The sequence below is a fragment of the Microtus pennsylvanicus genome, chromosome 14 (genome assembly GCF_037038515.1).
Source record: "Microtus pennsylvanicus isolate mMicPen1 chromosome 14, mMicPen1.hap1, whole genome shotgun sequence".
NCBI classification, from domain to species: domain Eukaryota; kingdom Metazoa; phylum Chordata; class Mammalia; order Rodentia; family Cricetidae; genus Microtus; species Microtus pennsylvanicus.
The window spans coordinates 68,478,043-69,631,475 of NC_134592.1; the positions used below are offsets into that span (position 1 = coordinate 68,478,043).

Here is a 1,153,433-nt window from a genome sequence, read left to right on the forward strand (position 1 = left end):
AAGATCTGGAAGGACTTAGGAGTGTTAAGTAATATGCTCAAAATATATACTTAAATTTTAAAAAATGTTTTAAATAATTTATAATATACTTGATGTGGGAGGTCCTTTTGTCTATATTTTGAGTTTTTGTAAAGATCCTTTCCTAAAAGATAATTATCATGGAGCATTATCTGGGTAGGCCAGGGCCATAAGAGTACTGTAGCTCAGACTGGATAGAGAAAAGTCGTACAGCCATAAGATTTAGCTTGTCTTCTGTCACTAATTTTCTTCATAGTTCCAAAAATGTTTTAACGATAGCTCGATATAATAACCTGATAGTCCTTTAGGAACTATTTTTATGCTTTGCATATATTTCAGATACTTATATCTGGTTGTTTACCAAGTTAAATTTTCATAAGTGGTTTTGTATTCAAAAATTGGCATGGCATATTCCCCTTATCTGAAATCTTCTGACTATCAATTAATTATTTGTTGATAGATTTTTTTAAAGTTTATTTGTTTTGAAATTATAAAGTAATTAAAACTGCTACAAATGTGTAAAGATTGCTTGGCCTTAGAAAAATTTTCAAGTTTCTTCCTGGACAAATTCATAACTAGCTTGAGTTCTCTTGTTGCTTTATATAAATCAGCTATTAGATCTTCATTTCTATTACTTACTTGAAGTTTTTATTCCTCCTTGTAAACAGCTTTCATTAAACTAACTAAGACTTTGCAATAACTTTTGATCTCTGGCACCGAAAAAGCTAATGAATATTTCTTGTTTGGAGACAAAACAGAATAGCTTTTATTTATGGGGACAGAAATCTAAATCTGACAAATGATTCTGCAATGTTTTTTAAAGGTAGAAATGATTCTCTCCTTTACTTCAGGATGGGCACAACCTTGGTTTGTTTTGCTCTTTTGTCAAACATCACTATATGATGAGGTCGTACCAACCTCTTGCTGTAAGCACAACAAAGGTGTTTTAGCTTTAACAGTATAATATGCATTTAGCATATCTATTATATGCATATAATGGTGGTAAACATCTCTCAAACTCTCTGAAAATGCAAAGAACACTTCCTGAAAGGTTTGCTCCTAGCCACGCTATAAATATTGCTCTAGAAACCTGTGTGCATTCACAACGTTGGGAAGAGATAAACATTGTAATCAGTTTCATGAAGAGACATTTGTATACATCACTGCTATCAATCAAACTATTGACCAATTATGAAACTGCCTGGAGAAATTTAACATTTTCAAAGAGAAAAACTTAAAACTACCTGTTGCTTATAGAAATGTATTAGAGATCAGATCCACTTTCTAATACATTTCATAGAATTCATCTGCATTAAGTAAACATATTTGAGATTATCTAGATCATTTGTTACCATCTGAAACGTCAAGGTGACCATCATTTGTGTCCTTCTCTGTCCTCTGTCTTTCTCTTTGGCCCATTTTATTTGCAACTTCAAAAGTCTCTTACATTAGAAATATTCTAATTTCTCCTAAAGATGCAGTTTTTTTCCTAACTTTGATGTTTTATTAAAAAGCATTAGGACTGAAAATGTAATGAAGTGAGATTCATAATGCCCTGCTTTTAAAGTTACTTTGTTCACTTTGTGCATTGAATTTCAATCAAAAGTAGGTAATATTGTATTTCATACACATCTAAGTTCATGATAGTTGTCATGAAATGCAGCTCATGTTAAATTAATAGTGTATTTAGTAAGTGAAAATGGAATATCCTTTCAAGGGAGTTGATGTGAAAGAATTTTTTTAAATGTAACTTGCTCTTTGAAAGATTATTAGATACTTTAATAGGGGCTGTGAGTGATGCAGAATGAGAAACTTCTAACTAAAACGGTTCTATGTCATTCTCTGGAAAACTTTGCCCACATACCCACTGATTAGTTTAATCCTATACCTGTTTGTATTCTTTTAAACAAGGGATCTGGTTTCACCAGTTACTTCAGTGTAAGGCTGTACTTATCAAGTATTTCCTCGTTTAAAATGAAAAGATTTTGAAGAAAACAGTTTTTTTAAAATGATTTCCTCCACCAGACACCCCAGGGTTTTCCTCCATATTTAAACAAGCTTCTCATGTCTGTGAGTAATGAATGTCACTTTAGCGCAAACCATTAGTTAAGGCCTATAAAGTGACAAGCTCACCATGGAACTATTTCTTTTTTAACAAATAAAGTGTCTAAAAACTCCATGATCACTGATGTTTCGGTGATTATGCATTCTTAGCAAATCTATATGAATTCAGCTTTAAGAAAATTGTGTCCCTGAATTTAAATGTCAATGTTTAGAGAGCGACTAAACTAAATTTGTGTAGAGCAAAAAAGAGAATTTAGCTTCCTCCAAACAGATGTAAATTTGCACAGAATTGATACGTATTTTCCCTCGGTTTTTGATGGGTTATATGGTATCCCTTTATCAGTATCTTAGGAAGAAAGACAAAATAGAATATAATGAATATTCATTTGAAGAGTATGGGCATCTCAGTTACCTTTTTTTTAAAGGACTCACCATTTAGAGCACAGTTCTGTAGAAAATCCTAGAGACATGAAGACATTTCAATGTGAACTACACAGTTGTGTTGTAAGCACCTTACTGCTTCAAGTTTTTCACTTTGTTCACTAATTTTATATAATTAGATTAGCTGAATAATTCAGGTTTTATTATGTACTTATCAAAGCTCTGCTTATCATCTAATAAAAAGAATGGGACAAACAAAGTTCCTTTTACTTACAGAAGGTGTTCTAATGAATGAGAGGAATAATAAAAGGGGAGAAACGAGAGGGAGGGGGAGAAACGGGGAATCTAAGTGCAACTCAGTCATGCCTAACATAAGGAAACAAACAACATGCAGGAAATATGAATTCACATACTAGAGACATGTTTTCAAGTTCGTATGATTTTCTGGTAGATGCTAACAGAAATTTTGTCTGTAATAATAACTATGATGGAATTACTGATTGAATGTCACTATCTCAACTGCCCCTTCCAGACTCAGATCAGTCAGAAAAACTTCCATTTGTTGCCATTATGTAACTGGGTTCAGCCCTTGGGAAATCTGGAAGAAAAATCCAGAGTCTAAATAGCTATTTGACCCACAAATCTAAGCAAGTCCTGGCAGAAATCAATTTCTCTTCATTCACTTGTACATGACAACCTGTATTTTAAATGTTTTTCTTCCATTTTTTTTAACTGAATGCAGTAGCTTGAATATAATTGACTTGATAATCTCATAGGTAGTGGTACTATTAGGAGGTGTGACTTTGTTGGAGTAGGTGTGGCCTTGTTGGATAAAGTGTGTCACTGTGGAGAAAATGATGAGGTGTCATATATGCCCAAGCCACATTCAGTGCTTCTGTCCACTTCCTGTTACCTTCTGATCAATATGCAGCCAACATCATGTCTGCTTAGATGCTGTCATGCTCCTAGCTGTGACTGAACCTCTCCATTGTAAATGAGCCAGGCCAATGAAATGTTTTCCTTTATAAGAGTTGCTGTTGTCATGGTGTCTCTTCACAGCAATAGAAAACACAAGACACCTAAATTTTTTCTTTTATAAATACTTCTGTTATAAAATTGTCACTGAAATAGCATCTTCATCCTATCAGAGTGTTTGGCTCTTAATTTGTCATCCATAAAACTTCTGTAAATCTAATCTGCCTTCAAACTATTAGATTAGTTTTTTTCTATTAAGATTATTTTTCCTCAAATGGATATGTTTCCAAACTATTTTTGTTATGAAAGTCTGAAATAAATGTTATATTATATTACATATCATAAATATTATGCTATCATAAATGCATCCTATATTTTCTTGTAGAAATGCCTCCACTCAGATCTGTGAGTTCTGTTATACATCGTAAGATACAAATATGTATTGCATGAAGAAATCACAAGCTGGTTTTCCCTCTACACACAAACTGTCGTATATTTATACTTCCAAAATAATCACCATTTTCTTAAAATCCTTGTATGTGAGCACTCATCCACTGCAAAATATACTTGCTCCCTTTTTACTATTGCCAATTACTTGATGAATGCTGAGAGTCACAGCAAGGTACTACTTTCTTTACCTCGTGATCTGAGAAATCTATACAATGGACTATAGCAGATTTCTTCCTTCCTTCCTTCCTTCCTTCCTTCCTTCCTTCCTTCCTTCCTTCCCTCCTTCCCTCCTTCTTCTTTCTTTCTTCCTTCCTTCCTTCCTTCCTTCCTTTCTTTCTTTCTTTCTTTCTTTCTTTCTTTCTTTCTTTCTTTCTTTCTTTCTTTCTTTCTTTCTGTCTTTCTTTCTTTCTTTTTCTCTTATACAAAACATCCTGACAACGGTTTACCTTCCCTTCAGTTCTTCCCATCCCCCTCCCCACACACTTTCCCTTTCTCCAGATCCACTACTCTTCCATTTCCCTTCAAAAATGATAAGGCCTCCCAGGGATATCAACCAAATATGCTATAATAAGATGAAACAAAACTCGGCACAAACGCTCATATCAAGGCTGGTGAGGCAACCCACCAGCAAGTAAAAGAGTCAGAGCCACCCCACTCCCACAAGAACACCAAGCTACAAGTCTTACTGTAACTTGATATGCCTTGTTTTGTAAATATCTTTTTCTGAAAAGAAATGGCAGAGGAAGATGGTGGAGGGTGAGCAGCAGGGAGATGGAGCAGAGGGACCGAAAAGAGGTAGGGGAATCTGAGGTCAGAAAGTAAAATAAATAAATATTGAAAAGAAAAGAAAAAAGAACTCCAAGCTACACAACCATGCAGAGGACCTAGTACAGACCCATGTAGGCTTCATGATTGCCACTTTCTTTTCTGTGGGGTTTTATGTGTTCTGCTCAGTTGATTCTGTTGGCTTGTTCTCCTGGTATTCTCAATCCCTCTGGCTCCTATACTTCTTCCCCCTCTTCTTCAGGGTTCTGTGAGCTCTGCCTGATGATTGGTTGTATGTCTCTGTATCTGTTCTCAGTTCTCATCAGATGCCAGAGGAAGACTCTCTGATGACAATGGGACCAAGACCTGAGCATATTTGTTTTTCTGGATATGAGTTGCCTCATTCAGAATGACTTTTTCTAGTTCTATCTATTTGTCTGAAAATTTCATGATGTTATTTTTAACAATCAAATAATACTCCATTGTGTAAATACATCACATTTCTTTATCAGGTCATCTGTTGGGGACATTTAGGCTGTTTCCAGTTTTAGGCTATTATCAATAAATATGCAATAAATATAGTTGAATAATTGGCCATATGGTAGGATGGAACATCTTTTGGGTTTATGCCCAAGAGTTGTATAACTGGGTCTTGATTATCAATTTTCTGAAGAACTGCCATATTTATTTTCATGGTGGCTTTACAAGTTTACATTCCTACCAGCAATGTGGGAGTGTTCCTCTTGCTCCACATTCTTTCCTGCATGAGCTATCACTTGTGTTTTTGATCTTGGCCATTCTGACAGGGGTAAGATGGAATTTCAAAATAGTTTTGATTTGTAGCTCCCTGATGGTTAAAGATGCTAATGGAGCATTAGAATTAACATAGTCAAAAACAGTCGACCTCCAAAAGCAATCTAGAGATTCAACACAATGCCCATCAAAATTCTAACACAATTCTTTACAGATCTTGAAAGGAAATACTCAATTTCAATATGGAAAAAAAACCGTGAAGCTAAAACAGCCCTGAGCAATAAAATATTTTCCAGCGGCATTACCATCCCTGAGTGCAAGTTGTGTCACAGAGCAATGGTAGTAAAAACTGCATAGTATTGACACTAAAACAGACACATTGATCAATGAAATCAAATTAAAGACCCAGGCATAAATGCACACATCTATGGACACCTGATTTTTTTGATAAAGAAGTCAGAAATATACAACGAAAAAAAAAATAGAAAGCAAGCATCTTCAACAAATAGTGCTGGTCTAACTGAATGTATGCATGTAGAAGAACGCAGGAAGATCCATAATTATCACCCTGTGCAAATAAACATTTCTATATCGTGGGAGGGGAGAACATGAACTCAGGAGATAACTTTCTTAACAGAATACTGAAAGTATAGGCACTAAGATGAGAAATTCATAAACGGAACCTCAAGAAACAGAAAAGCTTTTTGTAAGGCAAAGGACACCATCAATAGGACAAAATGACATTATACTGTGAAAAAAATTTCACCAACTCCACATCCAATAAAGAGCTAATTTTCAAAATAGGTGAAAAACTCAAGAAACTAGACATCAACAAACAAATAATCCCATTAAAAATGGGGTACAGATTTAAACAGATAATTTTCACTAGAGGACTCTCAAATGACTGAGAAACAGAGCAGATTTTTTTAACAAGTAAATCTATATGTGATGAGTAAGAAAGAATGCTCAGTGCTTTGAAAACAAATGATAATAATTGAAAGATCAGCCTTAAATTATAGACCAAGGAAGGAGATTAGTTCTTTTACTTAGGTAAGGGCTGCAGAAGAAAAGGGTTATCTTTAAGGCCATGTTCCAGGTGGGCTGTGCCACACTGAGACCCGTGGAAACAAGAAAATACAGAGTTGCTGGCTTAAAAATCATTCTGAGTTTTAAGAGAGCAATAAAGGATCATTAAACAAATATAAATGGTCTTGATCTTAGATCCGCGTGATTGCACTCATAGCTTATCTAAGAAGTTAGCCCTGTGTCTAGGAAGTATTCATAGAAGTGTGTCAAGTACACTTTATTATTCAATGAAGGCAGTGTTGTCACATAACCCCAGAGTCAGCACTGCACACGTGCGTCTAGAGGAACATCCACTTCTATCACATAACCCAGAGTCAGCACTACACACCTGTGTCTACAGGAACATCCACTTCTATCACATAACCCAGAGTCAGCACTGCACACCTGTGTCTACAGGAACATCCACTTCTATCACATAACCCAGAGTCAGCACTACACACCTGTGTCTACAGGAACATCCACTTCTATCACATAACCCAGAGTCAGCACTACACACGTGCATCTACAGGAACATCCACTTCTATCACATAACCCGAGAGACAGCACTGCACACATGTCTCTACAGGAACATCCACTTCTATCACATAACCCAGAGTAGGCACTACACACCTGTGTCTACAGGAACATCGAGTGTCAACACAACCCAGAGTCAGCACTACACACCTGTGTCTACAGGAACATCGAGTGTCAACACAACCCAGAGTCAGCACTACACACCTGTGTCTACAGGAACATCGAGTGTCAACACAACCCAGAGTCAGCACTACACACCTGTGTCTATAGGAACATCCACTTCTATCACATAACCCAGAGTCAGCACTACACACCTGTGTCTACAGGAACATCCACTTCTATCACATAACCCAGAGTCAGCACTGCACACCTTTGTCTACAGGAACATCCAGTGTCAACACAACCCAGAGTCAGCACTACACACCTGTGTCTACAGGAACATCCACTTCTATCACATAACCCAGAGTCAGCACTACACACCTGTGTCTACAGGAACATCCAGTGTCAACACAACCCAGAGTCAGCACTGCACACCTGTGTCTACAGGAACATCCACTTCTATCACATAACCCAGAGTCAGCACTACACACCTGTGTCTACAGGAACATCCACTTCTATCACATAACCCAGAGTCAGCACTACACACCCGTGTCTACAGGAACATCCTCTTCTATCACATAACCCAGAGTCAGCACTACACACCTGTGTCTACAGGAACATCCACTTCTATCACATAACCCAGAGTCAGCACTACACACCTGTCTACAGGAACATCCAGTGTCAACACAACCCAGAGTCAGCACTACACACCTGTGTCTACAGGAACATCCACTTCTATCACATAACCCAGAGTCAGCACTACACACCTGTGTCTACAGGAACATCCACTTCTATCACATAACTCAGAGTCAGCACTACACACGTGCGTCTAGAGGAACATCCAGTGTCAACACAACCCAGAGTCAGCACTACACACCTGTGTCTAGAGGAACATCCACTTCTATCACATAACCCAGAGTCAGCACTGCACACCTTGTCTACAGGACCATCCACTTCTATCACATAACCCGAGAGACAGCACTGCACACCTGTGTCTACAGGAACATCCATTTCTATCACATATCCCAGAGTCAGCACTGCACACCTTGTCTACAGGAACATCCACTTCTATCACATAACCCAGAGTCAGCACTACACACCTGTGTCTACAGGAACATCCACTTCTATCACATAAACCCAGAGTCAGCACTGCACACGTGCGTCTAGAGGAACATCCAGTGTCAACACAACCCAGAGTCAGCACTACACACCTGTGTCTACAGGAACATCCACTTCTATCACATAACCCAGAGTCAGCACTGCACACCTTGTCTACAGGAACATCCACTTCTATCACACAACCCAGAGTCAGCACTACACACCTGTCTACAGGAACATCCACTTCTATCACATAACCCAGAGTCAGCACTACACACCTGTGTCTACAGGAACATCCACTTCTATCACATAACCCAGAGTCAGCACTACACACATGTGTCTACAGGAACATCCACTTCTATCACATAACCCAGAGTCAGCACTGCACACGTGCGTCTAGAGGAACATCCAGTGTCAACACAACCCAGAGTCAGCACTACACACCTGTGTCTACAGGAACATCCACTTCTATCACATAACCCGAGAGACAGCACTACACACCTGTCTACAGGAACATCCACTTCTATCACATAACCCAGAGTCAGCACTACACACCTGTCTACAGGAACATCCACTTCTATCACATAACCCAGAGTCAGCACTACACACCTGTGTCTACAGGAACATCCACTTCTATCACATAACCCGAGAGTCAGCACTGCACACCTGTGTCTACAGGAACATCCAGTGTCAACACAACCCAGAGTCAGCACTACACACATGTGTCTACAGGAACATCCAGTGTCAACCCAACCCAGAGTCAGCACTACACACCTGTGTCTACAGGAACATCCAGTGTCAACACAACCCAGAGTCAGCACTACACACCTGTGTCTACAGGAACATCCAGTGTCAACACATAACCCAGAGTCAGCACTGCACACCTGTGTCTACAGGAACATCCAGTGTCAACACAACCCAGAGTCAGCACTACACACCTGTGTCTACAGGAACATCCAGTGTCAACACATAACCCAGAGTCAGCACTGCACACCTGTGTCTATAGGAACATCCACTTCTATCACATAACCCAGAGTCAGCACTACACACCTGTATCTACAGGAACATCCACTTCTATCACATAACCCAGAGTCAGCACTACACACCTGTGTCTACAGGAACATCCAGTGTCAACACAACCCAGAGTCAGCACTACACACCTGTGTCTACAGGAACATCCAGTGTCAACACAACCCAGAGTCAGCACTACACACCTGTGTCTACAGGAACATCCAGTGTCAACACAACCCAGAGTCAGCACTACACACCTGTGTCTACAGGAACATCCAGTGTCAACACATAACCCAGAGTCAGCACTGCACACCTGTGTCTACAGGAACATCCAGTGTCAACACAACCCAGAGTCAGCACTACACACCTGTGTCTACAGGAACATCCAGTGTCAACACATAACCCAGAGTCAGCACTGCACACCTGTGTCTATAGGAACATCCACTTCTATCACATATCCCAGAGTCAGCACTGCACACCTGTATCTACAGGAACATCCACTTCTATCACATAACCCAGAGTCAGCACTACACACCTGTGTCTACAGGAACATCCAGTGTCAACACAACCCAGAGTCAGCACTACACACCTGTGTCTACAGGAACATCCAGTGTCAACACAACCCAGAGTCAGCACTACACACCTGTGTCTACAGGAACATCCACTTCTATCACATAACCCAGAGTCAGCACTACACACCTGTTTCTACAGGAACATCCAGTGTCAACACAACCCAGAGTCAGCACTACACACCTGTGTCTACAGGAACATCCAGTGTCAACACAACCCAGAGTCAGCACTACACACCTGTGTCTACAGGAACATCCACTTCTATCACATAACCCAGAGTCAGCACTACACATGTGCGTCTACAGGAACATCCACTTCTATCACATAACCCAGAGTCAGCACTGCACACGTGAGTCTACAGGAACATCCACTTCTATCACACAACCCAGAGTCAGCACTACACACCTGTGTCTACAGGAACATCCACTTCTATCACATAACCCAGAGTCAGCACTACACACCTGTGTCTACAGGAACATCCACTTCTATCACATAACCCAGAGTCAGCACTACACATGTGCGTCTACAGGAACATCCACTTCTATCACATAACCCAGAGTCAGCACTACACACCTGTGTCTACAGGAGCATCCACTTCTATCACATAACCCGAGAGACAGCACTACACACCTGTGTCTACAGGAACATCCACTTCTATCACATAACCCAGAGTCAGCACTACACACCTGTGTCTACAGGAACATCCACTTCTATCACATAACCCAGAGTCAGCACTACACACCTGTCTACAGGAACATCCACTTCTATCACATAACCCAGAGTCAGCACTACACACCTGTGTCTACAGGAACATCCACTTCTATCACATAACCCAGAGTCAGCACTACACATGTGCGTCTACAGGAACATCCACTTCTATCACATAACCCAGAGTCAGCACTACACACCTGTGTCTACAGGAACATCCACTTCTATCACATAACCCGAGAGACAGCACTACACACCTGTGTCTACAGGAACATCCACTTCTATCACATAACCCGAGAGTCAGCACTGCACACCTGTGTCTACAGGAACATCCAGTGTCAACACAACCCAGAGTCAGCACTACACACCTGTGTCTACAGGAACATCCAGTGTGAACACAACCCAGAGTCAGCACTGCACACCTGTGTCTACAGGAACATCCACTTCTATCACATAACCCAGAGTCAGCACTACACACCTGTCTACAGGAACATCCAGTGTCAACCCAACCCAGAGTCAGCACTACACACCTGTGTCTACAGGAACATCCACTTCTATCACATAACCCGAGAGTCAGCACTGCACACCTGTGTCTACAGGAACATCCAGTGTCAACACAACCCAGAGTCAGCACTACACACCTGTGTCTACAGGAACATCCAGTGTCAACACAACCCAGAGTCAGCACTGCACACCTGTGTCTACAGGAACATCCACTTCTATCACATAACCCAGAGTCAGCACTACACACCTGTCTACAGGAACATCCAGTGTCAACCCAACCCAGAGTCAGCACTACACTCCTGTGTCTATAGGAACATCCAGTGTCAACGCAACCCAGAGTCAGCACTGCACACGTGCGTCTACAGGAACATCCACTTCTATCACATAACCCGAGAGACAGCACTACACACCTGTGTCTACAGGAACATCCAGTGTCAACGCAACCCAGAGTCAGCACTGCACACGTGCGTCTACAGGAACATCCACTTCTATCACATAACCCGAGAGTCAGCACTGCACACGTGAGTCTAGAGAAATATCCACTGCACATATATGTCTACAGGAACATCCAGGAAAGCTAGTAAAAACTGACTTTATTGAGGGTTCAAATGTAGTTTTCTAAAGCATCTTTTTAGACAACAAAATGTCTAAATCTTAAAAGTGTAGGTTTTTTTTCCTTCAGAAAGTTCTATCTTTTGTCTCAGATAATGGACTATATGTATTTTATTATATTTTTAATTAGTGTACCACGATTTAGCTAACATCATTGTAACATTTTGAATCACAGAAGTGTGTTTTATTGCTCTCTTCCTCCTTCACTGTGTCTCCCACCACCATTCTTCCCCTTAGCTTCCCTTTGGCTTTGATGGTCCCACATGTTCTATTAACCCCACCCTTTCTCAAAACCACTTTCTCCCCTCTCATGGTTTCCTTTTCGAATTTTATGACCTATAACCATACTCACATCCAAATATATTCATGTACATAAACATTAAAATCTGGGATCCATTATGTGAAAAAATACATGGTATGTATTGTATCCCTTTAATAAATATTATAGCTTCCAGATATATCAATTTCTGAAGAATTCATAATTTCATTTTTATGACTGAGTAAATCCCCACTGTGAATACGCTCCACATTTTCATACCCATTCATCTCTTGATGGACACGGGGTTCCGTTTCCTGACTGTTGTGATTAGAGCAGCAATAAATATAGACATGCAAGTGTCTCTGGTCACATTGCAGTTTTAGTCTTAATTTTCTGAGAAACCTCCCTAGTAGTTCCTATAAATAATTGATAAGTAATTGGACTGGTTTATCCATACACCAGCAGTGAATGAGGGCTCTTCTTTTTCCACATCCTCCCCAGAATTTACTGCCACTTGCCTACTTGCTGACAGCCATTCTGGATGCAATCTCACAGCTTTTCTCTGGCAGCTGTGGATGTTGAACACATTCATTGTTTGTTTCTAAGGAAGCATTTGAAGCTCGTTTTTTTATTGTTTAAGAAATTCATACGTTTATATAATGCATTTTGATAAAATTCACCCACCTTTTCCTCCACCTCGATTCTTCCCCTATCTCAACCACCACATTTTTCTTTCAACCTTATGTGTGGCTCTCTTTTATAAAACCCCTGAGACATTTGGGAATGTCTGCTTCTTACACCACTAAAGTAAAGGTGACCTCACAAAGACCACATTCCCAAAGAAAACAGACTCTTCCCATACCCAACCATCAATTGTCCATGGCCCCTCTGCTGGAAATGGGAATTCCTGAGCCCCTTCCCTATGAATGATTACATTTGGATGGCTTGATTTCATGCAGGTCTTAGGCATTCAGTCCCAGCTACTGTGAGTTCATATGTACAACTGCATTGTCATCTCCAGAAAACACTGGTGATGTCTACTACCTTTGGTTCTAATAAGTTCTTTGTCCTGTCCCCTCTTCCACAATGACCCCTGAGTCTTAGGGAGAAGGGTGTGATATAAATGTCCCATCTAGAGATTGTTAGTGTTAAGTTGGGAGCAGAGACCCAGCCCCCAGGTCTGAGAGCTGTATTGGTCTGTACTCCATATCCTAGCTTGCAAGGTCCTGATCCATGCCTGGGGGGCAGGGTCAGGACCACTCCCACAGAGTATTTAAGTGAACTCCCCAAAGAGGATCACTTTGTGGTCCCTTTTCCTTTCTCCTGGTGGTTGCATTCACGGCCTCCCGGTTTCCCCTCGGGGCTATCTGAGAGCACAGGAATCCTATTAAACCTGGATATTTCTTAATTTGGCTTGTTTTGATTTGGTTTGATTGGGAATTTGCATTGGCAGAGAGCTCTCGTTAGGAAAAAAGTCCTAACAATTATATTCCACAATCTATTATTCTATGATTGATTAGTTATCGATCTCTATATTAGCTGTCATTTATGACAGAAAGGTGGCTTTGATGAAGACTGAGAAATGCACTAATATATTGGTATAAAGATAAGTCTTTAATAATACTTATGGGCTATTTAAATTTCTCCTGAGAGTTGTCTCTCAGATCACTAGCCCACTCATTCACTGTCACTTCTGCTGTTTAATTCTTGTAGTTCTTCATAGAAGATTTCAAGCTCCTGTCTGAAGGAAAGGTAGTAAGGTTTTCTACCAATCTGTAGCCTACCTGCTTGCTCCACTCAGTTTCCTTTCCTGCGAAGTAGCTTTTACACATCCCATTTATCAATTCTTGGACCCATTCATGCTCTTTTGGAGTTGTGATGAGCTATTTCTTGACAATTCCTGTATCTTGAACATCCCCCTATGTTTTCTTTTCACAATTCAGCATCCAGGGTTTTAAATTAAAATCTATAACCCATTTGGAATTTCTGTCTTGCAGGATGATAGATATGAATTCAATTCCATTCTTTTGCAGTTAGGTAGTCCGTTTTGCCAACTCTATTTGGTGACTATACAGTGTTTTGTTGCTAAACTTGTTTGTGATAACTCTGTAAACTATTAAGTGGAGATAGCTGTGTATATTTATTTCTGGGTCTTTTATTCAGGACCATTGTTGGTCATGTGTGCTTTTCGCCTGTGCATTGCTGTCATCGTCACTCTGGCTTTATGGAATAATTTGAGGTCAAGTATTATAATACACCTAGCAATGTTCATTATGCTAAACATCACTTTGACTACCTTTAGCCTTTTCTGTTACATTTTTATACTCAGTTTGTAGTGAAGTCTAATAAAGTGGTTCAAAATTGACCTTTGGATCTCCTAACATCTGAGAGTAAGAACAAAGTCTGAAAAAGCGACTCATATACAAGTGTGGGATACTTCTTCAGGAGAAGGATGCTCTCCGTGGATAATTGCAAGAAGCTCAGAGAATTAATCCAAAAAAAGTAGAAAGAGGCCATAATCATAGAACTGACACACACTTAACCAAATTTCAGTATTTCTGTAAGGTAGAGATTAGTATTTGTCTCTTGTCTATTTGAAGTAATGTGCTTATTAAATTCCATAGTCCTCATCTTGCAATTGTATGTTAAATTTGTGAGCATCAGATAATTTTTCTTTTAGTTTATATTTCTTTATATGCAGTGAAGTCAAAATACCCACTCACCTAGGCCTGACTTAAATGATGAAATGGTGGACTGTGAGCCAAAAGGAGTAATGGAATTAAAATCATGAAGAGTAGTGAGCATGCCTTTCAGAAATGAGCTTGGAAGACTGATCAGTGGTTAGAAACACTTGCATCTCTCGCAAAGCACCAGGATTCACTTCTTAGAACGCACATGGTGACTCCTAAACACTTGTAACTACAGTTCCATGAGATCCAATGGCTTTCTGTTCTTGGAGTGAACCAGGCACATGCATGGTGTTAGTATAAACCCTAACCCTAATATGCAGGGTAAGCACTCATACACAAAAATAAATGTAATATTCTATTTTTAAAATTTAATGTTTTTCAATTCCTCATTCTAGAATTTCTCAATCTTGAAACATTTCTTCCTGGAACTCAGATACCATGGTTTGAAAAACCCAAGCCGCATGTATGTATTGCTGTTCCAATTGATTCTCTCAGTAAACATCTCACCATTAACTAAAATCAAATTTCAGCATATGAAAAGGCCATCTTAGTATTTCAAGTATAATAGAGTGTGCTCTTGATGTGACCAAAGTCAACTTCATAGCAAGCAAGTTAGCCTGGTCAACTCCATGACTAGTGAGAAATAGTCCTTGTAAGCCATTAAATATTGAAATGATTAATTATGCAAGAATGAAAGCTGAAATAGGAGTTGTCTTAGTTAGGATTTCTATTGCTAGTATAAAAATACCATGACCAAAAGCAATTTGGGAGGAAAAGTTTTATTCGGCTTATACATCCATATCATGGTCCCTCATTGGAGGAAGTCAGGACAGGAACTGAAGCAGGGCAGGAACCTGAAGGCAGGAGCTGAAGCAGAGCAATATAGGAGAGCTGCTTAGTGGCTTGTTCATCATGGCTTGCTCAACCTGCTTTCTTATAGAACCCAGAACTCCCACAATCCTTCCACAATAGACTTAACCCTCCCCCATGGATCACTAATTGAGAAAATGCCTTACAGCTGCATCTCATGGATTCCTTTCTCTCTGATGACTAACTTGTGTCATGTTGACACACAAAACCAACCAGTGCTGTCATAATTTGTAAGTCAATGGAAGAGAGAAAAGTCATGGATCTGAGTGCAAATGAAATATCATCTAATAATATAAAATTAAGTGTGGCCTTAACAAAATATAGATTCCCAAACTGATAAACAATGGAAGATCATGAGTAGAGGAAGAGTCAATAGGAATAGGTTAACTTGAGAAGCCAAGAAAGTTAGAATGGTGTCAAGGATTTCTCTCTCTCTCTCTCTCTCTCTCTCTCTCTCTCTCTCTCTCTCTCTCTCTTTCTCTCTCTCTCTCTCCTTTCTGTGTCAGTGTATGTGTGTGTGTTAGTATGTGAGAGAGACAGAGAGATAGAGAGACAGAGATGGAAAACATACATGAGAGAGACGAAGAAGTGATAAAAAGTTTAAATTACCTTTAAATGATGGTGAGAAATAAAGAACTGTAAAAGTCAGCACAAGAGAAAAGTGTGTGTAATATTTTACTCTCTCCAGAAAGGATCCTAAAACCACATAACATCCATTTGGCCACTAATTTATGTCCATTGTTGAAACACACAGTAACCTCAACAGAACATTTGCTATAAAACTGACTTCTTAATAACTTAGCTGCATCACGGGGCTGAAGGAAATCATTTACTGATGTAGCAAAGTGGGATTGTTAAGATGCATGGGCTAAATCTACAAAACAAATGTAATCATTAGATTTTATACATCAAAAAGCACATTTCTTAACTTCTATGCAGTTTCTTCATCTTCTGATAAGCATTAAATTGGCTTTTTTTTTGGTAGATCCTCTTTCATTTAATGTAGTATTTCATTGATGTGGAAGAGTATAGAAAATGTTCACTTGACAAGTTCCCAAGAACTATGTATAATTATGGGTAGAATTCAATAACACCGTACTCAAATATATGTCTTTTCAACACTGAGTTCATCCCTGTGCAGAAGGTCCCCTTGTGAATAGAATGTGATATACTCTAATTCTGTTTCTGAATCAGTTTCCGTATTCACATGAGATCAAAGTACAGTAAAGGAACACGGCACCAGTGAGAAAGCATGGTTTCTAGACTAGGGAATAGGGACAAATGTTAGGTCATCAGAGTCAGGAGAATCTCCTTTGGACATTTTGTAGCTGATTTAGGAATCCATCCTTATCCAGTTACCCTAGTGCTCTCTCAGAGACCACGAGGAAAATGCTGAAGATATGTTAAATAAAGGATAATGTCGCATTAAGGGCCAGGAAATCCCTAGAGAAATCCAACTCGCTCATTCCTGGAAATACCTTGCAATTGAGACGATCAGGATGATTGCACTTATGTGAGTAGATCAGAGAGCAAACACCTTTTCTCTGCTATGGTTTGGCAGGTAAGTGTGTAAGGCTTGGTCGTCAGTGCATAGTGCTTGTGGAAGGGAGCAGAGCCTTTCAGAGATGAGTCCCTGGAAAAGAAGTGAGATTGCTGAGGGAGCTGTTTTAAAATGGGGATATTTAAACTACCACTTCTTCATCCTGCTCTCTTGGCTTTTCATCTACCATGAGGTGAAGAATTCATTTCTGCCATGTGCTCTCTCTACATGGTATTGAGGAACCACAGGCCCAAACAACAGAAGAGAACAACTGTGGGCTCAAACTTCTGAAACCATGAGCCCAAATAAGAAACTGGATCCTAACACATGTGTTTTTAGGTAGTAAAGGAAAGCTAACGAACATAGCCCTGTTTTGAATGCCTAGTTTCCACGTAGTTAGAATTTGTCATTGAGGTAATTTTCTCACATATTTGACTTAGTTGTTAGAAAATAAGTGTGTTTGGCATTAACTTTTTTGTACATTATCAAATAATATGCTGAGGCACTTGGCAAAAAAATGACTCCATATTTCTATGTGAGCCTGGGATCTCAATGTTAGGTCAAAGTATTAAGCGGAAACAAATTAACAATAGTGACTAAAAGCATGTCTAGCTGCATTAATCCTATTAAATGCCAGGAACAGATAACACTGTTTTTGTTTCTGTTTTTACATTTCATACTCCTCTGTTAATTCTCTCAGGCATCAAAAAGTAAGAGAGAATTGCAGAAGTTCAGTAATTTCAAATGGCCCAGTGGAAAACCCTACTTCAAAACCCATGAAAGAAACCAAGACATTCTTCTAGGAATTTTGTCTAGTAGGAGACTACCAGGTTTGAAAAATGGCCAAATTAGTGATGAGAAAAAATAATAAATCTTCCTGACAGCATCTTCCACTTTCCAGTCTCTCATTTAAAGGAAGGCCTGTCTAAGGTCTTGGGTTATGACAAATGCAGGTTGCAGTATGAGGATGCAGACTTAGGAATGGAATCCCTGTGAAGTAGGGCTTGGCTGATCTTGGAAACTCATGATCAAATACCATGATCTAATAGCATGACTAAGTGTGCTTTCTTGTGAGTGTGGGGCTCCTGAGGACAGCAGAATGGAGGGGGGCTATTACTTCTAGTCTCTCATTTCCAGGTCCTGTTTTAAAGACCTGACTGAATCAAGTCATCCAACAAATGGCTTAAAACAAAGCAAATGATTATGAATTTTAACTGCAGGTAGCAAATACCTTTACTTCTACCGTATAATCTAATCACTCAGGAGACATCTGTTGCATTTACAGCCCAAAGACTTCACAGCTTTTGGGAACTCAGTCCATGGGGAAACTTTCAAGGAAGGAATATCTATTGAAGAACCCAAAGGAGGCCAAAACATAATCAAGGAACTTAGGCTCAACCACAGCCAGAGTCCAAAGAGGAAAACATACAATCCATGTGTGTGCTCTTCAAGTTGCTCCATGAAGACAAATAAGTTCATTTCAGAATGACAAAATAAATCCCAATTATGTTCTTTTACTTACTGATAAATGTTCGGAGCAGTGAGACCCCAGATCCTTAATTTCTTGTAATCCCCTGATCTGAGTGCCTACAGCTGCTCCGAGTACTAGACCTTCAGGGGTTCCTGATGGCAGGAGAGTGGTTTCTGGTGGGTTTGCCTGGGGCGTGCCTATCTCTATATAATCTGCCCCTGAACACAATAAAGGGGGCATTCTTGGGGAATTCAAGCATGACCCGTGTCGCTGTCTCTCTCTGTGTGTGTATCTGTGTATTTTAACTCCCAGCCCCCTTGCCCGAAGCTCACGAACTGGGTGCCAGCGCACAGAGCGCAGACACAGGGGCACGACACGCAGCAGATGAACCTCTAAACCAAAGCTAAAATGGACATGGAAGGAAACAACAATTTTTTTCTGATCATTATTTACAGTCTGAATAATCCTTTTAAATAATCTATTTATAAATATTAAACATAAAAATAGCAAATAAGATGTAAGGTGGAGACTGAGCAGGGGGTAAAATATTATTTAGTCATAACTAACTTTCCTAATTATGAAATAGAAATAGCATAGCCAGGGGTCTCTTGCTTCCTTTGTTGCATTAAATTTTTCACCGTACACTTTGGAATGAAAGCAGAGTTCCATCTCTGCATTCACAATGATGGGTTTAGCCTATTGATTTAAAAGTATTTTGCTTCTCTTTCAGCAGGAAGTATGAGATCATTGCTGAAGCTCAAGTTCATGTATCTTGACAGAGCATCCTCTCCTCACCAGGTACGCAGTGCATGCTGTAAGTTTAAATTATTTATATTTCAGAGGAAAGAGAGAGCTGGGTGATTTACAGTCTTGTGGTAAAATCTCGCTCTGCCAAAAGCTGCCAGAAGACAACTGGACAAGGGTGGATCTTTTCTAACGGAGGGTCCTGGTGGAGTCTTCAAAATAACCATGCAAAGCAGAAGTTTCTTTGGGAGAATTAGAACAACAGACCCAGGTTTCAAATCTCTATGGGCATGTATGTACATCAGGCAACAAGGAAACATTTTAAACTGAGGCGTGTTTTTATTCCAAAGGGCTGTGGGAGGCACACGCTTAGTCTGAGCCTGTGGACCACCCTGTTAGCCGTAGATTGTACAAATAGACCAGTGGTAAAGGTCAGTCAGATGTCCAATGTGACTTAGAATGCCATACTCGGGAAGGCAGACCACTTCGATTCATATCTCCATGTGGAGATCCATAATGTCCCAATTCTTAATTATCTAGTCTTTTGTTCATTAAAAAAAGAATGGCCAATAAAATGTCAGCCAAGCAACACACTGTTCATTCCTTTCAGGTTTGTCTTAAACCTATTGCACTAGGGCTACAGCTGAATCAATTTTTCATGAATATCTACCCTGGTAGATTGCACCTCAAGCCAGTTCAGCTCCCCGGAGAATTTTAAAAAGAGATTTATCAACTAACAAGTAACACCTCGGGAGAAAGAAGCAGCGTTTTTAATTGCGTCGTGTGCTTGGTAATTGCAGGCAGGCACCTTCTTGAGGCGCTCACTGCCAGGAAGAGTGCTACTCCACTTGGCCCTGCCTAATTAATCCTGTGATACAAACCTTCTGGCTTCAATTTTCACATTTCTGTCTCTTTTTAGAGGTGATAATAAAACTAAAATTTATGTTGGTTACTGTATGGGTATAACTGTGCCAGCGGAACACAAATAAAACCATATGGGCTAAGGAGCCCCGGCCCGCGCATGACTGCCTTCCCAGTGGCGGGAGGCACCGGGGCAAGTTTTGTGCTAACAAGGAAAGGTAAGGAAACTCAGGGGCAGGGAGGAAGAGCAGCTCACCCCTTCTTGTGAGTTTGCTCTATTAAGATGACTCACAGAAACATATGCTTTTTCCCATTGACAGAAAAAAAAATACTCTCTAAATAGATGTGTACACTCTGAAAGCACCGGGGCTCAGTGGCTACGGATCACTAAACTGGGCTAGAGCTTTTAATGAGAGACAAATTCGGCAGCCTAGCCTTTAAAGAAGCTGTCAGAGTGGCACATGTGGGGTCTATTATCTTAATAGCTTACATATTAAGCTTTGGATAACGTATCTGTTAAGACATCGTCTAGGACACCAGCAGTGACCCTCCTGGAGCTGTGACCTAAATGGAACCCACGGGTGTCATAGGCTGACTCTGTTGTCGGCACAGTTCAGCATGATTTTCTTTGGATGGTGGACTTTGATTTGTGTCATGACATTAGCACTATATGACTCATAAAATGATACATAGAAGGAGTGAGAATAAAGGAGGTCTATGAGTAAAGTATACTTTGTCCGGTGCAAACTCTGTGCAGAAAACCTATAGATCAGTCCTGGTGATAGGATAGGATCTTAGTATCATTCAAAACAAAACATGAAACAAGCATACTATCTAACGTAAGATTGAGAATAGCATTGTCTCTGCATAATATTTGCTTTTCCAACTGCCAACTGCATGAGCCTAGTAATTTAAAGAGTAAAGCACTGAAACCTGTCCCACGCTACACTTCCACAGCTCACACTGTCAGAAAAGAGGATCTCCCAGTATGGCATGCCGACTTCAGACTTCCACAGGCTGGATCATTTCTCCCTTCAGTTTAACTTTCTTTTAACCTGTGTTTGTTTTTTAGTTTCTACTATTTCCGATGAAATTTTTAAAAAATATGGGAGCCATCTGGTGGTCAACAGTTATATCTGTTTCTTAGAAATAAAGAGTTTATTAAATTGCTATTCTAGTTAATGTGATTAGTTCTTTTAGAAGAATTTTAACAATGATACTAAACCTCGGCCCCGAAGGTTTACTGAGGCAGATCTGACCCTGAGTGTTAAAGTGACCTTGAAGCGACCTTGTAAATGCTTTGTGTTCACCTTGCCTGCTACTCTGCACAAATATCAAGTGGCTTCCTTTTTGCAGATTTCATCTGTGTTCCAGGATGTACTTTGAATCACATAGGAAGTTGAGAAAATACAAGTATGGTCTCACTTGCTTTGTAACATGTCACTTTGGTTCTTTTCAAATAAAGCAAGTGATTATTATAGGATATTCTTGAAGTGGGGAACTGTTGGGAACCAAGTTCAAGGTTTTATAAATGCTGAGATAACGAGGGGAGTTGGGAATGGAAAGAATAAAATGAAAACTCCATAAATGTCAAAATTCTGCCCAGTGGTGTATTAAAACAGGGCTGCCACCAATGCATAGTTCCTACAGAGCCCCAGTAAGAGCTCCCCTTTTTAAACTACTCTGGAAAGTGTGTGTGTGTGTGTGTGTGTGTGTATGTGTGTACAACATAACTCTGGATGTGTCGTGGATATATCACTCCATGGCCATCCTAAGCTGCTCTCCACCCGAAGGTTACGGGTATTTATAGTGACAGCGTCATAGCGTTTTTGTTATCCACTTGGTTTATTGTCCTTACTGCTAGTCAACATGCATTGAACCTTTTACAGGCAGCTGTTCTTTCAGCACTTTTAGAAATGTCCTCGGTGAGTCCAGGTAACGTCCAAGGTACTATCATTTCCCCCATTTAACTAGTCAGGCATACGAGTCAGGGAGAAATCATGAAATGTCAGTAAGCATGAGCGACCTTGACCTAACCTCAGTTCCGACTCCATTTCTGTGCTTTTTATCTGTCATTTAAAAGTCAAATGACAGATGGCCGAATCACTTGCAGCTTTCCCTTGCATCTAGCAAGGTAACTACAGCATCAATCAGTTTTGAATTAGCAGGTAACTTGCCAGCCTCACGAAGCCCACATCTGCTGCTCTTCTATCTCATGACATGGACATGAGTTTAGGGAGATACATCAAATTTCTGGAGGATTGTCACCTGTGCTTTTGTGTTCAGCCTGCCATTCTTTCTCTCTTCTAGAAAGAATGTTCTCTTGCATCCACACTCTGCTTTTCGTAACTTCAAATATTTTAGGTGACAAGGGGCTACAGACATCCCAGTACTCTAGGTATTAGTTATGTGATCCATGCATGGCTAAAGTGTCAGATAGAGAGAACAAGAGCAATGCCCAAGCCAGGGCAAGCTGAAGCCTGCTCTGGGATTTATCTTGAGTTGGAGAAGAAGGTTGATGGCGGCTCTTTGCTGTCAGTTTCCAATCAGTGTTAGACACACAATGCCATGTGTGCCCTAAAGATGCAAGAGAACAAAAAAGAGCAAAACAAGCACCCAGGGAGCCTGTTATGAAAATGAGGATGCATGTTCAGTTGGCCCAGTCATCCCTCTAAGCTCCAAGCAGCAGATGCCTTGAGAACTTCTGTCAGGGTCCGAGCAACTGTGGATTCCTTCCCATAAACTCGTTGATGTCATTTGGTGGGTGTAGTTAATGCTGTTGTTTTATATTAAGTTAGTTTGACTTAAACTTTTATTTTTTTTTACCCCAAGAAGCCACTATTCTATTATACAATTAAAAAATATTTGATCTCTACCTGGCAGAAAACAAGGACAAACATAGTTGGCCAATACTGTTGTGAGGGTGTGTTTTAAATGTAAACACTTTCCCAAGGAAAAGAGCCAATATGCCTGCGTATGGCAGAGAAGTGTGACACAAAGCACCAGACTGGTTTTGGCAAACACAAGGATGAGCCAACTTGAAAAAGCTCACAGCTTTAATCCCGTTGCTTTGCACTTTTGTTTCAATATCACCCTTTCATGTGTAAAACTGGACTTATCTGGATATTTAAAGAATACCAACACCAAGAACACTTATGTACACCTTCCTGATTGTGATATGACCAATTCAGGCCCCAAACAATGCCTTTTGTAACTCTTTAATTTCTAGAGAGACAGAAAAGTGGTAGAAGCCTCACAAGGAACACTGTACATTTGGATGAAACCAGAGCAAATTTAGTATGGTGAGTAGACAGACACGATGCATTAAGCCCTTCAACACACGTTTTCGAGTTAGATAACTAGAGTCTGGTTCCCTGCATTGCCGTGTGTAGAATGTATAAGTTGGTTAATTGCTCGAATTGTTCATTTCATTTAAAACAGACAAGAGAGTACAGAAGTCTTGTTTGAGATTGGTGATATGATCTATGAAAAGAACCTGAAGAGATGCTCAATAAATGGTAAATATTGCTGTAGCTATTGTTATCATTAAAACTAGTACTGTTTCTTCTATATAAATTTTGTTGACTGAAACAATAAAATAAAACAAAGCAGAGAAAGCATATTTGACTGTCTACTTACCAGTTTTGCTTTCAAAGTGAAAACTCCTGTTTTTTTTTAATTTTTTCCTTTTATTGAAAATGGATTCTTCTAGCCTGGCGGTGGTGGCGCACGCCTTTAATCCCAGCACTTGGGAGGCAGAGGCAGGCAGATCTCTGTGAATTCGAGACCAGCATAGTCTACAAGAGCTAGTACCAGGACAGGCTTCAAAACCACAGAGAAACCCTGTCTCGAAAAATCAAAAAAAAAAAAAGAAAAGAAAAGAAAATGAATTCTTCTCTCACATTCTCACATGTATATTCTGATTAAAGTTACTTCTCTATTCCTTCCAGTCCCTCCCCTTCAAATCCACTCCCTTTCTTCTCTCATTAGAAAAGAACGGGCTTTTAAGAGATAATATTAAAATATAACAAAACAAAATATAATGAGATTAAAAAAGAACTATCATATTGAAGTTGGACAGGACAAATCAACAGAGGGGAAAGGGTCAAAGAGAAGGCACAAGAATTAGAAAGTCACTCACTCACATTTTTAGGAACTGCATAAAAACACTAATCATAATATGTGTGTAGGGGATCTGGGGAAGACCCCTGCAGGGCCTGTGGATGCCGTGTGACTCTCTCTGAGTTCATATGAACTTTACCAATGTTTACTTAGAGGGCTTGCTTCCTTGAGTCCATCATCCCTTCTAGTTCTTATATTCTCTCTGCCTCCTCTTCCTCGGGTGCCCTAAGCTGTGGGTGGAGGGTATGATGGAGACATCCCATTTGGGGCTGAGTTCTGCCTCCTCTTCCTTGGGTGCCCTAAGCTGTGGGTGGAGGGGTATGATGGAGACATCCCATTTGGGGCTGAGTTTTCCAAGGACTCTCACTCTCCACATCATGTCTGTCTCTGGACTTCTGCATTTGTTCCCATCTGCTACATGAGAAAGCTTTTCTGATGGTGGCTGAGCAAGGAGGGCGCTGATCTATGAGCATAGCTTTAGGAGTCATTTTATCACTATGTTTCTTTGATCTTTTTCTTTTTTTGAGACCAGTATTATTTGGTTATACTCCAGGTCCCTGGGCTCTTTCGTTCTGGTTCCTGGTCACCCAGCAGTGTCAGGCATGGGTTCCAAGTCATGGAGTGGGTCTTAAGTGAAATCAGTTATTGTTTGGTTAGTCCCACAAGCTTACAACTTTTCTCCCTTCCCTTTCCCCACTTCAAACCCTACCATACATCCCTCACTGTTCTCCTCCAACTTCATGTCCTCTTTTTTCATCGATTGTTATCACATACATACATGTATTTGTATATGTTTTTAACATACATGCAAAAATTAAAAGTTAGGATCCCATAGGAGAAAGAACATGCCATTTTTGTTTTTCTGAGACTGAGCAACCTACTTCATATAATATGTTTCAGCTACATCCACTTTCCTGTATATTTATAATTGTAATCTCTCTTAATAGCTACATAATACTCCATTGTGTATATATCTATATTTTCAGTACACACTGTAAGACACCTAGGCTGGTTTTATTCTCTTGCTGTTGGGAACAATGCAGCAGTGAACACGGATGTGTGAGTATCTCTGTGGAAGAATACAGCATCATTTCCGTATATACACAGAAGCAGTAGAATGGGGTCATATGGTAGGTGTATTTTTAAAATTTTGAGGAAACTCCCTAACCATGTCTAGAGTAGTTACAGGACCGTTCCACTATCTTCTGGTGGGTTTTCCTCATTTTATAGTGTTGCCAAAATTTCTTGTCATTTGTTCTTTTTATCATAGCCATTCTGACTGGAGTATATTGAAATTTCAAAGTTTTTGTAATTTACAATTCCTTAATGGCTAAGAGATTTTTTTTAAAAAAAATTGTTGGCCTTATATCAGCTCCTGTGTTCTCCTTATCTAACACTCGATACAATCTGGGAGGAAATAAAAGGAAAGAATGTAAGAATACAGCCCAGAATCTTCAGATTTTTAAAATAAGTTTCATTGGTAGAAAAAGTATTACTTAAAAAAATATATATTCTCGGAGTTTCTTCTGCAAAATTTTTTCTGGAAGGCCTCACTGTGGGGAAAAGGAGTGGATCTGTCTGTAAAAAAGAACTCGTATCTGTGGTCACCAGAATGAAATTCTCGGGTCATTGTCCGTGCTCCTTTTTCCCACAGGAGACTTTAGTGCATTTTGGCATTAAGGTACGTGTATGTGCCAACACAAAGGAGCTGGCAGCTGGCTTTTATCCAGACGGAAGATGAACAGTTTAAGATTCGTGCCATTTCCTGGTCCATCACAGCACTTTCTCCAGCCTTGAGTCCCCCATTTAGTCTCATCAAGTGTAGTTGTAGAACCTTCTATGGATGGGAGTACCAATATAGCTATTATAATACCCATATTCTTCATACACAAACAATAGAGAAAAAACTTTTGATACAGGTTCTTTTCTGATTTCTGAAATTCCAAACTGGCCACATATTGCTATCTAGTATATCTCAGCTGTGAGCCCAAGAATGAACTCTGTCTCACTCCCCATAATAAGGATTAAATGTGACAAGAAAGCAAGCCCACTCGGGGCTGTGACTGGGACACAGTGGCCCCTCACTAAAAGTTTACTTGTAAGAGGACACAATGACTTGATTGTATTTAAGAGTGCTCATTTTAAAAGCCAGGAACTGGAGAAATGATTCTGTGGTTAAAAACACTTTCTGCTTTTGCAGAGGACCTAGTTTCAGTTCCCAGTGCCCACACGGTAACCCCCATTCCATGGTATCCACTGCCCTCTCTGGCCTCCTTAGGAACCAAATGTGCCACACATAAATACATGCAGAAAACGCTCATACATCTAAATCTTAAAAAAAATAAAATAATTTTGTGTGGTAACTTGCAAAAGAAGTTCTTAACTTGCTTTATTTAAATCAGTGCCACCTACTCCAAGTTTATTGTCTATTTTGGGGGGTAGGTTTTTTTCCTCCCTGCAATTGGGGATTGGTGTTCCATAATAGAGTCATTGTAGATCTGAGTGGGAAACTGACGCTATCCAAAGCTATTTTTGCCTGGAGCAGGTTGAGGAACAGATGCATCATCAGACACAGAATAGCAGTTGACTGATGCCCTTCATTAAACCTCCATCCTTCCCAGCAAACGCAGAAGAAACCAGAGTTATGAACAGCTGAACCCTGTCCAAACTTCAGTTGTCTTTTTAAATTTCGGGTTAGAATGCATAATGCATTAAGGCTATACAACCTTTATTGTGTTCACTTTAGAATGTAGATTAAGTAGATTGCTACATTAAGGTAATGTATTAAATTACCTAGGGCAAAGTAATACAATGATTAACTGACTATAAACGTTGGTTTATGGTCAGTTTATAAAGTATCACAATGATTAACATTATGCATTTTCATAACAGTAGAAAATTGCAGGATGAAATATCTGTGGATTGACTCAGTGCCATTAGGAATAATAAAACAGAGATATAACTCAGTCTCAAGTTACATCTTGAGAGTAAACTTTGTTTTAAATCTCTTCTCTAAGTGATTGGAAAATTCATTAATTTAAAATGTCCAAGGCTTGCCAAATACAAGAGTGAAAGTCTTCATACAAACAGATTACTCAAAAGCTGGTTTAACATTTTTCAAATGTTTCCCTCTAATTGGGGAGGCATTGCTTTTATTTATTATTCTCTCTCATTGATAACAACGGTATATATTCGTGTTTGGATTGTAGACACTGAGACTTTCCACTATAATATCTGTCTTCTCTTGAGAATGCTCAGAAGTCTTTACTAAAACCAAACTTTTGTTATAGAGAGATTAGAAAATTACTCTGAAATTTCAAAAATTAGCACACAAAATTGCAATCGTTTATGTTTTTATGCAATTATATCTCAACTATGAGAAATCACTACATAGGGTTTCATGTCTTCTCTTGTTCAAGTTTAGAACACAGTAACTTGTTTTTGTTATATTTTTCACAAAGATGGATGAAGATAGGTTCTATGTCCAAGTTAATGAAGACCTGGAGAAAAGGAAAGGAATATATTCAAATTGATGGATTTTATTGCTGATCTATGTTTAGTTAATTCTCTTATTTTTATTTATGTTTATATATCCATTTACCAGTCTATTGGAAAACCCATTCATTGATTTCTATTATCTAAAATATGAAGAGCTAATATTAAGGGAATAGTTCAATTGGTATTCTTTTTATGCTCTATTTCTCAGAATGTAGAACGTAGGTGTAAACTGAGTCTACTATACTACTAAACACAGCTTCAATCTATAACTTTCTACAAAATATTATTTATAAGAAATTCATTGTTTCCTGCTGCTTGAAATACACCTGTTTTGAACCTAAGAGGGTTGCATGACAAGTAAAATGGTTTGTCAAAGATATAAAACCATTTTATAGCCAAAGAAAAATTAATCTTATTCCCCAATAATAGTAAATATGTAGAAAACTTTTGTCTTAAAATAAAAGCTTCTGTACCTCTGTAACAGTAATTAAACTCAAGTTGATGAATCAACTTTGTAACTGTATTCATACTTAAAATTTATAAGGATTAGTTAATGTTGTTGTCAGCATATAAATTGATTTCTACAGTGCACCTCTCTAAACGTGTGATGCGTGACTTCTGTTCACTGCAGTGATGTAGGCACAGCGGTCAGAACCGCCCTACACACACTATCAAATAGCATGTGGCTCTGTTCTTTGTCCCTGTTTTATTTGTTCTGGTAACATTTATGGAAACATAATTTTATGACTTTTCACTCTGAAAATGAAATCATGACATTACCAAGAAATGAAATCACACTAACAAAGTAAGTCAGAAAGACAAATCCTAAGTTTTCTCTTATGAAGAAAGACAGATTTTCAGGAGCTTTTTGCTTGCAAGCGTGTGTGTGTGTTGCTCACACGTTGTATGAAGCTGGAGATGAGTGAGTAGGAGGGGATGATGGGAATCATGGGATGTAAAAGCAAAAGTGGAGCTGCTGTACTGATGACAGGACGGGGAAGTCAGGGGGACGCTCGAGCAAAGTAGAATGTCAGGTGTGTATTACATGGAGATGCCATAATGAAACCCATCATTTCTTATGTTAACTTTAAAGAAATAAATTAGTCATTCTCTGGCAGAATTTTGAAAAACGCTACTCCTCATCCCAGGTTACTTGAGAAGTACACCCATGGAGAATGCTGGTCTCTTTCCCCTAGATACATATTCCCGCTTTTAAAACAAAGGATGATTTTTAAGTTGATAAATAGTTTGCAGTCCCCCACTGTGCCAGTTTTTCAAGGTGCTGCATTCCATGTGCTTCTGTACGCTCCGGACAGATGTTTGCTTTTTTCCTCCTTCCTTCCTTCCTTCCTTCCTTCCTTCCTTCCTTCCTTCCTTCCTTCCTTCCTTCCTTCCTTCCTCCCTCCCTCCCTCCCTCCCTCCCTCCCTCCCTCCTTCCTTCCTCCCTCCCTCCCCCTCCCTTCATTTTCCTTTTTTTTCCTCTTTCTTTCCTTCCTTCCTTCCTTCCTTCCTTCCTTCCTTCCTTCCTCCCTCCCTCCCTCCCTCCCCCTCCCTTCATTTTCCTTTTTTTTCCCTTTCCTTTATTAATTCTCTCTCTCTCTCTCTCTCTCTCTCTCTCTCTCTCTCTCTCTATCTCTCTCTCTCTCGCTCTCTCTCTCTCTCGCTCTCTCTCGCTCTCGCTCTGTGTGTGTGTGTGTGTTTGTGGGGGGGGCTAATATACTAGTATATGGGCAGAGGATGGGTGTTTGCTCTATGTGTATATGCCTGGGTCTCTCACCAAACCTAGGCAAACAGCCATCACGCTTCAGTCATTCTCCTATCTCGTTCTCCAGCCCTAGCATTAATCTTACAGGCAAGGGCAGCCATGCCCAGATTTGTGTGGGTGCTGTGGATCTGAAATCAGTTCTCATGTCTGCACAGTCGCGACTCCTAGCCACTGGGCTGTCTTCCTATCCCTATGCACTTCTTTAATAAAGCACATGATAACAACTGGATTTACTAGCAGCACTAACAAAATTCTTTTTTGAATTTATGCCTTTCAGTAATTTCTCATTTAACCTTTATAATTAAACTGATTATGTATAGAACAAACACTGGAAGGCCAGCAATAAGGGTAGGGCAAAGGCGATTGCTACCAAGCCCAATAACCTGAGGGACACAGTCACATATCAACCATTGAGGAGGGGAATGTGACTTACTTCCCCAAACTTAGGAGTTTGAATAATAACTCCCCCGCTGGCCTCACTGTTTGGGAAATTATAGAACATTTAGAGAGTCAGGTGTAGCATAGGGAGGTAGATGTTGGATAACAAGCTTTCTGACTCTGGTTGTTGGACTCACCCTCTGTTTCCTGATCTCCTGAGATGTGAGAATCCATGCCCCAAACTCTCAGTGCCTGGATGATACCATCCTCTGTCATGTGTTTTCTGCTATGATGGCCTGAATAACCTGAGCAAAATAAAGCTGTCTCCCCTTAGGTGGCTTCTTGCTGGGTATTTGGTCACTGTGGTAAGAAAGATAACTAATACATATGGGTTATGGGAAAACAGGGATATGAACCATTCTGACTGTGAGTCTGGTGACTTGGCAACCTCACTTTTGTATAGAGCTAATTAAAGCTCACTTAAACAATTTTCCCAGCAAGAAAATGTGTAGTATTTCTCCTAAGTATAGTGCCATACTATACATGAGACAGAAATAGCTTAGCCAAGCTGACTTTCTTTCCGGTGGGACATTAATATTGATCCTTGTACCAGACATGCCAACTCTGTCACACTTGTACTAGGGAAAAACAACCTTAACGAGTGTGCTTTCTTGTGACAAGGGTATCACTGATAAAAGAGAATCACATTATGGTCTTATCATTTAGCCAGTGGTCAAGAAGTCCATATTGCATCCAGATCTATCTCCCTGTCGCTGGTGTGTACTATTGAACACACATGGGCTCAGGGATTAGATTCTGATTAAGTTATAGCCTGAGGATTTAGCATAAGAATAGAGTCCTTCCCTCCCATAAACAGAACTTAGAAAATAAAAGTAAGTCAATAGTCTTCAATTATTTGCTACTTTACATGAAAAAAAAAAATGTCTGACAGTCCACTGTGATGCTTTGAACAGGAATCACCTCCTCCTCACTGACACATCTATTCGAATACTTCATCCCCAGTTGCTCGAACTATTAGAGCAGTATTAAGAGGTGTGACTTTATTAGTGGAGATGTGTCACTGGGGGTGGGCTCTGAGGTTTCAAAAGTTCACACCATTCCCAGTAAGCTCTCTCTGCCTCTTGTTTGTGTATTGAGTTGAAGTCTCTCAGCTTCTTGTCCAGCGCTATGCCTGCCGGTCTGCTGAAATACTCTTTGCCATGATGGTTATGAACTTTAAACCCTCTGAAACTGTGAAGCCTCAATAAACTCTTTTGTATAAGCTGCCTCTCTGTAGTGGTTTTAATGAGAAATGTCTACCATAGGCTCCCGTATTTGAACTATTGGTTCCTGTTTGATGATGCTGTTGGGGAGGTTGAGGAAGTTGTAGAAGGTGGAAGCTTATTGGGGCAAGCACTTCATGGCAGTAGGTTGTGAGAGTTTACAGGCTTACCCGCATTCCAGTTAATTCTCTCTGATTTGATTTGCAGGTGAAAACGTGATCTATTATCTTAGTGCCAGGGCTGGCTGCTGCTCTGCCTCCCCTGCCATCATGGACTCTCCCTCTGGAACTATAACCCACGAAAATCTTTCCTTCTTAAGTTGCTTTTTGCCATGGTATTTTACTATAGCAGCAGAAAAGTAACTGATCTACATTGTCAAAGGCTTGCTTATTTTACTAGGCTATTTCTTTTCCCTTTTTGTATGCCTATGCCTCCAAAAGATACCAATATTTTATCTGATGGTATAGAAACAGATCACCAGAAATTTAATCCATCTTATATTGTGAGAAGGCTGATTAGCTGTTGGAAATGTAGATATGGTCTTCCAAATAATATTCATATGAAACCAGTTTTTATTGTTGTTTTGATCACAGGGGTAGAAGTGATAAAGGAAGATATTTTATCCACTATCTAAGCTGAGAGTAGAAACATGTATTAAGCAATCCTATCAGCCTCAGAACAGAATGTTTAGTCTCTAATAACACCTTGTACACACACCTGAAATAGCAGAAAATGGACATCTTCAGCCTAGCATAAATATATTTCTATTTTCAATTTTTAAGTGCAATTACTACTTACTACTATATGAAGGGACATTTCACAGAAATTAATGATCGACTAGAGGTAATGACTCTTCCCCTCATTTTACGCCATCAGCTCCTCTCTAAAATGAAACCTAAGCAATTTATCATGATAGAACTGATGGGATATAGATACTTTGAAAAGGAACTACCTCGTTTGATGCCAATAAACTCTTGGAGCTAGAGAAGCACAATCCTCTTTGGCAGGAATGTGTTGATTGACTTTGCCTCCAAATCAGAGGAGAAACATAATAGGCTGATGATAAAACAAAAAAACAGATAAAAAAAATACTTGTTCTGTAAATTTAAAAGGCCACAGTTCTATGTGACTGGGGCCAGGAGGTTGTTCTTTAAGCGTGGAATAGGAATATAGAAATTCTTTCACCTAGTTGGTCAACATTGTTGGAAGCAAATGAAACAGCAGGCCTGTGTCTCTGTGCTGGTAAGCAACTCTGACTAAAACACTGTCTTTAAGGGGATTTTAGTCCACAAAGAGAGCTACATAGATGACAAATTTTAAGTGAAATTCAAAACTCTACTGATTCTGCCCCAGTCCTTGGTGTAGGCATAGAGGTGATGAGAAGTAATAAGGACGTGGGCTAATATGTGAGTCTCTCAGATGGAAGCGATAAAATGTGCTATTGCCTGTGTGTGATTAAAGTCATATTAGCACATTGAAAGCATGGCAAGCTGTCCAGCTGCCCTGATACTTTAGGACTTGCATGTTGAGATCCGAGCCTAGAGTTGTAAGGAGAAAAGAGTACAAACGTCCCAGCAACAGCCGGAAAGGTTCCTGCTTATGCAGAGAAATGGAATAATTTGAAGTTTGGTTGTGGGACTGACCTGATCGGATTTTTGAAGAAGGACTTAAATAAATCAGCCTCTTATGGAACACGAGTTCTGTGCCTTAGAGAAAGGATGGTGGTGACCAGGAAGGCAGGAAGACTGATAGCAAACAACTAAGAAAGCGGATGTGAATCTGGGAGAAGATGCCATTCCTAGTAGACGGGAAGGGGCACAACACAGATTAGTGAGGGAAAGACATTCACAATCTTGGCTGTAAAGTGTAGGGTGGGGCACCTAACTCAAGTATTCTCTTAATTTCAGAGAGCTAGGCTTCCTCTGGGGAAATTAATTTGGGACAGAAATAAAGTTGTTTTATCACTGAAGCAGTCCGTGTGGTAGAGTTAGAAGAGAAGTCAGGAAGCAGACAAGCTGGAGACACAGCTAAGCATCATGGGAAACACAAAGAAATGTACACAGCGGTGAGTCCAAGGCAGGAAGACATCAAATCGAATGAATTCTAAGTGGAATTTGGTAACTTTTATTCTTGACATCCACCCTTCCTATGGAGATGCCACGCTAACTTTGGTTTGGGTAAACTCTTCATTTCACCTCCATTTGTATAGTTTAGACTTTACCCTCAGGTTCTAGAAGTCAAGTGTATGAAGAAGTCAAAACAAGTCAGCCATTCTTTTCCTGTGATGATTGGCTCAGTAGCAGACGAAGATGGCATCAGTCATTGCCCACAGAATTCAACGGTGGAGTTCTGAGTTAATAAAAATGAATCTTTAGGGCTTAGTGTCTGCAAGAAACAACACAGAGATTTTCTCTATATAGGCTGAACAAGTAGCCCACATTTGACCCTGTGATTGTGCTGATAGCCCCTGTACCTTAGCCAGAGGTAGTTACAACCCAAAAACATGTATTTCTCCCCAACTTCCTACCATGGTCACTATTTCAAATCATTGCATATCTTCTAGCTTTTCTACTCTCAACTCTGTGTTGGAAATTGTTGCCAGGATGCCTTGCTATTTTACATACTTTCTTTAAACTATACAATAGAAACATAAACTCCCAGGAGAATTAAGTCTCAGAAAAATTGCAACAAATAACATAAAAATTAATTCCAATCTCATTACTCAATTATAGCAACTGGGAAAAATCCAATAAAAAATAGTATTTTAATTGCATGTAACTAAATTAAAGAAGCAGTATTCTGCCAAATACATAAACAGACCATAAGGATATGTGCTAAGATGTCAGTTTAGGCTGCTTTGAATGGCAAAAATTTTCTTCTTCTCGCTTGCAAGTGCGCTGTTTCTGTATATCACGCTAACATGAATGAATTTCAACAATTCTTTTTTCTTTTCTGTATAAAATGATTCACATATTATTCTCAGAGATTAGAGAGTTCCATAAATGATAGTGTTAGCATTAATAATTCTTATTTTCTTTTTAAAAGTTATTGATACAAGTCTGAGGTCATATATTTCTCAGGAAAATAGTGCTGTTGTAAAAATTAAAATACATTATGTTCAATATACAAAAGATGAATTTTACACTTTTCACAGGTAGGTAGGTAGGATTTGGAAATTTAGCAACAGTGGCTTTCAAAAATGTTTTAAATTAGGAATTTGCTGAAGTCTTAAGAAATAATTTACATAATTAATTGCCCAGGTGATCTTGATAAATTGTACCAGCGGGGCCATTAAGGCATCACCACCTAGTGTGGACAGAGAAGCTTTGAGCCTATTTAGAAGGAGTTCTTTCCTAGTCTCGAAATCAGAAAAAAATTACTTTTTTGAAGAACATAACACGACCTCTCTCTATTCTAGCAGGCAATAAAAGATGGTTTTTATTTTTCAATTACATTCTGTAAACACAAAAAATAAGACTAAATCTCAGAGAAAAAGCACACAAAGGTGGCACCCAGGCTTCCCTTCTGCCTGAGCAGCTGATCTGCTGAAGCTAAAGCAGTGACTTCTTAATTTACATGGAATTCCCCAGGTCCTTGTTTGGAACTTAATGCTAAAATTATTCTCTCTCTCTCTCTCTCTCTCTCTCTCTCTCTCTCTCCCTCTCTCTCTTTCCCTCTCTCATTTCTAGAGAGAGCATTCAAATGCCTTTCCTTCTGAGACTTCATCAATATGTAAGATTAGCATGTGCTACCTCTGAAAGTCCAAGTCAAAGTGAGATTTAAGATGACTTCCAGATATTTAAATTATTTAAATTCTTCAAAACAAATTAATAGCTTTAGCAGAAATCCTAATTTTAAATTTCTCATTTCAGGAGTTCTTTAACATCCATGGCCAAGGCTGATCTTCAAATCATGCTCCATAGAAACTTAATTTTAACTTTCTAGAGGCCTAGATTATTTACAGTATAGAACAAGGATTAATTTTATTTATGGCTCTAAAATTTCCTGCATAATCCAAGACGTTGTGAAAGAATGTTAGACCTACTGTGTAGGTTTTGTATCGGACGCCTCTGGCACGAAGCGTTCCACTGCTTCCATTTGGGTCTACTCTAGTCCCTGCCCACAACCTGGGGAAGAACTTAACACCCAGTGTCTCAGCTGTTCTCTTCTTTATTCATATTTGAATGAGGTACTTGATTGGTCAAGGCACAAAAACTTATTTTGATTTTTGTGTGACTAACAACTGTTAATTAATAGGCAGCATGATTTGTGAATGTTAAGACCCCCCTGGTGGAGAGCTGTCAATACCTCTTAGACTGAGGATTAGCTGGCATGCAAGGTCTGCCTGCTGTGATTTACAAAAGACTGACAGAAGAGTCGGGAGGGGCTCTAGGAACACGGCTGGGATGGCTTATTTTCTGCACTTCTATCTCCTTACACTTTTCTGCCTGCTTTTGGTCACATTCCTCTACTTTTATCAGTTATCCAAAGCGTCCCTCTGGAGTTTGACTCAGTGTGCAGCTCTCAGTGCTTGCCGAATGCTCTACACTCTTCTATCAGAGGAACACGTCCTTTCTTCAGTCAGGGTCTGTTGTACCTAGACTGCAAAGTCGCTTCACTTACACAGTTGTTACGATAAAGCAGACAGAGCTGCAGGCTGGACCTCACTCTAGGAAACGGTGTAAGAAAGGTGGGCCTGCAAAGATCTACTGAACCTTCCATGTTGCAAATGTTTACATTCTATATAACAAAACTTACACAGGTTGTTTAGGAAACATGCATCCTCCATTAATAGTGAAAGATTTCGACACTGTCCCTCATATTCAAATATATGGGAGTTGTAGGAGGAGGCTGCTTGTTCGTCCTAGCTGCCCAGAACCAAAATAACCACATAGAAACTATATTATTTAAATTACTTCGTGGCCCATTAGCTCTAGCTTCTTATTGGCTAACCCTTACATCTTAATTTAACCCATCTCCATTAATCTGTACATCATCATGAGGTTGTGGCCTACCAGCAAAGTTTCAGCACATCTGTCTCCTGTGGTTCCATGGCTTCTTGGCTTCTCCTTGACTCCGCCCTTCTTCCTCCCAGAATTCGGTTTAGTTTTCCAAACCTACCTAAGTTCTGCCCTGGTATAGGTCCAAAGCAGTTTCTTTATTCATTAATGGTAATCAAAGCACACAGAGGGGACTCCCACATCAGAGAGTTGTAATAGGAACCTAATTTTCAATATATTCAATATGATTTTAAAGCATAACTGTGAGGCAAAGTATGCTACAAGGTATCTACCCTATAAAATTATCCCAAATTCATTACCTTTCATGAAATGGAAGAAAGGAGTATAATAATTGAGTATAAGAATTAAGAAAAGGAAAACTTTATAGGCTTTTTATCTTTCAAATGTGCTCTAAAATGTCTATATTCTTTTACACTAACTTCAGGAATTTTTTCAACAATATGCTCCAAGGTCCTGTTCTAGGGCTCTGGGTGATTGGCGCTAAGTTTAGATCCTGCAGTGGTACCCCGTAGTTGTGTGCAGCTGATGCTGCCCTCTGGCTGCCAGTGGGAACAGAATCCTCCCGGGAACAAATCTATGACTCTTCACCAAGACACACCTACCCACTAGGGACTGAATCTTTGTAGGTATTCTCTGAAAGCCCCACATGCTGGATCATAAAGCCCTTGGTCTCTTCATGCTCTCAGTAGTAGAATACTTCCGAAGGGCCTCACCTCACTTCTGTCTGTCTCAAGCATCTGTCCTTCTGGGGAAAGAGGAGTTTTAAAAGAATCACATCCCATAAGAATAAAAATAAACAAACTTCATGGAAAATCACAATGAGACAAATTCTTTCCCCAGCTTCTCTGGCTTTCACATGCCTTTGCATAATGAAAGGGCTAATATAGCATAACAAATCCTAAACTGTTTTCACAAGGAGTGGGAAAAAGATGTGTAAAAGTATGCTCTGCCTTGCTTCCTTCTGTTCACAATGTATCTAAATAAAACAAATGGTGTTCTTGCTCTTTCTGTCTGTTTCCCAATCTGTTTGGATGGTAGCCACCACTCCAGAGCCAATGATAATATCTGACACTTCCTGACATCATGAAAGCCGCCATCTGTCCGTCACCGGAGCCCTGTACTTTGTAAAGACTACTTGGCTTAGTCCTTAATGAAGCTTCAAGTTGAATGCACAGATTGGCTTAGGAGGAATACGGTGAATAATTGACACAAGGAATCTGTATAAAATCACGTTTTCATTAGATCCCATCTGAAAAGAGAAAATGAAATATTAAGGCCCCTTCCCAGGCAGCAAAGACTTGGTTTAGTTTCAATTGTGTTTCATTTCCAAGTTGCCTGTGAAGTTTAGGCAGTGTAAAACGTGACGAATAAACCTGAGCTAAAACCTAAGCTTAGAATTCAATATTTTCAGTCTCGTAAAATTAAACAGTTAGACACGACTTCACCGTGTGTATATCTGAGTTATGGAAAAAGAAGAAAATCCATCCACTATTTTCTCAAGGCTTGAGAAAATCACGCCATTTAAGACTGAATCAACTTCTTTAACACCTGAGCGATTATCCAGCAGACAAAAGGAGGCTCTGTATGTCTTCACTTGTAAATGTCAGAGGGGAACACAAACACACCAGTGCTGGCAGCCTCAGGTCGCCTTTTGTTCCTGTGAATCCAGTGTAGCTCTGGATGTTCAGGAAGACAATTAGTTACCAGGGAGAGCCAGGAAGATAATTCTTCTCAGCGCTGCTGAGCTCTTTCGAAAAGTAATTTTCTGGGAAAAAGAGAGAATAATGAGCTCCATGTATGAATTTTATTACTACACGTTGTTGTTGAGTTTGTAAATGGTGGTTTCATACTAATGCCACTTTTTAAAAATCTAGTATTATACTCTGATTTCTTTACCCATCTCATGAATCTAAGTTTTATGAAGTCCTGTAATTTCTTGTACTCCAAAAGTAGAGTATATGCGTGGATGTATATAAAATTATATACATAATGTATTTACTCATGTGTAAATGGAACAGAAAGAGAAGAGGGGAGGCAGAAAAGGATACTGATACAAAGATTAAATATATGTGTGTATTTGTATATGTATTTTACATATATGCATACATGTGTGTGTAAACTTAAGGAATTCAAAGTTTGAACCATAAATAAAGAAAAGCTAACTATGGAGTTATCTATGAGTCCTTTCAAGAGTTGGAATTTAATTTCTCAAATGTGCTAGTGAAATAAATTTATTAAGTGTAGATTCTATATCATGTTCCATTTGTTACTACATTTTTTCTTGTCAATAGAAGAATATTTTTATTTATTTTCTTTTTTCATATTTTTCCTAAACAAATTTATTTTTCATTTCACATACCAATCCCAGTTCCTCCTCCCTCCCCTTCTTCCCCCCATGACTTCCTCCCTTCTCACCCCCCATCTACTCCTCAGAGGACCTGAGGCCTTCCTATTCTGCATGTTCTACACGTTGCTGATTTAATACTCCCAAAAGAAAATTGAAGCTCAAAAAGGGCAGCTCACTTGCCCAAGATTCCACTCTAACACTGCCTAGATTCTTGATTCGAATCTAAAAAGCTTGGTTCAATGCCAGCATCCTTCCCCCACCACTATGCAGGACCTTTTGATTAGACTGCAGATTGCACTATATATTTTTTTTATTGTAGGATTACTAAATACAGAGCAACAGGAAAGTGGGTAGATGAAATCTTGATATCAGAATATATTCATCAAAGAGAATGACAGCTTTCAAAAGCCCCTACACAGAAACCTGAAGACTGATGGTGAACAGATGCTGTGTTCTCGAAAAGCAAGTGGCGCTCAAGCACACTGCCAGCGTTAATAGGAAGGGCTGTCCTGTGCTTGTGCTCCACATCGGATATACAGAGCAAGTCCTGAGTGGCTGCTGCTTGCTTTCCCCGCTCTATCAACAGGTTTTCAGATGGAAAATGAAGAACAAATCACCCACCTGAACTAACAGGGAGGGGGGCAGAGGGATTCTTTGGAGCAGGTAGGTTGTCATGACACTGGGCATTTACTGTTCTCTGAGCACCATGGTACTTAAAACCAACAAACACTCGGGGGACCTTTACTCAGCTTGTGATCAAGGCCCTTCGTAGCCTGTCATGAAAATAACTGCAATTATTTTCTAAGCTAACTCAGCACTGAGCCTTCTGCTACCTGATGACCTCCTTGCCTATTCTAAAACAGAAAGAAAAAAACCCAACAACTATAGGGTGGAGAGTGTGCAGCCTTGTGTGCTGAGGCACGGGCAGAAGGAGCAGTTGGTTCTCTTGCTGTATGTGTCCTGAATATTGCAGCACTCTCCAGTTGTTTAGTTTTATCCTTTGGTTTAGTAGCATTTCATTGTGTCTCATGTATAAATACAAACCCAATTATCCCATGCTGTACGACAATGCAGGCTCATGTTTCTCAACTTGGAGATAAGGCATTGTAGTTTTTCCAAACAGAAACAATACATGAAGTAAGAATGAATGTAGATGATCTAAATAAAACATTGTTCAAACTGGCTCTGTGAATTTGGAAAGAATTCTTTGTGTGTTGAAACCTCTAAATTTATATTGTACTGCTGGGGAAGAGTCAAGTATAAATAAATAGTGTTCAGAATGCCAGTCTCTGCTGCTGGTCCATCTGAAAGATATAGACAACTGATTCTTAATCTTTAAGACACTATGGGAAGCAGATTTTTATAATGATACATAAATGTGACTTTAAAAGAAGCAAAATAACAATTAAATTATATTTTGTGTTTTTAAATGAAGGGACTAAAAGAGAAGGGGAGGGGACAAAGAGAGAAAATAGAATGAGTGGGAAAGGGAAGGGATAGGGACCCAGCAGAGAAGAAAGGAAAAGAGAGGGGAGAAATGGTGAGGGGAGGAAAACACAGAGGAGGGCAGGGCAGAGATGGGGCAAAGGAGGAGAGAAGAGAGAATGAAATAGTGGCAGAGAAAATAGAAGATGTAAGAGGAGGTAAAAGCAGAGGTATTCAAAGGTATGAGCCTGCAAGGAGCACTTTCCACATTGTGACTTCATCTTAAAGGTTATACTGGAATTACGGAAAGAAGAATGCTTTGTATAAACCTTTCAATTCAAAGTATACTTTGTCTCTATCCTTTATCTCTGATCTCACTGCTCCTTTCTCCATAGATTAAGATTTCTTATAAAATATAGCCTAAAAATTGTCTTCAAATAAATATGCTATGTACATAGATCATTGAGTATTTATTATAAGGAATGTTTTAAGAGATTCACACTTAATGCATTTGTGACCTCCATTGCACTCATTTTTAAAATGTTGCAAAGTTTTCTGTAGTTATAAACTGAAAATAATAGCTTTCTTGTCTTCAATTTCTTCACATTTACATATTCATATGTGGCATCCTATACGCGTTGTAACAGTGTTGAATCTTCAGATATAGACTTTGTGGTCCTGTTGATGAAATGGCATGAAAATAGACACTGAAGTGTGGGTGTCAATATTTGCTTTTAGAGCATCTTTAGCTGTATCAATAAGCTCAAAGATAAAAATGAAAACGTTGGATTCCCACAGGGACACACAGGAGGAAGTCTTGCACCTAATGTTTTTACCTAGAGGAAGCAACTGTGAAAAACATCTGTCATCAGACTCATTTCTTTTCTAATACGTTTTTATTGAGTAGGCAGGCAATTGGAACAGCACCTTCAGGATAAGGGTATGCCAGGGAGAGGAAGCAAGGAAGGAGGGTATTCATTATTTATAGCATGCAGCACAAACAGCCCCAAAGATATTTGGAGAAATATCTAGAGTATAGGGAGTTGTGTTGTGGGCTGTATATTTCTCATTAGTTATGCAAATTTACTAAGGCAATTTAAATAAAAAAAAGCATGCATTTTAAGTAAGCAAGTTTGTAACTCATGGAATTTTGAGCTACTTTAGTACAGGGCATTTAAGGCTTCAAAACTTCTTAATTCCACAGAATAGAAATATTTCTAGATCATGGAACATTACAAAGCTTTTCTATACATTCAAAGTGTCATGGCCTTCAAAGAACACAGTCAAAATTATGCAAAAGGCAAAAAACATAAAAACAAAATCACAAAGCAGGATATTTAGATCATTACAACCGAAATAGTGAACATTTGACGTTTATACAAAGATAATCACTGAAATGTTGGGTTTTCCATTTTCCTGTGACAAAACACTGTGACCAAGGTGAATTATAGAAGAAAGAGCTTACAGGGCTTATAGTTTAGAGGATGAGTCAGTGACTGTCATGGTGGGGAGCGTGACAGTAGGCAGGTAAACGGAGAATGCTCATTTGTTTCCCAGCTGCCCAGACCTGAGGAATCACACAGAAACTATATTAATTACAATACTGCTTGGCCAATAGCTTAGGCATATTCCAAGCTAGTGCTTACATCTTAAATGATTCCATTTCTATTAATCTGTGTATTGCCATGAGGTTGTAGCCTGCTGGTAAGGTTCTGGTGTCTGTCTTCTGCAGCAGCTATATGTCGTTTCTTTTGCTCTACCTTCTCTCTATCTATCTATCTATCTATCTATCTATCTATCTATCTATCTATCTCTATCTCTATCTCTCTCTTCTGATTTCCCTCCTGGCTTTACTATGCTAAGCCATTGGCCAGAAAACCTTTACACCTCTGTTCAGTAACCAATGGAGGCAACACATATACAGGAGGAAATACCACATCAGACAGGAAGGTATGGTACTGTATCAGTAGCTGAGAGCTTATATCTGATTCTCAAGCACAGAGCAGATAAACAAATAAGTGGGAATGGTATGGCCTTTAGAAATCTTTTAACTTATGCTGAGTTATACATCTTCTCCAACAACACCACACCCCCTAACCCTTACCAAACAGTTCCACCCATTATATACCATGTTTTTAAGTCTATGACCCTATGGGAGTCATTCTCATTCAAACCATAACAGTGAAAAATGCACACACACATATAAACATATATACACACATACATGTTATACACTTGACTTTATAAAAGAGCATACATTAAAGAGAATCTAAAAATGAAAGAAAATAAACTGAGATTAATGATGATTATTTATGCTTTAAACATTGATAAAAAATTGTCTTATTTTTACTAGGTATCAAAGTATTTCTTATTCCTGAAAACAATTAAACATATATGAAATTTTTAATATATATATATATATATATATATATATATATATATATAAAATCTTTGTGATAAAAGATATATTTACTGGCCTTGAACTTCCAGAGAGAGCTAGTTCCAGGACAGGAACCAAAAGCTACAGAGAATCTCTGTCTCGAAAAATAAAAAAAAAAGATATATTTACTGTCTCATTTTAAAATGTAGCATTCATCATCTCTTATATAGACTAAGGTTTAGTTGTGTCAAACTGGCCTCAACTACTGTCTTTGTCCTCCAAATTTTACTCAGAAATAAGCCTTTATTTGTAAAGACATTTTCTTGCCTTCTCTCAGTTTTCTGGAAGCCTGACTCTACTTTCTGTTGAAGTAAGGATGCCATACAAACTCATTCCTGTTTTATTCTTCATTATTACTCAAAATATAAATGTGATTTAAGAACTCCATTTTTTCTTATTCTTTTTTTCTCACTTGAGAGATTGATCAATGTAATAGTTAGTCTCAGTTGTCAACTCAGTGGTTAGAATCATCATGGAAACACACCCTTAGGCCTGCTTGGGAGACTACATTAAGTAAAATCAGAAGGCCCATTTTGACTGTAGAAGGCACTGTTTCATGGGCAAGCATTCCAGAATGAATAAAAAGAAAAAAATGGAGCTTGAAAGACTATCCAGCCTCCTGTTCCTGCAGCTAAGTGTTCTTCATCATGATGCAATTATCCCATTGAAGTGTGAATAAAAGTAATCAAACTTCCCTTAAATTATGCTATGGCTTAAAAGATTTAACACTGACCCTGACAATCTAAATTTGATTCCTTAGACTTCCCTACATGGTGGGAGGAGAAAACTGATACTTGTATGTTGTCTTCTGACTTCTGCTCCAACATACAAATAAATAATTAAAATATACACTTCTTTAAATTTATTTTTCTCTTTTTTTGATGATAACAGTGAGAGAAATAACTAACAGAATACTGAGAAGTGGGAACATTGTTCATGATAAGTCTGACTATGAAGTTCTTAGAACATTGGAATTGGTTTGTAGGAGAAATAGAAGAGTTTTGGAGCTTTGTTCTAGAAAGGCCTTCGAATACTTTTAAAAAAACTTAATGAGAAAATCTGAAGGGAGTTTAGAAAACCAGAAGGCTCAGAAAATCACAGATGCTTGAAATTTAGCTCAGAAATTCCAGAGAAGAAATAGGACTCTATAAAATTTGATAAGCGACCATTACAGCTACATTTTAGAAAAAAAAATCAAGCTTCATTCTGCACATGTCCTGAGAACTTGTATAAAGCCTAACTAAAATGAAATGAGGTAATTTCTTTGAAAGAGAATATCTCAAGACAACGTAGCATTCAGACTGTGATATGGATGCTAGGTACCTTAAACTGTCTGTAACTCTAGCTACAGGGCATCTGACCATCTTTTCTGAAACTCCAGGACCCCTGCACACATATAGAAGACACATGCATACACACATATAAAAATAAAAGAAATGTTTTATATTTTTAAATTTTGAGATGATAATTTAATTAAATTCCTCCCTTGCCTTTTCTCTCTCTAAACCCTCCAGTATACCCTTCTCCACTCTCCTCCAAATCCATGACTCTTTTTATACTATTTGTTCTTATATGCATCTGTGTGTGCATGTTCCTAAATATAATCTATTCAGTGCATGTTACCTGCATGTATGCTTTATTTGGGACTAGATAACTAATTGGTGTGTTCTTCCCTGGAGAAAATCACCTCTCCCATTTCCAGCTTTCCTTGGTTGTCTATAGTTTTCTGTTTGTGTATGGTTAAGGCCTCATAAGCTTTTCTTCATCCAGTTTGACATGTTCATTGGAGTAATCTTTGTTCAGCTCATATTTGGGTGGTCATGTTGGTGTGACTTTATGAGTGTAGCCTCTGATATTACTAGAAGAAACAAACCTACAGCAAATCATTGATCAGAGCTCTCATATTCTTTTGGCTTCTTCTTCTGTAATGTTCCTTGAGCCTTAGGTTTGGAGTGTTTTGTAAATATATCCAATGTGCCTGGGATCTGTAGGCGGAAACTGCGCATTTGTTTCCTGGCCGCCCAGGCCCAAATAATCACACAGAAACTATACTAATTATAATACTCTTTGACCAATAGCTTAGGAATATTCCTAGTTAGTGTTTACATATTAAATCAATCCATTTCTTTTCTGTTATATTTTACCACAAGACTCATGATTTGTTGTTCCATGGCATTTCCCTCCTTCAGCAGGTACATGGCATCCCCTTGACTCTGCCTACTCTCTCTCTATATCTCTGTTTACATTTCCCACCTGGCTTTATTCTGCTCTGCAATAGGCCAAAATGGATTCTTTATTAACCAACGGTAAGAAAGAATTTTCACAGAATACAGAGGGGAATCCCACATCAGGACTCCACAACTCTATTTATTTGATTGGTTATAGTTTTCTGTAATCATCACAATCTGTTGCAAAGAGAAATATCCATAGTGAGGAGTGAAGATGATGTTCATCTGTGGGTATAACAACAGATATTTATAGATTATTATGGATAATACTGGTTTAGTAGATTTAGTAGTTGTAGGTTCTCTTCCAGTAACCTTGACTTCACTAACACTGAGCAGTTATCTATGTTTTCAGTTCCAGGTATGGTCTTCCTCTTCTTGAGGAAATTAGAGAGATGTTGGTTATTACCGAGGTATGCTTTACTGCACCCTTGGTGTTATCATGACATGCCAGTCATCGACATGCTCAATAAGTATGGTAGATGAGTAGGACCATTAACTGCTTTTCTCCTTTGGAAACTTGCCTTGCAACTCCTAGTACCATAAAAACTCTCTTCAATTTTTTTAAAAATCAAATCTCTTTCCTCAAGACTCAGGGCACAGGAAACTATAGAAGAGGAAGAGGAATGAGTATAAGAACCAGAGGAGATGGAGGACACCAAGATATAAAGATCTTCTAAACATAACACAACAGATAAAAACACAACATACTAATTCAGAGACTGTGGTAGCATGCACAAAGCCTGCATGGGTCTGCACCAGATGGGGTACTAGAGCAGAGAGGATAAGTGGACTCACACCCCCATCTCTAACCCAGAAGCTGGTGCCAACTGACAACACCTTCAAATGAAAAAATTAGTTTTCTCCAAGGTAGTCGCACTGGGAAAGCAAACCATACTTAAGGTGGGTCCGGCAATAGATGCCAACACAAAACAAGCTCAAAGACAGTTTTGGATGTCCTTTGTCTCATAGAGCTGGGCCAGAGTATTTCAGTGTATTTTTTTGTTTAACCTTATAAGTCCTTTGTATGTACATTATGCAATTTGTGTTTTTCTGGGATTTCAGGTGTCTCTGTGTGTTTCTTGTGTTTTTTTCTTTGCTTCTTTCTCTTGTTTTTTTTCTTTAAAATTGCTTGCTTTTGTTTTGGTTTGGTTTTTATCTATTCCAACTTGTTTGCTCTTTTTTTGTTTTTTTATTTGCTTATTTTAAAATTTATTTTATTTTTTATTGTCCCTTAGATAGTTTTTGTTTTCTAATGAGAAAAAAAAAAGTATGGATTTCAAGGAAGGGGAAGTGAGGAAAAACTGGAGGAGATGGGAGAAGGGAAACTGTCACAGGATTATATGGTATGACAGAAATCTATTATCAATAAAAGTAAAACAAAATTTTCAGGCAAGGAGTGTGCAATTCATAAAACATTTGTAATTTCTACAGAGAAATATCACTGACTTTATTACATTAAGACAACATGATGGCAAAACACCACTGATTCAAAGGATCCAACTTGTGAATATACAATTTCAATTTCAAATATTAGAGATAGAGTCCATGGGATACCTGCAAAAGAAAACCTACAGAATACAGCCAGCCCCCCAAAAGAGGCAATGTATGTTCCAGGCCTCGGGAAGGACATGACTGCTCAAGGCCTTTAAGCTCAAAAGATTCTACTACAAACTCCAAAGAGAAGATATGCAGCTGCGCAGGCCTCATTTGTACTGTTGGGTTTCAGTGTTGCTTTGGCCCAATGTTTCCTTGCTGTACCTGATCCCTGCCTTTTGGAGTGACCGTGTTTCTTCTGTGTCATTCCATATCAGAATTATGTAAATTGATTTATATTCGATAGGCTCACAGTTAAGGGATTGCCTGCATCTAGGAGGAGATTTACACTTTGGACTTTTACACAGTATGAGAACTGAGAAGAACTTGGAGACTTTTAGAGATGGACTAAATGAATCTCGCATTCTGAGGTGAAAATGGAGGTTTATGTTACAGCATTGGAACGGTATGGTTTTAAAAAGATGTGTCAAAATCGTTGGGTACTAAGTTGACAAAGGTGGAACTGTGATGGTTAATCTCAGCTGTCAACTTGATAGTGTATATAATCACTATTGAAACAAATCTTTGGGCATATATCTGAGGAATCTTCTAAATAAGGTTATTAAGGTTGGGAGACCCCTCTGAACTGTGAGTAGCTCCATTGTATTTCTGAGGTCCTGGACTGAATGACAATGAGGAAGAAGCCTGAGCAAACACTGGCATCCATCTTCCTTGGCTTCTTGACTGTGAATGCAGTGTGACCAGCTGCCTCATGTCCCTATCTTCTTGACTTTGTTGTCCAAAACAACTATGCCCAGGAACTGTAAGTCACAATGCACCAATCGTTCCTTGAGCTGCTTCTGTTGTGGACTGTCAGAACAAAATGTAAAGAAACCAATTCTAAGTTAATATGATGTTGACCCCCAGGTATTTTTTTCTTAAGGCAATTTTTTACATTAAAAATGACACAGATATTGTTGGGTGTTCAGAGTATATGGACAATCAAAATACTACATAAACGATCTACAGAACATAAATAACCGAGTTTCTCTGCACATTTTTCTAGTCATGATTTGTGCTTTCTTTATATGATCTGGATATAGTATAAGTCATAATTATATTTGCTTTTTATGTATTTATTTGACTCCCTAAATCTATCCAAAGAATACTATTAAATTAGTCCCTTGATAGTTTAACCTACGTCTGTTGTAATTAATAATTTTCTCCTTTAATGAATTTGATCATGAATTGATAATGAATATGTATCAATGATTAAAACAAAAAAATCATTATACAGCATTGATTCAATAGTCATTCGTGTGTTATTTTCACTATTTTTCCTGTTGGCACATGTATTTTCATTTCTCTAATCACAACCAACTGTTTTTTCAAACTCCATCCATATATGTCTTATTTGCTCTATAGATTCATTTGTTCATATAAAGATATTCATTTAGTAGCTATGGAGTTAATTCCTCAATGTTTAAGAACTTCATTTTTTATAACAAAATCGACTGCAAAATGCATACTCTGTAGATTAATAGGAAAAACTACACCTTTAATTTTTAATTAAAATCTCTATATAAAGCCTTAGTGTTAGAGCAAAAGAAAAAAAATAACTGATCTGGAGAAGCGATCTTTGGCCTGTTTGAAGACCTAGCATCACAAGTAGAAGGCCTTTCACCTGCTTAGAGACTGCCCCACAGAGGCAAGCCCACAATAACCCAAGCTGAAGAGGCAGGCAGAAAGATTAGTCACTAGTAAGATACTGTATTTTTCTGACCTCCATGCCAGTTTGAGTGTCAAGGCTTTTCCTGCTCTCTTCCGTTCTTCTCCTCTGAGTAGCTCCTGCAGTCTGCAGCTCACATGCCCCAGGGGTTTTGTTCAAACTCTAATAAAAGTGCCCTTGAGCTTTTGTTTGCATCCATTACTAAATTCTTTTACTAATGAGACTAACGACCTCAAGAGAGGACCTCGATTTTCACTATATTATTTCTGACTTTCTTAGCAAACAACAGCTTCTTCCACCGTTGATTTAATGTTCTTTACAAGTGTCAGAACTAATTACATTAGTTGAAAAGTTCCAAACATATTAAGATTGCAGTTCATTCCCTAATATGAAAAGAGATAGAAACTAAAGGAGCATAGTAATTCCTTTGCCCTTCAATTCTAAACTTACAGTATCTGATCCCTTTTGTAGATGTTGGGGATTAAGGAGGGGACTACAGCTGAAGTACTTCTCCAGCTCCCAAGGGCAACAATTCTCTTAATTGACCTCAGAGCTTTTTACCAATGATCTTCTAAAAATAACCAAATATCTTTTCATAGGACTATGTTAAGAATCCCTTGGTATTTTAATGCAAATAATTTGATAATCTTTCAAGATTACAAAATAAGCCTATTACTTGATGTAATTATGATAATTATTTTACAGGACATGATAGATTAATTATAAAACATTATTAGACTTTGTACCTTACACTTTATTTCTGTAAGTGAGCACTGTTAAACCACTAACTAGACTACTCCAAGGATTTAAAAATATATACCAGTTTATTGGGAAATAAATTGCTGGGCTGTCTCACAGGAGTGAGCAGCATCTTGGTGAGAAACCAAATAAGCAGGGTGGGCATTTCTGAGCTGAGTCGGGCAGTTCTAGATGCACTTTGCCCTTGTCAGCTGACAGTTAAGGGAGGAAAAGGGACATAGTGGCTTTGTGGACAATCCTGCAACAGAAGCTTTCTCAGGAAAGCTTTCGGTTGCTTATCTAATAATGATCCCTCCTGCGCTGGGAATGGACCATCACGTTGGGATGTTATCACCAGCACTGGCAAATACTAAAAATTTCTAAGGAGTTTGAAACAGGAACAAGGGTAATAAGTAAAACTTGATAATTTAATAAAAATGCGATTAAAGATCAAACATGCAAGCTATATATGTAAATGTGCATATATAATTCTCAATACATGTATTGCAACACATGTTTGTTTATGTTTTTATACAAAATTATTATCACTAATGATATTTAGATTGTAGTGCTATGATCAAACTGCTTTGTCTTACAAAATACATATTAAAACCATAAACTTGGACGGTGTTCCATATTTGATGGGGTCAAATTCGGTACCAAACAATCAGGAAAATTTCTCTGAAATCTACCTCTCCCAGTTATTTTCTTCTTTCTAATGCTGTTTGCTTTTACAAATCAAAACAAGTGTAATATGGGCATCTGAATGCAGAATTCTCATTTGCCAGAAACTACATTGACAAAAACAAAACACCAGGAAACACGAGATGGAAGAGAGCTACCACCCAGAGTCCTGTAGCTAAGCAACAGGCTGTTTTCTCTTCAGTAACCAAATTATCCCACCATCCCCCAGGAGCTCCTGAACCCTGCAGGGTTCCCTATTGTTTGACTTTAACTTAAGCCACTCTATGCCTTTCACCTCAGACCACCAGCACTGGCAAGTCACATTTATACAACCAATAGGCTTTCGGTTTTCGGTCCTATCCTGAAACATTTGGCATACCTGATTGTAATATAAGTTATACATAGTACATGTTTGTATGTATCTAATTACGCATCTATGAAATGGGCACACTGTTGAAATTACCTTGTGTCCACTCTAAGTCCCAGTGGATGATTTTCACACACAACAGTCCCCAAGTTTAAGCATAAGAGAGTGTAGTTTGTTATAATTCACATGTTAATGCTAGTGTCTTATCATGAACATTAGGGAGCTTATGATCTAGTAGAAAGTGTGCGAAGTTAAATGCATTTTTTTTTCAATCTGGAAACTACCTTCCGAAACATAGACGTATGCCACATACTAAGGACTTCTGGAACTTGGCAAACCACCACGCTGTTTTTCTTCTTTTAGGAACAATGCCATCTTAACAGATGGGTGTTAGTGTAGGCATGCCAGGGAATCAAAATGAACACCACATTCCACTACAAGGGGGCAGAATCACATCCAGAAATGTCCGTCTGTGCCACCAAGCAAAGGAATATTCCACTCCAGTCCACCTCAGGCACAGTCCTGTTAAACCATAGTTTATAGCCACAAAACAAGGCTTTTGCTTCTTCATCTGTGTTTTGGTAATCATTTCCACTGCACCAGGAAAGGGAGGATGAGAGCCCTTGCAATTAGTCTTTAAGAAGCAAAAATACACTTATGGCCCATTTTTTTTTTACCTAAATAGAAAATCATTTTATGGATGGATATGTGGCTCAATTGGTACCATTTTTGCCTCCTTCTCATGATGCCCAGAATTTGTTCCTAAGCATGGCATAAAACCCTGCATGGTGCCACTTGGGAGAAGGAGACATGAGGATGAGACATTTAAGGTCATCCCAGGCCAGCCTCAGATAGATGAGACCCTGTCTCTAAAGAAACAAATAAACAAAACATTTTATGAAAGCCAGTGGGTGATTTCTTTGAAATAGAATGTTGGAGGTTCTTTCTGATGTAAGAATGATTTTGAAGTATTTTCCTCTCCTCTTCAAGCACTGTTTTAAGTTGGAGACAGTTTGACCAGGCCTGCTATAGTAAAAGACTTACTGAAGACTGTGTCTGGACTGGCTGCGTGTAACCATCATCAGTGCAGAGATGATGCACAACTTTGGTTGTAAAGGAACTCTGTGATGATGATCCTGATGATGGCTTTGAGTGGACTGGAAGAGAAGCGTTGAAATAAAGTGACTTTGGGCCTATGTGTCCTGAGCCTTCCTTGAGCAAATGATGGCTTCACGCCTGCTGAGGGCATCTTGCATTGACGTGTTGGGTAGTTAATATGTGGTGGGTGTCAGTACTGTTGAAACTAACTGGTTCTGGAGCCAAGAGAAGCTGGGGCATCGATGCCAACTACAGCACCGATTAGTTCTACCCGTCCTGAAAACAATCTTATCTTACAGCTCGCATGGCTGATAAGTGTGCCTGTTTCCTAATTGGATAAGCCCCTCTCCTGTCTCTGATTTACATTTCAGTGAGTGTGAAGAATTTTCATTAAATTATTTTAAAATGCCCCCCACTAGTTACAGCTCCTAATAACTGTTGAAGCAGGTATATGCTGTCATTTTAAACATCTATTTTGAAATACTCGCTTAATTCTAAAGTTGTAGAATGACATCAGGAAGCATCCTAATTTTATATGTCGTCAAAAGTCACCCGGCTTTAAACGAGACTTCCATTCATGTTTGTTTTGTCTAGGTGTGTAGGTTTCTTACTGCTCATGGAAAATGAATGTATCTTTTCATGACTGTAACCACCAAATATGGACAAAATAGAATTGTAAGGTTGCAGAAACAATGTAGTAATCTCTTGAAATAGTCATACTTAACTATGGTTCTGTCGTAAAAATACATTTATCTTTTCAAGGGAAAAAATAGAGCATTAGATAGAGGGGGGCCTCTACTTTATAACCTAAAAATAAGTGAATAGATGCTGGCAATATTCCATAAATTAATACTTTTTCAATTAACCTTCTTTGCAATTCAGAGGCCTCAAACACTGAAAGGTGTCATGTTAAGGAACATGAACTGTATAAGAAGAGAATTGCATTTTTAACATACATTACCCAACAAAAGTTCCTCCCCAAAGTGACTGTAAAATCACCTGATGATTAGCAGCTGTATAAACAGACACGAGTTCTTCATCATTCTCAGGATCTATTACTCTTTGGGGTAAGCTACCAGGGGGTGGGGCGAGGTGCAGCTGTCACATGCACAAAGTCTGTTCCTATTGGCTCAAAGAATCTTCTAAACGTTCCTTGCATTCATTTGCTCTTCTTGTTTGCGAATGTGCCAAGTTGACTAGCCTTTCTATTAAAATAGAGACTACCTTAGCCAAACAAGAATTGGACCAATTCACAGCTTTGTCTGCAAACATGAGGAGGAAAACTACACTAATGGAAGCAGCGTGATCCTTCATTACGGACCCCTCTAGGTCTTGAAAACCATCCAAAGAGCTATCTCATCAAACGTTGAAAATCTTCCAAGGATCCCTGCACATATACACCCTTTATAAGTGGAGAATTCAGATCAAAGACTCTCTTTATTAAATGTGGATAGGGTCTTCTGGAATGATTTCCATCTCCTGAGTTTTGTCCAAGGTCTATCTACATCATTTTAAAAGATCCAACATACTTTTCCATTTTTAAAGGATGTAATACCTTCAAGGAAAAAATAATCCATGACACTGCTCTCCAAGGACCAATAATGCTTATCATTTGTTTTGTGGAACTTGTCTAGTGACTTGTGCTCTTGTTTCAAATCTGTATCCGCCTTTGGCCCTTAGTGATGGGGAGGTTTTGTGCTGTGTCAAGAATCTCCTCATGCTCATATATATGCATGTCCCAGTGTGACCCTCGGGACCTAAACACCTCCAACTGGAAACCTTCAATCAATAAAAACAAAGAGACATAGTAATTATCATACATATATATGAGTTTTTATTTAACATTGATTTATTTTTATTTAATTTTTTGTTTGTCTTTTGGTTTGTTTGTTTGTTTTCAAGACAGGTAGCTTTGGAGCATGTCTTGGAACTCTGTCTGCCTCTGCCTCTGCCTCCTGAGTGCTGGGAGGCAGTGGGTGGCGGTGTGCGCCACCACAGTTTTGCTATTTTTAATTTCTTAAGTGCTGTTTGTGGTAGTGGTGACTGAGCCTACTGAGTTTGATCCTCAGCCCTGTTTTCTTTAATACTGTTGGAGATGAGGTCTCAGAAAGTTGTACAGGCTGCTCGTACACTCTTCTACAGCACAGGCAAGCTGTGCATTTGTGATCCATCTGAAAAAGTTTCCAGAGTAGTTAGAACTTCAGGTTTGTGCCACTAGGCCCTGCTTGAATTAGCACCTCTGTTTCAAATGCTCTCATGAATTCTTGAGTCAATTCTATGTGTCAAGGGACACATACTTATCCACATACAACACAGCATTATAGGCTACTGTTCATTGTGGAGCACATTTCAAATGAATTTCACAATTCTGAATAAAAATAATCATTCAATGAAAAATGGAATGTCAAAAGAAAAGTATCAAGTTATGCGAGGAGGCTGGAGGATGACCTTGAGATAAGGAGCTACAGGTGTTCCCGCCAGGACACAAAAGCCAAGCCCTAGATGAGCCACAGATGGGAGAGAGTAGCTTGTGTGAAGAAGAGAGGAGACTCATCTGTGATAACTCCAAACCCATCCAGAGCGCAAAGTGTGCCCATGGCGTCCACAGCTTTTACTTTGGGTAGCACGTCACTTTTTGGGGTCTCAAACCAAAGCATTACTTTGAGTTTGCACAGGTTGCATATTTTATCCCCTGTGTTTCTATGTACTTGTGCCCAGAAAGGCAGATGTTGAGGCTGGCTTTTCGGAGCGACTAGCTGAAGGCAGCTGAAATCAGTCGTTTCTGCATTTGTAAGATCGACGTATTTACGACTGACAAGAAGAACAGAGGAAATCCAACCGCTCATACAAGGGGATACCTTCCCAAATGATGAGATTATTCTGCTGCTGTTGTTGATTAAATACATTTTCATTAACATCTGGGGAGCTGTGTTCAAATATCTTGCTTCAATACGATTAATTTACATGCCAATTGGATAAGCTCAGCCATTGGCAGGCTCAGCCATTGGAAAATACTTGGAGGATTTTCCAGGGTAAAGCTATAAAAATTCTGAAAACTGTGAGAAGGGCTCCTGGACACTGCGGTCAGCAGGAGTTTGTCATGTGTAAGGGAAAGGCCGCAGGAGGGGACTCCCACATCAGCCATGAGAGCTGAGGACACGAGTTCGAAACCCATCCTTTGAAGCAGCTGAGCGCTGGCACATGCCTGCAGTCCTCACACTGAAGGGCTGTGAGGTCCAGGTTTAGTGGAGAAGAGCATGTGACATGGGCTTGTGGCCTCCAGATGCATGCACATACGTATCCACAAACACCTGTACACACGTGCACAAAACTGTGACCAGAAGAAAACGTCCTGAAGTTCAGTGTCCCAATATATGATATGCGTGCCTTAATTATGATATTTTATATGATTTGAATTATACTTTAACTATGTACTATTATATAAGTCTTTATTCCTACTAATGTAGTACATAAATATTTTGAATTTTGCCTATATTTTAAAAATACATCTTAGTGGTTGTGCAATATTCTATTGAGTGAATATAATATTGAAAATTTAATGTTATTTTTTCCATATTTTAAAATATTTAACTGATTTCTAATTAATCTCTTTTATAAATAACACAAGTTGTCAGTATTGATTTTTTTCTTGCTACTTAAAAAATAAATTTCTTGTGTGGAAATAATTTTATATTTATAGAAAACCAGCAACCGTGGTACCAAAAGCTCCCACAGCCACGTCAACTTCAATTATTCAGCATGATATTATAAGACACTTGCATGACTCAGGTGTCAAAATTAAGATATCAAAACTGGAATATTGCTATTAACTAAATTCAGAGAATTAGAATATTGCAAATTATCCCTTGGATATTTAAAAAGCCATAAACCATCGTATGATACTGCTTGTGAAGTGAACAGAAATGACCCTGCAAGTTTTTTGAATAAATAAAATCTTAAAGATGTGGAAAAGAAAAATAATGGGGGAAAGGTGCCTCATCAAAAAAAAATGAGTCAGCAGAATTTGTGGAGTTGTCTCTGAAGTTCTAACAGACGTTACTAACGACAGAGGAGATGTGGACTAACTACATGCTGGGTACCCCTGCCTCATTCACTCATTAAAGTAGCTACCTCAGTATCCCCAATTACCAAAAGTCACCAATACAACCCTCTAATTCAAAAGGAAATATTCTCCATGAAGGGCCTTCAGGAATGTATTTGAGAGAAAAGTAATAGTCATTAATGTCGCTGAACGCCTGCTTTGTCCCAAACCCACTTCCACTGACCTCACAATTATCATTCACCACATCCTTCTGGCGCCTTTACAGAGCAGCTTCTGTGTTTATAGTCAACTGCAATTAAGGAGACTGAGTCATACAGAATTGTGCAATGTTTCCAAGGTTATTGAAAAAATGAGAGAAGTCAGTTATCAAATTCACACTACCTGACTATACGGCCTCAGCCTATGACTGCTCTGTGCCTACTGTAGAGCACCAATGGACAGAAGGGGTGCTACTGGGTGGAAGCCATCGGACGAAGGGCCATTAATTTAAGAAATGTATAACGTTGTATGTAATTAATAACAAAGTAAGAATTTTTCTCAAGTAAAATAGATCACTGGTAGTATGCTTTGAAGTCTAGATACTAAAGGTTATGTTTGAGAAACAAGAGTGTACCTCTTTATAACTAACAGTAGATATTTTATTATATATTATATATCATGTATATGCAATAACATTACATTGGAAAAGTACAGTGCTTTACTATTATATAGTCTTGGGTTTAAAACAGCATGTCTGCCCCTTTTCTTACTGCATAACCATTTATTAGCAACACAAGGGTACCAGCACACTGTCTCTCATCAACATTCAGGACAAACAGAGTTTGGAAGGTCAGCCCGGAAACCCCCTTCTCAGAGCAATGGCTGGTTAGCTGTACACTGAAGTGAAGCACCAGACTTTGCTATCAAGTTCCCTGATCTCCTGTTTCCTTCTTAGCTTGAATTTTGATTTTTCTCTTCCCACTTACCAGCTTTGAGCCCAACATTTCTGTGTCATTATGCTAATATCCAATTATTTTCAAGGCCGTTCACTGGTTTTCTACTATGTGTAGCTAATATTTAAGAGTAGGCTGGGTTTTGACCCCCTCTACTGCTATAATTTGACCACATTTCCACTATCTCATCGCTATAATGTTCAGAGAAGCAGAGTGCATGGCTGAGCTCCACAGGCATCATCGCCATCCATGCAGCTCACGCTTACTGAGAAGATCATCAGTGCAGCACAAACACTAATATCACTTCACAGCCTTTGCTGGAAACTGCGATTTTTAGCCCTTCCTGTAGATTGGGCCATAAACTCAGCACTGAGGTGGAGAAAATAGCCAAAGATGACACATTCATGATAGTGCCAGGATTCATCACAGATATTTAGTTGAACATACTATTATCATTCTGCTCGATGTATAATAGAAAACATTATGTAACATATTGATCATTGACTTAATTTATAAAATTACGAAATGCAAAGAGGAAGTATAGACATTTGGTGAGCTAGTGAAAAAAGTCCAAGCATTCAAAAAGGGAATAGAATGTTGAAATTATTTTGATTTACAAACAATGTATGCTTTCAATCGCCCAGCTGTTTGTCTGTCTGATCTAGCATCCCTGTTCAGCAGCTATTGCAGTCTCTACTGTGAAAGGTGTTACCCAAAGGCTTGAATGAGTTTACCATGCTCTCTGTGTTTACTTAAGAATGATAAAAATTTTATTCCATAATTACAATCTCTACTATGTTAATAATTCACCTTTATAGGGTCAAATTTATTGCCTGAGTACTTGCGAAGACAGTCGGAAAAATATATTGCACATAAGTTAATGTGTCTTCCTGCGTGCTTATGACTTCAGAAGCAGCAGAGGCTACGTGATGATGGGAAATACACCTGCCATTTATTGGCAGTTGATTCGATTCACGGAACTGTAATGTGGGTGACTATGTGTTGATATATTTTGGGTTTAAAATAAAATACAAGCTATTAACTATTTATTACAGGGTTAAACAAATGAACGAATATACTTCACTGTGCTTTCTTCTGTTGGAGTCGATGAAACAATTATCAAATAAGAACCAAAACCGATCATTTCTTCCAATATTTATAGTGAGGTAATAAAGAGTCACTATCACTGAGACAAGGTGTATTCTTACATCAAGTATTGGATTGGCTACATAATTACTAACCTGAAATTTCTGAATAAATCAGATAAATAAAGCAGGAGTTTGCTCTTAGTATTTTGGGTTGTTTTCTCTATAACTTCCCTAATAAAATCTAGGCATAAACACATAGGCAACTGTGGAAGATTTAACATAAAAGGGTAGCTAACAAAGTTGGACTAAAGAGAACACAGTACTTAGGTTGACACTTTTCCCATGTCTCTGAGGAATTTCCACAATATAGACCCTTTAAAATAAAAGTTTTAGAATGATCTTGGTGTAGACAATGGTTAAATAATTTTTTCAAGTCAGATAATGCCTGGCTTTGGTGAATCATAGTTGAAACAAAGTGAAATGTTTTTAAACTTTAGATTTTTTTTGGCTTTTATTATTAAGCCAGGGGACAAGTGTAAGGATTAAGTGAAACCCTAGTCAATTGCTATTTTCTACAATTGTGGAAATGTGTATATTCAAGAAGTTTCCGGATGTTCCATAAAGGACCTGAGATGTGGTAACTGGGATGGCTTAAAGCCCTCTCTGCCCCCGCCCCCTTGGCTCCCATTCCCATTGCTTTCCACAATGACTGTGACAGGAGACTAAACAGTAAGTGTTTAATAAAACCATCCTTGTCATCCCTCTGTATTCACTATCCACAGCCTGGTGTGCTTTCTTTCGTCAGTCTCCTGGCCCTGTGCACAACACTCCTCTGTCTCCATTTCCAGGACATTAGCACAACTGCCCAGTTACCGTGGATGAAATGACCTTCTTTCTCATGGTGCCTTCAATTCGGGCAGGTTTGCTGAGTCCACAAAAGTTGTGCGACATTGACACCTCCCCATTTGTTCTCTTCTGTGTAGCCAGATGTCTTACTTGACATTACCAGTAGACAGATTAACTGCAAACAAGAATTGAACTCTAGAACCGATGGCTGAGGGAGCAGGAGGGGACAGTCAACAAGCAAGGCTGACAACTGGGGAATGGATGCCAACCTGCGAAGAGATGGGCCATTTATGAGTTACTGGACCACAACTTGGTAATCCATTTATGAAAACAAGCCTTTGCAAGCGCTTCCTGTTCGGCTTCAGATTTCATTTCTTAAAGCAGAAATTCTCAGAAACGACCTTGACGAAGAAGAGGCTATTTGCAGAATCTGTTTACTTAAGAAAAGTTAAATGGTGCATGGAACATCTCTGTTACCCAGCGTACGACAGTGACTGCCTTTAGCTTTTTAAATTGCATTTGCTATTTGCTTTTTTCTGTCAAGTGACCTACGCTTATTTATGTTGGGAGGCATCAGATAGTGCCTGTTGGTTTTCAACTAATGCTGTGATACAAAGACAGTGTTTAAAGGAAAAAAAATAACTCTGTTTGCTAAATCTGACAGCGAGAGTTGGTTTTCAGTGTCCAGCATGGTAAATGTTTACAGAGAACACGGTGCTGAGCTGCAATGTCTAGATTTTTCTATGACTTGCCTTCCTCTTTCCCTCACATCTCATGGAAAAAATATAAGATTTTGATTCAGCTAGCTCAGGTACAAATCCGAGCTCTATTATTTCATAATTGTGTTATCTTTGGCAAATTAGGTAGCCTCTCTCTACCTCGGATTCGCCTACGAGATGGAAATGGTGATTACAGTAAATTCCTGATAGAACCCGTAGAGAATGAAATGAAACCACCCATGTAAAGCTCCTTAAGCAATAGTTAGGATGCCGTAGGACTTCATAGATGCTATTTGTACCCCCGGTAGCAGTGCTTCTCAAACTGTCTCTCCCCGCCATGGTGGCTTCCCAGGCTTGTGAAAGGTTTGAGAAAGGAGACTCTTACTAAACCATAGTCTATGCCAACACTTGTGTTTGGAGTGTTGCCTCAACCCAAAGTTAAGCTCTGGTCTGCGTCTGCTGTGGCTGCATGAATGCAGCCCAGATACACATGCTACAGGTATGGGCACCAGAGTGGCGTTATTAAAAGGTCTGGAATTTTTGCAGAGTAGGATTTTCTTTGAGGGCTTTAGTTCCTTGAAGCTAGACCTTCAAAGCGGGTTGGGAAGGTCACTTTCCTTCTCTTCCTTTATTTGCCCTTTTTCTAGTTTATGAAGCAATAACTTTGCCCAATCAAGTACTCCACTCTGACATGCCAGAGGGTCCAAGGAGAAGCTCTCCAGACCCTTTTTTCTTTGTAAGTTAACTAACCCTGCTGTCCTGTTACCACAACAATACTGAGTAGCGTAATATCTTAAAGTTGTAACAGAGGGTCAGGAGCGAAATACGTGAAACAGAGATCACGTTGTCCCAGTATGGAAAACAAACTGACAAATGTCCATATATGAGGATCCAGCAATTGTCAAAGGATTTTTAATATTTAAATAATTGTTAGTAATTAATAAAATAAATGGGGAGACCAATGGTACGTGTGAGGGATGAATGCTATTCAAGGGCATCTTTGGGTGGCACGAAAATCAATTTGTATCAAATTGCTTTCAAACTTTCTTAGAGCAGAGACCTGAGTTTTCTCCAGTACATACTTCACACAATAGTCAATTCTAACCCCAAATATGTCTGAAGTCTCACTTTTCAAAAATCGTGGTGTATTACAGATGATAGGAAGTATGCTTATAGCTTCTTAAACATTATTAGCTTCATTAGAATATCAGTATAAAGTATCCATATGTTAATCAATATATTTATGTTAATTGCTAATTTTCACGTCTCGCAACAAAGGTGCAAATTGTGGCATCATATGACCTTCCAGGCACACATGATGCCTGCAATGCTTTTTTTTTCTTACTAAGTTGTGCAACTGCTAAAATTAATTGCACCCCAGGGCTATTACAGTATGCATGAATTGTCAGCCAAATGAATGACAATTTTGAAAGAGAATGAAAGAATAGGGATTTAGATATGTTCTCAGTGAATGCTGCTAGCTACTTGAAGCTGACATGATACCCAATTACAAAATCACTAATTAAAGCCATCAAACAAACCCATGCATTTGTGCCAAACACTGGATCTTCAAGTTCAGTTTCTGAAATGTCCGGTAGTCAAAATAAGAAAATCCTTTCTCAATAGTTTCTCTAAACATTTTAGTGTAAAAGTCACCATTTTCCACACCACACAATAAGCTGATTTTACTGTGCTCAATACCAATATGTAACAAAGTAGCAAGAATGTGACTACTTCTCTTGTCTCAGAACTCCAAGAGAGCTAAAAAATAAAACATGCTTGCTTATTAAAGACTAGTGCCATAAAAGGGAAATCTCAAAAGTTGGAATTTATGGGAAATTTAATAATGTGTTACGACAAAACACCTCACATACAAAACTTTGCTAGGAAGAAATCAAGCTAATAAAAATAAAACGTGTGTGCCTACCATATTCAGAATTAAAGTGGCCATGGTCTTCAAGTTCCTCATGTGCAGAACAGAACCTGCTTTCATCATATGATATCCAATGACTACATTTAAATAATATCCAAAATTTAAAGTGTGTGTGCATATCACAGCCAGATGTAACCACACACACAAGTAACAGTCAGAAACTATGCTGTTGGGGACCACAGATGTTTGCCTTGTTCTCTGCATACACAACTCTGCTTTCCACCTTAGCACCAAGTTTACTACCAGAAAACATCCATACTGCTGCAGACTAGACTGACTGCTCAGCTAACTCACAGAATAATATGACATAACCAGTGTCTCTTACAAGCCACTGGCTCAGGATAGGAAACAAGAAGGAACTGATCTATTCATTAATCCACGAGGCACATGAAGCTGATGTTGTCACTTTGGCTGTCTAACCTGACTAGTAACACACCTGTAGCAAGAAAGAGCTATAAGACCATGAATAAGAAGCTCATGCTAGGGAACAGGAGACAGATTCTACAGGGGAGCTAGTGCAAGGTGCTTCACTGATTTCAAAGCGCTTTGTAGATACCTTGGTTTTTAGTGCAGGTTTCAAAGGTTGTCTGGCAAGATCAGCACTCTACCTTGACTGTACTGAACCACACTTGTTCAGAATAAATACTGGTGAGGAGTTTTCATGTTAGAAACAAGATGAATATCAGTTTTAAATGAGTGAAGATTTGGAGATTTGAAGATTCAACTGTGATAAGAATTAGATTTACTGTAATACCAAAAGAGGTGACGCAGTTTTTCCAAGTTCATGTTGCTGTGACAAAATAATAATTCATCATCCCTTCTCTCATACCTGATGGTACCTAGATGTGGGACGTTTTTCTGTCTATGTGTTGTTTTTATTGCTGGGTGCCCCCTTCCCCCAACAGTACCTATGGCACCTGAGACTTTTAATCTAAAGGATGAAATAGACTCTAGAATCCCACAGAGCTAGCACTCGGAAGGCCAGCATCTGTAATTTTGTTTTTATACAATAAACAGATACTAAATAAGAGTCTCTATCTGCTTTGTTTCTTCCCTATTGTGATAGAGTTCCAGGATAAAGGCAATTTATGGAAGAAAGGGTTTATTTGGGGCTTACGGTTTCAGAGGGTTAGCGTCGATGTGGAGGAACAGACTACGCAAGTGGTGGACAGCTGGAGCAGCAGCTAGGAGCTCACACTTCACACAGTAACAGAAGAGAGGGGGTGCAGCCCTATGGCAGAGACCTTTCAAATCTCCCCCTTCCCCTGCAGTGTTATACCTTTTCAAAAAAGTCACACTTTATAATCTTTCCCAAATGGCCACCAACTTGGACCAAGAATTCAAATGCCCAAGACTCATGAGGGACTCTTTTTCAAACTACTGTAGGTCCTGCACAGGCAGGTCCCATTCTGGCGTGCTTCACTGAGGAGCTTCAGGACTCCTGATGTTATGGATAACAAGACCCCATAGCCTTGACGTAAAGCTCCAAGTTTTAATGCCCCTGAGTATTTGTGAAAATCTACTCCCTAAAATTCTGAAACTATTTGAGGAAAAAGTACTGAATCACTTCAAGATCCAGGCATAGGTAAATACTTCCTGAATGAGATTTTGGACACTCAGGAAATATTGCCAGTAATTGATAAATAGAATTTCATTAGTGAAAAAGCTTCTGCTCAGCAAAGAACACAATGAAGTAAAGATACATTCTGAAGAATGGAAGAAAATCTTTGCTAGTTATACAGCAGATGAATGGTTAATATGAAGAACTTACAGAGCTGGGGAGAAGGCTTGGTCAGTAAAGGGCTTCCCTTCCAAACATGAGGGCCTGAGTTCAGTCTCCGATAACTACATAAGAAACAAAATGTGTTGATGCAGACTTCTAATTCTGGAACTGGGTGAATGGAAACAGGCAGAACCCTGAGGTCTACTGGATAGCCAAACACAAATTCCGCAGAACACTTTCTTTATTTTTTATTTTTTTTATTTTGTTGAGATAGGGTTTCTCTGAGGTTTTGGACCCTGTCCTAGAACTAGCTCTTGTAGACCAGGCTGGCCTTAAAGTCACAGAGTTCCCCTGTCTCTGCCTCAAAAGTGCTGGGATTAAAGGCGTGTGCCACCACCCACCTCCCAGCCCCAAAAATACTTTTTAATAAAGGATTATTTGCATTTTAATTGCATTCATGTGTGTCTACCTGTATATGGATCTGTACATATGAGTGCAGCTGTTCACTGAGTCCACAAGAGAGTATTGACCCTCATAGTGCTGGGGTTATATCCTGTGTTGTTCTGGGAACTAAACTCAGGCTCACTGCAAAAGCAGTACTCAGAATTTTTTTTCAGATGTGGATCCTACTCTATAAGATATGCAAATGTATATAGATTTAAATGTGGGTAACACGTGAATAAAACTAGGTGATGAAGAAGCAGGATTGGTGACCCAAAGGACACATGGACACTGAAATGGAAAAGGCAGTGGATGCGGTAGCTACAAGCAGGATTCAGGAAATGAAAGGGCAAGAAAATCTAACACAACACACCTTCAAAACTGGCATAAGGATATCATCTACTACCTTGTATGCTAATTTTCGAGATTAATTATTGAAATATTAAAGTTATATAATTTGCAACAGAATGTATACTTCCAGAGATAACTGTAGTAATTAAATTAAGTCTGTCTCACAAAAATAATACCAAATATAGAATGTGTACACATGCCATGGAAGTAGAAGTAAAACTTCCTAGGGAAACACAGACAACTCAGGGAAGGGTGGAAAGACATGGGAGCAATATGCCCAATGTAAATTCCTATTTATATGAAGATGTTATTCTGTACCAAGCCCAGAAAACATGAAAACAGAATGAAACAATACAACATCTTATTCCTCTCCCCCATATCACACTTCTTTAAAAAGAGATCAGTCCTCTATTTCTGATTTTCCATATCCATGGCTTTTAATACCATTTGCTTTTGTCTAATTGAATAGAAAGAACAGGAACTTCAGCCCCATTTCCAAGCTATCCTTGTATCAGATTGCCCACACACTGAAGCACAATGTAAGTATTGTAAAGGAGCCCTGTTAGTTTTATGGACCAAGGACAAGTGGATAATACTGGCTTCCAAGGTCAGGACAAACGAGTGCACTGTGTTTTCCCCATCTCCCACTCTGACACAAACACTGAACTTTCACACTGAGCACATTCAGGGACATAACAAAAGTGTATGGTACTAAAAACGAGGATTAAAATCCCTTTTTCTTAGATAAGGAAGTATCTCCTGCTGAACTCTACACTCAATGACCAATACCTCTCTCCAATAATCATTTAGGAAAGTCTATTGTTCATTGTGGAAAACCTAAGCATTATTCATATAAACACATATTCAAGAAAAGATACAATATAAACAAAATGGACATAGAGATAAATAAAATATTTCCTTAAAATCTATCTTCTTTCTGTACCATACGAGATGGCTCCTGAAATGAGACAGAAATTTTAAATTTTTCTTTTAACAACATGCTTGGATTTAGAGAAGGATAGCCATTGTCCAACTCCAAAGCAAGCTCTTATTTTTTTTATTTTAAATCTTTTTTTTTATTGAGAAAATGAGAAAAAAAAACAAGTTTCCACCTCCTCCCAGCCTCCCATTTCCCTCCCCCTCCTCCCACCCTTCTCCCCCTCCTCCCACTCCTTTCCCCCTCCCTCTCCAGTCCAAAGAGCTGTCAGGGTTCCCTGCCCTGTGGTAAGTCCTAGGTCCTCCCCCCTCCGTCCATATCTAGGAAGGTGAACATCCAAACTGGGTAGGCTCCCACAAAGCCAGCACATTACGTAGGATCAAAACCCCATGCCATTGTCCTTGGCGTCTCATCAGCTCTCATTGTTTGCCATGTTCACAGAGTCCAGTTTTTTTTTAATTTATTTATTTATTAAAGATTTCTGTCTCTTCCCCGCCACCGCCTCCCATTTCCCTCCCCCTCCCCCAATTAAGTCTCCCCCCAGCCCGAAAAGCAATCAGGGTTCCCTGACCTGTGGGAAGTCCAAGGAACCCCCACCTCCATCCAGGTCTAGTAAGTTGAGCATCCAACCTGCGTAGGCTCCCACAAAGCCAGTGCGTGCAGTAGGATCAGAAACCCATTGCCATTGTTCTTGAGTTTTCAGTAGTCCTCATTGTCTGCTATGTTCAGAGAGTCCGGTTTTATCCCAGGCTTTTCCAGACCCAGGCCAGCTGGCCTTGGTGAGTTCCCAATAGAACATCCCCATTGTTTCAGTGTGTGGGTGCACCCCTCGCGGTCCTGAGTTCCATGCTCGTGCTCTCTCTCCTTCTGCTCCTGATTTGGACCTTGAGATTTCAGTCCTGTGCTCCAATTTGGGTCTCTGTCTCTGTCTCCTTTCATCGCTTGCTGAAGGTTAATATTCAGGAGGATGCCTATATGTTTTTCTTTGGGTTCTCCTTATTTAGCTTCTCTAGGATCACTAATTATAAGCTCAATGTCCTTGGTTTATGGCTAGAAACCAAATATGAGTGAGTACATCCCATGTTTCTCTTTTTGGGTCTGGCTTACCTCACTCAGGATAGTGTTTTCTATTTCCATCCATTTGTATGCAAAATTCATGAAGTCCTTGTTTTTTATTGCTGAGAAGTACTCTAATATGTATAAATTCCATACTTTCTTCATCCATTCTTCCATTGAAGGGCATCTAGGTTGTTTCCAGGTTCTGGCTATCACAAACAATGCTGCTATGAACATTGTAGAGCATATACTTTTGTTGTATGATAGGGCATCTCTTGGGTATATTCCCAAGAGTGGTATTGCTGGGTCCAAGGGTAAGTTGATCCCGAATTTCCTGAGAAACCGCCATACTGCCTTCCAAAGTGGTTGCACAAGTTTGCATTCCCACCAGCAATGGATGAGTGTACCCCTTTCTCCACAACCTCTCCAACAACGGCTATCATTGGTATTTTTGATTTTAGCCATTATGAAAAAGCATGGGATAAAACTGGACTCTGTGAGACTGAGAAGCTTCTGTAAAGCAAAGGACACTGTCACTAAGACACAAAGGCAACCCACCAACTGGGAGAAGATCTTCACCAACCCCGCAACTCACAGAGTCCAGTTTTATCCCATGCTTTTTCAGTCACAGTCCAGCTGGCCTTGGTGAGCTCCCAATACATCAGCTCCGCTGTCTCAGTGGGTGGGTGCACCTCTCGTGGTCCCGACTTCTTTGCTCATCTTCTCCCTCCTTCCGCTCCTCATTGGGACCTTGGGAGCTCAGTCCAGTGCTCCAGTGTGGGTCTCTGTCTCTATCTTCATCCATCACCAGATGAAGGTTCTTCTTACTTAGCTTCTTTAGGATCACCAATTGTAGGCTCCGTGTCCCTTATTTATGGCTAGAAACCAATTATGAGTGAGTACATCCCATTTTCATCTTTTTGGGTCTGGGTTACCTCACTCAGGATAGTGTTTTCTATTTCCATCCATTTGCATGCAAAATTCGATAAGTCATTGTTTTTTACCGCAGCATAGTACTCTAATGTGTAGATATTCCACACTTTCTTCATCCATTCTTCCATTGAAGGGCATCTAGGTTGTTTCCAGGTTCTGGCTATTACAAATAATACTGCTATGAACATAGTTGAACAAATGCTCTTGTCATATGATAGGGCATCTCTTGGGTATATTCCCAGGAGTGGTATTGCTGGGTCCAGGGGTAGGTTGATCCCAAATTTCCTGAGAAACCGAAACACTGATTTCCAAAGTGGTTGCACAAGATTGCATTCCCACCAGCAATGGATGAGGGTACCCCGTCCTCCAAAGCCTCTCCAGCAAAGGCTATCATTGGAGTTTTTTATTTTAGCCATTCTGACAGGTGTAAGATGATATCTCAAAGTTGTTTTGATTTGCATTTCCCTGATCGCTAAGGAGGTTGAGCATGACCTTAAGTGTCTTTTGGCCATTTGAACTTCCTCTGCTGAGAATTCTCTGTTCAGATCAGTGCCCCATTTTTTAATTGGGTTAATTAGCATTTTAAAGTCTAGTTTCCTGAGTTCTCTATATATTTTGGAGATCAGACCTTTGTCTGTTGTGGGGTTGGTGAAGATCTTCTCCCAGTCAGTAGGTTGCCTTTTTGTCTTGGTGACAGTGTCCTTTGCTTTACAGAAGCTTCTCAGTTTTAGTAGGTCCCATTTATTCAATGTTGCCCTTAATGTCTGAGCTGTTGGGGTTACAAAGCTCTTATTTTTAAGGAGAGATGAATACATGTTCAAATAATCAAATTTTACCATGCAGATAATACAGCATCATAAGGCAGATTTCTCTTTGCTTGTTGATTTTTTCTGGATACCTATCTTTTTATCTTTAGGCAGAAACTAGCAGAGACTGATTGTGTCATTTCTAGAAGAGACATTATTCCTAGGAATTCCTTGTCTACAGTCTCTTTTTAGATTTCCTATTATTCCACAATTAAAACATTTGGCATTTTGGTATCTCCTCATACCATTGGAAATCGCTTTTCCTACCCAAGCTTCGGTACTATAGTCAAATGTTTCAACTTTAATTGTACACATCTATGGTGCTGATCTAACCTTTAAAGGTCCAAGGATCTTCTTACATTCTAAGCTGCACACATTTCCATGAGCACATGTGAATGCACATACATGAATGAATGCACACATGACATAGTCTTACATTTTAGTTCTTTGTATGAAGCTCTGTCTTATACACTTTGAGTCATCTTTCCTGACCTATAATCACCACAACTGAATTTAGGTGAAAATTGTTTGGGAAAAATAAAAAAAAATAAATTGTTGACTTAAAATTATGAAGTAAAGGGTTTTTGTTTTTATCCTAGAAGTTTGTGAAGTAAAAAAGTCTCCATAACTATCCATTTTGTCTCAGTTTCTAGTTCCTCTTTGATTTTGGTAATTTGTGTTTGGTGGACTTGTTTTAAATGTGGGATATATTAGAATAGATGCTGTAGTTGATGCTCTTCAAGTGTAGATGCCCAGAAGTGAGACATGTCATTTCTTCTCCAGTCTAACTGGATAAAAATGGCTGAAAGTTATAATGGAAAATCTTAGGATTCAAACACTCTCCTAAGGCCTTTACGTGGACATTCCTCTTTTGAGCATCAAATCATCTCATGTGTACACTTCTGTACTCTTTTCTAATTACGGCAGAGATAAGGAATGTGAAAAAAACCTGCCTGATGGCAAGCAGTGTTAAAGACAATTTCAAAATTCACACATCTGATTTGAGGATTGTGTTCTTGATTTTATCAGTAAATGTATTTGTTTGAAAGATGGCTCAGTATATATTTTTTATTAATAATGATGATTTACCAGGCAATACAAATTAGAATTTCACTTCAATTCAACTTCATAGCCATTCCAATGAACTGGATAGTCTCACTGATCAAGTCCCTCAGACTAGGTTAGAGAAAAAGCATACTTATGAGGATTGCTGTCTGTTGAGGAGGTGAGCCTATAGGGAGGAAAAAGCTGGTTGTAGTGCAGTCAAATCAAGGCCTCAGTTATTCCCCAGCAACTACGGGGCTAGATGGCCCTGCAGAATTTCACAAATTGGAAGTGACAGATATTTAAGAAGTTTGAAGGGCAGGTACCTAGTTCCATTCAGAATGTCAAATGTGCCTGGAGAAAAGGAATAACTTACCTATTAGGGAAAAATAAACTTTCACATTAGTTATAGTGATTCTGTTTATAGTGAAAAAATAACTGTAATACATAGACATCCAAACCTGACAGAGCACTGTGATTGCTCTTGGAGGATAACCATTATTCTCCAGAACCTGACTATTTCTGTAGCTACCACATACTTAAGTCATCAAATATAGAGAAATCAAAAAATCAAGCTGGCACTTGTCTGAAAATCTTAACCATTCTGGCTACCTTCCATACTGCTGGATGATACTATGTATGCTGGCAGAAGAGAGAACTAACCAGTAATCTACCCGATCTATAAACCTTGTGAATTCTGACCTGGTAAAGGATGCTCACTGGTTCAACAGTGCCAAGAACACAATGAGAGTAACCAACTTCTTTCCAATTGGATTAAAGTCCCACCTCACAAGATGAGACCCATACCTGATACCATTATCAGGCTGAGAACCCATGGCTAGACAGACCATTAAGTCCTAGCCGGAAACTTACTACTATTATTCTGCGAAGACACATAGCATGAAACTGTTAATGACTTATTGTCAAGGCATTGCTCAACCCTCATCAGAAAAGCTTCTTTTTACAATAGATATTGATTAACATAGAAATCCACAACTGGCTATATTTTATAGAAAACAATAGACAGTCAAATATTCAGTCATAAATGGAACACATATAAAACACTCTTCCTGCCAAGGCTTAGAAAGTATTACAGAAGAAAATGTGGAAAGATTGTAAGAGCCAGAGGTGGTAGATGACTACAAGAAAACAGTGTGTTCTAGACAAGGAGTGTTACACTGGGTATGACTTGGGCATACATAAGACTGCAAAGTACAACCTCACAGTGATATACTTCCTCCAACAAGGCCATACTATTTCATACCTACTCCCACAAAATCACACCTCCTAAAGTGCCACTTTCTAGGAGCTTATGGTGGCTACTTACATTCAAACTACCACAATGAACATTTCTCATAAGAATTGAGGGTGCTCCCAAATACCACCTAACAAAAAACCCAACACCAGACATGAGAAACCTTCTTTTGGGTTGCTGGCTGGGTCCATCGAAGAAACTCCCAAAATACACAGCTCTCTTTACTGCCCTTAGTTACCATCCAGAGTTGGGAGCTAAGTCCCTATTGCTGAAAGCTACTTTGCATTTCAGAAACGAGGCCCAGAGACCCTGGAGATGGAATGGACTTGAATGCCCCCCTCCCTAAGGACCAGAAGGCACCATGCAAGCTTCCAAAGAAGGAAGGGAACCAACATTCCTACCCAGTTGTGATATCTATGAATGACATCAGCGACTAGCATGGCATGATGACCATACAGTAATGGCATGTATACCTTGGTAGTAACCAACAGCTCTCTAATTGGACATAAGACTCATGGAACAAGAGGGAAACCATGTCTGGTACTGCAAACCTAGCTAACTACTCAGTGTCAGCAAAGTTATGGTCATAGGAGAAGAATCTACAACCACTAATTTCCTAAACCAGTGTAATGCCTGCAGTCTATAATCGGTTGTACTGATTATACCCACGGAGGAGTGTCATCTTCACTCCCTCATCAAGGAAACTTCTCTTTGCAACATATGGATCATTACAGAAAACCATAACCAATCAAAACGCACAGCTATGGCTCCCTACCCTAATGGATGCATCTACAAAATACACTTGAGGATCAGGGAGAATTGAGGGAGAAGGGATGGAATATTGTAAGAGTCAGAGCTCTGGTCAGGACTTTGCTGTGAGATTGTGTATCCTAGTAACACCAGACGCTGTATATATAAAGTCTCTCCAGCATGACCTGCCACAACTTAAGCTGAACAAGGGGGACACCAAGAAACATGTCAACCTGGGTAAGGAGGAGTGCACAGGCCTCTGCTCTACACAAAGAACTATAGGCGACTAAGTAAAGCTGTTGAATTATCACAGGTCGAGAATTACCAGGCTAGCGACAAGATAGACTGATAATATTTTTCTTTATTTTAAGAGGAAAACTCACTAAACAGGAACCAGGAATGAGAAGTCCAACCTCAGCTGTGTAGCGTGGGAATCACAGAGAGAAAGCAAACTTTGGGCTGCCCAGCGTTTTTCTCCAGGTACCCAAAAGGTAACTCCCCTAACTTGGTCCCACCTCTTAAACTTCATTGGCTGACAGAGATTCCCCATCATAAAGCTGGAAGCAGAGAGGTGGCCCTTCTCAAGGAAGAACACACCAATTGGTTATCCAGTGCTAAACGGTCACCCTGAGAACATATATGCAAATAATATTATATGGACTTAAAAAGGTTATATTTGAATATATCTACATATTCGTAAAGCTGTACAGTAACCGTTAGTAAAAAAGAAAAAAAAGAGGCCATGAATTTAAAGGAGAGTGGAGAAAGTTATATGGGAGGAAAGATAGGGAGAAGTATAATTATAATCTCACAAATTAAAAATGTACAGATCTCTCAAAGAATGAATAAAAATTTAACTGCAACATACATTCTCTTTTAGAGATACAAGGCATTAAAGTGTTTAAAAATTACATGCAAAATTGTGAAAGCTTAGCAATACAATTGAGACATATTTATATTATAACAACAGAACTCCCGTTCCAGCAATATCTAAGTTTCTGCTAAATTAGGTTTGCTCAACTGTAACTCACATATGTGTAATTAACTCTGCTCAGAGAGGGTAAGAGAATAGAACTCTGTGCGCAAACATATTTGTGAAAATTGATATGCTGATATAGTTTTATGTACTTACTCTAGCTCAAATAATTGAATGGTTAATTTAAAAATCATGAATAACTATCTTAAAATATTCTACTTTATCTGGCTGATTTAACAGCAATTGAATGAACTGTTAACATTTTTTCTTCTAAATTACAAAACTTGTCTGATAGTGCTTTTGAAAGGCTTTAATTTTAAATGTATTGAAAAGTGAATCTTTTTTTTTCTGTGGTGTAGGAAGGTATTTCTGTCTATATTTTGCTTTTATTGGTTAATGAATAAAGCTGTTTCGGCCAGTGGTTTAGCAGAATATAGCCAGACCAGGAGAGATAGATAAAGAGAGAGTAGGCTGAGTCAGGGAGAAGCCATGTAGCTGCCTGCAGGAGACAGAGGCACTGGAACCTTGCCAATAAGCCACAGCCATATGGCGATACACAGATAAACAGAAATGGATTACTTTAAGATATAAGAGTTAGCCAGAAATACGCTTAAGCTATTGGCCAAACAGTATTGCAATTAATACAAATTTCTGTGTAATTATTTTGAGTGTGAGTGGCTTCCACCAATAATTTCATATTTAACAAATATGAGCTAAAGAAGACAATCTGGAAATGTGTAAATCCAACAGGATGGGAAACCGGTTCAAAAGAAGAGCTAGAAGCAGTGTGAGGACAGATGGGGCTGGAGAACATTGGATGGAGGGGGCTTTAACATTTAGCAGAAACAGTGACACCACCAGGTCACTAGAAGCCACAGACATCAACACAGATCCTGGCTATGGCAGGGCCATGGACCCAGACATGCCCTCCACTGCAGTGTGGGTACAGACAATACCATGACCTCAGTTGACAGTTCTTACCATGCAAACCAGCCTGGTCCCAGCAGTAGCAAAGCTCTCAGACACCAGCATGGTCACAGGTTGCAGTCCAGCCCTTGGGCATCTGTGTGGCCCCTGACACATGACCAGGGACATCAAGCTAGACCCTGGCAACTGCAGGACCGTGAACCTGGGCAGACATGGTCGCAGCAGTATTCTGGGCCAAATTGTCACCATGGTCGCAGGTGGGCTTGCAGACCTCTCAGAGTGGCCTGGTCCCTGTGGCAGTGCAGTCCTCAGAAGGCAACGTGGCCCCAGGAGGCAGCCAAGACCTTTGTTCCCTGCATGGGTTCCAGAGGAGACAGGAGCCACAAACATCAACACAGGCTCCCTCAGCTGCTCCAGGGTCAAGCCCTTGCTTTTATAGCCCAGGCCCAGAAATCTCCCTGGACTCGGGTGGCCAACATCAGCCCAGTTCCTCACCACCCTCACTTCTCCAGATCCTCCTCTCTTCCCAGGCCACAAACCATTTTGCTTCCTGGTCTTTTCTACTTTCCCACCCCGTATGCTCTCAACACAAGGGTTCCCGACAGAAGAGCACCAGGGCTGGTGATTGGGTCACAGGTGGTGCTTGGTTAAGTACATACAGAATGGTGTGGAGCTGTTGCCTTGCCTCTCTTTCATGACAGGGGTCTACAGGCCTCGGGCAGCTCTTGGTAAGATAGTTCCTGATCACCTGGTACCAGAGATGGGCGTGCTCATAGTTGATTGTGATTCCCCCTCCTCCCTCAGGACCGCGCGCAAAAGGTCTTGGGGAGCTTCATCTGTGTCCTCTACCAGTTCAGACACTAAATTACAATATCACCAATCACAATAAATGAGGACTTAAATTTATCCAAAGGCAAAAACCATAAAATTAAGTGAAATGTAGAACTCCTGTGTTATACCATTTGTAAGTAAAACAAAATATCAAGTAGAAAACAAAGGGATGAGCAAATCACAGAATCACAAAATGGAGTGCAACAAGTAATTGGAGAGAAAGCTTTAGCATTGTTTAGAAGACCAATAAGACTAAAGGCAATTAAAAAGGACCATGAGATCAGAGGCTTGCTGGACACTTACTACAAACTGATTAAAATTTTGAGTACAAAAGTAATTAAATACCGGCAATTCCAGAGCTGCTACCCTATAATTACTAAAATTCTCTACAAACTAAATAAAATGCATTAATACATTATAACTCTAGAAAAGCAAACATTATCAATATTCATAGCTATTTTAACAATACTAAAAATAGAAAAATTGTTTGAAGTCAATAAACCTCTTAGATAGGCAAAACACTTGCTAAATTTCACTAACCATTTTCTGAAAATATTCTAACAAAAGCAATTTTGATACATGAAAATGCTTATTATATATATTAAACTATGAAATGATAAATATGGTCTAAAGAAGATCATAAATAAAATTAAAATATTGATCCAACTAGCATTTATTATGTTTTCATAATTAGCATGGAAACCATGGGTTTCTTTATGGTATTTTCGTGCTTATTTTGTTTTTTCTGATTCTTCTCCCCTACTGCCCTCTCCTATTCCTCTGCCATGTAGTTCCCTTCCTCTATAGCATTTTCCCCCTGCCCTATCTGTAAGACCTCTTTTTCCTCTCATGGTCCCTTTGACATCTGATGACTTATCAGTAAACAGTGACTGCACTTTCGTTTCCCAGCCACCTAGACCCAAATAGTCACTCAGAAACTTTATTAATTACAACACTGTTTGGTTCATGGCTCAGGTTGTAGTCTATCTGTGTGACATTTAGTCTTTCAGCGGCTACATGGCATCTTCTCCATCACACCTACTCTATCTGTATCTATATCTATCTATCTATCTATCTATCTATCTATCTATCTATCTATCTATCTATATCTCTGTTCAGATTTATAACCTAGTTTTATTTTGCTAGGCTGTTGGCTGAAATAACTTTATTCATCAACCAATAAAAGCAACACACATATAGACATCACACATCACTTATCTCCACATGGCACACAGACATAAGCACGCATATAGAAACTAAAATCTAGGATTTGAATATGAACGAAGTTAAGATTCTGAATGATGAAAGGACAGTCTGGGTTACCTCCCTTAATATGATTTCTAGATCCATCTATTCTGTAAATTTCATAATTTTACTTTTCTTTATAGTTAAACAAAATTTAACTTTTGGCATGTACCAAGTTTATATTTTCTGTTCATATTTTGATTAGCATTTAGGTTGGTTACAACTTGCTTTTAATGGAATATAGGGAAAATATAAGTTAAGAAAGGGTAGAAATAAATAAAATTGAGAATAATCAAATTTTTACTTTATAATTTTATCATTGGTTTTGCAAAAGTAAATGCAGAAGAATCACTTGAAAAAAATTAAATTTAATAACAGAGTTAACAATGTAGATGAATTATTTGCTAGCTTCTCACTATAAATCCGTTAAAGCAGTGGTTCTCAACATGGGAGTAGAAACCCCATTTGGGGTTAAATGACCCTTTCACAGGGGTCATCTACTACCATTGGAAACATTAATATTTACACTATGATACCCAACAGTAGCAAAATAGTAATTATAGGGTAGCAATGAAATACTTGTATGGCTGCAGGTCAGCAGCACATGAGGAACTGTATGAAAGGGGCACACCATTAGAACTGTATGAAAGGGTCACACCATTAGAGAGGTGGAGAACCACTGCACTGGGCAGTAAAAGTAGCTGATATGAAGGAAGTCCACAAAGATGATTGTCAGCTGACAGCTAGCAGACCAGACCGTTCATCTACAAAGCCAAGGTGAGGGTTGAATGCAAAAAACAAACAAATAAACAAAAAACCATGCAATCATTTCTATAAACTCTTAGAAGATCTTGTAAGGACAAAGTCAAGAGAGGGACACTTACAAATTTAAAGAGTCTGGTTTGAATAAGATTGTCCTGTGTAGAGTGAGATATTAATTGAAATCTAACAAAGTTTTTGTAGCTACTGGGTAGGGTTGATCGACACAAAAGATGACTGTTTAGAGCTGAGTCTTTTAAAGACCAAGTAAAAGTAAACAATTTTTTCAGAGAAAACTGTCTGTCCTAATGAAGCTGGGTTGAGCATAATTTATTTGCATGAATGAAATTCCTGGAAATTTCTCAAACAATACAATTATTTTTAATGTCATTATCTTGATCAAAAATTTCCTGGAATAACAATTTTTGTTAATTAACATTGTGAAATAGTAAAATTGCCTTGACGTACAGTGACGTTTCTAACTTTATCAGTTGTGATTGCTAATGGTTTGGCATCTCAAAATTATAAAATCTACAAGACTAAATGTTAAAAATAAATTCGTGTACATTTTTAACATTTGATGCAAAAATGGTTCTAGAACCTGAGAGTAAAAAAAAATGTTTTCTTATTGTTTTTTGGTTTTGCATAATGTCAGTCAAATCCTTAGATAATTCTGCAGAAGAAGGAATGTTAAAGCCTGATTTTACATTTGTTTTAGTCAAGTATGTTTAAAAATTATATTTAAATGTTTCATAAAAGGTAGACAATTCATTGTTTAGTGTATCAAAGATTATTATAAATCTTTTTTCAAAGCTATATTTAAAACTCAAAAATAAAGTGCTAGGGGTTGGGCTTGTAGCATAGTGATGGAGTGTTTGTATAAGATGCATGAGGCCTGAGGTTCAATCCCCTCTTTCTCCACTGCCCAAAAAAATGAGCTAATCTGGTAGACAAATGAGAATTGTTAAAAACAGAACTTTAGTTTGTTAAGTAATTTTTGCATAGAAAGTATCCCATAACAAACCATAAAGATTGCTTCCTCAAAATATATACTAACAAATCCTACATAAAATAAAACTGTAACTTTTTTTAAAAGTTATTTTAAAAAGGAAAAGAGTTGAACAAATCCATTAAAGTTAGCTTTAGGTGAGGCTTAGCAGGGATGCCTAAGCCCAAAAGACATAGAAAGCACATACTGGACTACTTTAAAAACTTGTTTGCAAAAAGTTATAATTATAATTTAACATTTAGCATATGCATATATCAGGGAAATTTATTAACATTTCATAAGATGAATACAAGATCAACCACCCAACACAAAGTCTAAGAGAATTAGGAAAAATTTCACAATGCAGAAATGGTGGAGACCAAGAGTGTCTTGAGGCAGTTAGTGTCCAAGAAAGTTCAGGGGCATGTCTGTGTACAGCCATAAATTTGCATAGACAAAAAAAACACACTTTTAGAAGTCTGTTGTCTTTCTAATGAGAGACAGAAAGAAAATGAAGGGTAGACAGTAGGTGCAATATGGAGAGAAACGAACATGGTGGGAATGATCTAATGGGAGCTCACCAAGGCCAGCTGGACTGGGACTGAATAAGCATGTGATCAAACTGGACTTTCTGAATGTGGCTGACAATGAGGGCTGACTGAGAAGCCAAGGACAATGGCACTGGGTTTTGATCCTACTGCATGTACTGGCTTTCTGGTAGCCTAGTCTGTTTGGATGCTCACCTTCCTAGACCTGGATGGAGGGGGAAGGGCCTTGGATTTCCCACAGGGCAGGGAACCCTGACTGCTCTTAGGACTGGAGAGCGAGGGAGAGGGGGATGGGAGAGGGGGATGGGAGAGGGGGAGGGAAATGGGAGGAGGGGAGGCGGTGGAATTTTTTAATAAAAAAAAGAATAGAGGGAGGGGAAACTGCAATCAGAATGTATTATATGAGGAAAGAACAAAAAATAAAAATGAAGTGGTGTATCATATTAGTGTTGCATTTTGTATCCTAAAGTCTGAAATTCAAATGTTCTAAATTATAAGTAGTTAAGGAGGCACAAAAGCAAGCTTTTTATCCATACTTCTGGACGCCCAAAAACTGATGATATTGATTCAGTTGTAACAACAACAAAAAAAAAGTCATGAGAAAAAGCTGAAGAATGAGAAACTGTTGGGAAAAAGAAATGGTTTATTAAGATACCTTTTGAAAAAATGTTTCTTATATTTTTATATTTCTAGGAGTGTTTTAGAGAAAAAATAGCTATCAGTGATATTCTGGGGTCGTGGTGACTTGGAAAATTACAATCAGAGTATATGAACATGCATGTTACAGTTCTGATTGTCCTTCCAGATGTATTCATGGATTTGAGAACAGATGTTTCCTTTTTGTTTTTTCCTTTTAATCTTTCACAACAGTTTATACAACTTGACAATCCTATTTCATTTTCTATAATGTTCTACTTGAAATGGTAACCATCTTTGTATTTTATGACAATAAAATATTACTAACCAAGATGATGCCAAAAACAAAGAAGAAAGCTCCTGTCCCTCCCAAAGCCAAAGTGAAGGTTTTCAAACCAAGAAGGCCTTGAAAAAAGGGACCACAGACAAAGACAGAAGATCTGCATGTCACCTACCTTCCAGTGGCCCAAGACCCCAGAGCTTCAGAGGTAACCGAAATACTCTCAAAAGACAGGAGGAACAAGTCTGACCACTATGTCATGTTCAAATTCTCCAAGACCACTGTGGCAGCCATGAAGACAGAACATAACACACACATGTTCCTTTGTGGATATCAAGGTCAACAAGGATCAGATCAAACAGGCTGTAAAGACACTCTATGGCACTGATATGGCCAAAGTCAACACCCTCTTATGGCCTAATGTAGAGAAGAAGCCGCATGCTTGTCTGGCTTCTGTATCTGATGCTCTGGGTAATGACAACAAAATTGGGATCATCTAAATCGAGTCCCTCTGTGGATTATTTGTTTAACTATTGAAAGATGTATTTCATTTGTTTAACTATGTAAACATGTGCTGTATTTTGCCTGTCTGAGGACCTGATTATTCTAATAAAAAGATGACCAGCCAATAGCAAGGCAGGAAGTGTAGATGAACCTTCTGGGCAGGGAGAGTCATAGGAGGAAAGGAAGAAAGAAAGGGGAATGGTATGTATATACCAAGGACCAGTCAGACAGGCACAGAGGAAGGGGAAAAGTAGGACATACAAAATGACAAAAGGTAAAAAGCCCTAAGGCAAAACAGAAATAAATAGGAACAGTTTAAATGAAGTTAAAATAGCAAGTTGAACAAGTCTAAACTAAGGTTAGGCATTCATGATCAATAAGTCTCCATATCTTTATTTGGGAACTGGCTGATGTCCCAAAGAAAAAAAAATGCAACTATCGATAGTGTCCAAAATGGAGCTTTAATTTCTACATAGGGCCTGAGAAAGCTGAGAAACAAAAAAACAAAAACAGCATAAAAAAAGAATGAAAAAGAAACAAAGAAAGGAAGGAAGAAAAAGATGCAGCTTCTTTAAGAGGCACTGCTGTGCAGCAGGGCACTTGAGCAGCCAGCACACTAAGTAGAAAGAGCAAGTAAAGTAAAAACAACTGCCATAGTGCGGGCACCAATTTCCTAGAGCTGGGCAGCTAAATGCAGTTCTCAGCCAAACTGTAAGGCTTAAATTTCTGTTCCCGCACATACGAGAAGGGGCAAAGCCAACTTCTGGAGCCACACAACAGAGGCTAGGTGTAGCTTACCAATTTAATGTTTGGCTCATGTGGTCAGAGAATGCTACAGGTGCACAGTAAAACAAGTCCAGACCAAAAACGTCTTTAAACAGTTTACAGTGTCAATAGGTGTTTAATAAAGAAAAGAAAATGGGAATAAACTGTCAAAGGAAAAAAGAAATAGCTTAAAAATATTTCAGTAAAGTCTTTAAAGAAAAAGTAAAAATATTTTAAGAAAGCCACTTAAAGATGGGAAATACACAGGGAATCTGGATAATGCTTTGTTGACTCTGAATTTTTTGAATGACAGCCGCTGAGGGGCATGGGGTGCAAAAGGAAATGCTGAGTTGAATCGGCCTAGATACCTTAGGGATGTCTTAACTTTGAAACAGAATTCAGAAAATGTATTAAGTTGGAGGAAAGGTTATGCTTTTGTGTCCACAGGAGAATGAAAAGCTGTGGATTCCTTCTAAATTAATGGAGAACAGATTTCATTAGGGGACACACCCTGGAAATTTTGCTATAGATGTAAAGAAATAAACTTAAAAACACTACAAGACAGGTGATGGATATGCTGATCACGTGACATGGGAACAGCTCTGAGACGTGATGAGACACGATAAATCTTGTTGGTTACGCAATCCTCATGAATTATAATTAAATGTCATTCCTTCATATGACATGGATAGATGTTTGGTTATATAGTCCAAACATATCTATAAAGTTGATACATATCTTTTATTTGCTCAAGCATAAAAGAAAAAATCATCTTTGGCTGGCTTGTGTACAATGGATTTGAAAATGAGGTAGTTATAACTATAGTTTTTCTTGTTACCAAATTCAGAAAAGAAAATTGCATAAGAAATGCAAAGTTTGTAAGGTTAAGAAATGTAAGAGCTTAAATTGTTCATATAAGATGATGTTTTAAGGTCTAAAAAGATAATTTTGAATTAGGAAAACAAGTTAAGAAATTAAGTACACATTTACTAAAGAAAATTAAGTACACATCTTTGGACTCACCAAGATAGGACAGATAAAGGAGTATTTTCTCTGAATTTACCAAATGCAAATGGACTAGATATTGTAAATTTAATTCTTACTCGATAATTAATTGTTCTTATTATATATAGTCTTGCTATGCTAAAGCTTAAACCTCTTTTTATTTAGATAAAAAGGCAGAAACGCTGCAGGATATTTAACTATGCAGAATACATGTTAATATGTATTACACTCATTTAACTATGTAAATAAATGCTCCATTTAACTTTCAGGATATTTGTTTAACTATGTAAAGATGTGTTGCTGTTTTACCTTGCCTTACTGATGTATAGTTGGAAATTCTTGGCCACGAGAGCAAGTAGGAGTAGGAATTTAGGCTCAGAAAAAAGGAAAAGGCGATGACAGGGAGATGCCAGGGGCCAGCCAGCCAGATATCGAGAAAGCAACAAAGTATACAGATTGCAAGAAAGGTAAAAAACCCTTAAACCTCGAGGTAAAATGTAGATGAATAGAAATTGGTTATATTAAGTTATAAGAGCTAGTAGGACAAGCCTAACCTAAGGTTATGGACTCATAATTAATAAGTCTTCCTGTCTTTATTTGGGAGCTGGTTGACTGCCCAGAGAAATGCCAGCTAGAGAGTCCAGCTGGTTAATTCTAAATATACACTTTTTTCATCATTAAAAAAAAAATCCTTTGGGGATATAAAACTGGATATTCAGAATTATAAGAAAAGTAATATATTTTGTTTGAGAAAATTTTGCTTTGAATATTTAAAAGGATAAAAAGAAAGTCAATTATAAAATAAATACTTCTAAAACAATGTTAAGCTAGAACTAATTCTGCTGTTTGTTTGAAAGAGCATTTCCTTTTCCCATCATTTATTTATATATATTTTTTATTTTTATCTTTTTGGTTTTTCGAGACAGGGCTTCTCTGTGGACCAGGCTGGTACTTATATTTTTTTTAATTTAGTTATGTTTGAGCCATTTTTAGAGTTAGAGTTTGAATCATTTTCATGAGTGTGTCTTGAAGCTTTCAGATTTAGAGGTTAGCAAATTGGGGATGTTATATTTGATCATTTAGAAAAATAAAATCCAAACAGTTTTATAATAAACTTTCTTTTTATTCTTTTTCATATATTTCACATCCTGCATCTCGATCACATTCATCACCCCATCCCTTTATATCTTCTCTTTACCCCTGCAACTTCCCCCTCAATGTAAAATAAAATAGAATTTAAGATTAAAAAAAGAAGAAAAATCTCATTGTGGAAGCTGTAGTGTAACATGGTAAGTCACACAATATACCCTTTAGTCCCTATATCTACACTTTCAATTGTTTCTTGCAAAGAGTCATTGGTCTGACTTGAGGCCTCTGGTTTCTGCTGTGTTATTGATACTGGGTCACTACTGGGACTCCTCTTGGATAGCTTGTTGTTGACCTGTGTGGTGGAGATCCTGCAGCTTTGGTTCTTCAGGACTGGTCCCTTCATGTGCTCCACAGTTCACAGTTGAGGTGGATGTTGGGGTGGACCAAATCACAACCCTATTTCTGGATCTGGGTAGTTGCAGGATTGGCCAGCCCACCAGCACTTCCTGGGCTTCACCACCAGAGTAAGCTGTCCTGAATTTCCCTGGCTAGTTTACCCCTTGCAGTGATGAACAAGAGGTGGAATTGGTTCTTCTGCTTTCATGTCCTCAGGGTGGGCTCTTCCACACATACACCACCAGGACCAGCTCTACTGTGTTACCTAGGCGATGTCCAGGGTCCACTCACTTGAGTACTGCAGCTGGTGAGTGGCAAGAACAGCTCTCCCACTCTTATGACCCCAGGGCCAACTCTTCCACTCACCACAAGTGACAAGGTTAGGGGAGGAAGGACGTTTCTTCCTTTCCCATGTCACCATGATGATGAGAAGGACCAGATCTCCCATGCTCACATTCTAAATGTCAATTAACCTACAAACCCTCACAACAGGGTCAGGTCTACTGTGCTGCTCAGGAGAAGTGCAGGACCCACTTTCCTGAGTGCTGCAGCTGGTAAGGAAGAGGGTCAGCTCCCTTGTCTTCAGCAGGCAGCAGGGATGGGGGTGGGGTATCTTTCCCTCAGCCTCACCACCGCATGGCAGATGAGGGGATATGGCCAGTATCTATTCTCATGCCCTCGGGGCAAGCTCACCTATTTCTCCTCACTCCATGAAAAGGGTCAGCTCTATAGTGCTGCCCTGGTGGGGTGTAGGACCCTCTCTCATGAGTGCTTCAACCCATTAGGACCAGCTCTCCCTAGTGTTAACAAGTAAGGGGCAGGATCAGCTCTGTACACCTATCCTCTAGGCCTTCAGTGGTATCAGGAGTCACGAACATCATTACAAACTGCAGCAGGCTTATGAACCCAGACATGGGCCTTGGCAGCAGCCCAGGCCAAGACATCACCAAGGCCTTGATTGCCATCCATATCAACCAGCTCCCCACAGCCTTCACCTCTTCAGATATAAGATATACCTCTGTCACAGGACATGAACCATCCTCTCTCTCTCTCTCTCTCTCTCTCTCTCTCTCTCTCTCTCTCTCTTCCCCTCTTTTTCTCTCTCCCGTTCCACACCATACATTCACTCACCATAATAATGCCCATGTATTCAGTACCACAATTCACTGGGCAGGCAGGGTTTCTCCTTCGATCCCAGGGATACACTCTGTCATGATACTTGGCAGGACTGTGCTTTCTCCTCTGAGCCCACGGCAGGCCAAGATAAAAAAAAAACAAAAAACAAAACTGTATAACATATATTTACACAACAAACTAAATCTAGATATAAAAGTAATGGGAATACAATTTTACTACAAAGTGAGGAGAAAATTCACATTGGATTATGAAACATAGGTAAGGAAGGTTCTTAGGTTTATGGGATTCTTGATAAGGAGAAACTTTTACACATTTACCAAAAGACGATGTCGTTATAAACTGGTTTTCCTACTGCAGAAAGATGTAGTCAGGAAGCTGGTGTTGAATGGGCTTCAGAGCTAGAGATGTGAAACCAGTGGTTGTGTGCTGGGTGTGATTTCCAGAGCACATAAGCAGGATGTGGCGGTACAAACGTGAAGTCCCTACACCTGGAAACTAATGAGCGAATCAAATGTTCAAAGTTATCTTCAGAACTAGGAGTTCAAGGCCTGACTGGGATACTGACAATCCTGTCTTAAAGAAGAATTAAAGTCAAGTTTTCTCTTTTGCCATAGTAAAATTTCTCTTTCCTCATTGTCTTTTTCATGAAAAATCACAACAGAAATAGTCTGAGTCGTTTTTAGTTATAAATGTTATTACTAAGCATTTATTATATTTTCTTCCTCAAACTGGGGTTTGTGTTATTGGTTATTATTCATGTTGTATGATACAAAGGTCCTTAACAGTCATCCACCATTAACTGAAAAAAACTTTGAACATTTTGATTCACTTCATAGCTACTTTATTACATTTTAGCCACTATTTTTTAAAAAGTGATTGTCTCAAACTAGAAGCATCACTACACAGGGGTTATGTTCAAAAAACATAATAAATATAACTACTTTCAATAACTATTCTGCTTGTAATCTCTTTTTAATTACGTATAATTAAATTTTATAAAAGTAGTTCCACAGGATTCTGGGAAGGTGAAAATTTATCGGTCCTAGTCACCATTTAATAATTAGAACCTGAGAATACATAAGACCTTTTTCTCTGGAATTAAGTCGCAGCTCTGTCTCTGCAAGCTAATTGATCGCAACGTGAGGAGGGCAGAGGTAAGAACCAATTACCACACAGTGGTAGCCCCAAGTTAAGGATAATAGCAATTAGAAGCCTCTGAAACAGGTTCATTTAGGATTGTTTTTCTTCTACTTTCAAAGAATATGAACTCTTCCTCCGCAAACTACACACACTTTGCCTCTAGAAGAAACAAAAGTGGGGTCAGGCATAGGTTGAGCTGTACACACATGTTTAAGAACCTAAACCTGACTTTTCTGGTCCTCTGGAAATGTTAATTCTGTCCCCACAGAATAATAAAGTTTATATTTCTCATATAAATTTTACAAATATTTTCTAATATAAATTTTTCTGACTCTATGCCAGATTGTGTGACCCCCTGATAAGTCTATTAACTGAAGCCTAATAACTCACTCTCTGGAGCAAAAGTGTTAAAAAAAAAAAAAGAAGTGTCATAGTTCTGTTGCTAAGAAGAGACACCATGTCCTTGTCAAGTCATAGAGAAAACGTTTAGTTGGGGCTGCTTTACAGTTCAGAGGTTTCGTCCATTATCTTCATGGTAGGAAGCATGGTGGAACACAGGCCGACGTGGTGCAGGAGCCGGAGTTGAGAGTTCTCCACCTGGATGGGCAGGCTGCAGGAAGAGCGCCTGACACTGAGTCCGGGTTAACTTTTTGAAATCTCAAAGCCTGTTGACTGAGGTTTCTGTCCTATCTGGTCCTGCAGTTGTTCAGTCCCAAAGAAATGCACAGAGGTCTACATTAATTAAAAACTGAGTGGCTTCTCCATCTTCTTATTAACTCTCATATCATATATTAGCCCATAATACCTGTCTGTGTTAGCCATGTGGCTTGGTACCCTTTTCAGTGAGACAGTCACATCTTTCTTCCTCTGTCACGACTGCAGACTGAATCTTTCCTCTTCCCAAAATTCTCGTTGCCCACCTTTACTTCCTGCCTGATTGCCTGCCTATACTTCCTGCTTGTCTACTGGACAATCAAGGTTTTATTAAAAATAATACAAGTGACAGGATAAAAGACCATTGTCCCACAGCAAAAGCCCAATCACTTCCTGTAACATTTACTCCAACAAGGCCCTACCTCCTGATAAACTTTCTATGAGCCTATGGGTCCCTTTTAAGTGCAAATCACCATGAGACTTAAGGAGGGAAGTGAATCTTGGTGGCAAAGGTACTCCCAGCCACTACAAAGAGAAAATCTACAACAGTTCTCTGCAGTTGTAGGTAGGGCTTTGGAAACAGTTCCTACTGGGATGAATTTGTTTGCATTCACACAGAGGAACTCTAGCTTTTTCACCTCCTTACATACAGAAACACATAGAAAATGAAAGATGATTATAGTTGAGAAATATTATTCAAGTAAAAAGATGATTATTTTTTCTATAAAAACTGAACTTCAAATCTTAAAAATAGAGAGTAATTTTAGATCACAGTTATTTACTATTTTATGAAGACGTAAGAGAAATTATGGTTAAAAGTAGTTTATATTTATTAGCTTTTAATTTGAAAGAAAAAAATTAATACAATTCAATATTAAATAAGTCTATCTTTGGTGATGTGTCCTAACTCCATTTACAGTGTATAAAATGTGTATAAATATATTTATATATATGTATAAATAAATTTCCAGACTTTTTATGCAAGAGAAAACTTCTGATCACTTACTACCAAACATAGACATTATTCAACAGCGTAACCCAACTGTACTGCAGCAAGTCCCTAGGTGAAAGAAGAATGGGAGGCCTGAGCCCTGACTAATCAGCCACGATGCTGTGTATTGCTTAGTCAGCAATACACTAGAGTATGTAGAGAACTGTTCACATCAACACTAAAATATAATAAAGAAATTTTGAAAACATACATGGAAACTTAAAATCTTAAAGTATGTGTGGGTGTGCCGCGAGGTCACAAACCACCCTGTTTGACGAGCCTGGCTAATTGATTACTCTCTTGGGTCTAAATCTTTGCATGCACCTTTGATTTTTATGTACATTTTGGAGTCCCTGACTTCCATGATTGTCAAATAAACCAAATCATGGATGGAATCAGAAAGCAAAATCTCAATGCCTTCTCCTTGATCGGATCTGAATCTGCCTGACAGGCCTCCCCACTGAAAGTGTGGATCTAGAATGTTTGAAAACCATAGCTGAGACCAGAAACCTGATTTTATGTTAATGTTACAAAAAAGTTCTTGGTTCAAAAACCCACGTAGATTTTAACATAACAGCTGCACAGAGAAACGTTGAAGGCCTTCAATTCTGAAGTCCCACAGAAGGAAGGCTCACCTACTAAAAAAGGGGGGGGGGAGGAGAAAGCACTCAAATGATTAAGAATCACATAAAATTGCTACATGAATTTTGAACACTAAAAATACCCTCAGCATAGGTAAATGGTGTTAACAGGCTCCACAGTGAAGGCTGGTTTCTAAAATAAACTCTGAGCTGTTTATAGCAACAAAGAGGAGTACTTCAGGAAGATGATTACCCTTGGATCAAAGCTCCATTTAGGCTTCCACAAGCAGAACAGTTCTCATTATCAGAAAGGACTTTTAATGGGTTGTGCCTGCGTCCGTTTTTATTCTAGTTGCAATTAGGTAGCGCAGAAACTTGCAGACTGGCTGTGACCTGTACTACTAAAACAGGAAAAGATGAGACTGTCATTTGATTTAGTTTAATTTTTGTCGTTTTTTTTTGGGGGGGGGAGGGGGCTTTTTTTTTCTTTTATTTAGGAGCAGTGCTTTCCTAACTCTTGCCAAGCTCCCTAATCTGACACCATCCTGTCTGTACCTCCCAGTGACCCCAACATTCCAAGCCCTGCCTCATATTACATCTTCATACTCAATAAAAACCCAGGAAAGTATTTCTGATGGCCTTGCCTATCTAGGTCCAAACCCAGGGAAGTATTTCTGATGGCCTTGCCTATTTGGGTCCAACCCAGAGTTTGTTTGCCTCATAGCAAACTCCTGCAATTGGGAAACTCACCATGGCCCAGTGCCCTGTAAAACAGGACTCAGCTGGAGCACTTCAAGTGGGACTTTGACGGCATCCGCGCTAGCCCCACACTGGCAGAAGTGACTGAAGGAAGCTTAGCTTTCCCCTCCACAACCTGGCTCGAGCAGTGAGGGAACAGCACTGCAGTGTATGGAGTCAACCAGAGCAGCTCTCTGTCTCCTTTATTGATATTGGTTCCACGTTTCTAAGATGATTTTAGCAATGTTGCCGGTTCCAAATCTATGACAGTTCTCCAAAGCACCTGGTATACATGAGAACAGAGTGTCAAACTCAATGAACACTTTTAAATAATTTCTCAGTGTCCTAATTTTTGACCCTGTGAAGCAACTCAATCTTTTCAGAAGTCATTAGAACAATATGGACCTTGAGAGGGAGCAGGAGGAATCACGGGCCTGCCAGCTGCCGCTAAGGTCTGGCAGCTGAAGGACATTCATAAGCCCAGCTGGGGTCATTCAGTGCCACCCCTAAGTTGACGTGGGAGGCCTACTTGCCACCCAGAGCAATGGTGACATACGGGCTTATGCTACTTCTGAAGACCACATCTGGATCTGTGGCCTTACGGCAGTCGGAGTCTATGATGTTTATGGCCCAGGATGTCACCAAGGGACACAGGGATGCACAGGTTCTGAGCCACCACCTGTGGCCATGCTGGGAACTGAGAAATGTGCAGTGACTGGGGTCATGATGATCTGGGTGACCCGCACTGAGACCAGTGACTGGAGTGTGCCCTGGACCCATGCTACTGCCAGAACCACGACTGGATCCCTGGTTCTACCACCACCTACCCGGCTCTGTGGTGATGTCCATGATTGTGTTGTCCCCAAAGGCCACAAGAACCCCCAACCTCTGGGCCATCTCCCATGAGCATGCTGGAGTCTGAGGGACATGTTATTGCTGGGACCATGCCAACCTCAGTAGCCTGCATTTGCACCTGTGACCATGGTATCGTCCTGCCTGAACTGCTGCTGAAGGTCATGTCTGGGACCATGGCCCATGACCCCACCATAGTCAGGGTCTGCATCGATGTTCGAGGCTCTGGCTACTACCAAACGCAATGTAGATACCTAAGTCTGGACCCTGGCGTTGGAAAACTGGCCTATCCTCCTCATAGGAGAGCTGGCTCTGCTTTAGGAAAAGCTGGCTCCACCCCTTACCTGAGAGGATTGGTCCCAGCAGGCCCGAGTTACCAACTCGGCTGCCACCCAGGCACACATCCAGGCATACCCCAACATCTACCCGATCTATGACTTGTTGGAGTATTTGAAGGGACTGCTCCTTTAGAATCATAGCTGCATGTTCTCCATGACAACAGACAACAGGATATCAGAGGAGAATGTCGGTGGGCGTTCAGTTTTGATGGTGTACCAAAGCCAGAGACCCTGAACCTGACCAACTACTCACTGTGCAAGTAATGCTGCCTGGACAAAAGGGTCTACCGCACAATGTACAGCAGCTCCCAGTGCCTCCGAGATGAATGAAGAGATGATGGAGAGGCGGGAAAGATGGAGGAGTGAAGAGGCTTTCCTTTTTAAAAAATTACTCTTTATTTTTTATCTATTCGTAAGTTTTCATTTGTAGGGGGCACTGCAAGAATGAGCGACAGACTCTGAGAGACTGGGAGATGAGCAGGATTGGGAAACTTGTGAAATTCTCAAATAATCAATTTAAAAAGGAAGAAAGGGTTTCAAGTTGGGATGTATTGTTTGAGAGAAGAATCTATTCTCTGTTTCAGATTTGAAAAGATGATTTCTAGTGACCATCCCTTCCTCATTCCAAATCTTAGGGAAAGACACCCGGTTCCTTGTCATTAACAATGCTCTCCCAGGGTTGCTCCGTGGTGTAATGAATTGCACATCGGACTTCTAGACACTGAAGAATGATGTCATCTGTTGAGGTATTGTAACATTATTATTTTTTTTTTTTGGTTTTTCGAGACAGGGTTTCTCTGTGGCTTTGGAGCCTGTCCTGGAACTAACTCTGTAGACCAGGCTGGTCTCGAACTCACAGAGATCCGCCTGCCTCTGCCTCCCGAGTGCTGGGATTAAAGGCGTGCGCCACCATCGCCCGGCTGTAACATTATTTTTTAAATCTAATTGAGGGAAAATACTGTAATACTTGTTGCTAAGATGTTCTATTTTGAATGAATATTGGATGTTATCAAATAATTTCTTCAGCATCAATTGATAAGATCTTATATTTGTTTCTTCTAGGTAATGTGTTGAAAAAAGTAAGAAGAAACCAACTGAAGATGTTGAAAAGCAAGGCAATTGAAGCTTACATATGGGAGATGCCTACGCTACTGAAGAACTGGGAAATGGAATTTCATGTCTTTAGAAGTTTTCAGTGGTGGCTTATTTCAAGGTAATTTTGGTAACCTTACTAATTGAATCATCATTTTCTACCTAAGCTAGCTTTGGTTGATGCCTGCTATTTGTCTAATTGTAAAAGCTCACCATTTTTCTGATAACTTATGGGGTTACTACAGTAATTAATACTGAATTACAGGTATGGCCTACAGAATTGAACTGCACTTCACTAAAACCCAAGTTGACTGATTTAGCAATAATAATAATAATAATTAATAATTTATTTACAAGGAAATATTGGTTGTTATAGATTGCTTTATTGAAATAAATATTCTTAATATACACAAAGTTTAAAATGTTACTTGGATGTAATAAATGGTATAAGTCATAAAGTTATTAAATTTTAAAATAGAGGAAAATATAAAAAGTTATTACTATTGGTACTGTACTACAAATGGATTAATATAAAATGGAGTTAATAATGCCAATCTCCTTTTATTTTTTACCAGCTAGTGAACTGAAGTGCTCAGATTTAATGAACTTTAATTCAGGACTGAATGTATTTGGAATCAAGATGACGTTACAAACAAATATAAATAATCTCTGTGAAAAAGAAAAGTAGTTTTATGCATGATAGACACAGGTCCTGGGAACTGTATTATGCACTGTATCTTTCAACTAATAGGTATGTTATAGAAAACAATTTGCTTTTCATTTGAACAAATTTCATCAGGGTCCTATAGAGTCGAAAGACTTCTGAGTGTAGTTAAATATTTGGCTTGGGGGTTTAAAGTCGTGCGATAAAGGAGTCCTCCTTTTTGTGAGCAAAGGTGGGCAAAGGCTGTGAATCACTATCAGCAGTTGGCACCCAGGCTCTAGTTGGCTTCTGCTCATCCAATTTGCTGCATCTACCTGCTATCAGCTCCAATCTGCAGTGTTGCCAGCTGCTCTCCCGTACTGCAGTAGCCTCATGCCATGCAGCTATTACATACAATTACACGACCATTTCCAACCACTTACATCCGACATCAGTTCAGAGCAACAGAGGCATCTGCTCAGATGCACCCCATTTTGTGCACGTAGTCAGGTAAAAAAAACATGATTTAAAGGTTTCATGTAAAATTTTTGGTGATTGTAAGATCCTGCTGAAGATTAGAATGGTCTCCCTCCTCTCTCTCTCTCCTCTCTCTCTCTCTCTCTCTCTCTCTCTCTCTCTCTCTCTCTCTCTCTCTCTCTCTCTCTGTGTGTGTGTGTGTGTGTGTGTGAATATGGATTCTATTGAAATCCAGGGGAGATGTTGTTTTCTCTGACTCTGTTATTCATGGTTACCAGGTCTGGAAACAGATGGCACACCACCTGACTCAGAAGGGTCTAATGTAAGATTCATTGTACTTCACAGGAAATCAAGGATTAAGCAATAATACAGAAGGTGACACACCACCTCAGCAACCAGTCACACAGTATGATACAGTCAAGTGGCAAAGGGGGACGAGAGAAGAGAAAAAGACAAAGAGAAAATGAAGTCACCCCGCTTCAGCTCTTGACAGAGAGTAAAACACAGTCACCCTCCACCACAAACTTTTGCTTGCAGCCGTAATAGCTTGCTTTCCAAAGGACTTCCATTATGTGATTGTTGTTAACGTTAAAAGATTGCTCTGAGAGGCTGGAGAGATCGGTCAGCAGCTAAGAGCACTCACTGCTCTGCCAGAGGCCGAGGATCCCATTCTTAGTACTTCTCCGGAATCTCAGGTCCAAGGACTCTCCCATCCTCTTTCTGCTCTCTTGCAGGCACTGGGGACATACATGGTGTGCAGATACACACGCAGCCAAAACATTCATACACATTAAATAAAGTGGCATTTTTAAAAAGACTGTTCTGCAATAATTTAAAAAGTGTCTTAATTAAACACTGATTCCTTCAATAAACAAAGAAATGAATGGAAACAACACTTCAAAGTGAAACCTAAAATGGCCAATGAATATATGAAAAGTTTCCAACATCCTTAGTCAACTGAAAACTGCAACTCTTTGAACAGAGCATGGCAGATTGTGCCTGCAAAACCATCACTTGGAGGCTGAGGCAAGATAGTTATCAGATGCTTGAGGCCAACCTGAAAAGCATACCCAGTTTAAGGCCAGGCTCGACTATGGAGTCAGACCCTGTTTAAAAATAACAACAGCAAAAATCCTGCGTCTTGAGATTCTACCTCACTCCAATCAGAATGTCTATCATTAAAGAAAATAATCAAGTTTGGGCTGGTTTTAACGATCTGTAATCATGACTGCTCAGACAGACAGGGGCAGCAGGACTAGACAGAAAATTTAAGGCCCGCTGAGACCACGTAGTAAGAAATTGTAATTCAGTGGGTGGTACATCTCTCTTAAAAAGCGCAACATTCTTGTCTTCCTAAACTCTAGAAAGGTAGAAAAACAACAAATTCTAGTAAAGATTCAGTAGTACAAAAGAATCCTTAAGGCCAAATTTATGAAATCCCACCCCTAACTGAAAAACTATTGGCAATTGACTTCTGGGGGAAAAGATCCAGTTTTCTTTCGATGTGGCTCTTAAAGGCTATCCTTTATCCTGTGAATGACCCCATGACACATGAACATAGGGACAGCCTTGGGAGGACCCAGGGACTCCACAAAAAATACATGAAGATGGGAGGAGAAAGTGTTGGGCTTACAGAAAGAATTGAAGGAAAGGGAGTGGGAGGAATATTTAATAAAAAAATATTTATCTATGGAATTCTTAAAAATAAGTTTTTAAAAGAAGTCTAACACTGTTGGTAACAAGATAGGTTAGTCCAGCCATTCTGTACAAAATGCCTGAGGTGTTCTCTAAATAAATAAATGGATAGATAGGTAGATAGATGATAGATAGATACATAGATAGATAGATACTTACATACATACATGCATACATACATACATACAAGAACAAAAATTTAAGTAACTACCATATGACCCAGAAGCATCATTTCTGGATCCATATATAAAGACATCACTGTCAACACAAAGCGGAGCTGCCTGCAAACCCACATTTATCACAGCAGTCGTTTCAATAACAAAGTTAAAGAATCAACCTAATTAGCCACTAGTGGATGAGAGAATAGAGAAAAGCCAGCATACATATGCAGTAAATATTTCTCAGCCATGGATATAAATGAAATGATGCAATTTTCAGGAAGGAGAATGGAGCTAGGACTCATCACATTAAGTGAGATAGATCAGACTCTGTGTCCTAGATTGCTTTCTGCTGGCGTGATTAAACACTGACCTAAACCACTTTGGAGATGAAAGGGTTTCTTTGCCTTAGGTTTCCACATCACAGTCCATCACTGGAGGAATTCAGGGCTTGGAAGCAGTAACTGAATCAGAAACCATGAAGGAGCATTGTTTACTGTCATGCTCTCTACAACTTGTTCAGTTTGCTTCCTTAGGGAACCCAGGACGACCCACACAGGACCAGTGCCATTAACAGTAGACTAGGCTAGGCCTTCCAGTATCAATCACCAATCAAGGAAATGCCCCACAGTTTTGCCTACAGGCAGACAGATGGGGAGAGTTCCTCAATCAAGGTGTCAGTGTTACAGGTAATTCTAGTTTGTGTCAAGTTAATAAACTAACCAGCACACTCAGAAGGGAAGCATCATGTGTTTTCTCTCATATATGGAGTTTGGAAGAGAAAAAATGGTGGGGGTTCAAGTTCAGAGCCTGAATGTGATCAAAGTACATTCTATGCTTGTGTGCAAAAATCACAATGAAACTCATTACCTTACACTTATGCTTTAAAAATAAAAAAACTGTATGATAGCCAGGCAGTGGTGGTGCACGCCTTTAATAGCAGCACTCGGGAAGTAAAGGCAGGTGGATCTCTGTGAGTTTGAGACCAGCTTTGTCTAGAAGAGCTAGTTTCACGACAGGCTCAAAAGCTACAGAGAAACCTTGTCCCAATAAAATAAATGAAAGGAAGGAAGGAAGGAAGGAAGGAAGGAAGGAAGGAAGGAAGGAAAAAAAAGAAAAAAATCTGTATGCTAATAAAAAATTAAAATCACCTTCGAGGTGTAATAATAGAGAAAGTGAGCATGGAACTTTAACAGAATTATAACTATAGAAAAGGGACCCACGAGGCTCAGAAGATGGCTCAGTGCTCAGAGTACTCATTGCTCATCCAGAGGACCCAAGTTTAGTTCCCAGCACCCACGTGGGGCACATTCAACTGTGTGTAACTCTAGCTCCTGAAGAGCCAGCAGCCTCTTTTCTCCTCCACAGGTCCCCCCCCCCATCTCTCTCTCACACACATATATGTATACAAATAAAAGTCTAAATTCTTAAAATAAACAGAAAAGGGACATAGGATAACAGGACATAACTTGGTATGGAAATGTGATGTTCAGATATGTGCAAAACCCCCCTTCTACCTAACCTAGAACCTTGGACAAAATTCTTCCCCAGCTTGCTTTCATTCAATTATAAAAGCTTTCATCTAATATGCTCATTAATTAATTTGTACATAATTGGCAGCTGTAGCCACCTTTACACTACATTGTCAGAGAAGTAATTATAACAGAGACCACGTGGCCACCGGCTGACTGTTAAAAGAAAGCTTCCTTGACTCTGGGCTGGATCATGTCTTCCTCCAGTGACCTCTCCATGAAGATAAACTTCTCACTGATCTGAGACATGAGTGAGAACACCTAAGAAGACATGTGTTAAGAAAACAGTCCCATGGACATGAATGCCTGTCACCTGGAGGCAATTTGTCTAGGGTTTCCTACTCTTCCCTGCCCACCATCATGATGAATGAGAAGCAGTATCAGTAGTCTGATGTCAGCTTCTGACTTCCCTGTGAAAGGAACCCACACCGATAAAGGATATGGCATCTATATGCTAATTTGGAGCCTCTCCACTCTCATGGTGCTAAAGCTTGCTGAATCATTTGTTCCTGTCAGGTTGTCACAATAGAAGGAAGTTTCAGGCCCCAGACAAAGACCACATGAGGATGTATTTCTAACCTTGTTATCTCTGTAACTGGTTGTAATCCAGACTCACCCCCAGAGACAGAGTGGCATTAAAGTGCAGTCAAGACATTTACAAATAAATTACTGCCTGCAAAAATCATAATAAGTGAAACAGCATTTCATCCGCAAAGAGCACACTTGAAAATCCGTTATCAAAGTCAATTCGCTATTTCCACCCTACATTAGCCTAATATGATGCGCACGAGGCACAGCCGGTGGTGTTCCAGCAGACTCTCCAAAAAAAATAAGCTTTAAGGATTTCAGAGTCTCTGGGAAACTGCATTACTGGTCAAGATAATGGCATCTCTGCAACAAATGAAAAATAGCAGCCGAAATGCACAAGGACATGAGACTGGGCACGAGCAATCTGGGCGCGACACAATCCACCATCTGCCACTTCGGGCACCTTGTGCACCAGGTCAGTCAGCATCAGCTAGAGGGGTGGCATGGGAGAGGCTGATGTCTTTTCTGACTTCCCTCTCCAATACTTCAGAGATAAGAAAGCATCTCCTGCTGGGGTAAAAGGTAGTCTTCCCTCCAACCGAAAAGTCACTTTCCTCTCAAAAAAGCCATGCTACTAGACTAGACAGGTGACTACTAGGAAGCTTTGCGTAGGGCTTAATTCCACAGAAAACCTCCACACAAAAGGACCCAGTGAAAGGAAGAGTACTAAATGGTTGATCTGCAGCACATCCTTTTCCCTTTGGCCGTTCAGGATTCAATCACATTTCAGAGTTAGATTGTGACAGCTCATTTAAAAAAAAAAATAGCTGGCCTCCTCATTCTCCCTTAGCAGGTCCAATACAAATTGAGGTGACTTGACTATAGAACTTCCGTAGAATTAGTGCCATTAGTCGGATTTTCTTAGCACTGAGTATCACTCTGTTGGGGACAATAACCCTAACGATACATTCCATGACCTGAATGCGTGCACACGTGCATACACACACACACACACACACACACACACAAAATGTGTCAACTATTTCATAATAAAATAGAGAAGGGGAAATTCTCTTTAAATCTGTTGATTGTCACTGTTAGCCTTTCATCCTAACTGAAATAGCAAGAAAAAAATCTTCAACGTGTTTTACTCATTACTATCCTTGCAAAGTAAACATGGCATCTAATAAAAACTTTCACTTTTATTCTTAGAATAATCCTAACTTTGAAATATTATAGATAGGTTTCCCAAAACTTAAGACCCTCAAAGATACAGTATACTGAGTAAGTTGAACATAAAATACATTAAATGTCAAACTTTTCATCAATGTTGTCTTCTGTAATAAGAAAATATGTTGCTGAAACTCTCAGTCTAGTTAAACATTAATGGTAAGAGCTAATGCTTGTTTCTATACATTTTTGTGGCTGTTCAATGACACATTATATTTGCATTAAAATGTGAGGGTCTGGGAAGGCCATTATAAATTGATTTCCAAAGCCGAGGAGCGCACTCTTTAAATTATATCTAGTTGTCAGATTTTAATTTTAATTTCCCAAGTTTCAAAGACAGTTACAATTGGCATCTTTCATAGAATTTTATACCAACATTGTCTATGTGCTTGTATATGTCAACCTACTATATATGCTATATAGGAGAACAAATTATATTATATTTAAAATAAGTACTTTAGAGAAAAAAATCTCTACTATAGTACATGTGGGATAAACAAATGTGGGCCACACCAAATTGACATTAACTTGAGTAAGTCATCCCAATATTATGTTGGTATGTTTTCAGTGCCTCAATCAACAAAATAAAGTGGAGTAATCCATTTAATCAAATATTTGCCCAACACATTCTCTCCCCTGAAGGGAATACAGAAGTGTTTGCACTGAAAAGCATCTAGAAGAAAGTGACACTGGAGGGAGACTTAAGAATTAGCTAAGTCAAGGGTGACTGAGAAATGACTTTCCTCAGCAATAGGGGGAAAGACACAAAGCAGGAGAACTAAGCAGTCTTACTGTGTGACAGAAGTTGGCTTGTCATGGCTGGGGTGTAAAGGTGCAGCTGAGAGGAGCAAGTATCAAGCATGAGGGATTTTGCTCCCAATTATAAACCTTGGGGTTTCCTCCCTACTTATAAGAAGGCACTTGAAGAATTTAAACAGAAATCTGTGTGATTAAATTGCTGTTTTTAAGGATCATTCCTAGAAGATGAGTAGAGTTGTGTTTGATAGGTGCAAGATTGGGGAAAGGCGACCAATTGCCGAGTGCAAAAAAGAAAAAAAAGGCAAATCAGAGACCATGAGAAAAACTAAGATGATGTCCACAGGAATAGGTTAGAAAGGATGGTTGATAGCTAGAATTTATGATTAGTGATAAAGCGAGCATTTTGATGAGCAAAAGATTGATATATTTATCATCAACATCTAAGAATCCTTGTTGTGGTTCCTTCAACTGGGATGGAAAACATGAGATGTGAGGAAGGATTTGTTACAGGAAGTTTTAAGATTCAGCATACCAAGTGTAAGCTTCCTATGTAACAGAACTTTAGTGGTGAGCAAGACTGCAGGGTGTCAGTGATTGGGAAAGATTCAGTCTACATGTTTAATTGATGTAACTGTGTCGTTAGATGAGATGCTCCAATAATCATGAAAGACCGAAGAAGATGGAAAAGGAGAAAAGGTAGGGGCATTCTGACAGATGGGGGACTAAGTGAGAAATGAACTCAAATCCAGGCGGATAGGAGAGAAGGCTCTACCCTGCAAATACAGCAGGGAGGACCAAACACTAAAGACCTGGAAAGTACCTGACCATTGGGAACATTAGATATAACATCATGTTGTCGTTCACAAGAGAACAAACATGAAGCTAATATATAATATTAGTAAGGATCAAAATAATTAGGTATATCATCAAGATTAAGAAAAACACATTCTGTAAGCTTGCATCAGATACTCACTACTCTTTTGTATTTGTCTGTATGATTAATATGCATTAAATTATCAGAGAGGTGATTTTTAAAAGACAAAGAAATATCATCATTAAAAGATAAACGTCAGGGTGTCATCAGCTAAGAACACCAGCCAATGAGGCAGATGATTCCAAAGGCTGGCAGAGTTTGGGGGAAAATTCAGTTCCCAGCACCCACCTGTGACTTATAATGAACTTAACTGCCATTCCAGAGGATGCAATGTCCTTCTTTTAGCCTCTGTGACTCCTGGTGCACATAATCCCAAGCAGACTCACACACACACACATAAATAAAAAATAAAAATAAAGACAAATAACTACTTCTTAGAAAGAGTTCCTAAGATGAGTAACAGACAGAAACATGAGCCATAGGAGCTGAGGGGTAGAGAGTGGGCCATGTCCGCGTTATTATTATTATTATTATTATTATTATTATTATTATTATTACCCGCTGGTCCATGAAACATCGTTGCAAAAGATCAAGTTGTGCCGTCCTTAAGGAGGAGGTGCCTGGTTGTCCTGTAACAGAAGTATAGTACATTGCCTGTTTGAGGGGCATGGGACAATATCAGGCCACAAACTTTCTGAGCAAACGTGTCCTCTAAAAGGTGGTCATAGGTAATAATTCCTATATGTTTCCTCATTTATATATTCTGTTGATGAGTAAAAATAAAACCAAGGTAGTTTAAAGCCCGATCTGCAGGCAAAAGCTACTTTCCTAGAGAAGAGACTGTTTTACAAAGACACTGAAGAAGGAAGTTCAAATGATTCAAACTCCAATCTCAACTTTTCAGTGAGATGCTTCCTTTCCCCTCACTTTGACCAGAATATATTACTGCTGCAAAGCAATTTACACGTTGCAGCTTTAAAGAGAGCAGAAAGGACTAGACATGCCAGAAGGCACTTGGGCAATTGTCACAGGCAGATTGTTCACTCAACCAGGAGGTTTATTATTATTTTCATAGCATTCTGAAAAGATCAAGGGAAAGTGCTAACAGGCTTTGTTACATCTTTAAGATGGAGTTTAAAGAATTATAAAGCAACAGCATCAAACTGTTTGACATGTTACATGAGAGGACTGTCCACATAACTCTAAGCGGGGAATGCACTTCATTGAAAACAACAATTACAAGATGATTTTCTTTATTTTTTTCTCATAATTCCCTCCCCTGAAACTCTGTGAGTCATTGCTCAACTGTAATAAATTAATCTGTCTTGGCACCAGATGTCAGATCCCTTTCTACATTTCAGATTCCCTTGACAAAGAAGAGTGTAAGTTCATTGTTGAAAACAAAGGTTCAAAACTCACTCGTGATGGAAGCCAGTGAAGAAGGCGTTTTTTTCTGTGATTATACAATGGAAACAAATCAAGTTCACATGATGTTTCTTATTACAAAATAAAATTACCCAAGCTGGGAAACTTAGAAGCAATAGTTTCAGTTCTCTGAGAGTGTCATAACAAAGTACCAGAAGCTGTCATATTCTTAACTGAACCCAAAATGTATGGACTCATGATACTGGAAGATTGAAGGCCAAAGACAAAAATTATGTCTGAGCTGCTTCCTGCTGAGGGTTGTAAGGAAGAACACAGTCAAGTCTCCACTACCTGTTTGGGACTTGTGCCAATATTTGGCATTTCTTGGCTTGGGAACACACTACCCAGTTCTGCTTTCATAGTCACACAATGTTCTTACTCTGTACCTCTCTCTACTTCCTCCTTTTTAAGGACACACTCACATTGCATCACCAGCTTGTCCTCCCGAAGGTTGAGCGTACTTCAGTTCATCTGCCAGTACGTTTCTAAGCAGAACCCCTTTCTGTAGTCCCAAGGGTTAGCAATTCAACCTATGAACTTTGGGAAATGAGAAGACGCCGTGGAACTACGGCAACACCTCGGATTCTCCATCCTTCCACTCGCATTCTCTCAAAGCTCAGTTTCATCACCCTTCAGATTTGTCTTGTATTAAGCCCCGTCCAGTCAGGATCCTTGAAACCATCCTTGCAGCATTTCATATCATCATCACTGAACAACAATTTCTTAGGACCACACCATGGCCATGATTGCTTTCTGTGTATACCCATTCCTATTTTAAAATTTTATTTAAGAATGTTTTTCATGCAATATATTTTAATCCCATTCTCTTTTTTCTTTTTGTTGTATTTTTATTATTAAAAACAATTTTTAAACATGACAATCTTTTGATCATATTCTCCTAGGTTCTCTTCTCCATACCTACCCAACTTTAAGTCCTTTCTCACAAAATTCCAATATGACAACAAAACCTCCAAAAATGAAGAAAATAAAATAGAACAACACCGTTCCCCTCCCCAGAAATATCTATCACCAAACTGCAACCAAATAAAAGCTCACATATACCTACCCCACTCCAGGGGAAGCATTGTATTAAGAAGTAGTCCCCTGGTGTGGTTGATAGACCAAGTCTCACTCCATTAGAGAAATCTATATTTTGATCACGTGCTTTCTCCTCTCCCAACTCTCCCCACATCCTCTCCACAACCCTAACCACCCAACTTCATGTTCTTTTCTTTTTCTCTCAAAAACCCAAAAACAAAACAAAAATTTTTCAAAACAGAAAATTCAAACAAAGGCAATAATACAAAATACCATAAAACAAAATGAAAAACATACACACACACACACAAACAACAAAAACAAAAACATGGAGTCTAATTTTTGTTTGCCAACCATTCCTGGGCATGAGGAACCCCCTGGTGTATGGTTGGTTGACCTAGTGACATGCCCTTTCCTAACAGGTTTCAGTTGCAGATATCATCCAGTTAGAGATGGGGCTCTGTGTGCACTTCCCCTTCTCAGTTCAGGGATTCTGTCTGGTTTTAACTTATATAGGTCTTGCGTGTACTCTCATGGTCTCCATGAGTTAATAAGTTAAAACTCCTTACTGATTAATAACAAACATTTACTCTCTATCAGATTGCTTAGATTTAAATTTACTTTCTGCTCAGTTCATACTCCTCTCTACTGACGGACTTCTCTCATGTTTAGCAGACTCAACAGTGTCAATGCCTTGCCATGATTGATGAGATGAAACCCAAAGCTTGTACACAACCTTGCCTCAGTTTACCTCTTTGTCTCACTTCTTAGATTTCTTCCTCTACCTATTAAAAAGGAGTGATTGTAGGTCCTTGAAACTTCATGCTGTACCGTTTGGTGCTTTTGTGAGCTGTTTATCTAGATTATGTTTCTCATGCTATGATGTCCTGGACAGCCCTCCGGGTGAAGCTTACTCTAGTCTCACCACTGTATATTTTATGTCAACATACGCCAGAACATTTTGAACGCTAATTGCTTACTTTGACCGTTCACTGTTGGTCATCTCTGAACTCTCTGTACTCTGTACGTGGCATTTCCTTCTCATCTTTACTGTCCACACACAATGCAGGCCAAGGACAGGCCCCAAACAAACATTTGCTTAATAAACAAATGTATGGAAAAAAGTTACATGATCCAGTATTTACTAAAAAAGAAAGTTTGTCTAGGATATATTTGTAGAAAACATGCTTTAAAGTGGTTTCGGTGCATGCTCAAAATCTGCAGTCCACATTTCCCATTTGTCAATCACGGGCTAAGTGTCAGCGTTCTCCACATCGAGTACAAGAACACCACAAAGACAGAAAACACTCAAGAACATTTCTAGAGATGCCCTTGTCCCTAATACTTGTAAATGTTTCCTGAGGTGGAGGGAGGAAGGGAGGAAGATACTCTTGCGTAGAGTCCAGCAATAGCTAAGAAAGGCCAGAGTTCTCAGGAATCAAGTGACAGCTGTATGGTAATATTCCTGTGTCTTGATTCTCTCACTGAGAGCAACTTAATGACTTTTGGCTCCAGACAAAAATCAAACAAAATGTACACAATATTTTAATGCAAATATACATTTCTATTTATAGCTCTCTCTTTCTCTCAAAATTTTTATATTGACGTCAGTAATGATAAGGATTCCAAACCAAATATCAATTATAATGACATAGATCGTGGCTGTTGCTGACTCTGATCAATGTCTAGTACCTTAACCACTTGGCAAAGGCACACTTTTGGCTCTTTCTGCAAAAGTGAGTACTGCAGTAGTATTTCCCAATGGGTCCCAAAGCTGACAGCCACAAAATGGAACCCTGCTGATATGTGTTGAATTACTTTCATCAAAATTAAAACAATAGGGACCCTCTTTCTTTAGAAGGAGAAGGTTAAGACTCCCTGTGTGTGTCTGTCCGTATGTGGACATAGTTAATGCCTGAAGATCAGATCACTCAGTGCTAATCCTAAATAGTACATGCTGTTTTGAACTGAACATTGCTTTTGTAAATTGTCAGTCAAATATTGTCCAATTTATATCCATAATTGATCATTTGTTAAAGGCAGGAAGCACGGGGAGCCTGATGTAAAAATGCAATAAGGAAACGAGAAGCATAATGATGTAATTCTGCAAATTTTGTTCAATTTTCCCTTCATCAAATCAAAATTCTTGTATATATTTAGTATTCCAAAAGTTAATTTGAAAAACATAAACCAATCTATGATTATTAAATATGGCTTTGAATTGGGGGGTTGGGGAATTATCTTGTGTATGATATGCTACTTGCAGATTTTTCAACAACGAGCTAAAATCACATTTATCTATAGTAAGAAACAAAATAAAAATATTCTTATTGTGTTAAAGTACACAGCAAGAATTCTTCATACCCAATATTAGTATTAGTATCGTTTTCTCAAGCCATAGCATACATTTTAAAACATGTTTTAGTTGATTTTTTTTTCTTGGCAGCTTTCATAGCTTGAAGGCAAGAACAAATCTTCAGGGATATGGCTTCTGCCACACCATTAAATTTTATGTTCAAGAACAAGGTATATTCATTAAAATAAAATTTAAACTAAAAACTATTATCTATTGTCAAAATAGATAGTACAAATTTATGTTTTACATACCTCATTTCTGTCCTATACACTTTAGTATCTTACGTTAAAGAAATTTATTTATCCAAGCATGTATGTATATGTATGTGTATCCATACCTACTTTTCAAAATGGTTGACCTCTTTGGGCATCCCTGACACTTGAAGCTGCATTTGATGACAAGAAATGGCCAATTGAAACTCAAGATTGCCTCCATATATGTACATATTTTTAGGAAGCTTCTACTGTATTAGGTTTCCATACTACCCCTCAAGTGGCACTTAATTTTACCTGTCTTTCTTCATAGTTCCTTCCTTACCTTCCTTTTCCTTCCACCTCCCCACTTGATATCCCCTTTCACGTTTCACACAATCCAACCACTCATTACTATCTATTCTACTTCCTTTTCCTAGAACCATCTATCTGCTTACCCCCTAGTTTCTTACTCTATACCTAACCTCTTGCTCTATTGATTGTAACTTGATTATCATTGACTTAACGGCTATCAAACACATAAGAGTAAATACATGTACCATATTTGTCTTTTTGGGTCCAGTTTACCTCAGTCAGGATGATTTTTTTTTGGTTCCATTAATATACCTGAAAATTTTTTATTTCATTTTTTAAAGTCTAAATAATATTCCATGTTTAAATGGACCATGTTTTCTTTATGCATTCTTCTACTGAGGGACATCTAGGTTGTTTCCAACTTCTGGCTATTATGAATAGAACATCAGTGAACATGGTTGAGCAAGAGTCTCTGTGGTAGAATGAGGTGTCCTTTGGGTATATACCCAAGAGTAGTATAGTTGTATCTTGGATTCCATTGATTCCAATCTTCCTAAAGCACTGTACAAAGCTGCATTCCCACCAAGGATGAATGAATGATTTCATATTCCATATATTCATCAACATAATCTACCATTTGTTTTTTTGGGGGGAGATGTGGCCTTTTTGTTTTGTGTAGGTTTTGTTTGTTTGTTCTGCATGGGTTTTTGTTTGCTTTGTTTTGTTCGGTCTTAGCCATTCCGACAAGTTAAAGATGGAATCTCAAAGTAGTATTGATTTCCCTGATGACTAACAATGTTGACATTTCTCAATTATTTGAGTTTTCTCTTTCAAATGTTCTGTGTTTAGATGTGTACCCCATTTTAACTGGGTTACTTATTTTCTTGGTGTCTCGTTTCGTGAGGTTTTGTTTCTGTTGTCATTTGTTGCTTTTGTTTTACATATTTTTGATATCAGCCTTCTATCAGACATGTAGTTGATGAAAGTCTTTTCACATTCTGTAGGCAACCACTTTACCCATCAACTACATGTCTGACTTGATTAACACCATTTGTTGAAGATATTATCTTTTTCTCAGTGTGTATTTTTTATAAAAAAAATCAGGTGTCCATAGGTAAGTGGATTTATGTCACCATCTTCTATTGGATTTCAAGCATTAACAATTTTGTTCCAATACCATGCTTTTTTATTTTATTACTGTAGCTCTGAAGCATCATTTGAGGTCAGAGATGGTGATAGTTCTAGCAGTTCCTTTATGGTTCAGGATTGTTTTAGCTCTTCTTGATTTTTTATAGTTCCATATGAAGCTAATAATTGTCCTTTCCAGATCTGTGAAAAATTATATTGGAATTTGATGGAAGTTGCATTGAAATTGTAGATTGCTTTTGGTAGGTTGGCCATCTTTACTATATTAATCTTACTGATCCATGAACATGGGGAAGACTTCCATCTTCTGATATCTACTTCAATTTCTTTTTTAAATCTCTTAAAGTTTTTATTATACAATTTTTCCACTGTATAATATAGGAATACAATTGCAAGATATTTGTATTATTTGTAAAACTATTGTGAAAGCTTTTGTTTCCCTATTTCTTTCTGTGTTTGTCATTTGTATATAGGAGGGCTACTGTCTTTTGTGAGTTAAATTTGTATCCAGATACTTTATTGAAACTGTTTATCAGCTCTTATGCTTCCCAGTGGAATTTTAGGATCACTGAAATATACTATTATATCATCTGCAAGAGATGATACTGTGACTTATTGCTTTCCATTTTATATCCCTTTAATTTTTCTCAATTGTCTTATTGCTCTAGATAACACTACAAGTACTATATTGAATAGGTACTGAGAGAATGGACAACCTTCTCTTATTCCTGCTTTTAGTGGCAATTTTTTGAGCTTTAATTTAAAGTGGTAAGATAGGATGAATGGTGTTATTTCCATTTTCTTGCATCTGTGAAATCTTTCTTTGTGTTCAAGGATGGTGTTAGTTTCAGAGAAAGTTCCATGATGTGCTGAGGAGAATATATATTCTTTCATGTTTGGGTGCAATGTTCCTGTTAAGTTCATTTGGGTTATAATATCAGTTAGCTCCAGCAATCCTCTGTCTAGTTTTTGTCTGGATGATTAGTTTATTGATGAAAGTGGGATACTGTGTGTGAGGGTCAACATGTAATTTAAGCTATAGCAGTATTTATCTTACAACCTTCAGTATTCTTGTGTTTGGTGCATTGATGTTTAGAATCGCAGGATCCACAGAAAAATGACTGCTGAACTTGCCTAAAGAAGGTGAGACAGTCCTTAGGATTCCTGCTTCATGAAAAAACTGCCAGGCATTTTGTAGGGCACAGAAAAATGCTTCTGATGAACTTTGCCATTACAAGGCAAAACAGATCTTAAAATTTTCTGCTTCATGAAAATGTATTCCAGATATTAAGGGCCTGTAGGCTGAAGATGGATGCCCCAACAGTATAGAAGAAATTTGGGTGACTGTCCAGGCAGCGAGATGTCTCTGTCAATTCTAGAGTTTTGGAAGGTGCTTACAATGCACTTCTTGTTTACTTAGGTAATAAATACTTCGCAGTCTTTGATGGAATTGAAGAATAGATAGTTATAGTTTTCCTTAGTTATGATAAAAGACAAAGTATATATAAATATTGTAACTTTTGCTCTAAACCTGTTTTGTTAAATATAATTTTACTATGTTAAAGTTAAAACCTTTTTATTTAGAAAGAAAGGGTGAGATGATATGGGATTCTCCTCTGTATGTTATGAATATATTTTATTAAATATATTTGGTTATTAAAGAAACTGTTTAAGCCAGTGGCTTAGTAGAGTAAAGTCAGGTGGGATTTCTTTTTTTTTTCAGATGGGATTTCTGAACAGACATATAAAGAGAAAGTAGGAGGGGTCAGAGTCATCATGTAGCTGCTGAAGGAGAAAGATGCCAAAATGCCAGAACCTTACCTTACTGGTGGGCCACAACCTCATGGTGATACACAGATTAATAGAAATGGGTTAATTTAAGATTTAAAAGTTAGTTAATAAGAAGACTGAGGTAATAGGCCAAGTAGTATTGTAATTAACATAGTTTTTGTGTTATTATTCAAGTCTGGGCATCCGGGAAACAAACAAGCTGTCTCCGCCTACACTTTTGATTTGCTAGTCTGGCATTATTTATTTCTTGTGGTTTCTTGAGCATGGTTAACTGATTTTAGTGGAATTTTCTCTAGCACTTTCAGTAGGAATGGATGTGTGGATATTGCTTAAATTAAATTTTATTGTGGAGTATCTTACTTTCTCCATCTATGGTGATTGCAAGTTTTGCTGGGCATAGTGGTCTTCGTTGGCTTCTGTGGTCTAGTAGATCATAGCTGGTGTAGATGTTGGGGTGGGGCTATTCCACCACACATTTCTTTACCATACTGCTGCCCAACCATGCAGAGCCACAAGACACCAAGCAGGCCTGTGACTTCTCAGCCACCGTGAGCAATCTCCTCTGTCTATGTGCAAATCCACCCATCACTTGTTCGTCAATGGCACCAAATGGTCCCCTGTCTTCTTCTTGCCTGCCAGGGCCCCTTGTAGCTCTTAATATTCTTTCTTTGACTTTCATTTCTGGTTCAGTCTGTTGAATATTCTGTATGCTTCTTGTTCCTTGATGGGCATCTCCTTCTTGAGGAAGATTTCCCTTCTTGAGGGAAATTTCCCTTGTATAATTTTGCTGAAAATATTTTCTGTGACTTTGACCTGAGGTCTTTTTTTCTCTGTGCCTATTTTCTCAGACTTGCTCTTTTCACGGTGCCCCCAATTTTCTAGGTATTTTGTGCTAGTATCTCTTTAGATTTAACATTCTCTTGAACCAAAGTATTCCTTTCTTCTATCTATTTTATTCTATTGATGAGTCTTGCCTCTGAAGTTCTTATTTGAGTTCCTAAACTTTTCATTTCCATATTTCTCTCACTTTTTTTTTTGATTGATTGTACTTGCAGGTTTTGAACTCTTTTATTCATACCCTCCCACTGTCTGTGTTTTCATAAATTTCTTTAAGGGATTTATTCACTTTTTGCTTTAAAGAATACAATCATACTCATAAAAGCTATCTTAAAATTCAATCATGTTACAACTCTCAAGGCTTACTATGTTGGAGTTGCTAGAATCTAGCAGGCATATGTTATCCTAGCTGTTATTGGTTGTGTTTTTATGCTAGCATCTAGGCATCTGGATTTGGCGTGGTTGTAATTCTAGGTGCTGAGAGCCAGTCTTGTTTTTGTATGTTGTTGTTGTTGGTATTGTTTCCTTTTGTTGTTGCATTGTCCTTTTTTAGGTGTCTATTTTGTTTTTTGTCTTCTATTGTTCTCTCTGGTTCTTAGAAGAGTGTAGTGAGTGAGTGTGTATTGGCTTGTAAGAAATTCCTCTGGGATCCTGTTAGGCATGACCACTGTAGGATGTAGGTAAATTTTGTTTCTAGGTTTTGGTGACTGACACTTAGGAATCAGGATACACTGGGAGTGGGGTAGAGAGTTTCCAGAAGAGGGAGGAAAGTAGGGTGTTCCACCAGGATCCGCTTAGTCCCCTGGGAATGGACACAGAGAGTGAGGGGAAGCCACAGAAGATAGTCTGCTACAGAGCTGGAGGTGAAACTGAGGCATTGAATATGCAGGAGAAGAGGGAGAGTGGAGACCTGAAACTTGCCTGCCTGCATTGTTTCTCTGGAGGACTGGCTAGAGGATTCCTGGGGAATGTCTGCTGGAGTTGGGGCATGCAGGTGTGTTAATGTGCTTAGTGGGAGAAAGGAAGCTTAGAGGATGACCTGCTGTAGATGGCAGCAGGGAGAGGGGGAGTCCACACCAGGTGGTCTGCTGCAGAGCTTGTGGTGGGGCTGGGGAACTGGATTTGGGGGAGGGGAATGGAGAAGAAAAGAGAGGAGAGGAAAAGAGGGGAGAGGAGGGAAGGCAGGGGAGCAGAGGGTAAAGGAGGAAAGAAGAGAGAATAGAGATGAAGATCTGCAGTTTGTCATCTGATTCCCTGGCCTGGTGAGTTCCCTGGGTATGACTCCTAGAGTGGGGGGCGGGAATAGAGAGATGAGTGGGGTGGAAGGCAGATTGGGGGGGGACATCTGTCTGATCCTCTGGAGATGGATCCTGGGAGGGAGGTGAGGCTGAAGCATATAGTTTGCTATAGAGCTGGAGGTGAAATTGGGGGTTTGGATTTGGAGAAGAGGGAGAGGTGAAGATCTATAGTTAGTCTACCTGCTTCCCTAACCAGAGGGCCCTGAAGATTGCCAGGGGCAAGATATTCTTGATTCAGATGTTTACATGTGATACATAAAAGTAAGAGCAAAATTCTAACAACTATGTTCATTACATTAAGAATAGCAATCACCTTCGCTACGTAAATAGCAGTCTATATTTCCTTGACAAAGTCTCTAGCTTCTACCCCATGCTTCTCTGAAAAGAATGTCATGAGATGGAAAGTTCTTCTACCTTAGAATCACAGGGAAAGTTATAGCTCTGAGAACTGCCACTCTTGTTAGAACTCAGTGGAGACTTCCTGTGCACCCCAGAGAAAGATAAAAAAAGCAGCTATGTATCTGTCGTGTTGTCCTGGAAGCTGAGATGTTAACCTGAGTTTAAGATAGCAGCTGTCTGAATCTGGTAATTGTTACATCCACTTAACACGTTACCTATTTTAGCATGTGATAATGCAAGCACTTGTGTGTGATTTTGCTAGAATGACCTTCTGTACATAGTGTGTCCAGACTTCCTGTTGGATTTCACTGTTGAAACTGAAACGTATGAAAGTCACAGCATCATGTGGTACATGAGCATTCTTACCACACCACACCAGTTTTACCAAGGAAGCATTCCATCAATGGTCATGTGATTCCAAAACATTTAAATAAGGTAAAAATTACTATACACTTCATCTTCTGAATAACTCCTAAAACTTCCAAGTCCTACAATCAGAAATATGTATAAGACATCTCTTCTGGATTTGGAGAGACTGTTCAGCTGTTTGGACCCTTTGCTGTTCTTCCAAGGGCATGGGTTCAGTTCTCAGCACCCACATCATGACACAGAACTTTCTGTAATTCTAGTTCCAGAGGAACCACTGCACTCTTCTGACCATGCAAGCTCTTCATAAATGTGCTGTAGAAGTCTGTACATGCAGGCAAGACAGTCATAAACATAAACTTAAAATGGTAAATCTTTAAAAACTTCTTGACTGATGCACACCTTTTATTGTACTTATTATACTCTTCATGTTATATTGTGATATTTCTGCTTGATTAAATATTGAGTATTCAAAAAAAAGACAAAAAAATGAGACACAATGGATTAGTCAAATGCTGCAATACAGGCAGTGCTAGACAGAAAGGTATCTGGTTTACTGTCATCCTGGAGATGCTAGGGATCTATGAGAGAATACTATTGTTATTATTGGCTCTACAAATGTGGCTAGCCATGGGAACAGTCGTTAGCTTCCAGTAACAATGGGACAGAGAAGAGCCTTGGTTGTAAAGGTGAGGCTCAGGTGAATAACTGAGACACGAGAGCAGATATGCCCTTTAAAACCAGACTTTAGTTGGTAGGTGTCCTTGATCCAGAAGAGTTGGTACCAATGGTGAAGTCCCAGGAGCTGGTGCAGGTGTTGGTGTTGTCTGAAGGGACCTTTGTAAGTTGGCCTTGGCCCTGATAGCAGGAGTGACCTGTAAAATATGCTTAAAATGGGTGTGGTTAAAATATGCTCTGGAGACTGTTAGTTTTTACCAGACCAAACTTCTTGATAAAGCTGCAGAACTTTTTTGGGGAACCTGCATGTATCTATAAGACAACTGGAACATGAACATTTTAGAAGACAATTAAAAGGAATTGAGAACTCTGAAATTTTAAAGATACACCTGAAACCTTTTGGTCCTGGACTATGAAGCCTATTAAAGAGGCACACCTGTCTGTATTTTAGCAAGAAATTTAACAAATAAGATAATGAGCTACCAGTACCTTGAGTCATCAAATGCAGTTAGACAGATCTGGGAGGGATAAATGAGCAGAAATGAGACAGCTTTTTAGCTATGCAGGCAATCCCAAGTCTTTCCTAGTCCTTGGAAAACATTAGCCTTAGAATCAGTGCTTGCCTTTAACTGCTGAGTATAAGAGGCCCAAAGATTTTCCTTTTGGGTGAAGATTTAGTCTATCTGTCTTGGCAGGATGAGAAGATCCATACCTGGTTGTAGCATCTAGTAAGCTGATGAGGTGGAAGACCACTTTCTTTTGTGTGGGTGGATTTGCCATACCCAAAGACAAGGATGGAGGTGGAAGGTCTTTTGTAACCATGTATCTTCTTGGAGGAGCTATAGGATACTGCAGGAACTGGCATGTCTCTGTATTAGAAGCTCTTTTGTTAAATGCCATACTCTCAGATCTGTAAAGGCACTTGAGAATTGGATATCATTACCTATTAGTTATATTTAAATTAGACATATAAGTTAAATTTAGACATGTACTTTACTCAATTAGTTGCTTACCAATGTTGGACCCTAGAGTCCAATCACCAAGGAGGAGGAGTCACCCCCAGAAACTGTCTCTCACCACCGCAGCTCATACAAAAGCATGAGGATTTTATTAATTCTGTCAAGACAAGGTCTTCCAGCATTAAGAAAGCTAGAAAGACCCCCAATGGCTGGTACAGGCTATTTTTAAAGGGAAAAACCACAGAAGGAAGGGGTGCCTGGGGGTTGTTCTTTAACTATTATGATTGGTTTATTCAAAAGGACTATTACCAATAATTGGCTAGAGAGTGGTTGCCAGATCAGATGAGATAAGGGATAACATCTGAGGGTCATTTTGCTCCTTTCCCAGGGCCTAACTCAACACCTAAGGGTTATCTTGTCCCTATTCAATAACTGCGTTCTATCTGGAGAACATTCCCAACATTTCAGTACGTGTGTGGGCAATTGTTAGGTCCTTGGTTCCCGGGGTGAGGGGGAGGAGGGTAAGGGGAGAGCATTACTGCTGAGACTGAGAGGACTCAGAATTGTCAGAAATGGCTTCAGAATTGTCTTAAAGTTTTACACCAATGCTAGTAAATGTAGGAAGACTAAAAGGAATATTTAATAAGTCAAAGAATACTAGCACACGTGGGTACTCTTACCCAAGATGGTGGCAAGCTCATATAAAACTTTTTTAGGAGCCTGTGATAGCTGACCAACTTAAAAATCCTGATATAGGCAAGCAGGAGAAGCCAGGGAAGCACAGAGTTGGTCCCATTAAGAACCAGATTAGCAGATGCTGCAAGAGGTAACAGAAACAAAGAAGGACACCTATAGAGTTCTAGAGGGAAAGGACTTGAAGGAAACAGATCTGGATCCACTGGAGAGAGCAAACAGAGAGAGACAAACAGCTAGAGAAGTGGGAAGGGGAGTGGGGAATGGGTGTGGGAGCATCACATGCAGAAACCATGGGCTTTGGGAGCCTTGTTTGTTTTTACATTAGATGTTAGCCCCAATTAAAAAGGATTTTTGTAAAAGGCACCCCAATGGCTTTTGGGGATCAGGCTTTAAATCACAAAAGTCTATTTTAGAAGTCTATTCCAAATCTTTGGACTCATGCTTGTCACAGTGCATCTACCATGACAAGACTCTTGGTCATGAGAAATGGGTGGCAGATGTCTCTCTCCACTCAATCCCACCTCAGTGAGAACGGGCGCCTGGCACAGACCATGACTCCCACAGGACAGCCCCCGAATTGACAAATATATATGTAATATAATGGGCTCTGGACCCTGCAGGCGTGCACTTCATAAGGAGAACTCACCTAGACAAAGCCAATCTTAGTCTGAGAGCACACATGAGAAGGGCATTTCCAACATGTGGCCCTGGGCCAGTGGGATAAACGCCCCTCTCTCCCCAGTGGGACCTCCAAATGTTAAGTATTTTTCCTTAAGCGACAAACCTTTCTACTGATGCAATAATTCCAATCAGACCAAATCAGACCGAATTAAAAGATGCCCAGGATTCATGGTTGCCTGCACTTCTGGGGAGCTCCCTGGAAAACACGGAGAGGGGAAAAGGGAAAAGGGGAGACCATAAGAAACCAGGAGAACAAGTGATCACTCTTTTGGGGCAGTTTAAATAGCCCGTGGGAGTGGTCTTGACCCTTCCTGGGGATGGGTAACCATTTGGCAGGCTTTCTCAGAGGTGGAGTTTGAACTGAAGCAACTCACAGGGGAGGGAGCTTGGAATGGAGTTTTCCACCCAACATTCTAAAAATGGATTCCAGGGGGCTGGGGTGAAGCCCCCAACTAAATATTTCAGACTCTTTGTATAAAGGGGTGCCAGGGAGCTAAGGTGATGCTTTCGACCAAACAGAAATGCTAGTCAATTCAAACCATGTCACCTCAAAATAGGAACAGGGGTTTTCCTCAGAGAAAATCTAGGAAACAGATCAAAATAAAACTGCTTTTATTGCATTCTGCCCCTAGGTTTCTAGGATTCATTCGTACTAAAATATGAGATTAAACCAAACTTTCTAAAAATAAACATTCAAACCTGCCTGAAATTACATAATGCAACAAACCCCTACACAACCCCAAAACGTATCAATTCATTTCATCAGGAGACAACTCAGAATTCTCTTATTATATCCTGAAGCATTGTAAACAAGCCATAAACGTGGTTAAATTTCCTTGAAGTCACTGAATGTACTGGGATGGAAGGGGACCATAACACCCAACTGGAGAAAGTGACAAACAGGAGCAAAAAGTATAAATCTGGCTTAGTATACATAAATTACTCAAACAAAACCCTATAAACCAGTAATTTTAAAAACAACAGAAACCTCTCACTATTGTGAGAACTGAAAAGTCCAAGATCAAGGCGCCAACAGGTGAACCTTTTAGTTTGTATTCTACAGTAAAAGAACAATAATAATAAGATATAAATAAATGAAATTACCACTGGAAAGCTTCATCATCTCAGCCCTCTATCATGATTAGAATTCAGCATTTGAGTCCAGGGTGACCTGGACAGTCAGGTCAGGACAGACTTCAAAGCATACTCTATATATACCCATGGGCCACAGAGAACAATAACTCCCTGCATTAAAAATGAGTCAGTTGCTCTATGTTCTTCAGTAAATATGTCTCTCAATTTCTGTTTATTAACTAAGTATTAGTGGAGGAGGGTAATATTTCTTTCCTGAGGCATAAAGTGCTCCAAGAGCCCATAGCAGCCATATTTCCTAACTCAAAGATGAACTGGGCAGTTCAACCAGCAGCACAAACATTGCATATTTAATATGGAATCTCTGAACTGTATACTCTTTTCTGGCCACTACTTGGTATTGTCAGCTGATTGCTTCCATAAATGTAGCCACTACCATTCTGTATTTATGGCTGTCCTGTCTAGCTCTTCCAGACATTGTTACTGGTCAAACATTCCCCTCAGCATATTTTTAAGACTACTTGCCTCACTAATCTGTTAAAAATTGTTATCTCAAAAGAAACAAAACACGAAATTTGAATTGGTAGCTTTTTGGCTACAAGAAGCTTCTAGAAGAGTGTCTATTGAAAATAGCAGTGAGAGAAAAGGATTAGAAACACCCACAAGTGAGAATTCATCAAGAGACAGACTGGTTCCAACAACAAGGACTGGAAAAGGAGTAAAAATATACTGTGCAAAGTCCAATCTTTATGAGGATAATTTTTGTTATTTAAAAGCCAGCTACATTTGTGAAATGGATAGCTTGTAGTTTTAAGCCTGGCTGTTTCTTTCTGCGGCTTTTATTTTGCTTCTTTGCATCAGTTTATGTTCTGATCTTGGGAACTTTTAGAACTCAAGACATATAAGTACACTGTGTGAAGCGTTCGAGTTGTCCATACAGAAAACTGCTATCACTGAGAGAGCAGGCTGGGAGCACGGGGAACTGAGAGCAGGACCAGACACGCTGGCCAGAGAGCACGGTTCACAAGCATCGTGGGCAATCCATAGCTACGGAAAAGCTGCTGCTGCATGTTTCCCAACAGCAGGATGTTATGTACAAAATGTTTTCATGTAAAGCTATTTATCCCATACTGGCTTTTTCTGTACTAGTCAGTGAAACATCCGCTGTCTGTTCCCATCTTCAGCTTCTATCCCACCCTAGTTGTTCTGGCTTCCACTAAAATTCCCTATTTACAGGATCATAGAGAGCTGTTTCAAACAGAAAGCCAGCATTCAGGTACCAAGAAGCATATGGGTGCCACATCGCTTTCCTTCAACAGAAAAACTGCAAACCAAGGCTTCCCTTTGCAAGTTGGCAGCACATCTCCTGCCCTGCCTCCCTGGGCAGATTTCCTGTGTACCATCAGCTGCTTTTTTTTCCAGTACACATGAAGACTCGAGTGAAGTTCTCCCTGCTAATCTGATGTCTCTGTGCCAGACTGACCCTCTGACCTGAGTTCAGAGGTCTATCTCATCCAGGCCAGTTTTAGATCCTTTCTTTGTTGTTCCCTGGGTTCTATGCGTGTGCATCATTCTTTTGAGCACAGTGTCAGAGGAGCGGCTGATTGCTGTTACCCACCAATGAATTTCACAACTCTTCATGCAGAGGCTTGCTGTCTTTTCTCGTGACGTTCCCCATAATGAGAATGATATCGTCCAAAGAATCACAAAGAAGATAGGAATTAATAGTTTTCGCTCAAGGTGAGATCAAAGTCATTGTATGGTAGAAAATCTGCCTGCTTACAAAAGAGTAAGTCCGTGTACGGTTTTCAAGCAGTCTGCGGTGCAAATAATTGGTATAGTGAGGTTGTTTACATTGTTTGGAGTGTATTCTGTTGTATTATGAGAAGTGAGGCTTAAGGGGTATACTCTAATATCTATTTCGGGCATGTATGTAAGACAAGATCAAAGTCCCATTTAGCAGACTCCAAACTCGCTATACAAAGACTCACTCTAAGTAAGAGTATATGAGGTCCTCATAAGACTTGCATTCCTTTAACCTTTATAGTTTTGTATGAACTTACCATCTAAGCCACAGTGCATGTTTCTAAGTCACTGCAGTAGCTCTTGTTCCCTGAAAGACTTTCTGGGATTAGGAACGTCATTGGCTGAAGGATTTTGTAGTCTCCATCTTTAGTAATAAGCTGTTTCAAGACTGAAGAAATTAATAACACCTGAATTCAGAGTACTTGGCAAGTGCCTTCACAGCGCTGTCTAAAATAGTACTTTTAATATTCAAATCTTCTCAACAAGTTTACAAGCTTGAAATTCCCCTGCTTGAGGAAATACCTTGAGTGATGATGACATGAAATTCCACACCAATAAAAGATAGCTGTGGCCTGTGGAAGATCAAGTCATACCCATGTTATGGACACTCACAGATGTGTGTCTGCACTGGCACTTAAACATCTTACAAGATTGCTTTCCATGCACAGAGAAAATGGGAGGGAATTGTAAGCATCTTAGTCACACGATCCCCCATAAACTCCTACTCCAGCTGAAGAGTAAGCAACCATCTCTAACTATAAATTGAGCTTAGCCTACAGATTTGTTCCTTTAGAGACCTGTCTAGAAAGGTTTTGCTTTCTCTAGCCAGAAGCCACAGCACTATGTCTTCAATAAGTCCTAGTACACAAATTACCCATAAACAGTCTTTAAAGACACCAGAAACGCACAACAACGGTGCCGCCAAGAGTTGCCTGCTGCCTCTCTTGCTACACTTCCATGACTAGCTATCTACCTATTGCACAGTCTTTGGCAAATTAAAACAATGTACAGGGTGATATTTTCTTTGCAGAATGGGGATTTTCCAAATGAGCCTTGTCAAATCTTGTCAAAGATTTGTTTCTCACGTTCATTCCTCTTACCCTTTCTCTACCGATGGGATCAATCAAGACTGGGAGGATGATGGCTTTGGCCACACCCAGGCAGTTACTCTACACCCTCGTCGGTGAAGCTTGATGCAGGTTATTTGTAGATACTCTAGTCACATTATTGCTTTAGTGCAGCCATTCCAATAGCTGGCTGCTTTCTCTCCCAGAGGGAAACCTTCATTCCAAGAGACAAGGATTCCTAGCCATTACCTCCTAGGTACTAACTACAATTTTCACTGTGTGTCTCAAAGACAAGATTTTAAAATATTGCTACATGATCAAAACAAGGTATTAAATTGATATTGGATTCTTGCTCTTTTACATATTTTCCTACAGAGAGAACCTGCTCTTGTAAGATTGTGTTTTCTCTTTTGATGGAGTATGATAACACATTTTTAAAGCATAGAATTTCCATACATCATGCTCTGCCTGACAATCCCGACATTGAAACAACTGCTGCTGGGTGCACACCACGCAGGAAAGTGACAGGCCATACCTCACCTGACGTGCTAAGTAAAGGAGCATGATAAATTGCAAAATACCATACACTTTTACGAAATACCTAGTCATATAAAGGGTTTCAGGCCAAAGGGATTTGATTATGATCTCTTCAGGACCTTGTCTGGTCCAGGATTTTATACCCAGTGCATGGAATCCATGTGAGACTGGGTAAAAACGTTTGGGGGAAAAATTAATTACATAAAAGTTTGAAAGAATCTGACACTAAATGTATTTTTGGCCAATTTGTTTAGAATGAGGAAGATTTAATTTTTAAAAAATAATGTTCTTGCAGAGGACATAGAAACCAACAAAATAACGAATTAAAAACTGTTTTCCCCTCAGCGAAAATATGGTAACGAATGACTACTGAATGACAAGTACTACTTTTCAAATCTCACAAATATAAACGCTGGTTTTCAGTTATTTTTCTGAAAATAAATCACAGAATTTTTAATGTAAATTGTTAGAAAGCATCGTGGATTTTTTTATACAGTCATAAGAAATAAAGAAGTACTTGGGGTGCAAATAATATTTCTAAAAATAAATATCCTTCTGATGTATTTACCTAGTACACAGTGCACTTTATGGATTTCAAGTGTACTCTAAATGTTTAGAGAAATTTAAAACCGATCGTCGTTTTTAGTTACTCCTTAGAAGAGTGGAGTACACATACCACACAAACCAACATGTTTACAATGAATGATGGCTCTCTCCTGGATTTGTGAAAGTCATGGGGACAATTCTTAGACTATTCTCGCTTCAGGACAAATGTGAGAGGCCAACACCAGTGCCACCTGTAACGTTCCTTGGCCTAAGCAATTTAAAATGCAACTTTCTTTCATTTATAATTCCAGTTCGAATCAAAGCATCAACTACCTCAAGCATCAGTGCTCTTCAATATCTAATTTCACAGTTTTCTTAACACGTATCTCGTGTTATTTATTATAGTCAGAGGCATCCCAACACCTTGTCTGTCCCTGCTACCTTTTAAATGGTTTATCTGGCAAACCATCAATCACAAATCATGAAACATCTTTTAGCTTAAGTAAGATCAGCTAAGAACGTAAACAAGGCTTGTGTGTCCTAATTGGAAACACTGCTCACATCAATAAGTGATAAATGGTCGTCCTATGATGGAATATTTATCCCCTAGATGCATCTGTAATGGAAAGTATGGACAAGCTTAAAATCACTAATCATTCGCTAACTTTGGGTCATAAAGATGTTGATAAAAATACAACCCAAATATTTTGTTTTCAAAGTAATTCTATTTGAGTTTTAGAAATTTTTTTGGTATTACCAAGAGAGTGTATGTGTGTATTTTACTTATGACATTTACTGATAAACCAGAGATCATGAACAGCTTAAAAACAACAAAAATAAAAAAATTTTGAAAACATTTTCATAAAAATGTTTCTGTATATTTTTAAAACCTTGTTTAGATTCAATAATTTCTTATTTGATATTTGTATTGATCAAATAAAATTTACTAAAGGTTTTCTCCTTAAGAGTTTTTTGCTAATGCATACACAATATTGTGTCTTCTGAAGAATATCGTAAACACTAAAATAGATGTGTTCCAAGATAGGAAAAGATGGCTTCCTTCATAACCTTTAACTCAGATAGCATGGGCGTGCTCACTTGCTCCATGGAGTCAATCATGCCAGTCAATCACGCTATCCAGGTGATGCTCGTTCACTTTACAGGTAATTTATCGCAGCAGCGGCACTGTCTCAGGGACGGTTCACACAAATAATTTCACTTAGGCAAACACTATTTTCCAGTAATGACAGAACAAAATAAACTTACGGAACATTTATGAACAGTGACATCACACTCTCAGTACACATTTGCCAACCTGTCTCTATTGTTTGCAAAGGAATTAACTGTGGTAAGAAAATCATTAGAGCCATCTGCTTTGATGGTGAGAAAGTGCATCCATGATCATTTTATTATAGGAGCAAAGATGAGAGAACTATTTTAGAATGCTTTGAACATCATTTGCCCCAAATTTGACATTGAGGCTTATAAAAAAAATAACAATATTGTCTGTTCTTGCTGAGGCTTCTTCCGAATGAATTTACTCATGTTGCTCAAGTAAGGACACTGAGTGTTGACTTTCCCTTTATTAAAAATGTTTGTTATGAACACCTAAATGTCTAATGAATTTTCACCCATTAAATAATAAGTGAGGAAGGGATTTTAAAGTTGTTCATCAAAATAGCTTCCTTGAAAGAGTAAATAAATCCACCATCTACCTTTGCGATTTCTTTTAGTTTTCTTTCTTGCTCGAACAATTTAGATTTGTCATTTTCAAAACTATGACTCTTCACATCAAAGAAAATATCTGTCTTGACTTTGTCATGAATACTTTATTCAGAGGCATCCCTGTCATATAATTGTGCCTGGTGGATTACATGTTAAAAGAAGGCAAAAATGCAGGTGCACAAAAACATGTATGCTCATAAGAGGAGCCCATTACTCTGTAGGTGTTTCTCATGGATGCACACGATTGGAAAACAAGAAAGAGGGGAGGAAAGAGCAGGTAAAGAAGAAAAGCAAATAAAGTTCATTGACAACTAGGGTCTTAAATGCTATGTGACTTCATAATATCGAGCATAAGCTTTGCCTTTGTCAGGGTGGTCGCACACATGGCAACAGCATCTTACATGAAGAAAGATATTTGGGGCTCACTCTTTCAGAGAAGTTCAGTGCAACATGGCTGGAACACCGTGGAGAAAGCTCCCTTCATAGCCACAGGCACGTGAGATGGATGCTACTTGTATCATGTTAGACCAGGAAACAGAGGACATAACTTGAAACTTTAAAGCCTCACCTTTGGGAACTACTTCTGCCAACTAGGTCCTGTCTACAACAGGTTCTAAAGTGTCACGCTCAGCTACCACACACAAATAGAGCCACTTCCTGATAACCATACATCCAAACAATAGCATTACAATGTATACATGCTTTACCATAAATCTCTCTATTCCTCTGTCCCTTGGAACAGCAATGTAGGAAGGGCCTCTACAAAGCAGAACCTGTTCCCACACAGGTGGATTTAAATTCAGTAGATGTTCTATAACTAAATATATAATGAAAAAACAGAAAGAGGGCTGAATAGGTAGACAAAAAGACACACAAACTGTATCCTTTGAAGGCTCAACTAAAGAAAATAAGGTGAATCCGCCAAAAAAGAACATTTATCTCAAATTTAGAAATCCCTTTTTCTTGCCCGTGTTTTCAGTTCAGAATGAAGAAAGAATGCAGTTGTATCCAAATGTCTGCATCCAAAATTTTAATCTGTGGGGTGATAAATGAATCTTCTACTACGTCTTTATTATAACTCCATGCAAATTTGTTCTGAACAGTAGGATACAAAATATGTGGACAGGTCAGTTTTATAAGAGTTTCACACAATTCTCAATAAGAATGATAAAATAAAAGTTATATTTACTTAAAATGATGAGCATGTACCCTCAAATCTTGTGTCTATGTATGCAAAGTGAATTCACAAAGTGGTGAGTTTTGCTCATTACTGAGAAAAACAGCTTTACAAACTGTTTAAACAAAATGGTTAACAAAATGGTTAAAGTCAGCAAAGTTCAAAGGTGGCCCCAGACTAGCAATAACTGGCCTCCTGCTCCGAGTCTTTTTATGAAATAATCTTAGAAATAACATAAAGAATTGAGCAATTTAGGGACACTCTCACTGAAACCAGGCCTTAAATTTCACACTAAAACATAGACTCCATCTTTACTCAATGAATGGGAAACACATTGTGCCTTTTTAAAGATAGAATCTGTTACAATGAAATACTCGTAATGTCTAAAGGGTGGGTAGACGCTAAGTACAGGCCTAGAGTTTGCACAGTATATATTCTTGGGTTGCTCACTCATCAACTTATGCTCCCACTTAATATTTTGATTGGAATAAAATTGTCAAAACAATAACAGGACAATCGCTTTTAGAGGATAGAAATAGGTAATTTTATTTGTTAAATAAAACCATTGACCTTTAAAAAAGGAATTAGTTTAATATGTTATGTGAGGCCTAACATTTTGGGATGCTTTAGATTAAAATTCACTAGTGCACCATGACTTTTAATGGTTTTTCTCTTGTCGATGCAACAAAAACATATTAGTAGCTTTCTTTAAAACGAGAGGTTCACTTCCTCCATGGCCACAAAATTTTGTCTACAACCCAGGCTTGAAATGCCGTAGTTTCTGTGTGTCAACCATAAGTAGTAAAGTCAATGATTCCTTAAGCATGCGACTAGTTCTTCTTGCACTGAAGCAGCCACATTAATACCTTTCATTGGAACTACTCTTCCATCTAGATGTTTAGCAGCTGTTCATTATGAACAGTTCCCATTACTTAACACAAACTAAGTAAAGAAAAATTAGGCCAATAATTTTATGATTCCCTCTCTTGTGGATGAAGGCCAACACTTTTTAAGGGACGTGGTGACTGCTAGAACATTTGGTACTGTCGCCTTCTATGAAAACACAAGGCTATCATCCAGCCTTGAGCTGTGCACAGTGAATGCAAATATCAGCTCTGAGAGAGAGAACTGAGAGAGAGAACAGATAACCCCTAGTCCTGTTATTCAAGGATCTGTGATGTAACAACACACACTCCCTTTACCAAGGACCACCACCACCTCTCTATGGACTTCATGGACAATGATTTTAAATAGTACCATGCTTGGGGAGCTCATGCTCCCAACTTTGCACCACACCTTCCTACCCAATCAAGGACATTATTCAACCCTAGGAAATAAATATTAACTGTAATTATTATTACAAATAATGAAACTTCAGTGACTGCTAGATGTTGGAGTTGAATCATAGAGAGTACTTGCCAGTATATGTGAGGATCTACTTTTAATCACTGGTAGTGGCAAAAATAAAAGTAACATAAGAAGCAAACAAGTAAACTATAGTAAAGTTATTGGGCTATTTAATCCATGTTTGCTTAATTCTGTATTGAAAATCTTAAATTTCTTAAATGACTTTGATAATGCCCATAAACTGTTCTCTCTAGCCTGTCTACCATCTCTGACCTCACTCTAGTCCCTAGAAGTCACACGCCAGGAGACCAATAGTAAGCTGCAATTAGTCTTGACATGTATGAACATATAAAGTTCCATATTCCACATGTACTTGGCCTATGCATGGTCTTAGTGATTTCTCCATCCCTTTTGTGAACCGGATCCTGGAGGCCTCCATGTTTTGTGTGTGTGTCAGAACATTCCACTCTTCTCAATAGCTATTGAACTGCTCTTTCTTTTTCTTGGGTAGGCAAACATCTCTAACTTCATGCTGGAATGGGTGAAATAACATTGTTTTTCAGCTTTCAAATATCTTCAAAAATAATATAGGTTTCATTTAGGAAGACAAAGAAATAGGATGCATAGCCTTAGCATCTCCATTAGAAAAAGGAGTCTTTCTGAAGAAATTGTGAACAACTTTCCTGCCAAGGACTAGAAATTTCTTATCTTTAGTGACTAGAGGTCTGACAAGATGGCTCAGCAGGCGAAGGTGATGCCTCTAAAGCCTAAGCTCTCACATTGAACCCTGGAACCTGAAGAAGGAGAGCCCCAAACCCATAAGTTGTCCTCTGAACTCAACTTGCCATGCCGTGTGAAGTCCTGTATGTGTATATATATATATATATATATATATATATATATATATATACACACATACATACACACACACACACTAACACCACCAGCAACAGCAGCAGCAGCAGATTATAAATAATGACATGGAGACTTCTTATTAATTATGAAAGCTTAGCCTTTAGCTCAAGCTTATTTTTAAATAGCTCTTATAATTAATTAACCAATATTTTCAATCTACTTTCTGCCAAGTGGCATTTGACCTTTCCTCAGTAAGGCACATCCAACTTGCTCCGAATCTGATGGCAAAATCCACATTTCTAGATTCCTCCTCCCAGTTTCTTTCTCTGCCTGGAAGTCTTGCCTATTTTCGCCTGTCTCACGACTGGCCATTCAGCTTTTTAATAAGCCGATCAGAAGGTACCTTAAAGCATAGGCACGTTGTCATACTATACAAAAGGATTATCCCACAACATACCCAAAGTCTGATAAGTTTTAAAAATAAATTTAACGGCCGGGCGGTGGTGGCGCACACCTTTAATCCCAGCACTCGGGAGGCAGAGGCAGGCGGATCTCTGTGAGTTTGAGACCAGCCTGGTCTACAAGAGCTAGTTCCAGGACAGGCTCCAAAACCACAGAGAAACCTTGTCTCAAAAAAACCAAAATAAATAAATAAATAAATAAATAAATAAATTTAATGATAATCTGATGAAATTAATATTTAATCAAAAGATTTAAAGCAACAAACATTAAATATAACTACCAAATTCAAATGAAGCATCCAACTTACCAGGAAAGGGGTGGGGAGGGGAAGGGAGGCCTTAACAAAGGGGTGTCACCAATGTGGAGATGGCAGCCATCCTGGGACTGGTGGGAGGGATCACATCAGAAATGCAGTTGCTTTGTTTGCGTTGCACAATAGCTTGTGGGATATTTTTTCCAATGAGATTTTATTTTGGTCCCAAGTTTTTATATAAGAAATGTCACGAATGCACAATGTGGAAAACGCTCTTTTGAGAAATAATTGAGAGGAAAAAAAGCAGAGGTATCTAATCGATAGCAACTGTAAAAGCCTTTCTGAAGTCAATTGTTTTAAGCAAAGGCTTAAAAATTATTTTAAGCACCAAAACATTGATCTGAAGTAATGGAGGAAATTGTGTTACCATTGATAGAATTCACGTGGTGCCATCCCAAAATGTGGCACAGTGGCATTTGATGAAACAGCTGACGCTACTAGATAGTAGTGAATACTGCGACCTTCACTGACAGCATGCGGTGGACCTCACTGAAGAGATTTTTCTTTTAGATCCAAAAAGTCACAGAGTTCGAAGAAGACTTCAAGCAGATCTATCCACACACTCCTCCCCCTGTATAAGCAGTCAGTTTCCCTTCTTTTCAGTCATTTACCTACAGGAACTCCACTGTTTATCGCCCCTAAGCATAAGACCATGCAGAATTAATGCTGAGAGTCCTAGCACCATGCTATGACAAGAGCATCATTTGATTCCTTGAGTAGCAGGCCAACATAAATAACACCAAGAGATTCTGCTTATAAAAAGGCATGAAACAAAACAGGATTCCTTGTTTCTTTTGTTCTACATTTGCAAAGGTTCTCAGATTATGTAAAAAATTACATGGAGAAAATCTGTTTGTCTTTCTTAATGTCTTTTTTAAGAAGATGTCTCAACTGTGAACCTAAGTGTGAAACACACTTCCTAATTATGACATGCACTATGATTTTAAGGAAGCCAATTACATTCAAGCTGCTACCATCAGTAACTAGTTGCAATTATCATGAAGGTGACATTGGCTTTTAAGGCAGTTACAAGTTAGCTTTATCTACACTTAAAATATTTGACAAATGATAACTTCAGGAAATTGGGCATATTTGGGATGTTATTATTCAAAGATGTGTACTGAACCAGTTTACAATCAAGTTTTTAGAGGCCATTCATATAGAAAAAAAACTTTTCAAGACTACCATATATAATTTAGACCAGGCGTGCCTCAATCCAGCCCAGTCAGCATTCATAGCCTCTATCTTTGTAAGCAGGTCTCCTGACTGGAAATCTCTCTCACTTCCTCTCGTCAGCTGAGTGAGTCACCCAACCCTCATTGAAAACATCTGTGGACCTCCCCAACTCCACAGTTGTTTTCCCTACTTCTTTCCTCTGATAGAAGCTCTGACTGCAGTTTATAATGACTATCTCATTGTATTCTAACTGGCCATGAATTTGGTATTGTTTGATATAAAATTTTGAAGACAACACACACACATACAAGAAAGAAACCCTGTATCATTATCTATCTTGTGACTAACAGGAAGCCGGCAGATAAGTACTCTTTCTTACATCTAACAAAAATAGACCAATTTCTTTTCCTTGTGGATAGTGCAGGAAAAACAAAATCTGTATTCATCTATATATAAAAATGTGCTATGCTTGTAGGTATCAAATACAAATCCCTTCTTCCCGAGTTACTTATTAAACAAGAATCTGAATCCACAATAGCATGGCCCTGGAGGTGACAACCATAGATGCACTTCCTCCTAGCTGGATGTTTGACAGAAATATTGAAAATCTTAAGGCAGAGGAGACCACATGGTGTAAGAGAAAGACTGCTGGAAAACCACACCTGGTGTATTGGCTCTTCCTCACACACATACATTCCCATTCTCCTGATACTTCATGTGCAAATTAAATTTATGTTTAATTAATAACTTGATTTTAGCTTTTGTGCTTGGTAACAGAAACGCTGTAGACACGATATCTACCAGTCACTATTTCCTCCTTCTTGGTAGACAGCACTGCTGAGAAGCCCCTCCTCTAATATCCGGCTTCTGCTTTTTTTCTTTTTCTTTTTTCAATTTTATTTCACAGAAGGAGCTCCTCTTATTTCTATGATTCCCTTTCAACACCTGGGATGCAGTGCTGGCTGCCTAGGCATTTTTCCTTGAGTTTTATTGAAATGGTTGATACCATTTTCCTCCAAATGTAGCTATTTTCATTGTGTTCTGCCGTATTCCTGACAGCCTGCTCTCTCTCCATCCACAGCACATGCGCCCTTGCACCCCGCCAGGCTGTGATCACCAGCCAATTTTCAGCTGCCAGCCTGTAGCTTTTATTTTATTCTGAGAAGTTATAAAAATACCAATTGTGCATCACTTTCTAATTCACGAAATGGTTTTAGTCTTTTGTTTTCTAATTCACTTCTTTTCTCTTTTATAGGCCTGCCAAAGCTGTGGCCTCTGCTGCCTTTGCATGTTTAATCAGAGTAACCAATGCGGAGAAGTTTTACAAGAAATTCAATCTGATCTGTTTTGAAACATTTATTTATTCCATATGGCACTTAAAGCAACTGGATTATTTTTGGTCGTGATGCCGCAGAAACTAGATTCAAACTTTTTTTTTTGGGGGGGGAGGAGTATACACAAAGCGGAAGCCCAAGAGTGGTTTCGTAGCAAAGAGCTTCTGTGAGACAGGAATGAACAGAAAGTTAAAGAGAACTGGAAAAATTGCAAGAAAAATTTGCTGAATTTAGTCACTAACACACAGCTCCGTTTGGAGGATAAATTAGATTTTGTGTGGCAGTGGCCCTGGGTTTTTATTTTGTGTTTGTATCATGTATGAACCATGAGGTGGGACCCTGGGACTAGCGAATGATAGTGTACACTCCATATTAGCGGCAAGGAAGGAGGCAGAAGGGCAGAGTGGCCTAGTCCAGCCTGCACTTCGCACAGATCCAACCAATGCCTGGATATTAATGATTGTTTAAGAGATAAGCACATGATTTAATGTTGTCCAGTCTATAAAGTGTGGCATTTTTCTTCTATAATTGCTTAAATACAGAAACTTAAATATTGCAAACCCAGTAGCTAGATATGGGCATTTTCCTATAACAAAACAAATGAACTAACAGTCACAGGGGAAAAATGGTCACTAGAGATACACAAAAGCTGGAGCCTGGTCCTCAAACATCGCCTGCAGTCCGCTAACTTACGTATGAACGGAGCATCTGATAATTTATTTATGAATGGAGTAATTAAAGCAACGTGAAAAATAATTTTCAGTGGGGTTTTTTTATTGGTTCGTTGCTGACATTTTTAAAAACAGGGGAAAATGTGACATATAATCAGAGATGCAGAAAAAAATAAATATAAAATTCTGTGAACATTCTCCCACTAGAGCCAGTAGGCTACTGTGGCTATGAACTATTACATTCTGCTCAGCCCTTACCCGTGGTTCCTAGAATAAGCCTGGGGGAAAGACCACCCTTGGAATATGTGTCACAGAACTGCTGGTAACAGACATTTTCAGCAGTGAGGAGCAGTTTCCAGGCTCTCTGGGTTCCAGGCGTGAGTCATGCTTCCTGTTAAGCCCACAGACAGCCTCTGTTTGACGCTTCTATTCAGTAACAGAATGGGGGCAGAATGGGTCTGTGTCAGTGAGCTGGAAGCAGTCAGCCTTCATGAGAAATGCAAATAGGTTTCATTTACAGGGATATGGGCTGGTGGCTTGACTCAAACACTTCATGCTCTTAGGAAGAAGGAAGCTAAACCACAGGCTTAATCCTTCACTAAATCTTGAGGTATTCTGTACCACAAATTAGAAAATTGAAACCAAAACGTGTTCTCTCCTTCCAAAACCGAGGAGCTCAGCTCTTACTTCAGAGGCTGGCAAGCCCATCACTCTGCATCATTTCACTTGGTTCCTACCCGCTGTTTTACTTTAATCATCTGTCCCAAGCCTGGTTGGGGCACAACCACCAACCCATGAGTGCCAGCTATAGGAACAGAGACTAGGTAGCAACAGAGCTTAAAGAGACAGTAAGGAGTTTCCAGTGACATGAAGGATCAGTGCTTCATGTCTGCAAGTTGTATTCCTGCAACTATTCCTTGCTGAGCAACTGCCAACTGGGAAACAAAATGTATCTGTATTAAACATATACAGATTTTTCCTCTGGTAATTATTTCCTATATAATACAGTATAAAATCTGCTTCCATAACACTTTTGTTGTGTTAATTTTTCTAAGTAACCTAGAGGTAACTTGAAGTAAGTAGTGGTAACATGTAGGTTGTGTGCAATTTTATGTCAGTGTATAAACAAGAGTCTTGAGCATGGGTGGGTTTGGTCATCCATTGGGGTCACAGAATCAATCCCTCCTAGATAGAGACTGAAAATTGAATTGCTGAATGTTCCATGTAACTACAGGTTATCTTTTTATTGTTTGGAAACAGCTATTAATCTGTAGACTTCAGATTAATCTTCAGTGTTGTAAGAATCACTAATTATAAAGTTAAACACAGTTGTTCCCTAAAGGTGGGACAAAAGTAGAAGAAAGGGCCCATCAATGCCATTTCATACACAAGGTTCTCTGCAGTTAGAGATGTTAGCAATGGTACACGGACTTCAGATAGCAAGAGAAGGGACGGAGTTCAGCTGTCTAGCACTTGCTCTGTGTGATTCTCAGTCTCAAAAACCACCTAAGTACCACTGAAAAGCACAGCAGAAATGAAAACAGGGAAGGTAGGGGTGCTTTAAACTTACATGACATGAGCATTTTATCTTGTTGTATACCTATTATCAAAGCAAAATGGTTTAAGGAAACAGCAACCACTTTCAACTTTTCTTCATATGAGGAAAGGAGCCCATAGAACAGAATTTGTATATGGTTAATAAATAAGTGACTTGGAAATTAAGAGGTAGAGAAGAATTCAATTAATTATGAGAATCTATAAGCTAAGAGTGACCTCACCAAATCTGACTTATTTAATCCTCACAGTAAAGATAATAAAATTCTTAATGACAGAATGGAGTCATGAAATGTGTCCTTCTGTTTCTATGGTTTTCAAATGAATATTTAAATCAGGGAGTATTCATACTTTCAGTAATTTGGTCAATAAACAGCAAGTGCTAATGCCTTCCTGAAATATATGGGCATTTTTCTTGGGCTACAAAAAGAATAAAATAAAGTAGCTTACTTTCTTGTTCCTGAGGCCTTTCTGCTAGCAGAAGAAACACACAATGCTGGGTGGCTCTCTGCAGTAGTTGTATACAATCTTGTAGGCAGATCCTAATAATATTAAGATGCAAAATATTACAAGAAATAACTGAGGTTTGTAGATCAGAGTCTTTTATTAGCAGATGGTGATATCCAAATATCCAAAATATTCACCGAAAGAAAAAGATATCCAATCAGATTTCATGATATGTCTTCTGGATTATATCTATTTAAATAAACAAAATGAAATGAAAAAGACTTACCTGAGAACGATAAACTAGGTACTAGAAACATGGTTTGTTTAGTGAGTGGGCTTAAAGCACCCATTGCAGTGTAGGTAAAGGAATGGTGAGATGAACCAGCAGGTAGAGATGCCGGCAGCCAAGCCTAACTACATAAGTTCAGTCCCCAAAATAGACATGGGGGAAGCTAACTTCTGCAGCAACCAGGTTATCCTTTGATCTCTTCTCTCTCTCTCTCTCTCTCTCTCTCTCTCTCTCTCTCTCTCTCTCTCTCTCCCTCCCTCCCTCCCTCCCTCCCTCCCTCCCTCTCATGCATGTGCATACATACACAAGAAATAAAAGCACATTTTTAAAATTAAAGTACCAGTTAAGGAAAATAAAGTTTCATCCTTAGGCCAACAGAGAACAAAAGAATGGCACAGAAAAAGTATTGTATGAAATGAATGAAAGGGGAAAAGTACTTGAGGCAGGAAAATGAACTGAAAATAAGACCATTGTATTCCTTAAGGTGCATGGTGGCCTGGTGTTTAATTGTAATGATGCCAAGAAAAGCAATGGAAACGGACTCTTAGACCATATCATGAACCGACAGAATTCAAAATATCCTTTATCTGCTTTTAGAAGGCTGAATTATGGAAGGCTGCCTGGTGCTTCTTGTACCCACCTCAGTGAACTCATATTTAAGTCTCCTTAACTTGATCTTGGCTGTAGGCATTTAGTCCAAGCACCTGGGAGGGAAAGGCAGATGGATCTCTGTGAGTTTGAGGCCAGTCTTGTCTACAAAGCAAGTTCCAGGACAGCTAGGGCTACACAGAGATACCTTGCCTCAAAAATAAAACACACACACATACACACACATACACAAAAAAGCTTGACCTTAGCTTCATTTTCTGACAAGACCTTCTTTAAACATAAGATAGGAAAGGAATCAGCCATCAGCATCTCTTCCTTTTCACTGCCCCTCCCCCCATCCTATCTGGATAACACTGAGAGACTTTTCCACTGGCGTTTTTCTCACTTGCTTGTTCACTTGTTGTCACTACATTGCTTTAATGTAATAAGAAACAATAACAAAATCTACTCAGCTAAGAGATATTTACATGCCCAATGTAGTATGGTTTTCTATAGGCACAGTGCTGCATTATACCCATGTATGCATTTGTGTGTGTTGGCAGGGGTGGGTGTGTTTGCATGCATATATTATTGGCTAGGTCCTATATATGAGACAATATAGTGGGTTTTTTTTGTTCTGAAATTGTGTGGCTTCACTTAATGCTATACATTCCTAATTCCAATCATTTCCTTGCAAAGTTTGTGACTAGCTATTTCTTTAGAGTGAACAGTAATTCTATATATATGTATATGTGTGTGTGTGTGTGTGTGTGTGTGTGTGTGTGTGTAAAACATTATTCACTCATAAGATGATGGACAACAAAGCTGATTCTATGATTCTAGTTATTCGTTACAATAAACAAAGTGGCAGCAAACATTTGGTTGCAAATATTTCTTTGGTAGGATATAGAATTATACAGTATAAGCCCAGGAGTGAAATAGCTAGGCCATATCATGGCTCTAATTTTTTAATATTTTTGGGAAATCTCCACACTGATTTCTACAATCACCATATTAATTTGCACACCCACCAACAGTAAATAAAGGCTCCTTTCTCTCCACATCCTCTAACCTTTGATGTCAGATTTGTTGATGGAAGCTCTTCAGACTATACAGTAAAAGAAGCAACCAGTGATGCAAGCGGATGCCCCACAGAAAATCTTAAGTGTACCATCTACACTTAAGGGAAGGGGTTAATAATCCAAAATTTACAAAGAATTTCAGAAATTAAATGCCAAAAAGAGAGACCTGTTATTCAGTGAATGGGCAAATGAAGTGCATAGAAAGCTTTCCAAAAGAGAAACATGAATGGGTAATTAATATTTTAAACTATGCCACTGGGGAAATGTAAATTATACTTACTATGAGGTACCACTTCAGCTCAGTCAGGAAGGCTGTCTCCTCGTTTGCTAGGCTGCTTTGCTCCTCTGTGAATGGAGCAGGAGTTTTCTCGTCCTCTGTAGTCCCATTGGCCACTTTTACTGAAGCCCGGGATGCTTCCGGTGTCCTAGCCACTAAGTTTAGTGTGTGGCTTCATGACCCCGATGATCTGTTAGTTAGGTGCTAGAGATTTTAGTAGGAATCTTGCTCTGGGGACTGATACTCTTCAGGCTGGTTCATAGGGCTGCAGATATTGTAAGGAAGAACAGTGGAAAGGGTGTTGCTGAAGCAAGGGACAGAATTCTCAGTCCTGGGTCAAAAATGGGTGGCAAAGCTTCATAGGGAAGTCACTCTTTGTATTTTCTTTCTTTAAGCATAATTTCTTTATTGAATCTTTGGGAATTTCACAACATGTACCCCAATTCTGCTCACCTTTGATTCCCTCCATGTCCTCCTCTTCTCCCTACAGCGCTCCCCCATGAAAATTTAAAAAAAAATTATCAAACAAAAACAAAGCAAGCAAGCAAACAAACACAACGAGAAAAGAAACAAACAAAAGCAAAACAACAAGAAGCTGTTAGCTCCCACATCTTTCCCGCCTCTCCACGTGTCCTGGTGGCGCTGGGAGCCGCTGGGTGTCGCACACTGTACTCTTTTGTCTCTTTGAGTCACTAGTCTGCTTCAAGGCCTCTCATTTTTGGCACACTATCATCACTGATTCCTCACCAAAGTCCTCTCCCAGTATGTCACAGACACCAGAGTTATGGAGATCCTGATGTTCTCATTGCTCCAGCAGATCTGAAGTGATATTTCATTTGTATGTTAATACATAAAGCTTGCCTGAAGTTCAGCGACTAAAATGGCCACACTGTCAGCCTCACAGACCAGGCAGTAGTAATGCAACACCTTTAATTCCAGTAGCCATGCCAGGTGGCCAAAGAAACCAGTGGTAGTGGTGCATGCCTTTTATCCCAGCACTAGAGAGGAATATGAGAGGAGACAGCTCTTACACACAGTCCCCTGAGATTCCTGGAGGCAGGATCACTATTTCAGACTGAGGTAGAGGAAAGACTTAGTGAATGGCTGTTTTGCTTTCCTGACCTTCAAGTTATACCCCAATTCCTGCCTCTGGTTTTTTATTCACCTTGTTACATTTATTAAAATACAAATATGCTGGGCGGTGGTGGCGCACGCCTTTAATCCCAGCACTTGGGAGGCAGAGGCAGGCAGATCTCTGTGAGTTCGAGACCAGCCTGGTCTACAAGAGCTAGTTCCAGGACAGGCTCCAAAACCACAGAGAAACCCTGTCTCGAAAAACCAAAAAATAAATAAATAAATAAATAAATAAATAAATAAATAAATAAAATACAAATATCACTACACAGGTTCTAGATGGGGTAGATGCAAGAGAGGGTCAACCCCAGGCCAGACGGTGTTCCTGTGTGGCAGCTGAACGGTCACTCTAGGCCACTAGGGCTGCCCACCTCAGGCAAGAAGTAAATCTAGTCCCCGAGGCCCTTGCTATCAGGATCAGCTCTCTCCCAGCCATGTTGAGGGGTGCGGCCATCTGTCCGGCGTGCAGTGGGTAGAGGAGGCAGTTCTCCCATGAAGAGGGTCAGGGCCAGTTCTCTTGCTGCAGCATCCAGTGATAAATTGGGCTAGATATCCCTGGCCAGTGAAGAGCAAGGCTGGCTTAGCATGCTTGGAAATCATGCCTGATTCCCAGGGCCCCATAAAGCAACTCAGACTACAGACATCTACACAGACTTCAACTGCAGCAGGACCACAGAACTAGTCATTGCTCTCAGCAGCCATTTGGGACCAGATGACATCCTGGCTCTGGGTGCAAGCAGAGGCCACTCACGTGAGGCTGGCTCTGGTGTTGGCATACCTACTAGACACCAAGACCACAGGTTGCACCCTGACAGCAGTCTTTTGTGTAACCTTTGATGAAACACAGACACGGGCTGCAGTAGAACCATGGACCCAGACACGGTCCTCGGCTGCATCTGGGTCTGGATGTCACCATTGTCCCAGGCGACAGTACAGGTCACTCAAATTGACTCAGGTGGCTGACCTCCGCATGGGCATCCACATGGCCCTCAGTGGCAACATGGCCACAGAAGGCAAAGTGATTCTTAAAGCCTGTCTTAAAAGGAGAGTAAAATTAGTCAGAAAGGCAAGATTGGAGGACAAGGAATCCAAGTAGATGCAAAGGTGAAGAGAAGGGAGAAACTGCAGCTCTAAATGCTGGCCATTCATTCTCTCATCTGGAACTTCACACACCTCACGTACCCTTTTTTAATTACCATATGTAGACCGACCCTCCTCACATCAAATAAAACAACAAAAGCAAGTCTTTGAGTATATGGCATGTCTAAGACTCTTTGAAAGCACTCCCATTGAAGAATGTGCCTGGTCCTATATTGGAAGCACCTGGAAGCTAGTAATAATTGGCTTAAGTGGCTGAAGAACAAGCGACCATGATGCCTCATTCCCATATTGGCAGAAGAGAGACTTCAATTTAGGTAAATAATGATTTTAGGTTTTCTCAAGAGAAAGTAGTTTTTGCTATTTTACATCTAGTAATTTATAGGCGATGGCCCTGAACTATTGCTTGGGCTTCATTTTCAATCTTTTATAAGTCACTTTCTGCAGTGGCACACATGGCTATCATTTTAACTTCAGATTTTCTATCTCACAGGGGTAGATGTGATGGTGTTTACTTGTAATCCCACTGTCTCAGAAGGAGATACAGGAGAACAAGAGATCAAGGCCAGTCTCGGCTCCATAGTGACTTCAAGACTAGCCTGGGATAAATGACACAATGTGTCCAAAAGACATCCAATTCTTATTTTGTTTCATTTGGGTTTTTAGTTACCTGTGAAGGCCTCATACCAGGTCACTAGCACCAAATCCCCAAATATTAGGCTTGTTATAATGAGTTCTCTATACTTACCTTTCTTTGTGCTATATCTCTTTTTACTTATACACTTCTCACTAAAATTGGATGTTATCAGGTATATGATTTAATAACTGTAGGGTTTTCGAATCATTGTGTGGTGACTGATGTTTCTGTCTTGCCCAGTCTTGCAGCCTTTTAGTCCCAAAGAAAAACACAGAGGTCTACATTAATCATAAACTGGTTGGTCTATTAGCTTAGGCTTCTTATTAACTATTACATCCTGCATTAACCCATAATTTTTGTCTATGTCAGCCACATGGTTTGGTACCTTTTATGAGCAAGGCATTCTTATCTTGCTTCCTCTATGTCTGGATACAACTGCACACTGACTCTTTCCTCTTCCCAGAATTCTCCTGTATACTTCTTGCCTGGTCACCCTGCCTATACTTTCTGCCTGGTCACCCTGCCTATACTTCCTGCCTGGCTACTGGCCAATCAGCATTTTATTAAATTATATTAAAACAATACAATTGACAAATCTTTAAAGGGTATAAGATCATTGCCCCACAACAACTGTGTCTCAGTCAGAGTCTCACTGTATTACCCAGTCTGGCTTTGAGTGACCTGACCGAAGCCATCCCTTTACCTCAGTCTCTAGAATAACTGGAACAGCAATTAGCCAACACCATGTTTGGCAAGAAAATTGCTTAGTGTCCCTTGACCCTCCTGGTTTATTTATATTCCATTCTAGACTCCTTATTCAATGAATATTACTTCGTTTTTGTTGTAACTTATCTATTGATAAAGCCAGGATTAGCTTCCCGAGGATACCATCATAAAATACCACAAGCTAGGTAGTTTCAAACAACAGAAATATTTTGTCTTCATGATTTTCGGGACCATGCCAGGGAGCTTCTGCAGCCTGTTGTAGCATCATTCTTTGCCCCTTTCTATCTTCTGGATTGTTTGCTAGCAATTTTGATATTGTAGTTGCTCAGCTGGTAATCCTAAAAACAGGATTTCTTCCCTTCTTTTTGAAGGGAATCTCCCTGAGAATTTCTGTCTTTAATATAAAACTTTAAGGACAGCTGAATTAGGAGCACACCCTACTCTTATAAGGCTATAGGTGAATTAATCACATCTGCATCAACCTTCTTTTATTTTATTTTTTGAGATTGTATTATATTGATGTTCTTTTGTATTTTTAATTTTTAAAAATTTTTATTACTTTATAAATAATATCAATCAAAGTTTCCACTTCCTCCCCTCCTCCCACTTCCCTCCTGCTCCCACACACACCCTCCTCCTATCCCCACTCTAGTCCTAAGAGAAGGTAAGGTACCCTGCCCTGTGGGAAGTCCAAGGCCCTCCCCCCATTCAGGTATGCATTCAAATAGAATAGGATCCCAAAAAGCCAGTACATGCAGTAGAGACAAATCCCAGGGCCATTATCATTAGCTTCTCAGTCTGCCCCAATTGCCAGCCACATTCTGAACTAGCCTTGTCCAGTAGTCAACTCTCTTTTTAAATGTAATAAGTCACATTAAAATTGTCTTTTGTATGTTGAGCACAGCCAACCCACAATAATTACGCATGCTCAGAAATAATAAAAGGTGATTTCAAGCTCATGGACCTGTGGACTGAAAGGTCGAGGCCTTGGTACATTAGGAACTAAGACCTTGGCACTTTAATTCCTTGTCTATTAATCATGGATAAGAATGGTGAGCAGTAATGGTGAGTTGCTAATAATTATTGAAAGTCATATAAAATAATAGACCAAAATGAATAGATTGAAATGATTGCTTAGTAACTGGCATAGAGCAAATGCGCAGTAAATGTCCCCAATCACTCCTAAGCATAGAAACTACGTCTAAATGTGAACTGTGTTCCCTCTTTTAAATACTATCAAAGTTAACAATCTATGGGGAGAGAGTCATTATGACTCATGCCTAAGCACTGCCGAGGCTATGGCAGGGGAATTACCACAGTTAAAGGCCTGTCTGTCCAACATGGTGAAAAAGCTGAAAAACACTAAATAACTCACAAAACTGGGAGAGAGAGAGAGAGAGAGAGAGAGAGAGAGAGAGAGAGAGAGAGAGAGAGGCCATGGCAAGAAGTTTCCTGCTTTGGTCTAAATTTCGTCCTTTGTTAGAATGCAGAACTTCCTGGCAATGTCTGAAAAAAAGAATCCTGAAGACTCCAAGAACGAAGACTTAAGAAGCCTCTGGAGTGGAAAGGCACCCAAACTCCTAAATGAAGAGATTACTGTCAGCAGCCAACCTTGACCCCCCAGCACATGTTGTACTCAGCTGACAAATGTACTTTTACATCAGCTGACTGCAGCCCCAGCAGAATTGTTTCTGAGTTTAGCAGAGGCAGAGATTTCTCGACAGAAACCAAAGAGCAGGACCATTGAAAACAAAGCAGGGCTACTGGTCCACACGCACATTAAACGGTGACCCTGGTCTTTCTATTCTAAGTGGTAGGAGTCATCTGTAAGGCTTTCTTCTCTGAAGACCACTGTCAGGCCAGTCACAGAAGTATCTAGTGAAGCATGAATGCAGTTGGGAGACACGGTAGCAGTCTCTGAGAGGCAGAGATGCAGAAACATCACAGCAGAATGGGTTGTTAAACGTGAGAGCTGTAGCGCTTGCTTGCAGTGCTTGAAGGAAAATTAATATTACCTTATTTTGTATGTAAAGATGGCTTCAGGATGAATTAAAGGTGGCACATATCAAGCACAGGACCACAGAGAGAGCAAGGAAAAAAGCTAATTGGAGTAATCTGATTTGAAGAGATGAGAATTTTCTAGAGCTTATGTTAGAAAGCTTCTAGAGCAGAGGCCAAAGATCTTTTTCTGTAAAAGGCCAAATAGTAAATATTTCCAGCTTGGGGGCCATATGGTCTCTGTCAAAATAACTTAACTTTGTCATTGTGGTGCAAAAACAGTCGAAGACATCTGTATACAAATGGGCATGGCTGTGTTCCAGCGAAGGCTTATTTCTAAAAACGGAAAGGAGCCAGATTGGGCCAGTAGGCCACAGTGTACTGAACCCTTGCCTCCTTTTGCTGCTATGGCAAACGATTTGTTCGGCCTTATAAAAACAAACAGCACTTAAGCCCGTGTCACCTCTTCCTGGTCCACGGCTGCAAAGCTTTCCACAGAACTGAATGTCAGCCATCCGGGATGACTCGCCTTGCTAAGTGAGGTCAGTCCCTTGGGTCGCAAAGCCAGAAGCAGAGCCTGGGTGTGAATTTTCCACAGCAGATACATGATTTTGTGTCTTGTTGGCACACCTGTTTGTGTCCAACCTGCTGCTTGCTGCATCTGCCTACTGCTCTTTCTCTTCTAACCCGCCTTCCCCCACCCATGTTCTTGTTAGCTACTTTCTGTTTTCCTGAAATGTCATTTGATTTTGCAACTCCCCACCCCACCTCCACACACACACACACACTTAGATCTGTGGCTTCTGTTCCTCTTCCTTCATGGAGCTGTGATTACAACACATCCATTCAAACTTGCTACATCTCTAACTGTGGCCCCTATACAGATTCCATGAGCACCATACTTGGCTAGAACAGCATTGGGTAGGCAGAATCTTTAGGGTTTGATTTTACTCAAAAGGCTGAATTTGTTGAAATAGTATAAAGCACCAGGAAATGGGGGAGACATCAAACATTCTAAAGTGAAAGTAGATTTACCACATCTCCTGAAGACAGTTTAGCTGAGCTGGAAGGAAAGGATCTACCAATATATCACCACTTTCTTTCACTAAAAATGCTGAACTCCTGAAGCCTGGGATGACCCGAGTTGTCACACAGTTCTTAACTAATCTGAAATCCTAACGTGTTGATTCTCTATGTTCAGTTTGCTTCTTTTGGTCTTTCTACCTGAACATGTGAAAAGCCAAAGAGAAGAGTCTAGCACGCTTCCCCTCCTTTTCAGCTTCTGACACCCTTACTCCTGATACCAAATCTTCAGGCCAAAGAACCAGAGTAGGTTTCCTTCCTACATCTCTTTCACAGACATAAGGTTCAGGGTTGTTAACTTCTAAGAAAGTTGAGCTTTGTAATTTCTTCAAGGCAACCATCTGCTCTTTCTTCTGCTACCTTCCACCCACAAAACTGTCTCCTCACCACCTGCACCTTTCTTTGGTCGCTCTTCTTCCCATGGGTTGAGATTCACTCAGGTCAAGCACCTGAAACACCAATGTGACACTTCCAGGAAAAACATAAAGCAGGGAAGGGTTGCTTGCTGCTTCCTTCTGTGGTCCAGGCCCATGTATTAATTCAGTAGACCTGCTACAGCGAAGGACCATGAGGTGAGCAGCTAAAAGAGCAGAAAGTTATTGCCTCACAGTGCTGGGGGCTACAAGTTGGGATCAAGTTTTGTAAATTTTCTGAAGTCATTTTGAAATGGTTATTCCCTTTTGAGAGCTGTGGGGGGAAATCCATCCAGTCCTCTCTTCCAACTCTTGGGATTTTGCTGCTGACATGCCTGTGGCTTCAATCACTCAGTCTTTATGGCATCCTTTCTCTGTATGTGCATCCAGATTTTCCTTTCCATAATGAGTCAAGTCTTTTAGATTAGAACCCACTTTATGAACCGCATCTTGCCTTGACTGTGTGTGCAGAGCCCCTATTTCCTGGTAAGATCACATTCCAGAGTTTGGGGGTGTCTGAATTCAATATGCAAATTCGAAGGGAGCCATTTTTTGTTGTTTTTTATTTATTTATTTATTTTAATATTGATTTATTTGTTTATTTAAAAGTGTGTTATGTATGTTTGTGTGTAGGAATATATATGCTTGTACTATAGTACATGTGTGGAGGTCGGAGACAACTTATAGGATTCAGTTTTCTTCTTCTACAGTGTGGGTCCTGGGAATTGAACTCACATCAGACTTTGGAGCAGTTGCCTTGACTCACTCAGCCATCTTGCCACTCCTATTAGTATTTACTCATAATTAAATTATTAATAATGAATCATTTACCTAAGCTATCAAAATGCTAAATGCAATGCCCATAATTAATCATGATGAAAACCTTTACATTTCTAAGCTTGATGCAAAAGCAGTATTAGCCAAGAAACACTTCACAACCTCCGAGAGAGAGACAGCTTTCTGTGCTGTGCACCCCTGGTGGCAATTCCCTCTCCATAATTATTGCAAATTTATTGAACTCAATGGTCTGTGTTTTTCTCCATTACTTCTTTACCCAGAAGTCTATCACACTGCCTGATATGCGGTAGACATTGGAAAATGTTTACTGAATCAAAGAAGAAGTCTTCTACACACTAGAAATAGTGGGAAATCTAATGTAGTTGTACTCCCATAGGGACCTCAATATTTCTAGCAAGTATTTGTTTTAATCTTAAGAAAAGCCGCTCTGCCAACAAAAGAACTCCAATCAAACCAGATTAGACTGAATTAAAACGCCCATGTTTAATAAATGCGGCACTCTCGGGTGAACTGAGACAGCATGGCAGGGAGAGGAGTCTACACAAACCGGAAACCAGGTGTACTTTTTTCTGGCATGAGCCTAAATACCCCGTGGGAGTGGTCCTGACCCTCCCCCGGGAGGGGTCTGTGCTTGGCAGGCTGGGAGTTGAAGTCCAAGCATTTGCCAGGCTGGGAATTGCAGTCCAAGCACTTGGCAGGTTGGGAATTGGAGTCCAACTCAATATTACATTTCAGACTCTTTGGATACAGGGGTGTTAGAGGGCTGGGGTTTCACTTTGACCAAACAGCAAGTACTCACATCACAATGCTTGGAAATCTTGTGATATCATGGATAAGGAGACAGATGAGTGACCACTGATTCAGTCACTTATGGGTGGAACATGACATTACCTTGCTTTTACAAATTTTCATAAATTTCTTTAGATGATCTCAAAAAAAATTATCTTGAAGGATTGGACTGGAAGTTTCTTAAGCTCACATCTTCAACCTTGCTAGCATTGTGATAGTGTTATTTACGACAGACACAAAGCCACTTCTCGTAGTCACAAGCTTGCCCAGGACTTGCAGGAAGTGTTTCGGGATTTTGGCATAATGGTAAGACTGAGGAAAGTCTCCACACACAGTGAAAAAGGCTCTGAGCCAGATCCAAGAAGATAAAATACAACAAGCGACGGCTCCTGTCAGATGAAGGCAGCAGGGTCGATACTGGTCAATGAGAACAGACAACCATGCCACAGCGGACTGCAGACCCTGCCTCTGCCTTTTAGACTCGCCACACCACTAACCAGAAACGCCACTTTCAGAAATCAGGGACAAAACCAGCATCATTTTCATCTCTCACTCTCCGGATCTGGGACCTTTACTTTGTCCTCGTTTTGTATGCCAGGAAAATTTGTCACCAAGTGACTAAAAGAACATTAAATGGCAAAACTCTGGCCATAGGACTTTGCTGTCTTTGTGACAATTTAACAAAATGTCTCATTTTGGGCTCAGAGCTAAAACAATGCTTCAGCAGCCCACCTGAGACTCCCAAGCAGGCTGTTTATCAACAGGAGTTAAAGTCCCCTTCTGAGCAGCTGCTGTGGAGGTGTCTTCTCTCAGCAGAGAGGCACCTTTTCCGTGGTTCTACATTGATCAGTAACTTCTAGTTAACGGATGTATCTTGCTTCTGGGGCCTTGAGACCTGACAGCCCGTAGAAAGACTATTAAAATCACTTTGCTAACAAAGAAAAATCAATGGTTCTCCACAAGGAGGTGCCCTCCAGTACAATCAATATACAATAGGCTAATGCTGGGCTGGAAAGACTGTGGACAGATGTAAGCTTTTGATGAGATTAAAGGTATGGAAAAAAGGGAGATGTTTTTTGTCTTGCTGACGAAATAAGAGAAATAAAGATGTAGTTTGTTGTAAGTTGTATCTGCTTTTCCTTCAGTAGACCTTAGTTATTAAAAGCACCATTTTTTCATTTGAGTATAATATTTTGAAAAGTATCATTTATCTTGTTTTCGGTTTATAGACTATGTTAGAGAGTTAGAGTTGTTCTACAAGGCATGCTCGTACAAGTAGTTCCAGATTCAAACTGGAGGGACAGATAGGATTGGGAACCCCATCAGTTCTATTGTTAAGAGCTATGGAGGAAAAGTATGTGCTATATGTAATTTTTCCCCCACTAACTGTGAGACATATATGAATTAAGATGTCAGGCAGGTCTTGGCGCTTTTTTGTGTATTTTTGTACCAACAAATCAATAATGAACTGTCATTTTTAGGTGCAGGATTCAAGAGGAGAAAAATGACATTCCCATGGCTTTTATAGCAGCTATGTATTTTCATAAAGCCTTGCTTGCATGCCAACATTTTTTGAAGCAGGCATGAAACTTGAAATAAACCTCAGTTCCAGCTGTTCAGACCGGAGCAGAGCCCACTCTTGGTAACAAAGAACTTTATGCTGAGAACATGAAGTACATTTTTGCTCAAAGAAATATTGCAGCTGAATAGAGCACACACAAGCAGGGAACAATCATCAGTAACTTACATACCTAGCTAGAATGGGTATGTATGAACTGAACTGACACTCAGCGTTAAAATGCTAAATGCTCTTGATTTCATAAGACCAGCAACATAATTCAGGACTGGTGTGTAAAATTTTGCACAATGGTAGATAAAACAAAAGTGTGGATATTTTACAATTTACACAGTATTTGAAAACACACATTATTTAGGAGGTAATTTTTGTTCGTTGCAGATCATCTCATAGGAATTATTGTTTATGGCTTCTGGTCTCTTGAGTTTGAACTTCACTAGTTCACTCAAGTGTTGACCTTGAAAAGACAGTCTTGGTTATAAGTAAGCCAAATCAATTGCTGGATATAAAGCAATGTGATTCTTAGTTCATGTGCCCCAAATAAAAGCCTGCACACTGGTTAGGCAGTTTTGGGCATTAAAGGCAAAATCTGAAGCTAGCAGAGTGGTATGGAGTAAAAATCCTAAAGAGATCTCTAAGGATGTTTATTCTCTCTGTGGCTCTTGTACGATCCCCATGCTTTTCTTGGAGGAACACAGGCATTGCTCTACTGCTGATCTGCATTGCCAGAGCCTCTCTCCATTCCATGTCAGAATCCCTTGAAGATCACATGCTTTCTGTGTAAGTACTCCATGGGTCTCTTTAGACAGATATAGTTCACGAGAGGGAGAAGCGATAACAGGAGATTCTTGGATGAGCAACAGTTATGGGAGGAGTATGCAAATTATGTGGATACAGATAGTGCAAAATAATGAAATTATCAAAGAACTCTAGTGTTTTATGTTTGATATGTAGTTTTGAGGTTGATACCTTGTCTGAAATATGGTGAAATTTGTAATTTATATTTGACATTTATCAATTACAGGGTATCACAATCTCTAGGATAAATGCTAATATGTCAAGAAATTCTGCAAAGTAAAAATAATAAGAGAAAGTGTAGCAAGTTAATGACTAATTACAACTTAGTAATTACAGGCAAACAAAATAAAACTTAAAAGAATAAAAAGGTACCCAACATAGAGTAAGAAACATACACGAGATTGAAAACTGCGATTGAAGTCCGAAGGACACACGTGGTAGGAGGAGAGACCGGACTCTGAACTGCGATTGAAGTCCGAAGGACACACGTGGTAGGAGGAGAGACCGGACTCTGATATCTACACATGTCCTGTGGCACAGGTGTGTACATGTGAGCACACGCCCAAGGAGGGAGGAAGGGAGAGGAGAGAGAGACTCAACAATTTAATATCTATATTTAAATTTCATATGGATTTTTAAAAATAAGTTCTGCTTAGTTTTGTGTATTTTTATCTTATTATCTTCTTTGCAGGCAAGCTGTCTTGTTTTGAGATCTGAATGTCTGGAGCCTCCTATTTCTAACTTCACACTGTTCTAGCTTTGTGATCCCAAAGACAAGCAGTAGGCACTCAGTAGGAATTCCTCAAAGGTTTGTTAGGTCTTCTGATCAACTGCTTTTATTTGATGCAATCCTCTTAATTAAAAACCGAAGAGATGAAAATGGATCAATTTAATGCTGTAGTAAGTCTATTAAAATCACGTGGAACCAGAAGTGTTTGCCAAGGAAAGAGGCTTTGTAAACTCTAAAGTTACATTTCCTAGTGCTGTGACCCCCAAAGTCAGTTTTTGATGCTGTGTGAAAGAACAATTGTTGTGATTTGTTGGGGAAACAAGGGTCTTTGCACCCACCGCTCCCACTCACGAGGGAAACCAGAAACATTAAACACTCAGAGCAGATATTAATGTTTTTTTAAATATTTATTTATTTATTATGTATACAATATTCTGTCTGTGTATATGCCTGCAGGCCAGAAGAGGGCACCAGACCTCATTACAAATGGTTGTGAGCCACCATGTGGTTGCTGGGAATTGAACTCAGGACCTTTGGAAGAGCAGGCAATGCTCTTAACCTCTGAGCCATCTCTCCAGCCCCTCAGAGCAGATATAATACCTAAATTCCACCCAGAAATCTGGGAGTGGATGCTGTTAATGACCTGGTGACCTTTTTCCTCAGCTCCCAGTTAGTAGAATCCACTCTCAGGGGAGATGTCACGTGTGCTTTATGGCTTGTTGATCTCTATACTAGATTCTGGGTCTTGGCTATCAGATCTTCCTGTATGGTCACATGTAATTTGATCTCTATACTAGGTTCTGGGTCTTGGCTATCAGATCTTCCTGTATGGTCACATGTAATTAGATCTCTATGCTAGGTTCTGGGTCTTGGCTATCAGATCTTCCTGTATGGTCACATGTAATTTGATCTCTATGCTAGGTTCTGGGTCTTGGCTATCAGATCTTCCTGTATGGTCCCATGTAATTTGATCTCTATGCTAGGTTCTGGGTCTTGGCTATCAGATCTTCCTGTATGGTCACATGTAATTTGATCTCTATGCTAGGTTCTGGGTCTTGGCTATCAGATCTTCCTGTATGGTCCCATGTAATTTGATCTCTATGCTAGGTTCTGGGTCTTGGCTATCAGATCTTCCTGTATGGTCCCATGTAATTTGATCTCTATGCTAGGTTCTGGGTCTTGGCTATCAGATCTTCCTGTATGGTCACATGTAATTTGATCTCTATGCTAGATTCTGGGTCTTGGCTATCAGATCTTCCTGTATGGTCACATGTAATTTGATCTCTATGCTAGATTCTGGGTCTTGGCTATCAGATCTTCCTGTATGGTCACATGTAATTTGCAGTGGAACTTCTGTGTAGTCACTCCCTTTCTTTGTGTTGTAAAACTGGTACTAGAATGATTGTTGACTGATATTTTTTCAAATTCAATTGTGTTTAGATATGCTAGAAATAAATCACCCAGCATCAGACACTCTAGAAATTTCATCTGGTTTGAATAAGTCAAATTGAACTGATGAAGTTTGCATTATCACCCCTCGGCGGTTTGTTTCCCTGTCTGCTGTGATATCTGCAGGGGCCCTCGGTGACTGATCCATTTGTGTGAAACATTCAACCTTGAATCATGTTAACACATACAATTTGTGTGTGTGTGTGTGTGTGTGCGCGCGCGCACGGGTGCACACATGTGCATATGGGTTTGTGTTGTTCATGTTTTCAAAACTGAAAATAAAATTCTCAAATTTTATAAAAATTATAAGGATGGTACCCCAATTCACTAGCACTTAACACTTTTCTGTACTTTCTAAACAATTGTGTGCATGCATTTACAAGAATCTCAAAGTAAGAATATTGCTAAAATAATTGTCTTTAACTGGAATTAGTATTATTTCTTAACTATGGCTATTTTATAAATAGTTAGAGTATAATTTTATAATTGAGTGGGTTTTTTAATTTTTTTGTGTTCTTTTTACAATTTCAGTTCTCAGTATAAAGAATAGAATGCCAAATAACACGAAGGTGCGTTTTTAAATTGCCATCACTCTTACCAGCCTCTCTGACCTTTACCTCCTACGTCATAGAATTCTGCTTTACATCTTCCCGCTCCTGTATCAGGTGGAAGTCTGCTGGATGCCGGTCTTTATTTTTCCCATATATTATCAGTTGAAATATTATCAGTATATGAGTACATATACTCTTAATTCTCAATATTTAGGTCTTTTCTTAATTTTTGCTTTGAAAAAATATTTAATTAGCATGCAAAATAATGGCTTTAACTATGACAGCACACAGGCTTATCCTATCCTGTTCTTACTTTCACACCCAACTATTCCTGTGTTCTCCATCCTCACTCTCTCCTGATGGTCCCCTTCTTCCCCCAAATTGTCTCTTTTCTCCTTTTATGTCAGATATTATTGTTTAATTTCAAGATTCCACATGAGAAAGAAAATGTATTTGTCCTTCTTAATCACGTTTAACTTATTTAATAAGATACATATCTATTCACTCGTGTGGATTGAAACATAATTGTCTTCTGATTATGTCATTCTTTTTCTACTATCTGAAACATTTTTGTAAAGTATCTTCTCTTTAGTTAGTCACAAAGGAAAAACAGAGTATGAGTAAACCACCAGCTACACAGAAGAAAAAGAAAGTATCAGCCCAGCCCAGCTATTGTCAGCTTCCAATAACTCTCCTGTAAGGGATGATGAAGCATGGTTAATGAAAGCTTAGGGTCAGAAATTAGAGTTCAATCTGAAGATCCAAAAAGCAAAATATCCAGCCACTGACTCTTACCCCAACCTCAGTCTTAAATGGCAATTCTGCCTCCTGGAATCTCAGAAGGAGACTGAATCTGAGAGCTGTCTCCCTCCCATTTTATATTCCTCTCTAGGGCTGGGATTAAAGGCGTACAACACTCAGATTAAAGGTGTGTGTTACTATAACCTGGTCTATAAGGCTGACTAGTGGGATGTTGTACTTTCAGTTCTTCAGGCAGTCTTTATTCATTAAATTTCATTTGAAATGCCATGGTCGGATGAGACCGAAAGAGCTCCTCCTCCATGTATATACATATGTATGTATATATATATATACATATATATATATATATATATGTATATATATATATATGGCTACACCATTGTAAACACCTCCTCTCGGTATAAACAATTACCCCTAGGTCTGCATGTACTTTTGGATTCCATGGTTCTGTGGACATGGGATGTTACTCATTCTAAAAAAATAAAATTTTTTTTTTCCTTGAGAAGTAAAAAAAAAAAAGGCAATATTCTGCGGCCTTCACTAATGTTCCTCATAAGTTCAGAACATATTTATATCTCTCTGTAGCTGGAAATAAATCAATTGCTCTCATATTCAATAAGACTCCCTGAACTTCCCCCTTACCTTAACTGAAAAGATTTCATCGATTTGTTTTTGCATGGTTACCTTTTATACAAGGATATAGCTTTGTTGTGTCCTCTAAAATGGCCTTGACAGGACTTTCTGATAGTTGATTAAACTCCAATGAACGTTAAAATAAGGGCACAGCGGTCCATCCTGTGACCCAGTACTTCCACTTCAAACACAAACACAGAACTGCGTAGATAAATCATGTGACTTATGATAGTACAAAACGTACCTAAAAATAAAAGCAAAACCAAGAGCAACAGAAAGTCCAACATTGGAAAACTGGTATAATAAATTACAGAATAAGTATCAAATTTAATATTGCATAACGTGAAAAAACTATACTTATACAAGAGTCCTCATAAGCCAGCGCATCATCCAGAGAGTTTGTTCCAGAGAGCAGGCAGGAAAAGCTGAGCCTCCTGGGATTTCTTCCTCAAAAGAAAATTAATTCAATAGTGAGAGAAGTTTCTGATGGAAACCATCAAGTATTGTGGGATATTTATACACTTTGTGAAGAACTGTTGCTGTGATTGGTGTAACTCAAAAGCTAAACAGCCAATAAATAGGCAGGAAGTATAGGTGAGATTTCTGGGCAAAGAGAGAAAGAATTTGGAAGGAGGAATCCAGGCATGTGATTTTGCCAACAGACTCGGAGCAAGTTGGATAAGTCATACTAAGAAAGGGTAATTTAGCCACATACATTGGTTAATTAAGTTATAAAAGCAAGATGGGAAAGAGCCTAAACTAAAGTCAAGCTTTCATAATTAATAATAATTCCTCCAAAGCTACAGAAAAATACAAAGAAGAAAGAAAAGAAAATAGTAAGTCTTCCTGTCATTATTTGCAGGTTGGTGGTCTGAAGTTCAACAGCAACAACAACAACAACAACAACAACAAAACTTTCTACAACAAATTGCATGAGTTCCAGAATACTATTTGTTCCCTGTCTTTTAGAATCAGCCCATCATCAGGTCTTATGTATCAATAACCTTTAATAATATCATATGCTTTTTAAAAGTTTTTTCCATGCTATCAATAAATCTCATGTTTGCCTCAGCTGTTTCCTCTGCTTGTTGCTCCGAGGAGTCAATTACAGTCTTTACCAAGCTGTGTAGAAGTCTAGTAGACTCTTTCAGCAGTGTGTGAAGGCAATTTCCTTTTATCTAGTCCTTCACTGTTGGTCAGCTGTCTTGCATATGTTTGCTATCCATTCCAAGGGACAGAATTGAAATAAAGTCCACGATTCTTTGCTTGAGTTTCCTTGTGCATAAGCCAAGCTTGAATATACCTTATGGTGCACAAACCAAAAATTGTTGAGTTCTTTGGGATCAGGAAACAGTCCGAAAAGACCCAAAATAGATCAAGGAAAGCAAACCGGATCTGAAAAGTCAAGACAACACAATCCAAGATGGTTATGGAAGGACCTTTATGGCTTCCTTCCTTAGCCTCAGAGAGAGAAGGCAGTAACAGGCAGGTCAATGCCTGTCCTTTGCTGAGCTCAGGAAAGTCTTGCTAAAGACCACCCAGCCTGTGCATACTGCTCCTCTACACAGAGAAATGTGAAATTTCACTCCTCCATTATCCTGGTTTGTGTTCATCAGATCAGTGTTTTGATGCTTATACAATAATTATTTCATACTTTATTAACATATATGCTCTAGATTAACAAATTCAGTTAGTAGCAGGATGTTAATCCTAAATATAGATAAAATGAATGGATATGCAGCTGGAGGGTGAGTTCTGGCCACTTTTCAGTGTTGTGTGATGTGCTAACATCTGATACTGAAGATGCTTCATTTTGTTTGTATCATTTAATACCGAGAACTTGTGCTGACCAGTGACAAACGGAGCCTTCCATGGTCCTCTCTGTCTTAGCTCTGGTGATCATTCTACCCCTGCTCTTCAGTTGTGTTTTCTGGCGCCAGTTCATGTCCCCCAATCTTCGTTCAAGTCCTAAAGGAAAAACTTTCCTGAAGTTGACCTTTTAAGGAATTTTGCACAATTAAATCATTTCTTTAGTAAGGAGATTTCTACAGATATATTCAAAAAGTTAAACAATATGTTCTAACTGTCCATTGGTGGGTATCATAAAGACTTACTAGGAAATTAATTTTCTATTGTCCACCTTCCCATATCTTACTTATAGGGCCCGTAGAACTTTGTAGAAACAAACACCCTGGGCATCTGTAGTATTTTCTCATCTAGCAGGTCAGTTTTGACAGTCACTCTTTACTCGCATCCCACCTTTCAAGTTCCAAACACCACTGTGAATTGAAGTAGGTTCGCTGTGTACTGGTCCTTGCTTGTCTACTTTAATGACTCCAAATGCCTGTCTCCAAAGGCTACATGAAGACTTTCTTAAAGATGGGGAGCAAGAGACAAGGAGCCTGGGTTTCACCATATGCTTATTCTTCAAAGCTGCCTTTGAGGGTGGAGTCTCATCTACACAGGCAAGGAAATTCAGAAAGCAGTTTAGGCTGGGTCTTTACAATTCAAGGTCACAGGAATTGCTAGCCTGGCATATCAAAGTCCTGCTTTAGGGAGGAGTGATTGTAAGAGAGTCCCAGCTGTTCAATTGGTCCATTCCTTTCTCCAGATGATACATTCCCAGGGCTTTCTGCAATAAGGCTTTGAACCATAAGTTAAAAGGCAGAGAGCAGGGGGAGTGCGAGGCTACCCAGTGGCCTACCCTATAGTCAACACCTATTGCTGAATTCTATATATACCCAGTGGCCTACCCTATAGTCAACACCTATTGCTGAATTCTATATATACCCAGTGGTCTACCCTACAGTCAACACCTACTGCTGAATTCTATATATACCCAGTGGCCTACCCTACAGTCAACACCTATTGCTGAATTCTATATAGTTTGATATTCTTCTCTGTGGGAGTAGAGCTGCCTTTTCATCTTACAAATTTCATTCACGATGGTATTTATAACTCATATTACAGACTCCCATGACTCTGAATAAAATTAAAATCAGTAGTCCATCTGGCCAATGCTACTACTTATTGAAACCAGAGGCTTTCCTGACCCGCTCTTCAATGATACCTCTATTATGCAAACTTTTGCTGTATGCTTTAAAATGTATCACCTGTACATTTCTCCTTTCAAAACTATATCTATGTTCACCAGTTTAGCCTGAGTAAGCTCAGTCACCTTCTATTTATTTATTTATTTATTTAAGATTTCTGTCTCTTCCCCACCACCGCCTCCCATTTCCCCCCCTCCCCCAATCAAGTCCCCCTCTCTCATCAGCCCAAAGAGCAATCAGGGTTCCCTGCCCTGTGGGAAGTCCAAGGACCATCCACCTCCATCCAAGTCTAGTAAGGTGAGCATCCAAAAACTCCCACAAAGCCAGTACGTGCAGTAGGATCCAAAGAAAAACATATAGGCATCCTCCTGAATATTAACCTTCATCAGGCAAGGAAAGGAGACAGAGACAGAGACTCACATTGCAGCACCGGACAGAAATCTCACGGTCCAAATCAGGAGCAGAAGGAGAGAGGGCACGAGCAAGGAACTCAGTCACCTTCTTAAATCCTAGAATGCATTTAAAAAACCCTGTTTTTATTTTCTCACACTCCATGATTTTAATTATTTTCTCTCTCTCTCTACACTCTCCTCTCCCTCCCCCCCCTTTCTCTCTCGGCAAAGAAGTCTGTTTTGTAACTCAGTGACCAGCTTGCAGTCTTCTCTCCCCAGTAACTGCCACTGTAATGCTAGACAGTCAGATTTCTACCTTTCATTTATCATAAGTAATTAATAGTCATTTCATTTACATAATGATATGGGTAAGATGCATCTCCTTATGTTGTATAATCTCTAAGAGCAGGAAACTCCACTTTATCCATTCTGTATTTTTGAGCTTTTAGTACAGCATATGGCACAGATATGAAAATGCATAAATGCTTGTTTAAAAATGATTGATGCTCTGTTCTGGAATCTTCATTTCAGAGAACACCTGGCTGGAGAATGAGTTTCCAAATCATGGAGAAGGACGGTGAAGGGTCAGTCAGCACTGAGTTTCCCAGAGTTCATCCTGAGGCAAATATGCATGCTCTGCTAATGCTGAATTGCCCTGTTCAACTATTAGCCAAGTCCTATCTTGAAGAATTTTCTTATCCCAGGAGAACTCCAGGATATAGGCCTGCAAAAGAGAGCAGGCCAATCAAAACCAGAGATCCCGATTTCTTGCCACAATCTGGCACAGAATGAAATCTGAATAAATATTTGTCAGTGTAATTATATTTCCTATAGGAATATAATTGACAGTCCCTGATATATGGCAAACAGCTAGAGAGAAAAATAACAAAGACAGGTGGATTCTATCCAAACCATATTACATTTTCTCAAAGTTACAGAATTGCTACCAAATAATCCATGTTTTTTAAAGTATCTGTTTTACCAAAGAAGGACAACAATGTGCCTTTCTCCTGTGAGTCAGTTAAATGAGAAAATGAATTTTTTAAGTACCAAGGTGTTTTAATTTTTGTTGTCCTCTATAAAATCTATTACTGGGTAATATTAGTTTTCATTTTCCTTTGCAAAATAAGCAATTATTCATTGTTTTTCATAAACTGAAAAAAAACTGAAGTTCAGAGGAACATTGGGGATTCAAGTTCATTTACAAACTGGAAGGTAGTAGCAGACTCCAATGTGGATCTGCTGAGTTCAAGTCTGGCTTGGAATCATTATTCTGTAATGAACAATGAGGACAGGCATCAAATGATGTCAAGTCTTAGAGAGAGGGAGAAGTAGCAATATAATTCTAGAACATGTGCTGGCCAAGATGCACTGTGGGAATATCTTGCCGTGTAGAGATGCAATCTTGCTACTTTGAGAAGACAGGGCTGTAAGAGACAAAACTGACCAATAGTGGTGATTCAATAATTATGTTCAACCTTCAAAAATCAAAGAACTATCTCTGGTAGGGTTCAATATTCATTCGCATGCACAGTTCCATATTTATTAAATAGCTATTCATAACTGAGTTTCTATATAAAGTAATAGTCTCTATATAGTATATGTAATATATCCCAGCCTACCCAAGGTTTTACAGGTAATTCATTTTAGAATTTGATGTGGGATTCCCCTCTGTATGCTGTGAATAAGTTTTATTACCATTGATTAATGAATAAAGCTGTTTGGGACAATGATTTAGCAGAGTAAAGCCAGGTGGGAAATCAACAGTGTTATAGAGAGAGAGTAGATGGAGTCAGAGAGACGCCATGTCTAAAAGAGAAAGAAGCCAGAATGCTGGAACCTTGCCAGTAAGCCACAGTCTTGCAATATACAGATTAATAGAAATTAATAGAAATAGGTTAATTTAAGATGTAAAAGTTAATCAGTAATGTACCTAAGCTATTGGTCAAGCAGTGTTGTAATTGATATGTTTTTTTGTGTTATTCGGGTCTGAGTGGCTGGGAAACAAACCAACAGTCTCTTCCTACAGAATAGCACCCAAACTATTGGGGCTAACATTCATGACTGGCCACCCACTTCAGGTCAGTGTCCTTGTACAGCCACTCACGGTAAGGAGAAAAGTAGCTGAGAGCACACTAGCAGCTCAGCACTCTCTGTCTAGGAAACTGGCTTGATGGGGTCTGCTAGGCATGCACAGGCAAGAGAACATGGCAGATTCCTACTGCCATACACAGAGATATTTCCAGGCCACTCAGTGTGCTACATAGCAGATTTAGCTTTTATTCATATAAAAGGGATTTATGTGCTGCATGCTCCTTCCCAGAGTGTGGTGAGTGTAGCTCCTACCTGACGGTCCCAGAACTGGCAGTAAATGTACCTCTGCCATATTGAAAATCTAAGAGAAATGGTTTTAATGTATATAGAATTCCCTGTGCATTTAAGAGGATATATGTGAGCAAGATAAAATATTTTACTTCATGATTATAGTTGTTGTAATGTATTATAAATGTGACCAAAATAAAATTATCAAAGAAAAATGTCTATTCTGTGACTGCAGACAGAAAATCTAAGGTATTTGAAAAAGTCTCGAAATATGAGCAGAAATTCAAAATCCATGTAGAAGAATGAATAACATGAACAAAAACATGGATACAATAATGGTGATGGTGTATGTGAAAAAGCCAAAGCTTGTTCTTCTCTACAACTGATGAGAGAAAAGAAGTGTGTCTGTGTGTGTGTGTGTGTGTGTATGAGTGTTTGGGTGTGTGTGTGTGCCATAAGTATATTGTGCAAGTAAGAAAACAAGCTCTAGTAATCAGGTTTGACTTTCCACAATCTGACCTCTGTCTTCCAATAATCTGCCCTCTCATCTATGAAGTCTGTGGTAATATGAGAGTCATATTCCTGCACTGCATTCCAATAGTGATTATAAAATTCAGAAATGTGTATTCTAGAATAAAATTCCTGAATATTTCTAATGATAGTTATAGGCATTGGTTGTTAAATTGTGGGGTGGTGCTGGTTTTGAGAAGAGACTGACGTTGTGGTGGCATGATTTGGGGAGCTTGTCCTGACTCTGCATGCCTCCAGCTTTTTGTTCTTGTTGGAGGTGGGGACTGAGTTGCAAGGATTAAGAATGCTTTCCAGATTTTAGTAATTCTGGGATTTCTTCCTTTTTCTCTATTTCCCTTACCTGTCAGTCTCCATTATCCTCCTGAAACTGTCTTTCAAATTTAAACATCCATGAGGACTAAGCCAGAAAGCAGTACTTCCCCGTGGCCTCTGCATCAGTTTGTGCCAGTAGGTTCTTGCATTGCTTGAGTTTCTGTAGAACTTTTTTTTAAAAGATATTTTTTTTTATGTATACAACATTCTGCCTCTATGTATGCCTGCACGCCAGAAGAGGGCTCCAGATCTCATTACAGATGATTGTGAGCCACCATGTGGTTGTTGGGAATTGAGCTCAGGACCTCTGGAAGAGCTCTTAACCACTGAGCCATCTCTCCAGCCCCAGAACTTTTTTTTTGATAATGAACCAAGACGCTGAAGTGTAGACGAAATAAACCTCTTCCTCTGCATGCTACTTTTGCTTGTGGTGTTCCCTCATGGCAATAGAAACCCTAACTAAGGCAGACTATCAAGTTTTCTTTTCCACACCATAACCACCTGTTCTGACATGAGAGTACATTATCAGAAAAGTAAAATTAAGTCTGAAATTCACCCATGATGAACACGTAGAAACACAAGAAAATAAACTTAAGATTTGAAAACACTATTGCACAATTGGTATACTTTGAATGATACCTTTATCATTCTCTTGTGGCATTGAAAACTTGAAAATCCATACATCAAGGAAATGTGGCAGGGAACTGGAGCATGAAAGCCTTAGCCTTGTTCTCAATCGTGATGATATATAAGTTTTCGGTAGAGCATGACTATAGGCACACTGACAAGTATGTGCATGCTTATGGACTTGTGGGTATGTATGCATTCAGGACTTGGCTGCCAACAGTTATTGAGAGATACGGAGAAGAGTACTGTTGGTATCTAGTAGCCAAGGTCTACAGATGGGATGCTTCTTCCAATGGGCTCTGTGTATGAGAAACCATAAATCCAAGAATGAGCTACTGGTAAGGAGACACTAGCTTGCAGAATTCAGTGAAAAAGTGAATTCAACCTTTAAGTTCATAGTGAATTTATAAAGAACATATACTGGAATTTAAATTTTTTATTCAAATATATTATACAAACTATTTGTGAGGAATTTTCTCATATTCTTGACAAAGTTTTGCTCAGAAATCCATTACGTTGTGAATTCTGTTGCACAGTCTCGAGCTATTTCCTCTGATTGATTCAGATATACAGTGCTCTCCACTGTTACTAATTAGTAACTCCGTTGTTACTAATGTAAGAATAAGTGTATTCATTTACAGTGTGCCTGCTTTTCTTATAGAAAACACTGAATTTCTTTTGCCACCTACCCCAATAGATACATCTATAGGATGACTTTTTGCCCTTTGTCTCATTATTGTGTGTGTGTCTTTCCGTCTTTCATCTTACACTGGTCCTGCCACTTCATAACTGTTCTTGTGTAAACTCTGAGTTCCCTCTGTACTTACTTGTTATTCCAAAAAGAAATGTTTCTAGACAGCATGCATCCTCTCCTCTAAAAATAATTTTAGTAATATATTCAGAAGCTGACGAATCATCTTGAACCTCCTCTCATATATCAAACATCACGTTGCATCTCTTGGGTGATACCTGGTGCCATAAACTCAGAAGTAAATTCCTGCTTCCTGTCACCTCCTTGCATCGCAGGAGTGAATGCTCCACATTTCTCTCTTCCCTAGTTATTCCCAGGCTTTGCATTTACTGCATGCATTTCTCACTCTCGCCAGGGCACTGCTGTGATGTTGCTCCCTTGTTGCTTTTAGCAGTATCTAATTTTGAATTAGCTGTAAATTTCATTGGAATACTTCTACTCTCTCCTATTTAATTACCTCTTATATTTAACTTGCACCTACCTTACACGAAGTACTCACATGCTGCAGTGAAATCAAGAATGCTGACCAAACCTAACCACTGCAGATTCATGAGATCAAAACAGGTTGGATTGTCTTTTCTGTGGACCTTTCTATAATGCCAGGTCAACTGAGTGACTTAAAGAAGTAGCTTCTTCTGAGACACAGAAAGTTGAAATAAATGAATCCATAACAGACTTTCAGAGCCTGCAGAAACTAAAATGATCCAGTGATAAGTTACTGGATTTAAAAGCAGCAAAAATAGTGGAGGCCAATGCTATTCTTTTGATACATCAGGATTGATTGTATATATTGTCTGAAGTCATGGGGAGCATTCTTAGTCTTTTCTTTCACTTCTTTTTATCAAGCCCCCCAAAAACTGTGTGAATGTTAATGTGCACTGAATAAATCCTATGATCACGATAACACACTGTAGCACCTTGTAATGATCCATTCCCAAGCTGCCATATCAACGGTCCATTATTGCTGTTTTTTTAAACAATCTTTTATTTCATATCCATTCCTTAAATGGGTGTCAATAATCCTGATTATTTGAATGCATTTCAGAGTTCATGAAAGACTGTATCTAATGTATTTCTGAACTTTAAATGTATTACGTCTCCCACATTGCATTCGTCTACTAATCTTATAATTCAATGAAAAAAAAGGAATTAGATTTGTTTGGCATGATTTGTTCTGTGTAAACCCACGCAGCTCATTGTTCAGTGGTGCTTAAGTGATAAAGAATGTTCAAATCAAATCTATTCAGCTATATTCTTATTTGAATTCAGGAAACTAATTATTTTATTCATGTTTTTTGGGTACCTTCTGGATCCTAAAACCTAAAGAACAATATCCTTTTTCAATATTGTTTTTCCCATTATTTCTTCTTAATTATTTGTTTTGTTCTTATGTAATTCCATTGTCCATTTTTTTGCTACCTTTTCTTATTAGGCTTTTATTCAAAGTATTAACTTTTTCATTCTAATTTCCTTTAACAAAGTTTTAGAAAAAAATGATTTTTGAAAAGATAAAAAGAGCATGAACATGAATCTGATGTCCAGCATCTCCTTGGGAATACAGGGAATGCCTGTGGCGTACTATACAACTTTCCCTACGCTCACCATAATAGAAAGTACCATGATTTAAGCCTTAGTCATACATAGGGATTTCTTCACTTTCCCTTTATGTTCAGCCTATCCTGGTTAAAAGTAAATAAGCTATGCTTTATTCACACTTGTAGGGGAACTATCCTTTCTTGGATGTGGATGGAACAGGAAGGTGTTGCATAGTAGTAGGGGGAGTATAAGGGAGAGGGACTGGTAAGAGAGGATGGCTAATAAATAATAAATAAATAAACATATGATATATAGATGATAGATAGGTAGATAGATAGATAGATAGATTGATAGATAGGTAGGTAGGTAGATAGATAATAAATAAGCAAGCATACAAACTAGAGCCCTGATTGCAGTACCTCAGAAGGTAACTCTATTTAGAGACAGGGTCTTTACAAGCGGAGCTAAAATTAGGTCATGGGAGTGGACACGAATTTCCATATAAGTAGTGTCTTTCCAGCATGGAGAATTTAGGCAAAGATAGAAAGACACAGAAGAAAGACCATGCTAAGACCTGCAGGGAGCCAATGGCCTCCACAGATAAAGGCCCTGGAAAGATACAGTGCTCAGTAGACACCAATCCTGCCAACTCCTTGATTTGGGACACCTGCTCTCGAGACCTGTGATCCCATGCACTTCTACCGGGTAAGCCACCATTCTTGCCTCAGCACTGAAAAACTAGTAGAGCGCCTAACTGTACGTACGTAGTTTTGCTCTTGACTTTATTCCCTTCACTCTAGACTCTTACATTGAGATGAATGACTCTGGTTCTCGCTAAGCACAGCTTTTACAAATACGAGCCTCAGTAGCCAGCTTTCAGATCTCATAGGAGTCAAAACTCTTAAAGATGATGGGAAGACATAAGGAATATTCTATATTGTCCAGTTTTCCTGTCCTCAAGATAGACTGAAAGATTATGTTCAGGGACTTAAGAAAGAAACATCATTCTACATGTAGTTCTTAAAATGTCAGTTACCTTGGAGAAATTCTTTTTTTTTTTAATTGAGAAAAGGAGAAAAAAAAAAACAAGTTTCCACCTCCTCCCAGCCTCCCATTTCCCTCCCCCTCCTCCCATCCTTCTCCCCTTCCTCCCACCCTTCTCCCCCTCCCCCCACTCCTTTCCCCCTCCCTCTCCAGTCCAAAGAGCAGTCAGGGTTCCCTGCCCTGTGGTAAGTCCTAGGTCCTCCCCCCTCCATCCATATCTAGGAAGGTGAACATCCAAACTGGCTAGGCTCCCACAAAACCAGCACATTACGTAGGATCAAAACCCCGTGCCATTGTCCTTGGCGTCTTTGGAAATCAGTGTTTCGGTTTCTCAGGAAATTCGGGCTCAACCTACCCCTGGACCCAGCAATACCACTCCTGGGAATATACCCAAGAGATGCCCTATCATATGACAAGAGCATTTGTTCAACTATGTTCATAGCAGTATTATTTGTAATAGCCAGAACCTGGAAACAACCTAGATGCCCTTCAGTGGAAGAATGGATGAAGAAAGTGTGGAATATCTATACATTAGAGTACTATGCTACGGTAAAAAATCTTGGAGAAATTCTTAAGCATGGGGCTAAAGCTTGCTGGTACTTGCTGGCAAAGAGTATTTGCACAAATTAAGAAAAAGCTCTGGCGTTCTCTTTCTAGGCTCCAAATCTTGATCTAAGTCATACAAGAACACAAAGATAGTTGATAATCATTGACTTCAGCACTAGGAACAAAAGTAGACTTAGTATTTCTGGAAGTCAGGGTTTTGTTTGTTTGTTTGTTTTGTTTTGTTTTGCTAACCCCTTACAATTTCTGAAAGCTGTGTCCCCTATTTGCTGTTGTTCTAATCAGGTCCTTATTTTTCTAACTAAAATCGCCCTTATAGCTGAGTGGTAGTAGTTCATGCCTTTAATCCCAGCACTGGGAAAGCAGAGACAGGTGAATCCTGTGAATTCAAGGCCGTTCTGGGCTACAGAGCGAGTTTCAGAACAATTCGAGCTGTTATACAGAGAAACTCTGTCTCAAAAAACAAAACAAACAAACAAAAAACTTCCCTTGTTTTCATGGAGACATATCCAGAGTCCATAAGCCTTAACTTGTATTCAGTTTATTACATTCAGTTTAACACGTAATAAAATTTTCTTCTTCTTTCTTTTTCTCCTTCTTCCTCTTCTTCTTTACCATATTCAGCAGTGTGACTTCACTGGCTCCTGCCTTGTCTCCCTCCTTTATCAGCTGCACAACACTCAGAATTTCAATGGTATCAATGGAGATTTAGTTTAGATACCTAAGTCAGCTTGTACCTATTGGTCCTCCTTGGTGACAAAAGCCACAGGTTCTCCAAGGCTGGGTTGTTATCCAGATACTCCAGGATGGCCTGGCACATCATAGTAGTCTCAACTTTCAGCATTGTAGTTTTTCAAATGTTGAGTGATCTTAATGAAGTAGTTGGACTTCCAGGTTGCTGTGTCTTCCTTGGGCTTAATGGCAGTACAACATGGATTGTCATACAAAGTTTAAAGATCATGGCACTCTAATGAGGATGCCTGGCAAGAACTGATAAATGTTCTTCAACAAGCAATTAGGATAAAGGCAACCCAGAAGTCAATGAGTAAGCAGCCTGGTCTCAAAATGCTAGTGTCTCTAATTTCTACATTTTGTTATTTCTTGACTAGTAGCATAATATCTAGGAATGTAAGAATGTTAAATCCATGATAATTATTATGAGTTACCATATATAGAAAGGGGAAAATAGATTAAGTTCATCAGATTTTTTAAAATTCATTTTTCAGTACTGGAGCACTAGTATAAAATATTATTCCTCAGAGCAACGTCAAGCAGACCATTCTAGATAGGTTTTTTGACTCAGGCTACATTGAGAGTAAAACTGAGCCCTATTAATGTTACACAGGGGCAGTAAGAGTAAGAAGAGATGGCATCAGGCAGAAGGACAGTATCCCACACAGGGAGCGAACACAGGCAGATGCCAACTTGAGTTTCTTGCTATCAGTCAGATTAGTGGGCAAAGAGATAAAGGGCTGAATCAACCACTGTTGAGGGATCTTGTGACTCATCTCTATGGCCTTTGTGGGCGTCAGTGATAGGCTCAGAGTAGATGGCCAGTTGCTAGGTGATATACCAAAAATAGCTGCTCCACCTACAAAAGCGAGCCTTTGGCTTGGCTGTGTCCACATCAGTTGGTTCCTGTTGCTTAGCGCTATCACACAAAATAACACAACAACGCTCTCAATGAGCAGTGAGGAATCCCAGTATGTGCCTATGCTCAGAGAGGACATGTGGCAAATGTCTTCCAGAAGTTAATGAGTAAGACTGCACTGCTTTGGTTCCCAAATCTTCAGATCAGGCACAGTATGTACCATGTGCTTTTATAGTTAGTGAGTAACTCACTGCTTTATGTCATAGCAATGGAAATTATTAAACTTTCAAATTAATTTGAATAAAGTCATCCTTGTGCTTCTATTACTAGATGCCATAAAACTACTTTTGTATAAAGCACCAAACACAGTCATCACTAAAAGATGCATTCCAATTTACAGTCATCTGTTATAGACCTATATTGTTTAGTTTGAGTGCAAAAATAGCTTTCTATAAATCTATCTTACACAGAAGGCACTTAATTTGAGCAAAATATGCAAGCAAATGATTTTATGCCAGTATTCAATGCTAATTTCTAGAAGATTTATATGTCAAGAAATGGAGGGTTGAATGTATGGATTTCCCAATACAGAAAAAGCTGAAACAAATAATCTAGAATCCATCCTAGTATGAGTGAAGTCTTTCTGTGCATGATCAAATTGGGTCTAAAGTAATGAGTTATTAGTTTTGTATTTCTCACTGTTTGGGTTGTAAAAATAATGCCTCAGGAGTTCTTCATAATCATGAATTCTTGTGAAAGTGAGCACACAGGAAATCCAGGAAGGACATCTCTCTAGCATTCACTTTCCATGGTTCTCCTAATAGTGAACTTCAGAGGTAAGCATGAAAATTAATTTTAATGGCAATAGTTAGGTCACTTGTACCGTTTACGACTTTAGGTGCAAGTGAAGATATGCAAAAGACCCACCATTGGACCATATGCAGAAAATGAAACACTTTGGAGCGCTCATCTCTGGATGGGAATCTTTTTCACATGCACAAGATTGGAGAAGCTTAAGACAGACCAAATTTGAGCTGAAGAGGGGGAAGTGAACACACAGTCCCACCTCTGCCAAGAAGGTGTTTGTAATTGACGGCAGCTGGAAGAGGGAACGCTAGTTCTCTTCGGTGGAGTCTCACTGAGCAGGTCAGCCACACTTCGAGGCATGCACAAACGGCCCACACAGGAGTAAACGGCACAAATTAGACTCCATGTGTTTTTAGTGACTCTTTTGCTGGTTTTGTTTTTAAAAGAGAAAGAATATGAGTTGAGTGGAGAGAATCTGGGGCTGTTTGGACGGCAGGGAAGAATATGAATAAAGTATATTGTATGAAATTCTCAAAGACTAAATAAACACAGAAAAAAGATTTTAAAAGATATTTAAAGAGAAGGGAAACAGGGTATAGGAATTTTGTATTTTTATATTTTGCCTTTTAACTAATGAACAAAAAATCTGCATTATTTCATTCTTAAATCAGTTTATCTTCTTCTATAGTTCTATAATATCACAGATTAAGAAAGAGTTAAAGAAGACAATTTGAAAGTTGGGATAAGAAAACATTCATTGTTCTTTATATTAAAAAGCTTCAGATTAATTACATGCTAGCACAAATATGGCATGTTTTGGAATAGTTTCTTTTTAAATATGTTATCTAAATAACCAGTATCTTAGAGAGTTTTATCACACTCTAAAGTTTATTAATAAAAAAAATCTTTCAATTCAAACTAAAGAAAGATAAAAGCAAAGGGTCACTTTATTGTTTGATGTGGGTTTTCAAACTATAAATTACATTTCCTTTTGGGGGGGTGCATCCCTTCCATGGCAGATGAGTGGAGGACCTAGTACAACTAGCAGGGTCAGGTCTAAATCCTGGAGCTGGAACTGAGGTCATCTGGCTTGGCAGCAGGTGCCTTTCCCTCTAGGCCATCACACTAACCCTGGTGTGGATGGCTTGAAGCCTCTGTTAGCATGTATCTAAAAGGCTGAATTGTTTAAAAACACTAAATTAGCTGACAACTTCAGTATACTTTGCTTTCCCTGACACAATTAAAGGACTATTCGGACATTTTTATTTTCTTAATAATGATATCAAACTATCATATAAAATTTAAGTCAATCTATTAGCAAATGAACCATGTTTATATATTTCAGACCCTAATACACAACTAAATATCAACTGGAGTATTTTAAATATTAATATTTTGTCTAAGAAAAATAAAAACATTTTGAAATCAAGTGGTTGCACACCCCTCTGAATATTGTTATTGACACTGGATGCTAAAGATCCTAGCCAGCAAGCGGATTTTTTTCTTTTGTTTTCCTTTTCATGTGAGGGCAGGGTTTCAAGACAGGGTTTCTCTGTAGCTTTGGAGCCTGTCCTGTAATTCACTCTGTAGACCAGACTGGTCTCACACTCACAGGAATCCTCCTGCCTCTGCCTCCCAAATGCTGGGATTAAAGGTGTGTGCTGCCATCAGTGCCTGGTCAGCAGGCAGATTTAAACTTGAATGCGTTTCAACATTTTTTCCCAAAGTATGGAAAACTTTGCTTAAAATTAAGTTTTAAAACTATTTTTAAGAACAAAGGAAATATTTCTGTTCAATTACAAATAGAATAACCATGTTGTAGAGGCGGTCAGCTTGATTCCTGAACAAAAGACGGCATTTTGCAGACTGAAAAGTCCTGTTACACACGTTATCTTTCCTTGAATCCACCATTTTTCTAACTTTCTATGAGGTGATTTTTCTAGTTATTTGGAATATTTACTTGTATATGATGCTGTTGTTACCCCTTAGCAAAAGTAAGCCTTAACAACTGAGTCGTGCTTACGTAACACTTTCTGTTTGGTTCAGTTCTGCTCTTAAATCGCTCTTGTTTCTTCTAAATCACGTGACTCATCCTGCTGTGCCTCAAAAGTTTTCTGAAGACTTTTTTTTTCCCTCTTAGACTAACAGTGCGGTGTATACAGCTTACTGAGGAGTGCAGTGTGTGCACTTGCTGTGTATACAGCTTACTGAGGAGTGCAGTGTGTGCACTTGTCGTGTATACAGCTTACTGAGGAGTGCAGTGTGTGTGTGCACTTGTCGTGTATACAGCTTACTGAGGAGTGCAGTGTGTGTGTGTGCACTTGCTGTGTATACAGCTTACTGAGGAGTGCAGTGTGTGTGTGCACTTGCTGTGTATACAGCTTACTGTGGAGTGCAGTGTGTGTGTGTGCACTTGCTGTGTATACAGCTTACTGAGGAGTGCAGTGTGTGTGTGCACTTGCTGTGTATACAGCTTACTGTGGAGTGCAGTGTGTGTGTGCACTTGCCGTGTATACAGCTTACTGTGGAGTGCAGTGTGTGTGTGCACTTGCCGTGTATACAGCTTACTGTGGAGTGCAGTGTGTGTGTGCACTTGCCGTGTGTACAGCTTACTGAGGAGTGCAGTGTGTGTGTGCACTTGCCGTGTGTACAGCTTACTGAGGAGTGCAGTGTGTGCACTTGCTGTGTATACAGCTTACTGAGGAGTGCAGTGTGTGCACTTGCCGTGTATACAGCTTACTGTGGATTGCAGTGTGTGTGTGCACTTGCCGTGTATACAGCTTACTGAGGAGTGCAGTGTGTGCACTTGCCGTGTGTACAGCTTACTGTGGAGTGCAGTGTGTGCACTTGCTGTGTATACAGCTTACTGAGGAGTGCAGTGTGTGTGTGCCCTTGCCGTGTATACAGCTTACTGAGGAGTGCAGTGTGTGCACTTGCCGTGTATACAGCTTACTGTGGATTGCAGTGTGTGTGTGCACTTGCTGTGTATACAGCTTACTGTGGATTGCAGTGTGTGTGTGCCCTTGCCGTGTATACAGCTTACTGAGGAGTGCAGTGTGTGCACTTGCCGTGTATACAGCTTACTGTGGATTGCAGTGTGTGTGTGCACTTGCCGTGTGTAGAGCTTACTGAGGAGTGCAGTGTGTGCACTTGCCGTGTATACAGCTTACTGTGGATTGCAGTGTGTGTGTGCACTTGCCGTGTATACAGCTTACTGAGGAGTGCAGTGTGTGTGTGCACTTGCCGTGTGTAGAGCTTACTGAGGAGTGCAGTGTGTGTGTGCACTTGCCGTGTATACAGCTTACTGAGGAGTGCAGTGTGTGCACTTGCCGTGTATACAGCTTACTGAGGAGTGCAGTGTGTGCACTTGCTGTGTATACAGCTTACTGAGGAGTGCAGTGTGTGCACTTGCTGTGTATACAGCTTACTGAAGAGTGCAGTGTGTGTGTGTGCACTTGCCGTGTATACAGCTTACTGTGGAGTGCAGTGTGTGTGTGCACTTGCCGTGTATACAGCTTACTGTGGAGTGCAGTGTGTGTGTGCACTTGCCGTGTATACAGCTTACTGTGGAGTGCAGTGTGTGTGTGCACTTGCCGTGTGTACAGCTTACTGAGGAGTGCAGTGTGTGTGTGCACTTGCCGTGTGTACAGCTTACTGAGGAGTGCAGTGTGTGCACTTGCTGTGTATACAGCTTACTGAAGAGTGCAGTGTGTGTGTGCACTTGCCGTGTGTACAGCTTACTGAGGAGTGCAGTGTGTGCACTTGCTGTGTATACAGCTTACTGTGGATTGCAGTGTGTGTGTGCACTTGCCGTGTGTACAGCTTACTGAGGAGTGCAGTGTGTGCACTTGATGTGTATACAGCTTACTGTGGATTGCAGTGTGTGTGTGCCCTTGCCGTGTATACAGCTTACTGAGGAGTGCAGTGTGTGCACTTGCCGTGTATACAGCTTACTGTGGATTGCAGTGTGTGTGTGCACTTGCCGTGTGTAGAGCTTACTGAGGAGTGCAGTGTGTGCACTTGCCGTGTATACAGCTTACTGTGGATTGCAGTGTGTGTGTGCACTTGCCGTGTATACAGCTTACTGAGGAGTGCAGTGTGTGTGTGCACTTGCCGTGTGTAGAGCTTACTGAGGAGTGCAGTGTGTGTGTGCACTTGCCGTGTATACAGCTTACTGAGGAGTGCAGTGTGTGCACTTGCTGTGTATACAGCTTACTGAGGAGTGCAGTGTGTGCACTTGCTGTGTATACAGCTTACTGAAGAGTGCAGTGTGTGTGTGTGCACTTGCTCTGTATAAGGCTTACTGAGGAATGCAGTGTGCATGTGCTTCCTTGGTTAAGGTTAGTCTGGAATCTGCAAAAGAAAAAAATCGAAGGATACTTCAATAATTTTCATTTGTCTTTGCTGTTGTCTTGAATGATGTTTGATTCACTTTTTAGCTTTCCTACAAGGATTGTTCAAAAGGTAAGACTCAGCAAGCAATCAACTCTTTCAGCCAAACATAATTATAATAGTTCATGTCAAGAGAAGTTAAAATGAGAATATAGTTAAGTCCAAGCTATGAATCTGCTTGTGCTATCCTGACATCTCAGCACAGCCATGTTTCCTTAGCTCATTAGACAAACCTAGTCATGACAGAGGCAGTGTAGGCAAGTTTCATATCCTTGTGAGTCCCCAAAGTTCTGGTTTTTATTCCCTCAATACATTTATTAGAATTTAGTCATATGTAACTGAAGAAGTTGGAACACAGTTGAAAAGTGCACTAAGTGTCATGTACCTAAGTGGAAAGTGCACTAAGTGTCATGTACCTAGTGGAAAGTGCACTAAGTGTCATGTACCTAGTGGAAAGTGCACTAAGTGTCATGTACCTAGTGGAAAGTGCACTAAGTGTCATGGTACCTAGTGGAAAGTGCACTAAGTGTCATGTACCTAGTGGAAAGTGCACTAAGTGTCATGGTACCTAGTGGAAAGTGCACTAAGTGTCATGGTACCCAAGTGGAAAGTGCACTAAGTGTCATGTACCTAAGTGGAAAGTGCACTAAGTGTCATGGTACCTAGTGGAAAGTGTGCTAAGTGTCATGGTACCTAGTGGAAAGTGCACTAAGTGTCATGGTACCTAGTGGAAAGTGCACTAAGTGTCATGGTACCCAAGTGGAAAGTGCACTAAGTGTCATGGTACCTAGTGGAAAGTGCACTAAGTGTCATGGTACCCAAGTGGAAAGTGCACTAAGTGTCATGGTACCTAGTGGAAAGTGTACTAAGTGTCATGGTACCTAGTGGAAAGTGCACTAAGTGTCATGGTACCCAAGTGGAAAGTGCACTAAGTGTCATGGTACCTAGTGGAAAGTGCACTAAGTGTCATGGTACCTAGTGGAAAGTGCACTAAGTGTCATGTACCTAGTGGAAAGTGCACTAAGTGTCATGGTACCTAGTGGAAAGTGCACTAAGTGTCATGGTACCTAGTGGAAAGTGCACTAAGTGTCATGGTGCCTAGTGGAAAGTGCACTAAGTGTCATGTTACCCAAGTGGAAAGTGCACTAAGTGTCATGTACCTAGTGGAAAGTGCACTAAGTGTCATGTACCTAGTGGAAAGTGCACTAAGTGTCATGGTACCTAGTGGAAAGTGCACTAAGTGTCATGGTACCTAGTGGAAACTGTACTAAGTGTCATGGTACCTAGTGGAAAGTGCACTAAGTGTCATGGTACCTAGTGGAAAGTGCACTAAGTGTCATGGTACCTAAGTGGAAAGTGCACTAAGTGTCATGGTACCTAGTGGAAAGTGCACTAAGTGTCATGTACCTAGTGGAAAGTGCACTAAGTGTCATGGTACCTAAGTGGAAAGTGCACTAAGTGTCATGGTACCTAGTGGAAAGTGCACTAAGTGTCATGGTACCTAGTGGAAAGTGCACTAAGTGTCATGTACCTAGTGGAAAGTGCACTAAGTGTCATGGTACCTAGTGGAAAGTGCACTAAGTGTCATGGTACCCAAGTGGAAAGTGCACTAAGTGTCATGGTACCTAAGTGGAAAGTGCACTAAGTGTCATGGTACCTAGTGGAAAGTGCACTAAGTGTCATGGTACCTAGTGGAAAGTGTACTAAGTGTCATGGTACCTAGTGGAAAGTGCACTAAGTGTCATGGTACCCAAGTGGAAAGTGCACTAAGTGTCATGGTACCCAAGTGGAAAGTGCACTAAGTGTCATGGTACCTAGTGGAAAGTGCACTAAGTGTCATGGTACCTAGTGGAAAGTGTACTAAGTGTCATGGTACCTAGTGGAAAGTGCACTAAGTGTCATGGTACCTAGTGGAAAGTGCACTAAGTGTCATGGTACCTAGTGGAAAGTGCACTAAGTGTCATGGTACCTAGTGGAAAGTGCATTAAGTGTCATGGTACCTAGTGGAAAGTGCACTAAGTGTCATGGTACCTAGTGGAAAGTGTGCTAAGTGTCATGTACCTAGTGGAAAGTGCACTAAGTGTCATGTACCTAGTGGAAAGTGCACTAAGTGTCATGGTACCTAGTGGAAAGTGCACTAAGTGTCATGGTGCCTAGTGGAAAGTGCACTAAGTGTCATGGTACCTAGTGGAAAGTGCACTAAGTGTCATGGTACCTAGTGGAAAGTGCACTAACTGTCATGGTACCTAAGTGGAAAGTGCACTAAGTGTCATGGTACCTAGTGGAAAGTGCACTAAGTGTCATGTACCTAGTGGAAAGTGTGCTAAGTGTCATGGTACCTAGTGGAAAGTGCACTAAGTGTCATGGTACCCAAGTGGAAAGTGCACTAAGTGTCATGGTACCTAGTGGAAAGTGCACTAAGTGTCATGGTACCTAGTGGAAAGTGCACTAAGTGTCATGGTACCTAAGTGGAAAGTGCACTAAGTGTCATGGTACCTAGTGGAAAGTGCACTAAGTGTCATGGTACCTAAGTGGAAAGTGCACTAAGTGTCATGGTACCTAGTGGAAAGTGCACTAAGTGTCATGGTACCTAGTGGAAAGTGCACTAAGTGTCATGGTACCCAAGTGGAAAGTGCACTAAGTGTCATGGTACCTAGTGGAAAGTGCACTAAGTGTCATGTACCTAGTGGAAAGTGCACTAAGTGTCATGGTACCCAAGTGGAAAGTGCACTAAGTGTCATGGTACCCAAGTGGAAAGTGCACTAAGTGTCATGGTACCTAGTGGAAAGTGCACTAAGTGTCATGGTACCTAGTGGAAAGTGCACTAAGTGTCATGGTACCTAGTGGAAAGTGCACTAAGTGTCATGGTACCTAGTGGAAAGTGCACTAAGTGTCATGTACCTAGTGGAAAGTGTGCTAAGTGTCATGGTACCTAGTGGAAAGTGCACTAAGTGTCATGGTACCCAAGTGGAAAGTGCACTAAGTGTCATGGTACCTAGTGGAAAGTGCACTAAGTGTCATGGTACCTAGTGGAAAGTGCACTAAGTGTCATGGTACCTAAGTGGAAAGTGCACTAAGTGTCATGGTACCTAGTGGAAAGTGCACTAAGTGTCATGGTACCTAAGTGGAAAGTGCACTAAGTGTCATGGTACCTAGTGGAAAGTGCACTAAGTGTCATGGTACCTAGTGGAAAGTGCACTAAGTGTCATGGTACCCAAGTGGAAAGTGCACTAAGTGTCATGGTACCTAGTGGAAAGTGCACTAAGTGTCATGTACCTAGTGGAAAGTGCACTAAGTGTCATGGTACCCAAGTGGAAAGTGCACTAAGTGTCATGGTACCCAAGTGGAAAGTGCACTAAGTGTCATGGTACCTAGTGGAAAGTGCACTAAGTGTCATGGTACCCAAGTGGAAAGTGCACTAAGTGTCATGGTACCTAGTGGAAAGTGCACTAAGTGTCATGGTACCTAGTGGAAAGTGCACTAAGTGTCATGGTACCCAAGTGGAAAGTGCACTAAGTGTCATGGTACCTAGTGGAAAGTGCACTAAGTGTCATGGTACCTAGTGGAAAGTGCACTAAGTGTCATGGTACCTAGTGGAAAGTGCACTAAGTGTCATGTACCTAGTGGAAAGTGCACTAAGTGTCATGGTACCTAGTGGAAAGTGCACTAAGTGTCATGGTACCTAGTGGAAAGTGCACTAAGTGTCATGGTACCTAGTGGAAAGTGCACTAAGTGTCATGGTACCCAAGTGGAAAGTGCACTAAGTGTCATGTACCTAGTGGAAAGTGCACTAAGTGTCATGTACCTAGTGGAAAGTGCACTAAGTGTCATGGTACCCAAGTGGAAAGTGCACTAAGTGTCATGGTACCTAGTGGAAAGTGCACTAAGTGTCATGGTACCCAAGTGGAAAGTGCACTAAGTGTCATGGTACCTAGTGGAAAGTGCACTAAGTGTCATGGTACCTAGTGGAAAGTGCACTAAGTGTCATGGTACCCAAGTGGAAAGTGCACTAAGTGTCATGGTACCTAGTGGAAAGTGTACTAAGTGTCATGGTACCTAGTGGAACGTGCACTAAGTGTCATGGTACCTAGTGGAAAGTGCACTAAGTGTCATGGTACCTAGTGGAAAGTGCATTAAGTGTCATGGTACCTAGTGGAAAGTGCACTAAGTGTCATGTACCTAGTGGAAAGTGCACTAAGTGTCATGGTACCTAGTGGAAAGTGCACTAAGTGTCATGGTACCTAGTGGAAAGTGCACTAAGTGTCATGGTACCTAAGTGGAAAGTGCACTAAGTGTCATGGTACCTAGTGGAAAGTGCACTAAGTGTCATGTACCTAGTGGAAAGTGCACTAAGTGTCATGGTACCTAGTGGAAAGTGCACTAAGTGTCATGGTACCTAGTGGAAAGTGCACTAAGTGTCATGGTACCTAGTGGAAAGTGCACTAAGTGTCATGGTACCTAGTGGAAAGTGCACTAAGTGTCATGTACCTAGTGGAAAGTGCACTAAGTGTCATGGTACCTAGTGGAAAGTGCACTAAGTGTCATGGTACCTAGTGGAAAGTGCACTTAGTGTCATGGTACCTAAGTGGACAGTGCACTAAGTGTCATGGTACCTAGTGGAAAGTGCACTAAGTGTCATGTACCTAGTGGAAAGTGCACTAAGTGTCATGTACCTAGTGGAAAGTGCACTAAGTGTCATGGTACCTAGTGGAAAGTGCACTAAGTGTCATGTACCTAGTGGAAAGTGCACTAAGTGTCATGGTACCTAGTGGAAAGTGCACTAAGTGTCATGTACCTAGTGGAAAGTGCACTAAGTGTCATGTACCTAGTGGAAAGTGCACTAAGTGTCATGTACCTAGTGGAAAGTGCACTAAGTGTCATGTACCTAGTGGAAAGTGCACTAAGTGTCATGTACCTAGTGGAAAGTGCACTAAGTGTCATGGTACCTAGTGGAAAGTGCACTAAGTGTCATGTACCTAGTGGAAAGTGCACTAAGTGTCATGTACCTAGTGGAAAGTGTGCTAAGTGTCATGGTACCTAAGTGGAAAGTGCACTAAGTGTCATGGTACCTAGTGGAAAGTGCACTAAGTGTCATGGCACCTAAGTGGAAAGTGCACTAAGTGTCACGGTACCTAGTGGAAAGTGCACTAAGTGTCATGGTACCTAGTGGAAAGTGCACTAAGTGTCATGGTACCTAGTGGAAAGTGCACTAAGTGTCATGGTACCTAGTGGAAAGTGCACTAAGTGTCATGGTACCCAAGTGGAAAGTGCACTAAGTGTCATGTTACCCAAGTGGAAAGTGCACTAAGTGTCACGGTACCTAGTGGAAAGTGCACTAAGTGTCATGTACCTAGTGGAAAGTGCACTAAGTGTCATGGTACCTAAGTGGAAAGTGCACTAAGTGTCATGGTACCTAGTGGAAAGTGCACTAAGTGTCATGGTACCTAGTGGAAAGTGCACTAAGTGTCATGTACCTAGTGGAAAGTGCACTAAGTGTCATGGTACCTAGTGGAAAGTGCACTAAGTGTCATGGTACCCAAGTGGAAAGTGCACTAAGTGTCATGGTACCTAAGTGGAAAGTGCACTAAGTGTCATGGTACCTAGTGGAAAGTGCACTAAGTGTCATGGTACCTAGTGGAAAGTGTACTAAGTGTCATGGTACCTAGTGGAAAGTGCACTAAGTGTCATGGTACCCAAGTGGAAAGTGCACTAAGTGTCATGGTACCCAAGTGGAAAGTGCACTAAGTGTCATGGTACCTAGTGGAAAGTGCACTAAGTGTCATGGTACCTAGTGGAAAGTGTACTAAGTGTCATGGTACCTAGTGGAAAGTGCACTAAGTGTCATGGTACCTAGTGGAAAGTGCACTAAGTGTCATGGTACCTAGTGGAAAGTGCACTAAGTGTCATGGTACCTAGTGGAAAGTGCATTAAGTGTCATGGTACCTAGTGGAAAGTGCACTAAGTGTCATGGTACCTAGTGGAAAGTGTGCTAAGTGTCATGTACCTAGTGGAAAGTGCACTAAGTGTCATGTACCTAGTGGAAAGTGCACTAAGTGTCATGGTACCTAGTGGAAAGTGCACTAAGTGTCATGGTGCCTAGTGGAAAGTGCACTAAGTGTCATGGTACCTAGTGGAAAGTGCACTAAGTGTCATGGTACCTAGTGGAAAGTGCACTAACTGTCATGGTACCTAAGTGGAAAGTGCACTAAGTGTCATGGTACCTAGTGGAAAGTGCACTAAGTGTCATGTACCTAGTGGAAAGTGTGCTAAGTGTCATGGTACCTAGTGGAAAGTGCACTAAGTGTCATGGTACCCAAGTGGAAAGTGCACTAAGTGTCATGGTACCTAGTGGAAAGTGCACTAAGTGTCATGGTACCTAGTGGAAAGTGCACTAAGTGTCATGGTACCTAAGTGGAAAGTGCACTAAGTGTCATGGTACCTAGTGGAAAGTGCACTAAGTGTCATGGTACCTAAGTGGAAAGTGCACTAAGTGTCATGGTACCTAGTGGAAAGTGCACTAAGTGTCATGGTACCTAGTGGAAAGTGCACTAAGTGTCATGGTACCCAAGTGGAAAGTGCACTAAGTGTCATGGTACCTAGTGGAAAGTGCACTAAGTGTCATGTACCTAGTGGAAAGTGCACTAAGTGTCATGGTACCCAAGTGGAAAGTGCACTAAGTGTCATGGTACCCAAGTGGAAAGTGCACTAAGTGTCATGGTACCTAGTGGAAAGTGCACTAAGTGTCATGGTACCTAGTGGAAAGTGCACTAAGTGTCATGGTACCTAGTGGAAAGTGCACTAAGTGTCATGGTACCTAGTGGAAAGTGCACTAAGTGTCATGTACCTAGTGGAAAGTGTGCTAAGTGTCATGGTACCTAGTGGAAAGTGCACTAAGTGTCATGGTACCCAAGTGGAAAGTGCACTAAGTGTCATGGTACCTAGTGGAAAGTGCACTAAGTGTCATGGTACCTAGTGGAAAGTGCACTAAGTGTCATGGTACCTAAGTGGAAAGTGCACTAAGTGTCATGGTACCTAGTGGAAAGTGCACTAAGTGTCATGGTACCTAAGTGGAAAGTGCACTAAGTGTCATGGTACCTAGTGGAAAGTGCACTAAGTGTCATGGTACCTAGTGGAAAGTGCACTAAGTGTCATGGTACCCAAGTGGAAAGTGCACTAAGTGTCATGGTACCTAGTGGAAAGTGCACTAAGTGTCATGTACCTAGTGGAAAGTGCACTAAGTGTCATGGTACCCAAGTGGAAAGTGCACTAAGTGTCATGGTACCCAAGTGGAAAGTGCACTAAGTGTCATGGTACCTAGTGGAAAGTGCACTAAGTGTCATGGTACCCAAGTGGAAAGTGCACTAAGTGTCATGGTACCTAGTGGAAAGTGCACTAAGTGTCATGGTACCTAGTGGAAAGTGCACTAAGTGTCATGGTACCCAAGTGGAAAGTGCACTAAGTGTCATGGTACCTAGTGGAAAGTGCACTAAGTGTCATGGTACCTAGTGGAAAGTGCACTAAGTGTCATGGTACCTAGTGGAAAGTGCACTAAGTGTCATGTACCTAGTGGAAAGTGCACTAAGTGTCATGGTACCTAGTGGAAAGTGCACTAAGTGTCATGGTACCTAGTGGAAAGTGCACTAAGTGTCATGGTACCTAGTGGAAAGTGCACTAAGTGTCATGGTACCCAAGTGGAAAGTGCACTAAGTGTCATGTACCTAGTGGAAAGTGCACTAAGTGTCATGTACCTAGTGGAAAGTGCACTAAGTGTCATGGTACCCAAGTGGAAAGTGCACTAAGTGTCATGGTACCTAGTGGAAAGTGCACTAAGTGTCATGGTACCCAAGTGGAAAGTGCACTAAGTGTCATGGTACCTAGTGGAAAGTGCACTAAGTGTCATGGTACCTAGTGGAAAGTGCACTAAGTGTCATGGTACCCAAGTGGAAAGTGCACTAAGTGTCATGGTACCTAGTGGAAAGTGTACTAAGTGTCATGGTACCTAGTGGAACGTGCACTAAGTGTCATGGTACCTAGTGGAAAGTGCACTAAGTGTCATGGTACCTAGTGGAAAGTGCATTAAGTGTCATGGTACCTAGTGGAAAGTGCACTAAGTGTCATGTACCTAGTGGAAAGTGCACTAAGTGTCATGGTACCTAGTGGAAAGTGCACTAAGTGTCATGGTACCTAGTGGAAAGTGCACTAAGTGTCATGGTACCTAAGTGGAAAGTGCACTAAGTGTCATGGTACCTAGTGGAAAGTGCACTAAGTGTCATGTACCTAGTGGAAAGTGCACTAAGTGTCATGGTACCTAGTGGAAAGTGCACTAAGTGTCATGGTACCTAGTGGAAAGTGCACTAAGTGTCATGGTACCTAGTGGAAAGTGCACTAAGTGTCATGGTACCTAGTGGAAAGTGCACTAAGTGTCATGTACCTAGTGGAAAGTGCACTAAGTGTCATGGTACCTAGTGGAAAGTGCACTAAGTGTCATGGTACCTAGTGGAAAGTGCACTTAGTGTCATGGTACCTAAGTGGACAGTGCACTAAGTGTCATGGTACCTAGTGGAAAGTGCACTAAGTGTCATGTACCTAGTGGAAAGTGCACTAAGTGTCATGTACCTAGTGGAAAGTGCACTAAGTGTCATGGTACCTAGTGGAAAGTGCACTAAGTGTCATGTACCTAGTGGAAAGTGCACTAAGTGTCATGGTACCTAGTGGAAAGTGCACTAAGTGTCATGTACCTAGTGGAAAGTGCACTAAGTGTCATGTACCTAGTGGAAAGTGCACTAAGTGTCATGTACCTAGTGGAAAGTGCACTAAGTGTCATGTACCTAGTGGAAAGTGCACTAAGTGTCATGTACCTAGTGGAAAGTGCACTAAGTGTCATGGTACCTAGTGGAAAGTGCACTAAGTGTCATGTACCTAGTGGAAAGTGCACTAAGTGTCATGTACCTAGTGGAAAGTGTGCTAAGTGTCATGGTACCTAAGTGGAAAGTGCACTAAGTGTCATGGTACCTAGTGGAAAGTGCACTAAGTGTCATGGCACCTAAGTGGAAAGTGCACTAAGTGTCACGGTACCTAGTGGAAAGTGCACTAAGTGTCATGGTACCTAGTGGAAAGTGCACTAAGTGTCATGGTACCTAGTGGAAAGTGCACTAAGTGTCATGGTACCTAGTGGAAAGTGCACTAAGTGTCATGGTACCCAAGTGGAAAGTGCACTAAGTGTCATGTTACCCAAGTGGAAAGTGCACTAAGTGTCACGGTACCTAGTGGAAAGTGCACTAAGTGTCATGGTACCTAGTGGAAAGTGCACTAAGTGTCATGGTACCTAGTGGAAAGTGCACTAAGTGTCATGGTACCTAGTGGAAAGTGCACTAAGTGTCATGGTACCCAAGTGGAAAGTGCACTAAGTGTCATGTACCTAGTGGAAAGTGTGCTAAGTGTCATGTACCTAGTGGAAAGTGCACTAAGTGTCATGGTACCCAAGTGGAAAGTGCACTAAGTGTCATGGTACCTAAGTGGAAAGTGCACTAAGTGTCATGTACCTAGTGGAAAGTGCACTAAGTGTCATGTACCTAGTGGAAAGTGCACTAAGTGTCATGGTACCTAGTGGAAAGTGCACTAAGTGTCATGTACCTAGTGGAAAGTGCACTAAGTGTCATGTACCTAGTGGAAAGTGCACTAAGTGTCATGGTACCTAGTGGAAAGTGCACTAAGTGTCATGTACCTAGTGGAAAGTGCACTAAGTGTCATGTACCTAGTGGAAAGTGCACTAAGTGTCATGGTACCTAGTGGAAAGTGCACTAAGTGTCATGTACCTAGTGGAAAGTGCACTAACTGTCATGGTACCTAGTGGAAAGTGTACTAAGTGTCATGGTACCCAAGTCCTTCGGAAACTGAAAGGGAGGAGAGATGGCACCAGCAAAGAAATACTACAGTTCAATCACAAATGATTCAAGCTGTAGCTCGTTAAGAGGCAGTCAACCACCGACCATAGGATGTGGGTGTGCCAGCATTCCAAGTGACCAACAACAATCCAATATTTTCAATTTCTGGGCTTTTATTTTAGACTTAAATCTTGAGCATACTTAATTTGTTATCACCACATGAATTTCATAATGATTTCCCAAACTGTAATTATAAGCTTAATACAACCAAGCAAATTAAAAAAAAAAATCTCCCCCATAGAAACATACCTTTTGAATGGAGCTAAGTAAGAATATTGGTGTTTATAAGCAAAAAGAAACCTACCTTATATATGGATTCTTAAACCACAACTATTATATATACATTTTTATTGAACATTCCAAAACCGTTAATATTTCCATAAAGGCACCCGCTAGTCTAACCACAGTTTCCTCTTAAACTATACTTTTCCATAAAATGCCTTTTTTATAAATAAAGTGTCTAAGTAAGTCTTACTTTTAAAAAAAAAAATCAAGCCCTAAAACTACTAGTTGAGTTCTCTCTAAGTTTGGTCAGCTTTCCAAAGAACCCAGGACGCAGTAAACACCTCTCCATCTTCCTAGGTCAGCACTTGCCCAAATCTTTAAAATTAAACGTGACAGAAATGCTTTTATGAAACCTGACTCCTACATAATTCTTGTTGCAATTGTTTAACATACATATCAGCTGTCGTTAAGTTGATTCCTCCACTTATTCTGCCTATTTTTAATGTTTTTTTTTCCCATACCAAACTTCCTGGAAAAGAGCCTATTTGTTACTGATCTTAAAAAATTTTAGGGACTCAAATAGTTTTTTTCATGTTTTATGATTATATAATCTGGAAAGGGCTGCATGATAAAAACATGATTCATTTTAGAACACTCTAATGTGGTCCAAATTCGTGACATTAGGCAGGAAAATGCCCCTCATTGTCACATAAAGAGAAGTAGACTCAGTTTTTAGAAGTTCTGTTCCTTCAGTTAACAGAGACATATTGTTTATCGCGTTTATTGAACTAGCAGTTGTCATTTGCAGATGTGAAAATCAAAAGGAATCAACTCATTAGAGATACTAAATTTTTTTTTTCAAAACCTAATATGGCACGAGCACCAGATTTAACTGTGCTCCTGCCGTTATTATCACAGCTTAGTTATCTTTTCTGTCATAGTGTGCTTAACTAGGACACGCAGGATCTTGAAGTCATACCAAGGCTTGATGTGCAACCCAGACGATTTGCTAGAACAGGTGAATTTTGATACAGAGATTTTTTTCAAAAGTATTTATGCAAAATAAGGGGTGATAATCTGAAAGGTAAATGATGATATTCTTTAGAATACACTCATTTTAGCAACCTCAATAAATAAATCAAGTGGGGTTTTGCTCTCTGGGGTCTTTGTGTGGGAAACTCAGTAAAGTTGAACAGTCTTTCCCAGGATCGCATCATAATCCTAGGAACCTAGGAACTGATAATCTGTCAACAGAAACGTGGCACAGGATTGAGGGGACTGAGAGGGCAAGACCAACCTGGCTTTTCTAGGTAAACCCTACATAGAATCACAAGGTCCCTTAGAAGAAGTCCGGCTAAGTGACAATGGAGAGGAAGGGATGTGTTTCAGGAGAGAAAATTGAAATATAACTAGCAGTCAGGAAATACTGACAGCCCAGACTGGAAAACAAAAAACAAACAAACAAATAAAAAAGCAAAAACAAAAAAACAATGCCCCTCCTAATGTCTTGGCTTTAGCCCTTTAAGGCTGACTTTGAAATTTTTACCTCCAGAACTGCAGGAAGATAAATTTCTGTTGGTACTAAAGTCTAAGTAATTTGTTATAACATCTACAGGAAGCAAGGCTTCTGTGATTTGAGGAAATACACACCCAGGTTTGCAAAATTTCATTTTGAAGCACCCCCGAATAAAATCCACTGAAGGTGATATTCTGTGTTTTAAGAAATTATGCAATCTTGAATGAGAGACCTCAATCACTAGTGAATATATCTTTTCATTTCTTTTACTAAGTTGAAGGGAAACTTCACTTTACTAATTGTTATGTTTGGTAGCCAATGCTTTTGAAATACAAAATGCAAGAATCTTGCAGAAATCAGCTACTAGGTTTATTATCTACCTGAAAGGAAAAAGAGGCAGAAAACAAAAGACTACAAAAAATAAAATTATACAAAAACTTTCATTTTGCTTAAATTTACGAAGCTATATTTTAAATGCTTCCAAATTAAGAAAAGACTTAATGTTTGTTGATGACTTATTTAGTTAATTAAGTCACTACCTATGACAACACAACATTAAGTTGTCCTTAGATATGAAAATACCTTTATTCTTGTGATCCCTTGAAACAGCTCAGGGTCCAGTTCATCTTCTCTGACTGATTAGAACAAGAATATTAAAAAGGCAAAAAGAAAAGAACAATGGAAAAACAAGACTCCTCAATATGATTTACATTTAAATATGCATTTAGAATTTCCTTCTATTTTACCATGTAGCCCAATCACAAACCTCAGCTGTCTGTCCAGTGACTACTTCACTGGTCATTTAGAAAGTCGGTCTCTGTTCTAAGTGTTGGAATGGCTACACGATCATGGTGGTGTCCTAAGTCTTAAGGTGTACTTATCGCCCTGTGAAGGACCACGTAGTACACATGCAGCACAGTCAATGAAATCATGTATACACATACATAGATATCAGAACGTTTCTGGAGGATGTGGATAGTACTGGGTTGGCTGTGTGCAGAGTGAAGTAACTGTCGGTTTAAAGAAAGAACTGTGGCCTGTGGGGCATGGGAGAATGGGTACCGAGGGCTCATCTTCACAAGGTCTTTCTTGTGCTCAGAAATGCTTTCCTAGGCTTATTTAGGCTCTGTGTTTAAGGGTTTTCTAAAAAATAATTATTTTCCTATATATTCTTCACAGAGTTATTCTCCAGAATAGTCAGAGATTGAACACAATTCATTTCCTTTGCTTGGATCTTGAAAGCAGCTACTCAGGGTTAATAAGACACTACTTCCTTATGGTTTTCAGAGTGAATGAACAACACGGCACACCTTCGATGCTATTGTTTTTCAATGTAAAACCAAACAAAATGACAACAAAGGCAACAACTCCGAAACTTTAGATCTTTGAATCTTCTTTCATACAGTCTGATCACATTTACAGGCATGTCCAGGAGACCATGGACTGCATCAGCTGTCACACAGCAACTTCCCGTATTCTTTAACCGTTCATGAACAGCGCTCCAAATCGCCAAAAGTTACACAAGTTCCCAGTTTCCCTTAGCAAGCTGAAGCTCACTCTTCATTTGTCAATGTGCATAAAAGCTGCTTATAGCAAGGCATGGTGTAAGCTATTTCTTAAGCAATAAATGGTTTGAGTCATCTATTTTGTCCTGAAATGCTATCTGTAGTTAACTGCATTGCTTATAAATGGTCATAGTAAATTCAGCATGAAAGAGAATATTACAGAAAAGACAGCAGCAGAAGCATTAGCATTATCTAATATTTATATATGTTATCAACAGAACACAGCCGTGAAACATTTAAATGCATATCAATGGGTACCATGTCTAAAAATTACTATAGTACCTATTTAGTGTAGTGGATATTTTTCTTAAAGAGTGCTTGCTGTAACTAGAACAGCGTAATATGTGATTTAGTACAGTTAATTCTTATTGATTAAATAATGTATTTATGTACTGAAGATAGTGAAAGGAGACAGGTATTTTTTTTCTCTTTTTGCTTCATTGTGATCCCAGATTTAACACTTAAATGAAGATTCCAAAGGATCATGACATGTCATTATTTAACTGAAATGGGCATTGACATATTTAAAAGACAGTATTCGTACTGAAACAGCAAGATGGCACCGGATACATGTAATGCTACTGGCCTATGACTCAATTGGAGCCAGAGTCCAAAATTGTGCCACTCATTTACAGTAACGGTGATTACTCAAATTCAGAAAGAATTGCCCAAATATATGCTTACCCTTCACAAGTCATGTGTAAAGCAAAATGGAACAGAAAGAACAGCAAATGTAATTGCTAAATACTTTGCTTTTTTTACAAGAGCTGCAAAACAGTCATTTCTAACATTAAACTGCCATTTACAGTAGATTTTTTTGTACACCTGCAAAGACTTCAGTAATGATGGGGAAATGCCCAAGGCAAATGGTCTCCAAGTAGATATTTACATATATGAAATCAAATGTACCGTAGATACCGAGAAAATTATCTTATGTTATTATGAATTCGAACAAACATGATATAGCTTCATCATACAGAAAACCCGTAGGACCCCATCCCAAGCCTAAGTAAAAAGGAATCCCCAGTTCCCTCTGCCCATTCGCCCACCATCTTCCTCTAACAAAGAATGAATGTCTAAATTATTCCCACCCACCCTCAAATAAAGTGCGCAGTCCATGGCAGACCATAGAATAATGCAACAGGAAAAGCCCCTTTTTGTATTATTATTTTAAAAATAAAATACAAACAACAAAAATAAAACAAAGATTGAAGAGAATTCGGTGATTCTCTCAATCTTGAAAAACAAAACAGGCGAAGCGCGGGGTGCCCTGCTTGACTGTCTCTCCTTTCAGTACACGTAGCCTTCGTTGTAGGGGTGGGGGTTGCAGCAGCCCCCTTCTGGCATGTAGGCCATGCTTTCGTCAAAGTGAGACAGAGGCACCGTGTCCTCCTCGTTGATGTGACGTTCCATGTCCGTCTTCAGCAGTGGGCGCTGGTTATCCGGAAAGGCCATGGAGAAAAGGGCTTCCGGGTCACACACAAATTTGTAGACATATCTCTCTCCAGCCACCTGAGAATAGCGTGGAAAAGCCCAGCGTCACCGTCCCCACGTGGGCAGGGGAGAGAGAAACAAACACAGATTAAGACAACAGCAGGGATGGAGGGCAAAGGAGAACATTTGACTAAATAACAGATTACATTTTCATGGGGAAACGTTTTAACTTTGTGAAGTAAGCCGTGGTTCAATCAAGGGAATCACGAAATGTTGACCTAGAGTAATAATTAATCTATTCCACAAATAGCTAGGAAACTCAGCAGTTTGCTTTTTACTTTTTAAAATAATGGGGTACTTATGCTGCCATTTGGGGAAGAAAACCAATGTGATGCAGGCAATTCACATTGAAGGGTTTGTCTTAAAGGTAACATCTTTGCTTTTAAAAATGTCTTTAAGGTTTATCTTCCCCTATTATATTTCTACAACTTGCAAGTTTTAAAAAGGAAAATGTGCTTTATTCCTAATAAGATGAAACTAGTGATCACTAATTCCCAAGATGCACTGCTTCTTTCTCCTCCATCTTTCCCCTGGCACCGTGCAGTCTCATCTGAAAAAACCCCAAAGATACATAGCCTTATTTAAATGAAGAATGGAGCAAGAGGACATTATCCTGAGCACATCACTTTTTAAAATGAAGGCAAGATACATTAGATGAAGCTTAAGGATGTGTGTAAAGTGTCAAATTGAAGTAAGAGGCGTAAAAAAAAAGTGAAAGGAGTCTAAAATACACACTGGGAAGGGAGGAAATGAGAAAAGGAAATGTGACAACTGCCTGAAATAAAGGAGGCATAGCATAATTTGTAGAGAAAGACATGCCCCAAACTTAAGTTTTGAAGAGTAATGCTTCTGTAGAAAATGATAAACAATTGAAGGAGACAGATAGATGTACCTGCCACTAATACACAATGCTGAGGAACTCAAGACCCAGATGCGATGGGGAACAAAGGCAGTTCCCTGTGCTAACTTTGGTGTGTGTGTGTTTGTGTGTGTAGTTCACAATTTCAGAAAGCTGAAAAGTATTGACTGTCTTATGTTTCTATGTCCAAAGATCTTGCTAGTTGATTTGTGACATGGGGAAACAGTGTGCTCACAGTTTATAAATTCTCTGTTCATGTTTGGGAGAGGGGGAATGACTGCCAAGGAGCTCTGCTGCTCTAGACTCACAGAGTTAGAATATCTGCTGCCCTGAATTTAAGTAAAAGGATCCACATCAGTGTCCAAATAATCTGGCTATGCAGAGGTTTGAAAGAGCTAACACTAAGCAGTGTTTATGAATCTGGACATGTTTCTTAAACTGCCCTTCAGTTCCTTGTCTTGTGAAACGGAGACAGGAAGGGCTCCCTGGAAAGCCAGCTGTGGCACATGGAGGGAAGTCTCTAGCCCAGCGCAAAGCAGAAGGGGGGCATGGAGCTTAATGCTCTTCCTTTAGTCCTCACTACAAATTAAAAAGACAAACAGGCAAACTAACGAAATGACTGCAAACTGAAAAGCAGGCAGCACCAAACAAACGCTGAGCGATGATACAGCTTAGCTTTGCTTCCTTTCCTCTTTATTTGTCAAAGTATTTTCAGGAAATGAAAGTAAAATAAATGCTTTATTCTGCATGCCTCTGAGTGTTTTATAGCCCACTGTGTTTAGTTTGGGGCTGCAGAAAAAGAATTGTTTGCCTTGGGTACTGGACCTGTCATTTTGCCCGATGTGTTGAGGTTGTCTTTACTGGGAAGCAGTGTAATAAATGAGAAGCATTTCATCATGTGGAATTTAAATGCACAAGATGCCATCGAAATTATAAAATCTCCTAGGGACTTCTGCCTCTGTTTCCTTCTAGTTTTCTCTGAATAAACATTTTTAGTGCTACTACTGTATTTATTGCACTGTTAGATATTGCTGAGTTTAAAATAGGAGCTGACACACAGACAAAGTAAATGATGCCTTCCTTTGTTAGGGATACAATTACAGGGTGAGAAATCCTGCATATTAGGTAAAATCTAAATGTAACAGTGAGATGGAAAAGCACAGGGATTCTGTGAAGGGATGTATCAGAAGGAAATGGGGAGGTGGGTGTGTTGTCAAAGCCTAGAAACATATTTAAATTACACTTCCATTTTTAAAATTTTAAGAAAGCTCAGCAAGTAAGGCACTTGCCTCCAAGTCTGACAACTTGAGTTCCATCCCTGGGTCCCACAGAGGGGCAAGCCAGGCCTGAGGACTGCTAGCTGTCATCTGACTTGCACACATATACTGATGGTACACACACAAAAGCACACAGGAAACATAGTAATTTTTCAAAATTTGAAGGAGAGGGAATGGGGGCATATTTGACCCAAACAAAGCATCTCTGTATACAATTATTAAATAAAATAAATAAAATCGCAAACGTAAATGGTAAAGCAAAGAGAAGCAAATATATCATGGAGAATATAAACATTACTACATTAGTAAATATTTTTATAAGTATTGCTAATTTTTTAACTAGATGTGAAGATATTTTATCTACAAAGTACAAGAATCTTTCTAATACAGCTTATTTCTATTTCATGATTACTGAAATTAATTACAGTTAAAATGTTTTACTTGTATTAATGTTTTCAGTTATTTGTATTTTATTCTCCAGACTTCTAGCTTAATTGTGCTTTACATACATCACAAAGGCTTAATTAAAATTTTAAGCCAGTGAATAAATATCGTCATACAAACTTGGAATTCCCCATTATGTGTTTGTGTGTAATAAGGAGGGGAGTCACAGAGTTCTTCTGAATAAACTATGCTACAGTGTACTTAACCATGAGAAGTGGCTCTTGGAACAGCGGGGAAATGACTGTACATGTTTGAATGTTAGTACTTGCTAACATAAGGGACCCTGGTTTGTTGCTGCGTATATGCAGAGTACAATCTCCACATGCTGGTGTGGTACACAACCTGCCTTTCATGTGCCAAACAGTGGCAACCAAAGAGTCTGTTCTGTGGAGCATTCACACCCACCTGCAAGGCCTAGAGAAGCCATAAAGCACCAACGGCTGGAGGAAATAATAACAAATATTCAAATGTTTTATCTTTATATATTCATTTATTCATGGCCTCCTTTATGTTATATATTAAGAACATTTTATCTTTATCCATGTTTTTGTCTTTTACACCAAACAACTTTTAAATATTAAAAGAAGCTCATTTGAATTAAAATATATTGAACTTTGTTCTACTAACCAAATGAGATGAAACATTTATTACAAGTAAGTGGTTTGGGATATTAAACTGTCAAGTGATGAAATCAGGCAAGATATGGAGCAAGAAAAAAAAGTGTTTTGCTTCTTTTTCTAATAAGAACAAGAGATGTTTTAAGAATCAGAACGAAAAGAAAAAAGAAAAGAAAGAGCCAAGCATTTAAAGAATGTGTGGCTGTAGGCACAGTGAAATTACAACTTCTAGAGACATGGAGATGTACTATTGATACTGAAATAACTTTTTATTACCACGTGTGATAAAGTGGAATCTTCAGAAAGCCTGCCCCTTGATAGATACTACTATACATTTATCTGCAGTGTCCATGACTTTTCAGACAGACCTGTGATGCTCCAAGCAGGAGTCAAGCATCTACGGGTGGAAGATTGGCTGGAGCAAGACAGCGCTACTGTGATTGTAAGGACTGACTTAGAGACCCGTCGGGGGCACATCTCAGTGAGTTTGAACGTAATGTCATCTCACCTTCTGCATGATTCCCTTCTCATAGTAATAGCGGAGAGAACGGCTAAGTTTGTCATAGTTCATAGCTGGCCTGTTCTTCTGAATGCCCCAACGCCGGGCCACCTGCCATCAAAACAGGATCACATTGTTAGTGTTCAGCCTTCATCAGTCGCATTGTTCAGGGTTAGTGGCACGTGTGCACGTGCACACACACACACACACACACACACACACAAACACATTTATCAGTGTATGACATTTCAACCCACAAAACCATGTCCAAATCCAAGGCATAAGTTAAATAGCCTCCTCCATGATCTGAGTTTCCTGGGTCCTGCTTTAAACCAGGCATGCGGTCCTTTTTCCTAAATGTCACAATAGAATTCTTTGACGCCATTGTTTTGAGGAGAAGTTAAATGGAAATAAGGGAATATGTTTACATCAGGAAAGAACAGGCTGCAATTGACCAAAACAAGGCATATTTTCCCTTCTGCAATACACTATCAGTATTTTCCTTCCTGAACTTTCAGACAAAAATTCCAATTAAGAACTGCTTAATAATTCCTTTGTAAAGGTGTTTTATTACATTTGTGACAAGAAGAAGAAGAAGAAGAAGAAGAAGAAGAAGAAGAAGAAGAAGAAGAAGAAGAAGAAGAAGAAGAAGAGAAGGAGGAGGAGGAGGAGGAGGAGGAGGAGGAGGAGGAGGAGGAAGAGGAGGAGGAAGAGGAAGAAGGAAAGCCCCTGCTCAGATTGTGCAGAAGAAAGAACAGCTTGGTAGTGTGGCTGCCGAGGAAACAGTATGCCGATTGTTAAACTAAACTACAAATAATTGTTATTGCGGAAAGTGGCCTCTGAAGACAACTAGAGCTAATTCCAAACTGGAAAATTAAACTCATTTAGGAAACATTAATTGGAAGCTAAAAATAATGTGGAAATGGAAAAAAACACCATATATGCAAGTCTCTCTTTCTTTCTTTCTTTCTTTCTTTCTTTCTTTCTTTCTTTCTTTCTTTCTTTCTTTCTTTCGCAGAATGCCCAGTGTTTAGTAAAGATCTTGGACGTGTTTAATGTGTTGCCGTGGTGGACCACTGGGTCTGGCCAAGGCCGAGCTCTCAGCACAGCTTTGGAAACACTTCTTCCCAGTGGTGGTACCACTCCACCTCCGTGTCACATTGGACTGATAGAGGCATACACAGAGAGAAGTCTGCATCTTTGACTGCAGTAGAAGTCATGAACTCATTAATCCACACTCTTTTGTAGGCTGAGTGAAAGAAACCATGCACAGCCTAAGCAAGCTTAGGAGAGCATTCTCTAACAGACCGTGATCCATTGTTTCCATGAAATTACAAGTTGTTGTGTCCCATACAATAAAAAATATCCTCAAAGCCACCTCTCTGCTCCTCTTCTCTTCATTAGCCACAACCTTTCTGTTGTCCCCTTGCCCCTTTAAAACCAATGATCCTTACTATTCTTTCTATCACTAATTTGTCTTCTTGGAATGAACATAAAATGGTCTTTAATCATATCAGTTGGTATACTATTTTGTGAGTAAAGTTGGGGTGATATTTTTTATGATCTAACAAATAAAGCTTTCTTGAAGACCAGAGTGCAAAAGTAGCCATAGTAGTCAGTCATACAGGTCAGGCAGTGGTGGCACACACCTTTAACCTCATACTAGTTAGCCATAGAGGCCAGGCGGTAGTGGTGCACGCCTTTAATATAACAGCTGACAGAGGACTGATCTGCAAAATATACAAAGAACTCAAGAAACTAGACATCAAAAGAAGAAATCATCTAATAAAAATGGGGTACAGACCTAAAATGAGAACTCTTAACAGATGAATCTCAAATGGACAAAAGACACTTAAACCATCAGGGAAATACAAATCAAAACAACTCTAAGATGCCATCTCATACCTGTCAAAACGGCCAAGATCAAAAACACTGATGACAATTTATGCTGGAGAGGATGTGGAGTAAGCAGGACACTCCCCCGTTGCTAGTGGGAGTGCAAACTTTTACGGCCCCTTTGGAAATCAGTACAGCAATTTCTTAGAAAATTAGAAATCAGTCTACCTCAAGACCTGGCTATACCACTTTTACCCAAAGGATGTTCAATCACACCACAAGGACATTTGCTCAACCATGTTCATAGCAGCATTATTCATAATAGCCAGAACCTGGAAACAACCTAGATGCCCCTCACTTGAAGAATGGATTTAAAAAAATGTGGTACATTTACACAATAGAGTACTACACAGCTAAAAAAAATAAAGACATCTTAAAATTTGAAGGCAAATGAATGGATGTATATATAAAAATTGAGTGAGGTAACCTAAACCCAGAAAAACTAATATGATATGTATTTACTCATAAGTGACTTTTAGACATAAAGTAGCCTACAGTCCACAACCCCAGCAAACCTAGACAACAAAGAAGGCCTTAAGAGAGAAATACATGGAACCACCTAGAAAGGAGAAAAAGACAAGATCTCCTGAGTATAACGGGAGTGTGGGGAATGGGGAGGGGGGGAATGAAGGTGAAAGGCAGTGGCGAAAATATATAGCTCAGTTAAGTACAGTAAAGCATTAAAAAATACCAGCACTAGAGAGGAGTATAAGGCAGGATGAGACAGAAACTCACTCTCTTTTCAGTCTGAAGATTTTGTAGAGGTAAGAGCTCCCTAGTGGATCCTTTGCTTCTGGGATCTTCAGGCAAACTTCATTTGTTAGATCATAACCTCATAAAGTGGCATGATAGAGCAGGAACAGACTGTCCATTCAACTAGCAGCCATGGGGGCAGATACGTCTTAATTTTCCACCAACTTGGCAGTAAATATTCTAAGTAATAGTGAATAGAGTGGGGAAAGGTGGCAATAAGAAGTAAATACAAGCCAGGCATGGGAAGAAATGCCGGTAATTCTAGCACCTGGGATTTGAGTATGAGACGAGGGTGATGGCAGGAGAATCCAGAGTTCCAGCTCACTCCCGGCTATGAAACCCTGAAATGTCAAAGAGAATGGAGAGGAGGGGAAAGCAAAGAAGGGAGGGAGGGAGGGAGGGAGGGAGAGAGGGAGGGAGGGAGGGAGGGAGGGAGGGAGGGAGGGAGGGAGAGTCTTGGTTTTGTTTTTAAAATAAAATCTTTCAAACCTGTAATAGTGGCTGTCAGTGGCTCAATAGAGATGCAACTACACAGCATGTCAATCTCGGGGAATGCGAAAAGTGTTGCTAAGCAACAATGCCTGAAAACATTCATTTACAAATGAGTCTTTTCTAGAGTCTTCCCAGAGTTCACTTCAAAATTAAAATGCAACAAACTTTATGGCAGCATAGTCATCTCTGAGAGAGCCATGTGATAGTTGCAAATCATGTCATAGGGCGTTGTAAGAGCTTACAACCTATAGTGCCGATTAATTCTCAGCACTATGGATTAGTAGTCTAGGATTTAAAAGGTATGCCTTTAAACTTATTCTGGTCATAACCAGTATAAAGTTAAGGGGGAAAATACCAACAATATATCTATACATTTTAGACAAAAGACAGAAAGCATAAATAACTTTCGGGCCACCCGAAAACTGGGAAAGTCAACTTGATCCCCATAAGCACTGATGTTATACACGGCAGCACTCAAAGCCAAGGCATGATTGTCAATATAAAGTCTCAAAGATTAGGCCAAGACTTCCAATAACTTTCTCAGGAAGTTCTTTGAAATGAGCGCTTGCCCTGTTAGGAAGGAGCAGAAGGAGTGTAGCAACATGGCATTCACCCTTCCTGTTAAGTACACTAAGTGAGTCAATGTAGTTGTTTATGCATAACTTCATCCCTTTTATGATATTAGTAAATGTATCTTTGGTGCTGGGTGTTATAACTCAAGGCCCTGTGTGGGCCAGGCAAGCGCTGTATCAGTAACCTAAATCATCCAGCCCACCAACTTTGCAAGGTAATGCTTGGATATGGGACAGTAAAGCTAGAATCAGGATCTGCCTCTCCAACTTCTTGGTATTCAAATAGCTTGAGCATCATCAAGTTGTTGGCATAGAATCTTGTAGGTGTCTTGCTATATTAAAGAATGTTTCTGGGAATAATTCCCTATAATAACTGATAAATTTGGAAATAACAAGCCATTATCTCAGATACCTGAGTTCTGTTTGCTAACGTTATCCAAGCACATTGAGCACATAAGCAGGCTAGAATTAGATGTTCATTCACTATCATTTTCTACTAAGAGATGAAACATGAGAGAATAAAACTTGTGAGCAGCATAACATGGTGGCTTCCAAGACATCATTCACTGACTGCGGGGTCAACACAGAAAGATTTGTATGTAGCGGAGTTTTAGAGAGAGACTGTGAGCCACACAGAGAAGGAAACAATTCACAGACCCTTTCCAAAAGAGAAATCGGAGAGGACAGCACAGTCATTGTCTGGTGGATATGACTGTAAGTGTGAGCTAGGTAACAATCAGAAATAGGACATAAAATTTTTAAAAATTTTAAATTTCTTCTCTCTTTTTTTTTTGGTATGTGTGTATGTGTGTGTGGTTGATGATAGTGTCTTCCTTAATTACTTTCTTGACCTCACCTTTTGAGACAGGGCCTCCCACCAAATCTGGAATATGCCAATTCAGCTAGACTAGCTAACAAGTGTGTCCCTAGGATCTTGCCGTGATTACCTTCAGAGCACTGGGTTTAAAGGTATATGCTGCCACACCTGGCTGTTAGCATGGCTGCTGAGAACAGAAATCAAACCTTCACGCTTGTGCATAAGCGTATTATCTACTGAGCTGTCCTCTGAGGCTGAACAAAAGCTTCGGAGACATGTAGTACCTATTACACAATTCCCACTGAGCTTGTTACCATTTGGAAAGAGTCAACTGGCTGCGTTACTGGGTCCTGCTTTTGACTTCCTGCACCTGTGACAGCAAAGTCGTTGAAACATCAGCTGTATGAAACACGTGATTGCATATCTCCCGTGCATTTAATTAATCACGAAAACTCAGGATGCTGGCACTAAGTGGCCAGCCAGTCAGATCTTCCATTCTTTTATTCAGATTCAAACGTCAAATGTCTAAATGCCACTGATTGCTGTATGAGAAACTTAATCACTTGTACAATGTGGGCTCTTCGGAGTGGCTCAAATGTTCCTGACATCATTTAGTAATGTGTCCTGTCTTAACAAATATGACAAAAGAAAAATGTTCTGTTTCTGCTCGGTTTATTTTAATCACAGGTGGAGGGAAATGGCTGTTTAACTGACATAAATCCCTGTTGAACTTCCCCAGTCCAACTCTTGCTTTGATTATTAAAACCTTCCATGAGGGAGAGCACACATTCCTGTCATGGTAAAGCGCTCTGAGATTATCCTGTTAGGCATCTTTAGTCTTTGTGGCCTGCACCATATTTTGGTGGTTCTTCACTTATATTATTTAAGTACATCAACAGAAAGCCAAAGTTTCTTTAGAGCCAAATGGAGCTTTAAATACACTACAGATTTAAACAACCAAACGTTTAGCAATGGTATTTCCCACTTCTGAGTCCTCTGTGTGTGTTTGGTGTGAAGCCAGGACTCTAGTGCAAAAGCAGCCCTCTGAACAGATGTAAACTGTTGCAAACTGGGAGAGACTACTGCATTCCATGGCTTAACACCGTGAAGCAAATCCGTACTTTCACGTTGTTTTGACCTACTTTCAAATTTAGGATATGTCTATACAGTTTTAAAACTTTTTATATACCTTTCTAGCATATTAACCAAGTCCACTTATAGGAAATTTTGGCTTCCTATTGGAAATCTACTCGACTAACCTCTTCAGGCTCAATCAACTTGAATTCCATGCCTCGTCCAGTCCAGGCAATGAAATGAGAATTTGAAGGATCGTCCAGAAGAGCTACCAAAAACTGCCAAAGCTGAAGGGACCCTCGTCTCTGATACGTGGGTCCTTCCCGGTACATTCCTGGCTCTTGTTTAATGTCCCCTAAATTTAAAAAAATAAGCTATTATCAGCAATATTGTTCTATTTGCATACAATTTACACCAAATCAACCATGAAAACACTCAAACACAGTTACCGTATGGGTTTTGTAACAGTGCCATTAAATACAGATTTAAAATAATCAAATGTTTAAACGGAAACCATCAATCTGCAGACTGTCTAACAGTATGGATTCTCATTAATATAAATGTACACCAGTAAGGAGTAAATGCATAAACATCACTTGTTTATAAAAACCTCATACGATTATCTATCTTTCATTCACATCTTTACAACCATCGTACCTAATCACACTCCTTTGTGTTGTGACTCCAAAGATGTAACCAGCTTTAAGCTCCTGGCGTTTTACTTGTATAAATTAATTTCTACAAAGTGTAATTTGTAAATACCTTACTGACCCATACACGACAGACTACTGAAAAACTCAGAGCACATATTTCGAGGTAAATTTAGTCATGTCATGAAGTCTAAGTGACCTGAACTTTCTATGAATTGGGGAACTCACAGCGAGTTAGAGGAGTCGACAGCTCTGCCATTCCAGCTAATGTGCCTGCTTCTGGAAGCCACTGCTTTTTACTGGGCAACAAAGGAAACAACATTCTTGATGGATACAGCTACCTGCATTTTGTTAATTTAATTTAGTTTCTTGGTCTTTTGTTGTGTTTTGCAAGACAAGAGTTTTTCTATGTACCAGTGGATCTCCTGGAACTCACTCTGTAGACCAGGCTGGCCTGGAACTAAAACATCGATCTGCTTCTGCTGTCTGAGTGCTGGGATTAAAGGTAGTCTCCACTGCCCAGCTTGTTGGTTTTATTTATTTTTTTTTGTAAGAGAATTGTAAGAGCCAGAGAGGTCTCACAGAGCACCAAAAGAACACAGTCCACAGAATCAAGCAAGCAGAGCTCATAGGGGCTCCCAGAGCCTGAGCAATGATAGGTCTACACGGGTTATCTGCAGAAATGCTGTAATAAGTTGAGCTTTGGGGTTTTTATTGGACAGTAGGAGTAGGGGGTCTCTGCCTCTTTTACTTGCTCCTGGGACCCCTTTCCTCCTACTGGGTTGCCTCCATCCTTGATATGAGGGATTTTGCTTAGTTTTATTGCATCTTGTTATGTCATGGTTGGTTGGGAATAATAAAAGAGGTCTGCTCTTTTCTGAAGGGAAGGGAAATGGAGGGGCAGTGGAACTGGGTGGGGAGGACTGGGAGGAGTAGAGAAAGAGATGGCAGTCAGGATGTATTTGTGAGAGAAGAATTAATAATATCAAAATATCATGTATACCAGAACATTTTGTGAAATAAACATTTTAAGAAAATAAAAAGTGAGCTCTCTTTCCCTGGTATGGAAAAGTATAAAACAATCTCATGAGCAAAAGAGTTAACAGTGCTTTTCTTATACAACTTGGCTTTTCAAAGCAAAGAACCAAACCAGGATACTTAGTGTTGTGACTAATAATCCTTCCCTTCTGGCTCCAGCCACACGTCTCAGAACTACATGAGCTGGCGTGATTCACACTGCCTGTCTAATGCCTGCAGATGGATCAGGTATCTTCTTTGTTGAAGAAACAATACAGTTAAATGGCTGTATTCACACTAAGTGTGAACTGCATAATGAACTAAATCACAAGCTCTCTAGAGATTTCCGGCAGAAAGTAAGCAGAACTACACCTCATCACATGACCAGAAAAAACAAACAAAAAAATCATACTCAAACAACAACACAAACACACACAGCTATCCAGTTCAACAGCCACTAAAGAATCATAATATTCTTTTTTTTTTAACCTGGAACATTTATCTTTATTTCAAAGTCAGTTTTATTTATCTCAGATTTTTCCTTGTAATATTACCATTTTTCTTTTTGTGGAGACAAGTGTGCAGCCATACAGACAGTGAAACCTTGTGAAATGAAGCTTCTTTGGTGTTGCCGTCTACAAATGTGACTTATTCAATTAGCTACATGCAAAAAAAAAAAGTAAAAGAAAAAAAAGAAAATCCTCTCTGATGTAATTTTGTTCTCTAATACTTAGAAAGACAAAAGCTAGCTTTAAATATATATGTATAATGAAATTACAGTATTTAAAGTCAAAGAAATCAAACCAGGACAGCGAGTTCCCTAAGGACCAACATCTTATTTTTACCATAGTTTTAAGATAATTTCCCTTCTTATATACCCTTACTAATTTTGAGATTATTTAAAACGTGAAGCTCGCAATAAATGAAAAGAACAAAGAAAGTACATTCCCAAAAGCAAATTTTAAGCCCCAGGTCAACAGAAAAAGCCAAATTTAAGGATTATAATGGCGTGCTCATAGGGGTAGTTAAGACAGCTCGCAGTTCTGAAATAGAGGTATAACTCTCCACTACAGAAGAAAGCCGAAGCAGTGCATCCCTTTGGGGTTTCAGTTCCATGACCTTTAGTAATTTAGCCATCTTAAGAGAGGCCGAGGAAATAGATCTTCCTAAAACTCCCCATGCTTTCCAAAAACTACAAGAACAGCAAGAAGCTTGGCAGTTAAGCCCTCAAGTAACTAATTAGAATAGACTGAGCAGCAATCTGAGCATACACTTCGCTGTTTAAATAATGACAATTAAAAACTCTGAGCGCACCCAGGTCATTACAGCCGAGATCCCCAAAGTTTTTGCAATCAGCTAATCAGAGGGCCCCTGCTCATTTCCTGTTTGACAATCAAAGCAGGAAATATGGAGACCACTCCGAAGAACCAGTAAATGAATTAACCGTTCACTTTTCCTCCCAGCTTCCTTGTAAATGTCAGTTTTTGCCACGCGCATGTCAAGAACAGAAGATTCTATCTGGTTTGACGCTCTCTTCTAATATCTGGGACCCTTTCATTGTACTAGCGAGAGATATTTAAAAGGTAATGCTTCCCTAACTTCCTTTTAAGCAATTACGACATAATGCTACATTAGCAATGGACATCTTCCTTGGTGGGAGTGTGGGGGGCAAGCAATCAGTAAACTCAATGGGCAGTTATGTTGTTCTTGTGCTCCGTAATGCATCTTTTCATGAACAATAAAAAGAAAGGAGGCTGCATTAGTCATCAGTGCATCCCTAGCAGCATGCTTTCTCTTCTGCTTTGTTAATTACAGGATCGGCTTTCAGTAAATCTCAAATAACAAGCTGCATGTGCTCAGCAGGGCAATGGAAAGATGCCTCGCTCTGCACGACGTGGAGTAACAATGACGTTCTTCTGTCCCATCTCCAGAAAAGGAATTTTATGGAACGGAAGAGAAGAGAGAAACAGAGGGAGGGGAAGCAAAGGAACACCCAGTAACCTCACTGGTCCATAGAGGGTGATAGAAGATGTGCACAGACACCTGCAAGTGTAAATGTTAACTGCTTTCAGCAAAGGAAAATGCAATCCGCACTCATAAAAATCAATAATGAACCGGAGAGACACCCACCATCGAACTTCTCTGGGACAACACACGTGTCATCGTAGAACTGCCTGGGGCCCTTTTCAAACATGCAGCCTGTGGGGGGAGAGCAGGACATGGTTATTAAGGATAGAGTATGAAATCAAGCTCCCAAGTGCTTTAATCGCTGACAGAATGAGATTCTTTGAAAACGACTCTGTACTTTTCCAGCTATTCTATATTGTCACCTTTAATTATAAGAAGAAATTTCATGCAATTTAAACATAGTTTTATTTCTAAAATACAATGTTCTGTATGGTAGGTTTATAATATTAATAACACTAGCAATAGTAATTATATGTTTTGCTCTCAAGTATTAAAGATTTTACTGTCTTCTGTTGTCATTTAAACATCTATTAATATCATTCACATAAAGCCAAGTTAGTCCTAACTGAAAAGGTTGTAGCTAAGTGAATTTTACAGAACAAACATGTTGTTTAAGCCATAGTTCAGTGGAGATAATATCCAGATAAAATCATTTCTTGTCTAGTACATTGTAGATGTCAAAATCTATTAGAGCAGGAGAGTTCCACTGTGGCTACCTGAAATAATAATTCCTCTACACTGCTCATTCTGAATCCATTCTGAATAACTACTTTTCCGAAAGGTACAAAATCGAGGACATTGAAAGGCAAAGTCCCACCATGTTTTGCTATAAAACCGTGATTTAAGTTTCTGAGGTCGTAGACAGATATTCTCCATGATATGTGTCGGTAGAGTGAAGTTTGGTGCAAAATCTGCGCAATCACTAAGGAGCAATTTCTAGTTAAAGAGTGCCAGATGCTGGGAGAAAAGAATACAACTGTTTGTATGGACAAGACTCATGCTAACAACCAAGTACAAGCCACCACGATGTCAGAGACTAGCCTTTCATTTTGAAAGGCTAGAGCGTGTTTGTGTTTGTGTTTATTCGCCTTGCTAGGGACTGAACCCAAGGCCTTGGATATACTGGCCAAGCACTCTGCCACTCATCATCCCCTGCCCCCAAAGGGTAATTTTTAAACTAATGTTTTAGAAACATAATGCGTTTTCTCAAAGCACACAATGACTAAGTCGATCCGAATTTGGAATGTGTGGCTATTTTTAATGTTATTTATTAGGAACTTTTAAAAATGGAGAACTTAACTTCTGTTCTGCTTGGGTGAGCCAGGAAGCCTTCTTGCCTCATGTAGATGGAATGGCAGCTAGGCACTTCTGAAAGAAGAAGCAAAACTTGTCAGAGAGAGGCAGGTTAGAGGGCAGGACCGGTGTGGGTAGAGAGAAATGAACAGGGTCACCAAGAGCCCACTTGAGCGAGCCTGTCAGCATACAGTGGGCCTTGCCAGCAAGCCTCCAGAAACGAAAGCTCCATGAATAGCAGGGAAGGCTGGCGCTCTTCAGTCAGAGGTGAACACAGTTTTATCGACTCAGCTTTGCTGCAGCTCAGCAGTAGGACACTGATGCCATACCCATGTCCAAGGGTGGCTGGAATTAATTGATATACCCCACACTGTTCGGTCTATGTGCACTGCGAAACTCAAAGGCTTAGTTACAGATGACTTCACCACTACTGAACAGGAATTACTAAGAAAAGATAGAAAAATTAAATCTCATGAACTATCTTGAGCCTTTTAGGGATTTTAGCTGTTTTTCTCAGGTAACAGTATATCTGGTTTTTCATTTTTATTAAGAATTTATAGATTATGTTTAAAGCTAATGAAGAAGCAATGCGCAATAAAGAGTTTTACAATGCCCGTGCTAAGAAAAAACCCCACCTACAGGGCCAAGGGGTCTGGAAGAAAAACCAACATGGCTAACCATGAAGGCTGCTTCACAGTGCTAACTCAGAACTGAACATGTTGGATGATTTTGATACGGAGAAGAAAATAAACATGGCTCAGGAGACATATCTAAATTCAAAACCTAATTACTATGTAAACTACTTAGCTTTGGACAAACCTTTCTTTGCCTGCATAAAGTGTTGAGAGATGATCCCCAACACCTATTACAGTTCACCAGTTCCCCGTGCTGGGTAAGATTCACTCAGAATTCAGAGACCGATGCATGGTAGCCCTTCAAATTAAGTACCTTCCTGTATTTTTGGAGTCCCTTCTGAACCCTACCTATTAGCTATTTAATACTTTATTTTTATTTATTTTTCTTAAAACTACTTCCTAAAAACACAAGTTTCAGATCTCCCAAACAAAGTACTACCCTTGAATGCATAAACACTTGCTTAAGACAATTAGATCCTATGTACATTTTACTAGTTTTTTTCTTAAAGCACATAAAAAAAAGAAAACTAAATTTGTGCCACAAATGCGATACTTAATAAAAAAAAACTTCCTTTCCACTGCTAGTAATTCAAATATACCACCCTTAACAAATGAATCTCAAAGTCCAGTCTCTTCAGATCTATCCATCTAGATACTTGTGGTAACAACAGATAAACCATACCCTATATCTGGCCTGTTTTTTTCCTGGATGTAAAAGTTTTCATTTTGAAGTCAATACTTTTTGTGTGTTTTTTTCTTTGTTTGGTCTGATGACAAGCGATATTTTTTTTGGGCCTAATGATTAATGTCAACAAAGTGAGCAATTTTTAAAATAAAAATATTTTAACCCGTATGGTTCTAATCTAAAGCACTTAAACAGTAAGCCATAATTCTAACAACACACGCCCAATATTCAAGAGGCTTGAGGAAGAAAGATTGAAGATTTGAAATCATTCAGAGTTCCACAGAGGCGGTCTCTCAAAAACAAAAACAACAAAAACACAAAGCCAAAAATGTAAGATGCTGGGAATGTAGTTCAGTAGTACAACCTGGCCGTAGGCAAAATTTCCACCATTAGAAAAATAAAATTTAGCACTTATCTGAGAAAAAAGTACATAAGAAGGCATATAGTCTTTGTGCTGAAGACAGTGGAAAATTTACAATTACACATTTTTCTATAACATGATTTGCACAATTTATTAGATAGTGCATAATTCTGAGTCTATGAAGGTAGAGCGATTCTTTCCTGACAGAATTGATAATAGGCCAAATAGTCACCAATCACTTTATTCCAACCTTAAACAAATGACAAAGCCTAAAATTAATTTTTAATGTTGTTCTGATTTATTGCGAGGCAGAAGGTCCCTCAAAACAGGTGGGCCTGGAAGGGACAGTGTTAATGACTGTAGTCAGTGTAACAGCTGCTCGGAGGCAAGCATTTTGCTGTACCCATGTTGACACCATGCCACAAAAATACTCTTACTGACTGCGGCACACCTGGAGTACGGCTGTAAGAACAGCTGGCGGGCTCGGAGGCTGCTGGAGGAGAAGGCAGAGGGCGACGGTTATTACATATAAGTGTGACTAAATGCTCTTCCCATCCCAGGGTGGGAGAAGAAGAAACACAAGTATTTCTGAGGAACTCAGTATACGAGACTGAAGGACACTTAGAGAAAGTGTTCTGATGTGGTGTAAAATTAGTGTAGCCCTGGAAATCTAGACACAGTCAGAGACCTTTGTGCACAATTTGTCTAATTCTGCATCGAGAAATACAGCTGATGTCTTTATTGCTGTTCTTATACTGTACTGTTCTTTGAAAATTCTAGGTCTCTCTAAATAATTAAAACAGATTGTTCTGAAGTTTATTAAAATATCAGTGGCACATAATAAGACTCAGGCCAGAATTTTCATTACAGTTTTCAACAGACCAACATGTGATTTACATTCTTAGGAAGACAATGGGTAACAATTGATGGAGAGAATTGTGCTTTTCCAATTCCTGCCATTTATTACATGAGAGTAAATCAAATTAGCAACTAGTTTTTAAAAGCAAGGCCTTGGCTATCATTTTAAAATCCAGTCTGCCCTTAAAATAGATGTCATTTATAAAGTAGAGAGAAAACAGAAAAAAATTAAATAAAAGAAAGGGGTAGGAGCTTTATTCACATAGAATAACTAAAGTCATGTTATTCTAAAGTGATATCAGTTAATTTATGACTATCAGAGTGGGTCAGACTCTAATCAAATTGTAGAAACATTTCCAAAGTGATTATTCAATCAAACGACTAACATGGTTAATTAGGGGCCGTAAACATTGCTCTGAAGTTCATCAAAGTAATGACTTGCCCAGAAAAATTACCGCTAATTAAATTGCCTGCTGCTTTCATTTCTACCTTATCTAATAATAAAAAAAAGTCCAACTGGTGAGATCTGGCATTCCATTTGAACTTTTGCTAAATGTCCAGCAAAGACCCAAGCTGGGCTTCACCCAAGCGGTGACTTCAAAGGCCAGTGTCTGGTGACAGACAGTGGAGGTGTCACTGGGAAGATTTCCCTTTCCTGTGGAAGGAAGGACAATGCAATAGCGACAGACAGCCCACTGCAGCTTGGCCATCGCAAACGTGCATGACGGTGGACAGACGTCTTCTAGATACACTATCCTATCTGGCATCCTCAGGCTATGATTTTAGGATGACCAGCACAGTACAGTGATGGCTGACAGCTACTTTGTCACCTACCAGGCACAAATTCAAGTCTAAGGTCTTCTGTTTCACGGGAGTATAGCTTCCGGCAGGTTAGTTAACGGCTCTATCCTCAACCCTCTCCTCTCATAAAACGGGAGTGCTATTGATACTTTTAAAGCTGTAGCCAAGAGGCACATATGGAATAAGTTGTATGTATTATTTCCACTAACATATTCAGACAGAAGGAATTTAGGACCTCTTTCAATAATTTACTTGTATATATTTATTTTGTGTTCTTAAATTCCATGAACTTGTTGATTTGTTGCTTACTGTTGCAGTTATTCTGGAGTAGACTGTGTAAATCTATCTCTTAATCAATGATACCTAAAAATATATTGATTGACCAGTCATGAATTTGATTAAGCCAGAATTTCCCCCAGATATTCTGAATACTTGAGGACCCATCTTTGAACCTCATATTTTTGCCATATTAGCCCTTGTTGTTTGTTCTGAAATCACACTGGCTTAAGAAGTTTAAAAGTCAGTCTATAAATTGGATTATGTAAATTGAATTTAGGACAAAGGGTTTTTTATTGATGTAGAAACTTGTGGATCAAAGCGTTCTAAAACTCGATATTAGTGCTGACCAAATCAACGCAGAGAAATCACAGCGCCTGTAATTTGTTACAGATGAGCTCTTGTGGTGATGAAAGCTGATCTAATATGCTGGAAAAATTCAAAGCAGTGAAGTGTGCTGGCCTCTCCGGGCTTCCATGCATGGAGGTGGAATCAAGAACAAAGCAGTCTCCAACCTGCCCGCTTGGGCTCAGCTTCATGGAGGGTCACTACTGAAGGAATCAGATTTCGGTGTGATTCAGAAAGTATCACTTCATATCAAGATACATGTGCAAGAAACTTTTTAAAAAAGTGCTTTATCCCTCTTTGCCTTACTATGCAATACTGTGCTGGAAAATACAATGATGACGTGGGAAGGTTTTCCAAAAGTTTTAGCACAGAATGCAGCTTTGAATTTGCACATCTAATATGCCAGGCACTTCTTTGATTTGCATATTTGCTGCTCAGTTGTACAAAATGAAAATTCCCCTTTAGGGTATCATTTGTGTAAGCTTCCAAAAGCCATGCCTGACCCAGAGAGGAAAGATTAGTCATGATTGGTTAGGTGGGTTTTAGTGGTTGTTGAAACTAGTTTGTTACCAAGTAATGTGTAAACCCGGGATTATCTCATATAACAAACCTAACAAGGAGGTTGAAAAAGAAGTCTCTCCTTCATTTGATGCTCCTAGCTGGATTTCTGCAGTAATAATCAATGTATAACTTAATTCAGCTTTCAAATGTCTTAAGGTAAATGAGAAATCCCAGGAAAGTAGATGTAGCTCAAGACGGTGCCTTTGCTTACATTTGAATTAAAATGCAGAAGTTGACTGGCTGTACACGTTGACTTCCTGTAGGAGCAATGGGACTAAGTAAAATCCACAGGGAGCTACTCGTTCATTCATTCATTCACTCTTAAGATAGGGTTCGTTGTGTCTTTTTGACTGACTGTACCCACTACTGGGACCACGAGCATGAACCACCATGCTAGCTAAGCTCTCTTCAGTATATTTGGATGATGGAAGAAAGTTTAAAATGCTAAATATACAGAGTCAAAATAATGGATTCTGTTAAACATGCATCTGAAAGTAGCATGTACTTTGTAAGGGGTGTGTGTGCGTGTGCTCCCGTGCGTGCACGCACACACATGCATAATGCAAACCTGGAAGATTTAACCACTTTTTGTTAGTACTACTATTTAACAAATTTCTGAAAATCTATGTATTAAATCCTGGTGTAGCTGGGGATATACACAGCGGTAGAGTGCTTGCTTAGAAATGCAGGAAGTAGTTGGTTCAAGACCAAGCACCAAAAGTAAGTAAGTAAGTAAATAAATAAATCCTGGCATGAGCTCTTTTAACAAGCAATGACACCAACTTTAGAAAAAAAAAGAAAAATATTAGAACATTGTTGTTTTCAATCCCTTCAGCTCCTCGAGTCCTGGCTTCACTAGGTTAGACTTGTTTGCTTCCTCTCACTCCTAATCTCACACGTTATGAAATCCCAAAGGGGTGTCTAGGGCATAAATGACACAGCGTGGTGAAGATAGGAATAAATGCTAACACAGAAGCACCCACGCTACCCTCTAACTCTGCTTTTACATTTGACGCATGAGTGCACTCGGTTCTAGTTAATCAGGAAAACTACATTTTATAGTTTCCTAAAAGACACAAGTCATGGAAAAGATGTTTTTGTACCCATAATGTACTCCATATTGGAGAAATCTGCAAGTTATTAAGTCGAAAATAAGTTCCATCAGTTGTATGTTAGACTCTCATGAGAAAGAGGACAAACAAAGAGTTAAAACAGAGAAGTTCTATGAACCGCTGGTTCTCAGCCACATAAATCTGTGTGGAAGGGCTGAAGGGATGTCATGGTGGGTGGTTAGGAGCACCTTTTCTTCTTTTGGAAAACCTAGGTTGCATTCCCAGTATGCACATGGAGGCTCACAACCACCCATAATTCTAATTTTAGGGGACCCAGGTTCCTCTTCTGATCTCGCTGGGCACCAGGCAACACACGTGATATACAAACATACACAAAAACAAAACATCCACGCACATATTATAAAATAAGTGATGGATTTGGAGATGACTTAAGTTTTGAGAAGGGAGTGATGAGTTTAGTATTGCTTCATCCATACTTGGGATATTTCTCAGCAAATGAAAGGAAATAGAGCAAATCTACACTACAGTGAACCAGGAAAGAAAGAGGGAAGTCATGCAGTTAAGTGAATTCAGTATTTCTGAGACATAACAGCAGCATAGTGACAAACAATAGCATATAATTTTCCCTCTGAAACCAAAAATCTTACTCATAAGCTTCTGAGATACATTGTGGACAGTATCACCCACAAAACATGAGCAGGCCTAAACAGTATATGGACATTCTGAACTCAGGATACCATACGTTTCACAAGCTGGTGATTTTGATTAAACTAGAATAAAAAATAAAGTCAAAGAGCCGAAGGTACAGGCATTATCGTGACCTGGGATATCTATTAGAAATCACCATGCCCTGGCAGTTGAGACAGAGCTCAAAGTAAATGTGAGAACCAATGCCATTAGCTGACCCCATGGTTCACAGCAGCACTTTGCGTTGGAGGATTTAGAGCTGGGTACCCAGTCCATCCTAATGTGTTTCCTGTTGGAATCTGTGATTTGAAAGAAAAGTATACTTGGTTTCATCTTTCCTGTGATTCTTACCTTATTCGGCTGTAATATAATATGCATATAACTTGTTCTGCTTGCCTCCAACAAAAATGAAACTAGTAATCAAGTCTAGCATGAACTGGGTCAGACATAGCATACTAGATTTGCATATGTTGACTTTAGTAGAATATTTCAGATACGTCGTCTTATCCTCTAACCTAAATATGAGTTTGACACCTTGTTAAAGGGCTCATAATCTTTGAAGGAATCTGCAGAGATCGTGATAAAGTCATGCCAATGAATGGCCAGCATCATTGTCGGGCCCTGCATATGTGTCAGTCGCTGTGCCGGGCACTTCCGAGCCTTAACCATACTTTATCTTTACAAAAGCACTACCCCCCCCCCCCCGTAAATAAGTAAATGGAGAGCCAAAGGAAATCACAAAGTTTGCTCCATCTGATACAAATATCAGGCCCAGGAGTTAGTATTTTTTGAATGTCAGAGAAGCTAGGTGGTTTTATTGTTTAATGTTGGGCATAAATAAAGAGCAGATTATGTAGATAAAGCAATAAATTAATCAAGGTTCACACACAAAGAGGAGTCAGAGTTCAAAACTCAGAGTTAAAGAGGTCTGTGAAATAATCACAGCCATAGGACTGCTGACTTTTCAGTCTCTGGTTGCTCTGTGGTTATTTTTCTATGTTTTGAAATACCTGTCCATATACAATGTCACGGGCACTATTAAAATCAATTAAATAGAGATATTCACACACATAGTGAAAATGGTAAGCATCTGATTAACCCAACACAAATTGTTTGACAAATATTTCAAGTTATTTGCATCTTACCTAGAAGAAATATTTATGAAACCCATTCCTCCTCTTGCCTAGCTCTTACCTCTTGCCATCCATACTGGCATTTGAATATGAAACTCCTTGAGTACCAAAATATTTTATAAGAATATTTAAAATCCAAAAATATTCACTCCAATAAGCATGCACATGCATGCACTCGTGCACACACAGAGATAGATAGATAATAGATAGATAGTTAGATAAAAGATAGATAGATAGATGATAGATAGTTAGATGATAGATAGATAGATAGATAGATGATAGATAGATAGATAGATAGATAGATAGATAGATAGATAGATAGAGATAGATAGAAAGATAGATAGATGATAGATAGATAAATAGATGATAGATGATAGATAGATAGATAGATAGATAGATAGATAGATAGATAGATAGATAGATGATAGATAGATAGATAGATGATAGAGTTTTGAAAAGAAGGTGATCCTTTCTTTGCCTCTTTTGTTCATCTTTGCTAGCACAGAGAGACAAGGTCAGCGGTCTTTAAAGTGTTTCACTTAATTTCAAATCTCAGCTCCACTTAAAAGAACAGTTACACGCTCATTTCACCCACTTGGGGTAAGCAACTCAAAGCCTGTGTCCTGGCTGCTTTGTTCGAAAAGAAACCATAAATTACACACTATGAAAGTGTACTCCACCCCCTTTTCCAAGCCAGTTCAACTAACAAGCACATTATCCCTTCCCTTCCCCCTTTCCTGCCTGTAAAATCCAACTTAGACAAACACAGTCGGGCTGAGATGACATATTTGAATGGAATTCAGACCCACCAGTTCCTGTTTATGTTTCTGATTTGAGAATGTTGTCTTCTCGTTCACCATACATTAGGGACTCTGGAAGGCCATAAGCAGTGTCAGGTTACACACAGGCAGGACCAATGAGCATTAATCATTACTTCCAGTCAACTGGCAAAAGCAGCAGCTGATGGAACACTAGACCCTCCAGCTCTGTATAAATGACATTCCAGAGAGCCAGGCTGTGTGTGTGTCTCTGTGTGTGTGCATGTGTGTGTGTTTCCTTTCAGTCTCCATTTTATGAATGAAACTCCAGGCTCTATGGAGTCCATTCATGGAATAGAAATGCTTACAAGGCTAGGCCCCTAGGGATCAATCAGTCATGGGCAAAACTGATATGATTGGTTTAAGACAGCCTTCAGCCTTCCATTACTGACTTAAAATGCAGTCCCTGTCCATTTGACCTGTGTTAATGCATAAAGAGTAAATCCAGACTGTAGTCTCAATTCTCAAATCAAATCACTCGCCAAGGCCACTTACAGTAACTGTAGATTTAGAGTATACTGAAGCATTTCTTAGAAAAACTGATAGCATAAAGCCATATCCTGGCTTGGTAGAATTGCTATTTTAACCAGAAACCCACATAAGGAAGGTAGACAATTAAAAGCAGTCAAATTGTGAGGCTGACCCATGAAGACAATTATAATAATGAGATCAATTAGATAAATACCACTCTCAGTTTTCACAGTTGAAGTACCTAAAACATCATCCTGCTTGTCCACAAATCCCTGGTTGAGTGAGAGAAAATTGTCTTTGGGATGCTAGAGAAACAGATAGGAGGTTACCATCTCCCACAGAATCAATAGCTCATTCTTTAAAATTCCCAAGTGATTCTCAACCTGCATTTCTTCAAGCAACAGTGTTAAAAGTTAAAAAAGAGGGAAAAACAAGCCACAGCCTTATATGAAAGAAAATGTGGCCTTAAGTAAGAATATTTCATATGGAACAGGGCCAGAGCTCAGCCTGTGGGAGTGTTACATCTCAGGTACAAAAAGCCAGAGTTCATGGAACCATAATCGTAGTTGTAACAGAAATTACCAAAAATGGCAATGTTCAAAATTATCTAATCTAAGCAATTACAGGCGATGAACTGGAAAGAGCCAGTGCTAACCCAAATAGTGTTACATGGGTTTTATGTGCAATCTGTAACTTGGGCTTTGCCTATTGAGGGAAGAAAGCATATCTATCTTCTGGTGACTTGAGGCCAAATGGGAACATAGCTACAATCAACAGGCCCCGAGTTCACACCTGGGCAGTTAGCTGGGGAAGCATGGCATGCCCAGGGAGGGCAGAGGAGAAAGTCAGAAGCAGTAAAGTTCAGTATGTTTTAAATCTGTTTCCACTGTGGCATTGTGGCAGTTCAGCATTTAAATAAGAACCTCCAGCATCAGCAAATCAATGCTAGGAAACATTACAGCCTTATCTTGTATGCTCCAAATTTAAATAATTGAAGAATCACATGGGAAGAGGAGTGGTAACCCACCATATAAGGCACCACTATAAATATAAATATAAGGCAGATAAATATACGCCTTTTTATGTGGTGTTTGTTTAAAAGACAGGATCTCACTATGTATCCTTCGTTGGCCTGAGGTTTCCTTTATAGACCAAGCTGACCTCAAACACATGAGGTTGTGCTTGTCTTTGCCTCCAGAGTGCTGGAATTAGAAGCAAGTGCCACCAGTGCCAACATCATCTCATATTTTTAAGAATTTAATGTGCTACATAACCTCTATGACTTAATACATTTGAAACCCAACTTGAACAGCCCATGGAATATAGCCTAGCAGCAATTTGAGGATAGATATTAAAATATTTCTTTGTTGATTGGTGATTTAGATTCTGTTCTGGTACTGAAATGCAGATAGCCTCCTACTTAACTTTAACTTTGTGATAGCACAAGAGCAGTATGCATTTAGTAGGAGCTGTAATTCAAAATTTGAAGTCTGGTCATTTCCATGGTTGGGCAGTGGTAGTTTGCTGCAGTTCCTTCTCAGTCACATGACCACAAAGATAGACAAACTATAAGGCTATACTAGTCTTAAGTTACACTGCTATGGAAGTTAAACATATTAAACATATTTTATGTATATTTTTCTAAATGCACTAAGAAGTATAATTTCATCATCCATGAAGGATGCTTCACAGTTTTTTTTTTGAAGAGTTCAACAGGTCTAGATATCGCGGCTTTTCCTATTTTAGGTGTTCCATTCTACCGACAGGAGGTGAACTGAAATAATGAGTGGACGAGCAGAGAAGGTGTACGTTAGGAAGGATGCGGTGGCTCTCACAGCTGCCTTAGGGATTTCAAGCAGAAAAATGTATCCCACCTCTTTGTCCACTTCACTGTCTAAATAGAGCCTAGTTCTGATTACATTTTTAAGATAAGTAAAAACAGAAAAATGGTTTTATCAGTATGAAATCACTGAATTGATGATGGTATAAAAATATTTACCAAATAGAAATTACACATCTCTTGCATTTTGAGAATAATGAAGGCCGAGATTTTATGACGTCTTAGAATATTCCAAAAGATGCCAAAAACCTTTGCTTGCAATGTCCTGTGTTTTACCTGACTCTACTAGACTTTCAATAACTTTTTTTTTATCATTGAATTTGTTGTATTTCCTGGACAATATTTTTTTCTTCCCGAAAACACCCAATCGTTGAGAATTCATGAAATGGTATCTTTGAAGCTAACTTTGCTAGGATATATGTCTCCTGCTGTAAGCAAATACTAAGTTGTTTTGTAAAGATGGTTGGAGTATGCATCTTCCCTATGGACTCCAGAACTGAAGACTTGGTCGCCCACTGTTAGTGCTGTTCAGGAGATGGTGGAAATTAGGAGTTGGAGGAAATCAGTCCACAGAGGAAACTTCAAAGGTCCTATTTGGTCTCCTTCCCTGTCCCTATCTTTGGTTGTATAGGTCAGCAGAGTTAGGACGCAATTTCACTTCCATACATTTAGATCAGTGGTTCTCAACCTGTGGGTCTTGACCCCTTAGGGAGTTGAACAACCTAAGACCATCAGGAAACACAGATGTCTACATTACAATTCAGAACAGTAAAAAGAAAACTGTTATGTTTTGGACTAGCAAGGAAAAATAATTTTATGCTTGGGGGGGCACCACACCATGAAGAACTGTATTAAAGGTCATAGCATCAGGAAGGTCGAGGACCACTGATCTAGGTGTTTAGGATGATGGTCCACCAACACAGAAAAACACAGAACAGTACTTATAATATTGGAATATTCCACTAGACACACTTCTGAAACTGAAGAGGACTCAGAACTCTTATTAAAGTATTGACCAAGGCCCACAGGAATAGCAGACATATCCATCACCTCTGACAGTAGAAACTTAAAACATACTTTAGTTTTAACATATTTAACATGAGGTAAATATTTTAGAAGTATTTATTTTCCCATTTCTCTGCCTACATATCATATTTTTTTTAACCAGCTAATAACAGAAAATCTAAGTCTTTATGTTTTTCTAAGGTGATAAAAGATATCCGTGTGGAAAAATGAGAGAGGTTGTGTAGGTGAAAAATAGATGGACTGAAGAATAATTTGCAATGAAGACTAAAAAGAGGGATGTGCAATTCCACTAAGAGCTTCCTTGCATCTGTTTTAGGTGCTGCAGTACCTCACAAGCTTCCGCAAGTAAAGTGAACATAGCTGACCGGAAGTTACGAGTCTTCTGCTCTGCTTTAAGGGTATGCATCGCACATCAGGATATTCAAATAAAAGTGTGAAGTCTGATAAGAGAACCCATCTCATACAATGGACTTGTAGCTAGTGGGCTATGGATTTGCTTCTCTTCCTTCTAATTATTATTGAGCTTTTGCCAGAAGAGCTTTATCAAGAACCACCTCCTTGATAAACTCAGTTATTTTTCTTCAAGGTTTGTTTGTATTTCACGTGTAGGAGAATTTGCCTCCATGTTTGTACATTCACCACATGTGCACCTGGTAACAACAGAGCTCATCAGCCAACCTTAGGGCCCCTAGAACTGGAGCTACTGACAATTGTGAACTGCCACATAGGTGCTGGGAATCAAATTCAGGTTCGCTGCAAGAGCACTCTCAACAGCTGAGCTCTCTCTCCAGCCATTGAGAAACTCAGTTCGTAAAAATGTTTGAGGAGCTAGACAAGGTGTTGTGTGCCTTTAATCCCAGCAATTTGAACAGAAATATCTGTAAATTCACTGACTGCTAGGTCCACATAGTGAACTCCAAGCAAGATAGAGCTACACCATGAGGGCCTGTCTCAAAAGGAAACAGGAAGTTTGAAAGAAATTTCCTAGAAATGAAAAGGAACGAAAAGAATACAACCTAATCTTTTACAGGGATTGAGGCCTGACAATTCATTCCCTCAAAGCAGTGAGCACCTAAAATTGGAGTAAAATTTGACCACGGGCCCATGTGAGCTACACTCTTCACTAAATTAGGGAAGCTCATAGCCAAAAGCTGAAAGCAGCTGATGCTATTCGAGCCCATGGATCTCATAGAGAGCCTTCAGCTGTACAGATTCTTAATCCACAAGGAGGAAAATTATAATAGTACATGCAAAAATCTGTGGCACACTCCCCTTTATTCTGAACAAATACAATGAAAGACATGGGTTGAGCAATAAGCTAAGAACTACAAATAAAACTCTTAGATATGCTCTGGTTTAGGATGGAACCAATGCTTCTGCAGAGGTTATATACATAAGTGGATGTATATCTGTATACATCTGCTGTATATCTAGGGATGGTGGTCATGCACCAAGAGTAACAAGTACAGAGGCTGAGCAGGAGAGAGTCTGAAAACCCCAAGGTTTACTTTGTCAACACAGTGAGAAGCAGGCCAACTGAAGTTACATAGGAAGACCATCACAAAAATATAAATAAATGGTGAATAATAAAGTGCCTGTACCACTGGAATTCGGAGGTGACATGGGGAGTTAAAACCTGGGCAAAGAAGCTCATACAAGTGGGACGCTGCCTAAAGTAATTGCTTTACATGCTGCAGACGAGGCACTCCACATGTCCTAGCTGTGTGTGCTCACTTGGCCAATGAGTGCAGCACACACACTGAATTTTAGAAGGCAACTGACTAATAAACAAAAATCGGTGTGGTGCTCTACACAGCACTAACTGGCTCGTGGACAGAAACAAACCATCAGAGTCGACATTGTGTTAGCTTCCGAACACAGTACCATGGTGTAACTGCCTAAAAAACTGGCTCCTTGAATAGCTAATTCTTTTTTCTTCTCTGTCTTCTGATCCAAGACATTCCCCCCTCTCATCCCTTGAATAAAGATTTCTCCTCTAATAACATAATATTTTGAATTTTTATCTTAAATATTCGGCAGTTGAAATTGCATTCCTGTAATTATAATTATAACTAATAGACCTTCCATTTCCCATGTCATAATTAATGTCAGGTTTTATTAGAGCACAATCATGCTGTCTTTTCTCTTTGAAGACATCTTTTATTGTCACAACATTTATAGTACATTGAATTAACCAATAAAGTACCCTAGAATCCCTCTGAAGGGTAACTTTCTATCACAAATTCTAGTTTACTTGCTGAGAAAACCTCACTGCTTGTGTTGCTTGAAAATCACTTGTGATGTGTTTCCTGATGTGCTACTGGTTCAAACCCAACAGGAAAAAGAGAGAGTGGTGATTCAATGATAAATACATTAGAGTTCCTAAAGGGTTGTTTAATGTGCTCTTGGGAAAGATGAATGAGCTAATGACAACAAACAGAATATCCAGAGATCACCCCTGTTGGTTGCAACATACGACATACACAACGGATCAACTTCATACCAGCAAAATGTACTTTGATACCAGCAGATTAGTGATTTTTTTCTAAATCATATCCCAAAGTGCTTTCTTTTAAATTACACTCAACAGTCCAACCTTTATTGTGAAACTATTCAAATGAAGCTGAACCTTACAGGCAAAACTGAAATTAGAATTAAGAAATGTTGTACAACTGTGTCGATTTAAAATGTAACGGGGTAGCATGAAATTAATGGCTTCTCAGAAGTTAAGTAGCACTTTATAAGTCAACTGCAAGATACAAGGCACACCTAGGAGAGGCACCCACAGTTATGGCATGGAGCTGGAACTTACATGGAACTAATAAGGGGCAAACATTGTGCTTGTGAGGCACACACAATGGCCAACTAACATCCACACTGTATTTGACCCACAGGTACTGCTGTTATCTCTTACAGACCCACCCATTAATGTTTTGCTTCATTAGAATCATTAAATCTCTTCCTGCTTAGTCACATGGTATAAATGATCAATTCCACCCTATACATGCATGTGTTTTCAATATAAACATCAGGAGACACATGTGGAACAAATCACAGAAGGTTTGATGATTCTCATTTTGGCCACTCTAGATTTAAAAACACATAGTAAAAACACAAAATTTTCAACATATTGCACAAGTCCCATTGATTGGCTATTTGAGCTAATTCATATAATTTCCATCTGTACTTTTCTAAAATTCAGTGATGAATTCAACTGTACTGTAGCAAATGAAATACAGTTAGAGATAAGCCTAATAGCAGTTAAGAGAATTTGATATTCACGGACAGAAAATGTTTCCTACCTGCAGTAAAGTCCATTGGCTTGCAAAGTATTTAATTATGGAGATCCAATAGCAGATGTGAAACATCTCTAAACTCAAATCACTAGGAAGAATTTCAAGTTCCCAAGACGCCCACCCTCACTCAACAGGCAATTTTTCTAAATTGTAAACCATACAAAATAGATATCTATTATTTTCTCTTCTTTGAAAACATATCTGGAAAACAATCCAAAATTCCAGATCAAATTTAGCTATCAATAAAGCCTCTTAGTTCTGAAATAGAATGGAGCCAATGTTTCTACCAAGACTATCCCACCTACCTTCTTACTGTCCCTCAACCTAATGTTTCCCCAGACCTAGAAGGATTGACATACAGACTTAAGGAACCTTCTGATCCTGTGCCCTCTTAACCAGCTAACCCTGGGAGATCCTCTGAACCTAGATGGAGTCCCAAACAGATGCTCTGCCCTCAAGAAACCAAGCCTGGGATGAATCTACTCAAGACCTAGGAGGGTCAGTTGGACAGGTAACTCAGTGTTATTGGGAAATTACTGTGTTTTCAGGATGCTGAGGCATGCTTTAGAGTGGCCAGTGCCCTCAGCCATTTATCTTCCTGTCCTTTGAGGATGAGGCAGAACCTCTAAGTCACAGGGCTGTCTTGTGTTACACTCTGAGGGACATTCACATTTATTCAACTTAAAACCTGAAGGCAGTTTTCTGTTCCCCTGAGCAGAACTGAGCAGTTATTAGCAGGGGTGCAATAGTTCTTTCATAAAGGATGTCCATACACTTGCATCCAGGTGGAAGGAAATTGCAGCGTACTTAAGTATCTCCACATCTAACAGCTACAATAATGTTAGTAATAAAAATTTACAGGTGTGTGGTGTTCTTATAAAAATTACCCTTTACTTCACATGTTATTTCAAAATACCTAGAAATATAAAAAGCTTATGTCCTGATTTCAGAGATGGATAGCAGGAAAAACTCAATAGAGAAAAGTTTAAGTAACTGTTTGAGTTTAAAAATTAAATGTTGGTCAAATTAGGGAGTAACATTTAACTTCAGGATGACCACTTTCCTCTGAAACATGATATGTAGAATTTTCTAGCTCTCTAAGACAAAGCTAAACCCCATGAAAAAAGCTTAAATCTGCTCTTCTTAAATGTTCCCTTTCTAGGTAAGAATTCTTACTTTAGGGCCACTGGAGTATTGACGCCAACATTTTTTTTAAGTTACCTAATATAAATGCCTAGCATAAAAGACTATTACTTTGTAAGCATTGTTTCTAAATAATGCTAACATAGAAAAGAAAAACACAGGAACAAGAAGGAAATTATAATTTGCTACTCTAGGTTGAGTATGTGGCATTTTATACATTGCACTCTCTTTGAACTGGTTTCATTTTCAGACATGATTTTGTCACATGACTAAGTCATTTGATAACCATATGGGATAAAAATCAGAAAGATGCCACTTACAAATCAATGGTCAGAAGCCACCCAGTCTGACGACACTAATCAAATCAACAAGGGAGGAGAGAAGATGGTTTACATATAGTTCCATCCGAGGATAGGCCTACCTGAATCATATGCAAAATCTCTGGGTTCCTGTTTGATCATCAAAGGAGGGGGGAAGCTTTGGCTGGCTGCACCTCCAACCATGGTGTTGTGTTCATAGACTGGGTCGTGGTATTCCTGCTTAAAGCCTTGTGGTGGGAAGGGGATGTTTGGCTCAGACATCTGGCGTTGGTACATAGGACGCCCTTCCCTTGGCAATGTCGGCAGAGGAGGAAAAGAATTACAGGGTTCAGAAAGCTGGCGACGAAACCTGGAGAAGAGAGGAGTGTTTCAGATGAGATGGTAACACAGAACTGCTTTAAAGGGTGGATATGGTGCATAACTGCAGGAGTTTAATACCAACCGGCCCAATGTGCACAGATCTAAGGAACCTGAGAATTCTCCTTCTAGAACTGTAGTGCTATGGCTTTTAAATCACATGATGACGTGTGCTCCCCTTTTAATCCATCCATTGCAAACACTTCAACAGATGATACAATTAAAGGTGTACTGCCAGTAGCTGTAGAACAATAAACTGTTTTGAATAAATATGGGCCCTAACAGCTAAAATGACCAATTTTAAGCTAATTGGATCATTTACATAACTTCTGGAAGAAAAGGTTCTCAAATACTTACATACAAGAAAAAGCAGGAACAACAGGATCTGATCTCAAATGGCATTCTTTCTCTTTAGAGTCTGTCACCAAACTAATCAGCAGCCAGACAAAAACCCATTTACTGGCTTTCCTTCCACAGCCATCAGTAATACAGGAAGCATGAGAAGACTGAATCTTCTCAAAATCAGCATGCCCTTAAATTACTCAGCAGTTAAATTAACAATATGTTCTTGTAGCAAATTTTGGCATTCTGGGGTTTATGTTTCTTTTTCTAAAGACTACCTCTGTCCTGTCAAACAGCACCACAGGACACACACCTGCTTTCACGAGCTCCAAACTATTGAGTTGATCAAACACTAAGCCTATGTACACAGTCGGCCGCCGAAGATGATGATACTAATAATATAAAGAGGATGCGCTGGTCTGGGGTCAGCCAGGCAGGCTGGGAGAGTGCCAGGATGCTCGAGGGTCTAGGCACAGGTGAGGTCCATGCTCCTTCATTCTTGGTAACGATTGGCTAATCACATAATTGTGTATCTCATCTGTAATTTCATTGACACACCACAAAGATGTGAACTAATTAAAGATTTACAAGTGCTCTAAAAATGCTTGAGTGCTTAAAAAATAACCTATAAAACATATCCATAAGCAAATATTAGCCTATTAACCCCCCCACACTAAAACATTCCTGAACCTTTAATTTTGAAAGTTAGCATTTAATTTCAGCAATGTTAAATGAAAATAAGGTAAAAGCCAAGGCATGGCAAAGCGATTGCTTTAGCATTTCGAAGCATACTCCATGCCAGGGCTTAACTCTAGGTATACCAGTCTCTTCCATGGAAAGCATGGAAATTCCACTTACACCTGCACAAAATAAACTTAGAAACTCGGATATTGTGAAACAGCTAGGCTGGCTGGCGCTGCATTCATTTCCCTTCTCTTGCTTATTTCATTAGCCAAAAAAAGAAACAGAAATTATCATTAAGAACTGTCAAGGAGTGAATCAGAAAATTGTAACTTGAAGATAAAATAAGAAGCTGGCTCACTTGTGAAGCCTTAAAAGGAAGCTAATAATGCCTGCGCTGAAAGCTTTGTAAGGAAGCAAGTCATTTGCTCTTACGAGTCAACCTGATTTGTACTTCTTCTTGCTGGAGGCCACTTAGGTGGCAGTGACAAGCTGCCCAGCAAAATGCACAGTCTTGGCGTCATTCTGGTTAGCCACTGACCAATGGGAAAGAAATGGACAAAAGAGTTTGGTGGCCGAGGACAGTGTGTTAATGCACCAGTGGGTAAAAAGAATCCAGGTAGGCATTTGGGGCACCGCTGAGGAAAACAGGCAGGTCTCTTGCACAGTGGGTTAAAGACAAGGTGCCAAAGGGCTGGCCTGAGGTGTGCAGGGAGGCCTAGGGAAGGAAGTGGAGCGCAGGCCAGCTGGCCACAAACCGTTCCCAGAGTGAGGTGGGGTGCCGAGGCTGGGGGTGGCTATCTAGGGGAGGGATATGTTCCCACAGCAAATTTGCCATTTATAACCAAGGGACTGCCATTTGTTGGCCAGAGCCCTCTAAGAAATCCTCATCAGAAACATAAGGTTTCAGAGATTTTCCTGGGACTGGCCAGCTGGTGCGATCCTCAAAACTCAGTCGGGGGGCAGTGGGAAAAGACCCCGAGCTTCCCTCCTGTAGTTCCGGGCCGGCTGTTCTCAGTCTCAAGTACTTGACTTCAAGTTGAGATACCAAAATGGATTTGGCTAAAGCATCTCCAGTTAGGTCATCTAAAAACAAGCACACCACTTACTCAGCAGTCACTGTGCCTTACAAAGAGCCAGCCTGCGCCTGCGCGGAAGGCACAGGGCATAACCCATAATCCAGTGCTCATTTGAATTGCGGGTTGGGGACGGGAGAGGGGGGTACATGTGTGACAAATTAGGGAAAGGCTGCAGAAGTGAAGGAAAGCAACCTTGACAGTGTTTTATCTCCCCTGCTTTTTCTTTCTGGTCCTGCGCAATGTGCTTCTGTTTAATGGCCCACCCTGCAATAGGCATTGTTTCCGTAGGTATTTTCAAAACTGTTTACACAGAAGCAGGCAACATTCTACTCTAAAGAAGCCTCATGTCTATGGGGGTGAGAAGGGAAAGACAATAGGTGGCATTCAGTAGCTAAAGCATGGCAGAACTGGGTGATGGGAACAAAGGTAGAAGATGACTCAGTTCCCTGGGAACACTAGGATTTCATCCTATTCCTTTAAAGCAAGGGAGGGACTGGATTTGCGGCTGTGACGTAACGCGCGTCTTTAGGTATCCAGATTTGCCTGTGGCACACCTGCTTCCTCTGCTATCCAGGCGTCCTTTCGACCAGCTATTTTCACAGTGATGTTTCTCCACCAGCTATGGTTATAGCTCGTGTATAATGCTTGGCATTTCGGGGAGTCTGATTGTTTATGTAATCCTATATTAAGAATTTAGTTGTACAACTTTTCAATTAAAAGGCAGATTGAAAACAGAAAGGCAATAGAAACTGTGCTCTCTGAGTCCCCTAATGATTTCCTCCTTCTGCTTGTGGTCTTGGACAAACGCAGGCTACACACGCCGCAGAACCGAGTGTGATGTGCATCTCAGTTCAGACTCAGGGTTCTCGTGGAGATAGTCACACACGGCCACATTTTGTCATCAGCTCAGGGCACACTTCAGATAAAGTCTTTTTCTCCCGTGGAGACTATTGTTAAAGATTTTCCAGGACAACACTTGTTATGGGGATGGGGGGAAGAGGGAGGAATAGGAACTTAGCTGGGTAGGGGGATCCTGTGTTCTAAATCACTTATTAAGACAGTAGTTCCCCCAGTATTGTACTGATACATGGATTTCATCTCTACCGGTCAGTGATTTTCTACCACAGCCCTCTCACTTGTGCCACATGCATGTTCTTCCCGTGCTCATTTCTAAGTGAGAATCATTTGACTGCTGTTGTAGCTGTTGAAGCACATGTCATGAGTGTGCTGATATGGGTCATTGGAAAGGAAAGCAAAGAGATTAATCAAATAAGTTATACTCCGTAAGACTATGCAGAACCAAATAAATAATTCAGTGTAAGATAATGAATCTAATTTCATAAGTCACCTACTAAAATGAGCCTGCTAACTGTGGGGAGCAAGTGCACGTGCGTGCTCACCTGCTAACTGTGGGGAGCAACACGCGTGTGCTCAGGGAGAAGCATGGCTGCACGTGAAGATGAAGTGAAGCGATTTAAGAAGTGAAGGAAAAATGTTCAAATGTCAGTCTACAGGTTGATTTTCCATTTTAGCAGCCCCTTTAAATGTTTATAAAAAGAAATGCTTGCAAATGATCCCCATGAATTATTTTTAGACAGACAGAACAAGCCTTACTGGAACTATTCTGTAGAGATGTGCAAAAGTAATAGGCTTGTCTAAAAACACTGTAGATCTTCAGAGCACCTAAGGGGGATGTCCTCCACGAAAGCCTTAACTGAAAGAGGTTTGTTTGGGTTAGTTTTGTCTGAAATGACATCTTCAGCTTACCTGTGGTCCATGGGGTAGGTGCTGTCTGGTATGGACTGAGAAGGAGGGAGGTGAGCTGGGAAGGCCCGGTCAGGTTTCGGAGTATGAGCTGTATTTGGAGATGCATGATGTAGTGGAGACACTGGAGTACTGGATGGTGTCGGGGGGTTGGAGGGCCTCATTCCCACGTGTGGCTTCTGATCATAGGCACTACCCAGAGAACAAGAGAAAGTACGGGTTGCTTTGGAAAACGTATCTTAGCCATAAGTGATAAGGGAGCAAAAACCTTTGGATTTTGTTTTTTAATTCTATAACTTATAAACTTCAAAGTCCCTATGCCATTAAACAGAAATTAGAATATGAAATCATAGATGACATGAACATTTGTAACATAAATTTCGTACACAGACAACTTAGTTAAGGAAGACCCTATGACGGAGAGACATCACCACCTCCATCTATTCTCACCAGACAGCTTTCAGTAAGCTGGGCAGATCCTTCCTACATAACTAAGACTTCATCATGACTTTCAGTAAGCTGGGCAGATCTTTCCTACATAACTAAGACCTCATCATGACTTTCAGTAAGCTGGGCAGATCCTTCCTACATAACTAAGACTTCATCATGACTTTCAGTAAGCTGGGCAGATCTTTCCTACATAACTAAGACCTCATCATGACTTTCAGTAAGCTGGGCAGATCCTTCCTACATAACTAAGCACCTCATCATGGCTCTCCCTCTATACTATTTTTGAAAATAAGTCCTAATATTAGTTTAATAAGAGAGACCATATTGGATTTGCTTTTATTTGTGGTAGAATTTTCAGGCAATGCTATTGCCTTTGTAGATGCTTTATATTAAATAAATGATGTTTGGCTTTGAATTCCTCACTTGGGGTAATAAAGATTAATGGGGAAAATTAAAATGTCTTGGATATATTTAAAGTTTCTTTAATTATGAGTGCAAAATAAAATTATTAAGAATAAAATCCTATTATCTTAGACTAACTTCCACTCTCAATTACAAAAGAAAAAAGTAAGCTGTTTGTTTTATATTATGAACTTAAATTGCTTCCCAATGTGTGGCTTTCTGGAATATGACTGAACTACTGTTTCCAATCTAGACAATATCTTACTGAAATCAGATTTTACTTTCTGAACGACAACAAAAACATATTTCCATGCAAAGTGTCTAGATTTACTCTTCAAATATAAAAACTGATGTGAGCTGAGTAAGGCAGTGTGTGCCTTTAACCACAGCAGAGGCAGGCAGTCTGCTGTGAGCCGACCAGATCTATAGACTGTGGTGCACAACCCAGACAATGCTACCCCATGAGATCCCATCTCATATACACCTCTTCCCCCATCTCTCTCTCTCTCTCTCTCTCTCTCTCTCTCTCTCTCTCTCACACACACACACACACACACACACACATATCACACTGATATCAGTGGTATCAGTGATAGACATTTTGAAAGGAATACTTCTAGTCACATTAATGTATAATAACTTCCAGTTTCTCTATTAGTACAATAGAATCATATCCAAGTTCAAATACTCTTTTCAGAAGGGCAGGGGCATGTGCTATGTACATCTAGATCGGCTTTAAAGCAATCTGTACTCATATAAAGAACACTGGGAATGGAAATTGTGGAGGAGAAAAGAGAGGAACTGGGAGGAAATAGGGAAATAGAGGTAACTGAATATATTATACACATGCATGAAATTCCTATGTGTTGAGTTCTACAAGTGTTTTTATTGATATTTCTGAACAAAAACATATTCTTTCTTAAAGTGGTTTGGTCAAGTCTTTCCCATAAAAAAAGAAACAAATGACTACTTAACCTAAGATATTGCTTTCATTTCCTGTAAGGTGTTTTATTAAATCTTATCATTTAGACAAAGATGGAAGTACTAGAATGTTTTGTATACACCACATATGCTGAGAGAGATGTTTGTTTCCAGAAAACTTCTCCAAATTGTTGCCTCATTCCTCAACTGTTAATTTGTGGGTCAGAGACACACTGCATCAAACAGTGTTTTTATGATCACTGTAATAATCAGGGCTGACTTGCAAAGAGAATCCTATATCTAACTTGTTCAGATTGTATCTTGACATTGAAATCATCCAATGTCAAGATAACTGTGATGGGAATACATGCCTTAAGAAGAAAATACAAACAACACAACCAAATTGTCAAACATGTATTAGTGTCTTATATGAACTCATCACGCGGTCTTAGCTCACTTTTACAATAGGTCTGCTTTATAAAACTTTGTAGTTCAACTGAGCTGCCCCCTCGTTTCAGGCTCCCATGAGTTTCTTAGGAAGTAAGACATAAAACAATAAATTTCAAGAAGAAACAGGAACAAAGGACTCTAACATTGTCAGTTGCCACGAGATGGTACAATTTAATTTTCTTGAGTCTTAGACCCCACAGATGCGAAAGAGGGTGCGTGGTGGACATATTTGCAGCCACACAGGATTCCTCAGGATCCCAGGGCACTATGAGCTTGAGCTGACACACCTGATAAAGGAGTGCACATATTTGGAATCGTTTTTCAAATATTCTCACACCACCTCCCTTTAAGAACTAAGTTTCTACTGTAATCAAGAGGAATAGTCAATAGCCAGAGCCAACTTTTTAGAATGCAATTAGAGGCCAAGATGAAGAGTAAGAGCGTGCAATTCACTGCAAAGAGTTTTTAATGAACATATGTGTTATCAAATTTTCTAGCAAATGAACAATGTACTTAGAATGCACCACCCTTTAGTATCATTTCAAGAACAACTGGCTTTTTAATAGATAATTGCCTTGGTTAGGCATTATGAAATTCTAGTTTTATTGCAATTGTCCATGAATGTATCTTATAGATCATCAGTAAGGCCTATCAGATAACTAATGTACTGCTTTTGCTTGCCAAATGTTGTAGTTTTTTCTGATAAACTCTTTACCTAAAGTAGATAATGCATTCATTCTGATGGGAACCTTCGAAAGCTGCTTGTGCCAAATAAGACCCTCTTTTCAAACCCAAGACGCATCAATACAGTAGGAAAACAACTGATGATTGAGATGAGAATTATTACTTTTAAATGATGCTAAAGTGTGCGATGGCATGGCAAATGGGCCTTCAGAGTTCTGCTGCATACATTACCTAATTAGCTTATTATATCATAAAGATGTAACCCATAAAGCTGACTGGAGATTGTTGGATCGTTTCGTACTTTCTGTTCTGCACGGCATATCGCTGCTCTCCCTGAGAGCAGCACTGCTTACCTGATGCTGTACAGGCACTTTTCTCCATAGCTGAATTTAAAAGGTTGCTCTTGACTGCAGGCAGACCCGAGTTCTGAACAGGGGCTGTGGGGTTCTTTCTTGATTTTCAGTGGTAGTCCATGAAAAGCCACTAAAAACAGAACAAAAGTACCCGTCAAGATTCAATTCCATTAGGAACTAAGTCTACTAGTCTCTTTTACTTCTCTTATTTAAAGTATCATTAACATTTCATAGTAACTTATGCTTGCAAGAATAGTAGAATTTGATAATCCATGAGGCAGAAAGGATTCTGGGAGTTTTCTTGGCTCTGCCACCTCCTTTTCTACTTGTAGTGTGTAACAAAATGTATGCCTGTAATTTTTCTCTGCTTAAAGTAAATCAAATCAGTAGTAATTCACTTTGCTGATATTAACAATTCTACAAGCTCGCTTTTCAGAAAGGAAGCTTTGAAAACATGTCATAAAGATTTTGAATGACTACACAGGGGCGGGGAGGACTGGAACTCTTATTCAAGGCTGGAGCACAGCTTTGGGCATTGTTCAGTACCAATGCTTCAGTGTCAAGGATGTTATGGCACGTGACAAAGAAAATCCATGTGTAAGTCCAAAGGAAAGCCATAATACTGCAGAGAAGATGAAAACCAACCTATTTAATATTGGTGGTTATTTTTAAAACAGAAACGAAAGTACTTGCTTATCTATTTACCAAAACTATGAAGATTAAAATACAATGCATGGAAATTCTTTATCGCATGAAATTCTCAATAAAAGTTACTCTCCATCAAATGATGCTCTCCTTTTTTATATAATTTACTTTGTAGCTATGTTTAAGGAAGGTTGCAGTTCATGTGCATTCATTTGTGCTTAATTTAATATAGATTATGTCATAAAATACACAGCATAAGAAATCTATGCCGGGCGGTGGTGGCACACGCCTTTAATCCCAACACCCGGGAGGCAGAGGCAGGTGGATCTCTGGGAGTTTGAGGCCAGCCTGATCTACAAGAGCTAGTTCTAGGACCGGCACCAAAACTACAGAGAAAGCCTGTCTCGAAAAACCAAAAAAAAAAAAAAATTAAATTAAAAAAATTTAAAAAAAGAAATCTATATACATATATTCACATAAGTGTGTTTATTTTATGACTATAAAACCAACTAATAAATTTCACTGTACTTTCCAAAATTTGATGAGCACTCAAGGGTTCACTATATAATTATTTCACTATTAAATGTCCGCAATAAAAAATCTGATACCTGGGGAAAAATACCACAAAAGCACTCACATGTTCATCCAGTATACATGAGTGATATACGTGTGTTCGTCATTTCACTAAGTCATAGAATAACAAATATGTATGTTGCAACATATTTATTTGAACCCTGGCAAAACTTTTTAATTATTTACTAGTTCTTTGAATACAGATAGAAAATGTAGGCACTCAATTTCTAACACTGTGAATTAAAACTTAGGTTTTACATATTCTTAAATCAATTTGCCCTCAGAGAAGTAACGTTAAGATCTGTGAACTCAGATTTAATCTCCATGAAAAAAAATGTGAAGACCTAAGATATTATATTTCTACATTTTTCATACAAAACATATAAAAATAGTAATCAGCTTACAAAATACACTTAACCCAAAATAAAAAATTAACACATTAAGTTTTACTAAAATTAAAACGGTCTCTTTAAAGGCAACATTAGAAGAACAAAGGACAAGCCATGAGCTCCATGATGCTCACACCAGAAAGATCTGACAAATAATGCTCATTTTACACGAAAGGAATTGTTGCTTAGCAATACAAATCTCTAACTGGAATGGACAAAAGACTTGGACAAGTGGTTCACACACACACACACACAAATGGAGTAGTAACAAACAAGTGAAAATGTAATCAAATATTTCTCAAGCAGGAAATTGCTAATAAAACCACAATTATCACCAGATACTCATTAGAAAAACTAAACTATGAAAGTTGACAATACTGATTTTTAAATAAAGAAAATAATGGGAACTCCCATTCATGCTGCTAAGGAGATGGGTTGGTATAATCATCTAAGAAAAGGGTGTGACTACCTGCTAAGGTTCAACATGAATATACCTTATGATCTGGTAATTACACTAATATATATTCTCATATGTGTGTATATGCATATAGGAAAAAGGAATGCACGTGTTCCCCAAAATATGTATGTAGGACTGTTTGTGGGAATTTTATTCATGAAAAGAAAACTAAAAAATGCTTTAAATATTCACTGGTGGAGGTAAGTCAGTAACCAATGGCATCTGCAGGGAAATAACATTCTGAAATAGCAGGGAACCAAGTACCTTTCGTCAGGTCCACAAACACAGATGCTCTCACAGCTATGGAGTTAAGCCCTGTAATTTCCAAAACAAAGCTAACTGAGAGGGGAAAGGTTTGCTTTCGTGTTTAGTGTGTGGTTTTGTTCAGAGGCTCAGCTAAATTACGTCTCTAAGGTGATCTGTAACTCCATGGCTAGCATCTTCACTCAAAGGGGAGAAGTGGACGAGACATATAGGTTTGGGAGAACAACACGTGTAGGCAGAGATCAAGTTGAGGATTTTGCAAACCAAGAAATGTCAAAGACTGGCAAGAAAGTGACATAGATTAGGGGAAGAACTGTGGTGTGGATCCTTTCCCTTATTTCTCAAAACCCTTTCTACACATCTCTCTGCCTCTGTAGCCTCTGAAAATCAAGAGAAGTCACACCTGCCTTTAAGTCACACAAAACATGGCTTTTTGTTTTTACAGTCCAACCAAATTACTGCCCCATTCCCAGTCATTTTTGTAAGCAAGCTGGCTCTGTAATGATTTTATGTTACAAAAATTTCTAGGGTATTATCATCACTGGACAAACGCTGACTCCAAAGTGAGCCTTGGCAACACCAGAGTACCCTGCCTTCAAATAGATCCAGCACTTGAGAAATGCGCTGTAGGTCAGCTCTAGCAGTGGCGGGCTTCGATTCCAACTCTCTTTAAGGCTTCATTTTATGCGTGTGGAGCTGTTAGTCATTACAGACCAGGAATTGATTTTGTCTTTACTAGTCATATGCCAAATGACTAATCGGAGAGATCTAAGGTACCCAAGAATTTTTGTTTGTTTGGTTACGCTTGTTTTGGTTTTTTGTTTGTTTGTTCTGTTTTTTTTTTTTTTTGTCCTTTTAATTTTTGCCAGTGAGGAATAAAACTTAAATCCAAACTGAAGCCTTCAATTTTCTGCGCAGGAACGTGGGGTTTCTCTTAAGTTCTTCACTTTAGCTTGCCTGCCTGCCTACTGGGGATCCCACCTATGACTTCATATACACGATTTTTAAAATTTATCTGAGAGATGCAGAGACTCCCAGTAAAGAAGGCTGAGCTAGAGGCTGGCTAGGAATATTTCATCACAGGACTCGAGGCTTCGTGTCTGCTAATAGGAGGTTTTTCCAGATCATTGGCACCAGCGCAAGAGAAAGCAGCACATTCATTTCGTGCAATTTGCTGTACCTTCCCACACGGAGTCGGTGCATGTAAAAGGCTGTTAAGTACTAAATTATTCCTTATCAAATCACCATCATCTGGAGTCATGATCAACACTAATTAAATTACTTTCACTGAACTCGGCTCCAGCCTGCTGCTAAGACTGCTTCCATTCCGCTTGCAGTGCGGTCCTCCCTGGGTCTGGAACACAGAGCTGCAGGCATCGGCATTGTTTGTAGTTTAATTAAAGTGAATCTTTCCTTTTTCAAGTGAATTAAATCAAGCGAGTTAGCCTCTTCATTTCATTGACAAAGAAATGATGTTTCAAAATGATACTTTATTTCCTGACTTCATAGAGGTCCAGTCATTGATCTAGGTCTGAAATTCACAGCTCACCTCTGCTGTTCTCAAACACGGTTCCCAAGAAACCCTGCAGCTCTAGCAATCAGTTCTTCTAGGGAGAGGCAATCTGAACACTCAAGAGATGAGCCTTGCATTCTCTGCTTTGATGGAAGTTTGACCTTTGAAACCACATCTTAAGTCTGACTAATGATGGCTGAGTTTATCTGATGGCTCAATTTAAGAGTTCCAAAATATCGGAACTTAAAAATACACACTTCCAAAATAAATTTAACTACTTCTTAATCTGACAGTTTACCAGGGATTGTGGTATTCATTAGCAAGTGACTGGTAATTTAGTAACTGTTTTCATTTTAGAAGTGTGAACTGTGAAACATGGCTTACTTCCTTTTATTTTCTACCTACATCCTAGAAAGGCAAACAATTCGATCACAACACTAAAGAAGTAGCAAGAGTGGGAATACCACTCTAAAAATGTATCTTCGAGTGTGCAAAAACACAATATAAAATGACATGGTGGTAGAGAGAGTGGATTAAATTATCTCAGGAGAGTACTTTCCTAATCATGACAATACGACATCCTCGTAACCTTCCGCTGAGAACAGACTGTATGTGGTATAGTTATTGGCTAAATGCTCATCCACAAATAGACGGAGTTAATGTGGACGGCTCACTTTAGAATCCTGATGGGAAGCAGCATCCACGTTTGAAAATAACTCAAATGTATGTAGTATTTTATGCTCTTCAAAGAACCACTACAACAGATTCTATTAGGGCCATTCTGGTTTGGTAGATTTGGTTGCTGCTGTGGTTTTAAGGTTGGGAGTGCTCAGATGGTGAAGGCCTAGTGCCCAGTTTGGGGCATTATGGTAAAGGGAGGGGGCCTTTAGGTGGTGAGGCATGGTAGAAGGGTTGCTAGAGCGGGACTTCGAGGCACTGGTGCTTCTTATTCCAAGATGTAAGAAGTCTCTGTGACATGATGCATTGTGCACCGCAAATAAGAGAAGCATAGCCAGCTGCCTAAAGTCTCTCAAGCCATTAGCCAAAATAAATCTTTCTACTTTTTAAGTTGATTTTATTGGGTATTTAGTCACAGAAATGGAAAGCTAACATTGTCGTAAAGAAGCTAAGCAAGCCGTCTCGGTAAAGATCTAAGACTCCACGGCAGCAGGTTAAGACTTAGAGCCTTGTGCTGGAGTGATGACTCAGTGATGAAGAGAACCTGTTAGTCTTAGGGGACCTGGATTCGATTCCCACCGTCTACAGGGTCTTTCATGACCATTTGCAGTGGACCACACGTCCTCTTCTGACCTTCCCAGGCACCAAGCATCTGTGTTCACAGACATAAAGGAAGCACAATATTCACACAAAAAGCACAATGAATAAATCTAATTTAAAAATTTAGCTATTATTATATGCCTGTAATCCCAGCACTGGGAAGTAGATGTGAAAGATCATATATTTAAGGTCCTCAAGGCCAGCCTGGGCTGCAAAAAAACCCTGATAATGATAATGAAAAATGATAACGAATAAACAATTGTTTTAAAGAACCATGGGATTTGGGTTGCAATAAAATTCAAATTTGTTTATACTTTCACTTACAATGTTTCTTGTTCACACATACACTATAACATTATATAAAATCACATCAGGTATTCCCGAAACTTTTATTTCTTCAGTAATTACTGCATCTACCAGGCCACAGATGCTACAGTCAGTGCCGAGAACTAGAAAGCAATATTGAGCTACGGGGTGCAGGTGCTGAGCGAGATGACTTCATAGCATCAAGCGCATATATGGGTCCAACCAGAGTCTTATTTAGATTTCTAAAATACATTTACTCTAGTAAAGATCTTAGCCTGTTCTCTATGCCTTACGCTTGATTAATTCACATGTGTGTGATACACACAGCTGTACGCATGACCTTACTAACATATTTCTGGCACTTATATCGAAATGCAAAAAGTTCTCAGAGCATTTGTGTTTCTTTTGGGCATTCTGCCTTCTTTCTATTTGTTCCTGAGACCGAAGACATTGAGAACTTCACACTGCTCACCTCGTACTGGAGCAAAGGTGGTACTCTCCTACAAGGAAAGCTTGCCCTACCCTGGGACAACCAAAACATCCCAAGCGACAGACAAGTCTCCTTCTAGACATGGATACAAAATGTAAGTAAGCAGTACTTGGCTTGACTGAGACCTTTCCCTTTTTTTTTTTACTCGTTAATTATTATAAGAATAAAACAGAATAGTAATTTCTATGAATACAAAGCATTTGCCCTAGGAGAAGAAACCTTTATTTTTGGTTCTTCTGAAAGGGCAAGCAGGTCTTTGAAACAAATCTACAATTTTCAAGAGCTTTAAGCCAAGACTGCAGACTTCCCATGAGTATCCTTACATTGGTACTGAGATTTCTGGCCTACTACGAAAATAAAACCCAAACCAAAACAAGATGTTTAGGATAATAATCTACTATATGGTTCTTGAGTTCTTAAATGAGAGGCTGTAGCCACCTGTTTTTATAAATGTGGGGATTTGTTTGTTTGCTTAATTGGTTGGTTTGTTTTTGTTTTATTTATTTATTGCTTTTGTTGTTGTTCTTGGTTTTGGTTTGTTTTTTTAAGCCTGGGTTTTTCTGTGTAACAGCCCTAGATGTCCTGGAAAACTGTGTAGACCAAGCTGGCCTCGAATTCATAGAGATCCACCTGCATTTTTAGCAGAACTCTTTCCCATCCCATTCCTTGGTGGACAGTCTGGGGCTAGTTTGAGCCATGGTGGCTAACTTGAGTAGTCCTGACGAGAGGGCCTCCAATGTCTAAACATTTACCATCTGACTCTTTCCAGAGAACAGCTTGCTGACCCTCATCTCAGATCATAATCTATAGTGATAAGAGAGAAAGCAAACACAAGAGAAGCTGGCAGAATGACGTGCGCTCATGTCCACTGTTAACCCAGTCAACAAAGGCCACCATCATCCGTTAACACTTTGTGTGGCCTCACGTAATCTGTTCACGGTGCTATACAAACAAGCTGGTGAAAAATGGCACAAAATTGAGACTCAGAAGCTGCAAATTTATAAGGCATGAGGAATTTCAAAGCACTTACTCGGACCAGGGGGGACATATAAGATGAAGAATTTTCTACACCTTTCTAGAAAATATAACCAAAAAAGTCAAAATAAAATCAAATCATGTTGTGAACATCAAAGTGCTTTATGGGGGAAAAAATGCTTGGCTGTAGAAGTGGTTTGGAGAAGGGAAAACCTCTGTAAAAGGTGAAAAAAATAAATGGTATACATAAATTAGATTATTTAAGACCACACCATGAAAAATGCATGCAGCCTTTTATTCAAATCTATGTAGTTAAGAGTACACTCAGTAGATGAAGCACTCACTTTCAATTGGTATCGCTTCAAGTTCAGGTGATAAATCGATGGCAACGGCCTCAATTAGTGCTCCGTTAAATTTCAGAAGCAAAGGGGAAGGCTTGTGTACAAGTAAGGACAATAAGCAAGGCAGCAAGGCTCAGAGCGTCCTCAAGCTCCATCTGTGACTCTCCAAAGATTCCTTCTCAGTACATTTACTTCAAGCTCTCCCCACCCTCCCGGCACACACACACACACACATACATACACTGACAGCCATTACTAAAGAGCCCAATCTCAGCTATCAGCAGAGTGCCTTTATGGGGCCATTAAGCCATTTCTCTTGTTTACAGTGCCTGAAGAAAGATGTGAATTATGTCTGTGACAAAGCAAGTGATAACATTTCTAAACTGCTATCAAAATGCAAACTGAAACACATCGAAGGGCAGGAACCCTGATTTGAGTTTTCATGATTTTCCATTGTTTGCAGCATCTGGACTTATATTCCCCTATAATATCTCTGAGGCAGAAATTCAGAGCCTCGCACGGCAACATGATATCCATTTCTTTCTTCAATAGGATTCTTTAAGACATGCTAAGAAAGATGCCACAGAAATGTGAAGGGGATGTTGCTGGATGCTGCAGAGAAATTCGCTGTGTAGAGGCCCCCTTGATGTTTCACGACTTAAAAGACTTTTGAGTCATCATGAAAAACAACCATTGTTTTCTGGACCTCAAAATTTTTTGATTCAAGATGTTGTTACATATAGTCAAAGTTTTGAGACTGAGCTAGTGTTGGTTTAATCTTCAGAATACTCTGAATACAGGAATACTAAGAGAAAGCAGGGCACCTTGGGGACACCCGACACCTGCTATCCCCAGGGAACTTTAGTGGAATCATGCATTTCCTAAGAGAGGAACCTAAGCCCCCAAAGTCTCCTGGCAGTAACAGTGAGTGTCCTCTCTCGTGCATGGATTTCAGAATAATTCTGTCAGAGGCACACTTCAACAAAGGGGAGATCACACGTGAGAAAGTACTGGAGGTGACAGTGACCCTGGAACTCACATCCACATCTAGCCTCACTTGTCCACAGACTTGGCACCTGAAGGCAAAGCTGAACTAGAAACCCCGAATCCTTCCAGTCTGCAGAATGGACCTCTTGGAGCTGTCACTTTGGGTACATTACAAAGCACCACTATAACGTCATAACGCAATACAGGGGACATGCGTTTTGGGTTTAGGGTGTCAACCCTCTCCTCAGAAGGCAGTGGGGGTCAAAATGACTTCTTTCACTTGACTTTTCCCACCAGCTCTGACGATATTGATCAGAGGTTGCCAGCATTTCATTGGCTTCAACTACATTTGCTTACTTGTGATAATTTTCACGTATCAGATTCAAATTAACTTTATGCTTTAAAGATTCAGACTTGAGAATTCTCAAGAAAGGAATGAAAGCAACAAAGCAATGCCACTAGATGTGGTCAACATTCCATCATGAAATACAGGTCAGTGGTTGACTGAGCCATGTTCGGCTGGCCCCTCCCACCAAGACCTGGGTTTTCATACTTGACATATTCTCTTCTGCCTCCATCCTAATCTCTAGCAAAATCTGCATTGATGTCACTTTAGCGCTTATCTGCTAGGCATGTGAGTGCCTTGTCCCTTATATAACATAGTCATCATGTCGCCACTTGTAGGCATGAGTGTACATGCCCACTATCTATCTATCTATCTATCTATCTATCTATCTATCTATCTATCTATCTATCTATCTATCTATCTATCTATCTATCATCTATCTATCTATCATCTATCTATCATCTATCTATCTATCTATCTATCTATCTATCTATCATCTATCTATCATCTATCTATCTATCTATCTATCTATCTATCTATCATCTATCTATCTATCTATCTACCTATCTATTCTATTATCCACTCATCTATATCTATCTATATTTCTACCTGTCTTATTCACACACACACACACACACACATCACAATCAACTCTAATCATAAATGCTATATTGATGGCTTACATCTGTAAGGCCGATCTCAGGCAACAATGACAAGATGCAGAGTTACCACTGAATAGACATAAGAGAAGAAAGGCAAAGATCTGATATAAGACTTTGGGGCACATGTTTCTGGGCCCATATTATGAAAATAGGCATTGAACTCCACTCCAGGCATTTTGGCACTGTGGAAATCATAGTAACTCACATTGGCAATGGCCCTTAATGATTATGAAAAAGTAAAATCAGGTATAAATGGTATAAATACCGTATTAAAGCAAGGAGGGCACATAATGCACATTAAAAAGCTGTGCAGGCAATGTGGTTGACATTTTAAGGTACTCACTGCTTTAAAAGGTGTTTTAAACCTCTTTTAAATTCAATTACATGGACCACCTACTTCCTAGTTGAGATGGGAAAGGACAATATTAGTATATTAATAAAACAAAAAGAAATACCAAAACCAGAAAGTTATTAACCTAATTTTAAAAGCATCATCAATTGAAAATTGATGCACAATGTGTGGATTCACTTCTCGAAGCTAAAGTCCAGGTCTCATATAATGGCTGTTCAGCTTAGAAGTACTAAATGCTCCTCACCTTCCCGGGCTAATCGTCAATAAGAGCATGCTGGGAGGAATGGGTTCTTCTTTCTGGAAAAGGGCAGGAACGGGGAAACGAAGCTCTAATGGAGGAATGATCCAAATTGAATCCCTTTTGCGTCTTGCCTTGGCTTCGAGACAGATCTTCCTACCCCTCCTGGTCCAGTAGATGAAAAGCAGCACGACACTTTTTTTTGGAAACAAATTCTGTGCCGTGAGCCCAAACATACAGCACTTCACATCCAACTGGCAAGAACAAAACAGAGCAAGCTGCAGCTATTTGAGAAACAGAGCTAATCAATCGAAATGAAGTTCCCAAATGAGAAAATCCATCCAAATTCATATCTCTCTAGAGCTGTCCTATTTAATGAAGTCCTAACCCTAACCTTTCTGAGCCCAGAACCCACTTTCCCAATGAATCTGTCCCACTGTGCACTGATACGGGTACTCTTTAAGACCTGGAAAATCCCCAAAAGAAAGATGACTTCTCTCCACCCTCATCTGTGTCAAATGATGGGTACCAGGTATAGGAAATGACTAGGAAGAAAGTTATCACTCTTAGCAGGGCATAGCCAGGCAGACTCTGATACTTCTTGGTGTCTCTTAATCCCACGTAAAGAATCTCTGAGGAATGTTGTGGAGCACAGGGGCCTGTGTATCCAGGCATGAGGAGCAGTCTTCTCTGGCCATTATCTAAGCATGAAGACCACTTCCTTGCACTGAATGAAGCCAGCACTCCAACCTCCTCTAGCATCCAGTACAAATCATAGGGTGCTGCCCTCAGAAGGTGATGAGGACAGATCTCTAACAAATAGCTTAAGAAAAGTGTGGTAAATTTGTCCTTCTAAATACACTGCTGAAAAAGAACAAAGGAAGGAAGGAGGGAGGAAGGCAGAGAAGAAGGGGGGAAGGAAAGGAGAGATAAAAGAAAGCAGATCATAAACAAAGAAAACCCCAAATACAAATGATATCAAAACTGTGTCACTTAAGAGTGACAAGATACAACTGTGACCTTCAATTTTCCTTTTTAATTAGCTCATGAGCACGGAAAATCAAACCCAAAGTTTCACGGTAATTACTTTAACTATCGGCCACAGTAATATGCAAAACAAAATTAAGACAATATTACATTGCTTCAGAAGCCTGCCAAATACTAACATGCCTGTCCCTGTGGAATAAATACCAAACAACAGTCATTGTGGCTTGTGAGTTTAGCTCACATAAAAACAAGAACTCAGGCTGAGCAAGACGATCCACTTCTTAAAGGCACTTCCCACCAAGCCTGAGGATCTGAGTTCAAGCCTCAAGTCTCACAAAGAGCAGAGCACATCCATGTATGCAGTGGCATGGGTACACTCACACACACACACACACACACACACACACACACACACACACACACACTCACACACACACACAAATAAATAAGTGTAAAAAATGTTTAACAGGCACTCAATTTTTTTATGAAGGAAAACAAACTAGTTTTCAATTTTAAGTTCAATAATAAGTAGTGAAACAAATATGTTTGACAGAATTCACTAAGTTAAGTTTTCAGAAGTAGAGCAATATGATTGTAATTTTAGAAATCATCTCACATATATTAGCACGACTTGGACCAGGCCTCAAATACACACAGGGGAAAGAGACAGGGTATATGGCCCAGAGAGGCGGAGGCGACGAGGGGGAAAACTGGACTAGAGTGCTGACATTTCACTTTATAATATATAGCATACCCAAGTCTAACAAGACTTTATCATTCTGCTACTTTAGATGATGATTTTTGCACTGACTATTTTTTTATGTACCTCCTCAAAATGATCTTTCGGTTACTTGGTAACTCATTACTACTTGCATAATTCCACTTCCTTGTAAGTTACTGAATCCTTGTGTTTGATTAATAATTTCACATACTTTTCATCTGTTTGGGGGAAAAATAAAGCCTGCAATTTTCATAGTCTTAAACTGACCATTTTAGCACCAAAATAATACATAGCGTAAGTACGGAGCAGGTCCCCCTAGGGCAGCGGCACACCTGCCGCATCTCTGCGCGACCCTACAAAGGGCATGATTGACATCAATTCAAACATTATTAGCCACTTGGCACCGTGTTCAAAAAGACCCCGACAGTAGACAATCAAAGCTGGAAACGTGTTCTCAATACCAGAGCTAGGAAAGTTTGCCCGGAAAAAAGAAAGCCAGCTGGCTAGAGCTAAAAAAAAAAAAAAAAGTACCTTTCAGTAAATACCAATAAAACTTTACAGGCTGCCAAAATAACAAAGATACGGTGATCACAAAGGAAACCCGGCGATTTCCCTGACGAGAAACACCTTCTTCAGAAATGGCCTGTCACCTGGCCATATTACAGCTGTTTAATGGCAACTCGGGTGAATACTCAGACTGCATTTCACTTAACATAACGTCTGGACAATTTGTATCCTAAAATAAATTTGAGAAGGTCCTTCAGAATGCCCCGTAATGGGACGGATGAGATGGCTCAGCTGGTAAAGGCTTCTTGCACCAGAGCTGATGATCTCGGTGTTGTAGGGGACTGGGGAGTGAAAAGAGAAGACTGACTTCTGACCTCCACACACGTGCCATGGCATACACATGCGCACAGATTAAATAACAGGAACAATAAGAGTGAATAAAATACAATGCTTCATAATGTTTAAGGCGCTGCTACCTGAGTGTGTTAGAGAACTGCTTTTATGGGAAGTAGTTAGCACCTTGAAAATCTTCATGCACTTTATCAGACTGAGAACTGCCCAGCAGGGCTACAGAGGGGGCTTAGCATTTCCACACACTGGCTGCCCTAGAAGACCTGGGTTTGGATCCCAGCAGCCAGAGAGTGCTCACAACTTCCTGTAACATCGATTCCATGGGTTCTGATGCCCCTCTTCTGGTCCCTACAGACGCCCAAGTATGCAAGTGGAACACAGACATCCATGTACAGAAAACATCCACACATAAAATAAAATAAAAAATAAATCTTTAAAAAAAACGAACACTCATAGAAGAGAGCAGGAAGTATGCTTGAACTCATTGACACAGGAGACCATGTCCTAAATATAATCCCAGTAGCCCAGACACTGAAAGAAACAATTAATAAATGGGACCTCCTAAAACTGAAAAGCTTCTGTAAAGCAAAGGACACAGTCTACAAGACAAAACGACAGCCTACAGAATGGAAAAAGATCTTCACTAACCCCACATCAGACAGAGGTCTGATCTCCAAAATATACAAAGAACTCAAGAAATTCGTCATCAAAAGAACAAATAATTTAATAAAATAAATGGAGTACAGACCTAAACAGATAACTCTCAACAGAGGAATCTAAAATGGCTGAAAGACACTTATGGAAATGCTCAACATGCTTAGTCATCAGAGAAATGCAAATCAAAACAACTCTGAGATTCCATCTTACACCTGTAAGAATGGGCAAGATCAAAAACACTGATGACAACTTATGCTGGAGAGTTTGTGGGGTAAAGGGAACACTTCTGCATTGCTGGTGGGAGTGCAAGCTGGTACAGCCTCTTTGGATGTCAGTGAGGAAATTTCTCAGAAAATTAGGAAACGGCCTTCCTAAAGACCCAGCAATACCACTTTGGGGTATATACCCAAAGGATGTTCAATCATCCACAAAGGCATGTGCTCAACTATGTTCATAGTAACATTGTTTGTCATAGCCAGAACCTGGAAACAATCTAATTGCCCCTCATCAGAAGGATGGATAAGGAAAATGTGATACATTTACACAATGGAGTACTACACAGCAAAAAAAAAAAAAAATAATAATAATAATGCCATCTTGAATTTTGCAGGCAAATGGATGGAGCTAGAAAATATCATTTTGAGTGAGGTAACCCAGACCCAGAAAGACAATTATCACATGTACTCACTCATTGCTGTTTTTTAAACATAAAGCAAAGAAAACCAACCCACAAATCACAATTCCAGAGAACCTAGACAACAATGAGGACCCTAAGAGAGACAGACATAGATCTAATCTACATGGGAAATAGAAAAGACAAGATCTTCTGAGTAAATTGGGAGCAAGGGGACTTTGGGAGAGGGTTGAAGGAGAGGGGAGAGGCAGGGAGGGGAGCAGAGAAAAATGCAGAGATCAATAAAAATCAACTAAAAAAATCCTGGGCAGGTGGCATGCGCTGTTATAATCTTTTTGCCTCATACCCCCACCCCTCATCCACACCCCCACACCCTTCATCACCACCCCTACCAAAGCTGAAACAGCAGGGCTGAGTATCTGAGGCCAGCACAGCTAAATATCAAGTGTGTGTCTTAAACACACAACTATAGAGTAGTTTCACAAAAACTTGAGAAATAAGAGACAGGTAAAAAAAAATAGAAGGGTTGGAAGGGCAACATTCTTTGTAGTACTTTTTATTAACAAATGGTAATAAAACATATTCACAGCAAACAGGGGAATCCCACATCATCTCCCCTTTTCTGTATAAATAAAAGGGATGGTTTTAGCTTTAACATAGTAAAATTACATATAACTAAACAGGTATCAAGCAAGATTTACAATTAAAATATTTTTATTATTGATTTTATTGAGCTCTACATTTTTCTCTGCTCCCCTCCTTTCCTCTCCCCTCCTCTTCAACCCTCCCCCATGGTACCCACACTCCTGATTTACCCAGGGGATCTTGTCTTTTTCTACTTTCCATATAGATTAGATCCATGTAAGGACTCTTAGGGTCCTCATTGTTGTCTGATTGTGATTTGTAGGCTTGTTTTCTTTGCTTTATGTTTAAAAACCACGTATGAGTGAGTACATATGATAATCCACAGACTTGCTAACACATGATTCTTGACAAAAAAGCAAAAAATATATAAAATAGAAAAAAGAAAGCATATTTAACAAATGGTGCTGGCATAACTGAATATCAACACGTAGAAGAATGAAAATAGATCCGTATCTATTACCATGCACAAAACTCAAGTCTGAACGGATCAAAGACCTCAAGATGGAGGCAGCCACATTGCCCATTTTGTCATTTTTAATCATATACAATATCATCTACTGTACAAGAGTGACACCAAAATACTAAGTTTAAGTCTCTGCTGACAAGTCCAGCCTATGCAAATGAAGCAGGAAGCAAACAAGCCAAACACAATGATAAAGAAAATCAAATGAGAAAGACTTAGATCTGCTTAGCTATAACCCGGAAATCAGCAGTAGGCAGACACTGTGGTAAGACGCTTACATAAGAATTTGACTTTGCAAGCATTGTAAGAACAAACTGCAAACATGCAGCTCACATTTCCATAGCTAAAGGACACATTAGGCTCCAAGAAAACTGATACTTAAATAGATAATTTCAGAACTCTCTTATATTTTTGTAAGCAGCTTTTGCAACTGCTTTGACATATACTCTATCATCTACCTATCTATCTATCTATCTATCTATCTATCTATCTATCTATCTATCTATCATCTCTCATTTTAAAGTTGAGAGTTACAATCATAAATGAGCCAGGTCACATTACAGGGGAGATTTAAGAGGGAACTCTCATTCACCTTCACAATCTTGAGAATGAACAGTTACTGAGAAGCCCTCTAGACACAGATATTTAGCTTACTAAATCAGATTTCATTACCTTACAGCAATCAATAACAAGGCATTATACAAAATTATAATTATATTTGACTGAGATGATATAATAGTTGGAACAGCTGGAATTTATAATCAATAGTTATCCAAATGCTCATAATTGCCAATGCTTATGACATATGAGATATTCTCAATTCATGCTCTGCTCATATACTAAGAGAGTCTTCTACAAAATATATAGAAAATCACTTTTAGAATTTTATTATTTTTTACTGATACAGATTCTCAGTGGCCAGATCAAAGGATCCCTGCCTCTTCTCTTCTGCTCCAAAACCTTCCTGCCACAATGCCCACAAATCTCCTAAGGCTTCAGTACGGGACAACACCACAGTGTAAGATCCAGCAGGAATGGAGCCAGATCCGAGAGGAACAGAGGCATCTCACCTGCCACTCATTTAACTCCACAGAAAAAGTGTCATGGCAACACTCCAGTGGAGATTTTTTACTTTGACTTGCTAACTACAAAGCAGAATAAATTAAATTACAGCATATGACACAAACGGCAGAGCATAAAGCACAGTAATATAACCATGGTGTCCAGGAACGGTCGAAAATGGAAAATCATAGCACAGAATGATATTTAAATATTACCAATATTTTTCCTTTGATCTTGACTGGCACATTTTGTTGTAACATGAAAACACACACAGTAGTAATCCTTCTACAGAGCAAGATTTTCTGTTATTCAGTGTACACAGGGGCACTAACCGGAAAGTAACTTCTATATTTGGTGTTATTGCTTTACAAAATGTTCACTCAAATAAATATTAGTTACCAATAGCTACTAAATTTTTAAATGCAAAGATGTGTTTGTTATTTGATAAGGTCTAAGTGACATATCTAAGCAATAAAGTATTTTAATGTCTAGCTGCTTTCTTTAAAACTGTCGAAATTTTATTTATTGCTATGTTGACCTACTTAAACTTCAATTTGTCCTTTTGGGACTCTTCTATACTAGATGAGACAGAATAATGATGAAAGCAGGTCATGACTCCAGGCATATCGCTTTCCTATAATTTAGTGACCAAAGAGTGACAGTGACCATTAGCCTTCTTGTTTACACAATATAGGAGGTTGCGATAGAATGGATTTCCCCCCACATTTCCCTTTCAGTTTCCCCCCAGAATCATAATCTCATACTTTGGCGAATCCTTTGCTGTCTCCAGATATAAGGGGCCATGAGGTGCATTAAATGCTGGAAGCAGGTGACAGATCCAGCAACTTATACTAGCACTTTAAGGTGTGTGTGTGTGTGTGTGTGTGCTATAGCCCTTGTTGTGATTGATAGTTCCAAGAAACTCAAAAAATATGAAGATGAAAGCATACTGCTCTGCTTCCAAGTGTGCTAAAAAGGATGGACTGATAAGCTTGGAAAAAGCACAGGGATACCAACTGCAAAATGATCACAGGATCGCAAACATAATAGGCTGTTTTGCATTCTCCTCCTGGCCCCTTCGAGGTAAACAGAGCTTTGTAAATTGAGGGTGTGCAGATGACGGGCCTGGTTCTCCTCTTCCCCCACTACACATCAGACTCCAAAAAAATTATAAAATTATCAAAGTATATTCATTATTTAGTATGTATTGTTCTAAGTATACTAAGTATAGTTAATTGAGACGAGTGTGCAGATATGCTAAAATATACACTTGAAACAAACTCTTTGGTTTTTATCTTTCCTCTTTCTCTTTCTCAATGCAGTGTTAGCTAACTTCACCCTGAGAAATTTCCACGTTCACTTGTTCACCAGATAAATCCTAAGTGCGTCTGATGTACTTTCACTAGTCCACAGAATTTTACTAGTTCCCACCTACGAACCTTACACGTGGGAAATGGGAAAGCCCCATTGTATAATGTCCATCTCTGGATTCGAACACTGGGCCTAGTCTCTCTGAAATACAACAAATGCACTTGCCTATCAGCAGCATTAACACCTGGGCTTCATCCACCCCAAAGACCTACACTTCATTAACAAAATGAGTAGCAAACACAAATATTTGGGAAATTCTCTGCAGAGAGATGTCTGCCACTATTTTTAGCTACTTTGGTCTACGTTTGTCCCTATTACCTGACCAAACTGTTTACTTAAAAAAAACTTCAGTTTTGGCACAGCTCCACCTGATGGGCACTGGTTACAAGGAATTCTTGAGGAAACTATCTGTAGTTGGTCATAGTGTGCCCACACTTAACTTCTCTGGAACATAATTTTATCCCTTGAAAGAACATAAAATACAAAAGGACATGGTAGTTTCTACTAAATTAGGTTGTCGTGAAAAATCAGATGTCTTAGGACATAGTGTGCTTAGAAGAAGTTTCAGCACTCTGTGAGCCCTAGGCAAGAACTGTTAGGGTCCAACAAAGCACAGGCATAATGTTGAGAAATCTCTAGGTTCATGTCATCTTTATTTGTCTATAAGCCTGGTTTGTGGTTGAAGGGCATGTTTCAATTTCTTCATGCAGCTTGTTTTCAATTCCTCCAAATTATACTGACAAGGAGAAACAAAAATCAAGCAAGTAGAGAATTTAGGGTGTATGCCAGCAATCTGTCTGGGTTTCATTGTGAATATCATAGAGATTGTGTTAATAATAAATGCTCTGGACAAACTTCTCCTCATTCTATCTTTACTCTCCTCACCTTTTGGAAGATGCAGAAGTGGAAGGAATGGAGCAGTTAGTGACTTGCCTGGATTATAGTTAACAGAAGGGAGACTGACATGATGGCTTAGCTTGCTCTCATGTCTGAAAAACTTGAGTTCAATCTCTATAATCAGCATAGTAGAGACAAAAACTGATGCCCTCTGAACTCCATTTGTGGGTCACGGCACACCCACACATGTACACGTACACACAGACAAAACTAAAAGAAAGAAGGAGAGGGGAAATTGAGCCTGACGTGTAGGACTTGCCAGCTCTCTGAACTTATCGTACATTACTGTTATTAAAATATTTTGAGCATTCCTCCCTTCTTTCTCTAAGCTTCTCAGAATTCTTTCTGAAGGCAAGAATCAGGTTTTTTTTTTACATAAAAACTAGTTCTCATATAAAAGAATAGCCATTATCTTGACATTCTAATCATACAAGTAAACCTTCTTAAATACAATACTTAAAACTAGCTTTAAAATGGTGAGCACTTAAGGAAACAAAATGATTGTTGTTGGTGGTATTCATTTGGCAACCGTGAATATAGTAAACACAACACTTAGAACACTGTGCTCAGAAAACACTGCTGCACAAACCAGAGAACAAGCAAGGTTTGCCATAAATTTGGAATGTACTTGATAGACCTGTAGTGTTTGTTCCCCTTCACGGGGAGTGGGACTGATCGATCTCTAATGAGAACTGCAACAACCTAGGAATACATGCTTCTTACATGTGTATCAGGAATGACATCACAAAACCTTGTCTTTGCTTGCTACATGAATCAGACACAGTCACCTCACATTTTTTTCAACTGTACTATTGGCGTTGTTTTCTAATTTTTCATTCCTATTCACTTATCTTATAAACTTCTCTGGGTAACTGATATTGTCAAATTTGCACAGAGCTGCTGAGTTTTTCCAGACTGGGTGTTAAAATCTTGACAAAATACAGCTCCTTCACACATTATATTCAACCAACTCCCCTCAACATTTATTTAGAAAACTGGAAAAAAGTGGCAAGTCCAGATGTAAGCTGCACTGCCAGATATGCAGGGTGTGTGCATGTTTTACTGCCAGGTGTGCAGGGTGTGTGCATGTTTTACTGCCAGGTGTGCAGGGTGTGTGCATGCAGTAGTGCCAGGTGTGCAGGGTGTCTGCATGATGTACTGCCAGGTGTGCAGGGTGTCTGCATGATGTACTGCCAGGTGTGCAGGGTGTGTGCATGATGTACTGCCAGGTGTGCAGGGTGTCTGCATGATGTACTGCCAGGTGAGCAGGGTGTGTGCATGCAGTATTGACAGGTGTGCAGGGTGTGTGCATGATGTACTGCTAAGTGTGCAGGGTGTGTGCATGATGTACTGCCAGGTGTGCAGGGTGTCTGCATGATGTACTGCCAGGTGTGCAGGGTGTGTGCATGATGTACTGCCAGGTGTGCAGGGTGTCTGCATGATGTACTGCCAGGTGTGCAGGGTGTCTGCATGATGTACTGCCAGGTGTGCAGGGTGTGTGCATGCAGTACTGCCAGGTGTGCAGGGTGTGTGCATGATGTACTGCTAAGTGTGCAGGGTGTGTGCATGATGTACTGCCAGGTGTGCAGGGTGTCTGCATGATGTACTGCCAGGTGTGCAGGGTATCTGCATGATGTACTGCCAGGTGTGCAGGGTGTGTGCATGCAGTAGTGCCAGGTGTGCAGGGTGTCTGCATGATGTACTGCCAGGTGTGCAGGGTGTCTGCATGATGTACTGCCAGGTGTGCAGGGTGTGTGCATGATGTACTGCCAGGTGTGCAGGGTGTCTGCATGATGTACTGCCAGGTGAGCAGGGTGTGTGCATGCAGTATTGACAGGTGTGCAGGGTGTCTGCATGATGTACTGCTAAGTGTGCAGGGTGTGTACATGATGTACTGCCAGGTGTGCAGGGTGTCTGCATGATGTACTGCCAGGTGTGCAGGGTATCTGCATGATGTACTGCCAGGTGTGCAGGGTATCTGCATGATGTACTGCCAGGTGTGCAGGGTGTGTGCATGATGTACTGCCAGGTGTGCAGGGTGTGTGCATGATGTACTGCCAGGTGTGCAGGGTGTCTGCATGATGTACTGCCAGGTGTGCAGGGTGTCTGCATGATGTACTGCCAGGTGTGCAGGGTATCTGCATGATGTACTGCCAGGTGTGCAGGGTGTCTGCATGATGTACTGCCAGGTGTGCAGGGTGTGTGCATGATGTACTGCCAGGTGTGCAGGGTGTGTGCATGATGTACTGCCAGGTGTGCAGGGTGTCTGCATGATGTACTGCCAGGTGTGCAGGGTGTCTGCATGATGTACTGCCAGGTGTGCAGGGTGTCTGCATGATGTACTGCCAGGTGTGCAGGGTGTGTGCATGATGTACTGCCAGGTGTGCAGGGTGTGTGCATGATGTACTGCCAGGTGTGCAGGGTGTGTGCATGATGTACTGCCAGGTGTGCAGGGTGTGTGCATGATGTACTGCCAGGTGTGCAGGGTGCCTGCATGATGTACTGCCAGGTGTGCAGGGTGTGTGCATGATGTACTGCCAGGTGTGCAGGGTGTGTGCATGATGTACTGCCAGGTGTGCAGGGTTTGTGCATGCAGTACTGCCAGGTGTGCAGGATGTGTGCATGCAGTACTGCCAGGTGTGCAGGGTGTGTGCATGATGTACTGCCAGGTGTGCAGGGTGTGTGCATGATGTACTGCCAGGTATGCAGGGTGTGTGCATGCAGTACTGCCAGGTGTGCAGGGTGTGTGCATGATGTACTGCCAGGTGTGCAGGGTGTGTGCATGATGTACTGCCAGGTGTGCAGGGTGTGTGCATGATGTACTGCCAGGTATGCAGGGTGTGTGCATGCAGTACTGCCAGGTGTGCAGGGTGTGTGCATGATGTACTGCCAGGTGTGCAGGGTGTGTGCATGATGTACTGCCAGGTGTGCAGGGTGTGTGCATGCAGTACTGCCAGGTGTGCAGGGTGTGTGCATGTTTTACTGCCAGGTGTGCAGGGTGTGTGCATGTTTTACTGCCAGGTGTGCAGGGTGTCTGCATGCTGTACTGCCAGGTGTGCAGGGTGTGTGCATGATGTACTGCTAAGTGTGCAGGGTGTCTGCATGCAGTACTGCCAGGTGTGCAGGGTGTCTGCATGATGTACTGCCAGGTGTGCAGGGTGTGTGCATGCAGTACTGCCAGGTGTGCAGGGTTTGTGCATGCAGTACTGCCAGGTGTGCAGGGTGTGTGCATGCAGTACTGCCAGGTGTGCAGGGTGTGTGCATGCAGTACTGCCAGGTGTACAGGGTGTCTGCATGCAGTACTGCCAGGTGTGCAGGGTGTCTGCATGTTGTACAGCCAGGTGTGCAGGGTGTCTGCATGAAGTACTGCCAGGTATGCAGGGTGTCTGCATGTTGTACAGCCAGGTGTGCAGGGTGTGTGCATGCAGTACTGCCAGGTGTGCAGGGTGTGTGCATGCAGTACTGCCAGGTGTACAGGGTGTCTGCATGCAGTACTGCCAGGTGTGCATGGTGTGTGCATGCAGTACTGCCAGGTGTGCAGGGTGTGTGCATGCAGTACTGCCAGGTGTGCAGGGTGTCTGCGTGTTGTACTCCCAGCTTTATTGTTGCCTTCTAAGCTGGTAGCTGTTTCAAGATCTTCCTTCGAAGCTAAATAGTCCTCGAATGCTAGCCTTCCATTCAGTGGGCAGGAAACCTAGCATCTACTCCTAAAAATGTTCAGCACAGTGATGTCAACTAACTGTTAGAATGTCAGTCTAAGTTGCTTTTCTGTGATTGGCATTCCTTGCTAAGACAGTTAAGAACCCTCACTGACAATTTTGTCAAACTCCTAAAGTCCTGTTGGAGCACAGTGCCTCTTTTGCAGCTTAATAGAAAGTTATCTATTTTACATGGGTGATCTTTGGCCACCCACAGTGTCAACAGCCAATTGCTTTTAAGAGGATTTCCTGGAGCCTGCATGTAAAGTGGAGTACTGACCCCAATGGATTAGAACCAATAGCAAAGGTCCTGTGGGTATTTTATTATTAAGTAAAGATAATCATAGAATTAACACCCTTCTGATGTAGTTCTCATCCTAATTATTACTATTTAACTGGTAATTTTTTTCTTCAGGCTGAGTGAATACTATAATTATTATGCATTGCATTGTAAAGGTTACATCTTAATTGAAAAATCACACTTTTTTTCCCTCAATGAATATATCAACTTCAAAATCAACAAAACACTGAAGATGTAGGCAATTTTACTAGAATCACAAATTAGCATATTCTTGATCAACCAAGGTTCATAACCTGATGCATAAAATGCTAGCAGAGCCTATAACTGTGTCTCTATTACAAGAATTGGAACAGTCTAGCTGAACTTTCTATTCATGCAGTCCAATGATCTGCATGTCAACAGGCTTGAAACAATATTTCTGAGTTTCCTCTCAGGGTCCTTGCGACTGTCCCCTGAGCTCTTTGGTGTGATCAACTGAAAGGGTCCCTGTTCTGGCCTCCATTTTACAGTATGTGTGTGTGTGACCCAAAGGTTAGGAGTTGTCCATGCAAGTGCCAAGCACGTGGCCAAGCAAACAAACAAATTATATGACACAAAGTGGTAAGTGGATCACAATGAACACGTCATAACACGAATAATAAGATTGAGATAGTTGTTGCCCATGCAACAGCACAGAAACACACAGATACATTCTCATGTTATACCTGGGCCACCCACCATATGGTAGTATCTAGTCCTTTGTACACATGGGATAATTAAGACACCATGATCTTAAGCTGCTTGTACCAGGTCACATATCTAGTCAAATGATGTGAGAGTGTCATATATCAATCTGTTGATTTCATTGGTTAAGCAATAAAGAAACTGCTTGGCCCTCATAGGTTAAAACATAGGTGGGTGGAGAACAGAAGGCTGAGAGAAAGAAGCTGAGTCAGGCAGTCGCCATGATTCTCCCACTCCAGGCAGATGCAGGTTAAGATCATTCCTGGTAAGCCAGCTCATGGGCTACACAGATTATAAGAAATGGGCTAGTCCAGTTGAGAGAGTTAGCCGAGAAAAGGCCAGATATAATGGGCCAAGCGGTGTTTAAAAGAATACAGTTTCTGTGTAATTATTTCAGGGCATAAGCTAAAGCTAGCCATGTGGGCGGCCGGGTGCCGGGGACGCAGCCCCGCCGCTCTTATTACTACAGTCAAACACAGAGATTTGAACTTAGATGTGCAGGTACAGGACACTGAATTCGGATCCTTTGGTGAAAACCATGATGATTATAATACATAGCTCCAGTAACTGCAGCATCGTCACTACATGTAGCAGAAAGGGGGTTTTTTAAAGTAATATAAGATAAAATATAACAAATGAGGCATCAATTAATTTCAGCAGATATTAGCAAACGTTTTGCTGTCATTATACATTCCCAAAGATAAACAATGCCCAAAATAAAATGTTAAAATTTCCTTTGGGAGCATCATTATTTTGTTAAGCAAACGTTCAGAATTCCTGACTCTGAAGTCATGTATACACAGGACTTAACCACATTTCTCCAAGTCAAAGCACAAGGACTGACATTTCCATAGGTTAATAAGGAACTCAGGATGCTGCCCACTCCACGCTTGCTTTCTGTCTATGCACTGTTTTGTCCATTCAGGATAAATTAGATGAATCCTATAAATAAGAAAATGCATATTTTGTTTTTCATTTCCTTACTGCATTTTATGAGCATGTAAATGTATACATGCATACATGCATGTGCCAAAAATACTTACATAGAACCCACTCCCTTAAACAGTAACAGCTCAGTGAATGCCAGTCTAGCAATTTGCTGCAAAGAACAGAACAAAAAATGCTACAAGGTGCGTCTTGATGATGTCATACACATAGCCATGAAAATCTGAGAGCCACTGAACTTGTGTGAGTCTTGAAAGGTATGCCTACCTACCAAGGTAATGCTGCTAAAAAAATTAGGTGTGGAATGGGAAAATGGCCCATGAACACTAAGATGTCAAGGAGCTGCCAAAGATCAGTGTTAATTACTAGTATAGTATTTAGTTCCTAGCACCTAGCTCAACTCCTGGCACCGTGAAGGGGCTTTGGCTTAAGTTATTTCTCTTTACATAAAAGGACAGTACAGATGGAATTAAAAGGATAAACTGAATATGGTCAAAGCAAAGATGATAAATTTTGTTAAAATCCACATTCGCTTAACGATCTAATTCTCATGAGCAAAAGCATATCTTCAAGTTTTGTGATGGCTGTAGGCTTAGAAGATATTACAATACTACATTTAAATACAAACAATATTGTTATGTTCCTGTATGTATGTGAAGGTTTTGCCTCTTCCTCTCCCTCTCTCTCTCCTTCCCCCTTCCTCCGCCTCATTTTCCTCCTCATCTTGCTCTGCAAACACACACACACACATACACACACACACACAATTATACATTCAAAGAGTTGGTGATGATTAATATGTAACAAAATATTAAGAGATATGAGTATAATTTATGTAGCATGCAAGTAGAGGCATTTATATACAGGTTTGTATATGTTATATACATGCATAAATTCAGCCCAACTTCTACGCATAAATACTGGGATAGTCCTATATGTCCCACAAAAATTCTCTCTTAACCTTCTGAAATTGCCATTTAAAAGCCCAGGGCCTAAATTTGCACTTTGATCAATGGATACCTTAGTCACAGAATGGCATGACTGAAGCTTATTGATTAACTGATAACCTTCTAATGCACCATCCTTTAATCTGCAATACAACAGTGAGTGAAAGCAGAGCTTTCAGAAAGGAAAACACTGATTATCCTGAAAGAAAGCGCTGCAAGAGACATCTGAGGCTGTCAGAAACATCCAGAACAACAGAGCCACATCCTCTAGTTCCTTGGCTTTCTGCGCAGGCCTGGGACAACTGCTTCACCTGACGGTCTGGCCCCATGCCAACGAATAGAAAGTAGTCAAATGAAATCAACATCGAGAGGCTGCTGTGTCCATGAAGACAGAGGAAACAACCTCTACCAGCAATAAAAGTTCACGTCATAGCAGGACCACTGTTTGAAAGGAACAGCCAAACCTGTTCCGAGTTGACTTCAGTGCTCCTCATACATCTTCTAGGAAGGGGTCATTGTATGGGAGCCCTACGGTCTTGATAGTGTTTGACAGAACTTTTGCTAGCAAGTCTACAGCTAGAGGAAATTCTCAAAACAGCTTCTTAAGCTTCAACTCTAAACGTCAGTGTCAAAAAGTTCAGTGCAAAAAGTGGAGAAAAGGGGATGCATGCTTCTAATCCAAGTTTATCTACAGCTTTATAGATCCTTGATGGCAGCTAATGTAAACCATCTAAATAACAGTAAAATGAGAATTACATATATGTATGTATGGTATATATATTATATGTATAATACATATAGATATAGAATTGAAGTAGATGAAAAAGTTGAGCATAGCATAAACTGCATGATTCATCTTTTCATCTATTCTGTTTTTGTGCTCATAAGGCAGAAGGATATAAAAATAAATTTTAAACAAGGAAATGTACACTATTATATTCTAATATTACAAACAGACAATTTTGATTTAAAGAAGTTTCACAAGTTTTTTTTTATTTTGGATTATAGTTTGTTTTTTATTTTCTATTTTCCTGGCACACAATCTTCTTGTAAAAGCAGGGAGAGCCCAAGACCTCGTTTGGACTTCAGTATTTCAACTCTAACTTTAAAATGTGGGTGTCATTCACTTGCAGTATCATTTCAAACCAAAGCTCTGGGCTCCGGTGAAAATGGATTGGCTGCATGCTAGGAACTCATGACTGCTACAGTACTCCCAGCAGGCTTGCTGGTCCCTCTCCCTGTCTTCTCTCTCCCTCAGTTTCTGTTTTGGAGTCTTGCTTGTTTGCTTCTGATTCAGGGTCTTGCCAAAACATAAAACCCAGAGTAGTCTTGAACTTGTGGTCCTCCTGCCTCAGCTTCCACAGTAGTTGGGATCACAACCCTGTGCCCTCTAGCATTCTGCTTAATGCCTCTGCTGCTGTGGCCGATACGTCCATGGCCCACACAGGTCTCCCGAGCTCCAGAAACAAATACCTCTGCATTAGGAGCAGACAAATGCACAGGGCCTTCATAAACATCCTTCTCATTTAAATAAACAAGAAAACAAATCTTCAATACAGTGAAAGCTAAGCACACCTCCCCTGATGATAGTTGGAGCTTGCAAACACCAAGCTTGCTATCTTGTTTGCGCAATTAAACCAAATGAGTTTCCCAGTGAATATTTCAGAGCCTATCACTTGCTAGAAGATTTCTTTTGCTTTACCTAAGTCTCTTTTAATTCTTTGGACCTTAATGAGAAAAATTTTCATAAGTATCAGTGCCCTATATGAACAATCTTTATTAATCATAAATGTCTTGTTGTGTGTGTTTTGCCAGAACTCAAATATATATGTATCTTACTCTACCACTGATCAATTTTCATAGCCTTTCTTTTGTTTTATTTTGTTTTTTTCTCAAGGTAGAAATAGTTTTGATGTTTGTAGGTGGTCTAAGGACCAAGAAGGAAGATTACCTCAAACTAAGCAACTGGGAGCCAAGAGCCAAACTGCATGACGTCATGCATCCCATGCTTTACTCCTTTGGTTATATTATGCTCTCTGGATTTCTCTTTCAATAAAACAAGAACAATGCCAAATAGTTTCTCAGTATTGTACTAGATAGAGATCACTGGGAAACGTATTTTGAAATAGAAGTATAAATTAATGCTTATCAGAAGGCTCTAATCTGATAACTAGGTCTAGTTCCAATGCTGCATGCTTACAGTTTCCATAATTCCTCAAAGGAAAGTGAAACAGCGAAACAAAGCACATGTTTACATTAGCTTTCTGACAAAGCCACCTATGCGTGAAGGTTTAAAAAAATAATTCTAACTACCCAAGACGTTAGTCATTCAATCAGTCGATACCCAGTGAAGACCTACTGCGTGTGATTCAGACAAAGATGAATGGGACATGACCCATTGAAAGCCAATGGAAAGAGGCATAGAATCAGGGAGTAGATGAAGCCACACCAACACACAGGAGCTACTAAGTCTAAGACATTAATGAATAAGTGCTATCTGAAGTGGATCAAAAGGAACAATTATGGTCTCAAAGCACAGAGAGGAGAATTCTGTACATGGCAATAATTAACATTTAAACAGAGAGCTGGTGTGTAGCTCGGGGATAAAACATTTGCCAAGCATACAGCAAGCACAAGGTCTCAGTCTGATGTCCATCACTGAAGAACAAAACTACCCCAAAACAAAAAGCCATAAACAGTAAACTACAGCATATAATCTTTACTATATTAAAGTCAGGATAATGACTGGTGTGAGACAAAGAGAGATAGGATTACAAACACTGAGCTGTTGCCTGGGAGACCCAGGGAGTACACCCATGTGCAAGGTTTACCTTGTGGAAATAAATGTAAAATTAAAGGGACAAGACTTAGCCACTTTTTTCTGCATATAGTAATAGAACCAAATTGAAATATATAATAATGATTGTGCATAGATAGACAGTTTACCTCACAGGACTTAAAACAAACGGGACTGGGTCTGATCCACATTTGTCTACAAGGTGAAGCAAGACTGGACGTGCTGTAATTGCTGAGATCTTTTGTCTGGTTGCTTACCACATACCAGGCACAGAATAGGGCTTCCAATCATGTTTGCCGCACAACTAAGTTTGCAGTCTTATAAACTGATTGTACTTCTGTATTTGACTGTACAGGTATATACTCAATACAAGGAACGGTAACGTTAACAGGGTGGTGAGGCCTGGGCTCACGGGTTCTTGTTGCATGTTCCAAAGCATTCCCAATTCTCTCAAGAAGACTAAACTGACATATATATCCAGTTTGTCTTTAATCCCAGAACTAGCATTTGGGAGATGAACGTGACAAGACCATCCTCAGTTTTAAGGTCATCCTCAGCTACATATCAAATTCAAAGTCAGACCGGTTACACGGCATTCTAACAAGAAATTTGAGAATTGTTTCATTATTAAAATGTATTATTCCTATTTTAAAGTCACAGGACGACAGACTATGAATACAGACTGCACTTGTAAGAACATAATTATCTCAATATTGCTAAGAAAAATATAGGCATAGATTCTGGTTTGAAGTTCAAAGGTGACTGCTAGCGTGCACAAGATGCCAAGCTCAAACTTCAGTAAGATAACAATGTCAAATATAAATATATAGATATAATGTTTATAAAATAATATTTATAAAAATATAAATATTTATACAGGATCCAAAATCATTTGTGCCACAATTGAAGAGTATAACTGTAGGCAACTGTGAAATACATATTGTTTAAATGGCCTGACATGCCGTCTATAGCATAAAGGGGTTTTTGTTAAACTAGTTTTTAAATGATATTTGAGCGAGGCATGGTGGCATTAATCCCCTTATCCCATCCTTTATTAATGCCTCTAATGCTAGCTCTTAGGAAGCAGAGGCAGGTGAATCTATGTGTGTTCCAGACCAGCCTGATCTACACAGTGAGTTCTGTGACAACCAGGACTACAGAGGGATATTTGATATCAATAGAATAAAACAGTATTTAAAAGCTTGTACACAAAAACATTTCACCTGAGCATTTATTTCTGTTAAAAATTTCACCAGACAAATGGGAGTTTTTCTTTAGTCATTTACAATATTTTATGAATAATTATATCGATAATTAATAGTATCCCCTGCTATTGCCAAATGCAAATCATACTTGCGGGAGTAAAGCTTGTTATATTTTAAAAGCAACAATATTAAACTAACATTCTAACTTCATGAGACACAGCACAAAGTCTCAGTTTAAAAAAAAACTCAACAACAGACAAAAGCAAGTAATGAGCTATGGGTCTAATGGAAGCAAGGGCAAGAAATGCAGACATAAAACTCCTTAAGAAACAGCACATGCACAAAACTGCAAAAATGTGTCCTTGATATCTGATTTCATGATTATGTATGTTTACAAATCCTAATGAATGTCATATCCTGGACCAAGCAGTGAATAGGACTGCAAAGGATACTGTGTGTACACGACGAAACTCTGGGACAAGGACTACGGTCATTTTCCACCCTCTCCCTCCACCCAGATTATTTTATCCATAATAAGTCCAGTCACTGCCTAACAACCTGACTATTTAATACTGAGTGGACTTCAACCAAAGAGGTCAACAGATCACTCATCTTAAAGTAATTTGTTACAATTATAGGCAGGAAGCATGGAAAGCACTTGTTACCACACTTCTTTTGAACATGTTTTAGAAGTAAGTTTCCAGGGCTGCTGCTGCATCGGGGCAAGCTGAAGGTGCAGGGCATTGGGAAAGACAAAGCTAACCACTTGGGCTGAAATAAGCACTTTCAGCCTTTATCTATATTGGTATAACAAACCTTAGGGCTGTTAGGCTGATAGTCTTGCTTTGATTTTTGGTTTTTCCCTTGGGATTATGTCTAACTTACCTACCTTAGTAAGAAGATACTGACAAAAAAATAAAATGTTTTTGCTAAAGTACAGAGAATGCATTAAAACCAAGACTACAGAAATTTTCTAGTTATGACTATATAGCCCTTTGTAGTAATTTCTTTTTCTATAGTAATCGCATATCTATTTTTTCCCTAAAGTCTACCTTTAAATTCCAGCATATATTTCCCCACATTTAGGTGTTAGCCTTTCTCTTGTTCTTTAGCATGGAGAAACTGACAAGAACAAAATGTGACCTGTGACTAAGCCAGCTCTTTCCCATCCCATAGTTAAGCCAAGTTTGAGTGACATACCCAAGGTAGGTAGCTGACTTTTATTTCTTCTCTTGGACTAGTGAATTTCGATATCACTTAAAACAAAAATGCTAGCAAGGCAGAGTTAGTGTTGGATTTTTCCCCATCTAAGTACTAGGCCCAGCCTAGCTCAGCTTCTGAGAGTGGAGGAGATAAGGCGCCAGCATCACAATGCTGTGTCTGGAGATCTGTCACTGGGTTTCTACCTTGATTAGAAAATACAGTTCTTGTGAAACCAGCAAGGACCAAACGAAGATCTCTGCTTTCTTCCACATGTGCCAGGTGGGCTGTCTGTAGAGTCAGACACAGGACACACCTACACAGACAGCCAACAGAACTTTTAATGGATAAGAATCCTGGCTAGAAAAGCTCGCATTTGGGTAGAGACAGCCTTGCTCCTCTCTAAGTAAGAGAGAGCGTTCGTTCACTGTTGAACTACTCATGGTTCTATACTGGAGTCAGCAATAACTCTCAACACTCAAAGCAAAAGTAGAAAATAGGCTTTGGGGTTGGAAAGTAAATATTAACTGTATCATAGATTTCAAGAGAGAAACATGTTTGGCAGGAGGATCTCTGTGAGTTCAAGGCCAGCCTAGTTCAGAGAAACTGTCTTGAAAAGCTGATATGGGATGTCCTTCTGTATATGTGTTACTTTTCTTGGTTAATGAATAAAGCTGCTTGGGCCTATAACAGGGCAGAATAGAGAGGTAGGTGGAAAAGCTAAGCTGAATGCTGGGATAAAAAAAGGCGGGGTCAGGGAGATGCAATGTGGCTGATGAAGGAGATAGAAGCCAGAACTTTACCTGGTAAAGCACAGCCTTGTAGCAATACACAGAATAATAGAAGTGGGTTAATTCAAGATCTAAGAGCTAGTTAGAAATATGCTAGAGTCATTGGTCAAGCAGTGTTGCAATTAATACAGTTTCTGTGTGATTATTTTAAGTATTATTATGTAGTCTCTGACTACAAAAAAAAACAAAATAGAAAACATTTTAAAGAGACTTCATTTTGTAATTCCCTAGTGTGCTTAAATAATAAAAGGATGCTACGTTTAGATAATATTGTTAGAAACTGGCCCTGTTGTTGGATAATGTGTAGATACACACACAATCTGGAATCAGGTACCATCAGCTCTGCAGAGACCACTGCTGCTGTCTCTACTCTGAGTAAGCAAATGGCAGGGTAGGTAAAATGTCTAACCTTACACTCCATGCTAGGCCTACATGGGAATCACTTAACAACCCTTAGAGATTCTGAGTCCAGGATCTATGATTTTCTAGCTCTTACAAGATAAAATAATTAAAATTTAGCCAAAACACCTCTTTGTCTCTATCTTAACAGGCGAGAGATGAAATCTAGAATTGGCCATGGTAGTTACTGTCTCTAATCCTAGCAGCTGGAAGGTAGAGGCAGAGGTTTATGATTTAAGGTCTTCTTTGACTACATAGCAAGTTTAAGTCCAACACAGGCTACACAAGATCCTGTCTCAAACTCTTAAAAAATTGAAAAAAGAAGGGAAAGAGAACGGAGCTAGCTGACCCTCCTCTCTAGTCCTTGATGGGCTCAGAACAGATCAGCAGTTCCCTGCTCCTTCCATCCTACCTTCTCTACCATAGCAAACTATGCCATCTCAAAACTATAAACCATCATAAAACACCCTCCATCAAAACAGAAATGTATAAAATGGAGTTGGGAGCTGAACCAATGGCTAGAAAGTTAAAAAGCACTACCTGGTTTTCCAAAGGACCCAGGTTGAATTCCCAACACCCACATGGCTCCTCACAACCATCTGTAACTCCAATCCCAGGGGATCCAATGCCCTCTTTAACCACAACAGGCACTGCACACGCACATGGATGCACAGAAAGACATTCAGGTAAAACACTAGACATGTAAAATTTTAAAAAGAAAACAAGAACTATGATCAAATGTGGTTAAATGGAGAAGGTAATATCTGCTTATAATCAGAAACGTGAGACAGCTAGAAAGGAGAAAAATGCATGTTTATATCTAGAAAGGACAGTGAAATCAAAAACTGTAGGGACACAGAATGGTTTTATGTATGCCCAACACTGCATATATATTGCCTATTTCCTTAGTAAAACATTTGAATTGTGAAAAAGGAAAAAAGAAGCAACGACAATAACCAATGAACAGCAACAAACCATAGATAAAGAGGAGGCAGACTTCTCCAGAAAACTGGGATTCAGACCTCAGACATGGAGTCTCATGTGAAGAAAGACAAGACTATGAAAATGAGTCTTACTAGGGCAATATGCTTAATGTTGCCTCAAAAATTTTAGAAAAGCAGAGATGGTGAGATCTCATTGAGTTCACAACCATGCTGGTCTTCACAGAAATTTCTAGTTCAGGCAGAGCCTCACAATGAGATGCTGTCCCTCTACAATAACATTTAGAGAAAGGAATGGGGTAGAGAAAAAGGAAGGAGGTGGGGTTAGAAAGAAAGGAGAAGAAACACTAACAGCACACTAACAACCTCAGTAACAAACTCATGGTCTACAATGGTAGCCATGGAACTGCTCTGGGAATGCCCCTCTCTCTGGCCAAGCCAGAGAGAGGGGGAGAGAGAGAGAGAGAGAGAGAGAGAGAGAGAGAGAGAGAGAGAGAGAGAAGACCACAAAGTCCTCTTGGCCAATCAAACCCCCAGATTTAGTCTAGGGAGAAGGTGTTAGGACTAACACTGAGAACCAAGCTTTCAACAAGGTCTCACACTGTACTAAAAAAGAAACAGGTGCTGGAAGATGTAGATTACTAGAAAGGTGAAAAGTTAAGAAAAAAGTTAATACAAACCACAAGTGGAGTTTTCCAAAATAACTTAGTTAGTGAAAGCCTGCATAGAACCATTACAAAATAGATCTACAGGGCATACAACACAGCTCTGTGAAAAAGTGTGTGCTCAGCTTATGTAAGGCACTGGCTACTCCCCAGTATCTGCCCTTCAAAAAAAAAAAAAAGACTGGACAAGAATCGCATTTCTTACAGGAAGTTTTAAGTGTAGCTCCTCTACTGCCCCAAAATTCGACATAGGTGTTGTTCCTAATTAAAATAACAAAACAAAACAAAAAACTTGAGAGAATTTCATTCTGGCTTTTATTTCCTTAAAGGTATCACCATGTAGTAACTGCGTTTAGAAGACCGATTCCCTATACACTGGCTTGTCTTGACTAATAATAGATGCCCTGCTAGTACTGTATTATGCATGTCAGATAGAGTGAAGTGTTTGAAAATAATCAGTTTAGAAAACACGTGAGGATATTCCTCCAAGGCCATCATTCTAAATGCTTTGCATTCTGCTGTCCCTTTGAGAGAAAGACAGGTTAGAGCTCCAAGGTGTGCCCTGCTGGGAATGCTGCAGAACTCCTGAGAACATCCTGAACTTGGAAGTGCCCATGAACATTGACCATCCTGCGGATTCCTACAGAGAAAGACCAAAGTGACTAAAGTAGCCTAAGGAAACAAATTAGTTATGAAGATAATGTATAGCTGTAGGATGCACAAAATTTAGGATGGATTTTCAGACTATTGTGATACAACTGCATTTAAAATGTTAATTGATAAATGATTGATAACATTTTTAACATACTTATAAAAAATTCAGTTCATTTACCATCCTTTATGAACTTCAGAAAAACTCATCTATGTAGTTTTACTCTTTGGAACTCCTGGAAATCACTCTGTAGACCATGCTAGCCTTGAACTCACAGAGATCCTCCTGCTTCTGTTTACTGAGTGCTGGGATTAAAGTTGTGTGCCACCACCTTTTACCTTTGTGCCCAGCTTACCTTTTCAAATGATATTCTCTCTCTCTCTCTCTCTCTCTCTCTCTCTCTCTCTCTCTCTCTCTCTCTCTCTCTGTGTGTGTGGTGTGTGTGTGTGTGTGTGTGCCCACGCACACTCATGCATACATATGGAGGTCCTTTCAGAAGTCAGTTCTCTCCTTCCACTGTGTGTCCTGAGAATAGAACTCAGGGCATTAGACCAGGCAGCAAGTGTCTTCGTACACTGAGACATCTTGCTAACCATACATTCCCATGTTAAAATGACCTTTGAAGTCCCTTTTCTAAAGAGATACTCTATTAGTTCCTCACTAAAGTTACAATATATCATAAAGTGATTAAGTGTTTCCACAACATGTCTAAGTTATGAAAATGTATAGGCACAAAACAAACAATGTCTACAAACGATTTTGTTTTCTTGGAATGAATGAATTAAAAGTCATTTGCCATTATTTGTTTTATTTTGTCTATCCTTGCTTTAAAAAATAGACATTCTCAAAACTTAGCCAGCAATAGTATAACATTGCATTCCAGATTTTTAATTCAAATAGTTTTTCAATAAAAATAAGAAATGTTAGCTGGGCAGTGGTGGCACATGCCTCTAATCCCAGAATTGGGGAAGCAGAGTCAGACAGATTTCTATGAGTTTGAGGCCAGTCTGGTCTACAATGTGAGTTCCAGGACAGCTAGGGCTGATACACAGAGAAACCTTGTTTCATCGAAAAACCAATAAAGAAAAGAAAAGAAAGAAAGAGAAAAAGAAATGTTAAGAAACTATTTTAGAAATTCCCAGCTGTTGTAGTTTTATATCTGTTTAGTTTTAAAATGTCTTTAAGTACGGCAGAGATCCATAGGTTCTCTGAGTATAGCTAAAGTGTTGAAGGAAGCTTTGCTGTTAACTTCACTAATCTTACTTTACCAGAGGACTGTAGCAATAAAGACATACGGAAATGTCTTGTTTTGTGGCAGTCTGTAAGGAAATACAATTACCTATGCTCATCTTGGAGAAATGTAGAAATGATTGGCCGCATTTGGGGTGAACAGTTTCTTCTTTCCCTAACAGTAAAATCCTTCTGTCCCACTAAGCGTCCCCAGACAGAAAGCCCTTCAGAAACCACACTGCCTCTCCAGTCTAGTTTCAGAGAACTACTTCATGAAAAAAGCCTTCCTTCCTTCACTCCCAGCCCAAACACTCTACTACTTTCTTCCAATCATTCTTTTATTCTCTCCTTAGTACCATGATGTAGGAGTCCCCTCTTTTGTGTGAATACCACTGGTTTATAAAGGAACTGTCTTGGGCCTTCACAGGGAATAGAGGAAAGGGGGAAACTAAACTGAATGCTGGGAGAAAGAAGGAGGAGTTAGAGAGAAGCCATGTAGCCCCTGTTGGAGATCTTTACCGGGTAAGCCATAGCCACTTGACGATACACAGATTGATAGAGATGGGTTAGCTTAGGAAATGAGTTACCCAGAAATACACTCAAGCTATTAGCCAAATAGTATTGCAAATAATATGGTTTCTGTGTGATTATTTCAAGCCTGAGCAGTGGGGAAACAAACAAGCGACCTCCTTACAACAGTACCAAGTGAATTTAGCTGGGTAGCATCAGCTGAATAGTTTGGCAAGGCAGTTAAAATTTGAAATAGGCTTTGCCTTAAATGAGTTTTATGAGACCATTTTAGAATTATGCTTACCCGTTGCTTATGCTTCTTTTATAAAGAAAGATGTTTCACTTATAAGTCTCAAGGTATCATTACCTTGTCAATACTCGGTGGTGAAAATGACATTGCGATGATTAGGATAACTGTCTTACTTCCAGTACATCTGTAACAGGCCAGTAGTGTTGAATATGACCCTCACTCTTCAGAAATTCACAGTCTCTGGGCCAGGTATGAGGATTCACCCCTTTCCTGCCAGCACAAGGAAGGCAAAGAAGATAGATGCACACTCTCTGAGTCTGAAAATAGTCTGTTCTACATACTAAGTTTCCAACCGTCACAGAATGACTAGTGAGACAATGTCTCCAAAAAAAAAAAAAAGAAAAGAAAAGAAAAGAAAAGAAAAGAAAAGAAAAGAAAGAAAGAAAGAAAGAAAATCTATAATTCTCTAATACAATAGATACTAGAAACACAGTGCTGTAGGGTAAACTCTGTAAGATGGGGCAGCAAGAAAAAGCCAAGAAAGAAAAGCAAGATGTAGTCTGAAACGAGTGTGGAATAAGACTGCCAAAAGGTCACAGTAAAATCTTTTAAAGCAATATGAGGCATAAAAAGTGTGTCATGCTTGAAGAATTGAAAAGTGAAAAAGACTAAGGTATAGAAAGAGCTGGAAGGGACGGAGTACCAGAGGCACAAGAGTCAAACAGTTGAGTTGAAGAGAAGGCCAAGGCCTGGGTTACAGAACAATTTTCTGCAGAGCTCAAACCTAAGGACTTTGTCCAGCAAGAGGAGCAAGGAAAAATTAACAAGGCCAGAAAACTGTGTGGATGCAAAGGGCAGACTTGAAGGAGAAAGGATCGCAGGCAAGAAAACCAACCTCAAAACCTAGTCCCGACCTCTTTGGCATCAGCCTAAGGAGGCAGGGACAGAGGGAACAGGGATGGAACAGGTCAGAAATTTGAGATGCTTCTGAGAGGCAGAATGAACAACTCAGTAAGTGCAGGGTTTTGCAAAGAGCTAAAGGGACAGTGTAAATCAAGGATTTCCAGCTGGGTCAGCAAGGTCTTCATTCAGGACAACAGAACCTAAGAGACAGAATTTGCTTCAACCAGGCACATTGGTGCATGCCTATAATCCCAGCATTTGGGAGTGGAGGAAAAACGAGAAATTTGAGATCATTTGTGATCATCCATGATAGTGAGTTTGAGGCCTGCTTGGAAATTTATAAGACCCACCACAAAAATATAAAGAAAAAGGGAACAACTGTTGATCTGGAAAAACACTGATCTTTCTGATGTGAATTCTCGATAGAGTTTCAGGCTGAAAATCTAAACGCTTTTACTCCACCACACAGTGGAGGCTGCAGGGAGATTCTAGAGGGATCCTCCAGACGATCCTTGTGGGATGGGGACGTTAGGCAAGAAGATGGAGGAGACAGCAGAGAAGAGACCAACGATAGAAATAATGGCATGGTGGGTGTGGTTGCTCAGAGCCCTGCTGGTCAGAAAATAACCATCACTCACGTGAGCCTCCAATGATAGAAATCAAATTTAACTGAAAGCAAAACTTCATTTCTGTGGTCCCGCTAACCACATATCATCAGCTTAATAGATGAACAGTGGATGGAGTCAGAAGGGGAATCAGAGTGGGGGAAACAGAGAAGTGGGGTCACACTGCTGTGACTCAGAGTTTGGGGGGTGAAACCCTGGAGCAGAAAAGTTGATAAAGATAGCGAATAAGAAGAGAAGTGAAAATCCCCATGGAGTGTTGTTTGCTACCCTGACAGCTGGAGCAATAGTACCTAGTACTGGAGCTCTCGCCAACTTAGTCGAATGTGAAGTGACTCAACAAGGCTTCATTCATTCTCTAAGAGGACAGGATGAGCTTGCAGTGCAAAAGAAAAGTACCTTCATAGGAAAGGAAAGAGTGGATGTGACTGTTCCCTTCCCATGCTTTGATCAGTAAGAGTGGGCCTTGCATAGCTCTGGCCCTGAGTCACTGTCCTTCTGAGAGTTCTGAAGGTCTCTAGTTGAAATCTCAGGACTAAATTTCAGAGATACATGGAATACTTGTATCCGCATACCAAACAGCACATCACGCTCACTTCTTTGATCAAAATTAAGGAGACCGAACAATGTTTGCAGGGCTGGGGAGACAGAGGCTGTTGCTTTGTGAGTATAGGGTTTCAGGCCTAATTGAAAACTCTGAATGCCTTGATGATGGTCTGGCAATCAGAACGTATTTAATGCCATTGAAAACTATATGTAAGATAATTTAAAATGAAAGAATTTGTTTTAGGTGCGTTTTACTCCAAGGCTTTTAAACATCAAGCTATAATTTGTCATCTGGTGGATGAAACTTGGCTGAGTCATTTCACATCCGAAGACACTGGTGCAAATTCTGCCAGCCTTCAGGGCCGAACCCCCATCGGGAGGGCACATTTTTACACCTTTTCTTCTTTTGACCTCTTAGGTGGCTTTTGATTCTTGAGGAAGTTCTAGCTACTCTCTACGTCTGGGAAGTTTAGGATAACAGACACTGGAAGCAGACACCTGCAGCAAACAGGTGTGTGGGAGACCAAGGTCGAGAGCATGCGTTTCACGAGGTGTATGCTGGTAAGAAGCTCTTGTCCCTGTCCATGTCCACTCGTCTGATACGATCAACAGTCTGGATGCACAAAACAGGTTAGTGCTTCAAACAGCACTTAGAGGAAAGAGAAAGCACCACACAGGTTTCAGACTGCAGAGCCGCTTTCACTTTCTACAAATGTAGTTGACTGTGGCCTGCCACAGGCCGGGTATTCAAAGGAAAGTTCAAAAAAGAATTAACTTATACAGCCTTAAAGATAGAGTTTTGTTAATATCGTTCTAGCTTATTATTACCACCGTTGATTTCTTGCTGTGACTAATATATAAACTAAGCTTTCTTGTGTATGTATACATATATGTATAATGAGAAAATAGCCTCTAGAAGACAAGATCCAAGGCTCTTCCTGGAGACATGAATCCACCAGCTAGACTGAAGCATGTCCCTGGTGGATGAGGAGTAACTATGCTTCTTCTTCGGATTTACTTCACAGGTCAGTAGCTTCGGTTAACGCTAGAATTGCAGAGTATAAATATCAGCAGTAAACCCTGGGGCAAGAATGTTTGTGCAGGCAAAATGCTCACTCTGCAATTAGGGGAGGGCAAGCATCCATGAATCACTCTTCCTGCGTTTTGAAGGGCCCTGGAGCAAGGCTCCGGGGTAGGAACACAAAAGCAAAGCGATGCTGCAAGAAGCCAGTGGCTACTTCCATTGGTGCTACTGTAACCTGGAAGCTGAAAACGTCGGGCTAAGAATTAAATCAAAGCAGGATAACGTGTACGAAGATAGAGTAATACAGTTAACCAACGCATGTCCGAGCCAAGATCTTTTTACAACTTTTGGGATAACTAATTTCACGTGGGTTTTCACTCTGCCTCCCGTCAGCCTCCAGACATTTCCTTGTGAAGGCTTTGGCAAAACTGAAGTAAACACTTGCACATTCGCACAACACACCCTGTTTCCTCTCCAAGGAAATGTACTGAGTATGGAGAACGGGGCCAGCATTTCAACACTTCAGCTTTCCTCGCCCATCCCTGGAAGCTTTGTCCAGCTCGTGCACAGATTCTGCTGATGTCATGACCTGACAAATAAAAACACCTCACAACTAGAAGCCAAATACAGCACTGGCATAATGCGAAGACAGGCTCTAGAAGTTGAAACCAACTAAGGAGAATGAATGAAAGAGACAGGACAGACATAGGGAAACGTGAGAGATGGGACAAGCTGTACTCACCACTTTCAGCCTGATAGTCTGGCACGGACTGCTCGTCATTGTCAGGTACCTGAGCTGAAGAAGAAAAGAGAAAGATTTTGAAAATTAAGAGAGGAACAGCCAAGGCATAAGGAATGTCAAGTCGGACGTGACAAGCAAGGCCTATTTTGAGGGAGCTCAGTCCTGTGATTATTTGCCAATAATCTCCTGTAAAACAGTCTTGACAGCCTAGGAAAGGAAACGAAGAAGTCCATTGATGGAGCTGGAAAACATGGGTGTGGCAGAAATAGCGCAGTAGCAGGTGGGGTCCCTCTGAATTTCACCTGCCAGATGGAGATGGCGAATAAAAGGTACAGGGTTCCTACATCCTGCAAGGATGCATCTTGCAGAAGTTGCCCATTCACCCACTGCCGGTGCTTAAGACCTCACGGTGAACTACAAGGATTTTTTTTTAAGCGATGTGTAACTATCACACAAATCCCCTACATTTTTTTGAAATGACTTCTTCGGGTAAATGCTGTCTCCTGCAAACAGGACTGCCATAATTGAAAACATTTGTCCTAAGTTTATTCAAAGCAAGCCATCAAGCTTTAAAAATGAAAGAAACATCATTGACTTGCGCTACGTGCAACAAAGCAATCTATCTTAACAATAATTGTATTCATAATAAAAATGAACAATAAAGCAAATGTCATCTTCTCATGCAAAATATTTTCCTGGCCATGCTAGTCAGCACTGAGGAAAGAGTTTCACCATTTGTCAGACCCTAGGGTGGACTGACTTCCCGCTTTGTTAAAGGAGAAGGACTAACTGGGAGGCTGTAAAGCATTTGGCTCCAGTTGAAGCCAAGTCCATCCTTTCACCTTGAAATGTTTATTACCTTTGATGTGGACATCGAAATAACCCTACTCAGTCTCGCTGGATATTACTCAGTTTTCAAACGCAAACAGATATGCATACCTTTTGTGTAAACAAATGACGCAAAACAGAAATCAGGCTACTTGTAACTTGGTGAGCATATAATAAACTGTCGTCATCCTTATTAACTTTCATTGTGATCTCATTAGCAAGAATTATCTTACTAATATTGTATAATACTGTAAAATTTTATCCGATCAAGTCTCATTAAAGCAGATGTCAATCAGATTTCTTTTGAATGAACTTATTCTGTGTGGGGAATGTTAATTGAAATAATCAGCCTGAGCCAGGCGTGTAATTCCTGGATTTGGAAGGCTGGGCTAGCATGAGGCACACAGGGAGCTCCAGGCTAGTTGAGGCTGCAAGCTGGGACTCTGTCTCAAAAATCAAATATCAACGACAACAACGCCAACAATAACAATCACTCTCCATTGAAATGGTTCATACTGATGAGTGAATTAAGAAAAAAATCCATACCAAAAAAAAAAGGAAGAATTTCATGATCTAATTCCATGTAAAAACTGAAGACAGCCTCAGTGGGCTTTTCTTTTCTGTGTTCATCTTTTCAAATGGAAACATTTTCATGAGTAAAGCATACGTTACCTTAGTCAAGAATATAACTATCCCAGGACAGTCTTGACTGGGATTAAAATGTATATATCACAGAGTTGTTCTATAATGATTTTCCCTCATCCCAATACTTTATGGAGGACAGACCATTCCCTACCGCCAAAGAGACGAGATTAACCAGCAGTAATTCCAAGTCATAACTGGTACTAACTTGATCAGCTTGTACGAGGAGCAAGTCTGTTTTCTTATTCCACCAGTGTTTGATGCTGCGCTTAACAATTTTCAAGGCCGACAAATTTCACCTCACAAACTCATAACTTGCCACCTATAGGTAAATTATTTAATTTCCTTAAATGTCACCCACCGCCCCCTCCATTGAAACTTAATGAAATAATAAGGGAATTCTTAAAACCAGTAAATCAAGTAGTCTAAACACAATCCCAGATAGTTGGATATGTTCTCCTTTACAACTGTCTATCACCCGCTTCTTAAAAGTCACACACAAATGCACTTAGGAGCATTATTGTGGCCAGCTTAGTGTTTTTATAGTTTTACATCTAACATACATGACCGGACAAGATGGGTGGTGGGGTGCACACCTTTGGTTCCAGCACTTGGGAGGCAGAGGCAGGCAGATCTCTGTGAATTTGAGATCAGCCTCGTCTACAGAGTGAGTTCCAAGACAGCCAGAGCTGCACAGAAAAACCCTGTCTGAAAAAAAAAAAAAAGACTGGAGGCGGGAAAAATGAGGATGAGTTTGCATTCTCTTAGCTTTTGACAACGTATTTTTGCTATTGACAACATAGTTTTTGATTTTCTGCTCAGACTGATGAATCACATGTACTTTATAACGTGTTTTTACATCTAAAATAATTAAAAATCTGGTAATACATATTTAATGTAACAAATAAATAATTAAATCCTGGACTTAAAAACCACATCCATATTTTACTTTTCCCTCTAAACAGATACAGGCCAGGTGTGGCCTTTACTCCTAGCACCTGAGAGACAAGGCAGGTTGATTTCTGAGCTTTAGGGCATGTTGGTCTACAGAATGAGTTCCAGGACATCCTGGGCTACACAGCGTAACCAAAACCAAAAAAGCTAAACAGATAAAAAAATTGAGATATAAAATATGCTATTAAAAAGGCTGCACTTGGGACTGGAGAGATGGCTCAGTGGTTAAGACCACTTTCTGCTCTTTCAAAGGATCCAGGTTCAATCCCCAGCACATAGCACCCAAAATAGTGGCTCAAACTCTCTGCAGTTGCAGTTCCGTGGGAACTAGGTGCACACATGGCGCACAGACATACTTGCAGTCAAAGTATTCATACCCATGAAATAATCTTTCATTCAAAGTCAACCTTCATTCCAGTGTTGTGACACAAAGGAGACAAATAAAATAAAATATCATTTGCAATAATCCAATGAAGATGTAACGCTTGTTTATAGGAATGGCTGAAAACAGGTAGTGAGTTATTTGCCACTTAATATGCTTGCATGGATATGCTCAACCAGACATTTTCCTTAGTTTCATAAGACCTGCAGCTTCATAGAACACATGATACAAGGAACAGAGTCCAAGGCCCCGCTGGGAGTGTGGCATGTACTGGGTGTTGGCCTGTGTGTGGAGCTGGGGCCGAAGAATCTAGAAGGTAGACCTCACAAGTACAGAGAAAATAGCTCCAAACTAACAATTTGTAAAAAGAGTATGGATGAAGGATGCTATTTCTGTTCTAACTCCTTAACATACTGAATAAGTACTTCACACTTATGCTTGAACATATTACAGAATTTTAACAAAAAACATATGACTCACATTTTCGCAGAAGCTAATCTTAAGAAGCTGAATAGGCTGAACGAGGCAGCACGCTATTTAAATAGACAAAGGCTTAAGCCTACCCCTAACTTCAAGTTGGAGTAAAAGGAAAGCATTTAACCAAAAACACAACTTGGATTTGGGAAAGAAACTACGACACAGTCTCATCACACTTGTATCATGCGTTTTCTTCCTTAATTCACAAAAATTCTATGAAGGAGCAGACTACAGCTGCCGGAAACATTGTTGCAAGCCGTACCAATCCTCCCCCAAATTTGAAAATTAACAATATAAGTCAACCTAATTTTTTAAATGTTTTTTATTACATTACTGTCTACTCTAAAATATGCTTGAAGTGATCATCTTTGGGGAATAAAACTGTGTCTCTACACAATGTAATGAAAGAGGAAGGAGAAAAGGAATGGAGAAGGAGAGAAAATATATACCAAAGACCAGGAAAAGGCTGGCATGAACACTGAGTGTGTAGATTTGACTGGCAATAGCAGAATCAGTTCATTGCACATTAATAGACCAGTTGCAACTGAATCTCTGAATCTTTGCTTTAAAGGGCTAGCAGCCACTCTCTCTGCTTCTGGCTTTATCTAGTGTCCCATCCAAGGCTGCTTTAATACTCTTCCCTGCTAGGACATAGCAGCACTGTAGGAAAGAAATTCATAAAAGTATTCATCGCAACCAAAATGTCACAGAATCAATGCCCATTTTTAAACTTTAGTATCGGTTCCTAAACATCAGTGCCTTAGGGAAGGGTAGTTTTAAATACAGCTTGCTTTGGCTTTATGCTGGTTTCCAGGTTTTAAATAAAACAATATTCATTACTTAAGAAGTGATGGACATTTAAAATATTTTTCAAATTTAGCTGCAGGCAAGAAAAAATCCCTCTTATTCTTACAAACAGCTGTCTGATGAGTTTTTTTTTAAGCAAAGGGGGGCGGAGGGAGTGGGAAAATTACAAATGAAACAAATGTCAAGTATTAAAGGGGTTAATATTTAATTAAAACCAGTTCTATCCACTGTAACAATGACCTGGAGCCAAACAAGGCGGAAGATGTATGACTCACTCTTTCTACCCGTGAATGAGACAGCTGATCTCCTCAGCATTTCCTCAAGACAAGCAGGCAGAACTGGATTTCTGCCTCCATTCACAAAAACACAGTCCAGCACGAGCCATGTGGCCCAACCGCAATCTCTTGGTGTCACACCCTTCCAGAGAACTAAAGCAAGTAAGCCGAACTTGCAGGGTAAACACGCCACTTTTATTGCTCTGTCTCAAACAGACCCATTAAGAAACCCATGAGAATAAATGACATATAGAGAGAGGAGGTGGGAGCGGGAGAAGGAGAAAGCAAAGCAAGATGTACAAACGCATATTTAATCTGTCGTATTTTACAGAGAACCTTGGCCCAAAACCACGGATATACGGAATTTAGGAAAGAAAGTGGAAAATAAGGAAAGGTGACGAAAGAAGGAAGAAAGAAAAGGGAGGAGAGGAGAAGAGGGGAGGGATGGGGAGAAGGAAGGGCCACAAAATGGGGTAGCATCTACCTAAAGTGACAAAGCACTGGCTGAGCTTGTGAGAATCCCTAAGTTTGATTCCCAGCAGCAAAATAATACTAGTAATAAAATAAACAGATGGCCTTTTTCGCTTGTCTATCACTCAAGTTTTGAGTTATAAAAAATAATGTAACATATTATTGCTGAGGTTTGTAGCACAGGGATCATTCTTTACCTGAAGAAATCTAAATTTTATTTCAAGTAAAACAGGAAAATCAACATTTTCACTGTGGTACTCCTTCTAATCCTAAAATGAGACTTCAGTCCATGGAACAAAATAACCATGAGCTCACTAAGCCGAGTTTTGTACCGCATCCGGTTTTAACATTAAAATGATTGCAAAGTAAAAGCATTAATTAGTGTAGAAATATAAACATATTTAAGTAGAAAGGGGAGGAGACTTCCCTAGACAGAAGGCCTTTAATGCTGGACACACTCTTTGTGTATGCAGGAAAAGCAGAAAACAGGAAGGTCTCAAGTCAGCTTCGGTTTCTAACTAAACTGACCTGCAGTGACTTGAAAGCATAAAAGGGAAGCCCAGAGCCAGGCAGCAGCCGTCTGCAGCCAGATTTTTCTCCCTCTGCTTCGAGAGAGGCCTGGCTCTATCATTATTCTTATTATTTTTAATTACAAAGTTGTGCACAAATCAAAGACATAAAGTTGTACTGCAACATGCAAGAGATTACGCATTCTCTGTAACTCGACTGCAAAAGTTCAGCAACATTTTACTTGTCGGCAGGCTGAGAAAACTACTCTCTGCTCCACCACACCCAATTTTTCTATTTAAACATAATGTCTCTTCTTTTGTAAGTAGATCACAGCTAAGTCACACTTACATTTAAAAGTAAGATACATGTGCTCTACCTGCTACCTTTACTCCAAAAGAGGGCCCTTTCACATCTTACAGAGCTGTCTGATACAACAAAAATGGGATGGTAGCAGCCACTACTCCAGTACACCACACACACACACACACACACACACACACACACACACACACACACACACACGAATCATCTCCCATCTAATTCTAAGGACCTCTCTGGACTTTCTTAAATGCTGAACTATCAGACCCTATTTTATATAACCATATAAAGCACTGCAGTTATAAAAAGTGCACCAAATAAGAAAAAGAAGTCTGAGCACAACCAGTGCCAACACATATTCTATTTTCTTTTTAAAGTAGAGAGCTTGTGCAATCACAATGAGTGCCCCAAGAGCACTGTGGACGGCGGAGGTCACTGTGGAGAACAACAGCAGCTCATATTCCCACTCAGTATCATCAAAACATAATTTGAACATGAATTTTGTACCGGAAGCAAACTGAGAAAAAAGTAGTAACGTCTCTATTCCTAGGCCAACATGGCCATTATTTGTCAATTTTATAAAGGCAAAAGGCAGTCCCCTTGTTGGTAAGATAATAATAATGAAGTTTGGTGTAGAACATTGTTCTTGGTGATAAACCTCTAAGGTGTAGCTGTGGCTGCATCCTGAAATTTGACTTCACTGTTACAGAAAACCTTTTTACCCTGGTGGTGGCCAATCCACCGTTGGTGACTTTCTCCTCAAGCTCATCACAGAGAGCCTCAAGACACCCAGACCACAACAACATAGGACAAAAGTAGTCATGTTTCACACGAGATGTATAGTGAAATAAATTCTTGTCCTATAAGCTGTACTAGTAGGTAAATGTTGATAGAGCACTTTTAGAAAAATGCAATGCTTTCTTGACTTCATTTCTTGCCCTTTTCTATTTCTGTCCCCCAAAATAAGAAGTTTAGAACAGCACTTACTATGTATAGCTTTCGAAACAAGTTAAGAACAAAAAGTTGCTACAATGCTGATAGGAGTGACATTTGAACAAGTTATTTCAAGGGATCAAATAATTCCAGTTGCCTGTCAGTAGCAATATAATTCAAAGGACTGAGGATCAATAAATTGTCCACAGTGACGTTCAGTCTAAAATTGCTATGGTAACATTTAAAATAAACATAGACTCTTCCTTTCACCTGGTACTGTAGTCACTGAAAACATTAGCTTTAAACTTTTCTTCGGAATGGGATGATTTTACATTGTGGCATGTTTGTTATAAGCTTTTAAATTGCAGCATTAGTGCTTGGAAAGTGCTTCTAATGTGAAGTTGCATTCAACAGACATGTTTTACATCTCTGTATGTGGATGAGGCTGCAGGGAGGCGTGCAATCATACGTGCTCAGAGGGGACTTTAGCAGACTGAATACAGGAACTCTATGATTTCCCTCCAAGAGTTCTGCCTTATCTAACTCAACTGCCTTTTGCAGATCAAGCCTATTTTATAATCCACAATAATTTACTCATGACTAATCAACATGCTGTTCTTGATGTAATTTAAAAAATTTTTATAGGAAAATATTTAAAATTCCAAGAGGCATCATTTCTATTTAGGGATTTTGAGGATTTTCTTTTTTCAAATGTGACTATCATGTGACACTTTGTAGCAAACTTGACTCTCAGGTCTGAAAAATTTTTAGAGACCTGTTATACTTCCTAGAGGGACTCTAGCTCACAGGAGAAACTTGATAAATTGTCAATGATCTCTTTTTAAAAGATCACACTGCCTTAAAATCCTATAGTCATTTTCTTGACTATGGAGCACTAAGAAAAAGGATAAATTCATAGCTTGCCAGTTTAGCAATCCATTCATTTCTGCTTATCTATTATAACAGAAATGAACAAAACTAGCAACACATTAAGTAGTCTAGTTCTGAGACTCTCTTATTGTTCAAGTCATAAGATAAGTCAAATTAAAATATATAAGCACAGTACTTATATTTAATTGCTAAGGATGAAAATTAAATGTGTAGTCTATTACCATAAAAAACTGCCTTACTATTAGATTTTTTAAATTACCTTAATAAATATTGCTTACTGCATAACTGGATAAATTAATGTAACTACTTTGGAAAAGTTTATATTATTCTAAAGTGCAATATGTAAATAGTAACACACCTGGATATTCAATAGAGATCTCCAGCCTAATTTCTGAATTTACTAAGCTCATGAATTCTTTTCTAAGTAAAAGCCGGTGTTCCTCCAAATACATTAGCCCTTATCTAGGTTTACGTTATGTAAAGATGAATCTCAGGGCTAATTTACAGGTAGTGAAGAGCTAAGAATATTTCATACTGTTGTAGAAGGCAAACTCGGATAAATTATTCAACTCTCTTATCTGAGGAATAAGACACAAATAAAACAAGGAAAAAATAAGAAGTGAGAGAAAGAAAAATGTACTGAAGATGATAAAAGTCTGCCCCAGATCCACATTTTAAAATTCTAGAAACAGCTGCTATGCACATTCAAAATCTGCCAGCCAGTGCACTGACTTGGATTCAGTTTTCAAATCTAAACATCGCAAGAACCAATAAACCCTCCGCAACAATTAAGGTAAGTATGGTAACTTATTTTGGATAAATGAATAAACTATTAAATAAACAAAAATCCACATAACCTTCAACTTGGCAAAACCGACAGATAAAAGTTAATGCAAGAGCCTCTGCAATTTTTCATGAAAAGGCTATTTGAATATATGATTTATGTTGCAATAATAAGTAATCTATTGCAGTAAGTTTCATTTAGCGATGAGAAAAGAAATGACCTTACATTTTTTAAAAAAACAAAACTTTCACTAATACTTACCATTCATTAACATATAAATGCATCCACCCTTTCAAAGGATAATTAAGAGCTATTTAACTTAAATGATTTTGAATCATTTAAGATTGTAAAAGCCTTTTGAAGAACTAGAGTTATCAGCAAGACTAAGAAACCTGTTTACATGCTAACAACAACTTGATCAAGTGCACAGAAGACCATAGCTAAAACTAGCTCATCTGTCTACCACAGTGCTGCTACAGCAGCCCTGGGTTCCACTTGGAGACCCTCCCTTCACTTTTAACCAGAATCAAATTCCCCTCAGAAAGCATATGCACATATATATATATATATATATATATATATATATATATATATACATAAATATATATTATATAATATACCAAATATTTAACAAAACATACTAAATATTTAAATATTGGAAATTTCTCATGTCACACAAACACACACACACACACACCACAATTGTAAAATAACATCTCACAAATATTGCAATTCCAAGAGAAAAAACTGAAATTGTAAATATTAACAAAAAAAAACCTTCCACCTTAAGCATATCTGAACATATGTCAAGCTTTACCGAAGCTACATCTTATTGTTTCTATAAACAAAGTTGCACAAAATAAAGGATATAATAGGTTGTAGCATAAAGTTTTTTAAGAAATCCAAAATGCCATTACATGTCTCCACATTAAATTCTAATAAAAGTGATAAGATGTCAAAAGTCAAACTTTAACAACCATTACATGCATCATAACACACAAAACAATTTTAAAATCTTCACTCCCACTAAAAGATTTACTTTAAATCCCCCAGATTTCCTAGCTGTGAGATACACACCTAATGTTCTGTGTTGTGAGCAAGGAGGAAAGAAGACCCCTGCACTTAAATCTTGAAGCATCCCGTACTGATGAGCCCAGAGAAACTAATTTCTGCCATCAGAAAGTCCCCCACCAGAACACCAAATAATCAGATGCGCTGCTCAAAAGGAAACAGCAAGCCAGCCGGTTCTGGCTCGAGGTCTCCCGAGGTACAATAATATAAACCTGATCAATTGCAATTAAAATCCGAACAGAGACTTAGAACCTGAAGTCTTGGTGCATTAGCTCTTGCCAAAAGCAGATGTGATTGTGAGCTGGAAGCAATTTCTCCTGGTAATTTGTGATGACACTGGGTAGTGCAGCCCCAGAGTCCCCAAAGACAAGCTCATCAGAGGCTCTAATGTATGCATGACACATGAGGTGGCTCTTTTAGAGCTCAATTAATTGGGTTGAACATTAAGACAGCAAGTTCAGGACTCCCTCCACCCCCTTCTAGAGTTGCTTTTCCCCTTCAAAGCCATTTTTTTTTCTTTTTGCCTTACCTTCAGCAAGCCATGTTTCTTGTAACTGACTCAGATCTTGAAAGAGTTCTGAAAAGCAAGTCAAAGACACAAACATCAGACTCAACCGTCTGCGGTCTTCATTAACTGAAAATGTTTGTCATGATGCTGGCATTCAGCTTGATTGTAACTTAGAGAGCATCAAGTAAATACAGTATGCGCCTCCGAAGTAGCTGAATAATCCTGCTTACTTATGACATCAGTTAGATGACACTTTATGAGATTTCTTTAGACAAATAAGTGTCAGCTATCTTCCTTTTCTGTTTTAGCATATAATTCAGAGGTAAGCTCATAGAGAATGGAAAACATGCCTGCATTGAAATTCACCGTGGTGCTGAACTAAAGATCAATCATACAGAAACCTTTTTTCAGTACACTTAACTCCTGCTAAAATAGGACCAGGGCAAAGAACAGAAAGACAAAACATTTACATCTTCTAAGTTTAGACACAAAATACCAACAGAACTCGAGTTAACTTCCAAGTTGTAATTTCCAGTCAAATACCTCAACACTAACAGGGGTGACTTCACAATCAGGCATTTAAAGAAAAACTTCTACGTTAGCACACTTATAAAAGTCAAAGACAGATAGTACCCTGGTTATGGTTTATTAGCAATTTCAAACTGTATTCTGGCATGGGGTGTGGGGAAAAGAATGAAAATGTGATGAAGCTGTAGAATTCTGTACATTTAATTGAAATTCAAACTGAACTTTGGTAACTGAGCCTAAGTTTCTTCAGTCCATTATGAATGCCCAGCAGGTTGAAATAATTGCTAATTTATTGACTTTTTACCAACAGTTTATAGAAAAATCTGCAGCCTCATTTACCAAATAATATATAACTACTCATTAAGCCTGAAGTTTGATCTCGTGAACACTTCAAGGCCTATTAACAAGATGTTATGACTTCACAATACAGTCATCAAACTCACTCATAAAATTTCAACAGTAGTATATGGCTTCATTTATGTTGTTTAGCTTGTAATAAAGTTGAAAGAAAAACGTAAGCAGTGTGAATAACTACTGGCTTTGTTCAAGGGTGTTAGATAGTTTTAAATTGTTAGCTCGGGGTAGGGAATTTGTTACATGCCATATGGACAAGAATAAACATGAAATAGTGTTTAAAAGAAGAAGGTCACTGTTAGGTGTTAATTTACTTCTTTCATTAGTAAGTGACAAGACCGTAAAATAGTCTCTAAGGCAAACTCTGTTGGAATGGGTGCATGTAAAGTCCATGTTAAGTTCAGGAGTCCCAATGTTTGTTATTTTTTAGATGAGCTTGAGATGGACCCCTTCTTTGGAGGTCAGAGGGTGTCAGGAAGAGGGGTTCAGCTCAGAGTCAAACCTCACCTTCTGAATCATGAGCCAGATCTCTGTTAATGACTTTTCTTTTCCTGACATTTGTTGGTTTCTCGTTACAATTTCTCCCACGCTGACTCTACAAAAGGGAAAGATAAAATCCTTTAAAAGAACGGAAACCTCAGATGTCACACATAAAAAAAAAACCATGCATACATAACAAAAGCCTACTGGATCCTCTCTGAGTTGGAAAAAAAAATAAAAGTTCACAGGAGAACTCCAATATGTATTGTCTGACTTTGACAGCGAAAGCTCACGCTGAGAGTTCAACAGCAAGGGAGACTGGCTTCCCAGATCCTTCCACTCCTGTTTATTCAGAGCCCACGTAATCTCAGCAGCGAAACATTAAGCTAAAACACTTATTTTTTTTTTACTTAATCAACTAGATTAAAACACTGATTCCACTCTATCTCAGACAACACCCCCACCCGCAGTAAGAGAAGCCAAAGGAGTGGAAAACTGGAAAAAGCGAGAAAATGAAGGAGGAAAACCAGCACCACCCCCCGCCCCCCAGACACCCCATGTAAATGAAAAGTGTCAGCGTTTGTCTCAACTTCGTTCTTTTCAGTGTGGCAGACAAACCCAGCCACAAACTTTGAGGGCAGCTGCAGTTGCCCTCCGTCTCCTGTTCCACTCATGGTGGACACTTCAACCAGAAGGGGTCTTAAAACAAAACTATGCCTTCTCCAAATCACTCAGAGGTAAGCTCATTTCGTAGATGGGTCTTCGAGAAGCAGAGTCGCCCTACAGTGGCAACAAAGCAGAAAAAGTGTCTCCAGTCCCAACCCCCTGCCCCCTCCCTCTGCATCTCTCGCTCTCCCCACCCCCGTCAGAGCCAACTTTATAAACAGCAACTTTCGAACTGATCACTCACGTTGGTGACCACGTAAGGCACTTGCTGGTCATAAAATCCATCCATTCTGCTGCTCTTCGCAAATATTAGCTCAGTGGTTTATATTTTGAGCATTTAGCTGGAGATTTCCTCGGGGTCTGGACTTCTATCAACCTAGAGGGGAACAAGATGGCTTTTAGGCTTAAAAAAAAATCATGAATGAAGCTCTTGCATTTGCATAGCTAATTACCCTCGACAGTCCCATTCACAAAAAATAACCCTCCCCTACGCCGCCTTCTTCACCTGGATCCAAGAGAGCTAAGAGAGTTCACAATTTACATATTTTCGGTCATATAAAAAATCCTAACAAGAGACAGTGTATTTATTACACTCTGGACGTTCCCCGTTCGCTCAGTGTACCAGGCAGCTCTGATTCGCAAACGTGTGCAAAACTAGCAATGGCGATCAACGAGACTTGCTTTTCACCTAACGGGACTAAAGAGAAGGAGACACCTCTTTCATAAGGATAGTTTTTGCAACCCACAACCATGCAATTATCTGGAGAGACATAAAAAGTTGTTGGAAAGACCCACCTGAAGGCCACGCTAGGCGAACGGCTGCAAAAAATTCCCTCCAGATTTAATAAAAACATTAATTATTGCCCAGCACTTCCCCTTGGAAGCCGAAAGCGCCTCTGACAGAGCTCAATTCGGTGGTTTTTCCTCTACTTCTCCTCCAGGGGCCTCCAATCCAAACTGATGGATCGCTGCCTCCCATTGGCTCCACGTCTCTTTCACAAGATCCGATTTCGGGCTGTCAATCAGGCGGCTTTCGGCCCCTTCTCTTGGGTCTCTTGCGCCCCTCTTGCCTACACGACTGCTCTACGGGGAGGCTCAGAGTCCGCACCCAGGAAAGGCACCCAGGAAAGCTTCCTAACTCACTGTTTTGGTCAAGACCCGAGGGATACTGAAACCTAGAGCACCGAGTCTACCAGTTGTCATTCCTAGCGTGTTTGATCCATTATTAGGCAGATGTCCTTAAAGCCCGGTTGTGAGGTTCAGGTACAGAGCTACAAAGCGGACGTCCCTAGTCCTTCTTTACGTCTGACCCCGAGCCCACCGCGCGCTCCAGGCTCACTCCCCACCAGCTTTTGGCCCAAGCAATTTTCTCATTTTTTCGACACTAACCAACACTATAGGGCTTATTGGACCTTTAAAAAATTACATCCTCCACTCAAACGATCTCCTTTTGTCCGTGGGATTTAAAAATACTGTTAGGAAAGCAAATGGGAGAAGCTGCTTCTTAGGAGAGCTGGGACCGGGAGGGAGGACCCGAAACGAGTACGGAGCAGAGAAGGCGAGGAAAAGTATAAAAATCAGATTCACCCCTAGCGAGTGCTGAAGGAACAGAAACCCCCTGCGGGCCACAGAGGGGTGGGGGAGGACTGGGTGGTTCAGATGTCCCCCCTCCCCATACACACACGCACACACCCGCCGTTTCCGGAGCTTTTGTTATGTATACAGAAAGGCGGAGAGTGTCACTTACTGTACTTGAGGATTTCACTTCCTCCACCGAGGAGGGGTGGGAAGAGCGGGGAAAGCTCGGGTTACAAGGACGATGATGGGACCTTTGGCAGCGAGGTCGTCACCGAAGCTGCCTGCCCACGGGGCTTGGTTCAGACTTCCCTTTCGTGGCCGCTATCCTACCCGGGATGGGAGGCTGGGAGGAGGGGACCAGGAGCTTCAGGGTATGAAAGTCAGTTGAGATGGACTAGGGCTAGTGACTGAAGGACTTTTCCAGCAGCTGCTTCTCAGGCGGTGCTCATTTCTATTTGAAAGTTTCTTCCTTAAATGGTGGAGACATTAACATGGGAGCAGCGTGCGCGCCTGGCCTTCCAGACCCGCCGAGGAAGAGAAAGGTCTATGACAAAAACACTTTGCGTTTCACCCCGAGGGAAGTGTGGTCTTGGAGGGCACACACAATGCTTGCCCCGAGACTTGTCAGAGCACCGCGCGCGTCCCCCTTCGCGCAGAGAACTGCAAGAGAGCCTGGGCGAGGGCTGCGTTCGCGGCGCCGCAAAACTGGAGTCGGGGAGCTCTGCAGTGCTTTGTGAGGGTGCAACCAGGACAGGGGACAATAGCGCGGGTGCCCAGGCGACCTGCAAACCCCGGGACAAGACAGCAACAGTTTCCAAAGCCCTTCTTAGAGGCCAGAACCGGACAGGTATCCAGGGCAACCGGGAGAGGGCGGAGCTTCTCCAAAGGCCCCGCGAGCCTATCCCTGCAGCCAATGAAGAACCGTAGATTTCCAGTCCATTGTTGTTTATTGCTGACCCCGCAGCGCTCCGCCAGCGGATTGGCTGTTTATGAGCAGGGGGCGTTGCCCGTGTCTTCCCCTCCTGAACCACCTTTCAGCTCCATTCACAAAATCCCAACCTCTCTGGGTCACGTGGTTGGGGGCGTGGAGAGAGAAGGAAAAAAAAAAGACACAACAAAGACCCAAGTTCCTAAAACCACTAAAGTTTATATTCGTCGCTACCTCCCCAATGCACCCTAGAAAGCAGATGAGGGAAAGTACCTTTTATCTGAGCAGGGGTAGAGAGTGAGGAACGAAGTCCTGGTTAAAGGAACGCTCACAGAGGATAATTCCAGGGTGCCCTGCCTCGGAGAAAATCCTGCCAAAGAACAGAGACATGAGAGAGGGGAGAGAGCTTAGAAAGGACTAGAAACTCTTGCTTGCTCTTCTGCAAGAAGCTGTTTAAAAGTGCCAGCCGTCTCTATAGAAAGGAGAAAGTTCTCTTCTGAAGCTCTCTTGTTATCTCAGTGTCGTTTTCTCTCCAGGTTCTTTCAGTGCAAGTTTTCACTGGCTGACCATTTTGGTTTCAGCTTCCAAAGTCCATCAGCCCTCCGCCCCCTTCTTCTCTGATGGTCATCATGATGCTGGGCTCCGCATTTCCGCTTTCCAGCCCTGAGTCTCACAGTAGTTGAAACTGGTTTTCTTCTCTGACTAAACAACCATTCTCTCTACAGCTCTTCTAAGCAGCCTAAACTGCTGAACCAAGTGTACTTTTGGTGAGCAGACAGCTATCTGAACCAGAATACCTTCTCTTCGGCTTTCTCTTTCTCTGGCTTCTTAGTCAATGAGACATTTTCTCTCTTGATTGTTCTGCTCCTAGTTATTCATGAAATACTAGCATCTAGCCTGGAACCTATCTCTGGTCTACCCTTGTCACTGAGAAAAAGAACAATAGATCTCATAGCAGAAGGTAACAAAAGGGCTGAGAATTTAATTTTCAGTAGTGTTACGGAGATGGAAAGTGGCTTCAGACGCAGCTGTACACATAGGAAGAGCGCTTTGGAGTCGCACAAGTTCCCGCCACTTTTGGAGACTGTCTTTTTAAATCAGCTTAGTGCATTTCAGGCCTTCGTGAATGGAAAATTTCATTTTGGCACGATTTCAAACACAGAGTGGCAGTGAAGAGGCCAAGAGGCTTTGACATTTATTTACTTGTATTTTGAAATCCCAATTGGGTTTTGAAATAAGAGCTCTTGAAGGAACATAGACCCTCCCCACCCCTGCTTTTTTTTCTGAAAGTTTTTTTTTAACTTGCATATAAAGCTATTTAAAGCTTTATAGTTCCTTTGCTATTTTGTTAGTGAAACAATATACATTAGTGGCTTTCCTGCAGTTGACTTTATGACATTGAAAATGCATGTTAAGTAATTTAATTTCTAAAAGTTGCCCAGAAAAATACAAACTAGTGTGTTCCCACTTTTTAAGAATGGTTAATACAGCAGGCAGGGTGCCCATGCCTGTACTCCCGGCACTCGGGAGGTAGAAACAAGAGAATTACTGCAGGTTTGAAGCTACTCTTGTCTATGAAGCAAGTTCCAGTTAAGGATACAGAAAGACACATATCTCTACTCTGGAAAAAAAAAACAGTAAGGAAATTAAATTATTAGCACAATTAAAATTAAAAAATATTCTTAAAAATTGTATGATTAAGTAAACTAACATTTTTTTTTTGTTTTACTAAAATACTATATAAGGGAACTGATGATGAACTAATCCCCCCCCTTCCATAGGACTATATCAAATAATCATGATAAGATGTACTATTATCCAGGATTATGAGCAATGCAAAAATAACTCAAGGGGAAATTTGGTGTCTCACCTGCATGCTGAAAGATAGCTGATAACCTCATGCAGATGTCCTCGACAAGGGAACCAGGACGTTGAGATGATGGATAAGATTATCAAAGAAAAGACAGAGTAGGCGACATTCTCATCCCTACAAGTGGCACTGCCACTACCATCTAGAGGAAGTCTGTTCACCATGAAGTCGAAAAGTGGCTCCTAATGCCCAGAAATGTGGATGGCAGACTGAAGTAATTCACAGACACTGAAGTTTGGAAGTTGAATACCTGTGTTCAAGGTCAGTGAGTTCAAGGAAGAGGGTGGGGTATGGTATTATCTCCTGGTCCATGACTGGCTACCTGGAAATTTCCTCCTAAACTCAAAGTAAGAGCCAATAATCCTGACTTGAAAAATCCCACAAAAGCCACAAAAGTATTTATTAGAAGAAAAACTCTAGATTCAATCCATTCCCACCAATAAAGCAACAGGGTTAACGAATTACACTGCTTCAGAATTCAATTGCGATTACGTACCTCTTTTCTTTTCTTTTCTTTTCTTTTTTCTAACTAGGTGATTTTCCTGATTCGCAAATGAAATCACATAAGAAATACCCCAAGAATTCAAGTTCCTAGATGTGTTTGGTCTTGGGCACTGTGGGCTGGAGCTAAGCTGCAGGGACCTGAACTCAGGGCAAAAGCTCAGTTCAAGGAAATTATCTCAGGCTAGCCCCTAGGCTGGAGAGTTTAGGGGAGAGGGTAGGGTATAACAGCCACTCAGTAACAGTTAGGGACTAAGGGATGCTAGAAGAACCTGGAGGCCAGGTTTCTTTGATATGTTAACTAGGCACCTTAGCCTTTTGTCCCAGGTTTGTAAGTTAACAGGTGAGAATTCCTAACTCTGTTGTATTGCAAAGGAAAATTGTGGAATAGTCCTTTACACTGTAGGAATGGTTTAAGAAAGAAACTGACTGGCCAATAGTTAGACAGAATAAGGTTGGGCAGGAGAGTCAAACTGAGAATACTGGGTAGAAGGGTGGAGTCTCACGAGGATCAAGCAGACACAGAAGAAACAAGAGGAACATGCCATACTGAGAAGAGGGACCAAGCTCTTGGTAAAACATAGATAAGAAATATGGGCCAATTTAACATTTAAACTACCTAGCAACAAGCCTGAGCTTTTGCCCGAGCATTTATAATTAATATTGAGTCTCGCTGTCAGTTAATTGGAAGTGACCTGTGGGACAAAATCTTCCACCTACAGAAAATAACTTGTTTGAGGGCAGAAACTACCAACAGGCAGTGATATTTAAGGGAGCTAACATTAGAAGGGACGTGGGCTCTCAGTTTTGCCCTTCTGCACTTTTGTAATTTCTGTTTGTCTGGTTTCCTTTGCCTCTCACACCTTCATAGTGACTTTGAAATGTTGCTGTAGAATAATTTTCTTGTACATTGAAAAGATTTATCACTCGAATTATTTTAATAAAACACTGATTGGCCAGTAGCCAGGTAGGAAGGGAAGAGTTAGGAGTCACCAATTAGACACAGAGGGAGCAGGAGATGAATGTGCCATGCTGATAAAGGTACCATCATGTGGCAGAGCACAAATAGAAATATGGGTTAATTTAGGTGTAAGAGTTAGCTGGTAATAAGGCTGAGCTATAGGCTGAGAATTTTCAAATATTATTAAGCCTCCGATTCAATTACATGGGAAGTGGCTGCCAGGCATTTGAGACAAGGTGGTAGGGACAGGAAATGTTTTATTACAATGTGCCACCCATGATTTTAGCGGTGTGTGTGTGCATGTCTATGTTTTCAAGTATCTTTGTGACTTACTTCTGAAAGAAGTAGCAAAGAAAACAAACTAGGGAACACAATTTATGGTACCACATATTGTATTTTTTGTTTCTTTTAAAAGAAGACAGTGTGAGTAAAGGCAGATGTTTCTGTGTACGGAACACATTTTCTGAAACATATTTTTCTAGATCTTGTTCTGAACACCATGAGAGCATTGGAGAGATCTGCACTCTCTTCTCTGAGCTCTGTGTTCTGTGTTAATGTTTGTCACAGTCTATTCACTGATAAACTCCTCAGAACTCAAGCATTTACCTGGATTGTCCTATTGTGAGTAAAAGCTCAAGAATCAGATATTGACGTAAAAACCTGATAGGTCAAGAAAGCAGGGGAGGAGTGACTAGCTGAGCCTCTCCCATAAAGTAGAACATCTTTTGACTAAAATTTTGAAGTCAAGGTATTTCTAAATATATAGGTTGGTTGACTCTAGCAGTTTTCATAATCCAGTGTCTCTGCAGACAAAAAATTCAAACAAAACACAATAACATGCAGAATCAAGATTCTCTGTGTATTTCCCATCTTTATATGGCTTGCTGTGGGACAATGATCTATACCCTGTCATTTATATTTTAAATAAACACTGATTGGCCAGTATCCAGACAGGAAGTATAGGTGGGACAACCATGCAGGAAGTAGAGGCTGGGCAATGAGAACAGGAGAATTCTGGAAAGAGGAAAGTTTTTTCCAGTTGTGACCCAGCCTCAGAGGATTTGACTTCCTAATCAAAAAAGGTACCAAGCCACATGGCTAATGCAGACAAGAATTATGGGCTAATACAAGTTATAAGAATTAGTTAATAAGAAGCCTGAGGTAGTGGGCCAATCAGTTTATAACGAATGTAGACCTCTGTGTGATATCTTTGGGACTGAATGGCTGTAGGACCTGGTGGGACAGAAAACCTCAGTCAACAATGGCTTTTTTATTTTATATTACTTTATTCACTTTTTAAGGACTTGATTATTTTAAAACTTTTTTTAATCGAAGACTGTATATACTTTTCCTCTGCTCTCTCCCAAGCCTATGTATATGTTTAAACACACACACTGTACCCATTTAGAGGTCTTTCCTGTCTAAATCTGTCTTTATTGAATATCTGTATTGTTTTTTGAATGCACAAGAGAAATCTTAAACTTCTATGTCATTCTTCCTGAAAATGACCTTAGCTTGAGTTAAGTTGAAAAAACAAAAACCAAAAAAACAAGGGACACACAGTCCAAACCTTGTGTGGGTGATGGTGTTTTGAAAGCACACAAGACAAGAAAGTATAAAATCCAGAACTGTCCATTAAAGAACTAAGAGGGGCCAAATATCTGCACAGAAAATTGCCTAAGATAAAAGTTTGTTCTTGCAGGCATGAATTCCAGACCTGTCGGACTACATAGACAGATAACAGTGTCAAGAAAAACAATGATGTCGTTGATTTTCACAGTAGATTTCAAATGGTCCCAACATGAAGGGATGTATACATGCATGTGTGTATTACAGCTATATGTATTAATGGCTGTGTAGTTTGATGTAACAATCATTTCACAGTGTACATACGTATCAAAACTGTTAATTTCATCTGATTTAGCAGACCTGTAATCCTGGCTACTTGGGAACTGAGGGAGGAAGATCACAATTTCAAGGCTACTCTTGGCAATCCAGTAAAACTGATTCAAATATAAGAAGTTGAGCCAGACATGGTGCTGTATTGTTGTGTGAAGTTTTACACCTTCAGCTGTTGAGGGGCACCACCCAGCTCCCAAATAACTCTCACATAGAGAAGGCTTGTTCTTAGTTAGGAATGCCTAGCCTTAGCTTGGCTTGTTTCTTGCCAGCTTTTCTTTTTTTTTTTCTTTTTTTTATTAAAAATTTCTGCCTCCCTTTTCCCTCCCCTCTCCCCCTCCCCACCCCCACTCACCTCCCTCTCCCCCTCCATCTCCAGTCCGAAGAACAGTCAGGGTTCCCTGCCCTGTGGGAAGTCTAAGGTCCTCCCCCATCCATCCAGGTCTAGGAAGGTGAGCATCCAAACAGGCTAGGCTCCCAGCTATTCTTAAAGTATCCTGACTACCTTTTGCCTCCAGGCTTTTATCGTTTTCTTCTGTGTACCTTATTGATAAATAAAGGAACTGCTTTGGGCCTATAGCAGAGCTATAGGGAAACAGAGCTAGGTGGAGAAAACTAAACGGAATTCTGGGAGAAAGGAGGTAGAGTCAGAGAGAAGCCATGTAGCTTCTGCCAGAGACAAACACTGGGTACTTTACCGGGTAAACCACAGCAACATGGTCATACACAGATTAATGGAGATGGGTTAAATTAAGATATGAGAGTTAGCCAATAAGAAGCTAGAGCTAATGGGCCAAGCAGTGATTTAAATTATATAGTTTCTGTGTGATTATTTTGGTGCTAAGCAGCCAGGAACCAACAAACAGCCTCCTTACTACACCTTATTTCTTTCTTAGTCCTTGGCTGGCTGAGTGGCTGGCCTCTAGTGTCCTCCTCTCCTTGTTCCCTCTCTCCTCCTCTCCCTCTTTCAGATTTCTTCTATGTATAGCCTTTGCCTGCCAGCCCTGCCTATCTTTCTCCTGCCTTGCTGTTGACTATTCAGCTCTTTATTAGAGCCATCAGGTGTTTTAGATAGGCAAAGAATCACAGCTCCACAGAACTGAACAAATGAAGCATGAACAAAAATTATACACTTTAATATTCCCCAATAGTGTACACCTTTAATCTTAGCACTTGTGAGGCAGAGGCAGGTGGATCTCTGAGTTCAAAGTCACTGTGATCTACAAAGTTAGTTACAGAACAATCAGGGCTACACAGACAAACCTTGTCTCAAATGATGATGATGATAAATGAATAAAATGTTTAAAATAAGAAAGTAGAAGGGAGAGGAGGAAGAGGAGAAGGAAGAGGTGAGGAATATGCCTCAATGGGAGACACTTGGCTAATGTGTATTAAGTCCCAAGTTTCAACCATAATATTGAAAGCAAAATTCATGAATGCATCTTTTGCATTCTCCAATCTCACTTCAACAAAGGTGGAAAATAAAATCTTGCTCTAATAATTATAAATGATGATTTAGAATTGATATAGAGCTTAATTTATTTCTCAAAATGTGCAGGTTTATCTCCTTTTCTTTTTTTGGCACAGAAACATTCATTCTCTGGTTTTTCTAGACATGTGATATGATATGTGTAACAACAGGTGTCTGGAGTTGATGATTCATAACCTCAGCTGCACTAGGACCTCTTTTGATTTCCTATGTATTAAATAAAAGGCTTGGGATAGATGTTCTTGAACCCCCATTAAAGTAGTTCCTTGATTTTTTATTTAATCTTTGCAGCACTTGGGGGTACATTTTTTGAATTTTAATTTATTTTTTTAAATAAAACAAACTATCTTTTTTCATTTTACATACCAACCCCAGTTCCCACTGCCTTCCCTCCTTCCATTCCCTCTACCCCCTTACCCCCATCTATTCCTCAGAGAGGGTAAGGCACATTGCTTTGGGGAAGGTCCAAGGACCTCCTTACTATATCTAGGCTGAGCAAGGTATCCATCCAAAGAGAATGTATCCCAAAGAGCCAGTACAAGCAGTAGAGATAAATCCTGGTGCCACTGCCCCACAGTCTGCCCCAGCCATACAACTGTCACCCACATTCAGAGGATCAGCAATAGAGGAGAGAGAAGCCTGAACTGGCCTTGTCCTATAGTCAGATTGATGAATATCTTAAATGTCACAATAAAACCTTCATCTGCAGGCAGAGTCTTGCAGCAGAGCACTAACTGGACTGAGCTTCCGAAGTCCAGTTGAAGAGTGGGAGGAGTGAGATTATGAGCAAAGAGGTCAAGACCATGATCAGGACACCCACTGAAACAGTTTACCTGTGCTAATGGGAGTTCACCAACTACAGTCAGACAGGGAAAGAACCAGCATAGGATCAAATCAGTTCCAAGATTTTTATATTCCTTATAAATGGCTTTGCTGAGCATGCCAGTATGGAGAAAATGAAACACACACACACACACACACACACACACACACCACACACACACACACACACACACACACACCACACCACACACACGCACGCACGCACGCACACACACACACACACACACACACACACACACACACACACACACATCACCTCCACCAGAGTAATGGAAAGATAGCATTCACAAATCATTACCAGAAAGGAAGTTTAGCTCCAGTGCAGGTCAGATTACTTTCTCCAAGAATCAGCTTGCAAATTTGCAAATTGCACCTAAAGATTATTTTCCAAAATTTATGTAAGGATGAAATAAACCAATAAACTGAATTGCCTAGCAGAAGAGGAGTTTCACATAAATTGCCATTCATGTACATTTAGAAAGTTTTCTAACAGTCAATGGTGATGTCTCCTCTTGGCAAGTCTTCCTTGGGATCGACCCATACAATCTTATGGAGGTTTACAGCCCTATCCTAAACACAAGAAGCAGCCTGCCTTCCTGTCACTCTGAAAACAAATCTCTGGCCCTCATTCATTCAGGGGCCAATTCTTGATCGCTAACAGAGACGAAAGATTGTCTACTGTTCAGAGTCCTCTCCGTCTCTCTGGCGGCTAGCTGACTTGGTGCCTGTCACAATACATCAATTATCTTGCAGTTAAGATCTCCTTCCTAAGTTCAAAAGTCTGACACAACAGAAGGCTTGGCTGCAAGAAAGTACAACAAAATAGTGGTCCAAACCGAAGGAGTTTCTAAAAGGGGGCAAAGAGTGGCCTTGTGTCCATCATTTTCTTAAATCCTAGAAAGTCTCCCCTGAATAAGGGTCACCAGTGATATTTAAGTCAGCGCCTTGATATTTGAAGAACAATGTGTCTTTGAACTTTGTAATAGTGATTTTACTTCTTTGTGATCTTCCCGAATTCCCTTTTATATTTAAAATGTTCCTTTTGTCCCGAGTTTCTTCTCAAGTTTAAAAATAGCCGTTTGACTACAGGCATTTCATGTGAGCACATCAAAGGATGCCGCAAATCTTCCTTGTATCTATGTGACACACTCTAAATAAAGCTCAGGGTTTTGTTCTTGGTTCACTTTTAGATCGCAGACTGCCTTGTAGGCAGGGTGTCAAATAATATCAGTGCTCCTTGGTTTATCATATGCATCTGGGAGCGACACAGTCTACTTAGAAAAATGCTGTTTATGAATGAAGCCTTATCTTCCTGAGGGCAGATTTACATGTGATACTTCCAGCACCATTTGGGATCATAAAGGAAAGCTGTATTATCAGAATGGTCTTCCAGAAGGAATCCCATTGTTTCAGGAATTTACATTCCAAGTTATAACATGGATATTATGCTTTGAGCTTGCACACATTGTCAGCCACTCCTAGTGACATCTTACCTCTATCTCCCTCTCCCTTTCCCCTCCCCTCCTTTTCTCTTCCTCCCACTCCTTCTCCTCCCTCCCCCTGCCTGTTTTTTCCACCCTCTTTTTTTATTGATTTTATTTTTATAAAAAAATTTTATGGTGTAGCCCAAGCTAACACTGAGTTACCTATGTAGTAGAGGTTAGTCCTGAACTCCTGATCCTCCTACTTCCACCTCCTGAGCACTGAGATTATAGCCATATACCACCATAGCCTGTATGGTTCTTAAAAATAACTTGTGTTATTAATTGAAATGTAGGAAAAGGTCATGGGATTTATTAAACAGCTATAAATGGTTCTTTCCTAATGCAACGTGGGATATTCATTATATGAATCAATCTTACAAAAGGAAGATGCATCATTCATACACCCAGTTTGATATCACCATCATCAATGGCATAATTACTTTTATCTTTTAGCAGACGGGTTCATACTCAGCAATATCTTGCCCATTTTATGTAAGCTTTCTGTTCCTGATCACTGGTTGAAACTACTCTAAATTATTGATTTTCAAATTATCTGCACTGAAAAGGCAAATGTTAATTATCTACTCTTGGGTCAGGTTAGGGTGAAGTTTAGAAACTCAGATAAGTCTACACTCATTATTACCACATTACTTTGACTAAAGAATCCTGAAGCACCCTCTCTGACATACATTATTATAGCATATGCCACCAGACAGGACCCTAAAATAAGAAGAGAGACATAAACTAGAAAAACGCCTTTCAGGGGAGCTTCCAGAATATCTGTCCTGTTTCCCTGTTAAAGAAAAGACAATGGACTTAAAAGATGATAGGCTCGCTTGTGTTAAGGCTCCATGTCACTTACCAATCCACAAATTGTTTATTTCTAAGGTGTAATTTCATGAGTTATAAAGATCACCAGAGAACCTCTCCAGCAATGAGTCTTTTGTGTCCTCATTGGAAAGTGACCAGTCTGCTGTCAGTGGCCCCCTTATTTGTTCATTTTATTTCCCTACTCCTCAAAGTTGCCTATAGGATTCAACTCACCGATATCCTTTTCCACTTAGAAGACTTAGATGTTACTGGGTTTGTGAATAGTAAATAAAAAGCTAATTAAATCATTCATATCTACATTGGAGAAGTTTTGTCCATAAACATTTGTGCCAGTTTGAAACAAAATCCCCCCACAGGGAGTGGCGCTATTAGGAGGTGTGGCTTTGTTGGAGTAGGTATAGCCTTGCTGAAATAAGTGTGTCACTGTGGGGTGGGCTTTGAGGTCTCCTATGCTCAAGCTACTCCTAGTGGTACAGTTTACTTCCTGTTGCCTTTGAGTCAAGATGTAGAAATCTCAGCTCCTTCTCCAGAACCGTTTCTGCCTGCATGCCATCAGGTTCTACCATGATGATGATGGACTGAACCGCTAAACCTGTAAGGAAGCCCAACTAAAAGTTTTTCTTAAAAAGAGTTAGCATGGTCATGGTGTCTCTTCACTATAATATAAACTCGAATTAAGGCAACCCTCCTAACACAGACATTCTGTCACACGTTAATCTATGTAGGTCACTAGAGACCTTAGCATGTTCAAGGCAAGGTAAATAAAATCTGTTTCTCTTTTCTTCAAACCCTGTTTCTCCTAAACTGAATTAAATCGTTATTCTTTTGGGTTGTCATCATCTGGGGCTAGGAACTTGTCCAGTCAGCTCACTCATGGTAATTGACAAGTCTCAATTTCTTATTGACTGTTTGGTCACATAATTTCAGCTTTTTTTTTGCTTGTTTGCAACTTGATATGCTGATTTTCTGAACACATTTAAGAGGACACAGTACCCTTTCATTAGAGAGGAAAAGAAGAGGCTTTACTCTAGCACAGATTCAAGGCCAAGGTAACCACAGACAAAGCACACTTGGGTGTACACTGTGCAAAAATCTCAGCTTTTTGAATGTGGGTTTCTTTGTAAGGCTGCTTCTCCCTTGGCCCTCTGTGTGAGTCCAAAGAGAAAGCTCAGAATGGAGTCTTTTAAACCTTACCTGAGAAGTGACTCATTGTCACTTCCTTCGTATGCTTTTTTGTATATACCAACCTACTTGATTACGACAAAGGGCGAAGGAGGCTGTAACTGCTAGTGATCATTATACAAGTGTTAGTGTTATGGAAAGCCCATTGTCTTAGGGTTTCTACTGTTGTGAAGAGACACTATGACCATGGCAACTCTTTTTTTTCTTTTTAATCTAAAATAAAATTCTACTCTATGTGTTTTTCTCATCATGTGCCTTGATTCCCTTCATTCCTTACTCCTTCACATCTATCTTCCACCCCTGAGCCCTCCCCCCAAATAAAACAAAATTCAAGAGGAAAAAAAATGAAGGAAACAATGAGATGGGGGAAGGAATTAAAAATATCTCTGTGGAATCTGCAGTGACACACAACAAGCCACACTATATACTCCATGATCCACACTTCTCTACTTGCAAGGGTTCATTGCAAAGAGTCATTGGTCTGGTTTGAGATCCCTTCTCTCCACTACACATTCAATGCTGGGCCCCCACTAGGACTCTTCTTGGACATCCTGCTGGTGCCCTGTGTTATGGAGGTTCTATAGCTTTGAGTCCGCAGATAACTATGGCAACTCTTATAAAGGAAAACATTTAACTGAAGTGGCAACTTGGAGTTTCAGAGGTTTAGCCCATTATCATCATGACAGGGAGCATGGTGGCGTATAAGCAGACATGGTACTGGTTACATCTTGATCAGAAGGCCAATAGGAAGTTAATTGTGACACTAGGTGAAGCTTAATCAAGAGACCTCTAAGTCCGCCCCCACAGTGACACACATCCTGCAACAAGACCACACCTCCCAATACTGCCACTCCCTATGCGTTTATGGGGGCCAATTACATTCAAACCACCATACTCAATAAGGCTAAGCTATTACTTCTGGTCAAAAGCCTATACTCTATCCAGGGTCCAGGAATGAGTTTGCCTATTCTGTTAAGAGTTAATACTATTGGGCAGGCCAGTCACCTGGCAAAAGGACTGCTCCCCAGGAAAGCTGTTTCATCTTAAGACATGGAAAAAGATGGAAGAAATACTTACCCCTATAATGAGTTTATATACTTCTTAACAGAATCTCTGCTGTCCTCATGAGGTTCTGGTCTGTCTGCCTCCAGATTGGTGGCATTTTTCCCCTTTCTTCTGTCTTGTTCTTTTGGTTGTTGGTCAACACACAAGTCTACTTTCTTTAGTCCTGTGGACTCTTCTCTAAAGCTCTCTTCCCCATGGTTTGGCTGCATGTCCACCATGTAGTTGCTTCTAAATCGCATTGTTTTCTCTCTTTCTCCTCTCTATCTCCCTCCTTCAGGCAGCTGTTAAGGTTTATATCCTGGCTGGCCTAGGATTTTTCTCTCAAACACTAATAAATTGTCCTGGAACTCTCTTTTGAATCATCATGACTAAGAACCCTTAGAGGTGTCTCTGATTATCTCAGTAATACAAACTGATAAAAGAATCATTTTTGTCTTGTTTTGTTTATAATATGTGAAATCAACACATTCTATATTGAAGAAATTTTTCCCTCCTTAGGTTCACATGCTGTTCACAAAGAAACACAACCACAACACTATTAAGATTTTGGGTTTATTTATTTTCAGTGATGAAGGTGTTTTTAATTTTCTCAGAAACTAGGTAATTCTGAAGCTTGAACGACTATTGAGTAAATTATAAAGAAAATAGACAAAAAAATGCAAGATAGTAATTTAGTTGGCCTGCGTACTGTGTGCTGAATGGCTACACATAGGGAGTTTGAGCTCTTACGACTTAAATTAACCCATAGTTTTATCTACCTCTGTCATGTGGCAGGACCTTCTTTCAGCATGGCATGTGCCACTGTAATCTATGGGCAAAGCTGTTTAAGTACATCATAATTCTCTTCTATCCTCCCACATTATTTTTTGTTTTGTTTTGTTTTTTCAAGACAGAGTTTCACCGTAGCTTTGGAGCCTGTCCTGGAACCAGCTCTTGTAGACCAGGCTGACCTCAAACTCACAGAGATCCGCCTGCCTCTGCATCCCGAGTGCTGGGATTAAAGGAGTGCACCACCATTGGCCGACTCCCTCCCACATTTTTAATAACCAACTATTTTCTTGGTTATTTCAGGTTCTTGGTTATTTTAGGTATGTTTCTTGGAAGAAGCTGATCAGCTGGACCAGCAGCAACAACAAGCCCCAGGGTCAGCAAGAGAGCAATCTGTGGAGACACCACTGTTAGCCGTGGGCCTCCGCATGGATGTGTACACATGTGCAATGTCCACCTCCACACACACGTGCAGGAGCTTACACATGTAACACACAATAATAAAAAAACAATCCGGGTATTGGCCAACATCCATCTCCTTTCTAAGACTAGACCAAAACTCAAGAGTTTCATAGCGTAACTTGAGCTCCCTCAAAATTCAGATTTACTTATTGCTTTTTTGAGACAGCACCCCACACTGTGTAGCATCGGCCGATCATTAACTCTAGACAGTCCTCTTGCTTTAGCTCCTCAAAGGTTTGGGATTAGGTTTGCGAGGAATGATACCTGGATTTTTTTTATTAATGCTGTTGTTTTATTAAATTGTCTTTTCTGTTTCAGAAAATATGCTGAGAGGGGAGGCAGTTTTCTCAGAGTCCTAGCACACACTAGTAATATTATTTGTGGTTCACTGTGTGATTTAAGCTTTATTAATGTTTGTTTTACAAATGTGGATGTCCTTACGTTTGGGGCATAGATTTTTCATAATTGACAAGTCATCTTGGTGATTTTTTCCTTTGATAAATATGAAATGTCTTTTCCAGTATCTTGATTAATTTTGGTTGGAAGTCTATTTCATTAGCTATTAGAACAACTACAACACCTTGCTTCTTTGGTCCATTTTCTTGGAAAATATTTTTCTAACCCTTTATTCTAAAGTAGTATTATTTTTGATATTGATATTGAGGTGTTTCTTGGATGCAGCAGAAGGATTCTGTTTGTGTATTTTTTTTGAATTGAGACCATTTACATTGAAGATATCAATGACCAATCATTGTCAATTCCTATTATTTTCTTGTTGGTGGTGGTAGTGTGTGTGTATGTGTGTTTCCCTTCTTTTGATTTTGCTGGTGTCAGATTATTTGCTGTATTTTCATGGATTTAATTAGCATCCTTGGGATGGAGTTTTCATTTTTGTGCCTTCTATAGGGCTGGGTTTGCTGATAGATATTGTTTAAATTTGTTTTTGACATAGTGTTGTAGGATATTGCTTTAAGATGTGTTACTTTCATTTATTTGTTAAATGAGGCATTTTTATGTTGCATTTGTTTAACTGTGTGAAACTGTGTTACTTTACATGCCTAACACACCCGGTTGATCTAATAAAGAACTGATTGGCCAATAGCTATGCAAGAGAGAGGATAGGTGGAGCTGGCACCCAGAGAGAGCCATATTTTCACAAAATTATTGAATGCTGGTATTCTATATAATTGATATAATTTTAACATAGAGATAATCTTAAATGGGTAAAACATGCTTCAATATATTCATTCAGACCTGCCATATGATATTTTATTTAAGGTGGAATTTAAGGAATTTGTCATCTTTGTTACCATATACCAGAGTCAGTTAACCAAGGCAAGTACATTAAACATGTAAGCAATGTTTTCATTATTATCATCACTGGTGATTAGATATATACATTCTTCTGTTTAGTGCACATAGAAAATAATGCTGAGACACACTATTTTTTTTTAACATCAGTTTGACTCAATAGACTACTGTAGGAATGAAAGTTTTAGATTTTTCTAACACTAGTGCAGCTTTGAGAAATAAGGAATAACCTGGATAAGCAGGAATATAGACAGCTTTTTAAGAATACAGTTAGGACAGTATTATTTTTTATTTCATAGTATGTCAGTAGAAGACATCTATGTGACTGATTTTGTTCATTTTCCTACAGGTTACATGTAAGCTAATATGGTGTGTGTGTGTCTTTAGAAAAAGTTGAGATATGTTTATTTTATATATCAAATATAATTGTCTCAAGCATGATGAGGTTACAGCAGTCCCTGTGTCATATTGATCACTGTCCTCAGGTCATTTGTCTTTGCCATGCTTCCATGTATCTGGCCGTGTGACTTAGGATTTCATTCTGAAAGCAAAATTGATGGATTTGGTCAAATTATCTCTGTAAACTTGTAAAACATAGACAAGAATGGCAACATGAGTTCAATCTATTTTTTGTTTACTTGTTTATTTCAGTATCACATCAACCAATACAAATCAGGTCATAGGTCATTGCTATCTGGTTAGTTTGGTCCCCAGATCAGGATCAAATACATAAATTAGTTTTCACTTGGTGTGGCCTATAATGCCAGTACTGAAGAGACTGAGGCAGGAGGATCTCAATTAAAGGACTGTCTAGGCTACAAATGCAGATCACCTAAAAAATATGGGAGCTGGAGATAGTCTTAAATTTCTTTCTGTTGAAATCATGTCCACTAAGATCAGCCTCAAATGTCCCCTCCTCTCAAGGTGCTTCCTGATGTGCACATCTGGAGATGATAATCCTGATGTGCACATCTGGAGATGATAATCTTAAAGCGCTTTGTCCGCCAAGCTCTCATAACTCTCATGTGCTTCTTGGTTGAGCATTTGTTGCCTGCAGGAAGAACATGGAAGTGGGGACAAATCTACTTATTTAAAGAGGAAGGGAAGATTTTCTATTTTGGTGGGATATTCTGCATCAGAGACTGTTTTTATTTTTATTTTTTAAATTCAGGAATGGCTGCTGCAAGATTCTGAAGAGTTCCTAAGGATTATTTTGGGGAGGATCCACTGCTCATGTGCAGAGTAAGGAAGGAATTAGGAGCTTGGACGATGAAGACACTTTTGCCAGGCCGCAGCTATGAGGAAGAAGCTTCCTAATGCTGTGAGATTATAAGACAGTATTTTAAAGGTGAAATGAGGGTGTGCAATTGAGCTATGGAATTTTAATGTGCATAAGAATCACCTGGGGTTCTTACAAAAGCTACAGATGTCCAGGATTCAACCTTAGAGAATTTAAAGTAATGACTGTTGAAAAATACCCAGTAAGCTATAGTTCAATAAGTTTCTTGTGTGATAAGAAAGTTGGTGGTCTATGGATCAGACTTTGGCCCTGGCTGGGGATCATAGCAGCAACCTTAAAGGGAAATGCTGGCTGCCCACTTCCCATTTGTCTGGTGCTGGTTAAGCACACATTCATTATCTCCTTCATACAGTACCTTCAGTTTTAGTTATTGATACTATTTTCCAGTTTAGTGAAAGCCTAAGGTGGGGAGATAAAGCAATCCCAGTGTCCGTGAAGGGCACAATCAGAGAAGAAACAAAGACGATCTGACTTCAGAATTCACACTGGAGAAATCCGTGATATTAAAATCTGTAGCTTTTGTCTTTCCTCTTGTCTTCCTCTTTTCAAAAGTTTCAACTGATTGGGCCCAGTGCCACATTTAACAAGATTGCCTGATTAAATTTACTCCAGTAAAAAATTTCATTCCTAAGTAGAGAAAGACCAGCTGGAACATAATCAGCCATCATAGTGGGATGCCCTAGATATGAAGATGCCCATCCTACCAAGAATAATACATATGCACATAGCAGTAATTCCAAAATAAATATAGAAAACTTCCACAGCATGTGTTATTATAACCATTTAAGCAAAAACATAAGAACTTTAAAGTGGGACATTATCATTGCCTTGAACACTTTTTTTTTCACTCTGTCTCAAAATTGACATCTCAAAATAAATCCATGATCATGAAGCCTAAGTACTAATTGTCTAAAGGAATGGTCTGTAATAAAACATAATTACAGTCAGATTTAACTTTATTTTTTCCAACTACTTCTTGGCCAAAATAGCTATATTGTTTTAGATGGACAAGACACCTCCATTTCCTATAACATTGGAAGCAGAGATAACTTATGCTCCTTGATAAAAAGGAAAGATATAAAAGAAGCTTTGGGTTATATTCAAAGTCCAGTGAACCTACTATAAATGCTAACTCTGTCCATATGAAGAACCAGGTTTAAAGAGGTAATAATGAGGCTAGAGAAGACTTAGTCACAAGAGTGCTTCCCTAGTCTACACCATAACAGCCAAATGTGTTAGCTATGACACAAAAAGTCACCAAATGAAGACAGAAGGTCATTCAAGGTCATTCTTGGCCATACCAAGTTGGAGGAAAGTTTGAGCTATCAGTCTTGGAGCAGGGGAGATATTGTTGAATATTTTTCCCCATAAAACTTCAGAAAAAATGAAAAGTTTTCATGTGTTGAATTTGGAGTTGATATCTACCTTATGGTTTCTTTTTCCTTTCAAATGTAGTAACTATCCTTTGTGATTAGGTTTGTTCTTAAAGATGAGGGCTGAAGAAAACATGGTGGCAGTATGTTTTCCCTGGTTAAAGGGGTAACACATTTCTTCTGCTAGAGAAGTACAATGTCAGTATTAGATAAAGTTACCTTTAATTTCAGACTAAGTAATAACTACCAGCTTGTCAAGTTATTTTTCTCTAGATCATTGGAGACGGCTTTTGTTTGAACTTGACTCAGAATCACCTATGTTCCTAAACAATATGTGGGCATCATGACCACTGATTTGTTTTTCTTTTCCATTTGTATCAGCTTGCTGTGAGCCCTTTTGCACCTTTAAGGGGCTTATTAACCCCAAATTAGAGGGGAAAAAGAGCCTATGTAGTGCTGTTAACACTGTTATTGTAAAGCAAGTAGAGGTATAAGCTTAGACTGATGCAAAGTTCTCTTCTCACCAACCTCAGAAGGCTTTCACACTAAACTTCTAACTCCTTGGCTTCCAACAAAAGACTATCAAGCCTGGCCATTCAGATTTGACCTCTGGAACCCAATGAGAAAAACTGAATGCTGTGGCAAACCTCTATCTTGGCGGTCCTATAGTGAAATGGGAGGCAGAGATGGGAGAATCCTCAGAAAGCTGGCAGACCTGTAGCCTTGAAAAAACAGCACGGCAGAGACGGGAACAATTCTGCGTTAGTACTCAGGAAGGAAAGAACTAACTCTCCCAATTTCCCATTGTCCTCTGGTTCCATACTCGTGCTATAGTACGTGTGTACCTTCACACACACACACACACACACACACACACACACACACACACACACAGAGAGAGAGAGGGGGGGGGGCGAGGTGAGGAGAGGCTACAAACCTCCAAAGCCTGCTCTGTGCTGGGTGATGTACTTTCTCCAATGAAGTTCAATCACCTAAAGATTCCAGAATTTGCATGACTAATGTACAACCAAGTATTAAGTATGTGAGCCTGTGGAGAATATTTTATAGAATCAAGGTTCTAGTCTCAAAGAAGCTTTCTCAATTTACACCTTAGGATAAGCTGGTTTCCTCCCTAATTTTCCCCAGACTGTTGTGTGCTGCTCCAGTAATGCATTTAGCAAATCATACAGCAGCTGGAATTATAGTTTTAGGTACATAGTTTCCAGAAATTGGGAACTCTGAAGACACATGCTCTAATATTCTGTCCCTAGCATGGCACCTCCAGACAAAGGATGCCAGTAAGTTTTGTTGTTGCTGTGTTGCTCCTTCCCACTTGTCACTGATAAGGTGTTTACGTCTATTGCAGGTCCCCACCTGATAAACCAGTATAATTCTATTGACAAATGCTGATTACACGCTCATTTCTGCAGGACCAACTGTGTTCTCCTATTCCTAATATTCAGTTCTGAAAATATAAACCAAAAAGGATTGTAACTGTTTGATCTTGAGCAATTTGCTTTTATGCTTGCTGTATTTGTACTTTGCTTCAATGCTAAGTTGACTGTTCCCGTGCATAAAATGTATAGGAGATGAAAGGAATGTGGGCATTGTACAAATCAGGCAAGTTGTTCTGAACATTTGCAAATCACCTACTTAACACGAGTGAACCTCCACCTACTAAGAGTAAACACTTGTGGTGTCACAAAGTATTTTAAACTTCTGTTGGCAAAGATAGTTCCTATTTATTTAGGCACAAGATACAAATTGAAGTCCCACTAGTAATTCTCTGGTTTTAGTTAAGATCCAACTAGTTAATATTTCTTGGTGTTCAGTGGATATCCTAAATAAGTCAAAGAAACAGTGAACTGGCACATAAAATAGGCACGTTTTCATGTGTTGTCTGAGTCTGGAGAAGTGAGAGCCATTTCCAACTGTCCACTTGGTCATCTAGTTCTTAGACATTCATTCAGTCTGCATAAATGTGACCTTTTAAACTTAAAGACCTATATTGATGAGTATATCTGTATCCAGAATTCCCACCAAATTTATCCATGTTTACGTAATGCTAACTACTTGGACACTGGATTAAACTCGTATAGTCTTTGGAGCCATACCAAGCCTATTGAATCCCTTTTAGGACTTGTGAATTATCAATTTTCAGTGTGGACCAGCTTTCCAGAATCGTTTATCTTCCCTGCCCCCTCCACTAGATCTCTATAGCTATAGGAGAGAAAAACAAACAAACAAACAAACAAAAAACAAAACTACAAAATCAAAAGCACTAAGCCATGCCACAGAATTAAAGATTATGGAAAATGAAAAATGGCATCCTTTGCACAAACTGAATAATGAAGAATGACACCATTTGTTAAACAACTATCAAATAAAATATGTTTCATGAATAGATTTTAAAATAAAGAGATGGTAGAGGGAGAAAGGCAAGGGGGGAGGGAGAAAGACAGGGAGAGAGGACAGGGGCTTAAGAACAAAGAGTTTTATTCCTTTTCTATCAGGCTGTGTTCCTGCTTGAATTGTTTCTCATTCCACACTGTGAGTAGAATTCAAAAAATCTGTTCTTTTAGCCTAAAAATTAATTATGACAGACTAGTTTCTTCCTTGAAATTTGTGTGTGTGTGTGTGTTATTTTTTCTTGAAATGACTTCTTCCTTCCAACTTTTGCTTCATTTTCTTACAACTATTTATATTCTTTAAATGAATTATCAGCATGTAAACCTCCTGTTTTTCTTTATTATTATTATTTTTTCATTTATTTTATATATCAACCATTTCCCCTCCCTCCTCTCTCCCCATTCCATCCGCCCACAACCCATCTACACACTCATCCAATCCTAATCCATCAGAAAGGGCAGGCCTCCCAAAGGAGTCAATAAAGCATGTCATATTAAGTTGAGACAGGACCATGTTCTTCCCCCTCCATCAAAGGCTGGGTGAGGCATCCCTGCATGAGGAATAGGTTCCAAAAAGCCAGCTCATGCACCAGGGACAGGTCCTGATCCCACTGTTAGGAGTCCCACAAACAGACCAAGCAATACAACTGTCACCCACATGCGGAGGGTCTAGATCAATTCCATGTAGGCTCCCTAGTTGTAGGTCCAGAGTCTGTGAGCTCCCACTAGCTCAGGTCAGCTGTCTTTGTGGATTTCCCTGTCATGATCTTGACCCCGCTGGCTCGTATAAGTTTTCCTCGTATAAGTTTCTCTCTTCAACTGTACTCCTTATTTTTACCAGTTTAAAAAAATCCTTTTTCATGTATTCCTTAGGCTAATACTTCCCCCCTATTTCTTCTTTACAGTAGAACTCTATTGGATATTTGTCAACACCGACTTAAGTGTTTTTCCATCTATCCATTGTTCCTTTAATTCCATTGATGCTCCACCTGGTGCATCCTATTGCCACAAACAAGTTCCATGTTGATGAAGCAAATGTTGCATTTTCTTGCCTACTTCCATTTAATCTATTAGCAGCCCTGGACTGAGCACATACATGGTTACGTCTTTCTCTTGATTTATAGGGCATGTACTTTGCTTATCTTCTTAGTTATTTATAGCTATTGTTTCTCAGTGTCCATGTTAAGGATATCTCTGAACTCCAGTCTTTAGGGTGCCTCCTGGGCTGATGCTTGTATTCTTCTATTGCTGTGTTGCTCTCAATGGTCTGATGCTAGTTTTTCTTCTATTGATGTGTTCCTCTCAATGGTCTCACAGACTCAGCTCAAGACTTTAAACGCTTCCTATATTCTGAATATTTCTAAAGTCATATTTACAGCTTGGAGCTCTGCCCTGAGCATTTGACTCATACATGAGCTAATCACTTGGAACTTCACAAGGATATCTTACATAGATATTAAATGGAACAGCCTTCACACCAAGCTACTCCACATCTTTCACCTTTAACCTTGTTCTGGCAAAGCTTTCACTGACTCTGAGACTGAAGTTTCTTTGAATATTTTGAAAACACTTTTGAGTTCTTCCTTCTTTCACTTGCTTTACTGTATTATATTATCAACATCTCTTGGCTCTTTCTCCAAGTGTATTAGATTCCGATCATTTCTCATTTTCACAGCATCTGCTTTAGTACAGCCCTGAATCATCTATCACCTGAACTAGGGCAATGGCTTCTTAATGTTTCTTAATACATTTGCCTTTGTGCTCCTGAAAGTGTGCCCACCGGTTTGACAGTACGAGAGCAGCAGCAATCTCCTTTTCCCTGCTGTTTTGATGCAGGTTCTGTGAAGTTCAGGTTTAGTCTGAACTCATGATCCTCTTATGTCAGTGTTGAGTGCGGACTTTGCAGGTGTGTATACCCTGCCTCAAGATCATTTCAAAATGCTCTTCCATTTCCCACATCATCCAATGGTTTTTCCTTTCATTCAGACAGATGAATGAAACCCACCACAGTGCAATGCAAAATCCAAAGGACTGTATGCTGTCACACATGGAAACACATATATTCACATGTTCTATAATAATTTGCCCTATAACCTGAAGATTTCAGACAAGAAACATTGGGCCAGGATCTGGATGCATACTAACTAGTTCCTCTGGCTTAGGGTTTTGTACAAGGTATCAACTGGGGTTGTCTGATAAAAGGATCCAGTTGTACAAGGCTCTTTTTGATACTTCTAATGTGGTTTGTAGGAGTCTCCAGTTGCCTGTTGGTCACTGAATGGGGGACTCAGTTCTTTTCATGGGAATCTCTGTAGGTCAGCTCACATTGTGGCAGCTGACTTCACTCAGAAAGTGTGGGCAAATGGTCAGAGAAGGTGATAAACGTGAGCCAGCCATTTTTACAAAGGAATCTGAGGAGTGACCTTTTCTCAGAGCATTTCCCTGGGTCCAGCCCGTCAGCACCACTCAAGAGAGGCACTAAAATGTTAAGGTCAGGAGGCAGGCAACATCATGAGCCACAAGAAAAGCTACTTACCATAAAATCCCCCCCCCTTTCCCATTACATATCTGACTTTATTTCCTCTCATCACCTTCTACTTGGTCTCTGGGCTTCCATTTCGCCAGCTTCTTTGATTTTCCATATGTGAGTCATACCCTTCCATGACACTAGGGCTAAACAGGTGAAGTAGCTTTTGATTTTTGAAAAGTTACACTCAAGTCCTGAGAAGGTATCTGAAGTCACTGGGATGGAAGTGACCTCATGGGAATGTCACAGTGGTCTATTGTCTTGAGGTCAGTAATGTGTTTAAAGCTGTTGCTGAGGGAATGGACTTCAAGGCATTACTTCGAGTTTTCACCATTGTGCACAAAGGAAAAGACTTCTGAGTTAGAAGGACCTGGCTTGCGGGTGCTTCGGTCTAGTCATAACTGTATTAACGGGTGGCGAGTTATCTCAATTGTCTCCAGACTTGTTCATTGCTTAACTTAAAACGTCATGGTGGCCACAGTGCTAGACTGATCAAAGAAGAAATACCAAATAGACATTAAAGTACAAACTCAGAAAGAATTTATATGTATAGCTGCACATTTTTAAAAGACGAAAATATAAGAACTGCAAAAGTTACCTAGATTGAGTTTCACAGGAATTTGTAGCAAGGACCACACCCCTTATAAATTTGCCTTACAAATGGCTGTAGTGTGGCAATGCAGGAGTGTGATCCCTGTGTCTGGGATGAGACCAGGGAGTCCAAGGCCTTGTACTGTGAATCTGAAGCTAGTTTGGGGAACATGCGGCAATGTCTTAGGAGACAAAGTAAACAAAGACACAAACACACACACACACACTTTACGAACAATGCTCGAAGCTTAATTTAAACGGCACAGGTAAAATACACCATTACTAAGGAAGAAAAGACAAAGATATGCCTTTGAGTTGTCACATTAAAACAATAGTCTGTTTTGATGGAATGTCAACAGAAGCTGAGGTCAAAGGAGAAAAGTGTTGTCAGGAGTCTCTTTTGATAAGGTATTTGTTCTCCCTGCTCTCTCATTAGCAAGCCCCTTTTAAAGGTTGCTTGTGTTAGCGTACACTTCTTCAGACAAAGATCAGGCTTTATGGGTTCCAGTGAACTTCATAGATGCTTCATAAATATGAAATAATCAATTTCAACTCAGCAAACAATGACAGGATCTTCAACCAAAGCCCTACACTTTCCCAATCATTACATTATATACAGATAAATGCATTTAAAAAAATTGATTTAGTAGTATGTTTATTTAAAGTACTTTTTAAAATTAATTTACAATCTCTTACAAACATGCATAGCTCATATTATAGATAATCACATTTTTCTGATGAAATATCAACATAATTTTGAGTACTTTAATTAACAGCATAAATATCAAATGTTAAGGATGAATATTTAAAAAAGAAGTAATTTTATCCCATTTTAAAAGGTCCAGACCTTTAAAAAAATTCACATTAAAAATGTTACTGTAAGTTGGATTATTAAGGCAAACATTCTCAATTCCTATGCATTACAAAACAGCAAGGATTTTAATATATTAATAGATGGGGGTCATGGTTTTATTTAATATATCTAATGCTTGCTAATCACATTGTAAGTTCTTTTTACTCAACAGTATTTACCTGACATTTAAAAATTAAATGGAAAGAAATGCATTTAAACCTATACTATACATTTGAAATTGATAGTTTATATTTGGTATAAAAGGGATAAAATTTATAGTCCTGGCTGACAATTTTATGTAACAAGACATGAGAATGTAAAATTCCATTCAAATTCCTTTCTTATCACTATTCATGAAAACAGCATTTCTCAGCTGGGAAAGCTAACAGTGATATTACATGGTGACATTATTTCAGAAGAGTTGTCTACGATGCAGAATATCTAATTTTTTCACACATGAGTAAGGACTATGTAGAATTTAGCATTTAATTTGCATTTTCTGTGCAGAATTCTAAAGGGCAGGGTTAAGTATTTTTTTGAATTATTGTAATAACCTAAAATTAATTTTGAAGCAAGAATTTAGTATTTATGCATCTTTTTTTGGTCCAAATCATTCCAAATAGCTTTGCCAAAAGAATAGTATATCTTGATACACTAAAGACACAAACACTGTTATTGCTGCTTTAGAGAAAAGGAAACTAGAGCATGGAATTGCATAAATGATTTTCCTAAGGCAATCCAAATAAAGAATAGGCACCTAACACATCTACAGTTTCAGGATTCCTCAGTTTAATGGCTGATGCTTTTCTGTTAAATATTAAAATAAGCAGAACACTGGATCACTTCGCACAGGAGAGGAGACACTGTTACCTGCTGTCTGTAACCTTACAGGATCATAGACAGTGCAATCCGGTGCAGTTTAACACACTGCCTCAGCGGAGAAGAAAACTGAAATCCAAGGGATCCAGGATTTGCCCAAGGCTTTGGTGTTTGTAAACAATACATACTGGAAACAAACCCAGGTGTCTGTCTGTTTTATGTTTTTTTTTTTAATATACTGCTATGTCTTCTGAGGTGATGGTAAAGAAATTATATCAAACTCCCACTCCCAGATCCATTGTTCCTTTATGTAGTTAAACAATGAAAGATGGGGTTTGTTACAAGAGAATCTGGGTTTAATGTGCTTCAAATATAGTGCATCCTAGACACTCTCATTCACCTTTATACTTAAATAACATCATTAAAAATATTTCTTAGCTCAGGATACTAGAATTTTCAACTCATTTATCCTTACCTTTGATTACTTACTTTATTTGATTTATTTCTCATTTAATAACAACATTACTTGTCTATTCCTGAAGTGTAACCATAAACAGGACCAACAAGCTGACTAGTCCTACCAAATCATAAGCATGCAAGTTGATAGAGCTGAGGAAGGGTAGAAGTTGGAGAAAAAGTGATTGCAAGAAGTTCAGAAAGGCAGGGAGAAAGTGAATGGGAAATTCACCACTATGCAGTTGGTACCTTACAAGTCAATAAGTAGTAGAAAGTTGATTTCTGTATGCAGAAGCATGAATTGTTTTTAGAATTTATCATTTGATAATCTCATACATGTATATAATATATTCTGGTCACAGTCATTTCTCTACTCTCTCTGACCGTCTTCTCTCCCACCAAAGTCACCATCCTTAGGGATTCTCAGTGTAGGTTGTGGTCAGCTGAGCCACTCTGCTAAACAACTGCTGTCACATAATCATTCTGGAACTGGATGCCTCCTCTCGTTCAGAGACTAGTGCTGAGTGACAGTTGAGTTATAGTCACCATGGTAAGGTTAGTTTCAGTTTCTTATGTATCAAGAGAGTGACAATGTCATTACAAGCTCATGTTTAAAACGCTAAGAAAAGTCATCTCTGATATGTCCCCTGGTCAAAACAAGCCACAAGACCAACCCATATTCAAAACTGTTGTACATGGCTGAACTATATCCCCTTATTCCTGGAACACGATATAAATACACGTAAACAAAGAATGAGAGAATGTGACTATTATTGTACAGTCTATTGTATTGCTACCCTCAAACTATGTCATATGAAGAACATTTGATTTAAAAAAAAAGGCTTGATTAATCTGTAAACAACAGCAAAGGAGCTATGGTAGACACTTTCTTTGACAGTGTGGAGTGACATTTTATTTTCTATTCCTCCAAGCCAAATGAAATATGAAAGAGACTTCAGAGTTAAATTATACCCAACATAAAGAGGAAGTCTTTAAAATAATGGTGAGATTCGCAGTCCTGGGAGGCATTAGGTATGTGTTGGAGCACATTTCCTGTGGGTATGTTGAAAGGCTGTAAGCATGGAAGGAGTTTAGCATGGTTGTATTATCTCTTCCAGTCCTGAATCTCCATGTATCTACATAATTCTTAGAGAGTGTAAGTCAGGGGCCAGGATCCAGTATCATGTTTGGGGTGGGCCTGGGAATGAATGACAACCTCAACTACCAGCTTACCATGACAACAGAGTAAAAGACAGGGAGATCAGAACCTTAAAGAGATTTGAGACCCTGGAAAAGAAATAAGAAACAGAGTCTAGCAGAGGAATGGAAAGAAAGCCAGAGTCACTGATTTTGCATGGGCCACCTCAGCACTTAGCTATGCATGGAAAATGTGATTCTTCATTTAGAATACCCGTCTTACCCCATTCCTCTCTGACTTGTAAATCTTTTTCACCTGGAATTCCTATTTGTGAAGTTATTACTTGGTCAGAGTTATGGGGGCTCAAAGGCCCCCTCCCATCTGAGTTTCTCATCTATAATAGCATCCAAACTAGTATATCTTTCCTGAGAGGATAAATTACTGCAGCTGTGGGTTTAAAATCTACAGTTACTTCCACCCTCCTGCATTTTTAACTGAGTGTATATTCAGGCACTTCAGAGAGAAATATGACAAAGCAAGCAGGAGAACGCTGCATTACCTAATCCAACTCTACATTAGTGGCAGGATGAAGGCGAAAATCCAGGCCCAATAACCAAGGTAGACAGTTCTCAGGGGACTCTTTGGACTCCTCCCTCTCTATTTAGCTTTTACCTGGGTCTAACTTCAGTCTGATAACAAAGAGACACCTACATTTCTACAAATGTTTCCCTGTTTGCAGAAAAACAATAACTTTGTATGATAAATTTAGTATACAGTGTACAAGGAGAATAAATATCAAACTGGCAATTAAAGATGAAGTTGGTCGTTTTTTGGTTTTTTGTTTTTTTCTGAGACAGGGTTTGTCTTTGTAGCAGTCCTGGTTATCCTGGAACTCTCTTTGTAGACCAGGATGACCTCAAACTCACAGAGATCCACCTACTTCTATCTACCTCCTAAATGCTGAAATTAAAGGCATGTCCCACAAGATGTGCCTTTACAGCTTAACTTTTAGAAAGAAATTTTCAAATGGAGTCCAACAGACTGCAGGCTCAACTCAAAACAGATAAATTCAGTACAAACAGGAGAACTTAGGATTAAATAGGTCCCTAGTAGAATTTCTTCTATAATAAAGTGTAGAATATAGATAGATAGATAGATAGATAGATAGATAGATAGATAGATAGATAGATAGATAGATAGATAGATATAGATATGGCTTGAATTGAGAAGTTGGACTGAAGAGGAAACTATTGTTGGTCCTTGACAAGATGGTTTGGCTGATTCTCCTGTATTCCTCAGACATCACTAAGCCATGAAGCAGCGATGTCCATGGACGGTGTTGACATTTTTCTACATGGAGGTTCTTTGAGTTTCATAGTTGGCACTATTTTCTTGGGGCACTTTAGTTAATAGAGATGTCTAGTCTCCTATACCCCTAGTAGTATTTCTCCATTCCATCTAGCTTTCTAAGGAATTCACAGTCTTATTTCCAAGTTACTTGTGAATTTTATGATGACAACATTCGGATAGAAATAAGATTGTTTTCCTTTCCCATGTCTTAGGAGGATTTGGAAAGTCACAACAAATCTTTTATGATTGATACTCATATTTTACTCTTCTTTGTTTGTTTTTTGAGACAGAGTTTTTCTGTGTAACAGATCTAGCTGTCCTGGAACTAGCTCTTGTAGAGCAGACTGGCCTTGAACTCAGAGACCCACCTGCCTCTGTTTCCAGAGTGTTGGGATTAAAAGCATGTGTGATCACTTCCCAGCTTCATTTTCCCTTTTAACTTTGCTCAACCTTGGTCTTTATCCTTAGTTACCAACAGTCAGGATCTCCTGAATCTTATTCGTACCCATAAAACTGAATACAATATTGAATCTTAATCACCTTTAACTCTCTAGGAGTGGGATTTTACTGCTTGTTTTCTGTATTCCTTGCTTCCTCAACCCCTTTGTCATTGAGGACTGAATCTAGGGCTCATATGGAAGCCTGTTCTTAACTCTGAGCTGTATGTACCTCCAACCAGGCAAATGCTTTCCCATTGAGGTGCACTCCTTTTTAAATCTTTTAAACATACATATTAGTGAGCATAATCTCCGTGTTGTCTCATGGGTTTTAAACATACATCCTTCTGTCTAACTGTGATGCTTGGCCCTTTGCACAGTCTCTCTCCATTCTGCCCCACTTCTATGTTTGTTTCTGGTTAGCTACTGTATCCTTTGCTGCAGAGTTTAACTTCTGTAAGTTCTGCAGGTAAATGAAACCATGTGGTATTTAAATATTTTTTTATTGATTTTTATTGAGCTCTGCATTTTTCTCCTCCCTGCCTCTCCCCTCCCCCAAGGTCCACATGCTTCCAATTTACTCAGGAGATCTTGTCTTTTTCTACTTTCTACTTCCCATGTAGATTATTCTATGTAAGTCTCTCTTAGTGTCCTCATTGTTGTCTAAATTCTCTGGGATTGTGGTTTGTTGGCTGGTTTTTCTATGTATTAAAGTTTTAAGCCTGGTTGGTTTCACTTTGCTGTGTGTCCTCTAGGTTCATACATTCTATAGGAAAGGCAACATTTCCTTCTTTCGTAAGAAGGAATGGCATCCCACTACAGGTCCATAACACATTTTCTTCTTTCATCCGCTGTGGTCGTGTAGGTTTATTTTGTATTTTATCTAATGTTAATAGTAATGAAATGAACATCAGGATGTTGGTGTCTTTTAAACGACAGACTTTACTTCTTTGGGCCACCTACCCCATTGTGGGATTTCCAGGACATACGCAGCTGTATTTTTTTTCTAAAGCACCCTTATACTGTTTCATGTTCTAATCAATGATGTACAAAGGTTGCCTTTTGCCACAGGTTCACCAACATTTATCACCCTTTGATCCTAGCTATTTAGACACCTGTGGGGCACCTACGAGGCAATAGCCTATTGTAGTTTTGGTTTGCATCTCCCTGATGACTACTGATGTTGAATGTTTTTCAGATACCTGCCACACATTTGCGTGTCTCCATCATACATATTTTTAAGGTCATTGCCCTATTTTTATTTGGGTTATTTATTTGTTTATTATTTTGCTATTGAGTTGCTTGAGGTCTCTGTGTATTTAGGGGTAATAACAGTTTATCAGTTGTATGAGTAAATTGTCCCCCAAAATATTTTACTAAACAGTGTCATTCACTTTTACTTTATAAATTCCATTGGTCTGTTTTGTTCTTAAGGCAACCACAATAAAAGTGTGACTGTTAAAAATATATTGGAGTACAGTTAAAAGGAAATAAAGTCAACCATTAGGTTCACTCAGAAGTTAAAGAATGTCACTTGTTAAAAAAGTCCGCTCACATGTGTTATACTATAGCTATTTATTTAGTGGACATAACAGTAGGTTGAAAACCAGGTTGCCATGTTGCTATGTGTTTATGATACTAATCATTTTTATCTATGAAAAGAAAGATTGTGGGGATTAAGTAAACCATTCAGAGGAGCTCAGGGATAAAATGAATTTGAAAAGTTCATAGTCTAGTTTTCCCTTAAAGGTTTTACCAGATGATTGCAATGTTATGAGCTCCCCCAGGGCAACAATGAAGTTATTGTCACTTTTCATCCTTAAAAATTGTAGTAAATGATCAATGCCCATGCATCTGATGGATGTAAAGTGACCCTCGGGGGAAAGGAAATGCAATTACAGTCCAAAACACAATAGAAATGGGACTAGTAAAGCTGTGATTGTAAAGGTGAATGGCAGACCCCGCGCAGGAATTGGTACACAGAAGCATCCTAACTCCGGAAGCAGAGGTCGCAGCAGCACTGGGCTAGGATGCAGGCACATGGGAAGACTGGCTGAGTGCTAGGCTCTGCTATCCAAACAGCTGTCCTTCTTCCTCAGTCTTGGTGCCAGCTTGGCGCTCTCCCCAATTCTTTGAAACTATGAAGATTCTACAAGAATCTGAGGAATATTTTTCTTTTATGGCTTTGAATCTTTAAATCATATTTGGTTGATACTTGACATACTTGTTGACAGCCCAAATGGACTTTTTAATAACGTAGCTTAGATAAATCTTTCTCATGCTGTAGGGGAGCCAAAAATGTTTTTATGGCTAACTCGAGCTTAATACTCAGCCAGAGTTTTTCTTTTCTTTTTTCATGCAACCGCTTAATTTTTAATATGGATTGGTTCTTTTTGGTAATTAAAAACAAACATTTTTGTAAAACTGCCAACATATTAATCAAAATAATGTAGGGTTTCTTACATCAGGCATTTAAATATATTTTAAACCTACTGGGATGAAGTAATAAATAAAATTAAAACAGATTGAAATAGATTCTTTCGTTGCTTGTGTTCTGTGTAAAGCAAAAGTCATGTATAAAGTTCAACAGGGGCCATATTAATTTCAATAGATTCCAAATTTTATTAGGGGAATGCATGTAAGAATGTTTATATCACCATAATAACATACTTCACCAGGAAATAAAAAACTGTGTGTTCCCTTGGTTTTATATGAGTATGTGTGAAGATTTTGTCCCTAGCCAGTCATGTTCAAGGATGAACTAAATTCCCTGCTATTTTCATTGGTGTTCATCATCTGTTCTTAAATCAAAATTTGGCTAAATATTTTTTTTTGTCAATCATTGCTAGTAAGTCTCTAGATTAGTCAGGCAATAAATAAATAATCAGGAAAAATTTATGTATTTGTTTATTTATATGTTGATCTATCTACCTACCTACCTGTCTGCTGTCTATCTATATCTATCTATCTATCTATCTATCTATCTATCTATCTATCTATCTATCTATCTATCTATCTATCATCTATCATCTATCTATCTTATTTATCTATCTATCATCTATCTATCTTATCTATCTATCTATCATCTATCTATCTATCATCTATCTATCTATCTATCATCTATCTATCTTATCTATCTACCTATCATCTATCTATCATCTATCTATCTATCTATCTATCTATCTATCTATCTATCTATCTATCTATCTATCTATCATGTATTTCTGCACCAAAGACAACAACTCCAGTATATTCTCAGGCACCAGGTTTTATAACATATTCATCCCAAGGGTCCTGAAGTGGTCCTCACTGCCTTCTGTCTTTCTGTTTCAGGACCTGCACATGGATTTCCCTCACTTCTATTGTTCTTATTCTAATATATTTCTGGATTTCTTTTGTTAGAGACTTTATCAAGTTTTGTAATGGAGATCAAGTACAAGTTTTGTTTTGTTTTTTTACCTTGTCTTGTAAGAAAAGTCAGCATATTCATAGTCATAACATTAAATGCCATGTGTTTCATTATTTTACAAATATCTTATTTAATTGTCCACCTTTACTTGGAGACTATATAAAATATATTAATTTACATATCTTTGCAAAAGAAAACATTTTAAAATTATTTCTATTGAGTTATATATTTTTCTCCACTCTACTCCCTTCTTCTTCTCTCTGCTTCTACCCTCTTCTATGGTCCTTATGTTCACAATTTACTCAGAAGATTTTGTCTTTTTCTACTTCCCATGTGGATTAGCCCCATTTATGTCTCTCTTAGGGTCCTCTTTGCAGTCTATGTTCTCTGGGATATTGAATTGTAGGCTGTATATTTGCTTTATGTCTAAAAGACACTTATGAATAAATACATATGATATTTGTCTTTCTGGATCTGTGTTACCTCACTCAATATGATGTTTTCTAGATCTATCCATTTGCCTGCAAATTTCAAGATGTCATTATTTTTTTCCGTTGTGTAAACATATTACATTTTCCTTATCCATTCTTTGCTCGAGGGGCATTTAGGTTATTTCTAGTTCCTGGCTATGAAAAATAATGCTGCTATGAACATAGTTGAGCACATATCCTTGTGGTATGATTGAGCATCTGTAGGTGAAGGCTGCCCATTCATTTCCCAGCCTCCCAGACATACCCAAAATCATTACATAGAAACTATATTATTTAAAACACTGCTTGGCCAATAGCTTAAGTGTATTGCTAGTTAGCTCTGATATCTCAAATTAACCCATCTCTATTAATCTGTGCATCACCACGTAGCCTACAGGCAGGGATCCATCTGGTGTCTGTCTCCTGCTATGGTTACATGGTGTCTTACTGTCTTACTGATTCTGCCTTCTTTCCTCCTCTGTCTGCTTGGAATTCCCACCTTGTTCTATTCTGCTAAGTGACTAGTGAGTCAAAACAACTTTATTCATTAACCAATAAAAACAACACATACACAGAAGGAGTAGTGGTATTGCTGGGTCTTGAGCTATGTTGTTTCCTAATTTTCTGAGGGATTGCCATACTGGTATCTAAAGTGGCTGTACCAGTTTGCACTCCCACCAGCAACGGAAGAGTGTTTCCTTTACCACACATCCTCTCCAGCATAAATTGTCACCAGTGCTTTTGTATTTGGCCATTCTTACAGGTGTAAGATGGAATCTCAGAGTTGTTTTGATTTGCATTTCTCTGATGGCTAATGATTTTGAGCATTCCTTAAGCGTCTTTCAGTCATCAATAGAATAAATAACCCAACAACAACAACAAAAAATGGCATACAGACCTAAACAGAGAACTTTCTACAGAGGAATCTAATTTACATTTTGGAACGGGGCCTTGTATGGATCCCTGACTGGCCTGGATCTTGGTGTGCAGACCAGGCTGGCCTCGAATAGATGTTCTATCATGATGGCACGCCTGGCAGTTCCTTTGATTTTCTCAGAATGGTAGAGTATTAACATATTAAATAATTAGCTGCATTCTGACTGCATCACTTCAGCTTTTTTTCCAGAAGGATAAGATGAAACCTAAAGATTCTTAATTCTGAACTTCACTTCACCTCAAAAATAAAGCTAGTTCAGTGATAGTAAATGATCATCGTCAGTAAAACAATGAGCCTCGGTGAACTTAGTCTGACTAACTGAATTCTAAAGAACATTCCCTCTGCTCAAAGAAAGTACCACATCATTAATTGTTAGAGACCTAATATATTCAAAACCTGATAGTTTGGCATGAACTGCCTAGAAGTTTGAAATAGCATGCAAGTGTATGTGGGGTTGAAAGCTGAACTGCCCTATAGATCTGTCTGCTTCCTCCCGATCGTCACATTTTCCAAGTATTTTTACAGCGATGCAAAGGTAAAGATCATCATACTCTCATTTTCTTTATGTTGATGGAGCCACTGAAAGCTCCAAACCACCACAAAGTCAGGAAATGCAAAGTGTGGTCACTTTCCACAACCTATTATGAAACAAAATTGCTTAATATTCTTGCGCTATATTATTGATCTGAGCATACATCATCACCAGCAAGCAAGAGAGTGTGTGTCTCTTCTGCCTTTGTGTGCTGTAAAGAGTCAGCCAGCTGCAGCCACCTGCATATTTTTCTGGTATCCCCAAAACATTGGTATAAATGTGCTGCAAACAGTAATCTGCGTCTTCCTATATTTCATAGTCTATCTGTATTTCAGACGAGATACTAAAAGTACTTTATAAAAAGGTAATGATATTTCTGTATTTAGGAAGTATAAATATATTTCTATAAAGAAATAATTCAATTGAAATATGCTGTACTAAAATTTTGTCTCTGAGGGTATGAGTCAGTTTCATAAATGCCTCTGACCTGAATTAATTTTAATTTTTACTAACTAAAAGGTAATTTAAGTGCTATGTTTTTCTGATTCATGCAATTCTCTTGTGAAAATGGGTAGACTAAGATGGACTTTGTTGTAAAATAATTTTCCTATATAATATGAAGCAAATATATTCTTTCAGCTTATATTTTGGTACTTTCTTTGGAAAAAGAAAGTTTCATCAATTTCCCCTTACAATGATCTATATCTGTAAAAATGAACTGAGACCATTAAAGAAATTTGTAAGCATCAACAGCTTATGCAAGTTCATCAAAGTCTATGATTCAAAATATGACAGTACTTATATTTGATCTTTGTTTCTGTACCACTACCAATCTCTCCATCTCTCTCTGTCTCTTTCTCTCTTTCATGTGTGTGTACATGTGTGTTTGTGTGTGTGAAAGAGGGATAGAGAAAGAAAGCAAGAGAGAGAAAGATGAAAGATAGAGAGAGAAAGTGATTGAGTTTAAGTAGGGTTGTTTTCCCAAGAGTGTGGGTTGAAAATTATCTCCTGGAGCAAGGGAAATTTACCAGTAGCTACTGGACTGAAGGAAATGATCACCATCCCCCAGCAACCTTCAACTTCTAATCACAAGTCCCTCTCCCACATCCATTATGAACTGTAGACTTGTACAGATCTTGTATGGGTAAAAAGAGGTACTGTGAGTTATAAGTACAAAAGCCATGTCTTGTCTAGCAGATTTATTTACCAACACACATTCATATCTTTTTGAAATGACATTCTTTCTGTCCCATTTCCTGTGAAGTAACACTTTTTAAAATCTGTCTATCTATTTATTTATCTATCTATCGTCTATCTATAACATCTGCTTATATCTTTCTGTCATTTCATCTATCACTTATCTGTCTATCTATATCAACCATCCATTGGGTCTCTATGTGCACTTACATGTACATGTGTAGGTAAATTCCTTGGCACAAGTGTGGAGGTCAGAAGACACACTGTAGAACTTGGTTCTGTTCTTCTATTGTGTGAATCATACCAAGTGGCATCTCAATGGCCTCATTACCAACCACAAAGTGCTCACATTTTTTCTAGGATGAAAAAATTACCCTCCATCCAAATCTATCTCTATTTATAATGTTGTTGCTGATCCTATTTAATTTGAAAATAGGTGCAGTTGTTATCTTGGACAAATTTTCTAAGTTTCAAAAATGTTTTGCTTTCAGTTTTATTTTTGTGTTTGAGACAGGATTTCTCTGTTCAGCTCTGGTTGTTCTGGAACATGCTCTGTAGACAAGGCTGACCTCAAATTCAGAGATCCACCTACTTGTCTCTGCCTTCCCAGTGACAGAATAAAAAGCTTGGGCCTCCATGTCTAGATACATATTAATTTTTCTATGTGAAGTTGCAGGCAGTGCTTGGATTCATCTTACAAGATCCTTGTGATGATTTTATAATCTGGTTTGTTTGACTGAGCACCAGCCACAAAGATGATGACGATTGTCAGGCAAGTGTTTGATGGCTTTTCCTGCCATGGAGACCTGATCTTGGTCCCTTCAGGGTTCGTATGTGGAGCTGTTTATTCTCAGTAATCCCCAATATAGCTATACTTGGAGGTAGGACATTTGAAGTAACAGAATGTGGCCATAAAATAATGCAGTGTGCCTGATGTCTTGGAAAAGATTCAGATTCCTTGAAAGTGAGTTACAGACCTTTGTGAGCCGCTGTGCAGGTACTGGGAATTGTATCTTGGTCCTCTGCAAGAGCAGCCAGTGCCCTTAGCCTCTGAGGCACCTATATATAGCTCCAGTTCATCTTCTACTTTTATTAGACCTTATCCTATGTTTTATTAAAAGTTTGATATTCAGTCCATCTTATTATTGGGAGGTGGGTGGTTGAAACTTCAAAAGGAGGATCTTTTGGAACCTTCTGGATTCTAGGAGCACACATTGAGGAGGGAACTGGGGTCCTAGTCCAAACTCTCCCTCTTCTATACTTCATGACCTTGGCACGGATGGCTTTTATGTTTGAAAAACATATAAAAAACATATTATCCCTGTCATAAATATTTGGGATAAATAAGCTTATAAGCAAGAAGGGTTTATTCTGGATGATGATTTCAAAAGTTTGTTGCCAGGATCATCCAGCTCCCCAGTTTCTGGAGCCAGGCTGTGTAAACATAGTAGAGGAATAGGCTCACATCGTGAATGTCAGGGACTAAAAGAAATGAACAAACCTGGCCCCAATGTCTTCTTCAAGGACACACTTTAATAACAGAACCCCTCTTAAAGGGTTCACTATCTCCCCTTATTGCTACAGGCTGGCAACCAAGTGGTAATGTGTGAAACTGGTAGACATTTTCTGATCTGAACTCTGGACACTTTGCTTTGCCACACACTTCAGCCTTGAGTGCTGCCTCACACGTACCCCAGAATAATGGGGACAATCAACCATGGGATTTAAACTGTATACAGTAGGCAAATGCACCATAACTCATGAAAAATTGTTTTCTTGAGTGTTTAACACACACAAGTATGCACCTGTGAAAAAGCCAGTAAATCAAGCTTAGCAATGTCTAAGAGTGCTGGACACACTCTCGTTAAACCAAGCATCCTCAGCAAAGGCATACGTTCCTGACCTCAATTTCTGTTTTAGCTTCTTTCATGTAGCTCAGTAGAAACCATCATGGTACCTCTTCATGGAGGCGCACTCCTATCTCCAGGCCTTTTGACGCTGTTGCTGTAGCCTTCACACCCTCCACAGGCAGAATTGAAGGCCCCTCTTTAAAAGTCACTATATATGCACTACTTTTTCAGAGGCGTGCTGTCCTAATTGGCTTGCCAATGCAGTAATAAAGCAGTGTCCAAACCCAACAAGACAAAGAAAGGCTGTATTTCATGTCATGATTCCCAGGTCATAATCCCTGACTGAGTGAGTCAGGGTAGGAAATTAAGGCAGGCACTCGGAAGTAGAATCTGAAGCTGACTGCATAGGAATGCCTCCTGTTGGCTTGTTGTGAATGACTCATTCCCCTTGCTTAGCTTAGCTTGCTTTACAATATGACCCAGGACAACCTGCCCAGGGCTGGTACTGCCCAAAGAGGGCTGGGGCCTCCAACGTAATCATTAATCAAGAAAATTCCTGACAGTCTTTTCACAAGTCCAATCCGACAGGCAATTATTCAGTTGAGGTCTCCTCTACTAAGGTGACTCAAATTGGTATCAAATTGGTGAAAACTGACAAGCACAAGTCCATCTTGGTAGAACCTCACTTCCCCTTTAATTCCTCATCCTTTTTACTGGTGTTAATTTTCATGGCACAAATCAACATCCAATATTATGCATTCGTTGTCTATTTGTAATCTGTTTTTGTGCTTGAGTGAAGCTACTTAGAGAAGAATGAGAGAATTCTACAATCTCTGCTTTAAGAAAACTCTCATAATGCACGTGCTAACGTTGCTGCTAAATAAATGAGTCAATCATTTTAAGTTTGTAAATGACAGACATCATTTCATATTACATTTTATACTACTAATTATCTATCATATTGGCTCACTGTTGTTGCGTAACAGTTTCCTCTGTGATAAAAACCCTCCATCTTCTGACAAAACTTAGACCAATATTGTAAAAGGGAGGTGAAAGAACAGGATATTTCAAGACAAAATATTTACAGGAAGATGAAACAACTGGATGCAAAAAGGAGGTAAAACATTCCATATTTTAGGGAAGCTCATTGAGACAGGAAGTGAACAAAATGGCCTCAGGAAGTCCCTGAAACTGAGATTCATTAGGAGCCTCCCTCTTCTATACACAACAGAGAGTGCTGAAAGGCACTCTCAGACAAGGCAAAGAAGACTCAGGGACAAGCAGAGCTGCAAAGACTCTCTGACAAGACAAGTTGCAAAGTGGCCTCTCAAACACATGGATTTGCTTAGATGACACTCTGAAAAAAGCAGCTGGAAAGAAGCAGAGGCCAGCTGAACTGCCCAGAAGAAACAGAGACCAACTGAGTTTCCTACAAGAGGCTCAGATCAACCAATCACTGGGAAAAGATACCTGTTAATCCACTGAGCTTCCTTTAGGTTGTGCAGTGTGCTCCAGGGTTCCAGCTTTCCTGCACTGTCACACATAGTAGGGTGGGCTTTGGTGATGCAAATATCTAATGTTCATTTCTGCTCCTGTAAGTTATCCCTCATACATATTCCTATAAGTAACCCCAATAATACTTATAGCTTCACTATTTGGACTTTGGTGATGCCCATAGTTTTGTATGACATTGATTCCCTGTCTAGTAATGAGTAGACATTTGCTCATGTCTTCCTGGTAACAGCGTCACACAACAAATATCAGACATTATCTGTTGAACTGGCATTCATATGATGGCTTTTATCATGAGTAAGTGGTAGAAACAGCAAATAGGTCCTGTCTGACTATGTGAAGTGACAGGCTGCCTTTAAAATATTCATTCTGAATTTAGTGTTTTATTTTTCTGCTTTTTTTCTTTTTCCTGGTATGGTTTTACTATGTAGCTATGACTATCCTGGAACTCACACTGTAGACCAGACTGACCTGCCTCTCTTTTCTGAGTGTTGGGATTAAAATATTGCACCACCACTGCCCAGCTTGTTTTTCTGCTCTTAAATGTTTTCATCTCGTTCCTCTCTTTTATTCTGGGTTTTCAATTTTCAACATTCTAGAATTTACTTGTGTGGCATAATCAAAGAATGGGCATGTTCAGGTCTGTTCTAGACCAAAGTCTTGTACCTTGAACACCTCTAAACACTGAAAGATGTTAAAAGTGCTGCAAGTCATTTAAAAAGGATCATAGCACACAAGTTACGTAGAACGAAAATAAGATTACAACCTTGTGGACCATTACGACGTTTTATAATGAACAAATGGAAATCACAATAAACTAGTTTTTTGAAATACCAAATAGATGATAAATACCAATATCTTGCCAGAAAAGAAAAATGTACAATTTTATTAAAACGTTTATGCTTGGGAAATATTTTAGAAAACATTTTGTATAAATGACTGAGCACAAGTGTCCCTCAGCTGAATCTCAGAAAATCGGATTGAGGTTTAACTGCATAATAATTGTAATTCAGTTATAAATGACTTAAACGCTTAGCATTTCAGCTTTCTTATTACTGTCTTCAAAGTAGTTCATCAAGAAAAACGAAGTAGAGAGCCTTGTTCATCATGTCTACAAGCAAGGTCTCATGTATGCTTGCACGGCAGGTTTCAGCCCTGTTTATAAAACGAAAATCCTATGGCACAGTCTGACCAGGGAAGTTGTTGGACTTCCTGCAGTGAAAAGTTGTCTACATTGAGTTGTGTCAGCTTGGGCACAGTAGGAAAGTCACGCTGGGATTACTTTATTTAACCTGTGTCTGGTCATGCCATGGTGGAGGAATGAGCTTGCTTTTCATTTTTAATTCCTTTTTAATTTTCTAAGCTACTAATATTTGGAGATTATTTCCTTTGAATAAAGTATATTACTAGCTAAAGAAATGAAGAAAGAGAAGGAAGAAACCAACGTAGCAATCACTATAAAAGAAATCCAAATAAGCAAGCAAACAAACAAACAAACAAAAAACAAAGCTAAGTAAACATGAGATTGATGCTTCAGATTGCCTCTTTATCTTTAGTGGGGTCCAGTGGCCCCCAAATGTCCATCTACTGACAGCTTGATTGCCATACAGTGATATGCTGGGGGAAGTTGGGGTCCTTGTGAGGAAAGGCTAGTGGAAAGAAGACAGACTGTTGGGCATGTGATTAAAGGGGATATTGGGGCCTTGCCCTCCTATCTTTGTTCATTTACAGCTACTGTGAGGTTAAGGGAATCTTGCCAGGACATATTATGTCACCAACAGATGACCAACTAGCTGTAGACTGTACCTTCCAAATGGTGAGCCAAGATTCTTCTTTGTTTGTCCCAAACGGTTGTAGAATGACGGAAAAATAACTAATAAAAGATACGGTAAAGAAAGCATTTGTTGTTAAATACGAAATTCTATATTAGAATGTTAATATCTGTGGTATATCAAACCCAGGGTCCATAATCAATTTCTAGGAATTTGTGAAATTCAACAGAGAAAGTTAAAGCTTTATCCTCATTAGCTTCCAATATAAAGCTAGTCTTTCTTCCAAATACAAATGTGGCTCGCAACGTAAAAGGACTAACTGTAATTTATCAGAAGAACTGCAAAGTCATGCTTCTTAGTGGAGTCACAACTGATTGTGGACGGTCCATGCTGGTGGTTTCAAAGAATGGCAGATGTTGATATTCAATGAGTTAATGGAGCTTGCAATGGAAAATGTCATCAGCATCCACATTTCTTTATAATTAGTTTCCTTTATAAACACATGTATCTTGTTTTGGGCATTTCAAAATATTTTTCTGAAATTTTATTCTGTAATAGGGTAAGTATTCCAAAAGGTCCATTGCATAAAAATCACTTAAGAATCTGACAGTTTTGGGTTTTGATAGATGTCACTTTGTTTTGCTAAGATTTATTTTTTTAAAGGCAATTTAAAGGACAAGACAAAATTAGTTTTGGAGGCAGTTTCTTGAATACCCTAAAACTAACATTGCACCCAGTTTGCAATGCTTAAGTTAATGTCTACTTTGACAGGACCCAGATTCTTGGGGGTATAGGCCTTTAGGCATTCCTGCATTAAGTGTGTCTGTGGGGGAGTGCCTTGATCAGTTTGATTGATGTGGGAAACCCCATCTTAACCTTGGACGGGACATTTTGAATGCTGACACTGGAACAAAAAGGAGAGTGGAGTTGAGCACAAATATCGATTGTTTAAAAACAATTTATTAGTGTGAGTGTGCTTGTGTGTGCCGTGGTACACATGCAGACCTTAAAGAACTTCGGAGTCATTTTTTTCCTTGTTCCTTTATGTGGCTTCCAGGACTGGAATTTCTTGTTTACTTAGGTAATATTATATCTTTCTGGAGTCTTTGATGCAGTTGAAGAATAGATAGTTAAATTGTTTTCCTTTGTTATGATAAAGATAAAATAGATGTAAATATTGTAATTTTTACTTGGTAATTTTGTTATATGTAATTTTGCTATGTTAAAGTTAAAGCCTTCCTTTTTTGTTTAAACAGAAAAAGGGGAAATGATGGAGGAAGGTCGTTGGTTAATTAAATAAAGAAACTGCTTGCCCTGATAGGTTAGAACGTAGGTGGGTGGAGTAAACAGAACAGAATGCTGGGAGGAAGAGGAAGTGAGCTCAGTGATGCCATGCTCCCCTCTCCCGGGCAGACATGATAGCTCTGCTCTCTGAAGCAGATGCATGAAGCTCAGACCCAGGATGGACATAGGCTAGAATCTTTCCCAGTAAGACTGATGCTACACATATTATTAGAGATGGGTTGATTGGGATATGAGAATTAGCCTGTAAGGGCTAGAGTCAATGGGCCAAGCAGTGTTTAAAAGAATACAGTATCCATGTAATTATTTCGAGGCATAAGCTAGCCGGCGGCCGGGGTGCTGGGGACGCAGCCCGGCTGCTCATATTACTACAGGAATTCACATGAAAGGCTCTACAGCAAACGTTTTCCCAATGAGCCTTGCTGCACTCCGGAATTCTGCTCCTTGACCAGAGATGGAATGTGACCAGCTCTCTCAGACTCCCTCCCCTATGATTTCCCTGCCACGATGAACGGGAACCAGAAACTGAGCCAGACAAATCCAGCAAGCTGCTTTTGAAATAGTGTTTATCACAGCAGCAGAGAAAGACATTTAAACAGAGATCAACTGAAAAAAAAATAGATTGAAAGCAATACAAATTAAATTATAAGGTAAAGCAACTCTCTCCCTCTCAGGTGTAGCAGCCCAGTCCTGAATGCTGTTCCCCTGGCAGGAAAAAGGGATTGGACCTGGTGCTATTCACCTCTAATCTTGGGACTCTGGAGGCTGCGGGTGAAAATTCTGAGTTCAAGGTCAACCTGAGCCAGGTAGGGACAGACTGTCTGTCTCAGAAACTGAAGACAAGAAAGGAGAACCATGTCCTGCAGTTCTGGATGTGGGCCTGGGGAGGACAGACAGTGAGACTTTACGTCGCCTTTGAAGTTAGTTACATGTGCAGCGGTTTCCCAGGGCAAGATTAGAGCCCTTGTCCAATTTTAACCTCAGTACTTCATGACACCTTTGCTAAGAAATGTCCTAGATAACTTTGCTTCTGTGATTCTTTTTAGAAATCTTAAGAAAAATGGTGAAGTTTGCACTGGATTTGAGGCCCTTGGATATCCTACCTGTATTGATTATTTCTGTGTTTCAGGATACTGTCTTTACGTTTAGAAAAAAAAGTAACTGGAAAAAAATTCACATTCTTTCTTAACTCCTGGGGAATTATTGAGGCACTGTTTCTTTCTTCAAGCTTTTGATTTTGTATAAATTTTTATCCTTATGTTTTAGTGGCGAGTCCCTGAAATCAAACCCAGGACATCACACACAGCTTCAAGTTCCTTGGTGTTCTGAGCCATCTCACTGGGCAAAGCTATAATTTTGGGTGCAAGGACAGTCTTTTTTTAACTATTGTATTTTAAAATGCTTTATAGGGACTATGAAATTAACACATGATGGGTATGAAAATCAAAGAGAAACATAGGAAAACAAAAATAAGACCACCACTACTAACCACAGCTCAAGAAATCATCAACCTAAATTTTACAATAATCTAGAAGTAGTCTGACTTCAAGTGCCTTCTGTAGTTGCGTTCCTGGGAAGTCATTTGTATGTAGGTTAAGTGTGGGGCATGATGTGACCCAGGCTCTTCAGGTTTTTTTTTTTCTTGTGTTTATCTTTCCTCAACTTACAGCCTAGGCAAAGGCATGAGGAGAAGAGAAGGAATTGAGGAGGAGATATTTAAAAAGGTGCCCTTTAATCTTGCCTGAAAAATTTATGGTACAGTAGATGCCACTTCTCTCTAACCACAATCTATTTACTAAAATAGGTATTATCATGCCCTTCGATTTCCCCATGGGGATTTCTCTTAAAGGTGCATTTTAAATAAACTAAAAATAAAGAGGCTTTCAAAAATAGAGCAAATATATTTAGAAGGTATAAAGCTACATATATTAAATGACCTTCCAGTTTATATATATTCTTTCATTTTGATGAAATGAAAGCATAAGAAACACAGCTGGCAATAAAATCAGAGTTCATCAAAGTTAACAATGGCCCATATAGAGGCATGGAGAAAAGGTCCGATGCTCGTAGCTAGTACTCAATAGAAGATGTGGCTGTATGTGGTGCTGAGAATCAAACCTAGGACCTAGTAGTCATAGGCAAACACTCTACCACTCAGTGAAAGCCTAGCCCTGAAAAACACGGTTCTCAAGATTCCACAGTTTAATATCTCAAAACTTAGAGGCTTTTTTTTTTGTTTTTGTGAAGAATGTCTTGAGCCTGGGTCTTTGAAATAGCACCAATTGGCCTTTAACTCACTGTGTAAGATGAACTCAGGTGAGATTCTTAATTCTCATGTCTTCATTTCTGAGTTCTGGAATAACAGGCATATACTGCCATACCCAGCTACATTAAAAAATGTACTTTTAATATTAACTGCTGCATAGACACATAGAGCTTGTATATACAGGAGCTATTTATTGTATAATGTTTGCTGTATGAGCGCATTGTGCAATGCTTAAATCAGATTAAAGATATTGATCACCTTAAAGAGTTTTTCATTTCTTTATGTCAAAAATCTTAGGAATTTTTTCTTTTGGGTTCTTTTGTTTTGTTTTGTTTTAATGTGTGTGGGTGTTTTGTCTGCATAGGTACCTGTAGATGGAGAATGCATATTTGCTTCCCAACTGCTCAGTCCCAAATAATCACACAAATACTATATTAATAACAACATTCTTTGGTCAATAACTTAGGCATATTTTAGCTAACTCTTACATCATAAATTAACCCATTTCTATTAATCTGTGTATCATCACAAGGCTGTAGCCCACTGGTAAGGTTTTGGCTGGTGTCTGGCATGTGTCTACTTTGGAAGCTACATAATATCTCCTTGACTCCACCTACTATCTTTGTACATCTCTTCTAGCCTGGCTATATTCTGCTGTGCTATAGGTCAAAGAAGCTTCTTTATTAACTAATGGTAATGAAACATATTTATGGCATACAAAGAGTACCCCATGTCATCTCCCCCTTTTTGTCTAAATAAAAAGGAAGGTTTTAACTTTAACATAGTAAAATTACATTTAACGAAACAGGTATCAAGCAAGAATTATAGTTACAATATTTATATCTACTTTTTCTTTTATCATAACTAAGGAAAATTATAACTATCTATTCTTCAACTCCATTAAAGCCCCTGGAAGGATGTGATATTACCTAAGTTTAAAGAAAGTGCATTGTAAGCATCTTCCCAAACTTTAGAATTGACAGAGACAACTTGATGCCTGGACAGTCATCCAAAGTTATTCTGTAACATTGGGACATCCATCTTCAGGCCCATAGTATCCGGTAGACTTTTCCATAAAGCAGGGAATTTGAAAGACTGTTCAGCCTCTATTGGCAGTTCGTTAGTTTTTTTTATTCTATGTCCTGCAGAATGTCTGGCAGACTCTTTCATGAAGCAGGAAATCTGACAGATGGTCTCACCTTTTCTAGGCAATTTCAGCATTCATTTTTCTATGGGTCCTGCTTGTCCAGTTTATATAGCATACTTTGCTCACCACCACAACTCTGGGAAGCAGCTGGCCCATGCTGCTATGGAGTAACTTGTAGGCCCCATTCAAGTGCTTGGCCTTCCGAAAGATCCAGAGCTGTTTGTGCAACTAGCAGCCTTCTTAAAGTTTTGTTGCTACTACTGAGGCAGGAAGCCTTCTCTTAAAGAACCATGTCATTGTTTCTTTTAGTAAACAAAGCAAATCTTAAAAAAAAAATAGTACCTGCACACTACTTTCATGGATGATGGTAAAGGAGGCCAAAAGAGGAAGTCAGACATCCTGGGACTGGAGTTGCAGATGGTTGTGAGCTGCAGATGGTTGTGAGCTGCCTGTGGACACTGGGAAACTTTTGAAGTGTTTGCTTGACTTTTCTAGGTTTACAAGCAACAGTGTGAAAGCAGTAAACCAGCAAAATGAAGTAAACACCAGTTTTCTAGACAAACAGTGCGCAGAGGGTTCAAATCTTCTTCCATATTTTAAATCAGAGTGCTTTCTGTCTCATCTGGTGAAGTGAGGCATTGAACCTGTCCCTTAACTACATAATTAACTTTTTATTCTCTTCTGGGTGTAAAATGTAAATTCTACCTCAGATAAGGCAGATACTACTGTTTCTTTTCCTTCAGTTTCTAAGGATTTATTTTATTTTGAATTATGTTTCTCTCTTTCTCCCTCCCTCAGTGTGTGTGTGTGTGTGTGTGTGCTGTCGAGTTCAAAAGTTGGTGTCAGATCCACTGGAGGTAGACTTACAGGTGGTTGTCAATCATCATCAGATTTAGGTGCCTGGAAATGATCTTGGGTTCCTTGGAAGACCAGCAAGTGTTCCTAAGCACTGCAAAGCCTCTAAAAACCTCCCTTCTCTACTTAAGATTTATTAATTTTTAGTTTACGTGCAGCATAAGTTTCTGCATGTATGTATATCCACCACTTTGACACTCAGGACATTGCTTAAAATGTGGCATGGCTAAAACAATCATCTGATATGTCAGGTCACAAATATAAACATGAGACACATAATCTGTGTAGTGAGAGTCAGTTTCTCATGAAAAGGAAACTCAGCTGTTAGGAAGCAATTATGAGTACATAAGTAGGAAAATAAGAAATTTGAGATTTATACCATTGTAACTCCAAGTTAGTGCAGGGGTCTTCATCAGTCAGAGATGTAGGCTGTATGAATACAAGACATCAACTTAACTTAGCAAATCTGGTGGGTCTTGTGTTTTATGCCACTCAGTCTGTGCCATCTGCCTTTTATGGATTATTATCTCTATGTCTCACACTTGAATCCACCCTCTAGGGTTTGCTCTGCACTCTTGCTTCTGCCTTGCATGAACTCTGAGCTTCAGTTCCTGCCACTCTCTGCTTTTGTTTCCTTACATGGAAATGATATGAGATAGCATCTTCTTTAGTGAACATTTTCACAGCTGAGCTGATTGGCTAGTCTAAGACTTGGCTGTCTTCAGACATACGCCCATCACACCATCTGTGACAATGACAGTAGTGTCTCATGCATTACATAATGGTTCCTATGGACTGGACTACAATTTAGTAGTCCATCAGCAGGACATGACTAATTAGAGTCGTGGGCAAATTATGGCATCAAAATTGCTATATTGAGTAGAGCACAATGATATGAGAAATATCACAATTATCATATTGCACAGTAAGGTGACCACTCATTTTCTACACATTGATTGAGCAATGTCACAGAAAAGAACACACAAACAAGCTATTTTCTGGCAGTAAACTTGAAAGAGAATATTTAAAAAAGAAACTCTCATAGCAGAATAAATGTCATATGCACAATTAAAATTAGATGCCAGGTGCTGTTTTTGGTTGGGAAAGACAGTCACTCTTAGATGGGGATTACTGAGGCAAACATGAAAGAATAATATTAGTAAGTGAATATTTGGGGCACACAATACAGGTTACTTCAGTAATTGTAAGAACTTGCAAAAACGTGATATCTGGTTACAGGATACTGGCTGTTGTGCAGAGGGTATTTATTTCTTGGAACACAGTCCAAGAATGGAGTTTCGTGAGGATTCTCAGTGCTTGTGAGAAAATTCCAAGAAAACAAGAACCAGGGTCTTGAGACCTCAGTTTCTTTAAAACACAGAACTGTCTTGCAATGTGTTTCCATGCTCCTCCCAGGTATATGGGGAGGAGTGAGTTTACCTCAGCTGTTGTTATTCATGGGCCTCTATGGAAAACAGGCTTTTGCCACGTGTAGCTTGTCCTTGTGGCTGAACACTTTACTCCTGTGATTCTTCTTAACCTTCAGAGTAGAAATTGCCTGGTGCTCTGAATAAAGTCGACAATTGCAGGAGATTTAGTTTGCCTCATTTTTAGACCTTGCTTTCCTGGATTCCTGGCACCAACTACAGTAGAAAACATTTCCAGAGAGCTAAGCTTCTACAGTGACAGCCATGGAGTTTAACCTAGGTGGGGTGGTGATTGACTGCTCAGAAAATTCTTAAAAGGAGAAACCATATGACCTAATTTACATGAAAAAGGATTTATGCTAAGCATGGTGGTTCACATCTTTAATCTCAGGTTAAAGAAGCAGGCAGTTATCTGTTGTTTCCAAGTTCGAGACCAGTGTGGTCTATCTACATAATGAATTCCAGGACAGCCAGGGCCACAGAGAATGATCCTGTTTTAGAAACAAACAAAACAAAACAGAAAAAGTTCTTTACAATTGTCTTTAGTTACATGTATGGGGCTGTGTCTTCATGCAAGTATATGCATGTGAATTTAGGTGCTCATGATAAATTGGTGGTGTGCGGTGGAGCTGGAGGGATGATATCTGAGGTTGACCTCTGGCCTCCACACACATGCAGGCATGTAAGTCATATACATATGTACACTCATGAGCACACGTGTAAGAGACATTGATATTAAAATTAGCTTTGAGCAGCCAGATATGCAACAATATTAATTAGCAAGTAGAACACACCAGTATGTAAGAACCTTACTGCCATGCTCCCTTCCATGATAATACACTAAATTTTTGAAACTGGAATTTCTGCCAGCTCCAATTGAATCGTTTCTTTCAAAAGAGTTGCCATGGCCATGGTGTCTCTTCAGAGCAATAGAGCACTGAGACACAGAGGAGAGAGCAAAGGGGTAGATAGATCATTAAGGTTGGAGATAGAAATTCCTAGAGCCATTAGTGGTCAGATAAAAAAAAAAAAAGTATCAGAATGAGGCAGGGTGGTTCTCCATAGAGAGCAATGAGAAATAAGAGAGTCCTGGAGATTCAAACCAAGGGAGTGAGCGACTGATGGAAAGAGGGTGGTGAGTGAGGTAGGAATAGGAAGGGAGCAGAGGAGAATATTCGAGAAGAGTGCCTGCCAGGCAGAAGAGTTCTGTGACTCTAAGTAGATGCCAAGGAAAGAAAGTGTTTCTAAAAGGAGGACGGCACAGAGGATGAGGTAGTATGTTAAGGAAAATCAGTTGAGGAAAAGTTATTTGGAAATGTGAGTAAATTTTAGAATAGAAAGAAACAACCATCAAGCTACTTAATGGGGAATAATTACAACATCGTTTTGCACATGGAACAGAAGTGCTAACGCATATTGGGGTTGTTTTATGTGGACTAGTTTGAAAAGATAGTAAGATAAGCATTGAAAAGGCCCAAAATGTTCAACTTGGAGGTGTCTTCAAGGCTAATCAAAGATGTTCATGGTCTTTTTTTTTCTTTGTTCAGCAACTAATGAGAGTCTCCAGACTTTAGAGACGAGACGTTTCTGAATTCATAGAAATTTAAGATGAATCGACAGTATAAAACTAAAAGAAGAAAGTATAAAGTTGAGGCAAACAAAATATATTTTGATAAAAGACATTTAGCAGGTTAGGCTTGGCTGATTTATTAAATGTTAATACAAAATACATAATTTCTATCAATTTTGGGTTGAACTGGTTAAAAGCAGATAAAATTATTGATCAAAAGGGGAAGTCAAACGGGGAAGATGATTTTGTCTGTTCTGTTGAGGAGGCATTTTAAATTAAATATATAATTTTTGTTAGTTGCTTAAGCATTTCATTTACCTATACAATGTATTTTGCTCACCCTTTCTACTGACTCCTTCCAGATCTGCTTTCCTTGACCCAATCCCTTTACTTCCCTACCGACCCAGAGTCTAATTTGTGCTGGCTATGTCGTCATGGGTGTGGGGCCATTTAATGAAGCATTATCTGCCCATATCTTTAAGCTGACAATCCTTCTTTGGAAACCATCAACTGTCAATGACTCCTTAGGTAGAGATCCAGGCTTGTCAGCTCCTCCTGTCGGATGTACTTTGTAAAAGCAGAATAAATCACTCAATGGAAGAGTTTAAAGTTATTTAATAAAAATATTATTTGTAAATAAATTCCTCTATAATTATTGTTGTTACTATTATTATTAATACTATTATTACTAAAATTATCAGTAGTGTCTTGTTTCATCAGAGATTCATCTATTTCTTTTTAACTTTTGCATAATATTAAGGCTAAATCCAGTCATTCTCTGTTTACTCTCTAAGCATTTTAGTAGATGTCTTCAAACAAGAGGTTTAAAACACCACAGCCATAATGACATACATACTAAAATTAATATTCCTGTAACATTATTGAATGTTGCTTAGAGTTTCTGCCTCACGTATGTCCTAATATTTTTGTATGCTTGTAGGAATTAATGTTTAAATTACACAGCCAATTCCTTTTTTTAAAGCTTGTGATATGGTGTAGCGCACATAGAAAGAGACATAGGATATATGGAAGACATGAGGCACAATTATGAAGAAATACTGGCACCCATAAACACAGCTCCAGAGCTGAAACTGATCGGTGCTGGCAATTCACCTTCTTTGATTTTGTTGTTGTTATTTGGTTCTTTTGTTTAGTGTTTCTCTCTCTCTCTCTCTCTCTCTCTCTCTCTCTCTCTCTCTCTCTCTCTCTCTTTTTTTGCTTGAGAGAAGATTTTTCTAAATTTTTTTGTTTACTCTTTGACAATTTTTGTGCATGCTTATAATGTATTTTGATCATTTTCCTCCCTCCTTCTCAGCCTCCCTCACTATTTCATCCTGTTGAACCCTGATTCCTTTTGACAAACCTCCCAAATATTTTCATTTGTTTTTGCTTTGTGCCCCACTGAGTGTAGTTCTGGTTGCTTGTGCATGTATGAGTGAGAATATTTACAGGAATATGGGCAACTATCCACTGGCTACACCTCTGAAGAAAATGCCTCATAGGAAAGGGTCATTGTAAACAGCATCTCAATAGTTTTCAGGAACTGACTTTGTAACTTGATAATCATGAACTTGAATCCATCTTCCTGCCCTGATATCTTGAATATATGGATTTGCGTCTGAGTTGCCATGCCCTGGAGGTCTATCTTCTTGCTGCCCCTGTCCAATTCGTGTGGTTTTTCTGTGAAAAGCTAACACCACACTGGCTTTGTACTTATTATTCTCTTGCTTTCTTTTCTTATTTTTTAAATACAGTTTTACCACATATGCATGTGTCCTTAAACAATATGTTGTTTACTTTTGCTTGTTTTGAAGCTTTAGAAAAATAACACATAATGTGTTCTGCTTCCTTTTCCCTCAACATAATGCATCTAAAGTTCATCCATATTGTTGGTGTGGCTGCAGTAAGCTCTTTTTTACTGCTATATAATCTTTCCCAGAATGCTTTCATTGTTTGCCAGTTTTACTCATGGGTAGCAGGTTCTAATGGACAATTCTTAAGAATAATGGATTTCCTGTAACGTAGTATGAAAGTTCAGACGGTTGGAGCCTAGGAATGGACTTGCTTCAATATTTGCCAACTTTAGCTTTTCATAATGATGTCAAAATGCTTTAAAAAGCAATTACATCAATTAATGTTGCCACTGAGAGTTTATTAGAATCTTCAGAGGTCAGTGTATTTTTGCCAGAGTAACTTTTCTCATATCCTGTCCATTTTATTGGTAAGATAGTATGACTAGTAAAAAGTGTGTTTCTAATGTGCTTTCCCCCCTTGAGAACTAGTGAGATTTAACATTGTAACACACAAACATTTAACATTAAACCTTTCGTATACTATGAAATTTTGAGAACAGTTAGGGGTACAGAGTGAGATTCTATCTCAGAAAACCAACAAATGAAGGATAGATAGATGATAGACATAGATTATAGATACAAGATAGATAAATGATTGCTATTTGATAAATAATAGATAATAGCCACCATGTGGCTCCTACTATCCTTGAATCCATAATATTCCTGATTACTCTCCAGAGTGCTGATATTACATATATCATGTAGGTTTTCTCATGCTGGTGATGCTGGTTTTGTTTTTTTGAAATAGTCCTGGCTGTCACCATCTGAAACTTGGAACTCACTGTGTAGAACTGTGTAGATCAGGTTGGCTTAGAACTCACAGAGATCCACCTGTCTCGATTTTCTTAGTTCCAGAATTAAAACTGGAAACTACCATGCCCACCTTTCAAGATTTTTGGCTGATATGATGAATATTTCTATCACCTCACTCTCTTTTTTTGGAGACTGCACCAGATATGCCATCTACTTATTAGTTGCATAGTACTCACCCTTCCTATCAGACTGGCTCTATTAGTGACAGGTGATGGTTAATGAAACACTTACTTTACATAAAAATAATCCCAAAGTGAATGAATAGCGATGTAAAGGAGGTACCAGAAGCTAAATAAGGAATAAGTATCTATATGCGTGTAGCCGTATATCCATATATATCTCTCTGTGTGTATACACACACACACACACACACACGGGAAAGAAGAGGCAGGGAGATTGAAGTACTAGCAGGAGTTTCAGGTACCTACTTGGGACATATCTGCCATGAATGATGGGAACAACCATGTAGCACCAATTGAGGCAGGTCTTAGACCACCCACCAGTGTCTTTATGTAGACTGCCGTAGAGGCTATGACTACAAACAAGCAGAAGGCTGACACAGTTTGGGGGAGGAACTGAAGTCTACACCTTCAGTGGATAAGATCAGTGGAAAAAATGATTCCTGTTAGAGGGAGTTTGAGCAACAGGTAATCTAGCATAATGAGTTCATGAAATAATCTAGAATATAGCCATTCTATATCTTCAGTCACAGCAGAGTGTTACAAATATCCATTCTATATCCTCGGTAACAGCAGATTGTTACATAGTCTGCATCCAGTGCATATCTGATGAGACAAGAAGCAGAACACAGTGAGGAAATATTTCTTCCCCTAAATTGCTTTAATCTATGCATTAAACAATTAACAGCATCTCATTAACTAGACCTTGTATAAATCTATGCTTGATCATCTTAATTGGTTATTATCCTATTAATTCTTCTGTGTATTGGCTTTTTCCTTTCCAAGTTTCCCTTCATTAGAGAAAGACAATAAAATAAACAAAATATGGTCATTAGCATATCAATCTAATCATTATTGAAAAAAGTGAGCTTTTTTTCTTAACTACCTTAAAAAAAGACTTGGTAGGGATTTGGCTGTGTTTACTCACACAACTTTTAACCATCATACATGGTTGTTCAATGGGCAACACACTCTGTAGAAGCCTGACTTATGTACTTCTCAAAGGAGCTCTGGAAGCAGGTATCACCTTAGAGCAGTTAACTACACATGCAAAACACCTCACATCCCTGCAATAACATCACACGAAATAAACACTGTGGTGTGCATTTCTCAAGTCAGTAAAAGCGTCCATTCATCACATTCCAATCACATGGACTGAAGGCAGTGCCCACTGCATTCTAGACAGGAGAGCCTAACATTTCCACTTCACTCCAGTTACATCATGTTCTGTTGGTTATGGGATGGAATTGGGCCTCCATCTGTTGTAATCAAAGGAGTGAGGCCTAATATAATTGCTGTTTTCCCCAAGAATCTCTATAGAGAAACCAGATTTTGTTCTAAATGCCAAGTACAATCTCTACTGGTACTGGCAGTCTGGGACACTGTGTTGAGTCAAATGATTATATGGAGGGGGGAAAAGTTCAGTCATGTAGAATAGAGCTTCAAGCTCTGGTGAAATCTACATTTAGAGCCAGGTATTATTTGTTGTTAAATGTTGCAGGAGGCCACTTGTACTTTCTACTGGGCACAGTAAACCTGTGGAGCTCCCTCTTCATGTTTATAGCTACACCTTTATCACCATTTAGTAATTCTTCCTATTACAATTTTCTTGTTCAGATCACTGTAGTTTCTTTCTCCTTTTGTTTTGGTTCAGTTGGATATATTCTGTTTATGAGTGAGATTTCTTCCACATTAGTTTGGATAAACATCTTGCCCGTGGTCATAAGAGCTAGCTGCACACAAGTAGGGTGCATCCCAAGACTTTCTTCATTTGAGATTCTGGTGTTTCGGAGCTTATCGTTCCCCTCAGAACTTCGTGAAACTAATGTAAAGATCTACAACTGCCTGCATTTGCCAATATGCAGGACACTTAGATCAGTTTGGATGAGCACAAGGTTTGACATATTTGTCAATAATCCCAGGAATAATTTTGCATAGTATAACGTTTAGCAGCCACAGGAGAAGGGCAAACCAAGATAATTAAGGTTAAGGGTATGTGGAACAACTGACTCAGAGAAACTTAATGTGTCGCTATTTCTATTTTAGCTTTGCTCATGAATCAATGAGCTCTGGCAAAGGTATGTAAAGGAATGTATTTTAAAATAAGATTTGGCTGTTTGGCTTGAGGAATTTTTAGCCTTGCTGGTTAACCTGTCCATCTGGAAAACTTGCTATTTTTCTTGTGTACAGCATAAAATCTGGGAATGTCATTCAATTTCTTAGGAAAAAATGTCACAAAATAGTATTCGTGTTTATTCAGTTACTGATTCTGTTAAAAAGAATGTCCAACAAATTCTGCAGAGTCACTCATGGAAATTAGACTATTTTAGTATCAAAAAGTATAAAACATGGGAAGTATGCATGGAAGTGTTATACCCCTTTTCTATTACCTCTATAAACGTACCCAGTCACTAAGCACAACAATGGCATGTTCAAAATACACTGCACCATTTACTTTTTGGTACATACAGACCAAATTTTCTTTTTTTAAAAAAGGACATAATGGACCACATCAGGGAAAATTTAATACAATAAAATTTTAAATTATGCAGATTGTGTTAACAATAAAGAATTAAACGCAGTCTGACAATAAATAATTATGTTGCAATACTAGAGAGCCAAGCACAATAATTTTCTGTAGCTGACTCTTTACAGATAAGCGTCTTGCAGAAAATAGAGATGAAGAGGAGCTAGGCTTAGAAGAGCTGATTAAATAGCATAGAAAGGAATCAATATAGTATTTACAGGGATCAGAAAATTAGTAGCTAAATATTAACCTCCTCAAGAAAATGTGGCTAGCTCATGCCACGTTAGAGAAGGACTTTGAATGGAGATAGACATACAAAATTACAGATTAGTAATTTTCTCCTTTTATACTTAAAAATTTCAAGATCAGAAGATCAGATTGTGAATAAATAATCAAATATGAGTAAATCTTTTAAAATGACTGAAATGTAGTCTTGAAAAAGCATTCAAGCAAAGTCTGTGCTGGCATTATGTGGAGGTGAGAAGAGTAACGGCCTGAGTAATTTTGGTCGGGAGAAGTGGGGAACCAATTTGGGTGACCACAGAAATGCTTTCTCCTGAATTAAGTCAATAGTTTTCAACTGTGTTCTTTATATGGCTTAATGATTTTCTAAATCTATGCTAATTCTAACAAAATGCTCTTAAAGCAGTATATTTTGAACATTTACTTTATTTTCAACACATTATTTATAAGTACCGTGATACAATTAAAGTACAAGCTACAGGAGTTTAAAATCCCAACAGTTCATCCAAAGTGAAATACAAAGAAAGTGTGAATATTCCTCATAGATTTTTGGTGGAAAATGGAGGTTAAGAAAAGATGCCAGGAGAAAATTCTAACATCTAACATAGGGCCTACATAAAGAAACTTCTGGGAACAGCACAAGAATGCATACATCAAAGTGACGTCTTGGTTAGTAATGTAGCAGGTGGCAGGCTGCTTACTAGCATACAGGAAGTCCTGGCTTTAATCTCCTACAAGAAATAAAACCAGGCATAGTGCTGCATGTTTGTAATCCCAGTCCTCAGTGATTGGAAGCTGGAGGATCAGGAGTTCAATGTCATCCTCACCTACACAGAGAATGTGACGGCTATCCTTTGCTGTACAGGACCCTGTTTTAAGTAATAAGAACAAAATGAAGACCCACTAACATTATTATGCCTTGCATTTATTAATAATAAAGTTCCTCTGTATATTTCTATAACCAGTAGATAGTGTTGCACAAAGAATTCAGTTATTCCTTAGGAAAATTGGGCCGAAATTTGAAACATAATAAATGAATTCAAATGTTATCTACTCCCACTTTTGTTCTAAATCTCAGGAAGCCATGTCTCCCTAGCATAGCACACAGCATGGACTGAAGATACACTTCCATTGTGCTCCACGTCTCATTGCCAGCAGTGACTTGGATGATTCTCTTAGCTTGCTGCCCCTCAGTTACCGTTTATAAAAGGAAGAAGCGATGTTTATCTCATAGGATTATGTGAGGATCAAATCAGCATGTAGGAAGTGCTTGACTCATCATCCTAACTGGAATTAGACTGGAATTTTGTCTATTCAGTAAACTTTCAAGAAGAGTCGTTTAGGTATGGTGGGCATCATTGACTATCATAAGTATTATTGTAATTTTTTGGGTTACTCATACCTACCAGATTAAGTTATATTTTAACCTTTTATGTAATTATATTAAATGCTCAAAACTTATGACTGCTCTCTGATGATTAGGCCTTCAGAAATAGTTGGATCTGGATTCTCTCAGTCTTCATACTTATTTGAGCCCCTTCACTGTTTATACCAGTGTTTATCCCATGGGTTTCTCCTGAGAGACTCATCTTTGCTGCACCTGTTTCTCTATCCACCTGGCTCAGGAAAACTTTTAAATTTTCCAGTATTTTAGAGACAGTTCTAAAAAGTTCTTCAAGAACGTTTGCACTCAAAAAATAACTTTTTGATTCTTTAATCAGAAATATTGATTTCCATTCCTAATTAGGCATATCAATCAGTAGATATTGTTCTTGTTGTTGACTTCACATGGAAGAGGGAGGTGACATAAACAAAGCACAATTAGTCTGCCTGGACGGGGCTTCCCTAAGCTTTCAAATGACCAGCTCGATCTCATCATTCATATCTCAGTTCTGGTGTTGCCTTCTGTAGATGCTGCTTTGACCAGTCCATTTAAAAGCAGTACGTACCCTGTTACATTGCACATCAACTATTTTTCATAACATGTACTTTTATTTGAGAGTATCTTTTCCATGGCTAAGTTTATTTATAAAGATGCCTGCATCACTTTTCCCCTTTCCCAGCCTCTATGACATTGGCAAAACGCTTACCTGGCAGTGATATTTTCTCATTTCCAATACGAGCCTGAAGGGCTCCAACACATCAGAGTAATTGTTGTGCTCTTGATACAGTAAGTACTTTAGGAAAGCCTTCTCTTCTGAGGGCCATTGGACTATATGACTTTTGGATTCTGAAACTAAATCTGTTTGTCAAGAAGGAAATAAAAGTTTGAAGGGAATGGAATTAGCACAAAAGAACCAGAGAGAGAACTTGGGGGAAACATCTAAAAAATATAATGAGAGAATTTTATAACTTGCTAAATTATTTTGATATCAGATAGAGATGAGAGACTTGAGTCAGTGACCTGGAGACTAATCAGGGAAGTTTGTCTCCTTTGAACAACAAAAAGGAAGGAAGACACCTGGGGAAATGAACAGAATGTCAGAGATACATATGTGTGAAGAAGAATATGATATTCACGTTGATGAAATCCCAGAGCAGGAGAAATACAATAAGACTGAATGAGTTCTCAAAGAAATAATGAATGGAAATTTTCCAATCAGGGGAAGAGACCCAAACTCTCAGATCAAAGAACTGAAGTGAACCCCAACAAGCGTAAAATGGAAGCAGTACATACAAAGACAACCATAATTAATCTTTAACAGCCAGAGGGAGATGAACTTATTTCAAGGACTTTCTTTCCACCTTTTACCATGAAGGTCAGAGTTAGTCGTGCAGTATATGTCAAGTGGGGAAAAAAAAAGTTGTCAATGGTGAATTGCATATTCAGAAAAATTAACCTTCAGAATTAAAGGGAAGAACACATCCTCAGAAAAAAGAAAACCTAAGACATTGTGGTATTGATATTCATTCAAACAGAAAAGCAGTGATTTAAAATTAAATCTTGGGGTGTTAGGGTTGAACAAAGAACAAGAGACAAAATGAGAAAAAGAGTACATGGGTCAGGCTGCCCTTTCATCATGAATGCTTATGTCTGTGCTTGCTGACTGAAACAAAGTTAAGTCATCTGTTTGAGCCAATCACTGCTGCTGTAACAAAAACAGTCTACGTCTGGACATTTATAAAAATTTACTTCTCGGGTTCTGGAGGCTGGAAATATCTATAGTAAAGTTCTGTAGAACTGTCATCTGTTAAGAGCTTGCTCTCTGCTCCCAAGAGAGACTTTGCAGCAACATAGATGCTTTATCCCCTAATAGTGCAAGCCACAAGTGATCTCCCTTTCACAAGTCTGGTGAGGGTGCTACCACATTGGGCAATGATCTTACCGCATTGATTTCAATATATGAGTTAGGGAAAACATGTTAATACCAGAGAACTAGTGTAACTACATAAGACTGATATAAACACACACACTCACACACACACAGACAGACACACACACACTCACACACGCACACATACAGATACACACACAGATACACACACACACAGATACACACACACAGATACACACACACAGACACACACACACAGACACACACACAGACACACACACAGATACACACACAGAGACACACACAGAGACACACGCACACACACAGACACACACACAGATACACACACAGATACACACACAGATACACACACAGACACACACACAGACACACACAGATACACACACAGATATACACACACAGAGACACACGCACACACACACAGACACACACACAGACACACACACAGACATACACACAGACACACACACAGACACACACACACACAGATACACACACAGACACACACACAGACACACACAGAGATACACACACAGATACACACACAGACACAGACACACACAGACACACACAGATACACACACAGATACACATACACACGCACGCACATACAGACACACGCACAAACACACGCACGCACACACAGACACATGCACACACAGACACACGCACACACACACACACATTTACATGTGTAGATATGCATATATCAGCAGCCTCCAAAGGACATTTGGAAACAAGTGGTTGTGTTAATGAATAAAAATCTTTCCTTTTTATGACCACAGTAACACTTCCTCAGGAGTTTCTTACTACTATGACTAAATGAGCATTGTTTTGAAACAATTGCTTAAGAATGCCTTATAATTGGCGTAAATCACAGAGCAGTTATAGAAGCAAGAGTGGAAACTTGGTGTGACAATCAGCTATTCTATATCCAGTTCATAGTAAAATATTTGATAAACTTTGGTCTGTTTTCCTTACACCGATAGAACTAGAGACCAATAACCATATTTGAATCGGTACCGTCTCTTAGACTTTTCATTTATTTTAGAAAAGGAGCTAAATAGAGCATAAAGGGACCCTATGTGGGTGTATATCTCTTTGAAAATCTCTATGGGAATTCTGAGAGAAAAATCAAAGACTTCGTGGTGCACAGCAAGGCAAGCTTAGGCCAATGTCTGAGGTGATGAAATTTAAGAAACGGATTTTCTGGTTGATTCTCAAAGTGGTGGTGACTTTGGTCTGTAACATGAATGAACATAACAGAATTCAAATCATTCAATGATGTGTCAAATGACAGTATACAGTAGCGGCTTCCCCCAAAGCCCAAACTGTTCATAAAAATGACCTGGTATGCCAAACAAAAAGACAGAGTATGCATCTAAGTCTTGCCAAAAGCCTTTTACCTTTGCTGAGGGAAGTAGAAAAAAAATAAAAGTCTTAAATGGCTCTTGACAAAACTTAATACATATTTTTGGTTTAAATTCCAATGCTTACCAGCTGTAGCTAGGGCCACTAATGCTGTCAGTTTTCTTGGATAAAGTATATAGAATCAGTTTGATCCTCCAACTGAATTTCATCAGAACAAAGTACTAACTTGTATCCATAGCTGAAGATACAGAGACATCACTCTCAACAAAGATTTTATATTTCTCATTACACTAAATAGAAGTGGGCTAATAGAAATTGAATGAATGAGAAATGACAACAGCTGTTTTAAAAGATGCAAGTCACTTGGGACTGTAAATCTGCATTCTAAACTTATGTTTTATGAGAAACACTCAAGGACTGACAAGTAGTTTCCATTAGACACATTGTTATGGGTTTGTGCTGAAATTGGGTAACAGGAGAAATGTTGTGAGTCAGGGACAGACACACACACATCTGTCTACATATACACATATATGTATGTATATATATGCACACACATAAATATATATTTACACACACACACACACACACACACACACACACATATATATATATATATATATATATATATATATATATATATATATGTATACACACACACACACATATATTCTATGTAATCATTTTCTTTTCAATGCTGGACTCAATGGTCCCTAGACTATAGATACTTTTCTGAAGGTTGATGAGGCAAACATAAACAAACAAACAAACAAACAAACAATGTTTATTAATAACCTGAACTTAACTGAAAGAATTCTGAAGAGTTCAGTAAAGTGGATGAATCCTCCAGGTCTCCATAAGTCGGATCTGACAACAGCAAATATTTTGTTGCCTAGTTGATATGATCCCATTTCTGTATCCTCAGAGAAATTTGATGTCATTGGGACTGGAGTAAAGTAGAGAATCTCTAGCCTCTGTCATCTCAGTGAGAAAATTTTGTATTAATAAAAGATGGGAGGAAGGTGAGATAGTTATTGAGACTGTACAGTGAGTTAAGAGTGTTATGAAAGGAAAAAATGCTAATATACTTTCTCCCTAATGACGGTTTGTGGCAAGAACATAGAGTTCTTTTAGCGTTGCTTCCGATGCTCTAGGGGTGAGGCAGTGTGCTAAGAACTCATGCTCTTCTGAAGAACTAAAATCATGGTAGCAGCAGTCATCACAATACACAGGCATTCGTGAATGTTAATAAATAACCATGCCCCCAGTAGTTGCAGTAAGAAGAGGTATGATGACCACTGAATCAAACAACATTTATATGACTATGTTTTTAGGTTCCTTCTTACCAGTGTGAATCTGTTAAGAAAGACTCATGGAGAGTAGAAGCTTAGAGGAAATGTTTACTGAAGTTCAGGGAGCACAGATGCACAGGATTCTGAATGATAATTTTGTGACTATTATAACTAAACAAATGGTTAAACAAATAAGTGCTACTATAGTAGAAGAATACATGCTGATTGTCCCATTTGTCATTGTAAATGGAGATTGCTCATTCATTTCCTGGCTGCCCAGACCCCAAAAAAAAAAACACACACACAGAAACTGTATTAATTACAACACTGTTCAGCCAATGACTCAGGCATATTTCCAGCTAGCTCTTACATCTTGAATTAACCCATTTCTATTAATCGTGTATTGCCACGAGGATGTAGCTTATGGGAAAGGTTCTGAGGTGTAGGTGGTTCTTCTCTCTATGTGTTATTTTGATTGGTTAATGAATAAAGGAACTGCTTTGGGCCTATAGCAGAGCAATAGGGAAACAGAGCTAGGCAGAGAAAACTAAATGGAATGCTGGGAAGAAGAGGGTATAATCAGGGAGATGCCATAGATTCGTAGCCAGAGGTAGACGTGCTGAAACTTTGCTGGTAAGAAACCACCTCATGGTGGTATACAGATTAATAGAAATGGGTTAAATTAAGATTTAAGAGTTATCCAATAAAAAGCTAGAGCTAATGAACCAAACAGTGATTTAATTAATACAGTTACTGTGTGGGTATTTAGGGGCTAAGCTAGCCAGGCAACCGGAATGAACAAGCAGCTCCTTCTCTTGCAACAGTTCTGGGTCCTTCTCCTTTGGCAGCTACAAGACATCTTATTGATTCCACCTACTCTCTATATCTCTTCCAACCTGGCTATATTCTGCCCTGCCATAGGCCAAATCAGCTTTATTCACTAGCTTTATTCATAAGAGAAACACATATACAAAAGGACATTCTACAACATCTTCTCTTTTCTGTCTAAATAAAAAGGAAGGTTTTAACTTTAACATAGAAAAATTACATATAACAAAACAGGTATCAAGGAAGAATTACACCTACAATATTTAATCTATTTATAAAAGTTTTACATCTAATTTATTTTTTATCATAACTAAGGAAAAAACTATAACTCTATCTGTCTTTAACTCTTCAAAGACCCCATAAAGGTACAATATTACCTAAATAAATAGGAAGTGCAGTGTAAGCAACTAACAAAGTTCTAGAATTGACAGAGCCATCTTGCTGCCTGTACAGTCACTCAATGTTCTTCTGTAATGTTGGGGCATCCATCTTCAGCCTACAGACCCATAGTATCCAACAAACTTTTCCATGAATCAGGAAATTTGAAAGACTCTTTTGACTATTGACAGTTTGTTAGTCACTTTCTTCTTCATCCTATAGAATGTCTGGCAGACTCTTTCATGATGTAGGAATCCTAAAGGACTGTTTTAGCTGCAGGCTGTTGTAAAAAGGTCATTAGTTTGTTTCTTGGCCACTCGGCAACTCAGACCAGAAATAATCACATCAAAACTATATTATTTAAAACACTGCTTGGCCCATTAACTCTAGCTTCTTTTTAGCTAACACTTGTATCTTAATTTAATCAATTTCTAGTAATCTGTGTATTGCCATATGGCTGTGGTTTGGCAGATAAAGTTCTGGTGTCTGTCTCTGGTAGGGTTACATGCTTCTCCTCACTCTTCCCTTCTTTCTCCCAGCATTCAGTTTATTTTTCCCCGTCTACCTAAGTTCTGCCATATCAATAGGCCAAGGCAGTTTCTCAGCACATCTGTCTCACTGCTTGGCCGATTAACTCTAGCTTCTTTTTGGCTAGCATTTATATCTTAATTTAACCCATTTCTAGTAATCTGTGTATCACCATGTTGCTGTGGCTTACTGGGTAAAGTTCCCAGCATCTGTCTCTAGTAGGGCTACATGGTTTCTCTCCAACTCTGCCTCCTTTCTCTCAGCATTCAGTTTAGTTTTCCCCACCTAGCTCCATTCTACCATATCAGGCCAAGCCAGTGTTTTAAATAATATAGTTTCTGTGTGATTATTTAGAGTCTGAGCTGATGGGCATCCAGGAAAAAACACTAATGGCCTTTTTACAACAAATTGGTACCCGCATGGCCAACTAAAATCCACTTAGCTTCCAGGTGGTTGGGAAAGTAGCTAGTGGCCTCCTCACAATAGTAGGCAAGTTCAGCAGTCATTTCTGTGGGTGCTACATGTTCAGTTCATGCAACATACCAACAAGCAGTCAAGGCAAGAACAGTTTTTACCCAAATGGTTAGAAAACTCCATAAGGAGCCTTTCCAGTGCCTATCATCCTCTTGAAGTAGTTGGTGCTGCCAAGAACAGGCACTGTTGAGAAAAGTCTAAGTTCTTAGAACCTTTTAATACTAAATTTCATAGGTCTTTGAAGTGATGAAGATTATCTATCTAACTGAAATACTTTGCTGTATAACTAGAAAACCTAACTAATATGACTAGAAGTTTGGCTATTATAAATGACTATTAATCGGTATTTCTTAATTACATATTACATTTTTGAAAGACCTGGACAAACACAATGCTTTAAACAAGAGCAGGAAAACATATACACAGTGTAGCAAATTGACCTTAAGTTTGTATCAATAGACCAATGTCCATACCAGTGTCATCATCTCTATATATCATATCCCCCTTTAGATGAAATCAAACATTTATAAGGAACCATTTTGGGAATTTGGGCATTGTTTTCTCCAAACTGTTTCATGCTTGTTTGCTGTATGAAGTATTTTTAGGATTCATGAAGACCTTTCTAGGGGTCCCACAGGTTATCACCTTCCATGAAAATAAAAGCAGAACCTCTTTTCCAAAGTAACATACACTTAGACTCAAATTTTGAAGTCAAAATACCTTTAAAATATATGTGTTGGTTTAGTTTAACAGTACCCAGAATCAAAAGTCTCTCTGCAGTCAAAAAAATTCTAAGAAAGCACAATAATATGCACAATCCAGATTCTCTGTGTATACTCCAACTTTCATTGGCTTATTTTTTAATCTATTACTTTTTAATATTTACTTTATTATCTCTACTCCTTTAATCTATGACTGTCTTTACTCTCTCCTCTCTCTCCAAGTCCTTGTAAATTTATCTAACACTGTGATCCATTAAGAGGTCTTCTTTTTCAGTCTGACTCTGTCTTTATTGAGTATCTGTAATCCTTTCCTGACCAGAAGTGCTTCTTAAAATGCTAAGCAGCATGGATAGGACTAATATGGCTTTGCTATTGCCTCTGCCGCATCCAATATGGTGGAGGTATGTTTATTGCCTGTTGACTGAGGTTTCTGTCCTGCCCAGCAGAGCAGCCTGAGCTCTTTGCCACTGAGGGATCATCTCTCTAGCCCTATCAGAATGTTCTTTGAGTGATGACTATTCAGGAGCCATTTGTTGTCTCATTTTCCACAGGGATTTCTGCTTGGGAATTCCAGTCTTCCTTTTAAATACAGTGAGTGATGATGAGTTTGCTTAACAGACTTATGGAATATGGGTGAAAGGTTTATTACTTTTTTTACACTCAATGATTAAAAGATCTATATGACATTTACAAAAATCTGAGATTTCTTTCCACTCATACTATATTTATGACTTCAAAGGTGAAATAATAATAGAATATTATGCTGTCACTTAAGGAGTCCTCTGTTCGTCAGTCTTTATGCTGTTAAGTCCCAAAGAAATCACAGAGAGGGCTACATTAGTCATAAACTGATTGGCCCAGTAGCTCAGGCTTCTTATCAATTAATTCTTATAACTTATATCACACCACTTACACACGTATATGCACACAAAAGAATGATAATGATTTGAGCTAGTTTAGTGTATATGTAGTTATTCAGATAGTTTTAAAGACTATGGAGTCATAATAATATGAAGCCTTTTCTTTCTATCATGAAGCACCTGAGGCAGGCTAGTTATGAAGTAAAGGAAATTATTGAGCTTAGAGTTTTGGAATTTCAAGGTTAATATTAGTAATACTCCTGTCTATTATTGTGTTCCGTAGTGGCAAGAGTGTATAGAAGAACAGATGACTCCTCTTTGAATCAGGAAGAAAGAAGAAAGATGCGCAAGGGCTTCCCCTTAGTGCACACCTCTTTAAGGTTCTTTCTCCTTGAAAAGGTATAATGATCTCTAATGATTATTTCCTCAGAGAACATGTTTACCTACAGTGATCAGTTATAGGGCAGGGATAATTTTCTACAGTGGTCAGCCAATCTGCTCTTTAAAACCTATATGCTATTTAAAAGGCTGTAAATCTTTTAAATGATATAATTTAAATGATACAACAAATGATTTCTTCTTTTGGACTGTTTGCCTGCTTGTATATTTTAGATAGTCCTTCACTTGTTCCAAGTTTTAAAAAATCATAAAATAAGGCAACATGTTAGCAAAGTTCTTATGAGATAGCTGTGAATTCACCTCTGCGGCATATACATACTCATGATAGCACTGAGCTTTCAAAAAAATTTCTTTTAAATTGAAATAGAATTATATCATTCCTTCTTTCCCTTTTCTCCCTCCAGTCCTTCCCTGTTATCCTTTCACCAATAGCTCCTGAAAGGACTCTAGCCAGCTCCAACATGTTAAACATGGCTCTGGCTGGCCTTGTCCTTCCCCCATTCCCTCTACTGTGTTTTACCATTAGATTACAGTCACCAAGGTCTGTTTTCTTATTTGGTCACTTCCTCCTCCTGGGGCTGAATACTGAAGCCCAGCTATCAAAGTATTGAAGTCCAGCAATCAAAAGCCTCCTTTTGGCTCACCTAATTAACACACTTAATTAAAATTAAACACCTCATCCTAGCCCAGGGTTTCCCTTTTTATCTTATAGACCACTATTTGCCTATGGGCCATGTCTTTCCCTTTTCTATCCAGAGGTAGTTCTTTGCCCCCATCCCGTCTCCCTTGTTCCCTTCCCTTTCTCCCTCATCTTCTTTCTCATACTTTGCCTCTTATTCACTGCCCTCTGTCTCTCTGGAGTAAATAAATCTCCTTTGTGCTGAGAACTTGGTCTTTGGGTGGCCTGAGCAGATATTTGACCTTAAACCTCCCATACCTGTCAAATCTGTCAGTTATTTTCTTTGATTGCTTTACTTTATTGATCAATTTATTACTGTTATAATAATAAATAATTTATATAAATATTTGAGACATGTTTTCACTGTGTGGCCCTGATGGTCTATGACTCTCTTTGTAGATTAGCTTGGAATTGAACTCACCGAGAAAAGCATGGCTCTGCCTCCCTAGTGCTGGCATAAAAAGCACGTATCACTAGGCCTGGCACAGCACTGAGGTTTAATTAATTTTTTTAGTTGTGAAACATTTACTCAAATCAAGTCATTAAAAAAACTTAATGTGAAAAGGAGATAGGAGTCAAACTTCTCCGATAAGGACCCTGTCTCACAGGAACCCAATTTACTCAGTTATTTATGGTCTCCATACTCTTGTTTCAATAAAATCTGTGTCTAAAAAGGCTTTCAAATTGCTAGAAATTCATTTAGCGCAATTAAAAACAAAACAAAACTGTGGAATCAACAATTTCCAATTTTATTTACTGACCCAAATTTCTAAGTAGAAAACTTGGTTTACATTTATTTAAACAATCTCCCTAAAAGCCTAGTCAACACTCTAGAGAATTTCTAATTAATCACTTAAAGGAATTAAATAAAAGGTCTTCTGTGTGTTGTCCTGGCAAATCTTAAGGGTAAAGTGACATAAAAATAAAGCAACCGAGGGTAGGGAGGTGACTTATTTGGCAAAATGCTTGTCATGCAATCAAGAGGGCCTGAGTTTGGTCCCAGCACCCTCCTCACTCCTCCCCTCCCCTTCAACCCTCTCCCATGGTCCCCATGCTCCCATGCTCAGGAGAGCTTGTCTTTTACTTTTTATTACTTCCCATTTATATTAGATCCATGGTACATCTTTCTTAGGGTCCTCATTTTTGTCTAGGTTCTCTGGGATTGTGATCTGTAGGCTGGTTTTCTTTGCTTTATGTTTAAAAACCACTTATGAGTGAGTGCATATATGATAGTTGTCTTTCTGGGTCTGGGTTACCTCACTCAATCCAGATTTCTTGGTAAAGCAGGGAACTTTTTCCAGGAACCTGCAGGTATCTGTAAGACAACTGGAACAGACTTACATCTTGGTGTCATAGAGTAAAGCTATCGCTTTAGGTTTAAAGGCATGGACATTTTAGAAGACAATTAAAGGGAATTGGAATCTCTGGATCTTTGAAGACACATCTGAAACCTGTTAATCCTAGACTATGAAGCCTGTGAAAGAGATACACCTGTGTGTATTTTTAGCAGAAAACAAATGAAAAGAGTAATGACCTACCACTACCTTAAGTCATCAAATGCCATTAGACGAATCTAAGAGTGATAAATGAGCAGAAATGAGATAATTCTTTTAGCTACACAGGCAATCCGAAGTTTCACCATACTAGTCTTTGGCGAACACCAGTCTTAGAAACAGCAGCCTTTAGCTGCTGAGTCCAGGAGCCCCAAACATTTTCCCTTGAAGGAGGGTTTAGTCTACCTGCTTTGGCAAGATGAGAGGATTCATCCTCCATGTATAGTGTCTAGGAAACTGGTGAGGTAGAAGGCAGCTTTTTGCTGTGTGAGTGGCTTTGCCATACCCAAAGGCAAGCCTCCAGGTGGAAGGTCTTATGTATCTTCTTGGAGGAGCTAGAGGTTGCTGTGGGAGCTGGCATGTCTGGGTCATAAGAAGCTCTTTTGTTAAATGCCATACTCTTAGTTCTACAAAGGCACTTGAGAACAGGTACCTTTACTTGCCAGGTGTATCCAAATTGACATGTAAGTTAAATTTAGACATATAGTTTACCCAATCAGTTACAGCTTACCAAAGCAAGTAAATGTAAGAAGGTTAGAAGGAGTATTTTAGTAAGTCAAAGAATTTTGGAGGTGGAATGTCTCTTTGGTAGGTCCAGCACACCTGGGTACTCTTACCAAAGATGGCACTGAAGTCAAAATGGCAGATATCCTCGAGTTTATATTTTTCCAGAGTTGTTGTAACCCAGAGTTATAAGTTTTAAAGATTTTAAAACAAGCATGCACACATACACACACACACACACACACAGAGACATAAGACAACCATACTGTGGTCACATTATTTACACATATAAATTAACAGACAGACAAACAAAACTTTTTGGGGAGAGAACCTGTAAAAACTGACCAACTTAAAATCCTGGTTTAGGTGGCAGAAGCCAGGGAAGCACACAGGTGATTCCATTAAGGACCAGGTCAGCAGATGCTATAAGGAAGAACAGAAACATAAGGATGGAACACCTATGCAGTTTTATAGTGGGAGGACTGGGGGGAAACAGACCCATTGTAGAGAGAATCCCAGTGTGACCATATTAATGCCAGGAATGCAGACAAACAATAAATAGCTAGATAAAGGGAGAGGGGGTTGGAAAGGGGGAACGGGAGTACAGCATCCAGAAACCATGGACATATGGGTGGTTTGTTTGTTTTATGTCATCAAAAATTTTTTGGCGTTAAGGGATGTAAGGTGTCAGATAGCCCCCGTTCAAAAGGATTTTTGTAAAAAGCAGTCCAAGGGCATTTTGGGATCTGACTTTGAATTGTAGGTGCCCATCTTGCAAGTCTATGCTGACACTCGAAACTCAAAGCCTAACTCAACACATCCGCTGTGATAGACTCTTGAGTCAAAAAACAGAGGGGTGTGGGAAATTCCTTGGAAGGACGCCTCCTACCTAAGTAACCTCACAGGAGCAGGGCAGATCCTTTCTCTCCCATATCCTGGAGCAAGGCAGGTCCTTGTCTAGTGAGGTCAGGTTGGCACCTGGCATAGCCTGTGACTTCAACAGAGTGCCCTACAAACTTATGAGACTCTGAACCTTAAGGCAATAGCTTGGAACAGGGAACTTACCCAGAAGAAGCCTATCTTAAGCTGGCAAAGAGCAGGTGAGGGTAAGAAAGGTGTTTTCCCAACATGCAGCCCTGGACCAGGGGGAAAAACAGCCCCCTCGGGGAGACCTCCAGATGAAAAGTTTTTGTGGCCCAACAAACCTCTCTGCTGATGCAATATTCTGCATCAGACCAAATCAAACTGAATTAGTAAAAGTCCGGGTTCAATGGATGCCAGCACTCCCAGGTGGCCTTCCAGGCCCTCAGAGAGGAGGTGGGGGAGGAAGACCAGGAAAACCACTGAGAGGGGAAAGAAAGACCGGGAAGTCCACTTGTTCATTCTCTGGGGGTGGGGTTTAAATAGCCTGTGGGAGTGGTCTTGAGCCTCTCTGAGAAGGGGCCACCTTTTGGCAGGCTTTCTTGGGGATGGTCTGGTCTGAGGCAACTCCCAGAGGAAGGGGCTTGGGATGGATCTTTCCACCCAAACATTCCCGACTTTCTGGATATATGGATGCCAGGGCCTGGGGTGGAGCCTTAACCCAAACAATATGCTATCCAACAAACAAACAAACAAAATCTCAACATCCAGAAAGATAAGAGAACTGCCTCAATGAAAGAGGATGTGGATATGCCTTGGGGAACTCGGCTGACAGTGTTTGGACGCCATTTTCACTTCTGTTTCCTTAGGCCCAGCTGGTACCGTTTCTCAACATACCTAGTAGAAAGGCAAGAGCAAAGATGCTCACAAGTTAGCTGACTCCCAGTGATGAAATGATGAACATGTGACTGCTAATTGCAATATTTTATTTCCAGATGTTTAAATAACTGAGAGCTCTCAGACAGCATGGAAAATGGTCAGAAACAAAGCAAACATCAAAAAAGAGCCTATTTTGGAGTTTGAAAAATAGGAAGTTATCATAAATGAGAGGCTATTAAAAAAATTGTAGTGATGGGAACACGTGGTAGATGCACTAAGAAACGAAACCTCCAGTTCAGCTTTATCTGCGAAAGTGCAGCTCACTATATTGTGAAGCTAGGGTAATAACATATATACTAACCCTCTGTTACTACTGTGAAATTTAAGAAGTCAAAGACAGAACTTTAATTTAGTGATTTCTTAAATAAGTACAATAGTTTTCTGATAAAGGCACATAGTTCTTTGTTAATATTCTTCTATAGTTCCTTATTTTTTCAAAGAACATTCCAACCATGCAGAATATTGCCGTATCCTTTCAAAATAATACATTTTTAGTCTTTGAAAATTTTATACATTTATATATGTTTTGATAATATCCAACCATCACTACCTCCCTTCAAATTCTCTTAGTACTTCCCACACAGCAGTGGCATGATGGTTACGAGGGAGACCAAGTGCCTTGAAACTGGCTGTATGGCCATACACTTCCCTCCTACTCTCCTTCAAATCCATGCTCTCTTTCTAAAACATCTATGTATATACTTATATTTTTTTAAATACAGTGTGTTGAGTCATTTTAATGTTACTTGTATATGTGTTTTAAAGGCTGACCATTTGGTACTGGACAGCCAAATGATATACTATTCTCTGGGGACGACCATCTTTCCTTCTTCCTTCCAGCTTTACTCAGTTACCCATAACTGTGTGGGGTTGAAGTCTTGTGAGCTTTTTGCCACCAACTCTGGCCATGTTCATTGGAGTCAACCTTGCTCAGCTCACATTTGGGTGGTCATGTTGGTGAGACTTTATGGATGTAGCTTCTGATATTACTAGAAGACACGATCTCACAGTAAATTTCCCAGTCCTCTGGCTCTTACAATCTTTCTCTCCCCTCTTCTGTAATGGTGTCCCTGAGCTTTAGGTGTGGATTTTCCGAGTGTTAGTTGTAGGAGGGTCCTGAAAAATCTATCCACTGGGACTGGGCTCCAGACTCCGGAATTTTGACTGGCTTTTACTTCCTGTAGTGGTCTCTGTCTATTAATATTCTTTGATGATGTGTGAAAACTGCACTTATGTCTGAAGACTTGAAGACCCACCTAACATTGTCTCCACACTCACACAACTTTGGTTCCTCATTAAAAAAATGTATCAAGCCATTTTGTTGTTACTTTTATCTTCAAAGGCAGTGATTCTCAAACTTTCTAATGTTAGGACCCTTTAATATAGTTCCTCATGTTGTAGTGACCCCCAACTGTACACTTATTTTCATTGCTTCTTTTCATTTTCATTTGCTACTGTTATGAATCATAATCTAAATATTTTTTGGGGATACAGGTTTGCCAAAGGTGAGACCTATCTGTTCTAAGGATTAGACACATAGTTTTTGAGAACACCCTTAAAAATTATATTTGTCTATGGGTGTTGTATCTGCAAGTGTATCTGTCTAATCCATGCATGTCTGGTACCTTCAGTAAGCAGCGGCCAGAAGAGGGCACCAGATCCCGTGAAACTGGTGTTCCGAACAGTTAGTGAGATGTCATGTAGGAGCTTGGAATTAAACCCAGGTCCTTTTCAAGAGCATCAAGTCCTCTACTTCACCGTCTCCCCAGTCCCTAAATATGCCTTTTGTGCTCTGACACAATGGAAACCCACATTTCAGAGAATGACCTCACTAGTTTGGTCTACATTACACACCCTAAGTCCATTTAAAAAGAATTATCAAGTACATACATGCCAATCACAGCACACTTCAATGCATTAAATAATTTTAAAAAAACCTTGTTTTCCTCTTATTTCAAACAGCAAGATAAATGTCTAATAAAATCTTGGACCATATAAAATCAATTATTTTTCTCAATCAAATTTTTCATAGGAAATATTTCTGTTTCAAATAGCTATCATTTTTTTCCATGTAACTAAAATTGTTATATTCTGTCTTTGGTATTTTTTGATATTGCCAAGAAGCTTTTGCATTCTTTTGTGAGACACAAAGGAGAGAGTAAACTGAAAATGTAAAATGTTACCTATTATTATATTATGTATATTTGTAAGTGCATTCCTGACTGCATATAGAATGGTAGAATGAAATACAGACTATAAGTTATAAGAACTAGCTTTTAATCTATGACTAACTCATATGATCTTAGTTCTTAGAAACGTTGAGTTCTTATAAACTAAATAGATTTTGTCAGTTGTAAAACTATACTATTTTATATGATGACATGCATACACACCCAAGTTAATAAATTACCCAAATTAAAAATATAAGCAGAATTATTGATTAGATTGTATTAGCAGAGAATGGGAAGCTAGCCTATTGAAAAGAGATATTTCTAGTACAAAGAGATTGTTGCCAAGAGGAGAAGTAGAATCATGAAGGTCATCATGTACCTGGCCAATTGTATAAGCAACTGAGGAGCAGACTTCTGACCTAGCCACAAAAATGTGTTTGGAGACAGGATCAAAGACCCAGTGATAGAAGGAGAAATGGCAAAGAGTGAACTTCAGGAGGACATCACAGAAATGAGCTTTCTCCTCTGGGAATGAGCTTTCTGAAATTTTGAGGACCATAAAAATGCTTTAAATACATCACTGAAGGGCTTCTTCAGAGGGGACTCAAATCTACAGTTTAAAGTTTGCTAGTTGAAAGTGGGAGGAAAAAAAAGGTTTTGTTATGTAACTGACTGTGTTGGCTTGGGAGACCTTTGTGGCTATGGAAATGTTCAGCCTATAGAACCACATGGCATGGCAATTCCAGGAGGATAAGATCTGCATTCTAACTGACAGAACAGCGGTGAACCCAATAAGACATGCTCTTGACAATGTAGATCAACACATCGGTTTGCATGGGTTCTGTAGTGCAGAGGCCTGTCTTATGTAGCAGTCTCTAATTACACTATCTAAGAGTGTGAGCGTCACACAATACAAAGCTAGAGGTGATCATTGGGCTTCTGGGGAAGGGATCACTCAGCAGGCTCATGCTATGCTCCATTTGTGGTCTCCTCTAACATTAGTTGAGCTCTGCACAACTGTGTTTCTCTGTGAGAAAAGCGCTGTACAGAAATCTAGGTGGTCACCGTGGAGATCCCTTCAAACTATTAGTGGTCCTACCTAGAAACTCGTATCCTCCATAAATAAAGTATGGGTTGTGACATTATATGTGAACTTGGAAATTTGCCGTTGTCAAGCCCAACATAAGCTGTAGTGGAAACAAGAAAATGTGATTTGTGAAGCTGATTCAGCAAATGTTCTAAATAGCCCCGAATTTGCTCTTATTGTGAGAGATAAAACTTCAGTAAAATCTGAAAAGGCAATTAAGTTGTAAATGTGAAGTGTAATGTTAGAAGGAAACATGCTTGCAAGAGATTTATTTTAATAGCTGAGTAAATAAACTGTGGGCCCATATTATCTAGAAATGCAGAAATTCTGAAGGTATCATTTGACATTTTCATTTCTGGTCCTTTGCCTTTGAAGGAATTAATTCAGGGTTCTTGAATTTTGGGATGTATCAAAAATCCTTCTGCCAGAATTTGAAAAGTGAGCTTTATTTCACTTCTAGCCACCAGGATGAATGTAGGATGTGGTAAGGCTAAATCATCTTGCTACCTATTGGATGAGGGATTTGAGGGCAGCCTATTTGCTCTTCCCTCAGTTAAGACCCTGTCTCTTTTTACTTAGAGGTTAGTAGTGAGTTGAAAAGCATTCTTTTAAAGGTGCCCTGTGTTCTCTTCTATTCTGACACTCATCTGTGCTCTCCAGATTAGAACTACCCTCTCTAACACTGCCTCTCTCCTTGCTGGCAGTGCTGTGAATCGGGAGAGGTTTTATGCTGTGAGAAGGTAAGGACTTGAGGTCCCTCACTTCTGCAAACTGATTGGCTTCTCTTCCCTCTTTCACACGCCTTCAGATTGAGTGGGATGCATCTGCCAACTCAAACTTGAAGAAACTGGATTTGTACATTAGCCCCAAAATGCAGCAAAAGCTAGAAGCTATTGTGACTGCCTATGGTTCCATTTATCCTTTAGATAAGTGCTCATTGATGGGATTCTGCCATCTCAATGCATTTTGGTATTCAAATATTTCTCTAGCTGCCTTCTCCATTCTTATATCTTGGGAATAATATTTCTGTCATTTCCTTTTATCTGTCAAGACAAGTGAAATGGGAAAGACAGGTTAGGCAGTGTAAGTCTCTTATGCTGCAGGGAACCGAGAATGAGCTGAGACTCTAGATCCACTGCTGGCCTGGAAAGCTCAGGATCCGGCCTCTGCTTTCTGAGCGTTGTCCACATAAAATCTGACAGTTGACAAAGTAAAGCTCCATCATCAATCTGCTTTGAGAGGGCATTTTTTTTCATGCCTGTTGATACTAAAAGTGTATTTATTCTGAAACAGGCTGTATCTTTCAATGAGGCTTCTAGAACGTTCTTATGGCTGAGTCCTTATGAATCTCTTCTGACCCAGTGAGCAGGCATGATTGCCAGCACCCCCACTCCAACTCCTAGCCACTTACATATTTTCTATTGTTCATTACTTTTCAATGTAATTTATTATTTTACATGTTTGAAAATATCATAGAGATGCCCTTGAGAAAAGACTGTTTTTATACATAAACCTGGGTATCACGTCTTACATAGAAGGCATTTAAAACTGCGACTTAATGCGTGCACGAGTCCCACACTCCACATTTTAGTTGTCTCTGGAAGATTTTGTTTTTTGTCAGATCTGTAACAGATGATGGTTGAGTTTTGTCCAACAAATTAATCACCAAATTTTAAGAGCAATTGAATTTGCCTTTTTAAAAACTGGAGAAAAATTATTCTAGCTAGCATTTATAATTTTTATAAATTTTAATATTTAGATAGATATTTAATATTTAGATAGAGGATATTAACGGCAGACTCCATGTTCTTTACATACACCATTGATTTTAGTCCATAACCTACCATATGTGAAAAATGCTATTTTAATGCCTATTTATGTATAGATGAATGAAGACATAAAACATCTAAGTAATTTCTTCAGTCAGGCATAGGTCGAGTTACAATTAAAGTACATACCATGTTTTTTTGTTGTTCATGTTATTAACCTTGACTTCATGCTTCTTTCTTACCATATGGTTGATTAAGATTTAGTGTGACGTATTTTTCATAAAACTGGGTTGAATGCATGGCACTTAATTTATCAGTGCTCAGAGATGAGGTCTTGGTGAATGAGTGTGTCCTATGACCTCTCAGTCTACTTATGAGTTCACAACTTGGAAGATGGCAGAAACACTGTGAAATAGGCTCTAGTTTGATGAGATAGGTATTGGGGTGGAGCTTTCCCTGAAAACTGTGGTTTGTACCCAGCTGCCACCTTTTCCTTCCTTCCTTTTTTCTTTCCTTCCTTCCTTCTTTTCTTTCTTTATTCCTTCCTTCCCTCCTCCATCCATATATCCATTCACCTATCTATCTATCTATCTATCTATCTATCTATCTATCTATCTATCTATCTATCTATTTCTGCCTGTTTATCTATTATTCCTGTCTCCTTGGAAATGAATGTCCTTTTCTGCCATATGTTCTTGCCACTATGATGTTTTGTTTTACCATGGTATCCCCAAAATTAGTCTTGTATTGTAGAAGTTTCCACTGTCCAGCTCCCGGACGCCTGGCTAGCTTATACCCTGAAATAACAACACACAAATTGTATTCATTTAAACACTGCCTGGCCCATTAGTTCTCGTCTCTTATTGGCTAACTCTCACATCTTGATTCAACCCATTTCTAATAATCTCTATGCCACCACAAGCTTGTGGCTTACCAGGAAAAATTCAGCATGTCTGACTTGGCAGCTTCATGGTGAGCAGCTCTCTGTCTTCCTCCTTTCTCCCAGCATTCTGTTATTTCTATTCCACCTATCTAAGGTGCTGCCCTATCAAAAGGCCAAGGCAGTTTTCTCTATTCAACCAATGAAAGCAACACATAGAAAGAAGACCCTCCTACACCAGCCCTGCCATGAATTGAAACCCTTAAAATCATGAGATAAAATAAACATTTCCTTCTTTCAAGCTATTTGCTTCAAGTTATTTTGTTATAGTGATGAAAAGCTGAATAACAGGGATATTACCAGTTTAGAGGAAGGAGATTTTATTGACTTTTAACTAATGCACATGTTTAGAAGAATCCAGAGTTCACAACTCTGACAGGAGGCCCCTAAATGGATTTCTTTCAGTGCTTATTCATTATAAAACTTGAGGGCAAATACAAGAACCTGAGACAATTACTATGGCTGCTATGTACCTGCCATATTGCATTCTGGCTCCAAAAGGACTGAGCAAAATTCTGGCCCCACCTATTCTCCCAAGAACCACACTTTCTCTCCTTTAGGGTTTGCCAAGGACTTGCTTATTCCTTCTTTCCAGCTTAACGTGAGTTTCACCTCTCAGACCAAATGTCCTTTTCAAATGAATAACTGACCACAACATAAACAGATTCCTGTAACAGCCCCCTGCCCCATCAGGGGTCATGCCCACTGCCAGAACCCCAGGCCACAACTTGGCTGAGGTCTTCAAGTCCACCAGAGCCATTCACACCACCAAAATCACTGCTCTGGCAGAGGATTCCCACTGCTGGACCAGAGACTATGTATCAGCAGTCAGAACTCTAGACTCTAACCAGGACTGAAACTCACTTCTTGTCCAGAGGCCACCCTCACTATCAGAAGTCCAGCCTACAACTCAAGTAGAGACCCTCTATTCAGCCACAGATCACACGAGCCAGAAGAAACAGAGTGCAAGGAACAAAACACTCATCCAACAAATATAAACTCAGAAACTTGTACCTAGACATGTAATCACCTCAAATCCAGCTGCCTAAACATCAGTGTAAGAACTCAACCTAGAACAGCAAAGGCCGTTCATTACCAGAACTCACCCTATACAGAAAGTCCTGGATATACCAACATAGCTGAACAACAAGAAAAATCTCCTTAAAACTGACTTTATGGTGACAGTAGAGGATATTAAAGAGAAAATGAATAAATCCCTTAAAGAAATCGGAGAAAACACAAACAAAAATAAATCCCTTAAAGGAAGCCAAGAAGAAACAAACAGATGAAGAAAACAAATACATTCAAGACTTGAAAATGGAAATAGAAGCAACAAAGAGTTACAAACTGAAGGAATTCTGAAAATGGAAAAATCTAGGGAAGGAAATAGGAACTACAGATGCAAGCATAACCAACAGAATACAAGAGCTGTAAAAGGAAATCGCAGGCATTGAAAATGTAACAGAAGAAACAGATTCATCTGTCAAAGTAAATGTTGAATGTAAAAATTTTCTGACATTGAGCATCCAGGAAATCTGGAATATTATGAAAAGACCAAACCTAAGAATAATAGGAATAAAGGAAATACAAGAATCCCAGCTCAAAGACCCAGAAAATATTTTCAACAAAACACAGAAGAAAAATTTTCTAACCCAAGAAAGGATATTCCTGTAAAGGTACTAGAAGCTTGCAGAACACCAAATATATTGGACCAGAAAAACGTCCCCTCAACACATAATATTCAAAATATTTAACATATAGAACAAAGAAAAAATATTTAAAAAGGCAGCAAGAGAAAATAGCCAAGTAACAAATAAAAACAGACCTATTAGAATTATACCTAGCTTCTCAATGGAGACTCTAAGAGCCAGAAGACCTCAGAAGATGTCTTACAGACTCTCATAGGACACAGATGGCAGCCCAGACCGTGATATGCAGCAAAACTTTCCATCACCATTGCTGGAGAAAAAAACAATATTTCATGATAAAGTCAAATAAAACAATAGCTATCCACAAATCCAGCCCTAGAGAAAGGTGCTAGAAGGAAAACACCAACCCAAGGCCTTAACTACCCATGGAAACATAGAAAGTAAATAATTTTATACCAGCAAAACAAAAAGAAAGAACACACACACACACACACCCCACACCTACCACCACCAAAAACCAATAGGTAAAAATCTTTGCTCATTGATATGTCTCAATATCAATGAACTTAATTCACCAATAAAAGACATAGATCAACAGATATGAAAACAGGATAGTTCTTTCTTTTGTGTACAAGAAACACACCTCAACATCAAAGATATTCTCCAAGCACATGGACCTGTGAAACAAGTTGGTATCTAGTATCTAACAAAATAGATACTAGATCAAAACAAAAAAGAAAGAGAAGGACACATGCTACTCATCAAAGGAAAAATCTACCAAGATGATCTTTTAATTCTTGACATCTCTACTCCAAATGCAAGAACACACAATTTTGTAAAGGTAACACTACTAAACTTAAATCACACCACGAACCTCACGTATCGTTAGTGGGACATTTCATACTACACTCTCACCAAACAGACATACCATCCTGACAAAAACCAAAAGTGCTGGAGCTAAAGGAGGTTATAAATGAAATGGATCTAAAAGATATCTACAAATCATTTCACCCAAACACAAAAGAATATTTCTTCTTCTTGGCACCTCTCAGAACATTTTCAAAAAATGATCACAAACTCACTCACACAGAAAGTCTCAACAAATAAAGGAAAATAATAAAATCTGCAACCTATCAGACCACCACAGATTAAAACTGGATTTCAATCACAGAAACAACAGAAAACATACAAACTCATGGAAACAGAACAGTTCTCTACTGAATGACTACAGGTTCAAGTCAGAAATAAAGAAAGAAATTAAATACTTCCTAGAAGTCAGTTAATGGATGCACAGCATATCCAAACACACTGGGACACAATGAAAGTGGTGCGAAGAGGAAAGTTTATAGCACTAAGTGCCTACATAAAAAACTAATTGCCTATGTAAAGAAGTCGGAGAGATATTATACTGGCAATTTGACAGCACACCCAAAAGCTCTAGAGCAAAAAGAAGCATCTATACCCAAAAGGAGTAGACTGTAGGAAATAATCAAACAGAGGACTGAAATCAATAAAACTGGGAGAAAGAGAACAGTACACACAATCAATGAAAGAAAGAGTTGGTTTTTTGAGAAAATTAACAAAGCCTTGTTCAGACTAACTAAAAGCTGAGAGAGAATATCCATGTTAACAAAATTGGAAATGAAGAGGGAAGCAACAATAGACACGGAGGAAATCCAAAAACTCAGAAGGCCATACTTTATAATTCTGTACAACATCAATTTGGAAAATCTAATAGAAGTGCACTAATTTCTTGATAGGTACCAAAGTTAAATCAAGATCATAAAGACAATTTAAATAGACTTATGACAATAAGGAAATAGAAGCAGTCATTAACAGTCTCTCAACCAAAAAAGTACAGAGCCAGACTGTTTTCATGCAGAATTCTACCAGACTTTCAAAGAAGAGTGAATGCCAATATTCTTCAATCTATTCCACCAGGTAGAAACGGAAGGGATACTGTTAAATTCATTTTATGAGACTACAGCTACCATCATATGCAAACAACACAAAGATTCAAGAAAGAGAATGACAGATCAATTTTCCTCATAAACATTGATGTGAAAATATTCAATAAAATACACATCATCATACTTGGATTTCATCTTAGAGATGCAGGGATAGTTCAGCATATGATAATCAGTCAATGTAATTTACCATATAAACAAAATTTAAAAAAAACCCACATAAGCCTCTCCTTAGATACTGATAAAGCCTTTTACAAAATCTAACACCCTTTCATGAGAAATGTCTTGGAGAAATTAGGGATATAAAGGACATTAATAAACATAGTAAAGGCTATTTATGACAAGTTTATATCCAACATCAAATTAAATGGAGAGAAACTGAAAACAATTCTACTAAAATCAAGAATAGGACAAGGCTGCTCACACTCACCTTAAATTCAATATAGTATTTGGAGCTCTAGAAGGAATTACACAATAACTGAAGGGCATGCAAACTGGGAAGGAAAGAGTCCAAGCATTGCTATTCACAGATTATATGATAGCATATGTAAACAATCCCAAAAACTCTAGCTGAGAATTCCCACAGCTTTAGCAAAGTGGCTAGATTTACAACAACAACAAAATCAGTAGCCTTTTAATATATACACGACGAATGGGTTGAGAAAGAAATCAGACATAAAAACAACACCCTTAACAGTAGCCACAAATAATATAAAATATCTTAGAGGTAACTCTAACTAAACAAGTGAAGACCAGTAGAAACTTCAATTCTTTGAAGAAAGAAATTGAAGAAGATATCAGAAGACAGAAAGAAGTCCCATACTCATGAATCAGTAGAATCAACATAGTAAAAATGACTGTCCTACCAGATTAAATTAATCCCCATCAAGATTCTAGCATTATTCCAACAAACCATGAAAGGACAATACTCATCTTCGTATAAAACAACAAACACCCAGGATAGCTAAAACATTCCTGTACAATATAAAACCTCTGGAGGTTTTACCATCTTTGATTTCAAACTGCACTATAGGGTGATAGTAATAAAAAAAATGCACAGGATTGTCATAAAAACAGACAGGTTGATCAATGGAATTGAATTAAAGACACTACCATGAATCCACACATCTATGGCACTCAGTTTTTGAAATAGAAGCCAGAAATTACAACAGAAAAAAAGAAAGCATCTTTAACAAATGATGCTGGTCTATCTGGATATCAGCATGTAGAAAAATGCCAGTAGATCCATAGTTATCACCATGTGCAAAACGTAAGACCAAGTGGATCAAGTACCTCAACCTAAAACCAGATAAATGGTTGCGGGGTGGGGCATGCCTTTAGTTTCAGCACTGGGGAGGCAGCAGCAGGCTGTTCGGGGCCATCTTGGTCTGCAAAGTGAGTTCTGGTACAGTCAGAGCTACACAGAAAAACATTATTTGCTGGTTTTGTCTTCCGAAACAATAGTCACTTGTACATTTTGTATACATAAGTTGAATTTTACATTAGAGAATTTAAATTTATATTATCAATCCAGAGAGCTATGTATTAAGTTTTGTTTTTCTTTTTATCGATACGGTACTTCATATAGAAAATGTGCTGCACAAAGATATTTGTGATGGATTTTTACACTTTACAAATTGCTGTGCACTATGGGAGAGTATTTAGAATATTCTCAAGTCTGAACTGGCTCCTGCAGTGACGATGGCACCCGCAGTGAGACCGGCTCATTCATTATTCAACAACTACACTAGATGGAACACCTAACGATCATGCTATTTCAGCGACTGCATCGCAAATCAACAAGAGTTTTCTTAAGAGAGAGTGAGTATATTGAGAAATTAAAATAAACATCAACACAATAGAACCATTTTGTGTTCTAGAAAAACCTGAAGTTAGTGTCATTCTAGAAAACTCTGGTTAGCAATGTGTCCCCATACTGTACAAATGAGGTGGCTTTTAAAAGTCTTTGTCATTTTTCCACTAAAATCTTTCCAGCCTATCGACTTTTCTTTCTTCTCATCTCCTGAGACATAAAATACAAGTCACTGAGGGTTTTTTCTCATAGGATCCTCATAGTTTCCTTTTAATATTTTAATTAATCAATATTAAATTATTACTTTAAAATTTTACTTGCTTTCATTTTCTGAGATTATACTATAATTACATAATGGATTTTTTGAAATGTTTCTTAATTTTCTCACTTTTAAGGTTCATTTTTTATTGTTTGATTTAAAAATCAATTAAGAATAATATATTTGACAATAGAACCCTTGTATATGATGCACTGTGATTACATCCAGAACTTCATCTAAGCTCCCCTTACTCTGGCTGACCCACTTCTTCTTCCCAAGTAGCCTCCTCCTACCTTCCTTGCCTCTCTTTTCCTTTTTTTTTTTTTTTTTAGATATCATGAAGGCAGTTCCAAAATCTCCCGGAGCACAACTGGTGTCAAAATTGTGTAGTAGACAAAGATGACCTTGAACTGCTGATTGTCTTGGAATCTGGATGAGTAGTGTAGGATTCCTCATCTGGCACAATCCTTCAACTTCTTCCCACCCTGTAAATGGTGTGGTCTCCAATCTATACCCCAGAAAGTTCTCTGGAATTGTTTTCAGCTGCAGACGTTTGACTCAACATATCCATTCAAATCTCTGATTCTTTCCCTTCTCAAATGTAATGCTTTAAAATTGAGGCCATACTGTCTTTGACCCCATTTGACTGATTTCTTTGTTTTATGATGGCATCAATACCATTATTTGCTTGAATCAGAAACTTGTTGCTTATAATAAATCAATCGTAAATAACTATTTTATCTCAAATATTTTTACATTTGTACCACCTCACTTACCTCCTATATGTTCCTCCTTTATGTTAAGAGCACATTCTTTCAGCTAAGTAGTTCAGCAAACCACCATCAAGCAGCCCCATGGGCTTAGGTGCCTTCAGTGAGAAGAGCAATAGTCTTGGGAGTGTTATTTTGAGTTATTCTATATCAGTTCACATATATCTTTTAAAAAGCTCTAGTGTCCACTCTTTCTATATTTCCCAATTATTCATGTTCTTCTTTGTTTTGAGTTCTTTCATCTTAAATGAGGAAAGCTTGGATTTGCCATTTCATATTTTTAAAGTCTCAAGATAATTTTCATGTGCAAATAATTTTCATGTTATACTTAAGATACACAGAATACTAAAATTACTTTGTATACCTAATAGTCATTTTCTTTATTATTCAGAAGATTATATTGAATTATTATAAATAGAAAAGCAACATAATTTTCACTCAGCTTTGTTACTATGAGGATCTTTTAGGTCTTGAAACTAAGAACACAGAGGAAGAACTGGGTCTTAAATCACAGCTTAGTCATATCCTTGTTTAAGCCAGGGACTACCTCTTCTTCTTTATGTTAAGAAAATTGTGTCTCTTCAAGACTCATTTATAATCTACTACTCTCCAGTACCATGATAGAAACCTGGCTTCATGGATGCCCTGCTTCCCTTGTCACTCAGGCTGGAATAACATAGTGGCTAAGTCTGTTGTTACTCAGGAAATGACTCCAATCTCTTCTGAAACTGCCTTGGTAGCATGGACGATGTCATCAGCTGTATCCTAGCTTTATTCCTATTCAAGCTGAAGAGCTGCCGGACCTTTCTGCAAAGTTCCTTAAAAAATGTGTCTGTCTGTCTGTCTTAGTTAGGGTTTCTGTAGCTGTGATAAAACAGTGACCAAAGGTGACTTGGGGAGGGAAGGCTTCATTGTGCTTACATTTCCACATCACAGAGCAACAAAGGAAGTCAGGGCAAGAACTCAAGGCAGGAAACTGAAGGAAGGAACTGAAGCAGAAGCCACCGAGGAGTGCTGCTTACTGGCTTGCTCTTTATTGGTTGTTCAGTCTGCTTTCTTTTATACCTGGAATCATCTACCCCAGAAGGTAGTACCACCCACAATAGGTTGGGCACTTCTATAATAATCACTATTTATTAAAATTCACTATAGACTTTTCTATAAGTTATTCTTATGGAACATCTTAAATGAGAATCCTTCCCAAATGATTGTAGTTTGTGTCAAGTTGACATAAAACTAATCAACACTGTAATCAATCACCTACCTATCATTGGTCTAATGATCATCTATATATATTCTACATATTAGCTATCTACTTTTATCTTCTACCTATTTGCCCATCTATCACCTATATATTTTCTAATAGATTAATCTATATTTCTTTTTATTAGCCATTTTTTCTGGCTACATCTATATGTCTACTACCTCCCTATTGTCAATCAATCTGTCATTTTCTGTCTTTTTTCTGTCTGTCTGTCTATCTATCATCTATCTATCTATCTATCTATCATCTATCTATCATCCATTTGAAATCTAAATGATTATTTGATATCTTAGAGGGAGATCTTTCTGGTTCTCTGAAGAAAAATATAATGTAACAACAAACTTACCAAGAAATAGTGCTAAAAATAAGGAAAACCTGTTAGAATAAAAACTACCCTTTATCATTTCAGTCTCTGGATATATATGAAATAAAAACATCCAAAAAATCTATATAATGATCACAAACTTTCAAAACTCCTGCCCTATTTGTTACTTAATTTGTTGTTGCTCCTGAGGACTGTTCAGAGTAGCTCATTTCTGCAATGTTGCAGAATGGAACTAACTCTTGTATGTTTGTGTTTCTCTCTGCTCAGGATACTCTCAGAACTGAAATCACCCTCCTTTATAGTGTCGACTTTTCAACATCCTCCAGTCTCTCACCCTTGGCGAGCTGAAGGTCCTCTCCCTGTGCCTGTCTACTTCTTCACTTTGAGTATTTTCTTTGCTTCCTTCCTATGTGCTTCTCTAAAAAAATGAGAGGAATAGGATGGTCTGACCTGCCTTTTAGATGAAAGAGAGAAGCTTTCAGCTTGACTTTGACCCTGTGCCTTCTTTGATACTTCTTGAATTGCAATATCAAACAGCACCTCCATTCTCCAGTCCTCCTGAAATGGCACGGAATTTTCCAGTTAACTCTTTCCAGTTCCGTTCTCCATGGGCTGACTGAATCTAGCATGTGCTTCTACTTAGCCTCACAATCAAAATGTATTAATTTAAACATATGTTCATATTTTTTCATAGCTGGGTCTGCTCTATCTTTAAAAATAAATAATAGCAGGAATCAGTGTGTTGTTAGAGCAAATGTTCACTCTTACTAGTCTGATATGTCCTTATATCATATTAGATTTTTCAAGGCAATTATATTTTTCTTCAAGAGTTTTAGAGAGATCATCTCTAGCTTCTATGCCTATTTTTAAATCTAAAACTTTTTTTCTGTGTGTTCAAATTATCAATTAATTCAGTTATTCTTTCTCCTATGAAATGCCTCACTACTAAACCTTTTTTTCTGGAAAGTTTATAGTTAAACTTAAGGACAAAGAGTTATTCATGATTGGTTCTTGTCCTATGATCAACCAAGTGAAGTCCTTCCTTCATCCCTCTCTCCCTCCCTTCCTTCCTTTCTTCTTTCCTACCCTCCTTTCTTTGAGACAGTATTTTGTGATGTAGCTAAGGTTAGACTCAAATTCTGTATTCAGTCAAGGATGACCTTGAACTTTGTATGCTCCAGCTTTCACCTTTTCAGTGCTAGGATTACAAGCAAATATTACCATGCCCTCTTGATTAGTTTATCATTCACAAATACATAAATTAACCCTCTCATTATTTCCCAATGCTTTGCAAATCTCTTGATAAACTTGGGAATAAATTATTAGCTAATATCTTCATTTATTAAGTCATGAAACAATTTTATGACTGATATTAAAATATTCATTTCTAAGATAAAAAAGAAAAGTCAGGGTTATAATCAAGAGAGTCTGATTCGTTTGCAAATTGTATAAAATATACACCAATAATTATATTACCTTTTAGCCATTGAGTTTAAAACTACTATTCATAAAAAGTTCCCTAATAAGTTAGAATGTCTATTTAACAACTAACCCATGGGAAGTGACTCAGCTCTCTGGATGAACACTGAACACTAACATACTTGGATGGTCCTTTTCTGTTCTTTTTTCCCTTGACTGTTTTTGAAGTTTCTGACACTTAGTGTCAGTGAAAAGTCTCCTGATACCAAGTTTTGATCACTCTATACCATGATCCAGTTGGGAACTCCAGCATAAATCTGCCTTCAGAATGGCAAGGACATTTACATATTTGGAAATTTACTTTAGCTTTGGTTAAACAATAAAACCAACGAACTAGCTTGTAGTTTAAGAACAGAAGTAGCATGTATCCTAGCTCCAGCATTCCTGAGCATATACCTAAAGGACTCCACAGCCTACTTCAGAGACACTTGCACAAACTTGTCCGCTGCCGTCATAGTCAAAGAAGAAGGAGCCAGAACCAGTCTGAATCTCCGTCAACAGATGAATTATAATGGAAATGTGGCTCGTGTACATAATGGATACCACTCAAAACTAATAAAAAATGAAGCTATGAACATTTCAGAAAAAGGGATAGATATGGACAGTGTAAAACTAACTGAGGTGCTAGAAAGAAAAGAGCAGAAGTCTCCTTCAGGGGTTTTAGCTCTAATGCATGAGCGCAAACGTGGATAAGATCTGAAATGGTAGAAAGGACACTGAGAGTCAAACTCTGTGACACAGGAAGCATGAAAGCAGAAGGACGACGGAGGGAAGAAACTGCGGTGCGGAGCAACTATAGGGAGATGGGAAAGAAGAATCGACCAAACCACACTTCATTAGAAAGTGCCAACGTGATAGCTAATACTTTGCACGACAACTAAAGTTATTTAATAAGTAAAACAAAAGGAAGTAAAACAGAAAAATTAAGTTCTAGAAATTAATTTTGAAATACACTAATCATGCAATGCTATTTATAAGAGGCAGCTGATATATACTTTTTAGTAAGCAACTGTATATATATTTTAATATGCTATGAGACATTAAAGTAGTATCTTTCATTTGCTTTTTCTGCTTTTAGTAAAGAAATGACTTAATTCTAGCTTCTGCCTGCTAGGTCCACTCATCCTTGTGTCCCTGAGAAGTTGTTGAATGACGTCATCTCTCAGCACAGACTATACACCCTTCGGTTGTGGAGTAATTCAAAAAGTTAGCCGTACTAAAAATGGCTTCGGTTTTTATTGTGTAACAGATGCCACCGCCTGTATTGACAGCAGAGCCACATCTCAGTGCTACAGATAGAAAATGAGAGGATTGGAGCCTGTGATGCTAAAGTGCTGAGATCACCATCATTTATTATTAATGAAAATAAATAAGAAATAAAAGAAAAAAATAACTTTTGTTCCTGCAGAAGTGCATGCAAGGTCTGCAGTGTGCATTGCCCGGTCACCAGTTTTACTCTTTCCCACATCACACCCCAAACATGTGCTGTGTGGCTGAAAATCCTCTCTCTACGACCTTGCCATTTTGAGTTTTTATAAATCCCCTTACCCCAGCATCTGTCTCACCGTCACAAGACACTGAAGCTCCTTTCACCTTGTGTTTACATCACAAAGCTCAAGAGAGCTATTGACTTTGGTGGTTTGTTTAAAAATACCTAGAAAAAAAATATGAGCACACCCGTCATAAGAAAAGATAGAGGGAGCTATGAATTTTGTTAGGTGACCTCTTATGAAACGTTCAGGCTGTCTCTGTCACTCTCTCAGAGAACTGAGGTTATCAATGGCGCAAATATCATGAGACAGTCCAAGGTAGACTTTCCCCACCACCCAGCTCCTGAGTTTGTGATCCATGGAAAGTGTGAGGTATAAAATGGAAAGTGCTCTGGAAAAAGTCACGTTTTGTAGTAATAAATATATCGAATAATAATACTTAGTTAAAATGTAAAAAAATTTTAATTTTCTACCCCACTGTCTTGGAATTAAAAAGAGGGGGAAATATTTATTCTTTTATATTTCCTTTACTGCCAACTTGCTTCTTTTACTTTTTCTCTGAGAACATAATGAAAAAAATGAAAAATTGGAACCAAGGGGTTGGCTCAGCCAGGAAAATTGCTCACTACCCAGGCTTGGCACCCTGTGTTCAATCCATGTCACCCAACTAAAGGTGGACAGAACTGACTTCACACAGTTGTCCTCTGACCTCCACATGTCCATTGAGATGCACACTTTACACATGCACACAGCATGTGCACACATACAGAAACCATTTTATATTCAGAAATAAAAATATGTCCAATCAAAGCAAATATTAACATGTTGACACTATATATGGCATTAGAAGGATCGAGAGTCTCAAGCAGGTTTTATTCTGTGATTGAACCTTTGGCAGATGAAAGATAGAATCCTATAGGTTCAAAATAACCAGGACTGAGTTAAGGTTTTAAAAATATTTTTCCAACCTTATGTAATGTTCTACTTTTCATTATATTATCCATGTTAATGCTTATCACTCTTCATTGGAGGACTTATTTTGGTTAAAAATTAACAGAAAAGCAAGTATATATTGAATGATAAAGTTCTTGGGAATGGATAGGGGTAGAAATAAATAGAAATACTCTGCCCTTTACTTGGGATTTGAGAATACAATATATTTATCACTCATATTGTTTTGTATATTCATTTATTTATTGTGGGATTCACATTTGTGTTCTACAACAAAACACAAATGCTTATTTAATATTTAATTAGCGTTACAATTTTCCTTTTCTTTGCTTTCACATGATGAGTGCAAATTTGTTCTTTTTAAATCTAACTCAATAAAATATAAGATAAACCAAAAACTATCACATTGAAGCTTCATAGGACAAACTAAAAGAAAGAACAGGGCCTATGAGAAGGCATAAGAATTAGAGACCTACTTGTTCACACACTCAGGAATCCCATAAAAAATGCTAAACTAAAAATCCTAATATATTCTCAGAGGACTTGGGTGCAAACGTGTGCAGGCTCTGTGCTTGGTGCTTTCTGCTTCAGTCTCTGTGAATTGATGTGAGATTTGCTCCTGCTAATTTAAAGGGTCTTGTTCTCCTGGTGACCCCCATCCCCGCTGGCTCTTGCATTCTTTCCACCTCTTCTTTCACAGAGTTAGTTCACTGAGCTCTGAGTGGAGGGATTTAATGAAGACACCCCATTTAGAGCTGAGTGTTCCAAGACTCTCACTGTCTGCATGCCTGACTGTGGGTCTATTTGTTCCCATCAGCTGTGGGAGGAAGCTTTAGATTTATGTTTTCAATGAGGCAAAGGAAGCAGTTTTCAAATATTACATTGAAGGAGAGGAATCTGAAAGTTGTTGTGTGAGAAATAATTTGATTATTTGTCTTTTGGTAAAGTTAGAGCTTTATAATTTTGTAGCCAGGAATTTAGGATTTATCTGACATTATGCTCTTAGTCTCTATGCGGGATGGATAGTCACAGTTCACAAAGGTGGGGCAGTGGGTGTGGCTAACAGCAAAGGGCTTCCAGACTAGTGAAGAGTTCTTTCAATTTTTCCAATTTGCTGTTTTGAGTATATAATTATCATCTTGTCAAGTTTACTTTGGTACCAAAGGCACGATTACATTTCCCAAATCCTAAATCATTGTTTCGCTATCCACATGGCTGGGCTGCTAGAAGTCAGGGTTGAAAAGCATGCGCTGCTCTTCAGAGGACCCATTGCTTAGCTTTCATTGTACACGTTGCACAGTTCCAGGCTGTCTCTAACTCCAACTCGAGGGGATCCAACAGACTCTTCTGCACTCTTGGGGTACCGCAATTCATATGGGCACCACATGCACATGCAAGCAATTAAAAATAAAAAGTAGAATATGAAGGTGTACAAGTAAAGAGAGAGTACAAAAGCTTGGAGCTGGTCCAACTCTGAGCCTTCCCTTTTATCTCCTATATCACCAGTGCACAGCTCTAGGGAAGAGAGTTCAAACCACTGTGCTTTGGCTCAACAAGTCCCTACTGATGAATATGTTGCTTCTCTTTCTCATTTACTATTTTGAAGGTGTTTGTGTGTGTACATATTCATGTGTGTAGGCGTACTTTCATGTGGAATGCATGCGTGAAGAGATTAGTGTTGTTACTGGATACCTTCTACAATTCTTCCTTAACCTTTTTTTTCCAGATTTATTTAGTCTATGTTCATGAGTGTTTAGCTGTACATATGTCTGTTCACTACATGGAAGTCTGGCATCTGCAGAAATTGGAAGAGAGCTTCAGATCCTCAGGAACTAGAGTTAGAGACGATTGTTAACCAACATGTGGATGCTGAGAACTGTATCTTTCATAAGAATAGCAAGTGCTCAACCCTGAACCATCTCTTCAGCTCCACCACCTTCAGACAACCTTTTGAGACAAGTCTCATTCTGAACTTGCATCTCACTGATCATCTAGACGGATGGTCCATCAAGTTCCACAGATTCCCATTTCTGTTTTCCATCACTAGGATTATAGATGTATGGTGCTACCTCTGGCTCTTTATGTGGTTGTTGGATATTTAAGTTCAGGTCTTCATTTCTGTGCAGCAACTATTTTAACTACAGAGACATCATTTGATCAACTTCTTAGATTGCTGTCACATACCTGGATATCTGTTGCTGGTTCTTGGCAAGAAGTCACATTTTCTTACCAAATTCCTTGTCCATAAAGGTTCTTGAAAGCTCTTAGGCAGTAACAGCTGGCTTTCCCACAGTAGTGCTCCGGAGCGAAAAGTACAAGTCTCAATATCTTTTATGTCCCAACAGTAGACATTGTGTGTATCATTTCCATAACATTTTCAGATTATGCAAGTAGTGGGAAAATACAACACAAGGGCATGGATGCAAGAGAAAAAGACCTTCAAAAGCCCTTGTGAAGATGGATTAGATAAAAAAACCAATCATCAAATTCTAGCTTTGGGCATATTAACTTTGAAAGAGTATCCCCGAATGCTAATGCCTACCTAAATGGTCTTTCAACTGCTATAAAAATAGTGATATACCTCAGTTATTTGTGTTCTAAGATAGGTTTCTAATCCCCGATTTAGTGTTTGAATTCAAAGTACAGCTCAGTAGTTAATTCTTCAGGAACATTGGTAAGATCCATCAGCTACATGCAAAGATGGAATCTCTCACCTCACAGAATAAACGCCCCTTACTGGCACTCTCTGAGAAGTAATGGTTGTATAATCCTCATTAATTTAACATTAAATATCCAGCAAACATTACCTCATTATATAGGCCCTATTGTTACAGCACTATCAGTTCAATTGCCTTCTAATCAATGTAAGTGCAGTTTTGAGCGGAAATAGTGGTAAAGGCTGAGCAATCTGTAGATTTACAATGTGATATTTAGAGGTTACAAATAAACCGGAGGCAGCCGAATTCACTCTGAGAAACTTGTAACTTTTAATGAGTTAACATTGTTTTATTAATAAGTAACAAAACAGTTACAGCATTCATAAAACAATTAGATGAACTGTAAAATGCAGTTATCATAATTTCAGGCAGCATGGGGTTTAAAATCATCTAGTACAAATTTTAAACCAACAGCCTCCCATTCCAGACAGCCAATACTGGCACATGTAGACAAACAGCCAGTCAGTGATGAACAACAAACTCAATATTTTAGATTTCTCGGCCACAAGGCCTTCTACAGTGGTATATAATTGACTTAGTAGTACCAAATCAGTCACTTTATAGATAAATTAATAAATTGTGTAGACCTCAGTACAACTTTACTTGTGAAAACAGACAGTGAGCTGGATTTGATCCACAGGCCACAGTTTGTCAACCTTTGTTATAAAATGTGGGTTATTGCCAGCATCCAAACCTAGTGTATGAACAGAATACAACTTGAGCTTGGCCACTACTGATCCATGTTGTGTAAGCTAACACGTTCTTGATGATACAATCATGTTATGTCCTGTGGGTTCAAGCTCAGTTGGTGTTTACACTATCAGGTTTACTTTACACATCTGAGTACATCTGAGTCCAGTTCAGACTTGGCTCTGAGGCCTTTCTCTGGTGATTCTTAATACCGCTAAAATTTCTCAAGGGTCGATTGAGCAGTCTTTATTGAAGTAACACTTCTGCTGCGTTCCCTTAACACTGACATTCTATGACTTAATAGGTTTTTGTTGATTTTAATTTTGCAACTGTTTGTGTTCTCTACCTTTTTTGGTATTCTTTTTAGCATGAGGATGTAGCTAAGTAGTGATATTTTTTCCTATCATGTCTGAGGCTCTGGGTTTGATTCCCAATGTGGCAAAACAGAACAGGTATAGATAAAAGAGTAGACAAAACATCTTGAAAATGAAAGTCATTATTTTGTGTATTCGTACTGTTGAGGGTAGAAAGGTCCTTGTGCCAACAGATCACTACAGAAATCAGGAATATCAAATGCTGTTGGGGAAGCTCAGCCAATCACATCTTGCTTGGGTGTGGCGATCTGGTCCCCAGGGAAGAAAACCTGGAGATGCAGGTGTGCTCGCTCTCTGCCTGCGCATGGTGTTCCCCTGACCGGTTTGGACATTGGAACTTTTACTCTGGTTGTGTGAGTTTCCCCATTGTCAATTATTAAATTATATCTGTTGTTTTGAGCTGGTCTGGTTATTTTTAGCGTACTGGTTAAATACGCCTTCAAAATGCACAAGAGCCTCTTTCCAATGGAGGTGAAAAAATACCTTTCTTCCCACTCAGATAGCTGCGAGATTTTGTTAATGAAATGGTGACTATCGTGTTATCTGTGGAGGCAGACCTCACTCTAATTCCCCAGAATGATTACCCCAGATTCTCCCCTCCCTAGACCCATCCTATCCTGAGGTAATATGTCACTTGTACTTTATGGCCTGCTGACCTCTATTTTATCTCAGTCAAACACCACATTGGATTCCAGGTGTTTAGCTATAGAAACCACTTTCATAGTCCCATGTACTTTGTAAAAGAATTTCTCTATGTCACACCTTAAGTTTTATTGTGCACCTGAAACGGAATGATTGTTGCCTGGAAACCTGGATCAGAATGCAAGTTTCTTTGAAATCTGTTCCCAAATTATACTGTCTCTTAAATATACTGACAGTGAACCACCTGGCATTAGACTCCCCAAAGTCCGATCCAGGTTGCTGAAGTCAATTGGAACCGAGTTTCTGTTCTCACCCCGTCATAGGTCACTGCCTGTGTTGACACCTGCAGGGGTTCTCTCCATGTAACTCAGCATTGAGGACATAGAGCAACATAGATATAAGTGCGTAAAAACAGTTTTGATTGTTGCTAAATTAAACCAAGAAAAGGTTCTTATCTTCGTATCTTTTCATTTCTAATTTCTTTATTTTTCTTCAGGCCCCTAGTTTCTTCAAACAAAATTCTTGAAAGCATAGGAAATGTCCATATAAATTCCAATTTCTTGTCATGAAATATGTATATTTCATCTCTGTGTTTGTGTCTGTTTTGTATTTGTGCAATAAATGTGTATGTGTGCATTTGTGCTTGAAAGTATGCATGTGTGTTTGCATGAATATTTTTAAGACCAGAGATCTACATCACATTTCTTCCTTCACTATTTTATTCCTTATTTGTTGAGACAGGGTCTCTCTCTGAACATGAAACTCACCAATTCACTAACGGCTAGAGAGCTCCAGAGACCCTCCTCTTTCTTTCTCCGCAGCTCTGTAATCACTAGTATGTGCCACCATCCCTAGCCTTTAAAGTTGGTGCTAGGGACTTAATGCTTGCATGGCATACACTTTACCAACCAAGTCATCTCCCCAGACCATAACTCTTTAGAAATATTCTAGAATATTTATAGAAACTCAACAAATGTTTGTTAAATGGATTGGAATATAAGGCTTGCACTTAGTTTTCCTAGGAAATCACAAAGGCAGAGCACAGGGAGTGGGACTAACAAATACATTCTCATTATGTCCAATACACTTGGCCTTTTGAATAGCCTTCATTAGTGGTTCATTTCCCAGCTTCTCCACTTTATATAAGTGGTTTCAGTGCTATCGGAAATCACAAGCCATTCTTTCCTCCAGAGTTATTCTTCTTCTCAAAGATCCCAAGTTTCCAAATTAAAGTTAATGATTCCTATAATCTATCTACAACCACTGCTGTTTTTCTTAAATCAAGTAATATCTTTGGTTTCTCTGAAATGTAAATATTTAGACCAGATGATATGTACACTTCATTTTATTTAGTACTTAATCTTAAGAGTAGCAAGAAACAAGTAAACAAAAAGACAAACCCAAATGGGCTCATGTATTACTCTCACCATTACTGTAGACATCAGAGATGAGAACCCACTGGGTTATTCCTGGAAATGTGGATATGAAGTACCTTAGAAGAAGGTAAGAGAGAATTTTCTCCATTGGCTCCAGTCCCATAATATGCAATGATTACCTTCAAACATGATATCTACTTCATGCTTTGATGGTTGTACATTTATCAGGATGGTTGATGCTATTCTCATATAGACCCAAGAAATTGCAGTAGAATAGAAGAAAGCAAGAAACACTAGCCAGAAGTGAAGTTAATCCTAATATCTGTGCATGTAAGATAAACCGTGCTCAGTATTTAGAGTACCAAGGCTGTCCCAACACCAGAGAAACAAGATAGAGTAGAGGGTTGAAATAAATGGAAACACTAGAATATGTGCCATGTAATAATGGCAGCATCTCATCGAATTGTGTTCTGTAAATTCTCCTGCATGCCTGCATTTAACTGTATGTGCATGTACATACATGATTCCATGTAGTCAAGGAGGTTCAAAGGTCCTCAGTACCACACTGTCCTTTTCTGGCAGATACTGTTTGCACTTTGACATTCCCATCTGTAGCTCAGACTCTTCTTACTTTCTCGTTGATAATCTTGTACTACGCTGTCTCTAATAAGCAGAAACATATAAAGAAGATTCTCAGTTCTCTAATATCTTTCTTCTAACATTTATTAGTCAGTAATTGTAGTCTAACTATTTTTGAATAACATACAAATAGCTTTTGATTAGAGTATCATTTTCCCAGAAAAGCTGGAAAAAGTCTATCCATCTATTGGACTTCTCTCACAGTAAATAGCAATGGTTACATCTCGGAATAGACGTTTTATAAGTCCAAACAAATAGAATGTGAACAATGAACTGAATTAGGAAAGAATTAAACCCTAAGGGTTTAAATATTCAATTCCAAAATTGGTCCAATATTATGAATTTGCTTGATGCCTAAGGTCAAACAAACCAAGTTACATTTGGAGGCCGACTCATTATGTGTATCATTTTTATTTATTTAATTTTTTTTGAAAATTTTGATTATTAAAAGACTCTGATTTTCTTCTTCATAAAAGGCATTTTGGCTTACTGTTTGGATATTTTCTGGTGCTAAAACGTTGGAATCTGAGAAAAAACCCTGGGTTGAATCTTTCACCTTGCAGGGCATTTGTGTTGAAAGAGTACATTAGGGCATATAAATTGACAGCTTTAGATAAATTATTCAAACCTTCTTTATATTTTGGTTGATACAGAGCAAGACCTTTTCCTGCAAGGTATTCGTCATGGCTTCCTTTAGAAAGCACAGCAGAGGTAGTGAAATATGAAGCATAGATGGAAGCTTTAACTTCTGGCCTAACATCTTTATTATTATCAGGCAATATCTGTCAGATGATATTTAGAAGGATTGTAACTTGGAAAATATTATTCTTATTAAGTGAAACTAAGCATATACTTTCAAAGATAACCTATTCTTGGTGGAAAACATTGGTTTTCCTTTGAAACTCATATGTTAGTGGTTCATTTTAAGTAGTAGTATAAGCCCTGGAAGTCACGATTACCTGTACTCATTATTCTCCCTTCGATTTGGGCAGGAAGGTGCCCTCCATCAGTCAACTCCCTTGTTACTGAGATGGCCCTAGTGTCTAACTGTGGTAAGACTGTTCTCACTCTGGATTTGGGAAGGAAGGTGCCCTCTGTCAGTCAACTCCCTTGTTACTGAGATGGCCCTAGTGTCTAACTGTGGTAAGATTGTTCTCACTCTGGATTTGGGCAGGAAGGTGCCCTCCGTCAGTCAACTCCCTTGTTACTGAGATGCCCTAGTGTCTAACTGTGGTAAGACTGTTCTCACTCTGGATTTGGGCAGGAAGGTGCCCTCCGTCAGTCAACTCCCTTGTTACTGAGATGCCCCTAGTGTCTAACTGTGGTAAGACTGTTCTCACTCTGGATTTGGGCAGGAAGGTGCCCTCCGTCAGTCAACTCCCTTGTTACTGAGATGCCCCTAGTGTCTAACTGTGGTAAGACTGTTCTCACTCTGGATTTGGGCAGGAAGGTGCCCTCCGTCAGTCAACTCCCTTGTTACTGAGATGCCCTAGTGTCTAACTGTGGTAAGACTGTTCTCACTCTGGATTTGGGCAGGAAGGTGCCCTCCGTCAGTCAACTCCCTTGTTACTGAGATGCCCCTAGTGTCTAACTGTGGTAAGACTGTTCTCACTCTGGATTTGGGCAGGGAGGTGCCCTCCGTCAGTCAACTCCCTTGTTACTGAGATGCCCCTAGTGTCTAACTGTGGTAAGACTGTTCTCACTCTGGATTTCCATTATGTTTACGACTTGAATGCCAATGAAGGGGGGCAGCCGTTTCTTTGACAAGCACATTCTTATTCTTTATAAAAAGATTCTCCCAATTTCTGAGACTTTCAGACATGAATAGTGAAATATGATCCTATCTACCTCTCATTTACCCCACCCCAGCCTCCATGTACAAGAAACCCCCCAAACAGGCACTTTGTCAGCTTCATGTATTTTTGTTGTGGTTGTTTTCTCCTTGTTTTGTTTTCTTTTATTTTGATAGTGCCCGGAACTCAGTTAATAGTGCCCATATGTGTATGTGTAATGGATCGTCTACTGGAGCATGGGAAACTTACTAGTGGCCACATTCTAACCTTTCCCAGTAATTATCCATCCCCAACAGCTCCTCTGTAAGGGGTGGGTGCTGGACATGATCTACTTCATCTATGTAAGGACTTTGGCAGGAGTTGATCTTGCACGCTGTATATGAGTTCATGAGTCCTATGTTGTAAAACAACATTTGACAATCCTCCTATCCATCTTTCCTCTCCTATATCCATTCTGCCTCTTTGTTGGTGGCATTCCACTGTGTTTACTGCTAAAAGATGCTTCTCTGAACAAAGTTGAGAACAGTCAAGTCTATAGTTACAAGCATATTTATAGTAGTTAGAAGGTAATTTGACAACATGGTCACTTAGCAAAATAGCAGGTTCTACCCTGGGGCCTATGACCTCCCCAGACATTTTTTTTTTTTGACCATGATTACTGTATCAGCCAAAAAATTCCCTCCTGTGTAGCAGGGAACAAATCTAACCAGAAAGCAGGAAGTAGTTAATTAACCAATAAAATTGTGCAATTATTGTACCAATTTGCATGTCTTGCCTGGCAGTTCAATATTACAGCTTACAAGAGGTAGTACTGGGTAATACCATTGATATCTTTTCTCCCCCAGCAGCCTGCACAGCACTTCTGAGCATTAGTAAAACTAGCTTCCAGGGGGGAAGTTTTCTTGTCAGTTTGAGATTGATTTTTCTATATCCTGTGGCCAAAGTATGCAGTATCTTCAGCAATAAGGTCTTACCATATAGCTATGGTGGGTAATTGGGGCAAGGGTGCATTGTTTTTGAGGCCTCTGAAAGATTCCTAACCAAAAACTTGTGTAGTGACATATCCCCTGTCTTCTACTGTGATTTCCATGTAACAACCCAGATCTTCAGGTATTGACCTTGTCTGAATATACAGGGCAGTTCTGGTGAAACTCATTTTATTTATTTATTTATTTAAGTTGTGTATTGAAATGGGCTCAGCAGAAGGTTTCCTTAAATACTGAATTTTGCTTAATTCACCGGTTCCCCATCCCTCCCCCTTTCTATTTCCACACCCCAGTTCCCACTGAAGATTTTAGCCTTCAATATTTCCCATCTCCTTTCATTTTACATGTGTTCTATCATTCAAGTTACTTTTGAAAAGTTAGTTTTGAGATGGTAAATGTCTCTGAGGATTCTCATAACTTTTCCTTTGGGTTAGCCTTCCCCTTTACATCCTGTTTTTTTCCAGAGTCCCACTCTGAACCCTGTTGAAACATTTCTGCCCCCATACTCCATATTACTACTTTAACTTGCCTAGAACCTGTTATCCCCACTTTCTTAAACATGCTATCCCACAAGCCCTTTCTAGTTCCCTGGTTTCTACCTGAGTCTTCAGGACATAAAGTAAAAGATTTAAAGCCTGACTCTACACATAAGAGAGAGGCTACAGCTTGTATCTTTTTGGGTGTGAGTTTTCTCACTCCGTGTACTATCTTACAGTTTCATCCATCTACCTACAAATTTAATGATTTCATTTGACGTTAATGCTAAGCAACATTCTATCGTGATTGTACACCACATTTTCCTTATCCAGTTGTCTATTGATGGATATCTAGGGTGATTCCATTTCCTATCTTTTGTGAACATACGAAAAGTGGAATTATTGTGGGCACTATTCAGAGACAGCTTTGCATGCTCAGTTTGGAGCTGGTATGTGATTAAGTGACCTCACCAGGTAAAAAAGCCAGAGGAAATTTTGATAAAAATTCTCTTTGCTGGGAAAAATAACCATTTAGATATGAGGATATCTTAGATATTTTGATAGGTGGATATACAGAAAGAAAGGGAGATATTTTAAGGTGTTATCATTTAGGCAAAAACAAGAATTCCAAATGTCCAGTATTTGTGGCTTTCTAGTGTCATAAGTTTGCGAGAAAAGGGTACAGTAGTGATTGGTACAAATGACCCCAGAACTTGGTTTTGTCTCTCTTTCATCTTACTGAAATAGGTTGGACTTTGTAAGAGCCAGAAGGTTCTTTTGATTTTTAACCTTAAATTTCAGTTGAAACCAAGCCAAACAGTCTATCTTATCTTTTTCCTTCTTTTCATCTTAGAGCAGAAAATAGACTAATCTACTTTATTGTTGAGGACACTTGAGAAATTTCACCCATATAAAGAAACAGAGTCCATCTCTTTTAACAAACTGTGTTGTTTCTGAGTCTCCAAAACCCACCTAAACCTATGAACCTTTACAAGGGCAGAAAAAAAGTCTTCATTTGTCCCAGCATGTTTGTTGGGGGAGGTCGCTTGTTCATTCCTGGTTGCCCAGACCCGAAATAACAACACAGAAACTGTATTAATTAAATTACTGTTTGGCCTATTAGCTCTAATTTCTTATTGACTAGCTCTTACGTTCTAAAGTAACCCATCTACGTTAATCTGTATATTGCCACATGGCTGTGGCTTACCAGCAAGATTCTGTCATGTCTGTCTCTGGTGGTGGCTACATGGCTTCTTCTGACTCTGCTTACTCTCTCCTCCTCTATCTGCTTGGATCTCCCACCTTGTCCTATTCTGCTAACCCATTGATTAAAACAGCTTTATTCATTAACCAATAAAAGCAGAACATAGGCAGAAGGACACCCACACATTCTCCATGTGGGAGGAAGGATAGGAAGGGAAACCATGGGATCGTCTTAAATCCATAATCACTGTTTAACTTTGTCTCTACCAAGCACTGTTCTAAATTCTTTGTATATAGTATTTTATTCCTTGTAGTCTAAGAAGCACTACACCTTCATTTTGTAGATATTAGTTTGAAGTACTAAGGCTCAGTCACCTAATGTCACATAGCTGGAAAGCGAGTAAACCAGGGTTGTAAAGGGTCATTTGTGATGGGATCAGAAGGGTCTGCTCTCCATCCATATGTTTCTGTCATGCATAGTAACGTCCTCTATTTCATAGGAATAAGGATAACTAGAAACTCTGATCCACTGAAGATAAGCCTTTAAATATATTTATGCCTTTTTTATTTCTATGACTTTATTTCTCCCTATTTTATGATTTTTTTTTCAAGATTTTCAACTAGGGAAATTCAGAGGTTTCCTGGGAGAGGAATCTGAGTGATGTGTGTCTGCTGAGGTGATTTATAAACAGTTGGCTTCTGTTTAAAGTCTGTGTCAAAACCTCCATGTGTGCTTGCAGAATTCTGCATTGCTGATTAGTTATCATAGCTATTCATGCCCTGTGTCACTAAGAGTGATTGTCCTATGGGATTGCCTTAGTTTGGAAACAACTTTGAAGGGAAGTGATATCTTTACCAACTTTGTTTTTACATTTTGCTTGGCTGATGAACTTGCTGTTTCAAATATTCTCTAAGGACAGTGGAAATTAATAGTAATGAGCTCATTTGGAAAGGAACGGCTCGTGGTCCTGTTGGCTCCGTTCTCGCTGCTGCTGCTCACTTTATTTTAGGGAAGTTTGCTGAGGCAAGATGCTGAGTGCAGCAAGGTGCTTTTCACTAAAATAAACTATTGAATGTTGCTAAGACTCTGGGACAAAAAGTAAGAACAACAATTGCCTATAAAGTATGGAATTTTTACTTCCTGGTGAAGAACAGTAGGTGTAGGTGGCTTCTAAGTGATAAACATGTGCGTTTCTAACTTCATTTGTACACCTGCCAAGTCCCCCAGCAGCTGGATTCATTACAGACATCTGAGCATTAATAGAATGAGTCCAAAAATGTCCTCAACAACATGCATCCTACTAAACTTTGAAAGGTTTTTATATAACCAGTTGGGAAGTGCTTAACAGTATGCATAGTAAATTTAGGGCATTTTTAGAAAGTAAAGTTTGTGGAGATTTTTCTTTCTTTTGTTTTCTATAAACTTTGGGTTTCAGAGGGTAGCCGTTAAATGGTAACAGGGTTTTGCTTGTTTCTTTGGTTTGGTTGGTTTTTTGTTGTTGTTTGCTTCTTTTTAGCAAATGAAGGATCCATTACTCATAGAGATGTTGACAAATAAAATTCCCTTGACCTAAAAGTTGTATAAAGCTGACCATATCATGCAACATGTTCACATTTTCAGCATAGGTTTGAGAGGCTAATTCTCTATTATCTTGTTGAGAAGTGTGGGGAAGGAAGGTAAGAGGAGATAGGTCCTCCACATATGATGAAGACTCCCTTAGGTGACAATCCTCCTCTGAAGTCTGCTTTGCTCAGGCATCTGCTTATCTGCTGTAAAGTATTAGGCTGATAGACCCTGGAAGCAGCTGTCCTCACTGCACTCTTGAACTTGTTGCTTTGGTAACTTTCTTCACCTCACTGAGTTTATACTTTGAAAAATAGAGACATGGATACAGAATAGCATCAGTTGCAGATAGTTATTCTAATTGCTATATATGGCAAAACGTGTAATTATCATATGTGTTAAGTGTTTAGTATATTAACCAAAACATGTTGCTTAAAGAATACAGCTATCGGTTTTTATTAAGACTGAAGAAAATTATCATGAATTGATTTTAAACATATGGAAACAAAGGATTGATTGTCCATGTTAGGAAAGACTTCAGAAAGCATCTGGGAGTTCATCTTGTATCCCCAAAGCTGGCTGTAACAGGGACTTGAGAGGTTCCTAGGTCATGGTGTATAGTCATGTAAAGCAGAACACAGACTGGAGAAAGGTGGCCATGAAACCAAGCAAAAGATTTCTCAAAATCTCAGAACGATGTCTAACCACTCCTGGTTCAAACTTCTAGGGGAGAAAATCATTCTAAGGCCACCAGTTTTTGTCCAGTGCGTGGTAGAGTGTTTGCATCTGGCATGTGGTCGAAAGGAAAACAGTGCCAAAGCACCTGAAGTCATGCCCAAGACGATTCTGAACACAGCAAGCCTCCAAGAGCACCTCAGCTTTCAGTGCCCAGTAGAATGGGAACGGTGTTTAGAAATTGATTCTCAGGTGTTTTAGTCAGTCGAGCTCTTCAAAGGGATAGAACCAAAGAACCAATAAGATCTATATACAGCTGTCAGGGGGAATTATTTTCAGCTGATTTACATGATTAAAGGCTAGATAATCCTGCAATGGCTGCTGGAAGATTAGGGAGCTGGGGAGACTTGTAGCTGTTCAGCCTAGAGTCGGAATTCTCAGAGTGAGAGACTAAAGATGCTGCGGAGGTTGAGGGTCGAGAAGCACCTAGAGAGTTCCCGATGAACAAGTCTACACTGAAATGCTTAAGAATCTGGAATTTTAAATCATGAATGACAGTAGCGGGGTAAGGGGGGGAGCCCTTTAAAAACTAGAGCAGGCGCCAGACACGTGGCTTCCTTCTCTGCTCCGTGATCCCTCTGGTTCCTGCAGATGCTGGATAATTCCATCCGCATTCCGAGTAGATCTTTCCCATTCTGTTTTGTTGCTTTAACGTACATGCCAAACATCTCTGGCAAAACCTCCGTAGAGACCCAGAAGTATCTTTACCAGTTTTCTGTACATCTTTTACTACGGTAAGGAGAACAACTGAATTCTAACCATTATGTGCAACTGCAATGATGTTTTCCTACCAAGAAGTTTATATATATATATATATATATATATATATATATATATATATATATATATATATATATATATACATTTCAAGACAAGGTTTCTCCGTAGCTTTTTGGTTCCTGTCCTGGAACTATCTCTTCTAGACCAGGCTGGCCTCGAACTCACAGAGATCTGCCTGCCTCTGCCTCCCGAGTGCTGGGATTAAAGGCGTGCGCCACCACCGCCTGGCGAGAAGTTTCTTAAACACTTAAAAAAAATCAAGTTCCCTCACCATTTGGATTTTGCAACTTCCTGTTGGAGCGGAAAATTGACTGACTTAAAAAGCTAGCACAGTGGAAGTTGAATTCAGCATATTTCACACTGATAAAGAGTTTAACAAATTATGTGTGTATTCACAAGTTTATAATATTTATTTGTCTGTGCATGTGGACATGCGTGCTATAGTATAAACGTTGTGGTCTTAGGCCAATTTGGAGTCAGTTCTGTGCTTCCCTTATGTAGAGCTCAGGGATCGAACTCATGCCATGAGGCTTGGCAGCAAGCCTTTTTACCTGATGAACCATCTCGCCAACCCATTCTTTAACACTTTAACTGATAGTACGATCATATAGGGGCATGTCATGTTTTTTAATGCATGTATACACTGTAGAACTCTCAAATTAGGGTAACATCATATATTTTAAGATGACACATCTCTATGGTGACATCTTCCTGGTAAGATTCTCCTTCTCTGATCATGAAATGCTGTATCATCACTTTCATTCATTGTGCTATGAAACAGAACACCAGGGATTTTTGTGTTTTGCCTATGACTTAGTATCTGTTAAACATTTTTGTATCCTTCCTTACTGCTATTCTTTCCAGAGTCTAAAGACAACTGTTCCTCTCTTAGCTTGAATAAAGTCAGTGTTTATTTTTTTTTTACCATTGGTTGAGATGACATAGTATGGTACCTGCCTTCAATGTCTGGCTTGTTTCACTTCCCAAAATGGCTTCCAGTTTCTTGTAATGGAATTTTAGTCATCAGTCTATGACCAAGTGTTCAGTCTTAGAAAATATCAAGTCTTAATAGCTATGTTATAAGATTATTAGGAAAGTCAGAATGGAGATATCCATGCCAACATTTGGTTTACTGCAACAGGAATACTATGTTAATCTCCTTTCCTTCACTAGTTACAGAGGTACTAGTTAATTGAGTGAGCTGTGTTCCCTAACAAGTTTATGAAAAAAGAACTTCATGTAAACTAGAAACCAGTTCAACCAGAAGCTATTAGAAAAAGAACACGAGTCAGTAAGACTTTCTCATTAGTAGGAGTAATTAAAAACCTGTTTGCTGAACTCTTCCTATGTGTTAGGTAAATCCTTTTTGTACAGTATTAGCAATAAAAACCATGTTTTAAATGAGGAAACAAATGTAGAAATACTTAGTCATGGTCTCTTTTTTGGGGGGGAGGTTGTACTAAATATTCTTTCATTACAGAATGGAGATGAAGAAAAGCAGACACAGCTGATGAACAGGTGGGTAGGCAAGTTTCAGTCCATTTTCTCTAACTGACAGTTTCCCAACCTCACCTAAGCCACAAGAGAAACCGAAGAATCACTCATATTTTGGCTTCAAGTAAGTACTTAAAACAACTGCATTACCGACAAGAAGCCGTTCTTTTTTATGTTCATAGTGACACCTTAATAATGATATCCCACACTGACTTGCACTATGTGTTTTTCAGAGCCATGGAAAGTCCTAAATCAATCAGAAGAAGCTGAAGGGAGATCTTCCCACCAGAACCCTGGAGTATTAACCCCAAATCTACTGCAATCTAACTTTGTAACTCTGGCAAAATAAAAAAGATTTGAAATAATCTTTCTGAATCAATTATGGAGATCAGAATAGGGATTGAACATTTCTTTAGGTCCATCCTCATTCTAAACTGTGTTCAGACTGCAAAAATTAAAGTAAGATACATTTGTAGATGCTTCTCTCTATGAGGGCACAATCACGATAAAATAAAAAAAGAATGCCCCTCCCCCCTAAGATGGGTTGCATCATCTTCTCAGCCTTCTAACATACTTAGGATACTATTTTAAGAACTATACAATTAAATTGACATTTTTTTCTTTGAATGGCAGCAGGCTGGTTATATCAATGTTAACTCAAATTACATACAGATTTTAATTCTTTTTACCATTTAGATGCTGTTGTTGAATTTTAGATATCAATAAAATCCTTTCTAAATAAACCCATACTGATTGCCTTTGGATCTTGATTTGCAATGGCCATGCTAAATGTAGATTTTCCTGTGATAATTACATGTAAAATCATGTGGGCTTTAGTAATAACACATGTGAAAATTGTTCTATAATCAATTTACATTTCATATTTAGTTTACTTTTCTAATCTTTTTCAGAATCCATGAGGCTGGCCCTCTATGAGGGCTCTCATTTATAAGAAAAGGTCAAGTGGAGTGGTTTCAGGTTTTGGTTATATGAAGAAAACATTAGCAAAAGAAATAAACGTGATTTGATTATTTCTAGCGCTTAGAAGCATAGTTCACTTTGAACTCTAAATTATTTATGACACAGGAGACACTTAGTAAATAACAGGAAAAGCAGACTGTGGTATTTGCTAACTTTAACACTTGGGCTACCAAAACCTGGGTTTGATGACAATTTATTTATCTTGAATTAATTCCTAAAGAATAGTTATAATTCTAGTTATAAAAATAGGTTAAAACAATAGCAAATGATCAATATAACATTTGCAGGAAAATAAAAGTAGTCATTCAGGATTGGTGTTCAAGCTGTTTAAAATTGGCAAGAATGCAAAATATGAATGAGATAAATTGGCAGTCTTATTTCCGTGTTACCCAATGATGACAGCTACCTATGAAATACAAGATTTCATCCCCAGGACAATAAATTAATTCACAGAGGAAGGTTGAAAAACTAGGTGTGTATACAAACGCATATCTGTCAGTAAAATGAATGCAAGGACATTTTAATATATTCAAGAAAGCTACCAATTTGAAAAAAGTTAACCTAAAGCAAAGACCTCCCTGGGCAAACCACTTTGAGGAAGTTATTATGTATTTCCAAGCTTATTGAAGTTTACGAAAACGAACTCTTGTTTTCTGTTTCATTTAATGCATCTAACGTTATTTTGTGGTGTGCCATAGTTATCCCGCGCTTCTGAGAGTTGCCTGATTCTACTTGGAGTTTTCATTTAAGACAGCATGGGTTTGAATGCCAGGTCCTTGGATGGCCTTATTCATGGAAGAAAGTTCTCACAGATGATGCTCCCTTTCATCAAACTCATTAGTAAAACTCCTCACAGGTATGGCTTCTTATAATATCTGGTTTGTAGAACAGATTGACCTTTTAATAAGGTATAAGTCAAAATGTCTTCCCCAGGAACTCCTTTTATTGTTTCACTGCATAGACTGTTCAAAAGTTCAGTATTCATTGCATAAACTTAAATTCTTTCAAATTCATGCTTTCTGTGGCACACTGTCTGTAAACATAAACGCTAGATCATTCACTTCAGTTTCTGGGTAGGGCTGTCCAAATACAATCATAACTGTGAGCATAGAACAGCTTTTACTTCTTTCTTTCCTCGTCACTCACTTATTCTTTCCTTTCTTACCTTTCATTTTATCAGGATTTTGGAACTAAGCCTATTTTATTGCTAGTACAATGAACATTCTGTTACCTTAAGTAATTCTTAAAGAAAGCATGTGTGATGATAACTCATATATCTATATCTATATATATCTATCTATCTATCTATATATATATATATATAGTGGTTATAAATATTCTCAGTTATCATGGGTAAGATATTCACTTTTTTCATCCCAGAAACAGTAAAATCTTTTAAAGGAGAAACATTCACCACATTTGTATAAATCCAAATCAGTAGTATGCATTGGCAAGGAGATTGTGAGGAAGAACATTATGAGAGAAGATATAATTTGCAGACTTTGTAATTTTGATGCAGACCACACCTGGATACATATTTTGGTAATCCTGGTGTTGAATGGGTACTAGAATAGGCAGAATGTCTTTATTTATTTGTGGTACCTATAAAAAATATAGGTAAGTACGGGAATGAGTATAGAATGCAAAGGAGAGGAGATGGAGGTGGTGGAAAATCTATTGAGAGATTTGATGACATCTTTCAATTAATACTAGAAATTATATTTCCTGGAGCTTTTGCTCTTCTGTACTAGTCTCAGGAAATAAGGAGAAGACAGTGGAAATACTTATAAGGGATCCCAACACCTTGAAAGATGAAAGCTAATGAGAGGAGAGTAGAATAGAATATCCTCAATGAGGTCTACAATCCGGAAAAGATCCCTAAAATAAAATAATTTGAAGAAAAAAAAAGTTTAGATTCTCCACTTGTGACCCTGGTCTAATGAGTAATGCAAGATAGCAGAAATATTAGATATGAGCGTGCATTTTACCCAAAGGAAACTCAGGGGTAAACCATGCTTCGTGTCATATTTTGGGGAATAAGGGGCAAGCATTATCAGGGAGAAGAACCCCATAAATTCATAGGGAGTGGCCATATAAGGAGATGTGGCTTTGTTGGAGTGAATTTGGCTTTGTTGGAGGAAGTGTGTCATTTTGGGGGCAGGTTTTGATGTTTCCTTTGCTTAAGATGCTACCCAGTGTTTGAGTCCACATCCTGTTGCCTTTCACGTAGATGTAGCTAGCACCATGTCTACCTGCATGCTGCCATGCACCCTGCCATGATGATAATGGACTGAACCTCTGAACTGTGAGTTGCCACCTCAATTAAATGTTTTCCCTATATAAGAGCTGCCATGGCCATGGTGTCTCTTCACAGCAATAGAAACCCTAAGACAGAAGTTGGTACCAGGACTGGGGTATTGTGATGGGCCTGACCATGTTTTGTTTGGAGGAATTTGGACTTTGGTACTTTAGGTTAGGAAAGCTGTGGGATGCTTTAAGCACTGTTTAATGGGCCATACTAGTGGGAGCTGATGAAAGACTATGAAAATGAGGTATTTATATACAACAAGTCATTACGGAGCTCTAAAGAAAAGGAAAATAATGAAATGTATAGGTAAGTGGATGGAATTGGAAAAAAGTTATACTGAACGATGCAACCCAGCTGAAGAAAGACAAATGCTCCAAGCTATCTACGTGGATACCTATGGAAGCCAGGCATCTAGAAAGGGTTGGGCAGACTAGGAAATTCTATAAATGATAAAGTAGCAGTAGGATATGGATCATCTGCAAATACAGAAGGGTTGTATTGGAGGTGGAAAAGTATACACAGGTGTAGAGGTGGGAGATGGAGGGGATGCACGGTAACAGAGGAGAGTTAACCAGAATGAATGCTGTCTGTGGAAATTTACTACTTTGTAGGCCAAATAACAATGCAAATTATAGGCTGGAGAGATGGCACAGTGCTTAAGAACTTTTATTGCTCTTGAAGACAGCCAAATGTTGGGTTTCCATAACCCAGTCGAGTGGCCCATAGCCACCTGTAATCCTAGCTTTAAGAAAGTCCAATGTCTCTAGCCTCTGTAGGCACCAAAGACATTGAAAATGAAACAGTCTTTTGCCATTCCTTCTGATTGCTTTACCAGAACTAGTTTGTAGGTAAAGTTACGACAAACTTTTATTACAGAACTTAGAGAGAAATTGAGATGGAATTGGACTGGAAGCTTGTTTTCAGGTGACTGCCTTTCACAGTACTGAAAAGACCTTTTATAGACTTTTGGGAATCAGGAGGGTAATCTGCTTTCTGATTGGATTCGAGACTCATTCCGCAGAAGCAGATTTATGCCTGGTACTATAAACCTAGTTCAAAACCATGACTGAAGAGGTCTTAGGCCGTAGGTTAAACTAGGCCATAGTTTGAAGCTGAGTATTGTGATTTCACTAAATTGGCATGGCATCAAGCTGCCTTCTAAAATACTTAGGTTTATACCCATAGACAAATGCTACTCTCAGCCTGCATCGAAGAAGCTTCTCTTTGCAATGAATGGTGGTGAATATAGAAGATTATGGCGGGTGCAGGTGCTGAGAACACAAGATTCTTAATGTTCTGCTCCAAATAGAACATTAAGAGGGTGAACCACACCCTCTAAAGTTCCAGAGACATTGTGGAAGGAAAGGTAGAAAGAATGTCAGATATAGAGAAACAACTGTAAAATGTCTGAAGGACATCACAGCTATTGCATCCATGATCATAAAGGTCCTGTGACTGTCTGTTCTGGGCCTATACAAGATTAAGCCTGGCAACAGCTCATCATGAGTTGGAGAGAAACTCAATGGGCCCCATCTTCCCCTGCAGAACTTTTGGCTTCTGAGGGATTCTAGGGAGAAGAAGTTGGTCACATAAACAGCACTGGTTAAACTCGGAGGATGGGGTCCGAAAGCAAGACAAAGAAAACTGTGAATACAATGTGGGAAAGTACTTTTTAAGGAGGATGGAGGGCTGGTGGGAATGTAAGGAAGATAAGAGAGTCTGGTCAGTAAGAGAGACAGTAATCGCAATCTATTACACATATGCACAAAACTTTTAAAGAACAAATCTAGTAAAAATACAAAGACACGGCTGAAGATGTGGCTCAGTGGGTATAGACACTCACCTCACAGCCTGACAACCTGAGTTCTAATCTTGAAACCTTCATGGAGGACAGAGAAAACTTGCTTCTCCAAGTAGTTCTCTGACTTGCACATCCCCACATTAATTAAGATTTTTCTAAACATAGCCAACAAAACAAGACAAGAAAAAAAAAGTCTATAGGAGATTAAGGATGAGGGAGTCACTTGGTATTCTTGCTGCTAGTTTTCAAATGCTTGCTCTGTGCTGACAGGTGGTTTAAACCCATGGCTAAATTATGGATATGTCTCAAATCCAGTAAAAGATTTTAAACCAGTTAAGGATTTTTTTCATGAATTTACAAATATTGATGACTGGAAATATGAGTGCAAAGAGGAGTCAAATTATTTGTAAATAGAAGGTTTCTCAGTGAAACCTTAAATTGTATATTTACTAGACCCCAAAACATGCTTACCACAGAGCTACTCCTGAGAATTCAGGGGCATGAACAAAACTGGGAGCTAGCTTTGCTGGTGTGAGCTTTAAAACAAAGATCTAGAGGAGCACGATGAAGCATTTTCAATGTCATTAAAGATTTTTATCATTACCATGCATTTCAGTGACTTGCAATTAATATAGATGATATACAACTGTGCTCCTTCGAGTTGTTAACTAAATGGACCAATTTGTGTGTGGGATATTTACGGGAATAAATGTTAGAAAAATTCATGTTTTTTCTCTAAAGATGTCTCCAGTGATCGAACATATACTTTGAGACTAAGAAAAAAACCTATGACATAACAACCTCAAAAGAGACACCAGATATTTATAACTACATATGTTAAGGTAATCTAAAGTAGTACAAGCCAAAGCCAACTAACTCTTCACAGATGTGCCAGAGGAGATCACAGCATGGACTGACTAGAGAGCGCAGAAAGAGTTACAACATGTATAAATATTTTGAAAATATTATTTAGCCCATCTGTAGCTCTTATATATGGCTAAGTACACAGAACTCGTTTTATTCATTATTTCTACATAAATTTCATTATAAGTCACAGTGTGTTTAGTGGCTAGATGTATGGCGAAGCAAGTTTTGGATGTTCTGGCAACTTTTTCATGGAATAATTAGATACTGAAGGAATTAATTTTCTAACATTGCGAGGACAGAAGAGAATAAAGAGAATATGCGGGCAGTGATCTGGGAATTCCTTGGAGACCTTTGAGTTGCCCTGGAAGAACCTTCTAGGCCATTATCCAAATACAATATCTTTTTGGTATCATGATAAAAGCTAAATATGTCTGCATTCCTCTAATTAACTCAGAGCTCTGCTGTTGATAAAAACGTAATCATGTGTATTTTCAATATTCTTGCTCTTTCTCTCTCAAAATAGCTTATTGTAATACAAAGGAATATAGGTACATGGTCACACACACACACACACACACACAAATGTCTCATGTTTCTCTGAACTCAAAATAATTTGCTTTGTTCAGCACAGAAGCCTTTTCCCAATTGAATTCAGTAATTCAATCAGTGAGGAGCTGGAAGCATCCTACAGCATTTTTTGTTGTTGGAAGCATTTTCCATCTCACTGTTTTCTCTGCTTGCCTGTTCCCAAAGCTGTTTTTAAAATAACCACTCTGAGGCTTAATATTAATTAGATACTCTTTGTCCTATTAACTCAGGCTTCTTATTAACTACCTCTTACATTTTAAGTTAACACATTTCTCTTACTTTGTATTTTACTATGAGGCTTGTGGTTTGTTACCTCACATCTTGATTCTTGAGTGGCTGCATAGCATCTGCCTGACTCTGCCTTCTCTCTCCCAGCATTCACTTTAGTCGTCTCACCTAGTTTTATTCTACGCTGTCATAGGCCAACACAGGACCCATTCTTTTCCCTAAATATTTACAACTGCTAGAAGAGCTAACTATTTTAACGACTACCTTACATGATTAAATTCTGCAAAATAAGTATGGTTTATTTCTAAGGAAAATGGTGGTTCTGTGGAGACATTTGAGACAACTTCAAGAAAAGGTAAATCTGCAAAGGACATTTTTGAAGACCTAGAATTTTACAAAAAGAAATAAATATAATTAAGAAGATTCAGAGAAAGGATATGAGCACAAGGGACAAAAATTAAGAAATCAAGTCTCATATGCTCCGTTACCTAGGAGAGCCCAAGATGTTAGAGGTGCCCAAGTCCTGGGGTACCTGCCTAGAAGAGCTGGTAGAGAAGGAGTGGAATCTGTCCAAAAGAAATAAGCAGACAAAAAAAGATAAATAGAGCTGGAGACCTGAGTGTTTGGGCATCAGGCATAGAGATGCACAGGTTGGAGTTTGCTCAACTGCCTTTTGGTCTTGTTTTGGTCCAGTACTTCCTTACTATGCTCCCTTCCATGAATTTTGGAACAGAAATATATATATATATATATATATATATATATATATATATATATACTGTGCCCTTATATGTTGGAAGTATGTGATCTGCTTTTTTATTTTGAGCTTGACAGGTGATTACAGTTAAGAGGTTGTATGAATCTCAGAAGATAATTTGTACTTTGGACTTTGACACATTGCTGAGACTGTGATAGGCTAGGGGACTTTTGAATTTTCTCTAAATAAATTTTATGTTAAGATATTGTTAAAAGCTTTTGGGGGACAAGGAGTGCAATGTGGATGTTTAAATATAATTTCCCGTCACAATCTCACAGAGAGTGTTACTATTAGGAAGTACGAATTGTTGAAGTGGGTATGGCCTTGTTGGAGAAAGTGTGTCAGTGTGGGGTGGTCTTTGGGGTTTCCTATGCTCAGGATATCACTGTTTCACTTAACTTCTGGTTGCCTTCAAGATGTAACACTCTCAGCTCCAGCACCATGTCTGCCTTCATGCATGCTTGCTCCCCATCATGATGGTAAAGAACTGAACCTCTGAAACTGTAAGCAAACCACTTCAATCAAATGTTTACTTTATAAGAGTTGCTGTGGTCATGATGTCTCCTAGAGCATTAGAAACCGTCAGTAAGATACCACATAATTGGATCCCTAGGTACAAAGGTCTTGCTTCCAACTAAGGCAGGGCTGCTGATCCAGGGCCTCTAATGGAAAGCAAATGAGAATGTTCTCATGATCTTTCAAATGAAGGGAGTGTCTGGTGCAGAATGAATGATACACAAGTGAATGGTTAACACTTTTATTTCAAAAACCAAGATTTGTACATAACACTTTCTGAGAAAATAATTAAGATACTTTAATTAAACAAACCCTATGTTTTAGACACTATAAGAATATATAGAAAGGTTCATATGAGAATTTACTCAAATTTTCAAACACAATGCAACTCAATTGGCTGGTTTAAGGGTGTGATTTCTGTCTTTCACAGAATGAAGACTTTTCTGAGATTTATTTATTCATTTTTATTAAATTCCACAGCGTTGATATACTTTACAAGGGCTTTATCTTTTAATGTAGAATATAGGTTATGCATTGATTAATTCTTCAAGGGTTAATTGTGCCATAAACAGTGTACTTTTCTTTTTAGAACCAACAGAAATCAAATAACACTAGCAGAGAAAGGAAAGGAACCACCAAAAAGTCCTGTGTTGTTTGAGTAGCATAGACAGTCTCAGACTCAATCAGATTCTGCCCTGAAAACTGTACTTGCCCCCAGTCCCTGAAAGCAGACAGTTGAACAAACTGGGGTGTGCATGTGTGAATCCTTAGAGCTCACTATTTTACACGATTGCCTTCAGGAGAGTGTCTTAGGCTGAATAGCTAACCAATTATATTAGAATGAACACCTTTGCATACCCATTAAAGGACAAAGATTTTCCCTCTATTACAAAAACCTGATTATCACTTTTCACATCAATTACATATGATACACACATGGTAGGAAGTGAGAAAACACACATGCGACCTTTGAAATTCTGGTTCCATATAGGAAGCACCTTCCTGTTTCCTGAAAGAGTGCATCTCTAGGTTAACGCTAGGGTCTGTCTTCTTTCAGTAACAACTTGGTATATGGCAGTGTTTAGCAGGGTATGAAGCTCCATTCGTGAGGTCCTCTGTCCCTTGTAAGTTGGTGCAGTATTCGTTTGCACACCACCCCACTTAAACCTCATCACTACTGTGCCTACTACAGTTAAAGAGGTTGACTCAACACCTCCAACCCACACGCGCCTGCAAGAAAAGTTTCCATTTTGTAAAGCTAACACTCATTATTCATTATTTTAATATGCCATAGAACTTTCCATTTAGAATTTTCCCTAAAATATATATTCTTCTCATGAAGCTGTCATAAAAAAAGAAGAGAATATCTTCTCTTATTTCAAAATCATCAAAGTAGATTTTAAAAAACTACTTTCCAAATCCCAGGAGAAGTGTACTCAAAGGGCAAGCACATCATTTATCTAAAAAAAAAATAAATGAGTTTAGAAAAGTCAAATTTGATTCATTTCTGAAGATTGATCAGTGTTACCCATGAATCCAATGCTGCACTGAAAAGTAGTGCCTGTTAGCACAGGCTGTTGCCAACACAGCTAGGCTGAAGCGTGGCAGAGCCCACTCTTTCAGATCCTAACACCCTACAGGCTGGTTCTTATAATTCTCTACAGTCGTTTCCCAGTGCAAAGATGCTGCAAATTGTTGAGAAGCTGCTGCTGCCCGAGTGCCCTTCTGAACATAAAGTATTCTGTGGATTTAGAATAAAATTTTGGCACAAGGTCTGCTTGCCCATTTATAGAAAAACTCAACAATCTGTGTAAAAGTGTTTGTTCCCTGTAATCATAGACGCACAGCAGCATGGGTAAGCTATGTGGCATTAGGGCAGCAATGCGTTTGTGGTTGTTTTGAGCATTCTTTTGGTCTAGATTACTGTTCTGCTGAATAACTATTTTATTATTACTATGCCAGGACAACTGATTGCGGTACTGAATTTGTAATTTTAATCATCATTTTCCTGGGAAAGCTAAATTATGTCTGCATTCTATTCAAAAGCTTTTATTTTTAAAGCAATTAAAGTTATTGTTGATTGGTATTTAGCATCCAATGTTCCTGGAATACTAAAGGAATACACTTTATACATAATCTTCCATTACAGAACATTGCTTGAGAGCAGCTATTTGATACAAGAGCATTCACTTGAGTTTTCAAACCAAAGAACTAAAATTACAGCAATTTCACTTGAAATCAATAAATCCATGCACAGGGTTATGTTCAACAGAATCACTAACTGTTATTTGTTATTCAAAGATGAATGAATCAATAGAAAAATAGAACTGATAAATCATTAGCACTTTAACGCAGAGCAGAGAGGAAAGCTGATAAATCATGCATTTCAAGCACACGTTTTCCTGATGGTGTGTTTGAAAACATAAACGTGCAGTGATGAGATACAGGTCAGTGTGACTGAACTACACTGAGGCTGTCAAAAGTATTCCCTTTCATAGGAGAGCCTCAAATAAACACTATGGGAAGTAATTGTTCCACAATTTCTTTAAACAACCAGGGACCCAAACCATGCCATGAACACCTTAAAGAGTGATCTAGGCCATTATTTCCAACATTTGAAATGTCATAGATATGCGATTTGAGTGACCCAGTAGTAAGAGGCTAATTGCATGCATGATTTGCTTCCATGAGCTCAACATCATTGCAGGTAGCAATTTACCCAAGAAGGGAGCTGATGCAGTCATTTACCTTCTTGAAGTACACTTAGCAGACCCATTAAAAATTAGAGTTGTATTTGGCAGGGGGACCAAATAGCCATGAAATTGGCTATTGAGCTTTGTTCGTGTTGTATAATTTACTGTTTTTGAATGGTGAATATTTTAAATACAACAAGTGGGTAACTCACTCTTTTCCAACATTTTGCTTTTCACAAACTCAGAAGAACTACTATTTCTGATTCTTTGGTGGGAAACAGGTTCATTAGGCACATAGTTTAAAACATCTATTTGTCTACTTAGTGTGATTATACATCTGTGTCTAGATTCTCATGCAGAAATGACTAAGGCTTTTTATATTATCACAGTTACTGCCTGTAATGTATTTTCACTCATTTTATTGGAATTAAAAACAAAGCTAAACAAAAAAAACCCATTCTCTATTTTTTAGTTCATGAAAAATCTTATGCCTGATATTTTAATGTCCATTCAGAAGAGTAAAGATGTTGAAGATACAGCATGGTATCATAGCAACTACTTAATAAAATCTCTGATTTAAGCTTCTCCTTGAGTCACAGGTCTAATACCATGGATACACTCACTAATTATAGCAGGGCAAGGGATGGCAGTTTTGCACGTTGGATCATTGCAGCCTACGTATTAGTGCTTGCCAACGACAGCAATTACATAAAGAATTTTTATTTTCCATCATATTTCTTTAATCTCTCACAGGTTTTCCCTCACAGTTTGTAAATGGGACGGGGCTGAGATGTGAGTGGGAGACAGAAAAACCTATGGGAATGCATGCAACTAAAGTATGCAGTCTCACATAATATTCACTCCCACTTTTTCATGCAAAGATGCCTATAAAAACAGAGACAATAAGTTTTCTAATAGCCAAATTTTACATCAACTCAACAGAAACTGTTAATTCCATGGTCAGAGCAGAAGACTTGAAATGACTCAAAGTGTTTCATGGCCTGTACTATTTAAATTTCTCTTGATAGAGGGTTACTCCTTGCTTCGGTTTCTTCTCCTTTTGATGAGTGAGCAGAACAACCCAGTTTTGGGGGGAGGGCCCATCAGCATTGGGGCTTGGTTCTTGTGTGTAATTCTTATCTAGGAAAGAGGAAGACAGAGGAAGAGTGTTATGAGGATAAAATGCCAAGTTCTGGGGAACTCTGCAGCTATACTTCATGAGTAACAAAAATAACACAAGGTTAAAACTCCATTTCAGAGTTTCAAGATTTCAAAGATATTTTAAGGAGGGCTAGGATATACATCTCAGTAATACCCAAACGCTAACCCAAAGGAAAAATTAGCTGAAGTCACGATTTCAATATGGTCTTTCGTCTAACCTCACGCGTCCTTCAGTCTCCCAGAGCTTTTGCTTCAGACTGCATGATTACCCAGTGTCATTTCTTCAACATCAGTCATGTATTATTGAAACAGGAAAAGATACGCCATTACTGCATCAAGAGTCCTGACCATGGCCCAGCAATAGGAGCTGCTTAACATTAGGCAAGCCTTATTTATCTTTTTAATCAGATTGTTTCTCTCTTTCAACACGAGCTGCAAGGCTTCATTTCCAAACAATCATTAGAAATGAAAGTCAAAAGTTAACATGCATGAAAGGTCAGAAATGATCTTTCTAATTTGTTAATTAATTGGTAATACAATAGAATCAGACGCCGAGAAGCCACAGACACTCAGAGGCACTGTTCTAAAGCGACTCATGTTGATTTCTGTGATATGAAACTACGAATCACCTTAAATGAGACAACCTTAAAGTAGATTATGTCTGCAATTTTCTCTAATTCAACTCTAAATTAGAGAAGACATTTTATGAATATATGCTATGCTCAAAGCTAATTGAAAGCAATTATCAAAGTGGCATTTTGTCTGTGACTTTAAGATACATTGTAAGATAATAAATGATTCTCATTATGTAATAAAAAGGTCACATCTTGCCTTTGGGCTACTGATGCTACGAGTTTTTCAAAAGCAATCTGAGACATTTTCTTTAGCGAACTGCGACTAATACAAGAGCCATCACTTATTAAATATCAGTTGTCACCTGCGCAGCATCCGCACCAGAGATGAGTATTCCTTTCAAAAAGAAACAGCACCTCATTAAAAAACTGAAAAAATATATCTCCGAAAGTGCATACCTGACATTTTCAGGTTAAAATAAATCTCCTTAACTTGTCATTCACTAATAGCAGTGAAGCAAAGAAAATAGATGTTTGTCATGGGAATCACATCATTAAATCAGCATTAGGACTTTTGGGAAATGAAAATTCACATTCTAGAAAGATACTTAAAAAACTGAATGAACAAAAAACTTTAAACATGTTGGAGGCAGACTTTGCTAGAAAAATACAACTATTTTAATTATCATATTTGTAAAGGCCAATAGACTAAGCAAGGCCAAAACTCTCTGGATACTGAGTCTATCTTATTTTTGTTGTTTGTTATGAGGTAAAAAATTGCTTGCTATCAGCTCACATGTCAATATTCCCACTACAAATGTAGATTACAAATGATCTCTACCAAACTTTCCCTATTTGAGGTTTCTCCCACACTGAATCATTTTTTAATTTGTTCTCTTTAGTCATGTATGTATGTATGTATGTATGTATGTATGTATGTATGTATCTATCTATCTATCTATCTATCTATCTATCTATCTATCTATCTATCTATCTATCTATCTATCTGCCAATCATTCTATCTACCTATTTTACATCCCAACCACCATTGCCCTTCCCCACTTTTCTCCCTGCTCCCATAACTCCCCTCTGTTCGCACCCACCAATCCATTCCTCCTCCATTTCTGTTTACGATAGGGAGGTCTCCCATGAATATCAACATGGCATACATGACAATACATGATAATACATAGTAATACATGACAATACACAACATATCAAATTGCAGTATGACTGAGTACCTCCTCATGTATTAAGGCTGAGCGAGGTGACCCAGGATGAAGACTAGGGTCCCAAAAGCCTGTAAAAGAGTGGAACACATTCTCTATTCCCACTGTTAGGAGTCCCCCAAGAGGACTAAGTGACACAATTATCACATATATGCAGAGGGCCACAGTTAGTTCCCTCGTTATCAGTTCATTCTCTGGGATCCCCTATGATCGCAGGTTAGTTGATTCTGTGAGATTTCTTGTGGTGCCCTTGCTCCCTCTGGCTCCTACAACCCTTTCTCTCCTCTTCTGCAGGATTCTCCAGTCTCCACCTACTTTGGCTGCGGGTCTGCACCTGTTTCAATCAGTTACTGGATTAAGCCTTTCTGAAGACAGTTGGTCTAGGCACAAATCTATGCATATAGCACAATATTAATAGGCATCATTACATTGACTTTTTCCCCCTCTAGTCCTGATTGCTTTTATCCTAGGTCTCTGGATCATCCAGACTATGGGACCTGTGCGCTAGGCAGTGTCACGGGTGGCACTGGGTTTTAGTCTGAACAGGCCAATGGTAAGTCACTCCTTCAATCTCTAGGCCACCCTTACCCCAGCACATCCCATAAGCAGGACAGACTATAGGTCGAACGTTCCGTGGCAGGGTTGGTTTCTCTCTCCCTCCACTTGAAGTCTTTCCTGGTCACAGGAGATGGTAAGTTCAGGCTATAGCTATGACCATCCCTGTCGATTTCTGGAAGATTCCCTTGCTAGCCAGGTTTTTACTGACTCTGAGATGCCCTCCCCCTTCCATTAGGTCTTCTCAGTACTCTTCGTCCTAGTCTGCTCCTCCCAACCTCATCGCATGTTCCCATACCTGCCTGAACTCAGTTCACTCAAAAAATCTCTTATATTTCCCTTTCCAAGGGAGATCCCCATGTCCTTTTTGAGGCTTTCATGTTACCTAGCCTGAGAGGCTGAGGCAGAAGGAATATGGCTACATTCAGTCTCAAATAGACAGCAAAAGCCAAACCAAACTAAAGCAACCAATCAACGCACTGACCAACAAACAAAAAGAAAAGCCATTTCCACTGATTTGAGTATGATGGTGGTGGTAGAATATGCCTGTAATTCCAGCCCTCAGGAGGCTGAGACAGGGAGACAGTCTCACACATCAAAAAGAAATAGAAAATTCCGTTTAGAAACATGGAGGTAGGAGGAGACCGAGTGGGAGAGGGAGAGGGAAAGAGTTCAAATGCAGTTACTCTCTAACTGGGAACAACATCCCTACTGAATACCACTTGCTAGAAAATGAAAGCCACAGTATCAGAAATGGGTTATTTCTTTTTATTATTGGCCAGGGTTCCCAGACAACCCCACCCCCTGCAAATATTATAAGACATTGCCATTCTTTTGGGCTACCTTCCAGAACTTGATAAGTCCTCACATAAATGAGTCATAAATTAAGAATAGCAGCACATACGTACATAGTTTCTACATGGCGACTAAAATTTTTATTGCACATTAGCAAAAAATGCATAAAGATGTACTGAGATTTATTGTGGCAGGGGTTCTGTGTAGTGCTTTGCATGATGCTGTTGAATGCTGCTTCGTTCGTTCAACTCTTTGAGTTGACTTCAGTTTAAAGTCATTCATATACAAATAAGCAATGTTATAGAAAAGTAGAGAATTGAAGAATTATTTCATAAAGGTGACAGAAAAAGGAGTTTATATGTTCCCGTGTTCAGAGCAGAAGGTGAACGAGGTCTCTTCACCTTAGGCATTGGTGCTTTCTTGAAAAATTTACTGATACCTAAGTACAATAATAGAGAACAGACAGGACAGTTCTTTTTAAAATTTATTTCTAAATATCATTTGGCTCAGGTCTTTGTTAAGTATTTACCTGGTTTCCTGTCACCCAGCATCAAATATTTCCACCTACCATTATTATGAAAGGTAGAATTTACCTTGTTTTTGTAGTCTGAACACAGGCTACTCAGCATGCTTTACTTTGAGTTATATCTGTTTATCTAAATTCTTTTTTAAACTGTTTTTATTGAGCTACGTGCTTCTCTCCACTCTCCTCTCTTCCTCCTCCTCCCCTTCTACTCTCTTTCATGATCCATACCCTCCTCGATTCACTCAGGAGATCTTGTCTTTTTCTACTTCCTATTTAAATCCACATATGTCTCTTTTATCTATTTATCTAAGTTCTTAAGGCATTCTGATAAGACTGGAAGAGAGACAGGCTTTATTTCTTAGAGGAACTCTCCGATTTCTAGAGGTTCAATCTGGAATATCTCAAAAGGCATTAAATGTTTTCTCAGTAACATGTGGTGGTGTTGGGATGCAGTGGAATTTTTGAAGGTGGGGTCTTGTAGGAGGAAGCTAGGTCACTGAGGGTGTGTTGTTGATCTGATATTGAAGCATAGGATCCTTTCTCTCTTTTTTGTTTAAGGCCTGCTTTCCCCTCCTGGTGTTAGCTCCATTGTGTTCTGTACTATCACAGACTCAACAATTGGACGATGGACTATAGCTTCTGAAGCTGTAAACCTTTTCTCTATATATTTTATTTCTCTTGGGTATTTTATCAAACTGAAAGAAAGCTGGTTAGCATATCCACTTTGAGAAGACTAATTCTTTCTGTGATTTTTACTATTTCCTTTATCTGATTTTGTTCCCGTCCTTCCTAAGATGGATGTATCAACATTCTTATGTTAAAGGCCAAATAAAACTTGGTTTTTGTAATCTGAATAATACATTTATTTCTAAGTTCAAGGGCATAATTTGAGGACTGATCCTTCCTGATTTCCCCTTACTATTTATCCCCTCTTTCCCTTTCTACCAGCTACATTCCTGGAAAGCTCCTCCTTTCCGACGACAATTGCAAACGTGAGACAGTGGAGTGTTGCATGTGTGTTGTGCATTGGGCTGCAGAGATGCTGTCAGGAAACAATTTGTCATGGTGGAAGCTGCATTTCATTCTCATCAACATAGTTAAGGATTGGGTAGCAGACTCGAGGCAGGGCAATCAGAAGGCCAGGCAAGATAGTGATCCATTCAAGAAGTAAACTAGACTTTAGTTATGGGAGTACCAAACTGAACTGGGCAGGGCAGAGTCAACAGAAGAGGAGGAGGCATAGCCTATGCGATATGGTGATTTGGTTGTGCTGGTCTTTGGAAAAGGAGAATGCTTTTAAGTCTTCTTTGCCTCTAACCTCGAATGTGTGACATTATAGAAAGAGAGGTACTTTGTGGCATCTGTGACAGCTGGGAAGTTAGTGATGTCAGTGTTGAGTATGACACTCTGAAGGAGAGGTTCAACGTCTTTGGATTTGTGGGTATGGAGTTCAGAAGGAATATGCAAATTTAATGTGCCCATAATAATGTGAGAATAGATTCCTGACTACGTAGCAAGTGTGAAATGTATATATATGATTTTTTTAACAGGTTAGTATTGGCATTCAGATTGAAGCAAGAGAATGCCATCCTGTGACAGACTTAACTACAATACACAAGAGAAGGAGGAGTAAACACTAAAAGGAAGTGTGATCCTATTCTAATCTGCCTTCAGTGTGAGCTAGTCCTTATTTTTACATAGTATGTAACTTCCAAAGCACATGTGCTTGAAGGGCTTGCATGCTGAAATTCCTTACAATGGTCTGGGTATAATGTATGTAAGCTAGTAAATGTTTAACCTAATTTGAAATATTTAAATTCTGCTTGAGAGCTGTATGTTGCAGGATGTTTAAGCAGATGTCCACACAATCGTGAGGATGGCAAATGCCCATGCTTCTGTGAAGGGCTACATGGTGCTTTTGGCTTTGTGAGCTCTGTGGTCTTCATCTGCTCCACTCAATGTTGCTGCTGTAGCTCGGCGTAGTTTTTGGACTATGTGAAAATCAATGAGTGTGACTGCTCCAATAAAAATTTATTTATGGAAACTAAAATTTAAATTTCATAAAATTTTCACATTATGAAACATTACTCTGTTTTATTTTTTCCCTTACCATTTAAAGATGTGAGAACCATTCTTATAGGCAGCTATATTAAACATAGGCATAATTTAGTGACCTTTGATGCACTTAAGTTCTATATTGAAAAAAAAAAACAATGCTGAACTATGAGTTACAAAGTGAAACCTTTTTAAATTTAAAAATATGTTATTTAAAATGATCAATAGTTGTGTGATGAAAATAACTTTTAGTGGTTTATCTTTGCTGTACTAAGTGCCACCATTCAGAATTTCTTTAGTGAAAAATTTTCAATTGAAACATATGCTAGCAGTCCTCAGGTTTGATAATATACACATTGATTATGTTTGGTTTCATTGAATAATGTTTTTAATTGATGCTCATGGCTCTATACTAGGTTAAGCTTAATAACACCGTGGTTCTTAAGATTTAGCTCAGCAGACAGCAGCTTCCTTTATAAATATTCTCGCCAAGTCTAGCCAAAAGTTTCTTTCCTTGCTTCATCTCTTTAGGAATTTATTATCACTGAGTTTATTCCTCTGCCTTAGAAATGAATGGAGTGTCCAAAGCAAAGGAAATAACATAAAATATCTGTCGGGAGAGCTTAATTTCTCAATTATCTGACACAGTAAAAGTTACCTAGTTTGATTTTGGAATAAGATTGTATCCTTCCAACAATGGAAACTCTTCTAAATTCAAGCATGCAAAAAAGCCACATGACAGTGGTGGGGAACGTGACTATAAAATGTTTAGGTCCATAGATGCCAAAAGAGAGAAGATAGACAGACAGACAGACAGACAGAAAGATTGAGGGAGGGATGGCAGGAGAGACAAAGCAATGAAACAACTTTCTAAAATATCTTCCCAGCTTCCTCATGCTTTTATTTTCTGGAATGATGATAATTTCCAAATTTAATGTTCTCTTTAATAGCATCATATTCAAAGAAGTCAGTGCAAAAATTCAAAACAAAATTTCTCAAAAATGAAGTTGCGGGTCTTCCTTTCTAATGTAATTCACAGGAATTTTAAAATATATATGAAAAAAGAAACATTTTTTTTCTGATGACAATGAGCTGAAGGATAGTTACATACCTCATACCTGGATTTGAAATCTCTTTTATGATATGAATTTGTTCATCATTCAAAAATATTTTATACCTTTAATTGGTTTCCAGGAAGGTCAAAGATATTTTTAAAGCATTTTTATTATTCCAGTGCCACTAGTGAGAATTATATTGATGTTTATTCCAGGAATTGTCAAATCCATATTCTTATGAGGAAACACTACTAACAACAGGATAGAAAAAAATATCACAGAAAACTTCCCTCTCCTAACTGTAATAAAAATACATTCACAATTCATTTCTCATGAATATACTTCATCGCAAATTTCCTGTATGGTCCTTATCATCTAGTAAAGCCAAAGAAAAGCAAGCACACAAACAAACAACATGGACTCCAAGACATAAAGTAAAGTCTGAGCTTGCCATGGTCACTGGATCCAACCAGTTTTTGAATTCTGGTCAACGGAAGCTCGAATATAACCAGCAAGTATCATATGATGCTATTGATGTTGTCTATGTGACAACTAATAGTAGCTATTATTTTCAGCAGCAATTTCTTAATACTTTTAATGTAATCATTTGTTTTCCAGTGAAAAACACATTCTGACAACCTTTCAAGGATAAAAATGTCCAAATTCCTTAGTTGTCACTGAGACACTGCATAGTATGGTTACCTGCTTTCATTCTGGTGTCTGGGGGTACCCCTACCACGTACTAGTTCACCTTATGTAAAAGGAATATGAGAAAAATACAACTGTGGGGAACTGGCTAATTATTAAAAGCATTTTTTTTTGACCCAACAGTTTTCAGTTCCTAAATTCAGTCATGCCCTAGCCCATGATGGCAATGATCAGAAAATCTCAGCCTTTAATGTTAAGGCTCTTCGAGTTAATACAATTTTGACATCCCATCTGTTACAGAACGTCAGTTGAATGATGTCATGATAGTTGACCTTATCAGCAATGTGTCTGGTGCGTTGATGAGTGAACACACTCTAGTTAGCCCAGATTGAAGGGGCAGAGAAAGGGCAAAGACTGGTCCTTGGAGACAAGAGTGGTGGGAGAGAGAGAGAGAGAGAGAGAGAGAGAGAGAGAGAGAGAGAGAGAGAGAGAGAGAGAGAACAAAGAAAGAAAAAGTAATGAAAAAAGGAAGAAGGAAAGAAAGGAGAGAGAAGAAAAAAAGAATGATAAAAGGAAGAAAGAAGGAAAGAAAGAAAGAAAGAAAGAAAGAAAGAAAGAAAGAAAGAAAGAAAGAAAGAAAGAAAGAAAGAAAGAAAGAAAAAAGAAAGAGAAAGAGAAAATCATAGTAGGTGGGCAAGACCCACCTTTTAAAAGGGAACGCAGGGAATGTGCACAGGATAAACCCTTAGTGGCTGCGGCTGGGAGGGATCCTGTCAGGACCCTAAGGGCTGCCCAGTGCAGATGCCTGAGTACTAACTGTCTCAATACAGTTTCTTACCTCTTTATAAAAAGCTTACAGTGTATTTGCTTAATTACTAATGTTAATGCATAAAGTCAAAGCAAATGGAGCAACAATGAAACCGGCCCAGGCCAGGCTCAGGTGTAGTGATCCACCCGAAGATGATCTTTAATTTCTGAAAGAACTCAATCCTGCCTTAGTCTAAGGATGCATATCAGCGAGGCTATGCTTCTAATCTGACCCAGTCGAGAAGATGCTAGAATTTGGTCTGCGTGCATATTTTGGTGCTTCATTCCTCTCTCCCTTCTCTGTGCACTGTCTGCTGTGTCCTGAACTCTGTTAGCGGCACGCAGGTCTCTCTCCGTTATCAGTTGTGGTCTTGCGTAGCCACACGGTAAGCGCATAAGGTACTGCACAGCGGCACGCTTCTCATTATGTATCATGTTTTTACATTCTATGTCCAGTTGGTTTGGTGATTTTTATTGAAAAGCTCCAATATGTGAGCTTATTATTTTTATCAAAATAAAATTAATTTTCAAAATTGAAACCAACAATGCTTTCAAAATCAGGAATAAAAGACCATTTTAGTTTTATTCACAACATTTAAACTGAACGTTTTAAGGTGAAGAACTATAGACAGGTAAGTCTAATTATAAGCATAGCATTTGGGATAAATGTAATAGGCCAATAAAAATTCTTTAAAATATTTTGCTCGAACTGCAATCAAATTTAATGAGTTTGGCATTAATTAAGCTCTAATAACGTACTTCAATATCTTTCCTAAGTAGTGTGATCCATTTCCCCTTCATTCAGTTCGAATTGTGCATACTGTGGTGTCATCGTCATCTTAAAGCATACTGAGAAAATGACAGAGTTGCAAAATTAAAATCAATGATAAATGATATTTTTCATGTTTTATACTAATAGGTATTACTGGGCTTTTAAATTAATAGAGCTGTCAGGCCATGAACCAAAATGGAAATTAAATATTCCAGAAACACCTAAAGATGACACCGTGGAATATTTTAAATCTTAATTAGGAGGTGCAATTGTTTTGTCCCCTGTAACTGCAGCAAATTAATTGGAAATTAGTCACAAGCAATGTTTTTTTCCCTTTAACAACCTGAGATGAAGAGACTGGAACTTTCTGCCTTGCCGTTCTTGTTTGAGGGCCAGAATGCACACAGGCAGTAAATTGTACTGTCAATTACAGAAAACAACAACTGTCGTGAAATTAGGAAAAATTAGGTACAGGTAAACAGAACTAATTAATGCACAGGTAAAAGGGAAGACATAAAATAATGCCTAGCTAAACACTAACTTGTCAGTCTTTGGGAAAAAAAAAGTAAAGTTTAGAAATGTAAATTTATGCAAAATATTTACCAATTAAGACTTAGGTACAGGATGCATGCACTGTGTTTTATCTAACCACGTTTGTGGCATTATTTCTGTTTTCATCTTAGACTATGTCGTGACCCCACAGAAGCAGCACCTCGCTTGTTGAAGAATATTTCATGTTAATTTTATATTCCTACAAATAGGAAGACTGATGCTCATTAAATAACAAAATTTCCTTCAGTAGGGAATTATTACTTTTCCATATTTAAATATTAAGTCCAATGTCATTTCTTTTGTGTCTTTGCTGTTTATTATTTATTTATTTAATTAATTTATTCCTTGACAGCTTCATAAATGTGCATAATGATTATTTACCCCATCGTCCTGTCTCATGCTCCCTCCTTCTGCTACTTTCTTTCTTCTATTTTCTTGTCTTGTGTGTGCATGTGTGTTTGTGTGTCCTATCGAGTTCAATTAGGATTATTTAATACCATGGGTAGGAAGGTCCTTTACTGGGCCATATGCAATGTCCCATGTATCAGTGGTTACACCATTGTGACATCTCTTCCTCCTGCCGCTATTGACTGTCGGTAGTCAGGGAAATGTATGTAGACCCAGTCCAAATTCTAGGCACATCAAAAAATTCACTATTTGCATTTATCTACTTATAATTTGTGGATTACTCATTTTCATATACATTTGCTCCTTGCTGCATCCCTTCCACACCCTTCTAAAGGAAGCCATTAGAACAGCACAAGACTTTCTAATGCTAGTATCTGTCAACTCAGGGAATGAGTGTTAAGTTACAGTAGCTATGTAACTTTCAATGAGAAAATAATATTCATATCAGACTCCCCGAACACTAGTTACTAGAAAGATCAACCTGGTGCTTCAAACATTATTTAATAATATCTAAATTTAATCAATTTAGTGTAAGGACCTGAAGTTAGGAAAGTTTACTGATAATTTTCATAACATTAATCTATTTGAAATAAATTCTGATCTAATTTTCTTTTCAGATGATTATTAAACATATTCTATATTATGGTGATATGCTGTCATTTTTATGTGAGTTCATCTGCATATTCTAGTGGGAAACAATAAAAGTCACTGTCTCTCCTCCTGTAAAACGCTGGCAAAATCCTAAACCTATGTCAGACTTTTTCCCATCATAAGTCATATGGGTTTATCTCTTAATTCCAGTCCCTCAAAGATTATGGCGAAGCTACTCTAACTATAAAACAGGAAGAAGTCAGGCAAGATGGCACACACCTCTAAGTCCAGCACTCAGATAGCAGATCTCAGTGAGCTCAAGGCCAGTCTAGTTCTACATCGTTCCAGAATATTCAAAGCTGTATAGAGAGATTCTGTCTCAAAAAAACAGGAAAAAAAAGCACAAACAAAATCGAAGAAATCAAAAAACAAACAGCAAAGGAACAACTTCTACTCTCCACCTCCAAAATAACTAACAACAACAACAAAAAAAAAACCCACAAACAAAAACCTCAGGAAGAAATTTCAACTGCATTAAATACTAAACTTATACCATAAAAAATTGTTGTTTCTTTCTTTTGTTACTAAATACAACCAGTAATAATCTCAGCAATCTATTATTATTCTGTTGTGATTTATAGTAGTTGATATCATCAGTAAGACAGTCTTCGTAAGAAGCATAAGTAGTTCTGGAAACTCTGCTCTGGTCTGTCTGCCCTTGTTTTTCCTCCACTGGGATGGAGAGAGGTACTTAACTTCCTAAGTAGTTTCTCCCTCCCTCCTGACAGAAATTCCATAAAACATTGCTTTCAAGGAGTGAAAAATATTTTTAACTTCTGACTGCATGCAATTTCTGCTAAAGTGCAAGAAAAGTTGACTATTTCAGTTGCAGATGCCAGCTTGCTCAAAATAACATTTAAAATCGTAAAACCTAGAAAGATTTTTAAATAAAAACTGATGAAAGGAAGTTGCTAGCGAAACGGTTGTGAGTCCGTCCAACAGGGTGGCAAGGTTTTAGAATTTCTAATTTCTCCTTAGTCCTTAGGCTTGGGGGTCGGCGACTTAAATAGTAAATATAAGGAAACCCAAATGCTGTGTGTGTGTGTGTGTGTGTGTGTGTGTGTGTGTTTTAAAGGACAAATCTAGCTATGTTTTTATTGCTCAGATTGTCCCATTCTCTCCTAAATCTTCCCAGGCTATTGTTATTTTGACTGAAGTAGCTAGTTGTTGAAAACTGTTCCATGTTGAAGTTCATTTTAAAAAATGTTTGTTGCTTCTTAAAAAACCCCAAAGAGTTCAAAATGGGGCTCAGTTGGTAAAATGATTGTTTAGGATGCACGAAGCCTTGGGTTTGATGTTCCACACTGCATAAATCTGAGCTCAGTAGCACACTCCTGGACCCCAGCTGTTGACTGGTAGTGAAGAAGAAATGTAAATGCAAGGTCAGTCTTAGCTACACAGGCAGTTGAATTCAAGCCTGGTTAGGATTACATAACACTTTGGCTATGTAAAAGAAAGAAACCAAAAGCAATGTAAGTACATAAAACAGGTACTTATGTTTTCTAATATAATATATGAAATGCCTATTTACATGATATTCCCAAATAAAGAGCAATTTTATGCCTTCCAGCTCTGCACGGGCCTTTAAGAAGGCGATTAAGCCGGGCGGTGGTGGCGCATGCCTTTAATCCCAGCACTTGGGAGGCAGAGGCAGTCGGATCTCTGTGAGTTCGAGACCAGCCTGGTCTACAGAGCTAGTTCCAGGACAGGTTCCAAAGCCACAGTGAAACCCTGTCTCGAGAAACCAAAAAAAAAAAAAAGAAGGCGATTAAAACATAAAGCCAGCCACACCAAACCTCATAGAAGAGAAAATGGAAAGTGGAAAGTACACTTGAATGCATTGGCACAGGAGACCACTTCCTAAATATAACACCAGTAGCACAGACACTGAGAGAAACAATTAATAAATGGGACCTTCTGAAACTGAAAAGCTTCTGTAAAGCAAAGGACATGGTCAACAAGACAAAATGACAGCCTACAGAATGGGAAAAGATCTCCACTAACCCCACATCTCCAAAATATACAAACAACAACACCTTCTTAAACTGGCATCCTGAGTATCAGCTCCCTGGGCAGGGCGAAGAGTGTGTGGCAAAGCATCTTCCTGGACCAACTGGCTATTGTACAGCCACAGTTATTTCTTTCTCAGCCGTATTCAGAAAACTTCCAGAGCCTGCTGTTTCCTTCTCTGAACCCTCTATCCTTTGGCAAACAAGCGTAAGGAGCAGATGACAGGAGTAGCACTAGAAAACGAGTTGGGGAGAGTCTTAGAACTCTGCCTCATGACCTAGGGTTGCACTTAGCCTGAACACCACAGTCTAAACTCCCCTTCTTGTATCCTACAGTCATGGACATGCTTCCACATACCAAAGAATCTTCAAAGAAAAATCCTCTGCACTTACACAAATCATTACCGATACACAGAAATCCCTGAACTATTAATATTATCTTTATAGCTAAGTGAGGGAGCTTAAACTGTTAATGTCAATCATTTTCACTCAAACAAGGTAGGCACTGTCTTAAATTGCCTAAATACAGGGTTAAGGTATGGCAAAAAAAAAAAATGAATGAAAATTTCCAAAGTGGCTAAGATTTTTTAGCAGTCAAGTTTTAGGGCATTTATAAGACTTGTTTAGTAGTTTTGAAAGAGATATGGAAGTGGAAAATATATTGTGAAATTTCCAAGTCAGCAGATGGGCACTTGTGAAGGATAATATGCTGGCTTGATGCAGGAAATTCAAGCAGATCTCAAAACAGCCAAGGCAATCAAACCTGATGCAGAGGGGCAGGGTCCCTCTTTAAAAACTGAGTCAGAGGCACTGCACTGTCCCTGAAAGTACTACAGACCCTGGGCAAACAGCTTGCAGCTACTATCAGAGAGGCTGAAAAGCCAGCCGGGCCAATTAGGGGAGAATTCAGATCATGAAGTGGACCAAAGGAAACAAAAGGTTTGGGAATACCATCCCATCTTTCTTGCACTTCCTGGCTTGTGCTTAAAGACACCTATTTTATTTATGGAAGAAGTGAATACTAGTTCTCATACAAAGGCCAAAGAGAAATTGTACTTTTCTTATTCAAGGAGTAGGAAATACAGACCCTTCACATTAAGAGTAGTGAAGTGACTGCTGCTTCCCCCACACTCTGATGCCCTCCACCTTGACCCCTTCTCAATTTCATGACTGAGACAGATGCCTAAAACTCAGAAGAGGAGAAGCCTCCTTTGATAGTGAAATTTGGCCTGAGAAGGACAAAGAAGAGCCTGTCGGCCTCTATCCTCCAACTCTTCAGCCTGAGCTCCATTTTAAGTGTTCATTTTTCCTTTTGGCCTGTTCATTTTCTAAAGAGAGAGAGAAAAACTGTGGAGTTGGATGGATAGATGGGTGGGAAGGTAGGGAGGATTTGAGAGGAGATGATCTTGATGAGAATATACTATACTATATATATTATATATACTGTAATATGCTATATATTATATATGTATGTAATATACTATGAATCTCTATATAGATAGATATATCCTTACAGTATATATAACTACAAGATTGATCCATAAAACTAAAACCTTAGGTTTGTAGGTAGAAAAGCAAATCAAGAACTATAAAAGTCAAGTGTGGCAGAAATCAAGAAGGGGAGGATTCAAGGAAACTAGTCAATGAATATATGTGGATTACTCGCTTGACAATATTCCCACCAGAATCAAAGACTAACAAATCTCCAGTCCCAGGCATGGGAAGTCCAAAATCCAACAGGTCCAGTGGCCCCACGCAGAGAGAGCAGCACACCTGGGTCTCCCAGTATTTCTACTTGGGCCCCAGGTAGCCACACCCTAATTAGATGTGATTGGTTGATAGTTTCTCCATCAGCTATCTCATTGGACTTAGTGTCCACTCAACAGAATGGGAATAGCATGTGCTCCTGAAAACCTAGCCAGTTACAGGTGGATAGTGAGATCATTGATATCAGAGGAGAATCTACTACTGCTATGTTCCCAGTTGCTTTCTAAATAATTGTCATCATACCTACACAGAAATGCAGCTTTCACTCTCATCCTAGAAACCTCCCTTGGCAGTAGACAGAGCCCATTACAGACAACCAGTACAGAAATGAGCTGATTGTGGGGGGCTTAAGACCAATGGGTACATCTAAAATTCAATTCCTACATCCAAGGCTCAGGAAACGTTAGAAGAGGAGACACTAAGATTATAAGACCAAGAGGACTGATAAGTTTGCAGTGAGATTGCATCTCCTAGAAATGATAGGGAAGTCATACTCATAAAGTCTCACAAACATGGCTTAAACAAGACCTGTACAATGACACCATCAAGAGACATGCCAACATAGAAGGGAGGCATTTAACAGTGCCCTGCCCTACACAAAGAACTACAGACTACTAATGACTGCTAATAGAAGAATAATTAGTGTTTCCCAGGGATGAACAACTCGTTTACTTATTCAAAATCCCATAGTCTAAACTGAAATAATAACACACAAATAATACTGAATGGGCTCAGCAGATTATATATATATTTAGCAATAATAGTCAAAAAAGAGCATAAATCTGAGAAGGAGTAAGAGAGCATGGGAAGTGATGGAGGGAGAAAAGAGAAGGAGAGATATACTTATATTTTAATAATTTTATTTTAAATTTGTGAGATTCTCCTGTGTTAACCCTTGAGGTGAATCAGCAGGGAATGACTTTCAAGGACACAGTGATGCTTGACAACAGAACGAGGGAAGGAAAGCACTGGGTTTCCAGACAGCATTACAGGACTTTCACATAGAAGATGAAATCAGAACAGTATTGTCAAGACTGAAAGCTGAACTCATGTGGGAAACAGAAAAGACAGACTCACACTTGGACCTTTTCAGTTCCCTGTGACAATGAGAACAATGACAACAAACCAATATTCTCCATAGAAATTGAACAAAAATCGTATTAAAAAACAAAACAAATCATAACCCATACCATGATGTTTCAGGTCCTCAGAATATATCACAATATGTCTGAGTACATAAATAATCAGAATAACCTCAAAAAAGCCTACAGGGAAAAGACAGTCAGTGATTCAAACTCTGAGATGATATAAATATCAATTTTCTTAAACAAAGATTTAGCAGTTATTATACCTATGTTCTAAGAAGTAGTCGACAAATTCATGAAATAATATTAAGATAGCCATCAATTGAGACTGTTTTTTGTTTTTGTTGTTTTGAAGTCATTTCTCATATAACCACAGTTGGCTTGGAAACTTCTTTATTGTCAAGGATGATCTTGAATTCCTAATCTTCTTGCCTCTAACCCCCAAAATGTCGAGATTATGGGTGTGTGACTCTTCATCTGAAATTTTATGACTTAGAAATACTGTGATCAAAACAAGACATCAATTGGAAGGGTTGAAGAATAGAATAGAACGATATCATTCAGTTAGAGTAATGTCAGGAAAAAGGGAAAAATGAATAGACTAGGAACCATGAAATAATATTCTTACATATATACCATTAATGTTATGGAAGACAAAGCCTGGTGAAAAATCAAGAATTGAAGAAAAAAAACCCAATATATAACAAAATGTATAACATAAATGAGCATTGCATGACATAATGTATATCGTCATGTATGACATAAATTTACAGATTCTCAAAACGAGTGAAACTGAAACAGGGTATGGTCAGAGAACTCTATAATCAGATACCTCAACATCAAACTTCTGAGAGCCAGATAAAGAAGGAAAATCTGAAAGTTGTCCCCCAGTCACCATGAAGTTAACACCCTAGACTATGAAAAAGGAATCGCAAAATGCTTGAAGTAAGGTCAATGGTGCTGACACACGTGCACAGCTAAGACATTCCTGTAGAGTGGGAGTCTTTGGAGACCTCATCAGAGAAGCTGGGGAATAAAAAGAATCAAGCAAGTATTTCAGACAAATGAGAGGTAAAACAGATTTCTGAGAACATTGTCTTTAAGCTTGGCACAAAAAGGCCTTTTGTTTGCGTATGCATTCTATTGTATTAGTATTTAAATCCCCTTGTAATCCAGGAAACTTTTTAGAAAACCTATAAAATATATTAGGATTAAGGTTATTATCCTAGTTGGACATGGTGGCATATGCCTTTAATTTTAGCACTTGGGAGGCAAACACAAGTAGATCTCTGTAAGCTCAAGGCCAGCCTCGTCTTCATCTCACATTCCAAGTCATCCAGGACTATCCAGTGATATTCTTTCTCAAAATAAAGCACATATTCTAATACGATCAAATAATTCAAGCCAGGTGTGGTGGCACATCCTTTTAATCCCTGCCTTCAGGAGGCAGAGACAGGAAGATCTCTGGGAGTTCAAGGCCAGGATGGTTCACACAGTGAGTTCCTGGACAACCAGGGATATGTAGAAAGACCCTGTCTCAAAATAGAATCAATATAATAATAATAATAGAATAATATATTTATTTATAAATAATATCAATATGTATATTATAGTGATCTTAAATTAAACCACAGTCAATAAGTTGTGTTGGTATTGTGCTTGACAAGACAATGGGGCTCCACTTTCAGTCTGTGGTGAGCAACCTTTTGTTTTAGCAAAAGCCTTCAGTGTTTGGGGATTTCCATTGGACTACGCTGGCTAGCAACTCAATGAATGTGACCTACTCCCACCATTGGAAGACTCACCTGGCTACAAGAGATGACTAGTTGGGAAGCCATATGCCTTATTACTAGGAGTTCTCATTAGGATCACCTCCTTAGTTTCTCTTATATATGAGACTCAGAAAAGAAGTTCACTAAAGAATTGTAAAATCAGGAGCAGAAAGAGAGAGAGCACGAGCATGGAACTCAGGACCGCGAGGGGTGCACCCACACATTGAGACAATGGGGATGTTCTATTGGGAACTCACCACGGCCAGCTGGCCTGGGTCTGGAAAAGCCTGGGATAAAACCGGACTCGCTGAACATAGCGGACAATGAGGACTACTGAGAACTCAAGAACAATGGCAATGGGTTTCTGATCCTACTGCACGCACTGGCTTTGTGGGAGCCTAGGCAGTTTGGATGCTCAACTTACTAGACCTGGATGGAGGTGGGGGTTCCTTGGACTTCCCACAGGACAGGGAACCCTGATTGCTTTTCGGGCTGGGGGGGAGACTTAATTGGGGGAGGGGGAGGGAAATGGGAGGCGGTGGCGGGGAAGAGACAGAAATCTTTAATAAATAAATAAATTTAAAAAAAAAAGAATTGTAAAATGTATAAAGGTGAGAGATTTCAAGAGATAATAATGCAAATTATGATAGAATATAAATTAGGTATAAGATTTTGGACTCACTAAAATAGGATAGACAATTAAATATTTTCCCTGAATTTGTCAAATGCAAATGAACTAGATATTATTGATGTACTTATTGCCTATATATTGTATATAGTTATTGTAGTTATTGCATATTGTTTTCCATTTTTAGTTATAGCCTTCGTTTTTATTTTAGAGAAAAAGGGAAATATAGTAATATTTTATTTGCATTTTAATAAATAAAGTTTCTATTGCACTAGGTTTCCACACCATGGCCCAAGTGCCCCCACCAATGCCGCAGTCTTTCTCATGCTCTTCCTCCACTCCATCTATCCCCACCTGTTATCTCCCCACTCCCATTCCCATCAGCACCCAGTCCATATGTAAAATCTATTCTATTTCTTTCTCCTGGGGAGATAGCTGCATTCTCCTTAGACCTCTTCTCTTTACCTAACATCTCTGAGTTTATGGATTGTAGCTGGGCTATCATTTATTAAGTGGTTAATATTCACTTGAAAGTGAATAATTACCGTATTTGTTTCTCTGGGTCTGGGATACCTCACTCAGGATGATATTTCTTTCTAGTTCCATCCATTTACCTGCACATTTCATCATGTCATTCTTTTAAGAGCTGAGTAATTATCCGTGGTGTTCTTTATTCATTCTGTTAAGTTATTTGTAGTTTCTGGCTATTATGAATAGTCACAATGGGTATGTTGCACAAGTGTCCTTATGATAGGATGGAGTGTCCTTTTAGTATATCTCCAAGAGTGGAATAGATGGATCTTGAGATAGATTGATTCCCAACTTTCTGAGGAATCACCATATTGTTTTCACAATTGACTACATAAGCTTCCACTCTCCAGCAGTGCAGGAGTGCCCCCTTCCTCCACATGTTAGCCAGCATGAGTTGTCACTTATGGTACTGATCTTAACCATTCGACAGGTGTAAGATGGACTCTCAAAGCAGTTTCCCTGAGAACACAATTCAGTATCCGTGTCATCCTGTTGAAGTTTCCTACTGGAGCTGAGATAAGATCATGAGAGGCATTGGAGCATCAAAGCAGCACAGTGCGGTGTGACTCGGGGCAGCAGTGGGACGGACGGCTGTGATTGTGCCAAGGTAAATAGCTCGATGCATCCAGTAATGATAAAAATACTATTTGACAAAAGATGGCACTCTGTTACAGATGGCAGATTAGTCAATTACTGTGAATTCATGAGGCAGTACAGTCAACAGCCTGTTTCTCTCTTTTATCACCTGGACTTGGGTGAGGTACTTGATTTCTCAGGCTTCAGGCTTTCCTATTTTAATTTGTCATATGGAATTATGATAACTTTATTGATTTAATGGCTTTTTAAAGATTAAATAAATAGTGAATGTGAATACATTGAACATAAACTTTTAATGAATATTAATAAGTATTTGCTTAATAAATGTTAGGTATAATTATCATGATTCCCTCTGAATATCTCATGGTATTTCAAATGTTTAGAAAAGTCTATTTGCCTTGAAATTGCTGTATGTAGGAAATTCAAATGTATAAAACTTTCTATTTTGGATGCTAAAGGTCTGAGAAAAATTGGATTTACCAAGTGATGAGAGAGTAAACAACTTAAAATCCTAAGGAGCAGCATAGAAGGGCTAGATAGAACATATGCATATAATTGCTGCTATGAAGTCAGCTGGATGTCAGCTACCACTTCGAAAAACCTCCTTATTTTTACTGTGGTCATTTTTACCACTTAGTTATGATCCGTTTTGGCTTTAGCAATAAGGAGGAAAGCTTCAAGAATTCTTTTTTTCTTAATCATTGAGCTCATGGTAGAATTCCATGGGTATCATTCTTTGAGAAGGTGTCACAGGTAATGACTAATACACAAATACTGGCTATCAAGATTTCAAGTCATTTTCAGAGTACAGGATGTGTCCAATAAATATAAAACTAATAACACAGATGTAGCCAGAGAAATTTAGTTACACCAAAACAGGAAACAGAAGGATTTAATCTTTGGAGACTGGAAAAGTATTCCTTCCACGATACATTAAAGCTCTTTGCTTTGAGAATATAATGAATAAAGATAACTCAAAATAACTTTTACATGTATTTCGATATGAAAAATATGTGAATGAATTGCTAGCCAAACTACATTATGTTCAGTGAGAGAAGATTTTAGGAGAAAGCATGTTTTAAAATGCTATAATACCCCAAGAAGTATTTAAGAAATTTATAAATTCAAAGTGTACTTGGTATTGGCAAGCAAAATATGAAAGAGAAACAGTTCTGTATTCTGAGAACTCAGTGAAGATCAAACTGATGGTCTTTGACTTCTGGGAACTTATACCTAAAAGGAAGGGAAATGGTTGTACTTTCAGTGTGAACTGGTTGGTGCTATCACAAGCAGCGGACACAGGAGTGACGTGGAGGTTAGTGGGGTGGAAGACAGGACAGAAATGGCAATGCCTACAGGAGGCTCTCTGGAGGAGAAGCAGCAAGAAGCATCCCAAAAAGTTAGCTGCGCCCCTCAGCAGTTAAGGAAGAAGATTTTCCAAACTCTTAGGAAGTAATGGATTATTCAAAGGAAGACGTAGAAGAAGAAACTGTTTAAACAGCAAACTTGACCTGTGTTCACACAGAAAAGATTCTAAGCAGAGAGTATTATGGTGGAATTAGAGTTCACAGTGACGATGCTAAATGGAACTGGCAAGGTAAATGAAAAGAGAACAACACTGGAGATGGGAACATGTTTAGTCTTTTCTCCAGAAGCCAGAAATGCAATGGGGCAAGTCTAGGACAGTGGCGGTAGTGTCGGAGGAAAAGGAAAGGACTGCAGAAATGAATAATGAAATTAAGTGGTAGTATTTATTAGTTTGTGGGTGGGAAATGTGGTCTAGGATGACTCAGATTTCCAGCTCTGGAAACACTTGGGGAGGAATGGTCAAAATAATATGGAGAAGAACTAGAATCCTTGTACTTGTAAGGGAAGTCATGCAGGAAAGCTTAAGGTGATTCAAGTTTTGTAGTCACTTCTTTTTGTGTGGTTTATCGAGAGGGTTTCTCTGTGTATCACTTCTTGACAAAACTCCATCAGTAGTCTACAAACTGCAAAAGTGGGGATTGCTGGGTGCACAAATATGAAGTGAAGTCTGATGTGGTCTGTGCCCTACCCTATTCTATTGTTCTAAATGCCTGTAGTGGCATTTCATTTGCATTTTAATAAATAAAGCTGGCCTGAAAATCAGAAAAGTAAAGCAACTACACTGGCCAGCCTTACAGACCAGGCAGCAATGACATATACCTTTAATCCCTTAACCACAATGACACACACCTTTAATCCCAGTAGTCATGCTAGCTTTCCATGGAAACCAGGCTGTAGTGGTGCACATTCCCTTAATCCCAGAAATTCAGAGGATTATAAAATGCGAGAGACAGCTCTCATTCTCAGTCTCATTCTGAGATTCCTGGGGACAGAATTGCCATTTTCGGTCTGAGGTAGAGGTAAGAGGCAGTGGCTGGCTGCTTTGCTTTTCTGACCTTCACAATGAACTCTGATTTCTGTTTCTGGGTTTTTATTAATCATGTTTCACCTCCCTCCACGTTTCAGGCAGCCCTTCGCATCACATGAAAGCATGCTAACAAGGTCAATCTGTGCTGTGTGCTCAGGAGGAATAAGTTAGAAAATCAAATGAGGTTCTAGAGTTCAGCTTACAGATGGCTCTTCCAAACCATCCATGTCAATGTGTCTTCTAGAATCCATAGTCTTCCAGTTTAAATAAGCTTATTAAAATCATGAAGAAAGTGTTCTTAGGCTAAAATCCACTCTTTAGCAATGCTGCGAGTACTGATATACTGTGATAACAGGACTATTTAACAATTATCTGCTGATTGTCTTTAGTGGGAGGGTATAATAAGTCATGAAAGGAATTGTAAAGTGTGATATAAAGCCTTTTCAGCTTTTGCTTTTCTTGATATTTGTGACAAGATTTGGTGAAATTTATAAATAAACATGACTTTGACTTTTTTCTTGACATTCTGATAAATGATACAATCCATTTTAATGTTTTTAACTTCAGTGATGTTAAGATTTACAATATTAAGCAACCACCATCCATCTCAAGAAACTATATTATCTTGATTTTTAAAATAGCATTAATTGATTTAAGAATCAAGACATATGCATTTCTTGCCCTTCTCCACCATCTATTCAGTTCGAAAGAAAGCAGACCTTCTGGTTTCCTCTAAAATTATAACTGGAGAAACTCTTTCATAAATCGAATATCAGCTTATGGATATTTAAATTTAGCAAAGAATTTTAACATTCTACAAATTCTTATGCTCTGTAAGAAAAACATTGTGCTATTTTATTGAAGGAAAAAACCCCTCTCTCTAGTTAAACTATACCACTGCTAAGAATATTAAATATTCTCTTTAGTTAAATTTAAAGTTCAAAGTCCCATGTGGTTCTAGGAAAAGTAGAATATTCCAGAATTTAAATTAATAATAATAAGCCTTAGTTTTGTATAGCTCTTGGCTCACTAAGGTTATAATATATATTTTAAATGAGTAAGTATATTTTCAGGAAAATATATCTAAATTTAAATTACATAAAATTATTAATTTAGTAATTCTAGATTATAATAATTAAAAGGTAATGTGAGTATCCTGCTACTAATTGAAAAATAAAATCTCTAAAATCAGTGTCAAAGGGCTTATGTTGAATCACTTCAACCTATCTAAAATTTCAATTAAAAATCCATAGATATAGTCCTTCAGAAGTGGAAAACAGCAGCTAGTGATTTGCTCAAAGCCTTGCCCCAGGACTTTGCCACGTTGGGATGACAGTGGGATTAGTGAGGAAGAATGCAGGCCCCAGATCCTGTTGCATGGACTTTAGGTACTACTCTACTATGTATTAGCTGTGTAGAATATGACAAAACTTTAGCTTCCCCTTCTTCAGTGTGTTGATTCCATACAATGGAGCTAAATGCAACACATGTGTGTGAATTGCATGTGTCCATACAGAGCAAGTAGTTTGATATATGTACATGTGAGTGTCTTAGCAAGTAGAAAGTATTAGCACTGCCATTGTTGCTTCTTTACTCAAGACCCTGCAGCATCTGCAGGAATGCAGAGCCCTCCCAAGGAAGGTCTTGGGTTCCACTCTTTTTGTTTTATTTTTCTTATTCTCTTGTGAACTTGGCTGAACAACATTGGTCGTATATTAAAGACTACTACTAGTATTTTCATGATCCTTGCTGTCCTACATCTTAAATATGATCACCACCATGACTAAAAGTTTACCATAATTCATACTAAACCATCACAATCACTATTACTTTTTTTCTGGCGTTATGAGAATCAGCACATCCATAATATCATCACCATTATCATTTCTATTTCTGCTACCACCAGCATTGGAAACATCACTGCCATCTGTAACGGCGCAATGACTGCCACCATCAGTGTACTGTCTAGTTTATGCCAACTTGACACAAGCTAGTCAGCAGAGAGGATTGAAGCCTCAACTGGAAAAATGTCCCCACAATGTAAGACTGTGGGTGCTTTCTTAATTAGTGCTTGATGGTAGAGGGCCCAGTCAATTGGGAGCTGGTGGCCCTAGGTTTGTAAGACAGTAGCTTTGGGAAACCATGCGGAGGAACCAGTAAGCAACACCCTTCACGGCTTCTGCATCAGCTCCTGTCTCTGGGGGAGAAAGAGTTCTTGCCACGTTTGATTTTCTTCAATGGGCTATGATTCAGGATATGTAAGCCAAATAAAGCCTTTCCTTCCAAGCTGCTTTTGGTCATGCTTCGTCACAGCAATAGTAACCCTAACCAAGGCAACCCTAACTCTAACAACGGCAATACTTAACATCTGTGAAAGTATAAATGTTAATATGACAGTCCCATTCAGAGAGTCTAAAGAACACCAGAGAAAGCAGAAACACATGAAATCTAGTAAGTGAAAGAAAAAAAATGAAAGAATATTTGTAGTTTACAACAAGAGAGCAGAAAACAACTGAACAAAAGCTATCCACCCCTCTGCATCAGGAGGATGAAAGGAACTGGCATATCTATAGGTGGACATGTAAAAGGAGATTCCTGCCGCTCACCCTATACAGAAATCAATTCTAAATGAACCAGAGAAGCTATTGGAAGACCTGAAACTCTGAAAATGACAGAAGAGAAGGCAGGGCAAACACTTTGATATGTTGGTGTAAGGAAAAGCCTGTGTGTAGGACAGAAAGTAATTATTCGGGAAATAATGTCAACAATCAGCAAATGGGAATTCATGAATTTTAAAAGCTCCTGAAAATCAAGAGAATTAGCTAAAGAAATAAAGAGACAGCCTACAAAATGTGAGAAAATTTTTGTTAGCTATATAACTTACAAGTACCATCTAGAATACACAAAGAATTAAAAATAGTAAACACCAACAAATTAAACATGTTAATAAGATGAGAAGACTTCTTAAAAGATGAAATATTGAGAGGTAATAAACTTTAAAATGTGTCTAACCACTGTCCATCAAGTAAATGTAAATCAAAAAAAATCAAGATTTTGTTTCATCTCCACCAGAATAGCAATTATCAAGGAAAAAAAAGATTTTTTTTACCTTATTACTAAGAAAGTAGTCAACTTTAGTAACTATAAAAAAGTTCCAGATACAACAAAGATTCAACTTAACACTTCATATGTTATAATTTTCTTATTAGGTGCTTGGAAATTAAACAAAAGAATTAAGAGAAAAATTCTAAGTATTTTTCTCTTTGTCCCAGAGTTTATGGTAAGTCTTTGATCAACATATATTCAAAAGCTAGGTCATGGACAAGAGTGGACAGTGTCTCAGCCTGAATGCAATAGCTTCTCTACATAAACAAGAGGAAGAAAAGGATGCACCACATAGAGAAGACAGGACAAAAGATGAGATTTTGCAGCACCTTAGCCATAGAAATGCATGAACTATGGAAGGCAAGGGTAATACTGGTAATGATCCCCGATCACTTAGTACTCACTGTGCACGGGGTCTGCATCCATGGCTCCCCATCAATCTGCATTGGCAGTGACTTGCTCGTCCTGGAAAAAAAATATTTCACTGTAACTATAATGCAAACATATTTAATGTAGGGAATTATTTGTAAAGCACAAGACAATAAGTCCAAAGAAGACAAATGCTGACCTCTTCTGAAAGGGGGTTTCATTAACTATTAATGCATTAACTATTAATGAACACATTGAAAGGTTCTTTGGTCACAGTAATGTTAAAAGCTTCCTGGTAAATGTGGTGACATAAAGAATAATTCTGAAGGCCAGAAGAAGATACCAGGGTTTGTGTTCAAAGACACTATCTGAATTCCTAAGACCAAACTGACTCCTTGCTGGCAAACGTTGTTTCCACCACCACAACCACACACGTATGCAAACCTTAACAAAAACAAGTGGGGTGTCAAAGACTTGCTCGAACCAACACATTCATAAAACAGTATCTCTTGTGTCTGCACTACAGTATGTGGTTTTACTTTGGGGTCAAAATACATCTTATGCCTTTTTACAAGTGAAGGAAGGTGAAAAATTCAAACTTTGGAAACTTTACCACATACCGATTTATAATTTAGATTTACAAAGTCACTGCTTCTCATTACTGCATGAGGAAATGTAACTTAATAGTAAGTACATCAGTTGTTTTTTTCCTTACGATAATTTGTTCAACAAATACATTGGTGCTTTGAGGGCTTGAGTGTGATTGAACAGAGAGATATATTAAAATTGCAGATTGGTTGGTGCTTCTACATGATTTGAATTTGTAATATCTCCCATGGACCTATATGTTAAAGATTAGGATCCTAGCTGGTACCCCAACTTTGGAAACTTTGGAATCTAGAAATATCAATAGGTGGGCCCCTGTTGGATTAAGTTGATCCCTAGAAATAGGTTCTTGATGGGGGCTGGAGATATGGCTCAGAGGTTAAGAGCATTGCCTGAGTTCAATTCCCAGCAACCACATGGTGGCTCACAACCATCTGTAATGAGATCTGGTACCCTCTTCTGGCCTGAAGACATACAGACAGAATATTGTATACACAATAAATAAATAAATAAACAAATAAATAAATAAATAAATAAATATAAAAAAAAGAAATAGGTTCTTGAGACTATGTTGTCCCTAGCCTTTGTCTTCTCTCTGTTTTCTGGCTGCCAAGTTGCAGCCACCTGCTCTGCCACACTTTTGCCACATGCTGGGCTGACACTTATCAACTCTGCAAAATAAGCCCTCTCTCCTTTAAGTTATTTTCCCCTCATTTTTTTGGTAACCATTGTAGAAATGTAACCAAAACACCAAGGTCATAAATAAGAGATTAGACTCTGTAGAACATGAAAAGAGGTAGCTACTAAAGCTATAAAATCTGTTCCTTTCCTTCATTTTTGAATATGTAAGCTTCAATCACTGATTAGTTGAAACAAAAATAAGACAAGTATCATTATCAGAAATCTTGGATCCTTTCAGTTAATTTGGGATTATGTCATGTCAACGCACACTGTCAGTTACAGTCAGAGATCTACCTGATAAGCACAGAGGAACACTGAGCCAGCCGCCGGCCAGCACTTTTCAGCCCGGTGTATATTTGGCCCATTTCCATTGCGCCTTCCAAGCCAACAACCTCTAGCAGCTGGTCACTCAGATCTGAAAGAAAATAGATCCCTGGTCAGTCACAGTGAACATGCATGCCTGCAGTAATGCCACTGTATCTTATGGAAGTCACAAAAGCCAGTCCACAAAGTGTCTGTGTCGAAAATCAAAAGTAATGAAAAAAAATTCACTATTTCTGTAAGTCTTAGTTTAACTAATCCTTGAAGCTCTATGGAAAACTCTTCGCTCTCAGCTTACTCTAAAGCAAGTGGGAAGAACAAATTCAGAGCCAAATAATACCAAAAAAATAAAAGAAAAAAAAACCTACCAGTAGTTTTTAACATCAACAAACTTAATGTTATTCCACATGTATACATGGAAGAGCTATACAGCCCACATCAGACACTTGGCAGCAAATACACATTTCATCACTATAAATAAAGCACACAGATCTACTGTCAGACGTGATTTTGTTAAATTACTCAAACAAGAAGCCCTGGAGATCATGGAGTCGAAGCTGTTTATTTCATAGGTTACCAAGAATGAGTCTTATTTCATCAAGTGGTTTGAACACAGAGTAACTGTGTAGAAGTTCAAGAAATGATAGAAATTTCTGGAAACATTTTCCTTACATTAAGGAATACTTACTCTACCAAAATGACATTTAGGAGTAGATGAGATAATCAGCACTTTGCAAACATCATCTTATTATTATTAACAGAAAACCCGGAAAGGGGCTGGTACCACCTGTTAAGTATTTACTAAGCACATGTCACAGGATGAACCTCACTAGTTCACATCCCAAGCCAACTCAAAGAAGTTGAAAGTTAGGGATCACTTTTTAAATTTCTACATACCAAGGACATGATAAAGCTCAGTCTACTCACTTTGAAGCACAAACCACATAACACTGATTATATGCAAAGTAGATACTTCAAAACTAGAGACATTTCTTGCATAATGTGTACTTTGTAAGCTGCCAGCACTTTTCACTGGCTATCACTTGTGCAGAAAGCAGGGGGTACCGTCCCAGCAGCTGACTCTCAGGGGAACCTACCCCCACACGTTGACAGTGGATTTGCTCATTTATAGGACACGGATGCTGAGGTCTTAATAGGAGGCAGGAAGCATGGTGACCACACATGCCCTTTTCTTTTGTGGTGCTCTTTGTTATGTCTTTTGTTTTCTGGAGACGGGTCGCAATGTGTAACTATGGCTGGCTTTAAACTTGGTATCAGACCAGGCTGACCTGGAACATAGAGATCCACCTGCCTCTGATGGACTTAATGGCACACACTACCCAGCTTAGTGTGGTATTCTTGCAATGTTTTTGCTGTATTTTTGAGTGTAGATAAATTTAATGCTGTTTTAGTGACAAAAAATGTCTGGAGTGGGTAGCGCTCAGAGGGAAGCCACAGCAATTACAGCAGATCAACACGTGGTCCTTCTGCACCATCAATGTTGAACTTCGGGATAAGCAAATGTGTTTGTGTGGGCTCCATGTTGGACAGGAAGCTTTCACTAATTACTTGGGAATGTGTGATAGCTCAGAGTTCAGAGATGTTAATGATCCGTGTTCAATAGATACAACTGTCGTGAAGAGCTCTTTGAAACTCCCAAAAGTTCATTAGGATCAGGATCATTAATAAATGTAACATAAGCTCTTCAAACAGAATGTAAGGCCAAAACAATGTGTTAAATTGACTGATAAAAGAATATTATTCGAATTGTTTTTGCACTGTAGTCATAACAGGATGTGGTCCCAAATAGAAACAACCATTGAGCCATAAACCAGTGCTACCGAGCTATGGCTGGGACTTGAAGCTCCAGAGAAGCCATCTTGCTGCTTTCACCCTATTTAGACTTGTTTCTCAGAAGCTTATTCTCTGTTTTTAGCTTAAATTTCTGTTGCCAAGAACAGATGGACAAGGAATAGAAACATATTCTTTCAGCTGTAGCCGGCACTCAAATGTGCTTGGCTCTCTAGTCTGGGTGCTAATGTTCACATTTCTTAGGTATATGTCAACCAGAAAGTGGTACCGTGGCAGATGCTGAAGGCCCAGCTACGTGCAAGGTAATAGTCATAATGTACACCCCAGTGATTGAGCACGTATTTGGGGTTGTGGTTTTCTACTGCTCAGTTCCTAAATAGGTGAGATTTTACGTGAATTTTTTCCCCTAATGATCTGAGGCTGGGAACTATTCTCCAAGTGAAACCATTTCTCACAACAGAGTTGATCTGTGAGCCCTAACTTTTCTAGGAATCACGGGGATTTGTCTACACCCACACCATATTGCTACTGTCTACCACCCTCCTGATGATTTTTATCTTCAATTTGTCTTCTTCTCCATGAAAAAAAAAACCCTGCAACTCAATTCTACTGTTAATAATCGGTAAAGAAGATAACACCTCACGAATCCAGAAGACTTAGACTTTTGGACTTTCCTGCCCTTGCATGAAAGGAATTCTCTAGAAATGGCATAATATTGAAGAATATGAGCAAGGGTAAATAAATACCATATTCCTTTTAATTAGGTGTTAGGAGGAAAGCAAAGGAAAAGCTAAAACCCAAACAACCCTACAGTAGAATGTGCAAACAGGCTCCCACAAGATGTTGGTCTTTTGATGCGGTGTCCACATGTCTGTCTGCAATTCCTGAGAGCAGGATCCCAACTGACTTTGGATATATAACTTCAATCTATGTATTGATGAATTTCTTTCTGTCTGTACCTTTAAAAACATTCAAGACTTCTTCATTTCATACCCAGTCAAATGTTAAGTGCAGCCATCTCCACAGAGCATGGACTGACAGCATTCTCTTAATAAATTAGTGTGATCCCTGGGAGTTGATTGGATATTTAGAAGAGTTGTAGCAAACTGTAGCTCATGGCCCCAAATCCCCTGCATTGTCTGTTTTTCCAAGAGATAGGAATTAAGACTGACTTTTATAAATTGAACAAGTAGGATAAATGTAGCCAAAATAATATACAGTGACATGAGAACCATGTGATATTTCCAATTTTATTAATAATAAGATTGTTTTCATTCTTCAGTTCTATGACTAGCAGGCTCCAATGACAGTGTAGATCCTGTGTCGGGGAACCATGAGGATCCCAAAAGTCTAAAATGTTTTTTGTGCAAGCCTTTATAAAAAATGATTGTCCATTTCTATTTAAGAGAAACATTAGCTCTCTCAAATCACAGAGATTTTTACTTTAGTTTCCTGTTAAAGACAGAAATGACACCGTGGTAGCCTGGAAGTCAGTATCTGGACGCACACATCAGTGCCCATATACATGTGGTTCTCAGCTGTTTCAAACCACGGTGTCTCACTGCACTCACGTGCAATGAAGCTTTCCATGATCCATTTTTTGAATATAGACAGCTCATAAAACAGCAATGCTTCCAATCTACATCAGAAGAATCAGGATAGCCTAACATTCTCCTTTGGGCTCACTCATTAAATTCTTGTTCACTTTCTTGAGTGTGAAAGATAGAATTGGGCTCACAAAAAAGGATGACACATTTGTGGTCAGACCTACAGATCTAGGTGAGGCACTTCTTCCCAAAGTCACCTGTTGAGCATCCGTAATCCCCATGGCTGGAGACACGTCTCAGAGAGAAGAGGCGCTTGCCAAGCCTGGCGAGGCCTAATGACCTGAGTTGGAAACCCTGAATCCATTTGGTGCGGGGAAGGACAGACTAACGCAGAGTGACCTCTGACCTCCACATATGAGCTGTGACAAGTATGTACACACATGCTGAAAAGACAAAGGAAACAATCCTGCCATAGGGTGTGAAACAATGAAAACTAAGAGACAGAAATTGGGGTACAACCGGAAGGTCAAAGAAATACAGCAGCCTGCCACAGGCTCTTACTTCTCCTCATTCCAAAAATTGGAATTCTGCCTCCATGAATCTCAGAATGAGACTGAGACAAAGAGCTGTCTCCTCCCATTTTACAATCCTCTTTAGTTCTGGGATTAAGGGTGTGCACCACTACCACCTGATTTCTATGGCGAGCTAGTGTGTGTCATTATTGTCTGATCTGTAAGGTTGGATATTGTGGCTGCTTTACTTTTCTGATCCTCAGGCAAGCTTTATTTATTAAAATACAAATAAGTTGCCACTACAAAGGGTGTGTGTTCCCCTCCTGAGGAAGATCGTACTCTTCTTTATCTTGAACATGGATAATACTTATGAAACAGGAAAGAGCAGGTGACTCAACATTAGCCTTGGAAGAGTCAGCACATTCCAGGAGAATAGTGACGTGTGTGTGTGTGTGTGTGTGTGTGTGTGTGTGTGTGTGCTCGTGCATGCTACAATAGACAGACCCCAGGTCCTCCCATGGTACAGGCAGTGCTCTGTGTCTGGCCACAGTCCCAGTCCCGCCTTTGACTTTTCAAAGTTTCTCCTGAATGTTGTTAATGCTGCATTGTTTTATTATACAAGAAGCCAAGGGTATGAAGGAAAATCTGAATGTCAGAGGCACAGCTAGATCAGTGAGCACAGGAGCAGTGGAGCTAATAAGTGGGTAATATTTATTCATCGTCTCTTCATCTTGACAGCCAGGCCCTGATAATATGTCTCATTATATAATTGTTTCAGACGGCCATATGTGAGAGAACAGAAGAAGATGCGCTGCAAACACAGGCTGAGTGTGGGTTGTAGCATTTCATAGAAGAATGTGTCCTGAAGGAAGAGGAGGGAGATGTGGAACAGAGTAGGAAAATCTGTGTGGATGGCACCCAGCAACATGCTGTCCTACTGTGGGAGATGTGGATGAAGGTCCAGTTTATCACAACAGTGACTTTCCGATTACATCGCACTTATCAAGTCCACTTTTGGCCTTTGACGGTCAATGGGGCTCTGTATTCTGCACACAGGTAGGTTATATGCTTTCCAGTAATGTTCACTTTATCTAGCAACAGTTTGAAACATGCCTGAGGATCCAGAGTAATATATTTTTTTTTCTGTATTTATGTTCCTCCTGGAGATTAAACTGATGCTCGATTGTCTTAGTGCCTGCTTGGCCAAGCATACATTCTAAATGAGCTGCAACCCAAATTCCCCGAGCAAACTTTTACAAGTCTAGTGTGAGGGAAACGCATCCACGAATGAGAACAATTCAAAGATTTGCTGTCAGCGGCTGCATCCACTGCACGCTGGTTTTCAGTTTACCCGTAGTGGTCCTTTGTCCTGCTGCTGCTGCTGACAGGATGAAGCAGAAGAAGGAGGCTGATGCTGGGCTGACTTTAGTGAAAATTTCTTATCACACCGTCTGTATTGCACCATTTATAACTACAGTGGCAGGTGTTCAAGACCATACTGTGTGGCTGTGTAGCACCAACAATTGACAGAGGGAAAGGAAGAGTTGATATATATATACATATATAAACATATACATATAAGTATACATACACACATATACATGCATACACACATTTATACACGCAAATATAAGCTACATATATATATAATGTGCTTGCTAGGAACAAATTCTCTACTAAGGGTTCTTCAGGCATTCTCTTAGGTAAAACTTGCAACACTCAAAACAAAAACAAAAAGCAAGCAAACAAACAAATGTAACACTCCCAGCATCCTTTGAGGTTAATACTATTCTCCTCATTTGGCTGATAGGAAACAGAACATGTGTGTAAGCCTTCACATATGATGGAAAACTGTGTGTTTTCAATGAGGTCTGCTTGGCCCCTACTTCTTGTTGTTGCAGGTACATAGCAACAATAACTGAGGGAAAAAAAGAAATGAAAGCTGCAAAATCCTGCATCTTCATGTCATTTATTAATGATACTAATTATTTTAGATATCATTACTACAATAAAACACAGAAAATTTGTACTAATGAAGTGTGCCAAGTCATGTGTGCTCTGAAAAAATCTCTGTGCCAAAAATAAGAAATTCCAAAAAAACTTTTGAGCTAATTTCTATCCAAAAATGATTTTTAAAAGAAATTAAGAGACAGAAAAATTTGGTAAGTTTTATAAATTCTAAAAAGTGTGTGAAGGATTAATACACATACACACACAGGTATCACATGCCTTTAAAAATGACTTAAATAATACATCTGATTGTCTCATTTAAAGACATGTTTTTTTTTTTTTTAAAAAATAACAACTGGCCAGAGCTGACTATTACTTAATGGGTTTTCATTTTAAAATTCTGAACCTTCCTAAAAAGAAAAAGTTGTATTGTCAACAACTTCCCCATTATGACCAGGGCAGTTCAGAGACTATAAATTTCTTGATTATAGCTCACTTGAAACGTAATCTTCATCACAGGACACTCAACCCAAGAAATCATTCTACTGACAAGGCCCACAGAGAACTAGTTTAAAGATTCCCCACAGCCATCCTCGGCTTCAGCTTGCAGAGTGTAGATCAGGAAACCCAGGCGCAGCGTGTATGTTAGAGAGAGTAGTGAACGGAATACCACCGCTTCTGGGTCCTGGAGTCAGCTTGCTCTCTCTGAGCTCTGTAGAGGAGCTGAAGGCTCTCACTTGTTTTCTGAGTGAATGAGCCATTAGCGTGGGAATGTTTCCACAGTGCATTGCCTCCTCTGCCCTCCTCTATAAACTAAGCTACTTCAAGTGTCTCCTCATATTAGTGCCATCGCTGAACAAAGCAAGGGCTCATGAATGAAGGCAGATGTCAGCAAATTCTGAACAGCTTTTGGAGGGGCATCTGCACCCTAACACTGTGGCCCGTGAAGGAGCAGAGTCAGCAGAGATATCCTGAATCCTTACTCCCCCCCCCCAAAAAAAAAACAAAAGACAAAAAACAAAAACCAACCAACCAACCAAACAAACAAAGCAAAATAACAACAAAAAACATTTAAAATCTCAACCTAATGTGGACACAGCCAGTGGCCCTTTCTTTGTAGCTATCTGGGTTTTCTAATTCTCTCTAGAAGAACGATAGACATCTGTTATTTTCTTAAAATGCAGAGCATAGAGAGATGCTTCTGCTGTTCCTTAATTCCAACATCAAAGAATTATGGGGAAAAGAAAGCAACAACCAAAATCTTAAAACCGTAGTACTCTTAAACTCGTAAACCCATGATGAGAATTCAAATAAAGACAAAATATAATGATGAAAACCAGTGATTTATGTTGAGTGTTTCCCTGTATATCAGAGCTGTTTTGGTATTCAATCTATCCTGCTTACATATAAATACTGCACATTCTATCTAGAGATTGAGAGACTTGATTATAGCTTGGGTTGTTGTACATAAAAGCATTGCTGGTCAGAAGTAAATCTCACTCTCCTGGCTGTTTGTCTTCACAGAAAAGGCTACAGGGCCAAGCAGAATTAAGTATCAATAATTCTTATTTGGAACCTTTAAGTGCCAAAATCGTGGAGAATTATAACCTGAAGTCTGGTATCTTGCAGGAGATTCCTTGAAAGTCTGCTGATTTTGAGGCTTTGTGCACTAAGAACATAATTGCTCCTATTTGAAACTGTGTGTGTGTGTGTGTGTGTGTGTGTGTGTGTGTGTGTGTGTGTGTGTGTGTGGTGTACACACGCACATTAGTTTTGCTTTACTGAGAGACTGTGAATCTCTCCTCATGAACCCTGATGAGAACTGCTACCTGTTTTTTCAAACACAGACTCCCCTCCCTAGCTGCATCACCTTGCTATACAAAGATGAACAGTTCTTGACTCATCCTTGCCTCTAGGAAAACAAATATTCCAGTCTGGGAAGACTCCGCTGAGTTTGTCTTATTTGTTTGAAAGCTTATAACAGATTGGTGACAGATGGGCTGTCCTGTCTAATGTGCCTCCTATGAACAAGTCAGGATAGCCTGGTGGACACCTGGCTTCTATTTTGTAGCTCGCTTGCCCTCCTATTCCCAGTGCTGGAAGGTAATTTTATTTCATGACCTTGTGTCTACAGAAAAAGAATTGTACTATTGTCCAGGATTACTAAATTCAATTAATGTTGACACAAGTAGTTTTATTTGAATGGGATTTTAAATTAATTCCATTTGTAAATACTTAAAAGAAATACAATATCCTTTGTCATGTCAATTATAGCGTTAGATAAATCCATTCCACACAAACATCACTTTGAAGAGGGCACGAGCCCCCTAGCACTGCAGAGATTCTCAGTAGCCACTATCTCATGGTTTTTATTACTTGTGGGCTGCAAGTTTCCAAAGAGCACGCATTTCCAAAAAGTTCTGCCCTGACACAAATGCTGGGTTTAGAAAAGTTCAGCATCTGCTGACCAATAGTAACGTTAACGTCAGAGTGAGCCCCTGAGAAGTGTCTCTGTTCCCCTCCCCCTACTGGTGAACATTTCCCTCTCCCACCCTCTGGAAGTGTCTCCCCCCCACCCCACCCCCGGCAACGCTCGTGATGGTAAGAGAGGGTCAAAGGCCAACTTTCAGATTCTTAACACTATGAAACAGAGGATTTTCTATTCCCTTATAAGGCGCTGTTTTGGGGGAATGAGGAAGCCAAACCTTTTCGGATTAGACCCATGCATTTCACTTTTCTTCTGCCTACTCGTAGAAGACATGCAACTTTAAAAAAAAAATCAAAACACCATTGCATTGATAACCCTGGTCCAAAGAAAAATGATTCTTTTTAGCTGTATTCTTCTAGAAGTGATTTGTTTAAAAGGCCTTCCCTGTATTGGTCTTGTAGCCCTTCATACAACAGGACAAAAGCAACTCTATGAAAGAAGACGAAACTTGGACAAACCGTTAGAAGGGGAAAAAAAGCAAAGTTCCTCTCTGTTTTTATCAAATTTGATTGCTGCAGCTGTTCCCAGCTTCTGTATTTTAAAAATAGCCTTATTCAGTGCCTTGTTGGCTAAAGGCCAGAGTGCCATTAGAACATGCTGTACGGAAAACCTCTATTCAGTTAGAGATACAGAAATATATTTAAGATCAGTGGGGGTCATCTGCACCAAACACTTGTAAAGGAAAATAGAATTTTAATGTGTTTGCACTGATCGCCACTTTTACTCGCTAGTTTGAAGCCCCTGTAAAAGCTTCTCTATTATTCTTTTATTTTTCTCTCTCAGGTAAAACTACAGAATAAGTATTGACTTTATTGGAAAAAATATTATTAGAATGGTCTGTTTCTCAGATAGCGATTGTAGAGCTGAATGCACATTTCAAAGAGAACCTATTAACAGCTTTGTTTGACACTTACAGGCACCCGTCCAACAAGGTGGGAACTACTAAGCAGGTGTTTAAGTGGGTCACTACATCTCCCTCCTGAGGTCACTGAATCTAGCATAGAGGTAGTCTGTCCCCAAACCCAAATGAGTCTTTCGGAATTATGATAAATTCAATAACATTAGGCTCAAAATGTGTGGATATCGGGTGAAAAGAATGAATTACCTAGTGGCATTTCAGAGTTCACCTTTGCACCCGTTCGGTCTTTCCCTTTTCCTCAACAAAGAGCTGAAGCCAGTGTTTGCGACTAAACAGATTTACAGAGCAGTGCTAATTTGTGTTCCCAGCAAAAGGAATTTGTTCTGCATGGAAGCTATATATATATATATATATATATATATATATATATATATATATATAGTTTTTTTTCTTTTGAATTCAGAGAAACGAGGTCATGAGGAAGAATTAGAAAGCTGAAATTGGCCTAGGTATGAACAGAAGCTTTCATTAGGAAACTGCACACCTTGTGCCAAAGTGTGAAAAATCTGAGAACTGACATTGCTTGAAAGCTAATGTCTTAACTTTCATAGAGACTGATAGAGGTCTCTTGAGGTAAAGACTTCAGACTTTATGACCCATCGTGGTAGCAATAAGCAGAGTGTATCTATTTATTGTAGTCCCATGACCTCAAAGTCCCACGAGAAAGGAGAGGTTCAAAGACACATTCTCATATACGTAATAAGATGTGGTATTTTGAAGATAGAACATTATTATTAACAAACTCAATTTGTTTTTTTTTTTATTTTAAGTAGAATCGCACATTTTCCCTCCCTTTAAGGCCTCCAACCGCTTCCATGTATGCCCCTGCTTCAGTTCAAATTAGCAGTCTCGCTTTCCTTCATGATTACTAATATGTACGAGTAAGAGTATGAGTACATGCCAAGTTTGTTCAGTAAGTATGTTCTGGGATGAACACTTGGTATTAGAAAACCAAGGGGTGTTTTTTCCCCTGGTGAGCACAATCTCCCCCTTTCTTAGCAGTCACTCTTGTCTGTAGTTCTTCTATGAGACAACCATGAGATTCCTCCATCCATATTGACATGTCAACAAGTGTTAGCATCATTTGGGTCTTGTTTAGACAACCCTATTATTGAAAATTCATGGATATGGCTTCTTTGTCCTTTATAGGAGATGCAAATATCATAAAAGACTTCCTGTTTCTCTGAATGTTAGAATCTTTGTGCTCTTTCTTCCAAGATGACTCCTGACTCTTAGGTGCAGTGATATTTTGCTTTAGCAAATAAAGCTAGCCTGAAGAGCAGAGTGCAGAGTTAAATCAGCAGTTAGTCATAGATGCCAGGGAATGGTGGCACACACCTTTAATCCCAGGACTGCGGATACAGAGGCTGCGGATCTGTTAGTTCAAGGTCACCCTTGGCTACCTGAAATTGAAACCTAAAAGAGAAACAGAAGCTCACACCAAGGTGATCTGAGCACTTGGGATCACACGCCTTTAACCCCAGCACTAGGGAGGTGGAGACAAGAGTGCTGTGGCTGGGAAGAGAGAGGAATATAAGGCCGGAGGAGACAGGAGCTCGTTACAGTCAGAGGATGCAGTCTGAGGCAGCAGTCTGAGGAGAGGATTGCCCTTTGTTCTGAGGATTCAGTAGAGGTAAAAGGTCTCTCTAGTGGCCTCCTGCACTTCTTCGCTGATTTCTCAGCTCCACCCCCTAATATGTGACTCTGTTTCTTTAGTTATTAAGTGCAATTAGAATTCGTGCAATACCTGGGTGTGGGGGTGGTGTTACGTATGTAACAGTTGGATCTGGACCTTATGGCAGCAATTATTCTTTGCCTGTTGACCAGCCATGCTTTCTATAATGGTCTCTGTCTTCTGCACAGAGAAACTTCTTGTTCAGGAGAGAGAGCTACATTCTCTGTGAGTTTGGAGTGCAATTGGGAATTGTACTGGTTTAGAAAATTTGCAGTAGTGGGTTTCCCTTTATAATCCATGTCTTCTCGAACCTCCTTAGCTGGCGAAGTTTTTAGCACTAAACAGCATTCCCACTTTGTTGAATGATCATAAAGTCCGATTAGCAGCTGTGAGTTGCTGCCAGGATGCAAAGGCCACCGTTGCAGCTTTAGGTCTATTTTATCATGCTGGTCATTGCTGTCATTCCTAGGCATCCCTGCTGCACGTTGACTTGGTGCCTTGCTATATTGCATAGCATCTTCTGCTGCAGTAAAAACTAATCCTAAGGGAGGAGGTTTTTGGGTCAGATACAACTCAATTCTCTGAGGATTGTGTCAGGAGTGTTTGGTATCTTTAACAAATAGGGATCCATTTTTTGCTTCTGGGAGTCAACCAAGGGCATTTCTTTTGGAGCCTCTATTACTAACAAGGTTTTCTGACACAGCATCAACTGGCTTAGTACTTGGTATGTAGACCTAATTAGCCCTTCTTCCTTAGCTTCCTGAATTCTGGTACTACTGGCATGTACTACCATGCTCAACTTGAATTTTTTAAAATAGGCATAACCCTATCAGACTTTTACCCAAATGCAAACAGAGCTTAAATGCTTCTCTTATCGAGGATGAATGGCTACCAGCTTGGTATTGAAATAAGGAAGATGTAAAATATTTCAGGATGTGAAAAGGCATGAGAGACATGAAGTGTGCCACACCCTGACGGTTTGGTTCCTAGAGAGGGATAGCTCAAACGTTGAGGGTCACAGGCAGTTGCATTGAAATGATTCTCTCATTTAACATTTGGTGCAGTTGTACTGAACACCAGATTCAAGTGGAAGGTACTAAACTCAGACATGTCTTAGAAGTTCTGATTTCAAGTCCAAACTTCTGCTTCAGCTACAAAGGTAATCTCAGGCAAATCATTTAATATTTCTGGATAAGCTACAAGATCTCTAAAAGAGGAGCGATGCATGCTTTACCTTGTGATTAACTCTCTTGTTTCAATAAAACCCACAGCAATTTCCTTGCTTATTCTCTTTCTTCATCCACCAGACTAAATATACTTTATGCCTAAGTGATGCAATTATGAATTCTGTGACTGCTCCACTTCTGATGGATCAACATTTCCTTGAGAGTGGCTTGGAAACTATTGGAGGTAAACTAATTAAGCGTGTGTGGCTCATGTGGAAGACACGCGACTGCAGATAGCTAAGGGGTGGTGGGACGCAGAACTGGGAGAAGGAAAGAGCAACAAGAAATGTATGAGCTGGAAAACTTCCTTGGGGTAGATCAATGTGAAATGCAATTCGGCTGGGTGCCTCTTGAGAAAACCAGAGCATGGGCATTCCTACCACGAAGTCAAATAACGGATAGATTAAGTAGGCCAACTCACTGCAGGCGGCAAGGGACAGCATTGGGTTGACTGTGAACTTGGACCAGAAATGAGACTCAGTCTGGTGTTATTGCTACAAAGAATGGGGACAGAGAGATGGCACTCTAGATACGTTCTAGGTATAAAGTAGAATTTAAAAGGCAATTGGACTTTACTACAAAGGAGAACAAAGCTCCTTAAAGCAGTGTGGGTCATGCCCCAGGGCAATAAAACTCTGTGTTGGGCGATTAGATGAATACCAAGATTTCACTATACTATTGCTTTATGATTTCTTCAATAAAAGTGGTAGTATTGACAAAATCTACAATTTCTTTGCTCTTTGGATATCAGAATTACACAAAAAGACATTTGTTATTTGCTATAAGCTTATTAGAGTCACAGGCATCACAGAAACCTGTATCAACACACACACACACACACACACACAAAATAAAGAAGCATATTAAAATTACACATGTCAGCTAAGCGGGGGTAGGTGTGCAGTAGAGAACAAGAAATAAAAGGAGCCTATTCTATGAGAGCTGAGAAGCAGAGGCTCACAACCTATGGTGGGCTCGGATCTGTCAATAAACTTCTGCACGGTGGGAGTCCAGGCTGCCTGTTTGTCAGAAAACTCATTCTGGTTACAAGCGGGGTGAAGTACCTTTGCTTAGCCATTCTCAAACCTAGTCCTAGAGGTTTCACTCAGAGAGCCAATGCATTCACTTTGTGGCCTTCTAAATGATTATATTTAACTTGAAAAAGAGTCTAATTTGTTTAATAAGTCCAGCTGGATTTGTGTCACGACTGAATGACACCAAGTGACAGGTCCTTGGTAGACTTTAGTGGAGCTCTTTTCCATCATCGGAACGTTTCATTGTTCTGCGTTCTAGTAAGAGCAGAAATCTTGACATCCAACCATCTATAGTCTTCACCTTATTTCTCATATTCCTTTCTGCAAATTCTAAGGCCTTGCCTGTAATGCAATCTCAAATTTCCTCAAGAAGCTTGATGCCACTTTCTGAAGTATAGGAAGTTTCAGCTCCTCCCCTATTTAGATGCTGACAGTCCTCTGGGCTTTTGTTGATTACCTATGTTCATCCCCGTGTCAAAACTCCCCTAAAGGCTCTAAAGCCTCAGCCTTTTTCATTTCCTTGCCTATTAACCTATAATGTGAAGCAGTAATCAGAGAAATAAAGATCTGTGGTATGGGTATTTTGTTCAGGACCTGGGCTAAATCTTCTTTCTCAGTAGTTAATTTCACCACCTAGGAGAACATGCCTTTGGCCTTGTTGTTGGGAATGGTACTCACAAATACTTTAGCCTGATCCTCACTGTCCCTCCACACTCCCCATGAACAGAATTTCCAGTTTTTTATACAAATGATAGTGTCCACTTTTCTCCATTGTCTCTTCTTCATGGGGAATTGGGCAAGAGTTTTAAATTTCCTGGGTTATTTCAAGTTTATTTTGCTATATTACTCATATTGTTTCATAATTGTGCATAAAATTCCTTTTTCGGTTTTTCTAATTACTTCATCCAACAGAATTACATTGCACACCAGTAGACACACATACAGTATACCAAAATGTGGATGTGCGTGACCAGGGCAGCAATACTGAGCAGTGTCATGGAGAATGGAGGCTGCTTAACTCTACAAACAGGAGGTTCTTGGAGAACAGTGCTGTGAGAGGTGATGCATGCTGTGAATATGTTTCATTGCCATTGGTTAATAAAGAAGCTGCTTTTGGCCAATGGCTTAATACAGAAAAGATAGGCTGAAAGAGATCTATCGAGAGAGTCAGAGAAAAGCCATGTAGCCTCCACCAGGACAGACTTGCCAGAACCATGCCCACAAGTCACAGCCACGTGATTATACACAAATTAATAGAAATGAGCTAATTTAAGATGTAAGAGCTAGTCAATGAGAAGCTAGAGCTAATAGGCCAAAAGTGATTTAATTAATACAGTTTTTTATGTGGTTATTTCATGTCTGAGCAACTGGGAATGAATGTAAAGATAGGAATAGTATTGGAAAGTCCAGAATTGGAGTCAGCCATAAAAGACAATATGTTTGGTACCTAGAGCTTGGAAATGTTTGCATATTTTATGTGGGTGCACTTATGTATTGTCTTTCTATTTCTCCCCACTAAACACCTCCTCCATGTACCCCTCTACCTTGCTCTAGTTTGATCTCTTTCAAACATCTTCTCCAGTACGGTTAATACCTGAACTATCCTGCCAGTCCATGGATTGAATTTTTGAAAGACTATTTAGGGAGTTGAAGATGACAATATCTTCTTGGGGTGACTGTCTAAAACCAGCATCAGAACACCAGCAGTGTCTGGTGAGGGTCTGTTGTTTATCTGTTCACCCCCTCAAAGTAGAATTGGGAAGGGAGCACTCTACTGCCTTTTAAATAAGGACACTAATCTTAGTGATGACAACATTAGGACCTAATCACCTCCCAAAGCCTCACCTTTCAATACCATTCCCTCTGTGGTTAAGATAACAACATAGGAATTGGAGAACTGGGGGAGGCATAGACATGCAATCCACTGCAACTGGGTTCTCAGCAAGAAGCAGAATGATCATTTAGAGAAGCCCTTACGTAAACCTCATGAAAGATGACCAGGAATCAATCAATGTTGCATCTCCGTATTAAAATAAAGATTGTCTCAGGGACACAACTAACTAAACTGGCAGGAAGGTAGGGATTTTGAAAGAGAGATTAGGATGCCCAGGTTCAGTTCCAGTGCTTAACAGTTCCGGGAAAAGTTAAGAGAAAAGTGCGTTGGGGTAGAAGATGAGGTAAATATATTTTCGGTTGTACTGACAATTGGGTGGCTGTGGTAAGCATTCATATACAGCACTCTACAGAGAAGACTGCTCAGAGAGTGAAGATCTCTACATGTGAACATTATTTTCAAATTAAGTTAAAATCTTTCTGGGTGAGAATGATACATTGTGTTTCTTGGTTTGTGTTTAGATTCTCAAATGTACTATCTGGCGCAGGAGCCATCAATAAACCTTTGCAGAATTAAAGATATGTGTACTCTCCTTGATAGTCATCTGTACTACCACTAAAAGAAAGATTCACCTTCAGATTTAGTTCCCAATGAATACCACCAGGGAAGTGATGGCTCAGGACCTTAAAGAAAACTTCTTGAAGTGACAGATACAAAACTGTGACCAGAAGATTGGATTAAAGGTAATCATCAATATGTTTGAGTATTTTTTTTTTAATTTTAGGTGTCGCTTTTGTTTTCTTCTTGTTGCTGTTGGTTTTGGTAATTTTCTATTTGTTGACATGGTCTTCTGTAGTCTAGACTGACCTCAAACTTGCTAAGTACCAGAGGTTAGGTGAATTCCAGATCCTTCTACCTCCGAAATGCACAAATTGTAGATATGAGACTACCACACTGAGCCAATTGTTTATATGTTTTCTTAGATTTATCCAGCTCTGTCCAATTTCTTACATTTAATATGAGCATACAATGTTTATATCTTATGTGTAAGCTATTGCTATTTGTAAATGTTCTTACCTGTAACGAGGAACATTCCTCACTGATCCAGGTCCACATAAGGATTAAAATCAGAGAAGGTAGATTCTTTTTGACAGCTCAATGTCTAGGCCCATGAACTAGAAGGAGTAGCTCAAGGTTACAGACAGATGGAGTCTTTGACTGACAACATTAATAATATCTTTCCCAGCACTTTTAGACACTAAGAATACTATCTGGTCCCCACACTTGCAGTTTTCCTGGCCTTACTAACATTTATCAATCCTTATCATGACTCAAGAATACTGATATCTTCTTTACTTTTACTGACCACTTTAAAAATTGAAGTCAGTTCGCTACATTTGACTTTGAATAGCGTAAATACGTTAGGATTAGCTCTGAAGCAATAAAGTGTTAAATAACAGTCTTCTAAATGATTATGAGTTTTAAAATACTTAAAAGATCTGCCTAAACTTTATAACATTTTAAGGCTAAAAGTTCTTTCTTTGGAAGGAGAAAGAGGTACCTGTTTGTCAATATAAGACGCTAATCACACCATCACATTACTGGATGCTGGCCATGTGTTGTGAATTTTGACTTCTATCAAATGATGAATTCTTTTCCAGATAAGTCACCAGCAAAAGGCACTTACTTATTACACATGTTTTTCAGCATATGTTGCAAGTTTATTTTAATGCTGAAGAGGCACATTATGATCAAAGCAGAATTCTGCCCAATTTAAACTGTTCCAAGCTATTTTCATACATTCACTCATGTAATACTGTAAGATTTACATTAAAATGAACGCTTGTCTACAATTAAGCGATTCAGTCAACATTTAAAAAAAGGTGCAAATGTGTGCAACGTAAAAAAAAAAGTCGACAGATGTGCGAATCATCTTTGCTTGAGGGCCAGTGCCAAAAAGATACAGACACACACACACACACTGATAATAATTGGATTAACCAACAATAAATAATAAACTATAAAATCAATGCTAAATGTAGAGATGAATATATAAATGTCACATATATGATATATGTGTGCTTGTGTTTGTGTTTCTCCATATTATGATATTTCTCTATTGCAATCATAAATAAATTTCAAGGTAGTATGAGAAGCCATAGGCATGAAAAACATTTAGAGATTCCATATGTGTAATCAGAGTATTTACCATAAAACCTTTAAAATAAGAATTATCAAGGATGTAGTAACAGAAAGATGAGTTTCAGGTTATCCAAGTCAATAAGCCTGCACATGTGGGCATCTGATTGTTGTGCATGACCCTAAGAGTTCTTATTCTTATCTAAGTGGAGCTCTTCAAACATCATATAATGAATACTATATGATTTCCTGCAAGGGTATCCTGGAAACAGCAGAAGTCTGTGAGACGTGTGAAATTAGTTCAGATGGGATCATTAAAATTTTTGAAGGCATATTTTGGTTACTGTTGGAAACATGTCTAGTCCTCCTCTGCTTCAGTGGGTGTTGTTGTGAGGAGGAAGGCCACTTGTTCCTTTGCCATCCTCACAGACTTTCAAAATAATCACACAGAAACTATATTATTTAAATTACTGCTTGGCCCATTAGCTCTAGATTTGTATTGGCTAGCTCTTACATATTAATTTAACCCATTTTCATTATTTTGTATTTTACCACAAGGCTCATAGCCTACCAGCAAGGTTTCAGTATGTGTCTCTGGTGGGGCTACTTGGCTTTTCTCTGACTCTGCCCTTCTTTCTCCAGAATTCAGTTTAGTTTTCCCTGCCTAGCTAAGTTCTGCCCAGCTATAGGTCCAAAGCAGTTCTTTATTAATCAATGGTATTCACAGCATACAGAGGGGAATCCCATATCAGGGTGTGGGGCCAAGACTCTGATATTGATTGGTGGTCTGTAACATTTAGTCCTCCTGGAGCTTCTCATCAGGGACCATTAGTACGGGGTGGGTGCTTACGTGTTGACCCGATCCTGTTCTCCCCAATCAGCTACAAGACACTTTGGTCCTTGTCCTACTAAATTCCCAGTGTCTTCTAATCGAAAACATAGATGCCCAGAGATGGTCTTGACTGACAGGCAGAATGTGATTGGAGGATATAAAAGGACAATATAGTAATGAAACTTTCACATGGAAACATATGTACAAGGGGCTCTTCATATACGCATCCATGTTCAGCTTGATGAGAATAAAGACTGGTGTAAGCAAAGATGAATATTTTATCCAAGTTTCATGTTTGAAGTAGGATATGGGAAGGGTTTATGGATATTCATGTTCCACTTTGAGCACCGCTGCCCTTGACAAGAAGTCATGGCTTGCCAGATAATCTCACCAGCTCCCTGTTTTTATATTTCCTCCTTCCTTTTCTTATGGCTTGAGGTTTCTCTATGTCGGTGTACACATATGCTATCTTCATATGTCTATTGAAGACAAGAGTTCAAAATAAAACTAGTTATATTAATCTTAGAGGATTTGAAGAAGCCAGCTGTTATTGGTCCCCTCTCTTTTTTCTGCTTTCTCTTTTCACATTTAGAGCACAGGAATCACCAGATTCTTTCTAAAGCTAGTTGGATTTGCACCTGGCTGCAAACACTGCTCCAGTTTATTGCCCCAGGTCTCCAGGGTTTGTTATACGAACAAAGGGAAACTCATGACCTCTTGGTATTCTTCTTTCTTCATCTTTCCCTTTGCTCTTTCATACTTTCTTTATGTTCTTCTCTTCATCCTTCTCTGTGTCTGAAGTACTTGGCTTTTAGGAGCCTGTCTATTTTATGAAATGATTCACCCAATTTCTGGAGGGATATAGGTCTAGTGATAGACAATGCATGCCTCAAACAATTACATGCTTCTCAGGAAATAAGCTGCATATAAACTGAGGACATAGGGTCAACCTGAAAAACTATCACTACTGTTATATCTATATACATGCTTTAAAAATTACCACTCATCAAATTTTAAAATGAATCTCTTGGCTAAACATTTATTTGCTTCTACTGAATAATGGAAGATGGTCCCATCTCTCCACAAACCAAAATTAAGTATCACTGAAATTCCTTTTCATAGACATCTGATAAAGTTAGGCATTTGGAAAGATACAGACACTGTGTGCAACAGTAGAAACAAGATCAAAACATTTTGGTGTTCTTTCCCCCTTCAGTAGGACAGCAACTGCATGAAGCTATTCTCTGGAGTAATGATCTTGTCTGTTTCCGAAGGCTTTTGATCCTGCATTCGGGAGGTCATAGTCAGCCTTCAGCTGCACTGTGCTCCACTCCTATTAATTTAAAATGGGGGTGTCAGAGGTCCACATAACAAAACCTGTCCTTTGTCAGGTAAACTCTCCCAGTTTCTCATTTGATGAAATGAGAGTTTATCTTTAGAAAATAAACCATTTATATATTCTATTTCTTTGATTCTGACAAATAAAGAAAAACCCAAGAGAAGATAATAAAATATTTTTCCTTAAAGAAGGTTCACTTTAATCCCACATTTTAGTAACATTGCTTTGAAAAGGTGGTGAATATTGTTATTTTTGTCATTATCTTCATTTTTTGTGAAGCAACCTAACATATTAAAAAGCTTTTCAACTCACTGCTGTCTCTTTTTTTTTTATATTGAAGATTCAATGAGGACACTGAGAGAAATGTAGCTGAAGACGCAGGTGCCCTAATAAATGGGTGGCCTTTGGATTACTGTATTTATGTGAGCTATGGCAAAACCGAGCAGAAACCTAAACGTTACACATGCAAAGTGGTACAACAAGAACATCTGTGTTGAGGGGACTGAACTGGCATGGCTAACACCTCCAGTGCCAGGTGCAAAGGAAATTTCAATACAGCTTGAGTAATCTTGACTGCTAGCATCTGCCGGCGTCAGATTATCGCCTGTGTTCGCAGTCCACCAGTATCCGTGCGGGTATTTATGGGATACATCTGGTGGTGATGTGGCCAAACAAGAAGGGCCGATGCCTTGGTTTCATTTCAGGGGGCAAATGCCTGACTCTTTAATTCAACACAAAGGCAAGTAGGGATTCTTTTCAGGCCCACAAGCAGGCAGCCAGCTCTGCAAGGCTGCTGAGCACGTAGCACTCAGCATGAGGACTGCTTTGTTTTGGTTGGTTCCCTTACATCACCACGTGTGCAATCTGGAGACATTTGTCCCTTCAGTTTAAATGTCTGTTTCTAGATATGATTGCCAGGAAAAGAAAAGGGTTTCTGTGTGTTGCCAGAGCTGTAACAGAGCTTCAATGTGACTTGGCTCAAAGTTTCAACATATATCTATTTTTCAGTATGAGTACGTGTGGAAGGCAAAGCAATGGCAAGGATCTTCCTCCCGTTAGTCCCCACCACATGAACCACACATGTCCAATCACTTTGACCATGTGAAGATTACACCCCACATCTCAAGTCATCACATCTCCCCATCCCTAAGAGATGAGCAGCCCACCGATGGCGAGGAAGAGAGCTCATAAGGCAGCCACTGTTTCAGCCCTTTACTCCATGGGTGAGACCTAGTGAGCCCCTTTGCTTCCCGTCCACGGACTCTGCTTTTACATTACGAAGCACTCCCCTTGCTTCCTGCTCTGCAGACCGTCGGCCTCTGATCTTTCCCTCAGACCCCTGTCATGGGAAGCAGTCACTCAGGCTTTTCCCCTAGGAAGAGCCTCTTGGGTCGGTGTATCCTTGCAACTGCCCTCTCGGTGTTACTCACAATCAAACATCTTTACGAATCTCATGGCTATGCTCTCCTTCCTTCTCAAACAACTCAAATCTGGCTTCGTGCTTCCACTCATAAAACTCGCTCTTGTTAAGTTTGTAAGTCGTGCTCCTTCAGGTTGCTAAACTCCAGTGTCTCCACCATTTCATCGGAGATGTCTGCAGTGCTTCCAAATCCCTTCACTTCTCCTGCGCTCCTCTACTCCTTGCCATTCCTTTCCATGTATTCTCTATCCTTCCTCCTAAACACTGATAATTTCTTTTTAGATTCTTCAGCTTTCTTTTCTTTCCCTAATTAAGGAACAGCAGAATTGTGAGGCTTTTGTTCCGAGTCCCCTTTTTACTATACTCTATATTTGGAGAGTCTTATTCACAACTATGGCTCCCTTAACAAACTGTGCCTTTAAATTCTAGCCATGCTAGAAATCCCACAAGAACTTTAAGGACGTAAATAGGCAAGGACAGAACGCATATTATAAAATCAAGCAAAATAGTGAATGTAAGAAAAGGAACCATCACACCTTCATATAAAGACCTATCAATCATGCTTCATAAACTGTCTCTTCCCTTATTCCATAAAGGTTCCCCAAGCGCTTTGCGGGTATACTGTCACTCCACAGAAAAGTAAAAATGCTTCTCTCAAGGCAGTTGTTTCTCTACTCTTCAGGCACTTTTTTTTTCTTTTTGCCCATTTAGGTATAGGTGACGACAACTTTATTCCTGTGACCCCAATATGTTGCTAATTCCTTTGCAATGCATGCCATTGTAAACACACCTTCCAAAGTCACCCTGATCACTTAATCTCTGTACCACTATAGCCCTCACTGATAAGCAAAGGTTAGTTTGCATTTGGATTTAAAGTAAACTAAGCTTTACTTTGTATGATGGATTCATATAAACAGAGACACATTTTCCAGTGTTTGTGTTAATGGGATTATAGTCTTGAGAGAGCTCAGATAATGTGCACGTTAAGAACAAAGAATGAAAAGCTGTCGTATTAATGTGTTCAAAAACAGAGAAGAGGGAAGGAAAAGTGCTGCCCTGTCTGGAGGAAATGCAGAAGAGACTGGAAATCTTTCACAAGCAGAGAAGTTTGAACCCATCCTAACTTAACCATGGCATTTGAAATTATATTTTCTATGTCATCGCTTAAATTTATAAATCTTGATCCAGATCAATGTGTCTCAACACTGAAATCACCTCACAAACCCATTCAATAGTTAAATAAAAATATCAGTCTGATGAAGAAAAAAAGTGAAAACCACAATGATATTTGCTCAGCCTTGTAGGTGAGTGTGTTGGTGGTCTGAGACATCTGCCAACAAAAGCTCTTTTTGTGCTCAGAGTTGACTAAAGGCCAAATGCTAATGGAAACGAAGGCCTGATCTGTTTTGGAAGTGGCTCTTGCCCATGATGAATAAGAGATGGCTTAGAGGAAGATAAAGAGAGACTGATCATAATTATGTCCATTTATGGACTTTATAAGCTAAAATAATACATAATATCCTTTGAGAAAAATGCTGAACTACTATTTTTGTAACAGAGATTTTAAGCATAGCTTTATTAAGATATGATTCATGTAATATAAAATTGACCACTTAAATTGCATTAATTTTTGCAAAACTTGGAAGATATGTGCAGCCATCATCACAGTAGAGATCAAGTTATTTTCATAATCCCAGAAAGAAGCTTACATCCTCTAGGCTTTCTTATTCTATGTTTGCTTTTTCTCTGATAGATTGTGAGTTCCTCTATCTACTGGGAAACTAATGATGAACTCTATAAATCTTGCCATCCCAAATAGTTTTCACAAAAGCAAGCTTAATGTGGCCTTTTATAATTTTTCTATTTTATACTATGTTTCTTAAATTATTCCAAGTTATAGCGCGGCATCAGGACTTTGCTCCCTTCTAGACCACTCATGGATGATTCCACTGTGTTAATATAACTTATTTCTCTTATACTTTCATCCACTGTTTCACTCTTTGAGGGTGAGGGGAGAGGGTTCTACTGTGTAGAACTCTTGATCTTCCCAGTTAAAATCCCAAATTGCCTGGCATCATGGGTCTGCCAATGACTTCCATTTTAATTTCTTTAGCCATTTGCTATTGTTACAGTTTGAATCTTAAGTGCCCCAAATGTATATGTGTTGAAAAGTTGACCTCTTGTCACAATGGTGTTCAAAAAAGTAAGAGACTGAAAAAGAACCCATTCTCTCCTGCTTAGTTCATTGATTTGTTTTATTTGTTCATGTTTTAAGCATGTGTAGTGTATGTGTAAGCAACCATGCAACACAGCATGTGTGTGGATGTCAACTTGCAGGATTCAGTCTGTCCTTCTACCTGGGCTCCAGCAGCCAGTGAATGAAACTCAGGCCACCGGAGCTTGGTAACAGGTGCCTTTACTTGTCCAGCCCTTATCATTGCAACTCAGATGGAACCTAATGAAGGAGATTGTAATATTGGTGGATTCATCCAATGATTGATTTGTAGAGTTTCAGAGGGGCTTGTTAAGAAAGGTCAGTCATGTCTTCCTGCTTCCTGGTTACAATTAAGTGAGCATTTCTTCATAATTTCTTTGACTTTAATGATTTTTGTTATATTTTGTTAAGCACCCCTAAAAGTGGCTCTAAGGCTTCTAGTTCATGCCAAATAAATTTCACTCTTCCATAGCTCCATTCTCCTACCACATTTCTGTATTTTCATTCTTCTAATTACTATATACATAAATGTTGCAAATGCACATTACAATTATTAAATTTGTAATTATTATCTTTTCTTGAAACTGAAAGAAGAAAAGGGAGTGCATGTTCATGCTTTCGCTGATTAATTTGTTTACAGTGATTAGATCTTTTCATTGGTTATTGTACATTGCATTACAAGTTGGCATCAATTCCCCAGCCAATACTGTTTTGATTGCTCCCAATTCCATAGTGCTATTATTGCCAAATGCATTACATTTCTGCATCACGGGTCTAATCATGCATTTTGTAATATAATGTGATCATTTCTCCACTAAGTTTTTGATTTAAGAGTAAAAAGAAGAAACTTGAACTTGAATTACATTTTATTATTACATAATGATCTCTATTACTGCTTTTTATTGTGAACCAAAGATACATTATGGACTAACTTGATTTCAGTAAGAATATTTTTAAAGTATTTTCTGTAAAAAAGAAAAAGAAGGATTTTTTGTGAGCATTTGCTTTTGTAACATGTTTTCTTAATTTATACTTATTTGAGAATATAATTATGCTCTATTCATTTATGAAAGAATATCCTGTTCAGTGTACAATTACTTGTTAAAGTTTTCATGTATTGAGGCCTGTCATCCTCGTACTGCTGGCCTTTATTGTTTCTGATGGAAAATCATTTGTTAATATTATTGGAATTAACTTGTAAATCCAAAATTATGTCCAACTTGTGGACATGCAACTGTTTCCCCCAGTAGTGTGTTTGTATGCATGTATATATGTATGTGTGTGTGTGTGTGTGTGTGTGTGAGAGAGAGAGAGAGAGAGAGAGAGAGAGAGAGAGAGAGAGAGAGAGAGAGAGAGAGTTACGTGATTCCATTGCATGGTTCTTGTCTTGAAATTGGAATATTAAAATGTATATGGACAGTAGTTTGTTGTTGTTTCTTTTTCTTCTTTTTTTAATATCTTGCTGCTTTCAAGATTTCTTCTCTCCTTTGAGTTGTCAATATTTTTAGTGTAGTGTCTGTGCCAGATTGTCTTTGTGCTCATTGTCCTTGCAATCTGCTCAGTTTGCTGCGTGTGTAGCCTAGCGGTTGTCGATAACGTTGGGTTTTCGTCCTAATTTTCTTCACTATGTTCTGTAGCTTTGTCTTCTCTTTCCCTTCTGATATGTCATTGTGCATATACTTGCTTATTCTATGGTGTCCCTTGCTTCTCTGACTTAAAATTTCACTTTTTTTCCTCTTTATTAGTTGGATTCCACAATCCATTTTACCAATAATAGTGTTTTCCTCCTCCAATTCAATCCTACTCAAGCATAAGCTAGTTCCTCTTAGAGAATTTCTCTTTATAGAACTAGATTTCCTTATTATCCCAATGCTGCTGATCTGATATGCTATTGTGCCCCTGACTTCTTTCATTAGATTGGATATAATCTTGATGGCTGTTTTGCAGACTTTTTCTTTTGCTTGCAATGCTAGGCAGCTTCTCTTCTCTATTTCCCATCTACACCCTGTTCTGTGAATGAATTAGATTTCCCTTCATCCTTTCAGAACTCAAACGTTTTTGTTGAATACTTGATACTGCAGACAATAAATCATAGCTATTTTGAATACTTGCTCTGCCCAATATTGCAGTTTTCTTCTCTGTTTAGTGGCTAACTGGATTATTGATGAAATATATTCCTTCCCACAGTAACCCTCACTTTTGCCCTTGCTGAAGCCTCTAGCATTGATCCCCAGGGAATGCACCCTTGGAAATGTGCCTAGTCAGGCCTACGGCAACGATAGTGGTATTTGCAGGACTCACCCTCACTACCTCGTTTTCTGGCCATCACATCTCACTACTTGCTAGCCTGTCATGCTCTTGTTGCATTTTTTAGGACATAAATTGCTTGGCGGGCAGATTTATTATGACAGTACCACTTGAAGAGACAGCTCCTGAAGTCAGTGTTTGACATATGCTCAGTGTCCAGAATGGTACTTCTCAGCTCTCTATCCTCTGTTCCCGTCAAGAAAGCCTGTAGTTTGGCTTGTATCCCAGTGAATCTACTGACATCCTTCTCATTTCGTTTCTCCTTAGGTTTGAACTCTGCTACAAATACAATTAACTATGTGGAAAGATGTATGAAGCTGTCTGTTGCTCAGCACCATTTATCCTATTTATCCTACCGCCAAAATATATAACAACAGCAATGGAGCTGGGTTGGGGACAGTAGCAGCCTTCTCTCTGAATAACACCCCAAACCTTAGGTGCAGGATGGTTTGTGAGTGGAGGGACCCAGTAGCTTTCACAGACATTCTTGAGCAAACATTTATCGTCACATAATTTATATGTGCCATCAAAAACACTCTGTGGAGATTTTGGTACATATAATTTAAATACATATTTTAACATTCTGACTATGTGTCTATGTTTTTAACATTCCATCTATACATTCTATTTTACATCTTAACAAATCATGACAAAAGCTGAATCTTTTCCTTCTTCCATTGGGGAATAGAGTGCAAGATTCAAATGATCTTGCTAAATATATATCCAGGAAATACCTGTCCTTTTGTATAGCTTGGAGGCAGTCAAGAAAATGGTATCCAGCTATCACTGTATATAGAAATTTAAAAGAGACCAACCAATAGAATATTGTCAATTATTATTTTTGATTAGCTTAACAAATAGCATGGACAATCATGTGGTGTATTAGGAAGAACATGATAATACTTAGAAATGGAAGCAATAAGAGCAATTTGTTGTATTAATGTTTTAATTTTTACTTTCTCTACAACATACAAAATCTTTTATTCTCTAAATATGATAAACCATGTTTATGAGTATAAATTATGCTATTTTGTTACCAATACAAAGTTTGTTTCTTACTCAAGTGTTCAGATTTTAACCTTATAATTAGTTCTCTCTTAAACCAGTCAGCAAACATGAGTCTCTTCTACAGTTGACCGAATTTTTCTTTCTCCCTTTCCATGAGTTGCTACTTGATCTGTTTAAGTTTGCAATGTCTGTAGGTTGGATGATTACTTGGCCATGGTTACCTAAGAACTGAAAAAAAAAATTCAACCACATCATAAACAACCTTTCAGAATCCCAAAATGAGAGTATGATAGAAATGAAGTAAGTAAAAATAAATCCACAGACTCAGACAGGAGCATGTCGGAAATTCTTACAAATGGTTGGGTTTCAGGGGGAAAATGATATTATAAATATGTAATCTTTAGTTACTCAGCCCTCCCCCCACACCCTGATTCTTAGATTTAAAGCCAGATTCCTTCATTATTTCTGACCTGATATGAAACACCATCTGGCATGTTCATGTTAAGAGGATTATATGTAAGAAAAATAGATATTTTTGCTCCTTCTAACTCTAAGACTTTTTAAAGGCGTGCACATTATTTAGGTTTGAAATATGAAAAAACAAACTGATAAAGAAAAAATGGGTTTGATATCTATTTTTTTAAAGTAAAACAATTATACACAGCTTTGATAATTAACTATTTTTATTGGTGTTTTTAAACATTTTTATTTTGTGGGTTTGTGAATATTTCTTTAAAGAAAGATTACAAATTCAGATTGTTATAGAGAGAATATTCATTAGTTTTTATAATTTTGATACATACATATATGAAACTAAATCTTACAGCTCACGATGTCTATATTATCTAAGTTTTTAAGATAACTATGAAATATTTCATCAATTTCCAGTTCCATTTTACTTATAATACATGGATTGAACCAATCATACAAAAACTGTGATATTAGAATAAATTTTTGTTATTGTTGAAGATCAGAATTTCTAACTCTTCATTTACATAAAATCATAAACTTTCAAATCTATTTTCTGAAGCTATTAGCTCAGATTAAGAAAGGAATTTTGTAGCCAGGTGCTCATGCTGTTAAGCCTAGCACTGGGGAGGTAGAAACTGACAGATCTCTATGGGTTCCAGGCCGGCTCAGGCTATATAGTAGGATCCAGTCCAGCTAGAATTGTGCAGTGAGACTCTATTTTGAGAACAAACAGACTCCATCATGAGAACAATGAAAGAGAAAAATAAACAGAAAAGTTTTTTTTAAAAAAAAATAAGAAAGGTGACCTCCAGAAATGCCATAAAAGGCACTGGATATGTGCTATTTGCTGAGAAGTTCTGGGGTTACACTACACATTTCGTGACCATATACCCTATAGTCAATTACACCCTGCATCCTACACAATGCTTTCTTCATATTCCTAATGAGCTCTTGTCTAGAAATGTTCATGTCACAAGGCCTGAAAGACACACACCGCTCCCTCTGCCACCTGAAGACAGACCTCTGGACTCAGAACTAAACTCACATGGGCAACAATTCTCTTTGCCTAACTTCTTTTAGAAAACATCCATAGTGGTTAAATGTTTACATTCTAAACTATCAAGATTATACAGATATCTATGAGCAAAAGCTAAACTGTGACAAAACCACCCCGTGCAAAAGGAAAAAGTAACAGTAAACCAGTAACCAAAGGACTGAAGAGCAGACTCAGTGTTCAAGAGACCATACTGTTCTTGTAGAGGACTGAGCTCAATCTCTAGTACCTGCCTACAAATGCCAATAACTCCAGCTCCAGGGGACTCCATGTTCTGTGCCCTTCAGACACCTTGCATATGTAACCCATAGAGATGTAACCAGAAAAGATTTACCAGGATTGGTTGAATAACTAGAAATGAGTCAACTAAATTTTTGTTTCAAAAGTACAGTAACTGTGCTTTGTTTGGTTTGAACTTGGTTAAATTACACATGAGAAAAGAAGGACGAGGCAGCCAGAGGATATGGAAACCTCATTGATTGGTCCAATTTTTTTCATTGTCCTATAGAAAAAAGAATAATTATACTGAAAGCATGGATACAAGCTGTGTAACTGTTGTAGCTTTGTCACAAACCATATGGTAATGTCTGTGTCATTAAGGCAAAAATCAGGAAGAAATATATAAAAGGGCACTTGAAATGTTAACATTTTATCTGCCTTCTTTGATCTCTGGAAAACAAAATCAAACATCTAGCAAATACCATGGGAGTTATTAAACAAAATCCCCAGTGTCAAGTATGAGTTACCTCCTCTAACTTGCTGGTCAGGTGGACCCAGAGCATCCAAAGACAGTAAAGGCTCTTGCATTTCTCTTTATCATCCACTAGAACTAGAAAAGACGTCCTCAACATTTCAATTGGAAGATACACAGAGACCTAGCAGTAAGTGAGACCAAGGCTTCCTCCCTGCACCATGTAGGCTGCTGGAGAAGAGAAAGTGCCCATGTTCTTACCCAGCTGTAACTCTATAGAATACAAAACCAACCTGCAGACAAGATGTCCTCAATTGTGCAATATTTCATGTGCAATCTTTCATGTAAGTTCAAGTAAAAAAAAATCCCCTGAGTTGGAAAGTAATGAACTGTAGGTAGGAACCTATTAATCTTTAGATAATTTGACATAGTGTCAAATTACCTTATAATCTTTTATGCTTATATCTACAAATAAATGCCACTTTCAGCCTTAACCAGAGAACCCTCTGTTTGTAGTAAAATGTGAGTAATGGCGACACTCATGTTTGTCCAAGCTGCCAGAAGATGGAAGAAAAGCCTAGGAAAGCCATCTTCTTGGCATGACACAACCGCTTTAATCATGAACCTAACGCAACTGTATCCATCTAAACCTAGACAATATACTAATGGGAATGTCAACAGCCTATGGGAAAGATTTAAGTTTCTTTCCCCCATATTGCACCAACCCCTGACTACTGGCTACCGATAGCTTCTGGGAAATGGAAATCATTGCCACTAGCTGTGTAACCACTGGTAAGGCCACCAGGCCCCAGCTCAGACATGAAAACCTACAGTAATGAGCACACTGTTCTTGGTTAAGTCCATTGGGTCTCAAGGTAAAAATAGATGAATATGGAAAACAGCCCAGTGGTGAGGAGAGGGAACTAATAGGGGTGATAGTGAAACAAGGGAGGGGGCATGTGAGTAATAAGAATTCAATGTATACATGTATGAAAATAGCAAAGAAGAAGTTTAATAAATCAGATTTTCTGGATGATTATGTACGCTTCTGGAAAATATGAGACTAAACAGTCAGAAAGATTTTTTTCTGTTATTAAGTTGACAAGAATGTTTTCCCTTGACATAGTGTGTATTATTCATAGTTCCCCTTGAACCAGCTAATATATATAGTGATTTAACACACTTTGTCTATGGGCTTAGAATCTTAGTACCATAAGGAATTTCTGGCTGTTGAGCTGAGGCATATTACATCAATTAATGTCCTTGGCCCACCCTCTCCATTGACAAAAGAACTCTTTGTAGGTTATTTTTATTTTTACAACTGATGTCTGTTAGGCTTTTAGGCCACAGGATAGAAACAGCCGCAATCTGTGTTATTGTTTCTTTACTTTGAAGGCAACAAGGCCCCGAAGGACAAAGACTAAGCTGTTGCTGCACCCTGCAACACATTCTAAATCAACACGGAAAATAGAACTCTTGCAAATCTAATGGTGTGCCCTTTTAAAGTAGCCTATTCCCCAGGGATTCATCTCTTTGCTATATTCACTCAATGACTCTAGTTTTAAAAGACATCCCATTTCATGTGTGCAAGCTGTGTGTTTGCATGTGCACATCCACAAAGGAACTCATAGGATCCAGCTCTGTTCTGGAGAGGACATGACAGTACCACTCATAGAGAAGTCTTCATTCTTATAAAATATTACTTTGTTCTATTTCTTTAGTTCATTAAAGATAGCTAACTGCAAACTACCTAGCATATCATTTTCTCTTTTATTATGGGTAGTGGCATTTTATTTGTATTTTAATAAATAAATCTTGCCTGAAGATCAGAGAGTAAAACAGCTGCACTGATAAGCCTTACAGAAACAGGCAGTGGTGACACACACCTTTAATCCCAATAGTCACACCAGTTTGATATAGAAACGAGGTGGTAGTGGTGTATATCTTTAATCCCAGTACTGGAGTAAAACACAAGACGGGAGGAGACAACTCTCAGACACAATCTCATTCTGAGTTTCCTGGAAGCAGGATCGCCATTTTGGACTGAGGTAGAAGTAAGAGTCGGTGGCTTGCTGTTTTCCTTTCTGACCTCAAGTTGGACCCCAATTTCTGTGCTTTTATTAATCATGTTGCACTCAAAGCTGAAGTATCTCGAGGACACAGGGCAACAACAGGATGTACAAGAAAAGTCCCAGTAAAAGCCCAGAAATAATGCAGTAGAAGTCAAGGCCTCGGACTAGACCAATGACTCATTGCAAAGAACACTTCAAGATTTATGAACGAATGGGCACTCTGTGAATCACTGAGTCACACTATAACTTCCACAATGAGACTTTTTTCTTTTAAATTATATTATATTTGGGGTTTTTGCAAGGTTAAAGAGCAGATAAGAAGGGATAGAGAGATGAATGGGATCTAGATGCGTGAAGTGAAACCCACAAAGAATCAATAACATGTCAAAACTATTTTACTATAAAGAATTGACATATCACAGTGAATTTGATCATACACATATCATTAAGAACTAGTACACATGCTCAAATAACACACAGGCTTATAAACACAAGTGTATGCCCATAATGATGTGATTATATGCGGGATAATAGGAATCCAGAAGAAAACTGAACTAGTAACTCAAAATTAGGCAACTCATTCCTAGTACTGGGGTTTTATTTGGTAGCATAGTATCTCGAGGTGGGGTATTGTTTTCCACATCATATAGTCACTTCATTTAAACTCTTTTTATATGTATATAAATTTTAGGCATCTTTTAAAGGCTTTCTACACAGCCTTTAAAAAAGGCTTTCAGGGTTTGCTGCCTTTGCCCATGGTCCCATTTCATCTCTGTCTTTTTTCCACTCACTCCAATTAACACACCTGTACTAATTTCTTATTTATGTCTTCATAACACCTAAAAACTATCTTTAGTTTAGTTGGAGTCTTTTGTTTTGTCATAAGTCTGAGCTTATGCTATTAGGGCAAAGTGAATATTTAACTCAAGTGCCTCAACACAAAGATAAATAGAATTTGTGTGCAATACTCTGACATACTCTCAAGATGTTTTGCCTTCATTCTCTCCAAAATTGGGTCTAAAACTCATTCCACATAATTTCTCTTACCATAAAATGTGACTTCAAACAAATGGGTAAGTGCAGTTTTGTCCCAAACCCTACTGTCAATAACTATATGGCTTACTTGCTTTGCACAATTCTTGAGGGAAAATTATTACCCTGGGAAAAAGGAAGTCTTGTATGAAAAAATGATATATATCTTCAAAGATTTGTTGATAGTGAAATGCCATCAACTGAGGTGAGATTAGGTAAAATCTGTAAAGTCAGAATCCTTATTAAATTAACAAAAAGTAAAAATTAATGACTTCAAGGTAAGATAAGCAACGGCTGCTGTGGGACACTGCTCTTGTACAATGTAAAGATTTATCACTCTCATTGGTTTAATAAAACACTGATTGGTCAGTAGCCAGGCGGAAAGTATAGGCAGGGGGACCAGACTAGGAGAATTCTGGGAAGAGGAAAGTCAGAGAGATGCAGTCACCAGTTAGATGAAGAGGAAACAAAATGAGAATGCCTCACTGATAAAAGGTAACAAACTACATTGCTAAAAAAGATGAGAATTATAGGTTAATTTAAGTTGTAAGAGTTACCTAATAATGAACCTGAACTAATAGGTCAAACAGTTTCTAATTAATATAAGCCTCTGTGTGGTTTCTTTGGGACTGAACAGCTTCAAGAATGGGCAGGACAGAAGTCTCCGTCTACAAATGGCTACAGGTTCCAGAGCAAAACTGCCAGTAGCAAAGAGATACTATAATACAAGCAATGTCACCATGTCCTCTTGTAGCTTGCAGTTCCAAAAGCACTGAACATTTTAGCTTCAACTTCAGACTCATGTTGCGACACTGGACAGTCACCCTCATGAGTTTAGTTCTTCTCACTTTGATGTCTACTCTTATTTCAGTTGCCATCAAAAACCAATCATCTTCTGGTCAGACGGCCAGTCCGCCTCTGTCTGGAAAGCCCATTCTGCACACTGCTTCCTCTTTAAAATAGCTTAGGGAAGTGTTGTTACCCTCTTCTGCCAGGTGAGTGCTCCTAACATATAAGTCTATCACTAACGCTTTCACAGCAGTTAAGTAATTGCTCTTATATGAACCTTGAAAACCATGCTGCAGCCTGTAGGAGCCCAAAGTTTAGGGTTAAGTATATAGTGCTCATTGCTGGCTAACAGACTAGACTTACTAAGGTTGGAGTACAGCACACTTTTTAATAACTCTAGAAAAGTTCTGCATGTACTGGCAACATTCCCTGAAGAAAAAACCCTCAATGAAAATAGCCTATTAGCATTCTGAATAAATAAATCTATCAAGAAAACATGTGAGGTCTTCTGGAAGAGGGCAAACAAGGAGCTGAAAAATTAAGCAAGGCTTGTGATGTACTGTGGCTCACTTATTTTGTATTAAGTGTATGCTAGCAAGTACTTGTATTATTGCACATTTATAAGCAATTCACAAATATATGCACGTGGGCACACAGTTTCTTATTGAGAAGGAACATCTTATACCATCTACAAAAATAGTTAAAGATAATTAGTGTGTTGGATTTTCTAATAATCCTTAAAAGATGATCAGCTTTTCTTGTTTCAAAAAAGAGGAAACAGCCGGGCGGTGGTGGCGCACGTCTTTAATCCCAGCACTCGGGAGGCAGAGGCAGGCGGATCTCTGTGAGTTCGAGACCAGCCTGGTCTACAAGAGCTAGTTCCAGGACAGGCTCCAAAACCACAGAGAAACCCTGTCTTGAAAAACAAAAACAAAAAAAAGAGGAAACAAAGTCTTGTTGATACACAATTTTGACACATCTAAGTGAAGAAGCACATTGAATTTGAAGTGTATCTATAACACAGTTTAAACACACCAATGTTACCAAGATTCTTTATTGTGTTCAACAATGTATAATCCCCATGCTATGAAACCTGGTATGATTTACTGAGTTTTTCTATTAGTTTGAGAATGCTTAAAAATATGTTTATGCTGCTGAAGTCTTCCTGGGAGACACATCCTGTAGACAGGTCCCCAGAGTTTTATGTTGGTCATTCTAGTTTGGTTAATTCACCTTCTTCCTATTTTCCTGTCTTCCTGCATCTTTTGTCATGTCTCCTTATATGTTTAAGGAAAGTAATCAAAGATCTAAGAGGGAAAGAAGAAGAAGAAAGCTTAAAACAATACAAGCTGGATGGAGTAAGGCACTTGACATATCTAGAGTCCTAGAGTCAGGCCTTGTCAGGGGCCTCCATCTACTGGTCCACTGTCTTCTAAGCTCTTCAATACTTGTAGGTACCAAGCGATTCTGAGGTGAAAAACGTCTCAAAATTCCTTACTATCAATATTGGGAAAAATACAAGAGATACAGAATAAAATTTTAATCCCTTAAGGAGTGTATATCCCCACTACTACCTGAATTTCAAGGATTACCATAACTACATGTTTGTTCTAGACTCTGGAGGCAAGCGCAAGAGAATCATTAGAGTAGAAAAATGCTTGTGTGATTCCATCTTTTCTGCCCAGATGGAACAGACACCAAAATTGGACAAACCAGTTTTTTAATTGGTAGACACAGAACGAAGGTTTTGAAGTGTGTATATTTAGTATACAAACACCAAGAGTGTGTTAGTTAGGAAATTTATGATTAAATGTAAGTTGTCTGATTATTCAATTAGTTTAGTTTTTTATCAATCCCCGAACAACAAAGAGGTACTTGCACAATTGAAATATGTTCAGTAAATTGGCATCTGTCATAGTAAAGGGAGTGCCTGCTCTAATGACCAATTTACAGCCCCTCCCCACTAGCACGAGCTCTTTTAAAGCCCTAACATGGCAGTTTCCAAAGATCTAATGATTATAAGATCTAAACCACAGCCAGATGAGCAGGAAGTATCTGTTGGCCCTTTTAAAATGACATTTTGTTTTTGTGACACAAAGACAATTCAAGCTTATTTCCATGCTTGTTATTTTGCCTTAATGGGCACAGAAGAGTCATTGCTTGAGGTGTTTTGACGAGAGCTGGAGGGCAGGGAACACATGAAGAGTCCTCAAGATAATGCAAGCTTATGTGTAAATACAAGATTGCCCGAAGCTACATGTAGGCAAAGAAAGAAGAGTAGGGACACAGAAAGGAAGGGGTGGGGGACTGAGTTTTCAGACAATTCTGTTCTCTTGGCTGTTGAGCCTGTGACCAATGAGAATGACTGAAGAAGTACTCAGTGACAAACCTTTAAAAGTACATTTTCTTCACAGTGCTTTATACATGAGCCAAGGGAGGATGCTTATGTTGGATGTTTTATGAGGTAGATTTTGTGCCATTGCCCTTTGTTCTTGTCCTTAGATTGAGTTTCAGAATTTTGTTTTTTGATTTTACAGAGAGTCTGAGGTTAGATTGGAGAGGAGAGAAAAATAGTCCCTATCAGGAGGTCCGCAATATATAGTAATAAGACTTCTGTCACAGGGAGGAGCAGTGATGAGGTCATATAAGTGAACTAGAGCAGGGATACATGTGTGCATATTGAAGTAGGTATTATAGGCATTTCTATAAATTGTCTATGGTCTCTCCTCTGTATACACACTAAGAGAATTAGTATAAGCTGTGTTTGCAGATGGAACAGGGGTCCTCCAAGACTAAAATTATTTACATACTTAAGAAATGCCAACTTGTCCTTTTGGAGGGGGAATGCAGGGTGAGTACTGTACCTCACCCAACAGAGAGGGAAAGCAAGCTGGAAATAAGGCTTCTCTGGCCACCCTGCCTCCCAGGTACACATATTGTAGAAGCCTGGCAAAGGCAACTGGAACTATGAATTAAGGTGATAAGCATACCTTTCAAGTCCCCCCAGAGGACCCCAAAGGCCTAGACTGTATTGTTTTCCTTATGGTGCTCTTTGGCAGGCCAGCAGCAGCATCTGCAAGCTACATCCTTGGCCTTTGTGCTTTCCTTTTGTTTCTCTTTCAGGTGAAAAAAAACCCTGAGTGGAGAAAAAGTCAGGTCCCTAACATGTTTTCCCAAATAGTAATGAGAAAAGAGTCTTCCATCCTTCTGCACAAACACAGCTACATACACAGATTATTAGCGTTCCTCCTTCGCTGGAGGGCTGGTGGGGAGGGGGTAAGGCAACCATGGTAGATTTCTAAGGAAAAGAGGTTTTATATACTTTCCCCCAAAAGTGATATTAAGAGTTTGAAAAGGCATAAGAATATTAACTATTCGTAAACCCTAGAGTCAATCTCTGCCATGAAATATTGTCTTCTTCCGAAATCCATATGCTTGAAAACATGAGGCACCCAATGCACGGTAAACAGGCCCCTGATCTCTTGATTTTACACAAGAAACTGAGACTTAATGCAAGTGTTTCTCCAAGGGTTTACTTTTCCACATGCCGAATCAATTACTAAGGATGAGGATAATATTTGTGGACAATAATTTAATAAAGCTGTTATATTTGAACATGTAGTTTTAAAGATCTGAATATAAATCATCATAATAAAATACTCAGAGTATTCTCATTGTATTTTGCCTTCTCATCTGGGTTGTACTCCAGCTCCTTCCACAGACAGCTGCGTTATGTTGACATTTTCTGTAGGAAGAGTAGAATCTCCAGGGACTTCTCAAAGGTGACTGAGGGGGAGGGATAGAGTCCCCATCTTGTATACTTTCAGTATTCACTTTAAAGCAATGTACTCCTTTTCTGTTTCTGCCCCAACATTTCATAATTATATCATTTTGCAAGAATTGTGTAATTTACATAACCACCTAAATTGTCATAATTGCTAGAAAGTGCTGAAAAAGCATACGGTAGGCATTTCAGATTCGTTTCTGCTCTCTGTTTTAAACTAATTTGAAATGCCTTTTGCATAAAAATTCTTTTGGTCAACAAAAAAGTAACTTGGGTTTGATTTTTCTGGAACCCCATTTTCTTTTCCGCAGGCTGACTATTCCTCTTCTGGGAATCCTTTCCATTTTCCATCTCCCTGAGTACCTGGGGACATGGTCTCCACAGTAAACAAGCCCCCCGATCTTTTGATTTTACACAAGAAACTGAGAATGTTATGTTACCTCACTCATCTGAATTCCATAGATCATCTCCCAGAGAAAGCCTAAAAGTTCCAAAAACAAAACAAAACAACAGACTCCTGTGCCTGATTCTATCCTGCCACCATGTTATTCACTATATTTAACACGAGGAAAAGAAAAAATCCAAGAATGAATGGTCTCTCAACAGTTTTCTCAGCATGCCATTTCCATCATAATTATCTTAACCATCTGTTTTGCTTGGAACAAGCGAAAGAATTTGATATTAAGAAACTAAACTGTCATTCCATACAACAGAGTAGGACTTTGTTAATAGGACCTCATTTCAGGGTATAAAACTGGATATCAATAGTATCAAATTTCGTCCATAATGCAAAATGCCAATATTTGATCACTATTGCTCTGGGATTGAGCAGCTCATATAATTTCATAATAAAATTTAGTAAGTATAGATTAGCACAGTATATGGTGTATGGCATTTGCTGAAACTGCAAGCAGGAAACACACAATGTAAAATCCCACCAAACAGGTAAGGGTTCTTGAAAATAGAGACAAATTTTTTTTCCATCTAAACCTGCTTTAACTTCGCTAAAAAGTGAATCTATATTTGCATATTTAAAAGGCTGTGTATTAATGTTTAGCTTCCTGAAGATAATTTGGCTGTTATGTGAGGCTATAAAAATTGTGGCAATATAAGAGACATGCATAAATAGTAATCTACACTTCTGGAGAGTTTTCGTACCTCCTACATGTGTAAATTTATATGGACAGACTGCACACACACACACGCAGACACACACATGCATGCACATAAAACACATATATTCATACACGTACAAGCCCTAACATATACATAGACACACACAAACACCCCATACATCCACATTCACACATGTACACACACACATGCATGCCTACATACACCCAAACTTATATACAAATTCCAGGTTATGTTACTAGAAATTGAAGTTTCAAAAGCAATAAAAATATTAGTTGTCACTAAACTTATGTAATGTTTTGTCAGATACTATTGAACAATACTCATTTTAATCATAATTTTAAAAATGATATGTCTGTCAGTCAATTAGCCTTTTTAAATTATAGGTCTTGTTTAATATTAAAAACCACTAATTAAATAATGTAAAAATTGTGATCTAGCCAAGCACCAACCCAGAGAGTCATCAACAGGAGAGGCAGCTTCTGCTTCTGAAACTGGCAGCAAAATCAGCCCAAATTTCATAGGAAAATGAAAATAAAGGTCAATTACAAAACGGAAAAATCCTAGTAAATTTATCTTTTCTGAAACTGGGGAACAGCAGCAAAGTTAGGAGAACTGTGACCCTTTGTGTTAACATTATGCAGAACTTAGAGTTTGTCCCAGTGGCATTCAGGGAAAATGAAAAGAAAGGAAACAGAATTCTGTTTCATGGCTTTGTTTCCAAGAGAACCAAGTTTTCATACACCTGATGATATAACCTAGTACTGTAATATTAGTCAAGGGATTGGATATGATAGGATATCCTTATATGAAAGAAACAGAATAATAACTCAGCTATTTTCTAAGACTCAAGGAAATTACCTGTTTGCCAGCTATGAATTACATAACAGGAAAGAATAATTAATTATGAATTTATCTTTTCTTACACAGTCATAAAAGCATAAAAGCTAATGATATCACATGCAGGTCAGTTCAATTCTGATTGCAGTAATACTGGCAATTAATTGAATCACAAAACTCAACTACAAAAGGATCAAAGAATCTCAACATAAGGCCAGGTACACTAAATCTGGTAGAAGAGAAAGTGGGGAAAAGCCTTGAACTCATTGGCGCAGGAAGATTTTCTGAAAGGAACACCAGTAACACAGGCACTAAGATCTATAATTAATTAATGGAATCTCATGAAATTGAAGCTTCTAAATGGCAAAGGACACTATTATTTTAAGAATGTGCCAGGTTACAGAATAGAAAAAGATTTTTATCAACTAAACATCTGAAAGAGGGCTAATTTTTAAAATATACAATGAACTAAAAAAACAAACTAGACTTCAAAATCCAAATAGCTCAACTAAAAATGGGGTACAGATCTAAACATAGAATTTTCAAAATAGCAATTACAAAATGGCAAAGGGGTATTTGAAGAAGTTTTCAACATCCATAGTCATGGGGAAAATGCAAATCCAAGCTACTCTGAGATTTCATATTACATCAGTCAGAATGGTCAAAATCAATAAAGCAAATGGCAGCTAACTTGGTGAGGATGTGGAGGAGGAGAATTATTCATTCATCCACTGCTGGTGGAAATGCAAACCTGTCCAGCCACTCTCGAAACCAGTGTGCTGAGTCCTCAGGAAGATGGAAATATATCTACTTTAAGATCCAGTTGCTCCACCCTTGGTGATAAACTCAAAGAAGACTTCATCCTACAACAGAGATGCCCAACCATCTTAATTCCTGCTCTATTCATAATAGTCAGAAATTGGAAACAACCTGGGTGGATGTCCCCCAACAGATGAATATATAAAGAAAATGTGGTGCATTTACACAAGCAGAATATTACTCAATCACTAAAATATGAAATAATGACAGTCTTAGTATAAGGAAAGATGCTTATTCCTATCGCAACTTGATATGCTGTGTTTTGTTGATGACTATTGCAGGCCTACCCTTTTCTCAACAGAAATGGAGGAGGAACAGATTAGGGGTAGCGGAAGGCAGGTGGAATGTAGCACAATTAATGAAAACCAAGAGAAAAATACGGGGGTTCAACCTGAAGTTCAGGAAAGAAAACAGCCAAACACTGGCTCTTACCTCTACCTCAGTCTAAAATGGCAATCCTGCCACCAGGAATCCTCAGAATGAGGCTGAGTCTGAGAGTTGTCTCCTTCCACTTTATAGACTTACATTCCTCTCTAGGGCTGGGATTAAAGGCATGTACCTACTGACCAGTTTCTAAAGCAACTAGTGTGGCTACTGGGATTAAAGTTGTGCGTCACCACTGCCTTGTTTATAAGGCTAACCAGAGGGGCTGTTTTATTCTCTGGTCTTCAGGCAAGCTTTATTTATTAAAATACAAATAAAATATCACTATAGTTGAGAGAGGGAATGGGGAGAGAGGGGGAACTGTGGTCAGAATGTGAAAAAAATAGTAAATTCAATAAAAATAAAATAAATAAATGGTTAGCTTAAAATGTTATCAAAATGAAATAGCTAAAATTTTAGGAAATGGATGAAGGTATACAAAAATCATCATGTGTGAGGTAACACATGCTGATGTATTCAATTATATTTGTGTGGTGACTGTCTTTGATAAGCAAGCATCAATCCACATATGCACAGTAGTTAAGTATAGAGTACGAAACTAGGGAGAAAGAATAGATCTCCTTAAGAAGAGAAAATAGATTGGACAATTATGGATGGATGAGGTAAAGGGATTGCCTACCTAGACTGTTTACCTTATGGCTAAACAGTTCGTGACTCTAGAAGGTACTCTAGATACTGCGAAAGGAAAAGATAAACACTCCAGTTAAAACCCTTCAATCTACCATGGATACATGACTGTAAGATGTGCTAGTACAAAACTGGTACAAAACGTGCAGGATTTGATTTTTAAGGCCGACTTCAAGAAATGGAACCCATACCTATTGCACTAAGAACCTGAGACTAGCTAGGCTAGGGAACGAAGAGAAACCAAAAACCAGTGGTCTGCTAAATGAATGAACTATTAAAAGGGCTCATTTTATTATACTCATAGATCATCTCTGTGTTCAGTCATCATCTGAGAAGCTTCCTCCTGCAATAGATGGAAACAAAAACATAGAAGCACAACCAGTCAGTGTATAGTGAATCAGAGACCTTGGAATACTCAGCCCTAAATAGCACGTATCCTTCAAGTCTTTTCTCTGAAGGCTCTGGAAACTATGCAGAAAAAAAGAAAGAATTTAAGAGCCAGAGGGAGTGGTTCTGGGGATACAAACCACGCTCAAGGTCAGGGCCCATGTCCAGCTGTAGTTGGCCAACATTAAATAAACTCAATGGCATCTTTGGAGGTTCTTTGTCTCACAATATTTTGTCAGGGCATTTTTAAACTTTATGAGTCCTTTGAGTATGTGTTATGGCTTCTAGTTTGGTTTTTATGGTATTCTTGTGTATGTAAATGTATGTGTCTGAATTCATATGCTCAAATGTTTCTTGTGGGTTTTTGTTGTTGTTTTTGATATTTTTTTCTGTTTTTTTTGTTTTGTTTTGTTTTCTTTTCTTTTTTTGAGACAGGGTTTCTCTGTAGCTTTGGAGCCTGTAATGGAACTCGCTCTGTAGACCAGGTGGCCTCAAAGTCACAGCGATCAGCATATCTTGGCCTCCTGAGTACTTCTGTTGGTTTGTTTTATCCTGTTACAATTTATTTGTTTTTGTTTTATCTTACTTTATTTGTTATTATTATTTAGATGCCATTTTTAAGAAGAAAAAGAAAGAATGTGGATTTGGGTGGGAGAAGGGAGGAAAAATCTCAGAGCAGTTTGGGAAGGGAAAAACACACACATATACATAAACACACATATATAAATATACACACATATGTATACACACATATATATGTATTTATATACATATATATACATATAAATGTGACAATAAGCAGTTAAATCTTTAAGGACGCAGAGAGTTAATTATTAGGGTTTTTTTAAATCATGATCACTTTTCATTTATTTACTTCTTTAAACCATATTTTAACTGCTTTTTTTTAATTTCTTGGGAGGTGGTGGAAAACAAATAAATCGGTGAGGTTTACTAACCTGAGTATTAAATTTGTACTATAAGGTTTTAAATATTATTTATGGTTAATCTTGCTCTCTCTTTTAAAGATTCATCTGTTTCTCTTTAATATATATCCAATTAGTCAACATCTTGTCTATCAATAGCCATATGAGAAATACCTTTCAAAGGTTTAATATTTCATAAATTTCTTTTCATTAGCTATAAAGGATGAGTTAAAACTTTTATTCTTCTTGTGGTATTCAGGCATCTCAGAACTTAGTTTGAAGTTTAACTATAACAAGTTTCCTAGGATTTCCTTTTCTTGATACAAAGGAAACCAGCTATCATTACAAAAAGTACTATTTTCAAATTAGTGCAGAGTTACAGGTTTTGTGTACTGTGTGCAGAAAGTAGGACCAGCAACGTTTAACTACAAAGGGGATCTTTCAGTAGTGTTCCCAATGGTGGGCATCTAGACTGTGGATCTCCTGAATATTTCTCCCAGGGCAGGGCTGGCAAGTTAGTATATATTCTTGGCATCCTTGTTGCTGATCTAAAAGTCCAAGTGAGCTACAAACTTTAATATCCCTACAGAGCTTCATGCTGGAAGAGACAAGTTTTCTACATAGTTTAATAGTTGAGATGCTAGAAAGAAGGGTATTAGATTCCACCAGGTAAATCTCCCAGATTGGTACAGTGGTACTGAAAGTCATTTTATTAACTTCACAGTGATACAACCCTGCATCTTTATTCTGTTATGGCAGAACTCCAATGAAATTTCTCTTGTCTAATGTGGGATTACCCACTGTATGTTACAAGTATATTTTATTTCCATTGGTTAATAAAGAAGCTGCTTTGGCCTATATCAGGGCAGAATATAGTCAGGTTGAAAGAGATATATATAGAGAGTAGGCTGAGTCAGAAATATGCCATGTAGCTGCCAAAGAAAAAAAAAGGCTGCTGCTGGAAGCTTACTGGTAGGCCACAGCCTAATGGCAATACACAAATGGGTTAATTTAAGATTTAAGAATTAATAAGAAGCCTGAGCTAATAGGCCAAACATAGTTTTTGTGTGAGTTTTAAAATATTTTTTTATTGATTTTATTGATCTATATATGTGTGTTTATTCAGACTGGGCAGGTGGGAAACAAATGAGTACTTTCCACCTACAAAATAACACCCATATATTTAGGGCTAACCTGCATAGTCAGTCACACACTTAAGTCCAGGTACTTATATACCAACTCAGGCTTAGGAGGAAAGTAGCTGAGAGCATGCATGCCTACTGTTTAGCAACCCAACCTGGGCAAGAAGCTGGATCAAGTCTTCTAGATGTGCACAGACAGGAAAGCATGGTAGATTCCTGCTATCACATATAGAGACACACAGCACACTGTATTGAAGATTTAGCTTGGACTCACAGAGAAAGGGTTTATGTGTTGCATGGTGCTTCCCAGAGTTGAGGTGGTGAGCACAGCGCCCATCCAGTAGTCCCAGAACTAGTGGTAGACATACCTCTGCCAAATTGAAAGGTCAAGAGAGGTGGAGCCAGCATCCATGGCTGCTGCAACCATACTGCTTACCATTTTAAAATGTTCCTTGTCAGAAAAGGATTTCAGATACACAATAAGACAGATTCAGACATAAAAGACCTCTAAATGAGACATAGTGTGTTTAAAAATGTTTGAAAGAGGAAAAAAGTATAGACAGTTATAAAAAGGAGTAAAGCCTTTAAAAGACAGTAAAAGTAATGTAAAAGAGTACAGACAGTCATAGATTAAAGGAACAAAGAAGAAATGAGCCACATAAAGATGGAAATACACAGAGAGTCTAGATTATGGATATTATAGTGTTTTCTTTGAAGTTTTTGACTGTAAATGAACTAAGCACAGAGAGACATTTGTTTATGAGGACTGCTAAGTTAACCCAACATAAAGGTATCTTGACTTCAAAATTTGGATCTAAGGATTTGTTGCTTTGGAAAAGAAGTTCTGCTTTTGTTTTCACAGAAGATGAGAAGCTGTGAATCTTTTCCAGGCTAATTTAGTTTGATGGAACAAAACCCCTGAAACTTCTTCATGAACCCTAAAAATACTTCACCCAAAAAAGCAGGAAGCAGATTGAAGAAAACTATGCCCAAATTTTCAAAATGATTGTTTATAAATGTTTGTTTTTATTTAAAAGGGGTTGAGTACAAATTGTTAATGGTCAAAATTTATATATATATATATATATATTTAAATGAGAGACATTTTAGAGATGAATAGTTTTCTTTGGTATAAATCTTGGTCTATTGATATAGATTTAAGGATATTTTGTTACACTGTATGTGCATTTCTGTTCTTGTTTAAGGTATTGTGTTTGTGCATCTCATTTAAAACTGTAAAGTACAAATTATCAGATAGTCATCTGTTTTAACCAAATTTTTTGTTAGTAAAATTTTCTAGATATATAGAGGTATATTTCAGTTAGATAGATAATCTTCAGCACTCCAAAAGCCCACAGAATATGGCATTGAAAAGGTTTTAAGAATTTAAACTTTTCTCAACAGAGACGCATGTCTGCTTCTGGCAGCACCAATTCTTTGGTGAGGTTGATGGGCATTGAAGAAACTTGTTATGGAATTTGTCTTCAATATGACAAGACTATCCATTTTGGCAAGAAACTACTCTTGCATGGATGCTTGATGATATGCTGTATGAACTGGAGATACAGGACACACATAAAAATGGCTGTTACACTTGCCAAAAGAAGAAGAGATGGTCTTCATGGTTCCTGCTTCCTGAAAGAGTCTGCCAGACATTCTTCAGGATACAAAAGAAAGTGACTAACAAACTGCCAATATATGCAAAACAACCTTACAATTTTCCTGCTTCATAGAAAATTTTGCCAGACACTATGGGCCTGTAGGCTGAAGGTGAATGGTCCAATGTTATAGAAGAACTTTGGGTGACTGTCCATTCAATAAAATGTTTCTGTAAATTCTAAAGTTTTGGAAGTTGTTTACAATGAACTTCCTGTTTACTTAGGTAATATTATACCCTTCTGGTGCCTTTAAAGAGTTGAATACAGATAGTTATAGTTTTTATTAGTTATGGTATAAGATAAATTAGACATATAATATCAGACTTCAAAAGATAGGATAAATGACAGAGTATTTTTTTTACTTTGTCAGATGTAAATGGACTAAATATTATAAATATACTTCTTGCTTGATAACTGTTTTGTTTAAGTAATTTTACTATGCTAAAGTTTTAACCTTCTTTGTTATATTATCTTAGTTTGTGAAATAGCCAGTGTAGCTAAAATATAAAACAATTATATATTTATTTATTATTAGGGACAAACTCACAAAACAGGAACAATAAGTCCAAGCTAAGCTTTGCTGCAAGGGAACCACACAGAAAGAGTGTGCCTGGGCTGTGCAGCGTTTTTTTCTGGGTCCCAGAAAGCCACACCCTAACTTGGTCCCACCTCTTAAAGATAATTTGTTGACAAAGATTCCCCATCACTTTTTTTTAACTTAAGCATAAAAGGGGAGATGCTGTGGGAGTTCCTTCTGTATGCTGTGAGTATGTTTTATTAACATTGGTTAATAAAGAAGCTACTTCAACGTATAGCAGGGCAGAATATAGCCAGGGTGGAAGAGAAGCAGAGAGAGAGCAGGCAGAGTTGGAGATATGCCATGTAACTGCCGAAGCAGAATAACATTGTGGCTAGAACCTAATTAGTAGGCCACAGCCTTGTAGTGGTACACAGATGAATAGAAATGGGTTAATTTAAGATATAAGAGTTAGTTAGTAAGAAGCCTGAGCTAATAGGCCAAATAGTGTTATACTTAATACATTTTCTGTGTGATTATTTGAGCTGGGTGGCAGGGAAATAAAGAGTAGTCTTTACTACTCTTGTCTTTACTCAATCACTTTTGTCTTTCTGATTTTGATTTAAAGACTTTTCAATTATGTTATATTTACATATTTTACTGTATAATTTGAAAATGTAATGAAATGAAATACTGTGCATTCATATGGGGTTAAGTTTAACAGCTCTTAAACTATTATGCTAGCCAAGGGACTAGTACTCATGAACAAGAATCCATGTGAAATGTGCAGAGTAGGCAATCAGCAGTCTCTACTGTGAAGATGCCTGTTAATCTCAAAAAGTAAATATTGATTGAATGAATTCATCTCATCACACATGAAACTCTTAGAAAACATCACAGCAGGAGCTGAGATACTATATATTAGTCTTATTGCACTTGGTCATTGTATTTTATACTTATTGAAATATCTAAGTAATACACTCTGAAAATTAGCATGTTTGGCCTTAATTTTAGGCTTAAACTTTGCATTAAATAAGGTATTAATTATTGTGCCTTTATTCGTCAAGAGACTATTGAAGGCCTAAAGTACAGTCCTTATGGCCAAGAAAGACATTGCTTTGCAAATAACTAAACATCTTAGAAGGGGTAGAGATGAACACCTAGTACTTAACTCTAGCTGCTTTTGCTGTGTGCTTCCTCTCATTCTGTTCACATCGGTGCTTTGCTTGCATCTGTTTATATCCTTGTCTATTATTCATCTACAGGATAACTGCTCAGCAGCCGTTCCTTCCTTTCATATCTTTTCAGCATCTTTCCTTCCCATGGGTTGTTTTGACAATAAAACTAGGAGAGGGGTACAGAGCTTTTAAAAACAGTGCAGTCAGAACATCATGGTTTTGCATTTCTAGGAACATTATTGCTTGTTTCAAAAGGTTTTAAAATCCTAGCATGCATTCAGGAAACTTTGAAGCTTATAGGTGTGATGAATTTGAAACTCTGAGTGGAATCTATGCAGTGTTTTCTGGAACGGCTCACGACCGTTCAGTCTTTATGTGGTAAATTACCATGTGCAATTTTCTGTTTGCTGCAGATTTTAATACCAGAATTTCAAGCGATGCAGTCATGGTGATGCCTCACCTTTATAAAACACTTCACAATTTTATCATGCTTGCTCATTCATTATATCCTCTCATCTCTCAGAGTAGATAATTAGAGTTTTCATTTTACATTTTAACAAAAAAGAGAAAGTAAATTGAATGACTTGCTAGGTCAAAAGGTCAATGAATCTCTGAGCCTACAGCTGTATTTACTTGATAGGTTCCTAGCCTTGTGTGTGTCAGGAGAAACCTCACCAAATGAAGTTGTGCTAGGCTTTCTGCAGGTCAAAGAACTAAGATATATTTTGGGGAAATTAGATCTCTTGGGCATAACTTGGCATGTGGTTCTATGTCAGCTTTGCCTCCCAAACCCAATAAAGCAATGTTGATATTTAAACTTCAGTGTTCTAGCCAAAAAAACCTTTTCTTCTATATCAGGAGGCTTCTGCTTCTATGACGCCCTCTGTATAGACCAGGTAGTCATTATCTATGTGGTTCCTCAAGAATCTTTGTAGTTTAGTTTTCGCAAGCCAATTAAGGTAATGTAAAGGTAACTCAAAGCATCAAAACCAAGACATGTGTATACTTTCTTGTATTCAAATTGGTTTTTCTGGATTTTTTTTGTAAAACTTCATATATCTAAAGTAATTGTTGTTGTCATTTTTCAGATAGTTGTTAACTTTCCAGCAAGCCTCTTAACTATGAAAAACATGAAGAATCCACACAGAAGTAACTGTATTCTCCTTTCTTTAATTCCAGTGTCAGTTAATATAAAATGCAAAATACATCACATTATAATAAATAAATTAGAATAACAAAAATGACACAAAGGTCATAATTCACTAGTTTAGTCTTTGTTAAGTTTACATTGTTGAAAATATCATAAATAGACAGAGAATTCTAGATGACTGATGCTAAAATGTTTTACTGTTTTTGGAATAACTAAAAGATTTCAAATATCAAAAAAAAAAAAGATTTCAAATATCACTAATTCTTTTATTAAATGGAAAGCAAACCATTTGAGGTAGGATACGTTTTTGAAAACAATACTGAGTCAAAAAAATGGCAATGGTACTATTCTTGACGCTCACTAATTATTATGGGTTTGAAAATCAGTTGTCAAAGAGATTGATTATCCCGTTGTGTGATCTTGGTACTTTTCCTCCTGTTGGGTTGCCATGTTACAGTTCAATATGAGAAATTTTGCTTCATTTTATTATATTTTTTATGTTTGATTATTATTTCTTGAAAGTCTGTTCTTTTATAATGCAAGGCAGAAAGTGGACCGAGAGGAGAGGAGAGGAGAGGAGAGGAGAGGAGAGGAGAGGAGAGGAGAGGAGAGGAGAGGAGAGGAGAGGGGGAGAAACTGGAAAGAATGGAGAGAGGGGGAACTATTATAATTAGGTTATATTGTAAGGGAAACGAATCTATTCTTAGTAAAAGTGATCCGAATTCAAGGAAAAGTTTGTAAAGATATGCATCTTACCATGGTACCATTTACAGTCTCTTCTTATAGGCATCTCAACTCTTTCTGTAGGTACATGTTCATTCTATATTTTCCCTTTCCAATTACATACAAACAAAGATAGTTGCTCTCTAACCAGAAATCATGTTTACCAAATACCTTTCATTAATGCTCTTTGGGCTGACGAGGGAGGGGGACTTGATCGGGGGGGAGGGGGAGGGAAATGGGAGGCGGTGCCTGGGGGGAAGCAGAAATCTTTAATAAATAAATAAAAAGAAAAAATATGCTTCTCACAGTTTCCTCTCGCAGTTTCTAATCTACCAAACAAAACAACAACAACAATAACAATAACAAAAAAAACCAAAAAACAATTTTCTAAGTTAACTATTCAGTATCTGATTTGACAGAAGTAGTTAAGAAATTTTAATATTAAACAATAGCACAATCATGGTGTGAGTGTGTATGCATGTGTGCTCATATGTGGGTAGGCACAAGAAAGTGTGTGTGCATGGTCTGGAGCCCAGAGGACAAGACAGATGTCATTCCTCAGGTGACATCTACCTTTAATTCTGAGACAAATTCTCTCACAGTTGGACGAGGCTGGATGACCAAGGAGCCCAAAGAACTGCCTGTCTTTGTTCTACCAGTGCTAGTAGTAGATGTAATCCGTTAGATTTGTTTCCGTTGGGAGATATTACTGTAACTATGTGAACGTTTGTTACATTAGTGTCCACTGCCTTTGTTAACTAGGTGAAGAAAGTTGTGTTGCATTTGCCTTAATTGAATAAAATTAACCTGGCCTTGGAGAGGCGGAGTCATCAACAGTTGACAGGAAGTAGCAGAGTGGAGCCTAGCATGTTTTGTTTTCTTTTCTTTTCTTTCCTTTTCTTTTTTTCTTAAGCTGTGCTCCCTGGATGCCAGCAAAGAGAGAAAGTTAGCCAGTTGTTATGCTAACTCTGAGCTCTCAGGATTTCACCCTAGCCTTCCAATCTCTAGTTTTGTTAAAATAATAGGGATTTAGTTAGAACTATCTTTAGCAGCAGCAAGAGAGCCATTGTTTGGGGAGCAGATTCCGGAACAGGCTCCGACCTTAGAGGCTTGTTAGCCGTTCAAAGTGTAGCCACCTTCAGGGAGGTAAAGCAGCACTTGTGTGTTAGTTTCTATCTCAGATTCCAGCTGATTTCTTTCCAAATCCACAAAGGCCTTGAAAGTTATCTTTGCAATCACTCCGTTATCATCTCATGACGAACAATTCTCCAGCTCTGTACTCCAGCTTCCTTATTGGAGTTGTGGCTGTCATCACTAGGGTGTGTGATGGATGACTCCTAAGGTTGCTCTTTCCACTTTCTCCATATGGCAAACTTTATTACCCACCGTTTCCTCCCCAACCTCTGCTATTTACATTTATTGTTTGCCAATAGCAGTTGAGAGAGGAGAGAGAAAACCTGGCTACATGAGGCTTCTTTCATGACATCTAACTATTTAATGTGCTTATTCACTACCTTAATAAGACAAGATACATTAAAGGTTAGGCAGAATAATGCTTGCATAGTCAGTCTTAGGGGTCTTTGATGGTGTTTTTATGTGCCTCTTCATGAATCTGCAGAGGTTGAAAACTAACCAGATCAAGAACCTTATAGAGAGGGACTCTCTACCTGTTGAAATAGCTGTGGTCATAGACATATTCCAACTCTCCATGTAGTTCTGTGGTCTTGTCTGACTCTCACTTAAAGATGTCCTCTCGTGCTTAGAAAGTTAAGTGTTATCAAGGAATATTCCGGAAATCACTTAGACTGTCTTCTTGCCTAGACTTAGCCTTTCTGAACATTAATTAATATATGGACCTTTCCTCTAGCCTCTTTCTCAGAGCATTCAGAAAAGTCTGGGTTCACTATGCACATTGTTATAAATGATACTATGAATTTGCATATGATATATTGTATTATATTTCTACAAAAAGCCACCATCAGTACAGTTTTTATTTAGTATATCAAACATGATTTCCCCTACCTCAAATTTAAAAATTTGCATATGTGTGTGTGTGTGTGTATGTACCTATACCACTGTGTGCAGTATCCTCAGAAGCTAGAAGAGGGTGCTGGGTTGTATCAAGCTGAAATTAAAGACATTGTAAGTCACAAAATTTGAATGCTGGGCACCAACCTCAGCTTCCCTGCCAGTACTCCTAACTGCTGAGCCAGCTCTCCAACCCTCACGAAAAGACAATTACCTTCGATTTCCCCTTATGTTTAGCCACAATTCTATGACCGTTATTAAAATTCTGAGCTACTTGGAACATGTTTAGCAGGATTCATATAGATTCATAAACTTAATATGCAAATATGTCCCTAAATTCTAATCATAGAGCTTTGTATGAAAAGGACACTTGAATACCATTGCATTACACTCATGTGTGCCACAGAAGTGTCAACATACAAGTTGACTTTAAAGTAGCCTGTGAGAATAGGAAATATCACAAGTCGGAAAGCCATTCTTTATTTAATTGAATTAAAAAAAGTTCTTCTTGTTTTAACAAAGGGAGTTTGCCATGAAGACAGGAAAATAATGAAAACAACAAGTAAAATATATTTGTCTGGACTCACAGGAGTATATGAATATACTGGGAACACATCCAAATCGCAAGAGGAAGGAGAATGGTGGAGATAAAACATGTAATGTGCAAGGAAAGATCCTGAGAAATACCAGCAGTCCTACAAATAAACTAAAATGTTACCAGATAATGCTTAATAAAAGAAAACACATTGCAGTGAATTATTTTTAGGGGTGACAGATATGAGATGACCTGCAGTAATTTATATACATCATCACATTATCATAAGGAAGCCCATATGGAGCAAATGAGCATCATTTGGTTCCTATTTGCTAGATAGATGATATCTGATGCGTGAAGAACCTTCACAGGTATTCATCCGGTTACCACAGTTCCTGCCCTGCCTTCACCTGCCAATTCTCATCTACAACAGCCAGTTTCTGGTGGTTACCAGTCTTTATTTCCTCCAATGGAGGGTGGTCTCTGAGTTACTGGAGCAGAGTGTATGCTGGATGGATTAATTACGTAGAAAGAAAGGCCTATCAGCAAGAAAGCAGGATGGCATCTGTCCTTACATTGTCCTGAAGGTAGCCTCAAGAGCTGTAAGGTGACAGGCAATTCTCCCGACTCCTAAGATTAGTGTATGTCATTCACAGGAAGGTCACACATCTTAACTACTTTCTGTGCTTGAGAATCAGATCACTGTCTGGGAAGGAGCAGAGAGCTGGGAAACCTGCTTCTCTTACAAAACTAGGTCAGATTTCCTCCAGCACGGCTGCCCAGGCCTTTCAAAGTGGTCTCTCACATTGTGGCAATACTTTGAGCAAATCCTCATGGTTGTTCATAAATTATATTGCAATCCGAAAGGAGAAAAAGTTATTCTATCCCACTTTTGACTGCAGCTTTTCATAAGGTAAGTCATAAAATTTAATTGGTGACCCCAGAGCAGGGTCATAGTTCTTAAATTCAACTGTATCCTTCCTAACCTCCAAGTCAATAATAATAACTGAAGATGATGTTCAATAGAGGCGTCAGCAACAGTTAATATATATGAGCCACAGCCAAGTATATGAAAACTTTATTATTATTATTTTTTAAGGAAGTGCATAAAGTCTTCTAAGTCTCCTTGAAATACTGCAAATGTCTGGGATTTGGACTATGAAAATGGTCAGCATATGCACAACTGTTATAGGTGACAGATTGAAGACTACAGAAGGAGAGGATATGATAGAGAGGATAATCTTTTAGGAAGTGGATCTAGAAATTAAATGTAAATAGGTAAAACAATCTATAGGCAATTTCAGCTAGAATGACTTCAGTTGACTTACCTTTCTTCAGAGTTGAGAGGTAAGGGAAAAAAAAACCAAAGAGATTTTTTAAGTGAAAATTTGCTTATTGCCATAAGTTTTTATAAATGCTGCCAGAATTGTGCCCAGTGCCTGTTAAAGTAGCAGAAATAGAGCTGACGCTAATGTATTATTTCCCCATGACTCCCAGCCCAACTCTGAAGCTGGTTGATTTAGTGAGTGAAACAGAAGGCAGGGGAGTCAAAGAAGCTGAGCATGGGACAGAAATGTTGGTGAGGGTCAGATATTCAGAGATATTTTAGAATGCCTAGAGCTGGAGAGACAGCACAGGACTTGCTTTTATACTTCACTTAGATTTTATATTTTTAAGATTCTCATACAAGTACTGTATTTATATCATTTCCATTCCTTCTTCCCCTGCAAATTGCCTTTTGCCCCTCTACTTCCTCTCAACTTCATAACATCTTCTTCTTTAATTATTATTAGAAACATACTACACACACACACACACACACACACACACACACATCTCTTCTGAGTCCATTTAGCTTTGTTCCTATGTATTCAGGCTTAGGTCTGACCATAGGGTTGAATAAGCTATTAGGAGTAGTTTTCCTGGAGAAAACTAATTTTCCTCTTTCAACAGCCACAGATTGCCTGGAGATCTTCACTTACAAATGAGGTCTTGTAAAGGCCCCCAATCCACATGGGCATGTCAACTGGTGTCATCATGATGCCAGCCTTATTTAAGCAGCCGTATTTTTGAAATTTCATGGGTACAACTTCCTCACAATCTTGACAAAACACTATATCACAGCAAGCACTGTGATTTCCTGGCTCTTACAATTATTGTCTTCTATTTTATGATTTCCTCTGAGCCTTAGTTGTAGGGGCTGTGTTGTAGATGTATCATCTGAGGTTGGACATCTGTTGGTCACACATTTTTTGCATTATGACCAGTTGTGTATCTTTATAATAGTCCTATCTGCTCCAATAAGAAACTTCTTGATGATGGGTGAGAGCTACACTTACCTATGCGTATAAGAGTAACTATTTAGAGTACAGTTGGGAATAATACTACTTAGTGACGTGACAATAGCAGTTTCTCCCCTAGGGTCTGTGGCCTATCCAGTCATAGTAAGTTGGATAGGTTTATGAGATCAGGCATAAATACCCTCTTACTGAATCGGTGTTAGGTCCAACTAGAAAACTATTGTTTATCACCCAGCTAAAAGTACCTCACTATGACAGTGACCTTATCTCGTTGGGCTACTCATTGTTCTTTGTAGGTTTTATCCTGACGATGACTATTGTTTGGTTGGTTTTTCAACCTGTGAATGACCCTTTAATGGTGGTCAACAAAGGCCATTAGAAAACACAGATACTTACATTACAGTTCACAACAGTAGCAAAATTATAATTATAAAGTAGCAATAAAAATAATTTGATGGTTGGCGGTCACTACAACATGAGGAGCTGTATCAAAGGGGATCAGCATTAGGAAGGTTGAGAACAGTTGCTGTAAAACAAATATGTTCAAGAACATCTTTTGAATCATTGGCAAATATTTTCCAAACATTTCATTCAGAAACGAAATATTTTCACTCGACTTATTATCTTATAAATGAAAAAAGTTCTCTTCTTAATGTTATTGTCATTCTCCCAGTAAGTCAGAGATCTTGATTCTTGCCTCTACACTGAATAAATTCAGGAGATGTCAAATCTTAACTAAAATGATTATCAGCCCAATGGGGCGGCACACCCCTAGAATTCCAGCTCCTGATGTAGGATGTGGCACACTTCATGTCAGCATGGATGACATAGCAAAACTCTTTAAAACAGAAGGAAACAGAACAAAGAGGATGGAATACAAGCTGATTTTCTACAACTAATATTGCAATTTGAAAACTAAAAAAGAGTCATAACAACTATTTTCTTGAGGCATCTTCGCTTATTGATGAAACCTTGTAAAATGAATGGAATGTTAGCATGGTCGTTGAAGGTAGTGAAATTGAGTTTGTGACTACTGTTGCCATCAAAAACTTTCCCATTATTATTGGTACTTATGGTTAGGTTAGGTATGTTCTGGAGGAAGGACATACACATAACTGGAGGTGGATGTTAAGAGTTCATAGACTCATTCTGCTTCCATTTCCCTTTCTCTGATTCATGCTTGCGCCTGAGGGTGTGAACTACTGGCTTTCTGCTCCCATCTCAACGCCTGCTTGCTCCCATGCCTCCTCTGTCATGATGGACTCATATCCCTCTGTATCAGTAAGCCTGAACAAACTCTCTCTTCTCTAAGTTGTCCTTGCCATGCTATTTTATCACAGTATCAGAAAAAGAGCAAATATGGAAACATAGGAAGCATGCTTATCTACAATATACACTGTTGGGAAAAGGACTCAGAACAGGATGGCAGCGGCAGGCTGTCTATAAATTCACTTTCTCAATGAAAAGTGAATTGAAAGACACTTTTTGCTTGTTTGTTTGGTTGGTTGGTTTTTTTGAGAAAGGGTTTTGGAGCTTTGGAGCCTGTCCTGGAACTTGCTCTTGTGCGCCAGGCTGGCCTTGAACTCACAGAGATCTGCCTGCCTCTACCTCCTGATTGCTGGGATTAAAGGCATGCGCCTCCACTGCCCCGCTGGAAAGATGCTTTTGAGAGGACATCTTAAACTTGTCTTCTGTAATACATGAACTTCCATCAGCCTAAGGATCGGTACGTAATTCTGTCTGAATAGGTTTTATACATCAGTATAATATATAAAACAATATTCCAATATAAAGGCCAGTATCTATTAGGTGATGATTAGTTGCAAGATGTTGCTTTAAGTGCTTCTTGTATAATCTTGACAATAACCGTATGCTATGTATTTTAAAGTAAATGCCTTTGATGGTGAAGGGTACTAAGGTACTGGAAGGTCACATTGTTAGTAAGCGGAGTCCAAGCAAGATGACATTAATGTATATAAATGAGCCACCTTTTCAATCATTGAGGCAATCCCTAGGACTATGTTGAAAATGACTAAGTCTAAATTCTGGGTTTGAGAATGTTGTATAACTCACCATTCTTCTCTCATGTAATAAGTTCCAAAAAAGACATTCAATAAAATTGGAAATTATTTTTTTCTTTCTTTTCCAGCTGAAGAATCCAAGATAACTTAGGAGATGTGGTTCAGAAATTAATCCTTTACACTGTTCCCCACCCCATCCTTATTGAGGTACACCGAAATAATAAAAACTGTATGTACTTAGGTTACATTGCATGGCATTTTAATGTGAATCTGTATATCTATTTGTATACGTCTTTACTTTACAAGATGGTTTCACAATCAAGTTAATTAACATGTGTTTTCTCATAGTATCATTGATATGGGATGTCCTTCTGTCTATGTGTTGCTTTTATTGGTTAATGAATGAAGAATCTGCCTTGGCCTCTTGATAGGGCAGAACTTATGTAGGTGGGGAAAACTGGACTGAATGCTGAGAAAAGGAAGGCAGAGAGAGAAAGAGAGAGATGCCATGGATCCTTCGCAGGAAATAGATGTTCTAAAACTTTGCTGGTAGGCCATGACCTTCTGGTGATATACAGATTAATAGAAATAGGTTAAATTAATGTAAGAGGGCCAAGCAGTGATTTAGTTAATACATTTTCTGTGAGATTATTTCTGGGCTGGGCAGCCGGGAACCAACAAGTGGCCCTTCGCCAACATATCATCTTTCATGGGATGAATGTAAGCACAAAATTTTCTCTAGAAAGTTTCAAATTTATGAGACTATCATTAATTATATTTATGTAAATTGTTATTTATTCTGTAATGTTTGTGGCCCACAATGATTTTCTCTCTCATTCCAAACTGGAATGACTGTACTGTTGGATTAACATTCTGCCCTTCCTCAAACCCCTAGCAACTGGCTTGAACCTTTCTCATTTCTGATTTTAGATATTAGGACATGCTGAATGCCACAAACAATCAAGATCCAGCTTCATTTTTCTTTCTATGCTCAGCTTATTCACACATGGCACAATTTTCTTTCTTTTGCTTTTCATTTCCCTTTTTAAAAAATAATTTCTTTGTTTACTTGTTAAGTTTTGGGGGCTATTCTGAATAGCAACCTCTTCTTTGGGTCAAATTTAACTGTATTCTTGGTTTTTTAGTGCTTTTCTATGTATTCTCGTATGGTGTCTTTTATTAGCTGTTAGCATACTTAGAAGCTATAAATAGCTCTTCTTAGCATTTCTTATATGGCAGACTTTGTGGCAGTAAGTTCCCTCGGCTCTCATTTGAGGGAAGGCTTTATCATTCCTTCTTTCTTTTGAATGTTGACATTGCTGGTTGCTATATTTTGACGGGAAGATCTTCCTTTCATGACTTGTAATGTCTTAGTTGTTTCTCTTTCAGACCAAAAAGCTTCCATTGAGAAATCTATGAAGAGTTTTTGGGGGATTTTCTAGCCTGGAATAATTTATTTCTCTGTTGTTGCTTTCAAAGATTTTTTTGTCCTTGACGTTTGTGATGTGATTTTGGTATCTCAAAACAAGGTTTTTCCACATAGCTCTGGCTTTCCTAAAACTCACTCTGTAGATCAGGCTGGCTTTGAAATAACAGAGAGCCTCCTGCCTCTGCCTCCCTGAATTCTGGAATTAAAGGCAGGTTCTACTACTGTCCAGCCAGTGGAGTTTTTTTTATGGTGTAACTTATTTGTGAATCTTTAGTCTTCATGGATTCCATTTGCAAAGTTTTCTGCCATTGAGATAAATAATTCACATGTCCTTTCCTGCTGTATTTCTTTATTAAGAAATGTGTGTTTGTTTTGCGTGTTACGTCCCTATAAGCCTTTACAAGATCTTCATATTGTTTTATTATTTTTTTTCTCACACAGATAATGGTTCTTTGAAGTCGCTGAATATTCTCTTCTGGTTGATCAATTGTTCTTTTGAATTCTTGCTTACTGAGCTTCTTTAAGAATTGAGGACTGGGGAGATGATTCAGCAATTAAGAACACTGGCTGCTATTCTAAAGGACCTATACTTGATTCTCAGCATTTACATAGCCTTTCACAACCATAAGTAACTCCAGTTCTGGGAGATCAGTCACCCTCTTCTGGCTTCTTGGGTAATGATATATAGACATACAAGCAGGCAAACATCCCCATATGAAAAACAAAACAAATTAATTAAAAAGATGAATACTGTTCAAGGTCAGATTAGTTTATAGTGTGGGTTCCAGGACAGCAAAGGCTATACAAAGAAACTCTGTCTCAAAAAAAGAAAGAAAGAAAGAAAGAAAGAAAGAAAGAAAGAAAGAAAGAAAGAAAGACAAACAGTAACAACAACAAGAAGAACGAGTATTTGAACTTTTTCAGGCAGTTTATCCTTCTTGGTTTCCCTAGTATTATTTACCTGCCTTTGATGTTACTATGACTGTGTCTTCAAAAAGGATATGCTGTGATGCTTGAAGTCTTGCTTTGATGTCCTGTATTTAAAGATGCCATTTCTCATCTTCTTTACAGACTATTTACAAGAAAAATTTTCCTCACACTAACACAGTCAAGAGATTTCAAGTAAACCAACTTGTCAGCAAATTTGGTGCCAAGTAGGCACTCAATAGAATTACCTGCTGCCCAAGGTCAGTGAGTGGGCAGCCTAGGACCTGATCCTTAATTATTTACCAGATAGTTGTGTAGACAAAAGCAAGCTTGGCAATACTGATGTTAGCAGGCATCCTTGAATCTGGGTCTGTGGGACCTCCTAACAGTGGGGAAGGTGATGATTTGGGTCTATAAAAACTATCTTGGAATGAAGATGTGTGTGAGCTAGCCTGGGGCCACATTTTACTGGATTAAGTCTGTTTCTAGGGTCCATGGGAAGTTGTGTACTTCTTTAGGTAGAGGGATGGCACCTCATGATACGCTGGATGAACTCTAAGAAAGGTTTAGTGGGTAATAAGAAATAGGCTTCCTGTGCTCTTCAATGAATTATTTTTTTTTGTCTGTATTCCTGCTAGTTATTTTAAACTGTCATCTGGATTGCTGTACTCCTGAGAAGAAAGTAGATTTATGAGCAGATGATTGTTGGAACTGATATTTCTATGAAAAACTGAATGATAAAGCTTCCTATTGTGCAATGGTGCTGAGCTCACTGAAGAAGTCTCTTAATTTTTGTGTCTTCATCTTCACTTGTCTGCCTCAACATTATTGCTGGATTGTCCAACATTTTCCTGAGACACCTAGTGAATAACCTTAATAAATTATTATTAACTCCCCCCAAACCTTCCATTTCTCATATTTTATTCTTATTGGTCTGTCTGAAATCTCCCTTGCACCCAGCTGAATTATTTTGGGGCAGTGTTATAATAATGAAAACTTTAAATACCTCAGTTAATATGTGTTCTACTTGGATATTGAAAGGACTTCCTTATTACTTGTTATCCTTTTGAAGTATGTATCTACTTTCTGTGTGTTATTTAACTATAATATTTATGACTCAGCTTTTAAAATATCTTTTGTCTTCCTTCCTCTCATTTTCAAATTGCCCAAGGAAAAAGAGGCACTTGGATCTATTAGATTCCTTCTGAAATGGAGCACTTTGATTGGGTATTATGCTTTTATTAGATATATCTTTGGCCAATAGTCTTTTAGATATATTGTATAAAAATGTAAACTGTTGATTTAAACACCAGTGATAGTCACAATCAGTTATGAACAGATGAATAGGATCTCATTAAGACAAATGGTAGCTATGTTCAAAAACAAAGAATGGTTGTCCAGTTAGTGAAGGCTATGAGCAGGAAGCTTTTGAGCTATTTTTCTGTTGTAATCGTTAAACAATTTGCTAACATTTTTACTTAGAATAAATACTATGAGGACTTCATTTATATAAACTTATGAGGATAAATACACAGGAAAATATAGATCCAACTGTGTTCTATATATTAAAACTAGCTGTCTAGAGAACACAATTTATCTGAGGTTATGGAACTGATAAGAGGAAGAATCTAGACTGCAGTTTAAGATATGACGCTGTGCCCTGTAAGTGGAGACTCCTTGTTCCCAGCTGCCCAGACCCAAACAATCACACAGAAACTATATTAATTACAACACTGCATGACCAATAGCTCAGACATATTTAAGCTAATTCACATCTTAAATTAACCCATTTCAATTATTTTGTATTTTACCAAGAGGCTCATGGTTTGTTACCTCTTGCTTCCTGGGCAGCTACATGGCATCTGCCTCCTTTAGCAGCTGCATGGTATCTCTTAGACTTTGCCTATTCTCTCTATATATCTTCTAGCCTGGCTATATTCTGTCCTGCCGTAGGCCAAAGTAGCTTTATTCATTAACCAATAAAAGCAACACATGGACAGAAGGACATCCCACATCAATATCCCAAAAGTGATTTCAGATTATTCTAAGGAGGATCCCTCTGCTTTCAATACAGCCTTGCAGGAGGTAGGTGGCTATTTGCCGAGGATGTAGAAATATGCGAGCAGCTGGTGAATTACTGGACACAGAACACTATTGCATTGATCTTAAAATTATAGGACAGAGTGGGCATCAGCCACGGTGAGAAGAGTGCTACCGAAAAGCACCAGAGGAAGGAGCAGCAGTGAAGGGAGCACAGATCATAGCAAAACAAAAGGATATGCATGTATTAAAATGTCATTGGGGAACTTGTTATTCAAGTGTTTAAAGTTGTAAATAAAAGAAGGGCCAGGAACTGTGGATTCAGATTTGAATTTCAATTTCAATACAAGAATATACTACTTAGATTACTCAGGAACAGAATGAACCTCAGTTTACTCATAATTGGTTTTATAATCACACTTCATTAATTTTTAAGTTGTCATAGCACTATACAAGAAAGTTCTGCTCCATGTCTGAGCAACATAAAAGTATTTTATAGATGTTAATTATTATTGTGAGCTTTTCTAAATATTTTAAAAGTCTCTTAAGACCTACAGTTGTCTTTGTGCTTGGTTTTCCTACTCTGCCTCCAAAGCAATCACTACAATATGGAGTCTGATTTATTCCCAAAGCAAGAAAAATAAAAACAAAAGCTGACTGAGATGTTATTGCCTTTTATGACTCATACTCTTTTGACCAATATCTCAAAGTAATTTTATTGTGGATATTTATAAACAACATTGATTTCCCTAGAATGAACAATGCCATGTAATCTCACCAGGTTTTAACATTTAGACTTGTTAGGCGATTCAACACACGATGACGGAAATCCTATATTTGGTTCATTAAAGTACCATTAAAAACATACCAGTTTTCATGTAAATAATGAGTTATGGAAAGAAAGAAGGTTATGACGGGAAAGACAGACATGAAGGATAACTTGAGAGGTGGAGGCAAATCTAATTAATTTTGCTTTCTTTATCATTGCCTGGCCTGCAATTATTTGTAAGTAACAGCCTTCAAAAGACAGATACAACTTGCAAACAAAAATTAAAGCGTTCCCATTTTAAGACTTGGCAAAACTAAAATAATTTAATTAGAAGCATCTTAATGATTAAAACATTTTAATATTAATCACCCTCCTATTGCTACTACACATAATGCAATCAGCAAAGTCAATACAGTATACTCTTATGGTGATAAAGACCATGACACTGAATTCAATTAACAATATTTCACTCCACTCAAAGCAGCTCCCTGGCCTCTAATTAAGTGAGAAGCAGGATAAAAGGACAAAGATTTCTTGAGAACTTTTCAGAAAACTGTAAAATAGGAGAGATATGTAAAGATTATTTGATAATGCTTACTCTGGAGCAAACACGAGAATCAGTCAACAGAACAGTAATGTCACTGCCAAGACATCCGCACCCCAGAGCGCTACTGAGGGTGCCCGCTCCAGGCTTCTTCTCATTGACTCAGATGTCCTACTGCCTATAACAACTGCTTTCTCTGCTTCAGTTCTATTTTCTTGACTTTTCTGAAGTTTAGACAACTCTGTAGCTTTATTTCCGTTTGATAATATTTTTATAGCTTTCCCCATTCTTTATTATTTCATAAATTTTGGCAGAGGTTTTATCCATTTTGTTTCCTTAAATGATTTTTCCCCACATTTATTTATCTAGGGAGGAGGTCCACACAGGCCTAGGTATACACACAGAGGGGTCAGAGAATGCTTATTGCATCAGATTCTCTTCTTCCATGAGGGTTCTTGAATCGAACTCAGGTTGTGAGTTTGGCAGCAACTGTTTTGCCCACTAAGCCATTTGTTGGCCCTCCTTTTTATTTTTGATTTAATGGCATTTTACTCTTTTTCTCATTTTGTGTATACTTTGTCAATTTTCTGACTTCCTAAGCTGACCTCTGAGCTCATCAAGTTCTGTCTGTCTTCTTTTGGGGACTCCCAGTTTTGACTACTCATTTTTCTATGTCTTAATTTCCTATTGCTTTTGTCTTTCTTCCGTTAAAAGACTTTGGCTACATTTTAAAATAATTTTCAGTGTTTCTTCTTTCTTAATATTTATGTCTCTTCCCTCTAAATACTATTTGATATGTTTCCTCTATAAAACGTGTGATATTTAATTCTAGTATCACCTTCTGTTTTTGATGTTTTAAAATTTCTAAAGCATATCAATACTTTAAGAGTCATGGAACTTAAAGAAAATAAGTGGAAGAATGAAATCACCTGCAGTTTTCTTCGATGAGCTGCCTGTTTTGTTGAGAGTGAATGAGAGCCAGAGAGGATGCTGGGAGACAAGTCTATATTAGTGTTTAGTGAAAGGAGATCATGGCTTTATTAGATGGCACACTAAAGACTAAAAACAAATACATTTAAAACAAGCATTGTGGGCAAAGCCTCATGATTAAAAATTAAGAAAATCATGAGGAAATACCAATCATGGCATGTGATTATGTAGCTTTGTGTTGTCTTTTCTGGATGTACCTGTTGGAATTAAATAATAAGAAGTACTCAAATAAACCTGAAATTTCAATTATCTAGACTCTCAACCTCACTTGTTATTTCTACCTTCAACTAAATGCACATAAAATATTTTTATTAGCTTGACATTATGAAACCTAATATTCTGAACATTACCTAGACAAATAATAATTTAGCAAAGAACAAACTGTGCAGGATCAAATTTGCGTTTGAGTTTCCACACAAATATATCCTAGATAGCAGACTTTGTGTTGTAATTCTGTGGAACATACAAGGATAACCTTTCTTCTTTATTGGCAAGTGTCTCCATGGGATGGCTGAACAATGGCAAAGAGCAGACAATAACACACCATCTAGTAATAGCATTTCCTTTGTAAAAGGTGTAGTGTAAGTACTATTTGACACCCACTGTTTCAGAATTCAGAAATATTTATAATATTTTTATCTAGAATTTTTATAAACAACCAGTATAGGAAGACTTCCAGTGTTAAATGTGTGTGGGGAGATCATTCTCGGCAAAGAAATTTTGATAAATGCTATTGGTCATTCTTGTTAAGACATTATGGAATTTTAGAGTAACCATTAGTAGTTAGTCTGGATTGTGTTTAATTTAAGATTTGTTGATGGAGGAGTTCCTAAAAGCAACTTTCAAAGATGACCAACAATATTTAATGATGACTGAAATTAGGGGCAAATGTAAAAGGGCTCTCTGCCACTGCTCCTGGAGTTCTTCTGCATAATTCAACAACATTTAATCAGCTCAAATGTGCCTGAATGGAAGAGAACAAAAATTGCTCGAGGGTGAAAGGGATGGGAGGGGGCAGCCCTAGAGATGGCAACTGCAGCTGTGGTTCTCCAATAGCAACAAGTGTTATGGAAATACACGTAGGCACAATCAGGTCTATGTACGACAGGAACTCAGTCTTTGGCACTAAAAGGAATAGACTTTTCACAGCTGATTTGATTTTCCCATGTTGTAAAATGGACTGGCGAGCACATAAAGGAATTTTAAAAAGGAACCCATAGCCCTAAGGTAAGTGTGCTCTTTCTAGTACAACCACCTGCCCTCCCCGCACCCCACAGAAAGCCACCAGCAGACGAGCATGCCTAGAAAACCAACAGCTTTTACATTATTATTGGGAGATGGTTATTTTAAGCCAAGAAAGTTTTGATTCTTAAACTTGGATTTAAATTGTGCTCTAATTTGTAATATAGATTTGGATTCGTTTCCTTGGGTAAAACTCACTCAAGAGTCTCACAGCAGCTATTTTATAACCTATATATTTTAAAACTCTGTCTGACTCCCTGCTTCACAGGGCTTAAAGAACTACAAACCTCTGAGCATCCCTCTTCCCTCCCGGAATAAGTACCGTTGTAAAGTAGCATGGCTCAGTCCTACCTAGTGAGGTTTTTCATAAAGGCAGACATTAAATATCCAACAGGATAAAGTGAAATTTTGTGTAGTAATCATTGACATTACAAGACATAGTTTCATATATTTATCAAGGATTGTTTCTGTATTGCAGTGTTGGTGCTATAACAAGATGTTTATTTCAATTAATTTCTATGCATTATTCAAAATATTGTCAATTTCTTATCCATCAGAGTCCAAGTAGTTAAAATATCCATTGTCTCTGTCCATGCCTATCTTTACAGTGCATGTGCAATCTCCAGCACACAGCTACGTGCTTCATTTTTCTAGTAAGCAATAAGAATTTCTTCTCCTTTCATTGAAAAATCAAAATTATAGATATGCTTTATTATTTACTTTCCATCTTCCTTTTGTATCTGATCCAATATTAAATGGTATTTTTTTAATTTTGCAAATATTTTTTACATTTAAAATCAGCACATTTCAAATTATTGAGCATTTTTATCACGTAAGTTTTCAATTACACATGTCCTCCTTTGAAACATTATTTCACATTAAAGACATATAAACACACACACACACATCCATATACACACACACACCCTTGAATTTGCTTAGGATAGAAATCTATCAAAATAAATAATTCATGTTGAGATGGACTGAAATCTAGTCTTTAGAAGGTGCCAACAGATGGTTTACATTTATAGAATGCACACTTGCTGACTTCCAAACAGAAATTAAAATTCATAAAGTATATCATTAGGACTCCTCATAAGTAGCATTATGTTTATGATATGAATTTGGATTTTCCCAGGTGAACAGTTTTCATCATAATTTTACTGAGAAAAAAAGTCAAACAAATTGCTTTCCAGTTACTATTTTGTTTGCAAGTTTAAAATTAAACCTTGCTGGTGATCATCCAGCCAGCCAGGAAGCTCAGCTGATGAGGCTGTTGTCACCGTGTTCATCTCTGTTCAGAACTGGTGCATTTCCCCTCATTCAAATAACAGCCATCATTACAACTCATACAACGTGGAGTGTCTCCAACCTTCATTGCCTACTAAGTCAGTTAGGTTAGGAACTTTCTGCCGATATAATTAAGAGTCAGCCTTCAGCTTATGAAAGGTCAGGCAGCAAGGCATTTTTAGTTAATTTTAGTAACTCTGGCTTAAATGTGGCCACTTAATACCAAGAAATTATAGTAACATTTCACTTCTAGTGAACCTTGCTGCTAACCTAAATGTTAACATTTACCTTGGGCAAGGCTGTGATTAGAACTGGCTCTGAGTCCCCAGAGTGATGATTTCTTGCTCATTAACGTTTCGTCTACATGATCCAAAGTAAAGTAGAATATTGTCAATTATACCCTTAATGAAATAAAAAAAAAAGGCATGGAAATCGTTAGAAATAAAATAAAATAGACCTGGGGCTTTTGTATACCAATTGTGTTCAAAGGTTTGCTCGATTAGATTAATGAAATAAATGGAACAACCTCTTCAGAATGGCAGCATTTACTTGTGTCAAATAAAAGAAAAGTAAATGAGTTGGACACTTGTGAATGCTCTTACCCATGTTTTCATTGCTTTAAACTATTCAGTACTTTCAGGGTTTTTTTTTTCCATTATATTGGGTTATCCAATGCTAAAGTCATTTCAAAGAATATTAAAATGAAATCATTCTTTGAATTAAAATGTCAAAATATAAATGTTTAAGCATTGTAGAAAGAAAACAACCCAGCTGTTCCAGATTGACTTTTTGCTTTTCAGTCATTAATAAAAAAATATATTAACAGTCTTTTCCTATTTTCATGTAGGAACATCGAACTGCACACCTGGTAATATTGCTGTCTTATGATAAAGGCTAAGGAGTAGAAGATTTGAACATTCAAGAAAACAAATAAGCAAGCAAGCAAACAAACAAACAAAAAAACCCTGAGAGTTGAGTTGATACTTTTGTTTTTTCACTTCATATCCTCCATGTGGTGGGTATTGTATCTAAACTCATTGAATACACAATCAATTGAATATGTGCTATATACTTGCAAAATTCAGGACCAAGCAACACACACTGTTAGCTTTTAAATAGATATAAACTATAAACAAAAGTGTATGCTGTGCAAATACAGCTTATGGTGCTTTTAAGCTTGAGCTCCAACATGCATTATCCTTGCTGGTCTGATTTCAAAACTTCATCAGATGTTCTTTCTTGAAAAGCAATCACCATTAAATGGCACTGAGAATACAAAGCAGAAATGAAGTGCCTATATAAAGCTCCACAATTAATAACTTTTAAAAGCTCTGAGAACAGGATTGTGTATACTGAACATTATTTTTGCTGTCTGGATGGCCAGGAACTGGACTGGGTAGCCCAGAGACCTTGGATTGGTGCCTTGCCCAGTCGTCATCAAGGGCTCCCTCCAGTACCACATGGGATTAGGTGCAGAGATCCACAGCCAGATATTATTCCTAGAGTCTAAATTACAGGCCTTCAGGGGATTAAAGACTGGGTGTCAGAGAGGTGAGGATACCAGGAGAACATGGTCCATTAAATCCTCTAAGCAGGGATCGTGTGGGTTCACAGAGACTGAAACTCAATCACGGAGTCTGCATAGGACTGCACTAGGTCCTCTGTATACATGCTGTGAACGTTTAGCTTGGGATGTTTGTGGGAATCTTAATAGCCAGAGAGAATATATCTCTGACTCCTTGGCCTGATCTTGGGACTCTTTCTCCTACTAGGTAGCCTTGGCCAACCTCTATTTGAGGGATTTTTGCCTTGTCTTATTGTATCACGTTTTGTTGGGTTTGGTTGTTGTCTCTTGGAGGCCTGCTTCCTTCTGAAGGGAGATGGAACAGGAGTGAATCTGGGACCAAAGGAGAGAAGGGGAGGGGTAGGAATGGAGGGACAGGAAACTGTGGTCAGGATGTAATGTGTGAGAGAAGAATCTATTTTTTTTAAAATAATGCTTTTGTTTCCTCTAGAAACTTTGAATAGATCCTGGGTTGTGTGGAGAAACAGCAACATGGAAAAGGCTTAAGTCCTAAAGGAACTAGTGGCCCTGTGATGATGATGGTGACGATGGTGTTGACGATGATGATGATAACAATAGCAATAAGTAACTCAAGGCATAGTATTTGGCTCATCTATGTTACAGTTATCTAATGCAAAGAGGCTGCCTGTGAGAAGGAGAGTAGATTTCACCAGACATGGAACCTGCTAGAAATGTGATTTTAGGGTTTCTAGTCATCAGTTGGGAGAAAGAAATCTCTGTTCATAAGTCACTCACTTGGTGATAATCTGCTACCACAGGTTGGGTGGACTTAGGCTGGTTGAACCCATCTCTAGTCCCCATTCAAAATAAAAGGCTTGAAAGACTTCTGAGTCCTGTACATTCCACGGCACCAGTACAAAGAGATGGATAGAAACACCTTCATAGGGAGTGTATGGGGGACGTCCTATTCAGAATTATGGGCAAACCATCTTTTGGGGGCACACTTCCTGGGGAAATAGCAACTAGATAGAGAAGAGTTATGGCCCAGGAGGCCAAGGAAGTTGGAGAATATTTTTCTTCAAACATGCTTGATTTTCTTTTCTAAATAACAGAGGTGGCCAAGACCCTAAGACTCCCTTCATACGTCAAGACCATATCTTGCATAGAACCTGAGGAGGGGTTGGTACATATGGCTAAGGACTCGAAACGTTTCTTATATTAGAAAGTTTCTTTTTAATATTTCGAACACTGGGTATTCTGTAAAGAAATTCATTAACTATCAGAATAAAATAGCTTGAAATAGGACTGTACTTAGCACTTGGAAACTAAATACACTAGACTAATTTTTGATAAGAGACATTAAATGATTTTTATGTAACTGATCTAACTGTATGTCTGAAACCATTCAAGAGGAGGCAGCATTTTTAAATTTTATCATTAGCTTCCATAATTCATCACTTTTCACAGTTTTTAATCTAGACTAAGATTTTTAAAACATCCTAGCTATATTCTTCTTCAAATAGTTTGGTGGATACAAGATGTTGTGATAACAAATTTTCACCTACTGCCTGCTTATTTATTTAAACTCTTCTACTGTATATACTTCAGTTAAAAGCTCATTTTCAGCCTCTTGTCACAGATTGTTTTCTCTTTTGACTCCAGATATGAAAGAAGCATGGTTTGGTTTTTCTCAAAAGCAGAAGTTTTGGAGACCCCAAGGACTTTACAGAGAGGAAGAATGAGTCCCCAAGGACTTTACAGAGAGACAGAGGATGGATGCTGGTGGAAGGTATCCAACTGGCAACCTATGTTTTGTGCTTTGTGGTATGACTATGTGTCCTATAGCCTGCTATAGCAAGGGACCATGGAAAGATCAGTTCTTGGGATAAATTCATTTACCCATTTTTTTAAACAATAGTAAAACCACATACTCTCAGGCTGGCCTTAATGTCGATACAGAATTGATAAGTAGAGGAAAAGAAGTATTTGCTTCTTGGGACCTAGTAACCGGTGATGGCACATTTTGAGATGCTTCTGTTATTTGTTCTTTAAAGCAGGAAACCTAAAGGCTATCAGTAAGTGGTGGTTCCAGCTGAGGACAGCACCTGGATACAGGCACAATTCTTTGAGTGAACAGAGATCACCAGCAAACAAGGGCCAAATCATAAAGAAGGCTCTGGATTTGTGTTTGTTGATGTATGATTTACACAAGTGAGAAGCATCCCAATTTTCCTTTGGAGAGATCTTATGGGGGCAGGAATTCAAAGAATTTCAGCGTCACAGTGTGGTGGCTGCTCTGTGAGCCACCTCACCTTGGACCTTGCAGCTCATGAACACACCCACATGACTGCAGCCCAAGTAAGATTTGTTTGGAGTAGAAAGCTGTCGGATTGTACGGTACTGAGTTTGTACATTTAATCACGAGAAGAAGGTTGCTATTATTGATTTAAACCACACACGATATTTTGCTGTTGGTGTTGTTTGTCCACACAGGGTGTTTCTGTGTACCCCTGACTGACCTGGAATTTTCACTGTACACCATGTTGGCTTTGAACTCAGAGATCCGCATGCTTCTGCATTCTAAGTGAGTTGACTACACACCTTAATCATGAAGAACAAAATTGAAAACTTAAACAGAAATAGGGTTTCCCTCTAAGATAACTTAAAATTATTCATGATGCTTAGCCATCTCTGCAGTTTGTTCTGATGAACCCGAGTGGGATATAGAAGAAGCCTGAGGATACTGTTAGTGCCTGATACAAGTGTGTATCTTTCTGTTTAGGTTTTCATCTTTTACAAGAGTGTATATAACGGGCTAACCCTACAGTCTAAATTTACAGTTTCCAAGCAGACATCAGCTAAACACAGCCCTGAAACTTTCACGAACACTACACATTGTATCACTTTTTAAAATTTCATTTGGTAACACCACAGGCAGGCTTGTGGTTATTATTTTTTGGTTCTATCATAAATACCTTTGGCTTCAGGGCATTTTTCTATGTCTGAAGTGTTCTCTCTTTATTTTCTTTTAAAATATTTATTTTCATTATTTCTACTTATTTGCCTTTATGTGGATACGTACACCCAAGTACAGTTCTTATAGATGCCGGAGGTTTCTGATCCCACTGGGGCTGAAGGTATAGTGAATTGTGAGCACTTGGACATGAGTGCTAGGAACTGAATTTGGGTTCTAGAAGAGCAGTGGACTCCTTGAGCAGCTTAGCCATCTCTGCAGTTTGTTATATTTGCTTTTAGAATGTCTGCCCTAGTCCTGGGCCATATGTTACTTTGTCTTAAGCCCATCCCCTCCTTTGCTGTCCTGTCTGTGCTTAAAGAGCACAGAACGTGTTGTGCGCCTGCTCTGATGTACAGAAGTCACTCTCACGCTTGCTTTGTGCTGTCTGTCTCCATTCTTCTTTTAGCCAAACTAACGCCCACATGTCCTTCCGGGGAATCTTTTGGAAAATCCCTCCCTACTGCTACACCATGGCTCATCTATATATACGACACTATCCAGTCTTGCCCTAATAATTGTGCTTTCCAAACTGGGATATGGCCTGCTGTTTGTGTCTGTCTCTCCACTCAGCCTCTGCGTTACTCAAGGCAAGAACGACACCTCCTTATCTCTACTCCTGGCTCAGGAAAAATATTGTGCACGCAGTAGACTCATTACAATATGAGTATAATTATAAAAATAAAAGGTCCAATTAATTATGTCAAATTTCTATATACCTTTTCTTAACTACCATATTTATTCTGGCACCGTGGGGACATAAACTCTCTCACAAACTGGGGTGCTGTTGCCAGTTTTGGTTTGTGGCTTGCTTCTTACATGAGACACGCAGTGAGAACAATAGTAAACAAGGCAGTTGGGGTAGTGAGAATAGTTTCTTTTTTTCTACTCCAGACATAGGAAAATGTCTTGCGTGTATGTTAGTGCTATGTAAAAAAGTAGCTTTCCCCCAAAGAGTAATCTATTCTCCGTCCATTCGATTATTATCTTTACAAGGCAAGTAGCTATAAGTGTATGTGGAAGCTATCAGTCTCTTAAAGGTGGCTTTATAAATCTGTTTTTTGTCTGTATGCCTTTAAATTATACCTAAATAACACAGTTATATTTTTGACTGATTGATTCTAAGAATTTTGCTATTACAGCCAAACATGACATTTTGTATTATGCACGTTTTTAGCATTTTTAAAGAATGAAATGCTTTTCTATTTCTTGAAATGATTTTCACTTTGATTTTCAGCCAAATATCTCAAAAATCCATAGCTCCTAGAACTCACAGCAAATCAGTGAGACCAAATACACGTGGCTGGCTGCTCTGCTGTATGGTTTAAAGAAAGCTAATATATTGATTAATTTTTAGACGAACATCCATAAACTGCTGTGTCTGGAAAAAATGTATGCAGCTCTGAGGACTAGAAATGATGTCACTTTGTTGCAGCAGGAAAAGATTTCTGTGGGTCTGGACTTTGAGTATTGCTATTGAGATTCTGAATACCAGTGTGCTAAGCCAGACAGCACTATTTACCCAACAAGTCTGAAAAAAAGGGGGACAATATTCAGGCCAATCCAGTTCATATGCTTATGTGCTTTTACTGCTTAATTTGAAGTATGGTTGTTATTTAATACACTACAGAATGTACATTGGTTAACTAAGTGGATAATACTGCTCACTTTAACCCAGTTTTATACCTTAAAATGCTCTTTCTCTAGTTGATGTCAAGACTGAATCAAGGATTTTGAGAGTGCTAGACAGGCTCTGTATCCCTGTGCTACATCCGAGCTGTCCTGTGCTCTTCAATCCATTGCCAAGACTAAGGAAGAGAATTTAGAATGAAAGGGGTGTGACCAGCTTTAGTATGAGTAGAGGTTTTCCTTTTGACCTCCTTACCATACAAGATGGACAAGCCAGTTTGTATTTGTGAATATTTGCAACACGAGAGACTTTGCTGTGGAAGTAGATGCCACTGAGGTCTTCTATGGTGCTCTAGAGTAAGGTTATCATAAATTAGTTGATGCTTTTCTTAACACATTTTAGAAGGTCTCATGGCTACTTCAACCAACAATAATAAAACAGCAATGACAACATCAAAAGGAAAAACCCAAACCACAAACTCCAAGTAGAATAAAATAGAGGAGAATTGTGCCAATCCTTGGATCAGACAGCAGAAGTCGTCTAAAGCAGTTTCTGTACACATTTTAAAGCAACTCCTAGCAAGTGCACAGAATTGCCAAGAGGCAGTTTCATTGGTTTGTTTGGTGTTGACTTGGAGGAGGCAGTGTGAGTGGTGGGCATTTCACTGCTGTGAGCCACAGGCACAGTATGGTTTTGAAGCTATATTTTTCAGGGGTGTTCTCTGAGTTCACCATTTCTCTCACTCCCCTTCTGGGTCTCACAGCAAATCAAATAGATGGTTCCAGGATACAACCTTATATTCTGACAGAGTTGGGGCATCCTGGGTCAAGGTGATTGCTGGATGGTAAAAAAAAAACATTCAAGGCTGCAAGCACACTACGATGAGCTAAATCCACAGATCCAGAAACACGATAATTCTGCACAACCTATTTATCCCCATTATTATATTTGTTAGGGAAATGGTGCTTTCTCTCTTGAAAACATTACAATGTTATCTCAGTTCAAAATAAATATTAAAATCAAGTGCATATGGGCAGTTTTATGACTTTTTAAGTAGGTGACTATTTGATTATTTCACTAAAATCTTGTAGCACAACAATAAGATGGAAAACCAATAAGACGGCCGGAGAGCAACATGCAAGATACTGACCTTTCTAAATCAAGTATCATTGATTTCTCTGCCTGTCACTTAATGTAGCTTAAGATTTATATTTTGCTGCTGTAAGGAACGATATTCTTGAAGTTATTTAACAGTAGAAATATTTCATTATCAATGTATGGTTGCGTGGTTGTGGCATGATAATGTCAAAATTTATTGGGCTCTAACCTTAATATACCCTCAGAGGTCATGGATGCTTCTCAAGATAGTCACCCCATTATTATTTCTGTAGCTTTCAGGCTGGAACTCAGAGCGTTGTACATTCTAGGCAAGTTGTGTAGCACTGACCAACACATCTGCCTTGCTCTCCACTTTCCCTGGACAATGTTATATTCTCTCTTCGTCACTGGTAACGAGCTCCTCATATTCGTTGTCTCTTTGTCTGCCCAGCTGGCACAGACGACTGCGGTTCCTGATGTGCCTCTCTATGCTCCAACCTTCAGTGTCAAAGCCACTTAACAGAACGTAATCAGTGTCTAGGCTTTTAGCCAGAGAGCTGTGCAAAGCCTGAAATCCCATGGGTTCCTAGCAAGTGCTGTAGCACCTTAATTTTTTGAGACGGGCTTTTGTGTGTATCCCTGGCTGTCTGGGAGCTCTCTGTGAAGATCTGGCTGCCCTCAGACTCACAGAGATCTGCCTGCCTCTGTCTCCTAAATTCTGCAGTTAAAGGTGTGGTGGCAAGTGCGTTCCTTTCAGAAGGAATTGTGGGTAATGTAGCCTTTGACTGTGTCATCCCAGTTTAAACACACTTTTATTCCCATCTCTTATGTCCATTTTTACATGACCTCAAGACACTATTGGTAGATATGTTTTTTCATTGCCTGGTGAGACATTCATCTGGTCATTTACTTATTAGACATATACTGGGAACTTGCTGCCTGTGAAGACCTGACCTGGAATTTGGGGAATTCCCAGTGATACTTTAGAAGGCCTTGTGCCTTCAAAACTTTTAGTGAGCAATGCTTCATATAAGCAAATACATAAATGTGATATAAAAATTAACTTTTCTGAATATAGAACACTTAAACACATGCTTATTTATAGTTCAGGGTAGATGAAAGTAAAGTGAAGATAATGACATCTTACCTACCTTATAGTATTGGAATAATATTCATAATGTAGTAAGGAATATGAGAATTTTGAAGTTTTAAAGGGGCAAACTTATCAGTACATGTTTTGAGAACAGAGCTCTACAGGAATACTGCCTTTTATATATAAAGAAGAACTTAGAAATTGATAACACAGCAACATGTTTAGTGAGTTGAATTATTTAGAACATTTCACAAAGGCATCTTATTTGAAAAAGAAAAGGTTGTGGTAAAATGAAAATTTACTTTCCCTTAAACATTGTAGCAAAATTTGAACTTCTATTTCAGCACAAATGACAAGAAGCAGGAGAAGCAGTGTTGCAAGCTTTGGATGATTTCCTACAGGCCTCCTACCTCTCAAGGTCTTTGTCTCCCTTCGAACTTTAGATAATTGCGGCAGCAGATCCGAAAGACTGGTGTAGCTCTAGGGCTTTTCTGTTGTGTTTTGTCCGATCGGTCTAGCGCTTACCTGTCATTACAGAGGCTGCGGTGGACGCACACATTTTAGCATCAAACCACAGTTTAATAACAGGGCACGGAGGCCGCAGAGCCTCCTGACTCTGTTCCATTACTAATTTATCAGGGGCTAAAAGCAACCAAACTGAGGATCCTGGGCAGACAATGGGACCTTTGAGGGGCAAAGCAAAAGGCATCTAAAAGGAAAGCATTTCCATTCTAAAATAGCGGCACGCACAAGGCCTGAGTGCTCGGAGAGAAAGAAAGCCCAACAGGAAAGGTATTCTTGGCTTAAACACACCAAGTACAAAGGCTTTTAGTGGGGACCCAAAGAAACAGAAAACAGTTCCCTATAAATTGGGTTCACTGTTGTTCCTGTCTGTGTCCATGTCCCTGAGTTTGTGTGTGTGTGTGTGTGTGTGTGTGTGTGTGTGTGTGTGTGTGTGTGTCTGTGTATTTATTATTGTTCAGGGGGTAAGGGTAAAGGCAAAGACAACTTCTCAACGTCGACACTTTTCTGGTGGCAATGTACTTTTTATATCTGCTAACAGGGATAAAGAAAGCAGTGAAGATATTGCTATGTTCTTTCCCATTTTGGTTCTAGAAAGAGCACATACTAATATAAAAACCCTTCATTCGTGTGCTGATAAGTGGAATGCTTTTGTCTTCTACTTCTTGGATGTGCTGGTAGGCATGCAGTAATGTTTGTGTATATCCATGACTTAGTCTGATTAAAAAGAAAAAAATGAGATTAAAAAATAATTTTTCTAATTGTTTTCTGCCCACTGTCTCTGATGAATACTATGGTGTGGAAGTGCACTGACTATTTGGAGAACAAAATTAATTCACAGCCTGTGGATTTAAAGCATTATAAATATAGACGCGAAACAACCTTTTACTACAATACTCAGGTGGACAGAATGACTGTTCTTAGAGTCTTAGGACTAAAGGTTTTTGTAGAATTTCTACACGGATGCTAGATACCATGTAGATCTATGTAACATTATCAGTTGAAAGAAACTGATGAAAAACACATTACAGACCTGCACAGACGATCACAACATCTAAAAAGAATTCATTATTTGTGTTCAGAGAAACCACACCTTATGATCATTTGTCTGCCGATCTTCTGCCTTGGACAGAGTTCTGTACAGGGTCACTGGAAGCTTGCATTGTGCAGTCCTGATCTTCATCTGGTGCCTCTGAGCATTTCCTAACTACGGCCACTGTTCTCTAAGTCAGAAGTCACCCACAAAGGGTTCATTTGTGTTCCCATGCAACAAAGTAAACCTTACAGGAAGCAAGAATGGTTTAAATGTTGCTGGTTTTTAACTATTGAACAGCTTTAGCAACTTCCTCCTATGTTCACAGTGGCCACAGTCACAATGTCTACCACCACGGAGCCAAACCTGTTCCTGCCTTTTTAAACCTTTACGTAGAAACAGAGCCTCTGCTGAGTTTCCCAGGGTGACCTTGAACTCTGCAGTACTTTAGGCAAGTGTTCTCCTACTGCCTCAGAATCACAAATAGCTGGAATCATAGCTCTGCACTAGTGGCCGGGCTAACTCAGCATCTTGAAACAAAAATAAAAAACTTCAATTAAAAATCTTTTCTGAATACTCACAGTTTTTTATAGAGAAAGAGGTTATACAACTTATCAGTTTCAGAACTCAAAATCAAAGCCTGGTTTTGGAGAGTACATTAAATCCTAGAGCAATTTTGAATAATAATCATAGTGTCTGATGTACCCGAGTGAGAAAATGAGGAGAATAGCTCAGCATGCACCCCACTCGTTGTCCTGGCTTCATCAGCAGTCTGGGAGTGCTAACAGGACACGGGATATATTCAGCCATCTCATATCAGGGCTAACAATACAAAGAGGATATGATATATATGCAGCTGTAACTTATGGACTCAGTTCATCGCTCTAGGGTTAGCTTGTATTGACCATGCTTTAGAGACAACAGGTGGTAGTGCTAGTTTTAAGAATGTTTTGGGATATTTCTGAGTCTTCAAGTAATAATATTCCAAACATGGGTGTGATTGAAGGGATCACTACGTTATGTCTTGTTATGCTCAAACCTTCCTTTTCAAAGGGATCTTCTAAAAGGGTACAAATACCTACTATATGGCTATTAGTAATATATATATTACTAATATATATACACCTAAATATGTAACTAACTAAATTTTAGTTCATATATTTCATATTAGTTCCTAAGATGAGATGGAATATATGTGTGTCATTGAAAAAAGTCCCATTTGAGTATTATCTGTCAATCTATCTATCACCTATCTGTCTGTCTATCTATCTATCTATCTATCTATCTATCTATCTATCTATCTATCTATCTATTTTCTATATACATACATTTTTCTCTATATATGTTTATAGACAGACAGACAGACAGACAGACAAATAATCTATAGGACAATATCCCTCAGTAATCCTTTAAGACTTAACTCAGGAATTACTTCTTAGAGGGTTTTTAATTTTTCTTGTTTTGAGAAAGCTTGTTTTAGATCTGTGCAATGATGTCCCTTTCTGATAAGCATGGTGGACTTGGGCCAACATGAGAGCACCATGGTTGCCTGGCTTTTGTGTGACTGTTCCACAGTTTATAATAGAAGGTGTTTGCTCATGTGGCCGTTGACTACTGGGAAATCACTCCTCAGAAGGAAGGATGTGTCAACCTTATGGCTTTCAGCATCACTTCCAGGAGGATGCCAGAAGATGAGACCAAGGGATAACCTCTGTGTTTGTTGATAGACTCCAAGGATCTTGCTTTGCTTCTGAACAACAAATGATTCACTTAATAGAACTAGCCACAATATTCCTAACAAAATGCAGACTCACCCCACCCATTATTTCCTCTTGGTAACAGTCAATGATTCATTGTTATCACAGATTCACAGTTATTTATCCAGCATGAAAAGACTCTTATGCACTGACTCCACCCTAGTTAGTTGTCCTCCTGAAATCTTTGTACATGTCTGCTTTCCTTGGTGACTTCAAGTTTTCCATTTCTTGCTCTCTATTGGTTTTTCTTCTGTGTGTGTCTCAATTGAGACAGCTGTAATAAAATACCTGGGTGACTGAAACAGCTATGTGCCTTTCCCAGACTAGAAATCTGGGAGGTTCAAGATCAAGGTGAAAGTAGATTCCATCTCTGTGGAGAACCTCTTCCTGGTTTGTAGCTGTTGTCTTCCTGTAGGTTCTTCACCTGGTGTCACAGAACAAGGTTTGGGTTTTTTTAGTTACACCCAAATGCCCAAACCCAGTCATTCACCAGGGCTCTAATGTCAAGATTTTACTCAGGTGTATTTAAGAAACACAAACTTTATTCCATCATCATTCATGTGTATAACTTTGTTATAAACGCCGTTTTTTTTAGTTTGAAGTGGCCTTGCTCATGTGTATACATTAAGTGATTAAATATCACCATCTCTGAAGTGTCCCCCTGTCACTTTTGAGCAGAGATAAGTAATACTTCATTGGTAGCCATTGCTTTGAACATATATAACTTTTAAGATTACTGGCGTGAGATGTCAGCTTTGCTTTATTTTATTATTTTAATGACACGAAAATTTAAACTTTTCTGATTTTATGCAGGTGCCAAATCTCATCTCTCTCCATAGCTGCGGCAGTCGCCATAGTACCGGCAGGGGATAGCCACCAAGGGAAAATCCTCTGTAGTGAGACATTTAACATTTTTTAGAGGAGCATTTTTATTTCAGCAAATGAAACACACAGTCCTTGCTCCTAATTTGACACGAATCTATCTCTTTGGTAAAACCAGGCTTACACTTAAGTCTTTTCAGTTTCCCCTCTAATTGCTTTTCATCTGAGCAGAGTAGAGCAGCGTTTAGCAGGCCCTTAATTGCAGCATGTGTGGAGTGAGTCAAACGCTGTCCATGTGGGGAACTTTTAATAGCTCCGATTCACAAAGGTCTCCGGCTGCTAGAAAGGCCTTGCTTCCTCTCCCTGTGGCAGATGACAAGAAGTGCTGAAACAAATCATGTATTTTTTACAAAACCAAGCAGAAATTCCTAGTCGCCTTTATTTAAGGACTGTACCTTGCCAGTGATTCCTGCCAGTAAGAAAAGTCAAGACGTTATGAAACATCTCAATATCAACTTAGAAGTGCCGGAGTATCTGGATAAATGCAGGCAAACTTTACAACAACGCTCTTGGTGAATGACACAGTAAGCTGCCTTTCAGTTGGGTCTTTTTACCCTAGGTTGGTGGTTAATCCTTAATTCAGAAAAAAAGCCAAAGAAATTAAATTTGAGAAGAAATAAATTTTGTTGTTCTCTTAGATCCTAACCTCATGAACTCTAGTGATATGCTTGGTATATCACAGATTTTTTTTTTAATTTCTAAAACTTACATGACATGAAATTGATATTACCGTGACATAAATAGTTGAAGTTTAGATATCTTAACTAGTTTGGATGTGGTAAGAACTTCAGAAGTCGATCCATTACCCCATGCAATACAATCTTCATTCCTTATAATAAAGGGAAGTAAACATATTCATCTTCCTCACAGAGCTTCAGAATGACATAGTTCCAGGCTGGGGATATAGTTCACTATGAAATTTTTGACTACCCTGCACAAGGTCCTGGACCTTTCCTCAGTTAAAGAAAAATAAAAGTAAATTATACAAATAATTTTCTCTTATATCCATTTTATTGTTCATTGTAAAAGTATTTAATAAAATACATGTCTTATTACTATATGATAGGAAATTATGAAGTTAATATTCTTATGCTTTAAGATATATTTTTATGTATATATGGTATGAAAGATTATTCAGAATATATTTTGTTATACATGTACACAAAAATATTAGAAAGATAACGCCTATATTGTAATATTCTGAATAATTTTTAGTATTCTTTGGTGCTTATGAGCATTCTAAAAATGACTAATTGACATTTATGATTTGGATTCTTTTCTGTTACTTTTAAAATAAAATTAATTATGATTGGCTATAATCACCTGGTTTTTAGTATCCTTCCAAATGAAACTCTGTACTGTACTGCACAGTGAGACCAGCCGATTTCCTTTCCCTCAACCTTCCCTGTCTCTTGGTACTACCACTGTATTTTGAATTTCTATGAGTTCAACATGAATTTGAAATTCTCAGATGATCAGTGATAGCCAGTGTTTTCTTATGAGTCCATCATCACTTGTGTCCTTCCTCTTGGGAAATGTGAACAGATACTAACAGTCACTGCCAAGAGTCCAAAGGCATTGTTTTTTCAGAAGAAGCAATAGCCGTTTTCAAGTCCCTATGAAAATACAAGGCCCCAAGCATCGCAAAGAATATTGAAAGCTGGAGGTACAATAGTGTCTGACATTAAAGTGTGGTGGAGTGCGGGCATCAGAGAACGGAATGGGAATAAAATTTGATACTTTAGCCAATGGAGTGCGGGACACAAGGGCTGGAGACAATCAGGTTGATTGATTCTCAGCTAATATGTCTACCTCCCCCCCCTCAGAGGAAAGCAGAGTTCTTCAAAGACCACAAAGGGAAAGTGAATGCAGAGGAAGGAGAATGAAGTTTGTTCCTTGTCTCACACTATGGGCAGACATTAAAGGAATTTAAATATAAATCCCCTTAAACTCTAAAACTACTGCAATGTGACATAGGAACCACAGTCCAGGGCTTCTGCTGCAGTGAGGCTTTAGATCTGACCCTCAAACTCCAGAAAGACCAGAAAATTGCAAGTGGGCTTGCATTGAGTATCAAAGCTGGTACTTAGGCAAGAGTAAAATCAACAGAGTGAGGGGATGGGCTGCAATGGGAAACAGCATTTGCCAAGTCTAAAGGTTAGTAGTCAGAGATAGGTTGCTCAGACAGCTTGCTGCTACACAAAACAGATGATCGATTAAATGGATAAAAGTTCATATTTATTGATCTTTATTTTTAAAACAATGAATAGGTCTGAGTGGGATGGCACATACCTTTAATCCCAGGGGAAGACAGATATCTGTGAGTTCAAGGCCAGCCTGGTCTACATAGAAAGCTATAAGCTATCCAAGGTTACAAATGAGATCTTTTCCAAAAACAAGCCAACTAACCAACCAACCAACCAAACAAACAAACAAACAAAAACGTGCATTTTTGATGTGGAATTTTCTTCTGTATGCTGTGACCACCATTAATAAATAAAGGAACTAACTGCTTTGGGCCTATAGCAGAGCTATAGGGGAACAGAGCTAAGCAGGGAAAAGTAAGCTGAATTTTAGAAGAAAGGAGGCGGAGTCAGAGAGAAGCCATGGAGCCTCTGCTGGAGACAGACATGCTGACAATTTGCTGGTAGGCCACGACCTCATGGTGATGCACAGATTAATGGAGATAGGTTAAATTAATATGTAGGAGCTAGCTAATGAGAAGTTGGAGCTAACGGGCCATCCAGTGATTTAATAATATAGTTTCTGTGTGATTATTTCAGGGCTGAGCAGCTGAGAACCAACAAGCAGCTTCATAACAACACATTTTTTCATTCCTAAATATTATTAAGTATACTTTCTTACTGTATATTCTTAGAAATCTTAGCAATGAAGACTTTTTATATTGAATGCAGATAGCTTAATTTTACTGAGGTCCTCTAGATGTTTCTTATTGATTTGATGTGTGTATACTCTTTCAGCATGGAGCTTCTAAATTATACAGCTGTTGCCTGAACGCTGCCAAGTTGAACAGGGCAAGAAATCTACTGGCTTGTTGGGAGTTGGCTCACTGACTGACGGACTGCATCACAATTACTCTCCAGCAGGGCGTTTTCAGATTGTTACTGGGGTAAAGCATTTGGAAGAATATAGCAAGGGTTTCATAGAGAAGAGGCCCTTTCTCCTGGATAGTGAACCTGCCCGCCCCATTCATCTTTTCCAAGGCATATTGAGTATAGCAGAGTAAAGACAAAGAGCCAAATTTAAATGCATAGATGTTTCCTGGAGCCAGGGAAATGCTAGTCTGAGAACCAAGGCTCATGGATCATTTCATGGATGAAACATTTATTTCACTGATGTTTATGCCAAACTGCACCTGGTAATTCATATTGTGTATTAATCACACAGAGATATGGATGAGAAGCCCAACATTAATTTCTCTATACTTTAAAACAATTATGATGCATATTTTAGTATTATATCTATATGTAGAGTTATTATATACATTATTAAAATGAGAAAATATATTTATTAGTTAAATCTTCACTTAATGTATTTGAAAAGTTTTAAGCAGTGTTTTAATAGTTTTCTTGCAATAAATTTGAATGCTGAAATGCCCAATATCTTTTGTACATTTTAAATATTTTTAAAGGTACCTCTCTCTAGAAGGAACCTTTTGCTTTTGCTATATTACCTTAGACTATTACCTATTACATAGGCATCAATGGATGCATTATGAGTTTATGTTATTTTCTAATTCCCCTTAGAAAATGACAGCAGTTAGAAGCTGGAAAGTTTTTTGGCCACTGACCCAAAAAGTTTCAATATCTGAAATCATTATTTATACTCAGTACCAGGATTCTCTATCACCACCGATGAAGCCTTTTCAGAAATCTTTTAGATTGCACACAGCACCTGGGAACTATCCTGGCACAGGGCTATGTGGTCTCACTTCCCATCCCTGAGTGCTGTGAGCGTCATTCTTTGGAATTTCTGGATTCTTATAACTAGGGAAACTTGCGAGATTGCGTGGCTTCATTTGTCAGCATGGTAGCAACCTCGGTATTTTGGCATGTCGACTTTGAATAGTAACAGAATACTGAGAAGGTGTTACTTGGGTTCCAAAGCCTTGCCCCGAAGAATATGAGAGAAAGCAAAATTTGCAATTCAATTGCTCTGTATTTTATGCCAACTATTCTATTTTAAAAGTGAGGAGGGACTTGGAATAGGAATTGGGTAAATGTTCACATGATAGAAAAGTTTGCCTACTTATTTACAACTGACCTTATTTGTACTCATTGCCCTAAATTCTCATTTTGTATTTCCTGAGCTCTGTTCTAAAACACAAAACTTTAATTTTTTCCCCAGATCTTTCTGTATAAAACTTTTGTAAATTCACTGAACATTTAATGTCTGGATAAATTCTGAGATTCCAGACTGTTTCAATAACTGTGGTTATAAATACATAAGCATATTATAACTTAACATATTTTGGTTATTTTTAGAAATATAAACTATGTGCCAAAAACCTTAGACAATTTTAGAAGAGCAATTCGATGGACAGGATGGCACTAATGGCACCATTTTTTTCCACCTGCAACCAACACACTGGCCACTTCCATTACTTTTCCTATTGGTCACACTTTCCTAAGTAAAGTGATATATACACATATGGACTTCTGAAAAACATGTTTATTTTTGGTATGTGTTGGGGTGGAAGGAAAATAGAACCATATAATCTGGACCAACTCTTTCAGCATTCAGATTCCGTGACTATGCTTTCCAATAGAAAAATAGGTTCATTAATTCTTAGTAAGGTAGCATGGAATATTAAGCTTCACAGATTCAAAAACTCAAATATGGTTTTAAAAATGTTGAATTTGAAGAATATAAGAGATGCCAAAATGCCATCAGTTTCTTTCATATTAGTCTTTGTATTTTAGAGACTTTTGTTTTCCATGCTTCAAGATTTCCCTCTTTTGAGGGCAGGAGGAAATTTCATAGGGCTTAATGTCACTATTTTGCAAGTGCAAAATGTTTAGTAGGACTTTGCAGGAATGTCTGAGTTGTAGATGCTGGGGTGATCGTGGTTGGCATTTGGTGGCCAAGCAATACAGTCTTGTTGGTTTAGTAAGTATCTATATTTCCTGCTGCTATCTTTCACCTACTGTCCCTGCACATCTAAGAGGACAGATAGTGAAATCAAGTCATTCTCAGCACAAGGTAGTATGTGTGCCTCACATGATATTGGCTCTTCGCCAGGGATATGGCAACTCCGAGCCTTTGATCAGTGCATCCTTACACCTTAGAAGAATTATGGGGCTGAAATAGAGAAAGGTGATCCTGGCCTCAAATAGGAGCATTAAAAATATGTCATCCATTACTCTGTGATATGCCTGGATACAATTTTTAATTCCTAGAAGGACAATCTGACTTTATGTAGGGCACGGTGAAGAACATCTGAAAGACTGGAATTCGAAACATGATTTTATCCCTGCATTGGACTCATTTCCTCATCAATCCTTTTGGAATTACCTAGAGCATGTAACGGGCAATCCCAGCATAGCCACATCTGCTTCCCTCTAGGCAGGTGCCTGAAAACCTTCATACTTTCTACGCTATCAAGATTAGCAACAGGAGTGATGGCAAACACCAAAGCCAGGAAGCATGTAAGAAATTGCTCATGGAAAAATTACCTCAAATTTTGAGCATGAGCACATTACTCAGCTCTTTGACAATTTCTGAGGTCCATTCCTAAGACTTATATTTCTTGGCTCTTATATCTTTCGTTTGCTACGGCCTAGAAGGTGAGGATCAGAACATGCTTATTCATTTCACATTTTACGTGTGTGTGTGTGTGTGTGTGTGTGTGTGTGTACAATAATGAGAGCAGGTATATGTGGAGGCCAAAAGAGGAAATCAGATACCCCAAAACTTGAGTGCTTGAAACCAAACTCTAGTCTTCTGGAAGAGAAAAAGGCATTTTTTTTTAACTACTAAGCTATCTCTGTAGCTCCTACAATGTTTATGTTAAAATCATTTCTAGTGCTTGAGGTATATTTCATACATTCAATTTAAATTCTTAAGTTGAAGAGAAATCATTCAGGTATTGAATACCAGGATGTATTTCCAAGAGTTAGTTCTATTTGACAATTGCTGCCTTTCATTTTTAAAATTACCTATCATCTACTGATGGAGGAAGGTCACTGGTTAATTAAATAAAGAAACTGCTTGCCCTGATAGGCTAGAACATAGGTGGGTGGAATAAACAGAACAGAATGCTGGGGGGAAGAGGAAGTGAGCTCAGAGACGCCATGCTCCCCTCTCCGGGGCAAACGCGATAGCTCTGCTCTCTGAGGCAGACACATGAAGCTCAGACCCAGGATGGATGTAGGCTAGAATCTTTCCTGGTAAGACTGATGCTCACAGATTATTAGAGATGGGTTGATCGGGATATGAGAATTAGCCTCTAAGGGCTAGAGCTAATGGGCCAAGCAGTGTTTAAAAGAATACAGTTTCCATGTAATTATTTCGGGGCATAAGCTAGCCATGTGGGCAGCCGGGTACCTGGGACGCAGCCCCGCTGCTCCTATTACAACAATCTATCATCTTCCTTCTTTCCTTTTTTTCTTTCTTTCTTCCTCTCTCTCTCTGTCTTTCTTTGTTTATGTCTAGAATCTTTCTTCTCCCTCTGTCCTTCCTCCCTCCCCCTTCTTTCTTCTCTTTCTCTCTTTCTTTCGTACTTTCTTTCTTTCTCTCTTTAGTATGTGTGTATGTGTGTGTGTGTATGCCCTGTATACCCATATACATATATGCATGTGAGCCCAGGCATGTGTGTCACAGAACATATGTGGAGGTCAGAGACAACTCTTGGGAGCCAGTTCTCTCCTGTCCATGGACTCTGGGGATCACACTCGGGCCTCCGCATAGGCACCTCTCCTTACTGCTGAGTCATTCATTAGCTCTGCTATCATTTTATAGAGTTAGAGATTCCTTGCACTCTCAATGATGACCTATTATTTTCTTCTTGGCAACTCTTTGTCCCTGATTTTCCTTTTTTATCCTTTTAACCATTAACCTTGCTCATGGCCCCTTCCCCACTTCCTTTGCTTTAGCACTGGGTCCTTGTAGAGTAGCCAAAGTCAGTCTTTGGTTGTTAGTCAGACTCCATGGGCAATTCCCTCAATGTTGTCACTGTTTTCATGAAAGCAACCAAATGTATAGCCAATAGACCAGCTGGAAACCTCCCCGGAGATAGACACATCCAAACAGGCGGATCCTCGACATGTTGTTGTGGGTCAGTGTGGTTCTGCTACCAGAAAGAACAGCCTACACCCATATGCACTGTTGCTCCTGTATGGACGGCTTGCAGGAGCATCCGCACGGCCTGGGTCTCAGCCAAAACTCAGCCCTCCTCACATACAGTGAGGCGGAGACATGATGCGACAGCGATTTGGAACACTGTGTGTGACATGCTGTTTCTTGGCATACTTCTTCAGAAAGGAAGAACAGGCTCTGCTAGGCTCCCTAAGATGATTGTTTAGTACAGAATCAGTCATTCAAAATGACGAGAGATTCAAAAACAATTGGTAGCTTTACTGTTAAACTTTGTATTGGAGACTTTCTGAAAAATTATTTTGGAAGCTTGTAACAGAGACTCATGTTTGGGGGACAAAACCCCCAATTTTTAAATATTCTTTTCAGGATGTGTATAAGTTGATTTTACCAATAGTATGAATACATTTCTCCTTGTGTTTAAGTAGAGAGGTATGTGAGGAAACCCTATTAAGGTGCTTCATAAAGACAGAAATACATGTGGATGTATTTTACAAACTGATTTTGAATAAGAAAAATATGCTGCATGAGTACACAGTTACATTTCAGTCTATACTGCTAAGACACAATTTCTTAATAACCTCTACACATTCTACTTTGAAGATGGCTAATAGGGGCTAAAAATTCAGGCACACTCAGGAAATGTCTTTTCTGAAAGGATAGCACCATTAAGAAGTTACTACATTACTTTCAGCTTAAAAACTTTTTTATTTCCTTATCAATGTAGTATAAAAATAAAGGGAAAATGTATAAGGAAAAGCTATCTCAGTATTCAAACAAAAGTATTTCTGTACAAATAATAAGTTTGAAAAGAATTGTCTTTAGTCTCCCCAGAAAAATCCCTTCATAATACAGGTGAGATTTGACAAGTTTGGTATCATTTCTAAGGAGAGAGAAAACACTTTTTTCTTTTAGACTTATAACATGAGAATGTTAAACCAGAAGAGAAAATTGTGGATTCATTCTAATGTTTGTGTCAAATCAAATGTTTTGACTCATTTTGGAATGTCCACACCACTGCTTTAGATTTGGGGCATCATGGACAACTTGACACCACCAATTCTAGCTTTCAGAGGTGACTTCTCATCCCTGGGATGAGGTGATAAACAATAAAGGGTGATGTAGGAAGTCCTTATGTATATGTGTTGCTTTCATCGATGGATGAATAAGGCTGTTTTGGTCAATGGCTTAGCAAAATGAAGTCAGGCAAAACATCCAAACAGAGATAGAGAGTAGGAGGAGTCGAAGAGATGCCATGTAATTGCCGAAAAAAAGGTGCCAGAACCTTGCCAATAAGTCACAGACTCATGGGAATATGTAGATTAGTAAAAATGAATTAATTTAATAGTTAGAGTTAGCCAATAAGAAGCCTAAGACATTGGCCAGACAACTGTAACTGATAACAAGCCTCAGAGCGGTTATTTCCTAAATGGTTGTGGGAACTAGTGAGCAGTACCCAGTGGGTGGAGGAAAAACCAGTTCAGGCGGACCAGCTGGACAAACATACTTCTAGTCACAAAAGGGACTGTGTGAGGGTCGAGGACTGACTCAAGGCAGTGATACAGGCTCTGGTCTAAGCTGTGTGTCTCCTTCCTCCCAAAGTCCACATTTTCATCCTATTCATTTCTATAAGTGGAAAATGTGGGGGGCTTTCACTGCAGGGGGGACAAGGGCAACTCAGAAGAAAAGGGAGGGGGGATGAATAAGTCACAACTAATTTTACTTAGATTGAAAAACTTAGTTGTTTTGAAACAACAAAATTTGTTTAAAAAAGTCTTAAGGAAACATTACATTTACCTGTAGTTACATATAATGCATATATGTATGTATATATTCTTAAGTGAATTTATGTCACTTTAGCTGACAGTATTCCTGCAAGAGCCATATACCATAATCTAATGAACACCTGAGCATCAATCATGAGAGACCTCATCCAGTTGTTGATCAGAAGAGTCCCCAGAACTACTAATTCAATACAGGTTATTGCCCTTGGTCCCTTTCCAGACATTAAAGTTAAGTCCCTATTGCTGGTACACTATGTTCTTCAGACACAGAGCTAGATCTGACATGAAAATATCCTTCCAGAGGATTAGCTTTCCTAGCACTGGAAGACACTAGAAAAGCTGCCAAGGGAAGAAAGCAACCAAAGAGTCCTACCTGGCTATGACACATGTGAACCACAAGAATGAGCAGCACAGCAAGATACCTCTAAGTGAGCAATAATAGCACTCACAGAAAAGCAAAGCTGGTAAAAATGCAAAGATCAAGTAACCATGGAGTGCTCAGCCCCAACCACATACACCTACAACAAAAATGCTCCTCCATTGCTCAGGGAATATCACAGAAGATGGCACTGGAAGATGGGAAGAACCAGAGGAATAGGATGTCTGCTGTGAGGCTGTTTCCTAGAAGGGACAAGGAAGCTGCATGCATGGTTTCTTAACAATACTGCTACCTAAACAAGACCCAAACAATGGCAAAAAATAGACATACTGATTTTGAAGAAGAAACCCTCAGGCAGGCCTTTTTCCCTAGATAAAGGACTAGTTGTACCTAAAGGCTGTTGAGAGAGGGAGAATTAGTTTTCCCCAGGGTTAAGGCCCTTAATTGGTTGTCCAATATCAAGTGCTCAGTTCTTGTCCATGCCTGCAATACTAAATAGAATCAGCAGTATACATATGTGTGTGTATCTCGGTGTGTGTCTATGTGTATGTATGTACACAGCAGAAATAATCAAAGAAAAAGAGGCCATGGATTTGAAAAGTCAGGGTGGTGGGATGGGAGGAGTTTGAAGGAGTGAACATGGGATAAAATGGAGAGATGGAATAGAGGAAATTAAATGATTATATTTTAATAAAATTTTAAAAATTTAAGAAAAGAAAGAAATCTAGAAAATAGAAGGTTAGGAAGGAAATCTTATATCCTCTGTAACATTCAATTCCAAAGACTGACTGAAATGAATTTTTTTTTCATTTTCTCTAATTTTTAACATCAAGAATAAGGATTTTTTGTGAGGCTTTCCTTTGACTGGAGAACTCAGAGAGATGAAGGCTGGATCAGCTGTGTAAGGCTGGGTCATCCTCTCACACAAAGAATGTCAGTGCCTTCCTGGAATTCTAGCACACTCTATGTCCAACAAAGCACTGTAAGCACTCTGCATACTTCCTTCCACAAGACCCAGGCTGTTAGGGCACCCACTCCCTGGGTCACGTGTGCTTGTTGTGTCAACATGGAGGAGACACTTGGAGAACCTGATTGGTTTTGAAACTTCTGCATGAAGGGGATAACTGACACTTTTGTGGCTGTCAACATGTGCTGGGGACAAGGAAACTCCTGCTCCTATCAGGAGAAATCTTGTGGACAATAGAACAGCTGAGGCCAGGTACAGCAGAAAGATTATATTCCAGGGATAAGAAGAGGAAACCTCAAATCTGCAGACCCAAGGTGGGAATGCTGGTTTAGTGGTACTCAGATAATCATGATTCACAGTTAAGCAAAGTGACTGCAAATTACAGATCCAGGAAGCCAATTTGGAAGAAGCTGATGGTAAGACCAAAGTATTGTGCTGTCTAAAAGTAGCCAAAGGTTGCCCACTGTAAGCAGTAAAAGATGAACCAAAAAGTCCTCTCACGTATAAATATAAGGTTTTAAAACTTTTCTCTCCTCTCACTTTAGTAATAATTCCATAAATGCCTCATATAGCCATTAGACTGTGCTTCTTGTATTAAGATTGGCTCTAAAATACCTTCTTAGTGTTTGGCTCTTCTTTAGGCAAACTCAGAATGGTTTTGCTTCAGGAATCTTGCATCTGGGGTCAGGTGAGTCTAAAATTTGTTGGATCCCCACAACTTGATCTGTAACAGAAGCTTGAGGCTCTTTGTTTCAGAAATTTTATTTATTTTAAGGGAAAATTTTCAAGGCAATCATCTTGAAGAGATTCTGATGAAAGTCTCAGTTTTAAGATCTTACTGGCTGAAAAAAATTACAAGTTTCCTCTAGCAAATCTTAGGAATACATCCAGGTGAATTATTCCAGGTCAGCAGAAAATTGCGCCATTACTAGTGAAAACCACATACCCTAGAAGTACACAATAAAGGTCTTGTTCCCTAAACATTTTGCTTTCCTAAGCACATTGTCATTTTAGACAACAAAGCAGACACCCGTGTGGAGAAGCAGGCTCTAATCTCAGGAATTTCAGATAGGGTAACTCCCGCCTGAACATTGTTTGCATCTACTTCATACCTCCTTTTCAATTTCCTACAAAAGAGGCACAATCTCGGAAGGACAAATGCTCACTTGTAAATCATGACCATTATTTATCTCCACTACGGAAAGCCGTGGGAACTACGGCAGTTTGTTTGTTTTATCTGTGATGTGTCATATTGGTCTAATATTTTGAAGTTTAAAAAATAATTGTGCACACCTTTTGGGAAGGTTTTAATTATAATGTCTGCACCCAAAGACCTGGTTGTTGAGAAGTTCTGTCATTCGCTGCTCTTTCACTTCTAGTGGGTATGAAATGATTCATTTATGTTGTCCCTCTCCCTCCTACAGGGTCTTCCCTGGGAAAATGGCGCTGCAATGTCAGCATTGCCCCTGAATGCCAGTGTGGTGAGGCTGCCTTCCTCCTGCTGCTCTGTGCGCTCCTTCCGTGAGAGCTGCCACAGCGACCCTCCCCTTCTGCGTCAGCTGGACAGTGTCTATCATATTCATATCTCAGATTGACTGCAGTTCAAACCTGGTTATTTGTTTCTTTATCAATTCTCACAAGAATGAAAAGAATATTTTAGTACTGTTTCAGAGCTCACAAATAGGAAAATAAATTTTAGACCAATCTATACCATTCCCTAGTTGGAAATCTCAATCCTTAAGCTAGCAGGTGAGGCTATGTTTTTTTAAGTGGCTCATTCTAATTCAGATCCCGGGGAGGTCTTACTTATGAATGAATTCTATCGCTATACCAAGAGAACTATTTAACCTATCTGTTCTTAGAAAATGCTTCTGAGTACCTGCTGTCTGATTTCAAGCCATAAAATGAGAAATTACTGTTTTGAAACCAGATTTATTAAAACTGCTGATTCTGACAATGACTATTGCTTTACTAAAGAACAAATACAACAGGAGAAAGAAACACAGCTTTTGTATACTGCTGATGTCAAGTTAGGCCATCTGCACATGATGAAAAAAGCTGTGCAAAAGGAGCCCCCAAACAGTCTTTTGAATGTACAACTCAGAGACTGAGGAAACCAAAATGAATGTATTCAACCCATTTTTAGGAGCAGAGAGAGAAGATGGGGGAAAGGAAAAACACCAATAGATATGTCCTTAAATATTCATTTTAAAAATTATTTTGGTGTTCTCAGTGATGTTGTTGTTTTTTGTATATGAATATAATCAATTTAACTCATGTATTATTCTTTTTGTAAACATTTTGGGTTATTTATGGAAATCATAACTTGGTATCAGTTTTCCATGCCATTCTTAGGTCAGCTGACTTTGTGTGCACATTTGTGCATGGCATGCAGGCACTTTCGTGTATGTGCACTCTCTATTGTGTATATGGTATATATATTTGTTCATGTGGGTATGTGCATATATGTGGTGTATATGTGTGGGTGCACAAGTGAGGTGATAGTGTAAGAAGTGGTCTTAACAGTTAAAATAAGCTCATCACCTTTATCTTTTGAGACAGGGTTTCTCACTAAACCCAAAGGACATCAATTCAGTTAGTCTGGTTGTCAATGAGCTTCAAGGGTCCACCTTTGTCTCCACCTTTGACTCTCAGGGCCAGGGTTAGAGGCAGTTGCTACTGTGTCCTCCTTTTTTATGTTGGTTGTGGAGATGGATCTGAGCTCAAGTTTCCACACTTGCACAAGTGGCATTTACAGAATGAGCCACGACTACAGTCCCCAGCATTGGCTCTTTACAGGGTGGGAAACAACACCATAAATCTACAGCTCACTTATTCTTTAAATGTTTTCATTGGTAGTTTTGCTCTTAACAACCGTAATATATATATATATATATATATATATATATATATATATATATATTCATTTGAAAAACTCTCTCTTCATGTTTTTCTAGGTGATATTCCTCCAGGCATGTCTATAATCTATCCCCAGGCCCTCAATTGATGGATTTTTAGTTGGTAAAATTCCCTAGTTTAGAATCGTGCAGTGATATCCTATATCACTTTAAATAAACTTCCAAGTACTTGAAGTATTCTTGTACAAATTTAAAAACAATTTTTTTCTGATTTTGCACACCCTGACTTTTCTGTCTTCTCCTTTTGTCATATCCTGTTCTCAAAACCAATTATATAATTTAACAACTTAAAAACACATTAAAAAATCTCTAAATTTAAGAGTTGAAAAATATAAAGCAAGCCTTGTTAAATCAAACTCAAAGTGTTACCAGGCAGCATTTTCCAGCTAGAGACTTGTTTTCTCACCATTATTGTACCTGTAAGGTTTATTGGGTTGATTTATATCCATTAACTATCTTCCCCCCCTCCATTAACTATCTTAAAGTTTAAATGTTATTCATGCTTTCTGACACACATCTCAATTTTTAATTCCCATTACCTCTTACTTGAATACCTTTATATTTCTTTCTCTAACACTAATTCTTCTAATTCTGCTTCAAATCTATCACAACATATAGAGAGATAGCAGGATATTTGAAATGTTGGAGGAAAATAAATAACCGAAAAAGGAAAAATCATTTTATAAAAGTTTTATGTTGATTTTAAATGCATAATTTTCTTGGGAAATGTGAATGGGAAATAGCTATGTCAAAAGACGTATAAAATCCATCAAATTGTAATTCTATACCTGAAACCATTGCAGCAACATGTCACAAAGTTCTAAAACAGCATCTAATAAGCTTTCAGAACTTGTTTTTTGGATGAGCCAATAGATGAATTATGAAACACATTAAAGAGGTCTTATGGGCTATAATCAGATCTGTTGTAGCAGAGAGAGCTACATGAACTTAATATCAGGCGGCTTCATTTAAATAAAAAAATTGTGATATGTGGTAAATGAAAACCCTGTTCTTCATTTCAGATGTTTTAATCTCCCCACCATAACTTGGGCGACCAACAATATTTTGGTGACGAAAAATAGTGTCTCGTGGTTTGACCTGCCGGGGAAGTGTAAAGGGAGACAAAACACGAGGACAAATATTCATTGTTACCGAGAGACATCTAGGGAACCACAGTCAATCATGTGTACCGCTTATGTCAATTATTAGCAAAAACAAGAAACAAACAAAAATCCCTACAACAATCCTAAATGTAAAAGAGACTAACATATTTGAAAATGCACAGGTGGCTCAAATACAGAGCACAGGGCGGCATTTTTTTCCTTCAGTGATATTCGCAGCCCCCATGATAAACTTTCTACAAGGTTAACTCAATAAAGTTTGACTTATTTCAGAAGTGATCATCATTTTGAATGTGAGTATACAGCTGCAACTTGTTCTTTATTCCTTCTGTTTCATTTATTTGTTCTTACTTCTCTGTCCCCACTTTTCTCACATCCTAAAACACATTATCTGTGGCTTGATACATACTATTAAAATCTTCCAGTTTAACCCATATCCCTCTTCTGGAAGATCCTTTATTTTTAGTAGAAAGAACCACATACGTATTTAAAGTACCTATCTGTCCTATAAGTTTGAGTAAATTAACAGATAAACTCTTATTCATTTTTGTTGCCTGTCAGTCTTTTTTTTTTCTTAAATCATTAACAATGAGCTTTAAAGTACAACATTCCAACTGGAGGAAAGACTGGATCCAATGGGTCACTCGGCATAGAAATTTATTACACAATTGGTATATCAGTCAAATATGACATTTGTTTTGACCCAAATGGATTTTCTTGGGAAAATTCATTCCTGGCATGCAGATATGGTATCCTACACCATTAGGCCTCACTATTTCACAGGGTACACATACCTTCCAACATATTTGTGTATGTTTAACATACTTTTAATAGCCAAAGTTTTAAATATAAAAGATTGCACTTTTCCTTTCTTACCAAAATATTTCAGGGCTAAAGTCTTAGAATAAATATTAAAACTGAATGTTAAATAGCAGCTGAGAAGAAAATTTTAATTTGGCCATAGTATTTAGGAACAACAGCACAGGAACACTTTATCCTAGATCTTATTGTTTTTCACAATCTGTCTTTGCCTCCCCTTTCGCATCTGCCACATTCCAAATATCTTACTGATTATCAAGTCTTCAGATACCTACCTAAAAGAGAAAAACAAACCACTTATACAAACACTGTTCTTAGAGAAACAGCATCATCTATGGCATCCATAAGAGTAAAATTCATTATATTTTAAATCATATTTTCAGATTTTATTGCCTCAATCAGCTCTCAAAAACATTAGTCATAAAGCCTTTGGCCAATTAGACGACTTTATTTATTGTAATACAGGCAAGAAATTTGGCCTGATCTTGACAATAAGAATAACAGTCCTCTTGCATGATTCTCATACTTACTATAATACACATTCATAGACACACACAAGTGCCCGTGTGTATAAGTACGTGGGTAGCATATGTGTGCGTGTGCACGCACACACACACACACACACACACACACACACACACACACACACACAGACACAGATGCACTGTCTTAAATCTTTCAGAGTATAAATTGAAATGAACATTTATTTGGTTTACCCTCTGGCTAAAGATAGAGATCTGGGAAAACTGGCTCCTTTTGCACTATGAATTTTATTCATTCCAGGAGGGTGCTCACAGTAAAGTCTACAATACTTTTGTCAGACTCATAGAATTAAGATTCTAAGTTCCATCAGAGAGGAGCTTCAGAAAGTGTCTCCAGTCTTGGATGAGAGGCAAACAGCAATGCTTTAGCAGTGAGAGCACGGAAGACTCACACTCTCACATTAACTGCAGCCACACCCACATTTCCTCCACCTCTGTAATGAAAAAGAACAATGCAAGCGGAACACAGTGACAGGAACAGACTTAACACGTGTGATTCAAAGTAATAAAACTGAAAAAGGAACAGAAACTAAATGATTTCATTAGTATTTACCTATATATGCTAAGTACTAAGGCTTGCAGTGGCGATCAAAAAAATACCTATAATCACGCTCTAGATAATGGCTCTTCCATGAATGGAAAGAAGTTTGAAATACATCACCACCATTTTCCTATTTTGTGCTGATGAATGCATATGTGGTCAGTTTGTGATAAATCACAAGTGAATACTATTTGTTCAACTTTGTGTACATACGTGCTTTGTTTATGCTTTGAATATTAAGGTATATGTTGTGTGTTCCCATTAAATATCTTAAAGTTTCTGACATATGCTTCATGGTGTTCATTTGGAAAAAGGCTACTTTCCCTCTTGCTTACTTTGTTCTAGATGTATGAACTTGTTTGCTCGTCTTTAAAAAAAGAAAAAAAAAACTATTGTCAATGTCAGAATCTAAGCAGCTGATGTTCTTTTTGACCTAGTCATCCATTTCTAATGGTTTGTTGTATCCCCATCTTCTACCTTGATGTAAGAACACCTTTCCCAGAGATGAATTCCTTGACTAGCTATCACTGTTTGTTAAAAAACTTTATATAATAAAACACTATGTATTTAATGTATCTTTTATCTTGTGTAAGATCTATGAGGCAAATACTCCTTTGCCCTTAAATCTCTGGATTGCTCATCATCAAAAAGAAACATCTGTTAACAAAAATTATTTTGAGGTGGGACATTTTGTAATTATTAAAGATTATTCTACTATCCTACAGTGGTACAGCTTACTTAAGATCCCATTATAAAATTTGATTGTAGTAATAGGGAGTGGCAGGGCTGAGTCCCCAACACCCCAGCTGCCTGCACGGCTAGCTTTACCCGAAATAATTACACGGACACTGTCACTGTATTCTTTTAAACACTGCTTGACCCATTTCTATCTAGCCTCTTCTAGGCTAACTCTCGCACCTGGACTAGCCCATTTCTTATCATCTGTATAGCACCGGTCTTACCAGGAAGATTCTAGCCTAAGTCCATCCTGGGTTGGAGCTTCATCGCGTGCCCAGGAGCTGGGAGCATGGCGTCTCTCTCTGAGGCGTCTGCTCCCGAGAGCAGAGCTGTGGAGTCTGAGCTCACTTCCTCTTCCTCCCAGCATTCTGTTCTGTTTACTCCACCTACCTATGTCCTAACAAATAAAATGGGCCAAGGCAGTTCCTTTATTAGCCAATGACCTTCCTCCATCATTTGGTTATCACAGCAATGCTGCTGGGAATAAGAATATTGACGTAGACCAAACCTCTAGCACTATCTTAGAAAATGTTTACATGTGTTCAGTGCCAATTTTGAAAGTGATAGTTTACTTCCTGTCACAATCTAAATGAAGAGTTTCTTTTAGAGATATTATGAAATTAAAAATGTTTAGATGGTGATTGAATATAAAATGTCCTTCCAAAGGTCATGTGTTGAATAGTTTACCCAACTCCCAGCTGGTGGTATTGCTTTACGGCTGTGTAAACTTAAGAAGTGGGCCTACACGAAACAAGTAAGGTACTGGAGGCAGTTTTTAAGGTACATCAACCCTGGCCATTCCCTGTGCTACTTTTTTTGCTTAGTCTTTATCCATGCAGTGAACAGAAGAAACCAGGTTCAAGCAGTCATAGAAACCTTCTTTAAAGAAGTCAAAATTAATCTTTTCTCCTTTAAAGAAACATTTATTTTTATTTTATGTTTGTGCTTGTTTGCCTGCATGAATGTATATACACTGTGTGTGTATATGTGTGCGTGTGTGGTATGTGTGTGTGAGGAGTGAATGTGTGTATGTGTGTGTGGTTTGTGTGATGTATGTATGTGTGTGTGTGTGTGTGTGTGGTGTGGTGTTGGAAAAGCCAGGAGACAGCATCAGTTCTCCTGACACTGAGGTTAGAACTTATGTGAATCACCACGTGAAGTCTGGGAGCAGAACCCATGTCCCATGTCTAAACACTGAGCCACCCTCCAGCCCCTCTTTCCTCCATTAAGAAGCTTTATCAAATCTTTCACCGAGAGTTGCAAATCAGTAATACAGAAATTTAGCTCTGTAAGAGCAATTTTTAAATTTACTTTTATTTAAGAAATTATGTATTCTCTTTGTTGAACTTTGTGTTTTGGCTAAATTTAATTTTATATACTTCTTGGGAAACTGTATTTACTTTACTATAAAGATAAATGGTTGGTCTTTAACTTGATACACTTTGATTTTATGAATTAGTAATATTTTTTCACACAGCTCATAGTTACGCTTCATGAAATAATAAAAACTTCACACTATATATATTTGAATATTTGATTATTTTCCAAAGTCACCTTTACTGTTAGATGCTTGTTTCTTTGCTCAGATCAGTCTTTTGCAACACATTTTGCTCAAGTTCAAATACATCTAATATGTCAAGGGGCCTGGCTATAACCTTTCAAGCGTCAGTGTCGGCAAGCTGGAGCAAGGTAAGTTTCCAAAGTACTACACCATTTCGCCTGCCACACTGGCTTTGGATACGTGGCTGTTATTTTTGTGAAGGGCATGGTTAGGTGAGACCGAATGTCTTCACAGAGGTATTGATCCAGGCTGGCTGCAGGGCTTTCATGTACACTGCTTCCAGAAGTTTCTTTTGCTATCATGCAAACAAAGTTTGAAAAGTTTCAGTATTGGAAGGGAGAATAATGATATATGTACACATGATTTAGTATTTTAATAAGATTCTGAACTAGATATTGTACTTGTTTTTTACTTTTGTCTTGTCTGCTATTGAACTTAGCTTTTTTAACAGAATAAACACAACAAACAACCCTTAAATATATAAAATATATAATATAATATGCATATATTATTTATACTATATATAGAAAATCTTGCAGTTCTTCACACTATGATAAATTTTGTGCATATATTTCTAGTTAGAATTGTTACTTTTCAGTTAAATTATCTTTGCACGTATATTTTATTTTATTTTATTGAGCTATACCTGGCTTGCTGGTGTGCCACATTTGACATCCTTCTATCCAGTTTATGTGAGACAGCTTATCTTTATATTGAAGTGTTTTATAGATTTTTTTATTGCACTGTTAAGAGTACTTTGATTTCTGCAATATTCCAAGATTTTCTTGTCATAATACATAACATTCTATAGTCCCACTTAGTGCTCAGCCTTAGACGGTTCACTTACATCTAGTTTTCTGCCTCAGAAAGTCAGGTAATGAGATGAGCTTCAGAAAAAGAAATTGCTGGTTTAGTTTCTCACATTGCAGCCCAAACAGATTGTTTTTGCTGCAATTGCTGGCCAGAGCTCAGTTCACACAAATTCCCCCTGCTAGGCAAGTATTGCCAATTTAGTGTCCAGTACTGAGCTTTTGGCTCATAAATATCATTTGACTTTTTGATTTTTAAGCTGAAAAATAAAATGTTTCTTGCAAAATACTGTGAATTTTAATGAAAATTCTGTGGAAATTTTCAAGTGATAAAGTAAAAAAATTATTGAATTGCTCAGTAGGTCCATTTTCAACTTAATGAAAGCTATGAAAAGATGTTCATTATTAACAGAAACTATTTCAGCAACAGTACAGAGTGATTCCAGTAAAGGCAAATCCCAGCACTGGAGTTTAGTTTACATGAATTATCTATATTCTAGGATTTTTTCACTGAATCAAAATGCCTACACATTGTATAAAATACTGTTTGTGCTTATCACCTCATTATTTGATGTAATGAAACTGTGCTAATCTCTGGAAACTGTGTCTGAGGTGGACATGAAGGAAATCATGATAGTTATGATTAACCTGAGCTAAAGCCAAAGAAAGCACCCTTCTTTATGAATATGAATGTTCAGAGTTACTATTCAATGATGATCTTCAAAGATTTCTAAACAAGTCAAAAGTAACGATGATCTACTGGCCTGCTGGCTTGTTACCCACTGGATGACGTTATTACTACTAACCTCAAGGACTACATCCTCTTCTTATCAGAGGTTCCACTTGTTTGACTGGAATTTCAAGTTTCCATTTGCAACATCTTCATGGTGGTGTTTGTCGTGGTCCCTTAATTTCCCTCATAAGATAGATGGTAGAGAGCAGAAGGCTTCACCATAATGCCTTATCTTTCTCAGTTTTGTTGGGCAGAACACATGACATCCAGGACTCTACACATCCCAGATAAATGCTCCCCCACTTAACTTCAGCTGTTTGCCTGAGTCTTAACAAAAAGTTCATTGGCCTGCTAGAGATTATTTTTCCAGAGTCTTTTATTTAATTATTTCCTGAATATTAATGTTCATTTAGGTAGGATAAGCAGATGGTAAAACCAGGCTAATATTTAAGGAAAATAAAAAGAGAGACTGAAACCTAGATTAATTCTTAAGCTAACTATGGGATTTATTCACGTAATGTGCCTGAAATATTCAAGTTAAATACTTCCCCCTCTCCTTCTTAGAGATAATATTATCTATCATCAGGCCAACTAGATGAGTAATTAAACCTTTTATTAGTGTGTGTGTGTCTTGTGTGTGTGCGTGTGTGTGTGCATGTGTGTGTGTGCATGTGTGTGTGCGTGTGTGTGTGCATGTGTGTGTGTGTGTGCATGTGTGTGTGTGTGTGTAGGTACATATGCCATGATGCATGTATAGAAGTCAGAGAAGAATTTTGGGTAGTTAATTCTCTCCCTTCACCTTTATGTGAATTCTAGGAGTCAAACTTAGGAATCTCTACTCATAGAGCCATCCCTCTGCCCCCCCAAAAAGAATTTTAAGGTTTATCCTAAAGAAGCTAAATAACTTAAGTAACTATTCATTTGGAATTATTTGGTTTTATCACAGTGCTGTCTAATAAGTACATAAACACACACACACAAATACATACAGGCACACACAGTAAACAAGCAAACAAATAAAAATCAACAATTTAAACAAGAAAAAAATATTTTACCTTTGACTAACAGTTCTGTTAATTAATTTTATAAGAATTTAGCTAAAATTTGAGAGCTGTTATTTGCTGACCAATATTAACTATAATTAATAGAATATAAGGCACCCTTTGGTTATCATATGCTCAAATTTGGGGGGCTTTTTCAAGTCATAGGAGCTTTCTCAGGAGAGTAGGCAGCAAAACTGGCAGAGAAATGAAAAAGACAAAACAATGCTTAAGTAGATTCCCTCTGTCTTTTAACTTTGCATCAGAACCAAAGTGGGCTGGGCATATCTGCCCCTCCATTCCATTCTAAAAATCATTTTTTTTAATTTTTTGAGATTATAATATAATTACACTGTTTTATCCTTCACCTTTTTTCCTCCAAACCTTTCCATGCAGTCCTTCTGCCTCTCTGAGAAGTCCATGACTTATTTTTTTTTTACTAATTGTTGTTGTATACATATATGTTTCTCATTGCTTCTCAATGTTTAATAGGAAACCAAATCAACCTAAATGTTCTTCCACTGATAAATGGATAGTGAAGATGTGGAGCATACTCACTATATAATACAATTCAGTTGCAAATATGATAACCAAAGGGTACAGGGAACTGATTGGGGAAATGGGGGAAAAGGAGGGGATCTGACTTGGTAGGGGAGAGAGTTAAATACAAAAGAAGAAGGAGGGGTAAAATTACAGTAAGGAAGTCAGAAAATGTCATACAGAATCATACTATTAGCTGTCTACCTAAAAATACCTTGTATTGCTTATAAGTCTGTATATATATATATATATAAATGTATGTATATATATTGAAAGCTTAAATGAAAAATTCTCATCTGAGCTGACAATGCTTCTTCTAATAGCCAAATTCCCACCAGACCTGAGATAGTGATCTTTTGAGTTGTTGATTATGAAAGTTCAAAGACTCCCAAACCATTATAGATTATTGCTATTGTCTTTGTTTGCCCCCAAGTAGTAGACGATAAATCCTTACTAAATTGAAGAAACCATGCACTTAAGACACAGGGCCCAGAGACTCCTGAGCTGGAACTGAATTGAATACCTCATCCCTGGAACCAGCTTGCATGGTACCTTAAGGCACCATGCAAGTTCCCAAAGGAGGGAAACAATGAACAATCATACCCTGATGTGGGAGTGTCATATATCAATCTGTTGATTTCACTGGCTAAGCAATAAAGAAACTGCTAGGCCCATTGGATAGGCCCACCCTTAGGTGGGTGGAGTAAACAGAACAGAACGCTGGGAGGAAGAGGAAGTGAGGTCAGACTCGACAGCTCTCCTCACTGGAGCAGACACTTCAGAGAGAAGCCATGCTACCTGCTCCAGGGAAGACGCACGCTATGAAGCTCTGACCCAGGATGGACTTAGGCTAGAATCTTCCCAGTAAGACCGGTGCTATACAGATGATAAGAAATGGGCTAGTCCAGGTGGGAGAGTTAGCCTAGAAGATGCTAGGTAGAAATGAGCCAAAGCAGTGTTTAAAAGAATACAGTGACAGTCTCCGTGTAATTATTTCGGGTAAAGCTAGCCGGGCAGGTAGCTGGGGTTTTAGGGACGAAGCCCCGCTGCTTCCATATTACTACAATACCCACGTATGATCATCATAAATCGAACAACCAACCTGACATGATAACCCAGCAGCGGTGTGTATACTTTTGCATTAACCATCAGTTCTGTAGACCTTCTCAACAAGAAAGAAATCATGCCTGATACTATAACCTAACCAACTAACCAGAGACAGTGATGTCATGGATCTTGGAGATAACCTCCAACCACCACTTTACTAATAACAGCATTATCGCTAGCTGCATTCTGAGTGTCATTATACTCACTGTTTAAATGCAGTTCTCACTCCTCGTCAAGGATAATTGTCTTGGCAATGGACAAAGGCCATTATAGAGAGCAGCAACCAATCAAATGCAGAGTTGTGGAGCTCAGTCTCAATGGGTACATCTACAATAAAACTCCTCCAACTAAGGCTTAAGGAGTGTTATAGAGGACAGGGTGAAAAGATTGTTAGAGCCAGACCATGAGGGAATTTGCTATGAGATTGTATCTTCCAGAAATATAGGAATCTTCGTTCACAGGGTCTCTACAGCATGACTGCCTAAACAAGAACCGAACAAGCATTAGACATGCTACAATACACGAGGGAAAGAGTGCTAGGCTTCAACCCTACTCAAACAAATGTGGGAAATTAAGGGATGTTGGGAGAGGGAGAAATATTCCTCTGCAGGTTAAAGTGCACTAAAGGTAATCCAATACCAAAGGATCATCAGTGGAAACAAACATAGAAGTAAAATAATGCAGACTGATGAAGTTGTAATTAGGAATATCTGTTGTTCTTAAGAACCAGCATGCTTTATGGAGAACCATATAAACACTGACTAAAGCTGTGTTTTCAACCCTATGTAGCTATGCACCCAAATAAGCTTACATAGTTTTAGCTACTTCAACTGTGAAATGTTTGTGTCAATGAAATAAGCCCAAGTGTATCTCTAGGATATATCTGAGTTTCCCTCAGCCTCCCAGTCCCCAGTCCTCAACCATCACCCCACAAACTTACTAGGCTGTTACTGTGTTTGCAGCTAAATCTGTGAACACAATTGCAGCAAAGCAAGCTGTTCCCTATCCTCAAAGGGTTACAGGTAATTGAGAAAGTCATAAGAAAAATCAATATTGCCCAGCTACGGTCTCTTGATTTCATACTGTGCTCTCTTTGCAAATATGCCTCGTTGTCTTGCATTTGTTTGCAATATTCTAACCATCCACCTTCTTTGACTAACCAGTTCATTGTCATTCTGCAGGTCTCTTTGTAATTCATACTTAACTCATTTAGTATTTTCAACAAGATTTGACTGTACCTCATTTGTCTTTATTTATCATTAGAACTTCTCAACATATGTTACCTAAATACATTATTCCAATTACTGGTTTAACTTTCTTTCTTTTCCCTTTTTTCCTTAAATTTACTTCATTTCTTGACATCCACTATTACATTATTAATAGAAAATAGATTAAATAATTAAAGGATATGATTAACTTTGTATTTGGAGGGTATTTGAATCAAGGCACTTACAACTGTTGTCACGATCTCAAACTGTATTTCCTACTCATCTGTAAGAGGAAAAGACTTTTAATAGTATAGAAAATGCTCATAGGCATTTAATATTTTCATACTTCAATTAATTAAAGTCTTTCCCAGAAAACGATGTGGTATTATAAGCTTTCATCTCAGACATTTAATTCAAGTTTTAACATATTTCTAATGTATGACTGGGCATATTAATTGGGTAGAGTCAAATAATAGTAAAGGTTAAAGACTAGAAGATGTTCTCAGTGAAAGATGAGCCTCTGGCTGCTGTGCATGCATATGGGAAGGACAAGCTGGAGCTCCCTTAAGATTAGAGAAATGTGCATAGATGTACACAAACAAAATACATATCTTAATCAAGTATAGTAGTAAACAGCAACCCATAAGTGCTGTAATTAGAAAAGAAAATTTAATATTGGTAGTTAACTTGCAATAATGGCCGATTTGAAGCAAGTGATTCGGTTCAGTTTTCCATTGCCAACTGTGTCCACTATGCTTTGTGCTAAGCAAGGTATTGTTCCATTAACTCAATTTAATTTTTTTCTTTTAAGATTATGTCTACTGAAAATTTTATAAAAACTCTGTTTCCTGCCATTTAAAGATTGATTCAGCATAATATATAGATGTTTCTATTACCTCATTTCATGAGTAATAATGACCTTATATTAATTTTTATATCAAAGTTATTGCTTTTCATTTTAAATTTAGTTACATGTGTTTATTAAAATTAAGATAATATTAATACCCTATGTGGCTTCATACTAAACTTCATTCATGTACTTGTACATCAGGCACATTCTCAGGTGTTACTGAAATTTTTTAATATTTCAGCTCCATTTTTCATTCTTTAGTGCCATGGATTGATATCACAATCTTAAGCAGGCTAAGCAAGGCCTCAAACCCCTGAGTGTATTTACAGGTCATGGATGGCCAGGATTTTCATTTTGTTTTGGTTTTGCAGGGCTGAACACAGAAACTCATGTATGCCAGGTAAGTTGCCATACACTAAATTATGTCCCTAGATCCTCTACTCGTGGCTGGTTTTCATGAATTATGCAATTTGAAGGTTATATACATATATATGTATACACACATGTGCATACGCATCACTCTCACCCATTTCCCTAGTAATCTCTTCTCCATCTTTGAATTCTTTTCCAGGTTCATAACTTTTGTCAATCTATATTCATAACTATACCATGATTAGTTGGGCTGTGGTGGCACATGACATTAATCCCTGCACTCAAGAGACAGAGGAAGGCTGATCTCTGTGAGTTCAAGACCAGCTTGTTCTACAAAGTGAGTTCCAGCACAACCAGGGCTACCCAGAGAAATCTGTTTAGAAATAAACAAAACAAACAGCAACAACCCCCCAAACAAACAACCCCCGCAACTATAAACTATACTCTGATTAATTTAGCAGTATTAATCAATGAAAATAAATATATTATTTGCTTACATGCAATGAAAATATTTGTTTACAAATTATATTCTGTATTTAGTAGATTTCTTTTATAATAATCACTAAATGATTTAAATATACTTCATAGAGGATATTTCTAAGATTGTGGCATTGCTTAATAGTAAAAAAATTACACTAAATCTTTGTTTCTGAATACATCTTTTTAATATTATTTGTGGTGAATTAGAAAATATATAATGCACTTCAGGTATATACTTATCAACAGCACTTGCTCAAAGAAGAACATTTGTGACTTGGTAGTAATGTCTGCTGAACCAACTATTGGTTCTCATGGATTATCTTTTATTTTTTTCTGAACTTCAATGGACTATTGAGAGTGAAACCATGGTTATTTTGAAGACTGGTTTTATGAACATGTACATACACACACAATAGTATTGGTTCAAAATCAGCATAGTGCCGAGGTAGCTAAGATGGCAGATTGCTCGCCTAGCATTCAAGAAACTTTGGATTGCGTAACCCAGATACACAAATCCAGGTGTGAACGTGTACACCTCCAATCCCAGTAATCAGGATGAAGGCAAAGCCTCAGAAGTTTAAGGCCCTCATCATCTGTATGGTGAGTCTGAGGTCAACCTGGGTTAGGTGATATCCTATCTTAGAAAGCAAAATAAAATAAAGATGATGAATTTCAAAAGGTTTATATTTAACAATGAGAGATATCAAAACCACTATTTTATACTATCTAATGAAGTGTATGGATATTTAAAATCTTACAGAAAGCCGATAGTTTTCCAAATGATTAATTCTCAGTGTTTTTTAGAATCATATGGAGTTTAGAAACCCATTAAAAGTTCAGTGTACAACTGCAGATTTAATTCAACTGTAAACAAAATTATAGAGGTTTCACATTCCACATTTCAAATAACATTTAAGAGCCTATTTCTTGTTCAATTTTCACATAGAACTAAAAATATATCAAAAAATATTTGAGAGAACTGTTAGCACAAACCCTTTTCTAACTGCATACCTTTGCAAGGCTTGCTTGTCTTCATGCACTAAAGGTACAAAAGGTTGACAGAGAAGCAGAGAGGAGAAGCAGAAATAATATCACGCAGTAGAGGGATTTATAAAAAGTCAATTTAGTACTGTTCAAATCACTAGTTTTTTTTATAATATTTAAAAGTAGATGTTAGATTATAGTAGACTTATCACTACCTTTAAATTTTATTTAAACTGTTTTCTCAGCTTTAATTTTAAGAATTGTATATCACAGCAGACATGGGTTATATAAGCAACAGTTTTTAAGAGGCCTGCAATATTATTTAAGGTTATAAATAGGTTCAGAGACAAAAAAATAATTTGAGAATAACATCATTTGTGCTAAGTGAGAAGAAAAACAATACATTGTATTGAGACTTTAGTAATGATTTTCAAGAATATAGTCAGAGCAACTCTTATGAACGTTTGCCCTTATCTCATTGTCTAGTGGTCTGCTGTACACCAGGACATAGTCTCCAAAGTCAAAAGCAACACAAACACCTCTGGGTGCATTTCCTAGCACGGAGAAAGAACTGCCATGCTGATCTCTTTCTAGATTTTATAAGTAGCCTATTCCTTTATTGTAATAGCTGGTCTGCACCCTTGATCTGGAAATGGAAAGAATGAAGCTTTGTAGTGGATATAAACGTGACAGGAATCTTCAGTAGTTCAGACAAAGATGCATGTAGTCTAGAAGTGTAAGTCAGAGCACTAGGTACCTGAGTGTTTGGCAAACATGTTGTGTGTTCTTTAATAAAAAGCCTCAATAAAGGCATCGTGATTTAGCCCTGAGAATTTTTGACCAAAGCTACAACTATGACAGAAGAAAATTTTAAGTCAACTGGAAAGTAACATTGAGCATGTTCTTAGGAACTTGTAAAGATAAACTACTAGACTATGTCTTCCATGGGATACAATCATCATGTGACTATACGTACCATGTGATACAATCATCATGTGAGTATATAAGCCCCATACAATCTAGTTTTTGTTAGAGCTACTTTATATATCTTCTTTGTATTCTTATAATGCAACAACAGGGGAGAATCTTTACAGAGAAAATTGTTTCACTCAGGAGTTCGGAAGCTTCAAGGACATAGTATGTTAACCAGGTTAGCTACAATGAAAGACATCATGGTGGACAGGGCTACAAAGGTAGGGGCATCTATGGGAAGAGACAGGAAGACAGCGGCCTACTCAGCCAGGCTTTGGCTTTTATGGCAACCCACTGTCGCACAAATTCATGGTTCTTGAAAGATGTACCTTAATTTCTTATAAGGTCAGTGCCCACTCAGACCAAAGGACACTGTGCTCTACTACCTGAAGGCCCCAGCACCTCTACACCATCAAACACGTACTCAATGGCCCAGAAATGTTCGTTCTTCAGTGTGTACATGAGACTGCTCACAGCAGTAAACAGTAGGTCTGCACTAACAAACTGAATAGACATTAAACTACCAAGGGAATGACTTGACTTAAGCGCTCACTGACATTTCTAGTCTTAATGTAATTATTTTGTCCTGTAAATTTTTCCTATTAAAGATATACGGCATATGGCAAAATTATATTTCACAAAACACATCTACTAACCTTAAAGCTAAAACAAATTTAACATAAATAAAATGCAATCAATTTGTTCAATTCAAAAGCCGAGTATCGTTTCATTTAAAGTTTTGTCCATCCCACACAGTTCCTAATGAAGACAGAAAACATCCGTTAATCAAGAAAATAATTAAGTTGAGAAAAAAGTGTTAATAAAAGCATATTCTGTTTATTTGTTGTCGTTTATGGGAAAAGCTGTATGAATATGTTTTACATGGGCACGTGTGAGGGGATAAAGAGAGATTTGGATAAATAGAAATTCATAGGTAAGGCAATAGGAACAGGAGTCTGAACAGGGAAACCACTCTGGAAAGGTTTGCTTGACTCTGAAGAACAGTGTTATTCAGGGCTACGCTTGAAAAACCAACCAACAGACCAATGGCATTGAAGTTGACTGGAGCTCATTATCAAGTGTCCAAATAATAGTAGCACTGATGATACTTTATTTTGAGAACCTAGCAATAAATATTATAAACCTGTGAGAGCTTTGCATTCTTAATTTAAAAGAAACGACATGTCCGTCGCCAACATTAAGAGCAACAGATGCAAGACCAATACAAAGTATACTGAAGTTGTTAAACCACACCCAGTTACCCAGAGATTTGCTTGTGACTCTGGACCTGGGCCAAGTGGTTACCAAAGCAGGTGCTCTAGATGTGAAGCAAAAGGCCCACTCCTGTGTTTTCCTCTGAGTGCGGCTAAGCTAAAGTGCAGTGAATTTTGTGGACAGTTACTGCCACATCTATTGGCTCACAGTTGGCAGCAGCTTGAAAAGAGTTTCGCAGCATAGCTAAGGCCCATTGCGTGTGCCCTTTCTTCTCCTACATTGTATTCTCAGGGCAGCAGGCAGCGCCTCACAATGACAGCCTTCATTCTCCATAAAACCTAGTTCTGAGAAGGCTAGAAAACAGGCCTGGGCCTTACAAGTGATGCAGTGTACTTCCGGGAGGGGCTTTTAAAACTCAAGCACAGCAGATACAAATTGGACCGGTTGCTAAGTGGTGGTCATGGTGACCTGCTTGTGTGGGTGTCGGGGAATCAGTCTTGTGTCTACCACAGTTTTAAGAAAATTAGAGATGGCATATCGAAGGGAATAAAGACAGGAAACATGTGCCAAGTTTTTTTTTTTTTAAATCTGAGGGGAAAGCAATAAATAAGTAGACAAGACACCAAGAACTATCCTGGGAAAAGTAATACTACAGTATTCTTAATACTTCCAATGAGTGAACTGCACTGTAGCTGATATTTATCGGGACAACAGATCCCTTATTTTGAAGAGATGGTTAAAACTACAAATTTATCCAACAAAAGTAGATCAGAAATTGTTCTAATTCCATTGTTTTTTTTTTTTTTTTTTGAATTTTCGAGACAGGGTTTCTCTGTAGCTTTTGGTTCCTGTCCTGGAACTAGCTCTTGTAGACCAGGCTGGTCTCTGCCTCCTGAGTGCATGCGCCACCACCGCCTGGCTTTAATTCCATTATTTTTAATTTTTTTGTTTTGTTTTACACTTACTGGTTTATTGGGGAAGGTGTGCCTGCCATTCCTGTGAAGGTCAGAGGACAACATGTGACAGTCAGTTCTCTTTTCTCCTATGTGAATTCTGGAGATTGGACTCAAGTCATTGGACTTGGCAGCAAGTGTGTTATGTTGATACACCTTGTCAGGGCAGAATCCCATTCATAATTATATCACATGTAAGGATGTTAAGATTTTAAGATATCACTATGTTAATTACAGTATACATTCTCAAAAAGGGGAAAACTTCCTGTGAATTGAAATAGGAACACTATTTTCATCTTCCTGGGACTCAGGATTAATTCTTGGAAGGACTGTTGTTGGTTCTATAGCTGAGGAGAGACCTGAGCGTCTGCCTCCTGTTTTACATATGTGAGAAGAATATTGGAAGTGCTTCCAAATATTCTAGAGCAAAAGTCTTTTAGATATTTTAAATTATTGAACAAGAGTAAGAACGCTTTACATTTTCATAGTAAGTTATTCTTTTAAAGTTATGAAACAAACTTGGTGAAGCTAATTATTCTGAGGCCACAGAGCTCTATTTAATCAAATAATTTTCAATCAAACCCTTATAATCTAGCGATCTAAAAGTTAGTGCTTGTATGAAAGATATTCAATATTTAAAGACCCATTTTAAAAATGCTGATATCAGGGTTTGTTGACTTGAAAATGGCAGGATGAAGCCAGTCTGGGTATGGTGAATCCTGTGTGAAATAACCTAATTGATTGGATATGAATTTACTATTTTCTTATTTCTAAGTATGATAATAACTTTTTATCTTATACATCCTGGGAAATTCTAAAATTGAAACCTAAATGAATGAAAATCAATGACCCTACATATTCAGAAGATGCTGTTTTCCAATTGGTCCCTTTAGCTATTTCAAGTCAATCAAGGGAATAGACTGCTCAGGTGGCATGGTTGGCATCTCCCTGGGGTTTTCTTTCCAAAGGAAGAACAATGGTAATGCCTGAAGAATCCATTGTTCCCAAAGGAAGAGATGCAGTCAGATAAGAAGATAAAGCAATATAAACAAACAAATAAATAAAAATATAAGTAAATAAATATATATTTACTTCTTTTACCCATTTTTGTCTTTCCTTTAATAGTTTGTATCTGAGAGAACACTGTTTTTTCCTCTCTCACTCAACTTTTAAGATGAAATCAAAACTTATACCATGCTTCTGCTTGCCTCTCCCCACTTCTACCACATCATGCTGTTAAAACCAATGCCTTGAACTATGATTAAGGCCTTGGATAATTATTTATCAAGTGATATATGCTTCATTTCAAGCACACACACACAGAGACATACACACACACACACAGCCCAAAATCAGCAACACATTTGTAAGGATTTTATCTGAGCATTATTAGTAATTAGTCTTATGCATACAACTCTACACTTCAGGGTATTTTATGTGAATTTTATTTTAGTTTAATATGTCCTTTAGCTCTAAAATGATTTCATTTCATTTTTGTTTGTTTCCAATGTTTTGGATCATAGAGTGATTTCTAGATTTGCAAAGGAAATTAAATTTCAGTATCTATCATAAACAGCGTATTCATTTACTTCCTTGAGATTGAAAACACCTGTTATAGTTGCTTGTTGATTGCTGACTTTTACATGAACATTTGGATGAGGAGTAATGTTTACAAAGATAACATATAGAAAATACTCAGAAACAAAACAGCAGAAATCAAAATCTGCAGAACTAAAATGAAAATCCAAAACATAGTATTTAATAATATTGATGCATATTGGGTTAAAGCCTTCATTAATAATAATAAAAAAGACAGAAAATACTTTCTTAAGAATGTTAAAAGAATGTAGGATGACAGAAATGGCTGACTCTGAAATCCAGCTTCCGGTTCACAGTCCCATTGTTAACATGTCATCAGAGCAGAGCTCAAGTGGAAAAAAAATGCAGCTGCTTCTCATAAATAAATTACTGTTGAAATTTGAAAACATCACTGCTTTTGGGGGTGGGCGGGGCTGAGAGCTGCTAAAGATTATCTTTCTCATGGCTAGAAATGCTAAAATAAATGCACTGACTCTGTTTCTCACTGTGCTCGTGATACTCAGGAGATTTTCTGCTGCTTGGTATTGGGGATCTAGATAGAATGGTGCAAAGAGAAACACACCTGTAGTTACCTATTATCACCAAGTACAGGAAGTTTGGAAAACACTGACAGGGGTTCAGAGGCCCCATTTACTAAAATCCTGAATAAAACCACTATTTGAAACTCATAACTGCCTTCTTTGCTACCTTAACTTTGGGTCAGATTCGTGTGAGACTTTGCACAGTCAAGTGACTCACTTACAGAGTAGGTGACCAAGAGTAAATAATAACATAAGGTTGATGAGTCTTTACCTAACCTCTCTCCTTAACCCTACACTCCCCCTTCAAGACTAAAGACACCGTGAATAGCTTCAATATTTTCAGTTCTATGAACAACAAGCCATGTAGGTAGTCCATGTTGTGATTGGCCTCCACTATGAGTAATCAACTCAAGAAAAAACCAGGCTGTCCCTGTTAGCTTAATGCAAGCCAGATTGCTTGCTTGTTAAGTGAGTTCCTGGAGAAACGAGGCACTTGCTGGTTCAGATAGGAATTCTGAAGTAATGACTAGCCAGACCCAAGCTGCTTTCCTTTACAGACCTCTCAACTCTTCTACTTTCCTCCCTTATCCTGGAGCCCTGTTAAGTTTTTCAGAGGACAGAATTTTCAGTATTTTGGCGAGAAGACATACCCTTGTCACTCAGTGTGGTGTACTGAATAGTAAATTCTTGTCTGGTTCATCCTCATGAACCAGATTGGATTCTTTGTGAGCGATGTGGCAAAGCCTGGTGGGCTGAGGCTGCCAGAGTCAGGGTTGTCGTTTAGAATTCCAGAAGCAAACTGAAAGTGCCCCTGGTTAGCATTTTGTTTATTATTGATTCCTTACAAGGATATTAGAGTCTGTACTTTTGAATCTGACCACAGCTAACTCACTTTTTAACATCAATGTTTTCTGATATGAAACAATGCCTCTTGGAACTCTTTTTCCCTGGTGGTATATTATGTTCATGAGTTTTTAAAATATGAAAGACCTCTAAACACAATTCTGTAATATTGTTTTTCAGTAAATCTAAAACTGAAGTTGATGGGTACTACATGAGTTTTCTTACTAATATTCTGACAAGAAACTCTGAAGGCATGAATGCTACAGATTTAGTGAGAGGTGTGTTTCATGTAGATTTTTTTAAAAAGAAACATTAGTGCAGGAAAAAAATTGGGATTCTAAAAATTTGATGAGAAGTACCATGAGTTTAAATCATTCTGCAAAGGAAGATTCTTGTGACTTTATTTTTAAATCTTTTTTAAAAAATGTGGTTACCATTGTGTTCATTCACAAAAATGTATTTTACAAATAACAGTGAACTCTTTCATTAAATCGGAACCAGATTACTACTTTCAGTATTAATGGTTAGCTTTGACATATTTAAAAAGGGTAGAAAATACTTAATAGACCTGTCTCCAATTCTGAAATGAACAACTCTTCGGGGAAATGGAATTGTTCAAAGACACATTTTCTCTCTGCCAATCTGTGAAATATAATATAATTATTCTCATTTAATGAATCTCTCAATGAGGAGCAATTCTTCAGCACTTGAGCAGGTGAAATATAAGGATAATGGGAATGGCTTTGTAAATACGAGGATGAAATGAGATTGTTATTTTGTGCCTTGTTATGGGATAATTAGAGTAACAGTGTGGAATTCAGCAGGCATTTATTTCAACTTTCTCAAAAAAGCTCCCTAGGGCTCATTTAAATTAGCCATGTTTATCCATGGAGAATTTTAGCCTTATTTCAGATGTCTGCTACTCTATAACATTCGAGCCCCAATGCTTAGCTTAATCTGATTAATTGCAGATAATGTACAGCCATCAAAAAGACCTTGTCTGAAACATACGTTTAAAAAGAACGCTTGGTTTTATAAATTCATAGCTGACTAAACAGAGAACAATGAAACTGTTTCTGTTATTCGGTGTAGAGGGACTGGGAGCTACGTGGGTCTCTATCAGTTTCCACAAAAATGGAATGGGTTGGATACTGTCCAAGAAGCCACCATTCATATGCTTATTAGGTCTTTAGAATAAAAGACTATATTCATGGAAACCAAATTCATGGCCATGGAATTTTAGTGGCAAGTTTCTTTGGTTAACCCAAATTTGTTATTTAAAGATAAGTAGATGGTAGGATTCAGTTTGTTCAAGAAACAGGTTTCTTTGTTCTCTGTTAGACACGCCAGCATTTATTAGAGTTATATAAGAGTATGCAAGGAGAACCAAGGGCTAGACTGTGTCCATTTAATCACACCAAAGCAGCTATCATAAAGAAATCTATAAATGAAGTAAGCATAAAAGGTCAATATCCCTCCAGTGTTGAAATCTTCAAGGGACATGTTCTTCCACAAGGCAGTACAGTTGATGTTTACATCTGAATTGGTTTACAGATTTTCCTAGTCAGTATTCTATCTATTTCTATCCATCCTGATAGAAAAGAGAGTGGGCTCCTTAAAAGCAGTGAGGGGTTCAGAGTCACAACCCCATTTCCCTCAATGGAGTGATCCCATGTCTCTTGGATAGTTTTCCCATGTTCACAATATTTAAAAATCCTTTCTAATTTGTTGTTATCTCTCACTCCCACAACCCCTGTAGGAAAAGTCATTATACGTAATTTGAGGGACATTTATCACCACAGCTGCAAAGTATCTATCACTCTGAAAAGACAAGATTGCTTCAGCACTTTCTATTGAGGAAGCCTGAATGGGGGCTTCACACTTGGGATGTGAAACTTCACCAGATTCCTCTGTTCATGCACATGCTACAATGCACCCCCTACACGTTATTAGTTACTACATACATTCTTCACAGCGTTTTCACTTGAAATTTTGTTTATTTTTTTAATTTCAATCACTGAAAAACTGAAATCTAGTTGTAGTGACACATGCTCTTAACCTAGATAAAACCTTGACATTACCTTTTGTAGACTCAGGATTGGACACATGTCACGGGGATAAAGAAAATGGTAATTTTATTATGAATATCATACATCATCAACCGCAAATATGACATGTTGAATTGTTTATACTTTCCATCTTTCTCTGAAGGCACAATTCAATTCAGTGAGCAGGAATGCAGAAGGGATCAAGACACGATTCACCACTTTGCAACCAAAGTGTTTAGTCTCCAGAGACAGGGAAGATATTCATCATGAGCCTTAATTAATCTCTTTCCATCATCGCATGATACCATTATATTGATTGCTAAGACAAGGACTTGTTTTTCAAAATTAAACTGCTACCAAATATTTATTTTTCTGCAGCTTTCCTAGACTTGTTTTTTCTACTATGGCTGGGTTTCATCTGGGATTGAATATGTACTAAAAAAATATATACTACGAGGATGGTATCCGGGATAGCTTTTCTCAGTAAAATGACCCTTGAGTTGATTTTCAGAACCCATATATGTGTGTTTGTATTTATACACACATACATGTATACATATATATGTGTATACATATGTGTATGAAACCAGATGTGCTGTTGCCCAATTCAAATCCTAGTGTCTTGAAGACAAATATGAGAGAAACCCATGGACTTGGTAGCCAACCAATCTAGCCTACATAGTAAATTCCATGCAGTGGAAGACATTATTTCAAAAGGGTGTAGGTGTTTCTGAGAATAGCAATCTGTTCAGTCCTCTACGTTCATATGCATACTTGTGTACATACAACATGCATATGTACATGCATACATGCACATACATGCATCATAAAATTATATCAAAGTGTTATCACTTTAAGATGCCCCAGTATATATTATGTAATCTTAAATTTCAATTCTGGTACTTAGGTAGCTTTATTAAGTATGTATAATTATTTCATTTCCCAATGCTGTTATATTTCGAAGGAGGTAGTTTAAAAACATACAAGTGAGAACTCATTTTGAGACATCTCTTTTAAAGGTTACTAAACAGCAAATGTTTGGATCTATCTGTTTTCAGCCAGCCAATGAAATTTTCATGATATTGTTATATGCATCTTTGTGTGTGTGTGTGTGTGTGAAATGATACCTTTCAAATGCCATGATCTTTTTTCAACAATTTTAACATCTAGGTATAATTGTATAGCATGAAATCCTTTCTTGTTTCTAAATTTAATTGACTTAATCACTGAATTTAAATGTTTGGAAGTTGTTCTGCTTGCCTGGGTTTGAATGCCAAATACAGCATCACAGATCTAAGATGAACATTGCTTTTATATTTAGGCATGGCAACACTGCCTTCTAAATTACCCTAAATAACCTGCAGAAATGTTTCGAGAATGGGTAATAATGGTTGACAAATGTCCTCAGCAGTGACTTCCTGCTATGTATGATTTGTGCATGGCAGAGACAGTTAGAGTCTTCCTACTTCATTCCTCTCTTTGCAGTTCTCTGTTTAGCGCAATGTACAGTATATATACATTAGAATCATCTGTCAGAGCACATATCCTCACCTAGAAGATGAAGACAGAATTATCATCTGCAGAAGCCAACGTTTCACAGGCATTTTCCAATGTATTCTCTTTGATACACGTATTGCACACTTTCCCTCTTTCTCTTCCTAATTTCTGCAATTTATAATAAAACTGACAATAAAGCCATATGATATAAAACTAAGAATCTGTGGATTAAAGTCAGGTTGTCAGGCTTGGAAACAAGCGCCTTTACCCACAGAGCCAGTATGAGTGTGTGTGTGTAAGAGTGTGCCACACCAACTCTAGTGTCATCTTTGTGACATGACATACGTCATTATGCCAGACAGGAGCTATGTGTCCTATGGGACTAGGCTTCCTGGAGGTCAATGGCAGATGGCCTGGTATTAGCCACTGCTGAGGCATAGACGGGTTTCTCGATTAGCTGGTTACGCGGTATATGGGCTTTGCACAATCTCTTTTAATAATGATATTCTATATATCTACAAGACAAGGATTATCTCTTCAAGAACAGCTCTGAGATAGGAAAGCACAGTATAGAAATGTATAAGACTATAGCAGAACCCTTGTTATACATAGGGTGTATGATGAGCAAAAGAATAGATGGGTTAATGTTGATGGGCAAAAACTGTTATATTATACTTTGAACTTTATGGATAGGCTTGCTAGATCCCACCCCCCATGGTGTCTGCTGCATAAGAAGGTACAAAAAAGTATATTTCAGCAGGTGCAGAGAACTGATTAGGCATATTTGGTCACTAGATGAGATAAAGAAAGAGTTAGGAAGAGGAAGGGCCATGATAGTGATAATGATACAGAAACTTTCTATTCATAAGATGAAATCACTTTCTGAGGTTTATGTTCTGAAGGACAAGGGTTCCTCATCTAAGGATGTTTCATGTCTAACACCTGTCCCTGATAATATGCTTTTCTTAAATATCGCTAATGTGACTAAAAGAAGCTTTCATACTATGCCAAACAATGATACATGACTTTCTGATTTGTTCTTTGTTTGAATACTATATAATGAAAACGTGAATTCAGTAAAACTGCAGCAGATTACAACCACTCTCTTGTGTGTTGTGTCTGTCTGTCATTCGCCGAACTTGTGCCTTCCTGAGTTCCAAGACCCTGCTTCTCCCATGGTCTGAGTGGCTCCCCTGAGCCAGTCCGTGGCAAGAGTGTGTGTGTAAGAGTGTTTGCTTGTGTAGGAGTGTGTGTGTCTGTGTATGTGTGAGTGTGTGTGTCTGTATGTGTGTGTATGACTCTCCTTTTGTGTGAGAGTATGTGTGTGTGTGTGAGTGTGTGTATGTGTGAGTGTGTGTGTCTGTATGTGTGTGAGTGTGTGTGTCTGTATGTGTGAGTGTTTGTGTGTGTATGTGTGTGTATGACTGTCCTTTTGTGTGAGAGTATGTGTGTGTGTGAGTGTGTGTATGTGTGACTGTGTGTGTCTGTATGTGTGTGTGAGTGTGTGTGTCTGTATGTGTGAGTGTTTGTGTCTGTATGTGTGTGTATGACTGTTCTTTTGTGTGAGAGTATGTGTGTGTGTGAGTGTGTGTATGTGTGACTGTGTGTGTCTGTATGTGTGTGTGAGTGTGTGTGTCTGTATGTGTGAGTGTTTGTGTCTGTATGTGTGTGTATGACTGTCCTTTTGTGTGAGAGTATGTGTGTGTGAGTGTGTCTGTGTGTATGACTGTATGAGAGTATGTGTGTGAGTGAGTGTGTGTGTGTGTGTATGTGTGAGTGTGTGTCTGTATGTGTGAGTGTTTGTGTCTGTATGTGTGTGTATGCCTGTCCTTTTGTGTGAGAGTATGTGTGTGTGAGTGTGTCTGTGTGTATGACTGTGTCTGTGTGTCTATATGTCTGTGTTTGTCTGTGACTCCGAGTTTTAACTATTGGAAGAGTAGCAAAACAATTCATTTTTTATCAGTGACTACCAAGGCAGAGTTGGGAAATTTGGACCAAATAAAAGAATTAGCTTTAGTAAATGTGAATGAAAGCATTAGAAAAAAGTGGATTCTATTATATGTTAACTGGTTTTAAGATAAACTTTCCTATGATAAGTACCTGTCTAGAAATACCCATATTTTCTAGAGTAGACAGTCACCTAGTTAGCGAAGATTCAACCAAGAAGGCTCCGTGTTCCTCACATCCAGCTCTAAGTTTGAATGTGATAACTTCTGCTCAGTAGTTTTCAGATGTTTTGATGGCAGTGAACAACTTTCAAATGAATCAATATTAAAAAGTTGAACATGAGAAAGTCATAACATGTATAAATACAAGAAGTTCAGATTTTAGAGCTTCAAGTTTCACATTGCTAGGAATTCCAAGGTGGTCAGTTTCTAACAATGTGACCCTTTTTTTTTTTTGATGAACTGTGGGAATATCATAGCTTTTCCCCCCATTTTGATATTGGAGGAGAGCTGCTTATTAGTGTTTGGCCACTTAGCCCTGAAATAACCACACAGATACTGTATTAATTAAATCACTGCTTGGCCCATTAGCTCCAGCTTCTAATTGGCTAACTCTTACATATTAATTTAACCCATCTCCATTAATCTGTGCATCACCACGAGGTCGTGGTCTACAAGCAAAGTGTCAGCACGTCTGTCTCCAGAGGCAGCTCCATGGCTTCTCTCTGACTCTGGCCTTCTTCCTCCTAGCAACCAGTTTAGCTTTCCCTGCCTACCTAAGTTCTGCCCTGCTATAGGTCCAAAGCAGTTTCTTTGTTTATTAAAGGTAATAACAGCACACAGAGGGCAATCCCACATCACTTTTAATATTTTATTTTGTTGTTATGATATTGAGACTGTTCTGATGCATAGATATGTAATGAATGAACAAAAAGTTTCTGTGTTGATCCTCAGTCATCTGTAATTACCATTGCCTTCCTGGTAACGTCATGCCTAACTCTGTCCATCCAAATAAATATGATAGAACTAAAATAACTCAGTTCCTTGTGAGGTCTCTCACACTTTGGTTCCAAATGATTTTCAAGAATGCCTTTTGATATATTTTCAGCTATATATTGTCTGAATATCATTGCAGGTATATAGGAGACTGTTTGCCATCACCTACTCCTTCTCACGTTCTGGTCAAAGACAGCCATAAAACAAGATTGTTTTTCAACTCCGTCCATGGAGAAGTATGGAATACAATTTGCTGCCGGGTTCAGACTTTCACTCCTAGTTCAGTTTGCTCAGTTTTGTTTCATTGTGCTCTAAATTAACATTTTCAGTTTTATGCCTGGCTCCTTACAAGAAGTTTAATCATGAACCTGTTTAAATCAAATCCACCCTGATGGTCACATATTTGGTATATGAATGAGAATAAGCTTATTATTTGTTGGAAATCGTTAAATAACACAATTTCTTTACCAGCCCAAGGGCTATTACCAACCAATATTCTCTTTCCTTTAAATACTGGTGTTGTCTGTTGTTGCTTCCTCTGGTAGCTTTGCATCATTTGGATCTTGTGACAAACATAAGTTTCGGAATGTGTGGTCTTGTGATTGCAGGTGGTCCCTATGCACGCACTATGGTGATAGTGTGTACAGATATTTACATTTTCTCCAATAAATATTCAGAGACATATAATTTTTAAATGATCGCTGCAGAATAGATTCTTTAACATTTTGTCATTTATGTTGTGCATATGTAAATTAGTGTGCGGGAGGTCTCGTGTTTCTCTCTGTGAATGTAACTCTCTGTGACGTCTACCTACTTATCTATGCTCATGGAGAAGGCAAGAAATGAAAGAAAGAATAGGAAGGCCATGCAAAGTATCTGTCCATTCATAATTGGAGAATAGTTAACATGGGAAACAATTTTGAATAGAAATAATGTACTTTATTTCTATTAAAGTTTGCTTTTTATTTGTTCCAAAATACTGCAATGGTATTGAAATAAGTCTTTAAGAACTGCTGAAGAATCACAGCTATAACTCAGTAAAACGCAGGATGAAAAATAATGCTTTAGCTGAAGGCCTTTATGTCTTTTAAAATGCAAATACCTCTCTCTTTGTCTGCAATCAGTCATTTATACATTAATGTGAGTGAATTTATTAGACATCTCTCTCAGGTTAATTTAGAAGAGGGGATGGTGCAGATGAACTCAGCAGCTGCACAGACATGGGAAGATTAAGTATTAAAGGCAGGAGCACGGACGATAGCGTGGCCTGGTTTATAGTTTCGCTTCCAGGCAATGCCGTCCGTGTTTAACACGCTCATTTGTATTTATAAACACACATAAAGAAAATGTCTGCTTAATGAGGGGAATGTGAGTGCGTGTTTCAGAATTGTATCCAAATAGTTCACTGTGTCTCGATGGAATGATAATATAATTAAGCAAATTACTTATAATTTTGTTCAACTCTGAATTAAGTCAGCAGTAGAATTCCCAACCAAAACACTGACAGAAAATATTTTGATCTTATGAGTGCTCTCAAAGATTGCAAGCCAGGGAACTGCCTGGAGTTTCCCATCATGGGCAGTCGGGAAGAGGAACTCAGGGTTCATGCACCAAACCCAGGCTTGTGCTTTGGTTTTATGATAGTTCTTTAAATATGTTTTAAACACATGCAAGCTTTTTCTCAACTCTTTTTATCAAGAAGTAATTTCTTTATATTATATGAACGTACTGATATACTCCTTCATGCCTCCTGGCATTCAAAACTCTTTCTAAAGTTAAGAAAAACAAGTATCACTTCCAAAAGCCACAGGAGAAATCCGGCTGATGCTTCTCGTCAGTTTGCACAGAGCGGAACCTGTACGAAGCGTTCGAGCACTTTATAATGAACTGTTTCCCAGCTGAAAATGTCACAGCCATCAGTTTTCCACCGCTTCACTTAGGTATTTTATACGTATGGAAATGGTTGATCTGGGTTCAAAATGTCACCACAGCTATTCGAAATACAACGCGGACTTCTATCCGTAAGTCACTGTATCTCTCAAACCTCACTTCGGAAGCTTATTTTTGCAGTAAATTGTGACCAACACCGAGAACCACAGCTGGCCAAGGAAGAGAGAAAAAGTGATTGCAGAGCCCTAGACCCTGAATGGCAACAACTATCTCACACTCTCTTCTTTCTTTGTCTCCGAGTTCATTGCAGGTGACGGGACAGAAGGCACTGGAGCCAAAGTCGGTGGATGACTATAAAGAAACAATGTTTTTCAAACAGAAATGAATTCACAGCGACTGTGACAGTGAAAAAGGCCTGACCGAGCTGAAGCCAGATAAATTACCTCCACGTGTTCCCACACACTCCTTTCTCCTTGTGTTTGGGAACCTGGCTATGACCGTTCCACAGTGGGAAGGGAGAAACAGGAATAAGAGAATCTTCCCTTCGCAACAGGTCTGTGAGAATAGTTGTGTCTGGTTTCTGGCGGCTTTATTACAAGCACACAATCTTAAAAGCTTCTGGTGGGCAGTTCTGAGGCCAAGCAAGCAATATGTGTCTAAGAGTTCTATGAAGAGGGAGAGGAGGTTGCCTTTCCACCTATCTGCCTAAGGGAGAGCACAGTTAGGAGCCCCAGAACTCTCAGAGCTCAGGAGTGAATGGAGTCAGCCGAGCCCTGAAATCAGCCTGGGTTTCAGGAACAGAGAGGTGGGAAGAGCACACTATGTACTGGACTATAATAACAGACTAATCAAGAAGCCTGAAAAGTCCCCACATGTATAAAATATATATGCATAGCAAACGTATTTCTAACTTAAAAAACAATGAGTACATTGTACTCTATGATAAAATGCAATTTAGATAATTAAAGGAATTTTTTTAGCTTGATCTTACTGAAGTCCTCAGATAATTGAATAATTAGAACTTTCACCATCAATCTTAAAAGCCTACTCATATTTGGATTGGTATTTGGTATAGATGCAATATTCATGCCAACATTTATACAAAATAATATTTGTACATATTTCCTACTCATTCATGGAGAAAAAAATGCAGATTTTTTTATTTATTTATTCTCCAAAATTCCATTTTATGTCATCTGTTATGGTTGTACTGAATTCTTATTATAGAATGCTTTAATTGGTTTGCTGTTCAAACTTCCTGTCACCAGCAGGTTATGTATGGTTTATCTTGTGGGAGAGCTTGAAACTCTTTCCCTCAATCTCTGCCATTTTGTGATACTGTTTTCTCTAGCAGAAGTCGTTGCCCAAACCTTAAACTTGAGCCAGGTATAGAAGGAAATACCAAATCTACCAACCATTTCATATATTACTGATCTTCTTTTGAGGCTTTAATGCTACAACCTCCTCATCGTGTGCTTTCACAATACTGAGACAGTAGAATTTATATTTATTATTAATTATTTATTTGATAGAGTCTGACTCTATAGAACCCATTATTCAGTCAATGGTGGGTTCAAATTCATGGTACTCCTCCTTCCTTAGCTACCCAGAGTTGTAGAATTTGGGGAGTTGGAGAGTACTCATGCATGTAGTAACTAATGTTCTTTATGCTTAGTGCTGTTAATAATATTAGGCATGTTTTTGAAGTTAAAATATTATAGGCTCTTCTACATGAACTATGATTATTAGCTCCATTTTTGTGTCTTTGATTATAGCATTTATCAAGAACAGTTGCCATGTCACAAAGTAAATTATATTATAATGGAGTTGAAATGTATATTCCTATAGCCATGGATCCTGTCTTGGTACTCCTTTCTCCCTGTTTCTTGGGTGTTTTAATGGTTGATGTAAACTTTCTCAAAAACAGCAGCAGCAGGTAAAAATACATTGTGTGATAGCAAAGCCTTTTCATATATATGTTACTTGGAATGGCAACTTAATGCAAGATGATTTCAGTATTATATCTTGACTGAAGAGACAAGAGCAAACAAAGTCTTTGACAAAACAGCTGGGTCCTTGGTACAGCCACTTAACCATTGACAAGAACACACCAATTCCAGAAGAGCTCAGTGTAAGGTATTTTCTATTTTACTTTTACATTTTCTTTTCTGTGGAAAAAAACATCTCTCACCAAAGAAAGACGAGGAAAGAAGTAAAACATAAATAATACTTATGATTTTTAGATCCATGGTAATTTAATCCTATATCTGTAGGCTTTTGTTTAAGGTAGCCTTTAGAGGAAGAGTAATAAGCAGCTTAGCATACAATCTTAGGGAAGCTTACCTTGACTTGCAAACTTCAGCTCTTTGGCATCTGTAAGTGTGGGTCTTTTGTCAGAGCCTTTTTTCTCGATCCGTCGATGGCTTCTCTTTTTTTTAGATTCTCCCCAAAGATTAGACCCTCCATGCATGCTTGGTATATTCAAGATTGCAATTCCTTCCAGAGAGATGTTTATTAAATCTATCTGTACTCCATCACACTGGGGAAAGAGAAAGAGAGAATTTGTTTTGGATTGCTTATTTACTTCCTTGTCTTTTAATAAAGCTATTTAAATTCAAGTCAATACAGAGAAGAAAAATGCAGGAACATTAACTTGTTACCATTCATAATTATTAAAAATGGACAAACCTCATCAGCTTTACAGCAAACCTTTGGCAGAGAAACATCCTCATGTTTCTTTAACTCCAATATGCAAATTGTGAGCCAAAGAGGTCAAGTTTAGAAATGGGGACATTTTTGTGATCATTGCCTCTTTTGAATAATAGATTTGAATTTGAACTCCTGATCTTCATGCCTCTACACTTGGCTTGGTTTAGTTTGTTTTTTTTCCTTTTTCTTCTTCCTTTTCTTCTTCCTCTTCTTCTTCTTCTTCTTCTTCTTCTTCTTCTTCTTCTTCTTCTTCTTCTTCTTCTTCTTCTTCTTCTTCTTCTTCTTCTTCTTCTTCTTCTAACAGTGAAATGGCTTGATAGACATTTATGAAGGAAAAACAAAGTCAGTAGAAAAAAGGATCACAGAGAGCCCTGTTGCATTGGAGAAAGAGATGAGCTCAGGTTCTAAGCTCATCCAAAGTGAAGACAGGCTCAGCTGCCCAGAAAAATGTGGAAGATGGGAAAATTTAAGTGAGGGAGATGGCAGGCAAAGCTCTTTCTCAAGCCAACTAAGGAAACATGACAGATTTTTATTTTATTTTTTGCCTTGTAATAAGTAACCACATTACATATAAAAAGTAACTGTGGACACCAACTGTAATTTGGGTAGCCAAAGTGGTGAGGTTTTAGAATTTTTAAACTTAATTGTTGATAGATATATGTGGACGATCGTGAGGTTAGTCTGTTGCCTGAACATATGTATTACTCGTGTGAGAGCGGGTGTCCATGGGGCCCAGCCCGTGTGCCAGAGGTCCAGGTGCTCTGTCCTGAGTAACATGGGCACTGGAAATCTAACTCCGGATCTCTGGAAAAGCAGTAAGTGTTTTAACCACTGAACTATGTTTCCAACAACCTCTTCTGCAGTGTTTAAGGAACAACTTGCTTACATTTTTTTTGCTTTAGATTTTCCAAAATGATAAACATAAAAATCTCAAAAATTATTCCTCCATTTTCTATTATAAGTCTGTAAGGGAAGAGATAACATTTGAAATTTTTTCAAAGTACCCTCTTAGGAATAAGCATTTCACATCTCTAACAATATCTCATCAAAGGGTTACTACAGTCACCTACTATAATTAAGTCGTCAGTAACTTAAACACCAACTTTAATTCTCATGGAAATCACGATGCCACAGAAGCCACAACAAAACAAACCGAATCCTGTCTCTTCCCCACATTTGCCTCATCTTTCTGAAGGCAGGTCTGTATCATGTTCACCAAAGTAACAAAGCAATGAGATAAAGTGTTTCACCTTGAGCCCACTCTGGTGTGGAAGAAACAATTCTGGAAAAAGAGCTAAATTCACATTCAGTTTGTTTCACTGAAGAGGACCCTGCTCTGAATGACATGATTCACTTTTTCCAGAAACAAGGTCCTTTCCTTCCTTTTTATGTATTAAATTAAGATCATTTATTTCTTTTTACTAAAGAATTCTGCTCCTGTGTATACTCGCTCACCGCTATATATTCTAGATAAACAGATATTAATTTCATAATTAAAAGTAATCTTGTGTAAATACCCTGCAGGCCTCAATGAATCAAACACATACTGTGTGTCAGGCCTCCCACTGTCTTCAAGTGGAACGCACTGGCTGGATAATTAGATAGTACATATTTTTTAACCTTATTTGCATGCATATTATATCTTTTGCACACTGACAAGCAGCAGTAACAACAAAAGTCAGATTACCACAGGGAATTCCCACAAAGAAGTCTTCATTCCTTATAATTTGCAGCCTAAATTAAAATAATTTGATCTTTGACAAGGATGAAATGTCAAGCAGAAGGGGGTCCTCTACAAGCCACGGCCTGTGGCTTCTGAAAACTGCCTAATTTATGTCAGTCACTTCTTAATACATATTTAAGTATTACACGAAAAAGATGATAAATATGCAATCTGACACCTTTGGTATTTCCCTGCTGTTAATTTATAAAGGTCTGGCTTCCCCCAAACTGACTAAAATCATTTAAATAACAGAAGAATTGTGAAATAAGCTGGAGCCGGGGCCTGGCTTCCATTTCCACTCGATATTGAACTCAGCAGGTAGTACACTAAGACAATTATGTGACTAGGCCTTAGGACCCTGCTGTGACAAGTTACATTCAGAATTAGTGAAGGAAGATTCCTTTGTTCATCTGCAGGAAAGGGGAGCGTGTGCTGCAAGGTCTTTCTTCTGCCTAATTGAACTCGTGGAGTTAGGTGAGACAATGGAGACACAACAGCATGGCCTACCATGCGCGTTCCCCCCCTTCACAGTCAACACCATGTGTGGCTTGAAGGAGATGCGTTGGTCATTCTCTGACAGGAGGGGAAAGGACACTAGCAACCTGCAACTGTCAAGGAGTCCTGGTGAGCACAGTTGTTCCTCCAAGTGCAGGATGCTGTGTTTAAATAAATTGGTGTCTATGAGTGGCTTAGTTTCTCTAGTTCTCCATCCCAGGCCACCTTTCTCTGTTTGCTTTGACATCATGTTATTTGTCTGGAAAGCTCTTGCATTTGTTAATTACTGAATTATTTTTGAAAAATCTCAGTATTGGGGGATGAAACCAAATTCTTGACCTTAACATTTACTATCTTCCTAGTCTCACTAACACCTAAAAAAAAGACTGAATGTCCTAAGGGCTGGGCATTCTCATTCTCTCCTTGACTTCGGTACATGGAGAAAAAGAGCAAACCTATGTGCCTGCTGGTTCTAATCTCAGGCACCGACTGAGGTTTTGGAACCACATTTATCCTTCCTCCAAAACACAGCAATGCAAACTTGGCGTTTGACATTTTTCTTGACAATTTTGCAAGTTGTCATTTTATTTATATTATTGCCTTGTGTAATAAAGTTAGAAGATGATTGAGATTTTTTAAATTGAGACTACCAATTTTTAAATCAGTATCTCACCCTCTACATTTACATGAATATAGCACTGATTTGTTTCCATATATTTAATTATTCTGGCAATAATGTATTTTTCTTCTAAGTTGTTTAAATATTTAGGTATGCAATGAAGATTTTATAGTAAATCTTTGATTCATACTATGTATAAAGACTGAACCAGATGATGCAGGTGCCTTGTTGGTACCAGACATGAGGTAAACTTTAATAATCCATGTATTTTAGAGTTATTATGAAGCACTTTCCCAGCCTATTCATTCTGTCCCAAACATTTACTCCGTTCAGAAGGAGCTCCCTGCAGGAAGAGCGCAGTGGTGGAAACATTCACACAGCAAATGACTTGTTTCTGAAGGAGCAGCCAGTAGAACATATAACCATGGCTTGAGGTTCTGTTGTTAGTACTATGGTTTATTCCTCATTAGACATTTTTCAAACCATAGTTGGTGCGATTTTAGGCCACATAGGAAGCAATAGCAAGCAGAATCAAATTTCCGAACTGCTGATTTCTTATATTTAATTATGAAGTAACCTTGAGGGTAGAAAGTCATATTCTGCTAATATGATAGACTGGATTCATTAAAATGTGAGCAGAAAGGCACGCTTGGCATGGATAGTCACACACACACACACGAACACACACACACACACAAACACACACAAACACATACGCACACATGGTATACGATGGTATAATGTAGAGAACACACAGTACTGACTCCAATTTACAAATGCTATAGTAGTCGTTCTTTGAATAAGCCAGAAATTCACAACCAGAAGCCAGATGAGGAAAACATGGAGAAGCAGGATGCAAAGCTAAGTAAATTAGTTCTGGTTCAGATTTCTTGAGTATGCTGAACAGTCACTGTCCTGATAAAATGTCATCATGAAAGAATAACACTAATTTTAGCTGTATTTAGGACTTTAAAAATCAATGTTTTTTACAATTATTGTCATTTACATTCTCATTGCTATTTAATATAACCTTTTAGAAAATTTTGTGATTTGTGACAACACACAGAATATTGCCCTATGGATTGAAAACTTTCAGTCTGTGCTCAGTGAGAGGCACCAAGCAGCAGAGACTCAGGAAGGCTTGGGCCTCCAGTTACACTACAGAACGTCTTAGTCTGGTCTCTGCAACAGATTTCCTTTGAGCACAGATTTCTTTTTGAGAGCAAAACTGTTTAGCATCTACAATATAAAGTAGTTTTATGCATTGTTGAGTTTGAAATTAAAGTGATAGTTAATTTAAAAATAAATTTATGTGTAGATAAGTGAAGACGACGTATCTAATGATTCGTTAGGGGATGAAAAGATGATGGCTCAGAGGGCAAAGTGCTTGCTTCATGAGCATGAGTCTGGAGTTTCTGTTCCCTGCATGCATGGGATAAACTGCATGCACCGTGTGTACTTTTATTCCAGGACTGTGGAGGCAAAGAAAGGCAGAGTTCTAAAACTTGCTGGGCCGCAAGTGGGACTCTTTCTCAATAAAATAAGATAGACTCCTTCTCAATAAAATATGATGGACTCTCTATCTACCTCTGATTTTTGTACACATATACATGAATATGTATACATCCATAGCATACATACAAGACAGTAAAGCACAAAGTAATCTTAACACATAAAACTATATATACTATTACACTACATATGATTAAATATAGCATGCATTATTAACAACATATTATATATTAGAAATACTACTGATTACATACATATAATACACACAGATACATATATAAATATACACAAAAGCACACAACATATAGGACAGATCTTAATTCTTACCTTCTGTGATTGTTATGATTTCATACAATTGTGAAGTTTTTCTTTTCCTTAACTATTTAGTCTACTTCTAATATTTACTCTCATTTTCTAATCATGATAAGAAATAAACACAAAAATATTATATTGAGAATATCAGTAATTAGTATTGTCACCAACAGTAAATTACAAAATTGGGCTTTTGTAGAACCTAGCCAGGACATTATGAAATACAGAATTTACCTAAGAGTCTAAAACATAGTATCTATCACTCATAAAGTAGAACCAATAGCAATTAGTACAGAAAAGACAGTCATGACAGCTTTAGTGCCAGCTCTTGGAAGGAAGAGGCAGGCTGAGCTCTGGGTTTTCAGACAGCCTGAACTACGAAGCTAGTTTCAGGACAACCAGAGTCACACAGAGAGACCCTGTCTTGACAAACCAAAAAATAAAAATAAAAAAACAGGAATAAAAAGTTAAGTGCAGGTATGAGTTGCGTCTTAGACAATTTCTCTTTGGTTCACAATTATTACTTGCAAATGTACCACTTATAACATTGGTAACAGGAGATAATTTGTATATTTGTTTTAAAAATTAAAAGTGGTAAAGCCAATAATTTTGTATTTTTATCAGAAAATTATTAAGGATTTTTGCCACAATTCTGTCTCTTTGTTTTGTCCTCACTATTCATACAAAATAAAACTTTTCTTTAATTTTTAAGAATCTCTCATTAGATCATTTCAGTTTAGAGTATGTCTTAACATATTTGAATGCTGCAATATCTAGATATTTTTGGTAGACTTATTTGTTTCGGGTCTTTCTAACATATTTTTTCTTATCTTTGCTCTCTTTCTTGGGGCTTTCATATCCTTTATCTGTAATGGGGAATAGCAACCTTGAGAACTGAAAAACCTAGCTAATGATTGAAATGGAATGGGAAAGGATATATTTTAACATTTGTCTGTGAAACTAAGGAGACTATTAGTGCACTGAATCTTAAAGTTATGAAATAATCATTTCTGAAAATGTAAGTGGGCTTTTCTTTTGCAATTTTTTCATTTTCTTCAACTATATTTTTATTCTTGCATCATTTTCTTCTTGCTATGCACAGTAAATTCTGATTTCCAAAGTTCCATTATAGATCTCTTTTTATATGATATGATACATAATAAATGTATCAGACAGTGATACCTTCCTTATGAATAACAAATGTCATATTTTAGAATCTTGAGTAAATCTATATGTATTGCTAAAAGTGTATTTCTTAATACGAGTCATACCACAACACCAAAAAAGCAAACACAAGACAGTTTTTACTGTTACAAAAAGTGAATACATTTTTTTCTTACTTCTATTTCTACAGATTCATGTAGCTTCTTGCAGGTGGCTGAGAAGGTTTCAGATGTGCCAAACTCAAAATACCAAAATTTGTTCTTCATTCTGCAAAAGGAAAGAAGCAGCTTAGAATCATCATATTCGAAGGGATTGGTAAGTTAATCTAACACTACCTTGCCTTACATCTTTGTTAGTGTTTCTAGTGCTGTAACAGAGCACCTGCACTATAAACGTGTAAAGAAGAAAGGGTTTATTTTGCATACACTTCCCCATCACACTTCATTACTGAAGGAAGTCAGGACAGGAACTCAATGTGGGAGGCAGGAACTGAAGTAGAAGCTGACTTACTGGCTTGCTCTCTCTGTCTTGGTCAGCCTGCTTTCTTTTTCCCCCAGGATCACTTTCCGGGGGTGGGGGTGACACCATGTACAGTGGTCTGGGCCCTCCCACATTAACCACAGTTTAAGGAAATTTGCTACAGACTTGCTTATAGGCGTGTCTTATGGAGATTCTCAATTGAGAGCTCATCTTCTCAGATAACTCTAGCTTGTCTCAAATTGACATAAAACTAAACAACATTTGGATCTTATAGAAAAGAGGCAACACTTGAGGACATGTGATACCAAAAACACAATGGATGATCACATAATTTCAAAGTTTGTTTGTTAGTGACAAATTGCCATTTTTCCTATGTTGATCCTCCTAATCCAAGATTGCCTAACAGCTTCTGTAGGGATTGCAGGGATGTGCTGATTTTACAGAGCCATGTATAGTCTTGACTTTTGCATGTGTTAGTTGATTGGACTTTTAAAAGTGGATTTAATACTTATAATATTTGTGTCTTAAGCTACTTGACATTGAACTATCAACTCTCTAACCACAAGGAGAAAAAAATAGCAATGCTCTGAAATTTTTATGGCAGAAAAGAGATTAATATGAACTAAGTTGAACATTTATATAGGTAGCTATGTGTTCTTTACAAATGGAAACAATACAAAGCATAATAAGGAAAACCTACTCACTAACATAAAGCTAAAATTTATAAGAAGAATTATTGTTTTAACAGATAATGTATTTTCTCATATAAGCAGTAGTTGGAAATCATGATACAGTTTGAAAGCACTAAGCAAGAAAGATAATTTCCAGAAGCTAAAAGAAAGATATTAAAAACTCTGTGTCAATTCTTAAAGTAATATTATATTTTCTCTTTTTGTCATTCAATGGTTATATATTTGACTCTTTGTACCAGGTAACTAAATTTATGATCACTTACTGTAACATTACAGAGTTTCACTAGATTTTTATATTACCTAAAATACATTAAAATTCTTTCTTATGAATGAATTCAATTTTTAATTATTTATATTTCTGATATGGAATATGTCTTTAATGAGAAGAAAATATAGATAAAATGATGCTTATATTTTCACATATCAAAGCAATGTTGAAATTTTGATATAGTATGTTAATATATTTATACATGAATTTCTCCTGTTTTTCTTATGAATATTGATGTGCTTTTTATTAGATTGCAAAGCACTTTGACAAGACAATATTCTGCAAACGTGTCACCAATTTATTGAATAGCCCTTGCTTTGAAATGTAGCAGGTAAGATAATGTTGAGCTTACTATTATGGTCTATTAAAATAACATTTCCCACACAAAGTTACAGAATATTAAAATAATTTTACATTGTCTAGACACACTCAGAAATATTTTGGCTCACATAGGTTTTATTTGCCTACCAAATTTATATAAGCTTACTTGTACCAACCACATGCAAGCCAGTAAGCGGAAGAACAAAGTTGTAGTCATATTTCGTAGGATCTTGATACTGTAAACTCTTCCTTTTCCCTAGAGAACATTTTTATAATTTATGGACTGGTATCACATATGTGAAAAAATGTAAAGAAGAATGAGTAGTCTATTGAAACCTGCAGATTTGTGTCTATGTTCCAGTTCACGGTAACCCTGGCTGAAGTTATGTAAATTTTGAAGTATTTCCCTGTTGACTCATTTTGATAATATTACCATCTGATTTATGATGAAAAGAAATATTGGTTTATATAAGATGCCCTGAAGACAACCCTTTAAGAACATAATATTTGTGCTAATTCCTTGATAATTTTACACATTCATTGGATGTATTTTGATCACGAGTTCTGTGTCATATTTTGGAATTAGTTTTCTAGAATTGGCAGGGATAACTTATTTGTGGCAGCTCTTTTCCTCAATGTTTCAAGGCCTCAGTCAATAGTTTGTTTATTCACTAACAAGTATTCCATAGGACCATTCACCTCCACATGCTACTGGGTTAGGTTTTAACTAAGCAAGTGCAATTGTCCATGTTATATTATGTTCAAACTATGAAGAATGTTGCAAAAGTACAGGTGGGCATATAAAATAATATCTATAATGTTAGCTAATGAAATATAAGTATTGTGTGAGAGTTCTTAAGTGACTCAACTAATTTTGCTTCAATGAATCCAAAAGGTTTGAAAAGAGGTAGCATATGGATAATTCATAGAAAACACTGGAAACAAAGAGTTGGGTTCTGGCTTTCTGTGGCAGTTCAGTAGGTCATAGAAACATGCTGAAGTTGGACTAACAGTTGGGTGGGGCCTATTTCAATACATATATGTCGGAGTTAAAGGTTATAGTCGACACACAGCTGAGAGACGTTTATGATCAGTGCAGTGACATGGGCAGCTTCCAGGCAGGTTAGTCTAGAAATGAAGCCATGGCTGGAAGATTTATTTGTACTGCTGAAAGTAACACGGCTGAACAGTGCCAACGAAGGCCTAAGCCCAGTGTCCAGGGGAAGGGAAGAGAGACACAATTCAAGAGACAGAAAGGAAAGGGCTCCACAGCAACTGATATTTTATTGTAGAAACTTGGGTTAGCTCTGAGTGGGTATGTTTGAGCATGAAAAGTCCACGGCTCAAACTTTGCAGGTTTTATGATCTTAATATTATATGGCAGCTTGAAAGTTAAATAAACATACGAGGATTAGGGCTGCACGCAATTGACAATTCTCTTTCGTTTCCGTTCTGCCTATCAAGTTCACCGTACTTTCACGTAACTATTGTTCCAAGGCACAAACAACCCTCACTTAGTTTCACAAAAGCTTCATAAGAAACAGAAATCCTGGGAATTTACATTCAGTCTCTATTCTCCGTATTAGTTAGCATTACTGCTCATGTGCAAAAGCTACTTTAAATTCCCCATTATTACAACCACTTTATGTTTCACTTCGATAAATATATGGGGGCAATAAAGAACACACAGAATCAGAGCCACATGACAAATTAAAGGCTGTTAAATTTTATTTTTTAAACCAAACTGGTGCTCAGGTTGTAGAAATGCAAAAAAGAAACATTTAGGCATGTTTTTATGGCTCACAATAGAAAATGATTCAAATAATTCAGACTCAGATTGGTGAGAGAAATCACATCACTTTGGACTTGAGAATATGGGAACTGGACTTCAGTCATTGTGAAATGGTCACATAGAATCAAATTTATTGTACTTTCAGACAGGGTTTATAACACTAAGAAAGATGAAATATGTCCTACCATATCCACACACAAAAGTTAGGAATGTAATTATAATCTTAATTAATGTCTGAAGTCTTCTTTCCTATGAATTTAACTGTAAATCTGCAATTAATATTTAAACTGCTTGGTTACCAGATGTTCAGGTAAAAACAAACAAACTCCCATTTACCAGGCATTTTCTCACTAGGAGTGATTTTATCTTTTACATATTGTCAGAGAAATTTGGAATATGCAATATTTTGTTGAAACAAATTTGTCTTTGTCATTATGAAATTTAGTTAATATTTAACTCCACAAGCTTTCAACTTTCAACTAGGTAATTTAACATCTAGCAATATATTTTCTTTGGAATTTTCCTAGGTTTCATCTTTTTTACTTCCTTCCTTCCTTTCTTTCTTCTATCCTCCTCTTTCCCTCCCTCTTCCTTCCTTCCTTCCTTCCTTCCTTCCTTCCTTCCTTCCTTCCTTCCTTTCTTCTTTTTTTTTCAGTTGCTAAGTAACATAAATGCTCCAAACACACAAAACCAAATAAAATATGTAGTACCAGAGCAATTCTGCAGAAAAAGTACAGAAGTGCCTAACCATGTGTGGAAACTGTTTCTAACCAGGCTGTATAGTAAAGGTGGGAGGTACAAGCATTTTGTTTATCTTATGCAGAAATATGACTCATAAATATACAGAAAGCTTAGTTCGGTGAGATTATCCTTAAAGGTCATGTTTGGATCTTACAGGTAAATTTGTTATGTGTTCAATGGGAATACAGAATGTACAAGAATATCGTTTACAATATAAGAATCCAAAAGTCTTCCCGGAGGCACTTGTACATTTTGAAAGGCTGTTAAAATTATTCACCTGATGAAAACTGAAATCCTTCTTGATTTTTGATGTTAAAAGTACACAGAAACATAATGTCCTTCATAACTTAGTTTTCACGGAATGAAGTCAAAGGTGTCCCGAAAGTTCATATCATTCTTATCAATTTGTCACCCTTTCTTCCTCTCCCTGAAGTCTTCCAGCAATCATTTTAAATGCAGAAGAGACATTCACATGAAGGACAAGGGTCTTAACAGTCAAAAACCTTCTTAGTATCCTAAGTTCTTGTCTTCTAAAGCCACCCCACATTCTGCAAAACCTGGACTTGGCTGACAATGCTGGTGAAGAAACAGAGCATTCGACTGACCTACAGTAACATGGTAAAAGCTTAAAGTTGTGGGGAAATCAGGGAATCAAGTCGCTTTTATTTGCTCTAGCTGCCAGGAAACATAACACTAAACATCAGCTACAGAATTACTCATATATTCCCAAGCAAAGCAAGCAATTACTTAAAAAAAAATATACCATGAATCAGATGGAAGCACCCATTAGAGCCTCCTTTAACTAGTGAATGGAGTGTTTAAAAGGGCCATTTGGAGAGGCGAGTGCAAGCCAGAGCACCAGTTGTATGTCTGCAGGGCTCTAGATCTCGTTAGTGCAGTAACCCTAGATTGTGCCAATAAAGAGAGACACAAGAATTTGTGCTGGTTTGAACACCAGTGGCCCATATAGGTTCATATATTTGAATACTTGATCCCTAGTTGATAGGAGTGTTTAGAAGGATTAGAAGGTATGGCCTTTGCCATTGGGGACAGTCTGTGAGACTTCTAAAGCCCACACCATTCCCAGTTACCTCTTTTAGTCTTGTAACTGTATCTCAAGATGTAAGTCCTTACTACGCCATTACCATGTCTGTCTGCTGCCATGCTTTTTGACATAAAAGGTCACTGTGTATACCACAATGAACTTTTCTTAAGTTTCCTTGGTCATGGTGCTTTGTTACAACAATTAAAAATTAATTAAGGCATTATTTTATGCTTTTTTTACTTCTGAAAAATATTTTATTCAACATTCACACATACATATATGTTTTGATCAAATCTACACCAAATTGACCCCTTTAATTCCTTTTTTTAACTCCTCTACCACTTTCCTCTCCCAAATCCTGATGTGGGATTCCCCTCTGTATGCTGTGAATATTTTTTATTACCATTAACCAATAATAAAGAAGTTGCTTTGGCCAGTGGCTTAGCAGAGTAAAGACAGGTGGGAAACCTGAACAGAGATATATAGATAAAGTAGCAAAGTCAAGGAGATGCCATGTAGCTACCAAGGGAGAAAGATGCCACTGGAACCTTACCAGTAGGCCACAGCCTTGGCGTGATAAACATATTAATAAAAATGGGTTAATTTAAGATATAAGGCTTAGTTAATAAGAAGCCTGAGCTAATAGGCCAAATACTATTGTAATTAATTTGGTTTCTGTGTTATTATTTGGGTCGGGTGCCTGAGAAATGAATGCACAGCCTCTGTCTACAAAATACTTCTTCCCTCCATCCCCCAAACAAGTCCATTTAGTTCTACCCCTTTGGGCATGGATATAGGACTATCAAATGGAGCATGGGTTTGCTCACTTTTTGAAGTCTCCTGGGAAATCCAGTGTTGCAAATAGGACTTCAGTAAAACACAGATATGTGTTAATAACTAAACCCTGACTCAATCGAATGAAATAGACCTTTGTTCTTTTTTAACTGGTTAAATGAATTTACCAATAAATAATTTTTAAAATGTCATTATTTTTATGAAAATAAGAATGAAATGGCACTTTTACTCCAAAATGTAAAAATTATAGTGTTAATACTTAAGTATATGATGGTGATATATCACTGAAATTGCTACCCATATGTACATAGCAGTGGTACAGGTGACGTGTCCTCTATTATTCTAAATTGTGAAAAAAACTCTCTTTTATTTAAATTCTCAGATTTAATTTTTTTTGCTTACAGCAATTTATGTCCCTTTCAATGAGAGAATAATATTGGTAGTAGTCCTTAGGAAGAAACACTGTTAGGACCACAGCTGGGACATTTTATAGTCACACTAAAGAAAGCAAACAAGTCTCGTGTTTTCAGACAACAGGTAGAAATATGGATTTAAGAAACTATTTATAAAAATGCTTCCATGTCATTCATAAGATGTGCTTGTTAAGTCCCAGGGAGACAATGAAACAAGCTATAGAAACTTCAGGCAGATTCATATAGTACTCCATCTTGCTTATAAAAAAGATAGATGTTATAAAAATGTAATTTTCAACTTGAATTACTCTTACAAGACTCAACACACTTTCTCATGTGAATGTATGAAAAATATGCCTCAAAAATAAGGGATTTTAGCGTTTTAGGAATTCTCTCTAAAAATGATGGTAATGTAAGAGTGTATGTATAAAATTTTCTGCTTACATTGCTAAAACGTTAATGCTCCTCTATGTACTCTTTTTGTTAGCTTTTTGTCACATATTAGTTCTAATTAAAACCATTCAAAGCAGTGACGTTTCAAAATCACCAGGGAGGTGCATCACACAGGCAATGCTGAAAATACTACATAACGTGTTTAATCCATGACCATACATGTCTAGAACATTTACATTAAATCAATAATTTCCCATCATTAGCATAAATTTCTGAAACTAGTTAGGAAGAGTAAACATAATTTGATGATAGGGACAGTTGTCTTTCTGTCTGAGCACAGCACCATCTCACAGAACCCAGTGAGGTGTAGAATAGACTCTCAACATGTCATGGAAAATACCAATCTTACTTCAGAAATTCCATAGTTCTCTTTTCCCTTCTGAAAATATTTCTCCTCGAATACAATAGCAAGTGTAGCACCACCTGGAAACGTTTCCTGAGCTGTAAAGAACATAGGAGACACAGGTCTCTCCTGGATGACACTTGGGCATCACTTATTTCCTTAGGTGATTTTCTTTTTGTCTCCTAAAACAAAAATGTGAATTTGACATTGGTCTAGAGTGGTTGGTGGAACCTGTGGACCTCTAGAAAAGTCTTTCTCCCTGGTAAAACTGGCACACACATGAAGGTTCTGCCTCTTCCTTCATGTTCTAGTGAGTCTTCAGAGGAGGATGTAATTTTAAGGAGACAGAACGGCTCCTATCTTATCCCTACAAGGAGGAAAGCCAGGAAAATTCCGATATATTGACCTAGGACTCCTGATTTATTTAATCAGCCATCATGAAGGCATGTTTCTGGATTTCTATGTTTGGGAGCTATAGAAAGAGGCCATTTATTTTTCTCTGGATTCTTTCTTTTATCAAAAGATCACTTGCATATAGTGTACCATAGTTTGAGAGGTAATACATATATGTATGTGTGTTGCTGTCATTGAGACTTTTGCAAAACCCAAAGTGAATTGGTAATACTGGCATATGACGCCATTTTTCTAACTGTGAAATTCAGCAGGGACTGAAAGAACAGAGCTAAAGTGAAGGACTTGTGCTCACCACATTTTACTGCAATTTTCTCCTGAGTGGATATGCAATGAGCACTGAATCTACTTGCCTCACCTCGCTTTCTATATTCTCAAATTGCTTTAGCATTAATTCCACATGTGAACATTTGAAATACTCTTGGAACCCTGCCATAAAACACCCATTTTCGATGTATCCCCAATTTGCCTCTGGTGTTTTTATTGTAGCCAGTGAGCCCATTGTAGACTAGTAAGCATTAGTAAGACTAACTACTATAATAGTGTAGTAAGGGATAACCTCTATTGTACCTGCTTACACCCCTTCTATCAATATAGAAAGAGAATGACCTTGTATTATTTGCACTAATGAACTATTATGAGAAATCTGAACTTTTCATAGAGACATTTAAGTTATCTGTTATAAATCAAAATAGTAACTTATACAGTCCAGGTAAAATTGATAAGGAAATGCAATTAAAACATAATTGTATATTTTATGTATGTGAGTGCTTGGTCTTGAAGCACACCAGAAGAGGACATCAGATCTCATTAGAGACAGCTGTAAGCCACACCATGTGGTTACGAGTAATTGAACTTAGGACCTCTGGAAGAAGAGCCAGTGCTCCCAACCTCTCTAGCCATCTCCCCAGCCCCTAGTTATCTTGGGCATTTCTAGGTCAGACAAAAACCTGGCACAAGCGAATCTCCCAGAATCTTCAAGAACGAGCCCAGATAAGACTCCTAACAATACTAAATACATAGCCTGAACTGGACATCTCCTGTGACCAGGCAAACTTTATGTGGAGGGAGTAAGAAACTGACCCAGATACACAACCTCTGACCTACTCTGTTCTGACTATGGGAAGTGCTGGGGTAAGAACGGCATAGAGATTGAGGGAGTTGCCAGCCAACGACTAGTCTAGCCTAAAAGCCATGCCAGGAAAGGAAGCTCCACTGCCTGGTGCACTAGGACACACAGGTTGGATGATCCAGAGACCTAGGACAGAACCAAACAGGACTGGAGGGGGAAAAGAGTGTAATGATTGCTAATGGTAGTCTGTTATCCTCACAGATGATGTCTCGCGTAATCGTCATCCAAGAGGCTTTACCCAACCACTGATGGAAACAGAGGCAGCTCCACAGCCAAACATTAGGTGGAGCTCAGTGAATCCTCTTGGGGGTTAGATTGTAGCCCAGAGGGGTCAAGGACACCACAAGAAAATCACAGAATCAACTAACCTGGGCTCATAGGTATTCTGAAAGACTCAACTGACAACCAGGGAGCCTGCATGGGAGACTGACCAAGGTCCTTTACATACATAGGACAGTTGGAGATTGGCCTTCTTGTGGGACTCCTCACAGTGGCAATAAGGACTAGTTCCAACTATTTTACTGCCTTTCCAGACCCTGTTTCTCATACTGGGTCATGTTGCCCTATACATGGGGAGGTGCTTCATCATACTGCAACTTGATATGCCATGTTCTCTGGACACTCATTGGAAACCTGCTGTTTCATAAACAGAATCAGAGGAGGAGTGGATTAGAGGGGTGAGAACGGAGGGGCATAGGGTTTGACTAGGAGGAGAGGAGGTAAGGAAAACTGAGGCTCTGCTGTAAAATAAATTACTTAATTCAAAATATAAAATTATTTGTGTCACTTAAATAGGAAACATGGATAGATTATTGAAAGGATCATATTAGTCCTAAATGGAAAATATCTATCATAAAATTTTTCTTTAACATATTTAAAACCAAAGGAGAGGGTATTATGAATGCAACAATTAGCATGTCTGGTTTTAATCTGACATCAAGAGGCATGAGTGTGCTTATGTTTTGAGGAGACAAGAATTCACTTATTTGATATTTGGACTTCCTACTGCAAATGTGAAGACATTAAAATCGCATTTGTATATATAGTAGAATAGGTCTTTATTTGAAATAGCACACACATGAAGAAAGAGGTGTAATATGATTAATAAAAACTCAGAGAACATAACCAGTTTGTATTAATTGTGCTCCAAAGGCATCTTAACTTACTTTTAGTGAATTGTGATGAATGCTAGTGAGAAGCTATGAATTTGGACACGATAAAAGGAAAGACTTCCCTGTGGACCAAGCCTGAATAGTCTTTCCGAAGGTTCTGTGTAACAGACTTCCTACGCTCCTCCTATCTCTTTGCTCTGATTTTGTAGTCACCAAGCAATATGAATGTTAGTTTGGCTTCTCATGGATTTTGAAGGTAGTAGCTTGAATTTTGGAATTGTGCATTTGGGTTATTAACATCTCCTCTCTATTTTAAGTGCTATATAAGCTTCAGTCAGTAAAACTGAGAAAATGAGTGACAGGGACTCTGATCACTTTTAGGCTCCAGGACTCAATTGCTTATATGTATTTAATAAGATGCGGATACAGGATCGCATCAGTGAGACATGGTCTCAGCAGAACCTCCAGGGAGCCCAACAGCCGTCTTCGGCAGCAGGCCATAGATGGATGATTGTGATGGAAAATGCTGAGCTAGAGAAGGAAATCACAGCTTGCTTCACCCTCTGTTTTCTGTTATTCAACAATTCACTGTCAATCACTATGTATAAAAGATGTTCAGTTTTATAAAAATACAGTTCAACAGATATTTACTGGGCACTACTAAGTTTCAGAGAAATGAGTTAAGTGTATATATTTCAATTATCCAATAAGATTTCCTACCTCAGTCATAAACAACTTCATTACTAGAATTCAAATTGATGTGAGACTGTGTTTGCAACAAGTATTTGAAGATGCTCACTATTAGTAAACAAAATAACTTTGCTTAATAGCAAATGCTTAGCCTGTTCAAATTTGAAGTTCACTTAAAACAAGTGGCCTGAGTAATGACAACACAGCAAATAAACATGACAAATAAAGGTGCATATATGTATTTATATACACACAGTACATACAGGAATACATTCACATACATGCAACTATATGCATTTATATGCAAAGATACATGCACACATCCATTCATGGATGCATACATACATACACACAAACACACTTGCTTTCACCACTGGGAAACCAATATATTTCTATTACTCTGAATTATTTCAATTCTATAATCCATGCCATTAGAATCTATTTTACTACATTTTGTTATATTTTCATGTCTCTTCTAACCAAATTTTAGATGTTAGATTTCATAAAAGAAAGTCAGGCAACAAAATCACACCTCCCTGCCCCCTTCATGCGCTATTTCCCTTCCCTGTATTCTGTGAGGACTGCTGCAGTTTCACAACTTAAAAAAACACATCTAATAAAACTCGCTTCTATTCTCTAACAATTAGTGAAGTGTTTCACCTTTTCTTTTACACATTGGCAGTCTTTTTCAGGCTCCCTGGCAAGAAGCACAGTTCTGCATTTTGAAAATGCTGTGATTTTAAAAATTTTTCTGACACTAGAACTAAAAAAGAGGACGATTCTCCTACGGTGCCACGAAGAGTGGTTATATAAACATTAATTATCTCACAACGTGATAAGGTATAGGGATCATATCACTTGAGTTATACTGAAAATATTGATATTTTAAATCAAATTGAAGAATTAAGCAACCCAACATATGAATCAGTGCAGCCATTATGGCTTAGATTACATTTTTGTCACTGATTTAGATCGTAAGGGACCCAGATAACTCCCTGAATATCATGTTCTGTTTCTGTTTCCATCATGAAGCTATAATTTATAAGAAGTATTCAGGCTTCCTTGTACATAAACTAATTGACAGATGTCTTCATTCTCATTTTGGGATTAATCATGTGTCAACCACACATTCAAACATACGTGACATGATTCGAAGACAGACATGAAGGGAACCTTGTTTTTCTTGTTTCAAGTTTTCTCTTGTTTCATTTAAAAAACATTCCTAGCCATTTTCGTCTGCTTAAAATTCTGCCCATAAGCAAATAGCAAATGGGAGTCAATTCTGGTGGAAGTTTAGTTAAAGAAAAAGCTGTTTTCGTTATGCATGTCAGCAAATCACAAAACTCTAATTTCTTTTCCTATGTTAAAACACAACAGCATGTTGCATGACTTCCCGTAAGTAAAACGTCATCTGTTTTTCTATAGGGTCAGAATGAGTTGGGAACCTTGGGTATAAAGACGTCCTGAGACCTTACCTAGATGCAGATTTGAAGTCATCACAATCGGAAATTTATTATCTATTTATTTATATTTATCCCTTTTGACTAATGACTCATCTAAAGATTCTTCCTGTCAGGGCATGGTGTGTAGGGATATACTGGTATTTTGAGCCCATCAGTAAGAAAATAAAATTCCAGAGGCTTTTTTGGCATGAACCATGTTTAAGAGTTACATAATAAAACATTCATAATATTCTCATTTATAGAATATTTTAATGTCTAAAATTCTTGCTGAAATCCCTATAGAAATGCCCAGGGCTATACATGTGAGCAGGGTCTTTTTGCTACATAGCCATTTCATTATGAGTTTATTTCTAGACACTTGAAGCACATGACAATGAAGGCAATATCCTTAGGAAAATGAAAGAGAATACCAAGTAAAGAAAAATTAGTCGGTGTTCATTCATCTGTTCATTCAGCGAGTTTTGGATAATCTCTCTTTCTGATCCAGGCCTGGTATAGTGCTGAAAATTTGTGAATGATCAAAATAAATAATTTTTCCATCATATTGCTTTTAACTGATATTCATTTAAACACAATGATAGATCACATATTAACACTCAGAATGAATGAACTATTCCTCTTGCTTATTGCAGGTTGAATATGCAATAGACTACCCTCCCAAAGTTCATGAAACATGACAGGCAATTCAACCAACTCCCAGAATGCTTATTATAATAAGTGCCAATCATATTTGCAATTATTTCATTGTTACTGAATATACAAGAAGAATATTTCAAGAACTCAGATTGGTCCTTGATTGGATGCTTGGCTCTGTGCTGTGGGACGGTCCTACTTCTCCTTTCCAGAGGCAAAAGTCTCTCTATCCCCTGGAATCCAGTATAGTCTCATGGTTTAATTTCATCAAGTATATGATGCAGAAATGATGTCCCAGGGGCTCCAGATCATAGAATTGCTAATGTCAGGTTCTCCCTCTTGGAACATTGTAGACACTTACATGATGAAAACTCACAAAAGAAACTAGTTTGGTGATGAATCCCAGACTCCTGCCTTCAGTTCATCTCCCAGTTCATACTCAGCTAACCACAGACACGTGTACCAATTTATTCCTGCTTTGAGCAACTGTTTGGCGTGGGTGGTGTGGCGTGTAATTATAGATAAAAGACATGAAAATGTGTTGTATGGCAGATACTGTGTGGATAGCCTATATTAATATCAACATGACTTCCGTAAGTTCAACCTATAAAGTCACTACCCTAGAGTTTAGACATTGCAAAATTACTATGGCACTATGTAAATGCAGAAGAAATTAGCAGAGATCATGAAGAAGTTATATTTCCTGGGAAGGAAATGCATTCCTTTCACAGATGACTGTAAGTACTAAGGCCCTGTGGCAGAAAGGAGCAGATTTCTAAAGCCAGCTCGGCAAAAGCGCGTGCGCTTGGAATAGAGTGTTAGTGCAATGGGAGATAAGGACAAGCTGACAGGCCAGGGACAGACATGAGATTGGTATCACAGCTTCTTGTGGAGGAAAGGCTTCATAGCAGTGCTTATGTGAAAAACACAGCAGTTTTGCTTCTTTGTAAATGTCATTTACCTTCTAAAGGCAAATTTGGCTTTTGCTTTGTGTTGTTGCTGCATACATTTTCTGCAAAGTGGTGGCAAATTTTCCCCTAAAAGCCAGCAGGGACAGTGCTGCTCAACGTCATCATTAGGTGTTTGCAGAGAAAAGCGCAGGTAAGACTAAGTCACCTAAACCAACCAGAGGATGAACACGAGTTAGAGAGCTGAGCTCTGGGTACAGCTGTCTCTCAATGGAGCAATTAGACCTTCACACTAACTATGGTAGGTAGCCAAAAAGAGTACTGGATTCATGCAGAGAACAAGAGACTATGGTCAGGATAGTTGCTGTTCTATGTGTCATCATCTCTACCAACTCGACATAGAAGAAAATTCATAGGTTTATGAAATGTCTCAGATTCTATCATTGTTCTACAGAAAAAAAGAGTGGCTAGTGGAGTCTGTCTCTGAATATTTCTAGTGGTAAAAGAGTCTTGCTTCTGTCTAAGATCTAAGAATCTGGGCAAAGCAATTAGCAATCCTATTTATCTCCCTTTGTTTAATAGGCTCAAAATAAAATAAATGACCTCTAGTCTTTTCAACTGACCGAAAAAAGGATTCATTTGGAGGGGAGGTTGTTATTTTAAGTAATAAGCTCTTCAAACAGGCAAGTGCATAAGAACTAAAGACAGAAAGAAGAAAAATTCTGAATTCTTTTTGTTACATTCAATTGTCACAATAGAGTAATTTTCTCTCATCCTCCATAAATCTATCATTTTGCTAATACTTATGTAAAATCATTTTCATTGTAGCACATAATATATATTAATAAGCTACTAGACTTTCCCTAATATTCTACTTTCCTTTCCACTTTAGATTTAACAATCATATAATAATCACTGTTCGGCTTGGGAATGAATCACACGTAATCGTGAGGAAGTAGCTGCGAGTGAGATGCCGCCCATGAGGGATTTAATCATAGGAAATGGCTGACTTTTTACTTCCAACAACCATCTGCACTCCTGGTAAATCAGGTGCTAATGAAGGCCAGACCCATACTGCACAGGAGCATAAATCATAGGAACCAAAAGTCATGGAGCAACAGACCTCAGAAAAACAGAATTTTCTAAGGGAATGCACCAGGATTATCATATAGAAGGTCACCATCTGTAAGTGTGTCACATAAATGAATAAATTTGGTAGTTATAATGGCACATTATGACAGTGGCTGTAAACATCAAATCTTTACATTACTTTGAAGCTCTTCACTTTTAAATATTATGATCATTTATGGTTTCACGTCAACTTTTAGACAGGCAACATCTTGAGGGTAAGGACTCTTCAAGTCAGTATATTTTTATCTCTTCCACAGTGCACTACATTTAATTCACTCATTATTTGCAGCATAGTGAGGAGAATAAAAAATATCTTATTAGTGAAGCCTACTCTCGAGCTGGGAAGAACTGCAGAATTCATCTTTCTCCTTCAGAAGCTAAGGAAAAGCAGCATCTAGCTTGGGAAGAATAGGCACCAGACAGGGAATTTGATTCAAGGACTGTCTCCTGAGACTCAATCAATAGGATGTAACTTTTCAGAGGCTTGTCCCTTTGTCATCAAAACCCTTAGCTGTATGCATTTCTCAGCATAGTTGGGATGATATGCACAGTAGGCATTAGAATAGAAGTAGGCGGAAGTCCTGAGGCCACAAACATGCAATGGTAAGTCAAACCGCATGTCTCCAAAGCAAGCTTGACAATATATCTAGCAATTTCTAAATTCTAGTGCAAAAAAAAACCTATATTTGTTATTATTTGTGTGTTGTAAGGAGGAGTGTGCTGCATCCTGCTGCCCAGCTAGGTTAACCCCTGAAATAACCACATAGAAATTGTATTAATTAAATCACTGCCTGGCCCATTATTTCTAGCCTCTTATTGGCTAACTCACATACTAGTTTAACCCATCTCCATTAATGTGTATCACCACTTGACTGTGGCTTACAGGCATGAGTCTAACCACCATCCATTTTGGGCAGGAGAACCATGCTGTCTGACTGACTCTGTTCTTCTTCCCAGCATTCTGTTCTGTCTTCCCTGCCTACCTGAGATCTTCCCTATCAACTAGGCCAAGGCAGTTTCTTTAAAAATCAATGAAAGCAACACAAATATAGAAGGGCCTCCTATACCATTTGTGGTTGCATTGTTAGTTGTTTTCAAATAACACAGAAGTAAGAACCAAAAATCATAAGCAAAACAGTGCCTGTGGTCTCTTTCAGAAGAACACCTAAACCAGAGTTGAGTCCACAATGCCTGGCCTAGCTTTCCTTAGCCTGATTTTCTCCACTGATTTTCATGTATACAGAAATCCCAGAAAAAAAAAAAAAACATTAAGCATTTTCTCTCACATTTATAAGAATACGCTATAAGGAAATGTAGTTTCTGAGGTTGATTAGTCTATAAACATTTTTAAAAATTCCACAAGGTGAGTGCTTAGGGTAGTGCCTGTCCTTGAGTCATGGATACACAGTGAATTTGGTAAGAGGTGCTGTTCTTTCTTCCTGATGTCAACAAGTGAAGTACAAGTACCAGTTACATTTTAGTCCCTGGAGTCTGAGAGGCCTGACTTCTATTCTGTAACTAGGACTCTGTGAATTCAGGTCAGTGTTCTAATGTTCTGGTGTATTGGGACTATGGGAACAAGGCAGAGTTTGACAGTGCTTTTATGTAGCATGCATTTAGGTTACAGATTTTATTTTTCATTCAGATGTATCCATTATCCAGTTAGGTGTGGTTACAGAGGATTGCAATCCCATTATTAGGTATGATGAAGGCTACATAGCAAGACTGGGTCTTTAAAACTACTAAATATGCTTTTCTTGTGTGCACACTTGGAATTCCAGCACTTGGGAGATGGAGAGAAGGGAGTAGAAATTCAAGTTCCTATAGAGGTACATAGAAGATACATGAGGCCACTATAGCAACAAAACAAAACAAAGCAAATAAGCTAAAAACCAAACCAAACAAACAAATAAACAAAACTGGGGAGGGAACGCTATCTCAAAACAATTACTTGATTCCAGGGTTTATCATGTTAGGATGACAAACACAATTTTCAATCTGTACACAATTATATATGTGTATCATCCATGTTACAACAAAGGCTGGAAGACAGATGTTAGTATGTAACATGTCCATGTGGCACTGTATGCAGACTGTATGCCAAGAATGGTCCTCAGTCCTTAAAGGAAGTTTGTTAACTTGTGACGAGTGAGTTTTCACTGTATGCAGCTTCTGAGTCCATCTCTTCTTCAGGCAAATATTTCTCTTCTCCAAATACTGGCATTTGTTCTTTAGAGTTTGAATTCATTGAAATGATCTTTTGTATATGTGTTTTACAACATGCTATTTTCAAAATTACTGCTTTTCTTCTCCTTCACTTATTCAAATGCATGACAAAGAATTGACAAGTCTTTATTTCATAATTTAAACTACTTTCCTTGAAGACAAGTCCATTCTTCTCTCATTTCAGTAGACAACAGCACTTGAGAGGTATTTTATGGTACCTGATATTGGTATGTGATTGAACATTTTTATAAAAGAAATGATTATAAGTTGAATTCTAGTAAAAATTAACAGTCTTGATGTTTTCTTCAGAGATTTTTTCTGTGAAGGAATAAGCTTTCATTTGCATAACGTATTGTGTTAAAGACTGTAGAAAATTCCTTGAAGACCAACTGTGAAGGAAGTTGCAATTTGTCAGATAGCTTTAAATACAAGCATATCGTAACTTATGGCAACATGTAGCAGATGAGACAGAAAATCTGCCAAAGGCTGCCACAGCGAGACTCAGTATCACTGGGCCGTGGTTTTGCTTGTCTGGTGATATTTTTGCTTTAATGGTAGTCATACATAATGCGACTAACTATGAATAATGGTGACTTCTCAGAGGAATTAATAGCTTCTAAATGTAAATTAGATTCATATTTATTAATCTACTATACTTACCATATTTGTTTTAGGGTGCATGTACTTTCTTAGAAAGCATAAATACTATAAATGGATGTATTTTTTTCCAAAATATTTCCATCTAGAAGCATGTATACAACAAAGCCCATTTAATATGTCCAATTAATCCATTTTTGTTCATATCCTTTTTTATTTTTTCTTTCTTTCTTCCCTCCTTCCTTTCTTCCTTTTTTTTTTTATTTTAACCAATGCCAGTATTATTCCATCAGTGTAATTTGGAAAATCTTCCTTCTCAGTGGGATTTTATTTCTTGGTTCTTTTCTGACAGGGACAGACCTTCAGCTCACTCCTATTACACAAGATAATATCAACTATGATGTGCTCATATCTAAATGGGAATACTTAACTTTTAAAGTGAGGTCCTTCAGAAGTGTTTTTCTCCTTTTTATTGAGTAGCAAAGTTAAGGTTAGTGGCTGTACTGTTTACTTGAACCCTTATTCAACATCATACAAAAAGATGACCAACTCCCCTGAAGAGCATGATGAAGGATAGTGGTCCTGGGAAGGTCTGACTGGCCTTCCAAGGTGATTTATTGCATTAGAATAAAACTTCTTGTGTTAAAAGGAGCTTTAGACCATCTTTCCAAAGACAGATTTACAGAAGAATCTAGTTTGTTTCTTTAAATCAGTTAAGCAAACTATAGAATTAAATAAAAATGAATTAAAATTTCAATCATAAGTAAATACATTTTGAAATTTATTTTACAATGTATTTAGTAGGGCTACTTCTTCTCCCCAAATCAGGTTTCAGTTTAAAAACTAAAGTGACATTTTTTTTTAAATTTCCTCCTATGGAGGCTTCCTCACTCTTTTGGTAGTGGGAGAAGTAAGTTCGTTGACAGGATGAGAAGAGAGGCAATAGTGCCTGTCGTTGCCTGCCCAGTGTTTCCTTTGGCCTTCACCATTTTATTATTTATACCCTCTTATTAATCATCTCAGAGGATTTATAGCATAATGTGAGTGGTCAGGTCATCAGTATAGGGAGAATAGTGTGAGCCATCAGGTCATCTGTATAGGCAGCATAGAGTGAGCGGTCAGGTCACCTGTATAGGTGGCCTTGACTTACATGATGGTGGAAGGCTGTTGTGTTTGTTTTTTGTTTTTTAATATTTCCCTTTTGGTTTTTGCTTTCCTGTTTCAGAAATTTTGCCTAAACTACAGTCTACTTTTTACCTTAATAGGGGAGATCTCAACTATATTTCCCTAATGTGGTCAAGTGGAGTGTCACTGAACCGGGTTTATTTTGATATTTTCTACTTTTTTGGGAAATCTTAATCTGAAACCTTTTTTGCCCACTCCATTGACCTTTCAGAAGGACCAGAGACTATCATCAATTAGTGTATAGCCCCACCCCTTTCTTGCATGATTCATCCTGTTAAACCCAGAACCACAACCTCTCAGTCTAAAGTGCTCTACTAGCAATAGCATCTCATTCTTGACTGTGCTCAGGTATGCCTCATATATAACGACATACAAGTTAATGAGCACATGGTGACAATTCCAGGCAAACACTTTAGAAGTTTTCCATTAACTTATACTTAGGAAAGGTTAGTAAGAAATTATTCTATTGGAAAAGTTGGAGTTGATGCACTTCTTCTCACTGAGATTAATTAAAAAAAAACTTTCAGTTTCTAAGGAATGATGGAAGGTACTCTTTTGTAGCGCTGGAACAGTAACCTACTTGGTCAGTTATTTAATTGGTTTTATATTAACACTTGCCTTTGAACTTCACTTCATCTGAAACTACCATTAAAATATTATATATCAAATAAAAATTAACTCTTGTCATCTCCACGTGTCCTTCAAGCCCCCACTTTCTTCCACCCCAACATCCTGATTAAAATCCTTTGGTGACCTATTGTGAATTGGGGATACAATCTAATTGAACCTGCAAATCCTCCACGATCTAGATCCTGCCTCTTTTAACAGTTTTGTGGTAATAAAAGCAGGTCACACAGATCTTCCTTCATTTGTCTTCCATAAATTAATTTTCTTCAATAAATATCCACACGATAAAGACCAATATTTCTTTATAATTCTTTATAATGAAGGTCACTGGGTGGTTTGACAGCATGCTTGTATTTTTCGCTGAGATGCGAGTGGTAAGCCCACTTTGTTATCACAATCAATTATCTCAAAATGGCCAATGAAGAAGAGGTATATTGCCCATTTATCATGTCTTTTTCCTTCTTTCTAGAAGTTTCTCTTTCCCTTTCTTTTCTTAGAATCTCCCAAGCCATCCTTAGCCCTAGGACACTTCTAGAATGAAAGCGGTTCTTGTAACAGGACACCTTTAATATTATCTTTTCATGAATCATCAATTGTTCTCAATATTCCTTCTCCTTCCTCCCCAACATAGAAGATACTGTTTGAGTCTTGAGTCCATGCTACTTGTCACATACCAGGTCAGAACACAGAAAGGAGGTCTTTGATAACATAGATGAAGCCTCAGGAAAAGTCAAGACTCTAAGCTGTGTATCACAGGCAGGTAAGATCGATCTAGACTTGAGTGAAGTAAAAAGTGTATGTATTGAATGTGTTCCATGTGACTAACAGGAACAATGCATTCAATCTGTGAAAAAGAAATACCCACTAGGCCTATCTTTACACTTGCAAAGGACAAAGCTGTGACAGCACTTGAGCCTTGCAAGTTGACATTCAAGTTCTTATTTTTTAAATTATTTTATTATTTAAAAAAAAATACCAATCCAAATTCCCACTCCCTCTCCACCTCCCACTCCCTTATCACACCCTCTCATCCCTCTCCCTCCCATCCTAAGAGAGGACAAGGCACCCTACCCTGTGGCAAGTCCAAGGCCCTCCCTACTACATCTAGGTTGAGCAAGGAATACATCCAAAGAAAATAGGACCCCAAGAAGCCAATACATGCAGTAGAGACAAATGCCAGTGCCACTGTCAGTGCCCCCTCTGAATGGGATCAAACTCGTCCCTCTGAATGACAGTTGGGACATCCAGGTTCTTACGTCCTTGGTGGACTTTGCTTGAGAAAATCAGAAAGGGAAAGGAAGGCCCTGAAGCTGAATGCAGACAGACATCCTACTTGACATTGTGGTGGGGGCTGCCTACCCAGGGTGAGTCTGAAAGGGAGAACCGTCTAGAGCAGCGCAGCTAAAGTCAGAAGAGCCTAGAAAACTGCCCGATGCGCTGGCATCACCTGCTGAGACAATCAATCCCCAGCTCTGCATTTCTCCACATGCTCTTTAGATTGCCCAAGTAACTTAAATCTAGTGTACTATCTTAGATACATTGTCCATCCTTCTTTGCTCAAAAGCAATGAAAACGTACACATTTTCATCATCAAATATAATCTTATATCAGATAAAAAATTTTTCCCAGACTCTTCCCCAAAATTAACAGTTACTAAATGTAATTTTTCATTTTAAATTAAACCATAGGAATAATTTTCTTTTCTCCCTAAACCCATTAAAAGTCCAATGCTTTATAGCAGAGATGACACTGAATGATTTGCAGATTAATGAGAGCATAACGGAGCTTTAAATTTCAGAGACTAGAACTGAAGCAGATGCCTATGAATGCGGGCCCTCCCACCCCGGCTCTTCCTTCCACATGGCTTTCTTTAGTACTACACCCAGGTTTAGTCACTGTATGAGTTCTGTGGAGTAAATGATTCGGGTTTACTGTAGGTTGACTGGAGCATCTCAACGTTTCTGCTGGTGCACATTAGTGAGCACAAATATTTGTCTGTTAGTTTAGCTTGAGTTTTTAAAGATGGGATCTCACTCTGTAGCCCTCACTGTCCTGGAATTCATTTTGTAGACCAGGCTGGCCTTGAACTCACAGCAATCTTCCTTCCTCGGCCTCCCGAGTGATGGAATTAAAGCTGTGTGCCTCAAGGCTGGCAGGAGAGAAAGCACTCAAATAAAATCTTAATTCTAAGAGTCAGATAGGAGATTCCTATAAATGATCAAATTTGGAATTAGATTTTGTATTTTTCCTTATTTTATTTTATTCATTTATTTTATTTTTATTTGTATAAGTTACTAGATCCCGAATTAAGGAGAAAGTTTTACTAGAGACCGAAGGGCAAGACCATTTAGTAAACTTGGCAATTTCAGTTTCTGAGACATTTAAGTACAATAGCGTGGGCATTTCATAGACTCAAGCACCATGATGTTACAGTGCAGAGATTACAGGATCAAGGCTCTGGATTCTAAAAACCCCTGACTTTGAGGTCATTTTGTGCCATGTTATTTTGAGTTTTTGTTTCAAGGAATTTCATCTTTTGGCCCACTGTGTGGAAATGTTTCCTGATAAGGCTGTTTCAAAGCAAAAGGAACAAGAATAGGGTCTTGCAGTCAGGCAGCCAAATGTACCTTTTATAAATCTAGCTCAAAACTTGTAGAGAACTCTAACAATGGTCTCATTAACGTAGCAATCACTCAATGTCATAGCTATTATAATGTACTAAGCTGTTAAAAGAGGAAGAAAAAGGAAAATTGTTTTAATCCCATGATTTAATTTAAAATGAAAATGAAAAATTACATTACAGGTAGTCTTGCTAAAACTCCTTTGATCTGCTTTATGGTTTAAAGTATAGACTTTCTTTCTTTTGAGGTCATGCCTTTGTCTTTGTTTTAAAACTACCCAGTGCCTATTCTTATCTTTGTAGGACATGTTCCAATGTGTTTGACATAAATGAAAAGAATGAAAGTATACTGATAACTTAGTAACAACTGAGGCCTCAAATGAGGGCTATTGAAACAGTAAATGTCAAAACAATAGCCATAGGCAGAGTCCCACTTTTCTGGGGAACAACGGGATGCCTCCTTTGTCCCTGTGCCTGGCCTTACCCCGGCAGTATCACTCTGAGATCACCTGGGAGTCTTACAAAGTCACTTTCATGGTGTCTGTAGGGAATCTTTCCCAGGCCTGTCTTGAGACTGTCTCTTGAAGGATTGTTGTAGACAATGCAATTCTGTTCTTTCCTTCTTGATGTAATGCTTTTTTGATAATATGTGAGATCTCTCTCTCCAACCCCCCAGATTTTAGAATGTGAATTGTTTAGATTTCTGAAGCTAGTAGGACTCCATAACTTCGTGATTCTTAGTTCCTGTATCAGAAACTCTTAATATTATTTGACTGTGTAGTCAATACAGCCCAGACTGTTTGAGTCTGTGACCATTCAGATAACTGGCTTCTAGGAAGGCTGACCACAACAGCAGCTAAGGGAGTTTGATCTAGGCTTCAAGGTTATTTCTCTATCCTGCGAATTTTGAAGCAGAAATAATAAGAACATTGATTTAGAGGTCCAGTTATTTCCAGAAGAAGAGAAATGACAGTCCAATCCATTTGACCAAATAAAAGGAGTAAAACAACACAAAACAGAACAAAAACAAACAAACAAACAAACAGTGAGATTAGTTTCTTGCTTTGAATATTCATTTCTTAGTTTGGCAAGTATATCATGATTCCACAAGATAATAACTTTAGGAAGACATGGATAAAACACACACAGGAATTCTCTGTGCCATCTTGGTAAACTTTTTTGGAATCTAAAATCATTTCAAAGTAAAAATTGTCTGTAAAATTTATTTAATGGTGGAGGTACCGATGTCTCAAGTGATTTGTCAGTTAAATTCTGGACAATGAGACAGTCACATTTTTATAGGACTAGAAATTTTCTAAGGCCATATCTGAACTGCATGATGATTTTCATTAGAGAAAAATATCAGATGTCTAAGCAATGCACATTTCTGAATGAACCACCCAGGTTTTATTGGGAGAGGTGTATAATATTACATATATTGAAAATGTAAAAGTCAGGGGTTATACAAAAGAGGTAATGTAGATAAACAACTCTTTTTTTCAGGCCTCCTTTTACTTAATTATTATGAGAATACAACAAAGATGCAAAAAATCTATGTTTTTGATTTTGTCAATTATAAATATTTATATTTTTAAAATAAAGTGCAGTAGATATTACCAAAATGGATCTAGAAAAATAGGAGAAAATTTTGACTAAAAATAAAGTAGATTGAAATGAGATTGTGAGAAATGTCAAGGTAATGGAAGGAATTAATTTGTTTCCAGTTTTTATCAACGACCTTCCCAAGAGTACTGGAGACAGCTATGCTGTATACACATTTTTAAGACTTTCCCCGTAACATTAGAATTCTTCATTTTCCAAATTTGTTATTTGCATATCAAATTCATATTTCTGGCTTCATTTTCTTGTCTCATTATGTTGAATTTAGCGGGTGTTTGTTTTGACACCCTCTTTAACTAAGAGCCTCTATTTCTTTTCATCGTCTGTAAGCCCTTAACCATGCACGAAATCATTTTTGTTGAACCAACTTCCAGTTCACGCACCACTGCTACTAGAAATTCTGCAATGAAACCCATCATTGGGTGATTCAAAGACCTTGTGGAAGGTTCCCCAGCCAGCCGCTTTCACTTTCTTGCCTGTTCTTGAGAAATTTGGCAATTCAGAGAATAGAAAAGAGGGTAGGGGAATATTTTAATTATTGTCACATAATAATTCATAATTTCAGCAGGCATTAAATGATTGCTTTTAATAGAATAACTCTTCTAAATTGATAGTGAAGCTCTGGGAGGCATTTGCTCCAGTAACTGTGAAACCCATCCAAAGTGCTGCTGGAAGTTGAAGACTTGAAAGCTCTGGGCATGTGCGGTCGTATCCTCAAAAGCTGCCTGGCAATTTACTCTTGATACACTTTAGCTATCTTTAATGGTTGAAGAGTTACCACTGCCCATCCATAAGACTTTTGAACAGGTTTCAATGTATAAAACCCCTTATGCCAAGATTGATAGCGGTTTGTTTTAAGTCAGAATTAATTGAAGAAAAATGCACAAATTATTTAAAATGTCTATGAAGAAATGTAGACAAAAAGTCAAGCACCCAGGGTCTTTTATAAGTAAAATGACATTGTTTTCAACTATGTTAGAAATACGAGGATGCCACACAATACCGAAAACCCCACTGGATTTTTATGTAAGCGATGTGTGAAGTTGCTTCTCCTTTTTTCACATGCCTTTGCTTACTCTACCAGGAGTGGGGCTTGTGTTTTAATAAATCACTGATCTGTGTAGTCTCCTGGTTAGGGATTAAAGTGTAGGTATCGCTGCTACCTTAAAACATTGTATAATTACTACAAAAGAGTAGTTCAAGCCAGACCTGCTGTTTGTAATCCCAGATACCTGGGAGGCTTTGGTAGGAGGGTCTCATGTTCAAGTTCAGTGTGGAGCTACCAAGGGGGTTAAGACAGCCCTGGTAACTTAGTAAAATCCTGTCTGTAAACAGAAAGTTAAAAGAAGGCTGTGTTTATTTGTTGCTGTAGTAGAACACAAGGGAATCTCTAGGTTCAACTCAATGTACTGAAAAAATAAAATCAAGAAAAGAAAACAAAATAAAGGAAAAAGTTAAAAGGGTTAGCTGCTGCTTCTACCATATGTTGACTTAATATAATTTTTTGAGCACAGAAATTGGGCAGAAAGTACTGCACTACCGTGCTGTCTCTATTCCTCCATTTTTAAGAACTTGCCGTTTTCTTCTTCCTCAGACCTTTCTGATTATATTGTGCTGGATTGATCAGCAAAATGCAGTCTCTGAACATGTAAGTCTGCGACACAGACAAAGGGACCTTGAAGCTATAATTAGGGTTAAGGACTTCAAAAGAGAAGCCTTTCGAGTGCAGGTGTTTGAATCATAGAACTTCAAGGATGGGCACTAAGGAGGTGTCAAGACTGTAATCAGGGAACCCCACAACTTTCTTGTTCCTGCCATGCAGAGGCTGAAACACAGCACGGACCAGCGATTACAAGAAAAAGATGGTGACAGCATGGCAGTGGCGACCTGGGTCCTACAACCCAAAGGATCATGCCCCTGCCTACAACCCAAAGGATCATGCCTCTGTAGCCCCTGCACGAACATGAAATATACTCTTCTCAGAAACTCCTGAGAAGACCAGCAGTGGGGAAACCTAGGTCACAAAGGTCAGGCGAGTCTACCAAGACAATCAACTTAGAAAAACTGAGCTAGTACACACGGATTTTATGGAGATTCAACTGTCTGAGCTGGTAATACTCTGTCCTAGCAGTTGTTACCACAGTTTTCACTAAATAATGAAAACAAGGTAATAAATTTAGTATGCATATATACAGCAACACACACTAAACTCACTGAAGGGTTCATCTTTTCCTTTAGGTTTTTTAAGATCATTTTTTATTTGGTTTTTATTACATATTTATGCAATCTACGGAGAAAGGTGTTCAATGTGACTAATTTATGTGTCTTAAGTAATGAAAATTAAAAGCCGTATACCATTAGGGTCTTGATTTTCTACCTCTGCAGAGGATTGTGTTCTATTTTAGTTACTGGCTCTCATCTAAGGCAGAGGTCCCCTTGTGATTTCATCTTTTCTGAAGACTTCACTCAGTGTTCTCTCGTAACCCTCAAACTGTCCTCATTCCTAGAATAAAGTTTTTATTAGCCTCAAAGTCCTGTGCTTCCCAACCCCTAGGAGCATAATGATGCTTTGGGCCACATTTCTGGATTTTTCTAGCGTTCAAAGTATAATAGCACTCAAATACAGCAACCCAGAATGCTGGTTCTTTATTCTTCAAACTTTCTGTAATCATGTGCTCTTTTTAATTTTTTCAGAATTCCCTTTTCTGAGTCATAATGTATGCATTTCCTTTGGATTCAAGATAGTTTCCGTCCCTTTCTGCTTTGTGGATACCAAACAATCAGTTTTGGGAATCCAAACCAAGTTCATCCCACATCTCTCCACTGTTAGTCTAGTAGAGCTTGCCAGAATGCTTCTGGGAAGGAGGGCGAGAACTGCATACGCAGGGACCAGAAAGGGTGCAGTCCCTGACGTCCTTGTCTGTAATTATCCTGTGCACTGATACATAGAGGGTAGCATTTTTCTTTCAAATGATTTATTGACAAGGCTTAGATGATGCAGAGAAGAAGACATCTTTCATTTATGCAAATATACTATGTTTCTTTTTGCATTTCTTAGCTATTTACTACAGTTTGGATCTGGAATAATCCTGAAAGCTTCTGGATTGGTGATTTGTCTCCAGTTTACATACACTGGGGCATGCTGGAAGCTGTAGGAGATAAATACAGTGGGTAGTCTTTAGACTATTGTGGAAGGCCGGCAAGGTCTCGAATGGGTCCAAGGGATCCGAAGCAACCTTCAGCTCGTGTCTTGAGTGAACAGATTTTTGTCTGTCATGCTCTCTTCAGAAATGCTACTCAGAAGTCCATTAAAAAGGTCTGTCTGATAATGGGGCAGAACCTGGGGCCAAAACCAGCTCTTTGTTTTGATCAGTTCATTATTTCAGGTATTTGCTAAAATGTCAGATTTCTGAACAGCACTTCATTCCCAGTGATCCTATTAAAATTTGTGTGTGCACACATGTGCACACTCATGCCTTGTGTACTGCACATGTGCGTACATACATCGAAAGGGCTAACCTGTAGTTTGTCTCATAGATGGAAGAGCCTGCTTATTCCCTCAGGGACAGTTTTAATTGTTCTATTATTAGGCTTGACTAGTCAGGAATTCTTACCACTTTATTATGGACAATATAGCAACTTTGGGAAATTAAGCATTTAGTGACCCAACTTGATGCCTTTTAGAAGAGAAACATTCATGACATGAAGGACCATAAAACTTATGAAATTTCATAAGTTCAGCTTTCCCTTGTACTTACAAATTCAGAGAAAAAATAACAGAAGGTATCCATCCAAGGGTTCAAACAAAGACTTGCCTGATATGACATTTCTGAGCCTTGACTTAGGTGGTAGTTCCCCACTTAGTTTTCTCCAAGAAATTGAAATTAGAATACAATCGTGGCACCAGTGTCCCAGCAAGTGAAGAGCTGAACATTGCCATCACTAGTTCTGGCTGCCAGGTCATTTGTCAGCAGGGCAATGAGAGCTTTCTTTCTCTGTTGTGTAGCACACTGCAGAGAGAATCCTGCCCTGATTGTGGTTCAACAGGCATTTAATATAATTTTAATAATAATAATAATATAACTTTAATAATCATTGTTCCTGTATATGCCTCCCCATTTCACGCTTGAGAAAGATTATTTGAGATCATAGTGTTGGGGAATATTATTGTCAGGTGTGTTACTTTTGTTTATGCTATATTTATTAAACTCTGTGAAGCTGTGTTACTGTGCTTGTCTAAAACACCTGATGGGCCCAATGAAGAGATGAACGGCCAATAGCGAGGAAGGAAAGAGAAATAGTGGAACAGCAGGCAGAGAGAATATGTGGAGAAATCAGGGCAGAAAGGGAGATGTGGGAATGAGAAAGGAAGGTGGAGGACTTCAGGGGCCAGCCACCCTGCTACACAGCCAGGCATGTAGTAAGAAGGAAAGAAAATGTATAGAGGAATAGAGAAAGATACAAACCCTGAGGTCAAAGATAAATGGGATAGTTTAAATTAAGAAAAGCTGGCAAGAAACAGGCCAAGCTAAAGCTGGGCCTTCAAAACTAAGAATAAGTTTCCATGTGTGATTTATATGGGAGCAGGGTGGCGGCTCCCCCAAAATAGCCAAAAGAGTAAGAGCCAAGGGTAAAACAACCAACAACATCACAGAGTCCGTGAATATCATTCTTACTTCTTTTCTGAGGAAATCATTGCCTTGGCTCTCTGAGGTACCAGTACCAGCAGTCACACCTAAGGAAGACGAGCTTTCACCTGATCATCCATCAAGGGGAGGCTAGGATCAGTTTCCAGTGTAGGAGTAATTTGGTTATGATCTCATTTAGCCACAGAAAAAATATATTTCTAAGCCATATTACATAAACAGATTAGAGTTTTCAGTTAGGACAAAAAATAGAATATGTGCTATATGATGTTTCTCGGTGTCATCATGCGAGATGTTCATCTGATCTTCCATTTTGACATCTGAAATGGCATTTCAACCGTATTTTAATAAATAAAGACTTCCTGAAGATCTGAGAGTGAAACAGTCCCACTGGTCAGCCTTACAGACCTAATTATGGTAACATACACCTTTAATTCCTGTAGCTGTATTGACACCCACCTCTAATCTCAATAGCCATGCAAGTTGTCACAGAAACTGGGTGGTGCATGCCTTTAATCCGAGCCCTAGAGAGGAATATAGAATGGGGAAAGACAGCTCTCAGATGCATCTCCTTCTGAGGTAAGAGCCAGTAACTGACTGCTTCGCTTTTTGGATCTTCAGGGTGAACCCCAGTTCTGACCCTGAGCTTTGATTAATTATGCTTCAAACATTCTTATATTAGGGCACCAATCCAGGTGAAGGAATGTCTGCGAGGCAAAAAATGGAAGCTCCTTTCTCATCAGTGGGTTCCTCTGTGTGCCCCACAACACCTTTTCTCCTCAGCCATAACTTAGCCCCGTGGATATGTGAGGTTGCGGAAGAGGCTAGGACATGCATTCATCCCACGGCACTAAAACCAGGGTTCAAACTGTAAATAAAAATGAAAGAATGGTATTGTGTCATTTGGCATAACCTGTTGATGGCCAGATAAAACTTCGCTTTTGTATTGATGCTTTCGGAAAGCATGCCATTTGTTTATGAGAGCATGCACAGAAAGAGCAATGAGTATAAACTGTATTTCACGACACGGGCAGGAACAGGGATGTGTTCTCAAAACATCTGGCATTTTTATTAGGGAGAAAATTCAAAATACCGCTAATGGTACTGAATCTCATTATCGTCATTCAAATAGAAGAAAACAGTAAATTCTACTGAAATAAAAACTAAGGTCTGAAAGAAACAAGAGAGCCGAGCTTGTGAAAGTACTGAGCTCACTGTGAATTTCTAAAGCGAGAGGTATGGCACTTAGTGGAACTCATTTGAACATATGAACTTTCCTCTATTTCCGAGCTAAGGTTCCACATGGCACGAGGGGGATTTTCTCCGGGCTGCTGCAGGCCTGGAAGCCTGTGGTGCGGCAATGCCGCATGTCTAATCATTGTCTTAAGCTCGCATCGCAAACCCAGCTCGGTTCCTCAGTGACAGCTGTTGTTTGCTTTACGGGTACATTTCACTTTCAGATATGACTTTTTAAAGAATTTCTTCAAATTTCATACTTTTTCTTAGCAAGTATCTCTATTTAAATTCCCAAGATAAGAAGAAAATGATTTGTCTCACACCTCCTCCACATGCAGGGAGAATCTAGGCTGCTTGTGGCCTTTGGCCCTAACGTATGATGCCTGCATCCAGTCTAATTCCTTCTAATTAAATAAATGCTCTCATTTATGCACCGGGGCCTCTGGTGAAAAGGTAGTTCCGGTCACAGGACTCAAGTCACAAGCACAGATTTTAGTGAAAAGAGTGAGTGAGTGAGGAAAGAATGAAATCACAGCCGGCAGGTCTCTGGTTTACAGGGACCCTGCAGAAGTGTCTGCGGAAGCTTAGACATTTTCCAGCACAGATGTGTGCACTGCAACCTCATGAGAACTAGCATTTGGAGGGGGACAAGGACAAAGGAAACTGAGAAAATGAAAAAAAAAAAACAGATTATAAACATCAACATCCATTATTTGATCTATTTAATAGAAACCTTCTGCTTTATGATTGATTTATGCTTTCTATTTTAATACTAGTCAATTGGTATAAAAAATAGGAAGAAAACAGGACATACCATGAAACCAAAATATATGGGCTTAGGGAAAGCAGTCTTGGGGCTAAATTTGCAAATTATTGACCATCGATCTTGATATAAATTGACATGTTATGTTTCCATCCTCTCAACTCTCCTAGCAAGAAAGTCCTTTGCTTTTATTCCTGTTTTAGAGATTCACATTGCCAGCTGAAGTAAGTTGCAAAATTCTCCCAGTGAGGAAGTGCCATTACCAAGATATGGTGGCAGACTCTCCTTTGCGGATTAGGCAAATGTGCCTGTATAATGTTGAGCTAGAGCGTGAGCCTGCAAGCAGATGTGCTCTTCTTCAGTTTCACTGTGCAGCTCAGGCTGGTTTTCCCTGAATGTTGGGACGACAGGAACATCTCAAAATTATCCCATCACGTTTGTTTTGTTTTTAAGACTAAGTAAATATACACAAATACCCAACAGAAGAAAAACAAAAGGAATAATATTAAGAAGGCAACTGTTTTTCTAGGTTGAAGGGATTTATGGGTATGTTTTCAGGGGGTAAAATTTGAAGTATTATTGAAGTAGTCTATCAATATGCAACTATAAGCCTCTTTTCTATCCAAGAATAATCCTTTTGACATAAAGATGACTTAATATCTTCAAAATTCTATGAATAAATAAACTGATGAATGCTGAGGCTCTGAATTGGCTTTTATTAATAATAATGGTTTATAATTATTTTGGTATGATGGGTAAAAAGACGATTCCCCAAGTAACACCATTTAAAAAAAGAAGAAAAAAAAAAACCAAAGACGATAGACAAAACAGTGAAAACATTAAAGCACAAAGAAGAAACCAGTAACTTGCTGAACTCGCTTCTGCCCTTGCCTGCCAACATGGAACCAGGGCTTTTATACAGAATAGCTAGAGCCCTTCTTTACCCCTTTGTTAACTCATCCTGAGCATGAAGGCAAGCACTCCCGGAAAGATCACATGAAACACCCCTTGCCCTTTCCTCGCGGCCTCCTCACACCTTGCAGCTTGAAGAGTACATCACAAGTCACTTTTATCATCATTATTGAAGGATATCTTTCAGTCCTAGCGCCATTTTAAGCGTTGATGTGTTTGTAAACGTCAGACAAGCACACAGCATTTTGGATGAGTTTGTAAAAGTCAGACTCTCCCCCAGGGCACTTTGGATGAGCCCTCTTTTGTGTGTCTGCTTCATGCCTTTGTTGGAGTTACACATTTTCTGTGTGTAGGATTGAAGAATCATGGAAAATTGCCACTTGTGTGATAAATTACTGTTTTCACCCATCAAACATCGAAAATGCTCGCTACGAGGCTCACACACCATTATGCTGTCCCATCTAGGACCTGCTGAAAGTCAGCAGGGTGCATCTGGCTGAAATTCAGTCAGGCGATTAAATTTATTCAAGCCTGGTGAACTTGAGAGCTTTCGAAAGAAGAGTAGTTGAAGCCACGAGATTATAGTCCTGACAGGTCTCTGGAAAGGTGGGTGACACCTGACGTCTCTCAGCGAAGCCTGGTACCTGTTCGCATTGATCTGCAACAAAGTCCCCCCTCAGTATGTCCACTTAACATTTCCTCTCAGGGAACCTGTGCCGTTGGAGATATTTACGACTTGCTTTCAGCTTAAAAATAAATCACCTCTAATTCCTCTAAGCGAAATCAATCACAAAACCTGTAAAAAATGGACTGGTTGTTTGGTCGATTCTGGCAGAAAAGTAAACAGCACTTCAGCTTTTCCCCGCCATTAAGGCCTAAATGGCCCAGAAAGTAAATCAATATTTCTAGTCAGCCTTCTGGCTATTGTTTAGCCAGTAGATATGGATTTGCTGTGGTTTACTGCACTCCCTTGGGACTAACCTATAATCCTCCGAGAGAAATAATAAGTTCGTTATCTAGTTCGGCTCTCTGTTGTCCATTTAAATGGACCACATCCATCAGCGGTCCCCGTTAAAGTTAAAAACACGAGGGCACCCTCTGAACCCACTTTACGCTGAATCACTTTCATCAAGAGGAGACAAATTAGAGCTCAGAGTTCTGCTGGTTGGCAAACAACATAAGACCCCCACATGGGGGAGGCCAAAAATTTGGAAACAGGGTTGCCAATTCAAGACAAGATGTGCCACTAGAACCCTGCTGGATAGCCTGGGCTACACGCACTAGGCTTCAGACCCTTTAGGACTTGGCTTCTTCCATCTTAAGTACATTTTAATACTCACACGACTCAGAATGTCTGTAGTGACTTAATATCTCCCTTTCTGATAGCACTAAACCAAAATGCTGCCTTCACTCCTCAGGAGCACATGAAAGGTCGGTCAGGGCTTAAATCACTTAATTGCGATAATTTTTAATAAATGTTGCTGAGACAATTTGAAACTGTTCAGGGGCAAGTGATTATTTAAAGGAACTGATTTCATTTGCTAGCTCAGTGTGTCGGGCTGTACTCGCCTACCGGTGCCATTTGTGTTTCTTGGTTTATTAGGAGATTATGATAAAGTTGGAAAAATTCATTTAAAATATTCTATATAGATAATCTCCACGAAAATTTTCCTGATCACAGCCATGATCATTGGAAAAGTTTAAATGTATGTATTTGCAAAGCCTGAGTTTCGTCATCAAAACAACCCCTATCAGAAGAAAAAAGGAGGCCACATTGCATATTGAGGGTTGCTGGGGAACATCATTATATCTTGGTCAACATTTCAGTTAGAATCTCTTTGGGGTGTGTTTAATTAAAATTATTGTAATAGCACAGCTAAAGGTAATTAGAATTATTGTAAATAAGACACTCATCTAGTACTTTAGAACTAGAACATGTGTGCAAAGGTACTCATTTAGGCAGGACGGCTTTCCTGATGGTTCGAGCAGTGACTTTTGTTATGACACAATATTTGCCAGTTCTGTTTTTAACTAATAGGATTTATTATAACTTTTTTTTTACTCTTCATTATATAGAATGCTTGTTTTATAGAAAACATTAAATTATGTGGCCATCTGCTATAAAGAAAAATGCATTAAAATCAATATGAAGCTTGACCTGTTTATTATTTCTACTAACCAGTTAGAGTTCTTTGGTGATTTAAAAATAGATCTGTAAAGAGATAATTCACTTTTGAGAGTTTAATCTACAACTAACTTTGTATGGAAATATGATTTCTCTGTTTTGTTTTCCACTGTATTTTGAAGAATCCTGTGGTGAGATGATACCTATGTTAGATATGGTCCCTTGAGGATGGTCAAGCCTTCTGGTGTACATCACCTTTGTGTCTGTGACTACCAGAGGACATAGCATCTAGAAGGTAGAAAGGAAGTCAGAAATAGCTCCTTAGATATGACTATTAATACTTGAAAGTAGTATTCTTTCCTTTACTATTTAGCATACTGAATATATATCTCATAATAACATGGGTGTTAGGTCCTAATTCTGAATTTTGGTTAAAAAAATATTGAGAGACTCTACTGATTATGTGATATGAGTTAGACAAAAGAATGGAATTTATTTGCAAAACTTAGTTGATGTTCTTATCCTGTTTTTCTTAAATATTGCTATTAAAGTTCAAAATATTAATCTTATATCTGAAAATAAGTTGACAAATTATTCAAATTTTTACATAAAACTGTTGACTTTAGGTAAATTTATAAAATCAATGTGTTTCTTGAAACAATATAATCCATATATCCTGCTGGTACTTGACTATTTTGTTAGTCAAGAAATATCCAACCCCTACTAACTTTAGACATTTAAATGCATATTAATTTTATCAATTTTTATTTCTGCATATTTTTCTAATATTTAAAAAAAACACTAATTCATAGCAAGGAACACTGTCAATAGTTATGACCTTACCAAACCAAAATGCCTTAAGGATTTAAGGCTACAGATTTTCCTAAGAATATTCCCCATTCAGTAAGGACACAGATACAAACAAATAACAAGAGTCTAGGCATCTGGATATTTGCTTGCTCTACTATGATAAAGATTACAACCAAAAGAAACTTGGGTAGAAAAGGGTTCACCTCATTATACAGTTTACAGTCCATCAGGAAGAGAAGTCAAGGTAGCCTCAAGGCAGGGATTTGGAGGCAAAAACTGAAGCAGGGGATGTGGACACTGCCCATGGCATGCTAAATTGCCTTTTTAAATAACATTCCAGACAACCTGCCTAGAGATAGCACCACTCACAGTGATCTGGGCCCTCCCATATCAATCATTAGTCAAGAAAATGCCCCCACAGATTTGCTTACAGGTCAATCTGATGGAGACATTTCCTCAACTGAAGTCCTCCTTTTTCAGAAGATCCTGGCTTGTATCAAGCTGACTAATCAGCATTGTCTATTCTCTATCAAATTAGTATCATGATGTGATCACCTTTATAATGAATGTATTTGTGACATATCCCATGACCTCATAATTATCAACAAATGGTACATGCATTTTTGGTTTACATATTTCAAAACATGATTGTTAAAAATGAATAAATTAGTAAATCAGTAAACCAGCATATATGCTTATAAATTTAATCTTCTGCTTGGTTTCTGCAGTAAAGTCTTGAGATCATTTAGCAGCAGGATATCCAAATCTCACGGGAACACCCATAGGCATTAAATTTTACAAAATTTCTACATATGATGCAAAAATTAATTTCTTACTTGCAGTATAGTAATCTATAAAATATCATCAATTTTGTAAGATGGCTTCCAATGCATCCTATTTTTTTCTTTTTGGCTTTGAAAAAATTCATGCTAATACACATTCCAGGAAGACACACTACTCTCAGGGATCACAGATGGTTACCTTGGAAACAGCCAACCCATGTCTTTGGGCATTATCTTCCATTCCTACTTCCCACTATTAGTATTCGATTAGTCTTGCTAATGGAACTGGTGAGGGTAATACTTTCATAGATATGATGATTTCTTAGTCTCTATACCAGGACAAGAGACTCCACGTCCACTTAGATAATAACTAAGGGAACCCTCAGTCCTGAGGTGTGTGGCAGGATGCTTACTTCCGTTTCCCTGGAACCTTTGGTCAGAACATCATGAACTTGAAGACACAGGCTAGACCCAGATGAACTATAGACTCAGCCATCTAGTAAATTAAAAGCAAGGTATGCACTTGTATGTTTTGTTCATTTTTTATTATCTTAAATAGTTAAAGAAATGCTTTTTAAAATTTTATTCATGCAAGTATCTAAAAATCAGTGATTGCAGAGAAGATCAATTGGGTCATTTAGATCCTTCACGAAGTCCCAGTTTTCTCATTCAGTATATTAACTTGGGCCTGTCCAAATTGAAGTGGCTGAAGAGATGGGTTTCTACAACTTAACATGGAAGATATTTCTAAATCAAATTCATCTACGGCAAAGCATCATTAAAGAATTTGCCATTAGTGTTATACGAAATTGTTCTCTGCTTAATTGCATCTCATTTGTCCTTCGTTCCCCTTGGCTACCCAATGCAAACTCTTGCTTGACTAGATTTATTTTAGTTCAGATCATCCACATATATTATTAATGAAAGTTATATCATTAATGAGTACTATTTATTATATATCATTGTTTAAATATTTGTATTCGTTGGCACAGCAGCTAGAAAAAATTCCTGTAATAAAAATAAGCTTATTTCATAGGGCTTTTATTGCATTCAAATAAAGACCCAGTAGGTTTTACAAACATCTTTTTAGATAAATCATTCAGTGTTTTAAACCATGTAATCCGACATAAATTGATATTATATATTAACTTTCTTCCTGCTATCAATTTTCCCATCAATACTCATATATTTTTATTTTCTAAAAACCTCAGTCACATTAAGCCTATCTTTTTCTGCAGTAAAGAATGTCTCCCATACCCTCATTGATTCTGTTTAAGTCAAGAAGTTCTGAAGATGCTGGGTTCAGCAGCACGGTTCTCTTCCTGCCCAGTTGATGGATATTCTTTAAGATAACCATGAATCCAAAAATGAGCTGATTAAAGAAGTATTAAGAAAATCTATACAGATGACTAAGTCAATCCATCAGTGTTTTTCTTCAGTAGGATCAACTTTTTCTCGGGTAGAGAAGACCACTGCCAGGAGATAGCAATGAACTCTGACCTCCGAGAGTGCTGCAACAGGAACTAACAGCAAGGAAACATTTTCTATTAGAGCAAATAGACTCCTAATCAACATATTATCGATCCTTCATTTTTGTCAAGGTCACTTTGTACTTTAAAAAATGATCTTACACCAAGCCTTTAATAGGAAAAGTGGACTAATTTGATTTAAAGAGTAAATGCTATTAATTATGAACGACAGTCAATAAAATGCTTGTTCTTCTAAACATAAAGGCAAATCTAGCAGGGCCTTGATTTATGGTTATGAATAAATTGATGAAATATGTTTACTCCTATCACTTATTTCCTTTCTACTTTCTGCTGCTATACTTGCCTGTGTATTAAAAAATCTTTGGCATAATGTCTGCAATTGAAAGATAACTTTGGTTGAAAATATTTTCTCCTAATTTTATTACTATGTTTTTATGTTCAATAGATAATGTTTTATATATTATTATGAGATTATTTCTAAGAAAATTATGGGTAAAGATGTGAGTAAAAATCTACCATAGTTCATTCCAAGCTGATTCTCAATTGTGCCATATAGAGATGAGATATAAACTAAAATTATAATGTTATTAAATTCAGGAAGCAAAATATTCCAGAAAGTAACTTTGTCCAAATATGTACCTTAAAAAATACTTAATTGTATAGATACCAAGCATGTAATATTTTAGATTCCAGACTATTTTATCTATTAACATTGTCATTATTCTCCGTTGAAGTTTGTCCATTAGTTTATCTTTAATAAATTAAGAAATAAATTATTTAAGAAGAATAAACTCAGTAAATTTAAAATAAATTAAATTCTTGTCTCTACATGTTACCTGTATGATTACTGATCTCTCAAAGGAAAAGAAAAGTATTTTTTCACCTAAAAATGGTTCAACATGAACAATGTATGCTACTCTATAGCTCACTGCAATAAGGAAAATGCATTGGTTATAAAATATGCATTGGAAGAAGTGCCTTCAATATAACTTTTCCCATTGTGAGCCATCAATGTGCAGACTAAAGTTTGCTCCCTTGGACTGTAATTATGTGACTATGTCACTGGAGGATGGCAGACCAGGTCAACCTCACACGTCTGTTAGGATTTCATTTCTTCCTTTATGAAAGAAATTTATTGGTTAGGAAACAATATATTTTAAATATACTTCCTAAATGTGAATAATGCAAATGAACCAAGTTTAGTCTGTCTGCAAATTCTACCAGAGATATAGTATTTAAAAAAAAATTGAGGGTTTATGAGCTACGCAACCAGCACGGAGATTTGATCTGGGCACCAGGAGATCCATCTCTGGGGTGAGTGAGTTTCTGACCCGCAGCAGCAGCCCGGGACAAGGAACTACTTCCTGCAGGGCCTATACTCCTGCATACTGCCTCTCTCTTCCTATCTCACCCAGCTTGCATCCAGAACCCTCCCCACTTCTGCCTCCCTACTGTCTTTGGGCGCATAACATCACCCAGCTCAGCCTGTCTGGGCGCTGGGATCGAATCCTGAGGGCAGCCGGGCGGGCAGGAATTCCTTTGTTTCAACAGCCTGCCTGCAGCAAGCAAGGTAGGCGCTTTGTTTATGAGCTACCCAACCAGCACGGAGATCTGATCTTGGCACCAGGAGAACCATCTCTGGGCGTGCATCCAGAACCCTCCCCACTTCTGCATCCCTGCCATCTTTGGACACATAAAAGTACCCAGCTCAGCCTCTCTGGGCACTGGGATCAAATCCGAAGGGCAGCTGGGCGGGCAGGAATTCCTTTGTTTCAATAGCCTGCCTGTAGCAAGCAAGGTAGGAGCTTTGTTTATGAGCTACCCAACCAGTACAGAGATCTGATCCTGGCACTAGGAGAGCCATCACTGGGGCACCTAAAGAGCCATCATGGGAGAGTGCCATCACTGGGAAGGTACATCAATGGGCAAGGAGACCTGATCCTGTAAAAGAAGATCCTTAGGGGAGCATTCGGAGGAAGAGATGGGCAGGCGCCAATGCAAGAATTCACCCAACAATATGAAAAACAACATGAAACCACCAGAACCCAGTGACCTCACAACAGGAGGACATGAACACCTTAATCAAGAATCACATAACTTAATTAAGGGAGCCATCTTAGGGTTGGCAAGAGACTTGAACCTAGAGGGGCTCCCAGGTGCCCAGGGCAATGTCCCCAGTTAGCTCCTTGGGCAGCTGAGGATAGGGAACCTGAAATGACCCTATCCTATAGCCATACTGACGAATATCTTGCATATCACCATAGAACCTTCATCTGGCGATGGATGGAGATAGAGACAGAGACCCACACTGGAGCATTGGACTGAGCTCCCAAGGTCCCAATGAAGAGCAGAAGGAGGGAGAACATGAGCAAGGAAGTCAGGACCACGAGGGGTGCACCCACCCACTGAGACAGTGGAGCTGATCTATTGGAAGCTCACCAAGGCCAGCTGGACTGTGACTGAAAAAGCATGGGATAAAACCGGACTCTTTGAACATGGAGGACAATGAGGGCTGATGAGAAGCCAAAGACAATGGCACTGGGTTTTGATCCTACTTCATGTTCTAGCTTTGTGGGAGCCTAGCCAGTTTGGATGCTCACCTTCCTAGACATGGACGGAGGGGGGAGGACCTTGGACTTTCCACAGGGCAGGGAACCCTGACTGCTCTTTGGACTGGAGAGGGAGGGGGAGAGGAGTGGAGGGAAGGGGAGAGGGGTGGGAGGAGGGAGAGGGAAATGGGAGGCTGGGAGGAGGCGGGAATTTCTTTTTTTTCTTTCAATAAAAAAAATTGAGAAGACTATTTTTATTGAAAAAGACAATTAGTAAAACTAAAATGTCTTATAGGAAACAAAGAGCAGCAAGATGTATTTTGCAGTTGATTATCAAAACCTCACATGAAACAAATACATTAGAGCATTTAATTACCAAAACAATATATTTATTAGAAATATATTCTGGATCACCATCAAGAACACTCACTAGTTTTTGATTTATAGGCATTTTTTTGCCAGCTTTGTATTTTGGGATTTATTGCAAAGATAATTTTCATGTTCATCCAAAGAAGGAAGAACCATAGCTCCATGGACAAAAAGACAGCCATATCTGAGGCTGCATCCGATACAAAAAGCACAGTATTCAACAACAGTGAGTGTATGTGCAAGCAGGAAGTGTTGAGTCCCTAGAACATACATACTTGTCCCTCCTCCTGGCTTGGAAGGAGGCATTCTCAGGAGCTTGCTACCCATGCTCAATGGGATTAGTTGGAGAATGACAGAGGAGGACACTTCCTATTCTCTGGCCTCTGAAAATACCTGCACAGTTGTGCTCCCATATACACAAATAATCACATTTACAGAAAACATGTCCCAGGCTCTGTGCTTAAAGGACTTCCGGACATTCTTCTTATTAGGTAAATATCCTGCTCCCATCTAAACCCACTTTCTCTCATAGCTAAGCCTGTTCTGTCATACAACATCCTCTGAGTTATAGAACAATGGAACTCTATAGAATAGAGCCATGTGAATGTACACATACAGGGCTTCCACAGAGTAAAGTTATCCCTAATGTGTTTATCCCATTCTCCTCATTTTCCCGGTAAAAGAGAGTTTTAGACAATAAGCTAGGGTTGAGAATATGCTTGATAATTCATTTGCATAATTGTTATAAAATCTACTACACAAAAATAATAAAGAGATAAATTATTCTCGACAAGAGGGACTGGGGAGATTGCTTGGTTAGGAGCATATTATTCTTGCAGAAGACCTGACTTTGGTTGTTGCCCATAAGTCAAGTGATTCAAAATCCCTGTAACTCCAGCTGCAGAGAATCTGATATCAGGGAATAACCTCTGACACCTTCAACATATGTAATGTATGAACATACTCACAATTTAAATTAATGCAAATAAATCTTTAAAAAATATTCTGACAGCGTGAATGTGTGCCCTGCGCATGAATGCTTGTGTGTGCGTGTGTGTTGTGTGTGTGTTACAGAAGACAGAGAAAGACAGAGACAGAGGCAGAGAAAGGGATGGATGGGAGGAGGAGGAGAAAAAAAGAGGGAGCTAGACAACAGAAAGTTTGGGCATGAATTCATAGATCACGTGGTTCTATGAATTTAGGAATTTTTACAAATTTTCATAAATAGACAAATACATTTTAAGTTTTCTTAGTAAGAGAAGATTTGATGATAAGCTACACTTGTCTATACAAATAATTAAAATTCCAGATGAGAGCTTTATTGATATAGAAATGGGCTTAGTCTAAAACCCATATGTACACTGGTCGCCAGTATGGTTGGTCTGCTTCTAACACGCAGTGCATTGTAGGGTTGCTGGAAACACTATTTCACATTTGGAACTCTACCCATTTCCATTTTCCAGTCTCTCAGTTCTCTTGTCATTCCGCCTTTTGCTGTCTTGGCATCCAGAACTGTCAATGGGTAGCAGAGTTTTGCAGAAACCTGTTGGGACCCCAGTGCAGCTCTATTCCTTTTCTGCTCTGTCTCTTCCTCATTCCTATTCTTCAGCATTATAGAATCACCACCTCACTAACTTGGTTCTCCATGGGACTCACCTATGCTGTGTGTTCTCTATTTTCCTTAGTCATCCTTTCTTTCCCTTTGGTTTGATCATGGCTTGCCGCATGGTGATTTCGATTTCCTGTGCCTTGTTCCTGTCAACGGATTCTAGCATCTAGTGTACGTGTGCTTGCTTATAACAGATTTAACCTCGGAATCTTCTACCTCTGGTGGAGTAATTAATGGCTCCTGAGTGCTCATCAATTCAGCTTTGTTGTCATAGACTTGGAAGCCTTCTTTCATGCTTGTTTTCTTTCAAGATGAATGCAGCTGGTTTTAAATGGCCAAGTTTACTGCCGCCTCTGAAAAGTTAGCCTCAGAATCAACACTGGAACTACTTCAAAGGACGCCTTCTGCGTTGCAGAAAATGTGACATAGGCAGCATAAATGCTCACCTACTGCAGTTACCCAAATGTCTACTTTGATCTCATCGTCCTGAATGGTTTTGATCAATGGTAATGGCCATTAAAAAGATTATAGATGGGAATAGTGAAGAAACACCACATCATGTAGCATCCATTTTGAGATTCGTGTCAAAATACATTTAAACGTACATAAACAATCTCTAAATTTTCTGTAGCAGAGGCTGTAAATATGTCCTTGTAATAAAAAAGAAAATTATGAATATGGACATCTTATAATACACACTGGTATGAGGTGTATGTGGTATCAAAGGCATCATCCTCTTAAGAGCCTGAGTAACTGATGAAAACTTTAAGCACAAATGTATACTATGATTTTGACAAATTCACACTACAATTTTGAAAATCAACAATGAGGAAAAGCTACTAAATCCTACTTTCACAAAATGGAATCCAGGCTGGCACATGCCTAGGTAAATGCGTAAGTTGTTTTTATTATCATTTTGCTTTTCTCAAATGAGCAAGTCCTCTACAGAAGCAAAATTCATAGTGAGCGTTATAGTCTGATGATCACTGTGATGAGAGTGTACTCTGATGACATCTAGAAGCACAGCGTGGGGATGGAATTAGAGAGAATTGTGGCTAGCTTGCTATTCAGGGACATCTATGGAGAAACATGGAGTTCAAGATGCTACATGCCCTTTTGTTGAATAAAGAATCATACAACTGAGGGAGACATAACCGTGGACCATTATTTTAAAAGTCATTAAGTTTCCCAAGTTGGTCAAGTCCATGGAGGCTAGCTCAATGTAAGAAAGATGGGCAGGCTTCTGGAGTGCAAACTTGTTATTTTGACATAAGTCCAGGCCCCCAAATGCAGCCAAGCTACGTGGCTCACATTTTTCTTCGGTGCACTGAAGGGAAAGGGATGGGGAAGTTAGACAGTCATACGAAAGGTAAACACGCCCAGGAGTTTTTTTTTTTTTTTTAGCAACTTATACATTACAAAATATGAGCTAATGCTTTAGCTCCCCCATCTCAGCTGCTCTTTGGCAAAATCCTAATATCATCACCCCTACCTATAACAGCAGTTGTCTCAGTATTTGAGCTTTTGTTTATGGATCTACATTGTGTATGAAAAATAATTTACCATTTGTAAGTTTTCAGTAATCTCAAGCTCAATATTAATATGGTAAAAATCTAAAATTAATTAAGAACATTTAATTAACTTTATATTAATTTAAGGAAAATAACGTTGAGACTTAAGATTACTCAAAGGATCTTCAGTTCTGCAGAAGTGGTGTCTAAACTCAATCACTTAACTTTTAAATTACTTTCTTAACTACATCTTAAAGTTTGAGAAAAGAGAGAATTGACTATCAAAAACAATGACTATCTGATAGATTTACTTCCATGAAAAATGAATTTTGGAGTTGGCTGATGATTAAAGAAAACATAGAGCTGATATTGCTGAGATTGAGACGGAGCATGGGACATCATCCAAATTTTGTTTCTAGATTGGCAAGGAAAATCTACTTCAACAGGGTGTTCTTTGAAAAAGTCATTTCTCTTGAAGTTCTCAAAAATAGAATGGACACAGAAGATTCTTAAGCTTTGGATCTAATAAAAAGGAAAGACTTTTAAAAAATAATCTTCATAGCCTGCCAGATACTTCTGTTTTGAACAGAAAAGTTCATGAGGAATTATATTAATGATATTTGTAGATTATTATGAAAACCACCATGAAATTTGGCAAGAAAAATGTAATTTATTTTTAAAGAAAGTTCTATCGGTGAATTATCAAGCTATCACAAAAAAATGCCTTTGCACACTGAAGTGTGTAAGGACACTTTGGGGAATTGCATTTTAACATTGCACATCAGACTCTTCATTAAACAGCCTGTGAGGTGGAAACACCCTCTCTGGGCTCCTGTGGAGCTGACTCTGCCGTCGTCCTGCAGTAAACAGAATAACGCATGGGCTCTGTGCAAGGTTTAACAATTTTGACTTGTAGAGAAGTTAACTGGTGACTCCTTAGAGAAATCACCCAAGAAATCCAAGCTGAGTATTCCAGGGCTCTGCTGCTGCTTCTGCCCTCGCCAAGTACAAGCATATACTCTGCCATTTGGACAGACACCAGTGCCTGTATGGAAAGCACCATATTCTCCAGAGATCTGGCAAGGAACCACCTTCATCCTGCCAGTGTAGAAATAGCATTAGAGCAAGACTAATTGCTGGAAAGCCTGTTCAGAAAGATTTGTCATTCAGGATGGTAAAAATAATCCCACTTTTCAGAGTACATTCAAACTTTTTTTTTTTATTTCTAGTATTTAATAGAGATCAAAACATTTCCCTTTCCACAAGTGAATGCGTTTTATATAGTGGAGTTATTTCCTTTGATTTGAGTTCAAGCAGAGAAGTTGAAGCAAAAAAGAATTTTGTCTAGACATACCATGTTTGTTCCTTTTGTAAGAAGTAATTTATTAAGTCTGAAATGTGTCTGAAGGAAGAATTTGTATGCTCTAGAAACATCTCATTGAGAAGTGGAAATGCTAAGAGAGACCAAAGTATTGCTTGTACAGGAATAGACAGTAGCATCTTAGAAAGTTAGAATGAGCTACAGAGATATACAGTGTGCAGAGCTTTTCTAGGAATCTATGTCCCAACCTGTCCCTGATTGCCTCCCAATTCACCAGAGATGTGATCTTTTATTTTGGAAAGTGACCACAAATATGCTCACTTACAGAGCTGCAGCGGCAGGAACTTCTTAGGACATTCGCGGTTTGATTTCGGCAACAATAGCATCTCTAATGAAGTGCTTTGTCTCTAATGATTTTAACTTGGGGTTCAAATCTCCCCAGGAATTACAGTTATCACCCAAAATGTCTTTCACAGTGCAATTCTAAAAAGCCATAGTATTATCTAAACAATGTCCAGGCTAAGCCAATTCTTCGCTTTAATTTCATACTAACGAGAATGTCACCATTGGATCTCCAGGGCTGAGTATCTTATGAACCTGAACTTATCTGTGATTCGTAACTCTAGAGAGCCAACATCACCACAGCGAACTGAAAAAGAAACCTGTTATGAGGTTAAGCCATGTGCACTGCTTGGCATTCATTCGGTTCACTGTAGCTGAAAAAATAACTGTGAGGCTCCATATCCCATTAACACTGTGTTAATTATTGTCATTGTCCCATCAGCGGCTTGTTTACAACAGCTCTGGCTGACAGGGATGGTGGGATGTTCTGTCAAGGCCATCACCTGATGAGATTTTTATTGGCAAAAGATATTTCTTTCCTTTACTCATCTATCTTGGGGGAGTCAGTGCTTCATTAACTCATGCCTAATCATGTGTGCAATAGGCTAGTTTTTTGAGTCTTTCAAATAGTTGACACCACTGTCCTCTTTTGTATTATAGTTAACTAATTTGCTCTCGAAAAAGTCCCATGTGCTTTTGTTTCCTTATGTATGATTCTATGCTTAAAAATATTTTCCTATAGGGGCATAGATTCTGTTAAGAAGAAGTAACACAATGCATACATGCACATACACCGCTACACACACACACACACACACACACACACACACACTTACTTTTCAACTAGTAAGAATCACTGTCCTTACTGACTGAGGTTAATATGGGAGGAATAATTTTAAATCTCCCTCGATGAGAAGGTACCACTGATAATTTGGAAAGAACTGATAATCACCCAATCTGGATTTTGCAAAAAATTTACATCCCTTTAGCTTCTTATGTAATAGTCAATGTCTACTGTTGCAAATAAAAATCAGTGCTATTCTTGTGATTAAAATGTTTACCATTGTTATTTCTCTAAAAGGAAACATTTCAAGATAAATTAAAACTACTAGTTCAAAATCATCTAATAACTCTAATTTAATGAAAAAATGTATGCCCCCTCATAATATTAATACCTAATTCCATGACCATACTATCTCATTAAGTTTGTTTTTGAAGATTGTACTTACTTTTAATTAATTGTCTATGGCATTACATATAGGCTACAGGACACGATTTAGGAATTAGTCATTACTTCATTGTTAGCTCAGTGGTAAATGTTCTGATTGTGTCCCTTCGGAATTACATTTTTGCTAATTCAGTTTCCTCATTAACATAATTGTAGTAAAAATTCTGTAAAATATTCATCAAAATGTGAGAGATCTTATCCACAGCTCTAGACCTTGGCCCTAAACAGTCACAATAAGTATGGATGGTTTATTATATGTATCAGTTAATAAAAGTAAGAGGTCTTGGTTTTTGTTCAAACACCAGACTACACCTTGTGTGAAGACAGTGTTTTATATACTTGATTAATCCTTAATTAGAAAGATTATGAATAAAGATAATAGTCCATATAAACAGTAGACCTCCACATATCAATGGATTGTGTATAGACTCTCAGGTCAATAGCAAAATCTGTCTATAATTAAGTTCTATACAAAATGGCATTGCATCTGCATATGCCCATTCACCCAATACTATATGGCCAATCACCTATGTACTTTAAACAATCTCTGTATCAATAATAGTGCATAACATAGTGGAAATACAGTAATGCTATATCATAAATAAAACTTTAAAAAGCTAGTACATATTTACCACAGCTGCATGTGTGAATGTTATGTGTGCACGTGCATATGTATGGGTAGGCGTCCATGAATGCCCTTTGCTCTCTTAGGTATGGTCTCTCACTGGGCTGGAGCTCTCCAAATAATCGTTGTGAGTGGCCAGGGAGCCCCAAGCATCTAGCCATCTCTGCCTTTCCAGCACTGACATTACATGCACATGTCTCCACATCTGACTTTCTAAAATGTAGGTTTGAGGATGGAAATCAGGCTCTGATGACAGCCTGGTAAGAACTTCACCGATGTGGGCATCTCCCGAAACCTCTGGCACATGTATTTTCTAAGGAGTTTTGGATTCCAGTCTACTAGATGTGAAGCCTGCGGATGAGGATGATTCCATGTGCATCCCCGATTTTGCTTTTCTGGAGACCTTGACTAATGCAGGTAGTGTTTTTTTCAAAGTAATTATATACCCTGATATACTTCTCTTAACAATTGAATTCAGATCTCCTTCTTTGCTAACAAGAGGCCTGGCAGAAGGAACATCTTCTCCCTCCTTGGGTCAGAATGATTTTCTGCTCCCAGAGAGCAATGCAGTTTTGCTGGCAGATCCTATCTCCTCCTTCTTCCAGTCCGGTGCAAGCAGGAGAGTAATTAATCCTCGTGCTTACTTGAGTTTGGTTTGGCACAGCATGCTTTCCCTAGCAAACCATAATTGATTCTGAATAATTGATCAGTGACGGACATTCAATTTTCTTTATCTTCTCTTCCTCTCATTCTCCTGTGATATATATTTTCTTTGGGGAACCATTTTCCACTTTCAAAACAGCCCCAAATGCAAGGCCTTTTAGTGATCAAATCAATTTATGCTGCTTTCTGCCAATCTGGATCAAGTCCCCGTGACTCCTCTTGGAGAACTCTTAGAGAACCGTAATTAGTGTCCCACCGTATCCATTAGTTTTCAGAAAGGAAGCAAACTTCTCAAGTAAAGACATCGGAAACGATTTCCATGTTGCTCTTGTGCTTTATCTTCCCACTACACTAGTATACTTTCCCCATTGATAAGGGCTCTTCCTGAAACCAGGGACCTTTCTGAACTGTGGAATCAAGCTGAGGCTCCTCAGGAATCATTCCCTGGGATTGAATCTAAGCTGTGCTAGCTCACTTAGAAGTTAGTGCTGTACTTCCCTTTTATATAAAGGCAAGATTACATTATGCCAGTGTCCCACCAACTACACTTTCAGTCCATTAGACAACAGATTAAACCTCCAACCAAAATACAACTGAAAGTTTTTTTGAAAAAAAAAAGTAGTTTAGGAATTCAATGAAATTCACAGCGAAAGCAGCATGCTTAGTGGGACATGCAAAACTGGCCACTTATTAAGGAGGCTGAACAGCTATTCCCCTCATACAATCACAGACGACTGAAGAGTCTCGGAGCAGAGTAGGTTAAGAACTGATAGTAAACATTGTGAGATCCATCCCACAAATATCTCAGCTAGCTCAGTTGAAACTGTTTCTTTTGGAAGAAGTGCCGGTCTTTCTCCTCCGACATGAAACAGGAAATTACTTCTCTGTATCAAGTGCCCGAGGATTTTACACACACCTTCTACCCGCTGAGGGGAACCAAATGATTAAAGCGCAAATCTACAAGTGGACTTCTTGTTGTCTGTTCTACCAACAGAAAAAATAGCGTTCAAATACTCACCCTACAGGGTCTTCAAAAGCACCTTTTAATTTTGCATTTAATTTCATGCAGGTGCGTGAAATTAACTCTTGTTAAGGACTTGACTGTGTACTGGAGGTGAGCCTGTGGCCTTCAAAGGAAACCTAACTGCAGCCCTATAACCCACTGACCAGTGGATCTGGACCCTCATACAATACTTTAGCACAGCTGGCTCAATTTTTCTCTTCCTGAGACCCCCACAATATCACAGCTGCTTTTTTCTGCTCTAATCTTATCGTTCAGTGCCTTTATCATTTTTATTTGACAGAATCATTCCTTCCTGCACATCTGACTTTCCACTGGCTGGTCCTTCTCTGCCTCTGCCATTCATTCTCCCTTCTCTGGTGGCCAACTGACACTGTAGACACCCAAGCTTCACTCTCCAGTCTTGCCTGGAATCATCTCACATCTCTCCTAGACCAGGGAGCCACAAGAACCTGTCTCTCCCCAGTTAATATCTAAAGTTTTAAATGTGAGCAAGTGAAAAGATTTGGACCTCACATATACTAGTTAAAATCCAGTTCTTGATTTCAAATCCACTTCACCTCAGGCTTCTGAAACTAGTAATCTTAATCATTATTGCACCATCTGGATAACAAAGACAATACATATACAAACAAATGGGGAAAGTTTTCACTATGTGACCTTATCAATATCAGTAGGAATCACAAAATGTGACTTTAAAAAATGCATTTCTACAATTTATTGATTTGTTTTGCTATTATGACTTCTGAGATAATTTACCTTATACAAGCCAGTCCATCTTTATAAAGTTACTCTTTCATAGCTTAAGTTTGGATTATCCTAGTTATGACATCAGCTTATAAGAATAATTACATAAAGTTGTTTTCTAAAGGTTGTCTCCAGAATGCCTTCATTTATTCTTTCACCCACAAGGGAAATATGCATCAGAAGTTTCAAATGTCTCTTTCCAGGTGCTGAGGATAACAGCAGTAATCAAGAAGGTAAGGTGCCAGTCAGTGGGGAGCTACAATCAAGTTGGAGAAACATCTGTACAACACAACAGTCAGGAACCTTTGATTGGGGTTTCATATATGGGAGAGTGCACAAATGAGGGACAATTTTGTAGGAGATGATGACTGGGAAAAGACACGAAAGAGAAGGAGCCCCTCCCGTAAAAAGACAAGGAAAGACCATTGTAATTCAGAAGCACCTAGTAAGACAAAGGAATTAAGACATTATTGTCATTCAGGAATAGACAGGACTCCAAATGTAAAGCAAAGGATAACCAGGCCACAAACCACAATCACAGAGAAGCTAGGTAAAAAGGAGGACCAGGTTCTGGCTATGACAAACAATGCTGCTACGAACATAGTTGCGCACATTTCTTTGTGGTACTATTGAGCATCCTTTGGGAATAAACCCAAAAGTGGTATTGCTAGATCTTGAGGAAGGTTGTTTTCTAATTTTCTGAGAAATTGCCATACTGATATCCAACAACAATGAGGCCCCTAGCAAAGACATACATGGATCTAATCTACATGGGAAGTAGAAAAACGCAAGAATTCCTGAGTAAATTGGAAGCATGGGGATCATGGGAGAGAGCTGAAAAAGAGGGGAGGAAGGGAGGAGAGCAGAGAACAATGAATACCTCAATAAAATCAATAAAAAAGGAGGACTATAAGAGGAATACATGGAGGGCCACAGGAAGGGAAAATAGTTAAGATCTCCTGGGTAAACTGGGGGATGGGAGCCTAAGGGATTGAGATGGCTAAATTGGAAGGGAGATGGAGAGGGAGGAAGTCATTATGAGGTTAAGGAGAAACCTGGTGCTAGGGAAATTTCCAGGAATTTACAAGAAAGATCCCAGCTAAGACGCTAAGACTCCTAGCAGTTTGTGGAGAGGGTGCCTGAACTGGTCTTTTCCTGTAATCAGATTGATGACTATCCTAACTGATATCATAGAAACTACATCCAGTAACTGGTGGAAGCAGATACAGTGATCCACAGCCAAGTAGTGGTCAGAACTCCTGGAGTTCAGTTCTTTATTAATTAACCAATGAAAGCAACCGATAGACAGATGACCCCCCTCCATCATAGGGTTTTGAGTGAATGAAAGGTATTTGAATAATTCTCATATTGAGATGAGAAGAAATATCCTTGAAGGATATTTCCAAATTCATTGAAAAATTACTAAACACAACCTATTTTATAATCACAGTTTTCTAATTCAGTGTTTTCTTAATATTTAAAATTTAAGGGTTAAAATTTATTATTTTTTGATATTCAATAATTCTTGAATATAAAACATTAAGAGTAAGAAAAATAAAGTTAAAAAGAAAATCACTATCATTGATTGTCAAAGCTTCTTAGCTATAAATACTTGTCTCTGATTTTTTCCACCAATTTTTTAAACTTTTCTTTTCATCCTTATTGTTTACATATATACAATCTTTGTATACTTTTCCTTCAGAATAGTTAACATATTTTAAAATTTATTATAAGACTGTATATTTTTATAAAGTCTAGTTCTATATAACTTTCTATTCATTTTGTTCCAAATTCCTTTCATGTGTACATTCATTCTATTTCCAAACCTTTAGCTATTCTTATCTCTAGGACATTTTTATGCAGTAAGGAACATCTAAAATAGATTTCATTTACATTCACTTATATAACCAACTATGTTTATATTTGCAAGCACATTTCTTCAAGAATTAGTTAACATTTATCCATCATTAAAATGCTTTCAGAAGTTAAGTCTCAAATGGTAAAAATTGTGATTGAGTGAGCATGGTACATAAAAGGGTTAAGTGATTATAATACTAAAAGTATACCCATAAGTGTTAACCAATGAAACAATGCGAACAAGACAAGAACAGATTCTAGAATAATAAATATTTATAACAAAACAGGCACCTGCTATATGTCCTAAGAAGAAAAGGTCTTATTAATTAAATTAAGGAAATTATACCAGTAAAATTTGCAAAACCGAAGGCTAAAGAACTGAAAAAAATAAAAATAAATCAAGTTTTACTTTTGCTCAACTATACAGAAATTTACTAAAATAAATATATGTTCAAATTATAAACTCATTTATTGTAATTGTGATGTTCATAGAGAGTCATAAACTATTGCAAAATCATCACAGAACACTTGAGAACACCAATTATGCTTAAGGACTAATATTTTATAAGTCCTTTTGTGATCAGAGAATGAGGTTCAAATTGTTAATCCATCGCTTGCTTTGTTATCATAATCTTAGAACCTTGGATTATGAATCTTCATCTTTCTCTACATAGGAAATCAGAAAAGCCACCTCCCTAGACTCCTGCAGAACAAACACAATAGTCCATTCTTACCTCAGCATGACTTCTGTCCCACAATCCCTGCTCTGTAGGTGAGATATGCTTAGTGTGTCATCTTTCTCCTTACTCATCTCTCTCTTCTTCTTGGAATTGTTATGATATCAATAATGATTTTAGTGTATGAAATTGTTAACCAAATATTAACTCTAAAAGTTAAATAAGAGGGTACAACTCAAGCAATGACAGAATAGGTGGCAATGATGTACAAACATGAATGAAATCATTTAGTGAAAATGCTCAGCAAGTACTGATATTCCAAGTCAATTTGGTCATATAAAAATGTGTGTTTTATTGACACAATTTTGTTTACATGTATATGTGGAAGGACCAGGTATAAAGGTAGGCATTTACGGATCTAGGTCATGCCTGAGAATATGCCTGATAGTGTATGCACTCATATGTGATAGCATACACATACATATAACATACACATGGAGAACACATACATGCATGCAACACACGGGGGTGGAGAGAGCAGAAATCTATAAGCGTTGAAAAATTCAAATATGCTTCATAAATTCCCACTACAATGCTGTTGTATTAACATTTGTCAGTATGGACATAGAAACAGACTTGGTATGTAGCTAGCGATGTACAGAAAAAGAGACAATGGTAGAATAATCTCAACATTTGACTTCAAACTGTAAACAGAAAAAATCTACAATAGGAAAATGTGATTGAAAAGCAGATGATTAGGAACTTTCTCTGAAAAGGAAGTCACATCAGGCTTTTCTGCTAAAGATAAAGACAGACCAAACTCAGAAAGAAGGCACATGTAAGATAAATAAGAGATTGCTTTTACTGGAAATTCGATGAACATATAAGGAACAGGAATTTGATTTCAGAAGTTAAAGCCTAACTCTATATTAATCTAATTCAATGTTTTAAAGATCCCGGTATTTATTTTAACCACAGTCAGTCTATTTTCAGCTTATCAGACTTCCTCTAGATTTATAGGTTTATGGTTTCTCTGGGTTCATTCAGTGGAGAAGAAGTTGCTTGCCCACCGAAACGTGATGTTAGGGGCCTGTTGTTGAAGACAGCATACACGTTTGTTGTGTGATATAGAGAAATCAAGCTGGACATGGGCTAGAGTCTCATCCTTGAGAGATAGTTCTCAACGTTGCAAAAGGCATTGTGCCGTAGGTGGGGAGAACAGTTATGTGCAGCCTCATCCAGCAAAGGACCTTCCATTCTACACTATTAGCCTTCCAGGAAAGGTCTGCCCACTCATGCAACGGGGGCATCACTGTTATGGGAGTCACCACTGATAGGAAGGGATTCATTATCGGTAGTGTATTGAAATCTGGTCAAAAGCACATGTATAGGAGGAAACTTACTGTTGTTATTTAAATGAAATTATTGTCAAAAGTCTTTCTAAATATGTTTATATTCAAAGAGAAGATACCCTCAGCATTGATCAGAAAAATTTTTATACTGAGTGGTACTTAATTAAGAAACTTGTGGCTCCCTAAGGTGCTGGGAATAAAGGACAGTTCAGTGCTAAATTCTACAGGGGAACCTAAATTAAGCCCTCTAAAGTTTGGGAACATTGTGGGAAATAATGAGGCAAGATTATTAAGAAACAGATGGTGGTGAGGGAAGCTATAGAACACTATCTTACAGATCAGGCACGACCACTTCAATCCTGAACTCAAAACATCTGTGGTTGCCTGTGCTGGGCCTGAATAGAAGAAGGCATGCAAACTTTTCCTTGCCATCTTTGATGGGGAGGGACTCTTTGGAGAACTAGGGACTGTGGATGCGTATTGTGGGAGAAGTCACCAGCTTTGTGGTCTAGTGGGTGAAGCTATGTCCATGCTCACAAGGCTGAGTAAACCCGATGATCTCTAAAGAAAATAAAAAATTAATCAGATGGGAAATAGGAAGAAACTTGCGTGGAGATGGGGGTACAGAAGGAATACAGAGGGATAAGAGGGCTTGGGAGGGTGTGAACAGAGTGCATTCTATACAGGGCTGAAATTGTCAAAAATAATAGCTAAACTCTAAAGAGAAAAAGCAAGTGATTTCCAATAAGATATATGAAGGTATATTGGTTACATAACAACAAAAGAAGAAGTGAATTAGAGTAAAATAAGCATCCTTTCTCCATGCCTAGAGCTCAGATCATAAGTACTCACTAGGAATGACGAGACAGGCAGAGACAGGTGAGTATGAGAGCTGAAGTCAGTAGGGGAGGTTTAACAAAGGTTATCAGGTTGGCTTTAAGGTGATGTAAAAATTTATTTGAACAATGAAAATATTCCACCCTGAGATGAAAACAGCCCCATGGAATTGAGGACATCATTTAAATATTATATGGTACCCAAACTGTCCCAGAGATGGTGTAATATGGTGGCTTTAAAAAGAGCCCTCTGAGCAGTCACAGGGTTTGGTATTATCTCTGCCAGTAATAAAGTGGAGTGCTGTTTAATTCACTTGTATTTTAGTCTTGTACAGTGTGTATTTAAAGAACTTCCTTGTCTTATATGTAAGGCTCTTACAACATGAAAATTCTGTATTTTTCCAAAGGAAGATGAAAGATATCAAGAAGGGAAAAGATATGTATTGATTTCACCTTCAGTGTCTGTTTAACACGGTGCTATCAGGACGTTTTATTGCAGGTTTCTGTAAATGGGATAAAAGTGCCACACATGGCTTGACTGACTACTAAGTGGATTGGCAGGGGTGTGAAATGACATTCTACAGCCATGGGGATGTGCGAAGGCCACTTAACATTTCTGACAAGCTGAATCAGCTGACATTACCTTCTGTGCAACTTCTCTATTAAAACCTTATCTCATGCAGCCATAATTTCAAACAGCTGTATAAAATTTAAACATTTTGATGAAACTGAATAATGATTTTGAGACTTTTTGGTGTCATCTATGCTTAAAGAAAAAAATTAAGTGTCAATAAAGAATAATAGATCTAGAAGTCAAATGCATAATTGTAAAATCAAATAGGCTAAAATGCACGTAATTAGGAATATACAAAGTGATTATATATAAAGATACTTCTGATTTCTTTAAATAAAACTATTTCTGGTATATATTGAAATTATCTTGGTCTTATACATCAGAGCAATGATTAACCTTGATTTAAATGACATACATGTATTTTTAATTATGCTTTGCTTTGATTGTGTTTCATCTAAGTGATTAAAAGCCTATGATGCTGCTTCTCAGACATGTTTTGTAGTATGGAGATAAGCTCTGACTTTGAGAAGGTAAGAGAGATTACTGCCCCTCCACTTTGCAAAGTATAAAAAGAGTGTAAAATAGATGCCTCTGGAAGTTCTTCGTGTTTCAGATCCTGGCCACAAGCTTACCCTCGGTTTGAAAACCCTCCTCCATTAAGTTTATTTGCACAAGTAGTCATTCAAGGAGTATCTGGTGATCTTGTCCATTATGTAGAGAGCTATAGAAAAAAAGCTCTGATAACATCACACCTTAGACACTTAGACTAAGCCATTTTTCTCTTAGTTCATATCTTTTCATACTGTTAGAGACTTACAGATAATATAAGAAAATGCTTATGTGCATAACGTGTGAGGAAAGCCTCTGATAACTGATGACACTCTCCTGTGTGCCTGGCAGAGATGAGACCAAACCCTTGTGTCTGACAGCTCAGCATGAGCTTTGGTTCTGCTTTAGCATGCACGCCAAGGGCAACTTTTCAACATCTCCTTTGTATGGCGGCCCAATGAAACACTTTCAGATCCAGTGATTTCAATGGGTAAGACCGCCCCCTCATCAGATGTCACTTTTCTCCCTGACATAGGTGCCCTGATGCTTCCGAGTTCTAGCAGCTCTGTGTTTGTTGCTGATCTATGGATAAATGTATCCAATGGAAAGAAATAATACAAAAAAGTCTATTACAATGCTCTTTTCTAGACTGTCATCTTGTGACCTTGAGGAAGATGCTTCATTTTCCTCTTTCCCTATGTTGTGACCATAACTATTTGTAAACTTTATTTCCCTTGAATGTGTTAGGGATCACCATTTAAATATATTACAGTTGCAACTAATTCCACAGTTTTACATATTTTTAAGGTTGCTTTGAGATGCTATACACATATACCACAGAAGAATAGGAAATAAACTGTAAAAAATTAAATAAGAATTTTTAACGTTCACATAATAAAGTTAAAAACAAAATAAAACACAAGATACAGCTTTCTTCCCATACTGACAGAAGCTATGAATGTTTTGATTGGCAAGAGCTGCTAGAGTTCTGAGGAATCATCTGATTCAGAATATAGTACTGTACCGATATCCCAAATAATTTTATTTTTAATCTCTGCTGTGAAAATTATTCTGGAACATTAGCAGAAAACATCAGTAAATACCATTTAAAAGGATTATAGGTATTTTATACAATTTAAAGAATCTTCCAAACACTAATTTCCATTTCTCTTTTGCTCGAATGTTTGCACCATAGTAAGAATATTGGGATTATCATAACTTGTTTCTGCTGATATCTTATTTTTAAATTTCTGTACAGCATACTTATTTTGGTATTAATTCTAGTGGATAATTAAAAGTGCACCACAGGGAAAATTTTTACTTGGAACTTTGGATGTAGACTCTTGTCTGAATGGCTGTTCTATGTGGGTTCCACATTAGCATTGAAACCCCATTAAAATTATTCAAGATTGAGGAGCTTCAATTAGGCATGCTCAATAGGAGAGAATTTATGCCTGGTATGATAAACCTAGCCTACAGCTGGTGAGGTCATGGAACCTAGAGAACTGACTTCTGTATCCTTCCTCAACCAGTATATAGTTTCTAATTGTACTCTAAATATTTAGTTTTTGCAGCTCTCACCTCGTACAGATGATGCTTCGTTTTACAGTACTTAAGACTATCAAAAACACACATACAACTGATCAAAGCAGAGATTAACAAATCGTGGGTACACATCCTCAATGGTACATTTATAATTCAACTCCTACACCTCCTGCTCAGAAGAGAGGAACAGAAAGATTATAGGAATCAGACTGGGACATTTGCTTTGAGATAATGTCTTCTATGTATGACGCATGAACCATACTAGTGAAATCTGAATAGCTTGTTCACCTAAACAAGATCTGCATAAACAACATCAGCTGTCAAGACAGCAATAATGGGGGATATCTCACAAGCCCCCACATAAACAGCTGTACCAATTAGAAGTTTCTGAGAAAGGAAAAATATTGTCTTCCAGTGCATGAAACCCTGATAAGTTACCTAATACCAAGTGGTCAGCCCTAAACACATAAACACATGAGCAACACACAATGGACTCGTGGGACTCACATATATGCATATGTACATATGAATAGATATTTAAAGAGATCCTGAATTTGACAAGAAGTGGTTGCAAAGGCAGAGGAAGAATTGAGAGTTGGAGCAGAGGAGAGTGGAGGATAGAAATGGTGTAAATACAGCACACATGTATGAAATTCTCAAAAAATATTTAACACAAAAAACAAAATGTATCAGAATGAAAGTCAAGGTCTCCAGCAGAGATTAATGCAATTGTAAGAAGAAAAAAAAAACAGAAAACAGTTTTTTTTAGAATGCAGACATCCAATATCTCAGCTAGATCTACATGATGCTCACTAAAAAGCTATAAATTATGTGACAAGAAAGAGATATAAATATCAAACAAAGCCTTTACCTCATTTTGTAAGTATGACATCTGTGTTCCTCATTGTGTTCCATTAAGTTCTGAAGAGAAACGTATTTGCTCATATGTGAAAGAACAAAGTGGCCATCTTGTTTGTGATTGGGGTTGGGATTGGGCTCTGACTTCTTCAGTAATATCAGTGAGTTTTGAGTTTTATTTGTCAGGTATATCTGTCTTTAAAGACATCAAACTTGAAACATCAAGGCCAAATATCAATCTCATCCTTTATTTTAGTATTTAGGAAAAAAATCTAACTAAAATGCAGCTCTACACATGGAAAACTAGTATTTTAAAGGGCTATATTTTAATAAAATAAATGAAAATACAGGACTTTATAAGATTGCATTGGGAAAATATGCTGAGGTATTGATTAGATATGAATTTAGATGGCAGTATAATCATCATGGCAATACTAAATGTATGTTCTAATCTTACAGCTTTTCTTAGTCCTCCATCCTTTAGTGATAATCCACAGAAGGAATTTTCAATTTGTTTCCATTTATCTGTCAACAACACTTCCAGAAAATCCCTACAGAGAAAAGTTGGCTCGTAGCCCCTGCTCACTGGTATGTTAAGAAGCATCTTGACTTTGTGCCACTCTCAACAAAGTATCTCTCGGGGCTATTTTGTTTTGGTTCTGTACTAAGAAATGTTTATTTGAAGGAGAAAGGGACCCTATCTCTCCTTCATCTCCTACTGGCCTCAGGATATTAAGCCAGAAGCTTTGGTTCTTCTGGAAAGTATGGCAGACATGGGCTGCTACTCAGCTTCACTGATCTTAAACCTGAAATCAACACTGAGTTGCTGATTCACTTAATTGAAACATTAAGCATAAATATTCTCTGACTGATGAGAAATTAAAAAAATCAGGATCTTACTTCACAAATTTGTTCATTTTGGTATTTAAAGTGATTGCAGAATTCACTCATGAAGCGGTTGCATTGTATCTTAAAACGTTCCTGCTGCTCTGAAGAACAGAGGATTGGTGTTTTCAACAGTCACACCACATACTCACCCTTTACCAGCTGTTTCACTACAAACAAAACAACTTTCAACATTTATAATCAGTAAAGAGTGAGAATCATAAAGACACCACAACTCACAATTTTGCTGAGAATTAAACTCATTTAGAGAACACATAGTAACCAATGTGACATTATAGTAATATATTTGCTTATTCTAGTTAATTTCATGCTAGGATAAGGCAGATAACATTTGCTCTAAAATAAGTCAATATCTTTGGTCACTTCTAGAGTTTCTCTTTTCAGAAGAAGGTAATGTGTTGTCTTACAGCCTTAATCAATGGAAAACTTCCACTCAATCCCAAAATACAATTTCTACAACATTTTAAAGGGTGGAGTTCTTCAAAGTTCTCAACAAGAAACAGGAGGATAATGGAGAGCAGGGTTTAGTACTGACACTGAGCAGGCATTCAGAGTACTGTTGGAATTAGCTAAAGAAAATACACCTCTGGGAGAAACCCTAACTGCTGTTACTATTTTCAAACAAACATGAGACTCAGAAGGACCTATTTAAGTGCTGATATTAAATGTCTCATCATCTTTCCATTCCGAACCCTTCTTTTAGGAGTTTATAACTAGGTCATAAAAATTTACTTCAGGCAGTCCTTACCATCCAGAAAAGCTATAACAGCCCCCCAGGAAAACAATAAGCATATTTATAGAAACTTTATATAAAATATTGATGTATCATGTTCACCTATTTTTAAGAGTGCACTTGAGATGACTAATCTCCTTTGTCAATTTGCTGAATCATATTACCTTTCTCAGTTCCATTAACCTAAAAGGAAAATAACAACTAAATCCAATACATTTCAATTGTTTCTAAATATGATTCATCTAGTTTCAACAAATATCACTGTACTTTGAGTTGCTTGTTCGTCTCTCAAATGTTACAGGGGCTCCTGTTCCTGCCAACAAGAATGAAAGTATATATGTTCTTTTGAAGTTGATTTTTGTATCTTTATTATTGGGAATGTCTATAACAAAAATAATCGAGTACAATCAAAGACCCTCTTATCAAATCAAAGAGTAGACTGCGTAAGGAATATGCGTATTGTGTCTGATGACTTCTTTATTACCAAGAAGGTTAGAATTCTATGGTCACTTAATACAGACCATCCAACTTACCCCAGTTAACCATACACAGCATCAAAGGAACGTAAAGTAATCCCAACATTACTAACCTCAAATATTAAGGTACTCACTAGAAAATAAAAATTTTTTGTTTTGTTTTCTTTACTTTTATCATGAGACAGATCTTTCTATGTAACCCAGACTGGCCATAAATTCCTAATTTTTCTGTGTCACCCAAAACTTAAGTCTGTTGTATTTTACTTGATACCAAGGTCTGAGGATTCCATTTCTTTCACGGGTTAACTATGTTTTGTTTTAGCTTTTGCCTTGGACCTTCCACAAAGCCAAGTGCCTTACCCTTTTTATAGGATTAGAGGGGGGGAGGGATGGAAGGGTATGTGGAGGGAATGGGAAGAGGGAAGAGAGTGGGAATTTGGATTGGTATTTTTTTAATTCTAATAAAAAGCTCTCTTTATTAAGACATTTTCATACTTAGTCTTGTGATTGTCACAGATGAGCCTGAATCACTAAATTGATTTTCACTCTTAAAAACACAGCAGGTAAACAAGTTCATCAAAGTTAATAGTAATGATGGCAATCCAAGTAAGTACACGGGTAAAGAACGTGAACATTCGTTTAAGTGTTCCCTGCCTCTTCCGAGTGGCCCTACTTGCTTACATATGTCCTCGCAGTACATTCCCAGGAAGAGCCCGTGAGGTTTATCATATCCCAATGGGTAGCGCTAATCCAGAAAGAAAAGCCTGCTACAGTACTCCACAGCTAACTATTGGTAGTACTGGATCCTAATTGTTCTCCGATGATGATGACTGTATCTCATAAACAAGCTCTAAATATCTCTCTACTTTAGAGAAAACCATCGTGATTGGATAAGTTAAATTTTCTAACAGGAACAGAACACAGGGTTGAAGCTTTAGATGGAGACCTGTACAATTGCCATGCTGCTGGAGAGTGGAAAGAATAAGCAAATATACCTGTTATGTGTATTATGCACTTTTAAATTCAGAATGTATTTTGATATACTAGAAGTGTGTTCTGAAATTTGCTACACACCTTAATTGGGTGACATAAGATGAAATATTTCGACCTATCTTTTTAAAATAACTCTCAAAAAAGAATAATGGTATTTATCTTTTGAAATCCTCAATAGAATATTAATTACATAAAAACTAATAAAGTCATCTGACATTTAAGAAGTTTTAAGTAGTCTCTTAAACAGTGGAAGATACCTCTAGTCTTTAAAAAACAGGTTTTCAAATATCATCTGGCCTGTAATTAGTATTAAAACAGCCAGTGAATCTAGTTATCATAGATTTTTTTTATTTAACTGCATAATTACTGCTTACCAGTACATAAAATTGGTTTTGATGTCTTTTAAAAGGCTTGGCAATGATTCTACCACCCTGAACTCATGAAACTGTGATTCCATATAAAGTTACATAAAAATTTGAAACAGGAGCATTTCTACATGAAAAAAAAATTAACTGAAATCATTGACATTTAACACAATGATGATTACATTAAAACTATTGACTCACAGTTAACATTTAGAATGAAGCTAACCTTTCAATTTGGTGTGTGGCAATATATTGAAACCGAAACTCCCAAGCACCGTTCCATCAATCTTCCTTCCCCATGCTCTGTTCCTTCAATAAACTACCTCTCTTGTTGCCCAGATCAAAATCTTCAGCATTTTATTATTTAAATCGCTCTTACATCCCACATAAAATCAATCATCGAATCCCATCAATATTAATTTCAAAATGTGTCCAGAATTCAGTCATCTTTCTTCATTCTTTCCACCATCTGTTTGTTGCAGCCAGGATCATTCCTTGCCTAGATGTGGGCAACTGACTCCTAACTGGTACCACTTCTTCCTTGTTATGCTCATTCACTGAAGCACTGATGCAGTCCCCTGCACGTTCTGCCTGATCCTACCACTTCATGGTATCTTTACCACCTCTCCTGGAGCCATGGGTGACCAGGACTTCTGCTTCTAACACTCTCGTTCTGCATGCCCCATTTTTCTTTCAGTCATTACATTCCTGAGCCTGTTTTAGTTTTTGTGACTAGTTATAGCTCAGAGTGGCCTTAAACTTACCTTCTTCCTGCTTTCGACTCAAAGTGCAAGGCCTTTCAGTTATATACTAACATAGCCAATACCATATTTAGGACTGCTTCTGCTTTGGATACATAGATCAAGCCCTGAGACTTCATGCTTATTCTATTTCCCATCCAAAATATAGTTGTTCCAACATTCTGTCAATCATATCTTTTCATTTTCAATGCATTCACATATCATATGACAAAACATCTCTCACATATCATATGACAAAACAAGAAAAACGAGCTATCCATGCCATTTTCTGAACCCTTTGTTAAACTGATAATATATCATTCTGGTAAATGCATTGCCTTTAATATTTTGCTATCTTCAAAGAAATACTTTTGAAATATGTTTTACTAATTTCTAAATTCTTACTAGATTTTCAGATATTTCAGCTCTTGATTTTTTTTAGTAAATATCTCTTCACAGTTTGAATAGGAACTCTGTGACTGAAGGGTTTGAGGCAATGACTAGGAACACAGAGCAAAGAAGGGAAAAGTAGTCACTGCTTGCTCAAGTCTTCTGATTCTTCCTAAGCAAGAGCTGATGGTCCTGTACTATAGAAACAGCTGTCATTCCCTGCATGGTTTAGTAATTTGGTTTTACTCGGTCATCAAGTCATAATAAACCAATAATTATTTCTTACCTAATAAATACCTATGAATAAATTATACATAGGATAACATTACCTAGAAATACACTAGGCCAGAAGTTACTTCAGTTAAACCCGATATTTATACACTTTCCAATGGTTTTTCTATATTTTATTTGCTAACACTTACACCTTTTCATGATGCTAAACCTCCATTTGTTCGTTATCAAAGCTTGTTCTCTGAATTAAAATCTCTCTCAAACAATAGGTAGAACATATCTTAAATATATTACAATTATAATATAAAGCATATTCATTTAGATGTTTTGCAGTGTACTTTATACCAAAGTCATGATAACTAAAACCTCATATTTACTGTGTACATAGTTAGAGAAAGGTAAAGATGTGTTTAAATATAGATTTGTTGTATAAAGACAACATCTTGTACAGATTTAAAGCAGTTAATAACTTACAGCTGAAAAGTGCCACAGATATACTTGAATCAAAAATAATCCTGACACAAAGAATTTTACAACAAACACAAGTGATTATCAAACTACACTGGTCTATCCATACCCAACACATAAATATATAAACTAGAAGCCATAATGGAAATCAATATTTAACAGAAAGTCGTTGTTTCTGTTTCTTGAGAGTGTCTCTGTGTAGCTCTGGCTGTTCTGGAACTCACTTTATAGACAAGGCTGGCCTCAAACTCACAGAGATCTTTGCCTGCCGAGTGCTGGGATTAAAGGCGAACACCACTAGCCAGCTGAGGTGAATATTGATTACAAAAGCAACATAGCATTTTAGGTGAGTAAGTACTGTGGTGTGCTTCAGCATTTACACAAGAGCAGGAGAGAGAAGAGATATCACCTGGTGACATCTGCAGTAAGTCACTGATACTATCATGTAATTGGACATGAATTAATGATGATGAGTAGAAGTTTTGGTGATTAATCAGAGCAATCCTATATCAGCAAACAAAAATGAGCACTTTTAATTACTGAAGCAAGTATTAGTAATAATGTTTTACCCTACTCTCAGAAAAGCCATCTCAAAACAATAGCAAAATATTTCACCCAAATTTGGAGAGATATTTGAGAAGAAAAGCCACAGGAAGTTAGATTACTGCAATTAAACTGTTTTCTATCTTTGAAACAGGGTGGTGGTGGCATGCACATTTAATCCCAGCACTTGGAAGGCAGAGGCAGGCTGATCTCTGTGAGTGCCATGTCAACCTGGTTTACAGAGCTAGTTCTAGGACAACTATTACACAGAGAAACACTGCCTCAGAAAAAAACTAACAAAATTCTCCAAAAGCACACACACAAAACTGTTATTTATCCTCAAACTCCTGTTTCTTGTTTATTTTAAACATAGATGTAAATCACTATTGTGATTATAACTAAAAAGAAATCACATTAGTAGAAAACTGGATATTTGCTTCTTAGAGCAACTTATCATCATTTAGATTGATGAAAATACTGGTATGACAGAGAGAAGCCACTTTTGTCAATTATGTGCAATGCAAGATTATAGCAAGTGAAACTATAAAGTACACCAAATGCTTTAAAGCCATGGAATCTTTATTTGAGATGCAAAGATTCAAAACAAGCTTTCTCTCTCATTATAAATATATTAATTGAATATCAATGAATATTTATATTAATATATACTAATTAAATACTAAATCTTAATCTGCTAATTCATCATTTTTAGAATTTTCTTCAGGCACTAATGCAGCTGTAGTCCCCAAATAAGTTGGGTTTTAGTACTATTTAAATGTTTCGGAAACCAGTGTTTCCAATAATAAACCAATGTTACTTCCAATAATAAACCAGTGTTATTAAAAACCATTTATGACTTTAAAATCCAAAATTTCAAATTTTCTTGACTAATGATCTATATTCTACACCAAATCACTAACATCTTGATTTAGCAAATATTGGCTAAATTGTATCCCAATTTAAGATGCCTTTAAAATTTCATGTTAGATGTATATAGTATAAAAATATTTTTCAACTGAATGCTGTTAATATTTATCTGTTCATGAAATTCTATTGAGGCATTAAAATTTAATCTAAACAAATACTTCCTCATGAGTGTGTGTGCGTGTGTGTGTGTGTGCGCGTGTGTGTGTGTGTGTGCGCGTGTGTGTTGTGCACATCCAGGGTGAGCCAGAGAGTTTTCTTCTGAAGTGATACCCTTGTAGATGGTTGCCTGGCTTACTCATCCTCATCTCCCCATTAATGTAATTTCCCCATCTGGCTGTGTTCCTGAGTCTCTGGCCATTACACAACTTGGGTGTTCTTTTGGTACATGTCCCACAACTAAAATCATTATTGTTTCCCAGATTTCTTCATGAGTGCCTGAGCGACGTAGTCAAATTCCTGTTCATCTCTTATGGAATTCACAGCCCCCCATACCATTAACAAGACCCTGAAACATTATGCACTCTGCACTATACTATCTCCTGCTTTTCGCCATTCTTTGATTTTCACTTTTTTTTTTCCAGACAGGGTTTTTCTGTAGCTTTGGAGCCTGTCCTGGAACTAGCTCTTGTAGACCAGGCTGGTCTTGAACTCAGAGATGCACCTGCCTCTGCCTCCCAACTGCTGGGCTTAAAGGCGTGCGCCACCAATGCCCAGGTATACCTCACATTTTTTTTAATGTCAAGTTTGATGTCACTTTACACGTAATACTCTATCTTACAATATTTGTTTAAAATATAGCAAATTTCTATATTGGTAAGAGAAAAGCTGATGAGTATTAGTAACTTATTAAGTCAAGAAAATACTATATGTAGACAAAAAGAGAATGTTGCAAATGTTTAGAACCTCAACTGTAAACAGAGACTGCTCGTCATTTTCTGGCCTCCCAGACCAGAATAATCACTCAAAAACTTAAATATTAATTACAACACTGTTTAGTCAATGGCTTAGGTGTAATTCTAGATAGCTCTTACATCTTTAATTAATCCATTATTATGTTTATTCCTTTAATCTATGACTGTCTGTACTCTTTTATATTACATTTATTGTCTATGTAAAGACTTTGTTATAGTTTTCTATAACTACCTATATCTATTTTCTTTTTTTCATAAGCCTACATACATTTTTAAACACACTTTGACCCGTTCAGAGGTTTATTTCCATTTCAATCTGTCTTTATTTCATAACCCCTTTTTGACCACCGCTGTAAGCTGTTATAAAAGCAGTTATTTTGGATGTTGGTCCACTCTGCTCAGCTTTCCAATGTGGCAGAGGTCGTTTATGGCCAGCTCTGAGAGCCATGGTTACCATGCCAGCTCTTGGAAGCAGTTGGCCCTTGCTGCCACCAAGTAACTTGCAGCCTGCTGCCCACAGACCCCATTCAAGCAGGACCTCCTGAAAGATCCAGAGCCATTTGTGCCACCAGCATGAACCAGGAAGCTGACTCTTAAAGGATGTGTTCTTCTGCTTGCCACCAGCAAACCAAGCCTTTCTGAAAAAATGAGGCTACCAAGAAGCTACAGTTAACTCCCATTTTTTGTGGGTCTAGAAGCCCTTTGGTTTTGTTTTGGTTTTGTTTTTAAGTTTTCTTAGGTTTTATGAGGATGTATGTTGCCCAAACGTTGGGTGCTGTTAAGTAGACAGAGACTGTACTTTGTTTCCCAGTTACCCAGACCTGAAAAATATCACACAGAAACTATATTAATTACAACACTGTTTGGCCTATTAGCTCAGGCTTTTAATAACTAAATCTTACATGTTAAATTAACCCATTTCTATTAATCTATATATCACCACGAGGCTGTGGCCTACATCTTTCTCTTTTGGCAGCTACATCACATCTCTTTGACTCTGCCTAGTCTCCCTATCTCTGCTCAGATTTCTTGCATTGCTATATTCTGACCTGCCAGAACAGCTTATTTATTAAAGAATGGTAATAAAACATATTCACACCATACAGAGGGGAATCCCACATCACCTAATCTTCTTTGCCTTAAATCTTTGGGACTATTTGTTGAAAGGAAGAAACAATTTGGTAGCTCTTATCTTAATAGACTTTATAATTCATGTCTCATACGATTAAGCAGTCCCTTTCACCGAAATAATTTACTTGGCACCTTAGTGGTCATTTCTTTTTTACATAAAGGAGCTATTTGTTTTATTTTATGTACATGACTGATTTATATAATGTGCATGTCTTTGTACCATGTGCATGTTGTGCCTGTGGCGGCCAGAAGGGGTGCCACGTCTTCCTGAATGTACTTATCACTGGAGGTTATGTAGTCACTGTGGGTGCTAACAACCAAACCCACATCCTATACAAGAGCACAGTGCTTAATTCATATCTGTAATTAATATTGCTTAATTTTTTAACTTTGTAGAGAATTAAATTAATTCTAACTACATTGAAATTGTTTTTGACTGTAAAATCTTTGGTAATTAATGGTTTCAAAAGAGATTTCTCCTTTCAAATCAGAGACTTCTCCCTTTTTTGTTCTGATTATTCTGCTGTCTTACAGTTCACATAGGAAGATTCTCTTGTGACTAAAGATTGATCCCCTGCCTAGGGACATAGCTTGTTTACTACAGCATTTACTTTGGAAGCATAAGGACCCTAGTGAGACCAGCAGCACTCGTGTAAAAATGCCACATCTATCCTGACAACACTCACATTTAATTCCAGTACTGGGAGGGTGGGTCCCAGCAGGTACCTGGGGACCACATGCTAGTCAGGTTAGACAACTGGGAGAGTTCCAGGTAAGTGGAGGACCTTCCCACAAAATATGGTAAACAGAGTCTTAGAAAAAAACATCTGAGCTTTTATGGTGTTCATGAGTATGACCCCACACTACATACACATAGATCCCCCCACCACACACAAACACACATACTACATACACATACCACAAACACACACACACTACATACACACATACTACACACATGCATCACATACTACATACATACATACTACATCACAATACACACACCACATACTACATACACACAAACCACACACTACATATACATATAGCATACACACATCCCACCCACACCACACACTACCTACACAAACTGTATACACACATACCACATACACGCACAGCACAACCCATACCACATACTATATTGACATCACACACACACACACACACACACACACCACAATTCCAGTTTGCAAAACAGTCAATGAATATGAATCATGACATTTTCCAAGAACCCTGTGTTCCAGCACAACTCATTCTTGTCCAAAAAAGGAAAAGGGCTCTAAATGCAATTCATGTGTAAATCAGATGCAAACATGTTTCCGTATGACACCAGTTGCACAGCTGATTAACATGTGATACTTACACATGCGTTTGCTCATTCATGCTGCACTTGCGCAGCCCCCACTTTCCAGCTCCCCTCTTGGTTTGCTACCTCTCATTTGCTAACTTTTGACTTCCCAGCTTAGTCTGTGGACCTGCTCCCCAACATCCCCTTTCCACCTTTGCAGTGACTTTCCACCCCCTCTCATCGTGCAACTTCTTTTAAAGTGGAAGAGTAGAAACTGGCTTCTAAGAATCAACCCATTAACCACTACCTAAAACTGAGGACATTTGGGTGTGGTTTCCACCTTTCTCCTAAGTTATCACTTCCTATATTTCTCTATTCTCTTCCTAAACTTTTCTAAAGCTGTGAATTCCTCTCTGTTCTTCCTTCTTCCTGTACTTCAAGTGAACTTGGGAGTCCTACTGTTACCACAAGTGGCACACCAGAGTTGTATCATCTGGGAAGACGAAGGGAATATGAGAGCCAAGAGGACATTTCTAGGGAAGTAAATCTCAGGTAGCAATGGAAGGCAGCACACAGGGGAAGGGTGTGGATTATCACATTCTTTGGGCGTGGTTAAGAGTCTACCTTTGCAGGATAAAATATTCAGTCTTCCAGATGCCAAAAAGTGACATGGCAAGCTCTGAACAGGAGATCCACCTTACAGACGGGCACGGCTTCAGTCAGCAGCTCACACCCACTGTCTGGTTACAAGACACACTATTTTTCTACTTCTTTTCTTTGTTTCAATAGTTATTAACAAGAATCAGTCACATTTTAGTACAGATCACATGTTGACTGACATGTTTGTTTATTGAAACTTCATTGAATATCAGCTCTTTTCTGTGGTCTTATCTTCATAAAGTCTCTATCTGCAAAATCCTCATAGAATCCTCTGTTCCCAACCATTCAACCAAGAGTTCCCCAGAAAATTCTTAGACTTACACAAATCTGGGTTTAGAACCAAGCATTTTAACTTGCTAGCTATGCGATTCTTTAGCCTTTCAAGCATACATATATTTAATGAGTTAATATGTATATGTATATATATATATGTATATATATATATATATATGAAAATGCTTAAATGAAAGCAGCTGTACTGTGCCTTCTGAGAATGCTATCTTTAGAGTTATACAACATAATTCTCTGAAAACTCACAGGCAAGATTACATAAGATATTTAAGGCTATTAATTACAGACTAAATCCTTAGTAAACATTTATTCCTGCTAAATGCTAAAGAATATGAGGAAAATACATCATTAAGTAAATAATAAGTATTAAAATTTAAATAAGTATTTAAAAATCCTGTTAGCCAATTATATATGTCATCTCAGAATCAATCTTCAGTTTATTTTATTGTTAAGTTATATGAACACAGAGTTTCATACTGTTGAGTTATCTTTATTTTGACTTCTAAATGTTAAGTCTATTTCAAGAGGAAAATCCACCATTTCCTCAAATATGTCTTTGTCTAAATATTATATCATAAAGAGGTAATACTAAAATTACGTTATCCTATGTAGTAAAGGCTTTGTAGATATGATAAGATTGTTGAATGAGAGACAGAATAGTCTAGATTTTTTTTTAGACCCACATGAATTCTGAGAGGTGGGAAAGAGAAGAAAATTAGAAAGAAAGAAGGCTACTAAAGTAGCAAGAGTTTTGTTGTGTGATGACCTTTGTTTCAAAGATGAAGGAAAGGAACCGCATTAGAAGAACATCACCATGGGTTTTTCCAAGACGGCGAGATTGATCCACAATAGACATGCTTCCCACCCAAGACTGGTGGCCTCAGCTTAGTCTTTGTTAGTAAACTATGGCACGCTCATAACACTAACAATAATGATGATGATAACAAAGATGGAATGAGCTCCCCATGAGCCTCTAGAAAAGATGACAGCAAGAAAAAGCATCTAGATTTTAGTCTACTGAGACCATATGCAATCCCTTATGTGCAGTGTAATACAGCTAACAAACACATGCATTGATGGAAGACAGCAGCTTCAAGTAATTTCTTAAAGCATCAAAAAACAACAAAAGAACAGAACAACAACAAAGCACAGAGCTTTCCTTACTGAGGAAAGGCTCCCAACAAGAAGGCGTGTCCTTAGCTTTCGATGCAATAGTTACAGCAGCATCTCAGCCATAGAAGAAAAACCACATACTGAAAACCAGTGAGCAATGAAATATGTTTCCTAGACACTAATGTTATAAGGAGGAAGATCTCTCGCCATTGTCTATTCGACGACTTGTGTAGTCTGTTATTCTCTTCTTTTCCCTTTAAAATTCTAGTTTACAGAAAAACTATCTTATTTCCAAGTTATAAATCCTCATGTGGAAAAAGAGAAAAAAAATTGTCTTTTTTTCTTGTTACTGCACACCTTTTTTTATTGTTCCAGACTAATCAAGCTCCCGACTCTGACCTTAACTCTCCTTTCAGTTTCATTGTAAATTAATTTTTTCTTCATATTTCTGTATTTTTCCTAAAATTAAGGATTTTTTATCACTGCCATTTTATAACTATCATTTGTTTATTTGTATAAACAAAGAATAATTGTATGAAGATTAAAATGTTTTGATATTAAAATAAATCCTTCATTTTTGACATATGACAAAGTTTGGGATAAAGATGAAGTAGAGATGTAAACAAATGGAATATATTTAGTCCATTTAGTTCTCCATTTATTTCAGGATCACTGTCTACTGGTCAGTGCCATCTGAAGTTCAGATATATATATATATATATCCCCTAAGGCATATAGAGACTAACCTAATCTCCATAATTTCTTAAAGGCACTGTGTAGACCCTTACGATCACTACAAAGCTTAAATTCAGCAACTCACTCCCATTTTGTTCAATTTGTGATACTAAGAAATTAATTAATTCTCAGTTATAAAATCAAGGCAAACAAACTGTCTTAACCAGCACTTAAAGCCTGGTGATGTGGTTATACTAAAGGAACATGAGGAACTCTATTAAGAAAAAAAAAGATAAATGTCATTTAATGTTTTTATTAAAAGAATAAAGGATATAACAAGGTTCTAAGAAAACTTCTAACATATTCAATGTCATATCATTTTCAGTGGGTATTTTGTTCTTGTCTCTCATAAAATACTTTGCTTCCTCATATTACAAACTTCAAGAAAAAAAAGTTGACTTCATAACTTTGACTTTGTTTGAAAGTGTCTAAATATCTCTCCTGTGTCTTGCCTGAATAGGTATTTTGAGTTGTTGTTCATAAAAGCTGTTTCTGATATCCCAATGATTATTTATTATGCTTCAAATTTTGGTGTGAACTAAATAACCTCTTTCTCTCAATTGCATGGTTCAAGTGTTTTTCTAATAGATTATGATTTACAATAATATCTGTGCTGGTTAGCACTGTCTGTCTGGTTGACACAACTTGGAATTATGGGCAAAGAGTTTTAATGAGAAATTATGAAGCTCAGCTTGGTTTGTGGGTGTGTTAAAAGCGATTGTCTTTTTTGTTAATTGATATAAGACTCCCGTCATTTCATGCACTGGTCCCTGGACTGAAGAAGAGTAGAGAGAGTTGGCCGAAAAAGAAAGAGTTAGTAGAAAAAGCAAGCAAAGATCACACACTGGTTCTCTCCTTGCTCATGACTGTGAACACAATACTTTAAGTTCCTGCCTTGACTACCGCACAAGGACGTAGTCTGGAATTATAAACCAAACAATCTCTTTGCTGCTCTCTGTTGCTTTTCATCAGCTACAGAAATGAAGCTAGGACAGCATAAAAGGAAAGTTCAGCAGAAAGTATTTCTTCTGGAACAAAATGCTCCAAACGGTATTCAATGTCTATTTTTTAAACCACTCCTTGTATTGGCATATTTACTAAGAAAGTGCACAACTCAATTATGCAAAGAAGTTCCAGAGTGTACATTTCCATATAATTATCAATAATGTCTTGCATTCATTCAGTGAGGGCCAATCTCATGCCATATTTCACCACAGCAGAAAACAAATTAAAATAATTTGTAGAATTTTACTTAAAATTTAATTACTGGTGTAAAATTATTATTCCTGGTGTCAAGGAGATTGATTACTCTGTTGTCCAGGCTGGTGTCACACCTGTGGTTGTGTTTCCGTGCTCAGTCTCCTAGGTGCTAAGATGAGACGTGAGCCCCCACACCTGATTTTCCTACTACTTTGGCTTTCTATCTTGTTTTAAATCTAAATGTGTTATTTAGGCTATTAAACGCTACTGAATTCTACTTTCTTGTTCATTTAACTCTCAGTGATTTCCTACTGATTCATGAACAAGATGCCTAGGTATTTCTAACCACAGAATTCATTAAAGCTGGCCCAGATGTATCTCCGATTATACGAGGCTGACCTTTGTTTTAATTAGCAGAGTTGCAGTGTTTTAGGAGTAAAAGCCCTGGAACTTCACAGAGCAAGTATCACCTTCACAAACATTTTAATGAAACAGGGTGAAACTATGAAGCTTGGGTGAGCTGTTAAAAGCTGCCCCAGTACTAACTTGATTTTATAGTATTCACTAATTAACTCAATTAATTTCCCCTTTTAAGTGAAATTACCTGAATTGACATTTGCGCTTTTCTTTCTTGAGGGGGGGGGGGGGCTTCTTTTTGCTTATTTGTGTGTTTTAGCAAGAAAAAAGTGCAAACTCAGCAAACCATACATTTTATTTTTTTTTTTATACACAAAACTTATTTCTGGAAACCAAGACTTAATGATTTATGAAGATGCACTTCATGTTTAAATATATGGAGGAACTCGAAAGTAGTAAGAGAAATGTAAGTTCAGAAAATAACCATAATAATTAAAAATTAACTGCACCTACTGCTCAGTACCTGGTTCCAAAAGATTAACATTTCAACATTTTCTGCATTACATAAAGGATAATTAAAGTAAAATTACTTTGATTGTTTAAAATATAACATGATTTGTAATTAAAAATTTTTACTTTTATACTGAATTTCCTAAACGCTTTGTCTATTTGTCTCTGGGTTATAATAGCACAACTTCAAAGTGGTGTATTGCTGACTTCATTGAGAATGTGTGCTTTTAAAGTATGATGAACATATATTTTAAGTATCTTATTAGGGATTGTACACTTACTCCATATGATTACATGGTCCAGCTTTATTTAAGGAGTTATTATTTTATTAATTAGTTAATTCATTCCTTCATTCATTTTGACTTTTTGAGACAGAATTTCTCTGTATAGCTTGGAGCCAGTCCTGAAACTCACTCTGTAGACCAGGCTGGCCTCAAACTCACAAAGATCTGCCTATCTCTGCCTCCCAAATGTTGGGATTTTAGGTGTTCACCATCACCACCTGGCGGAATTGTTATTTTAATTGCATAACGCCTAAAGATAATTATGTTTTAGAAGGGAATCTGTCCAGACATAATTTCCTCACTTTTAGTCTTTACTGATTTAAATTTTTTGTCAATGATTTATTATGAGATTTGAAAACTGAATTCTTTATTTACTCTACAACCCCCAAATTTGCCCACAAGGTTTGATTTAAGCCCTTCATGGAAGATGACTCTAAATTCTACATCATGGAGATTTCCAGTTTACGTTTAAATACTTTGTTGCTTTTTAAGTAACTGAAAAATCAAAAACAATTACTACTTTCCCCCTAAGCCTAAGAATGACCAAACTACAAAATCAGTCATTGGATCTTTCTTTACTTGTGTTTTGCCAAGTGTCCCAAACCATTAGTCTATTACAACACCTGAACAAATAAGTCTTTTTACTTAATTGAATTTTGGGGAATTTTAAACACTCTCCATCCCGATCTACCTACACAAAGTAAAAACTCAGGAGGCCTGGGACGAATTGATTTGAATTTGAAAGATGACACAGAGGCCTACATCAATTGTAAACTCGTTGGCCTATTAGCCCGGGCTTCTTATTAACTAACACTTACACACTTACATCTTATTTAACCCATATTTTTTGTCTGTGCTAGCCATATGGCTTGGTACCTTTTATCAGTGAGGCATTCTCGTCTTGCTTCCTCTGTGTCTGGGTGATGACTGCAGACTCAACCTTTCTTTTTCCCAGAATTCTCCTGTTCTGGTTGCCCCACCTACACTTCCTGGCTGGTTACTGACCAATCAGCATTTTATTAAACCAATACAAGTGGCAAATCTTTTCAAGGTTAAAAGACCACTGTCCCATAGTACACTAGGACCGGGGTTTTCTGTCTCATCAGTTTTTAGGCTGCCACTGATTTTCTGTGCACTTGTTAAGAGCTGCATTAGCAGGCCAAAAGAGATAAAAGCAAGCTGGATTTTTAAACCATTCTTCAAAGCCTGTGACATTTGGAGAAAAACTGTAGAGAAGGCCCAGAAACACTTGGTTATTTTTTGTACTCCTGTTATAAAAAGGAAAAATAATGAAGTTAAGCACAGATCCTCTCTTGCTAAAGGGATATTATTAAGCCCAACTTCAAATAGGTGCTTGTTGAGAACAATTTGCTGCCCTAATCCTCAGTACTGTTAATACAAAACTTTCAATATAAAGAAAAGAAAAGCACTGTGAATCTTCCTTGCTGGAGGACAGAGTTTGGAGTGTGGGTGAGATTTCAAGGAACCACAGTTATGAGTGGGTGTGAATTATTGATGACAGCATAGTTAGAACATTATCGTATCTCAAATAAGAATGCCATAAAGTAAGTCATCCTCAGAGTACTCTCAGGGAATGCTGGTGGCAAGAATAGGTTTTGATCAGGCACAATTATCTTAAAAAAAAAAACAAATACTTAAGTATCACCTAAGCCTATATGTTTTGAAAGGTTAACATGTGCAAGTTCTAAAATCCAAGTTTTAAAATCCAAGTAACAGAAAAAAATGTAGGGAGCTAGGCAGCCTCCTAGTGTAAGTTTCTGATTTGTTGTTGTTTACATTTCAAGTTCTCTATGAAAATTGTGTAATGACAGAGAAGATATAATTTTTTTGAAGTTTGTTTTTTCAGCCCTTTTCAAGGCAAGAATGCGTGCGTTTCACAGAGAGTCACATAGAAGAGGTACCTATGAACATGTCTTTAAGTGGGTATGAGGAAGAATATCAAGGAGGAGGGACTTTTGTGGAAGAGCTGCCTTTGATTCCCAAGGGATGCTCTCCTAACTGCTTCTCCCCTTTACATTTTCTCTGCACTGCCTTCTCTTCTGATAAAAGAGATGTATTCTCCATGTGAATTTCAGTTAAAATAATAGAAATCCTACTTCCATTTTTGATTATCTATTACAGGAACATGTCAATATAATGGCAGTAAAATATTTTTATTATTATTGACATAAAATATTATAAAATGCTCTAGATATTTCATGCAGTGATGAACGTATAAAAAAGACCAGGTCAGACACAATAATCAAAGTGAAGTTTCTTCCTTTCTCCTCTATTATGTCTATGGACTTATGCTTTCTCCATGTTTGTGCAGATCTCTGATGTATACGAAAGTGTTGGCTAATTTTAAGACTTGAGGAAGATTAACATTTTTATGAAGTCTGTTTTGTTTTGTGGTTGTTACATTTGGGTTTATGAAATAAATGTATCGTGGATGACAGATGTGTCTCAAACCTTTTTTTTTAACTAATGAAAGATGCTCTTACTAAATTTGCTACCACAACCCATTTTACAGCTTTACTGTAGATGACAGAGTACGGTGACTACAATTCATGTTGAAATATAAATCAAGCCGCAGGCTTGGACAGTCTTGGGTAAATTGTTTACTGTGAGAATTCTACAAATATAAAAACTATAAGATCTTATTGCTGAAAATAGCATCCACTTGAATTATAAAACCAGATGGAATCAAGCCAGTACAGACCTAAAGGTTTCATTCATACTGGCTAGCTTTGACCTCACTAGAAAGTACTATGTTAGCTATCAGAATGTAAAATTATCTGTGCTACCTGTCTGTGAATCGTGTAAATTACAATAATGGCTGCTCCGGCAAAACGTGCCCACTGATGTGGTAGTGGCATACTTATCATGGGAGTTAACTATTATTTTTTGAGTGAGTTTAAGTGTGACTCCAGAAGATAAAACATATCCCAGCACCATTGTTAGGCCAAGAACACGTGTCTAGACAAGATATAGTCTCTAAAAAGAATCTAACTTCTGCTAAATGGATTTAAATATGGCCAAATTACTGATTGTTACAGCTATAGATAGAAGAATGTCTAAACCATTATCTGAAAAATGCAATAGTGGTGAATAACACAGAGAACCAATACCCTTCAAAGGGTGGCTGATTTTAACTGTCACTCCCAGTATGCCCTCCCTAGTCCATCTTCCCCCACCACCTCATCCTCCCATTGCATCCCTGCCTATGTATTCTCTCTCTCTCTCTCTCTCTCTCTCTCTCTCTCTCTCTCTCTCTCTCTCTCTCTCTCTCACACACACACACACACACACACACACACACACACACACACTCACACATTGTCCACTCATAACTTTTTGTATATCTACCCATCTTCACTAGTCCCTGACTCTATACCTAACTTCCATAGTTTTATGATTGTAGCTTGCTTATATTTTATCTAACAGCTAATATCCACATATAAGTAAATACATACCATATTTGTCTTTTTGAGTCTGAGATAATTCATTCAGGATGCTTTTTTCTAGTTCCATCTATTTACCTGTGAATTTCACGATTTCACTTTTTAAAAACAGCACAGTAATATTCTACTATATAAAAGTATCACATTTTCCTTGTTCATTAATATGCTAATGGATACCCAATTTTTTTCCCAGTTTCTGACTATTATGAATAGAGTAGCAATGAACATTGTTAAGCAAGTATCTCTGTAGCAGAATGAAGCATCCTTTGGATATTGTCCAAAAGTGGTACAACTATTATGTAAATCAGTGTGACAGTATCTCAGGAAAATGGGAATCAGTCTACATCAAGATCCAGAAGGAACTACTCAAGCTGCCAAGGGAGTAGTGCAGTAGATGTTTCTATCCAGCAACAATACCTAACACCACAGCAATGACCCCATTGGAAAATATCCTAAAAAGTGCGATGGTAATACTTACATACTTGTCATAACAAACACCTTTCTAATTGGATGTAGGACCCACTCAGTCTTAGGGAATCCTTGAAATAATACAAACCTAGCTTACTACCTGTAGTTGGTGATTCCAGGTAAATATAGCTCTTACCCTTCATCAGAGAAGTTGCAACAGATGGTGACTATTATCTAGACAGACCTACAATTGGTCACAAGGTAGTGAACAAGGGATTTTGTGCAACCAATACCAATTGAAATATCTGAAATGCAGCTACACCTAATGCTCAGGGGAAATTGTGGTGACAGGGCAGAAAGACAGTAAGAGTTGGAGACCCAGGGCAAGTACTGATAGATAGTGTCACAGAAGAGAAAGTGGAACTATGAAATCTCAACATGGTTTATTGACCAAGACAAGGCATAATGAGAATATTGGTTTACATGCCAAGTGAACTAGGCAAATCCCATTATCTCTTACATCTAGATAAATGACTATATAGTTAAATGTCTTATGAGAAGGAGAGAGAGAGAGAATACCAATTTTCTCTGGGAACAGGCTACCTGATGTGGAAGTCCCCTCTGTGTGTTGCTTGTATTTGTTAATAAATAAAGAAACTGCCTTGGCCTGATAGGGCAAAACTTAGGTATGTGGAGAAGACAGAACTGAATTCTGGGAAGAAGAAAGCAGAGTGGGAGAGAAGCCATGAATCCACCGCCAGAGTCAGACATGCTGAATTTTTCCCGGTAGGCCACTGCCACGTGGAGATTAGATTAATAGAAATGGGTTAAATCAAGATGTAAGAGTTAGTCAATCAGAGGCTAGAGCAAATGGACCAAGCAGTGTTTTAAGTAATACAATTTCTATATGGTTATTTCAGGGCTAAGCTAGCCAGAAGATCGGGACAAACAAGCAGCCTCTCCCTATTACAGCTACCACCAGTTCCAAGAGATCAGCCCTGGGCAAATTAAATGGACTTAGTAGAATATATATATTCTATGTGTGTGTGTGTGTGTGTGTGTGTGTGTGTGTGTGTGTGTGTGTGTGTGTGTACTTGTGGAAACAGTAGAAATAATTGAAGAAGAGATCATGCATTTGAGATGGGAGAAGCTAGGAGATGATTTTGTAGTGGGAAGAGGGGTGGTATTATAGATGTCATGCTGATAAAGAAAGTTGTTAAAAGTAAAATCATAAAGACAAATAAACAGATGACAAAAAGAGCCCCAAAGAAAAAAAATAAATCAAACAAAAAGATTATTACTATGATCGAGTAGATTTCATTCTAGGAATGCATGATGGTTCAATGAAACAAAAATCACTAAGCAAGACACAACATGTCAATTGAATGAAGGATTAATACCATCTTAGCACTGAAACAGACTCAGAAAAGTCATTCAATAGGATCCAACATTCCCTCATCATAACAACTCTGGAGAAACTAGATAGGGAAAGAACATACCTCAAAATAATAAAAACCTATCATAAAAACCCAACAACAAAGATCATGGTGCACAGGAGATGTACAAAAGGTTTTCTCTAAAAGAAATGGACAAGGGCACCTGCATCTCAATTTTTATTCTTCACCACGCTGGGTATCTTTGACAGCCCAGTCACTAGAGATAAGTGATAAAGGACATCTCAATTGAAATGCAAGAAGTCAAATTGTCCCTGTTTACAGGTAAAGCAATGGAATCCACCATAAAATAATACTATGTCTTATAAATTAGTTCATCAAAATTGCAAAATGCATTAATTACAGAAAAACAGAACAGCAAATGCCTAAATCACTGAAGCGTTTCCAGGCACAGGGGATGGCAGAGAGAATGATACTGTCTTAATTCAAGATATGCCTCAAAGATGTCATAATCAAAACAATATGGAAAGTATAGATATTCTAGAATCAGTCCATGCCTCTACAGCTGACAATTTTTTCAGCAAAGATGTATTCAAAGTATATTCACAGAAAAGGTGGGGTTTTTGAATATACTGTGCTGGAAAAACTGGATATAAATATACACATGAATGAAAATATTTTTCTGGATGATCTCCTATCATCCAGAAAAATAAAACTGATGGAATTAAAGACATAAAATAAAACATCATGCTATGAAGATAGGTAAAGGAAAGAGAGAAGAGATACAGTGAATATGTCCCCAGAAGCACATCACAGGAAAGCAGACATGTCCTACCAGATGATCTAGTTATTGGGTAAGTATGCAAATGTGGAGAAACCAGCTTTGCAAAGCCACATCTGTATGCCCATGTTCATCGCAGAGCTATCAAAAGTGCCAAGACACGGGAACGATGGAAGTCTCCATCAGTGATTAATGAGAAAAACATGTGGAACATACATGCTACGAGATATTAATCTGCCATAAAGAATCCAACATTGTCAGGTGTGACAGTGTAAGGCTGTGCTCAGCCCAATTATGTTAAGTGGATTAAGCCACTTCCAGAAGGACAGATACCAGTGTTCTCAATGGTGTATGAAATCTAAAAGCAGTGTTCTGCTGAGATTCGAGAGCGGAATAGTGGACAGCAGAGGCTGCAGAGGGAGGGAAGGAAAAGGACAGGGGTCAGCCAGCAGGTGCTATATCAGCCAGGGAACAGCAAGAAGTTCTGATTTGCTACTGTGAGGCAAGGTGATTAGGATGTCAAATGTGTTCCACATATGTCAGGCAACTAGAAGAAATAAATTTGAATGTCTTTACCACAAAGAAATGAATATTTGAGGAGATAGTTATACTTAACCTGATTGAAACAGTACACAATGACACATGCATGAAAAATATCATATGGAACTCTCTAAATATGTATAAATGATTTTTATGTTTTATGTATCAGTAAAAAATAAATTTAGATAAAATATGCAACATGACTACTAAGTAAAAATTGTTATTTCTCAAAAAAGGAATACCCATCAAAACATAGGAGATTTTAGAATTTCATAATCATTTTGTGAGTGCTAGATCATATTTGTTTGTTAATTAATTAGAAATTTGTACTAATCACAGGGTATCACACATTGGGGAGTACCTTACTCCTGGGTGAACATTAACCATTTTGGTTTAATTTGATATTTTTTTTTAATTTTCGAGGATGTTAAAGGCATATATTGCATACAATGGAAATATGATCATATATGCCTTTAAAATTCCCTCATATTATCCCAAATATGCTCCCTCCCAAATGTTTCTATTTTGAGACTAGATATTGCTAACTTTACTTAGACTGGCCTCCAAATTTTTCCTCTCACCTCCATTACCTGAGTAGCTAGGATCACAGATGTGTATCACCCCTGCAAAATCTATTGCATGTAAGCAGAAACACTTCAAACAGATTGAGTAATGTTTTTCCTAATTTGTAAATAATTTATTTCAATGGGGGGGTGAGTATAATCAAATATGATGTTGAAAAATGGGGAACGTGGTTTTCTATATTCTTCATTTACATGGTGTTGACTCTGTTTATGTCCCGCAGTGTCTTACTTATCCCTTACAGACAGAACCGTGGCTTTGTGAATTGTCTGTGAGTATCTGAAATATAAATTCCAGGTTATTTTGAAGTTGTGCCTGTTTATATCATTCGCCCACTCAAGACATCACACATTCTTCCACCACCCCCTACACTTGGAACAGACACCCAATTAATACATGCCAGGCAGGCCACCTTGCTCTTCTCCTTCAAAAACTCCCAAAAAAACCCATCTGCTCTGGGAGGCTTTCCAGCTACAATAACCACCTACTCCTTTCCACTGCCTATAATATCTGCATCATTTTCTGAGCACTGCCTACAGAGTTCACCATCACAAAATCCATAAGATATTTTCTAAATACCATATAGTGGTATTTATCCTCCCAGAATAATAGCACATTCCTGCAAGCTTTCTTCCCATGACAGAATAGGAAATAAGAGCCTCTAAATACCAAGAGACTAAACATTGACTTGGAACAAGATTTTCTCCAAACCAGTAGGTATTCTGATTAGTGTTTTGTGTCAAATTCGAATGGATTTTTGTTTTTTGCTGAGACCATCTAATTGGATTTTGTGAACATACTGTCTTGTATAATGTAAACAATGAAATGCATTGTTTTATAATGAACCTATTTTAAACTTCAAATTATATTGCAAGTAACTTGCTAGGAAACAATGGTTAATTTTGATTTCATGATATTTTTGATAAATTATTCTATGGAAGAATGCAGTAAATTACAAGTTATTTTATCATGAAAAAAAGAAATGCAATGATGGAAAACTGATTTTTTTCAGATTATAAAGTTATGTATAATTATTCTGGATAACAGACCATCTTGAAACTCTGGGAATCGCCTCCATGTCAACAACATGCTTGTCTTCACTAAGGCTTCTACTATCCAGAGGCTAAATCATCTGTTTTGATTCATGTAAATGTCATGGACTTTTATTTTATATTTTCACTATAGAAGTTGAAGACCATGAGGCAGATACAAGAGACTGAGGGATGGAGAATCTGTATACTGACTCTACACACTAAGGAGACACTGTGGAAGACATCGCCCAGGTAAGTGAAGGCCTAAATCACAAACAATCCCACACCAGTATGGAATTATGACCAATAGAGAAGCTATTTATTTAAAGGGGAAAAACTTACAAATCACAGTCCCAGACAACATCCCTCTGCTCAATCAGGAAAAGAGCCTAGTGGCCAGAAGAGGAGCCGGAAGCCAGAATGAGAGCAGAGGGAAGTGGCCACTTTTTTAAAGGGAGAGAGACCACGCCTTAGTGGGCTGGTATCTCCGCAGCTATTGACTGAAGGAGTGGAAGGAGCTCCCGCAAAAGGTAAGGAAGGCAAAGATCCATGTAGGCATAATAGGGGGCAGGATGCAACCAAAATCAATATATATATATACTAAGAGTTTAGTAGCAGACATTGGTTTTCTCATTCATCAAGTCAAAATGGAAAAGAAAAATATGGAGTAAAAAGAGGCTTTGAAAGAGTCCTGGGAAGTCATGGAAGAAGCCTTGTCCCTGGAAGATAATGCTACTTTAATAACTTTGTTAATTACGCAAGAGAAGTAAGACAGCAATGTCTCAAACTGGTTCGCTGTCCAGTGGATCCAAGGAAGGCAATAGCCCAATGGCAAACACTTTAGCCTTCCCACAATGAGCACTTAAGAGTGCTGAGAGTCACATAGGACAAGTAAATGGTGATATTGTGGGTTTTCTCTAATCAGTACTGCTTCTTTGAAAGACCCCATTGTACCCATGTGAGGAGGAAATGTATGTCCTTTTCCCCTGAGGATCACCGAGAAAAGGAGGGCAACAGGGGCAAAGCTGGTGAAGAGAGGAAGACACCTGGAGAAACTGGGTAGCTGCTGGTTACTTCATTAGTGGGACTGGAGACTCAAGGTGAAAAGTAAGTTGGAGAAGTTAAAGAAATCCAGTTCTTTACATAAACATATGAGTGCTATATATCTAAATGTTTGTATCAACATATTTATTTCAAAATATATGTAATTAACTTGACAATTATTAGCATTAGCTCTATTTCAAAAACATGTAGATCATAAAATCACCATAACATTTAGCTATATTATCATTTAATGACTATGGACTGCTACTACCCACAATACACAGCTGACAATGGGGATACAAGTTTGGAGGCCACAGCATTCTTACTGTGCCTTTAAAAGCCGAACCTAAGAATCAATGCCAAGAATCATCCTGATCTGAAACTTTCGAGATCATTTCTCTTCACCCTCTTTAAAATAAGTCATTCAACAAATTTGCTTTGAATTTTATTTGGAAAGGTACACCTGTTTTTGACTGTTTAGAAAATATTAATTATCACCATCAATATGCTTGCAATATTTCCTGCCAAATAGAAAAGAGCAGGCATGGCATGCATCTCTGGGCATAAACATTTCAAGATCACGTGACATATTTTACATCGATGAAAATCCAAAACGGTAAATCCGTTTGCATATACTGTTTCTTTGTTTACTCAACAATGCTAAAGGTCAACAGCCTTCTTAGAAGGTAAAAACAACGAGGCAATTACCTTCTCTGTTAACAATGTTCTCATATGAATTCCAAACCATTCAAAATCATCTTCAACATGCTATCTATTTTGAAATTAAGAAGCCGTCTATGAGGCTAGGATTTGAGTTTCGCCTGGTTTGGGAAGGAATGACCCTTCCTTTCATCGCTCAGGCACAGAAGTCACACACACACACACACACACACACACAGTGAGCAGGGTTTGATGTCTATCGTTTGCCAATCACTTATACGGGAGGCCTATCTTGATAAGGACATTTCTTCCCTGACATTTGTGGATAAAATTCTCTGAGAGGAATTTGATGTAGAACTCTGTAAACACAAATGACAAATTGAGACGTAATGCCTTCATAACACATAGGCAAGGGCCTGATTAGTATGGAAAAGTGAAAAAGCTGGCATAACACAACTGCCTGTGAGGAGAACAATACTGTGGCTCACACACTGGGGGGACTCTGACATCCTAGGTACCTTTCTCAGCTTCTGACCCATTTACTCCCTTATACTCTGCAGCAGCCATTCTCAACCCACGAGTCGCAACCCCTTAGGGTTGTCCAGTGACCCTTTACAGGGGTCACCTAAGATCATTGGAAAACACAGGTGTTTATATTACGATTCATAATGGTAGTGAAATTACACTTATAAAGTAGCAACGAAAATAATTTCATGGTTGTGAGGTCACCTCAGAAGGAGGAACTGAATTAAAGGGTTGGAGCATTAGAAAGGTTAAAAGCCATTGTTCTGTAGGTAAAGACCTATTCCTATGACAGTTTCCAAGTAGAATGCATGAGGGCCACCCTGCCGCGCAAAGGTGCCTGAAGGGATACTTTGACTTGAAGGAGGCAGAGTGTGCACTGTCTCTGATGGACATTAACTTCTCTGTTGTGATCCATGTTTTCTTTCCTAACTCACGAACAAGCAGTGTTGAGGTGTATTAGGGACTCTGGTTTGTGTTTGTATGCAGCCTGTGTGGAATGGAACCAGAACATGTTGTATTTGATGAAGCCCCTCCTGTGACTGCTGGGAGTTCCCACATGCTGCAGAGTGCGATTTACCTTGCATTACTCATAGGCTGTCTCCCTTCCCCATGGCGACTGGACGGATAACACATCATAGAACCTGCAGTTCCCTTTCCCCTCCTCAGTCTTTGAGTACTTTCTCGCACAGTAGAGAATCCCATCTGTTAAGAGGGTGACACACATTCTCTGATAAAAATATATTTTCAGCCTTGTGGGTCATATGGTCTCTGTCATAACTCAGCTTTGTATGGCCATATGACGAAGAAACCAGTAACCTTGGCTACGTGCCAAGAAAACTTTATGTAACCAAAACAGAGGCATGGAACTAGCATGTGGAGCTTCCTTTATGGACTCCCAACCTGTTTGTGCAATGCACGGGGTTATTATTTTGTTCTGCCTTTTAGGAGGGAATGTAATTATTTGAAAATTAATTCCACACTTAGAAATGCCAGTTAATCACATGACATCCCTTGTGTCTCCAAAAGTGGTGTTTTTATCTTCACTGTGACTTTGGTTGACCAATCACCTTAAGTCAATTCTTAAGGATCCTGTATTTCACTAAACAATTGTGTTTAATCTTCACAATAGCCTATGAGTTGTCTTTACACAGCTAGGGCTACACAGAGAAATCCTGTCTCAAAACAAACAAACAACAAACAGAAACAGCTTTCCACTGTGCAAAGGATATGACCTTCTCAATGAAAAAATATACTACTTTTTCCTTGCCAGTGCCATGCTTTTTGTATTAGATAACTACAGACATAGTGTTGCATAGAAATATCATGGGGGATTACTACCAGAGGTATGTAAAACCTTAATTTTTAAAGTTTTCAGAGACTTCTAACACCATTTTCATGCTCTTAAATCGAGTCAGTCTTTCAGACATCGCTTACTGTGCTCTAGAGCAGTGCCTTCCTGAGGCTGCGACCCTCTAATGCTGTTCCACATGTTGTGCAGTCCAGCAACCATAAAGTTATTTTCTTGCTACTTCCTAACTTTTTTTTGGGGGGGGGGATTTTTGAGACAGGGTTTCTCAGTAGCTTTTGGTTCCTGTCCTGGAACTAGCTCTTGTAGACCAGGCTGGCCTCGAACTCACAGAGATCCGCCTGCCTCTGCCTCCTGAGTGCTGGGATTAAAGGCGTGCACCACCAACGCCCGGCACTACTTCCTAACTTTAATTTTGCTACTGTTATGGGTTATGATGCAAATGTCTGATATAGGACCCCATGGGGTCAGGACCCACAAGTTGAGAAACGAGGTTTTAATGGTCCTGAGCTTTTTCTTTACAATGTCAGTATCTCTCACTCACTGGAGTCAGCTGACAGACTTTTCCTTGTCTGTTCTATTTTTGAGACAAGGTTTCATGTAATCCAGTCTTGCCTGGAATTCCCTATACAAATTTGAGCGGCCTTGAATTCCTTACTTTCCCGTCTCTGAGTCCTAGGATTAAGGGTTTGAAACATCACAGCAGATGGTGGTTAACATATCAAATTCTGATGGAAATTAAAAGGAAGGGTACTAGCTTTATCACATATAATATTCAATGTAACTTAATCACAGAGGGGACTAAGAATTGCTATTTCATTGTTCTAGGTAGCAAGTGTGGGCTCCTAAATCGCAAATAATTTACCCAAATGTTCACAGCTGGGAAGAAGCAGAATCAGATGCTCAAAGAAACAGATTAAAAGCTTGTGGTTTTTATATGACATTATGAAGTGTTACGAGGTCAAGTTATCCATGAAACCAAATATTGCGTTCACAGTTCCAAACCATCAATATTGTGTCGATTAGAATTCCGTGCATTTCTTAGTGAGCATCAGGGCAGCTTGGCCGCACAAACTGAACAGGGAAGTTAAAACCCTCAGCAATCCTTCAGTGAGAGCGGCCTCGCTGTCTACGTGCCACATCGCTCAGAAGACTCTGAATGAAATGTAAATGCGTTTCCCTGGTATGGAATCATGAACATTTGTCAAAATTGTTTTCTACAAAACTCCCCAGCTTTTCACAGCTGTATAAATGCTTCTGCAAAGAAATGAGCACAGCGTGAATAAAAACAGATGTGGCATTTTGTGTATTATCAACAAAATCTCTTCTGTTTTCATCTTGCCAGCGTCTTACCATAACTTCATTTAAGTCATAATTCTGCACATAAGAATGTGGGGAAAGTACCTAGCATTGGAATGCCCACAAGGGTGTTCCGTGGAGTGTTGTGGTGGCTCCTATTTCTCCGGAGATCACCTTCGCACAGGAACTAATTTTCTATGTTTGCTAACTCAAACCCAGCCTTTCAGGCTGTGCACTCAAAGTCACACCAAACATTCTGCACCCTATTAAATGTAATTGAGTCAGAACACTTAAAGGTACCCGAAATGAATGTGCACTGAACAGTCTCCATTTGGGTGCAGGAAATCGATTTAGGGAATTTTTTAATACCCCGTGAATTTTAAGAAGAGGAAATTACCTTTGGTTATTTAAAGAGAGAAGATTGGGCTGAGGCCTTAAGTCACTACGAGCTCATCGAGCCCAGGCTGGTTTAAAAGGTCTGCCTCTGGGAAGCCACGAGTGGTTTTTCTTTGCAAACTATGTTTTCATAGTTCATATTAAAATACCACACACTGAGTATTCTAGTGAAACTCCATATGGTTGCTCGTCTTGAAAAGTGAACTGTTGCTTCCTTTGTTTCTCCGTTAGCCTTCCAAAGAGAGGCGAGTCAGTCGCAGATTCACTTGGTCTAAAGGCTCCAATCACTTGAAGAGTTCACAGAGAAATATATTTTGCAGCTTTTAATTGTTTCAAATGTCTATGAGGGTGGAATATATTTTAACAGGTTTCTCCGTAAGTGACATGATTATTTTATTCCAATCTGAAAACCCAATTATCACCTTGTTTCAGGAGACAAGGAACAGCCTTAGAAGCAACTAATATATCTTATCAGTGGGACAGTTTGTCACTTCTGAAATAATAGTCATCTTTGCAAAAAAAATTGTTATAAGCTCTATTGGATGAAGAAGAGAAATGGACCCCCTCCCACTCACATTGTTACATATTGCAATTGACTTCCCACAGGTTTTTAAACTGTTTAATACAAGTTTGCTGGTTTGGATCATATATGTAAAAGTGAGAGCATTGACAATATAGATGGTAAAACAGATGTGCTCCCCATCAGTCTTAAAAGTAAGCAGTTTTCATATACCGTATAGACACCTTGCTTCCTATGTGTGTCTGCACACAAGTAAGCAGTTTTCATATACCATATAGACACCTCGCTTCCTATGTGTGTCTGCACACAAGTAAGCAGTTTTCATATACCATATAGACACCTCGCTTCCTATGTGTGTCTGCACACAAGTAAGCAGTTTTCATATACCATATAGACACCTCGCTTCCTATGTGTGTCTGCACACAAGTAAGCAGTTTTCATATACCGTATAGACACCTCACTTCATACGTGTGTCTGCACACAAGTGAGAATCCTGCTGCCTGCCATAGGAAGGGGAGATCAGCGCACACTGCCAAACAGGAGGAAAACGAGCCACGTTGTCTAGAACTTGGTATTTTAGTTACCTCAGATTGATAGCAGCCAATGGCTTCTGTTTTTTAGTAGCTTGCTTGTGTGTTAATGTTTTTGCCATACAAGAACGACTGCAATAACAAACATATCTAAAATACACAAAATTTCAGTAAAAGCATGTTTAAACAAAAGAAAGCATTGCTTATAGGGTTGGAATCTGTAAACTATTATTTTTCAAGATCTTTACATATTTCTAAAATAAGATTTATGCTGGATGTTTACAAACAAAGTTAGCTGTGTAGTGTGTCACAGGAATGCCATGATATATTTACTTTCTCCATGTATTTACTTATAAAAAAGAAGGAACATTTTTAAATAAAACCCTCCATTACCTCTAGAAAATAATCTCAGACATTTTGGCTTCTTAGTAATGTATCAACCCTGTGACTTTTAGTTTGACTGCAGCAAAGGCCCTTCCACAAAGGGTTACGGCTGGGTTTGTTCATCCAGGGTGATCAAAGCTTTTTAATTAGTCAGTGGGATGAGGCGCACTGATGTCCTTTGACCTCCTGCAGCTCACTGCTGAGGCTTCGGCCCTTTATACAGACTCCCGAGCTCACTGGCTGCCATTCAAACACAACTCAGATTACACTTCGTTAGAAGTGATGCATGCTTCCACATGAGAAGGACTACTGATGTAAATAACCTAAATCCTGGCAACGCAGCAATCAAACAATGACTTTGGCACTGAACATATTCAGCAAGGACTCATCCAACCTTCTCTAGAAGGCCAAGCTGTGCAAGGCTGAGTGCGCTCGCGCCCTCTGCTGGCTGAATTCTATAACTTCTTTCTATGATTTCAATATATTCAAAAATCTTAGATTTAGAAAAACTGAATTCTTTCCTTCCTTCCTTCCTTCCTTCCTTCCTTCCTTCCTTCCTTCCTTCCTTCCTTCCTCCCTCCCTCCCTCCCTCCCTCCCTCCCTCCCTCCCTCCCTTCCTTCCTTCCTTCCTTACTCCTGTCCTTCCTCCCGTGTTTCCTTTCTTTTTCCTTTCTTCCTCCCTTCCTCCATCCTTCCCTCTCTCTCTCCCTCCCTCCCTCCTTTCCCTCCTCTCTTCTTTTCTTCCTTCTTTCCTAATTTCCTCCCTCTCCCTCTTTCACATATTGGGAAACTTACTAATAATATATATTTTATATCAAACTCGAACATTTATGCACAAATACACCTTGGAGACCACAATAAAATTATACTCCTACATTACTTATATTAAAATAACAGAAAAATGATAAATTTGTATTCTTTATTAATAAGAAATTCTGCTAAATACATTATAACAAATTATTCAAATACATTGGTTTTGATATATTAAAAATGAACAATCACAACATATGCTTAATTTTCCTGAAAATATATATAATATAACTTGGCAACCATTTTAAATTAGTATCTCAAATGCAATACATTTATTGCATTTCAAATAACCAAGTTCAGTTAAGTAAGCTGGGCCAAGCTACTTGAAGTCATTCCAAGTTTGCAAATAATGGAACCAAAGTGATTCCTTTATGGCAGCAGCGGATCGGCTCCAGCAGGCAGGTCACCTAATGGCTGTTCAATAAGCTCTGGGGTCCACGGCATTGGCCTGGATGGTGCTCCCCTATCTCATAGTCAACAGACATGCACTGTGACTCCTCATCATCCTCTTCACCCCAAGTGCAACCTTTCCTCTGTTTTGACCTGTCGGCTGGCACTGCTTTCATCCGCCCTGCATGTCCACGCTTCCCTGTCCATTCCCCTGCCTTTCTAATCCGTGCTCTCAGCAGTTGCTAAGCAAGGCAACAATCAGCACTTTTTTCTTCCACAGATGTATTTCCTTATCCTTACTGTATAAAATCTGCTGTTTCCTATGACTCCATGAACAAAGGCATATCTATCTCTCTGTCTATCTATCTATCTATCTATCTATCTATCTATCTATCATCTATCTATCTATCTATCTATCTATCTATCTATCTACACACACACACACACACACACACACACACACACACACAGTCAGTTTAGGCTTGAATTCTTGTGTAGCTGAGTATGAGCTTGATCTATGACCCTCCTGCTTTCAACTCCACACATCTGTACTATCACACTTAGTTTTATTTGGTGGATAAAGATCACACTCATGGCTCTATACCTGCTAACCAGAGTCTCTACCAAATGAGCAACACCCTGAGCCGTCATCTGTGATATACCCAAGGCAAAAATAAATATTTTCTGTTTTCTTTAGGCCTTTTGCAACTGCAGGATAGACGGACCCACTGGGCTTCCGGCACCTGGGCATGAGTGGCCAGCAGTCAGTTTCAGAGCAGGGGCTGCTGCCCTATGCCTATCTGAGTTTCTACTTCTTACAGTCCATCATGACAGCAAGGGTGGCCCTGGAGACTAACTCAAGTTCTCAAGTGACACCCACAGAAGGAGGAAGAGAAAGGCTGCGTGAGTTTGAGTGTACTGAGAATAAAACGGATGAGCTAGGTGGCAGAAGTTTTAGTTTGAAGCAAGTAAGGTCATAAACAGTGATTGCTAAAACATATTGGCCGTTTCATATTTGGTAATCACTACTTAAACATTTTTTACCGAAGGGCAGAGTTCGAAGGCAGCTCTGAGAATCTGAAAAATGACACGGCAAATTGAAGCTTTATAGTTATTGCTTTCTTAATCTTTCCAGACACTTGGCCCACTAAGAAGATGTCTTCTTTACATTTTCAGATTAATTGACCTCAGTCCAGAGAGCTATCAGGGTTGCCTGGGTTAGATCCTCTACTTAATGTACATGTTGTTCATGTAAAATCTAAAGAAGAAAATGCAGCCTGAAAATGCTCTACATGTGAGTACTTTATTTTCAAAGAACAATTTCAGTGAGGGAATAGCCCTTTTTTTAAGAGAAAAACAGCCATTCAAAGTTAGTATTTGTTAGAATTATTTCTGTGCAAAGAGAAAGAGATGCTGAAGAAGCCCACATAAGCACATTTTCTCCATCAGAAAGGTATTAGTAATTAGTGCTTAGGTACAGCCAGAAGCAGCCAAGAGCACCTAATTAGTTCCAGTTAACTATGGCAGGGGATTACTTTCTAGGTAAGATTACCTTATAATGAGGTGATTAACCTCTTTGGAAGTAGTTCAAGATAGACTTATTTTATATTTAATATACCCTGAAAAGAAACATTACAGGAGGGGTCTTCACATTGTTCCCTGGGATAATTTCTATGAAGTATCGATTGGTCTTATTCCTGAAAAGTTACAAGATACTTTCATTATATTACTGAATATATCACGAATCCCCATGCCTCTAGGCACGAGAAATTAGGTGCACTTCATGTTGAATCAACTTACTGAGATAACACCAAGATTATATACTTTAAGAAAATAAAAAAAAATGAACAATAATCTATTAAATTATAAGTGCTGGCTCTAGATTACCTGTGAACAAGAGAAGAAAACAATATTGCTATCGACATTAATCACAGAAGTATGCTCATTTCCCAGAGCCAGTTGTTCCTTGTGTATTAATTTAGAGAATCTCTTGCATGCCAAGAACACCATTTGATCTTGTTAGAACTCAGCTGATGCTAACCAACAGGGTAGGTCAGAACACAAGGACAGAGTTCTGTGACTTAAGTACAAGAAATACTTGATAAATTAGGGTAAGGGTCATGACCAAAAAAAGGGGGAGTGATTTTTAACTGCTGCTTAAGTTAGTTTTAGCTTTTAATTTACTACAGAATAATTTATATTTAAGAATGAAAATTACATTTATAGCATATGATTTTATATATATTTTACACATGTTTGCTGTCAGACTGTTAGGAACAATTTGTGTTTACTTTGTGTTTTCATTTTATAAATATTTTTCAAAAATTTCATCTTAAGTATAGAAGCTATACTACCAAGTAGATTTGTTTTTCAAAAACTACTTTTAGTAGTTAAGCACATTCCTTATAAGGAAATACTTAGATAATTTTTGTGGATTTTAGAAGGAGGTCTTTGAATTAGCTATTTCTGTTTTTTAAACTGGTATCCATGTTTAATTTTCTTAGGAAGTGTAAACATAAAATATTTGAATATATCACATGGAAATCATGTAAGATCAAACATAAACCCTAAGAACTGTACACGAAAATCAAGGAAAAATATTTAAAATATTTGTATAGAAACCATACAAATAAATTCTAAGTATCTTGTAAACAGAAACCAGAAATATTTTTTTTTACCTCAGTTGGAGGATGTATAAGTATATACAACCCTCACTTTAATATATATTCCTTAGTTCTCTCTGGGCACATAAACTTGGGCATTCACAACCTAGTTTTCTTCTGTACAGTGTCAATGTAGGGTCACCTATGGTTAATTTCTTTCTGGGAATCTCTGACAAATTTCTCTCCATAACCTTAAGTTCAGATTCCCATTTACGTGGGGATTCTCCAGACTCACCATCTAGTTGGATGACAACCAGTCGCAGCATATCATCTAAATCCAGAACATTCAGTCATCTTTCTTGGTGTACTTCGGTGACAAGAAGAAAGGAGTGAATGGGGAAAAGGAGAGTATTTCCGGCAAGAAACAAAGAAGGATGAAAAACTGCTAAATTTCATCCTTATTCATCCCTGAGAGCTCATAGACTCTATCAAAGCAGCTACCTCTCAAACAAGTCTTTCAACACCTAGAAGGTGAAGATTGAATTTAGGTAATGAATTCAGCAAATAATAATGAGGGCTGCAGAAGTAGAACCCACTGACCTTTGCATGCAGAGCTCTGCTCATTGATCCACTCATATTTTTATTTGTTCAATTCAAACACTATATCTATATTTTTAATACACAAATGAAAACCTATGAAAAGAATGGCATGGTTTATAAGCTATCCTAATACTATTATATTAGAAGTAGAATAAGCATGATAATTATTGCAAAAGTATAATGATATGAAAGTAGAATTTCTTAGGAAATATATGCATGGAAAATACACATCCATGTAGCATGATATGCCCATATCACTGTGTAAATTAATCATGTATATATCTACTAAGGTATTCATCGCAAACAAGATATGATACATGTAGAAAAACTGATTTAATAATAATGTTTTTTTCAGAGACATGTTCAATGAATTTTGTATGGAGGATAAAATTAAGCACTCATGCCAAATAAGGTGGAAAATGAGTATGTATATTTTTAAAGAACATAAATGGGTTCCAGTAGGCAGAAAATGTAGACACAAAATACTTTACAAAACACATAAGAAATAGATTCCTTTTTATTCTACTTATTTTATTTTGAATGCAGTGCACATATAGCAATGCAAAACTCAATTCTAAATATATAAATATAGAACGATGATATTAATGAAAAACTTGAATTTTTTTGTGCTTCAAAATTTAATTAATTCAAGTCAGCAAACAACTTCTCAATGGTGCTTTATAGAATAGAATTGCTTGGTTGTGCTCCATCATATTGACATGACTAAAATGTTTTTCTAGTGTGATGGATGAAATGTTAATGCTAGCTGTGTACATACTAGGCAAGCACACTGTAACTCCAGGTCACTCACCAACTCACTGAAGCTTTTCTTTACTTTCAACTTCATACTTCATCAGAAAGTTTCAATTAGATTTATTTTTCTGTTTAGATAAGTAATAACACATTCAAGGCTTTGAACTGGGTCCTCTAAACATGTTCCCTCTGCATGATTTAGTCCTCTTGTGGGACTTCTGCTTGAGGGATCTGGGGCTGTCTCAGACTCTGTTGCCTGCTCTTGGGACCCTTTCCTCCCTACTGCCTTTCCCAGCCTTAATAGCAGAGGCGGTGCCTAGTCTTGCTGTAGCTTGATATGCTATGGCTGCCTGATATACAGGACTGAACTTTTCTGAAGGGAATGGAGAGAGAGTAAATGAGGGGGATTAGAGGGAGGGACTGAAGGGAGAGGAGGGAGGGGAAAGTGTGATGGGGATGGGAAAATGTATTGATTAATTAGTGAAAAATAAATAATAATCATCTATTTTATTATTTTTTCTTTCTACTTTTACTATTACAGCAAAGAAGAAAGTTTAAGAACGGATATATTTTTGCTTCTCTTTATCTTGTACATTATAATTTCCAATATTTAATGGAATATAGAATATACAGAATAATGTCCATTCTCAGTTAAGACTGGATAAACATTATCCACACAGTTCAAAGAATGCATGGCTGTTGGCATTTTAAAAATCAATAAGTATGATTTATGAGCTATTTATTTTGACTAATAAAATACTGTATCAATAATATATATTTTCAGACAGACAATATTTTTTTAGAGATGAATTTGGCTGACTTTAAGAAATAAATGAATACCGCATGCTATTCAATTTACAAAATAAAAATATATGCATACATAGATGTATATGTATGACATATAGGGGATGATACTTTGCACATGGATATAGTACCAAGTAAACCTTAGTCTGTGGGTGATAATTACACATGGCTAGCCAACTAATTGGAAAATAAAAAGGTCAAACTAATTTATAAATGTGTAGTAGCTCCTTCCCTTGATGCTGTGACATAATTCCTGGCAAGAGCAAATTAAGGGAGAAAGAGTTTCTTTAGTTTACACTACAAGGGAATCCAGTCCTTCAAGGCAGGCTGGCCTATCAGCAAGAAGGCAATACAGCTGGTCATACTGAGTCAGGGAGCAGAAAGTACTGGGGGCTCTCGCTCAGCCATCTTCCTCTGTTTTCTACAATCTGACAGCTTCACCTGTGGAATCAAGCTACCTAAGCTTAGTCTTCCCACTTCACTTAACTAATGTAGAAATCCTTCACAGATATTCCCAGAGATTTGTCTCCAAGTTGCTTGTAGTTCTCATCAAATTGATAGTCAATATCATAGCCGGTGATAATTCTGCCGAGCATTGTTCAACTTCCATGAGTTTTTGGGCTTTCTGCAATTAGTGTTTTTTATGTGATCTGATAAGATACAGGAGGTAATTCCATGTTTTTTTGTATCTTTTGAGGTTACTTTGTTTCTGAGTATGTGGTCCATTTTAGAGAAGGTTCCATGAGGTGTTGAGAAGAAGTTATCTATTTTTGTGTTTGGGTGGAATATTCTATAGATGTCTGTTAAACCCATTGAATTATAACATCTCTTAGTTCTTTTATTTTTCTGTTAAGTTCTTGTCTGGCAGAAGCCAGGAAACAAGTAAGACCCTGAGAGAGACATACATGGATCCCCTGGGAAGGGGAAATAGACAAGGTATCCCGAGTAAAGTGTGAGTATAAGGGGGAAGGGTGGAGAGTAGAAGAGGAGAAGTGCAGGGGGTAGGAGAATGTGAGGTATTAGGAAGCTCAAGTTGGGGGAAGGACAGAGAGGGAGAGCAAGGAAAAAGATACCTTGATAGAGGCACCCATTTGGGGGTTAGGGCAAAACCTGGCACTAGGAAAATTCTCAGGAATCCACAAGGATGACCCAAGGTAAGAACCTAAGTAATGGTGGAAGGAGGTGCCTTAACTGCCCTTCCCTCGTATGCAGATTGATGACTACCTTAATTGTCATCGTAGAACCTTCATCCAGTAAATGTTGGAAGCAGGTGCAGAGATTCGCAGTGAAGCACTAGGCTGAGCACATGGAGTCCAGTCACAGAGAGGAAAGAGTGACCGTAGGAGCAAAGGGGTCAAGACCAGGATGGAGAAAACCCACAGAAACAGCTGAGCTGAGCTAGTGGAAGTTCACTGACTTTGGACTGACAATTGGGGATCCTGCATAGGATGGCTCTAGGCCTTCTGAATTTGGATGGCAGTTATGTGTCTTGGGCAGTGACCATGGAACCAGTATTCATTCCTCGTGCATGAACTGGCTTTTTGGAGCTCATTCCCTATGGAGGAATACATTGCTCAGTCTAGAAACAGGGAGAAGGACCTTGGTCCTGCCTCAGTGATTTAACAGACTTTGTTGACTCCCCAAGGGAGCCTTTACCCTCTGTGAGAAATAAATGGGTGGTGGGGTGGGAGGAAGGTGGGGGAGCTGGAGGAGGGAGAGAGAACTGGGATTGGTATGTAAAATTAAGAAAGATTTAAATAAATGAATAAGTAAATAAACAGAATATCCTCTATGCCTGCCCCCCCCCCAAATTCCTGCTTGTCTCTGATTGGCAGGAGTCAGGCCTTCACGGTTACCTTTCCTTCATCATGTTTGCCTTCTCCAGTCTCCCTCTTAAGTTATTTCTATTCACAGCATTTTAGGGCTTCTTTAGCCTGCCTGCAGCTGCAAAATCTCTGCTTTCCTCCCTCAAACCAGTTCCAAAATCTTAAAAACAATATGATCAGGCTCATTTCAGCAACAGTTTCATTCCCATTATCCCTTTTTCATAGTATTTACATTCTCCATTAATGCAACAGAATACCTGTTAAGAAACAATTGTAAGACAGAGGAAGGACTGATTTTGATTCACAGCTCACAGGAACGTGGTCCTTTAATACGCAGGAAGATGGGGCAAGAAGGGGAGGCAGCTGGTCACACGGAGTCTACACTGAGAGGCAGAGAGAGATGAAAGCTGGTGTAGACCAGCTTTCTCCCTTGTAGTAATCTGGGAGCCCACCCCTTGGAATGCTGCCACTTACACTTATGTATGAATCCTGTACCTTCATTAACCTCATCTAGAAAATCTTTTGCAGATATGCTCACAGATTTGTCCTTAAAGTGACTCTAGTTCCTGTCAAGTGACGAAAACTATGTCTCATCAATTAAATCAGAGACCAAATACTTATAATGTTCAGTGTGTATCTAAAACTATTATATTCAGTTATCTTAGTGTTTCCTGGCTGATCTGTTTAGTTCATGCCAAGAAAGAGGTTTTAGTTACAGTGCATTAAGAAGGTGAATTAATTCCATCAACTCAAGTGAATGAAAACACCTGAAATATAACCAAAACCTTTGGCAAAGATGATTTCACCCAACTTGTAATTTCTTTCAATATTCAGTCATCTTTGCTCCTAGCATTTAAATTTTTTTTAAAAAAATTAGGGCTGCACAATTATCGGATATTTAGAAACACACATTAGAGTGGCTAGTGAACAATTATTAATGTTCTTTCCTTTAAAACAAGAACTTAAAGTACTCTAAATATAACCAGAAGAGGTGAACTATCTGTGAAATCACAACAGCTTGAAAATGATTGTAGACACTCACAGACAAGTTATATTTATATTTCAAATACCAATATTATGTAACATATGGTTTTAAATTGTATTAACATGTGTACTTCAAACACTATTTTTCCTTGAGTCTAAATCTGAGAAGTCTTTATATACTTTCGGTTTTATTTTAAAGTTTCAGCAGACAGAGAGTGTGTTACATTTTAACTGTTAACTTAGATCTTTCCAGGAACTTGGAAAGAATAAGATATGAGCCTTGCAAAGAGTGCTTTTTAAGCATCAGAAAATCATTATCTTTCCAAATTCTTTCCATTCCTACTGTAAGAAGCATAGGGAGCAGGAATATATATATATATATATATATGCAATTAATTTCCTTAAGTTAATTTTAGAAATCTAGTGATCTAATATATATATATATATATATCTATATATCTATATATATATATATAAAATTTCAAAGTGTTCATGCTGGAGCATGGCATTAGTTGCAGGGGAATCCTTGTGATGTGAGCTCTGACCAGAGACACTGTCACTAGCATCATTTCTAAGAACTCATTTGCAAGTTTTTGAAAATACGTTAGTAACTATGACTGAGCTTGCCGCAGTGTTGAAATCCATGTCTGCCCTGGCAGATCCAATTGTTTTATGTATAATTTGCTTCCTCACAGAAACTTCTCAGAAGACATTCATATTTTGAATTTTTGTAGTAGAACTTAGAGAATCGCCTAAATGCTTTAAGTGAAAGCCACCTCCAGAATTATAGGCAGGAATGCACATACTTGACCTGAAGCTAGAGAGATGGCTTCTGTCTTAAAGCATTTATCAATTATATGTTCCGATCTATACATTTAGGACTCGCCAACATTTTTCAAAATTTTGATATTTGGATTGAAGAAATCTAATGAAACTGAAATAAATAGACAAATAAAAATTTTGAAACTACAGAAACAAAACAGTCTTCTTAAGAGTAGATATATGTGGTAGAAAATGAATATTTAAAAAAGAAAAAGCTAGCAATGAAAATTCCAACGCTCATGTTTCGCTCCTCTGTCTGTGACAGGAGCTCCTGCCCCTTATCCTCAAAGCACTGTGGAGTTCTCTAAAAACAGTATCGTCCGTGAATCCCTTAGAGGCAAGACCACATTTAGTCACTACTTTGAGCAGCACACAAGTAGCAAATCTGCACCTTCTGGTTTCCACTTACAGGCCATCGTTTAAGATAAATGATTAGTGTTCATAGACTGGAGAGGTATCTGAGGCAGTAAATGCTTTCTCTGGTTGTTGGTTCAGACTCTGTGAGTTCCTATTTTTCTTTTATATCTGTTTATTTGTTTTGGCTTGTTCGCTAGTCTTTATTGTGCTGGCTTTGTAAATATACCTCTAGAGTATAGTTAGAGACCAGGCATCACTGTGCCTTCAACATTGCTGTTCCTTCCCAGGACTGTTTTGGCAGGTTGAGATCTTTGATGCTGCAATATGAATTTTAGGATTGCTTCTCCTGATTCAGTAGAAACAGTCTCTCTTGATGGAGACTGCATTTAATTTGTAGGTAATGTTAGGTAATATAGATACTTTTAAAATATCGATTTTTTTTCCAATCAATGAATGTCGGAGGTCTTTTCACCATCTAGTGTTTTCTCGTTTTCTCTCTCTAGTGCTTAGAAGACATTCACATCATCAGTTAGAGCTTTCCTAGGGATTTATTTATTTATTTTGAAACCACTATAAGTGTTAATTTCCTCTCAGATTTCCTTTTGCCAAGCTTATTTTTGTTTCTACCAGCCTTTACTTGTAGCTAATAAGGGATGGTCATTCAAAGGGTAGGTTTTTATATTGATGTTTTTATTTATCCTGCTGCTTTATTAAATCTAAGTTTTCAGATGGAGTCATTTAGATCTTTTAAGTAAAAGGTACTTTTAAAACTTACATTCAAATTTTGAAAGTTTAGAGGAAATGAATAAATTCCCAGAAACATATGACTTCCCAAAATTAAATCAAAGAGATACAAATACTTGAAGAGATCCATAATAAGCAATGAGATTGAGGCAGTAATATAATCATCTCAGAAAGAACCCCCCGAGGCCACATGGATGTATCGCATAATTCCTCTAAAACACCAAGAAGTGCTTATACCAATACTCCTCAAACTGCTTCTCCAAACGAGGAAGAAACACTACTGAACTTGTTTACAAAGCTAGTACTTCCTTAGCACACAACCAGATAAGCATACCACAACAAAAGAAGACAATAGACAATCTTACAGCTTTCTGACCCAAGAGAGAAGAAACAACTGTTATATGCTCAAAAATTTATTATTTGTAATCTAAGAAACAACTCAAGGCACCAGAGGTATTAAAAACATCTGTTTTACAAAAATACTTAAAGAAATTTACTAAAAATTAGGATCTGACAAATCATGAGACCTTTTTATTAAAATGATTCAGTAAATTGTACCCTCAAGTCTATAGTTAAGACTTAACTTTTGAAATATATTTTTATAGCATTTATTTTTATAAATTTGTTTTCACATAAGAAAATTATGTCAAGTACTAGTGTATGGTGAAATTAGCATTTATATACGTATTGACTAAATTACATGTAGTATTCATGGCTAAGGATCCACTTAGCCAATATAGAGAACAGAGTCCTTGGCTTTTAATACCAATAGAGAAATTCATATAATGTCCATACAGATATAAAGATTATGGTTCTCTTGCTATATGAAATACCAGGTAACAATGAGGATAATAAGAACAGAAGGCAATTTAATACTTTTCCCCATTTTTCTAGTGTAGAGGCCATATTTCCCCCGAAGAATCAAAGCTAGGGAGGCCAAGTTTTTCCTGTTTCTCCGATTAAGGACAAAGGTCGCTGTCTACATTTCTGCTCTTGAGGTTGTTAGAAAGGTGATTTTTACCGGCATTTACTTGAAGCAAATATGGGATGGTGGTTCAAAGGGTAGCAACCTGAGACACCAGCATATATAAGATCACTCAAAGTTATCAAATTATCAAACCAGAACTGTGTTTTCCCATGGGATGGAGAATGAGCAGCTCCACTTACTGAGCCATGCAAAGGCTTGTAGTATGTGTGATTTTCACTTTCGACATACTTTAAATATTTACTTTAAAGCACATGAAATTGAAATAGACATGATACCCACTGCATTCTGCACTATAGCACTATGAAAAACAAAAAAGAAAAATACATTCAACTTTACTTCTATCTAAATGTGAACACCTAAACGGAACTTTATCCAACCCTTTCATGGAAAGGGTATACACCACATAGTGATCTTCTTTAACGACATAATTACCAACAGCAATCAAAATTAAAAATCCATCAGTTGTTGCCTTACCGACTGTTGAATTTCTCTGGGTGTTTTTCTCGCATGATATGGAATCTGTGTGCAATGGAAGCGTCCTAAAAGAAAAAATGGGGGAGGGATAGTTGTGATTTTATTATCTTGTAGAAATATAAAGTAATAAACAAGACTTTTTCATCAATTCTGTTTTTACAATGCTATTTACAAGAAGATATTCTGAAATTAATGAAATATGTACTACCCGTGTGAAGTCCAAGAAAGAATGATTATAAAAACATGTCAAAGCTAGACATTTCTTATAATTATATAAAAATTAATTTCTATTGAATTTGTATATCTTTTAATTCCTGGGTTTGGCTCCATGCTTAAATTCTGCTTAAAATCATACATTTTGTTATAAGGTCAGAGAGCAGTTGAAAGTATTTCTAAGCAAGAGTAAAAGAGACGACTTAAGTGGGAAAGTGATCCAGCAGAGAAGTTCCTGATCCTTGGAGGTCAACTGTGGGTAAGAAGACAGTGAGAGGCTGGGAACCCAATAAAGCAATGGAACCTTTGGTTTCTGAGTTTGCTCAGCATGCCCCAGATGTCTGATTGATAACTGGTCATAACACACATAGCCTTCTGACCCATCTCCTGTAATAGAGAAAGCCAGCAAAGAGAAGGGCACAAAGAAATCTTGACAATTCTAACTCATTTCTCAGATGCTAAATACAACAGTTCTGAGCCCTAATGGGTACCACTTTCTTTTTGGTAATCCAGCCATCTCTCTAAGACAAGAGTTACACTGGATGTGTGAGATTGGCGGAGCGTTGTAACCCAAGTTTTGGAGTATAGACCATTTAGACCAGTATTAAAAACAGTCCTATTATTCCAAGTAAGGAGATACTTTCCCATTCTCCAGCAACACATAATTAATCACTCAAATGAGAAACTAATATATTTACCAATCTTTTTAATAGAAAAGAACTTTTGTGATTCAATTCTAAGTTTGCTTCAGAATGAAGACAAAAGAGAAAGAAAACTAACACAAAAGAAATAAAGAAGTTGTATATTTGAGGGAATCTTGAAAACACTAATCAAGGATTAAAAGTCTAATGAATGAAATGAAAAGGCGAATGTGTTTGCTCATGCATAACAAAGCACAAGGCCCAACAAGAGGGTCCAAGGGCTGCAGATGGCTGAAAGGCTCTCTCTGCAAGACAGAGCAAGCTGCAGCTATTTAGATACATCTTACAACTTAGCAATTGTCAAATAACTGAATTTATTTTACAAGAAAAAGGGTATAAAATTGTAGATAGATGAGTATTAAAAGAACATTTACAATAAAAATTACTGAGAACACTTTTTATTGATTGATTTTCTAACACATTATTTTAAAACAAAAATAAAACATGGACAACATAGTGGACATTTTAAAGGTAAAGTTTGCATATTTTGTAGCAATTTTATAAATACTAATATGTCTTAGTAACATTTTAGGTTACATATCTATCTTATGGTGTTACAAAGTTATAGGGAAAATTAAACTTGAGTTTCTGTGATACATATGCTCTTTGATCAGTAATTGTTTTTAAAGAGCGTTTGTTTTAAGTTTATTCCTACTTGAATGTAAAATGACCTTGAAGAACCAACTAACTGCAAAAATCCAACAAATAATTACACAAAAGCAAAAGCATAGAAATCAAGGACTAAGAGAGTGAATGGTTGACACTTCTGGCCCATTGGGAGAACATCGTTGAATTCGTTTTTATTTGAATTATTTGTTTTTTTTTCCTGTTGCAAATCATGTAGAGTGATTTTCTGTAAAGTAAGTACTTTTGCAATAAAAATCTCAAGAAGCCACTTAAGCTTGATAGAGAAATAGAAATAAGAGGAGAAGGAAATAAAAACAAATATTTAAATAGACAGGAATATAATTGAATAAACTCCTAATGTAGAAGATTCTCATGCCAACGAGCCAAAGATAAACTTAGTATTATCTCCATCTCCAAGATACTCAGGCAATTGACCACTTAGTAAAAGGAGAGGGGAAGAAAAATAAGTAGGGAACACTGCAGGCTTTCTCCCTTTGAATGGATTCCACCACAAAGAGAGCTGGCCTTGTGCAGGGCAAGGCTGGGGCTGGACAAGGGTAGCAGGTGTTCATTTGGATGAGAATTCAGCCCAAATTTGCTAGAGACTCTGAACCTCTGGCACTGCCCCAAGGTGCCTGAAGGAATACTGCCAGCTGCCGCCAACTTGCTCAGCAGCCATTATTTTAGAGATACGTATGACTCTCTAATGAGAAATAAAGTAAGGAAATGCAAACATGGCATTTTAATTTTACCCATTCTGCCCCCATGTTGAGGGAACAACTCAAATCAGCTTCACTTCACCTTCTGAGTTCAGACAACTGAATTCAGAGCGAGTTTGGAGTTCCAGGCCATTGTGTCTTTCAACAAATTGGTTTTGTATCCAGAGCCACAGCTTTCTTATACTTAGAGGAAATACATCCACTCTGTAGTGCTGGAGATGAAGTGCAGTGATTCCACAGAGCAAATTATATTTAGTCAGGATGCTCCTGTGATTCATGAACATGCTAGAACATTGTTGACAGGAAATTTGATGCTAAACCATGCTTATTATATTGCATAATTTTTAAGTATACATTTTCTGGCTTTTAAGTTGATTTCATTATTTCCTTAACTTATAAAGTTTTATTTTAACTTAATTTTATTTTAAGCTAAATTTAAGAAGTAAAAAGTAAATATATCAAGTCCATTAAAGCAAAATAAATTTACTGTTCAGTTTTATTTAAGCAGTAGCTTCAGTGTACTTTTTGAATGGATGTAGTTATCCATGTATAAGTACATATTAAATAAAAGAATTTTTGTATATGAATGCATATTCAGTTTCTAACCATGTCTATTTTAGTTATTCTTTCCTTAATGTTTTTCTACAATGTTATTTCTATTTCTATATTGTTACAATCAAATTACCCTAACTGAGAGACAATTTTGTATAGTATGATGACAAACTGCTATTAGCATTTCATTATTTTTAGTTTTGCGATTTTCCACAATTTAGAGCATTTCACTGAAGTTTGTTATGGTCATGTGATTTTTCTGTGACCATGCTATAGAACAGAGTGACACTTATATGTGAAATAAGAATTATATATAACTTGGTGGGAATGCAAACTTGCATAGCTACTTTGATGTGTATGTTAGTTTATGAGAAATTATGAAACAATCTACCAGATTTGTGTTTCAATGTTTAAAGTGAAATGGTTCAATTAAGATTAAATATATTTACATATATTAATTTATTTTCATGTGTGTATGTTTTCATAGTACAGGAAAACTCAGTTGGTTCTTTCCTTCTACCAGTAGGGTCCAGAGCTTGAATTCTGATCATAAGGCTTGGTAGCAAGTACATTTGTCTGACAATCCATGTAATTAGCCTTTTTTATTTGATTTATGAACTCTGTATCGTAAGTCATCAAACAGAACAGCTACAACAGAACCTTGAGTATACATGTCTATATATAGATAATAGGCAGTCATGTTCTGTCTACCTGTAAGGCATACTTCCTGAAAGATCCAAGCTTTATTATAGGAATACTGTTCAAACAGGATTATATTCTTTATATTTAAGATAATTTTATTTATAGCTTGATTGATTTGAATAAGAGATCTCAAAATGACAGCTCATCGCATGTTTACTTAGCTTTCATTTCATTTGGATAGCCATCTGCCCGACGCGTAACAAATAAATCCTGAGGGGCTTTGTAAATGCTAATGGGTGTCCAAGTACTTTTTTTTTCATTCACCACCACCACAACCTTGCTTACAAGTAGATATAATTTCCGGGAAAAATACTAAATAATCTGAAAACGTGATGATAAAAACATTGCTTAGAACTTCAAGCTTTGTGGGGAAGGGTGTGTGCTAGGAAATATCAGTATTAGTGACAAACTATTGTCGGCAATGACACTTATTGCTACAATGCCTACAGTTCTGTGGAAGGATAGAAAGGGCCAGTCAGTCATCTCCAATTCCCCTCTACTGCATTTGTTCAACTAACTCTGCCCTTTCTCTGTGTTCTGTAAATATACCTCCATTTTCAGACTGACTTTCTGGAGTAACACACAATATGAGACAAAACTGTAGTTCCTGATGGTCTATGAAGAGAGAGGAGGGGGAGAGAAGAATATCACCTATCCAGATCACACCTTGTAGAGACATACCGAAGAGAATAAAATAAATACCAAGATGGCTGCCTAATGGAAGAGAAACCAGATAGTTCAAAATTAAAGCCTAGAGAGACTAAAGAATGGACAGGAGAAGAAAGGTCCACATAACAGCAATATCAAAAAAAAATATGAATAAAAATTAAGCATTCTGCTGGAGCCCATCTATCAAATTCAAATATTGTCCAAAATAGCCTTCAAATTTCGTTTCTGTAGAAGCTGCTCACTTGTTTCATTTGTTTATCCGTTTTGTAGTTTTAAATATTTAAAACAGTTGTTCTGTGAAACCTGTTACACATGCGTTTATTTTTCCTGACAAAATGTACCAGGAGAAGAAACATATAAAATAGTGTAGACTTGAGCACTAGGGTAACAGCTCAAGGTGGGAAGTGCTGGCCATGTAAGTGTGATGAACAGAGCTCAATTTGGATGATTTGGCTTCATACCAGGAAGAACAAGTTGACCAGCTAGACTAGCTGAAAGGGAGAATTCTGGGTTCAAATTAATCATTTTTCCTTAATATATCTATCTATCTATCTATCTATCTATCTATCTATCTATCTATCTACCTACCTATCTATTCACCCATCCTTCCTTTCTTCCATCCATCTAGCTATTCATAATCAAATAAAAAAAACCCTCAGAACATAAGCCATCTGTACGGACATGTGTTTTCATACAATTATGATCACACATACAACACATTCAATGCTCACATACGCATATGTAAATACAGGCATGATTTGGTTTTATCTTGGAGTTGATTGTCTACTCTTCTCTTGGCAGATATTTGGTTATTCTTGACAGTCCATGAGATAAAATATTTTCAAAGACTCTCTAAGCATGATGACTTTCCCAGGTCTGACTTGAATTTTGAATCTTCATTGACTAAGAATATTTCATACACGGCTAACAGGAAGAAATTTCATGCCTCTACCATATCCAAAAGCCCATGGCTGAGGTGGTGATAGGGAATCTTTTAGGTTATAATTTAGATGATAGTTACCTTGCCAAATTGCTTTCTAAATGTCTATGTTTATACCCATAGACTTATCCTGGTCATGACACATAAATAAACTCTACAGTAATTAATCCATGCCACAAAATGTTATGCACAAAGTTTGGTATGGAAGAATTCTTCACCAGCCTGTCGCTCTTCTATTCTTCAAATATACTTCTAGAAGCCGAGTCACATATAAACATGTTTAGATTGTGTTTGCTTACTTTTATTTTATAATATCTTATTTCTGATTGCTGAATATCTAAGGGATTTAATATTAAAGTACTCCTACTAGTAACCCCAAAATAAGAATCAATGTTCAACACAAAAAGTTGGAATAGTTGTCAACATGTGAAAATTATTTTGATCATCTATATTCAATAGTAGTACATATAAAAAAAGTTTTAGGAGCACAATCCCATAGTCAAACTTGAATGAAATTGGAAATATAATTTTAGTTTTGCACATTGTAACATGTTGTGTTAACCATAGTCAAATTTGAGAAAATTAGAATCATCTTTGTGTATTTATGCAATCATGATCATTTTTAACAAATACACTTGGAATGCTTATTTTATGCAGACTTTGAGGGGCATATTTAGCAACTCTGAACGCAAGTTTTATATTAGATTTTGCAAAGTAGTTCTAGGATTGAATTCCAAATATGTATAAAATTTTATTTGTTTAAATAAATTATGAATTGTAAATGGACTTTCAGGCTCTATATTTCCATTTGAAGACAAAAGGAAAAGATAGTAATCCAAACTTGATACATCAATACATGCTAAAAATACAAAGTCTTCTACAATTATGATGTCTTCCATCATGGAAAGTTCATACAAAAGAAAGCTGTAACCCAGAGGAACTAGACTGAATTTTCACCTTAGACCCATTCCATCATCTAATATCATATGTGTAAATCTGTGTATAGCTAAAAAGTTACTTTAGAACAAAAGTCTCAGTTTAATTGTTTAAACTTCTCTGAAGGTTTAAATGTATTAAATTACTTTAGATAAATTTATAAGGAAATACTCCTCCTTGTTGGACTGGTACACAAATAAAATATGGTGGCCTTTAAAATTTGCCTTTAAGATATATTTTCCATTATATTAATTTATCATCTATTCATTTATTATTTTATAAATGAATCAGACATCTGATGTTTTACTCAAGGCATATGAACAACGTGAAACAATCTCCGTTTAATTTTTGAAATGTAGTCTATTGTCTGACATTTGATGATTGAATTGAAGCTCACACTGCCCCAGAGATAAAAAATAAATCCATTTTTACACATATAACAATGCAAACATAAACTAAGCATTCATATTTTATGTTTGTCAAATTACTAATGGAGTCCCTTAGAAAGGCAACTGGCTTCACAAACAAGTATTAAGGGGTGTGTTGGATTGAAATGTTTTGCAAGACAAAACACCATTCATTTTCTACCAAATATGCAAAGCAAAGAGAAAGATGAGAGCTCCTTTGACGTTTGCAGATTTTCAGAACAGCACATTTGTAAAGCACTACCTTGCTTCCATGAGACTTAGTTAAACCAGTTTTTACCAGTAAACTATCTGCTGTTCTTTTCATCTAATATTGGAAAAGGGAAATCATCAAGAAGCAACATTTAAGATCACTAGCATCTGCAAGCATAATGGGTGTGTGATTCATGATGTTATATTTAACATTAGTTACACTTGATCAGTAATACTCCTCCAAACTTCTGGCAAAAGCAGAACTAATGATGAGTATTTTAAATTAAACTGATTGACATTGTTGACATCATCACAATCAAATTATCGGTTCTTTATATCCTAAAAGAAAACTTCAACAATTATATCCTTGTGTGTTTCACGCTGACTCCTAAGGTCTCAAAGGAGCGTTCACTAATCATTGGCACCATGGAATTCAGAGACAAATCCTTCCTGAGACACACAATGGGGGCACTTTAATAAATGAACACATAAGAATCTATAATACCATTACACAAAGAGAACCACAATAATGGTCAACACATGGCTTTTTAAAATGCATTATTTGTCACTAAGTAGAATGCCATTATAACAAGAAACCTTTTGTGCTTTAAAAGGGTATGTTTCTCAGTAAAATATTTATGCTTCTAGAAATTACCAGACTGTATAGCTCACTGACAACAATTTCACTTTTATTACATATAAATTGTAAATTATTTCTCCTGAATTATTAATGCAGTGGAAAAGAGACTTGTTCAGGCTATCGTCTTCTCAAAGGGCTGCAAATAGATGAAACAGGACCAAGATGACAATCTCAGCATTTAAAATACACACATGATAATTCAAACAAATGTTATGACATTTAGGATAATGAACCCCTTCATTTATCCTACTATCTGGTATGAGTTTTATTTCACATATAAGGAGTCAGAACAGATGTCCAAAATTTATAATGCCAAAAGAAAGTTAGGACATATCTTCATTAGTACCCTCTGAGCAGCCTGCAGTGTCTCTTTAAAACAGCTACTAAAGACCTTCAAAACAGAGAGAGAGAAAACAGTCTCCAGACAAGAACAGTGAAGCTCAGAGAAAATGCTTCGAACCATGTGAACCACACAACAGTGACATACCTAATCTGCAATCAGAAAATGAATCACTACAAATTTGTTACTAAAGACCCCTCCTCCAGGGGGAAAACAGTTTGGCAGTCATTAAAGAGAAAAACTGAGGTTAAAAATTATTGGAGACTTTTTGGAGTGAATTAATTCTAATCAATATGTTTATTGACTACACAGTGAACTAATGACTTCCTTAAATAACGTGGGTACCCATTATTGCTGACACTCAAATTAATATTTAACCTAACGACACGTATGCTTTTTAAAATTTTCCTGAAGTAGCAGTTTCTTGTCTTTACTTTAGAAGCAGAGCCTGTGTTTTATCAAACATGTAAATGCTGTTTCTTTCCCTATTTACAATGTAAATTGTAAAAGCAATGTCCATATGGTCAAATGTTTAATAACTGCTTGGAGCAGTTTGTGTATAGATTTATGAACAAAGATCAATCTAGTAGCATATAAAACAAGGGAAGATATGGATGGGTACAAAGGGCCTTCTATTTCCATACCAAAATGTTTTTCTGGTTTCTTTCACACAGAATATTAAGTAATATATAATATATATGCCCATATTATATTATGATGTGGGAGTGTCATATATCAATCTGTTGATTTCATTGGTTAAGCAATAAAGAAACTGCTAGGCCCATTTGATAGGCCCACCCTTAGGTGGGCGGAGTAAACAGAACGGAAGGCTGGGAGAAAGAAGCTGAGTCAGAGAGTCGCCATGATTCTCCCACTCCAGAGAGACGCAGGTTAAGATCATTCCTGGTAAGCCAGCTGGTGGGCTACAGCAGATTATTAGAAATGGGCTAGTCCAGGTGCGAGAGCTAGCCTAGAAGAGGCTAGACAGAAATGGACCACACAGTGTTTAAAAGAATACAGTTTCCGTGTAATTATTTCGAGTAAAGCTAGCCGTGGGCGCAGCCAGGTGCCGGGGACACAACCCGCCGCTCCTAAACACTACAGAGTGGCACCCTACGTGCTAATGAACTCCACATAAAACCTGAGAGGGCTTAAAAAGGAGAGAGAGAGAGAGAGAGAGAGAGAGAGAGAGAGAGAGAATTTAAGACAGCTTTTTGCAGTTTGTGGGTTGCGTGCCGCAAAGAAATTGTCCTGACTCAGCAGCAGGAAAAAACTGGCTGTTTTAAAATGCCGGCTTTCTGGGCTGTGCCGCCATTGCGATCTCTGTCTGGCTTCTGCGGCAGACAGAGCTTTTGAATGGAGCATTTGGAATAATGTGCTATGGCTTGGTTGATGGCAATGTGGACTGCTGTGTGCCCGGAACTGTGTGTGGCTCAGGAACACCAAATGGCTCTGAGGCAGGAGCTGCTCGGCTCCTACATGATGAACTGTGCTGGTCTCAGGCAGGAACTACAGTAATTACTGTGATAACAGTTAAAGTTTAGACTGGGCTGGACACAGGCGGTACCGTATTACCTGTACATGGTGCAACTTAAGTTTTTAAAAACTGCTTAACATTTTAAGAAATGCTCCTGGATAGTAAAAATATTACAGATTCACAATAAAACAGATTCAGACATAACAGACCTCAATGAGTCACACTGTTGGATGAATGTACGTAGGCTTGAGAGAGAGAAGGAAAAGAATATAGAGAATAAAATTAATGGTTTAAAAAAAAGGTAAAGTCTTTAAAGAGACAGAGTACAGATAGTTAAGAGATTAAAAGAAATAAAGAAAAATAAGCCATGTAAAAATGGAAAATTCACAGAAAGTCTGGATTATGTACATTGTGTTTTCTTTAAAATTTTTGACTGTGAAGGAGCTAAGTACAGAGAGACATTTCATTACATGGGCTGCCAAGCTAAACCAGAATGGATATAAGGGTATTATGATTTCAAAATTTGGGTCTAAGGATATGATGCTTTGGAAAGGGTCTTCTTTTGTTTTCACAGAGGACCAGACCCTGTGGATTTCTTCTATTCCAATTTCGTGTGATAGACCACGCCCTCCTGAAAGGTTGCTGTAACACCCTCAAAAAATTACTTCGCTCAACTGCCAACTGAGATGACCCTGGCACACAGGTTATACCATGAAAGACTAAATTAACGGCGCCCCCATTCAGCAGGAAGCAGTTTGGAGAGAAAAAACTGCGTCCATGTTCCCAAAATATTGCTTATAAATGTTCTTTTACATTTAAAGGGGGAAATGATATAGGTATGAATAATTTGCATTGGTATGGATTTTAAGGTCAATTTTGCTATATGTTTATGTATTTCTGCTCTCGATTAAGGTATTGTGATTGTGTAGTTTACTTAAAAATGTACTGTATAATTAAGAAATATAGGTTGTTAATGGATAATCATCGATAATAGTAAAGCTTGTAGTCATGTTAGTTAGATTTTCTAGCTATATAGAGATATAATTCAGATAGGCATTCTTCATATCTCTCAAAGGCTGCAGAATATGACATTTAATGTTTTAATAACTTAGCACTTTTCATGACAATGAGGCACTCTGCTCCTGGCGGCACTGATCTACTTCGAGAGGAAGATGGGCATTGAAGAGGATCCTTACGGAGTTTGATAGCCATTTGGGCAAGAAACTGCTCTTGCATGGACTGATGCATAAACTGGACACAAAGAACCTGCAGAAAGAGGACTGCTGAACTTGCCTAAAGGTGAGATGGTCTTTCGGGGTCCCTGACTCATGAAAGAGTCTGCGAGACATTCTGCAGGATAGAGCAGAAAGTGACTGAACTGTCTTTGGAATTTCCTGCTTCATGGAAATGTCTGCTGGATACCATGGGCCTGAAGGCCGAAGATGGATGCCCCAACGGTACAGAGAAAGTTTGGGTGACTGTCCAGGGAGCGAGATGTCTCTGTCATTTCTAGAGTTTGGATTTCTTGTTTGCTTAGGTAATATTATATCCTTCTGGAGTCTTTGATGGAGTTGAAGAATGGATAGGTAGTTATAGTTTTCCATTGTTATGATAAAAGATAAAATAGATATAAATATTGTAACTGTAATTCTTGTTTGATAACTGTTTTGTTATATGTAATCTTACTATGTTAAAGTTAAAGCCTTCCTTTTTTTGTTTAAACAGAAAAAGGGGAAGTGATGTGGGAGTGTCATATATCAATCTGTTGATTTCATTGGTTAAGCAATAAAGAAACTGCTAGGCCCATTTGATAGGCCCACCCTTAGGTGGGTGGAGTAAACAGAACGGAAGGCTGGGAGAAAGAAGCTGAGTCAGAGAGTCGCCATGATTCTCCCACTCCAGAGAGACGCAGGTTAAGATCATTCCTGGTAAGCCAGCTGGTGGGCTACAGCAGATTATTAGAAATGGGCTAGTCCAGGTGCGAGAGCTAGCCTAGAAGAGGCTAGATAGAAATGGGCCAAGCGGTGTTTAAAAGAATACAGTTTCCATGTAATTATTTCGAGTAAAGCTAGCCGTGGGCGCAGCCAGGTGCCGGGGACGCAGCCCGCCGCTCCTAAACACTACAATATTATATATAATTTATATAGCAGTTTCTATAAAGGCACATTTATTATATATGGTTATTTTTATCAAACTTACTTTGAGGTTGTTTCTGAAAGAAGGTTTAATAAGCACCTGCTATGTCACACATCAAATTAGATTCTTAGATGATAAAATTAATTCTAATCTATGTCTGTACATAGGAAAGTTACACTTATAAAGATCTCATCTCTTTAATAACTTAGCTTTCATAAAACTTAATGGGAAGAATGAGAGATTCTTCCAGAGCATGAATATTACCCTGAAATTCTTTTCTTTAACATTAATAGTGAAAATTGAAGAAAAGAGTAGAGTTCCTTCAAACATTCATAATAATTTGATGACTAGTGCATTGTTTTGGCTATTTTTCAGGCCCATATGCAGAGAATGAAGAGTCAACACATTAGTAGGAATACATTTCTAAACATATGTGAGGAAGCTCCCAGATAAATTTCAGAAGGCACATGGTAAGAAAGTGAAGACCCTCTGTTTCATTACTAGCCTTATACTAAGATTGTTGGACTTTGTAGATAATGCTACATGAGATTCCAAAACTCCATTTTCCCTTTCACCAGAGAGACACTTTTTTTTTTTAAATTTATTTATTTATTAAAGATTTCTGTCTCTTCCCCGCCACCGCCTCCCATTTCCCTCCCCCTCCCCCAATTAAGTCTCCCCCCCAGCCCAAAAAGCAATCAGGGTTCCCTGTCCTGTGGGAAGTCCAAGGAACCCCCACCTCCATCCAGGTCTAGTAAGTTGAGCATCCAAACTGCCTAGGCTCCCACAAAGCCAGTACGTGCAGAATGATCAAAAACCCATTGCCATTGTTCTTGAGTTCTCAGTAGTCCTCATTGTCCGCTATGTTCAGAGAGTCCGGTTTTATCCCAGGCTTTTCCAGACCCAGGCCAGCTGGCCTTGGTGAGTTCCCAATAGAACATCCCCATTGTCTCAATGTGTGGGTGCACCCCTCGCGGTCCTGAGTTCCATGCTCGTGCTCTCTCTCTTTCTGCTCCTGATTTGGACCTTGAGATTTCAGTCCTGTGCTCCAATTTAGGTCTCTGTCTCTGTCTCCTTTCATCGCTTGCTGAAGGTTAATATTCAGGAGGATGCCTATATGTTTTTCTTTGGGTTCTCCTTATTTAGCTTCTCTAGGATCACTAATTATAAGCTCAATGTCCTTGGTTTATGGCTAGAAACCAAATATGAGTGAGTACATCCCATGTTCCTCTTTTTGGGTCTGGCTTACCTCACTCAGGATAGTGTTTTCTATTTCCATCCATTTGTATGCAAAATTCATGAAGTCCTTGTTTTTTATTGCTGAGTAGTACTCTAATATGTATAAATTCCATACTTTCTTCATCCATTCTTCCATTGAAGGGCATCTAGGTTGTTTCCAGGTTCTGGCTATCACAAACAATGCTGCTATGAACATTGTAGAGCATATACTTTTGTTGTATGATAAGGCCTCTCTTGGGTATATTCCCAAGAGTGGTATTGCTGGGTCCAGGGGTAAGTTGATACCGAATTTCCTGAGAAACCGCCATACTGCCTTCCAAAGTGGTTGCACAAGTTTGCATTCCCACCAGCAATGGATGAGTGTACCCCTTTCTCCACAACCTTTACTATACTCCTGAGTTCTTCAAATAGTCGTTGATAGAGTGGATCAGTATAGTGCTCGGTACAGAGCAGCCAGGCAACAGAAACCATCAGAGGACCCACTGTGTGACAGAGAGTACAACCTGGTGGCAGATTCTAGACAGGAAGTAGAGCTTTCCCATGTCACCCTGAAGAGTAATCACTCACCAACTTCCTGAAGAATGTTATTACTATTCATTTATTGACAAGACTGAGCCCATCAATGTTGGGTAAATCGTGCAATAGTGCAAAATCAGTTGGTAGTCTGAACAGTTCTATTGCCCCCTTCTACTCTTGATGGATGACATTATTTGCATAATACTATTGGGATGCTAAAAAATTGACTTCATTTATGGACTGTCATTCTTAGAAAGATCATTTGGTACTCTAATACTATCAAAATCTAAACAGAACCTGGGATGGCTTATCCGGTAAAGGTGCTGGCTAAAGTACCACAACCTGAGTTCAATCCCTGAGACACACATAGTAGAAATGGAAAAGAGATCCGTACATTGTTATCCTCTGTTTTACATATGTGTGTCATGGAATGCACACCCTCCCAATAAAAATATACAGAAATAAACACATAAATATAAAATGCTGTTAAGCATAATGTATGTTGTACATTCATCTCAATGAATATTAACATATATTTAAGAAGCCTATAACTATTTAGATGTTTTGGATCATTTTTCTCATTAGGGTCTTCTAATTTAAAAATATGTGATAAATACATACCCTTTTCCTAGCTTTGAATAGAATATTAATTTCACCTTAATTTTAGACAAGTACCTTTTATTGCAAATAAATATTGTTTTGAATAAGCAAGTTTATCTTCTTACACATTTCCCTTAATAACATTGATTAACGATGCTGACATTGCTGAAATGTGTTTAAATCTCATTAGCGTATATTCATAAATGCAAGTGCCCCATTTCTTAAATTGCTCTTTTAAGGGTACATGAGTACAGCCAACTTAATTAACATATAGGGTTATATAATTATACCAATACAAATTTTTTTACAATGGGATAAATAACAAACCATGGAATTTGAAAAACTTGAAAAGTAATTAGACATTCAAATTTATAGACTGAAAAATGAAGTAACTTTCCCAGAATTCCAGTGGAACCAAGAGCAGAATGGAAGCCTTCTTACTTAAGGTTAAGGCATCTTTTTACATACGACGATAACTTTTTATTGAGGCCCATTGCAAGCAATTTTCAGGAATTGTCAGTTTAATGGGTATTTTCCAAAAATGTATACCATTCTATCAACTACATGTTAGAGCTTTTTATACACGAATAAACTTTGTGCCAGGAAATAAAAGAAAGCCAATCTAATCTGGAACTGTATGAAACAATATTAATTCTTATAGACAAAATTTACTTATAATTTATATTGTGGTACAGTTTCTCAACTCACTTTAAGGGTTCTTTGGTCCATATGTACTGAAAAGCTTGTAATTGGTGGGGAAAACCGAAATGGGTCCCAGGGAGATGAACATGGAAAAATATATCTTCAGCACACAGTAAGCAGTAAAGAAAACCATGGCTTTGGAAAGCAAATGCTAGAAGCTGTTCAAATCCTGTCCCAGGGTAGTAGGACAAAGGCCAGAATGATTTTTATTTTCTGTATGCTAAAAAACGTAAGAGATGTCACGTTAACTAAGATCTAAGGCTCATGACAATGAAAGGAAGACGTTTCTTCTTCCATAGGTTACCTCCGGAGGCCTGAAAATTAAATGTATTTTGTCAAAATTGTGTTACTCAAACATTCTGCCGACCTGGGAGGATTTCTCACAATCCAAAATATCCCTTCTCTTTGTCCTTATCTCAAATAGTTCATACCTTAAAATCGTGAGAGTACACCTTTATTTGCTATAAATTAACACAGGCTTTTTGTTTTGTTTTGTTTTATTGTGTGTGTGTGTGTGTGTTTCGAGACATGGTTATTTTGAAATTTGTTTATATATTATCATTTAACTGCATTTACCTAGTTTATAAGCTCTTTGAAACGTTATTGTTTTAATTAAAAATTGAAAGTTTTTCATATTATATTTATTAAAATTCCAACTAAATTTTATATTCATATCATCAGTACTTAAAATTGCTCATTTTCTTATTACTCATTTATTTATTCATTAGACAATTGCTATATGTTTAGCATTAGACTTTTTTAAGATTAAAAAGATACACAGGTGAGTATGTTGGTGTATATGCCACACATGTGCCCATGGTAGCCAGAGATAGAACCAGATTCTCTGGACCTACAATACGCAGACTTTTGTGAGCTACCTGATGTTAGTGCTATTACTCAAACCAGAGTGTTCTGTAAGAGAAGTAAGAGCTCAGAACATATGGACATTTCTCCAGGCTCTGGTGAAGAGATTTTAAGCATAAAATTTCTTCTTTTTCTTTTTTCTTTTTATTTCTTCTCTCTCTCTTTTTGTTATTGTCTTCCCTCAAGTAGAATAACTGCACATACAAGTTATATTTCAAGTAACATTTTCATATATTTTGAAAAGTTTCGTCTTTTAAATTATTGTACCACCATTAAGATATCAACATTTTAAAATAGTACACAAGATTTAAAGACAAGCTATCTAATGGGAATGTTCATGGTGCCTCACATCAAATGGTGATATGATCATGACACCTCATATCTAATAGAAGTGTGATCATGGAGCCCCATATGTAATGGAAGTGTGATCATGGAACCTCATATAGATTGGAAGTGTGATCATGGAGCCTCATATCTAATGGAAGTGTGACATAGAAATGCACTCACTCAGTGATTGGAGAGAATCAAAATGTCTCTTGGGTTTTAAAGTAGAACTTAGAGAAATATTATTGAGCCAGTGTTTCATCATCTAGTGGATCAAATTATATTCCTTTCCCAGTTCTTCCCTAGCAAGGACTCCTTAAGATAAAATCAAAGTTCAGAAGGAACTACATAGTGCATCCCAATTACATAGGAACTAGGAGGGGCAGAAAGGGAAGAGGCTATAAACATAAAATATTTTGTAAAGGGCTCAAATTTAGTCAAGGACTGTCTAAAACACACAGTGGTGTCTGGATGAGGAACTTGTGTCCTTATGCATACTAGGAAAACTCTGTCCCGACAGGGCTGGCTCTCTCACCATTAGTGAACCAATTTTGCTTTTCTTTATCTGTTTTTTAAGAATGGTCAGGGAAATTTCCCATAGGAGCCTCACAGGCACCACGAATAGAGGAACTTTTATTGGGAAGAGATAAATGGTATAGCTATTGTCTAATGACATTATTCATAGTTTTACACATAGGAAGCATGCACACTTTCAAATCTCTTCCAACTTGACTGAATAGTGTAGAGATAAAATAAAATGAAGACAGGTTGTGCAAACCACAGCCCATTACAGGAAGATACCAGGGAGGGAACTCGTTAAGGAAATTAATGTTTTTTTTCTATTTGTTTTGCTTTCTACCAATGACGTAGTGACTCACTTAGTAGAACCAGAAGTTTAAAGAATGGTTTCTAGAAAAACACACTGGATTGCTAAATCAACAACTACGACAAAACCATCTGTCAATATTTGTCATTCTGGCTAATGATTAGCCAACTTGACTGAATAAAGAATTTCCTAGAATGATAATGAGGTGCACATCTGGGTGGGATCATAAGAGCATTTCTGGAGAACGTCAAGTTCTGTAAAGAACACCCATCCCATAGACTTGGGGCCCAGACGTAAGAAAATAGCTAGTATCTTCTCTGTTGCTTCATGGTTGGCCACTTCGTGACTAGCTTTATCTACCTCACTTTAGGACTCTAATTCATGGGACAATGGGAACATTAACCAATCTCTCTAAAACGATGCAACAAAGTAAAATATTCCTGCTTACATTGTTTCTGTCAATATTCTGGGTACAATCAACATATGCTAATATAGATAGATATTAGAATGGCTGCAAACCAGAAATCATGTGTCCCCACAATTGAAATGGAAATATTTCTTTCTAGTATGCTACTATGCTAGTTCATTGTGGGTGTGTATTTGGGATATAGATAATTCATCATCTTAATAATTTGGTCTTTATTTCTGGTTGATTCATACAGAGCTGTACTTAAATTGGTACACGCAGGAGTCCTACTCATACTTAGATGTGATTTATGTAATAGGATTCCAGCCTCAGAGAAAAGTGCTATCTTAAGATGGAACTGGAGTGGTCACATATTTTGCATATATGATGGCAATAAATTTTGTGGGCAAGAATGTGGCTGCTGTATACTGTTTGAGTAGTATCTGCTACTCATTCTTTCCGTACATAATCATACTGTCACACTTCACTGAAACAGAGTTTATTTTTCCCTTAAGTCTGGGCTACACTAAAATAATTTAGCAAAGACACTTTCTAGGCCTTTAAGCTTTTAACTGAAGTTTCACTTTAGATTTCCCATAACCTTCTGAGTTATACTTTTGTGACAGAGACAAAGAGGGAGGGAGAGAGAGAGAGAGAGAGAGAGAGAGAGATTGAGAGAGAGAGAGAGAGAGAGAGAGAGAGAGAGAGAGAGAGAGAGAGAGAGAGAGAGAGAGCGCCACATACTTGTGAAATTAGCACAGACATCCAGACATGCTGGTGAAGAAACTATTTTGACTATTTTGAGAATAAATTCTCTAAACTGCAACAACCAGGAATAATGTTCATGATTTAAACAAAACAAAACCACACAAAACATCAAATTGAGCTTTTTCAAAGTTCTTACGATCTAAAATTGTGAATAAAATAGAGTGGCCCTTTTATTCCATTGCCTTTGATGTTGTATACCACATGACAGTTGATATAATTAAACAAAAGAAACTCAGCTGTATTGCCACTTTAGTATTCATTTGTAATTTTGAAATACTATTGAAATTGTATTTTTTGTAGTAAAAGGCTGCGTATGGATAATGAAACTTTGAATATAGTTTACAAAAGTATAACAAATTGTAATTTTGACTAGGTTGATAATTCGCTATGACGGTGAATTTTTATAATTCCAGCTATAATTTCAAATAACTGCAAATCCCTCTTACTGCTTATTTTATTTATTCAAAGTTCAACATAATCCCTCCCTTTCTAGAAAACACACAAAGGTCACAGCCAGGACTTCTCCATCACCTGGGCATCTCCTCCCCCCTCCACTTGTGCTTGCCCCAGTCTTCCCCTATGACTGTGAATTACAACCTTAGCTCATCGTTACCACCACTTGATGACTTAGGTGGTCTTGACATATAGTGACACTTAAATAGTAATCGACATTTTGATTCATTTGCACTTATCTCAAAGTATTAATCCTTTCCTTAAACTGGAAATTGAATTCTTGAAGCAAAAAAGAAAAGATTAAGATACATGGTATCCTTCTTACAAAAGTGGTTTGAAAAGGGTAGTGTGACTAACGTTAGCTCCTAAACGTATTTGGATCCACTGTGATGAATGGGACTTAGATTCTGCTTCCACCTGCCTCTAGGTTCCCATTGTTTCTAATGAAGGCAAGGTAGCTCTCCACACTAGAAAGCACTGCTGTAGAGAACTGGAGTGAGGTTCAAGATTATTGTCATGTAGACTCAGATGCAAGATAGTAGAGAGCTAAGCCCTGTTAGGAAATGATTGCAGAAGTCCAAAGCAGTGGGAGCAGAGGCCTAATGTAGGTGGTGAGTGGCATTGGAAGTGCGGAGCAGGAGACAGATGTGAGCTGAACTAGCTATTAAGAAGTTCCCCAAACTGCTTTCTATTAAAGTTCCCTTAGAAAACGAAAATGCACTGTTGTAAGCACTAAAACAAACACAACCAAAAAGAGGTTTTCTTAACTGGGAAATTATGATGTGCAGTTATGTTTGGTATCTAAATGCAAATTTTGCATGCAGGCTGCATTTATGGAAGAACCGAAAACAACCACAATATACTATATCATAACAAAAGCAAAACAAACTAGCTGCACTTGGCATAGTAATGATAAACCCTTTAAATTAAATCTTTATGCAGATTCTATTTTATGCTCCAAACTTTTCATGGAGCCTGTGTAATTCTGATGTGTAAACTAACAAATAGATATGCTCTGCGCATGGAGTAGTTGGTTTGGATACCAGCTGGCTTGGCTGCACGCCTTTCTAATGGTAATGAAGTCACACAGCTGCTAGGACAATCAGCTGGGGTTCATATTATCACTAGCTAAATGGGTATCCATTGACTGGCTTCTTATCTGGACTCATTAAAGTTCAGTATTGAAGAATGAAATGTGGCTCAAGGTTTACAGCAAAGATATATCTACAATTGAACTTGTTAGTTTCCCTCTATAGTTTTTCTTTGTGATTCCAAGAATATCATTCATCTCCCTGGGCTATGTGATTGCTAATGCATTGGAAAGTTTAAGCACTTCTTTGCATAGAGTTTTTAAGATGAATAAGTGTTCTGAAGTATCTAAAAAATTTTAATGTATGAAATAAAAATGATTAAAAATGGAGTTGATGCCTCAGCCAAGAAAGGCACTTGCCACCAAACCTGACAACTCAAGTTAGATGCTGAGAGGCATATAGTGGAATGAGAGAGCTGACTCCTGCTTTTCCTTTGAGCACTATACTTGTACTGTGACCTGTATATAACCCCTCCCCAACACAAAACATAGGTAAATGAATGAGAAATTATATTAAATTATCCAAAACTTAGTTTAAGATAATTAAAACAATACACTTTCCATGGAAACTTTATCATCTTGAAACTGCTTTTATTTTCAAGATGCATAGAAAGTTTTGTGGGTGGTTCCTGAAATTTGACTGTTTCTCTAGTTGTTAACCAATGGTTAAATACGAAAATGATTTCTGCCAGGTAACTGTGTTGTGATGTGTCATGGTGATGGGTCAATGATTGAATACTAAAATGATTTCCCCCAGGTAACTGTGTTGTGATGTGTCATGATGATGGGTCAATGATTGAATACTAAAATGATTTCTCCCAGGTAACTGTGTTGTGGTGTGTCGTGATGCAGCTGGTGTTGTTCATCATATGCTAAAGTATTATAAATCCACAAAGTGATAAGAATAAGGATTCGGGTCTTGTTAGGACAGAAGTTGACAATGTCTACATGCTATGACACAGCTCTTGAAGCCAGTTGTAAATCCCATGTCATACTCAAAGGCACAGCACTTGGATACAAGGTTCTTTCTTTGGCTGTCTAATCCTTTTGATCTGTAATTTTAAATTTTGCTTTAGTTTTCTTTCAAGATCACCTGACTTCGTTTTTCCAACCTATCTAACAAACAATCTTGGAAATATCTGAGAATGTTCAATCTACACATCTTTTGCTTCTAAATATCAATTAAAAACATGTATGCTAAATATATAAAAACACACACATATATATTTAGCATACATGTTTTTAATATATATATATATATATATATATATATATATATATATATGTTTTAAATTATGCTCAATGCCCTTTTAACTCATCTCCAGACAGTAAACACAATTCAAGAGACTTCAAGAAGAATGGAAGTAGATATTGCACAGGTGGAGCAAAAGTCAACAGATATACAAATATATATAGTGGGTTTGTATCTTTCCCACCTGATGTAAATGTTGTCTTTGCATAATGTTACACATGGTTACTGCCCAGATCTGCTTCCTGCTGTTTCTAAAGAGAAGACTACTCTTCCAATGACAGTAGTGTGCTTTTAAATGCCATTATTTTCAGGATGTCCAGGCCTTTATGCAGGTCTTCCTAATCTTTTAAAGTGACCTTTCTAACTTCTATGGCAAAATTAATTTCTAATATGTGTAATGTCTGATTCACATTATGGTCCATAAAAATACAGCACAGCATGACTGACCATCTTTCCTCGGAAGTCAGAATATTCTGGCAGAATTCTTTGATTGAGGAATAAAATTCCAGAACTTTTATAAACCAATGGAATTCAACTCACTGATGTCATAGAAGTTACTGTTTCACTTGTGAAAGCCTAGCCAAGACTTGCTTATCGTATGAGACAGAAATTGGAGGGAAGCAAACTAGACTACTCTTGTATTTGAAAGCCATTTTGTAATTGTCATTCTCAAGCTTTTATTTGGAATAACAGACCATGTAGCTTCAAAACATTTATGTGAAATGGTAAATTAGATGCAAATAAACATTTCCTGGATTTTCATAGAGCTACAGAGAAAGTCGAAAGACCTCACTATTTCTGTGGACTCAGGCAGGCCTTAACCTCTTTAGATCTGGTGAGTAAAATTGGAATTTCACTCCTAAATATTCTTTCATTCATTAACAAAATGTGTCATGGATTCTTGGAGGCAATAGGGAATGTAGAATTGGAGAGAAATACTGTTCTAGGGTGCTCATACCTGAGATTTTTTTTTGAATCACTGTTACTTCCAAATTCTAGAACTATGTGAACAGTGAAAAAAAAAACTTCTTTATATTTTTACTACATTTAAAGAAGAATGTTTGCCATGACTATCTGCTCTGGTGAAAGTCATTAACATTGGCCTCCCATACTCTATGCATTCTCCAGGAGATGACCACTGCCTAGTGATGGTCAGCAGTTCACAAGAGGAAAGTGCCATTTCTGGTCTGGAGTGATTACATATTGCAAGTTCATTCTTTGCCATCTTCCCCATTCCATCTGTAGGTTGGATGATGCCAAACTGATAAAATGTCAGAAACATTCTTCTAGAACCTGGTTTGTGGGTGACTGAAAGGAATGTCCTGAGCAGGGGAATTAATATGGCTCCATTGCCTGAATCAAGTGAGATCTAGAGGTCAGTTTATTACTGCTGCAAAACATTGCCTAGTGTGTTTAATCTAAACAACTCTATACTATTAAACTCTTCACTCACTGACTGGAACTGTAATATGTCTTTCTATTATTTTCCTAAGGATTTATATTAGTTTATTTTATGTTTGTGGACCTGAGTATAAATATAAGTAATATATGCACTACATGTGTGCACGTGTCTTGGGAGAAGAGAGGATATATAAGATCTCCTGAAACTGGAGTCACAGGCTGTTGTGAGCCACCATGGATGCTGGGCAACAAATCTGTCCCTTTGCAAGAGCAGCCAGTGTTCTTACTCACGAAGCCTTCTCTCCAGCCCTTATCCTTCCTTTTGAGATGGGTATTACATGTGCTACCTTGGTGTCAATTTTGCTATGCAGCCAAAACCCAGCCTTAAGATCTTGATTCTCCTGTCCTTATCTCCAAGTACTGAGCTTATAGGTGTGTGTCACTATGTTTTTATTCCACCTATATAATTTTTACTTTGATACCTAGGACCTCATTAACTGGCCCTCAAGACTTCAGAATAGTATCCAGGATGTAATAGTTTCCTAGAGCATATTTTTAATTTAAATGAAGTATATTCTCTGAGAATAGTCAGTGATGATTCTGAAATAGTGAATGTGCTACCTAAAAATCTCAATGGTCTCTCGCTGTCCAAGATAATTATGGAGAATTCACACACACACACACACACACACACACACACACACACACACATACACACACACACGTATATTTAATATGTTAATCCATAAAAGTGTTAGAAGATATTTTTATTTTGTATCTTACATAGATTGTTTTTTTACATCGCCATTTGGGCATTTCTGTGATTTCCATAACTACCCTGCCTCTTCAGGTAAACATGCAAGGCCATATGCTGAACCAGTGTGGTACTTCCTATAGCAGAGTTTCTTCTTTAGAATGCTTAATCTTATACATTCTATGAACCACCCATAGAAATTCCACTATGTTGGCACAAGTCTGACCAACTCACAAGGAGGCACAAAGCCAAGCACACAGATGGCACAGGGGGAAAGTGCCAAAAAAACATGAGAATCAACTGTGGGTATTGATGGCATGATTCCCAGACATGGAAGTCCAAACACTTGTCCACCCTAAGCTTATAGCACATACTTACAGATAGGCAGATTTGCCAACAGGAATCTACCACTGTTAGGTTAATTTTTAAAAATATTTTTAAAGCCACCGTTGGCTCCTGAAGACAGCTAACAAGCAGGGAGTGATTCTGCGAAGGTGGCTGTTCGAGATTTTTCAGTTTACCCAGGTGATCCCTCAAATGACAACTTAGGAACATATTAAAAATATTATAGTTACTTAGAACGTGAATAACAGGAAAACAAATGCGTTGTGAGTGCTTAGCAAGCAGCAGGATTGGGACAATGTCAGTAAAGTAAGTTCCAAAACCAAATGTCAAGAGCAGAGTGAAGTTCCACTGTGGATAGCAAATGCTCATCCTGGACCCTGCCTGCCCTTGAAAAAGAACCTTTTAGTTTTTGTGAGTGACTGTGGGCTTTACTTCCACTCCTGGGCCTACGAATACACTGGACTGTTTCAGGTCATTGGCAGGTCCGGACCCTGCTGTTTTAGTAATTTGCCTGAAACGTCTTAACTTCTTGCCACCTAGGCTACTGTATCTCATTAAAGTTCCTCTTTTAAGAAAACTGTATTTACATAGGGGAAATCAGGCTTGATTATTTAGACAGGATGGAGTGAAATCTTTACGAGAAGAGCACCTTTGACTCCCTGTGGAAGAATCCTAGGAACACTTCAGGTAGCGCTCTTCCAGGGATAAGGATAAATGAGCTTTAGGTACAGTACCCATCAGGAGAGGCACTTCACCTACAGTATCCCTGAGAGTGGATGATGGAGACATCCTACAGGCAAAGTTGCCAACACGTTAAGGATTAAACTGGGACTCAGAGAACCTATTGGGCACAGAGGGAGTGAGCTATTTATTTTAATCTGGTCTTTTTAGCTCCATGTGCACAGTGTTTTACAATCTTCCTGTCATGTCAGGATACAGAATCAGAATTATTTGTTTACGTTAAGATGCAAGCAAGGATAACTCATTCACTTTCCCAGGGAGGTCTATGTGACATTAGTCATATGAGCACAGGGCTTTTGTTTAACATGGGGAAAATACTGTATCCTTTTCAAGTGGTGAAGTCCTGCCACATTCCGTAACAGCTGGCAGACACAGACATTTCAGTCTCTTCAATCCGTGGACAGCATGCTGTCATTTATTCCTTGATTCCTGGTCAGTCTGTGTCAGTCACACTTTCCTTGGTTAGCAAGGGCAGAGTTTAGGCTTCAAAGGGTCAGGTTGGAAACAGGAAACAGGATCCCAGAAACTGATGCCCGAGAGTTCCACCCTCTCCTTGCTCTATTGATCAGATGAAATCATTGGGCCCATTTCGACTCTTGAGAAAGCTGGTCTCAAGAGGTCTAGCCAATGACTTCTCAGAAAATATTTATTTTTTATTTTTTGTCATTTAATGTGCTGCAAAGAAGTAGCCTTCCTCTTGAAGGGTAACTTATGGCCTCAGTTTATTTTAAACAGTTGAAAAAAGTCTTCCTGGTATCTGTCTCTCCTCTGTGTGTGTCTTCAAGCAACTCCATGGGTAGCTCAGGTGTTATCAAGTACCCTCTAACCATATTCAAAGGAGCTAGTATAATACTATGCAGTTTTACTAACTGAATCTTGAAAATTGCTAAATACTTTATATTTTATCATTTTCCCTTCTCAATATAAGTTGCTCTTTTAATTCATTGTATTGTAGGGCTCAGTTATGATGTAGCTAACAATTACTAAGATTTTTGAAACATAATGTCTTATAATATCTACTCTATAGCCAAAGTTTATGCACCGAAACCTAGAAAAGCTTATTTAGACTAAACAAAGGAGTTTCTAGCATTACTTACTTAATGGCATTTTATGTTTTTGTGCTCTCCCTCATTCATGTAGCCGTTGGATCCCTCACTACGTAATTGGTAAAAATTTACTACACATTAGGAACTTAGGCGAAACAAAGAAGGTATGGCATGTATCCAAAAGAGAAGTTCTCTGTGGTACAAGATTCAGAACTGAACAGATTACATAACCTCAGCAATGAACACATGGAAGGAGATGGAGTTTTCATTTGAGGTAGAAAATGACATCCATTATACCAGTGCTATTAATAACAGCCTCTTAATATTTAATAGAACAGAGTGATTAAGACAGAATCCATACTTTATTATTCTATCTTCTACATGTATTAAATATGTTTGACCACATTTGGCGGTATTATGCATAATTAAGAATAAAACTAAAAAGTTTTTTTAATCCATATTGGACATGCAGTTATTTATGTCCATGCGGAACAACCATATTTAACTAACATATTTAAGTAACAGTTAAATGTGTCTTTATTATGGGTAATTTTTTATGTGCTTCTCATTTGCTTCCCTAGTAAAATGAGTTACTTGGTGAGCGTTACGAGAGAAAGGCTTTTGAGAGTATACTCACTGAACTTTATAGAGTTAAATGCTTTAATTCCAGGAGCAATAAGGACTCAAATAACTATGAGCTTCTTATTTTCATATTATAGTAACAAAACAATTTTTAAAATTAAAATTATTTTCAATATGCTTATTGATATATAGGCACTACACTCAAAGGGTAATATTTTTTTATAAGAAAACTGAAAAATTTGCTATTTGAAATACAAATTACTAGATCACTCTCATATTTATGGATATCTAATAGAACTTCCTCCCTGCTTACACTGTAGGACATAATGTTTAGCTTAGTAAAAAAAAAGGATAAAGTTAGATGAAAAGAAATGCATAAACAACTGAATAATAATATTCAGTTTACTTTTTTGATTCTGATACTTACTAACTCCTAGTATGGCTTTCTTTTTAGTTTGTGCCAAGAATTTGTTGGTACGGCTTTTCTTCTATGGGCATTTCTAGGTACTTAAAAACCACCAAAGTAACCCAATTCTCTTTTAAATCAGTACTAATTAAAACCTTAAACATCCATGGAAAAATCAACATTAGATATCTAGAAAATATCAATAACGGTTGTACTGACTAACTTGAGAAGTGGCTACATTGCTTTTAGGTCAGTTCAGGGTCAGTTCTCTGACACCTGCATCTTCAGGCCCGCACTACCATGCTGTGCAGGTGAGGTGCAGGGGCTACTTTCCCACGTGCTGCAGCTGGTGAGGGGCAGGAGCAGCTGCTACTCTTATGATCTTAGGGCCAACTCTCCCACCTGTCACAGGTGGCGATGGACAAGGGAAGGAGGGCACAGTTCCCTCACCCATGCCACCACGTAACGTACAAGAGGGTTGTGACCCTCTATCCCATTTTCCCACCATCAGATCCAGCTCGCTCATGCCCTTATGAGCACGGTCGACTCTCTTGTGCTGCCCAGGTGAGGTGTAGGACCCTGTCTCCTGAGTGCTTCAGGCAGTGAGGGGCAGGACCAGATCTCCCTAGTATTGCAGTCAGGGAGGGGCAGGACAAACTCTGTGTAGCCCTTTCCTCTAGGCCTTCAGCAGTATCAGAAGCCACAGATGAGACTGCAACTACATCAGAACCATGAACCCAGACACGTGTCGCAGCAGCTGCTCAGGCCCAGGCAGCACCACGGCCCTGGGTAGCAATCAGCCACCCATCTCAGCCCACTCCTCATCTCTTTTCGTCTTTGGTTTTTTCAGATATGATTCTGTCTACCGGACGTGAACCATTCTGTCTCTCTCTTTGCCGTACCACACCACACATTTGCTCACTGCAATAGTGCCCATCCGCTCAGCACAGCCTCGGGCAAATCACACTGCGCCTGTATGTGTTTCTCTTTGTCCTACTCAGTCCATCGTGAAACTGGGCACCACCATGCTTCCTCATCATAAAGATATCATGATAGCGCCCAACTGCCTCTTGCCATCGGGTGGGCTCCTGGTTGGTGTGAAGTGGCATTTGGTTGAGTCCTACCTGTCCCAGCCATGTGGAATGGGATGGAGCTGTTGCTGGAGTCCTCTAGCCTCAGGTGACTCTCTTAACTGTTACTCACTAGAAGCACTCAGCATTACCAACTATGTCTTTTAGGGAATGTGACAGTATCCCTAACTACTACATATATCATCTAGAAATGGATTATATGTACAATTCTTATTTACAGATTCAAACATGACCTTCCTTATTATGAGTTGTTAACCTAATTATACTAAGAAGTCAGCCCTGAAAACATATATATTAGAAGCACTGTATGGACTCAATGACTTATATTTATAATTGTATATGTATATAAAATACATATATGCATATGAGGCCTTAAATTTTAAGGAGAGCCAGGAGTGATCTATGGATATGTTTGGAGGAAGGAAAAGGAAGGGGAAAAGTTTAATTAAATTATAATCTCAAGAACAAGAGCAGAAAAAGAAGTCCTAAGCAACTTTGTTTCTGGAAGGAAAGTGTGTTCACCACTATACCACACCACAGCTAGAGGGAAAATGTCTCTGCAATTAGACTAACATTTGCATTCCATAATCATAAAGAGAGTGATTAACCTATGAAATCATCTTCATCAACAATAAATGTATTTTTTTAACCTTATGCAGTATGGTGCAGAGCAGCAAAATGAATGTTCAGTTAACGGTAACAGAGCCTAATAAGAAAGATATTAGTGATATATGATTAAAAAGTGGGGCGGGCTGTTGGAGAAAGGAGGAAGAGAGGTAGAATAATAACCTCAAGAGAGGCAGGATTAGTAACCTCAAACCCTTCTCTCAGAGCTGGACCATTCTTTCAACTCTAAGCATTGCCTAAAAAATCTCTAAAATTTAGAGGGTTAAAAAAGTTAACAAACATCTGTATCAATTTTTAAAAGATTCAACTCTTGGACCTCAAGACAAACAATCACCCCATACAACTGTAAACATAGCATAATATATATTATTGTTTAATTATTTTGGATCGGTCAGCTGTAGGGGAATTCTTCCAAGTCTCTGATGAAATTGGTTATAGCAGGTTTTGTGATTATTTGCCAGGAAAATAATCAAGTCAGTGATGACTGTTGTCGAGGTCCTATGGTGCAGAGCCAAGTTGTTGCTTTTAGATGGATTGTGTTGCTGGTGTTGGCGACAGGCAGACCAAACTCATTTTCCCTGCTATTCGGGATATATAAAAAAGAGAATCAAACAATCTAAATGGTCTAATAATTAAAATTTATTTAACTGTATTTATCTACTAAAAGTTGCAGCAACTAATTAAGTAAATGATTTAGATATGTTATCCAGCAATCTTCATACCAGGAAGAGGGAAACTTAATACGTTTCAAACATCCTGTATTAAAGTGACCGAACAATATTGCTACATTCCATCCGACAAATCCTTCAATTGTCACTACATTACTGAAAAAATATCCGTCATCATTTTCTGAAATCTTCTAGGAACTATGCATGAATAACAGAATTTTTCAGAACTGTGCAATGATCTCTTGCTAGGAATTCCTGGTGTGGAAGAGGGAGGCTACATTTATGAGGGAAAACACTGTTTCAGAACCCGAGTGTACTAGTTTACTTTCGGCTGCTATGATTAAACACCACCTGAAACCAAGTAGGGAGGCTTATGCTTTCTCAACATAGTTCATCACAGAGGGAATTTGGGGAGAAACTCAAGGCAGAAATCTTTAGGCAAGAACCGGAGCAGACAATGGAGGAGCTCTGCTTACTGGATTGCTTCCAGGCATGTTTGCCAGCTATATCATACAATCTGTAAGCACCTACCAGGGTCTGCCTCCATCAACAGAAAAACAAAACGCCCTACAGACTCGCCCACAGGTCACTCTGATGAGGTGTAATTCCTCAGCTGAGGTTTTCTCTTCCCAGTTGTCTCAGTTTGTGTCAAATTGATAAAACAAACAAAAGAATAAAGAAAACTAATCAACATAAGTGAATGAAATAATCTATTACTCCCAAAGTCTATTAATGAAATTCTCAGCATAAGAAGCAGAAAACTAACCTACAAGAAATACACAATAAAAACAATTAAGGGCTAGAAGGAGACACAAAGATTGTGAAGAGAAACTGTCTGTTTCAAAGAACTGCTGAGAATACATAGTTCTCCAGGGGTGTCCAGTGCTGTGCCCCAGTTCTGTCCCACCAGTAGGATACACAAGTTAACACTGCAATTGTGAAATTACACATTGTGTGTGTATGATTTTTATTTAAAATACATATTAATTCTATATGTTAAAACTTTATAAATCTCTTTTGGTTTCAGGAAATTGGGAAGTTTAGGTAAAAAAAAGGAGAGACTTGTGTGCCTATAAGAATCAATAAATTTTGTGACTGTCACATGTAGCTTGTGTTAAGATCTCCCAGAGAGCTAGTTAAAATGTACCATCTGCCCTAGTGCCCAGATGTCCTCATAGGTTGGAGTAGGTGTGATATTCTCTATGTCTAGCAAATTCCCATGGATGGACCACTGCTTAAAATGCACCAACCACATGCTGGGGTTTCCTTTTGATGAAATCGAACATCAATTTTCTTAAGGTCATTTTGTCATTTAAGTCAGATTTGGCCACTGACTTTATACAGTCCTGAGATTATAAGCATAAACCATTACATGGAGATTTCTATTGTAATTCTAAGGTACATTAATAGTAACTAATATTATTTATTATTATTATTCATCATTTGATAAGCATATACATTTCAGAAATGCCTACTATAGTAAAATATCATTTCACATTATTTTTGCACTTCAGATTTGATTGTTTTGTCATTGCTATATTAATAGATATAGATATATATCTATGTTATAGATATTATAGCTATACTAATAGAGAGTTAAATTGTTTATAAGTACTGGGGAAACAGCTCAGCACCCATTTCACAATCTCACAACTATGTGAAATTCCAGCTCAGGCAATTTGACACTATTGGCCTTCACAGGCACCAACCATAATGCATGTGCAAACACACATACTTAAACATACACATATATACATAATTGAAAATAATAATAATAAATCTTTATAAACAATAATTATTTCTACAAGTTAGAAAATCTATATATTAGTATATATAGAAATTTTAAAAATTTATTCTGGATTATATTTTTATTTCTCATTTGGAGTATTTTAAAGAAGAGTTTTAATTTTATTAGTGTAGCGGCGTAAATGAATGCAGACAGATTGAAAAAAATATATACAGCTTTAATGTGGAAATAGACTTACAGTACCATGGTTCCTGCGGAGAACAGGAAGAAGAAGGGGCAGTTGGTCTCATGCCCGACAGATTTATAGGTAAACATTAGCCCTAGGCGGACACGCCCCCAATGGGCTGGGCTTAACCCTACATATTAGACTATGATATATCATTTTTAAATACAAGGGTCTTACTTTTACTATTGTGTCTAAGTTGTTTTTTTAAATTAAAAAGTACAATATTTTTCACGTTTTTTTTAGAAATATTTTAGGTTCAGTAACTATATTTATGAATTTTGGTAAGTAATTTCCTTTTTAATATTTTTAATCTGTCTAGCTAGAATTTCATCTGTAATCTTCACCTAATTCAAAAATAAATTTTCAGTTATTCATTTTCTTAATTGACTAAACATGACCTATAGCAGGGAGCCTTGCCTTTATATACCTCATAGCCAGACCACAGCATAGCTGTTCGTAGAGAAAGCTCAGAATCTCTGAGTGATAATTTTATTAAAATTATAATGAAAATAAAAGTCACATATAAACATTAATATTTGCACTATGATCCATTGTGGTATAACTAATATTAATAAATATCTAATGGTGTATAGTTCAACATATGCACTCAATAAGCAATGGAAGCATACATATATTGAGCTGGTTCTGAACATATTTATGATACTGATATACAGCCAATTTTGCTAATAAGCCACTTCTGAATGCATTTATATCAAGTATTATTTGTTGCAGTCAAATGACCTTGAGTGTTGAACTTGGATACATGGCTGTTTGGATCCCGGCTGCACTACATACTAGCTACATGATACACTGCTGTTTAGCAACTTTTTAAATACTCATCTTGTTAATTAGCTATTAAATCTCTTCTACATTGTATTCACCTGTAAATTGTCCTCTGTATGAGTCCTAGGTCTGTAGGGATAGATATAGATATATTAAATAAGCTGGGACTTTTGTATTCCCTCATACTGACATATCAGATAGTATTTGTGTTGTCTGAGAGTGAGTCTCTGGTCTCCCGAATGGATAGCCCTGCTGTCTAGGCCCTAGCTATTGGCAGTACATCCCAAGCCCCGCTCCCTCCTGCTGAATTCCCAGGGACCTGCCAGAAATCTCTCCATATCCCCCAGTCATTAGCCCCTGCATCAGCAACCACTGGAGCCATAACCTTGCCTGCACCTGGAGGAGCAACCACCTGAGTCACAGGCCCCAACAGTACCAACAGGAGGAAGAGGGACCCCCTGAAGCTCAGGACTCACCTGCACCAATTGTAGGAAGAGATGGGTAGATGACAGCGTAATAATGCACTCAACAACGTAAAGAGCAACACAGCACCACCAGAGGCTGGTGGTTTCACAACAGCAAGACGTGAACACCCCAACACAGATAAAGCAGAAGAAAATGACCTCAAAAATAACTTTATGAAGATGATTAAGACTCTTAAAGAGAAAATGAAATTCCTTAAAGAAATGGAGGAAACCACAAACAAACAATTGGAAGAAATCAATTCATTAAAGACAAGAAAAAGCAATTCAGGCAGCTGAAGGAAATGAGGAAAGACTTGAAAACTGAAACAGAGGCAATAGAGAAAACACAGACAGGGAATTCTGGGAATGAAATATGTGAGTAATGCACAGGAACTACAGATGCAAGCAGGACCAACAATACAAGAGATGGAAGAGAGAATCTCAGGCATTGAAGACACAGTAGAGCAAATAGATTCATTGGTCAAAGAAGATGTTAAATCCAAAAAATTCTGAACAAAAATTATCCAAGAAGTCTGTAACACCATGAAAATATCAAACCACAAAATAAAAGGAGTAGAAGGAGAAGTCTCTCAGCTAAAAGGCACAGAAAATACATTCATGAAAACCATAAAAAAAAACCTTTCCCAACCTAAAAAATGACATACCTATGAAAGTACAAGAAGCTTGCAGAACAACAACAACAAAAAAATAGATTGGACCAAAAAAAAAGTCCACTCACCACATAACAATGAAAACATTAAACATATAGATTGAAGGAAAAATATTTAGAGCTGCAAAGGAAAAATGCCAAGTAACATATAAAGGCAAATATCTCAGAATTACACTTCTCAATGGAACCTCTAAGTCAGAAGGTCCTAGACAGGTGTTCTATGGACTCTAAGATACTAGAGATGCCAGCCCAGGCCACTATACCTAGCAATATTTTCAATCATCAAAGATAGGCAAAAGAAGATATTAAACACACACACACACACACACACACACACACACACCAGATTTAAATACTTCTTGTCCACAAATCTAGTTCTACAGAAAGTACTAGATGGAAAAGTAACTCAAGAAATTTAGCTATACCCACAAAAACATATGCAATAGATAATCCCACACCAGCAAATCTTGGAGAAGGAAAACACACCCCCAGTACTGCCAACAACAACAAAACCAAAAATAACACAAACTAACAATCACTAGCCATTAATATCTCTTAGTATCAATGGTCTCAATTCACCTATAAAAAGACACAGGCTAACAAAATGGATATGAACACAGAATCCATCCTTCTGCTGCATACAAGAAACACACCTCAACTTCAATTACAGCCATTACCTCAGAGTAAAGGGTCAGGGACCTATGAAACAAGCTAGTGCACCTGTCCTAATATCTAACAAAATAGACTTCAAACTAAAATGAATCAAAAGAGATGAAGAAGGACGTTTTATATTCATCACAGGAAAAATTCATCAAGATGAAGTCTCAATTCTGAACATCCATGCCCCGAATACAAGGTCACCAACATTTTTTTAAAAAAAAATTACTAAAGCTTAAATCACAATCAAAGCACACCCACTAATAGTTGGAGACTTTAACACCCCATTCTCAAAACTAGGCAGGATTTCCAGACAGAAAATTAGCAGAGAAATGAGGACCTAACAGATGTCAGGACACAAATGGACTTAACAGACATCTATAGAGCATTCCATCCAAACACAAAAGAATATACCTTCCTCTCTGCACCTCATGGAACCTTCTCTAAAACTGACCACATACTCAGTAGCAAAACAATCCTCAACAGATACAAAAAGACTTCAAACCCCCTGTATCATATTGGATCACCATGACTTAAAGTTAGAATTCAACAGTAACACTAATTGTAGAACACAATGGCACAGGAGACCACTTCCTAAATATGACACCAGTAGCACAGACACTGAGAGAAATAATTAATAAATTTGACTTCTTGAAACTGAGAAACTTCTGTAAGGCAAAAGACAGGTCAGCAAGACAAAATGGCAGCCTACAGAATGGGAAAAGACCTTCACCAACCCCATATCATACAGAAGAATGATCTCCAAAATATACAAAGAACTTAAGAAACTAAACATTAAATATGAAATAATACAATTAAAATGGGGTATGGATCTAAACAGAGAATATTCAACAGAGAAATCTCAAATGGCCAAAAGACACATCCTTAGTCATCAGGTAAGTACAAATCAAATCAAATCTGAGATAACATCATACACCTGTCAGAATGGCTAAAATTAAAAATACTGTCAACAGCTTATGCTGTAGAGGATGTTCATTAAGGGGAACACTCCTCCAAGCTGGTGGGAGTACAAACTTTTACAGCCTCTTTGGAAATCAGCATGGCGATTTCTTAGAAAACTGGTACTCAATCTACCTCAAGATGCAGCAATACCCAAAGGCATATACCCAAAGGATGCATACTCATAACCTAAGGACATGTTCTCAACTATGTCTATAGTAGCATTATTCGTAATAGCCAGAGCCTGGAAACATCCTAGGTGCTCTTCTACTGAAGAATGTATAAAGAAAATATGGTACATTTACATAAAGGAGGACTACTCAGCGATAAAATACAATGACATCTTGAAATTTGCAGGCAAATTGATGAGAATAAAAAAAAATCCTGAGTGAGGTAACCCAGACACAGAAAAACAAACATAATGTGTACTCACTCATAAGTGGATATTAGAGATAAAGAAAGGGACAGCCAGCCTACAGTTCATAACCCAAGAATAACTAGGTAGCAAAGAGGACCCTAAGAGAGACATACATGGATTCCCCTGGGAAGGGGAAATAGACAAGATCTCCTTAGTAAACTGGGAATGTGAGGGTGTAGAGAGAAGGGTTGAAGTGGAAGGGGAAATGAAAATGAAAGTGGGGAGGACAGCATAAGGCAACAGGATGTTTGAGTTAGGGGAAGGACACAGAGGGAGAGCAAAAAAAGATATCTTATAGAGGGAGCCATTGTGGTGTTAGTGAAAAACCTGGCAGTGGGGAAGTTCCCACGAATACACAAAATGACCTCAGGTAAGACTCTAAGCAATACTAGTGAGGGTACCTGACTGTCCATCCCGTGTAATAAGACTGATGACTACCCTAACTGTCATCATTGAACTTTCATATAAGTGATGGCAGCAGATGCAGAGATCCACAGCTAACCACTAGGCTGAGCTCCTGAAATCCAAAGAGAGGGAGGAGGTACAATATGAGCAAAGGGGTCAAGATCATGGTGGGGGAAAACAGAAACAGCAGATCCAAGCTGGTGGGAGCTCACTGACTCCAGATTGACAGCTGGGGGACCTGTGTAGGCCCTTTGAATGTGGGTGACAGTTTTGCGGCAGTCTGTGGGCCATGGGTAGTGGGACCTGGATGTATCCCTAATGCATGAACCAGCTTTTTGGAACCCATTCATTGTGGAGGGATACTGTGCTCAGTCCAGATATGAGTATGAGGGAGAGCTTGGTCTTTCCTCAGTGCGATGTGACAGACTATTGACTCCACATGGGAGCCCTCACCCTCTCTGAGAAATGGATGCATAGTGGGGTGTGAGGAAAGTGGGGGAGCAGGAGGAGAGAGGGAGGGGGAACTGTGATTGGTTGTAAAATGAAAAAGATTGTTTCAAAACAAGAAAAAAAATCAAAGCTGAGAAATAGACTGTATTAAATATTTGTATCATATAGCTATCTTGCTACATTAAAATATAGATGTGAATCATATTCTCGAGTGTGTTAGAAAGTGCATTTTTTAACATTAAATTTGAAAACAAAATCCTTACTGCTCTGGCCAGACAGTATCCATGTTGAATTGACTTCAGTGTCTCCTGCCTCTGGGTTCAGATAAACATTCCTAGTGCTGCTACAGAAGGTCTGAGTAGTTAAGGTGACTGTTCCCTGGTGAGAAGCATGCCCTGCCTCATCCTGTTTCTTGTCTGTCTGTCCAACCCCTCCATGTTCCTGGAGAAACAGTCTGTACATTATACACTGCTTCAAAAGAGATAGTTCCAGTTTAAATATGTTATTTACTTACAAAATTGAGAGATAGCTTTACAGGGAGATAGCCTGACAGGGATGTCTATTAACATTATTGGGTATAATGAAAACTAATATTTTCATAATAAACAGGATGACTTTAGTGATAAGAAAGATATATTTGATAAATATATGTTGAATGACAACATTTTTTGAGATTGGGAAATGTGCTGAGCACAGAGAATTAGCCTTCCTCAGAGTTGATTGCCCTAAATAGTTAGCCAATCCCAAGTAGTCATCCTGGGAAACACACGGACGTGTGACACTAAAGGAACTCAGGAGGTTACATTCAGGAATGTGTGTGTGTACGTGCATATATGCGGTATATGTATATATGTGTAACATCAACAATTAATGAATATGAGGCCATGAATTTGAAATGTAGTCAGAAATGCTATGAGAGGAATTGGAGAGAGAATGAGGGAGAATGATGTAATTATAGCATAATTAAAATTAAAATGTGTTACACAAGAAAAACCAGAGTGAGAGGGAAAACTGCCCAGATGTTGAAAGTTACCGGTTACAAGAAGACAGATGCCAAATGCTACCGCTGCTCTTCTTTTTAATATAGTTGAGTGATTCCAGAATTTTTTTAAAACTATTAAATTTTTAGAATCATGACTATATTTACCTCTTTGCTTTCATGGCCTTGTGGATGCAGACAGCACAATCAATGCTAACACACACAAGTCACTTTTTCTTCATTTATCCATCTGCTGCCTTGAACCTCCAGTCATTCCACTTAAAGCTTTGTCTTCATCTGTTTCTTTTAGGGAAGCTGAAGAGTGCTTGTGTGCCTTCGGTCCCGGTGAGTAAGAAGACTGTGTGCTTCAGCCTGACTTTTGCCGCCGAGTCGCGGCTGCTCTGGAAATTATACTCTTGCAGCATTTGCACCCTGCCTGGTGAACAGTGTTATCAAGTTGTCTTCATTAAACGGCAGAAAAAAAAATCATTCTGCTCAATAAGGGATACTCTTCTGTTAGTCTAATAATCGGGTGCATGTCCTTGGCAGGTCACTTACGTGACTGGGTCTAATGACCTTTAAATTAGACACATAATGCTATTGATAGTAGGCAAGATGTGATGGCCCAATTACCACACAACGGATACAAATTTTGAAAAAGTCAGTACAAAAAGTGAAATCATTTCATTTGTTCAGTAGAAAAAATATACTTTAATTTTTAGATTGATCACACTACCTTAAAATATCATCTATAACAAATTAATGTGCAGATGTTATCAAGTTGAGTTCATAAAATTAAATTGTGCAGAAATGGTATTTGAAAAGTATAATGAATATAGAAAGGAAAAATTCTAGAATTTTAAAAAATTAAGAAAAATAATGTAATGACTTTTTACACATGCTAAAAGTAAGTTGCTACTTCCCTAAAGTCATGAAGACAAAATTTTACTTTATATTTTTTTTTGCATACTAAAATTAGAGTTTTAACTGAATGCTTGTCTTCTCTTGGATGGGAGATTTTGAACTTGACTTAAAATGCATTCTTTATAAAGCCATGTAATCAACTAGACATTACCAAGTACTATATATTTTTACTCTTTCAGAGTGGGGCTTTTAAATGTCAGCACTATTGACCTTCAGAGCTGGCCAGTTTTTGATTTGAAGGGTTGTACAACATGGCACTGTATTATATTATCACTTATCATCATCCCTGGTCACTCTATATACACATTTGCCATCTCCAATACCACAACAACCAAAATTACTGTTGCATATCAGCAGGTGTCTTTGAAGGCAAAACCCCCTCTATCATGAACAGAAGCTTTAATATGATGAAACGTACTTAGAATCTGATTCCAACTGTTTTGCAAAGGACTGCAATTACATAATGAGTCCAGAAAAAAATAAGTGAATAAATAAATATTTTTTCTTTCAAAGCAACTTTCAAAATGGTGTATCAAATTATAATCTGACTGTGAAGTTTAGAGAAGTCCAAATTTTTTATCTGGCCTTCTTCTCTGGTATGCTTGTATTATAGGTGTGTATCTACTGAAAATATTTCATAAATTAAATAAATAAAATAATTTTAAGCATCGCTTGTTGAATGTGAAAATCCCTGTGAGAGTTAAGTGAACCACTGTTTTAAAAGGCAAATTCCCAACACAGTCTAAAACTGTTAACATGCAGAGCACTCATGTCAGCAGATTTACTCTTCATCAAATGCAGTTCATCTTAGAGAAAATATTAATTCAATTCTTCAAAGAGAGCAACTAAAATTGAATACGTAAATACTTCAGTACGCTTTTATATGAATAAATACACTTCTCTTGGGGGCTTTATTATCTCTGTCTTCTTTCCTTCTTTTCCTTCCCTTCCCCTTCCTTCCTTCCTTCCTTCCTTCCTTCCTTCCTTCCTTCCTTCCTTCCTTCCTTCCTTCCGGCTTCTTTCTTTTGTTGTTTTTTTTCTTCACTTTTTCGTTCCCTTCTCTTTCTTTCTTCTATTGTATAATTCTTTTTGCACAATAATAATTTCACATTTTGCAATTTCAATAGCTAACAGAATTTATACGGTTTACTTATGAATCCTGCAAATATGAATATTTTCAATCGTTAATTTAGCTTAATGAACATTATCTCATTCTAAAGATTCTTCAGCAACTTTAGTTAAAGCGTGTCTAACACTCAGCTTAGTATTGATCTCAGGTAGCTTGATTTCCTCTGTAGAACCATGGCTATACCTTGCCTGACATTAATAGTATTATGTCTGTAGCTTAAATGTCATTAGAACAGATTACTTAGCTGACCCTTGAAAGACATGCACTCAGTCATAAGTGGAAAAGGAGAAGATTGTTTAACCAGCATGGCATCCTTAGCATCTTCTACTTCAATCAGAATTGAACTGCATTCGCAGTAAACCTTAAGAAGTATTTGAGATAGATCAAGGGACTGGAGGGACAGACAGATCTCCTTAGGAAAGGGAAATAGAATAGATAAGGATGGGTGGGGGGGGGGTGAGAGTGATCAGGAGGATCAAGGGGGATTGAAGAGAGACCTAGTGGAGAGAATATGGAGAGGAACAGCTAACATTAAAAGATATTTGAGGGGTAATATAGCAGAAACTTTTAAAAATGCATACAAATGTGAAAGCAATCTAAAAGAAACTACCAAGTAATGGGGGAATCAAAGCCCCAGTTAGACATCTCTTGCCCCCAAATGAAGCTTCCAGTGCTTGTACTTGGTTACATTTAGTTGAATTGTTGGCCAAAGGGGTCCAATGCAATCCCCCAAACCAATCAGGCTAGTGCTAAGACAATAGGTTGCTCTCCACAAACTAAAGGCAAGTCCCCATTACTGAAGATAATGACTATGCAACTCACTTATCATGAAGAAGTCAATTTGGTGCCAACAGAGAGCTTTAACCCCTATTATCTCTTTTCTGCGGTACAGGAAGGTACTCAGCATACCATCGAACTAGACAATAAAGACCAACGCTGGCACAAAACTTAATCTATTGTGCTGTCCTACCTGAAAGCTAAGCTAGTGCAATCGTAGCAAAAGGCTTGGGGAAGGCCCAACCAATATCTGGTTCAATTAGAGGCCCATTGTACAATACGAAACCCATATCTGAAACTGCTTGGGTGACCAAGATCAAGACTAAATAGCCCAGGGACCTAGGATAAAACCAAATACTACTATTTTAAAAATGGCAATAAAGTGAATCATATTGATATTCTGCAATACTCATAATTCAGTCCTTTACTAAGCAATAGTCATCATCAGAGGCACTTCCTCTTGCAACAGATGAGAACAAAGGCAGAGAACCACAGACTTTATGCAAAGAGTGAGAGACTTGGAACAGGCAGCTCTAAATATGATGTCGCCATCAAATACCTCTCCTCAGTGCTCAGGGAAACCTAAGGAAGAAGAGACAGAGAATGCTCTTTGTTGTGAGAATTCATTCAGCCAATAGCTTCTTCATAGAGACTAGATACTCATAGCTACTTTCTTCTCATAAATAGCTAATATGTTTTATTATAAGACAGACTACTCAGGATAGAACAGTTATTGAAACAACCTCTGTTAAGTGCTAATTACCTTAGCCTTTAGATTTAGCATATGTTTCTTGCTTGATGTTGTTCATGTTAGCTGGAATTCTATTTTTGTGTATGTTTTTGCATTTTCTTTTTCCTGGACAATAATTGATAATTTTTCTTATTGCATATAGTTAAGTTTTAGGTTTAGAACCCCCTTATTTAGACAAAAGTAGGAGGTATTGTGAAAATTCATTCAGTCAATAGCCTTTCGAATACCAGCCCATTAGGGCACTGTCTGAGGTACTATAAGCACAGAGAGAAGGCATGCTTGGTCCTTTTCCCTTTTTGCTTGGTTTGTTGGTCAGAGGTCCTTTCACAGCTCCCAGTGCCACAGAGCAGAGGAGCACAGAGGCTCGCTTATGTGACTGTTCCCCTATAAACATGAGTTAGGGGTCTCATGCGACTCCTTTAATTACGCCACTGTCCTTTGAGTTTATATTATGGCTTTAAGTTTAGTGTTTTTAAGGGATTTTAGAGTATGCTAACTTGTCCGTCTATATTTACATTGTTTCTTGTGACATTTCTTGGGTCCTTCCTTCCTTCCTTCCTTCCTTCCTTCCTTCCTTCTTTCCTTTTCTCTCTCTCTTTCTTTCTGTTTTGTCCTGGCATTATTTGCTTGTTTTTATTTTATAGTAGTATTTTATTTTATTTTTATCACTTAGAAGCCTGTTAGTCTTTTAATTAGAGGAAAAAGGAGTGGATGCAGATAAGAGGGGATCTGGAGAGGAAGTGGGAAGAGTGGAGGGAGGGAAACCATGATCAGAATATATTATGCAGTAGGAAAAAAAGCTATTTTCAATAAAAATAAAAAGAAATAGAACTGAGTTTCACATTATTAATGTGCTATGAAAATTATTATATATAATATAAGATATATATGCATATAAATCAACACATGGAAATTATTCTGGTGATGTCTTTAACGTCAAGGTTTTGTTGAACAATCAAATGATTTGAAGAACTGTTCTAGGAGTTGCCTTAACTGTATTGGCAGGATTTTTATAATCTTTTTTTTAAATCTACCACATCTGAAATAATAAAATAGAAGACACTTGGAAAGTATTAAGACATAACATTAATGAAATAAAACAGGGTGTTATACGAAGTACGGTGGATTGCCATGAGTTCTTAGCGTGGAACTGTTATTTAGAAGTAAATAGAAAGATACAATAGTGACTTAAGAGGTCATAGGTGCCTACTGCTTTCCTTTATGTTTGCACTCATATTTGGATATGTGCTCCTAGTACGGTGTCTATCTTCTGATGTGTAAATAGGGAATATGGGTGGAGGTCCGATCGTTACTTGTCTAGACTTAAATAAAGGACCCTTTCCATATATACTAGAATTAATGTATGTATTACTATTTGTAATCTACTGTTATTTACTAAAACATAATTTAAACTACATGTACCTCATTATCCTAGAGTGATCTGAAATATAACGGTTTATTAAATGGTTCTGATTAAAGTATGAGTGAATAAAATATTTAAGAGCTATCTGATTTTGTGGTCATTCACTTTTAATTTAGGAGGGACTACAGAAAGGGTAATGAACAAAAATAAGATAATTAAATGAATAATCAAATAGGTGGTGAATTAGAAACTTTGTAAATATTGCTGGATAATAAGATTACCAAAATTTCAACTCAATTAGTTCCAAGAAATCTTCTATATACTTGTTCACATACAAATCATTGTTGAAGCGTCAAGAAAGGGCCTGTTTTAGTTTGCTTAAAATGCTGTGATTTTTGTTTGAGCTTAAGGTATTATTTTTTGCTGACAGAAATAATCTCACTTCTTCAATGAAATATGACTGCAATAAAAAGAAGCATACTTATAATAAAACATTATACAGTTAATGAATAATGTAGTTTGATAGGAGGACACAATATGTAATTTATTTCATAGAGGCAAACTTATTTAACCCCCAGAGTGGGAAACTATCAAATCTCACCATTCTACATCTCAAAAAAATAGTTTTATAATATTTTGCTGAGGTGCCAGGTGTTAGAACAGAAATATTCTTGTTATATAGAAATGAAATAAAAAAATAGTGTGTGAACTTTTTACTACTTAATATTAAGGAATCTATTAGTATCTTTGTATAGAGTTTTAAAAACATTAGTGAAATAGACTTAATGAAAAGAACAGATTTATATATTTCAAAAATATTTTAACAGCTGGTGTAATGGCCTTGTTATCTTTTGGCTTGGTTTGTGAATCTGCCTGCCCCAAGTTTTACAATCCAGGCACCACACCCTTCTCTGAGCAGACTTCTCCATTGCACTGAAAATTGCTGCACCTCTCCAGAACTTCCTACTCTCTCAGACAGGTTTTACTGCATCGAATCCAGACATCAACTTACGAGGCCTGAGTCACAAATTCCTAAACACAGAGGATGAAATCACTAACCGTGCCTTCCATACGGCGGTGTGAATGTACGGAAATAATTGCTGTGTAATTACGTGGTAATTAGTGACCATTTAAGTACACGTAAGAGCAGGGTGAGTACTATGTAATCAAAGACTAATTATCTGATTACTTCTGTCTTTTAAACTGCAGGCTTACAAGATATAAAATTGTAAGTAACATGGTGATTAGTCACTGAACTCCATGGTAACTTGAAATAACCTGTAGAAAATGTATTTGTATTGTAATCCTCCTGACTAATGATGGCAGACTAGACATGATACTCATTTTAAGACATAATCCCAGGAAATTTTATCTCTATATTATGCTAATAAAGCACACGTCCTTAACTAATGACATTCATGTGATCTAACAAATAAAGCTTGTTTGAAGATCAGAGTGCGGAGCTAGTCACTAGATAGCCATAGAGGTCAGGCATTGGTGGCAAGCATCTTTAATCCTATAACTCAGAAGGCAGAAGCAGATGATCTCTATGAGTTCAAGGCCACCCTGTGCTACCAGAGTCAGGTGGTGATGGATCACACCTTTAATCCCAGTATTTGGGAGTCACACACATTTAATTCCAGCACTAGGGAGGTGGAAATGGGTGATGCTGGGTTATGGCCTTTGACGGAAAGGGATATGACAGGGAGGAGAGAGGAAAGAATGTATGGCAGGAGAAGAGAGGAGATCAAGGTTTCGGTCTGAGGCCTTGTAGAGACAGGATACCCCATTCAGTCTGAGGATTCATGGACACAGGATCTTGCTCCCTTCGGTCTGAGAGTTTGGTAAGTGTAAAAAGTCTCTATAGTGGCTTACTCTTTACTTCTCTGATCTTTCAACATTTACCATAATATCTGACCCCATGTTTTTATTATTAAGACTGATTAGAAGCAACACTACAGAATTATGATATGTATCTTATAAGAAAATTAATAGATATTTGAAATATGGTTGGCTATAGCTTATATGTAAAATATAGAGGTTCCTTGTTGATCACATTGTAGACTGATTTCATGTACAAGATGAACCCACCAGAAGAGTATCATGAGTAGGGAGGTGCATAGGGTCTGATTCCTTGCTGAGAAGCTATTGAAAGTTGATGGCCTCTGAAGGATAAGAGTGAATTTTCCTCAAGTCTGTAGTCCTGAATGGCTACTCATCTCCACCATGTGTTCCACACCCATATTCCTAAGACACACCATCAAGTGGACTCTGAAGTCTTTAAAACTAGAGAGAGAGACAGACAGACATATTGAGACAGGGTGACAGAGACAGACAGACATATTGAGACATGGTGACAGAGACAGGGGCAGATTTAAAAAAGAGCTTGAAATTAGAAAGAAAAGATGGTAGAGAAGGCATTTGAGGGGGGAAAATGGGGTGGATTTAATCAAAATACATTATACGAATGTCCAAAATTCTCACAGAAGGCAAAAAGACATTTCAATGTAACATTATTCCTTTTAACAATATTCCTTCGCATATTATTTTAGAAAGGACAGCTTAAACAGCTAGGGCAGTGATAGAAAAGGAGTTTGAACACTTGATGTCATGGTGAAACCTAAATTCATAATACAGTTTATCTTAGGTATAATGGCTGACAACTCTAACCAGCACAAGGACCTTTGAAAGCTTAGAGAAGAAGCTTGCAGGTTTGAGTCTAGCCTAAACTCTATAGCAAGATGCTGAAAATACAGAATAAAAAGAGCGTATCTTAATTTCATTAGTAATTCCATAATATTCAAGTTGGTGTCATATTCAGGATGTTCATCAAAAATATTGTTTAACTATCGACTTTAACTATATCAACTATAGAAACTACAAAAGAAACAGAGATTTAGCAGTGGCACATTTGAGCAACAAAAGGAGGGAAATTTACGCTGTTTATATATGTTTTTTCTAAGACACAATATTAAGCACTGTGTGTGTACTTGTGATTTAAGTTAACAATTATAAAACTCTAATTAAATACCTTTCTTAAAGAAAGGTGACCTGAAAAATTTGTAAATCAAGCCCTGAAATAAGGATCATGTTTTCCATCATGAAGAGATTATAATATGTATTATGATATGTAAAATATATATGCAAAATTGCAGTCATTACAAACTACATATAAAAACTTCCAGTGTTCTCCTCTAAACTCGGAGGGCACCTAACTCACATGTACACATATGTACCCCTTTCCACACAAATATACATAATTTTAAATACAAATAAACTAAAAATATCATTATCGGTGTGTCACACAATTTAACTAAATGAAGTAAGGAAATAATATTTCTACGAAAAGAGCATATCTTCCTCAAGTTTGGACTTTGAAAAATATTTTAGGTATGGCATTAAAAATACTAACATTTGAAAATTTTTAATTCATTACAATTGAAACTATTTTACATCAAAAGATACTATTAAGCAATAAAAACAAATACATTTTCAAATTAAACATCTGAAAGTTTTTGTATCGAAAATATATAGTTAATGTTGATATCCATTTGATATGTTTGACAAACAGACCAGAGACATTTTATTTTATAAATATAAATAATATATTATTAATTCATATTTTAGATAGATTTTTAAAGTGAGATATCAACAGTTTATAGCCATGTCCACAGATGATCAATACAATAATATTATGAGATGTGAGATAATAGTACCTCACAAACAGTGCCTGTGATTACAGTGACTGCAAAGAAGATAGCCTATAAGAGCTGGACACTATGTGGAGAAACCTGAATGTTTATTCATCACTGATAAAAATTTAAAGATTGCAAATATTATTTGCATTTGCTTTGGTTTCTTGAGATGTTTAACAAATATTTGCTATGTAACACAGAAAATCTATTCCTAGGACTCCATTCAAAAAAGGAGTTATACATATAAAAAACATGCATATAAAAGTATGCTGTTTATAATTCTTCAATCTGAAAGTAATCTAATAGACATCAGTTAAAAGGATAATGGTGGCATGAAACTCCTAGACATAACCAACCAATATCTGCTTTGACTTAAGGACCACACTGCAAGGCATAACTCACACTCAGCAGAGCTTGGGTGACCATGATCTGCAATCAGACAGCCCAGGGACCTAGTGTAAAACCACATACTACTTGTCTTAAAAAAATATTAAAAGTACATCGATAAATTGACTCCTAAAGACATTCTGCTATATTCATATATCAGCTCCTTCCTCAGCCACCATCAGAGAAGCATCCTCCTTAATAGATGGAGACAAATACAGAGGCCTACAGCTAGATATTATGCAAAGAGTGTTAGATCTTGGAACAACATTCAGTCCTAAATGTGATGCCTCCATCAAATCTCTCCCCTCAGGGCTCAGAGAGCCTGTCGGAAGAGGAAGCAGAAACAGTGTGGAGCCAGAGGAGCTGGAGAAAACCAAGAAAGCAAGGCCTTCTGAATCTACACGACTAAACGTATGTGAAAACTGAAGCAGCATGCTTGGGGCGTCAATGGGTTATACCAGGTCTTTTACATATGTATTATGGCCTACAGTTTTGTGTGTTTCTATGGGCATTCAGAGAATGGGGACTAGTGGGTCTCTCATTCTTGTTTCTTCTCCTGAGTTCTTTTCCTCCTGTTTCTTTGCCTTGTCCAACTCCAGACAGATTGCTTTTGTTTTACCCTATATTTCATTTTGTTAATATTTTCTTAATATCTAATAAAGTCTGTTCTTTTCTTGTAAGAGACAGAACAGGAGTGGTTGCAGATGGGAGGGGAGGTGTGAAGGAGCTGAGAGGAGTAGAGGGGTGTGAAATTGTAATTACAATATATCATGTGAGATAAAATTTATTTTCAATATAATGAATATATACATGTAAATATACATATACTATAGTTTATGTATTGACATGGAAGAATATGGTCCAACAATAAAAAGCTATGCTTCATGAGGAAGAGATGACTAGAAGATTAAGGCACTTGCTTCCAAGCCTGACAGCTTGAGTCCATTCTCTGGGACTCACATCGTGGAAGGGGTAACCAACTCCTGCAAACTGTCTTCTGTCTTCCCCTGGTGCTCACAAATATATAAATTCTATCACAAACACAAAGTAAAATGAAATCTTTATACCACTTTGAAAATGATAGTCTCTAATGTGTAGAGACATAAATACATCAGTGGTAGAGAATAAAGATTTTAATCCATACTAAAGGAAAAATGAAGACTACAAAACTATTGACTTACTAACTTATAAAGGGTAAATTTTAGACTTTATAAATTACACCTCAGTTATTTTAAAAGCTCCAAGGCTTAAAAATAATACCGAAAAAGCACTTAGTAAAAATAAATAAAACAGAAAGTGAAGGATAAAGAAACAGAATATCAGACCATTGGACAAAATTGTGTAAAGAAAACATATGTGTGGACTGATTTGAGTGAACAATGACCACTAAGATCTGTCACAATGTAAATTGCTCACCTACTACAATCCTACAGTGCTTGAAATAATAGCTAAAGCATTAATATGGGGATGGGATAAGCATATGAATAAGAATACGTTGAAGGGGTCCTCTTTGCAAAGGATCTTATTCTGTATATAAAAGATCCCAAAGACTACACCATAAAACTCCTAGGACTGAAACACCTTCAGCACAGTGACAGGTTACAAAATTAACATACCCAAATCAGTAGTCTTTCTATCAAACCAAGGATAAACTTGGTAGAGAGAAATTAGGAAAATAATTTTGTCCACATCATTATTCATACAAGATAAAAATATCTTGGAATGAACATAACAAAGGAAGTGAAAGACATCTACAATGAAATTTCAATACACTGATGAAAGAAATTGCGAAACACGTCTTTCACCATCCATCAACCATCTATCTGCCATCTGTGGACTACATGTCATCTATCTATCAACTACCCATCTTTCATCTAACATCTATCTATTTCTATCAATCATCTTTCTATATCACCTATCTGCTAATCATCTATTTATCTAACATCTGTATGTCATCTATCTTTCATATATCTATCTCACATCTTTCTATCAATCTATTCATCATACAGCACATGAAAAAGTAAAACACACCTTCAGACAACAGGAAAATCCATATAAATACCATGCAAACAGACACACACACACACACGAATACCTAAATGATGAAGGTACAAGTTAATAGGTTGTGAATAAAATGAAAACCATCACACATTTGTGATAGGAATATCAAATGGAAGAGCCACATAAGCTTTTTCAGTCAGTTTTTAAATTTGACATATATTTACCCATAAGTACTTCTCCAATACATCCACACTAGAGTAAATGTACAATTATGTAAAATTTACCTGTGAGTGCATTAATCTCATTTGGTAAAAACTGGAAACGTTTCCATGTGGGTTAACTAATGTAAGGATTAACAATTCTGTATGCTTGCATATACAACAAAAATTGCTCAGCAATAAATAACAATTACTGATGCATTCTTTAGAACTTCAATAAAAACAGTTTTACATTATATGGTTCTTTAATTTGAAATTCTGAAAGATAATGTGGAGAGAGGTGAGATAGGCATTTCCCTGGCATACAAAGTTGGAGAAGGATCTGCTTCCAAATAAGGAGAGAGAGAAGAATGGAAATAATCCTAGAATTCAAGGGAGAAGCAACAGCAACCTTAGAGAGGCTGTCTTTCTTATTTAAAGAATGAAGGGCGATAACGGGAGGGAGGGAGGGAGAGAGGGAGAGAGAGAGAGAGAGAGAGAGAGAGAGAGAGAGAGAGAGAGAGAGAGAGAGATTTGTGATACAAATGATGATCCATTAAATATTTTCTTTTACAAGGGAAAAAGAGACTTAATGATTTTGGTCATCTGCCTTCACATCTCAGAGAAATATGAAATGATTAATTTTGTTCTCCATCAGTGAGTACAAAGAGAGAATTTTCATAGAAACACTACCTAGGGGAGATAGAAGTAAGGGACATTTTTTAGCAAACAGCATACCTACACAAAATATTTCATCTTGTGGCAGAACAATGTGAGACAGCTCTAGCCAATTATTGAGACAAGCCAAGTGTGTTCCCATAGTCTACACCAGCAAAGGAAGCCTCCTATACATGATCTACTTCTTGGTCAGAACTGAAGCCAAGCTAAGTGGTCAGATTGTTCCTAACAAAGACAGTAGGTGAAGAGTGAGACAGTCAGTTCTTCAACAGTACAAATACCGTCACTAGGAATATAAAAGGAAAAAGGAGCAACCAATGGACACTTACAGGGTGCATAACTGACTCTAAGGGAAAGGATTTCAACAGGTTGCCAGACAATTAATTAAATTTGATTCTCACAAATAAACTCAGTGATCTACAGCAAGACAGAGATAGACAACTGAACAACTGAATACTCTAAGATGAGAAGCTGACCATAAAACAAAAATCGTTAAGGAAATCCTCCAGCTGAAGAGGGCAGTGCCTGATGTGAAAAACACAACAGAATACTCTATCCAGAGGAATAATTATGGAGCTGGAAAACTGGGCGTTTTCAAGCAACCACCTAGAAAAGGCAAAATAATATAAATAAATGCATTGAACAAATATGAAATACTACTTTGTAAAACTATGTGTGTTTATTATCGGAGTTTATGAAAAGCAAGCTGTAAGAAAGAGGTAGATATCTAATTTAAAAGAAATAATGACACAGAAGTTACTAAAGCTGGAAAGGGAGGTAGATATCCAGATCTGAGAAACCTTCCCAAACTGAAAAATGTTAAGTATAGAGTCATCCTTCACAACACATTATAAACTAGTTTTGAAAAGTCAGCACAAGAGAAATTTGAAGAAAATATGTTATCACCAAGAAGGCAATATCTACAACTATCTAAAGACTGAGCAGCACAAAGCCTGTGGCTAGGAAACAGTTGAGTAGTAGGTTAAAACACCTAAAACAAACCAACCTGTCAACCAAAGACACCACACCTGTGCATTTATTCTTCAGTAATGAAAGGTGTTCTCAGAATAACAAAAATGGGGGAAAAGGTTGCTAGTAGATATATCCTACAGGATGGGCTATAAAATTTGTTATAGTTGAAAGGAATATATAGCCGTCAGTAGCCAGAAAGCATATTTCACCCACAATATAAATATATAAATATATGTAGAATAATGTAATATTGAAATGCATAGAAATATTTTTTAATTTAAATATAAAAGTTCAAAGGTAAACAGTGATAATAATTATAACTACAAAACTTTGAAAGTTGCACAAACTAAGAATAAGCAAATTTTGATCATAACTTAAAATGCACTTTTGTGTAGTAGGGAGTAAAATTAAAATGTTGCCATATGAAATGAAAAAAACCTCATCACCTGCCCCACAAAAACATAACAGAGTCAACATTGTCTCAAAACGTAAAATAAAACTTACTCTGATAAACAAAGATAAAGGGAAAAGAATATAAACAGTAGAGAATGAAACCCATCAAAGAGAAAAAGAGAGACAACACAGGAATAAAGTTCTATGAAGCAGACAAAAATTAATAAAGTGCCTAAAAATCAATGAATTAAAATCTTCAACCAAAGACAGAAGTGTAGTAATAAGGGTGGCGGGGCTGCGTCCCCAGCACCCCAGCTGCCTGGCTAGTTTATGCCCGAAATAACAACACACAAACTGTATTCATTTAATCACTGCTTGACCCATTTCTATCTAGCCTCTTCTAGGCTAATTCTCACATATTAATTTAGCCCATTTCTAATCATCTGTGTAGCGCCCCTAGGTGCGCTTACAGGGAAGATTCTAGCCTATGTCCATCCTGGGTCAGAGCTTCATCGCGTGCGTCTGCCTGGAGCTGGGAGCATGGTGTCTCTCTGAGGCGTCAGCTCCCTAGAGGAGAGCTGTGGAGTTTGAGCTCACTTCCTCTTCCTCCCAGTGTTCTGTTCTGTTTACTCCTCCCACCTATCTTCTAACCAATGAGGGCCAAGCAGTTTCTTTTTATTTAACCAATGACCTTCCTCCATCACAGAAGAGAAAGAAGGCAGGCTCCAGTGTCCCAAAAGATGTTCTACAAGAGACTCATTTTACATTTGGGGATATGCGTGGGATTACAGGGAATGAGAGGAAATAAAAGACATTTACAAAGAGCAGGGATGCTCAGTGCTACCACTTTCATTCCTCAAACAAGGGGAAGTCTCAGCCAAGGCGTTTAACAAAGACTGAAAACAATGAGGAAGAGGAAAAGGAAGGGAAGTTGTACCTATGAAATTCAGTAAATACACAGTATAGATAAGTGTCTTAGTTTGTGTCCATGTGGTGATAAACAGGGACTGAAACAACCTTGGAGGAGGGAAGATTTATTGGTCTTACAGGTTTCAGCCCATCATTGAGAGAAGTCAAGTTCGTCACTCAGTGACGTCCTGTACACGGGAACTGAAGGAAGACCATGGGGAACACTGCCTACTCACTCTCAGTCAGCTGATTCCTCAAACCCAGAGTAGCACTACCACCATTGGCCAACAGTGTATTGAATCACATCTGTCGTCAGTCAAGGCAATGTCCTACCGACATGCCTATATGATAGAAGCAATTTCTCAATTGAAGTTCCTTCTTCTCAAATGTGTTTGGCTAACATGATAGTCAACATGAAAATAAATGTTTTTATAAACCAACAATGACATATTAAAAAATAAAACTAAGTAATTAGTTTCATTTCCAACAGCACCAAAAAAAAAAATTACATGGAAAATTTTATCCGAAGACTTTTTCTAAAATTCTAAAAAAGGTATGATAAAAAATTTAAAATAAAACAAACAAATAGATAATCTCTTATGATCATTGGTTAAAACACTTAAGGACATTAAAATGTTCAGAGCACTCAAACAAAATTTGCATATTCAGTGACATTTTTATTATAATCTCAAACGTGTTTTTATAGAAAGAGAAATAAACAATTCTAAAATACATATGGAATCACAAAAAATACATAAATTAGCAGAACAACTTTGAACAAAGCTGAGACTTCACACTTCCTACAGCAATGAAGATAGCACAACAAGGCAGGTACAGAGACCAATGGAACAGAATGGGAAGCCCAGAAATTAATCTGCACATATGTAGCCAACAGAACTTTAAAAGGAGTGCCAAGTCTATACCCTAGAAAAGGAAACTGTGTTCAAACGGTTTTAGGAAGACTGGTTATCTGAATCCAAAGAATAAAATTAGAAAATTATCTTATATCACAAAAGATTATTTCAAAATAGATTCAAAAGAAGCATAAGAAACTAAATATTTCAGAAGAAAAACAAAAACCTTCTTGCTCTTGAACTACTTTCTTGAACGCTGCACCAAATGGGCAGACAACAAAAACAAATAAAGATGTGGAATCACGTTCTAGTAAAATGTATCTCACTAGCATGAAACAATCAACAAAACAATGTCCTCAGTTTTTATAAATCATAGATTTAATAACTGGTTAATTTCCACACTCTATAGGAAATCACCACAACTATAAGACAGAAATAAAAATAGTTAAAAAATATGAATCTCCAGTAGACATTTAATCACAGAAAAGATGAGTAACATATTGAGCACTGTGTAACATCACCTAGACACAATGAATTAGCATTTTAAAGCTATGAGGATTGCTACCATGGGAAAAAAATGAGATTGGGTGATTTAGAAAACAAAACAACAACAACAAAAACCACTTTCTTTTTGTGTGCTGTTAGTGGGAATGTAACACGGTAGATCTACTATGAAAAATACCATAGAAGTTTCATACAAATAATCAAAATGGCATGATATGACTTAACAGTCCCACTTCTGTTTACAAATCTCCAAAAAACAGAACCCAGAATCTCACAAAGGTGTCTTATTCACAGAAGCCAAGAGACAGAAACAAAATGCAACAAATATCCATTGATGTATGAATGGATAATAAAAATAAGATATTTTGGCATATTGGAATATTATTTGTCCTCAGAAAAGAAGAAAATCCTACATTTTACACAGTATTTTGATACTGTGGGGGTGACCTAGCTATATGCCAAATGAAATAAACTAGTCAGTGCTGCTGTAGTACCGTGTGATTTCTCTTGTGGAAGCTGTGGGAGCTGGAGTGGGGAAGAGAATGATATGGGGATCATCAATGGTTATGAAGACACTAAGTTCCAGAAATCTGCTATATAAAGTGATTTCTAGAGGTTTGATTTGAGAAGTTCAGTACACTAAAAATTTAATATGGTAACTCTTCCATTATGTACTCTTATTGCAACACAAAACTAAATCCAGAACTAAGGAAATGAGTATATTTTTAAAAGCCTGCAATATATCTGTTACATGTAATGACAATATCAAGAGTATATATACAAATCCATGCTCACACAGTTATAGGGAGTCAACATCACATAGTCTCATTTTATAACCAATTATACCTCAATAAAAGCAGGAGGGAGGGAGTCAAACTCGACACTGCAGTATTTTCTTTGAACTATGGCATTAAATAGGATGTAGGAGGTATATATAGTTATTAATTAATAATGCTTAACAAATAAGGCAAAAACATAACAACCTCATGGGAATTTAAATACACACTAACTGTAGTGTGTGTGAATTATGTTTCCAAAGCCTGTTTTGAAGGATAATGCTGAGGCAGAAACTTGAGCAGGTTACTTATCACCTTTGTCTGCCAGGCTTTGAAAACTATCTCATTTGTGATGGCAAAACTCGTATAATAAATGGTCTTCTCGACAGCAGCAGTAATTCAGTACCACAAAGCTTTGCTGAAGATGCTGCCCAACCCCTCCCCCAGTGCACTAAAAAGCTTTGTACTCAGTGCACGTCCTTCGTTCACCTCCACGCTTTGATTTGCTACAACACTTCTTCTAGGTAGAATGTGCACACCACAACCACACGGTGACTCACAAGCCATGACTGGGCTTTAGGGGTATCTACTTCAGAGTATAATACTCTTTACATCTGCATTAATGATCACTGTATTACACTATTTTAATTATCAATAGAACTTGTAAAATTTGTTTTGACCAATTGCCTATAGTACAAATGTTAAAAATCACATGAAGGGCACTGAATATGCCTCTCTCTTCCATGACCCATTTGTGGGTTTCACTGAAGTGAAATACATTCAGAAGGTCCCTACATTTGGTTTTTCAAGGTATCCTCAATTGATTTTGTGACATAGTCAATAGTAACACTTCAGTGAATTTTTCCCATACATCAATATTTTTGTTTCATTATTAGATAGAGTGTTAGCTGTTAACCTTGCCATTGTAGCTAAAATGCTCCCAGCCAACATGCATAGACTTGCTATGAAAATGAAATTTTAATGATAACTTAGAAGGGCTGGACTCTTCCTTGCCTTTGGCAAAAGCCATAGTAATTTGTTTTGCAAGCATCGTATGACAATTGTCCTGAAATAACTCGATTGGCTTAGAAGAGAAGCGACTGTGCTTTGTCAAAAAATTAAGCAAAAGTTCATGACCCAAATTAGCTGAGATCTCTAACCTAAAAGGCTCTAGGGGAAGTTACGAAAGTCGTCAATTCAATAAAATTTCATTTCAGAAGATTTCTGTCTTCATAATTCCCAGTGTATGCGCCTGTCTGTTCTGCCTGTGCAGTCTCATCACAGCTGACAGTTAGCCGATACAATGATGTACAGATTTACCGTTCACAGTTTTGTAGTGTAGTTTGCTTCACGCACTGCTTCGGTTACTAATTGATGGGTGGTTTTCTCTTATTTTTCTACTCTGATGACTTATTTCCAGCTTCTAATTCATTTTTAATTGATGTGTATCAAGCCAAACAATAGTAACAATGCTAAACACAAAATCTTAGTCAAAGAAAAACATAGCCTGCCATCCTGAATAGTGTTGTCATCCAGCCCTGGTAAAAACTTCCAATGCAGGGCTTAGTACAATAAGACTCTCTCTGTGAAAGTGGTAACAAATTTGAAAAAAAAAAGGGGGGGTGGTACACCTGACTAACTGACCTAACTGTGATTTCATATAAATCCACAGATCAGCTCATAGACAGACATTCTAAATATAGCAAAGTTTCACAAGCTGTCCAGGGCTTTCTCCTCGAGAAATGCTACAATGAGAGTTTAGGTCTGAGGCCCCATGTTTGCTGGCATTTTGACACCTTTGGTCTGTGTAGGGACTCTTTCTAGTACTTTGCTGGGGCTCCTATTACTCTTCCTCAGCCCTCTCATGACCATCTCTCCTGAAAGACCCTCTGTAAGTCTGAACTGCCAACAGCTACCCCCTTATTTTTCTGATTTAACAACTGCACTCACTTAGAGAACTCTGAAGATATTCTGTATAGATTTTCCAGTTGCTCCCTTTGCCAATTTACCTGGCTACCTGAATCCATTTAGCTGACCTTCTCTGTAAAGGTAAATAAATCTACCATTCAGATTTGGAAGTCATGATTTTGCCTGCTAGGGGTAGGAGCTCATAACCCAAGTTCTCTATTGGGAAGCACTGTGATGCATGCATCTTCCTGGGATGTCAATTGTCATCTTGGGTACCAATTGGCTAATTGGCTCTAGTGAATTTGGGGGAATTCCATCTGTTGACACAAAAGAACGTGCCCTATTTTTATAATCACGTATTCCCACAATACTTTAAAAACCTCTGAAGGCATCTCAGCCCATTTTCTGTGAGGCTTGCTGTTGTGAGACAATGCTCTTGTACACTGCAAATATTTACCACTCGTATTAATTTAATAAAATGCTCATTTACCAGTAGCCAGGCAGGAAGTATAGGTGCTGCTCATTTAAGGCTCATAAAGGCTTCCTGACTCAGCATTAGTGGTATAAATCTTGCAGCTCTTTCAAGAGGCTCTGCCACCAAACACTTAAATGGTGTTAATGATCAGCCAGCAATAGGCTTCTTAGTGGTGGCATGATCTTGAAACTCCACAGAGTTGTGGCAATAAACATTGCCAGTACATCTACCATGAAGCTAGTCTCTCCAAAAGCTAAGCATGGGGTGGAGCTGACCAACAAAGCCGAAGCTTTAATCCTAGTCATACCGCTCAGCAGATTAAAGACTCTCGTGTTTAGAAAGAGATAGAGACAAACAGTAAAGACAGATTCAGACAAAAATCTCTCCAAATTATTTACAGTATGTTTAAAAATATATGTAGGCTTTGGAAAGAAAAGAAAAATGATAGAGAAAGTCCTTATAAAAAAGAAATAGAGTAGTTGGGTATGGTGGCACATACCTTTAATCCAGAACTTGGGAGGTAGAGGCAGGCAGATCTCTGTGAGTTTGAGGCCAGCTTGGTCTACAGAGTGAGTTCCAGGACAGCCAAAGTTACACAGAAAAACACTGTATCAAAAAAAAAAAAAGCAATACGAAACAAAAATTAAAAGTAAAAATAAGAGAAATAGAGTTTTAAAAAGCCACATAAAGATGGAAAATACACAGTCTGGATACTGTATGCTACTGTGTTGTCTTTGAATTGTTTGACTTCTGGAGAAGGAGCAACAGCTGCTAAAAGACATTTGATTATAAACATTTGGAGAGGAATGAGGGAAGAGCAAGTCAACAGTGTACAACCTAAACCAGAACAAGAAGCACAAAGCTGTGGGTCAACCAAGGACTGAAATTAGCACTCAGACCTGTGACCCCTTGTGCTCCTGCTCACCTCCTACATCTACTTTTCATTGACAGATTACATTGTGGGACAGTAGCAGGCTGTCCCCATCTTTAACTATTTGTGTTTGTCTCTCTTTTCTTCTTTCTCCTTCTTTCCTGCCTCCCTCTCTCTTTCCACATAGCCCTCCCTCTTACTGTTACATCATCCAAAGCCCAGAAACTTACCTGGTTTGTGATATCTGGGTTCATTTCTTTCCTTCCTCTTTTTAGTTTACCATTAAGCAAAGTTTCCACATTTTCTCTCAGTCTTTCCCTTTGCAGCAGATATTCCCATTCATCTGTACACCCGAGTCCTTCCCATGTAGCACCTTGATCACCAACACTGTTCTTTCTTTTTCCTTTGCATGCAAGCTAATGTATTAATGTAGACAATATTGAGTGGTTCCTTTACTCACTACAACTTCGATATTTCAACTTACCCTAGTCAGGATGGCTAAGGTTACAAAGCAAAAGATAATGAATTAGTGAGGATATGTGGAAGAGAGAGTATTCTGGCACTGCTGGTAGGACTGTAGATTGGTACAGCCACCATAGAAATCAGTATGATATTTATGAAAAATAAGTAATACATCTATCATATGAACTGACTCATGCATACCACTGAAGGTTCCATTTGCACTACAGAGACCCATGTTCATTTACAATCACAGAGGCTCTACTCATGGTCACCAGTAAGTGGAAGTGACCTATATGTCAATCTATTGACAAAAAAACAATGAATAAGTAGGAATGTAATGGTAATCAATTTTATTTAACTGTAAGAAGAGAAACTTGCAGTTTAATGTAGGAACTGGGGAGTGTTATACTATATACTGTATTCAGATCCAGAAAAATAAAAATCACAACATTGTGTGTTGATTGAAGCATTGAATCTTGAGATTTACATTAATTTGGATTATGTATAGAATCCAGGATACTGGAAAGCCCATTGATGGGGGAGGGGGAAGAAAACTAATAACACAGAAGGAGCAATATAAAACAAAAGTATGTATAGGATGGGAAAGTTGCTTGTTAACAAAAGCTCAGTGTAGACTGATTGCTATACATCTAGTTTTGACTCAACACTTATTACACTATCCTTCAAATCCTCAAAGATTGCTCACACAAAAATAAGCCAGTTGAGACTAATTTAATCATAGGATATGAGTATTTAATTTATGAATTTTTCATTTCTGTCTTTACAAGGAAAGATGTACACTTACTTCTGCATTTCAGATAAAAACAGTAAATGAAACAAAATGAAAATGTATGACAATTATATTCTGATAATATGGCTAAAGTATTAAGACGAATTGTTAATCATTACTTAGCCAATTATAACTTTCATATGGAGAAACTAATAACGTAGGTATATAATTAATAACATTACACTTGGGCTAATACCGTGTGAGTTAATTATAGACGATACAGCTGATTTAGTCTCGTTTACCTAAGGAGCTGTTCTGACCCTGCTTCGGATTAATCACATCTTCGGGAGAACACTCTCATTTATCACTGTCTGTTGCAGCATTACAGCTCTTAGCAGGAGGACAGGGACATGTCGAATGTTAAAAGATCCTTACTTGTGAAACACTTCGCAAGTTTGGTCATTAAAAGCATATGACAGCTAGAACCAGGCAGGATTAAATTAGCTATGGAGCATTAGGAAAGCTCATTTCTCAGAAATCAAATGATGGTATGAAAATAAAAGACTCTGATGTAATCATTCAAGTCACTTTGAAGTTGTTACTAGATTTTATAGCATTTTAAGGGAAGATTACACGCTCTGAAATAAATATAAGTGAATGTACAGAAAATTATGAATTTCTGAACATATGTTAATCCCTCTGTGACATTAGAAATATTAAAAGGGTTAGCATACTTTACTGCATTCATATAAAAGTTTATTGTGTATATATTTATAAGAATAGTTTTGTTTTAACTATGTTGAGAAATTTGAACTGTATTATTTCATCTTACAGTGATAGTGCAATTAAACACCAGCATAAGGAAGAAACAAGGAAGCTGGTAGCTTTAAATACAGTAGAATGGTCGTTTAACACCAATTTGATAAACGCTCTATGCTGACATGCTTGCAAAGATTATATATATATTTGATTTCTTTTTATATACTGGGAATTAATCCCAGAGTCTTAGGCTTCCAGTATAAGCTTCCTTGCTATGAGTTATATCCAAAGTTCATAAGACTAGGCACTCCTGAATAACCTAAATTCCTTGAATCTCAGGTTTAAACATAAGAGATAATCTATTTCTTGTCTCCCCATAAAGAAAAGGTATTTCTACAGACACCAACAGCCAATCAAATTGTTAAGTTGTGGATCCCAGTCCCAATAGATACATCCAAAAAATAGTTCACACTTAAGACTCAGGGAACATTGCAGGAGAGGAGCAAAGGGACTGGAAAGAACCAGAAGATTAGGGCTAGAGAGATGGCTCAGTGGTTAAGAGCGCTGTCTGCTTTCCTTAAAGGTCCTGAGTTCAATTCCCAGCAACCACATTATGGCTTACAACCATCTGCAATGAGATCTGGTGCTCCCTTCTGGCCTGTAGGCATGCATGCAGGTAGAATACTAGAAACACAATAAATAAATCTGAGAGAGAGAGAGAGAGAGAGAGAGAGAGAGAGCGAGAGAGAGACCCTCTCTCAAAAATAAACAGAGAACTAGAAGATCCAGGTGTTGCCTGTATCTCCTACTATACCAGAAAAAGTACCCATAAAATCTAACATGTTTACCCACATGTAAGCTGAACAAGGAACATGTCAAAGTGTGTGTGTTTGGGTTGGAGGCATTGACAAAAGCCCAGTCCACAAAGTCTTCAACCCTCTGTAGAAAACAACAGTCGCCGGGCATTGGTGGCGCACGCCTTTAATCCCAGCACTCGGGAGGCAGAGGCAGGCGGATCTCTGTGTGTTCGAGACCAGCCTGGTCTACAGAGCTAGTTCCAGGACAGGCTCCAAAACCACAGAGAAACCCTGTCTCGAAAAACTAAAAACTAAAAAAAAAAAAAAAAAGAAAAGAAAAGAAAACAACAGTCATCAGAAGAAAATAACTGTTGAGTAGGGGAGGGGATCATCCTTGGGGAAGAGGATGTAAACTGCTTGTCAATGCCAACTGCTTAGACTTGAAAACATGCCTACAAGTAACATTATAAGAACTAAATAGACTATATTTACACACACACACATATACATATGTATATGGATGTTTCATAAGACAAAGTCCTATTAAAATCTCCCAACAAAACCAGGGAGTTAAATCATTTCATATTATTATAGATTGTTTTAAATTTTCATATAATTACTGACTTTTATTTACATTTTTTTTTAATCTTCTCTCATCCTGACCTGAGTTTTCCCTCCCTCGCCTCCTGCCAGTCTCTGCTGGATACCTCCTATGTCCTCCAGATTCATCCTCCTGAGCCTTTCCCACGATTATCTGGGAATAAAACATTTTCCCTCTGGACTTGGTTAAGTGGTGAATGCTTTCTCCTGTTACTCACATAAATTTCAGGACCTAAATATAAACAGTTAGCCAGATGAACCTAATCTCTTGTACCATAAACCGAGGTTAGAGGTTTGTACATAGTAGTTGTTTAGGGAGTCGGGAGTGCCCTCAGTCTGCATTATCAGCTAGACCTGGCAAGAGAAGCTGGCATGGCAGTTCTGGGTTGCTTTTTTGTCTAAAAGACTTTGTTTCAACAACGCAAACACCTGCTATTCTATTCTTGAGCATCACCTGTGAAAGCTTAACTTACGATCTGTTCACAAGTTAATTGTACTTAATTGCTTTGTCTGCTAGCTAGTGATGGAAAGCCAGCTTCTAAGTTTCTCACCATTTGTAGAACAAAGACTTAACTGTAAAGGCATATTTTATACACCAGAGTCACTCAGTATAGAAAGAAGTCATCCTTCTATCGATTCACAGGAGCAGTGCCCAATAAATGAGGAACATGCTACCAACAATTGTGGGAAGAATCCCATGCCCATTTTAGGCGGCGGGTTGGTAGCACACCAGAGACATACAGACAGAAGCAGTCGTTATTCATAGGCAATGATTTCATAAGCCTTGTTTATGAGTTAATCCTTCATCGGATAAGTATTAACTGGTGAGTTAACCTCATGAATATAAGCTGTCATCTAGTGTGTGTTCTTGCAGATGCCAACAATTTGCCTTCATATTTCATAATGTCAATGATTTTTAACAGTTTAGTAATCCTTCAAAGCATAAAATGTACAATATTTTCCTTATCCATTCTTCAGTAGGAGGACATCTAAGTTGCTTCCAGTTTCCCGCCATTATGAATAAAACATCTATGAATGTAGTTGAGAAAATGTCCTTGTGATAGGCTGGATCCATTAGGTATATGCCCAGAAGTCGTATAGCTGGATCTTGAGGTAGATTAATTTCCAATTTTTTTAAATTACTTAAATCCAAAGAATATTATTTATTATTTATACAATATTCTTTCTGTGTGTATGCTTGCAGGCCAGAAGAGGGCACCAGACCTCATTACAGATGGTTGTGAGCCACCATGTGGTTGCTGGGAATTGAACTCAGGACCTTTGGAAGAGCAGGCAATGCTCTTAACCACTGAGCCATCTCTCCATCCCCCAATTTTTGGTGAAACCACCATATTGATTCCCAAAGGTGACTGTACAAGTTTTCGCTCCCAACAGCAGTAGAGAAGTGTTTTCCTTGCTCCTCATCCTTACATGCATAAGCTGTCATTTGTGTTTTCCATTTTAACCATTCTGAGAGGTTTAAGATTAAATCTCAAAATTGTTTTAATTTGCATCCTTTCGCTGACTAAGAATGTTGAACATTTCTTTAGGGGATTCTAGGCAATTTGAAATTCCTTTGTTGAGAATTCTCTGTTTAGGTCAGCACCCCACTTTTAATTGGATTATTTGCCTTGTTGATGTCTAGTTTGTTGAATTCTTTTTGTATTTTGGATATTAAGTCTCTTTCAGATATGGAGTTGGTGAAGATATTTCCCCATTCATTAGACTGCCTTTTTGTCTTATTGACAGTGTCCTTTGCCTTACAGAAGCTTTAAAATTTCATGAGGTCCCATTTATTTGTTGTTGATCTAAAAGCCTGCATTATTGGTGCTCTGTTCAGAAAATTCTTTCCAGTGCCAATGAATTCAAGACTAATTCCCACTTTCTCTTTAGTCAGGTTCAGTGTATCTGGTTCTATGTTGAGGTCTTTGATCCACTTGGATTTGAGTTTTGTGCAGAGTGATAGTTATGGGTCTATTTGCATTCTTCTACACGCAGACATCCAGAAAGACCAGCACCATTTGATAAATATGTTTGCATTTTTCCACTTTATTTTTCTGGATTCTTTATAAAAACTAACTATCCATGCAGCATGAGTGGATTTACATTTTAGCCTTGGATTTTATTCCATTGTTCAGTGTGTCTGTTTTTATGCCAATATCATGTTTTTTTAAAAAATAACTACAGCTCTACAGCACAGCTTGAAATCAGGGATGATGATACCTCCAGTAGATCTGTATTGCATAGAATTGTTTTAGGTATCCTGGATTTTTTTTTTTTTTGGTTTGTTTTTCCATGTTATGGTAGGTATTGTTCTTTCAAGGTCGACAAAAAAAATTGTGCTGGGATTTTGATGGGGATTGCATTGAATATGCATATTGGTTTTGGTAGGAGGGTAATTTTTTACTATGTTAATCCTACTGATCCATGAATATGGGGGATTCTTTCCAATTTAGATATCTTCTTCGATATCCAAAGTTTTTAAACACAGAAGTCTTTCACCTTTTATTAGACTTACCCCCAATATATTTTATATTATTTATGGCTATTGTGAAGGGTGTTATTTTCGTAATTTCTTTCTCAGCTCATTTGTCAAGTGTTTATAAGAGGGCAACTGAGTTTTTTGAGTTAATTTTGTATACAGCCATTTCACAGAAAGTGTTTATCAGCTGTTGGAGTTCCCTGGTAAAAAAAATTTTGGGTCACTTATGTATACTATCTTATCATCTGAGAATAGTGATATATTGACTTCCTCCTTTCCAATTTGTATCCCCTTGATCTACTTTTGTTGGCTTATTGCTGTAGCCATAATTTACAGTACTATATTGAATAGATAGGAAGAGAGTTAACAACCTTTTTTCATTCCTGATTTTAGTGGGATTCCTTTGTTTCTCCCCATTTAATTTGATTTTGTCTATTGGCTTGCTATATGTTGCCTGTATTATGCTTAAGTATGTCTCCTGTACCTATGATCTCTCCAAAACCTTTATCATGAAGGGGTGTTGGATTTTGCCATAGGTTTTTTTCAGTATCTAATGAGATGATCATGTGTGTTTCTTTTTTCTTTCAGTTTGTTTGTATGGTGGATTACAGTGAGAGATTTTCATATGTGGAACCATGCTTGCATCTCTAGGATGAAGCATACTTGATAATGATAGTCTTTTTGAGGTGTTCTTGATTTCAGTTTGTATTTTCTTGAATAGTTTTGCATCCATATTCTAAAGCTAAATTAGTCTATAATTCTCTTTCTTTCTTGAATCTTTGTGTTGTTTGGGTATCAGGGTCACTGTGGCCTCATAAAATGAATTTGGCAATGTTCTTTCTGTTTCAACTTATTAAAATAATTTTAGGAGTATTGGCAGTAGTTCTTTTTTGAAAGTCTGGTAGAAATCTTTATTCAAATCTTCTAATCCTGTTTTTCTTTTGTTGTTGTTTGGGGGGGGGACTTTTAATGACTATTTCTATTTCCTTAGGGGTTATAGATTGGCTTAAATTGTTTGCCTGATCTTAATTTAACTTAGGTAAATGGCATTGAGAAAATTGTCCATTTAATTTAGATTTTCTGATTTTGTTGAGTTAAAGCATGTCCTAATTATTCTTTGGGTTTTCTTGATTTTCTGCTGCAGTTTTCTTTTCTTTTTTGTTTCTGATTTTGTTGATTTGGATATTCTCTCTCAGAGTTTTAGTTAGCTGGGATAAGGGTGTTTCTATCTTGTTGATTTTCTCAAAGAACCAACTCTCTGTTCTTTGATTCTTTTCTTTCTTTCTTTCTTTCTTTCTTTCTTTCTTTCTTTCTTTCTTTCTTTCTTTTTTCCTTCTTCCTTTCTATTTTATTGGTTTCAGTCCCAAGTTTGATAATTTCTTGCAATCTACTCTTGGATGTGCTTGCTTCTTTCAGTTCTAGAGCTTACAGGTGTACTGTTATGTTACAGTCTCTACATTTTCTTAATGAAGTCATTTAGTGCTATGAACTCTCCTCTTTGAACAACTTCCATTGTGTCTCATAAATGCAGGTGTGTTGTGCATTCATTTTTATTCAATCTGTGAAGTCTTTAGTTTCTTTCATTTTTTTTAGCCCCAACCCAGTATTTGTTCAGTGGAAACTTGTTCAGCTTCCATTAGTTTGAAGTCATCCCACACACTATAGTGGGAGACTTCACTCTCCCACACCCACCACTGGAGAATTCATACAGAAAAAAATCAGAGAAATATAGGAACATTATGAATCAAAATGACCTAGCAGATATCTACAGAACATTTTACCCAAACACAAAATGATATACCTTTTTCTAAGCACCTCACGGAATATTCCCAGAATTGACCACAAACTTGATCACAAAGCAAGTCCCAACAGACATAGGAAAACTAAATAGTCCCACATATTCTATCATATCAACAAAGATTAAATCTGGATATCAACATCAACAGAAGGCCTACATTTCTTATGATAAATAAAATGGGACTTAGAAAACTATTTTTGTAACAAATATTTTAGAGATTTTCTTAACATTAAATTCATTAGCTTTTCAGTTTCTTAACTACAATGTCTAAATTTATTATGTTGTATATGAAATATTAATTAGAGGTTGGCAAGATAACTCATTAGGTAAAGACACTTGCCTCCAATCCTGATGGCCTGAAATAGGTCTTGGACCTACACGGTAGGAGGAGAGGAGTGCCAATGCTAAGTGTTGTCCTCTGACCTTCACCCATGTGAACATATGTAAACATAAACACAAAATAATTTAATGTGTTCATTTTTAAGTTATCATGAGTAGCAAATGGTTATCAAATTAACAGATATAATTAAAATCTATACTGATGGAATTTGATCAAAAAATTAATTTACAAGATAGTAGCAGTTTAAGAATTACTTGTGTGCTGATTTGTTCTTCAGTCTTGGCAATCAAACTCAGGAACTTGCACACACTAGGCAAGTGCACACATTATGGTAAATACTTCTCCATGGAGTTATTATCCATTCACAATAAGGACATTTGTAAGATGAGCAGACAAACTATTGGACTAAAAGGTGATCATGTTCAGATGACAATTTTATTGGCCTTCAGTCCAAAGCAAATACTTTGCCTTCGAAGTGAGTCAGTGACCACTTCTAAACTACAGAAAGATATTTCTCGTACATTATCAGGAATACTACGTACTATGAGAAGGAGCTGAAAGCTGACGATACCTCATCAGTACGAGTTCCACTATCTTGGAATTTATGTCAGTGAAAATTATGTAGTCATATTTTTTCCTATGTTGGCAGAATAAGGGGCTCTTACTGACTAAGGCAAAAGGACATTAAATCATAGCTATGAAAATATCTATTTGATAGGACATTCGGGTAGTAATCTACGTGGTGCAGTAAAAGCCCACTTGTCTTTGTCAGATTTTTCCTAGTTTAGGAGAATACTCCCAGAGTGACTTCAGGAAGACTGATGTGGATAAAGGTTTCCTTTTCATGCCCCCACCACCGCATCTTTTACTATGTAAGATACAAATTCATTCTGAAGTTTTTCTACAAAACAGAAGTACCATTGCAGAAGTCAGGTTCCTTACTGACTTGCCTCTCCCTGTCTACTAGCTGACTTCTATTTTGAAGAGATTCTGAAGTACTACTTCCTGGTATGATTAACAGCAGTTACAAAATAAATATTAGGGCAGGGATAATAGAATTGGTCTAGTATAGTCTTCATGGGCATTGTCTTGAAGTTGTGTATCAATTATGTTAGCAAGACAAAATAATTTATATTTATGGTAGCTATAATTTTTAATGTATCCATGTACTTTCCTTGACTTGGCCTCAGAGAGCTAGGGGATATGAGATAATTTACAGTTCTCATTTAAACACACATACACACATGCATGCACTCACATATCACATATGTTTAATTTACATTCACACATATGTGCACACACACACACATATATTCAATTGCAAAGACAATCACCACTACATTTAGTAAGAAATAGACTTTGTAGTGGTATTTCATTTATATTTAATAAATAAAGCTTGCCTGAAGATCAGAAACATATAACAGCCACATTGGCCAGCCTTACAGAGCAGGCAGCAATAACACACACCTTTAATCCCAGTAGTCACACTAGCTTACCATAGAAAAGAGGTAGTTCAGTTTTGCTGAAAATTTTCACTATTTTACAATTTAATAAAATTAAAACGTGAAGCCATATTAAAATTACTAATATAATATCTGTCTAAATGAGACAAAATTTATGGTCAACCAATCAAGTTGAATGATAATGCCAGTGTTCTAAAAATTATTTAAAATCCCAATTCAATAATCTAATTACAGGAAGACATAGTTGATAACAATTTACCTAAAAGATGATATATTTATTTTTAGAAAGCTAAATGTGCTTCATAGCTTAGCATTAAATAAATAGTAAGATAAATACATTAACAGTTTATAGTGAAGTGGGTGATTTAATGTATGTTGTTGGAGTAAAAAAGTGCTAAAGTAGAGAATAAAGATAATACGAGAAGTGACTTCAAATTACTTCTTGATGAAGCAGCTCCCATTAAATTGGTATCAACCATTGTATACCACAGAAAGTGTGAAAACTATTTTCATTGTTGTGTAGCTTGGAAAATTGAATTCTTTTGCACAGGGAGCTCCCATGGAACATGAATTTTAAAGTTCCCACATAGGCTTCTTGTCCTTTTGAATTTGATCTTTCAGCTCAAAGCCACAAGGCTGAGAACATGACTTGACAGAACAGACAAGGTTTGGTTATGGCTGGAGGAGCCACAACTGTCAACAGAATCAGAATGTAGGAATCTAACATTAATGACTCATCAGTTTTGACTATTTTAGGGTACCTCACATGTAATCCCGGAAGAGAAATAGGTGAGGAGAGATGAACCTTAAGAAACAAATGACAAAAAGAAAACAACAATTGAAGAATCTGCTATTATTGACTGAAGACAGCATAACATAGGCGAACTCCCTGTGTTGCAATGCATTGGTAATGATATAAGAAACGAAAAGCAAACTTCCATTGAGCAGGAGAATAACAGCCTGATGACATGTGAACCTGTCTTATTTTCTATCAGAGCAGCCAAGCAATCTTCGAATTGAACTCAAAATGCACTGGTTTATTGTATCGCCTACTGGAAACCTACAATGAGACCCAATGAGAGGGGCTGGGTTGCTCAAACACCTTGGAGCACTGTTTCCTCTCTTCTTTCCAGTATTTAAAGTCACTAGCAACGTATAACTGCTCATATACCTGAACAAATAAACAGCAATGTTGTATCCATGAATGAAAGAACTGGTCCAGCAGTGAAAATTAACTCTAAGCAACTAAGACAGCATCGTATCTCATGTTAACAGCAGGCAAGGACGCAGATAAGGTTAAAAGTTAGTATTGCATTGAGAATTAAGTATTGTGGTGTTTGCTTGTGTGCTTTAAAGTATATTCGATTAATAGCGTGACAGTAAGAAAGTCATCTATGGTCTCACCACAGTTCTAAATCACATTAACTGTAAGAAATAAATGTTAATTTATCTCTATATTTCCATGTGCTGGGTGATATCTTTGTTAACATCTTATTACATTTTAGGGCTTTTAAAGCATGATATTAGAGATACAGCTTTATAAAGCCTTAGAAATTTGATTGCCACTGTTCTCATTGCTCCCATTTTAGTAGTAGCTTTAGGCACACTTCAATCATTTAATCCTTATTATGACCTTCAAGTAGTTTCTATGATGGCCTCTTCTGTTTGCTTTGGCAGGAGTAGGAGTTTTTACTCATGGACAAGTTGCTTTTCTCATTTAAAGAGAAATAAATGCGATATAGTGATATGGCTTTTGGAATTAGAAACATTTCATTTCCTCTCAATGATGTCCAATAAAATTTGCACCCTCAGTTTTTGTTATTTTTCTCTTGTGGTTTAGATTTTGACAAATGAGAATATAATGGCTTACAAAATATTCATGCTTTTAATATTTAATATATACCATCAAATTATTTTCCAACCTTTTTAAATTTATAGGCTTATCACACAATATAAAGCTGCCCACTTTTAGCTGGTCAGTGGTGGCATAAGCCTTTAATCTGAGCACTCCAGAGGCAGAAATAGGCTCTGTGAGTTTGATGCCAGCGTGATCTACAAGAGCTAGTTCCAGGATAGGCTCCAAAGCTACAGAGAAACCCTGTCTCAAAAAACCAAAAGAAGAAGAAGGAGGAGGAAGAGGAGGAGGAGGAGGAGGAGGAGGAGGAGGAGGAGGAGGAGGAGGAGGAGGAGGAGGAGGAAGAGGAAGAGGAAGAAGAAGAAGAAGAAGAAGAAGAAGAAGAAGAAGAAGAAGAAGAAGAAGAAGAAGAAGAAGAAGAAGAAGAAGAAGAAGGAGGAAAAAAAAGAAAAAGGTGCCCATTTTCAATCTTTAATCTCAGAAATAGTATATGGTAACCTTTGTAATTTTCACAATATGGTAATGCATTGCATAACACTACATTTCGTTGTTCATGAAAACTCTTTTCCTCTGTTCTTTTTGACTATTTTCCATTTTTTGTTTTTTCCTATATTTCCATTAGATCAATAGCTCTCAACCTCCTTACGCTGTGACTCTTTAATACACTTCCTCATGTTGTGGTGATCCTGAACCAAAAACTTATTTTTGCTCCTACTTCATAACAATAATTTTGATACTATGGATAATAATATAAATATCTGATATGCAAGATACCTGATATACGATAAATGTTAAAGGACTGTTGGACTTTCGAAGGGGCTGAGAACCATTGCATTAGGTCCTTTATCTAGTTATCACTTTGCTTTTATATTTTGTGTCAGCCTTGCAACATGAACAGAACTTACTGTCACGCAAATCACTGCCCTGAGTACTGGGATTTCACGTACATGTCATGAAATCTGCTATTAGATTCTCATATTGGGGGGTGCATCTTAAAAAGATTTATTTACTTTATTTTATGAGTATGTATATTTTAACTGCATGTATGTATTGCACCATGTACGTGCATGGAGATCTGAGGAGGGTGACAAATACCTGGACCTGGAGTTAGAGACGGTTGTGAGTCACAGTACAGGAGCTGGGAGTGGAAACCCAACCCAGTCCTCTGCAAGAGCAAAATGTGCCCTTAACCAAAGAGCCATCTCTCCAGGACCTCTCATGTTTTGATTATAAAATGCTGTAAACTTAGTTTATTAATCTTATGTTTATTAATATCTAGAAGTATTTTTGTGGCATTTACTTATAAGTGGTACTAACATGCGCCTTCAAATGAGAAAAATTATGAAAAATGTAAAATATTTCCCCTTTAAACGTTGAGATTTTCTCCTTCCTGAGGCAATTTTTTCCTACATAAATAACACCTATATCCATGATGCATATCAGACATGACCAGGAAGATGAATTATAATTTTTTCTTCAAATGAATAAGTAGCACTACCCCATCAGTTATTGCTTCCTTCAATCTTATCCAGGGATCTGGAAATTCAGCATATGCTAAACAGCATATTGTCTATGCATTTCTTGGTCCCCTGTTTAGTTTCACTTTCTACTCAGTTCTATTTATTTTTATCATAGTATATTAGCTATAGTTTCTTAGCAATATTTAGCATATGGCAAGAACATTGACCATTGTAGGTACATTATTACAGAAAAGTACAATGGCATTCATCCAATTACAAACTACAGTTTATTAATAGGACCACTAATCCCATTACAATTCTCAGCAGCAATTATCAAAATGTGTAAATTAATTTTGCTGCAACACTGAATTTTGTGTAATATTAAATCTTTCCATAAAATGACATTAAGGCCTTATTTTATAACTTTACACTGTTTTCCTCATCCATGCACACTATCTTTTTATTTATTTATTATATATAATACATGATTAATATATGGTTATTACTTCTAAATAAAAGTTTCTATTCAGGAGTTTAACTTACTTTAGTTTCTGGACTTATTTTTAGTTAATATACTTTTGCTGTAACTGTACGTAACCTTAAAATAACAACAAACATTTTATATATAGATGCATATACAGTATTTAAATTTCTTGAGACTAAATTAATTTGCTTCTAACAGTGGACTCAAAATGATAGAAGAATCATTTTCTTCTTTTTTATTTTAGTTGTAACAGTGCTACAATCCCTAAATGAAGATAATAGTAACAATGGAATTTTTTAGTGATAAGAGCTACCAGCACTTGCTTCTCTTTAAAGAACTGTGATGGTTCTGGTTCATCTCGGCAATGAAAAAAAACATCAGTCATGCTGTGTTCTCTGTTGCTTTTCCTCTGCAGGGCTGGGGACTCGATCCCAGGGCCTAGGAATACTAGCTCTGTTGATTTATTTATTTGTAACTTTGCCATTTGCATCTATAGGCAAATATTCTTTAAGGGTAGCTATATTTAGGATGATGAGTTTTGCTAGCTTTGGAATATAAACCAGCAACTCTTCCTAACTATAACTCTTAAATATCTTAAAATTTTGAGGATTATTTTAAAAAAAGATTCATTCATTTATTTTGTGTACAGTGTTCTGCCTGCATGTATAGCTGCAGGCCAGAAGAGGGCACCAGATCACATTATGGATGGTTGTGAGCCACAATGTGGTTGCTGGAAATTGAACTCAAGACCTCTAAAAGAGCAAATAATCTTAACCCCTTAGCTGTCTCTCCAGCCAGATTTATACTCAAAGGAAAAGTAAGTTTAATTGTTCCCAGCTTTAGAGCATGTTGAACTTTCCCCAGCTCTAGTAGACACACACACATGCACAGAGTTATCTTCAGCTATATATGGAGATTAATGGTTCTTAAAAACTTGATAACAGACAAGCAGACATAGAATCCACCAGAATCGCCGGGCGATGGTGGCGCACACCTTTAATCCCAGCACTCGGGAGGCAGAGGCAGGCAGATCTCTGTGAGTTTGAGACCAGCCTGGTCTACAGAGCTAGTTCCAGGACAGGCTCCAAAGCCACAGCGAAACCCTGTCTCAAAAAAAAAAAAAATAACCAGAATCGTCTTAGACATGAGAAATGGTGCAGTCATCTCAGATCCACTGAGAGACAAACATTGAGTGCTGAAATTTGCTATGCAGCTGCATCTGAACAAATCCTGTTGATTCTGCCTTTAACTTGAGGATGGGCACAGGAACACTCCCTCCCTTCCCAGCAAATATCAGCTCTTTACATGGTCATGGAAAATGTTCCATTTCTCAGACTGACTTGAAAACACAGCTGACACATTTAAAATCACTTAAATGTCTACAATAGCATATTTCTCCTCCCTCTCTCTCCTCCTCTCCCCACGTCTATCTCTCTCTCTCCTAAAAACAGTCTTAGCCAGTAGTTCACATATTTCATTAATCATGTGAAGAAGGACCCTAAGTTTTGTGTGTCATTTTAATTTCATTGTTAACTGTGCTCGAACTTTCTTGCCTCTTTGCAACTCTTTTTAAATAAATAAATATATATTTTTTCTTTACACACATATGTACAAACACAATGCACAATAACTAAGTCTCAGGGAGCATTTCCAAAGAGGTCAGAAAGATTGTAATTCCTAATCAGTTATCCAAAACCAAGAGCCTAAAAAGCATATACAAACAAGCAACATTAAATGGACCAAGCAATGCTTATGTGTGGTAGGATGTTCTTCTGTATATGTGCTGTTTTGGCTGCTTAATGAGTAAAACTGTTTTGACCAATGGTTTAGCAGAGTAAATCCAGTAAGGAAATCTGAACAGAGATATAGAGAGAGAGATTAGGCAGGGTCAAGAAAACACAAGAAGTGAGATTCCAGCAGCAGCCTAAAGAAAAAGACCCAGAACAGAGTCAAGGCTACGACTATGTAGTGATACACAGCTCAATAGAAATGGGTTAGTTTATAAGAGAAAGCTGGCCAGTAATTGCCTGAGTCATTGAACAAACAATTATATTTAATATACTAGCCTCTGAGTAGTTATTTTTTAAGCAGCTGCAGGTGAACAAGAGAAAATGGTCCAGGGGGACCCAGAAGAATGCAAAAGAGATTCTTGATACACATATGTGTGGATTATACATACATACATATGCATATATGTGTATATAACATTATATATATAATATAATACATGCACATGCATGCACACAAATATATATATATATATAATTATCCATAAGAACCTTTAGCTATTTAATTATTGAATTCATTTACACATATAATTAATAAATATGCACAACATCTATGAATAATATGTTTATACTTCTCTGTAAAATTTCTGTAATTTGGGTAAATATTATAATAACTATGCTATCAATTGTCATCTATTCCATGCTATCATTTTATCTAAGAATTAATACCAAGTTTTTTTATTTTCTTTTTAGTAATTTTTAGAAAATTTTATTATTTTTTTGGATTTTGATTGTTTTTTTTAATTGAAAGAAAAAAAAGAAGAAATTCCTGCCTCCTCCCAGCCTCCCATTTCCCTCCCCCTCCCCCCACTCCTCCCTCCCTCCCTCTCCAGTCTGAAGAGCAGTCAGGGTTCCCTGCCCTGTGAAAAGTCCTGCTAATTAACCCAATTAAAAAATGGGGCACTGAGGTGAACAGAGAATTCTCAACAGAAGAAGTTCAAATGGCCAAAAGATACTTAAGATCATGCTCTACCTCCTTAGCAATCAGGGAAATGCAAATCAAAACAACTTTGAGATATCATCTTACACCTGTCAGAATGGCTAGAATCAAAAACACCAATGATAGCCTTTGCTGGTGAGCTTGTGGAGGAAGGGGTACCCTCATCCATTGCTAGTGGGAATGCAAACTTGTGCAACCACTTTGGAAATCAGTGTGACAGTTTCTCAGGAAATTCGGGATCAACCTACCCCTGGACCCAGCAATACCACTCTTGGGAATATGCCCAAGAGATACCCTATCATATGATAGAAAATGAAATTTTAAAGTACATAAGAATATTATCTTTAGTTTTACTATGTTTATTTCCAGTTGCCTTCTTAATTTCATTTTAATTTCCAAGAATTATCTAAAAATGTGTTGTAAAATTTTCAAATGTTAGATGTGTTGGCCACTGTAAATCACCTTTTATGTACTTTTTTTTTATTGAGAAAAGGAAAAAAAAACAAGTTTCCGCCTCCTCCCAGCCTCCCATTTCCCTCCCCCTCCTCCCACTCTTCTCCCCCTCCTCCCACCCTTCTCCCCCTCCTCCCACCCTTCTCCTCCTCCTCCCACTCCTCTCCCCCTCCCTCTCCAGTCCAAAGAGCAGTCAGGGTTCCCTGCCCTGTGGTAAGTCCTAGGTCCTCCCCCCTCCATCCATATCTAGGAAGGTGAACATCCAGACTGGCCAGGCTCCCACAAAGGCAGCACATTAAGTAGGATCAAAACCCCGTGCCATTGTCCTTGGCTTCTCATCAGCCCTCATTGTTCACCTTTTATGTATTTTTGAGTTGGGTGAATTATTGCAGATAATTTTATTTTAAGATTTCTACTTTTTTATGCAATTGATGTTCTTTATGGCCAACTGTGACTAATTTTTAATAAATCTTTCACAGATACTCCCCAAACAAATGAACTAAAACCAAAAACAACAGTTATTTGCCCGAAGAATGTAAATTTCTCAATAGTTTTTTAAAAGGTTTTCAAATTGTAAGGAAAATCATAGACTTTATTCAGATGGTGGCTAAGTGTGACCAGAGAGTCAGAAAACACAAGTCCCAGTTCAGTTTGTTTCCCTCTATAAGATCCACAGACATTTTCAGCTTTTGAATGCATAGATATGCTGCAGGTCAGGCCTTAATCCTTAGGATATTCATGTGTACTGAGTCCATGTGGGAACAATTACTTCAATAAGTGCATCTGCTAAACTAACACAATACCAAAACCCAGTACATGGGTGTGCTAGGCTTCAGCATCTGTTGGATTCAGGGATACCAACGTGACAGAAACTATTTAGAGAACTCTGGTATAGTGTTTGAGTCTAATGGACCTTAATTTTGAAGTGAACATCTTTAATTTCTTTTTCTTTTCTTTATCTCTTATTTCTACTGCCTAATGTCATGAAATATTATTTTAATATGTGTTACATTTGTTAACACTGTGGAGTATTTGCTTAATGATGCAAAGATGCTCTGCATTCTTTCATGTGTCATTTCTGTAACTCTGTGAAGCAGTGCTATTTTGCCTGCCTAAAAGATCTAATTGGTTGAATAAACAGCTTTCACCTTGTCTTATTGTATCTTGTTTTGTCTTGTCTGGTTCCACTTTCTTGGTGACCTATTCTTTTCTGAAGAGGAAACTGACTCAGCAATTAAGAGCACTGGATGCTCTTCTAGAGGACACGCATTCATTTCACATCACCTCATGGTTGCTCTATCTGTAACTCCAGTTCATCCCAAGGTTCCATACCCTCTTCTGGCTCCATGTGACCAGGTACATATATGGTACATAGATATACATGCAGCCAGAAAAATCTAGCACATAGGTAAGTAAATTCTGAAAGAAGAGGAAAAAGGTATTTCCTAAAAAAAAAAATGCTAACATAATTTTTTTATGATCAGTAAATTTTCATAGATTAAGGAATTTCATTGAGTATTAAAGACAGGTATAAAAAGTAGGGTTTGTTGGGCAATCTTACCACGCCAATGGAGAAGTAGTTGTTGATGATGCTGTAAGGCACAGGGTCTCCTTTCTCATCCTTGTCATTGGGTATGACTTCAAACTTCCACCTGTCCAGCATTATTTCTGTGCTGATCTCAATGTCCTTTAGGATTTTCATCAGATTCTCACCTTCATAGCCTAATAAAAAGTGTTACAATGAGATAAAACCTAAACCATCTGAAGGGAGTTACACATGTACGGTTAATTATCATTGCTTAATTATATAAATTATTCTGAAGTCAAATAATGCATTTTACTGCTAATTTTAGTGTACATTAAGAATTGAACTTAGAGCCGGGCGGTGGTGGCGCACGCCTTTAATCCCAGCACTTGGGAGGCAGGGGCAGGCGGATCTCTGTGAGTTCGAGGCCAGCCTGGTCTACAAGAGCTAGTTCCAGGACAGGCTCCAAAACCACAGAGAAACCCTGTCTCGAAAAACCAAAAAAAAAAAAAAAAAAGAATTGAACTTAGTCTGATAATTACACCAACATTTCATGATTAGTTTTGGCTTCCAACAAATATTCGTTTCTTGTAATATAAATTCTCAGTTTACCCAAATGCTGAACAATGTTTCTACCACACATCCGTCACACTTGTGTACCAATGCATTAAAATGTAATCCATTTTCAATTCTATATTCTATAAGCATACTTTACATATAATACCAACTTCCACCTTACCGATGAAATTGTGGACCTAGTTGCAACATCAGATTTTCCATCTGTCTCTTATCTTCACCTTTCCTTCTAGTGGCAAAGAAAATAAGCTGCACATTCGGGCATACTTCAATCTATTTCATAATTTGTCTACTCGTAGTGCTCCTATGCTTTCTAGATGAGAACACTTATTTTGGCAGCCACCTCCCAACATAAGGCATTACTTGGACATCTTGTCTAAACTTTAACCCATGTTCAAAACTGCCCTTCTCTTAGAATAAGTACACTGCAATAAATGTTTATCTTTAATACTGAAGGCCTCCCTTGCCAAATTGCCAAGTCCATGCTTTAATGGACGAGCTATAGATAGTTAATATAGATACCCTGTGTTGATTCAATATTATAGTCTTTTCAATGTACCTATAAGTGCACAGTATGCAGTGAGGACTGAGGAGTACATGGGGGAGATTAGTGTACATGTTTCTTAACCTCACAGTGCTTGACCAATGTGCTCAGTGTTACACATCTGATGAGAAACAGTTCTGCTTGCACATGCTGTAAATAAATAAATTTGTTTTTTTTCCTTTGTAAATAAATCCTAACCAATAGTTGGTTCCATTTCCCTGGTGATGCTGCTTAGGAATGTTTTTGCCATGATTCTCCTAGAAGCCTTTCCAGTTTTCTGGCAAGCACAGTAACTTTAAGGCTGAAATTGTACATCTAGATACTCTGCTGGTATAGGGGACATCGATAAACACTGTGGCCCCAACTCTCCAAATCTAATAATCACCACCTAAGCAATAAGAACCATGGCAATCCCACCAGGCTTCCTTTAGCCATTGCAATAAGAAACTATGCTTCCTTCTTCACAGTTTAGCACCTTGTGAAATGTGACAGCCTTAGGAGGGCCTTGTAGACCATCTGGCTAATGGTAGTCTTCATAATTCACTCTTCCATAGCTCTGAGCTTTGCTGAATCTATATCATTTTTCACAGATTTATAGCTGATGTTACTTAACAAAGATTTACTCTCTAAAAGGATAAGAATCACTTATTTATTTCCCCTCTCCTGAGCCAGAACACAGTAAGTACTTTGAGAATTCATCTTTAATCTGATCTTTGACACACAATGTAACCCTCATTTCATGCACCAAGAGTATTTATGTAGTTTTGTATGAATCTAACCTGTGTGAATATGGAATTCTTTATTCAATTTGAGATTTAATTCACTTGATAATGTGAAAACAAGAAAATAATGTACTAAATTTTCAAAGCCCAAACATTTGAAAAGATCAAATACGTATACCAAAAGACCACAATAAGACACACTCATAGTTCCCTCTCTCCAATCAATACACATATCTGAAAATCAGTGGACATGAGCATCTTGTAATGATTATGTCTTTATCTTATAGCGCCATGGTCATTAACTGAATACTAATATCATTTTACTATAACACCCTTTTGAAGATTCCAAATACAATATATGCTATGTATTTTACTTAGCTTCCAATTCTGTGTATGCAACAAATACAAAGTTGAATGTGTATATATGGAACAAAAGTTCTCAACTTTGTTGTAAATCACAGTTGCTTAGGTAATTTTTTTTCTTTCTTTTTCAAATGACGGATGTCTGCTAGAGTCCCAGCCCAAGAGATTTTTATTCCGCACATTGAGGGTAGGGTCAACCACCTATTTTTAACAAGCTCCCATGGGTTTCTTTCTTTGGAGACTCTTTCAAACTTCTCATAGTATGTTTAGATTAAAAAAATATTTAGAAAATATTTAGAATTTTCCCACATTTCTTACAGAAGCCAACTGGAAATGCAAAATCTAGGAAAGTGAAAACAGCTACAGATGCATACATCACCACCAGAATACAAAAGATGGAAGAGAGAATCTCAGGTGTTGAAGACATGATAGAAGAAATGGCCAAATAAAATGCTAAATCTAAAATAGTCCTGACACAAAATATCCAGAAAATCTGGGACACTATGAAAGAACAAACCTAACAAGGATAGGAATAGAAGGAGAAAAATCACAGCATAAGCTCAGACAACAACTTCCTGATCAGTACCTGATAGCACAGGTACTAAGAGCAATAATCAATAAATGTGACCTCATGAAACTGAAAAGCTTTTCTAACCCACACCTGAAACTATGTGGTGAGCCACGAACCAGAAGCTGCACAGCCAAGACCCAGGGTAGAACCAAGTAAAAATGGAAGAAAAGTCAATGACACGATCTCTAATGATACTGTGCTATACTCATAGATCAACTGTCATCAGAAAGACTTTGTCCAGCAACTGTCCAGAGAGACCAACATCCAAATACTAGGTGAAGTCTCAGAGAAGCTGTAGAAGATGGAGAGGAAGGATCCTAGGAACCAGAGGGGTAGAGGACACCATAAGAACATGCCCTACAGAATCAACCAAGGAAGGCCCATTGAGACTCAATGAGACCGAAGAGGCATCACAGACCCTGTATTGGCCTGCCTGAGCTAGGTCCTCTGCATAGACATTATGGTTGACTATTTTGGTGTTCTTGTGTGACCCCAAAGAGTGGGTGTGGGAGGTATCACTGATGCTTTTACCTTCGCTTGTTCATCTTTTCCTCCTACTGGGTTGCCTTGTCCACTAACAATATCAAGGCTTCTGCCTAGCCTTATTGTAATTTGTTATGCCATATTTGGTTCATATACCTGGCAGGCCTACCCTGCTTTTTTTTTTCTAAGAAAATGTAAGAAGGAGTGGATCTAAGGGAGAGGGCAGGAAGGAGAAGACTGGGAGTAGTGGAAATTTGGAAAACTTCGGTCTGAATTTAACAGATGTGAAGAATAAAAATAAATAAAATATTTGTAATTTAATTATTTCTTATTTTGTACATTCAGGGATTAACTAGTAATCTATAGATGATTATAATGTCTCATCAAAGTATTTCTGACTCATTGCTGAAATGTTGCCTCCATTTGCACTTTGCTTGATTCTCTATCCCACTGTCAGTTCCATACTTAAAAAAGGGCTCCTTACTACTTTTCATTCCTTGAACACTAAATTTTGTCCCCTCTGCTTATGAAGTCCACACCCAGTTTTATGAGATGTTGTCACTATGATTCCATTAGTTTCCTCTCTGATCGAGAGGGTTTTTCTTTATTGGAATCATTTCACTTGTTTTAGAAAGTCTTAAGTGTAACACATGATTTTATATGAGTAGAATTTCTATGATTTTTCCTTCCTCTTGTCAAGTATAGAACCCAAGGGTTACCACAATGTAAGTCTAAAATAACAGGGCTTAGGGTATTCATTTCTGAGAAAGGAGTTGTTTTATCATATTGGTAATAAAGTCAGTCTAGAAATTGATCTCTTTGTGCGTTGTCCACTCACACTCCTTGATCATCCTTCACATTAGGATGTAAGAACTTCTACCTAGTTTCTGCACTAGAAGATAATAATAGCGAATTAAAAGTCTGAATATTGATTTAGAGTTTGTTTCTTGTATCTTATTTTCTAAGCAAGAAAAACCCAAGTCAGAGATGCTGAAGAACTTGTCCTTTGAAGACCAAATCTGTAATTTATATTTAATTAGAGCCATCACCCAATCTAAACTCTCCAGCTCATTTTGTCCTTCCAAACTCTTTATTATTGTTTAAAATGCTTTAGGAAGCAAAGACACCTCATTTATTGACTACAATCACATGGTCACCATTATGCAGTAAAGGCAGTCTCCTACTTTCAGATGAGTTATTTTCCAGCTGTCTTACCTCCACCCCAGCGGAGGCATCTTGCTAGGTCATTGCCAGTCCCAAGAGGCAGAATAGCAACTGGAGGGTGCTTGACTACATTGGCTTTTTCTGTGGAATAGGACAAGGAGAAAAACAATTTTAAATCAAATTGAACAACAGTAATTAGGAAACGAACTTACATTGAATAAATAATTTGACAAAGCACTTGCAAATAGAAACAGGTTAATTTTTACAAATACAATTACAACTGACAATGTCTATGTAGTTGTGTGGTAACCGGATATGTATGTATGTGTGTGTGTATATATATATAATTTATAAAGTAACAGAGATTCTTCATAGACCTCATAGGAGGAAAACTGTTTAAATATCCTGACTTAACTCAAAATTGTGTGTGTGTGTGTGTGTACATGAAACAGGTACATGAAGCTTAGGAACACATGTCACCATGGGATCTATACTGCTTGGAACCTATAAATTTCCTGCACCATCAACTCTAGTGACACTCTATTTTAATTGAGAATAGTAATTCTGTTTTGTTTTTGTTTTTTCGAGACAGGGTTTCTCTGTGTTTTTTTTTTTTTTTTTGAGCCTGTCCTGGAACTAGCTCTGTAGACCAGGCTGGCCTCGAACTCACAGAGATCCGCCTGCCTCTGCCTCCCGAGTGCTGGGATTAAAGGCGTGTGCCACCACCGCCTGGATGAGAATAGTAAATTCTAAAAAAAATAAATTATTTTGAGTAATGTTGATCAATTGTTTCTATCCATAGTATTTCAATATTTCAAAGCAAATGAATAGAGCATTACTGCTGGATGACCTGAGAACCTCAGGCTTGTTCGCTTAAAGTTTATTTAGATTTAACTTTACATTTAATAGTATTTTAGGTTCCAAGCAGTTTAGATCTGTCACCAAAATTCCACGTGCTTTTATTTGAACCATGACAAATATATTTGCCTCTCAAGAATTTTTATTTTCTTTCCCTTTCCCTCCTAAGTTCATGAAGTCAGTGTGTGGGTATGTATATGGATCAATTGGCGAGATGACTTGCAGATAAAACACAGTGCAATACCACTGAATTTGGGGTATACAATGAGCCAAAACTCCCAGTGTTTTCATTTTTAAAACCCTTACTAGTGTATAACCACTTATACCTTTGCTGAATAATTTTTATAATTATCAAATTCTAGCTTTTACATAGGAATCATTTACAAATACTTTCTGTCTTTCATTAGAATTCCAATACCAGAATTTTTACTGTGCATTTTCAAGCAACATTAGTAGATTAAATTGCTAGATTTGTAAGGAAAGTGTTGATGATGACATGTTCTTTCTTGGATTATCTGCACACAGGCAGCTGGGGGATAGGAGGGATTCCTCCAGGCTGAGACTAGTGACTGGCACTCCCACCAGGACGCTTTCAGTTTGAGATGTTTTTCAGTGATTAACAAGACAGAATGTTCTGATTTTCACTTCTTTAAAAGAAAAAAAAAATGTGTATTTGTAGAGAACAAACTTTCTTTGAATTAATATTGATTTGGAAATGACCTGTAGATAATAAAAAATACTGAACTCAGAGACTAAAAGAATTTAAAGAAAATATTTGCTTGAAATGTATCAACTTTAGAATATCAACACATTATATATTTCAAACTATGAATGTGTTCCAAAAAGGGACACATCTGAAAAGAAAACTGAAAGAATTTTCAGAATTCATTCATCATGATGCTTGATACTTGATAGAAAGATAGACTAAGAGGTGACAGAAGACGAACAGAAGGTAAGGTTACTAGTCTCACCCAAGCGCATTAAACATAGGACTTCATTACCTATGCAATCCAAAATCCAGCCCACTGTCCCGTCTCCACCGCACGCTAACACTCTGAAGTCAGGGACATCCCGGAAAAAGTGCAACCTGAAAAATAAGTATTTTATGGCATATTATTTACATTTCAATACTTCCTTATGTATTTTTAATATTCTCGGCTTTTTTCAAATAACTTACATTTTTAACTTACAAAAAAATGTAAATATTGCTATCTCACATATCTATCGAATATCATTTTGTGAATACATATTCCAGATCTTGTCTTTAAAATTTGTTTAAATTTATTTATTCAAGGTTCTATAGGAAATGTAATTTATTTATAAAAACCCGAATTAAAAAAATATGATACTAAATTATAACATTCATAAGGACATCCTCGCAGATGTAATCGAAACACACATAATCCAGAATAGTATATGCAATACAATATCTTTCATAAGTTTTGTCAATCAGCCATTGTCTTTTGAAAATTTATTTAGTTATGATTACCGTGTCAGTCACTCTAACATGTTCCCACTTTTCTTTCTCAATTACTGGGAGACATTGGTCAGCCTGCAGTTAAATGTTAGCTTTCAGAATTTCCTTAGCACTTGCAGTCTGCCAATAGAGGAGCCAAACTTGATTCACCTTGTCTCTGACCTGGTCAACAGATTTACTACCCAGGGGTGATCAAGCTTAATTGCTGGGTCAGCTGTGCTAAATACCCGCGGCTCCTGTTCGCACTACATGCGGTGCAGTCATTACCACACCTGCGGGGAGGACAGTCAGAAGGCAGGCAATGTATCCCACCTTAAAATCCTCCTTGCTATTTTCCAGCAAATGAAACGTGGAAGCAGAGGAGAAGCTGGTGCACCCTCTTTCCCGTTGCCCTATGTATCAGCGTTGAGTACAATTGGTACGGAATCACCCACGTCATTTTTCTCTACGTTGGGTATTCATATACAAACAGCCATCTATAAAGCTTCATTATGCATCCTATATATTTTATTCGCTTTAATATTTTATGTATGAGAAAATGAGAGAGAGACTGAGGAAGAAAGGGAGGAGGGGTGAAGGAGAAGTGGGGGCGTTGCTACTTGTGTGAATGGCGGAGAATGCTAAAATAGGTTGGAACCCAGTTAGACACAGTGTGGAAAGGGTGATGTGGATGATGGGAACCAAAGTCTGGTCCCTCGTAGAGCAGCAGGTACTCTTAAATTACTTCATCGACTTCTCTTCATCCACTGAGCCATCACTACCCATATTAAACATCCATGAGACTGTACTATATACACACGTAAGAAAAATTTCTTAGCTTAAAACATTACAGAGAGATCTGTCTGTATTTCTACCACCTGCAGATTTATAGGATTCTTCGTGGATTTTGTTATTTATGAATATCCTTTATAGATTCAGTATGAAATCGTGCATTACACTGGTTGTCACAGGAACAAATGGATTCCAGCATTAAATAATTTGCTTTTCTGACCTTTAAACTGTGTATGGCATTTCATTATTACAGGCTGGAGAAGTGACTCAGTGAGAAAATTACTTCCTTGGAATGTGTGAGGTGCTGAGCTCAGTCTTCAGTAACATAAATTTTCAGAGCCGGGCTTGTTCACTATTATAAAAATTACTATTCTAGTTACCATTTGAGTCGCATATGTATGAAAATTTGCATGTGTATGAAGGCTGTTTTAGAGTACAATGTTCTGCTACATTTGCTTTATTGCTCTTAATGACTCCCAGAGTGGAGAGTGTCCAATTCCTTGAAACCCTTGAATAGTACAAACATTTGAATATTGCAACATGGCTCTCGAGAGTTTAAACACCGGTTTGATTTTGTGTGTAATGTAATGTCTCTTTAGCACAGTTGAGCATTCCCATAGGTATCTTGGTAACGTGTGGCCTTTCCCATGAACAGTACTATCCAAACCTTGAGAATTACTTCAACTGAGTGTTAATGTTATTTAACAAACATTTCCATATTATGAGTGATAATTGACACTTAAATGAAATTCATTTGAAGATATTTTCAAAGCTATAGAAACATTATATGAGAAAATACATACAATTTAACTGAGCCCACCATCTGGTAATAAAATCCATAGATATTTAACACGGATGTATCTTTCGGTTCTTTGGATATTATATTGTGTATATTTTCCCTCTCTTGAATATGTGGCAAATATTTTCCTCCACTCCTTCTCCACTTGTGATACCTGCACTGTGCACAATGTGGTGAGTACCTATGTGCCAATCTCCCCTTTACAGAACATCCTTGACAACCCTTGTGTTCTTCTGTTTCTTCCCATGTAATGTTCTTCCTCTCTCACACAGGTGAATCTGAGCATGTACGCTTTATTCACCACTCTGCAATTCCCCCTGGCACTGGTACTAACTTTTCATCAATGATGTTTCCCTAAACCTTTCTATGCATAACTGTTTCTTTGCTATTTCCATTGATATGTAAAATTCCAATTATGGGAATATGCCTTTCAAATTCATTTCAGAGACACTTGGCTGGTAGATCTATGCAGTTATAAAGATTTTTTTTGTATTTGCTTCCTACTATTATAAGCAGTGTTTGCTTGGAGAGTATTATAATTGAGACACTCCAATACAATGCAATTGACTCATTCTGAAAGACAGCAAACAAGTGTTCAAACAAATGTAGTCCACTTAGTTCATCCTCTCCAATATTTTGGTTCTTTTCAATCTTTATAAAGAAAATTTTTGATTAATTTCTATTCATTTGATTCTTGTTAAAATTTCTTAATTTGTCTTCATTTTAATCATTTAGTTTGTATTTTGCAGAAATAATTTAAGAATTGAACATTCTTTTTACTCCAATATCCACTGATATGGATTTAAATGAAAATGAGTTCAACTACAATGTATTCAAATTTATAAATCTCTTGGTGAATAACTAAGACTTGTGTAAATGAAGATCTTCTATTTGCAATAAAAAGAATTCACATATAGTTTCTCTTTCACTTTATCTGCTGCCTACCTTTGCTTTAGTCTAGCAAAATTTTCAATTTATTTTTATTCATTTCTACATTTATTAAATAACTGAGTAACCACTCAGACAAAGGGAATTTTAACAGGATTTGAAAGCATGAGAACCATGCATTCTCTTCTGCCCTTACTTGGATTTGTCCATCTTTGCATCAGCACAGTTCTCTCTCAATCACTTTTACTTTCTAGGATGTGTATAAGCCAAAGGACGTAAAGAATTTTCCCTTGAATTCTTTGCTTTGAATATATGTTTTTAAAGTAAACTTTAAAAATAATAAGAAATAAACCTAAATCAATATTAAAGATATAAAACTAATCAATTATAAGTATGATAAAATCCCTCATATTTGAATATAAGATATTGGATATGCTAATTTGTTAGTATTATTCAATAAAATATATATTTTTAATATAATATTAAATATATTTTATATCTGTTCAGATATTTTATTTACATTTTGAGAATATTTAAAATTATTTTTACTGATACTAATGTTACTTCTTCCTGGGAAACAATTTTCCCATTATATATTGTTTATAAAAAGTCATATTACTATTTTTGTCTATATTTTATGTACATTTTGTGCATATAGTTGTGCTACATAGTAATTAAAATAGCATTATTGGTTTCACTTTTATAATAGGTCCACTTCTCTGTTTCATTTTCCTTGCTAGAATTCTAATATTAGCCAAATATGAGTACTTATACAGACTAATCTTATTTTGTTCTTTGTCTTAAATAGAACAAGTCTAGTATATATCCATTCAAATGATATTTGTTACACAAAATTCCTTTCTCTATTTCTTTTCTGATCAGCACAGTACAGGAGGTCAATAAAATGAGTGTCTACTTCTGCAATGGTATTTTTACTATGAATAAGGTACTCTTTGGAGACGCTGATATGATTTCTTTAGTTTAAATTATTAGTATGAAAATGTTCATATATGCCTGCTTTATGAAAACATTCTTGCAATCCTTCCCTTCATCCTACTGGTAACTGAGTACTTATAAGTTTATAGAAAATAAGATTTGGTTTGCTAAGTAACATAACAGCACTCAGGGTCATAATGTGCCTTATTTTTCTTCTCCTTTCAATTAAAAAAAATTGCCATATTTATGTTGCTAAATAAAATAGAAGTCTTAGAATACACTATGATTTCCAACACTTTTGAAAAATGTATATTATTTTGTAAGTTTCTTAAGTCTGGTGACATTTGGATAAAAGCAATTTCTGGTGATTCCTTTTAAATAGAAGGTTCTAAATAATGCATAAATTCCCTTAATAATTATTGAAGCATTATTAAATATAAGGAATATTATTGAAAATGTTTACTTGTAATTCTTCCTAACTTAGGTTTTTCTGGTTACAATTCTGTGGCAGATTATGGTCCCCCTCTATATATCTGAACACATTGGCACTGGAAGCTAAGGAAGCTTTCTTTTGTTTCTATTAATCACATGTATTTTTTTTAAATTTCATTTTACATTCTAAACACAATCCTCCACACCCTTTCCCCCGCATCAGCTCCTCCCAAAAGGTGAGTAGTCATCAACGTCTGGCACATTAAGTTGGGGCAGGTACAAGCCTCTCCCCCTGGATCAAGGATAAGAATGACATCCCACCATCCAATAAGCTAGCTCACATACAAGTGATAGATCCTGGTCCTGCTGGCAGGGGCCTCTCACATAGTCCAAGCTTCACCACTGCCTCCCACATATGGAGGGCCTAGTTCGGTCCCATGGAGACTCCACAGATGTCAGTTTAGAGTTCATGACTTTTCATGAGCTTGGTTCAATTGTCTCTGTAGATTTTTCCATCATGATATTGACCTGCCTTGCTCATATATCCCATCCTCCAACTCTTTCGATTGGATTCCCAAACTCGACCTGATGCTTGGATGTGGTTCTCTGCATCTGTTTCCATCGGTTACTGGATGAATGCTCTATGATGGTAGCGGCATATGCGGGCACCCTCTCCACTATTGCTAGGAGTCTTAGCTGGGGCCATCCTCGCAGATTCCTGGGAATTTCCCTAGTACCAGGCTTCTCCCTAACCCCAGAGTGACTCTCACAATGAAGATCTCACTTTCTTTGCTCTCCCCTCCATTCCTTTTACCCCCCTTGAGCTTTCAAAGCATGCCAGCAGGAGTGGTCGTCACATGACAGACTAAATTGATGCCTGCCCATGGGAATTCACCACTGTCCTTCTGTTCCAGGGTGCTGCTTCATCTGTAATTCAGGCGTGTTCTTTTTTAAAATTCTTATCATTGGCTCTTTAGCAGTGTCTACCCCGAACATCAATTCCAAGCAACTTTCAGGTTGGCTTAGCTTACATAAATGGGTTACTGAATGGACTGAAAATTTGACCTTTTAACTCAATTTCCTAATCCACTCAATCCATGTGCTTTTCCATAGGAACAGGAGACTAGGAAAATCCTGTAGTCATTCTTAGTGTCAAATTCCTGCTGCTTCCCATTAAAATAGAATTGTCATCTCCTGCTCTCCTGTGCTTTTTACATATAAGCAAATAATTTAAAAGATCATACATTATACTATCAATAGGCATTCTCTTTCTCTCCCTCCTCTCTCTCTCTCTCTCTCTCTCTCTCTCTCTCTCTCTCTCTCTCTCTCTCTCTCTCTGAGTGTGAGTGTGTGTGTGTGTGTGTTTCTCCCTCTCTTTCTCTCTGTATTTTTAGGCCAAGAATACTTCTGTATTTCTCCAACTTTTTGCCTATGATGTTGAAGCAAAGAATAAATCCACAAAGACAATTTTCTAGAACTCAAAGTTCAGGCTCAATTTGGGCAGAATAGTTCTGCCTACAGTTGAAAACAGGAACCAGTGGACATTAGGAAACTATGCCCATAGCAATTATACTAGAAGGTGCAGCCATGGCATTGCATCAATTCAATAAATTTATCAAGAGCCAAAATTCAAAGTCTCACAATACTTCTTCTAACCCAGGACAACAGTCAAGAATGCCCGCTTCCTGTTTTTCTTTCCAGGAATTAATGGATGAGGGAATGAGAAGATTTTAGAAGGATGCCTCTGTGGAAAGTTTAGTAGTGTATGCTACACTTTCCATCTATCAGTTGAAATTATTTTATCTAGAAGATCAATGGGTATAATTACTTTAGAAGGAAATTATCTTGGCCTGTACAGGTTATTTAGTGCATATTTTAAAGTTAAACTTCAAATAGATTATGAATATTAATTATTATTGAATTTCCAATGTAGTCCACAGCATTACTGGTTTCCCTGGAGACTTTATCTACAATTGTTAGATTTGAAAGCAATCTTATGCTAATAATTGAGCTCAGTAGCTCCACTGTAAATGTTCAACAGGCACCCTTGAGCAAGTTGTATAGTTCCAGTTATTCAACAGGAATACATTCTAGACTTCTGCTGTACAACAATCTTCCTATAGTTAACAGCATGACAATGTACATTTAAAACACAGTTGGGAAGACAAATCTTGTAAGTATTCTGGACTCAAGAATAAAGCGTTGGTGAGATGGTCACACTTTCTCTAATAAGCTCACATTCCTTTTAATTTTGAGACGGAATTGATGCAGTATTTTAAAAACACACATGAGAAATGTTTTAATAAAGAAAAATGTTTCCAGTCCATACACTATAATTTTAGAAGTGTGTGATAATGAGATTTATTAAGAAAATTCATGTATTCATTTTGATTCTATGGTGAAAATTTATTAATCAGAGAACATAGAGATTGGTGTGTGCACCATATGTTCATGAACCATACTGAAAATACAGAACAAACAAGCGTATGCTATTAGGCAGTGTATGTATTAGAGATTATTTATACTAAGAGGGATGTAAATATTTTGACAGCACTAATACTTATTTTATTACCTATGTTTGTGTTCCTTGCAGTGAATAACTATGAGACTAAAGCTCACAAATGGCATTATCATGTCATCAGCTGTCATTTTTCCTCTTTCTCTTCATCACAAAGAGTAACTTCAGGAGAATGTCTCAAAAGTTATCACTTCTGACTCTAGAATTTCACATCATAAACAGCGTGCTCCTGTCTTATTATTATGCTCAATTCATTTTCACAGTTGCATGTATTCATCTTCATATTTTTTTTCAAAATCACAATATTGTATGACTTCATAGCTGCCTTGTAATTCAGGGAGGATTCCCAGTTTGTGATTATTCTTGTGTTGCCACTGTATTGATAGTGCACAACAATTGATTTTTTAGATAAGATCTCGCTCTAGCTTAGACTGGACTTAAACTCACTATGTAGCCTAGGATAAACGTGCATTTGTGATGAGGTTCCTGCTTAAGCCTGAAGTACTCTAAGCACAGACATCAGATGACATACTAAATTAAAATGTCAGTTCTCCATAGCCTTCCCCTTGTTTTCTTACATCAAAGTGATGTCTACAAACAACATACACTCACTGATAATGTTACTGAAACTTCAGTGTCCTTTCAAAATGGGAGTAAGAAGCATTTAAGTCTCCTAGGGTTTCATTCTACAACTTGCGCAACATAGTGCTGTTACAGAAGAAGGAATTTTCACTTAGCTATTTCCATTTAGAACTTGTAAAGAGCAGCTTCAAATACAGGACTTGGAAGCCTCTGAAAACCTCCCCAGTAGGTCCAGCTAAGAAGAAAGTTCATCATAAGAATGCTTTCTTATCAAAATATCCTCACTTTAATTTGATAATTTGGTTGCTAGAAAATATAAACATTTTCAACAAACTTGGGGGTCCACTCCATCAGGACAAAGAGGACAACTGCACATAATAATTTGAGCTCATTTTATGATCTTAGAATACAATTAATGCCATTACCAAAATTAAAAAAAAAATCATTGCAAAGATAGTTTAGTAAAACATAAAGAAATGAAACATTAAGTTTATTATCCCTTGACATCTTGGAAAACTGCTTATGAAAATGTGAGTTTTAGGTGTGGAAGGAAAGAGACAGAGAGCAGAATAAAAGACAAAGTGAGAAACCACATGGGAGTGTTAATTCCTGAAAACCATTGATGCTATCTCATCATATATTGTCTTCACAGTATTATAAAAGGTACAAGAAATTAGTAGCCAATAAATAATACATTATCTAAAAGTGTCTTCTGGACAAGTGGGCATAAGTTTTAGAAAATGTTATTAAAGAGGTACAAAATTTCCTTCAAGTCATTTTCAATGATTCACAAAAAGTAATGTTTAGTTAAAACATTTTATCCTATATAAAACTATTTATAAGATCACTAAGATAATAAAGTACCTTCAGAAACAACTTTTGTTAACATAAAATTTTATACTAGCTGGGAAATATTCACATGTGTGTTCCTCTGTGTATGCGTGTACTTTTGGCATAGTTATTTGTTGTGTGTGTACAGGTGTAGAAGTTTACATGTGCAATGGAGGCCAGACACTAGTTTTCCATCGCTCTGCAATGTATGTCCTCTTAAAAAACTCTTACTATTATTTTACATATATCACTGCTTGGTTTTTATGTTTGTATGCACACCACATGCATGCCTAGTGCCCTTGAAGGACAGAAATAGAGTTACAGACATTTGTGCATACTCATGGGATTGGTGGGAATAAACCTTTGCTTTCTAAAAGGGCACTCAGTACTTAATATTTAAGCCTTCACTCCAGGCTCATAGACTTTCTTTATTTCTTTTTTTTTAAATTTATTTATTTATTAAAGATTTCTGCCTCCTCCCCGCCACCGCCTCCCATTTCCCACCTCCTCCCCCTATCAAGTCCCCCTCCCTTGTCAGCCCAAAGAGCAATCAGGGTTCCCTGCCCTGTGGAAAGTCCAAGGACCACCCACCTCCATCCAGGTCTAGTAAGGTGAGCATCCAAACTGCCTATGCTCCCACAAAGCCAGTACGTGCAGTAGGATCAAAAACCCATTGCCGCTGGGCGGTGGTGGTGCAAGCCTTTAATCCCAGCACTCGGGAGGCAGAGGCAGGTGGATCTCTGTGAGTTTGAGGCCAGCCTGGTCTACAAGAGCTAGTTCCAGGACAGGAACCAAAAGCTACAGAGAAACCCTGTCTCGAAAAAAAAAAAAAAACCATTGCCATTGTTCTTGAGTTCTCAGTAGTCCTCATTGTCTGCTATGTTCAGCGAGTCCGGTTTTATCCCATGTTTTTTCAGACCCGGGACAGCTGGCCTTGGTGAGTTCCCGATAGAGAACCCAAAGAAAAACATTTAGGCACCCTCCTGAATATTAACCTTCATCAGGCGATGAAAGGAGACAGAGACAGAGACCCACATTGGAGCACCGGACTGAAATCTCAAGGTCCAAATCAGGAGCAGATGGAGAGAGAGCACGAGCAAGGAACTCAGGACCGTGAAGGGTGCACCCACACACTTAGACTTTATTTCTTGATATAGTCTCTCATCCTTAAAACTGTAATTTAATGATTGACTAGACTTGGTGCTCAGTGAGCTCCGGGTATCCACTATCTTCCTTCGCTGACCCCGGTTTTCTAGGAAAGGGAACCTGAACTCAGGCTCCATTGGTTGTGCCACAAGCCCTGTACCTACTGAGCCGTCTCCCCAGCCTAGAAATAGTTATTTTAAAGATAACTTAAATAATTATAAATATACATATATATTAAGGACAAAGTAATTGATTTAAATAAAAAATCTAGATCATTTTTGCTTTGGACTATGCTCCATTAAGATTTGTGATGAGTTAGGACTTAATTTGTGTTTGTTTTGTTTTCTGCAAATAAAACACAGAGATTGAGAGCAAAAGAATTTAGACAAGAGAAGGGTACATATTTCATGACCCAAAGAGAAAGACCTCTGTGATACTCTAATCATATATGTGTATATGAAAGGGTGGATACACGTTTTACTCTCCCTTTCTGAATGTTCTTCTTGGGTAGAAGTCCAGCCTGCTCTATTCAGCTGACTGGAACACTCACATCCATTCTTGTTTATAGAAAGAGGAACCCTACCTAAGTTTTAGGAGTCAAGATTCTGACTATATAGCACGGATTGACATGGTATTGATGTTACAGGACAGACTAGTGTCAACCCAAAATCTTCTCAGGGCTTCCAAACTCTGGGGTCACGGGTTTGTGCCACAACATCTGATCTCCATGTTTAGAATAACAAGAGAAGGTTGGATCATTACACCAAAATTGATTACAAATTCTCTTCTGACTCCAATTCCTATTCCCTTGCTCTGGTATTTTTTTCCTTTCTTTTTCTTTTTGCAATTGAAGCTGTGACCTCTCAGTCTCATGTTCCTTAGCTCCCTACAGGACAATAATAGTCTCTTCCCCGAAAATCAGTCTTAAATGACTTTCCTGGCTTTGCCTTGGATCACGGTATTTTATCATACGAACAGGAAAGCAACTAATGCAGTTCTATTTTTATGTGTTCCTGTGGCATGTGTGTGTATGTATGTACACATGCATGTAAATGATATCAATGTTTAATTATTTACTCATGTGAATATGCATGCTATAATATTTTATTCATTGTTAGATCTTTGAAGCCTGGATAAATCCTGATTCATAAACAATTATGTATACTATTATAAATGCTATTTCAATGGTTTAACTGTCTAAACAATAAAAGTTCAGAATTTCTGACATCTCTGTGGTCCTAATTCATTTAGTGAATAACATAGTGTCTGAAGACTATGAGACCTCAGGTAACAGAACTCATGTGTGAGGAAATCAAGTTGGTGACTTTCATGACATTAGTCTATTTTGTGTTTCTTTACTTGTATTAATCTATAGATCTTTACGTTGCCTTTTAAGATTGAAAATGAAATGTAGCCTCTCCAGTGCCCAGGACAATACCAGAAATACACCACTGCATTTTATTTTGGAAGAGCTTCATCCCCACCTGCATCATGTATTATTGTCACTCCCATGAAGGAGTGTGGGGAATATTTCAGATTTGCATCAGGGAATAGCAGGCTTTCACATTTTTGGACAGTTGTAGCAGAGTTTCGTTGAATTTTGTTAAACACTTGTTAGTTTTGCAAGGCATTTTGTGAGGTGATAGCACTCTCTAGCATAATGCTGTAGCGAGAGACATATGTAAGAGGTCATGAGCTCTGACTGAACAGAGATGATTAAAATAAAAATATGATAGAAAGTTTGTTATATAAAATGGTATTTTAAATTAAGAAAATAACTAAATATGTGGAATCTGTTACATAAATTCCAAGTTGTTAAGAGGATGTTTCTTTTAAGATTTCACTAACAGAAACATGTCTGATAGTTGATAATGTGAACCTAGAGATTGCCTGTTAAGTTATATTTAAAAAATAGTATTTGTCTTATATTTAGACTTAGCATATAAAACAAAAAAACTAAAAAGTATATTTCTCAAAAAATAAACCATATACCAATTTATGAGCAAAGTGAAAAAGAATTTCCCTATTTAAGAATATTATATTTTATGTTGAAGTCTTTGATCCATTTGGATTTGACTTTTGTGAGTTGTGATAGAATGGATCTATTTTCATGCTTCTACATGTTGAGGATATCAAGTTATGCTAGAACCATTTATTAAATGTGCTTTCTTTAATGAACCTCATAGAAGAGAAAGTGGGAAGTACACTTGAACGCATTGACACAGAAGACTACTTTCTAAATATAACTCCTATAGTACAGACACTGAGATAAACAATTAATAAATGGAACCGCCTGAAACTGAAAACCTTCTGTAAAACAAGGACATGTTCAACAAAACAAAATGGTAGCCTACAAAATGGGAAAAGATCTTCATCAACTGCACATCAGACAGAGGGCTGATCTCCAAAATATACAAAGACCTTAAGAGATTGGTCATCGAAAGAACATAATCCAATAAAAAATGGAGTTAGACCTAAACAGAGAACTCTCAACAGAGGAATCTAAAGCGGCTGAAAGATAATTAAGGAGATGCTCAACATACTTAGTCATCAGAGAAATGCAAATCATAACAAATCTGAGGTTCTATCTTACACCTATAAAAATGGCCAAGATCAAAAACCCTGATGAAAACTTATGCTGGAGAGGTTGTGGTGTAAAAGGAACACTCCTGCATTGCTCATGGGGGTGCAAGCTGGTACAGCCCCTTTGGATATCAGTATGGCAATTTCTCAGAAAATTAGGGAACAACCTTCCTCAAGACCTAGTAATACTTTTGGGTATATATCCAAAGGATATTCAATATTACCATAAGGACGTGTGCTTAACTATGTTCATAATAGCATTGTTTGTCATAACTAGAACCTGGAAACAACCTAAATGCCCCTCAACTGAAGACTGGATAAGGAACATGTGGTGCATTTACACAATGGAGTACTACACAACAGAAAAATAGATGACATCTTGAAATTTGGAGGCAGATGAATGGAGCTAGAAAACATCATATTGGGTGAGGTAACACAGACCAAGAAAGACAAACAACATATCGACTCACTCATAGACATAAAGCAAAGAAAACCACCCTACAAATAACAATCCCAGAGAACCTAGACAACAATGAGAACCCTAAAAGAGACATACATGGATCTAATCTACATGGGAAGTAGAAAAAGACAAAATCTCCTGAGTAAATTGAGAGTATTAGGACCATGGGAGAGGGTTGAAGGGGAGGGGAAAGGAAAGGAGGGGAGCAGAGAAAAATGTATAGTTCAATAAAATCAATAAAAAAGTAAAAAAAAAATGAATATTATATTTCACTTCAATTCCTTAGATATATTTTAAATTAAATTTTAATGGTGATCTGTGAATAAAGTGTTTGTGTTTTTTATAGTTTATAGTCAAAAGACAAAATTCTATCTACTTTGTAGGTACACAGAAAACTTGAGGTAGGTTTGATGTAAGGAAAAGTAGCAAGTAGAGAATATATAAGAGGAGTCATGGATGTTTATTTTGATAGTGGATGCAGATAGAAAACTAACTGCATTCTATGAAGACCTGAGAGTAACATTCTTCACATAACTTTTTTTTACCAACATATTTCTTATTAATCTTCTATTCAACTCATTATATTCATTATAAGGAAGGAGTCCACTTGTATAAAACATTCAAACTTCAGATGCCTCAAAAATAATAGAACCAAAGCAAAAGCCCTTGGAAGGAGATGCTGCACACACACACCTATACATACATGCATGTACACATGTGCGCGCGCGCGCACACACACACACACACACACACACACACACACACATGCAAACCTATTGAAGCACTGAGGAAAAAATAGACCAGAAAAGTGATACCATTCAAATTCAGAAATTACAAAGGATATTAGATTACCTGAGAGATTCTGTGGATTAGAACACTTCCAAGTAATGTGCACAAAGAGGAAACCTGCAGAGGGACTGACCTATAAACAAGGAGATCACAGCTAGAACAAAGGTGGGAAGAGACACTAGCCATAGGGCGGAAAGAAAAAGAGAGCGGGAGAAAACAGCCACACAGAGCTTGCCCTGGCACCTGGCAGAGGACAGCTTCATGCTGAAGTGCAGGCCTATATCTGAGACACAGTGCGGGATGGTTATCATTGGCCTAGCACACAGAACGTCCTCATGAAATGGGGCTAATGAACAGCTTCTCGAGAATCTATTTGGTTTCAATCTAGGAAGCATTTGCATGGTGCCTGCCTCATCCATTTTCTAAGGAACCTCCTTGAAAGAATAAAAGAATTTTGAAAAAATGGTTAAATATAAAATTAAAAGTGTATAAAAGCACGGGGAACTGATAGTGCAATGAGAGCTGATGAAAACACATAACTCACAGTTATGACTCTGTCATCATGAACCAGCATATGCATACCAAATACACTATTAAAGTTTAGCAAAATATAAGTAAAATGGAAGAATACTTTAACGATCCGGTCTTACATGTAAGAGTAACCTATAAATATAATATATTGAGAATTCATCTAGTATAGAATTAGATACTAAACAATCAATGTGTACATGGGCAAAAGAGAAAAAAAACTATAAACTGAAATCACAAAGAACAAATTTGAATAATTCTTAATTAGTACATTAATATTTATGAAACTATATATTTAAATACACATTAAGATGATAAAAGGAAATTGAGAAAAGGAAAGAATCCATGTTCTAGGTGAGAAACAAAACAATGTTAGTGTACGTGAGGAAAGGGTCCATGCTTGAAGTATCTCTACTTTGGTCCTTACTTGACTTCAGCAGCTCATAAGACTGCTAAGAGTTTCATACATTTTCCAAACAAACGTGAACTGCACAGTGTGTGTAAGAGACCAGTCATTTGATCAAAGGCTGAGCCATAAGGTATTTTCTTTTGTCCTTGCGTCTTTGACAGAAAGATACAAGATCAACACGGTCTGCTGACTTGTGGTAATATGGCCGTCGACTGAAGTAATAAAAGATCATCACTTTGTAACAGTTGAAAATAACTAGTACATTATTTAGAAGGTGACAGTAGGTCTGTCGTACGGTGACATCCAGAGAACAAAGTGTTTGCTAACTCCGTGCCTCCCCACACCACCTGGGAAGCTTTGAAGGTATTCAAGTGACAGCTCACAATACTTAGATGTTGGTAAGATGGCTTCAGTGCCATCACCCTTTTGTTTGTTTGGGGTATGGTGACTTTGTGACAGGGTCTTGCTAGGCAGCCCTCACTAGCCTGGAACTCACTATATACACCAGATTGGCTCCAAACTTGCAGCAATCCCCCTGCCTCTGTCTCTTCAGCATTGACTGCAAACTTGTTGATATCGACCCATGAGCAGGAAAGTGTTTCCCGTTCTCTTAGTCTCCAGCACAAGCAAGTTTAGGAGTTTTGGAATATCAGCAGCTGAAAAGGACAAGCCACTTTGCGTTATAATGATGTGTTCTGAACTGGACGCTGAAACCACCACCTTGACGTTGTCAGGCTGTTTGTAGGGAGCACTTAACTTAGGCACAGACTTAGATCTGGCACTGGCTGCTGTCACTAGTACATATTTGCCTAGGTTATGTGGTTTGCTGCTCTACAGCAGGGATGGAAAACACCTCATGGATGTCCTCAAGGTATCAGATCACATATGCTGAGGAGAGTATGAGCAAAGAGAAACCATCATTCAGTGCTCGTAGGATAGCAAAATAGTACTGCCCTTATGGATACTAGTTTGGGATTCCATATATATAAAATTACACCATGGTTCAGTATTCCGCTCCTGAACTCCATATCCTCCCACAGGAAAACTTGAACACCATTGTTTATTGCTGCTTTATTCACAATAGACAGGAAATAACAATATAATATTATTTGGTTGTAAAGAAATAAATAAAAATGAAATTTCCAGGAAAATAGATATCCCTGGAAAGTACAATACTGTATAAGGTCACTTGCTTACTATTAGGTAACAAGCAAGCATCTAAACAAAGAGAGAAACAAACAAAATCTCATAGCCCAAAGTGTGTGTGTGTGAGAGAGAGAGAGAAAGAGAGAGAGAGAGAAAGAGAGAGAGAGACAGAGAGAGAGAGAGAGAGAGAGAGAGAGAGAGAGAGAGAGAGAGAGACTAAAGAGGATGACAGACACAATATAGATAAAGGGACACATAAGTGATAAAATGTGGTGGATAAGTGGATCAATGCTCTGTGTTCTGAAGTAGCACAAAGATTTTTTTGCGTTTTAAATGAAATAAAAGCACAGTATATGTTCTTTCCTTGACAGAGTGATTGTGAAATGGGCTTCTTTGAATTTTACTCACCACTAATGCAATGAACAAGAACTCATATATTTGTTGCATTGACCAATTTGAAAAAAAGAAATTTATTATTATCTTATTTTTTGAATAAATCACCTTCCCTTTCCTTTACACCCTCAATATCATCCCCAAAATTTTCTATAATGTAAAAATTTTCTCTTTTATTTTCTGCTTAAAATTACAATACATTGTTCTATTATAGTTTTACAAAATATCTTTTTGATATGCTATAGAAATTTCATTTTCTTAAAATAAGATATCACTTACATAAATTTATATTTGGAAGTGTGCTTACATTTTTCTGCTTGCATCTGTCTAAAATGAGACTCAGTGGGAAGGAAGGTAAAGGAACTGCCCTCACAGAGTTTCCAGAGAACACTTACAGCGTGTGTGATTGTGCTTGTCAATGTTCCAGGCATGTAATCCCTTTGACTACCAACATTTCTCTTTCCCTGTCTTTGAAGAAACAATTCACTTCGACAGCTAATAGAACTGAAGCCAATATTCCCCACTGCATACTAGACCAGACTATAGCAAGATAAATGTGCATGTGTCGCTAGGACGTTTGCTTTTGGTTTTTTCAGAGAGCAACAAAACCAATCAGAGGCAGCTGCTCTGAGCAGTGGTCTGCAGGGCAATTGTTACTTTTATGATTTTGATTTCTTACACTGTCCTGTCTCCTATCTGTTCTCAAACTCCGCATTCTCCCTTTTTCCCCAATTCAGTAAACAACTTCACAATTTTTCCATGGTTTCCTATAACAAGGAGGATGTGTACCTGTTGCTAACAAGTCAGGCACAGGAAAGAGAAAACTATATAGATGATCAGACATGCACAGTGAAATGATTATAATGTATTTCACCTATCAAATTACAGAAAAGTAAGAACTGCAGAAGATCATTATATTAAAATGTATTGAGAGAAACACATTGTATTCTTTTATTGGAAATATATATTGATTCAAACTTCTTAAGTAAATTTTTGAGGAAATAACATTAAGACTGACAACATTATCAATCAAGACATTTTACCTGTTGTGACTTATTCTATAAAATTATTTCAACACACTTTCAAAAATAAACTTAAGTTCATAGAAATATTCTTGTAATGTGGATTTGGTAATGTTTGGTAATTTAAATTTAAGACAGTCTAATTGATCATCAATAATAAAATTGCTAATAATCTTATGGATTGTTATTCATCGCTTATAAAAACTGAATACAAATATCTACACAAATGAAAAATTGCCCTCCTATTTTCTTTCAAGGGAGAATATGAGAATTACAATTTATATAGCAAACAAAGTTTATATTCAAACTTACATAAGCATGTTTACGTAATATAAATATGTTGATGTTCGAACATCACAGGGATATATATATATGTTACCAATGGGTATCTACAATAGATTGGTCAGGAAGATAAACTATGGAGGAGTTGAAGCAGAAGGGACGTAACTTTTTTCCTAAGTGGTATAGTTTGTAGCAAGGGTGTAAGGAATGGAGGATATCAGGATACATAAAATGTAAAGAGAGAAACAAGCATGTAATACTTCAAATAGTGGAAGAGAATTAAAATGACAAAACTTTACAAAAATCATGATTATTATAGTGATCCATACAAAACAAGCATATTATTGCTAGCTCTCAATTATATTGCCACCCAGAATGCTGCAGATGAGTGTTATTTACTAAAGCTATGCTACACAGTGATGTGTCTGGAAGCATTAGCACACTTAATGTCACAGCTCTCCTAGGAAGTCAGTATCATTCGTCTCTATGTAGGTGAGACAGTGAAGGCACACAGAGGCTAGGCTGTCCAGGATCCAGCTAGGTTGACTGAATCAACATTTCAAAGGGTTTTCCTCAACCAGTCAGAATATGCTACTTCTGTGAAGTACAGAGAATATTTGAGAGCAAAGAAAAGTATGATCTCATGAGTGCTTATGAGTCAGCCTCCTGACTTGTCCTGGCCTTGATGCTGATTGTCAAGACTTGCTGCCTGTGACCAGTTGTGAACCTGTCTAGCTGGCAGGGTATATTTCTCGACAAGCCTGCCACCGATGGCAAATAGGCTCCATTGGACACTACTCCATGTTTGGAAACCTGTCCTGGATAGCAAGCAATAAGGGGTATAAGAAAATGATTGTTACAATTGTGGAGAGTATGATAATCGTGTTTTATTAACACTAGTTTACACATACTATTATGGTACAAATTTTATTCAATTTTTAAAAGAACAAACCATTTTGGTACCTAATTTATAACTCTTGGGAAACAGCCTACAGGACTTATTTTAAACTCTACTCATGTATGTTTGCTTTTGTTTTTTACAGGCAACACAAAAGCTTATTCAGCTCCTCTGTGCTTTGTGTGGGTCTTATGTTTACTGCCATACTGATAGAGAGAAAGGAGGTCACTGCGAGAGGATGACGTTAATAACTTAATGAGGCCAAAGTAATGATAATTTAGTTCAGTCTATATTTATTTCATCAAAAGTACATGTTTCACGTTGAAAATATAATTTTATTCCGCTATGCCTTACCTAGTAATAAGAAACTATATTATAAGAGAGTGGTATTCATTAGATGCTTCAGATAATAAACGAGAAAATTATATTATGACTTCTAGTCTTTGTTAATTAGTTTCTTGTTTCAGTCTGCAACAAATCTATTCTTAATACTAAACCAGTAAAAGACAGCAGCTCCTCGAACAAGATTCAGCAGCAGCTTTAAATCTTGCCCTGTGTGTGTATGTGTGTGTTTATGTGTGTCTGTGTGTGAGTGCGTGATGAGCATGTGTCTGTGTGTGTGTGATATTATTAGTACTGCTTATACTAGAAAAGATCCAAATCTGAAGTGTGTTGCTAGCTATTTTGAAGAGCATCGTGTGTTTTTGCTCTTTTGCTGTAGGTACCATCATTTTTTTTTTCACATGCTGAACGCTCTGCAGAAGTTAAATGACCTTTCTGGACACATCACACAGGCTATTTCATTAGTAGCTCTGAAGTGAGTCGATGACAATGAGGTTACCCTCATGCTCACTTACCCTGGCATTGGTCCATTTCCAGAAAGGCTGTAAACCTGGCGAGGGTTTAGTAGATACTGGAATTTTCTGTAAATGCTGTAAATGTGAAAACATGGAGGCGGGGAATTTAGTAAAGACCAATCGTGATTTTTCAGAAACATTACAGACCTAGTGCCAAACGTGTACAGGTTAGTATTTAATGGTATTTGATAAATCAGACCTACAGCACTCAAAGAACTAGCGGATCTCAAAAGAAAGGAAACAGACATGAAGGGAATACAGCTTGAAGTCAGAAATGATGGTCACACTGCTATCATGCAGCAACTGCTAACCCCCCATTACTTCATTAATTAACACTAAAAATGGAGGCACACAGGCCAGTTCCATAATTAACATTTGAGCTCATTCCCATGCAGTGAGAAAGGAGGGAGGAAATCTTGTTCAAATGAACAGCAAACTAACTAACTAAGGTAAATGGACTAAGGCAAAACATTATTGTCTCTAACTAAGGCGAAACTTGTTGCTAACTAAGGCAAATCATTGTTGCTATCTAAGGTGAAACATTGTTGCTAATGAAGATGAAACATTGTTGCTAGCTAAGACGAAACATTGTTGCTAACTAAGGTGAAACATTATTGCACTCAACTTTTTATTTTTAACTTTGGGTCGGAGAATGTTCTTGAAAAAAAAAAAAACTTCAAAACCAAAAAAAGAAAAAGAAAAAAAAATTTCAGTATAAAACTTTTAATTATATTCTCTTGATAGATGGCTATGTGGAATATAAACTTCTCTCCACAGATCTCAATACTGGACCTAAGTAATAAAGATTAAAAAACTATCCCATATGCAAGGTAGGGTTACACACTTTATAATATACATTCCTGGAAGGAAATAACATAGTCCAGTTGTTATATGTGAACATTTCAACTTATAAATCTGCCAAATTATTCTAACACGTTAATTTTAAAGACTTTACTTTCTGAAAGAAACTAATATTTTACCCCATCTTTAAATCTACAAAAAAGGAAAAGAAAAAGAAAAAAACCTTTTTACCTTAATTTATTATGTAATGTAGTGACTTGAGTCATTCTCTGTTAGTTCCCTTTCCTGCTCTGTGACCAGAAAGGTTAGACCAGTCCTTTGCCTTTAAGAGAGAGGGGTCTCTCAGCTCGGGATGTTTGTTCCCACTAGTACCTAGTCAGTCACCTGGTACTCTTCAGACCCCTTCCTTCTGAGCCAACAGCCCATCTCCTAACTTTCCCCTTAACTATATCCGTGTTGAGATGCTCCTGGTCGGCACCATGCCCTTTCACGAATCTGCTTTCTCCTTTACTCATCTGGTGAACATCTATTTATGTAACACCCAACACAGGAGTACTTATTCTGAGATTTCTCAGTTTTCATGGATATTTCCTCCTCTGAACTTCCATGGCAACATATTTAAACCTTTCTGTGTTAACACTCTTCATGTGGTTTTGCAAAATGTGTGTTGACATGTCCCCCATCACAAACCTTCTGACTTTTACCCTGGCGGTAAAGGTGCTAGTGGGGTTTGGATGTGACCAGCAGGAGCCGTCTGAATAAGCTATAAGTGAAAATTTTCACACCTGTTGGCTATTAAAGGAAATTTTGTGTGGATATATAATTCTGTGACATGTTGCAACTTATCCAACCTATCAAAGTAAAAAACTACAAAAATTTAAAAAAAGGAGACATCTCTATGGAGTCCTAGTCTGGAAGTTACCTCTCACAGGAAAATTGTTCACATTCTGAATAGGTATCTTTTAAAACATCTTTTCACATTATTTGTCAAATCTTTTATTCTTTTGAGAATTACACACATGTGTGAAATGTGTAAAATGAAACATGACCGTCCAGATCCTGTTTCCATTCACTGGTTTCATTAATGAGGCCAGTGTAGCTTCCAGTGTTCCTAAGTATACTCATGTGTCTTTGTCATTTAAATGTTGAACTTGACCATTAACCATGAATGTAATTGGCCCTGAGAGCTCCTTTGGAATTTCTAACAGAGGGCTTAGCTACTGCCATGCTCTCGAGTGAACACTGTTTCTGCTCCCACAGGCAAAGTCTTCCTCTTTAGTTTGAGCACAATCTCAGAAGGCATGAGGTCAGTGGCAAGGAAAAAGAGGGCTTCTCTTAACCAGCTACATCTGCTGACTTCACCCTTGGGATCAATAAGGACATCCTCATCCATGCATCCACCTCCTCTTCAGGTGCTCTTATTGTTCTGTAAGATCGCCCATACTTCATTTGGTAATCCCCATCTGTGCATTGCTATGGAGTCATCCACTGGATCGTGTGCAACAAGTCAGGTAGCACAGCCTCAAGATAATGATGCCCAACCGCCAACTGCTATCACCTGAAATTAGCTACTCAGTTAGATAGTTCTCATGAGTCCCTCCACCATCTATACTGGAATTGAAGCCAGCTGATGTTGTTAGGTCTTCTACAGATAAAACAGCTAGCGTTTTCTATGATAATGATTTTCTTATTACTAATTTGAATGTTCTGAATTTTCCCTCTTCAATGCTTGCTTTGTATAGATTTCCAGCACTACATTCAATAGTGATGAAATTGGCATGGTTGTCTTATTTTACAACTCAAAATGGATGCTTTCAGTTTTTCTACATTTCTTATGATACTGTTATTGAGGTTTTCATGAATGACATTGTACTATGCACATTTCTTCTATATCAAATTTCTTCAACATTTTTTCATCAAGCATGCTGAATCTTGTTGGGGAATAATCTTTTTGTACACTGTGAAGATGTGTCTTTGCCAAGGCACCTTCTGATTAGTTTAATAAAGAGCTGCATGGCCATTTGCTAGGCAGGAGGTATTGGTGGGACTTACAAGTACAGAGACTTCTGGTCAGAAGAGAGACAGCAAAGTCAGCTAAATATGAAATTATTTGGAAACACAGAATGGAATAGAGGTAATAGCCACATATATTAAAAAATATGGGTTAATAAGTTAAAAGACTTAGGAACAAGCCTAAGCTATAGGCCAAGTTTTTGTAATTAAGAAGTCTCCATGCCATTATTTATGACCTAGAAGCACAAAGAAAAACCTAACTACAAAAAATCTCTGCACTTACTGACAAGATAAAAGTGGATAAAAACATCTCTGCAACAAAGGAACATAATCCATTGGATGGGAGAAAGAACTTACAAAATATGCAACTTATAAGGAGCTGACAGCATTCATGACAATATAAAAATCTGAAAAATTCTAATTAAAATCAGAAATATAGCTAAATATATATTCTCAAAAGAAGACTTATGAATGGCCAGTATGATGTATAAAGAAATACAACAAAGCTCATCACTGCAACACACTTTTAGGGAAAAGCAAGTGAAAACTACAGTGAGCGATCACCAGACTCAGTAAGAATGGCTATTATTTCAACTGGCCATAGAATGATGTGGATGTGGATAAAAAGCATCTTTTATCTGTAGGCCTCAGTGATATATTTCTTATTGAAAAGAGTAGTGGCATATTCAAAATCTTAAAGATGGAAGTACTGTTTGATCCACTAATGGATATGTATCAAAAGAATTAAAATAATGTTGTAAAGGAAGCACCTGCACCCCATGCCCACTGCATTATAGCTTACAACAGCCAAGGCCAGGAACAGCCAACATGTCCACCATCGTAGGAGCAGACACACGTGGTACAGACTGAACTGTGAACGAGCAACATGAAAGCCTGTAATTTCTGTCACCACATGTATATACATAGATGTTAGTTAAGTGCAATGAATTGTGCAAAAATAGATACGTGCAGCATGAACACACTTGTAGGATAGAAACACAGTGATCTCGAGGTGAGAGTTGATTGTAAATTATCAAAGGTGGTAATGATCACAGAAAGGGGGCAGTTGTGGAAAGGTCGGTAAATGCGCACTGGGGTTAGTTTCACAGGAGCAAAACGTTTTGACGCGCTAGTGCCCAGTTAAACAACAAGAGATAATGGACAACTTCATTATGCTAGAAAAAAGATTTTTCAGTTTGATAAATATTTGAGGAGATATGTTTAGCCTGATTATAATAAACAATGTATTAAAAATACCACAAGAAAGCCTATTAACATTTACCATTTCCATCCTTTTATTATTTCTGAAATAAATTGAATTACAAAGGTGTGTGTAATAAATTAAGCTTTTCAGAAATGTACTTTCACAATATTACTTAATTTCTACTTTCATGAGTGAGGCAACTGATCTCTCTAATGAAATTTGTGGAGCTTTAAAGTTTTGAGTTATTATTACAGTACATATTTGTCATAGTAAAACATAACTATATGCTATGAAAAGTAAAAGTTAATATTTCATTCAGTGAAAAGACAGCGTCATTTAATCAAAACAACTCAAAAGTTAAAGGACATCAGAAAAAGTAATTTTCAAAATTCTACTTTAGGGATGGAAAATTTTCTAATTTGTTGTAAACAACAATGGACTCTAATGTACAGTCACAATGTTTGCTTTGACCTGTGTTCATATATGAGATTAAAAATGACATACCAGCAATGTTAAGGTGGGGGTACATGATTGTATTACTCCTGTCTATACTTGAATAAACTCTTCAGTGGTTTCCTTTTCATATTTTTGTTGCATATTATGAGTTAATTATTAATTCATCACAAGAGTAAAATTTAGTAATTTTGGCTTGAATAAATACTAAGATGCCTGACACTGTAGCCTGTTTTTTCCATATTAGATATACTGTTCTTACCTACAAACACAGAATTATGAACTCTAAAATGTAGGCTGAAAATCACCATAATATATTTGCCTAAAAATTACACATGAATTCTCTTTCTTGATATTGACTGTGATTTGCTTAGGGTCTACCTGTTAACCAGTTGGAAAAGCAACTTCCTTTTAACATTGTGAATCTTTGTCATATACCAAGCCCTTTGCTAAGAGGCAAGATCATAGGTGTGGTAGACAAAATGAAGATATGTGATATTTGGTAGCTAAAATGCTTACAAAAGCCCATTACATGAAAATTTCAAATATAAAAGACAAACTGATTGATATCAGTTTGTAACATATAGGTGTTACCTTGACTCATAAGAGTTATTATCCGTTGAGAAGCAGTGTTGTTTCCATCATAAAAGTAGTTCGTCTTTTCACTTTTATAAAATAGAAAAACAGACTTGACTTTTAAAACATACCGTTCTCCTTGTTTCCCACCACTTTTGGGGTTGACGAAAACTAGAAGTGGATGCGTGCCAGGAACAGGAGTGATCTAGAAGGAAATACGGAGAAATGATTAGGATGCTGCACAGGGGAGGATGGCTGTCGTCTCTTATCATGGGTAAAAGGCTCACAAAGGAACATTCCTTTAAAGAAAGAACAAGAGGCAAGAGAAGAAAACCAAAAGCTGCAGTTTGTGAAACATTCTGTAAACTCTCAACAATCAGTCACTGTAAGAGAAACAAGAATCCGGTTACATACATAATGGCTTCTTTACGAAGAGTTTCCCTAACTTAAAGCTGGTGTTCCACATGGAATCTGTCTCTTTGTGGGCCTCCCTCACGCCTAGTGTTCCCGCCCACCCCACACCATCTTACCTCGGTACTTTTTTTCTCGTTTTGAAAACAGAGTCCCTGTGGACCATGCCTATTTGCTAAGCAGGGGTCCACTAACTGTTGCTCCCCCTTATAAACGGCGTGGGCAGCGATCTCTGACTCTTCTGCAGTGGATCAAGAAGGGAAAGCGCTTCCTGCTGGAATTTTAATCTAACAGGAAGTACACATTAACAACACAAGCACATGGACAAATCTGGACTCTGTAGAGAGGTGGCCAGGAACTCAAACAATACTGGCGCTGTGTTGGTACCTTGATAACATGGGACCATTGTTTTAGGTAGAGTGGCAAAGAAATCTTGTGTCTGATTTCACTGTTGATAGGTAGACACCAATAAAAGTATACTGGGTAGAAACACTGTTATTCAAAGAATATTGATATCATGCTTAAATAGAGCTTAGAATAAAAATTAAGACTATTTTAGCAAAAGATTATGAAACCAATAGGATATGTTAAATATTAAGAAAGGAAGTAGATTAGGTTATTCTTGAAGTAGTGTTTTTTCTCCCCTAGAGATGATTCTTAAATATTTAATGTTACAATTGAAAGCAATCATTTCATTACATCATGCCCTTTCTTGCTGTCTGTTTTAATGGTGCCAGTTTAAATATTCCTTCCTCCAATTCTTCAGTTAAATGGCGTCTTCCTAGTGAGTTTGGGCAAAAAGAAATGTTAAAAGCTTCACATTGGGTAACTGTGGAAAATGAATCAGCTAGTCTTAACTTTTCTACTCTGAAACAACTAATTCTGAAGTCAGCCTTTGCATCTGCCTGTGTTTTACTTTCCCTAACAGAGAGCATGAAGATGCTTCTGTCCCATTTAACCTCTAACCGGTTCATCAAGGACAGGAGAGCTGTAGGGTCTGTAGTTACTTCCTGTTCCTCCCTGCAACAAGTGTGCTCAGTTAATGTGAATGAAGTGGCCACTATCATGAAGCCTGGGACCTGATGGTATGAAATAACTGTCAGTTTTACCCATCAAAAACTACAATGTAGAAACATCAAAGAAAAAACCCTCCCTTTGAAGACTTGCATTCCTTTATGTTCCTTCATATCACAAGACTGGAACACTTAAAATTATCTTATGCAAAAAAGGAATAATAATATATGTACAATTTATTTTATTTCTAAGTTTCTTTTGAACTAATATTCATTACTTTTAGACATAAGCATTCCAAAATAAGATTGCATATGTGTGTATGTGTGCATGTATGTATGCATGTGTGTGTATGTAGACATATGAGCATATTTATATGAAGGTATGTTTATGTGTTAAATGTCTTCTTCAAACACTTCTTTACCTTATTGTTTGAGACTAAGTCCCTAAGAGCCTGTAGTTCATTGACTGTTAAGGTCTGGAATCTTCCTGTCTCTGTCCGCACATTATTCATAATACAAAGGTACAGTGCTGTTCTCAGATGTTCTAGATGGATACCAGGGTACTGAACTCAAGCCCTCATTCTTGTGTTGCAGCTGCTTTCTACACGGAGGCATCTCTATGCTCATAAATGAGAATTTTGAGCAAAGTAATAAAAATTCAAATATTTATGATAATGATTTTTTTTCTCCAAATTACATGGTTATTATTATATCAGATTATATTTAAAATTCACTGGTGTTAATAATTCTTTTGAAATATTTTGAAATGCATTTCTGAGATACTGAAAAATTTTACAAGCATAATTATAAATTATAGGCAAGATTGTTAAAAATTTGGTTCCAATTTTTTATACAATTATGATCTAAGAAATACATCATAGAAGAGATTATAAAATACATGGTGTTCTGTAAAATAACACAAAATTATATGTGTGTGTGTGTGTGTGTGTGTGTGTGTGTTAGGTGGATGAACCAGTAAAATGACTTAGAGAAATATAAGAAAACTTGAAGAATTTAGAATGACAATGTTTCACATTCAAGAAAGTAAAATGGCCAAGATGCAAATACAGAAGTAGTAAGTTTGGTTGTACCATTTCTCCCTACACCACTGTGCTGGTGTGCCCTCAGTTACTGTGGGTCTCTGCTCGTTTGATATAGGCTAAAGAACCCAGTATTTCCTGTCCCCTCACTGCTGACAGTGGAGAAACAGTGGCTGTGAGGCTCAGGTGTTAAGGGAACATAGAATGTTTGCCAGACCAGAAAAGCTATTCCAGGCAAATCTGGCATATTTTTCTAGGCTCAGGGAGAAAGCTTTAAAATTGTGTTAACCTTTGCTTCTATAAAAAGAAGGCCTCTCTGCTTGAGTAAAAGTGGGTGCTAAGTAGACAGAAGTCTTAGTTTTGAGAGCCAAAGACCTGCAGGGCTGTCGAGTCTTTGTCAGGTTTGACAAGTTAAAATATTTTTTGCTCTGAGAAAAGGAATGGTAAGAATAGAGTTGAATGATCTTCCCTATCTTATTTTCATCTTAGTGGCTTCTGGTGCTTTCGGAACACGACTGTATTCATATACATACGTGTACAAATATAGATGAGTGTTTAAGATACTGAGCTTCCAATGTCTTGTCAGGTAAGAGAATAAATACCAAGTAGAGAAGCATGCTAATGTCTCCTCTGGTGAAGTGTGCTGGCAGCTGCTATGACTGCATCCCCCTGTCCCCAATTCTCCCAGCACACAGAGAGTACATGTGAGAAGACAGTGAGCTGCTTGCTGCCTCCAAACTCAAAGAAGAGACCTCATAATCAACAAGGTTGCCTGTGCCATGCTCTTGGATGCCTCAAACCTCAAGCTGTGGGAGAAAAAAGTCTCAAGTATAAGCCATAGCTGTCTGCTGCATTGTGTCATTGCACACCCAGGGTTCAAATACAGAATGGGTGGAGCATGTGTTCTCTAAGGGAAGAAGAGGACCGACCTTCTCTTTCCTATCCAGCATGGGACATGGAAATTGAGAAGACCTAATGGTGACTTTGAAGATGCCACACACTCGGCACTACTCCTGAAAAAAACATGGAGCTGTTCCTATACCCTACCCCTGCACTTCACTTACGTGGGACAAAAACAGGGACAGTGATCTTGTCTATGCCACTGCCTTGTTTTTCGTTTTTTTTTTTAACTTTCTTATGTGCTGCATAATCTAAGTGAAAGACAAGACCCATGGGGGCTCAGCACAAGATATATATGGAATTGGGCACAATGAGACACTTCATTTTTTTATCAAATGTAATAATACACCTGCTCTCTAAGTAAAAGAAATTAAAAACTTGATAGCAAAACTCTGGAAGAATCTCTATTTTTTTCTTCTACTGTGCCCCTGTCAGTCAACATTATGGGCATACTCGTTTTCATTTCCCTGCATCATAGCTTAGGTTGTTGGAGATAAAAGAAGACATGAAAGTATCATTAGATGCGATTTCACCTATTTCATTAATTCAAATTCTGCATCCTGATTTCCAGACATCTGTCCAGTGGAATTATGTTTCTTTAATCACAGAACTCAGTCTAAAGCAACTGATTTCTACTGTAACGTACAGCATATGTACTGATTCTACAACTTGACTGACACATATGAATAAAGGTCATTTAAATTGTACCTAAACTTTATACGTACTTTTTAATACCTAAAACAATTTCATATTCACAAAACGTTTCTAGGACTATAAAAAGAGCTTTTACAGCAAACCACCTAAAAGTACACTGACAAAATTGTGCTTTGTTATTCCACATCAGCATCGCCTACTCAGAAGAAAAATTCTCTTGCAATGATTCAATCTCATAATCAAACTCAGAAGTTAATGTACTTCTGGCTTAGCATGTAAGATTTCCTAATGTCTTTCCTCTCTTCTTTGATCCATCTTCTCCCTTCCTTAGCGTGTTTCTTTACTCTGACAAAAGATCTGGTCTCAGAATCACTATTCAGCAGAGGATGAGTGAACGTCTTCTCCTCCTCTATCAGGTTCTGAATACTGGCATTGAGATGCATTACCACCACTACCATTTTGTGAAGTGCTGGGTATCCAAGTACTGAACACCGGCTCAACACTCTGTCAACTGAATCTCATCATTGACCCTTGAGTAGTTTCTTTGGCATGAAGGATATCGTTAGGAGAGTTTGTAAAATAAAAAGGATCTAAGGACTACAAAACAGGTGTGTATCAATTCTTGTATTTAATTTATCCTTTAGCAACGGACTTTTTGGAGGTTATAATATAATTGCATCATTTCACCCATCCGTTTCCTCACTTTGAATTCTCTCATATATCCTTCCTTCTCCCTTTCCAATTCATGGTCTCTGTTTTATTAACTGTTATTATAAGCATTACTATATATGAACATGCATACATATCCTAAATACAACCTGCTCAGTCTGTTCGGTGTTACTTGTATGTTTATTTTCAGGTCTCATCATTTTGTATCAGATAGCCAATCAGTGTGGTCTTCCCTAGGGAAGACTATTTCTCCCACTGTCAGCATTCCTTACTTCCCCAAAGATTTTGTGTAGGGTTGAGGCCCCTGGGCCTTCTGTTATTAATTTTCAAATGCCTATTGTTATTGTCCCTGTTCAGCTCATGCTGCCAGCTATCAGGTTAGTGGCAAGCTATAGGTGTACCTACCGTCATTAGGAGACAACACAATCTTTTTTTTTTTTTATTAAAGATTTCTGCCTCCTCCCCGCCACCGCCTCCCATTTCCCTCCCCCTCCCCAGATTAACTCCCCCTCCCTCGTCAGCCCGAAGAGCAATCAGGGTTCTCTGACCTGTGGGAAATCCAAGGACCACCCACCTCCATCCAGGTCTAGTAAGGTGAGCATCCAAACTGCTTAGGCTCCCACAAAGCCAGTACGTGCAGTAGGATCAGAAACCCAGTGCCATTGTTCTTGAGTTCTCAGTAGTCCTCATTGTCCGCTATATTCAGCGAGTCCGGTTTTATCCCATGCTTTTTCAGACCCATGCCAGCTGGTCTTGGTGAGTTCCCAATAGAACATTCCCATTGTCTCAGTGTGTGGGTGCACCCCTCGCGGTCCTGAGTTCCTTGCTTGTGCTCTCTTTCCTGCTTCTGATTTGGACCTTGAGATTTCAGTCCGGTGCTCCAATGTGGGTCTCTGTCTCTGTCTCCATTCATCTAGGTTAATATTCAAGAGGATGTCTATATGTTTTTCTTTGGGTTCACCTTCTTATTTAGCTTCTCTAGGATCAAGAATTATAGGCTCAATGTCCTTTATTTATGGCTAGAAACCAAATATGAGTGAGTACATCCCATGTTCCTCTTTTTGGGTCTGGCTTACCTCACTCAGGATAGTGTTTTCTATTTCAGTCCATTTGCATGCAAAATTCAAGAAGTCCTTGTTTTTTACTGCTGAGTAATACTCTAATATGTATATATTCCATACTTTCTTCATCCATTCTTCCATTGAAGGGCATCTAGGTTGTTTCCAGGTTCTGGCTATCACAAACACAGTCTTAAAACTACTGAATTTTTTTTGTTTCTAACCTTTTCCTACCCTTTCTTCAGCAATTTTCCCTGGAGTTAAACTGGTTGCAGGTCCAGTTCAGCACCTCCCTACAGAGGTCCCTGGCTTCAGTGATCTCATTTTATTTGATCTTCCTGAGTACCGTCAGACATGTATTACTTCAAAGTCCATACTCATTCTTTCCCCCAACTTGTCTATTTCCTTGTTGGTCTATTTATTTGGTTTATATTCTTTGGCATCAGGAATTTCTCATCAACCACAATCAGCCAAGGTCTTCAACATCTCAGCGGATGTCAACTCTTCCATTTTAGTCACTGCCAATTCCATATAAACTATCCCTTTAGTCCTCATTTTACCAGTTTGATTCTGTTCTCAAATCATTCTCTACCTACAAAGCTCAGCGGTGAGCCTTGAATCCTGCAGCGTTTCATTGCTCCTGGATTGGCATTGGCGGGCCAATTCTCTAATAAACTAATCTTAACAGGAGTGAGCCTTTTAAAATAAACTGTCAAGTCACACCATTTATGCTCACATCCAAAGGCAACGTGCTCATGAAAGCTTTACAGGACTTAGAACACCTAGTGCCTGTTACTTCTTTGAAGTACCATCTACAACATTCTCTGTTGACTCTCTCTAGCCTTCAGGTTGTCATTGTTTTAAAGCTTAGTGGATATATTCTTTACAGTGCCTAGAAATGTCCATTTCCCATAGATCCAAATGGCTAATGATCCTGCCAATTTGAATTAGTTCTCCATATATTACCTTCTGGCTCTCTTCTTTAACTATATACGACTCCAATTTTTTTTTTTTTTTTTTGGTTTTTCGAGACAGGGTTTCTCTGTGGTTTTGGAGCCTGTACTGGAACTAGCTCTGTAGACCAGGCTGGTCTCGAACTCACAGAGATCCGTCTGCCTCTGCCTTCCAAGTGCTGGGATTAAAGGCGTGTGCCACCACTGCCCGGCTCGACTCCAAATTTTTTATCTGATATTGTCTTACTTAGCTCTGTCTTCTGTATTATTTATAATATAACATATGTATGGAGAGATTAACTCAGTTAAAAAGTTACAGTTTTTTTTTTCAAGATACGATGCCTCTGCATAGTCCTGGCTGTCCTGGAATTCACTGTAGAAGAGGCTAGCCTTGAACTCAGAGAGCCCCCTGCCTCTGCCTCCTGATGCTGTGATTAAAGGCATATGCCACTGTCTCCCTGAAATCTGATGAAAAGTTATAGTTCTTAAAACTATAGAAGAATAACCTTGTACATAAACAGGGAATTAGAATGACTATAAAGAACCAGTAACAGGCAGTGAGATTAGGGCATACAACCTGATCAAAGACATGAACTGTCTTGTATACATGCTAAGTAGTGTCATAGTACACGTGTTCATGTTTAGTTTATTTGTGTTACGAAGCATAAAGTTAGAAAGTTAACAGGGTAAATGAATTGTGTGGAAGAACACACCAGTTGGAATGTAGATATTAAGTATTATGGTCTCTTTGTCACAGAATTGAAATCTTAAGAGCTGGATTCTTTCATTCTACAGTCATGCTTTTATTCAGAAATATACATAATATTTAGGATCAAGATAAATACCTCATAATAAAGTTTAACGAATTGTTGTTTGTCCTTATTTGTTCACACATTGGATTATCCTCGTTATTATTAAAGTTCTTGCGTGTTAAAACTGACATTTCCATTCCATTTGATACTGTGTTTGAAGAGTCAACCTATGGTGTGGCAATGACAAAGACAGAGTGCCAAGCCACTGCTCTCTGAAGTCCCCTAGGACTTGGGTTAATTAATGAGACTCATCCTAGGGTTATGCATGATCTATTACTTCCTCTAATTAGAAATAATAATCCTGATCATTATACTGGTTAGCTGAAAAGGAGGAAGATGAATGTGCCTAACTATGATTAATCTTCTTTACGCAGTGTAGATCTCCCCTGTCAATGAGTTACCTGCAAACTGGGCTGCAACTCAATGCTTTTCCATGGCATAGGCTTTTTAAAGCTGGCAGAAAATTAATTTTCTGCTATATATTTTTACCTTATCTCAAAAACAATAATTATATTGTTTCAAAAATGATAAGTCACCACAATATACTTTCTGTTTTTCATAAAATAATTAAGGTTTTCTTCCATTTTTCCATTCTTTTTAAAACCATGTGAGTTCCCACATCCAAGAAGAACTCAATTATATACAGGATAATACATGAATTTAAACTAAAATATTTTTGAAACATGCAGTTTTATTTATTTGCAACTGTTTTGTCTAAATTCATGTCTGCATTTTCCAAGTTACAACTTGGACTGATAATTTCACATGTCATCCTTGTTATGAAGAGTTATTATTACCTTAGAACCAAGTATAAAAATGTTGATCATCTGTGTTTTAATATGATTATCCCTGTTCATAGGAGGCCGAAAGTTAAATACTTCAGCTTTGTCTCAAATAAATATTAAAATATAGCTTACATTATATAAATAATGTATAATACATTAATTATACTTAAAATATTTAATATAACACATAAACATTAAAATATAGTATATCACTGCATCATATAAACCCATGAGAATGTTCAAATTTGACTATTTAATCAGAGAACACAGACATTATCGTTCTAGTGAAGAAGTTACTTTTGTCAGACTTAAGACAAAATAAAAATGCATGAAAGAGCATAGTGCTCAGACGTTCACCACTTACTTATAGGAGTAGAACACACAGAATCTGAGCAAAGCATTCCTCAGTTAGACCTGGCCCTACCACTGACTAATGGCCGGGACTTGGGAAGTTTTCCGATTCAGAGCATGAAAACAACAGTTTCTAAAATGGCAACAAGTAGTATGATGGCCCCATGTTCATGTTAATTGAGAGAATTAGGAAATAGATTTAAACTATGCAAGTATATGTAAAATAGTGCCCTAGTTCTTGTGTTCTCTTAAATATTAGCAAATGATCCATGCTTGTTTTTCATGAGGGGAAATATGTACATAAGCATGCATTAAATACACTTCAATTTGCAAACTGAGATTTTTCAGACAGAAACCCAGAATTATTAAAAATTTAAACTAATCAGTCTATAATTTTTATATTAGATTTAAGTTTTATTTGTGCTTGGCAAAAACCTATGGGATCACACAGTAAAATTTTGTTATCAAAATTGTGGACAGATTTCAAATTTGAAATGAGTCACATGAGATATTATTAAACACATGGCTATGATTTCCAAAAATGACTCTCAGACATAGTCTTTCATGATTGAATATTATATACATGAATATAATAACTTTTGTTTAAAATTTCCTTTTACTTTTACATTTACATTTAATTACTCAGGAAAGTTCCTATTTGTAATATATCTTATTAGATTGCAAGAATTAACTCATTGTCAATAGGTAAGCAATGATTAAGTGCCATGAACTTTTCGATATTCTAATTCAAGGAATTATTAGACAGATTATGCTTACTCTTAACTGTGCTACTTAAGAGATATGAAGTATGTGATACTTAGTATCACAGATAAATTAGCAATTATATAAGATACTATCATTAACTAAATCTGATTAAAATTCATATGTATTAGAATCACAAGTGCTGTATGCAAATGTATGCCACGGTCATCCATGAGGTCAGCAGTTGCTAACAAGCCTGAAATTTCCAGTACATTAAGAAAAGAAGAAAATATAATTCAGAGAAGCACATAGGTGAAAAAATGAAATAATTTCACAGTTACAAACATTAAAATGTTGGTGGAAAGAATGAGTTTTTTATGTCTAAGGACATAGCTATAATTTATAAATTTGTAAAATATGTCAACAACTTCTCTTTGTCTAAACTAGAAACATGTATGATCTTTGAGTTTAATTTAAGATGTAGAAATATGGATATATGCACTTAATACCCTCATTTTTATTATTTTATTTAAAAGAAAAAATTTCACACAGAATGTATATCTTCTTTCCTAAAGGCATAACTTCACAATCAACTCTTCAAAATCAGACCCATACAACATATGTGTATGTGTGTATACATATGCATGTGTGTGTGTGATGTGTGTGTGATTATAACCGGATAGAGACATACAATATGTGTAAATAACACATGTACAAACTAAATTTATATATTAGTTCTAACTTTCAGATTCACAGATTTCTTGCCAATTTTATTTTAAGTGGAGATAGCATTATAAATGATTAATCTATCCAGAATGTCATTCTGTCAATCAAGAACAAGAATGACATTTTGTTAAATTAGTAGTGAGCTTTCTAAAGAAGTCTACTGAGATAATATACATGATGAAAGAATGTGTTGATAACTGAACATATGCCCTTCTCAGAATATGAAAGTAACAAATATGACTGTTACCGTGATTTGGCCTTTGGAAACCCTTACCTGCAAACCTTGTCCATCCATAGTAACAGAGTTAGCTCTTTGCATTTTGTTCTTGTCTGTCACTTTGTTTGGCTGCTGAGAGCTGCCCTTTTCCTTTTTAGCTGTTGACTGCCTTTCCTGATAAAAAGAAAAAAATATAAAACATATTTGATAAATTATATTAAAAATTAAAAAGCAGAAATGGTTTGATAAAGGGGGTCTTTTAAAAGACTATGATTATAAACTTGAGCCCAAATAACTAACCTGGAATGTGTTGTGAAAAGTACAAAAACTTTTTCTTTCTACCAAATCAATATATTCCATAGCAATATGATCAAAATATTATGTCATCATTAAAGAAACATGGGGAAGAAATTAAAATTGTAATGATGCAGAGGTACCCAGTATCAGAAGTATATGAGAACTATTATATGTGAGAATTTATTACTTTCATTAGCAGTAGAATAGATTAAAATTTAAAGATTTTTATAAGTATTAAAATAGTACTTATAGATACATTGAAAATTATTTCTAAATTAATGATGGATTTTGAAGCTACTATGTACATTAAAGATTGTACGTATTGGGAAATTAAGTTTCTGTTCCTTCTACTTCTTTGTTACCATAACAAATTCAAAGGACAAGTACACACACATATAGTGTGTGTGAATGTGTATACAGAGTAGGAATTGCTTGTTTCTTTCCTCTGATCTCTCTTTTTATTCTTTTAAAACCAATCAGTAATTTTCCCCCACTCAGCTTTTATTCAGATCATCAATAAACTTCTCATTGATACATTGAATGACATTCTCCTCTATGTAAACACAGTGGTGACAGAATGAATGTCTTCCGACTTCTTGAGCTCATGCCCCACTCTGTTTGAGGACACCGATCGTCCTATCTCTCAAGACTTCACTATGTGTTGTCCCAGTCTCATTTGCTTATTCGTTATCCTCCTTGAGATCTCTAATAAGTCCCTTCCTTGCCCTAGTCATCTTGACAGCATATACTTGTTTTCAAAGTAACTTCATTCCATCCCAAGCCTTTCAACATCACTTTTATGGAGATGTCTAAAAGCACAACTTCAAACCATGTGTCATCCCAAATATTAGCTCTTATACTCAAATGTCCTTTTAGTATCTCTCTCTGTGTATCTAAAACACTTAGCATTCCTTGAGCAACTACACACTACCCATCAAGGACTTAAACAAGTAAAATATTATCAATATCATTTTTTCTCCTACTTTTTTTGTAATTATCTCCTAGTGGATCAACATCCTTTTATCCTTGACTTCCCATAGTCAAGACTCTACAGTCTGACACACGCTTTTCTGCTCTGTGCAGTGGCACTGGCATCCTTATTGTTCCTGGTTAACAGTAACCACACTTCTAATTCATGACTTCTGCAACTGATTTTCACTCTGTGGAAAAAAATGACTTTGAATAGCCTCGGCATATGGTCTTAGACCTGATAGTAAAGAGGCTTCCCTATTCCTTTAAGCTTTGTTTCAATACTAATTTTATAGTTGTCAAGTTTTAATCAAAGTCCCATATAGAAGAGAACATTTTCTTACTGATAAACACAGACTTTAATCACTCCCTGATAATAACCAAGATAAACAGATAAAGAACTGAGTAAGAAATAAGATTTAAACACTAAAGTTTCTAAAGTTTATTAACCAGTGCATTTAGAATTCTTGGGCAATATCTAGTTTCAATAAGTAACAATCTGCTAACTGATAAGTAATGTCTGGCCATGGGCACTTTACTAGTTGACTGCCCATGTACCTTCTATTACTTTCCCATGTATATGTCATATTAGCTCTAGATACTTACTAATGTGGGATTTCACTTTTGTAATTTGGAAAGACATTCTTACGTAGCTTTAAATACAATGATCTTTTTATCTTTGTAGTAAATAAAGGATACATATTTGTCCTTGTATACATATATATTAGAATATATTTGTTACATATTTTGCATTAAAATACTAATCAATATAGTTAACTGACGTTGCAAATTGACTGAGTGTATTTCTGGTACAACTAAAAGTGGATGGGGTATTATGATTCCTCTCATTCAAATTCTTTTGCTGCCTTTTCATGTAATGGAAATGCTGTTTTTTTATAAGCATAACTTCTGTGAAAGTTACAGTAATTCTGATTACTTTTGTAAATTTCTTTCCAAAGCTTAAATGTTACAGATTTACCCACAGGTAGTTCTCAACAATTCAATGTGAACGAAGACTCCATTATGGGGTAAGATGAGAAATTGGGAAGCGTGGGTAGAATTACTCCTCTGCTGCTTAGACATCACATCATCCTGAGCTTCTATACAGAACCAGGATGGTGTCACGCAGAGTTGTCTAGATTTACTAGAAAAAAAGTCTGGGCTGGGCAGTGGTGGCGCACGCCTTTAATCCCAGCACTTGGGAGGCAGAGACAGGTGGATCTCTGTGAGTTCGAGACCAGCCTGGTCTACAGAGCTAGTTCCAGGACAGGCTCCAAAGCCACAGATAAACCCTGTCTCGAAAAACCAAAAAAAAAAAAAAAAAGTCTGTAAATTCTTGAGCACGGTACTTCCTTAGAGTATGTGCCCTAACAACTCAAAGTAAAAATAAATTAAAATGGTGTGCTTCCCCTTCAGGAGCACGCTGGTATTGCTATTGTTAAGTCCAAATGGTTTAAAGACCTTAATATAAATCTGACTATGCTAAATCTGATAGAAGAGAAAGTGGGAAGTAGCCTTCAATGCATGGGCACAGGAGACCACTTTCTAAATATAACCCCAGTAGCACAGGCACTGAGAGTAACAACAAATAATTGGGACCTCCTGAAACTGAAAAGCTTCTGTAAAGCAAAGGACACGGTCAACAAGACAAAACGGCAGCCTACTGAATGGGAAAAGATCTTCACCAACCCCATATCAGACAAAGACTGGGTTTGACTTTTAAGCTGCAATTTCATTTTTTTTCAGCTTTTTGAGCTGTAAACCATAAATTAAGACAAATATCCTTCTGTCAGATAAATTCTCCTAGATAATAAAATGTGGTAAAAATTACTGCTTTAGTCAATAGAAATTATTCAAACATTGAAAAGAAGTACTCTAAAAGTCCACAAAAGAATATAGAACATTTAAGCACAACGTGGAAAATAAAGTTATTGATATTTGAGCATTTTCAAATATCAACTACCTGTGTTTGCTATGCAGACATTTGAAACACAAAATTCAATGTTTGTGTTTCTCAGACTCCAGTCACAGAACAAATCTTTGCATGGGAATGTATTGTATTCGAATTCCCGGAGAATAATCATCATAATAAGCAGAGCAGAAAATCCAGGCAACACTCACAGAAAACAAAATGATGGAATAAATGAAATAAAAAGACCTCGCTTTAAATATATGCTCTACAAACATGCCTCTTCTGTCCCATGCTGATTCTAAGAGGCGAAGTGTTTGTACCTGGGTGAAAACTGCTGCCTCTAAAGAGATGTTCATGACAATAACCAAGCCCGCCGCTATCGATTGCTCCACAGCTATGAGCAATGAGGGATGATTACCTCCAGCGGGAGTCTCTCCTTTCTGTGCAATCTCAGCATGAAAGACAGGCAACCGCACTTCACTTGGCTTCATACAAAGCCACAAAGAGGAGCTGTCTGCAGTTAGCAGCAGCCATGACTTGGGTCTCAGACCTTGCCACAATGCAAGTGGTTTGCATGGGGTTACCGCCCCTTCCCGAGACTGCAGCAAGGCTACAAAAAGTCACCCAGAAAAGCAATGGTCTTAACCCATCTTTGCATATGCGCGTTTACCGTATTTAAGGACTCCTCTCCATACATCAGGGCTCACAAATTTAACAGCTTGGAGACACTAATCAGTTCCAAAAAAACACCACAGCTGTGCCCGGCTTTGTGAGAAACCTATTCTACAGATTAACTATTTTACTGGCCAGGATTACCCCCAAAGAAACCAAAGCCTTGAAATCTATCAGGAATCCTGGGAAGTTACAGCAAAATTTAGTTGATTACTGCAAGTCTTAATTAAAATATGAGATTGGGATTTTCCAATTACATGTATGTATGGAAGTGGGGGTGTTCCAATTCTGTGTTTGTATGAGATTGGGATTTTCCAATTACATGTATGTGTGGAAGTGGGGGTGTTCCAATTATGTGTATGTATGAGAGTGCAATGTTGCAATTAAATGTATGCATGGAAGTGCGGGTGTTCCAGTTATGTGTAGACACAACTCTATTATGGGAATTCAAAATAAAAATAAAGAAATTATCCTACAGATGCCTTGAATTTTTACAATATTTGAAAATAACAGAATGACACATGAAAAGACTGTGAGATATTCAAGAAATGCCATGTGTCAGTGATTTCAAGACTGTTTCAAAGGAAAGTCCTGGGTCCTTTGTAAAAGGTGTAACCACGTATTTATAGTTTAAAAGTTAAATGATTGCCGGGTGGCGGTGGCACATGCCTATAATCCCAGCACTCAGGAGGCAAAGGCAGGTGGAACTCTGTGAGTTCAAGGTCAGGCTGGTCTAAAAAGTGAGTTCCAGGACAGTCAGTGCTACACAGAGAAACTCTGTATCAAAAAACAACGACAAAATGTTATTTGTACATTTCTTTGTGTTCTTTTAATATTTTAAATGCGTCGTCAGTTAACCTGTTAGAAGTCTTTCACAGAATAGAACACAAGGACGCAATGGAGTGAGCATGTATGTGCATTTGTGCATTCCCCCATGCAAACATCATACCTGGGTTGAAGGATATTTTAGAACAAAATGGATGAAAATAAAATATATTTGGGGGGTTAGTGAAAAATTAAAATTTGCAAAGAACATTGTATCTTACACTGAAAATAAAAGATACTTTAAAAATAGTTTAATAAACACAATACATAATATTCTGTTTCCTAAAACTGAAATAGCATGTCGGAATAACAGGTATGTTGATTTTAGTTTTTCCAATCAATCGTCCTGAATTATAACTTGTGGCAAATATGGGTGGGTACATTTTAAATAAACAAAACCATATGATAAAGACTTTGATTTGTTGTCACTTGCTAGACCTACAGCAAGGCAGGGATAAAGGCTACATACTATTCTAATGAAGTTGTGTGCAAAGCCATATGATGCATAAAACTTCCTTAGACATTGTTTTGAAGAGATGACTGCTTCTAAGGGAGCAAAGAATTCTCAGCACATCATTGTCAAATGCTATGTGATGATGTTCTCAAAGAGTTGAAGTAATTTGTACTTTTAGCCATGTCCTTCCATTGATATTGAGGATTTCACATGTGAATACAAAGCACAGTGGTCATATTCTTTGCAAAGTAACTTTTAAGTTTTCGCTAAATGTATTATGACATATAATTTTTGATATTCCTAATTTTTGTCACAAATAGAAATTTAAAAGTATTTAAGACTATCCCATAATTGAAAGTACAAAGAATTTTACTTCCAATATTGAAATGTTGACAAATACAGAATTAACATTATTGCATTAATTTTAAAGTGCTAACATCATGTAATATTTGGAATCAGTGATAATATCCCTTACATCCATGTAAGATGATCATGACTTTTAGTTGTAACAGTTGTAAAAATTCCTTACATACCTCAGGAACAGAAGCTCCTGCAGTGGGCATAGTCTGCTGAAAAAGAGAAGTTTATATAAAAGCCGAAAAACCAAAACTGAAAATAAAGCACCTATGATATCACCACACACCATATATCTGAGAATAGAACAGAGCACCTATATTATTACCACACACCATATATCTGGGAATAGAACACCTATGATGTCACCACACACCGTATATCTGAGAATAGAACAGAGCACCTATATTATTACCACACACCATATATCTGGGAATAGAACACCTATGATGTCACCACACACAATATATCTGGGAATAGAACACCTATGATGTCACCACACACCGTATATCTGGGAATAGAACACCTATGATGTCACCATATATCTGGGAATAGAACACCTATATTATCACCACACACAATATATCTGTGGGCTCCATGAACTGGAACTACAGTCTCTTCATGGATTTTTTTTTGTTTGTTTTCCTAGATTAAATAAATGGACATCTTTTTGTCAGGCAAGGAATACTCAAAGCAAAATATGTTAGATGTGAAGTGACTTACCCAAAGATGACTTTATTTATTCAGACTACACTGGTGAACATTCCTGCCAACTATACACACTTTCACTGCCTTTGTGCATGTACATGTACTTTTGCAGTGATATTTTATTAATATCAATTTATTATTACCTTAATCATTAAATTTATTAAAACAGATTTTTTCATATAATATATTCTTATTACAGTTTCTGCTCCTGTACTTTTCTCAGTGTCTCCCCACATCCCCTTCCATCCACATCCCACTCCTTTCTATCTCTTATTAGGAAACAAGCAGGTATCTTAAGGAATAATAATAAAACTAAAAACAAAACAAAATCAAATACATCAGAAGAGGACAAAGCAATTAAACAGAAGGAAAAGAGGTCAAGAAAAGGAATAAAACAGATTTAGACACAAGTGACACACTCATATGCACACTCAGGGATCCCATAAAAACACAAAATCAGAAGCCAGAATATATACAAAGGCCCTGTGGTGTGAAAAAAATTTATATATATTTAAAATTAGAATGCTCTGATATAACATTATGAGACAAAGAATCTCTAAAGATGGCTTTATCTCTAAAAGAACTCATTCTCAGCTGGCATTGACCTTCACATAGCAATCCCCGTAACTTTATATCTTTCTCCACATCAATACCAACAATACATTTTCCAGCATTGATCTCATCTCTTCCAACAGATAATGGTATTTGCTCCTTGCCACAATATGAAAACATTGCTATTAGTAAATTAACAGTAAGTTATTACTATTAGTTAATCTATACAGTTTATGTGTAATTAAATAAATACCACTATTTTATTTGAAAGTTGCTTAAAAAGATTAGGCTAAATGCAAAAATGTTAATGTTTCTAATAGTATATCTTCTATAATCTTCTACTGCCCTGACTTGCTGAGTCACTTGAGAAACGTATTCTCATGTCTATGCTCTGCACCACAGTAGAAATAAAGAGTAGTCTGATGCAGCTGCAAATGTGTCTAGGAGAACTCTAGAAGAAATTAAGGTCTCCTGGACTACAACTCTATTTAGAAGACGCTTCTATAGCATGAATGGCACACATTTTTGCCACCGATTTCTCATCAAAAAGTCACTAAGTTGTATAAAAGAACCTGGTCAAATATCTCATCGACAGGAAAAATGTGCAGAAGTACTTTGTATTATTTTAAACATCTATTGACAAGACACTTGGAGGAGTTTTCACTGACAGTTTCTTGATTTTAATAATCATCCCAACTTCTGATCTACTCAATGTGTGGAACAGATAGGCCGATGAGTGACGGGCAAAATGTGCTCGTTCCTACCCAATCCGGTTCAAAGCTGTGTGTCAGCCACATTTCCCGTCTGGCTCCTACTGATCTTTCTACAGTTTTATGCTGTGGCCCAGGGAACTGTGAGGCTTTTGAGCAACCAAAGGGAGACCTTTCTCGAGGACCCTGGCCACAGAGAATCTCTAGAGGTTTCTAAGTTAGAAAAGCATGGTGTCTTTTATCGTATATGAGGAAGGAATTTGTCAGAAAGCTAAACAAGATGATTGTGGTTCTATACGTTGCTCGGGATTACAGCCAAATACAATGCAAGGGTCTAAAATGAAACATCTAATGGCTAAGTAAACAAATAAAAGCAATTAAACATTAGTTTCAGATACTCACATGCATTTAAATATGAATAGGAGGACAGTGATAATATGGAATTGCTGATAATTATCTTTTGTGTAAGAATAGTAATTTCATTATGAAGAAAATTTGCTTATTAATAGAAGATACTGAAATATTTAGGGATTTTGTATTACAATGGATGTGATTTACTTTAAAACTGCAAATTAATAAAAAATAGATTATGTATATATGTATGGATAGTTTATCTTAGGTATTCAGTATTGTTATTTACACATGTAAGTGCATTGCATTCATATTAGATCAATTCATATGAATCAATAAAGCCCTACATATGAAGAAATATGTAACAAAATAATAGCAATGGTTGAGCTAAGTTATACCTTTGCTAGGCTTCAATGTAGTGTGTTTGGTAAGTATTGTGTGGTTGGGAGAAAATGAGGTATGTGTTACATTTCTTTTATAAAATTTAAAAATATGTTTGATTTTTTCTTCAGTGATATGAAAATTAAAATGTGTACAATATTCTGCTCAAAACAATGAAGCTTCTAGGTTTAGAAAAAGGAATGGCTGTATACAAAGGGAAAAGAAATATTGAGCTTTGTTTTCATGGTGACTTAAAGTTCTGAACCCCAAATGGGGAAATACAGGTAAGTGCTGGAAAAGAAATGCGGAGAGAGTTGGTGGTGGAGAGAGACAAATGAACTAGTTACCATGAACATTTGGATGAGGCAGAGCCTACACAGGCACTTCCCCCATTGTGCTGATATCTTGCAAATACTGAGAATTAAGAAACACAACAGTGTAGGTAACCTCACAGGGGTCTGCATACAAGAACCTACAGGTACCACAAGAAAGCACAGATGTGAGAGAAAAATCCAAGATCGAAAGTAAAACACAAAAGCTATATATTACGTCTGTAAAAAAATAATAGTTAAGGCATAAAAGCAAGCAAACCAATTATTGTAGAAGGGACTCAAACCTTTCTGTCACTTTGCTACCACTTGCCTAGATTTACTATTTTATGGATATCAATATGGGGGCTTTCTCTTCCTTAGATCTGCAGGGCTGTTAGCCCGTCACTGCCATGGACTCAGCATAGCATATGTGTAAGCTGGGCAGCGAGATGTGGAGGTGGAGACACCGAGGAAGCTGTTGAACCTCTCTGAGCTGGGATAGCGTAACTAAGGATGAGGAGCAGACAAAACTGAGGCCTACCTCAGGTCAGATGACATCAGTACCTAGACAGGAAGCCACCAGCCCTGAGGGCTTTGCCAGGTGGTACTCTGCCTCCTGAGAGACATTTGTTGAAGAATGAAAAAGATGAAAATTTCCTGTCTGTGAGCATCCTTCCAACCAGAATGAATAGGTATAGGGATGGCTATTAAATTATCATGTCACTAGCCACCTCTTCTTGAACTACATTAAGGTCTCAGGCAGAAAAAAAAAATCAGTTGCTACTTCTCAAAACACAAATTCAGATATCACATTACTGCTTTTCCCCTCTTCTGTACATACTTTTAAATATTGAAGATGAAAAGAATAAATGTTTTAGTTTTGAAAATTATCTAGAGTATATAATTCTCAGTGTAATATATTTTTAATTAGAATTAATACAGGAACTGTATATTTTTATTTAATCAATGAGAGATGTGACTACAGAGGAATGTGATTGATTTTATTTAATCAGTATCTTTTTAATATTAAATAGAATACACAGAACAGATAATTAGTTTAAAAGATGCATTTGCCTTCAGGGCACTTATTAAGTTCAATTTAATATTGAAGAAATTTTAAAATCCTATTATTCTTAAGTACGTATTAGGATATTTCTTGCCTTTGTATTTTCTAATATGTAATCATTTTAAATTGACAATTTAATCCAAATTGTCACAGGACAAAGAGAAATCTTTAGTGGAGATTATTGGAGGTTTTAGTTAATATTATAGGGACACAGTACTCACATTTAAAGAGTCATCATTTATTTCAAGACTAAAGTAAAATTATCAAAATTAGGCCTACACTTATGTATGAAAATTCATAATTTTAGGAAGGTGCTTTTACATTTGAGATCTCATTTACCTCTCTTATTGAACCAAGCTAACCTATTTTCAGATTATGAGCAACAGTTTAAAATAAAATTAAATGATTAACATCCAAAATTAAGAGTTAGAAACTCATTTTGCCAGCCAATGCTATCAGTATTCAAATAACAGAAAAATAATTTTACGACACTGGAGCTTAAGATATAGCCCAGTCGTCATGAAGTTGCCTAGCACACTATAGTCCAGGTTTGGTTCTCAGTACAGTACACATGCATGCATGTGAATACATGCACACACACTCTTGGGCACGAATGTACAAACATGCACATGCAAGCACACACACATGGACTCCCAGATGCATGCACACAATACACACACGCATGCACACAAATGTGCACATGCACTCATGTGTGTGCACACACATGCACACCCACATACACAAAGAGATGAGAAAAGCAACAGAGACAAACACACATACACATAAACACACATATACACACAGAGAGAGACAGAGAAAGACACATACACATAAATATGTAAATAAGTGTCTACTTTCTGCATGACCAAAAATAAAATATCTTTAAATGTTAATGAAAAATTCAAAATATGAAGTAAAACCAAATAAAGCACTGTTAAAGGTCAATTCAGATGAATTCAACACACTTTTTTCTGCAGTGGTATTCTGAAAGTATACACACACACACACACACACACACAAAGCTATTTTAAACTGGGTGCTTTCTCTTATACGCAAGCATATATCTCCAACATTAAAAATGAGTGGTAAGAGTATTTTTAATAAAAGGAAAAATAAAAATATAAAAGAAAAGGAAAATGAGTATAAAGAAAAAATATTGCTCCTAAAGGGGCACATAGTCTTAGCCAAAGGGGTCAAGTTACGTTGTACTCAACATTTAGAATGAAACATAATGAGGCATAGCTAGGCTATAATAAACAAATACATTTTAGTTTTTCATGAACTTTCTTTTCTTATTCCAGTTTCATAATTTAAGCTTTATAATTTTGTGGGCTCTTCATATGTAGACTCAGACACACAGCCATAACACTATTTTTTAAAAGGTTGTTCTGTTGCTACTAGTGCCTTTAGGAACGTCCAGGTCAATATACCAGCGGAGCCCAAAAAACAATAAATTATTTTTTATTCTCTATAAATACTGTTACAGCCAATTAAAATGTAAGTATGAAACAAAGCCTTTAGAATTCATAAATAGTAGAGGCATTTTTCCCTTCTGTTTAAAGTAGATTTTTTTTCAAGCCCTATATCCTGATTATGGATTCCCCTCCTTCTGCTCCTCTCAGTATTTCCCCAGCTCCCCTCCCATCCATACCTGCATCCCTTCTTTCTCTCTCTTGTTTGAAGACAAACAGGCAACTAAAGAACAATAAAACAAATAAAACAAAAGCAAATGAGAATGGGACAAAAGAAAAAAGCAAAAGGAAAGAGCCAATGAGAAAGCACAAGGAAGGCATCCAGACGCAGAACCACTCACGTCTGCACACACACAAATCTGATAAACACACGTGAGTTGGAAAACAATATATATTCACAACGATTGTAAGGTGAAAATAAAAAATCCCTGGCCAAGCATTATAAGACAAAAGAAATTCCAAAAAAAATGCCAATGAGCTTGTTGCTTGTTGGCATCGGCTGCTGGGCATGGGCTTGTATAACCCATGCAATGCCACTGGCAAACACGACAGAGCCACTGGCAAAGAGAGAGTCTCTTGCACAATCACTCTCTACCAAAGTTGATTTCATAAGCTTGTATTAACAGAAATTTAATGACAACATTATTTTACTTGTGCTGGGGACATCAGTTGGAGGAAAACCTTGTCCTGCAAATGTATGGATCTAAACTCCATCCCTAGAATCCACGTAAAATAGCCGGAATGGTAGCATATGATTTTAATGTCAGCCCCAGTATGGTAGAGACAGGAAAACGCCGAGGCTTAACTGACCAAGCGGCCTAGCATACTTGGCAATCTCTAGGCAAGTAAACACTTTGCCTAAAAAAATGTTTCTCCCTAAAAGCAAGACACAAGTAACATTATATGAACTGAGCCGATGGTATTTAGGAACGTATCTTCATACACATGTTCATGTATGCAGACACTAACAGACAGAGTGTGTATTGAAGGAGAATGTCAGGAGTGCTTAAGAGGGTTTGAAGGGAGGACAAGCAAAGGAGTAATGATAAATTACAAACTCATTCTTTTAAAAGTGAAAAATTATTTCTACATATTTTACTCTTAATTGAGTTTCATTATATTTTGATCTCAGTGGCTTTCATTGTTCTATGCTCTCACCATGTATCTTGAAATATTCTAATAAAATTTTAATTTAAAAAGACTCCCAAAAACACATTTGAACCAACACACACTACATGCACACACACAGAGAGATGGCTTTGACAGTGATTACTATTTCTTCTATTAATAAGTATATAAGAGCAGCACATTTATGTTTGATGTAAATATATATATATATATATATATATATATATATATATATATATATATATATAAACTAAGTCTACTGGAAGAGAAAGAATGAATAACTCAAAGCAAGAAGAAAGAGAAGGGAATCCACCTTCCAAAAGCTAACATAGCAGATTAATACCTATACATATGTTACCCATAATATACCTATACATATGTTACCCATAATATAGCTATAATGTTGTCTGTTATGTCTGCTGTTCCTCTTCAAAAATCATGGCTAGTTCTAAAATTCTCTCCCTGTATATTCAGTTTAATACTGCTCCCCAGGGTCAGTACAGATAATGAAAGAATATTGATAATAATATTTACAGTCAGGGCTTAGTTTTCCTTTTCATCATCCGCGGAAAACCTTGGAGGCAGAGCATATGATAGAATTCGTTCTGATCTTTTGTCCATCTGAACACCCACTGATCTCATGCCAGAACATTTTCTAACCAGGTTAAAGTCTAGCTCTGCATTCACTTTAGGTACAATTGAATTGAGTCAAAAATTTACACTGACTGCCAGTCAACCTTATCATGAACTTTCATTATGTGCTTGTAATTAATTGGGCCCAGCGAACAATATCAGTACTGAGTTATAGCCTCTTTTCCCCTGACCATATAATTAGAATATAATTACCCACAGGATATCAGGATGATGCGGAACCTTTCCTCTAAATGCACCCTCATTAGGAAATAAGTCTCAATGTACATTTATTCAATCAGTGTGAATTAATTAAAATGTTACTGAAATAAAAGAGGGTAGCAATAAAGAGTGGCTGGCATCTATTAAGAGACTACCACTTGAGATCTGCATGCACAGTTTATGTTCAAAGCCATTTAGTATGAGGAGGAACTTTGGCATGTAGTCTGAGCTACAAGCACCGAACAATGAAATCTGACTAAAGAAATGCATGCGTATCTTTGTGTTTGAAAAGCATTTATAGACAGTGCCTAAAATATTTTTAAAGTTTGGGTAAGTTGCTAATTACACCATTGTCTCCTGAAGATTCCATCAAGGTGTTGGCATGAACCTGAATATATATGGTACACAAAATCACTTTAATTTTAAAGCATCTAGGAAACTAGTTTTTATCCCTTATACCCATTTACAAATATGGATATTCAAATGAATATTTGGACTTGTAAGTCTTATGATATAATAATTGAAAATTACCAGACTTAGAAAAGTACAAACTATTTTTGTCTTTTAATAAAGTACTCCAAACCACTTAACCTAGCTTAAGCTATTTCAATACCATATTTTCTTTAAGCTGAACATATGTATCCACCTAAGAATATACTCCTTTTTAAACGATGCATATTATATCATACCACACATTCAGATTATATAAAACATGGTAAAAATAGTAAATGCATAAGGAAACTGAGGGACATGTGATGCTTCCCACAAAAAAAGTGTGAATTCCTAAGAAAATAATCTACCTACAACCTATTTGTTCATATTTCACTAATAGATGGATTGCGGTCCATTTCGATAAAATTGTGGAAAATAAATAAATGATCCTTATATACAAGGACATATATTGGAACATTTCAAAGATCTATATTATACATATTCAAATTAATATATTCATTTTCAAGCTTTTATATCTTAAAAATTGTACTTAGAAATAGATTTTGTAAAACTTAGTTTTGTTATTAGAATTTGACCTTCATTCTTAAAAAATAGACATACACTGCCTTTGAGTGGAAATTTTTTAACACTAGGATAAAATACTATTTTCCATATTCTTTGTAGGAGTAAACTCTAATCAGTTTGTAAATACTTTATTTTTCAAGATATCAAGATATTCTATAACATTGTATGTGTGCATTTGTGTGTATGTGTATGAATATGTTAGCGATCCATTCTTTGCATATATTCTAGCATATGCTACACCCAAACATTAGATACATCGTGTTGGAAAATAAACAGTGAAATGGGTGATGGAACAACTCCATAAACAAGCAGGTAGAGGCATGTTCTAGCTTTAACATGAAAGTTGTTTTTAGTATTTCAATAATATAATGTGCATACAACCATATTTTTTCATAGCATGTTTGGAGAAGAAAAATTATAATGAAAGGAATATGGTGAATGATCTAGATGGAGCATGGAATAAGAGTCTTCCTAAAATGTCATACTCCACAGGAGAGTTAGAAAGGATCTCTAGTAAAGCCCCCTGGTAGCCCAATGCAGATCTGTGTCTTCCTCCAGGAAACACCTACACCTAGTATGGAAGCCACTGAGAGCTCCCAGCCCTATTTTCTGGAGAATCAGCCTTTGTTTTGGGAACAGATTCTTCCCGAAATGCCTCTGGTTTCAGTGATCACTTCCGTGATGTATTAAAATAGTCAGAATGGGCTGACCCTGAACTTCAGGCAGTTGAGAGTAAATCAGTGATGTTACTTTTTATCCCAAATTCCCTAGTGGAGTTTTAGGAAGGCTAATTTTCCCTCAGAGCACATTCCAGATAACTTTAGGCTATGTGTCTACTCCTCTGCTCTTTCCAATTTTTTTTCTTTCCCTCTGAAGGGATTTCCATTTCTCCACATTCACATACAGCCAGATCCCTGTTTCAAGTTAAAGTCCTGTGCCACCTTACCTCCACAATTCAAATTGATTTAATAAGAATCACAAGAATTTTCAAAGTAAGTAGGAAGAATAATGTGGACTGAGAAGGAAGAAAGCCAAACATTTGAGGTTCTATACATCTGAGAATGCTTCAAGCAGATTACTGTGCAAACACAAGAGACTCCTCTGCACACAAGACACGACAGCTGTTCTTCCAGGGTAGACTCTCAAGCACACAATGGACCTGATAAGAAAATTGAATGACTAATGGTTTTGGTTTATTTCTCTTTCAAATTACAGTGTAAATAAAAGAAAAAATGTGATAGGTGTAAAAATATCAGAAAAAAACAGTCATAGAAAGAGGGAAGGCAGAGAATGCTAGAATGAGAAAAGGGAGACTCATGGTCATGGTAAATTCCAGGAGTACAGAGGAAGCAATAATCAGAGGAAATAATTTGAAAACCACTTGTGGATGGTACACAATAAACATACCATAGACAATCAGAGAATGTGTGCGTGCAGCCTTCCTTCAGGGTTTGTGTAACTCAGGGAAATGAAGCTAGAGTTGCCATAACTCTTGAGAGGGTTTCTTGGGGTTTCTCTTAGCAGGGCAACCACCATGGCAAAAAGAGGCTAGGGGAGGACAAGGGTCACTTTATTTTACAGCTCTCCTGACACTTTCCATCTCTGAAGGAAGCCAGAACAAGAACTACAAGCCTAAACTTGGGTCGTGGACTGAAACTGAGACCACAGAAGAGCTCTGCATGCTGCCTTGCTCATCATGGCTTGCTAATCCTGCTTTCTTACACAACTAAGGACCACCTCTGTGGGCTGGGCCCTCACATATCAATCCCTAATTAAGAAAATATTCCACAGGCTTTCCCACAGGCCATACTGATAGGGAGATCGCATTTGAGGCTGCATCTTCCCAAATAAACCTAGCTAGCTCTTGTCAACTGGAAACACCAAGCTAAAGAAACAAACTAACACCAACTAAACAGGAAAAAGATGAGGAAGAAAGGGGAGACCTTCAAATAACCGGTTTTATCATCTAGATTTGACCTCAAGAAGGGGGCCTAAAGGACCCAACAGAATTACCGTACTTCCTGGGTAAACAGCAACACAGTATGATCTAGACAACAAAACCAGGAGTGAGCTAGAGATCCCTGGACTATATGAAAAAGGTGTATGCAACAACTTTCATATACATGTCTTTGGTTTCAAGCAAAAAAAATGAAACTGAACAGCTGACACTGGATATGAACATGGAAGAAGGCATGAACATGGACATGGTTCGTGTATGATCTCCCCTATTTCAGTAAGAAACATTAAATCTACAGATTATGTTTGCTAGGTGGAATCTGTCAGGACTTTCAGACAGTCTTGTTTGGGCTCCATTCAACATCTTAAACATAGGAGATGAGAGTAACACAAAGTACTAACGTTAATGTTATTAGGTCTAGATGTCAGTCCTGCCCACCACAATCATCCAAGGAGACAAGCAGAGACATAATGCAGTTCACTTATCTGGACACTGTCACCTCATAGTTTGTGGCAAGTTTCCCTTGCCAGTGTTTTACTAGGGCAGCCAGTTTGATACGTATCTAACGACAATGGGCAATTCTACCAATTGTATGAGTTTTATATAGTCTACCATAGTAAGTTTTTACCCTGATTTGAAAATTTTAATATTTCCCATTTAAAACAATTTTCTTTTATAAGTTGTTCAACATTTTTAACATTTTCTTTTTAGGAAAAAGAGGCTTTAATGGTGGGCTCATCAGGAAACTAAATATTTAATTTATGTGGACTATTTGAGGTAACACATGACATGGAATTTAATTTTCTTTCCAATCTTCCATATTTTATTTAAAAAAGTAATCTCAACATGGCTGATGTTCTAGCAAATGTAACATGAGGTTTTATCTGATATTTCATTATTGTGCATGATACTATGTGTCTTGATACTTTCTACCAGTTCTTAATATATAGTGCCATGTCCACATTATTTCATCAGGATACCTTTAACAAGACAGAAATATTGCTAAGGCTCTTAGAACAGGTCTTCCTCTTTGTTCTTTTAAATCTTATGTGCTTGAGTACATTTTCCTTTCCAGGCAAATTTGGAATAACTTCTTGAAGAAAAAAAGAATTGCATAGGAATTGTCCAAAGGAGATCAGCCAAATTGAAGACACAGATTCTTTTTGCTCACTTAGAATTTTTTTCTCAGTATACTTAAAATCAAGAAAGTCCTTTAGTTTTATTTCTTATTTTTAAGAATAGCATGTTGCCTTCCCCTTGATAATATCCTCCTCGCATCCAGGGCACTCTCTCAGTACCCCTATGCACTGGGGGAGGAATCCAGGGCACTCTCTCAGTACCCCTATGCACTGGGAGAGGAATCCAGGGCACTGTCTTAGTACTCCTATGCATTGGAGGAGAATCAGTTGCCCTCCATTTGAATCTACATTACTCTGATACTGGTGAACTCTGGCTAATTGTTTCTCTCCTCTATTACCTCTTTATCCTTCAACCTTCTACTCATATGTTTTGAGTAGAAGTCTGCAGTAATGTCCTTTGCCAATAAAAATAACAATTACTATTTTCTTCATTTTAAACAGTGACTTTTCAGGCACACGATCTATGGAAACTCTATGGGATAGGCCCCTTCCTTGTTCTGTAGTTGCAGAATTATTACTACTTTGGCAAAACTAAAATGAACTTTAGTCATTAACCACACAAACACACATATATGTGTGTATATATGTATTTATACACACATATATACATGTCTATATATTAGCTATTGTTATAAAATGCAGAGAAAAATTGCAGGAATAAGACTTTTACATTGCACTGTCTGTTGAGATATTAATGAGTTGCAAGGTAATGGCTAACACTGCCATATACTGAGCTCATGATTGCATGAAAATAGTCCTCTATAGTATTTCTCTAGATGAACACTATCAAGTGTGGATCTTTCTTTTCTTCTTAAAGCTACTAAAATCAGAGACTAGGAAAATTCAAACTGCCACTGTCAAATTTTTAACATTTTCCAACACAAATTCCTTGTTCTCTTAATTTTGGTATGAGTTCACTGACGTTTTGGCTGCACACTGCATTTTTCTGTGACCTCCCTTAAACATCGTTGGCACTTACTTGTAGGATATCCTCAGTCATCATCAGTACGCAATCCCGCATCCGTCCTTGCTTTTAAATCACAAACGTACATGAGTGTTTTGTTTCGTTTTAATGTACTTTAAGTGTTCCATCTTGTTATGGTTGTAAATCCCTTTGATATGTTTATGTATGGGTACAGATTTTTGATTTCCATTAGATTTTATCTTCATCAAACTTCCAAATCATATTTTCCTGGCACTGAGCTTTGGCATTCCTACGGATTGCGATAAACTTTCCATGGCACAGTTTGTTTTCTTCAAAAGAGTTATAACTTGCTCTATTCATAACTATGTTTTAAGTCGAAACAATCACAGAAACTTACAGAAATATTGACATAGTCCTATTAAAAATAAACACAGAAATATAACTATGATTTTAGGTAGAAACAAACATAACTCAACATACATAATGACCCTTTTCTTAAGCAATGGCATTGTGTATGTGATGTGTGTTGTGTGTGTGGTGTACGTGTGTGTGTGTGTGTGTTATCTCACATCAGCATAAAGATGGTTTCCTTAGAATATAGCAGTGTTAACCTAACCAGAACAATGTAACGACTTATGCTTTATCTCACAGCTTAGATGATGTAGGGTTCACATAATGACACTGTGTTGCTCCCTTTTCTATGATACAGGCTTTAGTGTTGTATTTGAGGAATATGCCAAGCTGGAAACAAATGTAGGTGTAATTTATATATGCCTTAATCTTCCAGTGCTTTCAACTGCCTACTGGGATTGGAATGCTCCAATTTAATGCTACCCATCCTAAAAATTAAATAAATATAAAGCAACATTCCCTATGAATAATACCATGAACCTAAATCTTTTAGCGTTTCAAAATATAGAAAAAAATGAGATTCCTTTTGCCTATCATTACCATGATGACAATTATGAATTGACCTATAATGAATATTAATTAAATGAATATTAAGTAATGACACTGATGAAACATTTATTGAGAACTGACAATGTACTTTATCCCCATTCTTTTGACAAAAGAAAAGATGAAGAAGAAAACTGTATGGGTACAAATCGTAGGTTGGTTGTGCCAAATATTTTGAGACACGTGAGTTCAGTAGCTGTTGCTGAAGGTGAAAGGGGTAAATGGAAAAGAAGAATGAAACAACCAAATCGGTATAAACCTAAAATGTGATCCTCAGAGCAGCGAGCTCCAGCCTCATTCAGGGGCTCACACCTCCCCGCCACAGGCTGTATCTATGGAAGCTCACGAACTCGCAGAGGGAGGAAAGTTCCAGACAGTTCACAAGTCTCAGAACTGTGGGGGATTCGGATGCATACCTCCTATCATTGGCTGATGCTCAGCATTGGGCTTGTCGTTATTAATTCTCACTTGCGTGAGGTAAGTGATAGGTAGACGCAAAAGGATCCCATAATAGCTGAGCTGTGAAGAAGACTCGCAGATCATATTCATTCCCTAACAGACCTTCTGACATTCTGGGGAGGAGTGACTTAGTTTAACACATGCTCCAGGGAAGGCGTCACATACCCTCTGCTATTTAAGATGTAATCACCATATTTACAATGTATAATTTAGAATTCTTAAAATTGTGGGAGAGTAAGAGCGATCGGAAGAGAAGTTAATACGGCATATGGTTCTCTGAGGGTGTTATACGTAGGACTACGTAGAGAGCTGCTGCAGAAACACCATAATTGGCCACATTACAGACTTAACAGTGGAGAGGAAAGAGAGGTAGAATCGAGACCATTTGACTCAAAGCTGAAGAATATTCATAGATCCAAATTTCCAAAATAATTTTGTTTCCCTTTCTGTGATCTAAGAAGTTTTGCTATTTATCTGATTGGCATTAGGATAAACTCCATTACCAAAACTTAATAAGATACTAAGACATGAGAAATTATCCCAGAAAGAGTGCCTTAATTGCCCAAAAGGAGACAAAAGTACTTAATGTAGCAATTCTTTGGTAATTTCTTCTTGTTGATAGATGCTGCTTCGATTACACCTCCCAGTGAAATGTCAAAGTTTAAATGGAGATGAAATAATCATTTGACGATAACTTAGAATTTAAGATTCATTATTTCTGTCAATACAAGGTGTCTATTGTTACCAATGTGTTTGTAGTACAGGAGAACGAAATCTCTGTCAATTACATCCGTTCATAGCACAAAACAGGATGGGGCACTGAAACTTTGTACTGAGGGTTAGAGGTCAGAAGAGTGTGTTCTTCCTGAGGAAGTCCCACTAAAGGGTCACTTTCATGAAAATAAGGAATAAGTGCCACAAACAGTGCGCACTTCAGATGCGCTCAATTAGAGAAATTATATAGTCATTTCTCATAATTCACAAGGCACGAAAATATATTTAATTATATTGACTTAAATATTAAGGTAGCATGCTAATTGAAACTTACAGAAACATAAGGAAACGATCTAAGTACCAAAGAAGTTATTTTTTATATGCTTCTTTCAGTTTACTGATTTAAAGACCTAAAATTTATGTCTTTTTAAAGTTGAATGAATATTTGTTATTTTACAATAAAAGTTTTAAACTTAGTTTTAAAATTCTAGTGCAATCCTTATAGTAACAGATGATATAAATGACTCATTTTCTAATGGTTGGTATATTTTAAATCAGTTTTCATGAACTATCGCATATTTTTTTTTCAAGAGAGGTTGGGAGAAATGTTGTTAACTAATCTGATCTAATGAAGTAGTGAGTGTCAGGCTCAGGTGGGGAGCACTCATCGTGTGGGGTCCAGAGTGGAAGGTCCACTCACGCTTCCCCCTGCAGTGGAGGAGCAATCACACGCTTAGAAGAAAGGTAAGCTTTTAACTTGTTGTACATTGCAGGCGCGTGTGTGTTATAATTCTATGATTTGTATCATGTGTTTTCCTGATGAGTGATAAGAGAATACCTTCTTACAAATATTTATAAATAACCCATATACATATTTATTTCAAGTGATTGTTTAAGTCTTAGTCTTTCAAATCTCTTCTTTTGCAAAAATATCACCGGGTGACCTGTTATCTATTAACTCATTGCATCTCCTTCTTCCGCTGCCTTGCTTGTAACACTCCTGAAAAAAGGTTCTCCACTTTCTCTGCCATGACATGTTCTACAGTTCCAGCAGTGAAGACTCTTGACTCCCAACTAACAATATTCTTCCTGTACTAAATGGAAACACTCCTGAAAAATGGTTCTCCATGTTCTTGGCCATGACTAGTTTTACAGTTCCAGTAGAGATGACTCTTGACTTCCAACTAACAATATTTTTCCAGCGCTAACATGGAAGCCAACAGAATCTTACATATGATAGGATACTGTCCAGTCACCAGAACAGCTGCAGTGGAAAACACTGACAGGTTCAATTGGGGTAAGAATGTGGGATGACATTTCTGAAGAAAAATACTAATGCTAAATAGCAGCTCTATCATAGTGCAACTCTTGCATTTATAGGTGCATGTCAAAAAGAAATGAAAATAAAACCAAAACAGGCATATTCAATGTCATGAGATGAGCAATGGTGGTGTATACCTCTCAGTACACTGGACATTATTGAATGTGCCCTTTAAGAGGGCAAATGTGATGGCCTGCGCAGCATACTTCAATAAAGCTGTTTTCAACAAAATAGCTAAGGAATAATAGTATAGAACTAGTATCTTAATTTCTCCTTTTATGTTTTGTATGGTTTGATAAAGATGACGTGAATGGTTATTTTGTAATAACTAATCAAAACCTCTCGTCATCATGGTAAATACTATCTCCAAAACCAATTAATAGAGGTTACAAGGGATGAAACTTCAACTAAATAATTCAACAGTAACAAAAACACCTAGTTCATTTTCATTTTATGTGAGGGCTACTGCTTTTCTTTAAATAAACATTAAACCTATGTATAACAGTGTAGATTCTTTCCTGGAACAGTCATGCGGATCCTAAGTTAGAAAAATTTCAGTGACCACTAGTTTGAACAGTTTAACAAATATTCTAAGCAGAACATTATTTTGTTTAATACATGGACCTTTAAAACGTTAATGGGCGTAATATTTAATGTATTTACTCCATTATACAAAAATGACCTTTAATTCTAGCTTAGCAAGGTAGGAGGAATCTAAGGTGAAGTAATTTCACCTGATTTATTATCATATACAAGACTGCAGAAGCTTGAGAGAACATGTACTTTGAGAATTACATGTAGTTCAATTATCCCTGATTTCCAATGTCTAACATGGGTTAAAAGAGACTGGGTGGGTTGATGCAGGTAAGAACTTTGTTGACCATAGAAGAGACCTTGGAATTCAAATAAAGTTCAATTATTTTATGCATGAAAGAAATATTTCATACTTGTATTTTATAATGTAGACACAGAAAGCCCCTTAGAGATATAGGAAAAAGAATGAGCTCTGTAAGTATGTCACTAGGATAGACAATCCCAGGGGAAAAATTGTCAGAGATGCATGGGATATGAAGAAACAAGATTATGAAGGTTACAATAGCAGACTCAGTGATTAACTTGCAATTTATAGTGAGGAATCCAAGATAAGACTTAGATTGGGAACTTGTGAATGTTGCCCCATAGAGGATCCAGTGGCAGAGATAAAACAAACAGGGGCCTGAACTGGGATCTGGTGGAAGAAAGAGAAACTGATTCCACGCAGTGATAATACTTGAGTTTTGCTCCTATACCATCCTTATATCTCCATCATTTCTCTATTTACTTGTGTATAAACTTAGAACAATTAGTAATTTTACATTATGGGCTCACTGTGAGTTTCAAATAAGTTTGTACTTCTCATTACTAATAACTGTACTCTTTAATAATCTCTATTTCTCTCTCCTTCATCATTGTTTCTTCATACCGTTAAGCCTGTTCTAAGATTATCCAGTCCATGACTGCCTCCAATTACCCTTCTCTCATTTCTCTCCTTAACCAAGCTTATTGTTTCTGTATAATTGCTGCTGTGCAGGCATTTCTAGCTCCTTGATTCCCTCTGTTCACCTCATATGGAATAATGTGGCAGTATCATTTATGCTGAACCATGACTATTCTGCTCTTGGAATTGAAATGGACCTAGAAAATAATATGATGGAAGGCTTGTCTAGAGAATCACGTTCACTCTAGGTTCCTAACCGTGTTCTAAGTGATGTTAATAGAGAGGTTGCCTCTCACTCCTTGGTAGTTACACTGTGTGTGTTTGATCCCTTTAATTTTCATCTTACTGGGTGACTTCACAATTAATTTCTAGTCAATCTTCAGACTTCTTATTGGTCTTACTCCATCCCCATTTACAAGCAAGGATCTAGCTATCTGTCTCCAAATATGTAAATTCTGTATCTTTGTCCCATCACAGCAGACAGATTTTTACTGAAAATTATAAATTATATCACTCTTTATCTAGGAAAAAGTCTTCTGAAGAATTCTCATGTGATTCAGATTAAAATGTAACTAACATAATATTCTAACTATCATGCACAGTATAAAATGTCATTCACTTGTACTATTATTTCTCTACACACTCTGGTCCAGTTATTAATATCATTCATTGTCCTTCTGATATGTCCAGCATCTCCTACCTTAAAGATTATATCCTTACTAGACTTTTATTAAGCTCTCTCCCCAGTAAGCCATGTGGTGTCTTATTCATATCCCTTTTTCAGTTCACTCCTTCTTGTATATAGATTTAGAAATTATTCTCTGTGATTTTATTTTATTCTTTGCATTAAAAATACCATATGCATTTTATTGGGTATATAAGATATTCAAAATAACATTTCAATATTACTCAATAAAATATATTGGAGAATATTATGTTGTAATGAGGTTTTTGACTAACCCCATAAGTCCAGACCAGATACAAAAATTGGAGTTATTCATGGTAAATTCCTATGAACAAAGCAAAACCTCAAGGAAGTAAATAGATTCCAAAAGACTCCTTTCTCTAAAAAATAAAAATAGTCTGCCTCTGTCAATACAAAGGGAAATGTTCCTCTATTTTGATGCTTATTTTAAAATATGAAGTGGCTAATATTTTTTTTCTTCTATCATTGTGTTACTTGTTCTTACAAGAAATACTACTGTGTACTTCAGTTAGGACCTTCATTCTACTGGACTGGAAGGAAAAGTCATGATTTATGAATCACAAGTAAAGGCAAATAATGACTTTGCTGTGTTTTTATTCTTGGATTACATCAACACTCGTGACAATCAACCTATCCTTCTAGGCTTTGTGGTAAAAACACTTGAAATCTAGTCTGTTTGCAATTTTTCAGTGTCCTGGACAGCGTTATTATTTATAGCTATCTTGCTTCAAATTATGCTTCTAAACCGACAACTACTGTGCCATTGGAATTTCTCCTGTTTTGGACAACAGCCCTTTTCCTAGTCAGGGCAATTATTAGTATGAGGGAACCATGACCAATAACATGGATGGAAGAAAAGTATTTATTTGATTTCTACTCACGTATCATAATGCATCATTAAGTGAAGTCAAGAAAGGAACTTAAACAGGGCCAAAACTTGAAGGCAGGACTGATGTAGAGGCCATGGAAGGTTGGTGTTTACTGGGTTGTTCCACATAGCTTGCCCAGCCTGCTTTCCTATACGTCCAGGATCACCAGCCAATGGGTAGTTCCACCCACAATGGCCTGGGCCCTCCCACATCAATCACTAATTAAGAAAGGGCCCTATGGGCCTGCCCACAGCTTTATCCTATAGAGAAGTATTTCTAATTGGGGCTCTTTCTTCTCCAGTGACTCTAGCTTCGGTCAAGTTGACATATAACTAGCCAGCACAACCTTGTTCTTCTTCCTCCAGCTGTTAGTAACCACCACTCTGCTCCCATGTGCTTTAGTACAACTGGGGTCCAAATTAACTATGTATTTGTGCTACACTTCACCATGATTTCCTCCAACTGATATATGAAGGCAATGGTGTGGTTTTCTTCTTTACTATCTGGTTCTACCTAAAATATTCTTTGGAACTCGAGAGATGCTTGCTGAATAAATTAATACTTTTAACACAGCATCTGTCATAGTATGTGAATTCAGTAAACAGGCACTTGTGCTACGACATGAGATAATAATAATATACTAGATGTGTTGGTGTGAATACAGGATGGAACTTCCAGGTTATGGTCTACACAGAAATATAATCATCCAGAGATGTAGGATCTCATTAGGAAGAATAATAAACGTGTAAAACATTGAAACAAGAAGCCAAACACAAACCAATATTAGGCAACGTGACATCACAATCCCTGGAAAAATGATAAAGGAAGAGTTTCAAGAAAAATCAAAGACAGGATGAGGCATAGTAAAAGTCACTTAAAGGTAGATAAAAGCTTTCCACTGAGAGGAACATGTTTCAGAATAGACCGTAGTGTAATGATTCAACGACAAATGTTGAGATACAAATCATGATAAGCACCTTAAAATATCTGATGATAAAAAATAACTTTTCAGGATCAAAAGTATCCAAATAAAGCAACGAAAATCTTTTACTAGATTATTAGAAGGCAGAAATACCCATATCCATGTAACACATGTTTCTAAACCGTCAGTTTCCCAAAGAAAGGAGTGATGGAAAAATAAGACTGAGCCTCATGATTGACATTCTGTGACCCAGACTGGCCAAAACAGCCCTTGTTGAGCTGGGTATCCCACCCAAATTATGATGACAGGAAAACAAATCAGGCTTTCTGTGGGAATTAAAACCTGATGTCAAAGATGAATTTAAGTCAGGATAATTACAATATTTTTAAAGAAAGAAAAATATTGTATAAATTCTACAATCTCCCTATAAGATAAAGATAACAGTAAATTAACTCAAAATCTAAAGTATTTATGAATCAATATTTATAAATAACTGCATTTGTTACATATGTTCAACAAATATATTGAGAGAAGAAACTGAAATTAGTTAATACTGTCTTCTGCAATATGAGGATATTTTCTTTTCTTTTAGTAATTTGACAAAGAGTTCCTAATGATTTTGTAAGTAAAGGTATTTAAAACACCATCAGTATTTTGCAGATAATAACAAAATGAATCATAAGTGGGTGAGAATTGAGTAATTTGATTAATTTCTCAGTTGACCTTTACAAAAGCATTTGTCTAATATTTCTTAGTTGTTGTATTTTTGTTATATAAAACCAAAGTTCCAGCCATTTAGTTACTGTGTTTTTTTGAAAATGAGCTGTGTGTTATGTAAAGTAGTTTGTTTTCTGAAATGGCTTTCCATTTAGAAAAAATTTTGGATTCTGAAAATTGTGAATGTTGTCTTTGAATGTCTGTTTTTATCCTTATTAAGAATCTTCTCAGAATTCCCTTCATTTTTCATTTCTATATTTACTTAATTAGGTTATTAATCAGCAGGTAGTATAATTTATTCTTAATATTAAAAAACAGTGAGAAAGGGTAACGTATTTCAAGTTCTGTGTCATCACCTCAGGCAGCCTCTGACCTAAAGGAGAAACTTCCACAGTGGAGACAAAGAATGTGCACTCCTTGCAAAAATGCCCACAAGAATAACTTCATTATTCTGGGAAGCCAGGTCTATAAAATATGTAAAATGTAGAAGCGTTCTGCCCATATACTGTCTGGTATGTCCAGCATGACCAAGAGACAACCATCACGTCAGCTGCAGTTTGAGCATGCTTGACCCCACCGTGTTTGTACACCAAGAGAAAGCCATGAGCAAAGGCTTCTGCTCAGGAGGGATAATGTGGGTAAGACTGACAGGTTTGCCTTAACTAATGAAAAACATCATTTCCAGAAATACTTATTGCTATCGTGAATATAGATATATTCACAATATCCACAAGTGACATGCAAACAATAAGAACAAACTCACCAATACCACCGGACAGATTGTGGTGGGTGGTAAAATATGGTCCTTCAAAGGTCCACAGTCACATTCAGGCTTCAGATGAGAAGCACATTTATTGTGCAGCTAGGAAAGGAGAAAGGGATAATATCAAGAGCGAATTGTAACTTAGATACAATAATACATTAAAAGTGTATTGCAAGATTGTACAAACAAGGAGGCTCGAAAATTTACTGCAAAATTTATACCTAACGATCTTGCTTTCTTTGACAAACACAAATTACTGACTGTTCCAGTGTTCCCCTGCTTATCTTTCAGCATAATCTTGAAACCACTGTGCACTGTGGATGCATTTTTTTTTCTTTTTGACCCTCCTGCTTTCTCAAAGTCATTCCAAAGTGCACAGCTCAGTATGGGGCATAATTGATCCCATCATTAGTTTTAACTTTGTAATTCAATATGTAAATGTAACCTGAGATTCATCTCAGTAGGAGCAGGATATAAATAAAAGAAGATGATTATGATTATAAAAGTGTGTCTTTATATTGTATCTACCAGAACGACATTCAGTTAGCATGTAATCATATAATGTGATATTTATTTTACAATATGTATGAACCTTCACTGGATATTTTTATCAACTCTGATCACAGTTTAATTTCAAGTTTTTTATGTAACATAATGAATTAAGTAGTGACGTTTTTAAATCAACATGATGGTTTGATCAGTCAAAGATTTGATAAAAAATAATTCTTGTTCAAAAATATTTAGAATTTTCTTTCTTTACCATTTTATATAAATTTAGTATAAGATATTCATACTTCAAGAAAATTATATATTTTTAATAGTACCACAGCGATTTTTTAGTTTGGCGACTCTTTTCAGAAGGCCACTTCTTTTACCCTGAGTTGTATTAACTTTTCCCATAAGCAGTTAATCAGCCTCTGAGTATAGGCTCATTGTTGGTCCACTGTTGGTACTGGATGCTACATTGGAGGGGGATTCCTTCTGTTCTGTGTTCTAAAACAGAGTTCAAGTGGTTGTACTGTGATTAGTGCCCATTAGGTTGTATTATAGGAAATAAAATATCTTTACACATCCATCTGCATTCAGCATCTCTTTCTCACAGTAGCACATGAATGGCTCTATAGAAAGGTGGGGCAAGCATCTTCTTAGGCACTGCTGACCTTTGCCAAGAGATAAGAGGCACTAAAAACAAAGAAGCAACTGAATCCCTGTGTTCAGTAAACCTATACTCCGTTTGGGCAATAAAAACGCAGCTTCCTTAAATTAATTCTAAAATATATTGGTAGTTTATTGGAAATTATTCTCATAAAATACATAAGGTCCTGGATATTTGGATGCACTGGTAACTGGCTTTCATGTGGGAGGTGAATGGGATCTGCTCTGAATAATGTATAAAAGTCAAAATCTTAACTCCTGATACCAGTGAATGTGAAACTATTTTGCATATAGAGTTTATGTTAATATATACTAGGTAAGACATGCTCAGGCTGGATTTGTCTGGGCCAGATTCATTGATAGGAGGCCTTCTAGGGAGAAGGACTCTGGACCAGGAGATACCAGCATGGTGGGAAGCCTACATGTGAGAAGCCAGGCTGTCTTTAGGAAGCTACACCACAGACTTCCAGAAAGTGTTAGAAACTAGGACACAACAAAAGAATCTTCCCCAAATCCTGCCATGGGCTTATGGCCTTGCTGACATTGTTACATCAGAATTATTGTCTATCGGGTGATAAGAAAAGAGATGTTCGTTGTCTTAAACCACCTAGCTTATGGTGTTTTATTATAGGAGCTCTATATGGAAATACAGACGCTATGAAAATCCCAAGGCAGATCCTATGTCTTAAGGCTCCTCTGGATCCTTAGATGAAAATTTTACTCTCTGATAATGTGGAAAAAAACCTTAAAATTGAGGGTCAAAGGCTCAGAAAATTCTGATAAGGCAATCCTCCTGTGTGCATGATGAGACTGCATTGGAGTCTTCCTCTTTGTGATATTCTAAAATGACACATATTCACGCAGAAAAGGAGCACCACTCACAGGCATCATTTGAGTCTCAACTCCCTTGCCCTTGAATCTTATGTGTTTCCAATACCAAATGTAAATCAAATAATTAGTGCTCAGATTTTATATTAAGGCTTAAATGGAAAAAAAACACCTAAGAACTTAGAAATAATCAATAGATAAGCAGTCAAGGACGAGCAAGGGAACAGCTGCCAATAGCTCCCTTGGGATACTGCCCTTATGGACCTAACTAACCCTCTATGGTATTTTCAAGTTTAACTGCTACAATGTCCTAGTGTTCTGATTTTTTTTCTGGGCAACTTGGAGCAGTTTTAAAGCATCATCACGTGGCAGAGTCCATAACTCAATAAGTATCTTACCTGTCAGTAATGTAGAAATGTGTACTAACAGGAACTTTTCTTAAGAAAGAATTCTGTGTTAGCTAACAATGTACTGGAATACCTTATGTTTTAAAGAAAACTATAAACAGACATCTTGAAAATATATTCTAATGGATGTTCATTGCATGATATTGTTTATAGAGGGAAAGGTCAAAGCTGTGGGCAACATATAAAAGCACTGATTATTTTTACGAGCTGAGAGTCAAATTGTGTAGTAGATGGCACTGATGCAGCCCCTTGCCCAGAAATGAACCTGACGACAAAACAGGAACTAGGAAAGCAAACCAAGAAAGAGCTGCAAACCAAGGTTAGCAAATAAAAAAAAAAAATGTGCTATGTTTCTTGTAAAGCTAAAATTCTCTAAACAAAAAGAGCCTTCTAAAAATATGGGTATCAACAAAATATAGTAGAATTCAATCAAAATTTTCTATAGGTTACTGATAACACTGTATTTTCTGAGCAAGAGTGTGTATGTCTTTTCAGAAAAAACACAAAGGGAAGGTTGTTACTATCTATCACCAACAAAAACAAGTTTCTGGCATTGGTGCTGTTTCTTAAACACAGTGTTGACAATTCATATATTAGGAGACATCTCTAAATTCATAGGTGGATAGTTTGAGACAGACCCTTAGAGAACTAATTTCAACTAGATGGAGTGGGAAAAGATTAGCAACCCTACAATAAAACAGAAGAAAGCTGAATAGCAAATGTTCATCTTGTCTTGACATATGATGTCATCTGTCACGTTATGAATCAGAAAAGTTTTTTAATATTACATATCCCTCATTCTGGAAGTCCTTAACCTCCAGAGTATAAGAAACAGATCCCTTTAATTGAAAATTACCTGTGTTGTAGCATTGTGTGATAGTGATACAATCAGATTAGAACTTGCTGCCATGCTATTTCATGGGTCAGAATTTACGAAAGAGACCCAGTGTCAGCAAGATGCCAAGGATTGTTGACTGTCTTCAAGGACACGGGACAAAAGACAGCAAGAGCAGAGACCCTCAGGTCTTCCATGAGGTTATGAATGAACCAGAGCACAGACGCATTATGCCCTTTGAGGGACATTTCTAAAGAGAATAGTTCCCACCTTAAAAATGCTTTCAAATATGTGGTCTCCAACTATCTTTGTCTATTTTTTAAAGATGAGACAAAAAAATAAAGTTTGTATTTTTAAATGTGCTTAGAAACTCTCTTACAGGATAAGAGATACAGGCTTACATCTAGGAAAGTCATATAATGTGAACCAGCTTTTCTTGGACTTGAGTTAAACACTTGGAAATAATTTCAGAATCTGACAGCTCACAGTAGCACCTAATTTAGAGCCAGCTCTATGTTTATTAGAAAAATCTGTCTCAAGTTGGGATAAAAAGGAGTTTGAGTGTGTGTGTGTGGTGTGTGTATGTGGTGTGGTGTGTGTGTGTGTGGTGTGTGTGTGTATGTGGTGTGGTGTGTGTGTGTGTGGTGTGTGTGTGTATGTGGTGTGTTTGTGTGTGTGTGTGTGTGTGTGCAGTGTGTGTGTATGTGGTGTGGTGTGTGTGTGTGTGTGGTGTGTGTGTGTATGTGGTGTGTTTGTGTGTGTGTGGTGTGTGTGTGTATGTGGTGTGTTTGTGTGTGTGTGTGTGTGCAGTGTGTGTGGTGTGTGTGTGGTGTGTGTGTGTATGTGGTGTGTGTGTGTGTGGTGTGTGTGTGTATGTGGTGTGGTGTGTGTGTGTGTGGTGTGTGTGTGGTGTGTGTGTGTGTGTGGTGTGTGTATGTGGTGTGGTGTGTGTGTGTGTGGTGTGTGTGTGTGTGTGGTGTGTGTGTGTGTATGTGGTGTGTTTGTGTGTGTGGTGTGTGTGTGTGTGTGTGTGGTGTGTGTATGTGGTGTGGTGTGTGTGTGTGTGTGTGTGTGTGGTGTGTGTGTGTGGTGTGTGTGTGTGGTGTGTTTGTGTGTGTGTGTGGTGTGTGTGTGTGTGGTGTGTGTGTGTGTGGTGTGTGTGTGTATGTGGTGTGTTTGTGTGTGTTTTGGAGGGAAGTTGAGCTATGAGAGAAGTGGCGGGCAAGAATTCTACCACTGAACCACCAATGCAACCACGAGAGAAGTGGATAGTGGATAAAGGGAAAAAAGGAAGGAAAAATATCTATTAGAATCTAGAGATTCAGAAAAGAAGGAAGTTAGTCCTTATGAACAAAAGCTCAGTGGCCTAACTTGAGGAACTTTATTGATTAGTCAACACTTCCCCATAACATCAATATTTTACAAATTTGAGGTACTTCTGAATGATAGCATTTGCTAAAGAAAAAAATCTTCCTATGCTTTGGAAAACTTACAAATCAAGGGCTCAGTCTTCTCATTATATTGCTAGTCATTTGAATTTATAAAATAGGAATTTTCTTATTAATCTCAAGTAATTGTATCAACTTCCCATCTTAGTGATTCCCGCCTGACAAGGCATCGTTGTGCTCAACCAAGAACAGTTCAGCAAGCAGAGTAAACACCATATCAGGAACGTTTTCAGCAGATGTGACAGGCTTGGAAATGGGCTCTGAACAGTGTCAGGACATAAACAAAGATACAGAGGTGCGTATTTTCCTGGTTCAAAGGCCTGAAGCTGAAAGCACAGAAAATACTTGCTCATGAGGGAGATATAGATTTTTACTGTTTTTTCCTAGGCCTTTACTGATTTTCCTTGCTAAGCAAGGAGCTGTAGAAGACATAAAACTCCATTCTTTGAACTTGGATGTACATCTACAAGATGGTAGGCTGCAACACAGTGTCAAATGCAGTGAGGTTTCACTGACTGAGAAATGCAAATGTGAACCTTGGCCATTGATCTTTCAAACTTTACTAAACTATCAGATACAACTTCAGAATTGCAAAATATTTTGAAACAAAATTCCAAGAGGAAGTGCATTTGAAACTCAGTTTCTAACACTAAGAAGACCAGCGTATTAGGAGTTCTGGTGAATCTGAGCAATTCCTCAAAACTCTACCCTCTATCAAGGACCTCCAATGATTAGAGAACAATGTGGGCCATCAACCTGTAGCACGGGAGGCAAATACAAGCTCAGCAATGTGGGCCTGAAGAAATAAAATGACAAAAGAATTGTCCAGGTTTTCATTTATAAATAAATTTTAAAAATGTGAAGAAGAAAATATTATCATCAAAGAAAATATCAAGTGAAATACAGAACTAAAGTTGGTTCCTAGTAGGCATTTAAGATAGTGCAGTCCAAGGAATGAGAAGCATGAAATAAGAGGTGGAATTAACCACGGCCTTCCCAGGGGTTTCTCAGCAGAAACCCAGCTCTAATTGGGGAGTCGGTAGGGCAGGAGAGTGAAAGAACGCGTGCTTCAAACTTAAGTCTGAGCTTTGTGGGACTCAAAGTCAAAATGAAGTAAGTGGCGGGGAGGCTGCATGTATTATCATGGAATTATTATACATTGCTGAAGAGGGCGTAGTATAGCAAACTAGTAGTTTCAAAAGATTTTTCTGGTGGTGGTACAGAAGCCTACATCAGAGAAGTACCTTCTGTCAGGGAAATGAGCCAAGAGATTCTTACTCTGATCTAGTTGGGATGTGCTGAGAGCTTGCGCTAAGGTTGGGAATGTGAAGTCAAAAATCTCAGATCTGGGAGAGATATTTTAAGGAAGAAATGTGAGGGCTTAGCAGCAGGCTCTATGAAGAAGATAATGTGAAAGACAAGGAAAAACTGGCTTTTAGCTACCACAGTGAGGAGATGCCCATGCTGGGATCAGCAGCCCAAGTGGCCGGGTAAAAGTTGAGTGTTGCTCTTGAGAATGCAGGTCTATGACCTTGGCATGAAAAATAGTGAAGCTTGAAATTTTCATAAAGTATCTCAAGGAAAGCTATGAAAAATACTAAATATATATTTTGTCAGCTAACTACAGGATAAATTAATTAATTAAAGTTTTCTTACTGTTGTTGAAAATTAAATTTCTGAAATTTCTCAGAGACATTGGCAAATGAGTGGAGACTCATTACATTTGAAATGTAAGTGAACCTGTTTTCCTCACTATTCTCTCTCTCTCTCTCTCTCTCTCTCTCTCTCTCTCTCTCTCTCTCTCTCTGTGTGTGTGTGTGTGTGTGGTGTGTGTGTGTGTGTGTCTGTGTGTGTGTGTATTTAAGAATACAGTTTAACATGAAGGTTTGGGAAGAACCTTATAGCTCTACCAAAAAAAAAAAAAACAAACAAAAACCTGCGTAAATATCTCAGTGGCCTCTGCTGTTTATTCTGTTAAAGAAAGATTGTTAAGAATGAAAAGCCCAATATGCTATTCTGTGGAAAGCAAACAAGAACAACAAAACACCCCTCGAGGCTAAGAAACATTCAAAAAAAAGAGAAAAGATTGTTTAGACTACATTTTAGAAATTAAACAGATAGTGGGATCATCTGATAACTGTTTTTATTCCAAAGATTTTTAAAGCTCTTGGACAGTAAACTTGATAGAGTCTAGAACTCCTCACAAAAGACCTTAATTTTTACTATATCAAAACCTTCTGGGGCCCAATTCACAATGTACCTACAGGAAATCAATGTGCTTGGGAGAATGGCTGGATTTCCAAGAAGCAACGAATGCCCAAATAGAAATGAACCCCTTCACTTTTCACTTATGGCTTCTGATTGCTTTCTTGGGGACTTCTAGAACTCTGTGGGACCATATGTGAAAACCATATAAACATGCCAATGTTGGAGCAGTGAGACCCCAGATCCTGAATTTCTTGTAATCCCCTGATCTGAGTGCCCACAGCTGCTCTGAGCACGAGACCTTCAGGAGTTCCTGATGGCAGGTGAGTGGTTTCTGGTGGGTTTGGCTGGGGCGTGGCTATCTCTATATAATCTGCCCCTGAACACATTAAAGGGGCATTCTTGGGGAATTCAAGGATGACCCGTGTCGCTGTCTGTCTGTGTGTGTCTGTGTATTTTAACCTCCAGCTCCCTGGCCCGAAGCTCACGAACTGGATAATAGCCCACAGAGCCCAGACACCGGGGCGCGGGGCGCAGCAATTGGAGGTCTCCACCGAGATATTGGCATGCCAACTCTAAGATCAGTCCTACAGTCTTGGCTTCTTTGGGAACAAATCTAACCCTCGGGCAGATGATATAAGAAGCCCTAAGATTTCAGCTGATTTAGTCTAACCCTGAAGCCTTCCAGGGCAGTGATGTCATGCATTACTCACTGTGATCTGACACCAAACACAGTGCAGCCCCGTCAGGCCTTGGTAACATTTAACTGTTTTGTGGCACTTATCACACTTGGTTGGACAGTTGCCTTCAACCCAATAATGGTGCATGACCTAGAACAGAAGAAGAATACGTTGGTAAGAGGAGGTACCCGTGGTGACATATCTAGAAAGCCCGTGTTGCCAGACTTACATCTGTGTTCTTCTTGGACTTCACATAGGTCTTGATGCAGGAGGGAGGGGCTCTGGCCACACAGCGCTCATGGACTGTGTACTTGCAGACTGAAAGGAAACAGGTACTCAGTGTCAGAGCTGACCCTGGTCCTGATTGCAGTTTTATGAGGGAGAATGACATTAACAGAACCTCATTTCACATCCACAGCTCCCTAATCAATCCAATCAGCCACAGCAAGGAAAAAAGTCCAAGTCGGCTGTTTTTATCATGGAATACAAAAAGGCCAATTAGTACAGGAAATAGTATGCATATGAGAGACCGAGGCTCCTCCATCATGGCATAGCAGGAAATGCTTAATTAAATCAGTCCTCGCTCAAATCCTTCACAATAATTCCCAGATGACAAAAATATTAAAGACAAATTGATGGCTGCCAAATGGCTTGGTGTCATTCGCTAGAAGGAAGAGTCTATATTTCACAAAGTATAGGCAGCTGGCAAGCATGGCCCCCAATGCCTGTGCGTTTAGACTGCTGTGTACATTGACTTATCTCTGTGGGAAAGGACAGAGTTTTCTATTTCTAGAAAGTAGACCTCATCATCCATTCCAGGCACTCAGGGAAGTTCATTTTTCATTTTCATCATGCTATTGTTTCTCATAAACAAATAACTTCATGAGGCAATCTATGGTGCTAGGAAACAAAACTTGGTATTTATATGTAAACACATATACAGGCACAAATACCAGTAAATTATATATGTGTATGTGTGTGGATAGATAGATGATAGATAGATAGATAGATAGATAGATAGATAGATAGATAGATGATTTTTTTAAGGTGAAGGCTGACTCCCAAACTAATGGCCCAGAGTTTATCAATATGTAGAAATTTATAAAACTATACAGGTGATCACTTTAACAATCTCCTTCTTGGATTATGAATGAAATGCTTATAATGCTCATAGCATTTTATAATAGTAATGCTCTAAAACATCCTGTCTGTGATGTTTGTGCAAGAACTTGGAGGAACACATACTGTCCTTTTCTATTATACCATACCCCGTCTTTGAAAGTTATCTTGTTTAAAGCAATCAAATCTGTCCTAAAATGTTTACCCCCTTAAAAAGTTATAGAAGTTCTAAAGCAGGGGTTTTGATGCTTTTTTGTTTTGTTTTTGTTTTCGAACACGCAGAAAGTTCTAGCATATCTGAATCTTCCACAGTGGCCAACAGAAATGTTCCTTGTATGTGATATTTGGCAGTGTGTTATGCAAATGTAAAAAAATCTTAGTGATTTAAAAATTATATACATGAAGTGTAGGTTTTTTTAATGTCAAATAATGCACCTGTAGAAATAAAATTCTGAAGCACAATACAACACAGAAAAGAATGTGGCTGAACTGTTGGATCAATGGAGAACTTCATTCCTACCTCAGAGAATATCAACTTTATTTTCAGGTAACAATGCAATAAATTAAATGGATAATAGACAATTGTATTAATTAACTACCACTGATAACACATCCACCCTCTTAGCAAATCTCTAACTGGTCGTGTGGATTTATTAGAATAAAATTAATCTTGTCAGACAAGGGAGCTGAAATTAAAACAGAAATGACTTGTGATGCCTTCTATTTCTATAGCTATGCAAAGCAGATGAAGACTTTTCTTTATGTAAACACAATGTGTCACGGAGTTGGGGAAATGGTTCAGCAGGTGCAGGACTTGACAAAAAAAGACTAGAGTGCAGACCCTAAGAATTCACTTTTAAAAAGACTGTTTGTCTCTCACAGATGGTGGGGACAGTCTCCCAGGAGCAGAATGGTTAGCTGGACTAGCTAGATGTGGGTCACTAGGAGAATCTGAGTCAGGATGTAAGGTTCAAGAAACCGCAGAAGTCAGCCGTGGACTTCCACATGAACACATGCTCACATGTGGGAAAACACACACACACACACACACACACACACACAGAGAGAGAGAGAGAGAGAGAGAGAGAGAGAGAGAGAGAGGGAGAGAGAGAGAGAGAGAGAGAGAGAGTAAAACATGAAAGACTTGAAGCTGCATTTTTTTGATAACTTGAATGAACAAAATCCATTTCTATTCATTTGATCTAAGTCTTTTGTTTTAAGACCCGAATGAATCTTCTCACCCTTAAAGCTAATTAAAAGTAAAGTGGTTAGCGTATGGGGTGAATATAAAATATAATATAAATATGATGTAAGTAAGAGAAACCAGTGAAAGATGTCTAAATATTTCAAGGAGAGACAAGACTGAACTACAATAGAAAGAAATGTCTGAGAACTTGGAAAGTTGGAAATTATCATTAATTCCTTCTGAAAGGATTGAGGGACTACAGGGAAATACACATTATAAGCACCACGGCTCGGCTCGGGGTTATGTCACACAAACAGGGCGCTTGCATGCGCTCAGTTTTCCCTCAACAAGGTGATGACGTCAGGGAGAGGCCGAGTACTCACAGGAGCAGCAGAGGCCCTGCTTCCCCACGCCGATCAGCATGTTCAGGCAGAGATTGCAGTAGGCAGGCTTGTTAAAGTGTTTGAGACGCCATACATGCTGTCCGTCATCCTTCACATTCTGCACAGGGCGGGAGAGAAACAGATTCCACTTAATGAAATAAACAGTAGAATCTGCAAGTGCCAATAAAGCTCAGACTGGACCGAAGCGTCTGAAGACAATCTGTTCCCTCATCTCTACTCCCTACTTTACAAGATCGCCACTGAGACACTGGAAAAACACGTGTGCTCCAGTCCGGCGAGACACCACCAACGGCTCTGAGATGGTGTAACAACCCAGGACATCTTGTCTCCTGTCAACAGCGTAACAGCACCGCCGCCACCACAAGGACCTTCCAAACAGAGCTCTCCCTGAACACAGGGCGTGCCTGCTTCGCCTTTGGGTAACTCATAGTTAGCACGCAATTCCACAAACAAACGAATAAAGAGAAAGGTCTAGTGCAAGCCCGGAAAGTGGAAACATGTAGAAATAATTAGTTCACCGTTTTGTTGGGAAAAACAGAATTCAGAATTAAATCAGGTTTTGTAACGAATGAAAAACGAGGTGCAAAATGTAATGTTTACAAATCAGACATGGCGATTCTAGGGCCTCACCGGCTCATCTCTAAGGTAATCTTAAAGAATATATTCTGCATTCCCTAAAGTAAACTTTTATAATATATTCTGCATTAAATACTAATGTTGATGCATAATTATATAACCATTTTTTTACCTGTCTTGCAAAACAGTGATTTATTTTTCTCCATAATGAAAGATGGTACAAGTATAAATATTATTATCACTTTTATAACAATTGTGGTAGTTATGTGTCACAATAAACCCCAAGTTTACATTAATTCACAATTTTAGTAAAGAAAAGTGCTATATTGTTTTACTATGCTAAGTATATAACATTTTAATAACTAATGACATTTATCACATCCATATTGGTCAAGATTAAAATAACACAGATCTACAGGATGCTACTCCATATTTAAGTCCCTACAAAAGCTACAAAAATATTACATGAAACTATCATGTTGCCATCATTTATTACCATCATTTTGTATGTTATTACATACCCTTCCTATCTCTTCTCCAATTTGTGTGAAACTGAATTTTGAAATTACTGATAGATATTCTATCAACAGTGACATAATTCATAATTTCTCAAGTTGTCAAGAATACATACTTCTTACACTGAGTCCCCAACTAATATCTAAGTATATAATAATATACTGTATTGGGAATCTATAAAGACATAACACAAGCATTTTTATTAATAATAAAATATTAATAGTAATGTTTCTAACTACTCTCTCTTACCACAGTGGGAGAAAGGACACTGATTTATAATATCCATAAATCCATAGTAACTAATTCTCACATTAGAATGAGAAATGTCAAATTTGCATCACAAGTTGAAGCATTAATGAAAATTCTTCCTGGTAGGTACTTGTCGATGGGCCCCTTGAATATTTTCAACTTTTGAAGGCAGAAGCACTGCCTTGGTTTTGTCCCAAAACATTTCAAACACAAGTGACTATCCAATACCTTGCACATAGAGAAGCAGCTCTCTCCAGAGGTGAGAACAGGCTCTGTCCTTGCTAATGAAGACAGGCTGAACAGACTTCTGTCCTACATAGAGACTTGGTTTCCCAATCCAAGGAACCAGTCTCTGAGTTGAGTACAGCAATTAGTCAGCTCACATTCCTTAATCTCCTTACAGGAAGGGAGAAAGGCAAGCCAACTGAGCTGCAAAATGCCTATTCCTTGGTTTGCTCAGGGTATGGCTCAAGGCATCTCATGTTCTCTGGTACTTGGGAACTATAGAGAGTTGATCCATTACCTTCACAACCAGGTTAATACCAGACCTTTTCCAATTTCTCATCAATATTCAAATTTGTCTTTTGGATAAGGGACTGGGAAGCTCTCAACGAAAGCAGTTCTGAGAGGATGTAGATGATTATCATTGATACCACATCCGGAGAAAAAATTTTAAATATTTTTTTACATAACTTAAAAAATAAGCTTTGTAGTTATTTCTGAGTCCAGGACTGGTTTTGATATGTCGTCATAATTTTAATAGCTCTAAAATCTAAATGGGATAATAAATGTTTATCTTTGCTATATATTATGATCTGTATTTTTATTTCTTTCACATTAAAGGAATTAGACATCTTGATCTAAAAGTATTGCTATGAGACTGTTGATTTTTGATAATCTTTGAAAGTAGCGGCACATTGCTTTAAGACATTTTCAAGTAAAAGGAGAGAGGAAACATTCTAATTTTCATATGTTTTGCTGTTTTTGTCCTCCCTGTCATTTCATTTTAAGCGACTGGCCATTCCATGTGAATAAGCCTCATCCTGTTGAAGAGCACATATGGACGAAGTTAGCTGGCATTTTCCTTATCAAAAAATAAACAAGTCTGAACGTGGGTGTTCTGTCAATCAGAACACTTAGCCATGTACAGGCTGCAAGTGGTGCACAAATCTATTACCCGGGCACAAAATGAATTACCAAAAAATAAAATTAAATAGCTTTATAACTCTTAGCCTGGTGCACTGCCCCAATATGCCAGAGATGAAATATGTATGTGGCTTCTTTCAGAGAAGAAATTGGAACCAAGAGCCAACTCTTTGTCATAGTGCAAATTGCACCCAAGCTCTCTGGATTTTCGTGTCTTGTCTTGTCTTATTTAGATTGTAAACTTGATAGTTGAGAGAGAATCCATCTCATCATATCAGAAGAATGTATTCCTATTAATGCTTTTATAGCAAATAAATATTTATTATCAAGAAAGGAATGACATTTTTTTTTAAAGAATGAGCAGAGAATCTGAAACGCCTGAATTCTGGCCCATGATGAAAATGTGAAGATACTGTCTCACTTTCCTTACTACTTCCCTGTCTGATAAAATGAGGGCACCCACTTTCCCTTCTCAGGCCATAGTGTGAGGTTTCATTATACAACACCTGTGAAGTTAATTTAGCTCCTTGAAGACTGGTGTTATATAAACAGCAAATATTATTGCCATCAGAGGGCTGAATTGTGTAACATCCAAATGCTTCAGCCTAAATAATTGAAAAGGCTCTTCCTAGGTCCACTGTACTTTATTTCATAAAATATTGCTTTTTTTCTCCCTCTTCCCTATACTAGACACAGGACTGTTCCACGCCTATGGCAAGGATGACTGTTCAGCGATCCCTGGAGAAGTCCACCAAAGGAAGGGCTCTCAGATGTTCCTCATCCTTCAGTTCTCTAAAGTTCAGACAGACATGGGAAAAATAAAAATGGAATGCCCTTTGGTTCTGCTGTTATTTGCCTGTTTGTTCTTGAAAATTTTAGTGGTTTTTTTTTTTCTCAGCTTTTCTCAGGACATAGACACTGTTCAAATGAATTAGGGCCACTCTAAATGCTAATAATTTTCCAAAGACTCTAAAGAGATATTTTTCAGACAGCCCAGGCCAAATCCCCCCGATCGTACATCTCACCAAGTTCCCTGAATACATAGAAGAGCGCATGCTGCAAGTTACTTCCGTTGTTAGATAGAGATCATTACAGAGTTTTGTATATTTTGTTCACTATCTATAAGTTATATCACTATAATAAAAGCTGTTCTCTTTGACAAAAAGTTGGACTTCACTTAAGTCTGGGTGAAAAGAACTCAGGAAGATATATTAACATATGGGTAGAGTCAGATTTGGTTGCTAGTTTTTAGACTGTGCTTCCTGTAGTCAGAACAGGGCCCATTCATCCAGAGGACTCCAATCAAAGTCTGTGCCATATCATACTGTGTAATAATATAATAGTTTTCTTTAATAACCTGTCATGGAATCCTGGATCTTGTCAGGTTTTGCAACTCCTTAACATTTGATCCATGTATAGAGAATGGAAAAACATTCCTAACAAAATTAAAAATTTTAATTAAAATGTGAATATCAGGTTTTTTCCAAATATGATTTAGTTTAATCAAAGCACATCCCTGTCTGTCACTCATTGATCTCAGCAGGGAAGAAATCACTTCTTTGCTATTCATTCAAGCAAAAGTATGAAGAAAATTGTGGCCTTAAATATTCTTAATCTAATCCATAGTATATATTACATATAAAGAGTAAACACCGTGTTTCTTTGAAGCCATGTAGTGAGATGAAACATTCCCTTCAAATGCAACTCAGGTTAAACGTGGCCACATCTTATATAATCAGAAAGTTGAGGCTTTTCCATCTAGGTCTATTTTGCTAAATGGTCGTGTAGGGAGATTGCCTTCTAAATATCTTTGTGCATATCTGTCCAGCAAGATTGCTTGAAACCGCTGTCAGAGACACTGCGAAGTAGGCAGCAGCCGATGCAGAGACTAATAATCAGTCAGTGTTCAGAATAAGTAACTAATGTGCTCCGGCCCAGATGAGACATCTTTATCCCTGCCATGCCAAGGCTCATGGAGCGTCAGTGAGAAAGAGGAAATGGAAACAGTGTAGGAGCTGGTGGATGAGGCTGGGGATGCTGTCTTCTGGACATGACATGCACAATGCACTTAGAAACTCACTGCACATGTAGCTTTCTGCCCGAGATCCAAATTAGTCAAATCAACCAAAACCGGGCATGGAGGACGGAGGCTCATGGTCTCATCCTTAGCTGGAATGAATGCTCTTGGCAGCTGAGACCTGCTAAGGCAGAGCTTCTCAACTTTCCTAATGCTGTGACCCTTTAATAAAGTCCCTCATGCTGTGGTGACATCCAGCCATAAAATTATTTTTACTACTTCTTCATTACTGTAATTTTGCTACTGATATGAGTCATAATGCAATTATCTGTGTCATCCGATGGTCTTGGATGACAAAGAGGTCATAATCCACAGGTTGAGAACCACTGCACTAAGGAGAGAGAATCATTTTTCTGGACTGTGACCGCTGGCTTGTTACCCTTGCTCCAGTGAGTGACCCTATACCCTTGTATATGTGGGTTGCTCTAAATGGAAACATAGGTGAAAATTGGGGGTGGCAGAGGGAAAGGGACATGATCACCTTTTGTTGCATATAGGTATGAAATTCTTAAAGAATAAATTTAAAATAAAATACATTTGTTCTGTTTTTATTTTTTGTTTGTTGTTTTTTTTTTGTTTATGGGGGGGAGCCCCTCACCTTATAGCCCTGCCTGACCTGGAACTCTCTATGTAAAGCAAGCTGGCCTCAAACTCACTGAAGGTCTCACTCTGCCTTCTGAGTGTTGGGGTTAAAGGCCTGCCACCATGTCTGGCTAAAACAAAATAATTTCTTTTTTTCTTTTTTTGGTTTTTCAAAACAGGGTTTCTCTGTGGCTTTGGTGTCTGTCCTGGAACTAGCTCTTGTAGACCAGGCTAGCCTTGAACTCCCAGAGATCCGCCCGCCTCTGCCTCCCGAGTGCTGGGATTAAAGGCGTGTGCCACCACCACCTGGCTTAACAAAATAATTGCTTAAGAGGAGTTAAAATTTCTTATTTCAAGCAAACAACTGTTTAGATATAGGTCATCCTATTGCATGACAAGATAATGAAAACTCTTCATGATTAAAAGGTATATGCTATTATAATGTTAAGACTATAGATTTTAGATTGAAGCATTATTATCTCTTGCATCTGAAGGACTGAATGCTTAGCTTTTGCAGTGTCAGCAAAGAGCAGACTGTTAGGACTGCTTCTCTTCATATTTCTAGAGAGGTTAACTGCCTGTCACAAACTCGGATGTCAGTCGATGAAAACCAGGTTGACTAGCACTCTGACGGTAGCTCTGCTCCTGTTCTGGTCTTCCTGGTACTTGCGGCATCTCGCTGTAGCTATCCCGTTGTTGCAGTGTTCATACACTTACGCACCTGTCTCTACTTCTCAAGACTAATTGAAAGTTAATTGACGTTCTTCTTGTTTGTAAGATGTAAAATCAGAGAGACGGGCCTACTGATGCACACCTGTAATACCATAGCACTCAAGGGCCTGAGCGAAGACTATCTTCTTAGGTTTGAGGAAGGCCTCAACTGCAGAGTGAGACCTTACAAGTAAAAACAAAAAAAAAAGTCAACAAACAGAACAGTGGCAAAACAGATCATAATCTGACAAACCTCGGCACTGGTTAAATCTGCCTAGCCATTTGCTTTTAGAAATAAAGTTTTATTAAACCACAGCTTTGGCCAATCATTTATACGAGAATCGTGATTGCTTTTCATCTTATCACGTCATGGAGGGGAGTTTAGATAAAGGTCTGTGGCCCTGGTATCTGAACGGTGCAATGTCCTTTAGAGTCAGTTTCTAGTCTCTAAGGACACAGTAACTACTAACGGAGAGTGGCGTACGTAATGAGTAGACCTTTGTTTTCTAAATTTGAGGTTAAAAAAAAAGTGGTGATGAAACTTATTCTTAACTATTTCAGGCAAGTCCTGTATACCAATGGCTTGGGATGACATGACTTCCAGGGTTTTTTTTTTTTGTTTGTTTGTTTGTTTGTTTGTTTTGTTTTGATTTGATTTGTTTTAAAGCTTAGTTATATAAAATTTAAGCAAAAGTGATACCCCAGAAAACAAAAACAAAACAAAAAAAACTCTAACCGTTATCCAATGGTGTGAATCGTGAAGAAGGAGGGCACACCTCCCAGGCATAAATACCTCGTGGTGATTGAACTCACAAAGCTCTGACTTTCCCCTCCCATGTGGGAGACTGCAATACTTTGTCCTTCTCTGGTTAGTTTGTTTTGAACTCTGTGAGGTTTGTGGAAACTCTTGGACAGGAAAAGAAACGGCAGCCACTTTGTAGTCATTTAGGGAACATAAGGTCCCGGGGAAGCAGAGCAGAGGCTCTGGCGAATGGGGAAGCCCCTGGACGGAAGAGAAACACCGAAGTACGATGACATCGAGGAGGGCTGTGCTTTCTTTATAACCGTGCCCTCCCAGGACGCCGCTCTCGCCAGGGCAGTTTGGCTATCATGCTGAAGTCGCTTTCAAATACACTATGACATTCAGCACGCGGTCAGTTTGCATCTACTCCCTAAGGCCATCGCTGACAATATGCACGGATGTATAGGACAATTTAACAAAGCAGACTTTACACGAATGGCCAGTTTCAAGTTGAAGCACCCAGATTCCCAATTTAAAAGCCAAAAACCAGGGGGTGGGGGTGTGCGATGTGGAGGGGACATACATTGTCATGAATCGAGTCCTCTGTGAGTGATAACGTTGTAACTAACTACCTACCCACAACAAGGCAGTAAGTTTCAGTCCCTAAAAGCAATGGCTCGTTCTCATCACTCAGCTGTCTGCTGGTTTTGCTGAGGAGTGGTCTCTCAGTAGTATATACTGTTTATGGTGATTACGTTTTACAGGGGTTATTATTTTATTAAAGTCGATTTTAAATTGTTGCATTATTTATTTATAAAAATCTAAAAGAAGTAAAATTCCTCGTTTAGAATGGTTCTTCACAGTAAAAATATATTCAATTCTACATTTAAAAAAAATCTCCTTTCGTATTAAGCGATGTTACTCTGCCACCTAGTGGTTATAATTGGGAACACAGTCTCGACGACTTCAAAAACCACTCCCAAATAGGTTTCTCCTTTTAAATTCTAAACAATCCTTTTGCACTCAAAACATTAAGCACTAATTTTTAAAATGAAGTTATAGCATAAGCTACTAATAAATAACTGATGTGATATTAGAATCAGAAGATTGCCACTCAGCTACTGTCACACGAAAATGAGTTATCCCGTTGCTTTAAAACAACACTCTAACTTTTTATAGATCTATAGTTAAATAATGCTACTTTTTATAATTTTACAAAGTATTTATATAAGATAACATTTAAAATTTACTAAACAATTACTTCCAAATAAAATCACCCTGTCACTCTTTTTTTTGTTTGTTTGTTTGTTTCTTTCCTCTTTCCATGCTAGCAAATCCCTTGCTTTTGTCCAACTTTTTTTCTGTGGAGCACAAGACGGAACTCGAGGCCTAAGGTGGGCGAGGCAGGTGCTGTCCCACTGTTGAGACGGCACCAGAGTCAGACACCACACATCCCTCACACAACGCTGACACACCCTACACCTCCCTTCCTTCCTCCTGTATGATCACTTCCACTTATAATACCCAAATTTTGGCTTTGAAATGGTGAGGTCCATTCTGAAAAAGAGGCATTTTTGGAAGGTCCTAACCTGAAAGACATGACAGCTGCACTTTACTGCAGAAAACCTTAAAACTTTGCCATTTTATTGTTTTCCTTGTTAACTTGTTATTTTTTCCTCATATGCTTATTCAATGAATGGCAAGTTACAACTAAAAGTCTGAGATTATGCAGAGCACAAAGAGTTCAAAAACCACGTCTACATCAATTTTCAAGGTGAACGAATGTGCTAATTCCTTGCGTGGGTTTTTCTGTTTTTTTTTAATCTTTCTGTTATTTTTATCCTTATTCACGATGTGGTAGACTAGGTCCAGACAATGGTTTTATCAATGAGGTAACACTTAAGCCCTCAAAATGAGCAAATATATAAAAATAAAATTGTAAACAATACCATCTACTTTTAATAAACTATGCTAATGATCATCCCCACATATATTTCAGCTTCTCTGTGACCATGTCTGAACTCATGGATCTTCTGAAGAACAAGATGAGAGAGACAGCAAAAGAATTGTGGTATCAAAATGGAAATTAGACCAATTCTAATATGCTAAAGACCACTTATGTCTTCCTACATCTGCAGATATTCCTAAAATCTAATCCCATTTATATTTCCTACACACATATGCACAACATTTTCCATGGATTTGTGCTGCACAAAATCATATGGTGGAATTATTAGAAGTTGAGAAACTCACTACACACTGAGTTGTAGAAAACAAGCCAGCTGACTGATGATCAAATGTTGCCAAAGCGCCCCTCAGCACCTATCGCACACCCTCCTCAGTGAAAAGGCTTACATTTTCCAAGCCCAGCAGGACGAGAAGAGGGATAGTGGTCATTCCTCCTTGAATCCACTCCTCTAGAGACACGGTACCATCGTGGTCATAGTCAATTTCTTCCATCATTTCATGGAGGATCTGGAAAAGGGAGATGGGAAAATATTCAAAGAACTGATTTTTTTAAATCCTTTTACTTCAACAGACAATTGCCTCCAATTGGTTCTATCATTTTGTGACTGGAAACTAGTGAGAGCAGAGAAAATATGTCTGTAAATAAGTCGGTTAATCCTGTTATTGGGAAGAGAGTTGACTTTCTATGATCTCTAGAACCAGACTTTCCTTGATGAGAGTGTTTAGGAACAGTGTTCAGCTTTTAAACTTTTTTTTCAAAGGAACAGCAGCACAGTGAAAATTAAAAGGTACTTTTAATTTAAGGATGAAAGTAGTCTCTGATTACTTCCTTGAGATCACTTTTTAAGTTCATATATATGCCAGAAAGTGTCTGGACAAATTAACATCATGGCAAAGAGCTCGAATAATTCTTTGCTAAGTAGTAATGGGTGAGGGAATTAAGTTGTTCTTAATTGCCTATAACAATTTAACAAGCTCAAACTTAACGACTTGATCATATTTGATGGGAGTTCTTTGAAGACACCTTGTAAGTAATGTCCCACAGCGTGTGACTGGGATACAGTTGCCTCTTTATAGTGTGGTGATAATGTGGATACTTATTTCAAAGGTATTTCAGAAATGCAGAGATATAATGAGATGGTGTGTTATACGTTAAAGAGCCTTGGTGTACACAGGAAGTTTGATGTGGTGTTTGAGTGATTATTAATATAGATTATATACAAGTTCCAATTATGCTATCCTTGGTTGCTGTGAAGGTTTTCCCACGTCAGCCAATAGGCTTCCAACCTAAGAAAATTAGAAAGGTAAATGTGGTAAAAATGTGAAGGAATAAGGAATATATGGCCTGTATATGATATGGGCATTTTAATCAGTTTGGAGAAATACATCCAAGCATCTTGAGAAGAAAGATGTAAAAGGATGCTAAAATGTGATCGTTGTTTGGAAGTCCAAGGAGTACGTCCCTAGCATTCTGCTTGGTTGCTTGGTGTCTTCTGCAGATTGTTTTTCATCTTTCAGCACAAGGATGAACACAAGGATGGAGAAGAAGACTTTGGGGAGCAGGGAACACCCCCATCATTACTTCATATCTCCAAAATAAAAGGCAAAAGATTTAGAACTGGATAAAATGGTATAAGATCTGGTTAAAACATTGTGCTTCATGGAGGTACGTCAAGGGCTGAGTAGAGAGGACCTAGTACGAGAACCAAGCTTGTGATAGCATACACCTGTGAGGGCAGCACTCAGGGGCTGCGGGCAGGAAGACGGAGTTTGAGGCAACACTGGAGTAAATTGGGAGATCCTGTGCTGTGGTCTGCAGGATTACGCAGTGAGATTTCAGTTGACAAATCAGGTCAGTTCACCAGAACAACTGGATTCTGATGGAGGTGGGCCCAGACACAAGATGCTGGGGCTACCGCCTTTTAAAAAGCAGCTGTTCTTGCCGCAAAATTCTTGTGAAGCCATTGCACTCGCCTTGTCTAAGTGGGAATCGTCCCAAAAGACTCAGCAGTGCATTAAACTATTGGGCACCATTTTTCCCATGTGCACTCAATGTTTCCATGTATAGTGGGCAACTTCTCCCCACACGGTGGAACCCAGGTGGGAAAGTCACACAGTCAAAAACCTTTGTTCCCACAGTCAAATCTCTGCTCCACTCCCTGAGATAAACTTAGAAGTCAGCTCGCTGCAATTGGCAGGACATTTGGCCACGAGAGGACTCTTCCAAATAGATCACATTTGGGATCTTCCAAGATAGAGATATGGTACTTCGAGGATTGTTGATTCATAGTCCTTCCTGATGAGGCTACTGGGTGGCCCAAATTCCCTCGCAGCGGGTTTGGGAAAGTGCGACCTCAGTTAACCCCCGCTCTGACTCTTCTATTATCACTGTATGCCTACACTCACCGTGACTTATTCATACAGTATTCCAGTCTATTTCTTAACTCTGAGACATAACAGGAAGAAACCATTGATCATTTAGCCAGCACCGGAGAAGGTAATCCTTTTCACATGGGCTGCTTTGGAACAAATACCGCCATTTGACACCGTCAACCTGAAATCATCAGGCCGTGGATATTGTACTGTGTGAACATAAGTTCCCCTTGTTCTAACCGCTTAGGGTAATGGATGTAATTCGTCGATCTGAGAGTTCCCTTTAGCTTGCTTTCTTGGCAAAAAGGTTAACGTGGACCAGGTTAGCGAGCCTTCTTCCCCAGTTTATGCCAGTCTCCGTGGTTATCCTGATGTGATCCCAGGCGCCACAGCTCTGGCGGCGGGTCCCTGTCTTGGTCTACATTTATCAATCGTAAAGCTCTCGTCTAATTTATCACACTTAGGAAATAGTATACGAATTCCCCTCCTCTTCCCTTAGAATTTAAAGCTCCCTAAATCAACTTTCTGCCTCTTAGTGTTGCCTAGTAGTTTTGAAAGCCACGCCTCCATAAAGCGGGAAAGAAAACCGACAGACAGCGGCGCTTTGTGCAGCTCTTATCTTTTTATGACCCTGAGAAATTCAAGCCTTGTGACCTTACTATTACCAGAAAATTGTTGATTGTGTGTGTATATAAACTGGAAACTTTGCAGAACGGCAGAACAATAAAGGAACTGAATCAGAGAAGCATGGAATGAGAGATTCCTTCGCCCTCAGACTTCCCGAGCCTTTAGCTGGTTTCCTCTCTGAACCCTGGGAGGAGATTGGGGCTGACCCCCGAAAAGCTCTACTTAATCCTGTCAAAGCAAGAACAAGGAAAGACAAAGCATGGTGAGAGCTGTCTCACAAACCCTGGGCCTGCTTTGTTTGTTCCTTGTTGTTGCTGTTTCTTCTTTTTTCCTTTTTCTTTTTGACTTTGTAATGCAGAGTCTCTCTAATTAGCTCAAGTTGGCCAAATGAGTCACCTTCTTCAGCACCAGAGTGATGGGACTGAAACGATGAACCACTGTACTCAGCCTCATACTTTAATAAGGTATGCTTAGTAAACCCAGTGTTAGGACCTGGATTCACTTAACGAAGTTTCTTTCCAAGGACAAGATGGTCTTCCTACGGTTTCTACCAACCTCCTGTTCACTTTTCTCTGTTTCTGCAGAAATACAAAGAGTCAAAGGAAAAGAGCTGCTGTTGAAGATGTAGGCAAGATAAGGTGGTGAGCTCTGACAGCAAACACCTGGTCAAAGTAAGGTTGTTTCCTTCACTCTCCACTATGGGAGCTGTCCCTGTGAGAGCCCAGCATATCAGGATTACAGAGCATAAATGTTGCTGAAGTTTTATTTCCAGTCTCTAGTTATATCAGTCATAGGCAACTGTTCAGCCACCAGCTGTTTTGTTGCCTCCTTTGAAATACTCATATCTCAACCAGGTGGCGGTGGTGATGCACACCTTTAATCCCAGCAATGGGGAGGCAGAGGCAGGCAGATCTCTGTGAGTTCAAGGCCAAACTGTCTATAAGAGCTAGTTATAGGACCGCTAGGGCTACAAAAAGAAACCCTATCTCAAAAGCAAAACAACAACAACAACAAAAACCAACAACAACAACAAAACACCTACATCTCACTTTGGTGCAGAATAGGCACCAAAACCTGTGTTTTTTTGGAGGTTGGTATGAGAGGAAATAGACACACACACACACACACACACACACACACTTGCTTCCATGAGAATAAGCACACTTCACTGATAGATGAACATTTGTCATGGACAGAAAGTTAAGCAGGTAGGAAAAGGCTAGTTTAGGTTTTTTTTTTTTCTGATCAAATGGAACAACAGAACTTCTAATGAACCCTGTGATTCCAGTGGAGTATCAAGATAAATTCTTCAATAAATTAAATGCACAGTTTACCAATTTCTTGAATTCCATAGACAAACTCAATTGAGAGCGACTGTGTGACTTGCTATGAACACAGCAGGCAAATTCCCACCACTAACCAAATGACACTGAAATACAGTTGAATGAAAACAGGAGGAGTCTCAATCGTGGTAAGAATGGTTCCCTGTTTCGCACAGGGGTCTGCCCCGCCTTTGGTTGAGCAGGACGGGAAGGCAGTGCGAGCTTTGGCCTCAGTCTTATCTTTATCGTGGCAGTAGCTGTATCAGTGTGAGTGCTGATCAACATATGAGCCTCTCTGATTCATATGCTGTGCAGGTCTTAAATAAAACTGAATCTTTTTCTTCATGGACACTTCATAAACTTACAGGACTGCAACAATAAAATAGACAACTGTCTCCCATCTATTTCCCTGCTCAAAATATATGCCCAAAGTTAAATGGCCTAAAGGAAAATTTCAATACCTTTTATGATGCTGTGGTTTTGTATAAATCGATACCTAATAAGGCATCTTTAGGTTTTTAGAAACATTTTTTAACATGATTTCTTCAGACAAGTTGGTAGAAACTTCCTGACTGTGTTGTTAAGTTGTTGTAGATTTTGAGGAAGCAATTAGAACACATGTGGGTCTCTGTTTGCCCACCTAAGGAATAACTAAAACGGTGCGTCCAATAGTTAGAGGCACTAAATACCATGTGCACAGGAGCAGCACAGTGCAGCTGGGATATAAACACATCGGCCTCTTGTGTAGCACAGACCTTGGCATTGCCCATCAGCAGCATCCACTAAGCCCATGTATGTAACCTCACTATTCCAAATATAATAACTGTGAGGAGGAAAGCCAAGGTCGCTGCCTGCAACTTCAGAATATCACGTGCAACCGATCATTCCATTCAGAATCAGCTCAGCTTCGGGTTAGACATAATAATTGAGTCACAAAAGTTTAAAAACAAATGTTATTACTATATTCAGACCCCAGAAACACTGAAAAGGAAAGAGACCATGCCCACATTAGTCAACACTTCTGTCACCCGTGTGCCTACCGGGTTAAGCTCAGTGACATCCCATTCCAGGTACTCCGCCACGTGCATCATCTGGCTGATGATGTTTTCCAGTTCCTAGGTGCGAGAGGGAATGGGGGAGACAGAGAGAAAGGAACTGGTTAGTCCTGGATGTAGAACATTTTTGTTCAGTCAGTACCAAAGTTGAAATGGTTAAATGGCCAATATTTCAAAAATCATATACAAATACATACAAGCTATTTAGGTATCTTTTAACAACATAGAAAAGAGTAGCTAAGTCTAAATTATATTAATTATTATAGATTTTTATAACTTGTGTACAGAAAACAGGAACCTAAAAATCCATCCTCGGTGGTTGAAGCCTTCACCAGGAGAGGGCGCTACAATACCAAGCAGGGCTTTTATCTAGCCAAGCTTTCCTGAAAGTTGGAACATGTGTGTTTTCTCAGGGTGTTTAAAGACACCGCAAGTCCTGAGGGCTGGAAGGTGGGCAGACAACTGTGGGGTTTCTTTTTATTTTCGTGCACTGAAAGCATATATGGACTGTGCTGACAACTTCTCAGGATACTTCTTCAGGATACGTGGTGTTTTGAGGTCAAGGTTTGGGGGTTAAGCATATGCAGAGTTTATTTGCTGAGATCAAACTATAGTTTCAGTCTGTCTTCTTCTCAGCTCTCTGAAGAACCGCTAGTGAATACAGTGGATACAGATGACTTGGCTAAACGAATTTGAATTATTATTTTTTTTTAATTTATTTATTTATTAAAGATTTCTGTCTCTTCCCCGCCACCGCCTCCCATTTCCCTCCCCCTCCTCCAATTAAGTCCCCCCCCAGCCCGAAAAGCAATCAGAGTTCCCTGTCCTGTGGGAAGTCCAAGGAACCCCCACCTCCATCCAGGTCTAGTAAGTTGAGCATCCAAACTGCCTAGGCTCCCACAAAGCCAGTGCGTGCAGTAGGATCAGAAACCCATTGCCATTGTTCTTGAGTTCTCAGTAGTCCTCATTGTCCGCTATGTTCAGAGAGTCCGGTTTTATCCCAGGCTTTTCCAGACCCAGGCCAGCTGGCCTTGGTGAGTTCCCAATAGAACATCCCCATTGTCTCAATGTGTGAGTGCACCCCTCGCGGTCCTGAGTTCCTTGCTTATGCTCTCTCTCCTTCTGCTCCTGATTTGGACCTTGAGATTTCAGTCCTGTGCTCCAATTTGGGTCTCTGTCTCTGTCTCCTTTCATCGCTTGCTGAAGGTTAATATTCAGGAGGATGCCAATGTTTTTCTTTGGGTTCTCCTTATTTAGCTTCTCTAGGATCACTAATTATAAGCTCAATGTCATTGGTTTATGGCTAGAAACCAAATATGAGTGAGTACATCCCATGTTCCTCTTTTTGGGTTTTTGGCTAAACGAATTTGAATTATTTTTAAGTGTCTATGCCTAAAGCTTGGTTTTCCCAGCTATCTCCAGATGACTACATATTTTGTAAGATAACTGTTGGTTTATAATACAGAAATTATATTACATAGAAAGTGATATTTGTTTCTATTTGAAATATAAAATTTTATAAAGATGAAACTTGAAACTATAGAAAGTCAAAGATTTTTTCTGCCGAAATCCCATCACATTTGGTCACAGTTCATGAGATAAAGACAGTGATTATGGGAAGAGGAGGTTATCTCATGGGGACTGAAGAGACGCCCTGAGACATGAGTGAGAGCCACACTACTCCCAGAGAAAATACAACTAACAAACATGTCATATGAGAAGTGTTGTCACAGAAAATACAATATAAGTAAATTGATATAGAGATTGATAACATCCAACGCCTGCTAACAATTTAGTGGGAATTACTAATTTCTCACCCATTGCACCTTTGTTCAATGCTGTGGATGAGTTAAAGCTTCCGGATCAATGAACAAAACCTGTGGTTCATACACCAGAATATTGGCATGTAAGTTACAGAAATCATTTGTTCTCTCTTAGTCTCTTAACAAGGGAAATGGACACCCTCCCCTAACCACAGTCATGATCCTACAATGGTCTCTAAGGATAACATGTGCTATCATAGGAAATACGTTCATCACGTCACCAGAGTGTTGAAAATAATCAGTAAACATTAATAACATGTAAGACATGGTCAGCATTCAATTCAACTATGCTCTTGCTTCTCTTTTTCTAAAAGGTGAGCTGTTATATCTTTAATATATCAATGTAAAATTATAGAAAGAAAATTTAAACAGTTATTAAAGGAAAGAGTATACGGAGTAAAAAAATCAATCCTGGGGATTATAGCTTGACCTTTAATTTACACAAAAAAGAAAATAAAAATTAAGAACTAATCTTGAACAAATACATTGATTCTCAAGGCAGTGTTTCATATCGGGCATCTAGTTAGAATTATTTGCGGCAATCGCTACATATGTTCCCTTAAAATGGCCAAAATCCAGGGGAAAAAAGCACTTGACTGAATTTTTGAATCTGCTGCCAACCCGTGGCTAAAAGCCTAGTTAAGACATATCATTTCAATTTAATTAAAAAGAAACATTGCCTAAAACAAATCTGCATTAGATGTATTAGAATATAATTTGCATCATTGCAGACATGAATGATACAATAAATATTTTAAAACATCTACAAGAAATCTAAATGCCTTTCTGTGAAGTGGCACCAGAAGAGATGAGCAAGCTCATTCTGTGTGTTAGTTTTTCTGTGTGTAGATTAATACACAGAAGAACAGGGGAAGTCTGGGCTTTAAACCTGAGATGTCCCTGAATCGCAGCATCAACTCATGATGGAGCTCCTTCCCTCTGGAGAAACAAGGATGCAACTGTTCTACTTAGTGCTATAGAAAGACAAATCTAACATCATTAATGTCCTTGTGAAAGTCTATGTGGCAAGGTGGCTCAGCAGGTTGAGGCTTCTGTCTCCCAGACTGACCACCTGCACTGGTGGAAGAAAGAGCTAAAGCCTGCAAGCGGTCCTTTGAACTTTACACTCTCACAGTAGCATCATAAACATACACACAGGTAAGCTCAATAAACACTTAGGTCTATCTGAGCCACAGCAAGTTCTGTCAGCTGCACAGAAAAGCCTTTGATAACCCATGCCATCAGCGTATGTGCATGCCTCTCGCAAAGTCAGAGCAGAATGTGTTATTCCGTGCTTCCCGGGGTTCAGGCTTCAGTACCACCACAAGGACAGAGTCCGATGAACCCACACACATGGAAACGCCTAACCCGACTCCAGCATTAATTCTTTTATTACTGCTTGCAGTTTTCCCGGGCATACAAACTATATTATCAGCAAATGTAGAACAGAATTGAATGCAATGTGCAGTACCGATGCGCACGCTGGGTGTCTGGTTTCTACTTCTCTGAGCACTGCCACTGATTTCCACATAGTATAAATGAATAAACATTTCATTACACTTATCAGGTAATCATTCATACAGACTCTTTCCCTTTCATTACTTTGTCTGGCTTAAGATGAAACCTTCACACAGAATTAGATGAGGCCTTGTTGAAAGAGATTTCTCACATCAAGCTATAAGCTAGCGCCACTGCATTTGAGTAAGATTACTTTAAGAAAAGTTATAAATAAGTTTCACAATTTCTTTAGATTTTATATGCTTACTCAATACTTGTTTTCCTTGGAGGTGAATCTTACAGATGGTTTTTCTCCTTTTCTAGGTCACAGTTTCAGCTCTGGCCTGTTTTGTTAATAAGGCTGGAATTCTCCTTGTTTACTGAGCTCAATGCAAAACTAACGTCACATGTTTTCAAAGCCATTGAATGGAATGCCCACAATCCTGTCTGCTCAGGTGACAAAATCACCGTGTGAGCAGTCCTATGGTGTGTGCCTTCTCTGGTGAAAGCTATGAATTTTTACTTTTTGCTTCTTTCAAAACAAAACAAAAAGCCATTTGGCAATTTTCAGAGAAGTTTGAAAAAAACTTACCGAGCTGTCCAGGAAGCCATTTCCATCTGTGTCATAAAGACGAAACATGACTAGAATAAAAACATGAAGGAAAAAGAAAGATTAGCGACGAGGAAGGTCATGTTGGGTTAAGGTACATTTCTTAAAACTAAGTTTCTGTTTAACACAAATCCTTCAATTTCCCTGCTCAAAGCCTTTATTTTTGAGATTTTTGTCTGTTTGATTTTGCTAAACCAAAAATGAATTAATTGGTAAATTAAAATACTGGATCTCAGATATTAAGCTTACAAAATTTTGTTCATATCTGGAGAAAATTAAATAGTGAATAAATATATTATTTGTTGAAGTTTGAGTTTGAGCCTTAGTTGTGAATTCAGACATGAAAGAGAATTTGAAATATTCAGCATCTGGTTACTGAATGGCAGTGTTGAGGAGGAAAAACAACTAATTTAGAATTGATTTAGAATTTCATAAATCAGTTAAATTTAGAATCCATGGAACAATTTCCTTATGCCTGACATTTGAATTGGCTGTCATTGGGCTCATATTTGCTGGGACTCATGGGTGCATTCCAGAAGCTAGAGTCCACTGTGTGAATCCAAGCCACAATTATGATTTACCACAAAGCATGTGAAAAAGGAAACAGAAGTTTATAATAAGAGATTCTTTCTGGTGGGGGATCTCTGCTCCTAAACACACAGCATTAGCATGACCATTTTGGTATCTTGGGTTGGATATACAGGCAGACTTCACTGGTACCTCATTTTTAAACTAATCAAGTACAGATATTCAGAACACAGACTCTCCTGGTGAGCTATGGAAAGCAGAACTGGAGTCTAAGGCCTGAGGTCTCCCTTGTATAATGCACAGACTCCAAGGAGGCCAAGGAAGAGGATGCAGGTGTCATCTTGAGGTAAACACACGGGGGAAGGACACAGCTGTGAAAACAGAGGAGTGGAAGTGAGGATTTATGTTGAGGTTCACAATTTCCTGAAGGATCTGATATCTGAGTTCTGCATGTTTACAGCGACATTGGTAGCTCGGAGAGTGTGTATCACTGTAATTATTCTTGATGTTATTGGTTATAGAATTCCGCCCAGACATAATGCACAGAAGATGCAGAATTATTCTATACCTCACTCTTATGTTTTCAAATGTCATTAACTTATAAATCTGTATTCTTTTAAAATAGGAAAACAAGATTTAAAGTATAAAGCTGGAAGAAATGTGTATGTACTGAATTGAGGTTGGCTAAATTTTAAATTATTTAACCGTGTTAAATATTGATCTACCTCAAATATCCAACAACTGCGAATAAAATAGTAAACCTTAAAGGAAAAAAGGCTTTCAACAATATAGACACATTAAGATTTCCTATATAGTAGAAAATACTAAAAATATTTTCATATGTGAAAAGAAGTCACAGACTACCTGGAGAAGAGTCACACACATAGCTGAGGCAAGCTAAGTCTAGCTCTACTTCAGCAGTAGAGCTTAAAATGTCTGTAAAACCAACTCAAATGGTTCAAACTTGTTGCTGTTTTCTGACCAGTGGCAGGTGAGCCAAAGAGACCCAATTAAAAAAAAATTCACTCTAGGAATAAGATTAGGAAAACTCTTCCTCAGTGCACGTAGAATATGTATGAAATTATGAAAAATCAGAAAAACAAGAGAAAATGTCTCCCAAAATACATCCCAGATGTGGAATGAATAAAAAAAGGAAAGGTGAAAAAGGAACTAAATTCAATCAAGAATTGAAAATTTTGCCTTCAAAGTACAACATTCAAATAATGGCTGTGGAGAATGTGCAGGCATCATTCAGGAAGGGGAGGGGTTGTCAATGAAAAGGTAAGAAGATCAAAAATGTCCAACAAACTTTATCATTGAGAATTCAAAAAGTGATGTGACAGGGAGCGAGAAAATTCATCAACTAAGGATGATGCAGACATTAGCTCCACGGAAAGCAGAAGTTATTCAGCCTATGAAGTTTTTGAAGACTTTCCCTTTCAAAATCATCTTTTTAAATAATAATGGTGAAATAACTCTTGAACCTTAAATATTAGTAATACTCTTGTTTGTTAGTATTTTAAAGTGGAGATAGAGCAGTATAAATTTACAGATGTTTCCGTGCCAGAATAAAACAAGCCCAACATTCAGATTATTCTGTCAACTTGATATAGTTCAGGGGTGGGGGCTTGCTACGAATCTTTGAGCTAACTTAGCCCACTTTTTTCTATTTTTGCTACCATGTCATTTTACTTTACGTAGCAACAGTTATGTGCCCACACTTGAATTTAGATAAAAGGTCAGAGCGGAGTCACGTTATGTAAGAAGAGAAAATTTCTATTTTTCTAAAACTTTTCCAATTCCAAAAATTTTAAAAATGTCTGTCTTTGCTTTGTGTTGAATGTCTTACAACACAAACTATGCTTTTGTACCTTCCATGATATGCTACTGATATGAAAATATAATGCTCAATTTCTTAGACAGAAAGTATACATTTTAATTTGGAATTTCTTCATTATACAATTTTCAGTTACCCACTTTCCAATACCCAGTATTAAACTCTTAAGGCAGAAGTTAAAAAAAATGACTGCCTAGAAAAATTTTAAATCCAATATAATGGGAAAATATTCTCTCCATATTTCCTGTAATAAAACAACAGAAGTGTAATTAATGGCTTTTCCAAATAAAAATGGATCTTACAATGACTAAAACGTCATGAGACTTCCTCGACTCTGAAGACTGGCAGCTGTAGTCACTTTTTTTTTGTAGGATGTGGAAAGATTTGACCAAATGGTGGCCATCAGGACCTTTTAGTAATCCATTCCAGAACTTTTCAGGTTACTATTACACACAGAGGCGGCATGGCAATTCTTAATGACAGCCATCCATTCCCTCAGTGCTTTCCTGTTGATTCATCTTGTATTCACTTGTCACTGACACAAGGCATAAGAACCAGCAGAATTTGCTCTATTAGGAGACACCAGGAGGATTTATAATGTGAAAGGGGCCTCAAGAGGCAGAGGGCTGAGTCAGAAACACTGCGACAGAGGACAGTGAATGCGCAAAGCGCCATGTGTGTCCTTAATGGATCAGCTGACCCATATGGTCAACAAAATGATGCCAGCCACCAGGAGAGCAAACAGGGATTAGCTTGCAACCCTGACATACACATTGTGCAGCACACACTCCCAGTGAGTAGTCAGACAAACAGACACATGAGGACAGGGGTAAGGAAAGGCAGGTGAAGAAGTGGTTTATATTTCAGCATTTGCACTGGCTTCTTTTTAATGGGGTAGTCTTTATGCTAACTCTTGCACATATGCCTGGCCCAAAAGACTGACAGGGAGGACAAGGTGAGAAGCAGTAAAGAGAATTCACTTTGGTAAAAGACACATTCCTTTCATGAATTCTGGGAAAAAAAATGTAGTTGCTCTATCCAAAGCAAAAGGAAAAAAGTTGTAAATATCAAGGTCAAGGAAACAATCCTGCAGGGAAATTGGTGGTGCTGAGGTGCAACTGTGGAGGAGAAATCACATCATCTTTTCCTCTTCTAAGTGGGCATCCTGGGCCAAGAGCAGCAGTGTCTCATGCTTGTTCCTTCTAATCACCTATTTGTCAGATCTTAAATCCTGGAGTACACAGTGAACTGTGTCTACAGGGCCTGCAAATGATTCTTTTGGGTAATTGTGTGGGAACATCTGACCTAAACCCAGATGTCTACATCCCATTTCAGTGAGCTACCTCAAAGGAAGATGCAGATTCAGTTCTGTCTCTCACGAGTAAGTATTTTTGTTTTTTCATCACATCCACTTCTGGCCCTTCTTACCTCCCTTTTCTACTTTTCAGTTCTGGCTCATGCTATGTTTAATGCACATCACTCTTTAGGATTAACTGTGTAGTGCATGAGACACTATGATGTAAATCTTATTGTAAATAATTCTAGGAACCAAAACGGTAGGAGAATATTAGGAATTTGTAAAAGGGCAAACGAGGACAGGTTAAAATGCATAAGTTGCTAAGGAACTGGATGGCGGGTGGATTCGATTCACTGATGTGGGAAAATATCAGTCATTTAAAAGGAAAAAGGAAAAGCACAAAATTCCTGACTATGTTGATATATATTCACAGTGATTGCCCCAACGTCAGGAGGTCAGAAAACAAGAGTGTTCTTTGATTAGTCTGATAGAAACTGCAACACCACCAGGGCACAGGGGTTAGTTTGCAGCTAAGTCTGAATGCTTAATTAGAAAATGAGGACAATGATGCTGAGGCAGGTGTGGTCTCAAAAAAAGAGCTAGAAAACTCAAGGAAGAGGAGTGAACCACAGATCAATTTTATTGGATTCATCAGATTTTCAGAATGTGCGAAAGTTCTGCCTCTCATTGTGAGCAAAGGAATATGGCGTTAAGAACTGAACCAAGAAGTATGATTTTTATGGATCCAAAAGAAAAGCAATGTTCTTCTAGTTGGCTTACAGATAATACAAGGGCAGTGCCAGTCCTTTATGGGAGAGATGGATGGTGCCTTCATTAATTTTCAGATCTGGAAAAAAATATTTTTCTTCATCGCCATCTCAAACATGGCAATGCAAACACCTGAGCAAACTTTCCTGTTGGCTGTGACTTCAATAGACATGCACTGTTTACTTTGGAATGAAAGAGATTTCTACATGTTCTTAGGAATACAAAATAAATCTTGAAATGCAAGTATTCAATGTTTATGAATAATAAATACACATTTAAAGAATACTATTCACATGGTTTATTCATATCCTAAGCTGGTGTGACTCCTAAGTAAGCATAATAAATGATTTACTTGTGAGAAATATCAAAAAGTTACCTTTAAATTTAACTAAACCGCTTTGTAACTATAATCTTAATACATTGCAGTATTTTAAAATTATTAAGAAATACTGGTTTGGTTTTGCTATCTTCACTATCATTTCTGTAGTAAAATTTTAATGATCTCTAATATAATCCAGCTAACCTGAGTGTAGAACAACTTCTCTAGTTGTAATGAGCTTCGGAGAGAGATCAGGTTTGTTTGTTAGGAGTCAGTGTTTGAAGAGTACGAACTTTCATTGCACTGTGTACATTTCGCCACCAGAGGGAGCTCAGTCACTGCCGTTTATTAAAGAGTGTTCACTGGGTGCTTAGAAAGGAAGTTCCTACTTCTCATATTGTGAAAGAAATGAATATACTATTTAATTATTTATAGTGTATAAAACCAAGTACTATATATGAGGCGTTTGAGGAACTGTTCTCTGCCAAAGAGAGCGTTAATCCGATGTCAAAGGGAGGGGGGGTTGCCATGGAGAAGAGTATAAGGCATGAGTGTGTCTTTGAGCGTGTGTGTGTGTGTGTGTGTGTGTGTGTTTGACTGTCTGTGTGTGTGCAGGCCCATGCACGTGCACCCTTACACGCATGTGCAGTAGAGAGGTGGGGAAGTCCTCCTCAGATAACAGGAATGTGGCATTTGCTAGAACATTTGAACAGTTCAAAGTTTCCAGATGCTTCTTGCTAATTCAAAAGAGCCCAGTAGAAAACACTTAGGAGCCGTATAATAGACAGGTTTACAAAGTCAATAGAAACAAATGGAATTATCAAACAAATAAATTATCAGAAATAGAATATCACATCATAGTAACCACACTTGAACATTTCTTAACAAAATGTAATGTTTCAGAATTTCAGTTAAGATGCATTTTCAGTTAAATTTAATAGTAACTTTTTGATTGTATGGCTGTAAGAAAAATGATTTCTTTTCATTGCTGATCTCACTTAGGTGAAAAAACAATTTAGGCAGTTATAATTACATCAACACACGGTCCCTCAATAAACACAATTACCCAACATACACTCAAGCTTATCTTCCGGACGACCTCTTTCAAGGAGAGACAGATAGCAGACAATGTCCTTGAGGTGGATGACGTCGGGGGAGCACGTGTTCGCTGGGGAAGAGCGCGGAGGGGTGATGGCACCCTTATTCATTCTCAGACCTGAAAAATATATTTATATTCATATATTTAAAATCTTCACTGTACTCTAAATTATGAAATATCTAAAGGAAATAACACTAGATATCATGAAGATTCATATATGTATATATTACTTAAATACAAAATAATCAAATGTACTCAAACACCAATATATTATCATTCCATGTGTGCTGTTAACAGAGCAAACAAGACAGAGTCTACGACTGTAGGATGACAACATTAGCATTTGTCAACTTAGCAGTAGGAAGTCAACTTAGCATTTCTCAGGGAATGTGAGAAGATGCCAAGAGTTACCATATAAGGAAACTATTTCCTGTCTTCCTGTCTCTGTCAGACAGGACAAATAAAATTTACTTGAAAGATACCAAGAATTGTCCTTTCTTAAGATACTAAAAAAAGACTGTGAGTCATGTCATGATTTATATACTGAGAGTAAGCAATCTTTCACAAAATACATATTTATGCAAGGATATGCCAGCACCATAGGTAAGACATCCATCTGACATCACATTATCCGTGAGTATGAATAAGTATAGTATAAAGAAGAATCAGGACCACCATGATGGGCATTTTGAGGAAAGGCTGTGCATGTAACTGTAGTTTGATTCCAATATAGCCTTCATTTGATGCATATAGTTCATGAAGAGACGAGTAAATTGTAAGTCAGCTGGATCTAAACACTGGGACTCTCTTTTAAAAAATCTTCATGAGGAGTGGGGGGAAGGGGAGAGGGGTGGGAGGAGGGGGAGAAGAGTGGGAGGAGGGGGAGAAGAGTGGGAGGAGGGGGAGGGAAAGGGGAGGCTGGGAGGAGGTGGAAATTTGTTTTTTTTTCTTTATTCTTCTTTTATCAATAAAAAAATGTTAAAAAAATATTTCAGCTACATTTCATTGATTTAGTGTGTGTGCGTGCACATTTGTATGTGTGTACACACATGTACATGTCATGACACACTTGCAAAGATCACAGAACCACTTTTAGGTATTGCTTTCCTCTTTCCATGCAGGTTCCAAAGCTGAACTCAGATCATAAAGCTCAACAGCAGGTACTTTTAGGTACTGAGCCACCATGCCAGTGGCCACTGTTAACCTGGTAGAATGTCCTGTTCTAAGACAACGGTGGAGAAATTAAATATGCGTTGACAATTCTGATAACAATGCAAGAGGAGCTGCTTCACAGAGAAGCTTCATCTCACAAAGCAGCCTTGGAAACCACATAAGGAGCTCACGAAAAGCCCTGAAGTTAATCTCAATTATAACCAAGGTGTATATCGCTAAGAAGTTTTTGACCAGGGTGTCTCATGGATTCTGAATCTGTCATCAATTGTGAGAAAGGATATTTTGAAGTAAGTGTAGTTTGTGTTCCTTGGCACATATCTTTCTGACGAAACTGTTTGCAACTTTGACTCTTTCTGTACTTCTTATATCATCTGGGTGTCTCAATGTTCTCAGATATCAAATGCAATGCTGTACGAAAGAGTCTACAGGTCTAGCATTACTGATAAGGTCCCTCATAATAAATCTCATGTAGAGTGTTTCTACTATCAGGCAGGAATCACTAATAGCGGCTTTCACACATCATCTCGCTTAACTCTCAAGTTAACCTTGTGAGGTCGGCTGTATTACCCTCATTTGACAGAGGAGAAACAGGCTTCTGCATATGGCTGCCCTAGAGATGCACCGCCAGCCATACCCATCCAACTTCCTCATTCAACCCGGCCAACCTATGCAGTAATTTCCTTTAAGGACACTAATGGAAATAAGGGAAAGAATTTACACCTTAACATAGACACAAACAAGCAGCACAATTTGTGGCTGTCATGATAAAGTAGGTATTTTCTGTGATAACTTATCATGATTATTACTTCTCAACTCATCCTTAAAATGTCATCAGAGATCCTCCTGACTGGATAGCCTGCACACGTCCAGATCACAGCCCCATCTGTGGGACACTCTTCATCTCCTCTCTGTTCTCACTCACTATGATATGGCTCTTCATTATCTGCCAACACTATTCTTGTTCAAGGTTGTCAGAGAGTTACACATTTTAATTAATTTTTCTTCATAATACAAAGATCACTTCATGTCCAGTACGAACTGATATTCCTTTTTACTTGAAAGGAAGCAGAATATCAAAGGTAATATTGAGCTTTAAAAGGACTTCACCATTCCCCAATAATTACAACTGGTCAAGTAAAGTTCATCCGGCTGCAGGAATCGGGGGCTTCTGACTTATGGCAGAGACACTGTGGTGCTGGCCCTTGAAGACTCACAGAACATAGCAATGAATTATGGTGATAAACTACGGCATGACTCATCCAGCTGGGGAGTTAACTCTCCTCCCAAATGCTCAGCCAGGGTCCTGATGATGTAATCACCTCCATTTATCTTAACTCTTTAACACAAATTTTTCAAATAGAACAAGGGAGAAGGAAAGAAACATTGTCTCATTTATGTGGAAGGAAGATTAGCTGTATAGTTTTGAAGGTTAAGTCCAACTAGTCGACTACTTGCTTTCATAATACTGGATTCAAGGAAAAATTGGAGATGGTAAGGGCCACATAATTTTCTTTTTGTCTGCCCAGGGTACAGTACATATTGTGAGGAAGTCTCTATACATAAACATTTCATTTCACATCACTTTTTGATAAATATCAGCTTTATTATAAACATAAATTTAATTTCCCATGCAATCTTCTTATTTAAAATATGCAGTTCAAAGGTGTTAGCCTGTTCACAGAATTGGGCAACAATTTTGATCATCTTCATTAGATTTTTATTGTTGTATCAAATACCTGCATTCACCGGCCGCTACCTTGTCTCCATCTACACAGCGCCAGGCAAGCACTTACCCACTTTCTGTGTCTGCAGATTGTTAGCATCACTTTTTGAAGAAAAATATAATTATCTTGTTGGTTTGATGATAAGTAAATATTTCTCTCTTTGTGTTGATAACATTCTGTACATAAAACCTCATTGTGCATTTGATTCTCATTATTATATTTTAAATATTTTAGGGTGTAAAAATATGGGCACATATGCAATCTGTACATTGAAAAACTAAGAAACGTTTCCAAAAGACGAATTATAACAAATATGGTTGGTAAAATATGTATTTTGTAATGATGCATAAGGTTTATCCGAGAAAGAAATCTTTCTCAGATAAAATAAAAAACCTTTTTCAGATAAAGACATTTTTCACAATAATTTTGACAAAAAAGGATAGTAGAAATTATTTATGTTTTAAATGTATATTTGTGAAGACTTTTTTAAAATGGAAAACATAAAAAAAGTCTCAGATCTCACCCTGTATACCCTCCTTACTATGCGTAAATACTCACTATTAACATTGCCTTTCAGTCATTATACCCAAACACTATACTGACTAGTCTTATATAAATTGGATACAAAAACTAGAATTATTAAGAAAAATTCAATTAAAAAAATGCCTCCATAACATCTAGCTGTAAGTCGTTTTCTTAACTAGTGATCTGTGGGGGAGGGGCTGGTCCCTGGCCTGCTGCTCCTGGGTTCTATAAGAAAGCAGGCTGAGCAAGCCACATGGAGCAAACCAGTAAGCAGCCCCCCTCAATGGCCTTTGTATCAGCTCCTGCCTCCAGGGTCCTGCCCTGTTTAAGTTCCTGCCTGGGGTTCCTTCAGTGATAGACAGTGATATGGAAGTTAAGCGAAATAAACCCTTTTCTTCCCAGCTTACCTTTTGGCCATGATATTTCATCAAAGCAATAGAAACACTGGCTAACACAGTGAACAGGCATTCTATTACCCAGACCAATTATGGAATCTGCAGAGTTTCAACTGAGAACTGAAATGGCGGTAGATTAAGGCATAGCCATTGTGCTGAAGTTAAAATAACATTTCTAAGTCTCAACAAATATGTTTGCATTTAAATATTTTAGAGCATAATAACTGGCTATCATTTAGCAGGAATTTATGATAGCCTTTTCAAACAAGCTTCTTTCATGTAATAGCATGTAGTTTAATTTCCTCTGTGTCTTTTTATGAGTTAATTATTTCCTTTTGCACTGAGTAACATTCCATTGCCTAGATAATAACTTTATTTATCTATCTCAGAATTGAATAAACTTATACATATCTGAAGGTTAGCACTATACTCATTTTTATAATATTTCTCTCAGTACTAAAGCTGTAGTGGCTGCAATAGAGATCACAGTAAAACTGAGGATCTGAGAGTCATTTTCAGTAACAGAGGGGTTAAAAATGTTTGTGAGAATGGTGTAATGTCTGTATTTCAGAAATTTTCTGATAATGGAAGTGAAATCAGAAGTTGGTTATTGCAGTGGCTCATCGAGTACCTGACACTTTGAGGAAGTAAAGGTGACAGGAGAGAGCTACCCAAACACCTTAGGAGGGCTTCCACCTATCCAAAGACAAAGATAACTATTAATAAATAACATGGATCAGATTGCAATGAAGGTTTTCACAAAATTAATTTCTTTATATCACAAAATGCCACACAGATTACTAGGCATTTGTTGAGAAAGTGTATCCAGGCCATGTAAATTTATATTAAAAAACATTGTTACTGCACACGATACTTAACATCTTTATGCAAAGAAAATTGGATGCTTTATTTTTTATATGTACCATACTTGAGTGCAGTACATTGGTGATCATACCTTTATTCCTTTTTTGATTTCTATTTTATTGAGGAGTTCTTATTTTTCAGTTCACACACAGAATATCTTATTTCTGCTGACGTTTTAAGAAAGTAAGTGGAGTCCCGTGTGGGTGATTGTAGTCATTATAGAAACTTTCTGTTCAGAAGTAACCTGAGGTTTTCCAAATTCAACTATATTCTGTATGGATAGCAGATTGTTTTAAAGTAGCTTCTTAGAAATAGAAAAAGATTTATGTTTTCAATTTCAGAGTCAATGATACACAACCCTTGCACTTCTATATTGTGTCCATTGTTCCTTGTTCCTCAGGAAAAAAAAAAACTATCAAATGTGTTTCAGTAAAAATGGATAGAAGCAGTCATAGGAGGGACAGGGGACACTCAATACTTCAGTGAGGAGCCATGCTTTGAAAAAGAACTTGGATTGATTTATTATTGCTGCATGGGATTTGAGCAGCACACCTTTTTTGAAGGAGAGCTACAGAGGATATGAAATTATCCCAAGTGAGGTACAGTCTGACTAATGCTCATTTGTCTGTATTTTGAAGCCTAATTTGATTGTTGTTCCTATTAATCTTTGCATTCCTATTTTGTACTAATGTATGATGTTTGGGGAAATAGGATCTTTGAGATCAGAATTCTTTATAAAACCATTTTAAGTCACTAGAAACATTCCCTATTTCCCATGTTTAATGCAGGTAAATACATTTGTAGACTACAGATAAAATGTATTTTGTTTCCTTGGAACCCAAGGACAGTGTTTCCAGGGTGAATTTTACTTGCAGATCAAAATAGAAACTGTCTCCTCTAAAAATGCTCATTCTAGAAGGTCATACAGTTCTATGAAGAGTTACAAAGAAGGGCAAGCATGGAGAGCTTTCTCGAGCTGTTATAAATGGGGTGATACTCTAATAGATAAAGATGCATGCTGCAAGAAGGCAATGAAGACAAGAATGCCTGTTTCACATATTGTGGAGCCTTATCCCATGGAGGCTTGATTTTGGAAAGCTGGCACCACACGTGATTCTTCTTGAAGAGATTAGTTCCGCCTTTTGTGTGGAAGCAGCACAAGCTGTCGAGGTGCAAGGCAATCGGCAGATGGCCTTGACTCGTGGTATGTGGATGGCTCTACCACCTATGTGTTTTTTAACTTTGTATTTCAGAGTGCAGGGATTACACTCCATTACTGCTTGTCTCTACACTACTTTCTTCCCCTCGTTGCCCCACAGTGCAGTCCATGGTGCAGTGGCCAGCAGTCCAGACTGCCGACTCTCCTGAGGACTCTGAGAGCCTTTAGGGATGTGAAAAGTTTGAATGATTTTCATAGTGACACTAAGTGTTTTTCTCGTTCTCACTTTCTCGGAATTGCATGCTGAAATATGTAAGAGACCACATGATACAGCACACACATAAAACAGATGTAGATGTGAGTATCTAGCTGCAAACAGGAAGTCATACACAAGAGTTTCAACAGGGGAAAAGATATTATACTTCAAAAATCACTTTGGTTTTGCTTTTAAGGATAACAATTATTTTTAAATTGAGTTATTTTGTTATCATGTGATTTGGCCCATTTTTTTTAACGTCTAGAATGCCTCATCTTTAATGAAACAAATATTAAGGCATATCACTCAAATAAGTTTGTTTCCTGAATTAGAATATTTCTAAGATCTTTTACAACTGCATTGCAACATGCAAACTGGACATCCTTTATGTCTAAAGGGGCGCACTATCAGAGATGAGCCTGTGGAAGCAAAGACAAGGTTAGCTTCTTGCTGCAATAATCGCCTTCGCATTGCATTGCACTCCAGAATAGAGGGTTTGGGTTCGCAGAGGTGTTCCATCTCCAACTTGAGGTACTACTAACTGAGACATGGTGAGCCTCTGGCTAGATTACCAGTAAAGTACAGCTGTCCTTGTACACACTCAGAAGGATTTTGAGATTCAAGTCTGCTAATATTCCCACTGAACTTCTGATCTCAGGAAGCTGCCAAGGAAGGTGTCCTATGCAGAGGATCCTGGACTAAATCACCCAAACAAATCAAAAAAGTTCTAAACTCACAGATCTGAATCTAAATAAATGTCACAGTTGATTTTACATATTATATATTTCTTATGAATAGGTTCCTTTTTCATTATATTTTTTCAACATATAGTTATTTATAGCTGTCTGGTAATCAATTTTCCCCAAACTTGTTGAAAATGCCTCTTAGTACCATTACAGAAACATAGACTTCCACTTGAAATGGTAAGTCATAATGATCCTATTTTCTGTATTGTTTATTATACTAGAGCTATTTTAAAAGTCAATGTCAAGTATGAATTCTACTGCAGATACACAGATAATCTTCAGTGTAAGATTCTTTTTTTTTTTTGATGGTGTGATACTCATGTCTCTTTCACAAGACCTGCTCTATGTTCAGGTCTAAGAAAACATACTTACCCCCTGAAAGGAGGGCGGGCTTGCTCTTGACGTTTGGGCTGGAATGGGGGAATTTGTTGCTGAATGACATGAAAAGATGTGCTGTGAAATCGTCAGGGAGTTCTGCTTCCAGGAAGGTTTTCATGAACAGCTTGAAGCCTTCAAAATCTATGGTCTGAAAAACAAGTTTAAATCTGTGATGTCAGACCCAGTGAGATAGCAAGACCATGTTCAAGTCATGAGCAACAGAAATGACCTGAGGTGTTTACTATCTAAGTATTGTTATCCGAGTCTTGGTGGTTCTACGCTATCATTGGCAGCGGCAGGAATGTGTCTCCCCTTTGATATTGTAGAGCAAAGATAACATGATTTCTATTTAGATGTTTCTATCTTCACGGCCGCCTTGTGACATCAAATTTTACCCTTTGAAGTTTTCTTTCCCCCACATCCACTGGGTCTGTTATTTCCAAACTCACAGATTTTTCCTGAGTAGCTCAAATATTTAGTGTGAACAAGTTAATACGGAGTCACATTTTTATATAGCAAACACACAGGATGATGCAACTATTCCCTTTTCTTAATGATAACGGTGATTATTTAAAAGTGATCAGCAAGCATTTCAAATCAAAACCAACATCAATTGACTAACCAGTCCATAACTTTACAAACAAACCTCTAATGGAGCATATTGTAAGGTCTTTCACCCTTCTCGAATCCATATTCATTGGAAAGCAGTCATTTCAGAGCAAGAGCCCCAAGTCTACTCGAAAAGCTACTGAAGGAAGCTAGTCTCTCACTTCAAGCTTCATATGGACTACACAGAGGTCCCTAGTGAAAATGCCTTCCCGCAGCAAAGGACAACAGGTAAAATGGATGCTGCAGAGTAGCTGAGACAACTGTGGGCCCTCGGGACAAAAGCAGCAGCAGGGGAAAATCAGCCTCCCAGAGCCACAGTGGGACCTCCCCTCACCAAGGTGAGTTAGGACACTGAGATGAAACTAAAAGCCAGAAAACCTGGTGGTTGATTGTTCTTCATTTCTCTAAACTATTTCTTTTTAAATGGAAAACTTCCCATCTTGTTTTTCTGGTAATATCTTGAGAAAAGTGAGAGAGAATTCATACCTCCTATTTTGTCATTTATTATGAGCATAGTGATGTCATGTTATTATTTTTGGTAAACTTCAAATAAACTGTTACCTTTTAAAGACATCACCAAAAACATAAAACTTTCAAGTATGGACAATGACTCGAATAAGTTATGTGTGTGTGTGTGCAGATATTATTTGTATTTTTTATTGAATGTAATCTCAAGTAATTAAAATCATCTTTTACCTTTGTTATTAGTAATTTCTTCATAAAATTATGTATGATATCAATACCTCACAGTTATTGTCTGAAGAAAACCTTAGATATATTCATTGTAATGTAGAGCTCAATAAAGTCAATAAAATGAAAAAAACACATATAATAAAAAACACATATATTAAAAATAACATTTTAAAATGAAGTTTTAAAAAATAAATTAAAATAAAAAATCATAAAAACCGTAAATAAAAGGTAGTTATATCTTGGAAATACATGGGTTATTTTGCATATTAATTTGTCTATTTGTTGGCTCAAAAATTATAAAATTCACTGCCTCCTCCTAAATCAAAACTTTGCTTTTTTATTTGGTTCTGTAATCAGACAATACTTTCAAATTACTGAGTTGAGAGAGTAAAATTTCTCAAAATATCTCACTTCTTTAATTTAAATTTTATTTAATTTAATTAACTTTTTCATATATTTTATATACTGACCACTGTTTCCCCTCCCTTCCTCCTTCCCTCCCCCTGAGTCCCATCTATCCCTCTCCCCTCTGTCTCCATACAGGTAGGGGCAGGTGGCCCATGAGCTTGAACAGAGCAGGGCACATCAAGTTGAGGTAGAACCAAGCTCCTTGCCATGGAGAGAGGTTAGGTGAGGTCATCCAGCAAGGGGAACAGGTTCCCAAAAAACAGCAAGGTGTCAGAGAAAGGTCCCGATCTCAATGCTAGGAGCCTCATCAACATATCTCACGTTTTAAAAGAAGACCATTGCAGACTGAAGAATGGAGAGTTCTGTTCTTCAGTGAATTCTTGGAGGTGATGGCATAAGATCTACAGCTGAAGAGTTTATGGAGGAGGCGAAGGTATATCCTGTCACCCTCACGGTCCACTGTTTCCTGTCACCCTCACTGTCCACTGTTTCCTGTCACCCTCACGGTCCACTGTTTCCTGTCACCCTCACGGTCCACTGTTTCCTGTCACCCTCACGGTCCACTGTTTCCTGTCACCCTCACTGTCCACTGTTTCCTGTCACCCTCACGGTCCACTGTTTCCTGTCACCCTCACGGTCCACTGTTTCCTGTCACCCTCACAGTACTATTTCCTGTCACCCTCACGGTCCACTGTTTCCTGTCACCCTCACGGTCCACTGTTTCCCGTCACCCTCACGGTCCACTGTTTCCTGTCACCCTCACTGTCCACTGTTTCCTGTCACCCTCACGGTCCACTGTTTCCTGTCACCCTCACGGTCCACTGTTTCCTGTCACACTCACAGTCCACTGTTTCCCGTCACCCTCACGGTCCACTGTTTCCTGTCACCCTCACTGTCCACTGTTTCCTGTCACCCTCACGGTCCACTGTTTCCCGTCACCCTCACGGTCCACTGTTTCCTGTCACCCTCACTGTCCACTGTTTCCTGTCACCCTCACTGTCCACTGTTTCCTGTCACCCTCACTGTCCACTGTTTCCTGTCACCCTCACGGTCCACTGTTTCCTGTCACCCTCACGGTCCACTGTTTCCTGTCACCCTCACGGTCCACTGTTTCCTGTCACCCTCACGGTCCACTGTTTCCTGTCACCCTCACTGTCCACTGTTTCCTGTCACCCTCACGGTCCACTGTTTCCCGTCACCCTCACGGTCCACTGTTTCCTGTCACCCTCACGGTCCACTGTTTCCTGTCACCCTCACAGCATACTTGGGGGCAAATCTTTCTACTGAACTACTGATGTTATATATGGCACAATGTTGTGAAACCCAAACGATTTTATAGACAAAAATTATCTGATTCAATGTTACCAATTCCCAGTCATGAAGAAAATATTTTTCCATTATTTTCTAAGTTACCTATAACATTTTTTACAAAATAATTTCAAATATCTTCTAAAATCATGCTTATATCATAAGATTTTAATGATGTGTATGAGATACTTAATTTACATAATTTTTGCAACATCTAATAGTGGGGAAATTTCTAATTTATATGTGAGTTCTACTAGTGTCATTAGTTTTGGTAAATTCAAACTTTTAAAAAGTATCAGTACATTTATAATGTACATCAACGTACATTAATGGAAACATGAATTGAACAAATAGACGGGACTTGAATATTTAATGTTGACTATTCTAACACACATGAGGCTTAATTTTTAAAATTATTTTTAACATTTTTATTTTATGAAGCAGTCATGGACTAATTAGAGCAATCACAGAAAATCTCTAAAGAACACAGACTTCTCGGATGCTGCTGCCAAGTTGGTATGAATTCAAAACACACTTACCCATTTTGTTCATTATTATATTTGGCCAGTGGATTCTTTGCTCACAAAGTCCCCATAACATTACGGGCTTAAGGGACTGCTAATTATATAAAACAGAAATATGTTATGTACATGACATGTCTTTTATATTGATGGAATCCTCACAAAATAAAGAGGTAAGTGCTAACTTTGCTAAAAGACAAACAAGCTTCTTAAAGTGCATGAAATTGCTTGCTATCAATGCTTCTAGTTAGCACCATGAACCTAAAAGTTTTACTGACTTCAATGAGAAGAATAAACTTTCATGAACTTATTTTCAGTGTTTGCACATCCTGCAAGATGCTTGGCAATCTTTTATATTTATTTATTATTTATTCATTAATTATTATCATCATTTTTCTTTACAAAGTGTTGCAGGTATCCAAGGCTATCCTGAAACTTACTATGTAGTTGAAACCCCTGAACTCCTGATCTTCCCATTTCCACCTCCCTAATGCTAGGATTACTAATCTCTTTTATCTGCTTTGCAACCGATATTTATGATAAAAACCAATAGGTACATGTAAATAAGCCTGATGTTTCATAAGTAAGAGATATAAATGAAAAAGTATAAAAATAACAGTGAATGAGTGTTCAATTGCAGACTTTGAAGATGCCTGTGACTGTTTTGTTTTGTGTGCCCTACTGTGTTGGAGTGTGGACATGTCATCCACTCTTAACTCTCTGGACTGTTTCAGCACGGCTGCATTGCCATCACACACAGGGTCGGTAACTGGTGTCTGCTCTTCCACACAAGAGAGTTGGGCATGCTACCTTTAAAAATATATTTACAAGTGAAAACTTTACCTCAATCATTGAAAAAATACTATTTATACTTTTCTATAACTATTAAACTTACCTAAAAATTTCTTTTAAAAAGTTTATATAATACAGTCCTTCCCACCAAAATACTTTGATGAACTTTCTGCTAGTGTCTTCAGTGGTTTTCTAAAAGTGATATTCCTAGTGATGGTAACATAAAATTAAAAATCAGACAAAATTCCAAAATAATCAGTGTTTCAAGGCAGCATTAAAAAATATATTTTGAAAATGAGCCAATAGGTCATTTAAATATTCCTAAGGCATTATTTACCCTAACAGGGCTTTTAACTCCTGCCTACTGAGTGTCATTAAAGGAATGCCAGGTGAAACGTTAGCTTTTAGACGATTTAAAATCTACACATGAACTTGGCTCTTACTATTAGTGTAAGAAAAGTTACAAAGTCATTCCAAATCCATTCAAGCTTGCTTTTAGATCCCATTGTTGAGAAAGTAACTAGCACAATTAATACGATTTTGTTTTCTAAATTACACATATTCATCTACAGCTTATTTCTCTTGTTTCGATAGCATTTATGAGAATTTTTATAGCTACTAAACTTGCCACATCTTGATACATGGGCATAGCAGATGGTCCATTCTCAAATTTTCAATGCTTCCAGAGGTCATACGATAATGAATCTTAGTAAATGCAGAACCTTGATTCTGAGAGTAAAAATTAGAAATCTCCAAGAAGTTGTTCATATCAATTTAATTACATTGAGATATAGTCAGTCTCATAAGTGCTTATATAAATACCATCTCAAGACTCTGCGTCAGAATTCTTTCTTTTACTAGATAAATTCTTCTAGTATCTGGCACTCAAACCTGAGCCCATGTATCAAGATGAAATTCAAATATTCCAAGGATAAATCAACCATATTAAGTGAAGCAGACAGAGTGTCACAGACAGTGCATTATCCAGTCTGCTGCTGTGTATTCAAAGCTCCAACCTGGCTTCAGAGCAACTGTGTTGATGCTGGTAAGGAAAAGGAGCAGAAGTGTGGAGTCAAAGTCCACGTGTGTTCCTGGCATCCAGACTGACCTGGCTCCTGGCAGGTGTGGGTGATGGAGCAATTGCAAGGGATCGATACTGCTGTCTCAGTACTGCATGAGGGAATGTCCTGGCTGAGAAGCACGTAGCATGTCTTCTGGTTCTATTAGCATGCAGAAATAGACAGGCTGCATGTCAGAAAGAACGATAATATTATATTTTGTTTAAATTGATTGTAAAGGAATAAATCTTTGAGAAATTTAAGAGTGCCGTGTTGGTTGGGTTTAAAGAAGTTAGACATTCTCGCATACAGCTTCGGTGTGTGACTGAGGAGTCCTGAGTAAATGATGCTCTTCCCAAAGTCTTTCTACTAAGTCGGGAATACTTAGAGTGCTCAAAGAAGTACAGGGATTCTACTCTTCACTGCATGACTAACAGAGCTTTGTTTTCAGAATTGAATTCACTGCCACAAAATTGAAGCAATGGATTGCTTATCTTTCTTCCAGGAAGGAAATATCAGTAACCGTTTAACTCTGTTTCCTCCACAAAGTTAGCACAGAATTGTAGACAAAATGAAACATAATATAAAATATAATCCTTACCATTATATTTAGATTCAGTTTTCAAATTATACACTGTAAACTAATAAACTAACTCAATTTTAAATAAATTAACTTACCTGAAGCTGATATGTTTGGTTATACAGTATTAGAAAATTAAACCCCAGAGTCTCTAAAACCATGATCCACACTTTGAACACGTTTTCCTCCTGCCAAAGTATCAGATCCCTACTAGAGATATTAATTGGGAAAGTTTCTATTTTTCAGTTATAACTTTATGTATTGTAGATGGTCCAGTATACTCTGAGGGCCTAATTAGTATAGAGGTATAGATTAGTGGCATGGGCAAGGAATTCATAGTTCAAATAAGAAGACAGATTTCAATAGAAAAGAAAATGTCTTACTTGGTTAAGAATATCTTGTTTCTGTGCATGCAGGGAAAGAAAGAATACATGAGTTAATGTAAGAGAATTTTTATCCATTATCTCATTTTGCTGATATTTTCTCTAAAAGTTAAAGATTATGTATTGATTTTAAAATGGTCCCTGTGTAAATGAGTCTCAAAGGGTTGTTGCGAGACAATAACATCAACATAACACTGGGTAAGTGTCAGGAAAACAAATCATGAGCCCAACCCCAGAAACACTCAAGGAACATCTAGAACAAAGAGGAGGCAGGCAACAATCCATGCTTTAAGTAGGCCTCTCTAAGTTTGAACTAACAAAAAACTGAGCTAGGCCAGTCTTTATGTGTGGCCATAGTTCCTATTGAAGTAAATCAAATACAATGAATAAAACAAATTATAATTAAAACCTTCCAGAGAGGGTGATAAAGATATGTATATAAAAATATATTAGAGTTTATTTATTCCTCTCTTACAATGTTTCTTTTCATTAGTGAAACATATAAACTTATATTCCATGCCTTAAAAGACTGAAATATTTTGTAATCAAATTTGACAGCTAAGAAAAACCAAACAAAAAAATCAAACATGCAAAAACAAGCTGAATTTTCTCATATACCAACGTTCACTATTTTCATGAGAAGCATCATCATTGCACCTTGCTTCACATAAATTTATTTTAAAACATTACTTTTATTAATTTAAGAACATCAAGACTTTTAAGATTTTAATTTTTAGGCAATATTTAAAACTTTTATTTAGATTTTCCTTACATAATTTTTATAGAAATGATTATCAAATTATTTTAAATATAAAAATTAATTGTAATTGATCAGTCCATATCTTTTGTCTAGCATTTATTCACTATTAAAATAATTCTAAATAGATTACATTTTTTGATAAGGTTTCCAATATAAACTTTTATATTAAAAATTCTAGCTAACTATAACAAAAATGAATTTTAATAATTTCATTTACAGAAGTAAGTGAAGCTCAAGGGCTTTTTGCTTTGCCTTCAATCTAAAAATATATTTCATGGGAGTATTGAAAATTATACTTATTTTAAAACAAGGGATCTATTATCTGTTCGAACACTAGGCTTTGTTAAACACCTTCCTATTTTTCTTATACAAATTAACACTTATAAATAGTTAATCATGCTAGATAACTTTGAAGCTATTTGACCAGCCAAGACAGAGTAATAACTTCCACATGATTAGAGACTAGGAATTGTTTATAGTGTTGGTTTAATATTTAATAAAACAGATGAAAGCTCTAGGAAAAAATCTTGAGTGGTTTCCTTGTCAAAGACAGGTATTACTAATTATTTTCTAGTGGCTTTCATAAAACACAGAACTCCTCTTAAAGTGTGATATTAGCTTTAATTTTTTCCCCTTAAAGGGAAGTTCTTATTAATATTTATTTAGAGAGTAGCTTTATTCTTCTTACTCTTAATTTAGAGTTGTTAGTGGGTCATAATGAAAACTACTTTTCTGTTTTTCAACTATTATGATTTTAATGCATTAAAAAATTGCATATTTACAGAGGAGTAGCACATTATTGAAAAGTCTGATATTATTTGTATTTAGTAACACATCCGGTAATTACTCCTCTAAATCCTTTGGTGACCTTTAATCATCCTGAAATACATAATAGTCACAAAGAGAGCTTTGGAGAACTTTATACAAGAAATCCCTAAGAGTAAAGGACTAAAGTGCAAATAATATCACTATATACAAGTTCTAAGCCAATTGATGACCAGGTACTATGTTCAGAGAGGATAAATATTTCAAGTATATATACAAAAATGTGTATTTTCAGGGATCCCTGGATCAATGACTATTAATGACATTTATAGTTTGACAGCAATTCAGTCTTCTTTCCTTCCCCTTATCTATTTTCTTGGACTTTGAGATTTTCTCTTTTATATATCCATCCATAAATTTTATCTTGTTTACTCTGCAACATTAAAAAATATATATGTCAGGGAAACACAGCCACACCTGTGTTTTTTCTTAGCACAGAATAGACGAAATGGCATCGAAACCATTGACAGTTTCCATCGTTAGAAATTACATTTTTTAAGAGAAGAAAGTAAGCCTGGGTTACATTTAAAATATATAATTAAGTGTCATAATTTCAAGAAAATAAGAAAACATGAAGTGAAGGTATATGTGGTAATGCATGCATGCATTCTTTCCATGTGGATAACGGGGCAAGAGTTTGAAAGTTTGAGAACATGAGCTACATGGTGAGGTACAGATGGGAATATAAAACCTTGTGAAAATTCTGAGGTTGTAATTCAGACATTGGACTACATATTCCACAGAAGAAAGATCTTGCAAGATAAGTAGGAATTATGTTCTTGTATATATGCAAAACCAAAAAGTAATGTTTCAGTATGCAAACAAATCTATGTTGATGACATAGTTCGACTTTTTTTTTTTTTTTTTTTTTTTAGGGTCTAGGGGAAACTTTATTTCACTCTGAGGTATCTGACAAAGTTGGGAAATTGAATGAAAAGAGTTTGGGAGATTAAGCAACATGAACACATACAGGTATTTTGTATTTGGCCCAGTGAAAAATCATCTGTCTTCCCGCAGAGATGGCTACATAATCGTCTCTGTTCTGATTGATGTGCTCATTTCCAGGGGTATTGTAGTTATGAAATGGGTTTGTTTTATAATACTAGGTCCAATTTCATATTAGATTCCAAACTTAACATTATTTATTTATGTGTTTGTTTATTTGTTTATGTATTTATTCCATTAAAACATTTATACTTCCTCCCATACCCTTCCATTTCCCCCACACCTTCTTCTCCCTCCCTCTCCCTCCTTAATAGTAGGTAGGGAACCCTGCAGTATGGGAAGTCCAAGTCCCTCCCCCTTACATCCAGGCCTAAGAAGCTTTGCATCCAAATAGACTAGGATCACAAAAAGCCACTACATACAGTAGAAACAATGGCTTCTCAGTCAGCCCCAATTGTTAGCCACATTTAGTGAGTCTGGTTTTATTGCATACTCTTTCAGTCCTGGTCCAGCTGGATTTGGTGAGCTCCCATGAGATCAGGCACACTGTCTCAGTGGGTGGACCAACCCCTCTCAGTCCAGACTTCGGGGCTCATCTTCTCCCTCCTCCTGCCCTTCAACTGGACCTTAGGAGCTCAGTCCTTGCTCTGATGAGGGTCTCTGTCTCTATCTCCATCTGTGGCCGGACAAAGATTCTATGGTGATATTCGAGATAATCATCAGTGTGATAGTGGGGCAAGGACAGTTCAGACACCCTCTGCTCTGCTGATAAAACTGGACTCTCTGAACATGGCGAACAATGAGGGCTGATGAGACGCCAAAGACAATGGCACGTGGTTTTGATCCTACGCAATCTGCTGGCTTGGTGGGAGCCTAGCCAGTCTGGATGTTCACCTTCCTAGATATGGACAGAGGGGGGAGGACCTAGGACTTACCACAGGACAGGGAACCCTGACTGCTCTTTGGACTGGAGAGGGAGGGGGAGAGGAGTGGGGGGAAGGGGAGAGGGGTGGGAGGAGGGGGAGAAGAGTGGGAGGAAGGGGAGGGAAATGGGAGGCTGGGAGGAGGTGGAAATTTGTTTTTTTCTTTCTTTATTGTCTTTTTATCGATAAAAAAAAAAAAGAAGGTAAACCCAAAGAAAAGCATGTAGAGATTCTCCTGGAAATTGGAAGCAAATAAGATTGCCTGGCAAAAGTTGGAAGCATGGGGGTGAGGGTAGGAGTAGGTTTGGAGGAAGGGGAGAGGGGGAGAGGGAAGGGAGAAAGGAAAGACGAGAGAGCTTGGGGGAGTGGAAGGGTGGAGATGGAGGAAGGGCAGATATAGGAGTAGGTAAGAAGATATCTACATTAAGGGAGCCATTTTAGGGTTGACAAGAGACTTGGCTCTTAAGGGGATCCCAGGCTTCTACGGGAATGTCCCGAGATAGTTCGACATTTTTTTGCAATTGTTTTTTTTTCAAAGATCTGTTTGTTTTATTCTCCTATACTCAAATCTCAGTTGGTGAGACAACAAATGATCTAAGAGTAATTCTGATCAGACCTTCAAAATACAACATTTCAGCTGATATAATTGGAGAATTACTTAACATATAATTTGGAGAAAAACTCTATAAAACATGGCATTTAAAATGAATTGATGGATCAGGAAAATTCTCATAAACAAAAAATATAGAGGATAAAGGGGAATTTGAATTGTCCTTTGGATGGCTCCATAAGACATCAGGGTCGCTTCCACCTCCTGAGTGTTCTTTTAGGATCATTTCCTGTAAGGGATTGCTCCCTGCCCCTTAAATGTCTGTCTTGGATTAAAAGCTTCAGGTCATAGGAAGAGACACAAGAGTATCTTTCTTTCTTCTATATTCCTGTTTTCTAAATTCTAGAAAAAGCCTCAATATATTTAATGATATGCATTTTTTGAAGTACACACACTAAAAGTATTTTCATCAATAAATGTATAAAAATATACTATATTTAATGGACTTCCAGAATACCAATTTATTATGGACTTTATTGTTTGGAATGTGCTAAATGGTTATGGTATGTGAGATATATACATGTAAGTGTATATATGTATATTTATAAATACATATACAGAAGCATATGTATGTGTGCATTTATAAAAACACACATATACATATTTGTCTAGAATTTTCCATGAAGAAAATTCACCCAGCAAGCACACCAATTAAACTGATAAAGAAAAAAAGAAGTTTTACCCCTTCAGGATTATACTTGGCAAGCACGCCATTACCATGGAATTCTTCAAGCACATCCTTTAATTTCTTTGTAGAATCTACAATGACAAGAAGAAAAAAAAAAGAAGGGAAGAAAACAAAACAACATTTACATAAGTCAAATGTGGTTTTTGTAGTTCACTTCAGAAATAAAGATATAGGTTATAAATAATCATCAATGGAAACTCAGTTAAAATCAACACATGAAATGTCTTTTGATTGGATGGGGAAGCTGAGGAAGTAACTCGGGTCCCTGCACAAACTAGACAAGCATTCTATCATGGTAATACATCCCCAGTGTCAAAGTCCATTCAGGCACCAAAGATAATGGAAGATGTCATGAAAGGAACAAAAATAATATTTTCTTTGGTTGAGTATATTCTTCAAGATTCAGTTCAACATCTCTCTATTATATATGAGTAAGTAGCAGATAAGTGAAGAGATTTTTGTTTCCTTGCTATATTTTGATCATGTGCTATCTTATTAAATATAATAAACCTACAAACTGTAGCCTACAGCTCTCATATCACTGCTGTGGATTATGTCATCTTTCAACCACTGTAAAAAAAAACCATTCTATGCCCATATGACATTTTGATCAGCAAATATTCATTTGATTTTTTTCTGGGATTGAATTAATCTAAATAATGCTGTTTTGAACACTCAAATGAATCAGGTTTTGTGTGACCAAAACTAACAATCCACTGGAGCCTTTCACAATGAGAAATGATAAATAACCCTGTATTAAATACTTTCAGACGCTGATAAATAATGTTATTAAATTTTCTCCCATACAACCCTCTCATAAATTATGATTTCTGATCAGGCCATTAGAAATTTATTATTCACTTAAGTTGGAGAAGCATAACAGAAGAAAAAGAAAAACTTCATAAATGTTCCATGTCATTTATAAAATAGAGAGAGAAAAAAATATGAATTTGGAATGTGGGAAATAGAATTTTCAGGTTTTTTTTTGTTATGGAAGAGAACATGAGTAATTGTTTTCTAGCATTTTAGTATAACCCTCCTCATTCTTTCCTGAGACTTGGTGATCATGAACTGCTAACAATTAGATAAGATATATTTTTACTTAAAAATACAAAACCTTCAATAAATCTTTGACACATCCTGTTAGGGGCCATGAGGTGCTCTGCGTACGTTTGGTTTCTCCTGAAATGTGTGGCTTCCTTCCTTTATGCTGTAACTGATGTGGGTTTGTGTGCTGGGGACAGAAGTCAGAGTGTGCGGTGCAGCCCTTTTGCAGTTTCTCCGCTTTCCCTCACAATCTGCAGCCAGCACAACCTCTCAGGCCACAACACTCCCACCAGCATGAGCAGGAACTTTGACATCTTTGATTCCTCTTTCTCCTCTCCAGCCCAATTAACCTGCTTTCTCTCCCTGTGGATTTGCCTGTTCTGAGCATGTTTGGGGGGAGGGGAATAACATCTCATCATACACTGCTTCTCCGTCTGGTTTCAATCCACTATCTTAGTGTCTTCAAGTTCTGTCCATGCGCAGCACATTGCTTTCTTCACCTGGCTGCTACTCCACTGCACATTGACTTTTTAAATCAGCAAGTGCACATATTTCACTTGTTAATCATTTGTACTAATGTGAAAAATGCTGCAACACAAAACATGTTAGCTTTAGAGAAACCATGTTTCAATTCCCTTTGGTAAAAGAAGACTTGCTCAGTCAGTCTGACAATTTGAGAAACGGACTTGAAGATTTTCACAATAGCAGTACCATTGTATAGTCTCACAGCAATAAGTAAAGGGTGTAATCGCCAAACATCTATTTAGATTCAACACTTCTTATTTTCAAATTTCACTTTTCTAATCGTTTGTGGTTGGGCAGTATTTTCTTCTGTATCTTTTTAGTCATTTGCAAATGAACAAATGATGTGCATATTTTCCTGTGCACATGTGTGTGTTTGCATCTGTGGGACTGTTTGTGTGTAGAGAGATGCAAAAATGGCCAGGTACACATGTCATTCCTCAGGAGTCATCCACCTTGTTGTTGGCTTGAAGCTTGCCAAATTGGTTAGGCTGTCTGCATTCCCCAGCGATGATTCTGTCTTTGCTTTCCCAGTATAATTGAACTTGCCTTTGGACTGCTAGCTCACAAATAATGGCACAGAGACTTATTATTAATCACGGAAGCTCAGCCTTAGGCTTGTCCCCCTAGCTCTTATAACTTAAATTAACCCATATTTGTATTAATCTACATTCTACCATATGGCTTTTACCGCTCTCCCCTTCTGTGTATCCTACCCATTCTGTGTCTCAGTGGCATCTTGCATGCCTCTGCTCATCTTGTACTTTCTCTCTCTCTGCCTGGAAGTCCTGCCTATAGTTACTATTTAGTTACTGGCCTTTCAACTCTTTATTAAAACACTCATTATATCTTTACATAATCTACAAATATCCCACAACACCCCTGATATTATAATCCCCCCAATGCCCACTAATGGACCTTTTCTTGTTTACTTAATTTTAATACTAAGGCTCAGAACTGAGCAAAGATTCTCATATTTGCAAGTACTTTAACAGCTGAGCAACCTTGTGAGTCTTTGATCATTTACATATTTATGATAGAAATATCTATTTAAGTCTTTTGACCCTTATAACTGGGTTGCTTGAATATTTGCTGTTAAAGTCCTCTGGGGATTTTTTTGTTGTTGTTGGAATACACAAGACTATACAGTGAATGTACAGATGACAGACCAATGGGCAGATCCACGGGTACACATCCATATGGAGTAATCTATTTTGCAGAACTGCAGGAAAACTTGCCTTTTGGAAAAGTCACTGTCATATCTGTAAAATCTTTGTGAAGCCATGATTCTTCCCTTCGAAAAGGGATTCATTCCCAAAAAACCTCAACAGTGGAACTTCTACACAAGCCATGGTGTGACCTTGCTCCATTCCTCCATACCATGAGGCCTTAGATAGATAACATTCATTCCTTGTTCTAACAGTCAAATTTACATAGAGTCAGTCCCACAAAATTATCCCCTAATAGATCACATAGAAATTTCTACAGAAGACAGGCACTGAGCAGGAAAGTAGCGTGCCCTACCTTTGCTAACGAACAAATCTGGGCGTCCCCAAAGCTGGTCATCACAAAAGTGATTAAACGAGGAGAGTGGGTGAATCTAGGATTCAGGGCATTTAGTAACTTTATCTAATGGTTTAGAATGTCAGGTACTTCACCTTGAATACTGGCTCTTTCCTGGGTTAGGTTATCTGTTCCAGGGTACTGCTTTGTCAGGTTCTACCTGACCTTTTTCGTGTGATTTTGATATGCATATTATCATTGTCCTTGCCTGTGGAATTTTCCAACTGTATCTGTGAAAACTAGAAACCTTGTGGAAATCAGCACTTACTCCTCTTCCTCTTCTTCTTCTACTCTGCGCCCATCTATCTTGACTTTTTCCCCTTGCATAAAAAATAAAGAACATGCAGAGGTAATGTATTTGAGTTAAATTTTTACCCTCAAATCCTTGCCTGGAATAGACATCCAATTTTGAGCCCTGAGGGGATACTTAGGCTGGTACTCAAGACCCCAGATAGTGTCTATTTGCTTGAAGTCTGTACATCTACCTGAGTTTTTCTTTTGGTAAATATCTTACTAGCATTCTCTGTCTGTGATCATATTTGATTTGCTGTCATCTCAGACACTGATATACAAATTGTTAGGAAAGAAATATGAATTTACCTTATATGCACAATTTTCAATTTTATTATATACTTAAAGTTATGAAATTAAATAAACAGAAAGATTTAGCTGAGAGTAAGGAGTCATAAGACTGGTGTGGGTCTTGCCTGCGAGTTTAACTTTCAGTACCTATCAATACCATTAACTACAAGCAAAGCTAGAATTACTTTCTATGAACTCGGTCTTAACTTTGCAGAAATGACGTTGATTGCTTCAACATGTATCTTGTCAGAAACATATGCTAGTACAGAGATTAGATTATATATTTTTACAAACCTTATTCCAAATTCATCCTTTGCAATGATAAGGAGCTACAATCAGTGGTGGAGAAATCTTTTTAATTCTTGCTCATAAAGACAGATGCAGAACAGGCTGTGCCGTCAGCGAGACACGTACCTGTATTGAAGCTCTCATTCTGGAATATCGTTCTTTGTGAGATTGCATGTTTTTTGATCATCGATTAAGTAACACATTCAACAATAATTCATAAATGTTGTTCAAATGACATGTGTCAGATTTTAATAACTTGACATTCTGTTTACATTATGTCATTCCTAATAGAAAGGAAGTGCGATACATTAAAAGCTGAACTATTACTGCATGCTATTTTGTTTCTTCAAAATAGGCACAGTAAGATATTAGCTCTGGGCAATTAAGAAAGCAATTCATATTAGGAAAACTTGCTTCCTAATACACCCCTACCTTTGCTAATTTTCAAACTCTAGTATAAATGTTTTGGCAGGAAGATCACCTGTGACCTTAGCTTGACCTTACAATCTAGTTTGGAACTTAAACTTTATTTTTTTTTTCTTGTTCTTAGACTCAGTTTTTCCAAGATTAAAACTGCACTTGTCCACAGAGTCTTCTACACATTGAAACTTAACATGAGATAGAACAAATCCTCCAAACCTTGAAAACTTTCACCAACACCATTTAGTTAACTATCTAGATACATGCTTGTGTTCTCTGTACAGGCTGTACAGTGTGGGCTGTTGTGTATTATAAAATAATCACACTGTGGTTGTTATTTAATTGAGCTATTTCTGAATGTCTTTCTATGAGATCTCATGAGGAACGCTCCTTTCTTTTTGTTAACGCCAACTCTAGCTTTTGTTGTATATAACAACAGCAACAAAGACACAAAACATTGGGTCAACAGAGACAGAAATTTCTTCCTCATAATGCTAAATTAGGGAAGATGTTATTTTTGTTATTGTTTTGTTTTTTGTTTGTTTGCTATTTTAGCTTACAAGTTCTTTGCAAATACATATATGTGTATCATCATATATATATATCATCATATATATATGTATATAATGATATATTATGATTTTTTTATTTTCAGGTTTGTGTTTTTGTAAGAACCATTACTTCCCTGAGTCTATAAAATGAGTTTCTTGTGCTTTATTTCTTGGCTGTTTTCTTTTGTTTGTTCTGTTAGGTCCCAATTTGTCTGTTTTTGTTTTATCTTATTTTGTTTTAGTGTTCCTTAGATGCCTGTTTGTTTTCTAAGGAGAGACAGAAAGGCTATGTATCTGTATGGTCGGAGAGGTAGGGGGGAAATGGGAGCAGTTGGGGGAGGATAAGCTGGAATCAGAATACATTGTGTGAAAAAAAATATTTTCTTTTACTAAATAGAAATAAAATGACATCTTTCCACACCCCACTCCTCAACCCCACCCCCATCATCTTTGGAGCTATTTTTTTTATCAGAAAGAATTTGTGTTGCTGCTAAATGAAAGAATACAGTTGACTATATAGTTCAATAAGTCTAGAAAACTTAACAGTAAACAACTGATCAAGTTATAGTTTCCCACATAAATAATAATTGATGTAGTTTTTCATCATGAGACATTGGAAGAACATTCCCCCCGTCTTTTTGCCTTATTTCACTTTTTTTGTATTTTTCTTTTTGTATTTTCTTTCTCCCATTTTATTAACCATTTCTTTTCTCATATGATATAATCAGAATAAGTTTCCCCTCCTCTAACGATTCCTGTTCCCTTCTATCTCCTTTCCAATGTAGACATATTCCTTTTCTGTCTCTCATTAGAAAAGGACCAGCTTCTAACAGATAACAACAAAACATAAAATAAAATATGGTAAGATAAAACAAAACTCATCATATTGAAGTTGGACAAGACAACCCAAGAGAAAAATAAAAGAGCTGCAAGAGAATTCACAAGAGTCAGAGACCCATGCATTTACACTCAGGAATCCCATACAAGTGCTAACTGGGAGCTCTCATAGATATGCAGATGACCTGGTACAGATGCTTATAGCCTTGCTGCTACTGCTACATTCCCTATGAGTTCAAATGAGCTTTGCTCAGTTGTTTTAGGGGAGCTTTATTCTCCTGATGTCCCACATTCCCTCCATCTCCCCCACTCTTTCTGCCTTCTCTTCCATGGGTTCCCTGAGCCCTGCAGGGAGAGATTTGATGGAGACATCTCATTTAGAGCTCTGTATCCCAAGATCTCTCTTTTTGTATGTCTGACTGTGCATCTCTCTATTTATTTCCCTCTGCTGCTATAGGAAGCCTCTCTGGTGATGGCTAAATAATAAGGTGCTGCAGATTAACACAGGAAACTGTTTTCTTGTTACTTTCCTTTTATACATGAGTATTATTAATTTTTACTCTAGGTCTCTGAGCTATTTAGACTCATAAAGTAGTGTCACATATGGCGAAATGTTCCTTAAGTCAAATCAGATCGATATTGGGAGGTTACTCCCAGGGTTAACTCATTACAACTTCCTACCATTGTCCTAGCAAATTTCTAGGTCTTCAATTTGATTCCATTGATCAACATGTATGTTTTTTTGCCAATATCATGTTGTTTTTCTTAACTGTAGCTTTCTAGTACAATTAAAGTCAGTAATGGTGAGACCACCAGCTGTTATTTTATCGTTCAGGATTTATTTAGCTATCCTTTTTTTTTCTTATTTCTCTGTGTGTGTGTTTCTATTTGAAGCTGAACACTGTGCTTTTAACGTATGTGAAGTAGGGGGATTTTGATGGAGATTGCTGTAAATTGCTTATTGTAGGGTTCTTTTTTACTAAAAAGTAACTTTTCAATGAGAAAAAACTAAAATATGTGTGTTATGTGTGTTATGTGTATGTATAATCAATATTTGTATTCATGTACATTTGTGGGGAGAGTCACAAGCATGTGTGTGTATATCTGTGTGCTTGCATATTTGTGAAGACTTGAAGTTGAGATCGTCTCCTTTTACATTGCTTTCCTCCTTATATATTGAGTAAGAGTCTCTCACTTATTTCCAGTGTTCACCAATTTGGCTAGTCTAGTTGGCCACTTTGTCCTCTGGCCTCTCCTTCTTCTCTGGAATATAAGAGGATTGCCACACCCATCTGGACGTTTCTTGTGTGTGTGTGTGTGTCCACGCATGTGTCAAGAGAAGTGGTTTTATCTGTTAGATAGAAGACACAGCTGTCATAAAAAGAGGATGGTATATTCAACTATTAATAATAAGTCTACATAACATTTTAAATGCATTTGTAGTTTTTATGAATAACGTATAATTAACAGACTACATTGGTAGCCTAGACTTTTTTTATCAACGGATACCATGCTATGGTTCCCATATTTACTAAGGTTCTGGGTACTGATAAACAAAGGAAAAATTATTACTTTGTCTTTATGCTTAGGCTAAGAGTAGTATCTGGTGCAGAACAATAAACATGCTCCTTATTATCATCTTTGCTGTCAATCTTGCAATGACCTCTGCAATTTAGTTCTTTCATAAGCAGAATTACAGATTATCACCAAGGTTTCTTCAGTATTATTTTACTTTTCATCTAGTTGCCTTAGCTTCTTTTCTGAACAAGAAAAAGAATGTAATATAAACTGTTCTAAAATAATATTTAACATACCAATTTAAAGTCTTTTGTTGTTGCAAATTCACTTCTGTGGGCAACAGAATTAAGTGCAGTCATTACATGTGTTAAATCAAAACATTTAGTGAAATAGAATTATGAGTTACTGTTTTGAATCCCTACATTATTAAAAAATAAGCCCACACTGGTTCAGAGGATGACAGTTTTGTTTTTTTTTTAAGTTTTTATGTGGGCTGCAAAACGTTTAGTGAGACATCAGACATTCCGGCAAGAGTGTTGCATACTCCAGTCACGCTGCTAATAACATCCTGTTTTAGAACAATGCAAAATGCTCAAGTTTGAAGTTAGTTTCTAAACACAATTTTCAGCTTTCTGTACATGTAGAAAGATACACAATCTTTGGTAGAAACCAAAGTCTATTGATTCTGAAAAAAAACAACAACAACATAATTTGTGGTCAGAAAAATGGTTCAGTGAAAAGAGTATATGGTATGCACAGAGAAGAACCTGAGTTCAAATCCTCAGTACCCACATCAAATTTTTAGTGTGGCTGAACATACTGAAGTGTGTGTGTGTGTGTGTGTGTGTGTGTGTGTGTGTGTGTGTGTGTGTGTTTCTCTACATTTATATCATGGTACGTGTATGGTCTGAAGACACCTTGTGGGGTCAGTTGTCTCTTTCTAAAATGTGAGACCCAGGAACTAGGCTTAGGGTTTCTGTCTTGGCGCAAGGGTGTTAATTTCTGAGACATGCTCCTGGATCCACACACATATTTTTAAAGAACTTAAAATTTCAAAATACTGACCCAAATACTGACTCTGTGAAATATACACAATATTCCTAAATTGTCATATGTTATTTGAGTTCCCTGAAAAGATGACTGGAATTGAGCTGCGTTTTCTCCCTTTTCAAACCCTAAAATGTTTGTTTCAATGAGTACTCCCAGGCACGCTGCTGTCTTGAGAAACGATGCTCCCCTTAATCCTGTGCAATAGAAGAGAAAACAGCAAATAACCCAAGAATAGGACATTGTGTTCTTGAGAAGTTCAACAGAAGTTACTACTATTTATTCCATGACATGAAAATGCCCACGATAGGGAAAGAGAAGCAGGAAATCAGTCATGGCAAGCTCGGCCACGGGGACTCAGTTGTCAATCTACTTAACCACTATTGGCATTCATTTTTTAATTCTTTTTTCTATATACTTAATAAATTATTCAACCAAACCAAAAGGACGGCTGTGAGAGATAGCTCTCAGAATCATGCATGGCATGCCGAATGAAAGGCAAGAAGATTAGTCATCGAAATCTCCTGACTTACTATACCTTATCATCATAACTCAGGGAGATGTAAAGGATTTAGGGTAAAAAGGGCTATAAAGTATTGCATATTTTAAATTATGTTTTTAATTTATATGTGTCTAAATGTAATTATATATAATATTTATATATTTGTATTATATATTAACGAGACTTATTCTTTGTCTTGTTCTTTGGATGACCAAGAGAATTGTTGTCTCACAAACTTCTTGCCCTGTCCTGTCCTGTCCTGCCCTCTGTCTCACTGTTGGGGACGTTAGCAGGGGCAGCATCTTGCATCTGCAATGTTCAGAGATCATACTGAAATAAGAATTTACAGATGCTCTAAATAGTTCCTCCCTGGTGTTTTCTTGCCTACTTTTGGTTTCTCTCAATGCTTACTGCTTTATTTAAAGGGAAATTTTTGTTGAAGAACTTGAAAATTCTAATCTGTTTACTGTGTAAGCCGATCAAAGATAAAGGTAAAAATTCAGTTCTAAAAGGAACTTGACGTTTTGTTATGTCAAGTTCTCCAGTGGTGGAGTTGGAATCTCCTTGGGCTGCCAATCATCTCCCAAATAAAGACATGGAAGCATATTATTAACTATGAAGATAATTTGGCTTCAGCTTGTCCAAGAGTTATCCTTTAACTTAACTTAATCTGCTTCCATTTATCTACATTTTGCCTCAGGCCTTGTTACCTTTCTTTCATTCTACATGTCCTACTTTTCTGCTTCCTCCATATGTGTTTGGCTCGTCTTTGGCATCTCTCTGGCATCTTTCTTTCTTTCTTTCTTTCTTTCTTTCTTTCTTTCTTTCTTTCTTTCTTTCTTCTATCCAAGCCTAAATTTCTCCTCCTATTTACTCTCCCTGCCCCCGAAGTCTTATTTATACCTCCTCCCTTGCTATTAGGCATTTAACTTTTTCTTAGACCAATTAGATACCTCAGGCAGGCAAGGTAAAGCAACATAGTTAAACAAATGTATAAATATCTTTGCAAAGTTAAACAAATGTTCCACAACACAATGGTATCAGAATTTCTGCTTTCCTCAGGATTAATATTTTTATTTCAGAAATAGATTAAGAATGATATTCCATATGTTAAAAAGTGATCGGCTTTGGTATAGCTGACTTAAAGGTTAAGTTGTTTACATTATGCTTTGAATTCTACTATATCATGACACTCAATCCTGGTATTGTACAAAATTCAACAAGTAAGTTGACTGGAGGTGTACATTATACATATGCAGCTTTCCTTAGCTCCTCCAAGTGTCCTGTGAGCATATCCTTAGAAGAGACACCTACACTGGTGGTTTCACAAAATGCGATCTGTTCGAGTCTATCCTAATGCTGGGCTGTTCTTTATAGCAACTAAAACTAAACTTTTTCAAAATATGTTATCAGAAAAAAAGCACCAATTAAGTTGTTTGTACCTGCATTTGTGGTTCTTGATGATGTGTCTCAACTGTTTCCCATATGTTCATCTACAAGGACCAACAATGCCCCACTTCTCAAAAAGAAAAAAAAACTTTTAAATACTTAAAAAGAAGAAGAATGAAGAAGAAGGGGAGGGGGAAGAGAAGGGGGACCAAAGAGGAGGAGTGAGAAAGGGGAAGAAAGAGGGGGAGAACTAAACATGATTAATCTTTCAGAGAGCTGGAGCTCAGAGATGTGGAATCAAAGCTTCAGTGGGACTGATTGATGCTGAGGCTGGTAAAGCACCCTTCCTCCTCCTTCCACACCTACAGGTGTCTGCCAGAGTTCTGACTGGATCCATCACCCCATTTCTGTCTGTTTAAACATTGTTTAGATGGCTTTCTTTCTTTCCAAATTGTAGAATATTGACTGTTCGATTCAGTACTACCCTATCCCAAACACAAGATAAACTACTCTTGAGATGCCTTACAATGACTTTGCAATGCTCCTACTCTCCACAGCCCAACAAGTAAAAATGATATTAGTTTATAGAGCATACGACTTGAAGGTCTCTTTGTCAAATGACTATTATGTCGGCAGATACTGGTTTTAGGTTAAAAATCTTGATTAAATGGTATGTATGTTCAACTAAAACCTATAAATGCATTTATCTGACAATCAAAAGATAAATTATATTTTTATGAGGGTTAGATTTTTAGTGTTATTTTAAGTCCTTTGAAAGACCTTTTAAGCACATGTAAACACACAAACAAATAAAACATCCATCCCTGAAAAAAAGAACAATTATTACTAAAGGTCAACAGAAAAGGCATATAAAAACCTTTAAACTGTGAATCATTTGCAAGAGAGATGAGAAAATAAAGCCCTTGGTAGCAGGACTTTAGACTGTGCTGTGGTTTTATGTCTCTTCTGACTAAAGGGGATTTCCCCAGAAGACACTAACTCCCGACAAAATTCATTGTTTGATATACCACCACCATTTGACAGGATAAGTATCTGGTTGTAGTCCAGGAAAATCTTGGCTTCAGAATCAATACGGGAGCAAACCCATTATATCATACCTCACAATAAACACCCAGCCAAAGCTCATGTAAGAAACTTCCTTTCCACACTTACCACAATTCCAGTTGAAGAAAAAAGTGTAGGAGGAGGCCGCTAGTCAGTTCCCGCCAGCTTATCCCGGAAATAATCACACAGTAACTATATTATATAAAACACTGATTGGCCCATTAGCTCTAGCTTCTTATTGGCTAATCCTTACATATTAATTTAACCCATTTCTATCAATCTGTGTATAGCCATGTGGCTGTGGCTTACCAGGTAAAGCTCCAGTGTCCTTCTCTGACAGCTACATGGCTTCTCTCTGACTTTGTCCTTCTTTTGCCTAGCATTCAGTCCAGTCCCCCCACTAGCTCTGCTCCATCCCACCCTGCACTGCTATAGGCTCAAAGCAGTTTTTTTATTCATTAATGGTAATCACAGAGGGAAATCCCACATGAAAAAAGCTATTGAAACATTGCTCTTTTTTGTGTCTTCAGAGAATCTGAATGTATTCCAGAGAAATTTAGGATTTCTGATTACGAGATGATGGACGAGTGATCTTCATGTCTTTCAATGCCATGGGCACTACCCTGGGAAATATTGCCCACCTGATGATGTGCTACAAATGTGAATGACTTTGCCCTAAGAGAGGATTAAAAACATAACCCTGTAGCAGAAAGGTCATGTTTGATTAAGCCATATCAAGGGTCAGGTCCTTTTAGGTGTTACTAACGACAAGGTTTTGATGAGCAGAGGTACACTGTGGTGATATTTTGCTTGTGCTCTAACAAATAAAGCTTGTCTGAAGAACAGAGTATGGAGTTAGTCATGAGCTAACCACAAAGGTCAAGCTGTGGTGGCACACAGCTTTAATCCCAGCTCCTGGGAGGAGGAAAATTACATAGTTCTCTGTCGTTAAGCAGGACAAATATTTACTTTCAATGTCTGCCTTCACCAACTCTTTTCCCATCTCTCTTCATCTTCAACCTTCTGGTTGTCCCTATGAATCTTCATCTAGAATGTCTTCAAAATCTTTATAAGAACAAACCTGGCATTTTATGTAACTGTCTGTTGTCTTTATGTTTAAGAGTACTTGTTGTGCTATTTAGTCTTCATTTCTGTTTATAAATAAGACATAATTTACACTAAATACAGAACGGAATCACTGTGTACTTCATACCCATGCAATAATAGGCACACAAAGTGCTAAATCATTAGACAGCTAAAGATTAGGTAATTGGTACCTTAGTGCTCTCTGTATGCAGAAGCTTTTGGTAAATTTCATACATTTAAGTATTCATTATTGGTTGGACATTTTGGCTTGAGTGTTTTCTTAAGTGAAGAATAGATATTCCTCCACTAGAAACAATAGTGAAAGAATTCTTCCAAATCAATATTCAACATATTTTCAATAATGTGCTTGATCTTGATAATAATAAATACACCCTTTACTATTGATAAGTCAAAATCAAAATTCTACAGTTAATAAAAGTAATTGAAAGATAAACAAGCAAGCAAGTGATTCATTGTTTAAAAAAAGGAAAGAACAACCATAGAATTCATTCAAGCAGATTAGATATTGAACAACTGTAGTTACAGGTGTTGACTCTTCTAAAGAATAAAACATATCCTTGACATTGGATGCCCTTCTGTATGAGTTGCTTTTATTCGTTGATGAATAAAGCTGTTTTGAATAATAGCTTAGCAAAGAAAAATCAGGCAGGAAATCTGAACAGAAACACAGGAAAGAGTAGGCAGAGTCAGCGAGATGCGACTTAGCTGCTAAAGAAGACAAATGCCAAAATGCCAGATCCTTACCAGTAAGCCACAGCCTCGTGCCAATACATAGATTAATAGAAATGGGTTAATTTAAAATGTAAGAGCTAGCCAAGAATATGCCTGAGTCATTGACCAAGCTCTGTTGTAATTAATATAGTTTCTGTGTGATTATTTGTGTCTGAGTGGCTGGAAAATGAACGATCAGGTTCTGCTTACATATCCTCACTGTTTTTTGAGAGAAGTGGTCAATAATGAGGACAAGAGAGAATCAAGCTATGTCCACTTAGAAAAAGCTCTTCAAAAAAGCATAGGGGGATCTTCACACTGAACAAAACATGAGATCACCAGAACAATAAGTAGCCAATAAAAATAGGCCCAGTAGCCTACATGCACATGACAAAGGTGTGTTAGTATTAGACAGTTAAATTTGCATGAACTCACATTTGTCAGTATTTGCATAACCTTATTGCAATGAAAAAAATTTCCCTAAGCAATCAAACTGGGTCACTAAAGAGTGCAGCTTCTGAAAACAGGTTTCAGTGGCCAGGTTTCTGACAATTAATTGCCTGATTATATCTTTCAAATAATTGGAGTTATTTGACTTTATTTACAGGAGTGAGAGATAAATAAAAGCCAGTTGAGGTCTGAATGATTTCACGGGTAGATATATATGCTCCCTGCAGAAATCTTCTGAATTCTGTCTATAGACTGGAAGGAGACTGAGAAAAACTAGGAAAGGAGTTCTACAAAGTTGAAGATTTTGTGGAGGAAAAGCTCTTTAAATTTAAAGATGAAATCTTAGGAAATCAAACTCCAGGGTTTATTGAAATAGATATCCATATTATCATGTGAATTTTGATAGTATCATTATCAATGGTTAAATGTTGTTTCTTCAGGTACCCTTGTCATAAGTTCATTGGCCAGCATACTCATTTTTAAGGATCCAGAGTACTACAAAAATTTTATTAACATTGAAATTGTAAGAAAGTATGTGAGAGTCTGTGCGTGTCTGGGTGTCTGCCTGCATGTCTTGGAACACATTTCTTTTTATTATTACTATAAACTCCTCAAAATAGTACAGATCAGACCAAAAGGTTGACAGATTTTTCAGCCTTGCTAGCTTGATGTTCAACAAGTTTGAACTGGTTTATTTTTTCATAACAGAATGCAATAAGGAAGCATTATCCGTTGTCAGTAACATCATCAGTAATATCATATCAGTCGGTACCCATTGTCTGAAAATAACTTATAGATGAATATATCTGTTTCCATCAATATTCAAATGTTCAAATAAAACACCAGGTTAATTCAATTTTACGTCCCTGGGAATTAACTACATGGACCTAAATATTACTAAGAAATGCTGTTTTGGCTTCATAGCATAATGAACATTAAGAATCATGCCCTTACAGACAGGACTGAGGAAGATACATGCCTGATGTAGGATGTCTTTCTGTATATATGTTGTTTTTATTGTTTGCTGAATAAAACTGTTTGGATCAATGGCCTAGAATAGTAAAGTCAGTTGGGAAATACAAACAGAGATATATAGAGGAAGAAAAGGCAGCATCAGAGAGATATCACGAAGCTGCCAAAGGTGAAGGATGCCAGCACCTTGCTAGTACACCACAGCCTAGTGGAAATACATAGATTAAATGAAATGGGTTAATTTAAGATGTGAGAACTAGCTAGAAATACACCTTAGTCGTTGGCCAAATAATGCTATAGTTAACATAGTTTCTGTGTGATTAGTTAATTAGTTAGTGATAGTTAATATAGTTTCTGTGTGATTAGTTAATTAGTTAGTGATAGTTAATATAGTTTCTGTGTGATTATTCAGGTCTGGGCAGCTGGGAAACAAATGAGCAGTCTTAGTTTACACATGACTGTGGAAGACAAGTACACAGAGAAAGAGGAAGGTTCAGAATCAGGAGATCATGGTACCATGCAAATACAGTCCTGGGTCCTTACAAAGGCGGAAGTTTTGACTGTATTTTTTCTAAATGAAATCAACAACTTAATTGAGAGAGCTCATGTACCTCTCAACATAATTATATACTATAATTAAAGAAACAGAATTAGTGAGAAAGGTGGGAGATGAAATAATATAACTATTTTAATTCTAAAATGCTAAGTCAATAGAACAATAAAAATTATTTCCTTATTTTTCCACACTATCAACATATAAAAATAAAGGCAATCTGTCAGTTAGAAAACTAAATAGCCTAGGAGTCAAGGCTCATTTCATAGGCATGTATAACGTAAAATAAGAATTGATGATTTTTCTACTACCAATTTGGCTGAATTTCTTGGCAAATGGAACCACTCTTCCAGTTCCTAATTGTTTTCCACAAAGTAAAAAGAAAAAGTTAATTATGTTCTCATGCAAAGTTATTAATAAGAAAATGTTCAGCAAACAAAGAAGTAGTTGGCTTCATATTTCTTGCTTTTCACCAATAGTGGCAATTAACTTTTAATTTTTACCCTTAGACAGAATATTTTGGAAAGTATATGTAGTTATTCATTCATTGTAATTTTAAGTAAAATGTTAATAGCTTAGTAGAAGGAGGGAAATCCCTGTGTTTATTCTGATGCCGATTCCTTAAATGAACAGAAATGAAATGTTGGAAGGCTTGCCATCTTTCTTTGGAAGACGCAGCAACTCTCTTTTGGTATTATTCCATTTTCAGTTATGAATGTAATCAAAGGTACTCAAAACCCCATAGTTAAACTATCCATTTCTGTTCTTGTAAGACATTATTGATTCCCTGATATAAAAGTTGAGAAATGTGCTTCAAACATACACAAGGATATTCATAATTTACTGCCTATATGATATAAATGACTGACAGTTTATAACTGTTTCATTAAAAACTTATCTTGGTCTGTCAGCTCCAGACTATCTATTGTGTGTGGCATATTGATCTAAAAAATAGATTAATGCTCATTTCTTAATGTCACTTTCTTTCTAGGGGTGGGGATGGGGGCATTGCTCTTTGTTTGTTTGTTTGTTTCTGAAGGAAAGACCAGGAAGGGTGTGAAATGATAAAAAGTGAAAAAAGGTGCTCTCTTCCACCTCTGAGCTAGAAAACATCAATAGTGCCTTTAGCCATCTTTCTCTTCCCTTTCTTTCTGTTTTGTCACATGAAAAAATGTGTGCTACTTAGACCATTGTGGAAGCAAATATAAAGATAGGAAGTGTCCTAGTATATCAGCATGGGACTTTTCTAGCCCTGCTTATCTTCCAACTAAATATCCACTGATGTGGGATTCCACTCTGTATGCGGTGAATACCATTAGTTAATAAATTAACTGTGTTGGCCTGTTGATAGGGTAGAGCAGGGCTAGGCAGGGAAAACTTAACCGAATGCTGGGAGAAAAGAGGCAGGAGTCAGAGAGATGTCATGTAACACCATGAAAGACAGAACTTTACCCAGTAAGCCACAGACTCCTGGTGATAAACAGATTAATGGACATGGGTTAATTTAAGATATGAGTTAGCCAGAAATATGCTTAAGCTACTGACCAAAAAAACAATATTGCAGATAATATGATTTCTGTGTGATTATTTCAGGGCTGAGCAGCCAGAAACAAACAATTGGCCTCTTAAAACTATCCACCCTGGATCCTCACTAGGTACAGTCCAATGTTTGCAAATTCTGTAAGCTTCCCTCTTAGAAAACACTGACTATGGAAAAGGAAAGAGACACACCATCACACTACCCACCAACCATTCTGATGCCACTACCACATTGTTCTTCTCCTGCCAATTGAGATGCTGTTTATAGCCATTGCTTGCTAGGACCATCATTTCCTAAGCAAGCTTATTTTTATTGGTTTTATTTCCTTTTCTTTGTTGTCCAATTATATGTATTTTTCAATTACAATAGAAATTACCCAGAGACTCACTTTTAATCAGGAAGTAGGAATGGGTACATAGTTGTTCAAATATACTATTCCTCTTGAAAAAAAACCACACTGTATCATATAAACCATTCTTATATGTGACATTGTGGTGCTGTATTTAGTTCTACATACCATATACCAAAATTCTATATTCATCTATGCAAATCTTATAGTACTCTGAACAATTAAGTGTTTTTCTTGTTTATTTCTTTGTAGTATTTGTTGTTGTTTTGTTTTGCTTTTTTTTTAACTTGGTATTTGAATGATAAACATAATCAATGGAATCAGGAAATACTATCCCTTCCTTTAATTGTCCATTCATTCATTGTTCCAGAGTTTGTTCATCTTTAATCCTTAATCTTTAGCAAATACTTTGCCTCGTAAAGGACTTTAAAAGATTATGTAGTTATCTGGGTCATTAAATGAGTGAGTTGAATAAATAATACTAAGATGACACTATTACTAGATATTAAAATGCTGGTCCCATATTGGAGAAAAACAATCATTTGTCAGCTAACTATTGCGACAATTTCTGGATATCGTTCCTAGCCACTGAGTAGATTTGTTGATTCAAAAAAATTGTTTTCAATTCCTTTTTTTTCCTCTGAGCATAAGGAAAAAATAAGTTCAACACAAGCATATTTGCTCTTTAATCAAAATGTAAGGTGAACAAATAAGTGGAAAAGCAAATAAATGCTAATCCAGGAAGTAATTAATGTTAGAAAACAGAGCTGATAAGGCAGAGAGTGTGACAGAGGATGAATTAATCAGGCAAACAAGGAATATTCATTCAGAGCAGTGAACATTTTGGAGAGGGGGAGAAGTTCAAAAGGGAAGTCACAAACAAGCTGACAAATTTGATTCCATTTGTTGGAAAGGCCCAATGTCTCACTGAGCAAGTGGCTCTGATTGGATCATCAATGTCTCACATTTTATTTTTTCCTCATTAAGTTTTTGTGTTGTTCATCTTTTTTTAATGGTCATATAGGTATTAAATCTTTCCTAAGCATTTTTTTCCTTCTAAAAGCTATTTGAAGAGTCAGATTACATGTGTTCTTTCTCTCTTCCTTGGAAGTATTTGCAAAAAGTAGACAATAGTAAACAGCCCTTGAGAAATGAAGAGAACAGCAATTATACTCTAAGCAACTCAAGAGAATTTTAGAAAAATTCTAATATCTGTACTGATTTGTTACTCTACACAAGGAAAATAACCACAGAATTTATATATAAATATATATGCATATATAAAAACATCATATATATGTATATGATAAGTGTGTGCGATCTGTATTCCAGAATTGCTGATCACAAAATAACTGAAGGAATTATGAGAGTTTGGAAACAATTATATTGATGGGAACATGTTAATTGACTTTTTTCAATATGACTTATCTTTACACCTAACTTCTTTTTAATAGATCCTGGTTCTCTGTCTCTGTCTCTCTCTCTTTCTGTGTGTGTGTGTGTGTGTGTGTCTCGGCTTATAATTAGGAAATTGATGGTTGGATTCATTATGCATATTAATATCAAAATAAAAAATTCTGCTTATTTGAAAACTTCAGAATTGCTATTAAAATTTTCAAATACAAACATCACTGCTTTCATTTTATTATTACTTATTTTTTATTATTTTTTTTATAAATTTATTTATTTATTAAAGATTTCTGTCTCTTCCCCGCCACCGCCTCCCATTTCCCTCCCCCTCCCCCAATTAAGTCCCCCCCAGCCCGAAAAGCAATCAGGGTTCCCTGTCCTGTGGGAGGTCCAAGGAACCCCCACCTCCATCCAGGTCTAGTAAGTTGAGCATCCAAACTGCCTAGGCTCCCACAAAGCCAGTGCATGCAGTAAGATCAGAAACCCATTGCCATTGTTCTTGAGTTCTCATTAGTCCTCATTGTCCGTTATGTTCAGAGAGTCCGGTTTTATCCCAGGCTTTTCCAGACCCAGGCCAGCTGGCCTTGGTGAGTTCCCAATAGAAAATCCCCATTGTCTCAGTGTGTGGGTGCACCCCTTGCGGTCCTGAGTTCCTTGCTCATGCTCTCTCTCCTTCTGCTCCTGATTTGGACCTTGAGATTTCAGTCCGGTGCTCCAATGTGGGTCTCTGTCTCTGTCTCCTTTCATCACCTGCTGAAGGTTAATATTCAGGAGGATGCCTATATGTTTTTCTATTATTACTTATTTTAAGTAACTTTAAAAAAAAACAGCTTACATTTTACAAAGAAAGGGGGGAAGTTAAATAACAAGAAGGTAATGTAGCATTTTATTTTCCAACAAACAAACTGAGGTCATCACAGATTCAATGACTTAATCATGTCTTCCAACTAGGGAATGTAAAAGATGTCTCTCTTCAGTACTGTTTATTTTTAATAAAATATATTTCATATGCGTAAAGAACTAAATTTATCATAATGACAAGTAAATGCACTTATGCTTCCATTCATTTTATTCATGAACACCACTAAAATCTGCTAGGTTTTATGATGGGTCATTTTTAAGTGTCATGTGAACACGATCAAGAATAACTAGGATAGAATCATCTCTACCAAAAACGATGTGGACTATGTTGGGCTGTGGGGATTCCTGTGAGGGTACCAGGGATGATGTGGGCTGTGTTGGGCAGTGGGGATGCCTCTGAGGGTACCAGGAACTCTATAGACAGTGCTGGCCTATGAGGGTATCAGGAACTGAATGGACTATGCTGGGCTGTGGGAATGCCTATGACGGTACCAGGAACTTTATAGGCAGTGCTAGGCTGTGGAGATCCCTGTAGGGTACCAGGAATTGTATGGACTGTGCTGGGCTGTGGAGATGCCTGTGAGGAATTTCCTTATTTGAAGTGGGAAGACCCACTGGGAATCTTACCGTCTTTGGACCCTGGACTGAATAGAGAAGAAAGACCCTGGCAAGTACGCACATTCTCTCTCTTTTTCTTGTAATTGCCAATGGGATGTGTCCAGCTGTGTCAAGTTCCTTCCACGTTGACTTCCCCACCCTGATGGATGCCCCACACCTGTGAGCGCCAACAAACCTTGTCTTTGCTGAGCTGCTTGAGAGTATTTAGTCACAGCAGTAAGGAAAGAATCTAGGACATAAATTAGTATGGAGAGGTGGTTGACTGAGGAATTAAACCAGTCCCTGGAGCTTTGGGTGTGATGCACCTGACCATGTGACCTTTGTCAGAAGCTCTTTACTGGAGATGGGAATTTATGCTCACCTCCAGTCCTTCCCACTTCGTTTCGGAATTGTTTCAGTCTTGAACATGCACAGGTCTTGTGGATGTTGTCACAACTACTCTGAAATTGTCTTTTGCTGCTGTTTTTCTACATTTTCCTTGTGGTTTTTTTTTGTTTGTTTGTTTGTTTTGTGGACATACCAAGTTTTATAATCTTCTCCACTGTACTTTCATTTAAATTAATAGATAGTATATGTATTTTTATTTCTGCTTTAAGGGACACTTTTATTATTTTTAATTATATTTTTAGTTGTCTTTGGAATATAAACTGGAGAGCACTGTAGGGCCCATGGGTCTGCCCCTGTTTGTTCCTGTGCTCTCTCTGCCCCGCCTGGTGATTAGCTATAGGGCATTGTTGACTCCAACTTGGGCATGGTAATTCTCCACTTGCCTGGGGGGTATTCCTTTGTGCCACAGCTAAGTATTTAAGGTTTTCCCTAAATTTGAATGAAGGGCATTCATTTGTCTGATCTCCTTTCGAATGACCTAGGTCTTGTATGTTCTTTCAATCTCCAGGCCCTTGCCTGGCTCACGTAAGGTACAGCGGTGCACGAACTGTACCAAGAGAGTAACGCAGGTGTTACACAGCATTTATTATATATTCCTTTTATCGTTATCCTGGCTACAGTGTCGAATCATTAAAAAATAGGTAAACCAACGATCCTTGAAGAGCTTCTCTGCCATGTTTTGTGCCCCTTGCTTCACTCTATATTTTCCTGGTGAGCATCTCTATTATAATGTTTAACAGAATATGCTATGGACACCTGTGCTGTTTCTATTTTTGGAAGAAAATTCTTGCATTAATTTGTCACTGAAAATGGTATTTCTTTTGTTCTTATTCTAAGTACTTTTAGAAATAAAATATATTTTCTTAGTTTCCTCTTTTACAAAGAACTTTGAATCTTGAATACATACTTCTTTCCTTTAAACATGAATATCAGTATAAAATTGAAATCACATGAAAACAATAACATGAATATTATCCTATTTAAATTCGGTGCTCTTTCTGCAATCTTTATTTCTTATTTGAAAGTTTTGTACAACGTATTTTGATTCCATTCACTCTCCTCCCACAACTTCTCTTAGATTCACCTCCCTTTCCCACCCAGCTGACTTTGTGTCTGCTCTTTTGTTTGTTTCTCTTGTTTAGTTCAAGTCCAATCTGTGTTTCCCATGTCCCCTGGGATGTGTGGCCTTCCATCATGGCATGCTCAACACACCAGAAACACATCCTTAAAGAACAGTATCTCTCCTTCTCGCAGGAGCAATCAACTGTCTGAAGCTTCTCAGCTAAGGGTTGGACTGCACGCGCACATCTGGCTAAGGGTTGGACTGCACGTGCACATCTGGCTAAGGGTTGGACTGCACGCGCACATCTGGCTAAGGGTTGGACTGCACGCGCACATCTGGCTAAGGGATAGACTGCACGCGCACATCTGGCTAAGGGTTGGACTGCACGTGCACATCTGGCTAAGGTTGGACTGCACGTGCACATCTGGCTAAGGGTTGGACTGCACATGCACATCCGGCTAAGGTTGGACTGCACGTGCACATCTGGCTAAGGGTTGGACTGCACGCGCATATCTGGCTAAGGTTGGACTGCACGTGCACATCTGGCTAAGGGTTGGACTGCACGCGCATATCTGGCTAAGGTTGGACTGCACGCGCACATCTGGCTAAGGGTTGGACTGCACGCACATATCTGGCTAAGGTTGGACTGCACGTGCACATCTGGCTAAGGGTTGGACTGCACGTGCACATCTGGCTAAGGGTTGGACTGCACGCGCATATCTGGCTAAGGTTGGACTGCACGTGCACATCTGGCTAAGGGTTGGACTGCACGTGCACATCTGGCTAAGGGTTGGACTGCACGTGCACATCTGGCTAAGGTTGGACTGCACGTGCACATCTGGCTAAGGGTTGGACTGCACGTGCACATCTGGCTAAGGTTGGACTGCACGTGCACATCTGGCTAAGGTTGGACTGCACGCGCACATCTGGCTAAGGGTTGGACTGCATGCACACCTGCGCTCCTCATGCTGTGCTTTCACCTGACTTGAGCTTGCACAGTCTTCTCTGCACCAACTGCCACAACCACTGTGAGTTCTTCATATGACCAACTTCCCTGCTTCTTTTCTCTTTTGCACAGAAAAATCAATCTTAGAAAGTGCATTAAAATTAATAAAAATTTTAAAATGGTGTTGCAATCCTGAATTATATGTGTTCAGATTATGATACTTACATTTGTTACGTATTATTATCCATTTATTTATCCATTTCAACTCGTATTTATTCTTTTCTCATCTCCTCTCACTCTCCCCTGTATGGTTATGTCCTAACTTATCCTTGTGTCACGCTATATAAGAATACATATTATTAAATTTGAAGTCTAATTTAAGTTAAATCTGAATAAAAAACAGATTTTAAATTTGTATCATGTTTCTCTTTCTCATAAATTATAGAGCACTTTTCCATAGGATACTTTTTAATGAGCATAGGAAATTATTGATACTTTATATTTTTATTTTATTATATTTTTATATATTATGGTCCACTTTGTGGATGGAAGTTTCTGTACTACCTGGTTCAAACCACAGTCATTTAGTCCCAAATAAGCACACAGAGGCTTAATTATAAACTGGCCTCTTAGTTCAGGTTTACTACTAACTAGCTACTATAACTTAAATTAATACATAATTCTTATTTATATTTACCCACATGACTTGGTATGTTTTTTTTCCCCCAGCTTCAAACCCTGCAAACAATGACTGGTCTAGCAAAACATTCTTATCTGAGAAGATATTGATTAACTGATAGTTTCTAAGAGAGGGGGAGATAGTTTCTAAGAGAGGGGGAGTCAGCTTTCTTTAAGCATGTGCCCCCTGGTTGGTAGACTACATTCCATTGGAATTCTACACACTCAAGAGTTTATATAACACTAATTGAATTTGATGAATATAAAATAATAAGAAGAAGTTAGGCCAGGGGCAAAAGGGAGAGTAGGTTGGTTATAAGTTAAGTCAGGGTGTGAACATTTGATGTGGGATTCCCTCTGTATGCCACGGATATCATTGGTTAATAAAGGCACTGCTTTGTGTCTATAGCAGGGCTATAGGGGAACAGAGCTAGGCAGGGAAAACTAAACAGAATGCTAGAAGAAAGGAGGTAGAGTGAAGGAGAAGCCATGTAGCCTGCCAGAGATGGATGCTGGAACTTTAGCCTGTAAGCCACAGCTATGTGTTAATATACAGATTAATAGAAATGGGTTAAATTAATATTTAAGAGTTATCCAATAAGAAGCTAGAGCTAATGGGCCAAGCAGTGATTTAATTAATACAGTTTTTGTGTGATTATTTTGGAGCTAAGCAGCCAGGAACCAACAAGCAGCCTCCTTACTACAAATTGCCATACCAATGTGGTAAACTAAATCCATGTAAAACCTGAGAAAGCTTTAAAAGGAATCCTACACACACACACACACACACACACACACACACACACACACACACAACAGTTAAGCATGGTTTGGTAGCAGCATTTACTTGGGTGCGCTCTGTTTGCTAAAAGCAAGCAGAGGCATGGCTCCATTAAGAGAGGTTTTACTGACTCAAAATTATCAGAAAAAAGTCACACTGTTTTGAAATGACGATTTTCTGGGCTATGCTGCCAGTGCAACCTCTGGGTCTTTCAGGAGACTGAGCATTTGAATGGGGGTTGTGAACAATGTGCCATGGCTTCCTTGTTGGCAACATGGACCACATGGACCCGCTATGTGCCTAGAGATGACACATTGTGCATGGCTCTTGGAGGCAGCCAGAAGCTCCACCATGCTGGACTGGGTGGGGGATGACAAACAGCTCCTTACTACAAAATTTAGTAGACTGCTTTGTACAAAGCAGTCAAGAAGTATTTACTTTTAATGAGCAGACAATGCCATGTTTCTAGCAAAGATAGCTTTCATTCTTTTGTCTAAGAAATTACAATCTTCTGCTAGGGGACTTTGCTCTAGCCATCCCAACTGTCACCTAAGTGCCTGGGATTGAATCCTGGATTCCACAATCTCAAGTCTTCTTCTAGAGAGTTCAAGAACCAGCTTTTCTAGTAAGAAAAGCCCAGTACTTTGGAGGCCTAGCAAGGGAATTTGATGGACTTAAATTAGGACATTTTAAATATCATTTGTTCTGGTCTCTTTTGTATCCTGTCCAGAAATTATAATGCTAATAACTCTTGCTTGATTCTTATCACTCACATCTCCATCCAAATACCAGTCAAGAATTTGTTTTCTGTGACATAGCAGGCTGTTATGTAAATAGAACTAGCAATCCCCTTTTTTATATCTTCTATAGATCCTATGAAGTAGCGTACTACCACCAGATCTGACACCACCACCAAGCAGGAAGAAGCCAGATTCCCTAAATGCCAGTTAGTGCTACATCTTCCAAGAGGAGAATGTTGGAAAAAGGGCCACAGAAGCTCCAACAGAAAATACGGAAGTAGTAGCTGCAGGAATGTCCTTGATTCTATTTTGGTTGTAGGCTAGAAACATCAAGAGTATTTGAGACTTTAATCCATGGTCTGGATTCTAGTCAGAATGAGGATATTACAATATCATTAAAAAGAATTTTTTTTAATTCCATGAGTGAGAAAAAATTTCAGAGAAACTTGGCAAAATTAAATTCAAAGAATATCAATGTTATTGAGGAGTCAGGACACAATAATTTTGTCCCTTAATACATGGGTATGAGAGATAGAGCAATATGCAAAAGTAGACATCTCAGAGATGATTATGCCATGATGGTTCTAAGAAGTGGACTGACATTATTATCACAGGAAATCCTGTGTTCTCATGTCAATAGGTTTCCAAGAAAAGGATATTTTGGGGACTTTCCATTTTGCATATGCTGTTGCCCTTCAGGGATGCCCTATGGGAAAGATGTAGCAGAAGCCCCTGCAGGTGTTCATTCAAAGAGCAGCTTCTACTTCCATGCAGACTCATACTTTCCTTGGTATTTGGCACACAGCTGTTGACCATGTACATTCAGTTATCTATTCTTCACTCATAAAATAACCAGAAGCAGGCTATTTCAGCTCACAAGACCAGAAACTCACATCTTTTCTCAGGAGGACTGTGATTCCTTGGCCCTGTGTTTTACCTTTCTTTGCAGGGATCTTTGTTGCTGCCTTCTTGATACTGTATCACACTCCTCATTGATCATGCTCTGCTAAGTGGACCTAGGGAGTAAGGAATCTCACATGCTCTACAGGTATTGGTACTCATGTGCCTGTTGTGGGTATAAAGTAAACCAAACTATATTTTGGGGGCCTTGAATCTCAGTGTAACTCATAGGGCTTCAAGTATGTCAAGAGGTTCTTTTGAAGATGCATGGTAAGTTATGTATTTCTATGGCTAAAGATTGGCTTTGCTGGATCATCGTGAATTTGAAGGAAATAATATTAGAAAATCGATGGCAAATAGATTTGAGAATTCTGTATGTGCACAAACCCTTGAGTATGCAAACACAAGAGGAGCAAACAAAGTCATGCAGTCATCTCTGTCCCGTGTGAAAAACAATCAAAGAGTCATAGCGCAGAAGAACTCATGATTATGTGAATAGGATGGCATCAAGTCAGTCTTTTCTCTGGTGGCCCATGTTGTCCCTCAAAGGCCAATGAGTAAAGCAGCCATCGTAATAAGGCTGACATGTTGAATGGTTTAGCAGCGTGGGCTTCTATGGCAGTGAGACAACTGAGTGTAAAGTCTGCTAACAAGAGTCCAAAGCTCAATCCCCAGTAGACCCTTGAGATGATGTGACAGATATCTGATGACTGTTTGATTACTAGTATAATGTTTTAATTTTCAAAGGATCAATGTTGTTCTTTTTACTAGAATAGACATTTTGCTGATTATGAACTTGTCTTCATTGCTCATATGCCATCCAATGTTGTAGGTACATCATTTTGGTACTTCTTTTATTCTGTGTGGATATATTTACCATAGCATGGGGCTTCTGCCTTTGAGTTTACTTCATAGATCTCATCTGTCTGAGTCCCTTCCAGTTTCAGTTGGTATACAGGATATGAAGTTTCACTATCTCTATTCTTTTGTACACAAAGCAGTCTTACAAAATTGAATATATTCTTACAAAAGAATATATCGTTGCATGTATAGTGTATCTCAACAGTTACAAATCTGTAGAGATGGCTACTACCTTTTATAGAAAAAACATTTTCTTCAATTCTTACAATACCTAATTTATCAACATTAACAAATGCTGTTCAATGTATGTGGACTTAAAACTCCAGCTTCATAAGAATTCGAAGAAAATACTCCTTGAGCTTCCTTTCAGCTAAATATCTTTCCTAATCAGTAAATCTTCCTTCCAAAGGAATCTAAGCAAATGTTCATGGAATTTGAATCTGCAGTTTATTTATATCCTTCCTCTAAAGCATGTTAGAGTTATAAATACGTTTTAAAAGACACCATTCTACCAACTCAAATCACTCCAACTTAAACTAGTTCTGAATCTAAAAAGTTTTAGAGAAATGATTTTGTCACTACTTTTAAATAAGATTATTATTTTATAATATATTTTAACCCTCATAGTCTACTTCAAAAATAGTAGAAACAAGTTCTTAAAAACAAATCTATATTCAAACTGATGCAATATTTTTTGATTATCTCAGTATTAGTTTTCATGGGAGCTTCAATGTCCTTTTTGTGAAGTCTCCATTTTAATTTGAAGTTTTCATTAAGTGGTAGCTGTACTCCATAGAGCTGAAAAGGTCAGAAAGATAAAAAACTTTCTCAAACAATCGTTATTTGTAGAATTCTAAATAATATTACTAGCATTATGCTGTACAACCAATTATTATGATTCAAACCTATACTGAGGATGCTGATATAATCTTAGCCTAGAGTATATATGTATATTAAAAGTTAACTCAGATATAACAATTGGACTTCAGAGATAGCTCAGTGGTCAAAAGCAATGATTGCTCTTCCAAAAGACACGGGTTCCATTTCTAGCACCCACATGGCAGTTCAAAATTGTCTGAAACTCCAGTTCCAAGGGATCCAACACCTTTATATAGACCTACGTGCAGACAAAACACTAACTAATGCATATAAAATTAAAAGAAATAAAAATTATTTTAAAATCTGTTAAAAGGCATAGCAATTTTTCTATTAGTTCACTAAAAATGATATAAATACTTTAACTCCAAGTAAAGGAAATAGGAGGTGTAAGTAGGTACTGCAAAGTTTGCCTCCACTCTTTAAAACATCTCAATATTGTTGGTACCACTTTAGTTTAGAACACAGGAACATATATAAGACAAATATGGATACATGCTCTTCACACATTGTAGCATTTCTGCAGACATATGTCTCTGTATTTTTCCACAATACATAGCTATCTGTTTGGTACTCTTAAGTTGCCCTCCCATTTCAGATAACTCATCTATATGCTTAAGGATCCCTCCTCCCTCTTTCCACTTATTCTCAGACCATGTTGTTTCAGAGGTCTCCCTACTTCACAATCCCAGGAATGAGCATATAGTGCAAGCTCAAGCAGGCACCGCCAAGAGAGTCATTGCAGAAATGTGCATGTGTGCTGATAGCTCTGAGAGCATCATTATTCCTAGGGATCTCAAGAAACAAAACGGTAGTACTTACTGCTCCCGGCCAGTGGTTGCAAACTTTAGAATCCCCTACCACTGCTGTAGACACTCTGCTAATAAAACTAAAGAAAATGAAAGCCATGGAGAGAGAATAAGAGCTGAGAAAGACAAATTCTTAAGTACATAAAGCTATGCCTGTGGCTTGTACAGCTATAAAACTTTTTAACTGAGATAATAATTTCTCTCTTTGCTTCTCCTACCGTAGAAACAAATTATGGTTGGGTTGCTAACTGTAGGGATTTTTTTTATTTATTTCACAGACTATATTTTGTAACTAACTATTCTCTTCTCTGTGGAACTATTATATACAATATAATATATGTTATCAAAGAACAAACCATGGTTTGTTAGCTGTTTTATTGTCAGTCCTTATTATAATGTGAAGTCATTCAACTAAAAAATAAAAAAGGAAAGACCAAATAAGCACTAATTTTCGAAGACACATATAATTGTAACCATTACCAATTAAAAATACCAAATAGTTTAATCTATAATTCTGAGTTACCTATTGATGTGCCATTTCCCTCTGTATTCTGTGATAACCGTCAATGAATAAAGAACTGCTTTGAGCCTATAGTAGAGCAGGGTGGGGCGGAGCAGAGCTGGGTGGGGAGGACTGGACTAAATGCAGAGAGAAAGAAGGGCAAAGTAAGAGAGAAGTCATGTACCACCAGAGATGGACGCCAGAACTTTACCTGGTAAGCCACAGCCATGTGGCCATACACAGATTAATAGGAATGGGTTAAATTAATATGCCAATAAGAAGCTAGAGCTAATGGGCCAAGCAGTGTTTTATATAATATAGTTTCTATGTGATTATTTTGGGGCTAAGCGGCCGGGAACTAACTAGCAGCCTCTTTATACAACCTATCTCCTATTTTATCACATGGAAAATCATCCTGATGAGCTGAGCTATTTTACTTCAAAACTAGCTATCAACTCTGCTGAGCGCATCATCAACTCACACCGACAATGACATGAATTCGGTAGAAAATGGTGGCATTGGAACAGGAGCTCCGAGCGTGTCTCACAGCCTTACTCCTCTCTGTCATAAAAGTGTTGCTTTTATGAAAACACCAGTTACAGGATACAAGATTGTAGCACACTTTTGCATGTCCTTGCTTTAGGACTTTAGCTCTGCAGATTTCCAACTGGAGGCATCTAGGACTGATATATTTTCTCCTTTGCACTGTATCTGCTGCATAATCAAATCAGAGGTAAGCAGACACAAGTCCTTCAGTTGCTCTTTAGATCATTAAGACTCCACCTGGTTCTTCTCCTTAAATTTGCCTAAGTCCTGGAGCCTGGAAGGAGCTTGTGCATGCTACAAACACAAAGGACTTGTTCTAATTAGAAATGTTCCTGCAAACAGAAACACAATCCTGGAAGTCTAAATGTTTTTCTCTGTCCTGTTTTCAGTCTGTTAAAATGCCTGCAAATATGTTACTTTAGGATGAAATAGATCAGAGTATTACATTTTGTATTGATAGAGCATGCAGTTTTCCTCTCCGCTAGCACATAATTGCCTCACGGATGTATTGGAAATTGTTCTGACTCTCATGTCCTTGTTCTGACTGCTTGTTCCTCTCATTTTTGAAGTCAATTTTCTGATTCACTTTTTTTTCCTAATGAAGCATTTTGCACATAGAAATGTTAGTGCACTGAATTCCCAAAGTTAAAAACAAAAGGAAGTTCAAGAACATCCCAAAGCTCTAACTTCCATGGCCACAAATGAATGATGCTACTTGCATTTTTGTTCTGTTGGAATTTATCCTGTCAAATTTCCCAGACTCCAAACTTGCAGCTCTGTTCACTCTATTCATTCTTCTCTCAGATCCCACATATGAGCTATTTTTCGTATTAAAAACTCATTGTAATTGAATATCTTTTCAACAACTGAAATGCCACGTGTGGTTGTTATGTTAAAGCAGCTTGGGGAGACTGTACATTAGCATTAGCAAGCCGGTTTCTCCCCTTCACCTCTAGCCTTGTTTATCCCCAACACACAGCTAGTACAGCATTGTGATCTCTTCCCTTTAGTAAATACAGCTTTGGAGGACTCGTGGTCCAAAGGAAAGAGGAAAGAAAACATAATGAAGTACTGAATTTGGTCCCAAAATAGCATGTCACAGCCCATGAAATGCCGAGAACAAGTACGCAGAGCCACACAGACGGCTTCCTTGCCTTTCAACGCCCTATTTAATGTTCAGAGACTTGTGAAAGTGTGACTATTCCAAGGACTTTCACTGTTTGCCTTTCTAACAGTGTCCTCTCCTGAATATTTCCATTAGAAATCTAAAGGGAAAGGAAGAAATGGATAAGGAGTTTGAAATAATGTATTTATGTTTTGCTCCATTTGTAACAAATAATGGACTCTCGAGCTTATTATAGCTATCAGGCAAAGTCCCCCGGCTTTCTGCAGCCAAAGCTGTTCTTAGGAATGCCAAGCTCCCCCAAGAATAAATAATGGTATAGAAGAGAGGCAGGAAGACTGACTCCAATTAAAACTTGCTGCGGAGGCCTGCAGGGCCCAGGATGAGACACATGGCCCAGCAGAGGAGTCCGCAGCTCCTTCCCCCTGATGGCGCATTCTCTCTTGTCTTGCTCATCTAAGCCTCTTCATCCTGGGTTATCTGTCTATTCTAAATGGTGGATGGGTAAATCACAGTGAGGTGTTGGTGATTCACAGCGTGATCAAACCTGTTTACTTTCTCATAGCTTCATCTGTCACCTGCTTTCATGGCTTCAGACTTTCTTGCTTCATTTCCCTTGTGTTCATGTTTTCTTTGATAGACTTTTACGGTGATGTAAACAGGCCACACTATTACACTGTTACGCAGTGAAATACTAATTGCCACACAGTGATATACTCATTGCCTTGCCTGGGGACTTTGTAGGCTTAAGAACTAAAAACTGCTCATTTTTTATGCTACGTGTTTACTTTTGAAGAATACTTTTGAAAATATCTATCATGTCAATACATTTCAAATAATTATATAGAACATTTTATCAATCTTTTATTTTAGTTATTGTTTCTAATCTTTTTCGTTATGAACTTCCCTCAAGTTTGTATTTTGGTTTTAGGTCTTAATTGTTGGATGATTAATGTAGGCATTGTGAATGTCTTTCCTGTGCTTTCTTAGATGTACTATCCAAGACTGTGAGAGGCTGGGGTAGGGATGACTGAGTTGCCCAACTAAATTCATCAAGAGAAGAGAGAATGTCATCTTTTAAGGAGCTTCAGGAGAAAATATCTTTTTTCCTAATAAAGCCATGAGAAAAATGGTGTTTTTCAACTTCTGGGCATTGGCTGCAAATGCTACAGCTACATAACTCGCAGCGTGAGGTCAAAGCAGCACCAAAAATAACCACATAGAGATTGAAAAAAGAGAAACCTAATAATATTAGGCTATTTTTATCATCCCAGAAGCCAACACCACTTCCTTCTTCTGTCAAATTAAGATTTTTTTTTAAAAAGTAGAAGCACAGATATCACAGCTGGTCTGAAAGAAGACCACTTTTCTTTTCTTTTCTTTTAACCGTGTTTTTCTCATGTTAGCCATGTTGCTGCTCAGGGGCTATGGAAGCTGTTGTGATATTGTTTCAGTCTCCAGTTTTTTTAAGCTCACAGCCACTCATCTCAGTAACAGCTGCATGAGAACATGAGGAGGGTGTACACAGAGAGTCAGGGTCCGCGTCTGCCTGTCTGTTGATGGCACACCACCTCACTATTTTCTTCTTGCTTAGGAAAATAGAAATATCAGTACTCTTCTTCAAACTTGATGTACAGTTTGAATAGGACAATAGGAAGGAAGAACTCAGCATATTTTACACATTGGTACATATAGTTTAATATGGTCAGATAGCAGCTACATTCTCTGTGATTACTTTGGTCTTAGAAACAAAGTAGAGAGCCTAAAGTAGCCGACAACCAATTGGCAGTGTTACTTAGAAATAAGACTTTGATTTTGTGTTCTGCACCAACTACAGGGCATCTGAAGACGTTAAACCCAAGTTGTTACTACTGCTTCTGTGTCTTTCAGGGTAAATTTCACTGCTTGGCCCTTTTCAAAACCCTAGTAAAATTTAGGCTCTTTTGTGGGTGTTGAGAATTAATCAAAGGCTGACTTCACTAAGTCTTCCTAGAACTTTACTTCTGATATCATTTATTTTCTACTACACCACCCAAGTACATATATATATATATATATATATATATATATATATATATATATATATATATATCACACCTCAATTACACAGACACATACCATACACATCCCAAACATGTAGACACATACTATATACATCATTCACACAAAAACATATCATACACATCCCCAACCACATAGAAATATATCATACACACTCCCAAATACAGAGACACATAGCATATATACCCAACCACAGAGACACATATCATACCCACCCTGACCACATAGGCAGATATTGTATACACCCCTGATTACAGAGACACACATCATATATACCCAACTACAGAGACACATATCATAAATACACAACCATACAGATACATATCATATACACACCCACACACAGACACATATCATATACACCCCAAACCACACAGACACATCATAAATCATATATACCATACATCTCATGCACACACATGCATCATATTCCTGCACTGTGCACCAGACACATCACATACAAATCAAATGCTGTATATGCTTACACCTACATACCCACATACATAGACCATATATATCACAACACATGTACACATGTACCATGCAAAAATACGTATAAATTCCCAGAAACATAGCACACATCACAAACAGATGCACACAGCCATCACACAAGCACACACACTATATGCACACATGCATTCACACCACATGTGCATGACTAAATATCTCTGGAGTATTTTAAGATTTTTGTCTTCCTCAGAACACATCTCAGAGTTTTTCAGTGTTATAATTTTGCTTTTTCTATTATAAGATATACCTGACTATATCAAAAATAAAATATGGTTTACAAAAATCCCAGGGTCAAAGTTTGGTTTGATTATCAGATAAAAGAATTAAATCTAGTCAGACATTAGAAAATTTAAAGAATCAAATAAAAATCAAGATAAACGTAAACATACATAAGATATGAATTAATGAACATAAGATATGAACTAATGAACACAATATATGAACTATAACAAAACAGTTCAGAAAAGATAACAAAGGTAACTTTACAGTGAGTAAATTTGAATTTCAATTTGGATGATTTTTTCATTTTCTTGAGTTTTTTTACATACATACTTCAGTAAAAACATTTATTTTTGGATGTTGAGTCACAGGTGTTTTAATTAACATTTTTTTCTTCCTGGGAAATGGACATTTTCAACTAAAATAAGCACAAATGACACAATACTTATATTATCATATCAGAACTAATTGAATCTCTAGTATATACTTCCTAATTTCCACCCAGGATCTTGATAATGATATAATACACAGAGAATTCTATTTTAATCCATTCCTACTAAAATATAATGACACAAATGCACAGGAACGTGCAAAAACATACAAATTATGGGATGGCATGGAAGCAAGAATCAGTTCCAGGAACAATAAAAGCAAAGAAGAGACCAGAAGCAACCTCCCATACCTGCCAAGCTTAATGCTGAGTTCTTGACTATGTACTAATAGATCTAAATGCAACTCTGCCACCAACTGGGAAAAACTCCAGATTTTCCCTTGGGTGTAGAAATCGTGACTTCTGCCAGGAAACTGTGATAATACCAATGTTCCAGAAGGTTAGAACATGAATTCTTAAGATCCTTAAGCCTCTATACACGCTCCCAAGGGGAGCACTTAACAGCTAAGCATATTTGTTTCAAAAATATCAAGGGAAATTGGGCCATTGTATAATCCTCCTACAAGCAACTATTGAAAGCAGCTTAAAGGTATTTTTCCAAAATAGAAGTAAAATGGAGACATCAGGGGAGGTCTAATTTCCATCCATTATTAAATCAATCACTTAGCCCTATGTCCCATAATGCTTTCGGTTCTAGAACTTCAAACCAGCAAGTGTTGGTGGATACCAAATGCATCTATAATAGGGAACTGTATGTAGCCTGGCTGAGTGACTCTGGGTTCCCCGGTAGCAATGACCTAAAACTCACTACAAACCTGCATGTCGGTAGCCTTTTCCCTGCTGCCTCCTGATGTACTGCCCCAGGCCACAAAGCCTTCTGGGGAGCACTCTAAATAGAAGACACAAATAAAGGACTTGTGAAAATAGCTATCACACAAAGGAAACAGAAACAGGAACATTGGGAGTGTAGGCAACAAAGAAGAATAAAGAAGTAAATCACTTCTTGGGGATTATTGGGACCTTCGGTAACATTTTTTTCCCTTGCCACAGAGAAGCACATGTGGTGTGGGAGGTCCTTCTGTTTATATGTTGTTTTTATTGGTTAATGAATAAAGAACTGGTTTGGCTTATAGCATGAGAGAAGGAAAACAGAGTTAGGGAGGAACACCATGGAGCTGCCAGAGATAGACGTGCTGAAATTTTGTTGGTAGAGCATGACCTTGTGGTGATACACAGATTAATAAAAATGGGTTAAATTAATATGTAAGAGTTAGCTAGTAAGAATATAGAACCAATGGGCCAAGCCGTGATTTAAATAATACAGTTTCTGTGTGATTATTTCAAGGCTAAACCTAGCCCAGTGGCTGCGACAAACAAGCTCGTCTTCTGCCTAAAGACATAATGGCCTGACCAATGACATGCTCACTGCTGTTGAAACATACTGTGGTCTGACTGTGTCATGCAATGGACCATGTGTGGACAGTTAATCCTAAAGTGAGGTTTTAAGAGCATGGCATTTTAAGCTGTCTGGTGTTTAGATATAGAGTCTCTGTGAGTGGTTAGGAATACAAAATGTAATCCAGGTTAGGAATTAGGAATGAAAACCAGTAGCTCTAGAAGAAAGGAAGAGGAGGCTGCAGATAGGTCACGGGGAGAGGACCTGCTTAGCATTCATAATATACAGAATTTGATTCTCAACACCACAAAAATGAAACAAGCAAACAAAAGAGCTAGGCTATTGAAGCCTACTAGGAATGCCGCCACTGGGAAGACAGACACAGGAGTGTTGCTGCAAGATGTAAAGTCAGCCAAGTCTAATACAATAAATTTCAGCACATTGGAATCTAACCAGAGAGATCCTGCCTCAAAATGTATAAATAATACATAATGCAGTAACAAACAAACAAAGAGGAGAGGGAAAAGTGCATAATCTACCCTGTTCTGTTCTCAGCAATGTCTTCCAAAACCTCCAAGTCTATGCCAGCAAGGAGGGCACACACTGCAAAGCAGCACTGGGAATCTAGAGCTGAGAAACAAATTCACATGCCACCCTGTGCTACTGCACAATTAGGTAGAGAAACAGACTAAAGTCTGTGGTTAGATTGCTAGATGTTCAAAATCTCTATAGTAGGAATGGTCAGATGTGAAAAACCAGCACAAAAGAAGGAATAAAAGAGGGGGGGGAGGGCAGGATGGAGAGAGGAGGAGGGAAGAAGAGGGGGAGGAGAAATGATGACTAGAAAGGATAGCATTATGTAGAAATGTGGTGGCTTGATGGCAGACATCTGATTGCTACAGAAACACTTCATGTTCTAAAACCTTAAAGTGAAAATGACATGATAAATATTGAGTTTGCACTTCAGAAATTGAGCTTGTCTAATGGAGGCTGTTCACATTCACCTTTGTGCTACCCTTCCTACAGCTCCCTTTTACCTGCTTTCTCTGGACCAAGGGCTCACTGTCTCTCCATATTCTATTTCTTGTTCTCCAAATCCTCTGTCCATCTGATACACCTCTGAGTAGTCCTGGGCATAAACGGAAGCCTAACACCCTGTCTTCACATCGTATGTGTTTTACTTAGCAGAACATTTGTTTTCTAGACCAAGAACTATATTGAATGGTAATATTAATTGCTGCTTCTCTTTTCTTGTGATTGTACTTTTATTTTACAAGTCAAGGAACCAAGACATAAAGATAAAGAAACAGACGTAAACTGTAGCTTGTTGAGTTTATATTTAAAACCAGTTAGTTTAATTATAAGGCCTTAACCTTTACATTGCACATAATTAAAAGTTAGATATTTACATATGGATATATATGACATAAACATACTAATCAAATTAAGTCATAAGACTAAAGGAAATCTAAAGTGAATATTGTAATAAAAAAGCAACATATTAAGAACAGATTGGAATTAGAACAGTTTTACATATCCAAAGCATTCCTTAATATAATAATCATTAATTATTTTAAATGTATTAATACACATTATTACAAAATCGAATATATTAACTAATAATTGTAATAATTAATGATTCCTTAATATAACTCTCTGATTTCTTTTCATAAATCTTTCTAAACAAGAACCCCAAACATGGAAAGTGCATACATGTGTGGACAGGGAGTAAAGGAATGCTTTGAATATGCAAATATATACATACATTTCAATAGGGGGTCTCGGTTACAGAGAGTTAACTCATCATGGCGATGAGTGTGGCAGGCAGGCAGACCTGGCACTTCAGCAGTGTCTTTTGTCCCACATCGTAACTATAAGAACTCAGTAGAGAGAGATATAACTGGAATCACACAGGCTTTCGAAAATCCAAAGCCTGCTTTCAGAGACACACCTCTAACAAGGCCACACGTCCCAATCCTTCCTAAACATTCCTGCCAACTAGGGGACCAAGCACTCCAATATGTGTGCCTATGGGGGGCATTTTCATTCAAACCGCTATGATAGGAACACAATTGCTTTTCTTCTCTTTCAATATAATTCTTGATTACAACTCATGAATATTCAATATTTATAATACTCAATGACTAAATTATCTAATGGATTTCTACAGCTGCAGCATAAAACTGGTCAGTTTTTAATAAAAAGTACATTCTGCCAACAACAACAACGAAAAACCTCCTACACAAGATTTTACTTCATGATTCTTAAGACACCTACTTTTTAAAAAGATTTGTTTTATTTTTAAGTGTGTGTGGTTTTGTGTGGATATATTAATGTGTGTGCAAGTGCACCTAGAGCCCAGAGGAGCTGGAACTGCCTGGAGCTAGAGGTACAGGCAGCTGTGAGCTGTTTGACGTGAGTGGCTAAGAACTGAACTGCGATCCTCTAGAAGAATAGCAAGGGCTTTCTTGCCTCCTGAGTCTGCTTTCCTGCCCCTTAAATATGCACATTTTAATTTTAATCTTAAGAATAAATAATCTTTTATTATTGAGCATTAGCTTACATGCAGCAGGATGGTTTTCACTGTCTTGCAAACATTTTGCATCACAGAATAGTTCAGTATAGAGTTTATGGTACAGCTTGTCAAACGAGATACTAGTGAGACCTTCTCACTGGTAGTTTGCAGAGCCTGATTTAGATTTAGATGAAACAATTCTGTTCTCAACTTCTACACACAATCAGGATGCTTACCACAAAGGTTTCTAATTATCCTACTCCTTTACTTACTTAAGTTCATTGACTCTTCTCAATCATTTCCAATTGGAGGGCGAGAACTTCACGAAAGCAGTAAGAACTCTGAACAAACGTGTGGGTTATGGTATAGGTGGCAGAAACATGCCCATTGTGCATGTACTATTTATGAAATGCTACACAGAACAGTGGCTCTTCCTGCTATAAATCTTCTGTTCAACTTAAGGCAAGGTGCTCTAACCCAAAACATCTTAGAGCTAAAACTGAGGAAATGCACAATGGCCAAGTCAAGCTAGACCTGGAAAACTGTTGTGTCTAGATTTTGACTCCAAATGCTGCTTATGAGTTTAGATAAGCTTTGAAGAGTCAGTTCTGGTGACTAGAGTAAGGATGAACCGGAAGTCCTCTTAGTTGATGTGTTTTACTGGACTCCAGGAAGAGCATCTCTTCTGTAATCACCTCAGCACTAAAATGCTTGCGCATATTCACTTCCAAGTCATTGCCAGTAATACTCCCTGACTAGAGAGTGAAAACAGAAAGTCAGAAAGTTTAATCAGTATCAGAGCCCCTTCCAGCTCTAATGTGCCCCTTGCTACTTAAAAAGGCAAAAGCTATTTTTCATATTTACCTTAAGTGTGATCCATATTCACTAGGCATTTGCTTATTAGATGCTGTACTATTTAAATTTACATAGTTTTTATTTGTTGAGTCACTCAGTACATTTTCTTATCTTGATTCTCTGATGGTCCCTTCTCAACAGAGTTCTGTCACACAAGAAAGACTAAGCTATTGCTTAGAAGTCATTAATCAACGAAGGAAAAAAATTCAGCGAACAATGCCTACCTTTGCTAGTTGTTATTTTAATTGTATTAGTTAATGAAAAATATGTCAGCTATGTAGATGCTGTATTTTTAAGATGACTATAGGTTTTTTGAAAGAATTCACTAACTTCAAATAAAGAAACAATAAAGATTAATGCCTACATACTAACCCCATTAGCTGTTGAAGGAAATGAAGAGGGTACATGATAGAAGTGCAAGTGGGCAAGAGAGGCTAACATTTTGAAAGATGGAAAGAAGCTGCCTGAGTAAAAATTCAGAAAAAAATACATAGCTAGAATAGTGAGGGACAAGACTGTGTAACTGAATCAGGCACACCAAAGAGAATGTGGTGAGCTTGTATGAAAGACAGGACGAGGATTCCTAGAGCTTCACAACGATTTGCATGGTAGCCCTTCCTTTGCATACCATGTGAGTTCAACGTATGTGTCGGAGAATGACATAGTAAGATTGAAGTCTTTCAGCGTTTTCCTAGAGTCTTAAAGACAAGTATCTTGGCAGCACAGAGATGTAGAGGAGATGGGGGACCAGCAAGAAAGAGGATGTTGCTATTACTCAAAGTGGGATGGTGGTAAGTGAGTTTTCAGTAAAAGATACATAAATTAAAAAAAAACTTAGAAGTTGTTTTGATACTTAAATGATTGTCATTTTTGAGGAATAACATTTCCTTCTGATATATGGTAAGATAACATTGTAAGTGTATAATGAGTCTTTGTCCTGCCAGCCAGCTCCCAAGTAACAAGACAAAGACTTATATTATAAATTATGAAAGTCTGCCCGTTGGCTTAGACTTGTCTCCCTAGCTCTTATAACTTAAATTAATTCATTTATATGAATCCATGTTCTGCCATTATGGTGTTACTGCTCTCTCACCTTGCATCTCCTGTTACTCTCAGTCTCCTTGAGTCTCTACCTTTCTTCTTCCCACAGCCCTCTCTGTCCCTGGAAGTCCTGCCTAGTTATTTGTCATTCAGCTCTTTATTCAACAAGTCAGAGTGACACGATTTCATACAGTGTACACATATCCCACAACATAAGGGAGAAAAAGAATGACTTGATCTCATTGTATAATAGGATGTTGTTTTACTACTCAACTACTCTTTAATAAACAGTGCAAAACATATTTTGCAGAATATGTTTGTATCATCTTAACAAAGAAAAAAGGCCCTTTGTGAGAGCAAATATCTTTCTACATTTCCATATGTATATGTAGATAAGACCTATGTGTGCATGTGTGTGTGTGTGTACTGCCAGAAGACAAAATCGAAGACCATGCTCAAATTTATAAGAATAATCCACAATGCATTTGCTAACATTTTGAAGATATTTCTTTACAATTTATGGAACAAAAGTAGTATAAGTTCAAAATATGATGCTGACAGGGAACTTAGTTATATTTTAAATGTTACTTTATATTCATGATGCAGAAATGGAATAAAAAATCCAATTTTGAGAAGTTAAATATGAAAATCCAATCAGCCATCAAGTTGAGGGTGTCAACTAGACAGCCGCACATTTAGAGCAGAGATTGAGAGAAGATTGACTTAGAAAAGTAAATTTGGGAGACACTGTCACATATGTGCTATTTAAAATCTTAGAACAGATGATCACACAGGAAATGAATGTGGAGATTTATAAGGGATTATAATCTAGAAAGGAGCCATGGGTTTGTACAGAGAATTTGAGGTAGAAGTTGGAGAAACTACTCTAGAAAAAGAGAAGAAAATTCAAAACATGGGCCTAGAAGCCAAAGGGAGACACTTTCAAGTAAGGAAGAAGTATTGTGATTCAAGTCAAATAGAAGCATTCATGTAAAATCTCTCAAGAACCTTGACTATAAGATTATAGACGTGATGGCTGTAGATATTGTTAACTGCAGAAGCAGGTCAGATAGATGGAATAGCCCACATGACTAGTCTTCTTTTGATTGACCAGTTTTCAAGTTGATATCACTGATAGAAAGATGAGAACAGAACTAAGGAGACAGGGACTAGAGAACGGATAAGATCCTCCAGACCAATGAACGAGGAATTCAGAAAGCCTATGGAGCCACAAACCTAGGCTAACAAAATATCAGTGCATGGCAATGACTCTGGCAATCAGTCTAGCAAGCACAAAAGCACAAATGAATCACCTGCTTTTTAACAATGAAGACCTACTTCTAGAAACAATTTTCATTCATAGTCATAAATCATAAATGTCTTCAGATAACATATTTTCTACCCAATATGTTAACTATCATTGGTTATGAAATTTATTTCAACTAAATTCACTGAAAATTCAAACCAACTGATAAGCTCTTATTGAATATGTTTTAAATATAAGAATAAATTTATGTCATATTGTCTTCATGACACAATTATAAGGTCCAATATATCTTCACATTAAGGCAAATTAAGTAAAAGAACAGTTTAAAATCAGTAATTAAGAAAACAGAGAAATTTCAGTAGAAATAAAATTAAATTAGTCAGAAGACAGAATGACTAAATTAATGAATGGCTATTGAAATACACAGATAAGGGAGAACATATAATTTTAATCAATTCTCTTAATTCATATTAATAATCTACCCAATTATTATTTTTTATTACCAAAGTCACCAGATTAAAAACTTATCTCTAAAAAAATAATGAAAAATTATCCCTAAGGCATTCTAAATATAAGCTATTTTCACATCATTAGAAATCAGCCTTTGGAGAATAGAAACATAGTTACTATAGCATCTCATTAAATAAATAATTACAATCCATGGTATCTATCTTCACCATTACAAAGGGAAAGTGAACTTTAGATTTCAATATCCTTGACCAACTTTTATTACAATAAAAATCACTTTTTTAAAAGTGAATTAAATAAAACAACTCAAAAGGTAGTGAGACTATGGGTACCAAAATTGTCTCATGGTTCACATCTAAAAATAACTTATGGTATGATGGCCTTTTCAGAAATAAGCTTAACAATGGTGTTATTATAAACTTTATTTTTCATTTAATTAAGCACAATTGTATGAGCTAGCCTGGAAACATACCACATATAGCAAATTCAGTGAGAAGCCATATATCCAAAATACATTTTTGCAGCATAATTGAACTGTAGTGTATAGTTCCCAATATTATGGAAGATCGTCATAGTCTAGAGGTATATAATATTACTGTCCACAAAGTAATAAAAATTAAATAAATGTCATTTTAAAACAAAATATTAGTTTTGAGGGAAAGCATTTTGATTTCATAGGCATATAATGCTCCTTTGGGAAACATGCTTTGACAGACGTGGCTAGAAGTAAAAGCCCATGACTTAACCAGAGGATGTGGAGATCAGAGAGAAAACTCCACCTGCATTTTCCCATATGCAAAGACAACATGGTTAAAGTCTAGGGAGCAGACATAAGAAGCCAATGGGGCCCTCTTAAAGATTACTCAAATATTGTATTAAAAATACTGGCTTCTTGGTCTATACTTCTCAGGAGGGCTCTGGACCTGAGTTGAAAAAAAAAAAAGGGACAGAACTCACCAGAGAATGAAGGTCATGTTTACCCTTTCGTTTCCAGGTCTGAGGAGGAAGTCAGAGCCTACTGAGAGTGCTCACAGCGGGGCAGAGGTTGTGGTGAGGAACAATAAAATTGACACAGGAAAGAAATAGTCTTGTGTGAGTCAGTTCTTCAATAACTGAGGTATCTTCTCATAAACCAAACTATCTCTATTTGTCTCAGTGACAACATTGTCTGTGCTGTTTGGGACCCAAGCAAACTAAACTCAGTGATCTTCCCATAAAAACATTCTCTACTTATAATCATCAAAGTTTTATGGTTTTTTGTTTTGTTTTTCTTCATATGTCAAGGAAGTTTATCTTAGTTGCTGTTCTGCTGATTGGAATAAAATATCATAACCCCTAAAAAGTGAAATTTTAACTTAAGGAAGAAATGGCTTAGTTTGGCTTAGAGTTCAAGGGTAGAATTCATCAAGGAAGGAATGATGTGATGTAAGGAGATTGTAGGTAGCTTGTCGCTCCGCATCCCCAATGAAGGGTCATGACAAATTTGGCAGGAGGAAGAGGTCTCTGAACATTGCACAACCACCAATTCAAAAAATTAAACATGCAATGAGATCAGGGAGTTTCTGGCAATCTCGTTTCTGAATACACAGTATGCACATTTATACTGTGTGTGCTATCGTATCTAGCAATGCCAAGGAATGTTGTCTAAAGTATGTTGGTTCTTATACTCAGCTCTTCCTTGTCTCTTCTTCTGGTTCTGATCACTGTGACCCAGCCTTGGCTTCAGCCCCAACTTGTGTTTCAGGAAGCCTTTCCCTCGTCACAAACATAACAGCTGGGGCTGGTTCCTGGCAGCTTCACTTTGACTGAGCTCTTTCAGCTTTTTGAGTACAACCCAGAAGGATTCCTGCACAATACTTTCTTGTACTATATCATTATTCCACCTTCCCAAACATCAATCAAATGGTCTTTCATGTTTGCTCGTGAACTCAGTCATGAGTATACAAGTTTAAAGTAGAGTGCCTGCAGAGAAGACAGAAGTGGGGCTTTCAGCTCAAACAACTGGAAGGTGCCATACCTCAGGTTTTTAGGGAATATCAGAGCTATACTAACTCATTCACCACAATGGTTGACAGCAGCTAATGTGCTCCAGAACAATTAGAGACCAGGAAGAGCCAAGACCAGAAGAAGAGACTAGGAAGAGCTGAGTATAAAAACTGCAGATCCTAGCCACTGAGAAGTTCAACTGAGGCTCTCTGAGTTAAGATCTGAGACCTGGTACCTGAACCTACCAGAGCCTACCTGCATCTGCATGCATGATCACTAACATTTAAAGCACTGAACACTAAGGTTTATAAATTTGAAGACTTCTATGTTTGGAAGTAAGAGTCCTCAGTGCCCAGAGCCATAGTCTACTCTTGAAAACACAGAGAAATAAACCTTCAACTTGGCACCAGTAATGCTCCAGTTAGATTTACATGTATATTTCTATAGCTTAAGTCCCACACTCTGTGGAACAAAAGGCCAATGAGCTTGAAGCACAGCTCATAAGTCCTGTCACTACTCATGATTTCCAGCCAAGCTAAAGAATGTTCTACACTTTGTGCCAAATTCATGCATACCTCTGGAAGTTTCAGAAAGCTTTTATACCAATGAAAAGAGATAGCTCACAGGATGTTATAAGCTAGCTAGTACCTGACCATCACGGAGTGTTTACTCCAAGGAAGTTTCACATCTATAGCCAAATTCTCTTGTCCATCTGCCCTGTTTCTTGCCATCTACATAGCTGGCTGGTAATACTCAACAGTGGATACCTAGCTATCTTCTGTATCCAGTTTCTGCTGCTACCAGGAGGCAAGCATATGACCCAAGACTGATAGAGGGAAACTGAGAAGAAATTAGAAGCAAGAGCTAAAAATGGCTTCTTGTTCTTAAAAATATATATATATATATATATATATATATATATATATATATATATATTCCAAAATAAATGTTTATATATGATCAATAAAAGATAGGCACTCAAATGTGAAAAAAAGAGCTTTGTAAGACAAACACCAACAAAATGAGAATCTAGCAATAAACTTCTAAAAGTCAGAAAGAAGCAGTATTATGTGCATTTATCAGGATGATCTTTTAACAAAATGCTCTGTATGAAAATTTGGGTAAGGGAACCTTCTACAAATATTGTATATTTATTATGCAATATATTTAAAAAATTGAGGTCTCTATAAAGGATGCCTGTGAAGGAACTAATTTAAGCAAGGCATCCATTGAGTCTCTCTGTGCACACTGATAAGTGGTATATACTTTATGATATTTTATCAGGTGTTGAAATCTCAGTATATTTATTAGACTTTAAGAAAGTTCTAGGAAAGAACAATTTTAATAAGCTGATGTGGGATTTCCCTCTGTATGCTGTGATTACCGTTAATGAATAAAGAAACTGCATTGGACCTATAGTAGGGCAGAACTTAGGTAGGTGGAGAAAACTAAATTAAATGCTGGGAGGAAGAAGGGTGGAGTCAGAGAGAAGCCATGGATCTGCCACCTGAGACATAGGCTGGGAACTTTAGCTGGTAAACCATAGCCATGTGGTGATATACAGAATAATAGAGATGGGTTAGTTTAGAATATGAGTATAACCAGAAACACTCATAAGCTATTGGTCAAATAGCATTGCAAATAATATGGTTTTCTGAGTGGTTGTTTTGTGACTGGGCAGCTGAGATGAACAAGCAATGCTTCCCTCAACAATAAGCCATACTTACACATTAGAACTATAGATCCTGGAACACAGATGAGATGCAGGGAGAGATGTTTCCTGTGGTCTGTGCTAAAAAACTAAAAAGCAAATATTCAAAATGTGAGAAAATACTTGAATAAGTTCCCGACCACTCTAGAAAGAGAATATAAGGCATAAAAGATCTTGTCACATGTGAAAGACGAAGAAAGGAAATTAGAGAGAAAGACACAGTAAAATATAAATTAATAATAGTGGGTTAAATTAAGATGTAAGAATTAGCCAATAAGAAGCTAGAGCTAATGGACCAAGCAGTGATTTAATTAATACATTTTCTGTGTTCATTTGGGAGTCTGGGCAGCTGGCACAAAAACAAGTGGATTCCTTACAACTATCATCTATTACTTATCATACTCCATTTCTGTGACTTTGATTAAATCCAAACAAAAATTCTAAAGGAATTCTGAGTCTACAAGAAACTAAGAAAATAACATTAATTCAAGAGGGAAGAATAATGTGTCAATAGAGGAGGTATGTTTGATTTAAAGCTGAGATTAGAGTGGGTATAACAGACAGTTGAAATGTGATCTAGCATTTATAGGAGTGGTATCACAGTCAAGTTCATTGGATTTCCATCAAAAAGATAACTTCCACCACAAGGAACATCTGAGTGAGAGTGAGGATCAAAAAGTGAGCAAATTATATACTTTCCTAGACACCCACAAGATTCCAGAGCCTTGGACTTTGCCAAGTTGCTGATCATAGTGTCCTTTGGAGATCTTGGCAGACTTTGAGTCACTTAGTAGTGACTAGGCTAATAAATAAAAACAGATTCTGGGTGAAGGTCTGGGGGTGAAGAATATTCATCCTATCTCTGGACATTATACACATTTCCTCACAATGAATGTGAATATATCTCTAGATTTCATGGGAAAAATGTTTTTTTTTTGACCTAAGAATATGAACCGAGGAACCCTGAAGTGGTTAAAAGAATAATGAGGTGACCAAAGACTTGTTGCTTAAAGAATGCTAACTTAAAACCAGACTAATATTTGCTAGCTGGTCTCTGTTCTAGAATGTTTCAGATACTGTGTCAGTTTGAAAGCAAATGGCCCTCCAAGACTCATATGATTGAATATTTGGTCCCCAGTTGGTGGATCTGTTTGGGAAGGATTAGGAGATGTGTCCTTATTGGAGGAGGCATGCCACTGGAGATGGATTTTCAGGTTTTAAAAGGGTTATTCCATTTCAAGGTTGTTTTCTCTGCCTCAGGACTATAGACTGAGATGCGAGATCTCAGCTGTTCCTGCCACCATGCATTTGCTTCACTGTCATGGGCTCTAATCCTCTCAAACCAAATGCCTACTTAAATGCTTTCTTTTATGAGTTGCCTTGGTGAAGACATTTTAAACAGCAATAGAAAGTAGCTAATACTAATACTGGCCATTATTCTCACCCTACCTTATGAAAGAGATGGATAACAACTTACCATATTTTTGTGTCAAGTTGTATGATTACAGTAACATCAGAAGTTGTCATAGTAGTATTTAAATGTCTCAGACAATAAACTCTGGTGAACACCAAAAACACACAAAAAATTGAGACTTTTTTTTTAATTCTCCAAGCACTTGAAAGAATAGAGGGAAAAGAAACAAGATAGAAAAAAAGAACTTTCATTTGATTTGAATATTAAAATCAGGGACAGTGGAGTAATATGTAATTAGTATCATCTCGAGTAGAATTATATCAGTGGTCATTTCATGAATTTGCTTTTCCATGCTGAGTGCTTTCAGAGATCTCTTAAGTGACTATTCTTACATAGTAGTTTCTGTACACTTGAACATGCTGCTAGAAAAAATAACATACAAAATTAGCATAGCACTCAGCATGGTGATTATGCTGGACCTTAGGGGAAGAACAAGTGCTAAAAGGTACACTCACAAGCTTTGACAAATGGCAGAGGTTATCACTTTTGAGAAGTGTGTCTTAGTGTTCCTATTGTTGGGATAATAACCGTGACGAACTTGGGGAGAAGATTATTTTAGTTTGCAGTCCCACATCACAGTCCATTACTGAAGGAAATCAGGAAGAACTTGAGAGAGGAATCTGGAAGCAGAAATTCGAGCAAAGACCATGGAAGAATGCTGTATACTGCTTTGATATGGATTGCTCAGCCTGCTTTCCTATGTATCTCAGGACTATGAACATAGGCGTAACTCCCCCTTTCGCTTGCTGTAGGATGGACCCATCCACGTTAGTGAGTATTCAAGAAAATGCTCCATAGATTTGCCCACAGGCAAACTTGGTGGGGGTATTTTCTCAATTGATATTCCGTCTTCCAAGATGATACTACAGATGCAAACCATTACAAAACTAGTACTCGCAGCGCAATAAGGAGAAATATAGGATATTGTAGAATACTTAACTATGAAAAGATGTGTTACTTGTGTTTATGCTGTGGAATATTACTTTAACTCTGTAAAGATGTGGCATACTTGTTTATTCTATATTTGTTTCACAATGTAAGGATGTGTGTTTCATTATGTCAAAAGGTGTTGCATTTGTTCCACCTGACCTGCCGAGTGCATCTGATGAGTCTAATAAAGAACTGAATGGCCAATAGCTAGTCAGGAGATTGACAAATGGACTGTCAGGCAGAGAGAATAAATGGGAGACATCTCGGCTCGAAAGAAGAAGAGGAATGAGAGGAATGAGACACCTGGGGCTAGAAGCCAGGCAGCCAGCCAGAAGCAGTGAGCGTGAAAGTAAGATGAACAGAAAGCAGAAAAGTACAAAGCCCCTGGTCAGGAGGTAGATAAAGAGAAACAGGTTAACTTAAGTTAGAAGAGCTAGCCAGAAAACTACCTAAGCTGGGTTGAGCATCCAAAATTAATGAGAAGTCTTCACGCCATGACTAGGGAAGTAGGTGGCAGCCCCAAAAGAGAAAGCCTGGAACAGTGAAGTACTCATGCACAGAGGCAGTGGTGATGCTGCTTCAGAAATGCTCCCCAGAGATGCTGAGAGAAGTGTCCACTCTCTTTAAGTTCCAGGAAGAGAAGACACTGGAGATCATTTGACTCCTAGAAAAACAAAGTTACTAGAAATAACTAGATAGTTTCTAGCCCAAGAAGCCCCAAGTTATCTAATGCTTTCTGTTTTATCTTTATTAAGATTTACATCTGTGAAGAAGAACAGTGAAGGGCGATTGAAAAGGTAATGTCCTTTTCCATGACTTCTGATGGAGATGCGAGAACACTTGTGTGCAGACGTGCTCTCTCTCTCTCTCTCTCTCTCTCTCTCTCTCTCTCTCTCTCTCTCTCTCTCTCTCTCCTCTCTCTCTCTCCCTCTCTCTCTCCTCTCTCTCTCCCTCCCCCTCCCTCCCCCTTCTCTCTCTCCCTCCCCCTCCCTCCCTCCCTTTCTCCCTCCCCCCTCTCTCTCTCTCTCTCTCCAAAATTAGAGAATTTGATCTTGGTAAATCATATCCCATCAATGATTAGAATGAGTTCTGTGTTAAAAACCGTGAGTTATAACTAAGGCAGAAATGTGAAGTCAATTTCTAAAGACTGACTTTCAAGAGGACTAATTTTCTTAAATACAATAACTAAATTATAATAGCCATAAAAACTATAACCCATAGACACTTAACTGATGTTTGTCAACATCTGAATGACTCTCTTCTCTGGCAAAGCAGGGATACTACCCTGAATAGCTTCTGGAAGCCATTTGCCCTCCTGCAGCAGCAGTAGCTCCAAGAGAACCACTGCCAAAGGCCCCATAGCATCCACTCTGGAAGAAATGGCAGCAGTGTTCTAAAGCTTATTCTATTGCAAGACTTCCAAAGCCTTTGGAAAAGGGGAGGACATGGCTAGATGGGGGCTACTTGTTGCCTTTTCCCACGGCCTTCTGTGCTTGATAATAAAAGATTTAAAAATAAGGTAATGTAACTGACATTTGAAAGAAAATACTCGTATGTATGTTTGTGTGTATGTGTATGTGTGTGTGTGTGTGTGTGTGTATGTGTGTGTGTGTGTGTGTGCGTAAATGAGAGAAAGAGGAGAGGTGCAGAAGAGAGTTAAGAAAGAGGAGATCTTTTCTTTAAATAAAACAGATTTAAGCTCATTTTTCATGAGTCTGATCTAAAAATACTCAACAATTTCATTGTGCTCATGTTCCTGGAATGAATATAGAAAGTGGGTGAGCTTCCTACATTGAAAGTGGAAGTCAAAAATGTGATGCACCAAGATCCATACTGCAGGGTTGGGGAGGGGAAGCAACAGATCAGAAACAAACAAACAATGCTTCACTCTGAAAGGCAGCCGGAATGGAAAATATGCATGTTTGTCATCCCTGGACACCATGGTGTTAATGGCTGCTATTAGCTTCTGTGTATTGAAAGACATCCCTGGTTTTTTTTCATGTTCTGTAGATTTTGTAAGCAGAGATACCAGCCATCTGCCTGGATTCCTGTTTATCATTTCAATGATCTTTTATATCGTATATTTTATAATTATCTTGAGGGGAGATTATGTATTTTATTGTCCATTGCAAATGATGCAAAGTTCCTTAACTCAGAGCTGTCTTCTCACAACTTAATTCTCTGCCTGTGAAAATGTGACCTGCCCTTTCTCATGTTGTCCTATGCGTTTGGGGTAAACAGCCTGTACACACATGAGGTGCATCAGCTCCCTCTGACATGACTAATGGAGTGCCCCGTCTCTGACCCATGAGTGCTGTGTCTCCTCGTACCCATGAGTCTTCAGGATGCTAACTTATTACATCATCAGCAGGGAAAACTTTCAGATCTTCAAACTTGGCAGTATTTATCCATATAAAATCTGGTTTGCAGAATGAGAAATGGGGTCTTCAGACATTTGGGGAAGGTTATAAAGCAGCTGTGGGATTAGAAGATAAAGTGTCTAAAAGAGGTAAATGAGACCGTCTTTGAGCTAAGGCCATATCTCATGAAGTCTCAACGAAGGAAACGACATTATTCAGCAAATAATAAAAATAGAAATATGTACTTGGGGGAAGCAGAGATATTGAACTCCAGGGAACGTAAAGTTGAACCAAACTCAGAACGTTCTATACTAACGACAGAAGTGGTAATTAACTCACTGTGGTAGCTTGCTGTTTACAGGGCAATTTCATACTCAGTATTTTGTTCGTGTCTTATGAAACTCCTTTGAGATAGGCTTCTTTATTTCCTTAATTACACAGCAGAGGAGATTAAAGTTTAAGAAGGTTATATCACTTGCCAAAACCTAAAACTACTGGTTGGAAAACAAACAGTGCAGATAGGTCCAAGGAAATTAAATGAACTCCAAAATGAAAGCAGTTTTTGCCAATAGGTTTACAGTATTTTGCCACAAACTATCCCCTTCATTTTAAGAATCATCCAGTTCAGTCCTGCGCCTCTGTAACCCTTATTTCTCTTAGAAGAGGAAGATTAAAATTCTCCCATGTGCCCTCTGCTTTAGTTATGGACGCCTATTTTTAATTTCATTCTGCAAAGGGGCTCATATGCAGTCTCCCCACTCCTTCTTTCCACTCATTTCACTGCACCTACTACAGCAAAATAATTAAATAAGATCCTCCACTCTCCTCAAATCCCCAATGTTTTAAAATCTGGGCACATCGTGGTAATCCTTAGACCTTATCATTTGTCTTTTTATTTTTGTTTGCTTTTGTGTATTTGGGACAGAGACATAATGCATCGCTCTGACCAGCCTAGATTTCATCTGGAGACCAAGATGGCCTTATTCCTGTGGTGAGCCTTCTGTCTCAGTCTTTCGAGTGTCTCAATTACGGGTGTGTACAGGCACATTCAAATAGACCCAGCCTGTGGAATACTTTTGTCTTTTGATTGTAGAATAACGGTCCACCCACCCATTTCCACCTTTATTTCCAGTTATTCATGGGGATCTCCTAAAACTAGTGCTGGCTAGTTTCATTTCAACTCACCATAAGCTAAAGTCATCTGACAGGAAGAAATCTCAATTAAGAAAATGCCTCCATAAGATAGAGTTGTAGGCAAGTCTGTAGGGCATTTTCTTAATTAGGAAGTAATTGGGTAGGGTCCAGCCCATTGTGGGCAATACCATCCCTGGGCTGGGAGTCTTGGGTTCTATAAGAAAACAGGCTGAGCATGTAATAAAGAACACGTCCTTAAACAACACCCTTCTATGGCCTCTGCATCAACTCCTTCTTCCATTTGAATTCTTGTTCTGATTTCCTTTGGTAAGGAACAGTGATATGGTAGTATAAGCCACACAAACTCATTTGCTCCCCAAGTTGCTTTGGTCATGGTGTTTCGTCAGGGCTATAGAAACTCTCACGAAGACACCCACCCTCTAGTTCTTTCACACACAGTGTTCCCTGCTGTTTCTGCCCCTTCCTTCTCTTCTTCCCAGTGGGCTTCGCTAGGCCATATCATATATGCTCTTGACTTGATAACCACTTACTATAGCACGACACACCACTCTATGTCCTTGAATTTGAATTATTTCTTGAGTTTCAAATCTTTATGCCAAAGTATTTAATTTATACATCAGAATGAAACCCTATAGAATCCTATAGCTAAATTGTTCGCGATCAAAATACTCTATTTTCTCTCCAAATTTGTCATTTCTTGTACTCCATTTCAGTGTTAGATGAATCACATTAACTTAGGTATTCAAATCCAAATTCCTCCTCTCTCTTCATCTCAAATTTAATTGGAGAGTACGTTTGCTCATTTTCCTTCAGAAGCTCTCCTTTCTGTTTCAATGTCTTAACCTTCACATAACTCTGTATTTCTAATGGTCGCTCTTTCTTCAAGTACATTGTAAATATATATATTTACAATGTACTTGTATATATATATATATATTCAGTATAAAATGCAATATTATTTCACCATCCCCCAAATTAGTATTCTTAGGGTCTTTCAGTGATAATATATGTCCTTTAACGAAAAGTACTCATGAGTCACATTTGTGATTATTGCTGAATTCCTCACATCTACGCTACGCTCGGGACTTAACCACACAGCTGTGCACATAGAAGTGTGCTAGACAATGATAGCATACACACCCACTAGGACTTCAGGTTCATCCCCGATGAACAACTCTTTTTCATCCTTATTTATCTGTTCTGAAAACTGTATGGACTTCGTTTCTGTAACCTCTTTGCATTATTGCCAATTAAAATTAAAATCCAGTTGCCTTTTACCTTCTACCCATATGAAACTGAGTAAAAATCTGAATCTTTAATATATAGCATTCAAATGATTGATTTATAATGTACTATAACATTTGTTACTCTGCATAGTCTGCAGGCTTTTAAAATAAAAGTATTATAGTATTCAGTATATTACCAGATACAAAAACAAGGTCTAAGAAGAAAATACACCACATTCATGGTGCTTGCAATAATCAAAGAAGGAAGAAAATTAAGTTCCTCTACTTGTGTTTGATTTCTTTCTTGTTTTACTGCCTGAGATAATGAATAAGGTAGAGACCAAAGCAATGTCGAGTGAATATAACAATGTTTAAAATACAACAGTGTTGAGGATGAAGCATATCATTAAGATTCATAAGCCCATGGCTTTAGACAACAGTAGGTTATCTAAAGGAGTCTCAGAGAGGGTCCAGCACTGATGCTGTACCAGAAGCCAGAGGCCTTGCCCTTGACCAATAGTATAATAATGAACATTTACAAGTAAAGTCGAACGAACAAAAAGATCTACTGTGAGGCACATCACGGCTTCCAGTGCCTCTAAGACAAATGAAGAGGGGCTTGGCGAGGCAGGAAAGATGGAGGAGCAATGTAGTCTTCTTGTTTGTTTGGTTTGTGTGACAGTTTGAATGAAACTGGCCCCCATAAGCTCATAGGGAATGTCACTATTAGGACATGTGGCTTTGTGGGTGTAGGTGTGGCCTTGCTGGAGGAAGTGTGTCCCTGTGGGGTAGGCTTGCAGTTTCCTATGCTTAGGATATTGTCCAGTGTCGCAGATTATTTCCTGCAGGACTTTCAGACTGTAGCCACCGCCGTGTCTGACTACATGTTGCCATGCTCCTGTCGTGATAATGAACTGATCCACTGAATGTGAGTGAGTCTCCCCAGTTTTCCTTTATAAAGAGTTGCTGTGGTCATGGTGTCACTTCACAGCAATAGAAACCCTAACTAAGTCAGGTTGTTTTGTTTTTAATTAATGTCTCTACGGTTTTTGTTTTGGGGGGACATTACTAGGGTGAGGGGCTGATACTGAGGGACTGAGAAATAAGTGGAATTGAGATGCATTATGTAAAATTCCCAAAGTATCAATACAAAAATATGTTGAAAGGAGAAAAAAAAAAGATACGCAAGCCTTAAGAATATTTTTGTTTAAATTGGTTGCAATATTATAAGTAACAGAATGAGTATTACTTCAAGAATGGAGATTATTACTTTGTTTTTTCTCTTTTATTTTCTATTTATTGATTTTGTTATGCTATACTTTTTCTCTGCTCTCCTCCCTTCCTCTCCCTTCCCCTTCAACCCTCTCCCATGGTCGCCATGCTCCCATTTACTCAGAAAATCTTGTCTTTTTCTACTTCCCATGTTGATTAAATCCATGTATGTTATTGTTGTCTAGGTTCTCTGGGACTCTGAATCACAGGCTGGTTTTCTTTGCTTAATATCTAAGAGCCACTTATAAGTTAATACATATGATATTTGTCTTTCTGGGTCTGGGTTATCTTACTCAATATGATGTTTTCTGCCTGAAAATTACAAGATGTCATTATTTTTTCTGCTGTGTAGTACTTCATTCTGTAAATGAACCACATTTTTTTATGAATGGTTGAAAAGGAAATTTGAAGCAATTGACTTATGTAACTCTCTAAGCTAAATAATAAGCTATTTTTACCCTCTTGATTCAGGTCTACAATAAGCAGTAAGTTGTATTTTACTCCTCTGGTACTAGTCATAGCAATGAATTTTACCACGTAAGTTTGTACACGGGGAACAGTGTCTTCTTCCTCAGGCTGGAAGTGCAATGGAGTTGTCTGAGTAACTTGGGCCACAGACACTTAAGTCTGCCAGTGAGACACAGTCTTAGAGATAGCAACCAATTCCTAAACTTTTTACTATTTCTTCTTCCAATTTCAATGATAGCAGCTTCATCACACAGTTGAATACAAAATTGAACCAAATTTATGTTAGGTCAGATTTTTAAAAATGTAATAGGATATATTTTATGTAGTTATCTAACATCAAAACTAAAAAGTCTGTAACAGAATTAGAACTAGGAAAACAGTTTATGCTATATTTTCTTTTGTACCTCATGTCTATTTCCTGTATTCAATATAAACAAACATATTTGTTACTAAAAGTATAAAATTTAACAATAAAGTTTCATAGCTTCTATTTTGTTTATTGATTCTAACTGTATAAAAGTTCATGAACTGTATAGACCTTTAGTCTGGTTAATTTTATTGTGTGGTATTTTTATTTATTTTCAATGCTTTATATAATAAAGTTATCAGAAATAATTTTTTTAAATTATTAATGTAATGGGAAGAGGGAACAAAAGCACTGTCTTGTCAACATACTGAAATAATATGAGCATTTTAATTAAAACAGATAGTGACTCATTTTTACTAATATTCCAGAGAAGTCATACATCAATATTAGTCTGTTGGAACACAAATTGAAATGAATTGATTTGTGACAGCCTAAAAATGTTAAATAAATTAATGCTAAAAATTCATCAGAATTACATGTCTATTGGTCCTAAAATAATAAGAAAATACATTATCACTTTCTTTTACTACTGCAAGATTTAAGCATAGAAGAATAAAGGTAGCAAATACACAAAAGACAAGCAGACAAGCAAGCAGGAAATAGAGTCTGAAGCGTTTATCAAACAGAGCCAGAGATGAGACAAAAGGCATTACGCTGCCAACATACATTCCAGAAATACAGTCTGGGTCAGGGCCAGGAGCTGGCAAGTCCATCGATGTGAATCAGAAGAAATAAGGTCAGAAATGAAAGATGCATCTAAACTAGGTGCTCAAATGCAAATTTCAGGCCAATAGTGAGAGTGAAGTCGAAACCCTGTAGGTAACCCAACACAGTGTGTTCAGAAGGTTCAAGTCATCTGAAATTAGATGACCTCAGTCACCATGTCCACGATGCCAGTCAAAATAAGGACATCGACTGAGAAGCACCTGGCATATTTCCTCACACTGGAGCCCCAGAATCTGCATGGTCCTAGGAAAGCAAAGCACACACCATGGCACTAGGACTCCAATCCAGCTTTATCTGACACCAAATTATGTGTTCTCAGACAGTATGCTGGCTGGCACTGTGCCGTTTATCCTTTCGACTTGCATAAAGAGAGTAATTACCAGTGAGTGCCTTGTCCTCTCAAAATAGAGCTGATCCAACACTGGGCACAAGACAGAAGGAAAAGCAAATCTCAGCATGGTAAATTAGAAAGAGGACTAGCAGGTGATCTAATCTGTTTAGCAATGAAATAAAAACATACACAGCAGAGAAACACGCATGCTCATGCACACGCGTACAGGCACACACACACATACACACTAGGGCATGAGTGTGTACATACACATACACGGTCAGGCTTCTTCCCTTTGTTCCTTATCTCATCTTGTATGAACAAAAAGGCACAATTAGGTTTCCCGTTAGAGGAGGGGTTTCTGAAGGAGAAGAATACATCACTTAAAATGAGAAAAGATGTCTTAAGTAGAGTGTGCCTCATGGTTTTCTTCTTGTTGATTTCCTTTCCTGTCATATTTTGGTGTACCCTCTATCCCCCTTCCCCTCATCTTCCCTCTCCCTCTATTCTTGCCTTACATCTCCTTTCTTCTCCATTATCTTTTCTTTGTGTGTGCCTTGGGGGACTGAACCAAGGGCCTCCAACATGCTAATGAGCATCGTATCACCCTAGCCCTCCGTGTGAATCATCAAGGAATAGTAAGGGATACTTGGTGACGACCAGGAATGAGTGTGAGGGAAGTATTGAACTCTACATCTTCATTAGACAGAGAAACACCGACATTCACAAATGACCGTCCCAGGGTCCTGGTATGGGAAACCCTGTGCATGTTGGTAAAAGAAGGATTCATTTTAAATTGTTCTCATCTCCCACCCTCTTGCTTGTCTCTTAACCATTCTCTAGTTCTTTCTGCAGAATTGAAGCCCTCCCTTTGGTTTCCATGAACTAGGCTTAAGAAGACCATTTTTATGTTCCCATGGGGGAAGACACTTTTGGCCCCTCTTCTACTTCCCCCTTGACCTACACGTATCTCACCATGTCAAGACCTTTTATTAAAAACAAAAACAAAACAAACAAACAAAACAAAAATCCTTTTATTTAAGAAAAAAGACTTTCCTGGTTCCACCTTAATCCCAATCAGCCTGAAGCGATGGAAGAAATGCGGTCCCAGGTCCCAGGGAAATGGAGTGAACAGGTTGTTGTGAGAAATGGATAGAGCAATTGGGAGCTAGTATTTTTTCCCCTAATCTTGCAAAACTAGACTTTCCCCAAGATATTATCAATGGTTCTCTACGACGGTTCATGTTCATGAAATAAGGAGTGAGTTGCTGAAGAGTAACATGTTTACCTGAGAAGAAAACACACATCCTGGCTTCAGGAAGTGAAGACCTGGGCCATCTTTCAGGAAGAGAAGATGATGCTCAGTGGAGGAATACCTCACCCACCCTAGCGAGCACCTGTCACACCAACTCCCTGTGTCCTGTAAAACCACTCAAATCTCTTGAGCCATTCAGAATGGAGATTTGGGAAGAGAAGATCTCTCTCATTTTCCTTGCGACTGGCCTTGCATAAGGCTGTTTCCTCACAAGTGACAAACACGAACCTCAGATTCTGGTAACATTGGAGCCAGGCCTCTGTTGAGTGGCTGCACCCCCCTCCCCCACTGTCCTGCATGTAAAATAAAAAGAGGGAAAAAGGTGTAGATGATAACGGCCAGTAATGTATTTTAGATTGGTCTATATTTTTACAATTTTATTTATAAGACATATAGACAAGATACTACTGTTTTAATCCTGTCATTTACCATCCTGACGATCCAAACCAGCTGCTTTGCTGGAAAGATTTATTCCTCAGGGAAGATAATTTACTTTCCATTCGTGATTATTATAGCTTTAATTAGATAATACTTATAACAAGTTTTCAGTAGGGCAGTAAATATCAATTATTTATGATGATCAATGCTTTCTTTATTAAGCTTCACAATAAAAATATTCTGAGTTTAAAGACTATGTTTTTTAATTGAAAAATGATGAAAACCTTATACTTTATGTTACATTCTGTGATGATTAATTTTGTTAACTTGATTATGTTGAAAGTCATGTAGACTTGGATTCAGGATAGAACAAAGGAGGGAAATGAGAGTGCTTGCTCTCTCTTGGCAGTCACTTGGGCTGATCTATCTGTATATCTATCAATCTGTCTGTATATCTGTCCATCTATCTATTATCTATCTATCTATCTATCTATCTATCTATCTATCTATCTATCTATCATCTATCTATCTATCCATCTATCTATCGATTATCTATCATCTATCTGTCTATCTGTTATCTATCTATCTATCATCTATCTATCTATTTATTTATCTATCTATCTATCTAACTATCTATCTATCTTTTATCTCTCATACAAACACACACATATGTTTCTTCTATCAATCTTCTATTGTCTATCTATATCTTTCTCCTTCTCTCATTCTCCCACCACCTTCCTGGCTGTCATGGTGTTACTATAAAATTGAACCAAAATAAACATTGTATTCATGTTTAAATATCTGTGAAAGCAACAAATGTCTTGCACCATTACCAAGGTTCTACCTTTAGACAGTAGACAAGCACCTGCAGGGTGGATTCTTATTTTAGTAGACCCTCAAACTGTCCTTTCATTTGCTATCAGCTAAAACTTTATGGTGCAAGTTGACTAGACCCAGAAGCATTCCTGTCCATCACTTGAATCTGCATGGCCTTAAACTGAGCATGCTCAGGAAGGATCAGCCTGTACATTTAAGTTCTTTGAATAAAACCCCCATGTTCCGTTTGTTTGAGGAAGGCATTGCATAGGAAATGGCTCACATATTCTTGGCTACGTTGGGTAATGAATCTTTCCCACTATTTTATATCTTGACTATGTTTATTTTGCCTTTGTAGGTTCACTAATATAGGAAAGAATTGCATTCAATTGCAATAGTCCTAAGAAGATGGAGTTAATGCTATCAACTATTAGTTTAGGGGCAGGGTATATACTTTAGCTAATAGAGTGCTTTCTTCCCATACAGAAATTTTTGGATTCCATTTTGAAATGGTCGTAGTAACACAGCTTTGTAATCCCAGCATTCAGGAGATAGGGGACAGAGGATCAGAAGTTCAGTTTTATTCTTGGCTATATCTGGAATCTGTGGGCAGCCTGGGATACATGAGACCTTTTCTCAAAAACAAAATGTAAAGGTTTGCTTGTAAAGCTCAAGGTTTTTCCCACAGAATCAATATGAATGCCTCTCACCATTGGAATAAATTATATCCTGAATCTGAATATTAGGCATCTCAGTCTTCAACTCACCATAATTTTGCATGGGTCTGCATTGTCAGCTACTATAAACAGTATGAAATTTATGAATGTTTGGAAATGTTCTTCCCATAAGACAGTACCTATTAAAAATAGATCACATACAGTAGAACACACTTGCAAACAAAACAAACAAAAGCCTAATTCAAAAGGACGACTTGAAGATACTGAACCATTTGAAAACATCATGTCTCACGTACTCAGAAAATGTTCCCACTTGTGACAAAATGTGGAGTCTCTTAACCCTTGCTGTGCCCTGGAACCACAGCAGGCAGCACATACCAAGCAATAATGAGAGCAGCTCAATCCTCTACCCAGCAGGAGAGAGAGCGGTCTGTCTTGTAACAACAGTTCCAAAGGCTTTATATAAAGCGTGGAGACAGAAATTAGACTACCCTCCCACATCTCAATGAAAATGCTTCCCATGGAGTGACTCAGCCTGCAAACCTAAACAGGAGCCTTGTCACAGCATGCTACAGGCAGCCACAGCAGGATCGACATTACCTGCCATCAGCATGTGTGGGGACGGCATAGAAGGAAGGCAGCCAATCGCACTGGAAGCATCTACCTTGTGAAGGGGCTCTAGACTCATAGCAGCAAAAGAGGACACTGACTCTTCATGCTCCCAAATGTGGTGTTTTTCTACTTGATTACCAGCATTAAATTCAAAGGGCCACGACCGCATATTTACTCTATGTTAATATAGAAACTGTAAACAGTATCAGCAGTTAACAATTTACTAGGCATTTTGCTTACTTCTCTAATATAGCATATCCAATTTGATATTTGCGATTATGAATAATTCTCTTATTTTCACCATTTTATTGTTAATAGGTACAACGTTAGTATACAGAGATGTCAGGAAAGTTATCCAATATCAGGCACAGGATTAGGATTTCAACACACACATTCGTGTGTACTGGCTGTCTTCCAAGGAATGCTACCCCAGTTTCTCCCTATCCATCCTTTGTTCATTTTGAAAACAGCCAAGAGGTTTATAGAACCATCATAGTTATAGGCTCTATTGTAGCAATGTGCAGAGATTCCCCAATCAAGTAAGAAATGAGATGATCTTTACAATATTCTTTGGGTTTAATTTTGATTTGGTTTTATTATGGGAACGATTTCGGGGAATCATTCAGTCTTCTCAAGTATCCTATAGCTTATACTTTACTCCCTCAAAGCACACAGAATACGTATTTAACATTTAACATGCATAGTCTTAGCGTGTTATGAATCTAACTATGATCAACAACTTATGTAAAAATAATGCATTTTAAACAACAATATGCTGTTGAAAGATTAAGAAAATTAACTAGCAAGAAAGTTAGGACAATATGCTACTTCTCTGATAGACTGTGGAGGAGTGTTCATTCCTAACATTAAATTGAAGACTCTGATCTCTAAATGGCTAATAAGATGATAGTGTGTACTGAATCAGAGAGAAGGGTATGGCATGTAATCGTCACATGATGGGCATGCTTGTAGTCACTGTAAACCGTGACAATTTATTATGCAAGAATGCTTTCTAATCTTGATACACATTGCTTCTTAATTACCTGAGAAACTTCTGAAAGAATAAATACCATTTCTCTTGTTATCTTGATGATCTGAGAAAGAACAGTCAATTTGATGATCATACACTCTCAGCTAGTTTTTTGCAGATTTTACAATTAACCATCAATTTGTCATCTCATAAAATTCTTATACATAAACTTTTACTGTGCATACATAATGAAGCATCTTAAACTACCTTACTGTGCTTGAGCTATTTTGGTCTATAATTTGAGGAAGAACTAATTAAGCATATTAGTTTAAATTCTTCATGTCTTCTCTTTAAAGCTTACTGTTGAGATTAGGTACTACTGTGGAATATAATGCTGTTTTAGGATGTCCCTCCCTATGTTGTGAATATGCTTTATTACCATTGGTTAATAAAGAAGCTTCTTTGGTCTATGGCAGGGAAGAATATAGGGAGGTGGGAAATCCAAGCAGTGACGGGGAGAAAGAATGTGGAGTCAGAGAGACACCAGCCACCGCCAAAGGAGTAAGATACCAACCAGAGCATTACCAGTAAAACATGGAGCACTTGGAGATCATAGATTAATAGAAATCGGTTAATTTATATGTAGTGCTAGCTACCCAGTAAGAAGCCGGAGCCATCGACTAGTTTGTAATTAATATTAAGCCTCAGAATGGTTATTTGGGAATTAGCAGACAGGAGAGAAAGCTTCAGTTACACAATGTATCCAAGATCTCTTCTCTGAATCATTTGGATATGTTCACATGAAAAGAAAGAGAGAAAAACAATACCAAAATACTAAAATAACTCTTTCCTTTTGGATCTTTCCTGTTATTTCTTTTACTAGTAGTGTTTCCCAGGCTCAGTTTTGTGTCTGATGTCCCAGTTTCTTTCAAAGTTGATACATGATTTAATTTATATCTTAGTTTTTTTAAATTTTCATGTTTTTAAAAGGCAGTTTTAAGTTGACCTACTTGTGAATATAAAAGATATGCCTGCATCTGTCCACAAGACATCAGGAGGTATGATCTGTTCTTGTAATGATTCAAACCTTGTTAACACAAATGTCAAATTAGATCATCTTCAAAATGAATACTTACACTCAGCATATTTCTGAAGCTGGGAAAATTCCGAGGGACTGAGATGGGCCCATTTTTCCTGGTTTGTCATGATGTAGGAGAAGAACACCTCACACACCAGAGGAAGGATTCCTTATCCAGGTGTTGGGCAGAGCTCTGTGCTTCAAAGAGTCTACACGGTGTGTTTCATGATGAAATAGTTCAGGCTTTCAGAACATCCAATCCGCCCACGTGAAACTCCAGGGGGTGTTTGTAGTTTTAATACTGTCTTATAATACTGTAAAAAGAAAAACACAAAAGTAAAAAGGTTAGCAATATTGAACAAAGGAAATGATAGCGAGAAAATTGTCTGTACTAACTAATACATTGTTTTATTTTATTTTGCATATGTTCAGTCTTGCCTCTTTGTTCTTTAATGGTATTCCATGTTCTTTCTCTAATAACAAATCACACAAATAAATGAAACTAAGAGTACAAAATGTGAAGAACATTTTGCTTAATCAAAGTATGCTGACAAAAGTAGATTTGTGTCCGATTTTATAAACTCCACATTCCAAGGATAGGCAAGAACACCATTTTTTTATGATTTGAACTCATCATTTTTAAAATATCAAAGTAGTATAAAACCCCAAATCCAGACCCAACTTATTAAAGGAATTGGATTTCATATACAATTTGTTAATGTACTAGATTTCTAGTTGTGTTCTTGAATGATACTTAGCACTAAAACACACACACATATATCATTATTCAAGTCAATTAGGGGTCTTATATAATTGCTATATTACAATTAAATTTTAGAAAACTTTTAGTCTTATAATCTTTAAAATTTTCAATAACTGTGCCAAATCAAAGTAATACCAAATGTGTGAAAGACTTCCTTAATGAGAGTAGATGACTCCACTGTGAATCACGTTTTAAAATAAATCCCCAAGTTGTCAGAGGCTTAGATTCACTGGCAAATTCATAAAGACAAAAAGTGAACTCCATCTGGCTTCAGTGTTTTATCAGAGACTGTGATCAATGGCTCAGAACTCAACCAGGCTAGCATTGGAAGTTTCATAAAAACGGAAGCTTGGGAAGAATGACTTTGTCTCTAAAATTTGCATATTGAAAGATTTATGAAAACAGGAACAACCTGTTAAAGCCACAATACCTCCAACATGACTGTGAAGAAAACAAAGAAACCTAAAGCAAACAAAGAGTCAATGTTCAATTTTTGGTATCTTTATTTTGAAAAACAGTAGCTTGTTCATTGGAGAGAAAAACAGAGTGATTCGGATGTGTTAACCAACGGCCAAGGTATTTGAAATCCGTCAGGACACATGCAATGGATACACCTTGTCTCCATCTGTTTCCATTTGCTGGTTTCATCATCCACACTGATTTCACTCTGACTCTTTGCTGCTCTCCAGCTCCAAGAATTTGGGTGATGTGGTGCACTCTGTCCTCCTCACCCAGAGGAGACAGATGATTCAGTCCTATTTGCCTCGTCACATGCTCTTCCCAGGGTTTTAAATGTTGGGTGCAGTGGGTGAAGGACAGGATAAAAATGGCTATAACCAAATCATTACTGAAGTAGTTGGACCCATGTTCCTATCAAAGCCTGATTCACCAGCTTTCTTGTCTCTTCCACATGCTAGTGATGTCCCTTCATTAAAGAATTAAATATACTAAGACTATCACACATATGTACAATTAATATGCATTAATGCTTTTTTTTTTAAAAAAAAACACAGATAAAATGAGCAAACAAGTTTCTGATCTCTGAAATATCTAAATCTCTTGTGATGATGGTAGTTCATTAATTGATTCTAAAAAGGTTTGTTGAATCTCTGTTACCCAACATGGTAGTCAATGGAGACACAGCCAAGAGTCAAACATGAAGAAGATGGGAATAATGCTGACACTGAAATTAATTCAGCTTTCAAGGAGACTGCACAAGTCACATAGTGTGTGGCACAGCATGCAGTCTTCCCATTTCAGGCCTCTGAGACAGGCTTTGATAGTGCCTCTGACTTTCGTCAAGTGAGACTGTTGGCAGAGAATGATTGGCATCACAGGACTGAAACACCATCTCCACCTGTAGCCCCTCCACTCTCTGTCTTCCTGAACATCCTTAGTAACAGAACTCCACAGAAGGTGTATGCATTGAAATGACTGTTACCAGATATCTGGAATTAAGGATCGGAATGAAATTTAAGAAGATTTAATTGAGGCATGCAGGAATGTTCAGTTGGACTGAAATGTGTGGAAGTGTCCTGTCGAGCCTTTCTATCTGCTCTTCCTGTCAGGTGACATGTTTGGTGTATGCTGGAGAGTTTCTTGTTCTATGGAGGCAAATGTTTAGAGTGGAAGCTGTGTGCTCAATAAATTAATCTGGGATATAAAAATAGCAAACAGCAGAACAAAATCTAACCATTGTTCTATGAATAATGTTTTATTAGAACAGAGACATGTTCAATAGAGAAACTAGCAAGAGGCCAATTTTTTTAATTTGAAGAATTATAATGTTTATTATACAAAATATTGCAACAAACAATTAAGGACTAAACCAGAATCCCTGAAAACACCGCTAACCTTATATTAAAAAAAAAAAAAAGAAAAGAAAAGAAGCCGGGCAGTGGTGGTGCACGCCTTTAAACCCAGGACTCAGGAGGTAGAGACAGGCAGATCTCTGTGAGTCTTAGGCCAGCCTGGTCTACAAGAGCTAGTTCCAGCACAGGTTCTAAAGCTACAAAGAAATCCTGTCTCAAAAAGCACACACACACACACACACACACACACACACACACACACCTATCATTATCTTCATACAATTCACTGTGAAATTGCTTCTAATTAGATCTTTAGATTTTCTCCTTTTCTACCACAATTTCCAAATTCCCTGTTGTTCTAATAACTTATAAGGCCCAATACAATTCATGCTGACCTCTATTCTGTTATAAGAAGCCAAATATTAAATAATGTAAGTTCAATATTTGGTGGCAAAACAGTTATTCAAACAAATACTGTGTCTATGTGCAATTTCAGACTGAATGACTAGCATGGCCATGCTGAGCAGATACTGCAAACATCTCAGCTTCCGGCTTTGTGAAGCTTTAGTTTCATAGTTTTAATTACTGGGGTGCAGGCTAAAAAATGATGTTCGTTTAAAACTTGTAACTAGGTGAGCTAACACATCAGGCCTATGAAAAGATAAGTGTAGCCTGTATAATATTAAATCCAGAGCCACAGCTACGCTTCATACCGCAGAAGGTGTTGAAAATAACACAGCACTTTCTCACAGTCCCTGCCTCTTCACAAACGGTTAGAGAGAACGTGACGATATTCAATTGGGAATCCCCATGGTGTGTTAGCAGATTTCTGTTCCCCTGCAGAAGGCTTTCTTTAGGCGCACGAAATGAGTGCCAGGAGGGAACCACTGTGCTGGCTTTTGGAAAGCAGTCTAATTCTGGCTTTCTCATCTCGTCAACAGATGTGCCACTTTGCTTAGTTAGTGGCAGGAAATAATTACATTGGAAGCACTGAAGAAAGCTATTTGGCCCATTGTACCTAGGCTGAACAACATTCTCTCCATATTCAGGGAAGGACTCAATGTCCTCCTGAGGAAAAAAAATATCTAGTAATATCTGGAAAAGAGGACCTGCATTTTGGTCAGCCAATTCTATGAACGTCACATGTCATGACTCTAATCACTGAATAAGAATGGGTGAATCTTAAGACTCCCTGGGGAATTTAGGAAGAACATGTCCATACAAATTTAAAGGGTTTTGAGGAAAAAAGATATTGCCAGGATATCAAGAACCATAAACTCCTTAATTGAAGGGAAATGAAAGGAAAACAATAGAAACAAGTAAAGATGGAAGAATAGAAGATTATTCTAGGAGGACAGATGAAAACAGAGTCAAGTCACGTAGAATATCAATGCTATAATTTATAAGTTTCTATTCATTTGGCTCTGAGAAGTATAAATTTGAAACCTGATAGCAGGTAGGCACTATGCTAAACACTGAGCAGGCCACAATATGCTGATTATCTATGACACTTGAACTCTGAGATTTCTGTAGGTGAATGACCTAAATTGAGTAAACCCACCGACTTAATAAATACTTAGAAACTACAAAACTACATTTTTAAAAAGCAGGCAATAATATTCTATATGGGAACAAAAAACATGGTTTGATTTATTTTGGAAAATGCATAAAGCAAAAAAGAAGGATTATTTAAACTAAATTATAAAGGTTAACAATTCTTCACAAAACCTATCACATGCTAGAGTCAGTGGAGATGAAGATGCTTCAATAGAGTAGATGCTTCCTTAAGATAGGGTTGGAGGGCATTTTCTTAATTAGTCATTAATGTAGGAAGGCCCAGTTCACTGTGAATGGTGTCATCCCTTTGCTGATGGTCCTGGATTCTAAAGGAAAACAGGCAGAACAAGCCACGAGGAGCGAGCCAGTAAGCAGCACCCCTCCCCATGGTCTCTGCATCAGCTCCTGCCTCAAGACTGCTGCCCTGACTTCCTTCAATAGTGAACAGCGATGTGGAAATGTAAAAATAACCCTCCAAGTTGCTTTTGGTCATGGTGTTTTATCGCAGCAATTATAACCCTATTTTCAGAAATTTTAAGGTATTTCTAAAGAAGTGATAATATTAGACTCTGGTGACCAAAAACTACCAGACCATAGGAGTTCAATTTGAATAACAGTAAATGCTTGATATTGAAGATATCATTAAAGATTTATGATGTGCTATAAGTAAGTTATCTAACTATCTGAGTGAGATGTATGTGGAGGACCAAAAATGTGAGCCTATTCCACCTTATCTGAAGGTCAAAGAGTTTGCGGTTGCTCAAAGTTGTTGACAATGACTTTAGCTACACATTCTGACCTAGAATGTGGTTACTTGATGCTTCGGATATTTAGATGGCCCATAAATGCATATCCTCTCTACCCTAATCAAAGGTCAGAGAATTCAAGCATACTTCTGCTACTTCTTTTGAATTAGGGTGTTTGACCTAAGGAGTGGCTGCCTTCAGGATGATTGGTCTAGAGTGGGCTCACTGCCTAAACAACAAAATGCTTTTCCCAAGAGTTATGTCTCAAGCTTGATGTCTCTAAGTATTGAAGTTGCACTTGTCCTTTGTATCATGTTAAAGCATTCAGTCCTTTGCCTTGCCCCCCATTTGTATTAGACTATAAAAGTGTATGGAAAAATAAGCACAGGCAAACTCATAACTCAGGATGGAGGAGACTGAGTGACCCCCATTACAATCCTGTGTCTCTGTAATTCATTCTTATCTTTGATCTTATTATCTGACATTTCTAATCCTCATGCTCCTACCCTGGAACCTATAAACCTGCCAGGCAAGAAGCCTGGTAGTATTCAAGGTGGGTTTCAACAGATTAACACACACACAAAACACACCTTTCACCATGAAGATCCATGACATCTTCACAACAAAAAGACCCATGACATTCACATCATGAATCTCTGTTTTTTAAAAATTTAGCTTTTTTGTCCCATGTGTGTGTGTGCACATGAATTTATACACATGTGTGGCATGGCATATGTGCAGAAGTCAGAAGGCAATCGATAGTAATCAGATCTATCCCTCTACCACATGTGTTTCAGAAATGAAACTAAAGTTAGCAGACTTGGTGACCAGTGTCTTTACCCTCTGAGCTATCTCAGAAACCCTAGAGGGGACTTCATACCCTATGGAATTGTAAGAAAAATGAATTTCTGTTAATTTTAAATGACTCATCTTTAGAGACCCTATTATAGCTCTCTACAATGGTGGTAAGAGCAATCACTTTGAGAAAGAATGTATGACCCTTGCAATAATCTAGCCTTGCTGGAAGCAGAGTGATGAATGCTGGACTTCAACTTGCTGTGTTAGCAGTCTCCTTCATCCCATCACACAGATCAAATCTAACCATAATTCAGGGGGCAAAGACCAAGCTTTGGTTTAGTCTTAACATAGAACAAGCTCTTGTAGCACAGAGCAAAATGAAAAAGGAAAGCAGGGTTAATAAAGTTGCAAATAAGAAATATTCAACTCCCCTTATGCAAGAGTTTAATATCAAATAGATGGATCTGGATAAATTTGTTAAGAATGAGTTACCACAGGTATAAAGACAGTGGTTAAAAAGGCCTCCCACAACACAGCCTGCCTCGCACCTAACCAACAACTAAGACCTCCAACAACACAGCCCGCCACACTTCTAACCAACAACTAAGGCCTCCCACAACACAGCCCGCCACACTTCTAACCAACTGCTAGAAGAGTATGGTATCAAAAAGGAGAAACCAAAAAGGAAGAAAGCACCTTTCAAAGATAGGGCAGAAGTCACTTTTTCCCAAAGTTGCTGCTCATTTAAATAAAATGCTGTTTGAAGAGTCCAGTTGACCTCAGCAATAGTATTTTGTTTGACACTAGGCAAGTCAGACAGCAAAAGTTTGCATTAATGGAACTGAGTTTAATCTGAAGACTGCAAATGTCAACAACCCTTACTTAAGAGAAAAATCCAAGACCAGGAGAATTCAATTTCACCTAAGACTTCAATTCACTTATTCATTAATTTAATTACTTTGATAGAAATTATCAAAAAAATTTTAAATTATTTTAAGTTTATTAATTACCATACTTGAATTTTAGGAGAGAGCTGAATTCACTAGTTTGTCAAAGTCACTAAGAAACAAGAGGATTCGTTTTAGAAAGCAATTCAGCCTTGAAAATATTCCTAAGGATGGGTACGGCCTCATTCTACAGATTTTGTTTTTAGGAAATAAAAATTTCTCGGTGATTATTCCTGTATTCTCAGCAATGTGTCCCAGTAATCAGCAGAGTATTGAGTTATAAAGTTATAAGGGGGGAGGAAATAACAGGAAAATATGAAAATAAATACACAAAAAGATGAGGAAGTAGTATCAATGAAGTAATTTAGTAAAGATGCTTGGCAAAGCTAAAATCCAATTGCCTATAATGATTGATTCATTTCAAACTGTAACAGTCATACAATTTTTAAATGATAAATTTCCACCCCAAAATTTGTACCTGACAAATAATCACACTCTTCCCATTTTTAATCAGATTGACCTACACTGCCATTCAGATCTGAACCGTGGTCTCCTCATGCCTAAAGTGAATCACTTAGCCTACGTTAGCCTCAGGAAAGGAGGGGGACAGACTCCCATCTCGCAGAGGTGTTAGCTCTTAATAGTGTTATACATGTCCAATATGACAAATAGGTTCTCAATCAAGGCAATTATTTTATTGCTTTTATATATGTCAGGTACAGGATGTAGCATTGAATTTAGACATATTTACAGGATGTATCCTGGGGGTAAAAGACTGAAAATCTGCAAACCTTTTATAAGATTATGTGGGTGGCTTAATAAAAGATCCATAATTGAGTTATTCTGGGAGTCTGCTGGCAGAAAAAAAAAAGTCTAAAAGAAAAACAACAAGGGAAATCTGCAGATATGCTGAAGGAAAACATAAAAGTTGCGTTGTATACAGTTTTGAAGTCAGAGTTTTGAATTTGGATGGTTATTGTGTTTTCTGTTTAAAATTTCTCTTTAAATGAACCTTAAATTTTCATGCATATCACTTTCAACTTGAGGCACACATTTTAGAATAGATATGGACAGTCTGGGCAAACATGAGGAATCCGTATAATTGTAGACTATTTTTCAACACGAAATCCTAAGTGTAAAGTGGTCTGCCAGACTCTACGTTCCCGGAACTAAAATAGGCCCCTACAACAGCAGACCCTGCTGAAGGGAAGTTTCTCCATGAGTCCCAGACTAGGAACAGAAAGCTGAGGATCTGTTGCCAAAGTGGGAATGTGGATCCCAGGAAGACGCTCCTCGTGTTCCGACAGCTTATTTCACAGACAAACTGGCATATGCATATTTTCTGGCTGGGATTTCATTTTTTTTAGCAGAATTATAATACTGCTAAAAGAAAGACAGGATTTAAGAACATTTTCCTTCCGAGGTACAGTCAGACTATAAACACATCCAGCTTTTATTAGCTTCTGTTTTCTCATTTCTTTTAAAGTATAGAAACACTGGCAAACTTATGGACCCAAGGAAGTGACCATGAGCAGAATGGGCACAATATTATGCTTTATGTCAGTGGTCTTCTGGATTCCAGTTATACCTGTTCAAAGGATGGAGACACTGACTCTGTGCATCCCCAACCTCCAGAGCAGCCAGGAGAGAAGTGATGGAAATGACTTGCTTTCTAATATGCAAATGTCCAAGCTCAGTCTTCCTGTCTTGGTCCCTTACTTTTAGGAGCTAGCCAGCCAACACTAAGAAAGCTCACACCAGCTCTCTGAAGAGACTACTTGGAGCTGAGGATGGAGACTCAAACATGAAATAGAATGTACACATTTAACATGTCTTTTTTCCCCCAGGTTTTTACTTCACAGTTGTGGATCCCTATAAAGACAGGAGAAAGAGAACAGAAAACAGGAATTTGGCATAACACAGTTTAGGGAAAAAAAAAACAACCAAAGTTCTAAACCTAGAAATACAAGTCTATTTCACTGCCTCTTTTAGAAAATAAAACTTTACAAATATAAATACAAGCTTAGCTATAGAAAAGGGAACCGAAAGGAAGAAAGGACAGCTCTTCCTGTCACCCTCAGGTCAGAGACACTGCAGTTCAATGGCTTCTCCTTCTGACAACAGAAGCAGGCATTTCTTAGGACATAGTCACTCAAAGTCAGTGGCTTTATCAAAGCAATATTCTATGATCAGCTAATGAAAGCAGAAACACTGAAAAGAAGTCTCCAAGTATTAATCCCATTCCCGTTTCCAGAAGAATTTAGAATGCAATACCTATCCAATTCAGATTTTATGCTGAATGTACGTACATGCACTTTTATTTTATACAAATTTGGTTATACATCTTAAGTTCTATTAATTAATAAAGAATAAATTAAGTACCAAGCATTTTCTGGAAATTGATGACTACTGGCAATGAGATAATATCTTTCAAATCTTTAATTCCTTGAAAAATAACATACTCTAAGGTTTTGTTTTTGTTTTGTTGTTTTTTTTTTGTTTTTGTTTTTGTTTTTTTTTTTTTTTTTTGAGACAGGGTTTTTCTGTAGCTTTGGAGCCAGTCCTGAACTTGCTCTTGTAGACCAGGCTGGCCCTGAACTCAAAGAGCTCCACCTGCCTCTGCCTCCCAAGTTCTGGGACTATCAGTGTGCACCACCACCACCGGGCTCATACTCTACGGTTGTTACTCGACATATAGACTCACTGCCTGAGGAGAGAGAGCACTGAAGAAACTGGGGCTATGTGACGCATGTTCAGAGATGAAAGCAACATTGATAGTAAATCCACAGTCTAAAAATAGAGGTGCAGTCAATACAGCATAAACACATGGGTGAGAGGAATACAGCTTTTATGAATTTGGACTAGACATAGCCTTATTTTTCCTAAGATGTCACTGAATTGAATATGCCACACACATCCTGCTACACACACACACACACACACACACACACACACACACACACAGCTGTGCAACACAAGCAATGCTGCTTTCTCCAGAGCTACAAGCAGTGAATACAAATCTTTCCTTCCACTGCTCGTTTAAACACCAGGTTTTCCATAACCCAACAATGATACACTGATGTTTCAGCCATCAACTGATACCATTTTTTTTTTTTTTTTAGAAACTAGCTTCAGAATCTTTTGGATTGTAGTCATCGCTGTTCAAAAAATTTTTAAATGATAGCTGAGATAAAATTAGCATTATATTATAAATTCTATTTAAAAAAGTCTCTGCTCCTTTGCCATGGCATTTCACCACATCCTTAGCACATTTCTTGGCAGCTTTAGTAATAGCTCTCTTTACTCCATTGTCCACACTGTAACACTGTATTCCAGTTACCTTTTGAACTCTGTGTGTGTGTGTGCGTGTGTGCGTGTGTGTGTGTGCGTGTGTGTGTGTGTGCAGGTGTGTGTGTGTGTGTGTGTGCGTGTGCAGGTGTGTGTGTGTGTGTGTGCGTGTGTGTGTGTGTGCAGGTGTGTGTGTGTGTGTGTGTGCGTGTGCAGGTGTGTGTGTGTGTGTGCAGGTGTGTGTGTGTGTATGTGTGTGTGCAGGTGTGTATGTGTGTGTGTGCAGGTGTGTGTGTGCAGGTGTGTATGTGTGTGCGTGTGTGTGTGTGTGCGTGCGTGTGTGTGTGTGCAGGTGTGTATGTGTGTGTGTATGTGTGTGCGTGTGTGTGTGTGCGTGCGTGTGTGCGTGTGTGTGTGTGTATGTGTGTGTGCGTGCGTGTGTGTGTGTGTGTGCAGGTGTGTATGTGTGTGTGCGTGCGTGTGTGCGTGTGTGTGTGTGTGTATGTGTGTGTGCGTGCGTGTGTGTGTGTGTGTGTGTGCAGGTGTGTATGTGTGTGTGTTACAGCACTGGTATGGACATCAGAGAACAGTTTGTGGGAGTCATTTCTATTCTCACTATGTAGGTCACGACCCAAACTCAGGTAGGACATCAGAAATGACATCTTTCCAACTGTACCATTCCATTGGCCCTGAGATACTTCTACCAGTAAATCAGTATGTGTGATTCCTGTATCTAACTTTCTCTACTGGTTCTTGATTACCAATAGAATAGCATCGAATTTGCAGTTATTAGGGTAAGCGTAGGATATTTTAGTAAGGTAACTCTGGAGCTAAATTTGACCTGATACTATTCCTTTACTGTGTAATGCTTTTGCATCTGATTCTCAGCTTTGGTGGACGGGCCATAAAGAGTAAGGCTCTCAACATGGCTGTGGTGGTGCCAGGTTTACCTTTAATTTTAACCCCAGCACTCAGGAGGCAAAGGCAAGCAGATTTCTGAGTTGGAGGGTAGACTGGACTACAGAGCTAGTTTCAGGACAGCCAAAGCTACGCAAAGAAACCCTGTATTAATACTCTACTGTGCAAAAGAAGAAAGAAGAGTGAGTATCTAATGCCTAAGTGTCTACCAGCAGCCCCATGTCCATTAGAAGAGATGGGTAAGGTAAGTACCAGATCAATAGGCTGTAAGAAACTCCATGATACTAATGGGATCAAAGGCAATGCCCTGATAAGGCCTGACTGAAAAATACTCATAGGTTCTTCTGGCTCCTGCTTAGGATGCTTTGAACATTGACAATAAAACTGGAATGCAAACTGAGTCTAATTCTTCACCTTAAAAAAGAATAAGTGGCTGATAATTTTCCTCGCGTCAAAATATTTTGACATCCAGGGAAGCTCCTTAAGTCAGATGATAAACAATACAAAATAGCTTCAGAAGTCCTTGAAGCTGACTTAGATTCGCTATGCTCCTCCCTCCCAGGGTAAGCAATACAGACTTTCAGGCAAGCCAGGCTGCAAGGAAGACACAGAGACAGGACCCAGTTTCTGGAAGAAGCAGAATCAGTTGATCTTCCTAGGAGAGATTTAGAACAACAGGGTCTTGAAAAGGACTCTCTTGGACCTGCTGACTGTCTGCAGGCTCTGCAGCAGGTTTCAGGGTCCCACACCTGCCAGGATGGGCTCTGGTGGTGCAGCTGTCTTTGAGACATTTCTGCTCCTGTAACCCTCACACATATTCCTGTAAAGAACACCCCAAAGAAACTTACTAGTTCTCCTGCTTGGGCTTCAGTAGTAACCATGCTTTTGCCTGTTGAGGGCTGTCTGCCTGCAGTGAGTAGACGTACATAATTTGTCACCCCAGGAAAAGACTAGTAACGCAGCGAACAGAAGCAAACGGTGCTTTCAGTACCAATGCACTCATTCTTAAGCTCCAGGAAGGAGTTGGTCTGAAGAGGGTAAAGACCTAACCGGTTAACAGAATTGGTCAGCTACATGTTAATGACCTATAGAAAGATTTTTTAAAAATTATCCATTCTTACAGGTAAGATAGACTTAAAAGAATCAAACCGTGAATTGGGATATGGGAAAGATGAGTTTTAATGCATTGAGGAGAGCCTGAAGGATGCCCAGGAAGAAAAGAGGACTGGCAAGCTGAGTCATATCACACAGGTTCGCACACGACTTTCTTTCTTTCTAATAACACGAAAGTCGTTTTCTCCTCGCAACAAGAACTCAAGGTGTTAGATGTGGCCACTCTTTCATCAGCCAGGTCTATCTAAGGAACACTGGTGAGCGGCTGCTGGTTGACAATCACCTTACCTCACCTGCTGATGTCCAAAATATTCCAATACTTAGATATCCAGGAAGGGCCTTAGCCACGCTGTATGATTTACTTCCAGCAAATTTATAATTTTTTTAGTGTGGTATAGGAGAGGAAAAAATGTAGGCTGTTTACACTAAGGTGCGTAGTCTTTATGTTAAAACATTGGTATAAAATATGTACATATATTATATAGTGTTTACTAGAAAGGGAAAAGGAACTAAAAATACTATTATAAGTCTCTCTTTCCATAACCAACAGACACAGCCTACCCAATACAAATGACCATACCTACACGCAGAGGTGAACACACACACGTGTGTAAAATCAGTCAGCAGTTGCTTCGGCAGTGAGTCTTCCAGCCGTAAGTGACCAAGCTCTCTATGTCTCAGATGCTGCTTTACAATAATATTCTGAATCTATTTCCAGGAAGCAGTCATTCTTCCAAACTTACCTTTCTACTCTCAGTTTAGATCCTAAATATTAGCATCTTATGTGAACATGATAGGACTTGGTTGTAACTTGCTTTTTGCTCATGAGGAGAGATGCACAGGTACCTTTACGATGCTGTCCTGAGGGATAAGGGATACATAATTTATACCTAGTTTCCATGGAGGGAGCTATGCCAACTGAAACATGGTGACAGTGCCAATTATCCTCTTGCACATTACAAATGGCAACAAAATGATTGACAGCTCCCTAACTCTGTGACCACATTACCTACCACACTGAATCAGATACAAATCAGACTTAATAAGGTAGAGAATGTTCTGATAGCATTTTAATCCTTCTGTAAGAGATTTTAGAAACATTTTATTTGTGTTTGTGTCTATGAGCAAGAATAAGTATATACAGTACAGCACATTCATGGGCAGGACAGGAGTTGATGTTGCCTGTCTTTCTCAATCACCTTTTACCTTGCTTTTCAGAGAGAATCTCACTGAACCTGGGTCTTACTGGTTTCTAGTCTGGCTATTCAGTCAGCTCCAGAAATCCATTTGACTGATGGTCTTCTTAATATCGGGTTGCAGGAATGCAACTCCTTTCTTTGCCTTTTACATGGCGTGGGAGATCAAAAGTCGTGTACTCATTCTTTTGCTGAATACATTACCAACTGAGTCATATCTCCAGTCCAGGATCTAATTTTAACTTATGGTCCATTCCTTACAAGTCCCTTGAGGCTTTTATCTAAGAGTTGAAAAACTCGAGATTAAAATTTAGAAGCTGTCTGAATGGAACAGAAAACACAGAAATGCTAAATTGTCTTTTGAAATACAATTTTCATTGAAATAAAAAACTAAAAGTATACAGTTATAATTGATCTTTTTCTATGAGGTAAGCATATGTTTTTTGACATTCACAAATATATGCAATTTTAAATTCCAGACATTAACATTAGTGTTTATTACTTATGTATGTCCTCACCCTTTAATTGCTATGTGTACATATAATATGAATACAGTATGTAACTTTCATCTATTTTAAAACCTCATAATTTATATCACACTGCCATACTTTCCAACCACTTCTATTGTGTCTTCAGTTTCTTATATTGATCCATATCTGTATCAGTGACTCATTTGGGGCTCAGAGATTGTCACTATTATAAAATAAAAGTTCTCATTGTACAGATATACTCAGTCTACTCTAATCCTTTCTTTCTGGAAATTTAAGTTTTATCTCTAAATTGTAATTATTAAAAATCAACAATGTGAGCTAGGGATGCAGCTCAATCAGTAGGATGCTTGTCTAGTGTGAGTGAAGACCTGGGTTTATTTTCCAGGAGGTTGCATACACACAGTCCTAGCAGGCAGAGGTGAAAGCAAGAGGACCAGAAGTTTAAGGTCTCAGCGACACACTAAATCTGGTCTAGCCTGGCTGCATGAAAACCTGTGATGGAACATGGACAAAAGAATGAGGCATGGTGAACAGCAAGTTGAGGAACTGTGAGAGAGGCTCCATAAAAAAAGGCACAGCCTTTCACCTCTGGGGCATTTTCTTCCCTGGTTGTTTTTGGCTGTGATTTTTTTACCTCCTGCAACAAATAACTGCATTCAATTTACAAAGCATGTTTATTCTTGTTAATGTCAGAACAGAGCCATAGAACTGAGCTTCATGGAAGGATACGTGGTGTGCTGTCCTCAGTGCACCCTGAACCTGGATACGACTTTCTGTCCTGATTTTAAGCTTTCTAAGATAAAATCTATAGTACATGCCAGGCAATTGTGTTTAAATTGGTCTGCCTTGAGAAAGTTCTGGGAAAGGGCTATTCTGTTAATATTTAAAATGTGCTTACTGGTGCCTACTTGCATAATTTTCTGATCATGTTTTTGTAACCATGTTTTCCTGCACTCAAACAACCTTCCTTGGATCTTTGCTTTCTTTGTTTCATCCATGCATAAAGGGTCACTGAAACTGAAGTAAACTGCTCTACAGCAGTAGACTGTAGTCTGCCCCATTCTTTCAGGTTTTCAGATCCCAGGTCGAGCAGGTAAGATCTGCATACGTTGAGGGAAAGTTGACAAATGGCCCTCAAATCAAGGGTCTGAATGAAAAACTATGAAAGGACATGAGGACTCCTGCAGAAAGAGGTAAATTGGGGTTAATATGGGGCTAGACCTGGAAACCAGCACCATAATACTGAGTTGATACATCATTTCCTTAAAAAGAGTGGTGTTGCAATGTCTAAAGTCCAGTTACAAGAATGGTGGGATTTAATAACAAAACATAATTCATGGTAGAGAAGGGCACTCTAGATCCCAGAGTATGGGATCAAATTAAAGAAAGTACACTAAAAGCTCAAAGACAAGGAGAAAGTATTCCAGTGCAGTTTTGGGTGACTTGACCATTGGTCCATATTCTAATACAAACAATAAATGGGGATGAGTCAAAAGATACAGAAAAGACAATGACAGATGCTTTACATGAGTTTGAACTAGATAATGAGACACAAGAGAAAAATCTAACAAACTAGGAGGCGGGTTTTCCCAGTGCGAGTTCAGAAGGGATCTAGCGGAGCAAAATCAAGAAGTACAGATGTGTGAGAACAAGCACCTCTGGCCATATGCTTCCATTTCTCCCTTGTCAGAGAATACATGAATTTTTCCCAAACAAAAGATCCTAGTCAGAGTAAAGTATGGTCAAACGATAGGTTTAACTCCTTTAATCAGCTTGTATGACAAAGACACTGAGATGTTTTTGAGACAGGTCTCAGAAGGTACACACAGGACTATGACACTCTGTGTAGCCAATAACCTTGAACTCCTGATCCCTCTGTGGTCAGCTCTAGAGTGCTGGGATGAAAGGTGTCTACCTCCATACAAGGTTGATGAAGTGCTGGGAACCAATCCACAGCTGTGTGCATACTAGGCAACTTCCCTATCAAATGAGCTTCATCCTTGATCTCAGATAATGAGATTTCGTGTGTAATGAAGTTTTCTCTGCTGTTTGTTTTATTTCATCCAAACAGATTATCTTGAAGAGTTCCTTCTCACAAGGTGAGTCTTTTATTTTTTTATTGATTTTTATTGAGCTCTATGTTTTTCTCTGCTCTCCTCCCTGTCTCTCCCCTCCCCTTAAATGCTCTCCCAAGGTCCCCATGCTCCCAATTTACTCAGGAGATCTTGTCTTTTTCTATTTCCCATATAGATTAGATCTATATATGTCTCTCTTAGGTGAGTCTTTTAAACAGAGGTCAGAAACCAAATCAGCAATCTGCTTCCCTCCCTCCCTCTTTACCTCTCTCCCTCCCTTCCTTCTTTCTCTCCCCACCTTCTCTGTTCTACTTCTTCTGAAATCAAAAGAGTATACATTCTACCAGTCCACCTAATGGGACTTAATATGGAAATTTCACCAGTCGTACAGCCCTATGATATTTCCATGTTGTGAGATCCTCAGAAGAGAACAGAGCAAGCCATGGCCTGATTCCTGGTTATATGATGGAGGAAGGTCATTGGTTAAAAAAATAAAGAAACTGCTTGGCTGGCCCTCATAGGTTAAAACATAAGTGGGAGGAGTAAACAGAACAGAATGCTGGGAGGAAGAGGAAGTGAGCTAAGACTCGACAGCTCTGCTCTTTGGAGCAGAGAGACGCCATGCCCCACTCCCTGGCAGACACACGCAATGAAGCTCTGACCCAGGATGGACGTAGGCTAGAATCTTCTCGGTAAGACCAGTGCTCACAGATTATTAGAGATGGGTTGATCGGGGTATCAGAATTAGCCAGTAAGGGCTAGAGCTAAAGGGCTAAGCAGTGTTTAAAAGAATACAGTGTCCGTGTAATTATTTCGGGGCATAAGCTTAAGCTAGCCATGTGGGCAGCCGGGTGCTGGGGACGCAGCCCCACCACTCCTACTACTACAGTTATACTAATGGCGAGAAGCGCTATTGGACATTGAGAACCCAGTAGTAATTTACAAGGAGTTCACAAAACTGTCACAGTGGCTATCACAGTGGTTGTCACACATCACCTTAGTTTTATTTCCTATTTAGATATTTCAGCCTCTGGGACACTGAGAACCTCTGAACGAATTCTCCAGATATTCAGATATCCTGCCCACGTAATCCTGAACCTGTGCCTGATTTTCACATTTCCATGAAGATGCCATCATTCCCCAGAATCAGCAGAGGATTAGTTCTACAATTCCCTGTGGCTACTACACTTACTGATACCCAAGATCTTTAAATAAAACCGTATAGTATTTGTATGTGTTCTATACAAATTATCATGAGCAATTACTTCACCTCTAGACTGATAACCTTTAAATGTAATACAAACAATCATATTGTAGTTCTTAAGGAGTAACAACAAAATCTACACAATCGGTATCTGCACAATTTCCTTTTTTGAAAGGTTATGGCTTGGAGCTGATTTGACTCACAGATGAGGAATATGCAAATCTGGAAAGTCAGAGGTAATTCCTTCTGACCCCTTCTTCTGTCACACAGAAATCTTCATTTAATCATTTTACTGTAAACATTTTCAGGAGTAAAATGAGTAACTTTAAGGCAGCCTGTGCTACACAGTGAGACATAGTCTCAAGAATTGAGGGGGAAATGGAAAGAAAGAAAGATGAAGGAATGGCGAGTGGAAGGGCGTGAAGGAGAGAGCCATTGCCTCTGTAAGAATAATAGTAAAGAAAAGGGGGCTATTATTTTGACAGAGAGTGAGGTACAGGGTACATGGGAAAGCTAGATGAAGGAAAGGGAAGAGGGATGTCACATAATTATACTTCATTTTAAAATAGATTGACAAAAGTAAAAGAAAAAAGAATGCCTGGCTAGAAAATGTGTTCAATATGAATTGACTGCTTAACTCTGTAGGTAACTGTTTGACATTTTACAACTAGCATTTTTAGGATACCAGTCCTTAGTTATAATTGAGGCTCCTGCCACTGTCATATAACAATATTTCCCTCGTAATGCAAACAAATCATCAGGACTCTGGAGAAAAAATTGGTATGTAAAAATAAAACTGATTTCCAATAATCAATCCTGCTTTACAGATGTTGAAGGGCAGCAGATGAAGGTGTTGAGGCGAAGAGAAAGAATGAACAAAAGCAGTTCGAAACACAGGAAGAGTAATCTAAGCAACATAGGGAGAAAATAAAGAAAGGGAGCCATGAGACAATATATAAAAAGTAGCACTCATAAACAGAATAGAAACATTCCCTGGAGCGCTCTTGTAGTGACAAGTAGCTACTTCTGTCAGAAGCTCTGGGGGCAAACAAGATAATTAACAGTGGTCCCAGATTGCGATGATCTCAGCGCCTCCTCAAAGGCAGATTTAACCTCATTCATCTTTCCAGAAGGCAGTTGATGAATAAATACAGCACTTCAGAAGCTTAGTGCTGAGGTGTGATTCTGACTGCGGAGATTAGGAAAAGCTATGAAAGGGAACTCAATAAGAGTTTGACCTTGAACTACTTGTTCACCAGGAGGTGAAATGTATGAAGTCATTCCAGGCAACAGTAACTAGGAACTGATCCCGGTGGAATGTCCGTGCTGTTGGTAGATGTCAGGAGCAGGAAACCCAAGTCTGGGAAAAGAGATTATTGATCCTGGAGAAGGGTAGTGGGGTGTATGGAAGAAGGTGAAGAGAAAAGGGATGCAAAATGAAGGGTTAGTGCTCCCCATTAGTATCAGCAACCTTTCTTCATCGTGTGCGAAAGCGGTCCCAGGATCTCACCATTATTCCATCGCACATTAGTTTACTCCGTAGAAGCAGACTGTATAGCTCACGAGAAAGAAGAAAGGTCTTGACCTCTTAGATTTCACCCAGGGAGCTGGAGTACAGGGAACTTAGTGTTAGCAGCGATAAGGGGTCTGAACACCAACGAAGATGAGGGATAAGGACAGAAAAAAAAAGCAGCAGTATAAACTAAGGAGCCGAGAATGAAAGACGCTGAGAAGTAGTGCTTTTCTCTGATCTTCAGTACTGATAGTAAAATGTATAATTTCCTTTTATCATTTTTTTTTTGAACCAGGCTGTGGAAGAAGAACAGTATATTCTCTTAAGGCAGCGTGTCCTTCAAGACTTCAATTACAGACTTTCCGTGCTGCAATAAACGTGCTCCTGTTTTTCCCCCACCTCCTTTCCGAAACCGGAGAAGGCAGGCATCTCACGACAGCCGTGTCAAAGCCAAGGATCTCTTGGCTATTGGGCCACGTAAAGTACACACATTGGGCACCTGATGTGTTAGACACAGCACCAGCCAAAATTGTTCCTCATGCTTTGAAGCACAAATTTAGGCATGTGATCAAAAGCATTCCAAAGTACCAATCTGATGCAACTTAGTTATTTTTCATTGCCACCAATGAAAAGAAAATGAGAAAGTGTTTTGTTGAGTAATGAATTAACGGAAGTGAAATTCCGTATTTCGGTACTTAAGTGATATGTTTTAGCAACAATATGTCCCATATCCTCTTGCTAAGTATACATTTTACTGCAAAGATCAACTTTAGTTATATTTGAAATATATCTCTACTTTCATTTTATAATTTCTGCTACCTCAAAGCATATGGTCTTACAAACATCTTCAGTTTCAGATCTATAAAGGAGCATTATTTTTCCAAGACAGAGTTTCTCTGTAGCTTTGGAGCCTGTCCTGAAACTAGCTCTTCTAGACCAGGCTAACCTTGAACTCACAGAGATCCACCTGCCTCTGCCTCCTGAGTGCTGGGATTAAAGGTGTGCACCACCACCTCCTGGCTAAAATGAGCAATCTTTATAAGATATAAATTTCATTCTTTACAATTCCTGATCTATTTTTACTGTAAAGACTTCTTAAAATAAATTTGAACTCAAATAAAAGTCATTTAATTGATATGCCTCTTATTACCAATTCATTTTTATGTGTACATAATGCCAGTGTGTCATTTTGTGAATTTTACTTTTTAAAAACGTATTTGGCACAAGAAATCATTATAAAATGTTAATTTATGTATTTTTCCCACAAACTGTTTAATTCTCTTTTTGTAACAATACAAAATAGGATAACAAAATTTTGAAAATGTGTGTCAGAGACAGAATATTAAGTAGAGGAAAATTAAATGGATGCTTTTACCCTTGTTTATGAGTTTTTCAGCCCTGTGCTATTTTGAAAGAATTACGTAATCTGATCTCACTTGGATCTTTTCTTTAGGACACTGTCCCTAATTTACAGTGGGAGGAGGAGATTTGAAGAACTTCATGCACACGACATTGTGCGGGTAAGGGTGAACACTGTGAGGATTCCAGCGAATGGTCACCAGTCATTCAAGGTGCACAACGTGGTGCTTCAGTTGAAACAATGACTACATCTCTGCCTTCCACCTATGATTTATTAGTCAGGGCCACTGACTTAAGCTGGAAGTCACCATTTCAGCTACGGTGAATGGATAGAAAACAGGAAGCTCCTGTTGCCATCCCCCAGTGTTCGGAGATATAGGAGCAGAATGACAAGCTGACCTCTTTGCACAAATACTGGAAATTTGAACTTTGTTCCTCTGGTGGTGTGGCAAGCCCTTATCCCCACCGAACCATCTCTTTTCCCCTCTGAACTAACAATTGTTAAGTGCAGCCTGTACCTTAGGTATACGTCTATGTAGTGGCAATAACAACTTTCTGTATATAATAGTGATTCAATTTTAAAAGTTAAGGATATTGAAAAGGAAACAATAAATATGTTCAATCTAATATCTTCACACTGAACATTTAATACTCTATGCTCAATCAATTGTACCTACAGCATTCTGATAGAAATTTTTTATATAGATTAAATGTTTAATGTTTATATTAAAATGCTAGATTTTGACTTTAATAAAGTAAAGAAAAGAAAAGAAGTGAAAACGAAGATAAAGACGACCTTATCATGTCACTGTGTGAGTCATTTCGTTTTATCGCCTTCTATAAGTGAGGCAGTTTTACCTCAATTCAACTTGTTTGAATATTTAGATTCCATTTCAATTACTTTTTCTTACAGAACAAAGTATATTCTACATATTACAAAACATTTAATTGACTTTTAAGTTGACTTTTTCTGTAATTTCTCTTGAATTCATTGTACATGGTATTATAAAAATATTTTTTAATTTAGCAGTTAATATAAAAACATAGATTCAGTTACTTGTAGGAACAAGTTAAATGTTCAATATTTTATTTATTTAATTTTTTCATTATACATATCAACCACAGTTCTCTCTCCCTTCCCTCCTCTGCCCCCTCCCTCACTTTCCCTACACCCAACCCTCCAATCACTCCTCAGAAAAGGTAAGGATTCCCCTGGGGAATCAAGTCTGGCATATAAACTTAAGGCAAGACCAAGGTCCTCCCTTCTGTATCAAGGCTTAGCAAGGTATAGAATGGGCTCCAAAATGTCAGTTTATGCACTAGAAATAAATCCTGGTTCCATTGCCAATGTTCCCACAAACTACCCAAGCCACAGAACTATCACCCATATTCAGATTGTGTCAACCACGTTAGGTCCTTATCTGTAAGTCCAGACCCAGAAAGACAAGCATGGTATGTCCTTATTCATAAATAGATATTAGATGTAAAGCAAAGGCTATCCAAGCTACAATCTACAACCACTGAGAACTAGGTAATGAGGAAGACACTAAGAGAGACATGGATGGATGCCCCTGGGAAGGGGAAATAGATGAGATCTTCTGAGTAAATTGGGAGTCTGGGGGAGAGGGGAAGGGAAGGGCTGAGGAGATGAGGGAACAGAATGGTTGAACTCTGGGAGAGACAGAGAAGGAGAAAAAGGAAAGAGATGTCTTGATAGAGGGAGTCATTATGAGGCTAGGGAGAAACCAGGTACTTGGGAAATTCCCAGGAATCCACAAAAGTGAGCCCAGTTAAGACTCAAGCAGTAGTGAAGGGGGTGCCTGAACTGGCCTTCTCTTGCAATCAGATTGATGACTACCTTAATTGTCATCATAGAACCTTTACTGGACTAAACTCCCGGTGTCTTTTTGCCGAGGGAGGAGGGATTATATGAGCAAGTGCATTTAAAGTCATGATGGGGAATCCCACATAAACAGCTGATGTGAGCTACTGGGAGCTGAAATTTTCAAGATTTGTAACAATTTTAAATGTATTTTTTAATGGTCTAGAATGCCAAATGGTTGTACATTACATCTTTAAATTTCCAGAACTGTAAAATAGGGTGTGTGCTAAAAGTCTGTAATGTGTGTGTATGTGTGTGTGCACATGTGTGTTTATATGCATGTATGAGTATGTTGTGTGTATTGTGGTGTGTGTGTGGTGTGTGTGTGGTGTGTGAGTGTGGTGTGTGCATGTGTGTGTGTGTGTGTTTGTGATTTGTATCTTCAAACCACAGCCTATCTTTCCCCTTCGATTTTATATTTTCTAATTTTCTAAATATAGTGTTTCATATTAAGTAGTCATCATTTGCCTTGTAGTGTCAATATTACATTTTACAAATATTTCATCATTGACAATTGAAAAGATTCTGGTCAGATTTTTGATTTTGGTAAGATATAAAACAATAAAATTTATATTGAAGTTATTTAAAATATAGAAAACTTAATTTTTTCTTTAATTTAAATGCATAACTGTTGTATAAGGAAAAAAAAAGATTACCACAAGCTCAAATGAAAGGAAATATACAGCATTTTTATTGGATAAATAAAAATAGAATATTATAATATGAATTTAAATGTAGTTGTATTTTTGTGAATGAGCAACTAATTATATATATACATATTTGTTACACGTTGGAATTTTGATTTCTGAATACAATATAGGGAGTTTCCGTTATAGCAAATAAATGTAAGCACTTTAGTGTCAACTTACTGTTGTGGTGATAGTATGTTTTAGTTGGAAGTTGCCAAGTTTAAGAAAGTCTAAAAAGGGCCGGGCGATGGTGGCGCACGCCTTTAATCCCAGCACTCGGGAGGCAGAGGCAGGTGGATCTCTGTGAGTTCGAGGCCAGCCTGGTCTACAAGAGCTAGTTCCAGGACAGGAACCAAAAAAAGCTACGGAGAAACCCTGTCTCGAAAAATCAAAAAAAAAAGAAAGAAAGAAAGTCTAAAAAGGAAATGGGAGGACAGTGACTGAAAAATCAAAATTATTTAAGGCTTTTTCAAGCAATTTAGTTTGCTTCCAGAGTTAGTGCAGACCATTTAAATTCAACCCAGTGTTTTATATAGATGCATTACTGTAAGAACTTTCACTGATCATTAAATCAAGCTAGAAAGAGAGTCTATCTGTCACACATACACGTTCACAGAGGAGCACACTCATCCCAGCAGTATTGTTCCAGGGAGGTGAGAAACTAGAACTGTGCCGTCCCTCAGTAGTAAGCATTGAATTGGAGTCTACAATAGATAAGCCTATCATCTGCCCATATTCTAGTGCAACACAGCAAAATAACACTGGTTGAGGTTCAGAAATTGGAATATTTGGGATGTGGTATATGCACACATATTTAAAATGCAGAGAGATGAACCCAAATTGAATTATGAGTTATTTCCAGATGTTAAGAAATGACCATCTGACAGATACTTCAGAGAAAATAGTCATTTGATTGGAATGCTATAGAAGCATTAGAAATTAACCAACTATCGAAATGCTATGCAATAAAGACAAAAGAGTGTTTACCAGCTGGAGACATTAGGGGAAAGTTCATCATTGAGAGCAGATGCTACTAACAATGATAAGGTGATGATGATGAAAAATGAAGTCACAATCTAAGCTGATGTCTTATATTTCTTAGGTGAAACCGAACTATTTAATAAAATACCATAAAATTGCATTATTTTATTTATAACACAGAAAACCTGCTACTGGCAGTTGGAAGGGCAGGACAAGGATGTTAGCAAGTACATTTTGCATGGGCTGTAATTAGAATTATTGCAAGAAAAGACAGTTTTTCAAAGGCCACATCAGTAAAGAGGAGGAAATGGCAGTTTTGGAATTATTCCAGAGTTAAAACTAGAAAGACCTGATGACCTACCGGCTAACTAAATGGAGAATGAACATGGCTTCTCTAAATGTCAATTCTGTTAATGGGATTCTAGAAAAAATAGATTTGCGTTCAGGTTAAGGATGAGTAAATTTAATGGAAAATAGGTTACATTAGTGATATCTGGGTATTCAGTCCATATTTATCCATCCTCAAATTTCATCTTTTCCAAGCACTTTTTCTTAGCTTCTCTGTCAAATGGATATAGCAAACTATGTTGGGAACATCTAATATGGCAGAACTCTCCCCACATAGCCCACATTGTTTGGGCTTACATATTTTTTTTTCTTAAGGGAAGGATTTGTTTTGGCTCACAGCTTAAGAAAATATAGTTTACGATGGCAGGGGTGGAAGGGCAGAATTCTTGGGCAGAACTGCAGCTGGAAATCTCTACATCAACAGAGATCAGGAAGCAGAGAGCAAGAAATGTTTGTGCTCCGCTGAATTTCCTTTTTCTCTTTCATTTGATCTGGACCCCATCTCTGCACATTTAGGATTAGTCTTCCACTTTCAGCCAGTTCTACCAATTTCAGTCCTTTCTACAAATGCATTCAGCTGCACCCAGGGAAGTGTCTCACGGATGCCATAGGCATTATTAAGTAGTCAACAGGGCAATTAAAACTAAGAATCAGAAGTCCACAAATTGCCAATGTACAAACACATAACTGTAATCCATAATTAACCCCAGTACTGGTTCCTATAAACTGATGGCATTTTTATAATACAAAATAAAAATCCATTCAATCGGATTTGAAAATGTTCCCACTCTTAACAATACCAATACTGTCCGAATTCCCCAGGTTTCTTCTGAAACTTAAGACTTTCTCTTAGGTGTGAGAAAATATAAAGTCAAAATACAAGTTTCATGCTTCCAATACACAATGGCAGAAAGAAGTTTTCTATTCTAAAATGAAGGAATGAGAAATAGCAGGGAAAAACAGAACAAAATAAGACTGAATCTCAGGACAGAAAATAGCAAACCCAGAAGCTCTATGTCCATCAGTTGTAACTTTTGATAAAATTACTTGGGTTCCAACAGGCTCCTCATCTCTCTGGCTCTGAAGCCTGTGGCACATGTGAGCACCCTTTTAGATTAGCTTCACTCAGTCAGTACCTGTGGCTGTCCTTGAAAAGCAACCTACATTTCTACCATTACTGATGTCCCAGGGCTCCACAATTAACCTTTATGGCTTTATACCAACCTCCAGAAGCAACAGAAAGAAAATCTCAACAGGCTTGTCTCTGTTTCTTTTCCTGTGGCTGCAATGAAATACACTGGCAAAAGCAATTTAAGGAGGAAAGAGTTTATTTTGGCTCACAGAGTGAGGTTCTGTTCCATCATGTTGAGAAAGTCTTGGTATCAAGAGCTGGGGGCAGTCAGGATGTGGTCATGTGGTCATGGATCATATACTCAGGGAGCTGGGTATGATGAACACTGGAGCTTAGCTCACTTTCTCCTTTGAAGTCAGTCCAGTATTTCATCATATGAGACAATGCTGCACACACTTGATGTGAATCTTCCTGCTTACTTAGCTTAATTAGAATAACCCCCACAGACACATCCACAAAATTATCTCCTAGATTATTCGAAATCCTGATAATTTGATAACATTAATATCCACATGCCAGCATATTGCTTTTTGCCTTCGTGACTTTAGGAAACCTGATATTATTTGCACTTGTTAGATTTTGTCATACTGACACAAATGACACACATCTAGATCATATCGGGAAAGAGCAAATCTTAATAGGAGAATTGCTTCCATCTGATTGTCACGTGGGCATGTCAATGTGGGCATATTTTTTTTTTGGTTAATGATTGATTATGGGGAGTCCAGCTGACTGTGGGCAGGAACATTCCTGGACAGGTAGTTCTGGATGACAAAAGAAAGAAAAGTGAGCAATTAGGCCCCATAAATTAGTATTCTGAAACAATTAAATAATGCCATTATATTATAACGTCACCAAAGGATCAATGCATAGATTAGGTAAACATACTTAGAATCTAAGAATATTCCAAATTCCATTACTTGGCAGCCAAGTTTTTAATACATGATGCTTTGGGGTACAGTTTAGAAACCACTCATGGATCTACAAAGATACACCACCACCATTCAATTTCAAATGCATTTAGTTGATCTACAAAAGTTTCCTCAAAGACCCGTCTCTTCAAAACATTGTTCAAAAGCTCAAGTCCACTGTCTTCCCCTAGACTCCATGGGCATTTTTTTCAGAAGGAATCCTCTAAAAATGAGAAAACAAATTCTATGCTTCTAACAACAACAAAAAGATACATGGTGAATATTCCTACCCTATCAGATAGAAATCACAGAAGAACAAATGTTAAATCTTGCTACTTCATTCTGGATATCTATAAAAGACAGTGACCATATGTAAATTCTACATGTCTTGAAGCCTCATGCCTATGGCCTTGCTAGCAATAGTACACACAGTTCCTTTATTTGCTGTATCTACTCATAACCCACAGATTTCCTTGTGTGGAATTCTTAGTATTTTTCATGCTCTGTTTATTTTTTACTTCATCCTCATAGTTTCACAAACTATCCACTAGAGGAATTTGTTCCTAGCATGGCAGATTGAGGAGGAAACACGCCCATACAATCTCAGGTGTTTGAATGCTTGGTCCATAGGAAGAGGCACTATTAGGAGGTGTGGCCTTGTTGGAAGAAATGTGTCACTGTGGGAGCAGGCTTTGAGGTTTCTTTCTGGTGCTTGCAGATCAAGATATAGAACTCAGCTCCTTCTCCAGCACCATGTCTGTCCTGCTATGGTAATAATGGATTAAACCTCTGAAACTGTAAGCCAGCTCCAATGAAATGTTTTCCTTTATTGTCATGGTCATGATGTCTGTGCACAGTAACAAAACCCCAAGACACCATGTGTATATCCCCTGACCTTCCTCAGAATCTCAGTGGCTTTGTAGCCCCTGCCTTTTTGCATACTTGCAAAATCAGAAAGATGTAAATGCATTTGAAGTCTTTTGGCAACAGAAGTAGCAGAGTCACCTTAAACACCAATTGCTATGGCTTCTGAGTACCTTGACAGAAAATCATCATGAAATGAGTCCTGGGGAGGAAGGATAATGGAATCATAAGGCAGCATGTACCCATTCTTTCATACAAAATTGCACTTTCATAGATGTGTTGGAGTGGGGTAGGAGTATCTAACAACCGCTCAGAAAGCCTCAAGGCATCTTTCTAGCACTCCATTCTTAAGTATTTGGGTTTTTTTTTTTTAATGCTGTTTACAACGACAGCCTCTTAGTCCAAACTTTCAATGAGCCCCTATTCTAGCCAAACTCCATATTGTCAATTATTTTCTTCCTTCTTTTCCTCCTATTTCCTATACTAAACCTGGATAAAAGCAATCAACAGCACCTATGTCACAGCTTGAATGTTAGCCTGCCTCAAATCTCTTTTTTGCCAGATTAATGTGTTTCCTTTGATGTTGACCTCCAAAGAAGCCTCAGGGTTTGTATAAAATATGGATGCATTTTTAGCAAATATATTGCATATGTGTTCTATAATCCAATTCCCAATAAAACATTTATTGCTATGTAAAACCTCACAAGCACAGACATCTTTGCTATTGTTGGTGTGGTCAGAACTCCCCCCGGAATCAGCCATTCACCTTTGCTTGGTGTCTTTCATTGACTCTTTAGTCTTCAACTCTATGCTTTTCTGAGTCTTTCCCACAAATAGGTTCCAAGGTCCTCCCAACCATATCATCAGGTGGTCACAGCGATAACACAGCTTACTGTCAGCATGTTTTTTTCTATTAGCTAGTCACAATTGCCATAATAAACACTCAAGAGAAACAATGTTTATTAGAAGTTTTTCTATTATTTTGTTAATTATTTTAATCATAAATGTCTGAAACATTCTATTTTTTGTTGCTTAATCTGCATTTATCCTGTCTCAGCTCTCAAAGCAGCTGGTAATTTAAATTTTTATTTTCATTTAAATTGTGGACATTTTAAAATATCTTTTGATACTTATTTGGATAATGTGATATCTAATCAGTCCTATTTTCAAATTATTTTTTCCAATAATCTTTTAGTTATTGAGGTTTAGTTTGCTACCCTTAATTCCATGGATGCCTGACAGCAAGTATTGTATGATTTTCTATTGTGGAATATTATTTAATTTAATTATTATTTAATTGGCAAAGATGTGTTTCATTGGTTTATGCTGTAGAATATTACTTTAGCTGTGTAAAGGTGTGTTATATTTGTTTATGTTGCATTTGTTTAATGATGTAAATATGTATGTTTAATTATGTAAAATTATGCTGCATTTGTTTCACCTTGACTGCTTAAGGCACCTGATTGGTCTAATAAAAAGCAGAATGGTCAATAGGTAGGCAGAGAAAGGATAGGCAGAGACAATAAGTAGAGGAAATCTAGGCTCGAGAGACAGGAGAAAAGAGAAGAAAATAGGATGAGGGAGAAAGAGGAAGATATGCCCAGGGCTAAAAACCAGGCAGCTGTCATCCACTCAGACACAGGAGGACGCAGGAAAGAAAGACATAAAGGGTAAAAGTTCTATAATGAGAAACAGGTTAAATTAAATGAGCCTAGGCGAGACCAAGCATTTATAACTACTATTAAGTTTCTGTGTCGTGATTTGGGCAGTGGTTGGCTACCAAAAGAGAAAAGCCTGGTGCAATTTTTATTTACTAAAATTTGTGTAAGTTTGTTTTCTGAGTCATAGTAAGATTGACACTTTTGAGAGCTCCATGTCACCTTCACAAGATGTGTTTTTGCTGCTATTGGGTAAAGTAGCTACTGACTGCACAGTTGATTAGGTTGTTGTTGAGTTCAGCTGTATCCATTCTGGTTCTCTGCATGATAGATCTTTCCATTTCTGACAGAGAGTATCTCTAATAATAGAGTTATTGATTTTTCTTTACAATCTTACTAGTTGTGTCTCATGACACTTGTTGCTACATTGCTAGGTATATACTATATGGAATTCTTATTGGGAGTTAACCCTTGAATTAGGAAGGTTTTTATGTGTGATAGCTTTTTATGTTTTTGATAACTTGTTTTATATGCCATAATTTTTCTTGTCTTGATGTCTCCTCTTTCCAAACTACACATAGATTTTCCTATGGTATTTTTATTGCTGTTAGTATGGTGGGTTTTTCTATACATTTTTCTTTACTTTTCCTATTCTTTATACTTAAAGTGGGTTTTAATAAACAATGCAAAATTGGCCTCAAGACTCTGACAACTATGATACCTGCTGAGTTTTCAATGTTACATATTTTCCAAATATGTTCAAGCTGATTATTGACATAATAGAATTAATGTCACTGTTTTCCGTTTTCCATTTGCTGCTGTTGTTCTTTGTACCAGTTGTACTTTTCAAATATCTACTGCCCTTTGTAGTCCAAACTGACAGCTTTTAATTCTGCATACCAATGATACTTCTTAAACTTTTCCTCATTGAATCATTAGGACCTTGCATTTGCAGTTACAATTGGTCCACGTCAATATGATAATTCACAAGCAATAGTAACTTATGAAAAAATATTCTTAACTTCCTCTGCCCTTTTGGTACACTACTTCAGTAGTGCATTGTATTTTTATATACTTTCATTATTGTTGTTATTCATTTTACTTATAAATAAGCAGATGTGTTTATGCAAATGTGATGAAATTAATCGGTCCACATAATTAAGTTCACTATTGCTAATATTTTGAGCATGCTATCTTTCAAGTCAATGAAAAAACAAGTTTTTCTTTTAGCTTCACCTCTGCTCTCTCTGACATTCTTCTTCGACATTATTTGACTTTTTCTGTCCTAAGACCTTCTATACCAAGTCTTGGAGTACATGTCTATCAATAACAAATTCAACTAACTTTTTAGTTTGTGTGTTTGTTTGAGAAAGTATTAATTTCCTTTTAATTTTTTCCCACCTTCATTTTTGAAGAACAGGTTCCAAGGCATAAATATTCTAGATTGCTTGTTTGGTTTCCAGAAATACTTTAAATATGTAATTCTACTCATGTGACATGGTATATAAAATGGAGTTGGATAGAGAAGAATGTTCCTCAAGGGGTAAGATAGGCTTTTACCCCTTTTTCTTCCCTTAGTAACCTTTCTTTTCTTCTTTCTTTCCTTCCTTTTTTCTTTCCTTCCTTTCTTCCTTCTTTCCTTCCTTCCTTCCTTCCTTTCATCCATTCTTCCTTTGTTTCTTTCTTAGCTCTGAATTATCAGGTAATCAAAGAAGCATTTCTTTGACTTTCTCTGAGACTTGATCTTCATGAAATATTCTTTTGTAAACTGAATCATTCTGTAGAGACACAGAATTTGCAAAGGAAAAAGTGGCAACAGATTTCTTGTTAGATTTGAATGTTGTACTTCTTATTTTGAATTATTTGCAAAGGAAATTCAATCTTTTAGTGATATGAAATATTTTCTTATGACTTGTCAATTTACGATAAGATAAAGTATACAATAAAATGAGGTTTGGAAATAGTTCCAATTATGTTTCCGGTGAGAAAGCAAGTGGTGATTTGCAAGGGTGAAAACTGTTATTTGAATTCCTTTGTCTCTTTAATCCTGCAGAGCACATCCACTAAGCATCATTTCAAAACTTCTATAGAAAACATGATAATTAAGGGTGTAAATGATGACACCATCAGTTTGTTCCTTCTACTACATCCATATAATAGTCTTAGGAGTCTGTTTTTGCCTGCATTAAGAATGGAGATTGACACATGATCAAAACAAATGAATTACCAAAAAAAGAAACACTACAAAAAAAAAGGATATCAAATGATTTTTTCTTTGCCATACACACATCATTGAGTTCTGTCACATACGAATTCGAAGAATTTCAGTTATTATTCGGTACAAAAATTTTTCCTGCTCAATGAGTTTTCTCTTATCAAGAGCTCTTACCAAAAGACAATGTTTTTATGACCATAATTTCCATTTAAAGTATAAAGGTGTTCCCACTGAAGACACTGGATTGAAGTATAGAGTGTTCTTGAATGACTTAACAGCACTGCCACAATCTGTAACTGCATATAGTGATATTTCCTGGAAGCCATCTGTACTGCTCCAAACTAAACCCATGTGAGATACTCGGAATAAACAGAGCGTATGAGCTTCTCTCCCGGAGACAGGTTCAAACAAGAACGGCTTTGTATCCATACAGCTCCCACTGTTTTGAAGACTGCACAGCAATGATATCCCCAAGCAAGCGGCCCTTTCATGGAGTAGTCGATTTGGGAGTGGAAGGCTTTGCCAGCAGCTGGCTGTGCCTCACAATGAGCTTGAGCCACTGGAGACCTCTTTGAAGTTCCTCTAGCTGGTCCAGAAACTCTGCTTTTTAGCAGATCTTCTGTATGTTCCTAGGTGTTTACACTGAGGTTTGACATTAACTGAAAGAAATCCTGCCATTGTTTTCTCAAATATTTACTTATTCAGTATCCCTCCATTTCGACCATTCTTGTATCCTTGTATTTACAGTAGTTTACATTTTTTTCTAATTTCTCTTAGAATCTGAAGACAATTTCATCTTTTTTTTTCAGTCTGTCCTCTGGGTTTTCACTTTTTAAATTTTCTATTTATAGATAACTTTGAGAGATTATTTTTTATTCATTTCTAAATGGTTTTCTAATAGCATCATCACAGGTGTATTTAAGTCTGTTACAGTGTTCTTATTGCTAGTATTTTGGTTGTTGTTTTGGTTCTTTCTTAAATTGCCCTATCTGCTTTTAACTCTTTTATTTGCTACAGCCCATAGCACATTAATCATATCCTTTAAATTTGTCTGAAGACTCCAACATTCTATGATTCAAACATATCTGTTTCTGACACCAATCCTGTCTCTTAAAAATGTGTTATTTTTTTATGACCAACCAAACATCTGTTGGATTACACAAATAAAGAATATGTGGCTAGGTTTACACACTGTTATGTTAATTCCTGAAATCTTCCCATCCATCTTGCCTAGAACTTAATTCTTTTACATTACTTGTTTGTGTGTCTTTTGATATTCCTTGTAGTTTTTTTGACACCTGGACATGATGCATGGAAAGGAAGGGACTACTATAAATGGATCTTTATTAATATGATACTTGTAGACCTGGGCCTCACTAGGGAAATGTTAGTTAAACAATTGCTTTAGGAAGGACTTAATGCCTCTACCCGCTATGTAGCCCCAGAGGCTCACAATAAGGACATTCACAAGTGGGTACTGGCCATAAGAGATCTTGACCACAGTCAAGGTCCCATTACTGCTCTCACCACTTCCCTGATGTCCTCACTGTGGACAGGCAGTGCATCAATGACACACTCAAGGGCCACCAAGTAGATAGATCTTGTTGGTAATGCAGCAAGCCAGGCCATCTGCAGTGTGATTGCCCCTGGGCAAAACTTAGAACCCGATGCCCCAGATGCAATAGGAGATTTTCTTGGACAAAGGATTGCAGATCACAACCTGTTGAAGCATCAGCGCCTTCAAACTCCAGGCATAGTGCTTCTCAGCCCCACCAGTAAGAGCAGGCCTTGGTAATTAAAAACTTTATTGGACACTGCCCATTTTTCCATGTTTCCCAATGCTGACTGTCTATCTTGATAGACAAGCTATTAGAGGCTTGGGGGACACAGGTGTGAACATCACCATATTAACAGAAATGGAGGTTCTCCACTTCCTGCATTGGAAATTTAGACCTGGCCCTCCCATCAGTGAAGTAGGAGGGCAACAAGATTCAAAATGTACTACCTGTCCAGTCCCTTGGGAAGACCTTGATGGCAACAAGGGAGGCATTCACTCTATTGTTCTTTGATGACTTTCAGGTCTATGAAAAGTCGAGTTTTGAAAATTGTGATCCTATGCATGAGTTACACTCGCACTGTCTCTCAGAAACCCACCACGATTGGACTCCTAGCCCCAGAAAATTGATATGACTACTGAATGAAGACATCTAGGTGGAACTGTGACCTATAATTGAAGCCAAGCTGTCAATCCTAAAGACCAACTACAAGTAAACATAATACCTCCATATTTGTTATTTCCAAGAGGTCAGGATGCTACCGCCTCCTGCAGGATCTTTGTGCAGTTAATGATCAAATGGAAAAAATGGGCTCCATACAACCAGGGCTTCCCCACCCTAGAGCTGTTCTTCCATCTTATTATATTTTAGTTTTAGATATTAAGCATTGGCTTTTTTTCTCATATTCCTTTGGCACCACGGAATCAAGACTGCTTTACCTTTACAGTATGGGAACCTAATATAAATAACAGCCAAGAGATGTCAATGGGCTATATTCCCCCAGGGTAATAGAACTGTAAGAACAGCCTCACGATCTTCCAGTTATGTTGCTCAGGCCTTGGTAAATATTCCCAAGAATGTTCTCTTAATCCATTGGGTGATGATCTTTTTAAGGCACATCTAGATGCAGTCTATCTGCAGAGGACTGCCCGAAAAAAAGGTGTTATAAGGTCTTGTATTATTATATTTGATGGTGGCACCAGATAAAGTTCAAATGGTAGCTTCCTTTGCCTTTTTGGTCTTTTCCATTGCTAAGCAGGTTCTCCCCCTTTCCTTTAAATTGGAAATGAAGGAATGGTACTCATTCTCAGAATCACAACAATTATGTGGCATGATTAATTGGCTTAATCTCTTTATGTTTCTTCCTCATCAAGAGACAAGATATTGTTGGAGGACCCTACCTGACCGTCCATCAAGATCGGGCTCATTCACGAGGCTTGAGATCTACTACAAAAAGTTGTGGCCATTCTAGACACCTCTAGCCTACAATGCCATTATCCTCAGAAGCTCTTACTGGCAATGATCCTCTGGACACTCAAGGGTTTGGGGGAACATTATGGTAATCAGGACGCCAATTGTGAATATATCTATCATATTCTTATCTGTGCAAAATTGCCTTTAAGTTTGAGCAATCCTTCCAACTTGACCTTAAGGTATGAATTCTAGCATTAAGAACATATGGACAAGAGCCAGATAGGCTTGTCTTCCCCTGTTTGTTAAAGAATACCTGGTCCCTCTGAGTAGATTCTATTTAGATCCAGGAAATGGTTATAGGATTCACAGGAACTATTGACAATCATTTGCCAAAAACCAAGATCTTAGCAGAGCTCCCTACACTTCCAATAGATACAGCTCTATTCAGACCCCTTCTCCACTCCCCTCTGTCATGCCACCCTGGCCTTTTCAGATTAAAATAGATACGTGTTCCTCCTTTCTTTATGTTCTTGCCCTTTCTGGGAAGAAAGCCATCAATGCTATCAAGATCCTTAAGTTGGCCATGGTAGTTGTGGGAATACCTTGGGCACTTAAGACTGACAATGGCCCTGCCTATGCCTCTCAATTATTCAATGACTTTCTGGGGTCCTGAGAGATTTCCAATACCCCTGTCATTACGTACAATATACAGAGACAAACCATTATGGAGAAGACAAATGGGGCTTTTAACAAACTTTTGAGCAGGACTATCACACCAGAGGCTAGGAGAGAGCATCATCTGGCCTTAACATGTAGGGATAAGCCCAGCCCATTAGGGGGCGTGTTAGCCTCGGGCTAATATTTACATGTAAATCTGGCAAGCGAGAGCCCTGCCGCTCTTTTTTGTTTGTATTTCCTGCTCATTGCTGGATCGCTGGTGTTGTAAGATATCCCTTCATTAAAATTTGCTGTTTCATATTAAGCTAGCCTGGTTAATATGCCGCCTACATTTACTGAGGTCCTTTTTCATAAGAGCTTTCTCAGTTTTGACAAGGGACCTAGCCTGGCCTATAAGCACTGGTCATCTCTGTGAAGGAACACATCTCTGTCCTGGTAAGATGATGAGATAATACCTCCCTCTAATGGCAGCTGCCAGTCCCAAAGCTAACCTATGGGTCACGATATGCTTGTGTTTTCCCTCAGACTGCCATGATGCTAATATGGGTCCTGGTAAGAGATGTATACCTGACCATTGATCAGGCTACTTCCACCAAAGAGGTAAAGACGGAGTATGAATAATGTATATCTTCCACTTTCTTGTTCTTATTGCCCCCCAAACAGACGTACTTTTAGAGGAAGAAATTGGCATTTATGACAACATCTAAGATGAAGAATGTTAGTTTAACATGTCGAGAGTTGATTAAATATATTAGGGACCATGGTCAACTAAGTTTCTATATTATTCATTATAGTTAACAAACAATTTGTTTTGTTTTTTTTTTCAATTAGATCATATGAAGACAGAGGCTATGGCCTTAGACTCAATTTTTTGAAAAAGTTTGGCATAATATAAAGGTTATTTCTCCCTGAATGCTTGCATATGCCTTAATTGGTGGAATGTTATTATTAATATTCTCTTTACATGTCTCCTGCAGCATATTCAACAGCAGTGGGCAGTACCTAGGATGGCTTCAGGTGTTAATGACTCCTAGGCATCCTTCTCACAGTCCTCCATAGGAGGTTATGCATGCCTGTTTATCTGTAGTTCCAAAGGCTACTGCCTAGTGCCCCCACCCTAGCAGCTCTCCAGGAATGAATGCCCTTTGAGGGCTAGTAGTCAATGATGGGTGAAAGTTTGTCAGCAGACCAATCTAAGACAGGCACAATACAGTTGCTGAGCCCTCCTGAGTTGGGGTCAACAAAGTCTAAGCAAAGATCTCTGGCTCCCACTGAGCGCCCATGTAATAAATAAAAAAGGGTGGCTAGTAGGAAGATAAGGCCTACAAGTCTGAGAGATGAGCCAACCTGTAGTCTGCCTGAGGGCTTAATAGCAGGCACTGTCAGAGGTCCTGATTGTGCTAAGCCAAGGAGGGGTTAGAATGCAATATTAATGGATCAAAATGCAGCATGGGGGCTGGGAGGTGGGTATGTAATATTCTCCCCATTGATGAATAAATGAGTCTGTTGTTTACCTATACCTGACTCCCAGAGTCTATGCCATTGACACCGCTCTTTCCCACCCCCTCCCCAATGGAATCATTAGGACCCAGAAACAGGTAGTGAGGTGTGTGAAGGGAAGAAATTGCTCTACATCCATGCTGTGAGACAATGGTCTGTACCCTGTCACTTGTATTTTAATAAAATGCTGACTAACTCACTACCAGTCAGAAAACACCCACTATCCAGTCAGGAAGTATAGATAGGGTGACCAAAAGTAGAAGCAGGGTGATGAGAACAGGGGAATTCTGGGAAAAGGAAAGAATCCATCTGTAGCTGTCACCCCGAAACAGAGGAAACAAGATGAGAATGTTTTGCTGATGAAGGTACCAAGCCATATATTAGTGGCTAGCATAGGCAAGAATAATGAGCTAATTTAAGATGTAAGATTTAATAAATAAGAAGCCTGAGCTTTATTATATTAAATATAATATTTATTATTATTAGCCAACCAGCTTATAATTAATGTACACCTTGTGTATTTCTTTGGGACTGAACGGCTGTGGGCCTGGGCGGGACAGAAATCTCTGTCAACACATCCATGGCTAGGTTTCCTGATAAGCCTCTGGCATATAGAAAACTTTCATGTTTACAGATAGCAGTTAGGCTTTGACAGAGTCAGGAACGGCTTAACTATCCTACAGAAACTAGCTCATAGAAAAGTAGAATGTAATTAATGTCAGGTACTTGAAGTGAGCTCATCCAGGTTTGGAATACTGATGGTTCCTAAGTTTTCAATTATATTTCAGTTTATTTTGTTCTTCTTTGAAAAAGCACATACACTAAATGTCTGTTATTACACACTGGCAAAAGAGAATTGGCACCAAGCAACTTTGTTCTGGAAAGTCAATGAAGAGTTCGCAGTGAATTTCACACTGCCCCTCGGTGATGACCTTCAAATACAATTGGAAAACACTATGAAGAATTCGGCACTAAACATCTAGACCCAAAGTTTGATCACTTTCAAGAACAGTTTTTTCTTTTCTCTTTCATTTACTTTTAAAAGTGTGTTTCCTATCTGGAGACTGCCAAAAAGACTGTAATCATTATCAAATATATTTCAGCTTACTAAGACATCCCAGCTTCTCACTAGTTTAAATCTTCAGAAGACTATCCTTAAATAAGATCATTTCTAATCGTTTGTTAGTACTAAGAATATTTTTGGATGACAAAGATAAAGTACATTATGTACTAGTAATAAAATTTTTAGCTACACCAGTCAGGTTTCTAAACCATGGGATATCGAAGTGATTTTAATGATCATGGTTAGCATATATGAATGGTAAAATAATGCATAGCATGTGTCTGAGGAAGTTCAGTAGAGTTGTTCCTAGGAGACATGCTTCAATATTCAAAGTTTGTCATTTTCGTGGGAAGGTGATGGAGAAGCTGCAGCACCATGAGCAGAGTTCTGCTGAGCATCCAGCAGAGTAAGCACGGCCCTCCCAGAAAGCAATTATCAGGCTTAAAATATTACACAACACTGCACTAGCGCTTTTTAGCTATGAAAATGATTAAGCTTGTTGGATTGTGCTGGTGATTTTATTCCAAGGTCATCTATTTCTCTGAAAGAAGTGGTCCAGGTCTTAAGCACACTCAAATGCATTTTTTTTTCTCTTTTTTTTTTCTCTTTTTTTTTTTATTGATAAAAGAATAAAGGAAAAAAAAAAACAAATTTCCACCTCCTCCCAGCCTCCCCTTTCCCTCCCCCTCCTCCCACTCTTCTCCCCCTCCTCCCACCCCTCTCCCCTTCTCCCCACTCCTCTCCCCCTCCCTCTCCAGTCCAAAGAGCAGTCAGGGTTCCCTGCCCTGTGGTAAGTCCTAGGTCCTCCCCCCTCCGTCCATATCTAGGAAGGTGAACATCCAAACTGGCTACTGGAGCACTGGACTGAGCTCCCAAGGTCCCAATGAGGAGCAGAAGGAGGGAGAACATGAGCAAAGAAGTCGGGACCGCGAGGGGTGCACCCACCCACTGAGACAGTGGAGCTGATCTACTGGGAGCTCACCAAGGCCAGCTGGACTATTACCAAAAAAAGCATGGGATAAGACTGAACTGTCTGATCATGACGAACAATGAGGGCTGATGAGACGCCAAGGACAATGGCACGCAGTTTTGATCAAATGCATTTTTTAAGAATTGTTTCAAACAACATCAGTTTTCTAATGAAAAATATTACCTATTTAATGATTCATGTGCCTTAAGACCTTATATTCAACATCATATAAAATATTTTTGTCTAATACGTGTTTATATGTGTTATATATTTTATTTATTTCTTTAAATGAAAATACTTCTTAAAGTTTTCTGAAAGTAGGACATTATTTTTTTAAATCGTTTACTAAATATTGATGAATGTAATAAGAAACTCTAAATACATATAAATTATCAAACCATAAATTAAATAACCTACATACGGATCCCTTATGAATTATATTTTCTCTTCTGCTTTTAATACAATATAGAACTAACTCAGGCTGTTTACTCCTTTGAGAATCATCTTTATAAATAATACTGAAAGGGCACAGGAAATATAACTTCTTAGAATAAATAAAGGAGCAATCTGGGATGAAGTACAGCTCACTTGTATTACACTCCTGACTTTAACCCACAAGAAAAAAATGAAACAAAAAAATAAGAATAGATCCTTTAATGGTTGTTTAATTATAAATTAAATATGTGACAAAACAATAAAATTACAAGTTCAGCCATAGATTACACATTGGATGTTCTAGTCTTCTTCAAATGTTACCCACAGAACTTGCTACTAAGTTCAAATTCTGTACATGATGCGGTTACAGAACAATGAGGTCTAGAGTCAGAGGGCCTGGATCAGTATATACTTAGCTTCTAACATCTCTCCACATACCTGATCCTACTTCCTCTATCTCTGAGCTACCTAAGAGACTCCTGGAGGAATGGCACACTGGTGTATGACATTATGAAATCCTTTATGGACACATACAGAAGCAACATCGGTGGTACATACTTTCTACCAACCTTTTGCTCAACTTGAGCATGTCACATTAGGCTCACTTCACAGACCTATCTGAATTAGCTCTGGCTCTATGTTCTTCCCAGTCCTTTCTCCTCCTTCTTGCTAATTCTCACCATCATCTTACTTTTCATGAGCAAATTTCCCTCCTTCAGTTTCTCCAATTATGCATTCATTCTTTCTGGAGATTGAAGACAAGGTAAATTTCTCTTATAACTATAGTGCAAGGAGAATAGGACCCTCAGTCACAGGTTTCGAAAACTAGCATAGCCCCTTTCGTGTATTTAATGCCTGAGACATGTTACTAAATTCTTTGTTCCCTGCTTCCTTGCATGGATGCAAATTTCAAATTCCTCAGGGACGACGATGACATAAAACAGTTCCCCAATGGCATTTGGGAGAAGAAACCCTCATGCTTGTTTGTGTTGGAGATAAAGATAGAACATCTTTATCAAACTGTACGGATAGCCCTTCTGGATATTATAATCTAAATGTTGCCAAAATTCTTACAAATAGATGTGAAGAATTATACCCCACCACGACAGAGTCTAAAATAACCAAGTCTGCAAGGATGAGCCGAGTGCCAAAGAGAATATTACCTGCAAAGAAAAAGCCAAAAAACAAACAAACAAACAAACAAAAAGAAAACAAAATGTATTTATCATCACAATGAATGGAGAAAAATCTAAACAACAGATACAGTACATAGAAAATAAAACTTAAAACAGCATTGTTTTATACAGCACTTGGGAGATTTTGAGATCCTGTGTTCCATAAAATAAATCATTAAATTTTAAATATTTTTGTTTATGGCTTTGATTGGTTAGATTTAATTGTTGGTTGATTGATTGACTGAGACCAAGTTTCTCTATAAATTTCAGACTGACCAGGAAGTTAAATTATTTCTGCCTTAGTCTCTTCAAGTGCAAGGATTACTTATACATGCCAACATACCCAGATATTTCTTTTTAATTTTAAATTTTGAATGTTTTCTTTTCTATTATAATTCATTTGCTAGAATTTTACAATTAAGTGTCCATCCTTTTGTATAGGAGATATCATTTTTGAGGAAAATATTGAAGCTTTTATGACGTATCACAGCATTATTAGTGTTTGTATTTAAATATATTAACTCATAACATGCTTTCAGTTATGGGCTATTTATACATTGTGTGGAGATATATTTGCTGTGAAGGTGAACAGCCAATAACTGGGAAAGAGGTATAGATGGGACTTCTAGAATTGAGAGAAAGTAGGAGTAGAGAACCAAGGTGCAGGGGAGACACCAATGAGACGTGGAGGGAGTCAGACCTACAGAATGAAAGAAAAGTGAAAGCCACATGGTAAAAAAATATATTAATATAAATAGGTTAATTTAAATTATAAGAATTTCTTAGGAACAAACCTAAGCTATAGGCCAAATTTTCATCATTAATAATAAGTCTCTGTTTTTAGGAAACTGTTAAAAGTCTCATTATAAGTCAGTTATAAGGCTAATTATTTGGGATCTGGTTGGTGGGACCGAGAATGACTTTTAGAGTTTTCCTTCTAAAAACAAAGAATCATTTCTTGGTAGGACTATTGGTTGTTTCCCTGCTTTAGAAGCTTGCATAATACCTTCTAGTACTTGGAAAGCTAGTCCTCAGTGGGGAGCATCTCAGGTCAGAGCTAGCTCAGGGTTCTCTGCGCTGTGTTTGAAATGTGTAGTCTCCTTAGCTTTAGGGACTTATCTTCCACCTCTTTCAGAGAACCAAGGGCAATAGGAATAGCTTGCAATGTTTGGAATCTCCTTTGTCTATTTCTCTGTTCCAAAACTAACTTATCCTTTCAAGTAATTATATACTGTATGTGTGTGTGTATATATATAGTGTGTGTGTTTATGCTATATTGCTTTATATATATAGTGTGTGTGTGCATTAGGACATATATAGATAGAACTAATCAGTAATAAGGGAGATATTAATCACTAATATCCAACCATCTAGTATATCTAGTATATGATTCAGAAGATATTATCTGTTCATAATTCTTGACTTTAAGATTTCTCCTATAGGAAATTTTCTTCTTTTATTATCTTAAATATGGAAACTTAACTGCCATGTAGCATTTCCTTAGGATTTATTACCCTTTTCCTTGAGTTGTCATTCACATCAATGAATTCTGCTCTCACCAAGGTGAAAAACCCTCCATACATTGCTGGATGCTATTGTCTCACTGCCTGTGCAAGTGTGCATTCCAGTTGACAGACTTTATCTATCCAGCTAGTAGACGCTCCACATGAGGTGTCCTCTCCGGTCTCCTCCTCTGCTCATTCTATCTCGTTGCTTTCTGAAATTTGCATTGCCATGCACTTGAACAATACTTACCAACAGCCAAGTAAATTAAAATGAATAAAAATGGGACTTAATAAATCAATGCTTCACAAAGTAATTTCGAGTTTTGCTCAAGATAACCACCCAATCACCAACAAAAATATATTTTCTTGTTTCTCTAATAATTGTAAGCCTGGTAAATACTAGCAAATCTGATCTTGTTCTAATAAAATTTCTTTTGTTTTAAGCTTACAAAATAATTGTCTATATTTATGGGGTAGAATTTCATGTGTCAAATGGTTCAATGGGGAAAATGCCTCACTTCATGTGCCTACCACATTCTCTGGGATGAGAATATTTGAAATGCACCCTTTAAGAAATGTTGTAGTATTCAACACATTGCTGTTCATTGTCGTCCCTCCACTGTGCAATGGAGCAGCCGAAACTGCTTCCCAGTTGCCAAAGGCTCAAACTGGAGAGCCACAAAAGGGAAGTAGAGAAGCCAGCCTTAGGAACCAAGATCACAGGCTAAGTTCATTACAGATTTGTGACTTCTCATTACTTTTTGAGACATGCTAACATGCCTAGGTTTTTTTTTTTAATTTTTTTTATTGATAAAAGGAGAATAAAGAAAAGAAAAAAAAACAAATTTCCACCTCCTCCCAGCCTCCCATTTCCCTCCCCCTCCTCCCACTCTTCTTCCCCTCTTCCCACCCCTCTCCCCTTCCCCCCACTCCTCTCCCCCTCCCTTTCCAGTCCAAAGAGCTGTCAGGGTTCCCTGCCCTGTGGTAAGTCCTAGGTCCTCCCCCCTCCATCCATATCTAGGAAGGTGAACATCCAAACTGGCTAGGCTCCCACCAAGCCAGCACATTGCGTAGGATCAAATTGCCATTGTTTTTGTTATACCACTGCCACCTAGAATGTAGATCAACTGTGAAATATTACTATTATTTCTCATGAATGTTTTCAATGTTGGAAAACACTTTAGAAACATATACATCACTCATGCATCAGATTCTTATCAGGCATTTAATGAGGTCCACACTGCTAATATCTTATGAAAATATTACCATAATCCTTACACTACTTGGCATATATGGGTAGATGTAAACCTAGATTTTATGACACTTATTATCGAAATGAAATTTCATATTCATTCAATTATTTTTTGTACATTTAACCTTTGGAAGTTTCAATTGTGATGCATGAGGATTAATTTTCTTTTTATAAAAAAAAAGAGATATTATGGAGACAGGAGTGAGACTCTCAAGAATCTGAGCCTCACTAAGCTCTTTGCAAAGCAAAGGGCAGAGTGATGGGTAAGTAGATACAAAATCAAACCTTTGTAATTCATTAACTCATTTCTAGATTTTATATATCCCATAATTGGCCATGAGTCCAATCACACTGATTTCTGCATAAGTATACCATGTTATAAAATGCTACTTTGAAACTGAAAAGTCATGTGATATAGAGTAAAAATAACCAACAAATATTGTACTGGATGCCAATAGCATCTATCTGCCTGCCCACGCTCACAATCATGGTTATAAATGACTGCAGTATTTTGCTATTGAGCCCAGAAGCAGCTCCAGAATCCCTCCCACACAGCTCTTCAGGTAAACACTAACAGATGATTGATGTCAATATAAGTGATGAAACCTACTGATCAATACTTAGTTTGCAGAATGTAACCGCCAGCAGTGTTCAGCCACAAGATATTGTGCTCTTGATAAGTCAGTGCAACTCCTGACTTAGCAGTGGAGCTACATAAATGTTGGCTGAGTGAATAGTACAATCTGTGAGTGGAAATATGCACAGCACAGATGCATTGCAGTTGCACAGCAAGAGTTGCACATCACAGATGCATTACAGTTGCACAGCAGAGTTGCACATCACAGATGCATTACAGTTGCACAGCACAGTTACATTACAATTACACAGCAGATTTGAACAGCACAATTGCATTACTATTACAACTTCTGGAAAAAATCAAGTTGCCACAAAAATTCTGAAATTGCAACTTCCTAATCTCCTGGATGTTAGATAGCTTTAGGATTGTGTCCTTTGAGGTTCTCTTTTCTAAGATGCTATTCTGGTCTTGCTCATGGCTCTCTGGAAAGGATGCCTGATTTCTCAAATATTTACATTTTTGTGAAACAAATATCTACCTGAAAAGCTTGCCCTACTTAAGAATGTGAGCCATCATGAAACAGGTAATAATTTTACATTTTATTTCATAGTTATTAGCAAGAACATTAGTATTTATTGGCTAGTTTACTGACATAATAATGTATTAATTCCAATGTAGAAGTTATAACTAATCAAATGGCTTAATCATGTCCAAAAAAAAAAGAATAAAAGAAATGAGAACTGAATGACAAGAAAAACATTTTAGCTAAGAATCAGGCTCTTCCAAAGTGGTCAGTAACTATGAAGAATTTATATTTCTCTGTGGGGGAGGTGGAGGGGTGCAGTGTGTATTTTTGTGAATATGCTTGGAATGCAGGGGAGATATGCTGAGGTGTTCTTGGGGAGTTATGTGTGTGGTATGAGGTATGTGTGGTGTGTGTGTGTGTGTGTGTGTGTATTCATGGCAGGATGCATGTGGTTTTCAGTGGCAACTTTCTAGAGATGTTTCTTTCCTTCTACCAGTTCCAGGCATGGAACTAGGTTGTCAGGCTTGCAGGACCCTCTGAGCTATCCCATTGGTCCTTGTTTGGTAAGGACTCTGGTACATGAAGGATTATGGTCAGCATCCCTTTCCTTTATTGCAGTAGCTGTTCATTCAAACACTCTCTCAATGAGCCCAAGGGTACTTGTTCAACAGGTGCAAGGAAAATAGAAATATTTCAAATTGGATCTTTTTTTTTCCCATTTGGTTTTTGAAACAGGGTTTCAGTGTGTAGCTTTGAAGGCTGTCTGGAACTTACCTTAGAGATCAAGCTGTCCTCTAACTCACAGAGGTCTGTCTGCCTCTGCCTCCTGAGTGCTGGGACTGAAGGTTTGTGCCACCACCACCCAGTCACATTAATTCTTAATCTAGAAAATAGCCTATTTAGTAGCACCATATAATTCCCTAATTATTGTTTCATAATTGAAGTATTGCCTAGCTTATTGACATCAGTAAGTATTAATTCTAATGCAGAAGTTATAACTATGCAAATCGCTGAAACATGTCCAAAAAAGAATAAAAGAAATGAGAACCGAATGTTAAGAAAAACATTTTAGCTAATAAGCAGGCTCTTCCAAAGTGGCCGGTAACTATGAAGGACTTATATTTCTGTTTGTCTGTGTGTGGGGGACTACATTTTGTATTTTTGTGTGTATGCTGGGAATGTAGGGGAGACATGGTTTCATTCCCTATTTGTCAATCTCAATGAAAATGAACAAGGCAGGAAAACAGAAAGAATAATAAATTGGAATGTCAGCCAGTTATACAGCATATAATAGAAAGTCAAACAACTTAAAAAATATTTTTAATGGTATACCTATTTTTGATGGGGAGGGATTCCTTTTTTAGGTTATTTGGGGGGGGTGGTAGGTACTAGAGTTTGAATCTAGGATACACATGCTAGGCAAGCACAATTCCACTAGTGTGTTGTATCCAAATCTCCTTTTAAAAAGAAAATATCTTAAAATTTTTTATATAATGTCTTATGTAGGCTTGCTTTAGGCTTATGGCCTCAGTCACCCAAGTAGCTAGGATGACAGACCTGTGCGTTAAGTCTGGTGTACAAGCAGGATTTTGATACTTAAAGGTTTACATGGAAGGAAAAAATATAAAAATAACCAACCTAATATAAATTATCTTTAAATTTTTCTTAATATATAACTATATTTACCTAATATACATATTGTCACATAAAATATTTTGTTATGAATTATATGCCTGTACAACAATTTACAGTTAACTTTCAATTCCAATATTTCTAGCCAGGTTCCATTACCTTCCAACATATAGATACACTATTAAAATATCTGTAAATTGAGTGACAACTATTTAAATATTCTTAATTTATTTTAAAGAAATAATATGTATAATTCAGTAATTGTTTGTTTATATACTATTATGAACAACTTTTAATAGATAATTTCACAGTTTATTCTAAATATGAAATAATAATTTTATCTATCAAGAATAAGGCATTAGGTAGATAATTGAATTGGTAAATTACTTGCTAAGGATCTGACTTCAATGTCTATCACCCACAAAAAAATAATTGGCATGATAGTTCACACATGTAGTCTTAGAGCTGGGAAAGCAAAGACAGATGATCCCTTCATATGTCAGCTAAGCAGTCAGTCAAACCACGGAGCACAAGGTTTAGGGAGACATTCTCTTGCAAACTTTAACATGAGGTCTGAGGAAATGGGTCAATCAAAGAGTGCCTGCTGTGTAAGCATGAAGGCCCACCCGCGTTTGCATCACCAGCTCCCTGGTGGAAACCTAGTGTGCATGTCCGCTGCATCTCAGACTCTTTGGTTGCCTCAGACTTCTCTTTACTCAGGATTTACTAGGCCACAATTGACCTCACTTATTCAAGTAGACTTACATTTACCATAATAAAAGTCTCTGGAGAAAAGCTAGTTAATAATTTAGCAAGTGAGACAGTAAAGAGTCCATATTTTGATTTAAGATCATTAAGATAAATAATAATAAATAAGTACCAGTGCGGAGGCTCAGTGGTAAAAATGCTTAAAACCAAGTCTGACAAGTCAGTTCAATCCCCAGATCTTACATCATGAGAAAACCCGGACCTCCTGAAGTGATGCAGCTATTCTCTGAATTCCACGCACATGCAGAGGTACGCACACATGCACACACACACACACACAAACCAGAAACTAAGTAAATAATATAGTAACATGCATTTTCATTCTTATAGAGTAGAATAATCACAGGTGAATAAACCATCAGTAAAGCATGAGAATATCAATTTTTCTGTGTACAAAACCTCACAATGGGATTATATTAATAAAGTATATTGTTTTATACTGTGCTGTAAGTTATAATATAAGTGGGTTTCTATATAAAACACGCAGACAATGGAATAGCTAATAGGCTGCCTATACACAGAGAAAATGATGAAAGTAGAGAAATATTGCTACAAAACTTGAATTCATCTGAAATATTTCTTTTTTTAATTCAGTAGCTACTCCCAAAGTAACAAGTGTAGCAGAATTTATTGTACCTTGTGCTTCAAGGCAGTGCTCTCTAGCCCCCCACATAGATTTATTATTAGATGCTTTGCGAAGCCTTGGATGACACAATCCCTTGCATGTACATTTTAAAGTTGTTTTTCCAAAGGAGCTGGAAAAAAATAGCTTTGCAATATTTTACCTTACACAATTCCTTTTTCTCTTTCCCAATTTTTAAGGGAAGGAAGAGGATAATAATCCCAATGATTAGATTTTTTTTTTTTGCATAAGCCTGCAGAATCTTTAGAGAGTATGGGGCTTTTCTTCTCTTAGAAAGCCATAATGAAGCCTGGTGCTAGAGGTGCACACCCTTAATCACCATACTGAGGAGGCAGACATAGGTGGATCCCTGGGTTTCAGGAGAGCCATGGTTACACAGGAAAACCCTGTCTTGGAAAACAAACAAACTAAAATGAAAACACACACAAAAGAGAGAAAGGATGAAAGAAAAAGAAAATGATAGTCATTTCCTTAGGCTGAACTGTGACATGGGATAAGATTAAAATGAATTTGCTAAAAGACAGATATTACGTATTTAGTATAAGATATCACAAACAAACAAACAAACGAAAAACCAAGTAGACTGCCTGCAGACACTCTACTTTCTCTGTGTTCCCCTAAGCCCCATCCCCTCAGCCTCCTCCTTAGTGCTGTCTCAGAACACCTGCTGCAGCCTCCCTTCCCCTCTGCCTACAACTCCTTTGGCTCACAGAGACTGTCCTCTCCTAACCTCCCTGTTCCCACTGGTCCCTGCAACGCAGCCACAAACATCAGCAGTCTTTCCTTTTGAACACAACAGCCTTCATGTTCTCTTAAAATCCACAGAAGAAGCAGAAATCAAGGGAAAAATGCATGCAACAAAGATGAACCCAGATATTAACACCTAAACCTACAACCATCCCAAACCCAGATGCCTAGTCACAAGCATAAGAACACAATCAATAACAGTCAGGGCAATACAATGTATCTTCACTAGAGCTCAGCCATCCTACCGCAGTAGGCCCTGAATATTCCAACGAAGCTGAACCACGAGAAAAAGACTTTAAAAGCAACTGTATGTAGATGATAGAGGTCCTTAAAGAGGAAATGAATAAATACCTTAAAGAAATCAAGGAAAACTGTGCAGTGGGGGTGCACACCTTTATTCCCAGCACTGAAGAGGCAGAGACAGGTGCATCTCAGAGAGTTCAAGGCCAGCCTTGTCTACAAAGCAAGTTCCAGGACAAGCTCCAAAGCAACAGAAAAATCCTGTCTCAAAAAAAAAAAAAAAACAACAGAGAGAGAGAAAGAGAGAGAGAGAGACAGAGAGAGAGAGAGAGAGAGAGAGAGAGACAGAGAGAGAGAGAGAGAGAGAGAGAGAAATCAAGGAAACACAAACAATTGGAAGTAATGAATAAATTCATTTTTTTAAAAAGCCAAGCAAAAACAAAGACTTGAGTTGAATGAAATGCTCCAAGACCAGAAACAGAAACATAAAAAAAAAAAACCTCAGAGTGAGGAAATTCTGGAGATGAAAAATTTATGAGTTCAAACAGGAACTACAGAAGCAAACTTGGACGACATAACACAAAGATGGAAGAGGTAATCTCAGGCATTGAATATATGAGAGAAGAAATAGATGCTTCAGACAAAGAAAATGTTAAATCTAACAAGTTCCTGACACAAATCATCCAGGAAAGTTGGACACTATGAAAGGACAAAAGCTAAGAATAAAAGTAATAGAAGAAGGAGAAGAATCCCCACTCAAATGCCCTGAAAACATTTGCAACAAAATTATAGAAGAAAACTTTCCTAACCTAAGGTAGGACATTCCCATAAAGGTACAAGAAACTTACAGAACCCCAAAAAGATTGGATGCAAAAAAAAAGCCCCCTACCACATAGTAATCGAAACACTAAACATACAGAACCATGAAAGAACTTTAAAAGCTGGAAAGGGGAAAAGACTAAGAGAACATAGAAAGGCAGACTTGTAAGAATTACACCTCACCTCAGTGGATCCTTGAAAAGCCAGAAGAGCCTGAAAAGATGTACTAAGCCACAGATTACAACCGGAATCTGTTCAGGAGAAAACTTTCAGTCACCGTAGATGTGAAAGAATCAGATATTTCATGATGAAGTAAAATTTAACAATATCCACAATCGAGCTTTAGAGAAATTGTTAGGAGAAAAATTCCAACTTAAGGTTAACTATGACCATGAATACATGGGAAATAAGTAATACCAAACCAGCAAAACAAAGGGAAGGAAAAGACCATTAATACCACCACCACCACCACCATTAGTACCACAACTAACAACAGCAACAAAATAACAGGAATCAGCTAGCATTGTTTACTGAGATCTCTCAGTATCAATGTTCTCAACTCCCCAATGAAAAAACACAGACTGAAAGAATGGTTGAACAAACAGGATACATCCTTCCATGGAACACATGTCACCATCCAGGATAGATGTTACCTGATGGTAAAGGGTTAGAAAAAAGATATATCAAGCAATTGGACCTATGAGACAAGATGAGTGTAGCCATTTTAATATCCAAGAAAACAGACTTCAAATGCAAACTAGTCAAAATGCACAGGGAAGGACATTACATGTTCATCAAGGTAAAAAAAAAAGTTCACCAATGTAAAATTTCAAACCTTAACATCTATGTCCTAAACTCATGGCACCTAATTTTGTAAAAGAAACATTATTACAGCTTAAATCACATTTTGGCCTCCCCACCCAATAGTGGGAGGCCTCAGTTGATGGGAGAATTAGCACTGAGCTGCACCTGGTCCGGCTGCAGACTTCTAGCACCTAGCCTTCCATACACCTCTTGTTGAGCAGTTACCTTGGGTTTCTCTTGTTGCCCTTTATGTGAATCTTGCCTGAGAGATTAGTAAAGGTATAAAACCTATGCAAAGCATGGTTGGTAAAAATCCTGCACACTGTGATATTTCTTAAATGAGAATTTGCATTTGGATTTGTCCCTTTGAAAGTTTCCTGGGGAGGTTTGGGGGATGCGAAATCAACTTGCTAGGGGTACAAATTGGAAAATAACAAAGAAGCCAGGGGCTAACAGATAGCATCTCAGTGCTGGGTCTTTGTCCCCAAAAGGCTGAGTCCCCCGGCAGCCAGGAAAGGCTAGTTTATTGTTAAGGTGCCTCTGTGTCTTTCCACAGACCAGAGTGAAACCACACCCATTTCACAATATACAGTCCCCTACTTTCTCCCATGAACAGTCAGACAAAACTAAACCAAGCAATAATGAAGCTAACCGACATTATAAAGAAAACAGACCTAACAGATAATTACAGAACATTTCACCCAAACAAAACAAAAGTATCTTCTTTTCAGCACCTAGAACTTGCTCCAAAACTGACCACATATGAAGGCGTAAGTCACAAACAATGCCACACCAATGTGGGATTATGATTAATAGGGTGATATTTATTTAAGGGGGAAAAACTTACAGATCACTGTCCCAGGCAACAGCCCTCTACGCGACCAGGAGTCTAGATGCCGGCGGAGCAGGAAGTGAAGAGAGAGAGGAGAGGGAAGTGGCCGCTTTTTTAAAGGGAGAGAGACCACGCCCCAAGGGGCTGGTATCTCAGCAGTGATAGGCTGGAGGAGTGGGAGGACCTCCCGCAACACCTCCCCCTTCTGTTTAAATAAGAGAGTTCTAAACCTACTATGAAATTATATACAATAAGTATAAATATCCTATTCTAACTAGCTTAGGTCTTGTATAATAAATAACTTGGCCAAGTCATGAGAGAAAGTAACTATATTTATATAGTCTTCAACCCCATCAAAGATCTGAGAAGGGAAATAATGTTACCTGGGTAATTAGGAAGTTCAGTAAAACAACTTCCAAAACATGCAACAAATCACAGAGACAACTAGCTACCTAGGCAATCACCCAAAGTCACATTAGCAGCGTTGAAGCAACCAACTTTGGCTAAGGCCTAACATAACTGACACACCATTTTCAAAGGCAAGCAACTTTCAAAACTATCTTACCCTGTCTTGGCAGGATAAGACAGCCCTGTTTTATCCATTGATGCATGCTCTGTATCTTTGTCAGTGGTTGAGGTATGGGCATTTCTTTGCCCCAAGGCCAGTTCTGCCAAAAAGAAAGGCTCCAGGTGGAGTGTCTTTGGTGCTCAACATTCTCTCGGGAATAGAGTGGTGTTGCCAGGAGCAATTGTGTCTCACTACCACAAAACTCTGAGTTAGATTAAAGGCCATTTTCTACAGCTCTTTGAAGAAGTTGAAGATTATCTATCTATACTGAGTATAATCTCTATATATCTAAAGAACCTGATTAGTCTAATTATAAATGACAAACTTAGATGACTATTAGTCTATATAATTCTCAATATCTATCTAACTTAAAGACTAAGACAATAAACGACTGTGAAACAAATGAGGACAATGACCTCCAAATATAAACAATGTACAAATATACATTGCAGTAGGTAAATATATATCAATACACAAACATTATATAAGTATCTTAATCAGAGGTAGAAATGTACACTGCGATATGGTAAATATATACAATATATATATATCAATACAATATATGTCAATACATAAAAAATGTTTTAAACAGAGGTAGAAACATGAATGCATACAATAGTCAATACAATTTAACTTTGTATCAATATACAAGAATCTATACCAATATATTTGTCTAACAACAGTAACTCACAATTACAAATCTATTATCCCATCATCCCTCTTTTTTTTTTTTTTCAAAATGATCCCTGAGCTTATAAAATTCCTCCCCCAACCCTCAATCGTATACTAATTATAATCAACCCCTAAATGATGTCCCTAAACCCAAGGGCAAACTTTACTGGGAGAGGGGACGTCGTCCTCTAAAATTACTTCCAGCTGTCATGGGGGCGACGTTCTTTCTGGGGGATCCTGTGAAAGTAAAATGATGGTTAAATTTCAAGATCAATGTCTTTTAAAATTTTAGAGGACGACGTGTATTTTGTGCAGGTCTGGCCAAAATGTTGTATAAGATGTGCACCATTTCAGCTAACCAAGTTGGAACTGTCTTGTGCAGCTGGTACCCAAAGCAGGTCTTGTTGTAGCGCTATCAGTATCATGACGTCATATCAACCAGGTGGAGTTGTTATGGGGCCCCATCTTCTTCCTGGAAACTTCAAATGTCACTTCAGGAAAAACTCATTGTTCATTATGAAAAACTTAAGCATTAATCATATAGACATATATATATATATATATTCAATGAAAGACATGATAGATATATTCAATGAAAAGTATGATAGATATGAAGAAAAGCAAAGATGTTTTCTAAACTCATATTTCTTTCTGTCCCATATCATGGCTCTTGACATGAGACAGAAACTCCAGAAACTCTGGGTTTTTCTCTTACTAACAGGCTTGGAATTGGAGAAGGACTGAGCCAGAGTCCAACTTCAAAACCAGCTTTATAAATTTAGAAATATGGTTTAATATTACTTACACAACCCTTTCAGTTTTCTTGATATTTCCTATTGGGCAGGTATTTTTCCATCTGTCAGTATCCAAATATCCAGGGTCCCTTGAATTTTTCAAAGATGAGTGTTTTCCTGTGGAGATAAGAACAGAACCCTGCCCCCATTCTATATGTTTTTCTTACCATCTGTATGAATATCATCATTGTAGATAAGTTGTCATTTCTCCTTTCCAAGAGGTTTCTCCTCTTCAAATCGAAACTTTATTAATTTTGATGGTATCCACAATTTTTCTTCTCCTGTGGAAACAAGAGCAAAACCCCTTCCCCAACGTAGCACATCTCCTGGCTTCCACTGAGAGGTCAGCACATCTTTGAAATAAATTGGTTGATTTAGTTCAGCAGACTTTTCCATTATCCAATGTCTTTCTGCTGCTGTCGTTCCTTTCTCATTAGCGTTGAGAAAATTCAAGGTTAATAAAGCATTATGTAATCTATTTCTGGGGGTATTTTCAGTCCCTTTCTGTTTGTTCAGCATATCCTTTATAGTACGATTTGATCTTTCTATAACTGCCTGACCTGTAGGATTGTTTGGTATACCTGTAATGTGTTTTATATTATAATAATCAAAAAAGCATTTCATTTTCTTAGATACATATGCTGGACCATTATCTGTCTTTATTTGTGCAGGTATACCCATGATGGCCATAACTTCCAATAAATGTGTGATTACTGAATCAGCCTTTTCTGAGCTCAGGGCAGTAGCCCATTGAAAACCTGAATACGTGTCTATGGTGTGGTGTACATATTTTAATTTACCAAATTCCATAAAGTGGAACACATCCATCTGCCAGATTTCATTTCTCTTAGTGCCCTTTGGGTTACTCCCTGCAGGCAACGGTGTTTGATTATAGAAAGAACAAGTAGGACATCTCTTTATAATGTCCTTAGCTTGTTGCCAAGTAATGGAAAATTCTTTCTTTAGGCCTTTACTATTGACATGATGCTTCTTATGAAATTCTGAGGCCTGCAACACACTTCCAATCAATAATTGATCAATCTCAGCATTGCCTTGGGCTAGAGGACCAGGCAGACCTGTATGGGACCGGATGTGTGTTATGTACATCGGACAAAGCCTGTTCCTGATTATGTCTTGTACCTGGATAAACAATGAAGTCAACTCTGTGTCATCTGGTATAAATTCAGCTGTCTCAATATGCAAGATAACTCTTTCTGCATATTGTGAATCTGTAACTATATTAAGAGGTTCTTTAAAATCCCTTAGCACCATAAGGATGGCATATAATTCTGCCTTCTGGACAGAATTATAAGGGCTTTGTTCCACCTTACTCAATTCATCTGACTTCCGGCCGCCAAGCCGAACTCGCGGCTGCGAGCCGGGAGAGGTTCTAAAACCAAACGTTGGGTGCCAAATTGAAGGCGTAAGTCACAAACAATGCCACACCAATGTGGGATTATGATTAATAGGGTGATATTTATTTAAGGGGGAAAAACTTACAGATCACTGTCCCAGGCAACAGCCCTCTACGCGACCAGGAGTCTAGATGCCGGCGGAGCAGGAAGTGAAGAGAGAGAGGAGAGGGAAGTGGCCGCTTTTTTAAAGGGAGAGAGACCACGCCCCAAGGGGCTGGTATCTCAGCAGTGATAGGCTGGAGGAGTGGGAGGACCTCCCGCAACACACATACATAGATACTAAGCAAATTTCAACAGACGCAAGAAAACTGATATATCTCTGTGCATCATGTAAGTTCACCACAGATTAAAGACGGATATCAACAACAGAAAGTTTACAAACTCATGGAAATTGAACAACTCTCTCCTAAATAACAAATGGGTTAAGGAAGAAATGAAAGACTTTCTAGAATTCAATGAGAGTGAAAACAAAGCATACCCACATTTAAGGGACACAATGAAAGTGATGCTAAAAGGAAACTACATAGCACTAAGTGATTCCATTAAAAAAATGGAGACATCTCACACCACCTACTTTACAGCACAGCTGAAATCTCTAGAACAAAAAGAAGTAAACAAGAGGTACATTCTCCAAGAGAGGTAGATTACAGGAAATAATCAAACCGACGGCCTAGATCAAACCATATTGGAAAATCTAAAGGAAACGGATAATTACCTCTACAGTTACCACTTATGAAAATTAAATCAATTTAAACAGTTTAAATAAACATATAACCCCTAGTGAAATGGAAAAAGCACTAGAGTCTACCAAGCAAAGAGAGCCCAGGGCTAGATAGTATTTGAACAGAATTATACCAGACTTTCAAAGAAGAATTACAATCACTTCTACTCCAATTATTTCACAAAATAGAAACACAAGGAACATTTCACCAGGGAACTCCAACAGCTGTTAAAAACTTTCAGTGTAGTAGTGGGATCCAAGTTTAACTCAAAAACCTAGTAGCTCTCCTAAATTTAAATGACAAATGGACTGAGAAAGAAATTAGTGAAAAAACATTTCTCACAATAGCCTCAAATGATATAAAATATCTTGGAAGAAGTCTAATCATGTACATGAAAGACTTGTATGACATAAACTTCAAGTATTTGAAGAAAGAAATTGAAGAAGATACCAGAAGATGGATATAGATCATAGATCAGTAGAAATAACATAATAAGAATGACCATCATAACAAAAGAAACTTACAGATTCAGTAAAATCCCCATGAAAATCCCGACACAACTTTTTATAGACCTTGAAAGGATAAATCTCAACTTCATATGGAGGAAAAAAACCTAGAATAGCTAAAAGCAATTCTGAACAATAAGAGTGAGAGGTGTCACCTACAACCCCTAATTTCAAATAGTACTACAGAGTTATAGCAATGAAAAAAAAAAACATGGTACTGGCATAAACACAAACAAGCCGATCAATGAAATCAAACTGAAAACCAGGCATAATAAACACATATGGATACCAGATTTTTCACAAAGGTACCAAAATTGTGCAATGGAAAAAAAGCACCCTTAACTGGTACTGGTTAAAGTGGATGTCTATGCATAGAAGACTGCATCCATATTTATCAACCTGAACAAGACTCAAGGAAAAGTAGCTCAAAGACCTCAACATAAAGGCATATACACTAAATCTGATAGGTGAAAAAGTGGGGATTAGTCTTGAATGCATTGGCACAGGAGACAACTTCCTGTACAGAACTCAGATATCATAGACTCTGAGAACAGCAATTTATAAATGGGGCCTCATGAAATTGTAAGACTTTTGGAAGGCAAAGGAAACTGACAATCAGACAAAATGTCATCCTACAGATTGATTTTTATCAACTTTAGATCCAACAAAAGACTAATATCCAAAACATATTTTTTAAAAAATCTCAAGAAACTAGGCATCAACAAACCAAATAATCTAATTAAAAATGGTTACAGATGTCAACAGAGGATTAGCAACAGAGGAATCTCGAATGACTGAGAAACACTTAAAGAAATGCTCATCATTCTTATCAAGGAAATGCAAATCAAAATGACTTTGAGATTCCATGCTACCTAAACATTTGTCGTTACAGTTAAGATCAATAAGACAAGTGAAAGCTCATTCTGGGAGGATGTGGTACAGGGGAACACTCCTCCACTGTTGGTGGGAAGGCAAGCGTGGACAGCCACTATGGAAATCAATACAGAGGTTCTTCAGAAAGATGGGAAGTGATCTTACTAAGGGCCCAGTTATACCACTCTTGTGCATATAACAAATTATGCTCCATCCTACTATAAGGACACTTGCTCAATCATGTTCATTGTAGTTTTATTCATAGTAGCCAGAAACTGGAAACAACCTAGATGTTCCTCAACAGAAGAATGGATAAACAAAATATGGTACATTTACACAATAGAGTATTACTCAGTGTTGAAAAAATGATATCATATAATTTGTTGGCAAATAGATAGAACCAGAGAAATTTCCAGAGAAAATCATCATGAATAAAATAACCCAGACCCAGAGAGACAAATTTCATATGTATTCACTTATATGTGGGTATGAGCCATTAAGTATATTATAAACAGGCTACAATCCATTGACCCTCAGGTTAGGTAAAGAGATGGGGTCCTTGAGGATGCATGGATCTCCCTGTAAGAGGGAGATAGAATAGAATGTATGGGTAGACTGAGATCAGGTGTGAACAGGAGTGGATAGGATTGGGTTAAGGGGGAGATGGGAAAATAAAAAAAATAAAATAAAAAATATATTGTAACAATGACTTGATTGACATCATATTAAGGGGTGCAAATATGAAAAATTAAATTACCTCTACAAACTTCATGTACAGTAAACTTGAACACTATTTGTCATAGATATGTTATGTGCAGTGAGAATCAGTAAAGATGTGAAGAAAGACCACTCAAGACCCTTGACTATTTTTCAACACAGCACAAAACCTCAAAAAGTTTTATTTACTAAGTGGAAAGTGAGCAGATAAATGGGCACTGCCTCCCTTGTTTGCTAACCCAAGCATAAACAGATCATCTGGTAACTGCCTGAGTAGAGCCTTCTACAGCATCCTTCTAGATGGTCAAACACTATATCCTGTTTTCAAAAGAGAAGGATTGCTTTTTATGTCTGATCAGAGATTAAAATCTAGAATTTTTGATAGAAATCATCATGACTTTCTCAGCTCATAGGTGTCCACATACTACCTATATGAATCATATTAATCTGCCATGATTGGTCAAATAAAAATTATACTGTCAAATAGCATTTAATATAACTTATATATTCAAATTTATTCACTTATTTATTAGTTGATTAAAGTAAATAACATGAAATAATTAAAACCACCATCATCCCAGTTGGTTAACAGTTGAAAACAAACATCTTTTGAAATCATATGAATTCATTTTTTTCCTGCACGCCAAGTATGTTCAATTCACATGAGTCCTTTGAAGAGGTCAGGTAAGGGTAAATAAGAACTTTTTCCTGCTAATATACCAGAAGCATCTGTTGAGTAAATAATAAATGTTATATAACTACTTTGGCCTTAGTTTGGCTCAGGCAAGTGAAACTTGAATTCAATCAACTCTCTTTAACTGTTTACCTTCCCAGGTCTCAGAACTCAATGCTTCCTGCCTAGCTGCACCTACTTAGTGTTAGTTTGATATTTCACGCAGAATGCTTCCAGTTCAAATAAACAGAATTTCCTTGCCTTCCCATTTTTTTTTCATTTTTCTAAATGATATTAAGGCCATATCATTCACCTTATTGTCTTTAAATGACATGACTTTCTAGTTGTCTCCTCAAACAGTACACAAAGTTTTGCACGATTGTTAGTCCACTGAGCCTATTGGATATGCAGTAGAAATATTTGTAAATTTTCAAGGAAAATAAATCACAATTTATAAACCTAAATATATTTTATTCTTTTAATTTTTGTTTAATTATTTTACATGCTGATTGCAGGTTTCCCTCTATCCTCTCCTCCCATTCCTTTCCCAACCTCCCCACTGCCCTCCCTGAATCCACTCTTCTTCAGGTTCTGTTAAGAAAGAGGAGCAGGCTTCCAATGGGTACCAACATATGGTGGCGTCTTAAGTTTTGAAAAGACTAAGCACATCCCCTTGCAGTAAGGCTGAACAAGAGAATCCATGATGAGGTAGGATCCCAAGAACCAACCAAAGCATTAGGGACAGCCTCTGTTCCCATTGTTAGGAATCACACAAGTAGATGAAACTATACAACTGTCACATATATGTAGAGGTTCTAGGTCAGTCCCATGAAGGCTCCATGCTTGCTAGTTTAGATTCTCTGCGTTCCTATGAGCTAGGTTAGTTGTTTTTATAGGTTTTCTTGTGGTGTCCTGGACCTCTCTGGCTCCTACAGTCTTTCCTCCCCTGTCTTTAGCAGGGTTCCCCAAGCTTGACCTACTATTTGGCTGTGGAGCTGCATGTTTCCATCAGTGACTTGATAAGTCTTTCTGATGGCAATTGGGGTAGTCATCAATATGATCACAGGAGATGTCCAGTTCAGTCTCTAACTTTATTCAGAATTACATTTTCATGCACTGTGTTCCATTTAACCATACAATAGTCATTAAATTTCATGTTTAGGAAAGAACTCATCAGTGTTGGCAATTTCTCTTTTCTATTTTATGTGCAAAGAACTGTGCTTAGGACTACAAAAATACTTACAAATAAACTTTTTGGTTTTAGGCTAATATACTCACATATAAAGAATCAACGAGACCACAGTTAATTTTAAAGTTCTTGGCTAGCTAAAACTGCTAAGGAAGTTTCAGAACTGTGTGTCATGTTCCAAGGAGGCTTATGTGATAGCCAGCTATAATTTGGAATTTGAACAATTCTACTGTCTTATTTTAAGTGCAATTTCCTTTTCCAATGCTCTGGGCAGTCACACTAACTTCACACTGCCATTGCTGCTGTGGATGGCTTGTCTGATTTGCATGGTAGTAGTTTATAATGTATATGTAAGCTTTGTTTTGACAAGTTCCCAGAGAACCAAGCTCGTAGCAGATGCTTAACACATATGTTTATTCGCCGGGCTCGCTGTACAATTTAAAGCTTTCCTAGGAAATGATTAAATGATACTCCATAGTGCAGAGTTCTCCTGACAACATTCTCTTGAGGCTTTTGGAAATATTGCTTGTAGGATTAAATCATCCTTGGGAAAAATTAAATCAAACTCCTAGCTTTTAGGGGCTAATTTCCATTTTGTATATTTTCCATCATAATATTTTTATGTGAGTCTCTGTTCAAAACAGAATTTGTATTTGTAACAAAATTTGTAGAGAATGGCAATAGATTTTCATCCTAACTAACTTGAAACTTGTGATTACCCCAAAACAGGAAGGGAAATAATAAATTGTTGATAAAATAGCAATGGGTATACACAAATAAAGACAGTCAAAAATCTATGTAAATCTGAAATTTGCAAGAAAAAAAGCCATGCTAATAACAACTCAAACTGCCCCAAATTTCCATTTCTACCTTTTGTCTTTATTGCCTTTTTTCATAAATGGGATAGAGAGTAAAATCATTTACTTTTTATTAATCTCACTTGTAAAGGCTCTGATGTCCACCCCTTAGCCCTCAAAGCCTTCCAGTCACCAACCTCTGTATTGTGCTGAAGTATTCTTAGGTTGCTAGAACATCTTTAAGCACTAGTCCTTCTTGGGGCATAAAATGTTCTATTAGCAGATATTTATGATTTTCATGGTGTGATCTATTAATATATTTTATAAACTACATTTGATTCCCTGTTATTGAACCAATGAGTCTCTCACATGGGCTAGTAAAGGGATGCCAGTTAAAAGAGCCCACACAATTCTATAACCTGGCAAAACCAAATTGATTCTAGTTTAAATGCTGTAAATCATTATAGCTTTGTGCTTTAAAGTCCAATCAGTTATTTGATGATAATAAATTAAAATCCAGTGGCCTCACATTACCAGACAGAAAAAAAAATCCATGCACATTCTGGATATACTGTTTCAACAAAAGAGTAGTGCATATGAAATGATAGCCCACCACTGTGAGTGATGGTATTTTTCGTTTTTCCTAAAGAATTGCAAATAAAAATGTTCTGTGTTAATATTTTTTTTCAAAATATCCATCAGCTAAAATGTAGAGTCTCTTCTCTATTTGGCTGGCATGTCTATGTTGTTTGACAAAGCTTATCTATTGAAATAACATAACATGAAATGTATTCTGCATCCGGAAATGGATATAGTAAAGTAGGTATTGCATGGTAGAGCTAGATGTCTCCTTGTTTACATCACTTCATATGAGATATTGTCCCCAAACTTGAAGCATTTACTTTTTTCTTTCAAGCGCTTTAAATATTTTATGTCTTAGCATGTCAGAATCTCGTAAATTAGTATGTCTTATGTAAATATTTGTATATTTGATATGCTTTAGTCATACTGGCACTTTTTTCAATATCTGGAATAAGTAATATATAAAACTTAAACATTCGTCCAATGATGTCATGTATGTATGTCAAAAAACTGGGCAACTACTATTTTATGAAATAAAATGTCTATATTAATGGTGCCTATAGTTGGAAAGAAATTCAAGTATAATATCCAATTTTTCTCAACAGTAAATTAATTCTACTGAAATACTCACACTGTATAAAATATTTATATGATGAGTTGAAATCCTTACAGATGAAATAACTCACAAGGCACTCAAAATAATAATGCAAGCTGGCTGTACATCTGATCCTTGCTTTCTCTTACAAAAGGATTCAATTTTTCTGCAATTTCATTTGATAAATAATTATCTACTTCATCGTGTAAATAATTCAGATTCTTTGGTCACTGATATGGCTGATGGTTAAAGTCACTTGCCACAAATACTGATGACTTGAGCTTGGTCTCTAGGACATAAGTGGTGGAAGGAGAGAGTCAGCTCTTGCAAGTTGTCCTCTGACCTCCCTATATGTGCCGTGGGAGTTGTGTGCCAACACATGGGTACACACACACACACACACTTATAAGAGTAAAACATTTCTAAAGAAAATGCCAAGAGCCTTCATATTACTTGATAATTCCCAGTTGTGTAAGTCACCAGTCTTGTTTGTTTCTGTTTCAATATTTATGTTTCTATGAATCCTCTTGAGATTTCGTCTTGCGAAAGAAATTTCCAGAAAGAGCTGCATCTTATAGTGAGCCTTATACATGGCTGGTTACCTGATTGTTGACATCGAGCTTCAATCTTTGGTGCTCAGATCAGGCCGTCACTTCAATTTTCTTATAACTCTTAAGACTTGCTTTGTGTCCTAATATGTGGCTGATTTTGGAGAAAGTTCCATGAGCTGCTGAGAAGAAAAGCTATTTTTAGCAATTGTTTACAATGTTCTATAGATGTCCATAAGGTTGGTTTGATTGATGTCATTTTTTAACTCAAGTATTTCTCTGCTTACTTTTGTCTGGATAATCTTTCTATTAGCAACACTGTATTGAAGTCTCACACTATTTCTGTGTGAGGGTTAATATGTCATTTTAGCTTAATAGTGTTTCTTTTATGAACTTCAGCACACTTGAAATTGGTGGGTGAACAGAATTATAACATTCTCTTGATTGATTTTTCCTTTAATGGGTATGAGGTATCTTTCCCTCTCTCTTCAGATTCATCTTTGTTTGAAGTCTTTTTTTTCTCAGAGATTAAAATAGCTATCCCTGCTTGCTTGATCTCATTTTTTTTTGTAATACCCCTTTCTATCCTTCACCCTAATGCAATATCTGTCCTTGATTGTGGGGTATGTATTTTGGGTGCAGCAGAAAGATGGATCCTGATTTCTAATTTAATCTGTTAGCCTGTATCTTTTGTGTGTGTGTGAATTGGTTGACCAAAGCAAAATGGACTCCATAGTTTTGTGGGGTTTTTTGTGGGGGCTTTTAATTCTGATATGTTTTTAATCTTAGAGATCTTTTTGTTTATTTGTTTCTATTTTGATTTCCATTGTGTGTATGTGTGTGTGTGTGTGTGTGTGTGTGTGTTTAAGAGAGGGAGAAAGAAAGCAAAGACAGAGTTGGATAGGTATGGATGTAACAGGTTTTGATGAAGGCGGAGATATAATCAAAATATATTTTATGAAAGAAAATTTAAATCAAAAAATAAGCATAAGAATAATTTCAACTATTCAATGAAAAACCTGTCAAAATAAAGTTCTTGCAGTTTCTAGAGAGTAGACAGGCAGCTCAGTGTACAAACAAGAAAATCATCGACATTTATTAGAGTTTGAAAACAGGCAGTGGATCTCTGGGTGTGACTTCCGTCTAGTACTGGCTGCTGAACAGCAGATACTGCCCGGAGATGTTCCCATATTCTAGGGATATGGATCCTGACCCACTTCTAAATTACTATTGATCTGTTGTGCCAAATTCTGATGGAGTAGTGGGTTAACTGGTAGAAAAGTGAACATGAAAAAGATATCAATCATTTTCTGAGAGAATTGTAAATGATTTATTTCTAAAAGAAAATCAAATAACTCCTGGGTTATGTGTATAGTGCGTGTGTGTGTGTGTTCTACATTGTTCAAAGTTCAGAATCCACTCCCTTGTGTTACATTCACCACTCCTATGTCTTGTGGCCAATTTGACTCTGTTTCCTCATGCTTAAACTCACACTTTCTAATTTCATGTTAATCTTTGCTGACTGATTGATACCTTATTTTATTAAATGAGTAGGGGAGGGGAAAAAAGAACCCAATTTCCCAGCGAACTGAATTTATCTTATATATTTGAAATGCAGGTTTTCTTTTGTATTTAGATTTAGGGCTGGGGACATATGGGGTGGGCACACGGCTGCCACAGGGCCCATGTCCAGGTCAGAAGACAGTTTGCAAGCTTCGTCCCCGCTCTTTCACCATATGGGGAATGGCGTCAACCTCGGATCAAGCAGCTTTCTGACTCCTTCACCAGATGCTCTTTGAAATCTACTTAACTGGGCGTGTCCCGAGCAAGAGATTTTGATGATCTCAAGTTGTGTGACTTCTTAGAGAGAGAAGTATAGTTGAATAAATAGAATGTGGATATCATTCTCAGTCTTGAGAGATGGAGAAAGAGTGAGGATGAATGACTGATGAGGCTCTGAAAAGATTCATATTCTCTACAGACTCATATTCTCTAAAGATTTATATTCTACGGAAGGACTAAATCTTCCTCTCAAAATAGCAGTTATAAGAGGATGTTGGTAGAGCAGGCTTGGATAAAAGGGAATATTTCTATTTTAAATTCCTTTTTTTATATTGCACATAAAATATGGACCCTATGTATCTGATCTGGTTGAATGATAATGGCTGAAGTTTTTTATTTCTCAAATGTATTTAGTTTTTATGTCGGCGGGGGTTGTGGAGAAGCAGGATGTGCATGCCTCAGTCCTCATGGAAGAGGTCACAGGACATCTTACAGGAAGCAGTTCTCTCCTTGTAATGCCTGTGTTCAGGGGCTTACTCAGGTCAGCAGCTTTGGTGGCAAGCCCCTGCTGAGGTATCTTACCAGCCCTGACAATTTATGAAGAGTGGAAGATAGCCAGGAATGTAGCTCAGTGGTGTACCCCTCACCTGATAGGCCTAAAGCCTGGGGTTTGATGCCCAGCACCTCAGCACATGAAAATTAAATGTCTTATTAGGAGCATAAAAACAGGTTTTCTTGGGGGAAGATATTGTTAGAGTGGAATGTTTCAATTGTAATCCCAATTTAAGATGCTTTATAAGAAACATATTTCTCATTCCCACTTTCTGACTCTGCCCAACCTCTTTTGCACTCGGTACCTGGCTTAAGAGAAAAGATTGCTTATCTGTTCTACAGACCAGTAATGCTACGACAGATCCTATCATTGCCTTCTGTGGACAGCACATCAGATTCTTACGTCCCATTAAGACCCGCAGAATTGTCCACCTTTTCTGATAACCACACTAGCAAAGCAAGAAGCAAAGCTTGTGCTTGGATGGCCATGGACTTCAGTGTGCTCTTTATCCCCAGGGAGTCAATAAGCCATGAATAAACAGAAAGCCATGTCATGCTGACCTCCCTTACCGTAGAACTTCTCACTCGGCTTCTTAAAAGATCTGTGCTTAGGCTGCCCTGCTTCCTGGACGGAGATAAATAGGTTCTGTGACAGCCTGACTTTTTCTGAGGCAGCACTCAATTCATCACCCTGCTCCTGAAGCACATTCTCCAAGTCCGGACAATAACATCCCGAAACTTTCAGAGGGGAAAAATAAACCCTCATCTCAGGATCTGTAAATTATCGAGAATAGCCATGAATAAAGTGAGGATGAATCCTGATTCATGCTTTCAGAACAACCTTGGGAAAAAAGGCAGTTCATGCCCTTAAGGCCATTGCTCAGGAGAACTCAGACTAGAGGAAATTAGGCAGAAAACAGAAAAGATATTAAATATTCCTCTTTGTGCCATTTTAAAGAATTCAATTATTGAATATCTCTGCACAGAACAGTATGAAGCCGGTAGTTCACCACCTGTCCTAAAACGCTTTCTTGTAATTATGGAAAATTGAGAGAAAAAAACACAAGGACTTGGAACAGAAAATCAGTGACATTTGAGAGAAAAGGACTTAGTTAGAAAACCCTTAGGAGTTCCAGGGAGCCCAGTACAAAAAACTTCAGCCCTCTTCAGTGTGGAAGAATCCTAACCTGAAAGGACCTGTCACTAAGAAAGATGTAGTTCAGGTCACTTGATATCCCTTGACCAAAGTAGAATCCAAACCCATCTGTGTGGGAAGGGAAAGAGTAGCTGCAGGTGTGGGAAGGAGCACTCAGCTGTCAGGCAATCACCATTCTCAACCATGAATAACTGCTACTACATAGAGCATCTCTTCTACTCAGGGAACTCCGGGACCAGTGAGCACTGCAGGCACACTAACGTTTATTATGGAACTGATAAACCATATGCCAACAGGCATCAAACTACAACAGCAGCATCTAGATTTGGGGGTGGAAAACGTTAACAAAAAATCTTTTCTGAAGGAGAGAGAGAGAGAGAGAGAGAGAGAGAGAGAGAGAGAGAGAGAGAGAGAGAGAGAGAGAGAGAGAAGAGCTATTCCTGGAAACAGAAAAGAATTTAGATGGAAGAGGCTGTGTTGTGAGGAAAGTCGTCCAAAAATGGAACTGCTCCTCAGCAGTAGAATACAAAGAGAAGGAAAGTAAAGAGGCAGAACTATCAGGTATACTCAGTATATAGTCAAGTAGACTCGTGTGCGCGGATGGGGAAGAGTGGGAGACAGAACTATCCGGTGTGCTCAGCAGGTAGTCAAGTAAACCCGTGTGCGTGGTTGGGGAATAGTGGGAGGCTACCAGAACAGTACCAGAAAACACACCCACTCACACCAGCGTCATTCCAGGTAGCACTTGGAAACAGGTCTATGAGTTTAGGCTTAAAAATGCCACAGTAAATGCATCGCTCTACCTAATATCACATGAAAATGAGAACATGCTCATTGAACAAGTCTACCTAAGTCATACAATCAGCAAGCACTGATGCTAGGATTTTCTTTTTGCGGGGAGGGGAGGTGGGGGGGCACTGTGCGATGCATTTACTGTGGCATTTTTAAGCCTAAACTCATAGACCTGCTTCCAAGTGCCACCTGGAATGACGCTGGTGTGACAAGGTGAATGGAAACCCACAGGGAAAGGATGTCTTAATTTGTCCAAATGTCAGGCCAAAGTGACGATGCAGTTTGTTTAGTGGGAAGAGAAAAAATAGAATCTCCTATTGGAAAGATGAAGTAAGAATAGAAAAAGAAGGATCAGGCAAAGAAGGGTTTGCAAATGTGGCTGCTAGAAATGAAGAGTGTAGAACTTAAGAGCACACTTGAGGAAAATTAGTGTCTAAAATTGTCCATGACTGGATCAAAGTGAAAAGAAAAAGGCCAGAGAAGAGAAAGGAAAAATCAAGTGACAGAATGTGAGTCAGGCACTCTGGAGACTGGGAGCATGCAGGAAGAGCAGGCGTTCCTAGGTGAGTGGTACCCTCATACTGGGAAAAGAAATTGGAGGGACCTAATCATCTTAGTTCTGAGTCAATGCTTAGCAGCAGGACCAGTCTAGAAGAAACTAAGAAGTCTCTCGGAGATATTTAAATTAAATCCATTAGCTTCATAAAAATTAGAACAAACAATGAAGCTGAAAAGATTGCTCAGTGGCTAAGAAATGCACAGAAAGAATGAGGATCTGAGTTCAAATCCCCAGCACTCCTTGGATACCTCTAAATCAAACACTGGGACAAGGGACCAAGGGATTGAAGACAAGCACATCACAAGTGAGGTTCCAGATTTAGTGAGGGACGCTGTCATACAGGAATAAGGTGGAAAGGAGTAGAGGTGAAGTCTTCTGGCCTCTGCAGTGCACTTGAGCACGTGCCCAGGCATGCTCATGCACATGCACACACATATACACACGTACATGCACACACATATACACACGTACATGCACACACATATACACACGTACATGCACACACATATACACACGTACATGCACACACATATACACACGTACATGCACACACATATACACACGTACATGCACACACATATACACACGTGCATGCACACACATATACACACGTACATGCACACACATATACACACGTACATGCACACACATATACACACGTACATGCACACACATATACACACATACATGCACACACACATATACACACGTACATGCACACACATATACACACGTACATGCACACACATATACACACGTACATGCACACACATATACACACGTGCATGCACATACATATACACACGTACATGCACACACATATACACACGTACATGCACACACATATACACACGTACATGCACACACATATACACACGTACATGCACACACATATACACACGTACATGCACACACATATACACACGTACATGCACACATATACACACACGTACATGCACACACATATACACACGTACAGGCACACACATATACACACGTACATGCACACACATATACACACGTACATGCACACACATATACACACGTACATGCACACACGCACACGCTCACTGTTGTAAGCCCTGTCAAACTGCACTTCATAAACTTCACTACTTTGTATCTTTCTGTTTCCCAGATTTTCCTGAAATCCAGACAGAAGTAATCACTCCCCTTAAACACAGAGATGGCTCACTGTCTCCAGCTCCCATATGGCTGACCTAGAGGTCCCTCTGCTCACAGAGGCCGGTGTCATTTCAAGTCTGCATGACCTGGCCACATCAGAAAGACTCCTTATTCCTCAATCATACATGATGCTCTAAGGTCAAAGGCAATGTAGCTTTGCATACCTGACACCCACCACCCACCTACTCTTATGACGGCAACTGTCTGCTCCAGCCAGTATGGGCTCCCCTCAGCTCTCAAATTTGCCTTGCACTGACCTCCTTTTACACTTCTCTATTCATTTTTCCCTAGCTATCACATGTCGGCATATCCTCAGAGCTGACTTTATGATTACTTCCTAGGCTTTAAACTCTCTGGACCAGATCAAGTAGTAGCGATAGGGGGACATTTCCAGCATGCTTTCTATGTTACTTATCTGGTTATCCAATTTGTGTTTTCTCCACTTGAGTCCTAATCATCGAGAATCAATGTTTCTGTCAACTGGTTATTTCACTACGGCACTGAAACAGTCCTTGGGGGTCAGTAAAGACTAGCTTTTTGCCTACGCCATGGCCGACCCACAGCCATTTGTTTGTCTTCTAAGCAGCAAACTACAAATTCTCCTAGTTTTCCTTTTTGAACATGACTTGGCATCAATGGTGGTGGATCCTCGTGCTGTTTCTTCCTTTCTTCCTTTTCACCTTCCTTTCACATCTCCTCCTCTCTTCTATTGTGAAAAGATCTTGCAGATGGCTCAATAAGTAAGAGCAGTTGCAACAAAAGTCTGCAATATGTGTTTGATCCTTTGAGCCAATGTAAAAAGCTGACATATTGGTGCATGTGTGTAGTTTCAGTTCTTCTATGGCAAGACAGGAGCTGGGCTAGGAAATTGCCCAGAAGTCCATGGCCCAGCACGTAACATCAAGTCGGAATCAATAGAAAGATCCAAGCATCATAGAGTTTGAACCATGTCTCATAGCCATTTTCTGGCCTCTAACACATATCATGCCTGTGCACACTGACACACACCATAGATACATCATAAACACACATATAATTAACTAATTTAGGGATGGCTTATAGTGGCCTCGGAACTGAACTCCTCTATTTCTGCCCTGTTCCTGTGTGATTGCTCCAGCTCCCAGGCCTACATGCAATTCTATTTTTGACAAATCCCCTTATTTAGCGTTATACCCTACTGCTTATTCAGTGCCACCACTTAAAATCTCAGAGGCATTTCCAATGTAAGTCGTTTGTAGACTAGCTCGAAAAAGTTCAGAAGAAAGCGTATTTAAAATAACACTCACCCTCATTCATGTTTTCTTCTTTACTTTTTTCTTTATCTTATCAAGTCTACATTGCAGAGCCACGTAACTGAAGGTGTATATAAAATCTTATAACATTCTTAATGTTTAATTTCTATCTCTTCCAAGAAAACCAAAATTTGTAAGAATACTATTTCAGTAGTATTTCTGTTGCTTAGAACAAACACTGCCAGGGAGAGCATCTTCCGAATGCTTTTATGAGACCTAGTGAGTTGGCACAGTGGGTAAAGACTCTTGCCTCTCCAACCTGCTGACTGCGTTTAATCCCTCTAATAAAGATGAAAGGAGCGAGCAAACTGGACAAGTTCTTCTCTGGCCTGAACAACACATCTGGCAAGAATATCCACACTTATACTCATGCATGTACTTGTTTAAAAAATCACTGTTAAATTAGTTTATAGATAATTAATGTTCGTCATACTCACTAAACTGAAACTTTAGTCTGACAAGTTGTTTATGTGTTTATTTATCATTTTTTCACAGCTTCAAGATTTTTTTATTAAATACTTTGGACTGCTTTACTAAAACAATATCAGCAACATAATATATAAAAAGCTTACCGAGAACAAAGAAGTTTAAAATGGCAAAAAGAAGTAAGTTACCCAAAAACAGTGAGTTAGAAGAATTGATAATATGTAAGCATGTTTGATAATTAAGTAATTACGAATGTATTTAGAGCCAAAATAACATAAATGCAGTAGATTATATTTAATGGAAGAGTGAGTAGGAGACACAAATAGACATCCCAAAGTCATCATGAGACAGCTAATGCAATTACTAAGGTGTTTGTTCTCTTACTTGTATAAACTACTGCTGGAATCTCCTATATCATCCATTAAGTCCCCTCCTCTTTTTTAGTGTCTTAAATCTGAGGGGATCCATTTCCAGTCCTGTGTGACTAAGGAGCCTTGCCTGTGAAATATGCAAGGGCAGAGCATTGTTTATAATCCATTACATTTTGTTCAGCAGCTACAGTCAAACTATAAAATCAGTCTTTCTGATGAGTTAGTTCAAGGAAAATAAGAAATGAAAAAAAAAATCACTGATAGACCTAATAGGACTTGAAGGTGGAATGAAGATAAAAACCCGATGAATCTAAAGAGAATGCGCGTTGATTCTTCAAGTTGTGCTGCTTCGTCCTCGTTCCCCTGAAAACTGAAGGCAGAACATTTGAAGCTAAGCTTCAAAGTTGTCTGCATGTAGCCAGTGGAGTGGATCCTCTTACTTAACCACGGAATTTAGAAAAACAACTGTACGAGGGCCAGTTCGCAGGCATGTTTCCTGTCATGATGATCTGGGAAAGATTAGCAAGATTAGATTGCTTGTGCCTCAGTGGGCACAGCTGTAGCAGAGAGGAAGACCAGATAACTAGGGCCAGGGACTGCTCATAGCCCCTGGCTCACCGGTCTCACAACGAATCTGCCATCTGGTCCAGAAAATGCATTCTTAATATTGACTCTCTAAACCAGTCAGAACTGAAAGCTGATTTGGGTTTTAGCACTAACAAGAATGAGGTCCATGACTCAGCTGGTTTAGCAGTTCGTCTAATTTACTAGTAAATTACCAAATAATCCTTTCAAAGAATAAACATAAGATTAAGAATGCAAGTGAGTAGATCCTGCCTGAGGTTTTGCCTTATTCCACAAGAGGTTGTCTCCAGAGTTTAGTGTTACTAGGCTCCCACACAGAGGTGGGGATCCCCCTTGCCATCACAGAGCAGAATTTGGCAGTTGGAGTGTCTGGAGCCATCTAGATGGGAGGTCATGTCTGAAGCCTTTCCTTTTGGGGAACTCTGTTGTTCTAAATAAAAACACCCTCATCTTACCTCTAGTGTTTCCAGTGTAGAGGGGCTGGCTATGGCCTCCTGTCACCCCCACAGAAAGAGACAGAAGAGCCAGTTCAGTGAACACACTGGTGCTGAATTTAGAAAGTTGGGTTACTCATCACACCTGCCAGGAACAAGCACTCCCTGGGCAATGTTTGGCTAGCAATATTTTATCCATTATTCAGGGGGAAAAGAAAACAAGTCGTCAAAGGAATCAAATAATCATTTATATTCAATCACTTAGCAACTAAAACAGAAATGGAAAGAAAAGAGTCCTAAAATAAGGAAGTAAAATTCTAGTTGTAGGGTGGAAAACAATCAAATTAGAGGAATCTGAAAAACATAGGACACAGGGAATTCTGGCCAGATCAAACTAAAAGAAATCTTTTACTCATCTATCAAGGAAGTCATTTACCTAAGGTTAAAATTATATTTTCATCCTTGCTCTCTTTAGCATAGCATAAATATCATACTAAAATGCATTTACCTACCTCTCTCAGTAATACCTAAAAGCAAATACAGAAAAAGTTACAGACACATATGCACACACACACACACACACACTTCACATCAGTTTATCATAATTTACCATACGATAAATCTAACAGGATATTGAAGTGTGGCAATTTTTGCATTCCATGTAGTTTTCATTACCTTGTAAAACTATATTCTTTAACTATCACAGATGAAATAATGAGGCCAATACTATACTGCATTCCAGAAAAAATTGACTAATTATACTTTTTAGGTCACAGATAACCTTATTTATATTATTTAGGCAAAGTTACACAGAAGAATATTATTATACCCAAGTTTACAATCTGAACAATGCGTGGGTGCGTGCTCACACACACACATATACATACACACACAAATACACACAGACACACGTCTAGAGACAGAACATTCTATAAAGTGTTATTCATAAGCAAGAAGACCTGAGTTAGATCACCCAGAAGCCCTAAATACAAGCAGCAGGCAGTGGCACACACTTAAAATCCCAGCACTGAAGAGGAAATGACTGAGAATCTTTAGGGGTCACAGACCAGCCAGAGTAGCCTTATTCTAAGCCCCAGGTTCCAGTGGGAAACCTTGCAAAAGCTCAGAGTAGACTCCTTTCCTTAGCAACAGAACTCAAGTTTGACATCTTGGTCTCCATACACTTGTATACACAAGTGCATGTACCCATGTACGTATGTATACACACACACACACACATCACACATCCATACCCACACATACCTAACTTAATGACCACATCTAACTTAAGTCGTTAAAAGTGTTGAAATACCATCCATGGTCTCTTAGCCTGGAAACAACCTAGATGCCCTTCAACGGAAGAATGGATGAAGAAAGTATGGAATATATACATATTAGAGTATTACTCAGCAGTAAAAAACAAGGACTTCTTGAATTTTGCATACAAATGGATGGAGGTAAGCCAGACCCAAAAAGAGGAACATGGGATGTACTCACTCATATTTGGTTTCTAGCCATAAATAAAGGACATTGTGCTTATAATTCATGTTCCTAGAGAAGCTAAATAAGAAGGTGAATCCAAAGACAAACACATAGGCATCCTCCTGAATATTAACCTTCATCAGGTGATGAAAGGAGACAGAGACAGAGACCCACATTGGAGCACCGGACAGAAATCTCAAGGTCCAAATCAGGAGCAGAAGGAGACGAAGCACGAGCAAGGAACTCAGGACCGCGAGGGGTGCATCCACACACTGAGACAATGGGGATGTTCTATCGGGAACTCACCAAGGCCAGCTGGCCTGGGTCTGAAAAAGCATGGGATAAATTTGGACTAGCTGAACATAGAGGACAATGAGGAAGAATGGGAACTCAAGAACAATCGCAGTGGGTTTTTGATACTACTGCACGTACTAGCTTTGGGGGAACCTAGGCAGTTTGGATGCCTGGATAGAGGTGGGCGGTCCTTGGGCTTCCCACAGGTCAGGGAACCCTGATTTCTCTTTGAGCAGATGAGGGAGGGTGACTTGATCGGGGGAGGGGGAGGGAAATGGGAGGCGGTGGCGGGGAGGAGGCAGAAATCCTTAATAAATAAATAAATTTAAAAAAAAGTGTTGAAATAAGGTTGTAATCACTACATTTTCAATTCAGTTTAATCTCATTTGTTCAAAGGTGAGCAGTATGTTCAGAGATCTCCACAACAAGCAACACACAAGTATCAAGTGTGAGAAACTCAAGTGACACGCTTTCAGAAGCAGACAAAAGGGGAAAAATATTGTGGCCCCAGAGCAACAATTAAGAGACAACAATTTCAGGCAGTGGTGGTGCACACCTTTAATCCCAGCACTCGGGAGGCAAAGGCAGGCGGATCTCTGTGTGTTCGAGGCCAGCCTGGTATACAGAGGGAGACAACAATTTAATCACTGCCAATAAAGGGAGCATCCAAACTCACACAACATTTAATTCAGTACTCATTAGATGGCTAGTTTGTGCCATGTACTTTTCTAATCATTGAAGAAGTTTTTTGTTTTGTTTTTTTTCTTTGTATTTTTAAAAAACTGGCAGGACAGTAGGAGGGCAAATCAAATGAAAGAGAAACCATACAGCAAAGATGCTGCAAGCAGGAAAAGTCTCAGAGAAGATGGTGCCAAGTAGAAAAGAGGAATAAACTACTTGAATAATAGCAATTTTCCTGTGATAATAAGATTTAATGCTCAAATGTTAAAAGCAAAATAAAAATAGCAGAGAGAAAACACTGTTAAAATACGTTTTGTTTCAGTGAAGCAGTAACTTCAGGTGTGGGCTATCAGGTTTTCAGGTGCTGCAGGGGAAAACAAAAAAGAAAACACAGTGTGGGTGCCCATAAAAAGAACTGAAGGGAGAAGAATGATCCCCACATCTGTTAGGACCCCAGTTTTCACAGCTCCGTGATTTGGGGCAGTATTCAATAACCCAAGTGAAAGGCAAAGGCAGAATTTTCGGATGCTCGGTTGAGGTTTGGTCAAATGCAAAATGGAAGGAGAAGGGCACAGGAAATGAAGATGTTGGGAGAGAGAAATTGAAGTTGTGTGCTGGGTCTTGTCTGGATGATAAGCGGAAGGAAACAAGGACACAGTGGACACTGTCTTCTCTTTCCCGAGTCCAAAACCAAGTGCTCAGATGAACAGTGATCAGCACACAATGGAGAGCAATGCCGGTGCAGAGATCATGTCTGCCCAAGCGAACGGCTTCTCAGTCTCTACAGTTTAACCATTTCTTGTGGCCGGAAGAGATGTGGGTAAAGACCACAGCCATTTAGATTTCCAAATCAGAAAGTAAAAACAAGGAAGGTGACCATAACACTGCAGGGTAGGTGGGACATTGTAAATTCAGAGAAAAATAGAACAAAGCAGCACAGATCAACTCATTCACATTTTCTGTGCCTCCTCCCAAGTGGCTGAACTGAGTTGCCCACTGAATAAACTTAAAACTGTAAATTCATGATCATCTATTCTAATGGTGCCCTCTTGGCAGAGATCACACTGTGTGTCTTCTCTAACCATTCAGAATTTCAGACTATTTCTAACTTATTAAAAGTCTAGCGGGAAAATTAAAATTTCAAAAACGCCTTCAAGTTTGCATGCCTGATTGTGCCCAATGTTTGCCTTTTATTTACAGGAAATGTTTCCCCTTGTGAAACACAAACAGTATCTGTGTGTCTTCGTTTTAAAAAGTCAATACCATGAAATGTCCCTCCCTTATAACTGATTTCCTTCATGCTCATCTTATCACGGATATGAGCTATACTAAAAATTATTCCATTTCAGGAAGATAAAAGTTTCTGCAAACCCACTTATTCTCAAGAAACAGCTCTGTTTTTCTTCAGCCTTTCATGGATAGACTTTCGGCATGACTCATCGCTTCTTTCTCCTGGACTCCTACTCACGCAGCACATGTCATCCGGCTTTGATTTCCACCCTGTGACTTTACACCTCTACATCAGCAGGAGACACCCTGTTCAAATCTGACTGGCCCCTTTTCAGCCCTGTCTCGCCCAGCTCTCGATAACACCCAACAGAGACAATCACTTCCCTACTATGGTAGGTCACTGCTACCTGGCCTTTAATCCCACTAATTTCTGGTGTGGTCTTTCATCTCTGGGACAACACATTTTCACTCTTTGCAAGACAGCCTACTACAAAGATATTAAAATGTACCAAATTATTTCTTAATATTATCTTTATTCACTCTAATAGCTTCCCAGATATTCTGATCTCTGTCAAATGTTTCAATTACCAACCACATAAACAAATGAATTTCTCTGTTGTGGTTTGCTATACTCATCTCTTTGTTCATTAAAGGTCACTACTCACTGAAGAGTTATGCTTGCCTTAATGACAGAAATGCTGCTATTCACAGGGAAATGCATGATCTCTAGCATTTCTTTGTACGTGTCCTTGTCCTATTTTAAATGAATTCATAGTCCCACCTCAAGACCCAATTCAGATTATAAGAATCTGACTAGTTTGTCGATCTTCTCTGTCCTTGACTCCTACACTACAGGTCCTTGGACGCATCACTACACATGGCTTGAGGCATTCTAATTTCGACACCCATATATCTCCTTTCACATCCCGATTTAGGAGCTCCATAGTGTGAAGGTCAGGTTACAGTTACAATTTTGTTTCCAGAGACATCTATTCTGATGTATGGTAGGTGCTAAAATATTTTAAATGAATAATTGAGTGGTAATAGATCAGTACTTCCTAACTGTGTTCCAATTTCAAAGACATTTTAATAGATGTTCTCGGAATGGGATATTCTGTGATTAAATAACACTGAGGAAATTTCTTTTTAAATCTCTGCTGCATACTGTATCTGAAGAACTATTTCAATGTGCCTTTGGTACTTCTTATTGGAAAAAAAATTCTGATCAACGTGGTGCTGTTAAGAAATGAAAATTGCAACAAATATAACAAATACTTGGATTTGTTTAACACTGTCGCTAATGTTAAGAATCAAAGGCCATTGGTTAGATCATAAAAATAATTACACTATAGTCAAATTTAAAGTATTTTATTTTTAAGTATCCTTATACAGATAAAATCTGTATGTTAAGTATCGAACGTTTCACCAAGTAGGCATCCAGGTAGTATGGATGAAAACCACATCAACAGATACAAGATTTCCTAATGAAGATCCAAACCTTCACATGTTGTTGCTGGAATAAGAGTCTGTGGGTTTGTATAGCACACATTCCAAAGCAGAGACTTTCCTAATGCTGTGACCTTTTAACATTGTTTCTCAGGCTGTAGTGTCCCCCAACCACGGAGCATCTTCACTAATTTTGATACTGTTATGAATGTAATGCCATATCTGTGTTTTCCAATGATTTTAGGTGAACCCTGCAGAAGGGTTCTTCTATCCCAGAGGGGATGTGACTCACAGTTTGAGAAACACTCCTTTAAAGAAATAACATTGTTCTCTGAACAGCTTCTATGCTATGCTATGTCTTTGCTAACAGGGGCTTTTCCTTGGCAAAGAGAAAGTTCTAACATACGTTGCGACAAACAACCTTATGTAACAATAGAACACCCATCCCGGTATTCAGATCTCTTATTAAGAACAACAGGATAGCTAAGTGACTCATCAGCTTGTGTGCGCTGCCTTGATTCTAGTAATTTGGGACAAGTGTGGGGAAGTCACAGTTGTTAATGTGCAGCCCAAAATGACAGATGAGAGAAGTTACTAAGCAACATTAAGTACTTGTGTTTTTCTATTCTCTCAAAGCTGCCCAATGCTGAATTATTCTGTAATATGAAGGGAAAAGAAAAGGTAACGTGGGAGTCATGGTTTTGACTGAATGAAAGCATTGTGTTCAATCATTCTGAGAATGGGGTTAACCGAGAATACATAAGCCTGGGTCTAAAGGGTTCCATCAGGGTAGGTATAATCCCTGAACTCACTGTTATCTCCCATTCTCACGGTAAACTATACAGACTAGAGCTGTAATAAACGAAGTAGGGCAGGGGGACTGAGAGAAGGAGACTAATGGTTCTTGCACCAGTTCTTCCTTGCAGCTTGGCTCTCCTGTTGTGTCAGCCCTTGATTCCTATCAAAGTACGACTATAAGAGTAAATCACTTGTTGGCTCATTATTAGGTATGTTATCCTTGAATCCTTCCAGTCACTGCAGTTAGTCTTTTGAGGTGACAGTCTTAGTAGCTGTATATTTATGACACTTAAACTTCCCACAGGTATCTGGCTATTGGTTATAGAATCCAAATTTCACTTGAGGAAAGGCACGGCAAGTGAGAGCTCTCCAGCTCTACCTCTTTTCATTAGCCAGCAAAGGGAAGCCTTGGTGAAAAGCCAAGGAAGAAGCACTTCCTTGTGTTCTCTGTGTCAGCAAAACACGGTGCTGAACAAACCACAAACTCATCTTTTCTGCTTTATGTCCCGTCTTTAGGTAAAAGATTCTGTGATGGTTTCTCCGTCCCTCGTGGTTCATATAATTCAAAGGCTGACTATCTAGGCAACAATAGATTTCCTCACCCAAGAGGTTCACATAGGCAAAAACATAGAGAAAAGCAGAATGCTACCTGTATTGCTCTATGTTGATTAGTACAAATGGATGCTATGACCATGTTTTCAGATTGTCAGAAAGAAAAATGGAAGACCTCTCATTGTGGTATTAGAAATGGTATAAAAAAAAGTTAAAATTTTCTGAGTTTTAATTTTGTCATCTGCCTTTCTTGGGGAGTTTAAAATTTATTTTTGATTTATCTATATTAGCAGTTACCTCTTTTTAAACAATCCAGGATAATCTGTTTTGGTAAAATAATAATGAAGATAATATAGAAAGAAAGCTTAAAATAATAAGTAACTTTATAAGTATCACTAAGTAATTTCATTAATATAAAGCAAAAATAAGGACTGTCTACATTTAGAGTCCCCTCAGAACATTTTTCTTAATAAACATGAAATAAAGTTCCAAGTCATCTGGCGCTAGAAATAGTTAATGTGTGAATGTGTGCATGTGTGCGTGTTCATGCACACGTGTGTCTGGATGGCTGTGTATGCGGGTGTGTACATACATATGTGTGCTATAAATCTGTGTGCTATATGCTTGTGCACATCTGTGTGGGTATGGAAGCCAGAAAGGACCTCAGGCGTCTTCCTCTATAGCTCTCCACCTTTTTATTTTTCAACTTTCTTTTTCTTTTTTAATCTAGACTTAAGTGATTCCGCTAGAATGCCTGGCCAGTGAGCTCTTGACGCTATCGTCTCTGGCACCCAAAGCACTGGAGTTACTGACCCGACGTACCATAGCTGGCTTACATGTGGGTTCTGGGATCCAAACTCAGGCCTCGGAGCTGAAATGACAGCACTTTTGCTCCTGAGTCACCTCCATAGTACCGTATCTTTTAATATTTATTATGAATTTTATTTTCTAAAACCTCAATATATATGGCTAAAGCATGTATTTATATGAAATAGATTTTAGTTTTCATTATGTCTTATTTATAAGAAATCTAAGCCACAACATTTTAAATAATAGACTCAAGTTTAATCAAGTATTAAGGATTTGAGTCCTGGCAGGTATTTTGAAAGCAGATAAAAGCTTTTTAGCAGTATTTCACAATACATAAGAAGTAAATGAAACAAAATTCAAATTAGAGTCTGTATATTGAGCAATTTTGTGTGCGGTTGATATTTTTCCAAATCACTATCTATATTTCTATCTCATCATGAACAATCAAAATGTGGAGTTGTCGAAAGGCAAAAGAAATAAATTATGAAGCAAGGTCCAGCTGCCTTGCTAGGGGGAGCATCATGCTGTGATTACTCAGTTAATAAAACACCAAAGAATTTAAATAGCTAACACACTTTTCTTCCCACTTGTCCTCCTACTGATTTACATTCTTATGTGATAACTGATTTATGAGGATTAGAAGAAAGAATAAAATAAATGATTTGACCTCAGAAGGTACTGTTAAACAAGTCTTCTATTTGAAAAGTTGATGTGGGAGTCCCCTCTGTGTGCTGTGATTACCATAAATGATTAAAGAAACTGCCTTGGCCTGTTGATAAGGCAGAACTTAGGTAGGCAGGGAGGACTTGACTGAATGCTGGGAGAAAGAAGGGTGGAGTCAGGAGACACCATGGATCTGCTGCCTCAAATAGACGTGCTGAAACTGGGCTGGTAGGTCAAGACATCATGGTGATATACAGATTAATAGAAGGGTTAAATTAAGATGTAAGAGTTAGCGAAAAAGAAGCTAGAGCTAATGGGTCATGCAGTGATTTAATTAATACAATTTCTGTGAGGTTATTTCGGTTCTGTGGTTCTGGGCAGCAAGGACAAAGGAGTGGTTCCTTGCAACAAAAAGTCACATGCTATGGCCAATTCACATAGTCGTGAAATTTAAAAATGTAAAAAAAAACTTACAATAATCTCATTAAAAGTAGAAGTTAAATTATTACAGGAAGTGAACACACTTCTTTGGAAGGCAGATTGAAGACTGATTTTCTGTCTGTTAACTATGGTTCATCTTTGGTGATTAGGAAAAATACAAAGGTTACTTGCAGACATGACTAAATCATAGGTAGTCATGGTTAAATTAAAACTGTGTAACATTTTTTTCTTCAAAGGAAATAAGATATAAAACATTCTCACAATTCTTTTTCAAACTGTGGAGGTAGCTCAAATAGTAGAATGCTTGATACTCTGTAAGAAGCCCTGAATTTGATTCCCAGCATCAAATCAAGTCAGGTGTGGTAGCACACACATAAAACGTCAAGTTGTAGAAAAGTATTGTGAGGAATATCAGACATTTAATGTCATAATCAACTACATAATGAGTTTGAGACCAGCTTGGGCTATTTGAGAACCTCTCTCCAAATGAATGAATTCTAACATGCTGTTACAATGAATTGTTTTTTTCTATTTCAAGCGACAAACATTTGACATTATCTTATTCCAACATTTGTTTTTATTTTCTGTCTAAAGATGAATTAATATTTCAACCCTAAAATAAGATATTAATGAATATTTATATTTTTGTTTTGGAAATAATACATACATTTGCCATATTAAATGTATCCCCTGCAGAAACGTGAAATACTCCTAAATTAAGTCTTTCTAAGTAGAGACATAAAACAAAGAATTCCACAGCTAACTTCAAATAACACATAAAAGTCAAAATACAATCATACAGAAAATACCATGTAAACTAATTTTCATGCTACTTGTACAAATTGCACATAAAAAATAACTTTGTGCTTTGATGTGACTCCTATCCCCCAAGATATAATACTGATGTCAAGAAATACCCCCAATCAAAAAAAAAAAAACAACCTAAAACACATTTTTTGGTCCCAAGAATTTTGCATAATAGATTCACAACCTAAACTATAGAGAGTAGCAAATGTGTTTTGAATGAATTTATATCATTTTTATGAGTTCTCCCTATCTCAGTATTACTTTGGCTCAAGACTTTTAACTTGCTTTTGAAATACAATTTCTTTCTTTGTTGAGAAGGACGTTGATTCTAATCATCACAAAAGTAGTCTCCTTGTTTTTCAAGGGGTTGTATTCCTTTGATCGGATCAATTACTTACTATGCTCCAAAACTGTGTTCTGCAAGCACTGATGTTTCAAAATTAAACCAATAGGTGTTGGCTTCCATCCAAAGTACAGAAACCAGAAAATGTTCACCTTTTCCATCAAGGAAAGCACAAGTTGGAATAACGGCACAGATGGTAGGACCAATGGTTAGAACCAGAAAGAGTCCCCAAGATGGCTGATACTAGAGTAGAAATTCACAGCATAAAAATATACCTTAAAGGGAAACACTTCAGTGTGCAGGAAAGCCTGGAGAAGTTTGGGTGTCAATAAATAAATTTGGAAAAAGTCACTTGACCCTGTCATTCTTCAGTTTTCTCTTTTATATAACAGGAAGACTATGAGAAAGATGGTCAAGTTAAGGTAATTGTCAAGATTAGATGTATGATGTTTGTAAAAGCACTGTCATGTAGCAAACACTCCATAAACTCTGCTGGCATTATCTTTAAGCCATAAGAGAGTGTCAGCCAATGAGGAAGTGAGCTAATGTTAATAATTATTTAAAAGTCAGCCCTCAATGCTCTGCTTCCACCCACAACAAGAAAGGTTAGAACTGACGAATGACTTGAGACCAAGAATATGTGTTTGCACACCTCCTTCATCACATACGTGTATGAATATGTATTTGCACACCTCCTTTATCATATACATACGTGTGTGAGAACAGCTCTGTAGCATGGCCCCATTTTAGAACACATTCTTTTATCTTCTGATTTTAAGTTCATAGCTTTTGTCCCTTGTATTTAGAGGGATTGGCTGATGATTAGCAGCTGTCAGGCAAAAATAACTGAGTCAAGAACACAGTGTTTTAAATTTGCAATGTAATGTAAACTTCCTGTTAAAGGGCAACCCCTTTATTTCATGTGTTGACTCAGATAATGCTCAAAGAAAAATAAAATTCTGATGTTTAAATTTAGCATGCTGAGAAAGACCAATCCTAAAATATTGTTTGGTTCTAAGCCTATAAAGTTACTATTTTATTCTTGTTAGTGTTTGTCTTCATTAATAAGAAGATCAGTGGCATTAATCCGGTTAGGCTCCTTCACACCTAACAATGTACCTAAATGGATCATTGTGATTTAAACCTCACTAGTTAAAGTCAGTCTTTAGCTTTCCTGGCAAAATTTCAGGAAATGATTATGCAAGAACCAGTGGTATTTCCTTGCAGGGCTTTATCTCTTCATCTGGCCCTTTTCTACCATATTTCTTTATCTTTTATTTTCTTTTTAAAAAAATATGTAAGGATTATACAAGGGTAAGCCTAATCTAATTTTATAACCAAACTTTATAGGAAATATTTGAGTCTCTGCTTTAACCTTGACTTTCAAGGTCTCTACCTCAAACACAACCCAAAGAACTTCTATTTGCAAATCTCCCAGAACCAAACAGGCATGCATCATTTTGCAGCACCCTCCAGTGGAGTCCCTTCCTTCTCAGAACCTTCGCAGTATTTCCTTCCATATTAGACTCATCATCTTTTCTCCTGGCACCAACCCCAGTTTTGTTTCCAGAGTTTGTAAAGCCAGAAATTGGAATAGTGGCTATCTATGCCAAGTTTTGGACTTGGGGTCAATTTAGATTCCAGTTTTCATCATTTCTACCTTGACTAGAAAGAGAGCAAGGCAATCTCTCTTACCTAGTATGATTTCTCAAGTACTTTCAAACAATCGTGCCTACAAAAATGATGCACTTAGACCACCCGATCTATGGTGGTCTATGAATACCCTAATAAAACAGGTAGCAAAGTGACTAGGAGCCTGAGGCTACCCTAGGCTACCATTTGCCAACTATATTTTCTGGAATATATTCTCTCTCTCTCTCTCTCTCTCTCTCTCTCTCTCTCTCTCTCTCTCTCTCTCTCTCTCTCTCTCCCCTAAGGAAAAAAAATCTATTCTTTTCATTCTACAACCAATCCCAGTTCCCACTTCCTCTCTTTCTCTCAATCTTCACCTACCCCACCCCACCCCTATCTACTCCTCAGAGAAGGTATGGCACATCACTTTGGGGAAGGTCCAAGGCCCTACCTACTATTTCTAGGCTGAGGAAGGGATCGATCCAAAGAGAACAGGTTTCTAAGTTGAATCTTGGGTCATATTTATTGTAAATAGTAGAAAATACCTTTCTCCTATAGCTTTTGTACCATAAATAAGACAATGTATTCAAAGAGCTTCACCTGCAGTTACTAAGCTTTTAATAATTGGCAATTGCTCATTCTTTGTGTGGTGAGAAACCATTTTTGGTAATAACCCAAGAGGTTTCCAAGCACTTGAGTCTACTTCCTTCTAATACCCAGTGATAGACAAGTACACAGAACTGTTCCTTGGGATTAAATTTCATGTCAGTGTTTCATGGGAGAAAAAAAAAGTCTACAGAAATGGGGAGAATCTTCTTCCCAGCTCTGCCTGAAGCCTCCTCTGGGCAGGTGCACCTGGCTAGAGGTAACACTCCTAAGGGAATTCTGAAGCTCTCATGCATATACAAATACAGCTCTGATCCTGAAGCCAGCCAGGAAAGGATGATATTCAAACGGCTTCTCTAAGCCTGTGCATAACCTCAGTCATTATTAATAGATAGGTTTAGATTCAGAGAACAGGTACTAACTTTGAGATTTCTGACTATGGCTATTTCTGTCAATAGCATTCAAAGGGAAGCGTGAGTCAGAAATTCCTTGCCTAGTTCAGACACGGTCCCAACAAATTGCACTAATGGTTTAAACATGAAAATAACTTCGCTGCAAAGTAATCTGACAATCCTCTTCCCAGATACAGCTCCTAGACTTCTTGCAATATGACATCACCATGAAGTCTGAAGGAAACACATTGCTACAACTTGACTCTTGTCTTTGAAGAACTCTTGATAAACAGCTGAGTTCTTAGCCTGTTTTCCCTTCAGTTGGATAAATGGCTGACTTCAGGTACCCAGTGTCTCTAGAGTAGTTAGTGTGGAACTGTTTGGAAACTCACAGCAGCATCCTCTTACAGATTGTGTATGGATGCTTTCTCCTCCGCGCCCCCCCTCCACTTTATTATCACTGTGTAAAATGTTTACCCAGGCTCACATGACAAACACATTCCCTGGATCACATGTGACTCACTGATTCACAGAGTTACAGTTAGGAATTATGCAGGTAAAATTTTTTATAGGCAGAATGATAGCCTAAAATGAGTGGGTATCCCAACAGCAAAAATGGCCCCAACACTAAGTGACCCGTTATATCTAGAGATTTCAGAGAGGAGTGGACGATTAGGCAAACAACTCCAGTGCCTCCTTGTCTTGTCTTGTTTGGAGTAAAGCAGCAGATTGGATAGCTTAGGCACAGTCAGAAAATTTTAAACTAAAATGGCTGACTAAATGCAGTCCTGAATTTCCACTTTTCATGTGACAGAGGATTTCAGAATTATATTGCATTTCACAGCAATTGTTAATCTTAATGTCTTCTCTCTTTCTTGTTTTTAGACAGTGTCTCAGGCCATAATCTTGAGTTTTCTGCGTAACTCTGTCTAGCCTCAAATTTATGAACGTCCCCCTGTTTCAGAGCCGGTTAGGGTGACAGGTATAAACACGTCTGCCCACAGAATTTGCCTCCAAAGTTTGAAACTACTTTGACCTGTCAAACCTATGATAGTGTTTGTGCAAGTGCTCATTCGAAGATCCTGGATTCCTGGAACCTGTTTTAGGCAACTTCTGCCGTAACTGTAGGCTTCCTTAGAGTAAAATATAGTGAAACAGTCATTTCTCCAGTGATCTTCCAGTTAAGTCTACAGCTTCCTTTCTAATTAAAAGATTCTTTTAGTTCTCTTTTCTGATTGCTTCTGTGGTTTAAAAATTGGGGAAGGGGGTCCGTGAGAGTGAAACTGGCCCGATAATCCCAACTGTTTTAAATTAATTATTTCTAGTTCCCCTTTTAGAACAGACCTTTCGTGTCCTGCCAACATCTTGTTTACTTGGTAATTTGCTTTACAATGGGCTAGCCCTGGCTGACCTATTTTTAAGAGTTGGTTATCTACAGTTTGAACAAACAGGCTGGAGTTGTTTTTGAAAGTTCTTAAGCCTTGGTTTCCTTCTGCCCGTGAACACAGTCCTGCTAAGTAGAGAAGTGCAATGACATCTATGTGAAAATCATCCCTTTGAAATCACGAAGACTTCAAACCGTAGTGGTTAGGCAGTGGAGATAATTGTAGGCAGTGAGAACCTGGGAGACTCCACCCCACCCACTGGAAAGAATTTGAATGTTTATCATATCATCAGTGTCGCCCAGACGGTCACCAAGAAGCCAGCTATAGATGAAGTTCACGTTTAATTTTAATATTGTAAAAGTAAATAAAAGACACGCTTGTTTTGTTTGCTTGTTTGTTTACAAATTAGCACATGAATCTGAAATGAAATTTAGGGCAATTGGGGCATTTAAAAATCGAAGCCGACTTCTATGATTCCTCTCCACCCGCCCCCACAGGCAACCTGCCATCTCATCAGTAACTTTCAGGGGATCATACTTGCTCGCTAGTCTCCTTGCCTAAATTCCAATGAACTGAGCACTTTGCCGGACTCACCTAACATTAGGTCCCCTGCTGCAGATAACAGTAAGGCGACTAATAACTCACACAGGAGTGAGGGACAAAATGCTTTCAGATTTGCATGGAGAATCCGAAGCTCAGCTTCCCTAACTTTCCTCGCCATTTCTTCTCAGCTTCCCTTCCCCCGCACCACATACCCAGAGGCCACTCAAACTGCCAACCAACCGTGCTGAGTTGAACTTACTGCAGCGTGATGCAGGCGAAGGCGAGGCGCATCTCTGAAGCGAGAGCGACAGCTTTTCCGGAGAGGAACTGGGACCAGCCAGCTCTCAGGATCCTTTCCAATTCACACGCTCTCCGCTCCGTCAGAAGGCTCCCACACAGCCCGGCTTCCCCCAAGAGCGGAGCTTCAAGAACTCTGCTCAGAGCATCCTCCTCCCGACTGCCACCCCCTTCCAGAACACACGGCCCGTTGGAACTAGTGACTGAAAGATGGAAGTCTTCTTCCAGGCAGTGTCACGGGCTGCCTGCAACCCACCACTCCCAGATCATTTGCAACTCAAAAACAGCGGAGGATGAGAGCTGTAGGCTTCCGGAGCCTGAAAGTCAATTTTGGCATCTCCTCTTCCCCACATCTCACTCCTCCCACTTCACCCTCCTCTGCCGAGGCCACCTCCAGTCCTCCGATCTTTCGCACAGGCTAGGTATTGCAAAGGCTTGTTTCCTTATGAAACCACTAAGCCATGAGGAATGAAACTGAATTTATCAGAGAAGAAATACCTGTTGTCCGTGTCTAATGCTCTTCTCTCATCTCTCTTGGTCCAGGATTTGCGTGAGAACGCGTTGATTCGGGAAGTGTGTGCAATGTGTGTGTGTGTGTGTGTGTGTGTGTGTGTGTGTGTGTGTGTGTGTGTGGTGGTGGTGGTGAGGCGGCGGTTTGCGTGGCTGCAAGCTTCCAGCCCTGCTGAGGCTGCTGCTGCTACTATAGCGGTTTGGAGCACAGGGGGAAAATAAGACAGGGAGACAGGGCTTCCCAGCTGTTTAACTGCGGGCTGAGTTATGATCAGACAGTGGGGGAGAGAATGCAGGCATTAGTAGTTGTTATTGAGACTTTTAGCTGGATTGGCTGCAATCGCTGTCATCTCCTGTACATTTTTCCCTCCACCAGAAATCTGATGCCTGTTTCCCCTCTTGTTGTTACTAAAGTATATACTCTGAATGCTACTCTCTCGATTGCTTCCTTTCTACTTGGCCACTGTGAGCAGGTAAATGGGAGATGAGTGAGGATCACCTACAAAGGCAGCTGATGAGAAAGAACAATGATATACAGTTGTAACCAATCAGGATGCAGATAATGATGGTTTTTGAGTCATGTGCTAAAAGTAATTTATTGGGTAATAAAAAACATAACGTGAAGTTACACGATCCAGTGTGTGCAATACCTGGTAGCAATTACGGTGTCTGTCAGGTCCTCCAGTGAGGGTTATAAGGATGACTGTGTGGTAAAGGTTCTCAGCCTCTTCACAGGAAAGCCACTGTTTCAATATTTCAATATAATGGAACCTGTTTCTCAGATGCAAACTGGCAAGCCCACCTGTTATTCCTGTGGATACACACTCTCTCTCATGGGTTACTCACTCTCTGCCCCTACTTATCTCCAACATACAGTACAGAAAACCTGCTAACCAGCAGGAATTACAGATACCCGCATCCTCTCAAATGATTAGCAGCATCTTAATGTCTAGCATTTGATCTAGTAATAGCTGTGTTCGTATTGTTGTTTTTGAATGGACTGGAAATAATAAATCACAGACACACACCTTTAATGAACCGTACTTTTACTCTTTCATTAGCTTTCAGTTGTCTGAGCTAAAAATAACTTAAAATCTTTTAAATTTTATTTGTAATGCATGTCCTTAATTATTTCTGCCTTGCTATGAATACCTTTTCTTATCTGCCATATTTATTCCCAATCATACGGCTTGTTTAATCAAGGTTATACAAGATAGATAGAAATATGAAAAAGAGTCAAACCCTAGAAATTTAACAAATCCAAAAAAGGAAAACAAAAGCCTGAAGAATTACTAACTTATTTCCTCTTGATTTGTTCATGTAAGAAAAATTACAGCCTTTAAGTAAACAATGACTAATTAATGAGCAAAGCATTTATCAATTATTTAATAGATACCAATTTACAAAAATAAAACTTTAATACAATTACAATTAAAATAAAATATCAATACTTTACTTGAAAACTCACACAATACACTGAGATATATCAAAAAAATTAAGAATAAATAACTTAATAGAGTATGAAACCATATAATTTTGCCATTTCAAGTGTTTGGGGGGAGGGACTAAGTATCTCATAAATCATTAAATGAAAAGAAAAAATTCTAAAGTTTCATACACATGTAGTGCAGACAATGTAGACAATGAAAGGGGATTAATTTAATGTCTGAGAAACACTTTCTGATGAGAAAGTCTTTTTAATTTCACACTCAGTCAATCAAATACTCCCAGAATTTGAAAAGTTCCAGTGTGTCTTCTTCCAGCTAATGGTCTTGAAGCTCTTGTCTGTCTTCCAGCTCATGTCTGTCTTCCAGCTCATGTCTGTTTGTCTTCCAGCTCATGTCTGTCTTCCAACTCATGTCTGTTTGTCTTCCAGCTCATGTCTGTTTGTCTTCCAGCTCATGTCTGTTTGTCTTCCAGCTCATGTCTGTCGTTCAGCTCATGTCTGTCTTCCAGCTCATGTCTGTCTTCCAGCTAATGGTCTTGAAGCTCTTGTCTGTCTTCCAGCTCATGTCTGTTTGTCTTCCAGCTCATGTCTGTTTGTCATCCAGCTCATGTCTGTTTGTCTTCCAGCTCATGTCTGTTTGTCATCCAGCTCATGTCTGTTTGTCTTCCAGCTCATGTCTGTTTGTCTTCCAGCTCATGTCTGTTGTCCAGCTCATGTCTGTCTTCCAGCCCATATCTGTCTTCCAGCTCATGTCTGTCTTCCAGCTAATGGTCTTGAAGCTCTTGTCTGTCATCCAGCTCATGTCTGTTTGTCTTCCAGCTCATGTCTGTTTGTCTTCCAGCTCATGTCTGTTGTCCAGCTCATGTCTGTCTTCCAGCCCATATCTGTCTTCCAGCTCCTGATCTTTCTACTTTGGCCTACAAAGGGCTGGAATCAAAAGTTATCACCACTACTTACTTATCACTTGGTGTAGTAATAAGGGCAGCGGGGCTGCGTCCCCAGCACCCCAGCTGCCTGGCTAGCTTATGCCCCAAAATAACAACACACAAACTGTATTCATTTAAACACTGCTTGGCCCTTTAGCTCTAGCCCTTACTGGCTAATTCTGATATCCCGATCAACCCATCTCTAATAATCTGTGAACATCGGTCTTACCGGGAAGATTCTAGCCTAAGTCCATCCTGGGTCGGAGCTTCATCGCGTGTGTCTGCCCGGGAGCCGGGCATGGCGTCTCTTCTGAGGCGTCTGCCCCCGAGAGGAGAGCTGTTGAGTCTGAGCTCATTTCCTCTTTCTCCCAGCATTCTGTTCTGTTTACTCCTCCCACCTATGTTTTAACCTATGAGGGCCAGCCAAGCAGTTTCTTTATTTTTTTAACCAATGACCTTCCTCCATCAACTTGGAATTTTCCTCTTAGCTTTTACTCTTATTTTGAAATCCAGATTTTAGGAAAAGCAATGGAACTTTCTTCAAAAAATAATTTATTAGATATTTCAATGCTAACATCTGGTCTTGGTCAAATGGATGTGACACAGATATTGAAATAACTGTAATGACTATTAAAATCTAGCTAAGTGGACCTTTTTAAAAGTTGAAGACAACATTGCTGAGTTATAGAAACAAAAAACAGCACTTCTGACAATGTTTAAATCTTGGCAATGAAAGAAGGAAATCTTCAGCTGAGGGCTGATGACAGATCCTCAGTTCTGACTCTTATAGCTACAAGATTGTCCATTTTCTAAGAAACCTTGCAAACCACTGCTTCACAGGATTGATTTCTTTCTCTAACATGTTCCTGTGATTAGACTAAAAGAGAAATATTCACAAGTGTCTTTATATAATTAGTACATCTAAAAATGATGAGAAAAAATAAAATCTGCTGATATAGATATGAATAATTTGAATTAGTATAGATTTTGCTTTATTGATAGAGATTTACGGTCAATTTTGTTATATGTATAAATGTTTCTGATGTAACTTTTACTTGATAACTGTTTTGTTATATGTAATTTTGCTATGTTAAAGTTAAAGCCTTTCTTTTTTGTTTAAACAGAAAAAGGGGAAGTGATGGGGGAGTGTCATATATCAATCTGTTGATTTCATTGGTTAAGCAATAAAGAAATAGCTAGGCCCATTGGATAGGCCCACCCTTAGGTGGGTGGAGTAAACAGAACAGAATGCTGGGAGGAAGAGGAAGTGAGCTCAGACTCGACAGCTCTCCTCTCCGGAGCAGACGCAAGAGAGACGCCATGCTACCTGCTCCAGGGAAGACGCACGCTATGAAGCTCCGACCCAGGATGGACTTAGGCTAGAATCTTCCCGGTAAGCGCACCTAGGGGCGCTACACAGATGATTAGAAATGGGCTAAATTAATATGTGAGAATTAGCCAGTAAGGGCTAGAGCTAAGGGCCAAAGCAGTGTTTAAATGAATACAGTGTCTGTGTAATTATTTCGGGGCATAAGCTAGCCGGAGCAGGCGGCTGGGGTTTTGGGGACTCAGCCCTGCCGCCGCCCCTATTACTACAATCTGCCTTGTAAATATTCATTTTTTTAAAAAAAGAGCAATCAAGAAACCCTGATTTTTAGATGTTTATGTATATGTGTGTATGTATGTATGTGTGTGTGTGTAAGTGCTTATGCAAATATGTGCACACAGAGGTGGAGGTCAGGAATCAGCATTGAATGCTTTTCTCCATTGCTTTAAGCCTTGTTCTCTGAGACAAGTCACTCAGAAGCCTGGAGCTCAGTGGTTTGACCAGGCTGCTTTGTCTCAGTCGACAAGGAGTCCTCCTGTTTCTGAGATAATGGGCATGACCCTCACTAAGCTTCTGGGATAGATCCAAGGGACCTAAACTCGGTCCATTATGTGGGCATGGCAAACATTTTATTGACACAGCCCCTTCAGCAGCTAGAATGAAACAGTCTTAGGTTTCCTCGAAACTTTTTTTCACCATCAACATGTGACATCTCAATCTAAAGTCTTTAATAATACTACTTTCCTGCAGAAAAGCCAAAATTGTGTAAGGTCTATAGTGACAAAAGAAAAAAATCCAAAAGACATTGTGTGTATAGTCCACTTATACATGCCAATATATGTCAAAATGTTTGCAGCATGGCCATCCACAGTCAGTAAGTTATGAATAAATAAAGCAAAAGAATAAAATAATTTGTGACAGCAAGATGCAGGTGTTTGAACTCTTCTGTTTTTATTTTGCTACTGCATACATGCAGCACTACAATTATGAGAATCGCTTGGCATGACCTCTAAGTATCCTTTCAAGTCTATCACCCACAAACTCTACAGCACAGTATGATTAATATCTGCTCCCCCAAGACTACTCAAGAATGAGATTCTCTTCCAGAGATACAATGAATAAATCCTCTAGAATCTCACCTCCCCAGGCCACCAAGTAAATAACATCACGATTTTCTTAGTCCCAAGAATCCTTCACCAACTGCTTTAGAAAGGTATGCAGTCTTAAGGAGACTGGACTAGAGAGACTAAAGAAAAGTAACTCCTTATAAAGACACCTGTAGTTCACAAATGATAAGAGCTCTAACTGAGCTATTTTCAGTATCAGTCTGATAGTTCTTAACCAAAACAAGAAATGCTGCTTACATAATCAGTTATCATGCCACTTTTAGTAGACTATTTAAAAAAAAAAATCATAGCCCTTTAGACTAGCCGATGCTTAGAAAGTACTTGGCATGTTCGTTGTTTCTTTAAAAAAGTGGAAAAAGAAACAGTTCACCAGGCCATAGGGCCAGGCTTTAACACATATAGATTCCATAAACAAGTGTATTCTCTCATGCAGTTTTGAATGTTTTATGTTTCAGAAAACTCAAATCCTTCAAATGCTTGATTACTTGATTTAATTCTTATTAACTCTGACTTAAATTGTGAGAGGTACTACTTTCTAAATTAAACGCTCTCCTGAGAACTTTTTCATTAGTTTTGAATCTATGAACACTGTATATAGGTTGGAAGGTGAGCAGGGACACAGAAAAGGTTTAATTCTATTGTGTTCCTTTTACAGAGAAGAACAACCTTCACATATTAGATTTGAATGGGCCCTTAGACCTCCTCTAATCAGATTCTCATCGTTTACAGCAGAGGAAGGCAATGAAGTCGATGACCACTGCTCGCTGCTAGAAAGCCATGCTAGCAATCTTCCCACTGTGCTTTCTGTCTTTGCCTCACAGCAGATACGTCACATCTCAACTAGGTCAAGGAGATGTGGCCTTGAGAAAATTGTCTTTTTCATTCTTTAACATGTTAACTTACAAAACAGAATAACCGCAGTGTGTGCCCCATAAAATGACAGCTGAGGAATTCAAGGAACAAAGTACATGTAAATTATGCCACACGCACACACACACACACACACACACACACACACACACACAGCACACATATGCATTTACAAATACACACAGGGATAGTGCCCTTTATGACGAGTGCACCATCTCTTCTTTCAAAGCTTGATTTCTGAGGTCAAATGTTTGAGTCTTGACTCACAGATAATTTTTGATTTACTTATCTATAAATGAATTTATAACTGAGTAGAAATCTAAAGCACACTATTTTTTTTTAAAATTGGAGACAAAAAGAATTACTTTTCTATAATTACCAATGAAAGTTAACTAGAGTTGCAAAGTTTCCTGGGAAAGCAATAATCAATAACACAAATTAATGAAGAAGCCATTCGATCAAACTTTCATAGGTGCACACAATATGAGAAATCTTAGGCTAGGTGCATAATTAAGAAATTGCAGCAAAAGAGGATTTAGAACATGAAATGGGAAATGTGTGACAGAGAAATTGTAATTCTGCAATTGAGCTCTTCTGTGGGAAATTAGCAGGCTGTAATGCAGTCTAGCATTTATTTGGCTGTCTCCTAATGCATGTGGAGCACAATATAATTGATTTAGCAATGAACGTCCACAAAGAGTTCCTGAAAATGACCATATTTTATATTGCATGCCACCACTTTGTTACTGAGGTCAGTTCAGTGGTTGGCAACAAAGACAAGGCAAACATATTCTAAACTGACTTTCTTGTTTTCTAAGAAATTGGAGAAGTAGGTTTTACAACACTGGACTATGCTGATTCTCTGGAAGGAATCCTCCTACCCTCTGCAACACTTAAGTTTCTGTTTCTCTATAAGATTTACAGAAGTATGTTTCCATTGTTCACTGCTCTATTTCTGATGTTATTCAAAATTCGGTTGCACTGAAATGGAATAAAAACAAATAATAATTTTAAATGTCATGTTTTTTTTAAGAGAACAGATTGTTTCTGGTTAATGAATACCTAAATTAAAACACTATATATTAGTTTAAATCAAATAAACACATTTGTATTAAGCTCTTTAAATGACTATATTTATTAGTAATGAGCATAGCTTAAAAATTACTGTAAGAAAATGTAGAATTTTGTTGAGTTCAGACATTTAACAGCATTTTGTAGTATCATTTACAGTTATTGAAAATTTTTTATTAAGTTGAAACAAAGATCCCACTAACTTCAAGAAAGTGGATGAGCTGAGAGGAAGAGACTGAACATGTAAAAGGCCTGACAGCCACAAGGGATGTGCATCCAAAACAGATAGGCAAGCAGTCTGGTATGATGGTAGATTTAATAGCACATTGTTGAAAAGATGGGCACAGTATAATTGTGGGAATTTCAGAACAGTATTTGTTATCATTGCCCTCGCTGCTAAAATTCAGCCATCTGCACAGTGTTTGTCCTTGAAGGTACTTGCAGAAACAGAATACATTTCTTCAATTAACCTGCTTAGTCTCTGTTGGCTGGGAGATAAATATGGATATTAAGATAATATAATGTGTTTCCAAAAGGAAACCTTATTCTAGGCTCAATTAAATCTCTTAAAACTGACTCTACTGTTCTTCGTGATGGTTTTTTACTGTGAAATTCTTTGCCTCCAGCCTCAATAGTTGACCAAGGAAAGGCCTAATTATCCATGTGACCCACATGGCTCAGTCTTTTAAAACCAACTCATTTGATCCTACAGTGAATAATTTTGTAATGTATTATAACCAATTTTAAAATGACATTAAAAGAACAGAACAAACAAGATTGCTTGAATGAAGGGAATTTATCAGTTATATTCTACTCTTTGTTGTTATAAGCTATGTATAGTCTTTTTATTCTTATCTTCCCAAAAGATATTGGAAGAACTACTAAGGTTTTATGGTAAAAGTCATACCGTTTTTCATAACCTTAAGGATTAACCTAAGTAGGCATTCCAGTTATCTGGGAAGAGAAATACCCCCTCCCCAGGAGACAGTATATTCTACAAACATAAGAAAGTATGCAACACCTGATTAAAACAATGGTCTCCCTCTATATTAAGCACTCTCACCTCTTAAGAGCATTTTCCTTAACCTTGTCCGTCCCTTGAGCAAGCCCTGTGTCACCCTTCAGAATCCCTTTCTTCTATGCTTTGCTTGTGTGTGTTGTCTAAATTCTCTCAGTAAAGATCGCAGGACTAGGAAACTGCAGTAGAGTCAGTATGGAATCTCCCTCCACTGTATTATCATGATTATGGCTTCATATAAATGCATAAATTCATGTCTGCATACTAATATCTGTTGTAAATAAATTATTTTTATTTCAAAGGGCTCTTGCAAAAAAAACTTTCTTTCTTCCTTTCTTTCTCTCTCTCTCTTTCCTTCCTTCTTTCTCTTTCTTTCTTTCTTTCTTTCTTTCTTTCTTTCTTTCTTTCTTTCTTTCTTTCTTTCTTTCTTTCTTTCCTGTTGGGTACTGGCTGTCCTGGAACTCACTAGTTTAACCTCAAACTCACAGAGATCTGCCTGACTCTGCCTCCTATGTGCTGGGGATAAAGGTTACACCTCCACTCGTGGCCCCAAAAGAGCTTTTAAAAACTGAAAAAGTATTTTATTTTATGATTACTTTCTGTTCAAATTTTGTCCAACAAATGTAGTTCACTTTTATTAATCCAATACTTTCATAGTGCTCTTTAACCAAGAAATATATAACCAACAATTAACATATCATTTAAATATGCAGCTATATTATACTGTACATACTAAACCAATTTTCAAATAGAGAAACAGAATATAAGAGGATTTAACTACTTTATTTGAATTTCCATATGAGCCAAAGACACTGGGTCTCTACTATCTGGTTTCAGTATTCTAATAGCTGAGCCAGATTGCAACTCTACTTCTAACAATTTGAATCTAAAATTAAAATCTCTAAAGCAATATAAGATGTACTGGTTTAACCAATGTTAAATCAATATACAATTTACTAACACTTGGATTGCCAATGATTTATTATGCTGGCTAATCTCAGTTATCATCTTGTTGATATCTAAAATCAGGAGACAGGACTCAGAATACAAAGGTAGGAGATAATCAGACCAGTAGAGATGGTGCTATTCTACGGGCTGCAGTCCTGGAATGCATATTAAGGAAAAGGAGAAAGTGAGTTTAACACAAGCATACATCACTCTCTTTCTCTTGACTGTGGTGTTCCTGCCTCAAGGACTTCCCCACCATGATAAACTTGCAAACTGTGAACACACATAATCTTTCTTCCTTTGGCTTTTGTCAAGATATTTTATCACAGGAACAAAAGAAAGTGATTCAGACATTTATATTAGATTTAAAAGACCTAATATAAAGTTCTTGGTACAATCCAAAAGACCATTTAAAATTACCATGTGTGCCATATGCATGTTTTCATGTACATGCTTGGTACATGGAAAGTTAAGCACAACTTAATGTTGTTATTAAGCTCTGTATTAAAAGTTTCTTACATTTTTTCTTGTTATAATCTATTCCAAGTATACACATATTAATTGCAATTTATAGTTTACAGCTAATATGCTTCCTTTCAAAATAAGAAGTAACCATGTAGAAATAACATTAATAATTAAATAATTAAAGAAACTACATTATCTTTTAATCTTAATAATTATGTTGGATTTATAATGCATACATATATATTATGAATATTTGAATGAAAATTTGAAATTTATGCCCTGCTAATGCTGTAGCATGCATGGGCAGTTCATATATGGCGGTTCTGTTGAACTTGTATATAGATTATGGTAACAAGTAAATTGCATGGTATCATTATTCTTAGTACTTCATCTGTGATTTTCTCCAATTTTACTATAAACTCATTGTACAATCAATGGCCATATCTTGTTTCTTTCTGGATACTGGGGAAAAAAAAAAACAAAAAACATGGAATAGGAGACATTAGCCTGCTTTGTTGGGACCTGTCCAAATGCTGAAAGTATCTAAAGATTTCAGCCAAAAGGTTGAAAAGGTTGTACAGTTTATAACCTAATGTTGGAACTAAAGTATTTGTATTTTAATTTCTCTTTCATTGGTCATGGGAGAATTGTTAACTATATAATGAAGCTAATGCACTTTGACAATTGTTAGTCACACAAGTCTGTATGACATACAGAGGGCAGGGGTGTGAGAAGCTTTTTGCTTCTCATTATTTAGATCAATATCTAACAGATGACCTTTCAATTATCCATGTCTCAATTAAGCTAACAAATTGAAGAACAATTAGTATATATGTTGTTCTTTTTTATTTTTATCCAAACACTGTGTGAGGAAGATTTAGCCCTCCACTGGTTACAGAGGCAGGCAATCATTGCAGGAGTACTGTGAGTCATTCAACCTCAAATGAAAGGACAATGATGTTAAATTGATAGAGAAATTCTCTGATATGCATTATTTCACATTTTTACATAATTGGATATTAACGTATTCTATTTCACTTAAAACAGTATACAAATCCTAGAGAAAAAGATTGAGTTAAGCTTGAATATCTGAATTAAGTTCAAAACACATTCCAGCATTAGGGAGGCAGAGGCGGGCAGCCCTCTGTGAGTACAAGGCCAGCCTGGTTAGCAGAGCAAGTTTCAGGATAGGCTCCAAAGCTACATAAAGAAATCCTCCCTCAAAAATCCCAAATTCCCCCCACACAAAATGTTGTGAGCATCAACACTATAGGACACTTTAGAACCACCCTTAGACATTTCTGTGCAGAACTTCTAATGGGGCTAATATATCTCAAATAACTTTCAACCTTCCAGCTATTTTGTGTTTGTTAAGTGATAAAATTTTATATATACTAAGTAATATGAATCTAGTCAACTTGAAAGCAATAATATTAGCAATTTTACCTAGTAACAACTGGCCATTTGGTTTGTCTAAAAAGAATGGACCTATTGGTTGAATGGTTAGGGTGGCTCATCTAGTAATATAACAGAAGAAAAAAGAGAGATACCCATTAAAACAGGATAAAAGGTTGCTGAATGGACTATAAGAGATGTCAATGCTTTATTTAAATTAAATAAGACATATTTAATGTTATCATCATATATAGTCAGCCAAAAATTATTCAGTGTCCCTCCAGAATAAATGGGTATCCTGATGGCTAATAGCAATTGTTAGGGTCATAGCACCTAGAATCACAGAAGAGTTGAACTTCATGGCATGTCCATGATGGAGCTTCTAGTCTGAGCTAACTGAGGTGGGTGTGCCCACAGCATCAGAGCCGGGGTCCCAGAGTGAATGAAAGGGGAGAAAGTGAAATGTGATTTCACACGGCCTGCTCACCTGCAGCCTCACACACTTGATGTCCGAGCACAATGGACCAGCAAGTCTTCTATAACTGTATGTCATTTTCAGTCACATCTTACTTACGGTAGCTTTTTTGTCTTAAGACACTTTCTTGTTTTTCCTGACAACAATAACACTTCATTGTGTCTTCGGTTCAAGTCCATTCATTAGAAGACACCATTTAAAAAACTGATTGATCTCCTTATTACTGCCATTCAAATATCTAACTTCTTAATGTTATGCAGAAACCTAATCCTCCAGCAGCTGCAATAATAGCCAGGATGCAACCATATTGCGTAAATTCTGACATTAAAGCCTGAATAGCTCAGTTTTATCAGACTCAGAATCTTTGTTTCCTCTTTCTTGTTTCCTCTTTCTTGTTTTCTCAGCAGCACTCAAACTAGACAAGAACCCTATACCCTACTTTAAGTCATATTTTGAGAAGAGTGATTACCGTTATTACTGATACATTAGGCTTGATTTGCAATTGAGATCTCCCTACTTCAGGCACCAGAGTAGATGGAATTACAGATCCATGGCACTGGAACCTATCACATGTTTGCTTTACAGAACAAACCAGTTATTAAATAAAAAATAATACAATGATTAATGTTAAAAGTGACAGTGGAAAGATTGAGCATTTAAGAAGAATGTAAATGTAAAGAGAAAGAAGCAGACTCTAAAAGAATTCTAGAAAAGTAAATCCTTAATGTGGCAGGAGAGAGGAAGACGATTTACTATAGTCTCATCAGTAGACTGAGCAGAGGTAAGAGAACTGAGGGGCTTAAAGATATTACAGAAGAGTTCACTTGAAATTGAACATAAAACAAGCAAGAAAAAAAGGAAACAGACATCCAGGTATTACAGAATGTTTGCATTTGGTGTTGAATGTTTGTTTTTTCATTCTCTTGATGTTCATGTTCCAGCTATTCTAAAATCAAATATTTCATCTTGCCCTTTCTGTTTCATCCCTAAATCATTCTCTAGCTGATTATGTTATAGCAATTGCATTTTTTAAAATTTTATGGATTTCTTCACTTTGAAGTGTAGTGTGTCTTAATCTGATACAGTTAATTTAGCTCTACTCTGATTAGTTATTTGTGGGAATGTTCTTTTATCTTCATACTTCCTAACTCAAGTCTTTACACTAGAGAGGTCTTCTTGTTCACAAGCCCTCTGCTATTTATTTGTTCATTTACTCACTGTAACTTTGAGGTTTTTGTCTCTAGCCTTCCTATATATCTATTTTTCCTCTAACCTCTTCTCTTATTTTTACTGAACCTTTACCTAATTATACTTTTTAAATTTTTATTACAGTTTTCATTTATTTTTAAAATATTTTTTCCTCTCCCACTGCTCCTCTCAGATCTTCCCTACCCATTCAACTTAATATTTCCCTCTCTTAAAAACAAACCAATAAAAAACAAAAAATTAAAACAGAAACTCCAAACCCCCAAAACAAAACTCTATAAATCAAAAGCAAATCAAAGAAAATTAATAAATCAAAAAATGCCAACTAAAGTAAAAATAAAAAGTGCTACACATAGAAAGTAAAGTTTATTCATAAGTATAAATAGAACCGATAAATAAGAAAAAATTATTGCAGGAAGATGAGGGGATGACTTCTCAAATAGATGCAGCAATCCTTTGAGCCTCCTAACTAAGCCGTAGAGAAACACAAGGAGACTAGCAAATCAGTTCAGAGCGTGAGGCTTTACCCAGCACTTCACAGTCATTGTTCCAGCTGACAGGCAGAAAGTTGGGAACAATAAAACTGACCTGATTCTTACCACCCACCAGCTAAGTTCAATTGATATCTATAACAGACTTTATCCAAAATCACGAAATAAGCATTCTTCTCATGATCACCTGTGAAATTCGCCAAGATAATCCTGAGCAATTAAGCAAAAATAAAATGACAAATATCATTCAATATTTTCTCTCAAACTACAGGGAAAAACATAAACAAAAATAGAAATATATTGCAAAAGTATATGTAAATACAGAAAAATTGTCTCATACTCTTTTGCTTCTTTTTTATATTTTTCTTTTATTGAAAATAAATTCTTTTTTATACAATATATCATGAATACAGTTTCTTTCCCTTTATTCTTCTCAGTTCTTCCCCTTATCTCTTCCTTTTCAGATTTATTCCCTTTCTGTAGCTCATTAGAAAAGAACAGATTTCTAAGAGGTAATTTTAAAAAGCCATGAATTATATTTAAAATATAGATATCTATGTACATTAATTATGCATAAATATAAAATAAATTGAAATAAATATTTGCTTTGTCTTTACATTCAGTACAAGAGTTAGAACATGAATTTTATAAAACAATGTCATTTAAATGACGGAGTCAAATTCGCAGGTGAGTAATTAAAACCCTAATCAGGATAGTTGTGAAAACTATAAACCTCTGGTGAATGAAGTCAAAGAAGATGTCTATAAAAGGAAATACATTTGAGGGAGGAAGACAGTATTTTCATAATAGTTCTTCACAATTGTATTCCCAGAGTTGAAGTCATGATGAAGAAAACTCTGACAAGTTATTCTGTGGCTACTGATGAGATGTTTCTTAAGTATTTATGAAAAGGAAAATCACAGAAGCAAACTATCAAACAATAGTAAAGTTGAGCATAATTGGAGGTTGGCATTGGGTGATTTTAAGACATTATACAGTTAGAGTATTCAGATGCATGCCAAAAAACCAGTAAAATGAACCAATCAAATCAAATAAAGCATTGAGAAATGCACTAACTGAAATATATTCAGTATCTCTTTGAGAAAGATGTAAAAACTATTTAGTGGAAAAAAGACATTTTCCAAAAGTGTGGCCAAAGCAAACATGCATACATGAATTTATAAATAAATCTAGACACTCTTTGTACCTATCACAAATTTAATTCAAAATAAACAAAACACACAGACAAGGAACACAAAATTATAAAATATGTAGACGCTAAAATAAATTAAAATCGAAGTGACTTATGTTTGGTTGAAAGTTTTTACAGATATTGCTCACAGCATGATCCAAGAAAGGAAAACATAATCTGATTTTAAAATTCTTCTTTGAAAGACATTCTTAGGAAAATAAAATAAAATTATTAGGGCTGGAAAGATGGATCAGCAGTTAAGAATGCTCATTGTTCTTCCAGAGGACAGGAGTTTCGTTTCCAAGACCTACACCAGGTGACTTAAGATTGCCTGTAACTCCACCTCCAAGGCAGCTGATGCCCATCCCAACATACCCATATATACATCTGGATAATGCACACATACATAAGTAAAAATAGTAACATAACCATTTTATGTTTTAAAGACACACAGCAGAGCACTTGAATTTAAAATCCACAAAGAACTCTTATAATTCATTAAAAAGAAAATAACCCAACTAAAAATTGAAAAATGACCCAAATAGACACTGTATAAAAGAAGAACCAGAAGTGGCAGAAAGAAAACATAGAAAAAGCTGGGAGTGGTGGCTCACACCTGTAATTCAGGCACATGAGCCACTGAGGCAGGATTTATGCAGCAATGATCATATCAACAAATATGGATCCATTGAACATAAGACATACATTACCCTAATATGAAATGTGTGCTGAAGGAAAGCAAAGTGAAAGTATGAAAGTAATATATTTCATGATATTTGCTCAATTTTTCTATAAGATCACACCCTTTTGAGGTAGTTGTTTGATAAAGAAACATGATGTCTATTTCAAACTGAGGATAGAAACACAAGATAACATGGTCTAGATGTTAAATTTATGTCTAAATAAATGAGTGATTTTTAATCACAAGGGATTATTTTATGACATAGAGTGTATTTGTAAAGCCTAAAGGTGCTTTTGTTGTCATAGTGGGTGGATAAGCAGTGACATTTGCATAAATGGGTAAATTCAGATACTGCTTTATCTCTGAATAAAACATTTACAAAAAAAATTATCTGGCCTCTGTTTAACATATTTAATTCAGTGGTTGTGAAAATATTAGATTACTATATTAAGAAATCCAGGGACTGGAGCCAAAAACAAAATCACAGATAATTGTAGCAACCATACTTAAAAAAATGAAACATTGTAAATATTGTGAGTATAACTGAAATAAATTTCCGTATTTAAATTTTCATTTTTAAAGGTCACTTTTACAGCAGCCTACTATGCCTGATTTTAAACTTGGTGCCCTAAGTCCTCAACATGTTCTAATTGCTTAACATATAAGACAAAAAGCCATTTTGTCACTTTTAATAAGGTAGGAATTTTTTTAAAGCTTTCTAGGACTGACTCAAGAGCAAGGATGCCTAATGCCAACCCTGACAATCTAGAATTCATCCCCAGAACCCATAGACTAGTTCCCGCAGACTATGCTCTTATCTCCTCATGAGCACTGTGGATGCCTGCACGTGGACACAGACACAATGTGTTTGTAAAAATAAAGGAAAATATTTAGAAACAGGAAAAAAAAATAGGGAACTCATAGTAACCCCCGTGAGTTCCCTATTTTTGCTTTCCTGTTTATTAAAACATAACACACACCGTTTGTGGTATGTTTTTGCTCTTTTGCCTTCTGGGAAGGTCACTACCCAGCTGCCAAATAAATCATGGAGGAAGACTTATCCTTTCTTATGAATGCCCAGCCTTAGGTTGGCTTCTTTCTAGTCAGCTTTTCTTATCTGATTATTCCAACTACCTATGCCTCTGGGCTTTTATCTTTCTCTATTTCTCTATACCTTTCTTCCTTCTCCATGGTCTGCTGTGTAGCTGGGTGGTTGCCCTTGACGTCCTCAACTCCTTATTCTCTCCTGCTCCTCTTCCTCTTCTCCTACATTTCTCCTTCTATTGATAGACTCTTCCTGCCAGGCCCACTTTGCCTTTCTCCTGCCTCGCTATTGGCCATTCAGCTCTTCATTAGGACCATAAGGTGTTTTAGGCAGGCAAGGAACCACAGAGTTACAAAGTTAAACAAATGAAGCATAAAGAAAAGTAACACACCTTAAAATAATGCTTCCCAAAACCGACGCCATTCATTTTCATGAAGCCACATTATTGCAAAAGACAAACTCATGTGGAGAAGCAGACTAAAGGGCTGTTTATGGTGATGTGCACACTATGACTCTCAGGGGAAACAGGAGCTTTTGTACGATTGAGTGTAAGGAATAGAATTTGAAAAAAAACTAGTGGAAGAAATAATTACAAAAGATTTTTATAACTAAGTATTTTTGTTAGAACAATTGCAAATCATGCAGCTTTTAATTTCCACTCATGTTCTTTATCAGCATGTACAAAAGCAAGTTATTTGTACTTTAATCTCAGTTCAGGCAAACTTGCAAAATATATGCATTGCTCTAGAATTCTGTATATTTATGTTTTATATTTCATGATTTTTTTTCTTGTAGCCACTCATGTATTCTGCATAATGAAATAGTTTTCTTTTTTTTTTTTCATTCTGCATGCACTTTATCTCTTTTCCGTACTTTACTAAAGTGTCTAGGAGTTCCAATGTCATGCTGAATAAGAGTAAAAGAAAAAACCTTTTTCTCATCCTGGACATTTAGTATTTTAACATTATATACATGAACTGTAAGCCTTTGTGTGTGTTCTTTATCAAGATGTAAAAGAGCCTTATGGTACTAGAAGGCTGAGTTCAAACTCAAGGGATTCCTGCATTATATTTCATACATTGTCCTCCCACTGGTTCCAAGTGATTTCATATTTTTAATTTTATTTTTGTATTTTAAAGTATTTTCACTTTTGAAATTAAAATATAACATCATTTTCTTATTTCTCTTTCTTCTCTTCATACCTTTTCATATACTTCTTTCTTGATTCATCTCAAAATCATAGACGCCTATTCTTTAATCGTTATATATACATTTTCCTAAATATGTAAGTACAACCTGCTCAGTCATGTAATGTTATTTGCAGTTTGAGGTAGGGTATGATATAGCACAGGATAGTTTCAAGTTCATTATATAAGCAAGACTCCCCTGCCTAGAACTTTTGATACTTCCTGCTTTAACCTATCAAGAGCTGATATAACATACATGTGATCTGAAAATTACCATATCTGTGCCAGTCAATTGTCACTGAATACTAGAAATGAATATTTTAAAAAAAGAAAGACTTCTTGCCCTTAGATACATGGCTCCATGTTTTTAGCATCTCGTGAGGCAAAACACCATGCCAAAAAAGCATCAATCTGATTTACTACAGCCACAAAACAGGAAGAAGGAGCAAGAGAACACACACACACACGAAGGCAAGCCTCCAAAAATAGCTCTACTTTCGCATAACACATGCAGCTGTGAATGAACGCATCTGTTGATGAGGATACTTGTGGCCTAGTCGTCTCTCAATACTGCTACTCCACAGGACTAAGCCTTTGACACACGAGCCTTTTAAGGGACCCTTTACATCCAAGTCAGAGCATCTAGAAGATTTAGTTGTTTTGGTACAGGCATTAATGACTTTCTTTTCTCGCCCATTTATTATATAAAATGTGTGATGTTTGATTGTATGTTGGAATATTTGTGGCTAGACATCTTGCTTTCTTTTCATCTGCTCTTTAGGTATTCCAGAATCTCTCTCTCTCTCTCTCTCTCTCTCTCTCTCTCTCTCTCTCTCTCTCTCTCTCTCTCTCTCTCTCTCTCCTCTCTCTCTCTCTATCTCTATCTCTATCTCTCTCTTTCCTTCCCTCCCTCCCTTCCTCCTCCCCTCCTTGTCCTCTCATTATGTTTAGATTTGCGGGGGAGTAGGGGTAGAAGTGTGTTGTTTGTTTTGTAAGTTGTGAGTGGGAGGAGAACTCATGACTACAGTATTGTATTATTGTCATGATGCCTGAAGTTCCATTTTTCTGTCTTTTTTGTTTGTTTTGTTTTACTTGGTATATTATTTTCCATATTGATTTGATTAGTTAGTAGTTTTATGTTTTAAACTGTCCAGGGAATGAGGATGTTGCCTGCAGAGGTGCAGGGTGCACTAGGCACAGCAAGCTAACAGCAGAGCTCCTTTCTCTTCTCTCCAGAAAACACCACGTTTCAAGAGAGGAAGTTGCTGTTCACCTTCCTATGATTGGAGGGGTTGGATGGTAGATATTTCTCCTTTACCTTTCAGACTTCGTGGGTTCTTGTTGTAAGCAAGGAGGGACAGCACAGTGGTTTCTTTACATTGTCTGTATCCTCCTTTATCCTTCTTTAAAAAAACATCATGGCCATCTGCTTCAATAGATGCTCTCAGGAAAGCCAGCTCAGGGCTCTGCTCACCGGCTCCTGCTTTTTTTCTCTTCTTTGGGCCGCTAAAAGCTAACCTTATTTCCAGTTTAGTACTTCAAAGTTGAAATACTTATCTAACACTGTGTTTACTTTCCCAAAGTAGGCGCATTAGAATACCCAACCCACTGTACCAGGTGCATACCTTTTAACATGTAGCTAATCTGTGCAGGAAGGAGGCCAGCTAGGTTATTTTCCTTCAGTTCTTTAGATGAAAACACTTTAAACCATATGAAATTATTGCAAACTCCTACACAAATTTTGCAGAATTAAACATAAATGTCAAGGTTAAGAAGTACTCAAACAGTACTTTGAAATGATATTTTATCTTCTTTTACAAGGATATGCTGCCCTCCAGCTTTGTATGAAGAAAAATAACATGCGTTGCCTTAATTATGCCTCTTTCTCCTCAAGCTGTATTCTTTCATAGAGAAAATACAGAAAAAATTCAAGGTTTTTCAAAATATATAAACTAACAGTAACCAGTTTGCATTTTATAGTTTACGTTTTCCTAAATATTTATATAAAATATTTGCTATAAAATCCTTGAGATTGAGATCCCCATACATAGTCGATTTGCAAGAATGAAACTGTGGACTAGATTTTTGGAGGTATCTTATAGTTAGTTCTAAGTCAATCTATGTAAAAGGAGGATCGGTCCTATAAATATATTCCTCAGAGTTCTTGATCTATATGTCACCAGAAGGACAGCTAATGGAGTAGCCTGGAATTTGAACAATGAGTAAGATTTTCTTGCACGAGTCCTTACAACTTGAGGCAAAATATCTATTTCAATTCATATATATAACTGTTAATAAAAATGTAGGCAACATAATATATAGATTAATTCCCTTACTAAACATATATATAGTAGGTAACTATTACTTGAAGGGCATAGGTAACTTGGGTGGAAATAAAATCATGAAATAATGAGCTCAAGAGGAAGTAAAAAAATTAGAAGTTCAAGATTGACCCCAGCTACATATCATGTTGTAGCCAACTTGAGACACATGAGACCTTACCTAAAAAATATCAGAAACAAAACACAATAACAATAGAACATTAACTATCTAAATACCTACAATTATTCCTAATATTCGAGTTAATAAACATTCTCAGATTATTTAAGCCACTAGCATTTCATAATAATGAGCTGATGAATATGTTATTTTCTGTGTCAAACTTAAAATAATTATCTGATCCCAAACATTTACTATTCATCTTCTTATAGTGCTGGGAATTGTACCCAGGTCCTTATGTATGTTAGGCAAAGTCTCTACTACTGAGGTATAGCAGAGTATATATAAAGTGTATATCCCCTTTCTTCATATTATTTCCCTACCCATTCAAAGCCAAACTTTTCTACACACTGATTAATACAGTGAGATTAACTGTTTTGTGAGTGTTCCAACCCATTGTTATCTGGATTTGTACACAAATAAAATGCTGAGCTGTTCTTTGAAATATTAACTATGGCCTGTCTATTATTAAAACCAACCCTTATCATATTTTTGACAAGAATCACAGTAGACTTTTTGAGTAAGCAATATTCTTCCAGATTATCATGTATTAGTACTGCAAATCACAATATTACAGTTAGTAAGGCACAGTATTGTATGCCACTCTTACGGACCAAATCTCATTGTACTTTTTATCAGACAAGGTACATTTAATAAAAAAGAAACTATGCCAGAAATTTCCAACACAAGTTATTTAACATGAAAATAGCTCATAACAGAAAGGCGTACAGGATCCAAGGCTTCGGAGCTAGGGATATCACAAGAAAATAGAAGTTTAGAAGAAACCCCTGTGTTGACCACATAGTTGGTGTGGTATCAGGGCTGGGGTCAGCTGGAGGTGAAGAGCAGAGTCAGTGGGAAAGAAGTCATCAGAATATTATTTTTGTGTCACCTTGGAAATGCTACATCTTGGTTCACAATCTAGAAAAAACAGCTGCTGTCATGCCGCTGTTGTATGTTGTTGCTTGAAGGATGCTACAGCTGGAGACAGGAGAGAACCCCGACAGTCTCACATCATTAACCCCTAAACGGTAAGATGCTCTTAACAGAACAAGGAGCAGGCTTTCATTCCCAGTATCAGTTTCTAGCACAGGGGCATACTATCTACAACAGCTTCCTCCACTTAAGATAAACCTTTGCTTCTAGGTTTATCTGTTGCTCAAGCATCATCATTTGCTTTCTATTAGATTTGTCTCTGTCCCCAGAACACATTAAAATTTTCTGTTTTGGTCATCACATCAAGATATTTTGCAGTTCTGGAGTACAGTTGTTCCTTCGTATCATCGGAAAGTGCATCTATCAATTTTTAGTTTCACTTTCTAATTTAATTAGAAAAGATGTTTTCCTTTATACTTGCGTTTTGTATGAGTCTTAGAATATGGTCTATGATATCTTTATGTGAAGAGTGGATTAAGTTCATTTCCCATTTGCATTTATTTCTCTCTCAAGATCATAACAGTTTGCCTCTTTTTACACATAATTATTGTTGTGCTAATTGTATCACCCACAAATTCCCCCAGTTTAGAAATGATACTTCAGTATTGTCTGCATGTCCCAGATGTTAAGTGCTCATTAATTGATAGAACTTCCTAAATGAATGTATACAAAGATAAAAAAATAATACAGGTCTTATGAATGCATGAATTTCAATTTTAGAATTGCAAAGAGATTAGCATTGTCAGAATATATATTCCTAAGCTTCTGTAATTTCTGCCTTGCTGCTCTTCAGTGGTGATTAAGATTTAAGTGATTATAATGAGTCTAACTCTCAAAAGTTCTAGAAGTGTCCCTGTCCAGTTAATTTTGGAGAAATCACAAGGCATCTTTGTTTTACTTCTTTATGATTATAGCGGCAAGCAAGCCAAGAACTGTGAAAGCTGTCTCTCCACCTACGCGATAAGCCAGTAGTTGCTCTCTGGCATCTCTCCTGGATCTGTAGAAAATGGACATCCTGCCAGCTGTCATGTTTTCCCATTGCGTAGCAAAAATCTATGGAATAAAATATGCATTCATTGTTGCAGTTATCTGCAGATGGCTAGAGGCCCCAGGAGAAAGGACACAGTGGAATCACCTATCAGTTCCGGGGGGTACTGATAGGTTGATAACCTGGGGTGAATGCTTCACGAGTAATGCCGAGAATAATCTCAATTTTTCTTTGATCACCAGAAAGCTAATATTATCCCTTGATACCACTAATATCTAAAATTACCTGTTTCATAAGATGATCACAGAAAAGTCACTTAAAATTTAAATATAAATCTTATTTATTTGGATGTTGATATTATGAGTAAGCATTTATATTATAAAACTAAAATTGTGACCCGGCACCAAGTAAGACTCGGGTAAGTCACATGGTTCTCAGTAGGAATGCTGAGCATGCTGCTGCCAATCATGAACTCACTGAATTAAAAATCAGTATTATTCTGAATCTTCATTTTGAAGCAAAGCCTTAAATGACTGTGCATGTGTTAAAAGAAGACACAAATTTCGGAAGATACAAATAGTAGGAAATCACTAAATACTGATTTTTAAATGAAGTGATCTTATTGTCAGTGTTCCCCAAAGTTTGGGTCCTACATAAATATTGATAGCATTCTTTCTAATACACAAAGTTATGGCTAATTGCTGAGGATCTTGAGCACTTTTTGAGGTATTTCTTAGATATTTTTATTTCTTATTTAGAGAACTCTCTATTTAGATTGCTAGCCCAGTTTTTAATTGGGTCATTTGCTTCTTTGACTAATTGTTCCTTGATTTATTTGATATTAATTTTAATAATAATTAATTAGCAAATTCTTGGTATTAATCACATGTCAGATATATGTGTGGCAATGATTCCATTTCATTCTGTGGGTTTCTCCTTCCCTCTATTGTTGATTCCTTTACTGCACAGCAACTTTTTAGTTTTATGAAGTCAACGGTTGGCCTCAATTCTTAGGCAAATGAAGTCCTATTGAGAAAGTCCTTTCCTACATGCATATTTTGTTTTATTTTGATAATTTTAGCATTTAAGATTCCAAATCGAATTCTTTGATTCATTAGAGCCAATGTTAGGTGCAGAGTGAGAGACATGAGTCTAATTTCATTCAGAGTTGGTAGATTAACCAAAACAGCTGACAAAAAATTCTTCCCAGGCTTGGGGGAAGCCTTGATCACTTTTTGTAGGAATGAAAATTGTTCAACCTCCCTGTGAATCAGTATGGAGATTCTTAAAACAGCTAGAAATAAAACTACCATATGGCCCAACTATATCACTCATTGTCAGATGCCTAAAGAATTTGACATCCTCCTTCACAAATATTTGCTTGGCAGTGTTCATTGTGCCCTATTCACAATAAATAGAAAATGGAAACAACTTGAATTCCTGTCAACAATAAAAAGACATGCACAATGGAATATTACATAGCTGCAAAGAAAAGTGAGATGAAATTTGAAGGTAAATAGATGGACACAGAAAAGATCACACTGAGAGAGTTCACCAAAACCCAGAAGACAATTAGTGAGTGCTGGTCTCTAGTCTGAGGTACCTAGCACTAAATCTTCCGATGCGAGTGTTCAACATGGAGTAGCTATAGAAGGCAAGAAAGTATAAAAGGATAATAGCATGGGGTTTGAGAGGAAAAGAACAGGATACAGGCAATATGCAATGTGGAATAAAAAAAAAATGGGAGCAGAGATTCAACTAGGGAAAGGGAAGGGAGACCAATACAGAAGAATGAAGGAGGAAGGGCAAATCACAAGGCTGTTAGGTGAAGCCTCGAGGACTCATGCTTGTTTTAAGTATACCTAAAACAGAACACATACATCTACAGATTAGTACACACACCTGTTAATATATGTGTCTATAAATAGGTACTAAATAAAGTTATGCTAGTTGGGTTGACAATGCTCGCCACAAGAACCCACATTAACAAAACCCCAGTACCACGCCTAAGAAAAATAATTCTGAGTGACTGGATAGGATAGAATACTTCAAGTGACTCACAAAATAATATACACCATTGTTGTGGCTCTTAGCTTCTTGCCACAGGTTGATGGTACACTCCTATTGTTGAAGACACTACATAGTTAGGATACAAGATTGAGATGATTCCTGCTGGATCTAACCTGAAAGCCTTATTTCTGTGGTCTAGCTTACATAGTAGGAAAAATTACCATGCCTGCTTCTGATAGAGGGAAACAATTAATCATCTTACCCAGTGGTGACACCTATGAATCACAAGAGTGATTGGCAGGGCAAGATATCTCTAAAGGTGCAATCAGGGGCACTCACATGATGTCAATACGCAGCTAATTGGACTGAAGGCCCACTCAACAGGATGGAAATCATGTCTGGAGCTAGAAAGCAAGGTAACATACTGGGACTAGTGAGGTCACGGGTCTTAGAAGCAAATCTACTACCATTATGTTGATAGATAAGCACAATCCCTAACTATACTCTAAGTCTCATTCATATGCCCATAGATAAGTAAAACAGTAATTACTCATCAAAGAAGCTACTCCTCACAGCAAGTGGAGAACATCCCCAGAAACCATAGCTCCGCACAATGGAAAGATCACCAGGCTCTGAGTAGGCACAACTCATCCCCAATGGGCACATCTGCAGCAGCCCCAATGGGCACATCTGCAGCAGCCCCAATGGGCTCATCTGCAGCAGCCCCAATCGGTTCATTGGCAGCAGCATCTGTGGCTCAGGGAACACCATGGAAGAGTAGGGTAGAAAGATTGTAAGAGACAGAATACCAGGAAGTCTGCTATTAGACTGTGTATGCTGCAAATGGCTATGTAAACAAAACCCAAACAATGACAATATTAATAGCGCCTAACCCCTAGAAAAAGAACTACAGACAACTAATGACTGTAGAAAGAGGAAGAATTAGCTTCTTCCAAGGATGACCCTCTTAATTGGTTATTCAAAAAAAAAAATGGTTAACCTTGAAACCATATATACTCCACCACCAAAAATGGATTTAACTGCTTGTATTTATATATTTGTGCAAACACATATACATACATGTATGCATACACATATACACACACATGTGAAAAGCAGTAATCAAAGAAAAGGTGACTATTACTTTGAGAACAGGAGGAAGACGTGGATAGAATTGGAGGGAGGGAATGTTGGAGGGGCTGGAGGGAATAAAGTGGGGTGTGATGTATTTATATTTTAGTTAAAGTGCATCAATTTTATCAAGCAAATTTATTATGCAATAAAAGGTATGTTTCATAATTAACAATCACTCAAACAAATGAAAGACAGTTAAAGCCAAGAGATCACAATAAGGAATGCCCTTTGCAATCAATTCCTTAATGTGTCTCAAAGCTCCATGTGGTATATTGATCTGTGTTTGACATTTCTGCAGCTGCTGCTTGGATTCAATATGTTTTTACCAGTGACTGAAATAAACATGAACAAGCCCATGTAAATAAGTTTCTTCTCAGTTATAATTTTACCTACAATTTGATGTTACATCTGGACGTTTGTGGTTCTAAAAGCACATTAGGGACACAGAGATAAGCCTTAGATCCAATTTGAGTGTTAATGGGCAGGAAAACATTCAAGGGCCTGCTTTTTCTTCAGAGTGCCAGCTGATGATGAGTGGCAGGTTCCTGTTACATCTCTTTGTATGCTCTAATGAGTCTGAAAATGGCATCCCAATTTAAAGTGCCTTTGGAAGATGATCAGCTAAAAGAACTCTGGTTGTTTTTAAGGGGACTCAGTAGTAAAGAATACAATGTTTATTGGGAAAATACATAATATTAGTGAGTGCCAAAGCAAGCTATTTATGGAGAAGAAAAATAAAAAATTGTTTTACAGCAGCACAGGCACAACAAACTAGAAAATTGAACAAATCAAGAGTCCACAGCCCCAGAGAAACTAGGTAACAATGAGGATCCTAAGAGAAACACACATGGGTTCCCCTGGGAAGGGGAAATAGACAAAATCTCCTGAGTAAATTGGGCATACTGGAAAAGGTGGAGAGGATAAAAGGGGAGGAGGAGAACATGAGGGAATGGAGTGGTTGAGTTGATGGAGGGCAAAGAGGGGGAACAAAGAAAGAGATAGCTTGATAGACGGAGCCATTATTGGGTTACACAGAAATCTGGTGCTAGAGAAATCCCCAGGAATCCACAAAGATGACCCTTGCTAAGACTCCAAGGAATAGTGGAGAGGGTGCTTGAACTGGCCTTCCCCTGTAATCAGATTGATGGCTACCTTAAAAGTCCTCATAGAATCTTTATCTAATAATTTATAGAGCAGATGCAGAGACCCAAATCTAAGCACTGGTCCAAGCTCCTGAAGTCCAGTGTAAGAGAAGGAGGACCAATAATATGAGCAAAGGGTCCAGACCATCATGAGTGTTGCTTTTATTGGTTGGTGAATAAAGCACCCTTAACCAATGGACAGCCAATATATAGGAAGGCAGGCAGTCAAAAAAAAAAAAAAAGATACAGGGAAAGAGAAGGTGGAGTCAGAGAGATGCCATGTAGCCCCCGAATAAGAGAGATGCCAGAACAGAGGTAATGCCATGGCCATGTGGTGATGCACACAGATCAGTAGAAATGGGTTAATTTATAAGAGACGAGCTAGTCAGTAAGAAGCTTAATCCATTGGCTGAACAATTGTTACTGATAATAAGCCTCAGAGGTTATCTTGATAAGTGGCTGTGGGCACTGGTGGGTGGAGAGAAACCAGTCAAGTGGGATTGAGCTAGACAGAAAAGAGCCTTCTGCCTACAGATACTCATAATTTTGAAACAGACAGACGTTATGGAAGAAAGAGACAAGAAGATATCAGACTTAGGAGAACAACCAGTTATCAAAGAACTTAGAAGTGAGAGAAGGGGAGGTTAGAGGAGACTCTGGAAGAAACTCCAGATAGCATGACAGCACAAAGAAATACCAGATGATTTCAATCGCTTGTTAAAAAGAGTGTTTTGAACAATTCACAGAACATTTAATGAAGTCCAAAGCTTGAGTAATAAATAGGAAGGAGTAAATGAGCATAACAGTCACGGTATAAATGTTTAAATAAAAAGCAATTAGGAGGATCGGAGATGGTCTAGTGGAGGCAGTTAACAAGCACGATTCGTTTTCTCCTTAGAGGCAGGCTAGACAGACTTCTTTGTCAGAGGCAGGTGAGTTCACACAGAGAGAAAGATTGTACAGAAAGGAATAGAGAAAACTGAGCAAGAACAATCTGAAAAAAAAAACAGGCTGAATTTGATGAAGATCATTCATGGAAGCTTTAAATCTTAATGGAGAAGAATCCTCATGGCAGGAGCAGAACGAGGAGGATGGGGATGAGACTAGCTTTGGGAGGTTTCACCTACTGGGAGTCTCTGAAGACCTTTTCATTCCTTACTTTATATTTAAAATGGAAACAAACAAACAAAAAACCCAACAACCCCTTTCTGCACGTGAAAAGGTCTCAGCATGTAATTTGGGCTTGCAGGTTTGCTGGAACTCAGCTCATACTTGGCTTTTACTCTCCTTTTTAATTATATTCATGTGTGGGTAGATGCACAGGTATGCCAGTGCTTATGGTGGCCAGAGGTTTGAGACACCCTTGAATAGGACTGCAGGAGTCATAGGAGACAGCGACCTGTCCAACCTGAGTCCTAGGAACTTAACATGGGTCCTGTGTAAGAGCAGCGTGTGCTCCTAACCACTGAGCCATCCCTTCAGCTGCATCATACGTTGACTTCTGTATTAATCAGACAGAGGCATAATAAACATGAAGCTTTTACAGTGTGTAATATATATTAATAGGACAAGCCTTTTTCTTCTATGTTCTAAAGTGTGTCCATATTATCATCTTCACTTTTATTTCCTTTTGATAGTGTATAAAGATTTAGTGATGTAAGAAATGACAAGAACTCCCACGTAACAATATCTTACTATTAATCTTGGTAGTAAGAAAATGTTTCCAGGCAAGTGGTTGTACACACACCTTTAATCCCAGCACTTGGGAGGTAGAGGTAGGCAGATCTCTGATTTCAGGCCAGGCTGGTCTACAAAGGGAGTTTCAGGACAAGCAGTACTACACAGACAAACCCTGCCTAAAAGAGAGAGAGAGAGAGAGAGAGAGAGAGAGAGAGAGAGAGAGAGAGAGAGAGAGAGAGAGAGAGAAAAGAAAGAAAAAGAAAAATATTATTTCCTATATTTAAATCTCTCTGAATGAAATACTCAGATTCTGCAAAAACAAAATAAACTCCATCAGAACAAAAGGTATTCAAGGGGTATCAGATATATCACAATTGTTTAAAATTGTCAAGGACATTTTACTGCAATCAACATCCATTTATCCTTAGAAATTTTCATGCTTATTTAACATTGCATAGGAAATGTCAAATGCATGGTTTAATTAATATCTAAAAGTCAAGACTGTTCAGTAAAGAAGCTAGGTCTATGATGGATGGTTCATGACTTAGCTTAGTTTGCAAAAGTACAGACATCATGACCAACTTTGTCTTTAAGAATTTTTTAGGGTCTTACTGAAAAGTTAGAATTTCCCTCTCATGGAAATTCATTTAAGAAGTCCTCATGCTAGATAGAAGTCCTTCTATTGATTCCATACAGAAGTGTCTTAAGTACAGATCTGACTGATATAATTTTGTCATATGTTCATATGTGTATATATGTATATATTTTTATTCATTATCTATCTGTATAATTATCACCATGTGAATGCTATAAATTTATTTTTCCACTGATTTCTTTTTTTGATTAAAACAATTAGATGGACAAAAGCATTTTCTAAATATAGCTCAATTTCACAAGCATCAAAACTCTGATTGTAGGTGAAATTTATATAATAGATTTACTACAGGAATACAGTATTTTTTAAAAGGTTGGTGTCAATAATGTATTCACAAATATATAGGAATCCAACCATTAATTCATTCTGGAGTTTCAACAATAGGCAATTTAACCTTTGGCACTAGACAATCACAGTAACATGAACATATGGCTTGAGTTCTAACTCTGAGTTAATTGCTCTTCATATAATAACATTACTATGTTCATGTATCTATACACATTAAATGGAAAGGTGATAAAATATGAACTTTAAATGGATTGTTACAAGATGAAAGGAGATAATTCACATGTACTATCTGAAGCTACCAATTGTAAACTTTATTACAGTAATGTGATCTTCATTCCCATGTAAAAAGCCATGTGTGTTAGTATGTACATGTGACCCAAGAGCTAGGAAGGAGAGAAAAGTACAATATCCATTGGGTATTCTGGCCAGGCTGTCATGCTCAGACAATGAATCCTGTCTCAAAACATAGAAAGGCTATATTTATGTTTAGAATTGCAGCATTTAATTAAAAAAAAAGAAGAGATCTTGAATATGAAAGAAAGCCAGAAGCTGGTCTATAGAGTGTTTGGAGGAAAGACAGAAAAGAGGGTAATGAGGTAATGATATTATTAAAAGTAGACACATAAAAATAAAGGAAGACACCCAGTGTCAATCTCTGGCTTCTGGGGCATCTGTGTATACAAATGTGGAATTATACACATGCATATAGCACAAGCAATCCCCACTGTAAAATAGTTAAGGTTTTTTTTTTTTTTGTTGTTGTTGTTGTTGTTATTGTTGTTGTTTTCAGGCAAAGTCTCACTATGTAGCCCTGACTGGTCCAGAATTCACACATTCCTACATCCTCTGCTTCTGCCTCCTAGATGCTGGGATAGATTAGATGTCACTATGCCCAGCACATCCAATGTTTCAAATGCTATGTTTCTACCAAAAATTAAAGACATCGATAAATCTTATTGTAGTTTTGTATATACATGTGAATTAGAAGGCAAAATTCTATTTTTTTTAATTTAAGGCCATTGAAAATTATATTCGTTGATACTTGACAGTTTGTTACACTGTCTTTAAATCACTTTTCTGAAATAAGACTTTTGTTAGAAGATAATAAATCTGTTGCTATGTAATGGATAGTGACTTTAACAATCCATATAAATGAAACATTTATGGTTTGTTTTGTTTTTCATGAAGATTTATTGGCACTTGTTCCTTCTCAAATAGTAAGTCAACTGACTTTATTAAGGAATGGTCAACAGGAATGATTATAATAGAACTAGTTATATCCTAAACAACATCATGTATTTTTAAATTAGCCAACCGACAGTGCTATCTCTATTGAAAAAGAAACTTATTCTTACAGTGCATGAGGCCAGGACTTCAGAAGAGAATTTACTCTCCATAAAACATGATGTTTTAGGTAAGATTTGATTATTATGGGATCCAGATAGTAGAAACTGGTAGAATGATCTGAAGAGAAAACACAAGATTTTTAAGAATGAGAATTTAAAATATACTCCTATTCTGAAACTCCTGGACTTGTGAAATATGTAAATGGACTTTATGGAGAATGAGTGGACATATAAAAATGTATCCTGTAAAGCCGGGCGGTGGTGGCACATGCCTTTAATACCAGCACTTGGGAGGGAGAGGCAGGCGGATCTTGGTGAGTTTGAGGCCTGGTCTACAAGAGCTAGTTCCAGGACAGGCCCCAAAGCTACAGAGAAAACCTGTCTCAAAACAAACAACAAACAAACAAACAAACAAAAACCCAAAAGTGTTTTGTGTAATGTTGGATAAACAGACTTATCTGTGTGGATGATCAATACTTTATATAAATTATCACATGGTTTTTAAATAATGAAAACAAATTCTGAGGAGTAATACCAGATATTTTACAACTTAAAAAAAAATCATTGTCTTACCTGTTTTGAGAAATTACCAAATGGGATCAATTCTTATCCACACTATAAGATCATGCAAAAATATAAAAGTTGCTCTAGATTCAAGGGATAAGAGTAATGAAAAAGACTGGCATATCATGGTAAACAATTTGGCTACAAATTAATAAAATATACTCTGAAAGCATAGAGACAAAATAATAAAAATTTACACATCAAATTATTAAAAATAACTCATATCCTACTAATAATTATTTTTAGACTCCTAAGTTCTATTTTTGTAGAAATGCTGATTTGTTCTTTTATGGTTCTTACTTCATATACATTTTCAATTCCATGAAATATAGATTTGGATTTTACAGAAAGATGAATCAGAAGAGGACTGTTTTCCCATTGTGTGCCTATGGTGTTCCACCCCTATTTTTTTGCTAACACAACCCAATATTTAAAGAAAAACTTATATAGACAAACAACAAGTTTAATCAAGCTGTTTTTGTTAAATTCACTTGATTCTAAGCTGTGAATGTCTTAAGTGGCCTATCCTGTGACTAATTGCCAGGAACAAATTGTTTACTGGGCAGAAACAGAAGTTTTCCCTCTAGTCCAAATGAGAAAGGAGAAGGAGGAATGAAATGGTTCCCTTCTCTTCTAGACTGGCAGAGAAGGGAAGGAGACTGTGTTCCAGCCATCAGAGAGACATGTGAGGAACCATGCCTCAGAGCTGTCCTGAGAGCCAGCTTACAGATCAGTTGTAGAACAATCTAATTACAGGGACCTAAAAGCATCGACTGAATATTCCTATCTAGCGCTTTGATGTTTAATTTCTCTGATGTTCAGTGGGCAATTTCCCAACCATATGCCATGAAGCACATGACAAAGCCACCTTCAGGCAGTCTTATGAAAAACATTGACAAAATTACACTCAATTCTTAGCCAGCCTGGTGTTTCTAACACAGATGAGCATTTTCAAAAGTAGTCTATGGCAATTGTATCATCCAGAAACATGAAAATATCTATGTAAGTATAAAATTCTTAAATTCAATTAAAATTATATACTGAACTGATGAGTTAAAGGTTATTTTAAAGATCTGGGGTACAAGCTAATTCAGAGATAGAATGACAAAGCAGTATCAAACAGCAATATATCAAGTCAACAGCTTACAACAGAACTTACAACATTCTTCTGTAGTTTCCCCTTCTAGTAATTACCTATAGCCAAAATCTTGAAATTCATGGGGAAAATATTTACTATTACATACTGCTAAGAAGTTAAATATTTTCATTGCATATACAACAAATTTAATACTCATTAAATATTTCATGTATGATGAGATACTGCTAAGTAAAATGTTTTCAACTCCAAGCATGATATTTAAAATAATTACCTATTAAAATTTTAAGTTATCAAAATGATATGTATATTTTGTTTATTTTCCTCTTTATTTTATAGTCTTCTCTATGGGTTCTATACTCTTTTTTAAAAATAACCTGCTTAACATTTTAAGTGGATTTTAATCTTTTCTTATAACAGATTTTTCTTCCTTTTTCTTATTTCTCATATACATTATAGAAATGATAGAAAGTGATAGATAATAGTATCGTTTTCTGTGATAGTTTGCGTGATAACAACTCTCATGGACTTATGCATTTGAATACTTGGTCCCCAGTTGTTGGAAGTGTTTAGGAAAAGCAGGAGGTGATGTAGCTAGGTCATATGATAGCTATATTTTTATTTTTAAAGGGACTTCCACTTTGATGTCCTTAGTTATTATATTAATTTATATTCTCACCTCCAGCAATAAGGGTTTTCTTCCTCCCACATGCTCACTAAAACTTGTTCTTTTTAATTAATTTTTATGTAATATACTTGATTATATCATTTCCCCTTCTCCAGCTCCTCCTAGAACACCTCCATCTCCCTACTCACACAACTCCACATTCCTTCTCTCTCTTGTTTTTGTTTTATGTTGTTGCTTATCTTCATGACTTTTATCTGACCAGAGTAAGACAAGTCTCAGTGTAGCTTGATTAGTATTTATCTTATTTCGAAGGGATCTCCAACAACATTTTATGGCAGAGACAGACCAATGGACAGGAAGTAGGGGCATTCGATAAATGAAATATTGATGAATTCTATTTCCTAAGTGCCATCTTATTTAGGTGAATGCTCTACTCATGTTTATACTAACATCATTTCTCTACAACCAGATGACAGGAATCTTCACTTCTAACTGACTTCCCACCCTACACAATACAAACAAATACCACATATAAAATGCAAAACCACATTTAAAATTGTACATTTAAAAATGTAATATAATTCAATACCAGTATCCCATCAACATTTCCAAATGGCACTCATACACACACAGGAGCATCAGACTCCTCTGTCTTCCATACTTGCATGGGAACTGTGAAGTGGGTATGACTACCCCAACTCAGCAGCTAAACAATGAAACAGGGATAGCTCAAAGATATTCAGAGATTTCAGTTTTAAGCTCCCTTCTCATTTTATGTACATGGTATTTGCATTTTTTGATGCCTCCTGCTTTTGAACCAAATCTTTTATTGAAAATTTGCCTTCATTATACTAAATGGATGTATGACTCAAATAATTGCTTAATTATATCTAAAACAGACAGGCAGAATAATCAAAACATATTCCACAAACATTTTATTTATTTATAAGAGGCATAATAATCTATAATATAGGACATCTTTTTGTGATACAGTTTTAAACATTTTATTTTTTTTTATTTAGTGTGAGTTTGAGTGAGTGAGTGTGTGTGTGTGTGTGTAAGATCAATTGTGACTATAAGGCTGTTACTTTAAAGATTAAGAGGAAGAAATCTAAAAGGCTAAGTTATGTCTGTTATATACAATATCAAGGGCTTGTGCTAAGGAAGAGACACTCTCATTTTTGTCATGAGTCATCTTCTTACTTCACTAAGCATCTTTATAACATTCCAGTTTGTCATGCTTAAACTTAAAAAGCATAGGGTCTGTTTAGGTATCTAAGAGCCTAGCAACAAGCGGATTGTTTTAAGCCATTTTTTACTTTGCTTGTAAAACAAAGTCCTTTATATAGAAATGGGAAAAACAAAACTGCTCTCTTATGAATCTTCTAATTTATATTTCTGGCATTTATTCTTTTCTGGTTGAATTATTGTTACCATGTATACTTGATTCTGAAGATTTTTTTCCTTTAATTTGGTAAAGCATGTATTGAATGTATCTATATATTAACCAGGAACCCTTATATTAAAGTAATGAGATTATACTAAGAACTTGAGAGTCAATGTGTGGCAATTATATAATTATTAGTGAATATGAATAATTCTCATTGAATAAAAATATCCTTCCAAATTTACATATGTTAATATCTTAAAAATGAGCAAATAATCCTGAAGAGGGGTGTGTGTGTGTGTGTGTGTGTGTGTGTGTGTGTGTGCCTGGATTCCTTATTAACCCCTCTCTAAACAGGCATGTATTCTATAACATTAGTGAATGGCTGAAATAAAGGATAGCTCCAGATGATGGATATTCTATAGCTTTATAGACATGCTTTCTCACAATAGCTGAGATTGTTTCTTAGGTACAATAAACCATGAAGGTTTCCCAATGAGTTATCAACTTCTCTGAAGACTGTGAAACTTTATGAAAGTTGCACATCTTCTGCACTCCCCATTTCTACTCTACTCAGAAATTTATATACAGCCACTTATGGCCCCTTCATTCACAGTTGCCAATACTTGGAAATAAATTTCTTGTGCTTAGGAAGGTAAATAGATAAACTATGGCAAAATAAATGAGATTTCAAATGTGAAATGATGGAAGAAAGAACCTTAAATTAACATGTTGCCAAGAGAAAGAAGCCAATCAGAAAAAGGCTGCATACTGTATGATTCAATTTGTATGGCATTCTAGAAAAGGCAAAACTATGGAAACAATGCAAATAACAGTGGATGCCAGATGCTTAAGGGTGGGGTGGGGGAAGGATGATGAGTAGGTGAACCACGGAGAATTTTTAGAACAGTAAAGCTATTCTATAAGACATCGTAATGCTAGATATGAGTCATCATACATCTGTCAAACCCATGGAATGAACAACATGGAGCAAACTTCATGATATACTATGTGCTTCAGTTAATAATGCAGCAATGTTAATGCTCTCTGATCATCTATGAGGAATGTACCATGCTAACAGGGTGTACTGGTGACAGAGACTTGAGGGGAGAGGAGTTGAATGAGTATGTGGGGACTTTCTGTTCACAAACATGAAACTAATAAAAATGACATTCATTAAAAATTAAAATATGCGGTTTTATCTCCAATTCTTGGTACCATAGTATAGTATTGTGAAAGAGAAAACTAACTCTTTTGGAAACTAATCTTTTCATTTTCATCTATACATTAGTTCATCTTGGCACTGAAGACTCTCACAGCCTGTCTGTTCCAATAATAGACAGCTTTTCATTCCTTCAAGGTCAGCCTTCTATTTCTGCTTTAGTTTCATTCCTATAACATAAGTACCTCATAGTATCAGTATAGTTTTGCTAACAATTTCAATGTATCTGTCATTTCTAGTCTTCTATTCAGTAAAACCATATAGAAATTACTGCCTTTAAAAAAAACTTAATTGCAAACATTATTACTTTGTTGCCTTGTGGATTACTTCACCTTGAAACTGCCTTGAGTTATTATTTCTACTTTCCATTCAATCAGTTTTCATCAATGTACCTCCCACCTATCGTCATTTCAACAAAATGACTGCCTAAGTCTAACAAGGACATAATCTGTGAACACTAAATATTTGAATCTTCAAGTCATTCACAAATTCATCCTCCTTTGTATTCCATGATTTCAGTGATTCTAAAAATGAAAGTTTACCATAACTGACATGGTGACACACGCCAGTAATCTCATATCTTGGGAGCCAAAAGCAAGTAGATGGATATTTCTTAGTTTAAGGCCAGCCTGGTATATGTAGTTCCAGTCCACCCCAGGTTATAGAGTGAGAACCTTGTCTCAAAAAAATATTATTTTGTGTCTCTCTTTGCATGAAGTTGAGAAAGGTGTTAATGTACTCTTGTTCGCATGAAACTAAAAGATTTATATAAAAATATCAAATAAGCAAATAACCAAATAGCCACTTAACAACTACTTTGAATGAGTCAGTTAAGCAATACTTACTGGTCTATGAGATGAAAACATGTGAGCCCAGCAAACAGCAGTCTCAAACTTGTACGGTAGCACAAATGACTTCATAGTTTCAAACATTTGCTTGTGTCTAAGTCCTACTTCTATAATTCTGCTGTGAAATTGTGGAAAACACTGGTTCTTTGAGTATGGTCCCTGGACCCACAGAATTGGCTTCACCTGGAAACTGATAAGGAATCCAAATGTTTCATTTATACTTCAGACTTGTTAAATAAGATAACCTTGGTGCAGACCAAGGTTTTGATTTTACTGAATGTCCTATATGCAATTTTAATGCTGCTCTAATTTGAGAATTGCTTTCTGTAAGCATTATGAGTTCCAGAATTTATTCAGATGTGGAATGGGAAGAAAGCATAGTTCATGCACAATGAACGATGGTGACTGCACATCTGACTTCCCCACCTCCATTCTGAATTGTTCACCTTGTGCTAAGAAGCCAAATTGTGATCATTTGACAACTGATGTTTATGGTTTGACCTGAAGGATAGTCTCTTGGTGGAGACAGAGACCTTTAGGCCTGTGAGCTCAGAGATGCAGAACCCTGTAAGAGTTCTTCATTAGCAGTCAAGTAGAGAAAAATGAGATGAGGATACGAACAAAAAGAAACAGCAAGCAGAGCTTTCTAAGCAATGCCACAATTCTGAGCACTCTGTCAAAGGAAGCTATAAATAGAGCTCGCCATAGAGCAGTGTGACTCCATATGCACGCTGAGTAATGACTGCAGCAACTGAACTGAGAATAAACCATTAGCAACAATGATGAAAGGAAACTATCTGAAAGCTGCGATTGCTTAGGCAAGTATGTTATTTCTTGTTTTTCATGGGGACAGAACTTATAGATGTACATTTACTTTTGGATATTATGTAAAGAAAGAACCAATAATTCTTTATGTGTTTACTATGAAGAAAAAGGAAAAGAAGATATGAATAAGATATATACATATTTTATTTTTAATATTGTGTTCATGTGTGAGTGCAGACACCCCTATGACAGCAATTATGTGGAGGTCAAAGGAAAATTCTGGAGTTCTCTATAAATATCTCTGTCATTTCTAAAATTTTGGAAATTTCTTGCAATTTTCTTTCTGTTTACTTATATAATATTGTATCCTTCTGGTGTCTTTGATGGGGTTGAAGAGTAGGTAGTTATAATTATAGTTTTCCTTAGTTTTATGATAAAAGATACATTAGATATAAAACTTTACACTCACAAAAATAGGATAGATGATAGAGTATTTTCTTTAATTTGTCAAATAAAAATAGACTAAATGTTGTAACTATAATTCTTTCTTGATAATTGTTTTGTTACGTGCAATTTTGCTTTTTTAAAATTAAAATCTTTTTAATTAGAAAGAATAGGGGAGATGATGTGGGATAATCCTTCTGTATATGTATTGCTTTTATTGGTTGATGATTAAAGCTGTTTTGGCCAATGACTTAGCAGAGTAAAGCTATGCAGAAAGTCCCAACAAAGATACAGAGTGAGAGTAGGTGGAGTTGAAGAGATGCTATGTAGCTTCCAAGGGAGTAGCATGTGGCACCAGTAAATCACAGATTTAGAGAAATGGGTTAATTTAGTAGTTAGAGCTAGCCAGTAGGAGGCCTAAGACATTGGTCAAACAATTGTAACTTATAATAAGCCTTAGAGTAGTTATTTCATAAACGGCTGCAGGAACTAGCAAGAGAAACCTTGCAGGTGGAGAGAAACTGGTCCAGTGGAACTAAGAGAAATGGAGAAAAGCCCTCCATCTACAATCTATTCCAAGAAGAGAGACTTAGAATGTTACAGTAATCTATGTAAAGATCTATGTTGTGTTGTCATGGTAGATGCTCATTGTGGAGATGAAAAGTAGTCATCATTCTTAGAAGACAAGCACCTTACTTGCTGAGCTCTCTCCTCAGCCCTTAGATGAATTAGTAAGAAGGCCTTAAAGAAGATCTATGTTTTCCTTTTATTATTTAAACAATTATGGCTGCATCCACTCAAAGGAGTTAAATCATCCAGTCATGTCTAGCATCCTTCAGATTACTGCCCAGAACTGTAGCATCCAAGAAATGGTATGTGTCTCTTACTTTGAGCAGTCGAATTATTTCATGCAGCTGAGAGGACCTTAAGAAGGTTCTCCTGCTCTCATAAGGACTGTCTCTCCTGTTGAGATAATTTACATAAAACATGCTGATGGAAGAAACTGTTCATATATCATTGAGCTAGGTTTCCTGATTGGGTAAATCCATCACCTCTCCGTACTCTAAGCATAGATATCTTTCTATGTCCACCCACACAAGTTCTCACACCATTGTCTGTCACAAATTACCAAAAAGGAAAATAAAAGTGATAAAAGGAAGGAAGAAGGAAATATATGCTTCAAGAAATTTCATTTTCAGTAATTTAAGCCAACCATAACTGTTTTTTTTTCCATTATAAATTAGTTTTGTAACCAGATGCCCCAAGATGACTTCCTTAATTAGCCAATATTTCCATTGTCTTATTCTTTCTAGTGTCATTATTTATATCCACAGAAGAATTATGCACATTCTTAACCATTTCATGAATATTCTCACACTGAAATATAACTGCGTTCCACAGGTCAGCATTCTGGTACATAGTGAGCCTTGCTCATCCATATGGAAATCTGACAACTGGAGTAGGAAACCTTAGAAAGGTTTAAGGTCTATCCATAAAGAATTTCCCAAAGCTATCTCTGAGCAATTAATCTAGATTGTTATCAGAAACAAAAGACAAATCTGACCACATAATCCCACAGTTCCATTGTGGGAATTCTTATAATTCATATTTCTGATGAGGTTGAATAGTCATTAATGTTGCTTTTGTAATTCTATTGTATTTGGGATTTCACTGACAGTAGATCAACAAGAGGGAGAGCTAGTTGAAGCCTGAGAAGTTTATCCACGTATCTTCTCACTTTGCAGGATTGAATATCTTCAAATCTGCTTAAATCTTCTGGTTCTCAGTAAAATGCTGTAGTTTTTCATAAAATGAATATACTTAGTGTTAAGTTGTTAAGTATTTTATAGCTTTATTTCATTTACATTTTCTTTTAGTTTATATAAAAACCAATGGTCTAGACAGACTGATTTTAAAATAAGATTAGGAAATTTATTACACATAGATGTTTATAGGTTTTTGAAAACCATTGTATGTGTTGTGTGTGTGCGAGAGAGGGGGGGTTATTTTAGGTTATTTGTGTTGAGACATGAGTTATATGCTCTTTTGAATTCTGACCACCTCTATGATTCAGTTTCCTTCCTTCCTTCATTATTCTGTCCCTCTTCCTTGTTTTGCGGTGGACCAAACACTGTACATACGAAGCACAAGCTTGTGAGTGTTCTGCACATGATCTACAACCAAGTTGCACCACCAGCTCTAGCTCTTGAAGTAAATATTTTTTTAATTAGGGATTTGGAGGAGGAAACTGATTGGGTCCTCACAGCACTTGAGTTCGCTGAGGACAGCATGACTCATCTGTAACCTAGTAACGATCCTGGTGTTCTCCTAGCTAAATAACTGCTCCTTGTCAGACTAGAAGATGGCACTGGTCAACTGAGATATTAAACATTCTAGGTCTGCAGAGGCAAAGGTAATGCTTCCTTGGGGGGAAATGGAAAACTATGCATCATATCATCTGTTTTCATTGAGAGAGAAAAGTAGTTTGCTCCAACATTTTCCCTCACTTTAAAGCTATTTACCCAAAATATCTCCCACTGCATATGAAAGTAACTATGAACATAGTAATTTGTGAATAAATATACATATATATTTATCATATGACTAAGAAATGATCCAGAATTTCTTTTAGGCAAAGTGAATTGATTTTTACTTTTTCCTTCACAGCTTCTCCACAAACTGATGATTTTCTTTAGCTATATTTTTCACAGTGAAGAAAAAATTTAGCACTGGGAATTTGTTTCCACAGGTGTGATCTACAAATTGGAGATCCACCTCTCTCTGCTTCTTAGAGACCAATTTGCTTTCTAAACACAAATATGAGAGACTATAACTTGGGTTGGATGACACAGGTAAGGTCAGGACACCTTCCTAGGAAAAGAGCCAAAGATGGTCAAGAAATGAAGCTTTATTTTTTTTCTGTCAACTTAGCAGGTACACATGAATCTACCAATATCTTAATTAACATTAGTGCCCCCGTGGTCCCCAAGTCAGTGCCCCACTGGCCACTGAACCCTCAGCCTGGAAGGTCTTCTTGTCCTGTGGCCTTGAGTCTCTATAATTCTACTTATCAATAAGACTCAGGAGTTAAAGGCTGGGGTGAAAACCTGCTAGCTCAGAGAGTTTGAGTAGTAACTAGCTTACCTTGCTTTTTTGGCCAAAGACACTGCAAGAGACATGTCTCTTTTCTTTTCTGTGGCTCAAAATGAAATGCCAAATTCAAGTGTCCAGCCTTTCCTTTCTGTGCATCTTCTCTATCCAAATTGTTGGCTTCTTTATGGCCAATTCTGGTCAGCTTGTCACTGTCTCTAGCCCTGATTCAAGGTTTCACTTTAGGCAAGTCTCATGAGTGCCACAGTCTTATCAAAATATCCCACAATAGAAATACAAAAAGAGATCTTAAAGATCAAAGTAAAAATAGGCTAACATAGCTTGAAAGATAATAATCTGGGCAAGAACTGGAACCAGCTGGGTCAAGGTTGTCCATTGAGGCTTTGATTGACATAGGCATGAGAAGGACATTCTGTACAGGATGAAATATGTTTGGGCATGACAACTGTGCTTTTCCTACTTAGGTCAACTGGGGAAGAAATAATTGACCACATTCAGTTATTACTGGATTATCTTTTCAGTAAGTGGCAGTTTGGAGTGGCTCAATATTCATGGTGTTCGAGATGGGAGATAGGTAGCCACATCTGTGACCATGAGTTTACCTTTTGAAGTTTTGTTTGCTTTGTACCAGAAAAAAGCTACAAAAACATGATTTTTGTCATCAGTTTACTTGAGATTTGTGGCTCTGAGCAGTTATTCTAGTTTTATTTAACCAACCAATAACAAGCAGTTTGGAAGACTGCTTGCAGAAATTATCCTTTGGAAGCTTTAAGCTGTTGTTTTTTTGGGAATCCAATTATACTCCAGCCCCTTCATCTCTTACCTTCCCTGATGTAAGGAAGATCATACTCTCAGTTTTCCTCAGCTGTTCCTATCATCTCTGAAGATCGATGTGAAAAACGTTTTGAATATTGTGCACTGAAAATATCTCAACAACTTTGTACAATATCACATTGCTCTTTAAAATAGTGCTTTAAGACTATATGATATATTAGAATGCTGGTATAAAGACAAAAAGTGACAGCCTAAGATTTTTCTAAATGACTCTCCAGTTTAATTTTTTGTTTGGACTCTTTAGAAAGATATGTATATTACTTATGTATCTGTGTGGGTATGTGTCTGTATCTGTGTATGTGTATGCAGGAGTGTGTGCTTGCGTCTGTGAAAGCCATAAAGGGAGCTTAGGAGCCTCTGGAGCTGGAGAGACAGGCAGTTGTGAGCTACCTGATATGGGTGTTGTGTATTAAACCCTGTTCCTCTGGAAAGGTCATGAGCATTCCTAACCTTCAGACTTTTATATACTGCAGTTATTACAGAAACCAGCACTTGTCTTAAGTTATTTTAGAATGGATCGAAATTGTTTATATATACCACATCTTTAAACAAACTTCTGACTTAATTTTCAAGGTATTCTCTGAGACTAACCTAAGAATTATTCATTTTCAAATAACATACAGTTTACAAATATTCTTATGAATTACTATAGGAAAGACAAATATAAGTAGAAAATATAAATATGAACACCTACATACTGACATTTGAGGAATATGATCCCACAAAAGTATCTTACATAATGAAGTAGGAATAAATCTAATAAGGGAGGAGAATGACAATGATAGTAATAATTTCCCTCCAAACTTCATGTGATGCATTTCATCCATCTGTGGGATTTATTTACCAGTGTCACACGACAGGACACTTTGCATCTATCCTAAAGCCAATATGATTTCCTTATATAGCAATATCAATCTATTTATCTTTTCTACAGGATTTTATAACATTACAATTCCTCTTGCCTGTCAAGTCAAGCCACTTTGAGTCCTTGGTAAATGTTTCATTACTCAGAATCTCAGACAGGATGGCTCAGAACAAACACAGGTAAACACAAGCATCCCAATTTATAATATTGCAGCTTCTTGGACGCATGTATATTCCAGAAGCTCCACTCTTCGTGATGTTAATGTTACTGTAAGTTTTGACTTGGAATGCCTGTGGGGGCCAACTGAAATGGATCTGTTCCCCGAGACTGAAGGTGAGAGAGCTTAAAAGCCTACCTTGCTCTTTCTAAGTGAGAGGAGAAGTCCGACCTAGGGTATGGTTACTTCGTCTTCTGGATATTAAGATGTTCCATTGAGGTGGATCCTCTCCACATTGGCTAAGGTCAAAGAATTCATGCCTATTCTTGCTCCTTTAAGGGTAAGACAAATGGTTTGACCCAGGGAGTGGTTACCTACAGGATACTTGGTCTATGGTGTAGTCACTGCGTGTCCTGCCTAAAACATCAGATTATTTAACTCAGAAAATAGTGGTCTGATGTCTCAAATATTGAAGGAAATAATTTTTCCATTTGTCCTTTTGTCATGTTAAAGCAATCTTCGCCTTCTTCTCCCCAACCCCCTTTTGGATTGGTTTATATAAGCATACAGAACATAAATGTGAATGTATTCAGTATTCACTGGATAGCCCTTCTGGTTTTATTCTTTGTCTCTGTTTTTCTTTCATATCTCTGTTCCTCCTACCTATTTTTTGAAATGGATGGGGTAGAATATTAATTTCCAAATATATCTTTACCAATACATTCTCCTGTAGAAATCCAAGGTTCATAAAAAGCAAACCTTGTACACTTTAAAAATAAATCATCAAGGATTATTCTTAATGGCCCTGGTTCAATGAGCTTTGTCAAGTGGTCAAGATGCACTTGTTTTCCTTAGTCTGAAGTGTCTCAAATATAACACAGAACAGAATTATAGAGCTACAGAAAAGGACATTTCACTGGGATGAAGAGTGTATGGAAGGGAGTGTCAAGTGAGTGAACCCAGGGCATCACTGCTTCTAAGCTAAGCTGAGACGAAACTCCATCTGTTCTTTCTCTATACATAATTCTTTATGAAAGGCAATTGTTCATTCATGTTTATCTGTTGGAATCACAAATTTGCTTTATCAAACAAATCTGTAGTCTGAATTGTTTCTCCTATAAAAACTGTTTATTCTGCCATTTCTCCCTTTTAAATAGAAGATAAGAAGAGATTAAAATTTCTAGCTCTTTTGAGCCTAAGCCCTGGTCTCTCCTGAACATGGGATAATAGGGTATCAAGATTACATAGAATAAAGAATTTATCTCCTGGTAACACCAAACCAAAAAATAACAGACTAAGTATACTGATGTCCACAATGTGAGCACACAACCACTTGTGTTTGCTATAATGCCGGATGATGTACTTACATATTTTTGCAATCTCAGTCTCAAAACCCATGAATTTTTACGTCTAGAACTGACAAAACTTATGAACCTGATCTGCCTGTTCAGACTAACAACACTAATGAACTCTAAAGGAATACTGTGGTTTTTTTTTAAATAAATAGTGTAATACAGGAGTAAGATTTTTATACAGGTTAGCCTAGATCAGAAAAAAAAAACACTTGCATCTTATGTAAAAAATATTGGCATTTTTTTTCTAATTTAGATGTAATTAGGTAAATAGAAGTTGATTAATCTACAAAGGAATGAAATGAATTTATTTTCATTTTAAAGAGATTTTTAAGGCAAAGATGTGGCAAAGATAAACAAGAAATTGTTACCTATTAAATAAAATAGGAGCCATGTGGTATAATTTTTTGAGACAAACTGTCATGCTGAAGATTTGCTGTTTTTGCATTCAAACTAATATGAGTAAGAGGATCACTTGATCTCAGTATGGCTACAACCTGGAAAACACAGATAAAATATGCATAGAATGAGAATATGGATTGGTTGGTTGTAAGCAGTGGGTAGCATAGCAAAGGAAGGGGTGGTTTCAGGCCACGCTCTTTTTTGTAATTGGGTTTGTTCTTTTCAGTGCAATGGAAATGGAGAGGACCAGGAAGTGAGTATTGAGCCTGCAGAGAGCTAAGCTGTTTTTAGGGAAGCGGAATCCACACACCCCTCACTCTGAGCTTTTCTGGCAGCAATTTGTGTAAGTTTAGAGTTGATGGGGTTAGTGTGGAAGCTACTTAAGAGACAGTAATATGTGAGACTAAATATATTCTAATAAGCGTATAGGCAACAGTTGGAAGATGGTAGTGAAACTCACCCCTCAAATATGAGTTCAGACTGGTACACATCATGCTAAATTACAGCTCAAAACACCATTTTACATGAAAAGCTTAGGCCATGTAGAAAGAATTTATTGTTTAAAGACATCATGTGAAGATTGCTTACAGAAACTTGAGCACTATTTATTGCATGACTTTTTAAAAATTTCTTCCAAAAATTAAAATAAACATTAAATAAAACAAATAAGCTGCATAAAATATTTATTTCTTGATTACACAAGAGCGGTGGTTTATTTTTGTCATAGAAATGGAATATAACAGAGTGATGTTATTTGTACTAGGGATGGTTTGATAAGTTTATGTAAACCCGACATAAAAAAAATATAAAATGTCATATAAATGTTCTCTCATCCAACATCACATGCCACTCTGCAGTAGATGTAGGTACTGAAATCCATTTCCAACGTATATATAAACATATCAAAACAGCCATCCCCAGTTCCTCTTTTGATTACAGTGTCCCCATATCACAAGCGTCCATATTTCTGCCAACACTGCAATTGCCTCACCAACTCTTATGGACGGTCCTTAGTCTCTTTCCTCTGTGAACATTTTAGTATGGCCTTCCGTGCTGACAGGTCCCTCCTGTTTTCTACAAATGACAAGTAAAATTCAATTGCAATTTTAAAATTGCCTTTCAAGTGGGCACACTCTTGCTGGAAGGATTTGGTCTTAAAAGGCTTTCTAATGTGTTACCACCATGCCACGCATACCAAATCACATGGAAAATGCTTACTAGATAAATTTTAGCAATCCCCACAGGCAAATTGCAATAGGTTGTCATCATATTCCTTATTCAAGAAAGAACTTAATATGGTTGACACGGCTGGTGTTTTGAAGAAGACAGTCACTAGATGATGTCTGTTGCCAGCGTGTGTATCTTCCGCTGAAACACACTGGCCGGTGACCAATACCTTTGGAATCTTTGTTTGGCTCCATTCCACAATATGCTCAAACACTCTGATTATTTTTCTGTTTTCCCTCTCTTTCTTTCTTTCTTTCTTTCTTTCTTTCTTTTTTTCTTTCTTTCTTTCTTTTCTTCCTTCCTTTCTTTTTTTCTTCATTCCTTTCTTCCTTCCTTCCTTTCTTACTGTCTTGTCAATTAAAATAAAGAGATGCTGGGAAGGCAGCTGAGAATCAGAGGAGACGAAAATGCGTTCTCCCATTAACAGAAGAATTTCACTAAAATATATGACATAAAAGATTTCCATTTTTGAACATTTAGAAACTGCACGGTGGAGCAGTCTTGATATTTGACTCCAGATTCGTCCTGAAGAGGAACCATTCTGCAGAAACAGCACTTTGCATTATAAATTCTGACACATTTTGTTCACTCTAAACTTTTGCCAAATTGAGCCAATTATTTGAAATGAATCAATCCAGTGGTTGACTCAAGCCCCTGAATTAATTTTAACATTGAGTTTTAGGCTGGAGCTTCAGCAGTCTGCTACAGATTTTATTTTTTACCTGGAAGCTGAGAACACTTTTTTTTTAAAAGGAAAAATTACTCCATGTGTGCAAGAACAAAATCTAAAAGGATTAAAATAACTCCTATATAATGTAAACAAACTCTGATTCATCTCTGTCACAAGCATTCTCTCACATTAAGAGCACAAGTTTCGCTTTCTAAAGAATGGCTGCTGTAATTAAAACCAAAACTGAGCTTTAGATTGACTTAATTTTAGATTTTTTTTCAAAAATAATGGGGTTTAAGAAACTTGAATTTACCTTATTGGAAAGTAATCATGTTTAAAATGCTAGAAAGCCAGGAAAGTTTATTAGACTAATGAATTCTTCTGCAAGGATTTACCCAGATAACCATTACATCTCAAGACATAAAGAGCCAGAGAGGAGAGGGGAGCAGAAACAGCTGAGGTAAAAAAAAACCTCATCCTATTCTAATAACCAGTGGGGATAGTGTGAGGTTTGTCTACATCTGCGGCCAGCATGTAAAACGGAGAGGATGGGACAGTGCAACCTCTCCACACAGCTGGGACTGTCCATTGTAAAATACCTCTGCCCTCCTCTACTTAACAGACAGGGAATAAGGAGCAATGCAAAGCTCTACAATTATCTTTTTATTTGTTTTGTATGTTGCATATTTGATCTTTTTCCTTTTTTAAATAGTAACCAAGTCTAAGAATAATGCAAACAAATTTCCATTTTCTTATAGTAATTTTCCACTAGAAACTCTAAGCCTATTTTCAGCAAAAAAGTATCAAACAGAATGGTACTTTGGAATATTACTTTAACTATGTAAGGGTGAATTACATTTGTTTATGTTGTGTTTGTTTAATTATGTAAAGGTGTGTTACTGTTCCCCTTGCCTGCCTAAGGCACCTGATTGATCTAATAAGAAGCTAAACAGCCAGTAGTTAGGCAGGAGAGAGATAGGTGTGACTGGCGGGCAGACAGAATAAGTAGGAGGAGGAATATAACCTTGGGGGATGATTGAGGAAGAAAGAGAGGGAGATTCCTGGGGCGAGACAGGCAGACAGACACAGAGCCAACAATGAAAGTAGGACATACAGAATGAAAGAAAGGTAAAAAAAAAATGAAGTAAAATGTAGATGAAGAGAAACAGGTTACATTATAATACCTAGCGGGACAAACTTAAGATAAGTCTGGGTGTTCATAACTAATTCTAAGTTCCTTTGGCATGATTTGGGAACTTGTTGGTGGTCCAAAAGAAAGTCTGATACATATTGGGAGCAATATTTTAAATACACATTTTATTTTACGTGTGTGGGTGTTTTGCCTGCATGTATATCTGTGCAGGGTGTGTATGTGGTGCCTGCAGAGGGCAGAGGAAGGTGTCCAATTTCCTGGGGCTAGAGATACAGGCAGTTGTGAGGGTACCACGTGGGCACTGAGAACTGGGCATGGATTTTCTGAGAGCAAACAGGACTCTCCATGGTCCCACATGAGCAATAATTTAAATGACTTCTTTAGGCTTTCAGATATTCTATTTGAATTGTTTTTTTTTTTTTGAGATAGGATCTTGCTATTCAGTCCATACTAGTTTTGAGCTTGTGATCTTTCTCCCTAGGCTTCCAAATGATGGGATAATGGGAGTTTGTCACTATGCCCAGCTAGAGTGAAATTTGTGAGTACTACTTGGATCAAGCTACATCTGCCATTTCTGTGTCCATGGTGAAGATAATTCACCAATTTCTTCAGGTTTTAAGGATGACATTTTAAAGTCCTCAGAAAAAGTCTTAGTGGGAAAAATATCCTTGGTTCTGTCTTCAAGATAGGAAATATCAAGAGTGTTACCGTTTCTGTTTGTTTGCTTGTTTTTGGTTTTTGTTGTTGTTTTTATTTTCTGACTCATCGTCTTGGACTTCTACTTTGGGATTTCAATTCTTGAGAAATTTATCTGATAATCAGAAGTTAGACTTGCCAGGGGCTCAAATTGTCATTAAACCCTAAGGCCCACTGCAGAAATTTTTAGCCAGCTTAATGAGACAGCTTCCTTGTCTTTTGACTGAAACATTTTCCATAATGAGCATTAAGTGCTTTACACAAGCAAATCATGGAATAAATGAGCTGCTTCTCTCCACATGAAAGCAAATTTTATTGTGTCTCTTGGATTGTGGTCAATGTATATGGTTATTAAAGTACATGAAATTTCATCCCTTTGTCACATTTACGTTACATTTGTATTAAGCAAGTACCATGGTATGCTTTGTTTTAGTATTAAAACTATTGTTTTGAGTGTTAGCAGGCGCTAGCATTTTTGAAAATTCAGAATACAAAGGATTCCAGTAATCTTTGTACTATTTTTGCTGTTTCTCTTGATGCATTTTCCAGTTTGTCGAAATTACTTTGAGTGTTAATTGTCCTGTCTGGCTTCATGCTGTTTATGAAACAGCTTACAAAACAGCCTCAGTTAGAGCAGCAGGTAATGAGTCCAGAGATACCAAATGGTAAACCCTACTGGTACACCAGAAATCTCTCAAGCTTCTTGTATCATAAATAAAGGTAATATTTTCAGATCTCCCTCTAACCAGCGTGTGTCTAGGGAGAGGGGAATTATGGCAAATACCCTCTAGCTTTCGGAAAATCTGAGCTGACTTCAAGTGAAAGTCGAGGAAGCAGTAAATAGATCATTATGTGATACAATCTGGGTCCAATTAATTTAAATAAATTCCACAGTGTGACTTTAATCATTCACTCTTTCATTTATTAATCAAACATCATAGCATTTTGTAAAAATTAGTTGTTGCTGCCGGTGATTAACCCTCAACATGCATCTCAGCCTGCCTTCAACCCCTTAGGCAAGAGGAAAGCAGCATCGAATTGCCTTTGCTCCCTCAATTCATTCTCAGGCTCCTGGGAGGGAAAGGAACAATGTATCAAACAAACAGGGCAGGTTCAACTAATGACAGAGGCTGAAAAAATAGCCCAGGGTAATGAGAAAGGGTAAAGTAGTCATAAAACTATCATGACCAACAACTGTGGGCTCACTGCATAGAGGAAAATAAAAGCTCAATAGCTCAAGAGAAAGGTGAGTGAATGACTTCCAGGAGAAAAAGGCAAGCAGGTTACAACTCATCCTAGAGACACCATCATTTCATCTACCACAATGGCAAGACAGGTGACTAGCCTTCACACTTCCCCCTACTCTCCTTCAGCTTGGCTGTTTTCCTGGCCTTTGCCTCTACACAGAGGCTCTGCTTTTGTGTGTCTCTTGTTGTCACAAGGGTGTCTCTGGAGCCCAAGAACAGAGAGAGCGTTTCGGAGACCTTCTTCTCAAAGGTTATGTCAGCCGTCCCCTCTGCCTATGGACACCAGGCGTGACTGGAGTTCAGAGAGACAGCAAATGCTAGAACAAGCGAGGGGAGATACTACAGGAATTTCCAACTCTTCTTATGCAAAGTCCTACAGTGCAGTTTCAGATGTAGATTTGCTTGGAAAATAATCAGAATTTTCTTTCCTTTTCCCAGGGAGTCAAGTGAGGTAAACCTTTATGCCACAATCAAAAGAGCGCTGTGCGGTTGCTCGCCCTGTGATGATTCTCTTTGTTGGGATTAATTTCTCGGTGGCACAGCATCTGCAGGTGGGATTAGTCTTTTTGTGGCTTTGTTCAACTCAAATGTACCCTGACAGATGGTGCTAGCAGGTAAATAGGACCTGTGTATTTCAGAGGTGGGAGAATGCCTGCACTCATCAAAAGAACAATTACCATAACTAAGTAGACTTCAAGGTGCCCCTAGCTTCCCTGAGCTCCGAGGTATTAGTAGGGGAGGGGAGGGGCTCATTCACATTGCTGAACGGATGCCTACCTCCTTCACACTCCTGAGGAAGAGACACACAGAGCTTGTGGTGGGTTTTTTGGCAGGAAACTTTAACCACAAGACATTGAACTCTTTGTGGGTATTAAATATAGTAACTTTTAAATGATTATTTAGTTCAAGATTTGTAGTTGAGAAAAATAGCAGGCCAATATTCCACAGTATTTACTGTTTAAAAGAGTCCACCGGGTTTAAAATAAACACTCCCGATGCCAATTAGGCTTACTGGGGAGAAAAACATGAACGAAAAGAATCAGCCATTAACACGAAGCTCAGCGGATGCATTAGTGCATGTGGGGATCCCAGGATAGACCAAAGTTTTCATGTGTTTACTTGTTAAAGTCAGAGCAATGTCTAAACTTGCCCATTACAGTATACTGAATAGAATTCTAATGAAACTCAGGGGACATTGCTTCAGGCCATTTCATACTGGGACATAGCTATCGCCAAAGCCATCCTAAAATACATACTCTAATCATTAATATTGCTTAAAATAGAGGCTACAAAATAGGTTAAGTGGGTGGTGATAAAGGCATTTGGTGTATGCACATGTGTGCGCATGTGCGTGCGCGTGTGCGTGTGCGTGCGTGTGCGTGTGCGTGTGTGTGAGAGAGAGAGAGAGAGAGAGAGAGGGAGAGAGAGAGAGAGAGAGAGAGATGCAATGTAGTCTCTTAAAGGCTTACTTTAAGCTATGACTTGTAAGGAAAGTATGCCTCAGAAAAACAAATGTCTCTGTAATTGATTTTTAAATGTTTTCACTAAGTCCGGAAACCTTGAAGCTCCAGCATAGCCAGCAGACATTTGACTAATTTTTTTTCCTTGTTTGTACCTATGCTTATTCATATTTAAATTCTCTTTAGATGTTTTTAAAATATTCCTCACAGAAATTAAACTTTTCTCTTTTTTTAATAGATGGTAAGGTATGAGAAATGCTTTTTAATTTAAATAAATAGCCACATTGTGCCTAGCTGAATCTTAAAACAGAATGGCAGAGTATAATATGGATTGATACTAAGGTACCTAATCGAATCAGTGACTGGAAGAATTTAAACTGTCCTCAAATTTTTATTTTACATTTTGTCTCAGTTGTTACAGGTATATTTATCCAATACTGAAAAGATCCTTGACTTTTTGTATTAGATAATATACCCAAAATAATTTACTCTTCAGAAAGAATGGTTTTCTTTCAGTATCTCTAATGTCGATTTATATATTTTGAAGGAAATAAAATCACCTTTACATTATGTTTATGGGGCTACTAAGTTGAAAAGGATTCAACTACCATGGCCGTGGTTCTGACCTATATCCATATATGACTGTAGTCGTCTCTTAATTTCTCAAAGGAGGATTAGAAAGCTGGGGCGGAAACAGGTGATGTACATTATGACCCAGCAAAGTCTCCAAGGAAGGGGTTCCAGGAGAGATCCAGGTTTGCCTCAGCTCCAACCGAAAGGCAAACATAACTGAGAAAATTGCCACTTGTCAACTGCTCTGTGTCGTATTATAGGGTGATTCCGTTCTTTACACAGCAAATGTCAGAAGGCTGACGCGCTACTGTACAAACTTCAACACGCACAACATGGAACATAAGAGATCCAAGACTATTGGCAGAATTCACATGCAAATAAATTGAGTTGGGGAGACTAGGAGAGTATTCCCACACCCCTGAGGGTAAGGGGCAGAAAACACCTGAGATTAGAGTTATTTTTAAAGTTATATTTAAAAAGTCTTTAAGTCCTTGTTTAATTAAAAATGGAACAGTACAAGCGGATGACTCACTTTTATCTTAAAAGGCTGAAAATTAAAAATTATGCAATGCACTAAAAATACAAAGAGTGAATCAAATGTTGCTTCCCATAAGAACCTTGCGGTAGATTCTGGAGCTTGGTTGCATAGGTAAACTGCTATGGCTCTCACTGAGAGGTAGGTCATAAACACAAAGCACACATAAAGAAGCAGTGGAGAGCTGTTTATCTGCCTAAGCAGCTCATTGTGTCATGACGATAAAACAAGACTTTCCTTCCTAACTGACCAGAAAACGCCAGTGCACTTTTCATAAATTATCCAAGTCTTACCTTAACAGAAGCATTAGCATGAGGTGTTTCTCTGCCCAGGGGTGATTCACTCTCCTTCTCCATTCACGTAATAATGTAGGTATGGAAGCATTGGTCCTACGTGTCTCATTTATATTCAGAAATACAGACGATATTTTCTTCAACTGGGCAGCTTCCAACACTAGTCCCTGTCATAATGCTGTCATAGTGACAGTGGCGTCTGTGGACTTCATGGGAATCAGTGTGGTGTTTTATCTGAAAGTAAAAAAAAAGTCAACACTGATTCCTGGTGTATTTTGCTTTATGAAACACTGTAAAATATGTTATTTAATTTGCTAGTGAATGAGAGACAAGTAGATGCCAGAAATATTAGATCAATTGATGGAGAGATGTATCTAGAAATGTGGGTATAGCACATGTGTCTGGAGGGATGATGCAGTTACTGGGGAGCATGGCCAAAAGATCATGGTTAACATGGTTAACTGGTTGCAAAGAAGAATTTTAATCTCGAGTCATTTTGCCAAATACTCAAGTTTTCCTGTCAACAAGAGCTCATTTTAATTATTTCTAAATTCTTTTAAATATTTTTTGACTTCTCGAATGATATTGCGGTGATAGCTGCACATGCTAGATTCCACCCTCCACAACGTTGGCAAACACTTCCTGTCACCACCCTTTATGCCAAAGGCTATTACTGAAGTGCCAAACATTCTGTATTCATTGGTTCAGTTGCCACTTACTCTGAGTGTGCATGCCAGCATCATGATAAACAATGAAAAAACACTGGCAGAATCTCTCCAGGAGGCATCCCACGTTTTATTATGTCACCAGCACTTCAAGAATGAAAGAAAAATATGGTCTTAGATTATATAATTTAAGTGATTAATTTAAAAACTAGTTCTTTTAATACCAAACTATGACATATCTGAACTTGCTAGAAAAAAATTAAAAATGAAAAACTTTATTTTCTTAAGCGGCGGGGCCCAATGTAGATTGATCATGGACCAGTGAATGACACCCTCTACATATGGGATTATGAATAGGACTAATTGGATCTGGGTTATTAAAAGAAGAAAAGAAAGGAGTAATGTGGGATTTCCCTCTGTATGCTGTGAATATGTTTTATTACCATACTGGTTAACTGGTTAGTAAAGAAGCTGGATTGGGCCTATGACAGTACAGAACAGGGAAGGTGGGAATTCCAAGCAGAGATAGAAGAGAAAAGAGGAGATTCAGAGAGACACCATGTAGCTGCTGAAGGAGAAATATGCCTGACCACCAGCCAGATCCTACCCATAAACTATGAGCCTCATGGTAAAATACAAAATAATAGAAGTGGGTTAACTCAAGATATAAGAGCTAGCTAGGAATGCACTAGAGTCATTGGCCAAGTAGTGTTGCAATTAATATTGCTTTCTGTGTGATTATTTTAGGTCTGGGAAACCAGGAACGGAAAAGCAGCCTCTGCCTACAGAATGGTGCCTATGAATGTTTGGGGCTGATGCCCACTGCCCACTTCGGGTCCAGATGCTTGTGTGATCATTCGGGGTCGGGATGAAAGTAGCTGAGACCATACTAGCAGCTCAGTACTCCCCACTTGGGCAGGCTGCAGGATCAGGTCTGCTAGGCGTGCACAGGCAGGAGAGCATGGCAGATTCCCAACACCATACACAGAGATATTTCCAGGTCGCACAGTGTATTGCATGGCAGATTTAGTTTTTACTCAGACAAAAAGGGATTATGTCCAGCATGGGGCTACCCAGAGTTGAGGTGGTAGGGACAGCTTCCACTTGGCAGTTCTAGAGCTGGCGGGGAACTACTGTGGCCTTATTGAAAGCCTGAGAGAGGCAGAGCCAGCATCCAGGCAACCAAGCCGCTAACCATTTTAAAAGGGTCCCTGGTCAGAAAATTATTGCAGATATGTATATTACTGTTTTCTTTAATTTTTTTGACTGTGAATAAGCTAAGTATAGAGAGATATTTGATTCTGGGGGTTGCTAAGATAAGCCAACATATGTACCTTAAAAGCATCTTTATTTCAAAATTTGTGTCTAAAGATGCAATGCTTTTGAAATGAGGCTCTATTTAAGTTTCCACAGAAGATGAGAACCTGTGGATTCCTTGCAAGCTAATGTGGTTTGATGGAACAGGACTCCCTGAAAGTTCTCCATGAACCCTGAAAATACTTTGAAAACAAAAAGCATGAAGTTTGGAGAAAACTATGCCCAAATTCCCCAAAATGATCATTTATAAATGTTTATTTTCATTTATAAAAAAGGGGGTTGGGTATAAAGCATTAGTAGTTACAGACAATCTCTTTTATTAAATAATAAGGAAGATATAATATAGAGATGAATACTTTGCATTGGTATGGATCTTAGTCTATTGATACAAATTTAAGGTCAATTTTGTTATACATATATTTGTTTTCTTTAAAGTATTATATTTAGACAGTTCATTTAAAATGTCATGTATAATTAAAAATTTTAGTTTAATAGGCAGTCATGTATAATAGTCAAACTTGCAATTATGTTGGGTTTTCTTGAGATATAGTCATATATTTCAGTTAGATACTTCAAAGACCTACAGAGTATGGCATTTAAAATGTTTTAAGAACTTAGGACTTTTCATGACAAGGAGACTCATCTACTCCTGGCACCACCAATAACTTCAAGAGGATGATGGACATCAAAGAGGCTCCTTAAGGAGTTTGGTAGCCATTTGGGTAAGAAACTGCTCTTGCCTGGACTGCTTGATGGTATGCTATATAAACTGGACATGCAGGAGCCATAGAAAAATGACTGCTGAAATTGCCTAAAGGTGAGAAAGTCCTTTAGGGTTCCTGCTTCATGAAAGAAACTGTCAAACACTCTGCAAGACATAGAAGAAAGCAACTGCTGAACATTGCTAGTACAAGGCAAAACAGATCATCAAATTTCCTGTTTCGCTGATATTATGGTCCTGTAGGCTGAAGATGGATGCTTCAGCGTTACAGAAGAACTTTGAGTAAGTTTCCAGGCAGCAAAATGTCTCTGTCAATTCTACAGTTTTGGAAGATGGTTACAATGAATTTCCTGTTTACTTAGGCAATATTATCATTATGGAGCCTTTGATGGAGCTGAAGAATAGATAGTTATAGCTTTCCTTAGTTATGACAAAAGACAAAGTAGCTATAAACACTGTACTGTAATTCTTACTTGATAGCTGTATTGTTATATGTAATTTTACTATTTCAAAGTTAAAATTTATTTAGACAAAAAAAGGGGAGTTGATGTGGGATTCCCTTCTGTATGCTGTAAATATGTTTTATTACCATTGGTTAACAAAAAGCTGCTTTGGGCCTGTAACAGTGCAGAATATAGCAAGGCAGAGATAGAGGAGAAAGAAGGCAGAGTCAGAGAGACACCATATAACTGCCAAAGGAGAAAGATACATCGCCACCAGCCAGAACCTGCTTGGAAATCACAGGCCTCATGGTGAAATAGAAAATAATAGAAATGGGTTAATTCAAGGTGTAAGAGATAGCTAAGAATACGCTAGAGTCACTGACCAAGCAGTGTTTAAATTAATATAATTTCTGTGTGATTATTCTGTAAGGGTGGATGGGAGCAAATAAGTAGCCTCCATCTAAACAGAAGAGGAGGAAGAGGGGGAGGAAGAGAAGAAGGAGAGAGAGAGAAAGAAAGAGAGAGAAGAAATAAAATTCAATGTGGATGTGAAATGAATTCTGGGATATATTGTGCGGTAAGGATAGACATCATTTAAAATACATTGTATTAATGGATGAAATCAGAAAACAATGCATATGCAATTATTTGAATAACTAAAAGTGTTTTAGAATGAGCAATTGGTATTGACTATTATGTGAACTCATGCTGAAATTAAGGGATATAATTACCCCCTTTTCATCCTGGAGGCCATGTCTCTGATGGCTATACCACACATAGAGAAGGCTGTGGTCATCTTTATGGATATGTGAACTTGACAAGAGAACAGGTCTCTATCTGCTAATCATAATTAATTCTAATGGAAATGAAATACAGAGCAAGCATTATGATTCTTGAATTCAAGTTTAGTAAAAGTTCATTTCTTAAAGCTTTTCTAGACATGGACAGAGGGGGGAGGACCTTGGACTTTCCACAGGGCAGGGAACCCTGACTGCTCTTTGGACTGGAGAGGGAGGGGGAGAAGAGTGGGGGGAGGGGGAGAAGGGTGGGAGGATGGGGAGGGAAATGGGAGGCTGGGAGGAGGGGGAAACTTTTTTTTCCTTTTATCAATAAAAAATAACCACAATTCCAACTTATAGGAGATAAAGTATACAAACTTTAGTTGCTTACTTTCAATTAACCATTCACTTTGTGGACCATTCTTTTATATGTACTGAAAAGTAGCCTTGCCCTTCCTTTCTTTTTCTTCAGAAATAGTGGCATAGAAACGACCACGCCATAGAATGTCTGTACTGAATAGATGGTTGATCACTTTTGGCATAAGAGAGTTATCAGGGATGTAGCCCCCGAGAGGCTGTTTCCACATATGTGGAAAAAGGTTGCACTAAGTAGTCAGAAGATATTAACTTTGGAGAAAGAGAGACAGATACAGAGAGAACTCATCTTCTGTCTTTAACTGCTAAGAATTCTGAGCTGGAAACCAAATTCAGCAAGACAAAATGGTCACCTTGTATGTGTCTGAAACTTATAGTATAGCATAGGATAGGACTTTATCCACCTATCCTTTACCAGGAAAATAGATAGAGTGGGCTCTTTTTTTTTGGAGTGTAATTGGTCAGGACCTTTTGCTTATCTTAATTTTTCAATTTCACGTGACCCCATAACACACTACTTTAATATACGTAGAAAACGAAGTCCAGATTATATCTAACTAAAGTCACCCAGAAAGTGAGAGAAGGCTAATGAAGCCATTCCTAAATCAGCCTAAGACTGTCACTAAAACGAAACAAGGTAGTGAGGCTCTGAAGACTTCCTGTGAGTTTGTTTTAGATTTCTGCCTTACCCAAGGCAGTAATCTGACCTAAACAGTAGAGCTTTAAAGGGTTTTATTGTAGATATCTGTAGCTGCAGGTCAGAAGGCACCAAGGGAGAACAGAATTCTGCACAGTGATAGAGTCCTTCACAGAGATTATCAACTCAGGGCCTGTGTTCCTCCTACACAACTCCAAATCTGCATGGCATACCTCTAAGTGAACACAGCGAAAGAACGAAATACAAACTTAGAAAAGCAGTGAGAAGAACACAATAAATTGTTTTGTCTCCTGAATCTAAGTGGTGTGAAGTAGAACACAGAGTACAGACGATTATATAATTTAGGCAAGATTTCTTTTAAATGATTTCATTTTATTTTTCAATTTATTTGCATCAGGTGTCTGTATGTGATATATGTTCATGTATATGGATACTTGAGAGGCCAGAAAGAGGCATCAGATTCTCGGAAACCAGAGTTACAGGTGGTTGTGAGTTGCCTCACTTGGATGCCTTGTAATCAACTCCAGTCCTTTGCAAGAGCAGCAAGTGCTCTTAACTATTGTGCCATTTCGTCGGTTCCAACACCTTTAATGAATTACAATTCTGTATGTATATGATGCACTTGAAAACTGGGCCAGAATAAAAAATTAAAGACCACACAGTCCATTTACCAGTGTCTTAACCGTGAGCTTGGGAGAACAGACAACAGTTAAGGATGGCGCTTGCAGCACGTCATTACCTTATACCTTCACAAACACACACATAATGTTTTCATAGTCTTTAATAAAATGAGCTTTTAATTTATTGTTGCAATTGTGTTTCGCCATTATGAAACCTTTCACAGTTTCCCTTTAAAAAGATTACTGTTCACTGGTGCTCCACATCTCTAGACTGTTACACCTCCAATCAGAGACTGGCAATATCTAAAGACATTTTGTTTTTCGGTCTGATAACTTGGATGAGAGTGTGCAGTACTGTTACTGATTTCCAGAGAGTAGGACTTAGAACGTGTCCTTGAAACATAAGTTACAGCTGCTTCGAATTCCTTAAACATTAGCAGTGCCACTGTATAGAGAATCTTACACACACACACTAGTGGGAGGGTGGGGAGAGGGAGAGCAGAAAGGAGAGAGAGGGGCGTACTATATAACTAGCTGGTAAACATGGTCACAATTCATGGCTGTAAAGCATATGTTGATAACCTCTGTCATCTAAGAATGATTCTTTAAGAGTGATTGACCCACAAATTGCTGTGTGGTACACAGACCTAACCTAGTTCAATATCACTCGAAGCTAAAACACCAGGATCTAACACCTAGGCTATCTCAGTATTGAACCCTCTCAGCTACCTCAATAGCAGTGTTTTCCTTCCTTCCTTCCTTCCTTCCTTCCTTCCTTCCTTCCTTCCTTCCTTCCTTCCTTCCTTCCTTCCTTCCTTCCTTCTTGCCTTCCTGCCTTCCTGCCTTCCTTCCTTCCTTCCTTCCTTCCTTCCTTCCTTCCTTCCTTCCTTCCTTCCTTCCTTCTTCCTGCCTTCCTGCCTTTCTTCCTACCTATCTATCTTTTTCACTTTCCTTCCTTCCTCCTCCTCCTCCTCCTCCTCATCCTCATCCTCTTTCTCCTCTTTCTTCTTCTCCATCTTCTCCTTCTGAGACATGATCTCACTGTTATGTATCTCTGGTTGTCATGGAAGTTGCTGTGTAGAGCAGGATGGCCTTGAGCTCTCAGAGACACACCTGTTTCTGCCTCTGGAGTGCTGAGATAAAAGGCGTGTACCACCACATTTTGAAAAGTTATCCTCATATGCTATAAATGAGCTTCTAACATGTTGAACTGAGGGATGATACCTGTAGCCATGTCTCTACACTAGTGGATTTTACCACATTTCAGTTTGGTAAACCACATCACAAAGTCCTGTCAGCAAGGATGGGCTTCTCAACTGTCATTCTCAGTCTGCAATGTACTCTTAGGAGGACATTTTTAGTCACATCCAATGAGGCTTTTCTGTGTTGTTCGGAACAGATGTTTGTTTTGGTTGCATTTTTGTATTAGGAAACATTTACTAAGGGAAAACCATACCATCCAGAAAAGTGAAAGGGAAATCCATGGTTAAATATCCTTGCTGGTGAAAAACAAATAAATGGAAAAACTAAGTCAAAATAAAAAATCAGAGTCCTGAGGAAAGGGCTTTCTTCTCAAGCACAAGGATCCATATCTGTTTCCTCAGTACACATGTAAATGCCAGGTTTATTAGTGAACATCTGTGATCCCAAGGAGGTGGAATCATGTGCATCCCTGGAGCCCGCTGGTCACCCAGACTAGCTGAATCAGTGAGCTACAGGTTCACTGAGAGACCTTGTCTCAATGAATGAGGTGCAAAATGAATAAAAAGATACCGGACATTGACCCCCAGCCTCCACACATGCGCAAGCATGTTCATGCAAATGTGCAGATACACTGCACGGTTGGTGCACACAAGTCCTCTCCAGAGGATCAGCAATACCCTTCACTCACATGCAAACATGTTCATGCAAATGTGCAGATACACTGCAAGGTTGGTGCACACAAGTTCCTCTCCATATACAGAGGATCAGCAATGCCCTCCACTCATGTGCAAGCATGATCATACAAACGTGCAAATACACTGCACTGTTGGTGCACACAAGTCCTCTCCAGAGGATCAGCAATACCCTCCACTCACATGCAAACATGTTCATGCAAATGTGCAGATACACTGCGCTGTTGGTGCACATAAGTCCCTCTCCACATACAGAGGATCAGAAATACCAATGTCACTCTTTTGTTATAAATCTATAACCACCTTCTTTATACTAGGAAAATGGAGTTTTTCTGGTTACATGCTCACCCCTATTCCCAGAATTTTCCTGTCAACTCTCTCCAATACTATATATTAAAATTCCAGCTTCACAAAATCTAGGAAAATGTCCTACTCGTCAGTAAGAACACAAACTCTTAGCTATATTCTGGCTCTTATTTTCCATGATGTTTTCCCAGACTGTCCTGTCTTATTGATTAACCAGTATTTCCCTAAATTGCTTATGACACCCTATACAAAACCCTTCCCAATACGCAAAGCTAGATGTAACTGAGAACATTTCTAAGCTCACATTCTAGAAGTCTGAGAGGTTAGAATTTCTGCTATAAAGTCAGTCTTTGTTGAATGGCCAGGAGGTCAGCAAAGCAGTCACATTATGCACAAAGACAGTGAGGTTTCATTGACTAGAAAACTAATTTCTTTGCGACAGGATCTCACTCTGCAGCTCTTGTTGATCTATAACTCACTGTGTCAACCATGCTAACCTCTAACTCACAGAGCTCCTCCTGTCCCTATCTCCTGGGACCTGGGGTTAGAGGAGTACTATCAACCTTAGCTCGAAAATTAATTTTAAAATTCAGTATTTAATTGGAATTTCTAGTTATTGTAATTAAACTGTTTATATTTCATCTCCTGTTAGCAATTTAGTTCACAAAACTATTGAAATGAGCCTCAGTTCCTCAGTAAATGTGGTTGCTGTGCAAACATGAGGACCTCAGGTCAAGTCCCAGTCCTTAAGAGAGAAGGAAAAAATGAAAGTTGTTCTCTGACGTCTACACATGCGGTACCCTCCCACACACATCACACCTAGACACTCCCAAAGGAGTAAGAAAAACAAGGAAAATAACATTGAGGTTCAAAGCAGCAGATAAGGCATATTTAAACAAGAATAAAACGTAAAATACTAAGATAAAAAATTTGTGATAAATCAATGTCTAAAAAACGTAATCTTCCTTTGACATTTAGGTTACTTGAATGTATTGAAGTAGAAATGTCATATTATCTTTCTTTTCTTTAACAGTGTGATTCTTTCAAGTTGTGACAAATCTAACACTTTAGAAAATTCAGGTAGGGCTAGGACATTTTTCTAATTGCTTTACACTAGAACTGAGGGAAAAAAGAAATTACTCTATAGTAGGACATGGAATATTGATAGAGACACAGATACGAAACTGTTAAACAGAGCAGGCAGTCATGTCTAGCCACATAGGAATGTATACGATGGAACACAAGGCATTAGAAGGGGAGGAAATGAAGTTGTCTAGGTTCCATCGCCCCCTGGAGTATAAGCTATTTGTGGTTTGCAGGCTGTGGATACAGGGACTGCCCTACTTGTGGTTCCAGAGGAAAGCGTAGGCATAAAGTTCAAGGTACAGGTGGGAGGTAAATTGGGATGCAGTACTAATAAACTCAGAATGGGGAGACAGCTGACATCAAGAGAGAGCTTGACATCAACCCACCACCAGTACAAACAGCTGTGTTTATTGACCTCCCTGTTGTTTTGGCGTTGGTTTCAAGTTCAATTATATAGAAAATTCAAGCGTCAAACCCCAGTGGAATGTTTTAGAAAATAGAGGACACATTCCCCAGAATGTGCAGAGAAAAGATGAAGCAAACATGTAGAAGTGTGAGGTGCCTGTGAGACCCCACCTGTAACCACGTGACTTGCATATTTGATGGATAACCAGAAAGGCAGCATTCCCGATAAGCTGTTAAGTATGTTCAGTGTGGAGCATGATCTTATGTGGCTGCGCACCTTGTGCTAAGGTGACTTTTCATTGTTGAAGGATATGAACTGACAGTTGGTTTAGACTTATATAAAGATTGCTGACATTGTCTATTCAGCATGGAGAACTATATGTTTTTGTCACAGTCGGAAACAAGGGGAGATGTTAGTGTTGACAAGAAGAGAAGAGTAGGAGAAAGTTTAGAAGTGAGAGGTCCAGTATTCAGTGGGCTAAGGTTCCTCAGGTTTCAGAATAGCGCAGAAAGTAACAGTCTCTTGATTTTCTTTTAGTCAGCAAAGGATAATAGGAATCCCTGCTATCAAATCCAACATGGTAACAATGCCCCTGCCCAGTAAGCATCAGAGAAGAGACACCCAGGGTGCCGACTTTGGAGTGGTTATAGGGTTTGCAGTGAAGTTGTCTCTAGAACAGAAGACGAAGACATCTTTCATTGTGAGACCTTGCTATGGTGTGGTATTACCTGAAGTGATGTTATCTCCAAGGCAACGCCCTTGTTCAGGTCCATGTAGTCATAATTTACAGCTGTGATATTCTTTCATATGTGGAGAATGGTGAGAATGGGCTCTCACGTAGTGTAGGCTGGCCTCAAACTCAGTATGCAGCTGAACATGACCTTAAAACTTCTGATCCTACTGTCTCAGTCTGCTCAGTGCTGTGGTTCAGCTGTGCACAGTCCTGCCTTGTTTGCAGGCTTGGGTACGCCAGGCAAGCACTTAACCAGATGAGCCACACACCCAGACCCTCGAAAAGGCTTTGAAAGGCTATATACATTAGAGTCGGTGTGGGTCCTATTTATGGGTATATTACTGACACTGAGCCTCTTGAAAACGTTGATAGCAAAACTGAGCCAAGAAGCTTTTGACTGTGTTTTTTCTTGTTTCTTTTTTAAGTCAAGATTTACTTGGTGCACAGTTTAGAAAAGAGACATTGGCATTTCTGGTACTGTTTTAATTTATCCCACGACCAGGTCCAAAGTGGCACAATGTAGCTCAGAGTACCAGTGACACATCAAAGCACAACACATAAGTGGCTGAACCTGAAAGCTCTCTACTATCCAAGACTTTGTCCAGAGGGGTGATAAGAGAGCACCTGCTGCAATGGGATTCAAGGCATCTGATCTGAGGTAGGTTCTTCTCATCAGTGACATGCTATATTATTTACTGAGGAAAACACCCATGGCTGGAGACCAATGCTAGCCTGTGGACAGCCCCATGAATTTAGCTGAACAATCCCTTGTTATGATTACTGGTTTCTCAGAGAGATCCTTTAGTTGCAAGGTCTTGCCAGATTCGCTGGAATGTGAGGGTATGTGTTTGCAATGCGAAAGCAAAGGCTGACATGGGAAGTTTGCAGCCTCTTCACTGTGAAAGGTTAGGAGCGTCCAGTTTAGAAAGAGCAAGGCCATTAGCCAGCAGCTTGTGCACGGCTGTGTTTAAAAGGACTCTGCTCTTTGGTGCTGATTATCCTGCATTGTGGTTACCAAGCAAATGTTATCTCGTCCTCTCATTAAGGGACACAGTGTCAACTTCATTGCTATCTCAGAATGTTACTTCTATTTCGTTTGTTAAGTGAAGCTTCCAGCCTCATTTCTTTTTTTTTTTGGGGGGGGGAATTTTTTTATTTTTATTTTTATTTTATTGATAAAAGGAGAATAAAGAAAAGAAAGAAAAAAAAGACAAATTTCCACCTCCTCCCAGCCTCCCATTTCCCTCCCCCTCCTCCCATTCTTCTCCCCCTCCTCCCACCCCTCTCCCTTTCCCCCCACTTTTCTCCCCCTCCCTCTCCAGTCCAAAGAGCAGTCAGGGTTCCCTGCCCTGTGGTAAGTCCTAGGTTCTCCCCCCTCTGTCCATATCTAGGAAGGTGAACATCCAAACTGGCTAGGCTCCCACCAAGCCAGTACATTGCGTTGGATCAAAACCGCGTGCCATTGTCCTTGGCGTCTCATCAGCCCTCATTGTTCGTCATGTTCAGAGAGTCCAGTTTTATCCCATGCTTTTTTTGGTAACAGTCCAGCTGGCCTTGGTGAGCTCCCAGTAGATCAGCTCCACTGTCTCAGTGGGTGGGTGCACCCCTCGTGGTCCCGACTTCTTTGCTCATGTTCTCCCTCCTTCTGCTCCTCCTTGGGACCTTGGGAGCTCAGTCCAGTGCTCCAGTGTGGGTCTCTGTCTCTATCTCCATCCCTCGCCAGATGAAAGTTCTAGGATGATATGCAAGATATTCGTCAGTATTGCTCTAGGATAGGGTCATTTCAGGTTCCCTATCCTCAGCTGCCCAAGGAACTAACTGGGGGCCTCATCTTGGGCACCTGGGAGCCCCTCTAGGGTCAAGTCTCCTGCCCATCCTAAAGTAGGTCCTTTAACTAAGAAATGGGGTTCCGTGCTCCCCTATCCAACCTTCCTTTATCCCGATCCTCCGGTTTCCCCAAGTCCCCCCTCCTTTCCTTCTACCTTTTCTCTCCCCATCTCCCCTTCAGCCTCATTTCTTGATAGCCCATCATGTCTATACAATGGCCTTTAAAATTAACTTTAGTTTACCTAGAAGGCAACCCTGGATGAGCCACATACATCTTATATCCTAAATATTGAAGAAGGTATTTTGATTGGATAATGATTCATCTCAAATGGCTCCAATATCAAGTGATCAAGCTTCGGTACCATGGGAAAATCCTTACTTAATGGGACCAAAGGAATCCTTGTCTTACTTCTGATATGGTAACTTATAGCGTGAAGAGAGAAGTTAAAATCCCCAGGAGGACATATTATTGATAGGCCAAATATATAATGAGTTTTTATGATCATAGATGTGAGATAGCCCCATCACAACACACATTTGAAATGTAGGAAATATAATAGGAGGATATTTGTGACATTTCTGTGAGACATGCATCAGCCAAAGAGCCTTATATTAAGAGATTTAAAATTTTGGGGCAAGATAGAGAATAATGGAGGAACTGGAAAGTTATTTTGTAATTTAAGTAAAAGTTTGTTTTTTTTTTCTTTGATTTTTCGAGACAGGGTTTCTCCATAGTTTTTTGTTCCTGTCCTGGAACTAGCTCTTGTAGACCAGGCTGGCCTCAAACTCACAGAGATCTGCCTGCCTCTGCCTCCCGAGTGCTGGGATTAAAGGCGTGCGCCACCACTGCCCGGTTAAGTAAAAGTTTTTTGAGGAGTTCATTAGGCCTCCCAGTTAAACTAGTTATCTGCCCTACTAGGCAGATGAGGCTTCCACTGCATGTATCTTTTAAAGAGTCCAGTGTTGGAATTCTCAGTACTGAAGCACATGTTTTAAGAGATAATGTCTGGAACTCAAAAAATTCAGATACAGGGTATCCCAGCACAGCCATGCACTGTGACCTTAGCATGGAGGGACATGAGTGACCTTTATATATTATATATTCTGGATATCTGTGAAGTGGGTGGCTCATAAAGTTTATTACTCAAGGAATTCCTCCTAGATAAGGACATGAATTTTATAAAATGTGCAGATGAGCAATACACTGGGCAGACCACACAAGGACAATATGGTAAATGGAAGTTTGGCCAGTAGCACTGGCTTCAAGTCCTGTCCTTTATTGTGGACGTGATAAAGGGGTGGGAAATGGCAACGGTCCACTGAGTTACACAACCTATGGGAAGGAGCACCGTCTGGACAGCCTGCGACTCCCATTCTGCATATTTAGATGATCCTATGGTTCTCAAATACCCGAAGAGTCTTCTTACACGTGGCAACAGGAGAGAGTCTGAAGATAGAATTTGCCACATCTTTCTCCAGGTAGAATATGACCCAGTCCCAGGTTTATCTCTGCCCTGTATCAAGAAGCAGTCAGTAGCCTTCCCGTTTTTTGATGTGCTGGCTTATGACCCAAGAAAGACTAGGAAATGGAACCAAGAAATTATTACACCTCTATTGCTTACTGGGAGGACCTGACACTGAGTACAGTATAAAGCCTAGTGACCCTACTTCTATCAACAGCCCCTGTGACACCCATGGCAGTCAACACCCTGTCGTTTTCTCCTGATAAAGATCCTTATGGTGAAAAACATACATTGTAGAATAACTGAGCTCATTAGATTTAGGTTTGTAAACAAGACAACCTGTCACTTGGCTAGAGATGTGTGCTATGGTTGCTGACATCAGTCCAGATCTATGACCATTTTCAGACAAGGATAATTCTTATTCTTTCTTTTATGAGTAATAGATCCACTTAGATGCTATGTCAAGCATCCTGTAACATGTATATATAAATTTATAACTTCATGGAGGTTCTGCTACAGCTACAGTCTTCTTGGATGTGGGCATATGTCTAGTTTTGAGACATGAGTTCAAATATGTTGCCGACTTAACTTTGCACTAGCATATTTCCAGGCATAGTTCATATTATTTTCTCCCACTTATTTTGAAGCTCCTTCTTCAGTTTAGCCATGAAGGGGCATTCCTCTCCATTCTCTGTGATCTTCCATGCTGACTTGTCCCTGGGTAAAGCAAATGCCCTGGTTCCAGCATTGATGGGTATTCATGTGGTGGTGTTTTTAGACATCATTTTACAGCCCTCCTCATTTCATACATTTCATTTTTAAAAAGACCAACTTTAAGTTTTTATGTAAAAGCATTTCTTCCATCTAGATTTTTTCGGTGAATTTTTGATCAGAGATTGTAGTTGCACAAATGAAAGACTTTCTCCCCACTGTGAGTCAGTGAGATGATTCAGAGGGATGGTCGCTGAAGGCTTTGCCTCATGCATCATAGTTGAGTGCAGATGGTATTTACAGGCTCACAAGTATGTGTGAGGTGGAGTCAGCCAGGCACAGCCAAGATCTTGTCCATTAGGTGAAAAGTACTTTGATCTCTGAAGAGATCCAGGATTTCAGGACCTCTGTACAGGCTCTAGAAGCCTGGTCAGCAGAAGCACTCTGTCAGGAGAAGCCCCCCAAGACGAGCAGGTGCAGTGAGGTGCAGTCATCCGGTGCGGTGCCCCAGTCCTGCTGCTCCAGACTACTCCCAATGCAAGCCAGATGTGTGTCCTTTCAGCAGCAGGTGACTTTAATTACAGGATTTTCTTCTTTATACATTTTGAGGTGCTTTACAGAAGGCAGACTAATTTTTTCCATGGCTAGCAGATAGCACAGGACCAAACAGTTTAACTTCCTGTGTTAAAAATATCTGATAGACCAAGGATAATTTAAAACATAATTATATGTGCTTTGACTGATAATTTGATAAACTGTACTAGATAAATGCAAACTTCTCTATCTTAGTAATATACCTTTGATATTTATTTGCAGCTTACATTTACATTCATAAACATACAAATTGGGGTCATCCTTGTGAATTCCTGGGAATTTCCTTAGCACTAGGTTTCTCGCTAACCCCATAATGGCTTCCTATATCAAGATAACTCTTTCATTGCTCTCTCACTCCCTCCTACCCCAGCTCAATCATCTCATTCCTTCATGTTCTGGTTCCCAGTTCCCTCCCCTCTCCTGCCCCAAGCAGCCCCAGTTTACCCAGGAGATCTCATCTATTTCCCCTTCCCAGGGCGATCCATGCATTTCTCTTACGAGTCTTTTTTGTTACCTGACCTTTTCTACAGCTATAAATTGTAGACTGATTATCTTTTGCCTTATATCTAGTATCCATTTATGGGTGAGTACATACCATGTTTGCCTTTCTGGGTATGGGTTACCTCGCTCAGAATATTTTTTTTCTAGTTCCATCCATATACCTGTAAGTTTTATGATGTCATTGTTTTTTAATCACTGAGTAATACCCCCATTGTATAAATGTACCACATTTTCTTTATTCACACTTTAGTTGAGGGGCATCTAAGTTGTTTCCATGTTCTAGCTATTACAAATATGCTGCTATGAACATTATTGAGGAAGTGTTCTGTTGACAAAGGCTGCCCATTCATTTCTGACCACCCTGACATGAAATAATCACACAGAAACTATATTATTTAAATCACTACTTGGCCAATCACTTAAGCATATTGCTAGCTAACTGTTATATCTTAAGTTAACCCATTTTTATTATTTTATATTTTACCATGAGGCTTGTGGCCTCATGGTAAAACCAGCAAGTTTCCAGCTGGCAGCTCACATCTTTCTCCTCTGGTGGCTGCATGGCTTCTCCCTGACTCTGCCTACACTCTTTGTATATCTCTTTCAGCCTGGCTTTACTCTGTTAAACCATTAGCTAAAAGCGCTTTATTCATTAACCAATAAAAACAAAGCGTAGACAAAAGGACCTCCTACTCCAGTATCCATTTGGTATGATTGAATGTACTTTGGGTACATTCCCAAGAGTGGGAATGCTCTATCTTGTGGTAGATTGATTCCCAATTTTCTGAAAAATCGCCATACTGATTTCTAAAGTTGTACAAGTTTTCACTCCCATCAGTAGAGCTAAAAATCTTAGCGACAGTGGAGCAGGTACCTGAGTTGGTCTTCTCCTATAATTAGCTTGTAGAATACCGTAACTATCATCACAGAACCTTTATCTAGTAGCTGATGGAAGTAGATGCAGAGATTCACAGTCAAACACCCAGCCACGCTCTAGGAATCTAGTTGAAGGGAGGAGGAGGGATGATATGAGCAAGGGGGTTCAAGATCATGTAAAGGAAACCCACGGAGACAGCTGACTGGAGCTTGTGTGAACCCATAGACTCTAGGCTGACAGCTGAGGAGCCTGCATGGGACCTAACTAGGCCCCCTGCATGTGGGCTACAGTTGTAGTATGGTGTGTTCAAAGGGCCCCTGGAAGTGAAACTTGGATCTTTGCCTGGTGTATGAGCTGGATTTTTGGAGCCCATTTACTATGGAGAAATGCCTTGCTGAGTCTTCATGCAAGGGGAGGGGCTTGGTCCTGCCTCAATTTAATGTGCCAGGCTTTGTTGACTCCCCATGGGAGGCCTTACCCTTTTGAGGAATTGGGGGGAGGGGGAAGAAAGGGGAAGGTAGAAGGAACAGTAAACCTCAACTGTTAACAAATTAAACTGTTTCAGATAGCTCCCCCCCCCCCTGCCTTTGGTAGAAGAAAAGAACAGACTAAGACATATGATATAAACCTATTCCTGCTGCATTTGATAGCAGAACTCCAGGGTCTCAAGATTTTGTTTCTAAACTGAGAATTACATTGTTAGTTTTTCTGTGAATGCCTTTGGTCTGGACTAAGCATTGTTCCTACATTTCAGTGTTCCCATTCTTGCCCAACCTCTCTGCTACCATAACTTCTCTGTTACTGTAATTATATGTGTTAATTCTCCTAACAAATTTTCTTTTAGGTAGAAAACATGATAGATGATAGATAAAAGCTAACTGGATAGATACTAGATAGATAGATAGATAGATAGATAGATAGATAGATAGATAGATAGATAGATAGATGATAGATAGACATACAGACAGTGATAGATAGATAGATGATAGATAGATAGATAGATAGATAGATAGATAGATAGATAGATAGACATAAGATAGAAAAATAGAAAGATATATAGATAGATACACAGACAGACAGATAGATGGTACGTGATAGCTATATGGGTAGATATAACCTTGATGTCCTAGGTTTTTACCTCAGCATCCACATTAAAGACAGCACTGGGGATATAGAAAAAGAGCAAATCTCAGAGGCTGCCTGGCTAGCTAGCAAGCTCGTGATTGAATGAAAGGCTTCGTACAAAAAAGTGTAGAGTATAACGGAGATAGGCATCAGTGTTGACTCTTGGTCTTCATATGTGCACATGGCTGTATGCACTCTACATAGTCACATACTAAAGATGTGTATATGCTCAGATAGTCAAAACATCCTTTCTATGAAGAGGTATAGCATGATGGTTGACGGGTATCTGGATCATACAAAATAGAAGCACTGATGGATATTTATTTTTAAAATTAGTTGCTTAATTATTGAGAATTTCATATTTTGTTTTCATTCCTTATAAATAAATCTGAATGCTAAAGTACATTATTAATATTCTTAATTACATTTTTATAAGCATGGGATACTGGTTCATTTGATAGGTTTCCTTTTAGAATTTCCTGTAATTCCAATAAATTGGTGTCAACTCTTGAAACCTCCCATGAGTATATTTGAAGACTTGAGTGTCCCTGAAATCTATGAAGGTCTGTGTTTGTTATAAACCTACTGATTAAAGAATACCTTTCATAGATTCATTGGGCAAGTTAGGTGAATATAGAATATCTTAGAATATCTTTGATTTTCTTCATGCAGAAAGAGAAATTTTGTGGATTTTTGTTTGCTTGGTTTTTTTTTTGTTTTTGTTTTATGATAAGAAGACAGTAGTGAGAGAAATTCCAATATGTATGGTTTAGGACATTTTAGCATCCAAATAACTAAGTAATACAAATATGTGGCTCCCTTGGGTTTGTGCAAGTTTATTCAAATGATTTATCATAAGTCTATCAATGTTCAGTAATTTCTCTGTTACTCAGTAAATATTTTGACTCAATTTTCTTGGGGATTCTTTGAATTTTTTCTAGCCCCAAATATCTCCCAAATTTTTTGTTACATTTTCTTTCTCATCCTATATGTTTGTTTGGAGTGCATTATACCTCAATTTTCCTTTCCTAAATATTCACCTGTACCGCATCAGCCATATTTTACAAGCTGCAATTATTATCAGATCTCTGTTCCAATTCTTTCCAATCTTAGCCCTATCATTGTTCCATTCCACAGCCAATCTTCTAGAAATCACTTTAGTTTACTCTGTTCATCCTCGGGCATCCCATAGACTTTCTAATATCTTATATCAGCATAACTTCTGTAACATAATAGGCTCATTCCTACAAATTCTCATGGCCTCTAACAAAACAAATTTAGACTATATTACTTTACATGTAATTCATTTCTCAGCAGTTTCTGATACCATCAAAGGTTCCTGATTTTTTAAACTTCAATTTTTGTGATGCGATTCTCTTGAACAATGTCAGAGACAAAGAGAAAATAGCTGAATTAATACAATTGCAATGAGAATACAAGAAAAAATGAATAAAACACATCACTGTATACCAGTTGTTCAAACAGAATTATGTAATCACACCAACACTATCAACTACACACAAAATTCCTTGTCTCATTTTCCTTTCTTTGTCCTGAATGAACCACCCTCTCCTTTCTTTCTCTCTGCCTCTCTCTCCTTCTCTTTTATCTTTATTTCATTTATTTTTTATTTATTTTTAAATATACGTTTCTGGGTGAGTCTATGCATGTCAGTGCAGTGCCCTCAGAGTTCAACAGAGGGAATCAATCCCCAGAGCCAGAGTTATAAGAACCTGTGACCAGCCCAACATCGATGGTAGGAACCAAACTGATCCTCTGGAGAGCTGTGCACTAACAGTGCATTCCCTTAATCCCTGAACCAGCTCTCCTTTCCTCATTTTTTTTTTGTGTGTGTGTGGGGGGGGGGTCAGTTTCATCCTGTTGCCTAGGCTTTTCTGAAATTTACTAGTTGGTCAGGTTGGACTCAGTGATGCCCCTGACTCAGCCTCCCAAGTGCTAGATTACAGGTATGTGTTAAAACACCTGGCCCCCTATAGCGTTTTTTTTTTTTTTACTGTTTATTATAAAATAAAACTCAGGGACAAATACTAAAGATAACTAAGATAATCACAAGCAACCATGACACACACTGCCAGTGTACACTTCCTGGCTCAAAAGAACCATGTGACCTCTTAACCCCACCTTTCTCCCTTCCTAGGGCCTTTCTTTCTCTTGTTTCAAGCCCACGAGGAAACTCCAGGATTCATTCCAGCCAGCTGAATGTGAACCCTGTCTCTTGAACCAAACACTCTACTCCACTGTCCATCAGACCATAACACAGACAAAATTCCCATAACAGCTTTCTTCTGCCTTTGATTGTGGTACCTGGACATTATTGTTCATCTGTAGTATACTTTCAGCCCTACTCCAGTTAGCTTTGGCTATAATGTAGACGTCATCTCCAAAGTCTTCTGAGAAACGTGGTAACTATCTCTGGCAATCCTCATGTTCCTCACAGTCTATTCTTTCTCTTTCTTGTGAGCATGTTGCAGATCGCAGATACTGACAACCTGAGCTTGGGAGTCACTGAAGAGAGTAAAGGAACTCTATACACACATGTATCTCCAAGCTGGAAACTGTTTCACATTTTAACACATATCTGAATCACAGGGAAGGTTTGCTCCAGTGCAGATAGGGTTACAGAACTTTCTGTTTGAGGAGCTTCTAAGTTATTTCTGTAAAGGCCAGACAGAGTTGGGAATGTACTACCTTAGACATGCCTAGAAACAAATATGGTTTTTTTTTACCCAGTCTTTTATATTTTGTGCCTCTTATTAAATAAATTTAGCTTCTCCGGAGTGGTGGTTTGAAAGCAAATGGCCCCCAATGGAACTGGCACCATTGGAGGTGTGGCCTAGTTGGGGTGTTGGGGGCAGGCTTTGAGAGTTCCTATGCTCAGGATACTGCCCAGTGTGTGAGTCACCTTCCCGTTGCCTGTAAGATGTAGCCAGCATATATTTGCCTGCATGCTGCCATGCTCTCCACCATGGTGACAGTGGGATGAATATCTGAAAATGTAAGCGAGACACCCCAGTTCAATGTCTTCTCTGGAAGAGTTGCCATGGTCATGGTGTCTCTTCACCATTCCATAAGACACCTCATCTAATTCAGAAAATATTATAGAAAGCAAATCAAAATAATGCTATTTCCACCTTGTTGTTAGCATTTATTATGGCAAAAATAGAACAAACCACTCTCCTGCTATGGAAATGAGTAAAGCTTAGGTCTCTGTTTTGCAATCTTCCTACTGGTTGTCCTATTCCCCCTAAAAGCAAACCTCAGCTCTCAAGCTACGCTGTCTGACACTGAGATGCCCAAATGCATCATTGTTTAAGGTATTAAGAATCAGAACAAGGGCTGGAGAGATGGCTCAGAGGTTAAGAGCACTGTCTGTTCTTCCAGAGGACCTGGGTTCTATTCCTAACACCCACATGACAGCTAACAATTCTTTGTAACTCCAGCTCCAGGGCATCTGACACTTTCACATCAATGCACATAAAATGAATTTAAATAAATGAAAAAATAAAAAATCAGAACAAGAGAGTCAAGGGGGCAAATAGCGGTAAATAGGCCTTCACAAAGCAACTTGGTTTTGAAATTCCAATGTAGCAGATACAAAATAAAATCATTTTTTTCCCATTTTTTTTCTTTAACCACTCGGAATGCTACCATCTGTGCTATTTGGAGTCAAGAGTCCAGTAAGGGTGAATTCACTGGACAGCGTCAACAGTTGCCAGAATAGCCCACTGGTTCAGCTCTTGCATTAGGTGCAGCATTTTGCTCAGCTGAGCTTCGTCGGAAGCAAAGTGTTCTAGACTGTGTCAGAGAACAACCAAATTTGATACCCTGTGAATCTGTGATTAACCCTTTTTTTCTTTTATGAAAAGATACAAGATAAGGCCTTTAATAACTTGTGATAACACATACTTGTAGGCTCAAAGTATTTTTGACATACTTATGTGTTTTGCTATGATGTTTAACTGAAATGGAGATGCCCATCCTTAAATTTGACACAGGCAATTCAAATGCTGCACATTTTCTGTGGACTTTTTCTTTTTGCAATACGTTAAGGGGCAAAATATAAAGTAGGAAATTGAGAAATACTAGTTATTAACAATTTGCTAGCAATATATATCAAAACAATTTGTTTTAAAATACAGTTTTGTGTAACAGCTGTAGCAATATTTTTGTTTCAATTATCTAAAGCGTCAGAGACAATTTAAAAGGTAAAATGTTCTTTAGGCATTTAATAACTAAAATAGATTTTTTCTTTCTCATTAAATCTGCTTCTTATAAATAAGCCTATCCATAAGTAATAAGTTCTTACAAGAAACTTACCTTCTTGCTTTCTCTTGGTTCTGTTACTTCACTATTATAAAGAAACAAAAGAAAAGAAGGAAAAATGGATGAAAATAACAAAATAAAAACATTGAGGCAAGTACAGAATGTGGCAAGTCAGGGACCTAGAAATTGAACGAGTAAATTGAAAAGAGCATAAGGGAGGGGGCTTGATTGGGGGAGGGGGAGGGAAATGGGAAGCGGTGGTGGGGAAGAGACAGAAATCTTTAATAAATAAATAAATTTTTTTTTTAAAAAAAGAAAAGAGCATAAGGAAAAAAAAAGCCTACTGAGAAAGTCCTGCTGTGATCCCCTAGGTCAGAAAGGGACTTGATGGGTGGCTGCTAAAGTCAGTTCTTTCAAGTCTACATTTAAAAGACACAATCACTGGCAGAAAAATGCATGAGAGATTGTTTCAACATTACGTTGGTTTCTACCAAAAAATAAAGACTGGGGTTTAATACATAGAAAACTTGATCACAACAGGGAAGCTCTGATCTTAAACCTCAGTGTTTTCATCCCACGTCTTAGAAATTAGCTGTTTCGTTGCATGGGCTGCATCATAGGAGCATGTGTTCAGAAAGTGCCTGTACCTGAATCAGCTATTCAACCTTCCCACCCACATCATGCAAATCTCATTGCCTGTAAGACACTTCAACTTTGTTTTGGTCATGACTCATTCAGTGTCTTCGATGCAACTTCCTGCCAAAAATCAGAGCCCCACCCTCAAACGCCATTCAAACTATCTCCCTTTTTGAACCCAAGACAGACAAACGGCTCAAAGGCTTCTAGAGAAAGGAACATTGGCCTCACTCTACTGCATCATCACTGCATTTTCTCCTGCCTTCTGCTCTGAAGAGAAAAAGGTCAGTTTTTAAGAAAAATATCAAAGACTTTCCAATTGTTTTGACAGCCCAGGCTTTTTAAGTCCTTGTTCAAGGTAACATTCATAAAGGGTATTTTTTAAAGGCATGTGTATGAATCTTTAAGGGTTCTTACTGGAATATTCTGAATAAATACTTCATTTGCTGCAGCTGGTCAAGGTTAGCACACTCTTTCCGGGTAGCAGACCTTGTAGCTCACATCTTTTCAACTTGCCCTCCTTGCCAGTTGGGGGGAGTTGGGAGAGACTGCTTGTTAGTTCCCAGCTGCTCAGTCCTGAAATAATCACACAGAAACTATTATTTAAATCATTGCTTGGCCCATTAGCTCTATCTTTTTATTGGCTAACCCTTATATCTTAATTTAACCCATCTCCATTAATCTGTGCATCATCACAAGGTTGTGGCCTACCAGTAAAGGCTCAGCACATATGTCTCCAGCAGCAGCTCTATGGCTTCTTGTGCCTCCACCTTCCTTCTCCCAGCATTTAGCCTTGCTTTCCCCGCCTAAGTTCTACGTTCCTATAGGTCAAGCCAGTTCTTTTATTAACCAGTAGTTTTCACAGCATACAGAGGGGAATCCCACTTCACCTAGATGCTTACTGTGTTTCCCCACCCAAGTTCTCTTTTTAAATCATGACCTCTTCTTTTATAATTATTACTTCTACAGTATACTCCCACACACCCCTACACACATATACATACATGCACACTGCTGAGTTTTTAATGTCTCAGCTTTGAATACTGCTAGTTTCTTCTGAGCTTCACATGTGCACCATGGAATATGAAAATAAATAAATAAATCAATAGATACAATAAAAATTTCATGTGTTTATTTATTTATTGTACATCTTGACTGCAGTTTTAATTTTTCCTGCCTCCTCTCCTCCTATTTCCTCATTTCTTTCTCCCCTGATTTTCCCCCCATACACTCTTCCTCTGTTTCTGTTCAGAAAGGAGGCAGGCTTCCTATGCTTGTCAATGAAGCATGGCATATCAAGTTACAGTAAGACTAAGCACCTCCACTTGAATTAAGGATAAGCAAGACAATCCAGTATAAGGAGTAGGTTCTCAGGAGTGAACTAAGGCATGAGGGATATTCCCTGTTCCCATTGTTAGGTGTCCCACAAGTAGACCAAGCTGTACAACTGTCACAGATATGTAGAGGGCCTATGTCAGTCCCATATTGGCTCCATGGCTGTTGTTTAAGGCTGTGTACATTCTTATGACATTTTTTTTTTGACACGTTTGGCTTCCATAATCCTTTCTCTGTCTCTTCAGCAGGATTCCCAGAGTTTGTCCTAAAGTTTGCCTATGGGTCTCTACATTTGTTTCCATCAGTTACTGGATGAGGACTCTCTGATAACAATTAGCATAGTCACCAATCTGATCACAGGAGATGGCAAGTTCAGGCTACTTAGGACCCAAAGAGAAGGTACATGGATCTTCCTGGGAAGGGTAATACAACGTATCTCCTGGTTGAACTGGGGGTTGGGATAGGGGTGGAAAATTGAGGGATTGGGTTGGGGGACAGATTGATGAGGTATTTCCCTCTGTATGAAGGATTCCCCTTTGTATGTTGTGAATATTTTTTTATTACCATTGGTTAATAAAGATGCTGCTTTGAGCCTATTACAGAGCAGAATATAGGTAGGCATGAAAACTAAACTGAATACAGGAGAAAGAAGGTGGAGTCAGGCAGATGACATGTAGCTGCCCAAGAAGCAAAATGTGAGGTGACAAACAGCAAGCCTTGTAGTAAAATATAAAATAATAAAGATGGGAAAATTTAAGATGTTAAGAGTTAGTTAACAAGAAGCCTGAACCAATAGGCCAAAGAGTGTATAATTAATATTAAGCCTCTGAGTAGTTATTTTATAAGCCACGTTGGGAACAGGTGAGTGGAGAAAACCAGGTCCAGCGTGACCAGAGGGATGGAGAATATTTGTAGCTAAAATAGATAGAGGGGGAGAGTATTAAAAACAACAGCTAGAGTGGGAAGGGCATTTCAGGGTCAAGTACAATCCAGACACAGGGGGAACTCCCAAGGATCTACAGGATCGACCCCAGTTAAGACTCCTAGCTATGAAACATTACTCTTGCAATCTTCTTCAAAAAACAGAGACAATAATGAACACTGGCATTCATTTCTCTTTCCCTTTTTGCATTCTATGTCCTTAGCCCATTTCTGTATTTAAGGCTGAGCAATTGGGATTGGATTATCTATGACAGAGCTTGTTCTTAGAGAGTACTGTGTCTCCCTTTCACTGCAGCCTTTAGCTGACTAAACTTCTCCTCTAGGGTTGGGGTTCTGTGAGATTTCCTCATCCATGCTTGCATGTCAACGTGATTGCTCAGAGAACATCACAAAAGAGAAAGAGAGGCTGAAAGAGTTGGAGAACCAGGTTGCAGCCTTTAGCTGACTAAACTTCTCCTCTAGGGTTGGGGTTCTGTGAGATTTCCTCATCCATGTTTGCATGTCAACGTGATTGCTCAGAGAACATCACAAAAGAGAAAGAGAGGCTGAAAGAGTTGGAGAACCAGGATGTCTGACATAAGATAATACCTTACATATATGATGCGGAAGGGGTACCCACTAACTCTTAAAAATAGTTACCTAAAGAAATAGTGACTTTCAACTTAAAATTCTTCAGTTGTAATGTACTTTCAATTGCATAGTTTATAAAAAGATTATTTAACTAAATGACTTACTTACAAAACAGTAACTCTCAATTCCTGGTTTTTAGAATGTTGAACATAACATTGATGTTTTCATTAATAAATTAGAGATTTTTTAATAGAGCCTAATAGTTTAATCATTTAGATATATTACTTTGTTTTAATGCCTGCCTTAATCTATAACATGAATTCTAAGACATAATTAAAATATCTTTGCATAAATAATACTAAACATAAGAAAACTAGCTTGTCTTAGAACAATCTTATTCAGCAATCTGGTTTATCTTCAAAACCAAGGTTGATGTAAGTTGCCAAAATAAAATTTAAAATGTTTTCCTAAATATATCATATTCCTGTTCAAATTATGGTCGCAAAGGCCTTGATGTTCTTTTGAAGAGGGGAAGTCCCTTAGACCTCCTTTTAAATTTTGGTGACCTGTGACAACTTTTGTTGGGTAAAAGTATGGTATGGGCAAAAGTAAAACTTCTCTAATTTTGTGTTTAGTTAACAAAGTATGGGCAAGCTTGACCCTCTGGGCTAAGGTGATTCTGTGATGCAAAGCTGAAGTCTGCTAGGGAAAGAAGTGGAGTCCCACAGGGCCCAGCTGTGCAGCCCTGTCCACTCTGCCACAGAGCATGTGACTTATCCAAGTTTGGTCCCATCAGTTCAACTCAGCCTCCACCTAACCAATACTTAGATAAACTATTTGTTTTATTCATGCTTATATGCAGCAGAGAGAAACATTCCATTTGTATGTAATTAATATTAGGTAATGTTCCTGAAATAAATCTTAATTTATTTTTTCTAAATTTAATCTTCTAGTGACTCAAGGTCTGGGAATATAAATCTGGGTGTTCTGTCAGGCAGCGATGTCAAGAATTGGGATGACTAATGCTAATTTGGAGGACTGAATAGAATTTTCATAGTCTGTTGGCTTTTGAAACTAGAACTAGAATTGGATTCAGTGACCTTTCAAATTTCGTTGTCCTTATTAAATCATGATTTTTATCATCTAGGAAAAAATTCTCAGTTTCCTGTACTCCTGATGTGATCAGAATTTGATCAACAATGTAGTTGGAAATAAAGGGAGAGTTTGGAGGAAATTTGAGACAAATGGGCAATGTTTTAATAAAATGATGATAAAGTAATGAAAAATGCATAGCATTTCCAATTTCCTGTCATGATGCATGCAGTCTTGAAATATAATTAATTAAGATGGATGCTGATGTCAAGGTCAGGCACTCGAGGAGATAGACACTTAGCAAGAGTTGATGTATCAGCTAAAGCTCTTCAGAGAGGAGTTAGGAGACAGAGAAAGGAGAGGGTAAAAAGGGGGAGAGAAAGAGAGAGAGAGAGAGAGAGAGAGAGAAAGATGAGAGAGAGAGAGAGAGAGAGAGAGAGAGAGAGAGAGAGAGAAAGACAGAGAGAGAGACAGAGAGAGAGAGAGAGAGAGAGAGAGAGAGAGAGAGAAAGACAGAGAGAGAGACAGAGAGAGAGAGAGACAGAGAGAGAGAGAGAGAGAGAGACAGAGAGAGAGAGAGAGAGAGAGAGAGAGAGAGAGAGAGATAGAGAGAGAGAGAGAGAGAGGGAGAAACAGAGAAACAGAGAAACAGACAGACAGTGTTTGAGGAACAGGATAAGCGAGAGAGCAAATGAGTGGACCTAGCTGAGTATTGGGATGTACCGTCATGACTCCTTAGCGGTTGCCCTAACTGAAGCATGAACCTGTAGAGTGTCTTTGCTGGGGAGTAAGTACTGAGGAAGCGCTCATCTGTGACCCCAGCAAACGCTAACCACTTGAGATGCTGCTGCATTGGTCCCGAGGCAGCCTGCTTCAGTATCTACTCTCATGGATTTTCGCTCATCCACTCTGGTGTGCCTTCATCTATTAGCTGCTTTTCTTTTTGACTGAGGAAATTAACAATGTTAAATAATTATTTAGAAAAATAAAATTGAAATATGTCCATGTCACTTTTTTAGTCCATGTTGAGTCTTTGAAATATTGCACTGGGTTACACTGTACTGCAGAAAAACTGAATTCTGTACCGGATAGCTCATGTCTCTGGGATTTCACCCTTGCTTTTTGGGTTCCTGCTTAGTATTTTCTCAGTGGCATAACAGCTCAGTTCTAATTTTGTTCTTTTGCTTCCTCAAAATTGGCGTGGAGCTGTCTGAAACAAGTGGTATACCAAAAGTAGCAGCCATTAAATAATTTCCATCGTGTCTGCAATTGCTGTTGCATAGGAGGAGGGGCAGTTTTGAAAGGCTCCTTGTGGATGTGTATCCAGGATCAGTTCAGAAGCTACCAACACGTTTGATTTGCACACAAAATAGTTGCCATTTGATTTATTCAAGGTAATAAAACATAAAGCAGTGATTTATGATAGTTTTATATTTTCTTTATTGCTTCATTCAGTTTCTAAATATTACACACATATTATCTTAAACAGCATATTTGCTGCTGCAGTGTGGTTTACAGGTCCATAAATATGATGCCTATTACTTCATGAAGAAGACAAGAGACTCTGAAGAATCACGTTATACTTGTGAACCAAATGACTAGGTAGTAAATTATTTCCTAATGAGAAAGTCTAGTTGATATGCTCTAATACACTTTATTTTAATACATGCGTGTATTTTGGGCATCAGTTTTTATTGTTTTGTCTCTGTGTTTCATCACTAATATAAAATGTTCAATGGGTAAGTGTAAAATGACACTTCACAGATATTTAAAATGAGTTTTAAAGTAAAACACATTTCTTAGTTAGGCAGGAGAAATGGGATGTTATGGAAGACCCTGTGAGGCAAACGTCAGGCTGAAAAACAGCATATTGTGCTTGAGAATAGAGACACACACTTGTTATATAGCCTCTGTCTCTTGTCTCACAGACTGTGGTGATTATTTATTCTCTGGCCCTTAGAGTCTTTAAATAGATTGTGGATAGGTAGAATTCCATTTGACTTATCTACAGAACCAGATGTTCACTTAGTTCTGTTCAAGTTCCATTCTCTGCTGACATCCTACAATTTCAGTAGGCATCTGATTTTATGATGTCATTGGCCTCACAGAGCCTGGGGAGTTAATCAGGACTAGGGCAGGATGCTGATGTCTCCACAGCTGAATTTACAAATTGTGACTTGCTACTGTAAAGAGAATCTCATGTATGAGATATATCTTTTTAAGATGAAGAATCTTGATAATATTTTCTTAGAAAAGCAAAGGTAAAAATATTTTTATATTTGTTGTTACTGCTCTGTTTTGAGTGTGTTAATTTGCTAATAACCAAGTTTACAATATCTAAAAGAATCCCTGCATTTTGAGACATCTGCTGCATTGCCGGATCCTACTACATAAGACACATATTGCTGTGATGATAATTTACAAGTTTGTTAAAAATAATGTGCTGATGTAGGTATACTAAGTTGTACTTTCATAGTAAGCGTAGCTGTGAATTTTTAAAGTAAACCTAGTGCCTTCAACTTTATCATACTAGGATATAATTTCAATATCAGGACAGCTTCTTTTCTACAAGATTAACATTACTTTGAGAGCCACCATTGTTGGGTCTATTTAAGAAGAAGTCCTCAGCTGAACTATTCCCAAGAATGTGTCTGAGTCCTTGCTTACCTCAAACTGTGATCCCTGGAGTCGTTGAGATAAAAAGGAAGAATGCTTGATGCCATTGCAAATGTCTTTCCTTTATGAAAGGATGTCTCAAATTCCACACAATCCATCAGAGCTAGGAGAGTCTACAGACAGTGAAAGAAGTAGGGAGGGCAGAAGATTTACTGGATCTGAACACAGGAAGCTTAATGCTCACTTCATGATTGTCTTTAACACACTAAACATTCTACTTCTTTCCAAATTATTCCATTTAATATATACAAAATGAATATGAGTAGATAATTTTTTGAAACCTAAGGTCTTGTTTACAGCTCTATCTCCAATGCATAAATAATGTGTGCCTAGAATGATGTACTCTTAATATATATATTAAGAGAGAGAGAGAGAGAGAGAGAGAGAGAGAGAGAGAGAGAGAGAGAGGAGAGAGAAAGTTGCCAAAAGAATTGACAGAACCAGCCAAGAGAATGATCAAGGAAGCATCCCAGATCATCTCAGTCAATTTAAAATTGGCTATTTTCAACAGAATAACAAAAATGTCTAGTATTTAAAATGACTCACTGCAGACTGCTGGCCACAGCAACTTTCCCTCTGTAAGCGATTTGTGAAGTGAATGCCACTGCATGCACTGGTGATGTTATGGACTTGGATCTTGTCATGGTTCTCACTGGCTGTGGTATTTTCTAATTCTTAAAGCATGGGGGTTTATGACTTTGGTTTTAATTAACTTTATATCTTTTCAAAAGAATAGTTTGCAATTTGGTTACATAAAACAGCAGGACAATCATCTCCCGAGAGAAGCAAACATCACATTTTTTTTCACATTTTCAAAAATGCATCATCCCTACTATTGTATTTGTAAACAAATACTGTTAGACAATCAGTATCAGGACTATTATACATTTGTACAGTTTATGACTTGTAATGCTTTAAAATACTTCTGTAACCATTTCTAAGATGAAATTGTTCTTTCATTTTATGTATTGTTATTGTGTGTTCTCTCTCTGTCTCTGTGTATGTGTGCGTTTATGTGGACATGTGTGCTGTAACACAAGTGAGGAGGTCAGAGGGCACCTTGCTACCATCTGTTCTTTCTTCTCCTATGTTGGTTGTAAAGATCAAAATCAGGTCGTCATGTTTATGTAATCAAAACTATTTAGCCATCTTGCTGGCTCTTATACTTTTTTTGAAAGCAATTTCAGCATTTGGTCTGTGTGTGTGTGTGTGTGTGTGTGTGTGTGTGTGTGTGTGTGTGTGGTATTTTTATACTTTAACTTCAGTATGTTAGAGTGAGTTGGCTACTTCTTCTTGCTTGTCAAGTCAAGCTCAGATAACTGGGAAGATTCCATTTACCTTTACAATGGAAAGACAGTGTAAACTACAAAGATGACATGACCTGCCCACAGTAAAAAAAAAAAAAAACAACACTTTATTTCCACCATCAGGGGTGGAAGGCAACCCCTTCTACCCATTTTGCAGGGAAAGATTTCATCATTAGAGAATCACAGTCCATGGGAAATATTGGGGCCCTATCTCCTGGTTCCAGGACCTTCCTCCCTTGTGAGTTTAAATACAACTGCAATGACATTGCAATTTCCAGTTATCCCCCACACCTCTTAGCACCATGGTTTCCTAATTACCACATTCTCTCTTAGAAGGTCCATAGGAAAATGAAATAAGTCTACCAAGACATCACTCACTGTCCATGAGTAAAAAGGCAAGAGTAAGGATAGAGGAGATGATAGTTTCCAATTAATTTCTTAGGTTGTCTCTGGAGCATGTTCACTACCTAAATATATCCCTGTCCAAACAATAATTCCTGAGATTTATTACTTCTTCCTTGCTGACACAAACTATTCTGTCCTATAGGTGTGTATTCCTTCAAGATAAACCAAAGGTAGGTCTTGGTTATTATATCACACTTGAGGCAGTGACATTCTCCTGACCAGTAATTCTGGAAGGTGAGCACCAAGTTAGATAACATGGCATCCAGGAAGAGCCCTGACTTTACAAGAGAAGGCTGACACACTCTTCCTACACTGCCATCTGCCCTTACTCTGGGACACTGCATGTTGTAACTTGAAGTTGTGATTCTTGGAAACACAAGATCAAGCTGTGTTCACAGGCAACAAAGCCAAGGAATGAAGCCAACAATGGGAAGTTGGCAGATGACTGTAGCAATGAGGAACTCTGATTTTAATTATCCAGGGCTCAGAAAGTGATAACTCCAAAGATAGACACTTTGGCATGCCGAGTTTTGTGAAGGACATTGGAATGGTCTGTCTCCTGACTCTCTTTCTTCTCTAAGATGGCTGTAGAAATTAGAATTCTCTTACTCCACAGCAAGCATAGTAGCTAGTAATGTCCCTTGAAGCCCTGCATAAGGCCTAGGAATATCACACCATATTATCCTAATCCATCTCCAACATTCTGGGTAAAATGTGCCCATAAAGAACTTTCAGACCTATCCCATTTGACAGTAGATCATTCTAGAAAAACCCCAGTCAAATAGAAACCTTGAGAGGAGTTAAAGAAGATAGGACTTCCTAAGTTTTTTCTTTTAGTCAGTAATGTTCAATCTTATCTTTTTTCTTGTGCACTAGCATTCCTATATGGTTGTCCACAATTTGTCTCTATGCACAGAGACTCTGTTTAACCTGGGTCTGTAGGTCTTCATTCTGAAAACCCTTCGATTATATAAACATCAGGTGAATAAGTGTTATTGTTTTCTTTGCTATGAAACTTAAACCTGGGCATTAATGAAGGGTGAGGAAGGTGCCATCCCATGCTGCCTCTCTAATCACTGCCCTGATTGCTTCTCACCCTGAATGACTTATCTCCTAGGGCTTTAGACTAACAAACAGCATTTTCTTAATTTTTAAGATTTTTGAGTAAGCATTCTTTTAGGTGTAAGTAACATCATTTTCACTTTTTTTTTTTTTAAAAAAAATAATCCCATAGTTCCATACTCACTTAACTCTATTTGGTAGTAATATTCTGCTCTTGGGCAAGCTAATACTTCTTTACAATTCAACCCAAATAAATGCCTTTTTGTGCATGTGTATGTGTGTGTGTGCTGGGGGATAGTAAGAGGGGAAGGGAAGGAAGGAGAGAGGGAAGAAGGAAGGAAGGAGGAAAGGAAGAAAGGAAGGGCAGTCCTATGGTGATGTGAGATTCCCCTCTGTATTCTCTGATTATCATTAATGAATAAAGAAACTTCTTTGGACATATATCAGGGCAGAATTTAGCTAGGTGGGGAAAACTAAAGTGAATTCTGGGAGGAAGAAGGCAGAGTCAAGGAGAAGCCATAGAGCCACTGTGGGAGACAGATAGGCTGAAACTTTGCTGGTAGGCCATGGCCTTGTGGTGATATACAGATTAATGAAGATGGGTTAAATTAAGATGTAAAAGTTAGCCAATAAGGAGCTAGAGTTAATGGGCCAACCAGTGATTTAAATAATATAGTTTCTGTGTGATTATTTCAGTATTCTGGCCTACCGGGAAATGAACAAGCATCTCCTACAACGCTATGGCTTTGTTTTTAGCATTTAAGAAATGACTGAAACTTGAGAGCTCTCACCTAATGGGTGGATTTATCTCTTCCAAGATTTTAGTATGATTCTGCTATGGGGAAATGAGGACAAGGAGATGGGGCTTAGTTAGAGGAAGTCAGTCACTAAAGAGTCTGCCCAGGAAAGATATATCCTGTCCTCTGCTTCTCCTCTCGCTGACTCCAGTGTGCTCTGAAGTGGGAGACTTAGTGTCTCAAGATCAAGAAGCTGAAGGATAACATGAAGATTTATTCTGATGAATAATACTTGACTGATTGTATCTATTTCTCTGATGACCTGCCTAAAAAGAATACAATAACAATATTTCAAAGTGTTCTTTTGAGAAGAAAATTTCTCTGTTGGTATGAGCAGGTAATGGATTCTAGGGACAGGGCACTGAAATCTTTATCACCACTAGTCTACGTTGCTTTTCCTTTCTTTAAACTGTGATGCAGCTGTCTATCTCAGAGACGAGATGCGGTCTCATGGAGGGTTGTGTGGAGACGCTGTCTGCTTCTCAGGTCAAATTCCCTTCTTTCAGACTTTGCCTGTGCTTGGTTAGGTGCCACACTGATTAGCTGAGATGGAAAACCAAGTTCTTTACCTGAATAAGATGCACAAACTCAAACTTGAATTTTCTTTTTTTTCCCCCGGTGCTTAACTGTTTACAATCTGAATATAGCTCGGGGAAAGACTCATATTCCTGGGTTTAGTGGAAGGATTTCTGGTGTCAGTGAGGCTGGTGGAACTCCATAAAACTATCTCTTTACCTCATGGAGTCTGCAGTGAGGATGATGAGGCTTAACCACTTTCAAACGTCATTATAAGATGAAGTGGGCAGTGTTTGGTATTGATTTCTTTGCCAAAGAAAAAGTGCTATTAAGGAAAAACATCTGAAAAAGTTGAAAAGATTGATCTATGGTCTTATAATCTGTGTTTATGAGACCTAGTTTTCTTGTGATGACACGGCACACCACAGTTTGTGAAGGATCCTGCAATGTGCCCTAAGTTACAGTATGGCTGCACCTAGGACCTTCCACAGGAAACCTATAGCTATCACTTAGGGTGGAAATGCAAATAAACTACAAAAGTGCAAGCAGAATGCTGCTACAGCAATGATTTTATCTCCCCCAAATTTCATATGTGAATCATGCCTGTGTCTAGCTATTTTCATATCTGCTTTTGACTGTGTGTGTGTGTGTGTGTGTGTAGTGTATGTGCATGCACATACACCCTCCTGCCTGTGAACAAGAACAGAGATACGTGTTAAATGTCTTACTCTATCATCTTTCAGGCAGTGGCTCTCACTGACCTTAGAGCTTGCTGATTCGCCTAGACTGGATGGTCAGCTCCAGGGATCCCTGTTTCCATGTCTGGGATTATACTCAGGAAACTCTGTGGCCTGCCTTTTTTATTTTATTTTGTTTTCCTTTTGATGAACTGGTCTTCCTTCATCTTGCACTTGAAAAGAATCTTATAGTAAAGAGAAACTAATTTCATTCCTTTTTATGATAAAACTTCTGTATCTCAAGGATTGGGTCGTGCTATACCTGTAAACTTAAGTACGAATCGTTCTGTACTGCCTGTTCCAAGGCATGGCAGCCATGTCTTTGTTTCTAACGATTATTATGACCACCAATAGCTTACTTGTTATGACCATCTTTCCTTCATGTCTTTGTTTAAGAAAGTCATTATGACTAACTTGTTATGTTTATGTTCTGCTTCTATAACTCCACCTATTTCCCACCAAATCCACATTTGGAAACTTTTTACCTACCCCTGAGCTATAAAAAGTCTTTCTCTTGCCCAATGCTGACCCTTCAAACCACACCTTCCAGGGAGGCACCCTGTGCACATGAATAAAAAATAATTGCCATAATTAATTTGACCAAGATGATTTGGGTGCGGTCTTTTTCCTCATCACTTTGGTATTAACACTTTCCCCCTATTCGCTGAGCTGGGTATTAAACTCGGGTCTTCATGCCCGTGTAACAAACACTTTTATCAAGTGAGCCATCACTCCAGCCTTTATATCAAAAATGAAGAAAAAAATCCATTAGCATCTTAGACAGGCACTGTGAGACAGTATTAAGCTTCTGATTAATAATATAAAAACTATTACAAAATAGTGAAAGAGCTGGAGTGCCAGCATTTCGAGGCTCAGCGCTGCCTGTAAGCTCAGTGTCTGAGCCCTCTGACCTCCCTGGTCCCTCACTCACACATCCATACACAACTAAAAATAAACACAATTAAAAAAGGGAGTTGTCTTTTATCCTCACTTCTCACTTGGATGTAACTGTGTGTGGGGGTGTGGGGGGGATCAATAATTACAGAAGAGGTCATGATTTGAAAAGGAGCTTGGAGTTTGGGGACACAGGAAAACGGTAGCAGGGAAAGGGAGGTGAAGATGACAGTGAGTGGGTGTGCACTCCCTCCTTCTTTTTTTCTGGATACTGGCAACATAAAAACGCGTTGAATATTGCTTGCTTCATAACGCGCTGCCTCTAATGAAGATTTAGATGTCTGCACTGAGAGCACGTAGCAGAGAGCTAGGGTTGGGTGTGCGCCTGTTCCTGCAAATGGTTGTAGTACGTGCAAATAAGAAAACCTATTTTATGTCAGCTGATGGTCACAAGAAGACATAAGGTTTCCCCACACAGGCATGAAGGTTATTATCCCTATACGTGCGTGAAACATCAACACTTAAAAGTACTAGCTGCGCTACTTAGGTTTGCATTCTCGGCACACTTCCTTCCATGCCCTGGTTCGCCTCGCCCACCCAAGTTCATCCAGGTGCAACCTGGTTAATACCGATTCCTAGGAGGGTGAAGTCAGCGGCTGAAAAGGGGAGGGAGTGGGGAAAGGAGCAGGCTGCCTGGGTTGCCTAGGCAATACAAAGAATGTCAAGAGGGAGGGATTTACATACTGATGCTAATTGCATTTGCTAATTACTTTCTATTGTGCTGACCCGCCTGCTTTTCCAGTTTCTTTCTGACTCATTAAAGAGTCGCTAAAGCTTCCCTAAGAAGCGAGTCTCCTCCTCTTCTAATTTTATCCCCTTTCCTAGCCACGGTGCTCAGGGAGCTACCGTCAGCGTGGTGGTGAGAGGCTCTCCTGTAAATCAACGTGCAATGTTTTAGAAACCCTGTATGAAAATGCATCCCTGCTGGATCTTGCTTGAATGTGACTTTGCAGCTCAACCGCAGGATGGATTTACAGAACTGGAAACCTGCCTAAAAAGGGAGAAAATAAATTTTGGGGAAAAAAATCCCATAGTGACTGCAGGGTGACCATGATCCACCAGCCGAAGAAGAACATTTAAAATATAAAATAAAAAACAGCCATTTTCTCTGGACTCCAATGTTCTTGAGTTGGAGAGATGCCTGGACAACAGGCTTTGATAATTATTCCCTTCCTCCCCCTGGTGGCCGTTTCGTTTAATTACAACAAGCTTTCCCAGGAGGCGTCCTTTAAACACATCCACACTCACTGTGCAAATCGTTTTCTCATATTCCCGAACCACTGTCATGAAATGTTATCTTTCAGTGCTCTCGCCTATAGCTAAAAATACATTAAGAGACTTTAATGTGTGTAGTACTTTGTCCTTGAGTCACACAGCAAATTTAAACATTGCAAAACTAATTTGCATGAGTTTGTTGTTAGAGTTGGTTATTCTCAGCAAGGTCTTTGCTTTCTGTTCATTCTGCAACCCTACTGAGCCCTTTTCGTAAGCCAGTACCGTGAGATGGCAGCCTTCAGTCTCCATTTTTCTTTATGGTTTTTATTCTCTTTGAACGTTTGCTATAACAGAGCATTCCTTCTCTACTAATTTCGTGTGAGTGAGGGGGATTTCTATTAATTCCATCCAGCAGCGTGTCTCTTCTGAAGGCTTTCCAGGTGCTTCTGTCCTTCTCAAACCCTGGCTCATTGCACACTGAGAGGCTGAACCCTGGCTCACTCCAAGACTCAGAGCTCCGGGAAAGCTATGAGAAACAGGGCAGGCTCTCTGTCTCCAGACTGCACAGAATCTAGTGTCCTTTTATGGTCATTATCTATGGTTAATTTACTAAAGTGGGATATATTTGCTTGTTTGTTTCTGTAAAGTGTGTTCCATGTATAGATTTTGTTTTGTTTTGTTCTTCAAGACCAGGGTTTCTCTGTGTGATCTGACTGTTCTGGAACTCCCTCCATAGATAAGATTGGCCTTAAACTCAGAGATTTACCTGCCTCTGTCTCCTGGATGGTGAGGTTAAAGGTGTATGGCACCACATCCAGCCTATAGGTACAGATTTGGAAGGTATTCACCCCAAAGAGCAAATGACTCATCATTTTAGTTCTTGACCTCACAGTACTGATTCCCCTTCATCTGTATAAGAAAATTACAGCTTCACCAGGTTGTAAGGGGGCATTGCTTGAGATTGCTTACTTCATTATGAGTTTGTTTTTACTAATTTGCCCTCTACCCCATTTCCTCCCCACCCGGAGCCAAAACCATACTGAACATTTTGCCTGTTTAGAACTGCAATGCATGGCAACTGAGGGCAGTTCATTAGGCTTGGATTCAGGCATCATTGTGTGTGTGTGTGTGTGTGTGTGTGTGTGTGTGTGTGTGTGTGTGTGAGCGCGCGCGCTTGCTCGCTCTTGACTGCTCTCTTGGTTTATTTTCTCATTAAAACAAAATGTAAATAGTTGTGGGATTCTCAGTGGCAGTCACATCTAAGAAACAGGTGAGACATGTTTCTCAGATATCTACGTGTACATGGAAAAGGTTCTCCTAAGACTGGTGTATTGAATCATACACATCCAACTTTCAGCTTTCAGAAACAAAGACTGGTCTTAAGAGAGTAGGAACCAGTCGTTAAATTTATGTCGCACTAAAAACCTCATTCATTCAGGCCTGGATTGTAAGAGAGGTGGCCAGGAACATATAACATAGAAAGATAGTCAGATTCTTGGAAAATTTTTCAGTCTGTTAGAGCAAGATTATTACAATGTTTAACCCAAGAAAGCTTGGAATCTTCTTACTTTTTAAAAATATGGCCCAGAAGAGTGAGTCCCCCCCCATGTTTAAAATTTTCAATATTTCTAGAACAGCGGTCACATGTGATATTGGAGGTGAACATGGTACCAAGGATGGAAGATGAACTCTGCCTCACTTAGAGACTGGGGGACAGTTGCAAGCTCCCATCTCAGCATCTGCTGCCCAGGGTTATGGAGAAGGCATTAAACTGAGCGACTATGAACCAGCAAGTGCTGAACAGGAGTAGCTCACAAGTATGCTTGCAAACTTCCCCAAGATTTCTCCAGAATACTAGAGCTCACTTCATAGAATCACAGTCCTACATTAATACCTGAAGGTGAGAACCTCTGTCACGCTAAGTGATTGCTGTTGATTCTACTGTGAATTCTCGGGGAGCAGCTATGGCAGAGAAGTGAGTTCTGCATTGCTGGACTTCTCAACCACAAATCTGCAGGCATTCCCTTGTCAGCAAATACTGATTTCTTTTCCCAGGTTTGACTATCTTCATCTGTAAGCCAATTAAGGAGCCAATTTAGTAGCAGAAAGGGCAGTTTTATCCATTCAATATGAGAAAACTTGGAAGGAGAACAAAGAGATCCAGTGACCTCTTAATTTGTCTTTTGGGTGTTCCTAAAATGAGACTGAAATTGAGACAGAAGGTAAAGGATATGAAGATCTGAGAAGTCGCTCTGCACGTGTGGCCCCGCCGGCCACTGCCCTGTCATTGTCTGGACTGCAGTCCCTCACCTTTGAGGTAGTTGGTCAGAATCATGTGACATCTCTCCCCTGAGATAAGTGGTCAGAATCATGTGGCATCTCTCCCCTGAGATAAGTCTCCCTTGTCTCAGAGTACCTGTTCAGATACTCTCCAAACTGACAAACACGCACTTTCTTACCACAGTGTCAGAATTTACAACAAATTCAGAAGGTTCAGCAGATTTAATGACTGCCATTTGTCATAAATTCCAGCTATCATAGTAGCTTGGTTCAGGTGAATGTGGGCTCCTTTATTCCTATCTTATTTATTAATATCAGCACTCATATCACACAATTGGACAACACAACACACACACAACACACACACACACACACACACACATGAATGCAAGTTAAGGAGGCCGTGGCAGGGCTCTCAAGGCTTCAGACACGATCTGAAAAGAAGTCAGGCGGAAGATGCTGCTGGAAACTGCTGATATCAGGTCTGAGAGCAGAGATGCAGAATGCAAGGTATTAAGGCTGAGGCAGGTCGGTCCAGGAGAGCTGGAAATGGGTCAGGTTCAGGTCCAGACTGTTGGACAAGCAGATAGCCAGGCTGGTGAGAAGTAGGCTGAATGAATGCTGGAGACAGAGCCAAATCTGATCCTTGCCTCATACGTGCACCAGGCATCAAATGATATAATGGTATGGAATTCTGCCATCATTTTAGTGTCTTGTGTGGCTGGCTAATAAGTTCGTGGGTTAGCTTTCTCTGATATGATTTTAATGTTCCATGTACCCTCCCCCAGAGTTTCAAGTCTCCCCAATAAACTTAGAGACTGGCTCCTTTGTCATTCCTAATACATCCTAATAGCTTGTGATATATGGACGGTGCCTGGCAGATAGTACAGCTTCTGCGTCCACCCAGGAGCCAGTTAACCTTTCTTACAATAAAATCAGCAGCTACTGGGAAAATGAAGTTTCCTGGGGAAAGACACAGACTGAAAGGCCCGTTTTATACAAAAGAGAGTAACTTAGAATGGGGTGTCATCTGTTTGGGGCGTCATCTCGGGGAGCAGTGAGATTCCAGGGAAATACCCATTTCTTCGGGATCTACTTTTAAATAATATGATAGCTGGGCTGTGAGGCATATGTGTCTTTTTAGAATAGTTCTACGTAGCCCAGAGTCTCTCCACCCCCATCCCTTAGAAATCTAAGTCACTTGTAAACATGTTAGGATGCCGCTATCTCCTCAGTGAGATAATGTGCCTTCTCCTTCCCAGAAGTCCTGTCTTGGTGCAGCCTCTATGGAGCTTCCAGCAGGCAGCGCCTTGGAACTTGCACACAGGCTAGCCTACTTTTCTGAGTCCTGACTCGGGGAAGCTTAATTTTCCTTCTCTGAATACTGACCAAATCCTGGGCTGATGTCCCTGACACTCTGGACCTCCTTACTCATCCTCTGAAGCTCTACTCCCCAGCCACACCTCCTGCCATGCTGCTGCTTCATAACCTCCACTACAAAAACCACACCTTTCCTCTTCCGCTTCTCTCTCCCCCTGTTCTGGACAGCTGTGTAGACTCAAAGCTTGTCGGTTCTGCTGCTTTTCCCTCAGATGCTAATAAAATTCTCGTTCAGTTTACAAACCATTTTATTCATGAGATGAAGAAGCTATTAGAGAGAACCTTGATTTCCCTGGTAACAGGAAGACAAGGGCAGAACTGTAATTGTGGAGAAGCTGAAAGAAGTTGTTGGGCTGGTTCAAAAGGCAGAAGAATGCTGGTACTGTCCTCTGTAGCCAAGTCAGGATGATTCAGACATCTAGAACTTCAGAGTTTTCATAAAATACTTACATACTCGTGAGAAATTTGTTTCTTTTTATAGGTACTCAAACGACTTGCCTCAAATATGCATACTTTTAAAGTACTATGTGTCAGACATTGTAAAAAATGAGTAAAAGCATATTACAACTATAGAATACTAAAAAAGGCAGGCGAATCAAAAGTTCAAAGACAGTCAGAGATATATAGTAAATTTCTGGACAGCATAGGACCTTATGGCAGCTTTGCTTTGCTTTGTTTTTGTTGTTGTTTTAATTCCATATATAATATGATGGAGTTTTCCTTCCCAAGACCCCATCTCTATAACCATGGAAACAATAACAGATCAATAGAATGACAGCTGAGTTGATGATAATGAAACAATTGAACCCCCTGGGAACAATCAAGAAAGCCTCTCCTAAAATTCCAGCTATTATCCTCTCCCCAAGGTGCAAGGGATCTTGGGAGACACCCCAATATACAGGAAGCAGAGGCTGATTTTTAAAGGGATTGCATGGTACAACGTCCACAAGGCAGTCATCCAGGAAGGAATGGGTTTTACAGCGATAAGGCTGTTTGCTGGCTCAGCTGAGTATCCATTTGCTGTGCTATGTAAGTAAACAAGCCCAGCGCACTTTTTGTTTCTCTTTGCTCTGCTCTTTTATTTGCTCGTGTCTCCACAGGAAAAGTAAAGGCAACACCTGGCTTTCATAATAAGACCATGTCTGAACAAATGGGGGAGGGAAACATTCAGGGAATGCTTGTCCTAGTCGACACTTGGGCTGTTATATGGAATGAAAACAGAAAAAAAAAGACCTAACTATTCAGGTCCTCTAGGGAGAAGCAAATGCCATCATTCTGAGATAGACAAGAGCTTGGCTTCTCCAATGGTCAAGTGGATTCTAATATGACTCAAAGCCAATGCTATCAAGGGAACAAAGCTAAGGAGTAATGCTATCAAGAGTTAATGCCTTGAAAATGGCATTTATTGTAATTGCAATGTAAGTTCCAGAAAGATTTTATGGATAAATTAATTTTGCTTCTGTTGATTTTTTTTCTACTGTCATCAAATATTTCTTCTATGCTGATGGGTATTTAAGAGGGAGAAAGTATAGAGGCACAAATTATTCTCACCTGGGTTGATACATAGAAGAAAATGAAACTGATTTAAAGATTTTAAGTGGTCTTGAACACATGATAAAAAGATATTTTCTTTCTACACTTGAAAAAATCTGAAAGTTACTGATAAATTAAATTGCGGTAATGAACAGAAAGTCATGGTGAGGCATGATTACTGAACTCATAATGGTGCCATTCCTGTTTCAGGAAACTATGAAAGAAGTAGAGGCTCTGCTCAGAGTATATTAAACATGGCGGGTCTCTGTGGGTCTTAGCTATGTGACAAAGGTGAGTGTCAGGGTAGAGGAGATGTAGAAACATGAAGTCCACTTCTCCTCATAGATATGTTCAGTACTGTGTAGAAGCATTTCCATTTTAGAACTTTCCAAGTAGCCATAAGCTTTTACAAGTTGGAAGATGTTATAGAAGAATTTGTTTAATAAAAGTTCTGAATTTTCCTGTTCCTTATCAGTACAGATAGTAATATTTATCAACATAAAAAAAAACAATTCTCACCTCTAAGGGGAATGAAGTGTAGTTTATTCTAGTATTCAAGTAGTACCAGTAACCCACAAAAACAGATTCAGGCTACCACACATTTCAAATTGCAACAAGGCATTTTTCCAGAAACAGAACAAGGAAGGTCATAAATCAACATTTAAGATTCTTTGGTGGGACATCAGGTGGGCAGGTTTCAGCAACATGGGGGAAGCTCTGTCATAGGTCTTGGATTCTATCTATCTGCATTCCCAACCCCTTTATTGGTGGAGACTGGAAGCCTTAGTAAAAATCCCAAAAGGCTTACCCAATGGTCACAAAGACGTTAGGGCACATGCAGAGAAGGGCAATAAATAACTATAAAGGAACATAAAGATAGCCCAGAAAATTTTAGTAATTTGGGTCTTGACAATTCCATTGAGAGAAAGAGAGGGAGAGAGAGAGAGAGAGAGAGAGAGAGAGAGAGAGAGAGAGAGAGAGAGAGAGAATAAAAGAACTATAAATTTACACCAAACTTTCATTATTCCACAAAGCTTCCCATAAAGCACTTGTTGATGTTGTGGTTGTGAATCTCCCCATAAGAAACAAACAACAAACAAACACATATACAAACAAAAACATTTCAGATTGAGGCAGTGAAACTCAGATGGAACTGAGAAGAGGAACAAGAATAGGGCTCAAGCTTCTGACACACAGGTGTCAGAGTCCTCCATGGATGTGGTTTACTGGTGAATGACCAAACCATTTTAAAAAGGGAGCAGGTGCGTGAGCAGCAGACATCAGAGGAACCAATGCCGAGAAGACAGGAGGAGGAGGAGAAACTGATACTAAAATTTCCCCGGTTGGATGAAAGACAAATGAGGTTAAAAGACAAATAAGCAACAAATGGTCTCCCACCATCCATGTCAGAATGTGGAGTCCTGGCTTCAGGAAGACTTTCATTATGACTATCAAATGCGATGCAAAGATCACGCTATCACCATAAGATATACTAATTAGAAAATTGGTGAAAAGAGAAGGCAAAATGAATTCCCCTGCTTTCTGACATGGTGAGGAAACAGGCAGTCTATGGGGAACTCTTCTGAGGACTGAAGTGCTTGTAGCCCCAAAGGTGACATAGTGCATACCCCACTGATGCATCTGCACACTTTTCTGAAAAACACGCCTGGTCTTACTCAGAGATCTTAGCTATTTCCACAGCACTCATGTCTTAAAACATTTTCATCAGCAGCTGCCTGGGGCATCAAACCTCAATTATTCTTCAGACCCAGAACAGCCTCTCTAAAACAAACTATAAGTACTCCTCCTTGGCATCTCATACACTCTCTGCACCTGAGGGTCATTATTCTATTTTAAGTTGTCAGCGGTACAAAAGAGAGCACAAATGTCAAGCCATATTTCTAGGTGATTAAATGGAAGGTGCTAGCTGCCTTTAGCAAACTATGTTTAGTGTTCATACATGTCTGTTTATCATGTAAGGAGCAGCAAGAGTTCATATTTTAAATGTATGCCATAAAGAAGAAATTTATGCACTTAAAGGTAATAGGTCAGTTCAGATTCAAAACTCCCCAATGGGATCCTTCTCCTTGTCAAAAGTCTGAGTTTTCCTATATCCTCTTAACCTATAGGTGTTTGCCGACACAGGCCAAGGAAAGAAGCTGGAGATGGTACTGTCAATTTTGTGCATGTAGGACTAGCTTTAACTTTTCACATATTAGTTGAAGAATATTACCCAGCAAGACACTCAGGGGAGAAAAAATAAGTTGTATGAAATGTGGCGTTCTTGTTGTCTTGCATATCCTCAATATATTATAACTATAATATGACTACCTAACAACTATTTGCACAATCCCTTATTGTTTAAAAGGGATTAAAAATGTAATTGTTAAAATTCACCTGTCACATGCAGTTACCACCCCCACATTGTAAAGGACGTGATTGATGGTCGGAAGGTAGAGGAAGTGCCACCATTACCAAGTAGCTGTGCCAGGAACAGCACTAGTTTCATGCCAGTTGCCTTCCAGAAAGAAGAATCATTTTCACAACTCAGCATTCCCCACACCAGGGCACTGCCCACAAGAGCTGCATGACACTCAATCCCAGCTCTTCCCGTTTGCCTCCTCTGGTTCTATGTTACAGGCTGGGATTTCTTAGAAACAATCCCATGGTTGACTGCAAAAGTCCCACAGGTGAGTCATTTCCACAAAAACCAGAAGGTAATCGAAGGACAGCATATTTTTTTTGAGTTGAAGGACGTCAAAGGGACCAGAAATATGATTTAAACCAAGCCAATTATGCAAATAGCAGTGCTGATGGCTGAATGTGTAAAAATATATCTACCGTCACATTTGTTTTTGGACCCACTACATTTTTGAAGAGCATACAAAATATTTACTCTTAGGTATTTACTTAACTGCAGCACTGGATGATTTTAAAACTTCTCCTTGAATATTTATTACGGTTCTTCTGAGAACTGAGTGATACAACGACGTGCAAAGTCAGTCCAGTCAGCCTCTTTTCCCATGGAGAATAGCAACAGCTGATATTTAATGGAGTCATGCATAGAGGTGGTGTCATTCTTGAATGATGGCCACCTTTGTACTGCTGTCTCCTAGCTTCTCAGTACACCCTCAGATGCCCAGTATGGCCGCAGGAAGGCCTGTTATAACCCAGACCTTTCAATCATGACTTTCTTTTGTTTCCAAGGAGAAGAGAACCAAGAGACAATCACGCCCATGTCTGTGTATATGTTTCTGAAGAATGTCCATGAAGTCTTCCCATTTCTCCTTGAAAACAATGTTCCATCTGGTTTCACTTCCATAAAACTGTTTCAAAGAGAGGCAGAAATCCCAAGTTAGCATGGATGATTTATTTTGTTGTTTTATTTGCTTTTAAAGTATTTGCTTTTAAAGTATTTCATGCATGATGGGAAATGAAGGTATGGTTTCTTCAGAGCACCAAAAGGAAACTTTATCTCTCCTTGGCATAAAGTACTGTGAATTTGAGGGGTCAGGTTATGGGAGGAGAAGAGATTCAGTGTTGTGATGTCCTTTAAAAATATTCTGTTTGAATAAGCTGTCATTCTTCGTTCTAAGGACATGGGGGTCATGGTTACTCATTGAATAGTTTCATCTAACTAAACTACTACCTTTTAGATTTTAGATCTCCCTGTGCTAAGTAGGAGTACTGTAGCTGAAATGATGCCCTCTGAATTATTATTACATCTGAATTATTATTTCACCCCATACCTAAAAATTATAATGCCTTAAAGTGTTTTCCTTCTTCCTTAGAGATTTTCTTCGCTTACCTTTTATCATTTGAACACACACACATGCACATGGAAGCAACCCTCAGTGGGAATTAGGATTGTTGCAGAATATTTGATCACACTCTGAACCCTGAGATTGTATTATTTACAGGAAAAACCTGTTTCTAGATGTGGTGCGGTTCAGCTCTAGCAGACACCTTTAAGAGCTTTCTGCTTGAATGTTGTAAACATGATTAAATAAAGTTAACCATCAGACAAAAGGCAGGGCAAACAACCAGGTGACAGAAAGTGAACATAGAAAAATTAAGAAAAAAAACAGAGAGATTAAGAAGGAGTCAGGAGGATGAATAGAGAGACACACCGGGAGTAGAAGGGAGGAACATTAAGTCGGGGAAGATTTTGTTGAGATGATTTGGTAGAAGGAGACTTCATGGACTTTGGCTGAGTAGGAAGGTTAGCTGGGTGCTTTGTCTTTCTATCTGAGCTAACAGGCTTTGACCTCAGCATCTGGCTCCCAAGTTATTTTAGTTAGGGTTTCTATTGCTGTGAAGAGATATGATAAAATTATCTATCTATCTATCTATCTATCTATCTATCTATCTATCTATCTATCATCTATATCTATCTATCAATCATCTATCTATCTATCTATCATCTATCTATCTATCTATCTATCTATCTATCTATCTATCTATCTATCTATCTATCTATCTATCTATCTATCATCTATATCTATCTATCAATCATCTATCTATCTATCTATCTATCTATCTATCTATCTATCTATCTATCTATCTATCTATCTATCTATGTATCTATCTATCTATCTATCTATCTATCTATCTATCTATCTATCTATCTTACACCCTAGCCACAGTTTCTCCTTCCTCCACTTCTCCCAGTCCCTTCCTCCATCCTTGTTCTATTACCTCCTCCCCCTAATCCATTCTACCTCTGGTCCAGTTTAGGCAGGATAGGTTTCCCATGAGTATCAACAAAACATGACATATCTTCATAAGATTTAGCACCTCCCCTTGTATTAAGGCTGGGCAAGGTCACTCAGTATGAGGAGTAGTAGGGTCCTAAAAGCCTGTAAAAGGGTTGGAGACAGCCCCTGTTCCCACCGTTAGGAGTTTCACAAGAGGACCAAGCTACAGAACTGTAACATATATGCAGAGTGCCTAGGTCAGTCCCTTGCAGGTTCTCTGGTTATTGATTCAGTCTCTGTGAGCCTCTATGTGCAAAGGTTAGTTGATTCTGTGGATTTCTTGTGGTATCCTTGACCCCTCTGGCTCCTACACTCCTTCCTCTTTCTCTTCTGAATGATTCCCTTAACTACACCTAATGTTTGCCTGTGAGTCTGTATCTGTTTCCATCAATTGCTAGATAATGCCTCACCTGATGATTGGGCCATGCACCAGTCTGGTCACAGCAGGTGGTCAGGTCAGGCTATGCATCTGTTCTTGCAAGGAATATAAGCTGGGAACTCAGAGTCTTCTTTGTCGGTTCCTGGGAGATTCTGTTGCACCAGGATTTTACCCAACAGTGAAATGTTCTGCCTTTCTAGTATTCTCTTTCATTACTCTCCCCCCTCTGTTATCTGCTACATGATCACTCATGGTCCCATCTTCACCCACCCTCAGTTCACTCACAAAATCTCTTCTATTTCCCCTTTACAAGGAGTTCTGGATGTCTCCTCATGCCCCCCCCCCCTTGTTACCTTGCCTTAATGGGGCTGTGGATTGTAGTATGGTTATGCTCTATTTTATACCTAATATGAGTTAGTACATACCATGTTTGTCTTGGGCTGGGTTTCCTCACTCAGGATGATTTCCTTTTCTAGTACCACCCACTTGTCTTTAAATTCCCTGGTGTCCTTGCTTTTAACAGCTGATTAATACTCCATTGTGTAAATATATCACATTTTCCTTATCCATTCCTCAGTTGAGGAACATCTAGGTTGTTTTCCAAGTTCTGGTTATTACAAATAAAGCTGCTATGAGCATAGCTGAACAAGTGTCCTTGTGGTATGATTGAACATCTTTTGTGTATATGAACCACAGCAATTCTTATAAAGTAAATATTTAGTCAGGGTTGCTCACTTACAATTTAGAGGTTTAGTCCATTATTTTCATGGTGGGAAGCATGTCAGTGTATAGGCAGACATGATATTGGAGCAGTAACTGAGATTTCTCCATCTTGTAGGAAACAGGAAGTCGACTGATACACTCAGAAGTATACTGAGCATAGGAAACATCAAAGCTCATTCCCATGAAGACACACATCCTCCAACAAGGCCATACCCACTCCATCGATATCACACTTCTTAATAGTGTCACTCCCTATGAAATTATGGAGACCAATTACATTCAAACTAACACATGAGACTTTATTTAAAAAATAAAATGATTGAGATTTTCTTAAAAAAATGTAAGATATTTTAATCACCTCTTGACTCTCAAATTTCTTTTCTATCTGTTATTAGAATTTTTTCCACTCATTCAGTCTCATAAAACCTCGAAACTCTAGATATGTTGTTCAGTATTTTACTATACATATTTTGTTCCCATGAACTAAATATGTAAAAGATTCACACTATGTGTCTTATACTCCACTAACAGTATAAGTTGCAAATGCCTCCCACCCTCAAATTACTGAAGATTTATTATTCTAAAACCTCAGTATTCAAATCATATGGGTCAAAATATTGTTCAGCTCCTTAAACCAAACATTATTGAGACACTACAACCATTACACAAAAATTCCAAGCTTACATCAGTTGATAGATAGTCTCTTTTAATTGAAAGTAGATTTTTCCCCCACACAATATATTCTGATTATAGTCTCCCCACCCACTTAGCTCCTCCTAGGATCATCCCTACTGTTGCATACATACAAATCCACATCCTTTCTTGTTCTCATTAAAAAACAAACAGATATCTAAAAATAATAAAATAATAGAAGATTAAAATGAAAACAAACAAATTTGAATTGGGCAAAAAAGATAAACAGAAAAGCTGGAGCCTCCTATCCCCAAAAGAACAAATAACTGTAGCAAATGCTCTGTAGTTCTATAAAGATTATAAATCTGAAACCAAATCATGGAGCCAAGACTATTGTTTTAAAGTTAGGAAAGTCAAGTGAGGGTTTTGACTGTTAGAAGGTATTTCAAGACAGGGACAAAGGTGCAAAAATTTAAGTAGCCTTAGAACAATTCTAGTCATATGTATTGATTAATCATAGAAATCACAGAGTGGAACTCAAAAGAAAAAGGAAGCCCACCAATTAATAGATCTTACTTTCAATTATGCCCTCACCATACTGGAGATAGCAATTTAGGTTTGATGGATTTTGGGTGGCAACCAGGCTACAAAGACACCAAAAGAGATAGAAAGTTGAGCACAGAAACCAAAGAAAGGAGGTTGTGTGCCTACTAAAATGATTGGCCTATATTAACAATTTTTTTCTTAGACCATTTTTATACCAAGAAGTGACAAAGATGAATAACCACTGGGAGTTTGTACTAAAGGTTTACCATTCGGTAATGGATATAGAACATGTTCAGATTCTGACCTAATTAAGTCTAAAATTAACATCTTAGTTTATGAAGAAAAATATAGCCGTACACAAAAATGTAAGTCAAATTTAATATACTCAATTTTCCTACACATTTTTCTAGCAGGATTATATTTGTTTTCTTTAAGAGTAAAACAGACAAGCATACATAAATTGCACCTCGTTGCAGATGTTCCAAATTTCATGGAACAACTTATTCTTTTGTTTTTGTTTCATTTAATCCACTTTCTTAAAGTAAATGTCTGCAGTGAATTAAGAGAAATTAAGTAAAATATCTTTTCTGAATTAAATTAACCATAATCTATTAGACTTGGAATATATTCGTAATAGTATTAATGATAGCTCATCTGTATTAAATTCAGTGTGAAACATACCACTGTACTTTCCCTGTTTCTTACTGCTTCCCTTCTCATAACTAATGTTGATGAAGGAGTTTCTTGAGGGAATGGGGAGTGCTCTGCATGAGACACCATAGCACTTGGTGATTGGTTCGGTTAGGGTTATTCTCTATTTATTATCATATTACTTATATGCCTTATAAATCATTAAACAGGAATTTGTACAGCTTACCTCCATTTGAAAAAATTCACGAAAGCAATAATTCAAAGCATGTTTACTATATAAAGTTGCAGAGGCTCAACCACTGGCTCTTCTTGATGCAGCATAGACATACAGATTATGAAGTTTACTTCTTCAAGTATGAAGGTGCTCAGTTCATCATGTGTGATCTACCAGTATATGGATAGATAAATAATCCAAACACAGGCTTACTATAATGGCTGTGGAAGGAAGAAGTTAAAACATAGTGGAATATTTCTATCACATTGTAGTATCCATCATTACAAGAAGAGAAGTCTAGGAAAGATGGTCTTGTATTAACCTCTGAAGGAAACAGGGTGAAAAAGATTGGCTATTAAGGTTAAAGCTCAAAGAAAAATGCCTATCAAGACAGCTATTAATATGATAATAGTCTCTTGAATTGTTTTGAGGGGCAAGCTTTTTACTTTCTCATAATTATTTAAGACCACCACTATAATAATGTTTGTCCCTTTAGCTGTAGTTACTGTGGCTTTCCAATACCAGCTAATGCTGGGAACTAAGCAATTGCAGCAATTCAATCTCTCAATTGAAAAATTAATTACATTTTAAATCTCTTGAACAGGCTTAAAATTTTCAACCGACAAAATGCTTCTTAAAGTATTTAGACTTAAATTATAATTTCACATTCAGTTCAATTTTTATCAAGAAAATTTCATATCTATTTCTCTGTCTGTCTGTCTGTCTATAATCTCTCATTTAGCTATTGTCTATCTTACCAACCTATTTTGCACATGTTAAAGATACTTGAAATGGCAGTGAAATGATAATCTGATCATTAGTGATTAGATTGTGTATAAAATATTACATGATCAACTTTTCTCTTTTTATTATGCATTTTTAAGTATTATAAGCACAGAAGCTTTTAAGAAAAAGAACAGTTATTCTTAAAGAATTATTGAGTCTCTGAATGTAGCTGTCACACTATTGCCACAGTACAATATTTAGTTTATCCCTTCCCACAGCTCAGCTATCATTGCAGCTGGGGTGGAAAAGGGAAGAGCCCAGATCAGGAAGGAGCTTATTGTATTGTCACAATACAATATTTAGTTTATCCCTTCCCACAGCTCAGCTATCATTGCAGCTGGGGTGGAAAAGGGAAGAGCCCAGATCAGGAAGGAGCTTATTGTATTGTCACAATACAATATTTAGTTTATCCCTTCCCACAGCTCAGCTATCATTGCAGCTGGGGTGGAAAAGGGAAGAGCCCAGATCAGGAAGGAGCTTATCCCAGACAGAACATATCAGTTGAACACAGAGAAGGAAGGTGGGTACAAAACCCCACAGGCAGCTGAGAATTTCTGGCAGAAGGAGAGTCAGTTTTCAAGAGTGGAGCTTCCGGTATATCAACCACACTTCAGAGGGGAAAAAAAAACGCACAACCAAGAATATAGGTGTACAAATCTGACTTGATGAGAATAAAGAAGAGAGGACACAGATTTGCTGGGTGAGGAAGCAACTTGGACAGAGTAGAAGTTAGAATATGGTATGAAGTCAGTCAAAACACTGGGTATGAAATTAACAAAGTACATTTTTTTTAATAGAAAAGCTAATCCATGTAAATATTAACCAGAGTCTGTTGGCAGAGACTTATTCATTCCTGGCTGCTCAGATGACTGAAATAATTAAACAGAAACAGAAACTATATTATTTGCAATACTGTTTGGCCAATAACTTAAGTGTGTTTCTGGATGATTCTTATATCTTAAACTAGTCCATTTTGATCTGTGTATTGCCACATGACTGTGGTTTACTGGCAAGGTTCCAGTGCATTTGTCTCCTGCAGATGGCTAAATGGCTTCTCACTAGCTTTGCCTACTTTCTCCCAGCATTCAGTTTAGTTTTCCCACCGAGCTCTATCATAGGCCAAAGATGTTTCTTTATTCATTAACCAATAAAAGAAACACATATATAGAAGGACTTCCTATATAATTTCCTCTTTTCTGTTCAAATAAAAAGGAAGGTTTTAACTTTAAAACATAGTAAATTACATAAAACAAAACAATTATCAAGCAGGAATTACAGTTACAATATTTATATCTTCTTTATCCTTTATCATAACTAAGGAAAACTATAACTATCTATTCTTCAACTCTATCAAAGACTCCAGAAGGATATAACATTACCTAAATAAGTAGAAAGTGCATTATAAGCAACTTCCAAAAATCTAGAATTGACAGAGACATCTCACTGGCTGCAACCAAAATTCTTCTGTAATATTGACACACCCATCTGCAGCCTACTGACCCATCGTATCTGGCAGAGTTTTTCATGAAGCAGGAAATTTCAAAGACATTTCCACCTATACTGGCAATTTGACAGTAACTTTCTTCTGTGTCCTGCAAACTGTTTCATGAAACAGGAACCACAAAGGAGTATCTCACCTTCTTTGATAGCAACTTCAGCAGTCATTTTTCTGTGGGTCCTGCATGTCCAGTTTATACAACATAACATCAGGCAGTCCAGGCAAGAGCAGTTTCTTGCCCAAAAGGCTAACAATCTCCATAAGGAGCCGCTTTAATCCCCATCATCCTCTTGAGTTAGATGGGTTCTGCCAGGAGCAAATCTATCTCATTGTTATGAAAAATCCCAAATTCTTAAAAAATTTTCAGTGTCATATTCTATAGGACTTTGAAAGGTCTGAAGAATATCTATACATCAGAAATACATCTTTGTACATCTAGAAAACCTAACTAACACGACTATATACTTGACTATTATAGATGATTATCTATTAACCTGTATTTCTTAATTATCCATTACATTTTTAAATGAGCTGAACAAACACAATACGTTATACAAGAGCAGAAATATACATATAAAAATTGACCTAAATTTGTATGAATAAACCAAGATCCATACTAATGCAAATCTCTATAGCATATCTCCATTTAAATGTGAACAAACATTTATAAATAACATTTTGGAATTTGGGCATAGTCTCCAGTGGTGGCTACATGGCTTCTCCCTGTTCACTCTCTCTCAATTTATCTCTTCCAGTCTGGCTATATTCTGTTAAACCATTGGCCAAAAGTAGCTTCTTTGTTCATTAATCAATGAAAGCATCACATATACAAAAGAACTTCCCATACCATTTTCCCTTTTCTGTTCCCACATCAAGAGTCAATTGAATTAAAACCATATCAAAAGTTTAAATGTTTTAAGAAAACCTGAGCAATTATTTAAACATTTATGATACATTTAACAACCTGTTTTTAAAGATTTATTTTGTAATTTTAATTATGTGTAGGCATGTATGTATGTAAGTTTAGGTGCTCACATATTCAGAAGAGGAAGTCAGATCCCTTGGAGCTGGATTACATGCAGCTGTGAGATCTGCAATATGGGTGCTGCAAACTAAACTTGAGTCCTCTGTAAGAGTAGTGCATGACCTTAAATACTAAGTTATCTCTTCAATCACAGTATCTGCTTTTTATTAACAAATTAACAAACTTTAACACAACATATATACTTCTATTGATTTCAAACTCATATATTGAGTATCTATACTCAATATCATATGATCTAAAGCATTTGCTTTCTATTTAAGACAAAGTATTATGATCTTGTCCTGGTCTCTTGCCTACATTAAAAATATAAATCTAATATAGCTGGAGTTATGTTCACTATCAAAATTCACACAGACTTAGTACTCTAAGAACAAAATTGAAGTCCATGAGTCTCAATGTAATTATATCTGATATAGAATGACAGATGCCCAGGGCATGGGATAACTAATGTGTGTGGACCAATAGGGAGATGGACTTGCTGGAGAAGGACTTAAGAAACAAGCTAGACAGCAGCATCCACCAGAGGGTAATGAGAAACAAAGAAGGTGATGTTCAAAAGAAACCCAGTAAAATGAAGACTGAAAGCAAATAAGTTTGGCAGTTGGTAATTAATTGATGTTCAATCTCAATTAAATGCACAAGTGATCACTTGAAGCCCATAACTGAACTTAAGATGTATTTAATGAGCCAATTAGTCAGGTAATTTTTAACACATACGTTAGATGTCAGGTATTTTAGAACAGTTTCAAATTACAACAATTCAAATGAGAACAGATGGACATTTACAGATTTTTTTATGGCCTAAATAGATCATACCACATCTGAGATACTCATATTTATATTACTAAGTAATTAAATATATAACTCAAACACATAAAGGAATAAATCTAGTCCTTCATAAAAAAGGGCAAACATCCTCTACATAGATGACAATTTCCCACACAGGGTAGTTACATTTGTTGTGTGCATGTGTGTTTGTGTGTTGTATATGTATATGTTTTCTTTATATTTATAATAGAGGAAAACTTGTACTAATTATATATGTGTATATGCACATATATATGTATGTTGGTGATCAACATACACACTTTTGTATATATACATATATATGTATATACATATATCTGTTGATGTGGGATTCTCTTCTGTATGCTGTGAATACCATCAATTACTAAAGGACTGCTTTGAGTCTATAGCAGAGTAGGGCAAAAAGAGATAGGTGGGGAAAACTTTGCAGGTAAGCCACTGCCATCTGGTGATACACAGATTAATGGAGATGGATTAAATTATTATGTAAGAGTTAGCCAATAAGAAGCCAGAGCCAATGGGCCAAGTGGTGATTTAAATAATACAGTTGCTGTGTTATTATTTTGGGAGTCTGGGCAGCCAGGAACCAACAAGCAGCCTCCTCCAACAAATTAGTGCCCAAGTGACCAACTAAAATCCACTTAAAACCTGAGAGGGTTTAAAGCAGAATTCTAGACACATACATACAGAGTTTAGCACAGCTTGTTGCTGTTTGCTGGTGGCATGCCACAGCTCCTATAAGAGAAGTGTCCCTTACTCAGGAGTAGCAGAAAAAAAGCCACGCCATTTTGAAATGCTGGCTTTTTGGCTCATGCTGCCAGCACAACCTCTGGCTCTTTCAGGAGACCGAGCATTTGAATGGGTTTTGTGAGCAATGCTCTATGCCTTGCTTGGTGGCAACATGGACTGGCTATGTGTCTAGATATGGGATACTGTGCATGGCTCTTGGAGGCAGAGAGCAGTTCTGCCATCCTGGACTGGATGAGGCTAGCAGAAAGTACTGTATTTCCCCTAGCAATGGTGCCACTTAAATTTTTAAGAAGTGCTTAGGATTTTAAGAAACACTCCTAGACAGTAAAGAATTACAGTTACACAATAGCACAGATTCAGACATAAAAGATCTCTAAATGGGTCACAGTGTTAGATAAATGTACATAGGCTTGGGAGAGAGAAGGAAAAGAATATAGACAGTTATTTAAGGAAGCATTTTTTTTAAAAAAAGGTAAAGTCTTTAAAGAGAGAGAGTACAGGCAGTCATAGATTAAAAGGAGTTAAGAAGGAATAAGTCACATAAAAATACAAAATTCACAGAGAGTCTGGATTATGTATATTATTATGCTTTCTTTGAATTTTTTGAGTGCAGAGAGACATTTGATTCTGGGGTGCTAAGCTAAACCAACATATATTTCTTGAAGGTGTCATGACTTCAGAATATGGGTCTAAGGATATGTTGCTTTGGAAAATAGGTTCTTCTTATGATTCCACATAGGATGAAAACCTGTGGATTGCTTCCAGACTAATATGGTTTGATGGACCAAGACCCCTTGAAAGGTCACTTTGAACAGTGCTCAAAAAATTTCTGTACCCAACTGCTGACTGATCTGAGCATACAGGATAAACTATAAAAAACTTGATTAAAAGCTCCCCAAATCAGCAGTAAATTGTCTACAGAACTATGCCCATATTCCCAAATATTGATTATAAATGTTTGTTTATATTTAAAAGGGGATATGCTGTAGAAATTCACATTGGTATGGATTTTGGTTTATAGATACAAATTTAAGGTGAATTTGTTAACCTCTGTATATGTATATTTCTCTTCTTGATTAAGGTATTATTTTGTACAGCTCACTTAAATGTAATGTACAATTAAGAAATATAAGTTAACAGTCAATCATCTGAAGTAGTCAAGTTTGTAGTCATTTTAGGTTTTATAGATGTACAGAATTATATTTCAGTTAGCAAGATAATGTTCAAATCTCTCAAAGACTTTCAGAATAGGGTATTTAACTTTTTAAAGAATTTGCCAGGTGGTGCAGACTTTTAATCCCAGCCCTTGGAAGGCAGAGGCAGGCAAATTTTTGTGAGTTCAAGACCAGCCTGGTCTACAAGAGCTAGTTCCTGAAGAGGCTCCAAAACTACAGAGAAACTCTGTCACTCTGTCTCAAAGTCTCAAAAAACCAAAAGAAAAAAATTAAGATTTTTTTATGACAGTGAGACATATCTGGTCCTAGCAGCACCAATTTACTTCAAGAGGTAGACGGTCATTGAAGAGGTTCTTTATGAAGTTGTTTAGCCATTTGAGCAAGAAATTGCTCTTGCCTGGACTGCTTGATGAAGTGGACATGCAGTACCCAGAGAGAAATGACTTCTGAACTTGCCTAAAGGTGAGACAATCTTTCAGGGTTTCTGCTTCATGAAAGACTTTGCTAGGCATTCTACAAGATACAGAAGAAAGTGATTGACAAACTGCTGATATAAGTGGAACTGTCTTTGAAATTTCCTGCTTCATGGAAAAGTCTGCTGAATCTTATGGGTCAGTAGGCTGAATGAAGATGGGTGCCCCAATGTTACAGAAGAACTTTGGGTGACTGTCCAGGTAGAAAGATGTCTCTATCAATTCTAGAGTTTTAGAAGTTGTTTAAAATAGACTTCCTCTTTACTTAGGTAATATGTCTTTCTGGAGTCTTTGATGGAGTTGAAGAATTTAAAGTTATAGTTTTTCTTAGGTATGATAAAGGATAAAGTAGAAATAAATATTATAACTCTAATTCTTGCTTGATAACTGTTTTTTATATGTAACTTTACTATGTTAACATTAAAACCCTCTTTATTTAAACAAAAAAGGTGAGGTGATATGGGATTCCCATCTCTATGCTTCATTGGTTAATAAAGGACCTGCTTTGAGAGTATAACAGAGCAGGGCAGAAAGAGCTAGGAGGTGAAAACTAAAGTGAATGCTGAGAGAAAGAGGGAGGAGTTGGAAAGAAGCCATGGAGCCTTTGGCAGAGACAAACATGGTGGAACTTTGCTGGTAAGCCACTGCCACATGACAACACACAGATTAATGGAGATGGATTACATAAATATGTAAGAGTTAGCCAATAAGAAGCTAGAGTTAATGTACTAAGCAGTGATGTAAATAATACAGTTTTTGTGTGATTATTTTGGGAGTCTGGGCAGCCAGGTATCAACAAGCAGCATCCTCCAAGTATATGTGTTTGTGTGTGTGTGTGTGTGTGTGTGTGTGTGTGTATGTATACACATAGATACACACATATATATCTATATATGATATATATTTTTTAATTATTTTAAAATATATACATTGATCATATCTACTCCAGATATTCCTCACTTTTACCTGACTAGACTCCTATCATATTCTTCCTACCATCCTCCTCTCCCTTGACATCCATACTTCTTTTTAAAATTTAAATAATACATTGTGTCAACTTAGAGTCGCTAAAATCATTTAAATTAACTTTTGTCTATTTTTAAAACAAATTTTCCTATATTTTAACCATTTTAAGCCCCCAATTCCTCTAAGACTATCTTCACTTACCTACTCATCTAGTTTTGTGCCCATCCTTTATAAAATAATTATAAAGTACAATGGATGCTGCCCATATGTGTATGGTCTTCCACCAGAGTATGGTCTACTTACCATACTTTCTCAAAAGGCACACTCCTAAAGGTAACTACATATCCCTGTCCCTTAAGCTAATTTGTTGTTGTTGTTCGTTGAGATAGAATGTAATAGCCTTGGCTATTCTAGAACTCCTTTTACAGAAAAGGCAGGTTACAAATCAGAAGATTTAAGTAAGGTGGAATAAAGCCCTTATAATCCTGTCTAAAAGGCAGAATTATATGCTATTCTCATGGTACTAAGGGATTTTTAAAAACCTCTTAATTTAGCTACTGATTTACAATATGCAGAATGATTTGTCTTGTATATTGAAATGGCTGAATTTATACAAGACGATACAGAATTGACTTTATTATTCATGCAAATTCAAGATATAATCAAAAATAGGCTCTGTCCCATATACATAACACACATCCAATCTCTTATGGGTCTGCCAGGTCCTCTAGCACAAGGTAACGATTGATTACTGATTGAAAATGTATTGAAAACTTCAGAAATTTATAGGAAACATCATGTCAATAGCAAAGGTTTAAAGAAAGAGTTTTCCATTACATGGCAATAAGCTAAGGATATTATAAAGAGATGCCTACTTGTTCTTTCTATAACCAAACACTGCTACCTGCAGGGAGTAACCCAAAGGGTACTCAAAGAAATGAAATCTCGCAGATAGATGTATTCTACTTTGCAGGATTTAAAAAATTAAAATACGAACACCACACCATTGACACTCATTCAGGTTTTCAATGTGTAACTGCAATGAGCTCAGAAAAGGCTGATTCGGTAATCACACACTTATTAGAAGTTATGGCTATCATGGGTAAATTGGATGGGGTAATAGATTAGTGTGAGCTTCTCTGGTCAGGGTTGAGAGGAGCTGTCAGTGTCTGTCAAGATATGCATAGATGACAGCTGATATTTATAAAGTCAACCCACCAGATAGAAAAATTATCTAATGAAGGCTAAACTCATAAACAAGGCTATCTGTTTCTGTCTGTAACTCTCTTGTGCGATGATGCCCTGATCTCCCCCCACCCTCTGCCACCTTAAATAGCCATAGAATTTGTCCCACAACCTTGGCAGTGTGTTTCTCACTTTGGGGGCACCGTTGTTCCTGTGTCCTAAGAGAAGAATGATTACTCATTGTGCAATCATGGTAAATAAAACAAGCCCTCATAGTTCAGCCTTTGTTCCACAAAATGTTGAGAAACTTAAAAACCTGTTCTCAGCTGAGCTGACAGGGCAAATTAGCTAGACTGAGAATCTCCTGAGTATGGGTCACGTGTTAGATTTTTCACACATAATGCTCAGGAACAGAGATGTCAATGTTTGGTCTATTAAATCAAGGTCTTTTAGACATAGAGGGACTTGGACCACTTGTTAGTTTCTCTAGCCAGGTTCTGATAATAACAGACCAGTGGTTAGTCCCTACTAAATTCCTTAGCAATTAACACTCTGCACCAACTTCTAACCTCAGTATATTCAATGCTCAGCTAAGTAACTGTTTATGTTTAAGTACTAAAATTTTATGGGTAACAAGAATAACAAGCAATCAGCTAATCAAGTTCAGAGCTTTACATGGGAAAAGTTTCGTAGACAACCAGGGCCACAGAGGATGGTCTGGCCAAGCAGCCTTGAATCAGGGAGTTTCAAGCTTCCCTCCCCGTGCTCTTGGGCAACATACAGGATAAGAAAATGTGTCTTGAGACTTGTGATGCGTTTCTATGCCAGCCCTTGTCAAAGAATGCTCAAACACTCAACACTCTTCACCCCCGCCTATCCATTGCTGCGATAAATGGCTCTGCTCCTTATCATTTAAGTAATACATCATGACCATGAGAAATAGCTTTGTATATTTTTAATGTCTAAAGTTTTTGTTCAATGTGTATACAAGCTGTGTGAAGAGAGAATTAAGAAAAATTAGAATGAGAAAATTGGAACTAAAGATTGGAGAGAATTAGAGCTAGAGAATTGGAACTGGAAAAGAAGAGCAAGAAATAAAAAAAAAAAGCCTGATCCTCAGATTGTGTATGTCTTTCCTCTCTAGATAGATAGGAAATTTCTCCAAAATCATTGCTGCTTTGAAAGATTTCTTTTCACTATTCTGGGTGCGGTGCTGGCAGCTAGTCTCACAGGCTGCAACAAGTAGCACTAATCTATAGGTATTAGTGCAAATATTAGGAGATACATTGAGTACTAGTGAGCTCTTCCATTAGTGCCTGTGGTCTTCTGAATTATGAGCCTTCAAACAGATTATAGCACCATCATGGGTTCCCATCTGCTGAGAATATATATTTGTACATCTATTTTATCACCATAGCCATCATTTTAAAGGCAATAATAAGCCCAGAACTGTACATGTGAGACAATGCATTTCCTAGTTTGCGCTTTTAGAAGAGTTTCTATTTCAATGGGAAACAGAGAGCAAGCTAAAAAATATAGCTTGTTAAGCTCTCAATTGACTCTGGTAAGCAACATGGAAAATCCTCTGTTCTTGTTTCAATCTTTACCACTTTTAATGGCACTAAGCAGGAAGAGTAAATGAACATCGAATAATGCTGTAATATACAATCTTAAGATTGCTTCTGCTACAGACCAGAAACTAACAGAACTGTTTCTTTATTACATGAGTAATGTGGTCCTCATCAGCGAAGTACTGGATCAGTGTATATGAGGCACCGTCTGGAGAATGTTGAGCTTCAATGGGAGGACCAGTAAACAAGTCCAACAGATTAATGAAAATATTAAGAATTACTTATGGAAAGGTGTTTCTCTAATTACATTTTATAGACCATGAAGAGGTTTCCCATTAGTTTGTCATGGCTTGTGATTATATCTTCTCTGGTTAATCTTCCAAAAGAACTTTCACAGACACAAGAGACAGAGCCTTAGCCAGTAGAACGCCAACAGCACCATCAACTGCAGGGATGTTGGCTGTCTAAATGAAATAGAAGCTGACAGCTTGTGCTGAGGAAAATGGTATAAACATAAGGAAGAAAGTAGGCGGCTAGAGATGAGAGAGAAAATTGAAATTATTCACAGAAGTGAAATGAAACACAATGGATAGCAGGGATGATGGTGATGCAATACTTTACACATTATTTAATTGGATTTAATCCTAACATACTTGGAAGAAACCAAATAATTCTAAAATAAACACATTCATCAATGTTCATACTCTACAGTGAAATACATAAAATCTTCTTAACAGTTCTCAAGATGATTAGATTTCTGTGAAAAATTTCCATTTTGTAGGTTTTTTATATTTCACATTTAAAATAATAAGGTAAAATGATCACATAACCATCTATTTAAGATAGGGAAACCATCATAAATAATGCGTTTCTAGTAATCCACAGTTATATTTTGTTCACCTGCATGTTCATCATGCACTAGAAAATAATTATTTTTGTGTCTATGTTTCCTTCTTGAAGGACAGTCTCAGAATTTAATAAAGCACTTCAAATCCTGATGAATTTTTCCACTGTCAAACAGCTCTAGGAAAGAGACTGAATTCCAAAGTACTTTGATTTTAAAAGAAATGTATTCTGTCTCTACTTCTATGCCCAGGGTTTTTTGTTTTAATGGATGACATGTTTCTAAAGCAATAAACTTCTAAATGAATTATTCAACCAGGCCTGGAAATGACATGCTTCCTGCCCAGTCTCATAACAGTTATTGTATGCACCTAAAAATGATATGATAAAAGGAACATTGAGAAAGCTATACTACACCATATAGATAGATGTCTTAAAACAGAAAACACTTAGTATCGAAAGTTTAAGACTATTGGGTTTTCAATGACAGAGGGGACTGAGACTCAGTGAGACAGCAGAAGATGTCAGTTCTTACAGAACATTGTGTGGGGTCCATGGACCATGCCAAGGAACATATAGGAAGCCTACAGCTAAACATTAAGGTTTACTTTTCTGTACTTATCATTCAGTCTTTGCTAATGTGGTAGAATGCTTTGATGGAGCAGCTGAACAAACCGAATGTTGATCCTCAGAGAGAAGGTGGTGGGAACCAAACTAAATGGAAACATCAGTGGGAAATAGGATCTCAAAAGACAGCACGTGAGATAAAAATTATGATACTAGACAAAATAATGACAAAGCATACTGAGTTTGATGCATGGAATCCGTGACACTGTCAAGTCCGACACAGGTTGGATCTAGTGCATTAATGCTGGTGGGCAAAACTGACAGCAGACATATGAAAACTGCACTAGGTTCTATTGCTTTGATCAATTTTTACTGTATTTAAAAGATTTAATGGTCAATGTTTAAATGTTATTAACACCCACCATTTAATATATTGCTAATATACTGACCTCTAAATTTTTAGTAATTAGTTATGTTTTTCTTCTCTCTAGTTTTTCTTCTCTCCTCTTTTGCAATTAATATATATATATGTATATATATATTTATATACATATTTGTTTATATGTGAGTGTGTATTGTGTGCACATGGTAACTGTGTGCATCTGTGCACATATGTGGAGGCCAGAGAAGGGTGACACCATATGATCTTGAGACTATTCTCTCACGGAAACCAGGGTTAGACTGGCTGCAAGCCAGCCCAGTAATCTGCCTGTTTCTACCCCCATACAGGGCTGGGGTTACAAGCCTTCACCTAGCTAAGTGCAACTTTTGATGTAAGTACTGGGAATTTGAATCCAGGCCTTCATTATTCCATAGCAAGTGCTCTCCTCCAGAAACCATATCTCTAATTTCATATTACCTCTTCAAAATCCATGTATATACTATGATTTTCTTCATCTTTCATAATTTATCACAATGTGTGAAACTTTATAAGCTAAGGCAGTGAAATTCAATTTTCATAAATTTTAATATTTGAGAAGCATTAAAACATGATTGTCCTTTCTTTGCTATCCACTCCAGAATGCTCATTCATTTTTCTTTTCTAGTAGAATTGAATTTTAAGTTTATATATTAAGTTCTAAAAAATAAATAAGGACACTAGACAAAGTCAAAAATGTTAAGAAAACAAGCAATAACAATAGCTAAAGTATGTATGTTATTAAACATGGAGAAAACAAATCGGTGAAATTATTCTGACTGCTTTTCAAAATATTGATTGATTTTAAATAAATTTAAAGTGCATATGTATGTGTCTATACATTCATAAAATGCTAGAAAGTATAAAAAATTTAGAATCTTTTAACTGGATTTTCAGAGGAATGTGTAATTTTGGTTTAACCCTTATATCTTCTAAGAGATCATCTAGTAAGGGACAAAAGCTGCGTAATTCACTATTTTCTGCATGTTCTGTCCTTTTACTTCCCAGCATGGTAGATGTGAGAGAAGGATGGGGGGAAATTTCTGTTCCTAATTAGACAATCAGGACACTCCCTCCATTCCCCAGCAACCACCAAGAATGATGGGTAAATGCAATACTCTCAGTATGTACTGCCGAGTGATGTCAGAGGAGACAAAACGTTTCACTCAAAAATTTGGAGCTAGGCATCTTTTATTTATTTATTTATTTATTTATTTATTTATTTATTTATTTATTTATTATTTATTTATTAGTTTATTAGTTTATTAAAGATTTCTGCCTCCTCCCTGCCACCCCCTTCCATTTCCCTCCCCCTCCCCCAATCAAGTCCCCCTCCCTCATCAGCCCAAAGAGCAGTGAGGGTTCCCTGCCCTGTGGGAAGTCCAAGGACCACCCACCTCCTTCCAGGTCTAGTAAGGTGAGCATCCAAACTGTCTAGGCTCCCACGAAGCCAGTACGTGCAGTGTAGTAGGATCAAAACCCAGTGCCATTGTTCTTGACTTGTCAGCAGTCCTCATTGTCTGCTCTGTTCAGCGAGTCCGGTTTTATCCCATGCTTATTCATACCCAGTCCATCTGGCCTTGGATGTACTCACTCATATTTGGTTTCTAGCCATAAATAAAGGACATTGAGCCTATAATTCGTGATCCTAGAGAAGCTAAATAAGAAGGTGGACCCAAAGAAAAACGTATAGTCATCCTCCTGGATATTAACCTTCATCAGGCGATGAAAGGAGACAGAGACAGAGTCCCACATTGGAGCACCGGACAGAAATCTCAAGGTCCAAATCAGGAGCAGAAGGAGAGAGAGCACTATCAAGGAACTCAGGACCGCGAGGGGTGCACCCACATACTGAGACAATAGGGATGATCTATCAGGAACTCACCAAGGCTAGGCATCTTTTAAAACCTCATGTTGGAAATACTTGCAACTTGCCTGTTGCAACATTAACTCCTAGTTGTAGTCATGTTTTACAAGCAATATGACAGCTTTAGTTTTACTACCGCTGCCTGGGGGAACCAGCCCCCATCAGTAGAGGGCTCAAAGGGAATTCACAGAGTCACCATAAATTAAGGCTTTTCTATCGAGGGGATTACGAAAAAAGACAGTCACACACTCTCTTGGTGGTTTATTTCCTTATTGCTTATTCTTCTGTGTTCTTTTTTTGTGTTCTTTTTTGTATACTTTTTTCCCTATAGATTATATACCCCAAACAAAGGTTTTCAACCAATATAGAAATTATAGTGTAGTTACATTCTGTTTTCTAAATGAATGTTTACAATGATTACAAAATAAACAGTAAAAAACAGCATGCTTTCCATATCCCTTACATGTTTAAACACTTTAGGTATTACAGGGGAAATAATTATCCCAAGAATGCATGTACAGTCATACCCAAGCAACTTGTTATACATTAACTTTGTGGGCAAGCAAGATGTCCTTCTCGGTCAGGTCTTTTACTGGCAGGCTGGATTTCACAGTAACAAAGAAAGGGCCAATTACTTATTAATTACCTTAAAAGGTAATCTTACAGGGAATCACAAACCTAAACGTTTATATATAATAAAGAATCATTCAGGACTATTTTAAAACTTTGACATACACATGCACTCATCAATAGTTTTTTATAGCAGGAGACGGAGGGCAGAAGTGGGAATAAGGAGTTCATCATCACCTTTGGTCATCAACCAATCATAGCAGGAAAGGTGTGTCACCCAACGATGATTGGGCTGCTTTGTTCTCATTCCGCATTCAACTACATGCCTTTCTAAAACTTTAGATTTTCTTGTTGGGTTTTTTACCTCAAAGTTATTTAACAATACATCTTAGTTTAAATTATTTTCGAAGTTTTGTTTCAGCTATAATGCTCTTTGAAACTTGTGAGCACATCTCCCAACATTAAGAATAAAGAATTTAAACTAGCTGGACTACTGGGACACAATTGTTTTTCTTAATCATTAACCTAAGCCAGATTGTGTGGCTCCTCAACATTAACTCATGTGTTTTAGCTGTGACACTTCCTTGCTTATATTTTTAATCATCAAGATTTTTAAACTAGTTATAGTGGTATATTATTTGTATTTTGATAAATAAATCTTCAGCTAATATTATTATTATTGTCATCAATTAGACAGTACAGCTTAGGAAGAAATCATCTTCATAATAATCCACAAGTAAAATTGCTCAGTAGAATGGGACGTCTGCATGAGATAAACACACTACATTACAGGCAATGGGTATTTTCCCACAACCATTCACACCATTCCAGATCTCAGAGAAAGCAAGCAGCAACAAACATAAACGGACAGAAGAAATAAAAGACAATGGGAATCTGTGGTCTTGGGATGGGGCTTGCTTTTTTGAGATTCACCCATTCTCCTGATACCTTGAACTTCAATTGCCACCTGCTGCTCCTCTGACATGGCCACTGCAGGCATTTTGCTCCATTCTAACTTTTCTCCACAAGGAAGGTTAGTTGTTCAATTTCTGTACAGCAATCTCACCCATTTTCAATTAACTCAAGAAATGAGTATTTTTGTTGTATTTGCTGATGTCTATGAATTTTGCTAATTGCATTCTGTGAAATATGGTGTACCATACGACACATTTGATATTGGGGTTCTTTATCTGTATTGTCTTCCTGATGAGGCAGTGAGCTGATTTCTTCTACAAGGCAATGGAAAATTTGCTGGGGATTAATAGATAGATAGATGCCAAGTTCTCTGGAAAATTGTTTTGAAATTTCTATATAAATACTTACTGGAATCTTAAAGAACATAATATACAAGAGTGCAGAAACATTCACATAATTTATTGACATATCCAGATTGTACAGAATAGCTCAGAACATAGATTAAGTGCTCTACTTATTTGTGTTGGGATACTTTCATTAAGGAAGTATTATACAGCTGAAAAAGAAGCCCCTAAATTATGAACTTTGCTAGTAAATGGGTGTAACTAGAAAAGATCATATTGTGTGAGGTAAGCCAGGCACAGAATGGCAACATTGCATGTTATCTCTCATTGGAGGTGACAAGCTCTGAGTACTAAGACTGGATTGACATCAGAAGCCAGGAAAGTAAAATGGGGTCACTGCAAGGCTAAGGGCACTGGGAGAAATAGAGAAAGGAACTAATGGGGCAGTTGATCAGGCAAATGTGGGAAAGGAACTAAAGGTGACACATGATCAGAGAATGTGAGATAGAATGGGTGTCTTAGAACTGGGATGGAGGTGAAAACAGAGGAGAAGGGGGCACAAGGAATTACAGGAACAAGTAATCTGATAGGCAATATCAGAAAAGGGGGGCCACTGAGGAAGTGGGATGGAAGCCTGTATAGGAGGAGTGTAAAATAACAAGATTGCCTGAAAAATCAAAAGTCATTTCATTAACGATTTATCCTAAAACTCTATAATATATGCCCTTCTGAATAGAAATATAAATACATAGTTTTAATAAACTTTTCTCACCTGAGTTTAAAATGCTACCCAACAAGAGTCAATGAAAGCCTTAAACACAACTACAAAACAAAAATAAAATAAAATAAAAAACAAAAAAACCAATACCAGGCATGAGAAACCCTTCTTTTTGAGTGGCTGTCTAGGGGTGTGCAAGAGACTCCCAATATATATAGTCTATGGTTGCTGCCCTTCTTACCTCTCCACCCCCGAGGTGAAAGCTAAGTTCCTATTGCTGAAGACATCATGTGTTTCAGAAACAGAGGCTAAGGCCCCTGAACCAGAATAGACATGAATGTACTATCCCTAAGGACTGATTTTAATAGTACCAGAAGGCATTATGCCAAAGAAAGGAGGCAAACAACAGTCCTATGAAGGTTTTGAACCACATCAATGCCAAGCATGAAACAATAATCCTGAGGGTACCATCCATACCATGTCAGTTATCAACAACTCTCTAATTGGACTTAAGATCCAGTCAAGAAATGGTGTACTATGCCTAGTTCTAGAAACTTAACATCAGTGCTAATAAGTTCATGGATATTAGAGGGGAATCTACAATCATGACCTTACTGAACTAGCAAAATCCCTAACAGCCTAAGTCTTTGTTTGACTTTATACCCACAGGTAAGAGTAGTCCTCATCTCTCATTGAAGAATCTTCTTTTTGCAACAGATAGAGACAACTACAGAGAATCACAACCTATCAAAATGCAGAGTGATAGAGCACAACCCCATTAATATGCATTAATGTATATGTGTAACACCATTCAGACAGAGGTTAGATTTAAGAATACATATGAATATACCCATATGTATATATATTCAATAACAATTAATGGAATAAGAGGCCATGAATCTGAAACAGAGTGAAGAGAAATATAATAGAGGGTTTGGAGGAAGTATAATTATAATATAGTTATATTATAATCTCAAAAATTAAAAAATAAGAAATTATAGCTTATGCAGTTTTAGTATGTTAGAAATATATATTTCTATAGATATCTTGGAACTTTTGGGTTATTTTTTTGTGGTCTTGAATGAGACATAGGGATTTTGAAAGCATAAAGCAAATGCTATCTATTCTCTGAAATTTATTATAACAAGTAATGTAGATTGGCACCTAACATAATTAATGCCTACTGTGTCTAGAACTGTTTATTTAACCATAAACCATTTATCTTCTTTATTCAGATTTTTATCCATATTATATTGCATTGAGGATAGTGGATAATTTCCATAATCAATTCAGCATTTTCCCCGTGGAAGAATTTACCATATGTTAAAGGATTTCATGGGTAAAACTGCAATTTGCAATATAAATGGAAACATTAGTGTGACCAGTTTTTGTTTTATGAGTGTGCGTAGATAAAGACTCAAGCTAGAAAGTCTAGCCGAAAACTGCCTGTTTCTCTAGTGGGTGTAAAATGCTTCTCGATTCTAATGTGATTTCAAGTGTTCTTTTTATAACACATTTCTGTGGAAAACCATACTTGAAAATAATTTTAAAATGCTTACATTAGTCTACTTTTGAATGGATTTTAGTGTTTTAATGTGTCCTTTCTCTAAGTATGTGAAAAAGTCTTTCAAACTGAGTAGTAGTCTCAAAGAACCAAGTATGAGTCTGAAATCAGTGGGTGTGTGAAGGCTTGAGCATTGTTGAGGACTCTCATGACCGTGGGTGGGTGTCTAGCACAGTTGTTCCCTGGGCACTTTAGACTGCTAACAGACATTGACCCTGAGTCATAGCAGTGAGCATGGAAACTAGGTCTAGCCAACAATGATGTCCAAGTGGTCACCTGTTAGGGTCATTCAAGCTCTTCTCTGGACTTTATACTCCGGGTACTGTCTGCATGAAACTATCCATCCTCCCAAGCAACAAACAGAGGGATCAACCCTGACATAAAAACTTAACCGAGAGACAGAGGAGATCAGGAGAAGGGCATGGTTTAGGATGTAAAGCAAACTTTTTTCAGGAATTTTAATTTTAATCCATGTTTTTATTTTCAATTTTATTTTATTATTTTATTTAATTCATGTTTAATTTTGCTACTTTGTCTCATGACCTGATAATTCATTCACAGCTCAGTTATTGGCATTCTTTCTGAGCAATTTCTTTGACTTATTTCTTAGATGACAACTCTGTATAGTGTGCTTATCACATGTTCTTGTAACACATGCTATTCATGGCTGAACTTCCACAAGTACCTGATGAATGTTGAGTTCTGTCCCTGGACTGCAGCTGTTACTCACCAGTGTTATCACAGGAACTTGAGAACTGCACATGGTCAACTCACTTCATAAAGTGAACTATAAACACCATGATAATCTGCTTGTCATGTTTATAAAAGTAGTTAAGTTTTAAGCAAAGAAAACATCATGCGAAACAATTAAAAATATGCATATCCCACATCTGGGCAATAGCATCAGCCAGATCCCACCCAGATTATGCCTGAGGGAAACACGAGGATTACGAAATGACAGGTAGAAAAACAGAGATACAAAAGAATAGCCAAAAACACAGGATAGAATTGGGAGGGCACCCCAGTGAATACTGAATCCATCTATGCTTATTTTTCATATGTTTAGTGCACCCCGATACGAAAGGGGGAAGAAGGAAACACACTGCTTTACCATGGTACAAAGAACAAGCAGAGTAATTACCCCTTCAATACCCAAGACATCAAGTAACTATATACGTTTAGGCAGGACATGCAGTGACCACACTTCAGGTCAAGTATCCTGTAGGCAGCCACTCCTGGGTCTATCCTCCTGTTATTAAAGGATCAAGAATAGGCTTGAACTCTTTGACCTTTGGTCAAAGTGGAATGAATTCACTTCTGTGGGCACTGGTAAAATACATTAGGATCTTGTCTCAGTAGAGGACTTGTTTAAAAGACAAGTACCACGGATCCAGCAGCTTTCTCTTACAAGGCCAACCTTGAGTGGATCCTCACCACTCTCAAGTCACATGACATAACTCGTGTCCCGATGAGTAAGATTTTTGACTATTTCACACAGAGAGGGTTCTGCTTCAAGATTATGAAATTCCTTTGTACCTATGGAGGACACCTATATCAGCACTGCTGACCTGGAGATCAGCATATGGTTCAAGCCAGAAGAACTGATTGACTCTAAGCCCTGTGCCCATGACTATGTATATGAATAGGGGTGGAGAAAACTGGATCCTGTTCAGCACTATTGACGGGCATCTGTACACAGTTATTCATTCTGCTGTCCAGAAGAGACAAGATATATAACATTTTCTAACTCGTATTTACCAATAAATCCCTTGGTGCTGGGAAAATGAAAGGAAATTCCAAAAGAGAACCAGAGTTGGTGGAATAGTGAGAGCAAAAGAACTCAGAACATTAGAAGATATTATCTTTAGGCCAGGGAAATGGCCCATTCATTTTGCATAGTATTTGACTGCCTGACTCCTGTCTGAAAAGTAACTGGATGAGGGTAGGGTGACTATAAACAGAGCACAGGAGGTCTTCTAAGGGTCCAGGAAGGAAATTGGGCTGTATTAGGTCAGTGGAAGTGGATATGGAGAGCCAAGAATATATGACATGAAAAAGACATGTATGGGTTTATATTTAACAAGAACGGCAGTCCAATAGATTTTTTTATAACTGGTCTGCTCCCTTTCACAAACAATATGTCAATTTTCCATTTGCGTCAAAGCTACCCAACTCAATACACTCTCAGGCTAGGCTATTTAGTGCCAAGAAAGCAGAAATGAAGAATAGCAGTAATAAATGCATGGAAAGTCGATTATTTGCTATTAAAATCTTTCAGGCCTTTAATTTCTTTCAGACATTTAATTTTATGGAAGCTTTGCTACCAGCTGAATAAGAAACCAATTCATAAAAGGCACAAATTTACTTATCAGTGTTCAAAACCTGCTCACATTTATCTGCTTATATTAATAACACATCCTAGAACTTAAATCAATAGGTATATAGATTATTGATTTCTTAACAAAGGCTTTGGTCTATACAATCCTTTTAGAAAATATAAAATGCTACTAAATTTCATTAGACAATAACTAACCTCCCAAATAGCATCATGCTTATAAATACTCACTAATAACCAGAATTACTCACAGATGATTTTTTAAAAAATTTTAGATATTTTGCTTTTTCTCTTATTCTTTTGACTTAGTCATCAGTGAGTCACCATAAGTCTCCTTAAGATTCTAAAAATCATGAGAATAGTCTATACTGAAAGGCAACACCACAGTTATGACAGATCTCGGTCAAGATGAGAAATTAAAAATTCATGTATTTTTATTTCTGTTGAAAAACCTAATGAAATGCCAAAAATAAGCATTAACAAAATATATCTGTACTTGTGCTCTAAAATTATTTCAGAACATAGAATCCAAAAGCATCAAAGAGCTAATGGGAAATATAAACTCAACTGGTCAGTGTTAGAGGGAAACCAAGATAAATGAACAATTGGTAACTCAATGGAATGCAAAGATAGGAGTGACTTTATAGTTCTCATGACACATTCAAGGAATCAACATCATGTGAGAAATTAATAATGTAGTGGTATATTATTTGTATATTGATAAATAAATCTTTCCTCAAGACCAGAGGAAAAGCTAAAGCCACTAGAAGTCAGGTAATGGTGACACACATCTTTAATCCAGGATTTGGGAAACAGAGTCAGATGGAACTCTGTGAGTTCAAGGCCAACCTGGGCTACACAAGACCAATGCAGAAACAGATCCAGGTGGTGGTGGCTCACAACTTTAATTCCAGTACTAGGGATTCATACACCTTCAATTCCAGCACTAGAAGGAATATAAAATGGGAGGAGAGAGAGGCTCAATCTTTATAGCTAGCTTAGTCTGTTTTGTCTGTGTAGTGGGCTTAGTCTGTGGTCACCCAGCCTTGGTAGAGGTAAGATTTCTCAAGTGGCTTGACTGTTTTTCTTTTCTGCTTTGCAGGTTGAACCCCAATATCTGACTCTGGCTTTTATTATTATTATTATTTATTATTATTATTTTATTATTATTCATGCTACAGGACACAACTTCCCTTGGGTCTGATAATGAGTAGTCCAATAAATTCCTAACTTATTTCTCTGAGAGTTAATTGGTGTCTTTAGTTTTTGCTGTGGTATCATAAGTAGAGCAGAATCTTAACTGAAATGTAGGTGTTCTGTTGCTGAAAATCCCAGAAACAAGCAAGGGATTGTAGAAGTGCAACGCTGCCTAAGAGGATGGGGACTTGAAAGTAAGGCAGTAGAATGGACCTACGTAGATCAGGCATCATTCTTTCTTTATAGTTCTAGATAATTTCTAGGCTGATCTTTTAAATCCCTGGAAAAGTGTTGTAGGAGCTGCGGGCCTGCGTCCCCAGCACCCCGGCCGCCTGCTAGCTTATGCCCTGAAATAATTACATGGACACTGTATTCTTTTAAACACTGCTTGGCCCATTAACTCTAGCCCTTACAGGCTAATTCTCATATCCCGATCAACCCATCTCTAATAATCTGTGTAGCATCAGTCTTACCGGGAAAGATTCAGCATGTCTGACCTGGCAGCCTGCTTCATGGCATCTTCCTGGGAGAGGGGAGCATGGCCTCTGAGCTCACTTCCTCTTCCTCCCAGCATTCTGTTCTGTTTACTCCTCCCACCTATGTTTTAACCTATGAGGGCCAAGCAGTTTCTTTATTATAATTAACCAATGACCTTCCTCCATCAGAAAAGTAGACAACCAACCTTTTTGGCATGAATTTTATATAATACAGAGAGATTTGAGAAGAAACAACATCCTTATATCATATATAACTATTGGCATTCTAACCCAATATTACTAGCTTAATGTATCTCTCATCATAGTTAGGCTTTTAATTATTTCAAAAATAAATTGTAACCTTTCAATTGCACATGTATTTTATAGTCATGCTCAAACAATTATTGTTTTGATAGTAATTTCAATACATTCACTTGAAATGATTTTTTATTAGTTGCATTGTCTAGAAATACAGCAGAATCTTATACAGACACCTGTTGTCTAATAATCTTAATTAATTAACAGGTCAGCAATGTTCTGGCCTGAGTTTTTTTTAAGATTTTCCATTCATAAAGCTTTACTACTTAGAACTGGACATTTTTCATTTTTAGTACCATTATGCAACCAACATATGTTACATTTTGGTTTAATTGAACTAATCCATACTCTTAGAAAAGTGGCTGTCAGGAGGAGGAGACTGGATCTTCGTGCTTCTTCTGATCTAAGAAAAAAGTTTTAAGACTTACAGCTATGCTGGGCTATATTAAAAATATTAAGCTTTTTTTTGCTTAAGTCATATTTTACTACTAAATTTACCAAATGTTTGCTCTTTAGCCATTAATAAAACTAGCTGAATTCATGTTATTTTAATCCCAATAATGCTTGAAGCAAACTTTTGAACAATAAATCTATGTGCTTACTTCTGAAATAAATACTATTTTTATTTAATATATGTTTTTCTTATTTTGAACATTTTGAAGACAGGATTTCACTATGTAGCCCTGTCTGGCCTGAAATATGCTATGTCTAATAGGCTGGCCTCAAACTCACAGAAATCTGCCCAAGTATTGGGGTAAAACTTGCATACAGTCATGCCCAGCCATTTGGGATTTTTAAAGGAATTTTTAGCATTTATGTAAAAAGACTATTGGGCTGCAGCTTCTTTTTCAGTGTGTATTGTTTTTGATATCAATGTTACATTGTATTTATAAAATAAACCAAGAGAGTATTGGTTTTCTTCCTACTTTCTGAAATATTTTGCAAAACAATTATAGGACATGTTCTTTGGTGAAACACTGAAGTCCTTTACAGATTATTTCTAGAAAGATATTTACTAATATATTTTTAGGATTTATTTTGTATTAAATAATTTAAAAGTGTGTGTTTGTGTACATCATAAAAGTGCCCATAGAGTCCAGAAAAGAATATCAGGACATCCCGAGTCAAGATTTCGATGGAAATGAGCTGCCTGATGTGGGCTCTGAGAACCAAGTTCTGGTCCTCTGTAACAACAGTAAGAATTCTTAACTGATGAGCCATTTCTCCAGATCCCTAGGAAGATGTTTATTGTTGCTTAATATAACAGCTTTATTAATGCATAACATGCCACACAATATACTTATTTCAACCATGAAATTAATTCCTTTTTATTGTATTCACAAATAGGGAAATCTTAACTACAATAAAATTAGAAAAGTACTTTGCCAAGGAATTTCTAGAACCAGTAAAAGCCACTTTCTGTTTATTTCCAAACCATCAAGAACTCAATTATATAGACTTCCTTCTTCAAAATATTCTGCATAAATAAGATATATGCCTTTATACCACTCAGCATGGCATTTTCAAAGTCCATTGCTGTAGTAACATGTATTAGTTCTTCATTCTTATTAAAAATATGATCTCATTGCATGGATATTCAGTGCTGCATATAACCACCCATAAACAGTTAGATATGTGGATGTCTACATCATTTTGTTGTTTTGAATGATGCTTCTTTTAGCAGCCGTGTGCTGGTTCTAATTCAGGTACTGGCTTCAATAATATACAAAGAATCAAACTGCAAATGCTTCTATTTATCCTTCTAATCCTTTGGGATTTTGATGTCAGTCACTGTAAATTTTTTGAATTAATACTTCAGTGAGGTTTTGTTTGCACTTACTGGATGAATGAAATGTACCTTCCGTTTAGAGTATCTTTCTTGTGCATATTAAACAATATTTTCTAGCCCTTATTTTTAAGTAATGCTTATTCAAACTATTCATTTGAAAGTTTATCTTTATATAATGAATTGTATCTTGATATAGTCTAGACACACATCCTCTATCAAATTATGATTTTCAAATTTAATACAAATTTTTATATAAAGCAACTTGTTTTTTGAGAGGTGGCAATGACTTTAAATGTTAATAAGACTTACAATAGTACTTTCAAATATATTCAGCCACATGATTAGAATCCACCTGTGGTGTTAGGTCTAAAATTAAACCCACTCTTCCACTCTTCTATGACATCTAGAGAAAGAACACCCTCAGTGGTCTAACGATACTCCCACTCTCACTTTTTTAGAGGCCCTGCATCAAAGACACAGGCATAATTCCTGTTTTTTTTTTTTCTGAATAGCAGGTTTCCTTTTTCTTACTCCCACACTCCTGCTAATACATTCTGTTCTCAAGGGTAAAGCCTGTGTTGCCTCCTAGGTCATACAGTGTCCTCCTGTCAAAGTCTTTCAGTACATATGACTAGTAAATTGCCATGGATATTATCTGTACACTATCAGGTGTCATTTCTTCTTCACTACTGTCATGCTTGATAATATATTTCTTTGTTATTTGTACTGTTTGTTTTGAATAAACTTTTCTGATAGTTTGCAATCTTTATGAGATTTCATTTTAATTCTATGAAAAAAGTAAAGGCCAAGAATCTAAAAATATCTAACCCACCTGTGCTGGTTAGTTTTATGTCAACTTAACACAAGGCACACTCATCAGAGAGGAGGAAGCTTTGTTAAACTAAATCCATAAGATCAGGCTGTAGGCAAGTCTGTAGGGTATTTTCTTAATTAGTGTTTGATGGGAGAGAGCCCAGGTCATGGTAGGTAGTGTCAAACCTGGGCTGGTGGTCCTGGGTTCTATAATAAAGTAGGTTGAGCAAACCATGAAAAACAAGACAGTAAATAGCACCCCTTCATGACATCTGCATCAGCTCCTGCTTCTAGGTTCCTATCATGTTTGACTTATTTTCCTGCCTTCCTTTGATGATGATGAATAGTGATATCAAAATGTAAGCCAAATAAATACTTTCTTTCTCAAGTTGTTTTGGTTGTCATGTTTTATGACAGTAATTAGTAACACTAAATAATGCACCAACAAGTGGTAAACAAACAAACAAAAACCCACCAACTACTATATTTACACTTCTTGTTCAGAACATTTCATTGCATATTTATGTTTTATGTTTGCGTGGCATCATAAAGTGATTGCATCCAGCAATATTGCCAGGTCTATATTGTGCTTTTTGTGATATTATGAACTCTCACCTTAAAAGTGGTAGTAATTCAATGCTTTCAATTGTAGAAGCATCACTTAATATTCAACTATGAAACAGCAAAGGCATTAGGTTGTGTATGAGTTGTGTGTTTGATGCTTAAATCCAATAAAGCAATCATAACCTTTGGAGGAACCATTAAGCCAAGAGATAGTGATATATAAGTCTCTGAAACAGGAAGCACATGAATCATAACAATGTAGAGAGGACTCCTTATACACCAAAACACATGTACAAACTTGCACACATGCATGCTGCGTGCGCACACACACATGTATGTGTGCATATATACAATAACTGATATGAAAACAAACAAAAAACAAAATTGGAAGGAAAAAAGACAGAAAAATGGCAGAAGAAAGGGACTGAATAAGGGAGGCAGGAGAGAAAAAGACCTGGTTTTAGAGAGAAAAACAAAAACAAAAAAAATCAAAATTGAACTAAAAATCAACAAGTTGACGATATAGGAACCCAAAATATACTTCAAGAATTTATATAAGAGAAAAGGTAAAAGGGTCTGATTACTTTTTGTGCTTCATAATACAAGCTTCTAATTAGATTGAACTTATTCCATAACACACTGATTGTTAAGCATTCATGCCTGTAATGATTGCTGGAGGTCCTACAAATTTAGGCTTTGAGACATTTATAATTTTAGTAGACACATTAAATATAAGACTGATTATAAATAGATTTGCCTTCAATGTCCAAATGTAAATGTATTCTCTCTGCTCTCAAGGGTAGTCTTTAGACAAACCATCTCCTTTTCTAGATCCACAACCCTCTGAAAACCTGCTCATAATTAACTTTTAGAATCCCATGAGTCTGGACACACAGCGATGGCATTAAAACATCACTAGTTCAAATGTGAGTGACATGCCCATCTCATCCAAATACTTTTGGGTCTCTTGATTTATTTCATTTTTAATAAGAATACTTGATGTGATAGCTATTGCCTTAAATTTTTAAGTACTAAATAGAACACTGTTCTGCTATGGGACAATGGTCTTTTATTTTGTAAAGATTTGTCACTTGTATTGCTTTAATAAAATGCTGATTGACCAGTAGTCAGGCAGGAAATAGAGCTGGGGTGACAAGAACTAGAGGATTCTGGGAAGAGGAAAGGCTCAGTCTGCAGTTGTAACCCAGATGCAGAGGAAGCAAGATGAGAAAGCCTTGCTGATAAAAGGTACCAATCCACATGACTACACAGACAAGAATTATGGGTTAATGTAGGAAGTAAGAGTTGTAGCAACTCAGACACCTGAGCTAATAGGCCAACTAATTTATGATTAATGTAGACCTCTGTGTGTTTTTTAGCACTGAATGGCTGTGGGACCAGGCAGGACAGAAATCTCAGTCAACACTGTTCTATATAGGCAGACTATTCTAAGGTGGATCTGTAAGACTTATCCTTGTTTTGTGACTGAAACTTTACACCCATTGCCCATTTTCTCTCCGTCAGTTCTTTGCAACCACTAGTATTCTTAGTATCTCTGAGCTTGACTGTTTGAATATACTCTTTATAGCTGTAATCATGCAGTATTTTCCTTCTGTAACTGCCTTATTGGTATGACTGTAGGGGACAGGGCTTTTTGTAAAGCTAAGTGGCTATGGACTTAGTTTGTAAGCTTGTGAAGTGTCAGTTTTTTTTTCAAGGTGGCACATGACAATGGCCCCGAATTCATTCATGCTGTGAGAAATGACAGGGTTTTCTTTCTTTCAAAGTTTTAATATTTTCAGATTTTATGAACATGTTTTATATAACAGGTTTAATTTCCATGTTATCCAAGAATTTTAAAACAATCAAAGAAAAATGAATCATGAAGCACAATTTATTATCCAATCTACTGCCCACAGACTGATTTCTTCACATTATGGTGACATTCAGGAACATTCCAGATGAATTCTTAGCAGGAATTTGTGTGGCAATAAATAGATTATTGTTAAGAAAAAAAAAGTTGGAAAACAAAGGAAGTATAGTAGTTAAATAATTTTAAAAACAAAAATTATATTTCTAGAATTAATATAAAATGACAGTGATCATCGAGTAGAAATAAGCATTCATTTTGAGATGGGGAAATGAGAAGAGCCATGCTATAGTTACAAAACAAACACAAACATAAGGATTGCATCTGAGTCTTGGGTTAAATGAATATGCTGGAGGACTTAATGGTATGGCGTGGAGGGGCAGGGCTTAGTGGTAGGGCTAGGTGCCCATGGATTTAGTATCCATGTATGAATGTGGAGGAATGTTTTTGTTCAGGGTGACAACTTCGGCTCATCTGTTTATACCATGCAATTGATATTGTTCTCATCATTCAAGACTTCTAGTCCTTCAAACTGCTGCAGAAAAATGTTTCTTGTGTCTTAATTAAGACTGCAATATATGTGAGCACTAGGAAATGCCGCCCAAAATCTCTTCCTAGCTCTCAGCTTCTGATTTATTTTAATGGGTGACCATGTGTGTCTGTGTTTGTGAAAGACAGTTGGAAGGTGATGTCTATCAGAATTCTCTTTGTTGCTGAGCTGTATTCTTTCCTATACTGATTATTTCAAACAAAAGGGAAGAACATATTGATCCTTGCAGTTCATCTTTCAAAACATCCTGTTCTTTCCTAAGGCATTGCAGCCAGTGTGTAATGAAAGAAAGGAAAGAAAGGAAAAATGAGGAAGCAATCAATAGCTTAGACTATTAAATACTTTATCTATTAATAACTTTAAATTTGGCCTAGCCACAAACTTAATAGGATATATGAAGCACATGAGTAAAGAAAATTTTAGCATACAATATAAGCACAATGCAAGCACATGTAAATATTATGTGTGTTGGATTTAGGCAAGAAAACATTACATCAGCTCTTCCAAATCCATGTGTTCCCTTTTTTCCGGCCTTGGGAATGAAGAGGGTTTTGAACAAGCTCTAATAAAATCATAAGAAATATTAAATTACCTAGAGAAATTTGGAAACTTTTGAATCAGCAGTGGTGGTGCACACCTGTAATCCCAGCACTTGTGAGGCAGATGAAGCTGTGAGTTTGAGCCCAGCTTTGTCTACAGAGTGAATTCTATAACATTCAGAATTGTTCCACAGAGAAACTCTGTTGAGGGGGGGGAAGAAACTATTGGGGGAGATTTGACTATATGTGTATAACTGTGAGAAAGCATTGGCCCCAGAGCTTATTTTTTTCTAAAAGATTTATTTGTTTATTATGTATACTGTGTTCTGCTTGTGTGTAAGCCTTCAGGTCAAAAAAAAGGGCATCAGATCTCATTATAGATGGTTGTGAGCCACCATGTGGTTCCTGGGAGTTGAACTTAGGACTTCTCAAAGAGCAGCCAGTGCTTTTAACCCCTGAGCTATCTCTCCAGCTCCTGGTTCCAGGATTGTAAACAGAGTGAACCCTGGTAGTGACAAATGAATGTTTTAAGTGCTAGGAAGCAATGAATCTGATAAACTCTTATGAAAATCTGGTAGAACCACAATAAGACTTGCTGGAAGATAATGTCAGGTTTTTAATTTTCTATTTTTGTAAAAGGTTGAGGATATAAGAGTTAGAATGCAATATGATATCTTATGAATTTCAGTGGCTGATAAATTTCTAAAAACCGATTGAACAAATGCTTTTGTAGTATGATTGGGCATCTCTTCTGTATATTCCCAACAGTGGTATTGCTGGATCCTGGGGTAGGTTGATCCCAAATTTCCTGAGAAACTGCCACACTGATTTCCAAAGTGGTTGCACAAGTTTGCATTCCCAGCAATGGATGAGTGTTCCCCTTACTCCACATCCGCTCCAGCAAAGGCTATCATTGGTGTTTTTGATTTTAGCCATTCTGACAGGTATAAGATGGTATTTCAAAATTGTTTTGATTTGCATTTCCCTGATGGCTAAGGAGGTTGAGCGTGACCTTAAGTGTCTTTTGGTCATTTGAGCTTCCTCTGCTGAGAATTCTCTGTTCAGTTCAGTGCCCCATTTTTAATTGGGTTAATTTGAGTTTAAATGTCTAATTTCTTGAGTTCTTCATATATTTTGGAGATCAGACCTTTGTCTCACGTAGGGTTGGTGAAGATCTTCTCCCAATCAGTAAGTTGCCTTTTTGTCTTAATGACAGTGTCCTTTGTTTTACAGAAGCTTCTCAGTTTTAGGAGGTCCCATTTATTCAATGTTGCCCTTATTGTCTGTGCTACTGGGGTTACATGTAGAAAGTGGTCTCCTGTGCCCATGTGTTGTAGGCTACTTCCCACTTTCTCTTCTATCAGGTTCAGTGTGTTTAGATTAATATTGAGGTCTTTAATCCATTTGGACTTGAGTTTTGTGCATGGTGATAGATATTGATCTATTTTCATTCTTCTATAGGTTGACATCCAGTTATGCCAGCACCCTTTGTTGAAGATGCTTTCTTTCTTCCATTGTATATTTTTATCTCTTTTGTTGAAAATAAGGTTTGTGGGTTAATATCTGGGTCTTCTATTTGATTCCATTGGTCCACTTCTCTGTTTTTATGCCAATACCAAGCTGTTTTCATTACTGTAGCTCCGTAATAGAGTTTGAAGTCAGGGATGGTAATGCCTCCAGATGCTCCTCAATGGAAGAATGGATAAAGAAAGTGTGGAATATATATGCATTAGAGTACTACTCAGCGGTAAAAAACAATGACATCTTGAATTTTGTATGCAAATGGATGAAAATAGAAAACACTATCCTGAGTGAGGTAACCCAGTACCAAAAAGATGGATATGGTATGTACTCACTCCTAAGTGGATTCTAGCCATAAATAAAGGACATTTAACCTATAATTTGTGTTCCTAGAGAAGCTAAATAAGAAGGTGAACCCAAAAGAAAAACATGTAGTTATCTTCCTGAATATTGGAAGTAGACAAAATTGCCAGGTAAAAGTTTGGAGCACGGGGGTGAAGGTGGGGTGGGGGTAAGGGGAGATGAGGAGAGAGAAGGGAGAAGGGGAAAATGGGGAGAGCTTGGGGGAATGGGATGTTTGAGATGAAGGAAGGGAGCAGGGAAGTAGATATCTTAATTAAGGGAGCCATTTTAGGGTTAGGAAGAGACTTGACTCTAGAGGGGTTCCCAGGTGTCCAAGGATATGTTCCTAGCTTGTTCCTTGGGCAGCTGAGGAGAGGGCACCTGAACTGGTCTTATCCTATAGCCATACTGATTAATATTTTGCATATCACCATAGAACCTTCATCCGGCAATGGATAGAGATAGAGACCCACATTGGAGCATTGGACTGAGCTCCCAAGGTCCAAATGAGAAGCAGAAGGAGGGAGAACTTGAGCAAGAAAGTCAGGACCACGAGGGGTGTGCCCACCCACTGAGACGGTGAAGCTGATCTAATGGGAGCTCACCAAGGCCCGCTGGACTGGGACTGATGGAGCATGTGATCAAACTGGACTCTCTGAATGTGGCTGACAATGAGGGCTGACTGAGAAGCCAAGGACAATGGCACTGGGTTTTTATTCTACTCCATGTACTGGCTTTGTGGGAGCCTAGTCTGTTTGCATGCTCACCTTCCTAGATCTGGATGGAGCTGGGAGGACCTTGGACTTCCCACAGGGCAGGGAACCCTGACTGCTCTTTGTACTGTAGAGGGAGTGGGGGGAGGGGGAGGGAATGGGAAGAGGGGAGGAGGTGGAAATTCTTAATAATAAAAAACTGATTGAGTTTGTCAGACATAAAACCTAGAAATAATACAATTATAATTGTTTTGACAAGACACCAGTTTAAAATGTTTAAACTACTATACACTAAACACCATAAAAGGTAACAAAAATGTTGTTTAATGTCAATTCCCTCAAAGCCAATATTTAAAATTAGTCAAAGTATGCATAGATTTCTTTAAGATGTAAGTATGCTAATTATAAGGAATTATAGTATTTAAAACCAATTTGTTTTTGTTTCCACATCTCATGACTACTTCAGATATTTTCTCTTTCAGGAACAATGTCACCTTATGGTGGACAAATTCTGTAAGTTAGCGTTCAGTACTGAAAAACCACATTCTACAATGAAATATATTCTTAAGGACTTCACCAAACTCTTCTGCATTCTCAATATTTTAGAGACAATATTTGTATAAAATTTGCATAAAATTTTAAATAAAATGAGTACCATGTCAATGAAGGAGCAAGATTAATCTAGAAAGTATCAATCAGAATTGACTGTAATAGAAAATGTCCTCTTGAGCTTGCAGATGTTGAAAACTCTGCTTCTGTACTTTAAGCCTGAGGCATCAGAGCTCATTGCTCTGCAGTACTGAGACCCTGGACAGGAACTGCCCTCACCCTCTTTTATACCTTAGGCTACAGCACAGAGGCCTTTCTGAAAAAATGTCCTTCAAACTCTAAATTAACCAAATTTTGTCTATTACAACTTTCTCTCCTTACTTCACTGAGATGTCTGTAGCGAGGTCAAACTGCAACTGACAAACTTTCTTGAGCTACTTTTTATGAGATGACCCCCTTTTGATGGAAGCAAACAGGCTCTCAAATCCTTTGTATCAACCTTCAGCTTCTATGAGTTAGGCTGATATTCTCATTTGCATTCAGATGTTTCCCCTCTGTTTGCTGCAGAACTGTGTTTCACATTTTCCCTTATGCCACGCAGTGACTACAGCTTCAGACAGAAGCTGTGGATTTACACAGCAGACCTGCATTTCACCGCTGTTCAGATGCTAGCTGTGGCTTGGGTCTATTCAAAGTTTGCATGTTTTACTCTTCCAAGTGCAACACTTAAGTTACCAGCACTAAGGAACTTATAGTTAAAGTCTGACCAGTAATCTCACTTTCTCTTCTGTGACACTGGGTCTAATGCTGATGATGTCTTGTACATACATTTTCACTAAGGCAGCAGGTGAACTGAGGATTTTCTGTACCTAGGAAATTCTGATGGTGTTCTTCATAATGAGCCTGTTACTCCGTTCCCTAATGTTTTGATGCTTTCTTGGGTTTATCCATGTTTCATCAACTCAGATGTTTTTCTGTTTGTCTCTTGCACTGCCAACACTTTTATCAGTACCATACACATTTTCTGCTGACATTGATGTGCAGAGCTTGAAATGATGTCACTCGATTTCAATCTCAGCCACATGATCCCAAAGTGGCTCTGATGTTCTTTTTTTGTAACAAGAATAGCTATTATCACTGCAAGAAGTGGAGTTTTGTAGAGCTGATACTATTTTTGTCTCAGTGAGAAGATATTTTTTTTTTTACTGAAGAATCATCAAGTGCTGACAAACACAGCACCTAATGTCGGAGGCCAGATCATCCATTCAGAGCTTTGAAAACTTTGAACAATTCATGACTTCTCTTCTCACTAATTTTGGATTACTCTTCCCACACAGGAAGTATGACACACAGCTCTTTTTTCATCAAAGTCACATCTTCTTATTATATTGAAAATAAAAGGGTGCATATCAAAACTTCTAAGAGAAGCCCAGTCCCCCCACTTAGCATCATGTTCTAGCCTCCAGCTGGGGCAGAGTCCACCTGTTCAATCAGAGGCTGTAGCTAGAAGTAATCTCTGTCCTGCTGGTCCCCCTGGACTGGTTATTCTCCACCACCTATTCTTGAAGTTGCTTATGAAACAACCACTCTGATACTTATTATCACTTACAATTGTTTGCTTAATCTCTTAGGCTTCCTATTGGCTAGCTATTAAATTAACACTTTCTATTAATCTGCTTATTGCTACAAGGTTGTGACTTATTGGTATATGCACCTTTAGTCATGGCATCCCTCTGACTCTTCCATTGACCAAAAACAGCTTCATTCATCAACCAATAAAAGCAACAAATATACAGAAGGACATCCCATATCAAGAGACCCTATCCCCAGCCTTTCCATTTCTCCTCATGCCCCAACCCCTGATTCAGGTGGAGACATCTTTCTAAACAACCAGAGGCCCAACTGGTCAGAAGACTAGAATGGAAACAGAAATAAAGGAACAAAACAGCTACCCAACAAAGACAAACTGAAGTATTTGTACCTAGACCTATAATCACTCTAAACACAGATTCCTGGACACAGTGTAAGAAGATAATCATAAATAGCCAAGGCAATATGTCACTAGCAGCTCTCATCTCTCCTACTAATGCAAGCCTTGAATATTGCTACACAGGTGAACCACATGAAAAAGAACTTAAAACTAACTATAAAGATGATAGAATACCTCAAAGGGGAAATGACTAAATCCCTTAAACAGATAAAGGAAAAGACAAAAATTAAAGGAAATAAATATTTATTAAAGAAAGCCTTCAATAAATTAAAAATGCTAAAATCCCTTAAATAAACCCAAGAAAAAAGAAATAGTTAAAGGAAAAAATAAAACTGAGATCAGAAAATAGAAATATAAGCAATAAAAAATAAAAAATGAGGAAAATATGAAAATTAAAAATATGGGCAAGCAAACAGGAACTACAGATGCAATCATCACCAACAGAATGCAATAGATGGAAGAGAGAATCTCAGGCATTGAAGGTACAGTAGAAGAAATGGATACATCCACAGCATTAGAATTTTCAAGCGTTTCCATTAATGTGACATTTCTGGCTTCTGGTATTATAATAGATAAAATTATTTTGTGTCACATATTGAATGGTACCATGTTCATTCTACTTCAACATACAGTACTGTGTATGCAGTAAGTGGAGCAAAGTTTAAATATGTTGTTTATGAACTAGCCAATGCCCAATACCCAAACTCACTTGCTGTTCTCAAAGAAAAGAGAAATTTCATCACAGGGAAAGTTCCTTAGAGAAATTAGACATTTAGTTCATCATCTGCATCCTCAGTGTCAGCCCCCTTCTGTATTTCCTCATTGATATCTTCATCTTCTCTGCAAGGAGACACGGGTCTAGGATGCTGTCCTGAGCAATCGAAGCTGACTCTTGTCACAGATATGATTGCAAATGATGATGTTTAAACTTCTTTACTCATATCTTTTGCTTTGTAAGAAAAATACTTTCTATAGGCAAGTTACTAGGAAGTGATGTTTAAAATATTTTACCAATAAAATACCTCAGCCAATACATGATTTTCATACATTACAATGCCACACTGATTCTCCTTGGGGGAAAATACAAGTATATAAAATTATCATAGACACATACGAACCTTTGTATAAAGTACATATTCTAAGCTTAGAAGATTTCCTTAAAATGGACTATCCTTCTAAGTGGACTTAATTAGAAGATGTAACTCAATCTTACATTAAATTAATGGCGTGTCAAGGTTGGAGTATTTTGAAAAGAAACACACTTTATCCGAAGGGTTAACAATTTTTATAATCCAAGAAATAATAGGGAATGTCCCACTTATTTCTACTTTTATTCAAACCACAAATAAATAATATCCCTGGCTCTATCAGGTAAAGTTATCTGATATTAAAAGTCGGAAATGTTTGTGTTATTCTATGTCTACATTCAGCACCCAGCAATGTGCTTCTTGAGGATAAAAGATCACAACAAAGAAGCCGACAGGTGTACGTTGATGCATGGGTTGCAGTTTGTATTACTTGCAGGCTCCTGCAGAGCTTTTTAGGGAAATTATTTTTATTCAGATTCAGGGCTTATGTTAGGATATATTTGATAGAATTGGAAAAACAAATGGAAACAGGCTTGTAGAAATCCAATTAGGAGTATGATAGATTTCTCTGCAATGGAAAATGCCTGGCATGGGAGGTCTAATCTCACATCAGCAGAGACATTAAAGACGGAGGTCATTGGCTCTGAGAACCGGCATCATCCACCCCCAACAACTGAGCGGACAGCCTGATGACTTGGCGAGAGGGTTTCACCGTTTAACTGAAGACTATTGCATTATACTCTCTGGCATGAAAGAAACGTGTGCATAATTTAGAGGAAAAACTTTAAAAGTCACAGCGATTTAGAACCTCCCCAGTTTTTGGAAACACTAAAGGCCAACTTTTATACTAAAAGTTTAAAATAACTGTGTTAATTTAACTCTCTGGAAACAATATGAAAATACATGTTTTATGTTAAGGAGTATTTTCTTTCTGTAGGAAAATAGGGCTAAACATAAAAAAAACTATTTTTATTGATTTTTATTGAGCTCTACATTTTTCTCTGCTCCCTTCCCTGCCTCTCCCCTCCCCTTCAACCCTTCCCCAAGGTCCCCATGCTCCCAATTTACTCAGGAGATCTTGTCTTTTTCTATTTTCCATGTAGATTAGGTCTATGTATGAATCCCAGAGAGCTTAGACAACAATGAGGACACTAAGAAAGATATACATAGACATACAAAAAACAATCTTGTTCACATAATAAAATTCAAAAATGTTGAAATATGATTGAAATCATAACTGCATACATCCAAATATATTTATTAAACTAGAGATAAATCTAGGAGGTTTTGTTTTTCATAAGATTTTTATAATAGTTTGCTAAATTATTTTATTAATTTTTATTTTCCAAATTTCTTTAACTCTATATCTCACATATTTTTCTAACATTCAAAACTTTCTCTTTAATGTCAAGAAACTATACACAACCTCAAATTGCCTAGACCTTTCTGGGCTTCCGAAAGCCACTTGGTAGGATGTCTAGAATCTAATGTTTTATAACTTAGTCCTAACTTCTCTTATTGGAATGAGGAAGTAAGTTTATTATTTGAGGGAGTGCACATAACCCTGAAGAATCCTGGCAAACAGAAATATGCTTTCTTTTCATTACCTTGAGAGTATGAATATGGTTCAAACCTTATTCTTTATTGAGAATTTGCCCACTAGTCACCACTGAGGAAGATATCTAAGTAGAATGTGACACATAATAGACTCTAAGACATACCTTTATTTACCCTATCACTACCAAAAAATTAAATCTATTCATATTCCTGATTTTTCCTTTTATGAATTAAAGCAATTGACTTTAAAACTGTCCATGTATATTAGGCATAATATCTTAGTTTTACGAATTGAGGAGATTATTAGGACATGATGAGAAACATTTAAACCTACTAGGGTATTTTAGTGAACTAATAATGGTGTAGGAACTCCTTCTGTATATATGTTGCTTTCACTTGTTAATGAATAAAGAAACTGCCTTGGCCTAGTTAATAGGGTGGAACTTAGGTAGGCAGAGAAGACAGAGAATTGGATTCTGGGAGGAAGAAAGCAGAGTCGGAGAAAGCCGCCATGGAGATGCCAGGTCAGACATGTTGAATCTTTCCCGGTAAGCCATGACCTCGTGGTGATATACAGATTCATAAGAAATGGGTTAAATTAGGATGTGAGAGTTAGCCAATAGGAGGCTAGAGCTAATGGGCCAACCAGTAATTTAATTAATACAGTTTCTGTGTGGTTATTTGGGTGTAAGCTAGCCGGGTGGCAGGGACAACAAAGGGCCCTCTCTACACAACATCATAAGTCTACAGGTTATAACATGTCTGCGACAATGTGACATCATTAGGCAGCACACGCACACTGTGAGAACCCATGTGATATTCTGAAGCCCGGATGTGCAGAGAAAGAGTTCAGCAGGAAGGTGTCTCTGACAATCAAAATGAGGAGCCCTTAGGGAACAGAACAGAAACACGCTAGTTGGAAGTGCAGCCCACTCCACCTCTGACGTCACCATTTACCTTTTCAGTATCACTTCATTCCGAGCCCCTGAGCTATGTATTTGACTCATACTTCCTATTTGGTAATTTGCTGTAGCTCAGACACCATGATTTTATGTTAGTTTTTTTTTGTCATATGTGATATCAACTATGTTGGAATATATGGAATTATAGCTTAGTTAATCAAATCATCACCCACTTATCTTATTCCTAATTCTGCCTTCCTTCTGCTCTAGCTAGAAGCACACAGTTTATGAGGGCTTTGGAATCAGCTTGCCTATGTCCTTGATTTCCTCACTAATTGGTTATAAATCGTTCAGATTCTGAACAATAGTCCCAATTGCTGCCTACACTTCTCACTTTAGATTTACTTGGGCTGGGTTCTTGTTTGGATTTAATGCTATGATCTGAACCTGTGACAGTCTCCATGGAGATGATAATGTTTCAGGCTCTGTGCTTTTTTTTTTTTACTTGAAGGACATTTGATTGTTGGTTATTTTGGTGTCTATTGTGCATGTGTTCTTTGCTACTGGAGAATTCAATGCAATGTGGAGAACATTCTGTAGCCTCTCTAAAGGAGAGAACTAGCTTAAGATCAGTGTCAGTCAGGTTATTGTTGTAGTGAAATTAATTTTTGTATTGGAAATTAAATTCAGGGCCTTGTACAAGGTACGTATGTGCTTAGCCACTGGGCTACATGGCCTGCCCATTCTGCAATTTTCCTTATCTTCTCACTCAGCAGAAGCAAGTCTACACACACTGGTATATCTGTATTTGTTGTATTTGTAAAAGGGAAAACATGTAATTTCTATAGTAGGTCTGTAATATATTCCTTGGATTTAGTCAATAAGCTACACCATGATTTTTTAAAGAGAAGAAATGTTGGTTTGTTTATTTATGGAGACTAGTAAATAAAATTTTAGAGGCTTCAAGAGTGCTTAGAGGAACAAAAGCATCTTAAACCTTGAAACTGTAAGTATTCTGGTATTTCAAGAATTAATGGAGTGGGAGGTTTACCGTGGTAAAGGTACTGAACAAGTGTGACATCTTGAGGAACCATAGAATCCGCATGGCAAGAGAAAATGTCAAAATCACACATGTTGCCTCTGATCACTACATGGCGGTAGACATTACACAGACATAAGTGGGTGAAAGAGAATTTGAGTTCATAATAAAACAACTCCTGCGCTAGCACAGTAACCTGTTATTACATTGCTGCATCCTTCCGAGGATGAAATACTTCACTCATGAGAGAAGAGCCATCACAAGCCCTCCTCCTCCAAGCGTATTTCACAGCATTGTACAGGAAAGTTTGGGAGACACATTCAAACCATAACACAAATAAACCTCTATTTATTTTTACTTCCTGGATTGATTATTCAATATGATAGACAGCGTCTGCATTTTGTGTCAAGTTGAAGGAAATTTCTACTTGTTTACCTTAAGTAAACCGATGTGCTTGTTGTTGGTAGATGATTGTGACGGTTTTCATGGGCTCTTGCTCTCTGCCAATATGGGTGATACTGACAGTTATTAGTTGTCTCATTTTCATTTTCTTGTGGAATAAAGGTTAAATTCATTAAAATTGTAATTAATATTGAAGTTTGATAAAAGATCAGTTTAGTTTTCTTAAAGGAAGCTCCTCAATCATTTTTGAATATCAAAATAAAAAAATCACTTGAGCATTTGTAATAAGTTTAAGAAGGTTAGAAAGAAGGTATTTTGTTATTATTATTATTATTTACTTAGTGATGTGGGAGTGTCATATATCAATCTGTTGATTTCATTGTTTAAGCAATAAAGAAACTGCTAGGCCCATTTGATAGGCCCACCCTTAGGTGGGTGGAGTAAACAGAAGGGAAGGCTGGGAGGAAGAGGAAGTGAGGTCAGACTCCACAGCTCCGCTCTCCGGAGCAGACGCAGGAGAGACGCCATGCTACCTGCTCCAGGGAAGACGCACACCATGCCCCAGCTCCGACCCAGGATGGACTTAGGCTAGAATCTTCCCGGTAAGCGCACCTAGGGGCGCTACATAGATTATTAGAAATGGGCCAGAGCAGTGTTTAAAAGAATACAGTGTCCGTGTAATTATTTGGGGCATAAGCTAGCCGAGCCGGGCAGGCGGCTGGGGTGTTTGGGGACGCAACCCTGCCGCCGCCCCATATTACTACAACTTAGCAAATACTTTTCAAGAAAATAAGTCTAAAACAAAGCAACAAAATCTGTTGAAATGTCGTAAAAGTCTTACTTTGATACTTTTACCAATAGTGTGTTTATAATAAATTTATGAGGTTTGTGTTTCTATATATTATGATAGAAACAAATTTTGTCATCTAATAATTTGAAAATTTACATTCTAGTCTATTATATTTTAATTTAAACTTTAAAAATATATTTTATCATATCATATGCAAATAAAGATACATACTTTGACATATTTTCCCATTTGAAGCCCTTGCTGTCCTTCAGTTGTATTGTTGCTCTAGTGAAGACTTCACATGCTGAGTAGAAATAGAGAGAGTGGACAACCTCGTCTTGTTGATGATTTTAGTGGAATTTCTTTTGAGTTTCTCTCCACTTTTAAGTTGATATTGTCTATGGGCTTGTTGTAATCTGCCTTGATTCTGTTGACGTTCTGTCCCTTGTTCTCTTAATCTCCTTATGACTCTCATCGTGAAGGGGTGTTAGATTTTGCAAAAAGACCTTTCCTGCATCTACTGAGATGATCATGTGGTTTCTGTCTTTCAGTTTCCTTACATGGTCGGTTACACTTATTAATTTACATATATCAAACTATCCCTGAATCTCGAGGATGAAACTAACTTGATCCTGCTAGATAATCTTTTGAATGTGCTCTTTAAATTGGTTTGCAAGTAGTTTATTGAGATTTTTCCATGTGTGTTCATAAGAAAAATGGGTGTATAACTTTTTTTCTTTGTTGTGTCTTTATGTAGTTTCAGTATTATGGTAACAGTGGCTTTGTAAAAAAGAATTAGGAGCAATTCTTTCATTTTCTACTTTGTGGAATAATTTGATGAGTATCAGTGTCACATTTTTAAAGGTCTAGTAGAATTCTGTATTGAATCCATGTAGCCAGAGGCTAATTTTTGGTTAGGGGAGTTAAATTACTGATTTTATTTTTCTATGTATTATGGTTTTATTTAGATTATTTATTTTTATATTGATTTAATTTTGGTTGGTTGTATATATCAAGAAATTCATCCATTTCTTTTAGGTTTGAAGGAGGACACATTTTTAAAGTATGTTTTTATAATTTTTTAAATTTCTTTGATGTCTCTTTTAATCTCTGATTTTATGAATTTTGATTTTCTCTGTACATCTTTTAGTTAATTTGGATAAAACTTTGTCAAACTTGTTGATTTTCCCAAAGAACCAACTGTTCATTGCATTGATTCATTGCAATTTCTCTTGATTTCTTTGTTTCTGTTTCATTGATTTCAGTTCAGAGTTTATTTCTTTCCCTCCACTCCCTTTGGGTATTATCTCTTCTCTTCTCTTCTTTTCTTTCTTTCTTTTTTTTTTTTTTTTTTTTTGAATTTTCGAGACAGGGTTTCTCCATAGCTTTTGGTTCCTGTCCTGGAACTAGCTCTTGTAGACCAGGCTGTCCTCGAACTCACTGAGATCTGCCTGCATCTGACTCCTGAGTGTTGGGATTAAAGGCGTGCGCCACCACCGCCTGGCCTTTTCTTTCTTTCTCTCCTTTTTTTTTTTTTTAGAGCTTTTGAGTGTGTCATTAAGTTATTTGAGTGATTTCTCCAGGAATGTTTCTGTTTTTGTAGAATCTAGGGCTATCAGCAGACCCTTAAACTCTTGAGAATGCCTTCATTATTTTTGTGTCCCAGGGATTTGAATATGTTGCATTTTTATTTTTATTCAGTTATGCAAAGTTTTGAATTTCTTTCGTGATTTCTGTCTTGACCAAATTTTCATTCACAAGTGAGTTCTTCAGGTTTATGAATTTATATACTTTCTGATGTTTCTACTGCTGGTATCCAGCTTTATTCTATTATGGCTATATCAGCTATGGGATATAATTTAATTTATTTTTAAAAAAATGTACTTTGAGACATTTTTTATATTAATTGATTGTCAATTTTGAATAAAGTTCCATGGACTACTGAGAAGAATGTATATTCTTTAGAAGTTTTGTAGAATACTCTGTTGATATCTGTTAGGTCCATTTGATTTATGGCATTGTTTAACTCTAGTAAGTAGCTCTTTAGTTGTTTTGATGATCTGATTAATTTGCAAGAGTTGTGTATTGAAGTCATTCACTATCATTGTGTTATTTTCAATACATGATTTAGGCTATTCTATGCTTCTTATACTGTGTTCAGTGCTCTGGTATTTGGTGCACACATGTTTAGAATTGTAATATCATCTTTCTTTTTTAGGGGGAGGGGGTTGAGACAGGTTTGTTTCTCTGTAGCCTTGGATCTTGTCCTGGAACTAGCTCTTGTAGATCAGGGTGGTCTTGAACTCACAGAGATCTGCCTGCCTCTGCCTCCTGAGTACTGGGATTAAAGGCATGTGCCACCGGCTGAAATATCTCTTGCTGATGTTTTTTCTTTAATGAGCAAATACTGTCCTTTCTCATTTCTTTGGATTAGTTTTGGTGTGAAGCTTATTTGAGCAGATATCAAAATAAATACACCTGATTGCTTTTTGGTCCATTTGCTTGGAATGTCTTTTACCATTCTTTCACCCTGAGGTGGGATAATTTCCTGGGTGCAGTAGAAAGGTAGACCTTGTTTTCCAATTCAATAATCTTTGAGTCTATGTACCTTTACTGAGGAATTAGAATTAATATTGAGAGTTTTTAACGACAAGTGTTTAATTTCTGACTTTTTGTTGTTCTTGTTTCTATGTGTGTTTGAGAGTGTTTTGCCTCCATGAATGTCTGTGTACCACTAAATGTTCTGTGGAGGCATTGGATCCCCTGGAGTTGAGGTTACAGATTATGGGGCTACCATGTAGGAGCTTGCGATTGAACCAGAGTCTTCTAGAAAATCAGCTAATGTTCTTAGACATTAAGTCATTGTTTCAGTCCAAATTTCTGTTCTTTTATTAACAAGGAATGTTAAAAGGCTTTGGCATGGTAGCTGACAATTGAATAATTGATTGTTTTCATTTCATTCAGCATGTTCTTGAGTTTGAAACAGTGAAGAAACTTTTTTTTTTCATAATAGAAACAGCAGAAGTTCCAAACAATTCCATTCCGTGTTTTGTGTATATTTTCTACATTATTTTGCCATATTGACTAATTCTGTATAGATATCCTTATATTTATTTTAACTAAACAGCCAAATGTTCTCTTCCAATCTTTTGTATGTTGTCATCTACCAAATCAGACACTAAATTTATACAGGAATATTGAATGCCTTGGTAGATAAAATTTATGTTTCTCAAATATTTCTGGAGAATCAAACAGCCCTTTTCACTTTGTCAAAAGAGTACTTTGAAAAAGTTTAGATTCATATAATTTCCATTTTTTAACTAGCACCACATTAGTGCAAAAGATAAAATACAAAATATGTCATAAAATTATTACTTTTATTCGAGTAACTTGAGAGTACTGTGAACATTGTAGAAATTCTACGTTTTCCTGAATAGATTGGAAAGCTCACAAAATTTTCCATAGTCCTTTGTCCTTACTATTTTCCCAGAGGTGACACTGGTACAACTCTTAGGAAAGAATCAGAAATCAATTGTGTCATGTGTGCACGCCTTTAATTCCAGCACTGTGGAGACAGGCAGGGGTGTCTCTGTGAGTTTATCATGTGTGCACGCCTTTAATTCCAGCACTGTGGAGACAGGCAGGAGCGTCTCTGTGAGTTTGAGGACATAGTAAGTTCAAGGCTATGTAGAAAGACCTGTCTCAAAAAGGAAAATAAAAAACAAAGCAAAGAGTTAGTCATTCACTCTACACAATAAATTACGTCTGTTCTCTTTATACTGAGGTCTTTGGCTCTAGAACACATCGAACACACTCATTCCATATTATCTGTAGATGCTCTTTGCTGTACCTTATGTCTAACTGAAGGTTATCTTACTGAGAAAATTTTGTCCAACACAAGCAAAGTTATGTTTCATTTGTCCACAGCCTTGTGGACAGCAACATATCCAAGGTCTAAATTGTGGAAACGTGAAGGATCACACTTGTATTCTACTTTAAAGCTCAAACTGTTATGATGTATCAGCAGACTGAAGCTGGACACTCAAGGCCTTTGTAAAACTAGAGACAGAAAACTTGATTAAAAACAGACAGGTGACCTTTGTAAGACAAAAAAAATAGTCTCACTAGACTGAAGTAATTAGGGAAATCAAATTGTGTCTATTTGCAATAACGGTGATTTAATTTTCACGTTCTGTGTTCTGTTGTTTGTTCTCTCTTTTATCTAGTCTGATTCTCAAGTTATCAGTATCCTTTGTTACCTCATACTTCAGAAGCAAACAACCCAATTCAATAATTCTCTTTAATAAATCAAATATAATTATTTGCAAACACTGTTTTCCTTTTACTCAGCAATCGTTAGGAAAAGTGATCGTGACTTCCAAGATGCTACCTTGACTATCAAATTGAGAATGTTTCTCATTTCATCATATGGCAAACCCACACCAGAAGACACACCTATATATAGCACCAATGTTGATCAAGGTCTCTCAGGTAAACTACCATTCACCAATACTGAGCTTCAATGCTAGGTCTCAGTGGAACAGACTTTAGCATGGCTTTTTGAGATACTACAGACTGTAGCAACCTGTACACACCACAATGTGATCAAAATTTTCTCAATTTATAAGAAAGACTTTCTTGGTTTGGAATTATGACAGTATTTTTACATAAATAAAATTTAGATAAAATAATGTAAGGTTATCTGTGGGTTAACTCAGTAGCAAACTCAGTGGTATGAAGTCTGTGAAGCAAATTTGGGGCCCTGGCTTCAATGGCAGTGCGGGATAAATAAATGAATTCCCGGGAAAATAGATGAATAAATTATAAATATCAAGAGTGAAAATTCTTCTAAGAATTTCTTCACAGACTTATTTCTCTGGTAGAAATTTAGTGACGGCTCTTAATTATGTGCTTGACGATTTACTATGTTTTTAGGCAAATTTAACAAGAAACCAGAGATGGAGTGATTTATAAAAAAACAGAAAATTAATCTTACTTCTCACAGCACTGAGACTGAGAAGCTCAAGACCAAGGTGCAAGCAGATCCAGGGTCTGATGGAAGATCCACTCTGGACTCTCAGGTGTATTCTTGCTACTTCAAAAGCTGAGGTCAGTGAAGCTCTCTCACTAGAGTATCTATCTCAGCAGGACGCAAATCACATTTAGCAAAGCTTGGTGACCATAACCAATTCAGGGCCTGCTCTCTAACATCACCTTAAGGGGCTATTTTCACATATGAATTCAGGGGGCACTACCCTTGCCCCCCAAAACAAAGAATAGATTGTCTGTTAAATTCATCTCTCCATTAGCTTAAAAATGCTTTGTGCATTCAAATCATCTTCATAGAATATAAAAATGGAGAAGCTATAAAAGTGATTCAAAATTTATAAGAAAGCAAAAATGTGTGTTCTTTCACAATTGCGCTCAGTTATTTCGAGAGGCTGACAATTCTATTTGCTTGAGATTAAAGCTTAAACCAGGAAGGAACATGGTGCCTGGAAGATTTCTATTACCGAGAAAGAAAAAGGGCTGAAGTATCTCTCTGATTTTATTATTCTATGAGGTGTCATCAATTTTATATGTATAAAAAGAAAATATTCTAACATATAAAATTCTTATAAAAATCACATTGTTGATTACTTCTACATCTTAAAAATCCTTTCATCAATGTATTAAAAAATTTTGACATATGTTCATCTTGTATACATGAAGACATATATATCAAAATCAAAATTTTCAGTGTTTGAAAATATATCTATCATGATAAAAGTAATTTAATGTCTCAATTTTAGTATTAAGAAATTTATATTGATTTTATATTGTCTTAATGCAGAAAAAGAATGTTAAGAACTCAACATACAGAATTAATAAAATCTTCTTTTTTTAATGAGCAAAGCAAGATTTGGGGCATACGTTATACTGTTTCATGGTATAATATCATATAAGAAAAGTTTAATATTCATTTTTCTGTTGTAATTAAATCAGTATCCAGAGAATAATGAGGAGTAAGAGTACCCAATACATCTAAGAGTTGCCTGATGTGGAACCAGGAAATGGTAGGAGCACACAGTCCCTTAGTACACTTGAAGGCATTCTTAAACTCACTTGCCGTGGTCAGAAGTGCCATTATTGTTCACATCTGACTGATAATTTTGTTCACTGACTCTGCAGAACACAAATGAAAATTTGTTACAGTATGTCAAAGACATTGCTGTGACCTAAAGTCTTAAAATTTTCTGAACTGATTTTTTGATATAGGATTTTCTTGTTTAGAGATTTAGAGATTGAAGGCACAATGATCTAAAAGTATTTCAAATATGTTGACCTGATTGCTAACCAGATGAAACTGCCTGTGATGGTATGGTTACTGTCCATTGTCAAGTCGACAGATTCTAGAATCAGCTAGAAAAATGGGCTTCTGTACCTATCTGTGAGGGATTATCTTGATTGTGATAACTGATGTGAAAAGACTCATACTAATTCTGAGTGGGATGATGCTTTGGCCAGATATCCTGTAGGACATAATGGAGAATAGAAAGTAAGGATCAATATTCATGCAATGTTTGCTCTCTGTTCCTCTGGTTGTGGATATAATATGAGCAGCTGTTTCAAAGTCCTGTTGCCTCAGCTTCCCTGTCAGGATGTATTGTCTTCAGAAAAGCCAAAACAAACCCCTTCTATTTTACGCTGTTTGTGTCAAACCTATGTTATCATAGCAACCAGGACAGAAACTATTCATTCTGTCAGAAATGTCAGAAGGAACTATCCAAAAATGTTTTCTTTATGACAGATATCAAAACTGGCATAATTACTTGGGCATTTACAACTTTCTTCCTGGTATAGCATTATCACAGATATTTTAGAGTACAGATATCAAAACGTTAAAAAAAAATTCCATCTTTCCTAGAGGCTCAAACACAAACAAGCTGATAAGGAGACACAGTGACCTCTACTAAAGACAAGTGATAGCAGCTGTCATTAATCACTTCCAGAGAAATCACCCATTTCTCACCTCACATTTCTCTCTTTGTTGAAACATGAACTGTAGATATGTCCTTTGCATTATGATCTTGTTTAAGGTTTACTCCATGTAACCACTTGAATTCAGTCAACTTAAATAGGTAAATTGACTGTCATTATTGCAATCTATTCTCAGGTCTGTTATATGCTTTGCATATAAAATTTTGAGAAAATTAAATGAGACTCACATAGAATTCTCAACTAATTCCTAGTTAAGTACAGATTATGCACATCTCTGAGTGTGTGTGTGTGTGTATAGTTTCGTCTGGAAAAATACTTTTTAAAGATGATGTAGTTGTCATAATTTAATTGTAATGCAATTTTTTATTGCAAGAAATATTAGTTTAGAGTATTAGTCAATGCACTCTACACCTTTATGTTGAGAATTTTTATGATATTTTTCTTCTAGAAGCTAATACAAAAATACAGTAGGAGAGGCTTTTAGTACATCAAAGAACATATTTTAACTGAAATTAAACTTCCAGTTAGGCAAAAGAAAGCAATAAAAGATGTCTAATAAGGTATTTATTTAGTTTGAAAATTAATTCAAAAAAACATTTGATTTTGTTCCTCAATTGCTAGTCATAAAATAGTCAGAGAAAAGATAAAGGAGTTGTATAATTACTTCACTGCTATCAAAAGAAAATTTTAGCTCTTTAATTTAAATAAAATTGCAAAAATAATACCATAATGAGACTAGAGATAGAATTTCTCTACCATGTTTTATTCTCACTCTCAGTCTGAGCAAATTATTTCATTTAATTGTGACTTTTCATTTAAGGTATTTTACAATATTTGTTGGCAGAGGCTGCTCATTCATTTCCCAGCTGCCCAGACCTGAAATAAACACGCAGAAGCTGTATTAGAAGCTAGAGCTATTAGGTCAGTGATTTAATTAATACAGTTTTTGAGTGGTTATTTTGGGAGTCTGAGCAGCTGGGAACAAACACACAACCTCATACAACAATACTATTTGGCCAATAGCTTAAATGTTTTTCTAGCCAGCTCTTACATCTTAAATTAACAAATTTCTATTAATCTGTGTATTGCCACATGGCTGTGGCTTACCAGGCAAAGTTCCGTCTTCTTTCTCCTCAGGCAGCTACATACCATCTCACTGACTCTGCCTTCTTCCTCCCAGAATTCAGTTTATGTTTCCCACCTAGCTCTACTCTGCCTTATCACAGGCCAAAGTATATTCTTTATTCATTAGCTGATAAAAGCAACACATATGCAGAAGGTCTTCAGAGTCAAATGTTTTAATTAATTATTTGAGGAAATTCATATAATGTATTTTATCTTAAATCATATTCTCCAAAAGTTATTGATTCATTTGATAAAATAAGTCCACTTGATCCTTCTCACCATTCCCTCACTAGTATTTTCAATGATGAATATGTATGAATATGTGCATAAAGATCTAAGAATCTAGTTAGATGACTTTTCTTAGTGGAAATTTAACATCCTTATTCTAGGAGTCAATCCTGTGTAGTTGATGAAAACCATGGCCATAAATCCCAATAAATTGTTACATAATAATAACTGCATATTTTCTCCTGTAGTGACTCACTAGAATATTTTTCATTTGATAGACACCTATACATGCATTCATAAAAATTAGAATTAAATGAAAAGTCATTGATTTAAAAATGCTGTGGGAATTGGGCAGTGGTGGCACATGCCTTAATCCCAGCACTTGAGTGGCAGAGACAGGAAAAGCCCTGTGAGTTTGAGTCCAGCCTGGTCTACAGAGTGACTTCCAGGACCGTTAGGGTTGATACACATAAAATCCTTGTCTCTATAAATCAAAGAAAGAATATGCTGTGAGAATAAAATTATAAGTTGCCTATCCCCTGGGAAAAAATTTAATAAGTGAAAAACTTGTCTAAGACATTTAGAAATAACTTTACACGTATAGTAATTTTTGTATTAATTAGACAGTCTTACTTGCAATAAGTACCATAAATACATACAGTACTTAGTAACAGCTGATGCCTCTGAATTGTTAACCACTTGGTAACAATCTTGTTTCAGGATGACTTTCTTGGAAAAAGCAGTCTCACTCAGCTAATAAAAAGTTGATGAAAACATCTCCCTTAGATACTTCCTGAAATCAGATGTTGATGAAATTCTTCAATACATCAGAGTATAAAATAATTTAAGAAAATAATAGAGTATAATATACATGAGTAGCACATACCCACATATATGTATGAATGGCTAGGACTTCTCTTTTTATAAAATTTTATTTAAAAAAATACTAGGAAGTAGGAGAGTGGGAGTACAGTAATAGCTTATTATAAATATATACTATACAAAAAACTGAAATACCATGAGGTAGTGCTCCTAACTAACCTAACCTCCAGTGCTTTCTCAGCCTTTCTTACTTTTCAAAACAGAAACAAGAATATTTTTATATATTTTATATATATTTTATATAGTATGTATACACATCATTTTCCCTCTTTCCTCCTGTCACGAAGTCCAATATAACCTTCCTTGCTCTCTTTCAAATTCATGGCTTCTTTTTCATTTACTGTTATTGAATGCATATATGTATGTGTAAAGGAATATACCTCAATATAACCTGCTCAATTTATATAATGTTACTTGTAGGTATGTCTTCAGGCTGACCATTTGGTATGAGACAACCAATAGACATGTCTTCCATGGGGAAGACTCTTTCCCCCATTTTCAGCATGATTTAGTTTCCTGGAATTCTTTGTAGGGCTGAGGGCTCATGGACTTTTCCTACCCATTTGACATGGTTATTAGTGTCATCCTTTTTAATATGCTTTATAAGATAGAATCAATGCCTTGTACCACAGAAACCTAGCTAACTACTCGGTGCTTGTGAAATCATGGACACTGGAGGAGAATTTACAATCACTACTTTACTAAACCAGCATAATCTCCAACAGTTGTGATGGTTTGAATGAGAATGGCCCTCATTGACCCATGTGTGTGAATGTGTGGTCCCAGTTAGTGGAATGTTTTGGAAATAGTTAGAAGGTGTTACCGTGTTGGAAGAACTGTGGCCTTACTGGAGGGTCTATGTCAGGCTTCTGGTTTGCACAACAAGAACATTACCTACGTAGCCATTTCTTCAGCCCCTAGAACTTCTTCTTTCTCTTCATGGATTCGGCCTTTTAGTTTCTATCACATCTCTATCTGTGTTATTATGATCCTCACCTTTGGAAGGTATGAATTAAAATGCTCCAGGAATGTACATAAGAGAGAAACAAAAACCAACCTATATAGTAAGTCACAATCATTGTCAGTTATTTCGATTCAGTACTATTCCTTTCATTTTGCCCATATGTGTGGATTAAAATAATCATGTGTAAGCATGTGTGAGTGTGTGTCTCAAAAACTGTATAGGAACTTAAATGTTGATACAGGTATTGCTCTCTTTTTTCATTGTTAAGGTAATTGAAACAAACGCTGTGGTAGATACAGATGCATCTTGTTTGCTGTAGCTTGGATAAAATTTGGGTGTCATGCAAGCATCTTTTTTGTCCTTATTCCTCTAGTGATACTATAATGAGGCGATGATAGGGTAGTTTAGTGTGATCTTGGATCACTGGAGCTCAGCCCTTGTCTGTGATTATTTTTGTTTTTTCTGGTAATGTTTTTTTTTTTTTTTGTCAAGAAGCTTATTGGTGGTATCTGTTTGGATAACCCATTGTCTCTTCTTTCTCTGTTGACATGTGGTTTGCCTTCCGCTTTGCCTCACCATCTACCATCTGCATGGCTCCCTTATCTTGGCTTTCAAAACCAGTGCCATGCTTCCTAGACTTTCAAGTCGAAAATGGTGAGCAGAATAAGTGTCTTTTTCCTCATAAATAACCTGACATGTCTTCATTACAATGATGCAAACATAATGAAGGTACTAGTAATGAAAGAATAATTTTCATTATAAAGTGACTACATTAGAACCAAATAACCCCAGAGAAGGAAACATTCACAATTATCTTGACAGATGTCTTCAGGGAATCCAATTAAACTGTTCTTAATTTCATTAAAATTACTTGAAAAATAAAGGTAGAAATTTTTCTAAATGGAAAGCTTATATGAGACTAGATTTACTAATATTAATACTAGAGGGTACTCTAAATGCCATTACTTTGATCTGCATTGTGAGTGTCTAGATAAAATGACCAGCAAAATAAAACAGTGTTGTACCGATGAAAGAGAAGTGTCTAAATCTTATTTTTATGTAAATAAAATATCTGAATTATTTTGCATATTTTGTCTAATGCCAAGAAATGATGAAGTAAGTTCACTCTGTCACATAAGGCTGCTAAGAACTAAACTCATGTCCTTGGAGAGTATGTGGTTTACAGTTTGAAGAGTAAGTGAAACAGAGAAAGATAACAAAATTGAAACAAGCAGATGAAGCAGAGAGGAAAAGGAGAGGAATTCACAGCGTACTAAGAGAAGGGTGAGTTTTGAAGGGAGATGCACAGTAGGCTTTGTGAACTACTCGTTCAGATGGGACAAGGGTGAGAAAAGAGATTCAGAAGAGATGTTTATGGGAGAGAAGTAGACGTTCCAGAATGTATTCATAAGCTATTTAGCCATATTGATAATAACGTTATAGCTATGACATAGAATTTGTATGATATTTGTGGTGTGCACGTGCGTGTGCAGGATATGTATGTGTGTATATGTGAGAAATAGGGTAGAGGTCAGAGAGTCACTTGTGAGATTTGTTCTTTTCCTTGTACCATGTGGGTTCCCAGAATTGAACTCATATTATCAGTCTTAGTAGTTGTGAAGCCATTTTATCTCACTGACGCATTAGTTTTAAAAATTGAGTATGATAGTTCTATAAGTGGCTCAACAGGATAGACCTTGCAAATCTATAAAAACTTGAACACTGATTTTTCATTTAATGAGAAAATGGAATGATACATTTTCTGAAGCTCACTATAGAAAATATAGAGTTCTCAAATGAAAGAAAATTCTGTGAGTTAAATCATCGTCTTATATAAATTTGATAATGAATACCTAACATTACAAAGCAAAGAAATGACTATAAACTATGCAGGTAGATATGTAGTGATATCTTTTTTAGTTGAGGAATATGGGGTTTATAGGAAAATAGTCACTCACGATGGCAAAGAAAGTGCATTGCAGAGGTCTGAACAGGAATGGCCCCCATAGACTCATGTGTTTAAATGCTTGGTCCATACCAAGTGGAACCAGTAGGATGCATGTCCTTGTTGGAGTAGGTGTGGTTTTGTTACAGGAAGTGTGTGACCAGGGGCTGCACTTTGGGTTTCAGAAGTTTAATCCAGCTCTCTGGCTGCTACCTGCTGATCAGATGTAGACTCTCAGCACATTTTCCAGCACTGTGCCTGCCTTCATACCACCGTACTTCCTTCCATTAGGATAACAGACTAAACCTCCAAAACTTAAGTCGGTCCCAATTCCATGTTTTCCTTTATAGTCGTTGCCATGGTCAAAGTGTCTTCCTCACTGCAAGTTAAGACAGGCATCCTAGTTACATGCTTTAAAGTCTTATCGGAAATGTAAATCATGTTCCAGAGTTCTTTATTATTTACTGTACTCTTTATGAGTATGCTGACCTGTCCATATGGATGTGTACCAAATGTGAGCTTCATACATGCAGAGGTCAGAAGAGGAACCCAGATCCTCCGGTACTGGACTCATGGATTGTTGTAAGTTGCCATGGGAGTACCAGGAATGGAACCAGAGTCCTCTGGAAGAGTAACCAGTGCCACTGGACAACCTCTACAATCTCATCACTGGATCCTTAAAAATGAAGAAAGGGTATTGCTTATGAATTCGCACTCTATTAAAAAAATCTATACTTCAACTCTTTACCTTCCTAACAACATAACTGAGTAATTTGATCATCTCCCATTTGTTTCATTTTTCTCCTAACTGAAAAGATTCTATACTTTGATAAGCCTCTTGGCCAATGTAGCAACCCAAATCAGACCAAATCAAATGGAATTAGAAAAAAAAGCCCAGGTTTAATGAATACAATATGCCTGGATGATTTTCCAGTCCCCCAGAGGGGAGACAGATAAGAGAGACTGGAATAACATGTGTCTGTTTTAGGGGGGCAGTTTAAATTCCCTGTGGGAGTGGCGTTGAGTATCTCGGGAGAAGGCTCATTATTGGCATGCTTTTTGAGATGCTGCAGGGTTTGGAGAGAGAAGGAGGAAGGGACTTGAGGTGGAGCTTCCACCAGAACACTAACTACTTAGGAGAATATGAAAGGCTAAGACAGACAGTATATTTAAGGCATCTTATTTAAATACATGCGTTATTTGGAAAAATAGACCTTATTGTGTTTATCTGTCTTTTCAGGGAGAGAAGGGTTGACACAGTTTTTCTGTGTATGTATGACTGTCCTGGCACTCACTCTGTAGACCAGAGTGGCCTTGAGCTCACAGAGATCTGCCTGCCTCTGCCTCCCTGAGTGCTGGAACTAAAGGTGTGTGCCCCCATCACCCGCTGCATTATAGTTTTCAAAAGTAGTACAAGATACAAAAGAGGAAAGGTTTGCCTCTTACTATGACAAATTTCAAAAGGAATACTCTATACTAATACTGTATAAGATTTGTTCAAAGCATAAACAATTTGAAAGAGGTAACTAACAGTCACCAAAAGTAGTAAAGGTGGTTTATACCCTTAAGTTTTCTGTTACTTCCAACAATGAAATAGATGCTTTTAATCCTGCTGACTCTGGCTGTTTTATTTGTAGATCAATATGCAAAGACATACAATATTTCATATGAATTCTTTCCAGGGAACAGGGAGGCCTAATGCAGATGTTCCCTTTCCCCGCCAAACCCCATTTCATCCCCAGCTCTTCAAGAGCACACCTGCTGCAGCCTCTTTCCCCAGTCCCCTCCACTGATCTCCTCCCTTATAGTTTCCCTTTCCTCATCTGCTGCTTTGTCTCAGACCCCAAATCCAGAAGGCATTTGTCTGGACACCACAGGCCATTCTGGCTAGGGAAGCTGGCAGCTTAGCCACAGATCTCAACCTTTCTCTCTGCTCTTCCAAATCCAATTCCCTGATCTCCTATTTAGCTCTGAGGCAGAACATCTGCTGTTACCCAACCCCCATCTTCAGTGGTTCATACAGATCCTCCACTCAAAACTTCCTCTCTCACACCATTGCTTTGTCTCAGACCCCAGCTTTTGCTGACATTCCCATGGTACCCACAGGGCATTTTGATCAGGGAAGCAAGTAGACTAACTGCAGATCTTCACCTCTTCCTGCATTCTTCTGAATCCTATCTCCTAGTCTTTTCCCCATCTCTGTTCTCCGTAGACCTTCAGCTGGGGCTCTCCTCATTCTCTGCCCCATTTCCAAAGGACTAACTGAATAGATCCGGCTGTAACACCTTCCTCTGCTCCTTAATTTAAACCACTTTAGTATCCTCACCCACCTAGGCCCATTCCTAAGTGTCACCTCCCAATGCCTAGAAACACATTTTCCATGGCTGTCCAAGAGACCACAGCTATCAGGACCAGAGAAGAATTTCCCAATAAGCAAAACCTAGCCACTACATTCTCCAAAGAACTGGCAAGGAAGCAGAAATCAAGGAACAAAACACATACCCAACAAAGACAAGACCATATAACAACACCTAGAATTACAACCATCCCATTTCCCAGATGCTTAAAACTTATGACAGCATAAAAACAAAATCAATAACTACCAGGATAATATGTCTCCACTAGACACCAGAAGCCTTACCCACAGCAGATTGTGAATATTCTAACATAACTGAAGCACAGGAGAAAGACCTTAAAATAGCCTTCATGAATATGATGGAGGTCTTTAAAGAAAGAAATGAAAATTTCACATAAAATATCTATGAACACAAACACACAAAGAAAAAGTGATGGAAGAAAATCAATAGAACAGTCCTTAAAAAGACAAACAGAACCCATAAAAAAAAAAAAACAGAATTAGGGAAATCTCAAAAATTTAGGAACTCAAACAGGATCCTCAGAAGCAAACCTTACTAACAGAACAGAAGAGATCAAATATGCATCTCAGGAATTGAAGACACAAGAAGAGAAATGGATGAAAAAAATTCCCACAAAAAAAGCCAGAAAAACACACACAAACTTTTGAAGTAAATGAATAAGTTCTTTAAAGAAAATAAAGTAAAACCTAACAAGCAGTTTAAGGAAGCAATTAAGTACTGTAAGGAAACAGTACTGTTCAAGACCTGAAAATGGAAATAGATGCAATAAAAAAACCAAAAATCCAACCAAACAAAAAAACACAAACTGGGGGTAATCCTGTAAAGTAAAATTTAGCAATGCAAATGGGAACTACAGATGCAAGCTTCACCAAAAGAAAACAAGATAGGGAAGAGATAATCTCAGGTATTGAAGAGAATACAGAAGAAACGGGTTATCACACACTCTTAAAGCTAAAATGTTTTAAGACACAAAACATCCAGGAAATCTGGGAAACACACGCACACACAGCGGCATACACACCACCACCACCACCACTACCGTGAACAAGAAGAAAATAACAGGAATCAACAATAATTGACCAGTGATATTTTTCAATATCCATGGTCTTGATTCCTTAATAAAAAGACATGGACTAAGAGAGTGGATGTGGAAAGAGGATCCATCCTTCTGCTGCATCCAAAAAGAACACTTTAACATCAAGGATAGCCATCACTTCAAGGTAAAGGGTTAAAAAAAGATATACTAATTAAATATTCCTAAAAAGCAACCTGGTATAGTTATTTTAATAACTAACAAATTAGACTTCAAATTAAAACAAATCAAAACACATGGAGACCAATACTAAATACTTAATAAAGCAAAAATCCACCAAAATGACATTTTAAGTCTTAATCTATGCTCCAAAAACAAGTGCACCCACATTTGTAAAAGAAACACTGCTACAACTTAAATCACATATTAACCATCCCCCACACTTATAGTGAAAAAATTTAATACTCAATATCACCAATGGACAGGTTATTGAGATAAAAATTAAACAGAAATACTGGAGCTAACAGATTTTATAAACCAAATGGACCTAATGGAACATTTATATAGAACATTTCAACCAAACAAAAGAACATACTTTCTGCTCAGTGCCACATGGGTCTTTATCTCTGCCTGAAGATCAAAAAGTAAAGAAACTAGCCCTTGACTCTCACCTCTACCTCATTCCAAAAAGTTAGTCTTCAGTCTGAGAATTTGTGGAGGCAAAATCACCCATTTCAGTCTGAGGTAGAGGTAAGAGCCTATGACCATCTGCTTTGCTTTTCTGATCTTCAGCCTGAACACCAATATCTGTCTCTGAGTTTTTATTATTCATGCTACAATTCTCCAAAATTGGCCACATACTTGAAATCAAAGCAAGTCTCAAGAGATACAAGAAAATGAAATAACTTCATGCACCCTACTGACCACCAAAGATTAAAACTGGATATCTACAACAACAGAAAAAACAACAGAAAGCTTATGAATTCATGAAAACTGAACAAACAAAAAAATGGTTCAAAACAGAAAGAAATGAAGAAATTAGACTGTCTAGAATTCAGTAAAAAAATGAATACACAGCATTCCAAATATTATGACACAATGAAAAGGATGTTGATAGGAAAGTTCACACCCCCAGGTGCCTAGATGAAACATAGAGATCTCAAATATTTTATTCATCAGACTCATAGATGGCCATGAGTCACCAGGTTGTTGCTGGTTATTGAACTCAGGACCACTAGATAAAACAATTAGTGCTCTTCTCCCAATGAGCCATCTCTCCAGATGGAGAGATCTCTTAATAATGCTTAGCAGTTATGTTGGTAATAGAGGCTCCCATGCTGATGGATCAGTAGGATTGATATAGTAAAAAATGGACATCCTAACTAAAGCATTCCACAGATTCAATGCAAACCCCATCAAAATTCCAACACGATTTTTCACAGATCCATAAAGGACAATTTTCAGCTTCATATTGAAACACAAAAAACTCAGGATAGCTGAGACAATCTCAAAAAATTAAAGAACTGCTGTATATATAACCATTCCTGACATCAAATTTTGGAGGTCCTATCTCCAAAATCTACAAAGAAATCAAGAAATTGATCATCAAAAGAACAAATAATTTAGTTTTAAAAATGGAGTACAGACCTAAACATAGAACTCTCAAGATAGGAATCTAAAATGGCTAAAAGACATTTAAGGAAACGTTCATCAACCGTAGTCATCAGAGAAATGCAAATCAAAACAAATTGTACTACAGAGTTATAGTGATCAAAAACAGCATGCCAGCATCATTTGTTAAATATGCTTTCTTTTTTCCATTTGATACTTTATGCTTCTTTGTCAAAAATCAGGTGTTCAATGGTGTGTGGATTAATATTTGGGTCTTCTATTCAGTTCCATTGGTCCTCCTGTCTGTTTTTATGTGAATTTTTTTCTGTTTTCAGTACTGTAGTTTTTTAGTAGAGTTTGAAGTCAAGGATTGTGATACCTCCAGAAGTTCCTTTCTTGTACAGGATTGTTTGGGCTATCCTGGGTGTTTTGCTTTTCCATATGAAGTTAAGCACCATTCTTTCAACGTCTGTGAAGAATTTTGCTGTCATTTTGATGGGCATTGTATTGAATCTGTAGATGGCTTTTGATAAGACTGCCATTTTACTATGTTAATTATACCTACCGAAGAGCATGGGAGATCTTTCTACTTTTCGGTGACTTCTTCAATTTCTTTCTGGATATCAACATGTAGTAGAATGAAAATAGTTCCATATCTATAACCAAACACAAAACTCAAGTACAAATGGATCAAAGACATCGACATAAAGCCAGCAACACTGAACCTCATAGAAGAGAAAGTGAGAAGTACATTTGAATGCATTGGCAGAGGAGACCACTTCCTAAATATAACCTCAATAGCACAGACTCTGAGAAAAACAATTAATAAATGGGACCTCCTGAAACTGAAAAGCTTCTGTAAAGCAAAGGACATGGTCAACAAGACAAAATGACAGCCTACAGAATGAGAAGAGATCTTCACTAACCCCACATCAGACAGAGGTCCTATCTCCAAAATCTACAAAGAAATCAAGAAATTGATCATCAAAAGAACAAACAATTCAATTTTAAAGATGGAGTACAGACCTAAACATAGAACTCTCAAGATAAGAATCTAAATGGCTAAAAGACATTTAAAAAAACGTTCATCAACCGTAGTCATCAGAGAAATGCAAATCAAAACAACTCTGAGATTCCATCTTACACCTGTAAGAATTGTCAAGGCCAAAATTACTGATGATAATTTATGCTAGAGAGGTTGTGGGGTAAAGGGAACACTCCGGCATTGCTGGTGGGAATGCAAGCTGGTACAGCCCCTTTGGACATCAGTGTGGCAATTTCTCAGAAAATTAGGAAACAATTTTCCACAAGACCTAGTAATACCACTTTTGGGTATATATCCAAAGGATGCTCAATTGTGTCACAAGGACATGTGCTCAACTATGTTCACAGCACCGTTGTTTGTTATAGCCAGAACCTGGAAACAACCTAAATGCCTTTTGACTGAAGAATGGATAAGGAAACTGTGGTACATTTAAACAACGGAGTACTACATAGCAGAAAAAATAACAACATCTTGAATTTTGTAGGCAAATGGATGGAGCTAGAAAACATCCTTTTGAGTGAGGTATCCCAGACCTAGAAAGACAATTACCACATGTACTCATGCATAAGTGGTTTTTAAACACAAAACAAAGAAAATCAGCCCATAAATCACAATTCCAGAGAACCTAGATGACAATGAGGACCCTAAGAGGGACATACATGGATCTAATCTACATGGAAAGTAGAAAAAAGATAAGATGTCCTGAGTAAATGGGGAGCATGAGGACCTTGGGAGAGGGTTGAAAGATAGGGGAGAGACAGGGAGGGGAGCAGAGAAAAATGTAGAGCTTAATATAAACAAACAAACAAATAAATAAATACAGCATGGTACTGGCACAAAACCAGAGACTTTGATCAATGGACTCAAACTGAAACACCAGATGTAAGTCCACATACCTATTTGACACCTGACTTTTTGATAAAGGAACAAGAAATATATACTGAAGTATATTCACTAAATGGCGGTGTTCAAACTGGATACGTATGCACAGATGAATCCAAGGAGGTCCATACATATCACTCTGCACAAGACTCACCTCCAATGGACCAAACACTTCACTCAACATTGAACCAGATATTCTGATAGAAGAGAAAGTGGGGAATAGCCTCATCAGCAGAGGAAATTCTTTCTGAACAAAACATTATTAGCATAGGTACTAAGAGCAACAATTAATAAATGGCATCTCATCTTATGAAACTGAGAAACTCCTCTAGGGTAAAGAATAGTAATTTGACAAAGCAGTAGGCAGACTGTAGAGTTGGAGGCAATTTTTCCATGATCTTCCCTCCTTTCAGATGGCTCTAGCTAATGCCGAGTTGACACAAAATATGTATGACATGTCAACTTGACATACAAACATTTCACTGTTAAACCATAGCGTTTCTTTTCTTGTTCATTTCAAATATCAGACATTAACATCAACATCACAAGATAAAACATTGTACAATCATCTCATTGTTTATTAATTCGAACACTTTAAAATTCAGTCTCTTTAAAAATCCAAATATCTTTTAAAGCTCAAAACCTCTTAAAATTCAGTATATCAACTGTGGGCTTCTAGAAAATAAAGAATAAGTTAAATACTTTCTTAATTCAAGAAGGAATAGCCAGGCACACAGTCACAACCTAAACAATGCACAACCAAACTCCAAAAGTGTAAATATCTTAATGTACAATTATCCAGGATTCACTCACGATTTTTTTGGCCTCCTCTAAAGGACTTTTGTCACTTCCATAGTTCTCTCCTCTTCAGCACACAGATTGTCTTCTAGGCTCATGCTTGGCTCCACTTGGTATCCATTCCATTTTATAGGCATCTCCAAAATTCTGGGGGGTCTTTTTGCTGCAGCTAATCTATACTTTCATTAAGCCCCTCTTGGCTTTCTTTGGGGACTCCTGAATTGCCACACAGTGACAAGCTTTAGCTCTTCTCAGACCACTTCATATCCTCAAAACCAGTCCCACTCGAGTGACTCATATACTACCCAAGTTCAGCTCCTAATAAGAGATACAACCTTGGCCATTTCTGGAGCACAGTTTCTTTGTATTGACCTGGATGAAACACTTTGCAGCAGACTTTACCTCAATGGTTCCAATTGCTCCTTAATCGCAGTTGGTTCTTCAGCCTTAGCTGGCAGGGATCATTTTCCCAGTAAAGCGAAGGTTCCTCTTTAGTGGTTCTTGTTTCCTTGCATCACAGCCAATTCCTCAGCCCTCCTATCCAGAAACAAAGATTTTCAAATAGAATGTCCCAGTAGATGCTTTGCTTCCTTCTGAAACATCAGAATCCAAGCCTCCAGCATCAGCACAACGTTCAGCATTGTCGTCTCCCCAGCTCCTACAGAAAAGGATACTAAAATTGCAATGGTCAGTGGCTTTTCTGGCTCAAAGTTCCAAAATCCTTCCACAAGCTTCCCCAAAACATGATTGGTGGTTCTGTCTCAGCAACACCCCACAATAATAGTACTAAAAAGTATTAGTTAAGGTTTTTATTGTTTCAATGAAACCCATGACCAAAGATAACTTGAAAAGGAAAGGTAAATTTGGCTTATATTTTACACCCTAGGCCATCACTGAAAAAAAGCCAGGGCAGGAACTCAAACAGCGGGTTTCTTGTTGCAAGAGCTGACACAGAGGCCATGGGTTGGAGTTGGAGCGCTGCTTACTGGCTTGTTCCTCAAGGCTTGTTGACACTGCTTTCTTACAGAACCTAGGACCACCAGCCCAAGTATAGCACCATCAACAATGGGCTTCATCCTCCACCGTCAATCCATAATCAAGAAAATAGCCAACACCTGCATCTTATAAACGCACTTGAGTTTCCCTCCTGTCAGAGAGTCTAACCTTTGAATTACGGTGGTGTCTTACAGAAAAATATTTTAGGACAACGGCGGGAGAAACCTTGTGGGAGTAACAAATTGATGTCTGATTCCGCAAGATGAAACCCATACCAGACCCTTGCTTGAGTGGCTAAGAATCAGAGATGAGCTAGCCCAGCAGCCTAGTATAAAACCAAATACTACTAAAATGATTCCATAGATCAATGCCTTGCTCAGCCATGACCAGAGAAACTTCCTCCTGCAGCAGATAGAAACAAACACAGCAACTCCCAGCCAGACATTATGCAGAGTAGGACCTTAAAACGAGTATCACTTAATGGGATGTCTCCATCAAGTCCTTCCCGTCAGGGTTCAGGGAATCTTGTAGAGGAGAAGGTGGAAAGAGTTTAAGAGACAGAGGGGATAGAGGACAACAAGGAAACAAGGATCTCGATATCAACATGATCAAAACTCATACGAACCCACGGAGACTGAGACAGTATGCACAGGTCTCCCTGAGTCTGCACGAAGTCCTCAATGTATATATTATAGCATCTAGATTATTTTTTCACGGGATTCCTGAGGGTGCTAGTGAGTTGGTCTCTGAGTTTTGTGCCATTTCCTTGTCATTTTTTCCTATTATTTGTTTTGTCACCCTCACAATGCAATAGTTTTTACATTATATTTTATTCTGTCATGTATGGTTGTTTCTCTTTGAATCTTTCTTCTCGAATTAGAGACAGAAAGGGGAGTGGACATGGAATACAGGGTATGTGGGAGTAAGCCTGAAGCATGGAGGAAGGGGAAACTGTAATCAGGATATATTATGTGAGAAACTAACCTATTTTCAATAAAAGGAAAAAATAGAAAGCATATTCCATGTAATTTGATAGGCATTTAAGTACCAAGTAACATGGAAATCTTAAACCTACATACAGAAATAGAAGTTCCTGGGACCACGAAAATTTTGGGTAATTTCAACATTGTAATTTCAGTAACTTTATTCTCGTTTATACCCTTAAATACACTTTAATTTTTTCCTTTGTTGTATTTTTTATTTATCATTTTCCAGTTGTAGCCTTTTCAAGAGAAACTCTAGATGTAATTCCTCTTTCTATTAATAACTGTATATTGTTCTTGATTTTTCAAGTACTATCACCTTTTTAATGAAGTGAGTGAGGTGGGCTTTGTGAAGGTTTTTGTTTTAAATTGTGCAAACTGTACTGAAAACTCTAGTTTAAAAAACTAGAGTTTGACTACAGGGCCAAACTCGAGAACATAACACTACACGGATCTCCTCTTTAGTTCCACAAATGCAGTGGTTTTTACGAATTGGAACTGACTTCATAGCAACCCTTAATTTTCCTAATAAATTGAGGATGTTTTAACTACCTAATGTGTGACATCAGTGGAATATACTAGCTCACAGGGATTCAGATTAACACTCGTAGAAGATCGTGTTGTACTTGGGAAGGCATCATGGTACAGTGGATAAAGTCTAGACAAAGATGTGATCTGCTTTGACTGACTCCCATCCTAATCCTTACCATGTGTGCAGTGTAATTGTGAGCCCCTTCTTGCAATATAGCACAGACTTGCTACTTCTACGAGGGACCTAGTAACTTTCAAGATCTTCAGAAAAATAGTGATATAAAATGCTATATTCCCCTGTAAGGGAGGTCTTTAGTGGAAAGTGATATGTGTTCGTTTAGATGATATTTAAAAATATCTTTGACAGGTTCTCCTTAAAAAATAATTCTAGTGATCAAATGCAGGCTCATTGTAAATGAAGGGACTCTAACAGGCCATCGTATGGCAAACACAGCTCCGGCAGGCCTTGTCCTCCCTTCCCCTGTCCCTCTTCCTGTGAAAGCTGTTATATTACAAGGTCTTTTCCATATTTGGTTACTTCCTCTTCCTGAGGCTGACTACCAATGCCCAGTTATAAAAATATTGAAGTCTAGCAATTAAAAGCCACCATTTGGCCACCATAACTAACAGACCAAATCAAAATCAATTCTCTCACCCATTGGCTGTATCCTGGAAAACTGATTTAACGATGTGTTCTTCAACTTCTTTGTGCGACAGGGGAAATGAGAGTACTAATTTTTTTAGCACAATACTGATGAGAAAATGCGCTACAATGTTGAAGGGTTTAGCACAATACTGACGACAAAATGCGCTGCAATATGGAAGGGTTTAGAATCGTTCCAAACGCACAGTGAACAACAGGCATTGTGTTCTTATGGGAAGCACTAGGAAAGATCATCCATGTGGGCAGCAAACAACACAGATTTCTTGTCCTCTAATTTTTCTCAGGTCTGTCTCTTGTTATTTTTATTGCCCCCCTACTCGCTGCTCTATGACCTTTTTAGAAACTGTTTCACATCTGTGTGGAATTCTTCATGTGAAAATCCAAGCAGAGCTTCGACCTCCCTCACCGGATTAGTTACTAAATGATTGCCAAGCGCTTGGAAGAAGCACAGCTTTCAGAAAAGGTTGTTTGCTAATTCTCCTCATTCTGAGAAGGGCCAGTTGATGACAGCCCTGGACTGACGTGTCTCTTCTCAGACAAATACTCAGGCCGTAGTCACTGTGGAATTTCCAATTTGCAAGTGGCCAGAGGGCACACTGAGACATTCATGGCCAAACAGCCCATCCTGCACCTGGCATAGGATTAGGGACTGCATAAGGAAAATGTTATTTCCGGCATTCAGTTCTCAATTTTTTTTCCCATTCTCTCAGTGGGGTTTGTATAGCAATCTTCCTGTCATAGGTAAGGAGATCAAATGTTGAAAGACAATCTTACCTGAGAAAAACCCATTAGAATGAGATTATGGAAATAAATAGGTATCTTTAGTGGTTTAGCAACGTCTGCAGATGACATCATTTCCACAAATTTTACTGCATTTAAACCTCTAGCAAAGATACTTAAAGGTCCCAGAGGCATCTTCAGCGAATGTACAGGATGCAATGGAAAAGAAAGGAGTTTTCATGGAATTGTGAATTGTACAGGAGTACCATCTAGAGATACATATTCATAAGTCATTAACAAATTTCAGATCAGTTCATGATTATTCATCATTAGAAGCACACTTACTCGAATTTACATGAATTATTCATTGGCTTTGTTTATGAACATCTTTAACTGATTAATGGCAAATCTTGATGAATATTCCTGAATTGTTCAGCCTGAAGCACAGACCATACTGAATGAAGTCATGCATCGCTCCTCAGGAGTGTAGGATGAATAGCTGATACAGGAAGAGAAGTAAGTTCAATGTCATTTTGCAAATATGTCTGGTTTAGAAATCTGAGGGCTTAACGTTTTATTAGTATCATACTGGCAATCAACATCCAACTCTTAAAGCTCTTGGCTATAGAGTCAGAAAAGGTGATGTAAGGCACAGCCAGGAAGCATGGCTCAGGCGCCTCTGTGGAATTTCTCTGGCCAAAATTCCTGAAACTAGTCTCAGACCATGACTAGGTAGACTTTGCCTTTAAATTGCTTCCTCAAATAAAGTATCTCATTGTAATTTGATACCAAGCAATATCTGCAGTCCCTCCAAACAAACTTAAGTTTTCACGAATGTTGAAGTTTCTTAATGAGGAATAGCCATCACATGGTGACTGCTTTTGTCTCTCAATTTTAACCTAGCAATCTCTAGTCTTTCGGTGCGCTGGCCTACATACACCAGAATGTTTAAGAACCTTACTGACTAGAAGTCGTCTGTGAATTTAAAGTTTTGTAAGAAACTTAGCATGACTGAAAGAACAGGGTATGTGGACAAAAAAAGATCAGCTTGGTGGTGGCGGCACATGCCTTTAATCCCAGTACTGCAGAGGCAGAAGCAGGTAAAGCTCAAGGCTAGCCTTTAGCCTGGCTTACATAGTGAACTCCAGGGCAGCCAGTGCTGCCCAGATAAACCCTGTCTTGAAAATCAAAACAAAACAAACAACAAGGTATCAAGAAAATGATTTTAAAGGAAACTTCATAGAACATCACTCTTGTGACTTGAAGATTCTAGTTGCTCATAATCACAGGGTGCCAGGATATAGAACCTAGAGGAGAGCAGGAAAGGGGTTTGGTGCAATCTTGAAAGCACAAAGTTTCAATTCAAAAAATTTAAATGAAATAATCCATGTTAGTAGTGTCTTTATTCAGTCAGCATAAGGTATTGCAAACGTTGAATTCAGCAAATTAGCTCTATCTTTTTTCTTCTCTATTTTTTCAGAGAAAGAAAATTCCAGTGCAGCCACTTAGAATGAATACCTTTCCATAACTCAGAAACCACATGAAGGATGCTTGGATCAAATTTTAAATCTTCCTATGTCGTTTTGTTCTATAACTTTCCTTGAAAAAACTGTATCTGAACGCTCCTGCACATAAGAACTAAAATGACAAGAGCAATTTCCTATAACAATGTGTCCCTCAATCAATAGAAGAAAAGCAGGAAGATAAAAACAAAGGGAAAAATAAAACAATAGACATTTTACATCCAGGTGTGATGGGTATTGAAGCATTCACAAACTGTGGGTTTCCACTCAGTGACTAAGTCCTTGCCCATAGAAATAGTATAGCAATGTTACAGGGCTCAGGAAATATTACCTGTCTCAGCAGACCTCAATAAATATGCTGTTGTGAAATGAATACATGTATTTGTTTGGATCAAAACAAGATTTTTTTTTTGTACTGGTGAGAATAGACAAGGAAGCCAAGCAGAAGTAGATATTTTCAGTGCAGTGATAAATATCTTGTCCCCATAATGAAGCCATTTTCTTTCTGTGGCAAGGTTAATGGGGCTTATTTTTCAATCTGACTTTCCTGATTTGTTATTTTGTAGCGAGCTTCTCTCCTCTTCACATTTAGACCGAGGCAACTTAAGGGGTAGGAGTTGGGTTGACTTGATGGCATCCCCTGTCTAGTGCCTCATTTCATTTTAGGATTGTCTCTTCAGGTGGAAACATTTTGCCTTCAGCCACTTAGACAAATTGAAGCAGGAAGGTTAAGAGGCTGCCGAACAGGCAAGTGTAGAATGAAGTGTCAAAATAAATTGTGGCAGGATAATTAAGCCACAGTCATCCGGTTCATGGCCATGATCATTTATTTGGGGCGTAATTGCTTTTTTCAAAGATGATGTATCAAAGAAAGCAGGAATGCTGAAAACTTCTGTTAATTGTACCTAAAGAAAATTGTGATAGGGTTTGGGAAAACACTTTTTATCTACAAATGTTCCTGGCATTTTTTTTCTGTAAAAATCCACATGAACACATTATTTCCTTCTTGTTCCTTTCATGTACCATAGAAACCATTTTACAATTTAAATTTCATTTCTTTATGTTCGGCTTTATTTTTCTTTTAAATTGAAATATTCATTTTAGGGGACTGGAGAGGTGGTTCAGAGTACTAGCTTCTATTGCAGAGGACCCAGGTTTCATTCCTAACCTACATGGCAGCCAACTATAACTCAAGTTCCAAGAGATCTGATACCCTCTTTTCCACCCCCCACCAGGACCAGACACAAATGTTATAAAGTATATGCATACATCCATCTAAATCATTCACACAATAAAAATAAATAAATATATTAAAAATAATAAAATTTAAATTGCTTATTTTAGGAATTAAATGAGAATGTTTCAAATAACTATGCAAGTGGACAAAAGCAGTAGAGGGCATGGGCTAATACGGTTATCATAAAAGACGTTGAGTAACCACTGTCAAATTTGCCATGGATTAATAAACTGTGTTAGTTGAAGACATTTGAAGTTTCTAAAATGGGTATAAGTAGATTCTTAAAATATCCCTTATTGCCTTAATTCTTTATTGGATCCATGAAGGTCACACCAGGACAGGATGTTTCTGATTTACTGAATCGTTAAAAATGTCATAAAGATTTATACAGAATAAAATATTATACATAATTTTTGTTCAAATTCTGAAGAGGTATATCTCTAGCTGAAACTTATTCAGAATTGAAAATTGAGGAGAAAATTGTGAGTCAGAGGGACTCAAGATTCCTTGGTAAAATAGTTAATTTCTGTTGATCTAGATGACATTAAAGTGCAGTTCAACAAGGAAGTCCAGGATTTATAAGGAAAGGAAGAAAAATTAATAAAAGTCTTCATATGAAATTATTTATCCTGGTTTTGAAAACCTTTAAAAAGTTAATAAAAAATCTAAAGTTTATTGAACTTTTTTTTTTATTGAAAAGGGCATTAAATGTTCCCCATTTCTCTTTCTTTCCTTTTCTTTTCACCACAGATTGAGCCCAGGCTAGCCTGGAATTCACGCTGTAATCCTGTATTGCCTCTGTCACAATGACTGCAAATGTTAACCACCATTCCAGGCTCTATAAACATTCTTCTGATGTACTTTAAAGTATTTTTATTTTTAGTTATGAGTATGTATGCGGAAGGGCACTTGCTGGGTCCTGAAGAGAGCATCGGATCCCCTGGAGCTGAAGTTGCTTGTGGTTGTGATAAGGATGCTGGAATTAACTCTGTTCCTGTGCAAGGGCAGAAAGAACTCTCAATTGCTGAGATATTTGTCTGTGCCCCTTTATAAACATTATTCATATGATAAATTGTTGATATTTGAAAATTAATTAGTTTAAAAACACATCCCTCATATTTTTATCAAAAGTCAAGTGACTTCAATTTTACTTAGTCTTTTAATTTGTAATTAGTGGAGTAGATTTTTTTTCTATCAACTTGTATTAATAAAAACCAATTCTAAAGTTTTAAGTGTGGTGCTTGAGACAAATACAATCCCAAAGAGAGCAGTTCTCTGCTGCTTCTGTGAGAAAAACTTTATGGTGCATGATTCCAATATCCTGACAATGTATTTGGAGGTTTTGGATGTGATTCAATGTGTCTCAATTGAATGGCCAGCTTATTGCTACCTTTGAAACTAACTTTTTTTTTTCTAATTTGTTTATCCTTGAGAGAAGGAGGCATTTTAATCCATATGATAGGTAGGTAGAGGAAGCATATAGATTGCTTGAAGAAAGAGCAATTGAGGAAGAAGGAGCTAGAATTAAACCTGCACGTGATAGCATGCTGCCCTTATTTCAGGAACCTCAGGAAGCATTGACTGCGGTAGCAAACTAAAAGGGACTAATGTGATAGCAATGGGGAGGATAAGACCATGTCGATGCTGAGATGCAAGTTTTTAATGAGCTTTGAGGAATGGAGACAACCTGTTATATTTACATTTTACAAGAGTCACACTGGCTACTCTGTTGAAAACTGGTTATCAAAAAAGAAAAGAAGATCAGGAATATTAAAAGCTTATAGCATTAAGTTAGATAAGAACTGATTTTGACTCTGAAGCAGTTGATCACTAAGAATTGGATCTTCATCAACTGAAGTACAAAAAGGTAGGTGGAAAACACATTAAGATGATTTTTAAACATCAAAATCAAACAAGCAGGACTGATTACTTATTGTCCAAGCTAAATGACAGCTGCATGTAGAAACCAGGTTCACAAGAGAGGTACTACCCGGACATACACATGTAAAATTTAAGAAAAAGAGTTACACTTATTATAATAAGAATAAATGAGATCATCAAGTAGTCACACCAACAGAAAAAGACAAAGAATCTGAAAACTTACCTCTGCAGTACTGCTCTAGTAAGTCATGCAGACAGGATTTACAGAATCCACAGAACATGCAAAGAGATGCGGCGGGTGAGCTATGAGAAGAAAAGATTAGGATGCAGGGAACACGTGGAAGTAAAGGGTAACTGGTCATCATGCTGGATAAATAATTGAGATGTTTACTGTATAAACAAGAAAATATTTCAGTTTTTTTTTTGCCAAAGCTTAAATACTGATAAGTACTTAAAAATTCGTATGTTTACTGAAGTGCTATTAATAGGTAAAAACTAAACAGATTCTGAGAACTAGTCTTTATATGTCACAGTGTAAACATCTTTGGTGCAGAGATTGGATGTGAGGTTCAACTAGAGTGCATTACAAAAGGAGTGGTAGGGAAGAAGTCAGTAGTAACAGCTACAGATGATGCTTTTGAACTTTGTCCGAAAGGAAGGAAATGGAGGAAAAAATGTTATTAAGAGAAAAGTATGTTTAAGAAGAAAAAGTCTTCGTCTCTTTGCTAGTGAGGAAAATGCGGTGGGGAATCTGACAAGTTAAGGAGACACTGAGTTAGGCCAACGAGGAAGCATGGTCCGTACACTCACGGACAGGTAGACAAGACCCAGAATATGAATTTACAGTTAAGCAATACCATGTGACCATAATTTTTCACTATCAAATTTAAAGGTTAAATAATAATTGGGAGGTTATTTTTCTCCTGCCACTGTCACAGTACCATGGACAGTGACTCACTCACACCAACTGTTCAGCCATGTCTGCAAATTAATCTGGAAGATTCATAAATACCACTGGTTTTAGAAAGGTCAGCTGCATAACAAGACTTTTAAAGTGCTAATTAAAATCAGATATTTAACTTGATTTTCATAATTCTAGAAAACATGTAGTATAATGGAATGAAAATTGAAATAGAAATAAAAGCAAATGTATTAATATGACACTAAATATAGAAAATTTGGGCACTTTAATCAACTAATTTAATATTTCTGGAGTTCGGAACATTCACTGGGAAATAATGATTGGAAAGAGAGTTAAATAAGTTTATCAAAGGTATTCTCATGCCTTAACTTTGAATATGTTGGCTGTGCATTGACATAAGCATGCTAGTTATTTCCAGACCTGTACCAGTGACAGATTTTCAGTGTTTCCACATTCATCTCAAATGTAACAGAATGTCTCCTGCAAGCACTTGTCTTCATGTATTAGGTAACAGTATAACTATCATTCAAGTAAAGGAAGAGTCAAAGACAAACACCTGGACAACATAGAATTTCAATATTTCATGTTAAAAAGAGGCAGAATGACTGGCTGACGAAGTAAGTTATACCATAAGTACTCATGTTGTCTCTGTGGTTTTCCATTGTCTATGTAGATATTGAATTATACTCCTATGCCTCCTCTACTCAAGTTCTCAAATGACTGTCAAAGCTTCATGTGTAGCAAAAACATCTAACAAAACGTATTTTGCTTTTACTTGTTACTGGCGAGAATAATAGTCACTTCCAAAACTTCCATGCATATGTTTTTATTTATGTCTTTTGGATCAGAGTTCTATAATGCTTTCTATATACACGGCAGCCATGTAGTGCAGAGATGGAAGTACCACATCATGTCTTTTGCTGAATGAAATTGTGGCATTTAAACTCCGAGATGCGTTATTTCTTTAGTATATAGAATGCCTGGGTGGACAATTAAAAATGGCTCTCAATTCTATCTTCTCTTACTTAAAGGAAAATGCAGGCTCCACTCAACCCTGCATACCCCACACACATTGACATTGACAGACATGTGTGACCACTTTCCCACGAGATCTCATTTAGGAAACTAGCTACTTCATCATAAGAAGTTTCCCACCACTCCTTATTCATGGTTTTTCTAACATTTTGGAGGAATAACAACAGGTTATGGGCAGAGTTACATAATTCTAAAATAATAAGTAGAAATTAATTCTTTTAGTGTAGTGCTTATGATGTTGATCACACTAAACCATTGTTATCATTAATTGTACTCTCCCACAGTATTTAAGACTGAGTTGTCTGCAAAGATTAATGAACAATATGTAGAAAATGGAAGTCAGTTCAACAAATAGTAGTGCTACATTTTACCCACATAAATAAAATTTTCTTTTTATTTGTTAAATTTTTTATGTTTTTAGTTATTCTAAATAACTATATATACTCTTTATTCTTATAGTAATATATTCCATATGATATATGCATGCTATTATACCAATTTTAAATATATTAAATGCATTCATTCATCCAAAAGCCTTCAGTAAACTTCAAATTTTAAATCTTACTAGTTTTTTTTTTGGATTTTGTTTTCTGTTTTTTGTTTGTTTTGAAATAGGGTTTCTCTGTATAGTCCTTGCTGCCCTAAAACTTGCACTGTATACTACTCTGGCATCAGACTCACAGAGATCTCCCTGCCTCTGTTACCTGGGTGCTGGGATTAAACCCATCTCAGCAAATTTTGCTCATTTCTAATGTGATGATAAGTTATGTCCAAAGCTACTAAGTTATCAAATATCAGGAATAATGCTTTCTAATTTTATCAGGAGTAATAATTTCTTATTTATAAGACACTTGAAACCTTTACAGTATTACATCCCTCCAATTCCAGTAGACTTATTACCAACATTTTCATTTCTCATGTCAAAACTCTAAATCTATGATTTAGAAATTACAAAGAACTTAAGAAAATGCTCATCAAAAGAACCAATAATCCAATAAAAATGGGGTACAGATCTAAACAGACAAATCTCTACAGAAGAATTTAAAATGGCTGAAAGACACTTAAGGAAATACTCAACATTCTTAGCCATCAGAAAATTGCAAATCAAAACATATCTGATATTCTGTCTTACACCTGTAAGAATTGCCAGAATCAAAACCACTGATGAAAACTTACACTGGAGAGAATGTGGTGTAAAAGAAACACTCCTCCATTGCTGGCTGGAGTGCAAACTGGTACAAATGCTTTGGATATCAGTAGGGAGATTTCTCTGAAAATTAAGAAACGATCTACCTCAAGAACTAGCAATACCACTTTTGGATATATATCCAAAGGATGCTCAATCATACCAAAGGACATGTGCTCAACTATGTTCATAGCAGTATTGTTTGTCATAGCCAGAACCTGGAAACAACCTAAATGCCCCTTGACCAAAGAATAGATTAAAAAAAGGTGGACATTCATACAATGGAGTACTACACAGCAGAAATAAAATAATTACATCTTGAAATTTGTGGGCAAATAGATGGATGTATAAAACATCATATTGAGTGAGGTAACCTAGACCCAGAAAGACAAATACAGTATGCACTCACTCATAAGTGGCTTTTAGACATAAAGCAAAGAAAAAACAGACTACCATTCACAACCCCAGAGAACCTAAACAGCAAAGAAGACCCTAAGAGAGACATACATGGATCTAGTCTACATGGAAAGTAGAAAAAGATAAGATCTTCTGAGAAAATTGAGAGCGTAGGCATTACCGGAGAGGCTAGAAGGATAAGTGGGAGAAAGGGAGGGTAACAGGAAAAAATATATAGCTCAGTAAAACAATTAGAAAATAAAGTAAAAGAAAAGAAATTATAAATAATTTTTCCAAAATAATAAAATCACTATTTGTAGAAAAGTATATATTCTTTTTTCTATCAAAAATCAGTAACACCAAAAACATCACTTTTTTTTAGAACACCAACACACACACACGAATTACAACAACATAAAATTACTTTCTATACCCCTGAGCTAGTAAGCAAGTATTGGATGTTATTAACCTTACTTATGAAATAACCCATGAACAGACTTGTCACCAGATCTGCAACCTCAAATTGGAGATGGAGGACGAAGTCACTCTGAGTTTAATAGCCAGCTCTGTACTTCACTTAGTCTAGTCACAAAACTATGATTAATATAGCAAATGTAGGCCTTTCCCCTCCGGGTATGACATAATTCTGTCTGTCTCTTTACAAATATATTCCATGTGCTATGTTGATCCGGTTTGCTACAGAGCACACCAGGAATGCATTACGGTCTCTGTTCAGGAGGAGGAAATAGTCAGACTTATTCAGTCATGGAAAGTGTAGATTTATATTTCTAAATGCCATGTGCCATTTTTAGAGGGGCCTCTGGTTTTTGCGCATGCAGTATTGTAATTTTCCTGGGAAGAAAACAAGAAATAGGAAAAGTAGTAATTCCTTGAGCCTTCAAAGGACAGTAATCTGGACCTGGAAAAATGATCGTCAAATATTCGTTTGAATTTTGATGTGAAGTTATTGGTTTATTTCACTTTGAAATATTGAAAAGTTTTTTTCCAGCACTGCAGGCTTTAAGTTATGTTTCATTACTTATGTTAAAGTCTGAAGTTCAGAGCAATGGCTTTGAGAACATGACAACAATCTTCCCAACACAGCAAGTTTAATTTTTTACAATTGTGGAATATTGGAGAAAAGATGAAGAATGAAAATGTGCGAAGATCATTTACAATGTAGGCATACATTAAATATTCATTAATGCATTGAATACATGCATATTATACTTATGAGAGGATATTGGTAAAGTCTGAAAATAAGGACTAAACTGATGTTATTCCTGGCAAAAAAAGAAAATCTGTGCAGAAAATAAACTGTTGATGAGAAAATGTTAACTTGATATTATATATTTATTTCTATATCTATATCACATGTTCTAACACTCAGTGAAAAGAAACCAGCAATAACTTCTACTATGAGAACAACACTGGCATGGCTGTCATTTCAGCCAACACATCAATGTCTGGAATAATGTTTCAATGTCTTTTAATATAAAGTGAAGAATTAGCTATCTCAGCAATCAATGCAGAGAAAAAAAATCCTAATTCCTCACCAGGAAAGAATCACTGTTGGAATTTGGCATTTTGCTTTTCTGAATTCTGATACAGGCAAATTTATATGGAAAAGCAGAATAATTCTATCTACCTAAGGTTATTCATTCTGAGAAAAATAATAGTGAAGGTTTACAAACTAGTAGAGAAAAAATATAATCATTTCAGTTTTCTTTTTTTTTTGTATTTTTTTTTTATTTAAAGAAAAATAATTCCCACCTCCTCCCAGCCTCCCATTTCCCTCCCCCTCCTCCCACTCTTCTCCTCCTCCCCCCACTCCTCTCCCTCTCCCTCTCCAGTCCAAAGAGCAGTCAGGGTTCCCTGCCCCGTGGAAAGTCCAAGGTCCTCCACCCTCCATCCAGGTCTAGGAAGGTGAACATCCATAATGGCTAGGCTCCCACAAAGCCAGAACATGAAGTAGAATCAAAACCCAGTGCCATTGTCTTTGGCTTCTCATCAGCCCTCATTGTCTGCCATGTTCAAAGAGTCCGGTTTTATCCCATGCTTTTTTAGTCCTAGTCCAGCTGGCCTAGGTGAGCTCCCAATAGATCAGCCCGACTGTCTCAGTGGGTGGGTGCACCCCTCGTGGTCCTGACTTTCTTGCTCATGTTCTCCCTCCTTCTGCTCTTCATTGGGACCTTGGGAGCTCATTCCGATGCTCCAGTGTGGGTCTCTGTCTCTAACTCCATCCATCACCAGATGAAGGTTCTATGGTGATATGCAAGATATTCATCAGTATGGCTATAGGATAGGGTCATTTCAGGTTCCCTATCCTCAGCTGCCCAAGGAGCTAATCATATGACAAAAGCATTTGTTCGACTATGTTCATAGCAGCATTATTTGTTATAGCCAGAACCTGGAAACAACCTAGATGTCCTTCAATAGAAGAATGGATGAAGAAAGTGTGGAATATATACACATTAGAGTACTACTCAGCGGTGAAAAACAATGACTTCTCAAATTTTGCATGCAAATGGATGGAAATAGAAAACACTATCCTGAGTGAGGTATCCCAGACCCAAAAAGAGGAACATGGGATGTACTCACTCATAATTGGTTTCTAGCCACAAATAATGGTCATTGAGTCTATAATCTGTGATCCTAAAGAAGCTAAATAAGAAGGTGAACCCAAAGGAAAACATATAGTTGTTATCCTGGGTATGGGAAGTAGACAAGATTGCCAGGCAAAAAAATTGGGATCTTGGGGGTGGGGTGGGACAGGGGTAAGGGAAGATAGGGAGAGAAAAGTAAGAAGGGGAGAATGGGGGGAACTTGGGGAAATGGGATGATTGGGAGAAAGGAAGTTTGGAAAAAGGAGCAGGGAATCACATAAATTTCTTGTTAGGGTTGGCAAGAGACTTGAACCTAGAGGGGCTTCCAGGTGCCCAGGGCGATTTCCCCAGTTAGCTCATTTGAGTTTTCTATGAAATACACAAGAAAAAAAGCAGGACAAACTGTGTTAGCAGTAAGATACTTCTTTTCCTTTTCTTCTTTTTCATTCTCTAAGTTATAGTATGAAGGTGTATAAACCTCGAAAATATGGGCATTGAAATTATCATAAAAGGTGACAATAAAGAATCTGTAATGGAATAATTATTAGTATAGAAAAATTATTAAATAATTAGTGTGAAATAAAATACTAAAGAAATAGATTGTTAAAACAAGCACAGGGGTTAAGAGCACAGTAAAGTGCTTGCCACACTAACATGAGGATCTGGGCTTGAATCACCAGTAGCAGCATAACAATCTAGATTTCAGTGCCTGTAATCTTAGAGCTGGGAGGTAGAAACAGGAGGCTTCCTTGAGCCCTCTGGCTAGTTAGTCCTGCCCGGTCAGCAAGGTGCAGATTCAGTGAGCAATCATATCTCAAAATATAAGGTGGAAAGCAATAGAAAAAGACATATGACATCATCTACTTGACTACACATAGACATGCATCCTAATGCATATATGCACACACATGGGTATGTACATATGCATATGCTACATACCAAAGAATTAAATCAAATGGTACATGAGAAAAGGAGAATGAACATACCAAAATATAAAATATAAAATGATTGTTTGGTGGATCATCTAATTCACCAATTGGAAAATATTAAAGGAGATACAGAAACAACATATTTGTTGGTGAAGGGAAAATTAACTATTAAGCTGAAATACAATATTGTGCCACTGGGGAACAATCTTCATTGTATTATCTACAGAAAAATGTCATTAATACACATTTGTATGAAATACAGTTCAGAATCAGGAAGTTTTTTTTCTCAAAACAACATGCATTAAAAATAATTGAGAAAGTGAGGCATTTGGAAAAGAATTTTGACTGACAGACTTTTTCACATATTTACATGGGCATTAGGATTTCCTAGAGAAACATCAACAATAAAATAAATTCTATTGAAGTGAGATTCACTAGACTTCCTGACACAATCTTGTCTGTATAGTCTAGCAATGAAAGATGTTCACACGGGAGAGACTGAGACAGTAGTTGCTAATTCACTCAAGCTGAGTGCCTCTGCAGTCCCAGTGTAGAACTCAAGGCCTAGAAAAATCCCGGAGCCACTGGTCAGTCTGCAGTGTAAAGCCCGAGAAGCTTGGTCTTCATGTCATTAGAGGATGCAGAGAGAATATTAGCAGCAGGGTAATGGACTTGTCAGTGAGATGCAGAGGCAAAGAGGTAGACATCAAAGACCTCCCATTTGTAATCTTCCGATATCTGCAACAACAGAGGACGCCATCCACCCTTAGGGTGAACGTTCCAAATTCAGTTAGCAGAGTCAGAAGAAGAATCCTTCACAGCTGTGCCAAGAGGCTTGTCTCCTAGTAGGGAACCAGGAGGTGTCACTTTCACTCACAGAAACATTTTTCTTATATACCCCTTAAATACCACGTATGTATTGAATGTGACCAGTTTTCTCCTATAATTCTCCATACCAATATCTACTCTCCAACACTTTATGAAAATTTCTCCTTAAATGCTGTTTCCAGACAAGCTATGGTTGTTGCATTCATGAACTCAAAACTGCTGTGGATATATGCACAGGTTTGTATAAAGTCAAGCAGTCAGAATCTAACATGGGGCAGGAATGGGCTCACAATGTTCTAGGGAGCTAATGGCAGTAAGTGGCTTCAGGATAAGGGACAATCATTCTCCTGTGCATAACAACACACCTTTGCGTATATGGGTAGTACTAACTGGACTCAGTGTAATATAAAAAAGCAAAAATAAAAAAAATGGAGTAGGAAAGGGTATATGTTGAAGGAGGTATTTGGGGAAAGTTGGAGTGCAGAAATAAGGATATTTATGCCCCAAATATATTATACATATGTATTAAGTTCTCAAATAATAAACATCATAAAAAGATCTATTTTCAAACACAGGATCATATATTTTACAAAAATAAAGAAGTATTAACTTTATGTTTTAGTTACAGAATCTGGAAATGGAGAGTCAATGGGATTATTGAAAAAATATCTTGATCAGATCTGACCAATTCCAAACAAATTCTTTCCTTAATTGCCCAGTTCCTCTTTGTTTACTTTGTTTGGACACAGATAAATTACTTGTGAATAAGATGTTCAGTGATGTCATCAGTAAAACATGTGGCTCTATTTGTTTAGAGAAAATTACTGACAATCAACATTGGATGTGGCATAAACATTAGAGAAGAAATGACTATTTGATTAGATATTTAATTACTTTTAATCAATCAGAAGACACTTGGATGTTATTGATGGCACTGCTGACTCTGATACTCCTTGAGGGGTACTTGCTTATGAGTCCAATGTGTTTTCAATTTATAATTTTGCAATGAAAGAGGTATGGCTTTAAGGGACCTCCACAAACAGATCAATGAACTGCAGGCCTTCAACAAGCTTGTATAGTACTTGTTTCAAAACATGTTACAAGGGCCATGCTTTTAGTATTTCATTAGCTGTCTGTTTAGGCTAAAATTTGCTTTTCTTTCTAACTGGTTTACCTTATAACTTCTATGCAGACTGAATGTCATTAACCAACTCAGAGGGATACACTGGTCTCTCATCTACTCCTTCTCCTCCTCCTCCTCCTACTTCTTCTCGTACTCCTTCTCCTCAACCTGAAATTTTCTTCTTGTTCTTGTTGTAGAATATTATTTTAAGATGCGTTACATTTGCTTGTGATGTGGCATATTTGTTTAATGATGCAAAGATGTGCTGCATTATTTTATGCTGCGTTTGTTTAACTCCATGAATCTGTGTCACTTTGCCTGTTTGAAACACCTGATTGCTCTAATACAGAGATGAACAGTGGATAGCAAGGTAGGGGAAAGGATAAGCAGCACTGGCAGGCAGAAAGAATAAATAGGAGAAAAGGGGAGATGAAGAAGGAAGGGAAGGATGTCAGGGACAAGCCACCAGCTATACAGCAAGCCACTGAGTAAGAGGGAAAGTAAGATATACAAAAGTAAAAAAAGAAAAAAGTTCACTGGGAAAAGTAGATAGGATAATATAAATTAAGAAAATCTGGCAAGAAATAAGCCAAGCTAAGGCTGGGCATTCTTAAGTAATAATAAGCCTCCATCTCTGATTTATTTGGAGTCTGGGTGGTGGGTCCCCCAACAAGCCAAAATAAAGTAAAAAACCAACTACGTATTCCTCTTTATGTTCTACTCCTCCTTCTCATCCTCCTCTTCCTCTTCTTCTTTCTACATTGCTCAAATTGAACAATTCCTTAGACTTTGAGAATCCACTCAAGAAAAACCTCAAAAGTATTCTTCCTACAGAAGTTTTTAATGTCAATTATAAATTCCTTTAAGCATTTACCTTTAAGAAATGGTGAGAGAAACACTATTTTTAGTATTTTACACATAACCATTATGCAATTTGACAAATATAAATGATTAAAGATGTTTAGTTATAAGAAAACTTGTGAGGAACACATTTATGCTAACTGCAGATCTTTACCTCTCCTTCCACTCCTCTGCATCCAATCACCCAAATAACTCATCCTCAACTCCATAGCAGACCATCTGGTACAGTGTCCCTTTGTTCCCTGTCTCTGAACACAGAGATCTCTCTGCACTCATCATTGTATCCCAGACACTAACCGCAGAAGGCATTCTCGGGAAACTGGAAGACCACTCAGGCTAAGGAAACAGGTAAGCTAACTGCAAATCTTCATTTTTCCCCCCTCACCTTTAGGTTCAGTCACCTGTCATCCCAGTTCTGTAGCAGAGAAACTGTTGTTGCCTACCTCACCACTCTACTGCTAGCTTCACTAGCTCAGGCAAATTTCCTCTCCAGTGTTCTTCACCACTCATCCCATTATCCCAGCTCCCAACTCTTGTGACAGGCAATTCCTGGGAAACCTCCAGACAAACCTGTCAGAGAAGCAAAAAAGGCGGCACAACAGAAAGGCAATCTATATATTTTCACTTTCTTTCCTTTCCTCCAAATTCAATCTGTCAGTTCCATCCCCAGCTCTGTAGAGGATTACCTGCTGTGGCCTCTCCTCATTCTCTACATCTATCTCAGGAAACTAAGCAGACCCTAGTGGAACACCTTGCTTCCTTGATTCTGTGGACTCTGTTAGTCTCCCAATCCCAACCCATTCATAAATGTCAGCTGCCAACACCTAGAAATACATTTTAAAAGGAACCATCAGTGACAACAATGAGTAGAATATAAGAATTCCCAACTAGGCAACAAAAAAACACCACATCCTCCTAAAAATCAGAGAGAACAACAGAAACCAAGGAACAAAACCCCATCTAAGAAGACAAGATATCACTACCTAGAATTACAAAAGCTCCAAATTTAGATGATCTACTCCAGCATAAAATCACAGTAGCAATGAGGACAATATGTCTTCATTAGAATTCAAAAACCCTACTACATTAGACCCTGAGAATCGCAATGTCACAGAAACACAAGAAAAAGACCTTTAAAATAGTGTTTATGAATTTAATAATGACTCTTAAAGAGAAAATGAATAAACGAAGAAATCTATAAAAACAAAACCAGTGAAAGGAAATGAATGAGGCAGTTTGAGCCTGAATGCAGATATAGAATAGATAACAAAATTTCAAAAGGAGGAATATCTGAAAGCAGGAACATTAGAATCTCAAACAAGAAACGCAGAGGCAACCCATACATGAGATGGAAGTAAGAATCCCAGACAAAATGCACATATAGAAGAAATAGATACCACAACCGAAGATAATATTAAATCTAAAATAAATCCTGCTATAAAACATACAGGAAATTTGAAAAACCATGGAAATACCAAGTTTTAGAATAACAGAAACACAGTAGTAAAAAGAAGCCCAGACCAAAAACACAGAAAATATTTTTAATAAAATCGTGGAAGAAAATTCCCCTAACCTAAAAAAGGAGGTGCATATCAAAGTACAAAAATTATACAGAACATCAAATAGACTGTAAAAGAAAAGAAATTTCCCTCAGCACATAATAATACAAACACTATATGTACAAACCAAATAAAAAATAATAAAAGTGTCAAAGGAAAAAGCTCAAATAACATATGGCCTCCTAAAAACAAATATATAAGCACATAAATTGTTAGTGTAATATTTGACTTCTCGATGGATACTCTAAAACCCAGAAGTGACTGGCAAGATGTTCTACAGACTCTAAGAGATCACAGATGCCACATCAGATTACTAAACCCAGCAAAACTTTCAATCACATTAGAAGAAATAAATAAGACATTCATGGTAAAATCAAATTTAAGCAATATCTATCTACAAATCCAACCCTACAGAAGGCACTATGGTATGGGACAACTGTCTATATTCTGTCAATTACATTTTTAATAAATGCTGATTGGCCAGTAGCCAGGCAGGAAGTATAGGTGGGAAAACCAGACAGGAAGTAGAGGTGGGTCAAAAAGGACAGGAGAATTCTGGGAAGAAGGAAGCCCATTCTTATGCAGTTGTGAGCCTGCCAAAGAAGAAGCAAGATGTGACTGTCCTGCTGAAAAAGGCTAACATATACTAGAATAATGGGCTAATATAAGTTATAAGAGTTAATAAGAAGTGTGAGCTAATGGGCCAATCAGTTTATAACTAAAATAGACCTCTGTGTGATTTCTTTGGAACTTAACGATTGTGGGAACTGAGCAGGACCAAAAACCCCGACAACAAATGGTGCCCAAACATGTGGACAACTGCATCCACATAAAGCTTTAAAAAGCTCAGGAAGTAATTCTAGACATAAAATAATAGAGTTAGGCGTGACTTATTGATAGTAGCATTTTCTCTGGTGAGCTCTGCTTGGTAGAGGCAAGCAGTCTCATTTAAGAGAGGCTTCCTGACTCAGCTTTTTTAAGATGTCCTGCCACAAAACACTTAAATGGTGTTGATAAAAAGCTGACTGCATGCTTCTTGGCTTTCAGCTGTAGCAGGAAAAAAGCCATGCCATTTTAAAATGCCAACTTTCTGGGCCATCCTGGCAGCACAAACTCTGACTCTGTCAGGCAGGAGGTCCAGCTACAGAGCATTTGAGTGTGGTTTGTGAGCAGACTGCAGCTTGCTTGCTGGCAGGGACCTTGAAACACCATAGAGTTGTGGCAATAAACATGGCTGTAGCCAGTATCTCTGCCATGAGGCTGGAATTTCAAAAAGCTAAAGAATGGGCTGGATCTAACCATCAAAGCCATGGCTTTAATCCTACCCACACTGCTTAGCAAATTAAAGAAAATGAATCTATTTATTTATGTATTTATTTTGGACTGGAAAGATGATGCCAGACAAGCAGTTATAGAATTGAGAACCCAGACTACCTGGGCATACTTGGAGATCTAATAAAGTTGTAAAAATCAAAAATGGTGCAAATGTATTGTGTCTATTGAATAGTTGGTGTGGGTTTGAAGTGAGATTAGAAGCAACATGGGATCTTTGTTTCAGGTAGAATTTTTGATATAATGTAAATCATTACATTGTACTCTGAAATATTTTCAAGATAGATATATTTTGAAACTGTATGTTTTACTTTGACAGCATTTCATCCTTAATCTTCTATTTTACCCATATATCAGTGCTTGAAATTATTTAGATATATTTTAATGTATCAAATTAGCAAAAGTTAAAAAAGTCTTTAGATATTGCTGAGAAAAAAAGTTAGGAAGAACCACTAAATTTATCCATTCAGTGTAGACATTGTCAAAACCTGGCTCTGCTAAAAGAATTTGTAAAATGTTTTTCTTCTAAAAAAATTATGTATCTCTCTAGGAAGATAAACTGAAATATATTTTTAGTTCATATTTCATTATAGTATTTTTTTCACACATATAATAATTTCCTAATAACTACCAATAGCTACCACCCCACCATCATTCTCAGTGACGATAGTAATTGTATTATCCTTTCTTCTAAGTAAGAATATCAAGATCAAATACCAAATTCTCCCCTAATTCTACTTATCTCACACTACCCAGCAAACTGTTCTATATCCTGGATATTTATTGAGATGTGAAAACTTGGGGCAACCTTAAAACAAAATCCACAGAAATTTATTTAAAACCTTTTCATCTTCAACTTTCACTTTCTGTTACCTTGAAAATTAAATTACTCTAATTTTCACTTTTTAAGGATGAATTTCCTGTTCTTTCAAAGAAAAAATTTAAAAAGCCCTGCTCTTAAAGTGATTTCAGAGGAATTGCTTTATATAGTTTATGTAACAAAATTTTCATGGTACCTATCAAACAGTAAGTGTTCAAAGATGCCACCTGCAATCAGCATCAGTGGAAGCAGTGATGCCGTTTCCTCATCAACACTGGAATTACTATCATCAGTATCATTTTCATAATAATCATTTTGATTTATACCTACTCATCCTTCCTCTTTCTTAACTTGAATCTTCAGCCCATGAGTCTTAGTAGAGATGATACATTTCTAATTATCCAAAGTTATTACTTTTCAAGGGTAAGTTTTAAATTAAAAACTTTTCATATTTCCCTTCAGCCTAAAATATAAACTCAGCAATACTCTAGGGGATATACAAATTCTAAGTTAACATGAAGTATCTCTAATGTCTCAAATATCTTACCCTAATTTCTGTTGTCTGCTACCAACTAATATGCATTCATTTGTAACTTATTCATAAGTTACATTCTCTATTTTTTCATGTTTAAGGCATATGTTCAAGTAGCCCCAAAATGAACTTAAACTTGTTATAGATAAAAGGACAACCCTGAGCTCTGTAAAAGTCTATCTTTACTTCCAAGTTCTGAGATCAAAGGCATGGACCCCTACTCTTGGCTCACTTTCTCTTTCATCTAATGTGCCTTTACAGTGCGTCATAGCTGAGACTGCTCTTCCAAAGGAAAGGGTAGGGCATATCATTTGCTTTCTCAAATTCAGGCTCAATTATGAGTTTTTCTTTGTTGCCTCATAATATAAGTCTTGTAGACACATTCATTCAAATTGTTACTGCACAGCTGTACAAGAATTTGAACAGACTTTGTTTAGGAGTTGTTCCAGTGTCAGAAGCTAGGACAAGTGGTTATTATGGAC

At 37.9% G+C, this 1,153,433-nt stretch overlaps 2 protein-coding genes and 1 non-coding gene across 26 annotated transcripts; all 3 read right to left on the minus strand.

The window, feature by feature from the left end:
• Nucleotides 1-174,557: 174,557 nt before the first annotated feature.
• On the minus strand, nt 174,558-266,355 carry Etv1 (ETS variant transcription factor 1). 8 transcript variants are annotated; one of them, XM_075948733.1, is made up of 13 exons: nt 266,226-266,355; nt 265,675-265,806; nt 264,792-264,879; nt 263,424-263,471; nt 253,552-253,605; nt 214,349-214,478; nt 211,092-211,280; nt 206,967-207,214; nt 190,540-190,608; nt 189,403-189,471; nt 185,791-185,960; nt 180,011-180,112; nt 174,558-176,323 (listed from the first exon to the last, which is right to left on the minus strand). In XM_075948733.1, exons 2-13 carry the CDS (start codon nt 265,717-265,719, stop codon nt 176,102-176,104), a joined length of 1,434 nt encoding a protein of 477 aa, XP_075804848.1. In that variant the 5' UTR covers nt 265,720-265,806; nt 266,226-266,355; the 3' UTR covers nt 174,558-176,101. The 8 variants fall into 8 exon arrangements, with proteins under 8 accessions (XP_075804848.1, XP_075804849.1, XP_075804847.1 ...); XM_075948734.1 differs by lacking the exon at nt 266,226-266,355 and adding an exon at nt 265,936-266,064; XM_075948732.1 differs by lacking the exons at nt 265,675-265,806; nt 266,226-266,355 and adding an exon at nt 265,355-265,491.
• Nucleotides 266,356-278,765: 12,410 nt separating this feature from the next.
• Nucleotides 278,766-278,903, minus strand: LOC142835409 (small nucleolar RNA SNORA22). Its single transcript, XR_012907841.1, has one exon. It is a non-coding gene; the product is annotated as a small nucleolar RNA SNORA22 (small nucleolar RNA).
• A 99,171-nt stretch (nt 278,904-378,074) lies between these two features.
• On the minus strand, nt 378,075-971,508 carry Dgkb (diacylglycerol kinase beta). Of its 17 annotated transcripts, none has more exons than XM_075948555.1 (27): nt 971,193-971,393; nt 947,216-947,340; nt 886,975-887,230; nt 826,222-826,298; nt 821,477-821,497; nt 815,119-815,272; nt 807,881-808,021; nt 802,039-802,088; nt 798,112-798,186; nt 793,137-793,256; nt 784,162-784,279; nt 781,703-781,791; nt 781,507-781,623; nt 773,916-774,014; nt 752,621-752,653; nt 747,016-747,132; nt 736,799-736,872; nt 731,621-731,695; nt 712,875-712,960; nt 711,067-711,156; nt 706,629-706,789; nt 633,365-633,429; nt 534,572-534,662; nt 528,205-528,400; nt 408,167-408,287; nt 406,621-406,681; nt 378,075-381,681 (listed from the first exon to the last, which is right to left on the minus strand). In XM_075948555.1, the coding sequence occupies exons 3-27, from the start codon at nt 887,042-887,044 to the stop codon at nt 381,574-381,576; spliced, it is 2,409 nt and encodes an 802-aa protein (XP_075804670.1). In that variant the 5' UTR covers nt 887,045-887,230; nt 947,216-947,340; nt 971,193-971,393; the 3' UTR covers nt 378,075-381,573. The 17 variants fall into 17 exon arrangements, with proteins under 17 accessions (XP_075804670.1, XP_075804669.1, XP_075804666.1 ...); XM_075948554.1 differs by having other exon boundaries at nt 947,216-947,343; XM_075948551.1 differs by lacking the exon at nt 971,193-971,393 and adding an exon at nt 970,657-971,037 and having other exon boundaries at nt 947,216-947,343.
• Nucleotides 971,509-1,153,433: the final 181,925 nt, after the last annotated feature.

Excerpts from the sequence above, each read along its gene's own strand:
- Dgkb (XM_075948548.1), bottom strand. The coding sequence starts at position 887,044 with ATGACAAACCAGGAAAAATGGGCCCATCTCAGTCCCTCGGAATTTTCC. Across the intron at positions 802,089-807,880 it reads TCCGGAAGATAAGCTTGAGT|TCATGTTTCGTCTTTATGAC; the intron begins GTATGTTGGGTA and ends TTTTTATTCTAG. Across the intron at positions 712,961-731,620 it reads GGAAATGGACCAATGCCAGG|GTTGCACTTTTTCCGGGATG; the intron begins GTAAGTGAGCAT and ends CTTATTTTTCAG.
- Etv1 (XM_075948732.1), bottom strand. The coding sequence starts at position 265,438 with ATGAGTGGAACAGGAGACGGAGGGCAACTGCAGCTGCCCTCAAAGTTT. Across the intron at positions 253,606-263,423 it reads AGAAACATGGCTTGCTGAAG|CTCAGGTACCTGACAATGAC; the intron begins GTAAGGCAAAAA and ends TTTCTTCTTCAG. Across the intron at positions 185,961-189,402 it reads TGTCCCAGAGAAGTTCGATG|GGGACATTAAACAAGAGCCA; the intron begins GTGGGTGTCTCT and ends TTTTAAATTTAG.